Source organism: Macaca mulatta, chromosome 6 (assembly GCF_049350105.2).
Source record: "Macaca mulatta isolate MMU2019108-1 chromosome 6, T2T-MMU8v2.0, whole genome shotgun sequence".
Taxonomy (NCBI): domain Eukaryota; kingdom Metazoa; phylum Chordata; class Mammalia; order Primates; family Cercopithecidae; genus Macaca; species Macaca mulatta.
The window spans coordinates 84,744,692-85,898,124 of record NC_133411.1 but is presented as its reverse complement, the minus strand read 5'-3'; the positions used below and the strand labels follow the sequence as shown (position 1 = coordinate 85,898,124).

The window sequence follows — 1,153,433 nt, the reverse complement described above, 5'->3', positions numbered from 1 at the left end:
AGACAAGTGCAGTGGTTTACACTCGTAATCCCAGTATTTTGAGAGGCCGAGGCAGGCAGATCGCTTGAGCCCACAAGTTTCAGACAAGTCTGGCCAACATGGCAAAAACCTGTCTGTACAAAAAATACAAAAATTGGCCAGGCATGGTGGTGCACGCCTGTAGTCTCAGCTATTGGGGAGGCTGAGGTGGGAGGATGGCTTGAGCCTGGGAGGCAGAGGTGGCAGTGAGCCAAGATTGTGTCACTGCACTCCAGCCTGGGCAATAGAGCCAGACCTTGTCTCAAAAAAAAAAATTTATATATATATAGGGATGGGAGCTGGTTTACAATGAAGAAAGAGTATATGAATCAATAAATACATTCTAATTTGGAGAAGCCTAAAGAGCAGGGTTTCAAAGATCCCTCTGCTGGGACAAATATATTTAAAATTTGTGTAAGCAATCTGGAGGCCAGCATACCCAGGGTCATAGATGATGTGACTTCTTCTAAGTAGAGAATGCCTACAATAGCAATGGCGGAAATGACAGGAAAATAGGAAAACTCTGAAGTTCGGGTAAGTAGACAGAAAGGTAGCAGCTTCCATTCTTTTACCCTAAATGTCCAGGAGTGTTGATTCCCCTTTTAAATAAAGGGATCGCAGGGAGATGCTGTTAGTTAAGGGAGTGCCATGAGCAAAAGGAAAGCTCCATGTAACTGAAGCCTCAGTGTTCATTCTAAAGTAGGTTTTGGGCAGGGCAGAAGAACTATGAAGACAGACTTTTCCCTTAAGGGTAAATGCCTTGTGGAGGTTTAGCTAAAAATTGTAGTTAGGTACCCTAATGTACGAGCTCAGTTAACTCATGGGCAAGTTTTGAAGGCCAACTTTGATTGAGATTTCCTAAGGCCTTTGAAGGGTGACATGAGCCTTTGTGCAAGAAAAGGCATTCTTTTTTTGTTTTGTTTTGTTTTGAAATGGAGTCTCTCTCTGTCACCCAGGCTGGAGAGCAGTGGCACGAACTGGGCTCACTGCAAGCTCCACCTCCCTAGTTCACACCATTCTCTTGCCTCAGCCTACTGAGTAGCTGGGACTACAGGCTCCCGCCACCACACCCAGCTAATTTTTTTGTAATTTTAGTAGAGATGGAGTTTCACCGTGTTAGCCAGGATGGTCTCGATCTCCTGACCTCGTGATCTGCCCGTCTCGGCCTCCCAAAGTGGTGGGATTATAGGCTTGAGCCACCGCGCCCGGCCAAGAAAAGGCATTCTTAAAAGGCCAGGAGTTTATCCCAATACCAAGTCAATGATAATCTGCACTCCCGTTTATAGATGAAAAAGACCAAAATGTAGCTTAGTTCAGGATTCAGAGATCACTGAACATGAAGTAAAAAATATTTTCTGTTTGTATGCTAGGGTCTCTGTTTTGCTTTCCTTTTACACTGGATAATATCACAGAGTTGGTATGTATGCCTCTGTGTAAAAAACACACAGGTTTCAGATGCTTTAAAAGAATACATTTCAGAAATTTGAAGTTGGTTTCCCTAATTCTTTTTTTTTTAAAGGAAAATTTGTATTACTTTAATTATTTTTATATATAGAAAACTCAGCAGTGTACATTCAACCCAATTTGATGCAAGTTCTTTAGCCTTTGCCTTTTTGAGCTTGGCAATGTGAGCCACAGACTTGGGACCCAGGACATTGTCTCAGATCTCATCATATATGTTGTTGTAATTGGTCCTGATAGCTTCCACCAGCTTAGCCAAAGCTCCTTTGTCTTCCACATCAACTTGTGTGAAGGTGACAATGATCCAGTTCTTCCTGTGGACTAGACGTCCCAGTCTTGCTTCCCTCTTGATAATGTAGTAAGGGACCCCCATTTTACAATACAGGGCAGGCAGGAAGACAACCAGACGTTGTGTGCCACACGTTGTGTGCAATCACCAGCAGCTGAGCTTTCTTGTTCTCCACCCAGGTGTGACGGTCTTAACTCCTGCTCAAAGGTCAGGTAGTCTCTTAATGGGGACATCCCCTTTGCCGGCAGCTTTCTTCTCAGTCAGGCCAACAGCCTCTGCTTCTTCTCCTTGCTTTGTCTCTGTCCTGTACTTGTGGGCCGGCTTAAGCAGCTAAGTAGCTGTTTGGTGGTTCAGAGCCTGAAAGAACTGGTTAATCGCAGGAGGCACTTGCAGCTGCTTATAGAGGATGGCTCTCTGCCACGGCAACGTGATACAGCGGGACCATTTCACAAAGCAGGTGAGGTCTCTTTTGGGCTGGATGTCCTGTCCAATGCCAAAATTTTTAGGCCTTTTCTCAAACAGGGGATTCACCACTTTCTTGGACTCCTGATTCTTCATGACAGCAGGGGCTGGAGCCACCTTCTTCCCCTTGGCCTTTGTTCCTTTTGGCATCTTGGGTGGTGGAAGAGAGAGCCAGTTTCCCTAATTCTTACATAGTCTAATGTTCCCTTTTCATTTTATAGTTCCTCTTAAGTAGCTGATTGTAAGGTAATACAAGGAATAGAAAAAAATGCAACTAATTTTCACATCAGTAAGAGAAACAGAAGTCTGGGCGTGGTGGCTCACACCTGTAATCCCAGCACTTTGGGAGGCCGAGGCGGGCGTATCATGAGGTGAGAAGATCAAGACCATCCTGGCTAATGCAGTGAAACCTTGTCTCTACTAAAAATACAAAAACTTAGCCAGGCGTGGTGGTGGGTGCCTGTGGTCCCAGCTACTCGGGAGGCTGAGGGAGGAGAATGGCGTGAACCCAGGAGGCAGAGCTTGCAGTGCGCCGAGCTTGCGCCACTGCACTCCAGCCTGGGTGTCAGAGCGAGACTCTGTCTTTCATATGTAAAGAGTGCATTTACTAAGCATTTGCTTAGTAAATATTTCATTTAATTATTACAACAAATCCTTCAGGTACTATCATTATTCACATCTTAGAATCTGGGAGACTGAGGCTTAGAGATGATGTGTTTAAATAACACATCCCGTGCTACCTGGCTGGGCCAAGAGGACTCAAACTCAAAATCCATCTGATTCCAAAATTCATGTTCTTAATAGCCCTATATAAGAATTTACTGCTATTCTCAAAGTTCATGTCTGTATTTGAGTGTGATTAGTATTAACATTACAAAGGGCAGTTTCATTAAAATATTTTCTCTTTTTTAATCTCTAATCATCTTTAATCACTACTTTTATTTTTCATTTTATTCTACATGTAGCTTACCCTGTTAGTACAACAACCAACATTATAGATTCTAAAATCGTTTTTCAATAGGGACATGTTGCTGAATGTCATGACTATTCATGTACTGGTTCTGGTGCTTTCAAATAAATTTGCTTTGTGATGCCCACTCTACTGCATTTTGAGTAGGTTGTAAATCTTGTTAAAAACCAATAGAAAATATAATTTCAGAATGTTTCAAAAGTAATCTCTCATGTTACTGGAATCTCAAATATTTTATGTTTCTCTCTTTGCACAGTTCAAAAAGAACTCTGATAAAAATAATTTTATCTTTAAAAATAACATTTTTTTCTGATTCCAAAAAGTAATACATGCTCACTTGAATTTACAATATGTATAAATGTATAAAGAAAAAGTATACAAAATTTCATTAACCAGAGATAAAATATAATGAACATTTTAATGCACTTCCTTTAAATACACATAAGACTAAAATGTTAACTTTGGTTTATTTTGGAGGTGGTAGTGAAAGAATTTTAAGTAAAGTTTTATGTATATATTCATCTAAGATATTCATCTCAGTTTTCAAATGCTTTCTCTAGCTTAAACTTATCCCATTTCTCTACACGGCGACTATGAAATGTTAGGATGATAAGCAAAAATGTGGCTAATTGGCTGGGCGTGGTAGCTCACGCCTGTAATCCCTGCACTTTGGGAGACCAACACAGGTGGATCACCTGAGGTCAGGAGGTCAAGACCAGCCTGGGCAACATGATGAAACCCAGTCTCTACTAAAATTACAAAAAAATTAGCTGGGTGTGGTGGCACGTGCCTGTAATCCCAGCTACTCAGGAGGGTGAGGCAGGAGAATTGCTTGAACCCAGGAGGCGGAGGCTGCAGTGAGCCAAGATTGTGCCACCGCACTCCAGCCTGGGCAACAAGAGCAAAACTCTGTCTCAAAAAAAAAAAAAAAGAAAAGAAAAAAAAGTGGCTAATTCATCTAGTTGTGAAGTGAAAAACGTAAATGAGACATAAACAGAAAATTTGATATTTTTGTATGTTTTAATTGGGTTTACAGTGACATGTAGTCACTGTATACAAATCAAATAACACATAAAAGTCTTAAAAATAGCTACCATATATGAGTGCTTTTTGTGTACCAGGCACTGTTCCAAGGGTTTTGTTTTCATTCACTTAATCCTCACAACTGTATGAGGTAAGGACTATTATTTATTCTCCATTTTACAAATAAGAAAGCTTAGGCATCAAGAGGCTAAGTAATTTGCTTGAAGTCTTGGTTTGCCAAGAAACCAATCATGGCAAGCTAGAATTTTTTCTTTTTCTTGTTGTTCATTGGGTTATTTAAAATTTAATGGAAAAACAAAGATGATAAATTAGGGCATTATCATGGACATATTAAATCTTCATTTCAGGAAGGAAAATGACAGTTCCACATGACGTTCTTGTAGATGAAGAAGGTATTAATAAAAGAGGTGAATGCACTCCTAGGAGAGACTTGAGCTGGCTGAGCCCTTGGATTGAAAGGGCAGGTTAGTGGATCAGTATCAAGAACATGAAGTTACTAAATGACAGAGCTGAAATTCAAACCTAGGCAGGATGTCCCCAGAGTCTATACTTAACCACACCCTAAATTGTCTCTATAAAGTATAATGAAGAAAAGTAGCAAAAAGCAAGCCAAAGTCTTCGGATTCCATGACCCAGTGACAACTGCCATCACTTTGTTTTTTTTTTGTTTTTAGAGATGTGATCCTGCTTTGTTGCCCAATATGGGGCGCAGTGGCATGATCATAGCTCACCGCAGTCTTGAACTCCTGAGCTCAAGCAATCCTCCCGTCTCAGCCTCCTGAGTAGCTAGAACTATATAGGTGCTCAACACTACATCCAGCTAATTTATTTTTTATTTATTGTAGAGACAGGGTCTCTCTGTGTTGGCCAGGTTTGTCTTGAACTCCTGGACTCAAGCAGCCCTCCTGTCTTGGCCTCTCAAAGTGCCGGGATTACAGGCATGAGCCATTGTGCCCAGCCCATTACTTTGGCAAACATATTTCCAGACCTTTTTTCATGCAAGCCTTAACTGTAGCTGACATAAATTTTGGCAGAATATCTTGTGATCCTCCTGGAACATGAGACCATGGGAGGCCTGGGAGGAGTTGCTTCAAGGTCATTTCTCACTTGCCTTCCTATCTTTCAGGAGGGTGTCATGAGACAGTTTCTCATTGTCTCTTGGGTTCTGAGGGGGTATGTGGTTTTTCCTTCTGCAGTGCAATTATCATGCTAACTATTTGGAGTTAGGTAACTTTCACAGGCTAATGGCACAGTCTCCCACAAGACTGACCTCACTTCACATACCAGCCACAAGATCAGGAGTTTCCAGGTTACTTACGTTTCTGATCAACTGGCTACAAACTCAGGGGTTCCCACCATCCCCTCCCATTAAATAACTTGCTAGAATAATTCACAGAACTGAGGAAAGTGCTATACTTATGATTATAGTTTTATTATAAAGGACACAAGGCCAGGCGCAATGGCTCATGCCTGTAATCCCAGTGCTTTGGGAGGCCGAGGCAGGTGGATCATGAGGTCAGGAGATGGAGGCCATCCTGGCCAACAGGGTGAAATGCCGTCTCTACTAAAAATACAAAAATTAGCTGGGCATCGTGGCACGTGCCTGTAGACGCAGTTTCTCGGGAGGCTGAGGCAGGAGAATCACTTGAACCCGGGAGGGGAAGTTGCAGTGAGCTGAGATCGTGCCACTGTACTCCAGTCCTGTGACAGAGTTAGACTGTGTCTCAAAAAGAAAAAAAAAGGACACAAATCAGGAACAGACAACTAAAAAGATACATAGGGTAAGGTCTGGGAGGATCCCAAATGTGAAGCTTCCGTGTCCTCAGGACACTTTCCTGGCACACAAATGTATGACTACTAACTAGGGAAGTCCACCTGAGCCTCAGCGTCTGGAGTTTTATTGGTGGTTCTTTAAATAGGGATCATGGATTGATTCACTGGCCATGTAACTGAACTCAATCCCTAGCCCCTTCCTCCTTCTCAGAGGCTGGGCTAATAATGTCTTACTCAAAGCCCTCATCCTCTAATCACAGGCCTGGTATTTCTGGTATGGCCTACCCCTGTGTTGAGTAATTTCATTAGCATAAACTCAGGTATGGTCTAAGGACCCACAATGAATACAAAGGTTGACCAAATTCTGTTTTATACAACACTTCCTTTCCCTTCTAGCATACAACTGTAAAACTGCTTAGCAGCCTCATAGAATTGACTTTTCAGCAACAGGGTATCCCACTATTCATGTTGCAATAGAGACAGGGTTTCTCCATGTTGATCAGGCTGATCTCGAACTCCTGACCTCAGGTGATCCGCCCACCTTGGCCTCCCAAAGTGCTGGGATTACAGGTGTAAGCCACCGTGCCCAGCCAACTTACAGTATTTTCTAACAAAAAAGATATAAAGGAGAGGAAGATAGGACAATTAAGAGTATATTAACGTCTCATTCTGTCCTCCCGCAATTGAATTTTAAACATATTTGTGTATTTTTAATATTTTCAAAATAATATGGTTTGGTTTTGTATTATTACAATAATATATAATCATGATAAAAAATGCAAACAATACAAATGGTGTTACAGAAATCTTTTTTAAAATCCTCCTCTCCTCTTTAAATTTCAAATTTACAATCGCACTCTCTCAAGTTAACCACAATTCAGTTTATTATATCCATCCAGAATTTTTTTCTGTATTAGGCATCTTTCCGTATCAGAACTATAGATCTACCTCATTCTTTTAAATACCTGCATAGTATTTTATTATATGATTGTACTAGTCCTCTATTGATAGACATACAGGTTGTCTCTTCTCCCTTTTTTCATTTTAAAGCAATACAAAAAAATCTACGTTTATTTGAACACTTGAAAAAGAGTATCTGTAGGATAAATTCCTTAAAGTGGAACTGCTGTGTCAAAATTTATATATGTCTTCAAGGATATACCAATTTACACTCCTACTGTGTGGTAGTGCTTGTTTTCCCACATGCCAAACTTTAATATAACTGCTAATCTGATAGCTAAATGGAATTGGGCTGGGTATCTTTAGTTTGCCTCTCCAGATCCATCTTTGAGCCTTCTTTTTCCTGCTCTTTGCCCCAGGACGATATGGACTACATCACTGGGCTCCTCTGCCCAGCTTCCTGTATGTCAGCTTTAGAAGGAGGAATGCAACAGGAGATGGCGGGTGGGGTGGGAAGGAGAGTAAAGTTGAGTTATTCATTTCCTGGGCTGCCTCACTGTGGGGTCTCTGTGAGCTGGCTGTGACCTTTAAGCAAAGGATATAGCTACTTCAGACAACGCTTTCCACACAGCCGTCTCTGCCTCCAGGTTCCATGCATTGCTCCTTCTTCCCGTCCTTTCAGGCACAGAGGGGATAGTCTGTGCTGCTATGCCAGCCACTGTCCTCTCTCTTATGGTTTTCCTATACTGTGCGCCACCTTTGTAAAGAGTAGCATTTTGCTGGGCATAGCGGCTCACACCTGTAATCCTAACACTTTGGGAGGCCGAGGCAGAAGGACTGCTTGGGCCCAGGAATTTGAGCCAGTCTGGGCATATAGTGAGACCCCATCTCCACAAAAAATACAAAAATTAGTTGCCGTATTGGCATGTGCCTGTAGTCCCAGCTACTTGGGAGACTAAGGCAGGAAGATCATTTGACCCTGGGAGGCTGAGGCTGCAGTGAGCTGTGATTATGCCACTGCACTCCCCCAGCGAGATCCTGCCTCTGGGGGGGGGAAAAAAAGTAGTATTTGTTATTAAGCACAACCCAAAATACCTAATTTGAATGTTCTGTTTCCTACAAGTTCTTGTTCCAGGGACTTCAGCATGAGGATTCCCCAGCCCTCCCAATGATTCTATGAGCTATGTATACCACCCTACCAAATCCCTGTGTTCTAGTTAGAGCAGATGCTGTTGTTTGCTCTAGCTAACTTGTTAAGAACCCTGACTAGGCTGGGTGCTGTGGCTCACGCCTGTAATCCTAGAACTTTGGGAGGCCGAGGTGGGTGAATCATCTGAGGTCAGGAGTTTGAGACCAGCCTGGCCAACATGGTGAAACCCCATCTCTACTAAAAATACAAAAAGTTAGCTGGGCGTGGCGGCAGGCGCCTGTAATCCCAGCTACTCAGGAGACTGAGGCAGGAGAAGGGCTTGAACCTGAGGGGCGGAAGTTGCAGTGAGCTGAGTGCGTAAGTTGCAGTGAGCTGAGATAAGGCCACTTCATTCCAGCCTGGCTAAAGAGCAAGACTCTGTCTCAAAAAAAAAAAGAACCCTGACTTAAGTAATTTCTACCTAAGGATAACCGAAAGTCCTAGCAAATCCATTCATTCAATAATCATTTATTGAGCACCCACTCTGTGCTAGACATTGTCTTGCTATTACAGACAGGAAAGTAAACAAGGTAGGCAAAGTTCCTCTTCATGAGGCTCTATTCTACGAGTACACTAATATATAATACCATTTTAGACAGTGTTGAATATGCTATGAAGAAAATAAAGCAAATTAAGTGGAAGATTAATGGCTATGGATGTACAGATATTTTATAAAGAGGATCTTTTTCAAGAGATGTAATTTGAGCACAGAATTGAATGATGAGGAGGAGCACACTATGTGAAGGTCTTGGACATACGTGTTCCAGGCAGAAGGAACAAAAAAAGTGCAAAGGCCCTGCTTTTGGAGCAAGCTTGTCATACTTGAAGATCAGCAGGAATATGAGTGGCTTCAGGCTGCGTGGCAAATATGTGGTTTGCTTGCCCAATGGCCACTGGCCTTTCTTCCATGCTGAGAGTTTTAATTTGGTTCAGTCGCGATAGGCAGACTCAAGGGATGAACCGCCATTTGTCTAAGCCAATCATTGAAAATCCAATTCCAAACTATCAATCACTGATTTAGGGATGAGCATGTAATCTAGTTCTGGCCAACAAGACATGAGAAGGAATTTTCTTGAGGTCCCTTCAGAGTTTTTCTCCCTGGTTTAAAAAAAAAAAAAAAAAAAAAAAAAAAGCAGCCATAAAAGAGAAAATAACTCAGTCTCCTTCCCTCCCTTCCTGTTTTGGGTGTTCTTTGAATGGGATGCCTGGAAATACAATAATCTTCCAAAAAAGAAAGGGACAGCAATCCAGGTTTAAAAGAAAACACATGAAGATAGCAAAATAAAAGGATGGAAAGACTCTAATGACACCTTGGACTTTCCAAATCAACTGTTAAGACCACCTACCTCCAGACTTCTTTTTAATAAGCAAATTAAAAAATGACCTTATAGGTTAAGTCACCATTACCTGGAGTTTTTGCTCATGCAGTTGACAATGCACCATCCCACACACTAGCAATGGAGGGGGAAATGGAAACCAAGGCAAGAGAGGTGAGCAGGGGCCAGACCATGCAGTACCTCTTAGGTCGAGGCATGGAGTTTGGATTTTATTCTAAGTGTAAGAGATTTTAGAAGATGACCTAATCAAAATAGGAAAACTATATTTTTATCATGTATTGCCATCATTTATATCAGGGGTCCCTAACCCCCGGGCCACAGACTGATATGGGTCCATGGCCTGTGAGGAACAAGGCAGCACAGCAGGAGGTGAGTGGCAGATGAGTGAGCATTACTGCCTGAGCTCCACCTCCCACCTCCTGTCTGATCAGCAGCGTGAATCTTAGGAACATGACGGTTCAGAGTTCTTTCTCATAGCAGCATGAACCCCATTGTGAACTGCACATGCAAGTTCATTCATTCATTCATTCATTCATTCATTCATTCATTCAAGGGATCTAGGTTGTGCGCTTCCTATGAGTGCCTAACGCACGCCTGACGACCTGAGGTGGAATGGTTTCATCCTGAAACCATCTCCCCCATCCTACCGAGGGGAAAAATTGTCTTCCACAAAAGCGGTCTCTGGTGCCAAAAAGGTTGGGGATCGCTGATATATACAATAAAAATATATGATGTTATTAAAAATAATAGAATAGGCCGGATGCAGTGTCTCACGCCTATAATCCCCGCACTTTGGGGAGCCGAGGCGGGTGGATCACCTGAGGTCAGCAGTTCAAGACCAGCCTGGCCAAGATGGTAAAACCCTGTCTCCACTAAAAATACAAAAATTAGCTGGGCGTGGTGGTGGGTGCCTGTAATCCCAGCTACTAGGGAGGCTGAGACAGAGAACTGCTTGAACCCGGGAGGCAGAGGTTGCGGTGAGCCGAGATCGTGCCACTGTACTCCAGCCTGGGCGATAGAGCGAGACTCTATCTCAAAATAATAATAATGATAATAGAATAAATATTGACTACAGATATGATGGTTTATTTTGGGTATCTACTTGACTGGCTTAAAAGATACATAAGTAGTGGGTAAAGCATTATTTCTGGGTGTGTCTGAGGGTGGTTCTAGAAGAGAATGGCATTTGAATCTGTGGACTGAGTACAGAAAATCCACCCTCGCCAATGTAGGTGGGCACTGTCCAATCTGCTGAGTACCTGGGTAGAACAAAAAGTCAGAGGAAAGGCAAATTATCTCTCTTTTCTGGAGCTAGGGTATCTGTCTTCTCCTGTTCTTGGACATCAGAACTCCAAGTTCTCCGGCCTTCAGCCTTGAGCTGAGAGTTACAACATTGGTTTCCCTGGTTCTCAGGCCTTGTAGGCTGAGACTGAATTATGTTGCCAGCTTCCCTAGTTCTCCAGCTTCAGACATTGATTTCTTGGCCTCCATAATCACATGAGCCACGTCCCATAATAAATCTCACATCTATCTACGTATCTGTCAATCATCTACCTACCTGCCTATCATTCTCCCTATATATACCCTATTGGTTCTGTTTCTCTAGAGAACCCTAAGTAATACAGAAACATTTACCATTTCCATTTAATATTTAGAGAAATTAAAATTTAGAACAAGATTAAAAGAAAAGCCTCATAAATAATTCATGAAATATTTTGGCTGAAACTCAAGTGTTGAGAATCTTCATTTATTTCTGATTCTTATGCTTGGGAGAAATTTTAACACGGGTTCTAGGTCTTGCTTCTGCCTGCTTTAGCCATAAACATAATATTTATCCATTATGTTCTGCTTCAGAAAGTTTGCAATTGCCATCTTAAAGCCCCATCTCTCTTTGAAATACTCCAGAATTTCTGCCTCAGCCTTGTCTCTCTGAAAATAAAGCCATTTCCTTCCATAGGAATGACTGTCCTAAATATCTTGTGGGTTGTTTTTGTTTTAGCTGGCACCATAACAGTCACAAAATAAGGTAGCTCATTTAAAACATTTTCCTCATGGTTGTTCTGTTCCCCCATTCAGGAAAAAGATTATTGGTTACCATGGCAATCAGCTTCCACAGCATTCCATTCTAAGTAACTGCACAGGTACAGCACAACCTTTACTCCACATTCTTTCCTGTAGTTCTCTGCAGATCTGCATATTTTTCCAGCCTGTTTTCTCTAACTCCTGCTTGAAACAATCAACCAACCAAACCAGGTTAAGCCAGACAATTTTTTCAAAGGTACAATATCCCCATCTTTTCTGAATATTTTAAAAATTTTGTATAGACAGTTGTACTACCATTTCCTCTAATTTTGTTCTATCTGGGCCCTCAACAGCAGCCAACTGAAAACTTTCTAGCATCCTCTTTCACTATCTAGGATTACATTTGTATCCCTCTGACCATGTTTAGAAAATAAATGAATTCACAGTAAAAATCAGAGCAGGAGGTAGTTCTGAGATCATTTCCCATGGCTATCTACCATAGTTTTCCTAAGGCTAATTCTTTAGCTTCCTTTACTCTACCACTTTCAAACTTCTCTAATAAATTGTCTTCAAGCCTTGCCTTGAAGATGCCAAACACACGTTCCCACCCTTGAGACTGTTTAACTACTTTGCTTCTGTTCAGAACATTACTGATAATAAAAGATGGTTTTATTACAGGCCATATACAACTCAATGGTACCCGGTATCTGCTGTGTAAATGGAGGAAGTGGGATGATTTTGGAGAGTCACTGGATAAATTCTGTTTCCCTGCAACTCTTTCATTCTTATCATTACGTTGACTCTTTGCTGGTTAGTTTCTTCATGACTATGTACTACCTACTAGGAATTATGATATTTCTTTTATATAGAGAGATATCTTTTAACCTATTTTTCAATCTGACTTTATTTGAATTAACAGTGGTATTTTGGTAATCAAAAAGAGGGCATTTAAAAGGAAGTTGTTATTACCTAATGTAAGCCAATTAAAAATAAAATCTGGCTTTTACTCTCTTTCCTGCAAAGGTTTTCTATCTCATAGATGTCTTCCTTCATTGAAAAAGACATATCTCATGACCAATGTATGAACACCCCATTGAAGACTGCCATCTCCTATTAAGGGCATGGAAATAAACTCTGTAACTAAAACAGATGCCTTCGCCCACAGATTCTAAAATCAGAGGGTATTCATAAACCGCCCTACAAATTTTCAGAGCATAGTGGGAAACAGGAACTGTTAAAATTTGAAACTCTACTAAAGTACTTTCTTCCTCTTCCGGTAAAAGAAAATATATTACTTTCTAGGAAGTTTACTATTTTAAAAAACATACAAAAAAATCAGGGTTGGGAATTCACAACTAAAATGTGGGTTACATCAGCTCATCTTAGGAGAAAAGATACTTACTTATAGATGGAAAGCCATAGAATGCCTCTCTGATACCTCTTAAAACTGTATTGGAATTGTTTCAAGCAGGGAGAAAAGGCTATTTTTTCTGAGAAGACATGCCATATTACATAAAATGTTTCAAAGGTTTACATATTCTTTTGACTACATGGACATATGTACTTACTGATCCTGATCCCATATAAGCTGGCAAGAAATTGATACCTATAATTAATCAATCATAGGTAAAATTTTCTAGAGTAAGAGGCTGAAGTTAAACAATCACATAAACTTTGAGTCATTATATCACAGGGCACCATTCGATTTATGTAGAAAAAAGCTGTTCTCAATTTTCAGTTGACAAAAGAGCAGTTGAGAAAAGACGACGCGGTTGTGAAAAGTAGAAACTAACAAAGGGTCAGCACTCTAAAGGCAGGAAGGCAACTGAAAAGCTGTTTTGACAGTTGGGTAAAGATGAGGGGAAAAAAGACTGTGAATGAGAGGAAGTTGTGATGAAAGGGTAGAATAGTGTTTGAAAATGGTAAAGTGAGAGGTTTAATTAACATGGAAAGAGCAGGAAAGAGATATGTTATTTAGTTAGGTAGGAAATTGTAAAGAAATTTTAGTAGTGTAAGAACATAATTTGTATTTTAATTTGCAAGGGTCAAGGGATGACATTATTTGAAGAATGACAGTTTTATTGTTTTAACATTTTAGATATAAGAAGCTCCATTTGTCTGAAATACAAATTGGTACAAGTTTCTGTTAATATGATAATAATATACATTAGACAAATTGGCAAGCAGGGATTTGCCTTTCATTAACCTTTTGTTATAACCTTAAAAACAAAACAGAAAACAAAAAAAACCCTGAGGCGACCCGGCGCAGTGTCTCACGCCTGTAATCCCAGCACTTTGGGAGGCCGAGGCAGGCGGATCACTTGAGGTCAGGAGTTTGAGACCAGCCTGGCCAAAATGGTGAAACCCCGTCTCTACCAAAAATACAAAAATTAGCCGGGTGTGGTGGCAAGTGCCTGTAGTCCCAGCTACTCAGGAGGCTGAGACAGGAGAATCGCTTGAACTCAGGAGGCAGAGAGTGCAGTGAGCCAAGATCGTGCCACTGCACCCAACCTGGACAGCACAGCGAGACTCTGCCTCAAAAAACAAAACAAAACAAAACAAAAACAAAAACAACAATGAAAACTAGGGTGAGCACTGTGGGTCATGCCTATAATCCCAGCACACTGGGAGGCCGGGGTGGGCGGATGACCTGAGGCCAGGAGTTTGAGACCAGCCTGGCCGACATGGCGAAAAACCATCTCTATTAAAAATACAAAAATTAGCCAGGTATGGCAGCGGGCGCCTGAAATTCCAACTACTTGGGAAGCCGAGGCACGAGACTTGCTTGAACCTGGGAGGCAGAGGTTGCAGTGAGCCGAGATAGCACCACTGCACTCCAGCCTGGGCAACAGAGCGAGACTCCGTCTCAAAAAAAGACTTTTAATATTTCAAACTTTAAGCATGATCATAATTGTATAATGTTAAGATGACCAGAGTATTTGAAACAGTTACAAATTGGTCTTTTTTGTTGTTGGTGGTGGTGTTCTTTAACCTTGGACTCCTAACTTGAGCAAGAAAATGTAAATACAGAAAGTTGCAAAACCAATGTTCCTTAAATAGGAACCATGTGAGTAGTTTAACATTACAGTTTCTAAAAGTCACACGTGGTATACATTCTAACAAGTTTTACCTTCTTTTATTTAAACTACGTTGAAATTGACATATAACTTTCCTAATAATCACTTCATAGGCTGGTAATCCTATGTTCTGGATTTTCCAGGTCACTTCAGATTCAACTTTTTTTTCTAATGTCAAATGGTGTGTCTAGATTTTGGTTTGGAAAACAGGGTCACTAAATTTGTAGACTAACTTGAAACAGTATTGACCTTTGGCAATACGTATCAATTCTATTTCTTGGCCATGATTAAGTAAAATAAAACCAAAGTTCACTATATGAATTTACCTAACTTAAAATTTTGTTTTTACCTATTCATTTTAAAATAATTTAAGAATGCTGTAGTAATTTACAATGTAAAAAGCATTCCTAATATGGCGTTTTATAGACACAAACACATACATAGCTAGCACTCTTATAGAGAGCTACTCACCCTTGCCATACAGAAAATGCAAAACAACACACTTAAGAGATATTGTAATTATATACTATGTGGTCAAAACTAAAGAAGATAAAAATATGCTTGTGCTAATGAAAAAGGATTTGGTGGTCTTTCCAATTTTTAATTTTTAATTTAAATTCCACAGACTGAAACCCATATATTTTTTTCTCTTTCTTGTTTTATTGTCTGGAGGCAAGTGTCACGGAACTCATATTCTTGATGAAGAGAAACTGAGAGGACACACTGGCATTTGCTATGCATGTGACGATAATTATCTGAGTGAACTAAGACTGACTCATTTTCCTATGCCAAAACTGCTCTTTTGCAAATAAAATTACTATCCTTTATAACATTACTTCGTTTGCTTATTGCTCTGCTCTTTATTCTTTCGTGTTTCAGGTAACCAATAAGAGAAAAAGTTTAAAAGTCCACTACGTCCAGAATGGCACTCAATAACTGAAAATTGAGGTAATTTTTCCGAAGTTCTTGTTGGAAGTACATCTACCAGTAGTGTGATCAGGCTCTCCCTCCCACATTTCCCTGCTAGTTAGGACAGGAGAAGCCCGGGGGTGCTGCTGCAACAGCGGTGGGAGTGGGAGATAGGATATTACCCGCTTGACACTTCTGCACTTCTGCTACGAATGATTCACTCCGGTTTGGCACATTTGTTGCAAGGAAATCTCCTCCCGCCGCTTCCTTGTTCGAGCTCCTCTCGGGCTGTCTCCTGTGCTTTGGCCTTTAAGGAGAAGCGAGAGCAGGTGGGCACACAGGAGCTCGCCGAGTCCTCCTCCCCCTGCTCCTTCCCTAATTTAGCAGTACTTCCGGCCGCGTGACATCATCCCCCGCACCCCGGTGACGTGAGCAGCGGGTGACGTGTGTGCGGAGAGGAGCGCGCTGACGTTGCTACTTAAAGGTCCTCCTGCGGGGAGGATGGAGACACAGCGCGAGCACCTGGTGTGGGGCGCGGAGGAGGCTGTGGCGGCCGGGAGCGGGGCCAAGAGCCAGCGGAGGAGCAGAGCGCACGGCCCGCCAGCCGCCGGCCTCTAGGGGAGGGGGGAAAACAAGGACGGACGGACTGAGGGCCTGCCGCCGGCCCAGCTCCCCACGAGGGCCGCTCGGCCCCGCACCACCATCCTCTCCGCCGCCTCGCGGCTGCTGCTTGCTCCCGCTGCCCACTGCCCGCAGGGCCCGTCGGGCTCCCGGGACCCGTCCGCGCACCAGCCCCCAGCCGCGGCTCCGCGGCGGCCACCGCCTCCCGCCCTCTCCCGCGAGCAGGGGGAGGTACCGCCCTCGCCCCCCCGTTCTCTCCGCCCCCTTCCCGCCCCCCGCAGCCCACTGCCTCCGCGCTCGCCTCACGCCGGCGGCGCTGACTGGGAAAGCGGCACCCTCCGCTCTGCCAGCCGGCCGGTGCAGGCGGAGGCAGCGGCGGGCTTCAGGCCGCCGGGGCTGGCGCTGCTCTGCCCGGCGGGAGCCGGAGGCCGGCGGAGGCGGGCGCTGATGGAAGTGTGAAGAGGCGGCGGCGGGGCCCGGGGAATGTGAGGCGGCGCGTGGCGGCGGCGCGGAGCGTGAGAGACGAGGAGCAGGGGTGGGGGCGCTGGAGCGGCGGCTGCGCTTCGGCTTCGAGCCCAGCTCTCCTGGCCCCGACGCGGTCTTAGCCTCCCGCCTTGGCTCGGGCAGGCGCCCGTCGACCCTTCGGCCCCTTTCGCCCGCCCTGGAGCTGGGGGCAGGGCGCCAGTGGAAGCGTGGGGCTTGGCTCTGTGATTCATTCATTCTCCGCCGACGGGAGCCTCAGATCCGCTGTGCTCTGAAGAGAGGAGGGAAGAGGGGGCAGCCGCGAATGAAGGGCCGGGCGCGAGCCGGGCTCCATTGTGCTCGGCGGCGGGGGGCGGGAAGGGGCTGAGGGAGGTGGGATCGGGCCCCCTTCTCCAGCTCCCCGGCGTGCGCTGCGCCCCCAGCCTGCTGCCAGCCTGGAAATGGCTCCGTTTATTCTCCTCGGGAGAATGAATCGATCCTGCCCAGCCTTCTCTTCCTCCTCCCCACCTCTTCTCTGCTCCGAGTCTTAGGAGAAGAAACATTAAAAAAGACAGATTCCAATGTGGAGTGCCGTGCAGGTTGGGAGCTGCCGGATTTGCACTTCGAGGAGATTTTTCTATGTAGTTTTTTTCCTAATGTGAGCGCAGGGAAGCCGTGGCATTACTGCTTTTGGGATTTTTATTCACGTGCACGTCGCGTTTGGTTGCTCGCTCCACCCCCGGGGACCTGGTGTGGTGGAGAAATTTGAACCCGCAGCCTTAGCTCTGAAAAGGCCGAGTTACCTGGCTTTCCCTGAGTGTCGAGGAGGACATGAGTGAAATGACCAGCGAACTCATTTTTTTATAGGACTCGGTGAAGCCGGATTCTGCATTTTCCTACTTGTAGACTCGTTTTGTGGAATAGAATTGATCGCTGTCTCCTCCGCAAAGCGTTTTAACTCGAATAAGCAAATGCCGCCTCTGTTTGAACGTTTTGGTATTTACAAGAAAGAAATCATTTTACCTAAGAGAACTAATTGAATTGGCAGCATCCTTGAAATACCTCCGGACAAGGATCTAGGGGTGGGGGTGGAAAATCAACTGCGAAATAGCAGACGGAGAAATTCCTTTGGAAGTTATTCCGTAGCATAAGAGCTGAAACTTCAGAGCAAGTTTTCATTGGGCAAAATGGGGTAAGGATTTTTGTGCTTAACACAGCTTCGAATCTGTTTATGTATGTGTATTATTGAGCGGTGGTGGTGATTGCGTTTTGTGTTTTCAAACAAACTTGCCACCTTGCTAAGCTGGTCATACTTTAAAGAAATAGGCATGCTAACCTTTTAGGTTATTTTTGCCTTTTTGTAGAGCGGTACCAGAGGTCGTAAACACATACATCGTTTGTAACTTGAATATGGATTTGTGAGTAATATTTACAAAGACAACGCATTCTACACTTTACTGGTCAGACTGCTGCATCAGTTTGTCATCAGAATCACATTGTCTTAGCTTTTGCTGATGGTTATCTTTCAAAGAGAAGTACTACACTCTCTCAGTACTTTTAGATAATCAGTTGCACAAAGGAACGATTGTAATGAGTGGTTAGACAACAGTCCTTGAAAGTGATCCAGAGTAAATTGTTGCCCTCACGGTGCCCTCTCTTTTGCCCTTGAATATCCAAAGCTAAAATGTATAGAATTGATTTACTGGGACGTTAAAACGAAAATCTGAAATTCAGTCTTACTGATGCGGTCACCACGGTGCGGGTGCATTCCGTACGAAAAGGCTTTTTGTTTAAGGAACTTGTTCACTCCTTTTGTTTTTCGCTTTTAAGCTCAGCCCTTCAGTTTGTGTTAACAATATCAGATCTACACCTTCCTTCGGACCCAGAACCAACCTAGAGTGCATTTTCCAGTCTTTTATTAACTCTTCACACTGTGGGTTGATGAAATGCTAGTGACACTTCCTAATTTAAGCTGGAAACCCATAATATATTAATGGAGTAATCTGATTTCATTGACAGATTGTCATTGGTTTTTGGCGGAAGAACATCCAGAATTTTCTCTCTTTGTGTGTGTGTGTGTCGTTGAACAAACACATCTAAAGTGTAGTTGAGGGACAGGTTTTGAAAGAATGGACTCTGAAATTCATTGTGATGGTTTAGGGGTGTACACACGCTTGAAACTTTCTGAGGAAAGTTCCTGAATAGTACCTTCTTTTTGGAGTTAGAATTTGAAGTTTAATATGCATAACTTTGAAAATTTAGAACGTGTTGTAGGAGACTTTCCTCAGAAATGAATGACAAAGTGATAATTGTTTTAAAAACTTGAATGACAAGTGATGAGAGTATATATAACTTGCATGATTTGGGGGTACTGCTAAGAGTAATTAAAATGCCTCATTCTATTTCTAGCGCTGCTATTAGTAGCTTAGTGATCTGAGGCAAATTGCTTAACCTCTGTGGACTCTATTTCTTATCTGTAAAATGAAGGAATTAGAGATGACTTAAAGATTTCTTCAAACTGTAAAAAATGAATTATTTTCTTTTTATTCTCCTCATTTTAATGATCACTAGTTGGTTTCTGGAAGTCGATCTTTCTGATGGAGACCTTTTTCTCTCTAAGCAGTTTAAGCACTTAACGCTGAAAAATAATGGCATTTGAAAAATGTTCTGGATGAATTGCACCAATTTTACATGAGAAAAATACTGAAAAATACTACTGTTCAAAACCTTAGAAATATGGCTTCCCTTGAGCATCTGCAGCTCTGTTTAAAACATGTTGGAGGAAAAAAAAATCAAGCAGCAGTTTTTCATGTTGATGGCTGCATTTTGTCTAGACTGTGAAGTAGTAGCATCATGGAAGAAAATCAGTTTTCCACAACCTTTAAGCTGCATGAATGCCTGTCATTTTACCAAGGGAAGCTTAGGCTGAATATTTTTTTCCTGCCTCAGGTTCATTTGTACAAATAGCACAGGAGGACCCCAGCCCCATGCAGGTGGCAGCCTGGTTGGGGGTTGCACCAGTCCTGTCCTCACGTTGGCAGACAGATATCTAATCTGAAGCCTTTGTAGGGGCCTGGGCACCTTTGGGAGCCTTAGCTGGAACTGAAGCTGGAGCTGCAGCCTGGGCCTTGGTTTTATCCTTGTCCTTGGCCTTTGGCCAGGACAGCCTGAGCCCCTTGGCAGTGCGGGCATGAGCATGCTTCCCAGGCTTGGGGTGGGCAATGTAGTCAAGTTGATTGAGCTTGCGGATGACACCCTTTGGGATCTTGGGCTTAACCTCCTTGGGCTTTATGAGGGCCTTGATAACCTTGGCACATGTACTCATGGCCTTGGCACTGTTAGCCTGCATCTTTTTTAGGCCCTTCTTGTTGTGTTTCTTGGCAAATCGCATGTTCCTCAGGAACTTGGGGTCCACCCCCTTAAGAGATTCGTATCTTTGTGATTGGGATTTCTTGATACCATTTCTGTGCCATTTTCAGGACTGGTTGTGTGTGGTGTGGTTGTTGGTCTTGGTTATGTTTGCACCTTAAGCTACGGCTCCTGAAGTGCCTAGAACCGGAAGAGACAGGATGAATTTAATACTGAAGGGGCTACTGTTTAAAATGGGAAAGTAAGCCCCACACATAACATGTATTTAGACACTTAGCATAATTAATTTGTTTATAAATGAATGTATCTGTCCTTTAGTCAATAAAGTCCTATATATGGACTGAGGAGAAAAAGGAGCGAGCATTTTGTGGTGCTATTTTTTGGAAAGCCTGTGTTTGGGGCTATTACCCTTTCTCATTGATAGTGCCTTGTTTTATCTGAGTTGAGAGAGGAAGGGTAGGTGGAAGTAGAAGAGCGTACAGCAAAGCAAAGGCATTTGCTGATGTTTCTACACTTTATGCGTATTTATGCCTAATAAATGTTTGTGGAATTCGCATAGCTGCCTGGGCCTATTTCAAACAAAAGGAAACAGGGCTTTAAATGGCCTTTAAAGCTTTACCTTAGCAATCATTAATTACCTTGCTGTAATAGATATCTAACATTTAATACTCTGGGTAAAGTGTTTCATATATTACAACTTTTTTTTTTAAACTAATGTTAGGTTATGATAAGGATTTATCTTTGTCTTAATTGTAGATAATTATTGCAAGTCTAGGGGCAGTCTAAGCAAAGGAATTATTTTTAATAAAATCAGTGATTGGGCAGAAAAAAATTATGGCTCCCCTAATAGTAGTTTATGAACTTTGTGGAAATGGAAAAGAACAGCTGAAACTTGACAGTTGGCAAAGTCTGTCAAAGTATCTTGGATGTTGCATGAACTGTTAATTGCAGTGAAGGCAACTAAAGTATGGGTTTGTAAAATAGGTGTATCACATCCCCTAAAAATTAAGGCATTCACATATATAAAATGAAGTCTCTGAAAAGTTTTGAAACCTCTGTGAGAAGCCCCTGTTAGGTATGACCCCCACCCCCCACCCCCCACCTCCAAATAGTATCTCATAATGACAGCAGTGAATCAGTAGCTATTTCAGAACTATTAGAGTAGGCAACAGAAATCAAGTAACCTCAACCAGTTATTTCACGACACCCTTTGTTTTTACTTAGCTCATATTGGTAACCTTGTGCCATCAGCAATGGTAAAGAATTCTTTCCCTCCCTTCTCTTATTAAGAGCTGCTTATAAATAAAATAGGGCTCTCCCTGCTAATGAAATCTGTTAATGCTGTTTCTGATTTACCTCACCTGCCTGTGGGAACTTCTGGAGTCCTTCCTCGGCCTCTTTCCCCAGGTAACTTCTGGAAGCGTGGAAATGAGTGCTGCTACATTGCAGCCCAAACTGAGTCTCTTTGCTGAAAGACAGGAAGCTGACACCTCCTTCTGCCTCAAACTGCAGGGTTCTGCTCTCTAGGGGTTGTAGCAAAAATGTGAAAATCTTGATTCCAGCACTATGAAGGGGTTTTATTGCAAAGATAACCACCCTATCATTTCTGACAACAGACAAGTTAGATGCAAGTCCTTAATTCTTCATTTGTTCATTTTACCAACTTCGAACCTATGTTATAGTGCACGTACTTAGCTCAGTGCTGCCGATAGGAAGGCTAGTACAATGTACTCCTTCCCTTAGTGAGTTTATACTTTAGAAGTTGGGAAGACAGTCAAGCCTAAAATTAAAATGTGCAATGAAATTTTGTAGGAGCTATAATATAGGGCATTGTGGAGACACAAAGTGGGTATTGGGGCATTAGCTGCTGAGGGAAGGATAAAAAGGCTTTGTAGAGGAGGTGATAGGTGTTAAATACTGAAAGATGAGTACAAGTGAGCCTCTTAGAAAAATTAGAGGGCATTCAAGGCAGAGGGAACAGTGATTGACACCACTAAAACGAGGAACTGCAAATGAGTTTGGCATGACAAGCTTGTTTGCTTGAGCCAGCTCCCTTTGGTGTAGCAAGAGATAGGTCTAGAGCCTTATTACGCAGGGGCTGGGTTGGAGAGCCATGTAGATCAAATGAAAGATTGGATTATCCTGTAGTCTAGTGTGTTTAGAGGTTTTTTGGCTATGACCCTTTGGAAAGATAAGCATCTTTACATTGCAACCCAATATGCTTGTATATAAATGATAAAATGTCACTACATAATACCCTTGCTTTGTGTGGTGCACTCTGGTAGTTTCTATTGTGTTCCATTCTATTTTATTTTTAAGATAGACTGATGATGGTGACCCACTCAATTTATTTAATGACGCTGTGGTAGCAACTGGTAATTTGAAAAGCACTTCTCTTCTGTGTGAAGATTACTAAAGAGTTTTAAGCAGAGTAAGAACATGATCAGGGAAGCAGAATAAGAGAGCAGTTTTAAAAATCATTTAAAATTCAGTTTTGTGTCTTGCATCGTGTGGAAACACCAAGCCAGAACAATGAACTATGGCTGGGTAGAGGAAGTGGATAGTTGGGCAGGCCCTGGAAAGTTCCGAAGTAGGGAGGGGAGAGATGGTGACTGAGAGATGTGTAGTTGACTGAATGCAGCTTCTTCAGAATTAGGACATTTCATGTGCAGAGGTAATAATGTAGCAAAGAGCATGGTATGTTCTTAGCAGAGTCACTAACTGTGGGTCCTAAAATAGTGAATTTGGGAGTTAAGGGGTTGACAGAAGAAACTGTCTTTATCCATAGTTTATAGTTTTGAGTGATGAAACATCTCAGAAGAAAAGGTGGTTATATCCCAGAAGGTCTGACCTCTCTACTGCCATGTGATTTTTTTTTTTTTTTCAGTCTTTAGTGTTTAGTTGAAGTATTTGTTTTTAGTTACTGGATTGTTATTTTGGATTAATATGACTAACTGGACAGAAGAATAGGGAAAATGAGTGGTGAGTGCTTAATGTTTTCTGATATAATTTTTTTCTGATGTAGTTTTTAAATGACTATAAAACATTTTATGTAGATTTATATCTCAGGACATATCTAGTGGAATGAAATGTGTAGCTTTTTTGTGTTGCATATTTGTAATGCCTTATGACCTGTGGCTAATATTTCTGTTTGTTTTTGAAAAGTTGAGTGCTTTTGAGGCATTGCAAAGTTTCAGGTCTGTTAAATATTTTCATTTCAAAAGAATCTACATGTGATAAGGAATATTTATGTAGATTTTAGCCCATCTACAAGAATTCAGATAAAATTTTCACATCTGTCTTATTGAATGAGTATTGCAAGAGTAGGTAAAACTTTTTTGTTTTGTTTTGTTTTGTTGGAGACAGAGTCTCGTTCTGTCGCCAGGCTGGAGTGCAGTGGCGTGATTTGGGCTCACTGCAACCTCTGCCTCCTGGGTTCCAGCATTTCTCCTGCCTCAGCCTCCCAAGTAGTTGAGACTACTGGTGTGCGCCACCACGCCCGGCTAATTTTTCCTTTTTTTAGTAGAGATGGGGTTTCACCATATTGACCAGGGTAGTCTCAAACTCCTGACCTCGTGATCTGCCTGCCTCAGCCTCCCAAAGTGCTGGGATTACAGGTGTGAGCCACCGCACCCAGCCAAGAGTAGGTAAAACTTTTTAAAAACTAATAATTCAATGGTCTTCAGTATGTGAATAAAATGTAGATATATATTTAATTATTTATTTATTTGAGACAGTGCTGTGGCCCATGCTGGAGTGCAGTGGTGCCATCATGGCTCACTGCAGCCTTGACCTCTCAGGCTCAAGCAGTCCTCCTACTTTAGCCTCCCGAGTGGCTGGGTCTATAGGCTCACACCACCATGGCAGGCTAATTTTTGTACTTTTTGTAGACATGGGGTTTCATCAGGTTGCCCAGGCTGGTCTTGAACTCCTGGACTCAAGTGATACATCTGCCTTGCTGTGAGCCATCACGCCTGGCCAAAATCATGTATTTTAATCTTACTTTTTATAGCACACCTCTCCGTAGTCTATAAAATTAGGACATCCATGATGACTCTCTGTTAAAAGAGTCAACTTTATTGATGAACTTATGTTCTTAATTTTAACATTTCATACCTTTTGATACCCCTTTTCCCATCTGTCCTGAGTGTAACACATTGGTCATTTCTGTGCTTCTTCATGAAATGTCTGAGAAAGAAAAAAAAGATGAGAATCAATGCAGCTTGTTTTAAGCAGTATTTTTGAGGGAAATTATTGACACAAATAATCTTTTTTGTTTTGCCTTTTTCTTCTACTTGCATTTTTAAAAATCTTGTTTTTAAAAGTTTTTAAAAATTATTCAGTTCTCTGGTAAGTACAATTTAGAATTAATTTAATTTTTTTTTGTCTGCTAAACACTTCGGATAATATAATTAATTTTATAGGGTCATCTTTTTAACTCTTCTTTCAGTGAGGTTTTTGTCCGCCCAATAATGGATTGTGAAGCCGGTATGGATCTTGTGTAGCTAAAATAATTTTATATATAGAACTAACATTTGACTTAGTTAAGAACTGAATTTTATTTACCCTTATTTATGTTTTTTTCTGTCAAGGTAGACTACTAAAGGAAGGCAAAAAGTCATTGTTTTCTGTCTTGTATCAGAAAATAAAATTGTTTATAAAACCCCCCCAAACCAGTAATCTAATCAATGTTTTATCTTCATAGTACACTTACCTTTGCATTTTCTCTACCTTTTAAAAAAATCACCTTTATCTCTTAACACCTAGTATTAATATTAGCTTAAAAAATTAGCTCGGCTTTACGAACATCTTATTTTAATGTTCTTCCATAAACCAAGAAGAGTTTCAATATTATCTTTTGAGAAGTGTTGGAACCAAGTCCTGCAGGCACAAAAGTTGTAAGAATTGAGGGCTTTTTGTAAAATTACCAAGCAAGAGTTGCGTAGAAATTAAACACAAACAAAAAACTGTGCTTAGGGAACACAGATACTAAAGCAATTTCATTACTTTATAAGGTCATTGAAAGTCATGTTTATTGTCATGTCTGTTGGCATGTCTGGATCCATGTGGTCACATGCCTTACAGTCCAGAGGCCTGTAGAGGCGAATGTCCTTGATTTCCACCGCCCCTCCATAGAATAGTTTGTTCCTAATTTGTCATTGTCTAGTTGGGGAGTCTTTTTTGAGACAGAGTCTTGCTGTGTCACCCAAGATGATGTGAAGTGGCACAATCTCAGCTCACTGCAACCTCCATCTCCCAGGCTCAGGTACTCCTCCTGCCTCAGCCTCCCTAGTAGTTGGGACTACAGGTGTGCCACCACACCTGGCTAATTTTTGTATTTTTGGTAGAGGTGGGATTTCACCATGTTGGTCCTGACCTCAAGTGATTGACCCACCTCGGACTTTCAAGGTGCTGGGATTATGGGCATGAGCTACTGCGCCCAGCCTAATTGGGGAATCTCAATAGAAGTCTACTGAGAGATATAACTCTGATACATATCTCTTTGGGTGTTATACATTGTGCTTCCTAACCCACAAGTTCATAGTGCAGTACACATGTGCAATATTAGTTGAAAGGATTTGTGGGAATTAGCGCTCATATACAGAAAATCCTGATTTCTAGCAATTGGGCCAATAGTTGGATATACCAATTATTTTTCTGAAAGTTTTTCTAGGTAAATTTTTGAATTACCTTTATATTTACATATATCTCAATCTTAAGTCGTTACTGTCTTTCTTCTGTTTTATTTAGGTATTTATAAGGGTTGTTCTGAACAAGACTTTCTTTGTGTGAGTGGGAATTTTCTGCCCAGTTACTTTCCAGTTTCCCTCATTAGACTCTTAATAATGATCTTTAGGACATGACTATCAAAGACCTCAAAATACTCATATTAGAAATTTCTGTCAGTCAGTTTTCCTGGAAGATAAGTCTGTACATTCCTAAATGTATATGGGACAATTATTTTGAACCTATTATAATATTTAAGTTACTTAACCTATCCCTTTACCTTTCTGTGCTTTTTTTTTTTTTCTTCTACTTACTCCTTTGTAAAAACAGAGCTGTTTTCTTTCTTACTCCCTTATGAATCACTGTCTCATGGCTTTTAACATTAAAATTTGTGTGCTTTGCTTAATCACTTTGCCAGCTCCCAAGATGTTTACAGATTGAGGATTCCTCCTACTTTTGTTTACTCAGTATTGCCAGGGATCTGTATACATTAAGCTCAATGGGACTACTCCCAAGTCACTCTTAAACTCATCTTTCTTGAGATTCTGTTGATTAAAAAAAAAAAAAAAATTCTAGATCTTGCAGGCTGCTGTTTTCCTTACCCAGCTGATAATCTGTAAGATTTTAGTTGTGTATTTCATTGTTGCTTTCATTTAGTATTTTACTATTGTTAAATTGATATTTATTGCTATGCCTATGTTAGTATAGTGGAAATAGACATTAATGATGACATTGCTGTTTAATTGTATTTTGCAACATTTTAGTACAGATGCCCTTGAACAACACATGTTTGAACTATGTGGGTTCACTTATATGCAGAGTTTCTTCCACCTCTTGTTACTCCGAGACAGCAAGACCAACCCTTCCTCTTCCTCTTCCTCAGCCTACTCAATGTGAAGATGAGGAAGATAAGAATATTTATGATGATCCACTTCCACTTAATAAATAGTAAATACATTTTCTCTTATGATTTTCTTTTTTCTTTTTTTTGGAGGCAGAGTTTTGCTCTATCCTGCCTGGCTAATTTTTGTATTTTTAGTAGAGATGGGGTTTCACTGTGTTGGCCAGGCTGGTCTTGAACTCCTGACCTCGGGTGAACTGCCTGCCTCTACCTCCCAAAATGCTGGGATTACAGGCGTGAGCCACTGCACCCGACCTCTTTTTTTTTTTCTTTGCGACAGAGTCTCACTCTGTCACCCAGGCTGGAGTGCAGTGGCGCGGTCTTGGCTCACTGCAACCTCTCCCTCCTGGGTTCAAGTGATTCTCTTGCCTCAGCCTCCTGAGTAGTTGGGATTACAGGCGCATGCAGCCACGCCTGGCTAATTTTTGTATTTTTAGTAGAGACGGGATTTTGCCATGTTGGCCAGGCTGGTCTCGAACTCCTGACCTCAAGTGATCTGTCTGCCTCAGCCTCCCAAAGTGTAGGGATTACAGGCGTGAGCCACCATGCCTGGCCTGATTTTTTTAATAACATGTTTTTTTCTCTAGCTTACTTAATTGTATGCGTACAGTATATAATACATACACAAAATATGTTAATTGACTATGTTATCAATAAGGTTTCCAGTCAACAATAGGTTATGAGTAAAATTTTTGAGGAGTCAAAAGTTACATGCAGATTTTTTACTGAGCATGGGTCAGTGTCCTTAACTCACAAATTGTTCAAGGGTTAACTGTATATTCTGAGTAATCAGTGTAAAATCTAGGATGTTACATTATAGGCTCTTCATGTGGTAGAAGCTATCCCAAAGAATGTTTTCAAAGATGGTACAGTGGTCAGTTAGAAATCAGGATACGAAATTGTATGTTCTGAATGACTTCAAGTATATAAAATTCTGTGTATGCATAAAAATGTTTGAAAGAGACTCATGAAAGTGCTACCATGTTTATTTCTGGGAGATAAGATTGTAAAATTTTGTTTTTTAGTCTTTCTGAATCTTGTAGTTTCTCTATAATGAACATATTAAGTTTTAGAACTTCTCTTGGGTTTTAAGGGTAAGGGTATTAAAAAGAGAACTTCTCTTGGGTTTTAAGGGTGAGGGTTTAAAAAAAAATGTTGATTACAGTAAAATGTTATCAGGACTGGCAGGGCGCGGTGGCTCACGTCTGTAATCCCAGCACTTTGGGAGGCCAAGTCAGGCGGATCACCAGGTCAAGAGATCGAGACCATCCTGGTCAACATAGTGAAACTCTGTCTCTACTAAAAATACAAAAATTAGCTGGGCTTGGTGGTGCACACTTGTAATCCCAGCTACTTGGGAGGCTGAGGCAGGAGAATTGCTTGAACCCAGGAGGCACAGGTTGCAGTGAACCAAGATTGCGCCACTGCACTCCAGCCTGGTGACAGAGCCAGACTCTGTCTCAAAAAAAAAAAGTTATCAGGACCAGTCACTGTTCTTACATCTGGATACTTACAGATATTTTTATCAATTTTAGCTTTATCTCAAATTTTATCTCATTCTTTTCAAGATTAGCTAAAGAAGCAGTTACTCTAGTGCCAGCAAAACTTGTTTAAGTGTAAGGAGTATTTCTCTTGTCAGTTATTAGAGTATTAGCACTAAACTGTACTTTTTGTGGAGAAGGAGATGCAGCCCAAAGGGAAACTGTGACTATGGGAGGTTATGCAGCTTTGACATGGCAGATCATGTGCTGGATCCCCCAGCTCCTTGGGGCTCTTGCCATTAGAACAGGTGTTCCTCAGTGAATGCTTACATAGATACAGATTCATTTGGAGAAGGGTTTCTAAGTCCTTATAGTGGTTTACAAAGACTTAATTTTACTGCAAACTTAGTTTCTTATAGATGAGTTTATTAAATGTATGTTGTTTTCCTTCTAGATGGTACTGAAAAAAGCTGCATTTTAATTTTAGTGTAAGTAAGTCTCCCACAATACATTATACAATTGTCCTTTGAACATGGTGGGGGTTAGAGGTACTACTTGCCCCACCAACTCACATTTAACTTTTGACTCTCCCAAAGCTTAATTAGTAATAGCCTACAGTTGACTGGAAAGCCTTATCAATAACATAAACAGTTGATTAACACATATTTTGTATGTTATATGTTTTATATGCTGTATTTGTACAATAAAGTAAGCTAAAGAAAAGAAAGTGTTATTAAAATCATAAGGAGCCAGGCGCAGTGGCTCACGCCTGTAATCCCAGCACTTTGGGAGGCCCAGGCAGGCAGATGGCTTGAGCTTACAAGTTTGAAACCAGCCTGGGCAACATGGTGAAAACCAGTCTTTACAGAAATACAAACATTAGCCAGTTATGGTGGTACACACCTGTAGTCCCAGCTACTGGGGAGGCCGAGGTAGGAGGATGGCTTGAGCCTGGGAGGCGGAGATTGCAGTGAGCTGAGATCCTGCCACCGCACTCCAGCCTAGGTAATAGAGTCAGACCTTGTCTCTCTCTCTCTCTCTCTCTCACACACACACACACACACACACACACACACACACACACACACACGGCTGGGTGCAGTGGCTCACGCCTATAATCCCAGCAGTTTGGGAGACTGAGGCAGGTGGATCACTTGAGGCCAGGAGTTTGAGACCAGCCTGGCCAACATGGCAAAACCCCATCTCTACTAAAAATACAAAAATCAGCCGAGTGTAGTAGCGCATGCCTGTAGTCCCAGCTACTCAGGAGGCTGAGGCTGAATTGCTTGATCCTGGGAGACAGAGGTTGCAGTGAGCTGAGATCATGCCATTGCACTCCAGCCTAGGTGACAGAGAGAAATTCTGTCTCAAAAGAAAAGGAAGAGAAAACATATTTATTGTTTATTACATGGAAGTGAATCATCTTAAAGGTCTTCATCTTCATTGTCTTCACACTGAGTAGGCTGAGGAAGAGGAGGGATTGGTTTTGCCATCTGTGGCGGCAGAGGCATCTGCATTAAAAGCCTGTTCAGACAAATATCCTTTCTCCTCAATGATTTTCCTAATGGCATCTAGGAACTCATCTACTACCTTTTAGTGGGCAGAAGCTGCTTTTCCTGTTATCTGGACATTTTTTAAGCCAAAGCTCTTCTAATATTATCAAACCATCCTTTCCTGGCATTAAATTCTCTAGCTTTAGATCCTTTATCTTCTTTTTGCTTTAAGTTATCAAAAAACTGCTTTTTCTCGATTCATATTAAATAGCTATGGTTTTTTTTTTTTAATAGTAATCCTTCACCTACATAGAAGCTGCATTTTCAATATGAGAAAAAAGGTATTTTGCAAAAAGTGCAAGGTTTTTGTACCTGCTGGTATAGCTACAGAGATGGTTTCACAAATTTTCTTTTCTTTTTTTGCAATGGTCCTTACTCTGGGTTCATTTATCTTGAAATGGTAGGCAACCACACCGGCAGACCTCAATCTGTAGCACATATCAGGCAGTTCAGCTTTTTCTTATAATAGCATGACTTTGCTTCTTGGGAGCACTTCCAGCATCACTAGTGGCACTTCATATGGGTCTCATGGTGTTATTCAAAGTTTATAGTATTGCACTAAAAAGGATGAAAAATACGCAAGAACCGTGATTTTACTGTTGTGATACACAATTTACTGTGGCATTTTAAGCAGTCACTCAGAGCACTTGAGCTCACTGCCATAGCAACAGGAGTTAGCTACAAATTATTACAGTAGAACAGTATATACTAGTTAATGTTACGTGATGATGTAATACTGCATCTTTTTGTGTATTTGCATTTTTCTAGATGTGCCATGTATGGTCTGTAAGTTTTTGCCTACGTTTTGATAAATTTTAACTCTTTGTAATAGATTTGTGTATATTTTATGGTAGTAAATGAAAAAATAGACTAGAATCTACATATTTTATGCACTCATAATGCCTTTTTCTATTTTTTCAATATTTCTAAGCTATGCAGTTAATCTGTAAGTTTTTTCAAATTATAGCAAATCTCCAAAAATTTTTCTAATACATTTATTTAAAAAAATCAGTTGTAAAACATTATTGTAAGTATACTGCTGCAGTTCAAATCCATGTTTAAGGGTCAACTGTATTTTGAATACATTTAAGTACTTCTCGTAAATGATTTGTTATTACATGTTTTTGGTATAGAGTTTTCAAAGTTGATATTAACATGTAAATGCCATCAGTCGGCCTTGTTAACTGCCTTTGTAGTTATTGGGCACATGAGCCTCTGGAATACTTATGCATCTATTTACATAATACATAGGCAGGCTCTAGTTTTCTAAAGAATTCAGACCGGAAAAAGAAAGCTTGAGATGCTATCTTGAAACATTTTTCCTGGGGCTTAAACGTGGAGACCTTGCTGGGGACGGTGGCTCACTCTTGTAATCCCAGCACTTTGGAAGGCCGAGGTGGGCATATCACAAGGTCAGTAGATCAAGACCATCCTGGCCAACGTGGTGAAACCCCATCTTTACTAAAAATACAAAAATTAGCTGGGCGTGGTGGTATGTGCCTGTAGTCCCAGCTACTTGGGAGACTGAGGCAGGAGAATTGCTTGAACTTGGGAAGTAGAGATTGCAATGAGCTGAGATCGCGCCACTTTGCACACCAGCCTGGCGACAGAGCGAGACTCTGTCTCAAAAAAAAACCAAACAAACAAAAATAACAAAGTGGAGACCTGCAAGTAGAAGGACCAATTGTAGCATATTGTACAATTTCTGAATCATCCCAAGGTAGTTGTAAGTTGTTGATTTTCTCACTTGTAAGAGAAGATTGGACCATATTGTATCCATATTTAAAATTTTTTTTTGGAATTATTTTTCCCAGAGCTTTCAAACTCTTATGCTGTCATTGGCTGACCAGAAAAATGTATGATAGTATGAGGTAGAAGACAGTAGCGACTGGTGGGGACTGTAGGAAAGTGAAGAGAAGAGATCCTGCCTAAAAACATGGATATCCAGTGTATTCTTAAAACCCTCTGGCCAAAGAAAGATATCTGAAGCCTGATCCCTTATTCAGCAAACATTTTTTGAGTTCCTACTAGCAACTGTGATACTCTAATGTAGGTCAGATACAGGCAGTTTGGAAATGCTTTAACTCTTTTTTTTTTTTTTTTTTTTTGAGACGGAGTTTCACACTTGTTGCCCAGGCTGGAGTACAATGGCACGATCTCAGCTCACTGTAACCTCTGCCTCCTGGGTTCAAGTGATTCTCCTGCCTAAGCCTCCCGAGCAGCTGGGATTACAGGCATGCGCCACCACACCAGGCTAATTTTGTATTTTTAGTAGAGACGGGGTTTCTCCATGCTGGTCAGGCCGGTCTGAAACTCCAGGCCTCAGGTGATCCGCCCTCCTCGGCCTCTCAAAGTGCTGGGATTACAGGGGTGAGCCACTGCACCTGGCCTGGAAATGCTTTAACTCTTGACTGAAGAAGGAAGACCAGAGCATCAGCATCTAGTGTGACAGTGGCAGAAATGCTTATTAGATCAGTGGTTCTCAATTTTGAACCTGCATGGGAATCACCTCGAGGCCTTGTTAAAAAGAAACACAGATTGCTGGACTTCTTTTACCCCCAGAGTTTTTGATTCAGTGGGTCTAGGAATGGGGTCCATGCATTTGCTCTTCTAACAGATTCCCAGGGCATGCTGATGCTGCTGGTCCAGGGAACTTCTTTGAGAGTGACTGCATTTGATAAATGCAGCTTACAAATCAAATGTGAGAAACTTTTGTCCATTCAAAAGCTTCAGTGACTCCTAAAGCATGCTTGCTTGCTTGCTGCCCCTTCCTTTTGAAGTTGCAAAAACTAAGTTTGAACTAAGGGGGAAGAACTTGAGTAAGCTGTCTTTTTTTTTTTTTTTTTTTGGAGACAGAGCCTTACTCTCTCCTGGGCTGCAGTGCACGATCTTGGCTCACTGCACCCTCCGTCTCCCGGGTTCAAATGATTCTCCTGTCTCAGCCTCCTGAGTAGCTGGGATTACAGATGCATACCCCCATACCTGGCTAATTTTTGTTTTTTTTTTTAAGTAGAGACTGGGTTTTGCTGTGTTGGCCAGGCTAGTCTCGAAATCCTGACCTCAGGTGATCCACCCACCTCAGCCTCCCAAAGTGCGGGGATTACAGGTGTGAGCCAGTGCACCCAGCCCTGTCTATTTTTTAATAAGCAAAAATATCCAAGACAACTTGAAACTGGTCTCTAATCTTTTTAAACCTGATTACTTGTAACAGTTATGCCCATTTCTTGGTCAGAGTTCCGCTTTTTGATATTTCTGAATGTATTGTTTTTTAAACTACCAGGTACTGCTTTGACTTCTGAAGTTTTCTGCTTTTGGAAGAAATCTTCTAAGTTATCTATTTTGTCTAGATATCCTTAAGTTTGTCCAGTGGTGTTGAAGCCTACGTGTTTCTTTCTTTCTCTTTTCTTTTCCTTTCCTTCCCTTTCCCTTTCCCTTCCTTTCTTTTCTTTTCTGAGACAAAGTCTCACTCTGTTACCCAGGTTAGAGTGCAGTGGTGTGATCTTGGTTCACTGCAGCCTCCTGGATTCAAGCAATTCTCCTGCCTCAGCCTCGCAAGTAGTTGGGACTACAGGTGCATGCCACCACAACTGGCTAATTGTTGTATTTTTTAGTAGAGATGGGGTTTCACCATTTTGGCCAGACTGGTCTCGAACTTCTGGCCTCAAGTGATCCACCCACCTCCGCCTCCCAAAGAGCTGGAATTACAGGCATGAGCCACTGTGCCTGGCCTGAAATTTTTCTATTCCCTAAATTGTCTTTCTTTTGTGTTCCTTTTTGTTGGTTTAGTTTCTTATTTCATTTTGGAAACTATTCTGGAATATCTGGTGAGCCTCAGCTGTGTATGATACTAAAAAGGTGATTAAAAGCTTTTTGTGAATCAGTGAGGCCTGTCACTGGTTGGACTTCAACTTAGATATTTAGGTGGTGAACTGGCCTAAATTTTTTGGTTGGTTCCCAAGTTTGGGGAGGTCTGTTGTCTAAGATTTTAAGTTTTTCTATGACACTTTTCATTTTCTTTAGAGGAGAATCTTCCAGTGTAGAGTTCTAATCTTAACATTCTGAGAGCAAGGTAAGTATATTCTTCTGTTATATACCTCCGAGGCTTATCATCTGCTGTAATCTGAAAGTCAGAATGGGAAGATTTTTGCGGGGACAAGGTTCTGTTTGCAGCCTTTCTCCTGGTGCTCCTATTTTAGGCCCCACTCCTGTCTTCTGCTATTGGAAAAGGTAGTTGATTGACTGTGGGAAGGGGTGGGAGTCTCATTTCTCTGTTATTTAAACCTTCAGTCAATTCCTCCATTTCAGTCACATACTTCACACCTCCTCTGCAGTCCCTTTGCTTCTAAATTCTAGCCAGCAGGTTGTTCACTTAGTTCCCTCTTTGCAGGCACTTTTATTATAGTTTCCTTGGTTTTGTCAAACCAGGCACCATTCCTTCTATTTTCCATCTTTAATACATTTTGAAAACTGTATTAAAGTTACTTAAGAACTGCTGCTGCTTTTTACAGTCTTTGGTGTTATAGGTTTATACCTTGTTTTTCCCCCCTTCACTTTCATTTTAGTGGAATTTTGGAAAAGGAAGATAAATGAATATAATTAATTTGCCATGTTTGACCAGAATCACTGAGCCCTTAGGTTTTGAATTTCTATAAGGCATCTTTCAGAACAGTGTCGGAATGTGTTGACACTGTTGACAGTTAATTGATTGGAATTTGGTGGATGATAAAGTGTTGGCTTTCTAAAAATCTCTCCCTGTAACCAACACCTGAAAATCCAATGCATGATGTAAGCATATCTTAAAATTAAAAACTTAAAATTGATTAACCCAAACCTAAGGAAAAGAGAGCACTGACTCAGCTGTGTCAGGTAACTAAGGTATTGCTACAGTTTGTCTCCTAACACTGTGCCTCATGAGCACTTGTAAAAAACAGTAAGCACTTAATTTATGTCGTGAGTCATGCCAGGCACTGGCAGTACAAAGATGAGTAGATAGCCATGTAAACAAGAAATTACAGTACTGTGATTTAAGTGCTGTAATAAAGATGTATGTTGTGTTTGGTAGCACAGAGAAAGAAGTGCCCACCTCTACCTTGGAAGGTCAGAAAGCTTCACATAGCCAGTCATGAACAAATAAGAGTTGGGGAAGGGGAAGATGTATGAGTGGTTGTTAGGGTATTTTAGGCGGAGAGGTGGCATGGGTAAAGCTTCAGAGGTGAATTACGCTAATTGGAAAGTTAAGGTAGTTAAGGGAGATGTGACTAGAAGGATAGAGGCCAGATCATGACTATGTCATGTTAAGAGGATTGTACTCTTCCTCTAGATTAATGTAATGGTCTTCAAAAATTTTATTATTTATTTATTTATTTATTTTTGTGAGACAGAGTCCACTCTGTCACCCAGGCTGGAGTGCAGTGGTGCAATCTCGGCTCACTGCAAGCTCCGCCTCCCGGGTTGACGCCATTCTTCTGCCTGTAGCTGGGACTACAGGCGCCCGACACCACGCCCGGCTAATTTTTTGTATTTTTAGTAGAGACAGGGTTTCACCATGTCAGCCAGGATGGTCTCGATCTGCTGACCTCGTGATCCACCTGCTTCGGCCTCCCAAAGTGCTGGGTTTACAGGCATGAGCCACCGCGCCCGGCTATCTTCAAATATTTTTGATGCAGTACCCATATCAAAGATTTTGAACATCTTCCTTCATATGTGTATATTTATAAAATTACATGTACTCTCTGTATTAATATATAAATATACATATTTAATGTGTATATAATAAAACATATAAAAATAGAAATGATGGAGAATAGTAACTTCTTCCTGCAAACAGCTTTAGAAGCTGTTAAGTAATGGTGAGCAATAGAACAATTTTAAGTTGGTAGTTATTACCATGCTTGCATTTTAGATCAACTACTCAGGCTGCAATATGGAGGAATTTTTGGACTTGGAGAAGGCAGGGGTGTGTGTGTGTGTGTGTGTGTGTGTGTGTGTGTGTGTGTGAGAGAGAGAGAGAGAGAGAGAGAGAGAGACAGAGAGAGAGAAAGAAAGAAATGCTTGGGTGTCTCAGCGACACTTTTTTTTTTTGAGACTGAGTTTCACTCTTGTTGCCCAGGTTGGAGTGCAACGGCGCAATCTCGGCTCACTGCAACTTCTGCCTCCTGGGTTCAAGCGATTCTTCCGCCTCAGCCTCCGGAGTAGCTGGGATTACGGGCACCCGCCACCATGCCTGGCTAATTTTTGTATTTTTCAGTAGGGACAGAGTTTCACCATGTTAGTCAGGCTGGTCTGGAACTCCTGACCTCAAGTGTTCCACCCGCCTTGGCCTCCCAAAGTGTTGGGATTACAGGTGTGAGCCACCGCACCCAGCTGAGACACTCAATTGCAAGATAGGTTAATTGCAGCAATTTAGTCAAAAATAATGGCTTGAATTAAAACCGAGTAGAACAGGGCTTGAATTCAAGAGATTTAAGTAGTAATGTCTATAGGAGTTGACAGTGATCTAGATAGATATTTTGAGGTAAAAGAGATTGCCTTGGTCAGCCACTAGTTGATAAAGGGAACCAAGAGTAGAGAAACAAGTTTGTAGCAAGGTGAGATGACAAATTGAAGGAACCTTGAGATATTTGTGGTCAACCACGTGGGAATGCTTTATAATTGGATATTGTTGGTCTAGTATTCAGGAAAAGAGAACTGGGCTGGGGATAGAGTTTTGGGAGTCAGAATATATAATTTTTGGTTGGAGCTGTGAATGTGGATGAGCTCATGCAGGGTGTTTATATAGTAGATCAGGCATCTCTGGGAATAGTCATTTAAGGGGCAGCTGAGAAAGCCATCAGGTGAAAATAGTGTCAAAAGAGCCAAGAAAGGGAGTGAGTTTCAAGAAATGAGTAGTAGCCAGGATCAAATGTAGCAGAAACATCAAATGAGGCAAGAAATAATTAGATTGGGTACGTTATGGTCCTTTAACAATCTTACCTTGAATTTGAGAAGTCTAGGGTGGAAATCAAATTACCATGAATTGAAGGTGTTGAAGGATGAGGAGCAGACACTAGAAATGTGTCTGCTTCTCCTTTAAGACCAAGCATCTTTGAAATAGTAGCTTCAGCAAGCTCTAGGGTTCAGGAAATTCTTTTGGTTTTGCTTACAGAATGGGATTAAGCATTATTTTTAGGATCTGGCAAAGGAGTCCATGGCAAGGTGTATTTAAAATATTAGAGTAGAAAGGGATAATTATTGAGAAAGAGATGGGCGAGAATGCAATATGGAGCACAGGTGGAGGAGTTAACCTTCAGTAGGAGGAATATTGTCCTCCTAGACTGAAGGAAACGATATGACTAGTTTGTAGGTTAAAACAGGAGACTGAGGGAATTCCTTAGCTGATGGCCTCTGTTTGTTCTGTTCATTCATTCATTTAACAAACATTGATTACCTGTTATGTGTCAGGCAGTGTTCTAAGTTTACGAGAGCTGTGAACAAAGAGCCTTGCCTTCATGGAGCTTCATTCCAGTGAATGATAAAAGGCAGGGCCATCTGCGAAGTGTGGGGATGTAAAGGTTGTCAGAGCCTTGGGAATAGAGGGAAGAGTGGGAGACAGTGCTGGGTAACTTAAAGGTCCCAGCTGAGATTAGAAGCCACACATTCTGGTGTTCTTAAAGCCGTCTAAATCCAGTTATTATTGTACCTGAAGAGCACAGTAGAGTTAGAAGGGTTAGCAGAGTGTGTTAAAAGAGTTTTCATTTTCAAGCCAGGTGCGGTGGCTCACGCCTGTAATCCCAGCACTTTGGGAGGCTGAGACAGGCGATCACCTGAGGTCAAGGGGTTCGAGACCAGCCTGGCCAACATGGCGAAACTCCATCTCTGCTAATAATACAAAATTAGCCTGGTGTGCTGGCGCGTGCCTGTAATTCCAGCTACTTGGGAGACTGAGGCACCAGAATTGCTTCAGCCTGGGAGACGGAGGTTGCAGTGAGCCAAGATCGTGCCACTGCACTCCAGCCTGGGCAACAGAGTGAGACTCTGTCTTTAAAAAAAAAAAAAAAATTCATTTTCTTCATTTTGCTGAAAATAAAGCAAGAAGTGGGTATATCCCATTTTTGTAGTGTTCTATTCTGTTATTTTAATATATGTATCACTTTTTTCCCCTTAGCGGCCCTTTTCCTTCTATAGAGAACATCTCTTATCTTAGAAAACCAACCTAATAATTATTAAGTTTTCCAAAATGTCACCAATTTTTTAAACATTCGATGTCTTTTCTGTGGAAAACATCCTGAAGCCAAGTCGTATGGAAAGTCTTAGAAGTCTTTTGAGGGCTGGGACTGCATTTAATATTTATATTCTCATTTTCTACTACTGCTCAGTACACATACCACATACAAAGCACTTGCGCTCGTGTGAACCAAAGTGCATAGGGATTCTTTAATAAGGTGGGGTTTTTTTTCCTTCTTTCATACCTAGGAAAGTCACAGAAGTTGATTGGTGTAAGCACTTAAACATTGTTCTGATTCTTACTGAGAATTCAGTATATTATTATTTTGGAAACAGTTTCAGAAGTTATCTTATCTTCCTTATTCTTGATAAATATTTTTAGTCTTTCTAGACAGGGTATACTTTTCAGTCAAAGTAGTTTCACCCAAAGTAACTGTACCCCTGTACTAATTCTATTACAGCCTCAATAGTGGATTTTTTTTTTTATATGGGGACTTTCATGATAGAATGCGTTTAACTAAATCAAGCAATATTTGTTAAATGGCAGAAGTGGTTAAAAGACAGACGCCTCAACATGAAATGAAGTTTACTTTATGCATTGTTATATAACTTCATTATCAAGCTCTAAATTGATTGGACTGGATCCTTTAGAAGACTTTTTAAACTTTGGGATAGGGATTTAGGCCACAAAAGCTGTGACTATGGTAAAGTGTAGCATGATACAGCACAGGCAGAACTTAGCAATCAAGTGAGGTCTCTAGAGCCAGGTAGTGGCTACATTTAAATTAGTGATCCTCTTATTAGCTCCATAATCTTGGGCAAGGTACTTAAGTTTTGTGTGTCTCAGTTTCCTCATCTGTAAAATGGGGATACAATTATGAAGATGAAGTGATTAAAATAAACAAGTTTGCTTAATAAGTTTGTTAAAAGTGTTTGTTGCACATAGTAACTTCTCAATAACTCATAGCTATTGTTAACTATGGGTTTCTGGTTTTTTGCTACATTTTACTTTATTTCGTATATAAGGAAAACAACCAGTTGACTAAGCAGTTCCAGAACTGCTGTGATAGTAGTCATTAGTTAACAAGAAAATGAGATGGAAGGAAAACTTTTCATTTATTCCCCAAACATATATTGCCAGTATCACAGTAACTCATGACAGCACATGCGACACAGGCTGATTTTCAACATAAAGAGAGCCCAAGCAAGAAGGGTGAGTATTCAGTTACATTTCTAGTACTCAACTGAATTTTAATTTTTAACTCCTTTTTTTTTTTTTAAGACAAAGTCTCGCTCTGTCATCCAGGCTGGAGTGTAGTGGCACAGTCTCGGCTTACTGCACCTTCAACCTCCGGGACTTTAGTGATCCTCTGCCTCCTACTTCCCCTCTTGCCTCGCCACCAAGTAGCTGGGACTACAGGCACACCCTACTGTGCCCGGCTATTTTTTGTAGAGATGGTACATTTTGTCATGTTGCTCAGGCTGGTCTTGAACTCCTGAACTCAAGTGATCCACCCACCTCAGCTTCCCAGAGTGCTGGAATTACAGACGTGAGCCACTGGCACCTGACCTGTAATTCTTTAACTTCTAAATAAAGAACATGAAAAGCTTGCTTTTTTTTTTTTTTTTTTTTTTTTTAAAGCTTTGGTACTACTGAAGGCCAAAAATAATTTTATGGAATATATCTGTTCCCTTCCAATCAAAATCCACTTAAAAGTTTTTGTTTTCCCTTTCTTCTCCTGTATTGTATTTCCAAGTATCTATTTATCTATTTATTTACTTATCTAATTTAGAGACAGGGTGTTGCTCTGTCACTCAGCCTGCAGCCTCAACTTCTGGGCTCAAGGGATTCTTCTGCCTCAGCCTTCCAAGTAGCTGGTTCTACAGGCTTGTGCCAGCATGCCTGGCTAATTTTTTTTTTAATTGTTTTTGTGGGTTTTTTTGGTAGAGATGAGGTCTTGCAATATTGGCCAGGCTGGAATCGAACTCCTGGCCTCAAGCGATCCCTCCACCTTGGCTTTCCAAAGTACTGGGATTACAGACATGAGCCACTGTGCTCAACCAGTTCATCTATTTAACGTTCTGACTTCATGGATTCTTTTGAAATATTATGCTGATTTTAGGGGCTGCGATAGAGCCATCAAAATATTAATTCTCAGTAAGCAATTTGAGTTTTAAATGTTATTTATGATGAGTAATCACTAATTCTACTGTTATAAATTTTATAAGATATGCTTAAGTAATATTGTTTTTATGAAAACTCCTTTGTATAGGTAAGTCATCTTACTGGTTAGAGTACAGAAAAGTATTTAAATATCTGATTTGGTCTTATTTATTAAACCTGTTTACCACTTATGGGAAACTTCAAGGTCAGATATTGTCAGTTTCTTCAGACTGGGGTTTAATATATGAAAAGTTAATTAAAAAAATAAATAAAACAAGCTCATAATACCTAAAAATATGTTTCTAAATTCTTATGGTAGCATTAGTTTAGACTATAAGTGTCATGAGGGCAGGGATTGCCTTGTCTATAAATTCATTTAACAAATGTCTACTGAGTAATTACTGTGTGCCTAAATGTTGGAAGTATGACAGCAGTGGACATAATAGGAAATCCCTGCCCTTGTAAGATAGCATTTTCATGTAAGTTATATTTGCAGTGATTGACATCACCATGACCTTTAGCTGCCTCAGGCTGAGTACAGGCATGCAACCTAGACCTCTTACCTAGCCAGTTTCTGCTAGAGGTTACAAGTCAAGTTGTGCCAGGGGACTTCATATGTCTCCTCTGTGAGTCAGTCTTTATAGATCTTGGGAATCTCTGGAGGATTCTAAGCATCAGAGTGAAATTTCAGTTCACCTAAAAAATGTAGCATCTATGCAATAAATGTACTAATTTGACACCAGAGGGACTGTTTTTCTCTTTTAGTAATTTTTAATGTTGTAGTCTAAGTTGAACAGAAGAGAGAATTGTAATAGTATATTAACATTTTAAAGTAGATTTTTCATGTAGATGAAGGAAATAACCTTAGAGATAATAAATTCTGCCCTTTAAAACTTTTTTAATGTTTTATTTTTGTTTTCAAGTACAGAATGGCCTCTTGTAAATTGGTGCCTGTGTTATTTATTTTTATTTTTATTTATTTATTTTTGACATGGAGTCTTGCTCTGTCGCTCAGGCTGGAGTACAGTGGTGCAATCTCCGCTCACTGCAACCTCCACCTCCCAGGTTCAAGCAATTCTCCTGCCTCAGCCTCCCAAGTAACTGGGATTACAGGTGCGATGCCTGTGTTATTTTTAAAAGAGGCAACTGAGGACTTTGCCCAAAGTCCCATTGCTAGCTGGTGGTAGAGCCTAGCTTCTGTTGCTTGGCCGTGTATTCTTTCCTTTATAAAAAGAAATGTCCACCACTTAGTACAGTAATCCATTGGTACAGTGTCAAACTAAAAATTGGCTGTTTTATGAGTTTCTTTTTTTCTTTTTTTTTAAATTTATTTATTTATTTTTTTTATACTTTAAGTTCTAGGGTACATGTGCACAACGTGCAGGTTTGTTACATATGTATACATGTGCCATGTTGGTGTGCTGCACCCATTAACTCGTCATTTACATTAGGTATATCTCCTAATGCTATCCCTCCCTTCCCTCCTCCCCACAATAGGATCCGGTGTGTGATGTTCCCCTTCCTGTGTCCAAGTGATCTCATTGTTCAGTTCCCACCTATGAGTTAGAACATGTGGTATTTGGTTTTCTGTTCTTGCGATAGTTTGCTGAGAATGATGGTTTCCAGCTGCATCCATGTCCCTACAAAGGACACAAACTCATCTTTTTTTATGGCTGCATAGTATTCCATGGTGTATATGTGCCACATTTTCTTAATCCAGTCTGTCACTGATGGACATTTGTGTTGATTCCAAGTCTTTGCAAAAATATGCTTCACGAATTTGCGTGTCATCCTTGCACAGGGGCCATGCTAATCTTCTTTGTATCGTTCCAGTTTTAGTATATGTGCTGCCGAAGTGAGCACATGAGTTTGTTTCTTCAACGTATTTTGAAATCTCTGTCTCTCCTGAATCCTCATAGTGCTTTATATTACCTCCCCATGGCATTTATTACTTTCCACTCATATTGTAATCATCTTCTATTAACAAGATTTTTTTTAGATGAACTGTCTTTGAGAATGGAGTCTGTGTACGTTTCTTCTTTGTGTATTCCTCACAGCTCTTAACAGAATGCCTGGCATTCACTAGGTACTCACATTATTAAACATGTACTCATAGAGATTATATTTTGGGTTTGGTAACAATGTGAAACCACAGGAATCTATTTAGTCTACAACATTTTAAGAGGCTGTTTGGCTTACCATCAGATCTAAGTTTGAATTCTGGCTCCATCCTCTTCTTGGCTGTGTGATCTTGAATAGGTCACTTAACATCATTTTCCTCATCTGTAAAATGAGAATATGTGCCCCATCTAGCTTTAAGATTTAGGTAAAATGTATACAAAGGGTCTAGCCTGATGTACTAATAGCTACTCAGTGAATGGTAACTATTATTGTTACATTTGAAATTTATTTTCTATTTATTATAAATGCATTTTAAAATAATATTAAATAGCTCTATTACCTATGTGAAGGATGTGCAGTAAGAAAAAGGTCCATGGTGAAAAACTGACAACATTTTGGTATGGTCAGTAGATTGCCCACTGGGCTTTTTAGCTTACCAGTTGCTTATTTACGATATTTGATTTGGGACTCTTAGGAACTGGTTTACCATACTAAAACTCCAAGAGGCTGATGTATAAACTAGAATGGCAGTTTATTAATAAGTCATTAAAAATGTATTCTCACATAGGAAAACAAATGCCACAGTGAATCCAGATTGTAATCAGAAGCTTGCTTGAGGAATAAGGATAGTGGGTTGGGTATCTAGTACTACATTAATCTCCTGCATCAGTCGTGACCTGCCACTTGGCTATGTCAGGGCCCCTTCTCTTCTAGAGAGTGCTAAAGGCACTGCCTAATCACCTCTCATAAATCCCATCCTGACTTACATAGTTGTCTGCTTTCAGATTGCATGTTCTTAAAGCAGACAGCAAAACACTGGAGGAGGTTTTATACTTACTCATTAGCCTATCTTTCCTGCTGGAGTTTTACAGCCTCACCTTAGTTGGATTTTGGGATCTTAAACAGACTTCTAAAAATGTTTTAAATTTAAACTTTGTATTAAGTGTACAGAAAGTTTTAAGTATACAAAAACCTAAGGAGGATTATATAATTAACCCCTATGCATTCATCACCTGGCTTCAACAGTTATTAACATGTGGCTCATATTTTATCTGTACTGCCTGCACCTCTCTAGATTATTTTAAAGTAAATTCTAGGCATCATATAATTTTACCTGTAAATATATGACTGTGTATTACTAAGAAATAAGGACTAAAAAAACACATCTTCAGTACCATTATCATACCAGAAAAATCACTTAATAATTCCTTGATATCTAATAAGTGATCGCAGTTCCCCAGTTGCCTCATCAATGTCTTTTTTACTATTGGATTATTCAAATCAGCTTTCAAACATGGTCCACACATTATATTTGGTTGGTGTGTTTGTGGATTTCTTTTAGTCTATAACAGCCTCCTTCCCCTCCTTTTCTTGCTGTTTATTTACCCAATTTGTCCTGTGGAATTTTTCACAATCTTTATTTGGCAGACTCGTGGTATCCTTTAAAATGTTCCTCTGTTCTGTTTCTGGTAAACTTGTTGCTAGATCTGGGCATGCTGAGATTCAGGTTTTAATTTTTTTCCTCCCAAGCATATGTTATGGGTGGTGTGGTATGCTTCTTGTCTGTTATGTTACACAGGGAGGCACACAACAATGTCTGTCTTGCCATTTCTCTTTTTGTATGTTCAGATTGATCATGAAGTTCAGTGTTACTAGCTTCATCCAGCCATTATGAAATTCTTTCCTCCCCTCCCCTCCCTTTCCCTCCCTTCCCTTCCCTGTATGCAGCCAGAATGATCTTTTAAATATAAAATGGATTACATACTACCTACCTTGCTTACAACTCAATAGTGTTCCACTGCTTGTAAACTGACACCTAAACTTCCTACCATAGTCTATAGGAATCTGCATAACCTGGGGTTTATCTGGCTTTCTAAACCTGATTTTATGCCATTCTGTCCTTTGAGAGGCAATGTGGCATTACTGTTAATAGCTTGGGCTCTTGTACTAGACTGGGGTTGGGGTGTGATCTTGGGTAAGTCACTAAACTGCTCGGTCCCTCTATTTTTTCATATCAAAAATTGATGTTCTAATAGTATCTACCAGTAGGATTGTGATGATTAAATAACGCATATCAGTATCAACACTGTGATGATTAAATAATGAATATCAATCACCTACAACAATGCCTGTATAACATAACAAATACCAAATGTTAGCTGTTGTGGTTGCTGCTGGTGTTGATGCTGTTGTTTTTTATGTCTGTGTTCAGCCACACTGGTACTTTTCAATTTCTGGACCTGCTAAGCTCTTGCCAGCCTCAAGATCTTTGCACATCGTTCTCATTGTCTCTTGCAACATGACAAACCATCCCAACATTTAGTGGCTTAAAACAACAATCATTTAGCTTACAAATTTGCAAGTTTGGCAGAACTTGTGAGAGGTAGCTCATCTCTGTTCCATATGGCATTGGCTGGGGGTGGCTTAACTGAGGGCTATGGGGTTTACTTTTCAACGGATTACTCATATGGTTGGCAAGATAGTCTTCACTCTTGGCCAGGAAGTCAACTAGGGTGGAGATCTTGATTCCTCTTGATTCCTTTCTGCAAGCTGCTTGTCCTTACAGCATGGTAGCTGAGTTTTCAGAGTGAGTATCCTAAGAGGAGGCAGAAGCTGAATGGCCTAATACAATGTAGACTCAAGAAGTACACAGTGTTACTTTTGCCTCATTATTTTGGTTCAGGCAGTCACAAAGGCCCACTCAGGCTTAAGGGGAGAGAGCACATAGACTCTACCTCTTGATAGGGAAATAACAAGGTTTTCTAAAAGAGGGACAGGAGATACTGTTGCAGCCATCTTTGGGGAATGTACTTTGCCATACACATGCTGTTACCTGAACCTGAAACACTATTATCTGTCAGATTCCCACTCTTTAGCAAACTAACCAACTTCAATTAGGTCCCTCTTTTTTCCATTGCCTTTGTTTGCTCTCTTTCTCATCATAGCTCTTCATTTTCCTTGGTAACACTTACCACAGTATGTAATTTTTTAAAGTCCATGGGTGTTAAGACCTGTTATGTACTAAGTACCTAGCATTGGACCTGTTGAAATGTTAAAATGTGTTGCTACTTACAAATCTAAACATCATGAATCACATTTGCACTAAGGAAAGCGTGTTCCAAACTTTGTGGAAAAAAATGGAACAAATACACAGAAACACCAGGAGTCAGTTCTTTAACTCGTTAAATTTCATGCCTTACTCCTTAGCTTAGGGTGAGGATGCGATGAAGAAAAACATAAAAATGTTGGGGTGGGAGGAGAACTCAGTTGGAATAGCTGAATTTTTACTTACCCTCCCCATACTTTAAAAACCCAAACCTGCATATCTGTTTTCTATTCCTCTATCACCCTGTTCATGGCAAGAAGCTTCTAGCTGGTCCTTAAAATATTTTTGTTGAGAAGAAAGCATGATAACTAAGAAATATTTAGTACTCTCAGGGAATAGCCAAATATATTTATTTTACTCAGGGAAAGCAAAACACACCTTCACTCAGTAATAGTGTTTTTTGTTTGTTTTTGTTTTTTTTTTTTTACTTTTGGCACACTTCTAACAAGATTGGTTATCAGGTTTCTCAGCCCCCAGGAGACTGGGCAGGGAAAAGAGAATAGACTTTCGGAAGTGAGGTATAGATAATAGCAAGGAGAACAGCTGTTGATGGCCTCAGACAGGAAATAGTTTTTCATAACCTTGAGCAATGATGACATTGTAGCCTGGGAATCATAGTAATGTGGGGTAGAAGGTCCCATACATTTTAAAAGAATTTCATTCACTTAACAGATATGGTATGCAGTCTTGCTGGTTGTTGGAGACAAAAGGTGAACAAAATGCACATGCCCCTGCCTTCGTGGAGATTTCATTCTGGGGATGGGGCAGACCTTATGATTAATGTTTGCGAGGTATATCTTTTTCCATCCTCTTTTAACTTATAGGTGTCTTTATATTTAAAATGGTTTTTAAGGTGATCTTCAAAATGGTTTTCTTATAAGCGTCATATAGTTGGTTGTTGTTTTATATACAATCTGACAATTTCTGCCTTTTATTTTTTATTTTTTAAATTTAATTTTATTTTCTAAGAGACAGGGTCTTGCAGTGTTGCCTAGGCTGGACTTCAAATTCCTGAGCTCACCTCAACCTCCCAGGTAGCTGGGACTATAGGCAAATGCCATGGTACCTAGCTAATCTCTGCCTTTTAATTGTGGGTGTTTAGATCATGTACATTTAATATGATTATTGATATGATTGGGTTTAAGTTTACCATCTTATATATGTTCTGTTTGTTCCGTCTGTTCTTTATTCCTCTCCTTCTTTTCTCTTGCGTTACTTTAGATTGAGTATTTTTTATGATTTATTTCATCTCTTTTGTTAGCTTACTAACTATACCTCTTCTTTTTAAATGATTCTTTAGGGTTTATAGTATACATCTTTAACTTATCACAGTCTACCTTTAAGTGATTCATTTTACTACTTCATATATAATAAGAACCTTACAATAATATAGTTTTTTCCCCCTGCCTTTGTTATTGTTATATATTTAATTCTAATGTTATAAATCCCACTTTTTTTTTTTTTTTTTTTTTTTTTGAGACTGTTGCCCAGGCTGGAGTGCAGTGGCATGATCTTGGCTCATTGCAACCTCTGCGTCCCAGGTTCAAGCGACTCTCCTGCCTCAGCCTCCTGAGTAACTGGGATTACATGCACCCACCACCACACCCGGCTAATTTTGTATTTTTAGTAGAGATGAGGTTTTACCATGTTGGCCAGTTGGGTCTTGAACTCCTGACCTCAGGTGATCCACCCATCTCGGCCTCCCAGAGTGTGCTGGGATTACAGGCGTGAGCCACTGTGCCCAGCCGCTTTTTTTTTTTTTTTTTTTTTTTTTTTTTTTTTTACCACTTTTGGTGCTCTTCATTCCTTTGAGTAGATCCAGATATCTATATGGAATCATTTTCTTCTTCCTAAAACTTTTCTTTAACATTTTCTCATAGTCAGGTCCACTAATAATGAATTATTTCAGCTTTTGTATGTCTGAGAAAATCTTGCCACTCTCCTGTTTTTACGAGCTTTTTTTTTTTTTTTTTTTAAGGTAAAATTCACATAACATAAACCATTAACCATTTAAAAGTGCAATTCAGTGGCATTTAGTGCATTCACAGTGTTATGTAACCATCACCTCTATGTAGTTCTAAGACATTTTCATTACCCTAAATTGACTTGGGTAAATTCTGAAAGATGAAAGATGTTTTTTGCTGGGTAGAATTGTTAGGTTGACAAGTTTTTTTTCTTTCTATACTTTATACATATTCTGTCTTCTGGTTTACATTGTTTCCAATGAGAAGTCAACTGCCATTCTTATCTTCATTTGTATGTAATGTGCTCCATACCCCAAGACTGCTTAAGGTTTCATCATTGGCTTTTAAGTGTTTAATTATGATGTCCCTTTGCCCTTGGCATAGTTTTCTTAATTTTTTTTGTGCTTGTGGTTTGTTGAGCTTCTCGGGTCCATGGCTTTATAGTAGTATCAGATTTGGACATTTTTTCAAGCAAAATTCTTAAAATAATTTATTTTGGAAACAGGTCTTGACCTGTTGTCCAGGCTGGAGTGCAGTGGCATGATCACGGCTCACTGCAGCCTCAACCTCCTGGGCTCAAGCATTTCTTCCACCTCAGCCTCTTGAGTAGCCAGGACTACAGGTGTGAGCTACCATTCCCAGCTACTTTTTGTTTTTGTAATATTTTTTAGAGACAGGGTCTTGCCATGTTGCCCAGATGGTCTTGAACTCCTGGCCTCAAGATTCTCCCACCTCAGCCTCCAAAAGTTCTGGGATTACGGGTATGAGCTACCGCACCTGGCCCAATTATTTATAATCCTTCCCACTTTTGAGGACTTCAGTTGCATGCATGTTAGGCTGCTTGAAGTTATCCCACAGTAATCAATCACATTGGTACTATATATTTTTTTCAGTGTTTTTTTTTTTTGTGCTTCATTTTGGATAGTTTTGATTTCTGTCTCATCAAATTAGTTTCCTTTTGTTTTTTTTTTCTGTAATGCCTTATCTGCTTTTTATTTCATCCAGACATATTTTCATCTCTAGAAAATTGATTTGGGGCTTTTTAATACATTCAAGTGTAACTGCTTATGTCTTTGTCTATCTTATTGAACATGTAGACTGTAGTTTTAATAACTATCTTAATGTTCTTGTCTACCTGTTCTATCATCTGTGTCATTTCTAGGTGTGTTTCTGTTGTTGAATTTCCTACTCATTATGGGTTGTGTTTTACTTATCCACTGAATGTTAGATATTTAGGATTATATCTTATTTGGTGCTATTTTTGTATTCGATTCTTTTTTATTTTTTTGAGACAGGGTCTCACTCTTGTTGCCCAGGCTGGAGTGCAGTGGTGCAGCCATGGCTCACTGCAGCCTCAACTTTCTGGACTTACGTGGTCCTCCTACCTCAGCCTCCCAAGTAGCTGGGACTACATGTACACACCACCATGCCCAGCTAATTTTTTGTATTTTTAGTAGAAGTGGGGTTTCACCATTTTGCCCAGGCTTGTCTTGAATTCCTGGGCTCAAGTGATCTGCCCGCGTTGGCCTCCCAAAATGCTGGGATTACAGGTATGAGCCACCATGCCCAGACTTGTATTCTTTTAAATATTCTTGAGCTTTGTTCTGAGACTCAGTGAAGTTGATTGGAAACAGTATGATCTTTTCAAAGCTTACTTTTAAGCTGTGTTGTGTGGGACCAGAGCAGCCTTTTACTGTACAGCTAATTTTAGCTCACTACTGAGGAGATGCCTTTATGGAAACTTTACCCAGTGTCCCATGTCCTCTCCCTTCTGGCTGAATGAACATGAACTGTTCCTTGTTTTATGTGATTCCTGGGGATTGTTCTACTTGCTCTTCCTAGTGGCTCTTCTCTGGACTTAGACTGTCTTGTGAAAGGTATGTACTGATCACTACTTAGCTGAAAACATGAGAGGAATCCTCTATAGATTTCGAGTGCTTTTTCTGTGCAGCTCACCTCTGTTCAGCTCCCTCCTCTTTAATACTCTGTCCTGCAAATTCTAGCTGCCTTACCTCTCCAAATTTTCAACTTTGTCTTAAACTCAGGGCTCTGTTATGGTTCCCTTCCCTATGCTGTGGCCTGGAGGTCTCTCCAGTGAGTAAGCGAGAATATTTGTAGAGCAAGGTTGTTTCCTGCCTCTCAGAGATCACGGTGCCATGCTATTTATTGTGCAGTGTCTGAAAACTTGTTTTGTATATTTTGTCTAGTGTTTTAGTTATTTAAGGTGGAAGGATAGATCTGGTACTCCCATAAATGTCTGGGGGTAGACTCTTAAAATATCACAGATAAAAATAAAGTTGTAATTGTGACACGTGTCATGAGGAGAGATAACTGGTGCTATGAGAGTGTTTATTTGGAGACTCTGAAAGTGCTGCCCAGTAATCATCCCATACCTAAATGATGAAAGAAAAAGCAATTAAGATGGAAAGTATGAATTGTAAATGTGTTTTAGATAGATCTGTATCATAAATGATTAGTAATCACTTATATAGACTATTGCTTTATGTGGGGCAAATAAAGCATTGTGATGGTTGAAAAGTATTTTTGTACTCCTGTTTCTTTGCATCATTCTTTCATGACACATCACACATTGCAAGTTGATTATTTAGTAGTCTGCCTCCTCTCCCCACTAGACCATTGATTTGACAAGGCTAGGAACTATCTGGTTTACTTGCCATTGTGTCTAACACAAGGCACAAGAGTAGACAGTCAATAAATAAATGTTGAAGGAATGAATAAGGTAATGAGACCATGTTTCATACTTGAGGGTTTTCAGTTATGAAAAGTTTGTTTGCATGAGCAAAGTTAAAATTCTCAGTTTTTAGAAGGGCCTGGCCTAATCAAAGAAATAAAATATTTTCTAACATTTACGTAGAGGTATAATAACTTACATGGGCATATGGCTGTCTTGGAGTGAGAAAATAGAATGTATTTTGCCAGCATGACAGTAACAGATTTATAATTTGTGAGATTTTGAGTTGGTCATTGAGTTATTCAGAAGTAAAGAAGAAATTTAAGTTTAGTTCCTATTACCAGATACCATACTTTTCTTTGGCAGTAGTGAAAAGTTATGGGCTTTGGAATTAGTCTTGGATTTTAATCCCAGAAATAGCAATGCTAGCTGTGACCGTTGACTAGTTATTTAAACTGCCCCCTCCTCCAAGTCTTGTTATTACTTTTTAAATCTACTTTTATATCTTAGAGTTGTTTGAAATGTAAATGAGACTATATATATAAGGTGTTTACGTGTAATAGGAATTCAACAAAATGTTTTTCTCCACCTTTTCCCCTACTTTTGAGGTGTTTTATTTTTGTAACAGTACTGCTGCTGCTTCTGTTGTTGTTTTATTCTTCTTTAATTTTTCTTTGTTTCTGATTCTCTCATTGAATTTCATTATTTTTTCATTCTTTTTACTTCTGAAACAGTGCTATTTCTAAATGACATGTTGGTTTGCTATTTAGTGAAATGAGAATAATAGACTTACTACTCAACTACGCTTGTTACTTTTGAGCAATTGCTATAACTTGTCCCATGACAGTAATTTGTTATTCTTGAGCTTTAATTTTCATCAGATTACACTGTAGTCGAAGATACCCAGTTGGCAAACATACTGCCTAAAATTGCTTTAATAAATATAAAGTTCCTCTTATTAAGATTTTATGCCGGTTTTCAGTCATTCTGTGACTATTAAACATTCTTAATAAAAAACACATACAATAGAATTTAGAATAATTCTAGGTGGCAGAGAGCTGATAGATTTTAACTGGATGATGGTTTGTATCATTATTATTGTATTAGTTTTCTATATCTACTATAAGAAATTACACAAACTTGGTGGCTTAAAACAACACACATTCATTCTCGTATGGTTCTAGAGGTCAGAAGTATGAAAGCAGTTTAACTGGGCTGAAATCAAAGTGTCAGAAGCCCACACTCCTTCAGGAGGCTGTAGGGGACAATGGTTCCCTTGACTTTGTTAGCTTCTAGAACTGCATTCCTGGTTCATGGCGTCTCCCTTCATCTTCAAAGCCAGCACAGGGAATCTTCAAATCTGTATCTTCCTTCATCATATCACCTTCTGTAGCTAAGTGTCCCTCTGCATCCCTCTTGTGAAGATAGTTATGATTACATTTAGGGCCCACGTGGCTAATTCAGGGTAATCACCCATCTCAAGATCCTTAACTTAATCACATCTGCAAAATCCCTTTTGCCAAATAAGGCAACATTCACAGCTTCTAGGTCTAGGTTTCTTTGGGGGCCATTATTCAGCCTTCTACACTCATTTGAAGGGGCTATCCATAAATTCAATTTTTCAAATGTTAGAGTGTTTTTTATGCAGTCCTACATTTAAAAGTCTGTCAGTTTATTTAAGTCTTCTGTTGATCTTCCCTCTTCTGTTTCCAGTTTCACCCAGTGAAGTATGTTTTTCCTCCTGTGCCTGTGTCACAAATATTTAATTGTGATGATTCAGAAGAAAAAACCTACCTTATTGCATCATTTTCTAAGAAATAATAAGTACTTTCTAGAATAGGCCATATTAAAATTTATTTTTACAGAATCCAGCTTTTTTTTTTTTTTTTGTCAGAGTCTCGCTCTGTCACCCAGGCTGGAGTGCAGTGGCATAATCTCAGCTCACTGCAACCTCTGCCTCCTGGGTTCAAGTGATTCTCTGGCCTCAGCCTCCTAAGTAAGTAGGATTACAGGCACCCACCATCATACCCAGCTAGTTTTTGTATTTTTAGTAGATACAGAATTTCACCATGTTGGTCAGGCTGGTCTTGAACTCCTGACCTCAGGTGATCTGCCTGCCTTAGCCTCCCAAAGTGCTAGGATTACAGGCATGAGCCATTGTGCCTGGCCTATGGTTGATTTTTGACAGATTGGAATTATTTTTAATGACATCTGAAGGCAACTTAAGATCATTGCACAGAGTGTGAGTTAAAAATGATCCAGGTTGTTTGACAAACACTTTAGTATTTTATTTATTTATTTATTTATTTATTTTGTATTTAAGTAGAGACGAGGTTTCACCATGTTGCCCAGGCTGGTCTCGAACTCCTGAGCTCAGGCAATCTGCCTGCCTCGACCTCCCAAAGTGCTAGGATTACAGGCATGAACCACTGTGCCCAGCCTAGTATTTTATATCTCTAACTAAATTCTAAAGCTTTCTTTTGAACCATCCAGCAAAATTTTCATTGGCCAATTTAAGTTTTGGCATGTTACAGACCCCTTTATCCTTCTATAATCTGAACACCATGCGTAAAGGTATTATTTCTTATAAAGAGTTTCTGAAATGAGAGTAGAATAAGTGTTTCAATGCATGTAAGATTTGTTGGAGTTCTACAGCAAAGGCATATGGAAATCAGTACAGAACGGTAATAGAAAGAACTCTGATTTTGGAAACGGAAGATGTAGTTTCTAATCCTGACTCTTTAAATGCCTCATTGTAAGTATAAAAATGGTCTTGTTAAAATGCCATTTCTGCTTCCCAAGATTAATTATGAATACAATTAATAGTCCATGCAAAACTGAAAATAATAACTTATTGTACCAATGCAGTCATTTTTAGAATTTTGTTATTCAGTCTGTGGCATATCTTTAGGTATGCCTTCATCATCTTCTATCTACTGACATTTCTTACCAAGGAAGGAGAAAATAAAACCAGGATAAAGACTGATTAAAAAAAAAAAACAAAAAAACTTGTGAAGCATGCTTACAATTCCTGGCTAAACTTAGATTTAGAATTTATCATGGACCTGTTTTCTATCTCCTCTTAGTTTTTATTGCAATTTAAAGGTGGTTGTACTGAAGCATTCATGTCATTGTCTTCTCTCAGATTTCAGGTATTGGCTCTCAAAAACTGTTAGACATTTCAGAAATTTCCCTAGACTCTTGTCCAAACATGAACATTTAAAAATGACAATTGATTAGTGTATTGATTACTCTTTAAATGTTGGATAATCTGAGAACCTCCCTGTTCAATTTGAACAGATTGCTTTTTAGCAGAATGCTGCTGCCTTTGAAGTTTGTGATCTAAAAAAATCCATATCCAGTGGCCTCATATCCAGCCAACAGAAGGGATAGTGGCGGAGATAGAACTTGTGAATGAGAAAAGCTCAGCCCATGCGGGCCAAATTACCATGGAAAGAAAAAAATCTCTTCCTCTTATAGGAAGTAAATGGTAAATCTGAACAATGAGCTTAAAGACACTTAAATTTAAAAGGTATGATTACTTTTACCCAGTAAAAGTAAGTTGTCCAATAAATAGTTTCTGGATTATAACTAATTCTTAACGTCAGCTTGGAAGAAGTCCTAGAAATATGAAAAATTACAGGTGAGGCTAGACTGCTGTGATGCTATGATATATATTGTTTTTTGTCCACAGTTCCTGGCTCATAACTTTCATAGCCTTTGTTACAGACTCTATAATGTTATAATGTTGAGGTGCTTTAGCCTCAGAAGCAGGTCTCAGGAAACAGAATTTCTCTCCGACCTGTTTTTTGTCCTACTTTTACTTACCCAAGGCAGGACTCTGATCTGATTGTGAATCAGGAAGATCCTCATTTCAGAGAGGGTCCTGCCCCATACTCTAGAGAAGGAGTGTGCACAGAAAGGCCAGAAAAATCTGAAGAGATAGGCCTCACTGGGTTTTTTCAGTTTATTAGTATTAAATTATACCCTTTTTGTCCAATCACATTTTGGCGTGGTTGTCGATGCTTCATTCATGGCTATCCAGTGAAGTCTCCGTAAAAGGGCTAAGAGAACAGGGTTTGGGGAGCTTCTGGATAGCTAAATGTGTGTGAAGGTTCCTGGAGGGTGGCATGCCTGGAGAGAGCCTGGAAGCTTCACACCCTTTCCCCCATACTTTGCCTTACACATTTCTTCATTTGTATTCTTTTATATCCTTTATAATAAACTGGTAAACTGAAGTGTTTTCCTGAGTTCTATGAGCTATTCCAGCAAATTATTTGAACTCAAAGAGAGGGTTGTAGAACCCCAACTCAAAGCCAGTTGGTCAGAATTTCTGGAGACCCAGACTGGCAATGGGTGTCTAAAGAGAAGGCAGTTTTGGGGGACTGAGCTCTCAGCCTGTGCGGTCTGACACTATACTACCTCCAGGTAGATAGTATCGAAATTAAATTAGAGGACACCCAGATGGTGTCCACTGCAAAAGTGATTGCTTCAGGTTGTTGGTGGGGAGAAATCCCCCACATTTAGTCACAGAAGTCTTCTGTTTGTGTTAATTGTTGTGGTGTGAGGGAAAAAATAAACATGGCTTGAGTTCATGTTTTTTCCACTCAGAACTGTTTTCTTAGAACCCTTTTGTTTTCATAATTTCAATTGGAAGAGATGTGGAAGAGGTGAGCAATGCCATCAATGCAGATGGTAGATTCCTGAGCAATGTTGATGACTGGATTCCTATTTATATAGTATTTGGGGGCTTTGTGCTATTACTATTGTCAGGTATAATATTTCAGTAACAACGGTGAGAGAACTGTGAAGATCCTGGTACTAGCATCCAGAGTAAGTGACAAGTTATTGATATATCTTCATACTTGTCTCTTTACTGAATTTTATTGACAGAGTGGGATAGTACAAGCAACATAATTATGATTACTGTTAAGCACTTTTTAGGGTACCTGAGTGTTTTCATGAGGTATATATATGTGCACTGATAACACTTACCTTTTATCTGTATTTTGAAGACAGTTTGTGCTGTAGTACTTGATTGGAATGATAGTGTGGTTTGGAAGGCTCTGAAAACTTATTTTCAGTCATTACAATTATCCTAGTTCTTAAGTCTTCTTTCTGCATGGGAAAATAATCTGTATTTTGATAGAATGATCCCACTTCTATAACAGATTACAAAAAATAATAATAGTGTTAGCCTGTTGAGGCTTTGAGACTAGAAGTTGGTTATTCATTCCAAAGCATCTCATATTTGCTTTGGACATTGGCTAGATTTTATCACATGTGGTATTCTGAGAAAGATGACAGAATATTTTGATAAAGTATGAGGTTCAAGAATACCTTCTGCTTTTCCCCTGCTGCTGTTCTCACCTGAATTTGCTTCTTTCAGGCAAAAAAAAAAAAAAAAAATCTAAGAATTTAATTTTTTCAGCATTTATTGAACACCTCGCATGGGTCAGGCATGAGTTTGGTGACAGCGATGAACTGTCAGGTTTACATGATAAAATAATTATTCTCCATTCAGTGACTCAGTATAAGATAAAGATACGGGCTCTAGAGCCAGACAGTATGCCAGCTCTATAATGTGTCATCTTGAGCAGTTACATACTGTCTGTATGCTTCAGGTTCCTCATCTTCAAAAGAGGGATAGTAATAACAACTTCATAAAGGCTGAGAGTTCAGTAACACAGGCACAGTGCTTAGAACAGTGTCTGACCACGTGTTAAGCTCTTTAAAATGTTAATTATAGCCAAAGAATGTACCACATACCCATTTTATAGGTTTAGGCCTTTGTCTTCAGGTTTAGGAGTAGCATATTTAAATTTCTGAGTTTGAATTATGCAGCCTGTGGCTTCCCTCCTTTGGGACAAATGATGGAAGTTGTTGTTGAGTAATTTTAATTTGTGTGCTCAATTTATAAAAGGAAAATTGCTGAGACATCACATAATTCCAACTGCGGACGGTTAGAAATTGTCATCAGCTTTTTTTCCTGTCACTATTACTTTTTTGACTCCATCAATAATGTTTAAGCTATTCAGTTTTCATTATGTTAGATCTGTAACCATTCAGTTTCTGCAGAGAATTTTTAATATTTTGTAAAATCAGGAACCAGGTAAAACAGGATAGTTGAAAACACATTGTTGAAAAGAAAAAGATGAATAGATGTAGTGGGAACCTGAGATGATATCATCATCAGAGTAGAAAACAATACAGGGAGAAAGAATTTAGTCTTAGAAAGTTTAGAAAGACCAGGAGCAGTGGCTCATGCCTATAATCTCAGCTGAAGCCAATTAATCTCAGCTCTTTGGGAGGCCAAGGCAGGATGATCCCTTGAAGCCAGGAGTTCTAGATCAGCCTGGGCAACAAAGTGAGATCCCGTCTCTATTAAAAAAAAAAAAATTGGTTGGGCATGATGGTACACATCTTTAGTCCCAGCTACTTGGGAGGCTGACTGGAGAAGATCACTTAGCCTAGGAGTTTGGGGCTGCAGTGAGCTGTAAGCTATGAGCATGCTACTGCACTTCAGCCTGGGAGACAGACTGACAGCCTATTTTTTTCTTTTTTAAAAAAGAAAATTTAGAATAGTTAACAGGCTCCAAAAACAAATACTTTTGCTATTTCTGCCAAAGTACCTACAAAACAGAAAAGAGTAAATACATTTAGGATATACTGGTGATAGGATGGTGTCAAATTTTTTTAATGTTACGGTGTAACTTAGAAATTTACATAAACTTTTCATTTTTCACTGTAGTCTAGCCATACCTAGTATTGGAATAAAGTTTTTAAAATTGTTGTCATGATGTTAAATTTTGCAGGGTGATATGTTGTGCTCATGCTGCTGTTTGTAGTACCTTTGTAATTATTATTACCACTTCTGTCTCTTTTCTTAAGAAATAAGACTACTTCTTTTCAAATGTCTCAAAAGAGCACTCGATTGAGATTCTAGAACTCTTTCATATAATGAGAGGCTGTTTTTGATTAAGAAATATTTAAGAGTTAGGTATTACCACTTTGTCCAGACTCCAGGGCATGAATTTTAAAAGAACTGAAAATAACTGGTTCTTAAATGGTTGGATGAGGCAACTGAAATTGGAGTTCTAATATTAATATAATCCATTTGAATATTGTGGAATGTCTGCCAAATGCAAATCTTTAGTATAAGGGTGTCCAGTCTTTTGACTTCACTGGGCCATATTGGAAGAGGAAGAATTGTCTTGGGCCACACATAAAATACACTAACACTAACGATAACTGAGGAGCTTAAAAAAAAAAATCACAAAAAAGTCTGATAATGTTTAAGAAAGTTTACAAATTTGTGTTGGGCCACATTCAAAGCTGTTTGAGCTTCATGTGGTCCACAGGCCTGAGTTGGGCAAGCTTGCTTTAGTAGAATTGATACTTTTTCTATTTATCATTTGGTTCAGCTATTATTTATCTGTACTTGTTTAGTTAAACCATCATCTTTTATGCTGTGGTAGCTGGAGAACCAGTTAGGAATTTTTATCCAGCTTTAGATGATTGGCTTCTTTAAAGTTCATATTTATGGGATTCCTCAGGGCAAGCTTGCTGGTTCACAATTAAAGCTATATTGGTAGTTAAAGCTTACTTGTGTAGGATAACTTGTATGGGATAACTGCACTACAGAGAGAATTCTGAACAGACATAGTTGATGGCAAAACTTGGTCAGTTGGAAATTTGTGGCTGATTTCTTTTGTAAGAAACATTCTCCGGACAAGAGTATCCCCAAATCTGTTTGCTAGGTGAATCCAGTATCACTGGGGCTATAATTTTTTTTTTTATTAAAAACACTTTTTTAGAGGCAGGATCTCACTCTGTTGCCCAGGCTGGAGTATAGTTGCACAAACATTGCTCACTATAACCTCAAACTTTTGGGCTCAAGCGATCCTCCCGCCTCAGTCTCCTGAGTAGCTGGGACATAGGCATGCACCATCATGTCTGGCCAACTTTTTTTTTTTTTTTTTTTTAGTAGAGTCTCACTTAGTGGTCAAAGTTGGTCTTAACTCCTGGGCTCAAGTGATTAAACTTCTGGGCTCAAGTGATTCTCCTACCTCAGCCTCCCATTCCTGGGAATACAAGCATGAGCCACCACACCCGGACTAGGGCTGTAATATTTTCAACTGGCATTTACTTTGTTAAAAAATTTAAAGCATGTCATATTCAGTAAAGTGCACAAATCTGCAGCTCTATGGATGTATTTATTTAAGACAATATTCCACTAGCTGTGTATTTAAAAGCAAGCAAATACATTGGATTAAAAAATTATTTGCTTAAAAAAACCATTTTTCTTAAAAATATATGTTCACATAGAAAATTGAGATAAGAAAAAATAAGTCACTTGTAGTTCCACCATCAACAACTCTAAACATTTTAGTATATAAGCATTCATTCATTTATTATTATTTTCTGAATATCTAATATGTGCCAGAAATTTGAGATGCTGAGGATACAGCAATGATTAGAACAGTCAAAATCCTTGCCTTTGAGGAGATTATACTTTACTTGGGGGAAAGGGACAATATATAAGATAGTATATTATGTGTCAGATGGTGATAAGTACCATGGGGGAAAATAAAAGAAATAAAGGGAAGAGGGAGTCCTGGAAGGGACTGTAATTTTTACATAGAATGACCAAGAACGGCTCTACTGAGAAGGTAACATTAGAGCCAAGACCTGGAGGAGAGGAAGAAACATACTGGGCAGACCTGAGGGAAAAGAGCACTTCAGGCAAAGGCCTTGACAGGGGCAGTGCCGGGCATGTTTGAGGAACATCAGGAAGGCCACTGTGACTGGAACAAAAGAGGGCAAAGGACAAATGACGGTAGACAGGGAGGAGGGGGTTGTGGCCTCTAGTTGCTCTCCCTCCTGGCTACACATGCGAATCACCTTAGAGGCTCTTAAAAACAACTGATGCTGAGCTCCCCACCCAGGCCACTGATTCAGGGTGTGGAAGCTGATTTCTAATGTGCAGCCAGGGTTGAGAAACACTGGCACAAGGCCTTTAGGCCATTTTTTTTTTTTTTTTTTTGAGATGGAGTTTTGCTCTTGTTCCCCAGTCTGGCGTGCAAATGGTGTGATCTCACTGCAAACTCTGCCTCCCAGGTTCAAGCAATTCTCCTGCCTCAGCTTCCTGAGTAGCTGGAATTACAGGCATGTGCCACCATACCCGGCTAATTTTTTGCATTTTTAGTAGAGATGGGGTTTCACCATGTTGGTCAGGCTGGTCTTGAACTCCTGACCTCAGGTGATCCGCCTGCCTCAGCCTCCCAGAGTGCTGGGATAGCATACGCATGAGCCACTGCTCCCGGCCTCCTTTAGGCCATTTTAAGGACTTTGTATTTTACTGTGAGTGAGATGGGAAGCCATTGGAGAGTTGTGAGGAATGATCTACCTGACTTATGTTTTATTATTTTAAAATTATATATTATTGGATGTTCCAGACATACAGAAAAGGACTCATCATCCGACCCACTTTAATAGCCAGCTGCATTTTCTCATGCTTACTTTATTCTGCCTCCTCACCCCACCTTTTTTTTCCTAGAGTATTTCAATGCTAGGTTGAGTTTTTAGAAGGATCACTCTGGTGTCTGTGTTGAGAGGAGGAGAGGCAGAGCAAGGGCTAAAGTAAGTGTATCCTCCGTGTATTTTTTTCTTAGGCTTTATAGACATGTTTTTGTACAGTATCCACTTATTTGTAAACTATTTATTATATTGCACATTTTATGTCACTGGATATGCTACAACTTTGTTTTCTCATGGCTATATAGTGGCTTTTGATGTGCATTGCCAAGGTGTTTTTCAGAAAGACTTTACTAATTTATACTCCCACCAGCTGCTTTGGAAAGTGTCAGGTTTCCTTAAGCTCTCACTAACATTGAATTTAGTCATTAAAAATGTTTTCTATTTTGACAGGTAAAAAAAAGATAACTCATGGTTTTAATTTTAGTTATTTGATGTCCAGTGGTTTAATTCCATTTTCATCTGTGTTAAAAACTAGGCTTTTATCATTTGCTAGCTGTGCGATTTTAAGTCACTCAGGAGCACTGTTTTCATACTATAAGATGGGTGTTGTGTATCTGCTTCACAGAATTTTCATGAATGTTAAATAGAAGCATTTTGTATGCCCAGGTCTTCAAACCTTTTGATCATGTTCTGCAGGGGAAAAAAAAATGCATCTTACATTGTGACAAGCATATATAAATATGTGGCTGAAAGTTTCTTGGAACCAGATATATGTCCTCAACAAGTATGATGCACTTCTGATATTTTGCATTTTCATTCACTTTTAAAAATACCCCTTTTGACCATTAAATTGATCATGACTCCCTGGATTGTAACCTGGGGTTTGAAAAACACTGTAGTAAGCTTGTCTTGTTAAGGTGCCCGTTTATCTATAGGATTCCCTTTCTCAGGTAGCTCAGAAGTCAATCTCCCTCTACCTCTAATATAATTCACTTTCAGGAAAGCTAAATAGGGAAAAGGCCTCCCACTTAGATTATTGTATTCCTGTATCATATTTTTGGTCAGTGAAAAATGTTAATTGCTTTTCACAGAAAATGTATTTGGGTTTCTATGATGCCATGATGACTGGGTTGTATTAACACTACTTTTATGAAATAGAGCTAATGCATCCAAGCACAAATACCACATCACTACAGGGATTATATTAGCAAAACCCAAAATTGAGACATTAGCTGACAAAAAATGCAAGTAATGTGGGGCGAGGTAGCTTGTGTCCAGTGTCCCAGCGGGAGGCTGGGGTGAGAGGATCCCTTGAGCCCAGGAGTTCAAGTTAGGCCTGGGCAACATAACCCCATCTCTTAAAAATAATAATTAAAAAAACAAAGTATAAGTCACATTTAATTATATTTAATATAGCCCATTTTCAACAGAAAAAAATAAAATAATATGAAACCTGGATAATCTTGGGAAATTGAGACTGTATGACTACCATACATAAAATAACAGATGCTATTCATTGGTAGACTTATAGCTAGATGACTTGAGGACCATGCAGAAAAGACTTAGCTGTAATTAGTACCTGTGACTAGACAAAACTTAATCAGATGAAAGAGTCACTTCCAAGTCTGAGGGATGTTGGAAAGAAAATTACATAGAGAAAGAAAGTGGGAATTTACTGTTTGAAAAACACTCAGGAGTTTAACTTATTTGGCAATAGAACTGTTATTTTTGACCTCTGGTTTAACATTAAATATGTTTTGTGTAAATTGTTTTTTGATGCTGAGCCAGGAAAACATTTTAAGCAGCTCTAAGTTAAAAGTTTGACTAACATGCATTTACTTACGCCTCCATTACCTCCACAGCTCACCCTTTCACAATGGAATAATTTAGAGGAGTATCAGAAACACTTTGGTATGGAAAAATAAAAACTAAATTTTATACCAAATAAAAACTAAATTTTATACCAAAGGACCATAATTTACCTTTATGTGGTTCGAATTGGATATATGAGATGTGGTTTGAGTGCTGAATTTTAGACTCTGGCTTTTTCACTATTGGAGCTAAAATAAGGTTTTAAACAAGCTCAGAAATGAGTATAGCAATTTGTTGGGCTCAGATGGCCCAGAAATACATGAATAGCTGCTTAAGCTCACTAGTGGTCAGGGATATGCAAATTGAAACTACAGTGAAATACAATTTCATGTCCAAAATTGGCACAAATTAAAGATGTTATGTGGACATTACCAAATGTTAGGAGAGTGTGGTGTAAAACTAATGAGTGTAAATTGGTACAGGTGCTGTGACTTGTGCTGATACCCTATGACTAGGAATTCTGCTTCTAGTGTATCTCTTGTGTGTGTGCACAAGAAAACATACAGGAACATTGTTTGTAATGCTAGTTTGTAACAGTGCAAAAATGAGAACTACCTATATGTCTGTTGGTAAGGAACTGGCTACAGAAAATATTGTCTAGTCCAACATTCTCCACAAGAAATACGATGTGAACAACATGTTATTTGAAATTTAGTTTTAAGGTTCTAAAAAGGAAGTCAAAATCAATTTTTATATATTTTGACACAGTTTATCCAAAATGCTATCTTTTTAAAAGTGATTAACATAAAAATCATGGAGCTATATTACATTTTTAAAAAAATACTGTCTTTGAAATCCATTATGTATTTTGCATTTAGAGCACATCTCAATTTGAATGTTAAATGTTTATTGGAAATACTTGATCTGAATTTAAATTTCTATTGGAAAAAGTAGATTCACATACCCAGGTTGTTCCATGTACTAATTACAGCTAAGTCTTTTCTGCATGGTCCTCAAGTCATTCAGTGTCTGAAAATTCTTAAAAGCTTTTCAGACACTGAATTGAGTATCAGATAAAGTTTAAATGAACTCACTTTCTCAGTTACACCAGCTGAATTTCAAATGCTTAGTGGTCAGCTGGCTAGTGGCTACCATATTGGATAGTGTAATTCTAATCATAGCATGTATTGTTTTGTGGCAATTAAATGACCTAGGCTGGGCATGGTGGCTTACACCTTTAATCCCAGCACTTTAGGAGGCCGAAAAGTGGGAGGATCGCATGAGCCCAGGAGTTTGAGACCAGCATGGGTAACATAGTGAAACCCCATCTCTACAAACTAAAAAAAGCTGGATGTGGTGGTGCACGTGCATCTGCAGTCCCAGCTACTCCAGAGGCTAAGGCAGGAGGATCGCTTGAGCCTGAGAGGTCACAGGTAAAGTGAACTGTGATTGCACCACTGCACTCCAGCCTGGGCATTGGGGCAAAATCCTGTCTCAAAAAAAAAAAAAAAACACCGGCCTGTATTATATAAAATAAAATGTGGGCCGGGCGCGGTGGCTCACGCCTGTAATCCCAGCACTTTGGGAGGCCGAGGCGGGCGGATCACAAGGTCAGGAGATCAAGACCACGGTGAAACCCCGTCTCTACTAAAAATACAAAAAATTAGCCGGGCGCGGTGGCGGGCGCCTGTAGTCCCAGCTACTCAGGAGGCTGAGGCAGGAGAATGGCATAAACCCAGGAGGCGGAGCTTGCAGTGAGCCAAGATCGCGCCACTGCACTCCAGCCTGGGCGACAGAGCGAGACTCCGTCTCAAAAAACAAAACAAAACAACAAAAAAAATTAAAATAAAATAAAATGTGGCTGATTATTCAAATTTTGCTTTGTCAATAAGAATTCCTAGAGAAGTGCTGTGACGTGTTATTGTTTGTTTTGAGCAACTTTAAATATTCACAATAGTACAGGGAATACTATACACATATCCACTTTTCAGATTTCACAAATGTTAACATTTTGGTTAAGTATCTCCGGATCTTTCTCTCCAATCTTGAGTTTACTTATTAGAATATTTATTTGTTTAGATATTATATGGACTGAGTATCCACTCATTTAGTTTGCAGTAAGTATAAAAGAAAAGTGTACCTAAGAGTATTATGATTGTTTGTTGAAGGTGATATTAGCACTTAAATGGCCTTTATAACAACATTTTATTAGTTTTTTTTGTTTGTTTGTTTGTTTTTTGTTTTTTTTTTTTTAGATGGAGTGTCACTCTTGTTGCCCAGGCTGGAATGCAATGGTGCAATCTCGGTTCACTGCAACTTCAGCCTCCCAGGTTCAAGCCATTCTCCTGCCTCAGTCTCCCGAGTAGCTGGGATTACAGGCCCCTGCCATGACACCCAACTGATTTTTTTATTTTTAGTAGAGACATGGTTTCACCATGTTGGCCAGGCTGGTCTTGACCTCAAGTGATCCGCCTGCCTCGGCCTCCCAAAGTGCGTACAGGTCTGAGCCTCTGTGCCCAGCCTAATTCATTTGTTTTTAAAGTTTTTAAGGCTGGGCGCAGTGGCTCACATCTGTAATCCCAGCACGTTGGGAGGCCGAGGCAGGCAGATCACGAGATCAAGAGATCGAGACCGTCCTGGCCAACATGGTGAAACCCCATCTCTACTAAAAATACAAAAATTAGCTGAGCATGGTAGTGCGCACCTGTCATCCTACCTACTTGGGAGGCTGAGGCAGGAGAATCACTTGAACCCGGGGGATGGAGGTTGCAATGAGCCGAGATCGTGCCAATGCACTCCAGCCTGGTGACAGAGCTAGACTCTGTCTCAAAAATAAATAAAGTTTTTAAGAACTGGATGTCTATTGGGAAATCGCTTAGATTTTTAATAAAACACCAGGAGTTTAATCTATTTGGCAATAGGTTAAATAGTACTACCTATATTAACAAGAATTAAACTCTAGTTATTAACAAGAGGTTACTTTCTTTAGATTTCCCAGGCATATACTGTCAGTTCTCAGAATTTAGCTTGAGTTAGTGGAAATCATATGGGAAGAGGAGAATATTTAAAGTCAAATAAAATGGAATGTGCCATATCAATTCTAAATGTAATTTATTTATTATTATTATTATTATTATTTTTGAGACAGGATCTCCTCTTTTGGCCAGTGGCCATGATCTCAGCTCACTGCAGCCTTGACTTTCCTGGCTCAGGTGATTTCTCCTGCCTCAGCCTCTCAAGTAGCTGGGACCACAGGTGTGCGCCACCATGCCTGGCTAATTTTTTGTAGAGATGGAGTTTCCCCATATTGCCCAGGCTGGTCTTGAACTCCTAGGCTCAGGCAATCTGCCTGTCTCAGCCTCCCAAAGTGCTGGGATTACAGGTGTGAGCCACCACACCCAGCCTAATAATGTAATTTTAAATGTGGTATATCAAGCATACTTTTTGATGTATTTTTAAACACTGGCATTTTACCTGAAATGGATAGGTTTTTTGTTTTTTTTTTTGAGACGGAGTCTCGCTCTGCCGCCCAGGCTGGAGTGCAGTGGCCGGATCTCAGCTCACTCCAAGCTCCGCCTCCCGGGTTTACGCCATTCTCCTGCCTCAGCCTCCTGAGTAGCTGGGACTACAGGCGCCCGCCACCTCGCCCGGCTCATTTTTTGTATTTTTAGTAGAGACGGGGTTTCACCGTATTAGCCAGGATGGTCTCGATCACCTGACCTCATGATCCGCCCGTCTCGGCCTCCCAAAGTGCTGGGATTACAGGCTTGAGCCACCGCGCCCGGCCCCCATGGATAGGGTTCTTAATGGGTGGCAAGGACAAAGTCACTTGGCAGTTATTTAATACATAGCAAGCAAGTTTCTTTGAACATTGAAGATGTTGCTTAAATGTACATTGAATGAGGTTGCTTGATTTTTACTCTGAATTTCAGCATATTCCTTAATTTTTTATGGCTACTTATGAAAGTGCCCAAGAGTAAGTACTAAAATCTCTTAATAACTAATATCATGGTCTATAGATTATAAAAACTACTCTTAAAGTGAGAGGTGACATATAAGAAATGTAAACAGTAGCTCACACCTGTAATCCCAGCACTTTGGGAGGCCAAGGCAAGCGGATCACGAGATCAGGAGATTGAGACCATCCTGGCTAACACAGTGAAACCCCGTCTCAACTGAAAAATACAAAAAATTAGCCGGGTGTGGTGGGGGGCGCCTGTAGTCCCAGCTACTCAGGAGGCTGAGGCAGGAGAATGGCGTGAACCCAGGAGGCAGAGCTTGTAGTGAGCCGAGTTGGTGTCACTGCACTCCAGCCTGGGCGACAGAGCGAGACTGGGTCTCAAAAAAAAAAAAAAAAAAAAAAAAAAGTAAACAGTATTGTTACTCTTTAAGTGTATTTTTATAATTTAAGAATCTTAATTTCCAAATGGAAATTTTAGATTTGATATTTTCTTCAAATATGCCAGTTAAATAATGTCATGAAAGTATCTCTGATACTCAACTGTAATGCAAACAATTACTTTTTAAAACCTTTAATTTCAGTGTTCGCTTAACAGATTAAAAGATCAAGGAATCCAGGCCATACTTCTTTTTTTTTTCTTTTTAAAAGAGACAGGGTCTTCCTCTGTCACCCATCCTGGAATGCAGTGGTACAATCATAGCTCACTGCACCCTCCAACTCCTGGGCTCAAACGATCCTCCTGCCTCAGCCTCTTGAGTAGCTGAGACTATAGGCATGTGTCACCACACCCAGCTAATTTTTAAATTTTTTGTAGAGGCAAGATCTTGCGTGAGCTCAAGCAGTCCTCCCTCTTTGGCCTCCCAGAGCACTAGGGCTACAGAGGTGAGCCACTGTGCCTGGCCAGATCATACCAAAAACAAACCCAAAAATAACTCCTTCCAGAAGTCTTGATACCTCTATTACAGCAGGGTTACTTTTGTATTTGCTACAGAGTAACTTCCAGGTTTTAAAAAACATGCACCTGCTATGTTTTTGGTTCATCACTAGATGGAGTTATTGCAGTATAACTATGTGTTGGGTAGCCATTAGTAGAAAAACCTTTGCATTCTTCAAAGTTTGTATATGGTTTTTAAAAAAGAACATTGTATGTATAAGCAATCAGCTTATTACACATATCATGGTATAGGAACATACAGTCGGTAGTATGTTAGATTATGCAGTCATAATCTCTGAGCAGCATCAAAACAGGTATCTTTTTTTTTTTTTTTTGAGACGGAGTCTCGCTCTGTCGCCGAGGCTGAAGTGCAGTGGCCGGATCTCAGCTCACTGCAAGCTCCGCCTCCCGGGTTTACGCCATTCTCCTGCCTCAGCCTCCTGAGTAGCTGGGATTACTGGCGCCCGCCAACTCACCCGGCTAGTTTTTTTTTTTGTATTTTTAGTAGAGGCGGGGTTTCACCGTATTAGCCAGGATGGTCTCGATCTCCTGACCTCGTGATCCACCCGTCTCGGCCTCCCAAAGTGCTGGGATTACAGGCTTGAGCCACCGCGCCCGGCCAAAACAGGTATCTTAATGAGATTTTTCTTAGGGTAGGTTGTATGTGTGAGAAAGAGAGGGTGTGGTGAGATTTAAACCAGTTCCCTGATAATCGTGTAGAGTTTCAATTTATATTATTAGGTTGTACAGGATAATTCTTTCTAGGAAATTCCAGTACTTGAGCTGCTGCATCCGAAGTCATGCTATGCCACTTCATAGTGGCACTGAAACTAAATTCTGCAGCCATTACCTATCAAGTTAAATGGTAATTAGTGTCCGTCTATTCCTGGACTTATCCTTGCCATTCTTATTTTGACCTGAACAAGTATTGTTCAGCTTCTCTTGCCACTAGTCACCCAAAGGCAAGCTGAGGGTAGAATATTTTTTGTCTTACTTTCCTGTTCACTTCAAATCAAGGAGGATGTTTTTGTCGGGGATTAGATGTACCTTGAGCACCTGCAGACCTACAGTTAGGCATGTTTAGATTTCTGCTCCTCTCCTACTTTCCCTTATTTCTCTCCGTTGAGTTCCAACCTATTAAAATTGTCATTCTGTGATTCTTTGGCAGTGTTCAAAAATGGCCCCTAAAGCATTATTTTCCATCGTTAATTGTTATCTAAGTGTAATTTCTTCACAGTGCCATTTTAGAAAGATATTTTAATACTTATACAAGGTTAAGAAAAATTAAACAATACTTAAAGGATAAGAAAGAGAAGTAATTGCCCGTCTTATCCCTTCCTTCATTGAGCCCCATCCCCAGAGGCAACTACTTTTAAAAATTGTAATTTTTATTTCTTTTAGTGGTTGCTTCCTTAGCTCTAATAAGCTCTTATATTGCTTTTTTTTTTTTTAATTAAAAGCTTTGGATTTTAAATCCTTATTGCAGAAAGTAAACTAGTGGTGAACTTTTGCCATTTCCACATTTCCCTTTCCATTTCTTCCTCTTCCCACCCATCTCAATGCAGTTATTCTTATAAATTGCTCTGTTGGTTCTACAATTTTAAATGGGGACCCCAAAATCAAATTGTGTATACTGTGGGGTGGTGTTATGAAGTGAATGAATGACCAGTGTGTAGCTTGTATAGTTCTGAACTACCACCAATCAGTTATTGGGGGGCATGTTATTGCAAAGTTTGTTGTAAGTAAACCTCTTTCCTCAGTTTTCATTTGCATAGTTTTTTAAATGACAACTGTTTGAAACAATTAGCAAACTTATTATCATATAGAAGCCTGGAGATAAGCTGATTTGTTGGTTCAGTAACATCATCAAGGAACCAGAGTCTTTGTTTTTCCATATGCTATTATTAACAGAGAATATTGGCTTCGTTCTCGGGTCTGCGCCCCTCATAGCACTAAGGGGCACTTAGTCCTGAGCACTTTAGGTCCTGATGTCACATGCAAACATATCGTTTCAGAGAATATTCCTTCTTACATGTGTACCTAGAAGTTTCTGGCAAACTTTTCTTGGTTATTTCTTGGAATTGTTTCAGAGGTCCATTCCTAACCCAACTTCTGGCAAGAATGGGATTTTCATGATTATCCTTAGTGAAGCTCACGGTCATATGAAGAGGGTAGAGTATCTGAGGTTTATTGGGGAGCAGCAAGGAAGAACAGTTGGTAGATAGTCAGCCAACAGGGTTTGCAGCAGAGTCAAATCCTCAGTGGAAAATATTACCAGCCTTATTTCTAATACTTATTAGAATACTTAGAATACTTTCAGGCTACTTTCTTTTGGAAAATTAAAAAGAAAGATAATTATTTGAAACAATAACCTTCCTTATAATCTCCTTTGCTACAGTAGCCATTTGTACTTACATACCTGAAAAGGACACTTCTAAGCTAGGCATTAAAGGTAGACTAGGAAATATACAATTTCTCTTCCTTTCCTTGAGTTTGATTGTATTTATTGGACCTATGCCTTTGCACTCTCTTGGGATGAAGATTTACTGATTAATCATACAATATTTGTGGAAGTATAGACTTCATTGGTAACTTTAAAACAGCATCATCATTGATTTTTAAAAATCAGAGCTATCCAAGTGATGAATATTAACTGTCTGCTTTTTATCTAGACCTAGAACTTATGTATCTTTTGGAAAATGGTTTTCTATTTTGCTCTAGTTTTTTATGATCCTCATTTCTTTCTTATTGCGCAGATGCCTGAGAGCTAAGTGTAGTAATTCTTTATGTCAGCTCTAGGGAGTTTGAGTAAGTCTTGTTTTTAAAATAAAATTCTGATTTTACTACTTTTTTCCTCAGGGTTATCTTAACATTATTCCAGTTTTCCACATCCATAGTAAGTTTTAGCATCCATCACTGTATGTAGTACTTTTACAGAGTTGTAGCTCAAGATGAAGAACTTGAGAATTATTGTTACACCAATTCCTAGGATTATTTTATGAATCAACAGAAAAATACTCCAGTAAGCTATTCTTACATCAGTAAAGTAGTTTGAATTGCTTATTGTTCTGGTTATTGATGTAAGAAGTTACCGAATAGATGGTGCTCTATGATTAAAGTGTGTGTGTGTGTGTGTGTGTGTGTGTGTGTGGTTTTGCTGCTCTAAGCTAGTTTAAAGCATTTCAGAACAGTTGTGGTTTTCTGGTTTCTTTTGGTTTTTGTTTTTGAGGTGGAGTCTCGCTCTGTCGCCCAGGCTAGAGTGCAGGGATGTGATCTTGGCTCTCTGCAACCTTCGCCTCCTGGGTTCAAGTGATTCTCCTGCCTCAGCCTCCCGAGTAGCTGGGATTACAGGCACGCTACACCGTGCCTGGCTAATTTTTGTATTTTTAGTAGAGATGGGGTTTCACCATGTTGGCCAGTCTGGTCTTGAACTCCTGACCTCAAGTGATGAACCCGCCTCGGCCTCCCAAACTGCTGGGATTACAGGCGTGAGCCACCGCACCCGTAATGGATCTATTTGTCTTTAAAATTGATTTTTAGAGTAATTTTTTAGGAATAATTTTTAGTTTCTTAGAAGAGATACTTTGAGTGTTCTTAACAAGTACCCATTTAAGAAATAATACTGTAGTCATTACTGAATAAGGCTTTAATTTTATATTATAAATATAGTTAGTAATATCAGTAAAGATGGTAAACTATCCATCTCAGTTGGTCTCACAGACCAACTTTCAGTGAGATATTTACCTCAGAATTGTCTTTTGATTTTGATTCTCATATTATAGCCATAAATATAAATCGTAGGAGATGTAAGTAATTACATGAAAGAGTTCTGAGGTCAAATAATTTGCCAGATGCTGGATTATTTGGTGTTAGATTGGCTTCTTTACTGCAGAACTTCTCAGAAACTTTAACATACTAATGTACATTATAAATGTTTTAGAATGTAACGTAGTGTTTGCGAAACTTATTTAAACATGGAACATTCATTTCTCAGACTGTTGTTCAATATAAATACACTTTGGGAAATGCTGGTATTTGATCCAGTTAGTATTTGTGTGAATTGTTGTAAAGAAAGTAGTGTCTAACCTTTATGAGTGCTATACAGTTTATGAAAGGATATTAGCTTTAATACCTGGACACTTGGAACAATCAATTTCAAATGCATTACAGGTCTTTTTAAGAGATTAAGAGCTAGATTTTTAAGATAGCTTTTTAAGATTTCAGGTATATGTAAATCTCTTAAAGATTTTAGATATAGCTTCTCTACTGCTTCTTCTACAGCTTTTTTCTAAATGAAATTTATGGACATGCTTAGTGTTGGAACATACCCATCATAAAATCTGGTGATTCCCCAAACTCTGCATGCCAGCCTGGTTTTCTCTGAGCTCCAAACTAGTGTTTTTAAGTTCCTGACCCAAGAGTTCTATATCTAAACCCTGTAGGCATCTGAACTCCTTCAAAACTGACCTCATCTTCCCCTTCCACTTCCCCAGTCTTAGACTTTGCTTTCTGTATCCCGTCCTTGCTAGTGTCACTGTCTTCTTTTCAGTTACCCAAACTAGAAACTCAGGAGACTCAAATTCCTTCTTTGTCTTATACATCAGGATTTCTCAACCTTGGCACAATTGAAAATTATTTGTTGCGGAAAGTTGTCTTGTGCATTGTAGATGTTTAGCAGCATCCCTGGATGCTACCCACTAGATGCCGACAGCAGTTTCCCTCATTGTTACAGCCAAAAATGTGTCCAGACATTGTGAAATGTCCCGAGGAACAAATCACCCCAGTTTGAGAACCACTGCCCTATATCCAATCTATTACTTACCTACTGATACTACTTCCTAAATTTACCTTTAATCCCTTATCACATCTTCATCCTATTCCCTAAACTCCCATCTTCTTTATTTGTTAATATTTGCAGTCCTTTAGTAAGGTTCTGACTAGTCTCCCTGTGTCCAGTGTTTCTCTCCAATCCACCTTCTTTTTATTGCGGCCAAGTTTTGTGCATGTATATGACAAGATCTGACTCTGTCACACAAATTGGAGTGCAGTGTCATGATCTTGGCTCTCTGCAACCTCCGCCTCCCACCCCAGCCTCCCAAGTAGCTGGGACTACAGGTGTGCACCACCACGCCAGACTAATTTTGGTTTTGTCATGTTGCTTAAGCTGGTCTTGAACTTCTGAGCTCAAGTGATCTGCCCAGCTTGGCCTCCCAAAGTGCTGGGATTACAGGCATGAGCCACCACACGTGGCCCAGATTTATCTTTCTAAAATGCAAAGCTGAAGCTGAGCTAAGTGGCTTACTCCTGTAATCCTAGCAACTTGGGAGGCTGAGGTGGGAGGATTGCTTGTGGCCAAGAGTTCAAGACCAGCCTGGGCAATATAGTGAGAACCCATCTGTTCAAAAAAAATAAATAAATAACTGTTCACTGCTTATAATCTCTCAATAGCTTTCAGTAGACACCCTCATGAACTGTCTCCTCTCTTTTTTCATTCTCTGTTTTTTCATTCTAGCCTCATTCTTCAAAGGCACTCATACTTACCTGTACTAAGGTTCTTGCTACACAGTGTACTTAGCCCTCCTCTCACTGTGCAACAGTTTGTTTCAAACTCTGTTTAGGCATCCATTTTCTATCATAGCTGTCAGTTACTTATTTTTAGAGAATCTATCATAGTGGAGAGCATTTTGCTTTTAACATACCCATCTTTTCTCACCAAATTGAATTTTTCAAGGGCAGGGACCATCTGGATCCTACATCTTGGCATATAATAGATATTCAATAAAAGTTTGAATCGTTTATTAGTATGCCCTGTCAGATGCAGTAACATCCTCATTACTTCTAGGAATTCTGTTCCCTGTATCTGTAGTGAAAATTATTTCCCTAGTCTTCATCATATAGACTTTGAAGCGCAGGCTTTTGACCACAGAAATCTTAAACTATAATTTTCTTTAAAAAACCAGCTATTCAGAAGAGAATTGAAGAAAACTATGTACTTAGTTGATATTCAAATGTCATTTGCTTATAAGATAGCTAGTTTAAAGATTTTTATTCTGAAAGGAAATTGTGTGGATTAATTAAATGTATGACTCAATATGATGTAGAAAGTCTTTACCATACTAAAAACATTGCATTTCCATTGAGTAAGGATTTGTTGATTGGTTGTAGAAAGCTTGCAAAAGCAATATTATTGTCTTAATAACTAATTTACTGTTTTAGAAAATACATTTATTAGAACACATTCCTATAATCACCAACTTGTGTTATTTAGTGAATTTAGCAAATTTAACCCCTATCAAATGAAAACAACAAAAAAATCAAGTAATCGAGTTAGTAAAGAATAGTGTCCTACCTCCCTTCCTTATGTGCCTTAATAGAGTTGTGTATGATTAGATGTCCCTGTGACTTGTAAGTAACCACTCTCAGCCTGACCAACAGTACTTTTACCTCAGACTTTAACTAGAAGGTGAAAAAAGAAAAATAGGGGTTGCAGGGCTTTTGGAAGATAACCCAAGCTTATAGCACCAGCCTCACTGAAAGTCAGTGGTTGAGGATGGGGAAAGAGGGAATGAATAAGGCCTATTCCCAATTCAGAGTTCATTATCCTGGTACAGTGCTTTGCCAGATTGTTAATAATTATTAAATGAATCCATATATAATGGCAGTTAAACAAGAAGTAATGGCACCACTTCATATTTTAGGGAGTGGCACAAAATATATCACTTTCTTTTAAGTGAGATTCTTTAATAAGAAAAGTTATATAGGAGGTTTCCAGAAATAAAACTGGGAAAGAGCCAGATTACCTACAGGGAAGGTACCTCCCTTTCACACAACTCTCTAAAGGTTGAAATGGATATAGGGAGTCATCCAACCTCTTATTAACCTTAAGAGCCATTTTGCCGTGGACTCATCTGTTTTTCTAATTTTTCTCCTCTCCATATTTACCCTTCCTTTCTTCAAATTTATAATTTTAAAATTAATTTACTTAATATTAAATATTACCAATTAAAATTTTCTTTATGACCTTGAACTGCTTTAGAAAAGAAATATGTGTAGTGAAATGAAAGAGATGAGTTTTATTTGGGCTGTTAAAAAAAAAAGCTTGATAAATGCTGTTTCCAAGATAATTTTTACTCAGAACTTGGAAATTTTTGAATTATGATGCTTCCATATATATAGATCATTTCATGCTTGTTCATACTATAAAGAATTCTGTAATGATATTTTAAGTAAGTATTTTTTATTAGTTTTTGTTCTTTGTAATTTTAAAAATCTCTGTATCTTTAGTGCCTTACTTGATCTAAGTAAGAGATATTTGTGGTTTCAGCAACTTTATTTTCCATAGACTTTTAAGTATAGTAGAGATTATAGTGAATGTATGTTTTCCCAGTAAGTTCTTTACCTATTCCCAGATTATTCTGGGCTTTAGATGGGTAAAATATGTTTACATGGGTTTTTAATGTGGTTTTAAGTGGGTAAAAATATTAACTTCGTAAGGGTCAAATATAAGATACTTGTATTTTAGCAGAGCATAGTTTATTCTCATTATTCACATCTTCCATGAAGGTGCTAGCAACACTAAGTTAGCAAATACTGTACTGAACCATTGCTCTTAGGGAAAATACTGTGTCATGTTCCCACAACCCTCTGCTCACGACATTTTCATCAACTAATCAGTACATAACCATGTTTTAGATGTGTTTCTATTTAAAGACATCTTGCTTAATATATATTGTTAATGCATTAACATTGAACTGATGACCAACAGCACTGTAACTCATGACTTGGTGAAACTTATCTAACACACATATTTTCTCCACATCACAGCCTTCTTGCACCTAGGAACAGCTAGCATCTGGGAACACTTCAGCATGATGCTTATGGGACATTTTAAACAGTAAAAGCACCAACAAAGTGTGAAATGTGAAAAACATGGTGCTAAATAGACCACAAAAGGGACACTTGTGTATGTAGTATGAGAGCTGAAACAAGAAGGCAGTGTCACTTTGTTTAGCTTCAGATGGAAATGTGCCATGTCAGGTGACGCATGGTTTTGCACTGCCCTGTGTGTATCTATGAAAGACTAAGAATGTGCCACAGTATTGATTTGGGGGTTACAGATAAATTTTAGTGAGTAGGTGAATGCACATGTACAGAATCTTCAAATAATGAGGATTGACTATAATTGTTTTTAGAAACCTTATGACTGAATACTTAGAATATGCAAATTTGAAAGTTTCTCTTTCAGGTATGTGGAAATTGTTGATTAAGCAGAATCATCCTTGCAGTTTTCATGTTCTCTTGTCTAGTAAAATAAAAATGGCTGCTTTCATTTCATCATTTTCTTTTCTGCCCTGCAGGGAACAACCTATCTTCAGCACTCGAGCTCATGTCTTCCAGATTGACCCAAACACAAAGAAGAACTGGGTACCCACCAGCAAGCATGCAGTTACTGTGTCTTATTTCTATGACAGCACAAGAAATGTGTATAGGATAATCAGTTTAGATGGCTCAAAGGTAAGCTACATTTACTTTGAATGATTTGGCTGTTTTTGCTTTTTTCAGTATGGCATTTTAGTTTTATTCAGAGGATTTTATCTTCATTAATATAAAATGTTTCCTTTCGAGTTCTTAAAACTTTTAAGAAACAAAACTGATTATTAAGGTAGCAACATGCTTTGTCCACTAAATTACTTTGATTAACCACTTTATTATATTACATGCCAAAATATTCTACAAATTTGAGGTCATTCTGTTTATTTAATATTCATTGCATATCTGTTATGTGTCAGGCATTATGCCAGGTACTAGCAGTATAGTGGTGGACAGAATAGACATGGTCTAGAATTCTAGGAGCTCTAATTCTTTTCAAATATACTGCTCTAGACTAGTAGCAGATCAAAGTCCCTATGTCTTATGAAGTTTGTCAGTGTCAATACTAAAGCTGACATTTCTTCTCTGAAGAGAAAGTATAAGGACAAATCCTATTTTATTTTTAGGAGAGGCAGATAATGTAACAGGAGCAAGGACTGCCTGGGTTCAGATCTCAACTCCACCATCTACTGAGTGTTTTGTCTTTGGGCAGATTACTTCTCTGAGCCTCACTGTTCTCAACTCAGTATTGGTAGTTGTAAGGATTAAATGAGTTAATATCTGCAAAGCACTTAAATCAGTGCTTAGTGGATAGTGTGCTCTTCAGAAGGGTTGGCGGGGGGTTCCCTTTTTCTTTTTGAGACAGAGTGTTGCTCTGTCGCCCAGCGTGGAGTATAGTGGTGTGATCTTGGCTCACTGCGACCTCTGCCTCCCAGGTTCAAGCGATTTTCCTGCCTCAGCCTCCCCAGTAGCTGGGATTACAGGTATGCACCACCATGCCAAGATAATTTTTGTATTTTTAGTAGAGACAGGGTTTCACCATGTTGGCCAGGCTGGTCTTGAACTCCTGACATCGTGATCTGCCTGCCTCAGCCTCCCAAAGTGCTGGGATTACAGGTGTGAGCCACTGCGCCTGGACGGGGGATCCTTTTATCATCAATGAACTTCATAGAACTCACTTAGAGAAAGAAATTCCAAAGAAAAATCAGATTCTAAGATTCTAGACTTAAAGTGTGTAGAAAGATGAGGTCTTCAGTTTCTTAAAGCCATGAGGCCTTTCCACTTCCAGGAATTTTCGCAATTAAATGAAAGGGTTAAGTGCACACACTGTAGAGCCAGACTGTCTGGTTTGAATTTTTGTTTCTACCATCTGATTTCCCTCTGTATTAGTCCATTCTCACACTTCTATGAAGAAATACCTGAGACTGGGTAATTTATAAAGGAAAGAGGTTTAATTGACTCACAGTTCCACATGGCTGGGGAGGCCTCAGGAAACTTGCAATTGTGGCAGAAGGTACGTCTTCACAGGGCAGCAGGAGAGAGAATGAGAGCAAACAGGGGAAATGCCAGATGCTTATAAAACCATCAGATCTGGTGAGACTCACTATCACAAGAACAGCATGGGGGAAACTTCCCCCCATGATTCAATTACCGCCACCTGGTTCCACCCTTGACACATGGGGATTACAATTCAAGGTGAGATTTGGGTGGGGACACAGAGCCAAACCATATCACCATCTGATCTTGAGCAAACTATTTAGCTTCTGCATGCAGGGCTGGGCACTGAGGTTTGTGCTGGTAATTCTACCACTTTGGGAGGCTGAGGCAAGAGGATAACTTGAGACCAGGAGTTTGAGACCAGCCTGAGTAACACAGTGAGATCCCATCTCTACAAAAAAAAATAGAAAAAAAATTAGCCAGCCGTATTGGTGCTTGCCTGTAGTCCTAGCTACTCAGGGTATTGTGACTGGAGGACCCCTTGAGCTAAAGAAGTCAAAGCTGTAGTGAGCTATGATTACATCCAGAGTGAGACCTGTCTCTTAAGGGCGGGGAGGGGGGGAGCACAAAAAAACACAACTTCTGTATGCCTCAGTTTTCTCGTCTGTAAAAAGGAGTGAATAAAAATACGTACGTCATTACACCATAGCGTTGTTGTGAAGAGTAAATAAATTTAGGCAAAAACATAGTATGTATAGTAATCACAATACAAACACTCACTGCTATTGTTATTAATGCTAGTATCAGGCGATTATTGGCTAGTATTATGTAAGGAATAAAAGATAATTTAATTTAATGCTAAACTTTTTGTCTGATTTTTCTGTGTACTCATTCCTTATCTCCTTAACTAGGTTAACTAGATTATAAGACCCCAAGGGCTATTTGCACTTTGTGTCTTGTATATAAGTAACATGTATTTACTTGAATAATTGATTTTTTTCATTTTTGCTTGGAGGATTTAAAAGACTTGAAAAATAGAAATAGTTCGTTTCTGTAAAGCTTTATTTAGTGAAGAATAATTTTGTCATATTTTGTAACTGTCTGGTTTAGTGAAGTTTGACAGATACTAAATATTATAACCTGAGACTCTAGAGTGTTTCTTTTCCCTTATTTGAACCTTGAGTTCTCTGTAATCTGTTTTGTTTCTGGGTCCAAATGACAGATAACATGCCTCCCTTATTAGAAAGGAGGGTTAACAGAGATAACAGAAAAAGATAACAATCCTCCTTTATTAGAAAGGAGGATTAAATATTGTATAGAAATAAAGATCAACTGAGTTGTGCAATGTCCAAGAAAAGAAACCATATGGAAGTGATTAAATAGATTTCATTTGCTAACTTAACCTTCACCAGATTAAAATACTTTGAGTTATTTTAAAGGAAGGAATTTTAGTGATTAACACATAATCCTCATGTGTTCTTCCCACTGAAGCAATATGAAATGTTGCTCTTGCATTTTTCCATTTCTGAATATACATTACTGATTGTAATTATTAGAATCATAAATGTCTTTTGAAAAGCTTTTTGTATTCTTTTAACAAAATCTATCTTCTGTAGCAGAGTTATATTTTCTGTCACATTTTCTAATTACTTTTCTAAACTGATGCTATTAACTGCTGCAGTTCCTACAGGAGTGGTTGTTTTTTAAGTCAGCAGTAGTGGTTTATTTGACTCAGCTAAACAAGTGTTTTCTCCATCTCACCCCCCACTTCTGCTCTTCCTGATTGAGTTGGAAACCCCTTAAGTGCCCTGCCTAGAAAACATGCACTTGTTCTCACTTAAACCCTCTGCTGTGCATATGAAGTTTGCTTTAAGGTTTTCTGATTATGCTACAGAGACCTCAGCATGGTCAAGGGCCAGGATCAGGGCACTCTGTGTGATCCGTACATAAGGTAGTAATGACACTGCATTTCTACCTCTTTTCCTTAAAAGGACTAGAACTCCAGGGTTGAGAGACATATTTATTTTAAAGAACTAAAATTTTTCTTTTAAATGCATTCTACTCAAAGAAGCTAAGAAATAAAGCTTTTTAAAAGTGTGGGATCATCTATCATTTTAAGGTTTTCTTCATTAAAGAACAAGTAATACAGAGACAAGGAAAGGGTCAGAATGGAGATTAAAAGAAAACTCGTCAAAGCAGAAAGAAGTTAATTTGAAATAGTTAAAATGAGGGGGCTTAGTGACCAACTAACAGCACATTGGTCAGTTTTCTTAGATACCTATAAAACCTGTTGTTGACTCACTTTTGAGTTATTAGGGTCACGTATTAAAATGCCCTTGTCTTTTAGAAAACACAGAGATCCCAGTTCAGACGTGCCCTCCTCAGGACCAGCAAATCTAAGGCAGTGCCTACCAGTCTTGACTTCTTGCCTTTCACTCTTTCACATCTTGGTCTTCACAGTACTTACTACTGTCTGAAATTATATTGGTCAGTTATTTATTTACTTGTGTGTTTACTGACTCCTCTTATTCCAGACTGTAATCTGTAATTACATTGCCCCTCTTGTTGTGTCTCGAATTTTTAGGGCCGTGTTTGGCATTTAAAAGGTACTCAATTAAAGTTTAATAAACGAATGATTCTTTACCATTTGTTAATAAATGATTTCCTATTTAGTCTTTCATTTGATGACTTCATTTGATGCCGCTCAAGTTAGAGCAGTTATTAGCCACATTTTACAGATCCCAAATGACATGCTAAGAAAAGCAGTTTTTGAACTGAAGGGTAAGGAAACTGTATAAGTATGAATATGTAAATTTTGTCTGAGGTAAATAGACTTAATTGAGGATAAGGGCTCTCATATAATTACAGTGGACATATCTTCTGTCTGAGAGAAAGGAAGGGGCCACTCTATTTTACTGTTTTTTTAATAGTAGGACAGGTGTCATGCATTCATTTTTATGACTTCTCCAATACCTGCATATCTCTTAAATATTTCCTTTTATACTGTTGTTCACATGGTAAGCAAATTTAGTTTTGTTTAGAAAATGCTCACATGGTAAGCAAATTTAGTTCAGAAAATGCTTGATGTTTCATTCCACATATAAGAGTTCAGTAGATGACTGCTTATGGATTTGTTAACATCTAGCTATTACTATTGGAATCACTTTCTAATCTTAAATTTGGAGTGCATTAGACTAAAAAAATGATTCCCCCTCACTTTTATGATATTAGCAGAGAGAATGAGTTAATATTTTATGATAGTTGAAATTTATTATGGTGATCACCAAAGTTAATATTTAGTAACATGCTAAAATACTAGTTTTCTAAGAAATTATGTGTGAAACAAAAATGATAGCAATTCTCAACATCACGAATCTACACCACTTTATGAGAAAAGCAATGAGTATGCAATTGACTCTTGACACTGTTTTGAATTATGCAGGTTCACTTATATGTGGATCGAAAAATAGAGTATTTGTAGGATGTGAAAACCAAGTATTAGAGGGCTGACCTCGTATATGCAGGTTCTGCAGTGCTGACTATGGGACTTCAGTATGCATGGGTTTTGGTATACACAGGGGTCCTGGAACCAGTCTCCCGAGTATAGCAAGGAATACCTCTATATTTAGAAGTTTGTTTTTTCCTTGAATAAAGGGAAAAAGTACTAAATGATTGCGAGTCTTTTCTGTATCATAATGTATTTCAGGTAAATCACCTTGAAGAAAACTCAGTTATGGATTTTAGAAAATCAGTGTCGGCCAAGCACGGTGGCTCGTGCCTGTAATCCCAGCACTTTGGGAGGCCGAGGTGGGTGGATCACGAGGTCAGGAGATCGAGACCATCCTGGCTAACATGGTGAAACCCTGTCTCTACCAAAAAAATACAAAAAAATTAGCCGGGCATGGTGGCGGACATCTGTAGTCCCAGCTACTCAGGAGGCTGAGGCAGGAGAATGGCGTGAACCTGGGAGTTGGAGCTTGCAGTGAGCCGAGATTGTGCCACTGCACTCCAGCCTGGGCAACAGAGCAAGACTCCATCTCAAAAAGAAGAAGAAGAAGAAGAAAATCAGTGTCATATTTTCTATGTATATTTTCATTTTTGAAAGATTCTTTAGAGGGTGGTACCCTACTTTTAAATAAACCACTATTAAGGCCTACTTTCTTCTAGTGATTATCATCCAAAATTAATAAATATTAATTCTAAACATTGAAAAGGAAAACACTGACCACATTAAAAACTCTGACATTTTTTGGATCATAGGTAAACTTATTTGAGTGTAAAATGTTGAAATTTTTGATAGAGTGTCATCATATTTATATTTTAGTTAACATATTTCCACACTATCACTTATAATGCCAGAAACTATTTCTGTAACTATCTTTATGTATTTAACATTGTGGCTTATTGATCATCCTAAGCTTTTATGTAACTGAATGGTCTTGTATTTAAATGCCTGTTTGCTGATTTTTTGCTGGTTACTCATACTTGCTTTATTTTTTAGGCAATAATAAATAGTACCATCACCCCAAACATGACATTTACTAAAACATCTCAGAAGTTTGGCCAGTGGGCTGATAGCCGGGCAAACACCGTTTATGGATTGGGATTCTCCTCTGAGCATCATCTTTCGAAAGTGAGTTAAATCATAAAATTTGAATGAAAATCTTCATCTTCAAGTCATATATCTTAAATATATAATACCAAATGGAGAGTATGAAATATAGGAGAAATTTATTTAATATTCTCAGAACAACAGTAGTGACTTCAGAGCAAGAAGCAAGAGATCATTAGATGCTACTGTCACTTGGAAAATGTATTGTACACATTAAAAACAGTCACCATTGGTTGAGAAGGATTTATGTGGTTAATTGTCTGTATGATAGGAATTAAAAGGTGGGGATTATCACTTCAGAATGGATTTTTGTTAGAGATTAGTACCCTCAATTGGAGATGGTCTGCAATGTAGGCAGTTACCAAGGTCTTTTGAATTGTGAAAACTCAAGTTGACAGTGATACAGATTTCAGCATTTTGATGTGACAGCAGGTACATACAGATTACTGTGTTTAGGGGAAATTGTGCTTTATCTGGATGTGGAATACTCCGAGCTCTGATGCAGTGCAGACTGAGATACTATAGACATCATGAGGACTTTTTAGATAATACTCACCAAGTGACCAGAAAGGCCAATAAAATGCAAAGCATCACCAGGCTGAATATTGGAAATAAGACAGTTCTGTCAATAAGCAAAAGGCAGGTAATGTTTATACCAGCAGCACCTTGGGTTCTTGTGGATGTTACACAGATATATAAGAAAAAACAATCTCAGTATACTAAGTGATCAAGGAGAAAAGTAAAACTCACTTTTCTCTTCAGATCTTGTGCCTGCCAGACCTAAAGATTTATTCTTAAAACCTCTGTTTGAAGCATTCAGTTAAAAGAATAACCATATATTTTAAATACTTTACATGTGATTTGGTATATGTAGGATATGATATAAAACTCAAGCTAGAGAGTTGAAATTTTTCAAGTGCAGAGAAATCAGGCTCTTATAGATATACACCATTTATATTTACATTAAACTTTAAGCTGTTTTGCTTTACAGACATTATTCTGTATTCAAATTCTTAAACTGGGTTCTTTTTAGAAATCTTACACTTGGTGGTATGAATATATATTGAATCTATTTTTTTTTCTTCTAATTATAAACATTTCTTAACACAGTTTTCAAGTGTTTTTATTATCTTTTGGATATGAATTATGGCTTAAATCTGAATTTTAAGACTATTTTAACTTTTGCCTTGGTGATTATAAATCATTTTCTATAGGATGATTAACACGAATATTAAAGCTGGGCACAGTGGCTCATGCCTTTAATCCCACCACTTTGAGAGGCCAAAGTGGGCAGATCACTTGAGGCCAGGAGTTCGAGACCAGCCTGGTCAACATGGCAAAACCCGGTTTCTACTAAAAATATAAAAAAATTAGCTGGGTATGGTGGCACATACCTGTGTAATCCCAGCTACTTGGGAGGCTGAGACACAAGAATCATTTGAACCCAGGGCAGTGAGCTGAGATTGCGCCACTTGCACTCCAGCTTGGGTGACAGAGCAAGACTGTCTCAAAAAACAACAACGAACAAATATTATCTTTTTGGTTTCTCTTGTACACATCTTATTCTTTAAATATATTTCTTGAACTGTGGTAAAGATAAGAGTTTTACATTCAAAGTATCTCAACATAACTAGGATACAGGTATCCAGTGAACATTGCTCTTCCATAAACAGTTTTGTTGAGAAATTTTATGTTTATTCTAATACTTTTGCCGTCATTCAGAACCTTTTTAGAACTTGGTGTTTTTTTTGTTTTGTTTTGTTTTTTTGTTTGTTTTTTTTTTGTTTTGTTTTTTTTATTGCCTATTAAAGACTATAGCAAAAAAAAAATCTCTAAATATATCTACTTGCCGAATTTCTTAACTTGACAATACAAGAACTAAATCGTGGATTATTTTCTTAAATAAGCTTGGCTTAAATGCCTTAAATGCTTTTTGGGCTAAGTAATTTTTGTCTATAAATTAAGTTCTTCATGACATCTTTCAAGTTACTGAGCAGCTAGCTAATGTAGTAAAGGAATAGTTTATTAACTTCTGTCAATTCTACTCTTTTCCCTTGTTTGAACTTTTCTCTGAGAATGGATTTTATTTTATTTTTTTTAGATTTTTTCTTCTTTAAAGTTAGCATATACTTTTGACCAGCCTTACTGGTGGTAAATCTCCTAGTATTTGAGAGTGGGTTGAATATTGAGAAATAGCTCTTAAGCTCTTGGAGCAATTTCGAGCTTATATACTCACAGAACTTGGCTCCAAGAGCTTAAGATCAGTCTTTTCAGAATGTTTTGATCCAAAGAAGAAAAAAAATCATAATTTATTTTTCAGGCTACCTTGTAGACTAATTTTGGTGTTTTGCAGACTGTAGGAGGCTCAAAGGAGTTTATGATATTTTATATAAACGAAGCAAGTACATAAATATTCTAGCTTGTTTTATCAGTTAAAAGCCATGAGTAAGTCAAAACATTATAACGGTTTGGAGAAGGCAATTCTAGACAAAGACATCTCAAAATAAGGGAAAGTAGCATCGTTGAAAAAAAAATGTATGGTCTCTTAAGATTGACTGGTATGAACAAAATTCCAGCTATGCTTGGATTGTTAGAGTGCTTACTAAGTTGTATTTTGTTATCATGGAAACCTAAGCTGTCACTTTTTTCTTTTGCTGAAAACTAAGGATGTAAAACTTAGAAATGGTGTAGATTTTTATGAAGTTGCGAAGGGTTTTAAACATTAACTGTTGTGGAATGTTAAATTAGTGTAAGAAAAACCTTGTATACTATTTCAGATTACTTAAAGAGAAGTTTTGATTTGATTTCATTTCCACTAATGTGAGCGAGAGATCCTTGTAGCTTTGTATTCAGGTATTTTACTGTTTAGAGATACTCCGTTCAATTAGATGAGTATAGTAGCACAAATTCACTTTACTGAGCTACAGATTATAGGTAGAAATGACAAGGTTTAAGGTAAGAAGAAAAAGTTGTGATAATGACGACTTTAATTTTGACCCTCCTCCATCTCTCCAAGATTAGAGTATCACAAGCCTTTCTTTCCAAAATTTTTCTTCCCAGGATGGAAATGAAATCAGAGTTGATTTATGGGGATTTGAGAAAGGAACTATAATTTCATGTTTTAATTACCAACTCTAACAGATACTTTAAGTTGCATAGAGATTTGGGGTTTTTAAATGTAGTTATTATGTAGTCTTAACTTATTCTCACTGATAATAGTGATAGACTAGCTTCCACTTCCAAAACATAAATAGATATTCTTTGTGGCCAGGATGTTTTATAGTTTCCTATGAGTTCCTAAGAATTAGTGTTTCATGTACAATAATTTTTGTTTTGAAATTGTTATCCATCTTAAAGACCGTTGAGTATTATTCCTTTCTGCTGCTGTACATGAGCTGTTTAGGAATCGTCGGAAATTAATTTTTAGTTATGTCAGTTAGTGAAAATAGTAAATATTGCTATTTGTATTAGTTAAAATGTGTTGTGTATTATGAGAGTTTATATTTTAGTAGAATTTAAAAGCGTTTTCTAAATACTGTGATGTTTACAAGTGGATATTTGTGAAATTCAGTTTTCTCAATGATTAACATAGCACAGTATGCTTATGTTTACTGATTCTTTCCCCTACCTTAGTCTTAGTAAATTATTTCTGACCAACCAGGAGTCCTTTTGGTAAGCTAGCTGACTCTGAAGTCTAACTTAGATATATCATGATGTTTTGAATAAGATTTGTCAGAATACTTCATAGTGCACAAATGTTTGGAATTAGGTTTCATTTTCTGTCATTTTCATATTAGAAGCTATAATTGGTTTGGAGACTATATTGCTTGTGTAGAGTCAGTTATTCAGAAAATGAATAACTTTACTGAGGTAAAAGTGGGCGCTGTGACCTATTTTTATTTGGTTAATGTATGTAGTCTTTATACATTCAGTTTGCAGAGAAGTTTCAGGAATTTAAAGAAGCTGCTCGACTAGCAAAGGAAAAATCACAAGAGAAGATGGAACTTACCAGTACACCTTCACAGGTGGGTTTATCATTCCTATTCTTAATTATGAACATTGTTCATTTCAGATAGTATCCTTTATGCCAGAATCAAATATCCAAAGTACACATAGAAATGCACCCGTTAGTGTGGTGGCTCACACCTGTAATCTCAAGACTTTGAGAGGCTTAGGTGGGAGGATTACTTGAGCCCAGGAGTTCAAGACCAACCTGAGCAACATAGGGAGACCTCATTAAAATTAAATTAATTTTAAAAAATAAAAATAAAATTAGCCAAGTGTGATGGGGCAAGCCTATGGTCTCAGCTGCTTGGGAAGCTGAGGTAGGAGGATCACTTGACTGGGAGGTCGAGGCTGCAGTGAGCTATGATTGTGCCACTGTGCTCCAGCCTGGGCAACAGCAAGACCCTGTCTCAAAAAGAAAAAAAAAAGAGAGAGAGAGAGAGAGAGAAATGCATCCTTTACTTAATTTGTACTGGTGGAAAAAGGTTTTTCTATATGCCAATGCCTACAAGAATATTTTTATTTTTTATTTTTATTTTTATTTTTTTGAGACAGAGTCTTGCTCTGTCGCCCAGGCTGGGGTGCAGTGGCTGGATCTCAGCTCACTGCAAGCTCCGCCTCCCGGGTTTAGACCATTCTCCTGCCTCAGCCTCCCGAGTAGCTGGGACTACAGGCGCCCGCCACCTCGCCCGGCTAGTTTTTTGTATTTTTTAGTAGAGACGGGGTTTCACCATGTTAGCCAGCATGGTCTCGATCTCCTGACCTCGTGATCCGCCCGTCTCGGCCTCCCAAAGTGCTGGGATTACAGGCTTGAGCCACCGCGCCCGGCCAAGAATATTTTTAATCAAAATTTCAGTTTAGTAATTCAATTCAAAGTATTTAATGTGCTTGTAACTTAGCAAAAGTACTTAAAGATCATGTGATAGTCAAATGTAACCACCAGGGGAGTCACAGGAAAAGTTCAGGAAAACAAGTATATTATACTTGCAGGTCCTAGAAACAGGGAAAGTCTTAAGGTGGTCAAGAGACAGAAAGCAGGAGTGAGGGGAAAGCCGAGGTAGAGCCTTTATTGGAATTTCTATGGGAAAGGCAAAGCAGAGAGGGGGAAATAGTTTAGGATTGGCTGGGTTGAATAATTTCAGGGGGCTCTAAACTATAGGGGTGGTCCCTCATTGTCTGGTAACTGGCCCTGGGATGGAGTAAGTTAGAGGAATATTGTCTACTGGGATGTATGGATCAGATAGAGGAGGTATGGCTCTGGATTGGCTAGTTTGCATATCAGAGACATGCTCTGGACCGGGCTCTTGCTGTCCTTAAGAATTAGCTAGCCCTAGAGGGGAGAAGCAGTCTCTTCTCAGTCAGAAACTTTTTTTAAAAGATGTCAGAATGTCATCATATACATAAAGTTAAAGTATGTGCACACTCATGCACACACGCACAAACAATAGGGTTTGTTTTACATACTTTTATTATTTATTTATTTATTTTGAGCTAGAGTCATGCTCTGTCACTCAGGCCGGAGTGCAGTGGCACAATCTCCAGTTGCTGCAACCTCTGCCTCCCAGGTTCAAGCGATTCTCATGCCTCAGCCTCCCAAGTAGCTGGGATTATAGGTGTGCGCCACCACACCCGGCTAATTTTTGCATTTTTAGTAGAGGTGGTGTTTTATCATGTTGGCCAGGCTGGTCTCCCTGGCCTCAAGTGATCCGCCTGCCTCGGCCTCCCAAAGTGCTGAGATTACAGGCGTGAGCCACTGCCCCAGCCTGTTTTACATACTTTTAAAGTATACTTAAATCTGAAGTTGGAACATCTTTATGCTTAGCACTGAGACAATGGTTATAGGTTTTACAAAAGTATTACTTTTTCTTTGAACAAAGGACCTTTTACTTGTCCATCATAATCTTCCTTCAGTTGGAAGTTATATCTCCAAGTAAAGTTGATTAAATAGTTACATTTTGGTACTTTTTTTGTTGTTGTTGTTTTTGTTTTGAGACGGAGTCTCGCTCTGTCGCCCAGGCTGGAGTGCAGTGGCGCAATCTCGGCTCACTGCAAGCTCCGCCTCCCGGGTTCACGCCATTCTCCTGCCTCAGCCTCCCGAGTAGCTGGGACTACAGGCGCCCGCCCCTGCGCCCGGCTAATTTTTTCTATTTTTAGTAGAGACGGGGTTTCACCATGGTCTCGATCTCCTGACCTTGTGATCCGCCCACCTCGGCCTCCCAAAGTGCTGGGATTACAGGCGTGAGCCACCACGCCCGGCCACATTTTGGTACTTTTATAATACAAGGGTTTTACTGTCTGATTAATATAGAATGCCACTATTTTCAGCTTTTTAATAGTAGGCTTTTCTAAAATTAATTTTAATTTTAATTGTTTCCTACAAGTAGGATTCAGCTCTTGGCTGTTCTCTGTAGTAATTGTTTCTGAACTGTACTCAGTAGCTTTTATGGAAAGGAAGAATCAGATGTTACAAATGTTTCTCTGGAATGTCAGTAGTAGCAGATTTACATGGAACTTTCTTGAAGTAAGTAGGAATTGCCTTGGAATTTAATAACTAACCAATGATTAGAACAGTTTAGAAAATTATTTTTTATTTATCTCCCTTTCCACTTCTATCACCCAGCTCTACTTGGAAAACTCTACCGTTATAGAGAGTTGAATTTTTTTTTTAAATAAGAATAAAGGAGAGCACTGTTAAATATGCTTAAAGTACATATTCCCTCATAGACTAAAGGTGTACCCTGGATTGAAGCCAAAGCTCCATTATGCGTCTGTACATGCAGTGACCTGGAATAACTTTGATGATCATTTGAAACTTCTCTTGTATCTGTCTTCTCTAAGTGCTGTGAAAGTGTAGTGATACTTTTAAACATAAAGCCCCATTTAAAATTAAATGCCAGTACATGTTGGGAGCTCTAGTTCCTCTAGTGAATGGTTCCAGTGTTATGAGAAGATGCATCAAACAACACATTCAGTAAAAGAGTACTCAAAGGATTTTAATAAAATTGCAATGGATTAAGCTTTGCCATTGTAATTAGTTTCTGTTTCTCTAATCGTAACTTCCATTTTAGTTGAACTGGTCATGAACCATTATAAGTTGCTGCTAATACCTGTTCCTCTTTGGTGGAAGGAATGACTTTAAGCCTCTGCTTTGATTAAAGGAATATATAAAAGATGCTTATATTTGAAAAATACTATGAAATATAAAGAATAAGGAAATATCTTAAATTCATCACTATTTGAGAGCCAAAATATATGGACCTTAATTTATCTTATCAAAACATTTGAAGCCTAATTGTCAATTTAATATACAGAAGCCAGAGAGAATCATTTTTTAAAAAACATTTATCAGTTCAGCCAGGCGTGGTATGCACCTATAGTCCCAGCTACTCAGGAGCTAAGGTGGGAGGATTGCTTGAGCCCAGTGGTTTGAGGCTGCGGTGAGTTATTACAATCACGTCACTGCACTGCAGCCTGGGTGATAATATCTAATGTGTCTGTTCTAGTTTGAATTGTATGACCATTGGCCATGCCTACCCTACTTGATTCTCAGTGGTTTAACCCAGTCTCTTAAATTAATGCTGCCTGAAGAATGTAACATTACTGTGGAATTTAACAAAAGAACGGTTAAGTGGGATAATTAATAATAGGTTAGGCCGGGCGCGGTGGCTCACGCCTGTAATCCCAGCACTTTGGGAGGCCGAGGCGGGCGGATCACAAGGTCAGGAGATCGAGACCACGGTGAAACCCCGTCTCTACTAAAAATACAAAAAAAATGAGCCGGGCGCAGTGGCGGGCGCCTGTAGTCCCAGCTACTCGGGAGGCTGGGGCAGGAGAATGGCGTGAACCCAGGAGGCGGAGCTTGCAGTGAGCCAGGATCGCGCCACTGCACTCCAGCTTGGGCGACAGAGCAAGACTCCGTCTCAAAAAAAAAAAAAAAATAATAGGTTAAAGAGGAAAATCGATAGTAGTAGAAACTTGGTTGGTCATAGCTTTCGTTTTTATTTGAGGGAGGTGTAAGAGACTGGTTAAAAGTTTGAGTCAGACAGACCTAGATATAAATTACTTTTCTGTTGCCATGTAATACACTTGGTTGTTTAATTCTAGTGTGTTTATATGTTTGTAACGTGAGTATTACATTACTTATAGAATCATTGATCATCATCAATAAATATGGTAACGACACAGTGTCAGGTCATGGTTAGTAATGGGAGTTCTAGAATCTGCATTTGAAATTGGGCTCCAACCCTTAATAGTTTTCTGAGCTTAGGCAAGTCACTGTTTTTCTTCCTCTATAAAATGAGAATGAGAACAATATGTTCTTATTAGGAATATTGTGAGAATTAAATGAGGATTACAAAGTACTTAGCATATAGTAGATAATAGATAAATATTAACAACTGATGTGGTTGTAATGGGGAGGATGATGATGTAAGGCCTTAACATCGTGTCTGGCACTAACAGTTGTCTTTAAAAATTCAGATGTCTTAAGTGTATATTTATACAATATGTATTTGAAAAATACTTTGCATCAGAATTCTGCATCAGAATTCCCTGAAAGACTTGCTAAAACTCAGATTGGTGAGCTCCACTCCCAGACTTTCTGATTTAGTAGGTCTAAGATGGTACCCAAGTATTTACATTTCTAACAAGTTTCTAGGAGATGCCGAAGCTATTCCTATGTTAGATATTATATTGTAGAATATTATATATGCCTAATTCAGTTGTGAGTTTTATTTTAATTTTTTAGCCATTTACATTTTAGTCATTTCAAAGTATTTAGCCTGGTTTTCATTAAAATAACCACTCTAGTTTTGCATTCAAAATCAGTAGTTTACATAGTACCTAATTCAGTTTTACAATTATATAAATATAATTGGCATAAACAGGTTTGGGACACATACAGCTGACTCTTGGTAAGCATTTTATGCAGCTAGTGGTTGCAAAATATTCAAGCAGAGTGACAGTTAATCCACTAACCCTAAGCATCAATCAACCAGTATACTTTACATAGCGAAGGAAGAGCATAAATTAATCCAGAAAGTCAGATTGTAAGAACTTCTGTGGTTGTCACAAAATGGATTTCAGAAATGGTAGCTCTGGATGGTGACCAACTAGAGGAAAAATGTATGACTGAGGATATGAGGATCTTGTTTGAGAGCTCAGCCTCATCTTCCTTTATGTATCCTTCTGCTGTCTTCTTTCTTTCCATTCTCACTGCCATGGGATCTCAACACTATTAGCTCCTCCCCCAGTTTTTCTGTCAGACCCTCTGCTCAGAAAACAGTGGTGGTTCTCATCTTTGTTTAAGTATAAAACCCTAGAATGGACTGAGTCTTCCGTGAATTTTTGTTAAATGGTAAAGAAAGGGCCCTGTTTTCCTTAGGCCAACAAGGTTGAAACTGTAATGGGAATTTAATTTCAGGTTTTATTGGCATGAAATGGAAGGTGGTAGTGATATTTGGTATAGTGGGTCATGGCAGTGCTGCTGCATACCTCCCCAGCCCACCCTTCCAATATGCAGTAGGTCGTTGATAACACTCTAAAGGCTTGTCCTAGAGTGAGGGTCAAGGTCAATTTTTTTTCTATGTGTCCCAGAATATTTCTCATTTTTTGGCTTTTGAGCCAAAATTTCATTTGTGGGTTTTATTTTAATTTTAAGTTACCCACTTCACAAATGGGTAGGAAGAGAGAATTCTTAAGAAGCATTTCCTGAATCTCACATCTGTGCTCAGGTGCCTTTTTTATAATAGGTTGCATCTGTTAGTTTTGGTTTCCTTGATATTCTCTCAGATTTGTACTTCTATGTTTTTTCTTTAGTGCTACTGTCCTTTTTCTTACTGTAGATTATTTGTTTCGGTGAGAGTTATAGGGAGAGTTTCTCAAACAAAATGAGATGTAAGTGGTTTTATTTTCTCAAAGCAAGGATATAAAGTCAATAGAAAGGATCATTTGATCTGTTTTTCTTTCATTTTATTTTTTGCTTTTTTTCATTTTTCTTATCAGCTTTGGGTATACACACACACAAGCACACACACACACACACACACACACACACACACACACACATACCAAAAAAGAATAACTGAAGTAGGGTGTTTAGGAAATTACACAAAATTTAGATTAAAAAAGAAATAGATGCTTAGAATATGTTAAATACAAAATATGTTTCAAGTACTATTTTAAGCATATGCAAAATTTCTGGAAGGTTTTACAGAATACTTTTGGCTACCTCTGGGGTAGTTGGAGGGAAAGAGGATTTCATTTTCCTTTTGTGCCCTCATGTACTGTTGGAATTTTTTCTTGTTTCTCATCAGTAAATACTGATTTTATATTTTTAAAACTGACTTTTAAAAAACCCAAGTTCTCAATTGGTTCAGAATAAAAAATTAAATTAAAAAAATAAAATACCATGCTTTGGGTGGGCTTATTGTTTTTCATTTTAGGTATAATGACCTAGGATAACTATGCCTTTACTTAAATATAACTAATATTCAAGTTTTCTGAAGAAAAACTTGCTGCTTTGAGATGTTGGAATTGCTACAACCTCTATCCCTTTCTTTCTCCCCTTCTTAACTGGCCCCTGGGAATAGTCTTTCTACTTTAGTAGCATTAACATTTGTAGCCTCCCCAAGTTCCATGCGCCAAACCCTGCTCCCTCTTATTTCACCCTCAAAGTGACAGGAGCATTTATCCCAGAAGATGGTAACAACCAGGAGTCAAACTGCTACTGCTCTTCCTCTCTCTCTTTTGATCCTAATGTATTTTTGCACACTCTTGTCAACCAGTTCCAGCAAATCCCTGAGTTAATCCTTAATTGCTAACCCTGGTTATGCCCTTTAAGTTTAATAGGTAATTTGCTTATTTTTATTTTTATTTTTTATTTTGAGATGGAGTCTTGCTCTATTGCCCAGGCTGGAGTGCAGTGGCATGATCTCGGCTCACTGCAACCTCCACCTCCTGGGTTCAAGCAATTCTCCCACCTCAGCCTCCCGAATAGCTGGGACTACAGGCACCTGCCATCATGCCCAGCTAATTTTGTTTGTATTTTTGTAGAGATTGGGTTTCATCATGTCAGCCAGGCTGGTCTTGAACTCCTGACCTCAGGTGATCTGCCTGCCTTGGCCTCCTAAAGTGCTGGGATTACAGGTGTGAGCCACTGTGCCCAGCCGGTAATTTGTTTCTGTTATCATTTCTACTGAACTGAATCTTCAGCAATTTAACTGTTTAGTAGGTTGCACATTCAACCTTTTATTATTTTAGTTTGGCTTGGCCTGTTTTGGAGAGTAATAAGCCTGATTTGTTAATACCAGAGATTATTATTTTATGGTTTCTTACTGGCTGGTTAAATTTTTTCTGACTAATTAATATGGTCCATAACTGACCTAGAAGTAGTCACTTTGTGATTGCTATTCCCATTATTCACTTAATAGGATTTGACTTTGTTGTAAAACATTTTTATATTGTCACATTATACTGTAGATTTTATTCGTGCATTGACTGTCAGCTAATGGAAACAAAGCAGATTTAGGAGAAAGATTTAATAAAAATGAAATTAAAGGTCAAAATAGAGGTTCTACTGAAAATTGAAAAATGGTTAAGTGATAATGTGGAATTAAGAAAGTATCCTTTTGATCTTTAACAGCTTGTATAGTTTATAGCATTATGGAACTATTAATTAAAATACTTAAATGTGAAATAAAATACATACAGCAGTATAAAACCAGAAGTCCCAAAAACGTAAGTCTCACCACATTAATATTTACATATTTTTTTCTAGCACTTCATGTGTAACATTCTAAATGTGAAGGATATAAATATCATAACCCAGTTACTGTTTTACATTCTGATTTTTAAAAATTATATGCATTTTGCTACATTGCTCATATTTGTCTTGTTTTTATTAGAGGAAATCTTGTATTTTTTTAAGTTGACAAATTATGATCATTCCTAACCACTGTCCTGTTGGACACTTATTTTTTCCCCCCAAATATAGACAGATATTTCAATTGTGACATTTTATTGCCCAGGGATCATAAGAGGTCCACCAAGCTGCTCTTTAACAGTCTGGTTTTAGCACCTCCCCTAGTTAATAGGTCTATCAAATGACTCCTCATTCTGATTTCCAATATCAAATTTGGTTAATCCGATGGTGGCAGACATAAGTGTCAGCTTGAGCTTCAATTTTAAATTCAATTTATTTAAAATGAAATAAATTTTAATGCTATTTAAATAAATTTACTTTGAAAGGCAAATCTTAATGAAAAGTAGAAATAAGACAGGAAATTTTGTGAAGAAAAGTAATTCCATTATGAGTACCAGACAAGGTAAGCTGAAATGCACTAACATCATTATAGATAATAGGTTATAGAGGCATTTCTTCTTGCTTTTCTAAGTAGCTCTCTAGGGATTGAAAAGTAGGGCAGATAAAACATGCTGCAAATTTCATTCACCCCTTTCCTCATCCTCCCCCTCTCCTCATCCACTTCTTCTCCTGTACCCCTTCCATTATCTACTTCTTCCACCAGCATCACATCTTCTTGTGTTTTTGTGCATCTTTTCTTCTGAAGTATAGTAATTCTTTGAATATCTTTTATTCTGACCAATTAGTTATATAAACCAAACATTTTTCGGTTATTTGAAACTGTTTCTAAATTGCGTTATATTTCCATTTCTAAATTGTATGTTTCAGAGTTTTCTTGTGAGTAGCCCAGCTTCAAAAACTTTTTCTCATAGCTTGCCATGAATAAAAAATAAAAATTTCTATGTTTTATTTTTTAAGTCTTTGACTCAAATTTCAGTTGAAATTTGGTTCATCAGTTAGCATACATCAAAGGCAGTTTTAACCTCAAGATGATATTGTGTACTTTAACAAAAGTGTAACTATTCTTTATCCTCCACCCCTTTTTTTTAAAGGAATCCGCAGGTGGGGATCTTCAGTCTCCTTTAACACCAGAAAGTATCAACGGGACAGACGATGAAAGAACACCTGATGTGACACAGAACTCAGAGCCAAGGGCTGAACCAACTCAGAATGCATTGCCATTTTCACATAGGTACAGATTCAATTCAGCAATCATGATTAAGTAAATGTGTAAATATGGAAATGTTTGGTTTCAGGAACCTTTATAGTTACAAGCTTTGAGTGAAAATTCTAGGTTGACTTTGACTTTTTTTTTTTTTTTTTTTTTGGCTGCTTCTGTTAACCTCAGAAGTGAAATACACAAACTTTTTATTAACTTATAGTTTATAGTTGCATAGATGGACTGCAGTGAACATTTCCTTTATGTAGAAAAAGGAGCACTAGGCTAATTACAGTACAAATTGTTTTTCAGTGAAATAAAATCTTGTAAGTTGCTTCTACCTGTCTTTTAACATAGCCTCTAAAAGGCCTCCTTTATTAACCTGGTTTCTATTTTTGTGTATGTTCTTGAAGGTTGTAAGTTGGAATTTTTTTTTTTTAAGTAGGCTTTCCACTCTGAAATTAAGCTTTATCATAGTCTGAGGTGATCTTACCACATGATTTCACGGAAGGAAACAGTGGGATAACTTTTAGCATGGGTTAATGTTAATGGCAGATTTATCTTTGCACACCAACTAACAGGAGATAAGTCTTCACTTGCTTTTGAATTTTAAAAGAATCTGATAACTCTGAAAACATATAATTTATCCTAAATGTGTTCCAAACCAGTTACATTAATTATTGGCTATACTTGGTATATTTGGGATGTAAGGAGGTCTGTGCAATTGCAATCTTGCAAATGTAAAACAAATACCTATCAGTCGTCTGTTTTAAAGTTAATTTTTTATCCTTCTTTGGAAACTTTTCACTAGGTTAGTTTTAGTTAAAATTAGGAAAACAATTTTCCTTCATAGTACATTTCTTTTGGGGACCAATTAAAAAAAAATCCTTTGGCATATTAAGCAAAATTGAAGTGAAGTGAGATACTCTTCAACTCTCTTTCTCATGAGAATTTTTATTTTGATTGAAATTTGTTGAATATTAAGGGCATAGGATTAAATATAGTAGAGGCTAACATTGAGAGACCTCATTGTCAGGCTGAGGAAGAAGAAAAAATTAGTTAAGGTTTTTTAAGGAATGGCCAGGTGCAGTGGCACATGCCTGTAATCCCAGCACTTTGGGAAGCTGAGGTAGGAGGATCACTTGAGGCCAGGAGTTTGAGACCAGCCTGGGCAACATGGTGAGACCCCTGTGTCTACAAAAATGTAAAAACTTAGGCCAAGCATGGTGGTGCACACACCTTTTAGCTACTTGGGAGGCTGAGGCAGGAGGATCACTTGAGCCTGGGAATCCAAGGCTGCAGTGAGCTATGATTGTGCCACTGTACTGCAGCCTGGGTGACAAAGTAAGACCTTGTCTATAAAAAACAAAAAAAGTTTGTTTAGGAATGAACAGAGGAAAACTGACTATGAGGCTATTCTGATTTGTTGCTAACAGTGCTAATAATTTTACATAAAACAGATATATTGTGGAGTTATAGATTTATTGTTTTATTGTGGTATAACCATATTTTCTGTTTATAGTTATAAAGATGACTGAACACATGAAAAATTTTAGTGCTTTCGATCTGAATAATATGTTTACATTATATAGTCTTTTAAAATATGCAGTTACAAGTAAATAATCGTATTAGTATGCAATTTAAAAAAATATTTTACTGTGTTGAGGATAGGAAAAATTTTCTTGCTATTAAATTAGATTTAACATATCCATTTAATAAACAGACTTACAACTTCACCAAATATAATTATATTGATTTCTTTGGCTAACACTTAAATTGAGCCATCTGTGTTGAATACTGTAGCTTTTAGAAATAAGAAATTTTGTATTTAACATTTGTAAAAGCTATTTTTAGTTTACTTTATGCACCTAAAATTTTCCAATGTCTACAATTTTGTTAATCCTTGGTATTTGGAGTTACTACCTGGAATTGGTCTTCTCCATGATTTTTCTCTGTTCTCAAGAGTCTTTAATAAGAGTTGCTTTGACTTGAAGTACACAGCTGCTTTGACTACTGGAATTTATAGATGAGTCATGGAGATACTTGACGGAGTTCTGAATATAAAACTTAACAGGTCAATTTAAGTTTTTAATTATGTGAGAGGTATTACATAATCTTGTAGTTCTTGTTGAAAAACACTTCACAGGATTTTTTAAGACATTCTCTGAACTTGTTTTGGTTTTACATTAGTCAGTATTAATCAGTATTCAGCTAGTTAGTTGACTGAAAACAAAATTTCCACCTGAGGTATAGAACATTGAGTATTTTAAGTTAATGCTAGAATCCCAGAATATCAGAGCTAGAAGAGACCTCAGAGATGATATAATCCATGATTTTCTGAACTGTGGTAGTTTGATATCAGTTTAATAGGCCATTTGTGGCTTTCTGAAAAATGAAATATAATGAAACCAAAGAGAAAACATTAGAGTAAAACTCATATTGAGAGTAGAAACTGTTTCAGTAGTCTACGTATATGTGTGTGTGCTGATTATAGTGTAAAATGTCAAAGTTTGAAAGTGTGTGCCTTTGGCATGTGCAAGACTAAATCCCAGAGGTTGGATGAGTTACCTAAGTCACACAGTTCATTAGTAACAAATGTGAGTCTACAGCTCAGCTCTGATCCTGGTATGCACTGTCAATTACAGTTCATTAGGCAAATACCCAACACAAGCACATTGTTTTGTCAGGAAGTTAGTAACTGTTCCTGTCCTAGGAGACCTATATAGAAATAAGATCCATGTTTCATGATTAGAAACAGAATATTAAAATAAATTTTATTGAAATCTAAAACTCACAAGTTTTTAAACTGGGCACACTATTATTTTTTCCCATTGCAAAGGAACACAATTAACATTTTATTTATTTATTTATTTATTTATTTATTTAGAGACAGAGTCTCACTCTGTCGCCCAGGCTGGAGTGCAGTGGCTCAATCTCGGCTCACTGCAAGCTCCACCTTCCGGTTCACGCCGTTCTCCTGCCTCAGCCTCCCGAGTAAGTGGGACTACAGGCACCCGCCACCACGCCCGGCTAATTTTTTGTATTTTTAGTAGAGATGAGGTTTCACCCTGTTAGCCAGTATGGTCTCGATCTCCTGACCTCATGATCCACCCGCCTCAGCCTCCCAAAGTGCTATAAAATCTTAAGTTTTTAATGCTTAGACTATATTGTCTTCCTTCTCCAATATGTGTTTTAGCAGAAAATAATTAATAGCAAAAAATTTTTTTGCCAGTATTTCTCTGTTTTAGTTGATTCCATTTAACTGCTAAATAAGGCGCAAAATCACTAGAATGTCTACGTTCTAAAAAAAGATGGGGGATGTAGGAAACAGTGATCTAGTCAGTCAGATTAACTAAGAGTTGACTGTAGTAATAGCTACTTAGCAAGCCATTTGTTCTTTTCTTAAAATTCAAATTTTATGAGTAAACCTCATGAATTTGTTAATTAACATATCAAAAGCAGGTCCTGCTTTTCATTTAGCACTGAAAGTTTTACTAATGTGGTTAGTTTGTTCTTTAAGTCTTTCTTAAAAAGTTACTTAGCTTTAGAGAAATAAGCAAGATTTAAAACATTTTTAATATTTATAACTTTTTATTATAAAAATTTTCAAGCATACATCAGAGAGAAAATACTGTAATGAACTCCTATAAACATGTCACCTGCCTTCAACAGTTATGAAAAAATGGCCAGTCTTGTTTCATCTCTGCCCTCATCTACTCCTCCTCCACTGTGTTATTCTTAAAACAAATTCACAAATACTTTTCTAAAATTACTTTTAAACTTTTGAAAAACGTATTTACTAAGCTATTACAACTTTTTGTATTATACCTGATTCAGTGGCATTATAGATTACCTTGAATAATTTACTACTTTCTTTGATTTTTAGCTATGCAGCTGAACTAAATTTTAAATGTATGAGCTGCTCAATACTCCTTAGTCAAGTGCTATACTACTGTATTATATCCTTGTCATAAACTATGCAAAAACATTCTTATTGAATAAGCTTCAGTGAATTGATACTGTTTTAGTGTACTTATTTTTAAAGTTTAGAGATGTGTAAAAAAGGGAGATCATGAGGATGAAATGTTTACTGATTTTTTTGGGGGGAAATGTTATTAAATTTTATCTAAATTGCTGTTTATCTTTTTTTTAACCTAAATGATAATGTCTTTTGAGATTGAGCAGGTATACACTTGAAAATCCTTTGAAACCAATCTTAGATTAGTTGTATATCAAGAAAAGTAGCTATATACTAATAGACTGGCATATACGTAAGAGGGAAGGTTTTGTTCTCTTCCAGGGAGTTCTTGTTTGCTTCATAGCATCAACTGTCTGGAATTCTAGAATTTACTTGTTTTTTTGTTTGTTTTTTAAATAAATAATAATAGATTTTCTAAAAAAGATTTAAAGCCACTGAAAATTATCTTGGAAATAGTTGATTTTATAGTATTCCAGTGCTGTCACAATGTAATACTGAAAACTTAAAGTTTTCATTTTGTTCATTACAATTTTTTGATCCTCAAATATGGTACAATATTGATAAATAATTGTCATATTTTCAAGAGTTCAGAAAAGACATATACATTAGCAGTTTGTGAAGCTATTTTTGTACTGATAAATTTTAATAACAATTTGATTACCTTAATAGAAAATGGACTCTCTTAAACACTGATTATATTTAGATTCTTCTAATGTTTAGATAATGTGTTCTCATGGTGCTTCTAGAATTTATGTATTTTTGGGGATATTGCATGTACCTTCTATTCTGTTAAAGAGATTGTTTTCTGCCACATTATGTGTTTCCAACAGATAATCATTAAAGGATGTATGCAGAAATACTTCTTTCTAGCATATTAGTCTTGCTTTAAATCAGTAAAACTACAGTTTTATCACAATGTATGGCATCTGTATGGGTTTACTGCATGTGTATTTATCATCAGAGTTTTAGAAACACTTTACTTTAAAACTATGACTAGGAATTTTTGTGCAATTTCAAAAACTAAATTTCCCTGGAAATTTTACATAGCATTTTAACTAAATGCTAGTTAAATACAAAAACATCAAAATAAGTACAACATTTTTTATATTTAACAGAATAAATGCAAACTAAAATACAAAAGGAAGTGCTTAATCTTTTTTTTTTTTCTCTTGAGATGGAGTCTCACTCTGTTGCCCAGGCTGGAGTGCAGTGGTGTGATCTCGGCTCACTGCGACCTCCACCTCCCGGTTTCAAGCCATTCTCCTGTCTCAGCCTCCCAAGTAGCTGGAATTACAGCCTTACACCACCACGACCGGCTAATTTTTGTATTTTTAGTAGAGACAGGGTTTCACCATGTAAGCCAGGCTGGTCTCAAACTCCTGGCCTCAAATGATCCCCCTGCCTCGGCCTCCCAAAGGGGATTACAGACATGAGCCACCACACCCGGCCCTGATCTTAAATATAGTTTGGATTTACTGTACTTTTAAGATGATAAAAACAGGAAAAAAGTGATTGGCTGTTAAGAACTCTCAGGTACTATATTCTCCACACTGTGATATGTTTCCCTTTTTCATGGATAGTAAGCAAATCTTAGATTATAGTAATAAACTAAAATAGAAGTAATTTCTGTGGATAACTTTTGTTTGGATAAGACTGTGTACTGTATATAAAGCTGGGACTTGATTTCAGAAGAAGTGACTTTATCATTTATATAATTGTAGGTGAAAATTTTAAGTTGTAGGATTCTCCTTAATAATTGACTTAAATATCATTATTCCTCCACCATCAAACCTCAAAAACTAGATTAGGTTTTTCTAGATTAACTTGAAGGCAAGGAACATTTGTGAGAGATCATAACTCAACAATTTAGAGATGTCAGAAATTTTTTACTATAATTGTGAACAATAGTATTTTATAAGAAGTATGGTAGTAATTTGGTCATTTACACTGTTCTGCGTTCTCTGGAAACTGAGAAACAATTTATATATTTTAAAATAAGATGAAATAAGAAATATAATTTAGTGACTGTTTATTAGCTTTCTGAATAGATACATTTACATTTTCATGTCTTGAATTTTTTTAAAGAACTAACGTTTATTCTCTAAAGATTTTGAGGAAAAAGTTAAAATTTGCTACACCATTTCGTCAAGCACTATCACTTGATATAGATTATTCACAAGAAAAAAACCATTCTTCGTGTGAGATAAAGACATTATTAACCCACCTCCAATGGCGATTAGACCCTTCCTCTTCTTCACCTCTGCCTTACTGTTATAATTAATGGGAAAGAATGTTCATCAATCCATTCCTAGTGATTGTCAGTTTCTCTTTTCAAGAAGAGTAGCTGGAAATACAGGTGTGGTCATTTGCCGTGGAATAGATTGATCCTAGATTAATTATGATCTCTTTCTTGTGGAGGGCTTAAAAAAATTCCTTTTTCCCCTCCACTTCTGTTCCTAGCCTGCTACAGTGGGGATTTCATTGGAAGGGAGGTAGGTGATGTGGACAGTTTTGCTCTAGGATGTAGGAAAGAATGTTTTTTTCCTTTGGATTTGGCCATCTTTCCTCTTACCAAAATAGTTAGGGCCAAGATAAAGGTGCAAACCTAGGCAGAGGCCAGGCAAGCCACAAAATGCGTGACATTTGTGTTATATGTGACAGTAAATAGTGGTGAGGCCTTTGGTAAAATGGAATGGGCAGGGTTCATCTAAACATATTACAGCTTTATAAAATGAAGCCAAATGAGGTTGGAGACTAGGTAACCCATATAGTTTCTAGTCTACATCTTTAAAAGGAATCTCTGCAAAGACTGGATCCATTCTTACGTCATGGGGATAATACATAAGATTCACACTTCATGTGGAAATAAGGACACAATCACTGATATTGAAAGTGGTCATTCTCCAGGGACTGCCTTCCTTGTAGAATGTGTCAAATATAGATAAGACTGAAGAGTTTAAATAAATGTACATTGTACTTTTGTTTTCTGTCTGCCATTTTCCATTTAGAGTTTAGCTTGGCCGTGTATTCACTGTTGACAAAATTGTTAGGTTTTGGGACCCTGTTTTATTATATCTCAGCTTTATCGAGATATAATTCACATACTAAATAACTTAACTACCTAAGGTATACAATTCAGTGGTTTTTAGTATATTCACAGAGTTGTGTAACCATCTCCACAGTGAATTTTAGAACATTTTCATTAGTCCCCACCCCCAAAAAACTCTGTACTCATTAGTAGTCATTCTCCCTGTAAACCCCCACTCTCCCTCCACCTACCCTAGGCAACCACTAAATCAACTTTCTGTCTCTATAGATTTGCCTATTATGACCATTGTATATAAATAGAATCATAATACATGGTCTTTTGTGACTGGCTCCTTTCACTTAGCATGTGTTGTTTGTTTGCTTGTTTGTTTGTTTGTTTGTTTTGAGTCTTGCTCTGTCACCCAGGCTGGAGTGCAGTGGTGCCATCTCGGCTCACTGCAATCTCCATTTCCTAGGTTCAAGCAATTCTCCTTCCTCAGCCTCCCAAGTAGCTGGGATTACAGGAGTGTGCCACTATGCCGGCTAATTTTTATATTTTTTGTAGAGATGGAGTTTCACCATGTTGGCTAGGCTGGTCTCAAACTCCTGACCTCAAGTGATATACCTGCCTCGGCCTCCCAAAGTGTTGGGATTACAGGTGCGAGCCACTACACCCAGCCAGCATGTGTTTTTAAGGTTGATCCATGTTATAGTATATATCAGTACTTCATTTTCTCTTCTTGTCTAATGTTCTTGTTCTATGGATATACCATATTTTATTTATCCATCCATCAGTTGATAGACACTTTGGTTGTTTCCACTTTTTGAAAGTTCCATTATTATGAATAATGCTGTTATAAACATTTGTGTATGAGTTTTTGTGCAGACATATGTTTTCAATTCTCTTGAGTATATACCTAAGAGTAGAATCACTGGGTTGTATGGTAATTCTATGTTTAGCCTTTGGAGGAACTGCAAAGCAGCTGTGCCATTTTGCATTCCCACCAGCACATATATAAAGATTCTGATTTCTCTGTGTTATCAGCACTTGTTATTGTCTTTTTTTATTATAGCCATCCTGGTTTAAGTGTGAAGTGGTATCTCATTGTGGTTTTGATTTGTATTTCCTTGATGGCTAATGATATTGAGCATATTCCCATGTGCCTTATTGGTGACTTGTGCATATTCTTTGGAAAAATGGCTGTTCAGATCTTTTGCTCATTTTTAATTAGATTATTTGTCTCTTTGTTGTTGAGTTGTAGTTCTTTATAATTTCTAGTTATTAACCTGCTACCAGATAATTGATTTTTAAATATTTTCTTCAGTTCTGTTGTCTTTTCACTAATTTTTTTTTCTTTTTTTGGTGCTTTGCAGCACAAATGTTTTAAATTTTTAAGTAAGTCTAATTCATTTTTTTCATGCTTACACTTTTGGTGTCATATCTAAGAAATCACTGCCTAATCTAAGGCTACAGTGATAAACACATATGTTTTCTTCCGAGACTTTTATAGTTTTGGCTCTTAGATTTAGGTCTTTGGTCCATTGATTTTTATATATGATGTGAGATAGAGGCCCACATCTATCCAGTTGTTCCAGCATCATTTGTTGAAAAGACTGCTTTTTATACACTGAACTGTTTTGGCACCCTTGTCGAAAATCAGCTGATGGTAAATATGAGGGTTTATTTCTGGAATCTTAATTATGTCCCATTGGTCTCAATGTTTATGCCAGGACTACACTTTCTTTTTCTCAGGCAGAGTCTTGCTTTGTCACCCAAACTGGAGTGCAGTGGGGCCATCTCGGCTCACTGCAACCTCCACCTCCTGGGTTCAAGCGATTTTCATGCCTCAAAGTGATTCTCATGCCTCAGCCTCCCGAGTAGCTGGGACTATAGGCAGGCGCCACCACCCCCAGCTAATTTTGTATTTTTAGTAGAGACAGGATTTTGCCATGTTGGCCAGGCCGGTCTTGAACTCTTGACCTCAAGTGATCCTCCTGCCTTGGCCTCCCAAAGTGCTGGGATTACAAGTGTGAGCCACTGTGCCTGGCCTACACTGTCTTAATTAATTTATCTTTGTAGTTAAGTTTGAAATTGGGAAGTATGATCACTTCTGTATTATTTTCAAGATTGTTTTGACTCTTCTCAGTACCTAGAATTTCCCTATGAATTTTAGTGCCTAGAAATTGTATATGAATTTCCTTCTGTGTTTCTTCAATGAAACCAATTGGGATTCTGATAAGGATTGTATTGAATATGTAGATCAGTTTGGAGCTCATGGCCAAAATGTTCCTCTTAATGTTAACTTTTGTGATCCACGAACATGAGCTGTTTTCCCATTTATTTGGAGCTGCTTTAATTAATTTCAACGATGTTGTTTGGTTTTCAGAGTATAGATTTTCTCCTTTTGTTAAATTTATTCAGATTTTATTTTTTTTGGTACTATTTAAGTGAAATTGTTTTGTTAATTTCACTTTTGAATTGTTCATTGTTAGTATATAGAAAGACAATTGATTGTTGTATAATGATCTTGTATCCTACAAACTTACTGAACTCATTTATTAGTCTTAATCATTTTTAGGGGGTTCCTTAGGATTTTCTATACATAAAATTATATCCTCTGTAAATAAAGATAGTTTACTTTCTCCTTTCCTATCAGGATATCTTTTCTTTCTCTTTTTTTTTTTTTTAAACTCATTGCTATAGCTAGAACCTGTAGTACAGTGTTGAATAGAAGTGACAAGAGTGGACATCTTAATCTTGTTCCTGATAGAAGGAAAGCATTGAGTCTTTTACCATTAAGTATGATGTTAACTGTATGTTTTTCATGGATGCTCTTTATCAGGGTGAGGAAGTTCCCCTATATTCCTAGGTTTTTAGTGTTTGCTTTTTTCTATTAATGTTTATTCCTATTAATTAATGATTTCCTCTTATACCCTCACAACTTGATGGCTTTAGGAATTTATTCATTGATAAATAGAGCAATATGCTTTTTTTATGTTTATTTCTTAAAAGCTAATTGATGGTTTGTTTTAAAGGAAAAATGAGCTGTACTAAAGAGGAAGAATTCTTACTAAAATATCACTATTTTTAAGAGCTCTTCACTGAGTATCAGTTTTCCTACGTAAAAATATGAAACCTTCCTGTCTTCTAGCATTTTCTCTCTCCAAAATAGGTGAGGTAGCTCTTATAGAGAGTGGGAATGGGGGTACATTTGCTGTCTGACTTTTAAAGAGGTTTAGTTGATTTTTTTCCTTTAATTTTTTTTTAATTAAAAGAAAAAATACAAAAAAACCTTTTTTTAAGAAAGAAAGAAGATTGTAAACATTACACGGTGAAACCCCGTCTCTACCAAAAATATAAAAATTATCTGAGCATGGTAGTGCACACCTGTAATCCCAGCTACTCAAGTGGCTGAGGCATGAGAATCGCTTGAACTTGGGAGGCGAAGGTTGTGGTGAGCTAAGATCGTGCCACTGTACTCCAGCCTGGGTGACAGAGCGAGACTCTGCCTCAAAAAAAAAAAAAAAAAAAAAAAACCCAAAAAACAAACAAATACAAAAAAACCTGATAAATTGTAAGATTATTCCAATGAATATAAAGCATGTTCTTATTAAATATGAATAAAAATACACATTCTAAAAATTATTCATTTCAGATAACTCTTATTTCTAGTGTAATTACTCTAGAAAAAGACTTAACTTGTGTTTTTCCTTATTGCATTATATAAATGTCAGCTGATGATTATTTTAAAGGACCAATTATATGGTCAATACTTGTTTTACATGGACAGTGTTCTACGTAGTTTTTATTATAGAAGGTTTGTTTTTCTGGATACATGTTTTGAGTATTCAGTATACTTGTATATTAACCTTCAAGCAGTATATCAATGCCATAATTATGTCAAAGGACATTTTAAAGGCTGCTGTATGTACAAAGTACAGAATTAAGTCACTAAACCCAATTTTTTTTAATTTTTATTTTTATGGATGCATTACAGTTGTACATATTTATTAGGGTACATGTGATATTTTGATACAAACATGTAATGTATAACAATCAAATCTGGGTAGCTGAATATCTATTACCTCAAACATTTATCATTTCTTTGTGCTAGGAACATTCCCCATATACTCTAGTCATTTTGAGATACATAATAAATTATTGTTAACTATAGTTGCCTTACTGTGCTACCAAACTCTAGATCTTACTTCTTCTGTCTAACTATTTTTATTCCCATTAACCAACCCCTTTTTATATCCCCCTCCCCACTACCCTTCCCAGCTTCTGGTAATCATTCTATTCTCTACCTACCTGACATCAGTTTTTTTTAGCTTCCACATATGAGTGAGAATATACAACATTTGTCTTTCTGTGCCTGGCTTATTTCATTTAACATAATGTTCTCTAGTTCCATTCATGTTGTTGCAAATGACAGGATCTCATTCTTTTTTATGGCAGAATAGTACTTCATTGTGTATATGTAACACATATAGTACCACATATACACAATGTGATACTATTGGTAGATATCCATTCATTGGTGGACACTTAGGTTGATTCCATATCTTGACTATTATGAATAGTGCTGCAGTAAACATGGGAGTGCAGCTATCTTTTTGATATACTGATTTTTTTTCTTTTAGATATGTACCCAGCAGTGGGATTGCTGGATCATATGAGTTCTGTTTTTAGTCTTTTAAGGAACATCCACAGTTTTTCATAGTGGCTCTACTAATATACCTTTCCCACGAACAGGGTGTGAACTTTCCTCTTTCTATCCTCACCAGCATTTGCTATTTTCTGTCCCTTTGATAATAAATCCAAATCTTTCAAGTCTCATTTACCTGACACACCAAAGGGATTTTTTTTTTTTTTTAATTTTCAACAATAAAGGTTCTCCATGACATTTAATGTGACATAGTTAGTGGAGAAAGATTCCCTTCATAGCTGCATTGGTGTCTCTAACATGAGGCTATTGGAACTTTATATTAGCAAAAGTGTTTTCAGAAAGCTTATTTGATCTTATGGCTTCATTGCCTTTTGTAATTGGATCATTTTAGGATATGCTTTACTCACAATCTAAGTTACTATTAAAGAGACCACCTAAGGTCTCTTTGGCTCTACAAAGTAATAGATTTTTTTTTTTTCTCTAGAGTTACAGAGAATGGATACTAGTAATTGGTTAAGTTATGTGAAGAACCATGTCATGGGGTGTTACTTGAGTCCAAGAACACCACTACTATTAGTAGTTATATCTTTTCAGCTTTTTAAAACAGATAAACTGTTCTGTCATTATTACATATGGTCAGAAAGTCTTAGGTTCCATAGCAAGGAAGGAAGCTGATCTTTAACTGTACTTTATCTTTGAAGTCTCACAACCCATGTGATCTACTAGATGTTCAGCCTTGAACTAATACTAGACATGTTACCACATCTGGGTTTTTTGCACAGAGAATTATCTTGAGCAGTAAGTAATAAAGAAAAAGCATAACATACCTAAATAGTTTCTCCTCCTTTTCCCGTTACCACTTTTTAAAAATTTTCTGCTTGAACATTTTGTCTTTTTATGGAAAAGCTGGACTCTTTACTCTCTTACATCCTGATATCTACTGGATATATTTTTGAAGACAGAGAAGATCAGTTCTCCAAGTTAGATTTTTTTTTTCATACTCCGGAGACAGCCAGTTTCCCTTGGTGGATGATTTCTCTGATCACCTTTAGTTTTGGAACCTAGTGGAGTCACCATTTCTCATGGAAGAAGAGGATCTACAATTTTTCCTAACTGACAAGATGCAAATAGTCCCTGACTGAGAGAAACTAACATGGAAGAAACATGAAAATTTAAAAAGACCCAGTAATCACAGCTTTAACTTGGAAGAGTCAGAAGAAGTAGTATCTTTAAAGAAGACACTTAACTGCTTGGATTCCTGTGTATGCCTAGATAGCATTTAAGCTATCTCCATGTAGAGGAAGAAGAGAATGACTTGGCGTGACATCCCATGTTTTGTTTCTCTGGCAAAATGCCATTATACTTGCTCTGCTAATTTTTAGAAGATTTAAAAGCCTTTGATGGAGAAAGATTTCTGTTGGTTGAAAATCAAAATAGCTGTTATTTCTGATAAATATAGTGAAAAATAAGCAACCTAATCTTCCTGGACTTCTTTGTAGAACTGACTCATAGATGCCATTTCTTTTAAGATTTAAAAATATAGCCAGTTTCTACATGTAACCAGATACTAATATTTTGATCAATTTGGTTTGTTGTCATATGAGAACCCTTACCTCCCTACCTCACAGGGATGTTGTGAGGCAAATTTTAAATGTTCCTAAGAAAAGTTTAGAAATAATAACTCTTGTGGGTAGTTATAATCATAAGATTTTGTTTATTTTAGAATTTACAAATGCTTTCCCATAGTTATGAATAGATATTAGGTAACATTTTTAAATGGAAGATAATGAAGTTTGTACTTGATTTATCAATGCATATCCTTGTATAAAGAATAATTTGCATGAAATGTTGCATTTTTTTTTAAACCAAGAGCTTTTATACAATTAAAGAAAAGCTAAAGTAAAAATGTCTGGTTTCCCCCTTTATTTAGTTGAGATTTAATTATTCATACCTCTTCTGGAATCTAACACCAATAAATTTTTTTTGATTAAAATATTTAGAGAAAGGGTACTTCCTCCCCAAAATATGATACTAATACAATATATGTGCTCTTCTATTATAGAAAGCAAATATTAAAGTTGCTGAAGACGTACTTTAGAAGTAAGGAAGAAACATAACAGAATTAGTCATTACCTTAACAGTATTGCTTTTCTGGTATTTAAAACTTAGAAGGGCTTGTTGTATCAGTTCCCATTTTATGATGAGAACAGTTTATAGAATGTGTTCTGAACCTGATAAAATTCAAGAGAAAATAATTTCCTGGGAAAAAATGTGAATAATACAATGGTCTGTCATTATTTTGTTGGTCTCTAAAAATATGGCATTCCTACCATCATCTCTTTCTCAAAAATGAAGGGATTGTACTTGGGTTCTTCTAGCTGTGCCACCAGTCATGTTCACAGTCTTAGACAAAAGACTTTATCTCTTTGAGCTACAGTTTTCTCATATATTAAGTAAAAGGGGTGGTCAGGTGGGTAATGATTTCTAATCTCCTTATCTTGATTATCTTAAAGTGATCCTGCCTTTAGTGTAGGAAATGAATAAGATGTCCTCTTATGACCTTCCATAGCAGAGCATGAGATTTAGTACTGCCCTTATAATCATTAAAACACTGATAATGTTATTGTGCTATATAAAAGAACCCATTACATAAGGCAGATTAGCCATTTCTGTCTTTAAATAGAACATTAGAAAAAAAGTGGTGTCCTATGCTTTTGCATTATGCACACACATAATTAAAATTACTGAAATTCCTTCCAGATGGCATCATGGATTAAAAATGTGTGATCCATCAGTTACTACTTTTCAACAATAATGTAAAATTAGCACAAGAGACCACATTACTTCATAGTATCCTGGAATGGATTATTGTAATGGGATAAATTTCTGAACTACAATGCTGTCTAATAGCTAGGCTTATAGATTCAAACTTATAGATTGAATTAAATCTTCTATACTTGGGGATGGATTTTAGCAGTATTAAATTATAATCAGCAAAAAGAAACCAAAATGCAACTTGTGCTGTCTAATGGCTCTCTTTGAAACATGGTATCAATCAATGGAAAATAGTGAAGTCAATTATGCCATTTTTGGGAAAGCAAGATGTAAGCGTTTAATAACTTACATACTGCTATACTTGGAAATATTGTAGACATTTAGTGCTTCAAGTAGTGTTGTTTGATATCTCACCTGTGAGTCATACCTTACAGTCCTTAATATAAGTTCTAGACTAACTTAAGCGTTATACCCAGAAGGGCCAGGGAAGACTACCACTTGTTTTTAATTCAGTGAAGTTAGTGATAACAAATGAGAGAAAGATGATCCCTGTTGTTCTTCATGTTTCTTCCTTAAGAGATCATCTTGCTCCACTCCCACTGCTTGACTAGTCAAAATAATAATAATAATAATAATAATAATAATAATTTAAGAGTCCATTTATTCAGCAATCTCAGTATAAAACTTTGAATGCTAGGTAGTGAGCACTGTCCTTAGTACTTCCAAAAATTAGATGGTACAGTGTGTAGAAGTCTATTCATTAAAGGGCTTACTTGGGTTTATATTTAATCCTGTGTTTTCATAATTTTTATTTTTTATAGTTTTGTCTCTACGCTTTTTTCTTTTTTTGGACAGTTGTCTCGAGAAGTAGAATGGATACAATTTCTACTTTTTCAGGAAGAAAAATCCAAAGCATATGGTTAAGGAATTTTTCTAAAATCTATAGATAGGTACCAGAATTAGAACTTTACTCTAGAATCCCTTGCTTCTCTACTTCGGTCTTTCCTTAACCTGTCTTGAAGAAATTTTAAGTCACCATATGGAGTCTAAATATCAAAAAGATGATAATTAACAATATTGATTCACTATTTGATGCAAAAATAAATTATGAATCTTTAAAATGTGTAGTTGAAATTCAATGAGTAGTGAGTCTATAGGCATTTCATTTATTTAAGAAAACATTGTGTATTTCGGTTAAGTGAGCATGGTCATGTTGATTTTATTTTATTTTTTTATTTTTTTGAGATGGAGCCTCCCTCTGTCACCCAGGCTTGAGTGCAGTGGCACGATCTTGGCTCACGGCAACCTCCGTCTCCCGTGTTCAAGTGATTCTCCCACCTCAGCCTCCTGAGTAGCTGGGATTATAGACGTGCACCACCACGCCTAGCTGATTTTTGTATGTTTCTTAGAGATAGGGTTTCACCATGTTGGACAGGCTGGTCTCGAACTCCTGACCTCAAATGATCCACCCTCCTCAGCCTCCCAAAGTGCTGGGATTAGAGGTGTGAGCCACCGGGTCTGGCCTATGTTGATTTTTTAACTATTTACGTTGAAAAATATTGGCCAGGCCCGATGGCTCATGCCTATAATCCCAGCACTATGGGAACCTGAGTCAGGTGGATCACCTGAGGTCAGGAGTTTGAGACCAGTGTGGCCAACATGGAGAAACCCCGTCTCTACTAAAAAATAGAAAAAAATTAGCCAGGCATGGTGGCGGGTGCCTGTAATCCCAGCTACTCGGAAGGCTGAGGCGGGAGAATCACTTGAACCCGGAGGCGGAGGTTGCAGTGAGCCAAGATTGCACCATTGCACTCCAGCCTGGGTGACAAGAGCAAGGCCTTTTTCTCAACAAAAAAGAAAAATATCTTAACAGGGTTTAGTGTGTGTGCTTGTGTGTGTGTGTGTGCTCATAGTATTCTTGATTATGTAACTGGTAGTTTACATTTACAAAGCAAAAGTGTTAGAGGATCTTAGATTGAGATAATTTACATGATTATAGGCCATGGTAAACTTTCCTTATATGTTATATTCTTTCTTTGCTCTTTTGTTTATTAATTTGGTAATATAGTTAAGAATCCAGTCTGCATGTTTACCAAGTAGCTGGCTAAAGGTTTCAGTTCCGCTGAGAATTAAGCTTTATGTTTCTGAAACCAGCGTAACATAACCAAACATTTGGAACACTTGTCCTACAAGTTTTCAGATTTGCATGTAATGGTATAGCAACCTTACAGCATCTGGGGGAACTTGGTAACAAAAGTCATTTCTTAGAAGTAGAAAGTTGAAACTTATAACATAGCTTCAAAGGTATTCTGCAAAATATTGCCCTAATAGTTTCTAGATTTTATTTGAAATAAAGAACTCAAAAGTAATTCTGTTGTAAACCAGTGACTGAAACATATCAAGAGTCTGGGAGTACCTGGAAAGCACAGTTATCTTTGTGGAGTATTTTGTAGATGTGTTATATACATATATAATCACATGAATTAGAAATCATTTACTAGCAAGTTATGCATCTAAAATCACCATGAGCACACACATGTAAGTGGTTAGTGTCCAGACCGAGTATGAGCAACTCTTTGGCATAGGTCCATTTTAATACTACTTAGTTCAAAATCATGTATGGAGCATGTCTTTGTGCCAGGTCAAAGGCGAATAAGATTGCCCTCAAAGGGCTTCATGAGGCAGCAGAATATATAACCAGTATGGATGATGCAGAGGTAGTGATCCATGGGGTGCTCTGGAAACTCAAAGAAGAGTCCCCAAGCTCTCTCCATGATTACTTCAACATTCTCTGATGTTATACTTTCTTTACAGTTTTAACAAATATTTGAGTGCCAGGCAAACATTAGTGAACAAGTAAACGGTCTCTGTTCTTATAGTGTTTAAACTTCAGTGAGGGAATAAGAGAAATAATTGCATAACTATATAATTACTATTAGGAAAAGTGCCACAAAAGAAGACATCAAAGTGAGGGAAGAGGGCAGACAGTGGTATGGCTGGATCATGAAAGTGGTCCACACATAACTCATCCCAGTAGATCGAAGTTGGCCTGTAAAGTGGGGAAGGAGCGCTCCTGGCAGAGGGAGGGGCATCTGCTTTGGCCTTTGAAGCAGTTAGGTGTTTTAGTGCCCTCATCTGAGGTCGTGGTAGTGACAACTGGAAGGAATCTATAGAGAAAGACTGGTATGGAAGAAATGAGAGAATTGTTCACTATTTAGCTTTGAGAGAAAGGAAATAGGAAGAAATAAAGATATTTCTAGTTCACTAGCCAATAACATCTGTATCCTCCAAAATATGATACATAAAAGACAATAAATGTTGATTTATTGCATTTAATACATTGATTGCTTAAGTTGATTGCTTAAGTTCAGAAATTACACAAACTGAGCCCATTTAATTGTACATGACCATCACAGTACTAGCATCACATGTCTAAATAAATTAGAAATGCAAATCATAATGCAGATAAAAAAAGAATGCTTCTTCAATCATTTTACATCTCCTCCAAATGAAACCCATGAATCAAGATATATAAATGCCCAAATTGTATTGAAATTTGTCATATGGTTCTCAATTGGTAAAAATTTTAAGGAAAAGGTACTTTTGTGTTAAAATCCAGAATGTCATTTAGCACTGTTTGTTAAGATCCTCTGTGAATATCATGTTAAGTAGTATTAGTGAATGGAAACTAGAATAAGCATTTTTCTTCTTGAATTTATTAACTTTTACAAAAATGCATTTGAAAGAGTGACTTATTCTGAAAAGATTAACATTTTTTAGCTTGCATATGAAGTTTGTTGCCACAAGTCATTTTAATATTATTCTTGAAGAATACTCAGCATAGCAGATGTGCTTCCAGATCTATATAGAATGTCTCCAGGCTTTAGTTTGTTTTCTATAAATAAGTAATAGTCACAGAGATATAGTTTAACTGGTTGAAAGATAAGGGAAAATACCACTTATCACAAGCTCATAAACTTTTACATAAGCAGTTCACTAATATGGGTGACCATAATGTATATGATAAAAGCCCCTCTCAAGCTTGGGACTATGTAGTTGTTTGGGATGGTTTTCTGAAAGCTGTTTATAAGCTAAGTAAACCTATAGAAGCACATTTTAGTACTTAGAACCTAGTTTTAGTAGAATCTGCATTCATCCATAGAAAGCAGTCTAGCAAATGTTAATAGTAAGGCCTGAAGTAGTTCCACAGATATCCATGTTTACATACATTGTTGTAAAATTATTTGTAATTTTACAAATAATTACAAATTATTTACTTTTTAAAATTACTTTTGTAAAATTATTTACTTTTCGTATAAATATAGGCAAAGCATGCAGTCATTCATCTCTACAGTGTAAAGTCTTTCAAGTATTAATGATAGATGTCTATTATTTCCATATCCTCAAAAAAAAATGTGGACATCCTTTCTACTTTATTTGTCCATCCATATTTGTAACTATTCTGCATTTTGAAATATGTTTTGCAAATTTTGCTATGATATTTAAGGCCCTTGGAACAATAACTTAAATCTGTTTAATTCATACTTTACCAGACTATTAAATAATTTGATCCCAACTTTTCCTTTTGATTAGCATAATCTGATTATCACTAGTTTTTATTATTCCATATTCTAAACTAGTTTAAAAGTAGTCACCTATTTTTCAGTGATCTCTGTGTGGCATTCTCAACACCCTTATATATAACTGCATATAGCCAATTGTAAATTACCCCTAATGTAACGGAGCAAAGGAATAGCACATGTGAAAAAAGACATTGTAGTTCAGTTTGAAAAACCTTACGGTGGGTGTCTTAATATTGCTGTAGTATGGAGGACAAAGTACCCATCCATTACAGCATTTGAATTTAATAGCCTGTGTTAGTTAATTCATACTTAGGTTAAAGGAAGCCCAAGTCTCTGGTCCAGATATCATACATGACAATTTCATACAAAGAAAAATTCTTTCAAAGTCACAGATTACAAAAGAGGGTGTTAGATCAAGGGAAGCTGAGTTTTTGTGAGGAATATGCTCAAGACTGTCACTGTACTGGAAAAACAACAAAGCAAATATCCTGCTGAAAGGAATTTCTGTTGTGTTGTCTTTCTGTAGCTAAAGTGGTGACTCTTGCTGAACTAATCTGGAGTTGGAATACAGCCAGGCTTCATCACATTGGCCAGTAAAGTTGGTTCTTGTAGATAGGAGACTTTTGCTTCCATCGAGGCTGATCAGGAAGGCTTTAGAAGGAAAACCCAAAAAAGCCTCTTTTTTTTTTTTTTTTCTTTTTTGAGATGGAGTCTCGCTCTGTCGCCCAGGCTGGAGCGCAGTGGCCGGATCTCAGCTCACTGCAAGCTCCGCCTCCCGGGTTTACGCCATTCTCCTGCCTCAGCCTCCGGAGTAGCTGGGACTACAGGCGCCCGCCACCATGCCCGGCTAGTTTTTTTGTATTTTTAGTAGAGAGGGGGTTTCATCGTGTTAGCCAGGATGGTCTGGATCTCTTGACCTCGTGATCTGCCCGTCTGGGCCTCCCAAAGTGCTGGGATTACAGGCTTGAGCCACCGCGCCCTGCCAAAAAAAGCCTCTTACGATAATAGCTGAGCAATCAGTAGTGGACTAAGCTATTATTTATTCTGGGCTGTATTCATTTATTATCATCTCCCTTTGCTTAGAATTCATTTGCATAATATTTTTCATCAGGGCCCTTACCTTTGCATATTATTTACATTGCTTATATGTGCATTAAATGAAGTTGGTAGGAATTATTCTGCCACAAGTAACATGCTATTAACAAACATTTAAATAATTTGATGTTATATCCTTTGATTCTGGCCTCCTCTTCAAAAACAAATTTAAACTGAATGCAAAAGTTTATTATTGGTTACTACTGTTTTCTAAAAGATGAAAATTTATGACAAATTTGGAAACACATTTTACTGTAAAATTATCCATATCTTTTCACGCAATTTTAGCTTTGGTAAAATCTGTTAATAAGCATCTTTTCAATTCTGCCAGTACCTAGAGAGATTTTTATTTTAATTATTATGGTGTTTTCCAACAACACTACATATTGTGCTAAACAATTTTTAGGGTGAATTTTCCTTAAGTGACCTACTCTGCAAGGAAATGGTGGCATTTTTGCCTCCAAAGTTAAATTATAGAAGGCCAGATAAAAACATTCATTTCTATCTTGAATATTATATAAGAGAATGGGCTTGAAATAAATTGATCTCACTCTTGGCAAGAGATAGATGTATATTCATAAGAGTTGAAAGAAACATAATTTTTTATTTAGTATGTAAGACTGGTTTTCTGAAGACATCCCACTGTGGAATGGTCTAACATCATTTCCTGAATAAATTTCCAAAGAAACTTTTAATCAATGGTCAGTTTTTTTAAAAAGGGAAATCAACAAAAATACTTTTATGAATCTAGTAGATACATAATTCACAGTATCACCTTGGGTCAATTTGTTTTTCTTCTCCCTTAGGAACTAGCAGTAGGTCCACTGAATAGTTTTTTATTCCCTTCCCTTAGATCTGTCTCTCAGCCCTCCAAATTCACTGATGTAGGGAAACTACGATTTACATTAAGGTATTTAAAACACCTGTAAGGCACTTTGAACTTTTCACAAATATCCCTGAGCAAGAAGTTAGCATCCACATCTCCTTCCTAAAAGAGGATAAGCTGCTTAAAATTTTCAAAGGGAATTTCTTAAGAGGCTTTAGCATATCATGGGTAGGGATCAGCAGCGAGGATACAAACTGGAAGTGAAGCTGGGACTTCCTGTGGCTCTTCACCCTTGTATTTCCGTTCCTCAGCCACAGCTACGTTAGGGCATGTGGCAAAGACTACAGAAGGCACTGCGCCAGGCAAGCAGTGCACAGATGCTAGCAGATGTTACAGTATGGAGCCATCTCCAATGGGAGCTGCTCATCAGCACATAGAAATGTTGCTCTTACTGCTAGAAGCACAGTTATAGGAACCAGGACATTTCTCAGGGCCCCTTATGGGACTCTTCATTGTAGCGAATAAAAATGGAAGTAGAGCTGGACTTTTGCTGTGCTCTCTCAAATCAAATGGGAAACTGCACTAAAGTACAGAATGTTTTTATGGAGTACACATAACGTAGATTCCCTTCTCCCCTCTCACAATCAGAAATTAACCATACCACTTCTTAGAATCATTTATGTTTACTTACTTTCTCATTGCTTCATTAACTTGCTAAATTTATTCTGAGGTTACATGAAAGGTTTAAACTTGTTACAAATAATACATCTGTAGTAACTAAGAATGACAATATAAATCATTGAGTGCATACAATATAAATCATTGGGTTTGATTTAAATTATTTCTATTTCTGTTCTTTACAACACTAATCAAAAGGAGCCACTTTAAAATATTTAATGTTAAATCTTTTCAGCTTTTTAGCAGTTTGCAGAAGATTCTTTGAGGATTCTTTATTGACTGCATATGTGGAAGGTACCACCATTTGAGTGTCTTATTTTTTGTCTTCAAGAGTACGTTTACATAGGCTATTTACTTCTCAAAATCACCCTATAAAGATAGTTGTTATTAACCCTAATTTTATACATGAGAAAACTGAGACCTGATGAGGTTAGGTAACTTGCCCAAGGCCCATGACTATTAAATGACTACAGCCATAGTTTGAAGCAAGTCATCAGATTCGAGCCTGCACTTTTAACCAGCTGTTACAGCAATTGATTCTTAATATAGATGTTTAACAAAATTCTTTGAAACTCGGAAATATTTATAGAGTGATAAAAGCATACACTGTACATTTTGAAGTAATTTGTTTCAGATTAATTTTCCTCAGAAAAGTCAATAGTGTTTTACTTTCTTTACCAGAGCTGAGTAAAATTCCATATTTTATCTGATCTAAGATGCACCAACAAAAAATATTGTCAATTAAACTATGACTGTGACAACTCTTTTAGGTTTACGTGGACATAGATTTTAATACTAGCCTCTTTTGTGCACACATAATATATGTAAAATAAATGGCTTAAGGTGTTCTTATAACTTCATCATATGCAGGGTCCAGCTCTTCTGATTCACTTTCTGACTACAATTTATGTCCATGTTTTTCACTCCAGTATCATTTTTTTTGTGTGCTATCAGTAACATTGGTGATACATTGTTTCTTTGAAAACTATTCTCGGCCAGGCACAGTAATGCCAGCACTTTGGGAGGCTGAGGCAGGTGGATTGCCTGGGCCTAGGAGTTTGAGATCACCCTGGGCAACATAGAGAAATCCCTTCTCTACAAAAAAATTAAAAAATAGCCAGGCGTGGTGGCACTTGTCTGTATTCCCAGCTGCCTGGGAGACAGAGGTGGGAGGATCACTTGAGCCCAGGAGGTTGAGCCTGCAGTGAGCCATGATTGCACTACTGCACTCCAGCTTGAGTGACAGAGTGAGACCTTGTCTCAAAAAACCAAAAAACTATTCTACTTTTATTTCTGGGATTTTCTTCCAATGTTTATTAAAGGTGTTAGTACTTAAATTCTATTTCGCTTCTAAACACTGTGTTTCCTAGAATATGACCAAGTGATTTCTAGTTCACTATAGGAACTTCCTGTAAAACTTCATCAGTCAACATATATCTCAATCTGTTTACCTGTAGCCAACTGTATTGTATGTTGATCCAGACATTCCAGACTGTGTGGCAAAGGTGGTGGATTGTTAGGCAGACAAGGAATCTGAGATGGAAAATAAAACCTGGGGGATTATCAAGGCACATAAAAAAAAAAAAAAAAAAACAAGGGCCAGAGGAGGCGACATTTAGAAGCAGGTGCCAGCAGGAGTATAAAGAATAGAACAGGGCCAGGCACAGTGGCTCATATGTGTAATCTCAGCACTTTGAGAGGCGGAAGCAGGAGGATCATTTGAGTCCAGGAGTTCAAGACCAGCCTGGGCAACATAACAAGATTCCCTCTGTACAAAAAATTTAAAAATTAGTCAAGTGTGGTGGTATGTACCTGTTGTCCCAACTACTCAGGAGGCTGAGGCAGGAGGATTGCTTGAGCCCAGGAGTTCAAGGTTGCAGTGAGCTATGATTGCACCACTGCACTCCAGCCTGGACAACAGAGGGAGATCCTGTCTCTAAAAATATCAGGCCAGGAGAATAACAGGCCAGGCCCACTGTTGGGAGACTGAGGAGGGTGGATTGCTTGAGTCCAGGAGTTTGAGACCAGCCTGGACAACCTTGCAAAACTGCATCTGTACAAAAAAAAAACAAAAATAAAAACAAAAATTAGCCAGGTATGGTTGCATGCCTGTAGTCTCAGCTACTCAGGAGGCTGAGGTGGAAGGATTGCTTGAGCCTGGGGGAGGCAGAGGTTGCAGTGATCACGTCACTGCACTCCAGCCTGGGTGACAAAACCAGACCCTACCTCAAAATAACAATATAATAAACTTTTTTTTTTTTTTAAAGATCAGAATAATGCAAACATCTGATAAGAGGATCCCAAGAAGCACTGTGATTAGTAAGTTAATGACTTGCCAGCAAATGGAGGCTTTCAGTTATATCTAATAGAAAACTTCCTTCATATACTAGGCTATTTGCCTAGCAGGACCTGAAATCGCTACTCATTTAGGTCCTTTTGACAATAAATATTATTTATAAATAATGCAAGATTATTCTATTTTCATTTCTTTCCTTTAAAAGGATAACTTCTATAAAGAAAAATTCAGACCCTAAACTGTTGAAGATGTCATTAGTTTCTAAGATGACCTATTATAGCTTGGGGCCAACAGGCTGATATGAAAGCACCTAGCCCAGAAGGCAGCACACAAGTAGTTTTAAGTCAATATTGGTTGCTTCTGCGTTCACAGTTCTGGAGTAGGAAGTGAGTAGACAAGCCAGCAGGCAGATCCTGAGACAAGCAGTGCTGTGGAGTGCTTTCATAGTTAGGGATTGATCCCACTACTGACACAGAGAATAATGTTAAGAAAAAAACCTGTTGCAACCTATTTATTTTATTTTCATTTCATTTCATTTCATTTTTGAGATGGAATCATGCTCTGTCGCCCAGGCTGGAGTGCAGTGGCGTGATCTCCACTCATCGCAACCTCCAACTCCCAGGTTCAAGCAATTCTCCTGCCTCAGCCTCTCCATTAGCTGGGATTGCAGATGTGCGCCACCACGCCCGGCTAATTTTTGTATTTTTAGTAAGGATGGGGTTTCACCATGTTGGCAGGGCTGGTCTTGAATTCCTGACCTCAAGTGATCCACCTACCTTGGCCTCCCAAAGTGCTGGGATTACAGGCATGAGCCACCACACCCAGCTGCACCGTTTTTAAATTGTTTTTTGAAAGAGTGTTGGAATATTTTTCTCAGTTCTACATAATTAGCATGCCTAAAAAGTACACGCAAGGCATTACCATTATAGAGACTCTAATTATGGGTCCTAGGCCCTGGCGGAATGGGAGAGAGGCAGCTTTCTTAGACTCTGCAAGTGACCATTCCCATGTACCGTTACTCTGCAGGTTAGATAAGTATATTCCTCTTATTTTGAAAATAGAGCCTTTTGAAGTACTTTTTCTTCTTGATTTTACATAAACTAATTGAATGAAGTTTAATACTTTCTCATAGAACAACTTTGACTTTATTTTTATTTTATTTTTGAGACGGGGTCTCCCTTTGTCACCCAGGCTGGAGTGTAGTGACGCCATCTTGGCTCACTGCAGCCGTGACCTCTCGGGTTCAAGCAATCCTCCTGCCTTATTCCCACAAGTAACTGTGACTATAGGCACGTGCCACCATGCCCGGCTAATTTTTCTATTTTTGGTAGAAGCTAGGTTTCGCCATGTTGCCCCGGCTGGCCTCGAACTCCTGAGCTCAAGTGATCTGCCCGCCTCGGCCTCCCAAAGTGCTAGGAGTATAGGCATGAGCCACTGTGCTTGGCCAGAACTTTGACTTTAGATAAGGGAAAAACTGTAAAATTCCAGTTTAAGGAACCTTTCAAATGGTGTTTTTGAAGTGTTTTGAACTTCCTCTAGATTTCAAGCCAACAGGATACCAGCTGGTCCATTTCGAAGGGAAACTTTACTTAACAGCCACCAGAATAAAGAATTGGGTTGCCCTTATTCCAGTGTTCAGATGTGAGATCATAATGGTGTTTCACTATATCTTCTGAATCACTGGTCTCTCCAGCTAAGCAATTTAGTGATTTCTTTGTGAACAGCTTTCTTAAGGTAAAACTACCAAAACTGTACCTATAAAAAAGAAACCAAATTAGCAGCCAGAGAACCCCAACAGTTCTAAACAAGTATTCCTGAAATGTGAGATGCTAACTTAAAATTTTGGTATCAGAATTAATCCTAAGGTATTAATTATTGCTAATAAGTCTAATGGGGGAGAAATGTGATATCTTCGATTTGTACATTAAAGAAAGGAACTTTTCTTTTTCCAAAATTAATGTGAAAAGTATTGAGGGGTGTGGGTATAAGGGTTGAACCCATCTGAGATAGCTCACATGTAGAACTTCCTTCAGGGTATCTTTTGGAATTTATTATAAGTTGAAGTTGTATAGGGTATTCTAATAGGAGCATTTATTATACTTGATGAAAGGAATATATGAAGAAGCTACAAAGAGAACAGGGAGGATTGACCAAAATCAAAAACATTTTGCTTCCTAAATTGTATTTATTTATTTATTTATTTTTGAGACAGAGTTTCACTGTTATTATCCAGGTTGGAATGCAATGGTGTGATCTCAGCTCACTGCAACCTCCGCCTCCTGGGTTCAAGCGATTCTCATGCCTCAGCCTCCCTAGTGGCTGGGATTACAGGCATGCACCACCATGCCTAACTAATTTTGTGTTTTTAGTAGAGATGTGGTTTCTCCATGTTGGTCAGGCTGGTCTCGAACTCCCGGCCTCAGGTGATCCGCCTGCCTTGGCCTCCCAAAGTGCTGGGATTACAGGCATGAGCCACTGTGCCTGGCCCTAAGCTGTATTCATACTGCTCTAGAAAGACAGATTATTAAAGGAGCACCTCATAAAATAGAGGAAGCAAGACTCTTCTCAGATTCAAATTTATAATACCTATGTTTATAGGTATTATAAAAATTTACTTTCGATATCTAAGAAAAAAGAAAATGGTAAAAAGAAAATTATTTGAGACCCTGCCTCACTGCCTTTGGGCATATAACTAGAAGTAGAATTGCTAGATTATATAATTCTAAATTTTTGAGGAACAGCCATACTGTTTTCCACAGCAGCTACACCATTTTACATTCCTACCAACAGCGTACCAGGGTTCCACTTTCTCCACATCCTCATCAACCCAACCCTGATTTTGTTTTTTGATAGTGCCATCCTAGTGGATGTGAGGTGGTGTCTCATTGTGGTTTTAGTTTGTATTTCCTTGATGATAATGATGTTAAACATCTTTTCAAGTGCTTAGCACCTGTTTGTTTCTCTTCTTTGGGAAAATGTCAATTCAAGTTCTTTGCTCATTTTTAATTTTATTAATTAAAATTAATTAATTAATTAATGAGCCACCATGCCTGGTCATTACATTGATTTTGTATGTTGAACCATCTTTGCATTCCAGGATGTCTTCAATTTTTTTTTTTTTTTTTAAGACAATCTTGCTTCATCAACCAGGCTGGAGTGCAGTGGCACGATCTTGGCTCACTGCAACCTCTGCCTCCTGGGTTCAAGCAATTCTCATGCCTCAGCCCCCTGAGTAGCTGGGATTACAGGCACCCACCACCACACCTTGCTAATTTTTGTATTTTTAGTAGAGACAGGGTTTTGCCGTGTCGGCCAGTCTGTTCTCAAACTCCTGGCCTCAAGTGATCTGCCCACATTGGCCTCCCAAAGTGCTGGGATTACAGGCATGAGCCACTGCCTTGGCCTCTTCAGTTTTTAAATAGTGTTGTTCAAAGAGAAGTTTTTCAGTTTATGAAGTTCCTGTGATCAATGTTTTTAATGGACCATGTTTTTGGTATTGTATAATATCTAAGAAATTTTTGCCTAACCCAAGGTCACAAAGAATTTTTTCAAGTTTTATAGTTTTACATTTTATAGAAGTTTCATATTTTTAGTTAATTTGTGTATGGACTCTGAGATATGGGTTGAGATTTATTTATTTTTGTATGTGATTATCCAGTTGTTTTAGCATCATTTGTTTAAAAGACTATTATTTCTTCTTTGAATTATCATACCTTTGGACCTTTTATAATTATCTTCATTTTAATAATTTTCAGATACTTTCATCTCTTTGTGTAGATCTACATTTCTGTCTGAGATCATACTCTCACTTATAGAACTATAATATTTCTTGTAGCACACATCTTCTAGTAATAAATTGAGCTCTTGTTTACCTGAAAAACTCTTTATTTCACCTTCATTTTGAAAGGTATTTTTCCTATGTGTAGAATTCTAGGATGAGAATTGTTTTCTTTCAACACTGTCACTCCACTGTCTTCTGGATTGCATCATCTGTGATGGAGTATTAATATACAGTAGTCCCTCCTTAACCACAGGGGACATATTGAAATACTCCCAGTGGATACCTGAAACCATGGATATTCCTGAACCCTATATGTATTATGTTTTTTTTCTGTAGATACATACCTGTGATAAAGTTTAATTTATATAGTGGACACAGTAAGAGATTAACAACCTGAACTAACAATAAAATAGGACAATTATAGGAATATACTGTAATAAAAGTTATATGCATGTGTTCTCTCCCTCTCTCAAAATATTTTATCATACTGTAATATTTTGAGACTAGAGTTGACCATGTGTAACTGGAACCACAGAAAGAGAAACAATGGATAAGGAGCTACTGTAATTGTTATTTTTGTTCCTCCATGTATAATATGTTTTTGTGCTTTTTGCCTTTGTAGTTTCATGTCTTTTATTTTTTGAAAGTACTCATCCTTTATGTCTTCAGATATTTCCTCTGCCCTTCTCTCTTCTTCTTCTATGATTCTAGTTAAACATTTGTTAGACAGTTTATATGGCCCTTCATATGTTAGAAACTCTTTTTCTTTTTTCTCTTTGTGTTTCAGTTTGGCTGATTTCTGTTGATCTGTTTTCACGTTCACCGACTTTATGCAGCTGTGTCAAGTTCACTGAGCCTGTCAAAGGCATTCTTCACCTCTGTTATCATGTTCTTTATTTCTAACATTTCTATTGGATTCTTTCCCATAGTTTTCATTACTCTGCTAAAATTCACAATCTGAGTGAAAGTGATGTCCTTCTTTCCACTAACACCTTTAACATGGCTGTCTTACTTCCTTTGATATATTCAAGATCAGATTAATCTCTGAGTATGATTCTGTTGATTGCTTTCTCTCTTGACAGTGAGTAGTGTTTTTTTTTGTGTGTGTGTGTGTGTTTTTCTTGCTTTTTGGTACATCTTGTAATTTCTTTTTTTTCATTGAATGCCAAACATTGCATGGAGGACAGTAATGATTAACACTATTTTCTCCGAGAAATGGGTATGACTCTTCTGCTAGGCTGTTAATATGAAAGTTAGTCCATTCAGGGGTTGAAATGGATTTTGATTTTGTTGTTGGTGTGGTTACTATGAGTATGCTATAGCCTTTAAACATCTCTAGCATTACCTTGTGCTTAGGGTTGCTAGAGGGTTCTACTCACTGCTCGATACTCAACTTTTGGTCATTTTTGTGTGTGTGCACACCTCAAAGAAGGTCTGTCTCTGCGGTCTTGACCTTCCTGCAATGGAAGGCTGCTATCATAGAGGATAGAATGGGGTTCTCTGTTGTTTTTGTCCAGCCTCAGTCTTGGATAGACCCTTTGTCCCAGGATCTCAGAAATGAGGCTTTCTCAGTGATCCTGCTCCTCTCCCAGTAGCAGGTAAATTCAGCCTTGCGATATTTGAGAGTCTTGTTTAGGACTTTCCTGCCTCTGTCCCACAGGTTAGAGACCTCTGAATCCAGGACTATTTTCTGTTCCTCTCAACAGAGTTACAGAGTTTTATTCTCTTTGCCTCCAGCCATAAGAGGTCTTTGCCTGAATCCAGATTAAATGGGAGAATGACAGGATTTAGGGGTATTCTTCTCCCATTGGTTTAAAATTTTGGTCCTGTGGAGAAGGGTCTTGGCTAGACTTTGTGAATTTCCCAAATGGAAGTCTCTCCCCTCATCCAGGATTCTTTCTCTAGTCTCTCTCTGCCTCTCCAGTCTTTCTCCTGAGAACCTGATAGAAGTCTGTGGTAAAGAGCCTGCAAGAGGGTACAAATTCCCTTTTGTATCTCTGGCTCCCAAGAGCCTTAGAAATGCTTTTAGTAGCCATCTTGCTCATAAGTACCATTCTAAACATGAAATTGTGAAGTTATCTTCTTGATACATGTAGAAAATAAAATCATTACACGTACCTGGATTTTATCATTAACGTATAGTATATTTTAAGATTTTACCAGAGTTGTATCTTAAACTTGAGCTTCCTTGGGTCTAAATACCAACCAAATATGAAAATACTGGAAGATGCTAGGATGAATTTGAAGAATCTGCTAACCTACTTTAAACATACACTTCAACAATCAAGTGTTTTAAAATAATTGATGTAGTGGTGTAACTACCTAGACTACTCATATAAAAAGTACCTCTGCCAGTCGGTATTAAGTTGTAAATTACACCAAAACAAGGCAACTTGTTCAGGAATACCAACCTTTTCTTAAACAGGTTTATTGTAACTTTGGGAGGCCGAGACGGACAGATCATGAGGTCAGGAGATTGAGACCATCCTGGCTAACATGGTGAAACCCCGTCTCTACTAAAAAAAATACAAAAAACTAGCCGGGCGAGGTGGCGGGCACCTGTAGTCCCAGCTTCTCGGGAGGCTGAGGCAGGAGAATGGCGTAAACCCGGGAGGCGGAGCTTGCAGTGAGCTGAGATCCAGCCACTGCACTTCAGCCTGGGCGATAGAGCGAGACTCCGTCTCAAAAAAAAAAAAAAAACAGGTTTGTTGTAGATTCTCCATGTTCCAGATCTACAGTGTTTTATAGATGAAATCCCTGTTATCGTATGTGCATGCATGATAGGTTTAAAATGGGAGTCAAGAAACTCCATATGATTCTACTACCCAAAACTAGTGTGAAATTCACTCCCTGATGTGAGAGCTAAAATATTTATATTTGAGGTTTTTATTAGTGTTGAAAACTTTATTAAAATTAAAGTGTTATAAAATGTACTACTCATTAATTAATTTGATCTGAGGTTGGCCTTGCACTTATTTCATAGTGAATAACTTTACTTTTCATTTAGTCAGCACATTGGTTAAGCATGCACAGATTGGCAAGCACCAGGCTTTGCTGGTAAGTGAAAGGATGGGTGTAATAACTGGAAAATACTTGTTGGAGAAAACTTGAATCAATGAAAGGAAAAAATGCAATCTGATAAACGGAGTCTGAATATAGAAAAAAGTGGACAAATTCATAGAAAACAAATGAGAATCTGATTGAGAACAGCTTATCACAGAAAAGCCAGCTTGATTAGAACAGGAAATATAATCCTTGTACTTCAGTTCAGGAAGATGGGGCAAATTGATAGGCTACATAGTGTGCGTTTTAAAAATTATGTTTATTAGTTTGCCTGAGTTGTCCTAAAAAATGCTGTAGACTGGGTGGCTTAAACTATAGAAATCTATTTTCTCATAGTTCTGGAAGCTAGAAGTCTGAGATGAAGGCATCTGCAGGGTCGTTTCTTCCAAGGCCTCTCTCCTTGACTTGTAGATGGCTGTGGTCTCTTTTTATGTTCATGTGTCTGTGTCCTAATCTCCTCCTCTTGTAAGGACATCATTTATACTGGATTATGGCCCACACTAGTGACCACATTAAACCTTAATTACCTCTTTAAAGACTCTATCTGCAAATACAGTCATACTGTGAGATCCTGGAAGTTAGGACTTCAATATATGAATTTTGGAGGGACACAGTTCAGGCTCGTGCACAGAATTAAAGACGCAATCAGAGCTGGGCATGGTGGCTCACACCTGTAAGCCCAGCACTTTGGGAGGCCAAGGCAGGTGGATCACCTGAGGTCAGGAGTTAGCGACCAGCCTGGCCAGCATGGTGAAACCCTATCTCTACTAAAAATACAAAAAAAATTTGCTGGGTACAGTGACAGGTGCCTATAATCCCAGCTACTTGGGAGGCTGAGGCAGGAGAATCACTTGAACCTGGGGGGCGGAGGTTGCGTGAGCTGAGATCGTGCCATTGCACTCCAGCTTGGGCAACAAGAGCGAAACTCTGTCTTAAGAAAGAAAGGAAGAAAGGAGAAGAGAAGAGAAAAGAAAAGAAAATTGAAAGAAAAGGCAGAATGTAGGGATCCTCTTGAACAGTACTACTCAGTAGAACTTTTTGTCATGATGAAATGTTCTGTATCTTTGCCGTCCAGGGTGGTAGCCACTAGTCGTGTGTGGCTGTTGAGTGCATGAAATGTGTCTCAAATTCAAAGCTGAATTTTTTACTTTAATTTTGAACTATTACATTTCAATAGCCACATGCTAATATTTGGATAATATAGATCTTGACTGATCTCTTTATTTGACATATAAAGAACTGAGAACCAAAGTGCTTGAGTGTTGGCTCCAAAGTTACATAGATAATTACTGAATACTTGTGATGTGAGCAGTTATAAAATGCTTGATGGATTTTACTGTCTAGTGACTATAAAATAAAACCCAGATAAATATGATAGAAAAACACCCTCATTTTAAAATTATTTCTCCTGCTATAAATATGTGGTAATCCATTTTACTTTATAATTGTGTAATTTTGACAAATAGATTTTAGGAGTAAATACTCGTTTTTTCTTCTAGTTAATTTTTAAAGAAGGGTTTGCTATTGACATATAACAACTGTTTAAATTAGTTCACTAAGATTTCAATTGTCAGAGTGAAGTTTCCATTTAAATAAAATGCATCTCTGTAGGGGGAAAAACTGGTAGGTGGTTTAAAGAAAAATCTGTAATTCAGTTAGAGCAGGTGAATCCAAGCATGCTTTGCTCAGAAGACCTGAATCTGAAAAATCATTTCACAAAGGAAGAATAAGAAAAGAGCTTTCTTTTTCAGGATGGAAATGAATTGTTAAATTAATAGCTTAGCTTGTTGCTTGATTCTATCCTTTCATGTTTTGATGATATTTTCTCAGTAAACTTTAGGAATATTTTTCACTTTTCATTTTAAACTAATTTTAGATTTACAGAAAAATCACAAAAACTGTGCAGAGTACCCATATACCCTTCACCCAGCTTCCGTTAATGTTAACATCTTGTGTAAACATAACACAATGATCAAATCCAGGACAGTAGCGTTGATACAATACTAGTAACTAACCCTCAGTTTTCACCAGTGTTCCCTTTCTGTTCTAGGAACCTACCTAAGATCCCACCTTGCATTTAACTGTTATTTCTTGTTTCCTTCATTTTCTTCACATGTTTGAAGAGTTTCAGTTATTTTACAGATTGTCCCTCAGTTTGGGTTTATATGATATTTTCTCATTATTTGACTGAAGTTACACATTTATTGCAAGAATACTACAGACACAATCTTGTGTCGTTCTCTGTGCATCATATCAAGGGGTTCATGATGCTGGTCTGTCATATTTCTGGTGATAAGCTTTAGAAATCTTGGTGATGAAAACTATGCTTTTTAAATAAAATATATACTAAAATTACTATAAAATATCCATCAAATTTACCCTAGAATACAAATGACTTATCAAACCCCCAAAAAATGGTGATTGAAGAAACCTATAACCCTCCCTACTTAGTTAATGGGATGAGGTTAGTAGAATTTTACTAACAGAAATAAACTTCAATAATGAGAAAGAGAAACAACCTTTTTCTAATGAGGCAATTCTTTCTTGTTGGAAAGTTAAGAAAGGAATTTTCAAGAGGAGTCTTTCCAACTAAAAGAATTGTCTTGTAGTAAAAAATTGTTTTAGTTGAGATACATAACTGTGGTAGCTTAACAAGTAGAACATTAAATGAGGAAAAAAGGTGATTGCTTTAGTCTTCTTGTTTTTATGACACTGGAATTATATCAGAAGTCAAGTCATTAGAACCAGTTTCTAGGCATAGCCTTTCCTATGAAATCAGTTTATTGTAGCAAATGTTTGTATTTTTGACATTTTAAGGTCCTGAATAAGATGAAATAAATCAACAACAATTTCAAAAGAAATACTACATTACATATCCCAAACCTTATGACATTTAAGCATCCTCATATGTTTTCATTAAGGAATGACATTATACTTTAGGGTTTGACACAAGTAAAAATATAATACATTGTTAGTTTTTTTAATAAATGTTTTTCAGGCTATAATGTTTATTCCTTAAAAGAGAATGGGTGGAAACTCTTCTGTAGATACCTGTATCTGTCATAATGAAGGTGGGAAACATTCCACGTTAAGCCTGGTACTTGGGTACTTTTTGTATTTCTTCACTTGCCAGGTTTAGGAATATTTTGGTGAAGTATTTGTGTTTTTTAGTATTTTGGGGTTGTCTTTGAAAACATTCTTAGTGCTGGTCATGGTGGCTTACATCTGTAATCCCAGTACTTTGGGAGGCTGAGGCAGGTGGATCACCTGAGGTCAGGAGTTCAAGACCAGCCTGGCCAACATGGCGAAACCCCGTCTGTACTAAAAAAATACAAAAAATTAGCTGGACATGGTGGCGTGCAGCTGTAGTCCCAGCTACTTGGGAGGCTGAGGCTGGAGAATCACTTGAACCCAGGAGGCAGAGGTTGCAGTGAGCCAAGATTGCACCTCCAGCCTTGGCAACAGAGCGACACTCCATCTCAAAAAAAAAAAAAAAAAAAAAAAAAAAAAGGAAAGAAAACATTCTTAGACTATAAACCCTACAATAGAACTGAGTACTGCTGTCCCTTCAAGGTAACAGTAGTTGGTGTAATGGATACAATTTTCTTTTTGTTTTATTTCAGTTCAGCAATCAGCAAACATTGGGAGGCTGAACTGGCTACCCTCAAAGGAAATAATGCCAAACTCACTGCAGCCCTGCTGGAGTCCACTGCCAATGTGAAACAATGGAAACAGCAACTCGCTGCCTATCAAGAGGAAGCAGAACGTCTGCACAAGCGGGTAATTTCAGGGCTGATGTTTACAGGGATTTAGGGCTAACAGGTTTTCTTGATCAGAAGAAATTTGCATGTAGATTCAGCACAGGAATATCTTCCAGTTCTAGGATGTCAGGACATATATATGGGTTGTATTATATGCATTTGTTTGATTAAGAAAAATATTTTCCATAGTTTAATGAGAATGAAGAATATATGCCTTTTGAAGTCACTAAACCATGTTGATTCCCTGTATTGTCCATGGGGACTAGCAGTAATGCACAAAGTACATAAAAGCACTAATGTATTAGTGCTAGTTGATTAGTACTGACATGGTAGTTAAAGTGTGTGCTGAGAAAAAATTCAGGGAGTAGTTTAATTAGAATTTCAGCTTTGGGTGTTGACGGTGAAGCGGGAATGCTTTTTCCTGAGTTGTGCGGGGAGGGGATTCTCCATTTCTGGTTTACAAGATGAGAGTGTTCCAGAGTGTGAATTCCAGTTCTGCTGGTTATTATCTATATGATCTTCAATAAGTTATTTCCTTCTTCCAGCTCAGTATTCTCATCTGTAAAATAGGAATAACAAGTACTCTGTACAATTCCTGTGAAGATTAATTGAATACTTAATTGGCATGTAGTTGCACCAAGTCAAAAATATGTATCTGTACAATTCCTATGAAAATTTGTTGAGACACTTAAGTGCCATGTAATTGCACTGTCTCAATGAGTTGCAGTGAGTCAATAAGCTGCTTTTATTATTTTCTTTTTAAAGAAGGAATAATTTGAAAAATACAAGTAGAAAATTATTAACTTTGGTAATATTAGAGATTTGTTACAGAAAAAGAAAATCAGAAATTTCAATACCATTAATATCAGAAGCCCAAATAATTACTTGTAAAGTGTTTTAATGCTTCAGGCCAAGAGTTTGAGATTAGCCCGGGCAACATAGCAAGACCCCATCTCCATTAAATTAGCCAAGCATGGTGACACACACTGTAGTCCTATCTACTTGGAATGCTGAATGGGAAGGATTGGTTGAACCCAGAAATTGGAGGCTGCAGTGAATTATCATGGCCCCACTGCACTCTAGCTTGGGTGACAGAGCAAGACCTGTCTCTAAAAAACAAAAAAAAAACAAAAAAAGAAGTTTGTTTTTTTTTTTTAATTCAAGGCATAGAAGTGCTTCACCCAACAGATGCCTTTAATTTCTCTTTTTAAAAAGGATTCCAAGCTGGGCACATTGGCTCACATCTATAATCCCAGCACTTTGGGAGGCTAAGGAGGGCAGATTGCTTGAGCCCAGGAGTTCTAGACCAGCCTGGGCAATATGGCGAAACCCCGTCTCCACTAAAATACAAAAATTAGCTGGGTGTGGTGGCATGTTCCTGTAGTTCCAGCTACTCAGGAGGCTGAGGTGGGAACATCACTTGAGCCCAGGAGGCAGAGGCTGAAGTGAGCTGAGATCACACCACTGCATACTCCAGCTTGGGTGACAGAGCAAGGGAAAAAAAAGGAAATGGAGTTGAGACAGGGAGGAAAAGTTAGAAACCTGAGTAAATGTTATTCTATTCTGTGTATAAAAATTAACTTAGATGGGGGAAAGGAGAGTTGTTTAATGGTTATAGACTTTCAGTTTTGCAAGTTAAAAAAGTTCTGGAGATCTGTTTCACAGCAGTGTGAATATACATACTTAACACTATTGAACTACACAGTTAAAATGACTAAGATGATAAATTTTATGTTATATGTTTTTTACCACAATTAAAAAAAAACAATTTATGACAATTATCATAGCCAGAAAATATTAAGGAGCTATCATGTAGTCATTTTTAATTGTGTATTGGACATCGTAAATGAGATGTTGCAGAGACCACAGATTTTGTTATTTTTGAACAATATTCAGTTTTTGTTTCAGCAGGCAGTTAAATTATTTGGGGATTATCTTGAATTTGTGGAGTTGTGTACTTATGCTTTGTTAGAATTCATTTATTTCAATTTTGCTGTAACCCTAGGGTAAATCACATTGTCCTAGGAAATCTTTATCTCTAAGACATAACCCTTCCAAGGTTTCACTGAAAAGCTTGAGGTATTTACCAAGGCCCTCTAATTTAGCAGGGACTAGCAGAACTTCAAACTGTCATCTCTGTGTTGAGTACCATCACAGTTTAGTTCTTTCAGCCTTCCACCTCTTTTCCTACTCGTAGTTGTTCCAGGTGTTCTGCAGAGTCCTAAAATTCTCAGGCTCCTCAGAGAAATAAGACTATGGATCTCTGTTTGAGTTCAGTCAAGCAATGCAGCCAGACTGCAGAGTGCCTTCAGGCAAAAAGATGTGGAAATGTGTATATCACCCAAAGTAACTGCTTTCTTACAGATGTGGAAATGTGTATGTCACCCAAAGTGACTGCTTTCTTGCAGTCTTTTGCCCAATTTGGTTACTCACCAGGTCCTTCAAATAGTTGACTTTTACATTTTGCCCACAATTTGCAATTGTTTTCTATGGGAAAGTTACTCTAATAAAAACTATTTCATCATTATCAGAATTGGAACTCCCCTTAAGGAATTTATTATATAATGAGACAAAGAAAGCAAATACATATTAAACAATAACTGAAATAATTCCCAAGATTTTTGAACAGATGCTTGGTTTTATGAACCAGAGGAGAGCCTTGAAGGCTTGGGCAGATAGGAATGGCTTTCTGGAGAAAGTACGTGCTGAGCTAAGAGTTAAGGGTTTGGTTAGGTCCGAATGGTTTTCAGAGGCAAGAGAGGACATTCTAGTTAAATCAACAAGTTGGGAATGAATATCACTTGTTCTTAGGACAAGGAGATTTGCCTGCTTTTAGTTGGAAGTATGCACTGAATATCTTGGGCAGTGTGGATGGTTGAGAAGGTTGGGGCCAATATACAGAGGATCTGAGGGTTTAGATCTGATATCGTAAAAAGATGAGCTGCTGGAAGTCTTTGAATGGCGGAATCACAGGAATGAAAGATGAATCTGTTAGCAATTTGCAGAGAAGAATAGGAAAAGGTTATAATTAAGTCCATTGGGAGGCTGTTGGTTTTGTTCAGGCCTGGGTGATAAGGGTTTATAACGAGGCTATTAGTATATAAGAAGAAAAGAAGAAAATTATTTAAGAGATAGAATCACAGAATGTAGAGGGTAATTCGATATTTGGAAAATGCCAGGGAGAGGGATTTATTCTGTTTCCTTAGTAGTCTAGAATTTACTATTTTCTAGTAAACCAAAATTTTGTGAGTACATGATATGTGTAAAGAGCTGCAATAGGGTGTGTGCGTGTGCGTGTGTATGTTTATGTTGACTTCTATTGTTGATTCTAGTTTGGGATGGTATAAATTTAAGGACAGTGCCCCTCTCTGTTCTCTCAAAAAATACCAAGTGCTCATTAAAAGTTATATTAGTCTTTGGGCCCTCGGTAAATTCTTATTGACTAACAAAATTTTATCTTACCCATAAGAGACACTATTGATGTAAAGTCATTCTAGTATCTAATGATTTAAGTTGTATTTTAAGCCTATTTTCTCTTCCAGATTCTCTTACATGTTGGAAATGTATTTGAAAAAATTCTCTTCTGCAAAGCCAGTTTTCAGAACCCATATTGAATTTGAAGGCTACAGATGAAGGACAGATGGCCATATCTGATCTTGAATATGTTTTTGGAAGAAATTTTTAAAGAAGACTTTCATTATAGGGATTCTCTACTGTCATTAATCACTTAATTTAAGTTATCGTAACCTTTCCATGACCAAACCATGTAAATAATTATTTCCTTTGGTCTTTTTCCCTTTTCCTAGTTTTATATTCACTCTACCTTGAGTGTCTTAATATTTCTCAAATTAATTTTTATGTATTTATTCAGAATATACTCTTCACTTATTTGGGGCTATGTCTTTAGCAAGAAACTCTTTAAAGTTGAACTTTAAGTTAATCTGTGTTCTCATTTAATTTTAGGTGACTGAACTTGAATGTGTTAGTAGCCAAGCAAACGCAGTACATACTCATAAGACAGAATTAAATCAGACAATACAAGAACTGGAAGAGACACTGAAAGTGAAGGAAGAGGTATTTGCTGCTTTTTACTCATCTGTAATCTAGCTAACATATGTGTAGATTCCATGTCAAATTTAAAGGTATTTTATGGAATAAAGTCAGGTTGTGACCTTTTTTTTAGGATGAAATTTTTTTTGAGTGTTATTACACTTGCTCACATTTTCCTTTTCCTTATTTCTGTTATTGTGAACTGTGGTGAGGCAGTCAGACTGAGATACCACCTATTGCCTTCCAGATGAGAGTTGCATTTATACAGTCAACAGAAAATCATTAGGGGTTAAATGGATTTTAAAAGCTGTTGCTTTCTCTGGGTTCCAGTCAAAACTTTAATATCTTAGGAAATAATTATATCCACAAAGCTTGAAGCAACATTAAAATGTTCAGATTGTTATTTCAAAGCAGTACTGTACCAGAACCACCAAGTTAGACTTGTTACTGTTGCTTAAGATTATTCCGTTCTAGACAACGTACTTATAAAGATAAATTCATCCCTCTAAAAGTCAATATGAAGGAATGTTTTTAAAATCATCTTTTTCTAAAATAAATAATTTCAGGGAAAAACAAGACCTTCCTTTTCCTTGATATAGTTTAAATACTAAGACATTTCTCTGCCTTTTCTAGGAAATAGAAAGATTAAAACAAGAAATTGATAATGCCAGAGAACTACAAGAACAGAGGGACTCTTTGACTCAGAAACTACAGGTGAGCTGTAGTAAAAATTGTTATTCATTTCTGCATGGAAAGGCATCATTTTTTCACATACCAGCGACTTTTTTTCTGAAACTCCATTTTGTAGGTTTTGGTCATTTTTCTTTTCCAGGACTTCTGATTCATGACTAATCTTTGATTTTTAAAAAGTTATTGGTAACTTCATCTATGTAGCTTATAATTATCATAGATGGTCATTTATAAATTGTAAATTATTTAGTAAATTCTTTTGGAAATTTCTACTTTTAATTAAAAAACAAAAATACCCTGGGGTTGGGCGTAGTGGCTCATGCTTATAATTTCAGCACTTTGGGAGACTGAGGAAGATCACTTGAGCCGAGAAGGTTGAGGCTGCAGTGAGTTATGATCACACCACTGTACTCCAGCCTGGGCAACAGAATGGGATCCTGTCTTAATAAAAAGAAAAAGAGAGAGAGAGAAAGAAAGAACAAGAAAGAAAGAAACCCTGAATTTAAAGAAAAATTTGCAAATTGATTTTATTCAATTTCGGAACATTACTCTTTTTTTTTTTTTCCCCCACAATGTACTAATGTATGAATTATACCAATAGCTGTGCCCTAATGGAACAAAAGTTAGTACTCTTCGTTCTTCAGTGTAATTAATTTTATTCACTTTTTTCTGCATAAATAGTATGCTTCCTGATTCCAGTGTACAAAAAACATCATGTGTCAGTGGTAGTCAGATATGGTAAGGGAAGATTTCTCAGAATTCATTACCGAAGTCTTCTCTTGCCAGCTCAGGCACTTTTCTTACACCCTCAGGGTTAGGTGCCTCAGTAAAGAAGGGTTAGGATGACTTTGGGGAGTAGAAATAAGTATATGTATAGAGTGAGGATTTTGGGATAAGGCATAATAAGAAGGACCTGAAAGCCCAGGATTGGAAAGAGGATCTAGATTATAAGAAGAACAGCAACATTTATTGAGTACATATCAGACACTGGGCTTAGCACTTTACCTGTATTATGCATTTAATCCATATAACAGTCATAATAACCCAGACAAAGAAACTGAAGCTTGGAGAGGTTAACTTGTCCAACCTATATGTAAATGGAGACAGTCAAATTTTAAAACCCATGTCTTTGACCACTAAAATAATAAAATACATTATTTTAGTGGTCAAAGACATGGGCTTTAAACCCCTTCATAATAACCCTTCATGAAATAAACAGATGCCTTATATAAAATGGAATATTTCCCTCTCCCCTTCCCATCACTAGCTTTCAGTAGTCTGGGAAAAATGAGATCACTTGTTTTGGTTGGCCCTATTAAATGCTGTTTGTATATTTTAATTGTCCATATAGATTAGTGGTCATCAACTTGGGGCACTTTTGAAGCCCAGGGGACATTTAGCAATGTGTGCAAACATTTTTTATTTTCACAGTTGGGGGGCACCACTGATACCTAGTAGACAAAGCCAGAACTGCTGCTATGCCTCAGATTATCCAACCCCAAATGTCAATAATGCCAAGGTTGCGAAATCCTGATGTAGAACTTAAATATGAAGCATGGAATCGGGGCTGGAAGAAAGGGGGAAATTCAGTCAGTTTTGTCTTTCATTTGTTTTGGTTTTTGAGTACTTGCGATGATTCAGGCATATGTTAAGCACTTAACTTACATTAGCTCTAGTTCTCACATTAACAGTTGGGGTATCCCCATTTTCAAAGAGAAGACAGCAGTTCAAAGGTGTTAACAAGTTTAATTAAGGCACTTAGCTAGAAAGTAATGAGGCTTAGATTTATTTCATTCCAAAGTCTGTTCTTTCTGTATTACCACACTTCTTCAGGCAACAGTCAAGTCATCCTTAATGATTCTTTTAAAAAATATTTTCAGTTATATACACATTTACATTGTCTCACTTATGAAGAGAAACCAAGAGATGATATATTTATATCAAATTTCCATGTTGATAATTCTAAATGTATTTGAAGCCAGGCATAGTTGCTCATGTCTATAATCCCAGTGCTTTGGGAGATTGAGGGAGGAAGATCTCTTGAGGCCAGGGGTTCGAGGCCAATCCGGGCAACATAGCGAAATGCTGTGTCTACAAAAAATGAAACAGTAGAATTAGCTGGGAGTGGTGGTGTGCACCTGTAGTCCCAGTTGCTTGGATCACTTGAGCCTCACTTGAATTGGGAGTTGCATTGAGCTATGATCATACCACTGCACTCCAGCCTGGGTGGCAGAATGAGACCCTTTCTCAGTAAATGTGTGAATGAATGGATTTCATTATAGAGCAGTAATTGAATTTTATAGCTGGCACTTGAAATTGTGAATATAATTCTTACCCATCATTTCACTGAATATCAAAAATATCATCAAAACAACCTACCTGGAACAGGACAGGGAAGCTTTTAGAAAACTCAAGGATGAATTCCAAAAGCACAAGCTACAGAAAATAACATATTTTTTCCAATTCAAAATAATTTCCTCCTCTGCAGCCTTCTCCCTCCCACAGAAACATCTTCTGTTTATCAAAAGTCCCAGCACCCTTGAACCTCCATTCATAAGTTCAGTACAGAAAATTGGGATCATTAAATTCCTTGGATGGAAAAGAATCCTGAAATTGCAGTATGTAGAGTTGGGTTAGAGGTATGAATGTGGATAGAAAATGTATAGTTATGGGTAAATTAAGGATACCATGATACAGTTTTTCTAATTTATGAGTTTTTGATATTTGGCAGTATTTGGATATTTGTTATAAATATCTATGAAAAACATGCCCATTGTAAAAAAATTAGAAAAATTTCAAAACATATACTTAGCAAGGTAAGTATAAAATCATAATTATATAATATTTAAAAAAATCATAATCCTATTATCTTAAGGCAAAGTAATTGGCATTTCCTTGTCCCAGTGTTTGTTTAGATAATATTTGCTTTACAAGAAATGGATATAGATGCAATTTTTTTTATATACGTTGTTATCTAACTTTATGTCATAAGCTCAATGGCTGCATAGAATTCTCCCATATAGAGGTATCATAGTTTTCTTCCAGCATTCCTATAGTAATGGCAATTTGTTGTTTCCAATGTTATGCTATAAATAAATAATATTACAACCTTTTTCATAAACCTTTGCCTTTCTGATTATTTCTTTAAGATAAACTTTCAAACAAGAATTGCTTGGTGTCAATGTTTTAAAATTTCTTATGCTGGGAAATTGACATCTGGAAAAGCAGGGTACCCACTGGATATTGGTACCCCCCGGACCCCTTCTTTGCCATCTTTTAAGAAATGAAGTGACTCAACTATTTAATTAATTTTTAAATTATGAACAACATTGAACAATTTTTCACATGCATTTGGTCTTTATCTGTATCTTGAAGTCACAAGTGCATTTTCACTTTAGAGCATGTGGAATATCTTTACCTGGAACTCTTTACCCAGATCTTCAGATGGCTGGCTTCTATTTTTAGTTTAGGTCTTAGTTCAGATGTTAATTTCTCTGACTTCCCAATTTACTCACTATGCTACAGTCCCCATACCCCATCCCAGGTATTTTTTTGTAGTATTACTATTTTTTATTTTCCTTTTAGTACTTATCACTATCTGAAATGATCTTGTTTTTTATCTATTTTGTTTTTAAACAATTTATTTATTTTTATTTCAATAGATTTTTGGGAACAGGTGGTGTTTGGTTACATAAATAAGTTCTTTAGTTAAACTTTTTATTTTGAAATAATTTCAGTCTTACAGAAAAGTTGCAAGAATAATACAGAAAATTTTTATATACCCTTTACTTACATTCCCCAAATGTCAATTTTGGCTATATTTGCTTTGTTTTATTCCGGATGGCTCTCTTCTCTCTCTCTTCCTCTCCCTTCTTTTCCCTCCCTCCCTCCCTCCTTCCACCCCCTCGTAAGACAGTGGTAAGTATTCATGTATTTGTATCTAAGCACATCTAAGCACAGAAAACGTAGAGTAAAAATACAGTAGAAACGATAGAAAAGATACAGTAAAAATACAGTAGAAAAGATAAAAAATTGTATACTTGAATAGGACACTTACCATGAATGGAACCTGTAGGATTGGAAGTTGCTCTGGGTGGGTCAGTGAGTGAGTGGTGAGTGAATGTGAAGACCTAAGATATTACCATACACTGCTGTAGACTTTATCAACACTGCACTTAGACTATACTACATTTATTTTTTAAAAATGTTCTTTCTTCAGTAATAAATTAGCCTTAGCTTACTGTAACATTTTAACTTCATAAACATTTAAAATTTTTTTAACTTTTTACTTTTTTGTAATAGCTGCAAACATGAACACATATTCAGCTGCACAAAACTATTTTCTTTATATCCTTAATCTAAAAATGTTTTTAAAACTTTTTAAACTTCTTTCAAAAAATGAAGACACAAACACATATATTAGCCGATGCCTACGCAGGGTCGGGATCATCAGTATTACTGTCTTCTACCTCTACATCTTGTCCCACCGGAAGGTCTTCAAGGGCAGTAACGCATGGAGCTGTCATCTCCTGTGATAACAATGCCTTCTTCTGAAATACCCCCTGAAGGACCTGCCTGGAACTGTCAGATAATTAATGTTTTTTTAAATAAGTAGAAGGAGTACACTTTAAAATAACTTTAAAAGTTTATTATAGTATAGTATAATAAATACATAAACCAGTGACATAGCCATTTATTTTTATCAAATATTATGTACTATACATCATTGTATGTGCTATGCATTTATACAACTGATAGCACGGTAGATTTATTTATATCGGCATCACTACAAACACATGAGTACTGCATTGTGCTGTGACGATATGGCAGCTGCTGGGTGATAGGAGTTTTTCAGCCCCCTTATAATCTTATGGGACCACTGTTGCATATGCTGGTCACAGTTGATCAAAACATTGTCATGCTGTGCATGACTGTATTCAATGGGAACTCTTACACTTCTTATTTGGTGTACTTGTTCTTTCTCACTTTCTTTTGTGATTACCTAAAGTTAGTAGTGATGTGTCTACTTTGTGAATTTTCTTTTTCTTTTCTTTCTTTTTTTTTTTTTTTGAAACAGGGTGTCGCTCTGTTGCCCAGGCTGGAGTGCAGTGGCGCGATCTCGGCTCACTGCAACCTCCGCCTCCCAGATTCAAGCTATTCTCCTGCCTCAGCCTCCTGAGTAGCTGGGACTACAGGCGCCCGCCACCACGCCCGGCTAATTTTTTGCATTTTTTTTGTAGAGACAGGGTTTCACTGTGTTAGCCAGGATGGTCTCGATCTCCTGACCTCGTGATCTACCCACCTCGGCCTCCCAAAGTGCTGGGATTATAGGCATGAGCCACTGCGCCTGGCCTTTTTTTTTTTTTTTAATACATAAAAAAAAGATTTTGGCCAGGTGCGGTGGTTCACACCTGTAATTCTAGCACTTTAGGAGACCATGGCGGGAAGATTGCTTGGGTCCAGCAGTTTGAGACCAGACTGGACAACATGGCCAGACCTTGTCTCTACAAAAAATTAGGCAGATGTGGTAGCACCTACTTGTGGTCCAGTAGCATCTACCTGTGGTCCAGTAGCACCTACCTGTGGTCCCAGCTACATGGGAGGCTGAGGTAGGAGGAACATTTGAGCCCAGGAGGTTGAGGTTGCAGTGAGCCATGATTGTGCCACGGCACTTCGGCACTGGAGACAGAACAAGACCTGTCTCACCGAAAAAAAAAAAAAAAAAAAAAAAACCACAAAATTTTGATTAACTAGTAAATGCCACTTATGAATTTACCTTATGAATTTCTATTTTTATCTTATTTATTCCTGCCTTGTGCTTTGTTTGGTTTTTTAGGTTTCAGCATTTTGAAAGGGGATTTAATTCCTTTTTTTCATTCTTTCACTTTTGTTTATATATGTGTTTCAGGCTATTGATCTTCCTCTGATCATTGCTTTAAGTGTATCCCATAGATTCTGATATTTAATGTTTTCATTATTATTTCTGGAAATTCTGTAATTTTGACTTTATTTCCTTTTCATACAACAGCTGTATGAAAAGTATAAAAGGTCCCTTAATTTCCTGGTGGAAGGGTCTTTTTAATCTTTTGATTTAGTTACTAATTTCTAGTTCTGTTGCATTGGGATCACAGGGTTTTATTTGTATAATTTCTATGTTGCATAATTTACTGCTGCTTTTTTGGTGACCTAATATTTTATCAGTTTTTTTGAACGCTCCTTGTGTGTCTTGTGTACATATACTTGGATAGTGCTTTGTGACCCAACTGAAAATATTTTTTAGTAGAGAACTCATTCGTGTTTATTGATGTGATTTTTATGTTTGGTCTCAACTCATCATTATGTTATCATTTCTGTGTGTGCATTATATTAATAATTTTTCTATATGATGTGTTCTTTGCTCTTTTTAACTATCTTTTGCTTTTTAAATGTCTCTTAATATTTAAAATGGTCTTAATTTTGTTGTAATAGTTACCTTTGAACTTCCACCCCTTTAGAATGCTCCTAGTCACCTGTGTTCATATTTAAATATATACTATCTGGTTTGTTTTTTTGGGTTTTTTTGTTTGTTTGTTTGTTTGTTTGTTTGGTTTTTGTTTTTGAGACAGTCTCACTCTGTCACCCAGGCTGGAGGCCAGTGGCACAATCACAGATACCTACAGTCTCGACTTCCTGGGCTCAAGCATTTCTCCCTACTCAGCCTCCCGAGGAGCTGGGACTACAAGTGTATGCCACCAAGCCTGGCTAATTTTTAAATTTTTTGTAGAAATGGGGTTTCACTCTATTGCCTAGGCTGGTCTTGAACTCCTGGGCCCAAACAATCCTCCCACCTTAGCCTCCCAAATTTCTGGGATTATAGGCATGAGCCACTGCGCCTGGCCTGGTGTGTTAGTTTTTAATGATATCCTTTGACTCTGAACTATTAACATACTTAACAATAATGTGCTTATTCTGCTTTCATTTTCCCCTTTCTCTTCCTGTTTTTCGGTTGCATTATTTCTACCTTGTCAGAATACTTAACAGATTATTTTTTAACCATCGTCTACATTTGTTTTAGTCTTTATACATTAAATATATTAAATGTTTACTGTCTTAGTCCTTTTGTGCTGCTATAACAGAAAACTACAATCTGGGTAATTTATAAAGAACAGAAATTTCTCACACTTCTGGCAACTGGAAAACCGAGGTCAAGGTACGGGCAGGTTTGGTTGTGGGACTGCTTTCCCCTTCCAAGATGTTGCCCTCCAGAGGGAATGCTGCCTCCTCATGTGGGGGAAGATGGAAGAGCAAGCCAGCAACACTGCAGAGGAAACCTCTTTTATAAGGACCTTACTCCCATTCATGAGGAGAGGAGCCCTCATGACCTAATCGTCTCTTAAAGGCCCTACTTCTTAATAGCATCTCATTGGCCATTACATTTCAATACTTGAATTTTGGAGGGGACACATTCAAATCATAGCACTCACCATCAGTCCTTTTTCTGAAGTTTCCACATGATCTCTTGGTTGGATAAAGCTTATCTTCTTGTAGATGGTTGCAAAAGAGCTCATGGATACATATTTTCTGAGATCTTGCTTGTTTAAACTTTTTTTTTTCTCTCATATATTCAGTATTGGGGTGACAACTTGGCAAGATATTTAATATAAAATCCCTGGTTCATAATTTTCTTTCATTGAATTACTTGAAAATGACACTCCATTATACAAGGGTTTTGTATATCTCTTTTGAGAAATCTGATTCCAGTCTGATTCTCTTTCCTTGTAAGTTTTGGATTAATTTTACTTGTGTGCCCTGAGGATTTTTCTTTTATTTTTAAAATAAAGTTTAAATGATATACTAGAATATTTCACAAAATCCATTGTTGAGGATGTTTTCCCAGGTACACAGTGGGCCTTTTTAATTTGTATATCCAGGTTTTTCTTTATTTCTAGGAAGTTTTCTTGCATAAAAGTTTTAAATACTAGTTCTGTTCTAATGTGTTGTTTTTCTTCTTCAGGAGCTCCAATTTTATGTAATTTGATTTCTTGTCTTTTGCAACCTCTTTTTATTTTCTCTACTTTATCTCACTTTCATTCTCTAGGATTATTTAAAATAATAAGTAATAATTGAATGAAAAATAGTTTTATTCAAATCTATTTTTCCTTGGGTCCTTATAACTCAGTTTTCATTTCTGATAGATTTTGCCTTTTTCTTCTGTTTCTTTCATGAGTTCAATCAACCTTTCTGTTCTTTGGAGTTCTGTTTGTTTTACCCATTTCTATTCTAAGTTTTTCAATATATAATTCAAACTTGTTTTTAAATGCTTATTTGAGAATATTTAGTTCAGAGTGGAATATTGTGTTAGAGTTTTCTTCTGCTTCATAGTTGGTTTTGGGCAGATTCATCTACTCAAGTGTTTTTAGCATTTTCTGTTTTCTATTTCCTTTTATAATAGTTGGTGTAGATAAAGATTTCTTACACTTTTGCATTTTGTGGATAGAATAGCAGTGTGGGGTGGTTTATAAATTATTAGTTCAAAAACACCCTCTTTTGCAGAGACAGTTGGAAGAAAGATTGTATGTCCTTTAATAGTTTAATTGTCTTTGGTCTTAAATTTTCCTTTCTTGCTTCTTTTTCCCTTTACTCTGAAAGATTCTTTTCCTTTTATCTTCTGCTCTTTGGAATTGTCTTCAGCCTTTCTAAGACTACTTCCTCAAGTTTCGTTTATACTGTTAAGTTCCTTTCTTATAATCTGCTCTGGTTTTCTAGTTTTTTTTTCGGTATTCTGGCATTCACACTGGTAATGGTCTTTCTCTTTCTTGGGGTTACCGTAGTTTAGTCTGAGGACTTTTGTTCTCTTCTGGGCATTGCCCCCACAACTCTGCCTTCCCTTTTGCAAAGGGTTAGAGTGAGAGCTTGAGAAATACCTCTGCTGGAAATTGGTGCTTATATTTTCTAATTAAAGGCAATTTGATGTTTGTATTGTTCTGTGTCTTCTAGTTATGTCAAAGTCATGGAATTTGCACACCTTTGTATAGTTTATACAGTTTGGGGAGGATAGTTGGTAGATTGCGGTATACATAGTCACTGTTACCATGGCTGCCCAGAAATCTATTCTGTTTACCTCTTTATTGCCAGTGTCTTCCTTTTAGAATGTATGTTCTATTAAAACAGGAATCATCTTTGTTTTATTTACTGCTTTATCCCCAATGCCTAGTACACAGAAGATGTAATTGTTGAATAAGTTCTTCAAAATGTGTGTGTATGTGTTTTACCCATTTTTCTTTTAAATTATTCATACTTGTCTTGATTATTTATATTTCCTATTATATAGAAGGTTAACAATCTTATAGGGCAATAATACATCTTATTCATAAGAGTTTAAGATGTATATCAGATGTCAGTTTTTCTACAGCTTTTATTTAGATTAAATGATGCAAGATTTAAGTTTATAGAAAATTAAAGCTGGGTTTGGTACTGTAATCTCAGTACTTTGGGATGCTGAGGAAGAAGGATTGCTTGAGACTAGGACTTTGTGACCAGCCTAGGCAACATAGGAGGACCCTGTCTCCACAAAAATATTTTTTAAATTGGCTGGGCATGGTGGTGTGCACCTATAGTCCCAGCTACTCAAGACTCTGAGTCAGGAAAATCAAGGGAGGGAGGAGGGGGAGGAAGAAAGAGGGAGGGAGGGAAGGAAGAGAAGGAAGAAAGGAAAGGAAGGAGGGAAGGGAGGGAAGGAAAGAGGAAGGAAGGAAATTAAGCTAATCTGCCCCATTAGTGGTATTTATAATTGTTATTTAATTTTATTGTAATCATTGTAGTATTTTAGGCTCTTTAACAAATACAGAGCATAACCTCCTGCCCAGTAGGATTTTATACTTTGTTTTCGCCTTTGTTTCCTTTTATTGATAGATAATATTTTACATATTTATGGGATACATGTGATAATTTTTACATGTGTAGTCTGTGTAATGATCACATCAGGGTGTTCAAGGTATTCAGCTCCTTGAATACTTATCTGTGTGTTGGTAATATTTCAGTCCCCCTCTTATAACTACTTTGAAATATACAATATATTGTTGCTAACTATAGGAACTCTAGTCTGCTATCAAACATTAGAACTTATTTCTTCTATCTAACTGTAAATGTATACCCATTCACTGATCTTTTTTCATTTTCTCCTCCCACCATCACACCTTTCCCAGCTTATGGTAACCATCATTCTGTACTCTTATGTCCATGAGATCAAGTTCTTCAGGTCCCACTTATCAGTAAGAAGATTCAGTATTTGTCTTTCTGTACCTGGCTTATTTCACTTAACATGATGACCTCCAGTTCTATCCATGTTGCAGCGAATGAAATGATTTTACTCCTTTTTAAGGCTGAATAACATTCCATTGTATATATACCACATTATCTTTATCCATTTGTCTGCTAATGGACACTTAGGTTGATTCCATGTCTTTGGTATTGTGAATAGTGCTGTGATAAACATGCAAATGTGGGTATCCCTTTGATGTACTGATTTATTTTCCCTTGGACATATATCCAGTATTGGGATTACATGATTGTATGATAGTTTTTTTATTTTTAATTTTTTAAAAAAATCTCCAATAGTTTTTAGTAGTTGTACTGATTTACATTTCCACCATCATTGTGTAAGAGTGCCTTTTTCTCCGTATCCTCACCAGCATCTCTTCTTTTTTGTCTTTTTAATGATAGTTATTCTATCAATTCAATTCTGATGTTATCTAAAAGTGATAATAATGGCCAGTGTAATCACAGTAAGATGATAGCTTTTCTTTTTTCTTTTTCTTTTTTGTCTTTTTTTTTTTTTTTTTTGAGACAGCGTGTCACTCTGTCACCCAGGCTGGAGCACAATGGCACGATCTCAGCTCACTGCAACCTCCACCTCTGAGATTCAAGCTATTATCCTGCCTCAGCTTCCTGAGTAGCTGGGATTACAGATGCCCGCTGCCATGCCTAGCTAATTTTTGTGTTTTTAGTAGAGATGGGGTTTACACCATGTTGGTCAGGCTGGTCTGGAACTTTTGGCCTTAGGTGATCCACCTGCCTCAGCCTCTGAAAGTGTTAGGATTATAGGCATGAGCCATCACCTGGCCATAAGAAGATATCTTATTTGGTTTTGATTTGTATTTCCTTGATGATCAGTGATATTGAGCATTTTTTAATATACCTGTTAGCCATAATATGTCTTCTTTTGAGAACTGTCTATGTCCTTTGCCTACTTTTTAGTGGAGTTATTTGTGGTTTTTTGTTGAGTTGTTTGAGTTTCTTGTGTATTCTGGATATTAGTCCCTTGTCAGATGAATAGTTTGCAAATAGTTTCTCCCATTCAACAGGTTGTCTCTTTGTTGATTGTTTCCCTTGCTGTGCAGATGCTTTTTAGTTTAATATAATCCCATTTGTCTATTTTTGTTTTAGTTGTCTGTGTTTTTGAAGTCATAGACATAAAGTCTTTGCCTACACCAATGTCCAGAAGTGTTTTTTAAAATGTTTTCTTCTAGTAATTTTATAGATTTAGGTCTTACATTTAAGTCTTTAATCCATCTTGAATTGATTTTTATATATGGTGAGAGATAGAGGTCTCACCCTATCTCTGAGGGAAAAGCTTTTCCTCCTTCATTATGATGTTAATTGTGGGTTTGTCACTTAGGCTTTTATTATTTTGAGACATGTTCCCTCTATACCTAGTTTTTTGAGCATTTTTATCATGAAGGGATGTTGGATTTTATCAAATGTTTTTTCTGCATCTATTGATAATCATATTTTTTTCCTTCATTCTGTTGATGTGATGTATCATTTATTAATTTCTCTGTTAAACTATCCTTGTTTCCTTGGTATAAATCCCATTTGATTATGGTATATCATCTTTTTGATACACTGTTGAATTCAGTTGGCTGGCATTTTGTTGAGGATTTTTACGTCTGTGTTTATCAGCGATATTGGCCTATAGTTTTCTTTTTTTGTTGTGTCTTTGTCTGCTTTTTGGCATCAGAGTAACGCTGGCCTCATAGAATAAGTTAGGAAAAATTCCCTCCTCTTCAATTTTTATGGAATAGTTTGAAGGGGATTGGTATTAGTTCTTTATTGTTTCGTAGAATTCGGCAGTGAAGCCCTCTGGTTTGTACTTTTCTTTGTTTGGAGACTTCTTACTACTAATTCAGTCTTGCTACTCGTTATTGGTCTGTTCAGGTTTTCTGTTTCTGATTCAAATCTTGGTAAGTTATAAGTTTCCAGGAATTCATCCATTTCCTCCAGATTTTCCAGTTTGTTCGTGTGTACCTCATACTAGTCTCTCGTAATCTTTTGTATTTCTGTAGTGTGAGTCGTAATGCTTCCCTTTCCATTTCTGATTTTGTTTATTTGGGTTTTTTTTTCTTCTTGGTCTAGCTAGCGATTTATCAATTTTGTTGATCTTTTCAAAGAACCAAATTTTTGTTTCATTGATCCTTTATTTTTTTGTTTTGTTTTTTGGTCTTTATTATTTCCTTTTGCTATTTTGGGGTTTGGTTTATTTTTGCTTTTCTAGTTTTTGGGGCACATTGTTAGATTGTTATTTGAAATCTACGTTTTTGATGTAGGCATTTATTGCTATAAACTTGCCTCTTAGTACTGCTTTTGCTTTTGCTGTGCCACATGGAGTTTGGTATGTTATATTTCTGTTTTCATTTGTTTCAAGATATTTTTTAATTTTCATCTTAATTTCCTCATTGACCCAATGGTTGCTCAGGAGCATGTTGTTTAATTTTCATATATTTGTATGGTTTCCAAAGTTTTTCTTGGTATTGATTTCTGGTTTTATTTCATTGTGGTCTGAGAAGATAATTAATACGATTTCAATTTTTAGAAATTTGTTGAGACTTGTTTTGTGGCTTAACATATGATCTGTCTTTGAGAATGTTCCATGTGGTAATGAGAAGAATTGTTGTGTAAGATGTTCTGTAGGCCAGGTGCAGTGGTTTACGCCTTTAATTCTAGCACTTTGGGAGGCCAAGGTGGACGGATCACAAGGTCAGGAGTTTGAGACCAACCTGGCCAACATGGTGAAACTCCGTCTCTACTAAAAATACAAAAATTAGCTGGGCATGGTGGTGGGTTCCTGTAGTCCCAGCTACTCGAGAGACTGAGGCAGGAGAATCGCTTGAACCCGGGAGGCAGAGGTTGCAGTGAGCCGAGATCACACCACTGCACTCTAGCCTGGGCAACAGAGCTAGACTCCGTCTCAAAAAAAAAAAGTCTGTTAAGTCTGTTTGTTAACTACAATCTGTCCAAGGCCCAGTTTAAATACAATGATTCTTTGTTGATTTTCTGTCTTGATCTGTCTAATGCTGAGACTGGGGTGTTGAAGTACTACACAAATTACTGTATTGGAATCTATCTGTCTTTCAATCTAGTAATATTTACTTCATGAATTTAGGTGTGCCAGAAACATATATATCCTCTTGCTGGATTGATCTCTCTATCACTATATAGTGACTTCTTGTTTTCTACTGTTTTTGGCTTAGGGTATATTTTATCTGATATAGGTGTAACTACTCCAGTGCACTTTTGGTTTCCATTTGCATGGAATATCTTTTTCCATACGTTTACTTTTGATCTGTAAGTCATTTTACAAGTAAAGTATGTTTCTTGTAAGCAGCATATAGTCGGTCATAATTGTAATCCATTCAGCCAGTCTGTATCTTTTAAGTGGAGAATGTAATCCATTTTCATTCTAGGTTACTGTTGATATTTGAGGTTTTGTTCCTGTCACATCGCTAATTGCTTTCTGGTTGTTTTGTTGTTTGTTCCTTGTTTTTTCTCCTGTTGTTCCTTGTGATGATTTGGTGTAGTGATACCATTTGAATCCTTTCTCTTCCTTATTTGTGTGTTTGCTTTAACAATGTTTTATACTTTCATGTGTTTTCAGGATGGAAAATGTCATCCTTTCATTTCCAGACTTAGAACTCCCTTGAGCATTTCTTGTAGGGCTGATATACTGATGATGAATTCTTTCAGCCCTTGGTTTTCTGGGAAAGACTTTATTTCTCCTTCATTTACAAAGGATAATTTTGCTGGATGTAGTATGCTTGGCTAGCAGTTTTGTTTTTTGTTTTTTTCTTTCAACACTATGAATATATCACCCCATTCTTTCCTGGCCTGTGAGGTTTCTGCTGAGAAATGCCCTGTTGTTCTGAAGGGGGTCCTTTTTAGGTGACAAGATGCTTATCTCTTGCTATTTTTAGAATTTTGACTTTAGACATTTTGACTGTAATGTGCCGTGGACAAGACCTTCTTTCATTTTATCTGTTTGGGGATGTCAGAGCTTCCTGTATCTGGATGTCTAAATATCTTGGTAGATTTGGGGCATTTTCATCTGGTATTTCATTAACTAGATTTTTCTACTCTTTTGCTCTCTGTTTGCCTCCTAGAACCCTGATAATTTGCATATTTTATGGCCACTTTATGGTGTCCCGTATGTCACAAAGGCTTTGCTTATTCTTTTTTATTACTTTTTCTTTATTTTTGTCTATATTATTTCAAAAGACTTGTCTTTGAGTTCTTAAATTATTTTTTCTGTTTGATCTGGCCTATTGTTGAATCTTTTGAATGTATTTTTTATTTTATTCAATGAATTCTTCATTTCCAGAATTTCTGTTATAGTGTGTATCTCTTTAGTGAATGTCTCATTCATAGTCTGAATTATTTTTCAGATTTCTTTGTACTTTTTTTTTTTTGGAGGTGGAGTTTTGCTTTGTGGCCCAGTCTGGAGCGCAGTGGCACGATCTCGGCTTATTGCAACCTCCGCCTCCCAGGTTCATGTGATTCTCCTGCCTCAGTCTTCAGAGTAGCTGGGATTGCAGGCGCATACCATCATGGCCAGCTAAATTTTTGTATTTTTAGGAGAGACAGGGTTTCACCATGTTGACCACGCTGGTCTCAAACTTCTAACCTCAAGCAATCTGCCTGCCTGAGCCTCCCAAAGTTCTGGGATTACAGACGTGAGCCACTGCACCCAGCCTCTTTGTATGTTTTTTAGAATTTTCTTGTATCTCACTAAGCTTCTTTAGAATCAATAATTTGAATTATTTTGGGGGGACTTAATGAATTTTGTTTTGATTGGGATGTGTTGCTGGAAAATTATTCTTTTCCTTGGAAGGTGTTTCTCATGTTTGATATATTCTTACATTCATATCTACATATCTGGTGTAACAGTCACTTCTGCCAGCTTTTAAAATTTGCTTTCATAGGAGAATATTCTTTCCTATAGATGTATCTATGGTATTGGATGCACAGGGCACTTTGGCTTTTATTCTGAGTGTGTTCAGTAGCATGGTCTCTGTATGATTTATTTGGCTGTAAATAGCATCAATAGTACCTGTGATTTTCTTAGTGGCTTAGGGTGCAGTTATTAGTGGAGGCTGTGGTGAAATTTTGCTGGGGACTAGGACACCAAGTGGGCCAGTCTTTGGACCCTGATGGTGGCAGCAGTGGGCCAAGTGTGCCTGTCCTTAGGCTCCAGGGTGGTATATGCTTGCACCAGTGTTAGCAGTTCCAGGCAAGCTGATTTTGGGGTCTCCTGGTGTCTTGGAAGCCAGTAGTGGTAGCAGTGCAAGGGTGGGTGGGTTCTCTGACCCCTGGGCAACTGGTGTAGAATGGGCGATGGCAGTTGTGGGACAATCCTCTGTGTCTCGTGCAGTGCATGCTGGTGTTGGCAGTGGCTGCAAAGGGCTGGACAGGCCAGTCTCCAGGCCTGCAGGTGGCATGTGCAGGTAGGTGCCAGCTGTGGTGGTAGCAGCCGGAAAGGTAAGCCCAACCTCATTCCCCTGGGAGGAGTGTTCAGGTGCCAACATTGGTGGACTGGGCTGGGCAATCCCTTCACTTCCCCTACCCCCCGATTGTATGCTGTTACATGGAGGGGATCAAGGTCAGGCCAATTAGGCTAGTTTTCAGGCCTCCTGATGGTATGTGCAGGTGCCAGCCATGGTAGGTAGGGGCAGGGCAATCCCCAGGAATGCTCACATTGTTGCCCTGCTGCTCAGGAGGACAGTGCCACCTTCATTGTTAGCAGCCTTGGCTGATGCGTGGGAAGTGTGCACGCCACTTGTCCCTCAGTCCTGACGGTGGTAGCCTGTGCTTTGATGGCACTTAGCCTCGGTGCAGTAGCCCGCAGTCACTTGCACCTAAGCACTGGGTGTAACAGCCCATGTTTCTGTTGAGCCTTAGCCACAGCACTGCTGGGCTCTAGGACACCACAGTTTATTGGAGGTGGGCTCTAAAATGGTGCCTTGCTGCAGCTTAGGTCTCAGGGGTTGTGTGGCACCCAGCGCTAGCGCTCTCCCGAGAACAGTGCTGTCACACAATCTCCCAGCAGTGTTAGTTTCCAGTGCCTGGAGAGCCAAGAGACTTTCCCATGGTTAGGATTGCAGGATTCATGGTGGAAATACGGACCACCGAGGTTCTCTTACCCTTTATGCATATTGGGGAATCTCAGCTCCCCACCAATCCTGGCCAAGCCGACTTCCTTCTCCTTCCTTGCTTTAGGTATTTCTTGTCAGTTTTTCTGTTGAATTCCAGTGCCCTCTCTTGGATAATCCATTTGTAGTATGATTAGTCACTATTTCGGTTCTTCTTAGTAGAGAAGGCAAGTACAAATTGCTTCTAGTCAGCCATCTTGAATCCTCTCCCACCTTTTAAGAAACTCAGAAGGGAGTTGATGATTCTGGTCTAATGTGCTTTATCAGGGCTGAACTATGCCTCTCTCTAGTTGCTCCTGGTGTGTGCCTTACATCAGTAAAGGAAAAGAGAGAAATAACAGAGCCAAAATGATAGTGAGCAGAAGAATGAGTTTGGATGGAGAATAAAAGGCAAGGCTGGGCATAGTGGTTCACGTCTGTAGTCCCAGCACTTTGGGAGGCCGAGGCAGGAGGATCACTTGAGCCCAGGAGTTTGAGACCAGCCTAGGCAACATAGTGAGACCCCGTCTCTACAAAAAAATAACAAATAGAAGGGCAAGAAGGGAAAGGTTGGTTGGAAAATATGAGCAAAAGTGCTGAAGTTATTGCTGTTAGAATATATGTATATAAAATTCTCTCTCTCTGTGATAGATAGATAGATAGATAGATAGATAGATAGATAGATAGATAAAAGGTAGACACCTGAGAAGTGCCACTCACTATGGCTTCTGTTACATCTTGGCCCCTGTGCTCTAAGTTGTCTATTCTTGCTCTAGGAACATATTCTCTTTGCCTAAAAATAGACTAGCACCATCAAGCAGTGTATTAGGTCCCTTTTGTTATCTAACTTGTAAAATTCCTGCAAACAAAGAGATGCTTAGAGTAGGAGATTCATTCTAGAGAGAATAACACAATTTTATTAGCTGAGGGAATTTTGTGTTTTGCTTGCTTCCATTGAAAATGTTTGGCTGTGTCATTGATTGGCAAGGAAACAAGGGAGCCTTTCATTTTTAGGAGGGCTTTAGAGGGCAAGCTGGGTGGTGCCTGGTGAAGTGGGTGTCTGCTAGTGAGTGACATTTGGTCTATTTTTATAGTTGGAAACATTCTACCCTTAAGCTTATTGTTTAAGCAGGCAAGAGAGCATGCTGTGCAGTCATGAGTGGAATTTTTATATTTGATCTCAGGATCTGTTTCCTTCCTCATAGTTAAAACCTCCATGTGTTTGGCTTCTGAATTTATAAATATTTTATTAGTTTCAGATTCTCTTCTCAATTTACTTATCTTGACCTTGCAGATTATCCAAAGTCAAGAGATTAGAAACATACCTGGCTAACATCTAACAGTCAATAGTTTGAGATTCAATTCCTTAAATTCTTCCTTTAAAAATCATTATAGCTGCTTGATTCCTTTCTTGTATTTTCCCAGGCTCTTGCAACTCATCTGTAGCATCCTTGCTTGAGCCTTGTCAAACCACTGACAAAGATAACTCAGAGTTATTACTTTTTAAATGTATTTGAGCCAATTTCCAATTTTTTTTTTTGGAGACAGAGTCTTACTTTGTTACCCCAGGCTGAAGTGCAATGATGTAATTTCGGCTCACCACAACCTCCGCCTCCAGGTTCGAGCCATTCTCCTGCCTCAGCCTCCTGAGTAGCTGAGATTACAGGCATATGCCACCACGCCTGGCTAATTTTTATATTTTTAGTAGAGACCAAGGGATTCGCCATGTTGGCCAAACTGGTCTCGACCTCCTGACCTCAGGTGATTCAGCCTCCCAGAGTTCTGGGATTACAGGCGTGAGCCCTGCCCTGATTATTTTTCTCAAAAGTTTAATTTTTACATTGTGAGAAAATTTTAATTTTTAATTTTTTTTTCATTCTTTATCCAACTTGGGAGAAAAATTTTTGGGAAAAAGTGTCCATAAGTTCAACACCAGAGCTATTTTTTATTTCCTATTTCTACATTAATTCCTAGTGTTTGTCCTCATGCCTACAAATTTTTACCACTTTCAGTGAGCTACTCTATATTCTGTTCTTTTCATTTAACATTTACCAGATTGTCTTTCAGTGATCTATTTTTTTTAATTTCCACTGTCCTTTAGACTTGATTGAATTCCTTTAGAAATTAACATTTAAATGATGTATTAACATTTTGAAACATCTTATTTTCTGAGACTATCATGTTGTGTAACTAACATCAAGATATTTTCACTGTCCCATGTACTTTATATGTCTTAATGTAATTTGTATCAGTCACTTAGTTTCTCTCAAACGTAAAAGTGAGCTTTCCAGAAAGGATATATAACTTTCAATTCATTGCTTATCTGAATTGCTTATTTAAAGTGTAATAGTTGGCTTTCTCCCATTTTTCTCAATCTGATTTTTTAACCAAAATGAAATCATTAGCTTGATTTATGTCATTTTTTTTTAGACTCACTTTATTATATTTGTCACATTTAGAGACATTTTAAAGGCAATAATAGGCCGGGCGTGGTGGCTCACGCCTGTAATCCTAGAACTTTTGGAGGCTGAGGCAGGTGAATCACTGGAGGTCAAGAGTTCAAGACTGGCCTGGCTAACATGGTAAAACCCCGTCTCTACTAAAAACACAAAAATTAGCCAGGCGTGGTGGCACATGCCTGTAATCCCAGCTACTCTGGAGGCTGAGGCAGGAGAATGGCTTGAACCCAGGAGGTGGAGGTTGCAGTGAGCCAAGATTGCACCGTTGCACTCCATCCTGGGGGACAGAGTGAGACTGCATCTCAAAAATCAACAACAACAAAAACAAAAGCAGTAATAACTTCTAAATAATTTTTAAGTGTACCAGAGTTTATTCTGTCAAAAAAAAATTGTTTAGTGTTTTTTTTTTGTTGTCATGAACATTTGATTTCCTTTTATCATTTTTTTTTCCTTGGCTTGTAATATATTGGAACTGTTAACTTATAATTCTCTATTATGTATGGTTATTATGTATCTTCACTACAGTTTCTAGCAGCTGAGTGATACTCTCTACATATACATTTATTTGATATTGAGGCAAAGTAAAGAATAATTTACATATTCAGAGGATCCTAAAATCACATTTTAGAGAGTTAATTTCTTGTCTAAATCTTTCTCTAGAGTTGCCAGTAAACAGAAAAAGTTAATTTCTCTCTCTCTCTCTGCCTGCTTTCACCTGTGTTTGCTAATAATTATGCGTTAGGAGAAATAGGTGGACAGCAATAAAAATAATATCTAAGTGATCCATAAATAGGTCTTCAAGTCCGTTTTGGTATTTGAAGTACTTAGAGTGTTGCCTGGGACAAAGTAATGAGTCAGTAGATTTTTGTTGAGTAGTTAGATTGATTGATAACCAAGCCGGTCATTAAAACTGTATTGCTCTCTGGGATGGCCAAGTCTAAAATCTCCTTAAATTGTTCTAAATTAAGATTCTGAAGCTCATCCTGACTGTCAAACTGCATTGATTACCACAATATTGGTAATAACAGAGAGTTGTATTGTTTTCTGAGTGATGGATTGACATATATACATGTTACACTTTTGTTTCTGAAGGAAGTAGAAATTCGGAACAAAGACCTGGAGGGACAACTGTCTGACTTAGAGCAACGTCTGGAGAAAAGTCAGAATGAACAAGAAGCTTTTCGCAATAACCTGAAGACACTCTTAGAAATTCTGGATGGAAAAATATTTGAACTAACAGAATTACGAGATAACTTGGCCAAGCTACTAGAATGCAGCTAAGGAAAGTGAAATTTCAGTGCCAATTAATTAAAAGATACACTGTCTCTCTTCATAGGACTGTTTAGGCTCTGCATCAAGATTGCACACACACACACACACACACACACACACAAAAAAAAAAATTTGAATATCACTCCTCCAGGAGGAGGATCTTTTGAAAATTGGAATTGTATATTTCACTGTAAATTTTAGAATCCAGCTTGTAGCTAGTTGGGGAAAAAAGAGATGAAAAACTTGAACTACAAATTACCTCCATGTATATTATTGGCCATAGTTAACTAGAAAGTTATAAATAGACACTTAATGCAATCTTTTTTCCTGATATTAGCCAATGGGAGAATTAACAATGTCTGGGTCACATCCCCTTTTTGTGTTCAACACAGTGAAGATTATCTGCTTTTTAAATTAATTTATTTACGATATCTAGAGCTGTGTTTTGTGCAAAAACTTAGTGATGAAAGCCTGTCTTTTGTTGTAATCTGAATAATTTCTCAGGATATTTTTGCACTGCTGAGAAGCAGTGCCATTACCAATTAATTCTTGCCAGGAGTGAGAGAGAGCTGTATCTTTAATTGAAATATACTATAACTGGGTGTATAGAGTTCTTCCCTTTTTTGTGCTGGAAGATATTTCACTCTGGTGACTACTCTGGTACACTCTGATGTTCTCTAATCTTGTCTGTTGTATAGTTTACTTTTCCATATTGATTCCATGTATTTATGAGAAGATACTGTCTCCCATTTTATTACACATTTTAAAGCCAACTAACGAAGGCAGCTGAGTCCCTCAGAAATTTTTCTTTTTAAATTTCTAATAAATTTGACACACAGTACTGAAATACAGCAGCCCGTCATTGACGGTCTGGTCTAGCAATGTTAAGTATATTTACAGAATATGCAGTTACATTTATTTATATATTTTGCAAGAAATCTTTTCTGAATGATCAATGCATTTCAATTTACGAATAATAATGGTTATTGGGGAACTGTTTATTATAGATAATTTTAAGGTGTATAGCTATTTTAAAGGGGATCCATTTACATCAAACAGCTGATCAGAGGACTCTATCTAAATTGTGATCGTGGCAGATAGAGATGGAGTTGTGTACTCTATCTGGCTCTACACATCAATCACATCTTGATTCAAACCTCACAAGGCAATATTCTGAACTGTTAACTAGGTATTTCAAAACAGGAATTAAATTCAATAGGCTCTTCTCAGTGAACAGGTTTTAATGTTGTTTTGATGTAATTTTAAAAGACTTTTAGCAAACATGCATTTCTTTATATATTTCTTTTATGAAGCTATTTTAAAAGTAAGCCAAGTGCTGTTTAGTCTGCTTATAAAGTAGGAATTGCATCAGAGTACATATATTCTTGCTGTACAATGCCTGTGATGTTGAGGAGGGTTCTTTTTTAAAGTGTATGCTTGAGTATCTGACTCTATGGAGTCTATAAATGCACTGACTTCTTGTTTGTACCCCAAAATGATCGAATTGTTAAGTACAAAATTAAGCTAATTAACCAATTTGTAACCATTTTTTCACTCATAAACGGCTACTCAATACTAGACAATTTTGTTTTTTATGTATGTGTATGTACGTAAATACATACATATTAATTTACATTAGAGTGAAAAATAAATGGTTTGTTTCTGAAGTTAGTTTCTAAAGTGAGTTTTCAGGTGTCTGGAAAATTTATAACAAACAATCATCATGTATTATATGTGCTGTAACATCATGTACGTTATCTCCATCTCTTTTAGGATATTTTCCTCTCCTATTTATTATAGGGAGAATAATTTAGATACACATGCTCAGAGCTGAGATAGTTCTCTGATAAATCAGGTAACAAAATGTATTTGATTGATGGAATTTTGAAGTAAATGTGATTTTATCCATCAGTTTCTGAGTAACAAAGAGCACCAAGTTTTAATTTAAATAGGGGATTTAACACCGGGGATCAGGGAGTTTAGTTATGAAGAGTTAAAAAAATTAAAAACCAGTGTAAGCTGTTGAAATGGCAAGTGAATTATTTTAATGATGTAGTAAAATATTTTTAAATTTTGACATAGTGATCATTTAATGAAAAAACTCACCAAAATGTCTCCATTTGAATTGTATTGATAATGTGGGACATATGTGTAATTCAATATATACATATACCCATATGTATATACAGAAAATTATTTTTAATACTTTCCTACTGATATGAAATTTAAAATTGGAAATTTTGTGAGTGTTTTTCTTGTCCAATAGAGCCTAATTGTTTCCTTTTTTAATGATTTAACAATCTCTTGAGGGCTGCACCTTTAAATTCCCAGATTGTCAATAGACATGTACAGTATATGGGATAAGGTGGACACAAGTGCACATATATATAAAATCTTCTTAAGACTTTTAACTATTCATTTACAGTAGGAGAGTATGTAGAAATCATCATCCACAAGTCATAATTAGGTTGTGTGCCTACTGTAGCTTTTTCCATTTCTGTATTATATAAACATTTGCATATTAAAATTTGATTTTTCCCAGAGACAAGTATTATATACTGTATCTGTATTGAAATCAAACTGTGGTAATATATTTCTCAGAAAATAATGTTGGGGACTGTAGCCTGAACATGTGGACTTGAAGCGACCTGGAGGAGGAGGTTGATCCCGTTGTGTATAAGTTGATATGTGATAACTCTCGAATCTTGTACAAAAACAAAAATTGAAAAAAAAGAAAAGCAAAAATACAGTTTTTATTTTGAAATACATTTGTTCTCTGGAGAATGTACTTTATCTTTTTTTCCTCCAGTCTTTTACAGATATTTAAAAGCATTTAAATGATGACAGCATTTACTTAAATCTTTCAGGTGCTACTGGATTTTGCATTAGTGTGTTATGTTGTGAAATCCTAACTTTGACATAAAAGGTTTTATAAGTATTCCCCTGCCTGGAAAATTAGTTTTTGTTCTCCTCTCTCTGTCTTTCTCTTTTCCACTTTCTTTCTGCAGACTAAAACATGCTCATGAAGTTGCATCTCTCCTTGTCTCTGTAGAAGATCTCCAGTACCATCATAGATTTGATGTTCTGCTGTCATTGAACTGTTGGGAAGCAGTTAGAGGAAAAACTCACTTTTTTTTTCAGGTGGAAATAAAAGGAACACTCAAAATTAAGCCACCACCACCACTACCTTTAAAAACTAGTTTCTTTGCCCTGTTAAAATTAAATGTATTCTTTAACATGTGGGCTACAGTCTCCCATGTTTTTATTTAACTCTGAAGTATATACACTTCAGTCACTTATCTCCTTGTGGTCCTGATTTTGTCAGTAGTGGAATGGGAGGCAGGTTGGCGAAAAGTTTGTTTGATGGTAGTGGATTATTATTGTTGTTTTAATCATTGCATTGATTTGATATCAAATGATTTTGACATCCTGAAATTCTGTGCTCGAAGTCATGAAATGGTTTTCATTGAATTTTTGCCTCCTAAATGTATAGCATGAAGTAAATTAATTTATACAAAATCTTGAAGAAACCTTTTGGGTAAGAAGTAGTTGAGATTGACACTTTTAGAAAATTTCTCAATTTCTAAATTTAGAAATTACTGGAAAAGGAAAGGATGTGTAATTCACCTTACTCCAAATTGTGAAAGTGTATTTTTCCTAATATTCATGTTAAACTTTACGTTAAAATTTTTATGATAGTTTTTCTTCATGAGAAACTGATATATAGATGTCATGCAAATACAAGCAAAGTTACTGAATTAAAGTAGTGGGTACTTAGCATTTTTTGTTTATATATTACCTAGTACAACAGCTAAAAATCATGTCCCAGAAAACTCAAAAACTCAATCAGCAGTACACAGCCTAGTGGTTTCCGCTTAGTACACTAAATAGAAAAAAAAAAAAAATTAAGTTATTTTTACTAAAAACATGAACTAAGGAGAAATTGCGTCTGGACTAGAATAGACAGAAGGCCACAAACTCCTAGTCGACTTCTTGTCAAGTCTCTGATCTCTGTAAGGACCTCTCCTTTAGGTTAAAGGACACACCGCTCGTCGGCCTTTTGGCTAAGATCAAGTGTAAGTTAAAGGACACATTCTAGAAAACACCAAGATTATATCTGGGTGGGAAGAGGATGTATTTTGTGAAAGCAGATGCAGAAAAAAGAACAGGAACGTGCTGCCTTCAGTTTTTATCTAAGACATATTAGGATAGCCAGAGACAAAGACCAACTATCTCCTACCTTGCTGCTGCTTTTAACCAAACAGACTGAGATGGCACTAATGAGTTTCAGAGACTTTCAGAAAACCCTGTCACGTGTCTTGTCAGGATTTGTAACCCCATATAAGACACGTGACATTCAGAACTCACCATTTTGTGGGGTTCTGACCTACCTTTTTTTTTTTTTTTTTTTTTTTTTTTGAGATGGAGTCTCACTCACTCTGTTGCCCAGGTTGGAGTGCAGTGGTGCGATCTCAGCTCACTGCAACCTCTGTCTCCCAGGTTCAAGCAATTCTGCCTCAGCCTCCCGAGTAGCTGGGACTACAGGCGCCTGCCACCACGCCTGGCCAATTTTTGCATTTTAATTAGAGTCGGGGTTTCACCATGTTGCCTAGGCCACTCTCAAACTCCTGACCTCAAGTAATCCACCCGCCTTGGCCTCCCAAAGTGCTGGGATTACAGGCCATGCCCGGCCCTGACCTACTTTTGTCAGTTGTTTTCATATCAAATATACCCAGGGATAGAAATATTGCTCTGTTTTCTTCTAACAACATGAAGTGAAGATAATGGGTGCCTAATAAATGCAAATATAAGGCCATTTCTGTAGCACAGAAAAATGTCTTTTGTGTTTTTTTATCAACATTCATGGTTTTTCTCGTTATCTGTGTATTATAACTACATTACTATATACACAGATATATTGTCAGTCACTCTATATGTCTTGTGGATATGACTTGATTATTCTACCTTAATGTATAAAGAATGACTATCTCAGGAAGCATGACTAGAAAGTAAATGTGGTTGAAGTGAATGTTTTCCCTATGACTTCAGTTTGAAATGGAACATCAAGAAGTATGTATTAAACATCTGCTATGTGATAGGCACTGTACTAATGACATTTTATTTCTATGGACAGTGGCATTTCCAGGGGTATTCCTGTGGGAGGGGAGGGAGATAAGGAAGGGGAGAGGCTCAGATGATTCTACCTGCTGTTCCCATGGTTACTGGTCTAAGAGTTGTAGAACAACATGGTAGCTCACTAGCAAATCAGTGTTGGGGTTATCCAGCACACTGGTGAAAAGGTGGAGGTATTGCTTATATTTGTGGTAGTTTTTTTGGCTTTTCTGCCTTGCCTTTCTAGAGTATCTCTGTTAGGGCACTTGTTAACTAAATATTTCATATCTGCTCTTCTGAACATCTTCAGCCTTCCTTGGTGTTTACAGTACTTCTTATGAAGTTATAAATTATACTTTCTTTGCAGGTGTCATTTATGCAATATGTTTTGGACTCAATTTTTTTTTAAACTTACAAACTTCCAATAATCCAATGAAAGTAAGTAATTCTTTATGTGCATAATTTTAATCTATAAAATTTAAGTAGCAAACTATTCGGCCTTGGGAAAGCAGCTAATCTCTTAAGTTTTTAATGAAATGAGTTGTAAACCTGTAAAACTCATCCCCCAACACTATATAGTAGTTCAACAGGAATGGGTTTTGCTGTTAGTACTGGGTGACTTTGTGGTCAATTCTGGTTCTGCCAGAACTTAATGTCTTTCTTTCTTTCTTTTTGAGGCGGAGTCTTGCTCTATCCTCCAGGCTGGAGTGCAGTGGCGCCATCTTGGCTCACTGCAAGTTCCGCCTCCTGGGTTCACACTATTCTCCTGCCTCAGCCTCCCGAGTAGCTGGGAATACAAGTGCCTGCCACCACGCCTGGCTAATTTTTTGTATTTTTAGTAGAGACAGGGTTTCACCCTGTTAGCCAGGATGGTCTCGATCTCCTGACCTCGTGATCCGCCTGCCTCGGCATCCCAAAGTGCTGAGGTGTGAGCCACCGTGCCAGGCCCAGAACTTAATGTCTTTCTAGTTTGATCAAACTATTAGATCAGTTGCAGAAGTAACTCATGGCTCTAGGATCTTCAGACAGATGGTAACAAAGATCAGGGTGAAAACACTTCGTGGTTTTTGTTGTTGTTGTTGTTGTTGTTGTTGTTGTTGAGACTTAAGAGTTTTGCCCTTGTCTCCCAGGCTGGAGTGCAGTGGCACGATGTCAGCTCGCTGCAACCTCTGCCACCCAAGTTCAAGCGATTCTCGTGCCTCAGCCTCCTGAGTAGCTGGGATTACAGGTGCACGCCACCACACCTGGCTAATTTTTGTATTTTTAGTAGAGATGGGGTTTTACCATGTTAGCCAGGCTGGTCTTGAACTCTTGACCTCAGGTGATCCACCCACCTCAGCCTCCCAAAGTGCTAGGATTACAGGGGTGAGTGAGCCACTGTGCCCAGCCTCAAGTGTTGAATTGTTAACCTTTCTTATTGTAATAAAATGTGCATAACAAAATTTGCCATTCTCACAATTTTTTAAGTGTATGATTCAGTGACATTAAGCACATTCACAACATTGTGTAACCATCACCATGTATCCCTTTCCAGAACTTTTCATCATCCCAAACAGAAACTCTGTACCCACTTAATAATAGCTCCCTATTTCATCTACCCTCTCCACCCTCCCCACCTGCCCCTGCAGCCTGTGGCAACCTCTGTTCTACTTTATCCCTCTATAAGTTGGCTTATTCTAGGTACCTCATGTAAGTGGAATCGTATAATATTTGTTTTCTTTGTGTCTGGCTTGTTTCACTTAGCATAATACTTTCAAGATCCATCCATGTTGTGGCATGTATCAGAATTTCATTACTTTTCAAGGCTGAATAATTTTCCGTTGTGTGGATATATGATTCTTAATTCATCCGTTGATGGATACTTGGGTCAATTCCACTGTATGGTTCTTGTGATTGTTGCTGTTATGAACATTTGTGTACAATTTATCTGAGTTCTTGCTTTCTAGCATTCTTGTGGCTATATATGTAGGGGAGGAATTGCTGGATTATATGAGAATTCCATGTTTAACTTTTTGAGGAACTGCAAAGGGATTGGGTTTGAATTAGGTAAACCTAAAAGAGTTGTAGAACAAGGTGATAGCTCACTAGGAAATCAGTCTTGGGGTTAGTGTCTGGTTAATAGAATGGTTAATAGACCTGCGTGTAATTAATTGGCCCCTGAGTCATGCCTTTTATCATTTCTTTCCTAAAACATTTATTAAGCACCTACTTTGCCGCAGGCCCCATTTTGGAATACAAGCTACAGAGAGAAGCTCGCAGTTCATTGCAGAACACAGTTACTTTGCAGTGCACAAGTTATATGACAAAGGAGAACACTAGCACAGGGCAGTCCAGAGGGAAGAGAGCTTGGGAAGTCTTTCCCAGAGGAGGTGACATCGGCTTGAGGCTTGGTGGAGGAGCAGGAGCTGGCTAGTTGAAGAAGAGGTAAAAGAGAATTGCAGAGTGTGCTGTGCAAAGGCTCAGAAGAGTGACGAAAATATTGGGACATATGGAAAGTTAGAATGGATCAGTACAGCTGAAGCATAGGATGTTAGGGAAGGTCATGGCAAAAGATGGAGATGCTCTAGCCAAAGGCGAGAGCAGGAAGAACTTTGTAAGTCATTTTAAAGATTTCCATTTCATGCTGAAGGTAATGGAGAAATAGTGAGGATTTTTTTTTTTTTTGCAAAGAAATGATATAATCAGAAATATATTTTATATAGCTATTATGTATCTACAAAAATTAAAAATTATAAAAAATAGGCCGGGCACAGTGGCTCACGCCCATAATTGCAGCACTTTGGGAGGCCGAGGTGGGCGATCACTTGAGGTCAGGAGTTCGAGACCAGCCTGGCCAACATGGTGAAACCCCATCTCTACTGAAAAATACAAAAATTAGCAGGGCGTGGTGGTGGGCCCCTGTAATCTCAGCTACTCTGGAGACTGAAGCAGGAGGATCACTTGAACCCGGGAGGCAGAGGTTGCAGCAAGCCAAGATCATGCCACCTCACTCCAGCCTGGGCGGCAGAGTGAGACTCCATCTTAAAAAAAAAAAAAGAAAAAAATAATAAAAATAATATGTTTTATAAGTCAGGCAGCTATGTAAATCACAGTCCCTGTTGAGAGGCTGTGTTATGGCAGTAGCGGTGGGAATGGATTCACAGAGTCTATAGGCGGTAGAACCAGTAGGACTTCTTGACTAATTTAGGTGGCAAGGAAAAGAGGAATGTAGGATGCTTCTAGATCTCGTGGACAACCAGATGAATAATCTCATTTCCCCAGAGAGTGAATTCAGGAGGGCAGAAACTCAGTTTTGTGAGTTCTGTTTTGCATTTTACATGCCTATCGAATATCCAAGTGGAACTGTGGGTCTAGATGGAGCTTGAGAGATAACTATGAGCTGGAGATAAATATTTGGGAGTTGTCACTTTATGTCGTGGTAATTGAGGGCATAAGAAATGGAGAGAATGCAGGGTGAAAATGTCACCTTGGGCCAGATGCAGGACAAGAGCTTGTGAAAGGAATGGCCAAGAGGGATGGGTGGACAACCAGAAGAGTGGGAGCTCACGGGAGCTTGAGTGGAGTTTCAGAAAGCCAGATTTCACACAGAAACATCAGCAAATCAACTTTGTGTCTCGAGGTGATGGTATTTAAACTGTGTTCTGTTGAGATCCTTCATTAATACTTGGTTTTGAAATATATTTTAACATGAGTTAAAAACTAACAAACTCAAATATGGTGTTTCTAACATTTTAAAACTTTGAAATCCAGCAAATATCAGTGCCAGGTTAACTGTTTTTTTGTGCAGATGCCAGAATAAGGCCATCTCTGGTAAATTGAAGAGCTTCCTGGTATTTCAAGGTGAGCTGTTAAAAGAACTGGTACCATTTCTCAGTGTAAATCAGGGCTTTCTCAATGCTCTGTCACTGAAACAAAATACAGAAATAGGGTCTACATAAGATAACTTCTGTCTTCTGTAAACCTAGTCTCAAATGTTTGTTTATGAAAATAATTTATATTGAATGACTTACTGCTTAAGTGTGACATCCCATTCCTTCTGTTAATATATGGGGCTTTGATGTTGTCATTTTTAAGGGATGGGGTGGTGTATGTAGCCAAGAAGTTAACCAACACCACTTTCTTTCTGTGGCTTATTTGCCTCTCTCCAAGTTTTAGAGGCTTGTGTGTATTGTGTTTCTTTTTACATGTATTGTTTTGATACTGAATACATGACAAGGACCATGTAACTTTGTGTTCGCATTGCTATAGAAAGTTTAGAGAGTTAATATTTCTGTTATCTTAAATGGTCCCGACTCTTTTTTTCATATTGACTCATAAACATAACTGCATACAAATTATCTCTGATAGAAGTGCTCTCAAATTATACTCTGTATTTGGTTTTAGACGACTGTATGGTATTTGATTTTTATTTCGACTTTAAATTACAATTAAAATGAGTTTGAATTTCTTGAGTAGACGTGACTTATACTACTTGGTCAACAAACTGAGCATGTTCGACGGTCCAGGAAGAAAAAAAGGAATGATCAGTACTCAACATTGGCTCCAAATAACCCACAAAATTTGCAGATCACTTGCAAATTTTCTAATAAAGTCTAACTTTTAAACAACTTTTGTTTATATTTTTCTACTTAGTGATTAATAGTGGTCTCCTGTAGCAGAGCCTTTATTTTATAATTACAATCTATGCATTAAAATCTCAGCGTTATACATAATAGTATAAAGCATAGAACTACATAGTCTATGGTGCATGGCCAACTACTCCGTCTCACAACAGTTTTCATACAATTTCATAACCTCAGTGTTAAATTGTTATCCCCATTTTATAGATGGGGAGTCTGAGGTTCAGCAAGATAAAGTGATCGGCCAAACAAGAGGCAGAACCAGGAATAAAACAGGTCCTCTGCCTCCTCTGCACCTTTCTCCATCATGCCTGAACTGACCTGTGGGTATTTTTTAAGAAGGCAGGTACGAAAGTTTATCAGTGTTCAATATTTATCAATCTATCACTTAACGAGAAGGATCGAATGTCACTTAACGAGAAGGATCGAATGGTTTTCCATTTCACAATAGTATTATGTCTTCGAATTTCACCCTACCTTTTTTTTTTTAGGAGAAACAAGTTTAATTTTAATTATGTAAGTGGTTCGTGTATACTTTCTTTTTGTAATTGTTTTTAATAATACAGGTAAAGCAAAAGTCATCCTTGACCTCTCAGTTCTATCCCTAAAAACTGTTACTATAAGCTCTTTAATGTCTATCCTTTCAGCATTTTATATGCATTTGTATACAATATGTATGTACTTATAGAAACATGTAGTTTTGGAGGGCAAAGAGTCATAAATTTTATATGGTATGTTTTATTCTACAATTTGCCTTTTTTAACTTAATCTTATTAGACGATCTGTCCAAGTTGATACATACAGATCAACCTTATTCCTTCTAACTCCTTCAGAGTATTATTTCATTTTACGGCTATATATGATTTATTTAAACATTTCAGTATTTTTTCTTTTCATTTTCATCCTACCCACTTCTTCTCCACCTTGAGGCTACTTGTTAAATGTTAGAAATATTCAGGAATAATTAGTACCTAGTCACCAAATGTCTTGCAGTGCTTCTAATGTCTTCTCTCACTGGGGAGAATGAACTGCAGATGAACAAATGTTCCTGAAAACTAAAACTCAAAAATAAGTTTTACTAGCTTTGATGAAAATCTTTCCAAATTATACTCAAACAATATCTAGCAACATACTTTGGACATCATAATTGCACAATAAATGTGTTAAATGACTGTACATGTTTACTGCCTTAGGAAAGAGAAGACGCCACATGTAATTTTTTTTTTCTGTTTTTTTTTGTTTTTTGTTTTTTGTTTTTTTTGAGATAGAGTCTGGCTCTGTTGCCCGAGCTGGAGTGCAGTGGCGAAATCTCAGCTCACTGCAACCTCTGCCTCCCAGGTTCAAAGGATTCTCTTGCCTCAGCCTCCCGAGTAGCTGGGATTACAGGTGCGCACCGCCATACCCAGCTTATTTTTGTATATTTAGTAGAGATGGGGTTTCGCCATGTTGGCCAGGCTGGTCTTGAACTCCTGACCTCAAGTGATCCACCCGCCTTGGCCTCCCAAAGTGCTGGGATTACAGGCGTGAGCCACCACACCCGGCCACCACATGTAAATTTTAACCTTTGCTCAGTGACTTGATCTTTCAACTATTGTATGGTGTCACCATCTGGAGATGCTTGGGGATCACCAAGTTTAAAACCCAAAGTCCTGTGCTTTGTAGCCTTCAAAGTGGGAAAGTAAAAGGTAGGATTAAAAAGGAAAGAAGGAATAGGGAAATGTTTGAACCCCAGTATATCCAGACATTTCTCTCTCTTATGTCAAGAGCCTTTTGTCTCTCGATTGGTGGCTTTGCTTCTGAAAGCATCCTCTGCCAGTTGGCTATTCAGTCAAACATCTTGTGAATACCTACAATGTCACTAGGTACAATGCCAGGCACTGGAATGCAAAGATGGGAAGACACAGTCCTGGCCTCAAGAAGCTTATAATCTAATGAGGGAAGCATACATGTTAACCAAGAAACAATCAGACATCAATGCTGTTATGAAAGGAATATACACAGGAGAGAATTAGCCAGTATCACTGAGAAGGTAACATTGGAACTAAGTGTGAAAGATGAATAGATGTTCACTTTGAAGATTGGAGTGATGGAGGAAAGCAAGCCACACATTTGAATTCACAGTCCTGACATACAGTCTAGCTGAGCTTGGGGAATCAGAGAAAACACGTCATACAGAGTCCAGACTATGGACTTTGTTTCATGTCCTCAGCACTTCTGACTTTTTCCAAAGGCAGTGGAAAGCCACTGAAGCCTTTGAGGAGGAGACATAGCATGACTGGATGCACATTTTAGAGACAGTAAAACATTCTGGCTACAGTATCAAGAATGCTTATGGGGCCAGGCGTGGTGGCTCACGCATATAATCCCAGCACTTTGGGAGGCCGAGGTGGACGAATCACTTGAGGTCAGGAGTTTGAGACCAGCCTGGCCAACATGATGGAACCCTGTCTACTAAAAGTACAAAAATTTGCCAGGCATGGTGGCACTTGCCTATAATTCCAGCTACTCAGGAGACTGAGACATGAGAATCACTTTAACCCAGGAGGCAGAGATCGCAGTGAGCCGAAGTCACACCACCGCTCTCTAGCCTGGGTGACAGAGTGAGACTCCGTCTTAAAAAAAAAAAAGAAAAAAAAAAGGTTTATGGAAGACCAGGTGCAGTGGCTCATGCCTGTAATCCGAGCACTTTGGGAGGCCAAGGTGGAAAGATTGCTTGAACCCAGGGGTTCAAGACCAGCCTGGGCAACATTGTGAGACCTTGTCTTTATAAAAATTAATAATAGTTTCTTCAGAAAGCTTATAGAAAACCATAATCAGGAAGTTTTTTTTTTTTTTTTTATTGTAGCAATCCAGGTAAGAGACACAGAAAACTGTAAATGATGCAAAAACAGCTGAACTGAATATGAGAGATGTTCAAGAGGTATGTGATGGGATGATATTTTGAAATTTGGATTTCTGCTGCTTTCCTGGCATTTATTGTTCCTTTCAACAAATGTATTCTACTCACTTGGCCCTCAGGTTTGGGTTATTACTGTAGTAATGAAAGGGTCAGTTCTCTACTTTTGAATTTCCCACCTCAAATGAGATTTTTTTTTTAAATGACACCCCCCCATGTAGCAAGGAGGGAGAGTGGAAGGAAATGAGAGGGTGGCACATATCACTATGGAGGGGCCCTGAGCACAACCTCCTCTCCCTGGTTGCCCAGTACATCAGCCTTAGATGGTAGCAGGGAGGGTAAAAAAGTGAACCTTCAGACAGGATAGGAGATTGAAGAGCAGAGGACGCCCATGCTTCAAGTTTCAGGTGTGACCTACAGAAGAGTATCCTTGGGCCAGGGTGATGCAGCAGCCACTGAGTGGAAATGACAACATGGTGTTTTTAAGCTAAGAGGGGCCCCACACATTTCTTGGGGTTCCAGTGTGGCATAGGAAGACATCTGAAATGTTTCCATTGCTCTAGCAGGTATGACAAAAGAGCTACTGTGTTAGATATGAGGACACACGTTCACCTGGGTGGATATGGGACCAAAGGCAAGATGGACATCTCAGTGGATGCTGGTAGAGAAAGGAGCCAGTGACCAGGGCCAGAGGGAGCCCACTGAGCAAATGCCAGCACAAATCAGGTGAATCAAGAAACAGAACCCCTGGCTGGGCACGGTGGCTCACGCCTGTAATCCCAGCACTTTGGGAGGCTGAGGTGAATGGATCACCTGAGGTCAAGAGTTCAAGACCAGCCTAGCCAACATGGTGAAACCCCGTCTCTACTAAAAATACAAAAATTAGCTGGGCATGGTGGCGTGCACCTGTAATCCCAGCTACTGGGGAGGCTGAGGCTGGAGAATCACTTGAACCTGGGAGGGGGAGGTTGCAGTGAGCCGAGATCATGCCATTGCACTCCAGCCTGGGTGACAAGAGTGAAACTGTGTCTCAAAAAAAAAAAAAAAAAAAAAAAAGAAACAGAACCTGCCACACCCCAACCCCGAATTGCTTGAACACTGCCATCACTTAGATGTAACCCGAGGGAGCAGGTGGCAGAGGAGAAACCTTAAATTCTCTGAGTTTATATTGACTTGACAAAAACAATGTTTCTACTGCTAGGTAGAAAAATGAATTTTGGAACAAAATTTAGAAGAACAAAATTATATTCTTTGCATTCCCTAGTTATGACCTGAGAAGATGTTCCCACTACCAATAGACATTGCAGGATGTGATACCACTCTGGAGGACTTTGAAGCTTCTGGATTTGGTTGAAGAAAGATGCTTTGGACATTTTGAATTTGAGTTGCTTCTCCAGAAGTCTTATGTATCTGAAGCATGGGAGAGAGTATAAGCTGGGGAAATAAGTTTGGGGATTACCAGAAAAGCAGTGGGTAAGGCCATGAGCAAATGAAATCAAATAGAGGATGAAGAGAACAGGAGCCCTAGCAAACCCTGACAGTTAAAGAGTATGCAGGGAAAAGGACTTGGAAAGGACCCTGTAAAGAAAGATCCAACATGACCTGAAGAAGAACTGGTAAGCGATGCCAGATAATCAAACAATCAAAGCATCCAGCCCAAGGATAGTTCAGGGTTGCACAGAAACTCTTTATCATGGTTTTTTGTTTGTTTGTTTGTTTGTTTTTTCTGAGACAGAGTCTTGCTCTGTCTCCCAGGCTAGAGTACAATGGCACGCTCTCGCCTCACTGCAACCTCTGCCTCTAGGATTCAAGCAATTATCCCTGCCTCAGCCTCCCAAGTAGCTGGGATTACAGGCACTCACCACCACACCTGGCTAATTTTTGTATTTTTTAGTGGAGATGGGTTTTCGCCATGTTGGCTAGGCTGGTCATGAACTCCTGACTTCAGGTTATCTGCCCTCCTCGGCCTCCCAAAGTGCTGGGATTACAGGTGTGAGCCACCATGCCCGGCCTTAGGCTTTTCTTATTGATCAGGAAATTATCGGCCTCACATTGGAACTTAAGACAATGTTCTCATTGCCCAGGGATGCCAGGAGGCTGACTGCAGGGGCTTATTTGTGCTAATGCAGTGCAGCCTTACTTGTCATAATGTTACTGCAAGGTAAATTATAGTTCACATACACACAGAACACTTCTGTGTGCTTTGTCAACATGCTGTTAGGATTTTTTCACTGTATTACCCAATTCCCCTTTTAAGAAAAGATCTCTCTTTCAAATCATTGTCAGACATTAGGACTAGATGAATTTGTCCTTTTTGGCCTATGGGTCTTCTAGGCAGAGGACTACATGAATCCATCATTCCCTCTTCACTCTGGCTCCTGGGAAGCTCAAGACCAGATTTTGGGCTTAATTGCTATAGTGTTCCTCAGATAGTTTCTGTAATTCTAGTGTTTTCTTCCTCTTAGCCCTTATTTATTTGTTCCTGCTCCTATTTCTTGATCAGTTTTTTGGTCCTGTTATACTGGTCTGATGGTACCTGTGTTTTCATCAAAAGTTACTTCAAATCTTTGGTGCATTTGGCAAGATACAGAATAGCTAATTGAAAAAAAAAAGTCTAAGTCAGCTGGCTGTGGTGGCTCACACCTGTAATCCCAGCACTTTGGGAGGCCAAGGCAGGAGGATCACTTGAAGCCGGGAGTTCAAGACAAACCTAGGCAACATAGTGAAGCCTCATTTCTACAAAAAAGAAACCTAAAAATTAGCCAGGCATGCACCTGTGGTCCCAGCTACTCAAGTGGCCGAGGCCAGAGGATCACTTGAACCTGGGAGGTCAAGGCTGCAGTGAGCTATAATGCACCATTACACCCCAGCCTGGGTGACAGAACAAGACCCTGTCTCAAAAAAACAAAAACAAAACAAAACAAAAAAGAAAAATATCATAATTGTACAGTTTTTAAAAAAACTATCTTTAAGGTTGACCATTGACATATAGCTGATGTCTTCATATATTAGTTATATAGTTCATTCTGATAAATAATTCAGGGAAGCTTTTTCCCAGTAGTCAATTTATATATCAACAATAGCAAAAGTAACACTTGATTGCTTGATGCTGTAGGACATTTAAAGAGCCAGAGTGATGAGGGAATGATGGATTCATGTAGTTCTCTCTGCCTGGAAGGAAGAGATTAGGACTAGATACAAAAAGGACAAATGTATCTAGTCCTAAATCTCTCACAATAAGTTGAGACAGAGATCTTTTCTTAAAAGGAGAATTGGGTAATACAGTGAAAAAATCTTCATAGCACATAACATACAGAAGTGTTATTTGTGTATGTGAATTACAATCTACCTTGCAGTAACATTATGGAGGTGAGTAAGGCTGCATTAAAGGTAACCCAATCCAGTGATAGGAAGCTTTCCTCTCTAGCCTATTATCTATGCTTATTTCTAATGACCGTTCTGGTTAGAAATGTGGCTACTAATATTGTAAGTCATGAGTATCAATTTTTCCTTCTTCAAATCCAGTGTCAAAGCTCATAACAAGCTGCTTGCTTTGACTGTTGAACTGTCATGAGCAAGCACTTTTGAAGGTTATCAGAATCAAAATGGAGTCAGTTGTATTAAAAATTAGAAAAAGGGCAGGGCACAGTGGCTTACGCCTGTAACCTCAGCACTTTGGGAGGCTGAGGTGGAAGGATTTCTTGAGGCCAAGGGTTTGAGACCAGCCTTGGCAACATAAAAAGACCCCATATCTACAAAAAAAGTTTAAAAATTAGCCAGGCATGGTAGTACACACCTGTAGTCCCACTTGGGGGACTTGGGGGTCCTACTTGGGAGGTTGAGGTGGGAGAATCACTTGAGCCCAGGAGGTCGAGGCTGCAGTGAGCTGTGATCACACCATCACACTCCAGCATTGGTGATGGAGGAAAATTGTGACTCTGTCTCAAAAAAAATAAAAAATTGGCTGGGCACAGTGGCTCGTGCCGGTAATCCCAGCACTTAGGGAGGCCGAGGTGGGTGGATCATTTGACGTTAGGAGTTCGAGATTAGCCTGGCCAACATGGTGAAACCTGCCTCTACTAAAAATACAAAATTAGCCGGGTGTGGTGGTAGGTGCCTCTAGTCCTGGCTACTGAGGAGGCTGAGGCAGGAGAATCGCTTGAACCCGGGAGGCGGAGGTTGCAGTGAGCCGAGATCACACCACTGCACTCCGGCCTGGGCGACAGAGCGAGACTCTATCTCAAAAGAATAAAAAATGAAAAGAGGAAAATAAAACCCTAACAAATAGATCCAGGGAGGGCTATGAAGAGAGGGTTCTCACTTGCATGCCTGATAACAAAAGCTATCACAAAAGACTGCAAAACCCACAACCTTGCACCAAAGGCCATCACAACCTTACACAAAAAATATTTCTATGAGGACATTTGCTCAGCAACTACCTGTCCAACCTCAGTCACCACTGTTGTTGATCTTCGTAGTTTAGAATAATTATTTCAAAACAATTATGTAATCCGTAATCCTCCTCATTTTTCCTTTAAAACCTTTGTCTTCTTTTGCCTCCCTGAATACATACATAGTTTGCTATGGCACTCATATTCCTATTGCAATGCCCTATTCCTGAATTTTTTTTTTTTTTTTTTAGAGAGCCTCTCTGTTATTTAGGGTGACACAAATAGTAATAGTATCTGGAAGCAGGACCTGAAGTAGGATCAGTTTTGGACAGAGCTGGCAATTCTCGATACCAGTGTGCAGCACTTACAGGAGCCCTTTGAGCTCTCCACTTTCGCAACTCACCTCTTCTGCCCTGGTGAGTCTTCTCTCAGGCTGAGCCTCCCTCTTTTTGGTAGAGGCTTTAAAAATTTTGGGGGGATCACTTTGGTTATAAGCCTACCTTAGTAAAAGACCTTAAAGGTTGGGCATGGTGGCTCATGCCTGTATTCCCAGCACTTTAGAAGGCAGGTGGATCCTTGAACTCAGGAGTTCGAAACCATCCTGAGCAACATAGCAAAATCTTCTCTCTACAAAAAAGACAAAACTCAGCCAGGCATGGTGGCATGTGCCTGTAATCCCAGCTTCTTGGGAGGCTGAGGTGGGAGGATTGCTTGAGCCCGGGAGGCAGAGGTTGTAGTGAGCCAAGATGGCACCACAGCACTCCAACCTGAGTGACAGAGTGAGACACTGTCTCAAAAAAAAAAAAAAAAGGACCTAGCCAAGCACAGTGGCTCACGCCTGTAATCCCAACACTTTGGGAGGCCAAGGCAGGCAGATCACCTGAGGTCAGGAGTTCCAGACCAGCCTGGTCAACACGGTGGCACACCGTCTCTACTGAAAATACAAAAATTAGCTGGGCATGGTGGTGGGCCCCTGTAATTCCAGCTACTCAGAAGACTGAGGCAGGAGAATCACTGGAACCTGGGAGGTGGAGGTTGCAGTGAGCCGAGATCACTGCTACTGCACTCCAGCCTGGGTAACAGAGTGAGACTCCGTCTCAAAAAAGAGAAAAAAAAAGGACCTCAGATCCCTCCTGGGATGATAAAACACTTTTTGTTTTTTTCTGGCAAGTTCTTTTTGATACAAAGACAAGTGTCTTTCTGGGTTGAGCACTCCGAATTCTATGGAATTTACACTCTTTGAGGCATGTTTTTTCTGGTGAACTTACTTTTTAATTTGATATTTTGTTTGATCTGCAAACCTGGCTTAAAATTTTTGTGAACACTCTTACCCTGGTTTCATTTGGTTACAGGCATCTGTGATTTGACTCTTTTCCCTTGCTTGTTTCTGAATATCTTCTGAGAGCAAAAATAAAAATTCTAAATAGTGGGCACAAAATGGCTAATTAAAAGCCACTAGGGCAGCCACCACCATCTAGACATTGGTCCAAAGTCCTGACATTCTCTGATGGGATTTATAGAATTGTCTTTGCTCTCAAGATGTTAATAAGAAGAGAATGAGATTCTCAAACATTATGGCATGCCACGTTTTCTGGGACTGAAGCCAGTTACATATGACCAGTTCTTGTGCATATTTTTTAACAAAGTACATCATGGAAAATTCAGAGCCAAAATGGTCATTATTTTAAACTCTCTTTAAAAACCTTGCAACTATAGAGTTAGCATATAGAGCCTTCTGAGTTCTTTGTCTGCCTCTCTCTATTTTCTTTTTTCTTCTGCCTACTTTGAATCTGCTGACTTTTCTATTGGTATTAAGATAAAACTCACTGTTTATGGCATTCCAGAAAAGGTATTGGGCTGGGCATGGTGGCCCATGCCTGTAATCCCGGCGCATTGGAAGGCCGAGACGAGAGAATTGCTTGAAGCCAGGAGTTCAAGACCAGCCTGGGCAAAACAGCAAGACCCCATTTCTATCAAAAAAAAGAAAAAAGAAGTATTTTACACTAGCTGGACATGGTGGTGCATGCCTATAGTCCTACTTACTTGAGAGGCTGAGGCAGGAGGATCACTTGAGCCTAGGAGTTTGAAGCTCCAATGAGCTCTGTTCATGCCACTGTACTCCAGCCTGGGTGACAGACTGAGACCCTGTCTCAAAAAAAAAAAAAGAAAAAAAGATTTTAAAGCTCTTTCAAATTATTGGCTTTACACATCACAATAGCTCCATGGCAAGTAACAATCTAGAACTCTTTGGGAATGTAAATTTAGGTTTGCCTGACTAATAATTGCATATTGTGATGAAATGGATAACTGAAGGATTGATAATATAAAAGAAAAAGAACCAGATAAGGCCAGGTGCAGTGGCTCACACCTGTAATCCCAATACTTTGGGAGGCTGAGGTGGTCAAATCATGAGGTCAGGAGTTTGAGACCAGCCTGACCAATATGGTGAAACTCCTAAAATACAAAATGCAAAAATTATCCTGGTGTGGTGGCGCACACCTGTAATCCCAGATACCCAGGAGACTGAGGCTGGATAATCGCTTGAAACCAGGAGGCGGAGGTTGCAGTGAGCAGAGATCGTGCCACTGCGCTCCAGCCTGAGTGACAGAGTGAGACTCTGTCTCATAAAAATATTAATAATAAATTTAAAAAAAAAACAGATAAATGTTTATAAAGTTATACACTCAGATCAAATATATCAAAATCTTGAGCTTAGAGCAATAATATGATATCTTTGTCCAGCATAAAAAATTTGCTTGGACCAAAAGGAGAAAGTCAAAACAAAAACAAAGCAAAGCCTTCTAAAATGTTTCCCTGCCCACATTGACTAATCAAACACCCCAGGTTGGCAAAAGATAGATTGTTACTAAAAATACAAGGCCAACCAGGTGTGGTGGCTCACGCCTATAATCCCAGCACTTTGGAAGGCCAAGGTGGGCGGATCACTTGAGGTCAGGAGTTCAAGACCAGCCTGGCCAACATGGTGAAACCCCGTCTCTACTAAAAATACAAAAAAATAAAAATTAGCTGGGTGTGGTGGAGGATGCCTGTAATCCCAGCTGCTTGGGAGGCTGAGGGAGAGTTGCTTGAACCCAGGAAGCAGAGGCTGCAGTGAACTGAGATCACACCACTGCCCTCCAGCCTGGGCAACTGAGCAAGATTCTGTCTCCAAAAAAAAAAAAATACAAAGCTACTTAGATATTTTGTTTTTCTTATACAGTTTGGCCAGTCCTGTCTAAAATATAAACATTGAAAATTTAACGCTGAACTTATTTGAAACTAAGGAAAAAAGAAAAAAAAGGTGAAGGAGTTTTTTAAAAATCAAACTGCTATCTGCCCGTGGACGCCGCGGAAGAAGCATCCTTAAAGTCTCTCTTCTCCCTGCCATCATGTCTAAGTCAGAGTCTCCTAAAGAGCCCGAACAGCTGAGGAAGCTCTTCATTGGAGGGTTGAGGTTTGAAACAACCAATGAGAGCCTGAGGAGCCATTTTGAGCAATGGGGAACGCTTGCGGACCGTGTGGTAATGAGAGATCCAAACACCAAGTGTTCCAGGGGCTGTGGGTTTGTCACATATGCCACTGTGGAGGAGGTGGATGCAGCCATGAATGCAAGGCCACACAAGATGGAAGAGTTGTGGAACCAAAGAGAGCTGTCTCAAGAGAAGAGTCTCAAAGACCAGGTGCCCACTTAACTGTGAAAAAGATATTTGTTGGTGGCATTAAAGAAGACACTGAAGAACATCACCTAAGAGATTATTTTGAACAGTCTGGGAAAATTGAAGTGACTGAAATCATGACTGACCGAGGCAGTGGCAAGAAAAGGGGCTTTGCCTTTGTAACCTTTGATGACCATGACTCTGTGGATAAGATTGTCATTCAGAAATACCATACTGTGAATGACCACAACTGTGAAGTTAGGAAAGCCCTGTCAAAGCAAGAGATGGCTAGTGCTTCATCCAGCCAAAGAGGTCTCGAAGTGGTTCTGGAAACTTTGGTGGTGGTCGTGGAGGTGGTTTCGGTGGGAATGACAACTTCGGTTGTGGAGGAAACTTCAGTGGTGGTGGTGGCTTTGGTGGCAGCTGTGGTGGTGGTGGATATGGTGGCAGTGGGGATGGCTATAATGGATTTGGTAATGATGGAAGCAATTTTGGAGGTGGTGGAAGCTACAATGATTTTGGCAATTACAACAATCAGTCTTCAATTGTTGGACCCATGAAGGGAGGAAATTTTGGAGGCAGAAGCTCTGGCCCCTATGGTGGTGGAGGCCAATACTTCACAAAACCACAAAACCAAGGTGGCTATGGCGGTTCCAGCAGCAGCAGTAGCTATGGCAGTGGCAGAAGATTTTAATTAGCAAACAAATCTTAGCAGGAGAGGAGAGCCAGAGAAGTGACAGGGAAGCTACAGGTTACAGCAGATTTGTGAACTCAGCCAAGTACAGTGGTGGCAGGGCCTAGCTGCTACAAAGAAGACATGTTTTAGACAAACAGTCATGTGTATGGGCAAAAAACTCAAGGACTGTATTTGTGACTAATTGTATAACAGGTTATTTTAGTTTCTGTTCTGTGGAAAGTGTAAAGCATTCCAACAAAGGGTTTTAATGTAGATTTTTTTTTTTTGCACCCATGCTGTTGATGGCTAAATGTGATTAGTCTGATCGTGATGCTGAATAAAAGTCTTTTTTTTTAATGTGCTGTGTAAAGTTAGTCTACTCTGAAGCCTTCTTGGTAAATTTCCCCAACAGTGTGAAGTTAGAATTCCTTCAGGGTGATGCCAGGTTCTATTTGGAATTTATATACAACCTGCTTGGGTGGAGAAGCCATTGTCTTCGGAAACCTTGGTGTAGTTGAACTGATAGTTACTGTTGTGACCTGAAGTTCACCATTAAAAGGAATTACGCAAGCAAAATCATGGAATTATTGGTTATAAAAGTGATTGTTGGCACATCCTATGCAATATATCTAAATTGAATAATGGTACCAGATAAAATTATAGATGGGAATGAAGCTTGTGTATCATCCATTATCATGTGTAATCAATAAACGATTTAATTCTCTTGAAAAAAAAAATCAAACTGCTATGGAAATTGCTTTACCCAACATTTTGGTCCACAGCCTTCATTAGATTACCTATTTGGGGAAAATACTGTTTGGTTGTATAAATAGGTCCCAGTTTTGTCTGAAATTTTGTCATAACTTGAATCCAAGTATGTTTTATTCATTTTTTTTTTTTTTTTGAGGCAGAGTTTCGCTCTTGTTGCCCAGGCTGGAGTGCAATACCACAATATCAGCTCACCACAACCTCCGCCTCCCGGGTTCAAGCAATTCTGCTGCCTCAGCCTCCTGAGTAGCTGGGATTACAGGCATGAGCCACCACGCCCGGCTAATTTTGTATTTTTAGTAGAGACAGGGTTTCTCTATGTTGGTCAGGCTGGTCTCGAACTCTCCACTTCAGGTGATCCTCCTGCCTCAGTTTACCAAACTGCTGGGATTACAGGCGTGAGCCACCGTGCCCGGCAATCCAAGTATGTTTTATAGACTGGTGAGTTTGTATTACTATCTCATGAATAAAATTGTAAAATGAAAGCTGTAACATCTTCGTGTGTGTGTGTGTGCGTGTGTGTGTGTTTAGGTATGTTTGTGCATATGTACATGTATTATGTTGTGTCTGCATGATCAAATCTGCTGTGGTTGGCCAGAAATCATTAAGAAATTCTTTTCAGGTTGGGCTGGATACAGTGGCTCATGCCTGTAATCCCAGCACTTTGGGAGGCTGAGGTGGGCAGATCACCTGAGGTCAGGAGTTCAAGACCAGCCTAGCCAACATGGTGAAACCCCGTCTCGACTAAAAATTTAAAAATTAGCTGGGCATGGTGGCACATGCCTGTAATCCCAGCTAACTCAGGAGGCTGAGACCAGAGAATTGCTTGAACCAGGAGGTGGAGGTTGCAGTGAGCCAAGATCATGCCACTGCACTCTAGCCTGGGTGAAAGAGTGAGACTCCATCTCAAACAAAAAAAAAAAGAAAAAAAAAAAGAAATTCTTTTCAGATTGGCTTATATAAATGAGTGCTCATATAAAATATGTGGTAATTCAAGTGCCTTTTAGTTCACAGGACTTAAGTAAATTGTTTATAAGATGCTTTTAAAACTATAGGTAAAATAAAAATACAGATGTCTTAAGAAGTAGCAACATACATTTTTCCTAGGGTTTACTTGTCAGACAGTTTTATATTTGTCTCTACTAGATGTTTTAAGATGTCCAGGTTTGACACAAAGGTTATATAACTATAAACCCAGCATAAACCAGAATGATCTTTGTGTGTAACTCTTTGATATGTAAAACTAATTAAACATTACTCATAATGAAAACAGCTTTATTTTATGAGTCATAGACAAAATACCTATATGTTTATATTTAAAGTTGTGACTTAGGTGAACACCTGATATTCACAGACTATAAAAATGGTTAATAGCAAAATAATTTGAAAGGGTTCTAGGCTTTGTCTAATATGTCAGTTTTCATAAGTAATCTAGATAAATTATTAAATTGTGTAAATGTAAATGGTGTAAATATTTATAAAGAAATTTTTCATTTAATTTGAAATCTTAAAATTATGTTAAATTAAGTAATACTCATTAAATGTCTGGGTCATTTCCAAATAAGATTTTTAAAAAATTGAAACAGGTTGGGTGTGATTGCTCACGCCTGCAATCCCAGCACTTTGGGAGGCCAAGGCGGGTGGATCACGAGGTCAGGAGTTCAAGACCAGCCTGGCCAAAATGGCGAAACCCCATCTCTAGTAAAAATACAAAAAATTAGCCCGGCGCAGTGACAGGCGTCTGTAATCCCAGCAACTTGGGAGGCTGAGGCAGGAGAATCAGTTGAACCCAGGAGGTGGAGGTTGCAGTGAGCCAAGATGACGCCACTGCACTCCAGCCCAGGCAACAAAGTGAGACTCTGTCTCAAAAAAAAAAACAAAAAAAAACAAAAAAAAAACAAAACCTGGAACAAATTGCTGAATATAAGTTTATTTGTTGTTTCTTAAATTTTATACAAAGACTAAATATACTTGGGTCTATTAACACACACAAAATAATGTGTGTTTTTTTGTAAGAAAAAATTATAAGAAAGACAAAAATGTGCTCTTTATTGAATAAGAAGAGTACATTTGTCTGATTTCGAGGTTATTTTAAAATTATTTCAAAATATAAATTTAGGAAGGAAATAGAAACAAGACAGAAAGGAACCAGTAAGTAGGAAAGAGAGAAAGTAAGTTATGTGCCACATGCAGTGACTTACACTTGTAATCCCAGCACTTTGGGAGGCTGAGGTGGCAGGATCACTTGAGGTCAGCAGTTTGAGACCAGCCTGCACAATGTAGCAAGACCTCGTCTCAAAAAAAAACTGAAAAAATTTAGCTGGGTATGGTGGCATGTATCTGTAGTCCCAGCTACTCTGGAGGCTGATGTGGGAGAATCATGTGAGCCTAGGAGTTTTAGGCTGCAGTGAGCTGTGAATGTGCCACTGTACTCCAGCCTAGGCAGCAGAGCAAAACCATGTCTCAAGAAAAGAAAGATGGCTGGGCACAGTGGCTTATGCCTGTAATCCCAGCACTTTGGGAGGCTGAGGCAGGCAGATCATTTGAGGTCAGGAGTTCAAAACCAGCTTGGCCAACATGGTGAAACCCCCATCTCTACTAAAAATACAAAAATGTAGCCAGGCTTGGTGGTGGTCACCTGTAATCCCAGCTACTCAGGAGGCTGAGACAGGAGAATTGCTTGAGCCCAGGAGGTGGAGGTTGCAATGAACAGAGATCGTGCCACTGCATTCCAGCCTGGGAGACAGAGCGAGACCCTGTCTCAAAAAAAAAATAAAAAAGAAAACAACAGAAGAAAAAGAAAGAAAGCAAGGTGTATTTTTGGTAAGAAAGCATAAAAAGAAAAGAGAATAAATTTGTATGAGAAAGAATCTTATGTGGTAAATTTATTTTGTTTTGTTTTTGAAAGGCAGGGTCTTGCCATGTTGATCTTGCACTCCTGGCCTCGAGTAGTCCACCAACCTCAGCCTCCCAAAGTGTTAGGATTACAGGGGTGACCCACTGTGCCTGGCCTTTATGTGGTAAATTTTTGCCTTACTAGTTGTTTAAGAGAAAGTATAGGACAAAGCAGAAAGTCTGAGCATGTTGTCAATGGTATGAGTAAGTCATGAAAAAGGTTTGTGGAGAAGAAATTTATGAAAGGAGTTGTGTGTGTGATTCAGTTGGCTATAATTAGAGGGGAATTATTTGTAAGTGTTTCTACATTATAAGTGAGATTTGATATTAAAAATACACTAATGCAGCTGGGCACAGTGGCTCATGCCTGTAATCCCAGCATTTTGGGAGACTGAGGAGGGTGGATCCAGAGGTCAAGACATCAAGATCATCCTATCCAACATGGTGAAACCTCATCTCTACTTAAAATACAAAAATTAGCTGGGCATGGTGGTGTTTGCCTGTAGTCCCAGCTGCTCAGGAGGGTGAGGCAGGAGAATTGCTTGAACCTGGGAGGTGGAGGTTGCAGTGAGCCGAGGTCGTGCTACTATACTCCAGCCTGGTGACAGAGCGAGACTCCATCTAAAAAAACAAAACAAAACAAAAAACACACACACACACACACACAAATGCAAAATTGAAGTGTGGTTTCTTATGCTAGAACAACAAAGTTTTCTTTTTTAACTTTTTAGTTTTCGAGAAAGGCTCTCACTCAGTCATCCAGGCTGGATGATCACAGCTGACTGCAGCCTCAGCCTCCCAGACTCAAGTGATCCTCCCACCTCAGCCTCCCTAGTAGCTGGAACCATAGACATTCACCACCACACTGAGATAACTGTTAAGTTTTTTGTAGTGATGGGGTCTCACCTTGTTGCCCAGGCTAGTCGATTTTCTTGAAATATTGATTTGCTCTTAGTAAAATTGCAAGAGGTTTTGATTTTTAAATCTGAAATCTCCTTTGTAACAGCCATCTTCTAAATTGCAGTTTATATTACTGCCATATTTTGTCCTGAGATTCATTTAATTTCCATAGTTTTAGGTTAAACATGTGTCTTTTTTATTCAGAGTGGTAATTTCATTTCTTGAGGTAGAGTTTTCCTCTAGAAGTTTCTCAGATTCATATCTCAGAAGTTCAACTTTGGCTGTGTCTCACTGCACACGATTTGAGAGCATGTATCATTGTCTTCAACTCTCTTTTCCCCTCTTGAAAAGGCATATATTTTGGCTCAGCTGAGATATTAACTTTTTCAGCTTTTTAGTAAGCTTTTGTGACTTTTTTTCCAGTTCTAACTCTGCTATTATGACCTGCTGCTAAAATGACTATCTTTAAGACCTAGAAAAGCAATGTTTTCCTCTAGGGTAACTTGATGTTGTACCCTTAGCTTTTCTTTTTTTTTTTTTCCTTTGAGACAGGGTCTTGCTCTGTTGCCCAGGTTGGAGTGCAGTGGCACAATCGTTCACCAAAGCCTCAACCTCTCAGGCTCAAGTGATTCTCCAGCCTCAGCCTCCCAAGTAGCTGGGACTACAGGCAATGCCACATGCCCAGCTTACTTTTTTTATATTTTGTAGAGATGAGATCTCTCTATATTGCCCAGACTAGTCTCAAACTCCTGGCCTCAAATGATCCTCCCACCTTGGCCTCCCAAAGTACTGGGGTTACAGGCATGAGCCACTGCATCCAACCAGCTTTTCTTGATGTGTCTGAATTGTTTCATATAACCAGGAAACTTTACATGCTTTTACTTTTTCTAAGAGCCACGTGTTCCCCTGCTAAATGGTGGTGTACGCCTGTAATCTCAGCTACTTGGGAGGCTGAGGCAGGAGAATTGTTTGAACCTGGGAGGCGAAGGTTGCAGTGAGCCGAGATCACGCCACTGCACCCCAGTCTGGGCAACAGAGCAAGAATCCATCCCAGGAAATTTTTGTGGGCATAGAAACTCAGAATAATGCTGACCCAACACTTTGAGATGACAGCAAAAAACTACACAACAGACAAAATTGAACTTCATAATGGAGTGCAGGCAGACTTAGCCTGAGAACCGGTCCCTTCCAACCTCCCTTTTGTGCAAAGGTGTTTAAAAGAGTTTTGACAATGACTCCTACTTGCCATTCACTTTTTCCATTGTGGGATGGGCCAGCAACCTGGGACATGTCTATCCCAGCACCAAGGGACACCAAAACCCATCTACAGGGTGATTGACTAGTGACACTTTTGGAGAAAAATCTTGATCAAAAGAGGGAATGTTTTGCTTGTGGGAACTAACAATAAAGTATAATAAAGATACAAAACAAACAAACAAACAAAAGAGGGAATGTGAAAATTAGCAGAATCAAAATGGAGTCACTTGTGTTAAAAAGGAAAAAAATAAAGCCTAAAAATAGAGTGAGGGTAGGCTGTGAAGAGAGGGTTCTCACTTATACGTCTGATAACAAAAGCTATCACAAAAGACCACAAAAAACACAGCCTTGCACAAAGGCCATTTTAGCCTTACACGAAAAATACTTCTGTGCAGATATCCACCCAGCAACTGCCTGTCCAACCTCCGAATGGCCTCATCCTTGTTACTGATCTTTGTAGCCAAGGATAATAATTTCAAAATCATTATGTAATCCTCTTCATTTCTCCTTTAAAAGCTTTTGTCTTCATTTTTACCTTGCTGGGTACACACACACAGTTTACTGTGGCATGCATATTCCCATTGCAATGCCCTATTCCCAAATAAATACATGTTTTTTTCTTTTTGAGAGCCTCCCTCTGTTCTTTAGAATGACAAACTCAACAAAAATAAATAATAAAACATGTTCCTCTGTGCTGTGTTATGTTCATAACTTTGGACTTTCATTCATCCTATGTCTTAGACTGTCGTCTTTTTTTTAGGTGCTGGGATCTATTTTTGTCATCATCAGCCAGGAAGATACAAGGCCTCTTCCAAGATGAAGACGAAACTATTGACAGATATTTTGTCAAGACCAAATTTTCCCTAAGAGCCCTGTCATAGATTGCTCCCTGGGCAGGATGCAGCCTCCTTCAGAGAGTGAAGAACACACCAAAAGATCCTCTACTAAATTAATCATGAAGCTGCATGAGCCAGGCTGGAATACAGTTACCAATCTGCTTTAATTCTCCCACTTAGATGGCCCGAAGCCACCTGAACTGAAAGTTGGATGAAGCTCTGCTTTGAGTTCCATCATGGAGCATCGTGTGGCCTAGGTCCTTAGCCAATGCCTGCTAAATATTAGCTTGAGTCGCAATAAAGAGAAAAGGTCCAAACTCTCCCCTTGGCTAATGATTTATTCATCAAACCAACATGCCTCAAACCTGTAATTCTAGTTTTGTTTTCTGAAAAGATGTCATTCTATTTGAAAGAGAAATAGCTGTAGGGAAGGAGAATAAGAACTTTCATGGAACACCCAGTATGTGTTGCGCACTTGGCATGTAAACTCACTTAGCCCTCACTCCAGCCCTGGGGAGGTGAGCAGTGGCTCTGCTTCATAGACAAGCACCCTGACACTCCAGGAAATCGGTCATCACCCAACACCCTTTAACTAGTGAAGGACGGAATCTGATTTGAACTCAGGTGTGCTTTTTTTCTCCAGGAAGCATACTTTCCTTTGCCAGCCTCAGCGATGAGAGTAACAGAGACAGAAAGGTAAGAGAAAAGGAGTTGACTGCTCACTTACGAGGCTGTTGCTGGACTTTTTAGGTCAGTCACTGGAAGATTCTAGTGTGTCTTCTGAATTGCTGGCCATAATTCATTCTCTTCCCTCTTTTGCCTGGTTTGTTATTTGATCCCAAGACTGTGCTATAAGTTTTGGGTTGATAAAAGAGAGCTAAGAGTCCATGAAGCGCTCATACCTCCCATCGAATACCTGATTCCTACGACACCTGCTTCAAACATAATGGAGAAAATATTTGCAAGGAAGTTTCATGCAATGATTAAACTGCATTCCAAATATAATTTTCCTCTTGTGCCAGAGGAGATTAATTCACATGGACTCAAAAGAGCCTTGGGGACAGGTTTTTGGAAAACCAGACCCCGGCATTCCGGATGCTAAAATGCTGTCAGTAATACTGAGAGTGCTTAGGTCTCCTGTCTCCTCAGCCCTCTGGAAAGAGCTCCAGGGTTATTCGAGTTGGGATCAAATAAAGAGGGGGTCATTATGATAAAAAGTGGGTGACACACCCCCATTCCTCACCTAGAGAACTTTCTTAGCCTTCCCATAAACCTTCAGTAAAAAGCTCCCTTCAACTTAGATTTCAATGTGAAGATTTTGGTTCCACCTTGACTGAATACTGGAATAGTTTTTATTGCAGACTGGGAGTTGACAGTTTACCTTCAGAGTGAGAATATGTATGGGTTCCTTAAAAACATGCAGTAAAGCCAGGCAGCATGGCTCATGCCTGTAATCCCAGGGCTTTGAGAGGCCAAGGTGGGCGGATCACTTGAGGTCAGGAGCTTGAGACCAGCATGGCCAACATGGTGAAACCTGGTTTCTACTAAAAATACAGAAATTAGCTTGCCACGGTGGCAGGTGCCAGTAATCCCAGCTACTCACTTGAACCTGGGAGGCAGAGGTTGCAGTGAGCTAAGATGGCGCCACTCCACTCCAGTCTGGGTGACAGAGCAAGACTCTGTCTCAAAAAAAAAAAAAAAAAGCAACATGGGGTAGCATGAAAAACACAAAAATGCCTTTGGGATTCAGCATAATCTTCAGGCTATAAAAGCAACAGCAATGATGATGGGGGCTTTTTTCCCCACAGAGCCTAGGATGCCTTTGAGAAAACCGACAAATCTGAAAACGTGATAAAGATAACATCTCTCAGTAAGTTGTTATTTCTTCCTCTTTATTATTTGGGTCAAATAATTTTGGCATTTCATTTCAATTCCTTTCACTTTGTGAAGAAAAACAGTCATTCCAAGAAACCGTTCTAACCGATATATTCTTTTCATATCATGAATTCTCTTCTCAATGTTGTGTTTCCTAAAGGAATGAAGTAAGTTTATTTGCTGTTGAGGTTATGGTCAAATACTTCCAAGTGATATGTTTCTTCCTCAAAATATGCATTGTTTAATCTACCTGATTGTAACACTTAAAATATCATGCATCAATCAGCGTCCCATCTAAAATAAGATTTGCTATTTTTTTTTTTAATTTATTTATTATTATTATACTTTAAGTTGTAGGGTACATGTGCATAACGTGCAGGTTTGTTACATATGTATACTTGTGCCATGTTGGTGTGCTGCACCCATCAACTCATCATTTACATCAGGTATAACTCCCAATGCAATCCCTCCCCCCTCCCCCCTCCCCATGATAGGCCCCTGTGTGTGATGTTCCCCTTCCTGAGTCCAAGTGATCTCATTGTTCAGTTCCCACCTATGAGTGAGAACATGCGGTGTTTGGTTTTCTGTTCTTGTGATAGTTTGCTAAGAATGATGGTTTCCAGCTGCATCCATGTCCCTACAAAGGACGCAAACTCATCCTTTTTGATGGCTGCATAGTATTCCATGGTGTATATGTGCCACATTTTCTTAATCCAATCTGTCACTGATGGACATTTGGGTTGATTCCAAGTCTTTGCTATTGTGAATAGTGCTGCAATAAACATACGTGTGCATGTGTCTTTATAGCAGCATAATTTATGATCCTTTGGGTATATACCCAGTAATGGGATGGCTGGGTCATATGGTACATCTAGTTCTAGATCCTTGAGGAATCGCCATACTGTTTTCCATAATGGTTGAACTAGTTTACAATCCCACCAACAGTGTAAAAGTGTTCCTATTTCTCCACATCCTCTCCAGCACCTGTTGTTTCCTGACTTTTTAATGATCGCCATTCTAACTGGTGTGAGATGGTATCTCATTGTGGTTTTGATTTGCATTTCTCTGATGGCCAGTGATGATGAGCATTTTTTCATGTGTCTGTTGGCTGTATGAATGTCTTCTTTTGAGAAATGTCTGTTCATATCCTTTGCCCACTTTTTGATGGGGTTGTTTGTTTTTTTCTTGTAAATTTGTTTGAGTTCTTTGTAGGTTCTGGATATTAGCCCTTTGTCAGATGAGTAGATTGCAAAAATTTTCTCCCATTCTGTAGGTTGCCTGTTCACTCTGATGGTAGTTTCTTTTGCTGTGCAGAAGCTCTTTAGTTTAATGAGATCCCATTTGTCAATTTTGGCTTTTGCTGCCGTTGCTTTTGGTGTTTTAGACATGAAGTCTTTGCCCATGCCTATGTCCTGAATGGTACTACCTAGGTTTTCCTCTAGGATTTTTATGGTATTAGGTCTAACATTTAAGTCTCTAATCCATCTTGAATTAATTTTCGTATAGGGAGTAAGGAAAGGATCCAGTTTCAGCTTTCTACTTATGGCTAGCCAATTTTCCCAGCACCATTTATTAAATAGGGAATCCTTTCCCCATTTCTTGTTTCTCTCAGGTTTGTCAAAGATCAGATGGCTGTAGATGTGTGGTATTATTTCTGAGGACTCTGTTCTGTTCCATTGGTCTATATCTCTGTTTTGGTACCAGTACCATGCTGTTTTGGTTACTGTAGCCTTGTAGTATAGTTTGAAGTCAGGTAGCGTGATGCCTCCAACTTTGTTCTTTTGACTTAGGATTGTCTTGGAGATGCGGGCTCTTTTTTGGTTCCATATGAACTTTAAAGCAGTTTTTTCCAATTCTGTGAAGAAAGTCATTGGTAGCTTGATGGGGATGGCATTGAATCTATAAATTCCCTTGGGCAGTATGGCCATTTTCACGATATTGATTCTTCCTATCCATGAGCATGGTATGTTCTTCCATTTGTTTGTGTCCTCTTTTATTTCACTGAGCAGTGGTTTGTAGTTCTCCTTGAAGAGGTCCTTTACATCCCTTGTAAGTTGGATTCCTAGGTATTTTATTCTCTTTGAAGCAATTGTGAGTGGAAGTTCATTCCTGATTTGGCTCTCTGTTTGTCTGTTACTGGTGTATAAGAATGCTTGTGATTTTTGCACATTAATTTTGTATCCTGAGACTTTGCTGAAGTTGCTTATCAGCTTAAGGAGATTCTGGGCTGAGACAATGGGGTTTTCTAAATATACAATCATGTCATCTGCAAACAGGGACAGTTTGACTTCTTCTTTTCCTAACTGAATACCCTTGATTTCTTTCTCTTGCCTAATTGCCCTAGCCAGAACTTCCAGCACTATGTTGAATAGGAGTGGTGAGAGAGGGCATCCCTGTCTTGTGCCAGTTTTCAAAGGGAACTTTTCCAGTTTTTGCCCATTCAGTATGATATTGGCTGTGGGTTTGTCATAAATAGCTCTTATTATTTTGAGGTACGTTCCATCAATACCGAATTTATTGAGCGTTTTTAGCATGAAGGGCTGTTGAATTTTGTCAAAAGCCTTTTCTGCATCTATTGAGATAATCATGTGGTTCTTGTCTTTGGTTCTGTTTATATGCTGGATTATGTTTATTGATTTGCGAATGTTGAACCAGCCTTGCATCCCAGGGATGAAGCCCACTTGATCATGGTGGATAAGCTTTTTGATGTGTTGCTGAATCCGGTTTGCCAGTATTTTATTGAGGATTTTTGCATCGATGTTCATCAGGGATATTGGTCTAAAATTCTCTTTTTTTGTTGTGTCTCTGCCAGGCTTTGGTATCAGGATGATGTTGGCCTCATAAAATGAGTTAGGGAGGATTCCCTCTTTTTCTATTGATTGGAATAGTTTCAGAAGGAATGGTACCAACTCCTCCTTGTACCTCTAGTAGAATTCAGCTGTGAATCCATCTGGTCCTGGACTTTTTTTGGTTGGTAGGCTATTAATTATTGCCTCAATTTCAGAGCCTACTATTGGTCTATTCAGGGATTCAACTTCTTCCTGGTTTAGTCTTGGAAGAGTGTAAGTGTCCAGGAAATTATCCATTTCTTCTAGATTCTCCAGTTTATTTGCGTAGAGGTGTTTATAGTATTCTCTGATGGTAGTTTGTATTTCTGTGGGGTCGGTGGTGATATCCCCTTTATCATTTTTAATTGTGTCGATTTGATTCTTCTCTCTTTTCTTCTTTATTAGTCTTGCTAGTGGTCTGTCAATTTTGTTGATCTTTTCAAAAAACAAACTCCTGGATTCATTGATTTTTTGGAGAGTTTTTTGTGTCTCTATCTCCTTCAGTTCTGCTCTGATCTTAGTTATTTCTTGCCTTCTGCTAGCTTTCGAATGTGTTTGCTCTTGCTTCTCTAGTTCTTTTAATTGCGATGTTAGAGTGTCAATTTTAGATCTTTCCTGCTTTCTCTTGTGGGCATTTAGTGCTATAAATTTCCCTCTACACACTGCTTTAAATGTGTCCCAGAGATTCTGGTATGTTGTATCTTTGTTCTCATTGGTTTCAAAGAACATCTTTATTTCTGCCTTCATTTCGTCATGTACCCAGTAGTCATTCAGGAGCAGGTTGTTCAGTTTCCATGTAGTTGAGCGGTTTTGATTGAGTTTCTTAGTCCTGAGTTCTAGTTTGATTGCACTGTGGTCTGAGAGACAGTTTGTTATAATTTCTGTTCTTGTACATTTGCTGAGGAGTGCTTTACTTCCAATTACGTGGTCGATTTTGGAGTAAGTACGATGTGGTGCTGAGAAGAATGTATATTCTGTTGATTTGGGGTGGAGAGTTCTATAGATGTCTATTAGGTCTGCTTGCTGCAGAGATGAGTTCAATTCCTGGATATCCTTGTTAACTTTCTGTCTCGTTGATCTGTCTAATGTTGACAGTGGAGTGTTGAAGTCTCCCATTATTATTGTATGGGAGTCTAAGTCTCTTTGTAAGTCTCTAAGGACTTGCTTTATGAATCTGGGTGCTCCTGTATTGGGTGCATATATATTTAGGATAGTTAGCTCTTCCTGTTGAATTGATCCCTTTACCATTATGTAATGGCCTTCTTTGTCTCTTTTGATCTTTGATGGTTTAAAGTCTGTTTTATCAGAGACTAGTATTGCAACCCCCGCTTTTTTTTGTTCTCCATTTGCTTGGTAAATCTTCCTCCATCCCTTTATTTTGAGCCTATGTGTGTCTCTGCGTGTGAGATGGGTCTCCTGAATACAGCAGACTGATGGGTCTTGACTCTTTATCCAGTTTGCCAGTCTGTGTCTTTTAATTGGAGCATTTAGTCCATTTACATTTAAGGTTAAGATTGTTATGTGTGAACTTGATCCTGCCATTATGATATTAACTGATTATTTTGCTCGTTAGTTGATGCAGTTTCTTCCTAGCCTCGATGGTCTTTACATTTTGGCATGTTTTTGCAATGGCTGGTACCGGTTGTTCCTTTCCATGTTTAGTGCTTCCTTCAGGGTCTCTTGTAAGGCAGGCCTAGTGGTGACAAAATCTCTAAGCATTTGCTTATCTGTAAAGGATTTTATTTCTCCTTCACTTATGAAACTTAGTTTGGCTGGATATGAAATTCTGGGTTTAAAAATCTTTTCTTTAAGAATGTTGAATATTGGCCCCCACTCTCTTCTGGCTTGGAGAGTTTCTGCCGAGAGATCTGCTGTTAGTCTGATGGGCTTCCCTTTGTGGGTAACCCGACCTTTCTCTCTGGCTGCCCTTAAGATGTTTTCCTTCATTTCAACTTTGGTGAATCTGGCAATTATGTGTCTTGGAGTTGCTCTTCTCGAGGAGTATCTTTGTGGCGTTCTCTGTATTTCCTGGATTTGAATGTTGGCCTGCCCTACTAGGTTGGGGAAGTTCTCCTGGATGATATCCTGAAGAGTGTTTTCCAACTTGGTTCCATTCTCCCCCTCACTTTCAGGCACCCCAATCAGACGTAGATTTGGTCTTTTTACATAATCCCATACTTCTTGCAGGCTTTGTTCATTTCTTTTTCTTCTTTTTTCTTTTGGTTTCTCTTCTCGCTTCATTTCATTCATTTGATCCTCAATCGCAGATACTCTTTCTTCCAGTTGATCGAGTCGGTTACTGAAGCTTGTGCATTTGTCACGTATTTCTCGTGTCATGGTTTTCATCTCTTTCATTTCGTTTATGACCTTCTCTGCATTAATTACTCTAGCCATCAATTCTTCCACTTTTTTTTCAAGATTTTTAGTTTCTTTGCACTGGGTACGTAATTCCTCCTTTAGCTCTGAGAAATTTGATGGACTGAAGCCTTCTTCTCTCATCTCGTCAAAGTCATTCTCTGTCCAGCTTTGATCCGTTGCTGGCGATGAGCTGCGCTCCTTTGCCGGGGGAGATGCGCTCTTATTTTTTGAATTTCCAGCTTTTCTGCCCTGCTTTTTCCCCATCTTTGTGGTTTTATCTGCCTCTGGTCTTGATGATGGTGATGTACTGATGGGGTTTTGGTGTAGGTGTCCTTCCTGTTTGATAGTTTTCCTTCTAACAGTCAGGACCCTCAGCTGTAGGTCTGTTGGAGATTGCTTGAGGTCCACTCCAGACCCTGTTTGCCTGGGTATCAGCAGCAGAGGCTCAGTTGAAAATGCAGAAATCACCGGTCTTCTGTGTCGCTCGCGCTGGGAGTTGGAGACTGGAGCTGTTCCTATTCGGCCATCTTGCTCCGCCCCCCAAGATTTGCTATTTTATTGTTAAAAGTGATCTTATCAATATCCCTCCAGGAATCACGCATGCTATTAACAACAGACAGCAAACATGATTTTTTTTTTTTTTTTTTTTTTTTTTTGAGACGGAGTTTCACTCTTGTTGCTCAGGCTGGAGTGCAATGGTGCTATCTTAGCTCACCGCAACCTCCATCTCTCAGGTTCAAGCGATTCTCCTGCCTCAGCCTCCTGAGTAGCTGGGATTACAGGCACACGACACCACACCCAGCTAATTTTGTATTTTTAGTAAAGACGGGGTTTATCCACGTTGGTCAGGCTGGTCTCAAACTCCCGACTCCAGGTGATCCACCTGCCTTGGTCTTCCAGAGTGTTGGGATTACAGGCGTGAGCCACCGCGCCTAGCCAAATTGATTTTTATAATTAGAATTTTATGAGGCTTATGTTTCAGATTAGGAAAGAGATGTCAATTAAAGATTTCATTCCATTTTTATTGCAAACGAAGATGAAAAAGGAACAACTATTTCCACTGGATTCTACTTGAAGGAATTCAAAGTTCACTACTGGCAGTTTCACATTTGGCAAAGGTGTGAGGTGTTTCCGCAGAGGTGCTGACCTCCTCGAACTGCAAAGGCCTAGCTGTCTGAGTGAGCAGTGCTGGCCTGGGGCAGAGTGATGATGGTCTGTCCACTTGTCTGTGAAGTCTCAGGGCTGGGATTCTGTCAGAAACTCATGCTGAAAACTACTTTTCCTCATCAGATTCGAAGTTGAGAAGATGCGTCATCCAATATAAATGATGACTAAGGCCACTCCCAGCTGTGACAGTGCGCAACTCTAATAGTGTGAGCCAGCTCCCAGAGCCATGGGGCTCTCTTGACATTTCCTTCCATCAAGAACTCCGCACACATGTATTTGCCACGCGGTGTTCTTCACACATGTGACCTGCCACAATCTTCCATACAGCCTGTAACTCTTTGTTGTTATTGTTTTTCGGGTTAGTTTTATTTTTTAATCAAGCATGATTATTGTTTTTGTTTTTGAGACAGGGTTTCACTCTGTTGCCCAGGCTGCAGTGAAGTGGCATGATCTTGGCTCCCAAGGAACAGGTGATCCTCCTGCTGCAGCCTCCTGAGTAGCTGGGATTATAGGTGTGCACCACCACACCCAGCTAATTTTTGTATTTTTGGTAAAGACGGGGTTTCACCATGTTGACCAGGCTAGTCTTGAACTCCTGACCTCAAATGATCCACCCACCTTGGCCTCCCAAAGTGCTGGGATTACAGGTGTGAGCCACCGCACCCGCCTTTTTGGTTTTTTTTAGACAGGGTCTCATTCTCATAACTCAGGCTGGAGTGTGGTGATGTGACCACGGCTCACTGCAGCCCCGACTGCCTGGAATCAGGTGATCCTCCCATCTCAGCCTTCCAAGTAGCTGGGACTAAAGGCGTGTGCCACCATGCCCAGCTCATTTTTGTATTTTTTGTAGAGACACGGTTTCACCATGTTGGCCAGGCTGATCTCGAACTTCTGGGCTCAAGCGACCTCAGCCTCCCAAAGTACTGGGATTACAGGCATGAACCACTGTGCCAGGCTTGTATGTAACTTCATTTTTGGCAGGTACCTTCATCTTACCAGGCCCTAATTTCCTCCTCTGCAAATGAGAGAAATGATGTATAACTTGTTAAAAGCTCTTCTTCCATCCCTGTTATATTGAAAACATTCAGAGAAAGAGAATGTTAAAAATCAATGCCTCCAAAGAAACTCTAACCTTTTCTTCATTGAGGGCAAAGGTGTGCCTGGCAATCATTTATTGTTTGCCTCAGGATTTTGTGAACTTTCTTTAAACATACACCCACCATATGATCCAGCCATTCTACTCCTATTTACTCAAGAAAAATAAAAATACACATCCACACGAAGACTTGCACATGAATCTTTATTCGTAATAGGCCCTGGAAACAACCCAAATGCCCTCCAAGGGGTAAACGGATAAATAAAACATAGTACATCCATACAATGGGGTACTATTTAGCAATGAAAAGAAACACATGTTGGTACAAGCAACATGAACAGATCTCATTATGCTGAGTGGAAGAAGCCAGACACAAAAGGACATACTGTTTGATTCTATTTATGTAAAATTCTAGAGACTCAAACTGATCTATGTAGTGACAAAAAGCAGGTTGGTGGTTGCCTGTAGGAGGGGATAGAAGACAGGACTGCAGAAAAGCACAGGAATCTTTTGGTGGCAATGGCAGTGTTGTAATCTTGGTGACAATGGTAGTTTCATGGTGTATACAATGGTCCAGACTCATCCAGTTGTGTACTTTAAGTCAATACAACTTGTATGTAACTTATGTCTCAATAAAGTTACTATAGGGGGATCTTTTTTGTAAGCTGCTGACTGTTGAATCTGGGGCTAGGAGAAAGGTGTCATGGACAGCTGAGAAGTTGTGTGGAACCACGTCATCCAAAAAGCATTGATGAACCCCCGCTTGATGAGTCAGTGGTTTTTGTTGTTGTTGTTGTTGTTGTTGTTTTGTTTTGTTTGAGACGGAGTCTCGCTCTGTCCCCCAGGCTGGAGTGCAGTGGCATGATCTGGGCTCACTGCAAGCTCTGCCTCGTGGGTTCAGGCCATTCTCCTGCCTCAGCCTCCTGAGTAGCTGGGACTATAGGAGCCTGCCACCAAGCCCGGCTAATTTTTTTTTTTTTTTTTTTTTTTTTAGTAGAGATGGGGTTTCACCGCGTTAGCCAGGATGGTCGAGATCTCCTGACCTTGTGATCCACCCACCTTGGCCTCCCACAGTGCTGGAATTACAGGCGTGAGCCACCGCGCCTGGCCCGAGCCAGTGTTTAAGAGTGATGTGAAACATTGTGGAAAGCCCTTTGGTTTCTGGGAAGCCTATGTGGATTTGTAGGAAAGGAGTTTATCTTATGATTTGGGGTAAAGCCCCTGAGCAAAGAACTAGCTGGGGACTGAACAGGGTCTTGGGCTTGTGGAGCACTTCTCTTTCACCAGTCCCCTGTGCAGCCCTGAGTGCCAGCTGCCGGCGGCAGGCAGCCTCTGGGTTTAGCTTGTCAGGCCCCTAGAGACCTATTTCTTCCTGCACCCTGCCCTGCAGTGGTGTGACTTCCGAGGGGTAGATTCCATTCTACTTCTTCAACGTCATATTCAGAAACTAGAAGGCTGGAGAGCATGTTCTTGTTTTATTGCCCATTGGAGTAACCTAGTTCAGTCGGAGTGGCTCAAAGAATCATAGGTTGTGGTTTTTGGAAGAAAACTCAGGGTCTACTATGCGACCTCCTCACATCCTGAAGGGGGAAACTGAGGCCCCGAGAAGTGAAGTGACTGGCCTCAGCTCACACAGGACGAAAAGCCCTCCAGGAGTTGCCCCTTCACCATGCTGTCTCCACGACAGGCTGAAAAAGTGCAAGTCAAAATCTTTCACTGTCTAAACCCAGATCCTAAGCTGCATAGCTTGCTGCATTTGTGCAAAACAGAAGCTGGAAAATGGCAGGCTTCTAGCTGAGAGAAAGACACCAAAGTCTCAGATGTGCTGCGAGGACGCGTGAGGGTCAAGCTTAGCATGTGAGTGAATGAGAGGCATTTATGATTATTGCGGAACTTGGCAGCAATTATAAAAGCCTGCTCCACAGTGGAAGTGACCATGTTAAATTTCCATTCTTATTTGCATTTGCAAAAATAGAATAAAATTATTTCTTGGGTGGAAACATTTTCTGTGACTGAGCAGTGCTTCTAACTCATTGCTGCTCCTTTTACTTTTCATAGATTTTTTTTTTCCCATGATGGCTGTTGAAATAGGAGATACTTTATACAGAGAGAACATTCATCACAGCACGTTCTGGATCGACACTGAATCAGATTCTTCCAGCGCCAGGGAGTAACCTAGGCCTTTCTGGAAACTGCACTAACACTCAGTCCAACAAGGCTTGAATTTTCAAAGTGCAGTTTAGCAGGCTGAGGTCTTAGTGGTGTTCCTAACCCTCTCCACTCACCTGGCTCTATAATACCTGGGCAGGAGTGCTGAGTTCCCAGGGCAGAGACACTCCCCTGGCAGGTCACAATGTTCTCTCCTGGTGAAAGCCACACAGTGAGCCGGTGCTGGTCCAGGGGAGGCAGAAATGACAGTTGTGTAAGTGAGCAGTGGGCTCCGCCCTGGGGTTGACCTACTGTGCTGGTAACATGTTTTGCTCTTCACACAGATTTCCCGGAAATCAGTTGCAGAGTTTGGCAGAAGACTTCAGGTTGTAAGAGAGTCAACCCCCACACAAAAGCGGCACCAGCCTTTCCTAATCCTCTGAGGGGACTCCTAGGTTCCTGAGGGACAGCACTTCCCCAGGTGCTGCAGGGCTGAGGCCACAGCCTCTTCCCAGTGGATCCCTCTTTGCTTTCTGTGCCACATTGTCCTCTCCTGATGGCCCTGCCGTGTTGTGGCTGCAGCAGATACCTCTTGCGTTTCAGCCATGGGGAGTGCCTTGCATGGTTCTCACGCAGGTGTCCAGCACTTCCCACCTTACTGAGCATGGTGAGGGCAGAGGCCTGGCCTTTGCAGCTTGTCTCTATCACCTAGCATTGTAGATGCGTGTACCCTGCCATATTGTGGGGGCTGAATGAATCCTGTTGAATGATTAAATTACTTGTTGAGCAAATGGATAATAAAATTACTGATCTGGCTGGGTGCAGTGGCTCACGCCTGTAATCCCAGCACTTTGGGAGGCCGAGGCAGGCAGATCACGAGGTCAGGAGTTCGAGACCAGCCTGTCCCATATGGTGAAACCCCGTCTTTACTAAAAATACAAAAATTAGCCAGGGGTGGTGGCATATGCGCCTGTAATCCCAGCTACTCAGGAGGCTGAGGCAGGAGAATCACTTGACCCCAGGAGGCTGAGGTTGTAATGAGGTGAGATTGCATCACTGCACTCCAACCTGGGCAACAGAGCAAGACTCTTATCTCAAAAAATAAAATAAATAAAAATAAAATTGCTGACCTTGAATGTGAACTATTCAGGACACTGCACTAGTGATGCAAGAAACTACTGAATATACAGTGGGAAAAGAACTGAAACTTTTTCTAGAAAATCAGTGACCAGAATAGATCTATAGTTATTTTCATATGTACTGTGTAATTATGGAGAACTGAGGCAGATATTTGGGGGAAAAAAAGTCATATCCTTCCTCATCTCTTATAATCCCTTGAATTTAAATCTTCCCCATCGTTGAGGTCAAAGGTGTTTAGGCACCAGAATTCCTGAATTCGAAATTTTCTTTTCCATTTTCTTTTTATTCTTTCTTCTTTTAGAGACAGGGTCTTGCTTGGTCACCAAGGCAGGAGTGCAGTGGCATGATCATAGTTCACTGTAGCCTAGAATTCCTGGGTTCAAGTGATCCTCCCATCTCAGCCTCCTGAGTAGCTGGGATGATGGGTGCATACCATTTTTTGCGGAGGCGGGGCCTTGCTATGTTGCCCTGGCTGGTCTCCAAATCTTGGCCTCAAACGATCCTCCTGCATTGGCCTCCCATAATGCTGAGATTACAGGCATGGACCACCACTCTCAGCCCTCCATTTTCTTTATTATAAATGTGAGACAGGCATGGTGGCTCACCCCTATAATTCCAGCACTTTGGGAGACTGAGATGGGCAGATCCCTTGAGGTCAGGAGTTTGAGACCAGCCTAGCCCAGCATGGCAAAACCTTGCCTCCACTAAAAAATACACAAATTAAGCTGGGCACAGCGGCTCATGCCTGTAATCCCAGCAGTTTGGGAGGCTGAGGTGGGTGGATCACCTGAGGTCAGGAGTTCCAGACCAACCTGGCTGATATGGTGAAACCCTATCTCTACTAAAAATACAAAAATTAGCTGGACACGGTGGCACATGCCTGTAATCCCAGCTACTCGGGAGGCTGAGGCAGAAGAATCACTCGAACCAGGGAGGCAGAGGTTGCAGTTAGCTGAGATCACACCATTGCACTCCAGCCTGGATGACAAGAGTGAAATTCCATCTAAAAAATATATACAAAATACAAAAATTAGCCAGGTGTGGTGGCATGCACCTGTAATCCCAGCTACTTGGAAGGCTGAGGCACAAGAATCGCTTGAACTTGGGAGGTGGAGGTTGCAGTGAGCTGAGATCGAAGCACTGCACTCCAGCCTGGGAGACAGTGAGACTCTGTCTCAAAACAAACAAACAAACATATATATACACACATATATATAAATATATACACACACATATATATATATGGTCTTTACCTCAGAAACAGGAATACAATTGCTATTTCAAGCTACTTTTACTATTTATTTTTTAAATCATCATAGAAGCATGTCCTAATGACTCTTACCTTTAAAAAAAAAACCCTCCTCGATATCAGGCAGCAATATTTGCTGTTCTGCAATATTTGCTGTTCTGCAGCCTCTGCTGGTGATACCCAAGCAAACAGGGTCTGGAGTGGACCTCCAGCAAACTCCAACAGGCCTGCAGCCGAGGGAACTGACTCTTAGAAGGAAAACTAACAAACAGAAAGGAATAGCATCAACATCAACTAAAAGGACATCCACACCAAAACCCCATCTGTAGGTCACCCGCATCAAAGACCAAAGGTAGATAAAACCCCAAAGATGGGGAGAAACTGAGCAAAAAAGCTGAAAGTTCTAAAAACCAGAGCGCCTATTCTCCTCCAAAGGATTGCAGCTCCGTGCCAGCAACCAAACAAAGCTAGATGGAGAATGACTTCGACGAGTTGACAGAAGTAGGCTTCAGAAGGTCGGTAATAACAAACTTCTCCAAGCTAAAGGAGGATGTTCGAACCCATCGCAAGGAAGCTAAAAACCTTGAAAAGAGATGAGATGAATGGCTAACTAGAATAAATAGTGTAGAGACAACCTTAAATGACCTGTTGGAGCTGAAAACCATGGCACAAGAACTGCGTGACACATGCACAAGCTACAATAGCCGATTCAATCAAGTGGAAGAAAGGGTATCCGTGATTGAAGATCAAATTAATGAAATAAAGCAAGAGGAGAAGTTTAGAGAAAAAAGAGTAAAAAGAAACGAACAAAGCCTCCAAAAAATATGGGACTATGTGAAAAGACCAAATCTACGTCTGATTGGTGTACTTGAAAGTGACAGGGAGAATGGAACCAAGTTGGAAAACACTCTTCAGGATATTATCCAGGAGAACTTCCCCAACTTAACAAGGCAGGCCAACATTCAAATTCAGGAAATACAGAGAACACCACAAAGATACTCCTTGAGAAGAGCAACCCCAAGACACATAATTGTCAGATTCACCAAGGTTGAAATGAAGGAAAAAATGTGAAGGGCAGCCAGAGAGAAAGGTCAAGTTACCCACAAAGGGAAGCCCATCAGACTAACAGCGAATCTCTCAGCAGAAACTCTACAAGCCAGAAGAGAGTGGGGGCCAATATTCAACATTCTTTTTTTTTTTTATATGCCAGCAGTACATATTTATTATTATTCATGAATGGTGAAAAGACTTACAAGGCCCATTTTTATGAGTATAACCACACATACGAAATATCACTTAGCGGCAACATGGGATGAAAAGGACAGTTATATATTTATATTAAAAAAATACACATTTGCATTCAATGTTTACCTAGGAAAAAAATACACGTACACATGCTATTTCAAGTGCTCCCCATAAACTGCTATAAAAGCAGGAAGCATCAAGCTGTAGAAGTTCCAATATACATAACATGTTGAAATATCTTAAGCATAAAAACTGTACATAACTTGCAAAAATAAAGTTCCTTTCTTCAAACATTTTGATCTGAGCTCAAGCAAAGCAAATAATGAACACCAATGATTTCTATACCATTTCACACAATTTAAAATAATGAACATGAAAAGGTCAACAGCTTCAAAAATCCTGAAAATATGGAGGTTATGAGAATGAACAATGCATTTCATCTGAAAAGTCTACAGCAGATCTGCTTCATCCTGGCTCTCAAATATTTAAGGATCTAATTTACTATACTCAAACTCCAAGTTTAGCCAGGACAAACAAAATGATAAAAAGAAAAATTACTGCAAACAGGGCAACATTGCCCTTTAGTTTCTTTAGACAATTTCACTAGTGCAAGAGCATCATTGACCTGAAAGATCCTAAGAGTCACAATTAAAGTACTCATACAAAACTATTTCCTTTGTTCTTTAAAAAGTGCCACATGCTATACTTTTCATTAAAAAAAAAAAAAAACTCAACACAAATAAACTAATGAAAGACCATTTGTCTCCATCTCTTGTCAATGAGGAAAGGCCAAAGTGATTCTTTAATTCCAATTCGAAGTGGTGTTCGTTGGCCAGTGCCCAAGGTCTCCAATTTGGAGCAGTCAAGCTGAGCATTTCTTGGACGCTGTGCTCCTAGGACAGGGCTGTCAGTAATAGGTCTTAAGTGACTGCTGGGGAGGTTGAAGGCATCTGCAATTGCACACACCATTTCATACTTAGTCATCTGTTCATTGCCAGACCAGTGAAAGGTTCCCTTAATTGATGGATCCAGCATTCTCTTCTCTGCTAGCTGCCAGCACACAGTGGCCACCTCTTTGACATGTGTGAGGAACCTCTGCTGCTGGTGATCCATGTTTGCTGACTTGTTGCTGAACTGCACTTTATCAAACATAACAGTCACATTCTTCGAGCTTTTCAACTTCCCCATACAGAATAGGAATCCTCAAAACAGCAGCTCCTAAAGTGTTCTCCAGGACAGCCTTTTCTCCATCTAATTTTGTTTTGCCATACAAATTTAGGGGAGCTGGTATGTCTTCCTCTCTGTAAGGTGGATTTGTTCCATCAAATACATAATCTGAGCTAATGTAGATGAGAAATGCCCCAACAGCAGCTGCTTCCTTTGCTAAATTCCCAGAAGCATCCACATTAAGTTGAGAGGCAGCATCTGGCTGATTTTCTACAACATCTGGTCTTCTCTCTGCTGCACAATGCACTATAACATGGGGCTGAAAATCATGAATGATGTGATGAACTGCATTAGAATCCACAGATTAACCTGGTCAAATTTTGGTCTTGCTCTTCTAAAACCACAGCCAACAGCATGCCAATTATTCTGCTGAAATTGTTTGTGTACAGCTCTGCCAAGAAGCCCAGTGGCACCAGTAACCAGAACCCTCCTATTAGGGATGTTAACTTCCTCCTCCACCAGCCGGCAGCTCCTGGGAACAAAGTGTATAGAGAGCTCTTTCTCCCGCCCCACCATGCCTGCTGTCTTCACGCCACAGCCTCACCGGCCACCACCTCCTCCAACCCAGGATTGATGCGGGCCTCCTCAACATTCTTAAAGGAAAGAATTTTCAACCCAGAATTTCATATCCAGCCAAACTAAGCTTCATAAGTGAAGGAGAAATAAAATCCTTTATAGACAAGGAAATGTTGAGAGATTTTGTCACCACCAGGCCTGCCTTTCAAGAGCTCCTGAAGGAAGCACTAAACCTGGGAAGGAACAACCAGTACCAGCCACTGCAAAAACATGCCAAATTGTAAAGACCATCGATTCTAGGAAGAAACTGCATCAGCTAATGAGCAAAATAACCAGCTAAGATCATAATGACAGGATCAAATTCACACATAACAACATTAACCTTAAATGTAAATGGGCTAAATGCATCAAGTAAAAGCCACAGACTGGCAAGTTGGATAAAGAGTCAAGACCCATCAGTGTGCTGTATTCAGGAGACCCATCTCATATGCAGATACATACAGGCTCAAAATAAAGGGATGGAGGAAGATCTACCAAGCAAATGGAAAACAAAAAAAAAGCAGGGGTTGCAATCCTAGTCTCTGATAAAACGGACTTTAAACCAACAAAGATCAGAAGAGACAAAGAAGGCCATTACTTAATGGTAAAGGGATCAATTCAACAAGAAGAGCTAACTATCCTAAATATATATACACCCAATATAGGAGCACCCAGATTCATAAGGCAAGTCCTTAGAGACCTACAAAGAGACTCAGACTCCCACATAATAATAATGGGAGACTTTAACACTCCACTATCAAAATTAGATAATGAGACAGAAGGTTAACAAGGATATCCAGGACTTGAACTCAGCTCTGCACCAAGCACACCTAATAGGCATCTATTAGGAACTCGCCACCCCAAATCAACAGAATATACATTCTTCTGAGCACCACATCACACTTATTCCAAAATTGACCACACAGTTCGAAGTAAAGCACTCCTCAGCAAATGTAAAAGACCAGAAATCAGAACAAACTGCCTCTCAGACCACAGTGCAATCAAATTAGAACTCAGGATTAAGAAACTCACTCAAAACCACACAACTACATGGAAATTGTACAGCCTGCTCCTGAATGACTACTGGATAAATAATGAAATGAAGGCAGAAATAAAGATGTTCTTTGAAACCAATGAGAACAAAGACACAATGTACCAGAATCTCTGGTACACATTTAAAGCAGTATGTAGCGGGAAATATATAGCACTAAATGCCCACAAGAGGAAGCAGGAAAGATCCAAAATCGACACCCTAACATCACAATTAAAAGAACAGGAGAAGCAAGAGCAAACAAATTCAAAAGCTAGCAGAAGGCAAGAAATAACTAAGATCAGAGGAGAACTGAAGGAGATAGAGACACAAAAAACCCTTCAAAAAATCAATGAATCCAGGAGCTGGTTTTTTGAAAAGATCAACAAAATTGATAGACCACTAGCAAGATTAATAAAGAAGAAAAGAGAGAAGAATGAAATAGATGCAATAAAAACTGATCAAAAGGATATCACCACCGATCCCACAGAAATACAAACTACCATCAGAGAATACTATAAACACCTCTACACAAATAAACTAGAAAATCTAGAAGAAATAGATAAATTCCTGGACACGTACACCCTTGCAAGACTAAGCCACAAAGAAGTTGAACCTCTGAATACACCAATAACAGGCTCTGAAATTGAGGCAATAATTAATAGCCTAGCAACCAAAAAAAGTCCAGGACCAGATGGATTCACAGCCAAATTCTACCAGAGGTACAAAGAGGAGCTGGTACTATTCCTTCTGAAACTATTCCAATCCATAGGAAAAGAGGGACTCCTCCCTGCCTCATTTTATGAGGCCAGCATCATCCGGATATCAAAGTCTGGCAGAGACAAAAAAAAAAGAGAATTTTAGACCAATATCCCTGATGAACATCGATGCAAAAATCCTCAATAAAATACTGGGAAACTGAATCCAGCATCACATCAAAAAGCTTATCCACCACAATCAAGTCAACTTCCTCCCTGGGATGCAAGTCTGGTTCAATATATGCAAATCAATAAACGTAATCCATCACATTAACAGAACCAACGAAAAAACATATGATTATCTCAACAGATGCAGAAAAGACCTTCAATAAAATTCAACATCCCTTCATGCTAAAAACTCAATAAACTAGGTATTGATGGAATGCATCTCAAAATAATAACTATTTATGACAAACCCACAGCCAATATCATACTGAATGGGCAAAAACTGGAAGCATTCCCTTTGAAAGCTGGCACAAGACAGGGATGCCCTCTCTCACCACTCCTATTCAACAAAGTGTTGGAAGTTCTGGCCAGGACAATCAGGCAAGAGAAGGAAATAAAGGGTATTCAGGAAAAGGGGAAGTCAAATTGTCCCTGTTTGCAGATGACATGACTGTATATTTAGAAAACCCCATCGTCTCAGCCCCAAATTTCCTTAAGCTGATAAGCAACTTCAGCAAAGTCTCATAAGCAACTTCAGCAAAGTCTCAGGATACAAAATCAATGTGCAAAAATCACAAGCATTCCTGTATACCAGTAACAGACAGAGAGCCAAATCATGAGTGAACTTCCATTCACAACTGCTACAAGGAGAATAAAATACCTAGGAATCCAACTTACACGGGATGTGACGGACCTCTTCAAGGAGAACTACAAACCACTGCTCAACAAAATAAAAGAGGACACAAACAAATGAAAGAACATTCCATGCTCATGGATAGGAAGAATCAATATCGTGAAAATGGCCATACTGCCCAAGGTAATTTATAGATTCAGTGCCATCCCCATCAAGCTACCAATGACTTTCTTCACAGAATTGGAAAACACTACTTCAAAGTTCATATGGAACCAAAAAAGAGCCCTCATTGCCAAGACAATCGTAAGCCAAAAGAACAAAGCTGGAGACATCACGCTACCTGACTATACTACAAGGCTACAGTAACCAAAACAGCATGGTACTGGTACCAAACAGATATATAGACCAATGGAGCAGAACAGAGGCCTCAGAAATAACACCACACATCTACAACCATCTGATCTTTGAAAAACCTGACAGAAAGAAGAAATGGGGAAAGGATTCCCTATTTCATAAATGGTGCTGGGAAAACTGGCTAGGCATATGTGGAAAGCTGAAACTGGATCCTTTCCTTACACTTTATACAAAATTTAATTCAAGATAGATTAAATACTTAAATGTTAGACCTAAAACCATAAAAACTCTAGAAGAAAACACAGGCAATACCATTCAGGACATAGGCATGGGCAAGGACTTCATGACTAAAACACCAAAAGCAATGGCAACAAAAGCCAAAATAGACAAATGGGATCTAATTAAACCAAAGAGTTTCTGCACAGAAAAAAAAAAAAAACTACCATCAGAGTGAACAGGCAATCTACAGAATGGGAGAAAATTTTTGCAGTCTACCCATCTGACAAAGGGCTAATATCCAGAATCTACAAAGAACTTAAACAAATTTACAAAAAAAAATCAACCCCATCAAAAAGTGGGCAAAGGATATGAACAGACACTTCTCAAAAGAAGACATTTATGCAGCCAACAAACGCATTAAAAAATACTCATCATCACTAGTCATCAGAGAAATGCAAATCAAAAGCACAGTGAGATACCATCTCACACCAGTTAGAATGGCGATCATTAAAAAGTTAGGAAACAACAGATGCTGGAGAGGATGTGGAGAAATAGGAATGCTTTCACACTGTTGGTGGGAGTGTAAATTAGTTCAACCATTGTGGAAGACAGTGTGGCAATTCCTCAAGGATCTAGAACTAGAAATACCATTTGACCCAGCCATCCCGTTACTGGGTATATACCCAAAGGATTATAAATCATGCTACTATAAAGACACATGCACATATGTTTATTGTGTCACTATTTACAATAGCAAAAACTTGGAACTAACCCAAATGTCCGTCAATGATAGACTGGATTAAGAAAATGTGATACATATACACCATGGAATACTATGCAGCCATAAAAAAGGATGAGTTCATGTCCTTTGCAGGGACACGGATGAAACTGGAAACTATCATTCTGAGCAAACTATCACAAGGACAGAAAACCAAACACCACATGTTCTCACTCATAGGTGGGAATTGAACAATGAGAACACTTGGACACAGGGCGGGGAACATCACACACAGGGGCCTGTCATGGGTTGGGGGCAGGGGGAGGGATAGCATTAGGAGAAATACGTAATGTAAATGATGAATTAATGGGTGCAGCAAACCAACATGGCACATGTATACATACGTAACAAACCTGCATGTTGTGTACATGTACCCTAGAACTTAAAGTATAATAAAAAAAAAAAGAAAAAAATCCTCCTTGAATCACTTGAACCCGGGAGGCAGAGGTTGCGGTGAGCCAAGATTACACCATTGAACTCCAGCCTGGGCAACAAGAGCAAAACTCCGTCTCAAGAATAAATTAAAAAAAAAAAAAAAAATCCTATGGCCAGGTGCAGTGACTCACAGCTGTAATCCCAGCACTTTGGGAGGCAGAGGCAGGTGGATCATGAGGTCAGGAGATTGAGACCATCCTGGCTAACACAGTGAAACTCCATCTCTACTAAAAATACAAAAAATTAGCTGGGTGTGGTGGTGGGCACCTGTAGTCCCAGCTACTCGGGAGGCTGAGGCAGGAGAATGGTGTGAACCCGGGAGGCGGACCTTGCAGTGAGCCAAGATCGCACCACTGTACTCCAGCCTGGGCGACAGAGCAAGACTCCATCAAAAAAAAAAAAAAAAATCCTTCTCGTAGCTGTCAGTTGATTTTCTTTCTCGCTGTAAAACTTGTGTGTGCTCACACATTGTCTCTGCTTCCTTTCCATTCGCTCACTAGACTTCCCCCTGGATTCAGCCCCACTACTCTGCCAAAATTGCTCTCACCAAGTTACCCAGTGACCTCCAAGTTGCCCACTCCAGGAGCACTCCTGAGTCCTCATCTTCCTGGAATGCTCCTCATGACCATCAGGGAATCTTCTGCTGCCTGTGAAAGGAAGCCCAACTCCAACTGCTGCAAGCAGAACTGTGAGTTTCTCAAATCATTTCTTTAATAATTTTCTCCCCTCTATTTTCCTCTCCCTGGGGCAGTAATCGGATGTGGGTTTGGGAACTCATCCTCTGGTGGTCTTTTCTATTGTTCAGTTCTTTGGTTGCTTATTCCACTTTAGGAGTTTCTTGCTCTACTTTTAAACTTTGTGTTGAATTTGTAATTTTAGCTCTCATAGTTTTAGTTTCTAAGTGTGGTTCCTTGTTCTCAGAATATTCCTTTTTATTGCAACACATTCTTGTTTCATAGATACAGTATCTCACCTTATTTTTTTCTGATTAAAAAGTAATTTTAATTAAACTTTTTTTTCCCTAGTTTCTGAATGTCTTTGTTTTCTCAGAATTGCTTTCTTCAGTCTGTTTGTGTCCATGGTATGGACACTTTCTGAAAATGCTGCTGTGACTCTAAGTGGTCTGTGTCTGTTCTACAGTGAGATACTGGAGCTCTGGGGTGAGGACACTGGCTGACTGGTGGCTTTGGGGATTAACATCTTCAGGGAGATTGGGTGGGATGCCAGCTGTGTCATATGGCAAACCTTTCCCTCACCCCCAACACAAACAACATACGGAGGTCTCTTCTGGGGCCATTTAGTTTTTCCAGGGAGGGGCTTCCAGACCCACTGGGTGGTGTGTGCTTGGCTGACTGCCCTCCGAGAACCAGGCAGGAGAAGGCAGCCAGGAGTCTCACGGCTCTGGCAGCCGACTTTATTAATAACGGAGTCCTCCAGTGTTCCATGTTACTTTCAACCTCCTCTTGTTCCTGCTGATTGAGTCCAGATCTTCTCTGGCTCATTTGGTCCAGAAAATGAACTCTAGTATCTTGCAGTGGGAAGGGAGGGCATGGAAGAGGGGAAGGGGCTAACTGCTCTTGCTTCAAACTTTCACCAGTCCCTTTTTTCAACTTTTTCCCTCGACTCCACCTTCCAAAGAACACAGTGCCTCTGAGTGCTGGGCTGCAGGGCTGCACTGCAGACCCTCAGGTCAGCCGCCTCCAGTCGGCTCAGTCATTTCCCCTTCGTGCATCTTTCAAGCATTTGTTGGCATTTCTCATCCGTCACTTTCTCGCCTTTGTTCTTTGTCTCTCTGCTGCCATGTTAGGGCCTTAGGAGAATCAAGAAAATCATGTTTCAATTCACCGTATTTAACTCCGAGTTCTTTTGTGTTCATTATATTTTTAGAATAGTTTGATTCCTTTTTTTTTTTTTTTTTTTAATAGAGATGGGGTCTCGCCATGTTGCCCAGGCTGGTCTTGAACTCCTGGACTCAGGTGATCTACCTCGGCCTCTGGAAGTGCTGGGATCACAGGTGAGAACCATTGGTGATTGTTTAGGATCCAGTTCCACAGAAAGTCAGTCAGAAAATAGAAATTCCACATTCTTCAATTGCACCCAGTTCTACAAAGAGCAGACATGAAGGTAGGGATATTTCTCTGTTTTTATTGTTGACTTAAAGTGCTCCCTATTGAATAACATTCATTTTGTGACATGTGAATGAAGCAATTCCCATTTCTCTGATATAAGGACATGTAGATGATTACTGATGCTTTTTCAGATCTGTCCAGGAGCATCTATTTTAGCCTCAGAGGTTTTTGCTTCTAAATTACTCAGATCTTTGTAGTCCTTTGTGAATAATTTTGGCATCATATCTTCAGGAGAACAATAATAGCCGACACTTATATAATGTGCCAGGCACTCTTCTATGCACTTTAAATATACTCACTTAACCCGTACAGCAACCATGAGGCAGATCTCATTACTGCCTTCAATTTACAGATGAATGAGAAGCAGAGAAGTGACTTGCCCAGCCTCACACAGCTGGTAGGCAGCACCAGAACCCTTGCTCTTAACCACTGTGCTATTTTGAAGCAGCTTTTTTCAAATTAACTTTAAAAAATGCACACCCACTTCTTAAAGGAGAACATTTAAAATGTTAATACCTAGAGCAGGAGAGTTTACAAAACACACACACACACAAAGCCAGTTAAAGGGAGCAGAGAACTGTGTAACCCAGAAGTCTGAGAGGAGTTGGCTTTTTCATTGGAGCACTAAATTTAGCTCGTAATTCTTGCCAGCTAATAAAAAAAAAGTGAAGCATGTTAGATTATATGGTTCTCATTGTTTTGTAGAGTAAGAACACTAATTATTTTGTGGAGAAAAAACTTTTTGGCAACTGAATTCTAGAAGTAATTTCTAGAATTTTAATAAAAAGCCCGGTGTTAGAGGTTTTAAAAAACTTTTTATATTGTGAAATGTCATACTTTAGAAAAATGTGTAAACATCAATGTACAGGTTACTGGATTATTGTAAATTAAACCTTACAACCGGCCGGGCACAGTGGTTCACGCCTGTAATCCTAGCTCTTTGGAGGCCGAGGTGGGTGGATCACGAGGTCAGGTGTTCGAGACCAGCCTGGCCAACATAGAGAAACCCCGACTCTACTAAAAATACAAAAAATTAGCTGGGCATGGTGGCAGGTGCCTGTAATCCCAGCTACTTGGGAGGCTGAAGCAGGAGAACTGCTTGAACCTGGGAGGTGGAGGTTGCGGTGAGCCAAGATCACGCCACCGCACTCCAGCCCGGGCGACAGTGCGAGACTCCGTCTCAAAACAAAACAAAACACCTCACCACCACCCTGGCCCAGACGTAGAAACGTGACAGCCCCACAGCAGTCCTTGGTGCGTCTCAGTCATAAAGCTCTCTTCTCCTGCAAAGGAGACCACTATTCTGATTTTTTTATGGTCATCACCCCCTTGCTTTTCTTTATAGTTTTATTGCCTGAATAATACCCCTAAAACACTACAATTTAGTTTTGCCTATTTTGAAACTTTACATGACTAGAATCATATTTTATATATTCTCTTCAGCTCCTTTTGCTCAACTTTTTATCAGTGAGATTCATCCAAATTGTTGCATGTAGCTGTATTCGTCTTGCTCTATCTTACTCCATTGCATGACTAGATTACATTTTAGGAATATACCTCAATTTGCCCATTCACCTGTTGATGGACATTTGGGTTATTTTCAGGTGTTGGCTATTAAGAATCATGCTGTTATAAACATTCTTGCCTATGTCTCCCAGTTCAGACATCCATGTATTTCAGCTGCATAAGGATGTGTTGGGCTACAGAGTGAGCGTATATTGAACTTTTGTAGATAATGCCTACCAGCTTTCCAAATAGTTGTTCCACTGTACATGACCATCAGTAGTATATGAACATTGTTTTCCAAATACTTGCCCATACTTAAAATTGTCAATTTAAAAAATTTTAACCAGTCTTAGGGTTAAATTTGGTTTTAATTATTTTTTGTTACTTTTTTTTATGTACATTTGGTCATTTGTATTTCTTCTTTTATGAATTGCCTACTCAAGTCTCATGCCCGTGTTTCCACTGCATTGTCTGTCTTCTTTCCATTGATTTGTTAACTTTTCAAAACAATGATACTAATATATAGAAATTCAGTTCATATATAGATGTGTATATATTATTTATTTATTTATTTATTTATTGACACAGAGTCTTGCTCTGTTGCCCAGGCTGAAGGGCAGTGGCATGATCTCAGCTCACTGCAACCTCCACCTCCTGGGTTCAAGCAGCTCTCCTGCCTCAGCCTCCCAAGTAGCTGGGATTACAGTCAACTGCCACCACACCTGGCTAATTTTTGTATTTTTAGTAGAGACAGGGTTTCACCATGTTGGCCAGGCTGGTCTCAAACTCTTGATCTCAAGTGATCTGTCTGCCTTGACTTTCCAAAGTGCTGGGATTACAGGTGTGAGCCACTGTGCCCAGCCTCAGTTGATGTTTACTTTTATTATAGTTAAAAATAAAAAAAAAATTGTTAAGCAACCTTACTAAACCTCTTAGTCCTAGTAATTTATCTATTGATACTCTTGGATTTTCTACATACGTAACCATTATATGTGCCCCCAAAATGTCCATTTCTCTGTCTTTCCCTCCAATTCTTATGCCTTTTATATATTTCTTGCCTAACTGCAATGTTAGTACCTCTAATACGATGGTGAAACAAAATAGTGACAGAGGGCACCCTTTGCTGCAATCTCAGAGGAGGCTATACTACCTGGTAGTGCATGAGCCCTCTTCATTTGCCACAAAAGAAGAGAAAGATTGGTGCAATCATGGACTTCCCTATTTCAGACTGAAAGTGATGCGCATTATCTGCTTTTTCATCTCACTGGGTAGAATTAGTTACAAGTCTCTTCTATCAGCAACGGTGCTAGCAGATGTAGGGGGCAGTTGATGGGATATCTGGTGAGCAGGCTCTGCCACACAAGGGGCCGACATAGAGGATAACGGGGGATATACTTGAGGAAGAGCAGGAAGTCCTCTGTGAGGAGCTGGTATCTCAGAGGAAGGCTCAATGATGATGCATTAGCTTCCAGGGCTGCTGTAACACAGGGCACAGACTGGCTGGCTAACCAACAGGAATCCCTGTCTCACTGTTCTGGAAGTCAGAAGTCCAAAATCAAGTTGTCAGCAGGATTGGTTCCTTCCAAGGGCTGTGAGGGAGGGATCTGTTCCAGGCTTCTCTCCTTGGCTTATGGATCACTTCTTCTTGTGTCTCTTCCTTCTTCTGTAAATGTTTGTGTCCAAATTTCCGTTTTCATAAAGACATCAGTCATATTAGATTAGCGTCTACCCTAATAAGGCATCCTGTTTCTGAAAAGAGGTGGGTCACAAAGTGGCCTGTAGGGAAGACTGAATAATTCCTCTAAAAGGATATTTGAGCCACCAGAATAACTTGAATATCTACTCAAATAAGATCCCAGAAGTTAGGGTCTTTAAGCATGAAAAAGATCATTTTGGTCTAAAACATGGAATGTTGTTGCTACCTGGACTACTTCATCTCAGAGAACCACTGTATGGCATCTGTATAATGTAATTTTGAATACATATATAGATAACGTCACATGTCCTAGGCATATCACAAAATAATATGCCTAGGGTGGCTGGATTATAAGTTCCCCTCCCTCCCCTTACTCCTCTCCCATGACTTCAGAGGTGATCTACTTAACGGCATTTATTCATCTGGCTTAAATATATGCTTACACACTGTACAATATCTGCAAAACAGTTCACAGTAGGGTTTCTTATTTTTTATTTTTTTTATTTTTTGAGACGGAGTCTCGCTCAGTTGCCCAGGCTGGAGTGCAGTGGTGTGATCTTGGCTCACTGCAACCTCCGCCTCCCGGGTTCAAGCGATTCTCCAGCCTCAGCCTCCTGAGTAGCTGGGATTACAGGCATGTGCCACCACACCCAGCTAATTCTTACATTTTTTAGTAGAGACAGGGTTTCGCCATGTTGGCCAGGCTGGTCTCGAACTCCTGACCTCAGGTGATCGGCTCGCCTCAGCCTCCCAGAGTGCTGGGATTACAGGTGTAAGCCACTGCACCTGGCCTATAAAAAGTTTTAAGAATAACCATATGATTAATTCCTGCTATACTTTCCTTCCATTGAAAAACGTTTACAAACAATATAAGGTTTCTTGTGGAGTTTTCCAATCTCTCGCCAGTCTTATTACACAAAACATCTGTTGATGCACTTGGGGATGAATAACTTTTCAGTTGTTCTTGGTATTAAACAGTTCTTTCTGACAGAAGTTAGCCAGTATGTGTAATTGCTTAAGGCTTTTCCTTAAAACCATATTTTCCTCATAAACTTGCAATGACTTGGTAAATGCATTATTTCCCATTTCAATATAAAGGGCTTCAGATCACCAGAGGAATATGGCAAGACATTTACTGAGGATGGAAAGAGATCAAACTGGCTGCGGTCACTGGAATGTTCTAGCTCTAGAAGCATGTAAATAGAAATTCCTAAGACTAAGGGAAAATTTCAGATACTACAGTTTTCAGAGGTATCACTGGAAGTGAGACAAATAACTGCTGAGGCATTGATGGGGATATATCCCTTCCCTTCCGTTCCCTTCTCTTCTCCCTTCCCTTCTCCCTCCCCTCCTTTCCCCTCCCCTCCATCCCTCCCCACCTCTGCCCTTTTCTTTTCTTCTTTTTTTGAGATAGAGTCTTGCTCTGTCGCCCAGGCTGGAGTACAGTGGTGCAATCTTGGCTCACTGCAACCTCCACCTCCCAGGTCCCAGCAATTCTCCTGCCTCAGCCTCCCAAATAACTGGGATTACAGGCCTGTGCCACCACACCTGGCTAATTTTTGTATTGTTGGTAGAGATGGGGTTTCACCATGTTGGCCGGGCTGGTCTCAAAACTCCTGACCTCGTGATCTGCCCGCCTTGACCTCCCAAAGTGCTGGGATTACAGGCGTGAGCCACACCTGGCTGGGATATATGTTTCTGACTCTCCCTGCAGAAATTACATTGTGGGGACAGGATCTCAAATCTGGATGGGGGCCAATGGTTGAGCCCAAAACACTTCTAGTTGCCTCTGAAAAGATTTGGACTTAATTGCCTTTTTTCTGTGACTGAATTTAAATTTTACTCGAAGTCACATCTTGATGTCTTTTATCCTTTTGTTTTCTCCTTCCTTAACATTTTTATTGACCAAGCGTTTCTATAATCCATCTCAAAAAACTCAAGTCCGGTTTTAGCCTAGAATCAAGAGCTCTTCTCAAAACAATCTGAACTTGGAAAGCTGAGCACTAGTTGGACCTTACAGGTTAAGAGTGAAGTTGACAATGCCATGGGAAGTCATGGAGAGGCTTTGAGGCATAGCTCTCTGCCATTTCATAGTTATTTCCTTGGACAATTTCATCACCAACTGCTTTTCTCCTCCCTCAAATGAGGATTAGTAATGTTTATAGAATTTTTGTGAAGATTAAACAAGATGTTGTAATACTTCCTTTCCCATCTTAGCTCTTATTCTTATAATGTTCTGATTAAGAACACAGACAGGGAGGGTCAGACACACACTGCCCATGTGCTTTCCACATTAATACTCAATGGGTAGAAGTGAGACATTGTTGAGATAGGGAAGAGAGGCATTTCAGGCAGACATGTGCAGGTGGAAAGAATGGGATGAGCAAGTGAAATGCAGATACTGGGGGGAAAGGTTGGAAAGGAGACCAATGTATACCCACAAAAAGCCCTGTAGCATCGGCACATTTCTCTTAGCCAGAGTGGAGGCAGGAAGTCTAGGACGCTACTGGATGCAGGGCAAGGACTAGCCATGGAAGTAGTGACAGGGAAGAGCTTGAAATCAGAAAAGGTGCTCAGTGGGCTGAGTATATGGAATCATTCACAGCGATAGTCAATAGCAGATTGAGGTGGCAGGAAAAAGGTAAGAGGAAGATGTGGTTAGATGATAGATACATATGGCCAACATAGATGAATTAATGGGCCAGGTTAAGCAGTTGACGATTAGCCAAGTTCAGAGAATCATGACAGCACACAACTCGTGAGCAAAAGGATCTTGTGAATGGGCAAGTTTATTGGTAGAGATTTAAAAATGTTAACAGTGAAGAACAAAGTTCCTGGTGAGCAAGTGTTGAGGTCTCTGTGGAAGGGTAGTCTCTTATGTATCCATGTAGTAACTTGGCAGAGGGATAGAGGGCTATGAAATGTGGTTAAACTTTGTTATCAATCCGTTTAACAGTGGGAATGTAATTGCATATTGGTATGTTTGGCACCAAAGGATTTTAAACATCTCCAAATAGCTTCCTGTGCCAAAGAATTCACAAGGTTTTTACCCAGCTTATAGAACTCAGCAAGCTCAGGATAATGGACAGAGTCACAAAGAACTAAGAAATTTCAGCGAGGCCTGTATTTCCAAAATAGGTTTTCACCTGTCTTAGTAAAGGTGAATAACCTGAGACATTTTGCAGAAAGTCCTTTCCTAAGCCAACTGTATCGTGGTTCCACAAAGATTATTCTGCAGTCCTGTACCTAAGTTTAATTCAAGAGGTAGATGTTATTCTATCAGTTTGGCTAAAGTTCCTCTATTGTGCCCATTCTTCAGGCCGTCTAGTCATCAGAAACCTCTTAATTTCAAATTTATATTTGTAGAGGGAATACACATCAGAAGGCCCTTCCTTGGAAGAAAGTTCTCATATCTTATTACCTAATCCAGGAGCTGCAAGAAAGTCTCAAAGCCCATCCTGTTAAACCCATCGTGTTTTTTCTTTTTTTGAGACAGTCTCGCTCTGCCACCCAGGCTGGAGTGCAATGGCGCAATCTTGGCTCACTCCAACCTGACTCCAGGGCTCAAGTAATCCTCCCACCTCAGCCTCCTTGAATAGCTGGGACCACAGGCATGCACCACCAGGGCCTGGCTAATTTTTGTGTTATTAGTAGTGTTGGGGTTTCACCATGTTGGCCAGGCTGATCTCAAACTCCTGAGCTCAGGTGATCAGCCCGCCTCAGCTCCCGAAGTGTTGGGATTACAGGCATGAGCCATAATGCCCGGCCAACCCATCATTTTGTAAATGACTACATCCAGGCACATACCTTCTTGGTTCATGGTACAGGCTGTTCAAGGGGCTTAGCTAATGTCAAAACAAAACAAATTAGTCATGTAGGGACTAGACAGTCATGGTAATTTTTAAATTGGCAACACAAGTTTCATTAAGGGGAAAAAACTGGCTAGGACTGTCCAGGGTAGAGACGGGAACTGGAGCCCTTCCAGATTCCCTTCCTTTGGGAACTAAGTCCCTTAAAGCAGTGGCCCCCAACCTTTTTGGCACCAGGGACTGGTTTTGTGGAAGACAGTTTGTCAACAGGACAGGGCTGGGGTGGGGAGTGGTTTTGGGATGAAACTGTTCTACCTCAGATAATCAGGTGTTAGTCTCCTAAGGAGGACGCAACCTGGATGCCTCACGGGCACAGTTCACAACAGGGTTCATGCTCCTCTGAGATTCTAATGCCCCTGCTGATGTGACGGGAGGTGGAGTTCAGGTGGTAATGCTCGCTAGCCGCTGCTCACCTCCTGCTGTGTGGCCCGGGTCCTAACAGGCCATGGACTGGTACAGGTCCGCGGCCCAGGGATTGAGGACCCTGACTTAAATGACTTGAATGTGTGCTTCTTGTGTGTTATGGGGGGTGTATCAAGTCAACATCAGGTAAGGCTATCTGCTGGGCTCTAGTTAATCTACTTCCATGTTTCAGTGTAAAGCCTAATCCCTGCCTCTCCCCACCCCCATTTAAAAATTTTCCAATTTGGAAGTTAGCACTTCCAAACTTTTTGAATATTTACAAACAATGAGAAAGTTCATCAATAGCACAAAGAAGGTTGCCATCAAATAACGTCATAACAAACAGCACTCAGGAAGCGGCAGAAATACAGGCATGGATAGTCTCTGGATCCTGTTCTCCATGTTATAACTTGTCATAACAGATATACAACTTGCTATGGTCCTTCTATTTCAAATGAAGTGAAAATATGTACCACTGAAATTTTAAACAAACAAAATCAGGTTTAATTCAAATAAATATCCTTTATTAAAGAAAAAGAGGAATATTGTTAAAAGCACCAAAACTGTAGGTTGTTACATTGCATGTACAAGAGAAAGGTGATTGCAATACTTGGTGTACAAGTACTTAACTCTGAAGTCATGAGTGTAAAAAACATGAAATACAAAGCAATACAATTACAATGCAGAAAAGTTGCGCTAAAGAGCAAAAGGCAATGGTCAAAACAATTACTGGAGATTTCATGGTATTGCTAAAAATGCTTGGTTTTTTCCTTTGTACTTTTAATACTTTAGAATGTTAATTGAACATACTTAAGTATTGTAAATTTGCAAGAGTTGGCATTTACAATACACTGTGCACACTGTCCATTTAATGTAATGGTATTAAAGCCATCCTTACAAGCCAAGCACAATGTGCTAGTGTTTTGCTTCTACCTTTTATTATATTGCACAAAGCTAGTAAATGTTGAATCAGTTTTCCATTAAAATTTTCATTTATCCAGAACCGATAAAAATCATGGCAGTCTCCTTAGCCCTAATGGACAATTAATTATTCATGCAAAATAATGTGCAGCCTTCCATTTTTCATTAACTACATAGTATGGTTTCATACTTGGAAAGACATACAATACAATGAGAAATTCAATGAGACAATGGAGATTCTGTCAAAGCTAAAAAAGTCAGAAGTCATTGTATGGGTTGCATCATTTACCCATCTTGGTTCACAAATGAAGGAAAAATGCCACCTAGTGATTATGCAGACTTCTTAAAACCAATATAATTGGGAAAGGCTGGAATAACTTGTTACACCCTTTGATAGCTACCCATAGAACATGCAAGTAAAAAAAAAAATCCCCAAATTTCCCTTGTTAAAACTGAACTCTATAACCAACATCCATACCGTGTGTTTTCATCTAAACATCACTTTTCAAGGTCTTTCCTACCCACCAACTCCCTCAAATTTAGCCACTCTTAGTGTACCTAATTAAAAACAACAAAAAACACTAGCAAAAAACAAAACTTTCCCCTAACCCGCAAAACAAATGACTGCTTTGAGATTCAGTGTGAAATAACATTCATCAATTATTTAACAAGTCAACCTCAGAGGTATTTTCTGTACATGCCCCTTACAGTGGCATAATGTCTCTGCAGAAGGGGAGAGACAGTATAAATTTGGAATTCAATCAATTAAATCCTACAATTGCCAAGTTGTACATTTACTGTGGGCAAAACATAGAAAACTTTACAATAAACACATCTTGAGAATAACCCAATGAGGAAACTTTTCATACATTCACACACACAAACACACACTCACCGAATCCAGACTCCCTCCCGCCTTTACAAACCCTTTGCTTACATAACACGGTTTAGGCAGCAATATAAACTCACTTTGTAGGAAAACTTTTAAATTACACTATATCGGATAAAAAATACCATTGCTTCATTTTACAAAGTAATTAAGCAGTGACCCTTCTTAATGTGCTTTAACTAAAGAGCACTTTGCAGCAAAGTTCAGAAATTACTCAATTGTTCAGTAGGACTAATAGATGCAACATGCTCTAACAGTAAGGTGCTTCCACTTTCTCACCCCTCTTCCATCTGAAATAAATCTTGCTGGTCACTCCTCTAAGCATAGCTCTTTTTCTATGCTAAACAGTTAAGTGGGAAATAGAATCTGTTTAAAATGCACACTTAATTTTTTGTTATCATTTACATTTAGTGCAATAATTAGGTAAAACTTCAGGTTTCTGCTTTCATTATCAAATGGCTGCATTTTAACAATGTGTCTGCAATAGTTTTGAAATGTCTTATAGCTGTTCATTTTTTACAAGTAACCTGGTAAAGTGTATGAAATTTCAACTCCCTGATAGAGGCCTTAAGGACCCAATAAACTTTTTACACATTGGTATCTGATGTTAAGTTTGTAATACTTCAATAATAAAGCTGAAAAAAGAAAACCCAAAAAACCTTGTATTTAGTGAACAAAAAGCTTTGCCTAGGCTAAAAGCATTGACTTAAATTTATACAAACACACTCATGTGACTGTCACTTAAAAATGGTGTCTCAGGGAATGTGTAAAATTAAACTGTATTAATTGTATACTGATCGCATCCCAAACAGAGAATGCTGCCCATTAGTTTTTGTTTCACTGATTTAAGAATTTTAATTCTTAGTGTCTACAATGGCCCAAGTATGCTTTGCAACTTGACACACATTCTGTGACAAAGTAGCCATGCCATGTGTTACCAAATATTACTACATAGTTCAACTTTGTAGAAACAATTGTTTTTCCTCATTACATAAAGTAAAAGTGCCGAAAATTATGTTCTGGTTTCGTGTTATGAGAAAAGCTCTATATTTCTATTCCCACTATTACAGCTGTGTCTAGGAGTCTCCTTTTAAAAAATGCATTACAGAAATATTTCAGTTCCACAATGAAGAATTAAGGAATGATTGTTTTTATGCTGCTCACAAACTCAATAAGCCTATACAATACAAGCAAAACCATTATTCATCTTTTAAAAGATCCTTTTTAGCCAGGCATTCCTCACACTGCTGTAATCTACACAAGGATTTGCAATCATTAAGAATACCTTTCCTACACATGCGACATTGGTTATAATTTTGGGTGCATTAGGAGCCATTTGAAATTGACAGTCAAGTGGGCAGTAACAATCTCAAAACATCCCAAACTCATTTACTTGTTTTCCCTATTTTAAATGCATTGCAGTTGAGACCAGATTGGCAAATTAACTTCTAAATTGATTCAGCATAAGCAAACAGCTGTTTGTGGATACAGAAATCATATATTAACAGAAATGTGTCAAATATTTTGAAGCACATAAAAAGTATGGACGAGTTTGGAACTGGAAATGTGAGCATCTAAAGTACCATCATAACTAAATATACACATATGTAGTATTAAGGCCGAAGATCCTCATTTTATTAGAGGCAAGGAAAAAGGGCATTTAACCAGGTTTACATAATTTTTGTTAGGTTCTGAAGCTACTTTAACAGGTGGGTTCCACTGGTAACGTCATCTTGATGGACAAGTAGACCCTAGTTATTTGAAATTTTATTATCATTTGTGAGTAACTCCAAAGGTTTCTGACCTACAATAATTTGGAATTGTGTAGAAGCAGGAATCTGCACCTTAAGGCAAGGAAATGGGTGTGTTGGAAAGTTATTTACAATAGAATGGGCATACCTGGCTGCCAACAATACTCTGCTTTAACCTCCTTCTCTTCCAAGTGTGAGGTGACTCTCATGGAGCACTGTAACAGGATGGGTTGAGAGAGTTGTAGATGTTATCCATGAGGCTGAGTGGAGTTCTGTACACCCTCCACCCTCCAGTCTTTGCCAGAGACTTACTATTACAGCACACCCTGGAAGACAGACCACAGGACACATGTATAAATGAGCCTATTTTATAATAGAATCCCAAAACTAAAAGGGTAGCAAATTCCCTCTCAAGATATGAATGTTCCAAGGTTTTTGGTTAAATTAACACTACATGTGTCTGTATTTTTCTGAATTTGAATAAATGGAAAAAAGTAATGAACAAGCACCCAGAGAACTGGATATATGAAATGTTGACACATGGGTACGTAAAAATTGGATAGCATAAAATTGATACATGATTTTGTAAAGGTTTGCAAATTTGCTTTAACTTTTTCAAATATATTAATATAACCAATCACTCTTTGGGTTAAGAAATATGCTTTAATATTTTACCAAGGGCAAATAGGACACTATCACCACTCCCATGCTGTTGAAGTTTCCATATTACATCTGTATTTCTAATCTTTCCAGACAAGATGTGGGAATAGTGTGGGAACTAAAACCAATGTATTACGAAGATGCTGCAGAGAAGCTCCTAGTCTCATCAATAAATGTATTACTAACATTTAAACAAAAGATTTTGTCAGGCTGGGCACAGAGGCTCACGCCTGTAATCCTAACACTTTAGGAGGCCGAGGCCGGCAGCTTGCTTGATTTCAGGAGTTCAAGACCAGCGTGGGAAACATGGCAAAACCCTGTCTCTACAAAAAATACAAAAATTAGCTGGGTCATGGTGGCATGTGCCTGTTTTGTTTTGAAATAATAAAAAATTTTGTCTTACATAACCTGTTGCCAGAAAATTTTCTCCCTAATTATTTTCAAGAAAACACTTTAAAATAACAAAGGTGTGAGCATTTTTTTCTCCAGGAATACCAATTCATATACAATCTGGGCTTTTGCTCCAGTACTGCCTTCTGGGTTTAGGCCAGAGAATTGTCTTAAAAGAAATAAAGTTCTTTTTGGTATTTTATTTCTTAACTCCCTCCACAGAAAGGCCAAGATCTGCTTATACACAATTGTATGTACAGGGTACTGCACACTGAGTCCAACGATCTACATGTATTCAAGCCCACGACCATCCTGCTGACACTCCGGAACATATCAATGTGTCCTTCAGGACTCCATCGCAGCCAAAATCAGCACCTAAAGCTGTGTATAAATGTAAAATTTTAGTGACAATAACAAAGGCATTCTCCCAAAATTCCATTCGGCGCATGTGAAGATGGTGAAATGCCAGCCATGGAGACTTGTCTGCTTGTCTACTTTCTATCTTTGTAGAGCACATGCTTTTCACTGTGCAGCATAAAAATAAAAACTTAAAATGGTGGTTTGTAGAAAGAGTTAAGATCTGTATCCCTATTACTGAACCTTGATTTTTGATTCTCAATAGGAAAGTCATGTCAGTCATAGCAATCAAGCAATAGTTCACACAAAATAAAAATAATTTGAAATATTATCAAAGTATTGCCTCGCATAAGCAAGGATGCACATAAAATTCAAACTATTATAAATTCAGAAATATGAAGAGTGATTTAAAAGCATGGAAACTTCAAAACCTTACAAAGTATAAGACTCCTAAAAATATGCCATATTAAATGTATCATGTTGTGAACATATTAATAGATGTATCTCCATGCAGCTTTTCAGATGTTGCTGAACATCTTTATGAAAAATCCTTTGGAAATGAGTAATGTGGATATTTCAGGTGTATTTCCATCTGATTTTAATTCCTGACTTACAGCTATCATGATAAACTTTTTCAGAGTGTCACAGTATTTAACATAAGCTGATATGGAAGAAGCTATTTTTTCAGATGACTTTTCAGTGCACTGAAAGATGGTTCTCAAAGCAGTCCCAATACAGCTCACGGTAGATCTCGGTCAACCCAGTGTGTTCTTCCAGCAAGCCCTAGCTTAACTGGCCATTACATGGATGTAAAATAGGTGGATGGAAGGAGAATGTGCTTAAAAAACAGAAATCTCCAGACGGCCTTTTCTTCATTGCAGTCAGGAACATTGCACATGTAAAATTCATGTTAACCATCATCTATTGGAATGACTGGAAAGTGATAACCTGCCAATTGTGCTTCCTTTCTTCACACCACTGAACCAATGCACTTTGGATCTAATGTTATCCAACTGAGGAACCAAGTGCTTAAACTGTTATTTTCCAAAAGAATCAGAACCAATCTTGAATGATATTTTTCTTCTGTTATGTCACCTGTTTACAAACAAAATAATACAGACCATTAAAAAAAGATGACCCTTTAAAGATACAGTGTATTTACGTTCCCTCAAAAAGTGTACAAAAGACATTTTTTACAAAAGGCCATGACTGTATTCTTAAAGCAGCAAAAATGAAAACAAAATAATCTAAATACAGATTTTGATCACGTTTAAAAGACTCTTAGATTTTCATTTTTATTCTTTTTACTCTAACACTGTATCAAAACTATATACTAAAAAGGTAAATTCAGTCTAAACTATTTGCCTCATAAACTGCTAGTAGAGTAAGAATAATTAAATGGTGTCTTCAAAATGCAGTAGAAACTGTTTTTGTTAGACTGACATTAGAGGACAGGATTAATATCAGTCTTTAAATGGATACTTCATCTGGGCATTTTATTGAAAAGTGTTGTGCTTAAGATCTATGGGGCTTACTCACAATACAGGAGCATTTATATAAAAGACATACTCATCAGATAAAAGCTGACAGGAACATGAATAAAGTACCAACTTAATACAGCTCTGCTTTTCTAATACTGTAGCTACATATGGCTAATGAGCACTTGATATGTGTCTAGTGTGACTGATTTAGTTTGATTTAAATCCAGTTTGATTTAAAAATCTAAAACAGTAAATACTATTTTTCCATTAAATACAATTTTACTGTTTTGGTAGGACATTTCTCGTTAAGAATCAAATACTTAGCATTCAAATTGAGATGTGCTACTAGTATATACAAAAAATACACTGAATTTTGAAGACTTAATATGGAAAAAAAAGAAATAGAAAGCCATGTCCTAGGTTTTTAATGTTGATTGTGTGTTGAAGGATATTACTTTGGCTACATTGTGTCAAATAAAATATTACAAACATCAGTTTCACATGTTCCTTTTCATTTTTGATGTGACTAGTGGACATTTTAAAATTACATGTCTCGGCTGGGCGCGGTGGCTCAAGCCTGTAATCCAGCACTTTGGGAGGCTGAGACGGGCGGATCATGAGGTCAGGAGATCGAGACCATCCTGGCTAACACGGTGAAACCCCATCTCTACTAAAAAAATTCAAAAAACTAGCCAGGCGTGGTGGCGGGCACCTATAGTCCCAGCTACTCGGGAGGCTGAGGCAGGAGAATGGCGTAAACCCGGGAAGTGGAGCTTGCAGTGAGCTGAGATCCGGCCACTACACTCCAGCCTGGGCGACAGAGCGAGACTCCGTCTCAAAAAAAAAAAAAAAAAAAAAAATTAAATTACATGTCTCAAACTATATTTCTTTTGAACTGCACTGCTATAGTTACTTTAGAAGACTCCTACAGGGGGGCCCAGCACAGTGGCTCACGCCTGTAATCCCAGCACTTTGGGAAGTTGAGGAGGGTGGATCAGTTGAGGTCAGGAGTTCGAAACCAGTCTGGCAACATGGTGAAACCCGTCTCTACTAAAACTTCAAAAAAATTAGCTGGGCATGGTGGTGCGCCTGTAATCCCAGCTTGAACCTGGGAGATGGAGATTGCAGTGAGCCGATATGGCGCCACTGCACTCCAACCTGGCTGACACAGTGAGACTCCATCTCGGAAAAAAAAAAAAGAAGACCCTCACAGGAAACAAACTAGAAGCTTACTTATTTATTGAGTCAGGTTTCCTCCTGCCTCATCCTCCCAAGTAGCTGGGACTACAGGTGTGAGCCACCATGCCCAGCTACTTTTTGTATTTTTGGTGGGAGATGTGTTTTGTCATGTTGCCAGGCTAGTCTTGAACTCCTGGGCTCAAGTCATCCACCCACCCCCAGCCTCCCAAAGTGCTGCAGAATTACAGGCCTGCAACTTAAAAGTTCACACCCAGCCTGAAACTTATTTTAAATCTCTATGTAATTACACACATTTTAAGAAATTTCCTTGAACACGACTATGGCTATCTCTGGAAAGAGAAGAGTTTCAGAGGGGAATGAACAGGGCAAAACAAGGGACCTTCATCACCTACTTTATGAATATTCAAGAAATTACCTCTTAAAACAAAAGTATATAAGTACATTAATGACAAAATTACAATCAAGAAATCTGACCAGGCACAGAAGCCTGTTAATCCCAGCACTTAGGGAGGCAGAAGCAGGCAGATCACCTGAGATCAGGAGTTTGAGACCAGCCTGGCCAACATGGTGAAACCCCGTCTCTACAAAAATATAAAAATTATCTGGGAGTGGTAACACGCGCCTATAATCCCAGCTACTCAGGAGGCTGAGGCAGGAGAATTGCTTGAATCGTGAGGTGGAGATTGCAGTGAGTCGAGATCACACCATTGCACTCCAGCTTGGGCAACAAGAGTAAAATTCCGTCTCGAAGAAAGAAAAAAAGAAAAAAAAAAAAAGAAATCTAACAAATTAATGGGAAATACAAATTGCGGAAAAGCCTTTTTAGCCATTTATAGATAAAAAGTTCACAGCCTTTCAGTCTCCACGATCACAAAGTAGTGATACGTAGCTACTTCATCACTGCCTAATCAGTTCATACTAGTCTATGGTTTGCTTCTGGGGAAGCACACATTTAGTAAAGGGTGACTTTGCAGATTTCCAAGCTCATATATTTTCCAAGTGTTTCACTGTTTCTCTCTCAACATTGTACCACATATTCCAACCATCAACAGTCTCCCACATACCCGAAAAAAGTTTTAAGCAATTTTCAAAGTGGTATACACCATGCACCATGTTCTTAACATCTGATACTAAGGCTAAATTAGTAGCCAGAAGCTATGAGTAACATCCCAGTCACTTGAGTATACAAAATGCTGATGCAATGTCTAGGGTTAGGCAGGATATGGTGGGATGGGAGGAGACAGACAAGGATAGGCTGACTTGAGCAGCTGCTGGTGTGCTGTGAATGGGCCACTGTGGACCATCTGTAATGAAACAGCTAAACACACATTTATGTGAAGGTCCAGCTGTGGAATTAGTGCAAAGATGGCAGTTTTAGGCACAAGCTTAAGCAGCTTCCTGAGAAGCTACAGCAGAAGAAGACAACACATGGTAGCAAGAACTGTAAAGTGGGAGACAACCTACAAATATCCACTATGGAAAAGATCCCCAGTTAGACACACCTGAGAGTCTAGACATTCACACACTATGTGTGTGTGTGTGTGTCTGTCTGTCTGTCTGTCTATCCATCCATCCATCCATCCATCCATCCATCCATCCATCCATCCCTTTATAAAGCATAGTGGACATACGTACAAGCAAAAATAACTTGAAGTTACTTTGGGATCCAAAAACAGTAAGTCATACAAAGTGAGTGTTACATGTAACTATATACATAATAGGAAAAAAGGCAGGATAATGCTCCTACTGAATGTTGGCTGAATCATGGTAAATGTAACATTACCCTTTTTAAGTGATTGATTGATGCAGATGCTGATGGGGAGGGGTACAGTGGAGAGGTACCAGAGGCATGAACCCAAACCCAAAGGAACAGGTGAAACTGCTTTCAGTAATATTTTACCTAATATAACTAATAGAATCTTTCAATATGTAATCAATTGTTTAAAAACTGACATACATTACATTTTTGTATTATGTCTTCAAAATCTAGATGTGTACTTGCATATACATTAGATCTACTCAGAATTCTTTTTTTTGGGGCCAGGCATGGTGGCTCACACCTGTAATCCCAACACTTTGGGAGGCTGAGGTGGGCAGATCATTTGAGGTCAGGAGTTTGAGACCAGCCTGGCTAAGATGGTGAAACCCTATCTCTACTAAAAATACAAAAAAAGAGCCCAGCATCATGGCAGGCGCCTGTAATCCCAGCTGCTCGGGAGGCTGAGGCACAAGATTCACTTGAACCCAGGAGGCGGAGCTTGCAGTGAGCCGAGATTGTGTCACTGCACTCTAGCCTGGGTGAGAGGGTGAGACCCTGTCAAAAAAAGATTTTTTTTTTCTTTGTTGTTCTACTCAGGATTCTTAAGGACAGAATGTCCATTTTTAATAAGTTCCCCAAGTTAATTCTTATGATCAAACATGTTTTAAGAATTATTATGCTAATTGGGGCAACCATAGGGAGACCCTGTCTCTACAAAAAAATAAAAAAATTAGCCCAGCACAGTGGCATGTGTCTGGAGTCCCAGCTACTTGGGATGCTGGAGCCCAGAAGGTTGAGGCTGCAGTGAGCCATGAACGTGCCACTGCACTCCAACCTGAGCAACAGAGAGAGACTGTGTCTCTAAAACAAAAAAAGAAATTCAACAAAAAGAATTCACAGGGCTAACACATAAATTAATTATTCCTTTACTTATTCCCTTCTAGGACTCAAGTCTTCCCACTTTGGTGAATGTTTGAAGCCCAGAGAAACATATTCCATCAAGAAAGAATAATACTTAATAGAACATGTTTGTATACTCTATAAATTTTTTTTTTTTTTTTTGAGACGGAGTCTCGCTCTGTCACCCAGGCTGGAGTACAGTGGCCGGATCTCAGCTCACTGCAAGCTCTGCCTCCCGGGTTCACGCCATTCTCCTGCCTCAGCCTCCGGAATAGCTGGGACTACAGGCGCCCCACCACCTCGCCCGGCTAGTTTTTTGTATTTTTTAGTAGAGACGGGGTTTCACCGTGTTAGCCAGTATGGTCTCGATCTCCTGACCTCGTGATCCACCCGTCTCGGCCTCCCAAAGTGCTGGGATTACAGGCTTGAGCCACCGCGCCCGGCCATACTCTATAAATTTTATACAAATTACAACATTTCAGTTACCATCGTTATAAATTCGATATACTATTTAATTTATACCATGTTATCTTTACTGATTCTATATATTTGGTATAATCTGTGCCATATTACCCTATAATTAGCTTATTAAAATGTAGTATACTATAGCTCTCTATTAGGAGAATGCTACATGTGTAACCAAAGAGAATCTTAATAGGTACAGGAGTATTCATTAGATATGTAGATAATTTTTATATAATGATACCTGCAAATTTATCTAGATAATACAGTAACTGTGACAGGTGTAAGTAGTTTTTTTAAGGGTTTAGAAAGTTAAATAATCAGACAATGCAACAATTTTTCCAGATTGATCTTAGAAAACTCATTTGAGGTCAGCTAACATGACATCAAAATTGAGTATGCATAACAGTTTGTTACTGAAATACTTTGTCAGAAAAGCCTTTTCTTTAAAAAAAAAAAAAAAAAAAAAAAAAAGATTGACTTCTTTTTACAGACGGGTTATCGCTATATTGCCCAGGCTGGATTTGAATGCCTGGGCTCAAGAGATCCTCATGCCTCAACCTCTGAGTAAATGGGACTACAGAAGCGAACCATTGAACCTGGAAAGCCTGTTTTTTTTTTTTCCAGACTAGTCTCACTTCTGTTGCCCAGGGCAGTGGCATGATCTCAGCTCACTGCAACCAACCTCCACCTCCCGGGTTCAAGGGATTCTCTTGCCTCAGACTCCCAAGTAGCTGGGATTACAGATTCCTGACACCACACCTGGCTAATTTTTGTATTTTTAGTAGAGAAGAGGTTTCACCATGTTGGCCAGGCTAGTCTTGAACTCCTGACCTCAAGTGATCTGCCTGCTTCGGCCTCCCAAAGTGCTAGGATTATAGGCGTGAGCCATCGTGCCAGGCCCTTTTCTGGTTTTTTTTCTAGGGCAAGAATGAGACTGTCACTTTACTTGTAATTACAGCTGTATGGCAGAAATTTTTAATGAGGAGGACATTTTAAAAAATAGTATTTGCATAGCAATAATCATAACGTTTCTAGAAACTACAGAATTAAGTAAAACCTGAAGTTCACAAATTTGTGATCCATGCTAAAATTGGGCTATAAAACAAACGATATGCCTCAGGCTCAATAAAAAATACCCCAAACCTCATCATCCGATTTAAAACCTGTATTACTGAATGCTACTAAAGACAATAGGGTCATTTACTTGTTAGTTCTCCCAGTCTGTGCAAGGCAAAGCCTCCTCTTCGTCCTCTGACTCTGGTGATGCTTCTTTAATTCTTCTAAGAGCTTCATGGATGCTCCGTGTTAGAGGGTCTGTATCGGGTAGAAGTGTGAAGGATTCTCTCAAAACATCCTTCTGTACCTTCTTCAATTTTACCCCTTTCCTTATTTGTGCCAAGATATTATTACTATCATCTTCATCAGGAAAAGGAGGCAGAGTTCGCTGTTCAACCTTTTTCAGATGAAAACTACCACGCTTCAAGGAGGCTAGCACCTCATCCATTGGTGAGCTCACTTTGGAAAATGAAACAGAAGAGTATTACAGTTAGGACTGCACTTAATTAGAATGAAACTGTATAACCTCTACTATTTGCAACTGTGAAAGCACAGGACGCTGAAACACCATCTAAAAAAGGGATTGTGAAATGTGTGCAGAAGGTGACCAGAACACAAGGGATCCTAATTATCCTTCTTTTTAGAAAATCCCAAGACCCAATCCATGGTGGGTACTATTGGTATTCCTATCATTTCCTACATGAGAGAAGTGACCACACTGGGAACTGGGAGGTGGTCTTAGTAGTATTATGGGTGCGATTCCCAAAGGATTTCCATATTGCAGTTGCTCCACCCAAATTCAGAGTGATTGGGTTACATGTTTTACTTTTAAAAATTACATTTTTGTTCATTACGGAGACTGTGCTTTTTTCATTTAGTTGTTTTACATGTGAAATCCTACTCAGATTATATCAAGAAATGTTTTATAGAATGGTCCTTCAGATTAAAATGTAATAGACAAGTAATATGTAACATTTATATAATGTTCTCCCTGTGCAAAATGCAAATTCCTTAAAGGCAAAAGGCAAGGGTTATTCTCTGCTCTTTTTAGAAATAATTTTATTTGTGCTGGAATATCTCATAACAAAAAAAAAAAGAAGAAAAAAATAGTAACCTTATTGAGGTACATCTGTCACGTTGTAAGTTGAACAGATTACTCCCTATTCTTCTTTGCTTCTTTATACAAATACACACAAGTCCTCAACATATGTTACATGATCCTGCCAATGTCTTCCCTGTGGTGACAGTCCTGACCAGAGAGCTTACCCTTTCTGATGAGTAATTTTTTAAAAATCTCAGGTTTAAAATCAAATTTTTTCCCCCTAACACAAAAGGAGCCATCCATTATACATTACCAAACATGTATGTATCACTTTAGAAGATGTTTTTAAAACATGCCTAACAGCTCAAGAAGGCATACATTTCTGTGTACTTTATGCATTTGTAGATGTGAGTTACTAAGAATTGTCCTCTAGTGTGACTTTGAAAACCTGTTTACTATCAAATAATGTTAAAAAATAAAATGTTTTAAGTTTTGCAACGTCAAAAAATAGTTTTTTACTATGCCTGATGTCATACAACAGATGGACCATGAAAATATCTTGCCGTACCTCTCCTCCTCTGCAAACCTTCAGCAGTCTTTCTGAGCTTCTTCCGTGCACTGACCAGCTGGCTGCTGTCAAAGAGGTGTGCTGAGGGGGCACTGGCTGACTTTGGAATCCTCTTCTCATTCCCCTCCTTTCTACGCAGATCTTTCTCCAGTGTCTCTGGGCTAGTGTCTTTAGCAACAGGCAGAGGTGGTGGTGGGGGAGGGGGAGGGGGAGGAGGTGGGGGAGGTGGTGGTGTTGGAGGAAGAGGGGGTGGGAGTGGATTTATGGTAACAGAACATGGTTCGAGGTTGTTATTCAAAAGTGGAAGAGATACAGGGGGAGGCAGTTCAGAGGTAACACCACTGAGAGGTAATGAAGTGGCTTCAAGTTGTGTTAATGAAGTATCTTCAAGTTGTACAAGGCTCTGGGGTTCTGTTGTCTGTGATGGCCCACGCTTGACTCTTCCTTCTCCCACCTCTTCAGTTTTCTCTTCTACCTGTAACACACTTGGTAGAGAGTCACACTGATCCTCTCGGAGAACAGGACTTGCTGCACCTTTTCTTCTTGCATGAGCTAGTCGTAATCTGGTTGATTTAAGTATGACTTGCCCAGGATACCTCTAAAATATCAGAAGTTATTGGAACTGGTTAAATGTTATTGAAACAATTTATGAGCACATGCCTATTTATCTTATCCTTCAAATAAAAGATGTTACGTGGCCAGACATGGTGGCTCACGCCTGTAATCCCAGCACTTTGGGAGGCCAAGGCGGGTGGATCCGACCAGCCTGGCCAACATGGCGAAACCCCGTCTCTACTATAAATACAAAAATTAGCTGGGTGTGGTGGCAGGCACCTGTAGTCCCAGCTATTTGGGAGGCCGAGACAGGAGAATTCCTTGAACCTGGGAGGCGGAAGTTTCAGTGAGCTGAGATTGTGCCACTGCACTCCAGTCTGAGTGACAGAGCAAGATTCCATCTCAAAAACGTTATGTTGCCTTATTGGTTATTTCACTCTTAAAGTTATACAGAAAATCCGAAAGTACCTAATAACTTACAAAAAATTATGAATTTATTATTTGCCTATCAAATCCATGATTAATTCAAATATTCAAAATTATCATGATTAAAAAAAGATTTTTAGTGAATAAAACTACTAAATGTATAAAACAAATAGCACGTAAAATGCAAAACATAAATTATGTCAAATGCATAAATGCTACTGGTATGCAAAAAGAAACTAGTTTCCTATGTTTTCAAATGCACACACATGAGAAAATTAAAATATTATTTAACAGGTTACTTGGCATTTTTAAAAAGCTCCAACAACTATATATCCATTTTATGACAGAATGAAGAGAGAATTACATTTTTTGAAGTACTTACTGGTAGAACTCTTATACATCTTTTACCATGGTAAAACCTTTTTTCTTTTTTTTTTTTTTTTGGAGACAGGGTCTCACTCTATTGCCCAGACTGGAGTGCAGTGGTGCGATCACAGCTCACTGCAGCCATGACCTCCCTGGCTCAGGTAATCCTCCCACTTCAGCCACCCAAATGGCCAGAACCACAGGCATGTTCCACCATGCCAGGCTAATTTGTATAGAGACAGGGTTTCGCCATGTTGCCCAGGCTGGTCTTGAACTCCCCGGCTCAAGCAATCTACCTGCCTCAGCCTCCTAAAGTGCTGGGATTACAGGCGTGGGCCACATTTACTTAATAACAAGGCTTATCCCCTGCCTCACCTCCTTTTTTTCCACTGTAACACTTGTTCAAAAGCCTACTTCACTTATAAAGTGATCCTTCAGCATGCACAACTGAAGTAAGGCTCCAGAGTACTTTAAAAATGAGGCTTCAGCAGAGTTCTGAGGAGATGTGTGGATACTGTGGTATCAGTGTGCGGTCATGGGTTACCCTGGCTAGAGAACTGCTGAAGCATTTCTCAAATATGCTACTCCCCCCACCTCTAATTCTGCCAATGGCACAGGTTGATGTATGTGTAATAAATAACAAGTTGATGCTTGAGCTGGATAGTCAGTTGTGATTTAACTAATTTTTTAAACTCAAGAGGCATCTAGGTTTCCCAGAGGCCTTGATCATTCCTCTTATACTACTAAAGCTGTGGGTCAAAGATCACAAGAATACTAATTCGGAAAACCACCAGAAGAAATGGAGCCATGCCATCAAAACAACTTTAAAAAGGACTTCCATGGTTATAATAGTTTATAAATAAGGGAAAACCAAGTTTTTCCCACAAAGAAATCCTACAGGTGTATATGTAGCTCTGTTTTAAAAACAATGAAAAACAATAAATGGACCATTACTTTTAATACCTGTTTAAATGTTCGAAGTCTATCCAGTGTTCTCTGTCTCTCTTGGCTAACCCAGGCACTTTTTCTTTCTTCTTCATCATGTAATTTTTCTCTCTTCTGGTAAAAAATTAATAATAATTCCATTACGCTGTGTCTCAATTTTTATCATTAATAGGAAAAAAGATGAGAAGTTATCCTAATATGGGCCCAAGGGGATGATTCATTGAACAAAATTTTTATAACATGAAACATGAAATATTTTTAATATACAATTTTAGTGTAAAATACTTCTAGCTACTATATTATGCTAACTTCAATGTAGATGACTTTAAAAATAAAATCAGCAACCGGCCAGACACGGTGGCTCACACCTATAATCATAGCACTTTGGGAGGCCAAGGCAGGTGGATCACCTCAGGTCAGGGGTTCGAGACCAGCCAGGTCAACATGGTAAAACCCCGTCTCTACCCAAAATACAAAAATTAGCTGGTCGTGGCAATGCACGCCTGTAATCCCAGCTACTTGGGAGGCTGAGGCAGGAGAATTGCTTGAACCTGGGAGGCGGAGGTTGCAGTTAGCTGAGATCATGCCACTGTACTCCAGCCTAGGCAACAGAGTGAGACTTCGTCTCAAAAAGACAAACAAATGAACAAAAGCAATCAAATCAACAACCCCTTGGGTCAGTAATTTGGATAGTGTACATTATTCTAAACAATATAACCAGTAGTTAGAAAAATATACTTCAAGCATTATCCATGAATCCTCTGGTTTACTATCACACCTTATTTCTGGCAGTTATCTAAACAAACTTAATCTTCCCTATAGAGTTGAATCATCTAAAAGCTATGTAATAAAATCTCATTTGGTAAAATTAATGTTAGTTAAATAAATGAAAAGGCTTTCTATATAGGTAAATGGGTTATTTTCTTGCTTTGTTTTAAAAAACGAGATACCTCCCAGAAGACCAGACCAGATAATTTCACATGGAAATTAACTACCCTCTCTTCCATTGTTCTGTCCTTTTCAAATCCAACCCCCATTCTATTCTTCTATCATTCCTCTCCTCTTTTCCATCAGCTTTCCCTAAACAATAAAATTTCAAATGAGAATTACAGTTGCATTTGCATTGGATGACTGTATCATAAACTCCAAGAAGAAAGTATGAGTGGGGAGATAAGAGTGACAGGGAGACAAAAGGAAACTGGAAAATAAAGCCAAGTGTGGAGGCTCATGCCTGTAATCCCAGCACTTTGGGAGGCTGAGGCAGGAGGACTGCTTGAGGCCAGGAGTTGAAGACCAACCTGAGCAACAGAGTGAGACCCTATCTATCAAAAAAAAAAAAAAAAAAAAGGTGGTAGGCTAATTATTCTGAATAAAATGCAATCTAGTAATATACTACTAATTTACACAAAAGGACACAAAGGTACACCACACATGAACACAATTCAAAGGGGGCTCTTAGAGCCTGAAATAAGTGAGCATGTGCCCAAAAAGAGGCATAAGCCTCCCTGTATGTTGCGCATGCTTATAGCTGAGACAAGCATATGCCACCATGCCCAGCTATTTCAAAAATTTTTTATAGAGATAGGGTCAGCCTGGTCTTGAACTCCTGGGTTCAAGCAATCCTCCTGCCTTGGCCTCCCAAAAGCTAGGATTACTGGCATGAGCCACCATGTATGTTTTCTTGAAATGAAAGCCTGGAGTTTTGAGTGTGCTTATAAAAAACAAGAGTTCATTCTTTAATGGGGAAAACAGAATTCTCTTACCCAATTTGTCTCTGGGCTAATAACAATTTAAAATAGTAGTAATAATAAGTAAATCCTCACATTTTATTTCAGAGACCTTACTATCAAATATTAAAATAAACTTCCTTAGTCTTGCATATTTAATTCACAAGGATGTCCAGGGGAAACTGTTGCAATAATAAGGTCAACATCTAAGAATCTATATTTTAAACAATCCACCACGTAAGACGTTCTGACACTGGTGGTTTAAAACTAGCATTGAAAAACAATGATCTATTTTGATCTAAGCTAACTTTCCTTGTGCTTTATCTGTATGTGTTAAAGATGACTAGTAATATTTAATGGATTCATTCTCTGACAATTATATATTTCAACCAAGGTATTAGGCAAAATTCTAAGGCAGATGACATTTATCTTTGGGATTCCCTTAAGAATCAATTTCTTGGCCAGGCATAGTGGCTCACACCTATAATCCCAGCACTTTTTGAGGGCAAGGTGGGCAGATAACTCAAGGGCAGGAGTTTGAGACCAGCCTGGCTAATACGGTGAAACCCCGTCTACCAAAAATACAAAAATTAGCCAGGTGTAGTGGCACGCGCCTGTAATCCCAGCTACACAGAAGGCTGAGGTGAGGCAGGAGAATGGCTCGAACCCGCGAGGCAGAGGTTGCAGTGAGCAGAGATGGAGCCACTGCACTTCAGCCTGGGCAGAGTGAGACTCCATCTCAAAAAAAATAAAAAAAAATAAAAATTTAAAAAAAAAAAAAAAAAGGAAAAGAAAAATAATCGATTTACTAATTTTTACTCCTGTTGCCCCAAAATAATAGATCTGGGAAAAAGATCTGATACTCATTCATTCTAAAAAGTTAATTAGTTATTCCCCTCCACCAAAATCTTATGTTTTATAAAAAGAAACATATTGGAAGTGTGGAACCTTCATAACTAAACTGATAATGCAAGTACAAATGGTTATAGCAGGGAGCAACTTACTCACCTCAGTGTCATGCTGGTCCCCTGACTAATCTTACAAAGCAGTTTCTGACCCACAGAAATAGTAATGAAAAATAAAAGTACAATAATTAATTTGCTATTTCTAGATTCTAGGAGAAAGGTAATCTTACAGTTTATGGGTAGTTTGGCAAATTTTATGTGGCTAAAATGAAGAGTAAGGGGCAGCATTAGCTAAGAATGTGCCTTAAGCAGTAATGGAGACAAATTTAAGCCTTTTGGCCTTTAGTATGATGCTAAAGAAAGAAAATTTTTAAAATATCCAAATATAGTGATATGGTCATGTTGGCATTTCCGATGTTTAAGTACAAATCACTGGTGTTAAATAATTTAAGACACATCTGAAAAGATGACCATCAGGATAATATATTGTGTGGGATGAGGCGCAGCAATATGGGAGTAGGAGAAGGTTTCTAATGTAATTTTATATACAGTGAACTAATATTCTCAGCAAACTAGGAATAGAGGGAGAACTTCCTCTGCTTGATAAAGAGCATCCATCCCAAAACCTACAAGTAACATCACACTTACCGGTGAGAAACTACAGCTTTCTTGCTAAGATCAGGAACAAGACAAAGATATCTCCCTTACCACTCCTTTTCAACATTATACTGAAGTACTAGCTAATGCAATAAGACAGAGAAATAAAAGCTATACAGATTGGGAAGGAAGAAATAAAACTGTCTTTGCGGACAGATGTAGAAAATCTGAAAGAAAACTGACAAATCTGGATTATAAGAAAAAGCTTGATTAACAAAAGTCAATTGTTTTGTAATATACCAGCAATGAACAATTGGAATTTTCAATTAAAAACATAATACTATTTATATTACCACCTCCCCGACAAAGAAGAGGAAGAAAGACTTAGGTCTATCTTAGGTATAAATCTTACAAAAGGTGTACGAGATCTTTATGAGGAAAATTATAAAACTCTGATGAAAGAATCAAAGAATTAAATAGATGAAAAATATTGTTTGTTTGTGGATAGGAATATTCAATACTAAGATGTTAGGTATAGGAGAAGGAGGTAGAGGTTAAAATAAAAATAATAATTAAAAAGCAAAAAAACCAAAAGAGGAAAAGTATTTTAAAATGAAAAAAATGAAAAACATATTAGGTCATCCCTACTTGACTTATAAATTCAACACTGTCCCAATCAAAATCCCAGCTATTTTTTTGTGGCTACTGACAAGCTGATCCTAAAGCTCATATGGAGAGGCAAAAGATCTAGATGAACGAAACAAAATAGGACACCCAAAAATAGACTGAAGAGACAGAATCATTTGATCTTTGATAAAGGAACAAAGACAATTCAATGGAAAAAGGATAGTCTTTTAAACAGATGGTGCTGGAACAACAGGAAGTCCACATGCCAAAAAAAAATCTAGACACAAACCTTATACCCTTCACAAAAATTACCTCAAAATGGATCACAGACTTAAATATAAAACACAAAACTATAAAACTTCTAGAAGATAACATAGGAGCAAATCTAGCTGATTTGGGGACTGGCAATAACTTTTTAGATGCTACACCGAAGGTATGAACCATGATAGAAAGTGCTGGTAAATTGGATTTTGTTAAAAGTAAAACACTTCTGTTCTGCAACAGACACTGTCGAAAGAATGAGAAAATAAGCCACAGATCATAAGAAAATATTTGCAAAACAAAGGGACACATCTGATAAAGGAGTATAAGCCAAAATAATGAAGAACTCCTAAAATTCAACAATAAGAAAATAAAAATCCAATTTAAAAAATGAGCAAAAAGGCTGGGCACGGTGGCTCATGCCTGTAATCCCAGCACTTCTGGAGGCCAAGGACGGCAGATCACTTGAGGTCAGGAGTTCAAGACCAGCCTGGCCAACATGGTGAAACCCCGTCTCTACTAAAAACAAAAATTAGCTGGGCGTGGTGATGCCCATCTGTAGTCCTAGCTACACAGGAGGCTGAGACAGGAGAATTGCTTGAACACGGGAGACGGAAGTTGCAGTAAGCCGAGATCGTGCCACTGCACTCCAGCCTCGGCAGCAGAATGAGACTCCAAAAAAAAAAAAAAAAAAGAGCAAAAGATCTGAACAGACACCTTACTAGAGATATATACAGGGGCAAGTAAGCATTTGAACAGATGCACTCTTTCTCTCTATATATATGTATCTATATGTCTATATATCTGCATTAGAGATTTGCAAATTAAAACAACAGTAAAAGCCAGGCACAGCAGTCCATGCCAGTAGTCCCAGGAGGTTAAAGCAGGAGGACTGCTTGAGCCCAGGAGTTTGAGGCTAACCTGGGCAACCTATCAAGACTCCATCTGTTAAACACACACACACCCACACACACCAAAATATACCACTATACACCTGTCAGAATGGCTAAAATTCAAAAATGTGACAACAGTAAAATGCTAGAGAGGATGTGGAAAAACCTGAACTCTCATTCATTGCTGGTGGGAGTTCAAAATGGAAAGCCACTATGGATGACAGTTTTGCAGTTTCTCACAAAACTAAATACACTCTTACCATACTCTCCAGCATTCATGCTCCTTGTTATTTACCCAAATTGGCTGAAATTTACGTGCACAAAAAGTCCTCCATGGATGTTTATAGCAGCTTTATTAATTGCTGCCAAAGCTTAGAAGCAACCAAGATGTCCTTCAACAGGCTCAAGGATAAACAAAATGTGGGACATCCACACAGTGGAACATTATTTGGTGCTAAAATGATCTATCAAGCCATGACATGGAGCAACCTTAAATGCACATTACTACGTTAAAGAGGCCAACTGAATAGGTTACATGCTGTATCATTCCAACTATACATTGGTAAAGGTAAAATATGAAGACTATAAAAAGATCAGTGTTTGCCAGGGGCTTGGGGAGAGAGAGGGATGAGTAGTGGAACAAAGGGATTTTTGGAGCAGTGAAATTATTCCATACAATACTATAATAGCAGATCCATGTCACTATACATTGTCAAAACCAACAGAACACAGAACACCAAGAAAGAACCCTAATGTAAGCAACAGACTTTGGGGAATGGTGATGTCCAATGTTTCACTGATTTTAACAAATATGCCACTCTGGGGGATGTCGACAGTAGAAAGGCTATCAAGTGTGGGGACAGGAGTATATGAGATGCTACAGTAGGGGAGGCTACGTGTGTGGGTTGAGGGTACAGGAACTCTGTACCTTCCCATCAGTTTTGCCTAAAAACTTATCATTATATAAACTGAACTAATGTTAATGTCCAGTTATAAGCTTTTTATCATTCTCTACAGATTTTATCCACTCTAAAACATGTAAAAAATAAAGTTTTGTTCAAAATCTTCGAGTCCAAACTTACTAGCTGTACTGTGTGATGGGTTCTATATTCATCTTCAATCCGAGTGCGCTGTTGGATTTTTTCATTGTGTTTTGCAATACATATTTCCTGTAAATACATAAAATATGTTTTAATACAAGTGAAACTTGAAAGACTCTGAACACCACACCAAGGTTAAGTTTTGATCTTAATATATACCACCTACAGAACAAAGTATCACAATGACCACCTCTTGTTTCTTATCTGGACTACTGAAGCTGTAAAAGCCAAGTAATCAGGATCTTACAAAAAGACTCCTCTATTAAACTGTTAACTTCTATAGACCACCTGGTTTCTCTTTTTTGAAGGAGAAGAGATGGGGCAACGTGTACTGAAGGGGGTTGTCCCGAAAGGTCTTTTTTAGAAGATTCCACGTCTCATTATACTTTTTCTGAGAGACGGGGTCTCACTATGTTGCCCAGACTGGTCTTGAACTCTGAGCCTCAAGTAATCCCCCTTGCCTCAGCCTCCTGAATTACTGGGATTACAGGTATGAGTCATGGCACCTGGCTTCATTATACTCTTTAAACATGTCTGGGCAAAAAAGAATAGGAAAGTATTTACTTATATAAAATATGTATTGTTAAGCTCTCTCTGACAAGTTAAAGACCATGAATTTTTTGTCCAGACTGGCTTAAACAGTATGGGATCTGAATCTTTTGGTCACAGACATAAGACCTGTAAGAGACTTGGAAGACTAGAAAGTCAAAGTTATCAAAATTATTTGGAAACTATTTTTAAAAAGCATATATTTTCCAATCACAATATAAAACAAGATTTTTATAATAACTATGAGATATGCACTACTTTATAAATTAATGCACTATATTCTGGCAACTTTTTACCAGCACCAAGCTAAATCTTCATTACCCTGTGTCCTTTCCTAAGTAAACGATTTGGAGAAGTTTTCCATATAAAAGGGTTAGTCTCCAACATTCCAAAGCTATACTAAAATGATCACTTTTTTGTTTGTTTTTGAGATGGAGTCTCACTCTGTTGCCCAGGCTGGAGTGCAGTGGCATAATCTCTGGCTTACTGCAACCTCCGCCTCCCAGGTTCAAGAGATTCTCCCACTTCAGCCTCCCAAGTAGCTGGGACTACAGGCGCGTGCCATCATGCCTGGCTAATTTTTGTATTTTTAGTAGAGATGGGGTTTCACCATGTTGGCCAGGTGGTTCTTGAACTCCTGACCTCAAGTGATTCACCCACCTTGCCCTCCCAAAGTGCTGGGATTACAGGCGTGAGCCACCATGCTCAGCCTAAAATGATCACTCTTTGAATCAGAGAAAGTCAAATAATAACCTTTGAAGTCAGTAAACTATTTTAAAGCAAAATGTCATTTTTTACATCATGTTCTTTACCCACTCTGGTTCATTCTGTTGCCTAGCAAGAATCCATCCAGCGCAATGGTGAAAACAAAGGGCGCATTAGATAGCATCATGACAAGGTGATACAGTAACTCAGGTCTCTGAGTGTCACGGACCTAGGACAGAATCCTACCCCTGCTCCATATTAGCTGCTTTTCCTTAGGTGATTTATGTCACTACTAGTAGCGTTGGTTCCCTTGCTTATAAATGAGGATACAGGTTCACAATCCCTTATCTAGAACAGAGGTCAGACATGTTTTGAAATTCAAAGTTTTTTGATAATTTACAGAATGGTGGTAAGTTGTATATACCATATATATCCAAGATCTGAAACCATATCCCATAATAAGTAATAATAGTGAAATGAATTGTCAAAGTGAAAATAAGACAATAAATAACTTCATGATAGCACAGGTCTGGTTTTGCCACCAAGTGAAGTATGAAAATGATTCTAATTTTCTGAGCTCTCTAGATTTCATTTGACTACTGGGAGAATTAAAGAAGATAAAAAACAAAGAAAATCGTTATTTTTGTTACTCTTCTTGAAATGTTTAATCACAAAGCATTGACTTCACGAGCACAGCCGGAGACCACCTATCTCCACTCTTTCAAGGGGTGAGGCAGGACATGAACTGTGTATACAATCTTAGGATGAGTGCCAGAGAAACCAAGAAGCCAGTGCCCTTGGGCATGTCAATACGTAAACGAGGCAATATAGGATTATATTACATGGGGAGGCATTTGTTTTTCCTTGTATATTTGATCTTCTCAGTAGCTTTTCTTTTAGGACTTAGTGTTTCTCATTCCCTATCTTTTCACCACCCTTCCTTATTTCCCTCCTCCTTCCCTCTGCAGTTCTGCCACCTCAGTTGCTGGGCTTGGGGTACAAGCATACAAGTGTAAATGGAGAGATTCTCCAGTGCTGGGTTTTCCTACTTCAGATTTAGATTAACATAGAAATGAAGACTGAAGAATACTGATTAAATTGATATGAGCTAACACTTACCAACAAGGGAAGAGCTGGTATTAAGCTGGTATTAAGTTCAGCCTGAGGCTCTTAATGCTGCTAGAAGAGTACAACAGCTTTGTGGGACATGGTCACCAAGGTTGCTCCTCTTCACCCCTCACCTGTACAGTTTCCTTTGCTATTCCATCAGTCACTGCTCTAGACCTCTGCTGCACTCCCTTCTCAGACCACCGAGATCTACTTCTTGCCCCCAACTTTTCTCAAAACTCTCAACACAGGGCCCTAATAGTCTACCAATATTGGATGTCATGGAGTCATTTCTTTCTCCCTTTACCTTTCTGGAGCACCTGACCCTGCTGACCACCCTGTTGTGTGGAATCATCATCTTCACTTCTGTGACTTCAAGCTCTCCTGCTTCTTCCAACTGCGATTACTTTCTCTTTGATCCCTTTCTTCTGCACACACTCTCAAATGTTCCCCAGCGTTCTTTCCTTAGAGCCTTTCACCTCGCACTACATCATAGCAACTCAAGTCTTTCATAACCTGTGCCCTTTACAATGTTTTCTCACCCCTAGCCAAGAACGTTTTGCTTCCTGAATTACAAATATTAAATATAATGAAGGTTTTTCTTCCTCAAACTATGTATCTACCCTGCTCCACCACCTTCCCTTGCTCTTTCCTATCAGCCTCCCACCTCCACCCCATCATTCCTAAGAACATCCTTCTCAGGCTGGGCAGAGTGGCTCACACCTGCAATCCCAGCACTTTGGGAGGCTGAGGATTGCTTGAGCTCAGGAGTTTGAAACCAGCCTGGGCAACATAGTGAGCTCCTGTCTCTATAAAAACAAAGTAAAATATTTTAAAAAATCACCTGCTCACTGTGTTCTTCTGAGACCATCTCATACACTCTTATAAGACCCAGGTGCCCAATTGTCTCAACTGTTTCACAGCCATCTCTACCTGGATGCCCAAGACCTCTTATATGCAAGTCTAAAACTCAGCTCATCACCTCCCACCCATATGTGCTCTTCCTCTGGGTTTTCCATCTTGGTTGGTGACACCACCATCCACCTCAATGTCCAATCCAGAAACCAGAGAGCTGATAGAGAATGGCTCTTCCTCCCTCCTTCACCACATCACTAAATCCTACTAACTTTTTCTGCAAAGTGTGAGATCTAGACAGTTCAAGATCTGTCCATCTCTTAGCCTGCACAGGTACTCACTTACTTCATAGTCTTAACCTCTCAACGTTATTGAGGTGGAGGATAATGACACCTTCCAATCAGAACCTTTCCATGTCTTCTCCCTCTAACCTATTTTTCATGCTGCCTTATCTTGCTAAAATGTGAATCTGTTCATATTACCCCTTTGCTTAACTTACACTACAGACAAAGCTCAGGCTTGTTAATGTGGTATGTAAAATTTCCTGTAACCTAGTCCCTGCCCTGCAGCATGTCTTACAATGTAGAATGCTCTGACAAACCATCCTGTTTTCCGCTTCAGTGTCTTTGCTAAGCACTATTCTGTCCTGCTTGTAATTACCCCAACACCATCAATCTGGCCAATTTTTATTCAGATGTTAAAAGCCAATACAAGTGTCATCTCTTCAGAGAAGCCTTTCCTCACTCCCTGCTCTTGCTCTGTTTTTGGCCAGCAGAACATTCATCTGTTCACCTGGTTTGCCTTCTCTGCAAGACTGGGAGGAGGAGGGACTATGCTATGCTCATCTTTGTATCCTAAGTCTAACAATGTGCCTAGCATACTGGTGAATTAAAATGAAATCAGACTTTCAATTAAGTCTGAATTGCATAGCATTTTCAAAAACTTGCAGGTTTGCAAATTCCGAGTCTCAAAAGTACTGCATTATACACCTAAAAGTAATATATAAAATACTACTAATATTCCTAAAAAGTGTGCTCTTCTAAAATCTTACTTTTCATTCTCCCCTAAAACTGTTCTACAGGACCTGCTGAAATCACTGCAATTTTTTTTTTTTAGATGGAGTTTCACTCTTGTTGCCCAGGCTGGAGTGCAATGGTGCCATCTCAGCTCACTGCAACCTCCATCTCCTGGGTTCAAATTATTCTCCTGCCTCAGCCTCCCAAGTAGCTGGGATTATAGGCACATGCCACCATGCCTGGCTAATTTTTTGTATTTTTAGTAGAGATGGGGTTTCACCATGTTGGCTGGTCTCGTACTCCTGACCTCAGGAGATCCACCCGCCCCAGCCTCCCAAAGTGCTGAGATTACAGGCATGAGCCACCCCGCTCGGCCTGCAATGTTTACCTGGTTGGTGCAGACTGGAACATGAAACGAGGCACACAACTAGGGCTGATACAGCAGTGGGTTTCAATTACCACTGTCACGGGGAAATTATGTGCAAAGGCACATAATTATGTGAAAGTCATGGCTCTGGATGGCAAGGTAACTGTTCTGTTGATGGACAATGTGATAGAAGGTCCTGGGTTCCTGACTTACTGTGGAGACATGCCTGCCTGAGTTTCTTTAATGTGCAAGAGCTATCTATTTCAAAAAGCAAAGGTATCGATTTTCTGTGGAATAAGGAAGTGGTAGCCTTGGAATGCGGTGAAGAGCAGGAAGGTGGGTTCTCAGAGAACATGACATATTTTATAATATTTGAGCTTAAAGCAAATAATCAGTTTGGTCTAGGTTGGAGAGCTAGTTCCAGATTCCAACTCTGCACTTACAGTGACTAGAAACAGCTCCATGATAGTTAACATCTGAACTAGAGTGCAAAACATTTTTTAAGACACAGGAAGAATCACATTTACACAAAATGAGTTATTCCAAATATCAAGAATCAAACATTTTGAAATGTAGTCAAAGTTAAATAAAGAAATAACAATCTATAAAATTCCTTTAAGATGAAGGTCAGAATCATAGCTTGTAAAAAACATCGCTGGGCCTCCTTAAAAAAGAAGGGAGCCAGGAATCGCATTATTAGGGATCCTGTAGTCGTGCCCTTTAGCAGAGTCAGCGTTAGTGTTTCCTGAGGTAAAGAGAACACTATTGGCTGTTCCAATGTGTTTAAGAGGGCAATTCGCAGAGCACTATAAACGCATTGAGCACTGATAAGAGATTGCACTTAGTTTTAAAACATATGCAAGTTTTAAGGACAAAACAGATGAGAATAGTAGATATGGATAAAAGAATAAGTAATGAACAAAAGCAATATTTAAATACCTTTTTATTTCTGAGGTAGGATTTCTTGGCGGAAACCCGTCCACGTCTTGCTTCCAGCTGGCGTGCTTTCTGCTGAAGTTTCTGCAGCTCTTCCCTCTGTAAGTATGCAGATGCTGCCATCTCTTCCTTCTCCAGCATGGCCTCCATGCTTTCGTAAGTGTCATAGTACACCACTTCATCTCTTTTTTCTGTTATAGAACAGCAAAAAAGAGTAGTGGTAAAGAATATGGGCTAGGGTTTGGACAGAACAGGGTTCTAATCTCATTACTGGCTCTGTAACCTCAGGCAAAGCCATTACCTCTTAAGCTTCTTTGTAAATGGTGATTATTTAATATACCTCATAGAGTGAATGTATGCAAAGTGTTCAGCAGTATCTGGTAAACAGTAAGTGCTCAATAAATGCTTGAAATCACCCCTCCAACACTATCCCTATAGAAAACAATGTTTTAAATGTCTTAACAGAAGAAACATACCTGGTATACATATGTATTTTCTCACATATTCAATCTTTTGTGAACTTATGTGGTTAAATGCACACCATACCTGATATAAGTCTTTTGATGCTTTCTAGTTGCGCTGTCAATAGTAACTCTTCACACTTCAAGATTTCAAACTGTACTTCATACAACTGAAGTTGCAGGTCATAATAGTCAGCTTCTAACTGATCCAATCGGGCTATGGCTTCTGTACCACCCCGCAAACTCTGCATCTGCATTGAAAATACAAAATAAAATATTTCTAGCTGGTGGGGACAAGAAAAAAAAATCAAGTTAGTATTAAAAATTAATACTAATCAGATAGCATAAACCTACTAAGTAACTGCTCTCAGAAAGAAACTTGTAGGCATGGAATCTAGACTTTAAAATATATATATATAAAAAACATTAATAATCAAGTCATTATATGGCAGAAGTAGGCAAATATGGTAAAAATAAGGTTTTAATATTTATGTTATACTTATGGATATTTATGGTGATAATACATGTATCATCTGGATATAAATGCTTTCCCTCTCAAAAGTGGATGCTAAGTTATGTAGTTGCTCTTTTCATAGAGATATATGAAAATGATGGGGCCATTCTCAGATATTTACAAGAATGGTAAAAGCTGGTTAATGCCACATTCCTGGGGTTTTGCTTTGCTCCATGGTCACAGACTGGCTGGGTTCTGGGATCTGTTGACTGTAGAGTGAGGTGAGAATATGTGAGTGGAACAGCAGAAGACAATTGCTTTAGACAGAATCCTTGCAATCCGTAAGGTATCACTTTAGGTAAATGTAATCAACATCCTAAGCTGAACTTAAAGTGAGATCCAGAAATTTCTGGGCATGGCACATAAAGTGGTGGATGGCCTTCTGTGAGGTTTGCTTGGTTGGTCAGTTCTTGGTCCTGGAGTGGGAAAATTTTTGCCAGGAATCTGAATGAAACCACCAAGGGGAAAGTGTACTTTAGGTAACAGGTTCCTAACCCTACTATTTCTATGGCTTTCTATTTGGCTCTATGGAGAAAGGCAGATAAAAGAAGCCAAAGGAATGGCTTTTCAGGAGTCAGTGAGATGTGAAGGACAAGCCTAGTTCTCTAGAGACAGTAAGCATTCTCCCAAGAACATAGCACCACTGCTTTGGTAGTTTAAAGGTTCATGCTTAGAAGCTCCAGGAAAGCCCCGACATGGGCATCAGTGTGCCCTCAGAGCCAACGGAGCAACGGTGAGGAGCCCTGGATTCAAGTGGTTTCCCAAGGAGTGACCTTCAAAGGAGGAGACAGGAGGAACAAAAGGGAAAATTATTAAGATTATTGTTTACGAGCTCATGTGAAACATCACTGGGGTCCCAGAATACCAAAGAAATACTTGACTGACTGTCAGGGACAACCCACAGGGAAAAAGACAGTGAATTCTTGTTTTCCTAAATGATCCCTTTTGTCTGGTGAGGTTGGTAAAATCTGTCAGCATATAAAAAGAATATGTTTTAAAGAAAATTCCAGCTTTTGCTTTACAGTCTAGGTATCTACACAGTCTTACCCAATAACTAGAATATTTTTTTCTTAAAATATAATTTCAAATCCCTTTCACAAGAATTTTGAACTGAAAAGCAATGGTTAGGCTCCAGTCTAAATGTGCAGTGGTAAAAATTTAAAAATAACCAGGTGAATTAAATACAGTGGTACTTTGTTTTATGAATATTTTATAAACGGATACTTAATAGATTATCTAAGTGTAAGACTGTGAGTGATCCTGCTGCGTTACGGAATATTTTATGGGTGACAATGAATACAACACCACCAAAGTGGGTTTAATTATAAGCGGCTAGAGAGGGGAATGTGAACAATATGAACTGTTGTTTTTGTCCTAAGTCATAAAATAACCAAGGAATAGTGTCTGCCCTGAGACTCGTGGACTCGCCACTTTAGATGATAAACATCCCTTTTCATACTCTGTTGGGGCTCTTGCCCAGTTCTGGAAACACAGCTGTAGGATATACATTGTTCCAATATCTGCGCCCACACTCTCTATTACCACAGCATACAAACAGGTAAGATATCTAATGTTAGGTTTTATTCTCAAGTGGGGAATCGTTAGGTTAAAACCTTAGTGTAAACCAGTCTAAAAACCTTAATCTAAGATTACTTTCCAGTGATACTGTTCAGATCCCGGCTGTTAGTTCATTTTCATTACTCTGATTTTACCCAACTAAGTGACCATTTTCTGCTACGTTCATGATGCTCTGCTAAGTTCTTCCCCTAGCACTCTGTAAATTTCTCTCTCCTGTCCAATCTCTTCGCTAAGGAAAAAGGCTGAAAGTCCCCCAGTGATATGCTTTTACACTATCAACTGTGTCAACCACAAAGAGAACAGTACTTTGACTGCAGCCCAGGGCCAGGGTACTTTAAAAGCACTTGAGAAGCACAATGCTACCAGGACACACTCAATATCAAAAATCAAACTGAGAAAGGAAGTGGGTATTCTCTTACAAGAAGTGACCTCACCCTCAATTTTTTGGTTCAGTGAGTTCTTTCTAGACCAAGAGTCCAGAGGTGGATTTGCCAAGGGCTGTGGTCTGAAGACAATCAAAACCTCATCAGAGGCAGACAAGCAGTGAAGGAGTGTGTTAAATCCCAACCTCTGAAAGGACAAACAATAGGTCAGTGGTGGCCTTTGGGAAAAGCTAAAGGGTTGTAGAACCAGAACATACAGGGCTTTTATGAGATCAGCAAAGGAGAAAGGGATGCTATGACTCAGAGCAATCTGTGAGGGCAAAATAATACTCTGAGGTCTATGTAATCTTCAACGTGGAAGCAAAATCCTTAGTATAAGAAATGAAGAGGTATGGAATAGGCGCCCTGCTCTAAATTTCCTGTTTTAACATCTGAAATTTCCAGACTGAGTTTTCCTGTCCTCAGCTGACAGCCACAGAACTGAGGGAAACAGAAACCAGAGTGAAAAGAGAACTAATTCCAGATAATGGAGCAGTGCAGGGAAGGTGGGTGCCACAATGCGGTGTCTTTTTTATACCCGAGAGCAGTGCTTCCCTGGGCAAGAAGAAAGAAGCCCTGAAAGTAGTTTAAACATTCAAAGGAAAAACTGGCTACCTTAAAATAGCTCAACTTTTACTCTCCTAAACATACTTCACGTATCAGGATATCAGTACCCCAAACCAAATTGTAACCTCCCAATGTGATCCAGGTAATGACTAGCAAAGTTTGGGCTAGACTCAATTCTCCTGATTCCTACAAGAGTGCTCTTTCCACTAGAAAAAATTAGGGATTATCAGCCAAAAAATAAGGAAAAATATCAAAGTGTTATTGTTATTGTTTTACAGTAAATCTAGTAAGGGGATGAAGTATCAATTCATGTCCATATATCCAGGTAAGTACAACATACCCTGCTGACTCCACAATCATTCTCACCATGTGTAATAATGATAAAGTAGTTTTCATGTATACCTATTTTGACTGGTGGCACTTTTTGCAAACTATGCAAATGAATTATGCCCTTGTTCTGCCTTTCACCCTACTGTGCTAGAAAGTTCCAAAGACATTTGAGGACTATTAAAAAAGCTACCTGTGGACTGAATCATTCATTCAAAAAATACTAAGCATCCACCACTGTTTGAGTTACAGAAAATATGCAGTCAAGAAATGAAATGAGGGTTTGAAAATAAGTCACAGCTGGGCATAGTGGCATGTGCCTGTAATCCTAGTGACTTAGGAGGCTGAGACAGTAGGGGCTCTGAGCCCCAAGAGTTTGAGCTTGCGGTGAGCTATGATCGTGCCACTGCACTCCAGCTTCGGTGACAGGGCAAGGCTATATGTTTTTTTCAAAGGGTCATAAAATCCTTGGACAGCATAAGGGGAATGACATTAAGGGCAAGTTTTCAATTAAAACTAGCCCTATTATATAGAAAGAATGAACATAAGAATTAGTAACAGACAAGCCCAAGTATAAATACAGGTTTCACCAGTAACAACTGCACAAATAAGGGTAACACAAGTTGACAGAATTATTTGAATTCCACATGTCAGAAATCCTGGAAAACTGAAAATTCCCATAATTTAACGCCAAACCAAATCTCACAATCCATTTGTGGAAAAACATGATCTTAATTTTTCATAAACTATTTTTAATCCTTATTCCATTTAATGTGACCATGTGTTTCATTAGTGGATTAATAACACTTGTCTGAAGTTATATGCTCTACCTTACCTTTCTAAAATCTAAAAAAACCCCTAGGATTCTGAAATATATCTGTCTTCAGGGAATTCAGATAATGGTTTTGGGCTTACAGCATAAAAGGTTATGTTTGAGAATTTAACAAGATAATATACATAAAGCACTAAGGACAGGGACTAAAACATTTTAAACTTTTCTCTAACTGCTGCCAAAACAGAATTTATATGGTGAAAACAGAATTTAATATAAACTAAGGCCTTTACAGTGGAATCTACCTTTTGTATTTAGACTCTTTGAAATATATAGTGTGCACCTATGGAATAATCTACTTATTGACAAAGAAAATGAAAACTAAAAACCAATCTCCTTGCCTAGACAAAGATCTCAAAAACCCTACCTCAGCTCAGATTCATGCTGTGTCTACCACATCACAGCTTCCTACTATTGGAACTTTCTGGCAAGGCCCATACAAAATGCCACATCACCTAGTCAACTGCACGCTTTGTGAACCCTGAAATGTTGGTTGAGACAAGTAAACATCTTAAGCATGGAAATTATGTATCTTTTTCTTCTCTGTATTACTGAACCCTGAAATGTTGGTTGAGGCAAGTAAACATCTTAAGCATGGAAATTATGTATCTTTTTCTTCTCTGTATTCCCTTCTGTGATACTGGCACAAAACATAACATAGAATTAAAGTAATAATCACTAATATTTATCCAGGTCTTACTCTATGTCAAGTGCTACAGCAAATGCTTTATATGCATTAACTCATGAAATCATAACACCCCCAGAAGGTATATAATATTCACATTTCATAGGTTAAGGAACTCACTGAAGCTTTCATAAGGAGTTAAGTTTGCAGAACCCAGATCTACAGAGGTGCTCTGTTCAGTAAGGTAGCCACAAGCCACATGTGGTTAAATTTAATTTAAAATGCTGTTCCTCTGTTGCATAAGCCTCATTAGCCACATATTGCTGAAAACTACCCTACTGGAGAGAGTAAACATAGAACATTTCCACGATTACAGGGCGTTCTGCTGGACAGTACTGTCCAAATCCTAAGCTCAAATCCACCATGGTATATAATCAATGCTCAATAAATACTTGATGAATTAAAACTGAAAGAGGGGAATATAACCTTGTTAAATCATAATTTAGCTATATGCTTGTAAGAGAAAGACAAAAATAAGTAGCTAATCTTTAAGACTATTATGTATTCAGCTCAATATTCTAGCAGATCATGTATGTTCACAGAAATTATCAAGGAGTTATAAATAGATAAGGAATTGTTAAAATCCTCTGCCAGGGAAAGAAAGCACACTGATATATATATATATATATATATATAAAAATGACCTTGTCTCTACAAAAAATAAGTAAACAAAAATTTGCAAGGTGTGGGGGGGTGCATGCCTGCTACTTGGGAGCCTGAGGTAGGAGGACTGCTTGAGCCCCAAGAGATCAGGGCTGCAGTGAGTTGTGATCGCACTCCAGCCTCGGTGACAGAACAAGACATTGTTTCAACAACAACAACAACAACAACAAAGATGAAGATAAAGGTGGTACTCTTTTTCAAGCAAAAAGAGGGACTTAAGTTTAAAAGTTCTAGAATTTAAGACAACTCCAGAGAGCTAGTAACATGAGAGGAACAAGCTAATTAGAAAAGGATATTACAGTAGAAATGCCTCAGGGGAACATGAGATGGGGATGAAATCCATGCACAGAGATTCTGAATATAAAGTGTGAACAATTTCCCGGATAAGCCAAGTTCCAATTTTATCTTCAAATAGCCAGCAAATAAAAGTAAGGGGAAAATGAAATAATGATAAAAATCCATCAGCAAAAAGATTTCTAGATTGCAGGTATGACACCTTATAGGTTACTTCATATACTTTTAAACACGTGTATATGAGCATAAGCACTTCAAAAATGTCAATGAGAACCATCTTGCTGTACAACCTAAGCCAAAAAAAATACATATTTTACATAAAGCTGTATTCTTATACCTAAAGCAGAGATGATGATTTGTTTTTCTCTAGAGACTAAAATGTGCTACTTTAATAAATATGTACTCAGTGTTTTCAAGCCAATAGGGACAACCCGCAAAGTAAGTATGAATATTTATACCCAAGTCAATAGTAAAAAAGGATAGACAATGACTGTAGGGGGTAGACAGGAGGTGGGAGATCGGGGAGACCGGTGTGTTCCAGTAGGAATAAAATGGGAAGTTCCAAAATGTAATGGTATGAAAGCATTATATAATAAATCCTAACAAAATGCCACTGCCTTAGAAATTTTACTAAATTTCTCTGGTCAGTGAAACTTTCTTAATAATTGCTGGAAAACTTTATGTTTTTACAGTACAAAAAATTTTACAGAAACTAAGAAATTCTGATGCTGGCCCCTCTGATCAACAGTGCAGTGCTGCCAACCATCACACTGGGATGTTGTGAAATATGATATGTCTAACTCTTCTAATGACAACTTAAGTCACAGGACCTATTCTAAGTGTTTTCATCTCATGGAGATGGCATAAAATTACTGCCTATGGAATAAAAAAAAAGTCTTGTACAAAGATTAAAATGACAAATTGTAACTTTTTCTGATTTTATTTTTCTGATGATTTTTGTTACCTCTTCCTTTAGTGCATGTTTCCGCTGTTCCAAGCATATCTCTTTAGCTCTCATCATCTGCAAAGTTTCCTTAGAAACTGCATACTGGAGTTTTTCCATCCGTTCAGCAGCCGCTGCCCATGATGCTTTACCAAATTTCTTCTGATCAGCTCGCATTCGATCGTACACAGCTATTAATAATTTTTAAAAGAGAAATTAAGACAAATAATGACTTAATACTGAAGCATTTGAAAAAGATTTCACTGACCAAAGAAAAACAAATCCTGCTGTCATGATAAACTGCTTATAACGTTTTTTTTTTCTTTATTGAGATGGAGTACTCTTTTGCCCAGGCTGGAGTGCAGTGGCGTGATCTCGGCTCACTGAAATCTCTGCCTCCCGGGTTCAAGCAATTCTCTGTCTCAGCCTCCCAAGTAGCTGGGATTATAGGCATCCGCCACCATGCCCGGCTAATTTTTGCATTTTTATTTTTATTTTTTTTATTTTTTATTTTATTTTATAAGCAAAAACAATTTTAATATGGGGAATTAGTAACTACACAATTATTAGAGGTACTACAGAAGAAGACTCTATGTTGGATGTCCAGGAGTAACTTTCAGAATAAGATTGTTGAAATACCATGTCAAGAGAACTGCTTCCTCTCCTGTAGTCATAGATCTGTGGAATCAAGAGGCAATCACAGGAACCCGAGTTCAGAAACCCACAGCCATAGGTGTGGTCCAGTGATCAGGATATTGCTGCTGCCACAAATGTGTCTCAAACTCATAAAAGGCCAGACATAAGAATGCTTCTGTAGACACAGCATCTTTATAACTAACTGGTCCTTTGTCGCTCCTTGCTTCATAGGAGTAGCAGCCAAAATAGCAGCAAAGCTGTCCTTTTTAACATTTACCTTCCAAATCTTTTGCAAGTGTATATCATTAATAGAACTTAATTACACATTCAATACTCTAGCTGCAAGGGAGTCTTGAAAAAGTCATTTTTAGCTTCCCAGCCTCTAAAGTAGAGGGAAGTATGATGAAAGGATGTTGGAATGAATGCTGAGTGTGAATTAATAATATAAAACAGAATCATACTCTTTCTTTACTCAGTGTACATAAATATTACCAAATGATAAAAAAGAAACAACCCGGTCCCACATTAATGCAATGTATCCATTGTACAAGTGAATAAGTACTTAACTTCTCACCTGCAGAGAGACCTATGTGCCATTAATTGTGAGTCCCTCTCAGCAATGTTTATTTCTTTTTTTTTTTTTTAATTTATTTATTATTATTATACTTTAAGTTGTAGGGTACATGTGCCTAATGTGCAGGTTTGTTACATATGTATACTTGTGCCATATTGGTGTGCCGCACCCATCAACTCGTCATTTACATCAGATATAATTTTTGCATTTTTAGTAGAGATGGGGTTTCACCATCTTGGCCAGGCTGATCTTGAACTCTTGGATTACAGGCATGAGCCACTGTGCCCAGCCAACATTTCTAAAATATAATTTGAAAGTATCTTAGATTCTAATGTCTTCAATTTGTCCTCAGAAATAACGTTCTGCAGTTAAAACACTTGTAAAATTAGCTTTCAGAAACTTTAAAAATACTCTCACATTTCCAGTGTTATTAACTTTCAAAGTTTCGAGGAAAACATTAATTCTGTGAGGTTTTATGCTTTTTTCCTCAGTATCTTAGTAGAAACATAATCATTTACTATTCATATTTAAATGATATATATTTAAATATATATATCTATGAAAAGACTGATAAGACGTGCCTTAATTTGCTAATAGTGGTTTTCTGTAACTGCTGGGATTATGAGTGATCTTTACATACTTTCCTTTTTTTTTTTTTTTTTTTTCTTTAGACGGAGTTTCACTCTTGTTTGCCCAGGCTGGAGTGCAATGGCACAATCACGGTTCACCACAACCTCTGCCTCAAGCAATTCTCCTGCCTCAGCCTCCCTAGTAGCTGGGATTATACGCATGTGCCAACACGCCCGGCCAATTTTGTATTTTTAGTAGAGATGGGGTTTCTCCATGTTGGTCAGGCTGGTCTCGAACTCCCAACCTCAGGTGATCCGCCTGCCTCCACCTCCCAAAGTGCTGGGATTACAGGCGTGAGCCACCGCGCCTGGCTACATACTTTTCTATGTAATTTTTCTGAACATAAAATACTTAACCACTCATTTTCAAAAATACCTGAAGGATAAATTTACTGAGAAACCTACCTTTTTGAGCTTTAGCTGTTATTTCAAAATACTTGACAGTAAGATCTTGAATAGACAGTACAGCCATGTGAGCTTTCCGCTGCCAGTCAGCATCTTCTTTTTGTAGACTCTCAATTCTTCGAGGTCCCAGATAATCGTTCTCCATGGAAATCTTCAGAGAGAAAAATAAAAAATTAAGAAGTTCGCGTCTTCTACTCATTCCTCAAACATTTAAAGTTTATATACCACAAAGAATACATGTTCTTCCCTGCTCCAGAGAAGAAGCTATTAGTTTACAAAACAAGTGAATTAACAATAATACTGAAGATATTTGACACAGAAACTATTCCCCATTCTGCCCTTTCTTCCATCCCCCTCTCACTCCACACATAGGCAAAGGATATATACCAATATGTTAAGACTGATTGTTTTTAGGTGTCTCGATGAGGAATTTATTTCCTCCTCTATGATAAACTATCTTTTTTGGTTAAGACTTATTTATGCCCCCCCAAAATTATTTAAATTGTTTATTTCCTTAACAGCCACTATATAAAACAATTGAAAACACTGACAATATAAAAACCAGCCTATATGCATACTGAAAAGGCTTTAGATAACAATAACAGAGGAAGGCCAGGCACGATGCCTCAGATAGCCAAAAATCAAAGGATAGACAGGAATGAACCAGTTGAATGCTAAAACAAAATTTAAAGAAGTGATAATATTAAAAGTATATTTCAAAACACTTCATATGTATGTTTTAACATGGAAGAAAGGTACAATCAAGAACTGCAATGGATCACTTATACATACAATCTTGCTTTACCACATATAGAGAAATGGCTATCAGCAAGTTATATATGAAGCTAATGACAACTTTATTAGGATTAAAAAAAAAAAAAAAAACAGGCAAATTGTTAATCCACCCATGACACACTTAAAAAAAACACTGACCAAGTATCCTTAAGTCACAAAAAAGCTAGTAATGAATTTTGAAGGTAGAAATAATACAACCCATATTCTGTTTTTTGTTTGTTTTTTTGAGACAGAGTCTCGCTTTGTTGTCCAGGTTGGAGTACAGCAGTACTATCTTGGCTTGCTGCAACCTCCGCTTCCCAGGTTCAAGTGATTCTCCTGCCTCAGCTTCCTGAGTAGCTGGGATTACAGGTGCCCACCACCACACTCAGCTAATTTTTGTATTTTTAGTATAGACTGGGTTTTGTCATGTTGGCCAGGCTGGTCTCGAACTCCTGACCTCAAATGATCTGCCCACTACAGCCTCCCAAAGTGCTGGAATTACAGGCGTGAGCCACCACACCCGGCCTACAACCCATAGTCTCTAAACAATGCTGTGAAAGGAAAATAAAATCTCAGGACCCCAAACTCACTATATCAAAGGGCAAGATAAGCTTGCGAGCCGAGACATGCAAAAACTGCTTTCCTTTTGCTCCCAGACAGACAGGGAGGATTGCTTGCAACCAGGAATTGGAGACCAGCATGGGTACTGTAGCAAGACCCCATCTCAACTAAAATTAAAAATTTAAAAAAAAAAAAAAAAGAATTAGAATATGAAAAAAAGTCATGAGTGAGCATGCCTAAGACATCAAGGGGAGCATCAGGTGTAGATCTGGGTGCAAAGTCTTGGCAGACGTTTTAAAGGGAATAATGAGTAATATCTGGGAATAATGAGAATTTTATATTAACAGAATTTTAGCTAGATGGTTAAGTGTGTCTCTGGGTAAAACACCTTTGAGAAAAATAAATGGTACTGTGGGGAAAGAATATCAGTTGTGTAGATGAGGACAAACTTCGTTGAGGTTCATTAATTACAGATGGCTTTGAAGAAGGGGTGGCATTTTGACAGGCACATAAGGAGAGAAAAACCACTGAAACAGCGTGCTAGAGGCGAGGAGCAATCTGAGCAAAAGCCTAAACATTTCTGTGCCTGCTAAGGGATGGAAAGCAGTCCAGCCTGCTTGCTTTCAGGAGAGAAAAATGAAAGTAATGAGAGATACTAGGAAAGTAGGTTGTTATCATATGAGGTTGTCTTAAAAGACATTTAAAATGTCAGGCTAAGGATTGTGTATTTAATTTGACAGGAAACCACTGTGGGATTCTACCCACTAAGTGACATATTTAGACTTCATCTTAGATTTAAGGATTCTAGTGGAGTTGTTTGCTATAACAAAATCAGCATGTGTGCTTTCTTTTATTGCAATTACCTCTGAATTTAAAACATACAGGTTTAAAAGCATAGAATTAGGATTTACAAGTATGGGATAGAAATTTAATAATGCTACAAGTCAAAACTTAAATCCCTTACTCAGGATATTATAATAGAAGTTCTTTTCAACGACATGATTATACTTATTTAACAATACAAATGGAAATTAGAGAAGTTATACCTTCTTTGAAAAGTCTAAATCCTTTGACAATTATGTGAAGATAACATAGTTTGCCACCTTAATATATTCAAATATACAGAATGTGAAATACTCGAATGCCCAGTATGCTTTTCTTTTAAGCTGCTGTTTAACTGACTTTAAGTTTTTCTTGTCTTTAGAGATGGGGGTCTCACTATGTTGCCCCGGCTGGAGTGCAGGGGCTAGTCACAGGCACAATCATTAGCGCACTGCAGCCTCAAACTCTCAGCCTTAAGTGTCCTCCTGCCTCAGTCTCCCAGCAAGCTGAGAGTACAAGTGCACACCACCATACCCAGCCTTTAACTGACTTTTAAAACTCAGCAGCTATAACATCTGTCCAAAGGTTAAAGATCTGTAATTAGTCGATTGTACCTAAAACCTTAAGCTAGTTCTCCCTAACTTTGAAAGTCTGAAGATGTGTGTATATTCCTGTCTATTCATCTCCAAGTTCATCCTGTCTTGTGATGCTAGGTTTGAGAGTGCAAATCACATTTAGCCTTTGCCAATAGGAGAGTTTGGAAGAGGGAGGAGATATGCTTCTATCTGCATCCCTTGACTTCAACAGGTTGCTGTTCCTGTCAGCATCACCCCAGCCTCAGCAGTTCCTTTCTGAAGCAATAACAGAATCTAATTTGCAGTTTTTTCAACCCTAGGCTCATAGTACAACCCCAAGACAAACCAACCCCTCAGTACTGAATCGTCTGAGAACTAGGTCTCTCCATTGAGCACCAGGCAAGCAATGCCCTATTTTTCAGTTCAGCTCCACGGGGTTCCTCCTCTATGCTTCAGTTTTAATAATTCCAACCCCTTGTCGTTGTTTCTCCAACCCAAGGAGTGGTAGCTGTTTTTACAGCTGCTTCCTCTGAGGTACCTTAGAGTTACTTTCTTGCCTTCTCAATTATCTGGTTAACAACTTTATACCTAGTTAGCAGATTCTTTATATTAGATTCTCTCTGTTGAAATAACTAGTTTTTCTGATTAGCTTTCAACAGACACAACTATGGAACAGAAATTTAATAGTGTTCAGAATTCAAAAATCTTAATACAAAAATCATTCTTACTTGCATGGTTAAGTCCATGTACCATTTATCGATAGAGAAGAAAGAAAAAAAAAGTGTAAAAACTTGCATTATGGCTTATTTTTTTTTTAGATGGAGTCTTGCTCTGTCACCCACGCTGGAGTACAGCGGCGCAATCTCGGCTCACTGCAACCTCCACATCCCGGTCTCAAGCAATTCTCCTGCCTCAGCTTCCCAAGTAGTTGGGATTACAGGAGCACGCCACCACACCTGGCTAATTCATTATTTTTATTTTTAGTAGAGATGGGGTTTCACGATGTTGGCCAGACTGGTCTTGAAATCCTGACCCCAGGCCCACCTCGGCTTCTCAAAGTGCTGGGATTAGAGTCTTGAGCCACTGCGCCCAGCCTATTATGGCTTTTTAAAGAGGAAAAAAAATTTTCTTAAAAACCTGTGACAAGTTATTTGAAAGTGACTTGTACTTTGTTGTTGGATTAATGTCTTTACCTTTATGAGTACAGCTACAAATACAAAGAACATAAACATGCTTTCTATGCTTTTAAATGCTGTCTTTTAACTGACTTTTCATAGCTTTAATGTTGCAGCCAATTGGTAAGGAACTTGTTTAATAGTTTATTGTACCTAAGACATTAAACAAGGGTACTAAGTACTTTTCCTAACTTGGCAAATTTGAAGATGTGCAGCACTGGGTAGCTGGATCATGTGCTAAAAACAATGACACCTCTGTTTTCAATTTCAGTGCTAGAAAGAAAACAGTGCCTGTTTTTAACATGGAAAAAGAGCGTGTGTCAGCTAGGATAGTGAAACTAGTTTATAAATACAAATTTCCTGGCATGGAATTATTATGAAGCATAGCACTTGGATACTGGCTTTTATGTAAGAAACATAGTAGGGGGGAAATCCACCTTAGATTCTTTGGTAAAACAACTGCCAAGATGAATGTACCATCACAAAGATGAGGGGGAGAAAACTGAATATACTAATGTAACAGCATCCAAAACGCAAATTTTCCGGACCCTGCAGTTGCCTGAAGATAACTCTTGAATGATCTAACAACATGATTAGCTTAGTATCTATTCATGGGTTTTTATATTCAGAGCAAATATTAAGAGATTCTTATAGCCAAGACAAGTGTGAGAAACTATGCTTTAAAAAAAAAAATTAGAGAAATCGAAACTCAGTGAACTAAAGCAAAATATAACTCAGGTGAGATATGAGTATCTTAATGTATAATGATGGCACTACCTAGTTCACAGTGTGCATGCAGTGGATGTATACAGTGGTAAAAACTGCACCCTGCACAATAAATAGCACCTGACCAAGGGGGCAGAGTAGATACTGAAATGCAGCCCATGCTTTGCAGGCCATGTGCATTTCTACACTTGATGAAAAAGGGCTCTTTCCTAATTTGTCTGATGGGCGAGTGGCAGTGGGCGGGTGGGGGTGGGGGAAGGGAGGGGGTGCAGTTTTCTATTTCACAGAAAGGCACCTACAGACTTGCCCTGGGGGCTGGGATAAGAATGAAATGCACATTCAAGAATTTACTAGGAGACAATTGGCAAAATGAGGTGACTCACTACAAGAGAAAGAACTGCAAGTGCCTTCCAGTTTCTAGCTTATTTACTTTCAGGAAGTATTTAAAAATAAGTTGGACAATCTGAAGTGCTTATGGTTGATCAAGATGATGGGTACAGGCCAACTGGCTCTGACGCACTAAAGACACTGGATTTAAAAATCTAAAGGTTCAACTTCATTTTACTTTCATTTGAAAGTAACTTGTACCTTGTTGTTGGATTAGTATCTTTACCTTCACAATGTGTTTATAGCTACAAATACAAAGAACACAAACATGCTTTCTGTGCTTTTTAATGCTATTTTTTAACTGACTTTTGAAGTTTCACAGATTTAATACTGCAGTCAACTGGTAAGACCCAGAAAAACTCACACCCAGAAAAATTGTAACCTTCAGTTCAGTATGCTAAATCCCCAAGTTGTTTCAAGTCCTATTTTATTAGGCTAGTGGTTCTCAAACTTAAGTGTGTATCATAATCACCCGGAAAGCTTATCAAAACAAAGACTGCTGAGGTCCATTCCTAGAGTTTCAGTAGAGAAGATCTGAGGTGAAGCCCAAGAATCTGTATTTCTAACAGGGTTCCAGGTTATACTGACACTGCTAGTCAGGGGATCACATTTTTGAGACCCAATATGGTAGACTTAGAATCTGTGAGCTCCCTAAAGGGGTGTCTATCTCAGAAAGACTTCCAGGCCTAAAATAATGCTGGGTAGGCAGGAGCTGCTTAATGCTTAACAGGTGAGATATTATGTTAATATCATAAATATTAAATGTAAAAACAAATATAAATACATTATACACTTGGGATGTCAAGTTCTCTTCCTTCCTATCATAGTTTAATACCTAGGTTAATGAAGCCATTGGAAATCAAGCTCTTCATAAAGAGAAAAGGTCAATTATTTGGTTAACAACTTTATACCTAGTTAACAAATTCTTTATATTAAATTCTCTGTTGACGGCTGGGTGCAGTGGCTCATACCTGTAATCCCAACACTTTGGGATGCAGAGGCGGGTGGATCACCTGAGGTCAGGAGTTCGAGACCAGCCTGACCAACATGGAGAAACCCACTCTCTACTAAAAAATACAAAATTAACCAGGCATAGTGGCGCATGCCTGTAATCCCAGCAACTCCGGGAGGCTGAGGCAGGAGAATTGCTTGAACCCAGGAAGCAGAGGTTGCGGTGAGATTGCACCATTGCACTCCAGTCTGGGCAATAAGAGTGAAACTCCATCTCAAAATAATAATAGTCATTATTATGATTCTCTGTTGAAATAACCAGTTTGATATTTTGATTAGAACCCAACAGACACAACTGTCCATAGATATAACATTTCAACCATCTTTCCTCTTATCGCCTATAAATCCTTAGACTAAAAGCTTACCAAACAATTCACACCCTGTGGGTAACAGCAGGTTTTGCTTCCAAACACGTGTGTTCAATCCCAACCATGCTACTTTCTGGCAACCATCAACGGTGCTGGATTGGTGTGACGATCAATTAAGTTAGTGCCAATACCACACTGCCTGGTTAAAACACAAGCACTAAGTATAAGCACTAAACCATTCCTCTTTGTACATCTCTTCATCAGGAATATTCTCCATTCCAATCTCTGACAGAGATTGTAACATACCCACTTCCTACTGAAAATTCTTGTTCATTCTTCAATAGTGAAGCGCTAGATAGTCCCTCTTCTTACATATCTTTAATCACCCCATTTTGTGTGCTTCTTATATAAGTGTGTACAGTCTTCATATTTAACTTTTTTTTAAAAAAACCACCTTTATTGAGATACAAGTTGCAAACAAAAGGCAACATTGTGAGTATAAATTGTGACTGATTTTGACAAATTTATACATTCATTTTTCCCACTAAAATCTAGATTTAAAGAGTCACCCCAAAGAAGTCTGTGGTGCCTGCTCCCTGTTAATTTCCCCTAAACCACCCCAGGCAACAATTATTTAGCTTTCTCTCAGTACAGATCAAAATGATCATTTCTAGAATTTCTTATTTAATTTTTATTTTTTGAGACAGTGTCTCACTCTGTCTCCCAAGTTGGAGTGCATTGGCTTGATCTCGGCTCACTGCAAGCTCCGCCTCCCAGGTTCAGGCCATTCTCCCGCTTCAGTCCCTGGGGTAGATGGGACTATAGGAGCCCGCCACCATGCCTGGCTAATTTTTTTGTAGTTTTAGTAGAGATGGGGTTTCACCGTGTTAGCCAGGATGGTCTCCATCTCCTGACCTTGTGATCTGCCCGCCTCGGGCTCCCAAAGTGCTGGGATTACAGGCGTGAGCCACCATGCGCGGCCTAGAATTTCAAATAAAGGTATCACAAAGTTTATGCTCTTTGTGTTATGCGTCTTTTCCTCAGCATATTTTCTGTAAGCAATTTTACTATAGCTTAATTTATATACAACCAAGTGAATCCATTTGGAGTGGTCAACTCAATCAGTTTTGACAGCTGTATACACCTCTGAAACAACATTAATCAAATACTGACCATTTCCATCAACTCCAAAAGATTCTTCGTGCCCCTTCTAAGTCCATCCCCCTTTATACATAATATATTCTTTTGTATTTGGCTTCTTTGACTTAGCATGATTTTAATATTTACCCATGCTGTATCTATCAGTTCACTCCTTTGCATTGCTGAAAATTATTCTATTGTAGTCACGTGCTGCGTAATGATGTTTCAGTCAACAATGAAACACATATACAATGGGGGTTCGATAAAATTATATTGGAGCTGAAAAATCTGTTTGATTGGTCTAGTGACATCTCGATGATCCTGATCCTGGGTAGGCCCTAGGTTAATGTGTGATTGCGTTTCAGTTTTTAACAAAAAGGTTTTAAAGGTAAAAAAATAAAAATTATTTTTTTTTCTATTACTAATAGATCTTAGTAATACTTAAAACAATTACTTTGCTAAATCAATTATAATTGCTTTTTTTTTTTAGCTCCTCCAGATCTAAAAAATCTGAGTAGATTTTTTTAACTTAAAAGTAACAAGTAACCAGTAATGCAGTTAAAAAAAAAAACAAACCTTTACAATCAGAAATGCCTGATTTGAGTACTGTATCAGTTCTACCACTCACAAATTAGCTGTGAACAAGTACATAATTATCCCAATATTAGTTTTCTTATCCATGAAGTAGGAAAATACAAATAATAAGAGTACCCGACCCCTTTCCTCAGCTGTTGCAAAGGTGCTCGGTCCTTCCGAGTAAGCTAAGGCCGCACTGGAGTGAGGGCCTCACTTCATCCGGCGACTAGCATCGCGTCTGGCAGCGCCAGCTCCACACTTGCCTGCGCTATGGCCTCCGTCTCCGAGCTCGCCTGCATCTACTCGGCCCTCATTCTGCATGACGATGACGTGACCGTCATGGAGGATAAGATCAATGCCCTCATTAAAGCAGCTGATGTGAATGTTGAACCTTTTTGGCCTGGCTTGTTTGCAAAGGCCCTGGCCAATGTCAACACTGGGAGCCTCATCTGCAGTGTCGGGGCTGGTGGACCTGCTCCAGCAGCTGGTGCTGCACCAGCAGGAGGTCCTGCTCCCTCCACTGCTGCTGCTCCAGCTGAGGAGAAGAAAGTGGAAGCAAAGAAAGAAGAATCCGAGGAGTCTGATGATGACATGGGCTTTGGTCTTTTTGACTAAATCTCTTTTATAACGTGTTCAATAAAAAGCTGAACTTTAAAAAAAAAAAAGAGTACCCAACTTGCAAGGTTGTGTGATAATTAAATTAGCGGATCTTTTTAAAAGCAATACAACACACTCATTCTAATGCAATGTATGAGCTGCTAACTAAATCTAGCTGTTGACTAACAAAAACTTAAATTTGCAATTCACAAGTAGGATCAAGAATAAAATAATAGTCATGATTGATGGGGCATTTTCTCAATGTCTCAGAAAAAGAAATGCAGTGAAATACCATTTTTACCATCAGAAAAGACACAAATGTTCAAAATATGCTTTCTGTTCCTCTTTACCTACACTCTACTTCCCAGGAAAAATGTAGCAGTTAAGTGATGCTAGTGGACAATACAGGCTGACAAGTAGGGTCAACCAATTTGCTAATATTAATACCCAATGCAAATCATGATATAATTATATAAAAGAATGTGTACAGGTTCTGAATAGTCAGTGCTGTGCTATAGAGATTATGTCTGTTAAACAATGCAGCAGTCTAAAGTAGGTGGGTGTCCATATCGTCCAGTTTATTCCTGGCCTTCTAGTCAACTTCTTAGCAGACAACCATCTATAATTCATTTAAAGAAATAGGAATTTCTAGGCTGGGCAGTACCTCATGCCTATAATGCCAGCACTTCGGGCAGCCAAGGAGGGCAGACTGCTTGAGCTCAAGAGTTCGAGACCAGCCTGGGCAACAGAGGGAGACCTCCATCTCTGCAAAAACTACGACAAAAAACAGCTGGGCGTGATGGCATGCACCCATAGTCCCAGCTACTTGTGGGGCTGAGGTGGGAAGACTGCTTGAGCCCAGGATGTCGAGACTGCAGTGAGCTGACATCATGCCACTGTACTCCAGCCCGGGTGACAAAGACGCTGTCTCAAAAAAAAAAAAAGAAAGAAACAGGAATTTCTGGTGTCTAAAAATTATTTGTTCCATGTTGCCGTTTTAACCCAAATGCCGAATTTATGATAAAACTGACCAAAACAAACCACCCCCCCACCCCGCAAAAAGCTGACAGCACAGTATTTTTCAAAGGTACTGATAAAGGAGTATGTCTGAGTCGTGTGACTGTCCTACTCTCCACCCTGATACATTAGTAAAGAGAAAATAAGACACACAGACAACCTTATTTTCTCATACATTCTCAAATATACTCATCCCTGTCCCCATGCATAAGGTTCTCAAAGTAACTGCTAATTTTCTCAAATACTCAATCTTACATAATGATATTCCAATTTAACCTATTATGTAAAAAGACAATTTTAAAGTTCTAGTTCAGCCACATTTATATGTGAATTACACATAACATTTAAGGTCAGCTATAAAATCAAACCCTTAAATGCTTGCCTCAAAAAATGCTTTTTCACCCATGTTGTGGGGGAAAAAATTATTTTTATTTTTGAGACAGAGTCTTGCTCTGTCATCCAGGCTGGAGTGCAGTGGTGCAATCTCGGCTCCCTGCAACCTCCACTTCCCAGGTTAAAGTGATTCTCCTGCCTCAGCCTCCCAAGTAGCTGGGACTACAGGCATGCACTACCACACCCAAATAATTTTTGTATTTTTAGTACAGACGGGGGTTTCACCATGTTGACTAGGCTGGTCTTGAACTCCTGACCTCAGGTGATCTGCCTGCCTCGGCCTCCCAAAGTGCTGGGATTATAGGCATGATCTGCACCCGCCGAAAAATTTTTTGTAATATACTTCTTCACATACTACTAAAAAAATCATGTATTTAAAGTTCTGTCATTAAAAACTTAAAACTCTCCTAACAAGTTCTTCTAAAAGAAATGTTCCCAAAACTAGATGGGTGTGGTGGCTCACACGCCTGTAGTCCCAGAACTTTGGAAGACTGAGATGGGCAGATCGCTTGAGCCCAGGAGTTAGAGACCAGCCTGGGCAATATGGCGAGATCCCATTTCAAAAAAAAAAATAAATGTTCCCAAAACTTTTTTTGTTCCCCCTTGGAGACAAGGTATTGCCCAATCATGGCTCACTGCAGCCTCCACCTCCTGGGTTCAAGCAATCTTCCGCCCACCTCAGCCTCCTGAGTAGCTGGGACTATAGGCATGCACCACCACATTCAGCTAGTTTGATTTTTTTTTTTTTTTTTGTAGAGACGGGTTCTCCCTCTGTTGCCCAGGCTGGTCTCAAGCTCCGGAGCTCAAGTGATCCTCTTGCCCCAGCATCCCAAAATATTCAGACTATAGCTGTGAGGCACCACGCTCAGCCTGCCCAAAATTTCTGGTAATGAAGTCTAAGACTACACAGTCTCCAAAACATTAAAGAGGAGACGTGACTAGAGAAGGAAGGAAAGTGCAGGAAAGGGAGAAAATAGGGATCCTCCCAATGTATTTACAACTTTGTGCTAACTTGAACACATTACTTTCTGGGCTATCCTCAACCCTGGCTACTCAGCAGAACTGCCTTTTGAGGTGCTTTAGAATGGATGCTCAGGCTACAACCCTAATCTACCAAACAAGAAACTTCACAGAAATAGGACCAAGGACCTTTTTTTTTTTTTTTAAGTTCCTCTAGTGGATAACGCATGGCCTTTCAGGCTGAGAACTATGAAACAGGCAGGCTACTAGTTAGGATTAATAATAATAAAAAAAAATACCTTGATCTGCTGTCTTCGTAGCATGGCAAGTTCTCTCATGTCTCGGAATGGCTGTAGTAAATACTGATAGAGTTCAGTTGTAGCTTCTGCAAGGCTGCTGTAGGCTTCATCCTCCATCTGATACAAGTCCAGAAGCTCCACCATGCTCTCTGTATTCTTGTGCTTATCCAAGAGCTGCGGAACAAGACAGTTTCACAACAACTAAGAATATCAATTCTAATAACCTATAAATACTTGCTCTGAATTCTCCCTATTATGTCAGGGCCTTGGAACCCTAAAACACAGAAGCAAGAGGGAATGAAAAGCACTGACTGCTTTTCATCACTATCTCCATACTTCAGGTGTCTCACTACTCAAGACCACTGCCTGAATATTTCTTTTGAGGCTCAAAGTATTGAGCTCAGCCTTAACTCTTCCATTTTTTTATTTTCCTTTTTTTGTTTTCTGAGACAGGATTTTACTCCTGTCAACCAGGCTGGAGTACAATGGTGTGATCTCAGCTCACTGCAACCTCCACCTCCTAGGCTCAAGTGATTCTCCTGCATTAGCCTCCCAAGTAACTGGGACTACAGGCGCACACCACCACACCTGGCTAGTTTTTGTATTTTTTTTTTTTCTTTTGTAGAGCCTGGGCACCATGTTGCCCAGGCTGGTCTCAAACTCCTTGGCTTAAGAGATCCACCCGCCTCGGCCTCCCAAAGTGCTGGGATTAAAGGTGTGAGCCACTGTACCCAGCCCCAAAATGTTTCTACTATCTAGTAGAATGAAAATCATCCGAATATGGAACATTTCCAATAAATTTATTTAATTTCTACCTGTCACCTCCTTCAAAATCATGTCAGGCGCTGGCCTAGGAGCCGGACATACAAAAACATGGTCCTGGTCCTCAGAGCTTATAGTGTAGTGAATAAACAGAAAATAATTTTTAAATAATTTAAATTTTATAAAAAGTTATTCTTTTCCCAATGGTTCTTTTAGAGACAAAGAATTCCAAACTGTGATAAACATTATTAAAACTATAAATAAAAGTTTTATAAAAGAATGAGGCCAGGTGCAGTGGCTCATGCCTGTAATCCCAACACTTTGGGAGGCCAAGGTAAGAGGATTGCTTGAGGCCAAGAGTTTGAGACAGGCCTGGGCAATGTAGTGAGACCTTGTATGTATGTATAATTGGCTGGGCATGGTGGCTCATGCCTGTAATCCCACAGCCAAGGAGGGTAGATCACAAGGTCAAGTAATCTAAATGATCCTGGCCAACGTGGTGAAACCCCGTCTCTACTAAAAATACAAAAACTAGCTGGGCATAGTGGCATGCGCCTGTAGTACCAGCTACTCGGGAGGCTGAGGCAGGAGAATCAATTGAGGTGGAGGTTGCAGTGAGCCGAGACTGCGCCACTGCACTCCAGCCTGGCAACAGAGCGAGACTCCATCTCAAAAAAAACAATAATTTAATCTTAGGCATGATTTCGTGGGAGAAAAAATGTAAAAATTAGCTCATAGTCCCAGCTATGGGAGGCTGAGGCATGAGAATTGAGCCCAGAAGGACAGATCTGCAGTGAGCCGTGACTGTGCCACAGAACTGCAGCCTAGGTGACAAAATGAGACCTTGTCTCAAAAACAAAACAAAACAAACAAACAAACAAAAAAAACAAGCAGCAGCTAGGCACAGTGGCTCACACCTGTACTCCCAGCACTTTGGGAGGCCGAGGCAGGCAGATCACTTGAGGTCAGGAGTTTGAGAGCAGCCTGGTCAACATGGTGAAACCCCATCTCTACTAAAATTACAAAAATCAGCTGGGCATGGTAGCACGCACCCATAATCCCAGCTCCTCGGGCGGCTGAGGCAGGAGAATCACTTGAACCGGTGAGGTGGAGGTTGCAGTGAGCCAAGATTGCGCCACTGCACTCCAGCCTGGGTGACAGAGTGAGACTCCATCTCAAAAGGCAAGTAAATAAATGAAAATAACAAATGAAAAGAACTAATACAGAAAGACATTAATTTACATATGCATACACGGACGCCATTTACCTGCTGGCAGTATCATCTCCCCAAAGGCACAAAATTCTTCTATTCCCTTTCATACCTATAGTTTGCACTACTATCTTTCTCCCCACTTATTTGCGTTTTAGCTTTGTATCAGTTCACACGTGTAACCATGCTGAAGAGACTTCAGACTCATTTCCTGTTCAGATTTTTGGCACAACATGTAGCAGCACTGTATCATTAACAATTATGATAAATCAGACAATCTACATTAAAGTGTTTTTATAACAAAAAAAAGTGTCAAACAAATATTAGCTATCATTCTGTTTTTTTAAGGCTGCTGTTAAAGCTAATATGGAGAATTTCGACTTCTCTAGTACTAGCTGAGCAGTTCTATCAGACCAACTTTTGCCACTGATAAAAATAACAAACTGTGGTGCAAAATATTACAAAACAACTGCCTGTAGGCACTACAGAGTGACCAAAACAGCTATAAAATGGAAGGGACATCAACAATACCTTGGAAGCAGGGAGGGCTCTAGGTGGTTTTTTTTGTTTGTTTGTTGTTTGTTTTTTTGAGATGGAATCTTGCTCTGTCACCCAGGCTGCAGTGCAGTGGCGTGATCTCGGCTCACTGCAAGCTCCGCCTCCCAGGTTCACGCCATTCTCCTGCCTCAGCCTCCCAAGTAGCTGGGACTACAGGCGCCTGCCACCATGCCCGGCTAATTTTTTGTATTTTTAGTAGAGACGGGGTTTCACCGTGTTAGCCAGGATGGTCTCGATCTCCTGACCTCGTGATCTGCCCGCCTCGGCCTCCCAAAGTGCTGGGATTACAGGCGTGAGCCACCGTGCCTGGCTTAGGTGGTGTTTTCATTCATGCCTTTCAGCCTGAGGGTGTGCCCCAGTAGATGCCAAAAGAAGGGGAAAGGTACAGCTAAAAACTCAGAAACCCACAATCTTGCTGGCTTGAAGAATCTGAGGACAGAGCTCAGGACAACCACAGCAGCTAGAAAGCCAGAGGACAATGCTGAAAGGGACACAGCCTAAGAAGAAGGAACTCCAAATTCATATATAAACTCTACTCAAATTTCTGGCTGATCACTGGAACTATAAAAGCACAGGACAGGTACTAAGCAATCCAGATAAAACAATAAATATTTCATCTGCTGCCTTCTGTAAAGGAGGTAGAGTTTGACTTCTGAATCCAATCAACTTGACTGCTGAAAACAAGACTAAAAATCAACACTCTGAGGGAACATAACAGAATCCAGAGGCTCTACAATGTATCATTCACAATATCTATTATATAATCCAAGATTAACAGACCTACAAAGAAATAGGAAAACAAAACTCAGTCATCAAAAAGCAATCAATGGGGCAGGTGCGGTGGATCAAGCCTATAATCCCAGCACTTTGGGAGGCGAAGGAGGCAGATCACTTGAGGTCAGGAGTTCGAGACCAGCCTTGGCAACATGGTGAAACACCGTTTCTACTAAAAATACAAAAATTAGCCAGGTATGGCAGAGCATGCCTGTAGTCCCAGCTATTTGGGAGGCCGAGGCAGGAGGCAGAGGTTGCAATGAGCTGAGATTCAGATTGTGCACTACAGCCTGGGGTGATAGAGGAACTCTGTCTCAAAAAAAAAAAAAAAAAAAAAATTAAAAAACTTTTTTTAAAAAAAGCAATCAATGAAGACCAATCACAAGATGAAACAGATATGGATTTAACAGACAAATATTTCAAAGAAGATATTATAATGCTAACTGGACATAAAAGAAATACACTCATCAAGAATAAACAGGAAATCTCAAAAAACAGAAACTAATTCTAGAACAGAAAATTCGCTATATGGGTAGAGAGTATGGTTGTAATTACAGTCAATGAACTTGAAGATAAATAAAGATAAATTATCTAATCTTATAGGAAAAAAAAGAAAGCCTCAGGGACTCATGAGGCAATATTAAAAGGTCTTCTCCCACAACCTGAGATGAGGTCTCATTATATTGCCCAGGCTGGTCTCAAACTCTTGGATTCAAGCAATCCTAGTGCCTCAGCCTCCCCAAGTGTTAGGATTACAGGCGTAAGCCATTGTACCTGGCCAAAAGGTCTTAACATACATTGAATTGAAGTTCCAGAGAAGAGAAAATGACTCAGAACAAAATATTACAAGAAAAATCCCAAATTTGGTTAAAGAAGAATCTACATATGTATGAAGCTCTAATAGCCTCAAGGGGATAAATGCAGTTACCCACAAGTAGGTTTACCATATTATAGTCAAACTACTAAAAATCAAAAATAAAAGAGAAATTCCTGAAAACAGCCAGAGAAAAATAACACAGGAGGAACAAGTACACCTGTGAATGCTGACTTCAAACTAGAAACAACAGAGAACAGAAGAGGAAAAAAACAAAACACGACAAAACATCTGTCAACTCAGGATTCCATTTCCAAGAAAATATCCTTCCTGAACAAAGAAAAAATAAACAGTTAAATTAAAAGAACTCATTACTAGCAGATGGACACCATAAGAAATGTTCTTTAAAATGTGTTCAGATTGAAGGAAAATGATACAGATTTTCATAAAGGTATAAAGATTACTGGAAAGATTACAGGTGTATCTGACTATAATAAGTATGAAACCTACAGCATAAAGAACAGGGATAGAGATGAATCTATACAGACACATATAAGTTCTTAAGTATAAGATGGGCTGGGCGCAGTGGCTTGTGCCTGTAATCCCAGCACTTTGGTAAGCCAAGGCAGGTGGAGGTGGATCACTTGAGGTTGGGAGTTTGAGACCAGCCTGGCCAACATGGCAAAACCCTGTCTCTACTAGAAATACAAAAATTAGCCAAGTGTGGCGGCACGTGCCTGCAATCCCAGCTACTCGGGAAGCTGAGGCACAAGAATCACTTGAACTCAGGGAGTTTGAGGCTGTAGTGAGCTATGACTGAGTCACTGCACTCTAACCTGGGAGAAAGAACAAAGCCCTGTCTCTTAAAAAGAGATGGAGTGGTATAATATTAACTTCAAGTATGGTTTAATCTCTATGGCAACCACTAAAAGAATAATAATTTAAGAAGGTATGCTATAAGCCCCAATATGTTCAAGTTATTAAATTAACCCAAAGGAAATCAGGAAAGGAAGAGGAGAAAAAAGAAGTAAAAACCACAGTCTATTTTCATATACATACTTCTATGTCAAAAAAAAGGAAAGAAAAAAAATAAATAAATAAAAGGAAACCAAAACACAAGATATAAACAGAAAACAAATAGACCTAAATCCAACCTTGTCAAGAATTATATGAAATATAAATGGACTAAACTCTTTAATTTAAAGGTAGAGTTGTTGGAATGGATAAAAAAGGAAGCCACAATTATATGTTGCCTAGAAGAGATGAATATTGAAAACAAAGACACAAATAAGTTGAAAGCAAACAGTAAAGCATAAGAAGGGTAGAGGGACTATATTAATATCAAAGAGTAGACCGTAAGATATAGAGTATTACTGGAAATAATGCAGAACTTTTTTTTTTTCTTTTTTTAAGACAGAGTCTCACTCTATGACTCAGGCTGGAGTGCAGTGGTGTGATCTCAGCTCACTGTAACCTCCACCCCCCGGGTTCAAGCAATTCTCCTGCCTTAGCCTCCCAAGTAGCAGCGATTACAGGTGTAATCTCACCGAGTCTCACTAATTTTTTTGTATTTTAGTAGAGACAGGGTTTCACCATGTTGCCCCCAGGGTGGTCTTGGACTCCTGAGCTCAGACAATCCACCTGCCTCGGCCTCCCAAAGCACTTAGGATTACAGGCGTGAGCCACTGCGCCCAGCCCAGAACATTTTATAAAGACGAAAGAGTCAACTCATTAGGAAGACACAACAATATGTGTACAACATACCTAACAGAACTTCAAAGTACATTAAGTTATAATGGAAAGAATTTTTTAAAAGAAGGAAGCAAGTTCACAGAGTTGGTGATTTTAACACTCCTCAGTCACAACATCCTCATTAGTATAATGGTGAGTAAAAGAAAATGAAACACAAATGTACAAAAAAATTCAGTAGAAACAACAGGTAATCTAAACTGACCTATATCCATGCAAGCGATTGAATCAATAATTAATACCCTTCCAAAACAGAACGCATCAGGCTTAGATAGGTTCATAGGTAAATTCTACCAGATATTTAAGGAAGAAATTATGCCAGTTCTCTCAAATCTCTTCCAGAAAACAGAAGTAGACGGAATACTTCCTAAATCATTTTATGAGGCCAACTTTAGCCTAATAGCAAAAACAGACAAACATTACAAGAAAGAAAAAACTACAGGCTGAGCACGGTGGCTCGCACCTATAACCCCAGCACTTTGGAAAGCCTAGGTGGGAGAATCACTTGAACTCAGGAATTCAAGGCCAGCCTGAGCAACATAGCGAGACTCTCTTAAATAGCCAGGTGTGGTGGGAGACTTGCTTGACCCTCTGAAGTCAAGGCTGTAGTGAGTCCTGATCGTGCCACTGTCCGCCAGCCTAGGCAACAGAGCGAGGCCTTGTCTTAAAAAAACTACAGACTGACATCTCCCATTAGCACCGACACAAAAATCCTCCACAAAATATTTAGCAAGTCCAACAATATGTAAAAAGAATTATATACCACAACTGAATGTGATTTATTCCAAGTATACAAAAGGCTAGTTCAACATTCAATAATCAATTAATGTCATCTATTACAAAAACAGGCTAAACAAGAAAAATCACATGATCATATCAACAGATGCCCAAAATGCATTTCACAAAATCCAACAATTCATAAAACTCTCAGCAAACTAGGAATGGAAAACCTCCTTTACGTTGATTAAAAAACCTTGAGCTAACATGATACCTAATGGTAAGAAAGTATTTATATATATGTATAAAATACATATGATATATATATTATATATAAATATATATAAAATATGATATATATTATATATAAATATATAAAAAATACATATGATATATAATATAAATATATATAAAATACATATTTTTATATCTAAATAGAAATATTTTTATAAATGTATTTATATAAATATATATAAATTTATATATATTTAATGGTGTTCTCACTATGATGAGGCAAAAGGCAAGGATGTCCCCTTTACTACTCCTATTTAACATAGTACTGAAAGTCCTACCTAATACAATAACAAAAGAAAAGGAAATTCAAAATGTGTAGACTGGGAAGAAGGAAGTAAAACTGTCAGTGCTTGCAAATGACATATTTGTCCATGTAGAAAATGAACTTGCATACACACACCCACTCACCCCTCCAGGCCAGGTGCAGTGGCTCATGTCCGGCAATCTCAGCACTCTGGGAGGCAGAGGCAGGAGAATCACTTCAGCCCAGTAGTTCAAGACCAACCTGGGCAACACAGTAGGACATCATGTGTACAAAAAAATTTTTTTTAATTAGCTGGACATGGTAGCATGTGCCTGCAGTCCTCATGGGAGCACATGCCTGCAGTCCTATCTACGGCAGAGGCTGAGGCAGGAATACTCGAACCTAGGAGTTCAAGGTTGCAGTGAGCTATGATTGGGCCACTGCACTCCAGCCTGGGTGACAGGGCAATACTCTGTCTCTTGAAAAATAAATAAATAAATAAATAAAAAATAAAACACATTAATTTCAAAAAAAATTCCAAATGTTATTTCTATTAGCACACCAAAAATTAGGTATAAATCTAACAATATATGTACAAGATCTATACCAAGAAAGTTATAAAACTCTGATGAAGTTAATCAATACACATACAAATATTCCATGTGTATGCATAGGAAGACTCGATACTGACAAGGTATTAGTTTTTCCTAACTTGATCTATAAATTCAATGCAATCCTAATCAAAATCTCTGCAAGTTATTTTGTGGGTATCAAAAAATAAATTCTAAAGTTTATACAGAGGTGAAAAGACTCAGAATAGCTAACACAATATTGAAGAATGTTGAAGGTCTGACACTACTCAACCTCTTTTAGATACTATAAAGCTACAGTAGTCAAGACAGTAGGATATCTATGAAAGAACAGACAAGTAGACCAATGGAACAGAGTCCAAAAATAAATCCGCACAAATACAGTTAACTGATCTTTTGACAGAGAGCAATGACAATTCAATAGAAGAGTCTTAAAAAAGAATCTAGACACAGACCTTGCACTCTTCACAAAAATTAACTCAAAATTGATCATGGAATTAAATGTGAAACTCAAAACTATAAAACCTCTAGAAGATAACATGGAAGAAGTTCCAGCGGTCTTGACCTTGCCTTTGGCACTGACTTTAGATATGACACCAAAAACACAATCCATTAAAAAATTGGTAAGTGGGACTTCATTAAACTTCTGCTCTGCAAAAGACACTATTAAGAATGAAAAGACAGGCTAAAGGTGGAGAGAAAACATTTGCAAAAGACATATCTGATAAAAGACTGTTACCAAAAATATACAAAGAGCTCCTGAAGCTCAACAGTAAAAAAAAAAAGACCCAGTTTACAAATGGGAAAATATCTCATTGAAAATATACAGATGACAAATAAGCATATGAAAAGATGCTCAACATCATATAGCATTAGGTAATTATAAATTAAAATGAGATACCAATACATACCTATTAAAATAGTGAAAATCCAAAACCCCGACATCAGAAAATGCTAGAGAGGATGTGGAACAACCAGAACTCATTCACTGTTGATGGAAATGAAAAATTGTACAGCTACATTGGGAGACACTATAACAGTCTTATTTTTTATTTACTTTGATAAATGACTGAGAGATAGACAGTCAGGATCTCACTCTGTTGCCCAGGCTGGAGTGCAGTGGCACATTCATAACTCCCTGCAGCCTGGAACTTCTGGCTCTAGTGATTTTCCCGCCATAGCCTCCTGAGGAGCTGAAACTACAGGTGTGCACCACCACACCCATTAATTTTTTAAAGTTTTTGTAGCGATGGGGTCTCACTACATGCCTCAGGCTCATCTTGAACTCCTGGCTTCAATCAATCTTCCCACCTCAGTATCTCCCAAAGTGTTTGTATTACAGGCATGAGCCACTATGTACAGTCCACTCTGACAGTTTCTTAGAAAACTACACATACCTTACCACCTAATCCAGCAATCACAGATCATTAATATTTATCCAAATGAGTTGGAAACTGTTTTTTTTTTTTTTTTTTTTTTTTGAGACAAAGTCTAAATCTGTCACCCAGGCTGGAGTGCAGTGGCCAGATCTCACCTCACTGCAAGCTCCGCCTCCCGGGTTCCCGCCATTCTCCTGCCTCAGCCTCCCGAGTAGCTGGGACTACAGGCGCCCGCCACCTCGCCCGGCTAGTTTTCTTTTTTGTATTTTTTAGTAGAGACAGTGTTTCACCATGTTAGGCAGGATGGTCTCGATCTCCTGATCTCGTGATCTGCCTGTCTCGGCCTCCCAAAGTGCTGGGATGACAGGCTTGAGCCACCGCGCCCAGCCAGAAATCTTTATCCATACAAAAACCTGCACACTAAAGTTTATAGCAGCTTAAACTGCCAAAACATGAATGCAACCAAGATGTCTTTCAACAGGTAAACGGATAAGCAAATTGTAGTACATCCATACAATGATATGTTCAGCAAGAAAAAGAAATGAGCCAGGTGGGCACTGTGGCCCAGGCCTGTAATTCCAGCACTTTGCGAGGGCAAGGCATGAGGATTGCTTGACCCTGGGAGTTTGAGACCAGCCTAGGCAACACAAGGAGAGCCCATCTCTATAAATATTATTTTTAAAAGGGAAAAGAAATGAACTATCAAGTCATAAAAAGATATGGAACACCTTATATGTATATTGCTAACTGAAGCAACTAATCTGAAAAGGCTATATATTATATGATTCCAACTACATAACATCCTGGAAATGCCAAACTACACAGAGTAAAAAAATCACTGGTTGCCAGAGGCTGAGGAGAGATGGAGCACTCCAATGAACAGATGGAGCACGCCAATGAACAGATGGGGATTTTCAGAGCAGTTAAACTATTTTGTATGATATTATAATGGTGCATACAGGACAGCAGGACATTATGCATTTGTCCAAACGCAGAAACTCTAGGGTTCTACATTTTATAAAAAAGGAAAACAAACCCAGAACTGTACAAAAAATTAATTTTAATATAAACTATGGATTATTCAATAATGTATTGATACTGGTTCATAAATTATAATAAATATACCACACCAATGCAAAATGTTAATAATAGGGAAGACTGAGGGCAGGAGAGAGGGATTAAGTATGGAATCTCTGTACTATCTGCTCAATTTTTCTGTAAACGTAAAACTGATGTAAAAACTCAAGTCTATTAATTTTTAAAAACAGATAACACAAGCCTAAAGACATAATGTTATATTTCATAATATGTGTTAAACTATTATAAAAGTAAAACAAAGAAATCATTCAAAATAAAGCCGTAATAACCAATGAACACTGATTTTCATACCTGCTGACACCTATTTTTTATAACCTGATCAAAGCTATGTCTGTCTTTCCACTTTGTTAGCAAGTGGTTTTTTGGTTGGTTCTATTATTTGTTTTTAATAGAGTCACCTAGAGCAAAAAGAAGCAATTCAAACATCAGTCTGGAGTTTGGTGAAAAGAAGTTGATTAATGGATACAAAAATACAGTTAGAAGGAATATATTCTGGTATTCAACAGTATAGTAGGAAAAATTATAGTTAACAGTAATTTATTGTTTATTTCAAAACAGTTGGAAGCACTGTAACGTACCCAACACAGATGATAAATGGTTGAGGTGATGGATATCGCAATTACCCTGACTTGATCATTACACATTGTGTATGAATATCAAAATATCACATTACCACCTAAATATGTACAACTACATCAATTAAGAATACAAAACGCCCCTGAACATTGGTCATTTAACAAGTATTAATACATGATTTACATACTTAGCTAGTCAAGAAAGAACTATATTTGTGGACTGCCCACTCTACACCCAGCATTGATTTATCTGACAAAAACTTCTGTGATTCTACTACTAGGTAGACATTCTACCAGACACTAGGGACACAATGCAGCACATTCTAATAAGCAGTGAGCCCATCTACAGAGTGTGAAAATAAAATATTGCATGTGGTCAATCTGTCCTGTTTAGTCTACAGAGTTCAATTCATCTAACTAAATGACCATATCAAAGCAATGGTACCTTGCTACTCAAAGTATGGTCTGGGACCAGCAACACTGGTATCACCTAGGAACTTGTTACAAATGAAACCAGAACCTCACTTTTAGATCTACAGAATGGGAATCTGAATTGTAGTAAGACTGCCAAGTGGTAAGTGTACATATTAAACTTTGAGAAGCACTGCTATCATAAATATCTTAATATCCCCATATTAACCATCAGTTAGTGAGGCAAGTATCTCTGTGAACTTACATAAATTATGTAGTCAATTTACTTATCTATAAAATTAAAACAGGTAACATTTTTCTTGAATCGAAAACAGCTTTTTGGCCAAGCACAGTGGCTCACGCCTGTAATCCCAGCACTTTCAGAGGCCAAGGCAGGAGGATCACAAGGTTAGGAGATCGAGACCATACTGGTTAACACGGTGAAACAAGTCTCTACTAAAAATACAAAAAATTAGCCAAGCATGGTGGCAGGTGCCTGTAGTCCCAGCTGCTCAGGAGGCTGAGGCAGGAGAATGGTGTGAATCCGGGAGGTGGAGCTTGCAGTGAGCCGAGATTGCGCCACTCACTCCAGCCTGGGTGACAGTGACAGTGCAAGGCTGTCTCAAAAAAATAAATAAATAAAATAAAACAATTTTTCCACTCTTTCTCTCACTGCATTTACTGTCATTCTGTGTTAGATCAATGACTACTATTTAAACTAAAATTGAGCCAAAACTCATTTCTTATGGTTCAGTTCCTCTACTGAAGCATTTTTAGTTATTCTAAGAAAAAACACTGTTATTACTGAATCACAGAACGATCTTCAGCATTAGAAGGCAGGCACAGAGTGACAAAATCAGCCTAGTCTTTCCTCCAGCACTGGCCAGGGTCTTATCTCCAGTGAATTGGTCATTCAACAAAGTTGGCCTTAATGCAATGGCCATTAAAATTATATTAACTCTTTTCATTCTGAAGAGATACTATTTGCTTTTAAAAATCATGATTTATGCCAGGTGCAGTGGCTCACACCTGTAATTCTAGCACTTTGGCAGGCTGAGGTGGGAGGATCACTTGAGCTCAGGAGTTCAAGACCAGCGTAGGCAATATAGTGAGACCTCATCTCTACAAAAAAAAAAAAATTAAAAATTATGGCCAGGTGAAGTGGCTCACACCTGTAATCCCAGCACTCTGGGAGGCTGAGGCCAGTGGATTGGTTAAGCCCAGGAGTTCAAAACCAGCCTGGGTAACACAGCAAAACCCCGTCTCTACTAAAAATACAAAAAATTAGCCAGGCATGGTGGCACACGGCTGTAGTCCCAGCTACTCAGGAGGCTGAGGTGAAAGAACGATCTGAGCCCGGGAGGGCCAGGCTGCAGTGAGCCAAGATCATGCCACTGGACTCCACCCTGGGCAACCAGAGTGAGACGCTGTCTTTAAAAAAAACCAAAGAGGCCAGGCATGGTGGCTCACGCCTGTAATCCCAGCACTTCGGGAGGCTGAGGCAGGCAGATTACCTGAGGTCGGCAGATTACCTGAGGTCAGGAGTTTGAGACCAGCCTGGCCAACATGGTGAAACCCCGTCTCTACTAATTAGCCGGGTGTAGTGGCAGGCACCTGTAATCCCAACTACTCAGGAGGCTGAGGAAGAAGAACTGCTTGAACCCAGGAGGTGGAGGTTGCAGTGAGCTGAGATCGTACCACTGCACTCCAGCCTGGGCGACGAGAGTGAAACTGTTTAAAAAAAAAAAGAAAAGACGCCCATGGTGGCACACACTGGGACGCCAAAGTAGGAGATTGAGGCTGCAGTAAGCCATGATTACACCGGTGTGATCCAGTCTAGGCAAAAAGACCTCATCTCTATAAAAAAAAATTTAGTGGTCACAGGCGGTGGTTCACACCTGTAATCTCAGCACTTTGGATCACCTTGGGGTCAGGAGTTCAAGACCAGCCTGGGAAACATGGTGAAACCCCGTCTCCACAAAAAAACTGAAAAATCAGCCAGGCATAGTGGCGCACACCTGTTGACCCAGCTACTCAGGAAGTTGAGGCTGGAGGATCACTTGAGCCCAGGAGATGGAGGCTGCAGTGAGCTGAGATCACGCTACTGCATTCTAGTCTGGGTGACAGAGCACATCCTGCCTGAAAAGGAAAAAAAAAAAAAAAATCAAAAAACCTGTTTGTAACAAAGACCGTGCATATTCAAGGATACTTGGGTCTGAGTCTTCTCGACAGCTGTCCTTACTTTGGCCCAAGTAAACGCTTCAAATTATATTTTGTGCCTCAGCCTCTTCCTTTTAGGTCAACAAAGGCAATAATTCCCTCCTTCCAAGAATATGTACATACAAAGAAGCCCTTTATCTTATACTTCACTTGAAAACGAACACTTTCTTCGAGATAATGGTTTTCTACCAGGTTTCAGGAATAGCAAAATTGTTAAAAGAATGAGGTGGAAAAATGGTGCCAACATCTTTCAATAGTAAAATCCCCCTGAGTCATTTACAAGTGATCAAATGCCACAATTCAACAGTAAGAGAACCCTCAAACACTAGGCTTCTTTGGGCTCTTCTTACAGGGTCAATAAAGTAAATGTAATACAAAGTTTAGATACTATTTTCTGCCAACACAAAAATCATTGTATGATTATTAATTAGTCACAATACCACTCTACACAAATATGTGCAATAACTGAGGACAGAAAATCAGTTATTCTATCCAAACATTAACATTTTTATCAATTATTTCCAACATGCTTTTTGTCCTCAGACAGAATAATACTTTACAAAGCTATTATGCCACAACTAAACTTAATACTCTTGCAGAGAGGCCCAGGGCATCTCACCTAACACTGCTAATTTATTAATCTGCCTTCTTTCCTATAAAGTTTCATGTCTTTCCAATACTAGATTACCTTAAAAACAATTATAATTTCAATTGGTCAATCTACTTTAATCTAAGTATTGGCAAATAATCTTAAAATACAGGGAATGCACTTTATAAGTTCATTTCAAAAGATGCAATTTACTAAGCATTAGACTTTAGTGTAAACCATTTTCTATAATTCATGATAAAAGAATTCAACAGGTGAAAAAATAATCACTAACCTGATATAATTATAAAACTTCATTTTTGATTTTGCTAACTAAAAACTGACAAAGTCCAGGGAATAAATAAACTGAGCTATGGGCATTTGCAGGTTATAAACTGCAAAATGTGCAAGGTGCTATAAATAATGCATATAAAAGACTAAAAGGATTGTAAAGAAACTCGAATTATTTAGGATTAAGGATATTTGGGATGAAGGGGGAAGACCTTAATTTAAAATGCAGAAGATGCACCTAAAATGTGAAAGATGCAGGTTTGCTAAATTTGAGAAGATTCACTGAGAGCCACACTGAATAAGAATGCAGATGGAGAATACAACTGCAAAGGGTTTCCAAAGGGCTGAAGCTCAACCAACACAACATAAAAACGGCCACAGCAGGTTTCAGCAGAAAGGAAGGACAAAGAGCAGGGGCCTGGAAAGTAAAGCTTTGATAATTTCTGCTTCAAAATCTGATGTATCTCTTGTACGATTTTAGAAAATGATTTTGCTCTATTGATTCATTTAAGAGACATGAAGCAGAGGTCGGGTGTGGTGGCTCATGCCTGTAATCCCAGCACTTTGGGAGGTCTAGGTGGGCGGATCACTTGAGGCCAGGAGTTCAAGAGCAGCTTGGCTAACATGGTGAAACCCTGTCTCTACTAAAAATACAAAAATTAGCCAGGCATGGTAGTGCACACCTGTAATCCCAGCAGGTTTACTTGCCAAAGTTAAGGAAATGTGCCCGGAGGACAGGTCTACGCCTTTCTCTGAAGATAATTTTGAGAGCTCCAAATGTAAAGGGGAAAGGGCAGGTTACTGAGAAGTACACAATTTTCATGTAAGGGGGGTTAGGAAAAATAGTCATTCATGCCTTTGTCTGGCCCAGTGAATCTGCACTTTTTTTACTTTTTAAGGGAACATTTTATTTATTTATTTTTTTAAGAGACAGCCTCTCACTTTGTCACCCATGCTGGAGTACAGTGGCTCCATCATGGCTCATTATAACCTCAATCTCCTGGGTTTAAGTGATCTTCCTGCCTCAGCCTCCTGAGTAGCTGGGACTACAGGCATGTGCCACCACACCTGGCTAATTTTTTGATTGTTATTATTATTTTTTTGTACAGACGGCACTTTTACATAAGGTAACACAGACGAAATGGGGCAGGAGAACAATCAGATATGCATTTGTGTCTGGTAGGCAGGGGGGTGACTGCACCTGTAAGGATATGCTATCAATTTACATTGCCATAGTGAAATTTTAGCAGGAAAACCTCAGGGTAAAGATCTTGGAGCTCACTATGAAATTTGCCTGTGGGCAAAATACGGGGATGCATGTAGCTTTTCATCTTGTAGCCATCTTATTTAGGAACCAAAAGGGACAGGTTTGTGGGACCCAGTTCCCAACTTAACTTTTCCCTTTGGCTTAATGAGTTTGGGGTCCCTAGATTTATTTTCCTGTCATAAAATCGCTAAGTAATATCTTCACCATTAATTATTAAAACATGCAAATAATTACTGTGAAAGGGAGTGACTTAGGATACTTGGATGGAGGGAGCCTACCCCAGCAATGATACTCCATCTGTGGCCCTGGGAACTGCCTTTAGGTCCATTTGGTCTGTTTCCCCTACTGACAAATAAGGACAAGTGCCATACATTTCCACATTTACACTGCCCATCTCTGTTCTTGCTTTGTAAAACTACTGAATCATTTTAAAATTATTCCTGCTAATTATTACTTGTTAATACTAAAATCTGAGAAAAAATTATGACTCAAGGGACATAAAATCAAAAAAGAAAAAAAATCTGGGGCCAGGTGTGGTCACTCATGCCTGTAATACCAGCATTTTGGGAGGCCAATGTGGGTGGATCACTTGAGCTCAAGAGTTTGAGACCAGCCTGGGCAAAATGGCGAAACCCCGTCTCTACAAAAAAAAACCCACAAAAATCAGTTGGGTATGGTGGTTCATGTCCATAGTCCCAGTTACTCAGGAAGCTGAGGTGGGAGGATCGCTTGCTCCCAGGAGGTTGAGGCTGCAGTGAGGCAAGATCAAGCCACTCATGGCAGTGGCGGGCCATCTAGAGTGATTGCTGCCATCACATCAGCTGCAGTGGAGAGGCATGAGCGGTAGTGGCAAAAGCGGCTGTGGGAGCAGCAGTGGTGGCAGTGGGTTCCCTGTGCCCCATGTCCCAGGGGCACCCAACTGAGCCACCCCCACCCTCACAGGGCGAGACAGGAACCACTCCCAGGCCCGGAGGCTCCGCCACAGCCACAACCTTGCTCCCTGCCCCATCTTAAGGGTCTGCAAGCACCTGGCTGAAGGGTACAGCTGGGACTTGTGAGGCCAACCCCAGGTGCGTCAGGTTCATTTGTGTGATGCTGGTCAGGGCCACCATGCCACCTGTACCTCACCCATTGTCCTGGGAGCCACTGCAATAGGGGCCATGCTGAGTTGCCTGCCAGCGGGGTAGCAGTAAAGTCAGGCACTGAAGGGCAGGCAGAGAGGCGCCCTGAGGCAGAGGTGGACCCACGGTGTGCATATGCCATGCTCCATGGAGCCAGTGGGAGCCAGGGGTATGCAGGAGTCTCACCCTCCCAGGGCCTACAGCTGCTCAAGTTACAGCTGCAGATCCAGGCATCTCTGCACTCTTGGGGACCTGGGAAGGCCCCACCTTGCCCCTGCAGGCTCGGAGGTGTCTGCTCCCACTGCCTGGCCTCTCCTCACTGTCAGCGCCTGTTCCACTCACAGGGCAAAGTTGAGGCCAACCCCAGGTCTGTCACAACCCGGCTGGGTGTGCGCATGCTCGGGGCAGTGCTGACATACCAGCCCCCTGCCACTTTGGCCTGCTGCGGACTTTGGGTGCCAACGAGCACAGAAGGGAGGCCAAGGGGGTGCTGGGGGCAGCTCAGCGCTGGCCCACAGACACTCCTTGGCACAAACAGCCTGGGCACCATAAACGGCAGCAGGAGGCAGACAAGCTCCTGGGCAGGAGTGGGTGAGTCCTTGGTGAAGCACCACCTTCAAGTCGGGGAGGGCCTGAAGCCTGGGCGTCAGACTTCTGATTCTGCCAACTGGGGTGGGAACTTGTGGTGCCTTTTCCAGGCACCTGCCCATGTTTGCCCATGGACCATTCCACATGCACTTCCTCCCCTGAGGCCCATAAGAGCCCCAGATTCAGCCAGATGATGGGAGACCAGTTGCAGAGAGGAGCTGCCCACCCCAGGTCTCCTCTCTGCTGAGGGCTGAAGAGATGACCAGACAACCAGCTGCAGAGATGAACTACTCTCTGCTGAGAGCTGGACACTCATCGGGATGACCTGCCTAGCAGAGAAAAGCTACCCTCCCTACTGAGAGCTGAAGAAATGATGGGACAACCAGCTGCAGAGATGAGCTACCCTCTTTGCTGAAAGCTGAACACTCATCGGGACACGCTGGCTACAGAGAGGAGCTGCCCACTACAGGTCTCCTCTGAGTTCTTCTATTGCTCAATAAAGCTCCTTTTTGTCTTGCTCACTCTCCACTTGTCTCTTATTTGCGTACTTCATTCTTACTGGATGCAGAACAAGAACTCAAGACCCAGTGAATGGCATGGCTAAAAGAGCTGTAACACAAACAGGGCTGAAACACCCCTTGCCCACAATGTTACAGGCAACAAGAGAAGAGGATAGAAGAGCTGTGGCCCTTTGGGGACCCCAGACCTAGGAAATCCCCAAGCCAGAGCTGTGACACCCTTTTTAAGGCTCTGCAGTTCCTGGAGTCTCCAAGCTTCCAGGCACCACACTGCGTTCCCTGGTGTCAGCCGTGGAAGCTGCTTATTATATCCCTGGTTCAGTCGCAGCCTCATAGGAGCTGGTGCCAGTACTGGTACCTGGAGCTGCCCACCCCACCACAGTCAGAGTGCCTGGTTGTACGCAGTGGCCAGACCCCACATTCCCTAACACACCCCTCACCGCTCCATGACTGGCTCTCCCTTGGCAAGTGTGGGACTCAGACTGGTAGCAGGAGCCGAGCACAGCCTGCCAGGCTGAGCGGGTAGAATGAGCCTAGCAGGCCAGAGCAAAACTCAGGCAAAGGCACCACTGGTCACAGAAGTTTCTGGCTGGTGAGGTGACACTCCAAGGATCCCATAACACCACTGTACTCCAGCCAGAGGGAGACCCTGTCTAAAAAAAAAAAACAAAAAAGCCCTAATATCTGAATTTAGAAAGTAATGCTCCAAACTGATATTTTTCTTTTTGTTCAAAGACAAATATTGTACAAACTGATATTTAAAATGATTTTCAGATTCTTTACTTTGTAGATAAGTAGTAAATTTGATTGACTGCATTCTACTCCTGGGAAAATACATACCTCTCATTAAAATGTACATACACACTCTGTACATACATGTTATATATAAAAACCAAACCAAAGGCAGGGCACAGCAGCTCATGCCTGTAATCCCAGCACTTTGGGAGGCTGAGGCGGGCAGATCACTTGAGCTTAGGAGTTCAAGACCAGCCTGGCCAATGTGGTAAAACCCTGTCTCTACTAAAAATACAAAATTAGCCAGGTGTTGGGGTGCATGCCTATAATCCCAGCTACTCAGACGGCTGAGGCAGGAGAATTGCTTGAACCCAGGAGGCGGAAATTGCAGTGAGTCGATATTGCACCACTGCACTCCAGCCTGGGCAGCAAAAGTGAGACTCCGTCTCAAAAAAAAAAAAAAAGAAAGAAAATCTGTCTTCATCTCTTAGGGACTTACAATGCACTTTAAGGGGCACAAGTGGTCCATAAAGAGAAAAACCAGGGTGGCAGTTATGGATGATATCAGCTGCCAACATAAAGCCTCTTTGATTTCTGAATTCCTAACACAATTTCTGATTTTTCCTTGTTTCTTTGAGACAGGGTCACACTGCTGCCCATGCTACCATGCAGTGGTGCAATCATGGCCTACTGCAGTGTCAGCTTTCTCAGCTTCAGGTGATCCTCCCACCCCAGCCTCACCACACCCGGAAAATTTTTGTAGTTTTTGTAGAGACAGGGTTTCACCATGTTCACCACGCTGCTCTCGAACTCTTAGACTCAAGCAATCTGCTCACCTCAGCCTCCCAAAGTACCAGGATTACAGACATGAGCCACCATATCCAGCCACTGATTTCTTACAGTGGTCAGAAATGACTTTCTATAGGAGGGGGACCTGATCGGGCCCCACCTAGAAAGAAATATGGAACTTAGCCAGGCATGGTAGCTCACACCTGTAATCATGGCTACTTAGGAGGCTGAGGTAGGAGAATTGCTTAAACCCGGGAGGTAAAGGTTGCAGTGAGCCGAGATCGCACCACTGCACTCCAGCCTGGGTGACCGAGTGAGTGAGACTCCATCTCAAATAATAATAATAATAAAAAAATAAATGTGGAACTTAAGACAACCAAAAAAAAAAAAAAAAAAAAGGCACTGCAGTGGTGATGGTGTGTATAATGGAGCAAAAATATGACTGTGTATAGTGACTTCAGCAAATAATGGGATTTAAAAGGCTTGGCTATGGCTGGGCCTGGTGGCTCATGCCTGTAATCTCAGCTAGCTACTAGGGAGGCTGAGGTGGGAGAATGGCTTGAGCTCAAGAGTTTGAGACTACAGTGAACTATGATCGCAACCCTAGGTGATGGAGAACCTGTCAAGCAAGAAACAAATGAAAGGAAGGGTGGGGGAGGGAGGAAGGCAGGAAGGTCAGCACAATGGGAACAGGCACAGAAAGAAAGAAAAAAGGACAGGTGCAGTGGCTCAGGCCTGTAATCCCAGCACTTTTGGAGGTCAAAAAGGAACAATCACTTGAGGCTGACAGTTCGAGACCAGCCTGGACAACATAGTTAGACCACATCCCTAAAAAAATTTTTTTAAGTTAGCTAAGGGGAATAGGACAGAGCAAGATGATGCGAATTACCTTTTACGAGACTCAGCACATTCTCATCTGTGGTAGCTATGGGGCGGGGCAAGACTACTTCTGCTTGATTCCTGGTACCAGGTTAGCTACCAGGTCAGTCACGGGGGGGGCATAGAACACCAAGAGGGCTCGTGGGGTCCCTGATTCCAGGACTTGACTCTTGGATGGCATTTCTGAACCTGCCCTGGGCTACAGGAGAAGCTACTGCCCTGAAGGGTGGTTGAAAGGCAAGTCCCAGGCCAGGCAACATTCACCACAAACAGACTTAAGAGCCCTTGGGCCCGAAGGGAACATCAGCAGCAGTCTGCCAGTACTCCCCCTGGGCTTGTTGCTCTGCAATTAGGTTCCTCTGCCATTGGGAAGGGGAGGGAAGAGTGGGAGGGACTCCACCTTGTGGTGTGAGTGCCAGCTCAGCTGCCATACAGCAGAACACCAGGTAGACGTCTAAGGTTTCTGATTCTAGTCCCTGGCTTCCAGAAAGGATCCACCAGGGACCTGGGGGAACTCATCCCTCTGAAGGGAAGGGCACAGGTCTGGCTGGCTGGCTTTGCCACTTGCTCACTGTAGAGCCCTAGGGCCTTGAATGAACATAGGCGGTAGCCAGGGAGTGGTTATAGCAGGCCATGGGTGAGACCCAGTGCTGTGCTGGCCTCAGGTCTGACTCAGCCCAGTCCCAGTGGTGGTGGCCACAGGAGTGCTTGTGTCCCTCCACCACCAGGTCTAGATGGCTCAGAACAGAGAGAGAGACTCTGTTGTTAAGGAGAAAGTAAGGGAAGAGAACAAGAGTCTTTGCCTGGTAATCCAGTGAATTCTTTCACATCTTGACCAAGACCATCAAGGTGGTACCTCTACGAGTCTGCAACAACCACAGCAATACTGAGCTTGGGGTGTTCCCTAAAACAGATACAGCCTACATCACAACACCCAAGTCCTTTTGAATATGTGGAAAGCCTTCCCAAGAAGGACAGGTACAAACAAGCCCAGACAGTGCAGACCACAGTAAATACCTAACTCTTCAGTGCTCATACACAGATGAACATCTACAAGTACCAACATGTTCTAGAAAAACATGACATCATTAAATAAACTATTAATAAATAAGCCACCAGGAACCAATCCTATAGAAACAGAGATATGTGGCCAGGTGCAGTGGCACACTCTTGTAATACCAGAACTTTGGGAGGCCGAGGGAGGCTGATCACTTGAGGTCAGGAGTTCCAGACCAGCCTGGCCAACATGGCAAAACCCATCTCTACTAAAAATACAAAAATTAGCCAGGCGTGGTGGGGCGCGCCTGTAATCCCAGCTACTCAGGAGGCAGAGGCAGGAGAATCCCTTGAACCTAGAAGGTGAAAGTTGCAGTGAGCCGAGATGGCACCACTGCAAGACTGTCTCAAAAAAAAAAAAAAGGAGAGCGAGAGATGTGACCTTTCAGACAAAGAATTCAAAGTACCTTTTGGGGGGGAAACTCAAAATTCCAAGATAACACAGAGGAGGAATTCAGATTTCTATCAGACAAACTTTTTAAAAGAGATTGAAATAAGAATCAAGCAGAAATTCCGGAGCTAAAAAACACAACTGGCATATTAAAGAATGCATCAGAGGCTTTTAATGGCAGAACTGATCAAGCAGAAGAAAGAAACAGTGAGCTTGAAGACAGGCTGTTTGAAAATACAGTCAAGAGGAAAAAAAAAGAGAAAACAATGAAGCATGCCTGCAGGATTTAGAAAATAGCCTCAAAAGGGCAAATCTAAGAGCTATTGGCCTTAATGAGGAGGCAGTGAGAGAGAGATGGGGTAGAAAGTTTATTCAAAGGGATAATAACAGAGAACTTCCCAAACCTAGAGAAAGATATCAATATCCAAGTAAAAGAAGGTTATTATAGAACACCAAGAAGACTTGACTAAAGACTACAAGGCAATAAGCAAACTTCCAACAGCCAAAGATAAAGATCCTAAAAGAAGCGAGAGAAAAGAAACAAATAACATACAATGGGGCTCCAATACATCTGGAACCAGACTTTTCAGTAGAAGCCTTATAGGCCAGGAGACAGTGGCATGTCACAAAGTGCTGAAAGAAAAATCTTTTACCCTAGAATACCAGCAAAAATATCCTTTCAAACTTGAAGGAGAAATAAAGACTTTCCCAGACAAAAGCTGAGGAATTTCATTAACACCAGACCTGCTCTACAAGAAATGCTAAAGGGAGTACTTCAATCAGAAAGAAAAGGACATTAATGAGCAATAAAAAAGTCATCTACCAGGCCGGGCACAATGGTTCACGCCGTAATCCCTTTGGGGATTACTTTGGGAGGTTGAAGTCGGTGGATCACGAGGTCAGGAGTTCTAGACAAGCCTTCCCAACATTGCGAAACCCTGTCTCAACTAAAAATACAAAAAAAAAAAAAAAAATAGCTGGGTGTGGTGGTGGGCACCTGTAATCCCAGCTACTCAGGAAGCTGAGGCAGGAGAATCATTTGAACCCGGGAGGAGGTTGCAGTGAGCCGAGATCAAGCCCCTGTACTCCAGCCTGTGTGACAGGGCAAGACTCTGTCTAAAAAACAAAGTCACCTACCAGCACTTTGAGGGGACAGGACGGGTGGATCACTTGAGCCCAGTAGTTCAAGACCAGCCTGGGCAATTGGCAAAACCCCATCTCTACAAAAAAATAAAAATAAAGAGTGGTGGGACACGCTTGTGGTCCCAGCTACTAGGGAGGTTGAGATGGGGGGAATGCTTGAGCCTGCACTCCACTGCATGCCACAGCACTCCAGCCTAGACAGAGAGAGACCCTGAATAAAAAATTTAAAAAAAAATCATCTGAAGGTACAAAACTCACTGGTAATAGTAAGTAAACAGAAAAACAGATTATAACACTGTAACTGTGGTATGTAAGTTACTCTTATCTTAGAAAGATTAAATGATGAACCAGGCTGGGTGGTGGCTCATGCCTATAATCCCAGCACTCTGGGAGGCTGAGGTGCGCAGATCATGAGGTCAAGAGATCAAGACCATCCTGACTAACACGGTGAAACCTCATCTCTACTAAAAACACAAAAAATTGGCCAGGCTTGGTGACGGGTGCCTGTGATCCCAGCTACTCAGGAGGCTGAGGCAGGAGAACTGCTTGACCCTAGGAGGTAGAGGTTGCAGTGTGCCACTGCACTCCAACCTGGGCGACAGAGCAAGATGCCATCTAAAAAAAAAAAAAAGAAAGAAAGAAAGATTAAATAATGATGAACCAATCAAAAATAACTGTTAGACAACTTACAATAAGATATATAGAAACAACAACAAAAGAAACAACAAAAAATTAAAAAGTGGGGAGACAAGATTAGTCTTTATTAGTTTTCTTTTTGCTTGTGAGCTTACGCAAACAGTGGTAAGTTGTTGTCAGCTTAAAATAATGGGTCCTGAGATAGTATTTGCAAGCTTCATGGTAACCTCAAACCAAAAAACATACTATGGATTCGCAAAAAGAAAAAAGTATCAACAAAGAAAATCACCTTCAATAAAAGACATGAAAAAAGAAGACAGAGAAGACCACAAAACAAACAGAAAACAACAAAATGGCAGAAATAAGGTACTTACCAATAACATTGACTGTAAATGGGCTAAACTCTCCAATTAACAGACACAGATGGACCGAATGGATTAAAAAACAAGACCTAACGATCTGTTACCTACAAGAAACACATTCACCTATAAAGACATACACAAAAAGATATTCCATGTTAATGGAAACAAAGCAGGAGTAGCTATACTTAGACAAAATAGATTTCAAGACAAAAACTAGAGACAAAGAAGGTCATTATATAATGATAAAGGGGTCAATTTAGCAAGAGGGTATAGCAATTTTAAATATATATGTACCCAACACTGGAGCACCCAGATATATAAAGCAAATATTAGAGCTAAAGAGACAGAGACCCCAATACAATAATAGCTGGAGACTTCAACACCCCACTTTCAGCACGGGACAGATCTTCCAGACAGAAAATCAATAAGAAACACTGGACTTGCCGGGCGCGGTGGCTCACGCCTGTAATCCCAGCACTTTGGGAGGCCGAGGCGGGCGGATCACAAGGTCAGGAGATCGAGACCACGGTGAAACCCTGTCTCTACTAAAAATACAAAAAATTAGCCGGGCGCGGTGGCGGGCGCCTGTAGTCCCAGCTACTCAGGAGGCTGAGGCAGGAGAATGGCGTAAACCCAGGAGGCGGAGCTTGCAGTGAGCCGAGATCGCGCCACTGCACTCCAGCCTGGGTGACAGAGCGAGACTCCGTCTCAAAAAAAAAAAAAAAAAAAAAAAAAAGAAACACTGGACTTAATTGGCACCACAGGTCAAATGGACCTAACAAAAATTTACAGAACGTTTCATCCAATGGCTACAGGATACATGTTCTTTGCCTCAGCATATGTATCACTCTCAAGGATAGGCCATGTTATGTCACAAAGCAAGCCTTAACACATAAAAAAACAAAAAACAAAAAAACCCCTGAATATCAAGCATTTTCTCTGACCAAAATGGGATACTCTAGAAATCACTGACAAGAGGAATTATGGAAACTATACAAATACATGGAAATTAAACAATATGCTCTCTAATGACCAGTGGGTCAATGAAGAAATTACGAAGGAAACTGAAAAATTTCTTAAAACAAATCATAATGGAAACACAACATACCAAAACCTACGGGATATAGCAAAAGCAGTACTAAGAGGGAAACTTATAGCTAAAAGTGCCTATATCAAAAAGAAGAAAAGGCTGGGCATGGCGGCTCATGCCTGTAATCCCAGCACTTTGGGAGGCTGAGGCAGGTGGATCATTTGAGGTCAGGAGTTTGAGACCACCCTGGCCAATATGGTGAAACCCCATCTCTACCAAAAATACAAAAAATCAGCTGGGTGTGGTGGCGCGTGCCTGTGATTCTAGGTACTAAGGAGGCTGAGGCAGGACAATCGCTTGAACCCAGGAGGTGGAGGCTGCAGTGAGCCAAGATTGTGCCACTGCACTCCAGCATCGGCAACAGAGTGAGACTCTGCCTCAGAAGAAAAAAAGAAGAAGAAGAACTCCAAATAAACAACCTAATGATGCATCTTAAGGAACTGGAAGCCAGGCGTGGTGGCTTACGCCTGTAATCCCAGCACTTTGGGAGGCCAACGCTGGTGGATCACCTGAAGTTGGGAGTTCAAGACTTGCCTGACCAACATGGAGAAATCCCGTCCCTACTAAAAATACAAAATCAGCCGGGTGTGGGGGCGCATGCCTATAATCCCAGCTACTTGAGAGGCTGAGGTAGGAGAATCACTTGAACCCGGGAGGAGGAGGTTGAGGTGAGCCAAGATTGTGCCACTGCACTCCAGCCTAGGCAACAAGAGCGAAACTCTGTCTCAAAAAAAAAAAAAAAAAAGGAACCAGAAAAGCAAGAGCAAACAAAACCCCAAATTCAAATTATTAGAAGAAAATATTAAAGATCAGAGCAAAAATAAATGAAAATAAAAGAAAATAAAAAGATCAAGGAAACAAAATGTTGGTTTTTTGAAAAGTTAAAATTGATGAACCTTTAGCCAGACTAAAAATAGAGAATATCCAAATAAAATTAGAGATGAAAAAGGAGAGAATACAACTGATCCTGCAGAAATTCAAAGGATCATTAGTGGCTTATATGAGCAACTATGCACCAATAAATTGGTCTAGAAGAAATGGACAAATTCCTACACACAACATACTACCTACCAAGATTGAACAATGAAGAAATCCAAATGTAAGCTCACCAATAACAAGTAATGAGATTGAAGCCGTAATAAAAAGCCTGCCAGTAAAGAAAAGCCCGGGTCCTGACGGCGTTCACTGCTGAATTCCACCAAACATTTAAAGAAGAACAAACACCAATCCTACTCAAACTATTCTGAATAGAGGAGAAGGAATACTTCCAAATTTACTCTACAAAGTCAGTATTACACTGGTACCAAAATCAAAGACACATCAAAGAAAGAAAGCTATAGGGCCAATATCTCTGATAAATATGGATGCAGGCTGGGCGCAACGGCTCACGCCTGTAATCCCAGCACTTTGGGAGGCCAAGGCGGGTGGATCACGAGGTCAGGAGATCAAGACCATCCTGGCTAATACGGTGAAACCCCGTCTCTACTAAAAATACCAAAAAAATTAGCCGGGTGTGGTGGCGCGTGCCTGTAGTCCCAGCTACTCAGGAGGCTGAGGCAGGAGAATGGCGTGAACCCGGGAGGCAGAGCTTGCAGTGAGCCGAGATTGCGCCACTGCACTCCAGCCTGGGCAGCAAAGCAAGACTCCGTCTCAAAAAAAAAAAAAAAATGGATGCAAAAATACTCAACAAAAAACTAGCAGGCGAAATTCAACAATACATTAAAGGTGGGGTGCAGTGGCTCACACCTGTAATACAATACTCTAGGAGGCCGAGGTGGGAGGATTTTGAGCTCAGGAGTTCAAAACCAACCCGGTCAACATAATGAAACCTCATCTCTACTAAAAATAAAAAATTAGCTGAGTGTGGTGGTACATGCCTGTAATCCCAGCTGCTTGGGAGGGAAGGCAGAAGGACTGCTTGAGCCTAGGAGGTTGAGGTTGCAGTGAGCCAAGATCATACCACCGCACTCCAGCCTGGGTGGCAGAGTGAGACTCTGTCTGAAAAAATAAAAAACAAAAAATAGGAGCCCAAACGACTCTTTAGGAAAAAAACTTAATAATTTGATTGAAAAATGGGCAAAGATTTGAATAAGTATTTCTCAAAAGACACACAAATGTCAAACAGTCATTTGAAAAGGTACTTAACATCATTAATCAGAGAAATGCAAGTCAAAAGTACAATGGGACATCATCTTACCCCCAATTAAAATGGCTTATATCCAGGCTGGGCGCAGTGGCTCAAGCCTGTAATTTTAGCACTTTGGGAGGCCGAGGTGGGTGGATCACCCAAGATCAGGAGTTCAAGACCAACCTGGCCAACATGGTGAAACTTCATCTCTACTAAAAATACAAAAATTAGCTGGGTGCAGTGGTACATGCCTGCAGTCCCAGCTACCCAGAAGGCTGAGGCACAAGAATCGCAACCCAGGAGGTGGATGGAGGTTGCAGAGAGCCAAGATTGCACCACTGCACTCCAGCCTGGGCAAGAGTGAGACTCTGTCTCAAAAAATAAAAAAAAAAAAGACTGGCACTGTGGCTCACACCTGTATTCCCAGCACTTTGGGAGGCCAAGGCAGGTGGATCACCTGAGGTCGGGAGTTCAAGACCAGCCTGACCAACATGGAGAAACCCTGTCTCTACTAAAAACACAAAAAGTAGCTGGGCGAGGTGGCGCATGCCTGTAATCCCAGCTACTCGGGAGGCTGAGGCAGGAGAATCGCTTGAATCCGGGAGCCAGAGGTTACAGTGAGCTGAGATCTTGCCACTGCACTCCAGCTTGGGCAACAAGAGTGAAACCCTGTTTCAAAAAAATAAATAAATAAAAATAAAAATACAAAAATAAAAATCACAACAATTGAACTCACGGAAAGAGAGAGTAGAATGATGGTTACCAGAGTGTGGGAAGGGTAGGAAGGAAGTTGAGGGGAGGTAAGGGCGGTTAAGGGGTTAAAAAAAAAATAGAATGAATGAGACCTAGTATTTGATAGCACAACAGGGTGACAACAGTCAATAATAATTTAATGGTGTAATTGGATTGTTGTAAAACAAAGGACAAATGCTTGAGGGGATGGATTCCCTATGTTTCATGATTTGATTACTATACATTACATGTCTGTATCAAAACATCTTATGTACTCCATAAATATATATACCTACTATGCCCCCCCCAAAATTAAGTTAAAAATTAGCTGGGCATGGTGGTACATGGCTGTAGTCCCAGTGACTCAGGAGGCTGAGATGGGAGGATCACTAGAGCCTAGGAGGTTGAGGTTGCAATGAGCCATAATTGTGCCACTGCACTCCAGCCTGGGTGATGGAGGGATATTCTGTCTCAAAGTATAATAAAATATATTTACAATAAAGAAATAACTATAAATATGCTCAGCTATCTTAAATCACATTCATTTTTCCTTCCTTTCCAACCAAACAGGAATGTGCATTTTCAAATAAACTGACTTTTCCAATCTTCCTCCTCACCCTCCACAGTCAAATAAATTGACTTGTTAAAAAAAAAAATCAGCATATAGAAATACCTACACACTCTTCTTAAGAAATACAAATCTGGATCCTTTGGAAATCACACTAATGAAATAAAAGTGAAGAATTATATATAGGCAGTTCTCAATTATGAAATATATTGTACCCTAAAGGCACATTTAACTTTATTTTTTCCCATAGACAATATTTTAAGTTATGGTTAGACTTTGCAAAGCTACCCCAAACCATGGTAAACATGTAAAAGTGCAATGAAAGATATTAAAATACAACATCTTGCTAGAGTAAGTATGAAACTACTAATCAGAAATGCCAATATTAAAAAAAAAGTAGGTATAATTGGAAATAATTAACAGTTGGGTAAAATTTGTAGTGAAGTGTAATGGGCTGTTAAAAGCACCTGGACAGCCCTTACTTCAAAGGCCAAAGAAAAAAAAAAAAAGAAAAATAATTAAAAATTTAAAAATACCTAACACAAGATCTATTTATTTATGTATTTATTTTTTTGAGATGGAGTCTTGCTGTCACCCAGGCTGGAGTGCAGTGGCACAATCTCGGCTCACTGAAAACTCCGCCTCCCAGGTTCATGCCATTCTCCCGCCTCAGCCTCCAAAGTAGCTGGGACTACAGGCGCCCGCCACCATGCCCAGCTAATTTTTTATATTTTTAGTAGAGACGGGGTTTCACAGCGTTAACCAGGATGGTCTCGATCTCCTGACCTCATGATCCGTCCACCTCGGCCTCCCAAAGTGCTGGGATTACAGGCGTGAGCCACCACGCCCAGCCAAGATCTATTTATTAAATAAACAATTGAAGGAGATTTAAAGGTATTTTTAATGTTTCCAGAGGTTAATGCTTACCATTTCTTTAATGGTTATTTCAACTGGAATATCTGCAAATCAATTGTGGTCAGGGTTGTCTGGAACGCTTACAAACAAAGTGACGGGGAATACAGAAAAAAATGGGGAAGAGCTATCAATAAAACTGACAAGAAAAAATACTAGAATCACCGTTTTAACTGACTGTATCAAAAGGACCACCTGTCCTGTGATGTCAACGAAAATAATAATGTGTACACGAAGCAGCAACAAGGGACTTGGGAAAGCATGTACTAGGAATTCCTATGGAGGGTACAGGAGGTTGAAGATCAACCTGTCACATTTTTCTTGTTGTTTTGACGTTTTGGCTTGGAAATATTTTACCTGTACAGCACCAGCTTCCATTACAAACATGGTTTTTAGTACAAACAAGTTTGGGTTTAGGAGGAACCCAGCATCAGTATGAGTTGCTTCAGGAAAAAGTAGATGAAAAAGTATCACAATAGCAGCTGACATTTATGACGGTTTCTATATCAGATACCATTCTAGGCACTTCACATATATTTTCGTTCTTCCTAACAATCTTATGATGTAGGTATATAGTTATTATGCCATTTTAGAGATGAGGAACCACGGGCAGAAAGCTCAGTTACTACCAAGAGTTAAGCTAGTGGAAAGTAGAAGTGAGGCACAATCATGGCTCACTGCAGCCTCCTGCCTAGGCCTCCCAAAGTGCTGGGATTACAGGCGTGAGATACTGTGCTGGGCCAACATACCTATTTTTAAATCCCTCTATGAGGTAGCAGTATTAATCTCTCTACAGATGAAGAAGCTAAGGCACTGCATCAGGTAACTTGCCCAAAATCACAGCTATTAACATGGAGAAGTCAGGTCTCAACCTCACTTGCATCCTACCTCTTACTGTCTATCTATGTGTCACCTGAGATAATGTACACAAAGATCTCCGTAAAGTGCTTGGCCCACAGTAAGCATTCAATAAAGGTTAACTAACTATTGCTGCTATTTAAAACTTCTTATATACATCCTTATACACACTCCAGTTATGGACCTATAGGTGTGGATAGAAACTCATCTAGATAGGACGGCAAGGAGAAAGATAGGCTTAAAGAAATAATTTTAATAAGTAAGCATTCATTTTGCAAGTATAAGTTTCAGTTATCAAAAAGTGATCGGAAAAGCAGTTTTAATACTAAAAACCACAGGGAGAAGTGAAAAAAGAACAGAAAATTTGAAGCATAGGTAATGGATGTAAGGATAAACACACACAAGAAGAAACACTATTGCCATATTCAAATGCCCTCTGTACTTCAAAGTGAATTTAGGCTTTCTCAAAGCCTAAAAACACAAGCAATATTAAAAGTGCTGTGATTTCAACAGTCATCTTACTGCAGGGAGATCTCAACCTGGATACAGGGTGGGCGCAGTGGCTCACACCTGTAATCCCAGAACTTTGAGAGGCCGAGGCAGGCAGATACCTGAGTTTAGGAGTTTGAGACCAGCCTGGTCAACATAGTGAAAACTCGTCTCTACTAAAAATACAAAAATTAGGCCGGGCGCGGTGGCTCACACCTGTAATCTCAGCACTTTGGGAGGTCGAGGAGGGCAGATCACGAGGTCAGGAGATCGAGACCATCCTGGCTAACACGGTAAAACGCCGTCTCTACTAAAAATACAAAAAATTAGCCAGGCGTGGTGGCGGGCGCCTATAGCCTCAGCAACTTGCAAGGCTGAGGCAGGAGAATCGCATGAACCCGGGAGGTGGAGCTTGCAGCGAGCCGAGACTGCGCCACTGCACTCCAGTCTGGGCCACAGAGCGAGACTCCGTCTCAAAAAAAAAAAAAAAAAAAATTAGCTGGGTATGGTGGCAGACGCCTGTAATCCCAGCTACTCAGGAGACTGAGGTGGAAGAATCATTTGAACCTGGGAGGCAGAGGTTGCAGTGAGCCAAAATCACGCCACTGCACTCCAGCCTGAGCGACAGAGTGGGGCCTCGTCTCAAAAAAATAAAAAAACCAAGTTTCTCAGGTCCCAACCCTTGCCACACTGTGCCTGTCAACTACTGTGGGTCCTTTAAAAAGAGGCTATCCTTACCTCACTTTACAAACAAAAAACTAAGGCCCAAAAAGGCCAGTTAACAGCCTAAGGTCAAGCAACTTGTATCACAATCAGGATAATAAAAATACAGATTTTTCCTGAGCCATATCCATTTAATTTTTTTTTTTCCATGAAGCACCTAAAGACAGTGTAGTGGGATGCTTCTGAAAAAGCACCCTGCCTCAACTAATTCCAAGCACCAGAATGACTTCGTGACCAATTTTATTTAAAATTTCTTCCCAAAGAAAGTGTTCATCACTACATTTTCCCAGTGCCTATATTACTATTTGTTGAGTAAACTAAGACCCTAGCCACTACCCTCAAATCTGAAAGTTACAAATAAAACCCCAAATTATTAAAGTAACTTCATATATTTATCCTTAAAAATTCTCCTCTGTGAAATGTCTAACCCATCAGCCCTATTTTTATTTCACAGACCATTTTACAGAACCTTCGCTACGGTCTGAAAAACAGTCTACTATATAGAATTGTAAGTATATTTAATTTAAAATTCAAGGACAATCCCCCGCATTTAGGAAAACAACTGAAAATTTTCTGGCCTTTTGCTGAATAAGTTCTTCTCTGCCCCTATGCAGTTTAATAACTTAGATATGCTATGTTAAGGCTATTTGGTATTATCAAGTCCCCTACAAGAAGCCTGAAAAACCAAGTGAACTTCACCATCTCTACCAAAAACAAACAAACAAACAAACAGTTACAAGAACTATTATTTAGCCTTCAGTGCCTATGTCTCTTACCCTTAGAACTTAATATTCTCCTACCAACAACTGAGTGAATCAGGCAGATTCAGAGGAAGCAGGTCCTGGCCTTTTAGAGAGTGAAAAGAGCCACAAGAAACTTCCCGTTACCAAAAAAAAAAAAAAAAGTAGGCGCAAATACATTTAACCATCAATGGAGCAACAGAGGGCTCATCTTGTGCTTTCAAGACCTACTGTCAAAAATATTTTACAGTTAACGAAAGGTCAAATAAAGCAGCAATGGAGAAGGTTAACAGATCGATTAAAATTACATGTGAGAATCTGCAAAGATAAGATGGCTAATTCAAATACAGCAGCTGCTATGTTTGATAAAACAATTTTCCCACCCATCTTCTCCCTTCTCTTCCCATCTCTCTCAGACACACATACACACTCCCTTATAATAACATTACTGAAGTGTTGTCTAAGTTAACCTCATTTTAGCAAGGAGGAAACATCCCCAGACTTCATGTCTATGAAATATCTGGGCCAGGCATGGTGGCTCAGGCTTGTAATCCCAGCACCGTGGGAGGCCAAGGCAGGTGGATCACCTGAGGTCAGGAGTTCGAGACCAGCCTGGCCAACATGGTGGCCCATCTCTACTAAAAATATAAAAGTTAGCCAGGTGTGGTGGCACATGCCTGTAGTACCAGTTACTTGGGAGGCTGAGGCAGGAGAATCGCTGGAAGCCGGGCAGTGGAGGCTGCAGTGAGCCGAGATCATACCACTGCACTCCAGCCTGGGTGACAGAGCAAGACTGTCTCAAAAAAAAAAAAAAAAAAAAAAAAAAGAAAGAAAGAGAAAAAAGAAAGAAATATCTGGTGGACTGGGCATCTTGTGACGTTAACTGGCAAGCAGAGAAACCATCACACAAATTAATTACCAAGAAGGCTGACATCCTACTACCAGGCTCCATGTTTTTGTTTCATAGAAGCCCTAACCTAGGATATATTCATTTTTCTATACTTATTTCTTTTTCAGTGATGCAAAAAACTGTCTAAAAGTACATTTGGGTACAGGATTGAAGAAAATGATTAGCATCAAAATATTGTAAATGCTTCCAACTTTCAAGTCTTTCATCAATGCTTTAAGAATCCCACAAATTCACTTAGTTTCATTATTCTTTAACTGTATTTTACAGTAAAAGAACAGTCTGCAATATTTTCATGGGAGTATAACATGGTTAGACAAGGCATCAAGCTACAATGTTGACATATCCTCTGTCCTAAAAGTCTACAGCTCCCATATGTCCTCAACATGTAATATCCTATTTTTCAATACTTCCAGTCAATGCAGTCAAGAACTGCCAGACAGAACAGCTCTCTCCATTGCAATCATATTATATCCTTCCCTACAAACAGCAGCCTGCTCCCACCATTTATTTATATGTAATCATGGGCCATAGCTTGCTGGCCCAGTGAAAGACAGGTGGCGTCCCAAGACTCCTAAAGTACTGTCATTTCTCTAACGTATATAGTTGGGGTTTCAGCAGGGCTTGAGTTTTATAACTAATCTTAGGTTTTCAGGAAAATTACAAAAGTTATTTTCTAAGGACCCAAAGGTATCCTTGGGAGGACACCTGTTAAACAAAACCTCCTCCTAGAGCTCCTTGCCCCTTCAGTTAAATAACCTCAGAAGTCAGGAGCTGTTTTTCAGCTTAGCCATTAAGATATAAAAACAAAACAAACAAAAAACCTGCACATGATTGAGCACTCTTCTCTAACATAAACCTATCCTTGCACCACCAGGCAACCCCTTTCTCTAAAACACAACATTCAGACTGCCCTACCTCATGCTTGTCATAATTAACTTGAAATGAGTTATCCTAATTCAAAAGTAATTATTGAGTGGTGGCATGCACGTGTAATCCCAGCTACTTGGGAGGCTGAAGCAAAAGAATTGCTTGAACTTGGGAGGCGGAGGTTGCAGTGAGCTGAGATTGTGCCATTGTACTCCAGCCTGGGCAACAGAGCGAGACACTGTCTTTAAAAAAAAAATTATTGAACTGACTGCATTTTAAGATAATACCACTCCCCAATTCTCAAGAGTAGAGACTGACGTCCTTTCTCTTTAAGGAAGGAATACAGTCCTTTGGATCAAGAACCCCAACAGGTCATAGGCATGGCAGAAAAGGCACATATTTGGATTAAAACAAATCTAGGCTTTCATCGGAGGTTGGTTACTCAGCTTAGTTTAGCCTTGGTGAAGTCCACAGGATCTCTTTAAGTCTCAATTTCTGCTTCAGTAAAACAGGTATAAAACACCCACTGATCTCAACAGACAGTGAAGAGAATGGAAACAGATAGCTAATGTAAAGAGCCCAATACCTAAACAGTGCCAATAAATATTAGTTACAATCCCCACAAAAAGGGCTGAATGGAAAACTGGATAATCCTTGTTACATGAAAAAAGGGAAAATAACACTTCCTGGAAGCCTGTTTTGTAAGTGCCAGGCACTTTGTTAGGCCCTTTCTCATACTGTCTTACTCAAATCTTAAGACATCCTTATTTCCCCCATTTTCCTTTTTAAAAGAGGTTAAATAACTAAGCAGGTCATCAGAAGTGGTGAGTCCTATTTTCAACCTAGGTCTTTCTGACTCCAAACACTCAATAGGCTATTTATTACGTGGCTTACATGGATAATTTTGAAAACACATGCTACTTCCAAACCGTGGTTTCAACTGAAGAGAAGTTAGAATTGAGCACATCCTTATAAACATAATAAATTCCAAAATGAACACTGATGATTAGATCTTAATCAACCCTACCATCATAATTAAGGTTTACTATCTAAAGCACCACAGTTAATTATCTCGAGAATAGCTGTCCTTATACAGAAACCATTATTTATAAAATCCAGGTCAAACCTAAGCTGCGGTATGGACCACCAACGCACACACACTAATACAATCCTCAGCTCTGACCAACAACCAAGGCTACTGCTGAAAACTGTTCATAGAGGTCTTGGTGGCACCTGCATTCATTTAAGGACTGATTCAGTGCCTACTGTATAAATAGTGCTTCCAAGAGTAAACTCTTGTAAAAGTCCGAAGTCAAACACACCAGTAACAAATTTCACCTTTCATTTGCATTTAGCCCCTAAGTATACTGTACATTACAACATAAACATAACTTCTAAATGCAGTGTGAAACCAAAACATTCCTGTGACTGACATTATTGCCTTTCTCTCTAAAATGCACACATGCCCACACATATAAAACTGGGCCAGACACCCCATTAAAACCCATCCATAGCCCCTCTTACAGGGAATTCACCATTCCCAGGTAAAAACCTCTTATTGAGGAATTTATTTACGTTTTAAGAGATTTTCCTTTCAAGAACTATTGGGTACATTAAAAAAAAATTTCTCCTTGTTTTGAAAACACTGTCCTTTGAGAAATTTACACTTATCAATTTATAAAAATCTTACAACTTCACATTAAAAGGACACATCTTCTAAGTCCTTTAAATTCTTGCAATAGTAAAAATAAATTAATTAATTATAAAATCTTCTCTAGTTTCCTTTATCCACTAATTAAGAGTGCTCACAAGATGTGTGGTCCTGAACTAGGGGTGGCAAAGAAGAGAGTTCCAAGGTATTGTCAAAACCAAGGACCTTGAAAAGTTTACAATCTAGTTGTACAGTGTGTTCTATTAAAAACAAACAAACCAACCTTTCAACAATTTACTAACCATTTTGAACAAAAACAGGTGGTTTTAAGTCGAAACCTTTAAATGGACAAGGAAAGGAATACTGTAGGAAAAAAGACCAAAAAATAGATTCATAGAAATTAAAGAAGGAAAAGGACTAAGTATTCCAAGTGACCAAAGGACTAAGTATTCTAAGTAACATATCCTCAAGAATGTATTTATCAGATAAATCTAGCTTGAAAAGCTATAGCGAATTCCACAAACTAAGTCAACAGAATAAAACAAACATGACACAACTTCTACAAAAATATTACCTTAAAAAATGTTACTGCAAACTCTTAAGAAAGCAGTTAAATTTAATTAGCTAAAAACAAATACATGGCTAGCATCCTACACACTTTCATTATCATGTCCATGGCAGACATCACCAACCAATCACACCACACTTCCCTCCCTTCCCCCCAACATAATCTAAGAACACAATCTTCCAGTAGAAGTCAGGGTAGGCATTATTACCAAACCTATTTGTTGTCCTTGATAGCTATTTTTCAAATATTGAAGTTGCCGGGTACAGTGGTTCACGCCTGTAATCCTAGCACTTTGGGAGGCCGAGGCAGGCAAGATCACCTGAGGTCAGGAGTTCAAAACCAGCCTGGCCAACATTGGGAAATCCTGTCTCTACAAAAATACAAAAATTAGCCAGGCGTGGTGGCCGGCGCCTGTAATCACAGCTACTTGGGAGGCTGAGCAAGGAGAAATGCTTGAACACCAGAGGTGGACGTTGCAATGAGCTGAGATTACACCAGTACAGTCCAGCCTGGACAACAGTGTGAAACTGTTTCGAAAGGCAGTGGGGGAGAAAGGTCGGGTGCAGTGGCTCACACCTGTAATTCCAGCACTTTGGGAGGCCAAGGCAGGCAGATCACGGGGTCAGGAGTTCGAGACCAGCCTGGCCAACATGGTAAAAACCCGTCTCTACTAAAAATACAAAATTAGCCGGGCAAGGTGGCACGCGCCTATAATTCCAGCTACTCAGGAGGCTGAGGCAGGAGAATCAGTGGAACCTGGGAGACAAAGGTTGCAGTGAGCCAAGATCACACCACTGCACTCCAGCCTGGGCGACAGAGCAAGATCCCGTCTCAGAAAAAAAAAAAGTATAATTTTCTGTTAAAGAAAACAAATCATTATGGTCAAGAGAACCTTAATTAGGAACAGATTTTTTTTTTTTAATGTAATCCCCTTTTTAAAGAGTTCTAGAAAACTATATATTTTGAGAGCTTATTTTTGACCCATTTGAATTAAAAAACCGGAGACAGTCGCTTTTTCTTCTTTTCTTTTTTTTTGAGACAGAGTCTCGCTCTGTTGCCCAGGCTCGAGTGCACTGGCAGGATCTCCTCTCACTGCAAGCTCCGCCTCCTGGTTCCCGCAATTCTCCTGCCTCAGCATCCCCAGTAGCTGGGACTACAGGCGCCCGCCACCACACCGGCTAATTTTTTTTTTTGTATTTTTAGTACAGACGGGATTTCACCGTGTTAGCCAGGATGGTCTCCATCTCCTGAACTCGTGATCTGCCTGCCTCGGCCTCCCAAAGTTCTAGGATTACAAGCGTGAGCCACCGCTTCCGGCCTGACAGTCGCTTTTTCTGAGTATCCAAAAAGTTAAAACCAGACAGGCCCACTCATCATGGAATTTTTAAAGAATATATAGTTTAAAAAAAATCTGTAAATCTAATAAAAGAAAGAAGCACTAACTTGGTTCTTGCAGTTTAAGAGAAATACAGGTCAATATTAACCAAACACTTCTGAGAATATATGTGGTCACTTAAGATTTGTCACTTCCTTCAAAAGAATTTAAGGTAGAACAGACTCCCGAAGTGAGGTGATAAAAAAGGAAAATAAAAACAGATACCAGGAACTCTAGGATCATGTTATAGAGTAAACCAACAGGAAGGACTGAAAAACTGGATTCAGGAAGTTGTAAGAGAGTACTATTGTATAAGCGAGAAACAAACATTTCTTAAATACTCAAGTCTAATAAAGAAAAAGTTCTCATATTCTACGAAAAAAACAGGACGCTCTAGCTCCCTAGTCTAACAGGGTTCAAGTATTATATATACATAGGCAGATAACAACACAATCTCAGGAATATAAACACCATAAAAAGGGGCATTTCAGGCCAGGCACAGTGGCTCACACCTGTAATCCCAGCACTTTGGGAGACCAAGGCAGGCGGATCACGAGCAGAAGATAAAGACCATTCTGGCCAAGATGGTGAAACCCCATCTCTACTGAAAAAAAAAGGAGCCGGGCTAACGTGTGGCGCGCACCTGTAGTCCCAGCTACTGAGGAGTCTGAGGCAGGAGAATCGCTTGAACCTGGGAGGCGGAGGCTGCAGTGAGCCGAGATCGTGCCACTGCACTCCAGCCTGGGAGACAGAGCGAAACAGTCTCCAAAAAAAAAAAAAAAGGTGGGCGGTGGTGCATTTCTCCACCAATCTCAATTGCATTAATAGTAAAAATAGTAACTTGCTTTGAGAAACTACGTGCAGTACCCATTAGGGAAAACTAAGTATATTTTAAAAGACTTTTTTTAGTGAAGTTCCTCCAGCAGAAGCCAGTGAGCAGGCATGAATTACACATTTCTTACACATTCTAGAGCCCCATATGTATATCCATTCAGACCCTTTTTTCCATTATTTTTTGTTACTTTAAGGATTAGTTTGAAAAAGCTTTTGTACTTCTACAGTAAGTACAAAAATACAACGAACATTCCTGCCCAGAGCCTTTATTTCTCCCTAAAACAGGAGTGAAACCTGAGCCATCTGTAAAGATCTGAGGTAGTCCAAAAAAGAAGAAACAAAACACTTATAAAAAATCTTTTAAAAATAAATTTGCATCCAATAGTCAGTAGGTGCTTTTTCACTTGGACAGGTCACCCGTTTAAAAATGAATTTAAAATTTGCGTCGGTTGCCACACTGCATAAAGAAGAATCAAAACAGAAGATCAACTTTGCTAGGTAAGACAAACTATTTTAAATAAAGGTGACACGGACAAAGAAGAGTTGATATCTGGGCAGTTATTGCTGGGAGAGCTTTAGGGGTAGAAAAATGCTCATGTAGCCTATGCTTACAGAACACTTTTCTGAGTGGCTTTAATTGCGCATTACCAGTACTGAGTAGTACACAGAGCGCATTTGATAAATGGGGAAGGAAATAAAGACTAAGGTCCTTCAGAGAGTCAATTAAGCAGCCACCCAGAGGGATGAAGGGGAAGGTAGATCAGGAACCCCTCTTGGTTTCCACTTGACCAGAAAAGCAACCGTCCTACCTGCGCACACCCGAGACCAAGCCTTCAGCCTTTGGTTTGGCCAGTAAACCAAAAGCGACCAGTAGAGCCCAGACTAGAGGCTCACTCAACTCACCTCCTGGATGCGCTTCCTGGCCCGCTGAAGCACTTCTTCGTAGCCCTTCTGCCGCAGTTCGCTGAGGCTTTCATAATACTCCTCGGGATCGTCGGTCTCGGTGAAGAGCACCTGGGAGAGGATCTTCCAGCCGCAGGTGTCCAGGCCGTGGCCCAGGTAGACCTGGAGCTGGTAACACAGACTGTCGATTTCCTGCTCCGTCATCTCGGGGGCGCCCCCAAACAGCACAGTCCACATGCCCGAAGGTTCCTCCGGGAACACCGGCAGGCACGACTCCAACTGCGAGTTCACCGAGCACAGCTGCTGGTGCACGGCGCGCAGGTCCTGGAAAGAGAAGAGTCCGGCCCAGCTGCACTCTTCGGCCGGAGACTCCAGCTCGGCGGCTGGCAGCGGCTGCTCCGCGTCCGAGAGCGCCAGAGGCGCCTCGTCCTCCTTCACCATTTCCAGCACCTCGATCTCCTCGGAGACCGTCCCAGAGGCGCTCACTATACGTACAGAGGACACCGGGGCCTCTTTCGGCGCCGGTCTGGCTGCTGCAGCAGCAGCGGCCCCCGCCGCATCGTTGGCTTCAGATACTCTCTGAACCGGGATGGGTTTGGCCCGCACTGGGCTCCTAAGACGACTCTCCGCCCCTTTGCTGCCAGGACTTCGCAGCCGCGGGTCCCCCAGAAGGCTGCCAGTGCTCCGAGGAGAACCGCCCTCCGCCCAGGCCGAGCTCCGCCGGGGCCCGGGGCTCCTAACCAGAGTTGCAGAGGCAGTGGCCTCGGGTCGGCCCCTGCCCGCCGGGCTGCCAGGCCCGCGGCTCCCGTCGGACGCAGCTCCGCCGGCCTCGGCGCCCCCTCGCGCCCCCGCCTGCTCCCGGGAGCCGCTCCTCTGCCTCTGGGCCGTCCGGTTGTGGCAGGTTATGGCAAACTTGCCCTCAATCTCGTTCCAGGCTACAATAAAGACGAATTTGTGCTTCTCGCGCTCGTCGAACACATGGGGCCGCACAGCCACCCAGTCTGACTCGAGCGTCTCCTCCAGCGAGAACGACATGGTGGCTCCGACCTAACGCGGGGAAGGGCCGCCGGCCCGGCCCGCTCGAGGACTCCCCGCTGGCTGCGCCGCGCCCCCCGCTCACCCTCGCCGGGCGCCTTCAGCCATCTTAGTGCGCCGGCCGGCTCTCCTCGCTCGTTCGCCCGTCGCTCCGCGCCACGACCACCGAGATCCTTTGTGGCGCGGCTCGCGGGAAGGACAATACGCGTCCCGGGAGCAGGTAGTTCACATGGTCACGTGCGGCCGGATCTGTTTACAAGCCCCGCGCTGCCGCAGCGTCTCGCGGCCGCCCGCCGCCCCCGGCGCGAGGCCGTGGAGCTGCGTCTGCGGCGCTCCGGGGGTGAGGCGCAGGTCCCGCGGGGTCAGGCCGGCGCTGTGTGCGCCCGGGTCGCTCGCCCAGGTCAAGCTCCCCGCCCCTGCTCCTGCTGCTGCCGCAGAAAGCCGGCAGCGGGTCAGACTGATGAACCCTTCTTCTAAACTCTGTGCCTCAGCATCGCCACAATGTTGCCATTCGACTGCTGACGTCGGCGGCTCCACGAGGGACGTAAACACGGGCACGTGCCGCACGCTGGTGACGCGGCGGCGGCGGCGCGCGCACCCCGCCAGTGCGCGCCGGCACCTCCCCTTGGCGTCCCCTGAGCCAGCCCGCGAGCGGCCGCGCTCCCGACTCTCCTTCCTTCCGCGCAGCCTCCTGTTCCCCCGGGCTGGAGCTCGCTGTCGGCGGGTTGCCGGCTCCGAGGGCGTTGTGAGTGGCAGGTGTGCCCTGCTGCATAAGTGGCTTCCGAACCCGGGAAAAGAGACTGAGGCGAAGGAACTGAGACGTTTCGCACTCCAGGTATTGAGCCCCTCGAATGTACGTTTGTCTCCATTCTCCTGGAGGAAGCCCGACGGGCAGTCGCTCCTGTGTTCAGAAGTAGCGTGTCGCCGCGGGGAACGGTGTGCTGAACTCTTGTGGGGCTCGCCCCCAGCCTGTTAAGTTCTGCCCTTGAGACCAAAACAAAAAAACAAAAAAAAAATTCCAAAAGATTTTCTGGAAAGACAAAGTTTAAGATATGAAAGGAAGGTGTCTGAGGACAGCCCAGTAACAGTCCAAAACAAAATGAAAAATGAAAATGCCATGTCCTAAGAGCAAGAATGTTTACATTTCAGTTCATTGGTGTTTTATTGCTTCAGGTTTCATCATTATGTACTTTTCTGTGAACCTCGTTTTGAGGTCACTGGGCTTTAGCCCTTTTGAAGTTGTATTCAATTATGGGAGTTCCCAGAATGCATATACAAAAAAAGTCATATCAATCTCTGCTATTCTTACTAAACTATGATGAAACACATTCTTGAAATTAGTAGACTTTATAATCCAGTTTATATTATTGGCTTTCTTTTTACGATTAGTATACAAGTCACAGATATTGTGCACTGTAGTAAAGAACAACGGGAATTAGTTATTCTTTTACATTTATTCACATTTCTAAACACAAAACCGTTCGAATTAGTCTTGTATTGTTAGGTTCAGTAATAAACAGCTGTTTATTCAGATGACAGAACAGTACTGAACTAAGCTTCAAACTTAGCTCAGTATTATCTATCTTAAAACTCTAAGCTTCAACACTTGATTCAGTATTGTCCTGATATTTGAATAAACAACCCCCCCAAAAAATTTTTGAGACAGAGTCTCACTCTGTGGCTCAGGCTGGAGCACAGTGGCACGATGTCAGCTCACTGCACCTCCGCCTCCCAGGTTCAACTGATTCTCCGGCCTCAGCCTCCCAAGTAGCTGGGATTACAGGCACACACCACCAAGCCCGACTAATTTTTGTATTTTTATTAGAGATGGTGTTTCTTCATGTTGGCCAAGCTGGTCTCAAACTCCTGACCTCAGGTGATCCTCCTGCCTTGGCCTCCCAAATTGCTGGGATTACAGGCGTGAGCCACTGAGCCCGTTAGGTTTTTAACATTTTGTACAGTTTGTTATGTGAAACCACAGATTTTCAAAGTTTACAACTGTGAATTTGTGTCAAATCTCAAATGCAAGTCAGAGACACGTTTTGAAAGGCAAAAAGGAGAGAAAAGCCATTTCAAATCTGAATTAGGGGGCTGGGAATGGTGACTGACGTCTGTAATCCCAGCACTTTGGGAGGCTGAGTTGGGTGGATCACTTGACGTCAGGAGTTCAAGACCAGCCTGTACAACATGGTGAAACCCCCAACTCTACTAAAAATACAAAAATTAGCTGGGTGTGTGGCACACGCCTGTAATCCCAGCTACTTGGGAGGCTGAGGCAGGAGAATTGTTTGAACCCAGGAGGCAAAGGTTGCTGTGATCTGAGGTCATGCCCTGCACTCCAGCCTGGGCGACAGAGTGAGACTCCACCTCAAAAAAGAAAAGAGAAAAGAAAAAAGGTTTGAATTACCAGCTAAACAAACAGTAGCACATTATAGAAAACTTTCTCTTCTTTTTTGCTAAAAAGCAACCGCAAAAAGTTAGTTTTTCTGATAAAACATTACGGACACAAACCCTTTATGTATAATTGTGAATACAGAGAATGAATGTTAAAAGAATTTGTTTATAAGTTCTGTTCAGAGGATGAGAAAAAGAAATAAAAATTATTAAAAAAATAGTCCGGGCGCGGTGGTTCACGCCTGTAATCCCAACACTTTGGGAGGCTGAGGTGGGCGGATCACAAGGTCAGAAGTTCGAGACAAGCCTGGCTAACATGGTGAAACCCCATCTCTACTAAACATACAAAAATTAGCTAGGCGTTATGGCAGGCACCTGTAATCCCAGCTACTTGGGAGGCTGAGGCAGGAGGATCATTTGAACCCGGGAGGCAAAGGTTGCGGTAAGCTGATATCGTGCCGTTGCACTACAGTGCCTGGGCAACAACAGCGAAACTCCGTCTGAAAAAAATTTATAATAATAATAATAATAATATGTTGGCTGGATGGCTGGACACAGTGACTCACGCCTGTAATCCAAATGCTTTGGGTGAATTGCTTGAGCCCAAGAGTTTAAGACCAGCCTGGGCAACATGGAGAGACACTGTCTCTACAAAAAAATAAAATAGGCCACGCACGGTGGCTCACGCCTGTAATCCCAGCACTTTGGGAGGCTGAGGCAGGCGAATCACCTGAGGTAGGGAGTTCAAGACCAGCCTGATCAACATGGAGAAACTCCGTCCCTACTAAAAGTACAGAATTAGCCAGGTGTGGTGGTCCATGCCTGTAATCCCAGCTACTTGGGATACTGAGGCAGGAAAATCTCTTGAACCCAGGAGGCAGAGGTTGCGGTGAGCAGAGATTGCACAATTGCACTCCAGCTTGGGCGACAGAGCGAAACTGCGTCTCAAAAAAATAAAAATAAAAAATAAAATAAAATAAAATAAATAGCTGTCCATGGCGGTATGCACCTGTGGTCCCAGCTACTTGGGAGGCTGAGGTGGGAGAATTGCTTGAGCCCAGGAGCTCAAGGCTGCAGTGAGCCATGATCGCACTACTGCAGTCCAGCCTGGGCAACAGAGTGAGACTCTGTTTCAAATTAAATAAATAGGCCAGGCGCGGTGGCTCACGTCTGTAATCCCAGCACTTTGGGAGGCCGAGGTGGGTGGATAGCTAAAGGTCAGCCATTCGAGACCAGCCTGGCCAACATGGTGAAACCCCATATCTGCTAAAAATACAAAAAATTAACCAGGCGTGGTGGCAGGCACAGGTAATCCCAGCTACTCGGGAGGCTGAGGCAGGAGAATCACTTGAACCCGGGAGTCAGTGGTGGCAGTGAACCGAGATTGCACCACTTCACTCTAGCCTGGGCGACAGAGCGAGACTTCATCTCAAAAATAAATATATAAATAAATGTAAATAAACAATGTTATAAGAAATATTTTATATACATGTATATTAAAATTATAATATTTTGTTAAGTGGTATTAAGAGTAAAAACATGAAATTATATTTATTCATGGATATAAAATTTTATCTTATCAGAATAGTGCTACAGAAAATTGGTTCACGGTTACACGGGTGATAAGTATTTCCTCTCAATACACTGGCCACTGTGTTTTGTTGAATGAGATGTTTCAGTGTTTCTTGTTTGTGCTTTCTTAGTAATTGTTATCCTAGAAATGAAAAGAAACAAACCAAAATTCCCATGATAGGTGACTATAGTACTCTACAATTCTTTATTTAGGTCTGTATCTGATTGCCAAGCAAGATCTCTCAGTGTGTAAGTTAATCCCTGGGAATAAGCAAAGCTACAGAAAAACCCCACATACACCATAGCAGCCTTCAAACGGCTTAAAACTATTTTCTGTTTGAAGTTTTTAGAACTATTGTGCATCGTTAGGTAATTCAGGAAACGCTTTAACTCTTTAGTACTTTTCATAAAAACTATAATAGTTTATTTACATAGTGATTTTCAAATTATATAGCATTTTCTTACCTCATAATAGCCATGAAATGTAACTATGAAAGGAATAAGCATCTTTAATTTATATAGGAGAAAACAGCAGTCCAGATTAGTTAGGTCACATATCCCAGGGTTGGGAGCAGGGAGCAACTTCAGTTCCAGGGTCCGTTTGCGAATCCACTGGTGTCTCAGTTAGATTCTCCCAGAAGCAGACACTGAGAAGTTAGAAATGCAAAAAATGTATGGGGTGCTGGGCGCGGTGGCTCATGCCTGCAATCCCAGCAGTTTGGGAGGCTAAGGTGGGCGGTCACATGAGATCAGAAGTTTGAGACCAGCCTGGCCAATATGGTGAAACCCTGTCTCTACTAAAAATACAAAAATTAACCAGGCATAGTGGTGCACACCCGTAATCCCAACTACTTGGGAGGCTGAGGCACAAGAATCGCTTGAACCCTGGAGGTGGAAGTTGCAGTGAGCCGAGATCGTGCCACTGCACTCCAGCCTGGGCATCAGAGCGAGACTCTGTCTCAAAAAGAGAAAAAAAAAAAAGTATGGAGGCGACACCTGTGAAAGAGAAGGGGCAGAGGCAGAATCGGGCAGACTAATCCAACAGGGATTAATTAAGTTCCTCATGGCTGGGCACAGTGGCTCATACCTGTAATCCCAGCACTTTGGGAGGCCAAGGCGAGTGGATCACCTGAGGTCAGGAGTTCGAGACCAGCCTGACCAACATGGATAAAACCCATCTCTACTAAAAATACAAATTTAGCCAGGCGTAATCCCAGCTACTTGAGAGGCTGAGGCAGGAGAATCACTTGAACCCAGGAGGAGGAGGTTGCAGTGAGCCAAGATCACACCATTGCACACCAGCCTGGGCAATAAGAACAAAACTCTGTCTCAAAAAAAAAGAAGTTCCTCATTGGGTGGATATAGCCAGGCCTTGCTCAGTCATTGACTGGAGACCACCCTGAGAAAAGTACAGGATAAAAACCTGAAGCTGACGCTGAAGACACTAACAGGTGGGGACTGTCCACTTACCACACTCCTTGCAGCTGGGGGGTGGCTCCTTTCTAGAAGGGGGATCCAATTGACATGTCTCCACAACTGCCACAGTTTACCTTGTGTGCCACACGGATCCACTTCATAAAAACACGTGGGAAGCATCTCCTCTAGGTCTTTGGTAGGCCTCTCTTCCTGAGGGAAAACAAAAGAGGGAGGTTATCAGGGCAAACTACAGCCTCCATAGCCATAGTTAATCTCACAGCCACAACTGGTACTCTTTTTCCTCTTTTCTTCTTAATTTTTGTTTGTTTGTTTGTTTAAGACAGAATCTTGCTCTGTCACCCAGGCTGGAGTGCAGTGGTGCAATCTCGGCTTACTGCAGCATCTACCTCCTGGGCTCAAGCAATCCTCCCACCTCAACATCCTGAGTAGCTTGGGACCATGGGTATGCACCACAATGCTCAACTCATTTATTTTTTTGTAGCGATGGCTGTCTCCTTATGTTGCCCAGGCTGGTTCCGAACCCCTGAGTTCAAGCCGTCCTCCTGCCTTGGCTTACCAAGGTGCTAGGGCATTTACAAGATACACAAGCAATAAGGGTACACCTAGCCCAGCAATGGCCCTCGGAAACCAAAAGTGTTCTCCCCACTGGAGGCCACATACGAGATTCCATCTGTATCTTTTTCCTTCTAGTAAAATTCTCCTATAGTTAGGCTGGACTGTTTTTTGTTTGTTTGTTTATTTTTTGAGATGGAGTTCCGCTCTTGTTGCCCAGGCTGGAGCGCAATGGCACAATCTCGGCTCACTGCAACCTCCGCCTCCCAGGTTCAAACGATTCTCCTGCCTCAGCCTCCCGAGTAGCTGGGATTACAGGCATGCGCCACCACGCCCAGCCAATTTTTTGTATTTTTAGTAGAGACTGGGTTTCTCCATATTGGTCAGGCTGATCTCGAACTCCCGACCTCAGGTGATCCGGCTGCCTCAGCCTCCCAAAGTGCTGGGATTACAGGCATGAGCCACCGTGTCCCGCCAGGCTGGACTGTTTTATCCACAAACAGAAGATGCCTTTTCAGAAGGAAGATGGATCCTTTTCCTGATGATCCACATGAACTGAGCCACAGATGGAACTGAATGGCTGTCAGATGGAACCAAGTTCTTCTGTTTGTCAGTGTCAACACACTGAGAGCCTGAGACCTTTTTCTTCCACAATCACCGGAACCCGGTCAGGTTGTTTCACTCTGATCTTCAGGAACCTCATGCATCTGTTTTCTAGCAAGTGGTTCTTCTTGAACATCCACGTCAGGGTGGTGGCAGGGAGGGGACATAGCCGGCTCTAGAAACCACAGAGCTCAGCGCAACCACCATGACAACAATGGCAGTGGCAACAACACAGAGGCCTGTTCTTTACTCTTAAGGGAATGTCCTGACCACAGGATGTGCAGAAACTTTACGGAGGTAGCAAGTAGCTAATTTTTTTTACGGTTTATCTCGCTCTAGAGTGCATGTGCCTTACCAGCATTTCCAGCATGTTAGTAGTCTCTTACTTACCCTGGCCTCATCAGCGTGATGTCATCATTGTAATGAATGAATCAACATGATATTCTGCAGTTTGTCCAGATGGTCCCAATGTCTTCAGGCTATATTATGACAGATGGTCAAAAGTTAACATGGCCCTGGAGCACATTGTTGCTGATCTTCTTTCCTAACTGATAGAAAAGAACACATTTGCCAAATCAGTGGCTGCATACTGTGTACCAGCAATTGTATTATCTGTTTTAGCAAAGATACCACATCTAGCCTAGCAGCTGTGATCAGGTCTATTTCTTGGTTGAACATTAGTCTCCAGGATCTGTCTGGTTTTTGCAAGGACCAGACCAGCAAATTAAACAGAGGTAGGACAGGGACCAGCATGCCTGCATCTTTAAGAGTGGCCCTAATTTCTGCCATCCCTCTCCAGGATTATACTGGTTTGGATTCACTATCTTGGTGGGAGGGAGGCAGTTTGGGAGGCTTCTACCAGAACTTCCCCACTGTAATAGTCCCCACCAACAGGTACAGCCTGTGGGTTACTCTGCCACAGTGTCAATCCCAATGAGATATTTGGGGACCAGGGAAATATTCACCAGGTGATTTCATAGACCACTGGACTCACTCTTGGGCCAGGGCTTCACTTACTGGCCCCTGTAGGCCCCCACTCTAACACAGCCCATGATGATGTTTCCAGTCATTGGGTATCTGTGTCAACTTGGACCCTGTCTCCAGAAGTCCTTGGAATGTTGGAGTAAATCCCTCACTCCAGTGAGCAATCACTCACGTCTTCCACAGAAGAACTGGAGAAATCACTATGTATTGCAGGGTTCTTGGTACTGGGATCTGGCCATGTCTTAAAGCAATGGCCACTAGATCTGAAAACTGATTTAGGTGCAGAAACTGGGCAAGAGAGATCCTTTTGGGTAACTGCCCTCAGCCTCCTGCTCATCTACTCTTGCTCTGTTTTGATCAGTACATTAAGCCGTGCCTGTTGGCTGCCCAGCTCTTCTGCTCCTAGGGATGTTGTTTTCCATTAACCATAACTGTGGACATTGTGACCCTCTGGATTTTGATGGTGAAATGGTAACACCTGGCCTCTATTGCAGGTCTTTTCATCGTCGTTGCTATTTGTAAGCCAAATTATATGACTGCTTCACTGACCATTAACCCTGGCCTGTGGAGGAGAGCCACACTGAACTCATCACCATGCTGGGGCCCCTCCCACCGTCACATTACTAGTGCTCTTGGTAAATATGTGTCCTTTGAGCTTTCCTGGAGAACATTACTCCTTATTTTGCCCCGTGTAATTTATCCATTCCAGCATTCCCACTTCCTGAGCCTTTTACTCCCTTTCTCTTCCCTATTCCATGGGAAGCATTTTAATAGTCTCTGTGAGGGCCATTGCTTTTTTCAGGCTTCTAGGAGTACCCTGGTAGCAAGTTTCATTATCCCCTGGATGCAGCCTCACTCCTTGCAGTTCGGTAGCAAATACTTTCTTGAAGGGGGATTTGAGCAGTTCATGTCCTGATCTGCTATGAGTATGCTTTTTGGTATTTTACATTATGTCATTTATGGTCAGTTATCCTTATTTTCAACTCCCGAGTGGCTAGAGAGGAAAAGGAAAGAAATGATTTGAGGAAAGTTGGGAAGCTCTGCACAGTGATGCCTGAGAGACCTGGCACCACTTTGGGAGACATGGTAGTTCACTCTGCACATGTTCTTCCTCAGCAAGGGGGGTTTTCCCAGAAGGGACACAAGAGGAAATCGTACTCAGTGGAGTAAATGGAAAGAGGAGGGAGTGTGTCTGCCTGACTCCTTCCTCTCTGCTTTCCTCAGAGTCAAGTTTCACCCCACAGGGAGTTCACACTTCCATGTTGCCTCATCCAGCCTTTCAGGAAGCCAGAGTCTGTGGTCCAGTGTGGCATTTCAGCCAACCTAGAAATGGAGGGTGACTTAGCACAGAGAGGTTCGACAAAGTGGGGCATGCAGGCCACTGACCTCTGCAAGGGCAGCAGTGCTGGGGTGCTCTGGAATACAGGCAGTGCCTTCGGAAAGTAGGGCAATTGAAGACAGTTGAGAAAGTGAACAAAGTTTACATCTAACAAATTTTAAAGTTTTATTATTTTTATTTTTGTATTCTTGGGTCTCACTATTTTGCCCAGGCTGGAGTGCAGCAGCTATTTGCAGGTTGGATCCCACTACTGATCAGCACTGGAGTTTTATTTTATTTAATTAACTTACTTATTTTGAGACAGAGTCTTGCTCTGTTGCTCAGGCTGGAGTGCAGTGGTGCAGTCTCGGCTCACTGCAGTCACGCCCTCCCAGGCTCAATCGATTCTGCCATCTTAGCCTCTGGAGTAGCTGGGACTACCTGTAGGTGCGTGCCACCATACCCAGCTAATTTTTTATTTTTTGTAGATACGAGTTATCCTATGTTGCCCAGTCTGGTCTCCAACTCCTGGGCTCAAGCGATCCTCCCACCTCAGCCTCCCTAAGTGCTGGGATTATTGGTGTGAGTCACTGTGCCCAGCCAACCTGGACTATTCTAAAGTTTAACAGTGCCTAAGAGCATTATGCTTAATTAAAGACTAGCTGGATGTGGCGGTTTACGCCTGTAATCCCAGCACTATGGGAGGCCGAGGTGGGCGGATCCGTTGAGTCCAGGAGTTCAAGTCCAACCTAGGCAGCACAAAGAAACCTCCATCTCTACCAAAAATACAAAAATTAGCCAGGCATTATGGTGTATACCTGTATTCCCAGCTGCTTGGGAGGATGAGGCAGGAGGATTGCTGGAGCCCGGGAGGTGAAGGTTGCAAAAAAATAATGACTTTTAGTGTTATAACAGATGCAATGCATGTTCACTGTAGACCAATTTAAAACTATAGATAAACCAAAGCAACAAACTTTTTCTTTTTCTTTTTTTCTTTTTTAAGAGACGGAGTCTCGCTCTGTCGCCCAGGCTGGAGTGCAGTGGTGCAATCACGGCTCGCTGCAACCTCTGCCTTCCAGGTTCTAGCAGTTCCTGCCTCAGCCTCCTGAGTAGCTGGGACTACAAGTGCACACTGCCGTGCCCGTCTAATTTTTCGTATTTTAGTAGAGATGGGGTTTCACTGTGTTACCCAGTCTGGTCTCAAACTCCTAAGCTCAGGCAATCCACCCGCCTCACCTCCCAAAGCGCTAGGATTATAGGTGTGAGCCATGCACCTGGCCAAGAAACTTTAAATACTACCTAGAGACAACCACTTTTAAAACTTTAGTGTATGTCTTTTTATACCATTTTCTGGGCTTCTAGGCTCATTTGCAAAAATGAGATACCACTGTAAATCCTTAGTCTGTAAATTATCTTTTTCAGGAGTCTCTCTGAACCTGCTCTTCTGGCTCAGGAAGCTGTCTTATAACATAAATAAGTAAATAAACTATTTTTTTACAATGGTTGTTGAAGATACTAACAAATATTCAGAGCTGGGCACAGTGGTTTATAGCTGTAATCCCAGCACTTCAGGAGGTCATGGTGGAGGATTGCTTTCGCCCAGGAGTTTGAAAGAGACCAGCTTGGGGAACATAATGAGACCATCTCTAGAAAAAGAAAATTAAATTCACCTTTAGTATTATCTTATTAAAATTCCATTGAGCCAGGCTCACGCCTGTAATCCCAGCACTTTGGGAGGCTGAGGAGGGTGGGTCACGAAGTCAGGAGATCGAGACCATCCTGGCTAACATGGTGAAACCCCATCTCTACTAAAAAAATACAAAAAACGGCCGGGCGCGGTGGCTCAAGCCTGTAATCCCAGCACTTTGGGAGGCCGAGACGGGTGGATCACGAGGTCAGGAGATCGAGACCATCCTGGTGAACACAGTGAAACCCCGTCTCTACTAAAACTACAAAAAACTAGCCGGGCGAGGTGGCGGGCGCCTGTAGTCCCAGCTACTCGGGAGGCTGAGGCAGGAGAATGGCGTGAACCCGGGAGGCGGAGCTTGCAGTGAGCTGAGATCAGGCCACTGCACTCCAGCCTGGGCGACAGAGCGAGACTCCCTCTCAAAAAAAAAAAAAAAAAAAAAACAAACAAACAAAAAACTAGCCGGGTGAGGTGGCGGGCGCCTGTACTCCCAGCTACTCGGGAGGCTGAGGCAGGAGAATGGCATAAACCCGGGAGGCGGAGCTTGCAGTGAGCCATGATTGCGCCACTGCACTCCAGCCTGGGTGACAGAGCGAGGCTCCTTCTTTTTTTTTTTTGAGACGGAGTCTCGCTCTGTCGCCTAGGCTGAAGTGCAGTGGCGGGATCTCGGCTCAGTGCAAGCTCCGCCTCCCGGGTTTATGCCATTCTCCTGCCTCAGCCTCCCGAGTAGCTGGGAGTACAGGCGCCCGCCACCTCACCCGGCTAGTTTTTTGTATTTTTTTAGTAGAGACGGGGTTTCACAGCGTTAGCTAGGATGGTCTCGATCTCCTGACCTTGTGATCCGCCCGTCTCGGCCTCCCAAAGTGCTGGGATTACAGGCTTGAGCCACCGCCCCCGGCCTAGCTCCTTCTTAAAAAAAAAAAAATAATAATAATAAAAATAAAATAAAATAAAATTCCATTGTGTATTTACACAATAATTTACCTTATCAGTCCCTTCAGAAGAACATTTAAGTTGTTATCACTTACATCCTTGCAGCTAAATCTTTGAGCATATCCTAATATCTGCCTGTTTTTAATGACCTATCTAAGGAATCCTTTGAAATCTATACACTTAACCACTGTGTTAGCTAAGAGCCTCCAAAAAGGCTGGGTGTGGTGGCTCGTACCTGTAATCCCAGCACTTTGGGAGTCCGAGGCGAGTGAATCACTTGAGGTCAGGAGTTCAAGACCAGTCGGGCCAACATGGTGAAACCATGTCTCTACAAAAAATACAAAAATTACTGGGCGTGGTGGCTCACTCCTGTAGTCCTGGCTCACTCCTGTACTCAGGAGGGTGAGGTGTAAGGATGGCTTAAGCCCAGGAGGTGGAGACTGCAATGAGCCAAGATTGTGCCACTGCACTACAACCTGGGCAACAAAGTCAGACCCTGTCTCAAAAAAAAAAAAAAAAAAAAATTGGCCAGGCGCAGTGGCTCACGCGTGTAATCCCAGCACTTTGGGAGGCCGAGGCGGGCAGATCACCTGAGGTCAGGAGTTTGAGACCAGCCTCAACATGGAGAAACCCCATCTCTACTAAAAATACAAAATTAGCCAGGCGTGGTGCTGCATGCCTGTAATTCCAGCTACTTGGGAGGCTGAGGCAGGAGAATTGCTTGAACCTGGGAGTCGGAGGTTGCGGTGAGCCAAGATTGTGCCATTGCACTCCAGCCTGGGCAACAAGAGTGAAACTCTATCTCAAAAAAAAAAAAAAAAAAAAAAAAATCCTCCAAGAAGCAATTACAAAAATGGGATCAGATGTGCAAGAAATTTTGGGGGCAAATGCCTATGGAGGAAAATGAGAAGGAAGCTGGAGCAAGAACAGAGCAAGGATGATCCAGGTCAGACCCATATGAAGGAGAGGGAGAGGAAAGAAAATTTCAGTAAAAAGCATCTTAAGAGTAGAATCCGTCTAAGAAAGTTTTCACTAGGCCAATGGGGAATCCTCAAGGCAAAGTTACCTGACTTTTGAGTCTCTCAGAAGCTGGCCTGCCTGTCTCCCTGCCACACTCAGTCATTGGCTGAGAGCAGCCTAGGGGAGTGTGGTGGATTCTGAATGCATCAGTCAGGGCCCTGAGTCTATCATGCTGGGAGATCTGAAAGGAACGTTCTCATGGCTGCCACAAACACCATCTGTGCTTTAAAAAGATTTGGTACTACTCATTCACTGATTCATGACACATTGAGAACACAAATATGAATAGGAATGTGGTGTTTACATTCTAGTAATTCACTTCAGTTTGAGTGGATTACCACAAATCATTTTTTTAGAAATAGACTTTCAGAATCTCCTAAGCAGATTTTTCAGAGTGTGGCTTTATTACGTTGTTTGAAATAATTTTTCAAATTCTAAGCTAAATAATAAATGGAGTTTGAGTTCTTCCTCACTTTGTAGTACTCCTTTCTCTATTCATCTTACCTAATGTCAAAAATCTGAATATAACTTAATAAGGTTTAGAACTGAAAGCACCTTTGCAAAATTATGACAGTAAGAGGAATCTGACATAGTTGACTTCGTCTTGCTTCTGACCTCCAAGCTGTCCTTGGTCATTCTAGTGCATTGGCCAAGCTAACTTTGGGAGAAATTTGTAGTTTAACTTGAAAGCAAGGATGATAGTCTCTCCCTCCCTCCTTGCTCAGGGACTGACAACTGCCTTTGTAAGACTAATGAAAGGCCACAAGAATAGGATTGTGGGAGGGGTGTGAACTCTGATAAAATGTAGGTGTAGTTTCTATTAATTTCTTACTGCTCAGAATTCATGTGGCCAGAGGTCACATGATAGGTATAGTCTTTACAGTCTGTTACAGCTCAGGAGTCATGTGGTCAGAGGTCACAAGATTTGTGACTTCCCCAGTTGCTCCTGTAGATAACATCACTATTGTAATACCTAAGATGGGTTTTTTGAGAGATTTTTCAGACTCAGTCCTACCTGGCTGGGTGACTCAACTGGTTCTGTGGCCCCATCCAGAGGCGACTCAGCACAAGGACCATTTTTCAAACCCCTGGGATTTCTATCTCCAACCAATCAGCAGCACCGATTCCCTAGCCCCCCGTCACCAAATCGTCCATAAAAACTCTAACCTGCAAGCCTTTGGGGAGACTGATTTGAGTGATAACCCCAGTTCTCCCATGTGGTTGGTCTCATGTCAATTAAACTCTTGCTCTACTGCAGTGAATTCATTTTATCTGTGCAGTGGGCAAGAAGAACCTGTCTGGCAATTACAGAACCTAGAACAATAACTGCATTTCTAAAAAGTATTTTTGAGAAAAAGAATAATATACACATCCCCATATGCACATTTTGTCTTACTTTTAAATCATTATATCCCTTATATATATCATATTACAATATATTTATGGTACTTTTTATTTTTAAGATGGAGTCTCGCTCTGCTGCCCGGGCTGATGTGTGGTGGTGCGATCCCAGCTCACTGCAAGCTCTGCCTCCCGGGTTCAAATGGTTCTCCTGCCTCAGTTTCCCAAGTAGCTGGGATTACAGGTGCCCACCACCATGCCCAGCTAGTTTTTGTATTTTTAGTAGATACAGGGTTTCACCATGTTGGTCAGGCTGGTTTTGAACTCCTGACCTCAAGTAATCCGCCCGCCTCGCCCTCCGAAAGTGCTGGGATTACAGGCATGAGTCACGGCACCTGACCAATATATACATACATGGTTTTGAGTTAGAGTTTTATAGCTGCTTTAACAAATTACCACAAACTTAAAGACTTAAAACTCAAACTTTTTAAAGTTCAAGAGGTCAGAAGCCTGAAATGAGCCTTGCTGGGCTAAAACCAAGGTGTCTGAAGGGCTGCATTCCTTCTGGAGGCTCTAGAGCAGAATCCATTTCCATGCTCTCTCTAGCTTTGAGATGCTCCCCACATTTCCAGGCTGTGGCCTCCTTCCTCCCTCCTTCAAGCCAGCAACAGTGGGTGAAGTTCTTTTCTCAGTACATCAGTCTTTCTCAGGGACAGATCCTACTTCTATTACCACATCTCTTTCTCTGACTCTTGACTTCTGCCTCCCTATTCCATTTTTAAGGACTCTGTGATTACATTAGTCCCACCTGGATAGTCCAGGATGCTCTGTTTTTGTTTGCCTTTATTTTTAATTTTTATTATTTTTTTTAAACAGAGTCTCACTCCATCACCCAGGCTGGAATGCAACGGTGCAGTCTTGGCTCACTGCAACCTCTGCCTCCTAGGTTCAAGCGATTCTCCTGCCTTACTTAGCCTCCTGAGAAGCTGGGATTACAGGCATGCACTACCACACCTGGATAATTTTTGTATTTTTAGTAGAGATGGGGTTTAGCCATGTTGGCCAGGTCTGTCTCAAACTCCTGACCTCAAGTGACCCACATAACAGCAGAGGTACTGCTCCTTGCAGAGAAGGGCTACCCCATAGGCAATGTGCCCAGAGTAGCCATGGATAATCTATTTTAAGGTCAGATGATTAGCAATCTGAATGCCATCTGTAACCTTCATTCTCCTTTCTCCCTTTGCTAATTAACTTACATATTCACAGGTATCAGCGATAAGCACATGTATAACTTGTGATGCAGGAGGTATCATTCTGCCCCCAGGTGTTATAGCAAAAGCCTCTAATACAGTGTTGATTAGGAACACTTCTGGTTTTTATTAGTAATCTTCTGGACAGTCATGAAAATAGTTCTACAAATTTATCATTCTTAAGGTACTTGTCATAGATAGCTTTTCGTAGCTATATGTTATTATATAAGTTTTCTACTTTTTTTTTTTTTTTTGTAGAGGCAGGTTTTCCCCATGTTGCCCAGGCTGGTGTGGAACTCTTGGCCTCAAGTGATCCACCCACCTCGGCCTCCCAAAGTGTGGGATTACAGGCATGAGCCACCACACCTGGCCAGAAAGTTTTCTTCTATCCTTTTTTTGTTGTTGAGACAGTGTCTCACTCTGTCTTCCAGGCTGGAGTGTAATGGCGCGAGCATAGCCCACTGAAGCCTCAACCTCCCGGGTCAATCAATCCTCCCACCTCAGCCTTCCTAGTAGCTAGGACTACAGGTGTGCACCACCATGCCTGGCTAATCTTTGTAATTTTTGTAGAGATGGGGTTTTGCCATAGGCCGTTTTCTTCTATTCTGTGGTTCTCATACTACTACTTTGTAACAAGCCATTCTAAGATTTAAAGTGATGCAAAAACAATAATTTATTATTACCTCTCTTGTCTCTATAGGGCTTACTTGGTGGTTCTGGGCTTGCTTGGGTGGTTCTCACTTGGGGCTTGACCAGGCTGGATGTCCAATATGGCTTCTCCACTCACGTGTCTGGGGCTTACGTGCTCCTCCATATGGCCTCTCTCTCCCACAGAGTAGCTTGTAGCATATATTGAGATAATCATATTTTTCTTCATTAGTCTGTTAATGTTGATAGAATTTAATGCGCAGGTTGTTTACTAGGGTGTGCCCTTTGTGGAAAACAATGGGAGGGAGCAGAGAGGGAAGATGAAGACATCATGCCGTGATGGGGACCCAATAGTCCTGACTCCATGGGGAGCTATGGAGCTAAGTTGCTCCTACAGTGGATCAGGTGTTTATGCATTCGCCCAGTCGTGGGATGTGGGTTGTCCTTGGAAGGGTCAACCTTGGGTGAAACTGAAATGATTCTGTAAAGGGACTGAAAGCTGAATGAACGTTGTACACTGACAGCACTCTCAGCAGTTGAGGCAGCAAACCTTTCCTTGAAAGAGGATCTGGGCTGTGCCTCTCCGTGTCTGCCGTAAGGTTCATAATATTATTATTATTAAGTCAATAAATTTTTATTCAAGAAATTTCATGTTGAGATTCCTTCCACTGTCCATCAAGTTCCCTTTAGTTGCTCTAAAGAGTTGGAGTCAAAAGTTATCTTCAATAGATTTATCTTCAAATTAACCCTTTTTAATAGAACTGATGCTTAATCCAGTTATCCTGTCAGCCCATAATTATTTTATTTTGGCTTCTTTCATCTCCTTTTAATATGGATATATTCACGAAGACTTCAAAATTCACCTATGGAAAAATCAATAATCTTTGGGATCTAATTTCTATAATCAATTTACTTTAGATTCATTTTTAGAGTAGGTGGATCTACCTGGTTCTCAATTTGATACCCTCTCTAAACATGAATGCGTTCAATCATACTCATTTCTAAGCTATCACACTCAAGAATAATAGTACGGATCTGTGGAATATGCCAGTATCTACAGTAAAAGATAAATTATTAGATCTTTCATAATTTTAGCAACTGTCTTGTAGTTCCTTCCCGCAGATCTAACAAATAGTCCTGCGAGTAAAGCAAAACCACAGAGTTAGTCTACGAGGAGTTTCCAGCGACATGCAGCTACAGGAAAAGCCCCGTTGGAATAGACTTCGACCAATAGTAATATTATCTATGATAGTAAAAATCTGGAAACAACCTCAATCTCCATCATATAGTAATCTATAAATGTATGTAGGATAGTCCCTACAATAAAAAAATACAGAAATGAAAATGAATGAACTAATATGACATCTGTGAAAAACTAAATTTACCATCTTTCAACATGGCTAATTCTCAGAAACATGATGTTAAGTGACAAAAATAAAAAATAAAAAAACACAAACAGAAAAAAGCATGTAGGCCGGGCATGGTGGCTCATGCCTGTAATCTCAACACTTTTGGGGGGCTGAGGAGGGAGGATCCCTTGAACTCAGGAGTTTGAGACAAGCCTGGGAAACACAGGGAGACCCCATCTCAAAAAAATAATAAGTATATATATTATTTCTATAAAATTTTAAAACATTTGAAGCATAACTATATATTGTTTATAGATCAAAAATATGTAGGAAAAGTATAAAAATATTCATAGAAATTTTAAATACTGAGACTGGGTGTAGTGGCTCAAACCTGTAATCCCAGCACTTTGGGAGGCAGAGGTGGGCAGATCATGAGGTCAGGAGTTTGAGACCAACCTGGCCAACATGGTGAAACCCCATCTCTACTAAAAATACAAAAAAATTAGCCGGGCTTGTTGGTGTGTGCCTGTAATCCCAGCTACTTGGGAGGCCGAGGCAGGAGGATCACTTGAACCCGGGAGGTGAAGGTTGCAGTGAGCTGAGATCACGCCACTGTACTCCAACCTGGGCGCCCGCCTCAGCCTCCCAAAGTGCTGGGATTACAGGCCTGAGCCACCATCCCCGACCAAAAACAAATTTTAAACACTGAATTCCTCATAGTGTCTACAAAGGAGGGGTGAGGACTAGGCTCAGGGTAAGGGATTCAGGAGGCCACAACTGTATAAGTGTTGTTTCTTTAAAAACAAAATCTGTATTTGGGGAAAGAGAAAAAAAACAATAAAATCTGAATTAATATGGCACTACATAGCACAATGATAATAGATAATGAAATTGGGTGTTGAGTACCTCAGTATTCATTATAATAGTTTATTTATTGCATTTTAAAAGTACTCCATAATAAAATTAATAATTAAAAAACAGGCCGGAGTGGTGGCTCATGCCTGTAATCCCAGCACTTTGGTAGGCCGAGGAGGGCAGATCACCTGAGGTCAGGAGTTTGAGACCAGTCTAACTAACCAATATGGCGACACCCTGTCTCTGCTAAATAAATATTAGGCGTGTGTGGTGACAGACGCCTGTAATCCCAGCTACTCGGGAGGCTGATGCAGGGAGAATTGCTTGAACCCAGGAGGAGGTGCTTGCAGTGAGCTAAGATCACGCCACTGTGCTCCAGCCAGGGTGACAGAGCAAGACTCCGTCACAAAAAAACAAACAAAAAACCAACCAACCGACCAAACAACAACAGCAAAAAAACAAGGCTGGGGTGTGGTGGGTCACACTCATAATCCTAGCACTTTGGGAGTCCAAGGCAAGCAAATTGCTTGAGCCCAGGTGTTTGAGACTAGCCTGGGCAACATGACGAAACCCAGTCTCTATTTAAAAAAAATAACAAAAAAACCAAGAGGCCATTAAAACACGATTAATTACAACTACATTTGTTAACATGGATGTGGCCGGTCATGGTGGCTCATGCCTGTAATCCCAGCACTTTGGGAGGCCGAGGCAGGCAGATCACTGGAGGTCGGGAGTTCGAGACCAGCCTGACCAAAATGGAGAAACCCCTCTACTAAAAATACAAAATTAACCAGGTGTGGTGGTGCATGCCTGTAATCCCAGCTACTTGGGAGGCTGAGGCAGGAGAATCGCTTGAACTCGGGAGGCAAAAGTTGCGGTGAACTGAGATGGTACCATTGCACTCCAGCCTGAGCAACAAGAGTGAAACTCTGTCTCAAAACAAAAAACAAAACAAAACAAAAAACACCTGGACGTATTTCAAAAGTAATGTTACATGAAAAAAAGTTGCAGTATGGTATATACATTATGATGCTATTTCTTTCAGTTTTAAAAATAAAATGATATTCGATATTATTTATGGATCTATACTTATATGGAGACTTACGTGGTAAAAATATTTTTCTTTCTTTTTTTTATTTTTGGGACAGGTCCTCTGTCACCCAGGCTAGAGTGAGTGGACATGATCATAGCTCACTGCAGCCTCAACCACCTGGCCTCAAACAGTCCTCCCATCTCAGTCTCCTGGAGCAATTAGGACTGCAGGCACACACCAGCATGCCTGGCTAATTTTTTTTTCTTTTCTTTTTCCTTTTTTTTTTTGAGACGGTGTCTCACTCTGTCGTCCAGGCTGAGTGCAATGGCTCGATCTTGGCTCACTGCAACCTCTTCCTCCCAGGTTCAAGTGATTCTCCTGCCTCAGCCTCCCAAGTAGCTGAGACAATAGGCACCCACCACCACGCCTGACTAATTTGTGTATTTTTAGTAGAGACGGGGTTTCACCATGTTGGTCAGGTGCTATTTTTTTTTTTTAATTTTTATTTTTATATAGACAGGGCTGTCATCATTTTGTCTAGGCTGATCTCACTCTTGGGCTCAAGGGATTCTTCCACGTTGGCCTCCCAAAGTGCTGGGATTACAGGTATGAGCCACTGTGCCCAGCCCCCCCCCTTTTTTTTTGTGATTGCAAAAAAGTTAAGGGTTGCATGAATAAACTTTCTTTCCGGCAAAAATATTTCCAAACTAAAGGGCATGATACACACCAAGATCCAAATCGTTTTTCCTCTGAGAAGCAAGGGAAACGAATAGGATTGAGGAGGGATGCGAAAGAGGGATTCCAAATATTTACATTAGTTAAATCTGGATATTAAGTATATGGGTGTTTATTATATTACCCTTTGTGCTTCTTGGTATGTTTGAGATTGTTCTTGTTTTTAAATAAATTAACCCTTCCATTCTGCATGGTATTTCCCTTTGGTGGTAATGCGAGTAACCACATAAGTATATCTCGCCACTTGGTTGGCATAAAAAGGGAAGGCTGGGCGTGGTGGATCACGCCTGTAATCCCAGCACTTTGGGAGGCCGAGGCAGGAGGATCTCAAGGTCAGGAGTTCAAGACCAGCCTGACCAACATAGTGAAATCCCATCTCTACTAAAAATACAAAAATTAGCCAGGCATGGTGGTGCCCGCCTGTAATCCAGCTACTCAGGAGACTGAGGTAGGAGAATCGCTTGAACCCGGGAGGCAGAGGTTGCAGTGCACTGAGATCGTGCCATTGCACTCCATCCTGGGTGACAGAGTGAGACTCCATCTCAAAAAAAAAAAAAAAAAAAAAACGAAAAAGATGTCCTCCATCAGTCTGTCATTTCCTTTTGTTCTGGTATACCCATTGCTGCACACATTTTTTTCAATGACTGATTTGATATCATTAGTTAAAAACTATTCCCTGAATGCTTATGCTTCCACTTATTTCTGTGGGTATGAAACCGCATTACTGTCTTGGGAGAACAGTGGAGTATTCAGGCACAGGCAATTAAGAGAATAAGCTTGATAGCTGATTCCACTATACCCGGGCCCTAGATGTTCCCTACAAAGGCCGAGGTGATGACAAGGTTTAGCGCTGGAGTGCAGTGGTACAATCACAGCTCACTGCAGCCTTGACCTCCTGGGCCTAAGTGATCCTCCTTGGGCCCAGGCATGCGCTACCACGCCAGGCTAATTTTTTTTTTTTTTTTTTTTAAAGACAGAGTCTCAAACTCCTGGGCTCAAGTGATCATCCTGCCTTGACCTCCCAAAGTGCTGGAGTTACAGGTGTGAGCCACCTCGCCTGGCCAGTATTCCATATGTTATTCTCTGATCTTTCTTAATTCACATATCTGTTTTGCATAGCTGCCATATATATGTGAAGGGCCAATGGAAAACTTCCTTTGCTCTTGAAGATTTGCTGAAATCAGCTGACAATAGTCAGATTAATAGGATAAAAAACATACACAATTTTATTTTAATGTGCATAACATGGAATTGCAGATTGAGTACCCAGTAACCCAAACCCAAGTACAGAAGCTTACATACTCTTTTCAAGAAACATTGGAATAGAGATAGAGTCTCGCTGTGTTGCCCATGCTGGTCTCGAACTCCTAGGCTCAGGATGCTTCCTCCTGTTCCTCCCAGAGTGCTCGAATTACAGGTGTGTGCCACCAGGCAGGCCTACATACTCTTTTTCAAAAGGGAGAGGGGAGATAGGGAATGTAGACAATTCATTTGAGAGACAGAAAATGATTTTTTTTATTATTTGTTGAGACAGAGTCTTGCTGTATTGCCCAGGCTGGAGTGCAGTGGCACCATCTTGGCTCACTGCAACCTCTACCTCCCCAGTTCAAGCGATTCTCATGTCTCAGCCTCCCAAGTAGCTAGGATTATAGGCACATGCCATCACGCCTGGCTAATTTTTTTGTATTTTTAGTAGAGACAGGGTTTCATCATGTTGGCCAGGCTGGTCTCAAACTCTTGACCTCAGGTGATCCGTCCACTTGGCCTCCCAAAGTGCTGGGATTATAGGCATGAACCCCCGTGCCTGGTCATGCCACTGAGGGTTTTTCTCTATTTTAATTTAATTTAATTTTTTGAGATGGGTGTCTCACTATGTTGCCCAGGCTAGTCTCGAACTCCTGAGATCAAGCGATCCACCCACCTTGGCCTCCCAGTGTGCTGGGATTACAGACGTGAGCCACGGTGCCTGACCAAATGATTATTAGGGAGAATAAATATACAGGAATTAACTTCTAATGATCCTGTTTGTGAAAATGTCCCTCCAGGTATGGTTGAATTTCTGTCTTTTCTGAGATAGACAATGAGATTTCAGCAAGGGGAGGAAGGCAATTGTGTTTTTTGTTTGTTTGTTTGTTTGTTTGTTTGTTTTGAGACAGAGTTTCACTCGTCGCCCAGACTGGAGTGCAGTGGTGCGATGGCTCAGTGCAACCTCCGCCTCCTGGGTTCAAGCGATTTTCCTGCCTCAGCCTCCTGGGTAGCTGGGATTACAGGCGCCCAGCATCACACCTGGCTAATTTACTTCTTTTTTTTCTTTTTTTTTTCTTTTTTTTTTGTATTTTTAGAAGAGATGGGATTTCACCACGTTGGCCAAGCTGGTCTGGAACACCTGACCTCAGGTGAACCACCCACCTCGGCCTCCCAAAGTGATGGGATTACAGGTGTGAGCCACTGCACCCAGCCTTTTTTTAATTTTAATTTTTATTTTTTGAGATGGAGTCTTGCTCTGTCGCCCAGGCTGGAGTGCAGTGGCATGATCTCAGCTCACTGCAACCTCCGCCTCCTGCGTTCAAGTGATTCTCCTACCTCAGACTCCTGAGTAGCTGGGATTACAGGTGCATGCCATCACGCCCTGCTAATTTTTGTATTTTTAGTAGCGACAGGGTTTCAGCATGTTGGCCACGCTAGTCTCAAACTCCTAACCTCAAGTGATCCACCTGCCTTGGCTTCCCAAAGTGCTGGTATTACAGGTGTGAGCCAACGCACCTGGCCCCCAATTGTGTTTCTTTTGGAAAGAAGCTCTCTTGATCAGATAGGGAAATTCCAGAGAGAGTCCCTCCCTGCACTTGGAGTGCAGGGGACAAGACAAGGTTTCAGGGACCTTGATTCTGAGGCAGCTTCTAAACCTTCTCAGCATGTCAAAGCACAGTCTTTAGGGTTTCTCTTTCTGAGGATCACCACCTACGTAAGGATTTCGTTGTCTTTTTATTAAACTTCAGCTACCTCTTTCATGGGTCCACCTAGTTCATGCACTAGTCAGTGTTTCATAGTTTTCTGTCTTGACAATATACCAGTTTGCTCAGCCTTACTTCTATTGTTGAACTTTTGAGATTTTTCCAATTTTCCAGTTTTATAAATAGCATTTCTATGACCATCTTTGTACACACTACTTCTTTTCTTTCTCGTCATTTCCTTGAGCTTAATCCTACAAGTGGAATTAGTGGGCTAAAGGGTATGAATAGTTTTAGGACTCTAAATCTATATTCCAATATTATATGAATTTACCTTTGACCTAACAATATTGAGTTTACTCATTGTCATATATTTCAAAAAAATGTAATAGACATATAATAGTTATTAAAAGTTTCTTAATTCAAAATTTTCCCAGGCTGGAGTGCAATGGCGCCATCTTGGCTCACTGCAACTTCCGCCTCCTGGGTTCAAGCAATTCTTCTTCCTCAGCCTCCCGAGTAGCTGGGACTATACACCTGGCTAATTTTTGTATTTTTAGTAGAGTCAGGGTTTCACCATGTTGGCCAGGCTGGTCTCAAACTCCTGATCTCAGGTGATCTGCCTGCCTCGGCCTCCCGAAGTGCTGTGATTGCAGGCGTAAGCCACTGCACCCAGCCCTTTTTTTTCTGATTATTGAAAATAATACTCATTGTGAAAAAAAAAAAGTAAGTGAAAGTGCCCCGGAAACCTCCACCCCGCCAAAAGGTGACATGTTGCCATTTGGCTTACAGTCTTTAACTTATTTAATATACATGGGTAGTTTCATTCTTTTGTTGTCGTTTTTGTTTTGTTTTTTTGAGACGGAGTCTGGCTCTGTCACCCAGGTTGGAGTACAGTAACGTAATCTTGGCTCACTGCAACCTCTGTTTCCCAGGTTCAAGCAATTCTCCTGCCTCAGCCTCCCCAGTAACTGGGATTACAGGTGCATGCCACCACGCCCAGCTGATTTTTTGTATTTTTAGTAGAGGTGGGGTTTCACTATGTTGGCCAGGCTGGTCTTGAACTCCTGGCCTCAGGTGATCCACCTGCCTTGGCCTCCCAAAGTGCTGGAATTAACAGGCATGAGCCACTGCACCCGGCCAGAATACTTTCATTCTTGAAACATTTGGAAGTTCTTTAGAAACCCACCCAATCGGCCGGGCGTGGTGGCTCATGCCTGTAATCCCAACACTTTGGGAGGCCAATGTGGGTGGATCACTTGAGGTCAGGAGTTTGAGACCAGCCTGACCAACATGGTGAAACCCCGTCTCTGCTAAAAATGCAAAAATTAGCCAGCATCGTGGTGCACATCTGTAGTCCCAGCTACTCAGGAGGCTGAGGCAGGAGAATCACTGAACCCAGGAGGCAGAGATTGCAGTGAGTTGAGATCATGCCATTGCACTCCAACCTGGGCAACAGAGCGAGACTCTGTCTCAAAAAAAAAAAAAAAAAAAGGGGCCGGGTGCTGTGGCTCATGCCTGTAATCCCAGCACTTTGGGAGACCAAGGTGGGTGGATCACGAGGTCAGGAGATTGAGACCATCCTGGCTAACACAGTGAAACCCATCTCTACTAAAAATACAAAAAATTAGCCAGGCATGGTGGCGGGCGCCTGTAGTCCCAGCTACTCGTGAGCCGAGATGGCGCCACTGCACTCCAGCCTGGGCGACAGAGCGAAATTGTCAAAAAAAAAAAAGAAAAAAAAAAAAGAATGGGGCCCAGGAATCTACACTTTAAAAAGTGCTCTGAGTGATTCTAGTTGTAGGTAGGGTTGAAAAACCACAAGTTATTCTAATTTCTAGAATGACTGGTCTACACCTGCTTGTTTGTACTTTTTTACAAATCACTTTCTTCTTAATTCCCTACAAATTGGACTGTGATTCTTCCGATTTTTTTGAAACCCATAACTTCCCTTAGATCTGATTCAACAGTATTCAGTCCTAAGAGTGGGTGGTACATCTAGAAATTGGCCTTTCTGCCTCTGATATACTTTCGGTGTTAATTTACAAGTTTCATATTTGGTTATTTCAGAGTTTTATGTTTGCTAGTGTATGATTTTTCTTTTATTTATTTATTTTTTTGAGACAGAGTCTCACTCTGTCACCCAGGCTGGAGTGCAGTGGCACCGTATTGACTCACTGCAACCTCCGTCTCCTGAGCTCAAGCAATTCTCGCCTCAGCCTCCCAAGTAGCTGTGATTACAGGCACCCGCCACCATGCCTGGCTAATTTTTGTAGAGACAGGGTTTCACCATGTTGGCCAGGCTGGTCTCGAATTCCTGACCTCAGATGATCTGCCCGCCTCAGCCTCCCAAAGTGCTTGGATTACAGGCGTGAGCCACCACGCCTAGCATCTTTTTTTTCTTCTTTTCTTTTCTTTTTTTGAGATGGAGTCTTGCTCTGTTACCCAAGCTGGAGTGCAGTGGCATAATCTCGGCTCACTGCAACCTCTGCCTCCCAGGTTCAAGTGATTCTTTTGCCTCAGCCTCCTGAGTAGCTGGGACTACAGGTGCACACCACCATGCCTGGCTAATTTTTGTATTTTTAGTAGGGACAGGGTTTCACTATGTCGGCCAGGCTGGTCTCGAACTCCTGACCTCGTGATCCACCTGCCTCAGCCTCCTATAGTGCTGGGATTACAGGCGTGAGCTAACGTGCCCAGCCTTTTTTTTTTTTTAAACAGAGTCTTGTTCCGTCGCCCAGGCTGGAGGGCAGTGGTGCAAACTCTACTCACCGTGACCTCTGCCTCCCTAGCTTAAACCATCCTCCCACCTCAGCCTCCTAAGTAGCTAGGACTACAGGCGCATGCCACCATGCCCAGCTAATTTTTGTATTTTTAGTACAGACAAGGTCTTGCCACATGCCCAGGCTGGTCTCGAATTCCTGAGCTCAAGAGATCTGCCTGCCTCAACCTCCAAAAGAGCTAGGATTACAGGCGTGAGCTACCACACCCAGCCTAGTGTATGATAATTATTTCTGTATTGCAAACCGCCCCCAAGATTTATCAGCTTAAAACAATAAAAACCACTTATTTGTTCTGATGCTGCCATTCAAGCAGGCCTGGGTGGGGCCTGCTAGTCCCTGCTGCATATGATGTTGCCTGGACATGCTTTACTCACACGTCTGCTGCCTCACTTGCCTTCAGTGCTCTAACAGAGTAGTTGGACTGTTTTATACAGTGGCTCAAGGGCCCTTGAGACGGGGTAGAGACGGGGTTTCACTCTGTTGAGAGAAAAAGTGAAAGCCACCAGGTTTCTTAATACCCAGGCCTGCAATGGGAATGGTGCCATTTTTGTCACATTCTGTGGATGAGAGCAAGCTCCAGGCCAGCCCAGATTAAAAGAGAGAAGAAATAGATTCCGCTCTGGATAGAGAAGAACAGCATATATGAAGATGGATGGTAGGTTTCAAACAGGGAAAGTATACCAGCCACATGGAAGATAATATTTTGAATCATGGATTGAATAAATAGATTAATGGATAAAATAGGACAAAAATATTTTAAAATATACAAATAGTCCTTAGACAAATACAGATTTAAATCTTTTATATAAGGGAATATATTATTTATTTATTTATTTATTTATTTATTTATTTAATACACAGTCTTGCTCTGTTGCCCAGGTTAGCATGCACTGGCATGATCTTGGCTCACTGCAACCTCTGCCTCCCAGGCTCAAGTGATCCTCCTACCTCAGCATCTCCAGTAGCTGGGACCACAGGTGTGCGCTGCCACGCCTGGCTAATGTGTGTGTGTTTTTTAAACATTTTTGTACAGACAGGATTTCACCATGTTGCCCAGGCTGGACTCGAACTCCTGGGCTGAAGTGATCTGCCTTCCTCAACCTCCCAAAGTGCTGGGATTATAGGGGTAAGCCACTGCACCCCGCGAAGGGAATGTATTTAATAATAGAGACTGTATTTCGTTTTGCACCAAAAGAGAGGCTGAGGGAAGTGATGGATATGTTACATCAAGACACACTGTGTGAGGCCAGCCCAGATTGTGGAAGCTAGGGATACTTCAACTGGAACAGAAGGATGTATCCTTAGCAGGCTCCTAAGTGAGGTAGAACAGAGGTCAGGTCCAGTAAGGTCAGATCTGAGAGTGCAGAGCAGGGACAGAAGTCATCAAGGACTGGATGTGCTGCAGGTCCAGATAGCAAGTCTTCATCAGTGAGGTCAGACCCTTGCACAAGAAACCTGGAACAACTGAAGGATAATGATCTGGGGGCCCAGGACAACAGGAGACAAGCACTAAGCATGGAGATTGACCCTGGGCACACTGCCCTCTGAGCTCCTTCTCCACCCCTAGCCTGGGGCAGCACTGGCCTTAGATGGTGTAGGGCCTCAGTCCATAAAAGGAGACAGTGTGGCTGGAGTACAGGAATGAAGAGGCCAGAGGCAGGCAGTTCCTGACAGGTTGGGCCTAATGAAAGCCATTATCTTCCCTTTGATCAATAACTCCAAAAAGGATGCCACAGTATTTAGACCATCCATTTCAGTGTTTTATCATGCTGCTACAAAGGGCCTTTTGTACAGCCGTATAGTCTTTGTCTTACAAAGCCCCAAAATATAGGAAATATGCTGAGTTTTCGTAACTGCCTAACGAATAACCATTTGTAATCAACTGTCCATACTGAAAACCCTTAAAGGTATTATGGAACACATTTTGTTTCCTGCCAAATGTAACAATTCCATTTTGGAACTGAATCTGGCCAAAAGTATAAAGTGGGAAGAGTTTCCTGTGGTGCTCTTGGCATATCCTTTCTTAACCCTTCTCTCTCTCTCAGTTCAGAATCTCTATTTTTTTTCTTGTTTTGTTTTGTTTTTTCTTTTAGAGACTGGGTCTTGCTCTGTCGCCCAGGCTGCAGTGCAGTGCATGATCACCACTTATTACTGCCTCGACTTCTGGGCTGAAGTGATCCTCCCATCTTAGTCACCGGAGTAACTGGGACTTCAGGTGCATGCTGCCATGCCTGGCTAAATTTTTTTGATTTTTTTGTAAAGACAGGGTTTTACTATGTTGCCCAGGCTGGTCTCAAACTCCTGGGTTCAAGTGATCCTCCTGCCTCAGCCTCACAAAGTGCTGGGATTACAAACAAGAGTCACTGTGCCTGGACTCAGGACTTCTGTTTCCTTGCTGGTTCATCTGTTCTCTCTACCCTCTTTTCCAGAAGCAGCAGCTCTTGGTATATGCTGGTGATAATTGTTTTTGCCAGAATAGCTCAAAACGTGATGCAGTAGCCAGACTACCAGATGGCCCCCTGTGATCCCCACTTCCTGATAGTCACAGCTTTGTCAAATTCCTTCCTACACTGTATGAGGGTTGGTCTGTGTGACCAATAGAATATGGCAAAACTATGTCCCTTCCAAGGTTATTAAAGACTAGGGCTTCCTTCCAAGGTTATTAAAGACTGGGGTTCTATCTTGGGTCTCTTTCATTCTATTTTTTTTTTTTTTTTTTTTTTTTTTTAGAGATGGTGTCTTGCTATGTTACCCCGGCTGGATTTGAACTTCTAGGCTCAAGGGATCCTTCTTCCTCAGCCTCCTGAGTAGTTGGAACTATAGGCACAAGCCACTATGCCCAGGCTTGCAATCTATATTCTTAAGATGCTTATGGGGCAATCGTTGCAAACTCTTAAATTTGAGATGCACTGTCGTCGTCGTCATCTTCTCCTTCTCCTCCTCCTTCTCTTCCCTCCTCCTCCTCCTCCTTCTCTTCTCCTTCCTCTCCTTCTTCTCCTCCTTCTCCTTCTTCCTCTTTTTTTTTTTTTTTTTTTTTGAGATGGAGTCTCACTCTGTCGCCCAGGTTGGAGTGCAGTGGCACAATCTCGGCTCACTGCAACCTCCGTCCCCCAGGGTTCAAGTGATTCTCCTGCCTCAGCCTCCCAAGTAGCTGGGACTACAGGCACGTGCCACCACGCCCGGCTAATTTTTTCGTGTCAGAACTCTAATATAACAACCATCTCTAATGCTGAGCTTGGGCTATGGTTCTAAACAGTTTGAATCTTTTACCAGTGGAACATTGCATAGAGCCTGACATAAGACAGAGCATATAACAGAATGCATAACGGTGAGACCTAACTCATGTCCAGCACGAAGCTTGGCATAATCTTGGCATATTTTTAGTAGAGATGGGATTTCACTGTGTTAACCAGGACGGTCTCAATCTCCTGACCTCGTGATGTGCCCACCTCAGCCTACCAAAGTGCTGGGATTACAGGTGTGAGTCACTGCACCTGGCTTTTTTTTTTTTTTTTTTGAGACAGAATCTTGCTCTGTTGCCCAGGCTGGAGTACAGTGGTGTGATCTCGGCTCACTGCAACCTCTGCCTCCTGGGCTCAAGTGATTCTCCTGCCTCAGCCTCCCAAGTATCTGGTATTATAGGTGGGTACCACCACACCTGGCTAGGTTTTTGTATTTTTAATAAAGACAGGGTTTCACCATGTTGGCCAGGCTGATCTTGAACTCTTGACCTCAGGTGATCCACTTGTCTCAGCCTCCGAAAGTTCTGGGATTATGGGCCACTGCACTTGGCCCTACTGACTTATTTTAATTCATTAGTATTACTTCTTCCAAATGTGTTAGTATTTTAATTCTAATTTATAAGACGTAAAGCAGCAAGTATTATCCGGGGCTTAATCACTAAATCTAGAGATTCTTGATGCTTTTGAATTCTATACATTATTTATTTTCTTTTGAGACAAGGTCACATTCTATCGCCCAGGCTGGAGTGTGGAGTGCAGTGGCACAATCTCTGGTGTACTGCAAACGCAGCCTCCCGGGAGAATCAAGTGATTCTTGTGCTTCAGCCTCCAAAAGTAGCTGGGACTACAGTCATGCGCCACCACACCCAGCTAATTTTTGTATTTTTAGTAGAGACAGGGTTTCACCGTGTTGGCCAGGCTGGTCTTGAACTCCTGACCTCAAGCAATCTACCCGCCTTGGCCTCCCAAAGTGCTGGGATTACAAAACATTATTTCTTTTTTTTTTTTTTTTTTTGAGACGGAGTCTCGCTCTGTCGCCCAGGCTGGAGTGCAGTGGCCGGATCTCAGCTCACTGCAAGCTCTGCCTCCCGGGTTCACGCCATTCTCCTGCCTCAGCCTCCCGAGTAGCTGGGACTACAGGCGCCTGCCACCTCGCCCGACTAGTTTTTTTGTATTTTTTAGTAGAGATGGGGTTTCACCGTGTTAGCCAGGATGGTCTCGATCTCCTGACCTCGTGATCCGCCCGTCTCGGCCTCCCAAAGTGCTGGGATTACAGGCTTGAGTCACTGCACCCGGCCAAAACATTATTTCAAATACTGTTGGTGATATGCTTGAAGCAGTTAAAAACTAAATGAATACTAGGCAAGTCAGAAATGACTACGATTCAATTCAGTCACTCCTTTTTTTTAATTTTGAGACATAGTCTTTCTCTGTCACCCAGGCTGGAGTGAAGTGGTGCAATCTTGGCTCATTGCAGCCTCTGCCTCCTGGGCTCAAGTGATCCTCTCGCCTCAGCCTCCCGAACAGCTGTGACTACAGGCACACATTACCACGCCCAGATAATTACTGTATTTTTAGTAGAGACAGGGTTTTACCATGTTGCCCAGGCTGATCTCAAACTCTTAGACTCAAGCAATTCACCTGCATCTGCCTCTGAAAGTGCTGGGATTACAGATGTGAGCCACTGTGCTGGCCCCAGTCACTCATTTAGTGTAACCTTGTCCACAGAAGTGGATATCCACACAACACACTTCTCTCTTGGTTACACTTTAGCCTGGTGCTGCTGTTTGAACAGCACAATTTATTACTCTGTATGTGTTCACTCATAAACTAAAGGGGCCAAATTTATTCATACTTCAGCAAGATTATGCCAAGCTTCGTGCTGGACATGAGTTAGGTCTCACCGTTATGCATTCTGTTATATGCTCTGTCTTATGTCAGGCTCTATGCAATGTTCCACTGGTAAAAGATTCAAACTGTTTAGAACCATAGCCCAAGCTCAGCATTAGAGATGGTTGTTATATTAGAGTTCTGACACGAAAAAGACTTCACATTCAAACTGTGGTATTTTGGGAATAGTTTAATGAAAGGACTAGAAACAAAGGTATGAGATAAGTGTAGGGAAACTGCAAGGCATAGTGCAGCACCCAGAGGCTAGTAACTGCACAGCTCTGTTACCACCCCTCATGGCAAAGGAAAGGATCACTTCCTGGAACTGGAGACAGAGACAGGGGCTGTGTGTAGAGTCACCTTAAAGGAGCTGAGATCTTTGGTAGACAAAGGTATCCAGCATCCCAACCACACCCTCCCTTCCTCTCATCTCCTGCCACTGCTTTTCACTGGCCAAGCCCCAACAGGAAACCAGAGGGCAAGAGAGTCCCTTGAAGCACTTCATAGAGGTCAGCTTGCTGGAGAAGGGGGGAGAGTGGATCTAGGGGTGGGATGAAGGAAATAGAAGATAACTGGCACAGCCATCTATCCGTCCATGCATAAAGTTACCAGCATTTTTTAGTTCCAAAATCAACGACCCAAACTCACTAAGATACAGCTTACTTCATAATGGAGAATTTGATGAATGCTTGTTTGCTTTTCCAAACCTCATGATCACAAATATTACAGATATATCATCTTTCAGGCTCTGTATTTTTCAGCAGAGTGTTAATATTTTTATTCTGTTTTAATATGTGACTCTATCTCCTTATCTATTTTAATTAAAAATATTAGAGGAAATGGGCTATTAAAAGCTGTATCTATATAAGTAGAGGGCAAACTTACAGGAAGATGAAGGTGTCCTAGACATACGGTGTTGAAGAAGGTTTAGAAGTAGAAGTGGGATATCTGGAATAAATGGTCCTTGAGCACACAGGCCTAAGGTGAGTGGAAGGAAAGAATGAACCAAGAGACAAGGAGATGGTAAATAGCTCAAGGTACATTTCTAAATGTTTTTGAACACAAGAAACAAATAGTTTTATTGACTTACCAAATCTTCATAGTCACTAAACATGATTAGTAGATGTTTTTCTCTTCGCCAACTTTGGAGGTCGTCAGGGGCTTTATGAGTAAAATTTTAGTATCCAGTATTTCTTTACTTTTATGGACTTTAAACCTCTGAAATGTGGTATGGGTGGAGAGAAGGTACCTCTTTGAAATGAGAATAATAAAATCTGGGATTTGAAAGAGATCTTCCACTAGTGTAAGAATCTAATTTACAACATTCTTACTATATAACTTTCCAGTCATTTAAAGGAGGCCATTGCTAGGGAGCTCAGTGTTTCCTTAGGCATTGTTTCAACTTTGCCTGCTCAGTCGTTATAAAGCATTTTCTCCTAGAAGCAGAGATACATTTTTACAGCTTCTGCCTATGGGTTCTGGAGAAGAGAAAAAGTAGTATTTTCCCTCACCCATTGCCAGGTACATGGCTGAGGTACATATAACAAGAGACAAATTAACAATAGAGAAACATACTAATTTGTTTAATAAAAATTTTATGTGACATGGGAGCCTTCAGAAATGACCCAAACAAAAGGAAAAATCCATATTTTTATACTCAGGTTTGATGAAGAGCAGACAGTCATGCAGAAATATAATTGGATAAAGAAAGTATGACCTAATATTAATAAACTAAGGGAAATTTAGCAAGAGCTGTTGGTTGAAATTCTTCTTAACATCTGTGAGTCTTCTAAAATAAGGATGTTTCTTTCCTCTGAGTGTAGGGAAGCTACCTTTGTAATGAATATTTTATGACCAGCTTCAGGCAGAGGAGAAGGACCATCAGAGACCTTCCTGCTTGTACTATTTTCTCAAATACCAGAGTGCCATATTTTGGGGTTAATGTTCTCCCCCATCAGCTCTCCTGCCATTTGGATGGGTTTATCATAGTCTGTTCCCTCTTCTATACGAAAAGCTCTCATGATACTGCTCTTCCTCTTTCTTCTAGCTTTCTTTTACCCTGGTGAAATAATTAACAATAATAAGAGAGATGCATAACGTTTTATTTGCACACGATGAACTAGACAATGGGCTAGATGTTTTATACATTCCATTGCCAATCTTTACAGAAACATTACAAGATTGGTATTTGTTTTTTCTTTTTTTTTTGAGATGGAGTCTTGCTCTGCCTCCTAGGCTGGAGTGCAGTGGCGTGATCTTGGCTCTCTGCAACCTCCGCCTCCCACGTTCAAGCTATTCTCCTGTCTCAGCCTCCCAAGTAGCTGGGACTACAGGTGCCCACCACCACATCCAGCTAATTTTTGTATTTTTAGTAGAGACAGGGTTTCACCGTATTGGCCAGGCTGGTCTTGAACTCCTGACCTTGTCATTTGCCCACCTCCGCCTCCCAAAGTGCTGGGATTACAGGCGTGAGCCACCATGCCTGGCCAAGATCGGTATTTTCATACCCATTTTACAGGTGAGAAAGGTCATGAAACTTTTAAGTGGCTGAGCTGGGATTAGAAAACAGATCTGAGGCCCAGCACGGTGGCTCACGCCTGTAATCCCAGCACTTTGGGAGGCCGAGGTGGGCGGATCACCTAAGTCAGGAGTTCGAGACCACCCTGGCCAACATGGTGATACCCTGTCTCTACTAAAAATTGAAAAAAAAAAAAAATAGCCAGGGGTGGTGGCGTGCATCCATAGTCCTGGCTACTCGGGAGGCTGAGGCAGGAGAATTGCTTGAATGATTCTCGGGAGGAAGAGGAGGTTGCTGTGAACCGAGATCGGAGGTTGCAGTGAGCTGAGGTTGCAGCCAGCCGAGATTGTGCCACTGCACTCCAGCATGGGCGACAAGAGTGGAAACTCTATCTCAAAAAAGAAAAAAAAAAAAGAAAAGAAAACAGATCTGAGTTCAAGTGCACATTCTTTTCCCCAATCTCAGTTCCTTCATTTCCCAGACATCCTCAGCATTCTGGTCACTCTCTGGGTTAGTGTTTCTCAAACTGATGATTTTAAAAATCTGAATGGGGTACAGTGGCTCACGCCTGTTATCCCAGCGTTCTAGGGGACTGAGGCGAAAGGATCACTTGATCCCAGGAGTTCGAGACCAGGCTGGTAATATGGCCAAATCCTGTTTCTATGAAAAATACAAGAATTAGCTGAGTATGGTGATATGTGCCTGTGGTCCCAGCTACTTAGGAGGCTGATAGGGGAGAATGGCTGTCCCTGGGAGGTGGAGGCTGCAGTGAGCTGTGATTGCACCCCTGCACCCCCGCCTGGGTGTCAAAACAAAATTCTGGTTGAGTAGGATCATCATTATGTTATTACAGAACTAAAAGAAAAAAAGGTATTTGGAAAGTAGTGTGCTAAGCAAACTGAAAGAAGTTTCACTTCTATTAGCACTTCCCAGAGCCTCGGATATGCTAAGTGCATTGTGAAGCTCTAGGAGGAATATAGAGGACTCAGGGTATTCTAATCCTATTTGACCCCAAGACTCTTTTTTTATTTTTTGGTAGAATTATGGTCACCACTATTCTTTTTGGTGAGCACTGCTCTGAATTTATTTTTCTTTATCAATATTGTTTTGAAAATGTGGGCTGGGCGCTGTGGCTCACGCCTGTAATCCCAGCACTTTGGGAGGCCGAGACGGGCGGATCACGAGGTCAGGAGATCGAGACCATCCTGGCTAACACGGTGAAACCCCGTCTCTACTAAAAAATACAAAAAAACTAGCCGGGCGAGGTGGCAGGCGCCTGTAGTCCCAGCTACTCGGGAGGCTGAGGCAGGAGAATGGCATGAACCCAGGAGGCGGAGCTTGGAGTGAGCCGAGATGGCGCCACTGCACTCCAGCCTGGGCTACAGAACGAGACTCCGTCTCAAAAAAAAAGAAAAGAAAAGAAAAGAAAATGTGGTATCTGCTGGTCGTGGTGGCTCATGCCTATAATCCCAGCACTTTGGGAGGCCAAGGTGGGTGGATCACGAGGTCAGGAGTTCAAGACCAGCCTGGCCAAGATGGTGAAACCCTGTCTCTACAAAAATTACAAAAATTAGCCAGGCACAGTGGCGGGTGCCTGTAATCCCAGCTACTCAGGAGGGTGAGGCAGAGAATTGCTTGAACCCGGAAGGCGGAGGCTTCAGTGAGCCAAGGGAGATTGCACCACTGCACTCCAGCCTGGGCGACAGAGCTCAACTTTCTGAAGACTATAGCTGTTTTCTTACTTGTATTATTTTAAAAATTTTATTCCTTGTTGTATGTTTAAATCTTCTGTTTTCAAAGATGGTGTCTTGCTATGTTGCCCAGGCTGATCTTGAACCCCTGGCTTCAAGTAATCCTCCCACCTTGGCCCCTCAATGTGCTGGAATTACAGGTGTGTGCCACCATGTCTGGCCTGAATCTTCAAGGATTGAACAGAAAACCCTAGTCTGAGACATTTTAGAAATTAATGACCCAAAATTGAATCTTAGAAGATGGGAATTATTTAGTATTAAGCTGTTTTGAAGGAAGAACAATGGACTATGATTCAACAGATTTTACAGCAACAACACCAACAAGAGTCATCAGGAAACTATTTCTGAGACCCTGCATCACTCAACCCAAGAGATTTATGATCCTGAGTTGTTCAGTGACCAAAAATACCATTTATCTTGAACAAAATGGGGCACTGACTGTTGAATTTGACCTGAGCCTTGTAATCCTGGAAAAAGGTTAAAGTTAATAAATTCCCCTACCTGGCTGGGCGGGGTGGCTCACATCTGTAATCCCAGCACTTTGGGAGGCCGAGGCTGGTGGATCACCTGATGTCAGGAGTTGGAGACCAGCCTGGCCAACATGGTGAAACCCTGCCTCTACTAAAAATACAAAAATTAGCCGGGTGTGGTGGCACATGCCTGTGGCCTCAGCTACCCAGGAGGCTGAAGCACGAGGATTGGTTGAACTGGGGAGGCGGAGATTGTAGTGAGCCAAGATTGCGCCACTGCATTCCAGCCTGGGCGACAGAGCGAGACTCTGTCTCAAAAAAAAAAGAAAAAAGGAAATTTCCCTACCCTTTGTGTTCTGGAAATGGGCTTATTGCAAAGAATCACCCTTCCCCCTAGGATTTAGATAAGATTCACAGATGCCTCTCTTGTTCACCTATGCCAAGGCCAGACCCTCCAGGTTCCCATTCTCTGCCTCATAAAGGCTAGTTGAACCGCTTATGTCCATGGAATCAAAACTGGAACAGAGTGCTAGTTAATCCAACTTTGGTTAAGTTTCTCCCCTTCCCCCAGGCTCCTAAATTTTGGCTGCCCCTCAGTCTAAAAGTCCTTCCCTAAAAGGCTCTCCCAAAAATAGGGTCACCTCAGGGTAAAACATTCTCTGATCTACTAACCAGTCATGCTACCTGCACCCTTTAATCCCACTTCTCCACGCCTGGTTCTTTCTAGCCTTGTTTACTCCTCTCTAAAAAAGAAAATCCCTTTTTGCCTAACCTTTCAGACACTTGCAGATGTTATTGTCAGAGAGTTCTCCCAGTTACCATTATCTTTCTCATAGCCACCACTTGCATTAATCCTTTCAAATAAAGTGTCTCCTTGTCTTAATCGGATTTGTTTTCTAGTTGACTCAAACAACTGTTTTATTCCCTTGAAAGCAATGAGTTAGGTGGACACAGATAACGTTTTAATGGAAACTTTTGAGGATACAAGAAGAAATAGTTTCAAAGATTTGTTTATGGTGGTAACGTTAATACCACAAACAAAAATAAGTAGTATAATAAAAATTCATTATAATAGGAATTTTCTGACAGAGTTGGAACTTAAAAGACTAGTCATAGTATAAATTAAATACGGACATTTTCAATTCCAGGACTTAACTCTTAAAAAACTTATTCTGAAAATATTTTAATTTAAAAAAAATTGAGGTCTAAGCTATTTTGAACGATAGTAAATGATGAATACATGTCACTATACATTTTTCAAAACTCATAGAACATTCAACATCAAGAGTGAATCCCTAATGTAAACTATGGGCTTTGGTTGATAATGTTGTGTTAGTGTTGGGCCACGGATTGTGACAAATGTACAGAATGGCAATGGTGGGGGAGGCTGTGGGTGTCCAGTAGAGGGTGCCTGTGGGAACTCTCTGTACTTTCCCCTTCATTTTGCTATAAACCTAAAGCTGGTCTGAAAAATAGTCTATTCGTTTAAAAAAAAAAACAAACAAAAAAGTTACAAAACTAAAGCTAAGAAAAACAAAGTTCAATTGATTTTCAAATTAATAACAAGCTCAAGCTCATTTTATACTGCCATATCAAAAGGATATAATGAAATGGAGAACTTCTGAACTGAGTTTTAAATCATTGTTTCGTAGGTATATAGCTCTCTCTCTCTCTCTCTCTTCATATATATATATAAATATATAAAATATATATAAAGAAAATCCTGTTTAAAGTTTGAATCTGGAGACAACAATGCACTAGAAAAGTGGTTATACTATCAACCCAGGCCCTATTCAAGCTGGGAAAATTGCAGTGCAGCTGGATATGGTGTCTCATGCCTGTAATCCCAGCACTTTGGGAGGCTGAGGTGGGAGAATTGCTGGAGCCCACGAGTTGAAAACCAACCTGGGCAACACAGTGAGACCACATCTGTACAAAAAATAAAAAATTAGTTGGGTGTAGTGGCATCTGCCTGTGGTTCCAGCTGCTGGGAGGCTGAGGTAGGAGGACTGATTGAGCCCAAGTGGTTGAGGCTGCAGTGAGCCATGTTTCTACCACTGCACTCCAGCCTGGGTGACAGAATGAGACCTTGTCTCTCTCTCTTTTTTTTTTTTTTTTTTTGAGACAGTCTCACTCTGTCCCAGGCTGGAGTGCAGTAGCGCAATCTCTGTTCACTGCAACCTCCGCCTCCCAGGTTCAAGCGATTCTCCTGCCTCAGCCTTGGAAGTAGCTGGGATTACAGGCATGCACCACCACGCCCAGCTAATTTTTGTATTTTTAGTAGAGGCGTAATTTATATCATTTTAAAACAATCTATCAAAAACTATGGAAGACTATATCTACATTAATAGGCAATTTCAGAAAACTGGAAAATGCAATTTTGTTTAAGAGTTCAAACTTCTCATTTATTTTTTTCTTTTTAAAAATAATGAGTTTACTTATTATCATTTAATATGTATATTTAGGCCAATATATATAAAAATTTAAATATATATATATATATATATATTGTGGCTCACACCTGTAATCCCAGCACTTTGGGAGGCCGAGGCGGGCAGGTCACTTGAGGTCAGGAGTTCGAGACCAGCCTGGCCAACATAGAGAAACCCCATTTCTACTAAAAATACAAAAGTTAGCTGGGTATTGTGGCACATGCCTGTAGTCCCAGCTACTCGGGAGGCTGAGGCAGGAGAATCGCTTGAACCCAGGAGGCGGAGATTGCAGTGAGCCAATGTTGCACCACTGCACTCCAGCCTCAGTGACAGTGCGAGACTCTTTTTCACACACACAAAAAATAAATAACATAAAATAAATTAGCTGGGTGTGGGGGCGCACGCCTATAATCTCAGCTACTCTGGAGGCTGAAGCACGAGAATCTCTTGAACCCAGGAGGCGGAAGTTGCAGTGAGCTGAGATTGTGCTGTTGCACTCCAACCTGGGGGACAGAGTAAGACTCTGTCTCAACAAAACACAAAAATATATTTGTTGATTAGAAAATTGTTGGTCCAGGTGTGGTGGCTCATGCCTGTAATCCCAGCTATTGGGAGGCTGAGGCAGGCAGATCACTTGAGTCCAGGATTTTGAAACCAGCTTGGGCAACTAAAAATACAAAACAATTAGCCGGATATGGTGGTGCACACCTGTGGTCCCAGCTATTCCAGAGGCTGAGGTGGGGGGATCACTTGAGCCCGGGAGGCAGAGGTTGCAGTGAGCTGAAACCCATGCCACCACTCAGCACTCCAGCCTAGGTGACAGAGTGAGAACCTATCTCAAAAAAAAAAAAAATTTACATTATGTATAACATAAAAGTATAAATACGTGTATGTACATACTTTTTTCTCATAAATTAGCCAAAGGGTAAAAATAGTACCTTTTACAATATTTTTCTGATAAACAATTTCAAAATAATTTAAAGAATGGTACAATGATGATTATCTATATTCAGCAATCAATGTTTCCCCATATTTTCATTATCAATCTCTATGTGCTTTGTGTGTGTCTTAGCCATTTGAAATTAAGTTGTAGACATTTTGAAACTTCGTCTTCAAATATTTCAGCATGTATCAACCAAGAATAAGGGGATTCATCTATTTAATCATGTGCCAGTGGAGAGGGAAGCAGTGGAAGTAGTCTGCTGTGGGTGCGGGGAATAATTGGATACATTGTCTATAAAGAATTAAACATATATATAATAAAAACCAACCATACACCAGCAATTCTCAAAATGTCAGTAATAAAATACTGCTTGCTAAGACTTTTTGGGGGGGGGGGTGTTTACGCTGTCAACAATTGTTGCATTCTGTTGAATAATATATAAACTTCAAGTGAGCCTTTTTTTTTTTTTTTGAGACGGAATCTCATTCTTTTACCCAAGCTGGAGTGCAGTGGTGCCACAGCTCACTGAAGCCTCCACCTCCCAGGCTCAAGCAATTCTCGTGCCTCAGCCTCCTGAGTAGCTGGGACTACAGGTGCACACCACCACACGCAGCTAGTTGTTATATTTTTTGGTAGAGACAGGGTTTCACCATGTTGGCCAGGCTGGTCTTGAAATCCTGACCTCAAGTGATCCACCCACCTGGGCCTCCCAAAGTGCTGGGATTATAGGCATGAGCCACCGCTCCTGGCCAAGTGAGCACTTTTTATTTTAAAGTAAACGTTGTGTTCCAATGGCAACTAAATAGTTTTATTTTATTTTATTTATTTTTGAGATGGAGTCTCGCTCTGTCGCCCAGGCTGGACTGCAGTGGCACCATCTTGGCTCACTGCAACCTCCACCTCCTGGGTTCAAGAGATTCTCCTGCCTTAGCCTCCTGAGTAGCTAGGATTACAGGCGCATGCCACCATGCCTGGCTAATTTTGTATTTTTAGTAGAGACGGGGTTTCACCATGTTGGTCAGGCTGGTCTGGAACTCCTGACCTCATGATCCGCTCGCCTTGGCCTTCCAAAGTGCTGGGATTACTGGCATGAGCCACCGCGTCCAGCCAACTAAAGAGTTTTAAATACACACTTGGCCCCTTAGTGTCCTGGAATTAAAATACAAGCATTAGACTGGGCGCCGTGGCTCAAGCCTGTAATCCCAGCACTTTGGGAGGCCAAGACGGGCGGAGCACGAGGTCAGGAGATCGAGACCATCCTGGCTAACATGGTGAAACCTCGTCTCTACTAAAATATACAAAAAACCAGTCGGGTGAGGTGGCGGGCGCCTGTAGTCCCAGCTACTTGGGAGGCTGAGGCAGGAGAATGGCGTAAACCAGGAGGCAGAGCTTGCAGTGAGCAAGGGCGACAGAGCAAGACTACGTCTCAAAAAAAAAAAAAAATACAAGCATTAGTTTTGAAAATAAATTCTAAATGGAAATGACTTGGAATTGTGGAATTAGAGTGAGTGGGTATGTGGAGAGGGAAACACAGTTTGTGTTTCTGACCTCTGTAGTACGAATATTCCTGCATCTAGATGGTAGATTTGAAAGGAACAATGATGGCATGGTCATTGTAACGATAAGAAAAGGAATGTGAATTACAACAATTCTGTCATTCAGCATGACCACTTGGATTCTTTGAGTGTAAAATTAACTAAAGTGAAACAGAGGTGCAGTATTTTTGTTTGGTAATTTTACAACATTTTCTAAAGTCTAAACATCTTTTTGTGGACAGAATTTCAACCATGGTTCAGGCCTAGTTTCATAAAGGCTGGGTCTCATGAAGTTTTTGGGGACAAATACCAGAACACATGACTTTAGAGAGGCTGGAACTCCTGCACAGAAGGCTAACTATTTTAGTTGATAAATAAACTATCTTGGTTAACATAAATAGTATCTTTATGTTAGCTGGAATTCTTCTTATTTGATTGCAATGAAATCCTAACATCATTCATTACTGTAAACGACCAATATGTAGGTATAATTTCCCCCTTAATAATTAATGCAATTACAGTAAATAGTATTAAGTCTTTATTATATTGTGTATGTGTGTAGTTTTTTAAAAAGTTATGTTGCTTTTTTTTTTTTTTTTTTTGAGATGGAGTCTCACTCTGTTGCCCAGACTAGATCGCAGTGGTGCAATCTCGGCTCACCACAACCTCCGCCTCCTGGGTTCAAGCGATTCTCCTGCCTCGGCCTCCCGAGTAACTGGGACTACAGGCGTGTGCCACTATGCCCGGCTCATTTTTGTATTTTTAGTAGAGACGGGATTTCACTATGTTGACCATGCTGGTCTCAAACTCCTGACCTCGTGATCCCAAAGTGCTAGGATTACAGGTGTGAGCCACGGTGCCCAGCCTCACCATGGTTTTGTTTTTCAATTTTTCGTAGAGATGAGGTCTTACTATGCTGCCCAGGCTGGTCTCAAACTCCTGACCTCAAGCAGTCCTCCCTCTTTGGCCTCTCAAAGTGGGATTATAGGCATAAGCCACCACTGCTGGCCTACTGGCATGTTTTATACATATGAAATTTTATATATATATGAAGTTCAATAAAATAAAATTTCAGGCCTGGAGGCTGAGGCAGGGGGATCTCTTGAGCCTAGGAGTTCAAGGTTGCAGTGAACTATGATCTCACAATTGCATTCCAGCCTGGGTAATGGAGTGTGACCCTGTTTCTAGAAAATGTTTTTAAAGTAAAAAAGAAATTAAATTTTACTGTATTTTTCTGGTTATTATTATTAATTTGTTTTCATGATTGTTACTGAAAGTAATTTTGTCCTATGAAAAAAGTAGGGATTTAAAAGTGATTAGTTCTAGATATCAGATAAACTAGATGTTCCATTGATCATGCCCTGAAGAATTAGCAATAATTCCCCATTGTCATTAACATTCACCCAACTGGCGCTTTTTAGACTTTAGATTTTGCAAAACTTGGTCAGACTGAGGAGGAAGGAAGAGAATATCAGATATTTCTAGTATCTTGCTTTTCCTAGAAAACAAAGTAGAGGCCGGGCATGGTGGCTTATGCCTGTAATCCCAGCACTTTGGGAGGCCGAGGTGGGCAAATCACGAGGTCAGGAGTTCGAGACCAGCCTGGCCAATATGGTGAAACCCCCGTCTATACTAAAAATACAAAAAGTAGCTGGGCATGGTGGCATGTGCCTGTAATCCCAGCTACTCAGGAGGCTGAGGCAGGAGAATCGCTTGAATCAGGGAGTCGGAGGTTGCTGTGAGCTGAGATCGTGCCACGTCTCAGAAAAAAGTAGAGCAAGAATGAAGAAACAGAATTGCTAAACATTAGTAATATGATAATGACAACAAAACCGCCCATAGTAATAATGTATTTAGAGAACACTTGCTAACTGGTCTAGCAGAAAATAAATTACAACAGTTTTGCAGAATTTATAGCCTCTTCCACCTAGAAATAAAGAACCATGTGTAACAGAATCAGGAGCCTTCGGAGGGCTGGATCCATTAGGATGGAAGTGGAGCCCCTTGGCTGCTGTCTGTGTGCCAGCACAGGTGACCACAAACTCTGCTCACAGCAAGACAATAATTTTAGGAGGTAAGAATGTTTTCCTTCTGCTATTGCATCAACAATCCCTAAGGTTTGAGAAAAATGAAAAAGCAATTCAGTTCCTTTTTTACCCCCCTTAAATTGTAGACAGTAACTCTGGAGAACCTATGACTAGTTTGTCGAATATTTCTTCCAGTTTATACTCCTCCCCACCTCCACTGGGAAGTATAGTAGTAGAGTGGACAAAAGCCTGCAATTTGGGTGGATTCTAGTTTTTATTTACTTGGGTAAATTATTTACCTTCCTAGTACCTCTGGGCCTTCATTTGAAAATTGAGGATAATAAAATTCCCTCCCTAGGACCATTTATTAAATACTTAGGACACCCAGAGCTGTTTGGGGCATTTCATGTGTATTAACTTGTTGAATCCTCACAACCGATCCTATGAGATCAGAACTATTAGTAATCTCCCTTTACCGAGGAAACTGAAGTTAAGTAATTTGTCCAGGTTTGTCTTATTAACACTTCCTTAATCACTCTACTTATTCAAGTAACCTTTGAAGCTTTGTCACAAAATCAATGTTTCACAGATTTCTATAAAATCATGACATTGGAGAAGCACCTAATCCAGCAGTCCCCAGGCTTTTTGGCACCAGGGACTGGTTTCATGGAAGACAGTTTTTCCATGAACTGGGAGGGCAGTGGGCAGGGGTTGGTTTCAGGATGAAACTGTTCCACTTCAGATCATCAGGCATTAGATTCTCATAAGGAGTACGCAACCTAGATCCCTCACATGTGCAGTTTGCAATAGGGTTTATTCTCCTATGAGAATCTAACGCTGCTGCTGTTCTGATAGGCAGCGGAGCTAGGGTAGTAATGCTCACTAGGCTTCGACTCACCTCCTCCTGTGCAGCCCGGTTCCTAACAGGCCATGGACCAGTACTGGTCCGCAGCCTGAGGGTTGGGGACCCCTGACCTAATCCAGTGATTCTCAAACCTTAATGTACATGAGGATCACCTGCATGGCTTGTTAAAACTTAGGTTGCTGGTCCCCACCTTCAGAGTTTCTGTTGCCCTAAGTCTGGTGTGGGGTTCAATAATTGCATTACTAACACATTCCCAGGTGATGCTGACGCTGCTGGTCCACACTATCTTTGAGAAAGCTACAGCTCTAAACCAACTTCGTCAACTGACCAGTCTGCTTGTTATGACCCTTTGGTCACGTCTGCTCTGAATGTTGTTGGCAAATGTGCAGAATGGCCTCAGGAGTGTGAGGCTGATTCATCTGGTTACTGTGACCTGTATTAGCTGCAGCTGGTGGCTGATTTCAAAATGGAGCAATTAAAGATTAAGACATCAAATTACAGGAAATTAAGATGAAGCACCACCAAGTATGAAACCCATAAAATTGCTAACATTCCCCAGTTTTTCTCACACACGTGCATCCTGTTTTGCTCTGTTACTCTGACATAAGACCACACCCAGAACAAACAAAAGACTGTCTCTGCCATCAGGGACTGATAAGGCTCACAGGTGGGCAAGAGAGTGGATATATATTCAATGAAATACGATTCTGGTGCTGATAATTTTAATAATGACATTATAAAAATGACTTTATATTACCCCAATTTTATAAATATCCATACCTAACAGTGGCAGAGTATGAATCTGAATTTCTGTTGCCTCCAAAGAGTGGCTTCTTTATGCCAAAATAATTTCTCTTAGTGTTTTCTGAGTTAGAACTTCATGTAACTATTTCATATGGATTCATTATTGACTTACATGATATGGCTTCTTGGAATAAAAAACTGAAGCATATTTTAAGACAAATATATGAATTTGAAGTATAGGCTGAGATGGAAACAAGATGAAATTTCATAATGTTAATTAATAATTCATTTATATGTACTTCATTTCTTAGAAGTATATCTTCTGGGCCAGGCACAGTAGTTTATGCCTGTAATCCCAGCACTTTGGGAAGCCAAGGCAGGAGGATCACCTCAGGTCGGGAGTTTGAGACCAGCCTGACCAATTTGGAGAAAGCCCGTCTCTACTAAAAATACAAAATTAGCTGGGTGTGGTGGTGCATGCCTGTAATCTCAGCTACCTGGGAGGTTGAAGCAGGAGAATCACTTGTACCCAGGAGGCAGAGGTTGCGATGAGCTAAAATTGTGCCGTTGCACTCCAACCTGGACCACAAGAGTGAAACTCCATCTCGGGAAAAAAAAAAAAAAAAGTAATGTATCTTTTGCATTTTTTCTTCTTTTTTCTTTTTCTTTTTTTTTTTTTTTTTTGCAGATCACAGAACTTTATTAAGATGGAATCACAGCTGGAAGCAGTGGCTCACACCTGTAATCCTAGCACTTTGGGAGGTCAAGCAGGCAGATCACCTGAAGTCATGAGTTCAAGACCAGCCTGGCCAATTTGGTGAAACCCCGTCTCTACTAAAAATACAAACAAACAAAAAATTAGCCGAGCGTGGTGGCGGGTGCCTGTAGTCCTAGCTACTCAGGAGTCTGAGGCAGGAGAATTGCTTGAACCCGGGAGGTGGAGGTTGCAGTGAGCCGAGATCACACTACTGCACTCCAGCCTGGATGACACAGCTAGACTCTGTCTCAAAAAAAAAAAAAAAAAAAGGTGGAATTACTTTTAATTACATAGAAGCTATTTGCCTAACTCAAAACCCATGAGGTTCACATAAACTCATAGTTACAAAACTAGAAACAAATGTCATATTCAGAACCATAAGGAAATATTAGTCTGCCCATTTATTTCGAGCTGTTATTATCACCTGTCTTATCTGCTGGTGCCCATTTATTTTAAGCTGCTATGGGCCATGCAGTAGTCGCTTGCATACAAGAAGTCTCATCACAGAGCTATAGCTGCTCTCAGGCCTTTGCTCTTTTCTCCCCCTGCTGGCATTGCTCTCTTGCTATTGTTAGGAGATTCACTCATTCCTCTCCCTTGTCCTCTCCTGGGGATCCCTAGGCCAAGTCAGCATCTTTTGCTTGTCCTCCACTCCCATGTCCGGCTAAAGTTCTCAATTCAGCAGCACCTAATCTACTTCAGGATCAACAGCCTGCATTTCTTTTTCTTTCTTTTCTTTTTTTTTTTTTTTTTGAGTCTGAGTCTCGCTCTGTTGCTCTGTTGTCCAGGTTGGAGTGCAGTGGCGTGATCTCACTCACTGCAAGCTCTGCCTCCCAGGTTCACATGATTCTTCTGCCTCAGCCTCCCAAGTAGCTGGGACTACAGGCGCCCACCACCACGCCTGGCTAATTTTTTGTGTTTTTAGTAGAGATGGGGTTTCACCGTGTTAGCCAGGATGGTCTCAATCTCCTGACCTCATGATCTGCCTGCCTCGGCCTCCCAAAGTGCTGGGATTACAGGCGTGAGCCGCTGCGCCCGGCTGCATTTCTTCTTACATACACTTATTTAAAAAATTTAACTTGATTAGCACCAAGTAAAATGAATTCATATAAAGTTGATGAAACCTAGTTGGGTTGATTTGACAAAAATTAGTTTGAAGGCTTTCTTCATGTTATGTCCTTTCTGTGAGGTCACAGAGTTGAATTTCATATCACAGACTTCCCCAAATAGTTACTTCTTCCCTAATGTTTTTCCTAGAATAGAACACGATGAGTTTTTATTTTTGTTTTTCTGGTTTTTTTTTTTTTTAAATGTGCTTTTTTTTTAAAATCTTTTTTGAGACAGAGTCTCCCTCTGTTGCCCAGCCTGGAGTGCAGTGGTATGATCTTGGCTGGCTCACTGCAACCTCTGCCTCCGGGTTCAAGCAATTCTCCTTCTTCAGCCTCCCAAGTAGCTGAGATTTACCACGCCCAGCTAATTATTTTTATTTCTTTTTCTTTTTTTTTTTTTTTTTTTTTTTGAGAAGGAGCCATCACGCTCAGTCCCTAGATGAATTTTTAAATTTTTATTTTACTTTTTAAAGAATTCCAAGGGGAATCAAGACAGTTTTATAAAAAATTCATTCTACTAATCTCTGAGTAGTACTTTTCTGAATCTGTTCAGTCTACTATTTCAAATGACTGCAGTGATGCACATAATTTAGGATGGAATTGATTTAAATAAGAGTCATCTAAAATTCATCTACATTTAGATTTAGATTACTACCCAGGAAGGTGAAATGTAATGTTTGCAGCTTCCTATCTTGTATTTGATTTAACCATAATATGATTCTCAACTCATAAATGTAGCTTCATTTTTGGAAGGCCTGTACAATACATTTCAAGTGGTGATTAGTTTTGATAATTTCTCCAATAATTTTTCCTCTCTAATCAGGAAAATGAAGCATTTGAAACAAATAGTTGGGAATTCATTGAGAGGTTTCATCACATCTGAGTCAGTAGGCTTATCATGATTTTGTTTGGCATGTTTTACAATTATGTTAATATATCAACCAACACCTGAAAAACCATATACATGTAAATGTTTTGTTTGATTATAGCAAAAAATGCCGAAATTTTTCTGAAGACACACAAAAATGTTGTCTTTCATACAACTTGGAGAACAAATCTTTTACCTCCACCCCCTGACTCCTTGGGCGCTGAGTGTAGCACGGGAAGTTAGTAAATCCTCATGTTTGCAATCATTCCTTTGCAGAAATTAACATAGGAAATGATGTCTTGCTGCTGAAACTAATGCTGCTTAAAGAAAAAAGACGGCAGTTTCAGCATTTTGGCTTGGTATGTATACAAGATAATAAGCTGTGTGAGTTTAGAAGCTTGGAACTAGTTCAACAAACAGATGCCAGTATGGCTCAACAGTAACGTGACGTGCCGTCTCCACTGTGATCTACATCTCTGTGCTGATCATCTTGTATTAAAAGGGCTATTTTTACTCTTGATATACCTTATTAGAAGTACACTACCTTTGGAAATTATTGTTTATCCTTAGAAGAAGGTTTTTTGTGTGTGTGTGTGTGTGTGTGTGTATGTGTGTGTTTCATTTAATACACAGCACCAGGATGCTCTAGCATGAGGGGACATATCTTCAGCTTACACTGACAGAAAGACTGCAGAGCCCTGGTTCCTGGAATACTGAAGCTCATGCTGGGCTGTCCTGGACTGTCTCAGACATTTAATTGCTACCCTGTGATTGGACTTGAGAGATTTTTCAAGTTTCCTCAGCAAAACATTTGTAAATCATCTCTCAGGGTGAGTTAATTTTGCAGAACTAATGCTACCTATAACAAAAGCTAACATTAAATGCTTAGTATGGGCCGAGAACAGCCAAGCACAGCAGCTAACACCTATAATCCCAGCACTTTGGGAGGCTGAGGTGGGAGGATTACTTGAACCCAGAAATTTGAGACCAGTCCTGGCAACATATCGAGACCCTGTCTCTACAAGAACAACAGCAACAAAAAAGGTATGGTTTTTGCTTGTTTGTTTGTTTGAGTTTCACTGTGTCACCCAGGCTGGAGTACAGTGGTATCATCATAGCTCACTGCAGCCTTGTACCTTGCAGGCTCAAAAGATCCCTGACATTAGCCTCCTGAGTAGCTGGGGCTATAGGCATGTGCCACCATGCTGGGCCAATTTTGAATTTATTTTTTTAAGAGACAGGGTCTTGCTGTGTTGCCTAGGCTGGTCATGGACTCCTGGCCTCAAGCCACATCTCTACAAAAAATTTTAAAAATTAGCTGGGCATGGTGGTGCATGCCTGTAGTCCTAGCTACTAGAGAGGCTGAGGAGAAAGGATCACTTGAGCCAAAAAGTTTAAGGCTGCAGTGAGTCACGAGTGAGTCATTGCACTAGTAGGCTGCCCACTCCAGCCTGGGCAACAGAGTGAGACCCTGACTCTTAAAAAAAAGAAAAAGTTCCTATTGCACATGACTGTTGGGAAAACAAAATTAGTTAGCATCTATAAGCTCTTTAAAACAGTGCGTAACACTTAGTAAGCACTCAGTAAATGTTAGCTTTTAATACTATGGGTATCTGTTGTAGTTTTGGGATCAAACTTTACATAACTGCGAATATTTAAAAATGTCAACACTTTGGATCCTTTTTCTTGGTTTTTCTTGGTTAGGAGCCTTAAGAAATCAAAATTCTCATTTCATTCTGTCTCCACTCCTGCCCAAGCAGGAACTCCCACCTTTAAGATATTGCGTAGGCAGGGATTCAAACAGGTAAAGGCAAGAGTTTGAGCAAGAGGAGGAGGAGGAAGGACAATAAGCTCAGAAGGGCTGAGTGCGTTAGTACAAGATGGGCATATCAAGGAACCAGTTACATACCAATATGTTTGAAGCTTGTTTCCTATACACAAAGTCAACGCTGATAATGAGCTTGGCCAGCTGGAGGTGTCACTCTGTCAGTGGGTCCCACCCATTCCTCTGCTACCACCTGTCTTACTCCTACCTCCTGTCATTCTGATACTCTCCATTTCCCCGAAACACTGGCCGTTGCCACCACCTTCATGTTACGATGTCAAGGAGGTGTCCTGACGCCACTGCAGAAAGTACCTATCTCTGTTCAGCCTCAAGAGAGGAACTTCATAAATCCAAGACATCGCCGGAGCTAGGCTCATCCTCCTGAAAAGGGTGACCGAAATGAATATATATATATTTTTTAATAAGATGGGGGCTGGGCGCAGTGGCTCACTCCTGTAATCCCAGCACTTTGGGAGGCCAAGGTGGGCTGATCACTTGAGGTCAAGAGTTCAAGACCAGCCTGGCCAACATGGTGAAACCTTGTCTCTACTAAAAATACAAAAATTAGCCAGGTGTGGTGGCAGGCACTTGTAATCCCAGCTGCTTGGGAGGCTGAGGCAGGAGAATTGCTTCAACCCAGGAGGTGGAGGTTTCAGTGAGCCGAGATCGTGCCACTGCACTCCAGCCTGGGTGACAGAGCAATATTCAGTCTAAAAAAAATAAAAATTAAAATAAAGATGGAGTTTTGCTACATTGCCCCATGGTCTTGAACTCCTGGCCTCAAGCAATCCTTCTGCCTCAGCCTCCCAAAGTGTTGGGATTATTGACCTACCCCACCACACCCAGCCAGATAATTTTTTAAGTTGATTCATTTTATTAAAAGCCAATATTTAATTTAATTTTTGTTTATCTTTTAAAGCCAGTATTTTAAAGCCCTCTATCAAACAAAAACTGTTGGGGTTTTCCTTTAAGGTATACTCATGTTCAAATACATCATTATAGACTAAGACATAATTTAAATTATGACATGTCCCATAATTTCAAATATATATTCCTTAATTTAGAATATATACTTTTTTTTTTTTTTTTTTGAGATGAAGTCACGCTCTGTTGCCCAGGCTGGAGAGCAGTGGCACTATCTCAGTTCGCTGCAACTTCTGCCTCCTGGGTTCAAACCATTCTTGTGCCTCAGCCTCCTGAGTAGCTGGGATTACAGGCGCGTGCCACCACACCCGACTAATTTTTGTATTTTTAGTAGAGACGAGGTTTTACCGTGTTGGTCAGGCTGGTCTTGAACTCCTGAACTCAGGTGATCTGCCTGTCTCGGCCTCCCAAAGTGCTGGGATTACGGTCGTGAGCCCCAGCGCACCCAACGTAGAATATGTACTTCTTACACCTTTGAATTTTAGGAATAAAAGGTACTTTTGAGAGCATTCCATTTCATGTTAGCATTTTTTAGATGAGGAAACAGAGGTGGTGAGGTAAAGACGTTTGTCCTTGTTCACAGGGCTAGTTAGTAGAGCTGAGACAAGAACAGAATTATCAGTCAAGAGCAATTTTTATGACATCATAGAGGACCTATCCTCCAAAGTAATTACTGTCATTTCGAAGGGTACCAGAATGTGAGGATATGTGGAAAAGTAACATCAACAGCTCATGCAGAATGGGAGTTAGGGGTACTAGTGTGTGGTCTTGGGAAAGTTATTCCCACCTCTTTGCAAGTCACAGTTTACTTGATTGTAAATGTTTCAGTGTGTTTGTAGAGTGTCTGCTCTATATTAGGGACAGAATCAGTATTACATCCCTGTAAATAAAAAACCATGTATGTATTTTGGCACCCAATAATTGTTAACTGTCATTTCTGAAAGGCATGTTGTGGAAATCTAATAAAGTAACACCTTCCAGCTTTGCAAAATTGAGAATACCTAGGAACATCTACATCCTGGATCCTTTTCTAGGTCTTTCCCAACTGTGAGAAATAAGAATTCTCTTCCTAACTCCAGCCTGTCTCCACCTCAGCCAAAGCAGGCACCATCCAACCAGTGTTCAGCCCAGTGCCTAAAAAAGAAATGTTTGTAAAAAGGAAATGCAATGGTATCTCTGGAATTTTTTTTTCTTTTTCTTTCTTTCTCTTTTTTTTTTTTTTTTTTTTTTGAGACAGAGTTTTGTTCTTGTTGCCCAGGCTGGAGTGCAATAGTGCAATCTTGGCTCACTGCAACCTCCATCTCCCAGGTTCATGTGATTTTCCTGCCTCAGCCTCCCGAGTAACTGGTGTTACAGGCACTCACCATCACGCCCAGCTAATTTTTTGTTATTTTTAGTAGAGACGGGGGTTTCACCATGTTGGCCAGGCTGTTCTCTAAATCCTGACCTCAGGTGATCCACTCACCTCAGCCTCCCAAAATGTTGGGATTACAAGCATGAGTCACTGTGCCCGACCTAGAATTTTTTTTCTTGGCTCACTGCCACTTTCGCCTCCTGGGTTCAAATGATTCTCCTGCCTCAGCCTTCTGAGTAGCTAGGATTACAGGTGTGTGCCACCACACCCAGCTAATTTTTGTATTTTTAGTAGAGACAGGATTTCACCATGTTGGCCAGGTTGGTCTTGAACTCCTGACTTCAGGTGATCTGCCCATCTCGGCGACATGAGCCACTGCGCTCTGCCTACAGTATATATACTTTTTTCAAAAAATATTTTCTTTGAGACAGGGTCTCTGTCACCAGGCTGGAGTGCAACGGTATGATCTCGGCCATGAACACTGCAGCCTCCACCTCCAGGGTTCAAGTTATTCCGGTGCCTCAGCTTCCCAAGTAGCTGGGATTACAGGTGTGCACCACCATGCCAGGCTAATTTTGTATTTTTAGTAGAGATGGGGTTTTGCTTTGTTGGCCAGGGTGGTCTCGAACTCCATACCTCAGGTGATCTTTTCACTGACTGTAATGCACCCAAATGGTGGCTCAACCTTAATCCAATGAGATGGTTAGGTTAGCAATTTTTGAACTGGTAGTGCTGGCTTTAAATTCTTGTTTTACTACCTATTCTTCAAAGTGGTGTGAGATTAATGAGATAATTTCTCTGAACCATTTTACATCTTGATGTGAAAGAAAATCGTATATATGAGCTATTATTGTTCTGTTTATAATCCAGAATGATCTGATGAGGTAGCATGTTTAGACACCTAAATGATAATGGAGAGTTTACATTGCTTTTAATTCATTTGATTGATTTGTTGGGTTTTTAATTTGAGTTTTTAATTTGTATTATTATTTATTATTTTTTAATTTTTTTAACCCAATGGTTCTTTCAGAGATATAATTTGAGTTTTTAATTGAACAGTGAGTTTTTAATTCACATGGAACCAAGAATTACTCATTTTCTCTTCATTGGCAAGCTCTATCTTATCCATTTAATGCTGATATCTTTTTTGTTTTTTGGTGGTTTTTTTTGGATTTATTTTTATCTCTATCTGGAAACTTGTCTGACTGGTCTTTGCTTCTAAAGACATTAGGTTATTAAAAAGTCTCGGCGTTCCTTCCTTGATGACTGCCCAAATGACTAAGTTTGAGGCAAATTCTTTTTCTTTATTTTTTTTACTTTTTTAGTTCACTGCACAGATGTATGAGGCAAAGTCTTGTTACCTAACTTTGTCATATAATTCCAGAGAATCAACAGATATCGGTCATTAAAGTGGGTTTTTTTCCATTACAAAAGACCACCGTATTTATTAAAATTTATTAAATAGAATAAAGCAAGACTTTATTCTAGACTTTTTGTTTGTCTTCTTTGGTCTTCATGGTTAGACTTTCTTTAGAAGATTGAAAGCAATTTTTCCTCTGTTGCTGAGGCCTTTTCCATCTGGCAAATGCTGCCTTTTCAATGGAGCTGAAAAATGGCCTGATTTATTTTTGTTGTTTCTGAGTTTATTTATCAACGTAATTAATATTATCAAAACTGTTCTTGGAACACAGCTTAATCCCTCAGCTTTTGTTTCTGATGCTAGGATGATTAGCTCTGGAAGAAAAAAATTGTACACCAGGCGTAATAGCAGCGGTAGCATTTCTTAACCTTCCTCCTTCTGCCCACGTTTGTTTACTCACACATCCATCTGTAGTGTCTCAGAATTAATCACTGTTCCTTTAGTTTGAAGATAATTGAGAGGCCTCTTTTCTGAGACTTTACAATTGAATCTCTTCTGATAAATGGACCATAGGAACCATTCACTGACACAAATTCCCTTTTCTGAGAAAAGGAAGTCACTTTTTTTGTTGTTTGTTTGTTTGTCTTTGAGACAGAGTTTCACTCTGTTGCCCCAAGCTGGAGTGCAATGACACAGTCTCAGTTCCTTGCAACCTCCAACTCCTTGGTTCAAGCAATTCTCCTGCCTCAGCCTCCTGAAGAGCTGGGACTACAGGTGTGTGCCACCACACCTGGCTAATTTTTGTATTTTTAGTAGAGACAGGGTTTCACCATGTTGGCCAGGCTGGTCTCAAACTCCTGACCTCAGGTAATCCATCCGCCCCAGCCTCCCAAAGTTCTGGGTTTACAGGCGTGAGCCACCGTTCCCGACCAGAAGTCACTGTTTTTTAACACAGCACTTCTTAGCCCCTTTCAGCCTGAATATTTTATTGCCATATCCCCATTTAAAAATGTTGGGTTATTTAATAAAAATCAATTTCAGCAATGCTGTTTTCATTCCATATGTCTTCCCTTCCTCTTTATTTTTTAGAAACAGGGTCTCACTGTGTTGCCCAGGCTGGGTTTGAACTCCTGAGCTCAAGGGACCCTTCTGAGTAGCTGGAATTACAGATGTGAGCCACTGTACCTGGCTGTCTTCCCTTTTCTTTTTAATTCCATGCTTAATCCTTTGTGACCCTAGCAAAATTATTTCCATAGTCCAACAGGCTGGGATTCTGGACTGACAGGACCTAAAGGGCCAAAGGTCCTGTGTTAACTCATAAGTTCCACTGATAAATTGTGCAGTAAACAGTGCAATAGTGAGTTACTGATTTTTCTGCCAAAAGGAGGCATTTCTTTTCTCTATAAGAGCACCTGATTTTGAGTTGTTAAGGAACCACAATTCAGTCCAAAATGGCTATTCTCTTTATTTGACTCTTTCCCAATTATTCCTGCATTTCCTTTAGTTCATTGTTCTTTTCTGCCACTAAAGTAACTTTTTCATCTCTGCCTAAGATCCTCTTTTTCATCCTCTCCACTTTGGTTTCTAAAGAAAACTTAGAAAAGGAAAGTGCAAAGATAGAAGTCCATGGTCAAGACGGTGAGAGAAAGAAACAGAGAGGAAAGAGAGGCTGAGGAGGGCCAGTAGCTGGTGAGTGGGTGGAGTAGATTGTCATCAACACTTCGGGGCTCCTTCTTCCTCAGCTAGCTAATCTAAAGCCAGGATTTAGCCACTGCAACTCCCTAGGGCTTCTGCTCACAACTTCAAGACCATTTGCAAGGCAGCCTGCCTTAGAAGGCAATCGGTTGGTTATCTCCCTTGTTGGCCCACAGTGTGATTTTGCCACAGTACCCGCTGGCCTGGCATGATGGAAATCTGACAGGCGCTGCCTCGTGGAGACCTAACAGATCAGCTTCTCTCTCTTCTTTCCTTTATTACAGTCAGAGAGAGGCCCAGAGGAGGAGGAAGCTGCAGGCATAAATGTCTCCCTCTACGAGGGAACACTTGTGAAATTCACCGTGCGGAGAAAACAATGCTGTGGGGGTGTCATTTTCAGTTGTGCTATTGCTGGCATGGCAATTTAAACAGTACTATTTCCCTGATCTGTTTGGGCTTGGTTTCCACTCTTGCATAATGTACATGCCAGGTTCTTTATACTGTGGATAGCAGAGTGCCCACAGATATCTGGGCTTGGAGAGCTGTAGGGTTCTCTAATTTTATGAGTCAGGCAGAGACTCCTATATATATATATAAAAAATCTCATATTCTTATTTCTCAAACAATACATCAACATCAAAGGCCAGTTTTAATTGTTCTTACATATTTTATTGATTTATTTACATTTAGACTGGCTTATTTTCATCCATAATCTGTCAGCATATCAATAGTTGTTTCAGATATTTATTTTGATAATGCATTAGTTACATTTCTCTTGAATGACAAAAACAAAACATAGCATACGGTGCTATTTTAATCACAGTAATGGCTCAAAGATTCTAAATGGAAAAAAAAAAGGAAGCTCAACACAAGGAAACAGTGTGCTGTACTCTTGCTTGTAGGAATTTATTGGAAAAAATGGAATCAGAGATATTTGCCCTTTTTATTAAAATCAGCTTAATAGTTCTTAGCACCACTTGCAACCACATTGTGTAATTAATCTTGGGGTACTAGATTTTCTCCAGATGTGTAGCTTTTTGTTTTCCTGGGGATTGTGACTTTTTTAAGTGCATTTTTTTTTTTTAATTTAAGGTTTAGGGGTACATGTGCAGGTTTGTTATATAGGTAAACTTGTGTCATGAGGGTTTGTTGTACAGATTATTTCATCACCCAGGTATTAAACTTACTAATCAACAGTTATTTTTTCTGCCCCCCTCCTGGCTCCCACCCTCCACCCTCAAGGAAGCCTCAGTGTCTGTTGCTGACTTATTTTCATGATTTGTCATCATTTAGCTCCCACTTATAAATCAGAACATGTGGTAGTCGGTTTTCTTTCTTTTTTTTTTTTTTGAGACGGAGTCTTCCTAGGTCGCCCAGGCTGGAGTGCAGTGGCACGGTCTCGGCTCACTGCAAGCTCTGCCTCCCAGGTTCACGCCATTCTCCTGGCTCAGCCTCCCGAGTAGCTGGGACTATAGATGCCCACCACCACGCCCAGCTAATTTATTTATTTATTTTTGAGACGGAGTCTCGCACTGTCTTCCAGGCTGGAGTGCAGTGGCACAATCTCGGCTCACTGCAAGCTCCGCCTCCCAGGTTAACGGCATTCTCCTGCCTTAGCCTCCCGAGTAGCTGTGACTACAGGCGCCCGCCACCGCGCCCGGCAATTTTTTGTGTTTTTAGTAGAGACGGAGTTTCACCGTTTTAGCCAGGATGGTCTTGGTCTCCAGACCTCGTGATCTGCCCGCCTCGGCCTCCCAAAGTGCTGGAATTACAGGTGTAATCCACCGCGCCCGGCCCCTTTTTTTGTTTTGAGACAGTTTCCCTCTTGTTGCCCAGGCCGGAGTGCAATGGCACAATCTCGGCTCACTGCAACCTCCGCCTCCCAGGTTCAAGCGATTCTCCTGCCTCAGCCTCCCGAGTAGCTGGGGTTACAGACTCCCACTAACATACCCAGCTAATTTTTTTTTGGTATTTTTAGTTTTTAGTAGAGTCAGGGTTTCTCCAGGTTAACCAGGCTGGTCTCTAACTCCTGATCTCAGGTGTTCTGCCCCACTCGGCCTCCCAAAGGGCTGTGCTGGGATTACAGCTGTGAGCCACCATGCCCAGCCCTAGGTTCTTTTTACATCTTTATTTATTTATTTTTTTGAGACAGTGTCTCACTCTGTTGCCCAGACAGGAGTGCAGTGGTGTGATCACGGTTCATTGCAGTTTCAACCTGCTATTTTTTTTATATATATATAAAATATATGAATATAAATATACACATTATATATAAAATAATATATACATATATACAATGTACGTACATATATATAAAACTTGTCCAAGTGAGCCACTGCACCCAGCCTATATATATGTTTTATGTATATATATTTTATATCTATATGTGTGGGGAGTCTCGCTCTGTCACCCAGGCTGGAGTGCAGTGTCATGATCTTGGCTCACTGCAACCTCTGCCTACCAGGTTTCAAGCGATTCTCCTGCCTCAGCCTAAGTAGCTGGGATTACGGGTGCACGCCAACACACCCAGCTAATTTTTTTTGTATTTTTAGTAGAGATGAGGTTTCACCATGTTGGCCAGGCTGGTCTCAAACTCCTGACCTTGTGATCCACCCAACTCAGCCTCCCAAAGTGCTGGGATTACAGGCTTGAGCCACTGTGCCTGGCCTTATATATATATATTTTTTAATTTTAACTTTAATTTTATTATTATTATTTTTTAGAGACAGTGTCTGACTCTGTTGCCCAGGCTGGAGTACAGTAGTGCCACCATAGGTCACTGCTGCCTCAAACTTTTGGGCTCAAGTGATCCTCCTGCCTTGTTCTCACAAGTATCTAGGACTACAGGTGTGGGGTACCACACTCAGCTTATTTTTGTGCTTTTTTTGGTAGAGATAGGGTCTCACTGTGCTGCCCAGGTCTTGAACTTCTGGCCTCAAGCAATCCTCCTGCCTTGGCCTTCCAAAATGCTGAGATTACGTATGTGAGCCACCGTGCCTGGCCTTTTATTTAATATTATATCATGCATTTCTTTCCATGATTTTATTGATTAACTATATAATTTCTTTTTATGTTTATTATAATTTACCTAGCTATACCTCTAATATTTATCTCTAATATAATTTGGGGAAATGGAGCTGGTAATGCTATAAGAAAAATCTGGGGGTATGTAGCTTATTCATTTTGTTAAATTATTTCTGGAGGATAGCTTTTCATAAGAAAGATTATTGAATCTAAGACTTTGAGAGTGGGATGTGAAGGTGTGTGTGCCTGCAGTCCCAGTTACTTGGGTGACTGAGGCAGGATGATTGCTTGAGCCCAGGAGCTCGAGGCTGTAGTATGCAATGATAGTGCCTGTGAGTAGCTGTTGCACTTCAGTCAAGCCGAGGCAACACAGCAAGACTCAGTCTCAAAATAAAAATGCTTTGAAGTATTTTATGATTCTTGATATATTTTGTAATATTGTTTTCCAAACACACCTTTACCATCTGTGGATTAATGCTAGATTGTTTTGTTTCACGGGAGAACAAACACTGGAAAGAGTTCCTGGAATTGAATCTGTTTAAAAATAGACTAAAGCCAGGCCTGATTGCCTGCGCCTGTAATCTCAGCTACTGGGAGGCTTTGAAGCTGGAGGATCACTTGAGCTCAGGAGTTTAAGACGAGCCTGGGCAATATAGTGGGAGCCTGTCTGGAAAAAAAAAAAAGAGAGAGCGAGACTAATGTGCAAAGCTAAATAAAATAGCAAATGCACAATAAATAGCAAACACTTTGGGTAATAAAGTGGTTTCAGATGTGATCTAACAAGGATAATTGAAAATCCCATCCTCAAGTTGCCTAACCTTTTTACTAAACCTCAATCGCTTTATCTGTAAAATGGGAGTAATAATAGGCCAGGCATGGTGGCTCATGCCTGTAATCCCAGCACTTTGGGAGACCAAGGCAGGCGGATCACCTGAGGTCAGGAGTTCAAGACCAGCCTGGTCAACATGGTGAAATCCCATCTCCACTAAAAATACAAAAATTAGCCAGGCGTGGTGGCGCATGCCTGTAATCCCAGCTACCCTGGAGGCTGAGGCAGGAGAAACGCTTGAACTCTGGAAGCAGGGGTTGCAGTGAGCTGAGATCACGCCACTGCACTCCAGTCTGGGTGACAGAGCAAGCCTCCGTCTCAAATAATAATAACAATGAGTAACACAACAACATTTTTATAGTTTTTATCATATGCTAGGCACTGTTCTAAACACTTTACATACACTGGCATTTAATTTTCATAATCCTACTAGGTAGACATTATTATTATGTTTATCCCTATTTTATATTGTTGAGGAACTGAGGCATAGAGAGGTTAAATGACTTGTCCGATGATTACAGCTAATAAATGACAGAGTTGGAATTCTAACTCAGACAATCTGGCTCCAGAGTTTATGCTCATAATCGCTAAATAAATAAGATAGTTTGTATAAAAACACCTAGTCCAATTCCTAGCATGTAGTAAGTATTCAATAAATGTTTGCTATTATTATTATAATGTATTTTTTAAAAACCCAACTAAACTAGTAAAGGGAGTGGCAGAATTGATTCAAAAGCTCTGCAAAACAGAGTCAATGAGTGCAAGTTTCGGCAAAGTAAATTTTGGCTCAGTGGCTGTAGTTTTGCTCTGGGACGCTGGATATAAACAAGGAGAGACTGAATAACCACTTGTCAAGAATATTGTAGAATAAATTTCTTCATCAAGTGGGTAGCTGAACTGGATGACCTCTAAGGCACTTTCCAACTTTGTATAGAGTTCTATGATTCTAGGCCAGAATCTTTTCTTTTTCCATACAGTAAAGCTTCTTCTTTTTTTTTTTTTTTAACACAAGGTTTGGTTTACCAACTTTGTTGATGTTATTGCCATTTTAATTGTCTGAATCATTTGCCAAAGAGATTGTGACTTTGTAGCATGCGTAAGTCTTTGGCAGTCTCTCCTGTTGTAATTGATGTGTTACAACACCTGAACATTATAATGATAGGTGCTGGGGAAACTGACTTGTAAACATGTAAGTAACTATGCAGTGGTGGTCAGCCCTCCCAGGCAGGGATCTTCAGGATTACTGTCACTTGGCTAAATATCATTTGGAGTCTGTCGTCTTTATCCAGATAACTTGTAGGCCCATGAAATAATCACGGGGGCTTAAAATTGACATTAATAAATTATGGGATTATGATTGTGGATGAGAGTTCATGTCACATTTATAACAACATTGTTTGCAAGTGACTCAGGGAAGTTTCGGTGAGTTTCCTGCTGGGAAAGGGAATTGCTCCCTTGACGGAAGTAATAGTTTTGCTCAAGTCATGGGAAGCTCCACTTGATCCCATAATTTGTCTTCCCTTTGGATTTTAGTCTAGGTAATTATTTGTCTTTGCCATTACATCTTGAGCAGTCCTTCAGGATAATGTACAATTTTACCATCAACTTTACGTCATTTCTCCAAGAGGGGTGATTTAAAGGGCACAGCTAATTCTATTACAAAAATGTTGATGATGGAATCTAGATCAAATGTACCAGACTGACTCAGAGTTGGTGCTTAGAAAACAATTTCTTTTTGGCTATGATTTGTCTTTGGTCTAATGTTTTACAGTGTTCTTAATGTAACTAAACCAGTGTAACTAAACACTGGTTTTGTTACTATGGAGATGGATGAAAATAGACATGGAGCTTTAGGTATCAAACTGTCAATAAATTTACTAAGTAAAAATAGAATGTAGAGTCAGAAGGAAGGCCAGACGAAGGTTTTCAAAACAATGTTAGGAGATTTAATCTATAATATAGTAGGAAATGAGAAGGCCAGGGAGCAGAGAGACCTTTAGACATTGGATCCTCAAAAATGTTAAGCAGTTTGAAATGATCATTTTTGAATCACTATCACTGAGACACATAATCCGCCTTATAAGGAAAATAATCTCTTTTTATTTGGTGAGATTTGATTATTTTCAACATTAGTAATAATTATCCTAAAACAACAGTTGTTACATGCTGACTTTCATTAATAATGGTACTTTTCAGTTTATGTATCCATGCATATACACTGTGGTTTGTTTTTGGTTGTTGTTTTTTTTTTTGAGACAGAGTCTCGCTCTATCACCCAGGATGGAGTGCATTGTTGTGATCTCGGTTCACTGCAACCTCCTGGTCTCCTAGATTGAAGCGATTCACCTGCCTTAGCCTCCCGTGTAGCCGAGATTACAGGTGCCCACCACCACACCTGGCTAATTTTTGTGTTTTTAGTAGAGACGGTGTTTCGCCATGTTGGCCAAGCTGGTCTTGAATTCCTGACCTCGAGTGATCTGCCCACCTTGGCCTCCCAAAGTGCTAGGATTACAGGCATGAGCCACTGAGCCCAGCCTCCTGGGTTTAACTTAGAAACGTTGTCACTCAAATTTTTAAAATGAACAAATGCCATTTAATTTTGAGGAAGCTAAAATTGGCTTTGTAAGCTGACCAACTAATAAACAATTGTGAGCATACATTTGGAGCATTTTGCTTTTGGGAACTTCAAAGAAGGTGGCAAATTGTCAGTAATTACAAGCATCATTATCCTTGTGTTATTCATAATGAATCAAATAGAATGAGGGCGGTGCCTCTAGTCACGCAGGAAACTTGAGCTGGAACCCTCAAGACGTGAATGACAACAGTAGGGTAATTAGAATCAAGGCTTTTTTAGAATGTAAGTAGCACTACTTATAGGAACATGTATTATTTACATACACAAAGTAAATATTGAAAGATTGGCTTAGGCTAAAAATACTCCAGGTGAGGTTGTAGGACTGGATACTGAAAGAATGAGCTCATATTGTGGGCTTTTTCTTTTTTTGAGACAGAGTCTTACACTGTCACCCAGGCTGGAGTGCAGTGGCGTGATCTCCACTCACTGCAACCTCCGCCTCCTGGGTTCAAGCGATTCTCCTGCTTCAGCCTCCCAAGTAGCTGGGATTATAGGCGCCCGCCACCATGCCTGACCAATTTTTTGTATTTTTAGTAGAGACGGGGTTTCACTATATTGGCTAGACTGGTCTTGAACTCCTGATCTCGTGATCCACCCCCCTCGGCCTCCCAAAGTGCTGGGATTACAGACATGAGCCACCGTGCCTGGCCTTGTGGGCTTTCAAAATAGAAAAATACTTTTTTCTCATGTTTATTTAAGATTAAAACCATTTTTTAATTCAAGGCACATAGGCAAATGTAATTTAGAAGAGAGTTGACAAAAAGTTTGTCCAAGAAATGACAAATGTAGATTATAGCCAAGTACATGTCTCAATTTATAACATTACAATCTTAGGCAAATTATACTTTGCTACATTTTAGACATCTTATCTTATAGGTATTATATTATTTTGACATGCTCTGTTTTGTGTAACATTTTTTTAAAAAGTATCCTGGGCAAGGCAATTTATGTATCATCTATAAAAGAACGGTGAAGTAATTCAACAGAGTATTTTTCTGGTAGGTTAGTTGAACAGATAAAACTTTCCTATAGATCGAGAAGTTGCCATTGGTCTTTCTGCCCATAGTAAAGCCTTGAATAGGGACAAGGTGCTTCATTTGGAAAGGAAAGAAGGAAGTGTCTCTCCTCTCTGCCAGGGAAGGAAGCACACAGTGATTGAGGCAGCTTGAATCCATGCTTTCTATTTTAAAAAGTTCTTCCTCTAAAGGCATTTCTCTTTGCCTTTGACACTTTCTGTTGTGGGATAATCCTGCCAGAGTGTTACTTGAAAGAAGATAGATAGATAGATAGATAGATAGATAGATAGATAGATAGATAGATAGATAATATAGATATATCTGTGGGTTTTTTGTTTTGTTTTTTATAAAAAGCCTCCAGTGGGCTATATCTATATCTGTGTGTGTGTGTGTTTTAATGTAGGGAAAGCTGCTCTATAAACATGACAAACGTATGGCATCATTCATTCCATTAAAATAAAAAAGACAAGTGTGCTGTGGAAGTCTTGATATTCTTTGGTTGAGTCTTGAGGATTAAGGCTGAGGAAGGTGACACTGGTGAACTCAGCAGCGTGCAGCAATAGTGAAGAGAAATCTGGCCAGTGCCATCTGGGGGTAAAACTTCCCTATCAACCTCATGATGGGCTGACTCTGCAGACTCCTGTCTCCCAGCCCACCCCTCTAGTCAGCTCCCATTTCAGGGCTGCTTATGCACCTATGAGGAAATAACAGGTTTCCCCTCTGCTCATTTTATTAAGGTGGCATAAATTACTCCTATGAACAGACTCTTCCAAAGATTAGGGAAACTCTTCATTAAATGCTCATGCAACTTGACAAACTGTGTAGGTGACTTGATACTCTAATCCACTGGCTGGAATTCAGGCCTGAATCAAAGGACTGGGAGCTGGAGGGAACTTTAAGGACTTAAAAAAATCCAATCTCAATTTATACATGAAGAACTGAGACCCTGTTACAGCCACAGAGTCAATTAGTGGCAGAGAAATGGGACAGGAATGGAGTGTCTTGACCAGGATTCTCGTAAATAAAAGAGCAACTGAGTGTCTCAGAAGAGCTGAGAGTGCTGCCTCCAGGCCTATGCACTTTCCTATGTGTAGTAACTAAGCAATCTTGGTAGGAAACATAATTTTAGATGGGTTGATTTCGGGATTCATATTTAAAGAAATGAATTATGAGCCTGTCGTATGCAAACAGTGCCAAACAATTCTCTTCTCACTGTTTTATAAAACAATCATACGCCCCACAGCTTTTCCTTATTGGGATGTGTCCTTAAGCGAACTCACGCAGATTAAACACTTCATCTTCTATCCCTTTGAGTGTCTCACTCACACATCCAGGAAGCTAAACTTGAAATCCTGAATTCTCTGGACTGTATTTAAAGATAATTCCCTTTCTAGAAGATATTCTTATTTTTTTCTTTCTTTCTTTTTCTTTTCTTTCTTTCTTTTTTTTTTTTTTTAAGAGACTGAGTCTCTCTGTGTTGCCCAGGCTGGTCTCAAACTCCTGAGCTAAAGCAATCCTCCTGCCTTGGCCTCCCAAAGTCCTAGGATCACAAGTATGAGCCATCATGCCCAGCTCCTAGAAGATATTACTTATCTTTGCCTTAAGACTAGACAGCTGGTTACATATAGTGGGAAGCCCCACACTTTGTTTTCCAAGGCATCCTGCCCTGCTAACCAGTTGGAAATTCTTGCAACTCTGTCTTTCATTTTGTCTGATATGTTTTGTGTGGTCATGGTAAATTTACACAAAGCAAAGTATGTTCAGGAAGCAGAAACAGACAAAAAGAAACACTTTAGTACTGGCATCCTAGCAGCAAATTACATTGCTTTGGTCCTGCTCTCCATAAATACATAGAAAGGCAGGTTGCAGATATTGACTCTATGAAAATCATAAAGCAGATGAATTTTTACAAAATTGTGAACCTATTATGTGCCAGGCATTTTTCATATGTTCTTTCATTCTAGAAAATGTTTTATTTTTCTACTGGTTGAGATCTGTCATAAAATCTTATTCTTGAAAAGGATTTTATGTTGGTTATTTATATTTTAACTTATGCATTTATTTACCCAGTAAACATTTCTTGACCACTTCTGTGTACCAGACACCATGCTAGGTGTTTGGATGTAGTGGGGAGAAAAAAAACTGGACATGATCCATGACTTTATGGCTTAGACTAGTGAGGGAGACAATATAATAACACACATACATATATATATGTGTGTCAGATTACAACTTGATGAGCACTATGAAGGACTCTACAAAGTACTAGGAGATAGGAATTTGACCTGGTCATAAAAACCAATAAAAGCTTCTCTGGGAAACTGATGCTTGAGCAGAAAAGTGGAGGAGTTGGAGTTATTAAGAAGAGAAGAGTGTTTTAAGTCAAGAAAACAATATATAGCAAAGTTTCTGTGATCGTGGAGGTCAAGGGGTATAATATGTATTAAAAATTTTGCAGGCCGGGCGCGGTGGCTCATGCCTGTAATCCCAGCACTCTGGGAGGCCAAGGCAGACGGATCACCTGAGGTCAGGAGTTTGAGACCAGCCTGGCCAACATGGTGAAACCCTGTCTCTACTAAAAATACAAAACTTAGCCAGGCGTGGTGGTGGGCGCTCATAGTCCCAGCTACTTGGGAGGCTGAGGCAGGAGGATTGCTTGAACCCAGGAAGTGGAAGTTGCAGTGAGCCAAGGCTGCACCATTGCACTCCAGCATGGGCAACAAGAGTGAAATTCTATCTCAAAACAACAACAACAAAAAATTTTGCAGCTGGTCTGAGTGCAGTGGTGTTTACAACTAATTGATCACAACCAGTTACAGATTTCTTTGTTCCTTCTCCACTTCCACTGCTTCACTTGACCTTTTAAAAATATGTGCTTTTGCTGTAATATGGTATATAGGTTTGGCTGGGGTCAGAAGGGCTCTAGATAGACTGGTTAGGAGGTTATTAAATTAGACAAAGTTTGCCTGAATAATGTGGGGAAGATGGAGGACACTGGAGAGTTTTGACAGAATTGAGGGATGGTGTGGGCATGGAGGCGAGAGAGAGAGAGCTGTCATGGATGACTTCTGCCTTTCAGGCTTGTTCAACCAGATGACTAGCTCAATGGGATAGGGGACCATAGAAACCAAGTTAGGAGTATCGGTGAGTGTGGGGAGTGGGGAAAGCATGAATTCATGTTAAGTTTGGATGCCTTTGAGAATCCCAGGAGGACAAGGCAAGTTGTCAGTTGTATAATCGAGTTTGAAACCTGAGGACACAGAGCCTTGCACTGGAGATATAAATTTGTGAACCATCTCTGTATGGATGGTGATGAAGACATTGAATAGAGAGAGCACCTGGGAAGATAATATTTTAGAATGAATTTAAATAAATATTTTTGCTTTCCTTTGGAGATGTGTCTTTTTAAGCTTTGTCTCCAAGTACAGCATATATCACTTTGATTCCTGATCAAGGTCTTTCAGGTTTTAGAGCAGGTGGATAGACTCATGAACCTGGGCAGAAATGTCCCAAAATTATGCCGCATAATTCAGTCCTGCTGGGCTTGTTTAAAAGTTAACTGAAAAGACATGGAAGTTTTTGGGGTGTGTGTGTGTGTGTGTGTGTGTGTGTGTGTTTGTGTTTGGCTGGTGGCGGGCGGTGAGGGGAAACAGGGTTTCACTTTGTCACCCAGGCTGGAGTGCAGTGACGAGAACATGGCTCACTGCGACCTTGACCTCCTCGGCTCAAGAAATCCTCTGCCTCAGCCTCCTGTGTAGCTGGGACCACAGGTGCACATCACCACACCCAGCTAATTCTTTTTTTATTTTTTCGTAGAGACGGGGTCTTGCTGTGTTGCCTAGGCTGGTCTCGAACTCCTGGCCTCAAGCAGTTCACTCACTCTGGCCTCCCAAAGTGCTGGGATTACAGGCATGAGCCACTATGTCCAGCCTGAAAGATTTTTTTTTTGAATCTTTAGGAAAAATCAAATTTAGCTGTCTGCTTGGGAGGCAGATAGTATGCATGGAGAGAAGGACAGGTAAAATGCAGAGGCCTATATAGAAAATTAAATCCTATGTTGGCAAACAAACTGGTTAAGATGATGGAAAATGTCCTTTCAATCTAAAGCAGTTTGAAGATGTTTCCTGCATGAAGACTGAATTAATCTGATTAAGCAATCTAATTAATCACCCCTATTGTCTTTTAGTAAAAGTATTCTACGTCTAGGTGTTCACATTCCTTTGAAATGTAATCTTTCAAATTTACTTCATTTTTTTTTTTTTTTTTTTTTAGATGGAGTTTTACTCTTGTTGCCCAGGCTGGAGTGCAATGGTACGATCACGGCTCATCGCAACCTCCGCCTCCCAGGTTCAAGCGATTCTCCTGCCTCAGCCTCCCTAGTAGCTGGGATTATAGGCATGTGCCACCACACCCGGCCAATTTTGTATTTTTAGTACAGACGGGGTTTCTCCATGTTGGTCAGGCTGGTCTCGAACTCCCGACCTCAGGTAATCCACCCGCCGCGGCCTCCCAAAGTGCTGGGATTACGGGCATGAGCCACCGCGCCCAGCCAAATTTACTTCATTTTTTATCTTATTTTATTTTTTGAGATGGAGTCTTGCTCGGTCATCCCGGCTAGAGTACAGTGGTGCTGTGTTGGCTCACTGCAACCTCCACCTCCCAGGTTCAAGCTATTCTCCTGCCTCAGCCTCTTGAGTATGAGAGACTACAGGTGCATGCCACCATACCTCATTTTTATATTCTTAGTAGAGATGGGGTTTCACCATATTGGTCTGGCTGGTCTCAAACTCCTGACCTCAGGTGATCTGCCTGCCTTGGCCTCCCAAAGTGCTGTGATTACAGGCGTGAGCCACCACAGCCTGCCTCAAATTTACTTTAATTAATTAATTTTTTTGAGACAAGATCTCACTCTGTTGCCCAGGTTGGAGTGCAGTGGTGCAATCATAGCTCATTGCAGCCTCGAACTCCTAGGCTCAAGTGATCTTCCCGTCTCAGTCTCCTGAGTAGCTGGGACTACAGGTTCACACCACCACATCTGGCTAATTTTAATGTTTTTTGTAGAGATGAGGGTCTCACTATGCTGGCCAGGCTGGTCTCAAACTCCAGAGCTCAAGCAGTCCTCCCACTTCAGCCTCCCAAAGTGCAGAAATTACAGACGTGAGCCACCACTTCTGCCTAGCCCAAAGTGTAATCTTTACCAGCCAGCACAGCTAGGAGAGGTGTGGCTCTTCCTTACTCCATATCTGGTTCCCGGTATCCTGGGGCTTTTGCTCTTACCTTCTCTGCCAGTGAGTGGTTATTTCTTTTATGATTTGTTAATTTTGAGTAGATAAATTATCCATTCAGGTACAATAAGCATGTATTGATTACCTACAATGTGGCAAACATTATTTTCACCTTTATTATCTCTTTTTTGTTTGTTTTTTAAATGCTCCTTGTGTTATACTCATTTATTAGCTCTTTTAAGAACAAACAAATATTTGTTAGGTGTCTGCTACATGTTCACTGCAGTACTAGGCATTGTGAAGAATATGAGTAAGTATAATCAAGAGTTTTACCCTCAGGATGCCTATGATCTGATTGGAATGAAGAGACAAGAAACCAGAAAACAATGAGGATACACCTAAGTGTAAGATAGGCTGGAATAATCCCAATAGGCTGCCTGGAGGAGATGGGAGTTGGGTTGGGCTTTGAAGGAAGGAGGGGGTTTGGAGGGGCAGAATGGGGGACATCCCAAGTGGACACATACTATGAGCAGATGCCGGGCCTGGTTAAGCCCGGGAATGAGATGGCCTCAGCTGCCTGCTGAAGCTACCCCAGTAGAGCATCTTCCTTAATGATGTTGATGCTAAAGCTCATATTTAGTGCCTGGAACCCTTTTACTCAACTGAATGGATTTTTTAGTCTGTTCTTGCATTGCTATAAAGAAATAGCTGAGACTAGGTAATTTATTTATTTATTTTTTATTTTTTATTTTTTTGAGATGGAGTTTCGCTCTTGTTGCCCAGGCTGGAGTACAATGGCGCAATCTTGGCTCACCGCAACTTCCACCTCCCAGGTTCAAGCGATTCTCCTGCCTCAGCCTCCCGAGTAGCTGGGATTACAGGCATGCACCACCATGCCTGGCTAATTTTGTATTTTTAGTAGAGATGGGGTTTCTTCATGTTGGTCTTGAACTCCTGACCTAAGGTGATCCTCCTGCCTCGACCTCCCAATGTGCTGGGGTTACAGGCATGAGCCACCACGTCCGGCTAGACTGGTAATTTGTAAAGAAAAAAGGTTTAATTGACTCACGGTTCTGCAAACTGCATAGGAAGCATAATGGCATCTGTTTCTGGGGAAGCCTCAAGGAGATTTTACTCATGGTGGAAGGCGAATCAGGAGCAGGCACACCACATGGTGAAAACCGAGCAAGAGAGAGGGCAAGGTGCCATACTTATAAACAGCCAGATCGCCGCCAGAGAACTCATTCATTATTGAGAGGACAGCACCAAGAAATGGTGCAAAACCATTCATTAGAAATCCAACCCCACGAGCCAATCAACTCCCACCAGGCCCTACCTCCAACACTGAGGATTACATTTCAGCATGAGATTTGGCTGGGGACACAGATCCAAACTATATCAATGGAGAAACTTACTAATAATTTTCTTTAATGTAAAAGTAATATAGTAGTTTTACAGAATACTTGAATAAGTACAGCTGAGAATAGTGAAGAAAATCACCTATAATCCCACTACTTAGACATCATCACTATTACTATTTTGGTGTATATCCTTCTGAAAACTCTTGTATGCATCCAGATGGACAGACCGACACACAAAATTAGTCAACAACCCACTGCAGATATTGTTTCCTTCCTTCCTCCCTTCCTCCCTCCCTCCCTCCCTCCCTCCCTCCCTTCCTTCCTTCCTTCCTTCCTTCCTTCCTTCCTTCCTTCCTTCCTTCCTTCCTTCCTTCCTTCCTTCCTTCTTTCCTTCCTTCTTTTCTTTCTTTCTTTCTTTTTTTGAGATGGAGTCTTGCTCTGTCACCCGGCTAGAGTGCAGTGGCACGATCTCGGCTCACTGCAACCTCCGCCTCCTGGGTTCAAGCGATCTTAGCTCACTGCAACCTCCACCTCCCAGGTTCAAGTGATTCTCCTGCCTCAGCCTCTGGAGTAGCTGGAACTACAGGTGCATGCCACCACACTCAACTAATTTTTGTATTTTTTAGTAGAGACAGGGTTTCACCATGTTGGCCAGGAGGGTCTCAATCTCTTGACCTCGTGATCCGCCTGCCTCGGCTTCCCAAAGTGCTGGGATTATAGGCGTGAGCCACCCCGCCTGGCTGCAAATATTGTTTTCTAAGGTACTATATTGTTACATCCATTCAATTAGAATTCTACAAATAATAAAATTTATTTATGAAGTCCAAAGTACTTCACATCATGAAATATCATGAAACTTTTTTTTTAAAGATGAAAGGCAGAGGTAGATTATTTGTATGTATACTTTCATGTAAGGATTCCATCATATATTAGGTAAAAAAAAAAAAAAAAAAAAAAAAAAAGTCCGGGCAAGGTGGCTCACGCCTGTAATCCCAACACTTTGGGAGACTGAGGCGGGTGGATCGCTTGAGGTCAGGAGTTCAAGACCAGCCTGGCCAACATGGCGAAACCTCGTCTCTACTAAAATTGCAAAAATTAGCCGGGTGTGGTGGCACATGCCTGTAATCCCAGCTACTTAGGAGGCTGAGGCAGGAGAATCTCCTGAACCCAGGAGGCGGAGCTTGCAGTGAGCCGAGATCGCTCCACTGCACTCCATCCTGGGCGACAGAACGAGACTTTGTCTCAAAATTTAAATAAATAAATAAAAATAATGCCAACAAATGAATTATACCTCAATAGTGTTTGTAACTTTTTTTTTTTTTTTTTTGAGATAGAGTCTCGCTCTGTCACCCAGACTGGAGTATAGTGGCACAATCTTGGCTTACTGCACTTTCCACCTCTTGGGTTCAAGCGATTCTCCTGCCTAAGCCTCTGGAATAGCTGGGATTATAGGCGCCTCCCACCACGCCTGGCTAATTTTTGGAATTTTTAGTAGAGACGGGGGTTTCGCCATGTTGGCCAGCCTGGTCTCTAACTCCTGATGTCAGGTGATCCACCTGCCTCAGCCTCCCAAGTAGGTGAGATTACAGGCGCCCGCCACCACGTCTGGCTAATTTTTTTTTTTTTTTTTTTTTTTTGAGACGGAATCTAGCTCTGTGGCCAGGCTGGAGTGCAGGGGCACAATCTCTACTCACTGCAACCTCCGCCTCCCAGGTTCAAGCGATTCTCCTGCCTCAGCCTCTGGAGTAGCTGGAACTGACAGGCAGGTGCCACCAAGCCCAGTTAATTTTTGTATTTTTAGTCGATATGGGGTCACCTTGTTGGCCAGGATAGTCTCAATCTCTTGACTTCGTAAACCACCTGCCTCGGTCTCCCAAAGTTCTGGGATTACAGACGTGATCCACCGCGTCCAGCTACCTGGCTGATTTTTTGTGTTTTTAGTAGAGACGGGGTTCTGCCATGTTGGCCAGGCTGGTCTCGAACTCCTAACTTCAGGTGATCCGCCCGTCTTGGCCTCCCAAAGTGTTGGGATTACAGGCGTGAGCTACTCTGCCTGGCCATTATTTTAATTTTTAAGGAGCATATCAGGCTGGGCTCGGTGGCTTATGCCTGTAATTTTAGCACTTTGTGAGGCTGCCAGGCTGATCACCTGAGGTCAGGAGTTTGAGACCAGCCTGGCCAACATGGCAAAACCCCATCTCTACTAAAAATACAAAAATTAGCCAGGCCTGGTGGTACATGCCTGTAGTCCCAGCCACTCTGGAGGCTGAGGCACAAGAATCACTTAAACCTGGGAGAGGAAGTTGCAGTGAGCTGAGATGTTGCTACTGCACTCCAGCCTGGGGCAACAGAGCCAGACTCTTGTCTCAAAAAAAGAAAAAAAAATTAGAAAAAATCAATAAGGATATTCACATTTAAAAATCATGAGTTGGACACATTACTAAATATTCCTCAAGATTTTATTGTTACATAATATCATATGCAACAATTTAACCATTCATTTGTTGTTCTAATTTTTCATTATTTTTCATTACAATTACACACAAACTTTTAAAGTATAGATTCCTAGAATAGAACTATTGAATTAGGCAGGCACCATGGTACATGCCTGTAATCCCAGCTACTCAGGAGGCTGTGACAGGAGGATCACTTGAGACCAGGAGTTTGAGACCAGCCTAAGCAACATGGTGAGACCGTGTCTCAAACAAACAAACAGATAAAAACTACTGGGGTCAAATGAAATAAACACGTTTGAGGTTCTTGCCAAATTGCTTGCCAGAAATGCTGTCATAATTTTTCATTTCCACTAACAGTGCATAATGGTATAGATCTCTTTGTATTTAAAATACTTTAAAATACCTTTTCAAAGTTAATGGAAGAAAAAGAACAACAACAACAAAAAATTGAAACACAAAAAAAGGGAAATAAATGTTAGTGGGCCAGGTGTGGTGGCCCATGCCTGTAATCCCAGCAGTTTGGGAGGCTGAGGCAAGCGGATCACTTGAAGTCAGGAGTTTGAGACTGGCTTGGCCAACATGGTGAAACCCCATCTCTACTAAAAATACAAAAAAGCTGGGCATCGTGGCACCTGCCTGTAGTCCCAGCTACTCTGGAGGCTGAGGTGGGAGAACTGCTTGAACCCGGGAGGCAGAGGTTGCAGTGAGCTGAGATTGCGCCATTCCACTCCAACCTGGGTGACAGATCGAGACTCTGTCTCAAAAAAAAAAAAAAAAAAAAAATAGTGGAAGAAATAGCTGGGCACAGTGGCTTGAGCCTGTTATTCCAGCACTTTGAGAGGCTGAGATGGGAGGATCACTTGAGCCCAGGAGTTAGAGACCAGCCTGGACAACATAGTGAGACCCTGTCTCTAAAAAAAATTAAAAAAAAAAATAATCCCGGTGTGGTGGTGCACCCCTGTAGTCTTAGCTAGTTGTGAGGCTGAGAAGGGAGGATTGCTTGAGGCCAGGAGTTTGAGACTGCAGTGAGCTATGATCATGCCACTGCACTCCGGGCTGGGCCACAGCATGAGAACCCCTCCCCCTTCCAAAAGAATAGAATTCTTTTCTGAGCTGGGCCTGGTGACATGTGCCTGTTGTCCTAGGAGGTTGAGGCAGGAGGATCACTTGAACCCAGGAGTTTGAGTCCAGCCTTATTTTCTAAGTTTTAATAAATTTGCTGCACCTGACAACATCAAATAGAACACAATTCACATTTTTCTGTGTTTGTTACACAATAGTAAGATCTCTTACCAGTCAATTTTGCATGCAAGAATAATTCACTTGGGTGTGTAAAAAACTACAAAGACTTAGAGTGTGTTCTGCAGAGTTATTTTTAAGTTCATGCAAAATATTTTGTTAATGTAATTTTCAGATTACCTATCTAAACATTCAAAAGAGACAATGAGGCCTTTAACATTGTCAGGGCAGGGCTCACCTGTGCCGCCTTTGACCCAGGAGTTAGAGGGACTCTTTTTTTTTTTTCTTTTTTGAGATGGAGTTTTGCTCTTGTTGCCCAGGCTGGAGTGCAATGGCGCCATCTCGGCTCACTGCAACCTCCACCTTCCGGGTTCAAGCAATTCTCCTGCCTTCGCCTCCTGAGTAGCTGGAATTACAGGTATGCACTACCACACCTAGCTAATTTTGTATTTTTAGTAGAGATGGAGTTTCACCACGTTGGTCAGGCTGGTCTCGAACTCCTGCCCTCAGGTGATCCACCTGCCTCGGCCTCCCAAAGTGCTGGGATAACAAACATGAGCCACCGCACCCAGCCATAGAGGGACTCTTCAGATGCTTTTTAGTTCAACCATCAGCTTGACCCAATTTAAGCCATGTCCAGCAGGTACCTTCTAGAATTGCCCATACCTTCTAGAATTCCAGATATTCTAGGCTTACTGAAGCAGAAAGGTTCCCAATTTTTTCTTTTTGAATATATTCTTTTTTAGGCCAAAACAAACTTCTTTATGTGAGTTAGAAAATTACCTTTGTGTTCTGTTTTAAAAACACCCATGAGCATTTCTCTAAAAATAATTCTTTACATTCATGAAAACAGGTTCCCCTTTTCCCCTCACTTTAAAAATATTTAAATTTTTATTGATACATAAGGTACATATTTTCAGGGTACATATGATAATTTAATACTTTCATGTAATTTGTAAAGATTGAATCAGTGTAATTGGGACATCTATCATCTAGAACATTCGTCTTTTCTTTAGGCTAGAAACAATACAATTAATCTCTTCTAAGCTATTTTGAAATATACAACAGAGGCTGGGAGCGGTGGCTCATGCCTGTAATCCTAGCACTTTGGTAGGCCGAGGCGGGTGGCTCACCTGAGGTCAGGAGCCTGGCCAACATGGCCAAACCCCGTCACTACTAAAACCACAACAATTAGCCAGGTATGGTGGCAGGAGCCTATAATCCCAGCTACTCTGGAGGCTGAGGCAGGAGAATCACTTGAACCCAGGGGTGGAGGTTGCAGTGAGCTGAGATCGTGCCACTTTACTCCAGTCTGGGTGACAGAGTGAAACTCTGTCTCAAAAAAAAAAAGAAAAGAAATATACAATAGATAATTATAAACTGTAGCTATCCTACTGATCTATCAAGTGCTAGGTCTTATTTCTTCAATCAAACTGTTTATTTGTACCCATTAATCAACTTCTCTTCATCCCCTCCTTCCACCTACTCTTCTTAGCCTCTGGTAAGCATCAGTCTACTCTCCATCCTCATGAGATCCACCTTTTTTTTTTTTTTTTTTTTTTTTTTTTTAAGCTCCTACATATAAGTAAGAACGTGTGATACATACCTTTCTACCTTTCTGCGCTTGGCATATTTCACTTAACATAATAACCTCCAGTTCTTTTTTGTGTGTGTGTTTTGAGACAGGGTCTCACTCTGTTGCCCAGGCTGGAATGTAGTGGTTTGATCAAGGCTTCTAGGTTCAAGTGATCCTCCCACCTCAGCTTCCCAAGTAGCTGGGACTACAGTGGTAACCCACCACACCTGGCTAATTTTCGTTTTGTTTTTTTTTTAGAAATGGGGTTTCACCATGTTGCCCAGGCTGGTCTTGAACTCCTGGGCTCAAGCCATCCACCAGCCTCTGCCTCCCAAAGTGCTGGGATTACAGGCATGAGCCACAGTACCCAGCCCTATTCTTTTTTATGGCAGAAAACTATTCCATTATGTATTTCTACCACATTTTCTTTATGCAATCATCATTGACGGGTACTTAGATTCATTTCATATTTTGGCTACTGTGAATAATGCTGCAATAAAATATGGGAGTGCAGATATCTCTTCAATATGCATATATCCAGTAGTGGTATTGCTGGATCATACCATGGTTCTATTTTTGGTTTTTGAGGAACCTACATACAGTTTTCCATAATGGTTGTACTAATTTACATTCCCACCAACAGCATACAAGGGTTGCCTTTCTCCATATCCTTGCCAGCATTAATTATTTCCTGTCTTTTTGATAAAAGCCATTTTAACTGGGGTGAGATGATATCTTCTTGTGGTTTTGATTTGCATTTCTCTGATGCTTAGTGATGTTGAGCAGTTTTCCATATTCCTGTTGGCCATTTGTATGTCTTCTTATGAGAAATATCTATTCAGATCTTTTGTCCATTTTTAAAGTGAAATTTTTCTTTTTTTGCTATTGAGTTGTTTGAGTTTCTCATATATTCTAGTTATTAATCCTTTGTTGGATGGGTAGTTTGCAAATATTCTCTCTCATTCTGCAGAATGTCTCTTCACTTTGTTGATTGTTTCCATTTCTATGCACACTTTTTAGCTTGATGTAACCATTTGTCTATTTTTGCTTGGGTTGCCTGTGCTTTTGAAATCTTTTTTTTTTTTTTTTTTTTAATTTGAGATGGAGTTTCGCTCTTGCCTAGGCTGAAGTGCAATGGCATGATCTCTGCTCACCGCAACCTCCGCCTCCTGGGTTCAAGCGATTTTCCTGCCTTAGCCTCGCCTCCTGAGTAACTGGGATTACAGGCATGCGTCACCATGCCTGGCTAATTTTGTATTTTTAGTAGAGATGGGGTTTCTCCATGTTGGGTCAGGCTGGTCTTGAACTCCCGACCTCAAGTGATTCGCCTGCCTCGGCCTCCCAAAGTGCTGGGATTACAGGCATGAGCCACCGCGCCTGGACGCTTTTGAAATCTTACACAAAAAAGTCTTTGCCCAGACCAATGTCCTATTTTGCCTATGTCTTCTAGCAGTTTTATAGTTTGTTTCTTACATTTAAGTCTTTAATCCATTTTGAGTTGATTTTTGTATATGGTGAGAGATAGGGGTCCAAGTTTCATTCTTCTGCACATGGATATCCAGTTTCCCCAGTATATTTATTTATTTTTGAAAAATCCATACAAACACTTATTCTGTCGCTGCCTGGGGGTCGGGGGACAAGGGGATACAAAGAACCTCCCAGAAGAGAATGAGCCTTTGGTGGAAAGACTTGTCCAGAGGCTGGTGGACCCAGTACCATTTATTGAAGAGGGTGTCTTTTCCAAAGTGTATATTCTTAGTGCCTTCGTTTGCTTGGCTATAAATATGTGAATTTGTTTCTGGGTTCTCTATTTTATTCTATGGGTCTGTGTGTCTATTTTTATACAAATACCATGCTGTTTTGGTTAATATAGCCTTGTTGTATGTATACATATAACACATAATATATATGTATGTATGTTTTATATATATATATATATAGAGAGAGAGAGAGAGAGAGAGAGAGAGAGAGACAGGGTCTCACTCTGTTGCCCAGGCTGGAGTGCAGTGGCGCAGTCTCAGCTCACTGCAACCTCCACCTCCTGGGTTCAAGTGATTCTCGTGCCTCAGCCTCCTGAGTAGCTAGGATTACAGGTGTGCGCCACCACCACACTGGGCTAATTTTGTATTTTTAGTAGAGCTGTCTTGCCGTCTTGGCCAAGCTGGTCTTGAACTCCTGGGCTCAAGCAATCCTTCTGCCTTGGCCTCCCAAAGTGCTGGGATTATAGGCCTGAGCCACCATGTCCAGTCTATAGCCTTGTCATATATTTTGAAGTCAGGTGGTGTGATGCCTCCAGCTTTGTTCTTTTTACTCAGGATTGCTTCAGGGTGTTTGACGGTTTCATATTAATTTTAGGAATTTTTTTCTATTTCTTCGAATAATGTCATTGGTAGTTTGATAGGGATCGCATCGAATCTTTAAATTGCTTTGGGTACTATTACCATTTTAACAATGTTAATTTTTCCAGTCCATGAGAATGGAATACCCTTTCATTTGTGTGTGTGTTCCTTTCACTAGTTTTCCTTGTATAGATTTTTTTTTTTTTTTTTTTTTTTGAGATGGAGTCTTACTCTGTCACCCAGGTTGGAGTGCAGTGGCGCAATCTCGCCTCACTGCAACCTCCACCTCCCAGGTTCAGACAGTTCTCCTGCCTCAGACTCCCAAGTAGCTGGGATTATAGGCGTGCATCACTATGCCCGGCCCCTTGTATAGATCTTTCACTTCTTTGGTTAAAATGATTCCTAGGTATTTTATATTCTTTGTAGCTGTTGTAAATGGAATTGCTTTCTTGTTTTCTTTTCCACATTGTTTGCTGTCTGTGTTTACAATCAGTTGCTATTGACTTTTTGTATCCTGTAACTTTACTGAATTTGTTTATTAGTTCTAAAAGGTTTTTTTGGTGGAGTCTTTAGGCTTTTCTTTAAAAACATTTTTTTTTTTCATTTCCACTTCAGGAGGCTTTTCTAAGTGTGCGATCATGTTATTTGTGAACAAGTCTAATTTGTTTGTTTTTTTGTTTTGTTTTGTTTTTTTCCAAGACGGAATCTCCCTCTGTCGCCCAGGCTGGAGTGCAGTGGTGCGATCTCGGCTCACCACAACCTCCGCCTCCCGGGTTCATGCCATTCTCCTGCCTCAGTCTCCTGAGCAGCTGGGACCACAGGCATCCACCACTATGCCCGGTTAATTTTTTGTATTTTTAGTAGAGACGGGGTTTCACCATGTTAGCCAGGATGGTCTCGATCTCCTGACGTCGTGATCCGCCCGCCTCGGCCTCCCAAAGTGCTGGGATTACAGGCGTGAGCCACTGTGCGCGGCCAACAAGTTTAATTTAACTTCTTGCTTTCTAATCTGGATGTCCTTTATTTTTTTCTCTGGACTAATTGCTCTGGCCTCCCCTTGCCAGTATCTTTAAATGTTCCTTTGTGTTTCTGGCCTTTTCTCTTATTCTTGAACGTATATGCTTGCATCTTTCTAGATAATTCAATCAACATTTACAAAACACCTATCTGCCAGATGTTGGGCTAAGATCTGGGAATCCCTTCAATGAACCATCAAAGAGAGGAGTTGGCAAACTTACTGAACCAAGTATTTTAAGCTTTGGGAGCTATGCCATTTCTGTCCCAACTATTCCACTCTGCTGTTGTCTGTGAAAGCAGCCATGGACAATATGAAAACAAATGGGTGTGGCTGTGTTCCAATAACATTTTATTAACAAAAGCAGGCCTTGGGTCCCTGAACAAACTAGAATGTAACATAAAGAGTGGTCTATGTGGGTGTGGTGGTGCATGCCTGGGGTCCCAGCTACTCAGAAGGCTGATGTGGGAGAAGCATCTGAGCTTAAGAAGTCAAGGCAGCAGTGGAGCCGATTATGCCACTGCACTCCAGCCTGGGTGATAGAGCAAGACTCTGTCTCAAAACAAAAACAAAAACAAAAAAACGAAAAAAAGGAGTGCTCTGCACTAGCAGTACAGATGTGATGTGATAAGTAAACTATATTAGCAGTATGAATTACTTGCTATGAGTGAATGCTGCATAAGGAATAATTCATTTTGCCTGGGGGAGCTGAATCAATTTTCCTTTAGTAGGTAACCAGTTTTAGGATTTAAACAATTTCAGGAGGAGGAAATTTCAAAAAGAGAATTTCAAATCGTGTAATCAAAGGATGTGGGCATGAAATAACATGCCATGTTTGGGAAGTCTTGAGTTCTCCTTTTGTGGCTAAAACACAGCATGTTTATAGAAAGATTTTGGGGAAAGTGATGCTGGAGCCAGACTACAAAAGGCCCAGAGGAACTGGATTTTTGCTGTAGGTAGAGACTGGGACATAGCTCTGTTTAAAAACTAATTCTGGAGGTCCACACTGCATGGAGGGCATTTTGGAGTGGGAGAGAGTAGAGATGGGGAAACAAGTTATAAATCTGTTTCCATTGTCTGTGTGAGAGAGGATAAGGGCTTGAATGGAGTTAGTAGCTGTGGGCTAGAGACGAGACACAGTGGGAGGATGAATCGACAGGTTATAGTGACTGAATGATGGTTTCCAAAATTCTGAAAGGTCAACTGGCTGGCTAGCGTGCCAATTATTTAGCTCTCAGATTTGTTGCAGGCCCATTCCCTGCCCTTTCCCTGCTCTGCATCTTGGGGAGCAGAGCCTTGCAAACTATATTTCCTAGATCACTTGTCAACTGGCTTCTGGTTGGGAACAGCCAAAAAGGAGGTAGAAGAAGGAGAAGCCAAGGTGTCTCTTCCTGTCTCCCTGCTCCAGTGTTATTACCAGCAGTTGGTTGAGTCTCCTTTGTATGTTTAGCTGCCGTTGTGGTCTGAAGTTCCAACTCCTTTGACTCAAGCAGTCTCACCACCTTGGCCTCCTAAAGTGCTGAGTTTATAGGCGTGAGCCACCACATCCAGCCTCTACTATCTTTTTTGATGGAAATCTTGCTGTAATTTCAGACATATTTTTAGTTAAAACACTTAAAAAGATCTTAGCTCTATTAAAGCAACTGTGAATATTTTTGCTAATGTACAGAGACAAGTTTTGAAAGAAACCTTAAAAGTAGGCCTTAAAAAAATTAAAAAGCATTAATCATCTGCTTCCCCCAACTCCCTGTCTTTTAAAAATTAGGTATTCTAAGAAAATGTATGTGTTTGGCACATTAGTTGCTCTTCTCTGTGCTCCCATATTTCTGTGTTCCTTCTTGTTCTTCCTCTTGTTTGTATGTATGTATGTATGTATGTATGTATGTATGTATGTATTCATTTATTTTGAGATGGAGTCTTGCTCTGTCGCCCAGGCTGGAGTGCAGTGGCGTGATCTCGGCTCACTGCAGCCTCCATCTCCGGGGTTCAAGCGATTCTCCTGCCTCAGCCTCTGGGGATGCTGGGATTACAGGCCCCTGCCACCACACCCAGCTAATTTTTGTATTTTTAGTAGAGATGGGGTTTCACTATGTTGACCAGGCTGGTTTCGAACTCCTGACTGCAAGTGATTTGCCCGCCTCAGCCTCCCAAAGTGCTAGGATTACAGGCGTGAGCCACCACACCTGGCCCATCTTATTTTTTTAAAAATAGCGTATTGCATTTAATTGTACCTCCATCTCCTGCATTAGACGTGAGCTCCTCTGGGGCAGACTGGGTCTTAACTATCTGGATTTGTCAGTGCCTGTGACAGTGCCTAGTGCAGAGTTGTTTCTCAAAATTTGTTGAACGAATGAAATGTCATTTTCAGCTCCCAGCTGTTGCTTGGCTTTCAGCCTAATTATTTTTAATTCCTAACAAGCACTAATTCTTAATCAGATCAAATCTGCTCAGGCTCACTTTTACTAAAAGAAGTGCAAATTAAAACTCTACTGAGATACCAATTTTTTTAATCTGTCGCATCCTTGCTGGTGGTTATGTAAATTAATACCACTTATAGGGAGGGCATTTTCACAATATCTATCAGGTTTCCAAATGAGCATACCATTTGACCTAGCAATCCCATTTCCTGTAATTTGATAGATATTCTCCCACATGTGCCAACGATATGTGTAAGAACATTCACTATGGTATTTTTTGTAGTACCAAAAGCCTGGAAATGACCTAAAGTCTATTAAATACTAGTTAAATAAATAATAGTATTTCCATACAATAGACAATCTAGTCCAGAGGAAGAGGAACGAGGCAGATCTGTATGCACGAATGTGGGATGATTGCTAGAATATATTAAGTTAAAAAAACAAGATTCAAGATAGTGTATACAATATGCTGCCATGTATTATTACAAGATGAAAAGATAACATACTTGCATGTGTATACATAGCTATCTCTGAACAGATTTATAAAACCCTAGTGATATTAGCTGCCTCTGCAACTAGGCAGATAGGTAACAGGGAGCTATGGTTTTGGTCACTCACAAAACAAAAAGTCCTATTTGACCCACTTTTTAAACTATTTACCATTTTCCCATTGCTCTTAGGACGAAGTGCAAAATCCTTATGGTCTTGCAAGGTGCTTTGTGAGAGAACCCTTGCCTACCTCTCCTGCCTTATTTTCAGTCCCTCTCTCTTTTGCCTTAATCTTTTTTAGTTCCTCAAAGGCCATTCTTTTTCCCATCTCATGGCCTTTGCAGATGCTGTTCCTCTACCTGGAATTAGTGGTCCTTGAGACAGCAACTTTGAGGCCACTTCCTGAAAGTGACTTTTCCTAATTGCCCAGAGTAGGCTAGTTCCCTGATAGATGCTCCTAAGGTATCCCAAACTCCTTTTCCAGTAGCAAACACCACCGTTGCAGTCAATAAATTATTTGCTTGATGTCTGTTTCCCTAGCTAGGCTGCAAGCTGATATGTGTCTTGGTTGCCTGTGTGCCTGTACCTAGCGCAAAGCAGGCACTCAATAAACATTTGTGGGAGTGAGAGAGGAAGAGAAGAAAGGAAGGGTAGAAAGAATGATGGTGGAAGGAAGGAAGTAGGGAAGGTATCTAGCTGGTAAGGGAGAAGGGAGGGAAGGAAATAACTACCAGGACCTTAGAGCCCATTGTACAGAGATAGCTCTGTGTGTGTTGTTCTTCATTAGTAATTAGTTTGTGGATTAGTGTTCTCAGATTTACTTGAAAATTACATTGTTGGCCAGGTGAGGTGGCTCATGCCTGCAATCTCAGCACTTTGGAAGGCAGAGGTGGGCAGATTGTTTAGAGTCCAGGAGCTTGAGACCAGCTTAGGCAACATGACAAAACTCCGTCTCTACTAGTAATACAAAAATTAGCTGAGCATGGTGGCATGCATCTGCGGTCCCAACTACTTGGGAGGCTGAAGTGGGAGAATTGCTTGAACCCAGGAAGGTCAAGGCTGCAGTGAACTGTGATTGTGCCACTACACTCCAGTCTGGGTGACAGAATGAGACTCTGTCTCAAAAAAATACAATTACTTTGTTAAGTCTGTGACCTTAGAATTTATACTTTACAGAAACTGAGTATTTTGGGCTTGTTGTTTAGTAAAAAAATTCGTTAAGCCCAATGAATTTTTGTTTTATTTTAGTTGAGAAATCATGTTATTCTATTTTTTTAAGCCACTGAGAGACAGTAACTTTTCACAAAGAAAACAATGATATTTATTTCTTAGGAGTGGGAAGATATACATGTATGTACCTGTTAGGACTTTGGGCTGTTTTTAATATTCTGCAATTTTTACATCAATGCTGCTATGTTTAAATATGAATCAGAAGGTCACAGGTTGTGTTTGATGTGAGATTCAAGCTTCTCGCCCAGTTCCAAGGCCCTGAGTGAGCTGGCTGCTGTCCCTCTCCACTCCAGCCATGTTGGCTTCTCCAGCCAGGGGCGACAGCTTCTTGTCCCTCCAGACCCTGTCCCTTGTTATCTCTTCCTGGAATGTTCTGTTCATTTGGGTCAGCAACTCAGGAAGGGCTTTCCAGATCCTTCCTTCTAAAGTAGCTCTACCCAGGGACCAGACAGGTTTTGTAGAAGCTGAAGCTTATATAAAATTATGAATATATAATATGAATACAAATATAATTTGAATATACAATATGAATGCAAAATTATGAATATAAAAATTTATACAAAAGTGAGCACTTATTTAAAATAATAAATCTCAACAAAGAACAAAATAAAAAAGCTGACAAATACCCCAAGTACCTGAAAGACTGTTAAAACAACATATATTTTTATTAATTAACTGCCTGACAGAATACTTTTTTACCTACAGTTTTGGCTTCATTCTCTTTGATTACCTCTTCATTTGAAAATGATTGTGTGATATTTTCTATACAGCAAGTAAAGAGATAATTCGGTCTTCAGCATATTATCATTGATTGGAAAGTGTTTGTTTTTGAGAGACAGAATTTCACTATGTCAACCAGGCTGGAGCACAGTGGCTATGCACAGGCACAGTCATAGCTCACTAAAGCCTTGAACTCCTGGGCTCAAGCAATCTTCCTGCCTTAGCCTCCCCAGTAGCTGGGACTACGGGCTGTGCTACTGTGTCTGGCTGAAGGGTGTGGTTTTTGTTTTTGTTTTGTTTTTTACGTTTTATTTTACTTTATTTTTTAGTGATGGGGTCTCATAGTTGCCCAGTCTGGTCTTGAACTCCTGGCTTCAAGCAATCCTCCTGTCTTGGCCTCCCAAAGTGTTGGTATTACAGGTGTGAGACACTGCACCTGGACTAAAAAGTGTTTTTGTGATTGATAGTTTAGAAAAGTTTCTTTGGTTTCATTACTCATTGTTGGTAATGTCATGTAAATTTTTAGGATTGTTGTAAAAATCTGAGAGATTATGCTTTTTTCATATATGAGCTGTAAGACTTTAGAGTGTTTCAAGTGTGTTGGCTTTGGTTGTGTGGTGTGTGTGGTGTGTGTAGGTGTGTCTCTATGGTGGGTGTGTCTGTGTGGTGTGTGTGTGGCGTATGTGGTGTGTGATTGGGTGTGTGTGTGTGCATGTGGTATGTGTGGAGGCATGTACACGTGTGCCTTCATCCTGGGGTGCAAATGTCCCTCCGGGGACTCAGAAGGGGCCTGTGCAGATGAAGAGCTCTGAAACTGCAACTTCATTAGCTTCACAGGAGATCCCACTCGGTCTGTACTCCACAATTACTTGTCAGCACTCTGCCTGGTTTTCATTTTCTTCCGCACTTAACATAATCTGACGTTGTTTTAGTGATGTGCTTGTCTGTTTACAGACTGCCTTCCCTGAACTGCTGGCAAGGAGCAAGGCCCTGGTCTCTGTGGTTCAGGCTGCATTCCTGGGGCCTCCCACTGTGCTCCGCCTAGGAGAGGGGCTCAAAAATTTGTTGAGTGAGTGAGTGAATGAATTTTAGAGGGATTTAATGTCAAACTCTAGAATTTGTTCTTGAAATTTATGAATGTTGATTTTTTGTAAGTGCCATTTTAATTAAACTTGATTGCATCTCAAGTGCTATGAGCATTAATTGGACTAATGGGATAATTTTCTGAAATGGTAGTTTTTACCTGATACCACAGTGTGTTCATTTCTTTGACTAGAAGTCTTGAAATAGTAAAGCCACAGATTCTTTAAAGTTTGTATGAACCTCAGATCTTTGATAACAGCAACTTTTAAATGTTTTTGCTCCCTTTGTCCTCCACATAATTTTAAAACAAAAAAAAACTGAAACCCTCACATATTTTCAAGTTACTCATTTTTTTAAAGTCATAAGTTTAAATATTTGCAGACAGAATTTTATTTATTTATTTATTTATTAGATGGAGTCTCACTCTGTCGCCAGGCTAGAGTGGAGTGGCGCGATCTCGGCTCACTGCAACCTCCGCCTCCAGGATTCAAGTGATTCTTCTGCCTCAGCCTCCCGAGTAGCTGGAACTACAGGCACGTGCCACCATGCCCAGCTAATTTTTGTGTTTTTAGTAGAGATGGGGTTTCACCATGTTGGCCAGGATGGTCTCAAGCTCTTGACCTCATGATCTGCGTGCGTCGGCCTCCCAAAGTGCTGGGATTGCAGGCGTGAGCCACCACACCCAACTGCAAAGACAGAATTTCTAACAGTATAAATCGATACCTAAAAAAATTGTATTAAATATCAAATCAATTTGATTTCTGCTTTCATTCCTTTAAAAAATATACTAATGAGCTTATCTTTAACAATGGAAAATATTATAGTGTCCATTTTTTCTGCCTTAATCATGTTTTGTGTTGTTGTTGTGTTTTGAGATGGGGCATCACTGTGTAACCCAGGCTGTGTGAGTAACTGGGACTACAGGCATGAGTAACTGCTTCTGGCTAAACCTGTGTTTTCATTCCACTTCTCCTCCCCCTCCCAATGTCATATATTTTTATGTCCAAGTGTTTTCTATGGGTAGACCTATCAAACTTTTCTACAACTAAAATATGTGTATACATTTAAATTTAAATGTTTGAAGTTTTTGATGCTGGGTGTGGTGGCTCACACCGGTAATCCCAGCACTTTGGGAGACTGAGGCGGGAGGATCACTTGAGGTCAGGAGTTTGAGACCAGCTTGGCCAACAGGGTGAAACCCCATCTCTACTAAAAATACAAAAATTAGCCAGAGTGATGGCAGGCACCTGTAGTCCCAGCTACTTGAGAGGCTGAGGCAAGAGAATCGTTTGAACCCAGCTGGCGGAGGTTGCAGTGAGCTGAGATCGTGCCACTGCACTCCAGCCTGGGCAACAGAGCAAGATGCCATCTTAAATAAATAAACAAATGAAAATTTTTTGGTGATCGCAAGTCCCTAAGTGTTGAAAATTTCCTCTGGATTGAGTTATTATAATTATTAGTATATGGATGATCAAAAATACAAATACATGAAACATGTTTGTATGTAATTATAAAATGAACAGTAAAATTTTATTAGAAATACCTTTTTTTCTTGAGAGAGAGTTTCACTCTTGTTGCCAGGCTGGAGTGCAATGGCATGATCTTGGCTCACTGCAACTTCTGCCTCCCAGGTTCAAGTGATTCTGCTGCCCCAGCCTCTCGAGTAGCTGGGATTACAAGCATGCGCTACTACACCCTGCTAATTTTGTATTTTTAGTAGAGACCACACCCTGCTAATTTTGTATTTTTAGTAGAGATGGGATTTCTCCATGTTGGTCAGGGTGGTCTCGAACTCCCGACCTCAGGTAATTCGCCTGCCTCGGCCTCCCAAAGTGCTGGGCTTACAGGCATGAGCCACCATATCCGGTCAGAAATACATTTCTTAATTAGATGGGTGGAACTATTTTTTCAATTAACTTATGTATCCATGTTTGAATATTATTTGTTGTTAGAAGGAAACAGTTTAGCATTGATTCTGTGCTTGCTTAGTATAGATGTAAGTTCTGAGAAACCTTGTTCGCATAAATAAGCAGATGGGAAAAAAGAGTATTTTGTTATCATGACATCGCTCAATTCTCTGAACTCATGCCAAAGTTTACATCAGAAATAATTCAATGATATATCACCAAGAATTATAACTAATGCTCCATCAGCTAACATGTCCTGCTTCAATTATATTGAGAGCAAATAACTGGGAAAAACCTGACTTGCAAAAAAATTATTTAACCAGCCTGGGCATCCTAGTGAGATCCTGTCTCTACAAAGAAAATTTAAAAATTAGTGTGGCATGGTTATGCATACCTGTAGTCCTAGCAGCTGGGGAGGCTGGGTGAGAGGATCGCTTGAGCCCTGGAGTTCGAGGTTATAGTGAGCTATGATTGTGCCACTGCAACAGAACGAGACCACATTTAAAAAAAAAAACAGATTTCATCAATCCTTAAAGTCATTCACTTTCTCAGTATCAGTATTTAGGATTCTGCCCGTGTGTGTTACCTCAGGGTTTTTACCTCTCAAGGCAACCCCAGGTTTTACATTGAGGTGCCATAGAAAGATCTGGGGTGAGTGGAAGGTGTGTTATTTGTGTGTGTGTGTGTGTGTGTGTGTGTTTTAAGTGGTGGGCAGTGGTTCTCAAAGAAAAGGTGGGCAGGAGAACCCACACAACACCTGGGCCGTAAGTGTGTTTTCAGGCAGATTAATTGTAGGAAACAGTCCTTCCAAATGGAAATAGATTCCCTTTCAGTAACCTCTGTCTGTGTACCCCAGAGGAGAGTCTTAGAGTCACACAGGCAGCTGGAAGACTGTTCATTCTGAACCTATTTCAGAATCAGGTGCAGACGGGCACACACCACTAGCCCATCACAGACCTGGAAAGGGACGTAAGTGTCCCTAGGCCACAAACCTTTCCTAGCCTTTCACTCTGATAGAAATTAGTGTTTTTCTTTAAAATATATAAATAAATGAAATGCTTAATTTCAATCAGCTTGTATAGCTCCAGTAACTTCAGCCAAACTAAAATATGAATAGTGTGTGAGGGAGAGGAGTGCTAAGCTCTGGAATTATACTACACACACTTCTAAATTCTGCAACTTACTCTTTAGAACTATTTAATCAGGAACTTCAGGCCTGGCTTCTGTAGCAAGACTTTTACATGTGACCAACACAATATTTGCAAGCAGTTGGCAAGATTATAATTATTTACAATCACATCCACCAGAGTAAGTAGGTAACACATGGTTTTACACAAGCCAAAATTAAAATACAAATTTGGTGACTCAGTTTCCATTCATTTAGCAAATATTTATTGAATCTGCTATGTGCTGAGAATATATTGGCTCCTAGAGATTTTGAAATAAATTCTACACTAATTAGCTTCTTGCAGGAAGGTGTGCATGTGGTGCTTAAGAGCAGCAGATCAGGTGCGGTGGCTCATGCCTGTAATCACAGCACTTTAGGAGGCCAAGGCGGGCAGATCACTTGAAATCAGGAGTTTGTGACCAACCTGGCCAACATGATGAAACCCTGTCTCTACTAAAAACACAAAAATTAGCCAGGTGTGGTGGCGGGTGCCTGTAATCCCAGCAACTTGGGAGGCCGAGGCAGGATAATTGCTTGAACCTAGGAGGTGGAGATTGCAGTGAGCCGGGACCTCACCATTGCACTCCAGCCTGGGCGACAAGAGTGAAACTCCATCTCAAAAAAACAAAAAGGAACAGCAGATGCTGGGCCCACCTCTGGCTTCACTTTTGCTCCATCCTTCTGGTTTAGGTGGGTTCAGGCAGGTCTCAGTTTCCTCTTCTGGAAAATGTAAATAATAATATGTAGCTCTTTCTCTTGTTGTGAGGTTTGAGGAGATAGTCATGTAATAAGCATTCCGGAAATGGTAGTTATTATTACCATTATTTTTATTCCTTCTTCCACCCCAGCGCCTGGCATAGTGTCTGCACATTGGAGTAGACATTCAATTAATGCTACTGAGTCAACGAATGGACAAATGACAACAACAACAAATATTTGAATGTGCCGCTCCATTTGTAGACAAATTGTGTTGATAAATTGGGTACCATGACACATGCCTGTAATCTCAGTTACTTGGAAGGCTGAGGCAGGAGGATTGTTTGAACTTGGGAGTTTGAGACCAATCTGGGCAACATCTCAGCAATATCCTTTCTCAAAAAAAAAAAAAGAAATTACATTTTTGCCAAAACAAGTTATTCTCAAAAGTACAGTTTTATTTACAACATTTAGGGCACTCTAATGCTAAATATCTTTAAAAATATTTCTTCCTTCCTTTTACTATTCAATGGAGTCATAGTTCTTACTTCCAGAAAGCTTTCTGTGTATTCAAACATTTTCCCATCTCTTTCATTAGTAGAATCTGTCATGTAAAATTTATTGTAGTTTTAAAAAAAATTATACAAAATAGTTCCAGGAAATCCAAAAGTTTCCTAGAAACATAATGATCTAGCAAGAAAAATATTTTAATATGTACTTTACATTGACTTGGATTCTATTTTTTGTTCTTAATCATTAAGTAGGGTACTGGGTTATTAAAATTTGGAAACATAAATAAAGCCGAGGAGCTGGAGAGCACGCTTGTTAATCACTCTACCCGGTTTTATGAATCCAGTCCTGAGTGTGCTTAAGGAAACAGTTTAAATTTATTTGAGCTTCGCTCAAAATAAATGTCATTAGGGCTGGGGACGGTGGCTCACGCCTGTAATCCCAACACTTTGGGAGGTCAAGGCAGGTGGATCACTTGAGGTAAGGAGTTCGAGACCAGCCTGACCAACATGGTGAAACCCCATCTCTACTAAAAATACAAAAATTAACTGGGTGTGGTGGCGCATGTCTGTAATCCCCAGCTACTTGGGAGGCTGAGGCAGGAGAATTGCATGAACTCAAGGGGCGAAATTTGCAGTGAGCTGAGATCGTGCTACTGGCCTCCAACCTGGGCGACAGAGCAAAACTCTGTGTCTCGGGGGAAAAAAAAAAGTCATTATTCCTGATTATACTTCCTTTCACATGCAAAAATATTTAAGCCATTCTTTAGGTTATGTTAGTACTTTAGGTGATGTTGTTACTTTCCATCTCTTATCCTGTTTGGAAACTTAAGCCCAGCTACTGAATTGCACAAGCGGTTGAAGAAAAGAATTAGGAATTTGTTTTGTTCTCTTTCCTAGTTCTGTTTTTCATTCTTTGCACGCCTACTCCTGCCCACAAATCCAAGGCTACAGCCTTTCTCTCTAAGACATATTTCTGCCTGCAGTTTACCCACTGGTTAATTTACACAGCTCTGATTCAGCTTGACAGTCATATGTTTCCGACAGGTGAATACCTCTGGGCAGTCACCTGGAGACACTTTTCTGTAATCATACATGTTTCATGTTGTGCTGTGTACCACCCTTATTTTGCAGGCATAGATGTGACAGAATTCCCAATTCTTGTCCTATACCCTTAAGATATTTGTGCTTTTTTCCCCTGTTTCTTATGTGTGCCTTGGCAATCATTTTTAGTTTTTCCAACCTTTGCAATGTTCTTCCAGATAATTTATTGACCCTGTGTTGTTTTTTCTTTTAGCTTGTAATACAGTCATATGTTGCTCTAGTAATATGTTAGTCAAAGATGATTTCTGTGGGGCTATATAAAGTATATAATAAACAGAGAAACTTGCAGATAAAAATGTGGAAGTTACAGGAGGAAATCTGTTAACCAAGAAGGAATAAGCTTGAGCTGGCTAAATTTAGATAAGTGAAGAGTATCTTTCAGCTTCCCTTTCTTTGTCTTGCTTCTTTATTCCTTTCTACCTGCAGCGATACTTAGCTTATCAGAAGCTCAGCATTCCCAATTTGTCCCAATTTCTGATCAGGAAGAAAAGAAACTCCTGGAGAACCACCTCTAAGGTGGTTGCCATACTCACCATCTCTCTGCCTGTCTTGTAAGCCTGACTCCCTCCTTCATGGGGTGGCTACCTGGTAGCCATTTTGACACTAGATAACCCAGCCCTGGCCATGGTGGATTGTACTAGGAGTGAACATCTGACCCAAAGTGATTCTCAGATTCTTTCTCCACAAATCCTGATTCCATTTTAAACTTCAAGTTCATGTTTGATTCAAAGTTCTCCCCTTTCCCTCAGTACATACCAGGCTTGTAGCCTCGGTGACTGTGTGTGATTTTGTGTGTGTGTGTGTGTGAGTGAGAGAGGGGTAGGGTGTGTGCTGTTATTTCACAAGAGCCCACCCTATTCCATCAGGTACACTTCTAGCATGGGGAGAGGGAGGAGGGAAAAGGAAAAGATACCTCCTGAGGTGAAGTTGCAGTCAGCATTGCTGTGAGGCTCATTGTCTCTGAGAGACAAGGATGGAAGCCCTAAAGGGAATGAAGCCCAGAGAGTACCGGAGGTAGACCTTTGAGAGACTACCTTTAGGGCTTCCACCTGGTGGAACCACCTTCTTCTAAGGCCAGAGCCTCTTTGCCTCATGCTGTGATGGCTTTGACAAGGCCATGGCCTCCAATCTCACATACTTTCCAGGACTCCAACAATGGGGCTTCCGGGGAGGAAGCAGCCTCATGTTCTCTACTTTCAAGAAACTGGGAATTTGAGGGGATGTTATCTGGCCCCTCTTTTTCTGATCATACCAGTCCACTTTTGGCCTCAATGTTCCTTCTCCTGCTGGTAGCTCGAGGTAGATCGGCAAGAACAGTGTTCACAGGTCGTGCAAGCAGGGACCAGGGGAAAGGCTTCCCTCTTCCCTGAAACCTGTAACCTTGGATTGGTTCCGTCGAGTTCCTCTCCCTTAGTTTTGAAGAGGAGGCCAATCCAGGGACTGGGGTCTCTTATCAAACCTTATCTTTGCCCCCAAAGGGGAAAGTTCTCCTTTTAGACATTTTCATAATGTTACCTGGCAAACCAGTCTAGTCTCTCCTGGAAGTACAGGAGTCTCTAGTTAGTGACTGGACCCTCTTTATTTTAGCTCTGAGAATTTCATAATTTTTTCTCAATGCAGAACTAACTGCACTATTCTGGTAACAATAGGGTAGGACTAGCTCTCAATCAGGAGCTAGATGTCAATGTGTCCCAAAGGAATGATCTTGAATTGGTGGTATTCTTCAAATGCCACTGTGTTAGCACCTTATGTAAGACTCATTCTCATGAGAAAGCTAATGGTTTGGTGATTTTTCTCCATCAGAATTCAGCAGCTTCCTTATAGGAATGGAGAAAGTACGCAGCAGGATTGCTCCAAGGCTGAGGGGCTTTTGGGAAGTATGTGGCAGAGAAGAAAAGAATGAGGAAGTGAAGGTGCATTGGAAATTGGTTAAAGTGATGAACCATGGAATCCAGGTTGCAGGGCACTGAGTGGTTCTCCACCGTGGCTGCATGTTGGAATCAACTGGGGGGAGCCTTAAAAGCCCTGCTGATTGAGCCCTTCCCCCAGAGTGTCTGATGTAATTGATTAAGCCGGCTTAGTCATCCTGACTCATGAAAGCTCCCCAGGTGATTCTAATATTTAGCTAAGGTTGCAAACCAACGCGGTACATCAGGAAAAGAAGAGAAGTTAGATTGGGGCTAATAGATTGAAAAAAGAATGAAAGGTCAAGGGATTGGGGTCCCAGATGTAGTAGGACTCATTGAGGCCCGGATTCAGGAGGGAGGCTGCCTCTGAGAGTGGGATGTCAGGGTGGAAAGTCATTATGAATTTCAGGTGTGGCTTAGCAGGGAGTGGGGGCAGTTGAGGTGAGCTGGGAGGGAGACAAACTGGCTGCTAAGATAGCTTCAGGCTGGGTCACCTTCATGGGTGTTTGGAGTTCTCTGGGATGATGGCTGGGGCTGATGGAGTTCGTAAGGAGGTGTTCAAGCTCTTGCTGACTGTGGTGGAGAGACATGGAGGCAGAAGGTTGAAAGAAAAAGGATGGGAAGAAGGTGGGCTATTGGAAGAGATGATCCTCAGAGGAGAAGAGGCTTTTGATGGGGTGGTGCAGGGGGTGGAAGAGGAATGGTTGGAAGTTGCAGTGGGAGCGTGGAGGAGTTGCAACCAACTCCTTTGCCTGTGGGGAATTTTGCAGAAGGTAAGAAAATGAGCAGTTTGCCATAAAACAGAACCATAACAGAAGTGAGGTTCTGGAGATTAGAGGTACTCTTTACTATTATTATTATTTGCTTTTATTGTTATTATTATTATATTTTGAGACAAGGTCTTGCTCAGTCACCCAGGCTGGAGTGCAGTGGCGCAATCTTGGCTCACTGTGACTTCTGCCTCCCAGGCTTAAGCAGTCCTCCCACCTCAGCCTCCTGAGTAGCTGGGACTACAGGCACATACCACCACACCCAGCTAATTTCAAATTTTTATTTTTATTTTTTGGTAAAGACTGTGTTTCACCATGTTTCCCTGGCTGGTCTTGAACTGCTGGACTCAAGTGATCCACCCATCTTGGCCTCCCAGAATGCTGGGATTACAGGCATGAGCTATTGCCCCTGGCTATTATTTTAAATTGAGTCATAATTGTACATATTTATGGGGTACAGTGTGGTATTTTGATACATATATGCAATGCATAAAGATCAAATCAGATGATTAATATACCCATTACCTCAAACATTTATTATTTCTTTGCGTTGGGAACATTCAAAATCTGCCCTTTTAGCTATGTGAAAATATGTAATAAATTGTTTCTTCAATATTACTGAGGTTTGGTCTCCAGACGGTTGAGGATTTCTGTGTAAACATTTTTCAGAATAGAGTGAATAGATTATTTGGGATCCATGTCTTAGCCTATGGGGTTCAGGGGTCACAAACTGGCTGAATTCAGGCTCTGGTGTGTTTAGCTCACACCAGAGTTTGGGGGAAAAATAAAGTTAAGTATTTTTTATGCAGAGCCTGCAGTTTCTGGTTTATGCGGCTCCACCTTTGGGCTGATAACTGAGCTATTTCATACATTGTTACTTACCCCCAAGACTTTTGTTTCCTTAATTTTTTATTATGAAAAATTTCAAGATACAAAAGTTGAGAGAATGGTATAATGAATCCCCGTATCCCATTACCCAGACCTGAAGACTTCTGATGTTGGGACTCCTGGGGAGATAAAAAACAGTAGTGCATTCTGGAATCTTCACAGAAAGGGCAAGGTATTTTAAAAAGGAAAGAAAGAAAAAAGAGCAGTGCAGGCCGGGCACGATGGTTCACACCTGTAATCCCAGCACTTTGGGAGGCTGAGGTGGGTGGATCATCTGAGGTCAGGAGTTCGAGACCAGCCTGGTCAACATAGTGAAACCCCGTCTCTACTAAAAACACAAAAAAATTAGCTGGGCGTGGTGGTAGGTGTCTGTAACCCCAACTATGCGGGAGGCTGAGGCAGGAGAATCACTTGAACCCAGGAGGCAGAGATTGCAGTGAGCCGAGATCACGCCACTGCACTCTAGCCTGGGCAAAAAGAGCGAAACTCTGTCCAAAAAAAAAAAAAAAAAAAAAAAAGGCAGTGCAAACCATTTCTTTGCAAAAGCTTTTCCCCTAATGTGGAATGTGGAATGCTTTGCTCTCACACCCACCCTGACTTCCTAGTCACTTTTCCTCTTTTTGAGACGGAGTTTTGCTCTTGTTGCCTAGGCTAGAGTGCAATGGCATGATTTCGGCTCACTGCATCCTCTGCCTCCCAGGTTCAAGCGATTCTCTTGTCTCAGCCTCCCAAGCAGCTGGGATTACAGGCACCCACCACCACACCCAACTAATTTTTGTATTTTTAGTAGACATGGGATTTCACCATGTTTGCCAGGCTGGTCTCGAACTCCTGACCTCCAGTGATCCACCTGCCTCAGCCTCCCAAAGTTCTGGGATTACAGGCATGAGTCACCAAGCCTGGCTGCTAATCTTTCTCTATGTCTCTATAGGAGCATTATCTTTTTATTCATTTTTCCACATAATCATTCAATAAATATTGTTAAGTCCCTTGTGTGTGTCAAGCCCTCTCTTGTAGGCATTGGAGTTGGGACAATAAGTAAGAAAAACAAGGTCCCTGTCCTCTTAGGACTTATAGCACAGGGAGGAAGAGACAGACAGTATACAATAATTAAATAACCAAATAGATGTTGTGAAGTGCTATGAAGAACAAAGGTACCTGGGTGCAGTGGCTCATGCCTGTAATCCAGGCACTTTGGGAGGCCAGGGTGGGCAGATCACATAAGGCCAGTAGTTTGAGCCAGCCTGGCTAACATGGCAAAACCCTGTCTCTACTAAAAATACAAAAAATATTTTAGCTGAGCATGGTGGTGCGTGCCTGTAATCCCACCTACTTGGGTGACTGAGGCACGATAATCATTTGAACCCAGGAGCCAGAGGTTGCAGTGAGCCAAGATTGTGCCACTGCACTCCAGCCTGAGTGACAGAGTGAGACCCTGTCTCAAAATGGAACAACAACAACAACACTAAAGCAAGGCTACTTGACAGAGTAACCAATCAAGGTTTAGGGGTTGAGGGGACTGGGGTGGATGGAGCACTTTAGGTATTCAAGAGGGCCTCCCTGAAAGGGTGACACTTGATCTGAGACATGAATAACAGGAAGGTACCACCACATGAAGATCAGGAGGCAGAGGGAACAACCAGTGCCAAGGCTTTGAGGTAGGAATGAGCTTAGGGGGTTTGAAGAACAGAAAGAGGTGAGCAGAATGGAGGTGTTTCTCTGGGCTTCCTCAGGCACCCCAGCCCTCCCTATACTGGTGTAAGCTTTTCTTATACTTTTCCTATACTTTTCTCTGTGCCTTCACAGCATCATTTGTGGAATTTATGGTCTTAGTCTGTTTAGGTTGCTATAATGGAATACCTGAGACTGGGTAATTTATAAATAAAAGAGGTTTATTTGGCTTATGATTCTGGTGGCTGGAAGTCCAAGATCAGGTAGCTCATCAGGTGAGAGTCTCCTGCTGCTTCAACTACTGGCAGAAAGCAGAAGAAGGAAGTGCAGAAGAAGCAAAGAGACACATAGGAGAAGTTAGGCTCACTTATAACAACTTGCTTTCTTGAGAACTAATCCATTCCCATGAAACCAAGAACTCACTCCCTCCCACCAGAAGGCGTTAATCTATTTATGACAGATCTGCCTCCATGACCAAATACCATCACCAGACCCTACCCCTCACGACTGCAGCACTGGCAATTAAACTTCAGCATGGGTTTTGGTGGGAGCAAACCACATCCAAATCATAGTGTCTATTAGAGCACTTAACTCCTTTAGTGAGGGCTTGTCTTCCTCACTGATCCAGGGACTGACAGAAGGCATCTTTGTACCTCTCAGCCCTTATGTCCAGTGTCAGGCTTCATCGAAGGTGCTCAGATATATGGAGCATAAATATGTGCATGTAGGAATGAAGAGGATGGGAGTCTGGGTTCAAATTTGGAAGTAAGTCAATCACAAACATTTTCAGCTCCTAATACTCTGATGTCTGAGAAAAGGTAATGAAATGTTTCTGTAACTTTCAAGTTTTCTTCTTTCTAGCAAGGGTCTCCCAACTATGCATTCATGTTTTTTCATTCATCAAATATTTATTGAGCTCTTACTATACCCAAGGCATTATTCTAGGCACTCGTGTATGGAAGTGAGCAAAGTCAAGTTCCTGCCTTTGAGGAGCTTATATTCTAATGTTTGGGGAAACAATGAATGAATGAGTGAATGAATAAAATATGACCAAAAATGCACAGCAGGTGGTAACAATCACTATGGAGAAGAATAAGCACACCAATGAAGATAGAGAATATAGAAGAGGGGTGTGTTGATGTTTCACATAGGGCAGTCAGGGAAAATGAGCCATTTTTGGTCCTCTGGGAATCACATGCTGAGAAGGACATAGAAATGCAAGATTTTGCTGGAGGGGCAGTGGAAATAGTAGTGAAAATTAAAGGGAGAAGGCACAGGAGTAGGCAGAGACACCCTTCAGGCTGCAGTGCAGTCTGATACCTGTGAAAAGAGAGGAAGAGGAGATAGGACTGCACAGAAGTAGAAGCTGGACTGCAATGCAGGTCCAAAAATGCCTTGGCCAACCTGGTGGTGAGTTCTGGAGAGAATATCTCCTGTCACAGTTGCCACTAGTCAGGCCAGAATGCCAGGGTTTTATGCCCTTGCTTTGCTCAGGCATCAGATGCAGGCTGGCCTGGGAAGGACGTGACTTTGAACAAAGAGTCTGCAGCTTTGACCTTGAAGGGGCTGGCAGCTGGGGGCTGGAGTCACATAATCCACAGATGGGCAGCCTGTCCTTCCTTGAAGGGACATCTGAGTGCATGAGCCAAGACCTGTGACACAAGCAACTAGAGAGTTTGGAACTGATGAGTGATATGACATGACTTAGTTCTTCAAAGAATCATTCAGGACACTCTATGGAGAGTAGATCTGAGGGAGACTAGGGAGGAATTAAGGGGACTTGTAGAGACATTTATTGTGCAATATTCTAGGTGAGAGATGATGGCAGCTTAGTCATTACTCCCTACGTAATAAGGAGGAGGAAGTGGAACGTGGTCAAATTTGGATATATTTTATAGGTAGATCTGACAGGCTTTGTTGATGTATTGAATGTGAGTATAAGAGGAAGAGAAGAGTCAAGGATGACTTCAAGATTTTGGCTTGAGCAACTAGAAGAGTGGAACTTCCATTTTTCAAATATGAAAGATCTTGTGGGAGGGGCAAGTTTAAGTGGTCAAGGGAAGATCAGGACCTTGTTTTCAGAGTCCAGCTGGGCTGCTCCTTGGGTGTGGAGAGCTCTGGGAAAATATTTTTATGGGGCACCTATCTATCTATAATTAGATTTTATAATGTATTTTTAAATGTATTTGATTTAAAAATATATCTAAACATTCATGGGCCTGTGTGAGGTATAGTGAGTGACATGTTCATGAGGATTTAGAATAATGGGTTGAGAAGAGGTAACTGCTTGTTGTCCAATTAGTGCACACAGAGATTCTTCATAGTATCCAGATACCATCTGTCCCTATTGAAGAACAGGGACAATCTCTTGTTCTTTATTGTCACGTGTGGTACTTTCATATCTCCCATTGTGAGAAAAACATAGCAATGCCATTATTACTCACAATGCCATGCTTCTTTGGAAACTGTATTGAGACAATATGGATCTTGTTTCTGCAGCTCCCCAACACCATTTGTTTAATGCTGGTTACATCATTACTCCTGATGCTACATTAAGCATCACTGGATGCTTCTGAATACTGGCATCCATTAAATGACTCTCTGTGAGGTGGTTACTGTGCTTTGTTGATGATGACCACAAGTGCAAGTCTTACCAAGAATACATGGGAACAGGCCAGGCACAGTGGCTCATGCCTGTAATCCCAGCACTTTGGGAGATAGAGGTGGGCTGATCACTTGAGCCCAGAGTTTGAGACCAGTTTGGGCAACATGGTGAATCCCCATCACTACAAAAATACAAAAATCAGCCCGGCTTGGTTGTGTGCACTTGTAGTCCCAGCTACTTAGGAAGCTGAGGTGGGAGGATCTCTTGAACTCATACTACTGCACTCCAGCCTGGGTGACAGAATGACTCTGTCTCAAACAAATACACACACAGACACACGCATATATATATATACGCACATATACATATATACACATATATATGTATATACATGCATTATATATATATGAAGTATCAATAATTCGTTTTATGTTAGATTCCTGATTTCCCTTGAGTGCTGCAGACCATAGGTATTGCTGCAGTCAGAACCCCCACAGGTGAGAGCCAGTGAAGGCCTACGTTCACTGCTCAAGGCAAGGGCCAAGGGTCCTGAACTTGTCTGTGACTGATGTGACTCATCCAAAATCAGAGTGTCAGCACCATACTGGGTAGCCCAATCTCACCAGATCTTGGGATAAAATACAGTTCCTGCCAGCAGGAGCCATCCTGTTACCAGGGCCCCCTCCTGGAACCAGGGCCAACATAAAGCCTTAGGCTTCTTAGGGCACTTGGTCACTCCAGTAGTGGGGTGGGTGTGAGGGACATGGTAAGGGGATGTGGAGGGTCACTGAACACCCAGAAGGAGACAGATGAGGACTGGGTCCCATGCTGACTGGTCCAGGCCTGGGGTTCCCTTTCCAGATAGCACAGCTGGCCCTAGCTGATCTCAGCCACTGGAGGAGGATGTAAACAATTTTGAGGAAGGTGCCTCTGACAACCAGGACCCATGTGGGACCGGCTGCAGACCTGGGGCACCTGCCTGAATGGTCATGGGAAGGAGCTCAGGGCCTGAGGTACAGGGTCCGGGCCAGGGACCGCTGGCTTGGGTCTATAGGCCAGGCTGATATCACGTGCCTGAATGCTAGGGAGTAGTCCAGGCTGGAGAGAGAAATCTGGGAGTCATCAAGCTGCTGAGAGTGGCTTGATGGAAGGAAAAAAAATCCTGAGGTGTCTAGCTCCCAAATTCCACTCTCTTATTCTCAAAATGTGAGAAGCCAGCTCTCTGCCTTCCTAGGTAGATGAAGGACTCTAAACCAAAAATTACTCACTTGATGGTTTTTAGAATATTTAGCTTATGCAAATCTACAAAGAATTCTGAACCCTGAAAATAGAAACAGTTCATAATATGAAAAACCACAGACCCAAATCTCCTTAGAAAACAGTACCTGTGGGGATGAATGACATTTTCATTTTTCAGCACCAGGCTGTGTCTAGGGTAATAACATTTTCCCTGCCCTCTGAACAGTGTTACTTGTTTTAGTCAGCTGTCTATTTAGCCAGGGGAATAATTAATTAACAGTTAAGTCCACTGGAAACATACCACCAAGTGGCACTCAGTAAATATTTATTGACAATGATGAGGCTATTATTTATTTATATCACCAAATCAGAAACAATTGTGGAGTTTTCCAGCAAGGCATTGGAAACTTGTCATGCTACAGTTGAGAAAATTGAAGGCCAGAGAAGTGGAGTGATTTACCGAATGTTTTACAGGGAGATGGGGGCAAAGCTAGGACTTGCACCCCAAAGTCTTGATTCTAAATGTCTTCCTTGATTTTTCTGCTGTGTGGCACTAGTGTTTTTGAGCCATAGGTGAATTCCGCTAAGTTACCTCAGGTGCTTAGTACGTTAACCTTTGCAAAGAACAGTAAAATCTCATTAAGTCAGAATAATTGGAAGAATGACCAGGCTGACTTGAGAAAAAGTCTGAACTATTTAAAAAGATATTCAGCTTTTTCCTTTCAAGGCCATGTAGTAAATTGGAACAAATAACCACAGAATGGGGCCAAGCAGAGGTCTTATTGAACCTACCCAAAGGAACAAACTGGAATAATTTCTGAATGGTACATTAACAGTTTGCATGCAAGTAATGACTGCTAAAGATAGTTCAGCCATTTAGAGAAATACCTTTTTATTAAAAATAAGGAAATGTTTCCCTTAATACATTTCACGTAAGTATTTACATAGGAAACTTTCATAAATTTATTTATTTTTATTTTTATTTTTATTTATTTTTTTGAGATGGAGTTTCACTCTTGTTGCCGAAGCTGGAGTGCAATGGTGCAATCTTGGCTCACTGCAACCTCCACCTCCCAAATTTAAGTGATTCTCCTGCCTCAGCCTCCCGAGTAGCTGGGATTACAGGCGCCTGCCACTACGCCCAGCTAATTTTTGTATTTTTAGTAGAGACGGGGTTTCACCATGTTGGCCAGGCTAGTCTTGAACTCCTGACCTCAAGTGATCTGCCCGCCTTGGCCTCCCAAAGTGCTGGGATTATAGGCATGAGTCACCGTGCCCAGCCTGGAAACTTTAATAAATTTAAATGTAAACATCTAACCATCTAACCACAAGTTAAAATGATCATGCGTTTGATTTCATGACATAAAAATTAACCTGTTTTTACTGTTTTGCTGTATATGACTTGTTTGATATTATTCCTGTAACTCACAGCAGCATAAATGATGACATCTGTCTCTCTCACTTTCCATCATCTTAATTTTTCATCTATCCAATCCAATGCCAGCAGAATGTCTCCAGCTACTTGAAAACTGCAAGCATTTTCTTGCACCATAATGCAAGTTATGGTGCATTATGTATGGTGCATTAAGTATGGTGAGTTTCTCTCACCATACTCCCACCAATTTTACCAAAGGATCCTACCCTTCCTGTTACCATTTTTGAGAATTATTTGCATTTGCCCGCCTTTCGTCATTTTCTGTTCAAACACTAAATATTCCTTCCTGAAGATGTTCAGAAATGCTATACCTTGTTGTCTCTAATTCTGTCTTAATATCCCACCAGGCATATTATTTCTGAAGTCGTTCCTAAGGCCTATTTTTCTCTCTTGAAATTGACTTCTTCCTCCTTTGTTATCTAAGAGCCAGGGTCCTTGACCTGGCAGATAACACGTGGGAGGTTCCAGACTGACTGAGTGGATGTTATTGACTAACAGGGAGGCTATTTGGGAGAACACTCTGTAATGCCCTCAAGCCCTTCAGTGTGCTCAAGACTGGAAAAAAAAGGTTTCTGGGGAAAATGGGGATCTAGTTGGAGATGCATAAAGCCTGCCTGCCTGCCTGCTCTCCCGCAGTCCCTCCCTGCTCTCCTTCCTCCCTCCCTCCCTCCTTTCTTTCCTTCCCTCCCTCCCTTTTTTCCTCCCTTTCTCCCTCCCTTCCTCCCTTCCTTCCTCTTTTTTTTTTTTTTTTTTTTTTTTTATTCCTGACTCAAACTTGTTAAAGGCTTTTCTTGATGGGTGCTTTGTCCTGGATGTGATTCAAAGATCCACATGTCTTAAGAAAAAACTGACCAAAAACAAAAAGAGGGCTTCAGACATTTCTGTCATTTACTCTTACAGCTTAGCCTGATGAAATAACTTAAGTTCAAACAAAATAAGGCTGCTCATGTATTTCCTGCTGACAACCTGCTGCCCCCATCTGGAGAAGTTGGGAACAGATGTTTTTGATCCATTCCTGTGCAGTTCTTGTTTCCGTTAGGGGTCTGCATTGGCTTGGCTATGTTATCAAAGGTGCTTTGCTACAGTGTGTAGAAGTGTCAGGGTATAAACTGCAAACAGTTTATTTAGTGAGTTTATGTTTACTCTGAGTAATGCCAGAGAACTTTATTTTATTCCTGGCTGGAGGATGACTCCTTAGTTTTGTGGACCATCTGTTCTGGTACTGCCCCCCAGCTCCCCCAACCCTTCCTACAAGAGGCTAAGCTAAAGCCGTCTTTCTTGACAGCCTTGGACTAGCAAGAAGTGCTTCCTGACTTTGCATCCTGCCTTGGTAATCTTATCCTTGAAAGGATAGTTTGGACTTTTGATCTCTAAGGTCCCTCTGGCTCGGAGTCCATAAAAAATATTTACCAGTGAGAAATGTCTCTATTTAACATAAGTCAACTCTTAGGTATTAAATGAACGTTCTCTCTTAATGAACAAGATTTCTGGAAATAAAATGCACGTGCTTGGAGGAGGGACTGAAATTTTAAAAACCATTTCAAAATATGTACTATACCACTAGGAGGCAGTGTTGACATATAATTTAATTCAAGAATATCTTCACCATAGCTCCTTTTCAGGGAAATATTTTAAAAAATCAATGGATATAAAAATGATTAAAGGTTATAATATTTTGGTGGCAATAAAATTCTGAAAAGAATATTAAAGGGACATGCATTTTACACAGTAATAGAACAGCAAGTCCAATAACATATCATCTGTGAGTGAAAGCTTTAAATACTGAGCTTGGTTTGAGAATATAAGAGAAATGATAGATAACAACTTTGCCAAAAGAAAAAAAAAAACAAAAATAAAAAGGGGAGTTCACTCTTGTTTCATCTCGGTCATATGCAGCCTCTGAAAGTTGTGCTGCTTTGGCTCTGTTTCTATGCATTGGGGGATTAGGGGTGGATTATTAACTCTCAGTAAGAAAATTCTGGCAATTTCTTTGCCTTTCCATTTATTTATTTATTTGACAGAGTCTCGCTCTGTCTCCCAGGTTGGAGTGCAGTGGTGCAGTCTCGGCTCACTGCAGCCTCCACCTCCCAGGTTCAAGTGATTCTCATGCCTCAGCCTCCCAAGTAGCTGGGACGACAGGTGCATGCCACCACACCCAGCTAATTTTTGTATTTTTAGTAGACACGGGGTTTCACCATGTTGGCCAAGCTGATCTTGAACTCCTAACCTCAAGTAATCTGCCCACCTCCCAAAGTGCTGGGATTACAGGCGTGAGCCACCACACCTGGCCTATTTTTGTTTTCTAGAATTCCCTGTCTGGCTCTCCAGAAAGAGCCAGTAGGGCCTCTTTTCCTTTAAAATACTGCCACCTGCTCCTTTAAAATTCCAGCATACTTGTGAAGTAGGTTTTTCTTTTAAATAGGTGAAGAAATTGAGGTATAGAGGTTTCACGTAAGACTTAGCAAATTGTAGAACCAGGATAAGAATAAAATACAAGCAATATAGTCTCATTGCTCTTCTTTTTAATAGCTGAAAAGAATTACAATTTCAAAACAGTTCAAACAATTCAAGAATGTTTAGAAAGCAGCATTACCTTTTTTCTAATACACTGAGGGTAGCCATGTTTCTTCTAATAGTCTTGTATCTTCAGGCTTGAGCTCTTGTAGGAGAGTAGATATTAATTATCAGAGAAAAATATCGTAGTTCTCAATCTAGGAAACCAGGCTAGAGTTTAGAGAATCTCTACTTTTTTCTTATTATATTTTTTAAAAGCTACCAACTAACACAAGCTCACTCTGCTTAGCCTTATGGCCCAGAGGCATCCAGTGTTGACCAGGTTGGAGAGGGCTGAAATATCCATCTCTCCTCCCTCCTCCCCATTGGTCTATGTCTTTTACTGGTAGAAAAGTGGGTCAGGAAACAGAAGAACTCTGGAACTCTGAGAGCAGGACTCTGGGTATTGGATATTTATTGATCAAGTCTCATATGACTGACCTGCTTATAAGAATAAACTTAAACAGGATGGTCTCCTTATCTGAAGTGTCCTACAGCAATGTTTTTCAAACTGTGAATCCAAACCCAGTAGTGGGTCATAAAAATCCATTTGAAAGGTCTCAACTAGTGTGTTTTGTAAATGAAATAGAATTAAAAGGAATGGAACAGAAAATGCTAGGATGGATCACACATTTAATTTTGACAGTAAGATGTGATGTGTTTTCTGGGTCATTATATAAATTGTGTTTCTTACTAAGGGTCATGTTCAAAAGAGTTTAGAAGCCCCTTTCCATAGCACTTTCTGTCCCTGGCTGGTTGCTGAGTTCTTTATGACAGTTCATGTCTCATCCTCTTTGCTAGCCTACCAAACTTCTTTAAGTGGGATTAACATCTGAATTACTTTTCCTGTGCTCCAGTGATTTCCATAATACCTTACACAGAGTGGGTGCTTAGTGAACCTGTTCAAGATTTACTTTGTACTTATTTTGCTCCTAAGAAAACTTCTAAAACATACTTTAAAATTGTCAAGTGCTATTTGTAATTCTATTTTGTTCAGGTAATAGCAATAATATGTGTAGGATGGCATTCATGAAAGCACTGCTTTTTAACCCTCTTTTCCTTATTTGTAGGAACTGTGGCTCAAACACCTAGAAATTCATCAAAAATAGCCTCCATTGAGGTTACTGTGATTTGAATTTTTGTTTTTCAAAGAGCTCTTTCAGCTGCTGCTCAGTTGTGGCTTCTTTCTGCTGCATCAGCTCGGCTGTTCCTTTGGTCACTCCCCAGCCATCTGGCTTTGACATTGAGGGGTTGTATGGCCGGCCCGAGGCTATCCGAAGATTCTCCCAGTATTCCTTCCTGGCCCTGTGTGAACAAAACACATGACATCAGACTCCTCCTAGCTTTGGTCTTTATGTCATGGAACCATTTAAAAATTATATAATATTTTAAATAATTTCATGCAGCACACAAAGTTGCCTATCAGACATTAAAAAGCAAAGGTGTCAATCTCAGCCACCTGTGTGGACAGTCTGTGGTTGTTTGGCTTCATCATGATTCCTGACTCCAAATTTATATGCTACTGATAAACAATCATTTGCTTATACTTATCCACACATTAATACTTAACAGGAAAAGTATGACATACCATTAACACAGTGAAAAAATTATGTGCTCAGGGTAACTAAGCAGCCCACTAGCATCACTAGAATACCCATGGCAGCTGCTGAACAGCAACAACCAACAGCGGCAGGCTTTCTCTACATCCGTGATGCCGTGTTTTCATTAAAAGGTTACTGTACATTGTATTTTACCTCTATAGATGAGAAGAAACATCAGAAGCAGTGGAGGGACTGGGAAGCGGTCCATTCTGCTGGATGGCTTTTTACAGTGTTTCCTCTAGAGGCATCTGCCTCATTAACAACGGTTTTTGGCCGGGCACGGTGGCTCAAACCTGTAATCCCAGCACTTTGGGAGGCCGAGACAGGCGGATCACGAGGTCAGGAGATCAAGACCATCCTGGCCAACACGGTGAAACCCCGTCTCTACTAAAAAATACAAAAAACTAGCCGGGCGAGGTGGCGGGTGCCTGTAGTCCCAGCTACTCGGGAGGCTGAGGCAGGAGAATGGCCTGAACCCAGGAGGCGGAGCTTGCAGTGAGCCAAGATCCGTCCAGGGCACTCCAGCCTGGGCGACAGAGCAAGACTCCGTCTCAAAAAAAAAAACCAAAAATGGTTTTTGTCCTAGAAGGCGCCCTTTGATGTAAAAACTGATATGATTTCTTGTTCTGTTATAAATGCATATTGAGGGAGCCGTCTTTGGATTCTAAGAGTGCATCCATTAAAACACACATTAATCCGGACTTAAAAATCCACCCCCTCCCCTCAATCTATAAGTCTAAAATTACTTTGAATTTCTTTTTTGAGACAGGGTCTCACTCTGTCACCCTGGCTGGAGTGCAGTGGTATGATCTTGGCTCACTGCAACCCCCGCCTCCCAGGTTCAAGTGATTCTCCTGCCTCAGCCTTTTGAGTAGCTGGGATTGTAGGTCTACACCACCATATCCAGCTAATTTTTGTATTTTTTATAGAGACAGAGTTTCATCATGTTGCCCAGGCTGGTCTCAAACTCCTGAGCTCAAGTGATTCGCCCACCTTGGCTTCCCAAAGTGCTGGAATTACAGGTGTGAGTCACTATGTCCACTTTGAATTTCTTCTTTTAATATATGCACAGGAAAAATTTGGGATAGGAGTACTGTCTATTCCACTTATACTACCTCTCCTTCCTCACATCCTCATGAGCCAGCTGAGTTCACCTTGGTTGTTCTTCCCCAAACCCTGGAAAACTTCTGCACCTCTCACTCTTCAGGTTCCACTTCTGCCCTTCGATTTCCTTTGCTTCCTTCTGGCTCAGGCCTCAACCTGTCTGCTGTCCCTCCTAGCAAGTCTTCTTCACATGGCAATTACAACTTGCTGACTTTCTAATCTAACCTTGCCCTGGACTACTTGAGACCCCACCCCAGGCTCCTCTTTGCCTTTGGGATGGGGTCTGACGTAACTCATGAGCACAAATAAAGAGGCTGCCTCCTCCTCCTTCTTCCAACAAATTCTGTCTCTGCTATTCTCAAATTTCTAGTTTCTCAATGTGTCATTCTCTTTCCACTTCTCAGTGCTTTCCTGAGGGTTGTTCCTCTAGCAATGTAATTCCTGTATCAGAATTCAACTCAGGCATCAGCTTTCTTATAAATCCTTCATGCACCCTCCCTCTGCCTTTTGCCCCATGGGACATTAGCTCAGGCCCTGCGCACCTGTGCACATCTTCATCCTTGGACTTACTGTATTGGACATTACCTGTTTATCATTCTGCCTGCTAGATTGTTAGCTCCTTGTTTAGCTTGCTACCTCAGCATCCACAACAGCATCTGACAGATAGTTGTGCTCTGTTAATAGCTGCTGAACAGAGTGAAACTGCTACCTTTGCTTGCAGCACCCGTCCTCTACCTGCTTCCTAGTTCTCTATATGGTAGAAGCCTATTGAGCCTTCAAAAGCCAGCCCCAAAACCCTTCTTTTAAAATATCTTTCTGGTAGGCAAAGATAGTCATTCTCTTCTTTTGTTACTTTTCTATCCATACATCTACTAAAGCAGCTACCACAGTATAATACATTGGCTTGCGTATTTGTTTACCCAGTAGACTGTGAGTCTCTAAGCCACAGCTTTTCATTTCTGTATTCCTACTGCCCTGCCCAGTGCCTGACATAAGTTTTTTTACTAGTATATTATTCATCTTCCCCATTGGAATGTAAAATCTGAGGGCAAGGACCTTGCCTGTCTTATTTGCCACTGTATTCCCAGCTCTGAAAATCACGCTTGATATAGTATTAGCTTTACTTAAGTGATCTTTAACTCTTAAAAATCAATGCAATTTAAGATTATTGTGCACCACATTAATGGTAATTTACTAGAGCACGAAATCACATTTCATTGCCACTTATATTTATTTACATTCTATATTCTTTTTTTTTTTTTTTTGAGACAGAGTCTCATTCTGTTGCCCAAACTGGAGTGCAGTGGCGTGATCTTGGCTCACTGCAACCTCTGCCTCCCAGGTTCAAGCAATTCTTATGCCTCAGCCTCCCAAGTAGCTGGGATTACAGACGTGCACCACTATGCCCAGCTATTTTTCTTTTTTTTTTTTTTTTTGTATTTTTAGTAGAGATGGAGTTTTGCCATGTTGCCCATGCTAGTCTCAAACTCCCGAGATCAAGTGATCTGCCTACCTTGGCCTCTCAAAGTGCTGGGATTACAGATGTGAGCCACTGCACCCAGCCTATATTTTTACTTTTTTTTTTTTTTTTTAGTTATTTTTCTTTTCAAAATCCAAAATCAGGCCAAATACATTCTATATTCTTAAAACAATCTCCAGAAAACACCTAATAAGGATGCTTTATAAACATCTCTGGGAGAGAATTTGGGGATGACTGATTCTTCATCATCACACAACAAATTCGCTGCGCTCTTCTAAATGGCCCCACTTGAACATATTCATAATCTAAATTAGTTTGGGATAGTAAAAGACGCTTACCTTGCTCTAACCCAGGGTTTGGTGTGCATGTCCAAACCACTTCCCCAGCTGCCATGTTTTTCTGAAGCTGGTGGCAAAAAGCCCCTTTCTGGGGCCAGCTCCTCTGCAATTGCCCTGATGTGGTAGGGCTCAAATCCACAGCACCCGCCAATGTACCGGACCCCCAGGTTGTAGGCTTCTCTGGCGTATTTTTGAATATCCCATCTGGTGGCAACTCTGGGTTCCAGTCCTGTAATAAGTGGCATTATGCCATTAGGCATGATACATTCTTTTCATAAAAATTCAAGATAAGTAGTTACAAGTATGTAATTTTCAATAAATGAATTGTTTTCAATATTCAATTCTTGCATTTAAGAAAAACTTTGCTACTTTGTGTTATATGTTCACTTTTACATGCTGTGGTATCCAGTCTTCAGGAGAGTCCCAAATGACCTCTGCCTTTTGATGTTTTTCCCTTTGTGCAGTCCCCTCTTGCATTATAACAGGGCCGGTCTGTGAGATCCATAGAATATGGCAGAACAGGCATGTGACTTCAGAGGCTAGACTATACAAAACATTATGGTTTCTGCCTTGTACTTTCTTGGAGCACTCACCCTGGGGAAAGCCAGCTGCCATGTTGCAAGCATCACATGTTGCAAGCATGTTTTCCAGCATCACAGTGAAAAGGCCCATGAGCTGAGGAACTGAGGCCCCCAGTCAACAGACAGCAAGAAACTGACACTAACTCCCAAAAGCCAATTAAGTGAGCTTGGAAGTAGATCCCCCAGCTCCCATCAAGCCTTCAGATGATAATAGCCCTGGCCAATATCCAGACTCCAACCTCTTAAGAGACCCTGAACCAAAACCACCTAGTTATGCTATCCCTGAATTCTTCACCTGGGGAAACTGTGAGATAAGAAGTGGTTTTTCAAGCTACTACATTTTGCATTAATTTAATGTGTTATACAGCAGTAAGTAACACAGATGCCTTAACTATCTTCCTTTGTGGTTCCTCCAAAGTGATTGTATTTTATAGTATCTTACTTGCCTAAGGGAGACAAATGCCTTGCCTTTCTTCCTTCATGGTTCCTCCAAAGTGATTGTATTTTAAAATATCTTACTTGCCTAAGGGTCCCTATAAAATATAGGATAGGGTGTAAAGACCTTAGAAGGAAGTAGGCTGGGCATGCCCTGTCCCTGTTAACCACTCTGGCTTAATTTTTGACATCAACCCACCCCCTCTTCCCAAACCTGCTGGGAAACCTTTTCCTTCTCCCTGGACTGCAAGTATCCCCTCACTTCATCTGCTTGGTCTCTTCATTAAAACTTGTTACACAGTCACTCGATGATGGTATCTTGCCTGCAATCCCAAAACTCTGGAGTAGCTGAGCCATATTAAAAATTGGAGAAAAGGACCTTAGAGATAACTGGTCTAACCTTATTTTCCCAATAGGGAATTTGAGAGCTAGAGGAATTCAGAGATTTTCCTAAGGTGACAGGACTTAGCAACAGAGCTAGAACTAGAGCTAAATATCTGCTGATTCCCCCATGGGAGGGCATCCTCACCAACCCCAAAGTATGACTCATTGGTTGCCTATTTAGATACTGATTCACCTCAGGTTTTATATTTAAGTTCAGAGGTCTTTTTTGCTAGCCAGGACCATCCTTTCCTTCTGCTCTTCTCTAATACCCAAGGGGCTTTTGGCTGCAGGGACAGAAACCAGGGACAAAACATGAGGAGACACCAAGCCATCTCTTCACCATGACAAAAGATCTCTGGGTATAGATTTACTTGAGTTTACATGAATATCAAATGAAGATATTGAGATGATTTATCAAATGTTGGTCTTACCAAACGGGAATTCTGGGAGATCGATGAATCCTTGCTTGTTGCAGTCGGGAGTGTGGTAAGCCAAGGGCTGGCTCATCAGGTGAGCTTTCAGTCGGGCAGCCTCCAAGGCCTCTTTCATGAGCTTCACTGTTTGTAAACTAATGGTGGGGTCAAAGTGGCAGTTCACACCAATGATGGATGCTCCTGTGAGTGGGAAGAACATGATAGCCTTAGGGATGTACCACAAACCAGCAGGACCAGCTCTCCTCTCTTCATCAGGAATCAGGAAGCTTTTTTTATATTTTTAAGGCAAAGTCTTACTCTGTCGCCCAGGCTGGAGTACAGTGGTGTGATCTCAGCTCACTGCAGCCTCCACCTCAAGCGATCAAGCAATCCTCCCACCTCAGCCTCCTAAGTTGCTGTGACTACAGGTGTATGCCACCATGTCTGGCTAATTTTTTTTTTTTTTTAAATAGATACGGGGTTTCACCATGTTGCCTAGGCTGATTTCGAGCTCCTGAGCTCAAGTGATCCAATGGCCTCCTAGACTGTTGGGATTACAGGCGTTAGCCACCATGCCCAGCAGGAAGATTTTAATTGGAACGATGAACTGGAAGCATAGCACTGGGTCCTCATTCCCCACAAACCTCTCTTACCTTTGAGTGAGAATGATTACTAGCAGGCAGGAAGCGCTTTCTGTGAAAAGTGCTTTGAAGAGTCTGGTATAATTGAAGTGTCATCTTTGTTTGTTTGTTTGTTTGAGACAGAGTCTTGCTCTGTTGCCCAGGCTGGAGTGCAGTGGCACGATCTCAGCTCACTGCAGCTTCTGCCTCCCAGGTTCAAGCAATTCTCCTGCCTCAGCCTTCTGAGTAGCTGGGACTACAGGCACATGCCACCACGCCGGGCTAATTTTAGTAGAGACAGGGTTTCACCATCTTGGTCAGGATGGTCTCCATCTCCTGACATCATGATCTGCCCACCTCAGCCTCACAAAGTGCTGGAATTACAGGTGTGAACCACCACGCCCAGCCCTGTCCATCTTTTTTCAAAACAAAAATTATTAGTTTTTTTAAACTTCAAATTTTAGTAGTCAAACTTTCAATGTTTGACATTATGTTGCAAGCACAATAATTTTTCAACACTCCCAGCTGCTAGATTACACCTGTGTTTATCATACTGCTTAACTTGAGGTGTAAATAAATGTTCCTTTTCACCAGGCCAGCTTAATAAGTTCATTAGCCTTCTTGGGCACAGCAGCAGAATGTAATTTAGAAAAAAGTTTTTTAGACATGTGTTTTCTAGAAGGAATTTTGTGTCTAGGATTAATAGTTTGGGGAAAAAGAATCTCAAAAATCCTTTGACTTCAGCTACTCAATGTGGTTACTAACCTATTAGTCATTTTGACAAGCTTTTAATTTACATTTCAGCCTCCCCAGACTCACAACTATATGGGATTGTCTTCCTATAGTATTCTTGTAAAATTTGGTGTTGTGAAGTTTGATTTAGTGAGAACAAAATATGTTTTAGATATTCCATTTTCTTCAAAAACTTTCTTTATAGTCATTATGTTCTTAACTATATTTGGACCAAAGATGATTTACCATGGCAATCACTAGACATGATTTTGGAAGTTTCCTCCTCCAGAAGATTTGAGAGGGCATCATGACATAATAATTCTTTACTCTATCCTCTCAAAGTGGGAGGAATTCCCAAATAGGACTTTTCTTTCTTTCCTTTTTTTTTTTTTTTTGAATTTTAAAAATTGTGGTAAAATATATATCATGTAAAACTAGGCATTTTAACCTTTTAAAAAATTTTTATTTTTGTAGATACAGGGCCTCATTATGTTGCCCAGGCTGGTCGTGAACTCCTGGCCTCAAACGATCCTCACACCTTTACCTTCCAAGGTGCTAGGATTATAGGCATGAGCCCCTGCATCTGGCCCATTTTAGCCATTTTTAAGTGGCATTAATTAGGTTCACAATGTTGTGCAACTATTATCACTATTTCCACATTTTTTTCGATACCCCAAAGAGAAACTGCACCCGTTAAGGACTAACTCCTTATTTTCCCCTTCTGCTAGCCCCTGGTAACCTCGAATCTACTTTCTGTCTCTGTGGATTTGCCCATTCTAGATATGTCATATAAACAGAATCATATGATATTTGTCATTTTGTGAGTGGCTTAGTTTACTTAGCATGATGTTTCCAAGGCTCATCCCTGTTGTGGCATGTTTGAGAACTTCATTTCTTCTTATTGCTGCATGATATTTCATTGTATGGATATACCACATTTTGTTTTATCCATTCACCTGTTGATGAACTCTGAAGTTGTTTCTAAAGGACTTTTTTGGGCCAGGTGTGGTGGCTCATGCCTGTAATCCTAGCACTTTTAAACTTCCTTTTCTGTTCTAGACTTTCAATACCATCTATACCCAGATCTCTCTCTCTTACCCTGACCTTCCCATTGGGCTCCAGACCTGAATATTGTGGATATATACAAGTTTCCAGAAGTAAATACACTTGTATGTGTGTGTGTGTATACATATGTATCCAGAATATGTGTGTGTGTATATACATATACTTGTATGTATAGATATACTTGTATGCTTCATATATGTATATATATTCATCAGATTGTGTATACATATACTCACAAGTATATATATCCACAAAATCCAAGTCTGGAACCCAGTAGGAAGGTCACTGATATCAACTAAGCTATAAACTGTTGAAAACCTTTGGCTACCTTTTTTTTTGGATGTTGTGCTGCCAGAGTTTCTCTTTCCTTGCTGAACTTCATTCTATTAATAAATTAATAATATGTTGGCTATTTATTGGATGTCTTTTAGGTATAAGCCTCCTTGCAAGAGATTATAGAGAAGTAGAAATAGAGGACATTGTTCCTGACATCAACGATTTTATAATTTAGCACAGGGTTTTCCAAGGTTTGGTCCATGAAAATAATGTTCCATGATCAATTAAGTTAGGAAGTAGCTGTTCACTACATCACCTTCTTGAAGACTAGGAATATATGTGAACATACCAAAGATTTTGATAAGTTCCACAGTAAAGATACCTGCTTAAGGCTGGGCACAGTGGCTCACACCTGTAATCCCAGCACTTTGGGAGTCTGAGGCAGATGGATCATAAGGTCAGGAGTTCGAGACCAGCCTGGCCAACATAGTGAAACCCTGTCTCTATTGAAAAATACAAAAAATTAGCTGGGCATGGTGGCGGGTGCCCGTAATCCCAGCTACTCGGGAGGCTGAGACAGGAGAATCGCTTGAACCTGGGAGGCGGAGGTGGCAGTGAACAGAGATCACGCCATTGCACTCCAGCCTGGGCGACAGTGTGACAAGACTCTGTCTCAAAAAACAAAACAAAACAAGATATCTGCTTAATTCGGTTCAGCGCAGCCTTTTCTAAATGTAGTTAACCCCAGAACCCTGTTAACATTCTCGCTGACTGGAAACTAGACTGAGGCTATTCTTAATGAGTGGTATAAACAGCAGATGTTACAATTGCTGAGAGGAAAAAGTGATCACTTGGGGTAGGAAAAATTATGTAAGGATACATGGAAGTATAATTTGAACTAAACATTGGAAGATGGACTAGATTTACTAGACAGATTATTTGTTAAGGACCTATTATGTGCTACATGCTACGCTAGACACAGGATACTTAGTACTGAACTAAACAGTCTCTGCATTTATGGATCTTATAATCTAGTGAGGGAGTCAGCCATTAAACAGTTAAACAAATGAGATAAGTGAGAAGTGCTATGAAGAATATAAACAGGATACAGCGATATAAAAAATTGTAGCCATCTACTCTGTACAGAATGAGGGAAGAATTAGATGCAGGCCATGCATTCATTCCAATTAACAATAGGGATAATGAAGGCCTCCTCTGATCTTTCTACAAAAAGTTAACTTGCCTCTCCCCTAGTTGTTGTATTTCCCCATGAAAAATTATGATTATACAATTTTGTCCCTAAATCTAAATATTTGTTATTATTAATGACAAGTATGAAAGTTATTTTCACGAAAAATCAGGAATTGGGTAAAAATCAGAGATTAAACAAAATGCTAGTCAAAATTTCTCTATTATACAAAGTGAGTCAGGCTTTTTCCCTGACAATTATTTTCTGGGTTTAAAATGGGGCAGTTTTGAAAACAGTCTGTGGGTTTCTTCTAAATGAAATGAAACCCAATATTTGGAATGGATTTACAATTATACAAAAGATATACTGGGTTGTCAGTGTTTTATATCAAAGGATTTTCTGATTTATTATACCAATTATAAAAAGCAAAATATACTAGTAATTTATGAGACTGAAAAACTTTGGCAAACAGGGCAACTAACTTAAAAGTTATTAATGTTTAAAGACCTTACTTGTAGATGTTAAACCTCCAGCTAGGGCTAGTTGCTCCTTTCAGAAGCCTGGTGTGTGTGTGTGCATGTGTGTATGCATGTGTGTGTATTTTTAAAACTTTTTTCCATCTGGGATTCAATAATATCAATATTCTTACAAAAGTAAATTAATGGTTTTTATGTTAATGAAAGTAGTATACACTGATTCGTAGACAGATGTGCACTCACGTGTTCTTTTAAGACTTACTAATCACAAACTGATTGAAATCTGTCATCACCTGCTTTCACCAGGCGCACTGCACACTCGCCGGGGGGCACGCCATGCAAATCTCCTTCCGGGCCAATGCACATGGTTGCTGCCACAGGTTTACCAGATGCTATCAAGGTTTCAACTGCCCACACAGCTTCTTCAACATGTTCAAAATACTGGAATCAGTTAAGGTTAGAGTACTTTTAATATCGTTTCTCCCAAAACAATTTTTTTTTTTTTTTAAGACAGAGTTTCGCTCTTTCACCCAGACTGGAGTACAGCTCACTGCAACCTCCGCCTCCCATTTTCAAGCAATTCTCCTGCCTCAACCTCCCAAGTAGCTGGGATTACAGGCGCCCACCACCATGCCCAGCTAATTTTTGTATTTTTAGTAGAGACGGGGTTTTACCATGTTGGCCAAGCTGGTCTCAAACTCCTGGCCTTGTGATCCACCTGCCTTGGCCTCCCAAAGTGCTGGGATTACAGGCGTGAGCCACCACGCCCAGCCTCTCCCAAAACAATTTGAAAACGTATTCTATTGCTTAAAAACTTCATTATTACTGTTTTCAAACTTTGAATTGTGACCCATTAGCATTTTTTAAATGAAATAGAATGATTTCTTACTATAAATTGCAGTCAAAAAGTTGGAAAAACACCATATCAGATTAACTGAATCAAATTTATCAGAAGCCCTGAATTGGGAAACGATTTCAAAAACTAAATATTACTATTACTAGTTATGATCGTCACCTAACCCCACACAGTACTCTTGAAAGCCAAAGGTAGAGAAAATGTACTAGGTGTATTTTTCTTATCTTTCACATTATTCTTTACCTCTGCAATCAAGAAGTCCACGTTCTTCTTCATAAAGACCTCTAACTGTTGCAGAAATACTTTTTTGACTTCAGTTTCACTCTTGCAGCTAAGGTATGAAGGTGTCTGACTCACTCCTCCTGCTACCAAAGCATCTCCTTCATCAGCCACTTGTCGGGCAATGTCGCAAGCAGCTTCATTGACTTTCTGCCCCTAAAATGGGTGAGTATATGAGACTTCTAAATTTTCATGTGAAATTGAAATAAAATTATTATTCAAACATTCACATCTTAGTTGTATATTTACAATAGTATCTTATTCCAGAAAATGACTGTTATGGAATAGTTCAAAGCTTTATACCAAGTTGAACAGTTTGCAATAACAATAACACTAATAATAGTGATAGTAACAATAAATATATATTATATATGACATTACATTATACCAAAGATGTGTGAGATGGTAAAAGTGTTTACATCGAAGGATGTTATCTGGTATCTTCCAGTGCCTAAGATGCACTTAGAAGAGTACCTAACAAATAGTAGTGGTGGTGATGATTTGCTTTTATAAAATTAAATTTAAATAACTATAGAATTCAGGACATTTTTGTATGTATATTCTCAATTAACAGATAAGTGCATAACTAATAAGGTCTTTTTTTTTTTTTTTTTTTTTTTTTTGAGACGGAGTCTCGCTCTGTCACCCAGGCTGGAGTGCAGTGGCCGGATCTCGGCTCACTGCAAGCTCCGCCTCCCGGGTTCCCGCCATTCTCCTGCCTCAGCCTCCCAAGTAGCTGGGACCACAGGCGCCCGCCACCTCGCCCGGCTAGTTTTTTGTATTTTTTAGTAGAGACGGGGTTTCACCGTAGGTCTTTTCTAATTATTTAGACTTTAAAAGTTGTTTGTTATGCTCAACAAACAAAAAGCTCCCCAAACCTAGCACTGTATACTCATGGAATTTTGGAAACCTCAGCCTTGATGGGGTAAAGGGGTTGGTCCAACATCACAAAGTAGATGTGGTTGAGTCAGGCACTATTCCAGGTTTACTTATTTATTATGCCTACGATCTTTCCTCTAGCCATGCTACATTTAAAAACATTAAGGATGAAAGAATTTGTAAGGATGCCCAATTTACTCAGCAACTTAGGAGACTAGGAGAATCATTAATCATTAAATACCTCTTCTTTCATCTGCTTTGCTAAATGCCTCTTTGTTAATTTTGGGGATTACAGCTAAATAAAACCTAAGGCTGTTATTCACGCCTCTCATTTTTGTATTATTAGAAATAAAACGAAACTCTGAAGAGGCTGAACCCTTTTCTCTATGGGAGCTTTGTTGATGCAATGGGTCAACAATATCCTTCTAAAAGTTCCACAGCTGGTTTTACTCACAGATATCTTCTCTAAGACATAGTTTCCCCTGTTCTCCAGCTTGTCTTCACTCGCATAGAAGGTGAAGGTCTGCATGACGTTTGAGCCAGCTCTGAGGAACTCTCGATGAAGCTGGCGAACTGGGAGAGCGAAAGAGGAAAGGTATAATTTCTGTTTATTAACCCACAGTGTTTTCAAATGGCTCTCAGATAAACAAGCAGGAAAATAACTGCTTGAATTTCTGGTTGCTTGACATTTGCACATCTTAGGGGTAGATGAGAGGTAGATCTGAAGTCTCTTGGCAACTCCTGCAAATCTGCTGTGACTAGATGAATGAGTGGCCAGGGGATGCTCATATTCCTGTATTTGCTCATCTTGTTCATTGTTTACTTTGTTTATCATTCATTGACTGTATTTGTGGATGGCACCCACGGACACAAGTATCCTGTCTTTGGACAACTTTACAGTCTGTCTAGAAATAACTAACTACAGCACTGCATGGTTGGGTTATGCAGGAAGAAGGGATCATTTCTACCCAGGACATGGGGCAAGGAGGTCCGAAGATGAGGAATTATTTGAGCTGCACTTGGAAGAATTCTGTGCTATTGCCAGGCAGAGAAGGTGGGGAAGGGAATTCCCTCCAGAGAGAACAGCCTGAGCAAAGATAATAAGGCAGGAACAGGCATAGCATTTGGGGGAATGACAAGTACTTTGAATGGCTGGAGTTCATGAATCAGGGAAATATTTAGTTTTTAAGCAACTGGATGATGTGATTAGTACAGTCTTTTCAAAAGATAATTCTGGTAGCAGGGTGAAATAAGAATTGGAGCAGGATTTCCAAACACAGATCCACGGATGCATGCCAAATGGCAAGGTTTTTTTTTTTTGTTTTTTTGTTTTTGTTTTTTTTTGAGATAGTTTTATTCTGTCACCCAGGCTGGTGTGCAGTGATGTGATCTTGGCTCACTGCAACCTCTGCCTCCTGGGTTCAAGAAATTCTCTTGCCTCAGCCTCCCGAGTAGCTGGGACTACAGGCGCCTGCCACCACGCCTGGTAATTTTTTGTATTTTCAGTAGAGGCAGGGTTTTGCCATGTTGGCCAGGCTGATCTTGAACTCCTGACCTCAAGTGATCTGCCCGCCTTAGCCTCCCAAAGTACTAGGATTATGGGTGTGAGGCCTCCAAATGGCAAAGTTTTATCAGCTGGAGGAATATGGTGGGATTTTTTTTCCCATATAGCTAAATGTATTCAGTTTAATAAATTATCATTTGTTTTAAAATGGCTGTCCTAAGCTATGGTTGCCTATTAGATCCCCTGCAAACTTTTTTTTAAATTATGAATTGGAATGTCAAATCCACAGATATTCTGATTTAATTGGTTTGGAGTGAGGCATAGGCATCTTCTTTTAAAAGTTTCCCCAACCCATCTTTGTTTTCAGCCTTGTCAAAAACTGCCATTGTAAGATAGTGGAAAAAAACTCCTTTTATAAAATGACAGTGAAACTTGGATGATGGTTGTTTTTGTTAGGAGAATTAACTGGGCAAAGTAAGAAATCAGCATGCTATTAATATATCAGCTCCTGAAAATTATTTTGAAATTTCAGAGGTTTATGAAATCCAAAGGTCCAGGAGCAACTATATGAGAGGCTAGGAAATTGCTAGGACGCTGAAGTTCTTAGCCCTTGGGACTAACACAGGAGATGAGTCTATACTCATCTCTTGCATCCCAGAGGCGTAGTACAGTAGAGTGCCTGGAACATAGAAACCTTGGTTTTTGTTTGTAAATAGATGAATACATAAGTGAAAAAAGCTTTTAAATTTTAGAAAATGGATTTGTAAGCTTGTAGTCATTTTCCATGATTTTTTTAATCATAGAAAGTTCTCAGTGGGACCTCAAAAGCATCCCTAAATTAGTGGGCTTCAAACTTGTTTTATAATAACAGAACCAATTAAAAATATAGGGAGTCCCATATATCAGTCAGATAAACCCAGAGCTGCTGTGGTTGGAGAGGACAGAAAGGCCTATATACTAGGTTTCTGGACGCTGGGAAGAAATGGTTTATAACTATGAAGTCCACTTACGTGGTCCTTGGGTGGATTTCCAGAGGTTTCATGAAAAAACCCTGGAAATGTGTGCAAATTGTTATGTATAAATACATTTTACAGTGCAGAAGGTCTATAAACTTTTATCAGATTTTTCCATAGGGCAGTGATCTCAAACAGTTGAAGACAACTCCTCACTCTTGATTATTCATCATGCTTCTAAAACTGCAGTAATTCTCTAAGTATGATCCATCTTAGAGTCACCTGGGGGCAATTATCAGAAAGGCAGATTCCTCAAACTCTTCCAGACCCCAATAACCTGAATTCATTGCTGAATTAAAACTGCTTCCACTGGGTGCAAGAACCATAACTTTGGGCATGAACTTTAGCAAGAGAATGAGGCTGGTAATTTCTGAGTATCCTTTCACCTACATTTTCCTGATCACAAGGTTCCTAGGTTCATCCTCTAACCCATAATACGATAGGACTAGTCCCTTTTACACAATGATGTCACCTATACTAATTGATTACCTTCATTTTGTGGCCTTAACTCCTCATTATATTACTTATTTTAACATCATAGAAGCTAAGTATACATTGATACATGATTACATATGTACATAGCATAGTTGGAGATTAGCCTTATAGATTTAGCTTGAGAAATGCAAGTTTTTGAAATTCCACAGTAAACTCTAAAAGGTCGAATAAAATTCTGAAGTATTTCTTCAGTTGGGTAAGTTTGCAGCAAAACCATTTGGGGGCAAAATATGACCTGAACCAACATGAAGGTATTGATAAACATGTTTCAGTTAGTAAAGGTAGTCATATATTTTGATGCAAAAATGTATTAATGTGTTTCAATGGGGGCTGCTTCAGGGTCCATTGGGAGTGTTACATAATATGCTACTGTATTAACTTTCTAATGTCCCCAGATTCCTGGATTCCAAGACACATTTGGCCCCAAAATGTGGTTTGGACAGGGGATTGTGGGCCTGTAGCATAACCACTCCTTTCTTGTTGCCTAGAACATGAAAAAGTCAGGCCCAGGCACCGGATATATAAAAATGTTGCAGGTGAGGTCCAGCTTGCAGGAAGACTCTTCGGGGTTTCCATCAATTCTAGCTACCACTTAGTCTCAATTACAAAAGCACTGCAAATACACACAATCATTTGCATAAAATAGCTCAAGCGATCCCCCTGCCTCAGCCTCCCAAGTAGCTGTGACTACAGGCGTGCACCACCATGCCCAGCTAATTTTTTAAAAAACTTCTGAGAGACTGGGTCTCCCCGTGTGCCCAGGCTGGTCTTGAATTCCTGGGCTCAAGTGGTCTTCCCACCTCAGCCTCCTGAGTTGCTGGGATTACAGGCGTGAACCACCACACCCGGCTCCTTTATGAGAACTTACAATAGAGCTCTGCACCAACCTGCTTCTGGGTGCTCCACAGCAGCTTCAGGAGTCCAGGGTCCTGCCTTTACATAGCCCCTCTTCTCCAGTGCAAAGACAAACCCTCCATCTCCAATCACAATCTCTCCAGCATTTAAACGTTCTAGGATGCCCTAAAATTACAGATGAGGGAGGAAAAGGAGTTACTTGAGTGTTTAAGAGAATTTTCTATTTTTATTATTTTTGCTAATATATTCTTGGAGAGGCGTGGTTTATTTTAGAATTTTCAGAGAAAAATTTATATTTTATGTATACATTTATGGCTATCTATAAGACAAACAACCAGAATGCTCATAAAATAAACATTTGTGTATTCCTTTGTATGTGCTGGGGTTGCGGGGGTCTTTCAGAACATGTTAAAGAGTGTTTGAAGAATACCATGGGAGGTGTGTTTCAAGAACTATGTCCTGAGGGATTAAATGAAAAGATTTTGTTGTGAAGCCTCAAATCTGCACTTAAGCACAGATTCTTAAAATGGTAAATACTAGTCTTCTTACTCTATCAACAAGCTAAAGAGAGGGTTAAAATTGTTAAACAAGTTGAAATGGCATAGAATGCTTTTTTTTCTTTCTTTCTTAGAGACAGGGTCTCACTCTGTGCCCAGAGGAACTTGAACTCCTGGGCTCAGAAGATCCCCCAGTCTCACCCTCCCCAGCAGCTGAAACTACAGGCTCGTGCCACAGTGCCCAGCAATGCTATTAAGCCATTTTATTTTAAGACTGAAAAGGTGGCCAAATCACTCAAAGACTTCTATCTTTGGTGTTAACATTGAGTTTCCGCAGCAGTAGCTGTGCTATACAGACCAGGTTATGAGTGTGCGCATTCTGTACTCTATGATGAGAACAAGGAAGAAACCACTAAAGTATTTGTTGAATGATTTTCAGCCCAATCTCCATACTTATTCCATTTACAATACTGTGCAGTAATCACCCTGTTGTTCTATAGATAAATTTGGAATTAAGTATTTTGAAAGGGTTTTGTGAATTACAAAGTAATTCTCTAGTTTAATAGTTTTTTTTTGTAATTTCAAAGAATCATAGACTTTAAAAATAAATAGTATTCAATTCAACTGAGATCTCTCTCTCATTTCACAAATGAAAAATCAAGACCCAGAGTCCCTGAGTAATTTATACATGGTCTTCCAGATGGGGAGCATAGGGCTTCCTGACTCTTTTATGCTTAAATAATATCTATATTTGATTTTAAATGGGATTGGGGGTGGCGGGACAGCCCTGAAAAAAACTATATAGTGTAAAGGAATAACTTGGGATGTATTTACCTAGTGTGTTCCATTTACTACCAATAACAGTGGATAAAACAAAAGCTGACATAATAACAAGCATTCCAGAAATCTGTGAGAGGCAGTCACAGGATTTTGTATCCCAATTCTTTGCCGCCTTTTTAGAACCTCCCTCATTTTCATTCTCTTCCCCTCCACTGCCCCTTCCCATGCCATTTAGACAGCTGGTGCTCAGAGAGAGGAAACAATTGACATTTCACCAGACAGAAGCAAAGTGGTAGGATTATGCTGTGTGTTCCCTAATATACCTTTCAGATCAAAACATTTTCAAGCCATAATGTTGAAGCCATGTTATCTTCCGGGAGCCCATAAAATAACAAAGCACTACAAAAATATAAATGGCTCACATGTCATTTTTTTTTTTTTTTTTTTTTGAGACGGAGTCTCGCTCTGCCGCCCAGGCTGGAGTGCAGTGGCGCGATCTCGGCTCACTGCAAGCTCCGCCTCCCGGGTTCACGCCATTCTCCTGCCTCAGCCTCCCGAGTAGCTGGGACTACAGGCGCCCACAACCGCGCCCAGCTAATTTTTTGTATTTTTAGTAGAGACGGGGTTTCACCGTGGTCTCGATCTCCTGACCTTGTGATCCGCCCGCCTCGGCCTCCCAAAGTGCTGGGATTACAGGCGTGAGCCACCGCGCCCGGCATCACATGTCATTTTGAAATCCAAACATTCGTCATGATTGCAATGTGTCTAAATGTCACATCTGAAAACTACAACTTTGATTATGACCTAATTAACAAGAACAACAATAATAAAATATATATATATTTTATTTATATATATATACACTAAATATATATATTATATTTATATATATACTATAAATATTATATACTATATATAGTATAAATATATATAGTATAAATATATATACTATAAATATTATAATATTATATACTATATATAGTATAAATATATAAAAATATATATTTATACTTATAAATATATATATATTTATATATATACTAAATATATATATATATATATATTTAGTACCTCAACATTTTAATGTGCAGCATAGCTAAGGATCTGATGTTGGGTGGCAGGGTGGGTAGTGGCGATTCAACTACTATGTGGTTCATGCACTTGTTGAGTGATTCTCTGGAAATACTATCTCTTACATTCTATTGCATTTTAAAATTATCTAGACTTCAGGATTTTCTGTTCCCAAGCTAAACAGACTTTTTTAAAAAACGGAATGTGCTATGAAAAAAATATACTGTTTTGTGAAAAAGTATTACAAAACAGTATGTGTAATATCAGCCCATTTTTGTTTAAAAAGTACGTATTTGCCTCAACAACAAACTAGCAGAATATACACCAGAATTTAACAGGCACTGTTCTTTGTGCTTTCCCTAGTTGTTTATAATGAACATGTGCAAGCTTTGTAACATTTATTTTAATTTTAAACTCAAATGTGTAGACATCTTATTGTCCATATATTGTTTTAACACTGACATATGCATGGAAACAAGTTACTGAGGAAACTGTTTTTTTCCATCTTACATTCATCTGTTGCTTAGATAATTCTATAAAGATAATTCTTTAAAATGTTAGATTTTCTGAGTTTGAGTTTGGGGAATAAGTTAGAATTACATGGCTATGAGAATGGGGACAAACAAAAAATATCTATGTCTATATCTATATCTATATCTATAGGAATCATCCTTCCCAGTCTCTACGGACTATTAATTTAGTACATTTAGGGACTGGCGAGATTCTCACCCTCCTTGGACTGGTGACAGTCCATAGTCCTTTGCCATCTCAGCACCCACTCATGCCATCAACATGATGATGCATTTAGAATCTGTAACCGAATTGACCTTCTTCCTTGTGTAGAGGTCTTTTGATTTGGGAGGCCATCCCTTTAGAAACTGGACACACCTCAGCTGGTTCTCCAGCAGGGCAGGCACTGGGATGACAGCTGGACCTTTCTCACTGTTCTTACAGCCCAGAGGATGCAGTTGGCCTGGCCCCCTCTGCTGCCTCCCTACCATTTTCTGGGGGCCTCTGTCGTGCCAGGCCTGGGACTGGGCATTTTGATATCAAAAGGTCAAGTTTATTCCCTCCTCCCTCCATCCTTCTCTCTCTTCCCACCCGTCCAGTCTCATTCCACGGCAGTCAGTCCATCTATCCATCCGTTCGTTCCCCAAATTAGAGGAAGGCCTACCATCTGGACTGAAAACACTTCTCCCAACAAGCCACTGGGAAAGCCAAGAGATGGATTTGTTAATCTGGAGCTGGAATTGGGTTTTACAATTTCATCGACAGCCCTTCCTCAGTATCTTACAGCCACTCTGCCCATTTTTTCTTGAACCATGTTTTCGAGGCTGACATTTCGGATGACATTTTTCTGTCATCTCGGACATCAAATTGCCTGTGAAAATCTGCAATCACCCAACCAGCGCCTAGGCCTTGGGTACAGCTAGAACCCGGCGGGGAGGCGGCGACACCCGCGGTGCGGGTCCAGGAAAATGTCGGAACCAGCGCCACCCACTCCTCCCCGTTATGTGCGCGCCGGGTGCAGAGGGCGCTCGCAGCCGCCCCCGCAGACACAGATGCGGAGCGCGCCAGGCGCGCTACGCAGCTCAGTGCTGACAGGATATCGCGCCTGTGGGGCTAAAAGCAGTGTCTCTGGGGAGTTTTTTGGTCTTGGGGTGCCAGGTTCAGAAGGTATTGGGAGGCTTGGAGTTCTGGGGACACCCAGCCGTCGGGGATGGCTCAGAGGGTGCCTTTGGGTCTGAGGGGCAAGGATCACAGAAATCTGGGGCGCACTCTGGTCCAAACGGGGCTGGGGCTGGAGGGGAGAGAGAGGCGCTCTGAGGCCGCCCTCTGAACGTGGAGCAGGCGTGGGGAGGCTCAGAGGCGCCTTGGGGTCCCGCTGGAGAAGTTCTGGAAGCTCATTCTGGTCTGAGGCTAAGGGAGGGGAGCGAGCAGGAGGATGATGGGTCGCAGGCAGGGTCCGAGGGCCCCTCTGCGCTCCCAGAGGCTGGGGTACAGAGCAGGTGGGAGGGGGAGGAGAGGGCCCGCGGGTCTCCTGGAGACTCACCTTCTTGGCCTTTTTGCCCCCAACGGGTGGCATCTTCGTGGTGTCCAGACAGGTGGTCGACACGGATGCGGACCGACTAGGCGAGCCTTCGCGCTGCGCAGCCCCGACCTGCTCCGAGTCCGCAGCCTGCCTCTTTATACCCGCAGTTGGGCGCGGGGAGGGCCTCCCAGCCACAGCGCGGGCCAGCGCGGGCCTTGGGCGGGAACACGCCCACCAGCCCTTCATCAGGCCCGCCTCCTGCTGGGAACCTAGCTTGCCAAGGAGGTGATCCAGATTGATCACCTGAATGGGTGGAACCACTGAAAAGTAAGATAAGAAAAAGCGATGTTGCCACTCGCTTAGATTTCAAACCTGCCTAGCGTCCCTTTTGCCTCTTGCACTTTTGCCCCGACCCTAACCGTCCTCTTGCTCGCCTGCACTATGGCCCACTTAGGCTGCCAGAGAGGCCTCTGAGAAGTCCATTCGATGCTCAAATATTTGTCAAAGGCCAAGGCGTCAAGATTATGGAATTTGGGGGATGGTCCTGGAAGATCTTCAGCCTGGAGTGTGATCTCCTGTGTGATATACATCCAGTATAACGGGACACAAATGCGGCTTTAATAGAAGAGTCCAATACTAACCCTGAATTGGCGGGTATGTTCAAAATGACCTTATACACCTATACCCAAACATGCCTTGCAGTTTCTAATAATACAGTAGTTTCTAATAAGAATATGTTTGTAATATTTAACAAGGACAGACTTTTAACATTTATAAATGGAAGCAGAAATGTACTTTGAAGACTTCAAAATTCAGCAGGAAAACGATATAAAAACATAGACATTAGAAAAACTGGAGGGAATAGAGATGTTAACAGTAGTTACCTATTGATGGCGGAATTAAGGCTAGTTTTATTTTATTCTTCATGTTTCACTGTATTTTCTAAAATATTTTTATAATGAGAATACATTGATTTTAAAATAATAAAAACATTACTTTAAAAAATGTACAGCACGGCCGGCACGGTGGCTCATGCCTGTAATCCTAGCACTTTGGGAGGCTGAGGAGGATGGATCACCTGAGGTCAGGAGCTCGAGACCAGTCTGGCCAACATGGTGAAACCTCGTCTCTGCTAAAAATACAAAAATTAGCCGGGCGTGGTGGTGGCCGCCTGTAATCCCAGCTACTCGGGACGCTGAGGCAGGAGAATCGCTTGAACCCTGGGGGCAGAAGTTGCAGTGAGCGGAGACTGCACCATTGCACTCCAGCCTGGGCAAAAAGAGTGAAACTCTGTCTCAAAAGAAGAAAACATGCGCAGCATGATAGTAAATAGCCTACAGAACAACGAAATATCTGAAACACAGTTCAGAAAATTTTACCCAAATAAAAGCATGTGAAAAATTCTGTATGTGGACAAAGAACCTCCATCTCAACACATGCAGAGAAGAAAGTTACTGCAACACCTGATGAATTAATACAAATTTAACTGCTAAAATGACGTGTGTTTGAAATACAACTGAGGAAGTAAAAATGCCCTTTTGCTTCTAAGTATGTCAAGTTTAAAATGGAAAAAAGAAATGAAAAGGTGAAAGGATATACTTTCATTCAAATGATCTATTATTTCATCGGCTCCTCCACCCCCAACTGTGATCTGGGGTCAGCAAGAATGAGGCATGAGGTAATGTCATTCTTCACAGTACCTAGATTTTTTTTTTAAAAAAACTATGAAGGCGCTGGAGTATCTGAATAGGTAACGGTTTAGTTAGTTAATGCGTTAACTGGTTAAGGTGTTCACCTGGTGAGCACTGGTGAGATAAACAGGTCTAGAGCGAGCCCGGCGGTAGCTGCAGGGAGCAGCCACAGTGGTGGGTACCCGGCACCAGGGGGCGGTATCAGCTCTCTAACAATATTATTGAGGCTGAAAGCCGAGTTTCCCAATTTGTTTCCTCAAAATGTGGCACAACTTGGGAGAAATTTTAACCTAGTAGCATTAAATTTACAAATGAATTATGAATTTTTAATAGGTAATGTAGACACATGGCAAAATTTTTACTTTTTTTTTTCTTTATTTCTCCAAGAAAAAAACATGGAAAAAAAATTTTAGAAGCCTTTCCCCAGCTGCTGTTGCAGATCAAGTCCCCTCCCTGGAGGTAACCACTATTGCCTGTTAACCATTCTTGCAGAGGAATTTTTTGCGTACCTAAGTGTATAGATGTATATAAAAGGATTTGTACTCGAACATAGGGAATTTTCGTTTTTTAAAAAAATTATCCACTCCCAGCTTTTCCAGAATGATTTATAGGCGCTGTCAAAATATTTTTGTTTTTCCTGGGCCTCTCAAATTTGTTGTCCTAACTATCCCATGCCCCCACCCCCAATTAGGTCCATTTAAAAAATTATTCACCTCCTATTTCCATACTAGATGATAATATCCACCATGTATGTAAAAGGCACTGAGCCTTTTACTCACACATTATTTACCCCCCACAGCTCTGTGAGGTGGGTGTCCACTCTTTGTTCTCAAGAACCACGAAGTTAGGGAGTTAGAAGGATCATTAGCACGCTCCCTGAAGTTCCTTTGCCCCATTCCCAGATAACTAAGTCTGTTTGGATACCACTTAGGAAGTGAGGTTTTTTGCTTGTTTGTTTGTTTTTTGAGACAGAGTCTCGCTCTGTCACCCAGGCTGGAGTGTAGTGGTGCGATCTTGGCTCACTGCAACCTCTGCCTCCTGGGTTCTAGTGATTCTCCTGCCTCAGCATCCTGAGCAGCTGGGATTACAGGCCGGCGCCACCGCGCCTGGCTAACTTTTGTATTTTTTGGTAGAGACGGGATTTCACCATGTTGAAGAGGCTGGTCTTGAACTCCGGACCTCAGGTGATCCGTCCACCTCAGCCTCCCAAAGTGCTGGGATTATAGGCGTGAGCCACCGCACCCGGCAGGAAGTGAGTTCTGTAATAAATTGTCCTTGGGAGGCTGCCTATGTTCTCTGATCTCTACTGGAGTCAACCAGATGAGGGAGGTCATAAGACTGAAGTCCATGGCTGTGTACAAAGATGTTGGGGGTTAAAAATAAATCTCAAAGAAGAAGAGGAGACTTAGAGTTGGAGATCCACCCCCTTCATTTTACAACCTCAAAAGAGACTCGGTTATTGTTCTGTTTCCGACCAGTGCTTTGTTCTATTTAAAATTCTATTTATTCACTCAATAAACATTTAGGTACCATTAATACAATGTTTTAAACCCTATGCTTGGTGCTGGAGGTACCAAAGGAGGAGATAGAAACCATCTCAAATAAGTGCTAAAATGTTTCTTTTACCAATATGTAAATGGAAAAATGTCAGAACTTTTCATTTCCCACTCAACTGGGATCTCCTTTAAATGAAACTGACTTTTCACAGGCCTTTTTAGACTAAATATGTTTCATTTAGCCTTAAACCGTTGAAGATATTTTAACACTGTGTTTAATGATGTTTTATATTTTAACATGATGTTTAATGATGTTTTAACACTGTGTTTAATGGTGGTTTTACATTTTAACACTGTACAGAACAGTGTTTGCAAACTGCTGATGTGGAAATGGAGCCAACTTCTGTGTTTCCTTTGGCAAGGCCAGTGTTTTTAAAAAATTGAATGTAAATTCCTTTATGTGGTGCTTCCACCCTTCCCATTGGCTGGCTGTACCGCACCCAGCTGCCCTGCACTCTTCTGGTTCACATATTTACCTTACCTTAAAGGCATTTGGGCTTTCAACTTCTGCTGTAAATAGAAGGTGTATTTGGGGTTATAAAAAACATGTTCCCCCAAGTAGCCCCCAAACCGAAGATTTCATTTGCCTTACATTTTCCTACTGCCACTAACCCCCGTTATTTTTTGTTGTCAGAATGATGATACTAAAAGGTTGATGGGGTGGATTTGCCTTCTAAAACTCTCTTCTCCAGGTGCACAGGCTTTCCTCAGTTTACTTGTCCTGTCCAGTACCTTATCTATTGCAGTGGCCACACACATGCATTTGTCCCAACACACTCATGCATGGTCAACCACACTGCACAATTACACCCCTTTAAAGGGTCTTAGTGTCTTCATATGGAAAATTAGAAGTTGAAGCTGGGTGACTTTTCAGATTTGTCTTTGCATTTGGCTTGGCATAAACTTAGAGCACAAAACAGCCTCTTCCCAGGGTGCTTTCATTGCCTTTCCCTTGCAGTCAGCAAGCCCTTCCTGAGCCCGGCTCTGATGGTGCCTGTGGCTCCTGCTGGTGTCTCCAACTTCTGCCCATGCTTGAGTTTTTGCCTTTAATTTCCTAGTTCTTAGACAAACAGCTGAGCTTTTTGTTTTTGCTTGATGGCTCAGGGCTTCCTTCCACCACAGGTGAAAATGCTTCCCTCAGGGCTTGCGGATTAGCCAGCGTGTCCAGCATCTCCAGCATCTCCTAGCTTTCCACAGAGGAGTCCTCCAGCTGACATTCCCGTTCATTCTGGACACCCCCAGTTTCCCAGAACTAGCCTCCCAGCATGGTAATTGCATCCTGAGTTCCCTTTCTAGCTCTGAAATTTCCTCTCTTCTGCTTTTTCTCGAATGCTTTCTAACAGGATGATTAGCCTGTCACATGCCCTTTTGTGGCTTTTTTTTTTTTAAAAAAAGCAGATAACTATAACTTTATGAGCACTTCCTATGTGGAGTTAGCTGTGCTAAGTGCTTTGTAAGCATTATGTAATCCTCACAATAGCCCTGTGAGGTAGGGATTTCACCAGCCCGATTTTACTGATGACAGTGCTGAGGCCCACAGAGGCCAAATGAGAACTTTCCCAAGATCATGTCAATAGTAAGCACAGAGCTGAGAGAGGACATCAGCTGGGCCGAATGAAGCCAGAGATCACACTCGTTAGAGTTACTCTATGCTTTCTTTTCAGTAGATTGTTTTTCTCAAAATCTCCCCAAACTCTTTATAATCTCATCCGACTCATGGCCATTCCCAGTCACCTGGCCCAACCCAGAGGTCCCTTCTCCTGGTCAGAATAAGTTCCGATTCACTGGACATACAGTTAGTGACTGACAGAAAACAGTCTGTCCTGTCCAGGCTGCCCCACCAAATACCCCATGACTTTTGCACTGTGTGTAACCCTTGGGTTGCCTAGTCATTCTGAAACGTTGTTGTTTTAGATAGGCATTGGAAAACAGAAGCACTAAGTTCTTGGAATAGCCATTCAAATCTTCATTTCTGTCACCTTTGTGAGCTGCTAATAGAAGTCTTAGTTCATCTTTCTCTGTTTTAATAGGAAAGGGTTGGAGTGGATGCTATAGATCCCCTTTTTCCCGGGGGTCTGGTACATGATGTTTAAGTGGTCCATCAGCTCCAGTAGGTAGCTCCTGATCTGGGGGGTCATAGCCCAGGGACAGCCCTGTGACTTGGTCTCAACCCTGCAGAAGAAAGAAATACACAGCAGCCTGGTGGGTGTGTGGTGTGCGAAGGGAGAGATGGCAACAGAAAGATCAATAGCAACTCAGGGGATAGCTGGTTATAGTGGGATGAGATGTGGATTCTAACCCAGGGGAACTTAGACACCAGCACCACTCTGAGGAGCTTAAATGTGATGGGAAATTCACTGCCAGGTTGGAATCCAACACTCCCCCTAACCCCCGCCACCGCTTTTTTTCTCACACAAAACATGCTGTTTTCTCATTTCCACTTCCTGATGGTTTGCACATAACTGTACTAGTCAGCTGCATCTGAAGAGGATTTAGTGAGGGCTTTAGCTGGTGCTGATGCTGGAAATCTTTGCCCATGTAAAGCGTTTTTTTGGGGTAAACTAGTACATGACTTTAGTCTACTTTAAGATTATTATCAGTTCATGGCCCCCTGTTGACTTAGAAAAGTAGTGACACATTTCTGACTAGCAAAATGGTCATCACTCAACAGCTTCTGAACTTTAAGAATAGAGGAACATATATTTATTTTTTCAAGTTAATACATGCATATAATAAGAATCCCCAAATATTAAAAAAGGATATACATAAAAGTAGGGTTCTCTTTAACTTGCATTTTCCCAGTTTCAACTTATTTGATATTTGTAACCTATCCAGCTTAAAGAATTTTTGAAAGAAGTTAGAATTTCCAAAACCAGCTTCCAGTGATATCCTACACACCCACCAGAATAACTAAAAATATATGAAACTTGGGGGGAGAATGGGGAGAAACTGAACTCTCATTACTGCTGATAGCAGTGTAAATTGGTACAATCGTTTAGAAAAAAACGTTTGGCAGCATCTATGAGAGTTTCACATATCTGTATCAAATGATTCCACTCCTGGGGGGATAATGTATGCAAATGTTCCCCCTGAAAGACACGCATAAGAATGTTCAAAGCGGCTCATTCATAGATAGCCAAGACTGGGACCTATGCAAATAGCCATCAGTAATAGAATAGATAACTAAGTTGTGGCATATTCACACACTGGAATGCTATATGCAATGAGAATGAATGACTTATAACTACAATATGGATGAATCTCACAAACGTAGTATTCACTAAAAGAAGCCAGACACAAAAGGGCAATACTGTAAAATTACATTTGTATGAGGTAAAAAGCAGGCAGTACAAAGCTATGCTCTCTGAAGTCTTAATATTGATTATCCCAGGGAAGTGGAGAGTGAAAAGAAGGAAATGAGGTACTGGTAATGTTCTATTTCTTGATCTTACTGCTGTGTACATGACAGTGTTCAGTTTATGAACATTCATCAAGCTGTACATTGGCGACTTGTATACTTTTTTGTATGTATGTTATACCCCAATACAAATTTAAAAGTAAAAATAAAAATGATATGAAACAGCTTCTTGGCATTTTATGAATTCCAGGAAAGGCCCAATTAAATTAAATAAAACAAAAAAACTAACACAAACCAGTCTAGATTTTGAATACAGTCATTTCACTTGTGGTAAGCAATTATTTAGATAGGCAGTGTTAATTCCAATAGTTTCTTTATTATAAAGGTAATCCATTTTGGAAAATAAATTCAGATATATATGAATAAATTCAGATATATCTATATAACCCAATGTTTAAAAGGTCATTAATTGTTAATGAGATGAACTATACAATCATGATCTAGAATAAACAATAAAAAGGAAAAATTAAAACACTATTTTATATTGCCAGTTTCATTTTATTTTTAAGTGGCTGTTAGAGGAGCATTGCATAATGTATACAAGATTCATGTTTAAAAAGTTGATCTCATTTTAATTAATTAATTTTAATTAACTAAGTAAAATCAGTAAGACAGTCATGTGGCTCAAAATTTAAAAGTTAAAAAAGGGTGTCCTGTCCCTCAAGCATCCAACTCTTCCGGTCAACCAAGTTTCAGTTCTTTCATGTTCAGTCAGAAATGTATGTACAAGAAATATGTATAAACACTCTGCCCCCATTGAACCAAGTGGTAGTACATTAAAAACACTGTCTCCATTTTTTTTTTTTTAAGAGGCAGTGTTCAGATTTCTCACTCAGGTTGCAGTGCAGTGGTGCAATCATAGCTCACTGCAGCCTCAAACTCCTGGGCTCAAACAATCCTCCTGCCTCAGCCTTCCAAGTAGCTATGATTATAGGTGTGTGCCACTGCATCTGGCTTTTTTTTTTTTTTTTTTTTTTTTTTCTGTAGAGACGGCATCTCCCTACATTGCCCAGGGTGGACTGGAATTCCTGGCCTTATATAATCCTCCTGCCTTGGCCTCTCAAAGTACTGGGATTACAAGTGTGAGCCACTGCACCTTGTCCCATATTTTTTTTTGTTTTTTGGAGTCAGAGTTTGGCTCTGTTACCCAGGCTGGAGTGCAGTGACGTGATCTCAGCTCACAGCAGCCTTGACATCCTGGGTTCAAGTAATCCTCTCACCTCAACCTCATGAGTAGCTAAGACTACAGGTGCACACCACCATGCCCAGCTAATTTTTGTATTTTCTTAGAGACGGGGTCTCCCAATGTCCTGCCCAGGCTGGTCTTGAACTCTTGGGCTCAAGCGATCTGCCTACCTTGGCCTCCCAAAGTGCTGGGATTACAGATCTATACTGATATATTGTATAGATATACCAGGATTTATTTGACCTGTTCTTACTGATGGACAGTAACTTTATTTTCATGTTTTGCTACTTCAAAAAAGCCAGAATGAATAACTTTTCACATACATTATTTCATATATTTGCATAAATGTCTGTCTAGTAAATCTGGAAGACAACATTTTATTATCAGACATTCATTTGCTTCCTCTACTTCATTATTTTTGTTTAGAACTTAGGACAATCAAAATTGAGTTTTAGGCCGGGCGCAGTGGCTCACGCCTGTAATCCCAGCACTTTGGGAGGCCAAGGCAGGTGGATCACCTGAGGTCAGGAGTTTAAGACCAGCCTGGCCAACGTATAGTGAAACCTCGTCTCTACTAAAAATATAAAAATTAGCTGGGCATGGTGGTGCAAGCCTGTAGTCCCAGCTACTTGGGAAGCTGAGGCAAGCGAATCACTTGAACCTGGGAGGTGGAGGTGGCAGTGAGCCAAGATTGTGCCACTACACTCCAGCCTAGGGGACAGAGCAAGATTCCATCTCAAAAAAAAAAAAAAAGAAAAAGAAAGAAAATGTGAGTTTTAGAGTTACAAGTTATAAGTTTTTCAGGTGGAAGAGATTGATTCATTCATTCATTTACTCCTTCAACAAATATAGAATTACAGAGAAAAGGGAACGCTTACACACTGCTGGTGAGAATGTAAATTAGTTCAGCCACTGTGGAAAGCACTTGGCGATTTCTCAACTCAAAGCACAACTACCATTTGACCCAGTAATCCCATTATTGGGTGTATATCCAAAGGAATATACATCATTCTACCATAAAGATGCATTCATATGTTCATCGCAGCACTATTCTCAATACAAAGACATAGAATCAACCTAAATGCCCGTCAATGGTAGAGTGGATAAAGAAAATGTGGTGCATATGAGATCATGTCCTTTGCAGCAACATGGAAGGAGCTGAAAGCCATTACCCTAAGTGAAATAACACAGGAACAGAAAATCAAACACCTCATGTTCTCACTTACGAAAGGGAGCTAAACCTTGAGTACAAATGGACACAAAGAAGAGAACAATAGACACCAGGGGCATACTTGAGGGTAGAGGGTAGGAGGAGGAAGAGGATCAGAAAAACTACCTATCGGGTACCATTCTTATTACCTGGGTGATGAAACAATCTGTACACCAAAACCCCGAGACACAAAATTTACCAATATTAACAAAATTGCATATGTACCCCTGAACCAAAAATTTAAAAAAAGAAAACAAATATTTATTGAGCCCTACTTTATGTAGGATACTGTTCTCTGTAGTGAACAGAAACGACAAGATTTTCTGCTATCTGGTGTTTACATTCTGGTGTGTGTGGGGAGTAAGGGAGAGGAGAGCAGAGCAGACAATACAAAATAAATAAGTCAATGACAGTCATGTGCTGCTTAAGGATGTTTTAGTAGTCCCATAAGATTATAATGGAGTTGAAAAATTCCTATTACCTAGTGATGTCTTAGAGTCTATAACACCAAAGTGCAGCATCTTACTCGAGTGTTTGTGATGATGCTGGTGTAAATAAACCTATTGCAATGTCAGTTTTACAAAAGTATAGCACAAACAATTATGTACGGTACATCATACTTTCTTTTTCTTTCTTTTTTTTTTGAGATGGAGTCTCGCTCTGTCACCCAGGCTGGAGTGCAGTGGCCGGATCTCAGCTCACTGCAAGCTCTGCCTCCCGGGCTCACGCCATTCTCCTGCCTCAGCCTCCTGAGTAGCTGGGACTATAGGCGTCCGCCACCATGCCCAGATAATTTTTTGTGTTTTTAGTAGAGACGGGGTTTCACCATGTTAGCCAGGATGGTCTCGATCTCCTGACCTCATGAGTCGCCCACCTCAGCCTCCCAAAGTGTTGGGATTACAGGTGTGAGCCACTGCGCCCGGCCATTTTTTTTTTTTTTTAATCGAGATGGAGTCTAGCTCTGTCACCTAGGCCGAAGTGCAGTGGCGTGATCTTGGCTCACTGCAACCTCTCCTGCCCGGGTTCAAGTGATTCTTGTGCCTCAGCCTCCCTAGTAGCTGGGATTATAGATGTGTACCACCAAGACTGGCTAATTTTTTTTGTATTTTTAGTAGAGACAGGGTTTTGTCATGTTGGCCAGGCTGGTTTCGAACTCCTGACCTCAGGTGATCCACCCACTTCAGTCTCCCAAACATAATACTTGACAATGATAATAAGGGACTTCATTACTGATTTGAGTATTTAAGATACTATACTTTTAATCACTATTTTATGTGTACTTCTCCTACTACATTGTTATCATGGGAGGAGACAGCTCCATGTGTGTTATTGCCCCTAAAGAACTACCCGTGGGACAAGATGTGGAGGTTGAAGATAGTAATATTGATGATTCTGACCATGTGTAGGCCTAGACTACTGTGTGTTTGATTCTTAACTTTTATAAAAAAGTTTAAAAGAAAAAAATAAATTTAAAAATAGAAAAAAGCTCATAGAATAAGGATATAAGGAAAATAATTTTGTACAGCTGCACAATGTGTGTGTTAAGCTGTGTCATTACAAATGAGAAAAAGTTTTTTAGAGCTTATAGTTAAAAAACTACAAAGAAAAAAATTTTGAAATAAATTTAGCCTAAGTGTACAGTGTTTATAAAGTCTATGGGAGTGTACAGTAATGTCCTAGGCCTTCACATTCACTCATCATTCACTCATCATTCACTCACTGAGTCACCCAGAGCAGCTTCCAGTCCTGCAAGCTCCAGTCATGGTAAGTGTCCTACACAGGTGTATCATTTTTTAATTTTTTTTTTTTTTTTTTTTAGACAGAGTTTCGCTCTTTTTGCCCAGGCTGGAGTGCAATGGCATGATCTCCACCTCCCAGGTTCAAGTGATTCTCCTGCCTCAGCCTCTGGAGTAGCTGGGATTACAGGCATGCGCCACCATGCCCGGCTAATTTTTTGTATTTTTTAGTAGAGACGGGGTTTCTCCATGTTGGGAAGGCTGGTCTCAAACTCCCGACCTCAGATGATTCGCCCACCTTGGCCTCCCAAAGTGTTGGGATTACGGGCATGAACCACTGCGCCAGGCCCATTTTTTATCTTTTTAACAATATTTTTATTGTATCTTTTCTATGTTTAGATACACAGATACTTACCATTGTGTTACAATTGCCTCCAGTATTCTGTACAGTAATACACTGTACAGGTTTGTAGCCTAGGAGCAATAGGCTAGACCACATAGCCTGGGTATGTGACAGGCTGTACTATCTAGGTTTCTGTAGGTACATGCTATGAAATTTGCACAACAACAAAATTGTCAAATGATGTTTTATCAAAACATATTCCTGTCATTAAGCATGGGTCCAGCCTCCAGAACCATGAGAAATAGATCTCTGTTCTTTATATATTACCAGTCTCAGGTATTTTGTTACAGCAGCACAAAAATGGACTAAGATATCTGGATACTTCATACAAGTGAAATCAGTATTTATTCTTTTTATGATTGACTTATTTAACTTAGCATAATGTCTTCATGGTTCATCCATGTTACAGCATATGTCAGAATTTCCTTCCTTCTTAAGACTGAATAATATTTCATTGTATGTATATACCACATTTTGTTTGTCCATCTATTGATGGACACTTGGGTTGTTTTCATTTTTTATCTATTGTGAATAATGCTGCTATGAACATGGGTGTACAGATATCTGTCTGATTCCCTGCTTTCAATTCCTTTGTGTATACACCCAGAAGTGGAATTGCAGGATCATAAGATAATGCTATTTTTAATTTTATAAGGAATCTTCTTACTATTTTTCAAAGCAGTTGCACCATTTTATATTCCCACCAATGGTGCACAAAGTTTCCAATTTTTCCATATCCTCTCCAATACTTGTTATTTTCTGATTTTTTAAAAATAGTGTATATCCTAACAGGTGTGAGTGGATAGCTCATTGTGCTTTTGATTTGCATTACCCTAATGATTAGTGATGTTGAGCATCTTTTCATATGCTTTTTGGCCATTTATCTTCTTTGGAGAAATATTTATTCAAGTCCTTTGCCCATTTTTGAATCTGGTTGTTGGTGTTTAGTTGTTGAGTTGTAGGTGCTCTTCATATATTCTGAATATTAATCCCCAATCATATATATGATTTGTAAATATTTTCCCCTGTTCTTTTGACTTTTTTGTTTGTTCTTTAGATGTTGGAGCTTAGAGCGTGACTTGTCAAGGTCATAAATATCTTTATTGGAGTCACTTGAATTTGAACAAGGGTCTCCCTACTTCTTACCTAATCTTTTTTACTATGTGACCTACCTCCTTAACATTTGGTCATATCAACCGACATAAAAAGTAGTTTGACCTATGGCAATTGCTATTGTATAGGTAAAGTATCAACTAACATTTTAGCTTGTCCTTTGGATGACCCAGGCCCTTGCTGCTATTGCCTCTTCATCTCCTTGCCCACCATCCAGTGTGGTGCTGCAAATGCAGAGATGGGACTCAACTGGGTGCTTTAGTTACCTTAATTAATTAACTAATTAATTAATTAAATTTATTTTATCCATTATATCCTCCTTAAAATGTTCCGTTCTGCTCTTTAAAATGTTTTAAGAATCAGGCTGGGCATGGTGGCTCACACCTATAATCCGAGCACTTTGGGAGTCCGAGGTGGGTGGATCACCTGAGGTCAAGAGTTTGAGACCAGCTTGGCCAACATGATGAAACCTCATCTCTACTACTTGGGAGGCTGAGGCAGGAGAATCTCTTGAACCCGGGAGGTGGAGGTTGCTGTGAGCTGAGATGACGCCATTGCACTCCAGCCTGAGCAACAAGAGCAAAACTCCATCTCGGAAAAAAATTTAAAAAATTAAAATAAAATAAAATGTTTTAAGAATCAGACCATGGTTTCCAAAGGCTATTTATTTATTTATTTTTGAGATAGGGTCTTGCTCTGCCACCCAGGCTGGAGTGCAGTGGTGCAATCATGGCTTCCTGCAACCTCAAACTCCTGGGCTCAAGCAATTCTCCCACCTCAGCCCCTGCTCTCTAAGTAGCTGGGATTATAGGTGTACACCACCATGCCCAGCTAACTTTTATATTTTTTGTAGAGCCAAAGGCTGTTTGTTTACTTTAATAACTTTTCACTGCTTTACAATGACAGCTGATAGGTTTTTCTACCACATTTTAAAGAAGAGACTCTCTTTTCCTAGATGGTTACAGGCCCTTCAGTGAGGACGTCAAGCTTCCATGCCTCAAATTAATCCTATAGCACCAATGCTCATCATTGCAGGCTGCTGCCTAGTATAGTGCTTGGCACAAAGTAGGCCCCCAATAAATATTTGTCAAATGAATGCCATGATGCCACAAGAAGGGGAGAGCATTTGCAGGGAAAGTGGGGCCCAAACATTTGATTTAGAAGAGAGGAAGGAGCAGTATTCCTACATTATGGCCCCATTGGAAATTGGTTTTATTTCTCTCATTTGTCATGTTTGTCTCATTCTTCAAGTTTGATGCTTCAGGATACAGCACACCTGGAGGCAGAAATAAATCTCTCCAGAACGCAGCAAGCCCAAGTAGCCTTTCTAGTTAGATGGTGGAGGGAGCAAAAACTTGGATCCTTGAGACCAAAGCATCCTGCTTTGGGATGGTATTGGGGGAGGCCCTGCCAAAGGATTCTTAAAAAAACAATGAAACTATTTTGCCTTTCAACATGATTTCTTTTTCAACCATGACCTTGAGTAAATCATTGAACTCTCCTGAGCCTCTGTTTCCTCACATCCACAATAGGGGGGCAATGAGGAAAGCAGGGAGCCTCCCTAAGCCAAGTCACTTGTTCAAGGCACCCAGATAGAAGCAGCAGGGCTGAGATCCGAGCTCAGGCAGTCTGGCCCACATCCTTAACACACCTCTATGGCTGTACATTCAGGTCACTGTGAGAGTTTCAATTTAGTTAACACTATTCATATTCTTCATGTTTGAAACTTCTTCCCTCTCATTGTAAAATGGAAATGGAAAGTCAACAGTTGCAATCGAAGCAGGAAAGAATAAAGGCTCCTATCCTTTTTTTTTTTTTTTGAAAAGATAAAACCAGCCAGGCGTGGTGGCTCATGCCTGTAGTCCCAGCACTCTGGAGGCCTAGGCGGGTGGATCACGAGGCCAGGAGGTCCAGACCAGCCTGGCCAACATGGTGAAGCCCCATCTGTACTAAAAATACAAAAATTAGCCGGGTGTGGTGGCATATGCCTGTAGTCCCAGCTACTCAGGAGGCTGAGGCAGAAGAATCGCTTGAACCTGGGAGGCAGAGGTTGCAGTGAGCCGAGATTGCACCACTGCACTCCAGACAGGGTGACAAGAGAGAAACTCCATCTAAAAAAAAAAAAAAAGAAAAAAGAAAGAAAAAAACTGAGCACACAAAGCAGATCATTCCTCAATTTCTCTCATCAGGAAAAGATATTCTCCTTGGGCTCTAAAATGCTATATATCTATTTTAGTATTTTATTTGAAAGAAAATTTGGAAAAATAAATTTAGCAGGTCTAATAGTTAAATGTAAATACTCTATTTTAAATCAAATCCTCACTATCATTAAAATTTCTGGAAAACTTAAATGGATTCCCCTCTCCCATTTATTTTTTTACTTCAATGATCTCTAACTTGTAGTCTTGCTTATGAACCCATATATGTACTAGATATGATATATATCTCATACATAGGATTACATTCTAATGTAATAAACTTATACAAGTATTTCTAGTCAAAATATGATGATAAGACATAAGCCCTGTCTCTGAAAGCCCACATGTATTGCAAAGCTGAGCATCTATTCTTGGGTGACTTAATAGTTGTAAGAATGCTAAACATTAATGAGCAGTCACTCTGCTCCAGGCACGTGGGTTAACTCACCGAATCCTCCCTATGGCCCCAAGAGTAGGTAGAGCTATAATTCCTACAGATGAAGACAGCAAGGAGCTTCCCCAAGCCAAGTCACTTGTTCAAGGCACCTAGCTAGAGGTAGCAGGGCTGAGATCCGAACTCAGGCAGTCTGGCCCACATTCCTAACACCCCCGCTATGGCTGTACATTCGTGTTACAGTAAGAGTTTCAATTTAGTTAACACATTTATATTCTTCATGTTTGAAACTGCTTCCCTCTTATTGTAAAATGGAAAGTCAACAGTTGTAATTGAAGCAGGAGAGAATAAAGACTCCTACCCTGATTTTTCAGAAAAGATAAAACTGAGACCACAAAACAGACCATAACTGTTTTCTCAATTTCCTTTCAAACAACTGAGTGGGACTAGGACTTTCGAAAGGATTATTTAAATGCTTAGCTTCCTTGTCTCTCTGCTCTTACCTCTTTGTGGTTTATTCTTAACACAACAGCCAAAGTAAGCCTGTTCTTTCCCTGTTGAAAACCTTCCAGTATCCTCTCATGTTGCTCAGAGTAAAAGCCAAAAACCTTTGCTAAGACTCACAAGTCCTCACATAATCTGGCTCCTGGTATTTCTCAGATCTCATCTCCCATTGCCCTCCCCTCCTCTCACTATGTCCCCAGCAACTGTGGCTTCTTGGCTGTTCCTGGAACATGACAGGGAAGCTCCTGCCTGAGGCTTGGACTTTCTGGACTGTTCTTCCCCAAGATATCCATGCAGCTATTGTCCTTATCTGCTCCAGGTCTTTTCTTGAAAGTAACCTTTCTAGTAAAGGCTTTCTGGCATCTCCCTGGCTAAAATTTCAATCCCGCCTCACTGATGTAGGCTCTAGGATGACCAACATTGGCCCAGGACAGAAGGGGTTCCCAGGACACAGGACTTTCAGTGCTAAACCTGGGTTAGTCTTGGGGCAAACTAGGACAGTTGTTTACCCTATGTAGTCCCGGCATCTAAAACCGTGACTGTCTCATAAGAGCCTTAACATATATTAGTTGAATTGAATGAATGAATGAGTGAATGAATGAATTGAATGAATGAGCAAGTAGGTAAGAAAAAATAGTACTTTTGGAGGCGAGTGTAAGATGGTATTTATTGCCTCTAAAATCAGAACATATAGGTGTATGTGTCCATTAGGGCAAGTTGTAAGGTTTCTTCATCATGGAAAGAGACCCAACTTCTATGAATGGGGGATCAACCTTTCTTTATCTTCCTATCAGAAAAGTATGCTTTATCAATTTTGCTGTTAATGAAAGTGGTTTGAAATAGTGTATCCCACAATCATGTTTTAGTTCAACAGTTAAAATGCTTGTGTTGGTTTTACTTTTTTAAGGCTTTAAAATGGTTCCCATATTTTAATTTTAATTTTTTTTTTTTTTTTTTTTGAGACAGACTCTCACTCTGTTATCTAGGCTGGAGTGCAGTGGCACGATCTTGGCTCACTGCAGCCTCCACCTCTTGGGCTCAAGCGATCTTCCCACCTAAGCCTCTCGAGTACCTGGGACCACAGGCGCATGCCACCACACTCAGCTAATTTTTCATACTTTTGGTGGAGATAAGATTTTGCCAAGCTGGTCTCGAACTCCTGAGCTCAAGTGATCCACACACTTCGGCCTCCTAAAGTGCTAGGATTACAGGCATGAGCCACCATGCCCAGTCAATGATGCATTTTTGAATGTGCACTTTTTTCCATTGCTAATGACCCTGAGTCCTAACTCTCTTCTCTCTCCTAAATGCTTCCTCATCTACTCCAGTCTGGGCCTTCTCGGGGTTGTCCCCTGAGCCATTCTGTTTGCACAGCCTGCCATTTCACTTTCTGATGCCCCCCATTTCCTCCTTCCAGTCTCTTCAACTTAAACTAGCACAATCTGATGCTGGTCTGTCCTAAACCATGTTCATGTTCTTCAAAATACTTTTGACAAGAGGATTCAGCAAGGCAACATAAGACAGTGGCTTATTCATCTTACATCCTTTGACCCTAGCATGGTTTGTACATTCATTTACTCATTCATGCGTTCCACAATTTTTTTTTTGAGTTCTATAATGTGCCGGGTGCTGAGAATACAACAATCAACAAGATGTTTTCACTGTACTGTTGAGTAGGGAACAGGCAAGTAAACAGGAATGACCAAGGGAGTATTAAAACTACATTTAACTGGCTGGGCATGGTGGCTCATGCCTGTAATCCCAACCCTTTGGGAGGCCAAGGCAGGTGGATCACTTGAGCTCATGAGTTCAAGACTAGCCTGGCCAACATGGTAAAACCCATCCTACAAAAAATACAAAAATTAACTGGATGTGGTGGCAGGCGTCTGTAGTCCCAGCTACTCAGGGGGCTGAGGCAGAAGAATCACCTGAACCCAGGAGGTGGAGGCTGCAGTGAGCTGAGATTGTGCCACTGCTCTCCAGTCTGAGCAACAAAGTGAGACTCCATCTCAAAACAAAAACAAACAAAAAACCAAAACAAACAAGCAAAAACTACATTGAACTTATTCATGATAAATATAGGGTACTATGGAACATGTAAGAGTGACTATCATAGTCAAGCACTAAATAAATATTATTTGAACAGTGAATGAATGAATGAGTGATTGAATGAGTGAATCAATGAAAGAATGGTTGAACATGATTAGTTATGAAAGCACAGAACGCTCAAGGTGAGTAGTCACCACCAGATGAAAAGATTCTCCTCCAACTTCACTATTTTGAAAGGCTGGCTCATCTGCACCTATATCATGGAAAATACGACTTTTATTTCTCTTTCTCTCCTATTCCCACCTCTGTGCTCCAAATAAATAATGAAATGTGACTGCCAGAGTGCCAGCAATCGCACCGCTAGCATGCCCCATCTACTTTTCTCAAAATCCTTTCCTAAAACAACCCTGATGTGAGGCAAAATAGCACCCTTCTGCAACTCTTTTCAATATTTTCATTACTGATTAAACAAAATATGTGCTCACCTTCAAGGCAGCTGACTGTACAGCCAAAGTGAGTTGCTTAACTTTGCTGACAATTTTGCATAAAGTATCAAATCATGGCCGTGACCATTGCAAAGCAGGAATTATTTTTCCAGCTGACCCTCGCCCCTAGTTTCAATGAATCTCTTCGATCCCTTTCAGGTGGTTTCCATGCCAGCTATTTGCTGGTCTGCATTGCTGAGTCTATGCACAGCAGGCTTTATCAGAGGGCCATCTGCTTTTCTTGATAACTCCAGTACAGCAAACATCTGCTGTAGAACTGGAAAGAGCTAGTTCAAGCCAGTTTTTCTTAATTGCACTGTTTTCTTTTTGGCAGACAATTACCTTCTCCTTAAGTTGCCCCTACCAAATCAAAACCTGTGGAAATCTTGCCTTTTAAAAAGGCCTTCTTTTTATATTCTAAAATATTTAACGTAAATTGTAAATAGTAATCAACATTTAGTATGCATTTTTTAAAAATTGTATTTTTCCAAAAATTAAGAACATTTTTCTGCATTGCCAAAATTAACCTGATTCCTTAATCAAATTTCCCCAATTGTTCCCAAAAGACCTCTTATAGCCAGTTTGTCTCAACCAGGACCATGCATTGCATTGGTTTGTCATATAAAGATGAGCAACTCCAACACGCTGACCCGTGGAAGAGACTAGGCCAGCCGGCCTGGAGAATATAGGATTCAACTGATTGTGGTGTTTACCTTGTTCCTATATCCCTTGATTTCACTGAATTGGAAGTGAAATCTAAAGGCTTGATTAGATTACCCCAGAAACTTTTGGCTGGTGTACATCATCGGTAATGTAGCATTTTCCATTCTGTATCACAACAGGGAATTCATGTTATCTGATTTTTCTCCTTGCAATAAAAAATCTTGACGTAGATTTTAAAACTAATTTATTTTGTAGAAAAAGTAATACCAAGCCGTATTAACAAACATAGACACTAAAGAAGGGTGTCAGAAAAGGAAGTCTTCCTCCTACACCACACTTTCCATCACCACCAGTCTTTCTCCCCAGGAGGGAGATATTCCTCCCTAAAAAAATTCTATGTACAAGCAATGGGAGCATACTTTCGTTTAACAATATATGGAGGAGATGCTTCCATCTTAGCACATATTGATCTAATGTATTCTTTGTAATGATGCCATGCTTTAACATCCTGTAGATGTTCTATAATTCATTTACTAATACATCATTGATGGATATTTAGGTGGTTTCCAGACATACACATTTGCATATATATGAACATAATTGCAGATTATATTCCTAGAAGTAAAATCGCTCATCCAAAGGCATGTGAATTCTAAATTTTGTAAATATGGACAAATTGCTTTCCAAATAGTTTGTACCAGATTACACTTCTACAAAAAGCGTATGTATGAGAAAGTCTTTTCCCCTGACCCTCATTGACATATTATCCACTTTTTGATCTTAGTTGATGATAGGTGAAAAAAGGTATCTCATCACTTTGCTGTGCATTTACCTAATTTTGAATGTGTTTATCTTTTTCTATATTTAATGGATTAAGGTAATTATTTCCTAATTTATAGATTAAGGAAAGTATCCCTTAGTTTATCAAATGTACGCAAATATGTGCAGCAGGATATTAGTATTCAGATTGCTTCAATCTGTAAATGTATTATTCTGTTCCCCCCCACCCTTTTTCCCAGCACTGGAAAGATATAAAGCAAATATTTCCCCACCTCTAATTAGGATGCCATTGAGAAAAGAGGACTTCATTTTCCTATTGCTTTTGGAGTGATGTCCTATTATAATAATAGACGAAGAAGAAAAGAAAGTTTTTCTGAAAACCTTACATAGTTGTGGGGATTGAAGGAGGTGGGGAGGAGGCTGTACAAAGTGCATGTGGGGGCACAGGAGCTGACAGTCAATCCCCAGAAGTTGCCCAACAAAGAAGAGGACCCACTTCTTGGAAAGGAGAGAGTCAAGTGGGACTGGCAGGTACCACGTTACGGGATAACATATGAATGCTCAGAAGCTGTCCGAACTCTGTGTCAGTGCCTGCAGATCCAACAACCTGGCCCTCACATCATCTCCACAAGGTGCACTGCGCTTCCTGGGGCACCTGAGCCACAGCCTCACATCCTACACCTGAAATAGTGACCATCAACATGGCTGATGGTGATGATGCTAGTGCTGACCCCAAGGCTTTGCTTGGTCCCAGCTGGGTACATTGCCCTCTCATAACACCTGTAAGCCCAAGAAAATGGAGTGGAGTGGGGTTCTGAATGCCAGTCACATAGGTGAACCCTCTCATAACATCTGCGTGGGTTGGGGGAGGTTTGAACAAAAGCAACTCAAGACCCCTTTACTGGAAGAGTGGTTGCTGACCTCTGTTACATGCTTTTCCTATTTGCCTTTGCCTTTGTTTAGAGTATTTTTGTGTGAGTATTCATACATTTAAAGTTTTTATATAGTCAAATTTATCCTTTTTTTTTTTTTTTTTTTGAGACAAGGTCTTGCTCTGTCACCCAGGCTGGAGTGCAGTGGTGTGATCACAGCTCACTGCAGCTTCGACCTCCTGGACTCAAGCCTCAGCCTCCTGAGTCGCTGAGACTACAGGCATGCACCACCATGCACAGCTAATTTTTGTATTTTTTGTAGAGACAGAGTTTTGCCATATTTCCCAGGCTGGTCTCAAACTCCTATACAGTTTAGCACTCCTAAAGTGTACAGTAACTAGATAAAAGCCTTCGTTTGTGCTGGTGCAGACCCAAGGAAGGGATTCGGCGTGGAAACAGCTCTCCCTCCTGATGTACCTTCTTCACTCTTGCTATTCTCATGATGTCCTGCACTGCCCTCTCCACAAAATCTATGAAACAAGCAGGAGATATTGTGTGAACAGTCCTCCCCTGGAATGTAGTGTTCAGGACTAGATACTAAAAATAAGCAGAGGCTTTGGTACCAGAGTGTTCCCAGAAGAGAGTCACCATGAGGATGAGGGGATTGGAAACCAAGTCAACATAACTATATTATACTACATAATGTGCCATGAATGCCTACTATACGACATGCACTGTTTCTAAGAAACTTATCTCATTTAATCCTCATAGCACCCCAATAAGGATGGTTCTATTTTACCCACATTTTACAGATGAGGGAATTAAGACATAAAGCTTAAGTAACTGTCTAATGTCACACAGGTAGTATTTGACAAAGCACATCTTAGCCTATGCCTTTTGGTTGAAGGAAATGAGGACAAGTAAGTACAGGAATGCCATACAGCTATCTTTACATTTCAAAGAGTTACATGGAAGAAATCATAAATTTGCTCTATAGGTGCTCCAAGTCTACAGGTAAGGGTCATTAATAAGTAGATTTCTAGTTAATATATGGATAGCTTTCCAGAGAATGAAGTGTTTCTTAAAAAGGAGTAAGTGATCTCGAGAGGTAGTGAGGTACTATTTAAGGGGTCCAAACAGAGACTGGATGGTCCTGGGGAAGATGCTGGCAAGGATATTCAGGTATTTAATTGCTGGTTTGGATTAGTCACCCATAAGGACCCCAAAGGCCTTGAGATGATGGTAAATGATTCACTTTCTAATTTCCAGCAGGGTGGGGTTGTGTATTATGGGGAACGTGGCTACATCAAATAAATTCCAGGTTGTCAACATTACAGAAACAATCATGGCAGGTTTGAAGAGTTAATTCATAATGAGGAAAGTCGATAAAAAATACTTTGAATCCAGCGACAGAAAAATTTGGATAGATTTTTGACAAACAGCAGCAGCTGTGTGCATGACAGATGCCGTGTAGTGCAGTAGCTAAGGGCATGAATTCTAGAGCCAGCCCCAAGGGTTCAAATGCAAACTTACTAATTTCACATTTACTGATTGTGTGACCTCAGGCAAATTACCTAGCCTCATTAGACTTCAGTTTCCTTACCTGTAAACTACTGTGTTAAACACTATCTAATTTTGAATCCCTGTTGGGGGGTATATGTATATGAGGTCATATTTAGAACAAAGCCTGGGACATAGTGAGTAATAAATATTTGCTAGTATTATTCCAAAGAATGTTCATGACATTTTTGACATTCAAACACTACAAAAAGTAAATCACTTTTAATTTTATTGCCACAAATTGATAAATTGTTGTGAAAAAAGAGAAACTGGCACACATGAAATAAAACAAACATAAGAAAACATTAGACCAAAACAGATTTGAACTCTATCTCCCAGGCTGGAGTGCAGTGGGGTGATCTCAGCTCACTGCAACCTCCACCTCCCAGGTTCAAGCAATTCTCATGCCTCAACCTCCAAGTAGCTGGGATTACAGGCATGCACCACCATGCCTGGATAATTTTTGTGTTTTATTTAGTAGAGGTGGAGTTTTGCCATGTTGGCCAGGCTGCTCTTGAACTCTTGACCTCAAGTGATCTGCTCACCCTGGCCTCCCAAAGTGCTGGGATTATAGGCATGAGCCCCTGCCCATGGCCTGAACTCTGACTTTTGAAAATGTTTTCTAAAACTGTTTATTTTGACTTATTTTTAAACAATCAACAGTATTTCACTGTGCACCTATTACTATGTCTAACACAATGCTAAGTAAGGAGAATTATGAGACGCTTATCATGTGATCTTGTCTTTAAATAGTTTATAACCTAGCTACCTGAGATTATGAAGACATATTTTAAAAATTCTAGGACCTAATATCTTTTCTTTTTTTTTTTGAGATGGAGTCTCACTCTCTCACCCAGGCTGAAGTGCAATGGTCCGATCTCAGCTCACTGCAACCTCCGCCTCATAGGTTCAAGCGATTCTCCTGCTTCAGCCTCCCGAGTAGCTGGGATTACAAGCACCTGCCATCATGCTAGGCTAATTTTTGTATTTTTGTAGAGACAGGGTTTCACCATATTGGTCAGACTGGTCTTGCACTCTTGACCTCAGGTGATCCACCCGCCTCGGCCTCCCAAAGTGCTGGGATTACAGACGTGAGTCACTTCACCTGGCTGGACCTAATATCGTTAAGTAAAAATCATCTTTGAAAGTAATCACTTTGGATAGTTATACATTTATTTCAATAATCCTACCATTGCTCAAAACATTCTTTACATCTTTTCTTTTGGGATTGCCTTTGGAGTTATCATATAAATCATTAAAGAAAAGCACACTCATTGCTTTAGTTTAGTGTTGCTCTATCATCCTCAAGTACCTAGCTTAGTCACTTGAATTATTCACTAGCTTTGGGTCTCAGTGACTTCTGATTATTTTAAAGTGTCAAATTCACCCTCAAAGACAAGTTTGGCTATTCCTGATGATCTTCAAAGGAATGCACTGCAGCATTATTGGCCAGTAAGTTCTTGGAGAACAAGGTGCCTCTCTCGCTTCTCTGCATCTCTGGTAGTGTCTGTTGCAGTGCTTAACCACAGCAGGAGCTCAATATGTAGGCGCTTGTGGACTGGAAGGGAAGGGGCTGCAGCGCCTCAGCTGCTCAGCAGCTGGAGATAGCAGGGCATGGTGAGGATGAAGGCGAGGAAGGGTTCCAGGTCGGGCTTGAGGGCAACTTTTTTCCGTTCTGTTATTTCAGGGTTTTCTTTCACTACTCCTTAGGCGTCTGGCTTTGACAGCGAAGGACAGAAAGGTCTGCCTGAAGCTGGCAGCAGATTCTCCCAATACTCCCTTCGAGCCCTGTGTTTTAATATATACATAATTAATTAATTAAAAGTCTTACCTATAAGTCCAATATGTCATATATGTATATGTGTATGCGTATGTACATAACCACACACACACACACACACACACACACACACACACACCCCAGAGTCAAAACTTGGTGGATAATCAGGCTAAAGCAGAACTTTTGTTATAACATACAGACAGAAAACTATGTCCATATCCATTAATGCCAGGGGCCTTTCTCACATTTCAGTAACAATCATTAGGTTTCATACCACCTTTCAGAAAAAGACAAGGTATTTCAATTTCATATACTTTTTATTTTGAGACAGGGTATTGCTCTGTTGCCCAGGTTGGAGTGCAGTGGCACAATCTTGGCTCACTGCAGCCTAGACCTCCTGGATTCAAGCAATTCTTCTGCCTCAGCCCCCCAGGTAGCAGGGACTACCGGCGTGCACCACCACACCAGGCTAACTTTTGTATTTTTAGTAGAGACAAGGTCTCCCCATGATGCCCAGGCTAGTCTCAAACTCCTGAGCTCCAGTGATCCGTCTGCCTTGGCCTCCCAAAGTGCTGGGATTCCAGGCATAAGCCAACATGCCCAGCCTTAAATTTCATATACTTTTATGAATTATATTTATTCTGAAATTTCTAACAGAGTCCTTCTAACTCTATCAATATTTTAATGTAATGAGAAGAATATGAGAACAGTTTTTAATGTAATGCGTCAAAGTATAATTCTCCAAAAAGTAACTAAGAAAATAATACAAATTACTTAACCGATATTTGTTTCTTATTGTTAGACAAAGGAAAAAGAGTACAAAGGTCCCTGGTCACAGTCATTTCTGATAAATATATTTTTATCATTTTTTCTACTTCACTTACAAAACAATGAGTAAATCAGTATTTTTGGGTGATAAGATGTCAGAAATCTAGTGTTTATTGTGTAGTCGTAAATTTCTGTGAATATCAGTAGGTTTGGGAGTCAGGGTACAAAGGGTGTCTTCTTGCTTTGGTCTATAGAATAACGTTTTAATTCTAATAGCTAATGAATTTTAAGGATTCCTAGCAGATGATAATTAAATAAACTTCTCACTTATTTAAAATATTTTCATCATCAGTAAAGTATGTTTCCTCACCTTTTAATTATATTTATATTTAGTACTTTTTAAAAAGTATGACACATATACAAACCATCTTCTCTGGTAAATATCCATATCCCCTAGAAGAAAGTTTCGGCTAAATGATTCTTGCCTACTTTTACAACCTAAGTAAATTTGCATTAGGCAAGTTTTTCCAGTCCAAAAATGAAGACTTTCAATCCCACTGAAATGAATAAATAAGCACAAAACGGGTGAAGTACGTAAGAGTACTGAACGAAGAGAAGACAGCAGAGGTTGTGACTAGTTCTAGAAGATGGAAGGGGGATGGAATTTTATCAACAGATATACATACATATGTATATATATACATACACATGTATATATATACACATATACATACACAAAAGATTATCTACATGGAGAGACAGAGGAGAGAGAAAGAGTATGAGAGTGTGTGTGTGAAATACAATGATCCATAACAGAACAGTAATTATAAGACCTCAGGGAAAGTGAAGCCCTGTTATTTTTCTTTCAACAATGAAAAAGGAAGTTAATCAGAAATCCCTTGAAAATCAAAAGCTATACGAAGAAAGTCAGACCAAGTATGAAGCCAATTGAAATATGGCATGGATTTGGACAATATATCCATGGGAATGTAAGAGAAGAAAATTCATTTGACCTTGATGCTTGGAACATTCTCCAACAGGTAGCTTAAGTTTTGTAAATAGGATTATTTCTCTTTATCCATGGTCCCATGGATAAAGGGACACAGAACACTGCAGAACACTACTTTGTTCTACAGTGAACGTTTTTCTAAATGCAACAATTTTCTATTATTCCTGCAACAGAGTATTAGATTGGAAGTTTGACTGGAAACACCAAGGTATGATGGATTTTAGGTATCAAGGGGAGTTGCAAGACAGACACTGAGCTGAAGTTTAAAGGAGGTGGCTACGAACCAGCCAGATGACTCACCTGACTCTCCCCTGGAAAATCTAGACCACAAGAGAACAATGGGCCAGCTACTTTGCTTGTGGGCAAAAGGGATGCTGTTAAATTGGGGTCAGACCACACTCTCAGGGCTTGTCTGTAGAAAGGAAGGGTGAAAGCTGTTTTGAGTTTAATGAGAGCAAGAGAGCCAGCCTGAGCTATCTAAAATCTGGCCCGAGAGAATCACCAGGAAGGACAATGGGACCCCCAAATCAGAGTATATCTGCAGTGATCTGGTTGAAAAAGCCACTGTCTGAGGTGGAAGTCACAGTCAGAAAAATGTGTGTGGCATGAGAACTACAGACAAAAGTTTCCAGTGGAAGCCTCTGAAGACCCATGAGCATGCTCACAAAGATCTGCCAGGCTCAAAGCATGCCGGCTTCCTATCAGGGTGCCAGGCAAGCAACAACAGTCTTACTCCTTCGTCCATCCTCTCTCTTCTTACTTTGAATCTGAGGAGGCCAGAAACCATGGGTAGCAGATGGGAAGGGAGGGTTGGGAGCATAAGACAGAGAAAGAGAAGCAGCACGTTGGCCTTTCCTGGTTTCCTGTCTGTGGAAGGCTGTTGCTGGACAAAGGGAGAAGCTTCAAGTTTCAAACATGCTCTGAGTTTTGATTTGCCATGAACCTGAACACTTTTGTTTATTTTTTATTTTTGGGGTTTTTTTTGTTTGTTCGTTTTGAGGTGGAGTTTCGCTCTATTTCCCGGGCTGGAGTGAAGTGGCGCAATCTTGGCTCACTGCAACCTCCACCCCACTGGATTCAAGTGATTCTCCTGCCTCAGCCTCCCAAGTAGCTGGGATTATAGGCTCCTGCCACCACGCCAGGCTAACTTTTGTATTTTTAGTAGAGATGAGGTTTTGCCGTGTTGGCCAGGCTGGTCTTGAACTGCTGAGCTCAGGTGATCCACCCAAAGTGCTAGGATTACAGGTGTGAGTCACTGCCCAGTCCTAAACACTTTTAATTACTGAACTGAGACTACCTGTGAAATAAAGTGATTATGGAACTTTCCATTGCCTAAGAGCACCCAGAGAAGTTCTAGAGCATGTCAGTATTTTCAAATAGGAACAAAGGAAGGAATTCATTGAGTAGGTTTAAAAGGATAGAGGGAGACAAAAATAAAAGTGAGTTCTAATTATGTTTCATGAGTCCTGCTTGTTTAATGTAACAATTATAATAATATTGTAAATGTTATTCACTGATTTTATATTTTTAGGATCAACCTACAGAGAATGCTTGAAAGACAATTATAACTATAGAATAGAACAAAATGGTTATAAACCTTGATGATAGTAAAGTATGGTAAAACCGAGAGACACCAAGGGGTAGATGAGAGAGAGAAGGTGGAAAGAAGCAGAAGGCAATCTATTCTTATTTTACAGAGAGTGGAGTCAAGAGATTCCTGCCTTATATTGATGAACTAAGAAACAGGTGGTTAAATATATAAATTTAACTTAAAAAGATGATATCCAACAGAAAAAATAAAAGTGTAACGAATCAAAACTGGGAAAAGGAGAATGGAGGAAAGGGGAAGACTGTGTGATTTAAATCCCTCAGCTTTCATAAAGGGTTATCAATAATAACCACTTAAAACTGATGATGAAAGAAATAGAGGTACAAGATTTCAAACTACAAATGACAAGCAGGTTTCCTCTGTGCCCTGGTCTGATCGTCCGTGTCCCCCACAATGCATATGTTGAAACCTAGTCACCAATGTGATGATATTAGGAGGTGGAGCCACTGGGAGGTGATTGGGTCATGAGGGTGGAGGCCTGATGAATGGGACTAGTAGAGGCCCCACTCTAATCCCAGCACTTTGGGAGGCGGAGGCAGGTGGATCATGAGGTCAGGAGTTTGAGACCAGCCTGGGTAACATGGTGGAACCCCATCCCTACTAAAATACAAAAATTAATCGGGTGTGGTGGTGGGCGCCTGTAATCCCAGCTACTCGGGATGCTGAGGCAGGAGAATTACTTGAAGCTGGGAGGCAGAGGTTGCAGTGAACCAAGATTGCGCCATTGCACTGCAGCCTGGGCAACAGAGTCAGATGCTGTCTCAAAAACAAAAACAAAAAAAAAAAAAAAAAGAAAGAAAATAAAAGAGCCCCCAGGGAGCTGTGGTGCCCCATCTACCATGTAAGAACACAGGAAGCAGGTATCATCTGTAAGGAATGCCTGCTTCCTTAGAGATGGCCTTTACCATCTATAAGGCCTTCACCAGACATTGAATCTGCTGACACCTTGATCTTGGACTTTGCAGCCTCCAGAACTGAGAAAGAAATTTCTGTTGTGTATAAGCCACCCAGTTTATGGTATTGTTCTAACAGCCCGAATGGACTGAAGACAATTATGGAAATGGGACTGGTGTCAGGAAGGGGATAATTTTTACTTTTCGCTTTATACGTTTCTATACTTTTTGCCATGTGCATGCATAACATTTACAACAATAAACAAAATTAGATTAAAGGAAAATAATAAGAATGTTAATTTAAAAATGCTTACCTTGCTCTAATCCAGGGTTTGGTGTGCATGTCCAAACCACTTCCCCAGCTGCCATGTTTTTCTGAAGCTGGTGGCAAAAAGCCCCTTTCTGGGGCCAGCTCCTCTGCAATTGCCCTGATGTGGTAGGGCTCAAATCCACAGCACCCGCCAATGTACCGGACCCCCAGGTTGTAGGCTTCTCTGGCGTATTTTTGAATATCCCATCTGGTGGCAACTCTGGACTCCAGTCCTGTATCACAATAGTTAACAGCATTTCTGTTACTGTTCTCATTTTCAAATGGTGGATGCTATAATGAGCAGTTTTTCTGATTAAAAAAATTGTAAACTTTAGATGATGCATTCTTCTGGTAGCTCATTTTTGGTTAACACTGAATGTTTTGTCATATGCAGTTTCTTATTGTAAAACTGAGCCACGATTTATTATAGCCATTTGGATTTTGTCACAACGAGAAATACAAAGACCTCTACTATGCACCTGAGCTTACCAAAGGGATATTCTGGGAGGTCCACAAACCCCTCTTTGCCACAGTCGGGCGTGTGGAACCCCAGGGGCTGCACCATGAGGTGCGCTTTCAGCCCTGCCCGCTCAAGACCCTCCTTCATGAGCTCCATCGTCTTCAAGCTGGTCTCGGGCCCAAAGCGGCAGTTCACGCCAACGATGGAAGCCCCTGTGCAAAGAAATAACACTTACATTTTATTACTTATTTATTTATTTGTTTATTCTTATTTTTTTAATAGTTGGAAGGTACCTTAGAGGTTAGCTATCCCCCTCCACCTCCCACGATTTACAGATGAGAAAACTGATTGGAGTTAATTCTTTTATTTCCAAACTGCTCTCACAGTATCAAGCACACTTTGTTAAATTTCACAAGCAACAACTGAGCTGTGTATCACTGTATGGGTCCAAGTTACCTGCCTTCACCAGCCTCACGGCACATTCTCCGGGGGTTGTATCATGCATGTCTCCCTCTGGGCCTATGCACATGGTAACTGCCACGGGTCTATCGGATTCTTTTAAGACTTCCACAGCCCACACAGCTTCTTCAACATGCTCAAAATACTAAGAGAAATGTCACTTTTTCTATTGGTCCAAACATAAAGCAGATTTTGAATGGTAAAGGTAAATATAGCAAAACAGTTATAAAAATTACCAAATAGAATATAAACATATATACAATAAAACTTGCTAAGGAATGTGTGTCTATAAGACTGATTAAAGAATACCTTTCCGAGTAAATATTTTCATTCCTATAACAATAACTTATAGTTTTTCATTCAGGGATCATTGATTCAGTGAGATGATGCCTATGAGTGAAAAAGAAGAAAACACATCCAGAGATTTTCAAAGTATCTGAGTATTTAAAATCATAACTTTGAAGGAGGAAAAGTTTCGTTAATAAATTTTAGATTCATCTCTTATAAAACTGGGGTAGTCTCTGAAACAATGAGTAGCTTATCATGTGTTATATACTTCAAAGAGCTTTTATATTCGCTTCTAGTTAGATATTCATAAGTACTCCATAAAGTAGGAAGGGAAATACTATTTCCCCGGATGAGAAGATTGAGGCACAGCATGGGAGAGATAACTACTCCCTTTCTTTGCTAGTGGCAGACAGGATATCTTGTCTGGTAAACCTGTGTCATTTTCTGGGGTGCTTCCCAGCAACCCCCTTCAGTGCCACAGCTGAAAAGCTGACCTTAAGGCAACTAAAGAAAAGCCAGAAATCTTCCTGTTTCTCCTCTTGAGTTAGAAACAAATTCTGCAGAAGAAGTGTGAGCAATGACAGAGAGAATCAAAAGATGGGTTCTTAAACAAACAGAGTGGTGTCATCATCCATCTGGAAAGCACAGAGGGTGGAGTTTGTGCTTGTCCCTGCAGATGTCTGTTCCCAGTGGGGTTGGCCAGGCGTGGGCAGGTGGATGAGGCAAAGTTTTCAGCAGAGTTCAGTGAGGTGACTAGAAGGAATAATGGTGGGGGCTATTCTCTCTCTCTCTCTCTCTCTCTCTCTCTGTTGACAGAGTCTCACTCTGTCACCCAGGCTGGAGTGCAATGGCACGCTATCTTGGCTCACTGCAACCTCCGCCTCCTTTGTTCAAGCCATTCTCCTGCCTCAGCTTCCCAAGTAGTTGGAACTACAGGCTCCCACCACCATGCCCAGCTAATTTTTGTATTTTTAGTAGGGATGGGCTTTCACCATGTTGGCCAGGCTAGTCTCGAATTCCTGACCTCATGCCATCCACCTGCCTTGGCATCCCAAAGTGCTGGGATTACAGGTGTGAGCCACCGCGCCTGGCCAGGGAATATTCTCTTGTTTGGTGTAAAGTCATGGGTTGAAGGCATGACTCCAGGCAGTAGCAGTTATGTCGGGAAATGGGGAATGAGGACTTTCTTTTTGGAAGTGGAGGAAAGAGAATGTTCTGGGCCTTCATGTCCAATCAATGACCAATACTTACTGATTCTTTCTTCAAAATGTAACTCACATGTCATAGCTTGAGTGAAAGCAGAGAGGCAAGAAGAGCAAGACATGGATGGGGAAGGCTATGGAAACTACTGGGTGCTGAGCATTATTGGTGGGGCCTGGACAAGCCTGGACAGCCACCACCTTCTAGGCCTTGCTCTCTCAGTCCTCAGCCCACACGTGCAGTGTCCTCCTGCCTGGCTTCTCACTCTGGAGAGGGTGCTCCTGGATGCACTGTGCCCTATGCTTCCTTCTAGGTTGTGGAGTCCCCCGAGTCAGCTTCTGCAGCCACCCAGACCTTAGAAGATCAAAGGCTATAGTCAGGCCTCCCCTGGGTCTGTCCTTTGGCTCCAAGAGAACCTAGCATACCAATGAGGGAATGTTGACCTTGACTGCCATGCATTTAAATAAACCTTTGACCACCCACATGGAAGAAACGAGGGCATAAGGCTGTCCAATACTCTCATGGAATGTGAAGACTCTGCAGTTATGCTTGCAAAATAGGCTCAATCCTTTTCCTCTAATACTAGCCTCACCTCTGCAATCAAGAAGTCCACCTTTTTCCAGGCAAAAACTTCTAGCTGTTGTCGAAAAAGTTTTTTAATTCTAGTTTCATCCTTGTGGTATTTGTATATTGATGTCTGGCAGATCCCCCCTGCAACCAAAGCATCACCTTTGCCAGCCACTTCCCTGGCGAGGTCACAGGCAGCAGCATTGACATCTTCCCACTGAGGTTAGAGAGCAAGAGTTCAGATGGTGAGCCTAGCAGTTTGAAGGTAAAATATAAAAGATAACCAAAGGAACAATAAACAAGTAAGATGAGTGTAAGCCACCCTTTTCAATGCAAGCAGAGAAGATGAGCAGAGTTGGGTACAATCTCCTCTGTTACCATGACCTTATATTTCCATTATTGTACTTACCACATTGGATTTTAGTAACTATTTGCTCGCCTCCCATACTTGACCTTGAGCCTCCAGATAGGATCTATGCCTTTGTACCATCTTTGAATCTAACATAGAGAATGGACTATAACAGATACTCAGTACATGTTGGTTGGTTGAATGAATTAATGGGCATTAATATTTGCATGTGTTAACATTTTACATTTGCAGAATATTTCACAATACGTCCACATCTTTGATCTTACTTACTCTTCTCAACAGGTCGATGAACTTAAGTACTACCGTTATCTCCATTTTGCAGAGAGAAAACCAATGCTCAATGCAGGTAGGTGTCGTACACAAAGCCACAACCAATAGGTGGCAATGCTGGATATTAAACCCATTTTTTCTCATTTCTACACCAGTGTTGTGTTTTTTTGGGCCTCCATGTCTCCAGAAGAGAAAAATGTGAAATGAGAAGGTAAAAAGAGCATCTATGAAGTGCTTTCTCTCTAAAAAATAACACAGGAAGACAGCCGTGCCCTTCCAATGGTTTATTTTACCCCTAGCCCTGACCCCTCCTATACCTAAATGGGGAGAGAAAGCTAATTCATTTAGTATATATTAACTTCTTTTTTTTTCTGAGATGGAGTCTCGCTCTGTCACCCAGGCTGGAGTGCAGTGGTGTGATCTCAGCTCACTGCAACCTCCATCTCCCAGGTTCAAGCCATTCTCATGCCTCAGCCTCCCGTGTAGCTGGGATTACTGGCACCTGCCACCATGCCCAGCTAATTTTTGCATTTTTAGTAGAGATGGGGTTTCACCATGTTGTCCAGCTGATCTGGAACTCCTGGGCTCAAGTGGTCTGTCCACCTCGGCCTCCCAAAGTGCTGGAATTACAGGTGTAAGCCACTGTGCCCAGCCTAGTTAGTATACATCTTTATGTGACAATTAATACATAGATACTTATATGGACTTTTGTAATAAAGTATAGTAACACATCATCAATGCCATAGCTTCCCATGTAGAGGTTATTTCTTAATAGATGACTCCCTCCCCACGTCCAGCCATTGCCGTTTACCTTGCTTTCCATATTGTCCTCACTGGCAGAAAAGGTGAAAGTCTGCATGACATTTGATCCTGCTCTCAAGAATTCCATGTGAAGTTGACGAACTACAAAGTAGTTGGATTTTAAACATTGAAATAAATGAACAAAGAAATAAGCTGTCATTTTCACTGACTCCTATCTCTTTCAATCATACCTCAGTTCAAACCTAGATAAAAAGTTATAGATTAAGGTCAGTAGAATTCATAGGCAGGATGTACTGTTTAGAGTAGCCTTGTATTGTTCTGGTGATGGGCCTCAATGACTTGGTGCAGTCACATGCAGAGATTAAGACCAGATTGGCCAATTATCCTTTGGTCTCTTAGTCCAGAGAGGTTTATTCTATACCTGTGTTGTGAAGGACATAGCTGGTCTACTATAGTCAGCATTGGCAGCCCTCAAAGTAAAGTGAGGAGCTTCTCGTAGAAAGCAGAATGCATGTGGGTGGCACCCATATCAGAGTCAGCAGCAAGCAGCTGGGGAACATCAGAGAGCAGTCTGGAAGTTTTCCCTGGCTATCCGAAAGTCATTCCTTCCTCTCCTTCACCACTTTCGCCCCTCCTCCCGTATCCTTACTCTTATTCCAGCACTTTCTTCCCAGTTTAGCAAAAAGGTCTTTTAACATTAAGAACAAGTTCTTCTTGGGCCAGATGAAAACATCCTGTTAAGCACCAAAGGGACAAAACTTGGTCCTGCTCTGCCACAGAACTCTGGGTGTCCGATGCACCAATCATAATGGCCATCGTACTGAAGATACGCAGGGCACTTCACACAGGTTAACTCATGAGTCCTCACACCTAGCCTGTGTTGTGCCCTCGTGAAACAGATGAAGATATGGATCCTTGGAGAGGTCAAGTGACTTGTCCAAGGTCACACAGCTGGTCGGTGGAAGAACCAAGACAGGATCCTAGGTTTATCTGATATGCTGTGCAAATATACATAAAATCAGAGCGAATCAAAAGTTCCAGTCTCAGCTAGTATTCTCTTTCACCCATTTCATTCTCTGGCTTTATTTTCCCACTTTAATTTAGGAGAACAAACACACACAAAAAAGAGTCAGAAGAGAATTAAAGTTCTAATTTCAGGTAACTATCTAATCCCATCACAGTTCTTTACCTCTAGCCAAGAGGATGATATAAAACTGTGTTGACTTCTTTGCCCTCCCAACCCCGGGACCTGGCTGTCTGTGCTCTGTTACACTGTGACTACCATTAATCACCCTCACTATACACACTGTTACATTAACCATGCACATTGTCAGCAGGGTGAATCAGAAGCAGGAACAGCTTTGCTGTTTTAAGGAAACTCTGTGTATCTACAAGGTAAATATTCATGGAACAAATATTAAGATGTCTATTTTAGCACTGCCTGTACATTAAGATGCAGATGTGTGTGTGTATGAGAGTGTGGTGGGTGTGTGTGTGTGTGTTGTGTGGGTGTGTACATGTGTTTGTGGTGTGTGTGGGTGTGTATATGGGGTGTGTGTGGATGTGCGGTTAGGGGTGTGAGTGTGTGGGTGTGTGTGTGGGAGTGTGTGGGTGTGTACGTGTGTTTGTGGTGTGTGGGTGTGTATATGGGGTGTGTGTGGATGTGGGGTTAAGGGTGTGAGTGTGTGGGGGTGTGTGTGTGTGTGTGGGCGTGTGGATGTGTGGGTGTGTGATGTGTGTAGGTGTGTATATAAGAGAGAGAGAAAGGAAGAGAGAGGTCATTTTCTTGCATATACTTCCGCCTTCATACTGCCATTGTCTCCACATCTTGGCAATTTTAGCAAGCAAAACACCCCTTTGAAACAGTTGTTATTTTTTTCTTGATCTTCTCTCAATCAGATTTAAATAAAACACCACTGAGGTAGACACTCTTGGGGATGTGGCACCAACCTGCATCTGGGTGTTCTATCACTGCCTCTGGAGTCCAGAGCCCAGCCTTCACATAGCCTCTCTTCTCCAGAGTAATAAGAAAGCTGCCATCTCCAATCACAACCTCCCCACTCTCCAGGCGTTCCAAAATCCCCTGAAGAAGAGAAAAACAGCACCTAAGCTCTGCTCTACCTTTTTTTTTTTTCTAAAAGCAATTTCTAATTTTAGGTGAAGATGTATTATGTTCTTAGAGCTGTAGTTTTGTTAAAATAATGTGCTTAATAATATTTCAGAAAGATTGAGCATACTGTGTTTCTTGGCCAATCCAGGTACCTATTTTGTACAATGAAAGGGCTGAGACTATTTATTCTTAAATAACATTTAATCTGAGTCAAATTATAGTGCTGATTCCATGATAGTTATTTTGGCTTTTCAACGCGTTTGTGGCAACACGGCAAGTTGTCTAACTAGTGTGCATTCTCTCCCCTTTTTTTGTGTGTGGGGGGACAATGCCCCCAACTTTCAAAAAATTCCCAGGCTCCCTTGCCTCTGGGAGCAGCCCTGTGACACAGTGCTGGCCAGTGAGACACATATGGAAGCTGGTGGAGGATTTCTGGAAAAGTTTTGCTTTCCTGACATAGACGCCCACTCCCTTCCTCCTTGTCTATTTTCCTCCTTCCTGGCTGGAATGCCAACATAATGCCTGGGAGTACAGCAGTCATCTGACAGCCATATGAGGCAGATTTCTTAAGACATCCTTGGGCGGCTGCCGCAGCCATGGGCTGCTACCCCTGGACCTCTTATTAGGTGAGAAAAATAAACCTTTTCTTCGTGTCAGTCACTGAACAGAACTGTAGTGGACACAATGCTTCGTAATCATGCAGTGTGTCCACACGTGTGTTATCATACGGCACTCCCAGCAACTCTGCCGGTGAGGCAGGACAGACAGTTTTTATTCTCAGGTATAGATGAGGAAACTGAGGCTCAGAATGGTTGACTTGCCCAAGATCACAGAGCCAAGGAAGTAAAAAATCAGACTAGCTTCTAAATTCCTACTCTCTTTTCCTTCTATTTTACCACCTTTCTATTTAGCCCACTCATAACTTATTTAAAAGGTTCCATTCAGAGCAGTTAGCCATGGGATGCAGTTTCCTTTTGATAAAGGAAGGCCTCAGGCCTGTGCCCACAGACCCTGGTGAGGATAGGCACTCCTGTTTTTGCGCCCAAATGTTGCATTTTCCATGACCACCCTGGCCCACCACACCTCCATCCTGTGCCTATAAAAACCTCAAGACCCTAGCAAACACAAACACAAGCAGCTGGACATTGAAAGAAACACACTGGCAGAAGAACACACAGACTTTGGCAGGCCAACAGCGGCAGAATGACACAGACGACGCAGAATTTGGCCGGGGTGGTTAGAGGAGAGCCCAGCTGCTGAGCGGCCTGACTCCAGGGGAAGACCACCTTCCCACTCCATCCCCCTTCTGGCTCCCCATCCATCTGCTGAGAGCTTCTTCCACCACACAATAAAACCTTGCACTCATTCTCCAAGCCCACGTGGGATCCAGTTTTTCCAGTACATTGGCAAGAACCCTGGGATACTGAAAGCCCTCTGTCCTTTCAATAAGGCAGAGGGTCTAATTGAACTGATTAACACAAGCTGCCAGTGGACAGTGAAGCTGAAAGAGCACACTGTAACACACGCCCACTGGGGCTTCAGGAGCTGTAAACATTCACCCCTGGACGCTGCCATGGGGTACCTGCATGCTACCCCAGGGGTTTAAGCTGCGGGGAGCTGAAGAAGTGAGCCACACCCCCATCACACACCCTGCGAAGGGCATAAGAGAACTTTTCCCATTTTGCTTGGTCTAAACCACATCTCCCCAGGTGCCTGCAGGGTCATCCCCTCACTGCCTTCAGGTCTTTGGTCAAGTGTCACCTTTTCAGAGATGCCTTCCCTGACCACTGCAAACCACCCCCCCCAACCCCCACAGCAATCCTGATCCCTCTTTTCTAGGCTGCATTAGTGAAAGATGCAACCTTTTATTGATAATAGGCCAGTTCATTTCAGGCCTGCCCATAGCCAGACACAAAGCAATGACTGGATCAGGGAGAAAAGCCTCAGATGCCTCTTCTAACTAGTCTTATCTGTTCTGTGAAATCAATATAAACTCCCTCAGTTCCTGAATCCAAGGGAGACATCAAGCAGGGTACAGAGACAGCTTACTGGGCTACATGTTCGGTGTAGGGTGAAACTAAGCCTTGTGAAAAAGAGGCCCCACAAACAGTGACTTTCCTCTTACAGAGGAAAAAGAAACTACTTTTATTTAAAGCCACTCTTTGTGGGGGGCTTCTTTTTTACGGAGTGTGCACCAAAGTGCACAGTCCTTTCATCTTATTGCTTTGCCATTCCCTGTGGCAGGAGTCAGCACATGACAGCCCACAGACCAAATCTGGCACATCATCTGTGTTTGTAAAAATGGTCTTAGGTAAAACCCTGCCCAATGATTTACATACTCTCTAACGGCCACTTTTCCACTACAGTAGCAGAGTCGAGTAGTTACCACCAAGACTTTATGGCCCCCAAGGCTAAAAATAATTACTATCTAACCCTTTACAGAAAGCGTTTGCCAACCCAGCCCTAGGGTACTGTCCTCCTCAGCATGGGGGAAACTTGATCAGAGTCACGTTCATACTCTGTCTCAAATGATGAGGAAACAAAGTGTGGCAAGGCTCATCCTAAAGTTTTTAGCTCAGACCTAGAAGTGACTCATCTCATTGACATTTACATTTCCTGCGTGACAGTTTAGTCACATGGCTCTATCTTGCTGCAAGGGAAGCCAGGAAGTATCATCAGTGAATGCCCATGTGTCCAGCTCCAACGCTAATCCTACGGAAGGAGGAGGAACAGATTTTGGAGAGAAACTGCTTCTGTTCTAGTGTCTGGCATCTGCTATTTCTCCTTTGCTTACTCCCCACACAAAGTGACCCACCCAAGGTATCAGGAGCAAGTTTCCTTGGATACCAAGGAACAAAGAGATCTCAAACGCATTTTGGCCGTATTACTTGATATATTATTGTCTTCAATCTTTTTCCAGGAGGTTGGAAGGCTATAAAGGCAATAAAGAATAAGAGGGAAGCTAATTTGATCTTGGTTACAGGAGTCTTTGTTCTTACCTAGGTCAATCCTGGATCTAATAAAAGCAACCAGAAATTAAAGCAGACATGTGAGGATCCTCCCACAGAGCCTCCCAGGACAGTCCTGTTAACAGTATGGAACCAAACATGGGAGGTCAAATATGGCTTGAATGATTTCTCAATCGCCATTGAATGGCATGACTAGGGAGGGGTCTTATTCTGGCTTTATCCCCATGTCCAGTTTAGCTGCAGAGGTACAAACCACTCCGGCTAAGCAGAAAGGAGTTTAATATTGAGAAATGGGTACATAAAAAATTTACACTGGGCTTCCAGGAATGACCCTAGAAAAACATGACTGAATTGGCTGCCTGGGGCTGCACCCTCTGTCACAACTAAGAGAAACCACTAGTAAACTGCTGGCTTCAGGACACAGCTGTCATATAGGGAGAAGGAGGCTGCTCCAGTGACCTCAGCTGCCCCTCACATGACACTGGAATGCTGCACTATGGCCATGCTTGCTATGCTTCCACCTTCCCAGACTCATGCTGGTGCATCTGATTGGGTATCCTAGTTCTTATCCAGATCCTAGCTGCAAAGGAGTCTGGCAGTGTGGTTAGTTTTCTTTCCTCTGCGGTGCAAGAAGGTCCATCAGAAGGGGTTTAACTAGAGGTAAATAACTCTAGTTAATGATAGGTCACCATACCTACAGCATCTTCTTTTTACTGTGCACTTGGAGGGCAGGTAAATGGAGCCCAGCTGTGTGAACTATGTTAAACATAAACACTGTTTTGGCAGAGAGAGCTCTCAACTCTGGTTATTTTTCCATATTTTATATCTAAAGCTGAATTTTAGCTGAATGCAGAAGAAATGTTAATATTTACTGTGATTCTCATCTCTTTCTTTCTCCTCCCTGCATAAAATGCAATTCACTCTTTTCAATTTGTACTTTTGAAATATAAAAAAGGCCTTAAATTTTGGACGTTTATGGAGACCTTCCACGTGTCAGGTATAGTTGTGGGCAAGTGGGATAAACATCAGAATAAGACAAGGTCTCTGCCCTCCACAAGCTCAAAGTCTGGCTACTTTGGAGAAAACCAATAGATCAAAACATAATCACAGGAGAATGTGACAAATAAATGCTACACGGGAATACAGAAGAGAAAGTCAGAGGTACAGTTATTGTGTACAAACTCTTTTCCTGAAAATCTCATACACTTCATTAGGTTCACCATGTTAAGAATCATATTTAGGCCAGGCACGGTGGCTCATGCCTGTAATCCCAGCACTTTGGGAAGCCGAGGCAGGTGGATCACTTGAGGTCAGGTGTTTGAGACCAGCCTGGCCAACATGGTGAAACCCTGTCTCTACTAAAAATACAAAAATTAACTGGGCATGGTGGCAGCGCCTGTAGTCCCAGCTACTTGGGAGGCTGAGGCAGGAGAATCGCTTGAACCTGGGAGGCAGAGGTTGCAGTGAGTTGAGATTGCACAACTACACTCCAGCCTGGGCAACAGAGTGAGATTCTGTCTCAAAAAACAAACAAAAAAAAGAATCAAATTTAATCAAACAATTGTCGAGGGAAAACACTGGCACAGAATTCAGATGTTGTAGGTTAGCTTCTCACCTCCCACATCTAACCTATCACAGGGTTATGCCAAGTGTATTACACATTTCTCAAATGCCCCAGCATCCTCACTGCATTTGATTATTGAAATGGTCTCCAGAGTAGAGAACTCTCCAGCCCTACTCTGAACGGTCTTCCATTGCTACCAGAGTACAGGCTCACGGACCCAGTCTCACCTGTGATTACACCCCTTTTGTGTCTTGCTTCACTTCGTTCATGCATCCCCCTGTACAGCAGTATCTGGTTACTTACCTGTCACCTCAGTTTGACTGTAAGAGGCTTGGAGGCAGGTGACATATCTTAATGGTCTATATCCCTACCACCTCATATAACAACTAAAATGAGTAGACAATTAAGAAACTATGCCAAGAATTAGCAAACAAATAGGACTGTTTTGAAAATGTCAGATGTGTTGCATATGCTAGAATTTTTGTCCTCAAGAAGAAAAAATGTTACTCTTTAGCAGAAAATCTGGTAGGTTTTAAGAAAATTGTAGTATATATTTTGACTGTATCTTGTATCTTTTGACTTTACCAAGTAAAGGGAGGAATACGTTTTCATTTGTTATCTGGATATTTGTCCACCATTTTAAATTTGCCATTTTTCTTCTCTTCTCTTTTTTTTTCTTCTTTCTTTCTTTCTCTTTCTTTCTTTCTTTCTTTCTTTCTTTCTTTCTTTCTTTCTTTCTTTCTTTCTTTCTTTCTTTCTTTCTTTCTTTCGTCTCTCTCTCTCTCTTTCTTTTTTTTTTTTGACAGAGTTTCACTCTTGTTGCCCAGGCTGGAGTGCAGTGGCACGATCTCAGCTCACTGCAACTTCCACCTCCAGGGTTCAAGCAATTCTCCTGCCTCAGCCTTGCAAGTAGCTGGGATTATAGGCACCTGCCACCATGCCCAGCTAATTTTGTATTTTTTAGTAGAGACGAGGTTTCACCATGTTGTCCAGGCTGGTCTCGAACTCCTGACCTTAGATGATCCACCTGCCTCAGCCTCCCAAAGTGCTGGGATTACAGGTGTGAGCCACTGTGCCTGGTCAATTGGCCATTTTTCTACATATCCATTAGCAAAATAACTAAGTTATCAAGATTTGAATTCAGAGCATCTTTTAGCCCTTCCTTCACTGCTATTCTAACTACCTCAATTAATTACTGTACCCGTATGATCCCTTCTTTAGATTTTTTTTTTTTAACTTTTAAGTTCAGGGGTACATGTGCAGGATGTGCAGGTTTGTGACATAGGTAAACATGCGTCATTGGAGGTTTGCTATATGGGTTATTTCCTCACCCAGGTATTAAGCCTGGTATCCATTAGTTATTTTTCCTGATCCTCTCCCTCCTGCCACCCTCCACCCTTCAATAGGCCCCAGTGTGTGTTGTTCCTCACCATTATACTAGCATTATCTAAAGTCAGCTCTATAATTATAAAGACAGGAATATGTAAAATAAGGAATACTGTAAATTAATTTTGCAGTACATTTATATTTTCATCCCATCCTCCCCATCAGTTTGGCAGTGAACCTGCCTTGCATCTGACAGCGAGTTCTAGGGTGCATTTATGCCCCCTTTTTGCAGATATCACTACCTAAGACCTCTGGGTTTAAGATCTGGCTTCAAGACATCTCTATTCATACTCAGTGGGGATCAACTTCACTGTGTAGTAGGAGGTGACCAGAAAAACCCAATGTATCTAAAATATCTCCCCCTCTTCCTAGAATTGCCAGCGGAGCTGCTCTTTTGGATTAAAGACCTAATTGGAGGTCTTGTCTGTAGCAATTAAATGAATTCTTAAAATGTACCTGCTAGCTGAGGAGAGAGGTGAGATTAGTTCCTTCCCATTAACCCCTTAACTCCCAGGTACACATTCACATGGATTAGTGTGTGATAATCTTGGTGCTGTAACGGCAGAGGCCCCAAAGAAATTGAACAAAAATAGGGCATTTTAAAAACGTTAAAAAAAATGAACTGTAAAGATGAACATAGCATTAAAGTTGAGAGAAAAAAGCGCAATGTTCTTTGATTATTTTTTATTAACTATTTCTTTCAATGCTCACATTTTACTTTTATAATCTGAAAAAATATCCTAAAACATGCTTTTTAAACCAATATTCCACGTCTTGTGTAACTATTACCATTAATGTGTCCTTCCTTACAGTGTGTATATAAATATTTGTATACGGTTGGGATCAGTTTGTGATATATTTCCTTTTGCAACTTAACATTGCCAAAGCACTTTGCTGGTTCTCACACTAAGTTATTTAATTGCCTAATACCTTAAGTAGATGACCCTTAATTTATTTAGAATCCCCTATTGCAGAGTATCTTGGTCGTTCCTAACTTTTTAGTATAAATAGCTCGGTGATACACATTTCCATGCATATACTGCTCCTCCTCCCCTCCTCCCACTCTGAATGACAGGGCTGGCGCGGGTGGGGGTCTCTTTGAATGGTCCTGGGGATGTTTTTCGTCCAAGCTCATGCCCTTCCTAATTTTGCTTAGTCACCCCTTCCTCCCACCCCCACACATACCCGACAAAGAAATGGCTGGGCATAAAACCAACATCTGGTGACCAGACCGGGAAAGGGGCCAGGAGCTGGGGACCACCGGGTGGGAGGAGGTGGAGGGGTCCTAGCGAATCCCACCCACCCTCCATCCTGCGCCGCAGCTCTGGGGACGTCCTTATCCAGGACTGGTTTCAGGCCAGCTGGCGACTCGCAAGGCCAGGCTGCTGACTTTTCCAAAACGCGAGGGACAGTCCGAAGGGTTCTGGGGTGGATTAGCCCAAAGAGCTGCGGGTGCGGGTCGGCTGAGGGAAGAAAACGTGCTCGCGACCTGAGTCCGAAAGCTAGACTTCCGATCCTCGCTCCCCGCGGGGCTGGACTCGTGACCCTGAGCTAGTCGCCTGACTCGCTGAACCTCAGTTTCCTCACCTGTGAAATGGGGATAATTGTCAAGATGAGGAGATAACTTGAGCACAGCACTCTGTGCAGCGCCGGGCACCGAGTAAGGCCTCCCTAAACGCTAATCAACCTGTGACTGGGGAAAATCGAGGCTCAGGGCCGTCCAGTCCAAGTGTTTTGCCGAGGCCCCAGGGCTTGGCTAGGGATCCACGCGGAATGTGAACGGAGTCGCTCACAGCGGCCAGGGGCTCCGCGAGGATCAAGGGGAGGAAACTCACCTTCTTGGCCCCCGGGCGTCCGGCAGGTGCCATGGTGCCGCCGCTCTGTGGGCGCCGGGTTCCCGGGCGCGCGGCCGTCCAGGAGTCCGCCCCCCGCCCGGGGGAGGGTCCGACCGCCGCCCCGCCAGCCCCGCGGCCTCAGGCTGCTCGCTGGCCTTGGAGCAGGCGCCCGCGCCTTCGGCCTCGGCCTCTGCCTAGTCATGCTCCGTCCCGGCGCGCAGCGGCTGCGGGGCCTCCTGCTGCGGAGCTGCCCGCGGCGGGGCTCTCCCGGGCGCCCGCACTCTGTCTGCGGCCGGGAAGGGTGAGTGGGGCTCCGGCCTGCTCAGACGCGAAGGGGCGGCTGCGGGGGTGGGAGCCAGAGGCTGAGGCAGGCTCTGAGGTTAGAAGCGCTCCGGCCTTCAAGAAATGGGCCTTGATATATCTTCTCGAATTATCTATTAATTATAAAGTGAAACAGTATCCAAAGGTTCCCCGCGTAAAGTCTCTCCCTGCCCCAATCCCCTTGGCCAGTCGACAATTGTTAACAGTGTGTTCTGAATCTAACCAGAGACGGTCTATGCGTAGGCAAACACAGGTCAGTATAGGTTTTTCTTTGGCTTTTTGATATCTTGCTTTTTACGGTTATCAATACATCTTGGAGATTTTCCATATCAGCACACACCGACTTGCCTTGTTCCTTTTAATGGCTGCATAGTTTTCCATCCTGTCAATATTCTACACTATCGTTAAACAGTCTGTTCGTTAACATTTAAATGGTTTTTGGTTGTTTATTACTGCAAATAACGTGCATGTGAAAATTCTTATGAAATTTTCTATCTTTGAGTACATATGGGAGTCGGTAGCACCAGTTTTTAAAGGTGAACTTGTTAGGGAAAGGGTTACATGCATCTGAAAGATCGAAAGACAGCAACACATACTCCAAATGGGTGGCAAGAGTTTGCATGCGGCACACCAGTGTGTGTCTGTTTCCCACATCTTCCCTAGTTCCCAGAATAGCCCATTTTGTTATCTTTGCTAAATCTGATAGGTAAAAATGGCATGTCCTTGTTTTGATTGGTCTGTATTTAAACATGAGCAATGCTGAGCATCTTTCGACTTCTTACTTTTGCAGATTATTCCTGGCTGCCAGGTAAGGCTTGTTTACCAGCATCACTCAACATTATGAGTTGATTCGAATTTTATTTTATGTCCTATGACCTGAAATTCTGGAATCAGAAGACCTGCTTTTGAGTTCCATCTATCCATCCAACACATATTTACTGGGTGTTATGATGTGCTAGGTTTGTCTCCAGTGCTGGAGACAATAGCCACCAACTCACAGTTCCTGCGCCATCCGTTACACAGAATGTGACCTTACACTTCTGAGGTTCAGTTTCCTCCTCTATAAAATGAGGATACTAATTTTGCTCTATGTAACTCACAGGATTGCTGTGAATATTAAATAAGAGAATGCATGTGAAAGTGCTTTGAAAATTGTAAAGCATCACAAAAATATTTATAATAATCTTGTTTTTAATCCAATGCAAAATAAAATGGAAATTTAACAAACAAGTTAATCTGTTTAAAACTGACTAGATAAATAAGATACAAATTTCAAGACTATCCAAAAAATTCATATTTTGGCTGGGTGTGGTGGCTCATGCCTATAATCTCAGCACTTTGGGAAGCTGAGGTGGGCAGACTACTTGAGGCCAGGAGTTTGAGACCAGCCTGATCAACATGGTGAAACCCTGTCTCTAATAAAAATGCAAAAATTAGCTGGGCGTCATGGTGTGCACCTGTAGTCCCAGCTGCTTGGGAGCCTGAGGCGGGAGAATCGCTTGAACCTGGGAGGCGGAGACTGCAGGGAGAGCCGAGATTGCACCACTGCACTCCAGCCTGGGTGACAGGGATTCCATCTCACAAACAAAAACAAAAACACCCAAAATTTGAGTTATTTCAATTGCATATTCTTTATATACCCAATTTCAAACTATCAAAAAAATGTTTTATTTTGGAAAGCAGTTGAACAAGCACAAATTCAGGTTGTGCTTGTCATTTCTAATATGGGAGATAACTGACCTGGTTTTTTTGCATGGCTCCTAACTTTTATTTCAGATACCTTTATGACCATCCTCGACTACATTCAGAAGGATTTTAAGATAGTTATCCACATAATCAAAAACACTATACCTAGCCTGAAACCTGTTATGGCATGCTGGGCAGAGGAAATACTATCTATTTGATAATGCTTTATCATATGTTGCCAGACAGAACCTTCACAGCTCCATTTTGTCAATGAGAAAACTTTGTGTAGATTTCTCTAAAATAGCTATTCAATTGGACTGGGGACTCAAACCCAGGTTTCCCGATCTTAAGTTCTCTTTTGTTGTTGTTGTTTCAACTGACCACCATCCTGAAAGAAATAATTCTTTCTTTTGAACACACAAAAAAGAACCTTTAAGATTATTATTTTTGTCACCACTATAATGGTTTCAACTAAAGTACAAGATATGCCCAGTCTATTTAAAAATGGATTTCTGTCCAAAGTAGTTGGGTCATATGTACATTTTTTTTTTCTTATACAACACACAAAGAGACATTAACAGTCATCTAAAAACTGGTGAAACCAAAGTACTGAAACACATTGTGGCACTAGGAAATAAGGACATGCTCTAAGAATTATGGAGCCATGTCAAAAGCATACAGGAGTCAACTTAAAGAACTTGATGGCCAAATCTAGGACAATTTGGGATTAAAATAAATGATGACTAGTAATGGATTGGAAACCACTGAAAACAATAAATATCCATAAATTCGTATTAATATAAACAACCAACCAACAAGCAAGGGTGAAAGAAAAGCACTTCCTTACAGTAGGATGCCATCTATTAAATATAATAGGAATGATGCAGTTAGGAAATAATCAATAGATGTTAAAGCCACTCAGTAAAAGTTTGATAAGGACCAGGATATTTACATGGTCTCAAAGTAAAATTTCACATTATTACTTATACAAAGGAAAAATTGGTAGCTTTACTGGATAAATCCAACAGATACCACCTTAAGCAAGTCATCAGATAGAAATAACACCAATATCAGGACAAACCAACATCATACACTTCCTAATCGTATACACTGGGAAGGAGTCCACATCAATTTCATGTTGTTTTTGTCAAAAATACATCATGAGGAAACACCAGACAAACTCACAGTAAGAACTGTTCTACAAAATAACTGGCTAGTACTCTTTGAAAATGTCAAGGTGATAAAACACAAAGGAAGTATTAGGAACTGTTCTAAATTAAAGGGGATTAAAGAGACAGAATCCTGGATTTCATCCCTGACTGGAAAAAACTAGCTATAAATACATTACTGGGATAATTGATTAAATTTAAATATGGACTATAGATTAGATAATAGTATATCAATGTTAAATTTCTTGACTTTGAGAATTGTACTGTCGTTATGTAAGAGAATGTCCTTTTTCTTACAAAACTAGCACAAGAATATTTAGAAGTAACTGGGTATGATACCTACAATTTACTCTAAAATGTGTACACACATAGAATATACATATTATAATACACATATATGTATAGTCATGTGCCTTATAATGATGTTTTGGTCAATGATGGACCACATATACAATAGTGGTCCCATGAGATTATAATGGAGCTGAAAAATTCCTATCACCTGGTGATGTCATAGCTGTCATAATGTCATATGCAACACATTGCTCACATGTTTGTAGTGATGCTGGTTAAACAAACCTACTGTGCTGCCGGTCACATAAAGGTATAACACATGCAATTACGTACAGTGCATAATGCTTGACAAGATAATAAATGACTGTGCTACTGGTTTATGTATTTACTACACTATACTTTAAATCATTATTTTAGAGCATACTCCTTCTGCTTATAAAATAAAAAGTTAACAGTAAAATCAGCTCAGACAGGTCCTTCAGGAGGTATTCCTGAAGAAGGCATTGTTATCATAAGAGATGACAGCTCTGGCCAGGCATGGTGGCTCATACCTGTAATCCCAGCACCCTGGGAATTCGAGGCTGGAGGATCACTTGAGGTCAGGAGTTCAAGACCAGCCTGGCCAACATGGTGAAACCTCACCTCTACTAAAAGCACAAAACTTAGCTGGGTGTGGTGGTGCGCACCTGTGATCCCAGCTACGTGGGAGGCTGAGGTAGGAGAATTGCTTGAACCCGATAGGTGGTTGCAGTGAGCCAAGATCGAGCCACTATACTCCAGGCTGGGCAAAACAGTGAGACTCTGTCTTGGAAAAAAAAAAAAAAGTTTGAAAAGTTAAAAAAATATAAATATATTTTAATAGAAAAAAGGTTCCAGAATAAGGATATAAATAAAATATTTCTATATAGCTGTAGAATGCATTTGCATTTAAACTGTGTTATTACAAAAGTCAAAAAAATTTAAAAGTTTATAAAATAACAAAGTTACAGTAAGCTGTTAATTTATTATTGAAAAAAGAAAAATATATTTAAAAATAAACTTAGGGTAGCCTAAATGTACAGTGTTGATAAAGTCTACAGTAGTATACAGTAATGTCCTAGGCCTTCACATTCACTCACCTCTCACTCAGACTCATCTAGAGCAACTTCCAGTCCTACAAGCTTGATTCATGGTAAAGTACCCTAGACAGGTGTACCGTTTTAAATCTTTTGTTTTTTTTTTTTTGAGACAGGGCCTCACTCCGTCTCCTACGTTTGAGTGTAGTGGCACAGTCATGGCTCACTGCAGCCTCAACCTCTTGGGCTTAAGCAGTCCTCTTACCTCGGCCTCCTAAGTAGCTGGGACTAAATGCATGTGCCACCACGCCTGGATAATTTTTGTATTTTTTATAGAGACGGGGCTTCGTTATGTTGCCCAGGGTTGTCTTGAACTCCTGGGCTCAAGCAATCTTCCCACCTTGGCCTCCCAAAGTGCTGGGATTACAGGTGTGAGTCACCGAACCTGACCTGTTCTCTAGATTCTTTGAAGAAAAAAAAAAAAAAAAAAAAAAAAAAAGCTGCTTGTTCATTTCTTTGGCTATAGTAGCTACAATGGACCAGAATCATTATATGGAATGGGGCTCAAATACCCCTCCCCCAACCAGGTTGCCTAAGTCACAGTTTAGATGCTCCAAATTATTAAATCAGTATCATGCAAATCTCAGTCAGTGGGTGTTAAGTACTAGAGAAACAGGTAAGGGAAAGTGCATCAGTCAGGCCAGAACTAGAGCTGCCATAGCCGAATAAAGTTCCCATTTAACTTTACCTCTTCCAGAGAGGAAAAACCACCCTCATCTGCAGAAACGCAATGGAAAGACAGAGCAGAAACAGTGATAATTGGAGGTGGCTGTGTTGGTGTGAGTCTGGCTTATCACCTGGCCAAAGCAGGGATGAAGGATGTGGTCCTGCTGGAGAAATCAGAGCCCACGGCTGGATCTACCTGGCATGCAGTAAGAAAAGCACCCCAAACTGTCTGAAGCGTGGAATTGTGCATGAGTATAGTCCATTTCCTTCCCATTCACAACTCCCAACTGTGAGTTCTTTAGAGTGTGTTCCCTTTCAATAGCGTTGGAAGTGCAGTTGTAGTTTAACTGGTGTACTTGCAGATGACAACCAATATTTATGATGTCTTTATCTTGATCATATGGCTTCTGGATTCAAATCCCGGCCTTGCAATTTTCTACCCTTGTGACTTTTGGCAAGTTACGTAAGTTTCCATTTTCTGGTGTCTTAATAGGAATATTAATAGTACTTACCTAAAAGGATTGTGATGAAGATTGAGTTAACGTGTAAAATTATTAAACACAAGGTATTGAATAATAAATGTTAGCTTTATATGGAAGGATACTGTCTGAGTGAGCCTGGATATGGGCCCAAGATCTTTACCTACACTTCCCTCACCTGCATTTGGTGGTCCTTTTATTTATTTATGGTTTTATTTATTTTTATTTTTATTTTTATGTTTTTTGAGATGAAGTCTCGCTCTGTTCCCAGGCTGGAGTGAAGTGGTGCGATCTCAGCTCACTGCAACGTCTGTCTCCCAGGTTCAAGCGATTCTCTTGCCTCAGCCTCCCGAGTAGCTGGGACTACAAGCGCACACCACCATGACCAGCAAATTTTTGTATTTTTAGTAGAGACGGGGTTTCACCATGTTGGTCAGGCTGGTCTCGATCTCTTGACCTCGTGATCTGCCTGCCTCGGCCTCCCAAAGTGCTGGGATTGCAGGTGTGAACCACCACACCCGGCCTTATAATTTTATGCTGTGAGATGATAGTGTGCCCCCCTGAGGACTTGACTATGAGGACTGCAAAAGTGTGGCACAGCTTTTGTGTTACATAAGATACAAGGCCAAGTCAGTCTTGTATTCTTCATGGCATGCATAATTGTTCTAGGGCTGCAGTGTAATTGACTAGGCTTACCTGGAAAGCTGCTCAAGTATATGAAGGGATTGACACTGCTGTCATATTGCCAAACCAGGGATTTCTGACATCAGCTCAGGATGGGAGAGGAAGTTTTTATGACTGCTGGTGCAGTTTATTTTGGGCAGCATTAGCCCCTGCTCATCATCCCGTTTCATCATTAGCTGTCCTCAGCTGAGAAGAGGTAACAAGAGGGAACCCTGCTTTGAGGGTTTTTTGACATCTAGCATGTGCTCAAAGTATTCGGTAGAGAGTCCAGCGTGAAAAGGGTTGCCTGCTTCCAGCGCAATCTGGGGGAGGGTGCTGCCCAGACTCAAAAGCCCAAAGACCTTGCCTTTGTGGAGCTCACATTCTGGTGGGGCAGACAGAAAACACACCCGTCAATGCTACAGAGTAATCACCATGAACAAAAAGTAAAATACAATCAAGGATGCAAAATAATGGAGGAGGAGAAGAAGGAGGTGCTAGGGAGGATGTTTCAAAGAGGTGACCTGCCAACAGAGACTGGGGATCAGTGAGCCAGGGGGCCATGAGGCTATTCAGGAAAGAGCATTTAGGCAGGGAAATGTAGGCAAGTGGAAATATCCTTTGAGGGAGGGCTTACACCCTCTCACCACTTCTGAATTGTTACTGAGGGCATACACTTTAATGTTTGAATGACTTATTTGCTCACTTATACACTGATTTAATGTGGCCTGCATTTGATTTTATTACTATTATTATTATCATTATTTTTTGAGACAGGGTCTTTCTCTGTTGCCCAGGCTGGAGTGCAGTGGTGCAATCATAGCTCACCATAAGCACAAACTCCTGGGCTCAAGCGATCCTCCCCGGTAGCTAGGATTATATAGGTGCGCACTACCATGCCCAGCTATTTCCTTAATTTTTTTAGAAATGGGAGTCTCACTATGTTGCCCAGGCTGGTCTTGAACTCCTGGCCTCAAATGATCCTCCAGCCTCAGCCTCCCAAGACTTTAGAATTACAGGCATGAGCCATCACACCTGGCCTGGCCTGCATTTTAGAAGAGGTTACAGGATTCCTTAAAATTTTGTTTCTTAGATGTCCCATAAATAAAAAGCAACATACCCTTAATCTAAAAGTTAACTACGCAAAATATTTTTTTCTTAAACACAAAGATACCAAAGTGAGTGGGGAAAGGCATTATCCTGCTTTGCATACAGGGTATTAGGCTATGGTTTACAAAATGAGGATCCACGCAGTGTGAGTTCAAGGCGGAATCAGGCATCAGAAGCCAGGTTATTTGGCCCCCATGGAATAAAAAAGACTTGTCCTAGGAAGTTGATTCTAGGGGTTTTTTTGCAAGTCAAAGATGCCTCCCTTTGAACAGCAGTATGAAGAAATCCAACGTATTAGGTGTTTGTTTGTTTTTTTTTTTTTGAGACAGAGTTTCACTCTGTCACCCAGGCTGGAGTGCACTGGTGTGATCATGACTCAATGCAGCCTCAACCTACGGGACTCAAGCAATGCTCCCACATCAGCACCTGTAGCTGGGACCACAGGTGCGCACCACCACACTTTGCTAATTTAAAAAATTTTTTGTAGCGATGAGGTCTCCCTACATTGTCCAGGCTGGTCTCAAACTCCTGGGCTCAAGCAATCCTCCCACTTTAGCCTCTGAAAGTGAAGTGCTGGAATTATAGGCTTGAGCCACTGAGCCTGGTCATATTCAGAATTTTTTTTTTTTTTTTTTTTTGAGACAGTCTCGCTCTATTGCCAGGCTGGAGTACAATGGCGTGATCTCAGCTCACGGCAACCTCTGCCTCCCAGGTTCAAGAGATTCTCCTGCCTTGGCCTCCCGAGTAGCTGGGACTACAGGTGCACACCACCATACCCAGCTAACTTTTGTATTTTTAGCAGAGACGAAGTTTTAGCATGTTGGCCAGGATGGTCTCAATCTCTTGACCTTATGATCTGCCCTCCTCGGCCTCCCAAAGTGCTGGGATTACAGGCGTGAGCCACCGCGCCCGGCTGATACTAGGAATTTTTAACACAGATATATTTGTGGAGTAGATCTGAGAATAAGGAAGGTTGCAGAGCCAGCTAACAGGGGCAGGCTATAAAAATAAAGACAGTTTTCCTGAAGCATGATATGTGCTCCATGAGAGAAGTGACTGAAGAGTGTGGGAATTAAATGCTTGGAGAGGAAAGTACAGCCTGCAAAGTGAATCTTCTAAATGGAATCACAAAACCATAAGGTTTTAACAAGACTGCTTTGTCAGCTCATGATACACCTAATAGTATAGAGCATTTCATGTGGATGCAGGGAAACGAGAGGATGGAGTAAGAAGGAGGTTTGGAGCTCGGGATCCCCAGGAGGGGCTGCCCCTCGGGATGGCACCAAAGTAGATGTTTGGAGAGCTGAGGACTCAAGATTCAGGATGAACCATTTGGGGTGTAGGAGGCAACATAAGAACTTTCCATTTGTTTTTGTCTGCAAATATAAGAAAGAAGTTAAGCTTTACTGATATTTATAAATAGCCCTCACATTTGACGTGGACGATGTGTTGCGTATGATTTCAAGGCTGACTACGTGAGAGGTTGGCACTTCCTGGTGGGAGTGTCCTCATTTTTTCTCTTGTCTTCCGTGTACCATGACATAGTGCAGATTTCATGCCCTAGGATATCACCGCTGGGATTAGCTTTATAGAAACAGGGCTTTAAATAATATAATGTGTGATGAAAGGGAGAGGGGTGAACTTTAGAGTGTTGTATTACATAGAGGTTTGCTGGTTATCCACTAGCAGTAGCTAAAAGAGTTGTGAATGCAAATGGCTGCCAGTCATTTCTACATAGCAGATTATATATTAAAAAACTAGTATAGCCTGTCCCTTCACAGAAAAAGTGATGCTTTGAGTAAGTGAGAAATAATGGCCTTTTGCAAAATAGTCCTGTTGGGAAGAGAGCATTTTGAAAAGGGATGTTTGGAAATGTTGGTATTATTATTAGGTTTTCTGCCCCAAAATGATATGTATCACATAGAAAAACTCTCATATATGTGAGAAATACATTTTTAGCCCATTTCAAATTTTTTCTAAATGAGGAGTTTCAATAGGATTTGTTCCTATTTACTTAAAATACAAAAAAATGCTATACCTTCCAACTAGTTTGTAACAACTGGCAGACACGAGAACATGAAATGTCATAGTCAGATGTGAAGAGAAACCTTCATATGGGTGTTGACTGAGGCGGAGGAAGGGGTGTCAGGATGCAGAGACCCAGCCAGTCGTGCCCTTCTCTCACTTGGGTCTGTGCATCACTGAGCGGTGTCTTCTGCAGCTATACAGCCGTTAAAAGCAGTCTCAAAATAATATAAAGCCAGAACCAGGCCTTCACATTGCTGTCTTACAAATGTTAATGTAGCACAGATATTCTAATAATGACATGTGTTAATCACATAGCTCTCGCTATAGTGTTCTTAATAAGCTTCATATGCAAAAGCTTTTCTACACAATATATAAAATAAAAAAGTGTTTTGAGTACTTCACTTATTCTAAGTTGTTTTTTGTGTTTATGATCTCTATTGATATTTAGTATCACATGTAAGGAAAGAAACACACGTATTTTAGTGGTTATGTTCAAAATTTTGTACTGGGTGTAAATGTATGAGTGAAAGATTTGGAGCCACTGGAATATAGGTTGGTTTGACATCGGTTACTGGACTTTTTGAGGTAGTTGAGGCTCCTGAGAGAGGAGGAGGGTTGTTAAAGAGATAGGGGAAGCACTAGTTAGCATCCATTATGCTATCCATTATTTAGCATCCAGTGGTGAATTTTCTAACTCCATCATTCCTTTTATACTAATTAATTGTCAGTCTAAGGAAGAGCTTTACATTCCCTTCTACTTATTTATTTATTTATCTCAACGAAGATTTATAAATTCTTAATTTATTTAAAGAGTTGTATTCTTAATGATTACATCTCTGTTTCTTCCCTTCCTTATCTTCCCCACCAACTGCAATCACTTTTTCCAAACGATAGCTAAACTCCTTTCCTATGACGTCCGTGACCTTTCTAGCATCTTCTCTTTCCTGAGTTTCACAGCTACTATGTATCTGGGACTCAATCATTTACCCGTGATTTAATTGTTTCATGTATGAAACTTTCATAACTTCAATCAGACTCTAAAATCCTGAGTGATAAGAATAATCAGGACTTCTCATTTCAGACTTCTTCTTCTTCTTTCAGACTTCTCATTTAATATGTCCTTGTTGAAGTCACAGAATAGAAAAACATTGTGCCATTTTCATATTCAAGTCTGGCACTTAAATTAAAAGATACCATGTGTGATGTTACTTTCAAATAATTTAAATAGAAGCACTAATATGGGCAGCCCCAAATTTTAAACAGATTTTAAAAGCCAATATATAAAAGAAAGGGTATAAAAATTAAATAATTTTTATGTCTGAGTGAGAAAATTGAGTCCATATCTTATTTCTGACTATCGCAGCAGCAAGGAAAAGAGGGTAGTGTGAATTGTTTAGTAGAACTGGGTATACTGTTGCAGTAAGGGAGACTAACTTTTCCTTGACAACGAATTTCTAAAAGAATTTGTTACCTACACCAAGTACATTGGGCTAAATGTCTTCAGTAAGAGTTTTTGAAAAATGAACCAATGTGACCTTTTCAAGTGAAAGAGAATTAACTTAAAATTTCTGGAGTGAGGGAGAAGAGGATTGTGTCGTGTAGATAGATAATTTTCCAGTGGTCTAGCTTAACCTAGGTATGAAGCTTAGAGGATCTTGAGGAGTGGATGGTGATCGGTACCCTAGGCTAGTGCTTGTGATGACCAGATTTCTCAACTGACAATATATATTGCCAGTTTTCTATAGGGCATATATATAGGACATATGTTGAAGACAAATTGGGGGTCACCAGCAGATACCTGAAGGCCTGGGATTCTCTATTATTGAACCAGGAAAGTTTGCATGCACAATGGATACCAACATGTTAAAGCAGCAGGGCATGTTTGGCCATGAAGTTTAAGAGCTTGGCTTACAGATGCATTGTAATGGAATCCCTTCTCTGCTTCCACACGGAGCTGTGCTACTGGATGACCTGTAAGCTGGGCCAGGATTTTTCTAAAATATATGTATATATATCAGCCATGGGTATGTCCAGATGCTTGAACAAGTACTGGATGGAAGCCCCAGGATTTTGGTTATAAAGGATGATTGACAAACTTCAATGGAGTATTTGAGTGCAGGAGGATCAGATGCTCACCACTACCATAGAAGTACCTTATCAATACTCATAAGTAGATTTTACTGTGAACAGATTGTGTTCTGATGAGCTTTCCAGAATAAATTAGCTGCCCAGTGAGGCTCCAGACACTCGAGAGAAACTGCTTCATATAATTGCTTAGAATTCTTTGTCTGGATTCCACATTACATGTGCCAGATTTGAGAAAAGGGGGTTTTAGTGTAGTTAATGTTTAGATATTTTTTTTTCTGAGAATAATCAATCAATATTTATTCAACAAAGATTTTCAGTGTACCACCTATGTGCTCATCAAACAGGTTAAGCTTTGACAAAAGTCTATTCACCTATTCATCAGGCTCTAGTGATAAGGAATTTTCTAGTTCTTAAATTTTACAATTTCAGGAAAGGGCCAGGAGGGCTGATTTAAGGGAAGGGTGGAGGCTGGGTCAAAGAAGATCCTATGCTAGTCCATGGTCCTTCTGCGTAAGGGAACACACACATGGTTTTCCGGCTTGAGTCCACATTGTATGCCATTCCCACATTACTTTTGTTGTTGTTGTTTTTTGAGACAGAGTCTCACTCTGTCACCCAGGCTGGAGTGTAATGGCGTGATCTTGGCTCACTGCAACCTCTACCTCCCAGGTTCAAGCAATTCTCCTGCCTCAGCCTCCCAAGTAGCTGGGATTGCAGGCACGCACCACCATGCCTGGCTAATTTTTTGTATTTTTAGTAGAGATGGGGTTTCTCCATGTTGGCCAGGCTGGTCTTGAGCTCCTGACCTCAGGTAATCCACCCACCTCAGCCTCCCAAAGTGCTGGGATTACAGGCGTGAGCCACCGCACCTGGCCTCCCCAATACTTTTATTGATTGATTGATTGATTGATTGAGATGGAGTTTCGCTCTTTTGCCCAGGCTGGAGTGCAGTGGCATGATCTTGGCTCACTGCAACCTCTGCCTTTTAGTTTCAAGCAATTCTGCTGCCTCAGCCTCCTGAGTAGCTGGGATTATAGTCGCCCGTCACCATGCACAACTAATTTTTGTATTTTTAATAGAGATGGGGTTTCACCATGTTGGCCAGGCTGGTCTCAAACTCCTGACCTCGTGATCTGCCCATCTTGGCCTCCCAACATACTTTTCTATATAGTCATATATAGGACTATATAGCATATAGCCCTAAACCTTCCATCTAAATCATCCCATTTCTGAATCTCTGTACAATGCTATCCATGTTAACTTTTAGGGACTTAACATGTATGTTTGTTGGCTGGCTCTCACCTTACTCATGTAGTTCACATTGCTTCTTAAAACCTGTCATGAGTCTTATGCTCTGGTGTGCTCAAACTGGTGCTGATGTGTTCTCATTCCAAAGGACTGGCTGGTGCTTCTCAGTTTCTTTCCAGCATTAAATTATTGCTTAACACATAAACTGTCAACATTTTGAGAATGTTAATTTTTTTTGGTATTTCTTTTCCTCTCTGCTTTTAAGGCAGGTTTAACAACTTACTTTCATCCTGGAATAAACTTGAAGAAAATACATTATGATAGCATCAAACTTTATGAGAAACTGGAAGAAGAAACTGGGCAGGTAAAGGCATTTAACTTGAAACTGTCTGTTATGTCGGCCTCTCAGAAACATGTAAGATTTCTGAAGGATTTTGATGCATCATTGTGTATGACTGTGTGAAGTGCCTGATGTAGTAGAGGAATATGATGAGAGCTTAAGGCAAGAACCTCTAGAGTTTGCTTTAAAATCAACTTAATTTCTCAAAGTATATTATTCATGTCATGAACCATTCTTTATTTTTTAAATGAAGAAAATAAAAAGCAGCTTTCAAATGTATCTTTAGCTAGTTACTATATCTAGAAACTAAGAAATCAGAGTCTTTCAGCAATTGCATTGCAAAGGATCTGACAATGGAATGTACCAGATTGTTGCATGCCTTTGAACAGTACTTCATTAAAAGCTCCTCACTCATGTTTATCCCTTCTCATATTTGCTCATACTCAAAATAAAATGGCAGGCAAAATAATATCCATAGGCTAAGACTGAGTTCTGCTCAAATTTTCCATGTCACTTCCCTTGCCTAAACCATCCAGTGGCTCCCCGTAGTCTACTGGACAAAGCCAAAGGATTAGCATGGCCTTAGGAACATGACCTTTGTCAACTGACCTCTGCCTGCTGTCCCAACAGTTTCTTTTGCCACTCTTCCCTCTGCTTATCTGCTTCAGCTACTCTCAATAACATATAGTTTTGGAATGCGCTGAGCTCTCTCAAATCACTGCTTTTTGTTTGTGTTGTGTTTTGTTCTGTTTTCTGCTGCTTCCTCTGAAACAACATTCCCCCTGGCCCCATCTTCAGCATTCACCTTCCCCAGGGTAACCCCCTTTGAGAAGCCTTGCTTGACTTTTCCTGCCTGTTAGGCAGGTCAAAGCTGGAGGTCCCATCTCTTGGTTCTCAGAGCAGTTGTGCACACTTCTCTTATAACTTGAATCTCTCTCTATTGTAATTATTGATTTACTTGTTGATCCTCCCAAAAGTAACTTGAGGGCAAGGGCTATATCTTTTATCTCTGTAACTGAGTGCTTGGCAAACTGAAGGACTTTAATAAATGTTAAATGAATGTTTAATTCAATTCAGATAATCTAAGCATTGTAACATTTTGATTCTATGTAATCTCTCCTTAATTTTTTTTGTCTTTCCTTTTTCATACAGTTTTTTTTTCACTCTGTACATTAATACTCGTTCCATGCTACTATGATTTTGCATTTAGCTGTCTGTCTTCAACTGTGGGGTGTAAATGCCACTTAGGCAGAGTCTTTACCTTTCTTGTTCACTCTGACATCTGTGGGGCTTAGAATGGTGTCTGGCACCAAAGAGGCACTTAGTAAATATGGTAATTGCTGAATAAGTGTCTTTTAATAAGATGCAAATATTTTAATAGTTATTTCTTTTGCTTATAATAAATCTTTTTGTACAGTTGCATTTTTATTATACTGGAGCAGAACCATGTTTGAGTACCAAATAATGACTCATTTGTATGTTTTTATTGGAATTATTGTCACAGGTGGTGGGATTCCATCAGCCAGGTAGTATCAGACTTGCTACCACCCCTGTAAGGGTAGATGAATTTAAATATCAAATGACTCGGACTGGCTGGCATGCAACAGAACAGTATATCATTGAACCTGAAAAAATTCAAGAGATGTTCCCTTTACTCAACATGAATAAGGTATTTATCTTAAAGGCATTTTTACCATTTGTTGAGTTAAGTAAAAATTAGAAAAAGTTATTAAGAAGTTAACTAAAAACAGAAAACTTTGTATACACATTTTAAATGTGGCAAAATCATGTGATTAATTTTGGAATTTGGGTAATTTACAAGGTGGGCTGTTATATACAGTAAATGATATATAAAAAGGTAATGATAAATCTTGTTTTTCACCTATGACAATTGATTAAACATTTTCAATACCTTTCCATTATTGTGTTCCCCAGATCTAAGGGTTTCCATACACAAATCTTCTGTTTGAGAACACAGGGAGAATGATAACCTGATATGATAAATGTCTAGAAAGACTGTGGTATTAAAATGTTTTAAAAATCAAATTAAGAAATGCCATGGTACATTGCTTTACAAATATCACCTAGCTTATAGCTGTACTCTCCTTACAGACTCTGTGCCAGGTATGGATCTAGATTTATACCACATTTGCCTGAGATAATCTACTTGACATGAAATTTAGTGTTTTTTCCTACTGGGTAATAATTCCTTTTGAATAATGATAACAATGACTGACACTTACTATAGCACATATTTATGTACCAGTTAGTATGCTAAGTCCTTACATGCATAATTTCATGTAATCATCACAATAATAGTATGAGGCAGGCCAGATGCCATGGCTCACTCCTTCTATCCCAGCATGTGGGAAGGCCAAGGTGGGGGGATTGCTTGAGGCCAGGAGTTCAAGGTCAGCCTAGGCAACATACAGAGACCTTGTTTCTACAAACACACACACACACAATTAGCTGACTGTGCGGTAGTAGGACTCCATCTGTAGTCCTAACTACTTGGGAGGCTGAGGCAAGAGGATCTCTTGAGCCTAGGAGTTTGAGGTTATAGTGAGCTATGATTACGTTACTGTACTCCAGCCTAGGGAATGAAGTGACAGCCTGTCTCTAAAATTTAAAAAATAAAAATAAAAAAATTATATCTATATCTGTGTTATGTGGTATATATTATTGTTAAACAAGAAATTTTAGCTTAGACAGTTTACATAGTGAACCCAAGCTCATTCACTGGAAAGAGCTGGAGTGGAGATTTGAACCCAGGCTCTCTGACTCCCTTGCATTATACATACTGCCCAAGTGTATCAGATGGGGCTGTTGGGGAAACACATGCTTATTTCCCTGCTGGTGACCACTGCAGTGGTTCCAATCTCTGAAGGTTCATATCATTGACCTGGGCACTAGGGTTGTTTGCCTTTGCGAGTCTTCACAGGCTGCTGGCACTCCCTTGTCTGTAATTGTGTGTGATACCAGTGTGATGGCAGATTGGTGTTGCACTGCATTGTCTGCATTGAAATTTTACCTCCACTACCAGTTAGGATATACTTATATTTGTTTATATGTCAATCTTGAATGCTTTGCTGGAACTCCTCACTATCATGAATTTTTCTCAAGGGCATTCATTAAGCAATGGGAATATGTGTGAAGGGTATTCTCTGCATCTGGGAGAGGGTACCAAACCAAATGGATGTGGGATCACTACAATGAGGTCATATCCATTATAAAACACCTGTGTGACATTTGGAAGTCTTTAGAAATGTGAATTCCCTTAAAATAGAAAGTCCCTTGCGCAAGACCTATAATAAATGAAAGGATTGAATTCATAATCAAAAACTTCCCACAAAGAAAACCCCAGGCCTCGATGACTTCACTAGTTAATTTTACCAGATATTTAGAGAAGACTTAATACCAATCTCTCTCAACCTCCTCCAAAATAGAAGAAAAGTGAATGCCTCTCAACTCATTCTATGAGACCAGTATTGTCCTGGTAACAAAATCAGACAAATGCATCCCCCCAAAAAGAAAGACTGGTATCCATTTTGAACATAGATACAAAAATCGTCAACAAAATACTAGCAAACTGAATTCAGCAACATATAAAACAGATTATACAGTATGACTAAATGGAATGTATTCCAGGAATGCAGGGTTGGTTTAACATCTAAAAATTAATCAATGGAACAATACCACATTAATAGAATAAAGGACAAACTACACAATTATGTCAATAGATACAGAAAAGACATTTGACAAAAGCTCCTTGCTTGTATTTGGTGCTTAGCCAATTTTTGTTGAATAGATGAGACCTATATTTAATATTTCACTGATCATTCTATGAACCTATTCCATCTGAGTTTCATTCTTCTTTGTTCTCCCCACAGTACCTTGTCTGAAGGCCTAAAACAAAGTAGATATTCAGTAATTAATTGCTGAATTATTGAATCGAACGTAAATTTCCTGACACCAGATATATTATTTAACATGTAATTTATTAACAGTATTAAACAATTAAATATAAATTATAATTGATATATCAATTGGAATTAGATTTGGCTTCAAATGTCAGAAACCAAAATAAGGTGTAAACAAGAAAGAGGTTTATTTCTCTTTCTTTTCAGCAGTCCAGGACTTGAATGGTGGCTTTTTCATGAAGTCTTCAGGGACCCAGTTACTTTCCAGATCAAGAAACAATTTTAATGTCCAGTTTTACTAAACGTTTGCTAGCAGGATATATTTTTTACTGAGTAATAAGTATATATTTGTTTGTATATTGACTCTGCTATGATTGATTTAGGTTTTAGCTGGATTGTATAATCCTGGAGATGGTCACATTGATCCTTATTCTCTAACTATGGCCCTGGCTGCTGGGGCTAGGAAATATGGTGCCCTTTTAAAATATCCTGCACCAGTAACTTCTCTGAAAGCCAGGTCAGATGGAACATGGGACGTTGAAACACCACAGGGGTCTATGAGAGCAAATAGAATTGTGAATGCTGCAGGTAAGCATATCGTTTTTTCTGAAATTTCTGTTTTTTTAAGTGCCAAAGAAAGAAGATATTTAGCCATAATGTTGCATACTATGGATGTTGTCATGAAGCACTGTGATGCTCCCAAATTAAACATTTTGTCTGTTTCTAAGTGACAAAGCCCTCCCTCCATCACTTTGCTCTTGGTGGATGCGCTAACACTCTGTCCTTGGTTATCCATAAAAAGTTGCTTATTTCCTCCATTCTGCATTTTATTTTGCTCCAGATTGTGTTTTTCCAAATTATGCTGCTTTTTCCTTCCTGTGTTCACTGTTTCTGTATATGAATAACCAAATTCTAGTGTTGAAGTTCATAAGCATCCTTTTTGTGTCCAGTTTGCTTTTTAGGGCAGATTTGCTCATTTGGGTTCTCTCTTACCCATTTCTGATGACTTTTGACTCTAGTTGAAAAAGTTTTTAAACCCTTTTCCTTCTAGAACATTATTAAACGTATTTCACAATCTTCTCTTTTGGTTGTTCTGTTACAGTTTGGACTCAGAGTAGTGAAGCCAAAAGGGATATTTGGGATAATCCAACAACACACTTATTTTCATTTGCAGAGGCAAGGTCCAAAAGGGTCATGTTACTTGGCCAAGTGGCCACTGATCGTTATGTCAGAGCCAGGACTGGGATCTGGCCTTTTGATTCTTGAGTTAATACACTTTCGAATAGGTGGATTGCATGTCAAGTCATTTTCAACTATCACACATGCAAAATAAATTACAGTGAAAATGCTTGTGCAGTCTAAACTGGGATAATAGTTTATATTTTCCTACGGTTTATAATGTTTACTTTAAAACTTAAAATAAGCATGAGGCAGTGACTGATTTTCTTTGAGAATGCAAATAATCTTTATTATTTATCTGATCAAATGATATCCCATGAGGACAAGCCAGAACCCATACCCTTATGATTCTTTTCTCTGTATTGTAACTTTTGATATACATATATGTATTATATATATATATTTTTGAGACGAAGTTTTGCTCTTGTGCCCCAGGCTGGAGTGCAACGGTGCAATCTCGGCTCACTGCAACCTCCACCTCCCGGTTTCAAGCGATTCTCCTGTCTCAGCCAATTGATACTACTTTTAACAAAGCATTTTTGGTGGTCCTAGAGACAAAGTCATGTCTTCAATATTTAAGTCTAAATTAGTTATTTCCGAATTCTCTTACCATGCCTCCTATTTGAAAAGCAATAAAATATCATGCTTTCTTAATATAATTTGAAATTTGCAATAATATTAAATAACTTGCCTAAAAAGTAAGAGCAGTGGTACGATACAACATTGCATTGTTTTTGAGCCTCACTTTCCCTCCAGTCTGACACTATACTCTCTTAATGTCGTTAGGAATCTCTGGTCTAAATTCTGTCAGAAAACTTAAGGCAATGAAATAATTCAGACTTTTTTCTAAGTAGCAAGGATTCTTTGTAATTTTGCAACTTTTTCTATAGTCTCATGAATTCAGGCCCTAAAAACATTTGACTGTTTTCATCATGATAGCAAATACTAAAGTAACATACTGAGACTTCCACATCCAGCACCTGTGGCAGACATTGCTAATCATCACTGCACTCATTTCAGATGTGTTTGGACAAAGCCCCACCATTTTTCTCAACACAGTACTTTAGGCAATCATACATTCCTGATTGACATTTTGAGAAAGAACATAGAAGACCTTAATTTAACACATCCATTGTTTTCCTAAAATGGATCAACATACAAACATAATGAGTTGTCATTGTAATACATTTTTTTTTTCTAAACCACATACTGTAACAAATAAGGAATCACTGAAGAGGAAGACCGAATGATCTCCAAAGAGATCTGACCTAAACCCTTAACACTAGTTACCAGATGAAGCTTTCTCTGCAGCTGTGAAATCTTGTGGGGTGATGGGGTACAGGAGGGCAGGGAAAGGAGGTCCTTGAGAACAGCTGTCTCATGCTGGCCTGGAAAACAAGTCCCTGGAATTAGGACAGAGTGGCCCTGCATGGAGTGGTAATGTCTCCCTTTTTCCTTTGTTCTTGTGCTTTTTGCCTAGCCACTTCCACTCCCTTTTCCTAGTAACTCCAGGCAGCTCCTTGCTGAAACTTGTGGGAAGTAACTTATCTCAATTCTTTATCTCATTCAGATCAGACCTCTGCTCCCTAATCTTTTTTTTTATTTTTTCTTTTTCTCTTCCATCTCTTTTCTTCCACTGGGTAAAAGTTACCAAGAAAATCTAACTGATTACATATTAGCAGTCCACAGGAGGTGTGGAGGGGTGTGTATGTGTGTGTGTGTGTGTGTGTGTTTAATTATCTGTAAGTCTGTTTTCAAAAAATCTTCATTTAAAGCATAGAAGATCCCCCAAAGGGTAAGCCTCAGTAATTGGGAACAAAAGTTTGCATATGCTCCCTTCTAGAACTGAAGCTAACAAAGATCAATTTTATGAATAAAAGCAACCATCTGCAGTAGGCATCATGCTATAATAAAATGAGTGGAGAGTGTGTGGCTGGTGGAATGTTTCCCACAGTTTCTCAGTGTGACCAGGGTATCTCCCAAATTTGGGCAAGGCCCTCAGACCAGCACTGAAATCTGATTAAAGGAACCAGGATATGGACTTAGAAATACAACCAAAGTGAAAAAGATGTAAAGGCTGCTGGGTCTGCAGGGTATCCATAAAAAGAAAAGTCTAAGAGTAAAAATTTGCCAGCTGATGTGTTTCTGGCATTGTCCATGGCAGTGGTGCTCTGTGGCCCAGAGACATACACATTGCCAACTGAGTGACCTGGGTAAGTTACTTATGTGTAAAATGGGGATAATATCTCCCATCTTGAAAAGTTATTATGGGTCGTAAATAAGCTAATAATGTAAAGTACCCAGCACAGGGCTCACCAGGTAGAAAGCAGTAAAAAAATTAGGTAATTATTATGATCATTGCAATTATTTCCTTCATATTCCATGCCCTAGTCTGGGAGACACTAGCATCAGGTTATGATAGCTTCTTGGTACCAGATTTAAGACTGCTCAACTGCTTTCTTTTCCAATTTACTAGCAGAGTGGGTGCAGAATCCAGCACTGATTCTGCTGGTAAGTTGACTTCCCAAAGAGCTTGGTTATCAAGCTAGTGTGCATAAGAATCACCTCGGGAAGTTTCCCAAGCTTCAAAAAGATTCTAATTCAGGTGGTCTGGGTAGGTTCTCAGAAGCTGCATTTTAAATAACTACTCCAGGTACTATACTGTCTGTACCAGATGATCTGCAAGAAAATCTTTAAAGAAACACTATTGTGTAGGTGTTTCTACAGGAGAGAGAATATAATGACTGTATTCTGAGCTAGCAGAACTGGGGAAGTTTCTGATGCTTCCGACCTCTTGATGGGCAGTAGTCTAACTTGCCTTTAGTTACTGAAGCTTTCCAAATTGGCTTCACTCTACCCTTTCCCTCAGGTGCAGCTCAGGGACGCGGGTGGGTACTAGTTATTATGATGCAGGCTTTTTCTCCACATGGTGTTGAACGTTTCTCTTGATCTCATTTCCAATTGACTTATTAAATCTGAGATAACTTTGTAAAATTTACTTAAGAGTTTTCCTAACATGGCAAATCAGAAATGTGATTGGGTTGTGCTCACATGAAGCTCAGTGTTCAGCCAAAAAGACTTGCTTAATTGTGTCTGATACTCTGCATCAAAGCATGAGGCCATCATTGTCATCATATAAACCATCTAGTAGGTGTAAACTTGTCCGTGAACCTTCAGCCTGCATTTTAACCTCATTTTTATTAATTACTGCATTTTTAAAAACTGGAAGCCATTTCCAGTAGTCATTTTTAATTGACTCTTCTCTTCAGTTGTTTTTCAGGTGATAATGGTAGATTTTAGAATGAATCTTCCACACTTGTCTCTCTTCCCTTGGACTTAGTGGGTGGGTGATCAGGCAGGAGTTGAAGTGTAACTCGAGCTAGATTTAGGTTAATTTGATTGATGTATGGAAGAAGAGAATGCTAAAGACACCAGCCCCATAGATGTCTATGGGTAAAACAGCTTGCTATGGGATTTGAAGTAATTAGTGATATGATACTTCTGCATACATTTCCAGTTTATATTAATGATGAAGTGCATTAATAAGCAAGCAATTGGACTCAGAAATTCATAAATATGTTTGAATAGGACAGAATTTATTTTTTTCAATTTATGTTTTTAATTGAAACAAATATATCGAGGATATTGTAGCAGTTTGAATTGCTAGGCTAAATATTTTGATTTTTGTATATTCAAAAATTGTTCTAGTGTACATAACTAGAATATGTGGCTTTGCTATATTTTCGTACACAGTCCAGACATTGGTAATTCACATCTTCCTACTAGCAAGAGTAAGTCTCAAAATTACTAAAAGACCAACACGCCTGTACTTGGGGAGACTGAGTTGGGCAGGTTGCTTGAGCCCAGGAGTTCAAGACCAGCCTGGGCAACATGGCAAAACCCTGTCTCCATAAAAGGTACAAAATTAGCCAGGCGTGGTGATATGTGCCTATAGTCCCATCTACTCAGGAGGCTGAGATGAGAGGATCACCTGAGCCTGGGAAGTCGAGGCTGCAGTGAGTTATGGTTGCACCACTGCCCTCCATTGCAGCCTGGACGACAGAGTGAGACCATGTCTTAAAAACAAAACAAAACAGGCCAGGTGTGGTGGCTCACACCTATGATCCCAGCACTTTGGGAGCTGGAGGCAGTGGATTACCTGAGGTCAGGAGTTCGAGATCAGCCTGGTCAAAATGGTGAAATCCCATCTCTACTAAAAATACAAAAATTAGTCAGGCGTGGTGGCGGAGGCCTGTAATCCCAGTTACTCAGGAGGCTGAGGCAGGAGAATGGCTTGAACCCAGGAGGCAGAGGTAAGCCAAGATCGTGCCACTTCACTCCAGCCTATACAACAGAGCGAGACTCTGTCTCAAAAAACAAAACAAAACAACACTGGCAAATAGCTCCGATGCCCACAGTTAGATTTCTGGCTTGCAAATGGGTACCCATTTCTGGATTTATTATACAAGTGTGACCAACTTAGCCATTGCAACAAACAAAACAATAGAATGCAAAGGAACGGTTTAGATGGTTACAAGGAAATAAATTTACACACACACGTACATAATCTAGGTTCCCAGACTGATTCATAATTGATGATTCTCTGTCTAGCTTGGAACCTCATAATGATAGAGACTTCAGGACTCCTTATTAGATTCAGAAAAACAGCAGAGACAGTAATGGTTAAAAACTTATTGTGCAACCCCTAAAGAAATAAATAGGATCGTGTAATCATTTCAATGATCACTCAAAATTATTATGAAACAAACAAGCAAATAGAACTCCCTGCCCCCAGATCATCTAATGATGGTCAGTCAACACCATATCCTTGCCAAATAATAAGCATTTTTATTATTTTAGATTATAAAATCCCTTTATACAGTGAAGGTGCCTTGGATTTTAAAAATAAAGTCTGCAGCAAGAAAAACCAATAAGATGTGATGATTACAGGATGTCCATTGTGGCCTTGGGCATGTCTTACCCTACTAGCCTTTAGCTCCTACATCTGTGTACTGAAGGGTCAGCATGGGAAATAATCCAGGGTCCTTTCAGCCACAGATTATCCAGTTCTATCTTTTGCAAATGAAAAAAGTAACGTTCACCTCCACAAATAAGGCAATCTTTGTGCTAACAGTGAAGTGGGAAACATTTGTCTAGGGAACTCCCCGCCTACTTATGAGACCAATCTCCCCTTTCTTGTGGCTTCTCTTTCTACCTAGTTTTGACTTCTGGTGCTTTTGTGCCTTTACAATAAAGGATCTTACAAACTTATTCAAACTAAACTTTTAAAACAACAGATAAAACTTAATGTGGTTTCTCTCCCAAAGTATGCACCATTTTCAAATTTTAACTTAACAGAACAATCTTGTATTTTTGGAATTTTAGGCATCAACAATTTGGGGAGAATAGGGCTTAGAGGATAGAAGAGTTGGCTTGTAGGGCTTTCTTAGGTATATCATTATGTATTAGGTTGGTCACAGCAACATGGGGGCCTCTTCCTTTTCCTGACTGTCCCTGTCCACAAATAGGGGCAGTCTGTAACAGTGCTTCTTATTGACATTTGTACATGTTGTATATTTGGGTTGTTTGTTTTTTCTTTCAAATAATTTTTTTTTAAATTTTTTTCCTGCCTACCTTTGCTTGTGGGTAACAACATTTTCAGGAATGGAGTTCCCCTAGATCACAGATATCTTCGAATCTCTGGGCAATGCAAAGTATTGTCTTCTCTTTCCCCATTCAGTTTTGCAATGACAAAAAGTTTAAAGATGGTTATGACATTTATTAGACTTTGCCATGAGTACTTAAGCCTTTTAAACATTTTATTCTAATATAAATTGTTATGTGAGTGTCAGTTGTGTATTTATATATGTGCTGACACTTTTAAATGATTTTTTTGTTTAAGGATTTTGGGCTCGTGAAGTAGGTAAAATGATTGGACTAGAACATCCTCTCATTCCGGTTCAACATCAATATGTTGTTACATCGACTATACCTGAAGTGAAAGCTTTGAAACGAGAACTCCCTGTGCTCCGTGACCTGGAAGGATCATACTATCTCCGACAGGAAAGGGATGGGCTTTTGTTTGGTCCATATGAAAGTCAGGAGAAAATGAAAGTTCAGGACTCCTGGGTCACCAATGGAGTTCCTCCAGGTGAGTTTAGCAAATAAAAGTGTGTGCTGGTCAGACACGAATGGTTCATCCTCTCCATGACTGGGGGATGGCTGTAGAATAAGACAACAGCATAATTCTAGACTAATTCAGATACCTGGGACATTGGAGGTGATGGGTTTGAGGTGGGCTCTGTTCTCATATCCCTTTGAACAATCACAGCAGGGAGTTGGGGGGAAGAAAGATGTAGCTGATGTTAGAGAAGCTGAAGAAACATTTCTAGTTGCTTTGAAAGGTTCCAGATACATTTTTACCTGCCCACACAACCTCCTGCCTCCCCATTTTTTTCCTTAATCCACTGCCAGCTTGGTCTACTTTCAAGATTTGAATATAGTTGCTATTGTGCTTTTACAGCTGGAAACACAACTGATATCAGAGGCCAGATATCCATCCTACTAAGAATGAAAACCTGAGAGTCTATAACAGAGCAGGGTTTTTGGTACTGTAAACAGAGTACTTCCCATGCTACGTAAATGGATATGGAAAAGGTTTGTGCCTCTATGCCAAAGAAGGGGATACTACAGTTTCTCTTTCAAGTTCTTTAAGGGAGATGGGTCTGTTTTTGCTTTTCATGAAATACTTCCACAGAGCCAGATTGAAGATTGGGTCATCTAAGGAGGTATCTCAGGTTTTAATCTATAAAAAGAGCTACAAAATCACTGGGGACTGAAATATTACAGGGAATATAAAGAAATGTAGGAAATGGTACTTCCTAAAATTATACTTTGATAAGCTTCTTGAGATAGGAAATGAATCCCTCCATTCTACTCCTCAAAGCGTAGGCCCAAATAATAGCAAATAATCACTAAACTGCCTTTCACAGAAGTTAGGCCAGCTGGTTTCAGGGCTTTGGTTGTGCTGAATGGGCTCTGCACATTTGGGCCTGAGCGGAATTGCTCCCGATCCCACAGGGAGGGTTGAAACACCACTAAAAGCCTCCCTCTCTGCTGTTCCCTCATGCTGGCAGCTTCCCCTTCAAATAAATCTTGAACAAATAATTAAATAATGCCGTTTGGAGGGAGAGCTGCATTGTTAGCTGTTGGTGAGCATGGGTACCCATGTGTGCTAGTTAACCCTGATGGTGTGCAGGCCTCCATGAGGCTGACCCTACCTGCAGTCCCCAGGAAGGGCAAGAAGCTGGCTGGCTGCTATGTGGAAAAATCACCAGTGTTGGTGGAGACATTCTTTTAGAAGCTCATCTGTGGCCCTGCCTGTAATCACAGTGACTTTTAGGACAAGAGGAGGATTGTGCTTCAAGACCCTGCCTCTTTTCAGAACTCTAGCCCTTGGATGTGTGTGGGGGCAGGCTGGAGGAAGGAGGCCTCCAGGCCATTCCTTCCCTGCTGAAAGGAGAGTTAAAAGAGGTCTAAAATCTATCATCTTAGATCCTGGAGCAGTGTTCCACTTTTTCCAGTATTCTACCATGACTCTGTAAACTCCCATTTGCCCTCATCTCGGGGGATAAAATAAGTTCTTATGGTTAATTGAAGCATAACGATCTCTCTTGACAAACCAAGTCATGTTTAAAAAAAAAAAACTGTGATTGGATTAAATATCAGAAACTATATTATTCATACATTTAAATTTTCTATTAATTAAAGGTTAACTTTTATGATTTTGTTTCAAGAACAATAACATTGTTTTCAGTAATATAAATGGATACTCATCTGTTGATAGTGAATATCAAGTTTAGACTTTAACAAAATATGGCAGTACTTTCCCAACAGGCCATTTTAAAATATAGGCCATGTCAGAGGCTTAAATCACTTTACAGGACTTGTCAGCTCAGCTATGGCATCCTGACCACAAAGGGCAAATCTTTTTAGGTTTTGGAAAGGAACTCTTTGAGTCTGATCTAGATCGAATCATGGAACACATTGAAGCTGCCATGGAAATGGTTCCTGTCTTGAAAAAGGCTGACATCATCAATGTCGTCAATGGTCCTATCACGTATTCTCCTGACATTCTGCCTATGGTGGGGCCCCATCAGGGAGTCAGAAACTACTGGGTGGCTATAGGCTTTGGGTAAGTATCTTCATGTAATTCAACATTTATTGTAGAATCACTTATTTTAGCTAAATCTAGTTCCATATTCTCAGGATGCGAAAGGGAAATGTGGGAGGCTGAGAGAGAGAAACAGAGAGAGACCCAGAGAGTTTTTTCCCTTTCATGACCAAGGATTCATACAATGAATAAAAACTACTGGTTCAATCACTTGTATATGTTTTAAAGAAGGGCAATTATTTCCTGGAACACAGAAGGGCAATGATTTCCTGGAGCTTTCTCTTTTTTTTTTGAGATGGAGTTTTTCTCTCATTGTCCAGGTTGGAGTACAGTGGTGTGATCTTGGCTCACTGCGACTTCTGCTTCCCAGGTTCAAGCAATTCTCCTGCCTCAGCCTCCTCAGTAGCTGGGATTACAGGCATCCAGCATCACGCCTGCTAACTTTTTGCATTTTTTTAGTAGAGACAGGGTTTCACCATGTTGCCCAGGCTGGTCTCGAACTCCTGATCTCAGGCGATCTGCCTGCCTCAGTCTCCCAAAGTGCTGGGATTACAGGCATGAGCCACCATGCCCGGCCTCCTGGAGCTTTCTCTTTGCATATTTCCTGCCATTTCCATTAATTGTATCTCATTTTATGCTGTGTATCTTCAGATAGTCAATTTGCTCCAGTTTTACAAGGATGTTTACATAACACAATGTGACAAAGATAATTCAAAATATCAAATGTATAATATATCTGCTGCATTTTTCACCATAATTCATGTTTGTCCAACATGATTTGTTTCTTTATAATTCCTCAGGTTTCTTCCCATTTATGACTCCATTGCCTCTTTGATGTTTCATTTCTGATATTTGTTCCATTAATTTGGTGAATATTGATGTCAAGCCCACTCAACTATCATATCACAGCTTCTAATATTCTATTTTTCTTCCCCATTTTATTTGGCCATTTATTCAACTAATATTTAATAACTGCTAGCTCTGTGCCAGGCCTAGGGCTAGGCATTGGAACACAGCTGACAACAAGGCAGTGAGGTCTGACCAGAGCTGGAAGGTTGCCTGAGGCACAGCTCTGCTGATCCAGTAGAGAGGCTGGGGTCTCCACTAAGGTAGCAGCAGTGAAGACTGAGAGATGGGAGATAAAATTATCTAGATTTGGTGATCATTCCATAAGATATTGAAGGGAAAGGGAAAAATGGCAAATGATGGCAACTTTTCTAACTTGACCACCGTCTATATGTTAGAGCCATGGAAAGAGAGCCAAGAAAATAATGAGTTCCATTTTTGATGGGTTGAGCTTGAAGTGTTAATTAGGTACATGGGACATCCAGAGGGAGAAAGTCAGATGGAGATTTGGGATGGGGAGTTATAATGTAATTGAGGGCTTATATAATCACTTATAGAGTCCATATGCAGGCATGTGGAAGTAGGAGTGCTTCTCCTGCACATTACTCATATATCTTCTTTGGAGAAATGTCTATTCATATCCTTTGCCATTTTCATAATTGGTTAATTTGTCTTTTTATTGTTTCGTTGTGGAAGTTCTTTATATATTCTAGATACAAGAACCTTATCAGGTACATGATTTGCAGAACTTTTCTCCCATTCTGTGGGTTGTTTTTTTACTTTCTTGATGGTGTCCAATGAAATACAAAAGTTTTTAATTTTGATGAAGTCTAGAATACGTATTTTTTCTTGGTTCACATGTACTTTTGGTGTCATATACAAGTAACCATTGTCTAATCCAAGTTCGTGAAGATTTAAACCTATGTTTTCTTCTAAGAGTTTTATAGTTTTAGCTTTTGCATTTAGGTCTGTGATCAGTTTTGAGTTAATTCTTGTATATGACATGAGGTAGGTGTCCAACTTCAGTCTTTTCATATGTATAGCCAGTTGTCCCAGAACTATTCATTGAAAAGACTATTCTGTCCTCATTGAATTATGCTGGCATCTGTAATGTCTTTTTTCTGATTCCTTTTCTCATACCAAACGTGCGGTACTTTCCAACACCAACAACCAGTTCTCCAATTCTCCAGTACTAACTGGGTGTCCAACAATTCCATTCAATTCTGACACCAACTCCTGGAATTAACATAGACCCCACAGGTTACAGGATCTGTTCCACAAGACCGCTCTCACTTCAGACACCAGTCTCAAGTCGTGGGAGACACCCATACTTCTGACCAACTGGGTGTTCCCACAACCCTCTCCTCAGATTTGATACTTTTCTGGAACCAATCACAGAACTCAGGAAAATACTTATGTTTACTCTTTTATTATAAAGGATACAGCTCAGGAGTAGCCAAACGGAAGAGATACATAGAGCAAAATGTGAGGGGTTAGAGGTGGGTGGTGCAGTGCCCCCAGGCCCTTTCCAGGCGCCTTCCTAGCCCATCACTGTGTTCACCAACCCAGAAGCTCTCTGAACCCCATGTCTAGGTCTTTATGGCGGTTTCATTATGTAGGCATGATTGATTAAACTATTATTGGTGACTGAACTCAATATCCCTTCTCCACTCCCTGGAGGTTGGAGTACGGAGTGAGACTGAAAGTTCTAAATCTCTAATCACGTGGTTTTCTCGCAACCAGCCCCCAACCTGAAGCTACCTAGGGCTGCTGTCCTCTCTCCACAAGACCTATCTCATTAACATTCAAAAAAGAGTAAATCTCAAATGTTTTATGAACCCTGTGTCAGGAACTGGGGACAAAGACCAAATATTTAATTTTTATTATACCACAGCATCTGTATAAAGAATAAATTGACCATAGATGTATGGGTTGATTTCTAGATTCTCAATTCTGCTCCTTCATCTGTGTCTATTTTTATGTGACTACTACACTGTCTTTTATTTATGTATTTATTTATTTATTTATTTTTGAGACGGAGTCTCACTCTGCTGCCCAGGTTATGGCACAATCTTGTCTCACTGCAACCTCTACCTCCCAGATTCAAGCAATTCTCCTGGTTCAGCCTCCCAAATAGCTGGGATTACAAGCACGTACTACCATACATGGCTAATTTTTGTATTTTTAGTAGAGATGGGGTTTTGCCATGCTGGCCAGGCTGGTCTCAAACTCCTGACCTCAAGTGATCCACCCACCTCGGCCCCGCAAAGTGCTGGGATTTCAGGCATCAGCCACCACACCCAGCTGACCCTCTCTTAATTACTGTTACTAGAAGTTACTAGCTTTGTAGTAATTTCTGAAATCAGGAAGTGTGAATCCTCCAACTTTGTTCTTTTTCAAGATTGTTTTGGCTGGAAGTCCCAAAAATTTTAGGACCAGTTTGTCAATTTATGCAAAGAAGCCAGCTGAGATTTTGATAGAGATTGCATTGAATCTGTAGATCAATTTGGGGACTATTGAGATCTGAACAATGTTAAGTATTCTGATCCATGAACATGAAATGTCTTTCCATTTACTTAGGTCCTTTAAAATTTCTTTAAACAATGTTTTGTAGTTTTCAGAGTAAAAGTTTTGCACGTCTTTTGTTAAATTTATTCCTAAGTATTTTATTCTCTTTGATATTCCAATTGAATTTTAGTATTAAATAATAGAAATTGAAGATCATTGACTGTAAGGCATGTTCTGAGCAGATAGAATCACTGATCTCATATGGAACACCTATTAACTAATTGCTAAGGAAAGTAGAAAATTGCTTCCTCTAGAACAAGTTACTTATAACCTAGAAATCATATCTGTTTGCATGTGACTGATGTCAGACTCCCCCCCGATTGCTCTGGCTAATTTTCTCAGGTCATGGATACTGGGAGGTGGGTGGAGAAGATAACAGGTGGGAGTGGGGGTGGGCAAAGTGCCTCCCTGTCTTTGACAGGTTTGGTCTAAACAAAAAAAGCCTTCCCCTTACCTAAAGTTGAGCTTTCTAAGATATTTCTTATGTAATATAACGGAATACCCCCATTAGCTGCCCCTCCTGGCTTATATCAGTACACTCATTCCATGGTTCTGGAGGCCAGTGGTTCCTATACCTGGGTGAGGAGCAGAATAATCTGAGGAACATGTTAAAAAGCAGAGTCTTGACCATGTGGTTAGTCACATGAATGTTTTTTATCTCCTATACCTCTCATCTGTGAAATTCCTATTATTTGTCACTAGAACCCATGTGGCTTAGTCTGCTTGGGCTGCCATAACAAAGTACCAGAGACTGGGTGATTTAAACAACAGAAATTTACTTTCTCACAGTTCCAGAGGCTGGAGGTCTGGGACCTCATGTTCCGGAGGCTGGAGGTCTGAGATCAGGGACTCTGCTATCATGGCAGAGTTCTGGTGAGGGCTCTCTTCCTGGCTTGCAGATGGCCACCTTCTGGCTATGTGCTCATGTGGCTTTTCCTTGGTGGGTGGGTGTGTGTGTGGAGAGAGAGGAAGCTCTCTGGTGTCTCTTCATAGAAGGACACTAATCCTATCATGAGGGCCCCACCCTCATGACCTCATTTAACCCTAAGTACTTCCCAAAGGCCCCATCTCTAAATACCATTACACTGGGGATTAGGGCTTCAACAGATGCATTATGGGAGGATACAAACACTCAGTCTATAGCGCCATGAAAGATGTGTTGAATCAAAACAAACAAGCAAACAAACAGATTTCCAGATACTACTCCTGTAGATTCTGATTTAGTGGTCTGGAGAGGGGACCCAGGAATCTGTATTTTATTGTAGTATTATCTGTAATTCTTGGTACAGCCAGTTCAGGGAAGTAGGTGTTTGCAAACTGCTTACATATGTGCCAGTGCCCATTTACCTTACTCACAGAATATCCTCAGCCAGAGCTATTTTACTTTGGACATTTGTTTACTCACAATTCCAACAAGTTTTTCTGCTTCTAGGTGACTAACACAGTGCCCAAAAAATGTCTTATGAATTGTATTTAATTGAATCTGATTTTCTTGGGTTAGAACAGATTATAAACAGCAAAGTTAAAGAGGGGAGAGTGCTATAAGATGCAACATCCAGTCATTTAACAGAGTTATAAAAAGCAGATACAAACACTCAAAAAGCATAGCAGCCTAGGGCCATGGAGAAGAATCTGGAATTCTGCAGATTAATGCTAGAGACAGAAGAAGAACCTAACTGTCCTCTCCTCTTTAAGTTCCCTTCTACTTTCACTTCACACCTTACTTCCTTATTAAAATCCTTTCAACTGGTCATACAAGGGCCCAATAGCCACCATGTATTCTTTGCCCACTATGTGCCTTGCAGTGTACTAAGTGCTTTTAAATGCCTTGGCAATTAATTCTCCGCCAGCACCATAAAGAAAGTGTGCACGGAAGAATGAAGCGCAGGGTGGTTACATAACTTGCCCAAGGTCACCCAGCTAACAGTGGCAGAATAAGAATCATACCCAGATCTTTTCCCCATGCTTTTATACTTTTAGCTACTGAGCCAGGGATTCTCCAGAGATGTTTTCTATCTTCCTAAGATGATACTTTAAAATCAAGAACATGATGTGGAAAATAAAGGGGTTTTGACATCAGAAAAGGGATCGGTTTTACATTGGCCATGTGTAGTTCATAGTACTCAATTGTATGGAATTTTACGTAAAGCTTGTTAATGGTTGGATAACTTGTTTGTAAAATATTTACTTTTTAGAAATAAATTAGATTTGATTCAGGATTCCCCTCCACCCTACTCCCACCCAAATAACAGCACTCTGCCCATTTGTTTGCTCATGTGCATGGTTGAAAGGGAAAGAACATGATGGTATAGCAGCCAGGCCATAGAAAATCAAAGCACCCCTGGCTCTGCCCTGGGAGTCTGCGAAAATACAGACAGTGCTGTTTCTGAGTGTGTGTCCTGGCTCAACAAAGATTGAGAACCACTGAAGACAGAAAAGTCCAATAACAAGGAGCATGTGCTCCAGGGTCAGATAAGTGAATTTGTATCCTGCATCTACTCTTTACTGCTGTGTTACTTTATTTAGCCTCTGTGTGGGGGGCTTATCTTTCTCCTTAAAACAGACTTGCTAAAGCGTAAATCAGCTTCTACGTGTTAGATGGAAACTCTGCCTGGTAAATGGGAGGCACTCAGTGTTCGTAGAACTTCATAAGCCTTCAAGTCTTGTCAACAATATAGCTCTCAAAAATGGTACCTGTTCTATATGGGCATTGAGCCTGGTTAAGTGAATGTGCTAACTTTAATAAACATTTTAAGCATATATTTATTAATTTTTCTTGCTTTCTTAAAATTTAGAGAGGTTGTTTGTGGATAATTTGGATGCCTCATGTCTATTAAACTGCCCAAAGGAATGTAAATTGCTGTTTTTTTTATTCTCTTTGAGAAAGTCTTCTATAAGATGTAGGCACTCATTTTTATGAAAGCAAAACAGGTGTCTTGTTGTGGGAAAAGTTAACATTTTCAATGTTTGCTAAAGTTCCTCCCATGCTCTTAGAAGCTGTGGTTCTGGCTAAGTTGTTGTTGTTTGGGATACTAGCATTTCTGTGTCTTGATGTCTCCTTGTGTATCCCCTTTTCTTGGTTCTCTCCCATTGACTCTCTGCTCATTCAGTTCCTTGAAAGCTCCTGACTTAAACCACAGATGAACCCACGGTAGAGGCCTTCATTAAACAAGAGTGAGTGGGTAGAACTATACATGGCCAATGTAAAACCGATCCCTTTTCTGATGTCAAAACCCCTTTATTTTCTACATCATGCTCTTGATTTTAAAGTATCATCTTAGGAAAATAGAAAACAAGCCCATCTTCCCCATCAAGTGGCCTATTAGTTGCAAAATACAAGAGACAGTGTTCCTTTCTACCTCTTTCCACAAGTCCTCAGGTGAGGGCCTCTTTGCTTGAATGTTTCTAAGACAATGGCTCAAGTTCCTTGCACAGAGATCATTGTCTAAGGAGGTCAGAACTAACTTGAGTCTGAGAAGAGATGGATGGGACACCACAGTACACGCGTTTCTCCCACCGTGTTTCCTACCAGTCAGGATAATCATACCTCAGGAGGGCTGTTAGGATACCAGACACGTGCCCGTTTGCATCCTGGCTTCAACCCTTAGTTTTCCTAAAGCAAAATTCTTATTAGTTACTAGTCAAGGATCATCGAGCCTTTTCCCCATAAAGAGCTATTTTGTTTGTTGTTGGTGGTTTTTTTGTTTTGTTTTGTTTTTTGAGAGAGGGTCTCACTTCATTACCCAGGCTGGAGTGCAGTGGTGTGAACATGGCTCACTGCAGCATCTACCTCCTAGGCTCAAGTTATCCTCCTGCCTCAGCCACCCGTGTACCTGGAACCACAGTCTTGTGCCACCATGCCCAGATAATTTTTAAATTTTTTTTGTAGAGATGAGTTCTCACTTTGTTGGCCAGGCTGGTCTCAAACTCCTAGTCTCAAACGATCCTTCCAAAGTGCTGAGATTATAGGTGTGAGCTACTGTGCCCTGCCCAATAAGGAGCTATTTTGCAGGTGTACATCTCTTGAAACTGTAAATAAACTAGCTATCAAGTCAGGCACATTTAATTTGGATGCCTAAACATGTCACTTTTAGGGAAAAAATTGTTCCGTAGAAATTATGTTACTTGGGTGTTCTGATTAGTGCAGAACAGTCCAACTTTGAAGCCCTGTAAAATATTTTGAGCATGTTTCATTTGAAAACTACATGTGTTAGTAATGGGTTTTCTATCCCTGTATTTGAAAGATATGGCATAATCCACGCTGGTGGGGTAGGGAAATATCTCAGTGACTGGATCCTGCATGGAGAACCTCCTTTTGATCTGATAGAATTGGATCCAAATCGCTATGGCAAATGGACAACCACCCAGTACACTGAGGCCAAAGCAAGAGAATCATATGGATTCAACAATATTGGTAAGGTACAAATGTACTGTTGTCTACAAAGTGTTGACAGAATTGAATTGTAGCATCTCTGACTTTAGATGGTCTTTATTCTATTCACTGGGATGGCAGTAGTTAGGGACTCCAAAATGCATTGTGCCCCTAAAACATAACAAGGAATGTATATGGATGTATATATTTAACATGTGGAATGCCTCGCTAGTTTTAAATTTTAAATATATTTTTACTTTACTCTTTGATGAGTCATATAAATGACAGCTCTGTTTTCTGCATAAATCATTCATATGTATGTATATATGTATGTATGTATGTATGTTTATGCATCTGGATTTTAAGTACTGTATTTCCATACTTGGAATCCCATCAAAGTATCTTGTTTTGGCTATATGTGATTTATAGTACCAATTTTCCTTTTTCAGTTGGTTACCCTAAAGAAGAACGGTTTGCTGGGAGACCCACTCAACGAGTCAGTGGGCTCTACCAAAGGCTGGAGTCTAAGTGTTCCATGGGGTTCCATGCTGGCTGGGAGCAGCCACACTGGTTCTACAAACTGGGCCAGGACACTCAATACAGGTGGGAGAAGGACTTTACCTGCCTGTGGTTCTGACTGAGGGATGAAATAATGGGACAGCAAAAAGTGCTGATTCCCCCTTACACTCCATTTCTCCACCCTATTCCAAGGAGCACTGAGCCTTGTCCTACAAAAATTACTCTCTGGCAGTGGTGGCATTAGTCTAGCCCACAGGACACTGGCCCACATCTAGGACTTATGTGGCCCTGCGCGTCCTATAGCCGGCCTTGGCGAAGCCTCTTGGCATTTACCAGAAGCTCAGAGGAACCTTCCAACCCCCCTCCAAATTCCCACATGGCTTCAGTTGGCTCCTAAAGGTTTGCTGTATTTTAGGATGCTTCATGGAATCACATTGTGTATAACCACAAAATGTGGTTTGGGATTTTCTGTTCATCCTGAAATTGCTCAAAGCAACTGCATTCTAGAGTGTGTGCACTGAGCCATGCAAATTATATGCACAGTTGATAAATTAGGGGAAAAGATCACTTGCATAGCATTCCAGGTTAAGCGAAAACATAAAGTATGCCACTAAAACAGTTCTCTGAGTTCTGGTAAAGTGCTACCTGCCATTGTTGTACTTTGGATTAATAGCGATTATATATTTTTTCTTCAAGAGAATCCACAGACCAAGGGAAAACAAGGTGCAAATTTGGAAGTTATGTTATCCTTATTTTTGAGCCGTCATTTTGCTTTTTACAATAGGTTTTGCTATTTTAAGACTAGATCTAATTGGTACAAAGTATAGCAGAGAACCCATTGTTGATGAATGAATTTGGGCTCTACAGGCAGCCAATCTAGATTATCTAGTGGCCAAATACTGATTTGGTTTTTCCTAAATGACTCTAATATATCACTTCTACTCTTCACTTACTGCTGATTGGATCTGGCCTAAGTTTCTTCTACCATTTAATAATTAAACTACTGATAATTCATGTTACAGACACGGCATCCTGCTCTGAAGTTAAAACACCACATTAGAAGTCCACTTCGTAAAGCAGAAAAGAACTTTAGTAATGAGTCAAGAGACCTTTGTTCCAGGTCTGGCTCTGTCATTAACTAATGCAAAGGCCTTGGAAATCATTTTGTGCCTTTTCTCTGAAAAATGAAGATTTGGGACCAGATCCTTGTGTACCCCAGGTGTGGACCAACAGCATAGGCATCTCCTGGGAGCCTGGGAGAATGCAGACTGTGGGGTCCCACACCATACCTGCTGCTTCAGAATGTGGACTTTAACAAGTGCAAGTGATTTGTATTCCCATTAATGTTTGAGAAGCACTGAACCAGATAGCTCCACCCCGCCCCCCAACCCAGACACTGATATAATTAGGCCCATTTTAAAAAGCTCTCCAGATGATTCTAATATGCATCTAGGATTGAAAACCATCAGACTGGTTGACTTCTAAACTCTCTTCCAGATCTGAGAGCCCATGAATTGTATCTTATTTTCCAGTTAATCAGCACTTTACTCACTGTGAAATGGGTCAAAGGGATAAATGAGTAACTTTAAAAGATTAGATTCCAACATACATGAATGATTTGCAGAACAGAATTTCAGGTTGCATGGTCCCGCCTCCCAGAGTCCCACTCCCCGCTGCCCATAGGATTTTCTAGATGAGTAGGGCTTATTAAAATACCCTATTCTGTAATTTGAAAAATGAACGGCAGTTGTTTTATGACACTAAATGTTGTGTTTCAGGCCAAGTTTTCGTCGCACAAACTGGTTTGAGCCTGTGGGCTCAGAGTATAAACAGGTTATGCAAAGAGTAGGGGTAACTGACCTATCACCGTTTGGCAAGTTTAATATCAAAGGCCAAGATTCCATTAGACTACTGGACCATCTCTTTGCAAATGTCATTCCAAAGGTAAATAGCCTTGTAGGGATACAAGGTCCAGGATTCTGACCTATTTAATTCTTCATCCTCTCATTTCCCCCGCCCCCCGACCAAACCCACATGTTATTTTAGTTCACCTAATGATTTCTGGAAGAACACTAGAACTCTTCAACTGACCAAAAGTATACAAGCTAATTTTCTTTCTTTTTGAGAGACAGAGTCTTGCTCTGTCACCCAGGCTGGAATGCAGTGGTGTGATCTTGGCTCTCTGTAACCTCCTCCTCCTCCCAGGTTCAAGCGATTCTCCTCCCTCAGCTTCCCAAGTAGCTGGGACTACAGGCATGCACCACCAGGCCCAGTTAATTTTTGTATTTTTTTAGTAGAGACAGGGTTTCACTACATGTTGGCCAGGCTGGTCTTGAACTCCTGACCTCAGGTGATCCACCCACCTCAGCCTCCCAAAGTGCTGGGATTACAGGCATGAGCCACCACACCTGGCCTACAAGCTAATTTTCAAATTTAAATTTTTGTTGAGTGAATTCTCATCCAAGGACCTTATGACTTTGCTTAATTGTTTTGATGGTAACTTAAAATTGAATTCTGCAGTTAAATGAAGAATAACTTTTAAATGACAAAGAATTTTAAATGATTGTTTAAATGGAGAACTTCAAGGTACTGTTGGGTTTAGGTTTACAGATAATTCATACAATTGATACGAATGGTAAGAGTCAGATAGTTTTCATTCTTAACACCCATGTTGTTATTTAAATAGGTGTTAAAAGGATGTATGCGATTTTAGTTCATCCTAAGGTAATTTAAAATTTTTTTATGTAGGTGGGTTTTACAAATATAAGTCACATGTTAACACCCAAAGGTCGAGTGTATGCTGAGTTGACTGTTTCTCACCAATCTCCTGGGGAGTTTCTTTTAATTACTGGCTCTGGATCAGAACTTCACGATCTTAGGTAAGTGCACACCTAGTAAGAAAATTTTGTACACATTATATATTGACTCAATCTTACATTGAGTTTTTCTTTTTACCAGTACTCGAAAGTACAACTTTATTTCTTCTTAAACCTAATGGTTTCAAATAAACTTTATGTTTTTTATACAAAAATATTAGAAGTGAGGGCCTCTGCCCCTCCCAAAGGTAATTCATCCATAGGTTACTGGTTCTAATAATATTATTTCCATTTATTAGGCATCATCAATGTGCCAGAACCTTTTTTAGACATTACCTTAATAAATTCTCTTAATATATTGCAAGGTTTATATGATTCCCATGGTCAGATAAGGAAACCGAGGTTTGAATTAAGGGAACTTACTCACCCGAGCTTTTTGATTCTGATGTCCACATTCGGTCCACTTCTGTAAGCTGCCTTCCTAAATTATCTTTGTCCTTTGTGATGCTTTGTGCTTTCTGGCCCACAGCTAGATCTAAGTTGCTGACCTGCCAAGTCCAACGTTTACATGAATCTTTATTCTACTATAAAGTCTTTAGTCTAATATTCCGAAAACATTTGGAATATTATTGTTTAATAAATGTCTTACTCTGACAGATTCTCGCCTTAGTTGTAAAGTGATGCAAATTATATGCTCCAATCCAAGAAGTACTCGGGCCATCTTAATAGCTTAGCTTTGTGTAAATCCAGATGAACATTTTGTGATATAGTTAGACAGCTCAAGGACTGCTCAATAAATTAGAAACCAGCCCTGTAGCTGGGTCCCAATAACTCATCAAGCCATATAAATTGAAACTAGAGTTTCTGTCTTTTCCTTGTGTTTGTCAGAGCAATTACGTGTCCTGTGGCAGGCACATGATTATCCCTTAGCAACATGAGTATACTCCTGTGTACAGGTATTAGAGAAAATTTGGGTTTAAATTAATTTTTGAAGGCCGAATCATTAGTTTAAATGCAAAAGGGCTGTGTCACTATTTAAAAGAATTGTGCAGCAGAGCTCATTAAATTGAAGGATCCTTCTGTACTGTGAAAAATTACCCCCCAAATTTATAAGTGGGTGATTTAAAGAGAATCACTTAACATCTCAGGGGCTCAGTTTCCTCAACTTTAAACATCAGTGTGATTTCATGAAATGACACTCTGGGGACTTTCTGATAACTCTAGACACAAAGCATGTCTTCAGAGAAATAATTTGTTACCGAGGTACATTATTCAAGCAATATTTAACACCATGTTCATGACTGAAACACAGATGGATTGAAGAAGAAGCAGTCAAAGGCGGATATGATGTTGAAATTAAAAACATAACCGATGAGCTTGGAGTCCTTGGAGTTGCTGGGCCACAGGCAAGAAAGGTCCTTCAGAAACTGACCTCTGAAGATCTCAGTGATGACGTTTTCAAGTTTCTTCAAACCAAGTCCTTAAAGGTTTCCAACATTCCTGTCACTGCTATTAGGATATCTTATACTGGTAAGATTGGAAAATAACCTGGAGTAAGTCTCTGAAATTTAAAAGGTCAATTTAAATTTTAAAATTAAAAGGTCATGTCACCACAAATGTGTGGGCGTGTACACATGTGCACACTCACACTCACGTTTGTCCATGCGACTTTGGAGGAAGGTTTTTGTTCTGCCCAACTCTTATGTCAAGTCTGTCTATTCACTCCTCATCTTAAAAGTGGTTCCACAGATTTCTAGTTGTTGCTCCAGTCCCATAGCTGCCTACCATCTGGAAGGACAGATAAAAAAGTGGGGGCTGGGTGCTGTGGCTCACACCTGTAATTGCAGCACTTTGGGAGGCTGAGGCGGGCGGATCACCTGCAGTCAGGAGTTCAAGACCAGCCTGACCAACATGGGGAAACCCCGCCTCTACTAAAAACACACAAAATTAGCTGCGCGTGGTGGCGCATGCCTGTAATCCCAGCTACTCTGGAGGCTGAGGCAGGAGAATTGCTTGAACTCAGGAGGTGGAGGTTGTATGAACCAAGATGGCGCCACTGCACTCCAGCCTGGGCAACAAGAGTGAAACTCCATCTCAAAAAAAAAAAAAAAAAAAAAAAGTGGGAAGAGGATTGGCTGAAATAGTCAGGCCAGCCAACTCTATCTGCAAACATTCAAGATGGTCTCCTGGAGCTAGAATCTCCCATAGAGACCATTTTGAAGGTATCAGGTACCTCTCCTAGAGCATTGCCAACAATCCGTCTTTCGTTCCAGACTGTAAGTTCACTGAGAAGTCTTCATCTAGCACCTAACCTTGCACATGGTAGGTATTTGATACAGAGATGAATGAATGCTCTTCAGTTCCCCAGTGGTGCTCTGGGCTCCCTTCTAAGTTTTTCTAGAACTCCTTGTCTCTCACAGGAGTACTGCATGCCCAAGCATTCATTCAATTATATGTTGCTCCTATTCTGTGGTATCCCATAAAAACACCTTACCATGAGCCTTCCACCTTGGGAAATGAGAACACAGATTGAAGACCATGGCTCTTCCCTGGGCTGCTGCTATACCTTTTCCCTGCCCTTCTTCCACCCAACCTTGGCAAATTCTAGAATAAAAAATGAGCAGGGCTGGATGCAGTGGCTCATACCTGTAATCCCAGCACTTTGGGAGGCCATAGTGGGAGGACTGATTGATTGTCCCAGGAGTTCAGGACCAGCCTGGGCAACATAGTGAGACCCTGTCTCAACAACAACAACAAAATAAGACAAAAATGAAACAAGAACAAGAAAAATAAGCAGGATTTTTTGGGTTAAATTTCATTTCTTTTGATTTTTGCCCACAGCTCTACTGGTGAATGAAATGACTAGGGAAGAAGTGGGAGGGGGAGAAGTCCGAGAGTATGGCTTTCTCACTATGAGGATAACTTGAATAATTCTTAATTGACTATATTTTTAAGCTTATGATTTTTGGGCAAGGGGTTGGTTTAAACCTTGAACTCGTTGCCTTGATAAACTGTGCCATGCTAACTATTCACCTAACGTCATTGTCCCGGAAAACAGTCAAGCCTCATTAGAAAGCTGGGGTCCAGGGTGGAGAATAATTCCTGCATTACAGTCTTTCTGTGTCATGACAAGAGGTGTCCTGCATACCACCACCTACATGGGGGTCATGATCAGCACGAATGCATCTGTGATATGGTGGGTTTCTTTGCAGTGGGGTCTTGTAACTTTTTGTGAGCTGGTCTTTTTAGAGACTGACAATGCCTATGTTGCTTAAGTGGAATTTCTCCTGCTTTTATGTGTTCTAGCTAATGCACATTAGATCTAGTGATCATTATTCTTGCTGTGCTGCGGCACCTGTGGGTTTATTTCAGGTGAGCTGGGTTGGGAGCTCTACCACAGAAGAGAAGATTCTGTGGCGCTGTATGACGCTATCATGAATGCAGGCCAGGAGGAGGAAATCGACAATTTTGGAACCTATGCCATGAATGCCTTACGCCTGGAGAAAGCCTTCAGAGCCTGGGGGTCAGAGGTTTGAAATGCTAGCATCTTTATTAATATTTTATGTTTATTTATCTCATTTTTATATAAGGACTGGTTTGAACTGCAATAATGTTGGTTTTGGCTGTAAGAGAAATTACGTATCATTAGATAACTTTATTTCATTAGGGAAAGAGGTTTTTCTCCTTAATTTCTCAAGTGAAACTTCAGTGGAATTCTGACATCATGTTTATTCTGCCTTAATTCATCCTAGCTGGCTGAGAGCCCTAGACAATCTGTCTTGGACTGTGGGGAGCCTGCCTGCCTCGTGGCATTAGAGTAACACTTTTCAAAGTCTCTCCTCCTCTGTCATTTTGCCCGTCTTCATTTTCTTCTTATCTTGTACCTTTTGGTGAATTAACACTCCTTTCCGAGGGGCAGGAGTGATGGTCCAGAATGTGGTGGTCCAGCCTTCCTCCACCATTAATAATGGTTATTAAGAGTTTCTATTTGTACGACTGGGCGCGGTGGCTCACACCTGTAATCCCAGCACTTTGGGAGGCCGAGGTGAGAGGATCACAAGGCCAGGAGTTCGAGACTAGCCTGGCCAATACAGTGAAACCCCATCTGTACTAAAAACACAAAAATTAGCCGGGTGTGGTGGTGCACACCTGTGGTCCCAGCTGCTCGGGAGGCTGAGGCAGGAGAATTGCTTGACTCCAGGAGGCAGAAGTTGCAGTGAGCTGAGATTGCGTCACTGCACTCCAGTCTGGGTGACAGAGTGAGACTCCGTTTCAAAAAAAAAAAAAGTTTCTATTTGTGTAGTGCTTTAACCATTTACATATTTTCATATGCATGATTTCATTTTTCTTCTCAACTCTCCATTACCTCTATTTTACACATAATAACACTGAGACTTAGAGAACCACTTGGTCCAGATTACCTAGTAAGCGGCCAACCTGTGATTTAAACTCTGTTCTCCTGCATTATTTCCAATGTGGCAGGCTATCTCTGGACCCATTCACTATTTCAGATGTACTAGCTGTTTCTTTGGAAGACACTGAGGTTTTAGGCCTGAAAGGTAAGATAAGGGATAGTGGTAAAAGATGGACTCAGAGTGGGGACTCTTGGGTTTGAATTTTTCCCCCACCACGCACCAGCTATCTGGCCTAACCCTCCAGAACTTCTGTTTGCTTTTCTAAGAAATGGATTTTTTTATGCTACAGAATTATCATAGATAGTAGAGAGAGTCTAGGAAGTGCCAAGCACATAATAAAGTGCATTTGATTGGAGGGGAGAGTGTGTTTCAAAGCCCAGGCAGGAACCCCGGGGGCATTTAGAATACGCAGAAGCAAGTGGGCAAGGTCTCTGTGAGAGGTCCCCTATTAGGGGATTCTCTAGCTACAACTGGGGACTGAGGTGAGGATAGGCGCAGGACAGAAACGGAGGACAGCGCTGTCCCCACACTCTCCGGGTAATGAAGCAGCGGGAGCAGCCCTTTGAGAGTCAGACATTTCTCCACCCTCCTGCCTTTTATTTTTTCAGATTTCCTCTCCCTGCGACCTCCTTTGGAGAGCTTTTCTTCCCTAGTCCCTCCAGTTTCCCAGCAGTGCCACAGCGCCCTCTAGTGTTGGTACTGCAATCCTGTGTGCTTCATTTTTATTTTTATTTTTCTTTGAAGAAATTCTGAAATTTTGAACAGATAAAAATAATTTTAGAATAGCTCAAATTGATTAAGAAATATGAGGCAACGTTTTATGTCATGTAAAACAAGCATTCCTTCATTTGGTTTATGTAGGTGCTGTGTTGCTTTAAAAGTTTGACTACTTTTAGGGGGTTTAGACTAGTTCTCTCACTGCAAAGAGAACAACAAAACAAAGAAAGAAACAAAACCATTAAATTCAGGTCTATTACCAAATACTGCCGTTAGCCCTGACTTGGTAGCTATCACAGTGACTTGGCCACATTTGAAGAGATAGAAATTCAAACTGCTTTTTCCTTTCTCCTCTCCTGAACTCTTATCAGCCACCTTCCTACCATCTGCTTTCCCTCCGCCTTACCCTGATTCTTGGTTAATTGTAAGATAAGTAAATTGCTTAATAACTTTTCAAAACGTAGTTATGTAAAATTATTACATAAAAACATGTGAAAATCTTGTTTCTAGAAGGAACATCGCGTGCATTCCCTCAGATGTTTATTAAAATGAGAGAGCTGTGGAAACACAGTGAATTTTAGTTTCTATATTTGTTATATTCAAATGACCAGTTTTGCTGAAAGGCTACATTGAATTTTGGGTTAAAAAATTATTTTCAAAACCAGTCTATAGTTTGCCTTTCTTTAGAATCTGTGTTGAAAAATCAAAAAGTGTTCTTCCTCCTAAAAACAAATATGAAAGTGATGTTACCGAAATGATTTGCACTCATCTAAGATTTAAAATGTGTGTTTCCTTTTTAGATGAACTGTGATACAAATCCTTTGGAAGCTGGACTGGAATATTTTGTGAAGTTAAATAAGGTATGTTTACATTCCAAAGGGTACTTGAAGTAAATCTTAACATTACGATGCTATTTTGTGACAGAGCCATGCTTTAAACTTTAACCAAGTATGGGTTATAGGAGAAACAAGGTGAACATAAATACTAGCATTGCTCAATTGTGTCATATTACTCTTTTGTCAACATTTGCTTAGTTCAAACTATTGGAGTGTGCTTGCAGATTTAAGATAGCAGAGTCCAGCATCTTTAAGGGCTAAATCTAAATTCTAAGAGAAAAATTAGTAAGGATAAGATGATTACCTGTCAGATTCTAGTAGACATTCATGTTGGAAGTGCGCCATGTTGTGTATTTTACAGTAACTCCTGGTGACTCGGGAAATTGCACATTAGCTGATCAAACATACTGCATTCATTGATCCTTCTGGATACTCACAGCGTGGAGCAGCCTCGCTTCAGCAGATCTGTCCATCTGCTTGTCAAGCATCTTTGTGTGTAACTGCAACATCTGAATATAAACAAGAAACTAATACAAGCCCAAAGAATCATAACTGATAAGACATTCCAAAGGGAACTCCTACATCAGTGGTTCTTAAAATGTAGCCTTCAGACTAACAGCATCAGCCTCACTGGGAGCTTGTTAGAAATGCTAATTCTCAGGTCCCACCCTAGAACTACTAAATCAGAATCTCTGGGAGTCAGGCCAACAAATCTGTTTTAACAGCCCCTGCAGGGAATTCTCATGCATCTAAGGTTTGAGAAGCATTACTCTAAATAATTACGGTGGAAAAGCATATCACGAGGCCAATTTATTAAAGCCAACCTCATATGTACAAGTCTTAAAAATATAAATGAGGTTACTCCATTGAGCAGTGCCTAAGAATGATAACAAAAGAACTTAATAGAGCTGTGGTGAGTGGTAGTATTGAAGAACAAGGGCAGCAGCGGCTACTGTTTAGGACAATTGTTAGAACTCCAAAAATAAAACGTCCTGCCCTAGGTGGTTATAAGCTAAAGACTGATTTCCCATCCTGTGGAAATACGTGAATACATGTATATGACTCAATCAGGCCAAGGAAACCTTTTTCATGACCCTGCGTCAGTTCCCAAATTCTCAGCTATAATATTAACATAAAACATGTACTTATAGTATGAGATTTTAGGAAAAAGAGCCTCCTAAAGGGTTTTAAAGGGAATATCTTTCTGTACATTCTCCCCATGGCTTTTATTTTTATGATGTACCATCTGCCTCCAGACCAGAGAAAGCAGGTGCTTGGAATTTGGGCAGACCCTAGCAGCAGATTGCTCCCTCTGATAGCAGAAGCCGTACTTTAGCTATTTCAAATAAGGTTAAAAATGGCCCGACTCTTGAAAGTGCTAAATTTCTGTTGTTGGTCACAAATAGGTAGATAGATAACTGATTCTTTTGCTTCAGTGTTCAGATATTATTGTTTAGGGATAAGGCATAGATAAATAATCCCCTGGTATTGAAATGGGATTTTCAAAAATCTTTTACGATTATTAGCAGGGGTGGATTGTGTATTTGTTAGTTAAGTTATATGGCCAAATAACCAAAACTCATCTCAGAATGAAGTTAGTTGTTTGACAGATACTAGTTTTGATTTCTGGCATGTTTTTATAATTTCTGAATTGTTGTTTCCCATTCAAGTGCCACAAAGTTAATTCCTAATGATTTTATAGGGTAAAAGTCCTTGTATCCCAAGGACCTGGCCCCCAACTGAGCCAGTCTTTTTCAGTTATGTCAATTCAAGTGGCTAGTTGGTATTAACCTACTCATAATGATGCTTGCTAATCTCCAAGAAAGGTGAATAGATTAGATCAACTTTGGTGGTTTTCGTAGCAGTCTATATTATGAAACAGATTCCTGGAAAACTTATTAAAATTACAAACTAAGCTTTGTAGCTTGACCATTCAAGTCCTGTGCCTAAAAACTAAAATGTTACCCAAACTGGCTTCATATAACATTTTAAATACTGTAAGCCTATATTTCTTCAGAAAATCGATGCTATAGGAGAACAGAAGCAACAGCTAATACAGAGAGATATTTATGTTTGATACCAAAACAAACACAGCAAAAACCTTGGCATTTTACAATTGTTTGAAATCAGCTACTTCTTTCCCTTCAAAGCAAACATATAGAATTTTCTGGTTTACCCTTAGGCATTTACACAATGATCGTTTAAGCCATGATGTGAAGAAAAGGTAGAAGCAGACTATGTCAGAGCTAGATCAGTCCCGGGGGATCAGCTGGTACTCCCCTCCCCCATCTGAAGTGGGGAAACTGAAGCACAGAGAGGGAAAGTGACCTGGGGGAGGCCATTGCTTTAGCTCAGGTCGAACGCCACCCTCTGACCTCATCGTGGAGCTTTCCCACCCACCACTTTCCCCCCACAAAGTCCTTTTCCACAGTGGGCTTATCAGACTTGAAAGACTGCCCAGGAATTTCTCCCTCTGGCAACATATATTATTTGTATGGGTTACCTTTTATTAATGGACACTTCCCCCACATGTTTTTGCTGTAACTAATTTTGTGTTTTATGATAGGGTCAGAATAGCTGCTTTGCCCATTTTAAGGAGGAAAATGGCTGGGTGAGCAGATGGGCCATCAGGCCTTATTAGGGTGAATTGTGTTCTTGTCAAAACCTGCAAGAAAGCAGGGAAAGAACAATGGAGTACTGAAGAACTCTTTCATCACAAAGGGAGACAGTGCATGGCCCTTGCTTCCTTCCCTCTTGGAGTTGTCCCAGCCTCCTTCCGCTGGTGTTGGTTTATGTGAAGTTGATACACGTGTCATTCATTCATCCATTCATCTAGAAGACATTTATTAAGTACTGCTGATTAGACACTTTGCTAAACCATAGGTCTAAATGTTAAAGATATACTCCTGATAGCTCTCAGATCTCATGAAGCTGGAAACAAATGGTATTTCAGGAACTAAAGCTGTAGGGATATGTTCTTAGCCGTGAAGATAACCCTTCCACAAGCAGAGGGCTCTCCAGCCACGTACAACACTGCCACCTTGTGGGAAGTGCTCCATAGAGCCCTGCCAGGAAGCCTTGACCAAAGCTGCGGTAAAAGTAATTGAATCTGTACTTTTAAAATCTTCTTAACTAAAAACCCTTCACCTGAAACAACTCATATCATTGTTCTCAATGGTATTTTTGGTATGTTTCAAAGGAAGTAACTTTTGGGGGGAAAATCAGTGGCCTTTTTTTTAGCTGGAAATGGAAGAAATGCATTAATCAAGAGCAAAAGGAAAATCAGCTGCCTTTGGATGGAGTCATAGGTATTCCTGGAATTTTCCTTGTGGAAATACTGAATTTTTGTCTATTTCTGAAGAACTTCCATGAAGATTCACAGAGACTCAAGTATTAAGCGTAAAGTGTTGAAGCAGGTCAGAAGAACTTGTTTTCTATAATATGTTTCTCCCTCTCTCTTTCTCTCCTTCTCCCTCTCTTTCCCTTTTTCTCTCTCCTTCCCCTCTCACCCTGTCTAGAGCTTCTAACCAGTAGAAACAGAATAAAATGTGATCTCTATTAACCAAAAGTTGTAAGACAATGTTGATTCTAGAAAATGCAGGGTCTCTTTCTGAGGAAAGATTTCAAGCATAACTGTTCAGTAACCAAAAACAAAACAACCCGAAACACCTGGTAAAGAGGTAAAACACTCAGCACCAAGCCTTCTACACCCCAGGTATTCAGTAAATATTAGCTATTATTAAAACATCAGTGTTAAAAAAAACAAAGAAAAAATCAAAGTGGAATGAAACCATTGTTAATAGACAACAAGTTAGAAAGAAATTGTTAATATAGTGGTCAAAGTATCCAATTCTCTTTGGGAAATTTGAGGTAAATGGTAATATATTGAGGAGGCAGAAAATTTTCAGTGATACTTAGCCCTGACTGGACATTAGAATCATCTGGGGTTTGATTCTTTTAAATAATATATTGCTGTTTAAAATCCCAAGGCCTAGGCTACACCCAAGATGAACTGAAAAGGAATCCCTTGTAGGGACTCAGGCATCAGTTGTTGTTTTTAATTCCCAGGTGATTCTCCAGAGATGGAGAATTACTGTTTTCAACCAAAGATTTTCAACTGGCTGAACATATTATCCTGAAGAACTAAAAATTACCTGAACTAAAAGAACTAAAAACTAACCAAGTATTTCTCAAGGTGTGGTCCACAGACCAGCAGCATCACTGTCACCTGGGGACCTGCTAGAAAATTCAAATTGTTGGGTACCATCCCAGACCCCCAAAATCAGAAACTGCCAGGGTGGAGCCCAACTATCTATCTATCTATCTATCTATCTATCTATCTATCTATCTATCTATCTATCTATCTATCTATCTAATCTATCTATCTATTTTTATTGAGAGGGAGTTATTACAGGCGCCTGCCACCATGCCCAGTTAAGTTTTGTATTTTTAGTAGAGACGGGGTTTCACCATGTTGGCCAGGCTGGTTTGCACTCCTGATCTCAGGTGATCCACCTGCCTCAGCCTCCCAAAGTGCTAGGATTACAGGTGTGAGTCATCGCACCTGGCCCAACAATCTATTCTAATAAGCCCTCCAAGTAGTTTCAATGCAGTTTATTTAAGAACACGGACCTACCCCAAATCAATTAGATTTACTCTAGGTGTAGGGTCCATGATTCCTTTTTAAAGCTCCACAGGTGATTTTTTTTTAATGCAGTGAATATTGAGAACCACTGTTTTAGTTCTTTTAACTTCATATCAACTACAGTCTTGACAGTACATAGGAAAGTAGAAAAACAGGTGGATTGGTCAGAGGATAGTCCTATAGAACTGTGGTGGAATGGAAGTAAATTGATAGATCTAGAGCCTATTCTGGCTAGGCTACAGGTTCTTATTCTGCCCCACATCTTTGTTTTTGCTTTTAGAACTGGGTAGTAAGTGAATTTTTTTTTTAAGTCACCAAATTCTAGCTGTGTGGCCCAGGAAAGCCATTTAACTTGATTTTAATGCCTAAGATTTTTAATCTGTAAAAGAAGGCTACTTTTGCAAGTCTAAAATCCTATGGAATGCCTCCTAGCACAGTGGTTGAAGACATTGGTGTCATGTTATCTTTATGAGCCACATAATTGTGTCATCTGAATTAAGCTATCCTTGTTCTCTTACCCATTTTGACTGCTGAGTGAGAAGGCGAAGGAGAGGAGAAAGGAGGGGAGAGGAAGAGAAGGAAAGGACAAGGAAAGAAGTAAAACCTAGTGGAAGTGTAGCTGATCATTCCTGAAACACCTGTCAGGATACATTAAACTAAAGCCATTGAATCATTATTTTCATATATATCCCATTTCTGTTATGAAACAGTACTTTGTTTCTACCCTAAAAGCTGAAATGTGACGTTTAGCTGACTGCTTTCAAATTGGGATATCCATGGAAGCCCAGGTCTAGGAATGAATTGAAGTAATTTTTAAGATTGCTTTTAGTTTTCTTATTATTTTAACAGTGTATTTGAACATGCAATAAATGACATATTTAAAGTAAGCAATTTGATAAGTTTTAATACATGATACAGCAGTGAAATCGTCACCACAGTGAAGATAGTAAACCTATCCCTCATCCCCAGGGTGTTCATGCCCCTTTGTGATCCCTACCCATCACCCTCCCCACAGCCTCACCTACCCCCCAGGCAACAATTTATGTCTGAGACTATAGATTATTTTGCAATTTTTAGAATAAATGCACAATCTATAAAACTGGAATCATAGAGTATATGCTTTTTTGTGTGTGAAGTCTTTCCCTCGGCATAACTTGAGAGTCATTCGTGTTGTTAAGTTTATTAATCAATCATTCCAAGTAGCATCTCATACCTGTAATCCCACTTTGGGAGGTGGAGGTGGTGGAAGGATCACCTCGACCCAGGTTTGAAACCAGCCTGGGCAACATAGTGAGACTTCCGTCTCCACAGAAAACTAGCTGGGCATGGTGACGCATGCCAGTAGTCCTAGCTACTTAAGAGGCTGAGGAAGGAGGACTGCTTGAGCCTGGGAGATCAAGGCTGCAGTGAGTCGTGTTTGTGCCACTGCGCTCCAGCCAGGGCAACTGAGCAAAGCTCTGCCTCAATAATAATAATAATAATAATTCATTCCCTTTTATAGGAAGTAGTATTCCATCGTATGGATATACTACAATTTGTTTATATACTCACTCGTTGATAAATATTTGGGATGTTTCCAGTTTAGGGCTATTACAAATAAAACTCCAGTAGTCTCTTGGTGTACCTGGGGGATTGGTTCTATGACTGCCCAAGGGTACCAAAATTTTCTTCAAGCTCTGCAGTTTGTCTGTGGAACCTGCCTATAGAAAAAGTTGGGTTTTGCATCCTGTAAATACTGTATTTTTGATCTGCTTGGTTGAAAAAAATGCACATATAAGTGGACCCATGCAATTCAAACCTGAGTTGATCAAAAGTCAGCTGGCACTATGAACGCTGGTGTACAAGTATTTGTTTCAACATAGGCTTTCTTTTTCCTTGGGTAAATACCTAGTAGTGAAATGACTGAATAAAATGGCAAGTGTATGGTAACTTTGTAAGAAACTGTTTTGCCAAGCTGTGTGCCATTTTATATTTTACAATCCTACCAGCAGTATGTGAGCTCCAGCTCCTCTATATTCTTGTCAAATACTTTCCATGGTCAGTCTTTTTAACTTTAGCTGTTCTAAGAGATATGTAGTGATGTCTCATGATGGTTTTAATTTATTTCCTTAATGACAAATGATGTTGGACATTTTTTGATGTGCCTATCTGCCATTTCTATATCTTTTTTTGTGAAATGTCTGGTTAAATCTCTTACCTAGGATTTTTTTAAATTGAGTTTATAAAGTGCTTTCTATATTCTTTGGCAGATACATGCTTTGCAAATTTTTTCCAGATGTCTTGACTTTTCATTTGTCTGATGGTGTCTTTCAAAGAGCCATTTTTAATTTTTGAATTTTAAAAGTTCTTATCAATTGTTTTTTTGAATCATGCTTTTGGTTCATATCTAGGAAATCTTCACCTAATCCAAAGTCATAAAGATTTTCTGCTATGTTTTCTTCTAGGAGTTTTATTATTTTACTTTTTACATTTAGGTCTATGAACCATTTTTAGTTGATCTTGTATCTGGTATGAGGTATGGACTGAAGTTTTATTTATTTGTACTTGGATGACCAATTGCTTTCAGCACCATTTGTTGAAAAGACTATATATTCTGAATTTCATTGCCTTTATATATTTGTCAGTTGTCCATAAGTTTGTAGGTCTATTTCTAGACTCTGTTGTATTCTGCATATCTATTTATCTTTCCAAATGCCAGTACTACACTATCTTGATTACTGTTGCTCAAATAAGGTTGTGATAGCCCTGCAACTTTGTTCTCTTTTTTTTTTTTAAGCTGTTTTGCTATTCTAGGTCCTTTGAATTTCATTAATTTTAGAATCAGCTTGTCAATGTGTACCAAAAAACCTGCTAGACTTTATTGGAATTGCGTTTTATCTATGGGTCAATTCAAGTATTCCAATTCATGAACAAGGTCTATCTCTACATTTATTCAAGTCATCTTTTATTTATCTCAGGAATGTTTTATAGTTTTCAGTATACAGGTCTTACACATCTTTTAACATATTTATCCTTAAGTATTTCATGTTTTGATACTATTGTAGATGGTATTTTTAATTTCAATTTTCAGTTGTTTATTGCCAAAATATAGAAATACAATTGGTCTTATACGCTGATCTTATATTTTGGAACTTTGCTCAATCTGCTTAGTGGTTCTAGTAGCATTTTTGTAGATTCCGTCGGATTTTCTACATGGATAATCATGCTGTATAAAAATAAAGCTTTTCTTTGTCTTTTCTAATTTGGATATCTTTTATTTCTTTTTCTTTCCTTATATTATTTTCTTTTTCTTTTTTTTTTTTTTTTTTTTTTTTTTTTTTTTTTTTTTTTTTTTTGAGATAGAGTCTTGCACTGTCTCCAGGCTGGAGTGCAGTGGCATGATCTCGGCTCACTGCAACCTCCGCCTCCTGGGTTCAAGTGATTCTCCTGCCTCAGCCTCCCAAGTAGCTGGGACTACAAGTGTGCACCACCATGCCCAGCTAATTTTTTTTTCGTTGTTGTATTTTTTTAGTAGAGACGGGGTTTCACCATGTTGGCCAGGATGGGCTTGCCTTATGTTCTTGCCTGGAAGTTCTTTACCAAGTTGAAGACATTTGCTTCTATTCCTAGTGTTAACTCTTAACATTTTTAAAAAAGATCGGGAATAGATATTGGATTTTAGCAAATGATTTTCTGCATCTACTGAGATAATCATTTTGTTTGTTTGTTTTACTTTGTTATATAATTTATTACATTTATTAATTTTCGAACATTATGCCAACCTTTCATTTTTAGGATAAAACCCACTTGGTAATGATATATCAACTTTTAAAACATCATTGGATTTTACTGGATAATTTTTTAAAATTTTGCAGCTATATTCTCCTTACAGCACTTAGAGCTTGCCATTATTTTGTTTATTTTTCGTGTTTTTCTTTTGAACAGAATGTAAGCTTCCTGAGTACAGGTGCTGGCAATACAACATATGTTTTGTTTATTATTTTTATCCCCAACACCTAGCTCAGGGCTGGCACATAGCAGATGCCCAGTAAATATTTTGTTGTTGAAAGTAGTGTCAAAAGATGATGCTTGAAAAGTCCTGGGCCATCATGAAGGGCCTCGCATGCCAAGCTAAGGAATTTGGAGTGTATCCTGGGGAACCTGGGGAGTGACCCAAGAATTTTGAGTAAGGAGTGATACTCTGGTGATGGGAAACAGATCAAAAGTGAGTTTGTCTGGTGACTGAGAGACCATTCTCCTAATTATCAAATAAATCCAGTAGACAGAAGGCGAAGGTTTCAACTAAAGCAGTGGTCATAGGATGGAGAAGAAAGAGCAATGAGTGCTATTTAGAAGGAAGGGTGGATACCACATGAGGGACTACATGTGAAAGGGCGGAGAGGAGGATGTTAATGAACTGTTGGTTAACTAGGAAACACAGGTGGAGGCGTGTGGGTGGAAAGTTGGGAGGACTTGGGTTGGAGGACTCTGGGGTAGCCAAGCAGAGAGTCCCAGAAGGCATCTGAGCATGTGGGTTTGGAGAGCTTGGCTCTGGAAGTATGGCTTAGGACCCTTCAGATATAGGTGGTCATTGAGGCAGGTAAGTGTTGACAATCCGTCTTCTATAGCACTCTGCACTTTCCTCTGCCCTGGTACTCACCATGCCTTATATTCCTGGCCACCTCCTCAGCTAGACTGTGGATGCTGTGAGGACAGAGGCCAAGAATCCTTAGCCTCACCCCTGTGTCTGATCACTAGTGAGGGCTCCGTAAATATTTATTGAAGGATTTGAATTGTGATTCTGCCATTTACTGATTTGGACTAGATGCGTTGCTTAATCTATGAGCATTTCAGTTTTCTCATCTGTAAAATGAAGAAAATGTTCACTCCATAAGTTTGTCATAAGTATTAGATGAGATAAAGAACATTTGGTACCTCACTAAGTGTTAGTTCCTTTCCATCTTATTGAATTGAATCTAAGTAAGTCATTTAGAGAAAAGGAACTATAAATGAAATCCTTTTTCTTTTTTTAAGATCTCAGTAAGGAAGATCTTGGGTCCCTATTGAGGCCTCATTTCTTCATGCTTTTAAAATTTCCTTTGATTATTATTTACTTTGCATTTAGGCTTAAGTGCTATACTTAAAATACCAAATGGGCAATTGTTCTTCACTCTACTCTAGAGAGATGAAATCTATTATGAAAACTCTATATTGTAGTTGTTGGCCAAAGCAGTTAAACATAAAACTGATAAAGCCACAGATTCATTTCACAGTTTTCTTTTTAATCATTACATTATAAAACTGAAAAATAAGTGTTCTCTTTAACATCTAATCTAGTAAGATTTAATATTAAAGACATGTAATGGGGGCTTTAGTTTTGAAAATCTAGTTTGATTTGAATGCTAATTAGCCTGATTACTTGCCTGGCTTAGGAACTATATTTTAGTTATTTTCCCAGGTTTCTATTTGAATAGGGTTCCTATTCTAGTAATATTAAAGACTTTTGAGAAGGAACTTTAACTGGTCAGTAATTTTGGTTAGAAAAATGCTATATGAGTGCTTTCTTTTAAGTTGCTAAGGGCAGAGAATGAAAACTACCTGTATATGGGAGTGATATGATTTGGATCTGTGTCTGCACCAAATCTCATGTCAAATTGTAATCCCCATTGTTGGAGGTGGAGCCTGGTGGGAAGTGATTGGATCATGGGGGTGGTTTCTAATGAATGATTTAGCACCATCCCCCTTGGTACTGTCCTCACAAAAGTGAGTGAGTTCTCATGAGATCTAGTTGTTTGAAAGTATGTAGCACCTCCCTCCTGTCTCTTGCTCCTGCTCCTGCCATGTAAGACATGCCAGCTCCCCCTTTGCCTTCCACCATGATTGTAAGTTCCCTGAGACCTCCCCAGAAGCCAAGCAGATGCCCACATCATGCTTCCTGTACAGTCTACAGAACTGTGAGCCAATTAAATCTATTTTCTTTATAAATTACCCAGTCTCAGGCATTTCTTTATAGCAGTGAGAGAACAAACTAATACAGAAAAATGGTACAGAGGAGTGGGATATTGCTATAAAGATATCTGAAAATGTGGAAGCAGCTTTGGAGCTGGGTAATGGGCAGAGGTTAGAAGGGTGTGGAGGGCTCAGAAGAAGATAGGAAGATTAGGGAAGTTTTGAAATTCCCTAGAGATGTGTTGAATTGTTGTGACCTAAATGCTGATAGTGATATGGACAGAGATGGCCAACCTAAGGAGGTCTCAGATAGAAATGAAGAATATTGGGAATGGGAATAAAGGTCACTTTATTATGCCTTAGCAAAGAACATGGCTGCATTGTGCTCCTGCCCTAGGGAATCTGTGGATCTTAGAAACTGAGAATGATGATTTAGAGTATCTAGTGGAAGAAATTTCTAAGCAGCAAAGCGTTCAAGATGTGGCCTGGCTACTTCTGACAGCCAGTGCTCATGTGTGTGAACAAAGAAATGATCTGAAGTTGGAACTTATATTTAAAGGGGAAGCAGAGTGTAAAAGTTTGGAAAATGTGCAACCTTTTCTACCATGTGGTAGAAAAGAAAAGCCCATTTTGTGGGGAGTGATTCAAGCAGGCTGCAGACATTTGCATAAGTAAAAAGGAGCCAAGTGCTGATAACCAAAACACTGGGGGAAAAGGTCTCAAAGGCATTTCAGAGACCTTCACAGCAACCCCTATCATCACAGGCCCAGAGGCCTAGGAGGAATGAATGTTTTGTGGGCCAGGCCAAGGGCCCCACTCCCCTGCATGGCATTGGGACACTGCTCCCTGCATCCCAGCTGCTCCAGCTCTAGCTGTGACTCAAATGGGCCCTAGTAAAGCTTGGGCTGCTGCTCCAGAGGGTGCAAGCCATAAGCCTTGGCAGCTTCCACATGATATTAAGCCTGTGGGTGCACAGAGTGCATGAATTGAGGCTTGGGAGCCTCCACCTAAATTTCAGAGGGTGTATGGAAATGCCTGGATGTCCAAGTAGAAGCCTGCTGCAAGGGTGGAGCCCTCATGGAGAACGTCTACCTAAGACAGTGTGGAGGGGAAATGTGGGGTTGGAGCCCCTACATACAGTCCCCACTGGGGCACTGCCTAGTGGAGCTGTGAGAAGAGAGCCACCATCATCTAGACCCTAGAATGGTAGATCCACCAGCAGCTTGCACCCTCAGCCTGCCAAAGCTGCAGACATTCAATACCAGCCCATGAGAGCAGCTGTGGGGGCTGAACCCTGCAAAGCCACAGAAGCATAACTGCCCAAAGCTTTTGGGCACACCAGTGTGCCCTGGGTGTACGATATAGAGTAAAAGGAGATTATTTGGGAGCCTTAAGATTTAATGACTACCTTGGTGGGTTTCCAACTTCTGTGGAGCTTATAGCTCCTTTCTTTTGGCCGATGTTTCCTTTTTGGAATGGGAATGTTTACCCAGTGCTTGTATCCCCATTGTGTATTAGAGGTAACTAACTTGTTTTTTATTTTACAGGCTTATAGGCAGAAGGGGCTAGCCTTGTCTCAGATGAGACTTTGGGCTTCGGACTTTTGAGTTAATGCTGAAATGAGCTAAGACTTTGGGGAACTCTGGGAAGGCATGATTATAGTTTGCAACATGAGAAGGATGTGAGATTTTGGGGTTAGAGGTGTAATGATATGGTTTGTATCTGTTTCCCCACCAAATCTCATGTTGAATTGTAATCCCCAATGTTGGAGGTGGGGCCTGATGAGAGGTGATTGGATCATGGGGGAAAATTTCTCATGACTGGTTTAGCACAATCCCCCTTGGTACTGTCCTCACAATAGTGAGTTCTCATGAGATCTGGTCACATAAAAGTGAGTAACATCTTTCTGCACTCTATCTCTTGCTCCTTCTCCGGCCATGTGAAGTACTGCTCCCCCCTTGCCTTCCACCATGATTCTAACTTTGCTTGCTAAGGCCTCCCCAGAAGCCAAGCAGATGCCAGCATCATGCTTCCTGTATAGCCTGCAGAACTATGAGCCAATTAAATCTCTTTTCTTTATATATTACCCAGTCTCAGGTATTTCTTTATAGCAATGCAAGAGCAGACTGATACAGGGAATATTCACTTTTCAGCCAATAATAACCAACTTTAGTTGCTAAACTAATAATTTAATGTTTTGCTATCAAGGAGATGTTGAAATTGTGGTTACTGTGAACTTATGTGGAATGTTAAGAAGTTCTGAATAGTGGAAAAGGAACCAAGAGTCGAGAAGCCTGGGTTTCAGGTTTGGTGCTAACTCACTTTGTCACTGCTGGCAAGACCCATAATTTTGTAGGGCTTTAGTTTTCTCATATGGAAAATGAGTTTGGACTAAGTTTTCTGCTTGCTTTAAGACTCCTGTGATTCTAATTCTGTAAATATGAAATGAATAATGCTGTAATTTGTCTATTATGGGGGTTGGGGATGTTAAATGAATTCATTCCCTCAAATGAATGAATCCAGTTTATGGCTTTATTATAAGTTTCCTGAGGCATATACAGTGGCACAGGTGCACAGGGTACTGCACAACTGAGTAAAGAAAGTTCAGATTGACATAGACTGTAGGTGAGTGATGGCCACAGGCTTTGGAACAGGATTCCCACCTGGATTGCTTTAAATGATGATCCAAAACCCATTCTAAATGAGAAGCTTTTCAGGAAAGTATTGAGGGATAGTGGCGCAGCCTGTCATCTGGATTTCCATCTTCACTCTGCCACTTACAGTAGCTGATGACCAGAGTCTCTGCAGCCCTTCCACGCCTATAAGACACAGGAGACTGATTCCACAACCAGTGCTGTGCCTAATTTTGAAGGAAGCTTTACTGGGACAGAGGATGTTACACTGATTCCCTTATGTCTCTAGAACTTTCTATGAAGGTGTAAAAATCATAAAAGTTTTATAAATTTAAAACAAAGAATAACATGTGGAGGCAGAAATTCAAACAAACAGAAGCTATGATAGAGGTATGGACAGTGGGAGCCCAAGGAAGAATATGACCCAATTTTCCCTGGGGTGGCAGAGTAGGGCTGGGGACAGCATTCCATCATCACCAATTGTATAGAGAAGTTGCTTGAGTTGAGTTTTGAAAGATGAGTAGATTTTGGTGGATACAAAATCAATAAAAAAATTGATGACTTCTTTGGATTTTCTGATGGGTTTTTGGCTTCATATAGATGGAAAAGAAAAGGTCCAAGACTGTATTTTCATAATCTCTCCCCAGTGTCTTATAGCCCACTACCCTGACTCTCCATATCAGACCCTGCCTACCATGCTGCTGTCAAATTTGACTTTAACTACATATCTGAGAGCTCTCCATTGCCCTAAGAATCAGGACCAAAAATATACTGATTTTCTTTCATTTACATGTGCTTTTAGGTAATATGGTTCTTATAATAGAGCTAATGAGAGATGAGTAATTATATTTCACTTAAAATCTACTTAATGTTTTTATATAGGTAGATATTATATTTAGTATGTATTACAGGTGGCTGTTTTAATGACTCATATTGCTATTTAAAATTAATAAATTTTAAAAACACAAGCCAAGACTATTTTTAGGCTATAGTCTCAGTGCTCCAGAAATTTATACATTTTTCAAAGATATTAATAGCTATTTATATAGTTAATTTGGCAATGACTTATTAAAGAAATATATTTCTGTTCTTGGGTCATCCTAAAAGCACCAATTTTAATTACAGCATTAACCTTCAGACACATTTTCATCTCATTTATAATTAATAATTATATAGTACAGTAAAATATATAATCTTGGGAGCAAAGCCAAGTAAAATGAAAATGAAATGCTGTCACTTAACTGAAAATCTTCCTAAGTCAGGAGCCTTGTTGGTTTGAGACAGGGGGATTGTGCCAATGGGCAGGTGCAGCCTCCTGCCTGTACTTATAGCACTTATTGAAAGTGTTCCAGCTGGGTGAGGTGGCTCACACCTGTAATCCCAGCACTTTGGGAGGTTGAGGTAAGCAGATTATCTGAGGTCAGGAATTCAAGACCAGCCTGGCCAACATGGCAAAACCCCATCTTTACCCAAAATACAAAAATTAGCAAGGCATGGTGGTGTGTGCCTGGTCCCAGCTACTCAGGAGGCCAAGGCAAGAGAGTTGCTTGAACCCAGGAGATGGAGGTTGCAGTGAGCCAAGATTGTAACTACTGCAAGTATCACCACTGGGTGATAGAGAGAGATTCCATCTCAAAAAAAAAAAAAAAAGAAAAGAAAAAGAAAAACAAAAAAGAAAATAAGTGTTCCTTACTTTCAGTGAGATTTTTGTTGTTTTTGTTAGACTATGTTTTATTTCATGTCTGAGGATGAAATTACTGAAAAGACCCAGTTCCTAATTTAGGGATATACAAATGCAGATATCAAATTGCATTAGTATTAACATTCAGAATGTTTTCAGATACTTTTACATAGTGCACAAATATTACTTTGTAATAAATGTCATTCAAAATAGGTTCTGGTCACCTAAAAGAAATTTAAAAGAAACATTCTTTATTTACAGTATTTATATCATCTGTGTTTTCTAATGATAGACTCCAGGTACAGGCATTTTAAAAAATATGGATAAAATCTAAAGGTGCAGGTTTATCTTGTCATGTAACTAAGCCTCAGTTTAGTCTTTCATAAACTGGGGATTAAAATATCCATCTTAAAGGGTTGTCATGAGGATTAAATGAGCTTGTGAATGTGAAGCCATCATTTTAGTATGTGACACATAGCAAGGGCATAAGAAATTGTAAATGTTACTTATTAATATTTTATTATTTTTTAAACTGAATTTACTACTCTAATTTTTTTTCTAGAGAAAGTTTTCGCCCACTCACCCCCAACCTTTCCTATTTCCCTCATGGTTGGCTAATACCTGATGTTCCTTCTCAGCCTTTGGTAAAATGTGAATTTGACAAAGGTAGAGTTAGTCTCCCCTTCCAGCACATCTCATTCCTCGCCTAGCTCTGCCCCAATAGCTCTCAGCCAGCACCCCCAGCTGGTCATGGCCAGCGGCCACCACATCCCCTCAGGTGTAGCAGATATTGATTTAAGTGGCTCCGTTAAGGCTGTTCAGAGTAGGCAAAACGAACAGGGCTAGGCCTCTTGAGATCTTGGTTCTTAACCAGTTTGTTGATTGCCTGTCTTTGACTGAGTTAACGCGCTGCTCTTAGACTCCAAACCCAGCATCTGTGGGGTGTTTCTGTGTAGATCAAATTATAATGTAAATACAGACACTTTTGGGAAAGGCTGTACAGTAGGTAGTTGTTATGAAACCTATTCATCTTTCAAAACTCAGCTCAAAGAATGCTGCCCCGATCCCCACTCTCCCATCCCAGGCGGAACTGGGTCATTTTCTTCCTTGGGCCCCCACTGTCCATACCTCTATTGAGGCTTCTATTTGTTTGCATTTCTGCCTCCACATATTAGATATTCTTTGTTTTAGATTTATAAAACTTTTGTGATTTTTACACCCTAGAACACACAGAACCAACCATGACTCATATTTCAAAATTTGTATTGCTAATTGATATGCTATTATGTGTCATGTTCTGCTATGTTTCCAATAATCTCAAATTGTTCTTTTTTTCTGTTAAAACATTGAGGAAAAACATTTTCCTCTTAAACATTGTTTCCTGTTAATACATTGAAGAGACGTAATAATTTCAGGACTGGGCCCAAGATCATGTTCTCTGAAGCTCTGAATACCCCCTGCATAACACAGTATCTAATATTCATCAGGTGCTTAAGAACAGTTGAATAAATAATTGAAAGAAAATTATTGAATAGGAGACTCAGGAAGATTAAGACCTTCAAGCTGTAAATGTATCTCTAATGGTAAAGATTCAGATTCTATGACAGTAGGTGAGGAAATAATTTCAGATCTGCTGGCATTCCATAAATCACACCGTATAACGCGTTTGGTCACTGACTCTTGTTGAAGTGCTTCTCCACACAATAAGGCATAAAACTTTTTCAGTATAGTTATTGATTCCAATGTAGACAAGAACTCTAAAAAGCACCCTTTGTCGTCATTATTCTATGATTGCAAGTCTCCTTTTTAAAAGATAGCAAAAAACAAAACAAAACAAAGAACTGTTGCTGTTATAGAATTCTTTCTTAGATATACAGTCATCCCTCTGTGTATGTGGGGGATTGGTTCCAGAACCCCCACATATATCAAAATCTGGGTTTTCTCAAGGACCACCAACCCATATATACAAAAAGTCATCCCCTCCATATGCATGAGTTTCAAAGCCCACGAATACTGTATTTTCTATTTGTGTTCAGTTGAAAAAAAATCCACATATAAGTGGACCTCTGCAGCTTAAAGTGGTATCGTTCAAGGACCAACTCTGCATGTTTTAACTATAGTGAACTTTGGTTTGTTATGACTTGTTATCATGAATTTATCCTATATATGAATTCAAATGAATCAAGCTCTTCCTGTGACTCCCCGCCCCCATTTGCCCTATATTAAATAACACGAGTTCCAATCTTCTTTAAATTTTCATGATCTGGCTTCATAATAAAGCTTTATAGTTGGTTCTCACCGTTTGTATCACCCTGGGGAAAGAGAGAGAATTGGATGTTCATTTTGCACATTATTTTAACCTCAGCTAATGGAAGCTTTCTCTAACTTCCTGTGTAGGTCAGCAATTTAAAGTTGGATTATCCACAAAAATCATATTTCATTGTGGATTCATCCTAGAGGCTCTAAACTGGGAAAGGAATAGACTGGGAGGGGGGGTCTCAGTGAGGGTGTGTGAGGACCCCTGCTGCTGCTTCTCTGGAGGTTAAGGGGATTTATTACACTCAGTCCTAAATGTTTCAAGTGCAGAAAGAACTGTGTAAGTCCTAAATGTTAGTGGTGGAGGACATCTTAGGCATGAAATATTCTTTCTTATTGCCAATGAAGAAATTGAAGTTTTTGGTTGTTTCCTTTCTTTGCTTTCAGAGAGTAGTCTGTCTGTGGCAACTGTTTTGAGAATCTTGTTTTCCACATTGTGATCTCTGATTAAATCTCATTCACTGTAGACATGATTTATATATCACAAATTTCCTTTCCCTCACATAAGAGATGCTTGTCTAGGCAGAGTATGCAGAAGTCTCACACTAACCTCCCACGGATGTCAGCCCTCCCTCCAGGGCGCTCGCTCTCAGTGCTCTCTCTTCACCTCTGACTAGTTTATCACACTTATCATGTGTCTCCTGGCATTTGGTTGAGTCGAATTCTATCTCCCTTATTAGCTAAGTGTCTCTGCTGACGAGTCATTGCTCACTTGTGCGTCCTACTCACAGGTAAGCTGTATTAAGGTGTATTACCAATAAGTGTGAAGTCTTCCAGTTTGCCTGATTCCTACTTTTTTTTTTAATACATAAGAATGAATTCAAGGTTATCCCTATAACAATGTCGCTCTCATTCCCTTATATTGATTGCACTGGGAATGACCCTGAGTGTGTCCATGGGAATGTATTAGGAATAGGAATGTCATCTGTCATGTGTTGCAAGGAAGAAGTAAAAAAAAAAAAAAGGTTGAAAAGCACAGTGTTAGAGAATAAACTCTTGGATAAAAATGTCTGTGTCTAACTCATTTTTTACCCACACAGGGCCTAGCACTATGCCTCATACATAGTAGGGACTCAATAAATATTTTGAGAATGAACTAATGAATGCAACCCAATAGGTAAATACATTCCAGAGACATTATTCTGAAGAAGAAAAAAGAAAATACCACATTTTGGGGTTGTTTTAGCATCATGTTTCAAAAAAGTGAATTTTCTTCTTGAAAAAGACTTTCTATAGGTAGAAATTGAGTTGCGTATTGCTTACTGACAGCCCGTACCACTGTCCAGACCCATTAGACACAAGGGTCACTTTCATAATCCACCATTGCAACATGCCTTATGTTTTTCCACCTAGGTGGTTCTGGTAAATTGTCATCACAAGTTATTACCCTTAAGTCTAACATATTCTGAAGGAATAGGTGGCTGATACTGTCATTTGAGGACTAAGAAATATTTGTCTAGACATTTGATCCAATCTGTATTTTTATTTAATGTGTAATTGGCGAGAAAATAGCAAAGACAAATTTAAATGCTTGCATCTCTAACCTTGTCACAGTGTCTGAGCATTCATTCATCATCATTATCTTGGATTCCTGCAGCCAGCAGACTTCATAGGAAAGCAAGCACTGAAACAGATTAAAGCCAAGGGGCTGAAACGAAGACTGGTCTGCCTCACCTTGGCAACGGATGATGTTGATCCAGAGGGAAACGAAAGCATCTGGTACAATGGCAAGGTGAGTGCTGAGGACCTCACTGCCAGGGGCTGTGGCATCTTCTGCAACAGAAACCCCCCTCGTTCCTATTTTCTCTTAAACCCTTTTGCTATTAATTATTTATTGGAGGGATGACACACTTTTGATTTCTGAGCTGACATTCAACAGACAGAACGCAATTAACTGAAAGGAAAATGAAATGTTGCTCATTTTTGAAAACATAAAATTCTATATATTCTGTTTAAAGAAAACAAACCCAAGGACTTGAAATACATTGGACAATGAGGAGGGTATGGTTTAGAGGGTAAATGATCTATTTGCTCATCACATCCATGTCTGTAAATGCAAAAGATGGATTTTATAAAAAATTTGGCATTCTGATTTAACTTTTTATGGATCTTTCAGAAGGAGGCAATTAGCATATTAACAGGGAAAAAATCCAAATGAAAACATCTATGACAATAGAGGGTAGAACCTTAGAAAGTAAAGCAAAGTGTGGAAGCCATTTGGTTCTTCAGGAAGAGTAAAATCACCTTCTCATTTTGGAATGTTACTTTTCATTCTTTCTATTTGTATTCAGTAAAACCAGGGTAAGCCAGATAACATATCAATGGGACTTTGTTGTCTCCAGTTTTTCTCCTAAGCTTTCTGCATTCAGTTACTTTCTCCATTTTTTTATTACTATTTGTAAAACCCAATTTTGTTGAAACTGAGTGTGGGTGTGTTTTTCCTGGTGTTAGCAGGCACGTGTGGGACACCCAGCTTAGACCACGGGGAGGGAATAGAGCCTTCAAAGCTCATACAAACAACTGTTCCACAATGAACAGGGTCAGCTTGGTCATTACCCAAGACTCAGAGCTTCCGTGCCTGGGTTTTTTTCTTATTCACTGCAGCCTACTTGATATTTGTTTCCATTTTCTCTGTCTCATCAGTAACACAAAGAGTGCTAGAAGTGGAGAAAGCCAGTGGTGTCAAATCACAGCCTTTGGGGCTAAAGCATAGGTCAATTTAACACAGAACTAACAACTACTGAGTTCTTACTGTATACCAGATATTTTTCGTGTGCTCTCCCATTTAACTTTACAGCACGCCTGTCAGATATGTATGATCATTTCCATTTTAAGGATGAGGCTTTGAGGGGCTCAGAAGTAACTTGCTTGAGGTTACATGGCTGGTGATTGATAGAACCAATCTCCCACTCAGGTCTAGTTTCCAGCTTTGAATTTCTGGTCCTTTCTTCTAAGACATAAAAGAGATCAATTTGATCTCTTTTCTGTCTCTGCTGATGTCCCCCTGTAGTTTCTTAAGAATTTAATTAATTAATTAATTTGTTTATTTATTTTGAGACAGAGCCTTACTCTGTTGCCCAGGCTGAAGTGCAGCGGCATGATCTCGACTCACTGCAACCTCCGCTTCCCGGGTTCAAGTGATTCTCCTGCCTCAGCCTCCCAAGTAGCTGGGATTACAGGTGCATGCCACCATGCTCGGCTAATTTTTGTATTTTTAGTAAAGATGGGGTTTCTCCACGTTGGCCAGGCTGGTCTTGATCACCAGCCAGGTCATACATCCACTTTGGTTTCCCAAAGTGCTGGGATTACAGGCATGAGCCACTGCCCCCGGCCTTAAGAATTTAATTCTATACCCACATTCTTGTGCATCTGAGTATCAGGTGAATGTTATTAGAGTCTGTGACGCCAACTGACTTTTCTCAGATCTCAAGTGCTTTCACCTGTTTGTAAGCCTGGATGGGCCGACCTCTACTTCCTTCTTAAATTGGGCTGAGTTTGCTCTTCTGTTTGAATTGTTCCTACCTTTCTCCCTGTCTCTTCGTTCTCTTTCTGTTCTGTATCTCTGGTTCAGCCCTCTTTTCTTAATATGTATTCTTCCCCATTTCATATTTGCCCACAATTCACGTGATTTCTACTTATAACCAGCTCTGCCATTAATTAACTATTTGACCTGATCTTGAGCTGATCTCTGGGCCTCAGTTTTCTCATCTGTAAAATGAAGCCATTGGATGAGATAACATCTTCTTGTCATTACATTTCCTCCCACCTCATCTTTCCTTTGTTGTTTATTTTTCACTCTATTCCCAGTCAGTTTTCTCAGTACTGTTTAATACAGTCTACACTTACCCTTCCACCAATCTTCTGTTTTACTCAGCGTGGAATGAAAGAGATATTATGCTATATTTTTCTATTTTTCTGTATTCCCACGTCATCCACAGTCAACTGATTTTTAGCCACCTTAAATATGATGATACCGAAATTAGTTTTAAAACCCTGAAAACCCAAGCTCCAATCTAAAGTTTTTTTCATTTGCCCTATGCATATACTGCATTTACATGCTATATTGTTCACCTTTCCTTGCCATCTGCTTATAAAACTGCTAATCCAATTATAGGATTCTAGCTCTTGGATTTCCTAATATGAGTTTGCCTGCTCTTTGATGCTTAGTAAGGTCATCATTTTAACATGCAGATGGTCTTCTTTTTTGATCCTTTTTCAGAGGCCCTTCTTGGATTGTCTTTACTCTGGACTGCTTTGAAATAATTTTTGCTTTTTATTTTCAGACTTGGTCTTGACTTGTGTTGCTTTTAGTATTTTATTCTTGCAAGCATTTCCAGTGCTAGAGATAGGGTACAAATGTATTTGTTTGTTGACTTTTTCTTTTTTTTTTTTTTTTAGTGTCTACTATATGCCAGCAATATTCTAGGTACTGGGGATATAGCAGTGAACAAAACACAAGGATCTCTGACCTCATGGAGTTTACATTCCAGAGGAATGGAAGGAGGGAGAGATGAACAGTGGACAAAATAAATAAAGTATATTGCATGTCAGATGGTCTTTAGTGCCTTGGGGAAAGGTCAAGTCCAACTGGGAGCAGGGCAGTGCTGGAGAAAGGGATTCTAACCTTAAATGAGGGTTAATTTTTTTAAAATCAAGGCATAAAGATGGTCATGAGAAAGGCTTTCTTTATATTGGGTGACTCAGTTTTAAAAGATGCTTATCTTGGAAGGAAGTTTTGAAAAAGAGGTTTGTGGAGAGGTTTGGAGAGCTTAGAAGGTTTTTAAAATTATTATTTATAAATTAAAACATACAGGGACAGTCAAAGAAAAACACAATAGAACATCAAACTTAAATTATGTTAACTTCCTTCAAAGGCCATTTGCCATGTTACCTTCTGGAAGTCAGATAGAGACTTCTCATAATTTGAGAGAGAAATGAGAAAAGGCTAAAAATAGATGAGAATTATTCACGTTGGTAAAAAGAAGGTCAATGTTTGTTTTAACAAAGAATGAGAATTTACCAGGCAGAGGGTGGGGACCGATTGTTCTCACAGTTCACTGAACTAAAAGATGGAATGGATCTAATTGAACTTGGAAGATTTTAGGCAAAACTGTTTGAAATTTATGCAAGGGAAAACATTTCCCTGGAGATTTAGTAATAGGGTACAAGGAAAGGCCAGACTTCTGAAATACCCTGGGCTTCTAACCCCTGGATTAGAGAGAAATTCAAGTAGAAATGAAAGTAAATTCTAGCAGAAAGCAAAGCAAACTTTAAAAATAGCACTCGTAAGTAAGGACTCTCTTTTTTCAGTTTACTAATGCAGAATGGCTGCAAGACGAATCACTGCTGGGATGTTAGGAGATGAGAAGGGCTGAGGAAACGGTGCATGTAGTCTCCTAAGAGTGATTGTGGGCTTTTGACCCAGTGAGTCAGGGGATCACAGCCTGAGACCAGCGCGGGTCTCTTCCTGTTTTCTGAAGACGCTCAAGCAAACCAGATTAACTCTCCTAGGGCTCCAAACCCAAATCTCTCTCTTACAGGTGGGGAAATGAAACCAAGGTTACCAAGAAAGTCTTTCAAAAAGCAATGATTAAGCCAGGCATGATAGCTCATGCCAGTAATCCCAGCACTTTGGGAGGCCAAGGCAGGCTGATCACTTGAGTTCAGGAGTTCGAGACCAGCCTGGCCAACATGGTGAAACCCCGTCTCTACTAAAAATATAAAAATTAGCGGGGTCTGGTGATGCACACCTGTAGTCCCAGCTACTCAGGAAGCTGAGGCAGGAGAATCACTTGAACCCGGGAGGCAGAAGTTGCAGAGAGCCAAGATTGCACCTCTGCACTCCAGCTGGGGCAACAGAGCAAGACTCCATCTCAAAAAACAAACAAAACAAAAGCAATGATTGGGTGCAGCCACAGAGCTGCTCCCAGGTTCCACATGGCTGAGGGGGACGCAGGGGTGACCAAAGGCAGGATGAAGAAAGTGAAGTAATGGCAACCATCGATGGCGAGGAATGGTGTGTCATTGATAACTGTGCCAAAATACTTTGTGTTAGAATTAGTGACGATATAGATGACCCCAAATGGACACTTTGCTTGCAAGTGATGCTGCCAAATGAGTACCCAGGTACAGCTCCGCCACTCTATCAGTTGAATGCTCATTGGCTTAAAGGGCAAGAACTTGTGCATTTATTGAATAACCTTGAGGAAATACATACGTGGCCACCCCATTTGGTTCAGAAAGAGTACCTGCTTTGTGTCCCTGGGATCCAGGCTATGTTTCTTTTCCTCCCAAAATATTTAATGAGAAAATGACAGAATATTGGTGAAAGTATTCTTTACCTGTGAGTGGAGAAAATAAGAGATGTTCCAATACAAAATCTCAGATGACAGAATCACGCCCAGATGTAAAGAAAGAAACTGCAGAGAAAGATGTTGAATGTGAAGATGGTCTCATTTTTGCGTATCAGCCAGAAAGCTCGGTAAAAGCACTGGATTTTGATATCAGTGAAAATCAAAGAGAAATAGAATTCTCTCCGATTGATCATGGCATTTCTGTTACAGACCAAATAAGTAGTTTTCAGGCAGACTTGTCTCCATTAGTTTGTCCCAAACAGGTGAAAATGGTTCTTTCCAGCTTGTATGAGAATAAGAAAATAGCTAGTACCACCCACAGCATCTATGCCTGCAGAATATATTGTGAGGACAAACAGACCTTCTTACAGGGTTGTGAGGGTGATGGGGAAACAGCAGCTGGTGGACATCTTCTACATCTCATGGAGATTTTAAATGTGAGGAATATCTTGGTGGTGGTATCACGCTGGTGTGGAGGCATTCTGTAGGACCAGATCACTTTAAACATAACTGTGCCAGAAACATACTAGTGGAGAAGAACAACACACATTCACCTGAAAATCATCTAAGGCTTTGGGAAAAAAACAAAATGAGTAATGGATTAAGTGAAAATCCAGGAGTTTCCACCTGCAGTTGTGGGCTGAGGTGACAATCCTTCCAACATATTTGTTAGCATAAATATTATGCCTCAATTTCTGTTGCAAATTGGTGATTGTGAAATTTCCAAAAGTGATTTTCTTGTCTCTGTTTCTTTGTTTAATTCTTATAATATAAAGCAATAAATATGGAGAGTCAGTAGTCTTCTTCCACACCAGGAAAAAAAAAAAAAACAGCAATGATTGAAACTCTAACCTCTCTGACCCTAATCCCTGCCTGTATCACTGAACTATGATCTAAAGGAGAACAGCAATTTTAAAGCATGTGTTATAACTTGGCAGTTAACAATCAGCCAGAGAGAAACTTTTACTAATGAATGTATTCACATTTTTTTTTTCAATCAACCAGTTTTCACAGTAAGTTTAGAAATCATATGGAGAGCTTCTGATTTGAGGTTTCAAAGAGAATTAAAAACTGGGACTACAGAGATAGGAGTCTGCAATTAAAGTCATGAATGTGTTAGCATCTAAAATACTAGAAGTGCTATAGTAAGATTGTTGACTGTAGCGTGCTCTTTGCTGAGGCAGCTGAATGATCACCAGGCTGATTCCCGTCCGTGAATGTCTTGAGCTCCAGCTATAAGCAGTCCACTGAGCCAGATGGTAAGACTTTAAGGATTAGTGCAATGTAGTGTGGCCAGGAGAAGCCATTTTGAGCAGGGCTCTGTATCATGTTTTACTTTTGTTGTCTTCCTTTTCTTTTTTGTTCCATGTAATGTTTTGACGACAGTTTTCTGTATTTTCTGCTTTTCCTTCTTTTTCATTCTTTCCTTTAGACCTGATTTCCAATAACCTTCTTATCTTTTAATCAAACTTGTTATATAGACTTTTTTTTGGAGACAGTCTCACTCTGTCATCCAGGCTGGAGTGCAGTGGCCAGATCTCGGCTCACTGCAATCTCCGCCTCCCAGGTTCAAGCAATTCTCATGCTTCAGCCTTCTGAGTGTGCCTCAGAGAGTGTAGGTGCCTGCCACCACGCCCAGCTAATTTTTGTATTTTTAGTAGAGACAAGGTTTCACCATTTTGGCCAGGCTGGTCTTGAACTCCTGACCTAAAATGATCCGCCTGCCTTGGCGTCCCCAAGTGCTGGGATTACAGGCACGAGCCACCACTCCTGGCCTAAACTAAGTATTACTGTTTTAAAAATGAGAAATTTCAGAGTAATACAGATGTGTATGTTGAGAGTTACTTTTCATAATTTGTAAGCTTTCATTCATCTTTTCAAAATGTGAAGTTTTCCTCCTGTGTCTCTGGTGTTGTGTCCCCAGACAGCGTTTCAGAAAACTTCCATTTTCTAAGTTGAATCTGTATTTCAGGGTTTTTTTTCACCCAGAGATGAGGAGCACAGAGCTGTGACCGAGACACTGAGGACTGTTGGGTCTTGTTTTCCAGGTGGTTGGCAACACGACATCTGGAAGCTATAGCTACAGCATCCAGAAGAGTCTGGCATTCGCATATGTCCCTGTGGAACTAAGTGAAGTGGGACAGCAAGTGGAAGTTGAACTATTAGGCAAAAATTACCCAGCAGTCGTCATACAACAACCTTTGGTATTGACCGAACCAACCAGAAACCGGCTTCAGAAAAAAGGTGGAAAGGACAAAACTTGAAAAAAGACCTTTAGCAGTCAACTGAATTGGAGTTGCTAATGACTGTCCTTGAAATGATCATAATTGGTTCCCAGGGGAATAGAGGAAACCAGGAATTCTTTCAAAATCATCAAAGTCTAGATTTAGAATCTTAACGAAACCTTTCTGTTAAGTGTTTTCTAAGCAAGACAGAATAATAGATAAATGATTTACATTTTTCTTTTAAATGAAGAAATTTGAAATGAATTTTTTTTTATTACCCCACATTACCCAGTCAGCAAAACATTTAGGTGTTTGCTAATATATACAATCATTACTATAAACGAATTAAAGGACATTTTATAATTTTAGTAACAAATGCATTCGGTTCTTGATAGCTGAAAACAAATTAATAAATTATCTTTTACGTGAAAACATGTATAATATTGTTGATGGATTTACTTCATAGAGAAATCTTTCCTTAGATGAATAAATGATAGTTTTAATTTTTCATGATATAGCTGTAATGAAAATAGTAAATTTTAACATTGACATATAGCCAACATTTTAATTCAATTCTCTGAAATATTTATCATTTTCTTAATGACTTCCCTGAAAGGAGCTTTATAGGACATTATTATTCTCCTTTCAAAGGTTGTTTTAGAAGAGAAGTTGCAAGAAAGAACAGAGTCTTCCAAAGGAAGCGGTACTTGTAAACTTTCAGAAATGAAGCTGAAACATAAATAGATTGTGCCAGTACAAACACAGTTTGAATACTGAACACCTCTCTTTGGGAAAGAATTAATGCAAGTTGACATCACATGGTGCTGTTCTGAATATCATTTCACAAAGCATTTGACAAAGCAGGTCAAACAAAAGCTTAAGAGCTGACAGTTAGTGCTATGTACAGCAAGAAAAAAAATCAATTTAGAAATAATTCTTTGATATACTTTTTGAAATTATTTGGGTGTAGTTGATGGAATAAATCAATTTATTTTGTAAAGGGTGGTTTATCATTTATAATTAATTTATACATGCATACATTTGTTACACATTTATAGATGTTTTCTTAAGTATTAAAAAAACTGAATATGAAGCATGGTAAGATTCTATCATTTGAATAAACTTTAAAATGATTTCTTAACTTGTAAGTTTGAAAAGGTGCCAATTTTACATTTTAAATGTTTTATAACAGTAGTTATATATTAGAACTCTTCACATGTTCATTTCTCTTTGGCATGTCCTCTTAGATGAGAAAAGAAGGAAATTCCTTTGGTAACAAACAAATTTCCTAATTATTGGGAATATTATCTAGATTCTTTAATCCAGTTCATGTTAGTGCTGGGAATTTGGGATATCAGCTTCTCATTCTCTGCCTTTCTATAACCCCATGACCTCAGGATAGTTACATACCATCTCTGGGTTCCTCCTCTGTGAAATAGGTTTAGACTCTTTTTTGCATACTGTATTATCAAGAAGCAATAATGAAAGTACAACATTAAATTCATATCATATAGTTAATATAGCACTAAAACTGATGAATAAAAGAATAGACCATTCAGATGAATGTGAAAAATTTAAAGAAATCCTACGCACAGGATAAAAGAAGTCTACCCCGATTTCCTTAAGAAGTTGCCCTCATTCTCTCTTTTGTTGTATGTTAGGTGCTATTAGGTTTCGTAGATTAACCCAGCACCCCCACTCATACTCAGCCAGTCCGTCCTGGCCTCAGCACCAGGTGTGGTATCAGCCAATTCATGGGCTGACAACGACCTTCAACACACCTTAACTATGGAAAGCTGAGAAGAGTTAACCAGATTTCTTCCATGGGAATTTGGATTGTGAACCATCAGAGGAAAAACTGGTTAGTACTAAAAGCTGAAGCTGAAAAGATGGATAGAAATAGAAGCCATAAGCCCAAGGGAGCAATGAGAGCTCCCGATAAGGAGGGAGACACTGAGAGAGAAACAGAGAGAATAAAAGACCAGTTCCCAAAGCTCTCGGCTCCTGATGGCTTGCTGGCCAGTTCTTGGGTGAGAACCTTGACTTAAAAGGGCCTAACTGAAACCACTAGCTTCTGAAAAGTGGAACATACACGGAGAGAGGTTAGTGTCAGCCGTGAACAGCAAACAGCCAGCATACTTGAAAACACTGGTGATGCGCAGAAGTCTGTGTCTACAGTTCAGAAAAACATTCTCAAGAATGTGATGATGAATGATAGGCACTTTCTTCCCCTGAGTGACAAAAACTTTTTGGAATTGCAAAAACAGTTTCTAGTCAACACATTAGCAAAACATTTATGGTATGTTGCTAATGTTAACATCCTAACTAATCTGTGTCTTTCTTCTTTTCTACTGATAAGGAAAGATGACAGAAAAAAACATCTTAAAGTATACTGTGTGGGACATTAAATAACAGACAGACGAGATTCTGGAATTTTACTGAGAGCATGTTGTGCATATTTTAATTGAACAAAAGGAAAGGTTGATATTATCAGGAAACACAGCAGTTGTGAAAGGAAAAAAGTTTTGGCTACACAAATAGCATTTTTTTTTTTAAATTTAAGTTCTAGGGTACATGTGCACAACGTGCAGGTTTGTTACATATGTATACATGTGCCATGTTGGTGTGCTGCACCCATCAACTCGTCATTTACATTCGGTATATCTCCTAATGCAATCCCTCCTCCCTCCTCCCTCCCCACAATAGGCCCGGGTGTGTGACGTTCCACTTCCTGTGTCCAAGTGATCTCATTGTTCAATTCCCACCTGTGAGTGAGAACATGCAGTGTTTGGTTTTCTGTTCTTGCGATAGTTTGCTGAGAATGATGGTTTCCAGCCGCATCCATGTGCCTATAATAAAGACAAAAACTCATCGTTTTTTATGGCTGCATAGTATTCCATGGTGTATATGTGCCACATTTTCTTAATCCAATCTGTCACTGATGGACATTTGGGTTGATTCCAAGTCTTTGCTATTGTGAATAGTGCTGCAATAAACATACGTGTGCATGTGTCTTTATAGCAGCATGATTTATAATCCTTTGGGTATATACCCAGTAATGAGATGGCTGGGTCAAATGGTATTTCTAGTTCTAGATCCTTGAGGAATCTCCACACTGTCTTCCACAATGGTTGAACTAGTTTACAGTCCCACCAACAGTGTAAAAGTGTTTCTATTTCTCCACATCCTCTCCAGCACCTGTTGTTTCCTGATTTTTTAATGATTGCCATTCTAACTGGTGTGAGATGGTATCTCATTGTGGTTTTGATTTGCATTTCTCTGATGGCGAGTGATGATGAGTATTTTTTCATGTGTCTGTTGGCTGTATGAATGTCTTCTTTTGAGAAGTGTCTGTTCATATCCTTTGCCCACTTTTTGATGGGGTTGTTTGTTTTTTTCTCATAAATTTGAGTTCTTTGTAGGTTCTGGATATTAGCCCTTTGTCAGATGAGTAGATACAAATAGTATTCTTTAGCTAAAGTCCCAGGAAAGCGGAGCCACCAAAAATCAAATTAATTATATCCTTCTTCTGATGAATCTTCACATAAAAATATAAATTATCATCCTATTTTTATCCCCTGCCATTAATGAATTAGACTACTCATAGTGTATTTAGTTTGTTTTCTGTTGCTATAATAAAATGCCTGGATCTGGGTAATTTATAAAGGAAAGAGGTTTATTTAGCTTATGGTTCTGGAAGCTGGGAAGTTCAAGACCTGGTGATTGCATCTGGTGAGGGCCTTGTGCTGCTTCATAGCATTGCAGAAAAGCAGAAGAGATGAGAGGGCGTGCTTGTGAGAGAGAAAAGGGGACTGAAATCCTGCTATAGCTAACCCATTAGCTATAGAACCCATTAGAAATCCTGAAATAGCTAACCCATTCCTGAGAGAAAGGCATTAATGAGAAAGGCCATGACCCAGATACCTCCCACTAGACCCCACCTCCCCACACTGCCACAGTGAGGAATGAAGCCTCCAACAAATGAAGTTGTAGGGAACAAATCAAACCATAACATGTATGGAAAGCTGCATTGTGAATGACAAAAGGGTAACACATTATTTAATTGTATTTTCTCCAGGAAAAGATTTTGGAAATATTAACATGCCATGAAGCACAGAGGTGGTGGGGTGACACAAAAGCTACTGGGCTAAAAAATCACAAGACCTGCTTTCCCCAGGTCTGCCACCAACCAAGCACAGTCTACATAACATCTACTAATGCCTTTCCTGTATTTTAAGTTATATGAGTAATTGCTTTCCTTAATGTTCATTAATCTACGCATGTTTGTGGAGTACTTACTATAGGACAGGCACTGAAAGAGCAGTGGTGAACAAGACAGACATGGCCTTGCCTTCATGAAGTTTATAGACTGGAGAGATCAAGCATTTAACTAAAAAACAAGGAGATGTTTAATTACAAGCCATGATGTCATGAAGGCCGAGGGGAGAGAACATTTTGAGAAGGAGGGGATGGCTAACAGTGTCAGAAGATAAAAAGATGTCAAGTAAAACTAAAGGCTGAAAAGCATCCCTCAGGTGAAGCAGAGTGGTCATGGGTGCTACTGGCATGAATAATTTCAGGATATCAGTGAAGGCAAAAACCAGACTGCATTGAAAAATGAATAAGAGGTAAGGGTTAGAGACAGGGAACATGTTATCTTACCACCCAGGAGCAGTTTCCTAATAAGACAGGTTATAATGGACATTGGTTAGAAAGCATTTAGCTACAAGTAAAAAAAAAAATCCGATTAACAGTAATTTATTTATTTATTTTTTAAATTATACTTTAAGTTCTAGGGTACATGTGCACAATGTGAAGGTTTGTTACATATGTATACATGTGCCATGTTGGTGTGCTGCACCCATTAACTCGTCATTTACATTACGTATTTCTCCTAATGCTATCCCTCCCCCACCCCTCCACCCCACGATAGGCCCCAGTGTGTGATGTTCCCAACCCTGCATCCAAGCGTTCTCATTGTTCAATTCCCACCTATGAGTGAGAACATGCAGTATTTGGTTTTCTGTCCTTGTGATAGTTTGCTCAGAATGGTGGTTTCTGGCTTCATCTATGTCCCTACAAAGGACATGAACTCATCCTTTTTTTATGGCTGCAGAGTATTCCATGATGCATATGTGACACATTTTCTTAATCCAGTCTATCATTGATGGACATTTGGGTTGGTTCCAAGTCTTTGCTATTGTGAATAGTGCCACAATAAACATATATGTGCATGTGTCTTTATAGTAGCATAATTTATAATCCTTTGGGTATATACTCAGTAATGGGATGGCTGGGTCAAATGGTATTTCTAGTTCTAGGTACTTGAGGAATCACCACACTGTCTTCCACAATGGTTGAACTAGTTTCCACTCCCACCAATAGTGTAAAAGTCTTCCTATTTCTCCACACTTTTTCCGGCACCTGTTGTTTCCTGACTTTTTAATGATTGCCATTCTAACTGGTGTAAGATGGTATCTCATTGTGGTTTTGATTTGCATTTCTCTGATAACCAGTGATGATGAGCATTTTTTCATGTGTCTGTTGGCTGCATAAATGTCTTCTTTTGAGAAGTGTCTGTTCATATCCCTTGCCTACTTTTTGATGGAGATGTCTGATTATTTCTTGTAAATTTAAGTTCTTTGTAGATTCTGGACATTGGCCCTTTGTCAGATGGGTAGATTGCAAACATTTTCTCCCATTCTGTAGGTTACCTGTTCACTATGATAGTAGTTTCTTTTGCTGTGCAGAAGCTTTTTAGTTTAGTCAGATCCCATTAGTCTATTTCGGCTTTTGTTGCCATTGCTTTTGGTGTTTTAGTCATGGAGTCTTCGCCCATGCCTATGTCCTGAATGGTATTGCCTAGGTTTTCTTCTAAGGTTTTTATGGTTTTAGGTCTAACATTTAAGTCTTTAATCCACCTTGAATTAATTTTTGTATAAGATGTAAGGAAGGGATGCAGTTTCACCTTTCTACATACAGCTAGCCAATTTTCCCAGCACCATTTATTAAATAGGGAATCCTTTCCCATTTCTTATTTTTGTCAGATTCGTCAAAGATCCGAGGGTTGTAGATGTGTAGTGTTATTTCTGAGGCCTCTGTTCTGTTCTATTGGTCTATATCTCTGTTTTGGTACCAGTACCATGCTGTTTTGGTTACTGTAGCAGTATAGTTTGAAGTCAGGTAGCCTGATGCCTCCTTTGTTCTTTTTGCTTCTTTTTGCTTAGGATTGTCTTGGCAATGAGGGTTCTTTTTTGGTTCCATATGAACTTTCAAGCAGTTTTTTCCAATTCTGTGAAGAGAGTCATTGGTAGCTTAGTGGGGATGGCATTGAATCTACAAATTACCTTGGGCAGTATGGCCATTTTCATGATATTGATTGTTCCTATCCATGAGCATGGAATGTTCTTCCATTTGTTTGTGTCCTCTTTTATTTCCTTGAGCAGTGGTTTGTAGTTCTCCTTGAAGAGGTCCTTTAAATCCCTTGTAAGTTGGATTCCTAGGTATTTTATTCTCTTAGTAGCAATTGTGAATGGGAGTTAACTCATGATTTGGCTCTCTGTTTGTCTGTTATTGGTGTAGAGGACTGCTTGTGACTTTTACACATTGATTTTGTATCCTGAGACTTTGCTGAAGTTGCTTATCAGCTTAAGGAAATTTGGGGCTGAGACAATGGGGATTTCTACATATACAATCATGTCATCTGCAAACAGGGACTATTTGATTTCCTCTTTTCCTAATTGAATACCCTTTATTTCTTTCTCTTGCCTGATTGTCCTGGCCAGAACTTCCAACACTACGTTGAATAGGAGTGGTGACAGAGGGCATCCCTGTCTTGTGCCAGTTTTCAAAGGGAATGCTTCCAGTTTTTGCCCATTCAGTACGATATTGGCTGTGGGTTTGTGATAAATAGCTCTTAGTATTTTGAGATATGTCCCATCAATACTGAATTTATTGAGAGTTTTTAGCATGAAGGCTGTTGAATTTTGTCGAAGGCCTTTTCTGCATCTACTGAGATAATCATGTGGTTTTTGTCTTTGGATCTGTTGATGTGATGGATTACATTTATTGATTTGCATATGTTGAACCAGTTTTGCATCCCAGGGATGAAGCCAACTTGATCATGGTGGATAAGCTTTTTGATGTGCTGCTGGATTCGGTTTGCCAGTATTTTATTGAGGATTTTTGCATTGATGTTCATCAGGGATATTGGTCTAAAATTCTCTTTTTTTCTTGTGTCTCTGCCGGGCTTTGATATCAGGATGATGCTGGTCTCATAAAATGAGTTAGGGAGGATTCCCTGTTTTTCTATTGATTGGAATAGTTTCAGAAGCAGTGGTACCAGCTCCTCTTTGTACCTCTGGTAGAATTCAGATGTGAATCCGTCTGGTCCTGGACTTTTTTTGGTTGGTAGGCTATTAATTATTGCCTCAATTTCAGAGCCTGTTATTGGTCTATTCAGGGATTCAACTTGTTCCTGGTTTAGTCTTGGGAGGGTGTATGTGTCCAGGAGTTTATCCATTTCTTCTAGATTTTCTAGTTTATTTGTGTAGAGGTGTTTATAGTATTCTCTGATGGTAGTTTGCATTTCTGTGGGATCGGTGGTGATATCCCCTTTGCCATTTTTTATTGCGTCTATTTGATTCTTCTCTCTTTTCTTCTTTATTAGTCTTGCTAGCAGTCTATCAATTTTGTTGATCTTTTCAAAAAACAGCTCCTGGATTCATTGATTTTTTGGAGGGTTTTTTGTGTCTCTTTTCCTCCCAATGCACACACACACACTAATTCAAGAACAAAGCCAACAATAAATTGAAGATGCTTCTTACAAATAATTTTTTTTTCTTTTTCCCTTTTTTTTTTTTTTTTTTTTTTGAGAGGGTGTCTCACTTTGCCACCCAGGCCTAAACGCGGCAGTGTGACTGCAGCCTCCACCTTTCAGGTTCAAACAATTCTCCTGCCTCAATCTCCCAAGTAGCTGGGATTACAGGTGCACGCAGCCACACCTGGCTAACTTTTATATTTTTAGTAGGGATGGGGTTTGACTATGTTGGCCAGGCTGGTCTCAAACTCTTGACCTCAGGTGATCCCCCCGCCTCGGCTTCCCAAAGTGCTGGGATTACATGTGTGAGCCACCACACCCGACCAGAGAATTACCTTTCTATATGCATAGAATCTTGATGGTTCTTAGTGCATTGACAGTAGTTAGCACTAATGAATAACTTATATTCGTTAGCTAAAAGAAGGATAAAAGGACCTCAAAAACACCTCTATAAGTTTGGTTTATGATCTTAAAGGCCTTTAAGAAGACTCTCTGCTCCTCACTTAGATATGGTAGTAATAAATCCATTTCTATCTGTTTCTAAAACTAAATAGATCATAAAAATATTTAATAGCTGGCATCTAAATTAACAAAGTTTAGTCTTCTTTCTAATGTTCAAGTCTATCTCCTTTTGGACAGTTCAGGGTAGTAATGAAGCAATAAGTAACACCAACCACAATTTGCCACATGTAGTTAGTGGACTTCAGGTTTTCTCTCTGAAGAAAGACCTCTTACCATGCTTATCTCTCCAGCAAGGAAGCTCTTGTTACTGTACCCCAACAGTTAATAATTTAGAGATAAAGTATTTAAAATTGTTTAGTCTTTTTATGTCATATTTATCATATTCAAAGACATTGCAACAAAAACAGGAGAAGCACCGAGATGCAGGAATCATGTCTTCTGAATGTAGTATATAACCAGGTGGCACAAGCCAAGAACCTTGCAAACCACAGAAACCAAGAGGCACGGCATTAGCATCTATGTGATTCTCTTAGTGCATGGCCTGCAGGCTTTACAAAGGTGTTCACTGGGGAAGACTTATTCTTGGTCCTCTGTTCTCAATTATAATGAATTTTACTTTTTGTTGAAATGTAAACTATGTTATTACCATTATTATTATTATTATTATTTGAAATAGATGATATATGCACAGAGTTTAACATTTAGAACATATAAAAGGGTATATGGTGAGAAGTTATTCTCTTTCCCATCCCTGTCCCCAGTTAACCAGTCTATCCAGAGACAACCAATGTTATAATTTCTTCTGCACATTCTTGAAATACTCTATAAACATGCATGCCCCTCTCTCTACATGTAGTACATATATATATGCACATATATACACATATATTTTTAAATAAATGAGAGCATACCAACCATAATGTCCTTTGCCTTTTAGAAATTAACAGTGTTTTGGAGATAATTTATATCATCCTTTTTAATGATTGCTTAGTATTCCATAATTAATTTAACCAGATCCTATTATTGGCCTTTTTCCATTACAAATAAGGCTAAAATGAGTATCTTGTTGTCTATTTCTCACACTGAGTATCTCTATAGGATACATTCCTAGAACTGGGATTGTTGAATTAAAGTGTATGTGCATTTTGATAGATATGCAAAGTTGTTCCCCTTAGAGGTTAAGCCAAATTTCACTTCGCTGATGAATGTGTAAGAGGGCTTGTTTCTTTACACTCTCCCCAAAGCATTGAGTTCTCACTGGTATATTATTGATGTTTCTATTTGCATTTCTCTTTTTGAGTGAGATTGAGCATCTATTCATATATTTAATGGTCACTTGTATTTCCTCTTCTGTAAACAATTGTGTTCCTATACTTTACCCATTTGAAAATTGTTTGTTGGTCTTTTTCTTACTGACTTTAGGAGTTATAAAAGATTTTCACTATGGGTTAAGTAGGTTTTGTGAGGGTTAGAATGCAAGCCAGGTGATTATGTATATCATTTCTATGTAAAAAATACGTTTAGAGTTCCAGGCACCCCACATGCCAAACAATGAGCTTTTATTTCACTTCTGAATTGGGAGCTGCTTTTATTTCTGTCCCAATTTTTGCACCTTCTAACTGACTGGAATAGTTTTTACTGATATGACTATGTACTGGGAAAACCCTAAAAGAAACTAATGATTAAACCAACTCAAATAATACAAGAGTTCAGTAATTGGTAGGATACAAATTGGTAGATACCATAGCCTTCATGTCCACAAATAATAGCCAGTTAAAAGTTATAATGGTAGAGAAAGCCCCATTTCAATAGCAAAAGAGAAGATAAAAATATTTAGAAATAAGTTTAAGCACAAAACTGATATGAGGAAAACACTTCTAAAAGGTGCAAAAATAGACCTTAAATGGAAAGGCACTCCTTATTCTTAGATATGACAACTGAATATTATAAAAATTTTGGGGCCGGGTGTGGTGGCTCATGCCTGTAATCCCAGTACTTTGGGAGGCCAGAGCAGGAAGATCACTTGTGCTCAGGACAAGACCAGTCTGGGCAACATAGTGAGACCCCATCTCTACAGAAAAGTTTGAGAAATTAGCTGAGTGTGGTGGCTCACACCTGTAGTCCCCAGCTCCTGGGGAGGCTGAGGCAAAAGGATCACTTGAACTCAGGAGGTCGAGGCTACAGTGAGCCATGATTGTACCACTGCACTCCAGCCTGGGCAACAGAGGGAGACACTGTCAAAAAAAAAAAAAAAAAAAAAAAAAAGAAAGAAAGAAAGAAAAAAGAAAGAAAAAGGAAGAACACATGCAGGAATAGCCAGGAAAACACTAAAAGTGGAAAGCTATGAAGAGTCATTAGCCCTATCATACATGTCAACATACTGTAAAGCCTCTAAATCTGAGACCATCTAGTGCTATGAGTAAACAGGCAAGTAGAATCCAACTAACTGAAAACCTAGAAATAGAGCCAAGTGTATGTGGAAATTAAGCATATGATAAATGTGGCTCTCATATCATTGGGACAAAAATGGAATTCCCTATGAATGGTGCTGAGACAACTGGCCAGTCATTTGGAAAAAGAAAAGGAGATCCATATTCCACATTGTACACAAAAATAATGCCCATGGATCAGGGATCTAAATGTAAAAATGTAGCTATGCAATTACTAGTAGAAAAAAATGGGTAAATTTTACTTTAACTTTGGTATAAGGATAGTTTAACTGTGACTCAGAATCCAGATGTAACCATAGAAAATATTGATAAATTTGTCTAACATTAAAAAATAACTTTTCCATGTTAAAAACACCAATTTGACAACTGACAAACTGGAAGAAAATATTTGTGATAAATAACCACAATTAAAGGGGTAACCTGTGTAATATACAAAAAATTCTTAAAATTGAATGGGAAAAGACCAAAAACCCAATTGAAAACAACACAGACAATTCACAAAAGTGACATTAAAAGGGTCCTTCATCACATGAAAAGATGCTCCATTTTAATCATAAGAGAAAAGCAAAACTAAAATACTATAGTGATATATCATTTCTCATATCAGATTAGAAAAAAAAGTATAGTACTTTTTAAAAAAGACTTAGTTTTTTTAGAGCAATTTTAGATCACAGCAAAATTGAGAAGAAGGTACAGTGATTTCCCATATAACCCTTGTCCCCACACATGCTTACATCCCCCATTATCAACATCCCTCACCAGAGTGGTACATCTGTACAGCTGACAAACCTACATTGACATAACATAATCATGTAAAGTTCAATTTACTTTTGGGTTTATTCTTGGTGTTGTACATTCCATGGGTTTGGATGAATGTATAATGACATATATCCACCATTGTAGTATCATAAAGAGTAGTGTCACTGGTCTAAAACAGGCGTCCCCAACCCCCAGGCCATGGATGGTACTGTCTGTGGTCCATTAGGAACTGGGCCACACAGCAGGAGGTGAGCAGTGGGCAAGTGAGCAGAGCTTCATCTGTAGTTACAGCTGCTTCCCATCACTTGCATTACAGCCTCGGCTCCGCCTCCTGCCAGGTCAGCAGCAGCATTAGATTCCCATAGGAGCGCAAACTCTATTGTGAACTGTGCATGTGAGGGATCTAGGCTGTGCACCCCTTAAGAGAATCTGATGCTTGATGATCTGTCACTGTCTCCCATCACCCTCAGATGGGACTATCTAGTTGCAGGAAAACAAACTCAGAGCTCCCACTGATTCTACATTATGGTGAGTTGTATAATTATTTCATTGTATATTATAATGTAATAATAATAGAAATAAAGTGCACAATAAATGAAATGTGCTTGAATCATCCTGAAACCATCCCCACACCCCTGCTGCCCAGTCTGTGGAAAAACTGTCTTCCACAAAACCAGTTCCTGGTGCCAAAAATGTTGGAGACTGCGGCCCTAAAAAATCCTCCATGCTACCTCTACTTATCCCCACTTCCCAAACCCAGCAACCACTGATCTTTTTTACTGTCTCCATAGTTTTGCCTTTTTTGAAATGTCATACAGCTGGAATCATATAGTATGTAGCTATTTCAGAGTGGCTTCTTTCACTTCGTAATATGCATTGAGCGTTCCACCATGTCTTTCATGGCTTGATAGCTCCTATCTTTTTACTGCTGTATACTATTTCACTTTCTGCATGTACCACTGTTTATCCTTTCACCTACTGAAGGACATCTTCATTGCTTCCAAGTTTTCGAAACTATGAATAAAGCTGCTGTAAGCATGTGTGCAGGTTCTTGTGTGGATATAAGTTTTCACCTCCTTCAGATAGATACCAAGGAGTGTGACTGCTGTATTGTAGGATAAGAATAGGTCTAGTTTTGTAAGAAATTGCCAAACTGTTTTCAATATACTACTCAGTAGCTAGTGATGAAAACTAGTACAACTCATACACATATAGAAATGAGGGGAAATAGAATTAGAGGTATTCATGATAAACTCATGGTTATATATATATATATGTTTAGATATAGTATGTGGGTGTGGTGTATGTATAAACATTTATATATGTGTGTGTGTATATATATGTATATATGGTTCCTATCTTTGTCTTGAGTGAGATCGTAGAAGTGATGACAGCCCAGTAGCAATGAGCACATCTAAAACACAGAGATTGGTTTCTAAATGTCATCCCTAAAAAGAATCAGAGTTCTGGCCAGGCACAGTGGCTCACACCTGTAATCCCAGCACTTTGGGAGGCTGAGGGGGGTGGATCACCTGAGGTCAGGAGTTCGAGGGCATCCTTGCCAACATGGTGAAACCCCATCTCTACTAAAAATACAAAAATTAGCCAGGTGTGGTGGCATGTGCCTGTAGTCCCAGCTACTCGGGAAGCTGAGGCAGGAGAATCTCTTGAACCTTGGATGCCGAGATTGTCGTGAGCCGAGATTGTGCCACTCCACTCCAGCCTGGGCAACAGGGCGAGACTCCGTCTCAAAAACAAACAAACAAACAAACAAACAAACAAACAAAAAACGGAATCACGGTTCCTTGGAGAAATATCTGATTCCGGGATTGAGGGCGGAAAAGTGCAAGTTGAGCCTAGAAAATCTCATTGTATCAAAATGTGTGGACATGCACAAAGATTCAAGAGGACATGCCAAAAGGATATGAGCCAGATTGTAGGGGTTTCCCACTGGCCAAAACAGAGAAAATTTGAGCATTGAAATAACTATAGTAAAGGATTATAGCATATTGATTAAAACAGGAATTCACTAGTTCACATATATAATTCCTCTAATAATATAGAGGAAATGAAGGAATTAGAATATTCCTCTAACAATATAGAGGAAATGAAAATCAGCATTTGGTAGCCATCCTAATTATAACTAATTGAAGCAAGAAGCAAGATACTAAAAGTGGTAAGCAAAATAATGTGTGTAAGGCATAATAGGATATTTACATATTCTCAAATTCTCTCCATAAAATATTTATTAATTACAAGAAGAAAATATTAACCTCACAGTGAAGAAATGTTTACCCTAACAAAATCATCCCATAAGAAATCATCATGTGCTTCTTAATAGGAAGCACCGAGAAACATAGCACATCACTTTTTGTGGTATTCGTGCTCAAATCCATAACCTCTAATCGTGAAGAAACATCAAACTCCAATTGAGATATTTAAAAAAATAACTAGCTTGTACTGCACACTATGTGTTCAATACATAGATGAAAAATAGAATTAACTCTTCTATTTGCACATTTCCAGAGCACTATTAACATATGCTTTTATTTAAAAACATAGGACATAAGAATCAGTGCAAGTTTAGCTAGTTTCAGGAGAAGCTGGTCAAAGGAAGGATTGTTCTTGCAAATTAGCACCCATCAGTTATTTCTTCTTGATTTTTATCAAGGAGAATAGGGAAGAAGAATTACCGGGGAAAAAGACACACAAAACCACAGCGGAAATTTTCAGTCCTTCAAGGTCTTCCACAGGGTGTTTAAAGGAAAAGTTCAAGCTTTGACATAATGAGTCAAATAGTTCTTCAAAGTTATTCTTTGAATTTAACTAATGCTAAAATTTTAACTTTTTTCTGCTAAATTTCATTGATTCCACTGGAGACTAAAGTGCATATAACGTAATCTACTTCATGCAAAGAAAAAAAAGTGTAAGTATGTTAAGAGGCAAACATATCATATGTTAAAGGATTCTTGGGGAAGAAAGGTAAAATCATGACCCTCATACAAATATAAAAGTGAATACATGATTTTATTTAACTCATTCATAAGGAAATTTGGTAAGGTGTTAAAAGCAATTCAAAGGACAATCCAAAGAACAGATCAGGAATACCAACATGTGCAAGCGGAGGTGAAACTGTTTTCCTTGGTAGTAGTGGTGGAGGGGAAGGATTGTTACTCTGCTGGATAAAGTTCATTTGTGTATATATAAATAAGAATTGTTTTCCATTGTTATTTATCTATAACTTATAAAGCTGTAAATAACTTCCACGGAATCAGACTCAACCTGGAAGGGTATGTTCTCTAGGCAATGCAAAAATTTTCCCCTACACCTATTAACAGCTATATCTCCAGGCAGAGAGTAGACAGAAAATCTGGATGGCAACGGGAATCTACTGGTCATACGGCTAACTTCCCAATTCAATAAGCACGTGACTAAAGGATTTTTTTCCTTCCACTCACAGATATTTCAGGCTAATTAGATACTGTGTGCTTCTTACGGTCACTGCTTGGTGGGGGAGCCAGCTCTGAGTGGGGTCATAGCAAATGAGCTATTCAATGACCACACAACACTCCAACTCCTCCCAGGGCACCTTGAAAGTAACTGCACCTTCCAAAGGGCACAGTGCAATCAGACTGTGTGTTTGGCCTCCTGTTTGCTAGTGGGGAGGAAGTGGCTTCATGGCTGTACACTACGCATAAATGAATGTGAAAGACTATTTAGGTCTCTGCCTTTTCACTATCCTCCCACCTGCCACAGGCTGGGCTCTTGTGCTAGAAATGACTTGCTAGTTAGACATCATGGGTCAGGATCTGAGTCAGAGGCTTAACTATTTATAAGCTTTTTTCTTATGAAAAATTGGCACTAAGTATAATGTCTAGCTGCCAGAGTTGTTGCAGGCTTTACAGGAGACACGGGCTGTGCAGATGCTTTGTAAATTTTGAAGCGTTATAAAATAACACATCTGTTTTTTTTTTTTTTTTTTTTTTTGGAAACCACGGTGCAAAGTTCATTGCCGGGGAAGGTAACGGCCCTTGGTGCCCTCCAAGCGTCAGCTTAGTTTCCAAGAAGCCGAGCAGCGGGCGCCCGCGGGTTTGTTTCTGGCTCCTCCTCCGCCACAGCGGCCGGGGGCCCGGGTCGGAGGCGGCGGGAGCCGAGCGCCCGGTCTGGCAAGCCCACGGCCCGCTAGGGGTGCCGTCCCGCGCCGGGGCGGAGCAGGCCCCGGCCGCCCAGTTCCTCATTCTATCAGCGGTACTCGGGGCTGGTGGCGCCACAGGCGCTGGGACCGCGGGCGGCCAAGGATGGGTCCGCGCCGCTCGGCGAGCCTGCCCCGAGGCCTCGGACCTCGGCGGTCGCTCCTCCCCGTCGCCCTCCCGCTACTGCTGCTGCTGCTGCTGTTGGAGCCGCTGGGCTCAGGTGCCGAGGCCAGCCGGCCGCCCCACCTGGTCTTCGTGCTGGCAGACGACCTGGGCTGGAACGACGTGGGCTTCCACGGCTCCTGCATCCGCACGCCGCACCTGGACGCGCTGGCGGCCGGCGGAGTGCTCCTGGACAACTACTACACGCAGCCGCTGTGCACGCCGTCGCGGAGCCAGCTGCTCACTGGCCGCTACCAGGTACGCTGCGCCCCAGGCGCCCTCGCCGCCCGCGCCGCCTCCGCCCCGCCTTTCGCCTACTCCCTACCGCTACTAACCGGCCCTTGAGGCCGCGGGCGCTGGCAGGCGGGGCTCGGTCCCTAGACCCGCGTATGGGCCCCGGCGGCTTGTCGCCCCGACCTCGCTCCTGCAGGCCGGCAGCCCGCCGTGGCCTCTGCGCATGCCCGGCTTCGGCGCACCGCGGACCCGCGCCCCTGCCGCCGGGTTGGGCTAGCGGCTTTGTCTTTCGTTTTCTGAAGCTCCGGGCGAAGGGGTTTATGGGAATGCCGGGTGCTGGGCGCCGCGGCCGGCAGGCTGAGCGGTCCTGAGGCGGGAGGCTGGGGAGGGCGCGGGCTGGGAGTAAAGACAAGGGGAGAGGTAAAATGAAGGGGTGCCCGCCGTAGATGCGACCCTGGTCCCCGGGAACCCAGCGGTTATGGGTTAGGAGTGTCCCACCAAAGATTATTCTTTTCTGGTTCTCAACACCCCTGGAGTGAAACCTGATGCTAGGTTGGTTTTTCTTAGGCTGCTGACACTCCTTTAAGATGTAACCTTGTATTGAACTCTTCTGAGCATCTTCATTATCTCTTTAAAAGCTTCCCTTTAGGAACGACTCCGCAGTTAACGAAGGAAATATAAATGTGGAGGGTGAATAGATGTTAGATGATTAAGAATAGCAAGAACATTTGCGTAGCACTTTGTTGTTTTTAAAGTGAATTATTGAAACAGCGCATGAGGTAGTTGTCTTTACCCCCTTTTACAGACGAGGCAGGAAGCCTGTATAGGTTCGTTGGCATGTTAAGAATCGCATAGCTAGAAAGTGGTCAAGGCCATGTCTGTTGTGCTTTTCCCGCATCCACTGATCCTCTCGGGCTTGGGAAATTGGCTTTTTTCCCCCTCAATCTGAATACGGTTGTCACATTTCTAAGACCCTGAAGTTATGACCATATTAAATACAGTAAATGGGTACAGTTGGATGCCACCTGCATACCTCCACAGAGTACATATGCTGTTTACTCAACAAAAATACTTGGAGCTTACTGTGCTACTGACAGGGGATATATATTTGAACGTTGCCCTCCCTAGTATGTGTTCGCATAACCTTTCAGATCAGCCCTAGCCTCACGTGTTCCTAAGATCAAGAGAAGGGAGGGCTTACTTGTGATAAAGATACAGTGGTCTGAAGGCTTTTATAAAGAGGAAAGATTGGGTGTTGCTAAGGGTGAGAAATAGCTGTAGCCAAGGTTAGAAATGAAAATAAAGGATGCTTCCCTTCACCATCCACCTTAGTACTTTTGGCGGTTCTGACTTTGGCTGCTACGTGTAATCAGGAATCCCCTACATTGTGCAAATCTCACCCTGGACACTTTGTGGGAGTAAAGGGATGTGCCAGTAAAGAAGAAGGGAAAGGTGAGGTTTGCCCCAAAGGGTTCTGCATTTGCTCTGAAGTAAGAGAACTGAACTCAAATTGCAAAAGAATGGAAGGGCCATTCATTTCTCCAACTTCCTCCCTTCCAACAGACTCGGACAGGAAAGCAGATACCAACTTCAAAAACCCATTCCTGGGCTGGGAGCAGTGGCTCACGCCTGTAATCCCAGCACTTTGGGAGGCTGAGGCAGGTGGATCACCTGAAGTCAGGAGTTCGAGACCAGCCTGACCAACATGGCAAAACCCTGTCTCTACTAAAAATACAAAAATTAGCCGGCTGTGGTGGCTTGTGCCTGTAGTCCCAGCTACTCGGGAGACTGAGGCAGGATAATCACTTGAACTCGGGAGGCAGAGCTTGCAGTGAGCCGAGATCGCACCACTGCACTCCAGCCTGGGCGACAGAGCAAGACTCCATCTCAAAACAAAAACAAAACAAAACCCATTCCTGTAATCAGTTGCTTTTGTCCCCTAACATCCTCCCCTACCAGTCACCAACATTCAGTCTTGGAGAAGAAACTTTAGTATTTAGAGTACCCCATGGTTATGAAGTAAAGGAAGGGTAGAGAAACTGGGCACTCTGAGAGGTTTAGAGACCTCTAAACCTCTAGCTGTATCTAAAGCAGCCTTGCTTCCCCAAACACTTTTTTTCTCCACTTTTCTCACCCACTTTATTCTGTTAGAGTTCATGGGACCCAGGTAGATATTACCCAGGGTGAGCAAGTGTCCACTTATAATGAAGTAGATATTTCTGGGAGGGCTCAGGAGTCTCCCTCAGATACTGTATGTTGGTATTGTTCTGAGCACTTACAAGTGTTAACTCGTTTGATTCTCACAATAACTCTTATCATCTCTGTTCTATAACAAGGAAACTGATGCTGTAAGAGGTTAAGAAACTTGCCCAAGGTTGCAGGGCCAGTAAAGGTTGGACCAGGATTTGACCCAGGCTGCCTGGTCCTAGAGTTGATGCTTATAACCACTATGCCATATTGCCTACTCAAAATTATTAAAAATGTCATTGCAAGGGCTGCTGCATACATACGAAATAATCCCTGTATTACTTTTGGACATTTGGGTCATTCCTAAACAGTTCAATGTAAAGAATCAACCCATAATATTTCTGAGTTAGAAATTGCCTATATTCCATGTAAAATAAAAATAGATTTTGTTTCTGAGTCATTTCTTATGCATAATTTTAGATAATAAAATGAAGGAATTTTTTGACTGTTTCAAAATGAGGTACTTGAAGGAAGTTGCTAAGAGTCGTATCTATGAACTTGGCAATCATGCTTTAAGTTAATATTTACAGACCCCTTTCCCATAATTACTTAACTTTAGAAAAGAAAAGCACAAGTTGATAAACAAGCCTAGACTGACTGGACTTTATACTCTCATGAAATCCTGAGTTTTAGTTTTTTCTGGTTTAAGAAATTATGTATTGAGCAAAGAGGACTGGTTAGGAACTGAGATGTAGGTTTCAGTCTTGGCCGTGTCAGACTCTGACCTCGGTGGCCATCATTTCCACATCTGTGAAACAGAGGAGTTGAGCTGAACTCTAGACTTTGTCTAGCTCTAAATTAATTTGACTCTAGGCTCTTGTGTCCATTAGGGCAAGTTTCTAACTTGGCAAATGCACATTATCATACCTATCATACTAACCCCATCTACTGGTAGAAAGATTAATCTTGCCCAACACAACGTATCTTAAAAATTGCGTGTACTACTTGTTATGCTGCTAGGAACTTATTTAATCGGGAACCTGAATTCAACCTTTTATATTGAGACATTTAATTTTTCAGAGCCCTCACAAATGAACTATTTTAAACGTGCATGCTATGGTGAAAAATGTGTAGGGACTGGGTACAGGTTGGAGGCAATGGAGGAGACTTAATTAGCAGATGGGGTAAGTAGTTACTGGCCAATTCAAGAACTAGAAATTCAGGTCTCTCTACACTCAGGCCAGGGGCCTTCCCACTGCCCTATGACTCATTCATTCATTATTTGTGAAATCTTTAAAAAAATCTGTATTTTATTTTTAAAATAGAAAATACGTTCACATCGCTTAAAAACTCAAAAGCTGCAAAAGGGCTTATAGTGAAAATCTACACACACACACACACACACACACACACACACACACACACACACACAGTCCTTAGACATCCAGTTCCCATCTTTGTAGACAAACAATGCTCTGAAATATATATTTATATATATTATTTCTTTTTTCTATGTGAATGGTAACATACTCTTCACACTGATCTGCAGCTCCTATTTTGTTTGTTTGTTTGTTTGTTTTTACTTATTTGAAATCATTCCATTTTGTTGACTAAAGATTATCCTCACAGCTTTTAGGGCTGCATAATATTTTGTTAAATGGATACATTGTAGTTTATTTAACCAGTTGCATACTGATGAACATGTAAGTTGTTTCCAGCCTTTTGATATATCAAAGAATGGTGACGTGAATACTTTGTACATATGCCATTTTGTACATATTGGAACATATATGAAGGATAAGTTCCTAGAAATGGAATTTTCTGGGTTTAAGGGTAGATGCATTTGTAATTTTGATAAATATTATAAAATTGCATCTTAAGAGATTGTACCAATTTACATTCCCACTGGCAATATTAAGTTATAGTTCACATCCTATATAATTTACCATTTTAAAGTGTCCAGTTCAATGGTTTTTTGTATATTCACAAGGTTGTGCAACCAATGTTTTCATCACCTCAGAAAGAAACCACTCAACCATTAGCAGTCACTCTTCATTTCCCCATTCCACCAGCGCTTGGAAACCACCAATATTCTTATTATCTATGTAGCTTTACCTATTTTGGACATTTCGTATAAATGGAATACAACAGATGGCCTTTCATCTATGTTGTAGCATGTATTGTTCCCTTTTATGGCTCAATAATATTCCATTGTATGGACATGCCACATTTTGTTAATACATTCATCCATTGATGGACATTAGGTTATTTGCACTTTTTGGCTATTATGAATAATGCTGCTGTGAACATCCATGTACAAGTTTTTGTGTGAGCATATTTTTTCAGTTCTTTTGGGTTAATACCTAGGAGTGAAACACAGTATTCTTGAAGGACTTCTTAGTTCAGCTAACGACGAGGTCCTTGTCTGTCCCATGGCCATGAAAATTCAGGCTCACAGATGGTTTGAAGGGTGAGTAAGCAGAATTCTATTGGGTGAGAAGGAAAAAAGGGGGAAACAGGGACCCACTGCAAGGAGTCCCTGCTACAGTGCTTCCCTCATCGCCCATTTGAATCCCAGATGCCATAGGCAGAGGAGAGGCCAGGCGCGAACCTCCGTGGCTCCACCCCTGTGCATAGTCCAGTTGGAGTTTGGCCAGGGACCCCTTCCCACCTGGCTGTCTTAGTATCATGTGGCAACTCTATGTTTAACTCCTTGAGGAACTGGAAATTGTTTTCCACAGCAGCTATACCATGTTATATTTCCACTAGCAATGTATGTGGGTTTTAGTGTCCTCACATCCTTGCCAATATTTGTCATTATCTTTTTTGATTATAGCCTTCAAGTCTTCCTAGTGAGTAGGAAGTGGTATTTAATTGTAGTTTTGATTTTCATTTCCCTAGTGACTAATGATGTTGAACATCTTTTCATGTCTTATCAATCATTTGTATGTCTTCTTTGGAGAAATGTCTACTCAGATCATTTGCCTATTTTAAAATTGGGTTATTTATCTTCTCATTCTCGAGTTGTAGGAGTTCTTTATGTATTCTGGATACTATTAAATAAACCCTTATCAGATAGACTCTTTGCAAGTATTTTTTCCCATTCTGTGGATTGCTTTTTACTTTCCTGATAGTGTCCTTTGATGTAAACAAAAGTTACAAATTTTTATGTACTACTTACCTATTTTTCTTTGGTTGCTTATATTGTTGGTACCATGTCTAAGAAACCATTTTCTAATCCAAGATTATGAAGATTTACCTCTATGTTTTCTTCTAAGTATTTTATAATTTCAGTTTTTACATTTAGGTCTTTGATCCATTTTGAGTTCATTTTTATGTACGATTTGAGGTATGTAGGTGTCCAGATATTTCAGTGCCATTTGTTGAAAAGAATGTTCTTTCCTCATTGCACCCTTTGCACCCTTGTCAAGACTCAACTGACCATAGATGTATGACTTATAATTCTATTCCATTGATCTATATGTCTATCCTTATGCCAGTGCCTCACTGTCTTGATTACTGTTGTTTTGTACTGCAAAGGTTTTAGAATTAGAAAATGTGAGTCTTCCAATTTTGTTATTCTTTTTCAAGATAGTTTGGCTATTCTCAGCCCCTTGCATTTCCATATAAATTTTAGGATCAACTTGTCCATTTCTATAAAAAAAAAAAAGGGAAGTGGAATTTTGATAGGGATTTCAGTGATCTGTAGAACCATTTGGAGAGTATTACTACCTCAACAATATAACTTCCAATTTAAGAATATGAGATATCTTTCTGTTTATTTAGAGTTTTTTTTTTTTTTTGAGACAGAGTCTCGCGCGGCTCTGTTGCCCAGGCTGGAGCACAGTGTTGGCTCACCGTAACCTCTGCCTTGTGGGGTTCAAGCAATTCTCCTGCCTCAGCCTCCTGAGTAGCTGGGACTATAGGCACACACCACCACGCCCACCTAATTTTTGTATTTTTAATAGAGATGGGGTTTCACCATGTTGGCCAGGCTGGTCTTGAACTGCTGACCTCAAATGATCCACCTGCCTTGGCTTCCCAAAGTGTTGGGATTATAGACGTGAGCCACCACACCCAGCCTATTTAGGTCTTCTTTAATTTCTTTCAACAGTGTTTTATAATTTTTAATGTATAAGCATTGTACTTTGGTTAAATTTATTCCTGTTTTACTATTTTCAGTGGTATTGTAAGTGGACTTCCTTTCTTAATTTTATTTTCAGTAATTCATTGCTGTTGCATAGAAATGCAACTGATATATTTACATCAATCATTTTGCAACCTTAATGAACTTATTAGTTCTAATTGTGTGTGTGTGTGTAATCTTTAGAGTTTTTTAGTGCAAGATCATGTCATCTGCAAATAGAAGTTTTACTTCTTCCTTTCTAATCTAGATACCTTTTATTTCATTTTCTTGCCTAATTACCCTGGATAGGACCTCTAGTGCAATATTGAGTAGAAGTGGCATGAGTGGACTTATTTCCAATCTTAGAGGGGAAGCTTTCAGTCGATCACCATTAAGTGTGATATATTCATTCATTCTTTCATTCAACAAATATTTACTGAGCAGCGAGTTATGCCACTGTACTTTGGGAATCTCTTGGTGCTTATAATCTGAAGGGGTTGAGGTAAGGAGAAGAAGTAACCAAGAGGGGTGTGAAATAAATACAAACAGACCAGGCGTGGCGGCTCATGCCTGTAATCCCAGAACTTTGGGAGGCGAGACAGGCGGATCACCTGAGGTCAGGAGTTTGAGACCAGCCTTGCCAACATGGTGAAACCCCGTCTCTACTAAAAATACAAAAATTAGCCAGGTGTAGTGGTACACACATGTAATCCCAGCTACTCAGGAGGCTGAGGCAGGAGAATCGCTTGAACCTGGGAGGCGGAGGTTGCGGTGAACCGAGATTGCGCCACTGCACTCCAGCCTGGGCAACAGAGCAAGACTCCATCTTGGCAATGGGGGGCGGGGGAAGAAAGAAATACAAACAATTAAGTAAGGTGAATTTAAATGGCATGACAATACATGTGGAGAAGAAAATAACATAGGTCAAGTGATCTTGACTCAGGAAGGTGTCTTAAAAGAGGTAGTATGAGCAGAGGCATGAATGAAGGGAGTCAGCCATGCACACATCCTAGCAAAGTTTAACGTGGAGGAAGGAGCAACAGAAGCAAAGCCCTTGAGGCTGGAATGAGCTTGTTGTAAGAATGAGATGGTAGCTGAGTGAATGAGGGTGCCAGAGGCAGGCCAAGAGCTAGAGGAGGGAGGCTGGGTCTCCCTGGGTTTAATGCTGCTCACCCATTATAAAGTGTTAAAACTTGAACTTTTTTTTGTGTCAGTTTTTATAGTAAGGTTACATTGAGGCTGTTATAAACTAAAGAACATTTCTAATCTAACAGTGTTCTAAATGGGTATATTTTAAGGAAAGATAGTCAAGTGCCATGTGGCATTCTTTGGATACATGTAATTCCAATTAGAATTAATTATACGTATTCTCTCTTTTTCTTTAAAAGAAATAAGCTTGGCTGGGCGCTGTGGCTTATGCCTGTAATCCCAGCAATTTGGGAGGCCGAGGTGGGCAGATCACTGGAGTCCAGGAGTTCGAGACCAGCCTGGGTGAAACTCCATCTCTCTAAAAAGTTAAAAAAATTAACCAAGTGTGGTGGCAAGCGCCTGTAGTCCCAGCTACTCAGGAGGCTGAGGTTGGGACCAGGGGGTGGGGGAGGTGGATGGCGGGAAATTGCTTGAGCCAGGGGAGGCAGAGGTTGCAGTGAGCCAGGATAGTGCCACTGCACTCCAGTCCAGGTGACACAGTGAGACTGTCTCCAAAAAAAAAAAAAAAAAAGTAACCTGTTTTTAAAATTGTCTCTAGGAAATACATTCAAAGGTTTCACATATAAAAGATGTAAAAAATATAAACATATAGATGAGGATGTTTTCATCCTTTCTCCCTGCCCTCTTTCCCATAGGTAGCTCCTGTTTATTGGTTTCTTGATATCCCTTGGAGGTATGTTATGCACATGAGAAAATAGATTTTATATTTATTTTACCCTTATTTAAAACCTCAAGATTAAAAATATTAATTTTAAAATTCTCCAGCTTTTCTAATAGAATTTGTGTACTACTTTTAGTTCAAATAGAAAACTTAATATTTCTAATTTTCCATACTCTTACACATTGACTTTATGCCATACAAAATACTCATTATGCCTCCGTTATTCCTAGTACACATTTTAATTGTGATTAGTGGTTCTGAGGTCTGACTTCTCCGTTAGATTGCCTTGTTTGTCTCTGGGCTAAAGTAGCACTCAGCGTTGGACAATTAAATGATCGAATGTGAGAAGCACTTTTACACAGTTCCTGAAAGAGCTCACCATCTTAATTAAACTGCTTCAAATTGCCATGTCATTTCTAGTCCCCTTACTTCTTTTTTAAGAAATTGGAAAGATTAAAGGGTAAGAAAGTGATAGGGCTTAAAGGAAAACACTCTTCTGGGAAAAAAGTTAAGAAAAGTAACTCTGGTCCTCAGCTGGGAATGTCCTTACCTTGAGTTCCGAGGGGGCCACTCCACCAGAACTCCATAAACCTTGGCACAGAATAGAAGCAATGAAAGATGACTCCAAGGTTTTTTTGTTTTTTTGTTTTTTTTCATTCTTAAGGGATCCAAACCACATTTTTCTTAATCACACTGATAAACGGACAAGACATTTTCACGGCTTTTCACTCACTCCTGAGGTGGAACCTTGGACAGGAAATATAGGAAGGAGGCTGTGCTGGAGCATCATGGGTAATTTTTGACTTTTGCTTCAGGTTTGCTTCAAGGTGAGCAGGAAAGATGCATGCTGCAGGCAGAAGAGGGCATGGTGGTGCAGGCCCTCTGCCTGAGCGTGCCCTCCCTATCCTGCTTCTTGTCTTCCTCACCCTCACTGGCCTGCCTGCTCCTCACCTACTGGCCTCTCAGTGGACTCCTGCCAGTGGTTGCTTCTCCCTGGACTTTGAGGTTCAGAAGTAGGGCACAGGAGAGTGCAGAGCTGGAAGAAATGTGTACAGGGTGCAGGGAAAGATGCATGTCTAAAGGTGGGTGCTCGTAGGATCCCCTGGCAAAGGCACAGGAGGAGGGAGCTGTCACAGGACCATGTAACCCTGAGACCATGGGTGCCTCCTAAGAGAAAACAGTGTCTTTATTCCTGTGCTCCTTTAGGGAGAGAAACAAAGGATGCATTAGCTCCGTAGGGACAAGCAAGATGGCCTCAGTAAAGCACAGCAGAGCCCTGGGGTGACTTCGATGGGTTTGCTAAAGCCGGACGTCCTTCCTAAGCCTAGCCAAATCCAAGAGGCATTTTCCCAGGAGGGAAGGGGAGTGCGGAGGCCTTATTCTGCAAACATTGCAGCCATTTTAAAGAAACAATTCCAGATTTTATATCTTTTACCTGCCAGGAAATTGCAAATGAGGAAATAAGGAAATAAGTTTGGAGCTGAGTGGAATATGACCAATTGAGTTAGAGGATTTTCTGGTTGCTTGATTTACGAGGTTTGCCATTTCAGGAATCACTTTGAGCATAAGCTGTTGCTCTCTGGTCATTATCTTTTGTTTGTGTTTCCTTAATCATGTCACCTTTTGAGAGATTCCTTTCCCTCAGCTTTCTTCATATTTTCCTTCCTTTTCCATTTGGGCTTTCTTTGGAATTATAATTTAAATAGAGGGAGGCGCTGAAACCCTTTCTGGCTTGTTTATTCTTTTTTATAAACGACATCCCTTTGTGAGTTTAGTCAGAGATTTGCACTCTTTACTAATCAACACCAAAATAAATAGACTCTTAAAACTGTCAGTGACATGGGCCAGTTCTGCAGCCCGAGTCCTGAAGGGCCAGGCCAGATGGCAACGCCAGGCCCCTAGCACACATAATGCGTGTCTGTAGCTCTTGGCTTCAGCAGCATGGGCAGCTGACTGCTTTTTAAATGGCTTCTGTGGGGGAGGGAGCAGATTTTTCACTATCCATTTGTTCTTTGGGCATCTCCAGGAATAAACCCTAAGGTGGCACAAGTGCTACTTGACCGTGGTTAAAACTTGCCGTGTACTGGCTGAGGCACAGGCTAGAAATTCTGAACTCCTGCTTTGCCACCAGCATGTTCTGTGATTGCATTCTGATCATGAAGCTTGCCACTAGGCTCTCTGGTGTATAAAGTGGAGGGGTAGAGTGGCCCATTTTTCTGAGTTTTTAAGTACTGCAGCAGGAGGTATTGCACACATATGTGGGCACTTGAGGATATGAGTTCATTTTGCTCAGACCAGACTGACTGGACAGAACCTCCCTTCTCTTCAACGGGATATTATGTCAACACTGTTGAGGTGCGAAGAGAAAGAACATTATTGCCTTCTGTGCAGCAGTGGTTTGCTTCGCTCTTGGGACAGTTTGAGTGTAGCTGAAATATTGTGCTCTGAACTCCCATATAGATAACTAATCAATTGACTGTCTGGACCTCTGAAAGGGGAATTGGGAGAGATTCTGATATGGGAGCTGCCATCTTCCTCTCCCCCAGCAAGAGATTGTTTTTTGTCCTTTAAGCTCATGAGACTATACTGCAGGGATCTCCTAGGTGTGCGGAAGACAGAATAACACACTGGACCAAATAAATTGTTACGTGCAACCAATATGTAAACAAGGATCTCTCAGTTATGTCGCAGAAAGAGCCTAGAACAAGCCAGGTCCTCCACAGGATTTGCAGACCTTTAGCCTTTGTGGAGAGGATTTTTGATGGTCAAGTAAAATCTTAGGAGAAGTTGTTTTTTGAGAGAAGATTTGGTTTAATGAAGAGGAGACAGCCACACATGATAGGTAGGGAGGTAACCCCTTGGACTTTTGTATATTGCATGTAGAACCTTCTCCATTCAAACACACTTCTTTGGACATTGCAGATGGGTGTTAGAATGAAATTGTTTTATATTCTGTTGTGTTTATCAGGGCACCCTTTTTTCTTTTTTCTTTTGATTCCTATTGGTGCCCGGTTGCCTTCCTGCCCCATGCAGCATGGCGTGGCTCTGTAGTTGTGTGCTAAAGTGCTGGGTTGGAACCAGCTCGGCATTAGCCTGTTTACTGCTTCTCTACACATTACAGCTTCCTTCCTTGAGACAGTGTTTGAACAGACCGAAAACATGTTTTTGGATGTCATCCAGGGTTTGGCTTCTGCTTCCCAATAATGCCATAAAAATGCTCTGTCAAATAAATTCTCAGGAACCGAAAAGAACACATTCCCTGCTCCATATGATTGTAGATAATGGAGGCAGGCTTCAGCTGACCACCTGGCTTGGTGCCCATGGCTTAGGGAAACCAAATCGCACAACATCTCTTGGCAGTGCTTTCTAGCGATCAGAGTTAATTCTCTGCATGTGATGGATGAGCTTTCCATTTAAGGAAATTTTCACAGAGCATTTATCTCCACTGGGGCTTTTGGATTCCATAAAATATTATCTTTGCTTGTCCTGCCTGGTTGCCAATTAGCATACTATATGCAATGAAGTTTTTGAGTCCTAGGGTCAATTTTCTCTTCAGTAAGCTTCCAGAGTTAACCGTGGAAGGAATATTTCTTTGATTTGGGATGTGTGTGTGTGTGTGTGTGTGCACGCGTGCACATGTGCTAAGAGGAATGCTTCCCTTTCCCAGCCTGGATATTACAACATCCTTACCCTTCAGGGTCCCAGCTGGAAAGAGATGGCACATTCAAATTAGGGAGTGTTTATTTACAAAGGGACTATTTTAAAAGGTGTGAATGTGTGGGGCAAAATGCTAGGGATGGTGTAGTAATCCAGTGGAGCTGTTACTACCCCTAGACCAGAAGAGAAGAAAGGAAGGGCCAGTTACCAGAACCTAGAAGGAGAGAGGCAGATAGAGAAAGAAGTCTGCTTCCAGAGTGACCTTCGGTAGAGAGATTCATGTAGCCAGGCTAAGCAGCCTGTCAACTGAGGCCATGCACTCTCCGTTTTCCCTCTCACTCCTGCCAGGGCTCCCCATTGGCTGAGCCCAATCAGAAACCAGAAGACAAGTGTCCTTTGACTTGATCCTCACAGGTCAGCCTCCTAGGGCAGAGAGCAGGACTGAGAAGGCAGCGTGGATTTGAAGGGCAAACGGAAGGTATCTGGCACATATCCCAATGTAGGTAGGTGTCTAATTACTTCTAGGAGAGGCATAACAATCTCAGTAGAAAACTTAAACTCACTTTTATTTTTAAACAGTTTTATTGAGATATGATTGACATACAATAAACTGTACACACTTCAAGTATACATTTCGATAAGCTTTGATAGGTATATACCTGTGAAACCATCACCACATCAAGATAGTGAACTTACCCATCATTCTCAAGATAAACCCACTTTAACTTAACACTTAAGATATTCCATGTTGTTCTTTTAGGAGGATGTGGAAAGAGATCATGCAGTAAAGCAATAGCAGGTGCAATTCCTAACTTACTGAAGTTAGTGGGTTACTGAATGAAGTTACTGCCCAGGGTTACAAAGCTCATAAGTGATAAAGCCAGAATGGGATTTAATTCTCTCAGCCTTATGCTACTCTGCTTTAAATTATAAGGCAAATAAAATACAAACACTTATAAAAAATCATTTATTAGCAACACATTTCTTGCTCTCCACCTTACAGCTGATGAAGGGACCAGCCATGGCCTGGGTTGAGAACTGGCACTCTTACCTCCCTTGTTCCCAGAGCCTGTTTATTCTATAAATCAAGAGCTCCCAGTACTGGGGAAGGCTGGTGTCTGGTGCAGAGTTGAATTTGAGACCCCAGTCCCACTTCCTACAAAGAAGAGCACCTCCCTGGCTAAGCCAGGAAAGGAGGCAGGAGGTGTCAAGTTTTAGGGAAGGGTGGGACTGGGTAGACAAGGAGTGATACCCTGTCATGCCGCAGCAGGAGCTGCAGTGGCACCCACCAGCACAAGAGCTGTGACAGGGCCACTCTGGGTTCTGGGCTGGTCTTTTGAACTTGTCTAGTAAGCTCAGGTCTCAGGGCCTTTGAAGTTTTTATTCCTTAGGTCTGGATTGCTCTTACCCTGGATTTCTCCAAGTCTCACCACCTCACTTTATTCTGGTCACTGCTCAAATATCTCATCTTCAGAAAAGGTTTCTTTCTTTCTTTCTTTTTTTGAGATAGGATCTTGCTCTTGCCCAGGCTGGAGTGCAGTGCAGTGGAGTGATCACAGCTCACTGCAGCCTTGACCTCGCAGGCTCAAGTAATCCTCCCACCTCAGTCTCCTCAGTAGCTGGGACTACAGGCACAGGCCACCATGCCCTGCTAATTATTTTTATTTTTATTTTTAGTAGAGATGAGATCATGGCATGTTGCCCAGGCTCTCCTGGAATTCCTGGAGTCAAGCTATCCTCCTGCCTTAGCCTCCCAAAGTGTTGGGATTACAGGGATAAGCCACCCCGCCTGGTCCAGAGAGGCTTTCTTTTCCACTCTATCGCAAGTGCCACCTCTGTCACTGTCTCCCTCTCCTTCTTTCCTTTTCCTCATGGCAGTGATCACTATTGGACATTAGAGTATCAGTTCTCAAACTTTTTGGTCTTAGGATCTTTGCACTTGCTTAAAAATTATTGAGGACCCCAGGGAGCATAGATTTAAGTGGGTTGTTACCATTCAAAATTTGCCATAAGTTAAAACAAATTATAAATTTTTTTATTCAATGAAAAATAGTAATAAACCCACTATATTAACATAAATAACTTATGAAAAAAGCTCTATTTTTCAAAACCAAATAGTTAAGTGAGAAGAATGGCATTGTTTTATATTTTTTAACATCTTTTCTATTAATAGAAGTTTGCTATGTGGTTGTATCTGCTTCTGCATTTAACCTGTTATATTATTTTTGGTAAAAATTGAAGAAGAAAAATCTGGCCCCACACAGATGTGTAGTTGGAAAAGGGAGGGCTATTTTAATATCCTTTTCATATAATTGTGGGTATTCAATTCAATATTACACCAAAAGTTAACAAGTGGTCATTGCTTAAAGTTTAGTTGCTGGATGGACCTTATGCCCCGGGCATATTTGTGTGAGCCACTCCCAAGCAGCAGTCAGATGGCCGCTTTTTAAAAGGAAAAGTTGAACACAGTCTTTTGAGATTTTGATTTACATAAAGTAGAATAAAAAGTGGAAATAATCATTTTATTATACTGTTAAATAACTCAGCCAGGCATGGTGGCTCACGCCTGTAATCCCAACACATTGGGAAGCCAAGGCGGGCAGATCACCTGAGGTCAGGAGTTGGAGACCAGCCTGGCCAACATGGTGAAACCCCATCTCTACTAAAAATACAATAAATTAGTTGGGCGTGGTAGTGGGCGCCTGTAATCCCAGCTACTCAGGAGGCTGAGGCAGGAGAATCACTTGAACCTGGGAGGTGGAGGTTGCAGTGAGCTGAGATCACGCCATTGCACTCCAGCCTGGGCAACAAGAGCGAAACTCCATCTCAAAACAAAAACAAAAACAAAAGCACTTGTAAAAAAATCACCAGGTTTTCAAAGATTACAGAAGTGTCTTCTAATGAAACACCAACTTCTTCTGTGCCCAAAATTGGAACTTTTTTCTTGATAGATTCACACCACATATTATTGCTACTTTTTCTGAGGCAAGAAGTAACAAGTTAATGGTTTCTAACATAGTGCCTTGATAGATGTTGAAAATATCTGTTTGTTGGAATGGTTTTATTTGTCTTTCAAATCCTGTTTATGTCCACTACTTTATTTGAATAAGAGAATTCTGCCTTTCAGAAACATCCTCAAGCCAGTACAGGAATACAGTTAAACATCCAAGTCAACAGATATGATCAGTAAGGTAAAGGCCATTTTATCTGCTTGTTCACAATATTTCAGTGTCATTAATCTATAATTTTATGTTTATCTCTGTAAGATCCGTACAGGTTTACAGCACCAAATAATCTGGCCCTGTCAGCCCAGCTGTGTTCCTTTGGATGAAAAACTCCTGCCCCAGCTCCTAAAAGAAGCAGGTTATACTACCCATATGGTCGGAAAATGGCATCTGGGAATGTACCGGAAAGAATGCCTTCCAACCCGCCGAGGATTTGATACCTACTTTGGTAATGGAAATGCACATGTTTCTTTAACAACTCAGACTGACTGCAGCCATCTCATAAAACACACCCAAGTGCAATTAAGTGAAATAACTGGAAATTTGAACACAGAGTGAATCAGTCGGCACTGCCATGGGGCTGCTTTCTGATGTTACCTCTGTAAGCGGGGCTCTGTGCTGACCTTATGGTGGGCAAGCCTATTACCTTTGTCGGAGTTCTAAATGCCACCTTAGGGCCTTGCAAGAGTTTACTATCCACGTTGGAGACCGCTGTACTCTCAGAGACCCTTATTACCAAAAAGGGACATGGATTGACTTTTTTTTTTAAATTCCAGGCAAAACCTAATGTAAGAATATTTCCAGGCCAGGTGCAGTGGCTCACGCCTGTAATCCCAGCACTTTGGGAGGCTGAGGTGGGTGGATCATGAGGTCAGGAGATCGAGACCATCCTGGCTTACACGGTGAAACTCCGACTCTACTAAAAATACAAAAAAAATTATCTGGGCAAGGTGGCGGGCACCTGTAGTCCCAGCTACTCGGGAGGCTGAGGCAGGAGAATGGTGTGAACCTGGGAGGCGGAACTTGCAGTGAGCCGAGATCACACCACCGCACTCCAACCTGGGTACCAGAGTGAGACTCCGTCTGAAATAATAATAATAATAAATTTTTTTAAAAAAGAATATTTTCTTCACAAAGACTTGGTGTGTTTTTTTCTCCCTGTGGAATGTATTCACAATTTTTTCTTGTTTTCTGAAGGGGGTGGGGGAAGACTCTTCCATTGGCGTCCTTCCATCTGTGAAATCTGTTTTTGCAATCACAAGGTTGGGGAAGATAGCTTTTAAAAAATAAAAGAAAATGAGGAGGCCAAATAACAAATGGTAATAAGAAGGTTAATAAGAAATAATCATAAATATTTTATAAACTTGATAGCCCTATGAAACTAAATGTGAAACCTAGAGTTTGTTTTAAAATATGCCCTCTTTAAACCTGTAACAACCTGTGCCTTAATTAATAACCTATGTATCTCGCCAGTAGCTATATATCTTTCTTTCAAGTTCTTTTTATAGTGAGCTATCTGTCCAGCTATTTAGCTACTTACCTGCCTCCCATCAGTTTATTTATTTATTTACAACCCGCCATAGCCAAAAAGGAACGCATATTGAACATAAAAAGTTAAAATAGGATTAAATAATCAGGATGAGTAGAGAAAGATGGAATAGGTTAATGACATCAAATTACAGAAAAGTTGCATGGCTCTAGGCTGGCTTCATATTCAACTCCGAGATTCGAAATTTCTTTTTTTTTTTTTTGGAGACGGAGTCTTGCTCTGTCTCTCAAGCTGAAGTGCAATGGCACGATCTCATCTCACTGCAACCCCCTGAGTAGCTGGGATTATAGGCATGCATCAACACGCCTGGCTAATTTTTATACTTTTAGTAGAGACGGGGTTTCACCATGTTGGTCAGGCTGGTCTCGAACTCCTGACCTTGTGATCCACCCGTCTTGGCCTCCCAAAGTGCTGGGATTACAGGCGTGAGCCACCGCGCCCAGCCCGAGATTTGAAATATATTTGTCCAAAGAGGGAGAAAGAAAGGAAAAGACTCTAAGAGTTACATTATTTACAAGATAAATGGAAACCAGATGTTCAGGAAAAGCAAAAGCATTTTCTGGCTCTTAGGCCTGAGAGAAATTTCTCTTTTGGGAAAAGGAGAAGGTAAGGTGGACAACATCCTTAAAAATGTCATTTTAATAATAAAGTGGTGGTTTTCTTGTAGATGTTTTGAGGTATTTTCTTCTGTTCAAGCTAGGGCCAGAGCACCAAAGTGCAATTCAGTAAAAGTAATTATATGGGGGCCAAAACAATGTAGCTGAAGCACATGACTCTGTAATGCCTCATTGGATTCAGGGTTAAAATCAAGATGCAAGGATGGCAGACAGGAGGGTGTGTGTGCCCCACTCTCATCCAGGTCTGCCAGCAGACCACACTACTCAATCTTAGCTTTTTTTTTTTTTAAATGAACCTGGATATATTCTCAGTACCTCAAATAGCTGTTAAAAATTAAGCTTGGATGTAAGATCACTTTATCATCTTGGAAATTCTAGAGGAACAAACAGCCTGTACATCCTTAGAAATTTTTCAGTCAGGCCTTTGCTAAAAGATGGGTCAATATCTATACTCTGGGAAGAGGATGGACTGTAGATATTTTGAATTTTTATTAAAACCAAGTTAGGTACTTAAATACTCGACTAGACAGAAGGTAGAAATGATATCCTTTTATTTATTTATTTATTTTATTATACTTTAAGTTCTAGGGTACATGTGCACAATGGGCAGGTTTGTTACATATGTATACTTGTGCCATGTTGCTGTGCTGCACCCATCAACTCATCAGCACCCATCAACTCATCATTTACATCAGGTATAACTCCCAATGCCATCCCTCCCCCCTCCCCCCTCCCCATAATAGGCCCCGGTATGTGATGTTCCCCTTCCAGAGTCCAAGTGATCTCATTGTTCAATTCCGACCTATGAGTGAGAACATGTGGTGGTTGGTTTTCTGTTCTTGCAGTAGTTTGCTGAGAATGATGATTTCCAGCTTCATCCATGTTCCTACAAAGGACATGAACTCATCGTTTTTTATGGCTGCATAGTATTCCATGGTGTATATGTGCCACATTTTCTTAATCCAGTCTATCACTGATGGACATTTGGGTTGATTCCAAGTCTTTGCTATTGTGAATAGTGCCGCAATAAACATATGTGTGCATGTGTCTTTATAGCAGCATGATTTATAATCCTTTGGGTATATACCCAGTAATGGGATGGCTGGGTCATATGGTATTTCTAGTTCTAGATCCTTGAGGAATCGCCATACTGTTTTCCACAGTGGTTGAACCAGTTTACAATCCCACCAACAGTGTAAAAGTGTTCCTGTTTCTCCATATCTTCTCCAGCACCTGTTGTTTCCTGACTTTTTAATGATTGCCATTCTAACTGGTGTGAGATGGTATCTCATTGTGGTTTTGATTTGCATTTCTCTGATGGCCAGTGATGATGAGCATTTTTTCATGTGCCTGTTGGCTGTATGAATGTCTTCTTTTGAGAACTGTCTGTTCATATCCTTTGCCCACTTTTTGATGGGGTTGTTTTTTTCTCATAAATTTGTTTGAGTTCTTTGTAGGTTCTGGATATTAACCCTTTGTCAGATGAGTAGATTGCAAAAATTTTCTCCCATTCTGTAGGTTGCCTGTTCACTCTGATAGTAGTTTCTTTTGCTGTGCAGAAGCTCTTTAGTTTAATTAGATCCCATTTGTCAATTTTGGCTTTTGTTGCCGTTGCTTTTGGTGTTTTAGACACGAAGTCCTTGCCCATGCCTATGTCCTGAATGGTGTTACCTAGGTTTTCTTCTAAGGTTTTTATGGTTTTAGGTCTAACATTTAAGTCTCTAATCCATCTTGAATTAATTTTCTTATAAGGAATAAGGAAAGGATCCAGTTTCAGCTTTCTACTTATGGCTAGCCAATTTTCCCAGCACCATTTATTAAATAGGGAATCCTTTCCTCACTTCTTGTTTTTCTCAGGTTTGTCAAGTTCAGATGGCTGTAGATGTGTGGTATTATTTCTGAGGGCTCTGTTCTGTTCCATTGGTCTATATCTCTGTTTTGGTACCAGTACCATGCTGTTTTGGTTACTGTAGCCTTGTAGTACATTTTGAAGTCAGGTAGCGTGATGCCTCCAGCTTTGTTCTTTTGACTTAGGATTGTCTTGGCAGTGCGGGCTCTTTTTTGGTTCCATATGAACTTTAAAGCAGTTTTTTCCACTTCTGTGAAGAAAGTCATTGGTAGCTTGATGGGAATGGCATTGAATCTATAAATTACCTTGGGCAGTATGGCCATTTTCACGATATTGATTCTTCCTATCCATGAGCATGGTATGTTCTTCCATTTGTTTGTGTCCTCTTTTATTTCACTGAGCAGTGGTTTGTAGTTTTCCTTGAAGAGGTCCTTGTAAGTTGGATTCCTAGGTATTTTATTCTCTTTGAAGCAATTGTGAATGGAAGTTCATTCCTGATTTGGCTCTCTGTTTGTCTGTAACTGGTGTATAAGAATGCTTGTGATTATTGCACATTGATTTTGTATCCTGAGACTTTGCTGAAGTTTCTTATCAGCTTAAGGAGATTTTGGGCTGAGACAATGGGGTTTTCTAAATATACAATCATGTCATCTGCAAACAGGGACAATTTGACTTCTTCTTTTCCTAACTGAATACCTTTTATTTCTTTCTCTTGCCTGATTGCCCTCGCCAGAACTTCTAACACTATGTTGAACAGGAGTGGTGAGAGAGGGCATCCCTGTGCCAGTTTTCAAAGGGAATGCTCCCAGTTTTTGCCCATTCAGTACGATATTGGCTGTGGGTTTGTCATAAATAGCTCTTATTATTTTGAGATATGTTCCATCAATACCGAATTTATTGAGAGTTTTTAGCATGAAGGGCTGTTGAATTTTGTCAAAGGTCTTTTCTGCATCTATTGAGATAATCGTGTGGTTTTTGTCTTTGGTTCTGTTTATATGCTGGAATAGAATTCGACTGTGAATCTGTCTGGTCCTGGACTTTTTTTGGTTGGTAGGCTATTAATTATTGCCTCAATTTCAGAGCCTGCTCTTGGTCTATTCAGGGATTCAACTTGTTCCTGGTTTAGTCTTGGGAGAGTGTAAGTGTCCAGGAAATTATCCATTTCTTCTAGGTTTTCTAATTTATTTGCGTAGAGGTGTTTATAGTGTTCTCTGATGGTAGTTTGTGGGGTCGGTGGTGATATCCCCTTTATCATTTTTTATTGCATCTGTTTGATTCTTCTCTCTTTTATTCTTTATTAGCCTTGCTAGCGGTCTATCAATTTTGTTGATCTTTTCAAAAAACCAGCTCCTGGATTCATTGATTTTTTGGAGGGTTTTTTGTGTCTCTGTCACCTTCAGTTCTGCTCTGATCTTAGTTATTTATTGCCTTCTGCTAGCTTTTGAATGTGTTTGCTCTTGCTTCTCTAGTTCTTTTAATTGTGATGTTAGGGTGTCAATTTTAGATCTTTCCTGCTTTCTCTTGTGGGCATTTAGTGCTATAAATTTCCCTCTACACACTGCTTTAAATGTGTCCCAGAGATTCTGGTGTGTTGTATCTTTGTTCTCATTGGTTTCAAAGAACATCTTTATTTCTGCCTTCATTTCGTTATGTACCCAGTAGTCATTCAGGAGCAGGTTGTTCAGTTTCCATGTAGTTGAGCAGTTTTGATTGATATCCTTCCTTTTATGAGAATTAAGAAGCCTAACCTGGATTTAGATGAACACACACCCCAAATTCATTTGAAGGGAGTCTTGCAGCCAAGAAGGTTATGATGACCACATAGCTCTTACCACTGTTACATCTTAGCTGTTTTGCTAAACATCAGATGATGGTGGGATAGTTGCACAACCCTGTGAATACACTAGAAACCAATGTCTTTTACACCTTAAATGAGTGACTTGTGTGGTATGTGAATTATATCTCAATGCAGCTGGTAAATAAAGCATCAGAGAAGATTTGGTTGTTCAAGAAGCATTGTCTATTTTTTTCCCCAAAAGAACAGGATGCCGTCATCTTTAGGCTCAGTATTGAAGTTCAAATTTATGAATCACTGTTATGATGAAAAGCTTCATGTGATTGTCACATGGTTGCTTGGTATTAGTTTTGCCAAGTATTTGAATAGTTTTATTTCTGGATTTCTCCTATCTGTATTATCTTTTAAATATTTGTAGTTCATGCCTTTGCTAATCAAGTATATCTGTCCTATGTTCTGCCAACTGATAGAAAGCAGCTCACACTTACAGTTAAAGAACCTGAAATGATTTCCTCAAGCTTTAATGCCCAGTAGTTATTAAAAATCTTAAATAGACCTCCAGTGTTTTGACATTCTAATCACCCATACAAGGGCTGAAATTAGTTTTATGGATACATTTCTTTCTCTGTTACACATTAATTAACAAGTACTTTGTATTTCCTTTTCCATTATATACATAGGAGAAAAGATTGGCTTATAAAAATTAAGACCAAAGTATTAATTGTATTCAAGATCTTGAATTTATTGGGTCATAGAAAAGGAGAGTTTAATTTAAAATGAATTGATTTATTATATAAAGTATATAAAGCTTTTAATTGTCATTATAGGGAAAGTTCAGGACTGAGGAAAGAGCTAGGTCAACTTTATCATCCTCATTTTAAGGTTAATAAGCAGTATATGTCAGGATATAGCCAAGAGTCTAGCAAATCATATTTCTTTTTAATAACTTTATTGAAGTATAATTCACATATCATACAATTCGCCCAATTAAAGTGTACAATTCAGTGATTCTTAATAAATTCAGAAGGTTGTGCCACTATCATGGCGATCCAATTGTAGAACATTTTTATCACCCCCAAAAAAGAAACTCATCCACCTTAGCAGTCACTCCCCATTTCCCCCTAGTCTTTCCAGCCCTAGGCAACCACTAATCTACTTTCTGTCTCTATAGATTTACATGTCATGGACATTTAATACAAATGGAATCATATGTAGCACAGCTTATTTTAATACTTTAAAATAGAGAAATGTAATATTTTAAAATATAGAAAATATGGAACATTTGCAGAAACAACTATTAGTTGAGAAAACCCATTTTCTTCCATGTGAAGTCGAAATTATGGGATAGGCCATTTAAATCTGGGGCAAAATTGAAATCATTATAGGTAGAAAAGTCTTATTTCAGTGCTCACTTCAGTTTGATCTGTTGACTCTGTTACATCTAGAGATCCTCTATTAGGAAAGGTTTGTATCTTTCACCAGTGGGTGTCAGCATCTGACTAAAGATGACTCTTCCTAGAACTACTTCTGTAAATAACCTTGAAGCCAGTCTTGCAACATCAGTAACAACAAAGGTTATTTGAATCCTGCACTCATTTATGTGATCACCTTAGAGTAAAAACCTGTAACAAGTCACATTAATGACACATTATTTTTACCATTATATAGCTTTGAAGGATTAAGATTTTATCACCCTTACTGAATTTCAACTCTGATTTAAGAAAAAAAAAAAAACTGTTAGTGTTACATAATAGAGCCTATATTCTAAAGGTGAATGAGGAATAGATTTGAGTTTTTATACAGTAATGTTTTAATGCCTTCTGCTACCAGATACAGACATGTTGAGAAATGGTGCTGATTAGCCTTGTCATTTGATTAGCCTCGTCACGGGTAATCAATTGCATTAGGCAATTAAATGCTGAAACATTAGTTTGTTTAACAAGTTTTATGCTATGCTGACTATTTTTGTCTTCCATTCTTGCAGGATATCTCCTGGGTAGTGAAGATTATTATTCCCATGAGCGCTGTACATTAATTGATGCTCTGAATGTCACACGATGTGCTCTTGATTTTCGAGATGGCGAAGAAGTTGCAACAGGATATAAAAATATGTATTCAACAAACATATTCACCAAAAGGGCTACAGCCCTCATAACTAACCATCCACCAGAGAAGGTAAGTTGTGCTTCTATTTACTGATAACAAAATCTTGTTACGCTAATGTCTTTTCAGACAAATGTAGGAAAAGGCCATTGTTGTTTAGGGAAAAATCTAATGAATTCTGGGGAAGTCCTTTTCAAATTATACAATACCCCAGAATCAGCCTTGGAAGCTTGTTAAAAATGAAGATTCCTGGAGCCCACCTCTAGGGTGTGATTTATTAGGCGTGGGAGAAATCTGTACATCAGCATTTTAGAGAAACTCTTAAAAGGTGATTCTTAAGAGTGGCCCCCAGATCACGCTTTGAAGAATACTATGTTGGTAGTATTTCAAGAGAAATGTAGTTTAAAAATTTTGGTATATTATGTGCATGCGCTGTGAGTAATTAATAAAATGACTTTAAAATGATTGGCTTGGGTAGAAGATGAGGCTTTATTATGACAAACTTTTGGTTAAAGGATCCATAAATTTTGGGATCAGGGCAGGTCCTCTAACCTTGTACTTCCTTCCTACAAGAATATTTTGCTATTGTAGGTCTTTTGCATTTCCATGTTAATTTTAGAATCATCTAGTCAGTTTCTGTTTACCAGCTCTCCCCTCCCCAGAGTGTCTGCTTGGATTTATATTTGAATCTATAGAACAACTTGGGGAGAATGGATGTCTTAACAATATTGGGTCTTCTAATCCATATACCTGGTACATCGATGAGCTTATTTTTCACATTTACTACACTGATGCTATTGTGTATATCATGAATAATCTTATTATTATGATTATTTTATTAACCTAGAGTTAACTTCATGAGGTAAAGTTTAAGCTAAGTTCTCTGAATTTAGCTCATACATGCTTTTGAAATGGGAACAAATATTTGTATTGTCAGACACTGGGCTCATTAAGAACACCCATAAAAATAATACTTCAGTGGGACCCTGACACGACAAATTATAGAATATGCATTGCTCCCTGGTTCTTCCAATTCCCTGTACTTTGCCTCTTTGACAATGCCTGGAGGTCCTTGGTGCAGGTCTGTCTTAGTCTGTTTGTGTTGCTATAAAGGAATAGCTGAGGCTGGGTAATTTGTAAAGAGAAGAGGTTTATTTGGCCCGTGGTGCTGCAGACTCTACAAGAAGCGTGGCACCAGCGTTTGCTTCTGGGTGAGGGCTTCAGGAAGCTTCCACTCATAATGGAAGGTGAGGTTGAGCTGGCGTGTGCAGATCACATGGCAGGAGAGGAGAGAGAGAGAGAGAAAGAGAAAGAGAGAGAGAGAGAGAGAGAGGCCAGGCTTTTTCTAACAACCAGCCCTCTCAGGTACTAATACAGTGAGGACTTACTCATAACTGCAAAGATGGCATGAAGCCATTCGTGAGGGGATCCACCTCCATGACCCAGACACCTCCTGTTAGGCTCCCACTGGGGATCAAATTTAAACATGAGGTTTGGAGGCAGGTCAGATATCTAAACTGTAAGAAGATCACCGTGTGGATTCCGGTTTACATACCTGTTTGGATTTGGTTTGTGGCTGCTGATTCCCTTTTCTGTTTCTGCCTACTTGAGCTCAGTACTGGAAATCTTCTCTGGATGAGTTAAATGCCAGATTGCTGGCATCCTTATTTGACTTCCACAACTAAGGTAAAATCTTTCAGAAGACAACTTTACCTTGAACTTCAAATTATATTTACACTATCAAATGTTATACAACTCCTGACGTTCTAAAAAATCTGCATATGCAGAAGTGAAAACACAGAAAGAGGTGTCCGTCCTCAGGTGTGTCCCACTTTTCTGGCTATCACTGTCTTATGCTGGTATCTTGAAGCAACATTGCTTTCTGTGAGACACGAAGAAATGGGAACATTCTCTCAAACATGTGGAAATACACAGATTTTAAATCTAAATCTAAACAAATATTCAGATAATTGGAAAAATAGTTGCTAGGTAATTGGCTTAAATCTTCAGTTTTCTTCTATATGTTTGACATTTTATGGATGCACCTTAACACTTAACAAGGTAAAGTCTTAAGAGAACTGTGTATTATTCTTTGAGGGAGCCACCATTTTACACATAAGCAAACTGGCTTAGAGAAGTTAAGTAACTTGTTCAAGGTCACAAAGCTATTGAGAGTCAGAATCAGAATTTAAACTCATGGTCTCTGACTCCAGACCTCATGTACTTAATCAACCTCCCTAGTTCACAGCTAATATCCAAGACCAGAGATTCTGAGTCCCAGCTCATGATTCACCTTAATGATTTCAGTCCTGACCATATATTAGAATCAGCTGGGAAACTTATAAGAACTACTGATGCCAAATATTGTGATTCATTGCTCTGAGGTTGGACCCAGTCATTGGTGTTTCATTGTTCCTCCTCCCTGGCTCCTACCAGTGATTCTAATGTGCAGTCATCACTGATGCCTGGTGCAGTGAGAGCCATTCTAGGATGGGTCATTCAGGGCATTCCTCTCAAATATGGAGAAGCAAGCAGAAGCCAGCTACCCATTACAGGTTCACAATCTGCTATACCTTAATCATGCAATAATTGTAATCTGCCCACAATACAAATTCATTCCTACTAAAGAACAATAGAATATTATCTCACAGGGTTCCATAACATTAAGCAGATAAGAGAAAGCAACTCGAGTGAAATAATAGATCTTTGTGGGTGGGCTCTCTTAACTAGGGTGGTGGGGAAAGCACGGAACTGACGACAATAGGAAGCCCTAAGAGCTTGCTAGCCATGGAAGGAGTGTTATTAGCATAGCCGCAGTTCATAGGTAACTGGAAATTGCCAGAGGAGAGGATGGTCATTTTCTTGTCGTGTCTGAAACATGCTATAGCAGTATCCAGCATTCCCAGCATCCTCAAAGGAAAATTTCAATCATAGACATAAGTGAATGAAACAATCAATAGTCAAGCTGTAACCCAAGAGTGTTTAAGACAGCTAATACATGTTTACATTTTCAATTCTGTATAAAATGATGCAACTCACCAGTTTGAGGAGCTGCACTTTTCATGATTTTATCCCGATGTTGAATCTAATTCTGGGCTGATTTCTCAGGTACTATATATAGATTGCAGCATAAAGAACTTGTTCTTAGATAAAAATCATTAAAGAAAGGCACATGCAGAATCCACAGACTAACTTAAAATTGTGCCTATTTTAAAAAGCACTTGAGGGGTAAAAGTATTTGGAGGTAGTTCATAACTGAAACACAGTTGCTGATGCTGGACTCAGGAAGGTACTGCTAATCACCATTTCACATGTATTAAGAAGGAATGTCCTTTCTCTTTTTCAGCAGGATAATTCCCCATACTAGTGACACAGACTGGAAGCAACATATTCATAAAATATCTTTCTTTTAAAAACAGTCCCCCCTCAGCCGGGCGCGCTGGCTCACGCCTGTAATCCCAGCAGTTTGGGAGGCCGAGGCGGGTGGATCATGAGATCAGGAGTTCGAGACCAGCCTGATCAACATGGTTAAACCCCGTGTCTACTAAAAATACAAAAATTAGCCGGGCGTGGTGGCATGCACGTGTAATCCCAGCTACTCAGGAGGCTGAGGCAGGAGAATCGCTTGAACCCGGGATGCAGAGTTGCGGTGAGCCAAGCTCATGCCACTGAACTCCAGCCTGGGTGACAGAGCAAGATTGTCTCAAGAAAGAAAAACGAAACAAAACACCTCCACCTCAGCACTTTGCAGAATGGAAGCAAATGTTATTTTATACTCCTGATATACTAGAAGCTTCTTAAAGAAAATGTTAATTTCTAGTGGAAGACTCTTACTTTTCCGTGACACAATTTGGAAAAGAAATGTCTTAATTTAGAAGTCGAAGAAAAACAATTTCAAAACCTATCACATGCTTTTTTTCATTTATACTTTAAATTAGGCAAATACACTAAAGAAACAAAAATAAGACTTTCATCCTCACTGAAATAAGTTTCCTTAGCGTGGTGAGGATATTTACAGTGTATATCTTAGGAACCATATGGCATAAATAAGAAAGGGAAAAGAGGCCGGGCGCGGTGGCTCAAGCCTGTAATCCCAGCACTTTGGGAGGCCGAGATGGGCGGATCACGAGGTCAGGAGATCGAGACCATCCTGGCTAACCCGGTGAAACCCCGTCTCTACTAAAAATACAAGAAAATTAGCCGGGTGAGGTGGTGGGCGCCTGTAGTCCCAGCTACTTGGGAGGCTGAGGCAGGAGAATGGCGTGAAACCGGCGGGGCGGAGCTTGCAGTGAGCCGAGATCGCGCCACTGCACTCCAGCCTGGGGCACAGCAAGACTCCGTCTCAAAAAAAAAAAAAAAAAAAAAAGAAAGGGAAAAGAACCCCCAGTATTTCAAACATGAATATGCTAATAGCTTTAGGTGATAATATCTTGCTTTTATGTAGTACTTAGATATTTAATAATGATATCATGCCTAGGATTTCATTTCACATTCCTAAGACATTGGAAAGGGTTATAGGTAGGGTTGGTGCAAAGGCAGCGACTGTGACAGTTGATCAGAACAGGGGTCTGGACCTAAGAAAAAGCAGGGGAGAGTTCAGGCTCCAGTGATGGCAGCTGCTGGCTTTAGGCTGACAGTGAGCCGAGCTCTGGCTGGCAGGAATGGGAAAATTGACCACAGCTGTTCACAGGCAGGGTCCCAGGACTAGTGGCTGCAGGTGGCGTCCTCACTGTGACTGGAGAACCTTGGAGCCCCAGTTAATTCTTTCCACTAAGCTACCATATAGTATTAAAAACACTACTCTTTCTCTTTTTTCAATTTAAAAATAGTATAGAAATAGTTCAAATTTACCACTGTCGGGGAATAAGTTATAATATTTCATGAATAAAGTTCACCTTCTGAGTGTTGAAACTTTAGTTTTTGTAGTATGGAATGGAAATATCTAAAATGTGCATCAGTCCTGACCTCTTGAAATGGGCTATACTACTGATATGGACTGGTATAGTTTCTTATTTTTAACCCCTCAAGAGTGTCAACTTAAAATAATCAAAAGGATCAGAATCTAGTTTAAAGAGAGTTTATTCAAGTACAGAGTTTAAGGATGGCCTCTTGGGAAGCACAGATTCCAAAGAATGGAAGTCTGTGTTTCAAAGTGTAGAAGTTTGGGATTTCTTACTGTATTAGTCCATTCTCATGCTGTTATAAAGAACTGCCTGAGTTCCACTGGCCCTCCAGTGAGCTGAGGGTTTTTGCAAGAAAAAAAAAAAAAAAAAAAAAAAAAAACCTGCCTAAGACTGGGTAATTTATAAAGGAAAGAGGTTTAATTGACTCACAATTCCACATGGCTGGGGAGGCCTCAGGAAACTTAACAGTGGTGGTGGAAGGGGAAGCAAACAAGTCCTTCTTCACATGGCAGCAGGAGAGAGAAATGCCAAGCAAAGGGGGGAAAGTGCCTTATAAAACCAGCAGATCTTGTGAGAACTTATTCACTATCACGAGAACAGTATGGGGGTAACCACCCCCATGATTCAATTAACTCCCACTGGGTCCCTCCCATGACACATGGGGATTATGGGAACTACAATTCAAGATGAGATTTGGGTGGGGACACAGACAAACCACATCACTTACATAGACAACGTTTAGGGGAGCTTAAAAGAATGTCAACATCTTTTTGTGTAAGGCTTACTGCATAGTTACAATGCTCTGATTAGTCAAGGTGGTATTTTTCTTTTGGGAAAGGTATGTTTAACATTCCACACTGAAGATGTATCAGTCATGGTGTTTTTTAAGTCGTCTGGTCTGAGTTAGGTACAGGACAATAAAGGAGGTGGTTAATTTATAACAAAGATCTTCAGTAAGAAGGGGAGGAGTCTGGTCTCTGGTCTTTCCTAGTCATTTACAGAACAAGAGCAACAAGGAAGAGAGTTACTCTATAATCTAAGAAACAGAAGTTGCAAACATGCTATGTGACACAGTCTCCAGGACTTAATTTTCCCCTTGACATAATTTAGAGGTTCCTGAAAATTTATATTCTTTTATAAAAGTGATGGCCATGTCTTTAGCTACTAAGGAATAATTATGGGAAAGATTTTCAGATTATTTTTTGCCATATTTAACAAAGTAAATAGAATGATTTCCATACTGAATGTTTATAAGAACCTTTAATAATGGTCCCAAAATCTTTTTTTCCCTTGTCATTATTTCAGGAACTCCCCTGTCCTCCTTCCCAGCCATTGCCTTTAGTAATCAGTTGCTGGCTGGGAATCTACTGCCCTCTTTGCCCTTTCTCTCCTTCACCGGGTAGTTGCCATGTTGCTGCCGATGACCTGGGTAAGAACATTTTCTCCTTAAGCTGTGGGCTCCCTCTCTCCCCACTGTATCCCCTACTCCCTGCCACTGTTAAGAGTCCAGATCAAAGTCACAAAATCTGGTGTTTGCACTTGAGGGGGATGGGGCCTCTGTTTCTCACACTCCAGCCTTTTGTTACCAGATGGAGTAGTCAGAAATTCTGATTTTCCCCCCAAATTTTTTTATATAAAAACAGATTGATGTGATATTTCCCGATTTTTAAAAACTTTCTGTGGGCTTCAAATTGTTGTAGCTTTCTGATTTTTAATCCTGTCCCCGTCTGGACCTTGGCTGGTGGCTGGAGTTGGCTCAGTCTAGTGCTGAAGACCCAGCTAGCAGTACCCAGAGCAGACCCATACTGCACTGTCAGGTCAGCGATGCACCTGCACGTTCTTCCTTCCGGACATTGCAGCCGGGAACTTCATCACCCCCAGGCAAGGCGTCTGTTGGGATGTCCTGCACCATGGTCTACACGAACATAGACGCTTCAGCATGACCATGCAGCTGGAGTAGAAGGTGTGTGTGTCGAGGGGAAGCAGAGGCAGAACTGAAATGGTGTCAGAGGTTATAGAATGGACTTTTGGAGTGGGAATTTGGAATGTTTCCCCATGGAAGTAATGGAAGTACGGGTTCTACATTATCATCATTTTCATTTCATCACCTGCCTCCTTAGTTTAATAGGTTTTAAAGCAATGACTTTGATATTTAGCAGCTATTTTTAACTTTTTGAGTGTAGGGAAAACGTATTTCTGAGTTCCAAAGACCTGAACAATAAGTACACTTTTGGGGAGTCTATTTGAGCTCTATGTATGGATACTCCTTTCTGCATTACAAGGATGTGTAATATAAAATTTAAAGCAACTTGTCAACAGTGAAGAATGAAATACGAGCACCCCCCCAAAGTCTGTTTCTAACCATTTTCATTCATTTATGAGATTTAAATGCCTCAGATACTTTAACAGAATCATATGTTTATTTTTGGGTTAAACTAGTTGTTGTCTCTTTGAGGATTTTCAACTCATTAAAGAATTCTGTAGGAGCACTACGAAGAGAATGCCTTCAGAAAGGCTCATTAAAACGCAGAAGCTGACCTGGAATACCACTAATGCTAAATGTTGCAAATTGATGTAAGTGGTAAAATAGAATCCGTGTGTCATACTTCTTAGTTTCAGGAATTAAACTGGTCTTATGTTTGGTCCTGCATCAAAGACTAACAAGGCATGGTGTTCACTTTTTTTCTCATAAAATATATTTTTAAAATATACTAAACCTCTTCTAAAAGATGAGGGCTTATTTTCAGCTAAAGCAAAAAGCTAAAGCATCTATTGGTACACATCCATATCGTAATAGTGGGTTTTTCCAATAGGAAATTGCTCTTTAACTAATGTGGAGTTGGACAAATCACACATATAACCTTTCTAAGCCTCAGTTAACTCATCTGTAAAATTGCTATAACATAGGGTGGTTTCATTAAATGAGAGAGAATATGTAAATTATTATCATACTGTCTAGTATGTAGACAACATTTAATATGTGGTTGCCATTACTGATATTATTATTTGTTTGGATTAGATCCATTGAGGCCATTCTGGGATGCTGGCTTTTATTTCCAATTTTTTGTCTTGTGTCTTTTGTTATGTTTTTTAATATCTTTGTTGAGACAAAATTTACATACCATAAAATACATTCATTTAAAGATACAATTCATTAGTAAATTTTCAGAGTTATGCAGCCATGACCACAATCTAAGTTTAAAACATTTTCATTATCCCCTGAAAAAAACCTTGTACCTGTTAGCAATCACTCACCATTCCTGTCCCCGACAATTTCCTACAGCCCCAGGCAACCACTCTCTGTCTCTATAGATTTGCCTATATTTCTGGACATTTCATGTAAATGAAATTGTATAATATGAGGACTTTTATGATTGATTCATTTCACTTAGTATAATGTTTTCAAGGTTTATCTATGTTGTAGTATATAAGAATACTTTATTTTATTTATTGCTGTATGTTGCTGAAAATATACCATATTTTGTTTTTCCATTCATCAATTGATAGATGTTTGTGTTGTTTCTACTCTTTGGCTATTATGAATAATGTTGCAATGAACATTCATGCAAGTTTTTGGGTGGATGTATGCTTTGATTTCTCTAGGAATGGAAATACTGGGTCATATGGTAACTCTATGTTTTGCAATTTCAGGAACTGCCAAAATGTTACTTCAAAGTGGCTACATGTGCCATTTTACATTCCTGCTAGTAATGAGTGACAGTTCCAATTTCTCCATATCCTCAACAATACTTGTTCTTTTCCATTTTTAAATTATCACCATCCTAGCAGATGTGAAGTGTTACCTCATTGTGGTTTTAATTTGCATCTTAATAATGACTGATGATGTTGACTGTCTTTACATGTGTTTATTGCCTTTGCATATCCTCTCTGGAGAAATTGCTATTCAGATTCTTTGCCCATTTTGTAGTTGAGTTGTCTTTTTTCATTGAGTTGTAAGGGTTCTTTATATATTTTGGAGATGAGTCCCTTATCATATATGTGATTCACAAATATTTTCAATCCTTTCTGTAGGTTGCCTTGATATTATTTTTATTAATGCATAAATCTGAACTGTCTTATCCTTCTATATTAAATGCTTCCATGTCCTCTTAACTGATTTGCACAAACTTTCTTTCCAGCCTCTGTTTCTCTACCTTGCTCTCCAGTCTGTGCATGAGCCCCTTCAGGTCCCTGAGGAATACCTAAAGCCATATGACTTTATCCAAGACAAGAACAGGCATCACTATGCAGGAATGGTGTCCCTTATGGATGAAGCAGTAGGAAATGTCACTGCAGCCTTAAAAAGCAGTGGGCTCTGGAACAACACGGTGTTCATCTTTTCTACAGGTAAGTCTGTTAATAGGAAATCATCTCTTGGCAAAGAGATGGTATTCGATAGGTGGAATGAAGACAAATTGGAGCAGTTAGCATTGCCTTATTTAAATAAATGCAAACTGCAATAGTGGAGACATGATAATAGTGGATGGAAAGATGGATCTAAGGAAAAGGAGTGATGGGCTTCCCCCTTTCCCTCAGATATCAAAATATTCTGGGGCTGTGGCTTGAAAACACATGTTCACTAACTGAGTACGTATGAGTGGATATCACTCATATACAGGGCTGCTGGGTAGTGAATCCCTAGAGTGGCTTGTTCCCAGCTCTCTCTACAACCCAGACATCTTCTATGGCCACAACTCCTGCCAACTAGAAGGGTCTCTGTATCATTGCAAAGAGACAGATTGTGACATTATGAAGACAGATAAATAATGGAGCCATCTAAATCTACGCAAGTGTCTCCAAGTTTAGATTTTTTTTTTTGTATTAAAATTGTTTTGGGGGCCAGACACGGTGGCTCATGCCTGTAATCCCAGCACTTTGTGAGACCGTGGTGGGTGGATCACCTGAGGTCAGGAGTTCGAGACCAGCCTGACCAATATGGTGAAACCCCATCTCTACTAAAAATACAAAAATTAGCCAGGTGTGTTGGTGAGTGCCTATAGTCCCAGCTACTTAGGAGGCTGAGACAGGAGAACTGCTTGAACCCAGGCGATAGAGGTTGCAGTGAGCCGAAACTGTGCCACTGCACTCCAGCCTGGGCAATAGAGCGAGACTCTGTCTCAAAAAAATTTTTTTTTTCTGACAATAAAAGTTATATATGTTATTGTAGATAAATTAGAAAAGAAGGGAGACATAAAACTCATAATCTCAAAGATTACTTTTGAAAATCACTTTCATTATGGCAATGCCATTCTGATTCCTAATCTGTTACATATGCAACTTCCCCCTCTTATTAGAAATGGTTTTCTAAAATTTTACTGTGTTGTGCTTTGATTGTAGATCGTCATTTATTCATCATGCTGAGTACTCAGAGAACACTTTCAATCTGAAAATGCAGATCCTTTTGTTATAGGGAATTTTCTTGTATGTTTTATTTTGGAATTGTGTGGCCCTCCATCCCACCTTCCCCTATTTTTTCTGTACAGAACTCCTATTATTTGGTTACTAGGTCAGTCCTCTAATTTTTCTTGGTCTTTTTTTCCCCGTCTCCTGTTTTCTTTATTTTTCTTCTTCTATTTGGGAAATCTTATTGTTTCATAAGCTTTCGATTGAATTTATTTCAACTGCCATGTCTATTAATTACCAGCAACTCTTTTGCCTTTTCTGATAATTCCTTTTTTGTAGAGTTCTGTTTTTAATTTATAGACGTCATAACTTGTTTCCCCAAAGCCTGTGCTCTTAACCATTACTTTTATATGTGTGTTATGTGTGTATATATGTATGTATATATTTTTTTAAAGTTTGCTGATATTGCCAACATTATCTCTCTTCCTTTTGAGTTCTTTTTTTTTTCAGTTTGTTTATATCTTTGTTCTAGTCTGTCTTTAATGAGAGTGGTTTGGTTTTCTCAAATCCCTAGAGATTCTTGGCTGGAGTCTAACAATTTGATGGAAACTTCAAGTACGAGGTCAGGCTTGTCATCTGGTGAGTTTTACTGTAGAGTAACCATGTAGGGGTGAGGTAACATGTTGAGGAATTCATCTTGGTGTTCTACTCATACTTTTGTGGTTTTGTTGTTTTACGAGTTGTTTTGTTTTGCCTTCAATCAGACATAGTTATTGAATGTGGCATTTGTGGAGCAGTTACTATGTGTGGGACGCAGTTCTAAGTGCTTCCTGCGAATTAGTTCAGTGAATCCTCATGATAATGAATTCTCTGAGAACTATTATTGTCCCATGTTGCAGATGTGAGAGCTGAAGCACAAAGAGCATAAGTAACTTGCCCCAGTTCACGCAGCCAGGCAGAGCCTGGCTCCACTACAGTATCCTGCCTCCCAGCTGATGATCTCAGTGGTCTCATAGGATCCCATGATATAGCAGAGCTTTCCATATGGTGTGCTGCAATATTGATCTACTGAGGAGCCTGGGCAGGGCTGGAATAGCATCTACCCTGAGCAGCCTTGTTCACTCGCGTGGGTGCTATCCAAATACCATAATTTTCTAAGTATGTCCTGCTGTAAAAAAGGTTAAAATGTGTTTTTCTCCCAAAACTTACCCTTCAGAAAAAAAAAAGGGAGACCTATTTCAATCCTTACACGATCTCTCGGATTCTGGGAGTCATTCTCAATTTAATTTATTTTGAATATCCTGGTATAGCATTTTGATCAGTGCTGGTTTTGAATGCCTAGAGAACTTACTAGAAAGAATCAATTTAAAAAAAGATGCTAGGACATTTAACACGGATGTAGTAAAATTATTCCTGGGAAATGACCTCATTGTTGCAAGAATTGGAAGTCATAAGTTTATAAAACAAGTCTTTGTTCTAGAGATCACAATTATACAATTTCAGAACAAATGATTTTCTGAAGTGAAAGTATATATGGATTAATGTATTGTACCTAGGCTTAAATGTGCTCAGACAGAAGTGAAGATGCTAGTTCTGGAAGACTATATTAAATATCTCCAAGTGGCTTTGGTAATAACATTCCCATCAAGAATGCATAGGAGGCTGGGTTTGGTGGCTCATCCTTGTGATCCCAGCACTTTGGGAGGCCAAGGCAGGCAGATCACTTGAGTTCAGGAGTTCAACACCAGCCTGGGAAACATGGTGAAACCTTGTCTCTACAAAAAATACAAAACTTAGCCAGGTGTGGTGGCATATGCCTGTAGTCCCAGCTACTGGAGGGGCTGAGGCGGGAGGATTGCTTGAGCCCAGGAGGTTGAGGCTGCAGTGAGCTGAGATTGTGCCACTGCACTCCAGCCTGGGTAACAGAGCAAGACCATGTTTCAAAAGAAGGAAAGAAAGACAGAAAGAAGAGTTCATGGGAAGAGGTGGAATACAATTTTTTTCATGATATTAGAGAATGAAAAAATATTTTAAGATAAATATTTCCTTCATTATATGATTGCAAATATGTATGTATAATTGTACTTTCAAACAGATAGTTGACTATTTCATAAACATCTATATTTATTCAAGCTGGTAGTAATAATATTTGGAACTTCTCACTGAGAAAATGGGGATCAGCTTAAAATAGGGTTGTCTTATATTTTGATACTGTATTAATAGATATCTTAATCTTGGATCATCTTTGCTTTGTTAGGTTAAATCCAACTTGATTGTATGTATTTTTATTATACTGATGAATTCAGTTTGCTAGGGTTTCATTTAGGATATTTGCATCAATTCAGAAGTGAAAGTGGAGTTAGTGGTTTCTTTTTTGTGTCAGGTTTTGTTGTCTTGGTTGTACTCACTTCGTAAAATAGTGTGGTTAGTTTTTCCATTTTTTTCCTGTGCTCTGGAATAGTTTACAGAATGTTGGAAAGATCTTTCTGTTTAGCTGGTCCCTGAAGCCTTTTGTGGAGGCATTTTAAAAATTATTTCCATAGTTTACATTTTTCGCTGAATTATATCTAGGTGTGTGTGTTTAAAATGTTTTGAAATTAATTTTGCCTGAAATATAGTGAGCCCTGGAACTGCATGCTGAGATGATTATTCACTCCAGGAGGTTTTCCTTGTTCATATTTTAGTTTATTGCTTTTGTTCTACTTGATTTATGTCCCAAAAATATCTTTAATTACTATATTGAATCCCTGATTCAGCTTTTCTCTCATCCTTTTCATTTTTTTTGTCATTTTTCTCAGCCTTTGGAACTCTTCTGCATTACCAGTTTAGACACGTTTGCAATTTTAATTCTACACTTTAATATCTCCAAGATAGATTATTGTTGATTGTATTTTTAGTTTTTTTGTAGTGCTGTCTCTGTTTCAATCAGTACCCTTTTCTTCCAAGCTTGTTAGTATAGTAGTGACCACTATTTAATAAGCATTAAACCTCAGCGTAACCCTGTGAGATAGTAAATGGTTTCTTGATCCCCTTTTACCAATGAAGAAATCGAAACTTCTTTTTGAAAAATAAAATAAAATAATAAAGATAGGATCTTGCTGGATTGCCCAGACTGGTCTCAAACTCCTGAGCTCAAGTGATCCTCCCACCTCAGACTCCCAAAGTGCTAGGATTATTGATGTGAGCCGCTTAAAGAAATTAAGTGATTAGCCCAAGGTCACACAGCTAACAACTGAAAAATCCAGAATTCAAACCAAAATCTACTTGAGGTCAAAACCCAATTACCCGAATCAGTTGTCTTTTTGCATCTCATTTTCTTTTACTTTTATATCATCCCACTGTACTGCATTTCTACATTTGTGTTCACAGGACCCATCCTTTTCCTAAACCTTTCTGAATAGAACTTCTCTAAAATCTTTATTTTTATAGGAAGTCATTGCCAGCTAGATGCTCTTCCTCGGAGTATAGTGGTGAAGGATCTGCACACACAGAATGTGTGGCCATCTTGTGGCCTCTAGTCGCTGTTCCCTGGTTGATTCCTTCTGAAATCTGCAGCTTGAGGTCAGGTTGATGCATACACCTCACAGAGTTCCTGGTGGCATATAGGCATTAAGTGTTCTACTCTACTGAACCTGATCCACCTAGTTACAGTTTCTTCTCTTTTGGCACCCTAACTGTTTGACAGGCTAAAAGAACCCCAGACTCTTCCTATCTCCACATTTTCAGGGCTTTATTTTTGGGGATACAGTGTGCCAGTACTCCCAGACCTTCTCTTTTCCGGCCTATTGTCTTCTGGGAGTTGTGATCTCTAAGCACATAGAGAGGTAATAATTCTCCTCTGCTTAAATTAGTGCCGTCCCTTCTCGGGCTGTCTTCCTGCCTCTCTTAAGCTAGGTGGAGGGCTTTGTGTCATGAGGCAAAGCAGGGTGGGCCAGTTCTTATTTTCTCAGCCCAGCCTCTTTGGTCTTGTAGTTTATGGACATGTCTCCAAGATTCTGGCATTATAAGCTGTCTGTCCATCTTGGTTTCTTATGTTGTGATGGGGTTTCATCTTGTTCTGTGTTTGTTGTTTTAGCAGGGTAGTAGTTCAGAGAAGCAGCACTAGTGGCTGTTACGAAGACACCATTTTTATCTGGATGCTTTTGTCACCATGGCTGATCTTTGTAGCTGCTAAATTCCAGGAACCTGCACAGGAATCTGACCTGGAGTAAAAAGAGTTAAAGTTAGAGCCAACCCTTGAGTAACTAGGTCGTAAGTTAAAACTAGGAAAACCGATTCTGCAACCCTGAAGAGAAAACAGTGATTGACCTCAACATCTTAATGCAGCCATTGTATATTTACATTAACTGTTTGTTTGTTTGTTTGTTTTTGAGACGGTGTCTTGCTCTGTCACCCAGGCTGGAGTACAGTAGCACGATCTTGGCTTGCTGCAATCACTGCCTCCCGGGTTCAAGTGATTCTCCTGCCTCGGCCTCCCAAATAGCTGGGATTACAGGCATGCACCACCATGCCCAGCTAATGTTTGTATTTTTAGTAGAGACAAGGTTTCGCCATGTTGGCCAGACTGGTCTCGAACTCCTGACCTCAGATGATCCACCCACCTCAGCCTCTCAGAGTGCTGGGATTACAGTCGTGAGCCACCATGCCCAGCCTATATTAACCCTTACCAGACTAATTAGTTTTACTTACAATTAGATGAGAGTTTGAATATAAGGAGAAACCTAATTTGCATTTCTTTCTCCAGAGACTTTCTGTGTTTATTGACAATTTCATTTCCTGAAGTTGAAATTAATAATGTGCTATAATAATGTAATTATAACCCAAGGACCCGGACTAGCGAATCACAGAGCAGTGATGCATTTTTTCCCACTTCTCTCACTTGACTTCACTTAGCCCTGCACTTCTTTATAAGGATAAGAATACTGGTTGCATTCACATCAATAAATGTTGAGTCCATTAGTACAGGAAACCATGAAAATAATCTGGCTTCTTGGTGTCAGATTATATTTGGTGAAGGCATAGGCAAAGGCATAATTTTTAGATTTTGATGTTTGATAAAGCTAACTTTTAAACATTTCTGTTATAATCTGAGAGAAATCCATGAGGCTTTTCATTCCTTGCCACCTCTACCCATCATCTTAGTGTAGTTATTCTCAGTGCACTGTCTGGGGACCACCTGCAGCAGTAGAGCATTTGTTAAAAATGCAATTTTCAAAGTGATGGCTGCACAACATTGTGAATGTTCTAAATGTCACTGAATTGGATACTTTAAAATGGCTAATTTTATGTTATGTGAATTTCACCACAATCTTAAAAATTCAGTTTGTCAGACTCTATCACAACTCAGCTGAATTAGAAACCCAGGGACCGAGACCCAAAAATCTCCATTTTTAACAGGACTTCAGGTGATTCTTTTGTACACAGAAATTTGAGAACCTCTGAGCTAAGGTAACTCTTATTCAAACTTTGGGAATCTACCTTACAAGGAATATATGTAGTTATTTAAATTTGACAATATTTATGTTTATACATATATCCTCCTCACTAGGAGGAATATATATATGGCAGCTGGAAACCAGCTGGGTTTGAAGTTCAACCTCTCTTAGGTAGTTTTCATTTCAGGTAAATGTACCTATTTCTAGAAATAGACTCTTCAAAAAGCTGATGAGGAAAGCTTAAATTTAATTATTCTGCTTTCCATGTTCTTACTGCATGTAAATCACAACCTTGATTGATTCATGCCATTTTTTCTGAGTGTGTGATTAATACCACTGTTAACAAATGTTGTCTTTCTCATTACACACATACTATTCTGGGTTTGTTTTTTTATTTCTATTTTTTATTTTTATGGGTATCTAGTAGGTATATATATATATATTTATGGGGTACATGAGATATTTTGATACAGGCATACAATGCATAATAATCATATCTGGGTAACAGGGATATCTATGCCCTCAAGCATTTATCATTTCTTTGTGTTACAGACATTCCAGTTATACTCTTTTGGTTATTTTTAAATGTACAATAAATTATTGTTAACTGTAGTCACCCTATTGTATTATTAAATACTAGATCTTATTCATTCTATCTAAGTATAGTTGTGTACCCATTAACCATACCCACTTCCCCCCTACCCTCACCCCACTACCCTTTCCAGCCTCTGGTAACCATCCTTCTATTCTCTGTCTCTATGAGTTCGATTGTTTTAATTTTTAACTCTTACAAATGAGTGAGAATATGGGGTGTTTGTCTTTCTGTGCTTGGCTTATTTCACTTAATATAGTGACCTCCAGTTCCCTCCATGCTGTTGCACATGTTTGGATCTCATTCTTTTATGTGGCTGAATAGTACTCCATTGTATATATGTAGCACATTTTCTTTATCCATTCATCTGTTGATGGACAGTTACATTGTTTTCAAATCTTGGCTATTGTGAATAGTGCTGCAATAAAACGTGGCAGTGCAGGTATATCTTTGGTATACTGATTTTCTTTCTTTTGGATAGATACCTAGGAGTGGGATTACTGGATCATATGGTCGTTTTGTTTTTAGTTTTCTGAGGAACCTTCAAACTGTTCTCCATAGTGGCTGTACTAACTTACATTCCCAACACTGTACGAAAGTACCCTTTTCTCCACATCCTCGCCAACATTCGTTATTACCTGTCTTTTGGATAAAAGCCATTTTAACTGGAGTGAGATGATATCTCACTGCAGTTTTGATTGGCATTTCTCTGATAGCCGATCATGTTGAGCACCTTTTGTATACCTGTTTGCCATTTATATGTCTTCTTTTAAGAAATGTCTATTCAGATCTTTTGCCCATTTTTAATCAGATTATTATATATTTTTTTCCCATAGAGTTGAGTTCCTTACATAGTCTGGTTATTAGTCCCTTGTCAAATGGCTAGTTTGCAGATATTTTCTTCCATTCCATGGCTTATCTCTTCACTTTGTTGTTCGTTTTCTTTACTGTGCAGAAGCTTTTAAACTCAATGGAATCCTATTTGTCCATTTTTGCTTTGGTTACCTGTGCTTGTGGGATATTACACAAGAAGTCTTTGCCCAGTCCAATGTCCTAGAGAGTTTCCCCAATGATTTTTTTTTAGTAGTTTCATAGTTTGGGTTCTTAGACTTAAGTCTTTAATCCATTTTGATTTGATTTTTCTATATGGTGAGAGATAGGGGTCTAGTTTCATTCTTCTGCATATGGATATCCAGTTTTCCCAGCACCATTTATTGAAGAGACTGTCCTTTCTCCAGTGTCTCTTCTTGGTACCTTTGTTGAAAATGAGTTCACTGTAGATGTATGGATTTATTTTTGGGTTCTCTATTCTCTTCGTTTTGTCTAGGTGTCTGTTTTTATGCCAGTGCCATGCTGTTTGGGTTACTGTAACTCTATAGTACAATTTGAAGTCAGGTAATGTGATTCCTACAGTTTTGTTCTTTTTGCTCAGCATAGCTTTGGCTATTCTGGGTCTTTTGTGGTTCCATATAAATTTTAGAATTATTTTTTCTCTTTCTATGAAGAATGTCTTTGGTATTTTGATAGGGATTGCATTGAATCTGTAGATTGCTTTGGGTAGTATTGACATTTTAACAATATTGATTGTTCCAATCATGAACATGAAATATCTTTCCATTACTTTGTGTCTGCTTCAATTTCTTTCATCAATGTTTTATAGTTTGCATTGTAGAGATCTTTCACTATTTTGGTTGAGTTTATTCTTAGGTATCTTATTTTATTGGTAGCTATTGTAAATGGGATAACTTTCTTGATTTCTTTTTCAGATTGTTCACTGTTGGCACATAGAAATGTTACTGATTTTTATATGTTACGGATTTTTGTATGTTGATTTTGTATCTTGTAACTTTACTGAATTTGCTTATCAGTCCTAATAAGTTTTTCTCTGGAGCCTCTAGGTTTTACCAAATGTAAAATCATATCATCTGCAAACAAGGATAATTTGACTTCTTTCTTTCCAATCTGGATGCCTTTATTTCTTTCTCTTGTCTGATTACTCTAGTTAGGACTTTTTAATTCCAGGTTTTTAAAATCTAAGGATGATACTTCTAATCCTTCTCTGATAGAACATGATCACAGTTTGAGTCCCAATTTTCCTGCCAATGAGCTATATAGAGTCTAGCCTCAGTTTCATTATCTGTTAAACACAAGTTGGTTGACCATTCATTTATTCACTCCATCTTTCATTGCAGATAAAAAGATAACTAGGACATAATTCTCCCTTATGAAACTCACACTCTAGTGAAGTAGACAGGTACATGAATTATTATTATGCAGTGGGAATATTAGGATGAAGCCCAGGGTACTGTTTGCACACAGTAAGAGCCACCTCCCAGAGCCCAGGGTGTGGGGAGACATTCTGAGATGGAAAGGTTGGGAATGGCTTGGCCAGATAAGCAGAGCACAGGCTGGGAGGAGACTGGGCAGCATTCTAGCCTGTGAGAAAGGTACATAAACAAAGACAGGGAGGTCGGAGAGCAGTCCCGGAGAGGGGGGTCTACATTGCTGGAGCCTGGACTGCAAGGTGGAGAGCAGTGAGATGTGAGGCTGGAGAGCATAACCCAGGGGTCCACTCAGAAGGGGCCTGTGCACGTGCAGGGAGGAATTGCGAAGGGTCTCATGGCGACAGTGAGGCACTGGAAAGTTTTAAGCAGGATCAGATTTTCACTTTAGAACTGAAATGGAGGGTGATTGGAAGCAGGCCAACCTTTTAGGAGGCTCTGACAGTAAAGAGGGGAGAGAAGATAAGGAGCACTTGAATAAAGGCAGAGGGAAGTTGGATGGAGATGAGAGGACAGATTTAAGAAATACATAGGAAAGCTTGTACCACTCGATGTTGAGAGCTCTTTTTACCAGGAAAGCTGATGGTTTTGTAATTCTGCCAGTTTTCAGAATGTTGTCAATGCTAATGAAAGCCTTTGATGGCCTCCCATTGACACTGGATACATCTGCAGAGAGCTGGAAAGAGTGAAGCCCATGGCCAGAGTACCCATGTAATCCACATAGCAGTAGTGCATCAGAGTGCATAGATTCACAGTACATATGAGACGGAGAGCAGAAGTGGTTTGGTTGTCACAGTGATTTGAGGGTGAAGTTTCCATTTAGTGAACAGGCATCTGCAGTGCTCAGGCCAGTCCTGCAGTGGAGAAGTGACCTGCCTCAGATGTCAGTAGCACCACCATTGAGGGACAGTGACTGGATCCTGTTCAATAACACATTTCTACTCAGATAAATAGAGCAATTTATTGCAGAGTCTAAACTTTTAGCACTTATTATCTGAGTTTTCACAGTATTACATGTAATTTAATATCTCAAATGGAGTTAATAATCTTAACTAATTCCTCTAAATCTTACATCCCTTTTCCCCTTACATATAAGAATTTCATTCAAAACTGATAGTTGGCAAAGAGAGAGCTCATTCAAGGTTTTAAATGTACTTATGCAATTGGCAGACTTGTAAAATATTATAGAAATTCTGTGCCAGGAACAAAGTAATATGTGCTAGGAAACCAATCTCACTGGGTTCTTCAGACACTTAAATTAATTTCTGACAAAGCTAAGGAAAAGCTGTGACGTGAATAAATCAGAGAGTTTGTCCACACTCTCTTACTCTTTGCAATTATGCATGTATTTGGCACATCTATGGTAGAGGAAAATTACAACCATGCCTCAAAATAATGAGACTTGAATGAACTTTTCCATAGCCAGTCATTAATTCATGCCACCTCTTTAGATTTCACCTGTTAATGTCCACACTGAGAGCATGTTGGATCACTTTAAAATTTTATTAGCAATAGGTACTAATTTGTTGATTATTTTATTGAGTGAAAATAATAACCAATACGTTTTACTGAACTGCCACCCTGATTTGGTGTCCCCGGCTGACTTACAAAGCAGAGGTTCCAGGGCTGGGGATGGTAGTCCTACCTCCCCTCTTTGTCTCTGGCTGTTCTCAGGGATGTGTTGCCCTTTGGGTACTCGTGATGCTTCCCATGGGTTAAAGCATGGGCAGGTCTCTGCCAGGAAACTCAGGATGGTGGGGAAGCTGGTTGTTTACCTCCATCGCACTTTTTCCAGTGTAGAAACCGTGAGTTGGGCCCCAGTGGGGTGGGGGGTGTTGCAGATATGGACGTTCGATTCTCTTACCATCTCCTCAGAGTTTTTCACTTCTCTGTGACCCTGGAAATGGACTCATCCTCATATTTGAGTTCTGGGATATTGCTGGTGATCATCTTGGCCCTTATATTTGTTTTGGTTTTCTGTGGAGAGGAGTGAAGCTAGATTGTGTCTATGCTACCATTTTGGAACTGGAAGTTCCAAAATCAATAACCAATACATTTTGAAACCACTCCCATCCCGCATCAAAGGGTCTTGCATTTGTATTCTCTGAGTTAAACCACTGAATTCACAATCCCAGAGTCTAAGGCAAAAATGCCTCTCAATCTCTGTGTTTATCAGATCTTCAATGTTTTATTATAGTACTTAATATATGCTGTGCTATAATGTCATATTGTTAATATTATGAACTTTTAGCAGGAGAAACATGAAGTAATCATGATTTTCACAATTCTGTGAGAAGAGAGTACTGTGGCCTTTCTATGAGTTTATAATTAATGGAAGATATATCTATATGTATAGCTATCTATTTGTATATATATATTGAACTGAGCATATTTATTGACTAAATTGCAAGAAGCTTTCCAATTTGTTTGGGCTTACTTTAATCTCTTCTTTTGCACTCCATTTTAAAGGTCACATTTAAGATGAATCCATTTCTTATATTTTATGCTCCTCTCAGAACTCACTGGAGCCAAAATTCTCTGTGAGGCAAGAGGTACGTTATGTTAGACAGGCTGCACTGGAGGATGAAGCAAAATGAAAAGTAGATTCTATGTAGAAATAATCACCTGGAAACTACAGTGACAGCAAGAAGAAGGGGCCAAAATAAAATCAGGTTGTCACAAGCTGTTAAAAAAAATGCATTTACTTACATTGCTTCTTATCTGGTACGTGTATCTGCTGCCTCCTACAGTAGTCTAACCAAATATTTAAAGATATAAAATCTACAAAGACATACTAATTATTAATGTGTCTGTGAACTCTGCAAACAAACGTTATTGAATGCATTACTGTTAGGACTCCTATTTGGACAAGCAGCTAGGTGAGCCCTGTGTAAGCATAGAGATCTATGCAGGGCTTTTCAAACTTCAAGATTCCACTGACTAGAGATGCAAAATAAAATCATGAGGGAATTAGTAGGCACCAGTGAGACCTGCAGGCTTTGAGAAATCTCTTGAGGTAAGTGAGAAAGAAGCTTCCTACGTGAGCAGAGGTTCATTTATTTTCATTCAAGTTAAGGGTTAAGGGCAACTTGACATTTTGTATTACACCTATCCCCTCCCCACTCCTCTTTTTTTTTTTTCTCTTAGGAGTTGTAAGGATCTTACGAGATCATCTGATCTTAGAAAGAAATGAAGACCCTGTCCAGGCACGGTGGCTCCCGCCCGTAATCCCAGCAGTTTGGGAGGCTGAGGCAGGCAGATCACCTGAGGTCAGGAGTTTGAGACCAGCCTGACCAACATGGCAAAACCATGTCTCTACTAAAAATACAAAAATAACCCAGCATGGTGCCTTGTGCCTGTAATTCCAGCTACGCGGGAGGCTGAGGCAGGAGAATCACTTGAACTCAGGAGATGGAGGTTGCAGTGAGCTGAGATAGCACCACTGCACTCCAGCCTGGGCGATAGAGTGAGAATCCACCAAAAAAAGAAAGAGAGAGACAGGAAGGGATGGAGGGAAAGAGAGAGAGGGAGGGACGGAGGGAAAGAGAGAGAGGGAGGGTTGGAGGGAAAGAGAGAGAGGGAGGGATGGAGGGAAAAGGAGAGAGGGAGGGTTGGAGGGAAAGAGAGAGAGGGAGGGAGGCAGGGGGAGAGAGAGAGAAAGAAAAAGAAAGAGAAAGAGAGAAAGAAAGAAAAGAGAAAGAGAAAGAAAGAAAGAAAAAGAAAGAGAAAGAAAGAAAAGAAAGAGAAAGAAGAGAGAGAGAGAAAGAAAGAGGAGGAAGGGAGAATAGAGGAGGGGAGGGGAGGGGAGGGAAGGGCAGGAGAGGGGAGGAGAAAGAGGAAAAAAGACCCAGAGAGGGACGTTGGGACTTTTGCAAATACTCAGGAGGCAGATGGCCTGTGTCCAACACTCAACTCTCCTACTGATGTCTATGCAATCTTGAGCAAGATATATAAACTTCCAGTGCCTTATTTTCTTTATCAGCGAAGTGTGGATAAAAATTATAACTACTTGATAGTACTGATGAGATCGCAGCACTTCCTGACACATACTACGTACTTTATTGTTATTAGGTTGTGGAATATAATAATAGCTAAGTGGCTAGAGATGAAACTATTTCTAGCCTTTGGTCTCCAGTTTGCTTTTTGTTTGTTTTTAATGGCTTCTATTTCCTCATGTTTCTCTCATCAGGCTATTTGCTACTACCTATGCTTATTATTCATTCATTCATTCATTCACTTGTTCACTCATCAGCGGCATACCTGCCATGGGCCACGCTCTCTGCTAGGCCCTTGGAAACAGTAGGGAATGAGGCTGACCATGCACAGGACCAAGTGACTTTTTTCCTATTTCAATAGTCTGTTAATGAGCATCACGAATGTCAAGAATCCTCTTTCTTCTACTGAAGATGGTTAGCAGTCTCTAGCAATTGTTATGACACATTTTTCATTTATAGTTTTAGCATCCATCTTCTGAAAATCGTGAGGAATTATTTTTTAAAGCAGTCTTTGATTTTGATTACTGAGAATACAAGATGTTTTGAGAACCTCATTATTTCCTCTGATACTTTCTTCTTTTCTTCATATTTATTATATTTTTAATGTTTAAATTGAAGGTGATTTATTATGCAAGCTATTGGCTATGATTTTGGAGTTTTTTGTACCATTAATTATTGAGGGAGCAAAGTTGAAATTCTGCTTTTAATTCATCTCCTGTTTTTGAAAAATTTATGACTTAAAAATGAAATTAAATAATCAAAAATTAAATGTGATGCTTAAAGGTTATTTTGTTTAATGTGATGAATGCTAGTTTACCATATACTACTAGAAAAATCAAAATGATATCATCTATTTTGCCATGTATTATTTTAGTACATTTATGATTTTATAAATATTTAATTTTCATAAATATTTATGATTTCATAAAGATACAAGGTTCTTCCTAAAGTTATCTATCTACCACATTTTCTCGTTTATTTATTTATTTTTGTTTTTTATTTTGGAAACAGAATCTCGCTCTGTCACCCAGGCCGTAGTGCAGTGGTGTGATCTCAGCTCACTGCAACCTCTGCCTCCCCAGTTCAAGCAATTCTCCTGCCTCAGCCTCCATCTCACAAGTAGCTAGGATTACAGGTGCCCACCACCATGCCTGCCTAATTTTTATATTTTTAGTAGAGACAGGGTTTCACCATGTTGACCAGGCTGGTCTCGAACTCCTAGCCACGGGCAATCCACCCGCTTCAGCCTTCCAAAGTAACATTTTCTCTTTCATTAACTATTCACTCATTTTCCTATTTTTTAACTCTGAAAGTTCTTAAATATATATATTATTATAATATCAGCCATCATATTTATACCAAAATATTAACCATTAACGATTGTAGTATTTTATTTTTATTATACTAAACATCTATACTTTGATTACAATTGTAACATATATAGTAAGGGACACAGGAGGTTATTTGCTCCAAATGACATCCAGAATGCATATCTATATTTGAAAGAGACTATTTAGATATTAATACTAACACCAAATAATGTGCCTTGTTTTACTGTGATGTAGCTACACTGATTATCTGTGATGGTAAACTGTACCTTACCATTATTGATGTTCCAGGATGCCAGAAATGGCATTGAAGTAGGCATTGGGCTATTTGGTCTTCTAGGGCTAATGCAGAGGCCATTTGGGCTTTTTGGCAGAACTCAACTCCCTGTGGTCCTATGACCAAGACCCTTATTGTCTGGCTGTCAGCTTAGAGCTCATTCTAGCTTCTGGTGGCTGCTGCCCCTTGTTCTTTGACTTTCTCCTTCCACCTTCAGAGCCTTTAACAGTGGGTTGAGTCCTCCTCATGTTTTGAATCTCTCCTCCTTTTTCTTCTCTCTCATCACTGTAATCTATTCTTCTTCCTTCTTTAACTTTTAGAGCTCGTAACCAATGCCCTCTCCAATAATCCAGGATAATCTCCCTATATTTAGGTCAGCTAGCTAGCAACTTTAATTCCATGGCAACTTGAACTCCCTTTTGCCAAGTAAGTTAACATATTCACAGATTCTGAGATTAGGACATCTTTGGGGACCATAATTCCATGCAGTCACTTTGGAATGATTGAAAATTTTTAGTATTCTTTCTGATCACCTCCCATCCTCTACTAGTTCTGTTCCTAGGAAATACATTCACTACACGTGCAAATGCTCATCCTAATGCTTATGTGATAGTCCCAGTGTCCCCATCCACAGGGCAGCTCAGCAGATTCCTCTGAAAAACAGACAATAGTGACTCTATCACCATGGACCTCCACAAAAAAAAGTAATTGTTGTAGGCCTGGGAATAATTAACTGTTTAAAATATTGTGACTTGTGAGTGACTGTGAAGATAAGAACAACTTTGGGCAAATAGATGCTTTTAACAGCATCGCACCTCAGAGCCTTTGAAACTTGAGCAGGAGCTGGCTCTAGTTTTCTTGGGAATCCATGGACTGATTTCTTCTACTTAGGGATTTTTTTGTAAATCCAGAAAAATACATAGGAAGCTGTAAATATTTATAAAAATTGAGGCCCATTCTTCAATCCACAGGTATATATTTGACACCTTGGGAACTTGCATTAATACTTTTTTTGTAAAATAAAAATGTCAACTCACCTGCATTTATTGAGCATCTTCTGTGTGATGAGCAGTGTTACCTCTGTGTTTATGCACATATCAAAGTTCCAGGTTCTGCTTTCAAGAGCCCACATTCTTATCTGAGCAGTAAGGCTAGCTATCTAACCCACTTGCTAATAGTGTAAGACTTTATACAACTAATTTCTAAATGGTGTGACATTGACAATGACAGTAAGTGCTGTTTCATAGCAGGGAGGGGAAATATGAGTGGAGTCATGTGGGAAGACTTCACAGAGGAGCTGGGGCTTGTGGTGTTGATGGAAGGATGCTAGAGTTTGGATAGGCAGAAGGAGAGAGAAGGGTCCATTCCAGATGCCTCCATGGAGAAAATAATGGAGAATGATTATGATAGTAACAGCTAAAAATTTATGAATACTTCCTGTAACCTAGTTGTTGTGCTAAGCACTTTACATATATCTACCCATTTAATAGGTACTACTATTATCCCCCATTTCTAGATGAAAAAATAGGTGCTTAGCAAGTAATATAACTCATTCAAAGCATAGCACTTCCTAAATGGAGGAACGGAATCAAACTTAGACCTGTCTGATTTCAGAGCTCAAGCTTATAATCACTGTGTCAGTAGGCTGTGATCCAGGTCGCTTAGAGTATGGGAGCCATGCAGAGAAAGCCTGGATAATTGAAGTTCTAGAGAGATAGAGCTGGAAAGGGTTTTAGAGGCAATCCCCATGCAATGTTTTCATTTTAAAAACAGAGACCCAGAGAGGCTAAGTGGTTAACTGATATTGGAATGGAGACTTAGCCTTGTCTCTACACTTGCCCTCCTACCAGTTGGGTGAGTCCATCTGATAATGATGCAGAAAGGTTAGTGTTGCCCTGATGACTGCCAGAAGGCAGCTGTAGGCTGCCTCAGTCACATGGGAGGTAAAGCAATGTCTTATATAATACCCTGGGAATGGATTCCACCTTGGAAGAATGTAGTTCACTGAATTCCAACTAAAACAAAGAGCTATTAGACTGCTCGTGACTTTTTGGCTGACGTATGTCTTTTTGATACATATGCAGCCATCTTTTGGAATTGGGTGAAGATCGGTGTATTAGTCCATGCTCACACTGCTATAAAGAAATACCTGAGCTGGGTAATTTATAAAGGAAAGAGGTTTAAGAGCCAGTTCCACATGGCTGGGGAGGCCTCAGGAAACTTACAATTGTGGCGGAAGGGGAAGCAAGCACATCTTACATGTTAGCAGGAGAAAGAGAGAGAAAGGTGAAAGGGGAAGAACCCCTAATAAAACCATCAGCTCTCATGAGAACTCACTCACTATCACGTGAACAGCATGGGGGAAACAGCCCCCATGATCCAGTCACCTCCCACCAAGTCCCTCCTTCAACATCTGGGGATTACAATTTGAGATGAGATTTGGACGGGGACACAGCCAAACCATACCAGTCAGCATAGGTAATTGCCTATGAATTGCCAAAGAATAATGAAATTTTATAGAGAGTCATGTTTTCATATGAAGTGATATGAAAACATGACTCTCTATAAAATTTCATTATTCTTTTCTAGCTTGCATTCTACCCAGAAACCAGTGGTAAAATGGACTGACTGTGTTTTTATCTTTCTCAAGTTCTCCTCCTATCCCAGTAGAAATATTAATGAGCAGTGAAATGGCCAGAGACAGGCAGCTAGAGGAAGATGGGGGCACTAAGTGAGGAATATGCATTCATGAATGAGCAGAAAATAGATGCTGGTGTTTTTGTTCTGGAATACTTTTATCATTGTTATTAGTAATAGATTCAAGATAGAAATTTAGGTTTCAAAGGGGTATTATCAGTTGAAAAAACAAAAGTGATGCATTGTTTATACTCATCTCTTCTAGAATGTAAAAATGAGGATTTACCCTGTAGTAATATTTCTAAGAAAAAAAAAAAGTTGGTTAGATTTTAGCTGCTAAAGAACCAAAACAGGCTAATGTTTTCCCATTTTACTCTCCTTGTGTGGGGTTCTCCTTGAGGGCAGTGGTAACTGCTGCACATATGTGTGGAATATACTTGTATCAAGGCATTCACTCCAAAAAACGAGAGAGAGAGATTTCCCGGGCTAGCCTTTGTCGGCATTCTGTCCCAGATTCCTCTCCGCTTTGGGGTTATACAAAGATTGCTGTGGTTTTCTGACTTGATTTGAAGCTCTGACTTAGTCCGCTGAGGAAAGACTACAGTCGCCTTCCTCCCCAGGAGTTTATCGGAGACTTGCTCTTCCGTGGAGGGCCTGGGAACGCAGTGCCTGAGCTCTTGGCGGGAGACCACCCCGCTGTGCTTGGCTTCAAACAGGCTGCTGTCCATTGCTTTCAGAAGCATGAGATTGCCCCATCAGGCCTAAACACAATAATAAAAATATGTTTGAAAAAAATCCCCAGTCGCTTCTCTTGCTGACTTTGGCAGTAAGGTACAAAGCATCAACACAATGTTGTATACAGAAATTCTGCCTTCCAGGCTTGTTCCTTTCTTACAGAACAATTCTTAACCTTGTAGGACTCTTTTTTCATGTTTTCTTAATGAGAAAATATTTCAGAGATTATTGGCACCACAGGTTTATTCCTTTCCAGTGGTTTACACTCGTAACTGACTGTAATCTTTATGATCTTTTTTTGTATTTTTCTTTCACAGTATGGGCCATATCTAGTCAGCCTCTCCTACTGTGACTATTCAAAGAAAAGGATTTTTTTTCTTTTTCTTTTAATCGTTTCCATCTCAGAACACTTTCTTGTCTATGTCTTTTTTTAAAAAATGAGGATTATTGCAAAAAATTTAACAAACATTAAGAATGACATCCGTTACTGTGGAAGCTACCAAAAAAAGTTACATACCTGTCCTCAAAATAGCCTGTGATCTGGTGAAATATTCAAATATATGCAAATTAGTCAAAATATAAAAGAAATAAGGGTGAGGAACAAAGGGAGTGCTGTGTTTGGGCTGACAATCTGGCTGTATGGTGCCATTTTAAACTCCCACTTTGGTGTCCCCTTTTGTTTGAAGGTCCTTCTGGAGTCCAGAGGTAATAGAGCAGGCTGAGTAGTAGGGCCTGAGGAAAACTCAGGCCTGCACAAAGCCCTGTGTGCAGGTCACAGATCACATCTGTGAGTCCCTGGAGGGAATGGCCTGACCGATTGGTGTCTGTGGTGGGTTGTGATCACGAGGCTGGTCCCAGGTGAAGTCACCTGACCACTCATTATTTTCTTTTTGGTAACAGGAATTAGTTAACAAACATAACTCTAACAAGCATGACTCTACTTGTTATTTAAGACAATGTACTGTCCTGAGGAGTTCTGAAGATCAATGAAATACAGTCTCCTCTCTTTTTTTTTTTCTGAGACAGTCTTGCTCTGTCGCCCAGGCTGGAATGCAATGGCGTGATCTCGGCTCACTGCAACCTCTGCCCCCAGGGTTCTAGTGATTCTCCTGCCTCAGCCTCTTTAGTAACTGGGATTACAGGCACCCACCACCATGCTGGCGAATTTTTTTGTATTTTTAGTAGAAACAGGGTTTCGCTACGAGGACCAGGCTGGTCTCTAACTCCTGTCCTCAGGTGATCCACCTCCCTCGGCCTCCCAAAGTGCTAGGATTACAGGAGTGAGCCACTGCACCCAGTCTCCTCTCTTAAAGCACACCTAGAATTGTGGTAGTGGTCTCTAATTCAGTGTGAGGCACAAGTCTCAGATTCCTCTGGGGGTGAAGAGGGGGCCAGGCAAGTATGTGGTATTGAGATTTCCTTTCCCATGTCTGAGTCCATGATCCATCCCATGTAAAGACTGTGTTGATTCCTTGCCCTGTAGACTGAAACTCACTTAGTATGAGAAGAAATGTTACTGAAGGGAATGTGAATTGTAAGGAGGGGACCAAAAATACATCAGGCACAAGTCTAGCACAATGCCTAGCAAAGAACTCAGGGACTGTGTGAGGTACAGGAGTATGCCTGGATTCAAGATTCAGCTACACATTCTGCAGGAGCCACAGTGCCAGGTTAAGGGCAGAACAGAAAGATTTAAGTCTAGACAGCAGAGGGGTCATTGAGGAGCTTCATAGGGGAGGTAGGACATCCATTAAACTGTGCTTGAACGATTGTTAAGATGTAGGTAGGTGAATGGACACGGGGAGCAGGACGTTTTGGGCATGGGGAGTGAGCAGGGATGTAGGAGGAGGAAGTGAAGGTGTGTTCTGAGCATGTTGACTAGGCCTGTCCAGCCTTTGGTGTTCAAAGAGGCACGCAAGACCACAGGAGAAATGGGGCACATCTTCCTGGAGCATTCATTTTGCTTGAATGTGTAGAAGGGAAAATAAACAATTTAACCAGTTAATAATTTAAAACATTGTTATATTAAAACAGGTAAATTATGGAACAGAATACAATTAACTTCATAGATTTTTTTTTTTAAAGTTCAAAATCTCAGGTTTCCATTGTTTTCTTTTGATCCTTCGATGGAAGAATTTTTGATTCTTTAAAAGAGATCAACTTTATTCCTTCATTCACAAAAATAGCCAAAGCAGCCGGGCATGGTGGCTCACGCCTGTAATATCAGCACTTTGAGAGGCCAAGGTGGGCGATCACCCGAGGTCAGGAGTTCGAGACCAGCCTGGCCAACATGGTGAAACCCCATCTGTACCAAAAATATTAAAAAATTAGCCAGGCATGGTGGTATGCACCTGTAGTCCCAGCTACTCAGAGGCTGAGGCAGAAGAATCGCTTGAACCTGTGAGGCGGAGGTTGCAGTGAGCTGAGATGGCTCCACTGCACTCCAGCCTGTGTGACACAGTGAGACTGTGTCTCAAAAAAAAAAAAAAAAAGCAAAAGCAAATGGCAATCACAGTTGTCCATGGATTCTTACTTATATCGTGAGGCATGAGCTGTGGTTTCCCTTAGCTCCCTGTGGGCAGTGGCGAAGCAGTCTAGCATGTGGCCATGGGGTTTGCTTGGCTGTTAGATAGCCCTCTTCAGGTCCCAGGCCCTTTGGACCGATCATACTCGTCCTGTGCTTCTTGACACTGGCAAATCTTGATGATGGTTAATGTGACTCCCCGAAGGATGTGCCTCCATCCCATATGACAGATATGAGGTCTGTCTGTGCACAGTCTGGGCCATGGAGTCAGCACTCTTATTAAGAATGCACAGAGGCCTGGCTGCCTTGGTCTCCTGAGATAATGAAATTAAGAGTCTTCAGAAGCATTTCTTGAGTCTTCAATTTCGTCTCCTTTTTCACCTCCTAAGAATGACATTCCTGTCTCAGCTTTTTCTGGCCCCTGCTGTCTCTGGATTCTGGTCTTGTGAGGTTTCTTTGTTTGGGTTGTGAATCATTAGGCAATTTAGATAACAGATTCTGCTTTTCATAGGCAGAGGCAAACTCCTCTGGTTCAAAGCTGCCTTTGGCCTTTTCCCAGCTTTGAGAAAGCCGCATACAGCCTCTTCAAGCTTTTGTGGCATCAGAGGCCAAGCGGAGGCAGAATTGGTGGTGGGTGAAAGAGCCTCTACGCCTTTCTTTACCATCTCTGTTTTGATTTCTCTTCTTTCTGGTATGTGTTAGATTGACCTAAGATTTTCTTTGTTAGAACACCAAACTGCCCAGTGTTAAAGATAGTATTTTTATACTATAGTTATCTACTCATAAGTTGAAGGAATTAAGAAAATGGCAGGAAGAGCTCAGTTAATCAATACTAAATAGTTCCCTGGCCTTCATTATTCAGGGGAGAAAAAGGTGTGGGTCTGTGCTATTCAACACGCAGCCACTAGTCATACATGGCAATTGAGCATTTGAAATGTGGTAAAGTTGAATTGAGATGTGCTATAAGGGTGAATTTCAAAGACGATATGAAAAAAGAATGAAAAATAATATTTCCATAATTTTTATATGAATTACATATTGAAAGGATAATATTTTTATATATTGGGTTGAATAAAATATTAAAATTAATTTCAGTCAGGCAGGCATGGTGGCTCATGCCTGCAATCGCAGAACTTGATCACTTGAGCCCAGGAATTAGAGACCAGCCTTGGAAACATGGTGAAACCCGTCTCTACAAAAAGATACAAAAATTAGCTGGGTGTGATGGCACATGCCTGTGGTCCTAGCTACTTGGGAGACTGAGGTGGGAGGATTGATTGAGCCAGGGAGGTCAAGGCTGCAGTGAGTGGTGATCACGCCACTGCACTCCAGCCTGGGCAACAGAGCAAGACCCTGTCTCAAAAAAAAAAGAATTTCAACAGTTTATTTTTATCTTTTCATGATCTGGCCACTAGAAGACTTTAAATTACATTTGTGGCTCACATTTTATTTCCATTAGACAGTGCTGCTTTAGATTGTAGCTTCATAATTGCAATAATTCATATCTCTTGAGAGTTCTCCAGGGATTATTTTGTTGAAGATTTTCTCTTTCAATGATCAGGCTGAGTGAGAATAACACATGGTAGACTGTAAGAGTCTTCAAGGCAAAAGCTGTGTCTGTTTAATGTACTTTGGAGGCAGGAGTGGTAAAGTCATTTTGCTTAGGAGACTCATAAACTGGCTTTGAAGGCAATTCCAAAACCAGTTTTGAGCATCATCTTTGAAATAAGGGTATTGCCTCCCAGTGACTCCACTGAAAGATACAAATTCATTTGGTTGCATAAGACTGGAGTTGGAATGTTAAAGAAAAAAAAAGCAGGGGAAGCAAGTTTCATTTCTTATAGTCCATACCTCCAGTGGGGCCTCAGCATGTAGAAAGGCGCTTGGACAGGAACCATAATCATACCTATTGTTATTTCATCAATGCAGAGTGCAACATAATGGAGGCAGAAAGGGGAAAGAAAGCCTTTCCAGCTGCTTCAAAGAAAACTCAGTTCTTAACCTGTTTGCTGCGATGTGCTATCCTTTCCTCCTTGGTGCCAGAAGAGAAATTATTACAACATATAAAAAATAGGATTCTGGCCAGAAGAAAAATTATTGTAACATATAGCAAATAGGATTGTGGGATCCTGGATCAATATGTTATTCAGTACCCATATTGTAAAACATATTTTCTTTGAAATTTTCATCATTAGAAACTATATAGTTCAAATATATTCCCAAGGCTAATCCATCCATATTCAGGAATCTTTCTTTTTTAAGATTATAAAATCTTTCTATGGACAAACTCACGATTAGTAAAGTATTTCCCCATAAAATTGAAATAATCTTTTTTTCCAAAAAAGAGGGTTGTTATTATTAAGGTCTTTTAAAAATACTTTTTGTTCTGGAGCATCTTTATCTTCTACTTCTCTGGGGTAGGTTAGAAATAATCATCACCTTTTTTTTAAATAGGGAAATAAACACAGGGAAGTTATTTGTTGAAAAGCACAGGGGACCAGTGCCAGAAATGGTTTGAAAATTTAGATCTTTTACTTTCCATTTCAGGTGCTGCAATCATAGTATCACACGGCTATGTGAATAGTAAAGTGTCTTTTTTACAACAGAACATACTGTTCTGAAAAGTGGAGAGGTGTATCTCATTTTTAGGGGCATTCCTTTTTCTTAAATTCTACCCTGTGCTTTGCTTAGTAATACAGTTATTTATAAAAATTTATAGAACTATAACAAACTATAACAGAGGTAAAGAAGAAGTCTCAATCTTGCTACTTCTTTCCTCCCAATAGTAATAAAAAAGATTTAGGCATCCTTGCTAGCTTCTCAGAGGCAAAGTCCCTGTGAAGCTATGAGACCTTCATTATCACATTCCCACTGCTTCGTCAGCTTATATTTGTGAGGAATTTAATCAGTTTTATTGCTGTGTATGACTGGAAGCGAATGGCATTTATTTTCTCTGCAGGAATTTATTTGCTTTTTTCCTTGGGTGGCTATTCCTTTGTTGATAATATTTTCCCAAGTCTTGAAGCACTAATTGATTTTGGGACTTAAGCAAGATCACTTTTTACATTGAATGCAGAAACTGTATTCCTGTGGATTAGGGCACGGTCTGTGTAGCCATGAACTGGAGATCCTGCTGAGAATTGTAAATGAGGAATAAATTATGGGTCATGATAATAAGGTGTTCCAAGTCTCCAGATTCAGACAGGAGCAGACATAAACAGCCTCTTCCTTGGAGATATGCAACCAGTCAGCCAAGGTGTGTTTTCTTAAGCATTCAGGCCTTGAAAAATGTATGGAACTTTGAGAATATGTTTGCAGGTGTAAAAATAATGGTTGCTGGATCTTTCTCCCTGTCATGTATATATACAATGTGTAGAGAGTAAGAGACACATTTTGGAAAAGAAAAATGATTTTAAATGTTGGTGTTTCAGAACAATGCTTTGATTTTAAAATTACATGTCATTATCTCAACCCCAATTCATTCTATTCCCTGAAGGACATTCTCCTTGCTCACTTACTATTCTTAGCTTTGGGCATATATTGCTCATCATAGGAACTTGGTAATAAACCTAGATTTAATCCTAACTCAGAGAACACATGAGGAATTTATATCACTTTTTAACTTCAAAGACTGCCTAAGTCAAATGACAGATAGGGAAATGTACCAAAAAGATGCCAGGTCCAGTCAATATAGAATTCCTTGGAAAATATTGTTAATAGTAGACTCAACTTGGCATGTTGGGAAGGGAGAAGGTGGGAAGCCAAAGCTGAACAAAGCCATAGCTAGGAGGCTGAGCTGGCTGTAGGACAGGCTCCAGAAAATTGACAAGGAGTCTGACTTATAATGGCGAAGTAGACATGGCAAGTTTAGGACCCGTGTTGGAGAGACTGTGTAGCACAATGATTAAATCGGAATAGAGGCTCTGTAATTGCACAGACCTGAGACTCGGGCCCCCATTCCACAACTTACTAATTTGGTGACTATGGATAAATTACTTTTCTGAGCATCTGTTTTGTTATCTGCAAAATAGGGACAAAGCTTACTCATAGGACTATTGTGAGGATTAAATGAGAGATTTCACATAAAGCACCTAGTACCAGGCCTGGCATAAGCAGGAATTTAAGAAATACAGCTATTGTTATTTCATCATCATCATCATCATCACTATCTGGGCTTTTGCCATTTTGCACTGGTTGGTGAGGAGACTGCAGCAGTAATCTCTGGGCAATTACAAATATTATATCCATGTTTATGTTCCATAGGTCCAGGAAGAAGCAGGATCATATTCAGCCATGCTTTATGGACAGAGCCCAGCACCCCCGGAAAAGGAGGTTCATAAGGGCTGGGCAGGCCTTGGGACCTTGCTTTCGGGAAACTGGAATGCACATTTGGAAAGCAGGCGGATGCCCACACATAATACTGTAGGGTAGCAGTGAAAGCTATAGACTCAACATGAAGCTGTCAGTCCCTAGGGCCTGAGCAGAGCTGAACCTATTCATTGAAGTCCTCAGAATTCACAACTGGGCGGAATTGGGGCAGGCAGGAGCTAATGACTCAATAGCCAATTGCTGTCTTTAAATCTTACTGAAGTTCTTAAAAACTATTGAATGGCAGCATTCTAGTTTTAAGTCTTTTCCAGAATGTGAGGTAGGTATGTTAGTCTCTATTTTTCAGATGATGACATGAGCTTAAGGGACTGTGATCCATAGTTAAAGCAAAAGCCACAATTGCATCCTTCAGCTCCACGTTTTCATTTAGGGACCACACTTATTAAGACAGTGTCTGTTGTAGACACCTCTGTGCATCACTGCAGATTCTTGAAGCACCATATTTTGTTCTAGCTGCTGCTATGGTAACTGGGTCAGAGCAGACTTTGGTGAGTTTCTCACAGGGGCAATCACAGTGCCTTGCCCTGAGCCCATGTTTTCTGACACTGAGGGACTCGCATGTGCATAGCCCAGGTGTGCTGGGAGTCAGTGCCCATGGGGCCACACTTACTCTTTGGGAACCAGTGGATACATGTTTCCCCCATTAATCCCCCAGCTGTGAGATGAACCTTATTGGAATTCTCAAAGGGTCCCAGTGAGATGGAGCATGAGCCACCTGTGGCAGTGGCCAGCCAACTTGATAACACATCCAGGTGTTGCTTTTTGCCTCCCTCCCTGTTTGGCTCTCCCAGCCTTTCTCTCCTGCTCTCTGGGATCATTTCCAACATAAACTACCTTCATGCAAACTTCTGTCTTTGGCCCAAGCAAAGACAATTTCAAAAAGCATTTCCTCATAGTCGCATGTTCATACTGACTCCCTTGTCCTCACCAACTCACTGCATGTTGGAGCTTGAAAGATTAAGAATCTGTTATTATAGGCCAGGCGTAGTGGCTCATGCCTGTAATCCCAGCACTTTGGGAGGCCAAGGTGGGAGGATCATGAGGTCAGGAGATGGAGACCATCCTGGTCAACATGGTGAAACCCCGTCACTGCCCAGGGGCAGCTCCAGAAATGATAAGAACCAAGGCCTGGAATCAGGGATATCAAGAGTCAGCTTGGTACTTTACCTCACTGTGGCTGAGCTGGTGCTTAAGCTGCCAGAAAAAGTCCCCTTTACAATTCCCTCTCCTTTTCTCAAGCAGAAGGCTTCCCTCCTCATAGGCACCACAGCTGGGAATGTGCTGGGTCACACCTGAAGCCAGCCTGGCTCTGAATCCTGTTCAAGGCCTACTGCAAGTACTGCCTGGGTATTGCTGCTGACCTGAGTCTCACAGTGTATCTTTCTACCCCTCACTTCCATCCTGTCTCCTGTTTGAAGTGTTCCTCAGATGACTGCACAGTAATCTTATTCCAGATAAATGACTTCATCCAGAGTTCACTTTTAAATAATAATTTATTTTATTTTTTATTAGAGACAGGGTCTTGCTATGTTGCTCAGACTAGTCTTGAACTCCTGGGCTCAAGCGATCCTCCATCTCGGCCTCCCAAAGTGCTGGCATTACAGGTGTGAGCCACCACATCCAGCCTATTTTATTTTTGAACCAACAGTGCATGAAGTACAAACTTTTAAAATGACAAGAGCATCTGAATGAAAAGGAAGTCTGCCTCCCTCCAGCCACCCAATTTCTTTTCCCAGAGAACACGCTCGTTACCCTTTCCAGAATTCATTTGTAGCAGGTGGCTCCTCTGTCCCAATTCCCTCCTCCTATCTCTTGGGGGTTGGGATGTGAAGCTGGGCTTTTTTTCCCTGAAAATGCGTTCTTGCTTCCTAGGACACTGGCTTGCTAAACAGGAGTCTGGGAACTTAGCAGCAACTGCAAACCAGCCAGTAGTCTGAATTCAGATGAGAGCTTTGTGGTTGCCTTATTGGAAAGCCCTTGACTCCTGGGCTTCTAGAGGTGTATATCTCCCAAAATCTCTGCAGTTCTTTTAGGGGTAAGTGAACGCTTCACTTCTTCATCTATTAGAAAATTATTCTCTCGGCCAGGTGCAGTGGCTCATGCCTGTAATCCCAGCACTTTGGGAGGCCGAGGCAGGCAGATAACAAGGTCAGGAGTTCGAGACCAGCCTGACCAACATGGTGGAAACCCCGTCTCTACTAAAAATACAAAAATTAGCTGTGTGGTGGCGCGTGCCTGTAATCCCAGTTACTCAAGAGGCTGAGGCTGGAGAATCGCTTGAATCTGGGAGGTGGAGGTTGCAGTGAGCCGAGATCATGCCACTGCATTCCAGCCTGGGTGACAGAGCGAGACTCCCTCTCAAAAAATAAATAATAAATAAATAAATAAATAAATCACTCTCTCCGTGGTTCCTCAGTGCAGGGCTCCACACTAAGCACACAAAAGTCAATCAAACTTGTCCAAACTCCCTTGGGTATTTGGACCATACGTGAACTCTGCCTGAAGTCTAGTCCCAGGCTAGCTACTGGCACTGGCAGCCTCTCCATGTTCAAGAACCACAGGGATGTTGCAAGTGCGCTGATGTGTGTGGTAAGTAGACACTGATGGAATAAGGACTATGTGGTCCCCACAGCTTTCCCTGTCACGATCACTCTCTAGTGTGGGTCACAGGTTCACCGGTATGTCAGCTAACATGCTGTATAAAGTCGCAGCAGGTGAGGCCATGAGGGAATATTGAGCTCCATTCTCTCTGCAACTCTACCTTCTTCTCTCAGATTGGAGAGTGGGGTTCCTAGCTTCCTGTATTGAAATTGTACCCAATCAATAGGAAATCTCACACTTATGGAAAATCCCAAATCGTAATTGACTCTGTTCCTTCTCCTCTACAACCAGTACTCAACTGCAGCATGTTCTGTTGGTGTTGTCATGCAGAAGAGAAAGGATTAATGAGGGTAACTTTCATCAGCACAGGGGTGAAACAAATGAAAAAAATGTTCAGGCACTTAATGCATCTGTGAAAACCTAATTAGCACCCCTTTACGGTTATAATTTCTAATTACTTTTTGAACTGAGAAAAAATGTTTTTGCTAATTAGATAATTATTAAAAATGTCTGAAGAAGAGTTACTTAGTTTAATAAATCGCTGTTATTCTAACATTTTAGAAAATCAGGCATTAAGAAGGTCTTGAAAGATTCTAATTTTCAGAAATACCATATTGGGTTGAGAGGTCTTTAGATGTGTGTATGTGCATGCGTGTGTGTGTGCGCGTGCACATGAAATTGAGATTTTTGCCACCTAAAATTTATGAGACTAATGTCAGTTGTTAGCAATAGAGGAAACTGGACTTGGGACATAAGGAAACTTTCTGCAACTTTGCTGTATATCTAAAACTATTCTAAAATAAGGAATTTATTTTTTTCAATGTAAGAAAGTCCCTTAAAATCACATTTGATACATTCTGCAATAAACTGAATTGAAACATCCCTGAAAAGTTTCTATAAAGTTTAATTCCACGTGGAAAATAACTTAATAAAAAAACCTGACAATGTGTTGCCTTCCTAAAGCTTCTGACTTCAGCTAACAGAAGTATTAAGAGTGGCGGTTCTCACAGGTATGTAATAATGCCGTCAGAAATCCCTAATGTGCAAGTATATTAACTATACAGTTACATGTCAAATATTCAGTAGCTATATTTAGAAGAAGATACAATTCCTAAGAGAAGCAATAAGCCTACTATTTACTAATAAATCTATTTTCTACACCTCAGTCAAATTTATAGTTAAAAACTAGAATGAGTTGTGTTTAGGGTTGAAAGCCTGTCTCATGATGCTGATGGGCCAGCGTAAGGAAGTGTGGTGACCGTTTGACTTGTGTCTGTCTCTTGGTCTGGTCCCTTATAAGTTTCTAAGAAATTAACTGATGGTGGCCAAATTTGATTGAAGTGTATCTGGTTTTCCTTGATTCCCCCTTGAACCTGTGGTTTAATATTCCACTTTTAAACATAACTGCAGGCTGGGTACAGTGGCTCACTCCTGTAATCCCAGTACTTTGGGAGGCCGAGGCGAGTGGATCACTTGAGGTCAGGAATTCGAGACCAGCCTGGCCAACATGGCAAAACCCCGTCTTTACTGAAAACACAAAAATTAGCTGGGCGTGGTGGCACACAACTGTAAAGGCTGAGGCATGAGAATCACTTCAACCCAGGAGGCAGAAGTTGCAATGAGCCAAGATTGTGCCACCACACTCCAGCCTGGATGATAGAGCAAGACTGTCTCAATAAGATAAAATAAAATAAAACAAACATAATTGCATTTTAAAAAGCCAATGATTTAATTGAGAAAAATGCATAGCTCAGACAAAAAAGAAAAAAAAGATTTCAGATGGGCATGTATCCTATCATATAAATAAATTTCAATAAAATTAAGTAGGTAGGTTATACAGATAATGAGAGAGAAGTAACGACAATCACAAAATTTGAGTTAACGTTCCTTTGTGCTTTATGTATTTAGCTTAAGTTTTTCTTGACAACAGAAAACTATAGGAATATAGTTAATATAGTCTGTAATTTAAAAGGAACTTTGGCACAGTATATCCTACTACGTAATATTGTATTAGAGAGGGCCTTTGAACTTGAGCTTCCTCTGCCTAGAGCTCCCTTCATCCCGACCTGACAAGGTTGACTCCTGGTCATTTTAATTCTCAGCTCAGAAGTCAACTCCTCTTTATCTTCTGTATCCGCTCCCTTTTCCCTCATGGTCTGCGCCATCACAGTGTTTGGTTTCTGTCCTGGCACTTACCACAGTGGGAATTCTCTCAATGTTTATTATTTGCTTTCCTTATTTATCACCTGTCTCTTTCACCAGAATTCAGCTTTATAGGAGCAGGGACCTTGTCTGTCTTGTTCACCACTATATCATTCCCTGTACTTGGAACACTGGCACATAGCAGGTTGATAAGTTAAAGTTTCACATTGAAATGCATGTGTGTATGTATCTATGTATTTATAATTACTGGCAGAAACAGGCCAAAAACATCCTCCAGTTACTAACTGGAGGATGAATGAATAACAACCTCCAGTTACTAAACCTTTGTCTCATTCTTTGCTCCATTCCAGATTTTCTTACACACTTGTATTGCTTTTAGGACATGATAAATGATACAACTTAATAGGAAAATGATAAATCTCAAGGAGAAAACTTGCATTAATGTAACATTTAATCTGCAGAACAAATTGATGTTTTAGCTTCCTTCTTATCTTTTCGTTTTTATCAATAAGAGAAAGATGCCTTTGGGGATGGGAAGGAAACAGAGGATCTTGAGGTAGGATTCCCAGGGGTCCTCATCTCAATGACCTCTTGTTCTACCTACATTTTCCCAGAAGACAGGCAAGTTTAGTGTTTTACCACATTAACGCAGAAATCTGATTAAGTCTGTTCTCCACTTTAGACTAAAGAAAGTTTGTGTGCCCAGGCCCAGTCTCCTTTCTTCTGGAATGGAACAGGCCAGGAAGGATTTCTAGTCCTTTGTTCTCTTTCTCTCAGTAGTCAGGGCACCTGGCCATGGCTTCGCCTCTTATCTTGCCTTTGAACTTGCATGGGAAGCTGTCATAGACCTCCTGCTGAGAGCCTTATAAGAAATGTAAGATAGAGTGTGTGATTATTATCAGCTGTTCACATGTGAGATGTAGGTATCTTGGATATTTTGGATTTTATAGAAGTCATGCCCACTTACCACATGTTATATTCATCCAGAACTTCAGTAATTTTACAATGAATCATTGATCTTAAGGAAGACTTGTAATAAATGCTAATCTCAGAGCATTAATGAAGACACAAACTAAGACTACATAAAGGCTGTACAGGTTGAGCATCCCTAACCTGAAAATCTACAATCTGAAATGCTCCAAAATCTGGAACTTCTTGAGCCAACATGATGCCACAAGTAGAAGCTTCTACACATGACTTTCTTTGACTAGTCGCATTCAAACTGCAGTCAAACTTTGTTTCATGCACAAAATTATTTAAAATATTGTATAAAATTACCTTCAGGCTATGTGTATATGAAACATAAATGAATTTCGTGTTTAGACTTGAGTCCCAGCCCCAAGATATATCATTACGTATATGAAAATATCCCCCCAAAAATTTAAATCCCAAACACTTCTGGTCTCAAGCGTTTTGGACAAGGAGTACTCAACCTGTAGTATCCACTTAGATCTGGTAGGTGTCAGCTTCCATTTTACCTTCTTATTCATACCCTCACTCTCCTTTTCTTTTTTCCCCCACATTAATGTAATATCCATATTTAGTAGAAAACCTATTTGGCCTTTTTCACTATTGCCTGTAGGACATCTTTTCTTTTAGTGTATAGAGTTAGCTTGCCTCCGACTGACTTTAACAACGTGCTTTCCTAATCGTGATCCTCAAGGAAGATAGTCTTTTCCTGGAATCACTGGTTTTCCTTTTAGTTACATTATCAATGCAGCTCAGAAAAGTCCTGATGTAGTGACTGATGAAACTTAAAAAATAGTAATAGTAAAAAGCCAAGGGCCTAGAAATTGTGTCAATTTTAATTGATAAGAGATGGCAGCAGTAGTTAGTTGGTCAAGTAATTATCAAATAACCAGTTATCCAGGAAATGACTGGGAAACAGCAATCAAGCTGATTGTGCATTGATAGTGAAAACCAGATTGGTTTGACAACAGGGAAACTTTCTGCCAGAATTAAATTATGTCTCTTCTAGACAAAAATACACACATACGGAACAAGGAGCAAGCTCAAAAACTAAAGAAAGTAGCCCATTGCCTGGCAAATTACTAAAAAATTAATGGGAACATTTAATGTCCATAAGACTTTCATGAAGCCAGGTGCGGTGGCTCACGCCTATAAATCCCAGCACTTTGGGAGGCTGAGGCAGGCAGATCACTTGCGTCCGGAGTTCTAGAATAGCCTGGCCAACATGGTGAAACCCTATCTCTACTAAAAATACAAAAATTAGCTGGGCCTGGTGGCAGGTGCCTGTAGTCCCAGCTACTTGGGAGGCTGAAGCAGGAGAATCGCTTGAACCTGGGAGGCAGAGGTTGTAGTGAGCTGAGATCATGCACTCCAGCCTGAGTAACAGAATGAGACTCTGTCTCAAAAACAAAGACTTTCATGAAATAAAATGAATAATGAGGTATCCTTAGCATCATCTGATGACTCTGAGTATTTGTTGGACTGTTCCATTCTGATACGTGGGCCATTCTGTCCAACAAGGTGTGGCATTGAGAAGGATTGGTGGTCACATTAAGGGCTGGTTTTGTTTTATATTGTTAAATAATAGACTCTGAAATGTTACTTTTCTCTCTAAAACAAGGTAGTACTTCCTAGTTCATTTCTTTCTTCTTTGTAAATTAACATTTAAAATAATGCTTTCTAACTTTTGGATGACCAGATTAGACTTTATTATACAATAAACCACACTGATTTTAGATTTAAAGTCAGTTTTTGAAAGAAATCCTTATTATTTGTTCATTAATTTTAATTAAAAATTTAATAATGTTTCTGATAAAAAATATTAATATATGGATGCTAGGCACAGTGGTTCATGCTTGTCATCCCAGCACTTTGGGAGGCTGAGGCAGGAGGATTACTTGAGGCCAGGAATTTGAGACCAGCCTGAGCAACACAGTGAGACCCCGTCTTGAAAAAATTTTTTAAAATATTAGCTGGGTATGGTGGCACATATCTGTAATCCCAGGTACTCAGGAGGCTGAGGTGAGAAGATGGCTTGAGCCCAGGAGTTTGAGGTTCCAGTGAACTATGATTGCACCACTGCACTCCTGCCTGGGTGATAAAGTGGTACCGTGTCTCCAAAAAAAAAAAAAAAAAACAGTATTGAAAGGCATAAAGAGGAAAACGTGAATTATTATTATTCTACTCCTAAGGTTAAATATTTAACCTTTTATAGTGAAAATTTTTCTGACACTAAAAAATTTTTTAAAAACATGAGTTTTAGCAATAGCAGTCATCTTAAGAAATAATTATTTAGGTGACTACAGCTAGCAAAGAATTTTTTTTCTCCCCAGCTGAAATCTTAGGTACCTTAATGTGATACTTTGGTACAAACATGTACACATAGTGGCAGAAAATAATTGTGATGCATTAAGCTGGCAGGTCTGTGGATTTCAGCTCCAATCACAAATATGTAACACTGAGCCTGTATTGAAATATGGATCAAGAGGCTTTAACTCACTTTTGTAAAATAAAATGATAGGAGCCACATTTGTGTTTAATTATAGCATGAGAAACCTGAGAATCAAAAGAAATAAATAAGTTCCGTCACACAACAGGATAGTAAAAATACAAAGTCTACCTCACACTGCTGCATTTGGCTGTAACTTGGCCTACTTTATGAAACTCAAAGTGAATTAAAAACTACATTTTAAAAGCCTGGTTCTCATCACAGTTTTTGGCTGGTAGGGATAGGACTGGTGAAGGCAACTCCAGCTGACCAGGAAATCGTCTTCCAGAATCTCTCTTATTTACTGAGCCCTATCACCTAGCTTTGCGTGGGTTTTGAGTAACCATGAAAAAAAGCTCTTAAGTGATCAAAATGATACATTGATTCTTTCTTTCTAATGCCTTTTCAGCAAAGCTGCTTTAAAAATAATTTGTGATTGTCTATTTGGTTTTTATCAAGACATGGAAATGGATAGAGGTATTATGAATTGATCCCAAGAGGGAGAAATTCCTGTAAAATGTAGATGCATTGGTCACGTGGGGGAGAAGCTCCTGTATGACCTCTATTCCATATTATGAGTTCAAAACATACCTTCTCATGGGCTGTGTGACATCATGTTTGGTTGGGCAAAATGTCAGTGTTGCAGTGATTGGGATCAGTGCTGTGCTTCCTGACCCACCTGCTGCATTGGTAAACCTGAAACCACCGCAGCAAATATGTTTATTTGCTTTTCCCTAAAATGTGCTGTTCCTTTTTACCTCCTACAGATAAAACTGACAGGCCCTTTTCCTGCTAGCCAAAAACAGTGATGAGAACCAGGTGGAAGACACAGCTTTTAAAATGTAGTTTTAATTCACTTTGAGTCCCATAAAGTAGGTTGAGTCACAGACAAGCTGTGGGCTTCACCAAACCACTCCATGACCTCACTTTCCTTCTGGCAAACCTCTCCCAGTGCAATATGTTGATATCGTTGGTAGAGTATGAGAAACAGCTTGCTGGAGAAGAGCTTGCCTGTAATCTTGTAAGATTGCCAGACAACATCACTGTAGTCCATCTTTTTTTCCTTATGCTTCAATTTCCCATGGTCTTTGTGTACTACAATTATGTTAGTAACCAACCTCACTGGAACCACTTAGCTTGTAGATAGTGAAAGGTCTGTTTATATTAGAGGTAGTTTCAGAATTGATGAAAGCCTGTATTGACTTCTCAGTTTCTTAAAGTGGATATTTTGAATGAAACCACTGGAATCTCCAATGTGATAATTGACCTTACTGTTGTGTACTGAGATCTCTATTTTAGATTCTCCCCAAATACCACCTTTTTCTATTTTTAAAATTATTATTGCAAATTCAGTCAAATAGTATGATATAAAGAAATTTGGATGGGCTTCAGGAAAAGAGGTTTAATTGTAGATTTGCCCCTAACTAGCTGTACAGCCTCTTGCATGTCATTTAATCTATCTTGACCTCATTGTCTTTATATTGAGATTCTATGGTCCAGTCACGGGATTTCAAATCGCCATCCATAGAAAGCTGTGTCTCTCGTCTCTGTGATTCAACACTTCATCTTTTCTGCAGAGTAGAACAACTTGTAGGCAGGTTCATAATCTTCTCTGTACTTGGAAATCACCCAGAAAGCCCCCTTTCAAGTTTCTGATTGCCCAAGTTTTTTTTGTTTTTGTTTTTGTTTTTCAGAGGGAGTCTCACTCTGTTCCCCAGGCTGGAGTGCAGTTGCGTGATCTCAGCTCACTGCAACCTCCGCCTCACAGTTTCAAGCGATTCTAGTGCCTCAGCCTCCCGAGTAGCTGGAATTACAGGCATGCGCCACCATGCCTGGCTAATTTTTGTATTTTTGGTAGAGACGGGGTTTCACCATGTTGGCCAGGCTGGTCTCAAACTCCTGACCTCAAGTGATCCACCCACGTTGGCCTCCCAAAGTGTGCCCAAGTAATTCTATAATGTAGCCAGGATGAGAACCACTGGTATCAGATGTAGACCCAGGGACTCATTATTATAAAACCTTCCCCTTTGCCATACCTTTTCATCCTTGAGTCAGGACAATTTTACCTTTCAGAAGGTAGCTACAGTACTTTCATAATTTACTCCTTGCCAAAGGCAAGGTACATCCATTTTCTCTGTGTGTGACTTCTGAATATTCTGCACTGATTCAATACCCCTTCGTTTTTTGCTTATTTTTTCATTCTCACCATTCAACCACACTTGATACTTGAATCACTTTTGTTGATTTAAAAGAACAACAACAAAAATACAGAGTAAGATCATTTGACTTTAAGGTATTAGCCATTAAGTCTCTTTCTGGAGCAGCAGTTCTCTAAGTATGGTCCCAGGAGCAGCAATATTGCTATCACCTGGAAACTTGTTATAAAGGCAAATTCTCAGGCCCCTCCCAGGACCAGAAGCTCTGGAGACAGATCCCAGCAATCTGCTTTCACAAGACCTCTAGGTGATTTGACACACTATTGCTTGAGAGCTGTTCTAGAGAGATTTTATATTTTCAGATAGTTAGATTTTTTAAAAATCTAACTATCTGATTTTTTAAAAAAAATTTAGTGTGTTCAGATATTTTTGAAGTAATCATTGTCTGAATTTACTTGGTCTAGAGATAGAAGAGATGTTCTATTTCTAAAGGGTATAGTTTCCAGCCCTACCCATCTTTTTATCCTTTAGAAGTTTTCATCTTCTTTTCTGCTCTTAGAAGACCTATCCATATCTCTCCTATTTTTACACTGAAATGTTAGTGTTACTTTCTATTATCGTGGAAACTTTGATAATCAATGCTATTTCAATGATATATTATGATGTGATGTAACAATAGATGGGGCAGCGACTAATACAACATTAATTTCTAATTCTTCATTTGTTTATTTTTATTGGACCTTCAGATGGCATTATTCTTACTTTAGAACACAGACACAGATTATTTTTTAGAGTTATTCTTAAACATGTGGAATTTAGTTATAATAAACTCAAAAGTTGCTCTTTTTAGAGGGAAAATTTTACTAAGTCAAGCACTCTCTGGAAAAAAAAAATGTGTGAGCATAAGCTAATATCATAAATTAAATGATGAAGAAGAGGATAAGGGCACATGGTCCTAAGTGAGGAAACTTTGACCCAGAAACCTTTTGCAGTGACAGAAGTAGACCAAGAGTCCCAGTCTCCACGCTTCCAATTCAGTATTCCTTGCATGAAATGTCACTGCCTTTAGAGACTATACCGTTTACCTGATTGGTTGGATCTTTGTCAAGAGCTTGATCCAAGTGGAGTTTCTTTGTTTAATATATAAAGCATTTGCAAGTCCTTTCAAGGGCAGCACATAGTTTTATTTAACTCCCTCAAGCCCTCTCACCTCTGTCAAGTTGCACCAGGAAATTCAAGGTCTAGCCAGAGGCCCCCAACGAGTTAAAAACCCAACCATCCTGCAGAGTAGAAGAAATTAATGTCAAAACCAGATGTTCCTCTGTGGGCCTTGCTGGATTCATAAGTCAGGATAAAGCCAGCGTGGATGCATGCATGTCAAAAAAAAAAAAATCTTGGCCAGTGTTGTAGAGAAATGAAGTGTTGTTTCATCTGCAGTTCCTCTCCAGTCCTTGCTGGTTGGGAGCACTGGCTCCCGGGAGACTGGTGGCCGTGACACTCGAGCCATTAACTGAGAATGCTGTCTAATCCCTTGTTTTCATTGTTGGTGTTCCGGCCAGGCTGCCCGCACAGAGCCTGCCCGTTTTCATTGGCTGCGGGAATTGTTATTGGAGTGGCTGACAGCTGTCTGCCAGGCTGCCTGAAACTGCCTTCCTGTGCTCTCCGCGGCTGCTCCACTTCACAGCGCTATTGTTCCTGTTGAGCCTTTTTCTTAAAATCTTTCCCAGCTGTATCCTGATATGGTAAACCACTTAAATTAGCTCCAGATTGTTCTGTTTATTTTGTGTTAGATAAGCGACAAAATACAGTCCCAGCGGCAGGCCAAGAGGAGGGTGGAAGTCGGGGGAGGGAGGTCAGAGGACACAAGGTCTTTTACAACACAAGGTAGAGTTCCCAGACAAAACTGTGAAAGGCACAAGTATGATACAGTCACTGGCCTGGCCATTTATCTGTGACTCTGATGGGCCAGGTGAGCAATAACGTTGCATCTGTGCACACCTCATTCCAGAAGAGAAAATCAAGACCCCAGCATACAGCTATGCTGGAAGGGATAAATTTCTATTATGGGAAATAGACACAGTATCGCTGTCAGGTTGGTTGCCGTGCCAGCTGTCCAGGTACCATGCTTGATGCCCTGATTACCACAAGAATTCCCTCTTCCCCCCGCTTTCAATTATCCTTCTGTAGTGCAGTGTATGGTAACTGATGGGCTCAAAACTGGCCCACGTTTGCCAGTCTCCCTATATGCTCAGCACTTGAAAATGAGTCTTCTCTGCTGTAATCTAAAGCTAGAAATCCAAAGACATTGAGTCATCAGCATAGGTATTTTCCACACAGCTGCAAGTGAAACTCCACAATGGACTTGGCCGCTATTTGCTTATGCTTGCCATCTGTGCAACCGCTCTACCCATGGCCTCCCCCGCTTTGTGGTTGTCTTCTAACAGGAGCAGTCGATGCAAAGCCTTCCTGAATACTTAACAAAATTTTAAAAAATATAATAGATACGGTCCTAGTATGAAGGCGCTGCCTTTGTGATTTTTAGGAATTAACCCAAATAAAATATGAAAAATAAACTTCCGAGTGCTTTAACGCAGTTAAAGCATGCAAGCAAAACCAGCAACCAGCTGAGTTCCGACAGTTACTGAGAGTTTTGTCTGTGGTAATTCAAGACTCCCCAGGAAAGATCTCATGACTCACTCCAGTGTGGCTGGGCCTCCAGTCCTCACTCTGAACCAAAGTCCTGGAAACACTTTTCCACCACGTTGAGAGAAAGGGAGGGAAGAACAGGGTCAGGAGTGATCAAATGCCCTTAGAAACGGTCTCTTTATTTCCTTTTGGGAAAACAAACTCACTGTGTAATAAAAAAGTACAAAGCCAACTTTAGAATAATAATCACCCCGCCCCGTCCGCTTGCCCTCTGATGGAATGTGCCTTGTCTTCTCCATCAAGGTCTAGCTGGGGGCTTGAACAGCCTCCCTGTCGCCTCTAATTCCCCAGGTTTTACCTTGCTCTCCTTTCTCTGTATCTTTTTTGCCCTTAGTTGTGTACAGTCTTGTATTTTTTCACATAGGCTGTGCTTTCTGTAGATGTTGCCTCCCTTGAAAGCAGGGACCATGTGTTGAACCCCTGTTGCCTTTCCCCAGAGTAGTGGGCACCTAGCAGGTGCTTAATTAAGATGTGTCAAATAATTGTTTCCTTTTTTATTCTTACCTGACAGGAAGTATGCTCCTGTATTAATTCAGATAAAGGTTTTAAAAAATCAAGACGGATATCACAAGTTCCCTTAGTCCATTCTCATTAAAATCATGGGCACCACCTTCCCATGCTCGCCAGGATGGAGGAAGTCAGCAAATACCTTTCTCATTGATTACAACTGAAAACTCTGGATAATACTGAAAGCAACTATCTGAGGCTTCTTAAAAGTACTTAGGTTGGTGCAAAAGTAACTGAGGTTTTTGAAAACTGCAATTACTTTTGCACCAACCTAATATAACAGCAAGGATGATAAGAATAGGGACAGAGAAGAAAACAAAATCAGGTGAATGGAGAATGGGGAATAAAGTCAAAGCTTCATGAATCCCTTGTGTGGTGAGTTTTGGAGGTATATTTTCTCTCCTCTATCTCTTGACTTTGACCCAAGAGCCAATGGAATTATGGAACTATGCAGCAGGCATTGGCAGCAACATCTCCAAGATAAACCTCCTACTTCTAACCAGAAGTCTAGGAAAGTGTTCTCTTGCTCAAGAATATGGGGAATTCCTATTTTATTTGTTTTTTCTTTTCTTTTAATTTTTTGAGATTGGGTCTCACTCTGTGACCCAGGCTGGAGTGCAGTGGTGTAACCTTAGCTCACTGCAGCCTCTACCTCCTGGGCTCAAGTGATCCTCCTGCCTTAGCTTCCCAAATAGCTGAGACTGCAGGTATGCACCACTACACTCGGCTAATTTTTTTTAAACTTTTTTTTGTTTTGTAGAGATGAGCATCACACTATGTTGGCTGGTCTTGAACTCCTGGCCTCAAGTGATCCACCTGCCTCAGCCTCCCAAAGTGCTGGGTTACAGGTGGGAGCCACAGTGTCCAGACTGTCTTTTCTTTTCCTTTCCTTTTTCTTTCTTAACTCTACCCCAAGACAGGCCCCAGTTGGAGATCTGCATTGGTGTTGTGGTGGGGTACCTAAAATCAACCAACACCCTAGGTGTTGGGTACCTAAAATCCCAAAAGAAGACCCACATTTCTGACCAGAGTGTGAGATAATTTCTGTTATTTTGCTCCTTTTTTTTTTGCTACTTTGCTCCCAAAGGCAACCTCAGTTGTACAGAAGTGCATGACAGAATGGGGAACTACAACATGAGAGAAACCTGTTTTTCTGATCAGAGAAACCATATAAAGGGGCCCCTGGAGCAGAGGATGGGGGTGGATCTAAAGGATCAAAAGGGAGGGAAGAACTAAAGAGGATCCCCTGGTTCTGTGTGTGAGCTAAGCCCCAGGCTCACCTCCAAGCTGCATATATGCCACACAGACCCAAAGGGGCAAAGCAGAGGCTTCGGAAACTCAACTGCCATGTGAACCACTGCCCAGGTCCTAGACTGAGTGGCATATGTGTTGGGCAAATCCAAACATCATAGCCAAGGCTTTAAAAACTAAACCGACATTAGAACCACTGTCCACAGAAGGTGTGACAAAACTTGTGGTCTGAGTCTCACTAGGTTAATTCTCTGCTTAACGAAACAAACATCAATACCCTTGAGACGATTTTAACCAGACCTAGAGGCTCAGAACATAATATTCAAAATGTCTAGTATAAGTCCAAAATTACTCATTATACAAAAAAACAGGAAAATATGAGCAGTACTCAAGGGAAAAGACTAAAAATAGATTCTTTATTTCAGCTGCGATGACCTCATTTGAGATGATCATCCAAATATTGGTGTTGTCAGACAAAAACTTTAATGCAGCTACTATAACCATTCTCCATGAGACAAAGTTGAACACTCTTGAAATGAATGGAAAAAGAGCAGTGAAATAGAAACTAAAGCCAAACAAATGAACAAACAAAACAAATGAAAATTATAGAACTGAAAAATATAATATCTGAAATTTAAAATTTACTCTAGGGGTCCAATAGCAGAATGGAGCTGATAAAGAAGAGTCGGTGAACTTCAAGATAGATCAATAGAAATTACACATTCTGGGCTGGGCATGGTGGCTCATGCCTGTAATCCCAGCACTTTGGGAGGCTCAGATGGGCAGATCGCTTGAGGCTAGGAGTTCAAGACCAGCCTGGCCAACATGATGAAACCCCATCTCAACCAAAAAATACAAAAATTAGCCAGGTGTGGTGGCACATGTCTGTAGTCCCAGCTACTCGGGAGATTGAGGCAGGAGAATTGCTTGAACCCAGGAGGCAGAGGTTGCAGTGAGCTGAGATAGCGCCTCTGCATTCCAGCCTGGGCAACAGAGTGAGACCTTCTCTCAAAAAAATAAAATAAAATAAAATAAAGAAAATTATACAGCCTGAAACAGAAAAAGGAAGAAAAACAGTGTTGCAGGGACCTATAGAATAATATCAAAAGGTCTAGCATTTATGTCATTAGAGTCCAGAAAGAGCAGAAATATTAGTGTAGAAAAAATATATAAGGGAATAATGTCTGAAAACTTCACAAATTTGGTGCAGGATACATGTACAAGTTCAAGAAGCTCAGTGAAATCCAAATAGGATAAACTCAAAGAAAACTACACCAACATCATAATGAAACTGCTGAAAACTAAAGATGAAAAAAAAAAAAAAAAAAAAAAAAAAGCCTTGAAAGCAGCCATCTTATTCATGGGAATTTACCCACAAGAAATGAAAGCATGTTCACACAAAAAACTATACCCATATATTTATAGCATCTTTACTGATAATTACTAAAAAACTGAAAAACCTAAATGTCCTTCAACTAGCAAATAAACAGATGTGGTACTTCTGTGCGGTGTACTACTACTACTCAGTAGTGTAATGAACTGTTGATACACACATTAGCATGAATGAATCACAAATGCATTATGCTGAATGCAGGAAGCCAGACTGAAAAGATTACACACTCTATGATTTTTTTTATATGACATTCCAGAAAAAGCAAAACCTTAACGATGGAGAAACATCAGTGGTTGCCAGGGGTTAAGGCTGGGTGTACAGTTTGTCTACAAAGAGGTGATACAAAGGAGTTATCACAGTGATAGAATGTTCTATCCTGATCGTGGTGGTATTTATATGACTCTATTTGTCAAAATCCATAATGATGCACACCAAAATAAGTGAATTGTACTGTATGTAAATTTAAAAAACACCAGCACATGATTTCATATCTGATAGGGTTAATATATTTTCATGACTGTCTGAAGCATAGAAAAGATTCATGTAATCTCTTATCTATTTTGAAGTCATTTTCCATTTGATTCCATAAACTTTCAGGAAGCCAAAAATGGAATAAACAATGATATAGTCTCTGATACATACAGAAAGCTTTCCAAAAAAGAATTTTGTGTTTCATATGCCAGGCAGATGTTTTGTAGGGTCAGCTTACCACAAAAGGCCTCGCTGAAAAAAATGCAGTATAAAAGTAGGGATCCATAACAGAAAGAGAGGCACATTGACTCCAGAAGAGGTCTACTGTTTTATAAAAGAAGCCAAGCAAATTTGATGGACTGGTGAAAACAAGAACAAAGAATCTGACATGTCTTGAAAGCTCTGGGTTTTGATAATTAGGGAAGTATTTAGAATGCTGTCTTGAGGAATCACATCTTTTGTGCTGAGATATATCCCTGCTTGTGTTCTGAAATATATATGGAGTGAGCAGGCTTGGACTGTTTAAATGAAGCAGATTTTTTACATTGTTGTGACACTAGGAAGACTTTTCCTGAATGTAGGACTTTTTCTTTAACCCATCTCTCATCCAAATAGCAAAACATGCAGGATGGGGGCTTACTTGCAATGAGATCCCCCCAGCTGACCAGAGCTGTATTCTCTCCCACTGCTTATTCCCCCTCTGAAGTTACATCATCATTTTGCTTCCTCTTACATCATTATGGGTCTTATCTATTTTTATACATAAATATATTAAACAAAACTGTTGGTTTTAAGAAACTTTTGACCTATTCTAAGACCTATTCTCTGTTTTTCTATAAAAGTTTTATGGTTTTAGCTGTTACATTTGGGTCTTTGATCTATCTTCTTTTTCCTCATACAGTGTTGTTTTTATTGAGATATAATTCATATACCATGAAATTCATCCTTTTAAAGTGTACAGTTCACTGGTTTTTAGTATATTCACAAAGTTGTGCAATCATCACCATTGTCTAATTCTAGAACATTTAAAAAATTAAACTTACAAGAAATTCTGTGCCCCTTAGCAGTTGCTCCCAACTGCCTGTCCTCCGTCAATCACATAATCTATGTTTTGTCCTTATGGATTTTACTAAGCTAGACATTTCATATATGTGGAATCATACAATATATGGCTTTTTGTGTCTGGCTTCTTTTATTTGGCATAATGTTTTCGATGTTCATCCATTTTGTAGCATAAATCAGTATTTCATTTCTTTTTGCTGATGAATAATATCCCTTTTATTGCTATACATTGCTGAAAATATACATTTAAAAAAATCCATTCATCGGTTAATGGATACTTGGGTTGTTCCTACTTTTTTGGGCTGTTATGAATAATGCTGCTATGACCACTCAGGTACCAATTTTTGTGTGGACACATATTTTTACTCATCTTGAGTATATACCTAGGTGTGGAATTGGTGGATCATGTGGTAAATCTATGCTTAACTTTATGAGGAACTGCTAAACTGTTTGCCATAGTTTGAATGTATCTCCTAAAAGATCATGTGTTAGAAACTGAATCCTTCTGTCCTCATGAATGGATTAATGGGGCTTTTGCCATCATGAATAGATTAATGTCACTATCACAGGAATGGGTTCATTACCTTGAGAGTGGCTTTGTTTTAAAAGTGAGTTCTCTCTGGCTCTCTTGCTCTTGCCCTCTTATCATATGATGCCTTCTGTCATATTATGACACCACGTGAAGGCCCTCACCTGGTGCCAGCACTATGTTCTTAGACTTCCCAGCCTCCAGAACCATGAGCTAAATAAACTTATTTTCTATATAAATTAGCCAGCCTATGGTATTCTGTTACAGCAACAGAAAACAGACTAAGACACTGTTTTTCAAAGCAGCTGCATCATGTTACAGTCCCATCAGCAATTCATGAGTGTTCCAGTTTCTCCACGTCCTTACCACCACTTGTCAATTGTCTGTCTTTTTTGTTATATAGTAATCCTATTGGTTACAAAGTGGTATCTTCTTATGGTTTTAGTTTGTGCCTCTTGGAAGACTAATGTGGAACATCTTTTTGTGTATCTATTGACCATCTATTTTTGTGTATCTTCTTTAGAGAAATGTCTATTTAAATCCTTTGTCAATGTTTTAATTTGGTTCTTTATCTTTTATTATTGAGTTGTAATATGATTCATCTTTAATTTTTATGTGTGTTATAAAGTAGGGTTGGTCAAGGTTTTGTTTATTTTTTTAACATAGATATCAGAATACTCTAGCATTATTATTATTATTTTTTAACTATTTCCCCATAGGTTGGTTTGGCACCCTTGCTAAAAAGCAAATGACCATTTAAATGTGGTTATTTTACTAAGGCACTCCATTCCAGTTCTGTGAAATCTTGATCACTATAGCTTTATAGTAGTTCTTGAAATTGGATAGTATAATTCTTCCAACTCTGTTCTTCTACTTGAAAATTGATTGCAGTCTTGGGATAAATATCACTTTATCATCATGTTCGTGGTAGGCAGAGTAATCCTCATCTCCCTCCTACCTCCAAACATGCCCTAAAGCCTGGAACCTGTGAATATGTTACGTTATATGACAAGGGGAATTAAGATTGCAGACCAAATTAAGGTTTCTGATAAACTGACGAGAAGATGAGGAGATTGTCCTGGATTATCTGGTTGGGCCAATGCAGTCAGTGACCTTAAAAGTGGAAGAGGGAGGCAGAAGAGGAGGTTGGGTAATATGATATGAAAAGGATTCAAACATCATTGCTGACTTTTGTTTTTTTTTTTTGTTTGTTTGTTTTTTTGGTTTGTTTGTTTGTTTTTGAGACAGATCTCGCTCTGTCACCCAGGCTGTAGTGCAGTGACGCGATCTCTGCTCACTGCAACCTCCACCTCCTGAGTTAACACCATTCTCCTGCCTCAGCCTCTCGAGTAGCTGGGACTACAGGTACCCGCCACCATGCCCGGCTAATTTTTTTGTATTTTTAGTAGAGACCGGGTTTCAGTGTGTTAGCCAGGGTGGTCTCCATCTCCTGACCTCGTGATCCGCCCGCCTCGGCCTCCCAAAGTGCTGGGATTACAGGCATAAGCCACCGTGCCCGGCCCATTGCTGACGTTGAAGGTGAAGGAAGAGGGCATGAATCAAGGAATGCAGGGTTTCAAAATGGCAGTGTAGATGCAAGCTGGCTTCAATCCCTCAATAGAAGACCAAAAACAAACATACAGCATCGAGAGTTTCACCAGCAACAACCCAGAGCTCAAGTATGAGGATGAGACAATTCCCAGGGCCACAGAGAAGTGGAAAAACCTTGAGCATATGATTGGAGAATCAGACTTCCACATCTGCGAATCCCCTCCCCTACATTCTTTCAGCACCAAGCATGTGGAAAATCTCCTTCAAGTCAGTTTTTACACTGGAAAAAGTGAAATTGAGGTGGTCAACCAGCTTCCTCACCTTCTTGGGTTCCACAGCAGGAGTCCTGTCCCTGCCTTAACTCGTGGGAAGCATTGTGAGTGGCTGTAGGAAGAAATATCTCTGAGAACAGGCAGCAACAAAGGTCAGAAGGTGAGACTACCATCCCCAACCCTGGAAACTCTGCTCTGTAACTCAGCCAAATGAGACACCAAATCAGAGTGGCTGTTCAGCAGCAACACACTGTAGGAGGTACATTCCACAGGTCCCCTGGGCAGGAACCCCTAGCCAGCCTTCCCACACTGCTGACTAGAGGTTCCTGCCCAGGAGCCTGTGGAACATACCTGGGATAATCCTTTTGGGACCTCCCCCATTTGGGACAGGCAGTGCTGCAACCGTTTACTAGAGCCAAACTGAACCTGGGCTTATGGCGCCACCTAGAGCCTAAAAGGAGGCAGCAACCTAGTTGCAAAGATTAAGCAAATATATTCAATGAAAGACAAAACAAGCTAGACAGAGAAAACTAGAATCAATGACTAATCCTTCAATGCAAAGACATAGACATATACCCACAAGTAACAACAGCAAACAGGGAACCACAGTCTTCCCAAAGGACAAAGCAAAAATCCAGTGACTGACCCTAACGAGATGGCGACTTGTAAGCTTCTGACCAATAATTTAAAATAGCAGTTTTAAGGAAACTCAGCTATCTCCAAGATAATACAGAAAAGCTGTTCAGAAATTTATCAGAGAAATCTAACAAAGAGATTGAAATAATTTTAAAAAATCAAACAGAAATCTTAGAAGTTGAGAAATACATTTGCCAAACTGAAGAACTCTTAAGAGGCTCTGAGCAGCAGAATGAGCCAAGCAGAGGAAAGAATCAAGGAGCTCAAAAACCAACTGTTTTAAAATACACAATCAGAGACGAAAAAAGAAAGAAGAACAAAATGTAACAAAGACCACCTGCAATATGTAAAAAATTACCTCAAAAGACCAAATCTAAGAATTACTGGTGTTGGTGTCAAGAGAGTGGAGCAAGAACAAGGGGTAGAAAGTTGATTTAAAAAGATAAGAACTGAAAGCTTTCCAAAACTTGAGAAAGATAGAAATATCCAGCTACAGGAAGGTCATAGGACACCAAACAGATTTGACCCAAATAAGACTACCGCAAAGCATAGAAAAATCAAACTCTCAAAGGTCAAGGACAAAGAGAGGATCCTAAAAGCAGCAGAGAAAAGAAGCAAATAACACATAAAGTAGCTCTAATTCATCTGGCAACAGATTTCTCAAAGGAAACTAAACAGGCCAGGAGGGAGTGGAATGGCATTTTCAGATTGCTCAAAGAGAGAGAAAAAAAGCCTGCCATCCAAGAATATTGTATCCAGCAAAGTTATCATTCAAATATAAAGGACAGATAAAATCTTTCCCAGACAAACAAAAGCTGAGAGAATTCACCACCACTAGACCCGTCTTGCAAGAAATACTTAAAGGCAGTTCTTCAATCTGAAAGAAAAAACACTAATGTGCAAAAGAAAACTTTTCAAAGTATAAAACCTACTGGTAAAATTAAGTACCTGGACAAACTCAGAATACTCTATTACTGTATTTGTGGTATGCAATTCACTCATAACTCTAGTATGAAGCTCAAAAGACATGAGCCAAGGAGTGCAAACAGCCTCTAGAAGCTAGAAAGGCAAGGAAATGGATTTGCTAGAAAGGCAAGGAAATTGAACTTCCAGAAGGGAATGCAGCCCTCTCAACACCTTGATATTAGCCCAGTGAGACCTGTGTCAGACTTGTACAGGCCTCAGCAGCTGAATGTATTGTACAGCCTGTAGAACTGTACAATAATAAGTGTGTATTGTTTAAACTGCTAAGTATGTGGTAATAGAAAACTAGAACAATAGAAAACTAATTATCTTTTTATGTAAAGCTAGATTTGATTTCCTAAATATTGTTAAGGATTTTTACACCTATGTTCATTGTAGTTTTCTTTTTCTGTAATGTCTTTGTTTCATTTTGGTGTCGGAGTAATGCTGGCCTCATAGAATAAGTTGGGAAATACAGGATTCCTATCTACTTTTTGAAAGAGTTTGTATAGAACTAGTATTATTTCTTTCTTAAAAGTTTGGTAGATTTTGCCAATGAAGGCATTTGGGCCTGAAATTTTCTTGGTGGGAAGGTTTTGTTTTGTTTTGTTTCTTTGAAACAGAGTCTCACTTTGTCACCCAGGCTGGAGTGCAGTGGCACAATCTCGGCTCACTGCAACCCTTGTCTCCCAGGTTCAAATGATTCTCCTGCCTCAACCTCCCAAGTAGCTGGGATTATAGGCGCCTGCCACCACACCTGGCTGATTTTTGTATTTTTAGTAGAGATGGGGTTTATCCATGTTGGCCAGGCTGGTCTCGAACTCCTGGCCTCACGTGATCCACTCACCTCAGCCTCCCAAAGTGCTGGGATTACAGGCATCAGCCACCGCACCTGGCCTGTGGGAAGAATTTTAATTACTAATTTCAATGTCTTTAATAAATATAGGGCATGTAGGTTATCTATTATTTCCTGAATGAACTTTAGATTCATCATTTTTGAAGTCTTAGTTGCTAGTAAAAAGTTTGAAAATTGGTGAATTTTCTCATTAAAGCAGCTTTTATTCAGTGCATTTTTTGAATATAGTAAATATAAGTATTTTATTATATTTATAGAATATATTTTAGATCTGAAAAATTGTTATGAGATTTTACATATGACAAAAATACAAATATTATATCTGAGTCCTTATTCGCCAGGAGATCTGATTATAACTTGATTTCCCATACATTTATGCCACTCACATGGGCCATAAACATGCCAGTCACTGTGATAAATTTACTTTGTAAATCAATTAATTGACTTTGTGATTATATATGTATATATATATATATATATAGTTTACAATGATTCTGCTTCTAAGAAGTGGAACCTCTTTCCATATGCTGATAGAATTATTTATAAGCTTACAGAGGTTTAGGCCAGACCCCAAACTGTGTTAAATTCACAAAGTAATGAGTGCTAACCTGTGAAGCCTCTTGAAAGAGAGGTCACTACCTATCCCTGGCCATATGTCCCAATTCTGCCATTGTATAGGGCAGTGGTTTTTACTGAGAGTATTTTAGAAATTCACTTGAGTGTTACTGATACTTAGTGAGTAGGGGCCCAGGATGCAATGCCCCTGATGACCCCACACAGTGAGGAATTGTCCCAAGTCCTGTACAACTTACAAAATACCCTGCTGGTTGCTCATGAAGGTTAAAAGCCTGTTTATAATTTTCTGAGACCAGAACCTAAGTCTGTTTTACACATAAACACAAAGTAATTTTGTATGGTTTTAATATATAATTAATATCCTAATCTTTATCCTAGCATTTATCCCTGCTCTCTCTCTCTCTTTTTTTTTTTTTTTTTTTTGTATTTCTAGTGTAGAATGGCCTTAAGTCCAAATTTATTTCATCTATAACCGTATGCAATCATCTAACCACTTTGCTATGTCTTTTAGGATTGAGCCTGCACATTTTCCTATGAAGTACATGCTATTATTAATTGGCTTTTTCTACTCTGTATTACACTGATAGTTATTTTTTTAATTAGACATATAGTTATGGTATTGTGTATAAATTCCATTTCAGGACAAAGGAGCATTACAAAATATTTATTATGAAAAGGGTGGGGGAGTTAGATTTGAAAAGCTTGGGAGGCATGTTATAGAAACAAACTTTCTTCTGATTTCAGTACTTTTCCTATCATTATAGTTGCTATTACATAAAAATGTAAAGTCTTGGAATGAGTCCATATTACTGCTTAAAAATAACCAAAACAATAAAAATGGATTTAACTTCTATTTCACCTACAAAATAACCTAACACAATTATTATATCCATCAAATCCAGGGCATCCAGCCATAGTGCTCACACATATGCATAGTAATCACAAATTTCAGTGCACAAACTTAGATATGCAAATAATATAACTTACTTCTTTTTTACCCTGTCACTGAACTCAGTACTGCTGGGGTCCCTATTCTGCTGGGTGGAGGAAACCTGGTTTCAGTCAATTCAAATCATCTCAGTTAATTCTTGATCTCATCCTGGCTTCCCTCCAGGGAGCCAGTGCATTGGAGCTGAAGGAAGTGTGTGGTCCGTAGTCATCCTTGCACAAGCCTCTGCAGAAACATTCCTCTTCCTGTCTGGCCTTTTGATATCATCCATCTACATCATGCTGCAACCTCCTTGCCTGCGGAGACTCTTTGGACCATCTCTGTGCCACATTTGTGCTCTTCTCAACAGCAAATCAAAAACATTCATCAGTGGAGCTGCAACCCCTTCCTCACTGTGGTGTGAGAAGCCTCCTAGCCTGCCTTCCATCACCTTATGCAACCATTGTCATCTGCTGCTGCCACACTATACTGGACACAGGAACTGCAGGGAGTCTTGCTGTCCTCTCATCTGCCCCCAGGCTCCTCCAGGGGATGAGGCATGGTTCTTTCCATTCTTGTATCCCTACATCCATTATTTCTTCTACACTAGATCCAGGCCTGGGGGCAGAGCCCAAGATGTGTGCTTAAGGTCACAGCCATGTCCTTCAGCTTTGTTTCCAGTCCTCTCTCTTCCCCTGGCTCCGAGTGATTGCTTAAGCTAAACCTATTAGCTCATCCACCTGCTGACTATCCATTTCCAGAGCCCAGACATGGACCTCCCTGCCTGCTTCCTGGGTTGAGGGTCACAGGGTGACAGAATTACTAGGAATGAGAAAAGCTGTTACTCTTTGGAAACATCATTCCAGTGGAGATGCAAGGCACATGAGGCATACTGCTTAGCCTGTAACCATTTTCTCTGTTTTCAGTCTGTTTGCCTAACTTTATGCCAGGATAGTGAAAGTTTTCGTGTGCTTATCACTGTGACCTTTGCAAGGTATCAGGTGAAGGCAGGCACGTTGTATTGCTGTAGATAGATAGGATTAGTGACAGGAATATGGGATATAAACCTTTTTGCTAGGTCTAAACCATCCTTAATTATGCCATGAGTCTCTCACTGTCTTAATGATGTAGGGTCATCATTTTAATTTTTTTATTGTATTATGCATCTTTCAGTGGTGTCTTCAAGATACATCAGTGTGGGTCATTCAGTGTTGGAGAAATAGGTAAAGACACTTTGGTTTGTGGTCTACTTTTACAATTTATATTTTTCTTCTCCTTTCCTCCTTCTACGAAGATTGTGTCCAGCAGTATGCATCTTCCTGACTTGCAGATTCTAGCCTGCTGTAAAATTAGGACACCAGACGCCACACATATTGCTAGAATTGTGTCTGAGACTGAATAGGCCCTGAGTTAGTCTCTAATTTCATGGACTTTGTGGTGCCTATTGTGGTAACTCAGGAGCATTTGTTTTGATTTGTTTGTTTGGTTGGTTGATTGATTGGTTTGGTTTTTCATCCTGGCCCTTTACTGTTCATCCCTTTGTCTCCTGCTGCAAGGCCTCCTGTTAAGCATTTGCCTCTCATTAGGCATGGAGCCCCAAGCTGCTTTCCATGTTCTTGCCTCCTGAGTGGCCTCCTTACCTGCTTGGGATGTCCAGTGTTGATCACCCAGATTCTGCCCTCACTCCCACTGTGCATGGCCTGGTCAGAGGTGGGCTGCTGCCCAGGACTCTGGGGGCTCACAGAGTTTATTTTACTTTGTCTTTGGAGCAAGTGTCATCTGCAGATCCGTAGGGGATCTTGTTATTATCGATTTATTAAGTATGCATTCAATATTCAAAATTCTTTAAACAAACTGCTTCATGTTTGGATGTATTGAGTTATTTTTGTTTCTGCCATTAGATGTTTTACTCTCCAGTTATTCTTCAGGGAGGATTGTGCTCGTCAGTGTTCTCGTGACTTTTGTTTGCCTCTCTCTGCATTAAACACCCAAACACCAGTGAGATCCTTTAGAATCTGGCAAAACTTCAGAGAACTCTCGGGAAATGAAACTCTCTGTCCACTCAGTTTGGTTTATTGATTTTTCTGAGTAACCTTAAAGGCATATCTTACTACTTAAGAAGTAGAGATTCAGTAAAATGTTATTTCTGCTCCAAGGATAAAAATTGAGAACACTTAACTTGTATTATATACTTGGAATCATAAAGACAAATTGAAATAGTTGATGTCCACCCAAATAGAATGTGCTAGCTTTCTCTGGCTTAACACTCTCTGAAAACACATTGACTTCAATTTCCATCTTTCTCACCGTGCAAGTTGTTAGTACACCTGTTCTTTTGAAACCACAATTCTGTTTGTTCCTGTGTCTTGATGGTATTTTCACTTTTCTCCTGCTGCCCTTGAACTTGCCAGACTCTCCAGCACTTGTGTGGTACTTTTCTCATTCATTACTTCTCTAGTGGCATTACTGAAGGATAAACAGCTGTCTAGTCAAAATTATCTGGCCGCGTTCAGTGGGTTTTAGGTCTGAAAGGGGAGCCGAATAATGTGTGAGTAAACTGTAATGCTCTGCAAGGATGCCAAAAAATTAGTTTGCCCAGAAATCCATTAGTAAAAAATATCAAACATTCCTAAAAATTAAACAATAGGAGAAACAAACAGGGTTTTAGTTGTTTGAAAGGACAGAACAAACATTTGGTACTTTTACTCGCTTAATACGTCAAACATGGGTCTTCTGTGCTACTTGTCAGGGGGATTCTGAATATGAAGATTAAACCTAGCATTACCCATACCTCCTAAGTGAGAGCACCTCAACATTTTGTACTTACCTTACAACTTTCATCTAAAGATCTCCAAGATCTGTGACTATTTATGTTTTAAATTACAGGAAAAAGTTAAGTTGTTTACTTGCCAATAAGTAATAAATTAGGACACTGTTTTCCAGTTTCCAGTTCCATAACTTGTAGAGAACAAACGTTTTCAATCTTTCAACAGACTTTGGAATCTTTTCATCCTTAATAAATGTTAAAGGAGAGATAAAACCCCATTGGTATCTTAGCTTTATAAGAAATGGCATTAGCCTCATTAAAGTGAGGAAATATTTTACTACAACCTTTTATAACATTTTTCTTTTTAATTCTCATTCATCCCTGATTTTGCCCTTTCCCTGCATCCATCTTCTTTTATCTCCGAATCTTTTGGTGGCTACATCAGTGTATTAGTCCATTTTCACACTGCTAATAAAGACACACCCAAGACTGGGTAATTTATAAAGAAAAAGGTTTAATGGACTCACAGTTACATGTGGCTTGGGAGACCTCACAATTACAGTGGAAGGTGAGGGAAGAGCAAAGGCACATCTTACATGGCAGCAGGCAAAAGCAAAATGAGAGCCAGGTGAAAGGGGAAACCCCTTATATAATCATCAAATCTCGTGAGGCTTATTCACCACCACGAGAACAGTGTGGGGGAATCTGCCCCTGTGATTCAGTTATCTCCCACTGGGTCCCTACTACACCACATGGGAATTATGGGAGCTACAATTCAAGATGAGATTTGGGTAGGGACACAGCCAAACCATATCAATCGGTTATTTGGTGCCTGGCTGCCAGTTGCACTCCACCGGAATCCTCCTCTTACTAGCCCAGCTGGACATTCTCCTTGCTGGTGCTCTTAGTCAAGATGTAAAGCCTGGTTAGTGTCTGAGCTGGCGGTCAGAGCACTTATCTACCCTGAATGCTGCAAACCATTTTAAACCCCTACAAATAATCAAATGTGTATTTGAACAAATCTTCAGTTTCTGGTGTTTAATTTGAATCTCAGGCTATTGTTACAGTGTTTTTTTTTTTTCTTTGATAATTGATGTCCTTTATTTAAACTCATGGGAACAGAAAGGCATTATCCTGGCTCTTCCCTGATAGTAACAACACCCCTCACAATTCATTGTGTTGTTGCACTTCTCAAGAAATTACCTATAAAACAGAGAATGCAGGCTGGGCGTGGTGGCTCATGCCTGTAATCCCAGCACTATGGGAGGCAGAGGTGGATGGATCACCTGAGATCTGGAGTTCCAGACCAACCTGGCCAACATGGCAAAACCCTGTCTTTACTAAAAATACAGAAATTAGCCGGGCATGGTGGCGGGCACCTGTAGTCCCAGCTACTCATGAGGCTGAGGCATGAGAATCGCTTGAACCCTGGAGGCAGAGGTTGCAGTGAGCCAATATTGCACCACTGCACTCCAGCCTGGGTGACAGAGCAAGACACCATCTCAAAAAAAAAAAAAAAAAAAAAGAATAGAGAATGCAATCTAGGAGGACACTATTCTTAGAATACTTTCGTCTTATGAAAACATGATGTTTTGGAGTGTGTTTATAATACTTAAATCTAATATATGTTTAATTGTTTAATAAATATCCAGATAGGAGCCTATTCTGTTCTGTGTACTTTGCTGGTGCTGATGACTGTCATACATAAAAATAGCTAATATTATTTAGCACTGCTTCTATGCCAGGCACAATATTAAGGTGGGTATTTTGTTATCCTCATTTCTCAAATGAGGAAACTTAGGCTCAGAGATTGAGTACTTGCCCAAACTCACAGTGCTTAGCTCCTCTCAGTTCCCTGCATTTCAGTGAAATTAGACATGCGGCAGTAGGGGTGATAGGGGAAAGTGATAATGGTCGTAAAACACCTAGACCTATACCTTTTTGTTTATGTCTAGTCATCATTTAGCTCAAGTTTTCCTTAACTTCTGGCAGCAGAGTATACCTAATAGTATAATTAGTCTTTAATTAAGAAGCAGCCTTGACACAGACACCCTAGTCTCCAATGTGTGATTGCATAAGGCCTCCTGTTCCCTGTGCCTGGGCTCTCATCTCTCTGATGGTCACTTGGCTGGCTCTGTCCTGTCCTTATGGTTTCAGCTCCTCCACGAAGCCCAGTCATTGCCTACCATGAATGGAGAGATCTTATCTCTTTTTCTCACTTACTCCATGAGGGACAGGACCTTGTCCATTGTGTTTGCTGCCCTTTTCCCAGATCTGGAGTGGTCTGTGGAACATGGCAGCACTCAAGAAAGACGTGTTAAAGGAATGAGTGTGTTCTTTCTTCCAGGCCAGGACTGATGCTTCATGAAATGCTCCTAATCAACCCTCTTAGACTCCAACGTAGCTGATCAGGAACCAGATTAGATAAACAATTCTGATATTTGTGGGTTTGATTTACTTAAATCCTCACTGGAGTCCAAGAGCACCTCTTGCCAGTTCCTATAGATTATGCAGCAGTATGTAGAATGGCCAGTGAAAAGTCAAGGTCACAGAGTAGCTGGACAAAGGCTTAGAAAAAACAATGCAGTGACGAGAGTTAGTGTTTAGTGCCTTTAACCTCTATTTTTGGTGAGTGGCCTTTTCCCCATTTATTCATTCCTCCAAGTCATCGAGCCCTTCTCTGTGGCAGGTCCTGTGCTAGGTCTTGGAAATACAAACAATAAGAAACTTTTGCTCTTGAGGAGCAGAGTTCGTGGGGAAGACAAAGCCATGAACAACTGTTTAACAATAGACAGAGCTAAGTATAGTAGAAAATGTGCATATAAAATATAGCGGAAATACAGAGCAGAGATGAAGACCATCTAGGGCACTAAGTGGCAGGTTCACAGAAGATGTGATCTTTAACCCGTGGCATTGTAAGCAAGAAAGCCAGCATGTGCAAAGGCAAAATTAGCATGAAAGGGCATGACATATTCTAACAACAGGGAGAAGTTCAACGTGACTGAAGCTCAGGGCACTTTTTATGGGGGAGGACAGGAGTTGATGCCCAAAAAGGAGGTTGGGGCCAGATGTGAGGGATTCTATATGTGGGCTGGAAGTTGGAACTTTTTCTTGATTGGAAGGCTTTAAACATGCATGTGGCCTGATTGATTTTGGGTTTTACAAACACCTCTGGTGGCAACTTGAAGCGGTATATAAATTAGCCCAGGATCCCAGATAGAGGAGTGCTTGACCCAAGGCAATGGGCTGGAGAAGGGGGGATGATTGGAAAACTATTATAAAGGCAAACTTGGCAGAACTAAATGCACATTCTGTCAGAAATGATTCAATGTAGTGCAACAGGGAAAGAGTAGCCAAGCGTGGTGGCACACACTTGTAGTCCTAGCTACTTGAGAGGCTGAGGTGGGAGGATTGATTGAGCCCAGGAGATCGAGGCTGCAGTGAGCTGTGGTTGTGCCACTGCACTCCATCCTGGTTGGCAGAGTGAGACCCTGTCTCAAAAAAAAAAAAAAAAAAAAAAAAGAGAGAAGATTTGAGAATATCAGAATGTAATTTGAATATCTTCTCCAAAATCTTTTAGCAGGAGAAGATTGAATTTACTGAATCCTTTAGATGACTACCAAGACATATATTAGCACTCCAGTTTGCATCTCAGTAATTAAAAAACATCCAAAGAATCAACCATCAACAAGTAGATACTTTTATGGGACAAAGAGACTTCTCCATTTTTGAAATGATGTTGCCTAGTCATCTGTCAGTCACCCTTGCATCAGGGTCGTGTTCAGAGAGATGTCCAGGCCTGGTATGAGGCTGTTAGAGCCTTCCTTGCTTTTCCTTTTGTGATCTTTGAGTCAGGGTGGGAAGGATGACTAGGGTAAGCCCCGGCTGAAGCATCCACAGGGATGGTGGGGTGGAGATGATGTTTCGGGGCAGCCGTCCACGGCCAAGCCACACATTAAATTGTTTGGGGAGTAGTCCTAAAAATTAATGCTGTTGTCATGGTTTCATCTTGATTTTTATCAGCTGGATATGGATGAGGCTTCATTGTCATATACTTAATGTTTTTGCTCAGATCTTTGGCAAACCAATGTTTTTCCATGACTTTTTGACAGTTATTTTTGTTCAATAATGAATAATAAAGTGAGATTTACGGTCTGTATATGATAATGTTTGTCTTATTTTGACATTTCTTTTTTATACAGCAAAGGCCTTATAATTAGATTTTCCCTGTGCCAAAACATTGCTGCAAAACCATCTCCCTGAAAAAACGTTTCTTTGCTTCCTTTAGGAGCCGGCGTCATCTTATTTTGATTTGGAAGTTTTTTCATATGTCAGTCAGGAAATGAAACAAAAATTTCTCTTGAAAATGAATTCTTAACAAGAAAGAAATTAACTTTTGCCGAAAAATAAAACTAGAAGGGAAAACAAGAAGAAACATCTTTGAAATGCTGATGGTTCCATTGTCTTTTTAAATTCTAATTTCTGTCAAACTTCAGTGAGCAATATGGGAAACTCCCTTTTCCACCTTGTTGTAAAAGAGCTTATTTTATTCTTGTTGCTACTCCGACCAGTTTTATGTTGAACTCTTTGAAATACCCAGGAGACTGAACTAGAACTTATGGACCGCACCCGATTTCTCATATAGCTAACCAACTAATGGCCTAACTCAGTGGATTCTGCCCCATTGCTGATAAGTGGCCACCATCGGCCAGGTGCCATCTGTGGGGGTACAAGGACAGGCGAGGTTGAACTGCCCTTCTCCTGAGGCCACATCTGCAGTTGGCACTATGCCAGGAGAGTGTTGGAGAAGTTGTACATGTGTCCATTGACAGTGCTTTCTCTTTGGAGTGCTCTTGAAAAAAATAGCTGTTGATAGAATCGCTTATTGCTAATGGCAAAACATCACAGAGAGCTAATTGCAAAAACAGTCACAGTCACTACATCCGTGGCCTCCCCTAATGATATGTGGAAACACCTTCCCTTTCCTACAGTAGCAACAGTGGCCAGATTCTCTGTACACCCCAGAGAATTTTTCTATCTGAGTCATAATTGAAGAGCCGCTCCTAGAATCAGATTCCAGATGCAGCCACCCTTGTCTCCATCATCTCCACTCTTATTTCCACCACCATCTTCATCCAGTACTTTCTGTTGAGCACTAACAAACATGTGCAACTGAAGGACACTACATAATATCTCAGAGAAGTGTATCTATTTAAAACAGACAACAGGCTTTTTCTAAAGTATTGAGCCAGCATCACTTATAGCAATCCAGACAACAGAGTGAAATAATCGTTCTGTCTCAGCCTTTCTTGATATCATGAGAAGAGTGTAGGCATTTCTTTCCAGTGTATTTTTGTATCACACAAACAGCACCTTCTTCTAAGTTTCGACACATTGGTTATGGGTGACTGTTACTCTGTGCAGTATCATGAACATGGAGGAATTTCTTCTGTCTGCTGATGGTGACCTTTTGTTGTTTTGAATATATGGGTCTGCTCAGCTTCAATATGAAATGTAATGTGTATTTCAAAAACTGGCCTGAGTGAATGTTTGGGCCTTGAGTTTTTGTCAAGAAGTGCTGTGGGGAGGTTTGAGGAAAGGTTCTTGTAAGTCTGTGATGTCAAATGATGAGACTGTCAGTGACCCATGTGTTGAAGAATTGTTTCCTCACCTGATCTAACTCAAGACTCTTCTCTACTCCCTTTCAAGAAGCACAGAAAAGAACTGAGAACAGGCCGGGCGTGGTGGCTCACGCCTGTAATCCCAGCACTTTGGGAGGCCGAGGCGGGCGGATCACAAGGTCAGGAGATCGAGACCACGGTGACACCCTGTTTCTACTAAAAATACAAAAAATTAGCCGGGCGCGGTTGTGGGCGCCTGTAGTCCCAGCTACTCGGGAGGCTGAGGCAGGAGAATGGCGTGAACCCGGGAGGCGGAGCTTGCAGTGAGCCGAGATCGTGCCACTGCACTCCAGCCTGGGCTGGGCGACAGAGCGAGACTCCGTCTCAAAAAAAAACAAAACAAAACTGAGAACTGGTGTGTTAAGGGCTCCACCAAAAGTCTCCTTGGCAGTAGAGCCTTGAATTTCTTCCCTACCAGCAGCTAAGGTTTCTCTAAAAGGAATTACCATCACTTTGGAATAACTTCCTATGTACACCCACAGGAAGAGTGTACACTTTGCTGAGGTTGACCGTACTTGTGGTTTTCATCAGGAAGTGAAAGTTTCTGTGGCCTACCTGTGTGAGTCCACTCTACACTAGGGATAGCAGGAGCATGGTGCTCCAGGGGCAGGGGCCGGGGTGTCACACAGACCTTGTTGGAATCCTAGCATTGCCATCTATTCGCTGTTTGGCTTTTTCAAACCTCCTTTAAAAACAGTGACAAAATGGTTATCATACTAAACTATTTGGGTTGCTGTCAATTTTAAGAACAACAGCAGTTGCTACCATTTATTGAGCACTTAGGTTGTGTCAGGTACCCTGCCAAGAAAAGATCATAAGCATTGTCACTTCACTTGCATCGTAATAGATGAAGTAGTGCTATGGTTTGGATGTGGTTTGTTCCCATCAAAGCTCATGTGGAAGCCTAATTGCCAGTGTGTCTTGGGAGGTGGGCCCAGTAGGAAGTGTTTGGGTCATGGGGGCGGGTTCCTCATGAATAGATCAATACTGTCTCCCAGGAGTGAATTCTCACTCTCAAGGGAATGGATTAGTCCCCAGGGGAGTGGGTTGTTATAAAGTGAGGTTCTTCCTCCTCTTTGGTCCCTCTTTACCTGCACCTGCTTCTCCTTCCACTTCTCTGCCATGTTGTGATGCAGCACAAAAGCCCTCACCAGCAACTAATGCCAGTGCCCAGTGCTTGGACTTATCAGTCATCAGAATTGTGAGCCAAATAAACCTCTTTTCTTTATAAATTGCCTAGCCTCAGTATTCTGTTATAGCAACACAAAATGGACTAAATCAATTAGGGATCATCATTTCCACATGAAAATGAGGAAACTGAGGTGGTATATCACCCCTGGCCACACAGCTAGTGAGTGTCTGGCCTCAGGCTTCTATTCCAGGTCTGCCAACTCCAGATGCAGTGAGAGATAATGCAAAATCAGAGTCATTCCTAGTGCGGTCAGTGCTTAACAAACGTTCATTCTCTTTCCTCCCAGGTGCATCCTGTAGCTTTGATAGATCTCTAATTTCTTAATAAATTTTTATATGTAACATCCTATACAGCAGGAGGTCTGTCATACTGCCCTCATGTGGCTTATTTGGGTAATAGTTTTTTTTGTTTGTTTTTTAAGTTTAATGCCAAGTATGTGTTATTTAAAATGTGTCTCTAAAGTCACCTAAATATGTGGAAACTTTGGGAGTTTGTATGATTCTATAACCTCATTATGTAAGAAATGGTACTTTTTCTTTTCTACTGTCCACTTTAATGTGTAACTCTGAGCCCTCACCTGGCTGGGAAGATACTTAACTTTAGTTACTCTAGTAACTTCTACCCTGTCTTTGCCAAGATCCCCTATTCCCTCTGTTGTCTTAGAGGAGAAAGCTTCTCTTCCTTGGTATTGTACATAATGAAGCTTGATTTCACTATCATGTCAAGAAGGGAAGAATTTTTTTCACAATTATTTTTTCCATCCAATGCTCTGTTTGCAGAGACATTTATCAGCCACTAGAGAAATACTCAGCTTTCACACTTAAGAAAGAGATGTCATTGCCAGGGAGTGGAATGTTAATTCATTTTCCAGTTTAAATTGTAGAATTTTTTTTTCCAAGAGGAAAAGAAAAAGGTCAGATTTTGTCCCCACTTATAAGGAGCGTTAAGTCACGAAGTAAAATTCACTTAGTTTTCTCTTCACGTATGGGGAAGGTCCCAGCTTCCATGGACTCATTTTCCCATGCTATACAAAGTTACAGAGGTGTATTTAAAGTTTAGTGGATTATTTAGCATAGGGATCTCTCCAAAGTGCATATCATCTAGGGTCTGCTTTGTTTTCCAGTGGCCCTCTCGATGGAGGATTTAAAGGTAGATATGTGTCACACTGGGCCTTAGTTATGTCTGAGTAGTGAAAGGCAGTGTCAATGGGAAAAGGGAATTTAGGGTGGGAAAAGGCCAGGAATTTTCTTTTTTTTATTATTATTTAAGCACCATTTAATAACAATGTACATACAGTCTCTGTTCTTAAATGTATTTAAGAGTTAACATCATCCTCATGCCAAGACCTAACTGTGTTTCAGATAACGGAGGGCAGACTTTGGCAGGGGGTAATAACTGGCCCCTTCGAGGAAGAAAATGGAGCCTGTGGGAAGGAGGCGTCCGAGGGGTGGGCTTTGTGGCAAGCCCCTTGCTAAAGCAGAAGGGCGTGAAGAACCGGGAGCTCATCCACATCTCTGACTGGCTGCCAACACTCGTGAAGCTGGCCGGGGGACACACCAATGGCACCAAGCCTCTGGATGGCTTCGACGTGTGGAAAACCATCAGGTACCTACATCCTGCCCTTTTTCCTCCCAGGACAGAAACTCCAAGAGCAACCTGACTCCAGTGAGCAAGAATGATAGCTTTTGTGTTAAAGTGATAGTTCAGCTTACAAATACATGATTTTTAAGAAAAATAAATGCCTTTAGAGATATTGTAAGGATATATATTTGTAAATTATAAATTTGAGATTATGGGCCCGTGTTTTACGTGAAGAACAAGATTGTCCTCAGCCCATCCCCCTCCATGGAAGGTCTTTGAAGCTGTGAAGTTTTGCTTAGAAGTAGGCTAGCGTATTGTTAGCTTCCTGCAGGGGGTCAGGGGACTTGTCCTGTTGCCTGCTGGAAGAATGGAGGGCAAAACAGTGGGGGAAAAGCTGGGATAGGAACTAGGGATATGTTTAGTCCCATGTATTAACAAGCATCTAACAAGTACCTACTATGTGCCATACCTTGTTCTAGATACTGAGAAATTAGGAATGAACAAGTCAGTCAAGATCCTGCCTCTCAGAAAGCTGTATTCTAGTCAGGGAAAAAGGTGTTGGACAAATGAACACACAGATGGGCAAGATGACTGCCAGTGGTGATAAGTGCCAGGAAGGCAAAAAGAAGTAGTATGTTGTGATAGACAGAGCGGGCTGATGTGAAGGAGATCCATCAGGGAGCAGAACCCAGACTCAGATTTGGAAATCATGGTGGTCTTTTTCCTGTTTAACCCCCACAGTGTAGAGCAATGGCCCCCAAGGTTGGGAGGCACATGCCTTAGAGAATGCAAGATGTTCCCTTGGCGTATAGGAAGAAAATGTCAATATTTTATTTTATTAATATCTAATTTCATCTCATCCTTTTTTAAGTATATGTTTTATAAGATACATAATATGTTAGTAGACTTGTACATAAATCTAATTTATAAATAAATATGCATATATTGGAGGTATTATTTTTATGGGTGAAATGACACCTGTCTAGTGCAATGGTTTTCAACCTCTGTTTGGTGTTACAGCTCTGTTTGGGGGTAGCACCTGACTGACTGTCCCTTAGTGGCCAGGGGGAGAGGACTTCCTCATGCCATCTCTTCATCCCACTCGAGGTGTCCCAGCTCAAGAACAGTAGGTTTCAGGTTTCTAGTTAAAGGAAATACACAATGGAGTATTTAGGAGTAAAAAGCCATGATGTATTTAACATATCCTCAAATGGTTCAGAAAAAAATTGTGTGTGTGTGTGTGTGTGTGTATGTACATGTGTACAGAGAGAATTCAAATGGACTGCAAAATTAAATAAAAGAATGTAGGTAAGGTGCATAGGTATTCTTTTGTTATGTCTTATTTTTGCAACTTTTAGTAAATTTGAAATTATTTCGGAATAAAAGTATTTTAAAAATAGGAAGGTCTGACAGTACTGCACCCACATTTCCAGAAAGCCAACAACTGACTACAATCAAATAGCTGCTGCTTTCTGTAGATGAAGTATCCACCCTTCAAATCTTCAATCTCTATTGCTCCTGAGTTCCAATACAGGTCCACTACACTCATTTATGTTACCTATGGTAACATAAATGAGTTTATGGTCCGTGCTGAACATAATCATAGTATTCACCATTCTGGAAATACCATGCTTTAACCAATCTGCAGTTGCAAAATATATAGATTATTTCTTATCTTTTTATATTATCAATTTTTCTGGAATTAATAATTAATGTTAAAAAATAGTAGGGTTGGCCAGGCGCGGTGGCTCAAGCCTGTAATCCCAGCACTTTGGGAGGCCGAGATGGGCAGATCATGAGGTAAGGAGATCGAGACCATCCTAGTGAACACGGTGAAACCCCGTCTCTACTAAAAATACAAAAAACTAGCCGGGCGTGGTGGTGGGCGCCTGTAGTCCCAGCTACTCGGGAGGCTGAGGCAGGAGAATGGCGTGAACCCGGGAGGCGGAGCTTGCAGTGAGCTGAGATCCGGCCACTGCACTCCAGCCTGGGCGACAGAGCAAGACTCCGTCTCAAAAAAAAAAAAAAAAAAATAGTAGGGTTGAGCAGCCTAACATTAGTTTTTACAAAGGAAGTTTGATAGCTATTCAAGTTTAAACTTTGAAGTCCTGTGAGTTCAGGAATGGATAGAAGAAATGTTCAGCCAGGCCGCTCAACCTCACACAACATGGAGTCTATTGGTTCTTCTCTAATGGGCCTCACCCAGAAGGGTGAGACTAGGAAAGGTCCTCATCTCTTACAAACCCAAGGGAAAATCTGATTTCATTAGTTCTATTACCTTCTTTCAATTATTTTGCAACTCAAAGTTCCATGTTTTCCTTGGAGAATTTACTAATTTTTAAAGATCACTTTTCAAGCAGCAACGTTTATAGTATTGGGTAGCCATTTCTTCACCATTTCTAAACATTATTTTGGTTCTTATGCGTCATATTATTTTCATATTATTTTAAAATCCTCACTAGCCTCAAATTGTTTCCTCATATTCTTGCCCGAAAAGTTGATTTGTCAGTTTGGAGACAATGATGGGTTTATGACGTGTCCTTTCGAGAACTCTCTACAGCTTCCAAGTCACAGAAACATTAATGCCACTGAACAGCTCAGCTGAGAAACAAAGCAATAAAGCCTTTTCTCTCACCAGAAATTTTGAAACTTTGTGCTCATTATTTGCTCATTCATATGAGATGACTTTTTTCTTTTTCTTTAAAACACTTCTGCGTCTATCCATGATCTAAACTTTATATGTTAAATTTAAATTTATTTTCCCCGAGTGTGAGTACTATATGTAATTGTAGATAATTTGCAAACTACAAAAAATAAAAATAATTGTCTGGGCACGGTGGCTCACACCTGTAATCCCAGCACTTTGGGAGGCTGAGGTGGGTGGACCACCTGAGGTCTGGAGTTGAAGACTAGCCTGGCCAACATGGTGAAACCCCGTCTCTACTGAAAATATAAAAACTAGCCAAGTGTGGTGGTGAGCACCTGTAATCCCAGCTACTCAGGAGGCTGAGGCAGGAGAACCCAGGAGACGGAGTTTGCAGTGAGCCGACACAGTGCCACTGCACTCCAGCCTCGGCAACAGAGTGAGACTAATAATCACTCAAATCTTACCTAGAAACAACTACTATAAACATTTTGTCATATTTCCTTATAATTTTTCTTTTCAGCATTTTTTTACTACATCTTTTTTCCTTATTTAACAGACCATTGGTTTTTGATTGTGTCATCCAAGAAACTCACTGCAAACACTATTTGTCACTGCACATTCGAGCGCATGGATATACCTTGATATACTTAACCTTCCCTTGACTTTCTTTTTTAGTTTTTAAAAACAATAGCTCTGAAATGAACTCTTTCTATATGAACTCTTTGTCTACATTTTGGATTTTTTCCCTTAGATACAAATGATTTGAAATTAAATCACTGAGCTAAAGAAAGTGACCAGTGTTGGGGCTTGAAAAACAATACCCCAAACTGGAGGCCCCAGAAGCAGCCTCTACAACAAAAGTTTTTCTCTGACTTCCTCCTGCTCTCTTGTCTCTCAGTCTCATTTTTTCCTGAGGCAAGCCATAGAAACTAGAATCCTTCTTCCCCAAGGCAGGTCGTAGAAACCAGGACCCCTTCTCCCCAGGGCTAATCATAAAACCTAGAAATATTATTCTAACTTTCCCTCTGCCCTATTTGTGTGAAAAGTGGCCATGAAAAAGTTATCTGGCCTACCTTGTTTAACTGTAGGTCGTAACACTCCCATTCCAGAGCGGGTCCTACCCCACACCCAGAAGGAAGGAATGCATGCCCAGAGAGGCCAAGAAGAATCTAGACAGACAGGCCTTGCTGGGTTTCGCCACTCAGGCTATTAGCATTAGAGCATACCCTTTTGTCCAATTATATTTCTACACGGCTGTCCATACTTTGTTAAACCTATACATAAAAATGAACGATTTCCTCTATATCTTTGGGTCTTCTTTCTAAAGACTCCCATGTATATACATTAAATAAATTTGCATGCCTTTTCTCCTGTTAATCCACCTTTTGCGAGTTGATTTTTCAGTGAACTTTCAGAGGGCCAAGGATGGCCCCTACATTATTTTAAAAGCATTTGATAAACATTACAAAACTGCTTTCTAAAAAGGTTGTGCCAATGTTCTCTTGTACAAGTGTAGAAAGTGCTCATCTTCCTCATAGCTTTTCCTTATCAAGCTTTTTAAAAAATCTTTGCTAATATTATAGACAAAATGGTCTTGTATTAACTTGATTTATTATTATTATGGAGATTAATGTTTAACTTTTTAGATTCCATTTGTATTTTCTCTTTTGAAAGTATTCATTCCATGTGCTTTTACACTTATTTTACTGAAAAGTGGGTGTTTTCTTATGGATTTGTTTGCTCCTTTATGTCAGGCTTTTTGACTGTTGTATTTCTTGCAAATATTTTTCCTTTTTTTGTGTGTGTTTTTATTTTGTTGATGTCTTCTACATGGATGTCTTTCCCACGTTTATTTGTCAATGAAATGCTTTTCTCTTGCTTTTTTGTTCAGAAGTCTTTTTCTCAGCTTCAAATGTGCTAAATGTCTACATTTTCTTCTAGGTGTTGTGGTTTGAGTTTCTTCCATGTATTTCTTTTTTCTTTTTTTTTTTTTTAAGACAGAGTCTTGCTCTGTCACCCAGACTGGAGTGTAGTGATATGATCTGGCTCACTGAAATCTCTGCCTCCTGGGTTCAAGCAATTCTCATGTCTCAGCTTCCCAAGTAGTTGGTATTACAGGTATGCATCAACACACCCAGCTAATTTTTGTATTTTTAGTAGAGTCTGGGTTTCGCCATGTTGGTCCAGCTGGTCTTGAACTCCTGGCCTCAGGTGATCCACCTACCTTGGCCTCCCAAAGCGCTGGAATTACAGGTGTGAGCCATTGCGCTCAGCCATAATTCTTAAATTGTTGCAAGATGGTGTGCGTGTTATGTGAGGTCAGTATCCAAATCAGAGGAGTAATTTTTTTTGCAGTTTTTTAAATTATAGGTCTCTTTGAGACCAATGAAAACTGTGAACTTACAGGAAAAAAGTACCTAAACATAGGCACAAAAATCTAGATATTACCTATTTTATGATATTAGAAATTGATTATACATTCTTTTCTAAAACATTCTTTACAAGCCTATGCCCCTTTTGCTCGTTTTAATGCAAAACTTAATGCCCACTTCATGGTAAAAAGGAAATAAAACAAAAATGTCCAAGCAAAGCAAATCCTGAACTTTAATTCAGGTTATCATCAACTTTCAATGTAAAGGCTGTAGAGGTTTGGCTTGGAGTAGGAGAAAGCTTTGAGTGATTTTGAGGTGGCAACATTTGTGGCATGCTTGATATCCAGTCAGTTTTGATTTTTGTTTTGTTTTGTTTTGGTGGCAAAAATGTTGTAAACCCTGGCTTGCATAAGGACGTAATAGCACATGGAATCAAAGCTTTATAGCACACTTTGCCAGGTGAGGGTAGGATTGAATCGAAAAATAATCGAATTCATTTTGAGTCCCAAATTTACTGAGGTTATTATCTTTGGCAGAGTTTACATCATTGATGTTTGTCCATATAGCTAAATTTTGGATTATAAATCCACATTTCAACCTTAAGATTATGTTGATCAGAAGTAACCTTTAAGAGTTTGGCTCATGTTTGCTTCTGACTGCAGAGAAATTGGGAAAAGTCTAATCACTCTTAGCTCCAAATTGCAGATCTTTCTTTGGTGTTAGCTGGTTCTCCTAGCGACCAATCTGTTATGCAACTGGGGCACATTGTTCTTCAGCAGCATACATAGTGGTGACTGCAGGGCTTTAACCAAAAGATAGGACGAAAAGTATTGCCCAAGTAGGCTATAATGGGCTTTCTTTTTTAATTATTATTATTTAAAAAGTACAGTTTCTGCCCAAAGTTTGATCATGCATTTCAAGACCTGGTTTGTGGAAATTCAGCAAATTTCTATTTAGAAAGAAAAAAACTGCTCTCATTCTGTTCCCATTGCTTGAGAAAAATTCCTGAAATAAGAATTCAGCCTCCAGCCTAATGAAGTTGGTGCTCCTCGCAGCATTAGGCAAGCCTTCTTTCAGAATCGGTGGCAGGACCTTTGGCACCCCTGCCTGCTGATACAGAAATCGCCCAGTCACATTGACGTCTGGTGTGTCTTTTCCAAAGCAGCAAAAACAAATGGACAGCCAAATGTCAGAGACACCCGATCTGTGCCCAGAGATCTGAAACTTTTTTTCCAGAAATGGAAATACCACTTTCAAGATGATGGTAGTTTTTGAAAATTTGAAGAGGCTCATGAAATAGGAATGCCAGTAACGGATGAAAAACAGTTGTCTGTGCTGAGAGCATCAGAAGTTTTATTAGCTGTATAGTTACAAATTTCTCTTAGGACTGCTTCAAAATATTAAAATGTTAGAAGAAATAGCAGTTCTGGAGTGGGTGACATTATTTACAATAGGAGCTCCTTCAACTCCTTCCGTTTTTCTTCTTTCCAAGCCACAGACCATGTTTGCCATTTCTAGGGGACACGACTTCTCTAAGCTCTTTCCGATTCTGTGTAGTTTTTCTGCTTTTCAACTCCATAAGTAGCCTATACATTGTTTGAAGACATTTCATAAGGTTGGTTGACAAGAAGGAAAACCAAAGGGTTAAAACTTTGCAAGTTTCTTTTTAATTATTTTATCTTTAATTAAACAATGTAAAACATAAGCAGACCAGGCGTGGTGGCTCATGCCTATAATCCCAGCACTATGGGAGGCTGAGGAGAGAGGATTGCTTGAGCCCAGGAGCTTGAGACCAGCCTGGGCAACAAAGCAAAACCCTGTCTCTACAAAAAATACAAAAATTAGCTGGGTGTGTCGGCACACACCTGTAGTCCCAGCTACTCAGGAGGCTGAGGCAGGAGGATCGCTTGAGCCTGCAGTGAGTTGTGATCATGCCCCTGCACTCCAGCCTGGGCAACAGAGCAAGATCCTGTTTCAGGAAAAAAACCAAAAAGCAAATCTCCTGATCATAATGGTAGGATTTTTTTTTTAATCATCAATGGGAAACACTTTTAGATGTCATGACAGTGGTGACAACTCAATATTAAAATATCTTAAAAATGTAATATGTCATTATAAAGACTTTTCCCCCACTATCAATATCATTTCAAGAAGAAAGTTAAAGGAAAAACAAATATTTTCACCTCAATGTTACAGATGTCATGAAGCCAAATAAAGCATGATGGTCCATGAGCTAAATGTTAACCTCCGATCTAAAATGGATACTTCAAGAAAAAAAATAAAATAAAATGATACTTCATTCCACATACTAACAAGAGAACTCACACTGATTATTGAATAATATTTCTCTTTTTGCTGACTTATGGCACTATTTTAGGTTTTAAGTTCTAATGAGTACTGTGATCTGTCTTGGGGCCCCCTGTTTTAGCCCACTGACTTATGTGTTCTCATGCTGGCATCTGACTATTGTAATCATTGTCTTTTTCGAGTATATTTAAATATCTGGTAGAAATGGTTATCAGCCTCTCCTTCATTATATTGTCTTTATAAAATTTTCTTGACAAGTCTCACTTTTTAATTTTTCTTGGTGAACTCTAGAATTATTTTGTTAAAAGAAAAGCTTCTCATAAATTATACTGAGTGAGATTAAGCCTGTAAATTAATCTGGCAACAATGTACATATTCATGTTTTTCACTTGGACACTTGAAGTTGTCCCCCAGCTTACTGATGCTCTTTTTATTTTCTCGTTATTTCATTTTACCTGATTCACTTTGCTATAATAGTACTCACCAGTAGACAATAAGCTAATGTCTACAGCATCTTGAACAGAAAGAATTTAACAAGAATTCTGTATATTATTAATATTATTTATGTTTGAATATAATATGTTGAATGTATTTATGTTTGAATGTTAGAATATTAATATTATTTATGTTTGAATGTAATTATTTATGTTTGAATTCTTTCATATGAAAGGATGTATTCTATGGGGAATGGTGCAAATGGTGATTTTTTTCTTTGACCCATGTATTTAGCAGTGCATTGTTTAGTTTCCAAATTTTGGGTTTTTCCCTAGTTATATTACTGATTTCTAGTTTATTTCAGTTGTGATTTTGAGGACCACAAATAATTGAAATGCTTTTTATTATTTCAATTATTATTACTTTTTTTTTTAACAGAGACAAGGTCTCAATTTGTCACCCAGGCTAGAGTACAGTGGTGCAATCATAGCTCACTGCAACTTCTGCCTCCTGGGCTGAAGCAATCCTTCCACCCCAGCCTCCCAAGTAGCTGGCACTACAGGCGTGTACTGCTACACCCAGCTAATTTTTAAATTTTTATTTTGTAGAGGCAAGGTCTCACTATGTTGCCTCAGCTGGTCTCAAACTCCTGGGCTCAAGCAATCCTCCTGCCTCAGCCTCCCAAAACGCTGGGATTACAGGTGTGAGGCATCGCTCCTGGACTAATTCTTTTAAATTTGAGACTTGGCCTAGCAGATGGTCTTTGTTGTCCATGTCAGGTGTAATTGAAAAGAATGTGTATTCTGTAGTTGTTAAGTATAGTGTTAGGTTTTTCTTTATGATCCAGTCTGTAATGTTTTATTTTAGTAGATGAGTTTATACATATTTTTAAGTATTTTTATTTCTATTCTTAGTTTTGTCATTGTTTTGTTACATTTACTTTTTGTCTTTGACCTTTTATTTAGTAGTTCTTTAATATTTAGAAAAATTTATATTTTATCCTACTGTTCATCATTATGCAAATATCTTTATATAATTCCTTAGTCCCTTTTTTCTTACTTAGGTTCCACTATTTGGTTTGTCACCTTTAAATGACATCTTCAGCTTCCACTTATTACCCGTAAGGAAGTCAAGCAACTTATGCAACTTTATTCATTCTCTTCCAGTTTTGCCATTTAAGTAGTATTATTCCTACTTTATCAGAGCATGTAATATGTAATACTGTTCTCTCTTTATCCACAATTTTGTTTTAGTTTTAGATCTACAATAATATATTCAATACTGACCACCCATCCACTTCTAAAGTATTCGCAATTATCTCTTACTTGGAGGAATTCATCCTTGAATAGATTTCCCAGGATTCTTTGAATTCTTGCATGTTTATTAAAACATTTTGTACAACCTTGATAATTGAACACCAGCTCAACCGGTTAAAATAAAACCTTTGTCCCACACTTTCTTGCTTTGAGTTTCTTGAAAATGTTACCCTAATCTTTACTTGTTTTCTATGTTACTGTTGATAAGTCTAATATCAGCCCGATTTTATTCGTTTGCAAGTGACTTTGTGTTTTTTGTCTGAGCAACCAGATTTTTTGTTATCACTATTATTATAGTTATTATTTTAAATCTAAGAATTTTTCCAGATGTGTCGCAAAGGTGACCCTTCTGTGTCAGTTTTCTCAGATACAAAGTGAGTTATTTCACCTTGTATATTCAGATCTTCTTTTATTTCAGAGTTTTAAAAAATTGCAGTTTTAAATATTGTATTCCACTGTTTTGTTTTTCTTCTTCAAGAACTCCCAATTATAGGTATTATTGAATCTTCTTTACATAAATTTTGTTTCTGTCAATTTCTCTCATATCCTCTTTGCCTCTTTATTTTTTCTTTATTTTGAATTAATTATCTTTTCTCTTTTAATTTCTATTCTCTACATGCTTTCACATAGAGAATGTCATGTATAATGTCATTTCTAAGATTTTGTCTTTTTTTTCTCAGTTCCTTTCCTTTAAAAAGTGTAATGTCTGAGTTTTACAATTTCCGAATCATGGTTGTTTTTTCTTTAATATTGGCAGTTGCTGATTTCATTATATTTAATTCATGTTGAAATATCCTGTAACAGTTTTCCTCTGCCTTATGACTGTTTTTCCATAGTAGGCGAATGTTTTCATTTGCCAAATTTTTGAATTCTCATTTTCTACTTTTTTTTTTTTTTTTTCTTTTTTGAGACGGAGTCTGGCTCTGTCGCCCAGGCTCTGAGATCGCCCAGTGCAGTGGCCGGATCTCAGCTCACTGCAAGCTACGCCTCCCGGGTTTGCGCCATTCTCCTGCCTCAGCCTCCCGAGTAGCTGGGACTACAGGCGCCCGCCACCTCGCCCGGCTATTTTTTTTGTATTTTTTAGTAGAGACGGGGTTTCACCGTGTTAGCCAGGATGGTCTCGATCTCCTGACCTCGTGATCCGCCTGTCTCGGCCTCCCAAAGTGCTGGGATTACAGGCTTGAGCCACCGCGCCCGGCCCTACTTTTTTTTTTAACTCATATGGTAACTTTGCATACATGCTAAGTTCTTTTTGGTTTTGTTCTTGTTTACATATGTTGGCTTTTCCTGGATCTACGATAGCAGGCAATCCATAGGGGTGGGATTTGGACAATTTCATTTACTTCAGGTGCTTCAAGAGCACTGTCTATTGCTACAGTGAAGTGCAGCTTCTTTGCTAAATGTAGCCCTTTTCTTTTTGGTCTGCCTTCTCACGATTCTCTGATACTGTGTTGTTGTAATAGAACCCTGATCTTTGGCCATGTCCTTCTTTCCCTTTACCATCCGTCTTCCAAAGAACACTTGTTCTTCAGCTGCTCGTCTCTCAGCATTGGTATCTGCCCAAGGCAGCCACTCTTGTCCTGCACACTTCCTTATCCAAGCCACTTCCTTGGACTCCCTTTCGACTCCCCCCTAGCCAGTGCTTTGATCTGTCAGGTATGAGACCTCTATCAACATTTTGTCCCTTGGGTGCAGCCTTCTCTTTCTGGAGTTTACCTTATCAGACATGATTTGAGTCCTTTCCCCTTGATATGGTTTGGCTGTGTCCCCACCCAAATCTCATCTTGAATCCCCATGTGTTATGGGAGGGACCCAGTGGGAGGTAATTGAATCATGGGGCAGGCCTTTCCCATGCTGTTCTCATGATAGTGAATAGGTCTCACAAGATCTGATGGTAATATAAGGGGGAATTTCCCTGCACAAGCTCTCATTTTGCCTGCCGCCATCTATGCAAAACGTGACTTGCTCCTCTTGCTTTCCACCGTGACTGTGAGGCCTCCCCAGCTATGTGAATCTGTAAGTCCAAATAAACCTCTTTCTTTGGTAAATTGCCCAGTCTTGGGTATGTCTTTATCAGCAGCATGAAAACAGACTAATACAGTAAATTGGTCCAGTAGAGTGGGGCACTGATGAAAAGTTACCTGAAAATGTGGAAGCGGCTTTGGAACTGGGTAATAGGTAGAGGGTGGAACAGTTTGGAGGGCTCAGAATAAGACAGGAAAATGTGTGAAAATTTGGAACCTCCTAGAGATTTGTTGAATGGCTTTGCCCAAAATGCTGATAGCAATATGGACAATAAAGTCCAGACTGAGGTGGTCTCAGATGGAGATGAGGAACTTGTTGGGAACTGGAGCAAAGGTGACTCTTGCTATGTTTTAACAAAGAGACTGGCGACATTTTGCCCCTGCCCTGGAAATCTGTGGAACTTTGAATTTGAGAGAGATGATTTAGGGTATCTGGCAGAAGAAATTTCTAAGCAGCAAAGCATTCAAGAGGTTATGTGGGTTCTGTTAAAGGCATTCAGTTTTATAAGGGAAGCAGAGCATGAAAGTTTGGATAATTTGCAGCCTGATAATGTGATGGAAAAGAAAATTCCATTTTCTGAGGAGAAATTCAAGCAGACTGCAGAAATTTGCGTAAGTAGTCAGGAGCCAAATGTTGATTCCCAAGACAATGGGAAAAATGTCTCCAAGGCATGTCAGGGTCTTCATGGCAGCCTCTCCTATAACAGCACTGGAGGCCTAGGAGCAAAAAGTTGTTTCAGGGGCCAGGCCTAGGGTACCTGTGCTGTGTACAGCCTAGGGACTTGGTGCCCTGTGTCCCAGCCACTCCAGCCATGGCTGAAAGGGGCCAATGTAGAGCTTGGGCCATGGTTTCAGAGGGTGCAAGCCGCAAACCTTGGCAGCTTCCACGTGGTGTTCAGCCTGCTAGTGCACAGAAGTCAAGAATTGGGGTTTGGGAACCTCTGCCTATATTTCAGAAGATGTGTGGAAATGCCTGGATGCCCAGGCAGAAGTTTGCTGCAGGGGTGGGGTCCTCATGGAGAACCTCTTCTAGGGCAGGGCGGAAGGGAAATGTGGGGCCAGAACCCCTACACAGAGTCCCTACTGGGACACCCCCTAGTGGAGCTGTGAGAAGAGGACCACCATCCTCCAGACCCAGAATGATAGACCCATGACAGCTTGCACGATGCACCTGGAAAAGCCACAGACACTCAATGCCAGTCCGTGAAAGCAGCCGGGAGGGAGGTTGTACCCTGCAAAGTCACAGGGGCAGAGCTACCCTAGACCATGGGAACCCACCTCTTGCATCAGCGTGACCTGGATGTGAGACATGGAGTCAAAGGAGATCATTTTGGAGCTTTAAGATTTGACTGCCCCACTGGATTTCGGACTTGCGTGGGCCCTGTAGCCCCTTTGTTTTGGCCAATTTCTCCCATTTGGAATGGTTGTATTTACCCAATGTCTGTTTCCCCCTTGTATTTAGGAAATAACTAGCTTGCTTTTGATTTTACAGGCTTATAGGCATAAGGGACTTGCCTTGCCTCAGATGATACTTTGGAATGTGGACTTTTGAGTTAATGCTGAAATGAGTTAAGAGTTTGGGGGAGTGTTGGGAAGGCATGATTGGTTTTGAAATAGGAGGACATGAGATTTGGGAGGGGCCAGGGGTGGAATGATATGGTTTGGCTCTGTGTCCCCACCAGATATCATCTTGAACTGTACTCCCATAATTCTCATGTGTTGCGGGAGGGACCCGGTGGCAGGTAATTGAATCATGGGGGCAGTTTCCTCCATACTGTTCTCATGGTACTGAAAGTCTCATGAGATCTGATGGTTTTATCAGGGGTTTCTCCTTTTGCATCTTCCTCATTCTCTCTTTGCCCGCTGTCATCCATGTAAGATGGGACTTGCTCCTCCTTGCCTTCCACCATGATTGTGAGGCTTCCCCAGCCATGTGTAACTGTAGTCGAATTAATCCTGTTTATTTTGTAAATTGTCCAGTCTCGGGGATGTCTTTATCAACAGCATGAAAATGGACTAATACACCCCTCTTGTACCCCCTCCGCCTCTTTTGCATAGTTCTAGCCTGACTCTGCCCTTGGGTGGGTACCGGCCCTGACTCTGCCCTTGGGTGGGTATCGGCCTTGACTCTTCAGGTCTCAGAGGGTGGTTTCCTCACTTCCCCCAGGATGTAAATAGGCCCTGTCTCCTGCTTGTGTCAGGCTTATGCTTTGATTGATTTTACTTTCTTTCTTTATCAATATGGTTTTTAAAGAGAATGTATGAAGGGATTTAAAATTTAGATGGCCACCATTATTCTATGAAAATCTAGAAATTCACATGTTCTTAGGATCTTGTTCCACTTTAAGAAAAACAGCACTAGAAACTATAGATAAAACATTATACATATGGCTTATGAAGTAAAGATGATAGGAACAACAACCAGTAGCCCTGCATGCAAAGGCTACGAAGTGACTATCTATCTATGTTTTTATTATTATTATTAGTAGTAGTAGTAGTAGTATACTTTAAGTTCTAGGGTACATGTGCACGATGTGCAGGTTTGTTACATATGTATACATGTGCTGTGTTGGTGTCCTGCACCCATTAACTCGTCATTTACAATAGGTATTTCTCTTAATGCTATCCCTTCCCTGTCCCCCCACCCCATGACAGGCCCCAGTGTGTGATGTTCCCCGCCCTGTGTCCAAATGTTCTCATTGTTCAATTCCCACCTATGAGAGAGAACATGTGGTGTTTGGTTTTCTGTCCTTGCAATAGTTTGCTCAGAATGATGGTTTCCAGCTTCATCCATATACCTACAAAGGACATGAACTCATCCTTTTTTATGGCTGCATAGTATTCCATGGTATATATGTGCCACATTTTCTTAATCCAGTCTCTCATTGATGGACATTTGGGTTGATTCCATGTCTTTGCTATTGTGAATAGTGCCACAATAAATATATGTGTGCATGTGTCTTTATAGTAGCATGATTTATAGTCCTTTAGGTATATACCCAGTAATGGGATCGCTGGGTCAAATGGTATTTCTAGTTCTAGATGCTGGAGGAATCGCCACACTGTCTTCCACGAGGGTTCAACTAGTTTACACTCCCACCAACAAAGTAAAAGTGTTCCTGTTTCTCCACATCCTCTCCAGCACCTGTTGTTTCCTGACTTTTTAATGATCACCATTCTAACTGGTGTGAGATGGTATCTCATTTTGATTTTGATTTGCATTTCTCTGATGACCAGTGATGATGAGCATTTTTTCGTGTGTCTGTTGGCTGCATAAATGTCTTCTTTTGAGAAGTGCCTGTTCATATCCCTTGCCTACTTTTTGATGGGGTTATCTGATTTTTTCTTGTAAATTTATTTAAGTTCTTTGTAGATTCTGGATATTAGCTCTTTGTCAGATGGGTAGGTTGCAAAAATTTTCTCCCATTCTGTAAGTTGCCTATTCACTCTGATGATAGTTTCTTTTTGCTGTGCAGAAGGTCTTTAGTTTAATTAGATCCCATTTGTCTATTTTGGCTTTTGTTGCCATTGCTTTTGGTGTTTTAGTCATGAAGTCCTTGCCCATGCCTATGTCCTGAATGGTATTGCCTAGGTTTTCTTCTAGGGTTTTTATGGTTTTAGGTCTAACATTTAAGTCTTTAATCCATCTGAAATTAATTTTTGTATAAGGTGTAAGGAAGGGATGCAGTTTCAGCTTTCGACATATGGCTAGCCAGTTTTCCCAGCACCATTTATTAAATAGGGAATACTTTCCTCATTTCTTGTTTTTGTCAGGTTCGTCAAAAATCAGAAGGTTGGATTTCTGAGGCCTCTGTTCTGTTCCATTGGTCTATATCTCTATTTTGGTACCAGTACCATGCTGTTTTGGTTATTGTAGCCTTGTAGTATAGTTTGAAGTCAGGTAGTGTGATGCCTCCAGCTTTGTTCTTTTTGCTTAGGATTGTCTTGGCAATGTGGGCTCTTTTTTGGTTCCATATGAATTTTAAAGTAGTTTTTTCCAATTCTGTGAAGAAAGTCATTGGTAGCTTGATGGGGATGGCATTGGATCTATAAATTACCTTGGGCAGTATGGCCATTTTCACGATATTGATTCTTCCTATCCATGAGCATAGAATGTTCTTCCATTTGTTTGTGTCCTCGTTTATTTTGTTGACCAGTGGTTTGTAGTTCTTGAAGAGGTCCTTCACATCCCTCATAAGTTGAATTCCTAGGTATTTTATTCTCTTTGAAGCAATTGTGAATGGGAGTTCACTCAAGACTTGGTTCTGTTTGTCTGTTATTGGTGCATAGGAATGCTTGTGATTTTTACACATTGATTTTGTATCCTGAGACTTTGCTGAAGTTGCTTATCAGCTTAAGGAGATTTTGGGCTGAGACGAGGTTTTCTACATATACAATCATGTCATCTGCAAACAGGGACTTCCTCTTTTCCTAATTGAATACCCTTTATTTCTTTCTCCTGCCTGATTGCCCTGGCCAGATCTTCCAACACTATGTTGAATAGGAGTGGTGAGAGAGGGCATCCCTGTTTTGTGCCAGTTTTCAAAGGGAATGCTTCCAGTTTTTGCCCATTCAGTATGATATTGGCTGTGGGTTTGTCATAAATAGCTCTTATTATTTTGAGATACGTCCCATCAATACCTAGTTTATTGAGAATTTTTAGCATGAAGGGCTGTTGAATTTTGTTGAAGGCCTTTTCTGCATCTGTTGAGATAATCATGTGGTTTTTGTCTTTGATTCTATTTATATGCTGAATTACATTTATTGATTTGCATATTTTGAACCAGCCTTGCATCCCAGCGATTAAACCAACTTGATCTTGGTGGATAAGCTTTTTGATGTGCTGCTGGATTTAGTTTGCCAGTATTTTATTGAGGATTTTTGCATCGATGTTCATCAGGGATATTGGTCTAAAATTCTCTTTTTTTGTTGTGTTTCTGCTAGGCTTTGGTATCAGGATGATGCTGGCCTCATAAAATGAGTTAGGGAGGATTCCCTCTTTTTCTATTGATTGGAATAGTTTCAGAAGCAATGGTACCAGCTCCTCCTTATACCTCTGGTAGAATTCGGCTGTGAATCCATCTGGTCCTCCACTGTTTTTGGTTGGTAGGCTATTAATTATTGCCTCAATTTCAGAGCCTGTTATTGGTCTATTCAGGGATTCAACTTCTTCCTGGTGTAGTCTTGGGAGAGTGTATGTGTCCAGGAATTTATCCATTTCTTCTAGTTTTTCTAGTTTATTTGTGTAGAGGTGTTTATAGTATTCTCTGATGGTAATTTGTATTTCTTTGGGGTCGGTGGTGATATCCCCTTTATCATTTTTTATTGCATCTATTTGATTCTCCTCTCTTTTCTTCTTTATTAGTCTTGCTAGTGGTCTATCAATTTTGTTGATCTTTTCAAAAAACCAGCCTCTAGGCCGGGCGTGGTGACTCATGCCTGTAATCCCAGCACTTTGGGAGGCCGAGGCAGGCAGATCACGAGGTCAGGAGATTGAGACCATCCTGGCTAACATGGTGAAACCCCATCTCTACTAAAAAAAAATAAAATAAAAAATAAATTAAAAAAATAGCCGGGCGTGGTGGCAGGCACCTGTAGTCCCAGTTGCGGCGGGAACCCGGGAGGCGGAGCTTGTAATGAGCCAAGATCACGCCACTGCCCTCCAGCTTGGGCCGCAGAGTGAGACTCTGTCTCAAAAAAAAAAAAACCAAAAAAACAAAAAATACAGCTCCTGGAGTCATTGATTTTTTGAAGGATTTTTTGTGTGTGTGTCTCTATGTCCTTCAGTTCTGCTCTGATCTTAGTTATTTCTTGCCTTCTGCTATGTGTTTGCTCTTGCTTCTCTAGTTCTTTTAATTGTGATGTTAGGGTGTCGATTTTAGACCTTTCCTGCTTTCTCTTGTGGGCATTTAGTGCTATAGTTTTCCCTCTACACACTGCTTTAAATGTGTCCCAGAGATCCTGGTATGTTGTGTCTTTGTTCTCATTGGTTTCAAATAACATCTTTATTTCTGCCTTCATTTCGTTATGTACCCAGTAGTCATTCAGGAGCAGGTTGTTCAGTTTCCATGTAGTTGTGTGGTTTTGAGAGAGTTTCTTAATCCTGAGTTCTAGTTTGATTGTACTGTGGTCTGAGAGACAGTTTGTTATAATTTCTGTTCTTTTACATTTGCTGAGGAGTACTTTACTTCAATTCAACAAGAAGAGCTAGCTTTCCTAAATGTATATGCACGCAATACAGGAGCACCCAGATTCATAAAGCAAGTCTTTAGAGACCTACAAAGAGACTTAGACTCCCACACAATAATAATGGGAGACTTTAACACCCCACTGTCAACATTAGAGAGATCAATGAGACAGAAGGTTAACAAGAATATCCAGGACTTGAACTCAGCTCTGCTCCAAGTGGACCTAATAGACATCTACAGAACTCTCCACCCAAAATCAACAGAATATACATTCTTCTCAGCACCATGTCACACTTATTCCAAAATTGACCACATAGTTGGAACTATCTGTGTTTTTAAGTTCAAACTAAATGTTTAAGGAATGCTATATTATTTAATTCCGTAATTTCCCAACCTTTTGGATAAAAGGGCTTCTATCCTACAGTCACAGTGTGGAGTGCTCTGAGGTTGTTTCAGATTGTTTTGTTAGGTGGTTTCACGTTCCAGGAAGCTACATCTCATGCCTGATCTCTTCTGTGTTAGTCTGCTGCTTGCCGCAGGGGTGGACGTAGAGAGGAAAGCAGCCAGTGTTCGGGGTGAGAGGAGGCACGATGATACCTCTCTAAGGACAGTTCATGGAAGATCATCACTCATTTTTTTTTTGTTTAGCGTAGGCCCTGAGTCCCATCATTTGATGGAGGCAAAGCAAATCCATCTTCTGCTTTCTTTGGGATCATGTTTTGATTCTTGTGGCAGAATCCAAGAATATGTTGTTCATCTCTTCAGCATTGGCATTAGTGAAAACCCCCTTGGGACTTTGGCATCTGGTCTTCTCTTTAGTTTCCAACGCTGTTGCCAGTTTTCATCTTTTTGTAATTCTTTGTGGATATTAAAATGGAAATTGGAAGAAAGGCATATTAGTCCCTGAAGTTTATCCTGACATTAACCCAGAAGTCCTACCAATTATTTTTCAGTAATGAATAGGAAAATATTATATTAAGGGTATTATTCAGTGATTTTTGATATTACTTTTTTCTTGAGTAGACTACTTAAAAAACTTAATAAGCCTTCTTAATAAAAATCTACATGAAAAGTATCTTTCCATATATAACTCTAGACCCAGTGAATTCAACTTACCGATTTCCTCACTGAATTTCATCAACATTTTCTAATTTCCACCCCTATACTCTTAATTTATGGTAATATTTGCATGTTGAAATGGCTTTTCAAGAAGCATGGGATTTACACAAACTAAATGTCACCTGCCCCCCATACACACACACCCTTAACAAAGGAAATAAGTCCTGTAAGGAGTTTCACTGGGATAGTGGCTAAAAATGGGTACTCTTTGATTAGATCTGGTTTAAATCCTGTCTCCTCCGTTAATTACTTGTGCAATCTTTAAGCGTTGATTTCCTTGTGTAAAATGTAGTAATAGTTACATTTATCTGTAACAAATGTAACAAATAACAGCCTATCCTGTAGACACCTATGTGAGGATCTAGTGAGTGTGTTTGAAACATTTAGCACCATGCCTGGAACATTGTAAGAACTCAGTAACTGGGAGTGAAGATGATAACAATGATGATGGTGCTTACAAAGGGTTAACAGGTTGGACATTACCCTGTGGATGTCTTGGTCAGTGTTTTCGTTAGTAACTGGAGTGTTTTTTTTTTTTTTTCTTCAAAATTTCTTCTCAGAAAGTATTGTCATTGCTATTTCTAAAAATTTGATACTGCCTTTCAGGGTGTGTCTTTTATGACAGATGGTCAGCAGTTAGTGGTAAAAGAAGTATGGAATGTAATAGCATTTCATTTATTTATGGGAAATGTTTTGTTGCCCCACCCTTCAACTAGTAGGAAAATGAAAATCGAAAACTGGAAACTATTTATAAATGGACAGTGCTGTGATCTCAGTGTCTGAAACTGTAGACTTTTAGAAAATATTTATAGCATATTGGAAACTGGTCACTGGTCAGTGGCTGTCTCCTTGCCCTGTTTTTGTAAGTAAAAATACTCTAGAAAATGTGAAATGTGGGATAAATTTAAACAGAATACCGAAAATATCATCAGAGACAATGATATACGACTTTATAAGTTTTCAAGAGAAGAGGGTGAAGAAAAATGATGAACTTTTATTAATAGAAGCATTTGCAGTTAGTAGAGATATTTGTTTATGGAGCCTTAAAAATAAACCAAATGAATGGTAACACTATACATTCAAGGAGACACAGAGGCCATGTGTACATTTCACTGCGCAGAGGATTTAGCATAGTGGTTACAGAAGGGATTTGAAGGTCAGTCTGCCTGAGTGTCAAACCCAGCCCTATTACCTGCTCAACCACGTGATTGTGTAAGTGACTTAACCGTGCCATGCCGAGCTTGTCTCTACCTCACAGTGCTGAGGGTTGAATGAAATGATACATGTAAAGCATTTCAGATGGTGTGTTGCACATAAAAAAATGTTCTGTCAATACAAGCTACTGTTATCCAAACTAGCCTGGCCAAAACAAACGAAACCCCAAAATAACTAGTTTGGTTGTTATAGACATGGGTAAAATATGCCAGCTTCACCGGTTTAGAGGTAGGTCTTCATCACTAAGTGGCAAATGGTAAACAAGATAGTTCTGTTATTTTCTTCACATAGGTCTTTGTCTACTTACTGCCATAGACATTAATATGTGCTGGGATGGGGGTAAACATTGTACAGTGGCAATCTTTGAACCGTCCCATGGGTGCCTACCTGAAAGAAGCTAATTAGAGAGCTCTGCTTTGTTCCTATCAGCCTGGAGCCCAAGTATTTGCTGTCATAAAAACACCCATTACCTTGGTTCACCTAAAACCAGGACATTTCATAAACTTGTGTGATTATTGTAAAACCATTTGTCATTAACACCATCAGTCATTATTTAGAGATTTTTAAGTCACAAATAAAATCAACAGTCTAATAAAGACAGTGTTGCTCATGCAGCTAAACGATACCATCTGCCAAAACCAAAAAATAAGGAAAATACCTAGATAACAGATTGCAATATATATATTTTTAATATACAGTCTATAATGAGTAGACTGTGTGATTTGACTATATCGACACTGATATTTTTCTAAAAATAGACTCTCGTATTAGAGAGAACATCATAAAGTGTCTTAGAAATTAAAGTTATATCTACCCCAGTGTGTTTCATAAAGGGAGCCCTTGCCAGCGAGAAGAATAGGTAGGAATATTAATGTTTCGTTTTATGTTCATATTATTCTTGTGTCTGTGTCCCAGGTCATAGTCTTTGTGGTTATATTATTTCCATGTCTGCAGAATCCGGATCTATGCTTTACAGTAAAAGGGGTTTTGTTGCCTCATGCAATTCTCATAACAACTCTATAAGATAGGTACTTCTATCTAGATTCTGCTAATGAGAAAAACAACACCCAAGTTTATATAGCCAGTAATTGCTGGTGTTGGGATGCACACCCTGAAAGGCTTTGCTCCCAAAGACAATGCTGTACTTCTTACGAGAGAGTGATGTCTTCAGAAATTAGTCAGGAGAAAAGTTCGTTTTCTGATGATTGTATAGAAATGAAACTTTGGAACTGTATGATGTACAGAAGAATCTTGGAATACTATAGTATTTGTAGCGTTACCTAAAAATGAATATGTGTGTGTGTGTGTGTGTATGTGTGTGTGTGTGTATGTGTGTGTGGAGAGACAGACATATAGAAGATAGAAGCTAACACATGATGATAGTATAGCAATAATCAACCTCACAACCATTTTATGGCCACTATTTATTCTGCAAGATCACAAGCAATCCCAAGAGTTGATATTGCTGAAACTGTGTTATGAACATACAACATATACTTTTTCTCCAAACCACTTTGGTATACACACCTTTGTGGAAGAAATTGTGTCATTGTGATAAAGCTTTGTGTTCAAGGTACTAATATTCCTATATGGCATATATTAAGATATTGATTATAGGAAGTTATCAATAGATTTCTTAAGATACTTTCTGGGAAACCAGGACTTTTTTTCAAGGGGAAGCCATTATCATTATATATGGACTTCTTACGTAAATGTCCTAAAAGCTAGACACCCATCTTTTGCTCTATAGAAAAAAATCAATAATTTGGAACATGTAATCACATATGGTGACCTCTATAACAAGGCCAGAGAGCAGTGATTCTTAATCTTAGACGTGTGTTAAAATCAGATTGCATTTTTGACGAGGGTGCCAAGATAGTTTCATTGGGAAAAAATAGTCCTTTCAAAAACGGTGCTGGGATAACTGGCTATCCACATGCAGAAGAATGAAGTTGAAGAAGCATGACATCAGCAAGATGGTGGACTAGAAGACCCTAGTGCTCTTCTTCTCCCTCAAAAAGACAGACAGAACAATGAATAAACAACTTCATTTTAACGAAAATAACTGAGGAGGAGCACAGCAGTGCAGAAGAGAAGTAACAGATACCCTGGTGAGCACAGAAACTTGGGATGGCCACATGGAGAATGGGAAGAAATGCCAGGCCTCCATTACCCTAACACCAACTGGAAGCAACTGGGAATGAACTAGGAAGAACATCTCCCTACTGCAAGGAGGTAAACAAAAGGATCCCAGCAGCCCCATCAACACCGTGGATACCTACAGACCTGAGCACAGAGGTCCGCTGCAGTCCTCACACGCACTAAGCCTAGCTGAGGGAGCTGCCTGAAGTCCACATGTCTGTGCTCCCCCCAGAGAAGGAGCCGACACTATGACCCACACCCTGTGGCCCACATAGCTACCGTGCTATGCCATCTTGTACTTGGAACTATGGCTGGGTGTGCCTTGCTCTGGGGGCAAGTATGCATGGCTGTCTTTCATCCCTGAGGCTAAGCCACTGATGAAATGCCCCAGCCCAATGGCCTGACATCCCCAAGTCAAGCAACTGTTTTGTGCTTCCCTGTGGGGCCAAGCAGAGGTGGAGCTGCTGCACCTTCCACCACCCTTTCCTCCTCAGGCCAGAGCTGAAGCAGTGTCCTGATTCCTGGGAAAACAGTACTTTGACTGCTCAGAGAAAACATGCCCCTCCAGTGCCTAAGTCAAAGCGGCACGCTGCATCCTAGGGAAATGGTGCCTAGTCCACTCAGAACAGTCATACCTCCTGGACTCAAGCTGAAATGACACATTATTCTCTGGGGAATTTGTGCCCTGGCTGAGCTGAATAGCTGTAAATTCCAGGGCTACGCTGACATGGTGTCCTTTGTCCCAGGGAAACAGAGCAGTGGCTGAGCTGAGACACCCCATCCTGCAGGCCAAACAACTCTAGTGTCCTTCCTTCCTGGGGCTGTACTAGCCTCCTGAAGTCTGAGCTGCTGAGACACCCATCTCTCTGGGGAGTGGAGTCATTGCTGTGCTGCTCCTTGTCTTCCAGGGCCCAAATAACAACTGTGTTCTGTCATTCTAGGGTACAGCATATTTCTCTGCAGAAACCCGACAAGCCGGGAGGGAAGTGGATGACGTATTCAAAGTACCAAAGGAAAAAAAATGGTCAGCTAAGAATGCGATGCCCAGAAAATCTGCCCTTCAGAAATGAGGGAGAAAGAAAGTCTCCCAGACAAACAAAAACTGAAGGAATTCATCACCACTAGACTAGCTTTACAAAAAACACTCAAGTGAGTCCTATATCTGGAAGAGAAAAGATGATAATCATTCTCATGAAAACACACACAAGTGTAAAACTCACTGGTAGAGCAGATGCATAAAAGAGAAAGAGAAAAGACTAAAACCTTGTTACTACAGAAAGCCACCAAACTGCAGTGATCTCAAATATCTTTCCTGACCACAATGAAACCAATAACAAGAGGAACTTTTGAAACTGTACAAACACATGGAAATGGAAATTAAGCATGTTCCTGAATGGTCAATGGGTCAATAAAGAAATTAAGAAGGGAGTCTCCAACTCCCAGCGCGAGCGACACAGAAGACCAGTGATTTCTGCATTTTCAACTGAGGTACTGGGTTCATCTCACTGGGGAGTGCTGGACGATCGGTGCTGGTTAGCTGCTGCAGCACGACCAGCGAGAGCTGAAGCAGGGCGAGGCATTGCCTCACCTGGGAAGCGCAAGGGGGAAGGGAATCCCTTTTCCTAGCCAGGGGAACTGAGACACACAACACCTGGAAAATCCGGTAACTCCCACCCCAATACTGCGCTTTAAGCAAACAGGCACACCAGGAGATCATATCCCACACCTGGCCGGGAGGGTCCCACACCCACAGAGCCTCCCTCATTGGTAGCACAGCAGTCTGTGATCTACCGGCAAGGCAGCAGCGAGGCTGGGGGAGGGGCGCCCGCCATTGCTGAGGCTTAAGTAGGTAAACAAAGCCGCTGGGAAGCTCGAACTGGGTGGAGCTCACAGCAGCTCAAGGAAACCTGCCTGTCTCTGTAGACTCCACCTCTAAGAACAGGGCACAGTAAACAATAACAAACGCAGCAGAAAACTCTGCAGACGCAAACGACTCTGTCTGACAGCTTTGAAGAGAGCAGTGGATCTCCCAACACGGAGGCTGAGATCTGAGAAGGGACAGACTCCCTGCTCAAGTGGGTCCCTGACCCCTGAGCAGCCTAACTGGGAGACATCCCCCACTAGGGGCAGTCTGACACCCCACACCTCACAGGGTGGAATACACCCCTGAGAGGAAGCTTCCAAAGCAAGAATCAGACAGGTACACTCGCTGTTCAGAAATATTCTATCTTCTGCAGCCTCTGCTGCTGATACCCAGGCAAACAGGGTCTGGAGTGGACCTCAAGCAATCTCCAACAGACCTACAGCTGAGGGTCCTGACTGTTAGAAGGAAAACTATCAAACAGGAAGGACACCTACACCAAAACCCCATCAGTACATCACCATCATCAAAGACCAGAGGCAGATAAAACCACAAAGATGGGGGAAAAGCAGGGCAGAAAAGCTGGAAATTCAAAAAATAAGAGCGGCAAAGGAGCGCAGCTCATCGCCAGCAACGGATCAAAGCTGGACGGAGAATGACTTTGACGAGATGAGAGAAGAAGGCTTCAGTCCATCAAATTTCTCAGAGCTAAAGGAGGAATTATGTACCCAGCGCAAAGAAACTAAAAATCTTGAAAAAAAAGTGGAAGAATTGATGGCTAGAGTAATTAATGCAGAGAAGGTCATAAATGAAATGAAAGAGATGAAAACCATGACACAAGAAATATGTGACAAATGCACAAGCTTCAGTAACCGACTCGATCAACTGGAAGAAAGAGTATCAGCGATTGAGGATCAAATGAATGAAATGAAGCGAGAAGAGAAACCAAAAGAAAAAAGAAGAAAAAGAAATGAACAAAGCCTGCAAGAAGTATGGGATTATGTAAAAAGACCAAATCTACGTCTGATTGGGGTGCCTGAAAGTGAGAGGGAAAATGGAACCAAGTTGGAAAACACTCTTCAGGATATCATCCAGGAGAACTTCCCGAACCTAGTAGGGCAGGCCAACATTCAAATCCAGGAAATACAGAGAACGCCACAAAGATACTCCTCGAGAAGAGCAACTCCAAGACACATAATTGCCAGATTCACCAAAGTTGAAATGAAGGAAAAAATCTTAAGGGCAGCCAGAGAGAAAGGTCGGGTTACCCACAAAGGGAAGCCCATCAGACTAACAGCAGATCTCTCGGCAGAAACTCCAAGCCAGAAGAGAGTGGGGGCCAATATTCAACATTCTTAAAGAAAAGAATTTTAAACCCAGAATTTCATATCCAGCCAAACTAAGTTTCATAAGTGAAGGAGAAATAAAATCCTTTACAGATAAGCAAATGCTTAGAGATTTTGTCACCACTAGGCCTGCCTTACAAGAGACCCTGAAGGAAGCACTAAAAATGGAAAGGAACAACCGGTACCAGCCATTGCAAAAACATGCCAAAATGTAAAGACCATCGAGACAAGGAAGAAACTGCATCAACTAACGAGCAAAATAACTAGTTAATATCATAATGGCAGGATCAAGTTCACACATAACAATCTTAACCTTAAATGTCAATGGACTAAATGCTCCAATTAAAAGACACAGACTGGCAAACTGGATAAAGAGTCAAGACCCATCAGTCTGCTGTATTCAGGAGACCCATCTCACACGCAGAGACATACATAGGCTCAAAATAAAGGGATGGAGGAAGATTTACCAAGCAAATGGAGAACAAAAAAAAGCGGGGGTTGCAATACTAGTCTCTGATAAAACAGACTTTAAACCATCAAAGATCAAAAGAGACAAAGAAGGCCATTACATAATGGTAAAGGGATCAATTCAACAGGAAGAGCTAACTATCCTAAATATATATGCACCCAATACAGGAGCACCCAGATTCATCAAGCAAGTCCTTAGAGACTTACAAAGAGACTTAGACTCCCATACAATAATAATGGGAGACTTCAACACTCCACTGCCAACATTAGACAGATCAACGAGACAGAAAGTTAACAAGGATATCCAGGAATTGAACTCATCTCTGCAGCAAGCAGACCTAATAGACATCTATAGAACTCTCCACCCCAAATCAACAGAATATACATTCTTCTCAGCACCACATCGTACTTACTCCAAAATTGACCACGTAATTGGAAGTAAAGCACTCCTCAGCAAATGTACAAGAACAGAAATTATAACAAACTGTCTCTCAGACCACAGTGCAATCAAACTAGAACTCAGGACTAAGAAACTCAATCAAAACCGCTCAACTACATGGAAACTGAACAACCTGCTCCTGAATGACTACTGGGTACATAACGAAATGAAGGCAGAAATAAAGATGTTCTTTGAAACCAATGAGAACAAAGATACAACATACCAGAATCTCTGGGACACATTTAAAGCAGTGTGTAGAGGGAAATTTATAGCACTAAATGCCCACAAGAGAAAGCAGGAAAGATCTAAAATTGACACTCTAACATCGCAATTAAAAGAACTAGAGAAGCAAGAGCAAACACATTCGAAAGCTACCAGAAGGCAAGAAATAACTAAGATCAGAGCAGAACTGAAGGAGATAGAAACACAAAAAACCCTCCAAAAAATCAATGAATCCAGGAGTTGGTTTTTTGAAAAGATCAACAAAATTGACAGACCACTAGCAAGACTAATAAAGAAGAAAAGAAAGAAGAATCAAATCGACGCAATTAAAAATGATAAAGGGGATATCACCACCGACCCCAAAGAAATACAAACTACCATCAGAGAATACTATAAACACCTCTACGCAAATAAACTGGAAAATCTAGAAGAAATGGATAATTTCCTAGACACTTACACTCTTCCAAGACTAAACCAGGAAGAAGTTGAATCCCTGAATAGACCAATAGCAGGCTCTGAAATTGAGGCAATAATTAATAGCTTACCAACCAAAAAAAGTCCAGGACCAGATGGATTCACAGCCGAATTCTACCAGAGGTACAAGGAGGAGTTGGTACCATTCCTTCTGAAACTATTCCAATCAATAGAAAAAGAGGGAATCCTCCCTAACTCATTTTATGAGGCCAACATCATCCTGATACCAAAGCCTGGCAGAGACACAACAAAAAAAGAGAATTTTAGACCAATATCCCTGATGAACATCGATGCAAAAATCCTCAATAAAGTACTGGCAAACCGGATTCAGCAACACATCAAAAAGCTTATCCACCATGATCAAGTGGGCTTCATCCCTGGGATGCAAGGCTGGTTCAACATTCGCAAATCAATAAACATAATCCAGCATATAAACAGAACCAAAGACAAGAACCACATGATTATCTCAATTGATGCAGAAAAGGCTTTTGACAAAATTCAACAGCCCTTCATGCTAAAAACGCTCAATAAATTCGGTATTGATGGAACGTACCTCAAAATAATAAGAGCTATCTATGACAAACCCACAGCCAATATCATACTGAATGGGCAAAAACTGGAAAAATTCCCTTTGAAAACTGGCACAAAACAGGGATGCCCTCTCTCACCACTCCTATTCAACATAGTGTTGGAAGTTCTGGCTAGGGCAATGAGGCAAGAGAAAGAAATCAAGGGTATTCAGTTAGGAAAAGAAGAAGTCAAATTGTCCCTGTTTGCAGATGACATGATTGTATATTTAGAAAACCCCATTGTCTCAGCCCAAAATCTCCTTAAGCTGATAAGCAACTTCAGCAAAGTCTCAGGATACAAAATTAATGTGCAAAAATCACAAGCATTCTTATACACCAGTAACAGACAAACAGAGAGCCAAATCATGAATGAACTTCCATTCACAATTGCTTCAAAGAGAATAAAATACCTAGGAATCCAACTTACAAGGGATGTAAAGGACCTCTTCAAGGAGAACTACAAACCACTGCTCAGTGAAATCAAAGAGGACACAAACAAATGGAAGAACATACCATGCTCATGGATAGGAAGAATCAATATCGTGAAAATGGCCATACTGCCCAAGGTAATTTATAGATTCAATGCCATCCCCATCAAGCTACCGAGTTTCTTCACAGAATTGGAAAAAACTGCTTTAAAGTTCATATGGAACCAAAAAAGAGCCCGCATCTCCAAGACAATCCTAAGTCAAAAGAACAAAGCTGGAGGCATCACGCTACCTGACTTCAAACTATACTACAAGGCTACAATAACCAAAACAGCATGGTACTGGTACCAAAACAGAGATATAGACCAATGGAACAGAACAGAGTCCTCAGAAATAATACCACACATCTACAGCCATCTGATCTTTGACAAACCTGAGAGAAACAAGAAATGGGGAAAGGATTCCCTATTTAATAAATGGTGCTGGGAAAATTGGCTAGCCATAAGTAGAAAGCTGAAACTGGATCCTTTCCTACTCCTTATACGAAAATTAATTCAAGATGGATTAGAGACTTAAATGTTAGACCTAATACCATAAAAATCCTAGAGGAAAACCTAGGTAGTACCATTCAGGACATAGGCATGGGCAAGGACTTCATGTCTAAAACACCAAAAGCAACGGCAACAAAAGCCAAAATTGACAAATGGGATCTCATTAAACTAAAGAGCTTCTGCACAGCAAAAGAAACTACCATCAGAGTGAACAGGCAACCTACAGAATGGGAGAAAATTTTTGCAATCTACTTATCTGACAAAGGGCTAATATCCAGAACCTACAAAGAACTCAAACAAATTTACAAGAAAAAAACAAACAACCCCATCAAAAAGTGGGCAAAGGATATGAACAGACATTTCTCAAAAGAAGACATTCATACAGCCAACAGACACATGAAAAAATGCTCATCATCACTGGCCATCAGAGAAATGCAAATCAAAACCACAATGAGATACCATCTCACACCAGTTAGAATGGCGATCATTAAAAAGTCAGGAAACAACAGGTGCTGGAGAGGATGTGGAGAAATAGGAACACTTTTACACTGTTGGTGGGATTGTAAACTAGTTCAACCATTATGGAAAACAGTATGGCAATTCCTCAAGGATCTAGAACTAGATGTACCATATGACCCAGCCATCCCATTACTGGGTATATACCCAAAGGATTATAAATTATGCTGCTATAAAGACACATGCACACGTATGTTTATTGTGGCACTATTCACAATAGCAAAGACTTGGAATCAACCCAAATGTCCATCAGTGACAGATTGGATTAAGAAAATGTGGCACATATACACCATGGAATACTATGCAGCCATAAAAAAGGATGAGTTTGTGTCCTTTGTAGGGACATGGATGCAGCTGGAAACCATCATTCTTAGCAAACTATCACAAGAACAGAAAACCAAACACCGCATGTTCTCACTCATAGGTGGGAACTGAACAATGAGATCACTTGGACTCAGGAAGGGGAACATCACACACCGGGGCCTATCATGGGGAGGGAGGAGGGGGGAGGGGGGAGGGATTGCATTGGGAGTTATACCTGATGTAAATGACGAGTTGATGGGTGCAGCACACCAACAAGGCACAAGTATACATATGTAACAAACCTGCACGTTATGCACATGTACCCTACAACTTAAAGTATAATAATAATAAATAAATAAATAAAAAAGAAGGAAAATTTTAAAAGTCTTAAAACAAATGAAAATAGAAATACAACATATCAAAACCCTATGGGATACAGCAAAAGCAGTGTTAAAAGGAAAATGTATAGCAATAGATGCCTACGTCCAAAAACTAGAAAGATTTCCAATAAGCAGCCTAGCAATACATCTCAAGGAACTAGAAAAGCAAGAACAAGCCAAATCCAGAATTAGTAGAAGGAAAGAAATAATGATGAAAGCAGAAATAAACAAAATTCACACTAAAAAATACAAAAGATCAATGAAATGAAAAGTTGTTTTTTGGAACAAGTAACAAAACTGACAAATAATTAGCTAGATGAATCAAGAATGTAGACGATCCAAATAAAATCACAAACAAAAAAGGAGACATTGCAACTGATACCGTAGAAATACAAGTGATCATGAGAGACTATTATGAACAACTATATGTCAACAAATTAGAAAATCTAGTGGAAATGGATCAATTCATGTATACATACAACCTGCCAAGATTGAACCAAGAAGAAACAGAAAACTTCAATAGACCAATGATAAGTAATGAGATTGAATCTTGTAATAAAACGTCTCCCATCAAAGAAAATCCCAGGACCTGATTACTTCATTGCAGAATTCTACAAAACATTTAAAGAACTAATAACAATTCTTCTCAAACTCTTCCAGAAAATTGAAGAGGAGGTAATTCTTCTAAACTTATTCCACAAGACCAGCATTATGCTGATACCAAAACCAGACAGGGATACAACAAGAAAAGAACACTTTAGGCCAGTATCCCCAATGAACATAGATGCACAAAGCCTCAACAAAATGCTAGCAAACTGAATCCAGCAACACATTAAAAAGATTGTTCACAGTCGAATGTGGTGGCTCATGCCTCTAATCCTAGCACTTTGGGAGGCCAAGGCAGGAGGATCACTTGAACCCAGGAGTTCAAGAGCAGCCTGGGCAACACAGGGAGATCCCATCTCTGCAAAAAATTTAAAAATTAGCCAGGCATGGTTGCGTGCTTCTATAGCCCAGGTACTAGGGAGGCTGAGATGGGAGGATCGCTTGAGTCTGGGAGATTGAGGCTGCAATGAGCCATGATCAAGCCACTGTACTCCAGTCTGGGCAACAAAATGAGACCCCATCTCAAAAAATAAAAATAAATAAAAATAAATTTAAAAGACCATTCACCATGATCAAGTGGAATTTATCCCAAAGTTGCAAGAATGGTTCAACATATACAAATCCATAAACATGATACATCACATCAACAGAGTGAAGTACAAAAACCGTATGATCATCTCAATAGATACATAAAAGGGATTTGATACAATTCAACATCCCTTCATAATCAAAACACTCAACTAATTAGATACAGAAGGACCATACCTCAACACAATAAAGGCCATATATCATAAGCCCATAGCAAACATCACACTGAATGGGAAAAAGTTGCCAGCCTTTCCCCTAACATCTGAAACAAGACAACGATGCTCACTTTCACTACTTTTGTTCAACATTGTAATGGAAGTCCTAGCCAGAGCAATAAGGCAATAGAAAGAAATAAAGGGCTTCCAAATTGGAAAGGAGGATGTCAAATTGTCCGTTTGCAAATGATATCATCGTATATATAGAAAACCCTAAAAGCTCTACCAAAAAACTCTTACAACTGATAAACAAATTCAGTAAAGTTGCAGGATACAGAATCAACATATGGAAATCAGTAGCATTTCTATATGCCAGCAACAAACTAGCAGAAGAGAACACACAAAAAATGAAAAGGTATCTTGTATTCATAGATTTGAAGAATACATATTGTGAAAATGATCTTACTACCAAAAGCAATCTACAGAGTCAATGCAATCCCTATCTAAATACCAATAACATTCTCAACAGAAATTTTAAAATCCTCGAATTTGTATGGACCCACAAAAGACCCTATAGCCAAAGCAATCCTGAGTGAAAAGAAAAAAGTTGGAGGCATCACACTGCCAGGTTTCAAAACATACTACAAAGCTATAGTAACCAATACAGCATGTTACTTGTGTAAAAACAGATTCATATACCAATGGAACAAAATAGAGAACCTACAAATAAGTTCGTGTATTTATAGCCTACTGATTCTTGACAAAGGCACCAAGAACATTTATTGAGGAAGAGAGAGTCTTTTCAATAAATGGTGCTGGGAAAATTGGATATCCATATGCATAAAAATGAAACCAAACCCCTGTCTCTCACCATATATAAAAGTCAACTCAAAATGGGTTAATGACTTAAATATAAGACCTGAAGCTATGAAACTCCTGAAAGAAAACATCGGAGAAATGCTTCAGAACATTGGTCTGGGAAAAGATTTTATGGAGAAGACCTCAAAGGCACAGGCAACAAAAGCAAAAAGAGACAAATGGGATTATATCAAACTAAAATCTTCTGCACAGCACAAAGGAAACAATCAACAGAGTGAAAAGGCAGCCTGCATAATGGGAGAAAATATTTGCTAACTCTTCACTCAACAAAGGATTAATATCCAGAATATATAAAGAACTGAAACAATTCAAAAGAAAAACCCCCCAAATAATCCAGTTTAAAAATGGGTAAATGAGCTGGGTAGACACCTCTCAAAATAAGAAATACAAATGGCTAGTAGATTTATTTTTAAAAATGCTCAACATCACTAATCATGAGAGAATGCAAATTTAAAATCACAATGAGATATCATCTCAACCCGGTTAGAATGACCATTATCAAAAAGTTAAAAAATAACAGATCCTGGCAAGGTTGTAGAGAAAGGGGAACTCTTATCCACCATTAGTGAGACTGCAAATTAATCTAGCCATTGTGGAAGACAATATGAAGGCTCCTCAAAAAACTAAAAATAGAACTACCATATGATCCAGCAATCCCACTACTGGGTATATATGCAAAGGAAGTGAAATCAGTATATCAAGGAGATATGTGCACTCCCATATTTATTGCAGTACTATTCACAATACCCAAGATATAGAATCAACTTAAAGGTCCATCAGTGGGTGAATGAAGAAAATATGGTATATATACACAATGGAATACTCTTTAGCCATAAAACAAAATGAAATCCTATCATTCACAGTAACATGGATGAAACTGAAGGTCATTATGTTAAGTGAAGTAAGCCAGGCACAGAAAGATAAATACCACATGTTCTCATACATGAAAGCTAAAAAACATTGATCTCATAGAAGTAGAGAGTAGAGTAGTGTTTTTCCTGGGGGATGGGAAGGGTAGGGGAGAGGAGAATAGCCAAAGGTTAGTTAATGGATATAAAAGTACAGTTAAATAGGAGGAATAAGTTCTAGTGCTCTGTAGCACTATAGGGTGACTACAATTAACAACAATTTATTATATATTTTTGAATAGCTTCAAGAGTGAATTTTGAATGTTCTCAACACAGAGAAATGATAAATATTTGAGGTGATGGTTATGCTAATTACAGACTTATCATTACACATTGTACACGTATTTTGAAATATACTGTAGACCATAAATATGTATATTTATGTGTCAATTAAACATAATAAAAGCAAAAAAAAGAAAATGAAGTTGGATCTCTACCTCACAGCATACACAGAAGTTTACTTAAAATGGATCATAGACCTACATGTAAAAACTAAAACTATAAAACTCTTAGAATAAAACTCAGGAATAAAGCTTTGTGAGCTTGGGTCAGACAGTAGTTTCTTAGATAAAAGCAAGACAAGAGAAAATACATAAGTTGAACTACATCATAATGCAAACTTTTATTCTCAAAATGATATTCTCAAGGAAGGGAAAAGTCAACCCACAGAATAGTAGAAAATATTAGCAAATCACGTATCTGATAAGGGACTTGCAAATAGAATATATAAAGAATTCATGCCACTCAACCATAGAAAGACAAATAAAATATGAGCAAATGATCTGAATAGACATTTCTCCAAAGAAGGTATATAAATGGCAAATACATACATGAAAATATGCTCAACATCATTAATTATTAGGAAAATGCAAATCAAATCACAATGAGATATCACTTTACACCAACTAGAATGGCCACATTCAAAAAGACACATTAATAACTGTTGTCAAAGATGTGGAGAAATTGAAACACTTATTATTCCTGGTGAGAGTGTGAAATGGTGCAGCTGCTTTGGAAAATTGGCAAGTCCTCAAAATGTTACAGAGTTACCATATGACCCAGCAATTCCACTCCTAGTTATAGACCCAAGAGATAGGAAAACAAATGCCCACAAAAAAACTTATACATGAATGTTCATAGTAGGATTGTTCGTAATAGCCAAATATTGAAAACAGTCCAAATATTAACCAACTAAATAGGTAAAGAAAATGTGGTATCTTCAAACAATGGGATATTATTCAACCATATAAAGGAATGAAGTATTTATATGGTTGATGATGCATGCTACCACATCGATGACTTTGAAAACATTACGCTAAGTGAGAGAAACCAGTCACAAAAGGCCATGTATTGTATGGTTCCAGTTATATGAAATGTCCAGAATAGGCAAATCTGCAGAGACAGATTAACGATTGGCTAGGGCTCGGGAGGGGAGTGGAGTAGAAAATGAAGAATGACTGCTAATGGGTACGGTATTTCTTTTGGGAGGATAAAAATATTCTAAAATTAGACTGTTGATGATTGTGCAACCATGTAAATATACCAAAAACATTTAACTGTGCATTTTAAATGGGTGATTGTATGGTTTTAAAATTATACTTCAATAAAGCTAAGTTTGGGTACTTTTATAAATCTTTATGCCGAGGCTGAAACTCAGACCAATGAACTCAGTCTCCTGGGATTGAACCTATGCATCAATATTTTTTAAGAGTTCTCCAGGTGATTGCATTGTGCAGCCAAGGTTGAGAATCATTATGTTTGAATCAGCCCTAATCCAAATAAGTTTTTAATTTAAGAGAATCCAAAAGAGTTGAGATCCCATGTGGAAGGACTCCGGGAGGCTTCCTCAAACCATGATACTACAAGTGTGGTCCTGAGACCAGCAGCATCAATATCACCTGGGAAACTGTTAGAAATGCAGATGATTGGGCCTCATTCAGTTCAAGTACATCAGGATTCACAGTTTAACAAGCTCCCCAGATGATTCATGTGTACATTAAAGTTTGGGAAGCATTGCTTAGGAGCAGCGGTTCCCACGCTTGGCTGCACATTGGAATCACCTGAAGAGTCCAAAAGTACTGACGCCTGGGTTCCACCGCCAGCGATCTTACGGGTATGAGATGCAGCCTGTGCATCTGGGGTGTAAAAGCTTGCCAGGTGATTCTAATGTGCAGCAAAGTTTAAGAATGAGTACTGTAAAAAACAGGATACTTAATGGCAAATAAGATGGTTAATAAAATTTTCTTATTTTGTTTTTAACAGAAGGATAGAGGAATATGCATAAGAAAGGGAAGATTATTGATGTTAAAAATGTCCAGAGGAGTGAGGAAGGGATGGGAGTGAGACAACAATGGAAAACCTTTGCCCCCCCCCCCACACAAAAAACAGGAAAACAAAAAACAAAAATCCCACCACACACCAGGCATTTTCCTTCTAAATGCAAGAGGAGGATCTTTCATATGATTATTGGAGACTACTCAAATTTAAGTGGCCAAGAATCTCTGGGTTCTTAAGAGGGTTTTTAAATTACGCTGAAAACGTGGGTATTTACTGAACTTTCCTGTCTGAATTTATAAAAAGAAAGTTTATTAATGTGGTGGTGAACATTTCTTCCCAAGCTGTGTACCCATGTCCAGCTTCTTCGGTCTGGGGAAATTTTAACTCCTCAGTAGACAGTGGGCCCTGCGCAGTGTCTGGGGCATGCTCTTCCTGTATATAGCATTTAGCCCTGAGGATTCTCCTCCCCAACGATCGGCCACATCTCGCTAATGACCATTGTCTCTGCCATTTACTGGTCTTTTCAAAATTATGACTCTAAAATATCTTGTAGGCAAAATTATGAGGCTTGCAGAGTTAGCTTTGAGATTTCTCAATTCCTCACCCACCCCTTCCCCTCCTTCCCACAAGCTCCATTTCTGTCCCATGCCCCCAGATTGTCTTCTCCAGGTGACTTGAACCCACCTTCTTGGTTGCAGTATCAGTACATTGTACCCTTGTCTGCACTGAAATTAACCATGCAGTCGAAACTAGTACCTTCTTGAGTTGATGGGTGTGTGGGTGGTGGGGTGAGGGGGGGGTATAATTACTTAATTGAATCTGTGTTAATAACGTGTTAACTATTAATGGAAACCCACAGTCCCTCTCTACCTCCCCCTCAGGAAGTCTCTAATGGTGTTTGGTCATTGTTTCAGTCACTTGTCACATATTGTGTTTTCTTGGCCCATATCTCTAACCACATCCTTATCAAAATATTTTGATGCGCGCATTTGAAAAGTAGAAACACAACATACTTAAGATAGTTGGAGGGCTTGGCTCCTATTTGCATCACAATGATTCTGCCTATGAAGATTTTCCCTAACAGTCAACTAGGATTATATACAACCTGTGGTTTCAAAAACTCATCTCATCTTATTAAATTTTCTTATTTTAAAATACCTGTGACTCTTCTGAATAATGAAAAAATGACATGAATGAAGAATATGTATATAAACTGTCTCTAAAGTTATTAGGAAAATATTTTTATTTAACTGTGCCTAATGTTTGGGGGTATTACAGTGAACTCTACTTTTAAAGATGAGTAGTTATATATTAATATATTGGCCCTGAAATTTTTGAGTTTTCACCCTATAGTCCAGAAAAAGCCTTTATTTTTAATAGTTGCCCTAAAATTTTAACACAAAAGTTTTACTTAGCTAAATCTAAATTTAATCAGTAGCTTTACCCCACTTCCAAACAATATAAAGACTTTAAAATGCTTTCATTCTGATTTCCTTTCCTTGCTTGCTATTATTTTCCAGGATTTTAACTCTGTTTGCTTGGTTTTATTTGTTTGTTTGTTTTACGACAGAGTCTCACTTTGTCATCCAGGCTGCAGTGTAGTGGTGTGATCATAGCTCACTACAGCCTTGAACTCCTGGGCTCAAGGGATCCTCTTGCCTAGCCTCCTGAGTTGCTGAGACTACAGGCATGCACCACCATGCTCAAATTATTATTAGTAGTAGTAGTGGTAGTACAGACCGGGTCTCAGTATGTTGCCCAAGCTTGTCTCAAACTCCTGGCTGGCCTTAAAGGATCTTCCCATCTCAGCCTCCCAAAGTGCTGGGATTATAGGCATAAGCCATTGTACCCGGCTTACTTGCTTGGTTTTAAGTCCACAAATTAGACATCATCATCATTCTATTTAGATTTTCTCATATTTACCATTTTCTTTACATATCATTGCTACTTCCATTCAGAGCTTCTGGTATCAAACCCTAGTTCCTGGCATTTTGGACTGGTTGATAGTCTCCAGGATATTCAGGCAGTGAAGTGCCTCCAAAAGAAAATGAGAAAAGAAAGGTCCTGGGAAATATGCCTCACCCCTACCCCTGCAGTGCTGCCGCTGCTGTCCCAGGACCATGGGCACCCCTGAGTATCTCCCTTCCACTCTCTCTGATCACTGTGTTTTATGGAGTAGAGGGGGACAATGACATCTTATAGAATACTAAAGTTAAATATGCTCAGTTTAAGGAGCTGTCATTTAGTCTGAGATCGTGTCTTTCCTACCTTTTTTGCTGTTAACTTTATTTTATAACATAATGGTGATTGTAGTTGAAGTTTGTTATTTTTGTTTTGTTTTAAATTAATTAATTAAGATTTGTTTTTATATTTCCTTACTTGGCAAATACAAAGTTGTGAATCACAACCCAGATTTTCTGAAATTGTGTTGGGTATTGAAATCCCAAACCACTGCTATAAACAGCTAGCTGTGAGTTTGGGGTGTGGACATTGGGACACCTGAAACCATGTCTTGGTTACGTCAAGAGCCTTATTGATTATTTAGATTATGTATGAATCCTGTGGTGTTAACAGTACTTTGCAACCTTTAGTACTTAGCTGAACTGTATTGGATCGGGAGTCCCCAATACGCCCTCAATGATTTACATTGTTTTTAGCTACTTCCGTAAGGCTGAGTCTACACTAGCAAAATGACCTGGGTGCTTAATGTGCTCCCTACATACATCTGGTGATGTTTGTGCTCTCAATTTTTTAAGAACACTGCTTTGAGAGTCACAAAACCCAATATTCTACCAATAACTTACTATGTACCTTCATCATTTGTAAGAAGAGGGGGTTGAACTAAGCGATCTCCAAGTCACTGTTCTGCACAAATGTAGGTGGTGATTGTATTTGTGTGTACACATTTTTTTAAAGCCTTAAAGAGATCTAGGTATTTCTCATGTGTTTATATTAAATCTAAGATCCATGTTGCAAATTTGGACGTGGAGGACATTAATTTTTCTGATGTAGGTTACTCTTTAAGAGGCACGTTGCACCTGTAATATTGGTGCCACCACTTTGGCAGATGCAGTTTCTTCATTTACTTGTAAGTGTTCAGTCTGAAGTCTACATAAGGTAACTTGAGTTCTCATTTCTCTGGTATAAAAAATGGTCATGTTTAAATAAGGCCACAATATTTATTTCAAAGGGTCCCAGAATCATTTTTTTAAAATATCATCGTATGCTTGACACATAGACAAATGATGACTACTTGAAGATGCACCAGCCGTGATTGTGGAGACCTCCAAATTTATGACAGAGTTGTTAACTGGCAGGTTTGTTATTTCCTATAAGTACAAGGAAGGGAAGTGTTAAAATAACTCGTGCCCATTAGAGAGAGGAAATTAACATTCCCTTAAAAATTGTTTTCCAGTGAAGGAAGCCCATCCCCCAGAGTGGAGCTGCTGCATAATATCGACCCGAACTTCGTGGACTCTTCGCCGTGTGAGTACCAGTGCATTGCTACTAGGTTAAATCTCATTGGCCCACCAAGGTGGCTTGATTACCTAGTGTGTCTCTAGCCTAGCTTTCTCTTTTTTCCTGGGTTGCTAGAAAGCTAAACAGTTCTTCAGGACACACCTTCCACTCATCTCAGAGGGCAGTGTGCTGTGAAAGGAACGCCAGCTTATGAAACAAGAAAGGTGAATTCTATTCTTGCTCTGCCACTTACTAGCCTTTAAGCCATTGAACTCTTCCTGCCCCAGCCTTCCCCATTTACAAAAGAACTCATGGCATCTCTGAGGCTCCTTCTCACTGTAGATGTCACGTTGCTGCCCTGTTCTTACCTGAGAGCTCCAGAGCTGCCTGCCAGAAAACTCACAGTCCAATAAACCACAGTTGGGTTCCAGCGTAGTGTGAGCAACCACATTATCTGATTGGGACGGTCAGGTACTGCCCAACACCTGCTGGGTGTCACAGGTGTGACTTTCCTCGCAGTCCTGGAAGTGATTCCGCTTGATCCTGCCTCCTGCCTAAATTAACCTGTAAAGAGCCCTACCATTTCCTTCAGGGCAGGCAGGCATGCATGTAGTGCTTCCGGATCACAATGGACTGTAATAGGCCTGTATAAATACCGTGTGAGTGGCCCTAATGCCCTCAGCATAGTGAATTTGGACATAGAAAGCCTTAGCAATTAGACCCTTTGCCCAGCTTTCATCATAATGCTCATCTTGCAAACAGTGCCCTTCTATTCCCTTATTCATATGGGGGGCTCCCATCGCTCCTTTCTGGACATACTGCTGCCCCCTTAGTTCAGGCTCTCCTTACTTCTTTGTTTTTTCCAAACTGTATTATAGCTTGCCACAAAATATTCTTACTCAGAGATTCCTGCTCAGAGAATTACCCCACAGTCGTTCTAAATGTGTCACCGGGCACTCAGGTCCCACTTGCCCGGCCAGCCTCACTCCAGGCACTCCTTGTCATGTTCTCATCTCCTAGACACTTGTCATCTCCAGGCATGCAGGTCATCATACTGTCATGAATATGCTTTTCCCTATGCCTGAACCACGTTTTCCCTACCTCTCTACAGTCTCTCTCATCCCTTAAAAACCCGGCCCCATGCCCCCTCTGTGAATGCTTTCCAGAGCCCCAGAAGAAGCAGTCACTCCTTCCTGTGTGCGTGCGTCCCCATATACCATCCCTCACGTGTTCGTGTTTGTGCCTGCATTTCCAAGCTGAGAGCTCCTGGAAGTCAGCGTCTCTTGTATTTTTTTATCCTCATCAGTTAACACAAATACTGGGCGCTTGCTAGGCACTCAGTAATGATTGCTTGATGACTCAGTAGACAATTGGAGAGTTGAGATGCAATAAAGACCAAGCGGACACATTAAGACCTGGACAGGAAAGGGCCCTGAGACAGGCGAGAATGGCTACGTCATGGAGAAATTTCTATTTCTTTTGGAGTAAATCCATGTCATTGAGAGAGGCAAGGGGAAGGTTTGAGCCCTAAGGAATGTAAGAACAGTCTAGATTTGTGCTGTCCAGTATGGTAGCCACAGGCCACATGTGGCTGTTGGGTACTTAAAATGTGGCTAACTGTGGATTGAGATGTGCTGTGAGTAGAATGTGCACATCAGATTTTGAAGACTTAGTACACCTATGTATTATATGCATACAATATTATAGATTTATTATTTGGCGAAAGGATAATACTTTGGATATATTGATTTAAATATATTGTTAATGTTTTACTTGTCTCCTCTTCCTTTCTTAATGTGGCTAATAGAAAATTTAATTTTAATTAACTTACATATGTGACTTGCATTATATTTCTATTGGCCTAAAAACCTCTTCTAGAAGGTGCTAGAAAGTAAGTTGATCAGCTGAGCTGATCACAAAGCTGTGACTAGTTACTGTGAGGCTACATCAATGACTCCTAAACTTTTCTCTATCCCAGTACATCTAAGAGATACGTTTCAGTCATATCAAAATCTCTAAGGGTGGCTGGAAGAGAATACTAGGGAGGCAGGAATGGCTTTAAAACTTTCTGAGTAATTTAATGCACTGCAAAGCCCAGTATAACCTAGGTCTAGGGGATATGTGGAATATGCCACCCACATTATAATGGTTGTAAATGTCTTCACCTGTTAAATTCCACCTACAAATGAAAAACCTTAAGACCCCTCACTCACTAAGCTGTATTTTCATTTGGCATTTGAAGTAGGAGCTTGGGAACTATACTCCTATGTGATATGGTTGGGATTTGTGTCCCACCCAAATCTCATTTCGAATTGTATCCCCAATGCTGGAGGAGGGGCCCAGCGGGAGGTGACTGGATCATGGGCGTGGATTTCCCCCTTGCTGTTTGGGTGATATTGAGTGAGTTCTCATGAGATCTGGTTGTTTGAAAGTGTGTAGCACTTCCCGCTTCACACTCTTCCTCCTGCTCCAGCCATGTAGGACGTGCCTGCCTCCCCTTCTCCTTCTGCCATGATTATAAGTTCCTGAGGCCTCCCCAGCCATGATTCCTGTAGAGTCTATGGAACCCTGAACCAATTAAACCTCTTTTCTTTATACCCAGTCTCAGGCAGTTCTTCATAACAATGCAAGGACAGATGAATACACTATCACCACAGCACTGCGTGCTCCAGGGTTCTTGGTGCAACTTGCTGTGCTTTCTCCTGTCTTACCTAAAGGGCCCTAGCAAAATAACAGCACAGGCAAAAGGTTTCTCCAGCGTAAAAGTTGGTAAGAGTGTGGAAATTAGAATAGAAAATTTTCTTAATCTTGCCACCCATAGATTGTAAGGACATTTACTTCTCTTGGACTCAGTTTCCTATATATTATGTGGAGAACTTATAAGACCCAGTACTGTGGCCCCAAATTTAGGGATCCTCTTTGGCCTTCTGCTGCTCTTTCTCCCCTCTCTGGAGCCCACCCAGGCCTTCATGTTGGCTTCCTCGCCAGCTTGGGACTCCTGCTCTGACTCCTGCAGGTAACGAAGGACATTATCGGCTCTTGCAAGGACGTAGAACCACTTCACTGTTGCTTCATACACACAGGGCGTTCTCTGCTATCTGCGCCTGCAGGTAGCAAGGTGCCACCCACCTCCTCACACATGGCAATCCCATGGGCCTTTTCTGCCCAGTTTTTATATTCACTTCACTCTACTGAGAGGCAGAAGCAGCAAAAAGAAGAGCTATCTTTGGGTGCCTGGTCCTTTTTAGGATGATGATACAAGCCCATTTCCTTTTCTATGCAATTCATTGATGAGGAAAAATTAAATCCAGCTATAAAAAACATGTACTTAGAGGACAGCTAAGTCTGGATATCATATTCATAGAGCACAGAGGCTTTTGTGGAGTAAAATCAGAAAGCAGCCAATCTCAGGTGTAAACTAAGGATTAAGAATGGAGTCAGTGTTATCACAGAAGCATTTCTGTGGTTTCTCACTCCAGCTCTTCTCAGATCATTGGTGCTTACTGCTGGAGAAGAAGGTAACGTTCCACCTCCACCTTCCCTAAAGCCACTTCGTCAGTTTCCTCACCTGTAAAGAAGGAATTAAATGATCTGCAAGGTCCCTCTGGCTTCAGTGTTCTGTGGGTCTCTACATGAATGGGACCTCAAAGGAGCAAATCTGCTTACTCTGCTTCTCTCCTTTTTCTGCCTGCCAGAAGTAGTGTGTCCATTGATAAGCAGTGATGTTGCCAAAGGCATGGTCATAAATAGATGAACACAAGTGAAAATGCTAGACACATTATATGCACTAGAGGAATTTGAATTATTTTATGAGTTTCTTATTACTACATCCTGGCCACCTTTCTGATCTCTGTTCTAAAACATCAGCGTATCAATCTGCTTTTCTTTCTTTTTTTTTTTTTTTTTTTTTGAGACAGTCTCGCTCTGCCGCCCAGGCTGGAGTGCAGTGGCCGGATCTCAGCTCACTGCACGCTCCGCCTCCCGGGTTTACGCCATTCTCCTGCCTCAGCCTCCCGAGTAGGTGGGACTACGGGCGCCCGCCGCGTCGCCCGGCTAGTTTTTTGTATTTTTTAGTAGAGACGGGGTTTCACCCTGTTAGCCAGGATGATCTCGATCTCCTGACCTCGTGATCCGCCCGTCTCGGCCTCCCAAAGTGCTGGGATTACAGGCTTGAGCCACCGCGCCCGGCCTCAATCTGCTTTTCTATCTCCTCTTTCCCTTAGTGGGTCATCCTGGGGTTTGTTGACCAATGTCTCCTTTGATTCTGAATCATACAAATAGGCGTTAGGCACTTCCCAGGAGATTTCTGCCTTCTGCCTAGCAGCACATGCCCCCAGAAGCTGGCTTCTTGGATTTCAGCAGCTACACCTCCCCTGTCCCCTGCCAACACACATACCATGGGTATGTGACCATGAAAAAAGTCCTGACTCCACCAGCAGGATGGGCCTCTGGGCACCCCATAATTTGACTACTACCTTTTGGCTATTCTGAGTAATGCTGAGTAATGCTGCTACAAACGTGAGTGTACAAATACCTGTTTAAGCCCCTGCTTTTAATTCTTTCAGGTATATACCCAGAAGTGGGATTGCTGGATCCTATGATAATTCTATTTTTAATATTTTGAGTAATCACACAATGTTATTGTCCATAGAGGCTACGCTATTTTGCTTTCCCATTGACAGTGAACAAGGGTTCCAATTTCTCTACATCCTCAATACTTCTTATTTTCCCCTCCCTCCCTCCCTTCCTTCCTTCCTTTTTCCACTATCTCTCCTTTTCTTTCTTTCTTTTATGTTTTAAACTGTAGTCATCCTCATCCTAATGGTGTAATTTATGTATGCATCCTTGAGACTTTATGCTTTACTGCAGAATGGTGAATCTCCTGCTCTACGAGAGATTTGGTGATCCCTGGTGTGTGTGCATGTTTCTCTGTGAATGTGTACGTGTATCAATATTTTGTGCCAATCTTTGAGTATTTTTACTGTTAGTATCCAAGCCACAACCTACCATGGGTATGTGACCATGAAAAAAGTCCTGACTCCACCAGCAGGACATTATGCTAAGCAAGTCACAAAAGGAAAAACTGTATGACTCCACTTACATAAGGTACCCAAAGTAGTCAGATTCATAAGGACAGAAAATAGAATGGCGGTTGTCCGGGGTTGTGGGGAGGGGAAAATGGGGCATGATTTTTGAGTGGGTGTAGAAATGGATGATAATGATGACAGCGCAACAACGTGAATGTATTTAATGCCACTGGACCATACAATTAAAAATGGTTAAGATGGTAAATTTTATGTTGTTTGTATTTTACCACAATTAAAACATATAAAAAATAAATAAAATGTAACTTTCCCTCCCTCCAAAAGTGAAGAGAAACTGTACAAGAATAGGGTCTCTATCTTTTTCATTTACTGCCATATGCACAGTAAGCGCTCCGTAGCACAGAACCTAACATTATAGTAAGTTGTTGGGTTAATATCAGTAAATATCTGCTAATGAATGATAAACAGATCAACCTGTCAAAGTCCTTGTTTTATTGTCTTATAGCCTTTCCTGAGCCTAAAAGTACCTCCAGATGGCCGCTTACACTCCTTTTAAACCCCAAACCTACCTTTTGTGCCTAAGTAAAAATAACTTAGAAGCTACAAGTCACTTATTAAGTTGTAATTGACATTATATACAGATGTTTGAAACTATTCATTCAGCTTCTAAGTGCCCACCCCCATCGCTCCCTGCATTAAAAAGACCGACCAGAAAAGATGATGTGGGATTTCCCTGCCCATCTTCATCCCTTTCTCCAGACCTCCTCAGTAGACAAACAGAGATTTATAAAGCCTTTGCCTCTGGCCTGGCTCGGCCTGACTTCCCTCTGAGTCTGGGGCTCTGCCTCTTCTTGCTGTTCTGAGTTCGGTTCTGCTCCTGTTTTCTGGGATGTTCCCTCCGAATGTTTCATCAGTCACTGGTTATCTCAGTGCCCCAACCCTGGCTCCACTTTTGTCCCCTTCCTCCCTCCCCTGCCTTCCAGCTTCATGACCAGTGTCAGACGTGTGGGATGTAATTGCTTTCCTGTGTGCTTTGAGGAGACTTTTTATTCATTTTTGAAGGTCTTGTTCTGAAGTAACCTTGGAAGTGCTTTGGTCTCTGTTCAGCTAGTACCCTTCTCTTTTCCTTTGTTCCCTTCTGAGAAAATGCCTGAGAATTATTTATTCCCCCATGTCGGTAAAATATTTCCTTGTAGTAGGCTGATCCATCTTTGTGCAGCAGCACAAAGTGGTCCGTGTAAGAAACCCGTGAGAGCGCCTGGGGAATAGCACCACTGAAGCTGATTCATGAGAAAGCCTGGAACCTCTGAAGTGGTGGGGAACAGCCATAATCCCAGGGTAGGCGTGAGGTCCTACAGGTCTGAATTCAGCTCTCCATGGTTCCAAGGGGAGCTCCAGCCCCAAATTCCACACTCCCCCAAGGTCCCAGCAAGCATGACTCAGACCACAAGGACAACCGCTTCCAGTGCATTATTTTGCCTGAGGAAAAACATATACACCTATGCTGCAGGTGCCGGGCTTGATCTTGGCTGTTCTGCAGTAATGGTCCTGCCCCATCTGAGACCACGACTCACTCTGGAAGTCAGACGTGGCATTCTGTGATGGCCAGAACACTGACACAGCCCATCATGTAACACAGGTGTATGTATTTAACACGTACGCACACACAGGAGACACAGAGATTCTGCTGGGAGAAGCTTGATTATAGATGAAGGGCAGTGACAGATGTTAGCATTTTCCACACCACCAAAGGCCAGCTCTTCAAAGTGATTCCGTACAGCTTTGTTACTATTTCATTTAAAGGCCCTCTTCTCTTTAAAGTTTCTAATGAGATGTTATTTCTGCTCATGATTATAGGGTGAAAGAACAGCCTTCTTCCCACCCTCTCCTCTCTTACACACACATTTTCTGTGGTGCAATTGCCAAATCCATGCTTGAGATCCAAGAGTCATCCAGGTTGGAATGCCTGGAGCTGCTCCCTGTTTCCTCCTCAGAGCGACATTCAAAGCCGTTTTCCAGTATTATGTTACCATTTCCAAGATTATTTATTCTGTAAATAAATAAATGATGATGGCCTAGGATGCATGAGGTACTGCTATAAATACTCGAGATCAGTTAGGCTAAAGCCAAACCTAAAGGTCTGGCTAAAACCCAGTCTAGAAGAGTCTGGAAGAGGGCATGGACACAGCCTCTCCCCACCCTGCTGGAAGGCTGTCAGTGGCTCCCAGCTGTCCACCAGCAAGCCGTCCTACAACGTCCACCATTCAGCACCATTGCAATGCCCTCCTTCAGTCCTGTTTATCTCCCTTGTTGCCCTGCCCCTTCTGTAGAGTTCAGTGCACATTCCTACTCCTGCATGAAGCCTTCTCTGATTCTTTTGAACTTGAATCCCTTGAGTTTCTCTGGAGCTTCCCAGGACAGTGAGCTCTTGCTGCCTTATAGTGCAGTATTTATATTCACGTGTTTTCCCCATCCGGAGCTATGAGGAGAGCAAGACTTCATGTGTATAGTTCTCTCCGTATCTTATGTATAAAAGATAAATACATATTGAAAGAATACGTGCTAATAAATGAATAATTTATCATTAGCTGATTTGATTAGAATCAATCTAGTGAGAACAACAATAATTTCATATATCATTTTCAAGGCATTTTGATTTCTTTTTGGGCATATTAGAGAAGTAGTGGCACAGAGGCATCTTTCTTTCAGCCTGAAATTAGATATGAAGCAGAATTAAAAGAGTTAGGGGGAATGCATGGGGCTCATCCTGCTACAGATTGCTCAACATTACATAGAATGCCAGAGGCTAAGAGCCCGTTGGCAGTTTGTGCACTCTTTATAATCCAGGTGAAGAAACTGAGGCACCAGGTCATGCATGCTGTTAAATATCAGAGCTGGAACTCAGGGCTGTTCAGACCCAGCATGTACGTCATGTCCTCCTGATTTCGCAGGTCTCGTCGCTTTGTGTCCTACACTTGTCTTGTGGGAGAAGGGCACCCAGATCTGAGTTACAATCATCTCACCTATATAATAGCATGTTGATGGGACATGATTCATTTAAAGGAGCCTGGAAAAATGGGTCGAGTAGTGACATTAGCCTTGCTGGATTCACATGTAATCCGACTCTGCGGATGGTGGTAGCTTCTGCTTGTAGAGCTAGTCATGGAAGCCCTGCCAGTGACTTGTAGTCACTCCACTGGAGGGTGCTGTGGGGATGAGGGAGCCGAGTGTGGGGTGGGCAGTGTCACCTAGTAAAACAGGTAGAGTTTGGGGGTGCCAGAAAGCCCTGGGTTTTATTCAATACCAGCTCTGACTTATTTCCTGTGAGCCTGTGGGTGAGTTCTTCCAGCCATCTGTTTCATCACCTATAAGTTGGGAACGATTATAACAATATCTCCTGTAAATATGTCCAAACCACAGTGAACAACAATTACATTCTGGCTGCTAGGATTGGGGCAGGGTGGGAAAGTTGCACTTTTCCCTTTATGTATTTCTCCAATTTTAGTTTTGAATTATGAGCACATATGACTTCCTTAATCAGGAATAAAGCCATAAAGCTTTATTTGTGAAAACCAGCTCCAAGGAGGGTTCCGGCGAGCCTGGAATATCTGAAATCTGCGGGGTTCTTACAGAGTAGGAGTTGCTGCTTCCGTGCCTGCCTATACTAGGTCAGAGCAGTTAGAATTTTGTGTCGTCTCTAGCTGCCAATATTTGTCTTTAGCAGCTCGTCAAATTTTCCTTGGTGTGGGTTGCTACATGCCCTCAATCACAGAGCCAAAACACAGATAGCTTTCTCCTTTTAAATTTTCAAAGGCTTCTAGTCTGCCCCCTCCGCTTTGGGGAGCACTAAAGTCTGTTTGGAAATGTGGCCTTTTTGATGCCAAAGGCGATCCCACAAGCCTCGTATCCCCTCCACCCCACTTCACACGGCACATCTCAAGGAGCACGCATGAAACCTTCACTGTTAACACTTGGTGCTGGCATCCTGGCTTTCATCCCGAGAAAATACATAAACCAAACCAAATCCACAGCACTTTAAAAACACTAATTAACTCTCACCACTGGCCTAGGCTACGCAGAAATGGCAAATCCCACTGCCCCAATCTTATGTTTGGAGAAATCAGGGTGAGCAACGTTTTCTAGGGCTTCTCTGAGCCAGATCACAGAAGCTGACCTGAAGGGCTTGACCTGGCCCCGCATCTGGAGTTAGGCCATTTGACCAAGGGCCAGCTGCCTCACCAGAGCCCTTCTCTACAGCACCACGTGGTTAACGTGGTTAGTGGCCCATAACTCCATTTGCACATCAGCTTTTATATTTTTTCCCCAGGGTCACTTTTATGCCAAACTGTCTCATTTCCAACTGACCATTTATTTACTTACTTTTCTTTAATTCTGGTACAGCCTAGAAATTTTAGCCATAGCTTCCAAGTGTAGCCTGTTAATTATAGTTGATTAAAGGTTCTATGCTGATTTTGAATTTCAACACAAAAGCAGTCTAACTTCCAAACAGTCCCTCTCAGGTCCAGTGGCTCTGCCCCTTCCATCTTCCACCCTGGAGCCTCCCCAGGTCTGGCAAAGATTTGAGGGTGTCCAGACACTTTTTTGCCTCTCCCAATCTGGACCAGTCATCCTCCTACCTCAGTTCCCCAGTCTTACCATCTGTAAGGATAAATATATCCACCTTTCTTGAAAGAGTCTACCATAAAATTCTGTAAAAACATAAAACCTCACAAAATTTTATGGAATATATCCAATGGAATTAAAATTTACAAAGTAAATCTACTTTGTTAATATTTATTGATCTTGTCAGAATTTTTTTAGGGGTTTTAGGGTGCTTGTGTATAAGGCTGAAATAAAACTTTTCAAAACATTTCTGGGAAGTTGTTGAAAACAGACTAAATGGCCTGTTTAGTAACCCATAATGTAAGATGTTAGTAATCAGGCATTTATAGACTGAAGTCTGTTACCTCTGGCAGCAAATACCTAGGGAATGAGTACATGGCCCCTGCTTCTAAAGAGTCTTTTGAATCAGAAGGAAACATATGCCCCGGAAAGGATATTAACGCAGTTGTAAAATAAAGTAGAACAAATGATAAGTGATATAATGTAAGCAGTAAGGACAAATGAAGAAGTGACAGCATTTGGGAGTGATTAGGCAAGGTGTTCTCAAAAAGGATATCTTTAAATTTGTCCATTACTTCAACAACTTTGGTTTTATCTTTCTTGATTTTAATGTGAATGAAGGAAAAGAATATTTAACACTATTAGTTTTCTATCACTGATCAAACAAATTACCGTGAACTCAATGGCTTAAAACAACTGATACTTAACCATCACTCTATTTTCATATTTTTTGGATATTTTCAGTTCTATAGGTCAGAAGTCTGACACAGGTCTCACTGGACTAAATCCAGGGTACCGACTGGCAGGGCTGCAGTCCCTTCCAAAGGCTGCAGGGGAGAACCCATTTCCTTGCCTTTTTCTGCTTCTAGAGGCTGCCTACATTCCTTGGCCCATGGCCTCCTTCCTCCGCCTTCAAAGCCAGCAATGGAAGGTTGAGTCCTTTTCTGGCACATTCTTTGAACCTGGCTTCCATCATCTCATCTTCTCTGACCTGTTTTGCCTCCCTCTTCAACTTTTCTGGACTCTTGTGATAACATTGGGCCCACCTGGATAAATAATCTAGCATCACCTCCCTATTTGAAAGTCAGCTGATTAGCCATCTTAATTCCACCTGCAACCTGATTGCCCCTTTGCCGTGTAACCTAACATATTCACAGGTCCTGAGGATTGGGACAGGGACATCTTTAGAGGGCCATTATTCTGCTACCACAAATACCTGCTCTGTTGCCCTAGACTTTATGAAAAATACAACAAGTCGCTTATAACCTAGTTGGAGAGAACTAGAACGTACAAAAAGTTAAAAGAAAATCAAATAACATTTGAAAGCTATGGTGGTAGAGACATTACAAGCTGTACTTAATTGTCAGATCATTTCCACAGAGTCTGATAGTTGCTATGAGAGTGAAGGAGAGCTAAACCACTCAGGCCCTCTTTCACCTGCGCTGAACCTCAAAGAGTTCCTGGGTGGAAAAGACCATCACAGGAAATAGAAAAGGCTGTGAGCAAAAGGTGTGTGAGCCTATCTGGGGGACAAAGGGGAGGCATGAAAGAAGAGGTGGGAAAGCTAAACAAGGACAGTATGGCCCACTAAGGAGATGGGATTTCATCCTGGATACAACAGGGAAGCTCCCTGTTTGCTTTTATACAAATAATAGATGGGGGAGTGGTGCAAGAAATTTTTAAAAATACAGAAAAGCTCAAAATTTCTTTTTTTTTTTTTTTTTTTTTTTTTTTTGAGACGGAGTCTCGCTCTGTCGCCCAGGCTGGAGTGCAGGAAAAAAATCACCCTAAACCTATTATTCTGTAACCCAGAAATAAGCATTGTTAGTATTTTGGTGGGCTTTTTCTATTTCTATTTAGGGAGAGCTTTCAACATTTCACCGTTCAGTGTGATATTGGTCGCAGATTTTTTAATACTCTTTATCAGTATAAGAAAACTCACTCCTATTTTTAGTTTGTAGAATTTTAAAAACAGCTATTGCTGTTGTCCACAGGAAAGTCCCTTTGTGTCTGCACTATTTTAATCCCAGAATAAAGAAAAATCTGCTAATTCCACAGGTGGTTATATAGATGCTGAGGTTTCAGCACTTCCTGTTTCACAGGAAACTCTCAGTGAAGTTAAAAAAAAAAATCAGAAATTGTGGGAGTTTATTTGTAGAGACTCTTGTTTTGCACTTAGGACTGTGGGTCCCAGAATTCTTTGGAATGACAGCCCTAGTCAAAGTCTAGCAGTTTCTCTCCCAATTACCCAAACAAAGGCTGGTTTAGGCACTGCCTGAAAGGATATGATAGATGTAATCCAAGTCCCAAATCCTTAAGTGCCTCAGTCAAGAGGAAGTCCTGGGTGGGCCTGATTCAATCATATGGGTAAGGTATACATTTTCCTTTGTAGGCTGGTTTTTACTAAAAATTATGTAGCTGGATTATCCTTGGAGTCCATCTCAGCAAAGTGTTAGAATAATCTCAAGTATAAAGGCAGGAGGGGCTGGGCACAGTGGCTCCTGCTTGTAATCCCAGCACTTTGGGAGGCTGAGGTAGGTGGATTGCATGAGGCCAGGAGCTCAAGACCAGCCTGGCCAACATGGCAAAACCCCATCTTTACTAAAAAATACAAAAAAGTAGCCAGGCATGGTGGCACACACCTGTAGTCCCAGCTACTAGGGAGGCTAAGGTGGGAGGATCGCTTGAACCGGGGAGGCAGAGGTTGCAGTGAGCTGAGAGTGCACCACTGCACTCCAGCCTGGGGGACAGAGCAAGACTCTGTCTCCAAAAAAAGGCAGGAGGAGTAGTTTATGTGAGATATTTATAACTAGTTTAGTGGTCTATGGATGAGAAGTGACTGGTATAGTGGGCTATCCTAGAAAGAGAGAATCATGTCTAGGTGGGCTCTATTTGATGGAGCCATTGATCTGGGGCCAGGTTTACAGTCTCTTGTCACTATCTGGACTCTGTTCTAGGTATGCAGCTGGCTGTGCCCCTATTAGGATGAACCCCCTGTAGGTGCCCTTTCCCTCTGGTATGCCGGGGATGCTCTGGGGCTTCCTGTCATAGGTGATTCCTAATGCTCCTGACCCATGGCAGCCAAAGAGGTTCCCTCTTGGAGGCTTCCATTCTGCCCTGTAACCTGCCCTTATTTTCAAGTTTGGAATGTTTGTAGAAGTCTGTTAGTATCTCTCTCACTTATTTTGGGGGCATCATACTGTTTTCCCAGCAAAGGAGCTTGCAGTCAGCTTTAGCGTCTTCCTTTAAAATGTGAGGGGTAACACCTGTGCTATTTGTCGTCTTTCCTAAATGCCTTCACAGAAGCAGTTTTGAACCAGAGAATATACACGATTAAGTATATATGAATACTTATTATTATAAGTATTATAATAATACTTAAAAGGAGTTGAGAGAAATCACATGGAGAGCAATAAAGAAAAGAAACTAACCATTGTTGACAGTGCAGTGTGTTCTAGGCACTGTGTAGCTACCCCCTGCCCCCAATACCTGCCTTTTCTTTATCATCATCTGGCACAATTATTTTTTAAGTATTTATTTACCATCCTCCTCTCTCCATTAAAATACAAGTTCCACGAGGGCAGACAATTTAGTCTTTTGCGTTCTTTTCTATACCCAAACATCTAGAACAGTAGCACAATAAGTAGTTGTTGAATAAATGTCTTTTCTTAAAGAAAAAATGAAAAAAGGGGCCAGGCATGGTGGCTCCCGCCTGTAATCCCAGCACTTTGGGAGGCCGAGGCAAGCAGATCACAAGGTCATGAGTTCGAAACCAGCCTGAGCAAAATGGTGAAACCCCATCTCTACTGAAAATACAAAAAGTAGCCAGGCATGGTGGCGCACACCTGTAGTCCCAGCTACTTGGGAGACTAAGGCAGGAGAATCACTGGCACCCAGGAGTCAGAGGTTGAGGTAAGCCAAGATCGTGCCATTGCATTCCAGCCTGGGCAACAGAGCGAGACTTCGTCTAAAAAAAAAGAAAAAAAGAAAAGAAAAAGGAAAAATATGGGGTTAACTTTGTTAACCTTTAAAAAAGATCCATGGAAAAGACTGGATAGATGTCAGAGGTACTTGATTGTAATAGCTAATGCTTGTTTGTAAAGTGAGATGTAAGAAAGCTTAGATTTGGCTTAATCGATGGCAAGTTTAAGAGACTCAAGTTTACTTGAGACTGACATTACTATAAATTTAAAATGATTTAAACAGGAAGTCATGGGTATTTGAACTATTTATATTCATTTCAGATCCTTTCTTTTACATCATTTTGTAAAAACTCCTTCCAAAAAAATAGTTCAGTGCTTATAGCTGACTTTTAGCTTCTTTCTCAGAAAAGAAAAAAATAATAAAAGAGGAATGAGAAAGTGAGCTTAAGTACTACCTTCCCTTGTCTTTTGACTGAGATACAAGAATGATTTGTGACATAAATACACTTTACTTAAAGAAAGTTGAAGATTGGATCTGGGTTATTTTTTGGACAAGTTAGAATATAGTACTTGATTTCTAATTGTTAACAACTAATGTTTTAAAAAACAAATGTTAGAGACTGAAAAGGAATCTAAACCTTTCCCTTTTTCTAATTGTAAGCATATTTTCAAATGTATATGGGATTTTTTTCTTAGTCTTTCCACAAATTATAAAGAGCAGCATTTACCCTGCAGTGAGTTGAAATGAATAAACATTTTTTAAATGAAAATAATGACAGTGAAAACCAGTCTAGAAAAGAAAGGAAAAAGATGCACATAAATCACGGACACTTGGAAGTACATATAAGCAAAGCTAAGAACTACATTTGTCGTATTTTACATTTTCCCTTTTAAATCGCTTTCCAGATTGTTGATGGTTTGGCAGCTCCAAGGATGACATCAGCCCTTCCATTGTGCAGTATCTGCTTGCTTTAACTTGGTGGCACTTTATCAGGTTTTGGTGATTACGCTGAATTAAAAACCAACTGGATTTGAGTTTAAATTCTCCTAACTGCTAAACTAAACACATTCCTGACCCCAGGCCTACTTTTGAATACTTTCGAAAACTTATATTGCCCATAGGCTGTTTTACTTCTAGAAACCAAAGTAAGCAAGTGAGAGAAAAATGCACTCCTTAGAGTTACTAACCACATCTGTCAAAATGCAGTATATTACCAGTGCAGCTGCTAAAATGATTTTAAACCAGCCATCTTATTTTCTGCCTATCTTAACCTGACTGAAAACCAAGAAGACAATCATCTATTTCAGAAAATCACAGATAGTTATGAGCTACTGTCTCTCTCAGCAGTTGGGGGCAGATTCTGCTGATTAGTAAAGTCACAATGAAAAGATAATACCAGAAATTAGGCTATTAATGGGGAAGGAAAGAGCAGGCTGTGAACAGGTCTGATAGCTTTCCTGCATAGCCTAGGAACCCACCTGGGAATGCTAGGTGAAAACATTGGCATTCCACACGTCTGGTCTACCACCCTACACTTAACGCAGTGCCTTTCATGCCTGAATGTGCACACGAATCACCTGATTCAGTCGGGCTGGGGCGGGGCCCACATTTAGCATTTCTAGCACACTCCTGAGTGGTGCCAGTGCTGCTGGGTCTCTGACTACAATTTGAATATTGAGCCCCTAGTCTAGAGGACTTTCACCTCATTTGAAGCTCAATCTTTATAATTTAAAATATTTGCATGAGTATGTAAGACTAAATATTTTTTCTAAGATATCCAATTAAAGACAGAGATGTAAGACCTTGAATTTCAGAACTGTTGTATAAATTGTATTAGTCTGTTTTGCGTTGCTATAAAGGAATACCCGAGACTGGGTAATTTAAAAGAGGTTTATTTCACTCGTGATTCTGCAGACTGTACAAGCGTGGCACCCGCATCTGCTCAGCTTATGATGAGGCCTCAGACAGAAGGCAAAGGGAGAGCAGGTGTGCACATGGCAAGAGTGGCAGCAAGAGAGATGCCAGGCTCTTTTAAAGAACAGCTCTTTAAAACATGAACAGAACAAGACTCAAGGAGGGCATCAAGCCATTTATGAGAGATCTGCCCCCATGGCCCAAACACGTCCCACTGTGCCCCCCCTCCAACATTGGGGATCACATTTCAACATGAGATTTGGAGGAAACAGATACCCAAATTATAAGTGTTTATAATCTCTTCCCCCAAATTTCTATTTAAGCTAGTTGTGTAGCAATTTACATTATCTTTCAGATTATCCAAATGCCAAAATGTTTTCTGATCCTAGAGTAACATGATGCACTTGCTGAAAAAAAGTTTAAGATATATTCAAGCCAGCAAGACATGAAGATTTAGAGCTCATCTCAGAACCTAGTTCTCCTTTCCTTTTGTTCCTGGTTTTCTCATTATGTGAACATTCAGAAAGAAAACCCAAGCTTCTAAAACATGGCAAGGAGCTGAGTATCCACCACCCTAGAAGAAGGTCCCTGGAAATCAAGAATCAGGTAGCAGACTTCTCCTATGAACATTCTTAGGGAAACCCACTTAGGCTATGGGTTCTGACTTCTTTCAAGTACTTCCTCTGATCTTGCGGAAGTACTGTGGATGGGTGTAGGCAAACCCCAAAAAGTCCCCAGAAAGAGTTTTAGTAGAGAAACTAGGTGATTAACAGTGCCACTACTGTGTGCAAAAGAGGAAACTTCCCCATGCTCATGCCTCTTAAATGGCTGAGAGATTTCTGTGGCCTGGTATTACACACCATGCATTTGTTTGGGTAGTCAAAGTAGTCACTGGGACAGCCATTGGTCAGTTACTCTGCCTCCAAGGGACACAGAGCATCTTGCCCAGTGTCATCATTATGTGAGCTTGGCCTGCCTCCTGGACTCACTGAACCTGTTTTCTCACCTCTCAAAAATAAAAGCATAAACACACCTACAATTTCAGAGCGTGTGAAAAATGGATCTAATCATCACATTCATAGGGACAATGGTAGAATTGATTAATGTTCCTACAGTTTTCCTTTAAAGTATTTTGAGATTAGAAACAAAACATTATATGCAATATTTGAAAGGAAAAACCACAAAATAATAAAATTTTGTCACTATCTCAGTTGTGTAAAAATAATACAGACATTAGAACAGGATTAGAGGCCGAGCACGGTGGTTTATGCCTGTAATCCCAGCACTTTGGGAGGCCAAAGCTGGTGGATCACGAGGTCAAGAGATAGGTACCATCCTGGCCAACGTGGTGAAACCCCATCTCTACTAAAAATACAAAAATTAGCTGGGCGTGGTGGCGTGCACCTGTAGTCCCAGCTACTCGAGAGGCCGAGGCAGGAGAATGGTGTGAACTCAAGAGGAGGCGGAGTTTTCAGTGGGCCGAGATCACGCCACTGCACTCCAGCCTGGGCAACAGAGTGAGACTCCATCTCAAAAACAAAACAAAACAATCAAGACAAAAAAAACAGGATTAGAAAAAATATACCAAAATGTTATAATGGTCAGTTAGCTTTAGAGGGTGAGATTATGGATAATTTTTAGTATCCTTTTCATTCAATTCGGTATACCTGTTACTTTTGCAACTAAATTTTTGAAAAAGAACAAAGAAAAAAATGCCACAAAGCAACACTGATCAGGCTGAAAGTCTCCTGGGCCTAAACCTCCCACCACCAAGAGTGTCAAAGTCTCTGTTGAGGGACTTGAGTCTGTAGTTAATTGTTGGACGTTTTTGTGTGGTATAAATCTGTGTACCACCTTGATGACAGTAATAAACTAGAGTGTCTTGCTAAAGACCAAACTCATCAATTTTCCAAAATCTGTATTTGATTAATTCTCCAAAAGTCCAGGTCAGTGTTATTCCTCAAACTGTATTATTTTAACATAGAAGCCCAAAGTTTCCAAGTCTGTCAGAAAATTCATTATCACTGTAAAACAGCAAAAGGTCACAAAATGTCTCTTTCTACAATAAAATAGCATATAAGAAAAATCTCTTTTTCTCAACAGTTCATTACCCCAGCAGACACCAAGAAAAAACCTTTGACATTTCAGGTCTTTTTGCTTCAGGGGAAACAAATGTTCCATAGATCATGGAAAAAAATGACAAACAAATTAATGAAAAACAAATACACTCTTGCAGTATCCCCGGCCGTGCCAGACCCAACAAGTCAGCGTCAGCCTTTATACTTGGGTCTTTCCAACTCTGAAGAGTGACAGTTTCCACAATGGCATCAGCACTTTAGTTAGAGAAAGCTGTACACACACCAAAGAAACACAAATTAAAGAAACGTGGTAGAAAAACAGAAAGAGGAATTCTGTCATTTCATGCATATTTAACTCTAGTGGGAAAGTCATTGCTGGCAAAGCATTATTGAAATCTTGAGCTAATAAGTAGAAGCATTCTAGAAGACGTGCACCCCCTCCTCATGGTGCTTTATACCAAATTGTAACTTGACTGAATTTAGCAATGCTCCATTTTCCCACATTCTAAAAATTCCTTCCTTGAATTCTGCCTCACTCTCACCACTAAACCTTGTCAGAAGTAGTTTGCATGTGCTTTCTCCGTATCTTCAATTTCCATTCATTTTCTAATTTTAATACCAAATACATTTCCATTTTCATTATTTGTTTAAACACAGCCATACAAATAAAACCAAAACTGGCCCAGCGCAGTAGCTCATGCCTGTAATCCCAGGACTTTGGGAGGCTGAGGTGGGTGGGTCATCTGAGGTCAGGAGTTCGAGACCAGCCTGGCCGACATGGTGAAACTCCGTCTCTACTAAAAATACAAAAAAATTGGGTGTGATGGTGGGTGCCTGTAATCCCAGCTACTCGGGAGGCTGAGGCAGGAGAATCAGAACCCAGGAGGCAGAGGTTGCAGTGAGCTGAGATTGCTCCATTGCACTGTATCCTGTATGATAAGGGCAAAACTCCATCTCAAATAAATAAATAAATAAATAAATAAATAAATAAATAAAACCAAAATTCACTCTGACCCCTATTCCCTGTCCTCCTCCACAGAGGTGACCACTGCTAACAGTTTTGACTTTACAGACCACTTTAGATGCGCTTATGTATACAGTATGGATTTATGGAGCTGTGGTGTGTACAATACTTTTTTTTTTACATAGATGGTATCATATAAAATGTTGTCGGGGGACGGGGTTTTGCCACATACTTTTTTCTCTCAATGATCTGTCTTGGAGATCTTTCCAGATCAGTGAGTATAAATCAGTGGTTTTCAACCAGGGGCTAGTGAGCCCTCCAGGGGAGATTTGGCAATTTTTGCAGACATTTTTGGTGGTCACGACCTGAGTGGGGAGTGCTATTGGCATCTAGTAGGTAGAGGTCAGGGATGTACTAAACATCCCACAATGCACAAAACAGCCCTATGACAAAGAGTTTTCCACCTGAAATGTCAATAATGCCAAGGCTGAGAAACCCTGATAAAGGTCTACTTTATTCTTTTAACTGCTGCGTGGTATTCTATGGTTTATTTAGCCAGTCATGTAACAGTGTATATTTAGATGATTTTTTTTTTCTTTTTTGAGATGGAGTCTTGCTCTGTTGCCCAGGCTGGAGTGCAGTGGTGCAATTTCGACTCACTGCAACCTCCACCTCCCAGGTTCAAGCAATTCTCCTGCCTCAGCCTCCCGAGTACCTGGGACTATAGGCGTCCACCACCACACCCAGCTAATTTTTGTATTTTTAGTAGAGACCGGGTCTCACCCTGTTGGCCACATTTAGATGCATTTTTAAAACATGTTTATTTGTAGGTATCGGTGAACGTTCCTTCCATTTACTTTTGACCCAACTGCAATCAGCCTTCTTTCCTAAATACCCCTAACTCCATTGCTACTGCTATGACAAAATGCCACAGACTAGGTAATTTATAAATAATGGAAGTTTATTTCTCACAGTTCTGGAGGCTGGGAAGTCTAAGACTGAGGCGCCGGCAGATTTGGTGTCTGGTGAGGGCTCCTTTCTGCTTCCAGGATGGCACCCTGTGGCTGCATCTTCCAGAGGAGAGAGACAGTGAGTCCTCACGTGGCAGAAGGGACAAAAGGGGAAAAGGGAAGAACTCTTTTCCTCAGGTTCTTTGATAAAGGCACTAATTCTGTCCATGAGGGTGGAGCCCCCAGGGCCTAATCACTTCCCAATGGCCCTGCCTCTTAATAGCATCACCTTGGGGGTTCCAACATATGAATTTTGGAGGCACAAACCATAGCAGCCCCCTACAGGTGACCACTGGGCTTTCTGAATCCCTTGGCTCCTTTTCAGGATGAGCCGACTTGGCCCTTCTGTGCCATTTGCCAGTGTTCGTCACCCTGAAGCATTTGGCCTCCCGGGCCCCTTGGCTCTGCCTTTTTCCTCTCTACTTCTGTGGCCTCTTCAGTCTCTGTGGTTCTGCTGTCTCCTGAGCTCTTGCTGTCACAGGCACTGTGCTAGGCATTAGGGATATGAAGAGGAACTGTGGAAGGTCCCAGCCCCAGAGACCCTCCAGTCTAGAAGACAAGCACATACACAAATCTCCCAAAGGGAAGCATCACCTAATCAGGGCATATTTGAAGTGTGCTGAGTGATTGAATAAATAACTAAATATAGTAGATTTTAGAGGACAGTGGGAAATGTTTTTCCTTTATGATTCAGAATTTACTGCATATTTTATCTTCATGACAACTTTTCTCACAACATACATTTTTTAAAAAATAAGTCACGAAAAAGGCTTTCCTCACATTTTCCCACCCACTCTTTTTGTCTGCCTGGAAACAGCAACTGCATTGTTTCACGTACAGGGAATGCACTTGGTCTTTGCCAAGGCAGAGAAAAGATCAAATTTGAGAAGCAGTCCTGCTTGCTGCTGGCTGAGGGATGGAAAGTGAGATTGACCCGCAGAGCTTCCTTCCCCTGCCCCTTCTTTCAACCTGCTCAGGCTGATAGGACCATCACCTCCCAGCAGCCCCTTCCTTACTCCTGTGGGGAGATTTCAGAAGCAGACTGAGCGGCAGCTGCCGCCTGGCCCTTTTCTCCCTGGATCAAGGGGTCTTAAGCACCTACCTGAAACCTAACAGCAAAGGAAATCTCCACTATAAATCTAACTCCATGCAGAAATTAAACCCCTTCAACAGGTATTCAGTGCTCACTGTGCAGGCCCCAGGGAAGTGTAAAGATCAATGGGACATGGCCCCTGCCCCTAAGGAGCCAGAGAGGGCCAGGGCAAGGGTGGGAGGGGACATCTATAAACAACTACTTACAATGCAAAACAGAATAAAGTTAGTCCTAAAAGGAGGATTGAGCAAGGTTGCTTAAGGAGAAAGGGAGGATTAGTTATCATAGGAGATTGAGCAAGGCCCTTGAAAAGCATGTCCCTTCTCTCTTAAAAATAAGAGCTTTATTCGATGGGTTCTTTCCATTTAAACCCAAGGAAAGTGGGGTTTCTGAAAGGAGAAATGAAATGCCAACAGTGCAAGATTCTAGATGGCCATTCTGCTGAGCACCGTGTAGTTTGGGTAAAGCCCTGAACCTTACAAATGGGAGTTTTTATCTCGGATATGTATCTTAGATGTAGGATTTTTATCTCAGATATCACGAAGAGTATCCAAAATTGCAGCTGTCTCAGCCCCAGATGCTCAAGCCTGTGCAGTCTTAGTTGTATATCAGAGATCTACAGAGATCTTAGTTGTATATCAGAGATCTTTCTTTGAGGGGGCGGCGCAGGGGGACAGAGTCTCGCTCTGTCGCCCAGGCTGGAGTGCAGTGGTGCGATCTTGGCTCACTGCACCCTCTGCCTCCTGGGTTCAAGTGATTCTCCTGCCTCAGCTGACTGAGTAGCTGGGACCACAGGTATGTGCTGCCATGCCCAGCTAATTTTTTTGTATTTTTAGTAGAGACGAGGATTTACCATGTTGGCCAGGCTGGTCTTGAACTCCTGACCTCAAGTGATCCACCCGCCTCAGCCTGTCAAAGTGTTGAGATTACAGGTGTAAGCCACTGTGCCCGGCCCTTAGTTGTATATCAGAGATGTTTTTTGTTTTGTTTTGTTTTTGTTTTTTGTTTTTTGTTTTTCGTTTTTTTGAGTCTTGCTCTCACTCTGTTGCCCAGGCTGGAGTACAGTGGCGCAATCTCAGCTCACTGCAACCCTTGCCTCCCGGGTTCAGGTGATTCTCCTGCCTCAGCCTCCCAAGTAGCTGGAACTACAGGCATATGGCACCACACCCAGCTAATTTTTGTGTTTTTATTAGAAATGGGGTTTCACCATATTGGTCAGACTGGTCTCGGACTCCTGACCTCAGGTTATCCACCCTCCTCGGCCTCCCAAAGTGCTGGGATTACAGGCGTGAGCCACTGCACCTGGCCTATCAGAGATCTTAATTTGACTTATTTCTGTTCAAATCAGATCTGACTCTTAAAGGCACCCATTTATTGCCCCAGACCTGACCATAGATGTTCTGCAGGATCTACACATACATTTGTTGTTATTTATGTTTCTACTTGCTTATGTTGAAGCCAAGTGGGTCCTGGGAGCATAAAGGATATAGCTCAAGGACAGAGGCTTTTACCATAAATTGCCAAAGCCCACCCAGAGAAAGAACAGAGAGGAAGCTGTAAAGGATGTGTGGGTTTGGGGAGGGAAGCACAAACCAGAGAGAGTGAAGCAGTTGGATAATTGGTCAGTGAACAAGGACAGCAGTGGTCACCATAGCTGTTGTTATTTTGTGCCTACTAATGATCATTCTTTATCTCTCCCAGTAGAGAACTGATTGAAGTCCAGAAGACAAGGAGGGTACTGCTACAGAAGGGCCCAGAGGGCTGCTGCATTTATTTCCTATCACTGTATAGCAAATTACTGCAAATTTAGCAGCTTAAAATAATACCCTTTTACTACCTCACAGTTCTGTAGGTCTGAAGGCTGGGCAGGCTCAACTGGGTTCTCTGCTTAGGGTCTCAGAGGGCTGAATTCAAGGTGTCGGTCAGGCTGGGCTCTTACCTGGAGGCTTTGCAGAAGAACCTTCTTCCGAGCTTGTTCAGGTTGTTGGCAGAATTCAATCGCTGTGGTTGTAGGACTGAAGTCCCTATTGTCTCCACAAGGACTACCCTGAGCTTCTCAAGTTCTTGTCCCATTGCCCCTTTCATGGTGAAGTCAGCCATGGAGAAGCTTTCTCTTGTTGAATCCCTCTCACATTTAGAATCTTTCAACTTCCCTTCTGTAACAAGCCAGAGAAAACTCCCTGCTTTTAAAAGGCTCATGTGATTAGGTTAGGCCCGTGCAGATCATCTCTGATTAGTAACCTTAATGGAATCTTCAGAATTCCTTTTGCCACCAAACATAACAAAATCACAGGAGTAACACCAGGGGGAGAAGATCATGGAGCCCTTGGTTCCACCTGACCTTGGAATGACACCTGGAAATCCAGGGTTCAGGGACGAGAAATCTGTGACTGAGGGTGGGACTGGGGAGTGACACACAGAAGGGAAATATTCTCCGGAAGCCAAACAGAGGACTTTTGGAGGCAGAATTTGCTGACAGAGCTAATCAAGCCCCTTTAATCAGTAAGAGTCTTTGTTGAGCACCCTCTTTGCTATGCCCTGTTAGGCACTAGAATAATGAAGGAGACAGTCCTTGCCCTTTAGAAATTCACAGTCTAGTGAGATTGTAAGAATCTCCTGGACTAAAAGTGCAGTCCTGACACAACTGTACCCTGGGAAATCTGTATATCTTCAGGAAAGGAATTTTGTGTATTTTACAGACTGGCCTGAGTACTCGCTGCTGTTGTAGCTACCACCAACTTTCTACTGAAGGTGATAACCCGGGGCATAAGAAATGACTTTAGACCCAAGGTTCTGAAAGGGCCCCTCAGGGCCTCGGGTGGCTCCTGCAGAAGTGGCAGAAGATGCGGGAACTAGGAACCTGGCATCACAGGAAAGTGCCTTCTCCAGGAAAGAAGGGGCCCCAGGAGGCTGTCTTACTTAGATCAACCATAAGCTACCACAGATGGGTCATTTCTTGTATTATTTCAAAATATCTCTGGAGATGAGAATTCCTTTGTGTCCTTATAGACCAAAGTTCTTTGTGTTACCTTTCCCCAAAAGTAAATTCCTTTCCCTTTATTCATTCTTTGTGGAAATAAAATGCAAGTCCTTTATACTTGTCTTAGGGTAATATGGCACATGCAGCTTACTTTCGAGCATCCCAATGAATAATGTTTGGAACTTTTCTTATTACCTAATAGCATATAGAGAAAAGAGTGAAGTCAGCTAAAAACAGAAATTTTGAAAAGCCATCTTCAGGAAAATGGAGGCCCAGATGCTTTCCTTCACCTTTTTTGACAGGCTGCCACATACAGTTTCACAGGTTGCTAACTGCACAGGGGCACAGCCTGTCCTTCATTTGCCAAGTCACACTTTCTGGCACAGAGAGGGGTGTCTTGTTCTAATTTGTCTTTGTGGACTGCTCTCTTCTATTCTTGAAGCTGCAAGCCACAGTGAGATGAATGAAGAGCAGTCAGTCTCATAGAAAAAAGCAGGGAAAAAGCAATAGAGACAAGAAGGAAAGCCAAGGAAAGGATTCTTGCGGAAGGTCAGTAGGGAAGGGTGAGAAGAGGAAAGGAGATGACCATTATGATCTTCTAATTAGGAGTTTAGGGGAGATCGTTTGCCTTATTCAACAACAATGCAACTAGAAAATAAGCAATCTCTTTAAAATAATGCTTTAGTACAGTCAGCTTCATGAAAAAATAATTGGGTTGTGATTAAACTTACAGGCACAAGACTAAATAATCCCAACTCCTTTAATTTTGCACATTGTTTTTTGTTTGGTTGGCTGGTTGGTTTTGTTGTTTTAGTTTGGGGTTTTTACTTTGTGTGCCCTTACATATTCAACAAATACTTCTTGGTATCCATTGTATTCATAGCACTCTCTTAGTCCTTGTATACAGGGGTCCTCAATCCTTGGTGTGCATTAAAGTCACCTGGGCAGCATGCTGAAAATGCAGCTTCCTAGGCCCTCCCTTCATGCAACTTCAGGATCTCTGAGCTATATTTTGATCAAACATGCAAGCAATTTCTGATGATTCAAGGACCACACTTTGAGGAAGCTTGCTGTAGACATGGAAAGCATATAATCCGTAGTTCCTTGTCCTGGAAGAGCATGTAACTGAGTTAGGGAACAGGAGGTAGAGATACATGAAGATAACAAACAACACCCAACAGTTTGTGCTACAGAAGCAAGTGAGTAACAGAGAAAATGATAAGCCGGTGAGATATTAGGTGGGAAGAGGAAGAATGTTCCTTCATGGAATTCCCAGAAGACTTCAAAAAAAGAGAGTGGGTGTTTGAAAGAGAGGAGAGACCATTTGAGTTGGGAAAAATATGTAAATAAAGGCACAGTAGCTTTATGTGGTGAGAGACTTAGGGAAAGACTGACTCGACATCTCACGGCTTCGTGATGATCCTTTTTGACCCACAGGTTTGTTCTCCTTTCTTATTAGGTTGCTGTTAAGAATATTTCATAAGGGATCACAGATGTGCATGTAAAAAGAGATTAACCACTTTTGAAATGTACGTGCTGACTGATTTGTGTTACACTATTGAAAAACTATATAGACTCCAAATGGCATCTGATTATTAAATTCAGATGCCAGAGTCTTTGATTAACAGCATGTCTTTTTGCTCTGTATATTTTCCTTCAGAAGTAGCAGGGCTTGCAGACATCTCAAGCTATGCCACAGAAGAGTCAAATAGAGGAAGTGATCATGAAATTAAATGTGAAGACAGTCTATTAACTTTTGCAGTACAGAACGTTTGTTTACTCATAAAATCCATATTTGGAGCTCATTCTTTCCAAATGGAATATTATCTAAGTGTTTTTGTTGGAGACAGTTTGGTACGTGTGTTTTATAGTTCTTTTTCTTTCACCCAAACAATTTTGTATATTAGAAAACAATTTCAGCAAATATTTTATATTTTAAAAATCAGAAGAAAATGAAGATGACCCTCTCTTTTGCCAATACTCGTAATAAATACAAAATGAGAAGAGATTTTTATAGTACTGCATTACTCCATTATCTGGAGTACAAATCACTGCTTTTTTTGTTTGTTTTTTGAGACAGGGTCCCCCTCTGTCCTCCAGGATGAGCACAAAGGCGTTGTCTCAGCTCACTGCATCCTTGAACTCCCTGGTTCAAGCGATCTTCCCACCTCAGCCTCCCGAATAGCTGGGACCACAGGCATGTGCTACCATGCCCAACTAATTTTTTATTTTTTTGTAGAGATGGGGCTCTTGCTTTGCTGCACAGGCTGGTCTTGAACTCCCGGACTCAAGTAATCCTCCCACCTCTGCCTCACAAAGTGTTGGGATTACAGGTGTGAGTCACTGTGCCTGGCCTAGCTTTTTTTAAAAGTGATAAATAAATGCTGTAGATATTATATCTAATGTTTAATTTTTATCACAGCATAAGTAGAAAAACTGTTCATAAAAATATATTGGCTGGGCACGGTGGATCACACCTGTAATCTCAGTACTTTGGGAGGCTAAAGCGGGGGGATCACCTGAGGTCAGGAGTTCGAGACTAGCCTGGCCAACATGGAGAAACCCCATCTCTATAAAAAATAGAAAAATTAGCCAGGGTGGTGGCACATGCCTGTAATCCCAGCTACTCGGGAGGCTGAGGCAGGAGAATCACTTGAACCCAGGAGGCAGAGGTTGCAGTGAGCCGAGATCGCTCCACTGCACTCTAGTCTGGGTGACAGAGCAAGAGGAAAAAAAAAAAAAAGGAAAGAAAAAAAAAAGGAAGGAAGGAAGGAAGGAATTTACTTATTCCATCTCTGTACGCATAATTTGTAAACTTTTTTATCATCAATTATTATTATAAATTTTTTTGAGACAAGATCTCACTCTGTTGCCCAGGCTGGAGCATAGTGGTGTAAGCACGGCTCACTGCAGCCTCGATCACCTGGGCTCCAGTAATCCTCCCATATCAGCCTCCCAAGTAACTGAGACTATAGGCAGATGCCACCATGCCCGACTAATTTTTATATTTTTTGTAGAGACAGGGTTTCGCTATGTTGCCCAGGCTGGTCTTGAACTCCTGAGCTCAAGCAATCCACCTGCCTCAACCTCCCAAAGTGCTGGGATTACAGGCATGAGCCACCACACTAGCCCATCAATTATTATTAAACTCATGTGTACCAGTACAATTTTAAGACCTCTAAGCTGCATTTAATGCTAAATTGTGATAGCGTGTGTATGTGTGTGTGTGTTTGAACAGAACGTTCATATGACTTCATTTCTGTAGTAATGTGATAATACAAATATTTGGGGTCATTTTAATCATATTAGCATTTCTCTCTACCAAATTGATCTTGATCGCTGTGTAGCCACTTCTCATCTTTTACATATACACATGTTACATATCATTCAAACTTGACATTTCCTTGAATGACTTCCCCAGCCTGGTTTCGGATGATTGCTTGTTGAGACTTCGTCCATGCTCTGTCCTCCCCTGCCCACTGTAAATACTCTTCTTTTGGGCTAGGGGGCTGTGCCCTCTGGGGTATTGTTTTCCTTCCTGTTCAGTGCCCGTGCTCTTGCCTGTGTTTCTTCTGTGCCTTTCCCAGGACCTAGCAGACAGCCGAGCACCTGCCCACTGCTCTGTAAATACTGACCTGCACCTCAAGTGGGGTAGCCTCTGTGTACTTTCCCATTTCCAAGTTGATTTGCCTGTGAATCCCATATGTGAATACATATGCAGATGTCCCTGATGTGTTCTTTCCTGCTTGGAGGCACATGCAAGGATGTGGCACTTTTTCTAATTGCTTGAACAGTCAAGTGGATCTCTCTTAGGCAGCACTTGGCCAAAAATTCTGAATATTTAATCAGTGGTACAGGATTAGCTCAGTTGGCCAAAAAACAAAAAAATGTATGGATGAAATGTGAATACACTGTTAACTTTTTCATCTGCCTTTATAATTAGTATTTTTCTAATATTAAGTTTCTGCTTTTTATACTGAGTTTTTAGGGACAAAATATGGGAAGGATTCCATATTCATTGCTTCACGCAATCTATAGTTCCTGAGATAACTATATAATTCTGAATGTTGATACACCCATAAGAGACTTTGCTTTTTCTTCTCACACATCTGTTTTGCTTTAGGCAAGAGAACTTTCTCATGCCAGAATGGCTACAGTGGATGTAGGCAATCTGCTTTATGTTGAGCCTCTGCAATTCACAGATGCAAATGTTTAAAAGGTTAACGTGGTTATTTCTTCATCTGAAACAAACGTCCCTAGTCACTACTTTTGTCCTTTAAAAAAAAAATTGTATTCTGTTAGAAATCCATTGTGTGTAATCCTTATACCCTTGTCTCATAATCCTCATATCAGAGCTGAATTAACTCTTTTGTGGCCTCCTGTGATGAATTTCAGTTGTCCTACTAGTTTCTCTTGCTAGTTTGATTGTGTCCTCTTGATGGAATTTAGGTTCTTAGGGAGAGAATGAGGGAAGCAGCTTCTCTACCCGGAACAGAATCCCATTAACCGAAAGAATGCCGCCCCACAAGAAAGTTTCTAGTGTGCCCATGTGTGACCTCAATTATTTAATCAACACATTTTCCAGAGCATCCATTGTTTCACTGCACCCGGAAATGGGGGCAAGACCGGGATAGTACATGGAGGCTAACCTCAGCAACTGCAGTCCAGTTGGAAAGATGAAACCTAACGTGAAGATAGGACGGCAGCGAGTTGTGAGTGTCAAACTCGTGCTTCTGCACTGCGCTCCTGCTGCCTCCAAAAGCAGGGGGAGCCTTCAGCTGATCACACCTACAGCTCTGGACATTTTTTCATGTTGTTAAATTTAACATTTTAGGATCTGAATTTTCTATAGAAACTTTACCTAACTTTTCTTGTATTGCGAATTTGTTGTATTGGGTAAGCCTTATGTGTAGAAAACAGTTTAACTATGTTAACAACACTAGGTCAAAGATTCAAAGCCTTTGAGAGCTTAGGAGAAATCCAACCCCAGTCATTTTCTGACACAGCTGAACACAGGACTCTGTGGTTGAAAGTTTCTGAAACTCCCAAAGCACAGGAAGGCTGACTACAGATTCTAGTTAAAGATGTTAAACTCAATAGTCCCTGGTGGCGCTTACTGTTTGCAGCTGGAAGGCCTTGTATTTTCTTAAAATGCATCCTAAATAAAAACTCAAAAGCCATTCAATGCTAATTCAAGTTTCGTGGTTAATGGCGCAGCTTTGTTGGTATCTAGAATTAGAACCGTGTGGTGTGTCCCCCAGAAAACGAGCTCTCATGGCAAAAACAAGCAAACTCTACCCCCTGCCAAACTAACTGTCAGCAGAAATCTGGTCTGCTTTCTGAAATGGGATGTAGATTTCCAAATTCTCTAGACAATATCTTTCCAAAGCAAATGAGAAACAAATAACTCACAGGCACCAACTGCATTTTCTGTTCAAAGCAAGAGGGGTTTTCACTGTGCTGTTTTTACCTGTCATTTCACAACTCAGTTCTCTCTGGAGCATTTGTACCAGGGGTACAAGAAATTCATGGGATCAGAGAGCTGGTTTTGGACATGAACTTAATCACTCCCATCCTTATTTCCCCCGCTTCCCTGATGCCCTGAATAGCAGGCTCTGTCCCCGAAAGAGAAATAAGAGTTGAAGAAAAGTCCACTTAACCTTTTCCTTTGGTAAGGAGGTACTAGGAGGCCAGTGAAGCTTGTGGGGGACAGGAAGTTTGAGAAGTGAATGGAGATTAGGAGAACAGAGTTTGCTCCAGATGAGCTTTGGAGCTGTGCCTTTTCTTCTGGAACTCACTACTGGATCAAGGGATCTAGTGGGATGCCCACCATACTGGCCACCAGACCAAGCTTGATGGGAAGGGCCCAGAGATGGGTCCTGCTTGTGCAGTCTACAGCTGCAGCGTCAGCCACCTATTCCTCTCTGTGGCCCATGGTCAGCCAGAATCAGAGGGCCAAGCAATGGGCCTGTAGCTTGAGAAGCATGTCAGCAGGCTGGGGTTCAAGGCCAGGCCTACAGGCCTGCAGTGGAGAGAGCAAGGCTGGCTCCAGGTCCGACGGGCAGATTGCCAGGACGTGATTTTCAGGGCAGGAAAGCGGAGTGAAGAGTGACTGGTAGTGAGTGTGAGCAAACAGCAACCGAGTCACCTCTGCCTAGTGTCAGGCCTGGCTGCGGGCTCTGGCGGCCCTCAGCCTGACCATAGGATGGGTCTCCCAGCTTCAGCTGAAGGCAAGAAGTGCTGCTGACTTGGGGAGCTGAGCCACACCTGGCTCCTGCCCTCCTCCCTGAACATGTCTCCTTGTTGTTCCTCACTTTTTAGCTCTCCACGGGGCTGGCCCTTGTTGTAGACATAGAAGAGAGACACTGTGTTATGTGCCGAGAGCTCTGTCACAAGACACCTACACCACCCGCCATGGGTGGGCCTGAAATCCTCTCTAGGAGAATTACTCACCTGCTTAGAACCCCTCAGTGAGCCTCCAGTGCTTGCTCCAGAAGAAAGCCGGACTCAGTCCACGCCACAGAGGCCATGCACAGGCATGGCACCACCCAGTAGTCTGGCCTCATTCCCCAACCCTCTCCTCCGCTAGCTCCCTGCTCAGCCATGCCAGATCCTCCCCCTGTTCTCCCAATGTGCTGCCGTGCTTTTCCTCATGCTGTTCCCATTGCCCAACTGACCTTTCCTGCCTTTCTCTGCCTGGTAAAATCTGGCTTGTTCTTTGAGATCCAGTTCAAATGTAACCTTCCTTGGCAAGGCCTTCCCAGCCACTCTGACCACCACCTTTCCTGGCAGGATTGCACACTGATTTCACCTCTCTCGGTGCCCGCTCAGCGTGTTCTATGCATCTCTAGCCCATTATGATAGAGTTATTTATTCACAGTCTTTGTTAGATGCTAAATCCGTCCAAGACAGGGACCTGGACATCTGTCCATTCATCACTGGACCCCTCCCAGCACAGTGCCTGAAACACAGTTTGTCATTTATACATGTCTGTTTTGCACATCCGTTATCTAAGATGAAAGCCTGTAGATTTCATTAACATCTTAGCTCTGACTAGTTGGGAAGTCAAAAGTAAGGCACATGGCACAGCTAACACATATTGACGTCTTGCTGTGTGCTGCCCTACCCACCCCACATCCAGCAAAAAGTCAGCCAGCCCATCGTTGACCCAAGCAGAGGGAGCCCAAGGGGCCATCCTGTGTCCCTCCAGCATTACTGCAAACAGGGTGGGGGCACCAGTGGGGGCAGGAGCGCTGACCTGTCTTGAAGGCTGGGAGTAAGATGGGTCCCTTGTGGCCTTCAAAAGTATTTGGACTTCTGAAGCTGCCTGTGGCTCTGGAAACCAGGGAAATGCTTTAGTGGGAGTGCTTCTGTGTGCGGGGAGGTGTAAGTGCAACATGAACTGTCTCACTCCCACCAGTACAGGATGTGCCCAGAGAGCACGCTGAGCTACCCTGTGCCAGCTGCGTGCTCTAGAACAGCATCCTCCCAGCCACCCAGGAGGCCATGCAGGCCTTGTCAGAAAAGTGGCTTGAAAACCATGTGGAGTCAGACCATTTGAACACTAACTAGAAATGGGAGGCTATTAGGGAATTACCGTGAATGTTTTAGAAAACATTGCTCATCTTTGCACATTAAATTCCTACTAATATAGTAGTATCATGATTATGAGCGGTTTATTTTTTTAAGGATCCTTGTCTTTTAGGAGTATATGCCAAAATATTTACAGATGAAATATGATGGTTGGGATTTGCTTGGAAATAATATGGGGAGGAGGGGGTGGGAGGTAAAGATAAAGAAGATTGGCCACAAGTTGGTGATTGTTGGGTACATGGTGTTTATTATGCTGCTCAGTCTCCTTCTGTGCATGTTTGACATGTTTCCTGACAAGGTGTTTTTTAAGTATTTGAGAGATTAAGGGAAACAGTATTTTGTTCTCATTCCCTCGTTTCTTGGATTTGCTTTATTGTCCCTTTTCCTCACCCCAGGTTACCTCTGAGGATCTCCTAGTTAGAGAAGAGCGTCCAAATTTTTGGTCTATCTACCCTTTTGGTACTTTCTTAAAAGGCCTTCCCTTAAGGTTCCTCAAATATGTTTAAAAGGCTTTGGAAATTAGATGCATTTCCTCCCATTGGCTCAGGAAGGGGTGGGGAGCAGCATGTGGTACTGGAAACCAGGCTCCCTTGAAGTGCTGCTTGCCTGGGCTTCGGCTCCATTGAGATGGATCACTTGCTTCCGTCCCATGAAGAGTATGCCTTCCTGAGGCTGCAGAAGAGAAATGTGCCATTGTCACTGTGCCTGTATCCAAGCGAGCCAGCATGGGAGCATTTTAAAAGAAAGACACTTTCATATGGCTAAATCAGCTTGGAAGCCAACTGATGAAGATGTGCTATCTGATAGAGCTTGGGGACCACCAACCAACTGGGAACATACAATGTGGAGGGCAGGCTTGGCTCTGGATTATTGACTCTCTCAAGTGTTCCTATTATATCTCACTCTTAAGGAGGGAGACTAGAAGCTGTTAAGTCCAGTAGCTTAACATTTTTCAGAGTGGATTTTTTCTTGGCCTTATTTCTACCACCCTCATGTTCCCAGAACACCCCTTGCAATACCACACCCTGACACGGAATGCTCTGTGCTCACTGTATTGTCCTCAGCCATTTCCCACCTTCACGGCCCAGCTTTCTGCCAGTGCAGACCACAGGTATGGCGAGAGCATGCCAGTTGGTGGAGTCTTAAATGGAACTGTAGAGTTTTAGGGGATGTCTGCCCATTTAAGGTAACCGTCTTGTCTAGCGTCCTATCCATGTGCCACTTTCCAGTGGTGTGACTTGAAGGAAGCTACCAAAACCATATTTATCACATTTAAGAGACCAGAGGGCCTATGAATAAATCATGAGTATGGAGAAGATGAAGTTGGAATCCAGGAGAAGCTGACGGTGGAGAATAATGAGGCAAATCTAATAGGCCAGAATGTCATCGGGTCAGTGTAGAGTGCCGTGTGTGGGCCACCTGCAAAGCGCAGGGTGAGGAGGAGTGGCTGACTAGGAACTTAATAGGAGGCAACAGTGTGGTGTGGCTGCACAGACCTACAAATGTTTTAAGATCCAGTTGCATGGATACAGGAGGCTGAAAGCATCAATCCTGTAATCGATCCAGAGGAGAAGGAATCATATGTTGTTTCCTGTAAGCTTCTGAAGGGGGCCATCTCAGTAAATAATGGTTGTTCATATGAAAGTTATTATTATTTCTCTGATGATATGTGATACTGCATGTTGCATGCAGAAGATCTCTAAAGATCTTTACATATTAACAACCTATGACATCCTTCAGGTATACAATTGTTATGCATGCCAGGGGACACTGTGACTTTGTTATTGTTTTGTATTTTCTCTGCATATGGGTTAATTTTGTTTGATTATTGTCATCCCTTTAGTTCCTAACTTACACACTAGGGTGTTAGAGAGGAAGGTAATCCAGAACAGATTTTATAATAATAACAATAAAGGCCACCCTAGTTTCTCTCTATTTTATTGCTCAGCACTTGATGTGCATTAGTGCATTTAACGCTCACAGAAACCCAATGAAGGTAGGTGGTAGTGTTAGTCTCATTTTACAGAAAAGCAAAGTATTAGAAAGTTAAACGATTGGCCCCCAAGGCCGCACAGCTAGAAAGTGACAAAGCGGGGACTCCGGGAGCCCAAGCTCGCAGTGCCTCTCCCTGGTGTTGCTCTTTCCACAGCAGTGAATAACTGCTCCTCTGAAGTGCTCCTTGCCTGGGGTTCAGCGCCGCAACCAGTTCCACAGGCATCAGGTCTACGTGTGACTGTGCCTCAGAGCCCACAGAGCCACCCGGCTGCTCAGTCGATGATAATCAAAAATTTTACATTTGCTTCCACTGGACATTCCTGCTCATCCAGCCACTTTCCTTATCAGAGGACAAAGGCATGCTGACCATATGTTTATTATCATTCCTCCTCTTTCCTGCTGGTTTTTCTAGTCAAGGTCAGAGAGGACCAGAAATACCCAGTGCTGAGAAGAGTGAGCCTGGCTTTCTGAGAAATGGTTCCTGCCTCTGTGGAAAGCAGTGAAAGAGCCTCCAGTAGCCTCTTCCTTGAGTGGTGGAGAGTGGATAGAAGGGAAAACAGTTAGAAGTAACAATAACGAATAGAAACAGAAAGACATCTTTCTTCCTAACAACCTCATTTTGTTTTCCGTCTAATCGTATTAAATTTCACATACTTGGTATAAAATTACTACAGTGTAGGTTCTGATAATGTCTTATAGCTGCCTGTGTGCCTCTTTGGCTGAATTATGCTCTGATATGTCCCTAATATGGCAGATTCTCCAAACAGATAAGTGGAAAGTAACTCCGCATACAGGTAAACGTGATGGGACTGTAGGATTAAGCCTTTTCCTTGTTATGCAACTCAGCAATTATTAGGAAAAGGCTGGGTGTTTTCAGCAGCCCCTGGGAAATGTGATTCATGACATGACAACATTGGTCGGGGTCTCTGTTTCACTCCCCAGCGTGTGCTCATTTGAGTAAGTCTGTGAGGAACTTCCCACTTGTAAGAAACAGTATCTTGTGTGTTGATGTCACTAAACCCTGGAAGCTGGATGCTGTGTCCCCGCTAATGGTCTCTGGTTGGCAAATATACACGTGAGTCTTTCTGAGCAAAGTACTATGTGTAATATAAAAGGAGCTTGAAGGGCGTAGTCCCTGCCCTCAAGTCCCTGGCCTTGATTTTATAGAAGATTTGCCATGGATCTGGAAGACGCATGGAGCACGGGGCAGCATTTCCCCATTCTCTCAGTGTGCACAGGTATAATGGCCACTGTCTGGGAGCTAGGAGGTTGGAGGCCAATGACTGCACCCAACCATGCTGGGGACAGAAAGGCCAGTCCCTACCAGGCTATCCACACTGGTTAAAGTAGGAACCACCCATTGTTGTCTCCTCTCCAGGATCCACTCTTTGAAAGCATTTGGGTAATTACAGCTTGCCTTTCTGCCTTTGGTTGTTAGTTTCAGTGTCTTAATTATCTGCCGTGTCAAAAGATTTCTCCTGATCCCTCTGAGCTCTCTCCCTTTTGCTCCTAGTGGTGTTTTCACCCTGCTTGGTAAGTTAGAATTGTACAGTGCATTTCTTCTGTCATATAAACAGCAGGCAGTTTCCAACCTTCCCATCCTCTCTAACTTACTCTCTACTTTTTTTCCTTAAGAGAGGCTTATGTGATGACATTGACCAAGTAAGTCCTCTAACCTCAATGATAGGATGGTTTGGATGGGGTGGCAAGAAAAGGAAAAAGGAATTCAATCAGTTTGGATTTTTAGAAAATCATGCTGAGCTGAAGTGACACACTTTTTTTTTTCCCCACAGAAACTGAGTCTGAGGGGATCTTTTTTTTTTTTCGTTGCACATTTTGGTTACATCTGCAGTGAGCAGCTGCAAATCCTGAGAGACTTCTCTTCCCTGGTATTTCTTACCTTTTGCAGGAGTCTCACTGTGCCTGTGTCTTATGTGAGCTCCTTGAAACAAAAGAACGTTAATGGCTAAAGACTGTTAGAGCCATTTGGGTGCCTGCTTATACCTTTGACTCAGCAGCACTGCCAGGGCCCTGTCTGGCTCTGCCAGGTACCCTCGGGTGGGAGAGTAAGGGCACTGAAACCACAAATCGGCCCTTGACCGGACCTCCAGCTCCTTCCCTGCAGGGAATAGCACTGGAGTACAACTTCTAGTACAAAGTAGGTGTTCAATAAATAATCGTCAAATGGTATAAAACCAGTTCCTGGCCCAGCACAGGTGCAGGGTAGATGCTCAATAAGTATTTGTTGAAGTAACGAATACATTACTGCATTCCACGGGGGAAGAATTCTGGTCTTATTAGCACTTGCATCATTTGAAGCTCTGCAAGGGCTCTGGGCTGGATCTACTAGGAAAGCAGCCTGAGCAGGGAAGCAGATGGCTGATCAAGCCCTCCAGCCGAGGAGACCAGGACTGTTTCTGTGGGAACTTGGATGCCACTGACCTCACTCATGGAAGCTTGCAAGAGTGGTGCAGGCCCCAGTGGAGCAAGGCCAAGGCTCTGTCTCCTCCCTTTGGCAGTTGGAAAGCAGCACACACTTGGCTTTGCCAGGCCCCAGCTTCAGCGGCCTTCATAGCCCAGTAATTACCTCCTGATCAATGGAGGGAGGGATGTGTGTAGAAATCACTTTTTAGTAGCACATATTTCTCTTGGAAAAGCCCCAGTAAGCTGCCGACTTTCTCTCACGTGTTCAGAGGATACCAAGGGACTGACGGGCTAATTTAATCGTATTCATACAAGAGGCAGCCGTCCCTAGTGCAGAGCGGGGTGCGTTAGGGAGAATTGTCTGTCAGGAGGCTGGAGCTCCAGCTTCAACATGGAATGAAAACACTCTCCGTGAAAGCAGATGAGTCCCACCGGGGAGGAAACTGACTCTCTCCGTGGCCCTCAGGGCCTGCTCTTCATCTGTCTGCAGAAGGCTCTTCATCGCATTCAGATAAGTGTTTCACTTGAAGGACAGCAAACACAACCAAATAATGACCTAGATGTCCCTTCCTCATGTTTTCAAACAGTCCCCCTTCTCTTTAATCCCTACAGGAGAAAATTTCCTGGAGTTGAGATCTTAAGAGACATTGGTTCATTTAAGTCCGTTATGAGACCTTCACAGGGCACCCCTTAAATCTGGCAGTAGGACCACAGGTTTATCCTGGCCACAAAGTAAAGACTTTGTTCCTGTTCCCTCTCAGGTATCAATGCAAACAGAACAGTTCTAACATTTTTAGTATGGCCTCCCCACCGTGGACACCAATTGGCTGAGCCAGGGAACTGTACTTCTATTTCCTCATCTATGCAAAGGGGAACTCAGCTTAGATGATGTCTGAGGCCCCTTGAGAACCTGAGTGCTCTTCATTCTGTAATAATTAGCTCTCTAATTAGTTTCTCTTCTCTAAACTTTATTCTGCTCCACGGCCTCTGTTTAGGGGTGGAAGGTGGATGCTGTACCCCAGTGTGTGTTTCCTGGAGCTGTTTCTCAGCCTGCTGCTCTGTTCTGTCCACTCTCTATCTGTCCCTATTGCGATCATTCTCTAATCTAACCATGACTGCAGCACTCTAGTTCATTCATTTATTCATCATATTTCTCAAACACCCACACGGTGCTAGGTGCTGAATGAACAGTACAGTGGTGAACAAGAGTCATGATCCCTGCTTTTTTTGGATCATATACTTTTCTAGAGAGACATGTATTAAAAACATTTAATTTAATTTAACAAATATAATTTAATATTAAATATATTAAATAAATACATAATGATAAATTGTAAGACGTGTTATGGAAGATGAACAGGGGTTGCCCTGATTTAATTTGGGAGGTCAAAAAATAGCTGCTCTGAGGAAGTGTTATTTGATCTGAGACCTGAAAAAGGAGTTATCAGGCAAGGAGTTGTAGAAAGTGCTCCGGGTAGAGGAAAGAGCTAACACAAAGACCCTTGCAGCAGGGAAGGGCAAGACTGGATGAACAGAGCTTAGTGTGCCCAAAGAACTGAAGGAAACCAGTGTGGTTGGAACATACACAGTGAGAGCAGCGGGGTGAGATGAGACTGGGAGAATGACAGATTAGTTGAGATAACTCTGGCTGCTGGAACAAACTAAAACCGACATTCAAACAGTATAGACTTTTATTTGTCTTTCGCAGAAAGTGCAAACTAGATATTCCTGAGCAGTTAGACATCCCTGTTCAAAGCAGTGTCTTAGAGACCACAGCTCCTTTCATTTTGCAGCTCTGCCATTTTTAATGAGCTGCTAAAGCCAGCATGCTTGTCTGCATGGAAGGCTGTGCACGAGAGGGTTTTCTGGGCCCAGGCCTGCCTGGAAGTGGTGCTCCCAACCCCACTCACATTCCACCGGCACACGCCCGACTGCAAGAGAGGCTGAGAAATGTGGTCAGAGTGTGATCCCAAGGAGACGGGGCAGATGATGCAGACCCCGTGGGCCATGTTGCAGTTTCAGCTTTATTCCTAGTACGCTGAGGAGTGTGAGTGAGAGTGCACCTGTGGCAAATCCATCAGCATCTCTAAACCTACACGTTCAATTGCTCATGTCATGCAGTTCATCTCCCTCCAAGAGCAACATCTCTCACGTTTTCTTCCAGTGATGCCATTCGAGACCTCGCAGTCCTTTTTCCTGCTCTATTCGTCATCTAGACTTACTTGACCAATCCAACCCTGAACTGGTTCAGTACTTGTCCAACTAGACTCTTCAATTGGTTTCTTTCTGCTCTGATACAGAATGCTAATTTACATATTTACAATGTAGACCATCCCCTTCCAGTGATAGAATTATTCCTGGCTGTTGTGTAGAGCAACTGTTTTGCATTGTCAGGTCATCCTGGAAACTTAATTAGTAATCACAGTATAATGAACGTGGAGATGTATCTTTCTAAAACACAACTTTCATCGCTGCTCAAAAAATTTTACTTGCTTCCAATTACCTACTGAATAAAGTTCTAACTTCTATATGTTGGAGGTACTAACACAACCCATCTTTTCCTGACAATTCTTACTTTGTCCTCCTCAAGCCAGCCAGGGTGCTCAACTATCCAGAGTCCAAACAAACTTGGTGAATTCCCACCTTGTACTGTTCCACACTCTGCCAACACTCTGTTCCTGGTCATCCTCCTCTCTGAATCCTACTGTTGTTTTAGTGCAAGGCTTCATCCCCTAAGTCTCACCCTCTCTGGAAAGTCTCCCCTCCAACCAACCAGAAATAGACTTTCCGTCTCTGGAGTTCTGTAGTACTTACTCTTCAGAGTAATTAATGCTTAAATTAAATTGGGTCTTACCACTCCTTTGGCATTTATCATGTATTGCCTTTTATTGACATTTATTCTCCCAATTCATTCTAAGCTGCTTAAGTAGAGATACTTTTTCTGGTATCTAAAACAGTATCTTGCACACCCTCCAAAAAAAAGAATTAACTAATTAATGTTTTTCTGTAATTCCTGTGACACCTTACACAGTTTCTTAAACATGGCAGATGCTCAAAAAATTCTGTTGATTTGTTATTGTTGTTGTTTTAGTATATGACCCCCTCTAAAATGCAAAGCCTTGGTCAGTTAAAGGGGAGTGCTTTTTCTGGGAATTCCAGCCCCAATCGGAGGTCTGGGTAAAATGCACGCTGGGGAGGGGAGCCTGTGAGTGCTCCTCCAGCCTCTGTGCACAGCCTCCTGCTTTGCTGCTGCTTTTTTTTTTTTTTTTTTTTTTAATTGAGACAGTGTCTTGCTCTGTCACCGGGGCTGGAGAGTGCAGTGGTGTGATCTTGGTTTACTGCAACCTCTGCCTCCTGGGTTCAAGTAATCCTCTTGTCTCAGCCTCCTGAGTACAGGTGCACACCACCACACCTGGCTCATTTTTGTATTTTTAGTAGAAATGGGGTTTTACCATGTTGACCAGGCTGGTCTTGAACTCCTGACCTCAAGTGATTTGCCTGCCTCGGCCTCCCAAAGTGCTGGGATTACAGACGTGAGCCACCGCACCTGGCCCCTACTTTGCTTCTTTTGCTCATTCAGGAAGCCAACTCTGGGTTTGTCACAGAGTGTTTGCTTACAAATATTCCCACTTTTTCACTCACAATCCTTCTTTCACCAAGAAAGAGGTTGGTCGCAAGGTGTAGGGGTGTTGCCCTGGGACTCTGTCTTTTGAATTTTCCCTGCTATCAAGATTTTTCATCTGCCAAACCCTATGAGAGACAGAAGAGGGCATCAGATCAACCAGCCAAAGCTTCAAAATCTGCCTTGACTCTGTGGGGTTCTGCTCACCTACACCTTTGTAGGGTACCATCCTCTAGTAAAATGAGCCTCTACTATGATAGCGGGCCCCTCAATTCCATTTCTAAATCTGCCTGATTCTAAACATTCTTGTTTGAGTCAGATGGAAAATTCAGTTCTGTTTCATTTTTCTCCCCATCTTAATTGGTTTTCCGTATGCAGGTTCAGAAGTAGGATTTTGCTGTACACATCATCCTTCATGTGAGTAGGCGAGCACCAGCATCAGGGGAAGGAAAAGAGGCAAACTGACTGTCAGGGAGGGAATCTCTCTCCAGACTCGGCTAGCTAGCGAGCACAGATCCAGATTCTGCCTCTCAAATGAGTCATTTCATGAATGTGGCTGAAGTGTCTAACGGTTGGCATTTCTCAGGAAGCACGCTGGGATTATGGATGTGAAAGTTAACGTGGGTTGTTTGAGAGAGGACTGAGGTTTCAGAAATCTCAGGATGTCTGTCTGTGAGCTCCATAATCAAGCTGCCAAATTCAAATCTGCATCTACGAATTCTTGAGCACTTGAGGTGGGTGCCCTCTGAAGCTGAACCTTTTCAAAGCTGCTCTGAAGAGTTGGGTGGCACCTCCTTCATATTTCATTCTAAGTCAGTTGTAGAGCTAAGAAACCATCTTTGCTTACTGTCTCAGATGTGTTTCCAGTTTTCGTTGGAAAGAGAAATTGTGTTCTGAATCCCAGTTCCTGTGAGACCCTGATAACTTCTCAAAATATAAAACATCCTTAGTTTCAGCAGGGCTGCTGCCAAGAACTAGAGGAGGCTAGAAAGAGTTGTCTCAAATGTTTGCTTTTTTACCTTTGGCAAGCATCACCTAGTGGCCCTCATGTCAGTGATTACAGGGTTTGTGTAACATGCCAGGGTTTGGGCCGTGGATAGCAATGTTGTGGAGGGCTGCTCTTGGAAGAACGCCAACCAGCTTCAGTTTTCTGCACTGTAATTATTGCCAGTGATAGCCCAGTGTGGGCTCCCAGGGTCGAGAGGGATAGCATCGCCAAGCTCCCCAGAGGGGGCGGGCCCACCTGACAGCCATTAAAAGGCTGATTCCGTGGGCAGGGCCCTTTTTCCAAATTAAGTATTAAGTGAACATTATTTCATCCTTATCCAAAAATGTGCTCAGAGCCTAGACACGTTTTTCCTGCACACCGGCATATGAACTGTGCAACACAGGGTGAGCTCAGTCTTCAGCAAGGCGTTTTGGATGGTGAGGCTTTGTGGTTGGGATTGCACCAAATGCCATGATGGGGGCGGGGGGGCCTTTCTCCTTTCATCCCTCGCCAGAGACTCAGCCTGGGCCGTGCTCATCATCATAATCACAGGCTGAAGAGGAATATTTTGGGTTTAGTTTCCCTTTCTTTTTTTTTTTTTTTTTTTTTTTACACACAATGCCTATTTATAACCATTTGTTGACAGACTCTACCAATTACTGTAAAAAAACGTGTATTTAGAGAGAGACAGACCAAAAATGTGAATTCAATGGTGGCCTTAGTTCTGTATTTGATTAGCATCTGCTAGTGCCAGAACTGGAGATGGCTGTCTGTTGTCACTTTAATTGGAGGATGATTAGAAAAAAATACTTGCTTTTCTTCCAATCTTATCTTTGTTGTTACCAGCTCATCAGATCCACAAGTTCATGTTTATTATGGCCATTATATGTTAAAAGCTCCGTGCATTTTCTGTCTCCACATCATCTGTAACATCCTGTTGCCAAATCCAGTTATCTCCTTTCCTGCTTTCTCATACTTTCCCTCTCTTTGACATTAACCATTTTTTCCATGGAGTGTTTTCCCTGACTTCTGAGGCCTTTTTCTAGTCTAACTCCTCCTTCTCTGTCTTTTAGAGGCTCCTTCCCCTCTGCTTTGCCTTTCAAATGGTGGTTCTTTCCAGAATTCCATCCTCCTCCCTGTTCTCTTCTCAGTCCATGTATTATTTCCACCTCAAATACAGCCAGAAGAAGTGAAGACAAGGCACACAGTTTGGGAGCCCAGGACTTGGCAGTGGACATCGGATATTAGAGAGGGGTTGCCCATAAAGCTATCTTAGGGGCAGCTGAATATACAGGATCTCTGTGACTCCTACCCCTACCCCAAAAAGCAGGATGGCTCATGGGGGCAGCAGAAAGGTGATGGAGCCAGAGAGAGTAGGTCAGCTATTGTCCATGGTGGATATCGGGAGAGACAAGCTGAAGAGGTTGAACCTGTTTTGATGGCCAAGGCCAGGAGATGGATGTCAATATCCCTCTGTGAAGTGTAGGAGTGGAGCACCATCGAAGGAGTGATGTGAGAAGGAAGTGAGAAGGCTGGGCTTTGTTTTGTGTGCAGGTTCGCCCGGGCTAGAGGCACCGTGTTTGGATACACAGAAGAACAGTCTGGGTTAGAGATAAGATTCTGGAGTCTAGAATGCCCAGCGAAATGTTGGGCATGGAAACTAAAGGAATGAAAGCATTGAAGAGATGAACAGAGAAAAAAGAATAAGCAAATGAGGCTGAAAAGAATGGCAGGTAGAGGCCGGGCACAGTGGCTCACGCCTGTAATCCCAGCACTTTGGGAGCCCGAGGCGGGCGGATCACGAGGTCAAGAGATCGAGACCATCCTGGCCAACATGGTGAAACCCTGTCTCTACTAAAATTACAAAAATTAGCTGGGCGTGGTGGCGGGCGCCTGTAGTCCCAGCTACTCGGCAGGCTGAGGGAGGAGAATCACTTGAACCCAGGAGGCAGAGGTTGCAGTGAGCCGGGATCACACCACTGCACTCCAGCCTGGTGACAGAGCGAGACTCCGTCAAAAAAAAAAAAAAAAAAAAGAAAAGAATGGCAGGTAGAAATGACGGCTAACCCAGATGGAGCATTTTCTCTGTGCCAGGCGCTACAGTAAGTGCTTTGCATGCATTTTCTCACTTAGAGGCTGAAAAGGGGAAGGATACCTTAGAAAGAAGAAAATTTCAAAAAGAGAGACCCTCCTTCTGCCTTGATCATATTTGTCACTCTTTCTTTACCTGTTGCATTGGCCGTCCATAGGCCCTTCCTGGATCCTCCTGGGGAATTGGTATGTCTTTTGTAATCTCCTAGCGCTTCGTGCATTTTATTTATTCAGACAACAAATGTTTATTCCACTATTTTAGAATTTATGGTGGTTAAATAAAATTATTTTATTATTACCTGTTGGACTCCAGCTTATTCATTCAAAAGATTTAGTGTCTAACACATATAGTGGTCAACAAAATCGGTTATTTGTTTAGTAAGTAAATGAATAATATGAAATAAGCTATTTTTTCAAGACTCAATTTAAACCAAAGCATGAGAAGAGCTCTTATCAACCTATTTCAGGTATAGATGGCTTAATTTACTACAACAGTCATGAGTTGAGGATTCATTGAATGGTTGTTTTCTGTTGTTTTTGGTTTACACTGCTCAATCGACACTCCGGCTGATGTCAGACATTAACCAATTGTTGAAGTTCCCTGTAACACCAGCACATTCTCTGAATACTTACTATGCACAATGCAATAATGATTAACATTTGAACTCTGTCTAGGCTGAGTATGCCACATCAAAGCTCTTTTTTCACTAGGACTTTTAAAATATCAAATATGAACTGAGTGAGTAGGTGTCAGAGAAATTGACTTTGTAAACTGAAAATCATAAACTTAAGATTCATTTGAAATACGTCATGTGGAGTGCATATATAAAAATTATGAGTATTTTGATTTGTCCCCTGTAGGTAATAAATAACATCTGTAATATTCCTCCTCACCTTTTTCTGATTAGCTTCATGTCTGGCATATTTTTCCCAACACTCCTATTTCGTGTTATAAGAATTTCACCAAGGACAGACAGGATTCTAAGTAAGTAGTGAGGGTGTAATAGAAAACTTGCGGCAATCAGGTTCAAGTTCAGAAATGAAGGAAATATTTAGTGGTGGTCAGGCCTCCCTATTTTACTCTTCTTTGGTACACGCTGGCAGAGCTGCACAGGCCCTGAGGGTGGCAGTGCCTGTGAAAGGCACAGGGTCTGGGGCCCACTATAGTCTAGACCCACAAGCCAGCCCCCACTTCCCCACAGCTGGCGTGGCTCCCAGCCCCCTCACTCCCCACATGTTCCTGCACCCACATGGGGGCATCCAGCAGAGTGCCCTGGGCCACCAGCATCCCCCTGGGGTCCATGGAGCTGGAGGGACCTCTGGAGACTCCCAAAGGTGAACCAAGGTGGACATTGGCCAGCTCTGCTTTCAGCTGTTTTGTATGATGGGCAGCTGTACAGAGTTTGTTCGGAAGGAAGATTTTGCCCTTAAAAGTTTGAAAACCACTGCCTTAACTGCGTAATTTCAATAACTACTATATGATGATGATGATAATAATAGTAGCTAACATTTATTGAGAGCTTACTATGTGCCAGGGACAAACTATGGGCTTTCAATGTACTATCTCATTTAATTCTCCCAAAAAAACTCTCAGGTAGTTACTGATTTTATCAGTGAGAAAACAGAGGCGAAGTAAAATGCCCATGGTTACAGAGTTATGAAATAGCAGAACTGGCCCAGTTAGTCTGGCTCCAAAGCCAGGGATCTCAATCTTGCTGCTAATACTGCTATTAATTAGCTCTGGTAAAAGTGAAGAGGCAGCCTGGACAACTGGAAAACAGCAGAGCACATGTTTAGTAAGTGCCTATGAAAGTCAGGCATTAAATGATGCTTGAGCCCCAGTTACTCTGAGCTTCACTCTATCCCTCTTACCCCACTGGCCTCACCTAGTTTTGGAAAAGTTTGACAAGCACTGAGACAGATAAATAAGTGTAAAAAGAAAAAATTGGCTTGTAAATACTCCCCAAATATCCTGCCTGATAAAGCATTCTTCCTCCTCTCCCTCCTTCTCCTTCCTATCACCTCTCCCTTTGCCTTTCTCCCCCACTCCACCTCTCTTCTTTGTTTTCTGTTTTCTTTTTGCCTCCCTTATCAGTCCTGTCTTCTTTGCCTTGTGTTAGATTCTTTAGGCTCCTATTTCAGGACAGGTCACATCTACTCTTGCTTCTACACTAGGACACACCCTCCCCTCTTACTACTCAGTGTTAGTTCACTGGCCTCAATAAACACTGGATGTTTTTATTTTATTTCATGTTTGTGCAATTGAAGACAATTGAATTCATTCTGTGTTTTTGCTTTTTTCCAAAATGATATATGAATTAGAATCGCCCTTTGAGCCAAGAACCCTGGTGGGTTTTGTTTTTTTTTTTTTAACAGGGCCACAAGCCCAGGAATGAAAAATCAGTTCATAAAATTAATAGCAAGCAAATTTAGAATCCACTACAGCACCTATAGCCAGCTTGAAGTAAGCCTGAGAAGCAAACTCCTACAGGATGAGATTGATTCCAGCAGTGTGGTTAGATATTTGGAAATGCCTAAAGAAATGTTTATGCTCAAGTTAAGGTTGCAGCCGAAACCATATAACTTGAGAATTTCTGGGGCCTAAATGTATGGGCTTTACAGAAGGTACTACATTGCTTTGTGCCTGTGCCCAGATCACTCTTCTCCTTTTCTACTTTCCTCCCATGCTGCCCCCAGCACACACATACTTGCCTCATCTCCTCCTAAAAAAATAATAAAAATTGAAATATTTCTAATGCCTATTCAGCCTTCCAGTTTCATCTAAGACCTCACTTCTTCAGGGATATCTTCTCCTTTCCCTAGACTAATCGAGGTCCCCACCTTGCCTTCCTAGAGCCCCCATCCCTGACCACAACACCCATCATAATTGATCATCACTGCTTGTCTCCTGGCCTTCCTCCACTTGGCTGTGTGCCCAGCAGCTAGGACTAGTTCAAGAAGTATTTGTGGACAAAGTAAATGAATCTACTCTGGGGAGACCATGGCCACAGGGTCCAGACAATTCTCAGCTCTCTGCTGTCTCCTTACTCCTCCTTTCCAGACTCTGATTCCCAAGCAGTTGAGAGGACATCTTTTTGTTTCTTCCATTCTGAAATTCACTGACCAACTGAGTACATCTATGCTCATAAACATTTGATTTAGCTATAAAATCTATTTTACATAAGAATGCCAATTAGAGTAGAAACTTCCTGCTCCTCCCTGTCCCCACTATGTGTAAGATAAGTGTGGAGGTGGGAAAAAGAGCGTCGTCTTCTAAGGGGTGGGAGTTGAATGTCTCCTAGGTGCCCACTGCAGGCAGCATGGAAATAATAGGGTGGGTAGTATAGGAGGCACATTTGAGATCTTTCAAATTGCTCTAGCTGACCATCTGTGGCATGGCTACCTGGTGAGGCAGAAAGTCCTCTGTGGGACTGTCCCAGGGCAATAGCTGTGCAAAGACCATCATGAGTGCAACAGATGCTGCTGAAGATGGTAATTTCAGGCAGCCCATGTTGGGCCAAACAGGAGGCCAGGGCTCAACTGGGCTAGACTAAGGGAACCAAAGATAGGTATGAAAGGGACTGTAGGCTCCAGTGACCCCAAGGCAGAACCAGAATTGGGAATCTCTTATCTCTCTCTGTTTTTACAATTCTGGCCAGACCTGTAGTGTGACATATAGAATTTAGGTGGTGTTACCACATTTTCCCCACATAATTTTCTAACAATACCTTGTTCCCTTGGCAGCTGGTTCAGATTTCACAGTCATAAGAGGGTTGGCCAGTTGATCACACCTTGACTTTGACAGCTGTCAGTCAGAGGCCATAGGTTCAACATATATTAAAATGATTTCTTTCAGTTGGTCAGTCAGTTTTACCTATTTACCTGGGCTTATGGCAACCGCTGTGGAAGTTCAGGAGACCTGTGCCACGATCTGTGCACTTGCGGCGCACAGAATGCTCACCACGTGTACAATCTTCTTTCCTCTTCACGCTTGTTCTGTCAGGCAGGCAGTATTTTGGTTCTCATTTTGCATATAAGGAAACAGGAACTCAGAGTGGTTAAATGACTTGGTAAGATAAGAAAAAGAGCTTGTTCTAAAGGCTATTGAAATGCCAGTGATTGATTTCTCTGAGTTACTTTTCAGAACCAGAGAGTGATGGCATAGGGCAAGCTTATTCAAACCCATGGCCCACGGGCTGCATGTGGCCCAGGATGGCTTTGAATGCGTAACTTTTCTTTTCTTTTTTTTTTGCAACAGAGTCTCACTCTGTTGCCCAGGCTGGAGTGCAGTGGTGCGATCTTGGCTCACGGCAACCTCCACCTCCTAGGTTCAAGTGCTTCTCATGCCTCAGCCTCCTGAGTAGCTGGGATTATAGGCATGCACCATCACACCTGGCTAATTTTTGTATTTTTAGTAGAGACTGGGTTTTACCACAGTGGCCAGGCTGGTCTTGAACTCCTGTCCTCAAATGGTCTGCCCACCTCGGCCTCCCAAAGTGCTGGGATTACAGGCGTGAGCCACTATGCCTGTAAACTGTCTTAAAACATTATGAGCTTTTTCTGTGATTTCTTTTTTTTTTTTTTTTTAGTTCATCAGCCGTCATTAGTGTTAGTGTATTTTGTGTGTGGCCCAAGACAATTCTTCTTCTTGCAGTGTGGCTCAAGGAAGCCAAAAGATTGGATACGCCTGGCGAACGGCATGCCACCACGCCCTCCAAAACGGCTCTGCATAGCCCCGCTTGCCAGCTGTTAGGGGCTTTTTTCATCTTCAAAAATTAAGCAAAGAGGTTCACTAAAGCATCAGTTCAGAGTGTGGGGCTTCTAGTCAGTGTATTTTAGGGAACTGATTTTAGGGAAAAACTATTTTTAGGTCCACGATGATTTTTAAAAACAAAAATCTAGACAACAGTGCATACGTGCACGTCTGGATATGAAAGCCCTTACCACACAGCAAGATGAGAGGGTGGCCTTGGCCGAAGCCTGCAGTTGTTGGGACATGCAAAACCATGAGCAGACTGGAGATTTAAGCCACATGTGCACCAGCACAGTCGCTCAGACGCAGCCTGGGTACACTGATCTGGAAGGGGGACTCATGGGCTCTGGGTCTCTGACTTGCTGGCACATGAAGGACCTTAATGACTTGAACCTCACTTTGAGTTTGAGATCCTTTGAACTTTTGTTAGAGTGAGACATGAAGAAATGGTCAGCCAATCAGATGTTTAATATAAACTAAACTCTAGCGTAAATAAACTTTAAGAGACACATTTGATTTACATAATAAATAAACAAGCTACTTTTAGGAACTTTTAAGTACAAAAGTTGAAGATAGTTGCTAATTAAACCTAAATCTTGCCTGTACATTAAAAACATACCCAACAAAACTTCCAGATTAGAAAACTCCTCAAGAACCGAATTTCTGGGACAACTGGGGTGTTTTTCTCACTTAGCCCAAGTGAGTAAGTTTTACTCTAAGTAAGTATGCATACATCATTAAGTGTGAAGGTGGCATCACACTGGCAGGGAAAGTCAGATGGGTTATTAGCAGAGAATGAAATTTTACTGATCTTCATAAATTGTAAAATGACCAAAAACAAATAGAACTCAGTAGAAATGAATGCAGGCCAAACAAACCAGACAGAAAAGGGGCTACGAACTAAAAGTGGTAAACTATAGCTTCTACACATAAATCCTTTTTACCCCATCCCTCTTCAAATTCTGGAACATAAATGGGGGAGCAAATATAGACCCTCTCTAAATCCACACACACCAGAGAAGTGCATTTGGTTGTTTTTTTGTTTGGTTTTATTTTGTTTTTTCTGATATAATAGTGATTTTTGCCTCCTTTTCTCCTCTTTGTAATGTCTTGGGTAGAAGAGGTTGTAAAAGAAAATAAAACTATATTATACTGATGATAATAGCTACCATTCAGTGATAGCTATTGACAGATGTTATTATCTGTTTCATAGAGCAAGGATTAAATGAGTTGTACATAGAACAATTAAAGCAGTGTTTTATGTTTATAAGCATGTAGTGTTTAAGTATTAGATGTTATTATCTTCAATGTTGACAATAGTCTTAACAATATACCAGCTATTCTACTAAGCACTCTATATGCCTTATCTCACTTGCTACTGTTATATTAATTTCATAGATAGTAATCTGAGGCAATGCTTGGAGAATGGGGCTTAGGAAGACCCACTGTTGTGACCCTGAAGGAAAGCCATGCTCGGGATGCTAATGGGGATGGAGGAAAGGGCTGTATGATTGATTCCCATCTGAGGCTTGAGAAGTTTAGAAAGTTGCCTAAGATTGCACAGGTGGTAATAACATTTACTGTGCACTTTCTATGTGCTATACTTTGTACTAGACATTTTTACTGTATCGTTGCATTTAGACCTCACAACAATACTGAAACTGAGGCCTAGGGAGGCCAGCTAACACCAAGATCACACAGCCAGTGAGTGATGGAGCTGAGATTCAGACCCAAGCAGTCTGGCTCCAAAAGTGCCTGTTCTATACTACTGTGCACTATGGAGGAGGGCTATACTCCTGGAGAAGGGCTGGTAGGATGCCACTTCAATCATATAGCCCTTTCCTCCATCTCGTTACTATCCCTAGCACTGCTTTCCTTCAGGGTCACAACACTAGGTCTTCCTAAGACCCCATTCACAAATCATGCACAGCTCATTGTACTTGAGCAGCATTTCCGAGAGGAAGTGCCCCTAGACCCTCCCGTTCACCCTCCAGCGCTGCTTGTGCCACCCTCACCTCGCCACCCTGCCAAGCCCTTGCTTGCACACCTCTAGTGCGAGAAAATCACCCTCACCAAGGAAACTCATTCTTTCTGTCTTGGGGAAACTGTCTGGTGGAAACACATTCCTCATATTGACCCAAATGGTGCTATGTGCCTTTAACCTCTCTGTGCCTCAGTTTCTTCATCCGTGGAGCTTTCACGAAGATTAAATTAGACACAAAGTGCTTAAAACAATGCCTAATCTGTATTATGTTTGCTAAATATTAGCTGCTATTACTATTTTATTATTATTTCTCTCTGTGGCTTCCACCCCAAATGCTTTATAGTACAAATTCAGTCCTTCTTGAATTCACTCTTTTTCACCATTTTGTCAGCTGCAGCCTGCCCTCCAGGATACTATGGTGGCCTTTGTGATGACTTTGTAGACTCCCTGCCATTTTACTCCAGTCTGCTGTACATGCATCGTTAAGAACTGCCTTTCTGGGATATTGCTTTTGTACATCATTTCCCTCTTCAGAAGCCAAACTGGTTCTTGTTTGCTTTCATACTTTGGATGGATTATTAGGTTCTCTACTAATTTCTTGCTGATCCGCCCATGCTCTTCTCTCTGGGCATGAAAACTTCCTGTCTTCCATGGACTTTCGTCTTCTTATTTGCAGGTCAGCTCACATATTTATTTTGTTTAAGCATTATGTAGTTAAAAGTCTCAAAGTCTATATACCAAAATGTTAACAGCAACGAATAAATTAACAGGTCATTTTTATTTTCCTTTTCATGTTTTTCTGTATTTTCCAACATATATACAACACACATATAAATTGCGTTGTTATGAAAAATACTGCGTTTCATAAAAGTACAATCATAGACTGTGTGATACAATACTTTCCAAGGTCAAGAGGATGCCCTGTGCAGTCAAGAGAGTAGGATTGCCTTTCATGAAGATCAGAAGTATCTTCAAGCCTCCCTCAGTCCCTTCCCTGTTTGGTGAACCCATTGCCAATCACTAATTAGTATATTTGAAACTATATATATTAGCCATAGACCCTTTCTTCAAACAAAAATGTAGGCCAGGTGTGGTGGCTCACACTTGTAATATCTCAGCACTTTGGGAAGCCAAGGTGGGAGGATGACTTGAGGCCAGGAGTTTCAGACCAGCCTGGTAACCTAGGGAGACAATTACAAAAATCACAGTGGCCTCTTTAAAAAAAAAAAAAAAAAAATTTAATTAGCTAGGTATAGTAGCACACGCCTGTGGTCCTAACCACTCAGGAGGCTGAGGTAGGAGGATCGCTTGAGCCTAGAAGTTCAAGGCTGCGGTAAGCTGTGCTCTCACCACTGTATTTTAGCCTGGGCGATAGAGTAAGACCTTATCTCAAAAAATAAAAAAATAAAAAAAATTTTAAAAATGTAGAGAAGTACAACATATTTAGCAGATACTATAGATTCTTCCTTAAGGAGTTGAACTACTCTGTTGAAATGGAGATGGCGAACCTGGACCCCTAGCCACTAACTCACCATCCTATTTCAAGACAACTTCCAAGTTACTTCCAGAACCTACTTTCAGTCTGGAAAACGCAGTTCTGCACTAAAACCACCAGTCCACCTCATTCTGGTAACAACTCCCAGTTTCTAGGGGTTGCTCAGATGAGGAGTGCTGTAAGTTTACTACATATTATGTAACATATTTCATCCATCCTAAAATTTTCTGCTGATCTCCTTTTTCCCATCCAAAATCAATACACACGGCTAATCCATCTTATATCTGAATACTTCTGTCTGGCCAGAAAGCTTTATTATCTCAGAGGTGGCTTTCGGCTCAGAAGGAAACGAGAAAAATTTGTTTGTTTATACTTCTCTCTTAACTCCCTAGTTTCTGCCCATTCATCAAGCTAATAGATAGAATATTTGGCTCTTCTGATTCGCCATCTGAAAGCCTCTGCCCTCTTGGCTTCTGCGACGTCCTGTTTAACTGGTTCACTTCCTCATATTATTTTCTTCTCTGCTCCATTTGCTGTTTTCCTTTGGCCCTCAGTGCTCTGTTTCTGGGCGTCTGCTTTCTTGCCTCCCTCCCTAGACAGCGAATCCACTTCCAGGGTTAAGTGATCACTGCATTGCGGGTGGTGCTTAGTGTGTGCCTCAGTCTTTCAGACAGAGGCCAGTCCTATAGCTCCAATATGTCGTGGAGACGTCTACCTTGAGCTCAAGTTAATTCCTAAAGTCGGTGTGTCTCATTCCAGAATCCTATACGCCTCACTATTTCCCATCTCAACATCTCTATTCTGCCAATATCAACACTATTCTCTCAATCACCAAATTCAAAACCTTGGGTTTTATTTATCTTTTATATTCTTTTGCCACCAAATATCTTGGATTTCACCTTGGGAACTTCTCTTAGATGTCTCTGCTCATCACTTCATGTCGTAGAATTCCAGAACACAATGCTTTATTACCACATACAGTTGTTAATCAACAAATATTTCTTAAACCAGAATCTAGTCCAACTCTGTCAAATAAATTTTAAAAGTTTGTTAACATTCTAAGAAACCTCTACCTCCTGTCTCTGGCCCTGACAGTTTATCCAATACACTGTCAAGTTAATAATGAAAACACCCAGTGTAGCCAAAGCAATCTTGGGAAAAAATGAAATGGGAGGACTCAGGCTTGCTAATTTCTAAGGTTACTAGTAAGCTTGACAAGCCCAGGTAGTGTGGTACTGGCATAAGAATAGACACAGATCAGCTGGGTATGGTGGCTCACACCTGTAATCCCAGCACTTTGGGAGGCTGGATTGCTTGAGGCCAGGAGTTTGAGACCAGCCTGGCCAACATAGTGAGGCCCTGTATCTAGATAGATAGATAGATAGATAGATAGATAGATAGATAGATAGATAGATAGATAGATTTTTTAAAAACTATAGATCAATGGAATGGAATTGAGAGTCCAGAAATAAACCCTCATGCTTATGGTCAATTGGGTTTTGACAAGGATACCAAGACAATTAAAGAGAAAAAGAATACTCTCTCAAACAAATGGTTCTGAAACAACTGAGGTATCTACATACAAAAGGATGAAATTGGGTGGGTATGGTGGCTCATGCCTGTAATCCCAGCACTTTGGAAGGCTGGAGTGAGAGTATTGCTTGAGGCCAGAAGAAAAGCCTGGGGAACGTTGCAAGACCTTCATCTCTATAAAAAATTAGCTGGGCGTAATGGCATGTGCCTGTAGCCCCAGCTATTCTGGAGGCTGAGGTGAGAGGATCGCTTGAACCTAGGAGTTTAAGGCTGCAGTGAGCTAAAGCTAAGATTACACAGCCTGAGTGACAGAGTGAGATCCTGTCTCTAAAAAAAATAAAATTGAGAATGTGATACAGAACACATTTCAGCCATTTTTTAATGCTCCGCAGTTACTCAAAAGGTTAAACATAGACTTGCCATATAACTCAGCAATTCTACTTCTAGTTATATACCCAAAAGAAGTGAAGGCATACATCCACACTGAAATTGTACATGAATGTTCATGGCAGCATTACTCATAGTAGCCAAAAAGTATAAACTAAGAAGTGTCCATTAATTGATGAATAAAGAAAATGTGGTATATTTTTGGCAATATACAGGAATGAAAGGAATATTATTATTTAAAAAGAATGAAGTACTGATACGTGCTACAAAATGGATGAACCTTGAGAACATTATGCCAAGTGATAGAAGCCAGATACAAAAGGCCACACATTGTCTGATCCTATTTATATAAAATGTCCAGAATAGGTAAATCCAAAACACAAAATGGGTTAAGGGTTGGCTAGGGCTTCAGGGTGTGGGAGTAAATGGGGATTAACTGCTAATGGTGCAGGGTTTCTTTCTGGGGTGATAAAAATGTTCTAAAATATGTTACAGTGATGGTTATGCAACTTTGTGAATATATCATACTAAAAACCATGGAATTTTACACTAAAAATGGATGAATTTGATCATGCGTGAACTATATGATACACTCTTTAAAAAATATATTTAAATTCCTCTTATGTCTCCATATTGATTAGAAGGAAAAGTTGCCAGCTCTCTGACCCTTGTTCTGTGGCCACATCTCCCTCTGACCATAATCAAGAAGTACTCCCTGCATTTATGAATTCATGTCATCAGATCGGGCCCACCCAGATAAATCTGAGATAATCCCCACATCTTACAGGTCTTACCTATAATCATATCTGCAGAGTCCCTTTTGGCATGGAAGGTAACGTATTCATAGGTTCTGGGAGATTAGGATGTTAACATTGTGGGGAACCGTTATCCTGCGTATCACACCCTGTTTTATACTTCTTTCTATTGCATAAGAGTCTCACACATGTTGACAGATGGATGGAAAAAATATATTATGCAAGTACTAACAGCAGCCACAATGGCAGCTAAAACTGGGTTATCTATACATCAGACAAAGTAGATTTAAAGGAGGAAAGCATTATTAGAATTAAAGAGGGAGTTTTCAAAATAATTATCAGTCATAGGAGAGATTTTTAACATACCTCTCTCAGTAAATGATAAAACAAGCAGATAAACAAAAATGACCATAAAGATCTAAAAGATTTGAAAACCATAGTTAACAAACTTGACCTGAGTGATATACAGAGCATTGAGACCAACAATTTCAGACTACATATTTTTTACATTGGTGCTTGGATAATTCATAGTATTAAATGTATGTATTGGAAATGAAAATCTTGAGTATCTGTTCTTCAAAAGGTTATAAAAAGAATAACAAATTAAGCCCAAAGAAACTAAAGGGAGGGAAATAATAAAGATAAAAGAAGTTAATGAAATAGAAAACAAACATACTACAGGTAGGATCTACAAGGCCAAAAGTTTGTTGTTTGAAAGGACTAATAAAATCGGGCTGGGTGCGGTGACTCAATGCCTGTAATCCCAGCACTTTGGGAGGCCAAGGCGGGCAGATATGAGGTCAGGAGTTCCAGACCAGCCTGGCCAACATGGTGAAACCCTATCTCTACTAAAAATACAAAAAATTAGCTGGGCATGGTGGCACACGCCTGTAATCCCAGCTACTCGGGAGGCTGAGGCAGGAGAATTGCTTGAACTCGGGAGGCAGAGATTGCAGTGAGCCAAGATCGCGCCACTGCACTCCAGCCTGGGCAACAGAGCAAGACTCCATATAAAAAAACAAAAAACAAAACACTAATAACTAATAAAATCAATTAAACACTAGGAAAATATATCTTGGAAAAAAATGAGAAGCATGAGTTGCCAATATCAGGAATAAATAGGCAATATTACTACAGATGCTCCAAAACTTCGCGTGTATTACGCAAATTCCTAATAAAATTCAAGTTATCAAAACTGACACAGGGAGAAACAGAAGATCTGAATGGTCCTATACCTGCTCAGGAAATTAAATCAATGATTTCAAACCTTCCCACAAAGAAAACTCTAGGCCTAGATGGCTTTACCAACAAACACTTTTTTATGGATGAATAGTATTCCATTGTGTCTATATACCACATTTTCTTTATCCATTCATCTATTGATGGACACTTAGGTTGATTCCATATCTTGACTATTGTAAATAGTGCTGCAATAAACATGGGGTGCAGGTATCCCTTTGGTATACTGATTTCCTTTCCTTTGGATAAATACCTAGTGATGGGATTACTGCACTGTATGTTAGTTCTATTTTTAATTTGTTGAGGAACCTCCATACTGTCTTCTATAATACCTTTACTTATTTACACTCCCACCAACAGCACACACATACATTTTTAAAGCATAAAATAGTACTATTTATTATCCCTTGGCACATATGTATTCTGCATTTTAAAATGGCTGGAGGATGGACTGAAGTCACAATAGTAGCAGCTTCTAGAGGAGTAAATGAAAGGACAGGGTTTGAGGATAGGAACAAAGGAGACTTCCACTTCATTTTTATTGTCCAGTTTCTTTTATTTTTTTTTTAAAAAAAGCAAACATGGCAAAATGTTAACGTCTGTTCATTTTGGGTGATGGCTCATAGGGTGTTAGTCATGTTATTCTTTGTAATTTTCCCTTTGTTTAATTTCTCAAAATGAAAACAATAAAGTCAAGATAATAGTATCTTTCATAGTTTAGTCTTAGGCTTATTTATTGTTTAGGTATTTTATGTTCCTGTTTGTTTTAAGAAAAAAATGTGTATAAATATACGTATAGATGAGATAGTTAAATTTCCTTTTTTTGTTTATGTTCACAAAACATGCTTGTTTTATTTAACATTCTTTGGTATCAAAATGTGGCCTTCATACAAACTTGTGAGGAGTAAACCATGAGGGTTCACGGTTTTACCGCAGTCTGTATGTTAGCAACCACTTCCTGTGATAGTCATCATCATGCACCTCAAGTACTAGAAGCATCTGTTTGTATTGGAGCCAAAATATCCACAAGCAGAGAAATAAGAAGTCAAAAATATTTTCCTCTTTGGTGCTAAAGATTTGCTGCTGTGTGATTGTTGAGACTGAAGCTCTGAAAGCACCAGTGTTTGCTGGATCTGTCTCCAGCTTGTCTCTACAAGGTCATTTCCAAACGACTGTCAAAAGAATGGCATGTCCCACCTTTTCCACCACCGACACACCCGCATGAAAACCCCAGGAGCACAGAAGCCCTGCTTGGGTGAGGATGAGGGCTCTCTCAAAGTCTATTATCAAAGGAAGGCAGACAGATGGGTTAACCACTCCAGTGGAGTCTATACATTTACAGACATTTCACATATTATGACAATTAATTATTAGGCTGGTGGTTCAGCAACCTTTCGACGTGATCCCAAGATGATTGCCATGACCATATTTGCAAAGCTAACAGATAAATGTGGGCTTAAAACAGACTATATGTTATTCACTCCTACCATATGCATAGGTAGAAGTGAGGTGAGGGCCCTCGTGGACCCACCAGGGTCTTCCGCAAGAGTAGAACTCTCTCCTTGTTCCCTCCTTTCATAATCAGGCAAAGGAGGAAGTTATTCAAAAGGAGGAACTGAGCATGCTCAACCCAGACCCTTTTTGCTGGGTCCAATTTCCAGCCAGCCTGTCACCTGGATATATGTAAGCGCTCTGGTCTGCTCTCAGTTGTGTGCTCTAAGGGAAGCCAATGGGTGTTCAGCAAGATCAACGATGAGGGTTAAGTCTTTCTAAGTCAAGGATCAATTACAAACAAGATCACTCTGCCACAGATCTGAAGCCATATTCTCTCCAATCGATTTTGTCAGTAACAAAAGCAATGTTTTTTGTTCCATCTGTTTATCCTCTACCTCTTAATTCGTTTCAAACTTAAGAGGGGGTAGAGATTAGTAATTGCTCCCCACAAAAGCAAAAAACCAACCTGATGATAAATTAATATAAGATCTCAAACATGATAAATTAATATAATCCATGATACCAGCCAAAAATTTGTATACCACATTTATTCTTACCCCCATAGTTATCCTATCTGAATAGTTAACTGAGCACTGCTCACTTTTAGATTTCATAAGAGTTGTTAAAAAATAAATCTTTGTACTCTATCATGGCATGCATGAACTCTCATAGCTTGAAATGACTGCATTAAAATGCACATTTTATAATTTCTTATACTATTTACGTAAGTATAAGCACACACAGAAAATGTATTTAAATTTTTAACAGCCAAAAACAAAAACCAAAAAAAAAGTCACCCTGCTGTAACAGAACACTGTTCTGCATATGGCTAGCTGTACATTGGCAGAACATAGCGATTTTAAGGATGAATTAGTGTTGTAATCTCTTTGGGATTTTCTTTATATTTGCGGTGGTTTATGACTGACATTTCATGTAACTATAGCTTTCTGTTTGGGTTTAATAAAAGATTCATTTCTGTGGCAAGATACACATTTGCACTCCAGTGTTGAATAAAAGCTACTGTTCTGCAAGAGTATAAAATGCTGATTTATAACGACACGTTCCAATAACAGCGATCTAAGTCTTTCAAACTATTTCTTCCCAGGTCCCGGGAACAGCATGGCTCCAGCAAAGGATGACTCTTCTCTTCCAGAATATTCAGCCTTTAACACATCTGTCCATGCTGCAATTAGACATGGAAATTGGAAACTCCTCACGGGCTACCCAGGTAGAGTGCTTAGCTTAGCAAACTTCGCTTCCCGGGGTAGACAAAGCAGGGCTGTGTCCTAGGGCAGTATCTCCAGTCTGTCTGCACTCCTGGGATTTTATTCCCACTGCCATTTCTCTGGAAAGAGAGGACATTATCACTCTTGTTCTAACCATTTCCCACCTCTTCCTCTGTGGCTCCTCCTCAAGGCTCCTAAGCCCTACCACTCACCTCACTTTGCTCAGATACCTGAAATCTTAACTTGTCTTTCTAATCTTTCATGATCCCTCCTGATATATGTCCTAGAAAGACAACTATTTATTCAGGGTTTTCTTTTCCCACTTTTAAGACTGCCTGTTCCCAGTTACAGTTTCCATTGTTGTCATGGTGCAAGTAAGCTTTCCCAATGGATCATCAAGGAGAAGCTTACCAAAGTAACAACTGCCTTTTGCAAAACGTATCTCTGGGGCTGCTGAATGAGGAAATTATAAGAAGGAATGGTTTAACCTACTCATCCTAACAAACAAAAAAAAAAAAGAGAGAGAGAGAGAATTAACTGTAGCAGGGGTGAAAGGAATAAATGTCACTCTTATGCTTCATGGAAAATACAGATTTGAAATATGTGTGGCTATCAAGCACAACACATTTAGCTAGCAAAGACAGTCTCTGAGAGCTACACCCTCAACCAGTGGTATAGCTGGGGAAGGAGGTTGCTCCCTTGATTATATTCTCTAAGAGTAACATCTTTTCAATACTTTTAAAATATGTGGGATGATGGTTAAGCCTGTGATGTAATTAATCAATGTTTCCAATGAGAACATTCTTGGCATTTGCAATAAGACAAGTCTTTTTTGACTGGGGTTGTCCCATGTATTGCAAGACATTAACATCACTAGCTCATGCCCACTAAATGCCAGCAGCACCCCATGCCCCAGTCCTTGTGACAAGGACATACACACATGCACACACATTTCTGGGTGTCCTTGCTTGTGAAGCAGTGAGACATGTCTAGTTAAAGCACCAGAAGTCAAGTCTGAGAAGCATCTAGAGACAGCATGTAGGGCCACATCTTTTTGTGTGTCCACACCCACGACCCAGTGCAGCCTTGGCCTCAGACTCCTTCCCTGAGATTAGAACCTGCCTCTGTGTTTCTCCCTCAGTAAACTGTTTTGTTTTCTTTGCTAGGCTGTGGTTACTGGTTCCCTCCACCGTCTCAATACAATGTTTCTGAGATACCCTCATCAGACCCACCAACCAAGACCCTCTGGCTCTTTGATATTGATCGGGACCCTGAAGAAAGACATGACCTGTCCAGAGAATATCCTCACATCGTCACAAAGCTCCTGTCCCGCCTACAGTTCTACCATAAACACTCAGTGCCCGTGTACTTCCCTGCACAGGACCCCCACTGTGACCCCAAGGCCACTGGGGTGTGGGGCCCTTGGATGTAGGATTTCAGGGAGGCTCGAAAACCTTTCAATTGGAAGTTGGACCTCAGACCTTTCCTCATGACTCTTGTCTCATTTGTTATCCCAACCTGAGTTCACTTGGCCCTTCTCTTGCTCTTAAACCACACCGAGGTGTCTAATTTCAACCCCTAATGCATTTAAGAAGCTGATAAAATCTGCAGCACTCCTGCTGTTGGCTGGAGCATGTGTCTAGAGGTGGGGGTGGCTGGGTTTATCCCGCTTTCCTAAGCTGTGGGACAGCTGGGAACTTAACTTGAAATAGGAAGTTCTCACTGAGTCCTGGAGGCTGGAACAGCTGGCTCTTTTAGCCTCACAAGTCAGACGTTCGATTCCCGTCTGCCAATAGCCGGTTTTATTGGAGTGAATCACATTTCTTACACAAAGGCAGCAGACAGTTATTAATGGTTCTGTTGGCCAAGGCTTCTCCCTGTCGGTGAAGGATCATGTTCAGGCACTCCATGTGAACCACCCCTCTTGGTTCGCCCCTTACTCAGCTTCTCTCATCACAGAGCATAAAGCCCATCTTGTTGTTCAGGTCAACAGCAAAATGCCTCCACCTTGATTGTGGCTTTTACAATAAAGAAATGTGTTTTTATCCTAATTTATTTTTCCCTAACCATTGCTCACTCTGTCTAGACTTCCTGCCACTTCCAGTTCTTCTGTGGCTTTTCCTGCCTTTCCTTTTGACCTCACTGTCCTATCCCTGGGAAGGCCACTTTGCTTCGCTACCTAAGCACCCCTGATTTCTGGAACGCTCCTGAGCCCTGTCTTACTTTTGCCGCTAGGGCTGAAGCTAGAGGCCTCCCTGTAATAGGCGGTGGAGTTGCTCTGTGAGGATGTTCATGGTAGACACTAAGAGGGCTGGGTGGTAGATGCTTGGCTCATGGCATCTGTTCAGTGAGGCTTTTCCTATGTTGCATGGAGTTAGTCATCGTGATTGTGGCTTTATCTCATAATGTATTAAGACTTGCACTGCTATTTACTAGCAGTGAGAAGAAACCTCAGGAAACAATATGAAAAAGCAAGCGGCCAGTGTCTGGGATACTGGGCCTTGGTAAAGCAGAGGAGGGCACACCCACAGTCCTCTTTTTCTCTGTTTTACTGCTTGTATTGAGGTTCTGGGGTCTGGGAAAGAGGATGCACAGTTTGACCTGCAGCTCTTTCTCAGTCCCACTAATGTCTTACTAATGTGGAACAGCCCATAGTAGCTCAAGAGTGTCAAACCCAGGTAAATATGTGCAAAAATGATATTCTTTTCTGCATTCGCCCCACCATTTTGTTCACCAATGCTTGGAACACTGCCTGAAGGCACTCAATACATTTTTTAAGTTTTATTTTATTTTTAATTTTTTGTATCTTTTTGAGACAGGATCTCACTCTGTCACCCAGGTTGGAGTACAGTGGTATAGTCACAACTCCCTGTAGCCTCGAACTCCTGGGCTCAAGTGATTCTCCCACCTCAGGCACCCAAATAGCTGGGACTACAGGCATGTACCACCATACCCAGCTAATTTTATTTTTCGAAAAGACAAGGTTCCCTATGTTGCCCAGCTGGTCTTAAACTCCTGGGCTCCAGCAATTCTCCCATCTTGGCCTCCCAAAGTGCTGGGATTACAGGCATGAGCCACCATGCCTGGCCTCATTTTTTAAAACGAATGAATAAACGGACAAATGAGTAAATGAGAAAGTCTCACACCATGAAAGATGCTAGTCCAATGAGCTGAATATGGAGGTGATATAAATGTCTTCCAACTGTTGATTTTCGGTTCTCAAACTGCCCCTCCTGGGGTAGGAGCATAATCTACATCACTGGGCAGTCACAGGACACTCTACAGCAAGGTTGTAGCGTCCTCTCCAGTGCAGGGAGAAAAGGAACTGTGCCTACCAGAGGTACTCTCTTGTCAGCAATTTCCATTTCTATTCTTTATGGGACACTAGCAACTAAAAGCAACAAATAATCTGATATAGGTCCCTGTATAGTCATCCTTCAATTCAGTAGCAATATTTTCTGGTCACTACTAACCTGTATTGTATTAAAATGAGACTATTGGAAGGAAATGGTGCTAGAACTAATAACATCTCTTACCAACCTTTACCCAACTCCTGGGTTGGCAAACAGCTGGCCAAATTGCCATCACCTCCCACTTGGAAGCGTATGGCTGATAGCATGAAATAACTGAGCCCAGATGTTCCTTTTGCATCCTCCGAATCCCAAGGCTGGGTGTAGGTAGCTGTTGGAGGCCATTGCTACAGGGCACCTATCTGTTATTGCTGCCATCCTCCCAGCAGCTATCTCCAGTTCTAGTTCCTTGGTTGCCGGACACAATGGGGGATGTTCTGCACCCAGTGGACTTCAAAAGAGTTTTGAAGACTAATTTTTTGTAAAACAAGTACTTGAGATTTTGGTTTATCCATAGTAGAATGTATCTCATTAGATTCTCTGATCCTATGTAAGAATGTGAAAAGATTGATATATTGTTGTTAGAAATACTGTTATTTCTTTCCAATTTTTTTTTTGTTTGTTTTTGTTTTTGTTTTTGAGATGGGGTCTTGCTGTGTCATCCAGGCTGGAGTGCAGTGATGCAATCTCCACTCACTGTAGCCTCTAACTCCCAGGTTCAAGTTATTCTCCTTCCTCAGCCTCCCCAGTAGCTGGATTACAGGCATACACCACCACGCCTGGCTATATTTTGTGTTTTTAGTAGAGATGAGGTTTCACCGTGTTGGCCAGGCTGGTCTCAAACTCCTGACCTCAAGTGATCCACCCACTTCGGCTTCCTAAAGCACTGGGATTACAGGTGTGAGCCACCGTGCCCGGCACATTTTTTTACCTCTACGGAAGGTTTTGCTTATTTAATTGTGAGCTCATTTTTCTTTGTTACTACATGATTGTTCCAGATTTGGGAGACAAAATAAAATTAATCTTTTCAAATGTGTCAGCCATTGTATGGGGCTTCCATTTGGGGTGATGAGAAAGTTCTGGAACTAGATAGTGGTCATGGTTATACAACAGCATAAATGCAATTACTGCCACTGAATTGTATATTTTAAAGTGGTTAAAATGGTAAGTTTTATGTTTTATTACAGTTTTTAAAATGTGTCAACCAACTTTATGGTACATAAATTATATCTCAGTAAAGCTGTTAAATAAATAAATATAGTAAAAATTTTAGAACTAAAAAAAGTGTCAGTCATTGCCCTACGAATATAAACTATAAAATAAGGTATTAGAGGGAGGTCAAGGAAGGGTAGGAGTGAAAACAAAGTGACACTGAGAGAGAGTATTAGCTCTCTATTGCTGCGTAACAAATTACCGCAAAACTTAGCAGCTTAAAACAATAAACGTTTATTACTTCACACATTCTATGAGGTAAGGACACTGGGAGTGGTTTAGCCCAGTGGTTCTGGCTCAGAGTCTTTCACGAGATTGTAGTCAAGCAGGCCTGTGGTCATCCCAAGACTTGAGTGGGGCTGCAGGCTCCACTTTTAAGCTGACTCATTCACAAGGCTCTTGGCTGGAGGCCTGAGCTCCTTGCCACATGGGCATCTCCACAGGCTGCTTGGATGTCCTCACATATGGCAGTTAGCTTCCTCCAGGGCAAGTAAGCAGGGAGCCACAGGGCCTTTCATGACCTAGTCTCTAGAGGTGTACACTGTCACTTCTACCATTTTTCTGTTTGTTAGAAATGAGTCACTAAGGCCAGCCCATATTCTAGGGGAGGAAAATCTTACTTTTCAAAGCGAGTGTCAGATTGGTGGACTTATTTCACACCACATCAGAGGAAAATGGTCTCGTTTAGCCTCCTGGGGAATAGATTGTCAAGTCTACATGCATTTATCAAATGCTGCTATTTGAAAAGAGATAGTAGAAAAAGCATTCAACTTTGCTATTTAGCGGTATACTAACCATGAACAAATCACTTCATCCTCTCTGTGCCTTGGTTTTTTTCCTGGTAAAGTGATGGGTTGAATTGGATAATTGCTAAAGTCTCATATCCTTAGTGTCCAGAACAATGCCTGGCACATAGATTCTCTGTAAATGTTGGTTGATTGGCTCTCAAATGACTGAAATCCAGTGTGAGGATGTGAAATAATACTGTGCTAAAAAATAGCCTGAGATTTTCCAAACTCATTTTCTAAAAGTATTCTAATAAAAGCTGCTAATTTTTTTGAGTGCTTACTATATGCCAGGCATTGTACTAGCTGCTTTAAACAGACTATCTTGTTTAATATAATTTTTTTCTTTTCCCTTTTTTTTTTTTTGAGACGGGTCTTGCTCTGTCGCCCAGGCTGGTCTCAAACTCCTGCACTCAAGAAATCCTCCCACCTCGACCTCCCAAAGTGCTGGGATTGTAGGTGTGAGCCACTATACTCAGCCTTTAATGTAATTTTTAAACAACCAGGAATAATGCTTACATTCATTCAGTCTTAATTGTAAAAGGCTTACTTGGTTTTCATCTTTTCCATTTTTTCAATAGCCAATCTTTGTTCAAGTGTAAAATGATTTATGTCAAGAAAATAACCAAAATGGGCTTGTAAACATAAACATTTGTGAATAAATGTTTATTCATTTATTCATTTTAAATGATGCAGAGAAATTCACTATTTGAAGAAACCTTTTTGTAAATCTTTTTTGTGAATGCAAATTTTGGCTTTTGTATTTACAAAACCTAAATATATTGACTTAGGTTTCCTAAATGGAGGTTTTGCTGCCCAGGTTTTCCTGCAGAAGGATTCATACCCATGTATCAGGTGCTGGGGAGGAGGTATAGTGACCAGAGAAATGATACAAACAAAACTAAAGGCATGGCGCCTGCCCCTAATAGGTTTACAACCTAATTCTATTATATAAAGTTATTTTCAGCTTAAGTGTTTTTAAGAAAATTGGCCAGGTGCAGTGGCTCACACCTGTAATCCCAACATTTGGGGAGGCTGAGGAGGGAGGATTGCTTAAGCCAAGGAGTTCAAAACCAGCCTGGGCAACATAGTGAACCTCCACCATCTCTACAAAAAATTTAAGAATTAGCGGGGCATGGCAGTGCATGCCTGTAGTACCAGCTACTTGGGAGGCTGAGGTGGGATGATTGCCTGGGAGGTCGAGGTTGCAGTGAGCCATGATCACACCACTGCACTCCAGCCTGGGTAACAGAGTGAGACCCTGTCTCAAAAAAAATAAAAATAAAATGCCAGCTCTATTAGTCCAGGTTCTCTAGAGGGACAAGACTAATAGGATAGATGGATATATGAAAGGGAGTTTATTAGGAGAATTGAGTCACGTGATCACAAGATTACGTCCCACAATATGCTGTCTGTAAGCTGAGGAGCAAGGAAGCCAGTCCGAGTCCCAAAACCTCAAAAGTAGGGAAGCCAAGAGCCTCTGGCAAACCACAGGTATAGGTCCGAGAGTCCAAAAGCTGAAGAACTTGGAGTCTGATGTTTGAGGGCAGGAAGCATCCAGCATGGGAGAAAGATGGAGGCCAGAAGACATAGCCAGTCTAGTCCTTCCACATTCCTTTGCCTGCTTTTATCCTAGCTGCTGGCAGCTGATTAGATGGCACCCGCCAGATTGAGCGTGGGCCTGCCTCTCCCAGCCCACTGACTCAAATGTTAACCTCCTTTGGAACCAACCTCACAGACACATGCAGGAACCATACTTTGCATGCTTCAATCCAGTCAAGTTGATACTCAATATTAACCATCATACTGGCCGATACCAGATATATTGAAATAATTATTATCCTTTGCAGTGACCACTTAAACTTTAAAACCTATTTTTCGTTCAAGTAGAGAATAGTCATATTGTGTATAGATTGGTTTCCGCTGAAAAACCAGCCTGTTCACCCTGACCATCCCTGCTACCCAGGTGGATTCAGATGGTATAGAAGTAACCACCACATCTCTTGTTCCTTTGCCCTGGTGCCACGGGAGCCACCGCCAGGATGGCAGAAGAGGAGAGCGGCAACTCCCTGGGCCTGACGTCAGGGATTTGTGGCCATCAGGAAGCTGGAGGGATGTTTTCATTCTCAAACCAATTCACCAACGTCACCAGTCATTGATTGCACTTCAGATATTGCATTTAATCACCTTTATTACTTTTGTGACAACAGAGATAATACATATTACTATTACAATTTTTAAAAATATAGGAAACATAACAAAATTAAACAATCCATAAACCACCACCGGAGACAGCCGTCGTGAACCTTCTTTTACACCCCTGTAACAAGACAGTAATCAAGTGGTCCCTTCGCAGGTTGGTTTTCAATCCCACTGTGCCCAGCTGAGCCCTCTTAGAGATTCAAGATGGTAGATAAATAAAATGTCAGTCTTTAGGAAATCTTCATTTTAATCTCGTTAATGAGGTCCAGATGTTCCCAGGATATTGACTCCAAAGGGCGGTGGTTTCACACTCACCCCACCCTGTGCTCACTCTCCCCCACGGGCCTCAGGAGGGGGCCTGGACACCAAGAGGCCAGTGTCTGATCAGTCAGGCCAGCAAGGAAGGGACTCTGCCTCTAGTGCAGACCAGAGCCTTGCAGAGCCAGACAGAGGAGATAAACACACACTCTCCTTCCTCGGGAAAACAGGTAAACAAGATTTACTGGGCTTTTATTTGCATTAAATGAATCGAAGTTTAGATTTGGCCTTTATGTCAACATTTTATAGGTGAAATCATTCAAGCCCACGCTGTAACATGCACTGGGTGAAGATAAGGGCACCCAAGCCCGGCCAGACCCCAACAGGGGTTGAGGGGGCATTTGAGGAGCCCCTGCTCCCAGGATGCTCACTTGCAGTGGAGTACAAACATGAGGCTTGAACGGGGGCGAGAGGGAGGACCCAGGACGGTGGGAAAGCAGAGGGGCTCACCAGTCAGAGGAACGCTGCGTGATGCCCAGCAAGGAAACCCACATTGTCTTAATTTTTGTTTTTTGTTTGCTTGTTTTTCTTTTGTTTTGTTTTTGAGACGGAGTCTCGCTCTGTCGCCCAGGCTGGGTACAGTGGCGCGATCTTGGCTCACTGCCAGCTCCATCTCCCGGGTTCACGCCATTCTCCTGCCTCGGCCTCCCGAGTAGCTGGGACTACAGGCGCCCGCCACCTCGCCCGGCTAGTTTTTTGTATTTTTAGTAGAGACGGGGTTTCGCCGTGTTAGCCAGGATGGTCTCTATCTCCTGACCTCGTGATCCGCCCACCTCGGCCTCCCAAAGTGCTGGGATTACAGGCGTGAGCCATCGCGCCCAGCCTGTTTTTGCTTTTCACCCACATGAGAGCTGTGAATTCTTTCTGTATAAAGTATTTCTAAAGGCAAAACCTTTGATTAGCATGTACTCTGGATCTGTTGGGGAAGCAGCTGGTTTTGTTTGAAAAGGTTATTTGGACCGGGCGCGGTGGCTCACACCAGTAGTTCCAGCACTTTGGGAGGACGAGGCGGGAAGATCATTTGCCACCAGGAGTTTGAGACCAGCCTGGGCAACATGGCGAAACCCTATCTCTACAAAAAATATATGTTTAAAAATTAGCCAGGGCCGGGCGCGGTGGCTCAAGCCTGTAATCCCAGCACTTTGGGAGGCCAAGACGGGCGGATCACGAGGTCAGGAGATCGAGACCATCCTGGCTAACACGGTGAAACCCCGTCTCTACTAAAAAATACGAAAACTAGCGGGGCGAGGTGGCGAGGTCCTCTAGTCCCAGCTACTCGGGAGGCTGAGGCAGGAGAATGGCGTAAACCCAGGAGGCGGAGCTTGCAGTGAGCTGAGATCCGGCCGCTGTACTCCAGCCTGGGCGACAGAGCGAGACTCCATCTCAAAAAAAAAAAAAAAAATTAGCCGGGCGTGGTGGTACATGCCTGTGGTCCCAGCTATTTGGGAGGCTGAGGTGGGAGGATCACCTGAGTCTGGGAGGTCGAGACTGCAGTGAGGCGGGATTACATCACTGCACTCCAACAGCCTGGACGACAGAGCAAGACTCCATCTCAAAAAAATAAGAAAAAATAAAAGGTTACTTGTTGGGGCTTCATCATAGGGCATCTGGTTTTCCTTGGTTCTTAGGCCACAGCATGAATGAAAGTGTTTGCTTTAACTCATACAGGTGATGGAAATATGGGGCCCCCACATCCAGGACTGCAGGACAAGGAGAAGGGTTCGTCTCAGTGGGACCTGCAGTTGTATCACTGAGGTCCACAGATGCTCCTTCCCCACCCAAAAAAAGCAGCTGCAGCGCCACAGGCAGCCAGGGCCAGGGGGATGCCCGGCGATCTCAGTGGTTCTGCAGCCCCCCAGCAACCGCTCCCAGCCCTACCTCAGACCGCTGGGGCTCACACAGGCCCTTTCAGCGGTGGGGGTCTTACCATGGTGCCTTTCCTTAAAGCGATACTCTTTACTTATTCTAGTACTTTAAAGGAATGCTTTTTTATTACCATGATAAAGGAAATACCTCTATCATCGATAATCACAAAAATACACACAGTGAATATGTATTGTTCTTAAACTTGAGCTAGGAACTGTTTCCAGCATGGGAGGAGAGAAAGAGAATAAAGAGTGAATCACTTTTCACTGTAATTCAGTGTCAGTAATGTCAGGTGTATGACTTGGCAACGCTGCCCTAGAGACAAGGAAATGTTTCCCGGGCAGGCATGCTGGCTCTGATGTGCCCAGGCCTGATGCCTGGTGCTGGGTGGTGCTCCATGGTGACTGGTGACTTCACTTCCCAATGCCCTACTCTCCCCGCCGCCTGCCATTTCCTCCGAGAAGAAACACAGCTGCACTTTTTTTTTCTAACAGTTTGTTTTGCTCGTGTGCCTGGAGACCCCAAAGCAAGGGAAGAATTCTAAATGAGTTAAATGTATAAACACGATAAGAAATCAACATACACATCCTCTGAGAGACAGTAGAAAATCATAGGATTCAACCAAAGGAAGAAGCCAGGAAAGTCAATAAACAAGTTAGTAGAGATGCAATATACAGAGATGAAATGTTTAGAAGAAATAATAGAGGAGGAAGAAAGAAAACACGGAAGTTTCTTGGGTTAAGAAGTTCCCTGATTACATCAGTATACTGTGGGAAGTAAAAAAAAAAAAAGAACAAAAGAAGTTCCCTGAGTCAGATTCTGATCCCCTTTCTCTACCTTAATTTCCAAGATTGTGTGAAAGGAAAAGAAAAACTGGAACCCCAATTCACTACACCAGAAGAAAAAAAAACTAAGCTGAAAGCTGACTCATGCAGAAATTGCCTTTCCTTCTGTTCCTAAGCAGATAAAGCTCAGCTACAGATAAAAGGTTAAGTATCTCCACAGGTTCACCTTATCAGTAAATGCCCATTTACTGAGCTTGAGACGAATGCATAATTGACTATTGCCATACCTGATCCTTTTCTCTTGCAACATGTGAATTTCCATACCCTCCCTCTTTCTTCTCCAGCCTGCTTTCCCCTTTAGTTTTTGTTTTTTTGTGTGTGTTTTTTTAGACAGGATCTTGCTCTGTCACCCAGGCTGGAGTGCAGTGACACGATTTCAGCTCACTACAACCTCTGCTTCCCAGGTTCAAGCGATTCTCCTGCCTCAGCCTCCTGAGTAGCTGGGATTACAGGTGTGCACCACCACACCCAGCTAATTTTTGTATTTTTAGTAGAGGTTGGGGGGGGTTTCACCATGTTAGCCAGGCTGGTCTCAAACCCCTGACCTTGGGTGAGCAACCTGCCTCAGCCTCCCAAAGTGCTGGGATTACAGGTGTGAGCCACTGCACCCGGCTTCCCCTTTAAATGTTGAAGCCCTCTCTCAAAATTATCTTTGGAGAAAGGCACAAACCACAGATCATTTCTTTGATTCCGTGCCTTTTGCTTCTGGGCATGTCCTTAACCTTGGCAAAATAAACTTCTAAATTGATTGAGGCCTGTCTCAGATACTTTTTGGTTTACAATTATAATCTATGGTCCCCTGGATCATAAGGGCCCTCCGTATACCCCAGGAAACTCAGTGTTACTAATGCCTAGAAACTGCTTCTTTTCTGCCTCATCAACAAGCCCATAGCCCCTGGGTGCCCACGTGGCCTCCCCTGACTCCAGTTCACCACAACCTCTTTGGATTCTGTGGTTTAGCTCATCAGATGTGCCATATCTTGCTAATTACAGGAGCAAGGTAAGGAACTAACCTTTACTGAGGACACATTATCGGCCAGACCCTATTGACTCTTACAGTGGCCACTAAACTCTTCACAATAATATCTACTCTTTAGATAAATGTTTTTGCCGTTTTAGAAATTATGTTGTGTGAAGTCGCTCGGCCAGTAGCGTTGGAATTGGAGCCCAGGCTCAAAGCTCTTAACTCAAAACCCCGCTCTGTTCTCCCGCGAATGGATGGACCCCTAGCCCTTGGCTCCCGTCCCTTCCCTTTGACCTGCCCCTCAAAGGACTGAGGATAATTTGTAGGAAATCCTGTTCAAGCAGTCAATGATCCAGGGAATCTGTGGTGAGTGATGGTCAAAGCTAGAGTTGAAGAAAAACACCAGCATGACAGAGGCATGTGAGGAGTGGGGGCAGGGAAACCAGGGAGGGGACTGGTACAGCTGTTCAGCCAAGAAGCACCAACAACTAAAGAGGTAGTAGGATGAAATGCTAATTAGTGGCTTCTGGGATTTTACAAATTTCTTTAAATTTAGTGATGTTTTTCATATACTTCACATGAAAATTGCCTCCCCATACACAGGTCACAGAAGTTGGTGGCCATCTGTGCCATCTTCCCAGTGAATTTGCAGACAAAACCAACAGCACAACGCTGATGTGAAGAACAGATGCAATTTACAGGTGGGTTCTTAAAGTATCACTACAGCTTCTGATGAGAGTGCTGGCTTGAAAATGGAATGAATGTTGTATCTAGTTCTATGACCAGTTGACATCAACTGTTATTTAATCTTCAGTTATAGCCAGGTACCATCTTGCTGAATCCTGGACGAAGAGGTGATTTCTACTAGCAACATAGACTGTTCTCTTGGGTACAAAGTCAATAGGTCCTTCACATTCTATGGTTAGGGCTCTGAGGTGTAGAGTGACAAATACTTCAGATACAAAGAATATTTCTGAAAGTTCTGTTTGTAATGATTTATTTTTGGGGATTGGGATGAACAAAAGTGTCAGCCTGGATATGTGGACTTTCTTATAAAGAATATTGCTTTGTGAGGATCTCTGTTTTGGGGTGTTTTTTTGTTTGTTTTTTGTTTTTTATTATTATTATAATTTTTTGAGATAGAGTCTTACTCTGTCACCCTGGCTGGAGTGCAGTGGCACGATCTCAGCTCACTGCAACCGCCACCTCCTGAATTCAAGCAATTCTTCTGCCTCAGCCTCCCAAGTAGCTGGGACTACAGGCACACACCACCATGCCTGACTAATTTTTGTATTTTTGGTAAAGACGGGTTTCACCATGTTGGCCAGGCTGGTCTGGTACTCCTGACCTCAGGTGATCCACCTGCCTCGGCCTCCCAAAGTGCTTGGATTACAGGTGTGAGCCACCACACCTGGCCAAGGATCTATCTTTGAAAAGAGGAACAAAAACTGACAATGTTTAGGTTCAGATAGCATGTTTTGGTTTAATATATAAATTAGAGGATTCTCTATTGGTCAGCACAACCTGGTCAGAAAAATACATTGATGCCTAAACTGGCAGCATTGTTGCCCCATGTAGCCAGGACCAGGCATGGTGGCTCATGCTTGTAATCCCAGTACTTTGGGAGCCCGAGGCTGGCAGATCACTTGAGGTCAGGAGTTCAAAACCAGCCTGGCGAACATAGCAAAACCACATCTCTACTAAAAATACAAAAATTAGTTAGGTGTGGTGGTGCATGCCTGTAATGCCAGTGACTCAGGAAGCTGAGGAAGGAAAATCATTTGAACCCGGGAGATGGAGGTTGTAGTGAGCTGAGATCATGCCACTGCACTCTAGCCTGGGCGACAGAGAGACTTTGTCTCAAAAAAAAAAAAAAAAAAAAAGTTAAGTAGCTAAGCCAGAGTCATTATGTCCACCATTCCTCTTACTGGTTGGGATGAGGCAAGTCCCTGCTTCTCAGGCAACAGTCTTGGGGAGTCATCTCCTGAAGACTGAATCTGACTGGGACTGCTGTGGGCCTCTACTGATGGTGCTTTTAGAATATGTCATCCCAGCCAGGCGCGGTGGCTCATGCCTGTAATTCTAGCACTTTGGAAGGCCAAGGTGGGTGGATCATGAGGTCAGGAGATCGAGACCATCCTGCCCAACATGGTGAAACCCCATGTCTACTAAAAATACAAAAATTAGCTAGGCGTGGTGGCAGGTGCCTGTAGTCCCAGCTACTTAGGAGACTGAGGCAGGAGAATCACTTGAACCTGGAGGCAGAGGTTGCAGTGAGCCGAGATCGTGCCACTGCACTCCAGTCTGGATGACAGAGTGAGACTCTGTCTCAAAAAAAAAAAAAAAAAGAATATGTCATCCCAGTGATCACCCCAGTCCAAACCATCTAGTTACTAAGCAGAGCCAAGTCAGGTCCGGCTAACCCATCCCCAGATAGGGGGAGACAGCCTCTCTTGGGACAGGGATGGCACTGTGCAGTGAGCAGTGGGTGCCATTAGTCCTTCCCCTTGTTACTAAGGTTTTATCCATAACATCGTCAGTGAGTGGAGATTGACCTTACTTTTACCAGTGCTTATTATTATACAATTTTAAGATTCTTGCTGGATTGACAGACTTTAAAATGGTGTGTTAATTTGTGTCTCTTTTACTGCCAGATGTTTACACTTTTCCATGTGTTTATTGGCCCCCATGGCTCTTTCCTGTGTGGCCTGACCAGCCCTCTCACCCAATCTCCTGGGCCCCAGTAGAGGGAGCAGGAGATGGTGGGAAGGAGCCCCAGGTGGGAGGAGAGACAAAGGAAAAAACAGCCTTTGTTTGAACCTGAACCCTCGTCCCAGGCTGGCTACCAGTCCTCCTGTTCCAGGTGGGTACTCTGAGTGCACAGCTGTCTCTGATTTCTATTTTTTGTCTGGAACTGCGGCAGGAGGTGAGGAAAAATGAAGAGGTAGCCAGAGAATAGGCAAGGTCCTTTTCCTTTCTGTGGACAGAACCAAAGTGAGACTTGTGAGCACATTGGAAAGGCTCCCCATTTGGCGCTCCTTCAAAGTGATGTTCTTTTTTTTTTTTGAGACGGAATTTCGCCCTGTCACCTAGGCTGGAGCGCAGTGGTGCAATCTTGGCTCACTGCAACATCTGCCTCCTGGGTTCAAGCAATTCTCCTGTCTCAGCCTTTCTAGTAGCTGGGATTACAGACACACAGCACCACACCCAGCTAACTTTTGTATTTTTAGTAGAGAAGGGGTTTCACCATGTTGGCCAGGCTGGTCTCCAACTCCTGACCTCAGGTGATCCACCCACCTCAGTCTCCCAAAGTACTGGGATTACAGGCATGAGCCACTGCACCTGGCCAATGTTCTTTTTAATGTTGGGACATTAATATTGGAATAAGGGCCCTGCTGGGAGGAGCTGGAGAGGGAAGGCCGCTGGGCTCTGCCCAGTCCTTGCCCTGTAATCCAAGCACACAGGTCTGGTCCCAATTGGAACACCCTTTGGCAAAAGGAAAGCTCTACAGATAGCTGACTGCCTTTTTTAGAAAGCAATTTAACAACCACTTATTTCTGAGCCCTTGGGACCATCTCACCCTCAGTGCCAAGGGTCTTATTCTACCCGGCCCCACACAGGCTTTCCCTGAGAGGGGTTCTGGGGATCTCTGGGGATGCTGCTTTGAGGCCTTCTGGCCGTTCTACTTGGGTTGGCCCATCCCTGAGTCTGGATCAGTTCTGGGAACCCCTGAGCCCCATTTTTTTTTTTTGAGCAAGGCTCGATGTAGGAGGTCATGCCTTCTGTTTAAACACCTTATTATAATGAAAACTTGCATTCAATCTTTAGCATTTCCTTTTCCAGTATGAATAATCCCAATTTCTTTCATCTGAATTCCTGAACCTCCTTCAGCTCTTCCAGTCCGCCAGCACCCTCGTGATTCTGGGCCTTAACATAGGCGAGTTCCTTGGTGCAGTTCATTCTTCTCTTTTCTCTTTGCTTGACTAACTCATCCTTCAGGTTTAAGCTGAAAGGCCCCTTTCCCCAGGAAGGTTTTCCTAACCCCACTGAACTGGAATGGGAGTTCCTGACTCGCACATCTCCCACAGGAGTGGTCGTCACACTGTATTGTTAATCAGTAGGAATGGCCCGTGTCTGCTTTGTTTCGTGGAAACAAAGCAGAGCAGGGCTTGGCTTAGGTAATATTAGTAGGATGAGTGTTCAATGTGTTAAATTCCAAGGACCTAACCACCTTCTCATTTAGGATGACATTTTAGTCCTTGATTTCCCTCTGGTTCTTGTTCCAAACCTTGATGTTCTGCCTGCAGACCCTGCATTCTCAGCCTCCAGGCGACTCCACCCTGCTGCCTGCTCTAGGGAAGTCTGTCTCTGGAGCTTCAAAGGGCTTGTTCTCTGTTAGCTGGGAGGGCTTCAGCGCCTTCGCCAAATCAGGGCCAACTATTACACTATCCAGACTCCTCAGGCAAGTTTTGTTTACCCTGGGATCTCCTCCAAGATATAAGCTTATGGCTTCAAACACTTTTTACGGTCTCCAGATTTGAACAGACTCAGATTTTTCCCCTTCATCTTCCAATCCTTCCCTAAGATTTTCCCCCTTCATTTGTTCATGCTTTTTTACAAATGCTTTTCCATGTGTGACTTCCCTGCAGAAAACTGGCTCCATCGCTTATACTTGGTGCTGAGACTAGTCTTGCAAATGCCGAGGACTAGTTACAAAGGGCAGGTGACGTGCTTCCTGATGCTGTTTAGTTATCAATCCATATTTACAGAGGCGTTCCTTCTTCCACAGGGTGGGCGTGGGTGTTCTTTTGATTTAGACACAATGAAGATAAACTAGTGGTTTCCTTAAGGAAAGTGAAGTTGGAAAAAAAATGTAAGGCAGGAGTTGAGGTTAAAGGAGATACAAGCTTGGTCTCTTATGTGTAGACTAAGATAGCTTGAGTCTTGGTGGTCACAGAGGACAAACTCTTCTTGGCACCTCCCTTACCTTTCTTTTCAGAACCTTCCGATTGCTTCTGGGTTCTGTGGCTCAACAAATCCCCCCCGTTATCCTTGTCTCCTGCATACTCTGCTGGCTCCAGTTAGTCCTTGCCTCCATCTTAGCTGAGAGGCATTTAAAGTGTGCCGCCTCCCTGGATGCTGGCAGAGGTTCCTCGTTATCCCAATATTCAGTATCTAAGCCCCAAAGTCATAAGGTGGCATGGGGAAGCAGAAGTTGTTACAACACAGTGTTGACTGATGAACTTACCTGCCATTTATAAAAGGTATCCAAATGCAAACACCCCGTCCTCGCTAAACTTGCCTCCTCCCTCTAGCCAGCCGCCCCATGCTCCTTGTCAGCCATCCTCCCCCTGATTTCCCAGCGCTGTAACAATACAGAAATACGATGCAAAGCAAATGCACTTTCATGCAGTGGGCAGTGAAGTTAGAGAACTACTCAATCATGGGTAAGCCCATGGACAAAGAAGGATCTGGCAGAATTAGAACAGCTAACAGAGAGAGAAAATTGACAAGGATGTGACACAAAAACTTCTTCAAAAGAAGGTGATTTGAATATCAAAGGTGGAAGAGAGGCCCTCAGGAAATTATGAAACTCTTGAAAATTTTTGCAAAAATATTCCTCTTCATCTTCCTGCCTTTGAATGTAAAATAAAGGAAAACATAATGTGTTATCATATCATTTTATCAAACAGCTAAAGCCCCATATAATTGACTTATTCTTTTTTCAGTCTCAGAATTGTGCACAATCACATATACCATATCTGTTTTATAAAATAGATAAAATAAATGTATTTTTATGATTTTGAGTTTTGTTCAGAGATAAGGTTCCAATGTAACCCCTTTTGTCCTATTTACTGTGACATTTTAGATGAGGTTGCAGGTAGGGAGGGATGTGAGACTGAAGGCAGGTCTAAGGAAGAAGGAAGAGAATTTTAAGCAGAAGAAACAGCTAACAGGATATAGAATGGAACTTATCCTATTGTCTCAGGTGTTGGCCAAAGCTTCAAAGTTGGAATCAGTGGGTGATAAGCACTCCTACATTCTAAAGAGAGGTGCTAAAAGAATCCCACTGGACTTGCTAACGAGAGACTAAAGGTTCATGGAGAGTTCCTTGAAGGGAATTTGTAAGAGGAGCAAGCTTTGCTTTTTCCTTCCTTTCCCATGGGGAAGGGGATCCCCTCCCCCAAAGCAAGCAAAGAGGGGGTCCAAGAGAACCTCGGGTTTAGGGAGATTCTTGCAAGGAGAGACAAACTTTCATTTCATAGATAGAAGCTTGTTGAGTGGTGAAAACATTTCAGCCCACATAGTGCTGCTACCAGAGTTGCAAATGCCAAAGGTCTTGGGAGAGCCTGCCATGTGTCCCCTGGAGTCTGGGGGCATGATGACTGGCACCTGGCTCTCGAGAGCTCTGAAAGCAGGAGCCAGTTGGAGCCAGGTGGCAGGGTAAGAAGAGAGAGGGCAGCTGGGTAGCAAGATGCCATTCGAAAGTGTCAAAAGGCAAATTACAACACATTTAGTTTAAAGATCTACTTGGCTTTTATTAGTGAGTCTAGAAGTGGGCAACATCTCATTCAATAAAATACAATGAGTGTTCTGTTGAGCTGAGCAGAAGAGGTTAACTTTATAGACAGAAAAGGGCTGAAGAGAGCAGAAATGGGGAACAAAAAGCGGATTGGTTAGCATCAGGCTACTGTCAGTTACTTTCCTTGGAAGGATTAAAGCAGAGGGGACTTCCTTGTCACATCAGCTAAAACTGGCCTGTTTGGGGATTTGGCTATAATCTCTCCTGGTTTCTCAGAAAGTCAGATAAACAGCAACATTTGGTGATGTGGGACTTTAGCAGGAGTGTTTCCATTTTGGTCTGATCTGTTGGAGTCTAGCATAGGAGCTCAGTCCAAATCAGTGGCCTCCTATAAGTTTTACTTAACAAAAGGTTAAGGGTGAGTGGGTTTCCATGGCCCAGCGACAGCCAGAGGTATTAAAGAGAGCTACCTGTTGGGGCATAAGATCCCAGCAGAGAGGAACTCAGAGATAGAGGGCATAGGGCCCAGTGCAAGAAGTCCCTGTGCTGGGAGAAGGTATCTCATATTGAAGTCCCATCAATATGTCCTAAAAAGAGTTGGGCTTAGAGTGCACAGGACACCAAACACTCAGGCAAAGCCACAAACTGCTCATGGTGCTCTCTGCCCCTTCCCTCTCATTCCTCCTCATCATCTCAGTCCTGGGGAATCCTGAAGGGTGAGAGGGGAAGGGGAAGAAGCAGGGGAGAGGGCTGTGAGAAGATTAAATGACAGAAGGAGGCCGGGCATGGTGGCTCACGCCTGTAATCCCAGCACTTTGGGAGGCCAAGGCGGGCATATCACCTGAGGCCGGGAGTTCGAGACCAGCCTGGCCAACATGGAGAAACCCCGTCTCTACTAAAAATACAAAATTTACCAGGTATGGTGGTGCATGCCTGTAATCCCAGCTACTTGGGTGGCTGAGGCAGGAGAATCACTTGAATCCAGAAGGCAGAGGTTGCAGTGAGCCGAGATCGCGCCATTGCACTCCGGCCTGGACAACAAGAGCAAAACTCCGTCTCAAAAAAAAAAAAAAAATGACAGAACACGTCATGCTGCCTTCTCCAGTGAACAGCAGACTGAGCTGGATAAAGGGAAGAAAGTTTAAATTGGATATGAGATTTAAGTTGTGTTTAGACTGGACCTTTTATTTATTATTTTATTTATTTATTTATTTTTTAATTTAATTTTTTTTTTTTTTTGAGACAGAGTCTTGCTCTGTCACTGAGTGCAGCGGCGTGATCTCGGCTCACTGCAACCTCTACCTCCTGGGTTCAATCGATTCTCCTGCCTCAGCTTCCTGAGTAGCTGGGACTATAGGTGTGCGCTACCACGCCCAGCTAATTTTTGTATTTTTAGTAGAGACAGGGTTTCATCATATTGGCCAGGCTGGTCTCAAACACCTGACCTCAGGTGATCCACCTGCCTCAGCCTCCCAAAGTGCTGGGATTACAGGCATAAGACACATTCCCAGCCTAGACTGGACCTTTTCATATCCCAAGTGAGACTGTTCGGATATCTGAAAGTGATCAAAGTCTTGGCATTTGCCTGGAGAAGTCACCAAAGAGCAAGAAAGGAGAACTAGACAGAGCCCATTTGAAGACAATGGTGAGAGAGAAAAATAAATGGAATCTTACCGACTTCAGTTTGCTCAATAAACTGGTGATGTGTTTGAAGAAGCGCAATATTCCCATTTGCAACCAGAGGCTTTTTCCATTTCACATGCCCAGTTTCTTTTGGATGTTTATACCCAAGACAGGGCTCCTGCCCTCAAGCAATGCCCAGTCTAGGGAGAAAACTGGAAAGGGGACAAGTGACATTGTTATATCGGGAAAGTACAGCCTACTATACAACAGAGGGGAGGACTACCAATCCAATCTTGGGACCAGGGAGACTTCCAAGGAGGTAACATCTTGACTACCTTTTTAAGGACAAACAAGTGCAACCAGCAAAAGGGCAGCAGTGGAATGGGGGAGTAAAGATAGTTGCAGAAGGAATGGAAAGAGAGAAGGGAGGAGTTTGGGGAGTTTTGATGAATTGACTTTTAGATGTGTTGATCATGCAAGAAGATGTGGCCTGGAGGTCAGAAGCCCTGTTCTTATGCTTGAGATTGTACTGTCACCCACATGCAGTGTTTGGAGCCCTAGGGTTTGATCAGATATCTTAGAACAAGTATGTGTAGAAAAAAAGGCCAGGCACAGTGGCTCACTCCTGTAATCCCAGCACTTTGGGAAGCCAAGGCAGGTGGATCGCTTGAGGTCAGGAGTTTAAGACCAGCCTGGCCAACATGGTGAAACCCCGTCTCTACTAAAAACAACAACAACAACAAAAAATTAGCCACGCATGGTGGCAGGCACCTATAATCCCAGTTATTCAGAGGCTGAGGCAGGAGAATTGCTTGAACCCCGTAGGCAAAGGTTGTAGTGAGCCGAGATTGTGCCACTGCACTCCAGACTGGGTGACATAGTAAGACTCCATCTCAAAAAAAAAAAAAAGAACAAGTATAGAAGAGGCTGTGGATGCCAGTTGGTCAGATAGGTTGCCTTGGAGAATACCTGCTCCAAGAACTTCAACACCTAAAGAGTTCTAGGATCCTGGGGAAGATAACTTTGTAAAGAATGCAACCAGGCAAAGGAAGCCCCCAAGGAATGGATGTTTTAGGGCTTTAGCCCCTGACCTCAGTGCAGAGCCTTATCCCTGGGTCACTGGGTTTAACTAAAGGAACGACTCTGGCCCATAATAGGCAGATCTGAGACAGATCCAGCAGACTGAGTGGCCACCTATTCCATGTTCTCATAGGCCCAGATGCAAATCTCAGCTCTGTTTTATCCCTTAAAGAGGCAAGGTGAGCTCTAGAAACTGCATGGCCAAAAAAAAGATAAGAATAAGGAAATAAATTGGGGTTTGTTCTGGTGACTGGAGCATTGCTGGTGGAAACTGCACCTTTAGGACACGTGCTTTCCCAGTAGGGGCAGCCCCAGGCTGATTCACTAGACCACTCACCTGGGGAGAGCTGAACCCCCAAAGTCAGGTCCAAGAGGAAGAAAGCGCCAACTCCAAGTCCTTTGGCTCAAGAAACGCCGTTGACTGCGAACCAACTGTGTGCCAAGCAGCTTTCTCCTAAGAGCTGAAGAAACAGCAGTTCTCCTAGAGGCCAAGAGGAATCCCCAATGTTTGAGAAGTGGATGGCAGAGGATCAATGAGACACAACAGTTGGAGAAGTGGGAGAAACAATAGGAGAGAAAGTTCCCATAGAAGCTGAGGAAGAGGTTTAGAAAACATTGATTAATAGAAGAATGAAAAAGTGCCCATTGGTTTTGGTGAGGGGTGCCCACTAGTCACTTTGACAAAACCAGTTCCAGTGCAGTGATGGATTCAGGAGCTAGGCTGAAGTGAGCTCAAGTAGGAAGGGACTAAGCAACTGCAGGTAATGAGTAGAGACCACCCTTCCAGAAGGCTGACTGTGAAGAGGAGATTGAATGCAGAAAAGGAAATACCTGTAGGGACATAGTGCCATGAAGGAGGAAGTTGCTCTTTTTTTAAGTTGGGAGATAGTAGAGCATGTTTGAATGATAATGAGGAAGAAGAAAGGAGAGGCTGAGAATGTGAACAAATGAGGCATAACTGATGGAATAAGAACTGACAAAGTAGGAAGGGATGGTTCCAGAAGAGCACAGGTGTTGCACAGGTGGAAGAATTAGCCTGGGGTGAGGATAGGAGCAGGCTTTCACTAAGCTATGGAAAAAGCAAGGTGCTCAGGAGCTAGGTGAGGATATAGACAGGTGCTTAATGGAGGGCCAGAAAAGTTAAGGCTTGTTGGCTTCCTCGTGGGTGAGGAAAAATGGTGAATGATGCATCAACAAAAAAGAATTTTGTGGCTTCAAATTATGTGTTTAAAGATCTCATTTAATCCTCACAACAATCCAAGTGGGTCTTCCGGTTCCAAATCTAGGTTATCCCCCAAGTTCTCCATTGTTCTCAGCTACGCTGACCTGGCACTTTTTTCTCCTGTAACTCTACATACTGGAACTCCCTCAAACTAACCCTTCCCCAGATATTGGCCCAAGACAACTCATAAGTCTCTCTTACAGGATGCTACGCATTCAGTGTGTTTTTCTTCCCCTAAAATTCATGTTGAAGCTTAATCCCCAATGCAACAGTATTAAGAGGGGGACATTTAGGACATGATGAGCCATGAGGAGGGCTCTGCCCTCATAAGTGAGACTAGCGATTATTCAAATGCTGGAGGGAACTAGCTAGGCCCTTTTCGCACTTTCATTTATTTGCCATGTGAGGACACAGCGTGAGTTTCCTTCAAAGGACGAAGCAACAAGTCAATGTCTTGGAAGCAGAGACTGGGCCTCACCAGACACTGAACCTGCTGGCATCTTGATCTTGAACATTCAACCTCCAAAACTGTGAGAAATAAATTTCTGTTCTTTATAAATTACCCAGTCTTGGGTATGTTGTTCTAGCAGCACAAACAGACTAAGACACAGCTGCTGCCCTTGAGGGAATTCAAGCAACAGTTGGTTCTTTCCCTTCTTATTTCTGTGCCTCAAATGTCCCTGCCATCCAGCAACAATCAGTTCCAGCATAGCCTGCCAGTTCTGGTTATCAGTCCTTCTCTGATCTGTTGCATGAAAAGATGTTAACCAAATGCAGACCTACCTTAGGCGTGTGGTACCAACTCTTGGCTGTAGCCAAGGGCTATTCCCTGCCTTAATGGGGGTTCAAATGGTGGTGATTTGTATTGAGAACGCTTGATCAGTTATCCTCTTACATTTCTTTCTTTATTTTATTTTATTTTATTTATTTATTTATTTTTGAGGCAGAGTCTCGCTCTGTCGCCCAGGCTGGAGTGCGGTGGTGCGATCTTGGCTCACTGCAACCTCCGCCCCCTGGGTTCAAGTGATTCTCCTGCCTCAGCCTCCCAACTAGCTAGGACTACAGGTGCGTGCCACCACACCCAGCTTAATTTTTCTGGTATTTTTGGTAGAGACAGGGTTTCACCATGTTGGCCAGGATGGTCTCTATCTCTTGACCTCGTGATCCATCTGCCTCGGCCTCCCAAAGTGCTGGGGTTACAGGTGTGAGCCACCGCGCCCAGCCTCCTCTTATGTTTCTTATACGCACTTAATACCCAAAGGAATATTGGGTGTTACGCCCCATGCACCATGGGGCTCTCTGATTCCCAGCTGTCATTGGCCCCATAGCCTTTCTCCTGGACTTTTCCATTCCCAGGTAGCATCATTACAATGTATTTAAAGTGGGATGGGGGTCCCATGGTTATTAGTTCACGAGGTGAAAGAGGGGAGAAAGGCAAGCTTAAAGTTGCAAAAAGAGTGTGAAAGGCAGAAAATTGAATGGGTTCAAGGAAGCAAACTTGTGACTATCAAGTCAGGTAACATTTTTCTGCTTTTGTTCAAGTTGTCTTCAAGGCCACTCTGCAAGAGGAACTTTGAGAATACTTTGAGTGATAATAGCATCATGTGAATAAAACTCACATTTACTTGGGTGATACACTCTAATGTGTTTGTTGAAAAAGGTTTGTTATTGTTGGTCCTAATGTATGCAGTCTTTCAAACAGTGCTCTGTTAAAATAAGGTTCTTCTAGCTGAACTAGAAAGGTATTTTTTTTTAAATGTGGACCCAGGATTCAACTTTGTGCTAAGTATGTTTAAACTTTCCAGTCCAGAAGAAGAGTGAAGCTTTTTGACATTGTGAATCAACAATGTGGTTAAAGGTCATAGGTTTTAAAAATCTGACACAGTTTAGGTTTGACTCATACATTCAAGAGGCAAATCTTTTTGACTCCAAGGTGAAGGTGAAACTGCCTTTGCTGCTAGGGCAGCTCCAGAAAGCAAAATCACTTTTGTTTCGAAGGCAGCTGTTTTCTAGGTGCTATCCTTTCATTTAAACCAAATGGATTCATTATGCACTGAGCAACCAACAAAATAAAAGCACGGGTACTATTTCCCATCGGGGAAACTGTCCAGGACAATTGTCCTGGAGACTCCTGATCACCTGCTATCCCTTCTTTCACTTTCCATCTATCTCAGGGGCCAACCCAGGTTATTTCGCCTTATCCCAGGCTCCATGTGAAGCATACTGAACACAGAATTGGACTTCTTCAGGCTTGACCCTTGGTGCTAGTTCACCCCAGGCATGATGGACACACAACCCCAGCCTTCTGGCTGTTTCAGAGAGCACCTCTCAGCATCTCCACAAGACTAGACTGAGCCTCTCTAGAGAACAACCAGTAACTCTCATCGTCTGTAACTCCCGGGCTGGCCACAAGGCCTTGCACCAACAGGTGAGCTGTAGCAGGGAATCTTCTCCAAAAACGTCGATGTTATAATTTGCTCTTTTTCTTTCTGAAGATGTCTCCCTAAAGAAGCCCTTCTGAATGCCATGTTGTGTTGGACATATGTCTTTGTATCATGACTTTCACAGCAAAATCTAGTACAGGCTTATTTTATATTTCCTAAGCCCCCAGTGGATATGAGTCATCCCAAGTGTATCAGAGTCTCCTAATCCCGCTCATCCAGAGCCCTACCCAGCTTCAGGATGGAAACCAGCGCCTCCCAGTCCCCATCTGGATGGTGTCAACAACTCCTTCCTTTCATGAAAACCACATGTGAACATAGGTTTGGGGGTTTTTTCTATTGGTTTTGGAAGAAAAGAAACACATGCAGGGTAAGGGCACAGTCATGTTGTCAGAGTGATGACTCGGCTTCTGGCAAACACTTGGTCTCATGGGAGGCAGAGAAGAGAAGCTTTGGTAAAAATTAGCTCAGAGATTTTCCTTTCTGTAAACACAACCTGAAAAGATGCAAACCAGCCGAGTGGGCAGAGTCCTTGCCTGTCGCAAGTGCAGGCGTTTATGGTATCAAAGGAAGTTCACTTAGAGCCATTTGAACTTGGGTTTCCTGTGAATGAATGGGCAAGCACGTGAGTAGAGAAGACTTGGATGGAACTGGGCTTTCTCCATGTCTTCAGCCCAGTAGAAACCACTGCCCTCTACAGAAAACCGTGAGACACTGTTTGGAAGATAGGGCTGGGGGCTGGAAGAACTCTCTCACAGCAAAGCTCCGGGTGTACCTTGGATTGAAATATGATTTCAAAAGCAGTTCATCCCTGGGACAAGTGTTAAGACTTGCCTTACATTTCAGAGGTTCTTGGACAGCAAGATTTTCTTCTCCAAAATTATGATGCAAATAATTCAAAGTATACAGCATCGTGGCTCAGGCGGCCCTGCCTTGATAACATAGAGCTAGTAGATCACTGTTTTTATTTATAACTTTAACAAGCAAGGCTCTTCATTAGGTGTTATATTCTATGGCTGTTTTCTCTACAGAATATAGACTAAGAGATGCACATACGTCCCTACACATAATACATGGTCCACACTATGTTCAAAAGGGCAAAACTTGTTGTTAGGACTTAAAGATCTATTACATTTATATCTAACCCATGTAATATTCTTTTTCCACCTAAATCAATCGGCACATTCGTTGAGCACCTTCAAGGTGGGCAGTGCCTTCAGGCTGGCATACATAGAGAAGCCTTAGCTGTGGCCTTCACTGTGGGGAAACCTCATTAAGGAGACATCCAGCTGGTGAAATATTAATTAACAGTTCAAGGCAGGATGTGATACGTGCCAAATAAGAAAGGATGGAAAGACCTGGAGAAATTCAATTTAGAGAAAATGGAAGGGCACATGAGAGAACAGGCTTCGTTTTTCCACATGAATATTGAACCTGTCTCCAGAAGGAAGAACTTCGCAGTTTCAGGAAGGATCTCAGCTCATCATTAGAAATAACTTCTAAATTGGGAAAGTCAACACAGTGAGGTTGCCCAAGGCAGGCAAACAGACTGAATCACCGTCTGTTAGGGAAGCAGAAACGGGACTTTCTACATTGAGAAAACTAAATAACCTTTAAAATTGGCTTGAACCTGTGAAATAGTGACAGGAGCATAACTCAATCTGCACCTCCCTCGGGAGCTGGGAGCTCTGCTGGGCCTCAAAAAGTAAGCAGCCTCTAGAGCGGTGGACCCTCTCCTCCCACGTGCTCCCAGACCACTCACCACTATCACCTACCACCTGTTCCCTGGCAGAGCCCAACACACAGCAAAGCCATCTTTACGGCAACAGAAGCCGGACACTTACTAAGAAGCCAAGATGGATGCATTTGTGGTGTACTTAAGGTCTGTGCAGTTCACCGAATGTAATTTTTCTCTTTAAGAAATCTATAGAATATGCAGTCTAAAAAGTACTGATGTCTGTAGCTTACTTTAAATTGTAGCAAACAATAAGATGGATTATGGATAAGAGATAAGTAATCTAGGTGGTAGGTATATGGGTATTCACTGTACAATCTTTGGCTTTTTCATATATTTGAAATTTTTAATAATATGTTGGGGAGAAAATCCATGTAGCTCCATCTGTTGAAGAGCACAAATGGCTTTTGGCTCCTGCATATTTGGAACACCACAGAACATAATGATGTAGGTTTCTTGAGTTCTCACTGTTCCCTAAGCACCTTATGTAACCTGTCTCATTTATCCTCACAACCACCTGTGAAGTAAATACCATCCTCTTCACTTCGTAGATGGAAAGCCAAGGCACAGAGAACACAAAACATTTGTCCAGAGTCATGCAGGTGGTAAATGTCAAGGTCAGGATTTGAACTCAGGTTCTAACTGACTCCAGAACCCAAAGCTGGGACTCCCGCACCACTCTTTGGACCCACATGTGGATGTCATGGCTTTGCCTTGGGCAGAAGGCACTTGTTGGGGGAAGGTGGGGGGATGACTGCATGGTAGCGCTTACATCGCTTCTAAAGGGTTTCAGATGGGTTGGGTTCTTCAATTGTTCTGTAATTGTTAATGGACATCTAGACGACCACCTGCGAGTTCTGTCCTGGTTTCATCTCCCCGCCCCTTTTGTTTTTCATTTTAAACAAGTGTATTTAAACAAGATGACTTGGAGGGACAGCTATCTAGGACTTATTTATTTTAGAGTAATCTATCCCTACTTAAAGACAGACTGCCCTACATATAATGGCTGCATACAAAAATGTTGCAAGATCGTCCTTGCTTTTACAATGATAAATGAAAAACATAATTCTCCGATTGAACAAGGTATGCTAGAATTTTTTACATTGTTTTTGTTGTTGTTAAACAGTGAGAGCGAAATAACTTCCTGGAATATAAAGAGCTGAATCAGCATGCCACAATGGAGAAAAGTGACATTTTCACAGAACCGCTAATTTTTCCCAGCCATCGCCGTCTGATGTTGATCGAAACATATCATTGGCCATTTAGCTTTTAAAAAATGTGATAGCTTGTGCACACATACCAGTTACTTTAGGTACAGTCATGCATCACTTAACAGAGATACATTTTCAGAAATGTTCGATGATTTTGTTGTTGTGTGAACATTGTAGAGTGTACTTACATTAACCTAGATGGTATAGCCTACTACACACCTAGGCTGTATGGTATAGCCTATCATTCCTAGGCTACAAATCTGTATGGTACAGAATACTGTAGTCAACTGTAACACAATGGTAAATATTTATGTATCTAAGCATAGAAAATATGCAGTAAACATATGTATAATAGGCGGGACATGGTGGCTCATGCCTGTAATCCTAGCATTTTGGGATGCCGAGGTGGAGGGGGAGGGGATCATCTGAGGTGGAATTCAAGACCAGCCTGACCAACATAGCAAAACCCCATCTCTACTAAAAATACAAAAAATAGCCGGGTGTGGCAGCATGCCTGTAATCCCAGCTACTTGGGAGGCTGAGGCACAAGAATTGCTTGAACCTGGGAGACGGAGGTTGCAGTGAACCAAGACTGTGCCACTGCGCTCCAGCCTGGGCATCAGAGCAAGACTCTGTCTCAAAAAAGAAAAAAAGAATGTATAATATGTATTCTAGTTAGGGGACCACTGTTGTATATGCATGCATAGACATTGTTGACTGAAACACGGCACACCCAACACATGACTATACAATAAAGCGATAGGGAAGGGGAAAATGGAAGACTGGAGAAACTGTTGTTGTCATCAGGATGTGGTGGAAGCAAGTCGTTTTCTCATTGAGAACATATTCTTGGTCTCTAGGAACAGAAATCTGGAATAACGTAGCAGGCTCCCTTTTCAGTAGGTACTTTCTGTCTGATGCTGGACCCCATCAATTGTATCTTCATCCTCCATGTGCAACTGTGCTGGTGTGTCTGTTTGATTGATTGGCTGCCTGTCAAATCAGAATCTGCTCTGCTCGCTGGCAAACCCTGTCATTCACAATAGGCTTTCATTAGCTTACTAAGTGGTGTATGGCTCTTAACCTTAAACTGTACCACAAAACCATCCTGCCTGCCACCTTCAAATTCATATGATTGTTGTTTTCAGTCTTGACTCCTGCCGTAGGCTTTTTGTCGTCCTTGATGAGTGCAGGAGTGTCCTTAGCTGCTGCAGCTTCTCAGAAGAGGTCCTAGGTCCCTGTTGAATGAGTTTGATCTCCTATTGCCCCATGGAGTTGCTTCCAGTCATTTGTTGAATGTCTGAAATATGAACAACACTCTGAATCAGGTCCCTGAGGTCGTTTGTATCTCCCCCATAGTTTGCAAAAAGAAAAAAAAAATCATGGATGATATAATACTCTAACCCCTCCTGTTAAATTTTGAAGCCCCTAAATACTTCTTGACTGTGGTGTGGAGGCTTCCACAATGCCCTGGGGAGCTGGTCAGTGAGCCCTGGGCATTATTTCTCAGAAGGGCCTGGGTTCCAGCTCAGATCCTGCCCTGCCAGGAGGCACCTTCCCCTGCAGGATGCCAATCATCAGTCTCACAAGACTGAACAAATCCCTCCCTCTCCCCACAGGCTGCCTGGATTGCACAACACACCGTTTTGGCCTTAGGAAGGCCATCTCTTTGGTCCTTAGATTCAGCTTTTTGGGGTTTCTATTGTTTATTTCCTCTTCCCTCCACCTTTCAAAAGCAGGTAGTGTCGGCTGGATGCAGTGGTTCACATCTGTAATCCCAGCACTTTAGGAGGCCAACGCAAGTGGATCACTTAAGGTCAGGAGTTCAAGACCAGCCTGGCCAACATGGTGAAACCCCGTCTCTACTAAAAATACAAAAATTAGCCGGGTATGGTGGTGTATGCCTGTAGTCCCAGCTACTTGGGAGGCTGAGGCACAAGAATCTCTGGAACCCGGGAGGTAAAGGTTGCAGTGAGCCGAGATTGTGCCACTGCACTCCAGTCTGGATGACAGAGTGAGACTCCATCTCAAAAAAAAAAAAAAAAAAAAAAAAAAAAAAAAAAGGAGGTAGTGTGGAGGGCAGGCTGCTTCCCAAAACTAGAGAAAAGGAACTATGGCCCTGGAGTCCACCACTTCCCTGGAATAGAGAGCAGGGAAAAAAAGAATTTAAAAGTCCAGAGCCAGGGAGTAGGAAGGAGACTGCACCTCTGGGTCTGCCCCACAGATAACCTGGAGGTCAGGCTGTCTGAGGAAGCTCTTGCTTTGTTTAAGTGCCCTGCAGGGACTCTGATCCCAGGGGTCCAACCAGGACCACTGCTCTAATTTTGCTGTGGAAATGTTTAGACCTTACTAGACCACATGATTCCAGGACAATGGGGTAGGGAGGCTGTGCCTCCGGGCTAAATGCATAGCCTCCCTCATGCTGGACTGGGAGTCCCGGACAGCATCTCCTGCTGAGCTGGGCCTGGCCTTTGGGGCCTTCAAAGCCAAAGTCATGTGGGATCAGAAGGTAACTGCTTTAGAAATATTGGAAGGAATCTTAGCATTGGAAAGATATTCAGCCCAACCCTCTTTCTCTTTTTAAAATTGTAATTGTATATAAAATAAAATGGATCATTTTAACTATTTCTAACTGTAAAATTCAGTGGCATTAAGAACATTCACAACATCATGCAACCATCTCTACTACTCATTTCCAGAACTTTTTCATTATCCCACACTGAAATTATACCCATTTAACAGTACCCCCTCTCTTGTTAGCAATGAAGAAATCAAAAAGGAAAGGGACTAGCCCAATGCCATGCAGTTGGGACAGGGGTCTACAGTCTTAGGATCCCGTGCTCTGTTCCTTATGCAATCTATCTGATTTCTTAAAATAAGTATTTTCAAATACACACACACATACACACACGCACACACCCCAAGTATTCAATTTCCTGCCCCGGTAGCCACACTTTCAGAAGGACATTGGCGAAGAAGGGCGTATCCAGAAGCAGCCGACAGGATGGTGAGGGACCTGGAAAACTGACCCTTTATAAATGGAAAGAACTGGTGATGGGGATTCAGGACAGTTATGGGGATCTTCAGGGGTTTTCAAGTATAGTGTGTAGTGTGGAAGAGAGATTCAACTCACCTAACCTCAAAGGGCAGGACCAGGATGGAGGGTGCAAGTGGCAGCAAGGTCATTTCTATTGGAAACTGGAAGGATGTTTTCATTACTGAGCTAGAGCAGCAGTGATGAGCTCCTGGCTGCTGGAGGTGTGAAGCAGAGCCTAGCTGACCACTTGTGCTGGTATGATGTGGAAGGGATTGATGCAGCTGAGGAAACGCCCCTTCCCACTCTGAGGCTCCTCATGAAGGAGGGAGGAGATGATATCTGAGGCCATAGACTCGCCTACCCCACCTGTACAGTTTACACACTCCCGAGCAGAACGGCGTAGGCCAGAGTCCTGAGACAAAGAGCTTTGGAAGCATTTGATGGGAAGGTGTTCACAGTTTCAGCTGATAGCACAGCTGGGACACTGCATAGAATGGTTGGACTATGTGCGTTCCAAGCTGCAGGCCATGAAATCAATCACTCAGCAATTTTTAAAAAATAAAATTCAGGCTGGGCGCAGTGGCTCACGCCTGTAATCCCACCACTTTGGGAGGCCGAGGCAGGTGGATCACCTGAGGTCAGGAGTTCGAGACCAACCTGACCAATATGGTGAACCCCTGTCTCTACTAAAATAAAAAAATATATATATATCTCCAGGCATGGTGGCACATGCCTGTAGTCCCAGCTACTTGGGAGGCTGAAGCAGGAGAATCACTTGAACCTGGGAGGCAGAGCTTGCAGTGAGCCGAGATGACACCCCTGCACTCCAGCCTGGGCAACAGAGTGAGACTCCATCTCAAAAAAATAAAAATAAATAAATATAAAATAAAATTCAACAAACTATATCAGAGTACAACAAATAGGGTAAGGGTAAACAGGAACGGGTATTTTTCAAGAAATGCTTTTGATTATATTGTATATATGCGTGTGTACAAAGTCAATGTAAAATGTATGTTTTACTATAGGTTTCATTTTTTTTAACTTAAAGGTTTAAAAAGTTTCTACTGTTTAATGTAAAGCATGGAACAGAAATGCCTGAAGCCTTAGAAATGGGTTACAAGTTGCTAGAGAGCGCACATGCCAGAAGGGAGGGGTGACAGTTTCCTGCCAGGCTGAACAACTCTGTCCACCTGCTTTCTTGGTCCAGTCGACTGTGAAGCTCGTGTCTGTGGCACAGCAGTTGGGCCCATGGGGTAACTAAGTGCACTGCCTTGGCTGGGAGCACTGCCCAAAACCCCTGCATGCCTGAGGGTCGGACAGAATGGTGCATCTGACATCTTATTAGTCTTCCTTTCTTGCTGAGAGATTGTTGTGAAAATGAATTTTGATCCTCAGAGGGTAACTGGAGAGAAAAGCTGGAGACTGAAAACTAAGTATGAATATAAGCTCTACACACACACACACACACACACACACACACACAGAGCACCCACATACCCACACATATGTGCAATTATTTTACTCCCTCAATACCTTAAATCAGGGACTTTGCTCTCCCTGGGACAGGACTGTGCACATGTACTGAACAGACTCCCCTGGCGCTATACTTAAAAAGCAGCTACTAACAAGTTCTAGAGAGGGTTTGGAATAAACAGGCAAGTCGTGAAATGCAACTTTTTGGACCACACTGCACAATAGGATGTCTATAGCAAGACTGAAAAATAATTTTACGTGTGTGTGTGCAGATGATAGATAGATTAGAAAGATTAGATAGATAGATAGATAGATAGATAGATAGATGGATAGATAGATAGATAGGGTTTTCCAAACTAAGGGACGCTGCTGCCAGTTCTACAGTGAGTTCTTTCCAGAATGCAGGCTATGGAGAGTGGGTCTGTTTTTGTGTGCCCAACATCCCTTCCTGATTCTGACATCAGCATCCTCCTCCCTCCATTTCCTATGGACAATTGTTCCTGTTGGGCTACCCATTCTAGTAGTGGTTCCAGTGGGACTGTTAATTACAATGTCTTCCTCCATCCCCGTGGCTTCAAAGAATAGTCCATGGGGAAGACAAGAGACCCAAACTGGTCCAGCGAAGGGGTGTGTGTGTGTGTGTGTGTGTGTGTGTGTGTGTGTATGAATGAATGAAATGGGCAAGAACTCAGTCTTTCCTAATGAATTGCTAAGCTTGGAAGCCAAAAGTTGGAGCTGTCTTTGGCCCCATTTTCTTCTAGCCAGGTGGAGAAAGACTACTGGTGCAAAAAGAGAACAAGAAATCTGGTCCCCAGTGATGTGACCAAAATAGGAGGGTGTGTGTGTGTGTGTGTGTGTGTGTGTGTGTGTGTGGTTTTTGTTTGTCTTTTGTTTAAGCTAGAATAAGTTGATTTTTGGAATTTATACCTGGGAGAGTTTCTTCAGCCCTTGTATAATAGAATGGGTAAAAAATCCGTGTTCAAATCTTAGAGCCACTTCTTATTAACCGTGTTAAAGATATCTCAGTTGTCCACACCTCAATCTCATCTGTACGAGGAGAATAATGATACCTATTCCTCAGAGTACTTGTGAGGCTTCAATGAGTTATTTGTATGCAAGTGCCTTGTTTAATGATAAAACGTTGTCTAAATGTTAAACATAATTACTAATTCAAGCACCTTGCTCTTAAAAAAACAAAAAAACTTCCCTGGTGCACCCTGCCAGTCTATCCACTCTCCCCCACGGAACGACCACTCTGCCTTCTATCATCATAGATTGTTTCAGAAACCTAGATTTGAACCCCAGTGCTGCTCATCGTAAGTGATGAATTTAAACCAAGTACCTAATTTCTCTGAGTTGCGGTTTTGTAAATGAAGTAAAATGGGTTGTTTTTTGTTTGTTTGTTTTGTTTAAAGCCCAGGCTTAATGGCTCACGCTTGCAATCCCAGTACTTCAGGAGGCTGAGGCGGGAGGATGGCTTAAGCCCAGGAGTTTGAGGCTACAGTGAGCTATGATGGTGCAACTACACTTCAGCCTGGATGACAGAGCAAGACTCTGTCTCTAAAAAATACTAAAATAAATAAACTTACATTGGAGAGTTGTTGCAAAGTACGCTAGAGTAGTAACAAGCTTTCTAATAAAGAGCTTTCTAATAAAGCTCTAACTTTCTAATAAAGAGCCCTAACATGTAGCAAGCTAAGGAGCAAGCAGTTCATTTCTGTCACAAAACCACCCAGGATGGATGCTCTGGAATGTTGGGTGGCTTGGACACCAACTCTGATAACAACTTGTGTTGTTTCTTTGTTTCTTTGTTTGTTTTGAGACAGAGTCTAACTCTGTTGCCTAGTCTGGAATACAGTGGCACAATCTCTGCTCACTGCAACCTCCACCTCCCGAGTTCAAGCAATTCTTCTGCCTCAGCCTCCCGAGTAGCTGGGATTATAGGCGCCTGCCACCACGCCCAGCTAATTTTTGTATTTTTAATAGAGACGGGGTTTCAGTGTTGGCTAGACTGGTCTTGAACTCTTGACCTCGTTTTCTGCCTGCCTTGACCTCCCAACATGTTGGGATTACAAGCATGAGCTTCCACGCCTGCCCAACTTGTGTTTTAAAACCACTCCATGTTCCACCAGCTCAGCTAACAGGAGGAAGGAACATCAAAGAGGCAGCCCGCTCCCTAAAAGCTCTGGCTGGAGATTGGCAGGCCCTTGCTCAGCTTCCATTGGTGAAAGTGTGGTCACATGACTTCACCTGGCTTCCAGGGTGACTGAGAAATGCAGTCCCAGGCCGGACAGCCATGTTCCAGCCACAACTCTTGGAAGAGGAGAGCAGATTGTGGTGTAGAGCTACTGCATAAGGAGTAAATGAGAGAATGCGGGTAAAGAGCTTAGAATAGTCCCTGAAATGAGGTAGTAATCAAGTATCAGCTGTGTTGATATTATGAATGCTCTCATGCAGTAGGAATTAGAAAAGAAAGCTTTTTCTCAAACTAGGCCACACAATGACTCTTTCGAGGAAAAATGTACTGATCTCATGATCATATTCTGCCAGCTTCCTTGGCAGCTCTGAGCACATTTCTTGACTCCTTTTATCTAAGGGCCTCCATTCCTCTGCCCCAAAGAGCTTCTAAAATAATCCCTAGAGTGACAATCTTGAAAGACAGGCCATGGAGCAAGTTCAGCCTCATCTGCTGAAATGCCCCCTTATGAGATGAGCAAGAAGAGAAGACAAAAGATGATAAATGGACATCGGATTTGCTCCATTTCCCAGCCTAGTTTTGGCCTCACTATGAATTCATGCAGACCAGTGTGGAGACCCTGGATGTTTTTTTCTTCTTAACTGTGGCACTGACTACCTCCCATCCCGCTGGTAGACTTGTGGGGAGGGAGTGTGTGGTGGGCACCTGGCATAAGAGGAGATCTGAGACTGATTGATGGGAAGCCTTCCAATGCCATAAATAATGCAACCGTGGGTCCCATTAGCCATGGAAATTCACAACAAGTAACTAATGAAGTCTTTAATTACGAAATCTAGCTATTTAGTCTTCCAAGAAGGCACGGTTCCTAATAAATACTCTGGCAGAGGCCATAAGCAGGGGGTGGGCTGTGTTGTGTGGCTGGTCGAGTGTATGAGAGACCACCCACAAGGCCGAGATGGCAGAGCAGCTGGAGCATGGCTTGTTTGTGACCTCAGCAGATGGGCTGCCAAGGAAAAAAGTTCCCGACTGCCCTTTTCCCTGCCCCTTACCCCACCCTCTGGACCGCCCAGATGCGTGTGAGGAATTGGGCCATGGCTATGGCCAGCCCACCTGCATGCAGCTCATCTGCAAACATTACCTGGCTCCTTAACGACTTGTTGTGAGCATTTCCACGAGTTAATTAATTTGCAGGTTCACCTGTTAGCTGTGAATAGGATGTGATTTCTTCCATCCTGCTTGTTATGGCTTCCACCTGTGACCATGTGCAAACATTGCTTGGGGAAGAAAAAGTAGGAATGATTCTCTCCTCTACATGGAGTATGGGGGAAAAAATGGGGAAACCAGGAAGCACTTCTTATAAAAGCACATGCAAGGTAGAGATGTCCGGTTTTCGGGGGGTGAAAGGGATTCCCTAAGACCTGTGTCCACACACACAACATAAAGTGGAGGCAATTCTGCAGATCATTTGGACTGAAATCATTTTGCTGAAAGATCCAGAAAGTGGAAGCTGGGTTGCTTTTACATTTATTTTTTGTTTCTAGTCTGACTGATCCAGAAAATTACCTCAATTTTCCACCTCACTTCACTTGTCCAGTCAACTTACAGGGAACTCAGTTAACTGCTTTGTTCCTGACAAGGTTCAAATCTCAAGTCCAAGAAATCTGGCTTCTAGAGGCAGCCCTGGGGCGTGGGCCATCACAGCATTGCCTTCCCAATGACTGGAGGGCATCAGCACTACATTGGGGTGGGTGATGGAGAGAATGCCATGTCATCTAAAAACTAAGAGCCAGATAGACCCCACCATAGACTTCCAAGGGACATATCAAAAGAGAGTAAGCCTATATTAGAAACTTTCAAAGTGCCTTCGGGTGGTATCCATGGGAACTAGAGGAAACAAAGGGAGCAGGCCAGCCTTACTTCAGGCTGTGGAGGCGGCCCAGAGTGAGTCTGAGCTAATAAAGAATGCTCACTAAAGTTCCTGCACAATCTGTTGAGACACTTGCAAGTCTCAGAGCATTTTTTACTTTGGCCTGGAGCCTCTGAATCTACTTAACTGATGATTAATTGCAGGAAAGGTCCTGGGAAACAGATCAGGAATAGAAAGTGGTTTATATCAGTGTGATCATTAAAATTTGATCAAAAGCTAGACTTGGCTAGTTACATTTTGAAGGCATTTTCAGAGCAAGTTCTAAAAAGCAGTTCCCAGCCTTCCCCACCATGAACTCTCATTGAATTTCCAAGCAACGTTTTCAGGCAGTGCTACAAAATGGGTCAGAAAGAAGTGGAGCAAAGCAGCTGAGTGGGTTGGGATCTTTTTAGGTGGTGATGTGGAGAGCAGAGCAATAGAAAGAGTTTCAGGGATAAGGCAACTGGTAAAAACCTTCAGAAGCCTTGGCAACAATGGGTATGACTGACTTCAATCTCTCTGTTTAGGAAAAAGTAGCATACAATCAATTTTGAATTTACATGTCACTTAGGTCTTATAAATTAATAAGTCTGAAGATTGGAATTAATAATATTTTCCCGTAGCTGCCGTGCTACAAATCCTTAGTTTTAGGTGTCACCTTAGATGACAGTTCTTCCAGAAGCCTCCCATCCATCCATCCAGGCTGCACCAAAGGCTACCTCTCCTGGTGCCCCTAGCACCACGTCTGCCCAGGGTAACCTTATTGTACAGTTGTCAGTGTCTTTTCATATCTGCATCCCCTACTAGACTGTAAGTTCATTTTGAGAGAATTTTTCAGCTTTAGCTCAGTGCTTAGTATTCATAAGTGTTTCATAAATATCTGTTGAATGAATGGAAAAATGAATAGTTGTTAAGTTTCCAGTTCTTCCAAAGAAATCTGTTTCAACAGGAGAAAAATAAAACCCTAACTCTGATTTTTTATAGATGATATCTGTTGTTCTCTGCTACCATCCTGATGCAAGAGTATACCCTACATGACAATTCCTAATAGTTACAGGGGTTCACACTGCTTCTGTCAGAAAAGGAATTTTGGCTTCCAATCAGGAACTCAGGACAGCAAAACCATATTCATTCTGCTTCGGTGCCTTTAATAAAGACAGTTGCTTTCTGCCTCCCCACCTGCTGAGGCTGGGAAAGAGGGTTCTTTTCCTTTCTTTTCTGCATACGCTCTTTCTACTTAGCATATAAAGAGGAGCATCTCCTAGGGGTTGCAGCAGAAAGGACTCCATACTCAAATTCATAAACACAGTTCTTGTATCCCAGGGAACACCCGTTAAGCAATGGATCCTGGGAGCTGGCTGTCTGTCTCCCTCCCTCTCCCCTGCATATTAAAAAGGAGGAAAATAAACAGACCATTTTGAACTTTTATATTTCTCTTGTAATAAAATCATTAAGAATGCTCATCTCAGTCCGTTCTTGCTCTGCAGTCTCACAGCCAAAAAGAAGCAGCTATCCCCAACCACTTTGAAAGCATCTACTTCTTTTTATTGTTTTAAACACTGTTTCTTTGTGCGTTCCTTAGCTTTGCTCTTGCCATCTTGCAATATACGAACATATCCCTTTCCGTCTTGAGTTGCCATTTGATCAGGGAAGCTTTTGCCCTTAACTGTCTGGATTGTGGAGATTTTTAGCTACTTTATTGTTAGCTGATGTCCTTGGCAGCTGCAGTGAGGAGGTTTGAGGATAGCAAAACTATAATAAGAAAGTAAATTGGGTAGGTAAGAGGTAAAGACTGATCTGCCTTGAAGGCAACATCTATCCCATTCACATTTTGTGGAAAATATTTACATAGTCAAATAATACAACTAGCGACTATTAATTTAACCAAAATGTGCTGTAACTATCTGGGAGAATGAAGAATGGAAAGGGACATACTGGGAGAAGGGGAAATGTGGGAAGGTTTTAAGGAGTTAAATTTAGCTCTTCCGTAGGAGAAAGTCAATACATAATGGCCAATGCTTTCAGAGCAAGAGATTACTGCATATTTTAATATATAGCATTTTCATTCACTTCATGATTTCATTCACTTCATTCCAAAATATTTTCTAATTTCCATTTTGATTTCTTCTTTGATCCAGGGGACATTTAAAAGCATATTCTTAATTTCCATAGATATGAAGGTTTTCTTTTTTTTTTTTTTCTTGGAGACTGAGTCTTGTTGTGTTGCCCAGGCTGGAGTGCAGTGGTGCGATCATGGCTCACTGCAAGCTCCGCCTCCCGGGTTCATGCCATTCTCCTGCCACAGCCTCCCGAGTAGTGGGGACTACAGGCGCCCGCCACCACGCCCGGCTAATTTTTTGTATTTTTAGTAGAGACGGGGTTTCATCGTGTTAGCCAGGATGGTCTTGATCTCCTGACCTCGTGATCCGCCCACCTCAGCCTCCCAAACTGCTGGGATTACAGGCGTGAGCCACCACGCCCAGCTGATATAAAGGTTTTCTAGGGTTTTTTGATACTGATTCCTTTTCATCTGCAATGTGCAATTCTTTTCATATGCTGTATAACTTCAATCCTTGGAAATTTGTTGAAACTTGCTTGATGACACAGTATGTGATCAATTTTTCTATATATATGCTTCATAAATATATGCACTGTAGCTGTGGAATGCTCCATCTTATCTCTCAAGTTATTTGGCACTCATGTTGCTAAAGTCTTCTGTGTGCTTACCAATTTTTATCTGCTTGTTCTCAGTTACAAAATGTGTTTTTAAAAAAACTCCCACTTGGCTGGGCATGGTGCTGTGTCACTTGAGCTTAGGAGTTCAAGACAAGCCTGGGCAACATGGAGAAACCCCATCTCTACAAAAAATTAGCCAGGTATGGTGGCATGTGCCTGTTGTCCCAGCTACTTGGGAGGCTGAGGTGGGAGGATGGCTGGAGACTGGGAAGTGGAGGTTGCAGTGAGCTGAGATGGCACCACTGTACTCCAGCCTGGGCAACAGAGTAAGACCCTGTCTCAAAGAAAAGAAAAGAAAAAACCTCCCACTAAATTACTATTTTTGTCTATTTTTCCCATTTAGTGCTGTTAGTTTTTGCCTTGTATTATTTTGAAGATTAGATTTTCAGGTGGATACAAATTTAGAATTGTGGTATCTTCCTAAAAAATGTATATTTTATTATTAAGTGTACCTTTTTGAAGATCTGGTTTACTAGTAACTGATAGAAATAAAGCTATGCCCACTCTCTTTTCATTGATATTTAAAATGTATTTTCAGTCCATCTCTTTACTTAAAAAATTATTATTATTATTTTACAAATAATACCTTGCTGGTCTTGAACTGGTGGCCTCAAGGGATCCCTCTGCTTCAGCCTTCCAAAGTGCTGGGATTACATGACCCACCATGCCCAGCCCATCTTTTCACTTTTAACATGTCTATATTCACAGACAGAATTGTAATGAACATCAAATTGGTTTTTGGTATGAGTTTGAAGATCTTTGGCTTTTCATTGCCTTGTTGTATTACATGCAATTACTGCTATATTTGGGTTTGTAATCTTATTTTATAAAGTACCTTATCATTTCTCTGATTTGGTCTACATTCTTTTTTTCTCTCCTTTGTTTTTGTTTTTGATTTTAAAATTATTATTATTATTTAGAGACAGGATCTTGATCTGTTGCCCAGGCTGAAGTGCAATGGCATGATCATAGCTTACTGTTACCTCAAACTCCTGAGTTCAAGCAGTTCTCCCACCTCAGCCTCCCAAGTAGCTGGAACTAAAGGTATGCACCATCATGCGTGATCATGCCTGGCTAATTTTTACTTTTTTTTTTTTTTTTGTAGAGACAGGATCTTGCTATCTTGCCCACTCTTGTATCGAACTCCTGGGCTCAAGCAATCCTCCCACCTCACCTCCCAAAGTACTGAGATTACAAGTGTGAGTCACCATGCCCAGCCCTTTGTTGTCTTTTTAGCTCTCAGATGCCTTCAAGCAGTTATTTTCATATTTTATCCCATTATTTTAGCTGCCCTCAGTGAGTGGATTGGTTTAAATGGTCTAGTCTATCATTACTGGAATCTCAGTTTTTTTTTTTTTTTAGTAAGAGTATGGAGTCTACTTAATTACAGGTCTTCATTACATCACTGTAGTTCAAATGTGTATCTCAGTTGTGGGAAAATTGTTCAGCTTTTATACCAATATTAGAGTATTAAAACTCATTTTCCTGGCAGCTGTGATGGCTCATGCCTGTAATTTCAGCACTTTGGGAAGCTGAGGCAGGAGGATTGCCCGAGCCCAGGAGTTCCAGAACAGCCTAGGCAACATAGTGAGACCCTGTCTCTACTTAAAAACAATTTTAAAAATCGGCCAGGTGTGATAGTGCACACCTGTAGTCCCAGCTACTTGGAACCAGGGGTGGCTGAGGTGGGAGGATTGCTTGAGCCCGGGAGGTTGACAATACAGAGAACCATGATCATGCCACTGCACTCCAGCCTGAGTGACAGAGAGTGACCCTGTCTCAAACAAACAAAAGAAAACTTGTTTTCCTGTCTTCGAGTCTAGGAAGAAAACTGCCAAAATTATAGTTACACTTTGTAATTTTTTATTTAATTTGGATATAGTCTTATAGAGCAAAAATATAAATGTTGGCCAGGCGCGGTGGCTCAAGCCTGTAATCCCAGCACTTTGGGAGGCCGAGACAGGCGGATCACAAGGTCAGGAGATCGAGACCATCTTTGCTAACATGGTGAAAAACCGTCTATACTAAAAAATACAAAAAACTAGCCGGGTGAGGTGGCGGGTGCCTGTAGTCCCGGCTACTCGGGAGGCTGAGGCAAGAGAATGGTGTGAACCCGAGAGGCAGAGCTTGCAGTGAGCTGAGATCCGGCCACTGCACTTCAGCCTGGGCAATAGAGCAAGACTCCATTTCAAAAAATATATATATATATATATGTAGAACCACATACATTTAGAATTGGCCTTTATTGTTTTAGGGGAAGTCTGAAAATGACTTCGCCCTTCAAAACCTCTTCAAATTCTTTTCTTTTCTATGTTTCTAAGATTTTTTTCCTTTGCCTTCCCATAGACTTTTTAGGTCCCTTCCTTCTGATCACTAGCTTACGCCAGAACCCCAGGGAATTTCCACTTAAAGAATCCAACATCCTGGTCCTAAAACAGCAATAAAAGTAGATTTTAAAATAAAAGTAAAACAGGCTATAGTATCTACAGTCTAAGATGAACAGAGTCCAATAAAATTGTTCTTGGATTAACATATGCTGGAACCTCTGGAACCTCTTGGGGGTGAGTAATTGCTGAGTTCAGCATCTTGCCAAAGCAGATTCAAGAGTGTTTTGTGCTTGATATCTTTTCCAATTAAACAATTCTACATGCTATGCTTCCTCATAATAGTACCATTAAAATTTGATGAAAGTATATGAGATTTGCCCTTTAAAAAATCAAGCACTTTATTTATATAGATAGGAGGATTTGGACCTAATAAGTTGACTCAATATGATCTTGATACTCCCTTTCCTGAGACATGCTGATTCTTTCAAACAGGTGATGGTTTCTTCCTATCACACTGGTACCTCTACTTAGGTAAGCAAATGATTGACTGACTGTAACTTCCAGAATAAACTCTCCTTGGAATTATAGCATAACTATCCTTGATAGAAATGCTAGCTGGCCACAGACACAAAGCAAATATTTCCAGTTGCAGTTGCTTATTCATTTTATTCATAAAACATATTTATTGAGTTCTAGTCACTGGGAATAGAGCAATGAAAAGTGAGACTTGGTCCTTGCCTCATGGGACTCATGTTCTAGTGAGAGGACATGATAAAAGTATATAATAAGTAAATAAGACAATTACAGGTTGTGCTGTGTTTATCAAGGAAATAAGCAGGATGATGTAATAGACAGTAACCAGGGAGGTCACTTTATATAAGAGGGGGAAGGGAGGGTCTAAGGAATTTAATCTTATCCTGAGGGGTGACAATAAGCCAGCCATATAAAGATCTAGGGGAAAGTAAATCCAGGTAGAGAAAATGACCAGTGGAAAATGATTTGGCATAGGCCAGGACCACAAAAGAGGCCACACTAGAGGATACAGAGGACAGGAAAAAACAAAGAGGCTGGAAAGGTGGGCAAATCATTCGGTTTTTAGGAACTTAGAGACTTCAGTAAAGGTTATACGTGAATCTAGTTGTAAAAGAATATTTTCTCGACACGCGTGACTGGAAGGATCCAATAATCCTCTCTATAAGGCCAAGGGCAATTTGTCAGGATTGATCTTTCATAAACTGCATAGAGGTTTTGGCCTATAGAAAAAACACCAAGTCACCAAACCTGAAGTCAGCACACCTGGAGCACAGGCCGCAGCTGTGTTCATTGCAAAGCGGTCAGTGACACCTCCAGCCCATTTCATGGGGCTCTTTCCACATCTGGATGAAAGAATGCGAGTGAAAGCTTTTGTCAACATGAAGAACTACATGAATACAAAAGGTTATTCTTTTTTATTTCTGGCACAATCTGTCTCCTGTAATGATCTTTTCAAAGACACTTGAAGAGGCAGCCGGCCCTGGGCATTGCATGGTGGGTAAAGCAGGAAAGGTTGTGCTCACCCACGTGGTTATGGAAGGACTAAGTGAGTTGCGTGTGTGAAGGTGCCCCTCCTCCCAGTAAGCGTGGTCCAGTACCTCTTGTTCAGAATCTTCTCCTATGTCATCTCTGGTTCCCACTCCAAAACTTACCTGTCCCTGTGACCCACGTTTTCATGACACTTCTCTATAAGGTAAAGAAGGATGGATTTGTGACGTGTCCACCAAATTATCTCACCCAGGTAAAATGCAGTAATTTCCAGGAGGCCTAAGCAATAGCTTTAATTGAGGGACTCTATCAGGCATTGCAGAAGTCACCAGAAATATAGATGTATAATTTCTGGATTTTTCTGTACTCCTCATATCACATCAAGTAGATTGCTGCTGATTTTGCCCATAGTGATACTGGCTCTCCCCAGAGTGTCAGACAAAAACAACACAGCAGACATTGTCTATGCATCTCTCTCCTCAACTGAGTCTCATCGCTCATTTTTAGACAGATCTTACTGGTTTATCTGCTGCTCTGATATTCCCCACTCCTAATCCAACATTTTGAGCAGCTTTGCCCTTCCTTCCTCACTAAGTGCCCTATAGCTAGGGTGACCCTACAGCCCAGGATGGTCCTGGATTCTACTTGTTTTTCTGGCATAATTATGAATAGCACAACACCCCCTCTGTATCTTTCAAATGCGTGCTAATATAGAGGATACATTATTGGGTCACCCCACCTGCAGCTGAATGAGTTTGAGCAAAGCTGGAAAGCAGGTGTAGGTGTGAAAAAAAGGAAAAGCTTAAAAGTGGAGCTGCTAAGACAAAGCTAAGGAGGTGCCAGGTGTCGACGTTTCTCCAGTCTCATTATTCTGCCTGCTGGGCTCGGGCCAGCCATAAGGCTGCTTCTCCAGAGAGGTGCCCGATGAGCACGTGAAGGCAGGAGAGTCAAGGAAATCAGAAGCGAAAAAGATGGGAAAGAAAATGAAGGGTGGTCTTAGGACGGCATCAAAAGGTTGTGCAACCCCACGAGGATGTGGGGAAGACAGCATTTTGTTGCTTGTGTTTTACCTCCATTCCTGAGGGGGCGGCAGAGTGCCAAACACTCCTATCTGGGCTCCTATTCCCTTTGCTCTTTGTCATTCACTTGTGTCTGCCAAGGACCATAGAGGACTTACCCTTACCAGGAAGATTGCCAGTGTTGGACCTGCCTGACTGGGCAGGAGGCAGGAGACTGGGGTCTGGTCCCTTTTGTTACTTGGTGACCTTAAGAAAGTGACTTACACAAGTTTTTCACTCACAAAGAGAGGTGAACCAGATGGTCTCTAAGGCAGTATTTCAAATTATTTGTGTATTGCTTAAAAGAATTTGAAAAACTGCTTCTTCCCTTTGCAGTTTACATTATTTAAAATGTTTCTTCAGGCTGGGCACAGTGATTCAATGCCTGTAATCCCAGTACTTTAGGAGGCCAAGGAGGGCGCATCACTTGAACCCAGGTGTTGGAGACCAGCCTGGCCAACATGGCGAAACCCCGTCTCTACTAAAAATACAAAAAATTAGCTGGGTGTGGTGGCGCGGGCCTGTAGTCACAGCTACTAAGGAGGCTAAGACATGAGAAACGCTTGAAGGTTGCAGTGAGCCAGGATGGCGCCACTGCACTCCAGCCTGGGCAATAGAGTGAGACTCTGTCATAAATAAATAAATAATGTTTCCTTAACAAAAGATACAACTTCCAATACATAATAAATATGAACATTTTAAAAACCTTCTTACATCATTCTTTAAAATGTATCCAAATAATATAGCCATTTTATAGCCACCACCATAATTTTAAAAATATATCAATAAATTATTCTTTAACACCTGGAAATTTTACATGGTTCCTTTTTCAGTTTTAACTCATTTTATTCTTTTTCACCAAAAGAATATTACCCCAATATAACATTATGAATACTTGAAAGTCTTTTTAAAAAGTCACTCTATACTTCTTTGATGCAGCAAAAGTATATAAACAAATTGAAATTTAAAATATTTCCTGTGACTGGAAAGTTCTAAGTAAGGGTAATAAAAAGTTTAGGTGGAGTATAATTGTTTTTGATCAACTGTAATCATTAGATATTAAAATTTTATTAGAAATATATCTCAGTAAAATCAATATGGTTGCTTGGGTCTTTAAACAAGTTCAGTTATGTATGAATGAGTATAACTTATTACATCAGTTTTACTCCACTTTTCTGTCTTTAAAAAATGAGGCTGTGGTGGGTTTTCTTCTTGTTTGTTTGTTTTTGAGACACGGTCACCTCTGGAGTGCAGTGGCGTGATCTCAGCTCCCTGCAACCTCTACTTCCCAGGCTCAAGTGATCCTTCCACCTAAGCCTCCCGAGTGGCTTCAACTACAGGCATGCACAACCATGCCCAGCTAATTTTTTTGCATTTTTTTGTAGAGATGGGGTTTCACCATATTGCCCTGGCTGGTCTCGAAGTCCTCGGCTTAGGCGATCTGCCTACCTTGGCCTCCCAAAGTGCTGGGATTACAGGCCTGAGCCACCGTGCCTGGCTGTTTTTAAAAATGTTAATGCAGAGGAACATTGTTCATATAAATAAGCAGAGGTCTGTGAAAGGAGTTTTCTCACAGTAATATCACTCGTTTCTCTGAAGTCCTCAGTTATATGTAAAAAATGATCTGTGTGATCTATCATCAAAAATAATTTTTGTGCCAGGCACGGTGGGTCACACCTGTAATCCCAGCACTTCGGGAGGCCGAGGCGCGAGGAACACCTGAGCTCAGGAGTTTAAGACCACACTGGGCAACATGGTGAAATCCCGTCTCTACTAAAATACAAAAAATTAGCTGGGCATGGTGCGCACCTGTAGTCCCAGCTACTTGGGAGGCTGAGGCACAAGAATCACTTGAGCCCGGGAGGTGGAGGTTGCAGTGAGCCAAAATCTTGCCACTGCACTCCAGCTTGAGCTACAGAGTCAGACTTCATCTCAAAAAAACCCAACAACAACAACAATAATAATAATTTATGGACAAGCACAGTGGCTCATGCTTGTAATCCCAGCACTTCGGGAGGCTGAGGCAGGAGGATCACTCGAACTCAGGAGTTTGAGACCAGCCTGGGCAACAAGGTCAAGCCCCATCTCTACTAAAAAATACAAAAATTAGCTGGGCATGGCGGCTGAGGTGGGAGAATCACTTGAGCCTGGGAGGTTGAGGCTGCAGTGAGCTGATTGTGTCGCTGTACTCCAGCCTGGGAGTCTCAAAATAATAATAATAATAATTTGTAGTGTTCTACCAGCTGAAAATTCAATAGGTCCTCTTCTAATTTCATTGAAAACAAAAGCTTACAAACTACTTTTGCAAGAATCTGATCTGCAAAAAGATGTATTTCCCAATCTTTAACGTTGTTCACTTTCTCAAGATCAATGCCAACCTTCTGAAATGTGCCATCCAAAATAGAATGAGGCTATTCTTTGTATGATGAGATGAAAATAAATCTCCAAAATAATCTTAAAGCAAAATAACAAACAAATGTTGAATTGCTTGAATTGTTTCTTTCTTTGGCTTCCCAAAGTTCTTCCTGGCCTGTGGCAGTGCATCAGAATAAAATGCAGGACAGGTGAGAGGTACTCTTGTCTTCTGTCAAGTGAGAGAAGGAAGGCTGAGAGGGAAAAGGAGAAAGAACCAGCAAGGTGCTTTCCCAGAAAAATGAGTTTTATAGACATTCTGTATCTAGAAGCCAATTCCTTTAACCTCCTAGCCCATGTGTATACACCCGGGGGAAAAATCTCCCTGAATCCTCAGGACTGTATGTGAGACAGAGAGTTCCCTGGCCCTCCTTGCAGGATGTGTGACAGGGGTGTGGCTTTGTGTTTGGCATCCATGAGCTCAAACCCCTTGCAGGAGAGGGAGCATGCAGACAGGCAGGTGCAGGAACCAGGGTGAGCACTTTTGGGCTCCCGCCCCACAGCAGCATCTAGGGTTGGGTGTCTGACTCCCGAAGCACAGGTGGGCGTGTGTTATAATGTGCTCATTTAGCCTTGCTGTCCACAGATGGCTTTAGTGTTAGACAGCTCAGTGGACCCTCTTGGCACCCAGGTTCTTGTCTGTCATCCAGGAAGAATCAGGTTGCACATGGACTTGAAGAGTGAATGCGGGGATTTTACTGAGTGGTAGAGGTAGCTCTCAGTGGGATGGATGGGGACCTAAAAGGGGGATGGAGTGGGAAGATGATCTTCCCCTGGAGTTTGGCTGTTCAGTGGCCGATCTGTTCTCTGATCATCCCTAGCCAAACTCCTCTCAGCATTCAGGTGCTCCTTCTCTTCTCTCCTTCTCTGCCATGCATTCTCCTGTTAGTCTGCTCGTCTCCCCCAGAGCCTGGGGTTCAGGGTTTATATGGGTACAAGATGGAGGCATGGCAGGCCAAAAGGCAACTTTTTGGGCTGAAAACGGGAATGCCTATTCTCATTTAGGGCTGAGGATTTCCAGGCTTGAGGGTGGGGCCTTTGCCAGGGAACTGCCCTCTTCCTAGTATTTCCCTATCTCCTGTCGGTATGACACGTACCTCAGATAAAAAATCCAGCCCTAGTATCTAAAAGTCCAGTGTTAAGTAAAAGCAGAAACAATTGATAGAAATTTATTTTTTAAGTAAATCTGATTTATTTATTTCTGATTAGGTAATATATTCACCTGGCATAAAATTTTACTCTACTAAAAGCACACAGTGAAACTCTGCCCTACCACTTTGATCTCTTAGTCTTCTGTTCTCTTCCCCAGGCAATGGATATAGAAAATTCATTGTTTTAGTGCTGAGATAATCTATGCATATTCATGCAATTATGGACAAATATTTTTTTCTTCCTTCTCTTTTGCAGTTGTGACTGTGCTATCCACACTGCCTTGCACCTTACTTTTTTGTTGTTTTGCATTAAAATTGGAGATTTATTTTATATCAACATACAAAGAATAGCTTCATTCTCTTTTAAATGGCACAATAATCTGTTGAATGAATAATTTGCTAAAACAGGCCCAGATTTAGGTTGTTTCCAACAATCTCTATTGAAATAGTGTCGTGATAAATAATACTGTACATATGTCACTTTGCATTTGTGTGAGTATATTTGTTGAGAAAATTCTTTCTTTCTTTTTTTAAAAAAATTTTTATAGGGGTGGGGTTTCCCCATGTTGACCAGGCTGGTCTCGAACTCCTGACCTCAAGCGATCCCCCCACCTTGGCCTCCCAAAGTGCTGGGATTACAGGCATGAATCACCATGCCCAGTCCAAGAAAATTCTAAAAGTGGAATGTCTGGGGGAAAGGGCTTATGTATGTGTTATTGTGATTAGATGTTAATAAATCACTAATCTTCAAGGAGGATGTAGCACTTTACTCTACCAGCAGCAAGTTATATGGGTATGTGCTTTAGTTACCTATTGCTGCCTAACAAATCACCCCAAAACTTAGTGACTTCAAACAACAATCATTATTTTTCATCTCACACAGTTTCCAGATGCAGGGGCAGCTTGGCTGGGCTGTTCTGGTTTGGGGTCTCACAAGAGATTGCTTTTCAGATGGATAATTTTGAAGATTTCCTCACATGTCTTTTACAGGACTTATACCTCTGGTGCACAAGCCAAAACCCTAGGTGATGGAATCACTGGGACCACTCAGGTATCTCTTTCTATTTCTATTTTTTTGTGGTCTCTCCACATGGTTTCTTCATCTTGGTGACTTCAGGGTAGCCAAACATCTTACATGGGGACCCAGGGCTCCACAGAGTACCTGGGAGACAGAAAGAGTGCCAGCTGGAAGCTAGATCCTTTCTATGGTCTAGACTTAGAAGCATGTCCAGGGCTAGGGGAAGGCAAGAAAGATGCCTGGGGCAAGCGATTGAAGGAGGCATCCTTATAAAAAGCCCTGCTTGGATGTCACATAGTACCCTTCCAAGCTCCATCCAGTGGGGAAGAGTTCACAAGCCCACCCAGGTGTAAGGAGAGGGGACACAAAGGGAGAGAACTCCATCTTGGTGGGAATAGTGTCAGTCACCTCATTATAAAGAGCAAATTCGATATATGCTCAAGGTCTTTTCGCCTTTCCAATCTGATGAGTTAAACAGGGCATTTTGTTTGTTTTTAAAAATAAACTTCTTTTTGAAATATAATTGAATTGTACTTTCAAATCATATTATACATATCAAAATCTATGAACGAGGTGAACGTCTTTTCAGTGTTTAGCTAACTGTCTCCATAGCCGTTGTCCATTTTTCTATTGGTTTTTAGATCTTTCTCTGTGAGAAGAAAGTGTGGGTGTGTGTGTGTATGTGTGTGTAGAGAGAGAGGAAGAGAGAAAGGAAATTAGTCTTTTGTTTGTGATGTGAGCTATAAACATTTTTTCCCATTTATTATCTACCTTTTGACTTTGCTTATGATGGTTTTCCATGCCAAAAAAATTTTTTTGTGTAGTTAAATTTCTCTTTTATTTTAGTCTTCTGGATTTTTGGTCATACTTGAAAAGGTCTCTCTCACTCTGAAATTATAAAATTTTGCCCACGTTTTCTTCTACTCTGTATGTGTGTACATATGAACACATGCATGTATATGTATGTGTTTGTTTTTTTACGTCTTTGCCTTTGCTGTATTCAGTATTAATTTTACTCTAAGGTATGAGGTTGGGGTGCAAATATCCTTTTTCTTGATGGCTATCTAGTTGATTTGAAATGTTGCCTTTATTATATAAATTTCTGAAGTCAACGTTTATAATTCCATTTCATTCATGTATGTGGGTCTTTACGTGATAGTGCTACAATATTGTAAGAATTGTAGCTGTGAGATGTGTTGTCTGGTAGGGTGACTTCCCTTTATTCATTTTTATAATTTTGTTAACTATTCTTTCTATTTTTTTTTTTTTAATGAAAACCATTTATTAAGTGAATTGCATGGTGGTGTTACTGGTCATGAAATGTGATTAGGATGAGTGAGCTCACTGGGGTGTTTCAGATTTTTCTGAACATAAAAAAAGGGAAATGAAACAGCCAGGCACTCACGCTTGTAATCCCAGCACTTTGGGAGGCAGAGGCGGGTGGATCACTTGAGCTTGGGAGTTCGAGACCAGCCTGGCCAACATAGTGAAACCCTGTCTCTACTAAAGATACCAAAAAAAAAAAAAAAATTAGCTGGGCGTGGTGGTGCACGCCTGTAATCCCAGCTACTCAGGAGGCTGAGGCAGGAGAATCGCTTGATCCTGGGAGGTGGAGGTTGCAGTGAGCCGAGATCACACCATTGCACTCTAGCCTGGGTGACAGGATGAGACTCCATCTCAAAAAAAAAAAAAAAAGGAAATGAAAGGTTCTCTGATATCCTAAATAGAAAGAAACCTGTCATTAGAAGGAAGAAGTTTCCATCTCAAATCTGCAGAATACTCTGGAGCCTTGATCTGAGCCGTGATGATACTTGAAGAGAAATAAATTGGTGGAGATTAACAAGGAAAAAACCCCCTAACTTTTAATGTGGTTATTTTCCTATATTAATAATTTAGATTTAATGCCAAATCTCCCAAGATAACAGAATCTTTCTTTAATGATTAGGAATCACATATAACTTCCATTTGTTCATCTGCAGTACTATTTCTATATAATTTGCCGTGTTTTCCTAAAAGCGTGGGAAAGGAGTATGAATGGGGTTCACTCATTAGAAGTTTTATTCACCAATATTGTGTTAATTTTTTCCTAGTTTTCAACAAACAAGTTATTTTGATGAGTATCTCTTAGAGCCACATTCTTGTTACTTTTCCACTGATGTCTCAAGATTGTAAACACTCACATTTCTATGTTCTAACTAATGTACAACAATATTAAAGCACAGGCCTTGGCTGCTGTTGAAACTTTCCTACTGAAGAGATCAAAGGCATGTTGCTATTGTTCGCTCCCATTCTCCTGGGATGCTAGGAGATCCTGCAGAGTCTCTCGAAGGACATGCTTTTAAACTGCCACGACTTTGCAGAGGTTTTGCTATTATTCTTTAATAATGGGTCTCAGGATTTCAGTATTTCTATCAAGAGGAAATCCAAAGCTCAGAAGTTCAAGTGAAGCTTCAATAAAAGGCAAATGGAAACTGAAAATCTAAAGACCTCGTAGTGGGTTGACTTAGGTTCTCAAGAAGATATGCCCAATGCCTGTGAATGTGACCTTATTTGGAAATAGGGTCTTTGCAGATATTATTAAGATAAGGTTCTCGAGATGAGATCATTCTGCATTTAGAGTGGGCTCTAAATCCAATGACTGGTGTCCTCGTAAAAGAAAGGAGTCGGAGATTTGACACTCAGAGACACACATGGAGGCAGAGATTGAGGAGGCGGGGGTCTGCAAGCCAAGGAACAGTAAAGGTGGCCAGGCAGGCAGCCTCCGCAAGCCAGGGAAGAGGCTTGGAAGGTGCTGTCCTTTGGAGCCTCCAGAAGAGACCCACCTTGCTGACACTGTGTGCACTTTAGACTTGTTGCTGTAGGAATACATTTCTATTGCTTTAAGTCACCCAGTTTGCAGTAATTTGTTATGGAAGCCCCAGGAAGCTAATACAGGCCCTTTTACCCATTAAGGTTTTTGTCTTCAGAGTCCAGCAAAATTGTTAGGTAGAAGAAACACTTCTCCAGCATCTCCCCCTGCAGTCCCCTCTATTCTCTCTCCCCTGTCTTACTGCCCCCTCTGTTGCCCCTCAGCCAGATTTCTCCTTCCTGAATTTCCTCTCCTCCAAGTGCCAAAATATCCTTCTCCTTCCTTCAAATTTCCCACTGTATCAGGATCTACCAATCAGCTTACAACAGCTTACGGATATGTTCACAGCAGGGTGGAGACCAATCCTGTGGCGGGGGCTGGACTTCTCAGGAATATTCTTATTTCAGAACAGTTGGAAAGGAATTCTTTCTACTGGGGGAATCTCTGGAATTAGCTTGTGGTCCGATGGATAACTGCAGGGACGCCTCTCTTGAGCCTCTCTGTCTCCTTCCCCTCACCTCCTCCTCAGGGACCCTGGTTTCTGTGGCTTTGTTAGAGAAAAAGCCCCCACCATCTGTACAGGCCCAGCACGCTATAGTGAGTGGGGCCCAGCTGGCCAAGGCAGATGGGCCTAGAGGTTAAGGCTGGTGGGGAGCTGTGGAGAAACTGCTTTGAAGGAAGAGAGATTTTTTAGGATAGCTATATGTAGACAGGACTGGCTACAGAATTGCAGGGCCAAGTGCACTGAAAATATAGGGCCAATTGTTCAAAATTCTTAAGAATTTCAAGATGGCAAGAGCAGCAGGTATATACCCCAAAGAAAGGAAATCAGTGTATCAAAGAGATATCTGCACTCCTATGTTTACTGTAGTACTGTTCACAATAGCCAAGGTTTGGAATCAACCTAAGTGTCCATCAACAGATGAATGGATAAAGAAAATGTGGCATATATACACAACGGAGTACTATTCAGCCATAAAAAACAATGAGATCCTTTCATTTGCAACAATGTGGATGGAACTGGAAGTCATTATGTCAAGCGAAATAAGCCAGGCACACAAAAACAAACTTTGCATGCTCTCACTCATTTGTGGGAGCTAAAAACCAAAATAATTGAACTCATGGAGATAGAGAATAGAATGATGGTTACCAGAGGCTGGGGAGGGTAGTGAGTAGGGGAGGGAAGGGGGGAAGGTTAATGGTGCATAAATATAGTTAAATAGAATGAATAAGATCTAGTATTTCATAGCACAAGAGGGTGACTATAGTCAACAATAATTTATAGTACATTTAAAAATAACTGAAAGAGTGTAATTAGAATGTTCATAACACAAAGAAATGATAAATGCTTGAGATGATGGATACCCCATTTACCCTGTTGTAATTATTATGCATTGTATGCCTGTGTCAAAATATCTCATATATCCCATAAATATGTACAACTACTGTGTACCCATAAAAATTGAAAATTGAAAAAAGATGACAACAGCAGAGGATTAAACCATGGGCAGGACCATTCTAACCTTGGGGCCTGTGCTGCCACGAAGGCTGCATACCTAGAGGCCAGCCCTGAGTGGGGTCCCCAAAAGCTTTGAATCTGAACTGAGGGGCGTATTACCTGGGGGGTCAGTGGGGGTCCATTGTGGACTCGAGCTCATTTCAGAAATCAGTGTGGCATAGCGAGAAGCTGCCACCATCAAAGTTGTGGGCTCAGCTTGGCAATGGGGACCTCCAGGGAGGCCATGTACGATTTGTCTGGATGAGTCTGTGTAGGTAACCAAAACAAAAAAAAATTTAAAACCCAGGAAAATGATCAGGTATTTAAAATTTTGCCACCAGGGGGGCTCCTGGTAGCTGGGAGAGCTCTTGTTTATGAACCATAAAGTCTTCTTGTCTCTGCAGGCCCAGGAACTAACTTACTTTGCATGAGAGAAGGGGTGAGGTAGTCGGGATGGGGAGTTTGGGATGAAGGGAAAGGTTAGAATGTTGATGCAAAGGGAGCTTTCAGAAGACGGGGGCGGGGGAGATGGAGGGTGGGGGGTGGGGAGAGATATGTCTAGGGGGCTTTTCTTTCTTTCTTTCTTTCTTTCTTTTGAGACGGAGTCTTGCTCTGTTGCCAGGCTGGAGTGCAGTGGCGCGATCTCTGCTCACTGCAACCTCCGCCTCCCATATTCAAGCGATACTCCTGCCTCAGCTTCCCAAGTAGCTGGGACTACAGGCACACGCCACCATGCCCAGCTAATTTTTGTATTTTTAATAGAGACAGGATTTTACCATGTTGGCCAGGATAGTCTTGATCTCTTGACCTTACTATTCACCTGCCTCAGCCTCCCAAAGTGCTGGGATTACAGGTGTGAGCCATTGCGCCTGGCCTCTAGAGGGATTTTCTAAGGGAGGTTCTGTATGATGTGAACAGGGAGGCCTGTGGACCTCCCTCCCCCACCCTCCCAGCCTGCCCTACCACCTCCTCCACCTCTGCCCTGGCACATTTTCCATTAAAATTTTTTTTTTCAGCAATCTTTACAGAGTAAGCTTCCTTTGGGGGAACAAAGAGAAATATTTAGTCCATGGTGAGAGAAGAGAATTGTGGGGTGATGGGGTGAAGGTTAGTATATCATAACCTTGTTAAAATGGCGGTTTAACCCCTGCAGAGCTCACCGGAATGAGGCAGGTAGTTTACGTAGCCTCAGAAAAATCACAAGACTTGCTTTATATTTTCATTTATTCCCTTCACTTGGAAAAATCATGAAGGGAAAAAGGAAGGCTGGTAGGCACAGCCTGGTTGGAGGTGACTGCAGTCACTGTGGAGAGAGGAGGGTATGTGAGACTGATGGCAGTTTAGTTCTGGGGGTGAGGTGGGAAGTTGGGGAGGTAGAATTAAAGCCACGGGCTCCTACCTGGCTGACAACAGATAAGGCCCTGAGGGTACCCAGACTAAAGCCATGCCACTTACGCTCCTCTTGCCTGTCTAGCTTTGGGCTTTTATCACAACCAGATTCAGAATTACTGCCCTGTTCCATTCCCTCTGGATCCTGGATACTTTGATGATAGGCATAACTTTATTGCTAGACAATAAACACTCATATTAATGACATTTTACATTTAGAAAGTGCTATCTCTATGTCACTGTAGTTGGTTGTGAGGGTGTATGGTTGTGGTCAAATTCACCTGTGGTTGGGTGGGCTGAGGCCAAACTGTGTCATGGCAGCTGCCAATATGGGGAAAGGGAACTGGGCATCTTTTGTTTACCTAGCACGCAGGAGCTTTTCTTTGTTCTAAGTACAGGTTCTACAGATGAAATGCCTCAAGATACAATGTGTTCCCCCTAAAAGTCCAGAGAAAGTATCCGTTGATACTGTCCAGTTTCTATAAACCACACTGGTACAAAAGAAAAGGGAGCACTGTGGCTGATGTTTGGCATTCTTGTGCAGGATGGGGAGAGGCATTTTCCCTTACCTGGTTCACCAATGAGACAGACATATCGCCACCCCTTCGCTCTCTTTCAGAACGCAACCTTTGCTGGCCTCAGCTCTGGGGAGATTCCCAGGCAAAGTCCACTGGCACAGGACAAAACAAAAAGCGTTCACTTCTAGCTGGTGGTTTCAACTTCAGTCCTCAGGTATACAATCAATTCCAGCATATTATCTTCTAAAGCAATGGCTTCAAATCTACTCTATGTGAGACAGTCTCTGCTTATGGAACGGCTACTCATACTCATTAAAGCAGCCAAAAGTATTAATATTATAAAGTCCTAAAATGCCATTTTGTAGAGGGTTTTATTTTTGTTTTTTTGAGAGGAGTCTCACTGTCGCCCAGGCTGGAGTGCAGGGGCGCAATCTCGGCTCACTGCAACATCCACCTACCAGGTTCAAGCAATTCTCCTGCCTCAACCTCCCGAGTAGCTGGGATTACAGGAGCCCCCCACCATACTCGGCTAATTTTTTATATTTTTGGTAGAGATGGGGTTTTGCCATGTTGGCTAGGCTGCTCTAGAACTTCTGACCTCAAGTGATCCGCCTGCCTCAACCTCCCAGAGTGCTGGGATTGCACGCGTGAGCCAAAGTGCTGGGATTGCACGCGTGAGCCACTGCGCCTGGCCAAGTTTGTTTTTGTTTTTGTTTTGTTTTGTTTTTCTTTCTCTTCTTTTCTTTTCTTTTTTTCTTTCTTTTTTTTTTTTTTTTTTGAGATGGAGTCTCGCTCTGTTACCCAGGCTGGAGTACAGTGGTGTGATCTCGGCTCACTGCAACCTCCACCTCGCGGGTTCAAATGATTCTCCTGCCTCAGCCTCCCGAATAGCTGGAACTACAGGTGTGCATCACCACACTCGGCTAATTTTTGTATTTTTAGTAGAGACGGGGTTTCGCCATGTTAGCCAGGCTGGTCTTGAACTCCTAACCTCAGGGGATCTACCCACCTCAGCCTCTCAAAGTGCTGGGATTACAGGCGTGAGCCACCATGCCCAAGGGGAGTTTTGTTTTGGTTTTTGTTTTTTTCTAAATCGTCGTTTCCTTCTGCCACAAAAATATAGCAAGACTTGATTTTAGATGTCTATATTGTAAGTTAGGGTTATATGATCCCTGAAAAGGGTATTTTCCATTTTAAGTAATCCTGTGTCTTTTCCATCCTTTAACACTTATCTCCCCATTCCAGAACACCGCTCCTCCCTCACCCCCCACCAAGAGAAAGCCTGCAGGAGGCCAGTGGTCTCATTCCATTGTTTAAAGGGCTAAGTGAAATCATCCACTAGGGATTCCATCCATCAAATCAAATGTTATGAATTTGGTTTGTTTGGTAGATGAAAAAGCCTAAATTGGCTGTCTCCCAGTTCATTCTACATACCATTGTGTGAAAGCTAAGACCAAGGGCCCTCCCAAGAAACAACAGAAAATGGATAATTCTGTGAAATAAGAAGCCAGCAGTTCTCAGCACTTCCCACCAGGCCCTGGTCAAAGTCCAGCATGTCTTATGGTCCATAGTCTCTAGAAGTGGAGAGCAAAGGAACAGCCACTGCAGCCAGGTTCGTTCATTCATTCATTGCAACATTTACTGAGCGCCTGCAATGTGCCAGTCCCCATTCTGGGCCCCATGGCTACAGGCATGATCAAGACTGTTGATGTGGAGGCAGAATGTTCAGGACACCATTGGCCAGGCACGGTGGCTCACATCTGTAATCCCAGCACTTTGGGAGGCCAAGGTGGGTGGCTCACCTGAGGTCAGGAGTTTAAGACCAGCCTGGCCAACACGATGAAACCCTGTCTCTACTAAAAATAGAAAAATTAGCTGGGCAAGGTGGCATATACCTGTAGTCCTAGCTACTTGGGAGGCTGAAGCAGGAGTATCACCGGAACCTGGGAGGCAGAGGTTGTAGTGAGCTGAAATTATACCATTGCACTGTAGCCTGGGTGACAGAGCAAGACTCCATCTCAAAAAAAAAAGAAAAAGAAAATGTTCAGGACACCCATAAATCATGCTGTGTAGATATAGAGTCAACCCTGGAAATACATATGGTCACAGAACCTTCTGACAAGGACACTGTCACTGGCTCTCCCTGCTTTCCACACTCCATCCCACAACCACCCCCACAAGTGAATATCGCCAAGGGCAGAGAACTCCCTGTTTCTGAAGTAAGCTATCCTACTTTCCACCAGTCCTAATTTTGTCCCCTAGAGCTACAGTGAACCTCTGTGTCCCTTCTGCTCCATGATCACCCTTCCAATTAGAAGGCAGCTGCCATGTTTCTGTTATCCTTCTTCACAAAAAATATTGGGGACCAGGGCATGGGAGGATGGTCCAGATTGAGTCCAAGCTAAAGTTCATAGCTAGGTGCGGTGACTCATGCCTGTAATCCCAGCACTTTGGGAGGCCAAGGCAGACAGATCAACTGAGGTCAGGAGTTTGAGACCAGCCTGGCCAACAGAGCCTGTCTCTACAAAAAATATAAAAAATTACCCAGGTGTGATGGCACATGCCTATAATCCCAGCTACTTGGGAGGCTGAGGCACGAGAATTGCTTGAACCTGGGAGGTGGAGGCTGCAGTGAGCCAAGATCATGCCACTGCACTCCAGCCTGGGTGACAGAGCAAGACTCTGTCTTAAAATAAAAAAACAAATAAATACAAAGTAAAGTTCAGAAATGCCTGGACTTTTCTGGAAACTGCTGGGGCATGCCCACCAGAAGTTCGAATGAGAGCCTGATTATCCTGTAAAGAATGAACTTATCCAGAGAGAAGATGACAACTGGGGTGACCACCTTGACCCACATAACAAACCTTGATCATCAGAGAAAGGGACAAACCTGAGCAGAACTCAGGGGCACAAAACAGATTTTAAAAATGCATGTATATATAGGACAAAAGTGAAACAAAATGTTAATTCTTTTTCTGGGAGGTGAGGTTATGAGTGATTTTATTATTTTATTGTATTTTTAACATTTTCTACAATGAATATATAAAACATAAATTGACTAAAACTTTATTTTTTGAGACAGTGTCTCAGTCTGTCACCCCAGGGTGGAGTGCTGTGGTGTGACCATAGCTCACTGCAGCCTTGAGTTCTTGGGCTCAAGATCATGGGCAATCCTCCCACCTCGACCTCCCAAAGTGTTGGAATTATAGGCATGAGCCACTACATCTGGCCTAAAACTATTTTTCTTTTTATTATTATTTTTTTGAGATGGAATTTTGCTCTTTTTGCCCAGGCTGGAGTGCAATGGCGCAATCTCAGCTCACTGCAACCTCTGCCTCCTGGGTTCAAGCGATTTTCCTGCCTCAGCCTCCTGAGTAGCTGGAATTACAAGCATGCGCCACCATGCCCGGCTAATTTTGTATTTTTAGTAGAGATGGGGTTTCACCATGTCGGCCCGGCTGGTCTCAAACTCCTGACCTCAGGTGATCCACTCATCTTGGCCTCCCAAAGTGCTGGGATTTACAGGTATGAGCCACAGTGCCTGACCTAAAACTTTGTTTTTAAGAAACCATTTAGAAATTGATTTTCTACAGTGATTTACTTATCTGCTCTATTTTACTGAAGAACAAAGTTTCTTTAGTTTACATAATAAACAATATTCAGAAAAATGCTGTTTGCAAATATGTGTTATGACACTGCTCACCATGTTGTTTCCTTGGAATTAGTCATTCCTCCTCCTCTCAGTGTATGAAAAAAACAAATAAACAACAAAAAACACCTGGTGCCTGGCTTATAAAGATACTTTAAAATGGCTTAATCATGTTCTTTAAATAAGCAAGCAGCAAATCCTTATTAGCATGTGTACGGTTTGAAGAAAATGAAAGTAACCACCAATAGAAATTCATTTCCACTAAAGGATTACAAAGGGTCTTGCAGAGAGGGCCTGAGACTAAGAGCATTAGGACACAGTTTCTGGAGAAGTTAAACACTGCTTCTTAACACACAATCACATTCTGTTAAAACTGCTTTGCAGATGTTTGAGAGATTTGCAGAACTGATAAAGACATCCACACATGTCAAAACTACCATCTAGAGAAATTAGGTTATAGTTATAGGACTTAGGGAAATAATAACTCTGAATTTTATTTTGTGACCAGTGATTATTTAATGCATAAAATAAGATTTCTTATTCTTAAATATGTTTTTTTTTCTTCTTTCTTTTTTTGGGGCAGAGTCTTGCTCTGTCATCAAGGCTGGAGTGCAGTGGTGCAATCTCAGCTTACTGCAACCTCTGCCTCCCGGGTTCAAGTGATTCTCCTGCCTCAGCCTCCTGAGTAGCTGGGATTACAGGCATCCGCCACCACATCTGGCTAATTTTTGTATTTTTAGTAGAGACAGGGTTTCAGCATGTTGGCCAGGCTTGTCTCGAACTCCTGACCTCAGGTGATCCACCTGCCTCGGCCTCCCAAAGTGCTGGGATTACAGGCGTAAGCCACCATGCCTGGCCTAGATTTCTGATTCTTAAAATAAGCATCTTAATGTTTTCAAAACTACAATTTCTGCTTTTCTTAACTCTGTTGGCTGGGTGGTCATCAAAGTTTGTTTCTAATGTGATGGAGAACTTAGAAACATACTGTTTTCTATCTCATTGCAAGGTTTAAAGTTATGGGGTGAAAATGTTCACACTAAACCAATTTTAAATTTGGCTCACTTGAGACGTGTTTCCAGATGGGCCCTGGGATGGGATGGGGTCTCCTTGGAGAGGGAAGGCACTGAAGAGTCCCGCAAAACAGGGTTAGGAATATACCTGACTCACTGGCAGTGACAGCCTTTGGTCTGGAGAGTGCTCTTTGATACAAATGAAAGAAATATTTCAAAACCAAAGTAAGACGGGGAGGATTGGAAAGATTTAACTTATTGCCCAAGATTTGTGATTTTATAATTTAGGATTTTTTTTTCCTCCCCAAACTCGAATTTAGTCTTTTATTTATTTTTATTTTTATTTTTTGAGACGGAGTTTCACTCTTGTTGCCCAGGCTGGAGTGCAATGGCATGATCTTGGCTCACTGCAACCTCCAACTCCCAAGTTCAAGTGAGTCTCCTGCCTCAGCCTCCCGAGTAGCTGGGATTACAAGCATGAGTCACCACGCCCGGCTAATTTTGTATTTTTAGTATAGACGGGGTTTCTCCACATTGGTAAGGCTGGTCTTGAACTCCTGACCTCAGGCGATCCACTGACCTCAGCCTCCCAAAGTACTGGGATTACAGGCATGAGCCCCGCACCTGGCCAATTTAGTCTTTTATAATGACTCCTTTACAGTTCTTGCAGAAACAACTGATTTCAAAGTGACACATTAACCAGGTGTGGTGGCTCATGCCTATAATCTCAGCACTTTGGGAAGTTGAGGTAGGAGGACTGATTGAGCCTAGGAGTTTGAGACAAGTCTGGCAATGTAGGGAGACCCTGTTTCTACAAAAAACAAAGCCAAAAACTAGACAGGCATGGAGGCACATGCCTGTGGTCCCAGCTATACAGGAAGCTGGGGCAGGAGGATCCTTTGAGCCCAGTAGATCAAAGCTGCAGTGAGCTATGTTCACGCCACTGCACTCCAGCTAGGGTGACAGAGCAAAACCCTGTCTCCAAAAAAAAAAAAAAAAAAAAAAAAGTGACTCTCTTGTTCCTAGAAGGAAGAAGTATACACTGGGGATCCCTCTCACCTCTAGAAGGAAGATAACTTCAGGGAAAACACAACTTGGAAAGATTGACTCTTTTGGCTTTATGATAAAATATTTGAGACCCTATGAAAGTAACTTTAAGTGGGACCCCATGTTATCAGCCTAGCTTGTGACCTAATACTTAACACAAATATTCATTTAAAGTCAACACTCTACTTTTAGACATAATTTCATCTGTGTGGTTTGGGGTATCCTTACCAGCAGCATAGTTTACTGTTGAAAAGCTTGGACCGTGGCACCAGAACAGCTGGGTTCAAATCTGAGCCTCAGCACTTACTAGTTGTGTATCTTGAGCAAGTTGCTCAACCTTTCTGTGCTGTGTTTTTCCGCATCTGTAAAGAGAAAATGATAATCATAGCTACCTTATGCAATTAGTGTTGGGAATAAAAGAGTTAATATACATAAACCATTGAGAATAGTCTTGAGTCAGGGTTAGGGGGGTGGGAAAGAAAAGAGAATATTGTTTATGGTAAATGCCTTATAAGAATTCTTCCCGGGAGGCCGAGACAGGTGGATCACGAGGTCAGGAGATCGAGACCATCTTGGCTAACACGGTGAAACCCCGTCTCTACTAAAAAATACAAAAAACTAGCCAGGTGAGGTGGCGGGCGCCTGTAGTCCCAGCTACTCGGGAGGCTGAGGCAGGAGAATGGCGTGAACCTGGGAGGCGGAGCTTGCAGTGAGCTGAGATCCAGCCACTGCACTCCAGCCTGGGCGACAGAGCGAGACTCTGTCTCAAAAAAAAAAAAAAAAGAATTCTTCCCTGTCTTCCCTGTGTTAGTTTTTTGGAACTGATTCTCTCACCAAAACGTATTCACAAATAAGAGTAACCACTGTTGTTATTATAGCTATTTTTATTGTGGTCTAAAAAAGTGAATATTCTTCCCAAGGTCTCTAATTTACTATCAGATAGAAAATCCAGCCTTAGAAAGAATGGAACTCCCTATTTCAAAATCAGAAAGGTATTTCTTCTATATGGGCATTATTTTTTCTTTTTTTGTGGTTGATTTTCAAATGTGACAGATATGACATTTTAAAGGGGCATTGTATGATCTTTTTCATGGGAAGAGGCTGAAAATTTGCCAGCTTTTTTCAAGAAAATAAGACAGTGAACCTAAATGAGATTTTAATGTAAATATTACATAGGAATAACAGCACTTCCTATGAAATTGTATCATCCTTCCCCCCATCATCCTGTTTACCTTTGCCCTGCAGCTGTTTGCTGGGTGCCGGCCCTGGGAAATCACCTACTAACAATAACCCGGTTGGCTTCTGATCTGCAGGAAGGTCATTCTTCCCTGTGACAGATGAACACATTTTTCTTTTGCTATTTGTTTTTGTTTTCTTTCACCCACTTTTTCTTTCAAAACTTAGTTTCTTTCAACTCCTTCTAGAGTTTTCCTGTGATTCTTTCTTTCCACTTTTGTTCCCTTCTTCATAATTACTTGGCACGTCCTGCTAGTGGGCTACACTTCCTGAATTTCCACACTCTGCAGCTCTTTGAAAGGCCTGCTTTTACTCTTCCCGTCCAGGTCATCTGTGCAAATCATTAAAGTCATGGGGTTGGCACTAATGACTGGTCGACTCCATTAACGCAGCCTCCCCTCTGTGGAAGTTTGCTTTTCTGGGTCAGTGTCTTTTACTGTGGAGCTTGTTAAGAGCCTTTATTGCTTGAAGAAGGTGCACATTGGAACTTGAAGATTTCCTGTTTATACACAGGGCAGGGCCTGGCTGAACACTGATAGTGTGGGCAAGCTCTCGAGCTTTGCCAAAGGGCTCTCAGTAGCACCCAAGAGGAGCTGCAACGAGGATTTTAAGACAAGTGTCTGCTTAGCTGCCACGGCTATGTTAGAAACTGCAAAAGAGCACCCCGCAGAGCTGAAGAAGGATCTGGTGCCGCCAGTGGAGAGGTCTGCACCCAGGTCAGGTCTCAGGGGGCTGCTGTGAGCCCGAAGACATCTTTATGCTAGAGGGGAGAAGGGCACCCTTTTCTAGGTCCCCCATCTGAGTGGATAAAAACCTAGGACGGAGTCCCTGTAACTGTGACTGCCAGAGGACTGCTGTCCATACAAATGGTATTTACAGGAAATGTGGCCTTTTCCAAATCCTTTCAGGGTCCACCAGGATGTGGGGAGGGGGTCTCGATCTGCTTCTGCTATAGTGTGACCCCAGTCACAGGTCTGCGCGGTTCTGCTGGTGCTCAGAGTTTTCTGCCCCAGCTGGGTTTCTAAGCCCCACCCCTTGTCAAATACTGCCTCTCCAAACCCTTCCTAGGAATCATTGCATCACTTAGGGCGTCAGCAAACTGTGCCTCCAAGGAGGGGATCTCCTCTCCAGTTGGGGAGTGGGGTGCTGAGGCTGAATTAATTACTGGAAGCTGTTTGATGAGTGTGGAACCTCAGCAGAGCGTCCTGGAGAGGGGCCGGGCACCCTGCCACAAGACACCCAAAAGGTGTGGAGTTTCTGGGTCAGGAAGAACCAGATGAAGCTGTTCATGTGGCCAAAAGTAGCAAATTCAAGGGATGAGTGTGCATTTTCCAACATGGAAAGGGAAGGAAGCAAGGGGATTTCATCAACTCAGGACCAACCTGAGGGGTCTCATCCAGGCTTAGAGGAGCCTGTGGCCCCCAGAAAGCCCACCCTCAAATGAGGTTCTCCCTCCCTAGCATGGCCCTGGATAAAGCTGGCCTTGTCTTGCTTCCTGGTCCCTGTTATCCGGGTTCTACACCACCCATCCCCTTCCTATCAGTACAGTCGTCCCTCAGGTCATAGATGAGACTACAGGTTTTTTCCAGCCTAGTATCTCCAAGATTAGAGCCCTGGATACCAAATATGTTTTGGTTTTTTGTTTGTTTCTTTTCTTTTCTTTCTTTCTTTTTTTTTTTTTTTTTAAGACAGGATCTTGCTCTGTTGCCCAGGCTAGAGGTCAGTGGCACAATCTCAGCTCACTGCAACCTCAACCTCCCAGGTAGCTAGGACTACAAGTGTGCACCACTATGCCTGGCTAATTTTTTAATTTCTTGTAGAGACAGAGTCTCACGATGTTGCCCAGGCTGGTATGAACTCCAGGCCTCAAGCAGTCCTCCCCCCTCAGCCTCCCAAAATGCTGTGATTACAGGTGTGAGCCACTATACTTCAGCCTCCCAAAATGCTGGGATTACAGGTATGAGCCACTACAGCTGGCCCAAATCTAGTTTCGAAGTGGATTGATGCTTTGGTTTTGAAGTAGATTGATGCTCTGATCACATGGGGATTTTGATCCATGGGTAACTGTTTTTGAGCTCTGAGAAGCAACCCAAATCCCAGGAAGCCTCAGGCTCCTGCAGTTACACCCCAGGTGGGAACAGCCTGAGGCAAAAGGCCATATTTGTGTCCCTCTGACATTCTACATTGAGCTAAGTCTGTGGTTGGAGTTGGCAGGTGGCAGGGAATGGGCTGTGCTACTTGTGGAAGCTTCCAACAAGAGCTGCAAAGGAAACATCGCTCAGGCTGGGTCAGACACCAAGTCCGTGAAAGTCTAATTCCAGCAGGAGCAGCCAGGCCCCACCAGGCCTGGGTGTCCCTCTTCCCTGTGGAGCAAGGCTTATTTTAGGCTCCCTCCAACTCTGTGGTTCCACATCCTGAGTGAGCATCCCCTTGAAGAGCCAGGAGTTAATGTCCTCTGGCCATCTTAGTGCCTGGTCTTGGTGGCACCCACCCCTGTCCCTTGGGAGTCCTTTCCGACTCCTACGGTGTCTTTCCGTTCTCGTGAATCCTCTCCCACATGTGTGAGCTTGGGATTATTGTCTTTGTTTTAGAAAGGAGAAAACTGAGGTGTGAGCAGGAGATAGAATTTCTCTGTGGGCCCAAGGCTTGTGGGTGGCTGAGCTGGGACATGAATCTGGATCACCAGACTCCAAGTTCAGTGCTCTCCCTACGCTCGTGTAAATGTCTCTTCAGCAAGAACTGGTGCCAGGGGGCAGGAAGTGTACTAGGGCTCCTCTTGAAACAGGTTTCCTCCCCCCTCAGCAGGAGAGCAGGCAGCATGGGGCTTCAGTAAATATTTGTTGAATTGAGACTGCATAGGAAGGATGATGGGGAACAGCGAGCTGGTGAGGCCAGGAGGCCAGGAAGGCAGCCACACACAGCAGCAAACCCCTCCCTGCCCAGCCGGGGCACTTCATGCTCATGTGTTGGGAGCGGAATTTTGTTAGATGAGACCATTACCTTTACTGGTTATAGGTGTTGTTGTTGTTCTTATTGTTCAACTCCACCACTAGTATTCTTCCTTCTCTCCAGGTTCCAACTGTGCAACTGCAGAAAAGAGAAGGTCAACAGACTCCTGAAGGTAATCATGTCTTCTTCCTGTTCAAAGTAATTTTCATGCTTACATATCTGCCTCATGGTATCTATCAGATAGCTCTTTCCATAATAATCCTACATAATAAATAACCACAAAGCCTCAGTGACATGTAATGGTAAACATTTATTTTGCTCTTGTGTCTGGGGTGGCCAGCAGAGCAGCTTTGTGGGAGTGCCTGTCACTGCTAAGAGTCAGCTGGCTGTCAGCTGGGTGACTGGGATGACTCAGCTCAGCTCCTTCAGCAGGCTGGCCCAGGCGTGTTCTCATGGCATGCTAGAGGAACATAAGAGGCAGTGGGATCATGCAAGTACTTTGTGATCCTCTGTTTGGGAGCTGTTGTTAACATCCCATATACCAAAGCCCAGATTCGAAAGGTAGGGAAATTGGCCATCACTTTAGTGAGAGCATCTATAGAGTGACATGGCAAAGGATGTTGGATACAAGGAATGTTGCAAATAGCATGCTCATCCTGGTCCTGACTGGCATTAGGCTCACTCCATAGAGAAGTAAACTCCTGGCAGGGCACGGTGGCTCACACCTGTAATCCCAGCACTTTGGGAGGCCAAGGTGGGCGGATTGCAAGGTCAAGAGATGGAGACCATCATGGCCAACATGGTAAAACCCCATCTCTACTAAAAATACAAAAATTAGCTGGGCATAGTGGCATGTGCCTGTAGTCCCAGCTACTCGGGAGGCTGAGGCAGGAGAATCGCTTGAACCTGGAAGGCAGAGGTTGCAGTGAGCCGAGATCGCACCACTGCACTCCAGCCTGGGCAGCAGAGCAAGACTCCGTCTTAAAAAAAAAAAAAAAAGAAGAAGATAAACTCCTGTGTTAGCAACCCCAACGTAGTGATGATTTACAACCACCAAAGGCAAATCTTCATCCCCATAAAATATCTACAGAAAGATCTCTGTTGAGTGTTCAAAACAAAAACAGGTTTATCACAAAGGTGTTTTTTATTTGCTTTGTTCTGGTTTTTCAGGCAAGTGTTCAAAGATAATTCTCTAGGAGTCTCTCCTGTTTTCTTCATGTCTTGTGAGCAGGGACTCAACTGTCACTCGTTCCCAGTTAGTTTTTCAAGCATGTTTGTATGATTCCCATAGGGAGCCTATTTCCATGACAGCATCTCCTGCTGTCAACCCTGGTCCCTATCAAGGATGGCCATCATCAGACTTCTCAAAGATGTCAGTGCCTCCCTCACCTGTACCCTTGTTACTCTACTGACAGGAATACTCTCTCTGCCTTCCCGAGGAATACAACACAGTGGTGGCTCCTATGGTTTTGCATCAATCCACTCTAACATTCCCACATATCTGAACTTTCTGAACCCTTCATGAATACTATGCTGAGGCAATATCAGCATTTTCACCTCATTTCTTTTGGGCCATTGTTAGCAGAAACTTTAAGGAGCTATTCTAGCCGTCTATTAGGACAGGTTCTAGGTGTCTTTTCCCCGATGTTAAACTTCAAGTCGTGAGAGAGGGCTCCTATATCAATACATTGCCCTCCATCCCATCTTATTTATATTCTAGTCTTGCCAGAAATACACACTTGCCACCCCCCATCCACACACACAGTCTTATTCCTTTAAGATCTACATCCCTATGTGATCCTTGGTTGCTACTGGGACACATTAACCAAGTCCGGCAATGTCTTTGGTATGTTAGATATTTACTCTTGGAGCAGGGAGCTGTGTTTCTCTATTCAGACTGTGCTGAGACATAATCTTCGTAACTGGTCTGAAGGCAATAAAAAGAGGCAGGGTCATCTTGAATAGTACAGATCAGGTGAAGCTTTAGCAGGGTTCCCAGGCAAGGGGCATCTGCTCTGGTCTGCAAGGGGAGAGAATTCAGAGATGCATGAGAGCTTACGTCTCAGATTCATGCATCCAAATATCCCTAAATCAAGTCTCAGAGTCTCCCTTTTTCTATCAGGGCCCTGACCTTTACCATAAAAGACTTATTGGCATTTCCACCCTTTGGGCTGTCTGAGCAGCACCATGGTGGTTGGCAAGAACAAGTGCCTTACGAAGGCAGCAAAAAGAGAGCCAAGAAGAAAGTGGTTCCATTTTCTAAGAAAGATTGGTATTACGTGCAAGCACCTGCTATGTTCCATATAAGAAATATTGGAAAGACCCTAGTCACCAGGACCCAAGGAACTAAAACTGCATCCGATGGCCTCAAGCGTCATGTGTTTGAAGTGAGTCTTGCTGATTTGCAGAATAATGAAGTTGCATTCGGAAAATGTAAGCTGATTACTGAAGATATTTGGGCAAAAACTGCCGAACTTCCATGCCATGGATCTTACCCATGACAAAATGTGCTCCATGGTCAAAAAATAGCAGACAATGATTGAAGCTCATGTCAATGTCAAGACTACCACTGGGCAGTGGCTCACGCCTATAATCCCAGCCCTTTGGGAGGCCAAGGCAGATGGATCACCTGATGTCAGGAGTTCAAGACCAGCCTGGCCAACATGGTGAAACCCCATCTCTACTAAAAATACAAACATTAGCCAGGTGTGGTGGTGGACACCTGTCATCTCAGCTACTCAAGAGGCTGAGGCAGGAGAATCACTTGAACCTGGGAGGTGGAGGTTGCAATGAGCCAAAATCACACCACTGCATTCCACCTGGTTGACAGAGTGAGACTCCATCTCAAAAAAAAAAAAAAAGAAAAAAAAGAAAAAAGGCTACCAATGGTTACTTGCTTTGCCTGTTCTGTGTTGATTTTACTTAAAAAAACACACACACACACACAACAATCAGATATAGAAGACCTGTTATGTTCAGCATCAATAGGTCTGCCAAATCCTGAAGAAGATGATGGAAATCATGACCTGGGAGGTGCAGACAAATGACTTGAAAGCATTGGTGAATAAATTGATTCCAGACAGTGCTGAAAAGACACAGAAAAGGCTTGCCTATCTATCCTTTCCACGATGTCTTCGTTAGAAGACTAAAAATGCTGAAGAAGCCCAAGTTTGAATTGGGAAAAGTCATGGAGCTTCATGGTGAAGGTAGTAGTTCTGGAAAAGCCACTGGGAATGAGACAGGTGTTCAAGTTGAATGAGCTGATGGATATGAATCACCAGTCCAAGAATCTATTTAAAGTTCAGACTTATAACAGTGGGACATAAAAAGTCCTATTTGTTTTAAAAAAAAAAAAAAAAAGACTTGTTGAAGCCATGAGTTAGCTGTCCTTTGCAGTTCTGTCACCCTTATAATCAGCTCCTGGGACCGATTTTAACCACATTCTACCCTACAATGGCTAGAGGCCTCTGGCTTTCACATCATACCTCAGTTGATACTTAGCTAACCTGAATCATTTGTTTGTCAAGACTTCCACAGAGTTAACAAAATCTGACCAGTTCCCAAATCTTTGTAATTTCATTGCCCCAACTCCATTCAAGTGTCAAAGTTGTCACATAACCCAATGTGTCACCTTCTACCTGTACCTGTGCAGGTGACAGTCTTGGTGACTGTGATGTTACTGCCTGCCCAGGCTATCACCACTGCACTCCAAAATCCCATCCTGAGAGGCTGATTTTTAATACCACTGTTACCAACTCTCATAGCTTGGTTCTCTTACAGGCAGAATCTGAGACAAAGGTCATGTCAGGTAGTTTACTTGGTAGTGATACACAGGAGCAGGAGTGAGGAACCAGGGGAATAAGACCAGAGAAGATGGAAACCAGTAGAAGGGAACAATATATAAGAATACAGGCCTCATCCCACTCCCAGTGAGACTGAGTATTACACATGATCTGTTTTTGATGTTTTAATAAGTATGTATTTCCTAGGTAATTTTGAATTTTAATTTTTAATGATTTATAATATTTTTCTCATGTTTTAAAATTTTTATTCCATTTGTGGGTTTTTTTTTCCTGTCCTTTGCTCATATGTTAAGATCCAGGGTTGGTTTTTCAAAAAATATATATTGGACCAGCATTGTAGCTCATGCCTGTAATCCCAGCACTCTGGGAGGACAAGGCAGGAGGATCACTTGAGCCCAGGAGTTCAAGACCAGCCTGGCCAACATGGCAAACCCTGTCTTTATGAAAAATAAAAAAAATTAGCTGGGCGTAGTGGCAGATGTCTGTGGTCCCACCTACTCAAGAGGCTAAAGTGAGAAGATTCCTTGAACCTGGGAAGTCAAGGCTGCAGTGAGCAGTGACCAGTGACCACATCACCTCACTCTGGCCTGGGTGACAGGATGAGATCCTGTCTCAAAAAAAAAGAAAAGAAACGAATTTATCTTTAAAAAGCCATTTTCATAGTCACTCTCATATCTTATTGGTAGGCCAAACACTGATAAAACATTTCTGGAAAGCCTTTTGCAATTTGTATCAATAACTTAATTTTTTCACCTACTGTAATTTCTCAAAGACAAGCTAAACTTGAGTCACAGGAATAGGGTAGGTTTCTGGGTGCCTGACATCGGAGTCAAGGTAATGCAGGGTTGATTTTTCATGGATATTTCTCCCCAGTTTGTTGCTTATATTTGTTGTTGTCAGTGATGTTTTGGGGCATTAGAAATTTTAAAGTTTCATCTGGTTGAATCTGTTAACTTTAGAAAGTCATTCCCCTGTCAGAAATCAGAAAATTTTCACTCATGTTTTCTTCTGGAGATTTGATATTTTTAAAACATTTAACTCCTAATGCAATGATAGAACCAGCTAACATAAAAAATGTAATAAAATAATACCAAGTGCTGGAGAGGATGTGGAGAAATGATCTCTCATACATAGTTGGGGAGTGTGTAAAATGATATAATCATTCTGGAAAATAGTCTGGTAGTTTCTTCCCAAAGTGAGCTTTACCATATTACCCAGCAATTGCATTCTTGTACTTTTTATCCTAGAGAAATAAAAACATTCACACAAAAGGCTGTGTGTAAATTTTCATAGTAGATTTATTCATAATAGCAAAATAGTGGAAACAGCCCAAATGTCATTCAATTGGTGAATGGCTGAACAAACTCAGGTATAAGCATAAAATAGAATATTCATCAGCAATAAAAAGGAATCACCTATTGATGCGTATAACAATTTAGATGGACTTCAAGGGCATTATTTTTAGTGAAAGAAGACAATTTCAAAAGGTTACATATTGTGTGATCCCAATTACATGACATTTTTGAAATGACAAAGCTTTAATATGGAGAATAGTTAGTGGCTGTCAGGGACAGGAATGTATGTGTGTTGGAGGTTGGGAATAGCAAGGAGTGGGAAAGAAGGGGTAGAAGTGAATGCAAATACAAAGAGGTAGCATGATGGAGTTTTTTTGTGGTGATGAAACAGTTCTTAACCTTGTTTGTGGTAGTGGTTACACCAATCTGTTAATGGGATAAAATTGCATGCAAAAAAACTTATGTCCATACAAAAACCTGCACATAGATGTTTACAGCAGCTTTTTAAATAAAACTTGGGAGTGCCAAGATGTCCTCCAGCAAGTGAATGGATAAATAAACTGTGGTACAACCAGACAATGGACTATCATTCAGTACTAAAAATAAATGAGCTATCAAGCTATGAAAAGACATGGAGGAAACAAACACCTATCACTAAGTGAAGGAAGCTAATTTGAAAAGGCTGCAAATTGTATGATTCCAACTATATGACATTCTATTGTAGAAAAGGCAAAACTAGAGAGACTGTAAAAAGATCAGTGGTTGCCAGGGATTAGGGATCAGGAGAGACAATGAATACGTAGAACACAGAAAATTTTTAGGACAGTGAAACTACTCTGCCCGAAGGCATAATGGTGAATCCGTATCACTGTAAGTTTGTCCAGACCCACAGAAGGTACACCAAGAGTGTAAACTACAGATTCTGGGTGATAATGACATGTCAAGGTTGGTTAACCAGCTGTGACAGATGTACTACTCTAGTAAGGAACGTTGCCTGTGTCAGGGCAGGAGGTATATGGGAAATCTCTGTATCTTTTACTCAATTTTGCTCTGAACCTAAAACTGCTCTGTAAAAAAAAACAAAGTTCCTTTAAACAAATGAACAGATAAATAAGTAATAAGTGAAATTTACTTTTAAAATTGCATAGGACTACACATATACACATACACAAATCATGATTTTTAAAACAGTGAAAAAAAAAGCAAATTGTGTTTTTTTGTTTGTTTGTTTTTGAGACGGAGTCTTGCTCTGTCGCCCAGGCTGGAATGCAGTGGCACAACCTTGACTTGCTACAACCTCCACCTCCCGGGTTCAAGCGATTCTTGTGCCTCAGCCTCCTGAGTAGCTGGGATTACAGGCTCCCACCACCACGCGTAGCTAATTTTTGTATTTTTAGTAGAGACTGGGTTTCACCATGTTGCCCAGACTGGTCTTGAACTCCTGACCTCAAGTGATCTGCCCACCTCGACCTCCCAAAGTGCTGGGATTACAGGCATGAGCCACCACACTGGCCACAGTGTGTACTCGAATTAATGATAATGATCCATTTCCTGGTTTTGATATTTGATATGGCAGCTACAGAAGATGTTATCTTTGGGGGAAGATGGGCAAAGAGTACACAGAACTCTGTGCTATCTTTTCAACTTCCTTTGAGTTTATATTACTTAAAAATAAAAAAAAATTTAAACATTTAACTCTTAATCTGAAATTTATGTTGTATATGGTATAAGGTGAGAATACTAAAGTGATTTATATTCACATGGTTAACTGAAGATCCTAGTGTTATATCTTAATTAATACATACCTGCCCCACCAATCTGTGGAACCTGCTATGAGATTCATTAAACACTTTAAAATTCTGGGATCTGTTTCTAATTCACCTAACTTTATTGTTCTGTGTTTTCTTGAATGTGTGCAAGGATTAAACTGATTTGATTATATATAACATATATGTCACATATATATTATATATGTGATAAATATATATAATATATATTATATATCTTTATTTGAGACAGAGTCTTGCTTTGTTGCCCAGGCTGGACTGCAGTGGTGCTCTCAGCTCACTGTAACCTCTGCCTCCTGGGTTCAAATGATTCTCTTGCCTCAGCCTCCCGAGTAGCTGGGACTACAGGCATGTAACACCATGCCTTTGGTGGAGACAGGTTTCACCACGTTGGCCAGGTTGGTCTAAAACTCCTGGCCTTGAGTAATCCGCTTGCCTTAGCCTCCCAAAGTGCTGGTATTACAGGTGTGAGCCAGCACGCTCGGCCGCCAGTCAAGTTTTGATTATATTTACTTTATGATTTAATTATATTTACTTTCAATAGCTAGCAACACTAGTGATTCCTTACTAAAGAGGTGGAAAAGAAAGAAAACCAATATTTTCTGAACAAGACTAAGATCTTCACATGGATTATATCACTTAATCCTCCCAATACTCATATGTAGTAGGTTCTATTATTATTCCCATTTTACAGATGAGCAATAAGAGGCTCAGAGAAATTAAGTAATCATTCAGGATATCAAGTTAGTAAGTGGCAGAGCTGGAATCAAATCCAGGCCTAGGATTCTAAACATTCTTCGCTCTGTTGCCCAGGCTGGCCTGAAGCCATTATTCTGTCTCAGCCTCCCAAAGTGCTGGGCTTACAGGTGTGGGCCACCAAGCCTGTAATAACATTTTTTTAACCACCCCTCCATTCACAGACAGTTAGGTGTTCAATCTTTCCTATTAACAAATAGTGGGATAAAGAACACCCTTATACATAGTTTATTTCACATGTGTACAAGAATATCTGTACATTACATTCCTAACAGTGAAATTTCTGGACCTAAGTGATGGTGCAAGTATAATTTGGATAGTTGTTTTCCAAACTGCCTTCCAGAAAGTTGGATATATTCACACTTCTACCAACAATAACACAGTACCTGTCTCTGGAGCCCCTATCTGAATTTTCATCTGTGCCAGCAAGTGAAGGTAGTATTTAATTATATTTTATTATATTATTATGATAGTTTTAATTTGTATTTCTTATATTTTGTATAAGGGTGATCATGGGTTATTGGTCTTTTTCTTAATGTAGGAGCTCTTTATACATAAGGATTTTCCCCTTTACTTCTAATTTGAACTGCACATTTTTTCCCAGTGTGTCACTTTTCTTCTGATTCTGCTTACACAGAGGGGTTGCCATGCAGAAATTTTTTTCTTTTCATATAATCAAGTTTGTCAGTCTTGTCTTTTATAGTTTCTGAGCCTTACATCTGTATACTACTAGATTACAAAAAATAAAAGTGTCCTTTATCTCTTCTAGTAATTGTGTGGTTCTTTTACATTTTCAACTATCTAGAATTTATTTTGTTTGGATGGTTACCCAGTTGTCTCAATATAATTTTTTAAATGAGAATTTTTCCCTACTGATTTGAAATGCCAGCTGACTCTATACTGAATTTTCTGTTTTGTATTTAGCACTTTGGGATACTGAGGCAGGAGGACCACATCAAGCCAGCCTGGGCAATAGAGTAAAGAATATTTAGGCTGTTTCATTGTACTCGATGACTGTTTGTATTAATATATCAATACTACACAGTTTTTCTTACTATATTTTGATAATATGTTTTGTTATCTGGTAAGGCTTATGCCCTGATCACGTTTCTTTTTCAAAATGGCAAGTTTGTTTATTTTTAATTTCACTGTGGTGCTGGGTGCATGCCTACAGGGGAGACCTGGCTCTCCATTCACTGTGGTGCTGGGCCCATGCCTACAAGGGACACCTGGCTCTCCAACCTTGCTTATATGTTCTTCCCCAGCCCCAGTCCGTAGGGTCAGGTTCTCTAAGGACTGCACATTCAGAAAATGGTTCAGTAGAAATGTGAGCCCCTGGACCAGCACAGTGGCTTACTCCTGCAATCCCAGCACTTTGGAAGGCTGAGGCAGGAGGATCTCTTGAGTCCAGGAGTTGAAGACCAGCCTGGGCAACATAGTGAGACCTCTTCTCTACAAAAAATGAACACAATTAGCTATGCATGGTGGTGTGCACCTGTAGTCCCAACTACTGGGGAGGCTGAGGCAGGAGGATCGTTTGAACCCAGGCCATCAAGGCTGCAGTGAGCTGAGATCACACCACTGCACTCAGTGCAAGACCCTGTCTGAAAAAAAAAAGAAAAAAAAAGAAAAGGAAAAAAAAGGAAATTTGAGCCCCCTTTATCCATTTCCCTTCATTGGAGGCTTCCTTAAAGGCCTTTACCAATAGTGTTTCTAAGTCCTAGGGGGATCTACCCTCCCCTGGACCAGGCACAGGGCTTCTTAAAGTACGTCTCTTGTTCAAGTTCTCAGAATAAGTTCTGAGGTTTGATGTTTTTCTCCAACTAATGTCAAATAGCGGGCCTGTAATTTTCCCAAATTTAAGACTATTTTCCCCTGGCTTCCTGGCTGGCTCAGACTTGTGAAAATATTCTCAATTTCAACTTCACTTCCTTTAACATCGTGCAAGACAGTATGTGGCAAAGCCTTAGAATATAAAACGTTTCTGACATTTTCACTCTGCATCTTGCCAATTTCTCATTTGATTCTTTTTTCTTTTTATAAAGACAAATTAGAAAGCAATCACTCCATAACCTTTGGCTTTGTTATTTCTTTATTCTTTGTGCTACCCAGTCCTATTTCCCTATCTATCATTCTTCTCTATTGATTTTGGATGGTTTGGTGTTTGCCTTTGTGCTTTGCAAAGAGAGCCATTGATTTTGAATAGATCTAGAAATGTTGGGAGCTCTTGGCAACATACCCAATCTTAGTGTTGCTACTAAAGGCATTAGACATAGCCTTGCAAGTGAGTTTACTGTCTCAGTCTACGATTATCAAAATAAAGACTGCTAACAGCTGTTGGCAAAGACCTTCAGAGTTATCATCTGCCTATTCATGACAATAAGAACTAGGAGAGTGACCTGCTAAATGCCCTGCTGAACCACTGATGACAAGTATGTCTTTAATTTCAACTCCAAAAAGTAGGATATGGTGTAACAGAAAGAGAATACAATTTTTTTGGATAAAAATTCAGGATACCTGGCCGGATACGGTGGCTTACGCCTGTTATTCCAGTACTTTGGGAGGCCGAGGTGGGCAGATCACTTGAGGTCAGAAGTTTGAGACCAGCCTGGCCAATATGGGGAAACCCCATCTCCACTACAAATATGAAAATTAGCTGGGTGTGGTGGTGAGTGCCTGTAATCCCAGCTACTTGGGAGGCTGAGGCAGGAGAATTGCTTGAACCAGGGATGCAGAGGTTGCAGTGAGCCAAGATTACACCGCTGCACTCCAGCGTGGGCGACAGAGCGATACTCCATCTCAAAAAAATAGAATTATTATTTAAAAAAATAAAAAGAAAGTCAGGAGACCTTAATATAGTCTTGATGTGCTCCAGCTAGGTGGAATTCCTCACCAGGCTCTGGAGAGAAAAGCTGCTGAAGAACTCATGAATAGAAAGTTGTAGGATATAGACCATTCAAAATTGTCTCTAGGCTGGGCGCAGTGGCTCATGCCTGTAATCCCAGCACTTTGGGAGGTTGAGGCAGGTGGATCAGCTAAGGTCAGGAGTTTGAGACTAGCCTGGCCAACATGGTGAAACCCTCACTCTATTAAAAATACAAAAATTAGCTGGGCATGGTGGCGTGTGCCTGTAATCCCAGCTACTTGGAAGGCTGAAGCAGGAAAATCACTTGAACCCGGGAGGCAGAGGCTGCAGTGAGCCGAGATGGTGCCACTGCACTCCAGCCTGGGTGACAGAGCAAGACCATCTCAAAAAAATAAAGATTGTCTGTAAATGATAAGGACCAGAGATGTGGGTAGCTAGGGCTATCTTATCCTTTTATCTTTCTTGATCGCATATTATTCATTGGATTTTCACCCAGTCTCTGGAGTCAATCATATGACAAATTAGGTGGCCAAAGGGCAAACAGTAGAAAAAAATGAAGGAAAAAAATGTAAGTCATCCCCGGGCTAGAGGACCATATGTTAAACAGTTGAGAGGTGCCTGTAAATATGTGGGAAGGCTGATGGGGAGGGGTCAGGTTGGCCAGCTTCCCAGCCCCAGAGACGGTGCCATGGGATGGGCATAAGGAAGCCTTTGCCCAGGACATGTCTAAGGTACCCACTGTGGCCCACTTGAAGCCTGCCGGGCTTAGCTGCCCGACTGTGTCTTCCCTTACTTAAGGCCACTCTTGTCGGTGGCCCTGCCTCTGGTGGAGTGAGGAGGTGCTCTGCCATGTAAAGCACTTTTGATTTCATGGGCTGACTATGATGGTGCTCCAAGGGAGTATACCAAAATCAGAGATGTTCCTGCTCTTTGACTCAGCAATTCCCAGGTAAAACTTGAGAGAGTGTTGATTTGAAAAATTGGATTTTCATTTGCTTGGGCTATGGAGCAAAATGAGATATACCTTCCATGTCCCCCTAAAACCATCCATAAATTCTGCGATTCTCACGGGAAGGGATAATTTTAGTGAAACTGGGGAAGGAGCTCGCCTATGTGGAAAGGGGTAAATCAATAGGAGGCTGAATAGTAAGAGCTGTGATGACGCTCAGGTTGGTGAGTTGATTCACTTACCAGTGAAGCAAGATTGCCCCGGGCAAACTTTCCAAAACAGAAGGAGAAAAATGTGTCATGAACTCACCCATGTGACCTGAGGCTGAGTCATCCATGGTTGATTCCAATTCATTATGCCTTTTATCTTTCTGGATATTCAGGGAAAGCAAGGGTCCTTTGTCCAGCTAGAAGCCAGACATCTTTTTGAAACCGTCTTACTCTTGAGTTGCATCTAATGGGCCATTCTCACATTGGTGAGTCACTGTGTCTCAGACCAGCCTTCCACCCTCATCCAGCTCTTCCTCAGCCGGAATGGCCCCAACTCTTTCCTCACTGATTGCGTGCCTTCTGGGCGCTGTTTGTGGGGCCGGTGTGGGTGTGGCCGGGAGCAGGCAGTCTCTCTCCTGTGGTTGAGCACATTTCCAGGCTGATGAGGAGAGACCCTGCCCACATCACACCCTAATGTACCTTACCCCACTCTCCTTATCTGTGAGATGACTCACATGTACTCTTGATGGAGTATTTGGGATCCTGGAATCTTATAACATTCAATGCAACTTGTTACCTTCCACAATTCTTACCTCACCCAATCTTTGATTGAAAGAATAAAACAAATATAAAATCCTGGGTATCATCTCAGTTCAGGGAAAAAACCAGTCTTCTTTAATCTGATAAAGGAGACTACCTAAATCCTACTGAGAATGGATAATACATGATGAAATATATATATGTGTGTGTGTATATATATGTGTGTATATATATGTGTGTATATATACGTGCATATATATATGTGTGTATATATATTTCTTTTTTTTTTTTTGAGACGGAGTCTCACTCTGTCACCCAGGCTGGAGTGCAGTGGCAAAATCTCAGCTCACTGCAAGCTCCACCTCCCAGGTTCAAGCCATTCTCCTGCCTCAGCCTCCTGAGTAGCTGGGACTACAAGCACCCGCCACCACGCCTGGCTAATGTTTTATATTTTTACTAGAGATGGGGTTTTACTGTGGTAGCCAGAATGGTCTCGATCTCCTGACCTCATGATCCACCCACCTCAGCCTCCCAAAGTGCTGGGATTACAGGCATGAGCCACTGCACCTGGCCATGATGGAATATATTAATCAACAGTGAAAATAAAGGAATTACAGCTACATGAAGTAAAATGGATAAATCTTAGAAACAATGCTGAGTGAAAAAAACTCAAGTCCTGGAATCTCTCTATATAAGAATACAGCAATTGTATAAAGATAAAATCGAGCTACGTGAATATTATAGATATTTTGGTAATTTGTAGAAAACACCGTGTATGTGTGTATTAGTTTCCTGTCACTGCTGTAACAAATTACCACAAACTTGGTGGTTTAGAGCAACAGATTATTATATTACGCTCTCACAGTTCTGTAGGCCAGAAGTCTGAAATCCATTTCACCGGGCTAAAAATCAAGGCGTTGGCAGCGCTGTGCTTCCTCCAGAGGCCCTGGGGAAGAATGTGTTCCTTGCCTCTTCCAGTTTCTTGTGGCTGCCAGCATTCCTTGGCCATATCCCTCTAGTGTCTGCTTTGTGGTCACATGGCCTTCTCTTCTATAGTCAATCCTCCCTCTGCCTCAATTCATTAAGACACTTGTGATTGTTTTTAGGGTCCAACTGGATAATCCAGGATCATCTCCCCAGTTCAAGAGCCTTAACCGAATCATATCTGCCAAGTCTTGGCCATTCACTGTAACATTCCCAGGTTCCAGGGATTAGAATGTAGACATCTCAGGGGTTCATTGTTCAGCCTATCACTGTGTGTGTGTGTGTGTGTGTGTGTGTGTGTGTTTGTGTGCATGCACATTTTTTTCTTGGAATGATAAATACCAAGTTTAGCAACAGTGGTGCTGGAACAGATTTGTACAGGCTTGCCACGATCGACTCCATACATCTCTTCCAGCTCTGCACTCAGCTACTTTAGGTTGGTAACTTGACATCAGTCACGTGGGATTACTTACACCGTGGAAATTGACAAGAACTACAAATCAGTGTTTTTTCCCAGAGAACTGGTTTACACTGTCAGTAGCGTGGTTACCTTCTTAGTGGAAAAGGCAGAGCAGTGGAATTAGGTTTGGTAATGCTTCAGTTTTTAAATTGGATGGTGTGTTAACAGGTGTTTGTTTTACTATTATGCTTTAAATGTACATAGGTTTTTTTGTGTGTTTTTTGTTTTGGTTTTGGTTTTTTTTTTTTTTTTTTTAGATGGAGTCCTGCTTTGTCACCCAGGCTGGAGTGCAGTGGTGCAATCTCTGCTCACTGCAACCTCCGCCTCCTGGGTTCAAGCAATTCTCCTGCCTCAGCCTCCCGAGTAGCTGGGATTACAGGCCTGTACCACCACGCCTGGCTAATTTTTTTTTTCTTTTTTAGTAGAGATGGGGTTTCACCACGTTGACCAGGCTGGTCTTGAACTGCTGACCTCAAGTAATCCACCCACCTCAGCCTCCCAAAGAGCTGGGATTACAGGAGTGAGCCACCGTGCCCAACCTGTACATAGGTTTTATATACAGACATAATACTGATTTTTTTAGGAGAAAAAATGGAAAGCAGCAGGAAGTTTCTGATCTTTCAAAAAAGAAATAAAACTATACCAAAGACTGGCAAGAATGTGGAGACAGTCCACCTTTCATATGTTGCTGGCAGGAATGTAAAATGACACAGATACTCTGAAAAATAGAAAGGCAGTTTTCTTTTCTTTCTTTTTCTTTCTTTCTTTCTTTCTTTTTTTTTTTTTTTTTTTGGAGATGGAGTCTTGCTCCGTCGCCCAGGCTGGAGGGCAGTGGTGACATAATCTTGGCTCACTGCAGCCTCTGCCTCCTGGGTTCAAGCCCTTCTCCTGCCTCAGCTCCCAGGTAGCTGGGATTACAGGTGCACGCCACCACACCTGGCTAATTTTTGTATTTTTAATAGAGATGGGGTTTCCCCATGTTGGCCAGGCTGGTCTTGAACTCCTGACCTGAAGTGATCTGCCTGCCTCGGCCTCCCAAAGTGCTGAGCCCCAAAGCGTGAGCCACCATGCCCAGCCAGTATGGCAGTTTTCTACATAGCTAAACATATTCTTACCATCCCAGCAATTGCATTAGTGGAAATTTATCCCAGATAAATTAAAACATATCCATACAAAACCTTGACATAATGTTCATAGCAGATTTACTTGTAGTAGCCCCAAACTGGAAACAACCAAAATGTCTTTTAATAGGAGAATGGTTAAACAAACTATTGTGCTGAATTATTGATACATGCAAAAACTTGGATGGACCTCAAAGACATTATGCTGAGTGAAAAAAAGCCAATCATAAAGGTCACATATTATATGAATTTATTTATATTACATTCTCAAAATGACAAAATTATGGGTCACCATGCCTTATCTGAAGCAAGCTTCCCCATTATAATCTGATCATCAGTCTGGGGAGCAAATACGGTATTTCTTCCTTACCCTGACCTTTTGGACTTTCCTCTTCTGTACCTGCTTTTAAATCTCTGTCCAAAGCTGCCTTGGGGCAGAGGTGTTATACCTCTTTTCTCATAAAGCAGTGTTTGAACACTGATCCTGTAAAGCAGAAAATGCCCTTTATCATGGACACTGAGCACTGAGCAACAGTTTAATAAGATTTCCTGACAAAAGCAGCCCACTAAATTGGATGTTTTCTCTTTCTTTTATTATCATATTTGAATTTCCCCCAGCCAGATGACTGATAACAATTCTGTTTCTCTTCTTTTCCAATAAGTAAATTTCGACTCAAGAATATCCCCTCAACAGGCCAGGAGATTCCATCTTTGATAAACGAGTGGGTAGAGTTAATGGAGGAAGAACTTGCTGATCAGGGATTCTCAGTGTGTTAGTCTGTTTTCATGCTGCTAATAAAGACATACCTGAGACTGGGTAATTTATATGGGAAAAAGGTTTAATGGACTCACAGTTCCACATGAGTGGGGAGGCCTCACAACCGTGGCGGAAAGCAAGGAGGAGCAAGTCATATCTTACATGGACGGCAGCTGGCAAAGAGAGAGCTTGTGCAGGGAAACTCCTGTTTTTAAAACCATCACATCTCATCAGACTTATTCACTATCATGAGAACAGCACGGGAAAGACCTGCCCCCATGATTAAATTATCTCCCACTGGGTCCTTCCCACAACACGTGGGAATTATGGGAGCTATAAGATGAGATTTGGGTGGGGACACAGAGCCAAACCATGTCACTCAGTTTATAACATACAGAATCACAGCCTCTTAGCAGAGGAGATCTTGCAGTACCATGCACTACACTGGGGCTGGTGCCTGGGACTAGAGCAATTTCAGGCTATGGCCCCTCCCCCCACCATTCTTCCCTCTGTATTTCTGCAGATTCCTGCTGGGAACCAATGCCTATTAATGAGGTTTCTACTTCTAGCCTATGAGTTAACATTCTTTTTGTAAATTAATTTTTAAATATTTTATCTAAACAAAGATCAAGCCAAATTGTATTTAAAGGCTCATGAAGGAGGACTGTATTCCTCTGCTTTAGAATTTAGTCTCATGCCTCAGAGGCAAAACTTTGAACTTCAGCTGTTTCTTCTGATATTTGCCATATTTACACTGCCATTACAGACACCTCAATTTTAGATATTATCTCTTGACTTTCTAACGAATGGCAGAATGGGGATTTAGCTCCCTTTCTCTATCATCCCCACTTGCCTTGTCTCAATATAGTGTCACAACTTTTTAATTCAATTGATATTTGGCTGGGTGCAGTGGCTCATGCCTGTAATCCCAGCACTTTGGAAGGCCAAGGCTTAGCTTAGGGCCAGGAGTTCGAGACTAGCCTGGCCAACATGGTGAAACCCCATCCCTACTAAACTTACAAAAATTAGCCGGGCATGGTGGCACAAACCTGTGGTCCCAGCTACTCAGGAGGCTGAGGCACAAGAATCACTTGAACCCAGGAGGTGGAGTTAGCCGAGATCATGCCACTGCACTGCAGCCTGGGTGACAGAGTGAGACTCTGTCTCAAAAATTTTAAAAATAAAAATAAATACATATTTAGCTTTTACATTTTATGTTCCCAGGCAAGTTAAGTGGTATAATTATATTTCCTCCATTTTACAATATTTTGCTTATCTGCAGTTATTATTTGCATTTGTTTTTTTCTTACTTTTACTCTTGTACATATGTGTCCCTTAGTCTTTCTAGACCCTCTCACAAAATTATAAAATTTCTCTTAAAACAATTTTCTACATGGTAGACTCTATCAGATTATCTAATCAGTTTTTTTAACCTAGACGTTACCTTTTCAGAGCCCAGAGCTCTTCTAGCCTAAGCAGGTCGTTAAGACAGTTAAGAGTGCAAAAGATTTATGAAGGAGCAATTGCTCTGAAAGGAAAAGGAAATTAAGAATTGGACTGGGGAGCTGCCGCCCTGAATTGCAAACCTGACAAAGATTCCACCAGCCCAATGGGGAGTGCCAGTGCAAACACTGTCCTTTGGAGACACTCACATTATTTCTTCAACATCTTGTTTAGTCATTGACTAAGGCTACCCCAAGAAAAATGTGACCTTGGCTCAAAAGTTGAGGCAGATCCCAAAGGAACTACTAGCTATAGATTGTCAGCTAATCACACCGTTTTCAGTTGGGCAGCAAGAGCAACAAGTCATTTTCTGAAGGGGAGCTGAGCAGTGCCTTTTTTTTTTTTTTTTTTTAAGATAGAGTTTTGCTCTTATCCCCAAGGCTGGAGTGCAATGGCACGATCTTGGCTCACTGTAAACTCTGCCTCCTGGATTCAAGCTATTCTCCTGCCTTAGCCTCCCAAGTAATTGGGATTACAGGCATGCACCATCACACCCAGCTAGTTTTCGTATTTTCAGTAGAGACGGGGTTTTGCCATGTTGGTTAGGCTGGTCTTGAACTCCTGGCCTCAGGTGATCCACTCACCTCAGTTTTCCAAAGTGCTGGGATTACAGGCATGAGCCACCATGCCCAGCCTTGAGCAGTGCCTTTCTAGGTCTGTACAGATCCCATTTTCGGAATCCCACGTGTTCCTCTTTCTTGTTTTACACCCTCATTTTGGTGGAGCACATTTTTAGTAGTTGCTGAAATGTAAAGTTTTTGAGACTTAGGATGTCTTAAAATGTCATTTTACCCTCATACTTGACAGTTTGTTTGGGTATAGAATTCTATATCTCTTTGACTTATAATTTTGATAGCTCTATTGTCTTTTAAGTTCTGATGCTGCTGTTGATAAATCTGATACTATTCTGTTTCCTACTCTTTAAATTTTCACTTTTTTCCCCCACTATTTTTCTTTCTCTGGAAACTTTTAGGATCTACTCTTTATTCTCAGTGTAATTTCCATCGTAATTTAAAATAACATGACTTGGTGAACCTTGTTAATTCATTAGGTTGGGCATACAATTCTCATGTTCAATCTGGAGAATAATTTCATTAAATACTGAGAAATATCTTTTATTATATATTTAATAATTTTCTTTATTTTTTTCTGATCTCTCTTTCTTGACTCCTATTAGTCAGATATAGAATTTTCTAGATTGACTCTAACTTTTTTGATATTTTCTCTCCTATTGCCTATCTTTTGTCTTTTTCATCATCTCGCTGGGAGATATTTTATCTTCCAATCTTTCTGTTAAATTTTAATTTCAGCTATCAAGGGCATTTTTTCAATACTCAAATTGTTTTTTCATAACATCCTGTTCTTGTTTCATGTTTTCTCCCATTTCTTTGAGGATATTAGAATTCTTTTAATATTCTGCTCTCTGTAATATCTCTATTTCCTTTAGATCCTTTTTTTCTTTTCTTGTGTGTTTTGTTTTGTCTTTTTATGTTGGAGGAATCTGTTGACCTTAATTGTCTGATCAAATTTAATAGTGACATATTATGGAGCTCATTGATAGTTGTTTAATGGTAGTCCCTGCTCTAGAGAGACCAAGTGGTAAACTATTCTTTAATTGCAAGTCCTAAAATGTCAGGGTTTGTAGACCTTTTCTTTGGAATCTTTACATTTCTTTTAAAGAAAAAGACTCCAGTCTTCCACCTGTGTGCTACTTTACTGGCTGCCATTGTTTTCCAGTGGAGAAAGAGACTGAGGGACTCTTAGTTTACTACTCAGACTTTTACTCAATCTTCCTATTTTCAATGGAACATCTCCCTTCCACCCTTCCCTAAGATCTAAGATGTGCTGATGTCCCAGAATGGGGAGCCTCTAATGTCCACTTTTTCCAGAGAATAAGTGTGTAATTTCCAGACTACGGGAGTGGGAGTGTTGGTGGGGGTGGAAGGAGTAGTTTCCTGCTGGGTGGGGGAGGGGAAAACATGGCATTATAAATTCTCTTTCCATGACTTTCAACCAGTCCTCTGTTTTTATTTCCATAATTAACCTACATTTTCCAAAATACCTGACACTCTTAATTAATTCCAAAGACTTCCTAGGTTTCTGTAGTGTGAACTGGCTTGCTTCTCACTGATGCTTCCCTTTGAAAGTTCTTAGATTTCAACTTTTTCAGTTCTGTTCTACCAGTCACTACTCCTATATCCACTTTTTTCAAATATTTTATTTTACTTTATTTTTTGTAGAGACAGGGGTCTCATTATGTTGCCCAGACTGGTCTTGAATTCCTGACTTCAAGTAATCTTCCCGCTTTACCCTCCCAAAATGCTGAAATTACAGGCATGAGCCACTGTGCCAGCTTCAGAACTTTTATACTTCTAAGTGGTTGTTGCCTCCTCTTCTTTGGACTATAATAACATACATATATATTTTTTTTCATATGTCTTGACTGGTGGTCTTTTGGACAGAAGAGATATAAATGCATGTACTTAATGTACTATTTTTATTTTTTATTTTTATTTTTTTGAGACAAAATCTTGCTTTGTCACCCAGGCTAGAGTGCAGTGATGAGATCTTGGCTCACAGCAACCTCTGCCTCCTGGGTTCAAGCCATTCTCATGTCTCAGCCTCCTGAGTAGCAGGGATTACAGGTGTGTGCCACCATGCCCAGCTAATTTTTGTATTTTTAGTAGAGATGGGGTTTCACCATGTTCACCAGCCAGGCTGGTCTCAAACTCCTGACCTCAGGTGATTCACCTGCCTCAGCCTCCCAAAGTGCTGGGATTACAGGTATGAGCCACTACACCTGGCCTAATGTACTATTTTTAATTTAAAATATCTGACACAAATTTTCAGTAGGCTTACAGGAAGTCCATACTGTTTTCCCTTTACCTTTATTTCAATTCTTGCAAACATTGGGTCATCTGTATGATGTATTTAGGAAAACTTACAGTTCCAGCATCCCATGACTCACAGATAATGCTATTTCCTTAACTGTTCTAGAGGTAACAGCATTCTTTATGCAGTGGGCATGTCCATCAAAACTTCTGTGTGGTTATTTTCCTTGCTATTCTGGTATGTATTTTGCCATAACTTTGTTTTGGGACTCACATTTCAAGCTTTGTTATTAAAGATAGACTAGGAGTGAACATTGTGTAATGTCTTAACTTCCCAGTAGAAATCATAAGGGCTAAGATTTTTAAACTCAAAGGTTAAAGGCTGGCTGCATAGAGAGTGTTTTCAGTAAAAGCAAAAGAACAATTTTTTTATAAGCACAAAAATATGTTCCCTACCTTCTCTAAGAGTCATAAAATTGCTCAGGGTAAAAAGGACTTCAAATGTTTTCCTATCCAACTATGCAAGTGATGCTTAGACCCTTCCCCACTCCTCACTCATCCCTTCCTAACGGTGAGTGGAGACTGTGCTTGCACACCTGTGGTGACAGGAAACTGATTTCCACTTTAGGCAACCCCTTCACCTTTCTCAGCCTTGACTGTTCTTATTTGTATAATCTACTCCATATTGAGCTCTGATTATGTGCCCAGCACTCTGTTAAGAGCTTTACAGATATCTCATTTAATCCTTGCCACAGCCCTGCAAATGTTATTTCCATGTTGCAATTGAGAAAATGCAGAGAGCTTAACTGCTTGCCCAAGTTCCCACAGTGAGTGAGTGAGGGCAGGGCCAGCAGGTAAGCAGCAGTTGGTCTGGCTGTAACTCCTTGTTCTTTCTATTTGTTCTTCCTTTTGTCAAGCCCAAAATACCCCCTCTCCATAGCTTCTACCCACTCAGGAGCATGGGGCAAAAGCCAAACCTCTGTCCCTCAGGAGAGCAGGGGGAAAGGCCAGTTCTGTCTTCCACATGAGCACGCTTCGGGTATTTCAAGATATTTATCTGATGCTCATTCTACTCCAGGCTAAAGTTTTCCTGAAAAAAGATCAATATCTGTTTTGAGAATATTAAGTGTACTTCTCCCTTCAGTTCCTCAGCTTTTTTCCTACTTGAGGTACTGGTTCAGCCTCATAAAGGGGCATAGGCTGGGTGGGTGTCTTCAGTGTGTGCTTGGAAGCGCTGCTCAGAAAACAGCTGTGCTTCTGCCTTACACCCACCTTGTGAAGGGCCACAATGGATCTGTACAAGCCAGGAGCTTATTTAGTCTTGTCCTGGCACACCCAGCACATCAGCCACTTTGAACGGAGTTCCTTCAGGAGGAGACTCAGCTGAGTCCCAGAGCAATAGTAATTGCTTCATAACAATAATTGCTTCATAACAGTCTCTTAAAGAGACTTTGTTGTGTGTCATTAAAGCAGCTTCAAATTACAGATTCAGATTGGGCAAATACCCATATAAATCCCACCAGATAGCCTGGTTCCTTGGTTATAAGCAGGTTTGTTTTTCTGTACTGTTACCCAAATTCCCCTGATTATAATCCCTCATGAGCCTATTTAAACTGCAGAATTCTGGACCCCACAGAGGAGTCCTGGACCTCCTAAGTCCGAATCTTCAGGAGAGGGACCTACAGTTTGAAGAAGCCTCTCCCAAGGGTTCTCATCATCCCTTAGCGTATTAGTCTGGTTTCACACTGCTATAGAGATACTGCCTGAGACTGGGTAATTTATAAACAAAGGAAGTTTAATTGACTCACAATTCCACATGGCTGGGGAGGCCTCAGGAAACTTACAATCACAGCAGAAGGGGAAACAGACCCTTTTTTTACAAGACGGCAGGAGAGAGGGAGAAACTGCAGGGGAAACTGCCATTCATAAAACCATCACATCTTGTGAAAACTCACTCAACTATCACAAGAACAGCATGGGGGAAACTGCCCCCATGATCCATCACCTCCCACCAGGTTCCTCCCTCAACACCTGGGGATTACAATTAAGATGAGATCTGGGTGGGGACACAGAGCCAAACCGTATCATCTAGGCTTGGAAAGCATTGTTTTGAGTTCTTTGCCTGAAATTCCATTCCTTGTCCTTTTTTATTTTTTGAGACAGAATCTCACTCTGTTGCCCAGGCTTTAGTGCAGTGGTGAGATTTTGGTTCACTGCAACCTCCACCTCCCGGGCTCAGATAAGTTTCCTGCCTCAGCCTCCTGAGTAGCTGGGATTACAGACATGCACCACCACACCCAGCTAATTTTTGTATTTTTATCTATTCATCAGTTAGTAGACATTTGGGTTGATCCAGTTTGGAGCTATCATGCATAAAGCTACTATGAATATTCCAACTCAGCTCTTGCTGCAGACATGTGTTTTCATTTCTCTTGAGTAAATATACAGGAGTGGGATTGCTGTATCATATGCTATGTGTATGCTTACCTTTATCAAGGTGTATGCTTACTCTTTGTCAATCAAGAGATTGATGGGCTGTTTTTCAAAGTGGCAGTATCATTTTGCAATTGCACCAGCAATGTACTACTGATTTCTTTTTTTGAAAAGACAATTATTTGTAGAGAGATCTACAAATACCTTTATTTTGTATCATCAGCACAGATGTAGAATTAGTTTTGTTTAAAGCACTTCCTTCCTTTCTTTTTTTTTTTGTGAGACAATGTTTCGCTCTTGTTGTCCAGGCTGGAGTGCAATGGCACAATCTCCACTCACCACAACCTCCGCCTCCTGGGTTCAAGAGATTCTCTTGCCTCAGCCTCCTGAGTAGCTGGGATTACAGGCATGCGCCATCATGCCCAGCTAATTTTGTAGTTTTAGTAGAGACAGGGTTTCTCCATGTTGGTCAGGCTGGTCTCAAACTCCTGACCTCAGGTGATCCACTCGTCTCGACCTCCCAAAGTGCTGGGATTACAGGCACGAGCCACCGTGCCTGGCCGTAAAGCACTTCTTAAGAGTTCTGGGCTTGGAGTCAGATTAAGCTGGGTCCATTACTAAATTCAACAATACTGTATCCATGATTTTGAACAAGTGGCTAGATCTCTCCAAATGTATTTCCCTTATTTGTAAGATAGAGATAACAATTCCTCTCTGCTTAGAGATGTCGAAAGGATTAAATGAGATGAAACACATAGATATGAAACACATAAACACATGAAACAATACATTACCTGATATATAATAATCATGATTAACATAAGTTACTGTTACTATTTTCATTACCTTCTTTAGAATAGTATTTGTTGCAGTGGGGTTTAACCATGTGAGAACATGTACCATGAACTTTACTTCTTTAGGGTTTCTTTTGGGTAATCACTTAGAACTCAAGAAAACTGCAGGAAGCTGAAAAAGTGTGTTTTGTCATTGAAAAGAGATATTTGTAGTTATTTAGAATGAACAACCAGTGAGTCATTTTACATTCTTTCTAGAGTGTCTAACTTCAGTGTCCTAATTTGTAAAATTAGGAAATTTTACTAATTTATAGGGGTTAGGGGGTGGCGGTGGAGGTAGCCATTCTTGCTTTGCCTCTCTCACAGCATTGATGTAAAGATCAAAGGAAAAGCTGAACATTGTAAATTGTCAAGTGTTATATGCATATTTACCACCAGTGAAAGTTTTAGAGGATAATCTTTTTTTTTTTTTTTTTTGAGATGGAGTCTCACTCTGTCGCCTAAGTTGGAGTGTAGTGGCACGATCTCGGCTCACTGCAATCTCTGCCGCCCCGGTCCCAGTGATTCTCCTGCCTCAGCCTCCCGAGTAGCTGGGATTACAGGCACCTGCCACTGCACCTGGCTAATTTTTGTAGTTTTAGCAGAGACGGGGTTTCACCATCTTGGCCAGGCTGGTCTTGAACTCCTGATCTCGTGATCCACCCACCTTGGCCTCCCAAAGTGCTGGGATTACAGGCATGAGCCACTGCACCCAGCCGAGGATAAATTTTGTAAGATACGATTTAATTAGAAAATAGAAATTATAAGATAGTAATGTCCTTTAATAATTTCCCTTTTCTAGTGTTACACAGGAAAAAATAAGCTGATAGGAAAAATTGCAAAAAAAGAGATTAAAATAAAGGATGTAAGAAATATTTTTTAAGTGTGATTAAAATAAAAGATGTATGAAAATTGGTACCAAGAAGACCAAGCTACCACATAGATCCCAAACTAGCACTAATCTACCTCCAGCATAAAAAAGAACACGCACGCATGGCACTTTTCACATACCACTGTAGGTCAGCAAGCCAAATTCACAGTAATTTAGTAGCCACAAGAAAATGGTTAGTCTGTGTTTGCATCCAAACATCTGCTTTCTGTTGATTACTTAGATGACACATGAGTTCACACATGCCTATTGAAATTCTTTTTGGGATTCTATCAGTTGCATTTAAAAAGCTGTTTACACAGTGGAATTTGTGACAGCACCAGGAAAGTTGTAGTAGAAATATAAATTATTTCATTCTCCACCAGAACCATGTGGGAGAACAGAATATAAAGTACAAAGTTGCATTTGAGAACAGAGAAGTTACGTGTATTCAGAATGGGAAAGAATTAATTACACCTCCCATAATTTATGAGGAATGCCAGAGTCAGCCAAAGCTTCTAGGTCATGTTCTTTTTCTCAGAACCTGGAAATTCACATATTGGTCCTGCCTGTCTTGTGGAGGAAGTCTAATTCTTCCTCAACTGTTTCAACACAAGGAGGTGAGAGAAGGGGACCTCTGACACAGCTGCCCTTCAGACTTACCTAGTTAACGTGGATTCTCAAGTGTAGACACTTAGCGTTTTCTATTTAGTAAGTCACTTATCTGCTAAACAAAGTCAGAGCATTTCTCATACCTTGTTTTTAAAACTCAGAAATAAATGAAGTTGTGTTTTTAATTTGCCAGTTGATAAGTGTATTCATGTATCATTTTTTTCTATGTATTTTTAGTGTAGACATTTTGCTGTAGGGTCTAAACTTATGATTTGTGACCAGATGTACAGAATATGTTTCACCTAGAACTCAGCCTAAAATGTCATGATTCAGAAGCATTCACAGAGTACCCACCCACCTCATGACAGTCACTTTCACAAACATGATCATATATTTCATTCTCATGATTATTCTATAAAATAGTATTTTATACATATATAACACACACATATATAAATGTGATTACAATAAAGATGTAAGAAATTGATACCAAGAAGACCAAGATACCACACTGATCCCACACCAGCACTAATCTACCTCCGATGTGAAACACAGTATGTTTCACATGTTACAGTAGGTCAACAAGCTAAATTTACCACAGTAATTTAGTGGCTACAGGAGGATTTTGTCATTCTTCTTGTAATAGTATGTGTATTTATATGTACACACCACTTAATTAAATGGTATATATATGTACCACATAATTTAAAATATAGTGTGTATATACATATATTTTAAATTATATATATATGTGTATATATATAGAGAGAGACGGAGTCTTGCTCTGTCGCCCAGGCTGGAGTGCAGTGGCGCAATCTCAGCTCACTGAAACCTCCATCTCCTGGGCTCAAGTGATTCTCCTGCCTCAGCCTCCCAGGTAGCTGGGATAACAGTGCCCACCACCACACCTGGTTAATGTTTGCATTTTTTGTAGAGATGGGGTTTCACCCTGTTGGCTAGGCTGGTCTTGAACTCCTGACATTAAGTGATGTGCCTGCTTCGGCCTCCTGAAGTGCTGAAGATTATGGGCTCAAGCCACTGCCCTCACCTATACATTTATATATAATATAAATTAATAAATCATATATAATTTAAATATGTATTTATACACATACATATTTAATAAGTAAATAAATACATGAATAATATTTACATATTTACCATGTATATACACTTTATTTCAAATTATATATATTTAAATTATATACATAATATATAAATTATGTATATAATTTAAAATACATATATAGTGTGTATATATGGTAAATATGTAATAGCAATACATACATATAGATATTTAATTTTACAAATGAGGAAACTGAGGCCCAAAAAGGTAAAGTAAATTACCCAACATTTCACAGCTAATAAGCAGGAGAAATAGAATTGAAATTCCTGTCCTGCTATACAGCTGCTGCAATGCAACAGATGCATACCCCAAACAACTAAGGACATGAAAACCCCAGAAATACCATATTTTGATGTGACCCCAAGAAAAATTGCTGGAATATATCGATTATTCTCCAAAGAAATTAGCCTTAAATTGAGGCATGCATCTCAAATATCACCAGTTACCTTAATAACCTGATATAGGTCTATAATCCCTAAATTTTAAAATATTTCTTGAATGTATTTGTAGTTCCAATCTGGAATATCTATTGAGATAATAATACCTTAAGCTTATGACCAGTTGTGTTATTCAGTCATTGCATTTCTATACACCTAAAACATCTTGCAAATTTCAATGAGCATTACCCCATTTCTAGTATTCCGAATATGGGGGTGCACATTCTTTATCCATCTTCTCAGGATTTCATAAACTTTGCTCTTTCTTCTTTCTCGAGAATACTTGATTTCTGAGCCTGTCTGAGTCTGTTCTCTTTTGCAAGCCTCTTGATTGCAGAAGATGACTGTAAACATGTTGCAGATGAAAGAAAAGATAAAACTTGCCCTACCTGGCCTCTTGCACAAGACTCTGAGGTGTCTCCTTTCCCCTCTGGCCTGCAAGTCTGCCTTAGGACACTTGCTGCTCTCTCTCTTCTACTCAAGAAAGTGATGATCAGTTAGACTTCAGGTTCTTTCTTGCCCTTCAGGTTTTTTTGTTTTGTTTTGTTTTGTTTTGTTTTTTGAGATGGAGTCTTGCTCTGTCGCCCAGGCTGGAGTGCAGTGGCACAATCTCGGCTCACTGCAACCTCTGCTATCTGGGTTCAAGTGATTCTCCTGCCTCAGCCTCCCAAGTAGCTGAGGCTACAGGCACATGCCACAGCGCCTGGCTAAATGTTTTTGTATTTTTTTAGTAGAGACGGAGTTTTACCATATTGGCCAGGCTAATCTCGAACTCCTGAGTTTGGGTGATCCGCCCACCTCGGCCTGCCAAAGTGCTGGGATTACAGGCATGAGGCACCATGCCCAGCTGCCCTTTAGTATTTTACACTGTTAATATGCCTGAATTTTCTGTACCTTTCTGTTGAGTGGTAATATTTTGGACTTAGTTGTTATATTAAGAAAAAATTCTGAGCAGAATCAAGCAAACGATGTGGCAGAATGAGGAAATGACCACTTTCTTTGGTATTGGTAGGGCTATGGATTGCAAGTGTAGTGGGCATCAGAAACACCTGCACATTCCTGGGCCCATTATCCCTCCCTGAGGCTCCCTGGAGTGGAGTCCAGATATATGTGGTTTAACTGGTTTCCCTGGGGTGATTCTGATGTAAGTGGTCAGAAACACCACAAGGCTGTGATGCGTCAAACCAGTCTCTTCTGGAAAGAGGCACTACAGCTTCTCTAAAGTGGGTATTATTCATGACCTCCCGCTTACAGTAGAAAGTCCTAGTTAAAGCTGTGAGTAATCCTAGAGGCTCTAATTCTTCCAAATTGCCTAAAACAAGAAACAAAACCAAACCAACCAACTACTCATCTAGTCAAATAAATGCTGCCTGAAAGAAGAGCAACAGCTGTTCTTTCTTCTTATCCAGTGATTTGGAGAAAACATTGTAAGTTCTTCTCCATAAAGCAGTAGAAAAAGATGACATGATAAGAGATCCGTGGGCTTTTCCTCCAGAGAGCAAATAGAAAATGCTTGGTTTTTGTCCTGACTGAGAAACACTTAAATGTCTACATGTACAATCAGATAATCCCTAAAATGCCTTTCCCCTGGTCTAACTCAATTCAGATAACTGTGTTTGTCTGTGAGAAACCCTCAGAGAAAAATATTCAAGCCAAATGATCTCATGCCTGGATTTTGCAAAACAATATGTGCACAAGACCAGAATTTATATCATCATCGAATATGTGCCTTTCCCAAATCCAGCCCCGGGATGTTCTTCAACAACATGGCTTCTTTGCCACATCTGAGTCACTTCCTGGGCCTGGATCCAGGACAGCCTGCAGACCCCTGGCCACCAACAAGCCACATAAGGAAGCAGTTCTGTACTATTTCTAGGAAGGGCATCTTTTAAAATTATTTTACACTTATCTCACCCATTTTGGTATCCCAGATGGCTTTAAAAGGGAGTTAGCATGGCTGAAAGTCATATATTTTTTCCCCAAAATAATTAAATTTTCCGTTGTGCCCAATTGAGAGAAAAATCAAAGGCATGCAGTGGTGAAAATGTCTGACAATCCCTGGAGACGCTGAACTAGTCTCTTCGGGGAAAATTCTGGAGATCTGTTTGCTGCTCTAGGGGATTAGCTGCCTTTGCACCTCTGCAGGGGAGATTCAGGTTCTATGTATTCTTTAGGGAGGTCGAAGAAACAGGAAAAGTTGTTCTGGATTGAACTCTCACCTCTGACCACAAACAATTGCTAGGTTGAATCTCCCCTATCCAAAAAGTTTGGAACCAGAGTGTTTTGGATTTTTGATTTTTTTTAGACTTTGGAATTTTTGCATATACATTACTGAGATATCTTGGAAATGGAACCCAAGTCTAACCATGAAATTCACTTATGTTTCATATATGCCTTATACATACAAACTGAATGTAAGTTTATATAATATTTTGTGCATGAAACAAAGTTTGTACACTCTGAACCATCAGAAAGCAAAGCATCTTGTCAGCACTTTAAAAAGTTTAGATTTTGGAGCTTTCCAGATTTCAGATTGCTGGATTAGGGATACTCAACCTATAACACTTCTTGGTACTTGTGTGTATTAGACTACGCCTTTGCGGTTGAAGAGCTTCGACTCCATTTCCCTGGTTGTCACTTCCAGAAGGGCTGCCCTCTATGTGGTATAATGGGATCTCTCATTGAGGGGAGGAATGAGGAGTTACTGTATGCTCTGCCTCAGAAGAGGAGGCCACAGTTGTCAGGCCTACTCAGCAAAGTGTCCCAGAGGCTGGTCTGCAGTCCCTGTAAGGAGGCACATCCAACCTGGGGACTGCAGGAGAACATGTCTGGGCCCACACTACCCCACACACTGCCTGCTCCAAGGACCTCTTTTGGTTTTAAGATTAAAATGCCACCATTGGAGATACATTTGAATTGGTAGATCTCCTCTTTGAGAGGTCAAATAAGAATGAATGGGATGGCCTAGAATGCTTTTCCTGCAGCTCTTGTTATCTTACTAACCATGGTCCTATAAAAAATCAGGCAATGACTCCTGCAGAAAGCTGTTCCATTCTGGGATCATTGGTCCTTCTACGAGGCCTCATAGCCTAGTGCTGTGCTGTCACTTCCTGCTTGAGGTTAGTATTCTCTGCTGGCCTCCCTGCAGGGAGGACCTGGGTATTGTTCATTTATCGTTGTGTTTCCACTGGCCCTGACACATGGTTTACTCTATAAATATTTGTTGGATGAGCCCCAGTATCTTTGATTATAAAATGATAAAGTAATTCAGCTGCAAAATGACGATGGTAATGATACCTTCCTCAGGGTATTTGTGAGCAGGAGATGAGATAATCTACGTCAAGTTGTTGGCAAACTATAAAGCTCTGTGCAAATGGAAGTCTTCAGGATAACTTGCCAGGAAACATGAGAGGGGCTCCAGAAAAAGACACAGAAACCTCACCCACTTTCAGGATTTTCCTGGGGCCCATTCTAAGCAACTATACTTAGACCTGCACACAGAACCACACCCAAAAGGACTTTGCTCTATCAAGATCCTTTGCCCCGAAAGAACCTAACGCCAAATGTACTCCCAGGGCTTGTCGTTTTATAGAATGAATAACCAGAGGTTAGAATATTAGACACTAATTCTCACAGAATCTGTTTAACAAGTAGTGTGGTGGATAATTGCATTAATTATTAAGATTAAAAGTCTAAGACAATAAGGAGCAGAAATTTGCTCATTACCCAGATAGACCAGAACAGAGGGGGAGATTGTAGGGAACTATAGCAGAGATACCAGTTACTCCCCACCCACATCCTCTCCTCAGAGAACCCACCTCTCCTCCCCGCCTTGGCCATCCACAGCTGTCTGGACTGGGATGGAAGGCTATGGTTCAGGACTTCTCACCTCAAAGAAGAAAAGCCACGGCAGGGCCATGCTGTTTAGGTTGTTAGAGTTTGGACAGAGACACTGAGAAAGTCTGCCTTGGAAACATGAACCAGGGGGAATACATTGAGCTAGGCCTGAAGAACCAGTGCACATCAAAGCAAAGAAAGCCAGGCCATCGAAAGACCCCTTGGTCCCCACCCACCATTTCACCAGGCCCTGTCTGTGAGCCAAGCTCAATCCTCAGAAAGGATATTTCATGTAGGCTGGGTACATGAAATGTAATCCTGTAATCCCAACACTTTGGGAGGCCAAGGCAGGTGGATCGCTTGAGATCAGGAATTTGAGACCAGCCTGGCCAATATGATGAAACCGCATCTATACTAACAATACAAAAAATTAGCTGGGTGTAGTGGTGTGTGCCTGCAGTCCCAGCTACTCAGGAGGCTGAGGCAGGAGAATTGCTTGAACCTGGGAGGTGGAGGTTGCAATGAGCCGAGATCGTGCCACTGCACTCCAGCGTGGGTGAGACAGAGACACTTCATCTCAAAAAAATAAAAAATAAAATAAAAAAAACAAGGCAGAAACAAACAGAAAAAGTAACGGTGTTGCTTATGGTGAATGCTGGGGTATACAGCAATGGACCAATAAAGGGCTTCCAAATCAGTAAAGAGGAAGTCAAACTGTCACTGTTAGCTGATGATATGATCATTTACTTTGAAAACCCTAAGGACTCCTCCAGAAAGCTCCTAGAACTGATAAAAGAATTCATCAGTTTCCAGATACAAGATTAATGTACACAAATCAGTAGCTCTTCTATACACCAACAACGACTAAGCAGAGAATCAAATCAAGAACTCAACCCCTTTTACAATAGCTGCAAAAAACAAAACAACAAAAATAAAACTTAGGAATATACCTAACCAAGGAGTCAAAAACCTCCACAAGGAAAACTACAAAACCCTGCTGAAAGAAATCGTAGACGACATCAACAAATGGAAACATCCCATGCTCATATGGGTAGAATCAATATTGTGAAAATGACCATACTGCCAAAAGCAATCTACAAATTCAATGCAATCCCCATCGAAATACCACTATTGTTCTTCACAGAATTAGAAAAAAACAATTCTAAAATTCATATGAAACCAAAAAAGAGCCCACATAGCCTAAGCAAGACTAAGCAAAAAGAACAAATCTGGAGGCATCACACTACCTGACTTCAAACTATACTGTAAGGCCATAGTCACCAAAACAGCATTGTAGTGGTACAAAAATAGGCACATAGACCAATGGAACAGAAGAGAGAAACCAAAAATGAACCCCAATACAGCCAACTGATCTTCAACAAAGCAAACAAAAACATAAAGTGGGGAAAGGACACCCTTTTCAGCAAATAGTGCTGGGACAATTGGCAAGCCATATGTAGGAGAATAAGAGAATCTCTCACCTTATATAAAAATCAACTCAAGATGGATGAAGGACTTAAACCTAAGACCTGAAACAATAAAAATTCTAGACAATAACATTGGAAAAACCCTTCTAGACATTGGCTTTGGCAACGATTTCATGACCAAGAACCCAAAAGCAAATACCATAAAAACAAAGATAAATAGCTGGGACCTAATTAAACTAAAGAGCTTTTGCAGAGCAAAAGGAACAGTCAACAGAATAAACAGACAACCTACACAGTGGGAGAAAAGTCATCAAAATCTGTACATCTGACAAAGGACTAATATCAAGAATCTACAGTGAACTCAACCAAATCAGTAACAAAAAACCAAACAATACCATCACAAAGTAGGTTAAGGACATGAATAGACAATTCTCAAAAGAAGATATACAAATGGCCAACAAACATGAAAAAATGCTCAATATCATTAATGGTGAGGGAAATGCAAATCAAAATCACAATGCAATGCCACCTCAGTCCTGCCAGAATGGCCATAATCAAAAAAGAGTAGATGTCGGCATGGACGCGGTAAACAGGGAACACTTTTACACTGCTGGTGGAAATGTAAACTAGTACAGCTGCTATGGAAAACAGCGTGGCGATTCCTTAAATAACTACGAGTAGAACTACCATTTGATCCAGCAGTCCCGCTTCCCAGAGAAAAAGAAGTCATTATTCAAAAAAGACACTTGCACACACATGTTTATAGCAGCACAATTCACAATTGCAAAAATCATGGAACCATGATTATATATTATATATACATACCATGATTATATATTTTATATATATATATGATCAAGCTGCCCTTTCTATTTTTCTGTGAGCCCACTTATGTCTTGAAGGTCTCATTCTTCAGGAGATCTTGCAGAGCCAGTAGACATTGCTGAGCATCTAACTTGTCCCAAGGGACTTTCTTGATTCTAGCGAGAATAGAACACTATGATACATTCTGAATAACAGTGGGAAGGACATGAAAAAGGGGTTTTTAATTTTCACGGAAGAAAGATTATGTTGTAGAAATATAATATGTATTTTCTTTTGGATAATGCATTTGTGCATACACACACACACACACACACACACACACACACACACACACACACACACGCACGCACCATGGAATACTATGCAGCCTTAAAAAGGAATGAATTGAACAGCATTTGCAGTGATCTGGATGAGATTAGAGACTAATATTCTAAGTAAAGTAGCTCAGAAATGGAAAACCAAACATCATATGTTCTCACTGATATGTGAGAGCTAAGCGATGAGGACACAAAGGCATAAGAATGATGCAATGGACTTTGGGGATTTAGGGGGAAGGCTGAAAGGGGGGCGATGGATAAAAGACTACAAATATGGTATAGCATATACTGCTCGGGTGATGGGTGCACCAAAATCTCACAAATCACCACTAAAGAACTTATGCATGTAACCGAATACCACCTGTACCCCAATAACTTATGGAAAATAAAAATAAATTTTTAAAAAACAAAGCAGAAACAAATAGAAAAACTAATGGCATTACTTATGGTGAATGCTGGAGTATACAGCAATGAACCAATAGATTTTTGTGGTATTTCTGGAGGGACTTTCTAGGCTGGCTCGAGTTCTTTGGAGACTGATAATGCTGGTGTCTTATTATATTTGGTAAGTTCATACAAAAAATAAATTGTCAGAGGTAAAATTCAGTGTCCTGTGAATGGTGGGAAATGGAGATTAAAAAGGATTCATGTGCAGATGAAAGCTGAGAAGGTGAGAGCCTGTTTGGCTGCTATTTGGAGTTGATGGAGAAAAAGCTTTTGGTGAGGGAGGGGTAACCGGGTTGACTATGACCAACAGTTCACCAATGCACAGCTTTCTGAGTGATAATCATAATTGGGTTGCGCCTGTTTGTAGATAATGCCTCTCCTCAAGATAGGGAAGAATTCCTGGGAAAGCTGTATCCCTGACAAAATGTAAACATAAAACACCATGCTGCCCTCATAAGACTTAGATATATCTTTATGTTTCAAGACTTCCCAAAGACCTCTGCTCTGTGGTTACATTTTTATTGTTGGTTTTTTTTTTTTTTTTCAAATAGGACTTCAAAGGCCCTCCTCTTTACTTAAGAAGCTCCTGGGACCCTTATTCTTACCTGTGCCATCTTTTCCTTTGCTTTCCTTAATATGCATATTTTTCCAAATATCCTGTTTCTAATTTTTGCTTTAAAAATTTTCCTTTTAGATTTTTTCCATTTTAAAAGACAGCCTGTCTTCATAAACTTGCAACCAGGGAGAAAGAAGGTGAACCCCTCCTTCCTCATGCATCTGCCTCAATTGCTTTTTTGGCACAATCAGCTGGCCATTGTGGTATTTCAGGCCCACCACATCTTATAGCAATAATGTGAAAAGTTTAAGAGAATTGTAACCCCGAGGCTATTTGCAAAGTGTTCATTCTGTAAGTACAAAGTTTAAGTGAGTCTGAATGTCAGCTTATCTCAGATTCCCATTTGTAGTTCATTTAAATGACGCATACACTCCATTTATTGCTCTAATCTTCTGCAGGCAGAACTCTGGATTTGCCCAGATATTTCTGGCCCATTTCCAAGCCTCCACATTCCCAGTGATCACCTCCTCATATCTCTTCAGTGGGATCCAAGGTTCTTCTCTCTTTGCCAAACTGCATATTATGTGGGGAGATTGGTGGTGCTAGGGGTTTTCTTTTTGGTTACTTCCTTACTTTCATTAAAAAAAAAAAAAAAGCTGCCCAGCATGGTGGCTCACGCCTGTAATCCTAGCACTTTGGGAGGCTGGGGCGGGAGGATTGCCTGAGCTCAGGAGTTCAAGACCAGCCTGGGCAACACAGTGAAACTCCGTCTCTACTAAAATACAAAAAATTAGCTGGGCGTGGCAGCGTGTACCTGTAGTCCCAGCTACTCAGGAGGCTGAGGTAGGATAATTGCTTGAACCCGGGAGGCGGAGGTTGCAGTGAGCTGAGATTGCGCCACTGTACTCCAGCCCGGGTGAGAGAGTGAGACTCTAACTCAAAAAATAAATAAATAAATAAATAAATAAATAATAAAGCTATGCAGTACTCTCAGGCAGTAGGTAATGAAATACATCTATTTTTTAAAAAATCAAATGCTCAGGGAGTGCCTACTGTGAACCAGGCACTGTGCTTGATCCTGGGGACGCAGTGACAACATAGAAATGATGACAATAGCAGCTGCTCTAGAGGTGCTCACAGTCTAGCAAAGGTGTCATAAAAGAGTGAATTATAGAGCTAAGGTGTAGCCTTTGGAGGTTCAGTTTAACACAATCTCAAGGAAGAGGTTTACATTATTCAGAGATTTACACAGACAACATTTTATTACATCCTTCTGAGGGTCATTTTAACCTCACTGTTAAACTTAAGGCTATTTCCTGTTGTTCTTAGCAATGATGAAGGCCGTTTGCTCAGCATCCTCCTGATGAGAACTCTGCATATATTCCAGTAAACAACCATCAGCCTGCCCTTTCTATTTTTCCTATGAGCCCACTTATGTCTTGAAGGTTTCATTCTTCAGGAGATCTTGCAGAGCCAGTAGACATTGCTGAGCATCTAACTTGTTCCAAGGGGCTTTCTTGGTTCTAGAGAGAATAGAACACTATGATACATTCTGAATAACAGTGGGAAGGGCTTGAAAAAGGGATTTTTAATTTTCAGGGAGGAAAGATTATATTGTGTAAATATAATATGTATTTTATTTTGGATAATGCATTTACTCATTTGGATTATTAGGTTGAAGGAGGAAAGAGGACCTAAGTAATATGTTTTTCACCAGTAACTTTTTTTTTTCAACTGAGTCTGGGTTTTGCTCTGTTGCCCAGGGTGGAGTGCAGTGGTGTAATCATAGCTCACTATAACCTTGAACTCCAGGGCTCAAGCAATTCTCCTGCCTCAGCCTCCTAAGTACATAGGGCTACAGGTGGCATCACCATTCCAAGCTAATTTTAAAAATTTTGTCAAGACAGGGGTCTTGCTCCATTGCCCAGGCTTGTCTCAAACTCCTGGCCTCAAGCAATCCTGTAATCCTGCTTTGGCATTCCAAAGTGCTGGGACAGGTATGAGCCACCATTTCTGGTCCATCAGCAACCTCTAGAGCCCCAATTGTGCTGTTTTGTGCTGTGTCCAAAAAAGGTTAATATCTGACTTTATACAAATAAAAGGTGCTGTTGCTACTAATGGCTGTTGCTTAGAGCGATGGCTGACTTCATGTTAAGCATCTATTAGGACCTGGAATCCTACAATGTCCTATCTTATCTCCCATGATCTAGTTGAATGGTCTCATACTGTTACTACTTCTTTTTCTTTTCCTTTCTTTTTTCTTTTCCTTTCCCTTCCCTTCCCTTCCCTTTCCTTTTCTTTTCTTTCCCTTCCTTCCTTCCTTCCTTCCTTCCTTCCTTCCTTTCTTCCTTCCTTCTTTCCTTCCTTCTTTCTTTCTCTCTTTTTTTTTTTTTTCAAGGTCTCACTCTGTTGCCCAGGCTGGGGTGTGGTGGCGCCATCATGGCTTGCTGCAGCCTTGACCTCCTGGGCTTGGGCAATCCTCCCACTTCAGCCTCCCAAGTAGCTGGAACTACAGGCACATGCTAATATGCCCAACTAATTTTTGTGTTTTTTGTAGAGAGGGGGTTTTACCATGTTGTCCAGGCTGGTCTTAAACTCCTAGGAGCTTAAGCAATCCACCCACCTTGGCCTCCCAAAATGCTGGGATTACAGGCGTGAGCCCCTGTGCCACTCCTTCTTGAAGAAGCTTACTGTTACACACAATAAGCCTAGTTCTTCTACCTTTTGACAACTTTCATATCTTTGAAGGCAGCTGCTTTGCCATTAAAAATTCCCTATTTCCTCAAGAGCTCCTTATATATGATCCTTGCTGCCTTCTTCCCAATCCAATGGGACAATAAGTCCTACATTTCTTTCTTTGCGTATCTCATACATTGGTCCCTTCTTTCTTTCTGTTCCAACAATTTTACCTGCAATTCTATGAAAATGAACTACTTCACCATAGACATGATAAAATGGTTGAAACCTTGGGAAATGTAACAACATCAGACTGATGTTCGTGATTGTCTTTCGGAGGACATGGGAACAAAACAGTGAGTATAATCATTGCCACTCATTCTGGGGCAGGGTTCAATGGGGACATCTAGTTTTAATTTTAGCTACAATTTACAAAAGAGACTGGAGCTTTTGGACACAGGAAAACAGTGTACCTCCTCCAAGTGTAAGGAGAGAGCTAATTCTAGGTGGAGCAAGTGCCTGTTATAGAAACACTTTCGTATTCCTTAGATCTTCTCCCCTCTTCAAAAACCATCAATGAGGCCAGGCACAGCGGCATACACACGTAATCTCAGCACTTTGGGAGGCCAAGGCAGGTGAATAGCTTGAGCTCAGGAGTTTGAGACCAGCCTGGGAAACATGATGAAACCCCGTCTCTATAAAAATACAAAAAAATTTAGCCAGTCATGGTGGTGCACATCTGCAGTCCCAGGTACTCTGGAGGCTGAGGTAGGAGAATCACCTGAGCATGGAGAAATTGAGGCTGCAGTAAGCTGAGATCACACCACTGCACTCCAGCCTGAGCGATGGAGTGAGACCCTGTCTCAAAAAGGAAAACAAAACAAAACCATTAATGGCTCAACTTTGCATAAAATATAGAATCCAAACTTCTGAGCTGCCTTTCAAGCACTAATACATCAGCCAAGCCAATTTTTTTCCTTGCCCACCCTCCCTGAAATAAATAAGCTTTGTACTTTCTTGCCTTTCTTCTTTGGGTAAACCTGTTTTCAACATCAAAACCATCTTCCTTCTCTCTGCCTGGCCAAAAGCAATAGTTCTCAATATTGATTGCCTAACTCAGTTATCTGTTCAACTTAAAAATGAAGAAGGAGGAGAATAAAGGGGAAAAAAAAGGAGGGGGAGAATGAGGATACAGATGAGGAGGAGGGAGGGAGGGGGAGAGGGAGGAGCTGCTAGGTATCATATTTCTAGGGTTATGACCCCAGTACGTATATTTCTTTAAAATGCGTTGAGAACCTAAAATAGATTGAAATAAAATAAAATAGGTTGAGAACCACTGTCCTGCCTATAATGCTCAATTCAAACCCCCACCTCGTCTGGGAAGCCTTCCCTGAGCATGCCAGTGAAGAATAGTCCTTCCTGGTTGCCATTATGAATGAACTCAGTGACACCTAACTTACAGCCTAGATGGCCCTGAGTCAGCTCGGAAGCTGTTTGATGATAAACCCAAGTGATGTTTTTTCTTTTTTTGAGGCAGACTCTCACTCTGTCACCCAGGATGGAGTGCAGTGGTGCCATCTTGGCTCACTGCAGCCTCCGCCTCCCGGGTTCAAGCAATTCTCCTGCCTCAGGCTCCCAAGTAACTAGAACTACAGGCGTGTGCCACCACGCCTGGCTAAGTTTTTTTATTTTTAGTAGAGTTGGGGTTTCTCCATGTTTGGCCAGGCTGGCCTCAAACTCCTGACCTCAGGTGATCCTCCCTCGTCAGCCTCCCAAAGTGCTGGAATTACAGGTGTGAGCCACCGTGCATGGCTGAAGCCAAGTCTTATAACCTGCCATTCTTGGGCCACTAGTACAGCATCTTGTCCATAGAAATCTTCACAGATATTGGCCAGATGCAGTGGCTCATGCCTGTAATCACAGCACTTTGGGAGCCTGAAGAAGGAGGATTGCTTGAGTCCAGGAGTTTGAGACCAGCCTGGGCAATACAGCAAGACCCCATCTCTACAGAAAATTTTAAAATTATCCAGGCATGGTTATTTGCGTCTATAGTTCCAGCTCCTTGGGAGGCGGAGGCTAGAGAATTACTTGAGCCTGGGAGGTCAAGGCAGCAGGGGGCCATAATTGCAGCAGTGGGCCATAATTGCACCACTGCACTCTAGCTTGGGCAACGAAGCAAGACCTTGTCTCGAAAAGAAAAAGAAGAAGAAGAAGAAGCAAAATGAAAAGAAATCTTCATAATGATTTACCAGTTATTGGCTCAAGGCGGCAGGGGCAGGTATAACCAAAAATGGATGTGGAGCATGTAATGGAGGAAAACCAGTGCTGGGGTTTATTACAAGGCAGGATATAAGGGCAGCAGCGAATTCTCTAACACCTTAGCATCCACAAGCAAAGGCAGGCTGCATGAGAGCGAGACGGAACTGCAGAGGAGCCCCCTGAGTCCAGGTAAGCTGAGAGCCGAGTCCTTAGAAGTGGGGAGAGGTGGAGTCATAATCTGTGACAATGCAGAGGGGCCATGAGTTGCATTTTCAGGGAGTTGAGGACATAGCTTTTGTCTGAGGAGAGAGGCTGCCTTCTGGCCAAAGCAGATAACTTGGGTCCAAGAATATTAAAGGAGACCTCCCAGACTTGGACAGAGTGCCGGAAGTGAGGTGAAATACAGGAAGGGAGCTGCCCCAAGATGGAGGTGAATGAGGCATGAAGAGGTTGGAGGGGAAGCAGGCCGGCCTGCCTCACAGAGACAGATGAGCTTCTTGAGTCATGTTTTAATGGTTCCTGAGTTATCTGAGTACCAGACTTACACATCAATTGACTTTCTTCGTTCCGTCTCCTAATTCCCAAGGCACTCAGGCACTTTACAACAGCTGAGCTTGCTGAGCGACTTACTGCGCCGCAGGGAAAGGGCAGGAGTGGGGCCGACTGCCAGGGACGCTGGGCCAGCCAGGCAGGAGTCTCCCAGGAAGACTCTGCAAAAGAGCCTTCTGTTGGGAACTGCCCGGAGTTCCTGTTTCATACAAACCCTTCCATTTCTGTGATTTCACAAGTGATAAATATTTTTTTAAACAGAGGAACCAGATCTTTCTGGTAAAACATTCATGGAAACATTCCTACCCTACCACAGCAGGAAAAGTCCTCCAGCCAGAATATGTGATTAGAAACAAATTAGGAAAACTCAGTCTGCTGGCTCAGGTGGTCCGTCTCGCCTTGATGGGCCTTGGGGTAGTAGGGATCCCTGGGGCTTCTCCACTCAGCAGACCGTGGACCTCAGCGGGGAAACATCCAAATGCCAGCACCTGTGCCTCCCTTCCTGCCCGGAAAATCCTCCATCCCCAGACCGCTCCCTTTAATTCCCCAAACACCTGCTCTGTGATGTTGAGTGTGGTGGGCTTGTAAAGAAGCCTAAGACATAACTATTTCCTGTGTGCCCACTATGAGCAAGTTTTGTAGCTGCTTTGCACAGAGCTCATTCAAATGCCAATCCTTCTAGCAACCCTGTGAGACAGGTCTTACAATACCAATTTGGGGAGAAAATGGAAGTACTGAGGGTTGTTAAACAAGGGACCAAGTGACATTCAGGGGCAAGTGGAAAGAGGAGCTTCCAACCCAGGGCTGTCTGATTTTCATTAATAATAACAGCATTTGTTATATGCCAAGCACTGTTAACAAGCACTCTACACGCATCCACTCAGCCCAACAAGGTAGGAACAATCATCACTTTCCTCCTTTCACTGATGAGGAAACTGAGGCACAAAGAGATCAGGTACCTTGTCTGCGGTCCAAGTAGTACACAGTATGGATGGATTTGAACCCATAGAAGTGGTCTAGATGTTTCTCCACAGTGAGTCCGGTTCGTCCCTACTCTACTTGGCTGGCCTGGCCTGCCTTCCCAGGCTGGTGGCAAAAGACACCATTAAACAACAATGCAGGACACATGGTGTGATAGAAGATTGAAGTTTTAAAATTTTATTATTTTTATTATTTTTTTGAGACAGAGTCTCGCTCTGTCACCCAGGCTGGAGTGCAGTGGCACGATCTCAGCTCACTGCAACTTCTGCCTCCCAGAGTCCAAGCGATTCTCATGCCTCAGCCTCACAAGTAGCTGTGATTACAGGTGTGCACCACCATGCCCGGCTAACTTTTGTATTTTTAGTAGAGACAGCATTTTACATGTTGGCCAGTCTGGTCTCAAAATCTTGACCTCAGGTGATCCACCCATCTCGGCCTCCCAAAGTGCTGGGATTACAGGCATGCGCCACCGTGCCTGGCCCCATTGAGGTGTTTTTTAAATGATTTTTGAAATTTAGGGGTCCTAACAGACATGTATGAGAACCGTGAGGATTTTCTAGTGGCACCTGCACTCTGGGTTGTACTAGCGGGTACAGAAACAGGCCTTGATGGGGGTGGGGGAGGGATTTAAAATTTGAGCAGACAGAATTTTTATTAACATGAGGGAATTCTTAGATTATGAGATTACATGACAAAAGAAAGCTACAAGGCTATAGTATAATCTCAATGATATAAAAAGGCTAAAATGATGGAATAAGATAAATTACAGGTTTTTTAAAGGATCTTTCAATGTTTTGAGTCAAGCAACAATAAAGAAAAATATTTCTACTGGTATATGCTTTTCCTAATTTAGTAAAGTTCAAATATTTTTTGAGCATGTCTTGTGTTGGCAAGTCAGTGTGACACAGGCATCCCTGCATTACCTGCAGAAGTCTGCATTCTGGTAGTGCAGGCCAGCGGGGCTGTAAAGTCTCTATTACGAGTCCAGTCCTAGAAAAGCAGTCTTTACCCAGCCTGACTTGGCAAACTTTTGTAGCAGGCAAAGGTTTATGTCGTGCACTCTCCTACCATTTTCCTTTCACACCCTATCCTATCATCCAGCCAAATTCCTGTCATATAGAAGACAGCTTATTATAATTGTCCATCAGTATCCATGGGGGATTGGTTCTAGGATTCCCTGAGGATACTAAAATTTATGGATGCTCAAGTCCTTTATATAAAATGGTGTGGTATTTTCATATAACCTACACACATCCTCCTATAGACTTTATTTATTGATAAATAAATAATCTCACTCTGCTGCCCAGGCTGGGGTATAGTCACATGATCATGGTTCACTGCAGCCTTGACCTCCTGGGCTCAAGCGATGCTATTGCCTCAGCCTTCTGGATAGCTAGGACTACAGGTGCATGCCACTACACCTGGCTAATTTTTCAATTTTTTTGTAGAGACAGGGTCTTACACTGTTAACCACACTGGTCTTGAACTCCTGGCCTCAAGTGATCCTCCTGCCTCAGCCTCCCAAAGGACTAAGATTACAGGTATGAGCCACTGCACCCAGCATCCTCCTGTATACTTTGCATCATCTCTAGATTACTCATATACCTAATACAATGTAACTGCTATATAAATGGTTATTATATTGAATTGTGCAGGGAATAATGATAAGGAAAAAAGTCTGTACATGTTTAGTACAGATGCAACCATCCATTTTGCAGGGTTGGGGGGAATATTTTGATCCACAGTTGATTGGATACATGAATGCAAAACCTATGGATATATAAAGTGTCAACTGTATTTATGGCACTCAACCTAAGTGATTCCTCAAAGCTGAATAACCCCATTGCTAATCATTAAGTAATACCTTAGACATAATATTTGTCCTTTTCCATTTTTTTCTTTTTTTTTTTTTTTTTTTGAGACGGAGTCTCACTCTGTCGCCCAGGCTGGAGTGCAGTGGCTGGATCTCAGCTCACTGCAAGCTCCGCCTCCCGGGTTCACGCCATTCTCCTGCCTCAGCCTCCCGAGTAGCTGGGACTACAGGCGCCCGCCACCTCGCCCGGCTAGTTTTTTGTACTTTTTAGTAGAGACGGGGTTTCGCCGTGTTAGCCAGGATGGTCTCGATCTCCCGACCTCGTGATCCGCCCGTCTCGGCCTCCCAAAGTGCTGGGATTACAGGCTTGAGCCACCGCGCCCGGCCTCATTTTTTTCTTTAGAGTAATTCAGTGTTCTGTACCTACAAAGAAAAAAGTTTCACCACCTTTCAGTCACACCCTTCCACTTTTGTAGTTTTGCAAGATAAACCAATTGATTTTAATATCATAGAACATGGAAAGTTAATTGATTTGGCTTCAGACTCCACATTGTAACTAACATCTAAAAAACTGTCACTTGTTGAATTTTGGTGTATCAAAGGTGAACATCCACAATGATCTGGAAAGTCTATTAAAATACCCTTTTTTTCCAACTACATGTCTATGGGAAGCTGGATTTTCTTCATATACTTCAACCAAAATACATCGCCACAGCTTCAGTGCAGAAGCAAATATGAACATCCAACTTTTTCCCACTAAGTCATATGTAAAAGAGATTTTCAAAAATATAAAACCATGCCACTTTTCTCACTAATTATTTTTGGTTTTGGAAAATATGGCTTTTAAATTGAGAGAAAAAAATCACATATGAAACTCACAATTTAATGATAATTTTTTATTATTATTAAAAAACGTTTCCAACTTTAATTTTTGATTCAGGGGGCACATGTGCAGGTTTGTTACCTGAGTATATTGCACAATGCTGACGTTTGGAGTATGTAGGATCCTGTCACCCAGGTGCTGAGCCTAGTACTCAACAGTTTTTCAACCCTTGCCCTCTGCCTTCCTCCCCATCTAGTAGTCCCCAATGTCTATCGTTGCCAACTTTATGACCGTAAGTACTTGATGTTTAGCTCCCATTTATAAATGAGAATTAACCATATTTTAAAGTTTACAATCCATGGCTTCCAGTACAGTCACAAGGTTATACAACCACCACTGTTACCTAATTTCAGAATGTTTTCATCACCCCAAAAAGCCTGCAGTCATTAAACAGTTATTCCTCATTTCCCCATCCCCCCAACCCCTAGTAACCACTAATCTGCTTTCTGTCTCTACAAATTTGCCTTTTCTGGACAACTCATATAAATGGACTTGTGACCTTTTTGTCTCTGGCTTCTTTTCATCTAACATGATATTTTCAATTTCCGTTTGTATCTATGCATGTATCTGTACTTCATTCGCCCCCTCCCCCCCAACTTTTTTTTTTTTTTTTTGAGATGGAGTCTCACTCTGTCACCCAGACTGGAGTGCAGTGGCGCCATCTCGGCTCACTGCAACCTCTGCCACCCGGGTTCAAGTGATTTTCCTGCCTCAGCGTCCCAAGTAGCTGGGATTACAGGTGTTCACCACCATGCCCAGCTAATTTTTCTTTTTTTTTTTCAGTAAAGATGGGGTTTCACCATGTTGGTCAGGCTGGTCTTGAACTCCTGACCACTCACTTCAGTGATCTGCCCACCTCAGCCTCCCAAAGTGCTGGGATTACAGGTATGAGCCACTACGCCTGCCTTTATCCCTTTTTATGGCTTAATAATACTCCATTGTAAGCTTAGACTTGGTTTGTTTCCACTTTTTAACCACTGAATAAAGCTGCCATGAACATTTTCCATTTGAACACCTGCTTTCAGTTCTCTTGGATATATGCCTATAAGTAGAATTGTTGGGTCATATTTTAACTCTGTCTTTCACTTGTGATAAACTGCCAAACTGTTTCCCCAGCAACTGCATCATTTTACAACCCCACCAGCCAAGTATGAGGGTTCCAATTCCTCATATCCTCATCAAAACTTATTTTCAACTTACTTATTTTTTATTATAGCCATTCTAGTGGTATGAAGTAGTATCTCATTGTGGTTTTGATTTGCATTTTCCTAATGAGCACTGATGGTGAGCATCTTTTCATGTGCTTATTTTCATTTGCATATCTTCTTTAAAGAAATGTCTACTCAGGTTCTTTGCCTGTTTTTAAAAATTGACTTTTTTAAGAATAAAAACTATTTTTATATTCTAGATACCATACTCTTATCAGATAGGTGATTTGCAATTATTCTCTCCCCTTCAGTGTCTCCCTCCCTCCGTTCCTTTTCTTTCTTTCTCTCTTTCTTAAGACAGGGTCTCACTCTGTCACCCAGGCTGGAGTGTGGTGGTGTTATCATTGCTCATTGTAGCCTCAAATTCTTGGGCTCTAGCCATCCTCCCTCCTCAGGGCGCTGGGACTACAGGTGAGCACCACCGCATCTGGCTAATTAATTTTTTTTGTAAAGATGGGGGTCTCGCTACATAGCTCAGGCTGATCTCCAACTCCTGATCTCAAGCAATCCTCCCACCTTGGCCTCCTAAAGTGCTGCAATTAGAGGTGTAAGACACTGTGCTTGACTTCTTTTTACTTTCTTTTCTATTTTAAACATTTTATTTTATTTTAAGTTCTGGGGTACATGTGCAGGATGCACAGATTTGTCACATAGGTAAACGTGTGCCATGGTGGCTTGCTGCACCTATTAATCCGTCACCTAAGTATTAAGCCCAGCATGCATTAGCTATTTATTCTGATGCTTTTCCTTTGTACCCCCTCTTTTTACTTTCTTAATAATGTTGCTGATGCAACAATTAAAATTAAAAATCAAAATTTTTAATTTTGATGAAGTCCAATTTACCTATCTGTATTACTTCTTGTGATTTTGATGTCATCTCTGAGATTCCATGGCCAAATCCAAGGTAAAGAAGATTTACTCTCGTGTTTTATTCTAAGAGTGCTGTAGCTTCTGCCTTGAGGTCTTTGTTCCATTGTGAGTTCCTTGTTTTATTTGGTAAAGGTCCAACTTACCCTTCCACTTGAGAGTTTCAATGAGTTGATTATGAGATGTTGGCTGAAGAGCAACACTTGGGTAAGTAGACATTTGGTCTCTGCTGAAACTTCCCACTCAGCAAATGTATTTCACCATAAAGTTATCTCAAGATATAAATACAATTAAACCTGGAAATGAGGCTTTTAAAAGCATTTCCTTGCCATGCAATTGCCATAACAAATGTTTGGTTAGGTTTCATTATTTAAAAAATGGTCTGTAATTAAAACATGGTCTTCCTAGCCCTTGGACAACAAACTGTGAGAAAAGAAACTGCTTGGTCTTCCCACTCTGTCACTACCTGAGACGGCCCGAGATAACAATTAAACCAGCATGGTTGCAAGCCTGTACTTTGCTAAATGCTGTAAACTATTGCCATTAATTTCCATGAAGATGTGAAGATGTGAGATTTGAATTTTAAACAATATAATAAAACTGAATTTGTTAAAGTTCTACTTAGGCGTATAAACAAGCATTATTAAATGGCATTATTTTACACTACTGAAGATGAGGGAAGTGCATACATTTTCTCAAAGTCATTTTATGAGCTTGTTTTTTGAGGAATACAGTAAATGCACAGCCTCTCACATTGAAGTGTTAGCAGGTTGCACTGGCATTGCTGTCTTTAGGTGCTGACACATTTCCTGTATTTACAATATTGTTGTGAACTTGGAAGATTTGGGGAAGGGTTCTGGTCTAAGAGAAAGAGAAGCTGGGCTTCTGGGCCACAGCCAGTTTCAGACAAAGATAAGAATGACTTAACAATTTGTTTTCTACGTTTGCAATGTTTCTCCTAAATTCCTTTTGTGTTATCAGTAGACATGGTAGTTGCTTTTTCTTTTGAGGTCTCTGAGGTTAAAATGCACTTAACAACAATTGTTTATTTTTGGACATGCATATCATACTGTCTTTCATCCGATGCTGAAGTGGCTACTTTCTATCAGGTCAAAGAAAGTTCAGGTTTCTAAGAGAATTTTGCACTGACAGAATCCCACATTAGGAAACAGAGATGGTTTCAGATGTAACTTTATTTTTAGGATGTGTTTATCAATTATTTTTTCATGTTAATTTGATCCCATTAGCAATCAATAAATGCATTAAGAGTTGCCCTGAAACTCTATTTGACTTGAGAATCAATAATTCCATTAGGATTGGAGGGCCTGTTCTGGTTTACAAACCTATGATGGTTTCTAAAGTAGTAGTCTGTATAATTGCAAAAGATTAACTCAAAAAAAGTGAATTTCTTTTTCTGTTGTTATTTTAGTTATTGAATTAACCAATGTAGTGGTGTCCATCAGGAATACTGATTTAGACCACTGGTGCACTTTACGTGCCTTTGAAATACACAACGATATCTCACTCACTCCAACCTGGAGAAACTTATAAAGAGCTAGTGTCCCGGGCTCCACCAGAACCTGGATCATGAAGTCCCGTGGGAGAGTGTTTCTGCTAGTCTGTTAGCTGATATTTTTCATTAAGCTAAGCTGAAAAGCATTCAGTAAGATTTATCAGCACAATTTAATGTTGGTGTAGTCGGAGTTTTTGAGACAGAAGTTGACCAAGGAAAGTATAGCTGAACCCAATTACACAATCTGGTGGCAAAGGAAAGGATTTGACACTGTCTTTAGAGTTCTGGGAGGGAAGCTCCAATTTTGCCTATCCCATTGCCTGTGGTCTTTTCCACTCATATGAAGAATATGTCCCATTCACCGTGGCCCCCACCAGAATCCAGCCCCTTATCCATGTTTGCTGCTTCCATGGCCTGGACAACTTGCCATGCATCACTCAACCTCAAAACCTGGACATCATCCTTAACGTCTTTTCCCCTCAATGACTGCCAATGAGTGCTGCAAGCTCACTGCCACCACTGATCCTGATCCTATCCCCACTCTCCTGGAAGACCAGTCTTTCCATTCTTGGTCTTGCTCCCATTTAATGCATCTCTTCACAGAGCAGACAGAGAGATCTTTCTAAAACAAGATCAGATCATTCCTGGGATTTAAAACCCTCAATGGCTCCCTAGGGCCCTCAGTTCAAACTTTGTAATGTGACTCCTAGGACCCTTGGTGGCCCCACTAACATCAACCTTACCCCTGAGTTAATATCTTCTCATTTTCCCTCTCTTTGTGTCTTCTGCCATTCTCTCTGATGCTTCAGGGCTTTTGTGCCCTACCTTCTACCTCTCACCTTGTTAACTCTTACTCCCTAGAGAACCTTCTCTGATTCCATTCCCCACCCAGCATCTGTTTCCAGTGTGGATGCCCCCTGCCTCACCCCAGCACCTGCTGTTTAGCGTAGAGCTTTTGCCTAGTTCCTTCTCTCTCACCTAAAAGCCTGAGTGTCTCTAGTGGACCAGGATATACAAACTCTACCCCTCGACGTAGCACAGTCCTTAAAGGCATTGAGTGTTAAGTGAATACTATGTATTACTTTATTTAATTCTGGTCACACTGGCAATTAAAATATACATTGACCTTCACTGAACCACATAAATTCACTGGATTTTAAACTCCTTGAGGATGGAGGCCTTGCTTACTTGCCTTTGCATCCTTCTCACACACACAGTAAGTGTTCAGCAAATGTTCACTGAAGTTGCTCCTAGTTGTTGAGAACACAACTGTTTCTATCATTTTTACCTTTATTTCATTTTTTAAAAATTGAGATCTATTTTACATACCACAAAATTCACCCACTTAAAGTCTACAGTTCAGTGGATTTTAGTATACTCACAGAGTTGTGCAACCATCACTACAATCTGATTTCAGAAATTTTTATCACCCTAGAAAGAACTCGGTACCCATTAGCAATCATTCCACACTGCCCTCCACCTCCCACCCCCACCCTAGCCCTGGGCAAACACTAATCTGTTTTCTGTCTCTTTAGATTTGCTTTTTCGGGACATTTCATATAAACAAAATTGTACAATATGTGGTCTTTTGTGACTGGCTTCTTTCACTTGGCATAATGTTTTCAAAGTCCATCCATGTAGTAACATGTTTCAATACTTCGTTTCTTTTTATGGCTGAATAATATTCCATTGTATGTATTTACCATGTTTTGTTTGTTCACTCATCAGTTGATGAACACTTGGGTTGTTTCTACTTTTTGGCTATCATGAATAATGCTGCTGTGAATATCTGTGTATAAGTTTTTGTATGGACATGTTTTTCTTTCTCTTGGATATTTACCTAAGAGAGGAATTTCTGAGTCATGTAGTATAATAATCCTAAGTTTCATCTTTTGAGGCATTGTCAAAATGTTTCTCAAACTGGTTACACCATTCACAGTCCCACCAGCAAACAAAGTATAACAATTTCAATTTCTCTACATCCTCACCAACACTTGTTATCTGTCTTTTCTGTTTTAGCCATCCTAGTGTGTATCGTGTGGTACCTCATTGTGGTTTTGGTTTGCATTGCCCTGATGATGAATTATGCTGAGTATCTTTTCATGTGCATATTGGCCATTTGAATATCTTTTTGGAGAAATATTTATTTATGTGCTTTGCCATTTTAAAAATTGGTTTGTCTTTTTATTGTTGCTCTGTAAGAGTTCTTTATATATTGTGGAAACAAGTCCCTTGTCAGATACACATTTTGCAAATATTTTCGCCCATTTTGTGGGTTGCCTTTTCACTTTCTTGATGATGTCCCCTTGTCACACACAAGATTTTAGTTTTAATGAAGCCCAATTTATATATATTTTTTCTTTTGGCATTTATTCTTCTGGTGTCATAGCCAAGAAATTATAGACTAACCCAACATCATGAAGATTTACTCCTATGTGTTCTTTATATTTTTATCGTTTTAGCTTTTCTGTTTAGGTCTATGATAATTTTGAGCTAATTTTTTAAATTGTACGAAGTAGGAGTTTATATTCTTTTGCATATGTTATCCTGTTGTGTCAGCACCACTTATTGAAAAGACTCTTCTTTTCCCATAGAAATGTGTTGGCATCCTTGTTGAAAATCATTGACCATAAATGTAAGGGTTTATTTTTGGGCTCTCTATTCCGTTGATCTGTATATCTATCCTATGCCAGTACCACGTTGTTTAGACTCTTGTATCATTTTTAAAAAGCAGTATAAGAAACCTATGTAACTGGCAAGTTGGGAAGGATAGTCTCCTTGACTAGAAGAAAATCCTTTTTGCAAGAGTATGGGTGTCAGTGGGAGGTAACAAACATCTATTGAGCACCTACTTTTATGTTAGGCATTGTGGTAGATACTTTTACATACATTGTAATAATAATAATAATAATAATAATAGTCAGAACAACTCCATATAGTAGGTAACATTATCCCAAATTAAAGGTGAAGAAACTAAGATTTGTAGAGGTTAAGTAACTTGCCTAAAATCATGTAGTAACTGGTGGAGGAAATGTAATTTGTACACACTCCTAGCCTTCCAGGGCCCATAATCTTTTCCTATCAAGAAGATTTTGTCACTACACATCTAGAAAACATAAACATCTATGAAGCATATCTGAATGTAGTGTAGAGAACTGAATTAATATCAAATATTTTTCTCATGACACTGGAAAAAACAGGCATTTATAACTATTTTGAGACAGTTGTCTTAGAACAAAATTTCATGGGATATTTAAAGAAATCACTTCTGAACTATAAAACTAGTTTTATGGTTCATTTTAATTTCACAGCTTATGTTATTCTCATTTATATGACCTCAAAAGTGATTGAACGTTATTTTGTATAATTAGCATAGCACATGCTATTCTGTTGGAAGAGAACTAGAACTAATCTCAGCTGTGTGGATTGGCCTTGTCCCTAATTCTTGTTTTCATTGAAAACCCTCCCAAGGTTGTTCTGAAATGAACACAGGTCATAGTTGTCAAATGGGTTCTATGTGAAATAGTAGAAGATTTAAAATTGAGAAAGATGGATGAAGTTAATGAAGAAGTGGAATTATCTTTGCATAACTCTCTTAACACAAGGCATGTTTATTTTTCTTATTTGTTTATTTTACTATTTATTTATTTTTTGAGACAGAGTCTCACTCTGTCACCAAGGCTGGAGTGCAGTGGCATGATCTCAGCTCACTGCAACCTCTACCTCCCGGGTTCAAGTGATTTTCGTGCCTCAGCCTCCAAGTAGCTGGGATTATAAGCGTGCATCACCACACCTGGCTAATTTTTGTATTTTAGTAGAGACAGGGTTTCACCATGTTGGCCAGCCTCGTCTCAAACTCCTGCCCTCAGGTGATCTGCCCACCTTGGCCTCCCAAAGTGTTGGGATTACAGGCATGAGCCATGGCTCCCAGCTCTATGTTTCTTTTTTAAATTGAGGGCACAAAGGGTACACTCTGCGTCCTAGAGTTTGGGTAGAAATTAAGTTTACATAATGCAATTTCAACCATGGCAGAAGCATAGTCTAGAGCACTCTCTCTTCTCGTGTTAATTTCCACATTCACTGTTTCTCTGAGGCAAAGTCTATTGCTTCCTCTGAGTAAAGTTTCTGCACCTACATGTTTAGATTGTCCAGTGTCTCTTATGTGAGGCCCATGATTCAATTCCTTTTGGAAGTTTGTGCCAGGAAAATGTTTGCCTGACTTGAAGAACAACTATGATTTCTTTACCAGACCATGAGAACTATATCATTAATTGTATGTCATTCTTGCCTTGGCTCTGGGAAGCCCAGAGCTAAATTTAATGCTTGACTGTGGTAAACCAGGACCCCGGCAGGAGAGTCTCTTACCACCTTCTGTTATTTCTAGTAAGAAGTTCCTCAGATCCAATTGGAAGTATGCAGAATACATACTATAATCAATGATACCCAATATTTTTATTATCAATAGAAAATAATATATCTTCTAACTCTAGCATTAAGTGAAAACAGAATGCCCAAACCAGCAATTGCTAGTATTACAGATATACATTTTTGTGCTTCTTGTTTCCAGGAAAGGGACTGGAAGAATTTTAAAAAAAGAAAAAGAGAAAAAAATTCCTTGCAGGCAGGTTTTTAGATTGGAAATTAGTTTTTCAGTCTGGGCCAGATTAAGGACAAGCATCCTCTTCATGATGCAAAAAAAAAAAGCAATGGTTTCTTCAAGTTCTCCTTTTAAGCATTGTTACTGAATCATGCTGGGTGAGCATTTTCCAAATTTCATTGTAGGTACTAGTGGGGAAGGTAACAGTGAAACCTTACCTCTTAGAGGTTTTGAGAGCTGCACATAATTCATAATAGAAAAGATAAAGCTCTTGAAAGCCCAAGTCACAGACCAGATGCACAGCATTATTGTTAAAAAGGGCCAAAGCATGCTTTCCTTGGGTGGTTTTATGCCCGTCATGAACACTGTAAGACAGCTAATCCCCCTAGATTCCTTGTACTTTATACCTCTTCTGAGAAAAGTTTGTCATCCAGGAAAATGCCTGCAGGTGAAGATTCTGAATGAATAACATTCATTTAATTGAATTTGTCAGTTACATGTTATTGAGCATTTAAGAATGTTGCAGAATTTGCATGCAACTTATAAAGTAATATTGCAGTAAAAAATTCTTACCATATGGAAATTTCCACCTCACTTCAAGGATAAGCTCAAATGGACTAGGGCCAAATGGATTTGTTTATGGTAGTGGTGACATAATAGGAGGAAATGAACAGAGTACCTTCTTAGGTTGAAATTTGCCAAAGTCACATGGAGTCTAGTTTTGGAACTAGAGGCAGGAAAACGGCTATTTTTTAAGGAAAAGTCAGTGGGCAAGTTAAGCTACTGCTTCATGTATAGAAGAAAGGAAGGCCAGGAGGTAGAGACTGTAAGTGGAAGATAAAAGTTGCCAAGAGTCTTCAGTTTTTCCAGGAAGAGCACAAGTGCCCAAAGTTCTATGTGTTTATTTCTTTTGTGACTTAGCCACAGTGAGTATTTTGAGGTTCATGTTTTTCTTTGGCCAGACTGGAACATGGATCGTTGAGATCCTTTAACAGATCTGTGAGGGAAAAAAGAGTCTTTTCTACAGATCACGGAGATTTTCCTTATTGGGATCCTATGTCCCTCGTGTCTGATTTAGTGCTACTGCTCTCTCTGTTATGTGGTACTAGAATATCCTACATCCCTATTTGCACCTGTAATCCTTGTTCTTAGTTGGAGATATTTTGTTACCTTTATTCGAGAGACAGTCGAGCATCTTGATGCAATGAGATTTCAATAAAAATAGAGAAATTTCGTTTATATTTACAGGCTTCATTTTTGTCACCAACTTAAAAACTGCCAGCTGGAAGCAGAAATAAATATATGACATTTCTTAGTCCATTGGAGACTTTGGCCAGGCCATTTCTGTGGCGAAAAAGGTGGCTTCTGTCTCATACAGGTCAGACTACTGCTTTTAATCAGTAAAGCCTTGCAAGGGTTTGTGCTCAAAATTACCTTTTCTCAACCCTTATTTGTAGGGAAAAATGGATTCTTAGAATTTCAGATGGTTTCTTTGTATAATTATATCCATGGAACAAAAAAAGCTGAATAATCATGTTCAAGTTAGTGACTTTTCACAAGACCCTGTGGGTGGGAACTACAATCTGCTAGTTTCCTTGAAGAGACTCTCGGCTTAAATTGTCTAGTATTTTATGTGATCTTCAAAAGGCACTGAATTCTAAGTTTGCACCTAGCACTGAAATTCTATGATCATTTGCAGTTTTAGGAAATACAGGGCTGGGCGTTGTGGCTCACGCCTGTAATCTCAGCACTTTGGGAGGCTGAGATGGACGGATTACTTGAGGTCAGGAGTTCGAGACCAGCCTGGCCAACATGCTGAAACCTCATCTCTACTAAAAATACAAACATTAGCAGGGCATGGTGGCATGTGCCTATAATCCCAGGTACTGGGGAGGCTGAGGCAGGAGAATCACTTGAACCTGGGAGGCAGAGATTGAGCCACTGTACTCCAGCCTGGGCAACAGAGCAAGACTCTGTCTCAAAAAAAAAAAAAAAAAGAAAAGAAAAGAAAGGAAATATCAATCAATCTCTTAAAGTGGGTGGTGGTGGATTTGGGAAGTAGGGTTTAATGAAGATGAATAGGCAAACTTAATCAACAGTCAGTATGCTGACAATCATGAAAATATATCAGTGCTTTCCCGTCTGTTATAAATGCATATTTTATTTAACTCCAAGCAGATTCTTACTCAGAAAAAAATAGGATGCAAAGTGTTCACACAAGAAAAATTGCTATCCGTGTTGAAACAAGGTACTCTAGGTGGAGTACAACATTCAGACATTCAAAGAATAGATTTGCACAGGCAAGTAAGTTCAATACCATACATTTTAGCCAGGCATCACTGTAATTTCACTGTATGACCTATCCAACTGGCTCAATAATCTTCTTCCAAGGCCTCCTTGTCATTTGACCAAAATGTGCAGACACCCTTTAATTTCTCCTAATTTCCTCCTCACTTATGCCTCGTAGTGAGTGCTTCTTGAAACTTTGGCTGAAGCACATGGTAAAAGCAGGATTCACGATATCCCAAAGTTCCTGCTGTTCTCTTTCTTTCCACAGAACTTAGAAGGTACTTTCTTCATGAACTATACTTTTTAGCATTTATCTTCTTCTCTATTCTTCCCTACTTTGCCACTCCTAACTTCCTGCTTTATATTAAATGTAATTTATCTGCTCTTTAGACCCAAGTTATCCCATCTGGGGATACATGTTTTGATTTTTGCCCAAAAAGCTGCAAACACAGTTCTGAGAAAAAATTAGTTTTATATTTTACAGTTAGTTCTCCTGTGAATTCAATAACACAAGAGTATTAAATGGCTATAATTGCCCTAATTTACATGTCCCAATAGTAATTTACCATGTCAGACACTGGGGAAGCTACAAAGACATAAGTAAGGCTCAACTCTAGTCTTCAAAGAGATTAAAATATCCCATGCTCAATTCAAGCTACACACATATGAAACATATATCCTGAATAATACAAACCATCTGGTGATGTGTGTTCAAGTCTCCACAATACATGAGGGCAGATATTTTTGTATTTCTTTTTATTCACTGATGTATCCCCAGTGCCTGGAACAGCCAGTCCCTGGCATATAGTAAGTGCTCAGTAAATGTGTAAAATGAAGTATAGTCTACTTTTTTTTTTTTTTTAATTTTTTTTAAAGCCAGACTCTCTCTTTGTTGCCCAAGCTGGGGTGCAGTGGTATGATCTCAGCTCACTGTACCCTCCACCTCCCGGGTTCAAGCAATTCTCCTGCCTTAGTCTCTCTAGTAGCTGGGATTACAGGTGCCCACCACCATGCCCAGCTAATTTTTGTATTATTATATATTTTTTTGGATGGTGTCTTGCTCTGTCACCAGGCTGGAGTACAGTGGCACGATCTCAGTTCACTGCAACCTTTGCCTCCTGAGTTCAAGCGATTCTCCTGCCTCAGCCTCCCGAATAGCTGGAACTACAGGCATGTGCCACTACACCCAGCTAATTTTTCTATTTTTGGTAGAGATGGGATTTCACCATCTTAGCCAGGATGGTCTTGATCTCTTAACCTCATGACCCACCTGTCTCAGCCACCCGAAGTGCTGGGATTACAGGTGTGAGCCACCGCGCCTGGCCTAGTTTTTGTATTTTTATTAGAGACACGGTTTTACCATGTTGGCCAGGTTGGTCTCGAACTCCTGACCTCAGGTGATCTGCCTGCCTCGGCCTCCCAAAGTGCTGGGATTACAGGCGTGAGCCACCACGTCTGGCCTATAGTCTACTTTTTAAACACAGAATTAAGTACAGTGTACTCTGTTACCAAGGGTGTTTCTGTAATGAGATCATGGATAACACAAACTAACTCAGTTATTAGATATTAATAAAATGGGTAGAGTTGTGTTGGTTCATATTCAAGGGTTCCCAGCACTTTAATATTTCTGCACCACCAAGTAACTGCAGCTGCAAAACACAGCAGGGTGCATCTAGTTACAGAGAACACAGGGTGCTATAGGCCCATCCACCCTACATTCTTTCTCTTGGATTCATTTGGCCTTGACCTCTCTACCTTGGAAGGGTTTGTGGGATGTGGGTTGGGGGACAGGACAGAGAGTTCTTCTTTTATTTGTACATTTTGTGTTTATCTCAAGTCAGCAGCCTCAAACAACTCCCCTTCAACAGTTATCTTCATCTTTTTATAAAAGTAAAGTCCTACATTTATATGTACTGTAGTATTTATTAGGAATTTAGCACAGTTCATTGGCTCTGCTGGTATGTTTTTTGGAATGGTTAGTTTTTGTTAGTGCTCTGGTTACAATGTTACATAGATTCGGAGTCATTTTCTAACCCTACTTTCCCCACAAGCCCTGTTATTTCTAGTGTGTGATTTCCAAAATGGAAAGAGCACATATATCCTTTTAGAGCAAAAATGTGGTACTGCAAACTTCATTTTAAATGAAGATAAGTGGAATTTGGCTGCAGCAGAAGATGAAAGAGAGCATTCCAGCTCTGGGAAGAGCATCAGCAACTCCCGTGTGGATACAGGCATGGATCTTTCTCAGGGGGAGGGGAGGATCCCCATCTGAAGAAGAGTGCCAGGCTCTGAGGAGTGCGTATGGAGGTGCAGTTGTTGCATGGTTTTGAACTGATGAGTTTTTAAGGAATTCAGAATGTTCTCTGGCAAAGTGTCTCAGAAAGCTTCTAGAACCGGAAGTGGCATGCCTGAGGGGTGTTCTAGAGCCATTCACCTGTAGGCCTGCACATGTGGATGCAAATGTAGAGAAGACCCCAGCAGAGAACCGGTAGGAGGCCGCTGACGCCATCCAGTCCCAGATAGCGAGAACCAGAAAGGTGGCAGTGGGCTTGAAAGGCAATGGCAACTGCAAAGACAGTAAAAATGAACTAATGGGAGTGGCTACCGGGAGTGGAGAAGCGAGGCCCAAAATTGCTAATCTGTATCTGGGCGACTGGTGGACAGAGATGAACCAGACAAGGGGCTGAGAAACTGGGAACGGGAGCATTTGACTGGGCTGGGGTTGCAGGGGGGGGGGGGGTGGTGCGGGGGTGGAATACAAGATGGGTTTGCCTAGCGCGGTGCCACGTCCTAACGCTTCGATCACAAACCATACTGGCACCTGCATTCATGATCATTTAACTCTGTTCTTTGCTCCCAGCCCTGGGGGTGGACATGGGGAGTTACAGCATCCCCTCTCTGGACAAGAATGCCTTTTCAGACTGCTCCTAAAGCGCCTCCGAAACTGATCCGGAAACCATAATTTTGAGGGCAGGGAAGCTGAGAACACCAAGCATTCTATTAGGAATAATCTTTGTGACTGTTGAAATTGAGTTTCCACACCTACATATTCAGAGGGCACGGAAACTTATGTCCGGAGCCGCCTCTGCGGGAAAGGGCGGCGAGGATGGGGGTCCAGGCGCCCCTTGACCCCTTTCCCGTTTCGGACTCTCCGGGGCCACCAGACGGCCGTTCTTTCCGCTCGGGCCCGTGTCTGGGGAACTGCTCCGAGCGCCCCGGGGCCGGCTCTCCGCCGGAGCAGCCCGGCCTCTCTGCCCCGGCTCCCGTCAGCGCCGCTCCCCGCCTCCGGCGCTGGCGCCCCCGGCAGGGCTACTCGAAGCTGCTCCGGGAGCTTCCCCGGTGCTGCCCGCAGTAACCTCTCAGGACCCCGGAAGACGCCGCCGCCGCCGCCGCCCGGCTGGAGCAGGGACAGGCTCCCAGGTCCCCGCGCCCCCTCTCGGGGATCCCCTGTCGCCGACTCCCTCCCGGACCCGCAGGACACTCCCCTCCGGAGGCCGGGCCTGGTCCGCCCGCCCGCCGCCCCCGTCCCGCCCCGCGCGCAGCGCCGGGAGCCCCGAGCCCGACCCCTCCCCCCGGACGCCCGGCCCGCTCGCGGGACGGAGGCGGCGATGGTGACTGGGCAGCGGCGCGGGGCCGGGGCCTGGGCAGGGCGGCTCTGCTGCCTCTTTCTCTCGCTGCCCCCGCCCCTCCTCCTCCTCCTCTGTCTCCGCGAGTACTAGTCCGGGCGGCCGCCGAGCTTGGCGCTCTCTCGCCTTGCCGCCTCCTCCCCCGCGCCGCGGACCCTCTCCCCTCCCCTGCGTCGGCTCCCCCTCCTGCCGCCCCCTCCCGCTCTCCTCCCGCCTCCTCCTTCTAGGCACGGCCAGCGGGGGCAAGAGCGAGGTGGCTGTGAGGAGGCGTCACTGAAAGCCCTGGCTTGGGGAAGGCTGCGGGCTCAGAGCCGGAGACGCCGAGCTGGGGCAGGGTGAGTGGCAGGCGTCGGGCCCGCGCGCGCTGCGGGAGGGGACAGCCGGTGGGCCCGGCCAGGTGGGCGCCCAGCGCGGGTGCATGGAGAGCCGTTGCGGCTGGCCGAGCCCAGGTTGCTTGCGCCGCGGCTGGCGCGGGAACTTCGCTTCGGCGCCCTGGGAGACCCCGCGGAGCGGTCGGAGGTGCTGCGGGATGGGCGTTGGGTGCTGGGAATGGGAAGGGAACAGCTGCTTCCCAGCGCCGCCGGCGGCCGCAGAAGTGGAAAAAGTTGTGCCGGGAACAACGTCTCCTCTGGAAGCCGGCGCGAGCCCTGCTCTCCGGCCGTCGCTGGCGGGCTTCGGACGGCGGCGCGTGGGTCCCGGGCGCAGCTCGGCGCCGGGCTCCAGCGCGCCTGGCACCGCGCCCTGGGGGCCGCCCAGTGGTCGCCCCTGCTGTCCCTGGTCCGTGGCGTGTGGGTCGCTCTGGCCACAGACGTCAGCTGCTTCTCAAATCTGGACTGCATTTTTGTGGGCAGCTCAGTGATTTGGGGTGCGGGCTGGAGGAGGTGGGCGTGGAGTAGGGAAGACCGCATCTGGGATGGGCGAAGAACTGGGGAGACTCTGCATGTGTTTCTGGATGTTTTTAGGCACACAGTTTTTTTCCCCCCTTCCATTCAGCGGCCCAGTGTTCTTCGAACGTAGAAAAGCAAAGGGTTTTTTTCAATCCCGTTCAACTTTTCTGTTATTTCAGGATGGTCATGAGTTCCATGAAAGTCCATGTGCTGTTTCAATGGGAGTGAGACCAGAGTACAGACAAAGTCCTATCTCCACCCCCTGTCCTCGCCTCCACCCGGGCCATTTCCTGTATGTCCCATTTGCTCTGCTGTAATTGTGTGAGTGTGTTTGTGCATGTAGGTTATCATCGGTGGGTGACCTACGGGGAAAAGACAACTTTTTGAAATCGCAACGCGGCCGCTATGGAAAGTGTGTGGTGGAGCCGAGGGAGTAAAGATTCGGGCGAGCCAGAGCTGTTAGAGGCTCACCCCAGAGAGGTAAACCTGAGTAACTGAGCTTGAAGGAACATTTATAACCTGCATATTGCTTTTGCCACTGGCCAGAGAGCTCCACTCCTGCCAGGTTTAAGAGAGGATCAGATACTGACTTCTTTGGTGTTGACTTTTGCTGGTATTCCTGATTCTTTCGTACTGGTTCTCTTTTAGAAACTACTCCTTTTTAAATTTAAGAGATAGAGAACACATGTTCGCGGGAAGAGGCAATGTTTTTAAAATAGGAAAGAGAAAATCAGATTCTCATTTCTTTTTGCTGTCATGCTATGATAAGCTTATTGATCCATTAGAAATCTGATTCTGATTTTGAAGTAATATCAGATGAAACACTATCTTCTTAGTAGTATTTTTCTCTAAGTGGTCACATGGAGAGCAGACTGTGTGGCTTCTTGTGTTTTTTTCTAGGGTGCAGCAAACATTTTATATCAGGAAAAAGACATTGTGTGTTGTAGGAGAGGAGGATGGGGTGGGGCAGTCATTTGTCTTCAGAGCAGCCTAATTAGGAAGAATAATTACACTGCAAATGAACATTGTTGAATATAAATTGAGTCATGATATGTGAACCAGTCATTTGTCTATAGGAAGGAAGAAGGATCTTTGTAGATGAGAACAAAGCAGTGCCTTCTGGAAGAAGTAATGTATGCTGTTCACCATATGCATGGGCTCGGTGTTGATGGCACCACCCAGTGTTTGGGCAGGGAGGAAAAGTCCATAGTAGGAGGTGATAGAAAAACAATATATAAAAAACTACATATTTCTTTTTAATGAACACTGTATACACCTTCTCAACTTCTTTACTGCAAAGAATTGATGAAATGGTAAACCCAAATATAGGAGACCCAAACTTGGGCTGTTGGGCTCCAGATGTACCTAAACCTTGGGCATGTTATTTAATTTCTCTGTTTTTGTGTCTATAAAATGGTGAAGATAAGAATTCAACTCAGATAATCACCTTGAAGATGAACTGATTTATAGGACTTAGGATGGTTCCTCACACTAAGTGCTCAGAAAATGTTACTGATGATGATCAGGTTTTCCAAATCCCTAGGAAAACGTGGTGCCTGTTAAACAGCTAACGCAGAGATACCTGATTTTAGAGTGAGTAGCTCTGAGTTGAGGCTGGACCTGTGCCCTGCCAGCCTACACTCAAAAACACTGATCTTTCTGGAACTTGCAAGCTGCATCCTTTGGCTCATTCTGGTTACCCTTTTCTGGGCTTCCATTTCCAGGGAGTTTGTAATGCAGGCACTATTTGAGTCTAGAGGTGGAACCCAAATGTGGCTTGCAGTTCCAGGCTACATGTCCCATTGCAATGGCAGCTTTAACTATTAGGTCCCACCAAAGTGAATATCCAAATTTTATTTGAGGTAGAAAGAAAACTGTAGTAATGAACATGATAAGTGCCTCTTTTGGAACTCTCAAAAGCAACATTTTACCCAATGCTTACTGTTCTTAGATACAAACAAGAAGCAAATAGCTAATCTCTAGAATTTACTCCAAAAAGCTTTAATATATGTCTTGGGTGCTGGGCCCGCAGTAGCTCACACCTGTAATCCCAGCACTTTGGGAGGCTGAGGTGGGTAGATCACAAGGTCAGGAGTTCGAGACCAGCCTGGCCAACATAGTGAAATCCTGTCTCTACTAAAAATACAAAAATTAGCCGGGCGTGGTGGCATGCATCTGTAGTCCCAGCTACTCAGGAGGCTGAGGCAGGAGAATCACTTGAACCCGGGAGGTGGAGGTTGCAGTGAGCTGAGACGGCACCATTGCACTCCAGCCCGGGTGACAGAGCAAGACTCAAAAAAAAAAAAAAAAAAATATATATATATATATATATATGTGTGTGTGTGTGTGTGTGTGTGTGTGTCTGTCTGTCTGTCTGTCTGTCTTGGGGTTAATGATGCACTTCCCAGTTTTTGCTAAGATTGTGCCCCAAAGTGAACCAAAGGCATTGTTAGCACAATAGTGCTTACTGAGAAGAGGAACTCTGCTATGCATTACTCCTTCTAATTTAGGGAGAAAGCCTGTTTGTTCCTTCATTCATGCAGTCATTCATCCTGTCATTCAGCAAATACCTAGGGAGCCGCTCCCTTGGGCCAGGCTCTGTTCTGGACTCTGGTAACACAGCAAGAACCAAGAGCAGGCCTCTCCTCTTACATAGTACACATTAGAAGAAGAAGAAGAAAAAAAAAACAACAACAACCATACACCTCTGTTTTCAAAGGACTTCCATAGACCCTGGAAGCTCCCTTTTTGACTCAGAAGAGCTATACTAGAACGTGGCGTGTTGGGTGTCCTTGCCTTCCACTCTCCAGCCTGGTCAGAGGGAAGTGATCTGGCTGGGGCTGGGGATGGTGGCAGGGTACAGCTAGTCCTGTGGGTCTTCCAAAGGGAGAAGGGGTGGCCTCTTTCTGTTCTTTATGATAAAGTATTCAGTTTTAGTGGCTGAGCACAACTACTGGCCAGTGAAACAAATTGTTTCGCAGCAATGAAAACAAACAGTTCGCAGTGTACTGAGCACCATAAAGACAGCGCTGGGGCAAGTGAGAGCCAGACAGGCACTGGGCGACTCTGGCTCACTGAGGAAAACAAAAAAAGACTAAACATGGGCAAAGGAGATCCAAGGAAGCTGAGAGGTAAAATGTGATATGCATTCTTTGTGCACGGTTGTTGGGAGGAGCACAAGAAGCAGCACCCAGATTCTCAGTCAACTCCTCAGAGTTTTTTTTTTTTTTGAGATGGAGTCTCGCTCTGTCGCCCAGGCTGGAGTGCAGTGGCGCGATCTCGGCTCGCTGCAAGCTCCGCCTCCGGGGTTCACGCCATTCTCCTGCCTCAGCCTCCCAAGTAGCTGGGACTAAAAGGGAGTTGTCAAGGCTGAAAAAAGCGAGAAAAAGAGGGAATAAGAGGAAGGTGAAGATGATGATGATGAATAAGTTGGTTCTAGCAGGTTTTTTTCCTTATCTATAAAGCATTTAAACTCCCTATATACAATTCACTTCTTTTAAAGAAAGAAATTGAAATGAAAGACTGTGTAACATTTGTTTTTAAACCGTACGTTGTCTTTTTTTGTATAGTTAACACATTACCAAATGTTATCTTTAGATAGTCTTGTCCTGGTGGTATTTTCTTTTCTTTTTGAGATGAAATCTCCCTCTGTCACCCAGGCTGGAGTGCAATGGCATGATCTCAGCTCACTGCAGCCTCCTCCTCCCAGGTTCAAGTGATTCTCCCATCTCAGCCTCCTGAGTAGCTGGGACTACAGGTGCACGCCACCACGCCTGGCTAATTTTTTGTATTTTTAGTAGAGATGGGGTTTCACCATGTTGGCCAGGCTGGTCTCGAACTCCTGACCTCAAGGGATCCGCCTGCCTTGGACTCCCAAAGTGCTGAGATTACAGGCGTGAGCCACCATGCCCGACCCTGGTGATATTTTCAGTGGCCACTAACCTTTCCTGATACAGTGTAGGGCTTGTAAACTGGCATGTAAATTTAAAGCAGGCTCTTGTTGGTGCACAGCACAAATTAGTTAATATATGGGGTTGGTAGTATTTTCATCTTCAGTTGTCTCTGATGCAGCTTTTATGAATGTTCTGCTAACTGAATACCATTCTGTAATTGCAGAAAAAAACAAAAAAGTTGTGGCTGTTTTGTTGACATAATGCTTCTAAGTAAATACAATCTTTTTTATTAAAAAAACCAGCAATTTTTCCGGCACGTGAGACATATCAGCCTTAGAAAGGCAAAGAAGGAGTCAAAGGTAGGATCTGATCATCGACTTATAAAAGCCAGATTGTGTCCAGAGAAGAGTCTCAGCTGGCATTCGAAATACTTGATTCTCTCTTGGTGTAGAAGATGTGGCTGAAAGAGGAAAGAAAAGAGTGAATACTTGTTTCATCATGCACCTTTCAAGGTTTTGTTTCTTTTTTTTCATTACTTTAAAAACTGCAGTAATACATGATAAGATAATACGTAAGTTTGGAGTCTAGGAGGCTTGGAAAGGTATAGTGCAGCCAGGGCACTGACAGTAGTTGTTGGACTAGAGTCAAGGTTGTGCTGGGAAGTACCTGAGGGTTTGGGGTCTTGGGCACTAAGCTAAGGGAGTCTGCATTTCATCTTGAAAGCTGTGCGAAGGCTGGTGCATTTGTAGCAGGTGAATGCTGTGATCATATCGCACTTTAGAAAGAGCTCCATGGCCATAAGGTGGGCTAGGTAACAAAGAGGGCAGGGAACAAGGTGAGCTGGGAGGCTAGGACCAGAGTGCAGAAATCCTGGCCGGACTGGGTGGCGGAGAGAGGAGAGGCCTGCAGATATTGACCCCACTTCCTGTTCATCTCCCGGGGTGGTCCCCTAGGAGAGGGAGTGTGCACTTTGACTGTTACGGGTCATGGCACCTTTCACTGAGGTAAGCAGTTGTGGGAACCTCAGTTTGGAGAGAGATGGCAAGGAGTAATGAGTTCAGTTGAATCCAAAACTGAACCATAAGCCTTCCAAGGAGAGATGTCCACCAAAAAGTTGGATTTAGAGGCAGGAGGCGAGGTCTGGAGCTAGAGATGATAGAGGGAGTTCTTTTTACGGTAGTGGCAAGTGTTTGTAGGGAGGCCTCCCTCTCTTGCTTGGCATGTCGAGGTTTACTAACTGATGCTAGGTGCAAGAGTAATTTGTGTCCTTGTAAGTGAAATTTTCTCTTTGATCCCTTTACCAGGCCTGACTGGCTTGATTGTCCATCAAGCCCTTGACTTTGGCCTCAAATGACCAGGCGCGTACTGATGTGATTTTGCAGACTTGGTGAGGTCTGCTTGTTGTTATTTTAAACTGAGATAGTTAAGAGGAATGTACATGGAGTGGTTGTGAATGTGTTTGATAGCTAGGATGTATAACTGATAAAATTGATACCACACACGTGTGTGTTAAGGACAATATTTGTGTCCTCCCCGATTCATGTATGTGGTGAAGCCCTAACCCTCTATGTGATAGTATGTGGAGGTAGGACCTTTGGGAGGTAATTAGGCTTAGATGAGATAATGAGGGTGGGACCTCCATAATAAGACCAGTGTCATTATGAGAAAAGGAAGAGAGACCAGAGCTCACTCTCCAGTGTGTGAGGATGCAACAAAAAGGCAGCTGTCTGTCTGCAAGTCAGGAAGAGGGCCCTCATCAGGAACCAAATCTCCTGGCACCTTGATCTTGGATGTCCCAGCCTTCAGAACTGTGAGAAGTAAACGTTTGTCGTTTAAGCTGCCCCATCTATGATATTATAGCAGCTTGAACATCTATATGTGTGTGTGTGTGTGTGTATACTGTACATTTTCTTAAATGCAATAAATATATTTAAGAAAATGTAAGATGAACTTCACTTGCTGAGAATGTAAACTAGTTTTGTGTATATCTACAAGATATTGAATACGGTTAAAGAGGTGTGTTATCTGCATGTTTTCCTAAACTTTAATCAGCTAGGTCAAGAGAAACACCCAACTTTGATTTTGAGACTTGGCAGGACTGGAAAGGAGAACCTCAGTGTATTTGGATTTTTCTTCTGGGTTTGTTCTGACTTTGATTTAATAACACGTTATAATGATTAAGTGGTTTTATGGAGACTATTTTACAGATATTTTTGTCAAACTTAAACAAGACTTCCAAGGTATTTACTTGGGGGTGAACTTTTGAAGTTCAGTCAAACTAACTTTTACAACTCTTCACATTAAAAAAAATAAGCGAGGAAACCTGTACCCAGTTATAGTATTTGAAAGAAGAATATTTGAGCTGGTTAATAATGAACAATGTTTAACACTGAGGTGACATCAGCAGTAGAAACAATTCTTTCCTTGTGCCTTAAGCACAGAGAATGGTTCAACTAGAGGTAACCAGGTTGTCTGGCCTTTGACTGCACGAGGGTAATAAGTGGATGATTAGTAGCCCAGGTTGATACACGGAAACTAGGGTGTTCTGACGGTTTTAAAGCTCTCCCTGTTTGTGAGACTAAGAACATTTCCCTTGTGGGTTGAATCTCTCTGGTCCTAAAAGCACACAGATTCCCAGGAACCCATGCATTGCTAATGGGCAGCTGCACACGTGTGCAGTTCCCAGGTCTTCATCTCCAACTGCTCTGCACACCCTTCCTCTGAAACATTTCCTTCCCTTGCCTTAGAGAGGGTGGCCAGGCTCTCCTACTCTCCGTGCTAGGAGAACTAACTCTTGTTTTCATGTCCACCAGGGATGAGGTTTACCTACCTTCTTTTTTGAGGTTACCAAATGACCCTCAAGGGCTACTGGTGTTAATTTGCATTTCATTCATTTGTGGCATAAATGAGAGTGTGCCAAGCAGGCCCCCGTGAATGCTTGTTGAATTGCAGGCACAACCGTTACTCCTCTTACTGCTGTGGATTTAGGGTAAGTCCAGTGGGGATGATTAATTATTGTTAGTCTGTGCAACCAGCAATAACACCTCACCTCATCCTTGCCTGCTTAACAGGGTTGGAAGGACAGAGACTAAAATTTTACCTGGTTATCTTAGTGGGGTTATGAGTGACTATTTTTTTTCTTTATTTTTCTGTTTCTCAGATTTTCTATAAGTAGCATGTTGCTTTTTGAAATCAGAACTAAAGAACTGGGGAAATATTTTGGTTTCTGTACAAAACTGTAGCAGTGGTTTTGGTCACAACATCGTACATCGCTTTACATCCATAGTGCATCTTTTGTAAGGCAGTTCCTGTCTTTAAACAGAACTGACATTCCTCCTCATTGTTGATACAGTTATAAATACTGGAAGGCTGCAGGAATGTACCTAGGACTGGGGGCTGTGACCCAGATCCAGAATGGGGCAGCTTCCTCTGAATGATAGGGAAGACCCCACCCCTTATAGTGGGTATGTTTGGTATGTTTTCATAAACATTTTAAGTGTGATTTGTGAGGTGTTTCTGTTGTATTGATAAGAAGTACCGAAATAAACCTGGTTGATACTGAATTAAATAAATGCTGTACTGGCATGTTAGATTTTTTTTTTTTTAATTTCACCGTTCAGTGGAACCTTAACCAGCAGTGAGATCTGAAATACTTCTTTAGCAACAAGCTCCCCACATGCCCGGAAAATTAAGAGGGACTCTTTTTCCTCTCCTGATTCTATTGTTCAGCATTTTCTTTCTTTCCACACTGTGCTGTGTTCTCGGGGCACCTGGAGTTCAAACTTCCTTTCTCCTGGGGCAGACTGCAATTGGGCTGAATTTCACATGTTTTCTAGTTTTAAGGCATTTAGCCAGTTGTTTAAGGAAGGCTGTAATTGCATTCACAGGAACCTCATTCAATCTTCAGATAAGTGGTACATGGCACACACTTATTAAGGGCAAAATAACTTCTTAAAAAATTAACTTTCTCTTGCTCATAGAGAACACATTTTCTGAATTAAAAATAACAGACTGGATAGTCTGGGAATTACAAACTTACCAGTAAGCAGTGTTTCTGTATTTGTAAATGACTAACACTTGTATATTAAATAGACACATAAGAAAAACATGGCTCACAACTTTAAAAACAATGTAAAATCACATTTGTTTTCTTTTTTAAAATGGCCAGCTGTCCGTTCTGAGAAGATGATTCTACATTCTGGAGAGGTATGTCTAAACAGATACTCTTTCATTTGCTCATGCTTATAGTGGGCCTCTCAGGGTTCTTCTGCAGTGGAAACTCATAATTACCGACTTAATTACTGACTCTGCGTGGATCCATGCTGTAATTCGTAGCATAGTGTGCCGGCTTAAACTGGTGACTGGAAGTCATTTTTGATCTGAATCCTTTTGGTAAGTGAGTGTGCTTAGGTTGTCTCGACTATTTATGTGGGTTTTTTTTTTTTTCTCCAGCTTGTGCTTAAGTGTATTGTAAAGAAAGGGCAGCATGAGAGGGAACTAAGCTGATGTGTGAAATGTTTACACTATGTTGCAAAGCCAAAAAGAGCTGTAGCCAGTATGGGGTGAAGAGGCCACACTGAATAATAAGAACCCAAATGGTGGTGGTGGTGGGAAGGTGTGAGAGTTTGTGTATACACCTGTGTGGACAGGTGGCCAGGGGGCCTTTTAGGATAGTCTGACCAGCCGTGTTAGGGAAGGACCACTGCTCCTTTTGGTCTGGAAACTAGACTTCTGGTCCTTAAGCGGCTTCTAGCTTTCTTAATATCCATATTGGTCAACAAAACTTGAATGTTTTAAAAAATTTAAAAAACGTAAGAACTGCCATCCAATTAGATTTCCTCTAGTTTGGGATGTATATATTTGATTTTTGAAACCTTGATCATGGGACTTTCATTTCTTCTTGTGAAATTTCAGCTTTCTCAGTTCTGACATGTTCGGCCTGTCCAGATAGTTTTGAATTCTGACCCGGTCATCTGTCTTGTCAGCCTTCCCTCTGGGCCACAAGTCGTTCTTTGATACATGCAGCCTGTCAGTCACTCAGGTTCTTTGAGTCATTAACTGGTGCTGCTCTGTTAGCCTCCCCTTGTCATTCTCCTCCAGTTCTCTTAGTAACCAAGGGTGCGTCAGCCTTTGCAGGCGGCCGGAGGGCAGAGGGTTGGAGTCTGTGCCAAGATACAGAGGAAGCTAATCATACCCGTGACCTCGACCTCATTAACATTGTGCTGGAACCAAAGAGCCAGCATTCCATGGTATTGTTTGACTTTGGATTGTCTCTGCTGATTTATGATCACGAGGTCTGTAGTCCTGCCCTCGAAGGGAGGCAGATGTTATAGCCAGATGAGAATGCGAGACACATTCAGAACTTACTGCCTCCTTTTAACTTCCTAAAAACTGGGCTTTGGGTTGTCAGCTATTCATGGAGTCCTGCTGATGGTGATCTGGCTCCAAGCAAACCTGAGTAAAGAGTGTGAGGGAGGAAGGAAGGCTTCTGAGAGGCTGGAGCCCGAGTGGGGAGGCTGATGTTCCCAGTTGTGGGAAGTCCATACCCCTTCAGCAGGGCTTCTCAAGCTTGACGGTGCCCAAGAACTGGCAGGAATCCTGTTAAAATACAGACTGTGATACAGCAGGGCTGGGTGGGGCCTAGGATTCTGCATCTCTAACAAGCTCTCCCCATGGTGCTGCCCCTGCTACTCCTGTGGAGCTCACTTTGAATAGCAAGGCCTCACGTTCAACTGGACCATGAAAGAGACTATGGAATAGGCAGCTGGCGGCCGAGACCTGTCAGGGCTGGACTGTGCCTGCCAGGAGGGCCCATGAGGTCTGACTTGAAGTTGGTTGCCTGCTACTTAGGGCTGGCCTCTATTGGGATGAGACTGTGAGCCCTCAGCCCTGGCACTTCCATTTGGGCCTTTAATAGCTGTTGGGAGCCACTGTGCGGGGATGCCGTCAGTCCTTTAGGGCAGGGAGGTTATGAGCTCTTCCAGTTGAGATATGGTAAAGCTACAGGGGAAGGCTTCCCCCACCCCCCAAGTTAGTTAAAATGATTTCCTCATTTCAGGTTGGTTATATTCCATAAGTTTAACTAGGTTAAGAAGGCGCTAACATCCTTCCATTAAACCTGCATTTTCCCACATACCCTGTAACTTCAAGGTTATGTGATTACAAAGCTTTTAAAAAGTTGCCTATTGTTTCATTTGGAGCATTATTTCTGAAACTTGCCTGACACTCCACTAAGGTGCTGGCTAGACATATGTGTTACCAGACCCTACCAGGGGTTTTGGCTTCATAGGTCTGGAGTGGGTCTTGGGAATCTGTATCTTTTAAACAAAGCTTCTAGGTGGTTCTTATGATCAGGAAGGCTCTAGAAAAACCGATTTAGAGAAGCATCCGTTTAGAAACCTGTCTGTCTGAGCCTGTGATACTGGCCATGTCTGAGGGACACCCTTGCCTTTTTATTTCTTGGCCTCTTAGATACTTGCTTGTGAAGGGCTGTCTTCTGTCCCATTGAATCCACTTCACTTTTTATCTTAACACATGCTTTTGCTCTTACAGAGAGGCTCTTATCTTAGATGGAGCCAAATCAGAGAGGCCTTTGTTAACAGTGTAAGAAGTCAGTTCTGTGAAGCCTTTATTTTTAGGAAGGTTTTACAGATACTGACTATTAAGTGCTCAAAGATACTGGACTATACAAGCTTTGGGCCTCTGTAGAGAAGTCTTTAAGAATGTCTTGATAGTGATTTTTCCCACTGTTTCCTACTTTGGTTCAGACACTGGAGATAATGAGCATTGTTAAGTAATGGATGACCAGAAATGGATGAACAAGGGGCCCTATCCTCCACAGACCAACTTGGTTCTGATCCAGGTGACTTGTGAGATTAAGGAGTTTGCCCTTCCACAATTGTATGGAAATTAACCTCTATTCCTAAAGATGCAGGATCCATCTCAGCCTTACCTTAGGGGCAAAGTCAGCTTATGAGACCAATGAAGTAGGAAATGGTCAGTGTGGAGGAATCAGCTGGATATAGCTCCTTACCCAAAAGGTGGAATTCACTTAGTGTTGTGCTTACAATTCTACCATTAGAGAAATTGGGTGAAGTGTTTCCCTTTAAGCCTCTTATTAGATGTGTAAGCATCCATAGGACAGGTGATGCATTTGTGATTCATATGTTAACAGGAATAACTTAATAGAATGCTTCTTAGGATCAGAGTATACAGGGAGTGGACATTGATAGAGTGGAGTATGGGCCACTCTTCAAGGAGGGCAGAGCAGGATGCGGGGCCACAGATGGCAGCCTCAGGCACCAGGTGTCCAGGCAGCTCAAGAAAAGCACAGCGTGCCTGGGAGGGCACTAGGCAGAACTTGTTCTCATTCATTTAATTGGTGTGTGCGTGTGATGGGAACTTTAATATCATTTAAGATGCATTTGGCACATTTCTAATGTGGCCATTTCACATACGAGTTATAATGAAAAGCCAAGTGATCTATATATGAAAACTAAGACTAAACACCATAATTGTACGTAGGATTGTTTTGGATGGTTTTTTTTTTTTTTTTTTTTAATATTTATTTATTTATTTATTTGGGACAGAGTCTCACTCTGTTGGCCAGGCTGAAGTCCTGTGGTGCGATCTTGGCTCACTGCAAGCTCCGCCTCCTGTGTTCACACCATTCTCCTGCCTCAGCCTCCCAAGTAGCTGGGACTACAGGTGCCCGCCACCACGCCTGGCTAATTTTTTGTATTTTTTAGTAGAGACGGGTTTTCACTGTGTTAGCCAGAATGGTCTCGATCTCCTGACCTCGTGATCTGCCTGCCTCGGCCTCCTGAAGTGCTGGGATTACAGGTGTGAGCCACCGCGCCCGTCTGGTTTTGTTTTTTAAAGTCAGTTTAGTTTTGAGAGAGAAGCTAAATCCAAGACTTGGAAAATGATCCATTTTCTGTACCTGCTTAGCAGGTGAGCTTGGCCAGCAACAGAAACCTTCCCTTCTCTCAGGGAAAGGGGGGATGGTGGGAGTGTTGGGGGCATCTTTCCCAGGGGACTTGAAGAGAAGGGCTTGACTCTCCTGAGATTGCATGCCACCTAGATAATGTGCATTAGCTCATGCTTTCTCTTTTGTATCTGTAAAGAATCATTACATTTGCAGAGTTCTCAGCCTCTGGCTGGCAAAAAGAAACTGAACTTGGGCATTCTGCTGCCAAAGCCAAAGCTTGTGTAAGTGGTGGAATATGTTTTCAGAACAGAGTGGGGATGGGTTGGGAGATTCTCTTGTCTCTGCTGCCGGAGTAAACCAGAACTGACAGAGGACTTACACAGAAGCACTCCCCAGGGACCAGAACTCTGGGAACGTCTATGAAGAACTGACCCACTCCACGGCTCACAGCCATTTCCCAACTCTTCTTCCCTTGGCCTCCCTGCTCTGTCCCTAGATTGGGCTTAGTGCCCCACATTCTAAGGTTCATAAGATGTTCCTCCATGTTCTTGAAATGAAACATACAAAAAATGAATCCATTCTTATCACACATAAAATATCTTTGTCCTCAAGGGGGCATGGTACTCAGGAAAGATGGAAACACAGCCTGTGAAAGGCAGAAATTGATAAGAACTGTCTGTTCTGCCTCCCTGACCTTCCTGTGCCGTCAGCTTGCTCTGCGGCCTTGGGCAAATCATTTTGCCTCTTTGGACTGGAAAGGGTGAGGGGATGGAATCCAGGCCTGAAACTCTTATTCCAGGTGAATCCATATGGCTGTGTATTCAGTCATTTATTCAACACATGCTTATTACACCCCTCAGAAAGCTCGCAGTCTAGTGGGGAGAGACGGGTGGAAGAACCGTGATCGTTGAGGGCTAGCAGGTGTGGCAGTGTGTTTGGCCATGGAAAGCCTTTGGAGGTGTGGGACCACAGGCACAGGGGCCGGTGGGGAGGTCAGAGGGCTGCAGCATACAAACACAGGGTGCTGCCTGAACATGGGGAGGCAGTTGGGGTTTCTGCAGCACTACTTGAGGTGCGCTGAGAATAGTGTCCTCACTGCCCCCATACCACGCATGACTTCCTGTGAGTTCCTGCAGCACAGCCACCCTCATGGTGGCATTGGTGTTGGGGGTAGGCCCTGGGAGCTGAGTGGAGCATCATCTCCCTTCATGACCTGAGTGCTATTTTGATGCTTTGGCCTCCACCCCTGCCCCTCATCCCCTTTTGTAAAGAAAGTAAGAGCTATAAAAACATAAACAAGAATGTGAGAACTTGCCTGCTGTTTACAGAAATATGCTTTTTTGTGGGGGAGGGGTAATCTTTTTCTTTTTTTGTAAGGAGAAGATAGATATTCAAAGAAAGAGGAAGATAAACTGGGCTCTTCTGAATCCTGAATTACTTTATGGCTCCTGGGCCTTAGTGTCTTTGTAACCACAGAGTTTGGTTCACTCTCCAGGAAGAAACTTGACCCTCTGATAAAACCACATGGAGCCTTCCAGGGCAACCTCAGTGTTTCATTTATGGAGCGGTCAGATTCTGTATCTAAGTGGGAGGAGAAATGTCTAAAAGGAGAAGCATGCGTTCTCTTTCCTTAAAGCTCGAGTTCGCTTTGCCTGTCCTAAAACAGATGAGGGCCCAGGAGAAGAGGAAGGGCCTTGCCTGCACTACCACCTCCACCTCCCCACCTTAAAGGTGGCTCAGTCCCCTATCCCGTTGGTCCCCAGGACTGGGAATGGTGCCATGCATAAAAACCAGCTTTGTGTATTTTTTACAACAGAAATGGGCTTCAAAGCACTGTGGAGTGTGAGGCCTTGAGCACAGAGTCGCTGTTGGGTTAGTAGGCTGGGCCAGCTCTGTACTCTGTCCCCCAGGACTTGCCCTTAGCAAGCATCACTGTCACCCAGAGGACTTGTGAAAACACTGAATGTGGGTCCCACCCCAGAGATTCTGAGTCACTAGTACTGGGATGGTGGAGAATTTGTGTTTCTGACACATTCCCAGGTGATGCTGCTGCACCACACGGTGCCACTCAGGCACTTGGTAGGGGTGTATTGAGGCAGGCAGACTCTGCCCCTGAGGCAGTGGTGCTGAGCTATTGTCTGCCTGGCAGGAACCACCTCATGCTGGAGGAACCTGGGCTTCACGACTGGTGGTTTGCCGGAGATGCTCGGGGGAGCTCAGCTTCACTTCTGACCATACGGATTGTCTTTCTGTCCTCTCATGACACACCAAGATGTGGCATTTGGGGCAGCTAAGATGGGGTGTTGTTGCCTCCTTCCAGTTTGTTCTCCTCTCTGGTGTTGCTGAAAGCCATCTGAACCATCCCAGTGTCCTCTTCTATGTCAGAGCTTGCATTAGCCTTAAGGTAAAGTCCAAACTCTCCTAAAGCAGCTGCAAGAAGGCTTCTTGTGATCTGAAATGCTTCAGTGGGCACCAACTTCTTTCTTTTATGAACTGTGTTCTCGCTTCCAGGACTCTCCATTTTACTGTTTCTTTTGCCTGGCATGCTCTTTAGTTTGGCCACCTCCTCATTTTAGCCCTCCCTTGTTCTGGGGAGCTTCCTTTGATGCCTTGGAAATCAGCTGGTGCCTCTGCAAAGGCTCCCATGTCCCCTTGTATTTTCCTCCCTTCAGCTCCTATCAGCTGCTCAAAGTCGTGAATGCAACCTATTTATTTCTCTTTGTGGACTGTAAGCTCCCTGAGGGTAGGAAACCCATTTATGCAGGCATTTCCAGGCATATAGAAGGTGCCTGGCATATAGAAGACCTTCCTAATCATTCTGAGATAGGTACTGCAGGGGAGGAAACTGAAGCACAGGTAGGTTAACTACCTGGCTGCAGTTACCCTGCCACTGAGTTGTGAAACCAGTATTGTCACCTAGGTCTGTTTGATCCAGCCCCTTGGCCAGGTAACACTAGCCTTGTTTTCTGCTCTGAGACCAAAGAGCTTAGCCATAGGCTGCGGATTTCTGCTGGAACCATCAAAAGACTGGCTACTCCCGTTAATAATAAAAATGACTTTTTCCAATTGTTTTTCAGGTGAGTTGGGAAGCAGACTCTTGAGTTGACAGCTGGCCTATGGTTTCTGCATTTTGTTAGGAAGCACCTCATGCAAGTGAGGGACCTGGGTCTGCTCACAGCCAGGTGGGTGTCCCTATACTATAGATATGACAATGCACTCTGATAACCACCCAATGTTCTCATTCAACAGAAAGAAAATCCTTAAATGTGGGGCAGCGGCTTCTCTAAGAAAGGTGTAAATTGGTCCCTGTGGGTGTTGTGAGTGGCCTGGTAAAGATGTTTACCTGGCTGGCTTGCTCGTGGGCATGGCTGGTTTTCTCATTACTCAGCCCTCTTTCCTTTGTTTCAACACCCTTTTCTTTTCTGTTTAGGTCCGTGCTTTAGAATTCCTTTTCCTCCTTTAAGATTCAGCCCAAATTTCTTTTTTTCTTTTTCTTTTCTGTTTTTCTTTCTTTCTTTCTTTCTTTCTTTCTTTTTTTTTTTTTTTTTTTGAGATGGAGTCTTGTTCTGTAGGCCAGGCTGGAGTGCAGTGGCATGATCTTGGCTCATTGCAAACTCCCCCTCCTGGAATCAAGCCATTCTCCTGCCTCAGCCTCCCAAGTAGCTGGGACTACAGGCACATGCCACCACACACGGCTAATTTTTGTATTTTTAGTAGAGACAAGGTTTCGCCATATTGGCCAAGCTGGTCTTGAACTCCTGACCTCAAGTGATCTGCCTGCCTTGGCCTCCCAAAGTGCTGGGATTACAGGCATAACCCACCACACCTGGCCCCAAATTTCACCTGTTTATCAACTCTCTGAATGAGAGGCTTTTCAGAGTGTAACCTTTTTCTGCTTCCCAGCAAAATGAATGGCCACTTCTCTGTGCTCACACAACACGTTGAACTTGTCGTGGTGAGCTTTACTTACTTGTTTGTGCTCATCTTTTTCCTCTTGTCTGTGAGTTTCTTTTGGTACCATCTCCCACCTAGCATGGTTTCTGGCATGGAACATATTTTCAATAAATGGAAGAATGTTCGTCCCAAGTAGCATAGGTTATGCTAGGTCATGGAGCCATAATGCTCTAAATGGCCACCTGTGGCCATGAGCAGCCAGACTCCTTGGCTGACCTTGGAGAGACAGAGTTGTCAACTAGACCCTGGAAGCCCCCAGGCAGCCCTACCGTTGGCATACAGACCACCATAGGATTGAACATTATCTAAATGTAAATGCAGTAGGGAACAAACAGTAGACTTTCCCAAGGGGCAGCCTGAAGGAGATAAAAATATGTCTCAGTGACTTGAACATTTGTTTTAAAGCACAGTTTAGGTTTAAATAATTTTGATATGACACTTTTAAATCAGTGCACTTGAGTCTTCCCTACTCTTCTTAGAAAGTTGGGTGCTTTGAGAGGTTTGCAGATTGGCTTGAGTTGATCTTGCATTATCCTGTGGGTTGGGAGTAGAAATCCTCAGGGCAGTGGATCACCTGAATGTTGGAGCCAGAATGAGAGTTGAGTACTTTCAGGAGCTGCTGGGTGGCTGAATTCTCTGATGCCTGGGGTGGCACTTAAATCTAGCCAAAGACTACTGCCACTAGGAGAATGTGGTCTTGAGGTTTTGCCCCAGCCTTATTCTGCTTCTGCGTTAACACTACACGTTGTTCAGCCTTCCAGTTGCCATCCTGGGTGTTTGCAGCACTAAAGCAAAAGAAATTGTCTTCTGCTTTCTGCATGTGCTTTCCACAACCTAGTAGAGGTTCCTGGACAGTAAGTGCCATGTGAAAATAGTCAATTCCCCATGGTTTCTTCTATGTGGTGCTGAGACCCAGCTGTACAGCTTCCTGAAGGAGAACTGAATGACAGACAAGGCAGTAAAGGAACCTTGACTCCCAGCTGACCCTCTTCATGGTCTTCAAGTTTCCCAGGGCTTGGATAGAAGGAGGATTTCAGCTTTGCCCGAGAATGTCTAGTCTCCATGGAATCAGTTTGTCTATCATACTTGAAAAATAAGCTAAGAAAATACATGAAATGAAAAAGCCCAGATGTTAAAATATGCATGGGTTTTAGCAGTCTTTGGAACTTGAGATGTTACTGAATGTTTGTGTCACACCATCCCTGAAGAGGCTGCTGCAGGGCATTTGCTAGGAGTCTGGTCTCCACACTGCCCCACGCAGGGAGAGTGCCCCTGCTGGCCACTTCATAATGAGCTGCAGTTTACCAAGCTTCCAGGAGATATCTGATCCTCAGAGCCCCTCTTGTTTTACAATGCAGTTCTAATCATGTTAGGAAAAGCAGCAACCATGATGGAGTAGGTCAAACCCTCAAGTTATTGAGCTGCCCGGCTCCACGTAGGGGCTCACCAAGTGTGTGTTCAGGCTCACTTCACAGAGGTCGTTAGTTGAATCTTGACTACCCCAAGTAGTCCAAGAAGTGGTTTAGTTCCTGAATCTCCTTAAAGCTTCTGAACTTGTCATATGTGTTTTGGACTTGTTAATAAGGTCCTGTGTTTTCAATCGGTGAAATGTTTACTATTTCTGAAGATGGGACTGCTAGTGCCTTATCAGTTGAATTTGTATGTCAGGGTGTGTGTGTATTTTTAATACAGCTGCTTTTGTACATTGGACTTGATCCAAAGACACTGTCCAACATGGGCCCCTTGTGTCAAGGGTTGACATTTGGGAGAAATCAGAGCAAAGGCAACTAGCAGACACAGCAGCTTGTCTCCTGATCTGGGACTCCAGTGCAATTAGCATACTCGGCTCTGCCTCACAATTTCCTTTATTGCTGAAATGTCTGGGAACCAGGTATTAGTACAAAGATTAATACATGGTACATCCTCTCTCAGCCTTTGTTAATTTTTTTTTTTTTTTTCAGGCAAAATCTTTATCTTCAGCTGTAGTTCCTTAAAGAGGAAGCAAAGTCTCTAAAACAGCCTTTCAAGTTTCATTGCAAAGCTACACGCATATATTGACACCTCTGGGAAGAATTTGCTCCATTCCATTTCCAGAGCACAATCAATGCATAATTTAGGAACCACCTTTTACTTGAACCAGGTAGCTTGTCAGCTGTGATTGATTGACTAGTTTGTCTTATCTACTGTAGGGGTTTTGTTGTTGATTTCAAGAAAACGTACAGGTACTTGTTTCCAGGAAAAGTTGATTTTAAATGGAATATCTTAGACTTTTTCCCTCACAGAAAGATTGGAGGTATTGTTTTATCACTATCATGTCTGCTTTCAGTTAAGAAATGTCTGTTTCCTGTTCCTTAGTGTCTTTTTGACACTATGGACCTGTTTTAGAAGGAAGTCCTTTGGATGAGTAGTTAATAGGAGTAACATTTTCAAATAGGCAAAAGACTGAAAAAAAGTCTTCTTCCATCTTTTTTAATGTTAAAGAGTAAACATCCTGCATTCTATATGATTCCTTTTCCCTATGGATCATTCTTATATCGAGCAATGTCTAAGACTTCTAAAATCCTGTTTTCTCAGGTTTCTTCTTCAAATCTGGGGAAGACTTGGTTGGCTCCCTTCAGACCTCTTCCATTGATGCTTATCTTTCCTGACTTTATTTCCTAATGGCCAAGCTTCAGGGCTCACCTCGCCTGCATTTCATCTGCTTGCTTGACATGACTGCAGAGAAGTCCTTCTTCCCTTTTTGGCCACAATCTGAAAAAGAAAACAAACAGCTGAAGCTCTCCTTGCAGCCCAGCAGGCTGGGGAAAATAGTTCTCATTCTCCTTGTTCCTGGGTTCAAAGTGCACTTAACATTTTACGGGGGTGACCAGCCCTCCCAAGGTGCTGGTTTGAGTGGGCCTGTGTTTTAGCCGGGTGGACAATTAACCATGCTGACCTCCTCCTTTTTGCCATTGCCTTTCTGGCTGAGTTGATGCCAATACTCTGAGTGAGAAGGGGCTGCTGCTCCTTTGAGCGGAGCACCAGGGAGGGGTGGGGAAACATCTGATCTTGTTCAAAGGGGATGTCTCTGAAGCATGAAGATTGAACTGATTGTGACCCCACCCTGGGGGAAGGAGACATTCTCTCTGGAGAACAGGCCAGGAGGAAGAAGCCGGCAATTACTAATCCCATTGGCCTGTGGGCCTTCAGGGTCTCATATCCGTTTAAAAGAGAGAGAATTGGGGTTGAAGGTAATAAAGTAGGCCTTAAATTAGAGGAGCAGGGGGTCATTTTATCTAATTTTGTGGTTGTTACTGAGGAATAAAAGGCAGAGGAGATAATTTCATTAGCCCTTTTGAGATCTTTATCACAGCAAGATGGCATTTTGGGATCAGCAGAGCCACACAGGGCCTGTCCATGTCTCTCCTGGTAAAACGAGAGCTCGATTTCCAGTGTGCCAAGGGAGGGGCTGGGAGGCACAGTAACCCTTCAGGGCACTGTGGTCAGGAACAGATGGTATCTCCTGCCACAGTGAGAGGTTAGTGGCTACAAGTTCTGATGTAGGACTTGGCCAGCTACTCAGGAACATGGCATTCCATCTGAAAATGAAGAAATCCACCAGAGAAATGAGCTCCTGCAGAGTTGGGACTTTGTCTTTTACTTCTGAGGAAGGCTTGTGGGTCCTCTGCTGTTGACTTGATTTATTTGGAGCATAGTGGTCATCAGACAAATTCCTTTGAGCTGAGCATTATTCGAGTGTCAAACCACGTGGTAGAGAGTTAGCAGAGAGTCACAGCTGTGCCTTCTGTCAGATGAATGCAGTTCTGTTCAGAGTGGTAGTACCTATTTGGGGCTTCATAAATGCCCTGCTGAGTAGGCAGGTATTTCTGTTCATGTTTGCAGAGAGGGAGTGAGGCAAAGAGAGGTCCTGTGACTTGCCCGAGGTCTCCTTGTAGGGAAGTGGGTAATCTGGATTCTATCCCTGGACTTCTAACTTTGAAATTAAGCTTTCTGTGATCAAAATTAGTAGAAACAGGGAAAAGGATGAGGAGGAGAGCAATAAAGGTTTCTTCAAGAGAAAGGAGAGAGAAGTAGTGGTGAGAAACAGTTCTTTGTGCTAGCCACCAGCTGGCACCATTCCCCAAAAGCAGCTTGGTTTCTTTCTGTGGGGAGGAAAGCAGAGTGACCAGGGGAGACAAGGAAAGTGAGGGAGGCTGGAGATGGGAGGGTGGGAAGGGCTTTTGGAGTGTCTGACACAGCCTTAGGCAGATGCTGGTTAACTTCAGGGCCTGTGCATATCATCCGAAAGCACAAGGCATCCACTGCCTCCTCAGGAGTCTTGCTGGTTTATTTCTGGGGCCCAGCTTTTCCCATGTCCGTCTTCATTCACACCCTTACTGTCTCATGTCTGATGGCTTTCTTGTCCTCAGCGTCTTCCTCTCTACTCCATACATTTCTGCTTACTATATTTGTTTTTTGTTGTTGTTTTGTTTTTTTGAGACGGAGTTTTGCTCTTGCTGCCCAGGCTGGAGTGCAGTGTTGCGGTCTCGGCTCACTGCAACTTCTGCCTCCTGGGTTCAAGCAGTTCTCCTGCCTTGGCCACCTGAGTCGCTGGGATTGCAGGCGTGCACCACCATACCTGGCCAATTTTTGTATTTTTAGTAGAGATGGGGTTTCACCATGTTGGCCAGGCTGGTCTCGAACTCCTGACCTCGGGTGATCTTTCCGCCTTGGCCTCCCAAAGTGCTGGGATTACAGGTGTGAACCACCGCGCCAGGCCTACTTACTATATTTCAACTTAGCTCTGAAGAAAAAGGAAAACTTCTCTTGAGATGTGCTTGTGAAGACTCTTATCCACTGTTAAGTACATTTAATCATAGCTTACTTTTGTATCGTGCTTATACAATACAGGTATTTTCCCCTGCCAGTTGATGAAGGAGACTGCGGACACCTCCCTTTCTGGTGGATGCAGTGCCCTCAGGAACTCCCAGAAGGCAAGACTCCAGCCAGGGGTTCTCCTGAAATGTCTGACGGGAATTGCTGGGGGTGGGGTGTGGAGAGGGAGGAATGTGCACTTGATCCCCTAAGGCTTCTCCGTATCCTGTACACGAATCTTCGACGCTCTCTATGCGGATGCAAGAGTCCTCTTGCTTTGGCCACGTGCTGCTCCTTTCCTTCAGGACTGTGGCTAATCAGAAGTTGGCCGCACTTCAGTGCCTCTTAAAGGCTTTTTTCCCTGGCTGTGTTCAGGATGTTGAAGTGCAGTGTCAGAAATGATGTGAGTTGATGAAGAAGAAATAAACAAACCCAGGCAGTATGTGAGGAAGGCTTGGCAGCCCTGCTCCTGTTTTTCTTTAGTTTGGATCTGAGGGAACCAGATTTCCTCGTTGGAAGGAATGGGGCTATGAGAGTCCCTGTGCCATGGAGCCTGAGATGTGCATGCCAGTGGGCCTTCTGGACTAGGGCACCGGTTAGTTTAATAACTGTGGGATGAAAATGTGTAGTTTATGGTTGGCAGAATGGAGAGAAGTCACATGGCCGCAACCTGAGCTATATGTATGTGGAGTTAAAATAGCATCTGTTCAGGGAGGCAGAACATTCCAGAATGCTTCAGTCCCCTCTTGGAGCCAATGCAGAGAGTGGAGAATAGGAAAGCTGGGAGGGACTTCACAGATCTTCTTGTCTAAGCCCCTTAATTTCAGTTTAGGACACTGAATAACTTGGCTAAAGCCCTGTGAGGTCAGGGGCCCTTGTCTGTCTGGTTTGTTCACCTTCATACCTTTGGTGCCTGCGTTGTATTAGGTGCTTAACATGCATTTGTTTGGTGAATGAATGACATAAATGAAGATATGACTTCCGACTCCTAATCCAGTACTGTCTCTGAGATATTTGTAGGCAGAAAAGTCTGTGTAGACGTGGTGCCAGATAACTTGTATGTAGTTGAGGCTATCTTGAGATTATATATAGGTTAGAAAGTGGAGATGTAGCAGAATCAAACTGGCTTCTTAAAGTTGGTGGTGAAGACAGGCTTGCTCAGGTTTGGGGGTGGGTAGGAGGCAGGACTGCCACTTTGCTCAGCAGATCGGGCTCCTTTCACATTGGATTCTGTGTGAGTGGTACCCTCTGAAGCTGGACAATGGCCCCAATAGCTCAGCTTCCCCGGAAGAATCAAGATGACTGTGGAAAAAATAGGCTTGAAGTTGCCCCTTTCCTTACCGGCAGCTAGGAGCCTCCCCACCTTTTGCAGCCCAGTCCCCTCCTTTTCAGAGGGATGTGTGACTTGGAGCTCATCAGACTTACCCTCTGTTTGTAGAGTGGTGTGTATGTGTAGAATGCTGCAGGTGTGACTGGAAGGTCATGTTTGATCACTGTAGCAACAGGAGTAGGATGAAGTCCTGCACATAGGGTCTCTGCCACTGTCCAACTCCATTTGAAGAATTGCAACTCTGTTGCCATGGGCCCCAACCAAGGAAACCAGGTCTTACAGGGGGCTGCACTTAGAAAACCAGGGTGGTCCTGGCCAGCATGGTGAAACCGCGTCTCTACTAAAAATACAAGAATTAGCTGGGTGTGGTGGTGGGCGCCTGTAGTCCCAGCTACCTGGGAGGCTGAGGCAGGAGAATTGCTTGAACCTGGGAGATGGAGGTTGCAGTGAGCCGAGATCGTGCCACTGTACTCCAGCCTGGGTGACAAGAGTGAGACTCCATCTCAAAAAGAAAAAAAAAAAAAGGAAAACCAGGGTGGTAAACCACACAGCTACTTCTAGGCTGTTAACTCAAAGCATTGCTGTTTGTTTATCTCTTTTTTTAACTTCTTGGTTAATTCACAAACAAGAAGAGGTTTACAATTACAAGGGAGTTTTAAAATTTAGAATAGTTATAGGAGATTAATTCAAGATTAAAAGTTGTCAAAGGGAATTTGTAAAATCAAGAAATGTTATTTAAATTCGCAAACTCTGATCTGCTGAGACTTTATTGGCTTGCTGCTTTGTAGGTTTCATCTGCCCACTCTGGGCCCTCCTCCCAGCCTGGCTGGGGATGTGTCTCTTGAAATTGACCTTCAGGCTTTACCACTTGACCTGATATCTAGGGGAGAGAGTGCTTCCTCTGGAATCCTTGACAGCTGACCATTTTTGGGTGGAATTCGTGTGCCTCCTCTGCGACAGAGAACACAGTTCCTCCTGGAAAGTCCCTTTCTTTCTTTTTTTTTTTTTTTTTTTTTGAGACGGGGTCTCGCTCTGTTTCACCATGTTAGCCAGGATGGTCTCAATCTCCTGACCTCGTGATCCGCCCGCCTCGGCCTCCCAAAGTGCTGGGATTACAGGCGTGAGCCACTGCGCCCGGCTGGAAAATCCCTTTCACTGGTTCCCCTGACTTCTGCTGGTGCCTGCTTTGTACAACCCGTCTCACTTCTCTCCAGGGGATGTGTAGCAGACAGCCGATCTCCCGGTGGGTCAGAAGACAAGCTGGAGTCAAACCCTGATTGATGACTACAGAATCAGTTGGGTTGTGGCTTCTGTTCTGTATTGAAGATCACAGGACATATTGATCTAAAGCTGGCAGGCTCTCTAAAAGCCAGAGGTGGGTTGAGCCGGTCGCCAAAGCAGCAAGAAGAATGACTGTTGTCTAGGCTATTAGAGCTTGAATGAAAAGAGTGTATTTCATGTTGCACAGTGGCATTAATCGTTACTTTGTTATTCTGGGGAAAACCAGGCCTTTAGGAAGTGATTTTGTGGTAGTGTCCTTATAGTCTGGTGTTTGAACTTCTCATGGGGGCTGTTCTTTGGCACTGATGTCGTTATCTATGAGCTTGTCCTATTGTGTGGTGCTAGTGTAGTGCTTTGGAGCAAATGGTAAATGTTTACTTGAACCCAAAATATACTGTGTGCAAAGTCATGCAAATTAGAAACAAATTAAGAATACATATGTGTTATAAAAAAGTGGCTTACTTGGAAAATCTAGTTTCATTCATTCATTTACATGTGGGGAAAACTTGATTATTCTCTTCAGGATTCTTGAAAGTATAAACAAAAGTGAGGTGGGAGTGCCCACCTTCCCCAGCTATGACCCTTAAGCTTTTATGGAGGGTATTTTAGAATGCACACTCTTTAGTGCAAAAGAGTTTCAGCATTGCCTGTGGATGAAGGCACACCTTTTGCTTACTTCTATACTTACTGCATGTGACATAGTTTCAATGCAATAGTTCTCTCTCTCTCTCTTTCTTTCTCTTTCTCTTTTTAAAGCAATCTGTGGGGGTCTATAACCACAGTGGCAGAAAGAAAGGTAATGGAGATTTATACAATAGTGTTCATGTTTACAAAATGAAATGCTGAAACATGATGGAATTCTATATTCATGGGGTTTCAACTTGCTCTAAAAATGAATGTTAACGTGATGGAGTTCTGTGTTCTTAAGATTCCAGTCCGCTGTAAAAATTAATGTTAATAAGCAACAAGATTGGTTCGTATTCGTGGTTTTCTCCCTGCAAAGTCAAATAGTATACATGCATTTATTAATGACTCCCTGAATGAGATCTAAATCACTTAAGTACAGTTTTATATGGAGTGGAAGTATGAGAATCAAAGTTTGTGGTTATTTTGTAAGAATTTGCTTCCATTTTTACAATGCAAGTCAGAGAAGTCTTGATGTGTCCCATCTTTTCTTCCATTTGTATCTTCTCTATTTTCCTCTAGATGATTTCCTCGCCTATTATACACGCTCTTTTATCACAGCCTGGATATGATCCCTGATCATCACCCAAGTTTCATCCCCTTCTTTACAAAGCCTGACTCCCCCGTAAGGGTCTCCAATTTCTTCCTCCAGCTAGGCAGGCCTCAATGGTGTCTTAGTCCATGTCTTCTGGTCTAATGTCCATGTCTTCTGGTCTTCTTAGTCCATGTCTTCTGGTCGTTTCTGGAGGTACCAGTTGTACCTCACAAGCAGCCCAGCTCACCCTGAATCTAAAGAGCATGCATTTTCTGTAGCCTAAAATTGTTAATGATTAAATACACAGGGTTAGATTTTGTTTGGTGATAATGCAGTCCCTTTAAATGTTTTACCAGTTTAGAAACATTAGAGAGACTTGTCAGGTTCCTTGGAGGAAGAGAATGCTTGGGAGATAGCCCCTCCCAGCTGCATTTTGCCACAGTGAGGAAGGACTGAACTCTGGGCAGAATGTGTGGTGTGTGGTGGGAAGACCCAGCCTTAAGAGTCAGGCAGGCTCAGGGTCCAGGCCCTGCTCCCCATTCCCAGGCTCTATGACCTCAGGCAAATTACTCTTCTCTCCAGGGCTTAGTCTTCTCATCTGTAAGATGGGGATAATCATGCCTACTTCATAAAATTGTTAGGAGGATTAAATGAGGGAACCTATGTAAGGCATACCTGGAATTTAGTAAGTACTCATTGTTGCTGCTATTGTAATAAGGAAGTCTGCTTTGAGTAATCCAGTGCCTTCTGAAAGTTTCTCCCTAATTGTTGCCCCTCAGCTGAGGTACTCAGAGCATTTAGGTAGCTGATGTTGTTTTAGGCATGTAGTGCATGTACGTGCTGGAGTGATGCCACCCAGTCGCTTTCGAAGCCTGCTCCTGAGTGTCTGAGCTCCTGTGTCATGTTTACTCTTCCCCATAGCAGACAGGTGCTGGAAACTGGCATTTACCAGGGCTTCCTATGCTTTCAGAATCAAGGAATTTCTAGAGTGTGTATTTTGAGATGAGTTAAAATTAATAGTTATTTAAAAAATTAAATGAGCCCTGTGGTCGGATTTCTTAGAGAGTATGTGTTTCTTGGGAGACACGCTAAACAGTGAGGGCCATTCTTGGTGGCCAGCTGCTTTGTGAGGCAGTTAGATTCTACTTCCTAGACCAACATCTTAGTGGAAAAGGGGAAGGCAAAGCCAAAAAATTGTGTAAAACGTATTTATGTTTGTCCTGAGAGAATAGCAGCGTATCACACAACATTAACAGGCCTGGCCTGCTAATAGTTCTGCACTGCAGTTTGCACCAACCCAGCAATGTAGTAATTTATTTCACTGAGGGAATTGTGGTTTTATGTGCCATGTATTGGTGTCATTGAAACCACGTTTTAAGAGGAAAATAGCAATTAATGTTTAGAAATGGGAAATAGCTTTACAAATTTGTGGTGGAAGAGACCCAATAAAAATGACTATCAGGAGTTTTCCAAAGGTGAACATAACAGTTTCTAAATGGTGTTTTCTGTCTGGTAGCTTGACAGCTTTTGATTTGTAAGTGTTAACCAAAGTATGACTGCCACAAACAGAGCAGGGTGTGTGTGAGAGAGTATTACTGCAAGGAAGAAAGCAACTTTACTAAGATGCAGGCAGGCATCTGTGCTGATTTAGGAATAGGTAGAGAGGTCTAGGGTGTGTTTGGTCAGATTACACCCTGTCTGTGTCATTGCTGCTCCTGTTCTCCCGCTGCCAGACGACAGCACTGAAAGAGTGGCTGTTAATCTCTAACTTGGGGTTTGCCTGCATCCATGCATAAACATTTCAGCTCATTTTCTTAAGAAACAGAAGACCGCCGGGCGTGGTGGCTCACGCCTGTAATCCCAGCACTTTGGGAGGCCAAGGCGGGCGGATCACAAGGTCAGGAGATTGAGACCATCCTGGTTAACACAGTGAAACCCCATCTCTACTAAAAATACAAAAAATTGCCCGGGTGTGGTGGCGGGCGCCTGTAGTCCCAGCCACTCCCGAGGCTGAGGCAGGAGAATGTCGTGAACCCGGGAGGTGGAGCTTGCAGTGAGCCGAGATTGCGCCGCTGCACTCCAGTCTGGCCGACAGAGCGAGACTCCGTCTCAAAAAAAAAAAAGGAAACAGAAGACCAGAGCATATGGGAGCCACTGAATACTGAATCCTTCAAGATTTGTTTTCTGTTTGTTTGTTTTTAGTATGATTGATGAGATTGGGGCATCTAAATTAAAAGTGACTCCTAAGGATTCAGTTAAAGGACGGTGTCATGATGAGAATGGTGGTTTTACCTGGGAGGCGGAGGTTGCAGTGAGCCGAGATTGAGCCACTGTACTCCAGCCTGGGCAACAGAGTGAGACTCCATCTCTTTAAAAAAAAAAAAAAAAAAAAAAAAAAAGGAGTTCGAGAATGATGGTTTTCTGATTTTTAGTAGGAGAACTCTTTTAAAAAATGAGATATTTCAGTGGAGCCATGGCATATGTGCATTTAACTCATAAAAATTAAACTGTACACACATGGTCCAAAAAGAGAAATCACGTTGAGAATAATGTGGAGCTGCTTGGCAGTCGGCTCCGTTAGAGCAAGTGCCCCAGGGCAGGGTTTCTCAGCCTGGGAGCTCCTAGTGTTCTGCGCTGGTCATTTGGTGTTGTGGGTGCTCTGCTGTCCTGTGCATCCTACAGTGGATGCTTAGCGGCATCCCTGGCCTCTGCTGAGTAGATGCCAATAGAACCTTGCTTCCCCATTCATGGCCATGAAAAGTGTCTCTAGACCTTACCAAATAAATGTGCTCTGGAGGCGTGGAAGAGGGCAGAATTGTCTGGGTTGAGAACCACTGCCTTGGCGTGAGACTGATGGGAGATGCTTTTCAGTCGGTTGCTCCCTTAGATGACCTCTGTTTGAGGTCCTCGTTGATCATTGTTTTAGATCATCATTCGTAGATCATCGTTGCCTTTCTGTGATTGAATACATTTAAAAAAATAAAAACTCTGAGGCATAGCGAGTGTCAACTGTAAACTCTAAAGGGTGAGTTGGAGACGATGAAAGCATTAGATTTGCTCCTGAAGGGAGAGCAGCCTCATTGAAATATATTCTAGAAATTTCTAAAGGCCAAAGCCCTATAAAGAAAAGTGATTGGGGCCAGCACTGTGGCTCACTCCTGTAATCCCAGCACTTTGGGAGGCCAAGGTGAATGAATTCCTTGAGACCTGGAGTTTTAGACCAGCCTGGGCAACATGGAGAAACCCCATTAATACCAAAAAAATACAAAAACTAGCCAGGTGTGGTGGCACACACTTCTAGTCCCAGCTACTTGGGAGACTGAGGTGGGAGGGTCGTTTGAGCCCAGGAGGCAGAGGTTGTGGTAAGCTGAGATTGCGCCACTGCACTCCAGCCTGGGTGACAGAGCCAGACCTTGCGTCGTAAAAAAAAATAAAATAAAATAAAAAAGAAAGAAAAGTGATTGGTCTATTGACACAAATCTTGGCCTTGTCAGTTCAGATATTTTTTGGTGATAGTGGGGCTCATGGCCAATTTCTAAACTCCAGGTCTGTATAATACCATTGTGCGGTGTCCCATCCAGTTTTGACCAATTTTCTGAAAGGCAGGCATTCTGGTTCGTTCTTCTCAGGCTCTGAGTCCCGAAGCGGGCCTTTTTCAACGTGTGTGTTCAAGTCTAAGTGCATGTTACCTTTAGAGTGTTTGAATTACTTTATATACAGTATGGTTGGGAAAGTTTTGGATTTTAGAACAGGGTCCCGCTCCTTGAATCTGGGTGGACTTATCAATGCCCTGACCAATAGAGGTGACAAAAGTACGTGCTACTGGACTGACTTCTAGGGCCAGTCACAGAAAGCAATGCAGTGCCTGTCTTGTTGGAAGGAACACTGCTCTTCAAGCCCTGAGCTCCGCTGCCTAAGTCCAGTTCCCCTAAGGCCATCATGGCAGGAGAGGCCGTATCCGGGAGCTCCAGTGGATGGTCTCATCTGGACCCAGCCTTCCAGCTATCCCCACTGACATGCAAACCAAGCCTCTAGACCAGCCCGTCCACAGGCTGAATACTGCCTGTGACTGACCTCTGCTATTGCCACATGCAACAGCAGCACCACCCAGCTGCTCCTTGTCCAAATCCTTGACCCACAAAATGTGAGACACCATTAAAAGTTGTTTCAGATGGCTCCTAAAAAATAAAATCAACGTCTTCATCTGGTGCTCTTCTAAAAACTTACTACAGAAGCTTCTTTTTGTTTTTTTTGTTGAGACAGAGTCTTGCTCTGTCGCCCAGGCTGGAGTGCAGTGGCACGATCTTGGCTCACTGCAAGCTCTGCCTCCCACGTTCACGCCATTCTCCTGCCTCAGCCTCCCAAAGTAGTTTGGACCACAGGCGCCCGCCACCACGCCTGGCTAATATTTTGTATTTTTTAGTAGAGATGGGGTTTCACCATGTTAGCCAGAATGGTCTCGATCTCCTGACCTCATGATCTGCCCGCCTCGGCCTCCCAAAGTGCTGGGATTACAGGTGTGAGCCACCACGCCCAGCCTACAGAAGCTTCTTGAGAGATAGTTTGTTGATCTTCCTGAAGAGTTTTTTTTTTCTTTTCAGACAGTGTCTTGCTCTGTCATCCAGGCTGGAGTGCAGTGATGTGATCTTGGCTCACTGCAACCTCCGCCTCTCAGGTTCAAGTGATTCTCCTTCAGCCTCCCAAGTAGCTGGAATTACAGGCGCCTGCCACCACACCTGGCTAATTTTTGTATTTTTTAGTAGAGATGGGGTCTCACCATGTTTGCCAGGCTGGTCTTGAACTTCTGACCTCAAATGATCCACCCGTCTTGGCCTCCCAAAGTGCTGGGCTTACAGACGTGAGCCACTGCACCTGGCCCCTGAATTTTTTAAGGGTCATCATGCCTGGGAATAAGTTTTGCCCCACTCTGCAAACTTTAATGCCTCTTTGGCATAGTCTGTCAAACTATTAACAAATATTTTAATTTTAATAAATATTGCTTATGACAACTATTTTTTAAAAAGTGAAGTTGCTCTGTTTAATCTGGACAGTAGGGTCAGAGTCCTGCTTTCGTCTGGTGCCCTCTCCTGAATTATTGCTCTCGTATTCTAAGGCAGCTCTGTGAATCCTCCCTGAGGTTCATAGCTTGAAAGAGGTTTGCAGTTATTCTTTCAAGATGAGGTCGGCTTGTCCTAAATCCAGCCCTGGGGTTGGAAGCACCTTTTAGGGAAGCACCCTAAAAGGTGTGTCTCCTGGAGGTGAGCAGTGTTAAAGTGTAGGTTGCAAAAATTGCACCCGTGGGTGCACAGATGGATGTCCATCTGCCTACAAGCAGGTAGAACATACTATCCGTTAGGCTGAGCTGGTGAGAGTGGAAAAATAAATAATTATTCCAACTTACCTCTTTCTTAGAGAAAATGAATAGCTTTCACGTAAGTGTGGAGTTTCTGTTCCTTTTAAGGAACTCGAGGCTGGGCATAGTGGCTCACACCTGTAATCCCTGCACTTTGGGAGGCCGAGGCGGGTGGATCACCTAAGGTCAGGAGTTTGAGACCAACCTGGCCAACATAAGGAAATCCCATCTCTACTAAAAATACAAAAAATTAGCTGGATGTGGTGACACGCACCTGTAATCCCAGCCACTCAGGAGGCTGAGACAGGAGAATCGCCTGAACCAGGGAGGCAGAGGTTGCAGTGAGCCGAGATCGAGCCACTGCACTCCTGCCTGGGCAACAAGAACAAAACTCCATCTCAAAAAAAAAAAAAAAAAGAAAGAAAAAAGAAACTCTAGAAGTGGCATAATTACTGTCATTAAAAGGGACTTGTGACACTTCAGATTTTGAGGCCTACCTAATGAGTTCTCCCAGAAGCTAGGGTTTGCTTCGAGAAAGTCAGAATTAACAATCGATGTGCAGGGATCTTTCTCAATTAGGGCAGGTGGATCGGGTAAGCTGCCTTTTTGCAGATCTCTGCTGAAATGCAAACCAGTCCAGGTTGTCAGGACTGTGGACATCAGGCATGTCACTGTTAATGCTGGGGTCAGTGAGAAGAGTCAGACTCGTATCAGGAACTGTTGACTGAGGTGTTGCAAGGAGAGCAATAGTTCTCTCCTAGCAAAGGCTCTGAAGGACTGCCAGTGACAATCACATGTCCTTCGACTTCCTAAATCCCTTCTAGCATCCTTTTCCTTCTCCTCTGGGACACATCAGCACACACAGCAAGGATTAGGGGAGATGAGTGTTTATTGGCATAGTGTTCTGAAATCTGGATATGACGGCCTTGGAATTCTTGTAACCCCTTTCTGTGATTTTTATGTAAAATGACTTCAGAAGCAATCCATAGTCAGGGTTGTCAAAAAGAAAACCTGGGAAGAGGCCGGAAGCGGTGGCTCACGCCTGTAATCCCAGCACTTTGGGAGACCAAGACAAGTGGATCACGAGGTCAGGAGATTGAGACCATCCTGGCTAACATGGTGAAACCCCGTCTCTACTAAAAATACAAAAAATTAGTGGAGCGAGGTGACGGGCGCCTGTAGTCCCAGCTACTTGGGAGGCTGAGGCAGGAGAATGACGTGAATCCGGGAGGCGTAGCTTGCAGTGAGCCGAGATCACTCGGCTCCAGCCTGGGGGACACTGCACTCCAGCCTGGGGGACAGAGCAAGACTCCGTCTCAAAAAAAAAAAAAAAAAAAAAAAAAAAAAAAAAACCCAAAACAACAACAACAAAAACCTGGGAAAAGAGGTTGGATTGCCAAGGGAATGGGAGGATGGGGAGGAGAGGAACAGAAGGCAGAAGGAAGGAGGACAAGAGGGAAGAGTGTGGGTGAGCAAGTTGCAGAAGATAGTGCAACTGTTAGGTAAGCATTCCTGGTCTTAAGAACCTACCTTAGCACCAGTTTGCAAAGGTAACCTCTCTGCTGTGGAGTCATCTGGGTGAGTCACCTGTGACTGCTTTCCAGAACATCGCCCTATCAGATGGTTGGGAAGAGAGGACAGGCTGAGGAAGGAGTGTGGGTGTTGTATTTTTTGTGTGTCCATCAGCTTGACCTTTTAGTCATTTATACTTACGGAGCCAAATGAGTGGCTCCCTTATGATAGCATAGGTTCTTATTAGTCCTGGCATGAGGTTTTGAATCAAATTTTGTCTTTTATTTTGGGACAATCTGAGTGCTTTTAGATTAGACTGAATAAGGGGAAGGGCTTCTCACGATGCTTCTGTCAAGAGGCTAGGTTTGTAGATGTCTGGCAGGTCGTAAGTTAATCTGACATCTTGTGCTTAGAGTTTATGAAAGAGCAGATAAAGAATGTCTACCATATATGGATTTGTTTTTAGAAAACAGTTTTCTGTTAGCTGTTGAGCCCTGATGACTTTTTAAAAATTTGGATTGTTTTTAGTCTAATTACCAGTTTAAGATTATGTGGTTTGATGTAGGAAGAGGGAAAAATCTGTTATGCTGTTATGTATCTTCCCTTTGTCTCTCCTTCCTTTTTATCATCTTCCTTTGCTTGCTAACAGGTATTTCTTGCTTAAATTTTCTTGCTGCCTTTTGATTTCGTCTTGATGTTTACCATGATGGTTCTCAACTGGGACAGGGCTCTCCCCATCTCCTCTCTCGATTCCCCCTACTCCACATACCAGAGGCTTTTGGCTATGGGAGAGGGATTGGTCTCCCCAAAGGCTGTCAGGGAATAGAGACCAGGGATCCTAAATGTGACTAGGTAAGATAAAACAAGCTAGTAGAGTAGTAAAAAGCCCAGGCTTTGGAGCCAGGCTGCCTGGGTTTGGAATCAGCCCTGACTGTTACCAGCTAGGTGATCTTTGGGAAGTTACTTGAAGTTTCTTTGCTTCAGTTCCTCATCTGTAAATTGGAGCCAGTAATACCTCATAGGTTTTTGTGAAGATCAAATGGGTTATAACAGAACCTGCCATATTTGAAATGTTCAGTAGTTACTTCTTTTTGATAAAATATAATTTGAAAGGGTCCAAAGTCACTTCCTATTTCTAAATTTTTTAGTCCTTTTTTCTTTTTCTAAACATGAGCTGTATTGATGCTCGTATTTTTATATTGCAGAGTCAACATGGGTTCCACCATAAGTTTCAGTTCAAATGTAACAAAATGATTTTAGAATGTTTCCTAAAGACTTACAATAAAATGGGTAGAGTCTGGCATGTGGTGATAGAAACAGTAGGTTTATGTGCCAGATAACCAGAGAGAAGCACTTGTATCAGTTTGATTTAACACTGCTTTTCTAATTCCATAGGTGGAGCTTAGAAGTGGATTATTTTTTCTTAAAATGAGTGAGCTTTACCCAGAGCTTTACCCAAAGCTTGTTTACAGAACAAGCTTTCTTGCCATCTCCCACCCTCTGGGGACCTAGTGGAGATAAGAGAAGACTCCCAAGCCAGAGAAGGTAGATAGAGTTGTTCTAGTAGCATTTGTCTGTTGGACCTTGCTTGCTAAAGGGCCAGCTATAAATGCCCAGGCAATAGGCCAGGCTGCCCCTGGACACTGAGGGTGACCAGATCAGATTCAGGGCCAGGACAGTCTGGACATATTTCACCCATGAAGCTTTTAAAAACTTGGAGCTAAACCCCCTTCATTAACTCATGTTTCTCATAGCATTGGTGCCAAATTTAACATCAATGAGCAGGCCTTATTTCTAGGGGCCTGTTCATCAGCTGCTGTAGAGTACTCTGGTGATCAAGACAAGACAGTATTGTGATGAAGTGGCATTTGCTTAGGGTGTCTTAAGCCCCAGGGAGAATGTTGGCCAGGGCTCTCTTATAGAGACAGCTATTTATTCCTCCCCATTATCCTTCATATAATGAGTCCTTTGTTGGAGATATGAACCCCCTTCCCCCTTTTTGTACCTGATGAATCTGCGTCAGAAGTCCAACAACTTTACTAAGATCATACAACCAAATAAGTGGTAGAGTTGGATTTTGGACTGTAGCTCTGCTTGGTTTTGAAAGCCTGTTTTAAATCATCATCCTGGCTGGCTTTTCTTTTAGTATGAAATAGACATGGATAGTTCATTTTGAATGGATTTAAAAATTTGAACCTGAGAGTAATAAACAGTGAAAGTCACAGATAATAGGAGGAGGTCGACCTCTGCAAACAGGAGAGAGTGATAATTAGCATCTCTTTTATTCCAGACACTGCCCATTCATTAATACATTTAATCTTCACAACCACCTTATGGGGTATTAGACCTGTTTTACAGATGAGGCAACAGAAGCTTGGTATAAGTGACTTGTGTAAATAATGCAAAGTGACTTGTGTTAATAATGCACTCTACTAGTCGGTGGCAAAGCAGGGATGTGAATCCTTTTCTCACCATACGATGCTGTGAAAAGGCTGGGATGGTCTCCTTGCCTGGTCACTTCCAGTTGCCTCTGAGGTACATGGGATAAGGCTGGATTTATGAACCAAGAAAAATGAGTGCATGTTCCAGGTTTGCTGTGGTCTTACAGAACCAGCTGCATTTGTTTCTCATCTGAGAAACTTACCTATGTCTTAAGAGAGAAGCAAGCCCACAACAGAGGCAGAAAGCTGATAAGGAAAGCTGACTTCCAAGCAGTATATTCTGTGACCTTGGCCTGATTCCTTGGCCTTGCCCCTGCTCCTCAGAAGGCACCTGGAAAAGGGCTCATTGGCATTCTTTGCACTAGCTTCTGTGTACAGCTGCCTGCTCCGTGGAACCACCCATCTTCTTGGTGCTTTGTCTACCAGGAGAACTTCAGGATCACCGGCTGTGCACGTGGAAGAGCGGGGTGGGGAGGTGAGACTGGATGAATCTCTGCCTTCAGACTATTAGGGGACCATCATTAATGCATTATGAAGCTTGGCTCAGCCTTAATTCATTAGGAAATCACTATCTCCCAACTCATTTGGTGCCTGCCTTAAGGGCACTTTAAATGCAGGATTAAGTGCTGCTGTAAAAGGGAGTCCAGCTCTTTGAAGACTGCCCCTGGCACCAGGCTTCTGGGTGGTCGCTGGGAGCCAGTTTCATAGAAGTGATTCTGGGGACTGGGGCAAGGAAAGGCAGCCTTTATGTAGAGGAAGTGTGCCATGGTTAGGTAGTTGACTGCTTATTAGTTTACTCTTTCAGCCAAATTATTTTTGCTGCTGTTAAAAATTAGTTTTAATAATTGCTTTTGGATCAAGCTGTTGAATAACTGAGCCAAGTTTTCATGGCCAATGAACTTTTATAGCAAACTCTCCTCTCTTTATGGGGTTATTATGAGGATGATATTTGTAAAGCACTTTAAGTGCCTAGGGAAGGCTGTGGATAAATAGTAGTCATATTTTCAGAGTTCTGGAGCAATGACTACACAATGGCGTTCCAGTTCTGAAAGATGCAAATCCTACTCTGATACTACTGGTTTAATGGCTATTTTCCTGTTTTTAATTTTTAAAGGAAAATTTATGAAAAGATCAGGATGATTTTTATATTTTCATTAAAATTTTCTACTAGATTAAAAAACCTCTTTAATTGGATGGGAGAAGTGTTTTCACAGTCAGAGTTTGAATAGTAAGTAGGAGATAGTAGGAAAAATGCTCCATTGTCAGCCAACAGCTAACCAAACTGATTTGTAATGGAATGTCATAGTCCTTTTCTATAAAATAATATTTTGTTTCTGTCTTCCTGTTCTCTTTTGTCTTTTGGGAGAAGAAACACAAATAAATAAAAATAGTTGTTTTGTTGTTTTGGAGAGAAATACACTCTCTAGAAAGGACTGTCTTAAAATGCACTGTGGGTTTTTAACTCATGAAGCTCCTACCATGTGTGCATGCATTCTAAGAACTTGTCTGTATCACATGTGGGAAAATGGAATTAGAAAGGCTTCTCCCTTTGTGGCCTCAGTATGTTCTGAGTTTCAACGATAGATTTTCAGTAAAAAAGTTTGTGCTCCTACGTGATCTGGGATACACACAGCAGCTTTCAGAATTGTTAAAAATGTAAATTAGGTGGCAATTTAGACCACTTTCACTCCCTTGCTTAAAATCTTCAGTCTTCTCCTGTCACAGGTAGGATAAAATCCACATTCCTCCCAGACTCCCTAGGCTGGTGTCATCTAGGCCTTCCCTTTTTCACCATCCCCCTTAGTAATTGTCCCTGGGCTCCTTCTGCCCCAGGCCTGAAGCCTGATCCTCAGCCCTCAGGCTTCTCCAGGGCGGGACTTCCCAGTCTTTTACCCCAGGATTCTGATGGTACTTCCTGGGGCCAGGGTCTGAGCTCAGCATCCTCTCCTTAAGCTCTGGAATGTCAATTACTGAGCAGGGAGTCCAGAAACCTCATAGGCCAGGGTCAGAAGGTGATACTGAGCCCGGCTGGAGTGCAGAAGCTGACAATGGACAGAGTTCAAAGCCCAGGCGGAGTTCTCCTTTGAGAGCATTTCTACTGCCCCTCAGCCCACACTGGTCTCGCCCTGCCCCGGACTGGCCCTGCAGTTGGGCCACAGTTCACAGCAGCCTGTGCTCTGCCTGGGGATGTGTGCCGCACTGAGCTCAGCCTGCTGTCAGCTCTCCTACAGCAGGGCAAGGACTCAGCCCTTGCTTAGTGGACACTGGTATCATTTTTTGTTTGATTTTTAAAGACTATTGTCTTAGAAGAAGAATTTATACCTCCTTCATCTGTCTGCTTATAGCAATTCATGAACTTTTTTTTCCCTTCTCAGTAACAAAGCAGTGAAAGCCTAACTGAATCAGAGCTGCACCACTCCGTGCCTGTGGCTCCTTGAGGAGGGCACTTAAGTATTCTGTTAACGCCCGTGCAGTGCTCCTTTCTTTTTGCTTGTGGTCTAATGACATCTCCTCTTTGCCACATGATGTGTGTCAGAATGTTGGTTCAGTCCATGCATGTGGCCATTTTTCAAGTGGATTAACAATGATTCAGTAATGCACAGGAGAGGAAGGTGGAGCGTGTGGGAGGGAGGGAGCAAGTGCGGGAGGGAGAGGGGACAGCAGCAGCGAGTGCAACTCTTCTTAGCTGCTTTCATTGTTAGAGCCTGGATTTTGAGGAGAGTCTGTACCAGCGGGACTACTGATGGCACACTTTTCCCTGGAGTTTGTTTGGATTCATAGGCTTTTTGTTTGGATTCATAGGCTTTTTGTTTGGATTCATAGGCTTTTTGCTTCATGTGGTATGTGCTGGTGTCCTGGGTTTCTGAAGCCCGTAAAGAGGGCCTTCTGGCCTCTCCTGCTCGCCATGCCATCCTCCCATGCACACCACCGTTCTGGGTCCCCAGCAGGCCCTTGGCTACTGAGTGGATTCTTGCCAGTATTTGGCTTACTCATCTCCGTGGACTGAGTCTCTCGGGGCCCAGTGGCTCCATCTATGGAAAAGTGGAACAAGCCCAAGGCATCTGAATCTTTTATGTTCTCCCAGACCCTTTTCTTGAAGAAGTTTCCATTTAGTAGCCATTTCCTTCTCAGACAGGAACATGTGCTGAATGCAGAAGGTCCAGCTGGCAGCTCCTGAACGAGGACGCTGCATTCCTGCCTTCCCTTGGTGGGGCTCAGAGTCCACCCAAGGGCTCTTTTCCTACAGTGTGGCATGGGTGCCGGCATTGCTGACTGGGAGGCTAGGCTGGTGGTCTGCCTGGGGTGGGGTGACTTGAGTGGAGTCTGACTAGAGCTTGCTATGCTCAGCTCATCTCCTGGCAGGTTAGGTAAGTGACTCTGGTCCCCTGGCAGGCTAGGTAGGTGACTCTGATCCCCTGGCAGGTTTAGGTAGGTGATTCCCATTAATGCTGGGAGCTGCTGCCCAGGGCAGGAGTTTCAGCAGCCCGAAGTTCTGGCTGTTTCCATTTGGAGCTTCTGATGTATGACAGAGAATTTTCATCCTATAAATAAAGGATGGCTATTATTCTCTCCACAAAAAGATTTTTTTTTTTTTTAAGGTACACCAATGACTTTTTTTCCTTCAAAATAAAAGGAGCTTAATTTTCTGGTTTCTTTTCTGTCCAAAAGAGAAAGTGCTTATTGTAGAAAATTCAAACAATAGGTGAAAGTACAAGTAAATTGCAAACCATGTCAAATACCCATTTTCTAGAAATTGTTGTTGCCCATTTTTTGATGATCATCATGCACATATACACCCTCAGAACCTCAGATATGAGGTATCAGAAAACACTGGTTCTTTTTCTTCACAATGGACTGTGATAATCTTTATGTGTCATGAATTTAGAGACACCTGGTTTTTAGTATCTGGAGAATGTTCCATTGTATAGATGTGCTGTAATTTATGTAAGCAAGCTTCTCTCTGTCTCTCTCTCTCTCTCTCTTTTTCTTGAGACTGAGTCTCGCTTTGTTTCCCAGGCTAAAGTGTGGTGGCTCGATCTCGGCTTACCACAACCTCCGCCTCCCGGGTTCCAGTGATTCTCCTGCCTCAGCCTACCGAATAGCTGGGATTATAGACCTGTGCCACCACACCCAACTAATTTTTGTATTTTTAGTAGAGACAGGGTTTCACCATGTTGGGCAGGCTGGTCTAGAACTCCTGACCTCAGGTGATCCACCCACCTTGGCCTCCCAAAGTGCTGGGATTATAGGCATGACCCACTGTACCTGGCCACAATCTCTTATAGATGGATTTTTTTCCAGTTGTGAATAATGCTCCATTAAACATCTTTGTACTACACTTATCTAATTATATGATGGTAAGTGGATTAAAACTCCTGAGTCAGAGTATAACCATTTTGGATATTCATGCAGGTTGACAAACTGCTTGCAGAAGGGTCATGCCATTTTTTATTATCCCAAAAAGAAGGAAAGCCTCTTGCTGACTTTAACATTATTCTCTAATGTATTTTAAGTCACTAAATATCTGAGAGTTTTTAGGCACTTTTTTTTTTTTGGCAAATATAATTTAGATCACTAATTAGGGAGAAGTTTAATGATGAATTTTGTAGCTTCAGTAGTTAAAAACCAAAAGTGTATAGCCCAATTGTATTTTCCCATATATTATTCTAGAATGCAGTTATGTCTTTGCTTGACTTGTATTTTAAATAATTGTCACATGGAGGTTGTGTAATTAAAACAGTCCCTTTATTAGTCTCCATTTTGGGCAATCTATTATGTTCCATATTTTCATATTACTCCTAAAACTTTGCTAAAGAGAGCTTTTGTCAGTAAAAGTAGCAAATACTGTTTTGTAATTTGATAAGCATTAAAACATAATTCTTATTTGAAGGTATAATCTTCAGGTGAGTATTCTGGCATTCCTGCTAAGGAGGCACTGCTTTCAGGAGCATCTCTGGTTCCTTTTAGAATGTTTTCTCTGCTCCTTTCAGTCTGAGAGTTTTCCCAGATCCATGTGATTAATGCCTGTGGTTCCACCTCTTTGAACTTTATCTCCTTGATCTCATTTGTCCATCCCCTGGTGTCACCTGAAACTTTTTACCAGTTCATTGTTTAATTGCTTATCTTTCTTTTATACTTTCTTGAGTTCATCTAATGATAAGGATATCACATATCTTCTTAAAAAGCTTTTTAGTGTGTGTTCTTTTACTGCCTAGAGTGATTTCATATTTAACATTCACTTTGTGCTCCCTTTGGACATTACATAGATCTACCAAATATAGACTTTGCCTGTTCAGACTATTGCAACAACAAGCAAGATGCATAGGTAACTTCGGCTTAGAAGAAAAAAAAAGAGCCTACTACTTTTCTTTGTAAACTTATTTGGAAATTGAAGGCATATTTGGAAGATTTTTCAGTGTCTTGTCTTATCAGGTAAAGCCTTCTAGAGGAGATGGACTTTTCATGTTCAGTTTTGATTGGGAAGACTGGGGTCAGTAACTACAGGGAAGAACCAGCTAGTGAAGAGGCTAGTCTAGGATAAAACAGGAATGAGAGGTGGGAACCAACTGGATGGAGGTAACTAAGATGCACAAAAAAGACATTTAGGAGGAGGTTCTCAGAGGAAATATGGCAAATTTTATTTGTGATTAGATAATAACTTATTTTTAAATGTCTTTTATTCATGTCAGAATGGCGAAATACAAACCTATGGTAGAAGACACACTACATCGGCTGTGGGCGGTGGCTCATGCCTGTAATCCCAACACTTTGGGAGGCTGAGGCGGGCAGATCACCTGAGGTCAGGAGTTCAAGACCAGCCTGGCCAACGTGGCGAAACCCCGTCTCTACTAAAAATACAAAAATTAGCCTTATGTAGTGGTGGGTGCCTGTAATCCCAGCTACTTGGGAGGCTGAGGCAGGAGAATTGCTTGAACCTGGGAGGCAGAGAGGTTGCAGTGAGCCGAGATCGCACCATTGCACTCCAGCCTGGGCAACAGGAGGGAAACTCCATCTGAAAAAAAATAAAATAAAATAAAGAGGAAGATACACTACATCTTGGGGTGTGATCAGTAAAAGAGACAGACTGTGATGGACCATGTTGGGGGTGTTGTCTTGTTACACCCAGCGCCTAGGTTCCTAGGCAAGTCAGAATGCCAGGGACTTGCAAGGGGGGATGGTGAATAAAATGCTTGCTCAGGCTGAGCGCGTGGCTCGTGCCTGTAATCCTACCACGTTGGGAGGTCAAGACGGGTGGATGACCTGAGGTCAGGAGTTTAAGACCAGCCTGGCCAACGTGGCGAAAACCCATCTCTACTAAAAATACAAAAAAGTAACTGAGCATGGTGGTTGGCACATGTAATCCCAGCTATGTGGGAGGCTGAGGCAGGAGCATTGCTTGAACCCGGGAGGTGGAGGTTGCAGTGAACCAAGATCTCGCCATTGTACTCCAGCCTGGGCGACAGAGCAAGACTCTGTCAAAAAAATAAAAAAAATAAAAAATTCTTGCTCAGCTGTCCAGCCAAATGCCAGGGTTTCTGGCTGGAGTTGGCTACTATGTGATAATTCACATTTTTTCCCCCCAGCAAACAGCTGGATTTCCCCAGAGACTGTTTGATCATGGAGAGTTGTATGGAAATGACCCTTTGAGGACACTAAGGTACTGTTTAATGAACTGTTCTGTTAGTGCCTTTTAATAACTCTCAGTCTTAAGTGGTATTTAATTACTGACTTTTTGAGCCACTAGGGAACTTAGTAATTACTGCTTCATTGCCATTTAATAAATTTCTGTCTTGTACATTAAATAGCACTGAGCACAGTAACTCACTGCCTAGTCCCTGGTGGCATAAAAAAAGTTAAGGCTGCTTGTAGAAATGCTCATCTGAAACCAGATGGTCGCTTAGGCATTGGGAAAGTAAAGGTGCATTAAAATTGTCAAATAAGGAGGCCCTAGACTTTTGGATTTCATAGACCAGTTTTTAAAAAAGAAATGTTTAGGGACTGGCATAAGGTTATTTTGTTAAGTTTTGTTTGCTTCAAGAAACCTGATGCAGGAGCACTTTGCCTGAGGCAGAGTGGGCACTTGGTGAGTATCAGCTGAATCAAATTGAGCTCTGCATAGGAGAACAGAATTTTTGCAGGTGACACCTGTTTAATTTTGTTATTGTTTCATCAGTCCTCATATTAGAGAAGTTAATTTTGTAAAATGTGATATTGAGTGTAGCTGACTAAAGCAATTTCACTTTATATGGGGATTGTGAGGGTTAAATAGCATGTGTGTGAAAGCTTTGGAAGAACCTCACAACAGATTGTGTATGTAAGGTGATTAATATTGTCTGCTGACAGTACTAGGAAGAGAGAATTCGTCTTTGGCTTATATTAAATTCTGGGGAATTTTAAGATGGAGAGATGATTAATCCAAAAATGATCGATCTGCAGGTTGTTGTGTCTTCATGCTTAAATGAAATTTTGTGATAGACCAAAGGAGAAAGTGGCTTAGTAAGAATTATTTAATTAAAATTGACCCTTTAAGGTAGAAGCATAAAGGTACTGCCTTTTCTTCGATTTCACTTATCTTAGAAGCCTGTGTTGTTAGGTGACCTGTGTACATTCTATCCATTTCAAGGCGGTAACATGGTCATGGGGGCGGTAATAATGACATAAAAGACCCTAAAAATCCTGATGTGTATTTTGAAAGAGGCTGGAAGGGCACAGAGAGTCGCCAGTGAAACAGATCCCCTGATGCCCCTGTCAGGGCCGTGTATTTCCCAGACATAAGTCACCCTGCTCAGAGTCCAGGCAGTGCATCAGTGCTGGTCTTGATCCTGATGCCCCCCAGCTTTTGAAGTTGCATTGATTGCCTGGGTGTCCTATAGAATGTCTGATTTTAGCCACTCAAAGAGGGTAACAATTAATTGTAACACTTTTCATTAAAATGGCCTCCTTAATAATGTTTGAAATATAATGAAAATCCAAGCCAAGCCATGGCTTCTGCACTTGGCTTTCGAAGCCCAGTAACACACACTCAGTCTGCAGTGGGGCTGGACAGCCTTTTCTTATGGGAAGCAATGGAAATCTGTCATATTTTCTGATAAAACACATTTTGAAAGATGAGTTTTTCAGGCACATTATGTCGTACAGGTTCATTCAGCAAATCACTAAAGTGCGAAACTGTGCAAACACATTGCCCAGACATAAAGTTAAGTACATTCTATTAGAAAATTCACCACGTCTTTAATCCTAGTGCTTTAGTGCTGTGGTTTAAGTAGAAGGGATTTAGAGAGTTCATAAATGCAGGGAATAGAATAAACAAAAGGATTAAAGGAATGTTTTCTGAGCAGCACTGATGTAGATAGAACTTTGTACCTTGTTACTTTCCCCAGAGATACTGTCAACTTTATTTTAAAGGCAGCCTTCAAGAAGCTACAGTGCAGACAGGTACAGTAATAACAAAACTTAAGAAATTAACTTCAGTTATCATCAGGGTGTGCACGTAGTGTCGTCATGAATACAAGTTTCTTGGATCACATAGCAATCTATTCTCTGTTTGAAGTTTTCATACAGTTTTTGCTTCTTTATTAGTTTTACAACCAGAAAAAAGAGAGTATAGCAGATTGAATTCTCATTTACATTTCATTTCTCTCTGATTTTGGTTCTCCTTCCTTCCTTCCTTCCTTCCCTCCTTTCTTTTTTTTTTTGAGACGGAGTCTGCTCTGTCGCCCCGGCTGGAGTGCAGGAGTGCAGTGGCATGATCTCAGCTCACTGCAACCTCTGTCTCCCGGGTTCAAGCCACCTCTCCTGCCTTAGCCTCCCGAGTAGCTGGGACTATAGGCGCCTGCCACCACACCCAGCCAATTTTTGTATTTTTGGTAGAGACGAAGTTTCGCCATGTTGGCCAGGCTGGTGTTGAACTCCTGACCTCAGGTGATCCGCCCGCCTCGGCCTCCCAGAGTGCTAGGATTACAGGTGTGAGCCACCGTGCCTGGCCTGACTTTGATTCTGATATTGTATCTATGTGGGACCATTTTATTATTTTAACTGGTAGGTATATACTATTGCTTTAAAATATTTAGTATTATTATAATTTTACATTCCATGTATCTGCACTAACTGCATTCTACTCATTTTAAATTAATTAATTTTTTAGAGATAGGGTCTTGCTATGTCACCCAGGCAGGTAGGGTCTTGTCATGTTGCCCAGGCTGGCCTCAAACTCCTGGCTTCAAGCAGTCCTCCTGCCTCAGTCTGCCAAAGTGTTGGGATTACAGATGTGAGCCACTGCACCTGGCCCACATTCTGCTTCATTTTGAATAGCTCATTTAGTATTTCATCATTTTTTGTGTCATAGTATACTTAGCTAACCCCAAATCAGGGTATTCGAGGTCTTTCCAGTTTGAAGTGGGCATAAATAATGCTACAAACATCTGTGGTTTTTTTTAAAAAAAATTTTTTTTAACTGAAAAAAATTTTTTAGTAGAGTATGGTCTTGCTTTGTTTCCCAAGCTGGTCTTGAACTCTTGGGCTCAAGCCATCCTCTCATCTCAGCGTCCCACATGCTGGGAATATAGGCATGAGCCACCACGCCCGCAAACATCTTTAAGCAGATTGCTTTTCCCCCTCTCTTGGGGTCCATTCCTGCGGATATATTTCTCCAAAGAAAATTTTCTGGTAAAGGGTATGGACTCATTTGTAGCTCTTATTCCATATTGCTACTTCCCATTTGTTTTAAGAGCCCTCTGAGGGCATATTATGAGAAAGAAGAAAACAACTGGAAGGAAAAAAGAATTGACTTGGAGGTTTAAACCCTTTTTACTGATACAGGGATAATAGTTTTCAGATATCTGAATTGAGACTTTGCTTGCTGTAGGCCAATCAGTAAATGAGAAAATTCAGTATAGTGGTTAAGAGCACAGGTTGTAACATCCAAATCAGTTACTTAGCCCCGCCGAGTCTCAGTTTCCATCTTGCTAAAATGTGTATAATACCTACCTCGGCTGGGTACGGTGGCTCACGCCTGTAATCCCAGCACTTTGGGAGGCCGAGGCGGGCGGATCACGAGGTCAACAGATCAAGACCATCCTGGCCAACATGGTGAAACCCCGTCTCAGCTAAAAATACAAAAATTAGCTGGGTGTGGTGGTGTGTGCCTGTAGTCCCAGCTACTCGGGAGGTTGAAGCAGGAGAATGGCTTGAACCCAGGAGGGGGAGGTTGCAGTGAGCTGAGATTGCGCCCCTGCGCTCTAGCCTGGTGACAGAGTAAGACTCTGTCTCAAACAAAACAAAACAAAACAAACAAAACCCTACCTCATTGTGGGTGGTAGTAAGGTTTAAATGAGATAATTGCCGTGAAGGGATTAATTGCATGGGCCTGGCTCCTAAGGCTCAGTAAATGAGAGCTGCCATGATTGGTTCTGACCAGGGCAAGTGGTGTAGACCTCTGGGTTGGGTTGCATGCAGCATTGGCAGGGTGTTCCCCCAAGGCCTTGGGCGCCAGGTGTCCTGTTGGGTGTGTTCACTGAATTCCAGATCAGAGTTCCTCTGCCTAGGAGAAGTTCTCAGGCTTGTATATGAATTGGTGTTGATGGTGAAGGGTCCCTGTGAGTCAGACACACTCCCCTACAGGGAGGCATTCTTAAATAACAAACAAATGAGGACTAAATCTAAATCACATCTATGTGACAAACTTATACCATTCTCTTCTGGTGCCATACTTTTTTGTTTGGGTGAAAGAATGGAGAATTTGAGAAGGATATGTTCTTTCAATCCGTATTCCTTAGCTTAATAAAATGCCTTTAGTGAAGCTGGTGGATAAGAATTTTAAGTTGTTTGGGTTTTGCAAATATTGCATCTTTCACGTTTCTGTGACATTAACAGAAATCTTTCTACTTTACAACCAGCTAATTTCAGAAAGTCAAAGAAGTTGTCAATATCATTGGGTCTTACTATCTTTTTCTTTTTTCCCTTCTCCATTGCCATCATCGTCTCCTTTAACCCTGTGTACACTTTCAGATCAATGATTTGTTATTCTTTCTCCAGAGTATACATCAGATAAGTATACTCTGCCTTTTCTGGAAATTTCAGTGGAACTTCTTTTCAAAGTAATACCGTATTTCATGAGTTTTTTTGAAGGGGGTAGTGGGGAGTCTCAAGTTGTATCTGTGTATTTTTTCCACATAAATACAGTTTATAAGAAGTCTTTTAAAAATTTTTTTTATTTTAAGGGAAACTTCCCCACACCCATTGACTCCTTCGTACTGACAGCAGCAATATTTGTGATTGTGGAGCAGTGTTTAACTAGGGGTGTGGTGACACAGCTGTGTTTCCAGTGCAGGATGAACACAGGCTCTGAGGGAAATGACTTTCCCGTGAAGAGACTGAAAGTTGGAGCAGGAGCATTCCCCCAGCCTCTCCACCCTCCAAGTCCTCTGGCTTCTCTTCTTTCTCCAGCACGTTTGCAGATGGCCTCATGAGAATGCAGCCAACGGAGAGGATTTCATCCTGTGTTCAGCCCACCCTAGAGACTGTGCGTGAGGAGCTGGAATGATTTCTTTCCCTTCTAGTGCTGTGGAATTCACTGGTGGTGTAAATTTGCTACACAGACATGGTTTAGAGTCTTTTTTTTTTTTTTTTTTTGAGACTGAGTCTCACTCTGTCGCCCAGGCTGGAGTGCAGTGGCAGGATCTTGGCTCACTGCAAGCTCTGCCTCCCGGGTTCACACCATTCTCCTGCCTCGGCCTCCCCAGTAACTGGGACTACAGGCGCCTGCCACCTCGCCTGGCTAATTTCTTTGTATTTTTAGTAGAGACGGGGTTTCACCGTGTTAACCAGGATGGTCTCGATCTCCTGACCTCGTGATCCACCCACCTCGGCCTCCCAAAGTGCTGGGATTACAGGCGTGAGCCACTGTGCCTGGTCGGTTTATAGTCTTATTAGATTTACTCGTTATTAGTTTGTTCTTAAAGAATAAACAGCTCCTTTTCGGGGAGGCTGCCTAAGCTACGGGGCCCTTCACCATCAATATTAATTATGTACAAGCCTGAGAATAATTCACATTGCTAGTGGGAACTTCCCCTGGACAGAGGAATTCAGTGAGAGGGCCGTGTCTGTACATTCTTGGTACTGTCTGCTCTGGGACCTGCCTTCTCAACTGTGAACATGGCTGAATCATCTCAGCTTAGTAAATCTCAAGGCAAACCAAATCATCCCTTCAAGAAAAGGTGTTTGTTCTGTTGCTTTATCCTCACAGAGAAGTCAAGGGTCCAAATATTTATCATCCTCAATGACACCTCATTTCTCCTTTCATCACTAGGCCAAATGGTAGGAATTGTTCTACTCGATTGTGTTTTCACAGTTTTTCCTCTGAGGCTTCTCTGCTTGTTGTTACTTGATCTTTTGGACTTGAGTACCCCCAGGGCCTGCAGGGTCACTCTGATGTGGGGTTGGAGCAAATGGCACACATGCGGGTCAAGTGTTGGTCAGATTTAAATCTGATTTTCTTTTACTTTCTAGTGTTTTTGGAGTTTCAGTTAATTTTTTTTTTAAATGGCTAATTTGAGTTCAGACACAGGCCAAAATAAAACATTGTCCTGGTCATCTGCTATTTATGTTCCATTGTGGAAAGTGTTTTCTGAGCCAGAACCTTTGACTTTAGTTACCAACGTTCTTCATACTATTTTGTTAGTAATATCTCTCTGAGGACGTAAGTATATTGTCTGCTTGTCATTTATTTCTCTGAAAGCTTTATGTATTTATTTTGAGACAGAATTTCGCTCTTGTTGCCCAGGCTGGAGTGCAATGGCATGATCTCGGCTCACCGCAGCCTCCGCCTCCTGGGTTCAAGCAATTCTCCTGCCTCAGCCTCCCAAAGTGCTGGGATTACAGGCATGAGTCACTGCACCTGGCCTCTCGCTGAAAGTTTTATAATTTGATATTTGAAACTCAGAAAGTGGAGGAATTGTCTTTTGACCCAGGCTGTAATTTTAATTTCTTCTTTTTTTTTTTTAATCACCTGCAACCCCAAACTGAAGAGCTTACTGATAAACTCTTACTTTGAAACTTTGGTGTGGCCATCTGTGGGGAGAAAAACATGAAATAACAGAGCTTTTGTTAGAATTGGTATCTAGTTCGCTCACTTGACAAGAATATATTTGTAAATTTTTTACTTGGAAGGCTCATCTTGAAGAACCTCATGCTGAAATTTTTAGAACTATTCAGGAACTTAGTAGGTGGAATGCTATCAACTTTAGTCTTTCAAAATAATTTTCACCGTGAATAAGCTGTTGTTTGATCTCCCCGGCTTTCCTGGGAAGTAGCTCATGTTCATTATTAATCTGAGTGAGAGGTTAGTTGCCATAAAGTTACAAGATTTTCTTGATCACTTAACATTTTCTTGTAGTCAGAGATTTGACTCTGAACAGTCATTTCAAAAATGTGTCTTTTCAGGCACTATGTAGAGAGAACTTCAGAAACTACCAATAATTTGGGGGATAGTTTGAAAAATCTCAGATTTTAAGGGATGGGAAGCATTCGGAATTGTTGAAGCAGTTGTACTTGCTGAAGGCTGTCTCTCATTGTCTGCCATTATTTGTACTACGTCACAACTAGACAAGATCTTATGGGCTAGGCAGCAAGACTTTACATTTGTTATTCACTTAATTGTTGAACTGGCAAGCAGGATCTGTGTGTAGGCATGATGGTCTGTCATTAATAAAGCTCTACCTGGTAGAAATAGGGGCTGGGAGTGATGGCTTATGCCTGTAATTCCAGCACTTTGGGAGGCCAAGGTGGGTGGATCACCTGAGGTCAGGAGTTCGAGGCCAGCCTGGTCAACATGGTGAAACCCTGTCTCTACTAGAAAAAAAAAAAAAATACAAAAAATTAGCTCGGCGTGATGGCAGACACCTGTAATCTCAGCTACTCGAGAGGCTGAGGCAGGAGAATTGCTTGAACCCAGGAGGCAGAGGTTGCAGTGAGCCGAGATGAAGCTACTGCACTCTAGCCTGAGCAACAAGAGCAAAACTCTGTCTGCCAACGCCACCCCCCGCAAAAAAAAATAAATAAAAAGAAGTAGGGTTTGCCCTTTGCTTTCAATCTTGGGAAGTTTTTATCTCTAATAATCATGGTTGTCTCTAACAAAGTACAATTTACATTAATTGAGAAGATAGAACTTTATCCATAACACGTGGAAGGATAGGGGAATGACGCTGTGTGATAAAACAGTATGGCTGAGCCAAGCAAGGGCTGGAGGATGAGTAGGACTGGCTGGGGACTTAGGCAGACCAGCAGGTGCAGTGAGCGCAGCACTTCTGTGACTGGTGCTTGAAAGCTAGGGATAACTGGACTTGGATTGTCTAAGAAGGCTGTTACTGAAATTACCGTATGTTCAAATTTTGTGAAATAAATTTGAAGGCGTTGTACAAGTGTAATAATACTATGAAAGCAAGATAATACATCTATACATTTTTACTTTGGAATGGTATTTGAAATATAACATGGAAGAAAATGATTCATGCAGTTATTGACCAATCAGTGGACAGACATATTCGTGATTATCATTGTTCTCATTTGAGACTACTTTGAAAAGCAGTATTCTGGAATGCCACTAGAATGCTTTATCCGAAGGAAACATAAGATCTTTTTTGTTGGAGTGAATTATGTTTTTATGCTATAAAATCCCATTGTAAAGTTGTCTTGACCCAGAAGTTCCCAAACTTTCTCTGTTCTTGGTCCTCTAAGTGTCTAGTTAATTTTTCCAAAGTAGGGACTTAACAGTTTTGTTTAGGAGTTACATACAAACAACCTAATAGGTACTTCTGTTCTAACAACTTAAGGGCCATTTGAAAAAGTAGTATGTATAAATTGAAAGAAAATATGCTTTTCTTTTTATAAAATTACTTTGTTCTTGAATAACCACCTTCATTTACCAGTGAGCTGTGTTTCTTTGTTGGATACCTCCTGGCTTTGCAAGCCTCCAAGTTGGATTTGACATTCCCACCTTGGTTTCCTGTTCCACATTGATGTTCAAATGTGCTTGGTTTATTATCATAGTAATTGCAAAAACCAGTTTCACAAAGAGATGATGTCATCAAAAGGAATGTAATGCATTTTGTGAATTAACTTGAACTAGTAGTTTGTATAATTCCCACACTTCACCATGCTTTTCTTAAAAATGGTAATATCCCTTCATGCTCCTGTGAGTTTGCCGTGGCTCTCCAGATTATCGTGACACGTGGAGTGGGAACCCGGGCTTTAACCTATATTTGCTATCTATAACTAAGTCAGGGTTGCCTTAAGGAGTCTTTGTATTAACTGCATTATTCAAGAGTTGGATTCCATTGTTATTTAGTTTGTGGTTGTCAAGTTTTGGTGAACAACAAAAACATTTCTGGCTCTGCATCCTGGAAATGGATTTATAATGTTTGGGAAGAGGGGTGTGGAACCCAGGTGTCTGTATTTTCTAGCAAGCTTGCCCAGTGATACCAATGCGTATGAAGATGCTAGTTCAGTGTGTATGATGCACTGAATTCCATCACAGATAGCTTGAGTTCAGAGGCCATGTTGCTGTTCACTTAAATTCTTTCTCATTCCTATAACATACCATCATGCACATTTGATAAGTGTTCATTGAATACTACTGACTTATTTGTTACTTCTTTTCTCTTTCCTCCCAACTTTTCTTCTGTTCTATACCTTAAAAAGAAAAACAAAGAAGGAAGAATTGAAGAATTGGGTCTTAGAGTTTTCTGACTTTCCGAGCTTCTTGTTCACGGTCTTCCATAATCTGCCATGTCAGTTCACCACTCTCCCACACAAACTCTTACGTCATGTTGAATCACTCTGCTCTGAGACACACTTTGGTATATTTGTCTTTATTTTTTCTTCTGTTCCACACAAAGAGACCTTTAAGTTTCCTAAGTGGAAAAAACAGGGTTTGGGAAAAAATTAGAAAAACTTGTATTAGTTTCCTAAGTGGAAAAAACTATGGGGTTGGGAGAAAATTGAAAGAAAACTGGAAGAGATTTAGATTATCTTTTCATACAATGCCCCCATTTTAGAGCTCCCTGTGAGGAAACACAAGGAAGAGATGTGGTGTCCCAGAGGCCACCCAGGAAGTGCAAAGTCTAGCTGGGATTAGACTGCTGCTCTCTTGGCGCCTCGCTCCTGGGCTGTTTCCACTGCACCCCAGCCCCACCAGACCTTCCTCTCCGAGGATGGTGCTTGCTGATCATCAGTGACTTTCCCGAGTCACACAGGTGACTGTGATATGGAAACAATGGCTGAGAACCAGGTTTGGCAGTTTGCTCTGCTTACAAAATTATTGTTTGGTGTGTTAAATATTACTTTGCGGTTTAGTCAATAGTAATTGAATTTCTTTTTATGAGTTTAAATTTTAGTTTCATATGACTATAGACTGTGCAGTGTGGGCAACCTAGAGTCATTTAATTTTTGTGGTTTAATGGGAAGAAGGCAAAAATTTAGAAGCAGAAGAAACTGTCAATATTATTATCAAAGGAAGAATTTGTATTTTCTGGATTTTTGCTTATACTTGACAACCTACCAGCATCAGAATGTGGCTCACTGGGCTTTGGGCAGCATTTCCTTGGTAGATGCCTTTTCTGGGTTCCTAGCTGGGTTCTGGGACCGTGGCGGGGAGGTGTCCTGACTTTTAGATAATTCAGACATGGCTGTAGGAGACAATTTCAGACAGGCACATGACACTTTTATCCCTAAGCAGAGTTGGAATGAATAGGTAGGAGTCACAAAGATTGCCAAGGAAGGTCAATCATTTTTACTAGGTTTCTCTTTATCACATCAGGTATGTCTTAGAAAAGCTAAGACAGACTTATGTTAAAGGAAAACTGGGCACTGTGAGACTCGTGAAAAATATTCTTGGAACTTTGTGATCCCAGGGCTGTTTCATTCAAATGTTCGTTGATTCGTTCATGCCTGCATGCTTTACTCTTTTATCAGAGAGGTCATCCTCTAGGCAGCTGCTTACCTTCTGTAGGATGATGTGAGCTTGTGTTTCCTGCAAGTCCAGTCTTTTGGGATGAGGACCCTTTCTCCTTGCATCTTTCTTGAGAAGTAATCTTGTAACTATATATCTTTTCAATTCAATTTCCAATATTTGTCTGGCTTTAATTGTAGACATTATAATGATATTGTGAAGGAGGAAAATCAATGTATAATTTAGATGTCATGAGGGTTGCTTCTAATTTATTATAAGCTTTGTCATCTTCAGTTCAGTCTAGAACAGCTGCAGAGAGGGCTGCTTTTTTTTTTTAACCGATGAAAGAATGTTTTGACTTTCATATTTTGTAGAATAAAGAACAAACTTAAATCCACAAACAATATTTGTAATGTTACTTAATATCATTATTATTCATTTAAACCTCCTTTCTCTTGGACTCCCCTTTACCAGAATGCTTATAGGAAAAAATGCTGTAAGTTTTTGAGTTTCTTTTTTGTTTTTTCCTCATCGGGAATCACCTCCAAAGAGAGGCATATTAAAGAAGGAACAGCTGGGTGCTACAGTGGCTCACTCCTGTAATATCAGCACTTTGGGAGGCGAAGGCAGGAGGATTGCTTGAGGCCAGGAGTTCAAGACCAGCCAGGTCAACATAGTGAGACCTTGTCTTTACAAAAAAGTTAAAAAAAAAAAAAAAAATTAACCAGGTGTGATGGCTTAAGCCTGTAGTCCCAGCTGTTCGGGAGGCTGAGGCAGGAGAATTGCTTGACCCCAGGAGTTCAAGGCTGCAGTAAGCAGTGGTCATGCTGCTGCACTTACCTTGGGTGACAGAGTGGGACCCTGTGTAAAAAAAAAGGAAGAAAGAAGATTCTCCTAGTATGGTCCTGAACACTAGAAACGCTTGTCTTGCCTTCCACACTGAGACATTGTTCAGCTAGGTGGAAAGGGCTTATAGATTTCTGGTGGCAGAAATCTGTCCACTCACCACGTGAGGGTTGCCTTTAAGCACTGACGTGGCTTAAACTGCATTTGACCTGGTGCTTCGGATTCAAGCCAGTAGGTGACTCATTATTTCAGATGTTTGGTTTGTGCTGTTATAGTTGAAGCAATCTGTAAGGAAAATAGAAAAGCCTGTTGTAAAAATATAGTCTGTCTCCAGGAAGGAGAATCCCTGCGTCCTGACTGGAGGCGGGATGTCTGCATATGGCTTGTCTAACTTGTTATTTTACCTTAGTTTCTGGTTTGAAGCAGTTCTGAAAACTGTTCATCAGTGCATGTTTAGATGGCATTGCTGATTATTTTTACATTCTTGAGTGTGAGTTCGAAACATGCTGGGTACAAAGTTTGCTATCTGGTCCCTGAGAGACAGCTAGGCCAGCCAGGCTGGTCCCCAGACTCTCCTCTAAGGGCAAGGAAAGAACACAATGCTAGCACCCACTCAGAAAGCTAGCCACATCAGATGGTTTCTCTCTGAAGTTGAGATGTGACATGCAATTTATATTCTTTCTTTGGTCGTGGGCGGCTATGTCCGTTCTATATGTGATTTAGTAATTAGGGACTGTTTGGCTTTCTAGAATCAAACAAAGACTATTATAAAATGTCAAGTTTTTTTGTCTTCAACTTTTGCACTGTGTTTTTAAGTAAAACATTCTACTAACTTGTAAGATTGTCCCTTCTCTCTTTCTTGTGTCTTGGTTCTTATCCCAGGGGAACACTTAGGAAAAATTATAGAATCCCTACCCAAACAGTGTGGTGAAGGAACTGTTCATGATTTGTAGGGCTCTGGCTATGAACTGACTGCTGCGTGCCAGTTTAAGCTTATAGCCACTATTACTTTATTACAGGATTTTGATTAATTTGTTAGATGGTGGCTGTGTGTCAGCTGCTTGTTTTTGGAGCTTTCACCTGGGTGAATAATAGCTTCTATCTATTATGTGTGTGCTAGGAACTTGATTTAACCCTTACAGATACATTAGACAGCATATATTACAGATGCAGTGAATAGCTCATAGTTAATTAATGTGTCCAAGGCCACACAGTTAGCTGACATCCTGCCCAAGTTGAGTCGGAGGATGTCTATACAAAGCCATGCTGCCTCTCCCGCTAAAAATAGGGGAGCAGAGTTAACATGCTACATAGGGCCGAATGTCTTTAAGCCTCTCTTCTTGTCTAGTGTTACAAAAATAGCCATTGTTTCAGAGAAGCAGAATTGCATAAAGTCTAAGAGCCAGGATAACTGTCTGGTCCCCATACTTAACTAGCTCTGAAACCTTGGGCAAGCTCCTTAACCTTTTTCTATCTTGCTTTCTCTGTCAGTGGATAAAACAGTACCTGGGCTTGTGAGGCTTAAATGAGTTCCTGTCTACGAGTTACTGGAAGAGTGGTTCATAATAAGCACCACACAAGAGTTTGCTATTTTTGTGTGTGTGTTACCTTGAAGACGAATAGGAATGAGATATCCTCTCCATCCCCGCTCCTTCTTGCCTCATCAAGCAGGGTGCCCTGGGTCAGCTTGTGGATAGGTTTCAGAGTAGGGAAGGACTGGGGACAACCATGCCCTCTGGTTTGTGAGTGAGGCCTTCATAGACAATTGGTCCAGCCTTGCTCCTCTAGGCTGTGTATGGAGCTCTCAGGTTCTTCCACACACACTTGGTCCTTCCAGTCTCTGGTCTGGTTACTTCTCAGGTTGCCTCTTCTCCCAGAGAGTGTGTGTCCTTGACCACTACCAGATGTATTATAAGTACGTCATTGCTTATTCAAATATTGATTTAGTACGCTCACCTGTTACCCATATGTTTCAACTAGTGTGGTCACAATGGTATATCAGAAACCGTGACCTTCTGGAGACAGGGACCAGGTCTGTGAGGATCTTATGGAGGATTTTTAAAAAGAGCTTTCTGTCATGAAAATGATATTGTTTTTGGAGTGTGAAGGGAGAGGTGCCTGGGAGAGACAGCTGGGGCCTTTAAGGCCCCAGGCTTGTCTTCCTCAGTCGGAAAACAAGAGGTGGAAAGATGTTACCAGGGATCTCAGGACCTTGCATTCTTGACTTTAGCTCTTCTTTTCCTTAACTCCAGGAACCTAGATGTTGTACTTTAGGGCTGTGAAATCTTTCTCCTGATTCCCACGAGGATGAGAAGTGAATTAGGCGTCCCTGATGCAGATACTGTGCCTACTCCCTGGGAAAAGCACTCACTGTGGGCAGCAGCTGGCATTTCCTTTCGTGCCCTGTGAACGAATGTCAGCACCCGGTAGTGTCCCAGAACTGCCGTGTAGTGACTGCTTCCAAGCAGACGCTAGGGACGGAGATTCTGCGAGAGTTGCCACAACCAGGCATGGGAACACCTGTTGGCTTTTGTTTTTAATTGTGATAAAATACGCTTAACATAAAATGTACATTTTAAACATACAATTCAGTAGTAGTGAATGTTTTCACACTGTTGTGCAACCATCACCACCATCTCCGGAACTCTTCTATCTTGCAAAACTGAAACTCTGTACCCAAGAAACAATAACTCCCCATTCTGAATCATTTTTAAAATTCAGAAAGACCAACCTGGATGGCCAGGAGTAATTCAGCTGACTCTGTGTGTGTGTGTGTGTGTGTGTATGTGTGTCTGTATCTGATTTTTTTCACTAAGTTGAAGAGTAATCAGGCAGAACTTAATGTAGATGAAAGTGGAAGTGAAGAAAGCAAAAGATGCTCAATCAAGAAGGGCCGGTCTCGTATAGAATCGTGAAACTTTGGTGGAGAGAAAAGGAAACAGCACCCTGCTCCCCGCACCAGGTAGAGAATTTATGCAGTTTACACTGAGAACTAGAAACTACACAGGAGACAAACCCAAATTAGCTCTGACTTTTTGTTACTCTTAGAGAGTCTTCTTGAGCAAAGAATTCCCTCAGTAGAATTTGCTGTGGATCTGCAGAGGCTTCCTCTGAAATCTGAGGCATCCATCCTGCACTCCTTCGAGGGAGGTGCTCTCTGTCCTTCCTGAGCGTTTGGGAGAGAATGCCTTGCCATGTCTTGAGTACTTCTGGAGTCTTCCAGAATTTCCTGGCTGGAATTCTGTTGCCACGCATCTGACTTCTCTTTGACCCCTCACTGTAGGTCCGTGTTGCTTGTTAAAAGACTATTGTACTGCCTGTTAATGGAAGACTGTGTGCTCTTGAGCACTGTGAAAAGACCATCAAATGAAAATGAGTTGAAGGGAACCATGGCGATCAGACACTCTCCAGATGGAGCAGATATAGTGCCCCCTTCCCAGCCCTTCTGCCAGCTCTCAGTCTCTAGGACTCAGTTCTCAGACCTGCCAACCACATGTTCATGTCAGTTGTGTGTGCCCAGAAAGAACTATAAGAAAACCTGGTGATTATATGTGTTGCCCTTTATTTTTTTTTCTTATCCATGTTCTAAATGTGCCTTGTGTTTGCTCTTGCTGCCTCAACTAGTAAGCTTCCTTTCTGTTTCTGCGGCCCCCACGGCACAGGGTCTCCTGGCTTCTCCTCTCCTCTTTACCCTTGTGCAAGAGTTGGTTTTAACAAAGCCAAGTATTCCACAAGAATGTCTTATTTAATAATTGTCAGAAAGAAAGTGTTCCATAAAGGCAGGAGGGTAGAGGACAATGTCAAGGATTACAGGACACAAAGGATCACAAACATTTTCTTGGAGTTGGTCTCGGGATTTGCTTTGAATTTTATGTTGTTATCCTCTCTTCCTACCCCCACTTTCTGCCTTGCTTTTCCCAGATGATTTCATTGAAAAGTAATGGCAAATTATGACTTGTCTTTTCTGCTAGAGTCTTACCAGATAGTTTATTCTCAGAGGTAAACATTTTAGTGAGCCTTTTGTTTAGTGACTCATTAATTTGATGAGGAAAATGTCCTAATAAAGATAAAGAAACTAAACAGTTTCAAAAGCTGCAAAGGGAAAAATGTTGCAGGGCACTTGAGGTCAACTTCTTCCCCCGTTCTTTGAATTTCATTTATTCTTTGGTCATGGGAACAAACATTGGTCATTAGGGGGTTAGCCCTTGTCTTCATTTTTTTCTGTAAACTTTACATGTACACACCAAGTCATGAGCGTTTGACTTTCTGGGAGTTTCTTTCTGTATAGATAGGGACTAAGCCTGAGGAGATTTTACAAAAATAGGAAGTCAGATTTCCCTCTTCCACTACAAATTAGTGCATTCAGTGTGTCACTAGGTTAAATATTTGGCTAATTTTTTTATGGCAAAAAAAAAAAAAAGAAATATTTGGCTGAGAAATATTTGGCTAATTTTTAGTGGGAAACAGTCTGATTTTCTCAGAAATGTCACAAACCCCCAGGTATAAAGGGTCAAAGATCCCTAAATAGAATAGGAGGCCTTTGAGAGACTAGAAAACATTCTTAGCTATAAGCCAGTGGTAACAAAAGGCATGATCTGCATTATCCATTTAGAGGACATCTTCTAGAGAGGTATTATGACTTTATTTTGGTAATATTAAATGTTCCAGCATGGGTGATATAACTATTTCTAGGTTTTGTATGACTATTTAGTGAAATATAAATGTATTCTGGGTAAAAGGCCCTTTGTAACAAGAGTACATTGACTTGTATTAAATCCAAGAGTAAGCATCATAGATGTTTCAAAAAATAAATTGTCCAACAATTTTACACTTAAATTTTAAGAGAGAATTGTATGCCTCTGTGATTCTTCTCAGGAGGAAGACCCAGTTCTAAACTGGAAAAAAAAAAAAATTGAATAACATCCCACCACACTATCTTTGATAGAAACTTTATAGTATTTATTAGTTGTTAAAAAAAGATGTGAAAGCAGAAGGAAAAATGACTTCAGTATAGTTAGAAAAAATCAAGAGGTAAGATAAAGTGACTTTAAAGTTCTAGGTATAGTATAAAGACCTTGATTTCCTTTTGCTTATGTTTGTATCTGCTCTCTTGCCAGATACTTGTCAAGGCGGAAAGATAATGACCTAAAGGTAGCTTTTCATTACAGCATACCTCTAACACTGTTGCCCATTTTTGTTGTTGTTGTTGTTGTTCCTGGCTAGGTCTTCCTGGACCAAAAGGGATAGAAAAGAGCTATCATAACGAACTAGCTCTAGTAGAGCCCTGTGTGTGAAAGTGCGGGTGTTTGTATAATGATGCAAGAGCATTTCGTAGCAGGCAAGTTTCATAATGATATAAATATATTTTAGTTATATGTATGTCTAATTACATAGACTAATGAAATGCCATTTACAAGAGGTGGTCTTACATGTGACACAGGTCATATTCTGAGATGACAACCTGCAGGGGTTAGGTTTAATTTTGGGCCCCTTTTAACTTACAATAATTGTCAAATGAACCAGTCCTTGGTACATCAGGGAGTATCTGGATAGCCACCATCCATGTATTTATTCAGTTAACTGTGTTGTGTCCTGTTCTGGGCTGGGCATTAGGGGAGGCCTTGGGCATATGAGGTGAACCAGACATAGTGACCATCCTCAAGGAACTAACCCATGGTCTGCTGGAGGAGGCAGACATGAACCAGCACGTATGCTGCTGGGTGGCGAGTGCTGTAGAGAAGTGCATAAGGCTGGCCCTGCAGCAGAAGTCTCTGCTCACCTATTCATGTGGGTGCAGGTTGAGGAGGGACAGGGAAAGGAGGGCAAGAGTAGGCACCATTTGAACAGTCTTCACAGCTTAAGTCCAAATCTAATGCTGTTTTTTGCACTTCCCATATAAATTAGATAACTTCTAATTTTTATTTTTATTTTTTATTTATTTATCTTTTTTTTTTTGAGATGGAGTTAGCTCTGTCGCTAGGCTGGAGTGCAGTGGTGTGATCTCGGCTCATTGCAACCTCTGCCTCCTGGTTTCAAACAATTCTTCTGCCTCAGCCTCCCGAGTAGCTGGGATTACAGACGCGTGCCACCATGTCCAGCTGATTTGTTTTTGAGTAGAGATGGGGTTTCACCATGTTAGCCAGGATGGTCTTGATCTCCTGACCTTATGATCCACCCGCCTCAGCCTCCCAAAGTGTTGGGATTATAGGCATGAGCCACCGCGCCTGGCCGACTTCTAATTGTTTTAAGAAATGCCTTTGTTATTCTCCCACTTTGTATCTAAATGGCAACTGGATGCAATAGAAAGCACAGTCTGGGTCATCCAGGCCTGTCTTTGAATCCTGGCTGCCACCTGACAGCCACTTGACCTTTCTGAACTTCATGTAAAAAGGGGATAATAAAATCTGCCACACATGATGGTTGGCAGGATTAAATGAGATATGTAACAATACGTATTAGTAACCCCCCTTTTCTTAGCACACTAAAACAGAATGACTTGTAAACAGTAAGTTATTCTGAAAGGCGGCTGATAAAACAACACAGGATTCACTATGAATAAGGAGAGTAACTAACATTAGGTGCCATTTGTTGAGTCAGGCACCATTTTAAGTGCTCTCTCTGCAGTTACTTATTTATTCCTCACACTAACAGTGTCAGGGACCATTATTTTATCTCCACTTTACAGATGAGAAAATTGAGGCTAGAGAGGTTAAATAACTTTTATCAACCCTGCCTGGCTGGCCCCAGAGCTCTTAAACATCAGCATGGAGCTTTTGAAGAGGATAACAGCAGTAATGATATCTTAGCTTTTTACAGAGCTTCATCCTTTGAAGAACACTTCTGTGTACATTGTTACCTTTGTTTCTCATTAGAAAATATAGGAGATGGCTAGACATTAGATTAGAAAACTAAGGTACCCAGATGGGAGTGTTATTTGCCCAAGGTTACTAAATCAGTATGTGGCCTTGTTGGTACAAGAACTTTTTCCATTTGACTCTTGCGAGTGTTTACAGAATGAAAGAACAGTTCAGGAATTTTTTTAAAGAAATGGTTGCTGTTAAATTTTTAAAAATACAAGCTGGGTGCAGTGGCGGGCACCTGTATTCCTGACCACTCGGGAGGCTGAGGCAGGAAGATCACTTGAGCCCAGGAGTTCCAGGCAGCAGTGAGCTATGATTGCACCATTGCACTCCAGCCTAGGCCACAGAGCAAGATGCTATCTCTTAAACAAATTAAAAAACAATATGGAACAGACACAGGAAGTTAGTTTTGTTGCTTAAGGTCTCACGTCAGACTATTGGTCAGCTAGAATTAGAAAAGATAGATCCAGCTTCTGAGTGACCCAAGTGAAAGAATTTGAAAAGTACCAGTGCATCTATTTTCTTGGCCACTTGGAACCAGGGTGCATCCTCATGTCTCCTGCGATTCTGGAACCACCGGAGGGAGGGGCAGAGAACATGAACTGGCCCTGGGACCTCACTTGCCCTTAGTTGAGATTGCGTCCTCCAGAGCCATAAGGCTTCTTTCTGAAGGTGGGCCAGGGAGGCCACAGCCAGAAGGGAGATGATAAGGATTTGTGCTGGCTGTGTGGTGGGGACGATACAGGGGGCTTGGGCCACCTTCAGACCAATGCTAATCGGCGCTCTCTGTAAATTGAAGTGCAATTTAGTGCAATTTTAAAGACAGCAAAAGACACAAGAAACCAAGTAAGCTTTGACTGAAAGCCTCTTAGGATTATGTGGTGTTTTGTCCTGTAGCTGGGGATCCAGTTACAGATGCCTGTGATTATGGCCTTTGCAAACAATTGTCAGAGAAATGCATAAGATTTCCAAAGGCTGCAGAAGAGCAGATGTGGAATTAAATTTCAAGCACAGTTACCCATAATGGCTTACATGTGGGCATAGAGTATTTAGGATTCAAGCCTAAGTCTCCCACTTTGTCCAGGAGGTGTGGGATGCAGAGTCAAAAGCAGGGATCAGAAATGTCAGCATTTTCTGGTGGTCTTTTTCTGCTGCATCATTTCTTCTTGGCCTGCAGACCCTTTAAAGTGGTGAAATTCTTCCATAATAGTTAGCTTGCAGTGTCTACCATTGTCATCATTTGACCTATTTAGTAAGAAGACTCTATTCGGCATGTTTGCCAACAAGCATCAACCATGCCAGCAGACTGTGGAAAATGTGAGTCTTTGGGACCAACTTTAATTGGCTTTGCAGCAGACATTTTAACTTAATATTGCTAGCAACGTTCAAGGTATTTAGACTTGCCTTGTTTGGTATCTGTTTTTTTACAATTCATATGGTAAGGACTTTAGATGACTGACTGTAAGAAATACCTTCATTTTATTACTCATAATGAAGGGAAAAAGTGGAAAGAGTAGAAGTAGTTGTAATAATTTAACAGTTGCATGTTACTGAAGCAGCAGCTCCTGAATTTCTCCACACCTCAAATAAAGAAGTACCTTACTGAGTTTAAAAATCCAATAAGTATTCATTAGGCAGCAAAAAGAATTACAAAGACTATTCCAAGTGTTGGTATATATAAAAAGAATATTCTAGTTTTTGTTGTGTGGAAATGCTCCTTTCTAGAACTTTTCCAATAATTGCTAGAAAATATAACTTATACTATATTAATAAACAAGGGAGCCAAGGTTGAATAGTGGGGCAGAATTCAGGGATTGACTTTATTTTTCCCCCTTTAAAAACCTGGGAGTTTTTGCTGTTGTTTTATTTGAATGTGGAAGCTCCTACCTGAGTGGGTGGAGCAGGAGTGTGTGCCAGCCTTGCGTAGAATCACTGTCAGGACAGTGAAACCATGCCAAGTGGTGGTCTTCGTTACAGACTCTGTTGCCTGAGAGTGTTGAGGTTTTGTGTGCCTGAGACAAAGGGCAGAGGAAGCCGAGGATAGGGAGCCTGTGGTATACCAGCTGTGTGATGACTCAGTGTGCCTGGGCTTCACTTACTGCAGTTATGAAATGAGGACATGACTGTTCCTATCTTCTACCCAGTCTTCTGGAAAGCCAGATGGAATAGCATTCCTCCGCAAATGAGACAACATGAAAATCAAATGGGATAGCATGAAAGAATGGCAGTAGTCAGTACGTGTGTCCTGTTTGACCACTCTGAAATCATCTCACATAATCCTCACGGCTGCTTGGTGAGGTGCATGTTGTTGACTCCTGTGTTTGAGATGAGGAAAAAAGTTCTTTGAGGTTTGAGTAACCTGCCCGAGGGAAGAGAGAGGAGAGTGGACAGTTACCACCCATGGGAACTGGGCTCTGCTAAGCAGTGTCTCATGATTAGTTTGTTAATTTCCAAATGGCGCAGGATGAAGCTGCTACTTAAACCCAAGAATTTGAACTCCAGGGTTGGTGCTGTTCCTCATCCTCAAGCCCTTTAGAGAGGTGAACCTTGTGTTTAAAAAATGACCTTATTACTTCTTCCACATTACGCTCTGATGTTCCATGACCTTTTAGGCCACAGGGAGGTAATACAAGAAAGGCTTGTGTTGCTTGTTATGGCAGGACCTTGGGCAGGCTCCTTTATGCATCCCATCCCCAACCCCAACCCCAACCCCAACCCAGTCTCCCCATCTGTAAAATGGGGTTAATAGCCTATCTCATAAAATTGTTGTGAATTTTCCATGAAGACAAATGCTATTAAGTGCCTAGCACACCTAATAGCCTAGCATATAGCCAGGGCTTGGTTAATACATGTTGATGATGATGAGGAGGAGGACTAAAACCTTGAGAGCACTGAGAATCTTCACAGTAACAGAAAATCTTCCTCCTCCTCCCTCTCCTGCTCCCCCTCCCTCTCCACTCCCAGTATAGAGAAATGGCCAGACTTTAACAATAGCAAACTCTCTAAACTTGGGTCACCTTATTATAGGTCATGTGAGGGTTTTTTGCTTTAAGGACAATTTTTATCTATTTCTTTTGCAGAGTCAGATTCTAAAAGGTGGGGGAAATAAACTACCCCTTCGTACTGGGTTCAAGTTAATAATCCCTGTTAGACCGAATGTACCTCCCCAGAAGGGCCTGCCTCAGCCACAGCTCTTGGTGAATGGATGCTCTCTCTGCCACTGGATTGTAACTTCTAGGTGCAGGGAGCAAGACTCGGCTGGCGTCTCTTGAGCCCTCACATTGCTCTCCTATGTTGTTGATAGATCATGCGGCTATTGTACTTTGTTACAGGACAGGTAGCTGGGAACAAGCATTCTACTGAGAACCTAGAGTTAGAGATGGAGTAGAGTGTAGTGGTGTCAAAATCCTTGTACATAGATGATTCCTGGAAGACATTTCCCAGAGAAAACTGACAGCAAAGTAAAGTCATTTGTTTCACCCATTGATTTCTTGGTAAAGTACATGTTTCTAGGCAGAGGCTATCTTGAGATAAGAAGCCCTTGAAATGCATATGACCTGGCTCTGTGTGTGTGTGTGCGCGCGTGTGTGTGCGCGTGTGTGTGTGCGCATGCATGCCCGCGCACGCGTGCCCATATGCAAGAGAGAAACAGCCTAAGCCCTTCCTAAACAGGGGTAAATGTGGCTATTTGAAATGAAATTGCCAAAACCTCTGTACCAGAACCTTCCCTCTTGCAAGAGAAGGAAATTATCAACTAAACCCTGATTGTAGTTTCCCAATTCCAAAACTCCCTAAAACCCCCCTGCGAGAGAGAGAGCCTGGACCCAGCCTCATTTAGATCCTTTAATTGGCAAAAAATGGTTCTTACTCCTCCTTTTCCCTGCCCCTGAGGTTATAGTTCTTTCAGCTCCCTCATGGCTTTTGAAAATCCCGTAATACTCCTTTTATTCTTCCTGTGATGAGCATCTTGTTTTTGTCAAAAAGATAATGTGCTGAATTTCCTATCTTTACATTGATCCTCTAAGCAAGTGAAGTACAGAGGGCTATGCCAGAAGAGGGAGCATAATTAATACCTTTGTGATTCTGTCCAACTTCCTAAGAAATGATTAAAACTCAGTTATCCTGGTGTTTGCCAGTTGAGGTCAAGCCAACATCTGTACTTGTCTCTCTTTCCCAGAGGGCATGACAAGGAAAGAGAAAGAGAAGAGTTCAAAGAATTAAAAACATAGTTTTCATTAGGATAACATTTGGGGTCAGGTAAACATCTCTTTGGAGTTTCATTGAAAAATTCCAGGAGGCCAAGGGCAGAAATATCTGGAAGACTTGTTTCAAGGAGTGTAGCTCAGTGGAAAGTTCACTTTTAAAAAAATTTAAGAAAACTGAATATGATATTGCTTAGGGGAGTCCAAAAAAAAAAGGACATCAGAAAAACAAAATTGTCTTGTTCTCATTTAGAACGTGTGGAAGGCCTGGGAAAGATTTTCCCCAGTGACTAAGAAGTATTTCTTCATTGTCTGTAAGCTACTGTCCTTTTAGGAGCTGTGGAGTCATTTCTGAAGGCTGTGAGCTTGAGTCTTGGTGGGAGTCAGCTTGGGGAGAGTGCAGTATGACTGTCCGTAGTGAGCCAGGCGAATGGACCCGTGTACGGCAGATAGTTCTTGGTTGTTCACTTCTGTGGTGTTCCAGTTGCCAGTTTCAGCGTTTAAATGACACCTTTTATATGAGTTGAGCTCTTATTTAACTTAAAAAAAAAGTTGAGAGAAACAGCCCCCTTTGACTCTGAAGGAAATTAAACCACAAGTCAAGATACCAATGGGAGATTGTGGAATTTCTGTCCTGGAGATCCTCAGAAGTAGAACATAAAAATTAGGTCACTTAAGTAAGTCTGCTTGGAGGCTGACCAGGATGGCCTCTTGCAGTGTTTCAAGTTTATGAAACAACTCATGTTAATATTCATATACTGTTAGAGCATCAAGACAATCAGTCCTTTGTTACCTTATCCTGTGACTTCTTAAAATGTTTTGACTTCCCTATGCCTGGAAGGCCTGTGTCTCTCATTTGCATTGTATGATACTGTTGCCTGTGGAAATTGAGGAATGAGTGGGATAGAGGAAGTAAGAGGGGTTGTCCTTTTAGAAAACATTTGATCTTTTCAGAGGATGGCGCTGAGAGGACACTTGGCATAGACAGAACATATTAACAATATGTTGAACATATTAATATGACTGAACATATTAACAAAATCTCTAAAGAACTGCACTTAGCTTGTGGGTACTTCCTGTAAAGGACTATTGCATTGCCAATGATCAAGTTTGCTGGCTTTAAATGATCTATAAAATGCTAAAAGGTTGCTTGGTTCAATGTCACTGGAAGCTATTTCACTTTAAAAAGTTAAGAAGACGGTATCCATACAACAAACCTGCCTATGTACCCCTGAACCTAAAATAAAAGTGAAGAAACAAACAAACAAAAAAAGATTGTCAGAAGTAAGATTTTAAACTCATCTGGCTCATGACAAAGAATTGAAAAGTCAAAGAAAAGGTTATTTGTGGAATGTCAAACCACAGTGAGCATAGTTCTTGGTGACTTGTTGAATTTCCAGTGTCCCCGGGGCCCTCTCTTCTCCTGCAAATTGCATCCTGTTCAGATGCCTACCACAGAGTGGCAAACCAGTTTCCCTCCCTCCACTGCCCTTAAAGAGACACAGCTTGTGGCTTGTCAGCACCTGTGCGGAGGACTTGTGCTTTTAGGAATGGGAAGAATTGAAGGCTGTTCAAGGTTAAAGGTGTTAAAGGTGCTCGGCAGACAGAAGAGCAAAAAGCAAAATTGGGAGACTTACCTTTACGTATTTATTTACTTTTTCATGGGTAATTTATGAAGACTAATTTCTTTCATTCTTTTTCGAGTAAAGATTTATCTTACATATTTTGGCTGGGCACAGTGGCTCACGCCTGTAAGATTGCACCAGGCCACTGCGCTCCAGCGTGGGCGACAGCGCAAGACCCTGTCTCCAAAGAGAAAGTTTTACAAATTTAAATTAGAAGATTAAATGTCATCTGCAACTCTCCTTCTTGAAATTGTTCAGTCTGTGCAGGATAAAGACTTTTCCAGAGACGTAGAAACTAAATTACACTATCTTCCCTTTGTTTTTCTTCTGTTTGTCTTTTGTAGTGTGTGTGTTATTTTCCTGGTCAGGGGAAAATGAAGGAGAGAACTCTAAGCTATAACATTTTGTTTTAGTGCTGTTTTCTTTGCTTGTTCCTTTTTAAAAAGACGCACTCATTAAAATAAAACCTCCGTTTTTAGTTATTTCTCTCCTTTAACATTTTGTGGAGTTAGTTTTGCCATGTGGTGGTTTTCTTTTTTTGAGATGGAGTCTTGCTCTGTCACCCAGGCTGTAGTGCAGTGGCAGTCTTGGCTCACTGCAACCTCTGCCTTCCAGGTTCAAGCGATTCTCCTGCCTCAGCCTCCCGAGTAGCTGGGACTACAGGCGTGTGCCACCACGCCGGCTAACTTTTTTGTATTCTTAGTAGAGATGCGGTTTCACCATGTTAGCCAGGATGGTCTCGATCTCCTGACCTCATGATCCGCCCGCCTCGGCCTCCCTGTGATGGGATTACAGGCTTGAGCCACCGCGCCTGGCCCTCTGTGTGTTGGTTTTCAAGATGTTTGTTTATTTACAGCAGAGCCCTTTCTTTCAAATGAAATCTTGTGTTTAACCCTAATATAGGAAACAGGTTAAGAGCTGCTGCCCTGGAATGGGGGTTGCCCGCAGCCTCCTCCTTGCCACGTGGTCCCTGAGGCACAGCTGAGCAGTCTGTTCTATAATCCACTGGGAAGAACACAGGATTAGGAGGCAGTGTCTGTTTTGCAGTCCCTAGCTCTGCCACCAAGACCTTTTGTCACTTTATGTCTCTGGATTCCTTTATGAAATGATGACTTTGGGCCAGAGTCTCTCTGAGGTCCTTCCTGCCCTGACAGCCAGCAGTTCTGAGTCACACAGAGAGACTGAGGTGGTGAGGTGTTTGGTGACGCACAGCAAGAACAGGTCTGGAGAGAGGACGCATCACCCTGCGTTAGCATGAGTAGCCTTCACTTCACGCAAGCGAAAGCTCAGGAATGAAAGCATGCATTAGCAGAATTGCCCCTGAGGACAGCGTTTTCTGAAGGTTTCAGCAAGGCATCTGCAACCCTTTAGCACAGAAGAATCTGTGGCGAAAAGGACTTCAATTGTAGGTGGTTGTTTACCACTGATTGTTGTTGAATTTGCTGGTCAGCAGTGGTTTAGTTAAAACCGTTTTCCCTTACTAGACAAAATTATGTCCCATCACTTTGTTGTTGTTGTTAGTTGGGAAATGCATCTGAGACATAGTTCAAGAATCTGCAGCCAATTAACACATTTGGTTCGAGAATGGAGATGGTGAGGCCAGGGTCAGGGTTCAGTTGCTATGTGGGCCAGTTAGCTGGGCCGGGCCCTCTGGCCAGACTGTACTTTTAACCCTGACCAACTGGCTCTCACATGTGTGCCATGGGTCACAGGGAAGGGTTAGAGGGCACGGAAGGAGATCCCAACTCAGCCTTTCCTCCTGGGGCCAAGCTGAGCCTTTACCCTGCTGCCGGAGGGCTGGGCCTGGTGTACAGAGGGCACCCTCCCCACGTCCTTAACAGCTAAAGGGAAATGTGAAATACTCCCCACGGACTACTGTCTTCACGCCCACTGTTAGTGGACCTCTTCAGTCTGAAGACAAAACTTCCCTCCTGTAAGTTAGAACAGACATTATGGAAATAATGCTTCATAGTTCTCATTGTGAGCATACTCTCCTCCTCTTTGGCAACTGGGAGAAAAGCTGGCATTAAAAGAGAAATTTGCTTCTATTTTGGATATTTGCTTCTATTGGATTTAGTTATAATTTGTTTCCTATAAAATATAGGAAAGACACGTAGTTTGAAGTAAATGATCTCAGGCCCTTTTGATGAGTAAAGTGTTCGTTTCTATTACACAAAATTCAAACATTACAGAATTCTAAAACTTCTTAATCTCTGCACAAACTTACTCCCATGGTAGCCATCATCAAGATAATCTTGAATCAATTTTTAAATGGACATAAAAGTTAGAATTTTAAAACTTGTGATTTATTTTTCCCCCAGAATTAATTGGGTCCAGGGCAGTGGCTTCCAAAGTGTTTATTTCAACGATGAGTGCTTTCTTCAAAATGTTAAGTCAGATTCTTACACAGGGGGAAAAAAGATAAAAGCAGCCACGGCTGGTTGTAGCTGTGGAGGAGCTCTGCTCACTCCCCCTCCGCCCTAACCGGTGAAACTTACAGGTCCCTCTGCTGAGAGACCCCCTCTGCAGAGATACCTCCAACATGCCCTTCCCTGCTGTTTCAGTGGTTGAGTGTGTTGGCCTCAACTTCCCTGACCAACTCTTCTAAGTGGGGCAGCTGTAGTCACGCTTGTTTCTCTGCCATTCACTTGGGGTGGTTATTTTTAGTTAAGCTATAGTTAGTTGCAAACTTAAAAGCTAACCACCTAAGCCAACCAGTATTTTTTTCTATCTTAAAATTGGACCTTTACATTTAAGTCATCCTTTCGGTTTAGCTGAAATGCCACATATGTCACTACTCTTTAGTCTGTGCCAACAAGTTTTTCTCCTCGTGGACTGGGCTTAAGGCTGTCACTATAGTGCTTGCACCCACCATGGTAGACAATTCTGTTCACGGATCTTGTAGAATGAGTTTTTTCCTTGTATGTCCCGTTCCAGGAAATTGAGTTCCTGCCTGTTTTCTCTTCCCCACTAGATAAGAGGAAGCAATGTGGTGTTATTTCACACTGTAGGTCTTGGGTCCCCAAGCCTTTTTGGGACCCAGGCTGCGCAGCAGGACCGGGTGAGCGAGCACTATGGCCTGAGCCCCGCCTCCTGTCAGCTCAGCAGCAGCATTAGATCCTCATAGGAGCACACACCCTATTGTGAACTGTGCGTGCGAGGAACCTAACTTGCATGCTCCTTATGAGAATCTAATGCCTGATGATCTAAGGTGGAACAGTTTCATCCTGAAACCATCTTTCCCCACCCACACTGCCTATAGAAAAACTGTCTTCCAGGAAACAGGTCCCTGGTGGCAAAAAGGTTGGGAACTGCTGCTGTAGATAATGCAAGAGTATCTGTTAAACTCCGTATCTGTTAAATAGAGTATCTGTTAAACTCTGAACAACTCTTGAGTAACTCCTAGCCCTACAAAAGAAAAACACAGCCTCGTGTAAATGTTCAATTTTTAGGTCCACGCTGTGCCCAAATGCTTGTCATTTGGCACTGAAAGTGGTCTTTTGCAGTCTTACAATGTCCTCATATATTTAGTTAGTGTGTGTGTGTATATATGTATATACATATATACACCTATGTATATACGTATATGTATATACGTATGCACACACATATATGTATATATATACACCTACATATATAGCATACTTTGTAGAATTATTTGGTGGAGTCTTGAAGAGATAGCTCAGGTATTTCATATGCACTAACTCCTCTAATACATACATCCCTCTGAGGTAGATGATATTTTTTCTTTTTACTATATAGCCAGCTCTTTCCTTCCTTACTTCACATGCTTTTCTGGGGGTAATCTCACTCTTACCTATGACTTCAGTCACCTCCTATATGTTGGCAGTTTTCCAAACTATATTGCCTGCGCTACTGGAATCCCCTCTACCAGGTTGCCCAGCTAGGTACTTCAAACCTTCAAAGCTTCAGCAGAGCAAAATGTCCTTGCTGTCTCGTCTGATCTCCTTTTCCCCCAGTGTTTGGTCAAGACATTATCATCTGCCCACGCGTGTATTCATCAACTGATATTTACTGAGAGAATGCATTCTTTCTCAGGCACCATTACTGGTGTTAGGGATCTGTATATCATAGACCAAAACTGATTAAAAGCCTTGTCTTCTGGGAGCTTACATCCTATTGGATAGACAACTAACTTAAAAATTCAGATCTATTTCTGTACTTACCTAGCTAGACATTTCTGTCTCTGTGTATCCACCTTATCCATCCATATGGATGGACGTCAGGCAGTGGTGAGAGCTGTGGACAGGCAGTGCTGGAGGCACAGAGGGGTGTGTTGCACTTTTAGCGAGGGTGGTCAGGGAAGGAGATAATGTTTGAATGGAGATTTGAATGAAGCAAGGGACAAGTATGAATATCTGTGATTTTGGGGGGTCTGCCTCACCCTCTGTTAGTCCTTCTCAGTCAAGGACAAACAGGTCATTTTTGGATGTCACCCCAAGCCACAGTTTGTAAATGTGAGCCGTGAAATGAGTGGATGGACTTGAAACAGGGAGATAGACAAGCGAATAATTATTAGTGTGGTGGATGTGACCCCTACCACTCTCTGAGCCGCGTGAGCTCAGAGAAGGCATGGAGAGGGCAGAGGCGAGGGTGGGTTCAGAGAAGGCTGCATGGAAGACGACACTGAAGTTGGGTCTTGAGCAAAGTTTCATGCATGGAGTTGGGAAGGATATAGAGGCAAGATAGTTACAGAGGCAGATGCCCTGGGCCTCAAATCTGAGGTTTTCAGAATGCAGCATCGAATTCAGGGTCCACACAGGCCAAAAAAGGAGAGGAGCACAACACCATGACCTGTGATGGGGAGTGTGCAGCAAACTCCAGGACAGATGAGCTGGGAATGGGTGTGTTTTAAGAGGACAGTTTCCACGTCTCTGATTTTGAGTGCTGCCTTTGGAAAAGGAAAGATGCAAGAAAGAACCAGAGGCTTTTCCACCTTCTTCTCTTTCCAGATGCCTCCAAGAGAGTGTTCCTTCCCTACATCTCCCTTAGTCTGTGTCTTGTCTTCTAGTTTTAATCTTGGCATCTGCTTTTCAGAAATGTTGGTCTGTTATTACTTAAAGCTTATGCTTAGATTTGGAATGCAGACCACGAAGAACTGTCAGGCACAGAAAGCGCTTGTCAGCACTTACAGCCCGAGTTATTCACTGCGGCCACCTGTTTGTCTGGCCTATTCCCCAAGAGTGTTGCACTCACCTGTCTGCCTGTAATGCCCTGTGTCTGTGGATCTTAAATAACCTATTCTCGAACAAGTAGGATATTTGATGAGGTTTGCACATTGCTCGTGCTCAACACTATTCACAGTAGTTTCTGTCTTGCAAAATGATGATATGTATATTCAAGGTTTAAAAAAAAAGCAAGACGATTGAGTAGTTGTCATCTGGAGGAGGGTTTTCAGAATTGCCTATACACACTTGCTCCCCTGTCACTCTCCTTCATCACTCATAGTCTAGGGCTACTCTACAATAGAAGGAGTTCACAGAGGTGGGTCCAGACACTGGTGTTTTGGAAACATACCCACTGGAGGATCCCCCCTGCCTTGGACAGCGTCACTGCTACTCAGTGCTTCATTGCTGCCTGCGATTCCTCCTTGCCTCCTGCGCTTTCTTCTCATGCTGGAATTCCTGCTCTCATGTTTACCTGATGATTTTCTCCACTCTCGTTAACCCAGTATTTCTTTCTTCTACGTAGCCTGACTTTTCTAACTACTATTTGTAGGGAATGTTCATGGTGTAATGATCCTTTTGTTTATTCAGTAAACATTTATGAATTGTCTACTCTATGTCATGCCCTGTGTTGAGTGCAAGAGATTTGGAGAGGAGTAAGCTAGAATTAGTTTTGTTCTCAAGGACCTTGTTGTCCCATGGATTTATAACTAAATATTGGGGAAGAGGTAAGAATTATGTGAATGAATATGGTCCCAGCTGTGTGGGACTAACAATAGCAGTGTTTTGATGTGCAAACCTGGCATGTTAAAAAGCAGTATAATTGAATATGACTCGTGGCTGGCACATTATAGCTATTCTGTTGTACCTAGATATTTAAAAACATACTCTCTAACAGCTTCACTTTGATGGGATAATGTTTGAATCAAGGAGTTTCTCCTTCCTTAAGAGAAGAAGGACGTTTTCCTGATTAGCAACATTTGGCTTAGAGTCCGTGAGGTCTTCGGAAACTTGAACCTCAGTCTTTCACCACCGTGGTTGAGTGGCAGGGCTGGCATTGTTGGGGTTCAGGTTCCCAGCGTCTCACATGCATTTAACACAGTTCAGCCTTTGGCAGGCTGCCACTCTCTGTGCTTGGTAGACGGTTCATGAAACTTGACACTCTCATGTCTTTCCTTGAAAATCTTGCAAGGTTCAGCAATCCTTCAGTGGCTGACCCAGTTCTGTTAAACTCCTGTTGTCAGACACAATTGTGAGGTTGTCCTGGACCTGTTGTCAGAGAACGCATTTCAGACTTTAAAAAAAAGTTACCACCAGCCTAGTTCTGGAGCAACGATTAGTGCTTTGGCTGCAGAAACGAGGAGTGCTCTTTGTGCTTAGTATGCTGTCACGGACTCCCCTTAAAATGTGGACAGATTTCCCCGAGCACTTGTTGTATCAGTAGAGCACAGTAAAGTAGAATTTGGACAATTACTCCTTTAGATGACTCATGTAAATAGAGCCTTAGAGAGTGCATCTACAGAAAATACAATGAGCTCTTCCTAGTCAGGTAGAAGGGATGGTTTTGTGAGAGTAGCAGAGCTCTTACTGTATTTTTCTTTTAGCTAATTTTGCTTTGGTATTTGCCTCGGTGCTTCAGGTCTTTGGGGCCCATCCTTGCCCCTGATCTTAATATGGGGAGATGATACTTAATAAAAATAATGGTTGCAGGCATCTTATGTTGGTTGTTGCAGTATTGCCTAGCTGGAAATACACTGGCCTGCCTGGGGGGTCAGAAGCCCTAGATTGGAGCCCATATTCTAGCATTACTAAGGGTGTGATTTAGCTTAAGTGGTTCAGATTCCTGGTTTATAAAATGGGGATAATAAAGATGTGTCTCCCCACCCACACTCCGGCCCCCTTTTGGTAAGAGTGCCTATAAAATGAGAAAATGAATCGCAGAGCGTCCTGTGACATACACTGCTCTGCCATGAAGCTCCCGTTCTTGCTGTGGATGGGCATAGACCTCAGGTCTCAGGGAAGGATTGTGAGAGGACAGTTGCTGAGACTTTCCCCCTCTGTAGCCTCTGTGATTATGACCTGCTGTTTCTTAACCCACCCTAGAGGCAACGTGGACCACCTTGGGGCAACTCTGTTTATTACAAAGTTCTTTCTTCATTCAGCCGAAATTTACCCCTGTCATTTCCAAGGTAATTTTTACTCCTTGGTTCTAGTTTTACAGAGTAACATGAAACAGTTCGAATCAGTGCACTGCAAGTCTTAGCAATCTGTAACTGAGAAAGGGGTCTTACAACTCTGCTTCCTGTTTTTGGCAATTCAATTCAATAAGTAAGTGCTGGTGCCCGTCACGTGGGGGCCGTGATCGCTGTGCGGCACTAAAGGCAGCTATTGTTTCTCCTGACATCCGGAAGTGTAACAGAAGGGCATGCAGCCCAAATGGAGATGAATGGGAAGTGAAGATTTTTTAACTCCTTAATGTGCAAAAACACAGTAGTTTTAATTTTATTTTAGATTGTTTTTGGAATAAACAGTGCCTACTTTTATTGGACTATAAATGGCCATGCAGACTAATAATATACATATATACAGATAAAGACCAATATTTACATGAACCCATGTGTTTAACTACCAGTAAGTGAAAAAAAACCCATATTTGCATTTAGGAAAATGGAGAAAAGGTGACCTGGCAGCGTGAGAATACTTTTGTATGTGCTCTAATTGATGTTCTTGTCGTCAGCACATCCCATGAGAGGATCCTGAAGTGTCTTCTCAGTGATTAGAGGGACCACACTCTTTACACTGAGTTTTACACGTTGATTTATAGAATCCAAGACAAAAATGAACAAATGAAAAAGCAGTATAGCCTTAGCAGTAGGTGCCCCTAGCAGTTCTTGACCCCTGTTACTGACTAGCTGCATGCCTTTGAGGAAGCCAGCCCTTATTCCTCAGGAATTCGTTTCCCTCATAGTTAAAATGAGGCCAAAATTTTCTCTCCTGCTTGCATTATATAGTTGTTAGAATAAAATGTGATCATGTATGCAGATTTGAATATTAATACCACTTCTTGCAAGCCATGTAACTTTTGGTAAGATTAAGTTTCTTTTTGCCTGCTTCCTCATCTTTAAAATGGGATAATACTGGTAGCTACTTCGGGGGTTTTGTGAAAGCAAATGAGTTAATTCACAAAAATTGTTTTTCAGAAACATTGGTCTCTTATTACTTCATAAACTTTAAGTAATAACAGACCAATGTTTCTAAAAAACAGATGCCAAGATTAAAACTAGAAATAAAGACGCCGTTCTAATACGTAGAACAGTGCCTGACAGTCCTAATATATTAACTTTTTGGGTGAATGTTTGAAGTGTCTGTGACTTAGTATATTTTTAGTATACTGTATTTTCGAAATAGCGTATTTAAAAAAAAATGAAAATCACACCCTGTAAACAAACCAAACCCAGAACAGAATTGGCATGTTTTTATCTTCCTGATTACTTTGGTGGTTTCACAAGATATTACTACTTTGTCAAAAAAGCTTAATCATGATACTAAGAACCTATTCCTAAATGCCTTTTATCTTCAAAGCTTTGGGTCAAATTAATTTATTCTAGAAAATGCTTTTTACTGCCAGTGTGAATTTGGAAAGCTTTAGGTGGGAACTGGGATACAATTCTGCCTTCTCTGTTACTGTTAGGGTCTTGACTGTCTTAACTGTCCAGAGCTTTGCTTGCTTTATATGCAAAAAAAGGAGATTTTAAAAAATGTTATCTTTGAATTTTGAACAGTACCAAGGTTGAAGTGACTCATTTTGTTGTGACTCATTTAGCTTTTAGAAATAAGGAAATGTTGATCAAGAACTCCATTTATAACAGACCCATTCATAATAATCCTAGTGGCATATTTCACAGAAGCCATTTCCAGATAAAAATATTGATCATTACTTCCCCTACAGGGTAAAATAAAATTGTGGGAAATGCTTAGAATTTAGCAAGTAATTAAGTTAACAAAGAACCATTTGTAAAAAGTCATAGTTTTGCCAGGCGCAGTGGCTCACGCCTGTAATCCCAGCACTTTGGGAGGCCGAGGTGGGCGGATCACTTGAGGTCAGAAGTTCAAGACCAGCCTGGCTAACATGGTGAAACCTCGTCTCTACTAAAAACACAAAAATTAGTTGGGGGTGGTGGCACATGCCTGTAATCCCAGCTACTCGGGAAGCTGAGGCAGGAGAATTGCTTGAACCCAGGAGGTGGAGGTTCCAGTGAGCTGAGATCACGCCATTGTACTCCAGCCTGGGTGACAGGGAGACTCTGTCTCCAAAAAAAAAAAAAAAAAAAAAAAGTCATAGTTTCCTTAACTATTGTAACAAAGGACTTTATGAATTCAGAATTCTTTTGTATATTTTTGTTAAAGTGAAACCGAATGACTGTTGTCCTGTATCTTCAAGTTTATTACTAAGCTAAAATGATGTGATAGAGGAGGCTTTGTGCCACCACTGGCTTTTCAACCTCAGGTACACTTTTGATTAACACTGGTGCTGCTGATATGAAGCTGCTCATCTGCATATTAGTGTGGACAGTCATAGCTTGTTATTACAGATTTTGATTATTATCTCATGGCTGTATTTGAAAATCTGATTATAGAAAATAAGCATGGGGACTTCTTGTTTTCCTGCTTATCAGTGGAATTGAGGCTGTTGAACATTTTCTGTTTAATTTACCTTATGTGGAATTATACATATTTATACACCCCAGTTGCATTTTTAATATCTCATGAACTCAAAATGCTTTTTTTCTAAATATTTACTCATATCCAGTGTTACCTTGTAGTCCTAAATAACGTAAGCCTAATCATTTTTAAATGAAGAAATTACTTTTAAATGTCCTAAAAGAAAAAGCTAATTGGCTGGTCATCTGCTAGCCAATTTCTGTTAGAGTTTGCATTAAGGAATATGTGGTTTCTATCTGGGGAGGTGACCAATAGGCTTTGTAGAATGGAAGAGATTCTTTTAAGAGCAAGATTATCTGATAGGAGGAAAAAGGCATGTTTGGAAACCCTGGATCCTGTGGTATTGAGGAAGGTTCTCTACTTCTTTTAACATCAGTTTCCCCATCTGTTAATGGGTATCTTTGTCTAGAAAGGTTGTAATATGTTCCTATAACAGTCCCAGGTGCATAATAGATTTTCAACAAATGGTAATTGTGACATTTTATGTTAGAAATTTATTCCATTTATGTTTAATATTTCAAAGCAATGCTGAAGAGATATTTGAGGATTCTCTGTTTTGTGAATGTATTAGTAGGCTTATAAGTTTCTAAAGGTTCCCTAAAGACTTTGAGACCACCAGAAGGAATCCTTGATTTCTAAATAAACTAATCATTAAATAAGTTCTTACTTTTCAACTTTTATTTTTACTATGTTAGGGTTTTTCTAAAAATGGCCCTTTTTCCACTTTCCCAGTCTTGACATCTTTGTGAATTTAACTTTAGAACTTAACCTGCATAACTGAAAAGGATATAAAGTGCTGCTAGGATAGTTTCTTCAGTCACAATTTCATATTTTATTTCTTAATTTGTTTCTGGATTTTTGAGCCTTTTTATGGTCATTCATTAAAGTATCCTCCAGGACACAAATTATATTTTTAAGTTGGTCCCCTTGTGAGGGGAAAGGAAAGGATGTAATTAGGTACATGTTCACAGGCTGGACATTCTCCCCTGGCCTTTTACTTTTTCTAGTTCATCAGTGGTTTGGACCCTGTGTTCGTGTGTTGGTGTTCCTGGGCGGGAGCGGCCGTGTTCTAATGCAAGTTGAGCTGTGTGCTGCCTAGGGACCAATATTTGAAATGTCACATATTTTAATGAGATATAAAATTGCATGCTAAGTCTTTGTGTGTGTATGTGTGTTTAAAATCTAACTCTTTGTTCAATTTGTTTTTCCAGGTGGCATTTTCCTGAAGTTGTTCGTTAAGACTTCCCAGCATTCCTACAGATATAAATAGGTAAGTAAATGAAATCAGATGACCTTATTGTTGGTGATTGTTTGGAAACAATTTTCCAGTGAATGGCAACTTCTTGAAAAAGATGCAGTGTTTCAAACTTTTGAACCCTGTGTGGTAAGCACTAATTTTTTTAGGGCTAGAAACATCACTTAGATGAGCATACATAAATATTATAAACAACCCTGTGAAGTTTCATAAATGGTATTCAATGCTATAGTTGCCACACTTCAAATCTAATATGCTTTGTTTGTCACCCTTCATACCCAAGTTTCAGAGCTCTTTATAGTAGGCATAGCTGAATTTAAGTTGTCTTTCCTTTTGAGCTTCTCTGTGGACCATTTCATCATTTTTATCATTTTTCTCAGACAGAGAAAGTAGAGATAGCTGATTAAAATTACCCAATTTTATTACTCAATGATAGCTCATATCTTTGGAAGGATTGTGGGAATAAAAGTTGGAGGCAGTTGACTAATAGGTGATTTATGATTAATTCTACAGGTTCTAGTTTATAAAGGTCACTTTTTGAAAATATTAGTGAAGATAATAGAGGTTGAGTAATCTTGTACAATACACATTTAAGAAAATCAAGGGAGTACATAGTCAAATAATTGTCCCAAAAGACTTTGATCCAGCTCTGTTTCTCCCAAGGGAGAGGCCTATTCAGCCAGGTCCTCTCGGGTCTTGTTACAAACTGGAAGTTCGGCTCAGTCCAAAGAAGCCAGCTCAAGGTATGGATTTGGGACTTACTGACACCCTTTTCAGGAGGGTCTGCCATGTGGAGGGGATTTGCACACAGCATTTTCACAGACACCATCTCATTTGTAGGAAACTCTTTTAGCTTGCAGATTCTAGGGAAGGAAAAATTGCTCTTATGTTATGAAATGAACTGGTGACTCCTCAAATGTTAAGTTGTTCTAACAACTTCTATTGCTTAGGTTAGGAAGCTTGAGGGTTTTTTTGTTGTTGTTAAATGGGAATTGTAAATACTTGTGTGTTATGAAACTATTTGAGCAGAATTCCTTCTCATTGGAATGCCAGGGCTGACCTGAGACAGGTGGTGTCCTGAGCAGGCTAATCATTGGCACTTTATCAAACTGATAATCTTTTTTTTTTTTTTTTTTTTTTTTTGAGGTGGAGTCTGGCTCTGTCACCCAGGCTGAAGTGCAGTGGTATGATCTCAGTTCACTGCAACCTCCACCTCCTGGGTTCACGTGATTCTCCTGCCTCAGCCTCCTGAGTAGAGTAGCTGGGACTACAGGCGTGCACCACTATACCTGGCTAATTTTGGTATTTTTATTAGAGACGGGGTTTCACCATGTTGGCCAGGCTGGTCTTGAACTCCTGACCTCAAGTGATCTGCCCACCTCAGCTTCCCAAAGTGCTAGGATTACAGGTGTGAGCCACCATGGTCAGCCCAAACTGATAATCTTTATCTACTCCATCTTTATGTAGTGGAGGTGGGCGAAACTGATTTTCTATTAATAAAAATGTATACCTTTGCCTGTATGGTGAAATTAAGGAACTTATTACATGTGATTTTCTGAACCAGTTGCTCATAAACCTGTTTAAAGTTTGGCTAATAATACTGCCATGTGCTGCTCAGATGCAAAATTTCAGATGCTCGTCAGCTAGGTGACATTGGGTTTGGTAGTGAGGTCTGGTTTTTGCTCATATAGTTCTACAACTGCAGATACTCTCATCGGAGGCAGGTCTGTGCTGGGGAGGGGCATTTGTTTCTACTCCCGCGCACTGTCTGCCTGAGTGGTAACAGGAGCGATTTTCATTTTACCTGTTATTTCAGGAGTGTGAAAACCCGAGTGAAGAGGCTCTATACTTCTCACGTGTTTCCCAGTAATGGCTTAGTCCCCTCTTTGTGAGTGGTCACCGTGGTCACTGCCAGACTGGCCTATTTATTCCTGCTCTGGGGAAAAGCCAATTTCATTCTGCTGTGTTCCCTTAAATGTGGTTAAATTAAATGTGGTAAATTAAAAGTGGTGTGTTCCCTTAAAATGCCCCCTCTCTGAATACTTAACCTAATAGAACCAGCCTTCTCTGTGTCTTTTTTTTTTTTAGGTTGTGAATTCATCCCATGGAAATACAATAACACTTTATCAAGTCAGATAAACACAAGAACAGACATTCTGAATTAATGGTGTCTGAATTGTAGAGCAATCTGATCCTGCTTTTTTTTTTTTTTTTTTGAGGTGGAATCTCACTCTGTCGCTCAGGCTGGAGTGCAGTGACGTGAGCTTGGCTCACTGCAGCCTCTGCCTCCCCGGTTCGAGCAATTCTTCTGCCCCAGCCTCCCAAGTAGCTGGGATTACAGGCATCTGCCACCACGCCCGGCTGATTTCTGTATTTTTAGCAGATACTGGGTTTCGCCATGTTGGTGATCCTGCTTTCTGTTATGTAGTTAGTCACGTTATATGACTTAGTGGAAGGTTTCTTTTGAGCGAAGAGCACAGTTGCAGTCTGGGGCGAGCCTGATGTTAGGCGATCCTTGGCAGAGGTTCCGTCTCTGTGGACACGGACCTGGATTGGGACCCCAGCTGTGGCACCAGCAGGCTCTGTGACCTAGGGCACTTTTCATTGCCATGTGGAATTCTCATCTCTACTCATGGATAATCCCTTCTTCCCAAAGTGGTGGGAAGATTGACCAACATAAAGATAGGAATGTGTGTGGTACGTAGTAAACAGCAGGTATTCCTCTGCTGGTTCCCTGGCACTGGGTATCGTGGAAAGAGCACAGGATGTGGAATCTGAGGGCTTGCTCTGCCAGGCTCTTGCTGTGCCTCTTTGGGCGAATCTCTTACCACCTGTGCCTCACTGACAAAGTGGCAAGGGTAATACCTGCTCAGTTTTGCCTGCCTATTCCATGAGAATTGTGAGAAGGCTTTGAAAAGTGTGAATTTAGGGTGGGTGATCAGCATAAGCGGCCCCTACTAGGCATGCTTTTAATCCAGACTCTCTGGGCTTAAATCCCTGCTCTAACCACTTATAATTAGGTGAATGTCCTTGAGCAAGTGACTGTCACCATAATTAGGTGAATGTCCTTGAGCAAGTGACTGTCACCCTGTCTAGTTCTCACCTATCTCACCTGATTGCTCTGAGAGTAAATGATGTACTGTTTGAATACTGGGGCATACAGAACTAGCACCTAATGAATATCGGTATACATGCTCGTAAATTCACTAGGACATAAGAAGGGAGGCAGAGAATTAGACGTGAAAAAATATCCACAGTCTTAAAACCCCTCGTGTTTGAACTGTGTCTTGTTGAGCTGCCTTTTATCATGTTATGCAAGTTTGGACCAGGGAAGATGATCTGAATAAACTGAGGATGACCCCCACAAGGTGGGACTCCCTCGTGGGCGAATGCAGCACTGGGAGTTGGTCTTCCTGGGTTCTCTTCACAGGTGAACTGGGGACAGGTCTCTTCCCATCTAGGGGAATTCTAGCCGAAGGGGCAAAGTGAAAGCGCTATACCTGCACCATCCGATTCGGTCGTATCTCCCCGTTAGTGTCTCCCTGTGTGGCTGCTGAGCACTTGACATATGGCTAGTGCGACTGAGGCACCAAAGTTTTCATCCTACTTACTTGAAAATTTAGAACTGAGAGTCGATTCAGTTTTTGGCAAAAGTTTAAGTATGTTTGGAACAACTTTCATATGTGATTCTACTTTTTCAACTGTAAATTTTATAAATTTTAAACCAGATCAATTTTTCCTGATGGAAATTTTGTGCCTTAATTGAAATGTGCAATAAGTGCAAAATGCACAAGATTTTGAAGTGTTAAGTATTAGAAGAATGTAAAAATTCCATTAATAATTTTTATGCTGATCACATGTCAAAATCATAATGTTCTACATATTTTGAGTTATATGAAATTTATTAAAATTGGTTTCTTTATGCTTTTTAATGTTGCTATAAAAATTTTAATACACATGACTTACAGTAATATTTTTATTGCACAGTGCTGTTCTAGAGCATCATAGAATTGGATAGCTTCTAATTTATCAAGTAAAATACTATTTTCCCTATTCGTTTTTGACGATTATGAAAGTTGGGTTTTTTCTTTTTTTAAGGTTTTGTTCATAGTATGCCAATTAACAAGTTTGAGAAATGTTTTAAATATTCAAAATTGGGGGGGAAAAAAAGAAAAAATGCATAGCAAACAAGTTACCTAAGCCTTGTATAATATCGCTCAAGGTCAATGTTTGCTTTCCTTGCAGTCCTTTGGCCTCCACTGCTTTGTGAAGCTGTCAAGGGAAGCCCTCAGAGCCTTCCCCTCACAACCACTCCCTAGGATATGAAACCAGTATTTTCAGCTAAATGATCCTCCTTCTTGATGATTGTTGACTTGGACGTTTGTTGCAGGCACCATGTTCCTGGTATCACATACTGCTGTGCCCCAGGAGATCAGTTTAGGAACAGTCATCTAGGACAAAATGACTTTTAATTTACCCATAGTGGTTCTGCACTCTCTTCTTACCATGTACCAGAAATATGGAGATATATTGCCAAGGGCATGATTGCTGGCTAGCTGCTTAGTTTTCAGCAGCAGGTGTAGGAAACATGAGAAGATAATACAACGTAAGGTTATCAGTATGTGTGTTTCACATTGATGCCCTAGTGGCACTTATGTGCATTCTGAGAGGCAGTGGGTCGAGTGTTTGATTCAGAATCATTCTGGTCTGGGTTTGAGGATAGGCCACATCCCTTATGAGGCAATGGTGGTGAGGATAGCTAACCTCTGTCATTCTGTTCCTCTGTAGTTGGTGCCAATAGACACTGGCTGCTTTCCTTGTTAAAATTCTTTGATTGTGTGTACTCGATCTGTGATGCCTGTATTTTTTTGTGTAATAACCACAGCAAATACATTGCCATTGTTGTATTTTTCCAGACTGAGCAGATGGGTGGTACAGTTAAAAGCTCTATCTAGGAATTAAGCAGGATTGATATTTCTGTATTAAATAGAAACCATTATCAAATTTTTTGAAGAATCTTTACCTAAAGAAAGGTGTCTTTTCTTTGCATAGTTTAATTGTTATGATAATTGATCTTCTTAAATTCCAATATTAGAATATAGAATACATTTATACCATCAATTTGGAAGCAGTCAATAGGAATAGGAAGCATTTATTAAGAGAAAGTGTAACAACCTTCTCCCTTTACTTGATGGTAAGTTGGACCAAATATAGGGTCCCTGGAGGGGAAAAATGATAAAGTAGAAATGACAGTGATATTCAAGATTTAACAAAACAAATCAGAGTAATTAAATGCATTGAAGACAAAATGGATGTAGTTCTTTTGTCATTTTCTAATTTTGTTACTTGCATGTTGACAATGTATCTTTTTTCTGATGAGACTTCTAGCTAGGCCTATCCCACAGGAGACTTCTGGGGCTTCTCTCCAGAGGGGTATTCTCTTTCTATGAAAAGTTGCTTCCCTTGATGGACTATAAACTTCCCAAGGGCAGGTGTGAGTTTTGTAGTATATCCTCGATGCCCAGTGCAATGTCTGACATTATAGGCTATCTAGCACAGTGCCTGATACTTACATTTGCTCAGTAAATGTTGGTCAAATTGAAGAGTGAGTGGGGGCTTAACTATAATATCCGCTTTGTAAGAATTTGGGAGTATGGCCCACTTATAATTTGGGAAGCCACAAATTTTTTTTTAAGCCAAAAAGTAAAGTTGAACATTAAGAAGGCACCACTGGAGCAGCTGACGAGAGGCCAGGAAAGCAGATAGGAAGGCATCACTGGCAAGAAATGAGGACTAAAAGGGAGGTTTGGGAGAGTAGGGTGGGCAGGGCTGCAGCCAGCTGACGAAACATAGACTCATGGAGGCAGGTGGCCATGGAGTTAGCTTTGGACAGGAACAGGGCAGCTCTCTGTGGCACAGCAGGTGTGCTGCCATAGGTAAGCTGAAAGTACAGGGAATAGGCCTTAAGATAATTCTTATGTTGTGGCTCAGTTCTTTTGAGCAGTGGGAAAAAAAGTCGTCTGCTTTGGGGAGAGGAGGTGAAGCCTGGAGGCTTAAGAAGAATGCGTGTTTTCCCTAGGTGGAAAATAACTCTTCTCAGTGCTCATGTGACCAGAGTGCCCATCTTCCGGTGGATTCTGGCCTTCTGTCTGATGGATTATTGCACAAAGAATTCTTGTCCTCCATCCAATCGGATTAGTCCACAGGGATGTTTTGGATCTCACATTAATAAATATATAAGCCTGGTGCAGACATGTGCCTGTAATCCCAGTGTTCAGGAGCCCGAGGTGGGAGTAAGCCCAGGAGTTTGAGGCCAGCCTGGGCCACATAGCAAGACCCTGTCTCTGAAAAGAAAAATGTGTAGTTTTGTTGTGATCAATGAAAGTCCATGAAAAAGGCTATATGCAAATCTCCCAGCAGGTAGATTTGGTTCCAGTTGGTGCTCCTGTTGTCATTCCATCTGCATGAAGAATCCCCCTAATCCTTCCTGAGAAAGCTTTTTTATTTTAACAATCCACTTTAAAAAATTGCTTCTAGAAAGGAAGGTGGTCTAATTGAACTCAGATGAATGAGTGTACACTGGGATGGTGTAGGGGTGTTCCCTTATCATCCCTGTATAACGAATGTATGCTTTTTATGAAGCTTGTTAATATAGGTAATAGCTGTACACATTTTTATTTAGTATTCTTATTTAAAATAATTGCCCATGCCAAACCACAGCAAACCCTGCTTGCCACTAAAGAAAGCAATAGCATATCCCTGAAGTTCTGAGATGCTGCCCCCGTAAATACCGTATCTGCTCTTTGAAACGTCATAATGACTCCCTAACTAAAACTGACCTCTACTGAATTAAATATCGATTTAATCTATATTCTCTTGGATTCATTCAATTCAGCTTGCAATAAAGTTTTTGTAGTCTTTGCTTTCTTTCATGCTCTGATGCTGGTTGGAACCGTTAGTCATACAACCGTCCTGTCCTTCCAGACACTGCTCGCACCAGCAACCCCAGAGCCACAGGCCAGCCACTTGGCACATGTTACAGAGCCAAGGTAGCAGGCAGCCTCTAAAAATGGGGTTGGCCCCATCTCTGCACCTTATGTTACCATCCCAGAACAATCTGTGAAAAACTCTTAAGGCTACTTGGCAAGTCCAGATGAACTTGGAAACGTACCTGATTTTGATCCAAATTGTTCTATAACTGTGGCCAAGTGGTGTTAGGAGGTGGGCACTTCCTGTCGTTAATTTACATCTTTCACGTAATGAAGGCAACTATGACTGAGGGTCATGTTAGGAATCTAATGTGACTGGTCTGAAAGAGCTGATCCCCTCTGTCTGCCTTGCCACCACATTCTCCCTCCTTGCTTCATTCTCAGACTACATCTGTGATTCAGTTGAAGTCCAATCTATTTTTCTCCTAACACTCATGGAGTGACTGTGGATTGGAAAGACACAGTGTAGGATGGTGGTCAAGTGCTTTCATGGACTTCTCCTCATTCAAGGTCAGGGTCATCAGTTTTGGACCATTATGTCCCACATCAGATACATTTAAGTTTATTCATCTGGAAACTGGCAGGCATTTTGGTAAAAGGATGGTTACAGAGAAAGTCATTGGGGCAAACCCCTAGAAGCTATGCCTTTCTTTCAGTGCTCTGGTATTCTGTGTTGTATGCTTGCATATTTACATCATCTGCACATCTTAAATCTAAGATGGTTTTTCACCTGCCCAGAGGTCACATTCAGTCTTCTCTGGTGGCCTTGAACACTGGTATACTCTTTTTTTTTTTTTTTTTGAGACGGAGTCTTGCTCTGCCGCCCAGGCTGGAGTGCAGTGGCGCGATCTCGGCTCACTGCAAGCTCCGCCTCCTGGGTTCATGCCATTCTCCCCCCTCAGCCTCCTGAGCAGCTGGGATTACAGGCGCCCACCACACGCCCGGCTAATTTTTTGTATTTTTAGTAGAGACGGGGTATCACTGTGTTAGCCAGGATGGTCTCGATCTCTTGACCTTGTGGTCTGCCCGCCTCGGCCTTGGCCTCCCAAAGTGCTGGGATTACAGGCGTGAGCCACCATGCCCGGCCGAACACTGGTATACTCTTGAAGCCAAGCAACAGCCCTTACATATATACTATTATGGCTGGATTAGAATTGCCAGAAGCTGTTTATGTGTGACCTGTCCCCCCAGTTATCAAAATCACCCAAGTTCATACAGAAATGTATAAGCGTGCAGGGAAAAAAATCAGTTCCCTTAGGGGTCACTACTGTTAATCTGTTCAAGTTCCTAAGAGTATCCCTTTTTGTACATTCTTTTCTTTACATAACTGAGTTCTTACTCTGTATATAACTTTATGTTGCTATTTTTTGGTTAATATTATAAATATTTCCTCATGTCATTATAAGTTCCTTTTCTACAGAAATCTTCAGTATTCTGTCTTATGATGTATATCTTAAATCATTTTAACCTGCTTCCTAATTTTGACATTTGAGTTGTTTTCTGATTTTTTTAAACCATTAAATATCAACCTTGAATATCCTTTTACAGATATTATTGTTTAGTTATAAAACATATTTGCAGGGAAGTTGGGCCCTCATTGGCAGTGTAAGAGAGCACCCATTGTATATCCCCCTCATCAGGAATGAGTTATCAGTTCTTAAGTCTTTGCTAGTTTGTGAGGTGAGAATGGCATCTCGTTTTGTTACTGTTTTTATTATTGACCACATCTAATGTTTTCCTAAATAGAATAGCTGTTGAAGTTTGTCTTTTCTGAATTGTTCGTTCATGTTTTTCCTTTAGGTGAAACTCTCATTTATGATAATAGTGACATTTATGATCTTGGCCCATTTTCCTAGAAAAGTTTATTGGAATGCATAATTTTACAAGTATCGTATGCTCTGTAATTGTTAACTCACACAAAAGTGTCCTACGTTTGAGGGGAACTCAGGTGTGGAAGTATCAAAGGGAACACAACTCAAAGTTCTCATGCGGCTTCTTGGTTGTGACTGCCCCCATCTGGAAAGTTAGCTCTGCCCGGTGGGTGCCCCCTCCCAACTCACCCACACCTCGTGAGCCCCTCATTGTCACCCTCATCCTGCCCTGGTACTTCTGATTCCACTCTGCCTCTTCAGGGCAGACGAGGTATAACTTCTATTGTCAGAAGAAGAAGAAAGAGAACGTGTTGGCTCATGGACCCCATGAAGTGCTTCTCACCTGCTTCTCCTCTCCTGATGTTTCTTCTCAGTCTACCTGGCTGACTTCTTTTGCCTGCCCCTTCATCAAGGTCTCTGGGTCGTCTTTGGCCCCCTTTTCTCCCTTATCTTTTTGCATCCTCTGGCTTTTCCGGCCCACTCTGTGGCTTCAGCTGCCACTCAGAGGCCAGACCCTCTCCTCCAGGTGGAGAACCATCCAGCCAGCTGCCTGTTGGGGTCTTCCTCTGGTGTCCCACTGACATTTTTAATTTAGCATGCCCCCACATGAAGCTCTCCCTCTCTCTTGACTGGCCCTGTGGCCTGGGTCTCCACTCCCAGGAGAAAGACTGTTTACCCCATCTACCAGAAATCCCTCTTTCCCGCTCTGCCCACATCCCATTGGTTTTATGAATTCCTGTCTGTTCTCCTTCCGTGTTCCTCCTCTTTTAGTCCAGGCTTCACTTTCAGAATGAGTGAATGTCTGTTTTCCCAATTAGATACAGTCTTACACAATGGATAAACTAGATTTCTCTAAAACAAATGAAAATTGATATTTTGCAGAGTATGCTACTTTAATGGAATCTATTTTAAATTCTCTGTATGGAGTGAATTCTCACATATTAATTTACCATTTATAGAAATGAAGTTTTTGCCTCCTTGCTTGGTTTAAAGCAAAACACACCTTGAATACTGTCTAATGTATATTTGTCATGTGAGTCCCTGGACAATACTTTCTAGTTAAAGAGCTTTTGATTTGAAGACTTGATGTTTTCTTGGGACCTTAATTATTTCCATATTTCAATATGTGTTGTTTTTTGTTACACTGGCTTTATCCTTTATTAGCTAGTTTTTCAGCTTACCTCCTAGGGAACTCAGGCAAGAAATACAAATATTTTCATAAGATTCTTTAAGGGAGTAAAATTAATATTTTTGAGATGAAAATATGATGATTTGTCTCCTAAGGATTGGAAGACTTTATTAAGATAGCAAAATATCCTTCCTCAGGGGTAAGTTTTTTTAGGGCTTATTGGAAATATGGTGCTGGGAAGAATAAAAGGAAATTTAATACCATCGAAGTTGGAAATAGCCCCTGAAATCCAATCCGTTTTTAGAACACATATAACACACAATTCCCCAAGATCTGAGACAGCTCAGTTCACTTCCTGAGGCTGTCAGGCTCCTTATGGCTGTGACATGGAAAGTTTCCTCAGCACGAATAAGCCACGGCAGTGTTTTACTTGCTGAAAATCTTTCCTATACCTGATGTTGGGGCTGCCATTGAGTCTGCCTTCCCTTATCTGTATCGAGTGGCTTTAGTCTGGTACTTTCCTTAGGTTGGGTTCCCCAAAAGCAGATTCTGCAGCAGGGATTCAAGTGCAGGTAGGTGACTTGGGAGGTAAACCTGGAAAACGTTGTTAAGGGAATAGGGGTGTGAAATAGGAGAAGAGAGCCAATAAAGAGATGGCATTGCTGCTGTGGGCACCTGAGGCTCCATCTCTAGTGAATTCTATGAGACATCCGTCAGAATTATCCCAGCTGGGCCAGCAAGTTCTGGGATATGTCCTCTCCAACTCATCTCTGTCATTAACCACTTCTTCTGAGACCAGCACTTAAGGGCCAACTCCTGTTGGGGCCAAAAGAGAGCCCTCGGGTGGAAGTCCTGGGTGCCTGCTGTAAGCATATGCGGGAACAGGGGCTTGAGGTGCAGCAGGCATGCACAGTGTCTGCCCCTTGCACTGTTGTAAGTTTTCAACATCGATAGACAAGTCTGTCTACGGGAGACACTTCAGTGGTCAGGAAGGAAGCACATGCAGCGATTTCCAGTGGAATGTACTTAAAATAGATCAGCGCTTGATCAATGCTGGAGTAGATGTGAAAGAGGTAAGAATTTGATACTACTGATCCTGAAATGGGGAATGCAGGGAGAATCTTGGAGAGGTGTCTAAATGTTGCTCCCAAAATGACATATTGTGCCTCAACAGCAAACACTGACAAACCATTATAATCACAATGGGACAACTGAATTGTCAGGGCTCCTTGTAGGGTTGAAATTTCCTCAGAGCTAATCAGCCTACAGAATTATAACGACGCCCACAAGGAAATTACGGTGTTTTTTCCATGCAGTCAGATCTGGAAGAAAACAAAAATCTGACGGAAGTCTGTGGCCAGCCAAGTCTGAACAGAGCTACCTTCGTTACTTGGGGAAATTCCTAGGGAAGGAAAGAAGGTGGAATCAGTGCTATCAGTGGACCTTAAGAATCCTTCTGTATCCCGGCCCGCGGGATAGTCGAAGCAGGCCCTGGAGGAGGGGGTGGGAATTTGGGGAACAAGAGATACGAGAAATGGAGACAAGACAGTGCTCTGATCAAGTCTCTCTTAATGGCGGTAATGCAGTGCCTTATATACACTTGGAGGGAAAGGGGTTGGGCCAAGGCGAAGATGATCTCATCGCAGAGGGCGTGACCAAGTAGGTATTGGTTTCTCTGGTCGAACGTCATGTTGCACCTGCGCTGTCAGGTAGTAATTTTCGCGGGCGCGGGAAAAATAGGTGAAGAAGAAGCAGGAAGAGCGCCATCTTTTATGAGGTATTAATACAGGGAAAAAGGTAAATCTAGGGAGGAGGTAGAAGGTAGAAATGAATAGAGCTCAGGCGTTTTTAATCGTCAGTTATTATTCGCTATGGCCGGGGCGTGCAGCTCCGGACAGGTCCCCCTTTTAATTATTTTATGATGAGAAAACGACCCCTCGGGAACTGCGCCTGTCTTAGGTTGGGTCAACTCATCCCCACCTTCTAGGCCCGTCATGGGATAAGGCAGCAGCAAGGGCGGCCCTCCTGTCTTAGGCTCCGATGGAGATAGTGTCCTCTTACCCGTCATTGACTGTCCAGTTCAGCACACAGGGGAGGTGGTCTTATTAAGGCAAATAAGACTCACCATTTTCAGTCATCTCAAGGCGATGATAATGGACCTGTATAGGTTTGGCCTGGAAGGCCTCGATTTGTTGTCTGACGAATGCCATAAGCTTATTAAAGATTATAGGCCCGAGAGTGAGAAAGAGTAGAAGAGTAAGTAAAGGACCAAGAAATGGCAGGAGATAGGGGAGAAGTCCATTGAGTCCAGTCCACAAGGGATTAGCGACCAGACCTTTTCTGCGCTCTTCTAGTTCTTCCTGTAAAGTCTTTATCTTATCTCTGACGATTCCAGATTTGTTGGCGTAAAAACAACACTTTTCATTTCCATGACTGATCTGGCATTAGGTAAGCTGTCTTGCCCGAGCAAGTCACCTGGGTGATTCTGTCTGACGGAGGTTCAGATACCTGTCCCCCTCTGCAATCACAAGGCTGGCCGTATTGTTTTCATAATAATTCTCTTGCCTTACGAGGGTCACCAAAACCTGCATAGACTGTCACTATGTTATATAGAGCGATTATTCTCCAAAGGAATCTCATGTTAGGCTTCATTTTCTGAAAAACAAGAAGGAAAGAACTTCTCAGGGAGATTTATCTTCCCTGGACTGACAATGGTTATGATTTATTTGTCTTACCAATCTTTCAGGCAGCCATCTGGCTGCATCATTTTTTTGTGAGAAGATGCATACTGAGCCTCTTCCCCAAATTAAAACTGGATCGGGGCCATGCCATGAACTATCAAATGGATCTTTCCATTTTACCATTGCAAACTGTTTTTGAGATTCAGGATGCCAGAAACGATCGGCAGCCGATTTTCCATGACTGTCCAAATTTAAAAAATTAAGGATAAACAGGGCATGATTGAGTATGTTTCTAGGGGTACCCTTCACGGGGTACCAGCTCCCCCCTTTTAATTTTGTGATAACAGTTTTTAAAGACAGGTGAGCTCTTTCTACTATACCTTGTCCTTGGGGATTGTAGGGAATGCCTGTGGTATGTTTAATTTGTAGGGTATTACAGAATTGTAAAAAGGTTTTGGCTATATAACCAGGGCCATTGTCTGTTTTGATTTGTTTGGGTATTCCTAAAATAGAAAAGCAATGCAATAAATGAGCTATGACATGTTTGGTGGCCTCTCCTGTTTGGAGAGTTGCACTGACGAATCCACTATAGGTGTCTATGCATACATGGATATATTTTAGCTGACCGAATTCTAAGTGGTGAGTAACGTCCATTTGCCAAATTTCGTTGGGGATGAGTCCTCGGGGGTTAACTCCTAGATAGGGAACAGGCAAATACGTTATGCAGTTGGCGCATTGTTTAACTATTTGTCGAGCTTGTTCTCTGGTAAGTTTAAACGTGAGTCTTAAGGTTTGGGCATTTAAATGATGCAAGGCATGTGCTTTTTGTGCTTGTTGCAAATTGTCTGTAGTGACTGTGGCTATGATTTTTGTTGCCGCGTCAGCTGTTGCGTTACCTTGTGTTAAAGGTCCCGGTAATCCTGAATGTGCTCTAATATGCCCAAGAAAAAAGGGAGTAGTCCTTTTTCGAATAAGTTGTTGACATTGTAAAAATAGGTCAGCTGTGTCTGAAATATGTTTAATTTGAGGCACAGTCTCTAAGAGGGGTATTGAATGAGCCAGATAGGTGCTGTCTGTATAAATGTTAAGTGGCTGACAAGGAAAAGCTGATAGTGCTGCAATTATAGCTTGCAATTCGACCAGCTGAGCTGATGTATAAGTGGTCTGGAATTTAACGACTACATTATTGTAAGTGTAAGCGGCAAGTCCTGTGGAAGATCCATCAGTGAAAATTAATAATGCGTCATTGAGAGGTTCTTTGCTGGTAATATGGGGAAACACAAACACATGAAGTTTGCAAAATTGAATGAGTTTGTTAGGTGGGTAATGGTTGTCAATTGAGCCAGTGTAAGAAGCGCAAGCAATTGGCCAGGCTTCCGTATTTTGTAATAGCCAATGAATGTGTGATTGAGTGTAGGGCTGTATAATGGTAGAGGGTTCTATTCCAAAGTATTTTCTACTGTTTTCTCTTCCCAAGATAATTAGATCAGCTATGGCATCATAATAAGGCAACAAAACCTTTTTAGGGGAGGAGGGCAGGTGTACCCACATAATGGGATTGTTCTGCCAAAATAGGCCAGTAGGGGTTATTGTTGTGTTAAAAATAAGGAATATTAATGGCTGAGAATAGTCAATACCGGTAACAAATTGTGTTGCAATGGCATGTTCTACCTGTTGGAGTGCCATTAATGCTTCTTTAGTAATGGACCTAGGAGATTTTGGATTAGAGTCTCCTTTTAATATATCGAAAAGAGGTTTTAACTCTCCTGTAGTGAGTTTTAAGTACGGTCGAAGCCAATTTATGTCTCCCAGTAATTTTTGGAAATCATTTAAAGTTTTTAAATGATCACGACGTATAACGGCCTTTTGATTAATGATTTTGGGTCCATTAATTTGAAAACCAAGATAGGTGTATGGATCTTGTAATTGTACCTTTTCTGGGGCTATTTGTAGTCCAGCTGCTGCTAACTCTTGTTTGAGTTGAGCAAAGCACTGTAAGACTTGTTCGCCAATTTCTCCTATTAAAATATCATCCATATAATGTATAATATACATTTGTGCCCACGTTTTTCTGACTGGCTCTATAGCAGCAGCTACATATTTTTGACACAAGGTAGGACTATTAGCCATACCCTGAGGTAAGACTTTCCATTGATAGCATTTCATTGGTTGTTTAAAATTTGTAGATGGAAGACTAAAGGCAAATCTTTTTTGGTCAGCAGGATAAAGGGGAATTGTAAAAAAGCAATCTTTAAGGTCAATAATGATTTTAAAATATTTTTGAGGAATCGCAACCGGTGAAGGTAATCCTGGTTGTAAGGCACCCATAAGGATCATAGTGATATTTACTGCTCTTAAATCTTGTAAACGCAAAGCATGCCTACAAGACCAAAAACCTCATCACCTGGGTACATGGTAGATAAGTAAATAATGGTCTGCACCCCAGACGCAGCAAATCAGAAACTTGGAGGGCAGAGCTCTGCAAGCTGTGATTGAACAAGCCTCCCAGGTGAGTTTCATGCACACTGAAGGCTGAAACTCAATGAGAACCATTGTTTTAACCAATTAAAATACAATCTTCAGGTGGTTCATATACACTGCCAAAATTGAGAAAGCTTGAGAATCACTGAATAGTAATAATTATTTTCAGATGGTACTCGACAAATTTACAAAAACTGCAAACATGCAAGACCCGCCCAGCCATCCGCACATCCACTGGGATCCACTCCCACGATTACCCTCGAGGGAAATGAGACCCTCCTCCGTATCTTGCGGAGGCTTTGCAAGGTTAGAACAAGAGCTCACCTTTAAAATATGCTCTGTCTGAGCGACCGCAGCCACGACCCGCGGATCGACCTCCTTCCTATTAAATCTCTAATGAGGTTCCAATAAGAGAAAACGGTCACAGGAATTTTTTCTGGCCCAAAAGTATTATAATAGTCCTGAAGACAATCCCCTACTCTACGCCATATTTTGATATCAATAGTTCCTTCCTGTGGGAACCAAGGGCAAATATCTTTTACAAAATCAAAAAATTTAAACAAGTTATTACCTTTAACCTTTACTCCTCGTATCTTTAAAGCCTCTTTTAATTGTCCTACATATATTTGATGTTGGCTTAATTCTTGTCCCATTTCGGACGCCTCACTTACCTTCGATCCTGACGCGGCAGGTTCCCGCGGTGATCAGTTTAATTCCTTTTGTCTTTGTTAGCGGTCGACCATCCTTTGGCGTCCTCTTCCTCACAGAGTCCCTCGTTTCCAGGTCGCTGTTCGGGCGCCACGTATCCCGGCCCGCGGGATAGTCGAAGCAGGCCCTGGAGGAGGGGGTGGGAATTTGGGGAACAAGAGATACGAGAAATGGAGACAAGACAGTGCTCTGATCAAGTCTCTCTTAATGGCGGTAATGCAGTGCCTTATATACACTTGGAGGGAAAGGGGTTGGGCCAAGGCGAAGATGATCTCATCGCAGAGGGCGTGACCAAGTAGGTATTGGTTTCTCTGGTCGAACGTCACGTTGCACCTGCGCTGTCAGGTAGTAATTTTCGCGGGCGCGGGAAAAATAGGTGAAGAAGAAGCAGGAAGAGCGCCATCTTTTATGAGGTATTAATACAGGGAAAAAGGTAAATCTAGGGAGGAGGTAGAAGGTAGAAATGAATAGAGCTCAGGCGTTTTTAATCGTCAGTTATTATTCGCTATGGCCGGGGCGTGCAGCTCCGGACACTTCTGTGCTGTGTGTTTTCTATTCCTATTTTATTAATGCAGAATCCTTGCTGATACAACATGGGAAATATATCCTAATACCCTATCAGCTCTTCCATTCTTGTCATGTACGGGGTGAGGGGATATGATCTGGACACTACAGATATCAAATCACTTAGAGCTATTGTGTGATGCTAGACCAACAGTACCAAAGTGTCCTCGTTCTTAAAGGCTCCCAACCCAGCCATGAAAGGACAAGCAGAGAAGTCACTGCTGCTGTGGTCAACTCATTATATTGGGGACAGAGGAGGGAACAATTTTGCCAGTTGGAGAAGGCATGCTGGAGCCATGACTTCTCAACTGGGCCTTGAAAATGACTAGCTTTTGCCACGGGATGAAAGAGGGGAATGGCAGTCCTGGCAGAGACAAGTGTGGGCAAAGGCAAAGAGATGCGAAGTGCAGAATGTGGTTAGGAAGTAGTGAGTGGTGTGGGGTGACAGATACATGAGATGGCGAAGTTGTGAAGGTAGGCAGGAGAGGTCACCTTGCGAAAGTCCTGAAAGCTGTGTCCCTGCTTTTACCATTTCTCCCACACGAATGTCCAAAGGCATGCACCATTTGTGGCCAACCCACTTCTGTTGACTCATGTCCAAATTCCCACCAAACATCCTGCCATGGTAGGAACAACTTAGGTGCAGGATGATTAATGGAGCCTGCAGAACTTCTGTGGGGTTCCAAGTCCCAAAGGTGTGGTGTTTGGATAGTGAAACGAACAATTTGTGCTATATGGCTGGTTAGCGATTCTGTATAGCCCGTGACGCTTTGTTGAAGGATAAATTGACATGCTTTATGCACTGGACAATATTATACCTGAAATATTTATTGTTTATTTGCCATATATTTTCTATCATTCCAACAAGTCCCAAATGTGCTACATTTCTGGAAGTATCTAGCTAGATTTAATAGTACACAGAATTGATCATACTTATTTTTTCCTAATTCTTTCCCCCCCTGCAGTAGTTCTCTCATAGCATTAGTGTGCTGGTGCCTTTGGCCGAGCCAGAGGAGCATACCTGCTCTTAGAATCCTTCAGTATGTGGACTGAGAAAGGAAACAAAGGAATAAGTTGGCATCAGGTTTCCCCCTTATTACGTTAAGCAGCTAAATCCCTTTAGTTGTCTTTGTCTTGTAGAGGCCAGGGCCCTTGGCCTCCAAAGGTTAGCTAAAAAAATCACTGACGTGAGGCAGATTGATTAATAGGAGGAAAGGTGTACAAATTTATTAAACATGTATACACGAGTGCCTTCAGAATGAAGACCCAAAGATACAGGGGAAATTGTCCATTTTTGTGCATAGGTTCAACAGAGTATGAACAGTCATGTAGATATATGACTGGACAGGAGGGTATGATCTAATGCTAATAGCTTGAGTGGGGAAACCTAGCCTGTCTAGTTTCCTCTTGACCTCTCTGGGCATGCATTCCTTTCTTCTGGGTGTGGGGCAGGACCCTCTCTGTGATGAGGGTCTTAGGACCTACAGTCAAAAAAGGTAGATCAGATAATTTCTTTAAGGCCAGTTTTTACATAGAATATTTTTAGGTTTCATGGCTGGCTTTTGGGAAAGAGGGTTCTGGCTTCTATAACCCGCCTTGGGTAAATGGGATTCTAGTTTTTGTGACCTGACTTGGGAGAATGGGACTGAGACATAGGAGGACAGGAGAAAGAGAATAACTTCATGTTTCTAAGGCTGCTGCTAGGCCTTCGTTTTGGGGTGTTGTTTTCTGAGCCCCAACAGTCTCTTATTTCTGATTGAATAGCTGCCTTGTTAGAGGGAAAGAGAGCTCAAGGTGGTGTCCAGGGCCTGGAGCCATTTCTCAGGGTGAATTAGGAGCAGGAGCTGAAGTGACCTCCAGATGCAAACCTAGGAACCCCCAGGACAGTAGGTCCAATTACCATCTTACCAAGTCTTGGACTGACTGATCTCTTGGCTCCTTAAATTCAAAATTGCCCTTAAGATTTGATGTTCAGCCATTCTCAAAAAGGCTCCCCAAATGACTTTGCTATGGAATTCTTCCAAGAAGTTACCTTGTTTATTTCTTGGACCAGTGTACTCACAATTCCTTAGAAATTTCTACTTCCTCTTTTATCATTTATGAGGTGTGTTTTCCCACGGAATTCCCCGTTCCTCTAGATTCACTTTTATTCCATCCTTTGAAATTGCAGTTAGGCTTCCAGGAGATGTTTCCCTGATGATTTTACAATGTAAGATAAAGGTTTAAAAATATTTGACACCCTAGAAGGAATAGTAGGATATTTTGAGTCCAAGTTAGTAAATTGGCCACTGACTGCTGTGTGTCTTTTGGTGAATCACCATTGTTTAGTGAATGAAGTAAGAATCACTAATTCTAAGAAACTGTTTCAGCAGCAAGATAAAAATAAATTCTCTCTATTCCCTTTGTCAGTCAGTCTTTCCCGTATGAGAATAAATACAGAAGTATGGCTGGGCATGATGGCTGACGCCTGTAATCCCAGCACTTTGGGAGGCCGAGATGGGCAGATCACTTGAGATCAGGAGTTCTAGACCGGGCTGGCCAACATGGCAAAACCTCATGTCTACCAAAAATACAAAAATTAGCCAAGCCTGGTGGCAGGCGCCTGTAATCCCAGCCATTCAGGGGGCTGAGGCAAGAGAATTTCTTGAACCCGGGAGGCGGAGATTGCAGTGAGCCAAGATCACACCACTGCACTCCAGCTTGGGCAACAGAGTAGAATCCATCTCAAAAATAAAAATAAAAATAAAACAGAATTAAAGAGGATCCTTTTTCAGTCTCATGTTCAGCATCTAGTATCTCCCTGTGCCTTCACTGCATTCCGGCGCTCTCTCTCTCTCCACACATAGGGACTGTTGTGGAGTTTGGGCCCTGAATTGAGACTGCTCTTGACTGTCCTTGGTCTTCTGAGAGCTCTCTTCGTAACGGCCTGAATCCTTGGTTTGAGTTTGCCCTCGTCTCATGAATCTTCACCCACTATTGGGATCATCATGTTCTCATGACCAGAGTATTAGTTCAATGTGTTCCGTGCCATGGCTTTTGAAAGTGGAGAACCTGGTTGTGAGGATGGATGAGGCTTTTCTTTTCACAGGAGCAAAAAATTGTATGGGAGGCTCCAGATTGGTGGCCGACAGGCAGGTAAGAAGTAGCGTGGTTTGCTAGTGGTCCAGTAGCCTGTGTGCAAGGTTGGCCTCCTGATCCACTATGGGTTATGTTATTGTTATTGAATTTCAAATGTGGAATTTATTCATAGTGAATTGTAACATTTATTCTGTAGGAATCAAGACTTCTGTCAATGCTCAGAAATACTGTACCTGAAGAAAACGACCCCCAGTTTTTTGCATATAACTTCTAGGAAAGTTTTTCAAGGATCAAGATGATTTTGAGTGGAAGTTGCTTAATGTCTAGTTACTGGAGCGATGCACTGTGGTGACCTTTAGAGTCATAACCCCAACTCAGGAGTTGCCGTATTGTGTGCTGCTTCCACATATTGGAAGGTATTTTAGACATGGATGCAATGTTTATGGGACATGTATTAAGGCAGCAAGACAAAATATGTTCAACTGGAAGTGTTCTAAAAATCCAGAGCTCATGACCAGACTTTCCAAAATGGTGTTACAGGAAAGTGGTCTTCCTCTGCTTCTATAAACGTACTCATGATGAAAGAAAATTGAGCAGAATGTATTGCTATTGGAGGACTACTCAGAGTCTTCAGCACGCCAACGTGTGTTGTGGCTCTTCAAGGGGATACAGGATTCAGTGTCTGTCCTGGGATTGCTTTGATCTCAGAGCACCTATGGCCCTGCCCCAGAACTCCTATAACTCTGACCCAGTTGGGGAGATGCTGACATGTGGTAGATTAAAAATATTGCACCTTCTTTTTCACTCCTCCCATTAATAACTGGAGTCTTATTTCCCTACCCCTTGGGTCTGGGCTGGCCTTTTGACTTGCCTTCACGGCTCAAATGTGGCAGAAGTGTTGTGTAAGTTCTAGAGTCTCAGCCTCAGAGGGTCTGACTACTTCTGCTTTCACCTTCTTGGAACTCTGCTCTGAGACTTCTGTGTAAGGATGCCAGTCTCACCCCAGAAGGATGAGGGGCCTACAGAGGAGAGCCAAGGTTCCCCTGTTGGCAGGCAGCATTCAGGGCCAGACATGTGAAGGAAGCCTTTGTGGGCCTTCCTGCACAGCTGACCTAGCTGAAAGCCATCGTGAGCCAGCCCAGGAGAAACCAGCAGAGGAACAGCCAGGTATTTTAAGCTATGAAATGTTAAGGCACTTTGTTACTCAACAGTAGTTAACAGATACAACCAACATAATCAGTATCACCTAATAATAATGCTGACACAAGACAGAAAAATACAATTTTTTATCTAATCTGATACTTTCTAGGAGGCTTTTCTGATTTAAAACTAACTTTCTGGATAGGACTTTTCCAGAAACCTGAATCAGGTGAATAGTTAACAAGCACATAATATGTTTGGCCTGTGAGGAACTGCACAGAAAATGGCATTTAATCCCAGGGTGCGTGATCCAGCATAAGTCTGCCAGTGCTGCCTAGGAAAGGTGAGGGGAGCTGAGGGAGAAGTTCTAGCTTTCACAGCTGCCCCCAACAACAGCTTCCCAAGGGCTGACAGCTACCTGTGAGGGTGACCAGTGTCACTTAGGGCTCATTCTGACAGCTGAATAATTAGATTTACACAGACATGGCTGTGGATACGGCCCATCTGCTCTGTTTGCTGACCAGCTGTGGGATGGGAGACCTTTCCAGTGTTCCTTTCATCGACCAAGTTTAATTATTACTGGCTCCAGGGGCAAATCTGATTAGCAGACGTCACAGGGGGCCTGTTTTCAGCAGGCCCTTGGTGAGATGCAGAAATGTGAGGGCCCCTGGTGAGCCCTCCCCACTGAGGCTGGACAGGCGAGTGCCTGGGACTGGGCCTGGGCCAGCACCAGCTCCTTGGATACATAATCCACTCCCTTCTCCATGCCCCAAGGCCAGGTGGAGCTCTTTACGTGGAAGTGCGGACTGTAGCTTATGTACTGTAGCTGGGAGGCCTCTGCCAGAGTCACTGCATCGCCACATCCAGGCCTTAAAACACTCAGAGCCAAGGATCGTGACAGTCATACTACAGCCATGCTGGCCACAGTGAGTTGGGAAGAACCAGAAGGACCTTGCAGTCATGGGAGTTGGAGCTGGAAAAGACCCACTTGGTCATGATGGCTCTTCCTCCGACGCGGCCTGATCGTTCCCTTGGGATCCTCTGGAGTGCTTTGTAAAATCTGTTTCCGAATGACTCAGGCTGGGAGTCTTCCAGCCATTCCCTGGGAAGATGTAGCGGCCTTTCCTGAGGAGGAAATATTTTCTTCACGATGGGTTGGGATATTTTGTTGGTTGGCTCCAGCCCCAACCCTCCTGGCCAGTCTCCCTCAGACCACCCTGAACAGGCCCCCTGTACCTCTTGGGTTCCCGCAGTGAGACCTACGTCATGCTTCCGCGGAGCTGCAGTTAAACCGAGGAGGTGGGGCCTGCTTCCTAGTCCTGGTGCTTTCTGAAGCGATGACTTTCTCCAGCTGCTTTGTTATTCTCATCCCTTCCTCTGAATTTCTCAGTTTTTTTTTTGTCCCTGTTAATATTTCGTATGTGTGGAAACGGTACTGGTACTTCACAGACATTGTAAGGACTGTGTATTCCACCATGAGAAAGGCATTTTCATTGGAAATTATTTTAAAATTTTGGTGAGGTTTTGATAGATTGGATTGACCTTGGTTTCCATGCCACTGCTCGGTGAGAATAAAGAACTGTAAATGCACTATGGCTCCTCCAGAAACCCAGAGTAATGATATCAGATGTCATGTGTGCTGGCTGGCACAGCCATGTAAACATTGTGGTCCTAGGGCATTGCTTTTGGGGAGTTGCTGTAACTCAACGTGTAGTCAGTAAAACAAAGAAAGGAAGGGTTTGTGTGTCTGCCCAGCCCACAGCCATGTTGGGAACATTTAGGAAGCACGAGATTGTGGTTTGTGGGCTCTGCCTCTGCTGTTACTGATGCAGCCGTGAGATGAAAAGCAGCAGTGCCCCGGTGAGCCTCTTAGGGTTCAGGCTGAGTGGCATTTGTAGGCCATAAGATGGAAACTGGAAGAGTGAGTGGTTTAGATCAGCGCCCTTCTGAGCATGCTCCACAGAGCGTTCCACTTTCTAGGGACATTTTAGGAGCTACCGGGAGGTGATGGGGGGCCAAGGGGACCCTCCTCAGCCCCCTACTTTGTTTTTGTTTGTTTTTTGTTTTTTGTTTTTTTTGTTTTTTTTAACCAGTACAGCTCTGCTTTCGTCTGTTTCATATGCAGAACTGGGGTTGTTTGTCAGATTCTGTTTTATAAACAGTGTTTCATGCTCAAAAAGAAAGTTTGCAAACCACAGGTTCAGAGGACTGATTTCTAATAAAAACAAACAGAGAGAAACCTCTTTAGTCAGACAACTAATGATTACATTTCTGGGATCTGCATCGATCAGTCCACAGACATTTGGAAGCAGCCAAAAGCAAAGCACTAAACAAATAGATGTTTCTGTGTGACTAGTATGTCATCAAGAAACCCAGAGTCAATATAAACAGAACATGCAGACTGTGACCTCTAAGTAGCAAGGAGGCAGGAGGCCAGTTCTAGTCGTATGTGCAGGTGATTCTGCCAGATTGTGGTGTTCTAAGTAAGCATCAGCAAGTCCTGGAGTCGAGGTTACTGAGAATCATGTGATAAAAACTGTCGTTTATGGAGAGCTTTCCATTTGTTGATCACTGTCCGTTGGATGCACTGCTCATCCTACAAAATGTAGGTTCTATTATTATTCCTATTTCACGCGTGGGGAAGCTGAGGCTTGAGGTTGAGTGGTTTGCGCAAGGATAAAGTAGTGGAGGTGGGATAGGTCCTCTTGGCTAGAGCTGATGCTCTTGCATACAATGCTGCCGTGTCCCCGTCGTGGTTTTGGTGAGTGGAGTGCCTAAGCATGGCTACTTTGAAAAGTGTCTTTCTTGCCAGAGATACAGCTTTATGATCAATCCACTCAAAATTTGCCCCATATAAGTTGAAATTTAATGTTGCATGTAAATGATCCTTATTGTAGAAAAGAGAATATAGAGAAAATAAGCCAGCAGTATAATCTTAACAATGTGTGCGAAAACTATTCAGACACGTTCAGCTCTGAAAGTGTGCGTTTGTGCTTGGGTTTAATGGCTCACAGACGGTCACTCCAGAGTTTTTAGTGGTAGCGTAGACATTAGAACTCTCGAGGCCACAGCAGCAAGTAACATGACCAAGGTGTAGGAGAGTAACCTTTTCACAGGTTTTAAGTTTTAAAATTTGGGGTATTTTTCTCAGATTGTATCTTAGTTTCTCCATTTCAGCCTCTGTATCATGGCCTTAGCTAAAGGCTGAGAAGTAAGGATGAGTCTCTTTTTGAGGGTCTGCCCTTGACTGACTTCATGCCCTTCCAAATGTATGTGAACCAGTGTCTTATTCTTTATTCTGGCCAATAAGATTGTTCAGGCGAGTGTCTTAGATTCTGCAGAAAGTTCTCTGCGGTCAGTTGACTCTGTTGGAACAAAGTAGGTCTCCTAAAGAGTGAATTTAACAGGCATTTAGGTTTGTTTTGATAGGTGCATTTGGAAAAGCTGGGACTGCTTGAGAAACTATTTCACAGCACATCCAGGTGGCTTGAATGATCTGCCTCCATGCATCACACCAAGTCTTTTTAAACAAGATGAAAGCTGTAGTGAGTTTGTCTCATGGAGCAAGTGAGGCCCTCAGGGAGAAACATGAACTTATGTGGGTGCTTGGGAAGTATTGAATAATAACTCTTTCAAGCCATGAGGTCCCCATTTGCCAAGCAGAAATTTATAACAGCGTCCTCGTGGCTTAAAAATGTTCATTTTCTTTCCCAAGTGTCTAGCTCTCTTCCTGAAAATAGTGTTTTCATTGAAGGCTTGGACCATACTAGATCTTCACAGAGAAATGCTACCCTTGATTCTATAGCAGACAATAGCGACTTTGCTGAGATAGAACCTTCGGTGTTGCCTCCTGATGGAGAACAGTGTTGGGTAAGGGGGACATGAATAAGTGGCTAAGTAACAGCCATCTGATATCCTGCAGATCGTATTGGAGATGGATGTGAAGAAGCGCTCTCTGCATGGTTTTGGACCAAATGGCTGTGAGAGTGTGTGATCCGCCTCACAGTGACAAGCAGCTTGTCAGTGGTTTCCAAAACATCTGTCTCAAAGAGGCGGTTGCAATTCCTACAAGGGAGTGTTTCCATTCATTGTTCATGAGAAATGAGAGAGAGTGGGAGCGAGTGATGCACGATCCAGAGGAAATGCGTGCACTCTCCACTTGGGATTACAATGCAGATGAATTCCATATTTTGGTTAGCGAATGTTTTCTTTTAAAAAAAGAAAAGACAAGAAAGAAAAGCTTAGTCGCTGTCCCGGTTACTGAAAATCAGACTAAAACACAGTTAAATGCAGGCTGGAACGTTCACTTCAGGTGGATTTTTTTTTTTCTTTCTGTTTTGGGTGTGTGTGTGTGTGTGTGTGTATGTGTGTGTGAAGATGGCCTGGGAATTCCTGGCACACTTTTCTGCCTTTGGCCCCACTTTCCCACCAAGGTGGCCTGACCTTGCTGATGAGTCACTTTAAAACTGCTGCGGTCAGCAAGCTGTGGCTTGTTCACTGCATCTGCACAGATAGGCTACTTGAAGATTCAAACAACGACTACATATACATCCTATTGACAAAAGTCACAGCAGAGGTTTTCCCAGCTAAAGTTTTACTGTAAAAATAGTAGCCCTATAAGAAAGCCATTGTTAGTTTTCATTTAGAGATTTTTTTTTTTTTATGTCTGCCCCTGTCCCCTACTATGTCAATCCAGGAGTGCTGAAGACGATTTGCTTTTGTATATTGTGTTCAAAACGTGCTACCTGTAATGATGCAAAGCCAAAGACCTGAGCTGTGTTTTACCCTCTGAGGTGTCATGCAAGAGATACTTATTGCAAATCTGCTCTGTGTGCCAGAGGCCTGTGCAGGGATGCGGTGTTGCCTGTGGGGGAGACACGTGATCCCCTCTTGGAGTTTACTGTCTGCAGCAGCCAGGGTGTTGAAGTTCTCACAGGTTGAGGGCTTGAAGTAAGAGGACAAACTATATCTGGAGGAGAGCCACGTGGGAAGCTGCCATAACAAGGGACTCTGAATGGGCAGGTCAAGCCATTGCTGCCCTGGCACTGATGGGTGGTCAGTGATTGTCCTCAGCACCCCCTCAGCACCGTTCACTAGAGCCAGGGAAGAGTGCTTGCCAGCCTGCCCCTCCCACCTCGGCATATCTGCCCACTGGAGGTAGATCGACCTCCACCATTCCCAGTCTCTCCTGTCTCTACCTGGAATTGCAAGAGACAAAGGCAAAGTCAGACTCTCCCTCCACCTCCCATCCCAAGTCACCTTCTCTGCCTTCAGTTCATGTGTAGCGATGGCGTGATGTGTCTGCTTCTAATCTTCCTATTTCGTCCTTGTCACTGTACACACATCTCACCTGTCTCCCTCAGTCCTCCAGCTGTGTGTTCCTGAAGGTGACTTGACTTGCTGAGGAAAGGGTCATTCTTCACCCTCACCTTGGCCCCCTGTGCCCTGGGATTTCTGGGACCAGCAGCCCTGCTGGGGCTGCCCTGGGCATTGCTGGCTCCTCACCTCATCACTGCAGCCAGGAGGCCAGGCCTGGGGTCTGAGGATTCTGTCAGGGACAAGGCTGAGGGCATGGCTCTCCTCCTGTGCCGCACTCTCTCAGAGGGACAGTGAGGGAGAATGGCCAGGTGAAGACCCACCTGGAGCCCAGGGAGCTCTGTGGATGCATGCTGTGCCCCTGCTTGCAGGGACAGACCCCCAGGGAGATTCCCATTGAAATGGCCTCATTGTCTGGGGTGATACCTGAAGTTCATTGTCTCACTGAGGAAATCAAGGTCGTGGACACACAAGGAGTGAGGTTAAGAGCAGAAATTTAAAAGGCAAAAAGAAAGAGAATGGCTCTCTCTGCTGCAGAGAGAGGGGTCCCAAACAGGTTGCCGATCTGCGTTGAAATGCAGAGGGTTTCATAGATGCCTGGTTAGGAGGTGGTGTCTGGTTTACATAGGGCACAAAAGATTGATTGGACCAGGCGTGCCATTTGCATACGGGGCAAACTTCTGGTAGCCCCCACCCTGATTGCAGGTAGGTTCTCTGCCTGGCCTGCACCATGCTGCCTATTCCTTTACTGTACACGTTGTAAGAAAAAAAGGGAAGATGGGGCCTCCATGTTGCTTATGTCTGGCCTTCAGGTAGCCCTTTTCCATTAGCACAGCTGCTGGCATTCCCCCATGCAAGCTTCCAGCTTACCTATCTTTGTTTGCAGATCGATTTTTCAGGCTGCTCTTTGTTAGGAAAAAATAATTTCTTGGGCTGCGTTTTGTTAAAAGAGGACTCTTTTACCCTCACTATCTGCCTAAATAATTTCTTTCTACCTTCTGTATCACCATTGGCACTTAAGGAGCATTTACTGAGTATGAGGCCCCGTAGGGGATGTGAAGGTGAATCGTGAGGATTTGGACCTCAGGGTGCGTGTGCACTGTCTAGTAAGGGAGTAAAGGCGTCCTCTGAAGTCCACCGTGCGGTAGAGAGTACCTATACCATCAAAGTGGCCCAGATAGAGACCAGACCCCTTTCAGCGGGAGAAGCAGTCTGAAAGGCAAGGCTGCCCTGGCAGAGGTGGCCTTGAGCTGTATCTTAAAGGGCAGGCAGGAGGTGTGCATGTGGTGATGAGGGTGGAAGAGACAACGGCATGAGCACGGTGCAGAGGTGGGCTCCAGTAGGAAATCCATTTGGCTGGAGCCGCCCAGATCAGGGGGAAGGCTCAGCTCTGTCAGAGCCCCCCAGCCCCCAGGATGCCGCAGAGCAGCAGAGCTGGAAAAGCCCACCAGGGTGATTCCTGGAAGCCCTTCCCAGGAAGCCGCTCACAAGCAGCCTTTGCTTGTGGATTCGACAAAGGGAGCAAAGGGACAAAGGCGCTTGGATGTGGCAGCTCTGTAAGAGTGGGCTCCTTTGATTGGCCTACGAATGTGGCCACAGCAGCATTTCCCATTCAGAAACTGGAGCCTCTCAAGGGACCCTACTGGGGAAAGCCAGCCCTGGGGTGATGTGAGGCCTGCTGGAGATCAGAGCCAGCACATAGTGCTGGAGAATTTATTTCTGAAGGACGTGGAAGGAATTGGACAAAAGCTTAATGACAATGGTCTTTTAAAACAAATCCAAAGGGTCATAGAGCTATTAAATTTCTGTATTTTAAGGATTCTACAATTGCAAATGGCTTCCCTTTTGAAATGGACCCTTGTCATAATTCAAACTGTAGGTATTCTAATGTTATTTCCACCATAGAAAGATATTTTTTTAAGTGAGATGCTTTTTATAAAAAAAATGTAACTTAACCACTGTGGTTCTGGCTTCCACCATCTTCAGGCCAGGTGGGCACCAGCTAGCGGCTGCCCTCCTCCTAAGTAGGTCGCAGGCACTCCAAGGCTGCTTTAATTATGACCATTTTCCTGCCATGCAAGTCTGAACTGAAAGTTCTCTTTTGTGTGGCTTTTGCAGCACAGTATTTTATGGATTTATGTTTTATGTTCTTCCCCCTCTTGAGTGTTATTGGATCCCCAGTCACCGGAAGGCTGAGATCTATTTTAGTAACTGATTTATCAGGTGCCAGGCTGGTCACACACCTCACTGCAAGAGTTTATGAAAGGGACCCCCACCTCCTTCCCAAAAAACTTTGTGATCGGCTCAGTCACGAGCTCCTGACAGAGTGAAATGGGCCAGGGACTTACTTTGCGTTTTCCACACCACAGTAAATGTGAAACGGCTTTAGCAAGTGGGCTGTGCCGTTTGAAATATGAACTGGGTAACCTCTTCAGTGGCTCCCACATCCCAGGGCTGCACTTTGGGTAATTCAGGAGTGGGCAGGAAACTTCAGAGGAAACACTCCTAAGACCATGGGGCATTGGTCAGTGGGTTCCTATTTTGCTATCAGTGAGTACTTAGAAGACGCTCTCCCCACCTTCGCCCCCTCCCTCTAGTTGCCCAAATGTCTTACCTCCCCCAGCTTCACTCGGGCTAGTGTAGGTCTTCTTAGACTTCTTTCAAGGCGGAGGATTTAGAGTCTGGGGTGAAGTGGCGGTGATGGATGGCTGGGGACATGGGGCTGCTGACTCAATGGTGATACATCAACCAGTTAATTAAGGGACAAGCTTCTTCTAAGTGGGAGGTAAAGGATTTTTTGTTCCTTTGTTCTTAATGCTCATATTAATGCCATTTTCCCTCATGGAGACCTCAGGCTGTGCTTAAAACGCTTCCATAATTCCCTTTGGCACTGCTAGAGGTCAGCATTGTCCCTCACGAAGGACACAGGTAAGTCACAGACACTGGGGCTTTCTGGTTGTTAAAGGCCAAGAATGTGGGATGAAAACCCCTTGTCCCCGTAGCAAGTTAGGGGTTGCTCAGCAGGGCTGTGTTCATTCAGACAAGCAGCTTATTCCAAACCAGCCCCAGAGAGCCGCTTCAACAAGCCATTGTCTGCCCCACGGAGGAGATGTTGTCCAGGGCTGTGGTTAATGCAGTGACATTGGTAGTTGTTCCAACAAGTCAAAGCTGGTTACAGAGAGGCAGCAGTGACAGGATGCTTGAATAAATGCCTTGGACCACAGGTGCCAGGAATTCTCCCCCGCACCTCTCTGGCCTCCCGTCTCAGACACCTACCATCGCCAGTGTGGGGCCCCTCTCTGCCAGTTCCTGCTGGTGGCCCTATGTGTTCTGAAGGCTGTGAATGGGAGGCTATGGTGGTTCCTAAAAAGGATGGCTGAAGCCAGGATCTGAGACTGTTGCAATCAGTGACTGATATTTTGGAACTGAAAGGAGGAACTTGCATGAAACCATTGTTTTTTTGGAAAGACACATGGTGTTTTTTCTGTCAGTTTTGCAGCACTGGCAGATAAAATGCTGCAGCCCAGACAGACATCATCACCAGTCCCTTTTTAAGGAAACAAACAAACAAGACAGTGACCCAATTCAGTCCTTTTTCATTTATTATACCGTGCATGGTTCAAGCATTACCAAAGAAAACTGGCAGAGTTCCATTTCTTAGTTCAGTTAACATAAAACATGTCTCTTAGCGTACAGGCAGTGGGTATTGATGGGCATAGTATGTATTTTGTTGATTACATTGCTTAGCACTTTGCTGGTGCAAAAAAAGTCTGTTTTGCCTGAAAGAAAAATTGTGTACGTGTGTGCACTTCTAAAAACTTCCATTGGTAACACGCTCTGCCAGTCATCTCTGGAGGCCATTTAGAATTCTGCTAGAGACTCATACAGCCTATATGAAATATTGAGGGAACATTAAATGCTTGACTGTGTGGTCCTACCCAAGCACAGTGGGAGATCAGAGAAGGGAGAGATTTGTGTGGCCAGGATGGAATTTAAAAATGTATCTTAATAACTTTGAAGGGAAGCAAATGAAAATGCTAACTTTAAAAAAAAAAAAAAAGCAAAAGACTTGCCTGGTTCCTGTAGAAGTTGTTAGTGGGGCAAGAAAAACGCCCAGTGTGGCTTAGCAGGCTTTGTAGTTTTAGGGCTCCATCCCACCAACTCAGATGCTGATGTGGGCAGCCTGTCCGGAGACCCCACAGACTGCAGAGCCTCATTCCCGTCCCTGGGTGATGCTGTGGGGGGTTTGGAAGTCCTCAGTTTCAGCGCAAGATGGGGTAGTCAAAGATGATGGAAAATCGGTTAACGAACACCTGTTGAGCGGCATGTGTAATAATAGCAGTGATCACCTTAACTGAGTGCATATGATACACTATATGCTAAGCACTTGACTATCTTTTATTTCTCAGAGTAACTCAGTGAAATAGTAAGCTAAGTGCCACCTCCGACTTCACAGATAAGGAAACAGGCTTGAGGGTTTGTCTTAGTTCACTTGTCCTGCTGTAACAAAATACTTCAGTCTGGGTAATTTTAAAGAACAGACATTCATTTCTCACAGTCCTGGAGTCTGGGAGGTCCAAGACCAAGGTGCCAGCAGTGGTGTTGGGTGAGGGCTGCTATCCACTTCCAAGACGATGCCTTGCTGTTGTGTCTTCACATGGCCAAGGGCAGAAGCATACGCAGGCACTCACTCCCTTCAACCCCAAGCCCTTTTGGAAGGATGCTCATCCCATCCATAACGGTGGGACTCTCATGACTTAATTACCTCCCAAAGGCCACACCTCTGAATACCACTTCATGGGGGATTTCAGCATGAATTTTGGTGGGAATTATTCAAACCATCGCAGGGGTCAAGTGCTTGCCTAGGGTCACTATGTCGCCATTGGGTAGCAGAGCTAGGAATTTGAAGTAGGTTGCAGACTATGGCTCATGCTCTTAAGGATTATGCTTTCTGGCGTGTGGTTGGTGCTAGGTCACTGGACAATACAAAGGATATGTGGTGTGTGGCTGCAGACCTGAGGCAACCTGTGCTTCTCAAAGACAACGGGACTATATGAAGGGGCAGCTTATACTGTGGGTGCCCCCTGTCCCCACACAGGGATCATATGGAGAAAGTGAAACTGTGCCCGTGCAGGTGTGGCTGCTCACCCTCAGAGTCAGTGGAAAGAATAAGCAGATGCAGGTGATGGTGTCACAGGCGGGTGTTCTTGTTGTTGATTTTGGACGCAACTATAGTCTCTCCTATGGCATAGTCACACATTCAGGTAGATAGCAGGAATGAGTAAGACAGGATGGTGTGAGGCAATATGAAGTATTAGAGACTGGGACAAACTAGACGTACTATGTCGTGTCTAACAGAGCAGCCACTTCCTACCTCTAATCACCTGTTGTCATGTTGACATGTGGGCCCAGTATTGATAGGTGCACTGAGATTTTTTCCCCCAAGAAAAGCAAAGAGCCTGGCAATTTTGCATTTATTCTCTAATCTTTGAATGTTTGCTATTAATTTTAAAAATGTTTAATGAGCCACTTGTTGTATATAAGGCTTCAGTTTGAAATCTTTGGAGCAGTAGGAGTAGAAATTGAGGCACGAACATCGGAACCCCCAGAATAACAGACCAGGAGCAGCACGTCTGTCTCACTTGGTCAGTCTACATAAGGTGACTGCAGCCCACACCAGCCTTTCGTAAACTTCAGCGTGCCTGTGAGTCACCTGGGGATCTTGTTAACATGTAGATCCTGATTCAGGAGTTGCAGGTGGCTCTGAGATGCCACAGGACTAGGGGCTCTATTGAGAAGATTCTAAGGCAGCCTCTAGGCTGAGTGGGGGAAGTACCGTGATGAAGTAGTGCCATCTACTGTGAGCAAAGAAGAGGGAAATGGCCTCACGTATTCCCCATCCCTGTAGTGCCCCAAGACAGGTAAATCATGCGTTTATGGCCATGTCCAGGTCTCCCCTAAAAGTCAGAATTTGAGTAGATGAGAAGCTGTTGCATTTTATATCCTTTTAATGCACACTCCTCCACTTAAGATAAACTTGGATGTATCCCTCTGTCATCTGGGAAGTTGGGATTAGAATATCAAGCTTTCAACTTGGGTGGGATAAAGGGAGAGTTAACTGATTGGCTCTCCCTTCTTTCTGCTAAATTTTGAGGGTGAAAAATATGTCTTGCATATGTTAGTGTTCTGTTACTTCCACGTGGCCTTGGCGCCTCTTCAACATGGGGTCCGTGTGGGAGGAAAGGGTGGGTGCTGAGGAAATTGCTTTGAGCAGAAATCATCTTGTTTCCATTCACTAAGAGCTGTTCTTGGATCTCTTCTCTGGGTCCCCTGCCTGTGTCCAATGCCCTTGGAATTGTGTGCCAGGAAACAATATAATCTTTCTAATTGGGCAAGTGGGAGGAGAGGAACTGGGTGAGCCAGGATGTGCTGGCAATTGACACCTAAAAATAGGTCTTTTTTTTTTTCCATGAATAACCATTTTTGGGGGGCAAGAAGCCTGGCACATTTCTAACCATCTGGGACAAACATCACCTTGGCAGGTCAAGGGAGGCAGCTGATGGGGCCAGGGTACAGCCAGGTGAGTGGAATGCCAGCCAGAGTGATGTTGCCATGACAGCTGGGCCCCTCGGAGAAAGCTTCAGTGGCCTCCAGGGAGCAGAGGCAGATCTCAGATCTGGGGCCAGAGCATATGTGTAGGGAATGAGTGGCAAGAGGACAGTCGTAGAGCAGCGCTTCTTAAACTTTAACGTGCCTATGAATGTGAAGTGCAGATTCCGATTCATTGGGTCTGGGTTGGGGTCTGAGCTTCTGCAGTTCTCACAAGCTCGTAGGTGCCACCAACGCTGCTGGTCCAGGGAGCACACACTTAGAGGAGCAGGGGGCTGGAGCGCTTCTGCGATCTTCAGGGCTTTGAGGAAGAATGAAGGCAAACACACAAGGGAGTTACCCTGCTCAATTTTTATTGAATTTGACTGAAGCTGGAAAAAAGCCAGTATTTGACAGCTGTTTCTTGTCATATTGTCATACTATGACGTTTTTGCTGCATGGTGATGGTGGCACTTATATAAGGACAAGATTACAAGTGTTGTATTTTATGATTTTACTGGTAAAAATACACATGGCTGGGTAGAATCTGAACATTGTGTAATAGATATAATGAGTTAATTCAGAAAAACACAGCCCTGAGCTAGTTGATGAATAACCGAGACTCTCCTAAAATAATGGAACAGACTTTACTAGAATTATAAGGGCAGAAGAATGGCCCAGATACGGAAGCTGTGAGGTGAAAATCATTTTAGTCATTTAAAATTTTCATGAGGATGTAGGTAGGTTTTCCCTTTGGGGAAGAATAAAACCATTCTCTGAGAGGCCAAAGTTCTTATTGGGCTCTGTGGTCTCTTGGAGAACAAATTAGACAAGGCCACGTTTGGGAGAGAAAAAGGTCAGAACTTGAGTTAGTTCTTTGAGCTGTTGAGATTTATCCCACAGGCAAAGAGTAAGTGACACTCGCCTCTTTTCTTGGAGGGCTTTCCTCTGGATGGGTGTTTTTGCTGGGCGCCCAGCCGACTGCTTGCATCTGGACAGTAGAGGCAACAGCCATTTACAGTGCTGCGACCAATCCCCACTTGGACATGGCATCCTCCCCTCCCCAGTCCAGAAATGAGTTCTGCATCCCGTGAGCTATTTCTGATCCCCCCACTCTCCATGGGATCACGTTCGACCACTGGGGCCTTTTCCAGACTTTATTGCATTAGTCTGTTCTTGGTATGGACTCCTGGTAAGCATTAGTTAGGTTTGGTGTGGAAGCTGTGACTGGCGGTCTTCATAGAAGGAGGGCCAGGAATACCTCTGCACGGGTGTCCCACATGCCGTGTGACTCCCACGTCCCCATAGAGAATGCCTTGGTCCCTGTGAACTGTGAACAGTTATTCTGATGTTCAGAACTGTGAGACTGGGGGGTTCCTACTTGTGATTTTGATTCTAATCTATAGATTGTCGTGAGTTCATGTCAGAGTCCGGCACCTGTTGTCGTATGAAAATGTTGAGGTCAGGTCCGGGAGGAACCACAGCCTGCCTGCCCCCAAGGTGTTCCCCCTGCTGTAAGGGAGCTGTGGCCATGTGACAGTGTCGGGGCTAGATAGGAGCTCCAGAGGCGCCCCCAGCCACAGGCTTGGTGGGGAGCGGGTCTCAGCCTCACCCACCTACTGAAGCATCTGCAGCGGGGTGGGAGCTGAGCTAGCAGGTAGAGCAGGCCTGGGAGGAGACAGCGCTGGGGGCTGATGGTAAGGGAGGGGTCTTCTCTCTCCTGGCCCCTTTACTGTCCCCTGGCTGCTCTGGCTTTGTGTGGCTCTGGTGGGAGAGGGGGTCCTAGGTCGTCTTTGCTCTCCTTTATTCCTCCCCTCACGCTGGCCACCGTGGACAGTCCCCTCTTCCCTTTGGGAAGCACTGAGAGATGAGGCAGGCAGCAGGGGGTGAGCTGGGAAGGGAGGCAGCTCCAGATTTGGGGAATGAAAGGTGGGTCTGTCTGTGTCTGTGTCTGCCCTCCCTGATTTGCTCAGGGAGGAGGCGGGTGGAAGGCCAGGCCCCCACCTACTTGGGTGCCCGGTGTAGTGCCAGTTTAGGACTGTCCGTGCAGCCCCTCAGCAAATGGCCTGCTCTGGCGACACCACTCCTTCATGTCTGACCCTGTGGTGTGGCTTGGGGTTCAGATGAAGCCTCATTTCCTCTTGTGGGATTCAAAGAACGAAAATGTAGTGGGAGCAGTTATGGGACACTAGAAAATGGGCTTTCTCTTTCCTCCTAAGAAGTCATTGGGTTTTTTCCCTACATTCCAACAAACTTGTTCAGCTTATGACAAAACGCCATTAAAGCTTTTAAGTTTTTGCCGTGGACTTACAGTAGAGGGCAAAGAATAATATTCTAAGATCTGCAAAGCTGAAGTTGAGGCGGCCGTGTGACTTTGGCAGTATTTCTCCCCAGGCCTTGCCCCTGCCTTTACCCACTCCCACACAGGACCAGGGAGCTTTGCCAGGACGGCAGTGGTGGCTGGGAGTGGAGGCACTTGCTGTGATTTCACGGCACCATTTGCTGTTGGTGGGGCCTCCTGACAAAACACCGCCTGTTTGAGCTGAGGAAGCCCTGGACCTTCGGTGACGGCCTGGAAGCCAAAGCTGAGGCCATTGCTTCCCTTGAGGCCCTGGAGCCACTTCAGTGACATGGAAAGGAGGGAAGATGGGCCCCACGTCTGGAGTTCCACCTTTCTGTTCCTATTTTGCACTGAGTCAGGAAAAGAAAACCCAGCAGTCATAAGGCACCAGAGTGAGTCAGCGCCGGGGAGGGCAGTGGAGGCCGTGGAACTGGGAAGTCACAGACACTGGAGCTGTGAGGGTCCTATAGCCGCTCGCTTGCTCACAGCCCTGTCCTTTGTGGGGGAGCCCGCTGAGGCCCTGGAAGAGCAGTGCAGCCTGCCCAAGGACACGCGGCTGGAGACGGAGCAGCTCCCTGAACTCCCAGGCCATTCCTCCCTCTCGGCGTCGTAGTGATTCCCAGGAGGCCTTTGCTTCTTGTCCTCTCTGTGGAGCACACTGCAGGGCCCAGGCCCGGGGGCCGCCTCTCCTGTTCTCTTGACCTATGGCACCTGAGAACCCCCTCTGCTGTCCCTCCAGGAGGGACTCCAGGGGACTCTACAGCCAGGTCTCTGGACCCCCGAGAGCCCCCGACGTGTACCCTCCTGTCATTGTCCTCACATCCCTTCTCTCCCTGCCCCAGCATCGGTGATTGGATGTGTCTCCTTGCTGGGCCTTCCTGTGGAGCCCTGCTCTCCTGAGTGGTCCGGGAAGGTCACACAAAGCTCCTTGCTGGAGCATTTGGCATCTCTGCTGGGCTGCAGGAGGGCTCAGGCCTCCACCCCTCTGTTGTACTAATAGCCTCTCTGGCATCTTTTTTCTTTCTTAGGGCAATGGTTTAAAACCTGAGGCAGGGCCTGTAGATTTGGAGGGGAGCGGTGGACCTCAGGTTTAAAAAATTCAATAAAACAGCTTCAGTTCTGGGAATGAAAAGCAACAATTTTAGGTGATGATAAATGCTTGGCAGAGCTCTTTTTCTCTTTTCAGAACTGATCCTGCAGATGAGGGTTTTGGCACATGGCTTATGACTTAGCCCATATAAGCAGGGAGAAATGTAAATGATACTTGCTTTTCTTCTGCTGAAAAGGGAGCTCTGACCTTAGATTATAAGCCTTTAGTTCAAGCACTGACATCGTTCTAGCCATAGGGGGCGTTTTTCCCTCTGTCTTTTGTTCCAGGAGATAGAAGAGCTGTGCTTGTACTTACCTTTTCCATAGCGTCCTACACCGCCCATCCCCTACTCTCACAGCATGAACAGGACTTTTTACAAACTAGTACTTGTTCATTACCATTTCTTCTCATGTGCATTTATCATAAATCTTCTAAGGAATTTCACTAGGCAGCACTTTGTTCATATGGTTGGCATTACTCTCATACCTAATAGATAGAACAAAGCTTCATTTGTTTAGAAACATCGTGCAGTGAAGGCTCAGTGTTCAGTGCTCCTCAGCCTCTGTCTTCATATAGTAGTGTTCCTCTTTTGTTGGGTATCAAGAATGGGGGAGACATCTTCTGGAATCTTGGCTTGTGAAAAGCTGACGGCACTGACCTGGACCTAAGGAGTTCGTTTTCACCCCCGTAGAGCAGTAAATCCCTAGTGTCCTGAGGAGGCGGAGGGTTTGGTCTACTCCACCACACCAGTAAGGCTGTGAGTGGACTCAGAGAGGGAGAGGAGAGAGGACAAGAGATGGTCCCTGAAGTCAGTGGCCACCGCCCAGTCTGCAGCAGGACAGGGTGGTTGGCACCACGGGCCTCACTCGGTGCGTCCACGTGCAGCAGGCCCGCGTGCTGTCAGCCTGGCTCACCATCGGGGGAAACGTTTCTAATCCTCGCCCCTCCCTGATTTTTGCCTCTGACATTACTTGAAAGGCCAGTGAAACGAACATCGCAATAGTGAACTGACCCTAGAATTGTCAGGGTGAAAAGGCTGGTGTTTTGGTTAATAAGGTGGAAGAGTGGCCTCTCGGTGGCATTTCTCTAGAACAGCCCCATTTAAATGACGGCCATGGTTTTATTATTTTTTAAAAAAGGATTTATAGTATCTCAGTGAAGAACTGCATGTATCAGTTATTAACTGAAACCTAATGATGGTACTTTAAACAAATTAAAAGTTTTATATAACAAGAGATCCCGAAGTAGGTGGACCACAGTGTTAGCTTCATGATGTCATCAGGGCTCCTTCTGTCTTTCTGCTCCATCATCAAAGCGCAGGACTTTCGTTCCCTAAGTCCCCCATGGCTGTAAGATGACTGCTGGAGCCTTTATGGTCACATCTCTTAGCAGGAGAAAAGCCAAGGTCAAAGCTGAGTCAGGGCTGGGTGCAATGGCTCACATCTGTAGTCCCAGGACTTTAGGAGGCCAAGGCAGGTGGATTGCTTGAGCCCAGGAGTTCGAGATGAGCTTGGGCAACATGGCAAAACCCCATCTCTACTAAAAATACAAAAATTAGGCTGGGTACAGTGGCTTACACCTGTAATCCCAGCACTTTGGGAGGCCAAGGCAGGTGGATCATTTGAGGTCAGGAGTTCGAGACCAGCCTGGCCAACATGGTGAAACCCCATTTCTACTAAAAATACAAAATTAGCCGGGCATGGTGACACACGCCTGTAATCCCAGTTACTCGGGAGGCTGAGGCAGGAGAACCACTTGAACCTGGGAGGTGGAGGTTGCAGTGAGCCAAGACTGTGCCACTGTACTCTAGCCTGGGCGACAGAGTGAGACTCTGTCAAAAAAAAAAAAAGCTGGGCACGGTGGTGCTACTTGTACTCCCAGCTACACAGGAGGCTGAGGTGGGAGGATCGCTTGAGCCCAGGAGGCAGAGGTTGCAATGAGCCGAGATCGTACCACTGCACTCCAGCCTGAGTGACAGATCCAGGCCCTGTCTCAGGAAAGAAGCTGAGTCAGATCCCTTTTAAGCTTTCACAGAAGCCTGCCCCCGTCTCCTTCACTTGAATCTCACTGACCACTGTGTCTGCAGAGGAGGTTGAGAAATGCCTATAGGCTTTTGAGCCGGGCCCATTACTACCCCATCAAGTAGGGTTTTATTCAGGGCCAGGACTGAGGTGGGGTGAGTAAGACATTCACCTTTGGTGCATAACTTAAGAGGGCATCAGGAAACTCAATCATCGAGGTAAAGAATGTTTTACTTCAGTATAGCAGTGTCATTCTGGAACCTGAGACAAAAAGAAAAATTAGGAATGCTGACGCTATCTTTATTTTTTAAATTGATATTTTGTTCATTGTGAATTTTTTATTTTTTTTGAGGTGGAGTTTTGCTCTTGTTGCCCAGCCTGGAGTGAGTGCAGTGGCACGATCTCGGCTCACCGCAACCTCTGCCTCCTAGGTTCAAGCGATTCTCCTGCCTCAGCCTTCCCAGTAGCTGGGATTACAGGCATGTGCCACCATGCCTGGCTAATTTTGTATGTTAAGTAGAGACGGGGTTTCTCCATGTTGATCAGGCTGGTCTCGAACTCCCGACCTAGTGCTGGGATTACAGGCGTGAGCCACCATGCCTGGCCCATTGTGAATTTTTAAATTTTTGATTTTAAGAATATTGTATAATGAAGTATTATTTATCATGATTAAACCATTTTTGCACCCCCTTAAATTTTGTGCCTCTGCTGAGTCCTACTATATGCCAGGCCCGGCCATCGGTTCTGTTAAGGAAGAAGGGGAGAATGGGTATTGGGCAGGAACCTAGCAGTCTCTGCCAAGGAAATGTTGCCCTCTGCTTACCCAAATCCTTGCATTGCTGGTGATGAAATGAGCAAACTTGTAGTTGAAGGGAGACCGTTGTCAAGGCAGGGCCTGTAGGGTATTCTTTCTGCCACCCAAGAACTGGTGAGAAACAATCCTAATCCTTCCAGAATAAACGTGCAGTCGTATCTTCATATTTGCATATGGAATTCTCTGGCAGGTACAGGTGCTGTTGGTGACCAAGGATGAGTTTATGTGGTCAGAGGCTTATGGTCAGTTTGGGTCCATGTTGTAAAAGTGATTAATAAGGCCTGACCCAATAGGTACAGAGTCAGCAGCCATGGAGCGTGGAACTTCTGGGAAGAGCCACTGACTCTCAAGGTCTTATCAGTTGCTATAGAACTCAGGGCAAATGACCTCACTCCATGATGGGCCCTTTGGGGAAGGGAATAAATGAATAAATACATCATATCTAGGGAGAACTCACTCCCCAGCACCCTGTTCCATGTGTAGACAAATCTCTTGGGATGGCTGTTTATGGTTCAACCTGATTTCATGTGAACCTTCTTAGTGGTTATGCTTCTACAAGAAGTATTAGAGAAACAGTAGACTAAAGCCACATGTATATGTCAAACCAAAAATGGTTAATTTTCTGTTTTTAAATCCTAATGGTATAATTTGATTATTGGAGACATGGGTTAGAATTTTTTCATAACTTTTAACAGTCACTTTGTATTTCAGAGAAACTCATTTTTTTTTTAATTTAAAAATTAAAAAAAAAAAGTTTTACTGATGATGTTTAGCTATGAATTGGAGTGTCCTTGAGTAATTTACTAAAAATATGCCTAATGGATCTTATGGCTTAACTTGGCATGGACAAAATGGCATTTGCCCAATCTTCTGTTCTGGGAACTAGTTTATTTTCTCCCCCTTTCTTCTTCTCGTTTCCACAAATTTGGTCTTGCAGGTAAATTATATTGTAATTTCTTATAAGTTGTAAATCAGTTAATACCTGAAATAAAAAGACAAATGCTGTTGGAAGAGTTGGTACATTCATGAGCCTGATTTTTGCAAAGATATTAAAAAACATTTTGTGGGGATGATTCACACCCTAATGCTTTCATAAATTCTTGCATTGCACAAATTCATGATTCAGTCTGTCAGATGATTTCCTTCCTTGAGACTCTCTAATATTGCAAAAATTCAATGATTTGTTTCACAAATTCTTTCATCTGTCTCGTCATATAATGCTTTCTGTTTTAAAAAGTGTGAGTATGGCCGGGCGCGGTGGCTCAAGCCTGTAATCCCAGCACTTTGGGAGGCCGAGACGGGCGGATCACGAGGTCAGGAGATCAAGACCATCCTGGCTGACACGGTGAAACCCCGTCTCTACTAAGAAATACAAAAACTTAGCCAGGCGAGGTGGCAGGCGCCTGTAGTCCCAGCTACTCGGGAGGCTGAGGCAGGAGAATGGCGTAAACCCGGGAGGCGGAGCTTGCAGTGAGCTGAGATCCGGCCACTACACTCCAGCCTGGGCGACAGAGCGAGACTCCGTCTCAAAAAAAAAAAAAAAAAAAAAAAAAGTGTGAGTATTTTCTTATGCAGCTACATGCCAGCCTCGCTGCATGGCCCGGCTCCATCCTGCACCAACCTGCTGTTACTGCTAGACTGCAAAATGCTTTCCAGAGGCAATCTGTGGCTTCATGCTTCAGGGAAATGTGTTATACTTTATCTCTGCTTTTCAACCTTCCACAGGAATACTGTGACAGTAAAGCGAGGTCACCAGTAAGAGTCCTTTTCAGTTCATATGAAGACATTTGCTACAGGATTCCAGGTGTTGGTCTGGGCAAACTTTTAATTTAATTCTTATTCTGTATTTAGAAATAAGTTCTCACTCTGTTGCTCAGGCTGGAGTGTAGTGGCACAGTCATTGCTCACTGCAGCCTTGAACCCCCTGGCTCAAGCCATCCTCCCACCTCAGCCTCCTGTGTAGCTGGGACCACAGGTGCATGCCACCAGGTCTGGCTAATTAATTTTTTGTTTGTTTTGTTTTTTGTTTTTTTGCAGAGACGTGGTCTTGTTATGTTTCCCAGGCTGTTGAACGCCTGGCCTCAAGCAATCCTTGTCTCAGCCTCTCAAAGTGCTGGGGTTACAGGCATAAGCTACCATACCTGGCAAAACTTTTAAAGTGTGAAAATACTTGCCTTTGACAGGGCTCTGCCAGTTAACATTTGGCTTTCAAAAAACAAGCTGTTTTTGTCTGTTAGCATTAGGCTGGTTAAAATAGACGTATCTTGGTTGTCAGTATTTATTAACATCTTTTGAATGGGGATGCTTGTGACTGTGTCGGGTGTTGAAGGGAATGCTCTGTATTTATAGATATGCTTAAATGGCCAGTGCCTCAGTTTCCTATTTGTGAAACATAATAGCACCTACCTGCCAGCTGTGAGGGAGTTAAGGGCAGTGCATTTAGCGGGTACACATATTTCACTGGGCCTGCTGCTTTGGCAGGGCCTCTAAATGGCATCATCATTGTTAGTTATTGCTGCAGAAACACATTCTATAACCAGTGTACAAACACGGCAATGAGTTAACATGAATACAGTAAAGCAGCGGTCCCCAGCCTTTTTGGCACCAGGGACCTGTTTCATGGAAGACAATTTTTCTATGTATGGTGGGGTGGGATGGTTTCAGGATGAAACTGTCTCAGATCATCAGCATTAGATTCTCATAAGCAGCCTGCAACCTAGATCCCTTGTACACACAGTTCACAACAGGGTTTGTGCTCCTATGAGAATCTAATGCCACTGCTGATCTGACAGGAGGCGGAGCCCAGGTGGTCATTCTGGCTCGCCATCACTCACCTCCTGCTGTGCGGCCCACTTCCTAACAGGCCACAGACGACCAGGACTGGTTCGTAGCCTGGGGGTTGGGGACCCCCACGATAAAGGACAGTCTTAGAGCGTAAAATGGAGAGTGTGCCAGCAGAGTTGAGTTAGAACAATAGGACTTGGAAGCCCATAGCAGGTACAGTTCTGTGACTAAATGCCCACATGAAATGTGTTGGTTTCAGCATTTCAGTATTGTTTTATGTTGCTGGGAGCACAGTTAAGCCAAAGAGAGATCCAATGTTAGACAGAGAGTGGTGGTTCAGAGATGGGAAATAGCTGGCAGCTCCAGGTTCAGAAAATCGAGGAAGGTTATCAGAACTGAGAAACGAGAAATAAACAGTAGAGATAGATGGCTATTGGATGTTACTCTTAATCGCTTACACTCCTCAGGATGCAGAAGGAGAGGTGTTGCTGACTTCATGTTCTTATCCAGGCAGTTCGGTAAATGTCATGTATCTGAATAAATAAAGCTTGGGGTAGGGTGGGGACCAAGATGGGTAGCTAATTTTCCCAGCTGAATGATGATGTTTAGTCTGTCTTTTGCTGGGACTAGAAACTGTTGTAATATTAAAAGTTGAAAATTTCACAATCTTTTTTTTTCTTTGTGAAGTAAAATCTGAAATCCTTCATCCCTTGACTTCATTATAAGTACAGTGAAACTGGCCTTCTAGCTCTGTTTCCAGTCAGAGGACTTTATATACAAAGTTTGTGAACACGAAAGGGTCTGGTGAAATAACGAGATGGGAGGCTGGTCCAAATTTCTGATCCTTTTGAGTTAAAAGTTATTCTGAGCAGCGGCTGTCGACTTTACCACCCAGGGGGCAATCTGCAAGTCAGGTTGCCATTTATTAGCCTTCTTTACTTCTAGGCTCTCAGTGACTTCTCATTTGAACTTCTGAAAAACAAAAACAAAAACTCTTCATCAGCATTAAGAGCTTTCCCGAAGCTTGATCTTCAGAGTCTTGCTTCCTGATTTCCAGACAGAACTGAGTTAAAAACATAGTAACTGGGTTCGTTTGTTTTCCTGTCTCCAAGGCGTTTGGCCCCATGTTAATCCTCCCCTCCGAGGCGGGAGAGGAACACTTAGTCACTCACACTGCTCACTGACATGAGCCAGCGATGGAAATGGTGACTTGACAAAGTGCTGGCCTGGGAAATGGAGTTCTCCCTCAAGCAGGACCAAATATTTCCCAAATTAATTCTGACAAAGCGAATTTAACATTCAACCTTCTGGAGTTTCTCAGAATAGTTTAGGGTATTTTAAGTCAACTGTATTTGTTGCCTGTTATTCACATTTCTAACCTCAACTACCTGTTGGGTCCTGCTACATTGACATCAAATAGTTTTCTTTTCCACGTTGGACTATGGATGTTTTTATTTTGTGAAAATTCCCTGGGAGAGTGAGGCCACAGTGATGTCTTTGATTGGATGTTGGGGTCACATAGAGGGTGCTGTGTCACCTTCAGGAAAGAGTGGAGAGCTGTCTTGTCTTCCTCATTTGGTTTTTGAGGTGCATGCAATTGACAGTAACATAATAATAGCATATCATGGTAAAAAAATCGCTCACCTCTACTGGGTTTTTGTGTGGACCCAACTTGGGCTCAGAAGATTACAGATGGTTGGGGTGCATTGTTGAATGTTAAAGTGTGTGGCCTTAAGCGTTAGGCACAAGCCCACTGCTATTCTGGGTGATTTAATTTACTTTGATGAGGAAGGAACGATTTGGTGCATTTGAATGACAGAATAGATAACTGCATATCACTGGGATGTAAGTATAACATGGGTCCAGAAGAAGACTGCAAAGACAGTATTTCAGTAAATGCTGCCAGGCCTTGTCTCACAAAGACTGGGTTGTATTTTTGAGTGGCTAATTAGGAGGTATTTTTTTTTATTATTATACTTTAAGTTCTAGGGTACATGTGCATAACGTGCAGGTTTGTTGTATACTTGTGCCATGTTGGTGTGCTGCACCCATCAACTCGTCAGCACCCATCAACTCATCATTTATATCAGGTAAAACTCAGAATGCCATCCCTCCCGGTATTTTCAATTTAATGTTGCATTCGCTGTGACTCAGATAGAAAGTCAAGATGATTGTTTTTAATAGCTTATTTTAGACCTTAGCTACCAGAAAAAGTCATTGACTATTTCTAAACCCAAGGAGGTTTGAGTGCTGATTGACTCACAGTATTTGTGTTCCGATGAGTCTGCCCACACCCAGCCGGTATGTGACACACAGACTCGGAGTGTGGGGTGGAGTGGCGAGGCAAGAAAACGGAGTGCTCTGGAGAGTGGTGGGGTGGGCCGGGGCTGCAGAGACCAGCAGAAGAGGCAGAGAGGGGGGCTTTGTTCGTTTCCCACTGAGGGGCCAAAGAACAGCTAGTGGGAGAGACCCAGGTTTGAAGCCCCTGGCACGGGACTTGGGGAGGCCGGGGTGGCTCTGCTGCCTTCTTCAGCAGGCTCAGGTTTTGACAGGAAGAAGCTGGAAGGCAGTGCTTGGCCAGAGAGGAGGCTCTACCGTGCTCACACTTTCCTGCTGCTTTGGTGTTGAGCCATATTACTGTTCTTCTTAGCTCCTTCACAACTGCCCTCGGCACCTTGCAGTGGCCATTTCCAGCTATTTAGATACTCCCCAGCTCTCACTGTGGTATCCTATTCCCAAACGCAGCGTGTTTATTTTAACTTGTGTCTTCAAGCAGTTTTTAGAAGGTGCACACTTTTTACCTTTTCCTCTTTGTGTCAGGATAGTTCTCCTTAGTCTGTAGCCGTTTTCCCATTTCATCTCTTTTCTCTTTATTCCTACTCCCCCCTTTATCCTCCAAGGGATGAAAACAACTTGATTTTTATCAAGGTGAGTGTTAATAAGTGGCCGTGTGTTTCTAACACACTAGCCATGTGTGCCCCGTACAGACTGCTTAGATGTGAGCTGTGTGGGCGTTCGTTCTTATTAATGACCCCACGAATGACCTGCTCAATTCATTTTTCCAAGGTTATGGATCTGCGACTCTCTTCTTTAACCATTACTGTTGCTACCATTTACTGAATGCTTACTCTGTGCATGACGTTGCTTTGTGCAAAGCACTTTACGTGTCTTCTCTCATTTAGTCTTCATCTCTACCCTGTAAGATATCCTCCTTTTATAGCTGGGGAAATGGAGGTCTAGGGAGGTTAGTGGTTATCCTGCTTTATTCTGCCAGTGTGTCCTGTAGTCAGCACTTGACCCCCATCTAAGGCCCTAGGTCTCAACCCTACCTTCTGGAGCAGGATTGTCCCCTGGGGACATTCAGCAATGTCTAAAAACATTGTTTTTGGCCTCGACTGAGAGATCGCTCCTGGCATACAGTGGGGAGAAGCTAGGAATGCTGCTAACCATCCTTCAGTTTATAGGACCAGCCCCTACAGCGAAGAATTATCCAGCCCCAAGTGTTAGAAGTACCGAAGCTGAGAAACGCTGTTATATCTAGAAACCTTTAGCTTTAATACCCAGGGGGTACCAAGTATTATAATACCAAGGGGTACCAGAACACAATGTTCTAAAGTTTTAATTATTTCAAGAAATATTTATTGATTGCGTAGTTTCAAGCATTTAAAAAATACTCAATAGGGAGAGAAATATGTAACTGTTTCCAAAGAGAAAACATTTCATGAGATTCCTAACTTTTGAGATTCTGAGAATTTCTAACTTTTTTTTTTTTTTTTTTGAGACAGGGTCACATTCTGTGCCCCAGGCTGGAGTGCAGTGGTGCAATCTTGGCTCACTGCAAACTCCACCTTCTGAGTTCAAGCGATTCTCGTGCCTCAGCCTCCGGAGCAGCTGGGGCTACAGGTGCCCACCGCCACGCCCAGCTAATTTTTGTATTTTTAGTAGAGATGGGGTTTCACCATGTTGTCCAGCCAGATCTTGAACTCCTGAGCTCAAGTGATCCGCCTGCCCTGGCCTCCCAAAGTGCTGGGGTTACAGGCGTGAGCCACTGCGCCTGGCGGGATTTCTAACAATTCTTATACCTCCATTGTGATATTATTGTTGGAACAGAGCGTGACGTTTGAATAATTACGCCAGACGTTTTTTCTTTGATTCCCATTTAGAAGCTGCATACAGATAAATTCTCGCTAGATGTCAGCAGGAAATTTTAAAATTGTGAAACTTGGTGTCTTGGGCTTATTTGGGTCCCATGAGTGAGTGTGCCCCAAGACCTCACTGAGCAGCTCAAGGGAAAAGGCCGTGAGGCTGAGGAGCATAACCCGGGTGCAAAGTGAGCAAGGCTTGGGTTTTCCTGAGAACGAGGCTGGGTGTGGGTTCTGTGTGGAGCGAGCCTTGTCGCCTTAATGACAACCTTCTGTTTCTGTTTCTAGTCATGTGCTCAGCCCCTCTGCTCATCAGGTAAAACCGAGTGTTCCCAGTTGGAGAAGTTTAAGGTCTTCCTGTTTGTCTGAACTCCTGGCAGCGAAAACAGACATCTGTGCATTGTCCGGCTCGTTTCCTTCCCCCCAGCCCCCTGCCCGGCCCCTCCACAGCATCTACACCATTGTGTTGTTCACATTCTTCCTTATCTTGACCTTGTGCTAACTGCCTGTTTATTGTAATGACTCCTCAGATAAAGTACTGCTTGGGACTTTTTTAATTAAATGTTCGGGGTTGAGAAATTGAGAATTCAGCTAAAATGCAGCGCACAACATTTTGAAGTGTATCTCAGGCCACGGCAAGACTGACTTCAGTTCCTGCTAGACTCGTTACTTCTTTTTAGGGGGAAATGCTTGTTTCTCAGGGTGTGACTGTCAATGACAGCCATTGGCCCCTGTGGGCCATCGCCACCCTCCTTCTGTCCTCGCCATTGCCTTCTAGGACCATCCCCCCTCATTCTTCATCCTTGGTAGGTTGTCTGTCTGGCAGGTTGTCTCTTGTCCTCTGTCTCTTTGGCAGATTTACCCCCTTTTGCCTGTCTCGGGCAGATAGCATCCCCAGGGTACATCCTGGTCCTCCCGCCTTCTGCTACACCCTCACCGTGGGGGAGCTCCATCCTACCCTGGGCTTTCTGTACACTGAGAGTTCCCAAGTCTCCTGAGTGCCTAACATACTTAAAGTAGTTCAGGGTCATTCTCGTTCCTCGTAAACCATTATAAAGAGTGCACAAATAATCCTGTGAGTTAAAAAGTGAATTTGAATGGGTATGAGGGGCTGTGAGAATATAAGGTGAGTTTTCATTCTTCTGTTTGAAATTCATCATACTATATAGCTAGCAGATATGCCTGGGTTAAAAAATCACTCGCCCCTTCATTTTCCATTTTTACTTGCAGAAATACACACACACACCACAGACACACACGTGCACACACCAGAAATGGGTTATCAGCCATTTCTGTCTTGCTGAGAACATAAGCCATGTCAGCATGGTCCAACCCTTTTGACTTCTATTAAGTGTTTTTATGCAACCATCTGGGGTTATACAACAGACGCAGAAAAACTTCAACCCTTTTTCCCCCCAACTACAACTCTCCCATTTGAATTAACCATCTGTTTACTTCCCAGATATTATATCCCTGATGAGACCTTATCTTGGTGTTCTCAAGATTCTCACCCCTCGGTCCTGCCCGACCCACCTCAAGGCACTGCGTTCTCAGTGACCTAGTTATGGTGTTCAGCGGCTCAGGTCTTCATTATGTCTGTGTATTTCCTGATTCCAGCGTTAATAACAGTTTCCGGAGGGCAGTAAGAGTATCTTCAGGTCTCCTTGCCTGCCTTCCCTCTCCCCCGCCACTGTCGAGTGCTTCAACCTTGGACAATCAGTTGTGAACAAGGTATTAGTTCTAGAGGTGTCTGGATTGCCTTGCCACTTTAGAACTTCAGAGCTTGGCTCGATGAAAGTTGGCTGTAGTAATCACAGTGATAAACAGGTGTCAGCAAATGTATATTAATGTGAATTCTCTGGTTTGGGAGGTCAGCAATATGAGAGACTCCTTTTAAAAAAATTTTTTTTTTTTTTTTTTTTTTTTTTTTGAGACAGAGTCTCACTCTTGTCACCCAGGCTGAAGTGCGATGCGCAATCTCGGCTCACTGCAACCTCAGCCTCCTGGGTTCAAGCGATTCTCATGCCTCGGCCTCCTGAGTAGCTGAGACTACAGGTGTCCGCCACCATGCCCAGCTAAATTTTTGTTTTTTCAGTAGAGACAGGGTTTTGCCATGTTGGTTAGGCTGGTCTTGAACTCCTGAGCTCAGGTTATCCACCCGCTTCAGCCTCCCTAAGTGCTAGGATTACAGCTGTGAGCCAACACGCCTGGCCAATGTGACTGCTTTTAAGTGCTTTAGTTTTAGCTGATGTTTAATGAGTATTATTTTCAAGTAGCATGAGGTTTAGTGAGAAGAGAGGAAAAAGCAAATATTCTGGGTTCTGGGAAAAATTATTTTTGCAGAATTGATGCAGCTTCACCTGTTATTACCTCAGAAATCCATCAGGCCTATTAAGAGCCCGGGCCCTTGGTTTCCTGGGGTGGGAGGAGGGGTCGCATCTGCACACAGCAAAGAGTTATTGCTCTCCTCCGCATGGCCAGCCTTAGAAGGTCCGCATTTTCATTCCTGCCCCTATCACAAAGGCCTGAGATGGTTCAGCACTTCCTTTTATGAATAGCCATCTCTGCTAAAGGGCAGATTGGAACAAAAGTTAGGAAATTAGGAGGATTGAAAGTGGACGTGTTTGGGTCATTCTTATTGTTGACATAGCTTTATTCTCACAACCCAAACTTTCAGCCGACTTGTCAATTTAAGATATGCGTGGCTGACTGCCAAGTAATTTATCTTATCAGAACCTCTCACCCCTGACCTTTGCTATTGGTGATTATCATCGTAATCAGATCAATTTTACTGAACCTTATAAAATACTGCCTTTGACAGCATGGGAGCCAAAATTTTCTTAAAATTTAAATCTATCCATGGTGTTATTGATAATGCCAAATAAAATTACAAATCACTTTAAATTAATGTCAGCTCAGTAGCTTCATCACCAGACTATTGGGTTGGAGTATTAGATTTTAAAACATCATTTGAATCATTTAGTTGATAACAAAACAAGACATTTTATTAGATCATTAATAAAAATACTCATCAGAAATTGCCCCTGGATAGATGTAAATCAGCCTTCTGGTGCCATTTGTAACTGATGAGAGAATTGTACTGCTTGATTTTAATAATTCACTGAGGAATGGAGGATAAATAGCAAATGTTAATTTTGTAGGACAGTTTCATACAGTTTATGTTTTGAAATGAAAGGGATATGACTTCTGACTCTTGCCTGAAGCTAAGTCACTTAAAAAGGAATCTCCCATAGTGCTGGCTTTTTTCAGCTCTAGAATTCCAATTGATATGTACGTGTTAATCAGTTGGCACCTTTCTTGACATATGTAAGAAAGCAAAATAGAAATCCTTTTAAAAACGGTTAAAACTTTGTATTCTGCCATGTCCTTTGGCATACAGCTATCAAATTGTTAATGATTCCAAGCATTTTACTTGTCTGAAACAGGAAGCAAAAGTATATCAGAAAGGAACAGTTGGTGATTTTTCAAAACTGAGTAGGGGTCCTTTAAAGGCAGGGTCCATCTCTGTGGCCTAGGGCAGGGGGGACCTCATTTTTAGCAGTTAGCCCAAAGACCGGAGTGGGGGATGCTCTACCATATTCCCAAGAATAGAAGTCAGAGTTAGGTTCTCCCACCCCAGGAAAAAAAAAAACATATGAGCAGAAGAGGGAGCCAGGCCAGCCCACACCCTTGGCCAGGGCCCTGGGCCAGCCCCTTGTGTAGTGCCCACGGGTGTGCCCCGGCCATGCTCAGCTCTCCATCAGCCATGGCTGTCCCTTGCCATTCCTGGTAACCTGTGGGGTCTCCCCCTCTTCCTTCCACCCAGAGACCTCCGTCTCCAGAGGAGCAGGTCTTATGGAGCCATCTGCTCTGAGAGGAGCCTCTAGTCTGGGAGAAGGTAGAAGAGGTGGTCATATGCTTGAAATGACTGACTTTTGGAGCTGAAAGTGACAGTGGTGATCTGCAAGTCCAGCGCCTTCACTTTGGGCCTGAGACATTGAAGCCAGAGTAGGCAGTGGAGCCGTGCGAGGTCACACACCCATTAGCCAAGAGCCGAGCCTGGGTTGGGACCCATGTTTGCCTGCCTGCCTGCCTAGTGGTCGTTTTCCCTTGCCTATTACTTTGCCATTGGACAAATTTCCTTCTACAGAGAGTTAGAATGATAATAGAAGGTGTTTTTGTGGCCTTGGGGAGATAAACAGCAGAAAAATGAATGTTGACCAATATGATGGTAATAGTAATGATTCCTACTATGTCTTGGCACCTGCAGTTATGCCTGACCCTCCGTGCATAGTTTTTGTGTTCCACCCGAAAAGTGTGGCAGCGACTTTCCTTACCCCTACTTTAGAGATGAGGACACTCTCCTTAGAGAGGTGACGTTTATTGCCCAAAGACACAGAGCTAGTTAATGCTAGAGCGTGATTTATAGCACTGAAGCCGTTCCAGCTCTGTGTTACATCCTTTCCGCCACACAACGCCTTTTCCAGGGGGAAATTAGTATTTGAAGGAAAGGCTAATTACCTACCTGCCAGATGGGCTCCAGAACCTGAAGATCTAAGTGGCAAAAGGAGTGCCTGAGACACGACCCCAGAAGTGGTCGTGTTTATGCCGGGTCAAGGGATGGGGAGGCTGGATCCTGTTGCAGGGGGATAGTCCACACGGATGGAGTGCTTGCCATGTGCTAAGTGCTGTTCTAAGCTTGATTCTTATTTTAACTTAGTTGATCCTCACAACATCCCTATGTGGTAGGCTATTACTCCATTTTACAGACACAGGAACTAAGGAACATGGGCCCAATTTCACCTAAGGTCACTACTGAGGACCTGGTAGAACCAGGGTTCAGATGAAGAGTCTGCCTCCAGACTGAGTCATTCTTACATGCTGCCTTTCTGGATGAGCTCCTTGCCCTGGAGGGGTGGAGGCGAGGGGTTTTGTCCTGTGTACCCTTCGTGAAGCCTGACAGATCCTCCCCAGAGGCAGATTCTGGCTGTTGCCATGTTATACTGGAACCCAGAATTATCAGCCACCCACTTGTGGGGTACAGAGAAAAGGAACTTCTTGCGAGGCCTCAGGTGATCAGGGCTGTGAGAAATGGTTTGCTGTGATGAGGTCTGTCCTAACCACCTCAAAGAAGTATCTGTCAGCATCCCAGGGACATGCTCCTTTTTATCACCTAACCAAAATCCAGTCTAGTTTCTCTTCTGTGGATTCCCCCAGGCTCTCTTGCCTCGCGTCTCTCTCTTAGGGAGGGCTGTGTGGGTTCTCAGTGGTCATCTTCTCCAGCCTGGCTCATGCTGGGGAGCAAGGTAGCTGGAGCCCCTGGGAGTCCATAGCACTGGGCGCGGAATGGGACAGGCTTCCTCTGCCCACCTGGCTTAGCAGCCCATTCAGGTGAGCACCTGGGGAACAGGGAGTTGGGAAGCCTCTCTTATAGAAATGACCTAAAGCCATTTCTGCCCCAGGCTTTTGCTTTGTTTTTAAGAGGCCTGGTTTCCTGACACATACTCACTGCTTCTGGGACATCCAGCTGAACTTTATCTCTGTTTACTATGCCTCACTATTGTTAGAAGCTACAATAATAAGTCCCTCTTCCCAGAAAGAGGACACTGGGATCATATGAACAAGTACAAGAGTTCAGACTTTTAAAAAGGGGTTTTTCTGTGACCATCTTGAACTTTGAGCGTGCAGTGACTTCATCTGGGCCGCAGTGAGGAACACTCATTGGGCCACCTCCTCCCAGCTGGCACATTCCTGAGTCATTACACCGGCTCAGTCCTGCAGGCCAGGCTGCTGCCCAGAGTTGAAGGATCATTCTGTATTCCAAAGTACCTAGGGCTACTGGCAGCTGCGCATCAAGCTCACATTCCCCTGAGGAGTGTGCATCTCGTTGGAAGCTACACTGAAACCCATCTGTTTTCAAAGCGTAGTATGAATCCTAAATATTTGGGGAATTCCTATAGTTAATGAATGGAGAAAGTATAAACCTTTCTACAGTTTCGAATGTGGCATTCTCATTAGGGAAAGTTGGAAAACCCTGGGTACCTTGATCCCTGGCCACAGGTGATCCGCCCGCCTTGGCCTCCCAAAGTGTTGGGATTATAGGTGTGAGCCACTGTACCCGGCCTGTTACTTTTCTTAATTAAAACTCTCTTATCCTGAGAAGACACAAGAGGTTCACTTTAAGACTTATATTTTGCCTAATATCACAGAACTCATTATAAGCTTGAAAAACACCTTTCATTTAAAATTCCCATAAAGCAGTGGCATTAAAAGGCAACTCCTGAAATTCAAGTTTTAATTTCATGTAAACAAATTGAAAATGCTTTCGACCCCATGGTCTGTACAGGCATAGGCATATGACCCCGGCTTATGGGATCTGGGCTACATCAGATTTTAGTGTCTCCCTTAGAGATTGGTTTGTTCAGCTCCTCCTGCCTGTTGGACAGACACATAAAGAAAGACTTGCCTAAAGAGCTTTTAGATGAAGACATTTGTAGAAATAGAGGGAAAACAAACATAAAATATGCAAGTGGGCTTTAGAAGAGAAGGAATCATTTAGAAAACAGGACCAGACAAGTGGACCTTCCATCTCTGGCTGTAGACGCTGATATGGTTGGGCTGTGTCCCCACCCAAATCTCATTTGAAATGTAGCTCCCATACTCCCCACGTGTCATGGGAGGGACCCAATGGGAGGTAATTGAATCATAGGGGCGGATTTTTCCCATGCTGTTCTCATGATAGTCAATAGTCTCACGAGATCTGCTGGCTTTATAAAGGGCAGTTCCTCTGCACATGCTTTCCTGCCTGCTGCCATGTGAGATGTACCTTTGCTCCTCATTCGCCTTCTGCCATGATTGTGAGGTCTCCCCAGCCATGTGGAACTGTGAGTCCATTAAACCTCTTTCCTTTATAGATTACCCAGTTTCGGGTATGTCTTTATTAGCAGCATGAGAACAGACTAATACAGATACCTCAGGATGGGAGGGGAAATGGCCTCTCTAGAAATGGGTGCCCAGAGGTAGGTTAATTGGATACAGGAGGAGTTGGAGTTGGCATCAAGAAAGAAACCTATGACTGGCCAGGATGAGTGCATTAAACAACAAACTTGACAGTGAGCATGGGGTCAGAGAGCTCACTGGGGGTTCCATGCCCAGAAAAAAAGAGACTTGTTCAGGTGTGTTTGGAGGGAGGGGCTGCCAGGCAGCTGAGAATGTCAATAGTTTCAAGGGGAAGAGAAGCATCTTTTAAGAGGGGTCAGGTAAGAATCAGCAAGCCTGAAAATCTTATAGGTCTACCTCGTAGGGTCCTTGAGGTTCCCTGAGATGTGGGGTGGCCACGGCCACCTGAGTACCTCCTGAGTGACCAGCCCGACTCTGGAGGAGAGAAGTCTGAAAGAAGCAGAAGCCGTGTGGCCAACCGTTTAGTTTTCTGAACCCGTGTCCGGGCCCCTCAGGTGTAGGTGAAGAAAGGTAACAGTAATGAGTGGGGAGCCCCATTTTGCCATTCGCAGAATAGAGATTTCTGAAAACAGAAGTTAACTTTAGCGTGTGATGCAGAGACCACCCAGGACCCCAGGAAAGACAGGCTCAAGGCACGAGGTTCTGAGTCAGTCTGCCCTGGCTTCCGGGGCCCCAGGCCCTGTCATCCTATCATCTTGGACATCCAAACTAGCATGGCGTTTTTTAAAAATGGAGAAAAACAACTAAAAATATATTTAAGTTAGTAAATATTGTGAATGTCCACATTATAGACATACTCATCAGAATAGACCTTTTAAAAATAGATCTTAAAAATCATCTTAAGTTGCTCCTGTACATTCAAAATTGCCCTTTGTGAGAAGCCCCCAGAGCAGGGTTTCTCGACATTGATGATACGGACATTTGGGGCCAGGTAATTTTTGTTCAGCAGCACCCTTGTCCACCAGATACCAGTAGCACACACCCCCACCCCCATAGCTGTGACAGCCCCAAATGCCTTCGGACATTGCCAAATGTCCCCTGCGGAGTTGGGATGGGGACAGAATTGCCCCTAATTGGGAACCATAGATTCAGAGTTTTCCCAGAAGTCAGAGGTGGGATGGAAAAGAGGAGTCGATCGGAAGTTGAGCCAAGGAAATTGGCAAAAGCAGGAGGTGTTGAGCATGTAAGACTGTACCCTAAAGAATAATAGAATTGTTAGTGCATTTGGGTCCTCTTAAATATAATCAAGATGTCTGGATTTCTGTAGTCAGTGTGTTTTACGGGGTGGCCAGAGTGAGAGTTTCAGAACCTCCTTTGGTACATTTTTTTTTAAGTCATGCAAGGTCCTGTGCTTTTTGTGCCAGCACTATCCTTCCAGTTCTGAAAGCTGCTTTTGTCCTCTGAAGAAAAGGACCTGAATGTTTGGGCAGATCGTTTCATGCTGTACAAGGATTATCAGACAACAGATGAGCTGGGAGAACAGCTGGTTTCCCTATAGTCACTGGGCCCTGTGACCTGGGAGGCATCATGAGCTGTGCAGGGGACAAGTGATCTGGCCCCTGGGTCTGTCCTGACTGAGCCAGGCCACAGTCCTCCTGCCTCTGCTCTTTACCTCCCTTCGCCAATACCACGGAACCGACCTTTTCCATGCTGCCTCACAGTGGACTTTCTGTGAAAGGCTCTCCTGGGAGCTTGTGAGAAATGCAGATTCTGGCACCACCCAAAAAGTTTGAATCAATGGTTGGTTGGGGACCAGGAACGTCCTTTTTGAAACAGGTAGCTGTCATTCTCTGGGAGATGGTCCAGGAAACCACACTTTAAGAAGCAGCACTCTGGAGGGTCTTTCCAACTCTTGGAAGGCAAAAACACATACATTTTACTTCTCTCAATCCTCTCATCCTTGCAGAAGAAATGGGGATGGAGGCCATATTGCTGACCCTTGCAGGATTCATGTGTCTGAGGGAGACTGCAAGAATGAAAATAGAGATCAGCCAAGAATCTACCAGTCTAGCCTTTAGATGTAACTTCCAGTTTCTCTGAAATAGAGGATAGAGAACAAGTTGAAATGAAATCATGAGGAAATCGACAAATCCAGGTTGTTGAGTATTTTGTAGGACAACTAGCCCAGTGTCTTCAAATAGTCAATGTCAGGGGGAAAATAATGGGGATGGGGTGGAATAGGTTGTGGTGGGAAGACTATCCTTGACTAAAAGAACCTAATCAAATGCAATGTATGAGCCGTGATTGAGTCATGGTTTTAAGAAAACCGCTATTAAAAACAGTGCAGGGGTAGGGAAATTTTAGTAGGAACTAGACTTTGGGTATAAGGGGATTATTGTCCATTCTCTTGAGTGTCCTAATCTTGTTGTGGTTATATAGGAAAATGTCCTTATTTTTAGGAGGTGTATGCTAAAGTATTTAGGGGTGAAGTGTCAAAACATCTGCAACTCATTTTCAGATATTTGAGAAAATGTGTGAGTGTGTATGCTACAGATTGATGGAACAGATATGGGAAAATGTTAACAAATGTTGAATCTGGGTGTTGGGTATGTGGGTGTTCATTGTCTGTTCTTGCCAACTCATATCTATGTTTGAAAACGTTCATAATAAAGTTGAAAAACAGAACCAGGGTGAGTAAGCAAGGTAGTGTTCTTCGAAACATTGTTTGTCCTGGCCTCATTCTTTGGGTGTGCTGTTCCCATCAGGATGGGGACTGAGAGCTTTTTGATGCCGCCTTGATCGACGTCCTTCCGGTTTCCCTTATTCTTTCCAGGTAGATAAGAACTTTGCTCCTGCGTTTCTGTCCGGGTGATCCAGCCGATGGGCACTGGGTGGTTCTGGCTTCACATGTACTTTCTTCCCTGCTGACAGCAGGAAGCTGCCAAAGACAGACCCGGGATTTAAGTGACAAACCCTGGCTCGGCTCTGCTGAGGACCTTCACTCTACCTTTTCAAAGTAGGGCTCTGGGAAGAATCCGTACACAGGACTGACTCCCACAGACCAGCCATTTAGAAACTCCTCTTTGCTCCCTATCCTATGGTATTAATGTAGGTTTCTGCAGGATTCTCACTTGTCTTTTTTTTTTTAAGTGAAGAGGCTTTACTTTGCACACCTTTGTGCCAGTCATCGTTTTCTGAACATCAAGAGGGCTGTCTAGATTATCCACAATCACCAGGGATGCGATAGTAAGGTCAGGTGTTCTCAAAGGGAAACGTATTTAGTGGCCCATGGAGAGAAGTCGTTTACGTAGAATGGCAGTGAAGGCCTGGTTTATGAAGTGGGCTTTGTGGAAGCAGGCATTACGGTTAATAGCAACGGATGCCAGGCCGAGGAGGGCTGTGCATCATATCCCTGTGGTTAACAGAGTTCTGTCATGAGGATCTCTTTCCCGTTTGATACAGATGTCTCAGTAGGTACCTGCCTTTGAGTACACTTCGCCAAACTGGTACACTTCACAGAGCACAGACCACTGCAGAAGGCCCCTGCTGCACTTCGAGATGGTCCCTTGTCCTGCCACCCTAAGAACTTTGCTTGCAGCCTCTATTAGTCCGTTTTTACACTGCTGGTAAAGACATACCCTAGACTGGGTAATTGATAAAGAAACAGAGGTTTAATGGACTCCTCACAGTTCTGCGTGACTGGGAATGCCTCACAAACATGGTGGAAGGCGAAAGACATGTCTTACATGGTGGCAGACGAGAGAATGAGAACCAAGCAAAAGAGGTTGCCCTTATAAAACCATCAGATCTCGTGAGATGCATTCACTACCATGAGAACAGTAAGGGGGATCCACCCCCATGATTCCATTATTTTCCACCAGACCCCTCCCACAATATGTGGGAATTATGGGAGTAGAATTCAAATGAGATTTGGGTGGGGACACAGCCAAACCATATCACAGCCCCCAGGAAGCCTCAGTTTTAGTCAGCCTTGCGTATCACAACTGTTCCTCTGAGAGTAGCAGTTAGCAAACTTACTAGGGAGAACAGAGCATCTTTTCCCCCCGCTGAAAACAGAATAATGAAGCCCTCATCCCAGCCAATCTTGTGTGGGTGTGAGAATTTGGTGCAGTGAATGAGGAAATGTTTTAGCACAAAGGAGAGGGAACTATATTATTTTAACTTAAGCATGTGGGTCCTTAAGCAATCCTGCCTTCAGATAGTTCTCAGGCATTTTGCTAAGCCCAGACGTCCCATCTTCTCCTCTCCTGAACTTTTACAGCCTTTTTCTTCAGATGCTGCAAACTAATTGCATTCCTCACTCTGAGCAGACCTTGCTGGCCAGGCAGTGGACACTGGAGTAGTCATTAAGATACAAGTCACCTGAGAGGTTGTAGGAGCTCTGCAGTTCTGCAGGAGGACAAATATGAATGTTCTCATTGAAAAATTACATTCAGGCTGGGGCAATGGCACACGCCTGTAATCCCAGCACTTTGGGAGGCCAAGGTGGGTGGATCACCTGAGGTCAGGAGTTTGAGACCAGCCTGGCCGACATGGCGAAACCCCATCTCTACTAAAAATAATTTAGCCAGGCATGGTCATGTGTGCTTGTAATCCCAGCTGCTCTGGAGGCTGAGGCAGGAGAATTGCTTGAACCGGGGAGGCAGAGAGATTGCAGTGAGCCAAGATCATGCCACTGCACTCCAGCCTGGGTGACTGAGTGAGACCACATCTCAAAAAAAAAAAAAAAAAAAGAAAAATTACATTTAACAGAAAAGGGATGGGACAGAGATTGGCTGGGCATAACTAAAATGGTTTTCTAATCAAATGGGAAGGCTTTATATAAAGCACTCAACAGTCTGGGATTGCCACCTGTGGACTCAAAGTGTTTGTGAGCCCGGTGGGCACGTGCAGCCTCTCAGGGCCTCCTGGGAGTCTTTTTGGTTCATTTTCTTGTTCTCTTTTAGAATGATTATTTTCATTATAAACAGTCTCCTCTAAAGCCCTCAGTAACTTTTTTCTCAAAAGGCTTTCTATTCAGTACTATCTGGAGGAGGAGCTGAGAATGAGTGAGTTGGCGTAGGCTATACCTTCTGGCTGAATGCTAATTTATCTCCACCAGGTGGATTGGCAGCTGAGTTAGGTAGTGGGGAAACAGGAAGACCAGGACTCTGCCCTTGAAGGCAGCCAGGAAAGTTTAGACATGAGTGACCTCGTCCATCTCTAAGTAGCCTGTGCTTAATGTTTTCTGTGTTCAGTGGCCAGGTTTCTGTAATCTACTGGGCACCTCCACTAGAACCATAGTTGTCTGAACGGTGTCATCTATGTTACAGGAAAAGCTTCTGAGGGCAAGGAGTTGATACTTGTTAAGCACTTACTCTGCCAGGCACTGTGTGGGTGCTTCAGTAGGTTCTTGTTCATTCCTTGCAATAATCTGGTGAGGTAGGCTACCCTCACCAGCTCAGACGAGGAAGCTCTGAGAAGTTAGACATGCACATGGTCAGTACTGGAGCTGGCTTTGGAACCCATACCTGATGGACTCCCTTCCCTTACCCAGTGCTCGGCATAGCGTTGTGACACACGCACACACACCCTGACAATTAAGTGCATATGTTCCTAGTAGTGCACTAGCTGTGTCCCCAAAATAGCATCTTGTATAGCAACCACCATGATATGAGGATTTTAAAATACATCATGTTTCAAGGGATGGGTAGATCACATGCTAACTAGGAAGTCGGCCAGCAGGCAGACAGCTGGTGCAGGGTGTAGAAACGGGCATTTTAAGCTTTGACACTGGGCTTCCTTATTTCCCCGCTTCTCTTCCTCTTTGATAACTCCCTGCCTCACCCCACTCCCAACATGCCAGGGGGCTCTTTGCAGTTCTCATGGAGTTGACTTGACCTCGGTTAATGAGATCTAATCATTCAGAGCAGGGCCATGTGCCCAGATGTAAGCTGAGGGATTGTTCTTGGCCTTGAAATGGGGCAGAAAACGGGGCTGCAGACCAGCACTGCTGGCCCCCATTTCAGGGTCTAGACTCCTCTGAAGAAGGCTTGAGCCATTGGAGCAATGTCTTCTGGTAATGAAGTCATTCCTCCTTGGGGACAGAATGAGGCCTCTGTGAAATGAGAAACAATGGGCACGTTGAGTTCCAGACCTGGGGTGAATCGAAGCTTAGGCAGAGGCACATGGGATGAATTGGGACAATTCAAGGGATGCATTCTTCATAGACAAGGTTCTGTTGTCAACAAGTCCACTCAGTTGTAATGATGCTTAGTTAACGGTCATTAATGTCTTTTAAAAATAATTTCCCCAAGTAAGGCATGAACTCTTAAGGTTTGTTTCCCTCTGAGTTTTAATTAGTGTAAATTATTTTGTCTAAAAATCACCCTGTGAAAAATGGATGAAATGTAGGTGTGGGAGCAATGTTTTGTTTATTCTTTTTCATGGGATTGTTTCTTATTTACCTATGAAGCAAACACACATGTCTCTGCTAGCAATTTAATTTCCAGGAAATAAAAGTGGGGTGTTGCTACTCTCTACTGTTAAGCAAAAGCGCTTGGTGCAAGTTTCGCAAAACTTAACTCACCTAGTACCAAAACAGCAGGCCAAAAAGTCTTGCAAGCTTTAAAAAAAAAAAAAAAAATCCACTAATAGAGTTGATTGCCATTCTTGCCTCCTCCACTCTGGATCCCTGTGCTGTTTGACTTTTTCCAGTAAAAGATGAGGGAGCGGGAGCCCTGTCCTAAGAGTGCAGCAGCAACCGGGACAGTGCTCCCTGGGTTGGGAGCAGGACCTGGCACTAGCCGCCTCCTTCCATAGCGCTCCCAAGAGAGAAGGTTAACTGCCACATAGAGTTCTGAGTGCAGTGATGTCAGGGAGAACTTGAAACAAACGCAGCGAGTGCAACAACCGCCTGGCATGCTGGCCGGCCCGGGGCTTGCTGGCAGGGTTCTGCGGGCGCGGGCCGGGCTTGGACTGTGTCGCTGCGCGGCGGGAAGGCGGGGCGGGGCCTGGCGGCGCTGCTAACCGCCCTCCCTCTCCCCTAGGTGAGGCCGCAGGCGGTGCTCTGGGTCCGGGAGCGCTGTCCCCAGCATGAACGCGGCCGGCGGCGGGAGTGAATGACTGCAGCTGCGACTTCCTTCCCGGGCCGCCCGAGCCTCCTTCCCCACCGACTTTCTTTTTTTGATTAACTCCGTGGACTCCTGACTCTTTCTTCGCCTGGAACATCAATATGTGTCATGTCATTGTCACCTGTCGCTCGATGCTCTGGACCTTGCTGAGTATTGTAGTGGCTTTTGCCGAGCTCATTGCCTTCATGAGCGCAGACTGGCTGGTCGGGAAAGCGAGGAGCCGCGGCGGCGCGGAGCCGGCGGGCCCAGGCGGGGGCTCCCCCGAGCCCTACCACCCCACCCTGGGCATCTACGCCCGCTGCATCCGGAACCCAGGGATGCAGCACTTCCAGCGGGACACGCTGTGCGGGCCCTACGCCGAGAGCTTCGGCGAGATCGCCAGCGGCTTCTGGCAGGCCACAGCTATTTTCCTGGCTGTGGGAATCTTTATTCTCTGCATGGTGGCCTTGGTGTCCGTCTTCACCATGTGTGTACAGAGCATCATGAAGAAAAGCATCTTCAACGTCTGTGGGCTGTTGCAAGGAATTGCAGGTAAGAAGGCAGGACCCCGGGCACGGTGGGATGCAGGGATGGAGAGCTGCCGGTGCAGCGCACTCTGGCACCGGACATTTGCTTCCTGCCAGTTTTGGAGAAGACCATTTTCTCTCTAATCAGGTTTCCTTTGCCCCTTCCGTTCTAGGCGACGTTTGTGTGCTGCTCGCATGGGCCTCTTTCCCCTGTCTTACCCCACAAGAAAACGGGCTTGTTCTTCTCTGGTGTTACATGGTCCTCCTCATTGCTTATTTCCTCGGGGTCTAAGGTGTTGGTTTTGGTTTGAGTAACTACTCCTACTTTTTGTGTTTCCCATTAAATTAAAAGCATGCTCTCCACTTCAGTGCAACTCCCTGAGGAGTTATGGAAAGCGTGAGTCCCACCTTCAGCAAGCACTCGATGCTAAGAGGAATGTAAGTGGGGTCGCTCATTAAGAAGCAGCAAGCCTGCTTCCCCATCCACTCTCCGCTCCAGCCCCCAGATGATTTCAGCTTGGGCGGGGAAGACAGGGGCTGGGAAGGAATTAGTATCAGCTGCTGTGTGTTTAGTGAGGTTCTGGTTTAAATTGTCTGTCTCCTAGAGCCTGACAGAATGTTCTGTGCACTCAGATCAGAAAATGCAAGCTAACTCTTCCATTTTCTGGGAATTTCTCACTCACGAGCTTATTAGAAATGGGCGGAAAGAAAAGGATGAGCTCTTTACAGTGGTCCCAGGGAGAAGGTTGTGAGCTGCAGGGAAAGCATCCACCGCTACCAGCACTTTTGTCGGCTTCCCTGCGTGGGTTTGAAAGGTGGGTCCTGAACCAATGGGATAATAGTCTGTCTAGGTTTGATTCAAGGTTCTTGTTCTGGGTGACAGAAATTCACACACAAACACACAGCTGAGTTTGAAGACATCCCCAAAGAAGTAGAGGAGTAGACTCTTGCTTTGATATTCAGAAAACGTGCTTACTTTTTAACCAAGACATTAATCTAGACTCTAACAGGACAAAGTTACCCACCTACAACCCTAAATGAAGGGCACAGGTGATTCATCCCTCAGCAAATTCTAGAGCTGTGTGCACAGGATTCTTCAAAATAAAGTTATACACTGAGCCATGTGTCCAGGGCAGTAAAGCAGCAGCCCCCAAACGAATTCACTCTAGCCGGCCTCATAGCAAACTCTTGAGCTCAACAGGGCTGGCTTCCAAATAAACAGATCAAATGACAGTTTTTTCCCAAACAGCCGATAAGATAAAGTTTACTGTTCCTCAAATCTTAGGAGGCCCCTGTGTAGGGTGGAGGTGGGGGATGGGGAGTAATGGGCCAAGAGAAATGACAGAGGGCCTGCTCCTTAGTTCTGATTTGCTTTCATGGGGGAATACACCATCCAGACACCAGGCCCCTTAAACTTTCTGGCCCAAAGGGACAAGTCTCAGGTCCCTCATCTCTCCATCTGCCAGGATCAGCCATACCACAAGTGACCCAGGCACTCATGGAATTTGGGAGACCAGGATTCTGTATTTCAGCATTGCTCCTCAATAGCAGTTTCACATGAGATAAATGTACCACCCCGGGTCTCAGCGTTCTCCTTCTGAAAAATAGGAAGATTGGAAAATATGACCTTCTTTTAGAATTTTTAGGCTTAGAGTTTGATTCTGTGAAGCTCCTTGTCCCCTTTTGACTCACTTCTGAAGATGTCTGTCCCCTTCAGCTTGGCATCTCACCACCCAGAAATGTTAAAGGTGGGTTTCAAGACTGAGTCATCATTTTCTTTTTTTCTTTTTTGAGACGGAGTCTCGCTCTGTCGCCCAGGCTGGAGTGCAGTGGCCAGATCTCAGCTCACTGCAAGCTCCGCCTCCCCAGTTTTACGCCATTCTCCTGCCTCAGCCTCCCGAGTAGCTGGGACTACAGGCGCCCGCCAACTCACCTGGCTAGTTTTTTTGTACTTTTTAGTAGAGACGGGGTTTCACCGTGTTCGCCAGGATGGTCTTGATCTCCTGACCTCGTGATCCGCCCCTCTCGGCCTCCCAAAGTGCTGGGATTACAGGCTTGAGCCACCACGCCCGGCCCATCATTTTCTTATCAGAGAAATGTCCCTGCTTTATTCTCCTTGGACACAAGGTGCCTCAGGGGTGTGTGTGTGTGTGTGTGTGTGTGTGTGTATGCATGCATGTGTATATCTTAAAACTTTTGCAGATAAATGTTACTGAAGGCTTTTGAAGAGTCAAACATGTAGCTCAAGGGAAGTCAGCACACACAATTTATTAATCCTGTTGAAGAGCCCTCGTTGACCAGAGAGAAGGATTTCTGTTTACTGTTCCCTCGCTCTGTTGTATTTGTACATCCTTGATGATTTCATGCCTTTATTATGGGCTTTATTGATTTGCTGGTATGTAGATGAGACTCCTGGTTTGTCATGTAGGGGTGCTTCTTATCCTGAGAAACTTGATGATCCCACTATCTTCCAGTAAACCAGTGGCCATTTACTGGAAGGGGTGGGACATCTTGGGCCATAACACTAAACCTATCTTTGGCAGTCATTGAGAAGCAAAGCATAGTATCCTTCAAGACTATTTACATGCAGTGTATAATAAGGTGTTAGTTGAGTGAATTCCATCTCTGAATGTGGATTAGTCCAACACATTCTGGTACTCTCTTGTGCCTCACATTAATGGCACGGTGTTATTATTGCACAAAGATTAGTATGGCTCTCCGGTATTCAAACGCTCCAGGGAGTTTTTTTTCTTTTTTCTTTTCTTTTTTTTTAAGACGGATTCTCACGCTGTTGCCCAGGTGGGAATGCGATGGCATGATTTGGCTCACTGAAACCTCCCCTTCCCAGTTTCAAGCGATTCTCCTGCCTCAGCCTCCCAAGTTCCTGGGATGACAGGCGCCCGCCACAATGCCCGGCTAATTTTTGTATTTTTAGTATTGACAGGGTTTCCTCATGTTGGCCAGTCTGGTCTCAAACTCCTGACCTCAAGTGATCCACCCACCTCCGCCCCCAAAGTGCTGGGATTACAGGTGTGAGCCACTGTGCCTGGCCTCCAATGAGTTTTTCTTACTTTTCTGTCTGCACAAGGCCTCTGGGAGGAGGGTTGAGGAGAAAGAAGTAGGAGCACTCCTGAGGGCTGGTGCTGATCTTCTGCCTCTTTCCAGTCTAGAAGCGTTAACTTCCTCCTTACGCCTGTTACTTATGCAGCATCTCAAAAATGCTTAAATTACTCAGAATTTTAAATTGGCAGGAGGCAGAGATTCCTGCATAGTTTGACTGCTGTCTAGGAGCCACTGATCTAAGTGCTGAAATGCAGGAAATAACTGGTTTCTTTTCTCTGTCCAGCCTAGCATCACCCTTCAGAGAAGAAATCATGAAAAAGAGGGACTGAGCTATACTTCTTATGTTTGGGGGTCACACCTGCAAGGGATACTCAGTGGGCGCTTTCTCCCCTATCGGAGGTCTCATCATGCACTTCAAGCCAGTGTAAGGGGCGCTGTGGTTCTTGCATCCGTGGCTGAGGACGTTGCCACACTGGCATCCGAAAGGGCTGGCTGGCTTTCTCCCGTTGGCCAATCTGTGATAGCCTCTGGTCAGCCCCAGCCTCAGCAAGGACTTGCTGCAGCTGTGAGCATCGGCTTCTTCTCTCCCTATGCCCCGTCTCCCTCAGCCCTGGATCTCTTCAACACTGAAACAAATGGTGAGAAAGGAGCCCGTTGCCAGAGCAACAAAAAAGATTCTTTAGAAATATACTCAGGCTGTGTTTGTTCTTACACCTTACATTTTGGCAAAAATGTGACTGGATGAAAAATGATCGTAAGCATATTCTTTTGCTATACCTAATTTTAAGATATAAATAGGCCACCGGCTTGTGTAGCCTTCACTGTCTATAAAAAACACAGTACAATTAATCAAAATCTTGTCCGAGTTTAGAAATCGGGTGTGAAAGAATCTGCTACTTCAGTGGAAATCCCAAACTCTGGGCTAACTTAAACAGTAATGAAATATAACTATTGCCTGTTACGTGAGTCCAGATAGCAGGATCTGCCTTCAGGGTCTGGCCTAATGGTGGACATCCGGCTGATACTTTCTAAATACTGTGCACGTGTCCTTGATGTTCAGCACTCACGCAGTAATGAGGGGTCAAGCCTCACCTGAATGTGCCTTTGAAACACAGACCAATTTGCCTCACTTTTCTGAGCCATAGTTTTCTCACTTGTAAAATGGGTATAATACTTTATACCTCAGGACTGTTTTGAGGATTAAGTTAGATGCTACATAAAAAGGCTTAAGCATAGTGCTTAACACACAGTAAATAATAAATGGTAGCTATAGAATCATTATCAAAGTATTTCTGCTTTCTTGGCAAGTTTTAGTATATTATATGTTTCCCGGATTTGTTGCATTCTTAGGAACAGGGATATCTTGTAGCTTTTAGAATTGACCTTATTCTGTTCAAATCAAACACAAATACAGTGTGTAGGGTCCTTCCCTGTCCTTAAGAGCCTGCCTGTGTTGGAGCTCAGGGCGCACAGCAGTCCTGTGGCTTTGATGTAACCAGGGGTGTCCTCAGATCATTTTTTTAAAAAGCAGGAGAGAGTAGTCAAATTGACAGGAAAACAAAGAGCTCCTTCCTCCCACTCCCCTTCCTCTGACATGCACATTTTCCATTCCTTCGCCTTCTGGAGGCAGCTTCTAGCCATTGAATGTTGATTGCAGGTGGCTTCCTAGAGCCTCCTGGCGGAGTAAACCACAGGCTGATTGGTCTTCTGAGGTGAGAACTTGTCCAAGGACTTGGCAGAGCCAGCAGCACACATCGGTTCGCATCCCTTTGGGATTCGTTACAAAAGCCGGTGATCAGCCAGCAGGGTTGGCTTTTTGCCGGCTGTCTTCCTTAGGTCGTGACCTGGATATAATCCATCGTGAAACCATAGAATGCAAAGATCCAGGTTTTCCATGACAACATCAAGCAGTTTGTTTTTGGAAATGCGTGTAGGGTTCTCTTAGAAGTCCATGGAATCCCCAGTGACTCAGGTTTGGGACTGAAGCCATTAAACTGAGCTCAGGATTTGGCTCACTTGTGCTGGCTGGGCCTATTCCACAGGGACCGCCATGAGCATGAGCCACCGGCCAGCTGCCTGCTATCTTCCAGTCTTCCCTTTATGCTGGGCTGGCTCTCACACTCTCTACTCCCTCCAGCCCTCTGTCTGCATGGGTCTCAGTCCAGCAGGACAGCCTGAGCAAGCTGCCCCACCAGTCTGACCAGATAGATTGCCCTGGGGCTGAACCCTGCCTCTGCAGGGCTGCGGTGAAGGGTGTGGTCGTGGGAATGGTGCTGGCGGTGAAGGGCCTGGTGTGTGCAGGCTCAGCCTTCTTGGAAGTGAGCGATGATTGAGGGTGAAAGAGGACAACATGAAAAAAGGCAATAAAAGGAAAAGCCAGGACAGACAAGTGGGGATTTTGCTTTTGCCGCTTATGGAATTGCTTTCGTCATAAATCTGGTGGGTGGAAGGGCCGGCATATGAAATGCAGCTGATCACTCTCCAGGACTTGGTATTCTCACTGCTTTTTACACAGGGTAAAAAGTTACCTTAAGCAGCAAGGTTAGGACCATAGCCCAACCCCATGACTGTTCTCATGCCCTACTTACTCACTCCCAGGCCCAAAAGACAAGGTCAGCCACTGAGAGGAGAGAAATCAGAACAGGGGATCGGGAAGCACAGGGAGAGGGACGGAGATGCCTGGCGCACACGGAGCCCTGCCTCAGAATTTTACTCCAGAAAAAGTCACTGGGCTTTCTCTGGGGTGGTGTGACCTTGGTTGCCCACCTTCAGAACACCCTCAAAGAGGCATGGGGAGAATAGAAGGAACAGCCCTTCCTTTTCTTCCTGGTGAGCATAAGGCCCTGAAGACCTCTGGCTGCCAAAGGGAGGCTCTTGGTTTCTGGCTCTCCAGACAGACGATGCTCCACCAGAAGTCAGGTCCAACAGTTCCGTGTCTGAACAGTTTAACCTTACCACTGATAGGACACATTTCCTAATTCACCAGCCTTTAGTAGTCCCTTGGTAAAAAGGTAAAACAAATGCAGACATGTTGTGAGAAGGCAGGTCAGAATTCAATTTCAGTCCTAGGCACTTTTATTGGGTGCCTGCTATGTGCAGAGACCTGTAGACGCAGGTCTACAACTTCCTGAGTTCTGCTCCCAGGCTGTATTAGAGAGTCATCATTTCATAAACTGTACCACAGAGAAGCAAAAGAAATATAAAATAAATAATATATAAAGGGAATGAATAGTTCAACCATATCATTAAATTAAAAAATGACTGCTGAAAAGCAAGTGGGCCAAGCAGGTATTAATTTAGTAAATCTAGAGACAGGAACTGGTTTTCTTTTTGTTTCTGTTTTTTGTTTTTTTTTTTGTTGTTGTTGTTGTTTTGGTTTTTTTTGAGACGGAGTTTCACTCTTATTGCCCAGGCTGGAGTGCAATGGCTTGATTTTGGCTCACTGCAACCTCTGCCTCCCGGGTTCAAGCGATTCTCCTGTCTCAGCCTCCTCAGTAGCTGGGCTTATAGGCACCTGCCACAATACCTGGCTAAGTTTTGGTATTTTTAGTAGAGATGGGATTTCACCATGTTGGCCAGGCTGGTCTCGAACTCCTGACCTCAGGTGATCCACCTGCCTCAGCCTCCCAAAGTGCTGGGATTACAGGCATGAGTCACTGCACCTGCCCAAGATGGGGACCTGTTTTTAAAGAATGAGTTGGAAAGTCTGGAAGTAAATTGCAAACTCTCTTAAAATTTGGATACAGCAGTTGATATGCAAATAAAATGTGAAAGTGGTTTGCCATGGCAACTACTTAATTGTAGACATAAATTATCACAGAGCCATGGATGATCTAGGTTCAAATGACATTAACAGATAATCATTTAAGCATGGCTCTGAATATTTACATGAGCAGTTCCGGCACTCTGTTTTAGGGGCTTAATGCAAAGGTGGTATTCTTTTAAGCTATAAAGCCACTTCAAAAGTAATTTGCATCTGCTATGAAGAACTGTCCTACAGCACAGTCAGCCACATTTATGAGCTCATTTATTGTAGATGGTCTTCCCAGTAGCTTTATTAAATGGCCAGCAACTTTTTTCTTTTAAAGACAGCCAGCAGTACAGATTAAAACTACACATACAGAGAAAGTGAAGCCAATATTAAAATGCTTTAAGAATCAGTACAAATACATGTACACAACTCTTAAGTAATTTCAACTCAAAATGCAGAGTGGCTGTGTGTTCAGAGTGACAGAGGCCAAGTTCAGGGATCTGGTGTTGAAAAGACAGCGCCTGGTTTGTTGTAGTAGGAATTATTTAACATTATCTGCACCCAAAGACCTCAACGGGCAAGAAATTTACTTGTCCTAGAAATTCCATACCTTAGTGACTATGTTTTTTCAAAGTGCCTTTTACTCTGTTACACATTACATTTTGCAGCTTTTTTATTTTAGTAACTTGTTTCGAATTATCAGTGTATTTTGGTTATAGTCAAGCAGGAGCTCTGTCTTTCATAATCCTGCCTGTCTGGTGAATAACTTGTGGAGAATGTATTTCATAAAGTTCTTCCAGTTGCATATAAGCCAGTTAACAAACAGCTTCTCACCCGGAATGTGAAGTAAGGCTTCATCACTAACTGACGGGAAGGAATCATCTGGCTAGATGAGTTTGTTGAGATGTATTTCAACAGTTCTAGAGTTAAGGCTTTAAAAACTGCTAGCGGAAGTAATTTGCTTTTAAACAGGAATCATTGCTGAGAAAGAGGGAGGCTTCAACAATGGAGAAACTGCATCTTTCTTCTAGATTGTTTCTCCATGTATCCTAAGGGCATCAGACAATTTTTAATTGATGGCCATTAATTTCAAGTAATTATAACAGAAACTTCCTTTGGGGACCTTGGTTGTAAGATCTTTTTATGACAACTGTGCTGTGATTGTCTTCTCAAGAATTCTATTTATGTTCATCTGTCTGTCATCTTCTCTCCACCCGGAGAGTGTTTTTCTTGCCAACTATAATATCATGGGAGTATTTTTAGTAGAAAATGGATATCCTACTAGATTTCTCTGGGGAAACAGCAAAAGCATTAATGCAAGCTTCTTTGTTTTTAATTGACAACTTGAAAATAACCAGTTCCTTCCCTTTTTCTCTTGCTTGTCTCTGAAAATCTTACTGGTTAAAGCTTCTAATATTATTGATCATGTACTAAAATAACATGTAGATATCTGCTCTCAAAGATGCTGTAGTCATTCACAAAAACCCTTTTATTGCCAGGAAACCCTTTGATTTCCTGTTCCTGATCTGGCCTCTGGAACTAAATGAGTTACTAAATGTCGACATTAAGCTGGTTTAGCTTGTCCACAAACTCTTGAAACTTTAAAATGAGATGGAGTAAGCCACGTAGGCTCATGCCTGTGGTCCTAGCTACTCGGGCAGGAGGATCACTTGAGTTTGGGACTGTAGTGCAATATGATCACGCCTGTGAATAGCCACTGCATATTAGCCTGGACAACATAGTGAGACCTCGTCTCTTAAAACTTAAAACACAAAATGAGATGCAACAAAAACAAGTTTGGACCTAGACTCCAAAGAGACTCAGAGCCTCCTTATCCTGTATCTTGATACTTGCACAGTAAATAAATAGGCTTCTTAGAAAGGTGTCCACATCTTAACACAGGTACCCTCTGCACTCCCCCATCTCTTACCCCGCAGAAGGGCCCTCAGCCAGAAGTTGCTTCCTTTGAACCAGTGCTGGTCCACTCTGTGCTAAGGCTTCTACCATTTCACAGCAAAATCAAGGAAGTTTGGTAAGTGTAGTAACATTTCATCAAGCCGAATGTATTCGCTTCAAAGAACTGCCCTTTATTTTCCGATTACATCCTTCACCCTTCTTATATTAAAATATTCTTTTATGAAATGATGAGAGGAGACAATAAAGGCTATCTTCAGTGTCCTTATTAGCAAAATAAAAAATGTTGACCTCCCAACAGTTTTTCTGGACTGTCAAATCCAGGAAGTGTAAAAGCCACTGTTTCAGAATATAAGGAAGCCCCACAAGGGTGCAACGTGTCTTTTCAGTTCTACCTCTGGTGTTCAGAGTGGAACCCACTTCGTGCATAGTAGATGCTCAGTAAATGGATGTTCGCTGACAGAGGCACGTATCTGTGGAACCACTCATTAGTCTCTTCTAGCCCCAGCTGTAAATTTACAGGCGTTTGGATTTAACGACTGCCATTAAGTCTCAATTGTGACATAGACCCAGAGCCCTCCTAGACAGTTATGGCATAAATAACTGATGAGCCATCATTTGAAGAATCACTTCAGAACTGGTCATCACTGAAATCAAATTCTACTTGGGCTTTGAACAAGTTTTCATTGAAAAACCTGAATGGGCAAAGGTATAGATTAACCAAAAGTGGTCACGATTGGGCAGAAATTCGTGATTCATGTTATAACTCCTACTTTGTTATATTACTTTTATTTAGAAATACTGTTTAAGTGCCCCAGACTCTGAGTGGCTAATTGAAGTTTTGGTACTGAAGATAGCAGCCCATCTGGTATCTGAGGAAGACAAGCAGGCTTGAATACCTTTGCTAATTTCATTTGGGCTTGTAGGGTACAGAACCAGAACTCTTCCTGGGTGGAAGGAAGAGATCTTGCTTCCCCCCAACCCTCTGGTGTTTACAGTTGTTCTAAGCAAGCTTTCACGAGAGCCAGATGCCTGAGATTACGAGCAGCTTCCCCTGCACGCAGACATAGGAATAAGCAGATCCCTCAATGCTATGTGTGTAACTAACACCCCCTGGATCACAGATAGTGGTGCAAGGATTCAGGGGTGAGGAGGCAGTCAGGCAAGACAAAGATCATCAGCTCTGTGAACTGAGAAAGGCTGCTTGGAGGAGGCGAGATGGCTGAACAGTGGCCTGAGCTACTGGAGGAGGGATTTGGGACTGAGATGCTCATTGCTCGATTTTGTCTAATTGGCTACAGATGGCTTTCTTGGATGTGTTTTTTTATGGATCATTTTGTGGATGGCATTATTTTTCTGAGTGGATCTGTAATTTCAGATGGTTCCCAAGCATACAAGATCTGAGCAAAAACTAAAGTTATCAGTTGATTTTACTGCTTAGTCTTTTTTTTCCTCTTCTGGTCCAGTGGGTTTGTTGCTGTTTGCAGTTTTCTGCTCACACAGGTGTTCCACATTCTGTACAAGGTTCACATCATAGTGAACCTTAAATTGTTCTGACCTGTTCACTAGGCTTCTTTCTAGAAGTTGGTTGGACCAAGGGCAGCCATTCCAAAGTGGCATCTAATGCTTCGGTAAGGTTGGTGACACTCAGATCAAATGGAAGAGATAGTGGGGATGGAATTTCTTTATCTTGCTGTTGTTTTGCAATAGGATTAGCAAGTCAACCTGCTTGACATTAGGCAACCTTTGTTTTGGTGCAGTCTTTCCCCCTCCATAACTCCTCACGGCACTCCTGTGGTTTCTCACTTGATAATGGTTCCTTATCACCTGCTCTCTCATCCTCGTAGATATAACTAAGTCAGCTTTTGAGTGCATATCAGTCTCCCCTCTTCAGTTGGACAAATGTTTTTGTCTTGGAAGTTAGTCTCTGGTCTGCAGTAAAACAGCAGTCTAGGATAAGGCTCAGGAAGTGGACTCTGGAGCCACATTCTCTAATTTTGAGTTCCCTGTCCTGCCGTTAACTGTGTAACCCTACTTAGCCCTTCTGTGCCTCAGTTTCCTCATCTGTCAAATGACATTAATAATATCAACCTCATAGGATTGCTATCAGGACTGCATGAGTTATAGTTAAAGTGCTTAACCAATGTCTAGCACAGAGTGCTCAACAAGGATGAAATGCTGCCATTGTTAGTGTAAATTATCTTCATGATTATTAAAGGGTTCTAATCACCTTTACGAACTTCCAACACGAGTTTAAGTATCCATTGTGAATGTATATTATAAATTTGGGGGAAGGTGTTTATAGTTTCACCTCCATTTTATCTTTACTTGGAATCTATCATTTTTACTATAGAAGACCTTTCCAGAAGGTTCTTCCAAAGAAGTGACGCTTAGAAAGGAAATGGGCATCAGAAATGGCACGTAAAGCTGGTCGACACTGCCATATGTGTAGGGGACTGCGTAAGAGGCACTGAGTGTAGCTGGGGATAGGGCTGGAGTCATAGAAACTGAGGAATAGGAACACTCCTTACCACGGTCAGCGCGTTTCCAGTGGAATCGCAGTTCAGGCCTCCAGCCTGTCTTGGGACCAGTGCTTTTTATAATGGGACAAGTGCATCTGTGTCACAGTGAGACTTCTTTTTTTTTTTTACTGGATAGTTTTCCAGATAGTTATCCACTTTTTATTATTTTTACCCATGAAATTCATTCTGAATTGTATCATGTATGTCTCTTTCTTCTGAAGTAGGGTGTCTTGTCTTGGTGAGCGAGGATCAGTACTGCAGTGTCTCCAGAGTCCCTGCACATGGGAAATCTGCAGGCTCACACTGTGGTCTTTGGAAGAGTATATCTTAATGGCAAATTCAGTGGCAAGGGAACTGGATGTGGTCTGATACATGAGCCCTCCTCAAAGCACAGCCTTCAGACTGACAGTTTGCCTTGGGATATTGTAAAAGAGAAAATGTCTCCACTTAACAACAGTTGCTGACCTACAAATAGCTGTTAGGGGCTGCCAGAATGACTTCCCACTATCAGCATGGAAGATGACTTGGGGAAAGATTAAACACGTAGACAGAAAAGAGAGGGAAGCACACAGATGAGCGTTAACCACACACAGCGATGTTGCTTATCACTCAGTCCCAGTTGTTGTACACTTGATCGAGACAGATGGCCTGACTTCTAAACATCTACTGGGAACAGGAAAACTCATCCCCCACCCTCAGAGGTTGATCTGCGATGCAGCCAAGAGGAGTGGGCGTTTTCCTGGGCTGCAGAACAGTTCTGCATCCTCTGCCCACAGTGCTGGTACCTTCACAGTGGTGGTTTCCGTTCTCCAGGCTCACACTGCTGCTAAGTACCACCCTGCCTCTTTCACAAGTGGCCGTGGATCACCTCATTCCCCCGCATATCTTTTGTCTTCTCTCACCTGTCCTTTCCCGTCCTTCTCCCGCGTGCTGCTCCTCTCCCGGCCAGTGCCTGGCCAGCTCTCACAGGTCAGCCACGGCCTGTCTTGGCAGCTGTCCATGCTGCAGCCAGGCCAGGCTGGAAACAATTTCAGAGATCTGAGCCTAGACTCAGGCTGGTCTCTAGATACCTGAAAGTGTATTACATTTAATCAAGTGACTACTTTTTTCTATGTGATTTCCTAACAACCAGCTATTTTCTGTAGCCAGGAAGGTTTTCAGTGCAGGCAGTTATGCAAAAGACCAGTCCTGTGGTTTGGTCTGCACATGTGTTTCAGTAGTAACTGTGTGGCTGGCGTTCTGTTGGCCAGAAGTGCAAAATGAAGCTTTTCCTCCAGCCATTTCAAAAATTTGTCAAGAACTTTCTACAATGGCTTTGTTTAAAAATGTAATATAATCACATCACCTTATCTTTTCATTCATCCATTCAATCAGTGAATATTTACTAAGCACTTGTTACATGTCAGACCTTGTTCTAGGCAGTTGGGACACAAAGAACAAACTGCACAAAGTTCCCTGTCCTCATGCAGTTTACATTCAAGCTAGTGGGGGCAGACAATAAACAAAGTAAGTAAACTATATAGTATGTTAAAAGGTGGTGTGCAATAGGGTAGAGGAGCCAGGAGAAGGTGTAGCCCGGGTAAGAGGCTGGGGTGTGCTGGAATAGTGAGAGGGAATGTTGAAGAGAGTTAGGATAGGATTTATTGAGGAGATTTAACCACAGCCTTGAAGGAGACAGAGGAGTTAGCCATATGGGTATAGGAGAAAGCATTCCAGGCAAAGGGAACAGCTAGAATGAAGGCCCACAGGCTTGCCGATAGAGTAACGTGGGATTTCTGAGAAAGGAGTCAAAGGTGATAGCAAGGTTTCCCACCTGCACATGTCTAAGAATTGAACTCTTATTTGCTGAGATGAGGTGGACAAGGTGAAGAACACGTTTTGAGTGTGGAATGAAAATCAAGAGTCCTGGTTTGCACATAATTTTCAAGTGCCTTGCTAGACATCCCAGTGGAGGCCAAGCAGGCAGCTGGATATGCACATCTGGAGTTCAAAACTGGAAATGAAAACTCAGCTTGGGGTAGTACTTAAAGCCATGGGGCCAACTGCGATCAGGAGGGGAATGCAGATAGGGAGGAGGAGGAAGGAGTGAACCCTGGGCACCCCCGTGTTTAGACTGGAAAGGTAAAGAGGGAACAGGAAAGAACACCAAGAAGGAAAAGCCAGTGAGGCTTCCCATCGGGAGGCAGAGCACTGGCTGATTATCTTAAATTCATATGAGAATAACTATCCTGTCAGTTTGCCTTTCTTCTAGTACCATCAGTACTTTATGAAGCTGTGCCCCTGAAGAGCCTGGAATGCTGTCTAAGCTGTGTCAGATGGAATACAGGAAGCAACTTAGTGGCCGGCCAGCCCTTGGGCATCATGCTGTAGTGAGCTGTGCTGGGTCAGCGAAGGCTGCGGCTCAGACTTAGCTAGATTCCCCAGCTCTCTGAGTCACAGGGCAGACCAACACTAAACACTAGAGGGATTTGTTTTTTATTTTTTTCAGGAAAATGTTATAAGAGAAATTGATGTTTAATAGTTAGATGGTCTTCTGCTGTGTTCCTAAATGGGCCAGTGGCTGGCTATTTGAAAGACAGAATATGAACTCTTGACCTAGCTGTGTGATACACCTAGCAGGTTTATCATTGAATGTTAAGGCAAAGTTGTGATGTCTCATTAGAATTAGTATCAATTCTAATTAACCTCTAACCTATAACCAAGTTCCTAAAAAGTGTCACAAAGTGCGCTGGGCATGGGAGATACCAAAGCTTTTCTGCTTCAAGAGTCTGAGTCCCACTACGATACTGTTGTATCATCAGGGTTGAGAGTAATGCCCTCAGTAAACAGCTATTGAATAAATTTTTAAAAGTGAGAAAGAGCTCAAGAGGGACATCCGTAGGAGGTGGGAACACAACGAGAACAACCATGTGGCAGGAAGTGGTGACAAACATTTCCCGTGGAGGCAACATTTGCATTGGAATGAGGGAGAGTATGCCCAGATGCGTGAGCATCCAAGGGGTCACTGTGAATAACAGGCCCCTGTCCGAGGAAGGGTGATGTGTGTAGTGTGACCAGATTGTTGACTATCACCAGCCTCTGAAACCCTACAGCATTCCACTCCTATAACCCAGCCATGGCCACCCATAAATGCTCTGTGAAGGCAAGCAAATGGCATGCAGTCCGTGGACACGCTCAGGAACTTCCTAAGTGGGGCCCACGTTGATCAGAGGTACTTTACATCTGCTGTCAATTGTCTGCTGTGAACTGTCTCCGGAGACGTTCAGATATTTCATAGCTGTGGAATATCTGTTTGATTTCGACTTAGTAAAGGTGCTGAGTGTTGGCTCTCTCAGTGGTGGCTTCTCCACAGATGGCTGGTAGTGGTAACAGGTGACCTTCTTTTGTTTCTGTTCTTAGAATTTCCTTTGCAAGCTGAGGTCTAGTCTTTAATATTTAGTCTGCAAGCCTGTGTGACGGGGAAGTGCGAGTGTGGTGTCTAAAGACTCGCTTCTTCAGACAGTTACTCTATGGAACAAAAGCCAGCCTGTAGTGCTCACTTTTCAGGCAGGAAAAATGGCCTTTTTCTGTACAGATGGTTGGTGACCCAAAAAGACAAGAAACCTTGAGTCCCATCCATTGGCCAGCAGGTAGTGAAGGAGGGTAGCAATCATGACTGATGTGGAGGGTAGCCAGGGGAAGGCTGTGAAACCACCATGGAGCCTTGTCCCACTTCTTCACCAACTGAAAAGCTGTGGTTCAGACTTGGCTCCTCCATTCCTAGCATCCCTCACTGTGAAAGACTGATGTGGTCGCCTTCAGACCCAGTGAAATACTGTGTTCGGCAATATCCAGCCTTCCCCAGACTGGGGGACTGGCAGGACTATGGAAATGCTTTTCTTCCCACCTACGGGATTTCATTAAAAGTATTTGATATCCCATTATTTGATTCCAGGGCAGTATTTTAAAATTTTACCTAAGACATAAATTTGTGACTGGTCTGATCACAGTCAGTGCAAAATGTTGCTAGGAAATCAGGACTGTGACTTGGCTTTTCCTGGTATGTTTCCTGCGTTTGCATTGGGAACAGAGTGATAAAATGTAGCCTCTGCCCTCACAGATCCCCAGTCCGATTATTTGTGTTAAATGCAAACCACATGTTTAGATTCCCCAAAGAAACTCTGAAGATTCCTGCACAGGTAGATAAAACTTCTGTGAGGAAAATATGAAAATGGCAGAGGGGTGTGGCAGGTGCTGCGTTGGGATGGCTGGTGCCCAGCGGATTGGGAGGGCCAGCACCAGCTATCCCAATGCAATACTATGACCACTGGTGAGGTTGTCAAGGCTCTGTCTCCAGCTGGAGGTGGCACCTGTTGGGCTGTCCAAGTGACCGACCATCAGCTTTTCATTTTTTTCCTCTACAGGTAAGGTTGAATCATGTGACCCGCCCATTGCCCACAGATGCTAATGTCTTCTAAACCCTTGGTACAATGAGGCTGTTAGAACACGGGGCTGAGGATGTCTTTTAAGGTTATGAAAATTGTTACCTTCTAGGGCACCATTCTGTCAAGTTGAGCCATGGCAGAGGTGACCACCCTTCCAGGTGACTTATGGCTTCTTTCCATGGTGGCTGTGTTGTCTTTGGTGGCTGGCCAGTGTCATTCTCCCCACATTTCTTCTTCCTCCTAGCTGTGCTTGCTGCGACCCAGTCTTGAATCAGGTAGAGATGCCAGGCAGAAGAAAACAAATGCCCACAGCCCTAGTCCCTTCCTTTTTCCATTGCCCTTCACAACACACAAACACACCCCCAAAACAACAGTGCAGTGGGGCAAGGTGATGGCAGGGCCGCAGAGACTACCAGAGAGGGTGGCCTCACTTCAGGAACTGCTTTTTTAATAGCTGCAAAGGGAGAGCAGACGGACCATTTTCTCGCTCAGCTGTCATGTGAAACCCAGTCCAAATCATCCTTTACCTTCCATTTGGCCTCTGAACGTAACCTATGACCAAGTTGATAGTCCCTGAGTGTACTCCAAATTGAGTACCAGAAAAACCATTCCAAGTCTCCAGCAAACTTCGTATCTGTTACTGTATTCTCTTGCCTTAGTCTGATATGCCCACTGAAGAAATTATTGATTTTAATTGTTTTATTAGTATCATTAAGCCCATTTGGAATTCAGGGCACAAGACTGCTTTTAAACCCCGGGGCTCACAGGCCTAGAACAGGATACACCAACCACCCAAGGTCTCTATTTTCTTTCTTGCTGACACATTTCATTCTTATTGACTGGTATCTCAGTTATTTTACTGATTTCCTCCATGGGCACTGTGGTTTAGAAATATTTTATTACAAAGCAAATTACACTGTCAATTTTTATTAAGGGCTTACTGTGTGCCCAGCATTATTCTAAACACGGACATTAGAGCAGTAAACTAAATACACAAAAATCCCTGCCCTCATGGAGCATAAAGTCTAGGATGGAGATGGATAATCATCAAATAGTAGGTTGAGTTGTATGTAATGACAATTCTTGTAGGTAAACACTATCAACTACTGACAGTTTCTTGTGACTGCTAGGATGAAGTCTGTGCCTGAGGGATGCTTCTCAGGGCCCAGGAACTCCTGCTGAGGCTCAGCTCAGAAGCTGCTTTCGGCCTGAGAGCAGTGGAGAACCAGGGCCAGGCTGGTTTGCTTCCCACTGTGGACCTCGTTTGGGGAAGACTACATGTGGCATTCACCACAGAGGGACACCTGAGTCACTGATCTTGCTGGGACTCCTTTGGTAGAAGAGGCTTTATCTACATACCCAAAGAAATGATGTGATTTAAAAAAAATTATTTTTGCTTACCTGAAGGTCCAATTTTCTCTTAGACACTAGTCCATTTTACAGGTGAGGAATCATAGAGGGCAGAGCCTGGATTCAAACCCTATTCCATGGTCTTAGTTATGTCAATAACAGCTGTGATGGGCGCTGGGAGCAGAGGCCCGCCAGTCAGGGCAGAGTGGATAGTGGCAACTTCCTCCACTGCTCCATGGAGCCCTGGGCTAAGGCTAAGGTGCTCTTGCACCTGTCAGGACTGGCTGCCCAGGTCGCAGTGTGTGGTTGGCACTTCACACCCACGGGGCAGATATACCTCACCCGCTTTGTATTCCTCTCTCACATGGACTTTCCTGTGGGCTTATAGTCAAGCTGAGGCTTTCCATAGGCTCACAAGCGTGGCACCCTCATGTGATTTAAACAATAGCAATAGTCTCCCTGCTGTCTTTATTCACATACTGAGCCAGGAGCAGCCACAAGATTTGAAGATGGCCTGAAGCCCCTCAGCAGTCACACCTGAGGAATTAGAAAAGGGAGCACCTCAAGGCGATGAATACTCCTGGTTGGGCTCAGCACGCCGTGGAAAGAAGGCTGATGCTATCAAAAATAAGGATTGTATTAAGTGATGTAAAACTTGCCTGCTCTCCCAGAGAACCCAAGACAGCCAAATTAAGGTATTTCTTACACCCTACAACTAGCCAGAGCCTGGCACAAGGTGAGCCGGTATGTGACAGCAAACTCCATGCTTTGTCTTCTGTCCTAATATATTAAAATGCGGGGGCACACCCAAGATGGCCAAATAGAAACAGCTCCAGCCTCCAGCTCCCAGCATGAGCGACATAGAAGACGGGCGATTTCTGCATTTTCAACTGAGGTACCAGGTTCATCTCACTGGGGCGTGTCAGACAGTTGGCACTGGTCCGTGGGTACAGCCCGACCAGCGAGACCTGAAGCAGGGCGAGGCATTGCCTCACCTGGGAAGCGCAAGGGGGAAGGGAATTCCTTTTCCTAGCCAAAGGAAATTGAGACACACAACACCTGGAAAATCGGGTAACTCCCACCCTAATACTGCACTTTACCAAGGGTCTTAGCAAACAGCACACTAGGAGATTATATCCCACATCTGGCCCAGAGGGTCGCATGCCCACAGAGCCTCCCTCATTGCTAGCACAGCAGTCTGAGATCTAACTGCAAGGTGGCAGCGAGGCTGGGGGAGGGGCGTCCACCATTGCTGTGGCTTAAGTAGGTAAACAAAGCCGCCAGGAAGCTCGAATTGGGTAGAGCCACAGCTCAAGGAGGCCGGCCTGCCTCTGTAGACTCCTCCTCTGGGGACAGGGCATAGCTAAACAAAAAGCAGCAGAAACCTCGGCAGAGGTAAATGCCACTGTCGGACAGCTTTGAAGAGAGCAGTGGATCTCCCAGCTCAGAGGTTGAGATCTGAGAACGGACAGACTGCCTGCTCAAGTGGGTCCCTGACCCCTGAGTAGCCTAACTGGAAGACATCTCCTACTAGGTGCAGACCGATACCTCACACCTCACATGGCGGGGTACACCCCTGAGACGAAGCTTCCAGAGCAAGAATCAGACAGCAACACTAGCTGTTCAGCAATATTCTATCTTCTGCAGCCTCTGCTGCTGATACCCAGGCAAACAGGGTCTGGAGTGGACCTCAAGCAAACTCCAACAGACCTACAGCTGAGGGTCCTGACTGTTAGAAGGAAAACTAACAAACAGAAAGGACACACACACCAAAACCCCATCAGTATGTCACCATCATCAAAGACCAAAGGCAGATAAAACCACAAAGATGGGGGAAAAGCTGGAAATTCAAAAAATCAGAGTGCATCTCCCCCCTCCAAAGGAATGCAGTTCATCACCAGCAACAGAACAAAGCTGGATGGAGAATGACTTTGACGAGTTGAGAGAAGAAGGCTTCAGTCAAACTTCTCAGAGCTAAAGGAGGGATTACGTACCCAGCGCAAAGAAACAAAAAACCTTGAAAAAAAGAATGGATGGATAACTAGAATAATCAATGCAGAGAAGATCTTAAAGGAACTGATAGAGATGAAAACCGTAACACAAGAACTACGTGACAAATGCACAAGCTTCAGTAACCAACTCGATCAACCAGAAGAAAGAGTATCAGCGATTGAAGATCAAATGAATGAAATGAAGCGAGAAGAGAAGTGTAGAGAAAAAAGAGTAAAAAGAAATGAACAAAGCCTCCAAGAAATGCGGGACTATGTGAAAAGACCAAATCTGCATCTGATTGGTGTGCCTGAAAGTGACAGGGAAAATGGAACCAAGCTGGAAAACACTCTGCAGGATATCATCCAGGAGAACTTCCCCATCCTAGTAAGGCAGGCCAACATTCAAATTCAGGAAATACAGAGAAAGCCACAAAGGTACTCCTCAAGAAGAGCAACTTCAAGACACATAATTGTCAGATTCACCAAAGTTGAAATGAAGGAAAAAATCTTAAGGGCAGCCAGAGAGAAAGGTCAGGTTACACACAAAGGGAAGCCCATCAGACCAACAGCAGATCTCTCACAGAAACTCTACAAGCCAGAAGAGAGTGGGGGTCAATATTCAACATTGTTAAAGAAAAGAATTTTCAACCCAGAATTTCATATCCAGCCAAACTAAGTTTCATAAGTGAAGGAGAAATAAAATCCTTTACAGACAAGCAAATGCTTAGAGATTTTGTCACCACCAGGCCTGCCCTACAGGAGATCCTGAAGGAAGCACTAAACATGGAAAGGAACAACAGGTACCAGCCATTGCAAAAACATGTTAAAATGTAAAGTCAATCGATGCTAGGAAGAAACTGCATCAACTAGTGAGCAAAATAACCAGTTAATATCATCATGACAGGATCAAGTTCACACATAACAATGTTAACCTTAAATGTCAATGGACTAAATGGTCCGATTAAAAGACAAAGACTGGCAAATTGGATAAAGAGTCAAGACTCATCAGTTTCCTGTATTCAGGAGACCCACCTCACATGCAGAGACACACATAGGCTCAAAATAAAGGGATGGAGGAAGATCTACCAAGCAAATGGAAAACAAAGGCAGGGGTTGCAATCCTGGTCTCTGATAAAACAGACTTTAAACCATCAAAGATCAAGAGAGACAAAGAAGGCCATTACATAATGGTAAAGGGATCAATTCATCAGGAAGAGCTAACTATCCTAAATATATATATAGACCCAATACAGAAGCACCCAGATCCATAAAGCAAGTACTTAGAGACTTACAAAGAGACGTAGACTCCCATACAATAATAATGGGAGACTTTAACACCCCACTGTCAACATTAGACAGATCAACAAGACAAAGTTAACAAGGATATCCAGGAATTGAACTCAGCTCTGCACCAAGAGGACCTAATAGACATCTACAGAACTCTCCACCCCAAATCAACAGAATATACATTCTTCTCAGCACCACTTCGCACTGATTCCAAAATTGACCACATAGTTGGAAGTAAAGCACTCCTCAGCAAATGTAAAAGAACAGAAATTATAACAAACTATCTCTCAGACCACAGTGCAATCAAACTAGGACTCAGGACTAAGAAACTCAATCAAAACCGCTCAACTACATGGAAACTGCACAACCTGCTCCTGAATGACTACTGGGTACGTAACGAAATGAAGGCAGAAATAAAGATGTTCTTTGAAACCAATGAGAACAAAGACACAACATGCCAGAATCTCTGGGACACATTTAAAGCAGTGTGTAGAGGGAAATTTATAGCACTAAATGCCCACTAGAGAAAGCAAGAAAGATCTAAAATTGACACCCTAAAATCACAATTAAAAGAACTAGAGAAGCAAGAGCAAACACATTCAAAAGCTAGCAGAAGGCAAGAAATAACTAAGATCAGAGCAGAACTGAAGGAGATAGAGACACAAAAAACCCTCCAAAAAAAAATCAATGAATCCAGGAGCTGTTTTTTGAAAAGATCAACAAAATTGATAGACCACTAGCAAGACTAATAAGAGAGAAGAATCAAATAGACGCAATAAAAAAATGATAAAGGGGATATCACCACCGACCCCACAGAAATACAAACTACCATCAGAGAATACTATAAACACCTCTACGCAAATAAACTAGAAAACCTAGAAGAAATGGATAATTTCCTGGACACTTACACTCTCCCAAGACTAAACGAGGAAGAAGTTGAATCCCTGAATAGACCAATAGCAGGCTCTGAAATTGAGGCAATAGTTAATAGCCTACCAACCAAAAACAGTCCAGGACCAGATGGATTCACAGCCGAATTCTACTAGAGGTACAAGGAGGAGCTGGTACCATTCCTTCTGAAACTATTCCAATCAATAGAAAAAGAGGGAATCCTCCCTAACTCATTTTACAAGGCCAATATCATCCTGATACCAAAGCCTGGCAGAGACACAACAAAAAAAGAGAATTTTTTTTTCTCTTTTTTTGTTGGGATTCACCAATATCCCTGATGAACATCGATGCAAAAATCCTCAATAAAATACTGGCAAACCGGATCCAGCAGCACATCAAAAAGCTTATCCACCATGATCAAGTTGGATTCATCCCTGGGATGCAAGGCTGGTTCAACATACGCAAATCAATAAACATAATGCAGCATATAAACAGAACCAAAGACAAAAACCACATGATTATCTCCTTATAGATGCAGAAAAGGCCTTTGACAAAATTCAAGAGCCCTTCATGCTAAAAACTCTCAATAAATTCGGTATTGATGGAACATATCTCAAAATAATAAGAGCTATTTATGACAGACCCACAGCCAGTATCACACTGAATGGGCAAAAACTGGAAGCATTCCTTTTGAAAACTGGCACAAGACAGGGATGCCCTCTGTCACCACTCCTGTTCAACATAGTGTTGGAAGTTCTGGCCAGGACAATCGGGCAAGAGAAAGAAAGAAAGGGTATTCAGGAAAAGAGGAAGTCAAATTGTTGCTGTTTGCAGATGACATGATTGTATATTTAGAAAACCCCATTGTCTCAGCCCAAAATCTCCTTAAGCTGATAAAGCAACTTCTGCAAAGTCTCAGGATACAAAATCAATGTGCAAACATCACAAGCATTCTTATACACCAGTAACAGACAAACAGAGAGCCAAATCATGAATGAACTCCCATTCACATTGCTTCAAAGAGAATAAAACACCTAGGAATCCAACTTACAAGGGATGTAAAGGACCTCTTCAAGGAGAACTACAAACCACTGCTCAGTGAAATAAAAGAGGACACAAACAAATGGAAGAACATACCATGCTCATGGATAGGAAGAATCAATATCGTGAAAATGGCCATACTGCCCAAGGTAATTTATAGATTCAATGCCATCCCCATTAAGCTACCAATTAGTTGCTTCACATAATTGGAAAAAACCGCTTTAAAGTTCATATGGAACCAAAAAGACCCCACGTTGCCAAGACAATCCTAAGCCAAAAGAACAAAGCTGGAGGCATCACTCCACCTGACTTCAAACTATATTACAAGGCTACAGTGACCAAAACAGCACGGTACTGGTACCAAAACAGAGATATAGACCAATGGAACAGAACAGAGCCCTCAGAAATAATACCACACATCTACAGCCATCTTCTCTTTGACAAACCTGACAAAAACAAGAAATGGGTAAAGGATTCCCTATTTAATAAATGGTGCTGTGAAAATTGACTAGCCATAAGTAGAAAGCTAAAACTGGATCCTTTCCTTACTCCCTATATGAAAATTAATTCAAGATGAATTAGAGACTTAAATGTTAGACCTAAAACCATAAAAACCCTAGAAGAAAACCTAGGTAATACCATTCAGGACATAGGCATGGGCAAGGACTTCATGTCTAAAACATCAAAAGCAATGGCAACAAAAGCCAAAATTGATAAATGGGATCTAATTAAAGAGGTTGTGCACAGCAAAAGAAACTACCATCAGAGTGAACAGGCAACCTACAGAATGGGAGAAAAGTTTTGCAATCTACTCATCTGACAAAGGGCTAATATCCAGAACCTATAAAGAACTCAAACAAATTTACAAGAAAAAAACAACCCCATCAAAAAGTGGGCAAAGGATATGAACAGACACTGCTCAAAAGAAGAGAGCAGACACATGAAAAAATGCTCATCATCACTGGCCATCAGAGAAATGCAAATGAAAACCACAATGAGATACCATCTCACACCAGTTAGAATGGCAATCATTAAAAAATCAGGAAACAACAGGTGCTGGAGAGGATGTGGAGAAATAGGAACACTTTTACACTGTTGGTGGGACTGTAAACTAGTTCAACTATTGTGGAAAACAGTGTGGCGATTCCTCAAGGATCTAGAACTAGAAATACCATTTGACCCAGCCATCCCACTACTGGGGATATACCCAAAGGATTATAAGTCATGCTGCTGTAAAGACACATGCACACGTATGTTTATTGCGGCACTATTCACAATAGCAAAGACTTGGAATCAACCCAAATGTCCATCAGTGACAGACTGGATTAAGAAAATGTGGCACATACACACCATGGAATACTATGCAGCCATTAAAAAAGGATGAGTTCGTGTCTTTTGTAGGGACATGGATGCAGCTGGAAGCCATCATTCTCACCAAACTATCTCAAGAACAGAAAACTAAACACCGCATGTTCTCACTCATAGGTGGGAATTGAACAATGAGATCACTTGGACATAGGAAGGGAATCATCACACACCGGGTCCTATTGTGGGGGGCGGGGGAGAGGGATAGCATTAGGAGATATACGTAATGTAAATGATGAGTTAATGGGTGCAGCACACCAATATGGCACATGTATACATATGTAACATACCTGCACGTTGTGCACATGTACCCTAGAACTTAAAGTATAATAAAAAATAATAAAATGCATTCATTTTACATTTAAGCCACATATAATACAAATGAAACATGCAGTTAATGTTGAATTGGAACAAAACATATGAACACTTGATCTTTTAAAGGAAAGAGCAGCTAATGCTGCTCCACCTCAGGCCTACACTCCGAGCTTTAGGGCAGAGGCTGCAGCACACCCAAAAACACCTTTGCATGCTGGGCTGTGGGACATTGTACAGAAGGCCCAGGGACGGTACACCAGAGTGGCACCTTAGGACCTGGAGGAAGAAAACTATTAACGTCCCCATCATACCTAGTGGGGTACTTCATAGGGAACAAAGTGGGATGCAGACAAGAGTAATTGGGGTTTATTATAGGCCTTAGAAATATTTAAGAATTGGTTAAATCATTTTAGATCTCAGCTGAATAAACTTCTGTTCAGATGGAGAATATTTTTTCAAGAGTACTAAAGTGTAGCCTGGGGGTCTCTTCTCTCCCCAAATTATACTTCTCAAAATATGCCCTTAACAAAAGCTGGTCTGCTTCTGTGTGGGAGGGGCCTGCCAAGGGCGTGACCTGTGTTCAGGCTGCTCGTCTGTTTCCAGTTTTGTTACAATGGTAGAACAGACTTCATGATTCACAGCCACCTATAAGTGATGGATTAGTCCATTCTACAGGTGAAGAATCATACGTCAGTCACTCAGCCCAAAGAGGGCAGAGCCTGGATTCAAACTCTAAAGTCAGAGCTCGTCACTATTAACAGAATCACCTCTTAATTTGGTGAGTCTCTGCTGTGGTCCACCATATTTCTGGTTTGTGTTCTAGCCTCCTGCCCTTGCACTAGACTATGGGGTCTTTTCTGCTGCTTGATTTCTACCCTTTCATTGCTGGTTCAGGACCTTCCATATTCTGGAGGACCAAGAGTCTGCACTGGCTGCTGGTCATTTCTTACAGCCTCTCTCCAGCTTCACTTCATCTTCCCAGCACCAATCACATTTCCTTGCTACAACTCATTGCCTCTTGGGTTCCCACCACTCAGATCTGTAGAGGGGGCCATGGGGTTAGAAAGACTTCCTTGTGAATCACCCCTCTTCAGACAGCATCTGAATGGATTCCCTCTACTCCACCCCTGCTACAAAGTCCCTTGAGGCCATCTGAGAAGAACAATGTGATGGGGTGGGGACACTGAGATCCCAAATGCCCTGGTAGTAACATGCCAAGCTGGACACCATCATAGGATGAAGACCACTATCAAAGTTGTGATGTGTGGGTTGACACACTGTGCCCAGTCTTCCTTCAAGCCTCATACTGCCATAAAGTCAGTCATGTTTTCTTTGTGGGGAAGTTGCTGTAAATGACTTAGAAGCTTTGGTGGGATAAACCCAGAGAATTTCAGTCAAGGTAGGTAAAGAAACAGAACTCAGAGTCAAGATTAATAAGTGTAGAATTGATATTCCCAGGTATCTATAAAGTGGGAACTTTGTAATCAAGCATTCTTGATTACATAGGTTGAATTTTCCAGAGAAAACATTTTTCCCCTCCACATAGGATAAAGCCCTCTTCCTCCTCTTGCAGTATCTTGCAGGTGAAATAAAGGCCTTTAAAATGTATCTATATATATAGATACATACATATATAAATATATATTTTTTTCTTTTTTTTTTTTGAGACGGAGTCTCACTCTTTTGCCAGGCTGGACGATCTCAGCTTACTGCAACCTCCACCTCCCAGGTTCAAGCGCTTCTCTTGCCTCAGCCTTCCGAGTAGCTGGGACTACAGGCATGCCACCACACCCAGCTAATTTTTGTATTTTTAGTGGAGACGGGGTTTCACCATGTTGACCAGGATGGTCTCACTCTCTTGACCTCGTGATCCACCCACCTCAGCCTCCCATAGTGCTGGGATTACAGCCGTGAGCCACTGCACCTGGCCTAAAGATTTGTTACCAAGAAAGTTTTAAAGTTTTGCTGAGTAAAATCTGGAGGGCCTAGGCTGCTTTTGTCATTTCAGGCCTCTGGCTTTTTTGGGAGGAGCTGTTGTCTTGTGACTGGCAGCCAGGGTGAGGCACCCACTGTAGGCACAGGGCTGATACCTGAGGGTCAGCAAGCGACTCCTTTTGTGCCTCACCCTAGTCCTAGCTCTGGTGGGACTAGGCATGAAAAATAACTCAAGTGATGCATTCTGGTTATCTAGTGAGCAGTAATGCTGTGAAGAACAGGAAAATAGGTGTTTAAAATTACAAGGTAGTAGGGTCAGCAGAATGGAAGTAAAGCTTATTAGTGTCTACTCTCTTAAAAGTACAGACAGAAAGTCCTTACAAAGTTTGCAATTTGTAACAAATCAGGTAAAGACCTGGTCTCCCTCTTGGCCCTTGCTCTTGCATTTAATCAGGCTGACATCAGGTGGTTGTGTGTGAATTTTGCTTATACCAGGAGTTGGCGAACGCTTTCTGCAGAAAGACAGTAAATATTTTAGGTTTTGCAGACCATAGCAAAGCAGTCGTAGGCATCCAAAAATGACTGCAGCTGTGTTCCAATAAAACTTTACTTGTAAACCTACATTTGGCTTCAGGGCCTTAGTTTGCCAACATCTGCCTTAGACCAAAAGAGAAATGCTCAGTGCACCAAAAGCCCTGTGGGAATACATAGTAACAAGTTGGCCACGAATGGTGGAGGCCGAGGTGGGAGGATCACTTGAGCTTAGGAGTTTGAGACCAGCCTAGGCAACATAGCAAGACCTCATCTCTACTTAAACGAAAACTTAGCCAGGTGTGGTAGTGGGTGCCTGTAATCCCAGCTACTTGGGAGGCTGAGGCAGGAGGATAGCTTGAACCCAGGAGTTCAAGTGCAGTGAGCTACAGTTGCACCACTGCACTCCTGCCTGGGCAACAGATTGAGACTCTGTCTTAAGAAGAAGAAAAGTAACAATTTGCTTTTCTAGAAGAGAAATTGTTAGTGGATTCACATTCCAACATGTAAAAAAGTGGCTGAAAATATTTCTAATAATGTGTTATTTCTTGGTCAGGTCACATTAGTTGCATGAAACAGTCCCAACACTTTCTGTTGCAAAATAGATGCCCTTGCCCAAAGCAAGCAAATCAAGTAACAATTACATCAGATCTGGACAGTGTAGCACCATGGGGATTTTCTAACCTGTTTTCTCTTTTGTTCTGCAGGTCTATTCCTTATCCTTGGTTTGATACTCTACCCTGCTGGCTGGGGTTGCCAGAAGGCCATAGACTACTGTGGACATTATGCATCTGCCTACAAACCTGGAGACTGCTCCTTGGGCTGGGCCTTTTATACCGCCATCGGGGGCACAGTCCTCACTTTCATCTGTGCTGTCTTCTCCGCACAAGCAGAAATTGCAACCTCCAGTGACAAAGTACAGGAAGAAATTGAAGAGGGGAAAAACCTGATCTGCCTCCTTTAGTTTGGAAAAGACATTAATGCCATTTTCTCCCTTGAGTAATCTTGTGAAACAGTTCACAGTTTCATCATTTGAGTCAAGTGGAGAACCAACCTTTACCTACCAAAGCCACGTTCCACAGCCCGAGGCTTAAACAGGACCAGTGAGAGGCCACATCCAGCTACGCAAAGTTACTGGACGTGCGGTCTGCAGTGGACATAAGGAATGGAACATGAAAATAGTATATAATCCCTGACCTGGAGTTACCAAGTTCTGTCAGGCTCCATCTCCCCCAGGTTCAATGAAGGATAATAATGTAAATCATTAGGGCAGCAGTTTCTCTGGTAAAGGAAGAGACCATCCGCCAGATTTGCAGGCTGCTTCTGCTCCAACGCTGCTTGTTTGTGAGCATCTCTGCCTCAGAATGGGGTTTTGGGTTGGAGTTTTTGTTTTCCTCTGTTCTTTCAAGGCCATCTCAGTTGGAGACGAACAAAAAACTATAAATTTTACTGGGGACAGGATGTGTTTGCTAAAGGGCACAGCAAGATACTGTCTTTTGCTTAGCTGACCAAAGGGGTCAGCAGGGGTGGTGTGGAGTCATGCTGTGGAACTTATTCTAGCCTGAATCCTAGGGTAAGGTGGATCAACTGAACTGTCACTCCAGAGATTTTAGAAATTTGAGTAAAGAAACAATAAGGACCTATACAATCATATGAGAACAAAAATAAATACGAAATCTTGCTAGTGAAGACATATTTTTTCCTCTTCCCAGCAGCCAGGCTAGCACCAGTTCTGGCCCAGTGTCCTCTTCTGGAGATCACATGTTTTTCTCCTAAGGTTAGGATTGTGCTTTGACTGCCAAAAGGAAACCTCACTCTGTTTCCTCCTTCCAGGGGCTGAGGTCTCCAAGCCAGCTGCGGCTCATTCAGATGTTCACTGGGAGGACTTGCCAGAATCTCGGCACTTGCGGGGAGCCCTTTCCTCCCTGTTTGGTGACCGTGCTGTAGTCAGCTCTATTTCCAATCCCGACAGTAGGAGAATGGCATTCTACAACAAAAAGAAGCTAGTTGTGGGAGTTAAGTTTTTGTAGTTACTGGTGTTGATCCTGAACGCAGACTGAGATAACATTAAATTGCTGCAACTGAAGAACTGCAGCTGAGACTTTAATTAATTCCAGGAAAGTACAGAGGACAAAGTTAATTCAAAAAGAGGAGCTAGATCAAGGTCACAGCACTGCCTACACCTGTTTACAAAAAGAATCAAATACCACTATGAATAAGGATTCAGGGGCTTTTAAACTACTTTCCTAATTACCAATATCACTGATTCAGGAAGATAGTATCTCAGAATGACCAGGGCATCGCAGAAACAAGCTACTCTGACATTATGGGAGCTTCAAAATTGTATCATGATACAGAAACACTCCTTAGCACTTTAAGAGATTTCTGGAAGGGGAAAAAGTGTAGGTCTTTGGGTTCATTAATCTGCTCGCTTGAGGACTTTGTTTTGAAAAAGTACCTTCTGTGGACAAGGTATTGTGTGTTAAGTGCTACCAGCTATACAACCCTGGTTCAGATTTTGCAGCCTTGCCCCAAGTGAATCATGTTAAAGCTGTCTGAGTCTAAAGCACCATATGGTGGTGCAGAACAGATAATTACACAGAGATGGAATGGGACAACTAAAGTTTTACTGCATTCTGGTTTTGGGCCTATATGAGAAACCATCTTATCTCACAGATAAGGGCTAAGGGCAAAAGGGGTGGGAGGTGTTTGTTAGGCCTTAATGAGTTTCCCATTCCTGAACCAAAATTCAAAGTGAGCGAGATATAAATCCTGTGATTTTGGTAAAGAAAAAAAACGGGTATCTTCATAGCAGCCTAGGAAACATTAACCATATCTCTACCACCACCCAGAAAGAGGCTGGAGGAGCCACTGGACAAAGCTCCTGTCTCTGTGTGTACATTTATAATGTTCTAACCAAGTCTCAAACCTTGGCAATAATTTTCATTAAAAGCAATCCCATTCATCAGACAAATCTTGATGGAAAACACAAAATTTTTCCATAAACTTATCAGAAGACTCACTTTTTTTTTTTTTCTTTCTGGGATAGAGAAACCATTTTCTGACAGTAGGTTTACAATCTCAGTGTCCTAAGCTCAGAGGATCCTCCGAGCATGTCCATCACCTGCTTTTTGGCTAAGGCGGCAGTGTACCTCTAGATCAACCTGGAAACAGTCACAAGGGAGTGTGACTTCTTGGCCATAATAAAGTCACTTGACAGTGTTTATGTTATTAATTTGAACACACAGAAGACAAAAGCACAGGTATGCACACACACAAAACCCCAAACCACTAAAAACTACCTAAACACTGAGTAAATAGTAAAAAGGTAATGTTGGGACTTTTAAACCTTGAATTCATTAGCCAGGCTTGGGGTGAAAGGACCATCTAATATCATGCAAGTCTAAACCATACTCTTCCACACAGCTGTTTAAAAACCACTGGGTATGAGGAATATGCTAGAAAGAAATGTTAAAAATAGATTGTTGGCCCACACTTATTTTTCTAATAAATAGGACCATTATTACTACCAGGATAGTCTTATTTATTTTGCCTGAATTTGTGCTTAAAGAAAGTCTCATGACAGGATGGGATGGGCTGCGCTTCTCAGTGAACTCTGAGGCAGAAATATTTGCCTTGGATTCTGTGGATTTTTTAAACCTGTGTGCTGATAATTCAAACAATGTTGCATTAATTGTGTAAGGGTTTTTTATAGTTTTCAAACATCTGTGGTGTAACGATCTTTGTTAAACATATATTCTGTAAAGTGCCGTAGTCTTTTATGTGTAGCATATTTAAAAATATATATGTATATTATACATACACAAGTTCGTGTGAAAGATGTGCAATAACAAAGGTGTATGTATGTTTTGTTGTTTTGGAAACTGGACAGGAGTCAAAACAGGGATGTTTCTGTTTTGGCAAAGGAGAGTTCCACATTTTTGCCTTCATGGCTTATTCAGTAACCTATAATTTTAATGCTACACAAATCTTATGTGAAGAAAAGACTGGTATGAAATCATTTTCTCCTGGGTCTAAAATAATCACTAGCATATGTCAAGGTTAAGCCAGCAAGCCAGGCCCAGTTAATGCTAGTCTTTCATGTGAAATGTGAAGCTGCCATGTTGCCTTTTCTCTTAGTAAGATAACTAGTAGCTGGTACATAATCACTGAGGAGCTATTTCTTAACATGCTTTTATAGACCATGCTAATGCTAGACCACTATTTAAGGGCTAATCTCACACCTCCTTAGCTGTAAGAGTCTGGCTTAGAACAGACCTCTCTGTGCAATAACTTGTGGCCACTGGAAATCCCTGGCCGGCATTTGTATTGGGGTTGCAATGACTCCCAAGGGCCAAAAGAGTTAAAGGCACGACTGGGATTTCTTCCGAGACTGTGGTGAAACTCCTTCCAAGGCTGAGGGGGTCATTAGGTGCTTTGGAGGAACTCAGCACCATTTGATATTCAACAGCCACTTGAGCCAAATATAAAATTGTATTTACAGCTGATGGACTCAATTTGAGCCTTCAAACTTGTAGTTATCCTATTATATTGTAAACTAATACATTGTTTGTCTAGCATTGATTCGGTTCCTGTGCATATGTATTTTCACAATGTGCTCCCCTCCCCAGATCTTAATTAAACCAGATTTTGCAAATTCATTCTTATTCTTTCAAGTCTGAGTATACTGGCTTCAATATGATGTGTATAATCTGATCAAGAAAATACCTATAAATCAGTCAACATTTATTTTAACTAGCTTACATGTAATATTGATGAATGGAAAAAAGATATTCAGGTATTTTAAACTATTCCATTCACTAGTAACATATGTCCCTATCTGTGTTATCTTTAATGTCAAGTACGTATTTCTTCCTTGAAGAAGCATCAACACAATTATAAATAGGAAAAAACATCTCAAGTATTATAAAGTAAAGCTATGAAATATGAAAATGCTCCATTAAAAAGGAATTTTCAAACATAAATATGTAACAATGACAACGGGGAAAAGTTAACTGAAAGACACATCCTCCTCTTCCAACAACAACCCTAAAAATAAAAGCCAATGATATGGTGCCATTCCACATCCATGTTTCCTGAAGGTAATCCTGGCCATAAAAAGCCTCATCCAGAATAGGTGGAATTCTAATTTATAAACTCAAGAATGACACTAAATACCCTTCTCAACTCTTTCAACTCCCTGTATCCCATGAAGCATTTATTATTTCATACCAAAAAAAAAAAAAAAAAAGGCAATTTCTTCCGCTGATCTAGGGCCTATGACAGTTGAAATTACATTTATGTTCTGGTTTCTAATAAAAATAAAAGCTGACAAAGTTACCCACATCAGTTTTAAAAAACCACACACGGTTTTCCAAATAATCATGATTTGAATAACCCAAGAAAAATTAGAACATTTCCATTGCTTTTTCAGCTGTTACTATACTCTCCAAAATTTAATCCACAGAGAATGGCAGAAGCTGGGGAACCCTCCCATGTGCTTCCCCCACTTCCCATCCTTAGTTGTTATCTAGCAATTCTGCTACTAGGTCCACTTTCCACACTGATCTTCCTGGAACATTCTGCATTCAAATTACACCTACACCCCCTTAAAGTTTTTGCTTAACCAAACAACCACTTAGAACAGTCCTTACTAACATGGACATTTTATGTGGATATTATTTCAGTAGTTTCAAACAATCTTTTTCAACCCTCACACAATGAAGGGTAAGGCATCAAAGCAAACTTTACTCTTCAAAGCAGTAAGAACCAATAACTTTATTTCAGAGGCCCTCACTAGCAGCTGAGTCATTTGGCAGAGCCATCCCCCTGCTGCTCCTACTACTATCTTCTTCCTTGTTCAACTTCCTCTCCTTACCCTGAACAGCTGTGCAAGATAAGTCTTGCAGACATAAACTGCCAATTTTACTAAGGTACACAGGACACAGATAAAAGCATACAAAAAGAGGAAGTAGTGAAACCAAAACCACATAGGAAAGAAAAGTCAATCAAGTAACACATTGCTATTAGCAGCTTTTTAGCTTTTTATAGCCAAACATCCTGAAAAATTAAACACCTACAGGTAGGCAGTCCAGAAAGTGCCTATGTTTAAGAGAAACCACTATGATTTTATTCACAAGAGACAAAAGCCTGAATTAAGGCAGTGATGGTAAAAGACAGTCAATGGGATGAATTCTATGTTAGGGGAAAAGAATGGACAGGTGGACTGATCAGAAGTGGAGGGGAAGGAAAGAGTCTAGGATGACAGCCAGGTATTTAGTGTAGAAACTGGGTGGAAGGTGATGTGATCAACAAGAGGAAGACTCCAGAAAAAGCAGGGACAGTGAAGGTGAGGAGGTTCAGCTTAGGCTGCCAATGTAGAAGTCCTGTGTGCAGCTAGGACTATACTAGGGAGAGAGATTGATTTGGGAGTCATCAATACACCTGAGAGATGGTAAGTGTCCTTAGTTATTGTGCAATTTCTATGGGCAGATACTACGCTAAGCACTTCATAAAATTCATTTATTCATCAAAACCCTATGAGATAGAAACTACTATCATTTTACAGATAACTGTCACTTAAATAACTGAGGTGAAATAATGTGTCCCAGGTTAGAAAGCTAGTAAGTGGCAAAGTCAAAGCTCAGATATATGTTTGACAACAAAGGCAACCCCCTCAAACTGTTATGTTGTTTCCTTCTACCTGGAATGCACAAGGTGGGAAGGCAGCCAATGCAAATTCCTGGGCAACACCAGTATCTCTGCATTGCAGACACTTAGAATAACTTCCAAATAAAACTCCAAAAGGGCCTCACCATCACAACTGATGAAAACACTGCTTCTTCCTCCCTTTCAGAGAAAACACCTAGTGATTTTTCATAATTCTGAAGATGACATATGTCTCAATTTATCAATCAGGATTTAGCTCAATCCTGAAAACAGACACAAGAAATTCAGTATATGACAGTAGGAAAGTAAATGATAGGCTGTGACAGTTTTTATGTTTTCTTAGTATCAAAAATCTCTCATTCAGAGTAAGCAACTATTATAATCACACAAGAAGCATATTTAACCTAATAATAAGGATTTGTCCTCAACTGAAGTTTCTCCAAACTCACAAATGCCAAAGACCCTTTAGAAAATTTACACTGCTGAAGGATGGGCAATAGGACTCACCTTTAGGTGGCAGGTGTTAGCATTTGGTCTGGAGAATCCAAAAATCATGTAAAAATTTTGTTGATTTTTTTTTTCCAGTATCCATTGTCCCTAAAGGATGGACATGAATGACTGGAAATGTGGAAGGATGAAAGGGAAGACAACTGGAACGAGGCAGCACGGTGGGGCAGCCACGCTTGGCAGGAGTCAGGGGACCTGCCTGTTCTCATCATCCCTCTCCAGCCCCTCACCACCACCACTCACTGAGTGACTTCGGGGTAATTTCCTAGAACTCTACAAAAACAAGGCCAACAACAGAAATTATATCACAAATTTGGTATGAAGATTAAGTGATGTATATAAAGCATTTAGTACAGAACACTGGTATACAATTAAGCCCACAATAAGTTACTATTAGAAAAAAACTAAGAAAATACTGTCCACCCAGACTATTATCATTTTAAAATTACAATCTATGAAAGGTAACATAACTTGTTGTCAAAACCCATGTAATTTTACCTGGAGAGACTTGGTGGATTGGCTACCTGAGGCCACCATTTCTTTTTCCATCCTGTTATAACAGAGCATTCAGCTAATTATCTTTACCTTAGAGCTTTCAGGAAGTGGAAGATTTCTTGGTGGGTGCAGGGTACTCAGTTACTCCTATTTAGCAAAAACAAAAACAAACAAACCTGTAGCACTGGGTGAGCCCATAAGCCATGTGAAACCAGAATGCTCAGAAAAGGAACCTCCTGATTTGTCAAAATCTATTGGGATAAAAGACTTTTTAGAAAAGGAACATCCAATGCTGGCCAAGGGTGTGAAGAAAGAGGCCTTTCTGTACATTGCTGATGGAGTTACATATGGATAAAATTTTTCTGGAGAGCAACTTGGCAATGCACATGAAAGGCGATTCAAAAACTATACATACCCTTTAACTCAGCAATCTGTACTAAAGAGAAAACAAAAGCTCGAGTCCCTACATTTAGCAACAATATATTCCTTGATAAATTATTTATACCTTTAAAACCCTGAAAATCAAAACCTAAAGGAATAAGACTTTATGATACATACATAGGATGGTAGCCATATAGCTATACTAAATGTTACAGAAATATATTCAGAGATATTAAAATTGTCAATACATATTTATATCATAACTGAAATAAGATAAACTGTTGTGTTAGTTAAGATCCTCCAGTTAAAAGTAATAAGAAACCAATTCAAGATAGCTGAGGGAGAAAAAGCGGTAAGATTATGAGGATAATGGGATAAGGGTGAGCAGTAGGGCTCTGTAAAGGAAAAGGAAAGCCACTAGATCTTTTCTATGTCATTCATTTTACATCTCCTGTTATGTCGATTTCATTCTTCACTTTCATTGCAGACCAGCTTTCTTGGTGATTCCTTCCTCATGGCAGAAAATGGCTACCTCTTATGTTCCATATCCAACAGATATGTCTGCAACAGTAGCGTTCTAGACATATCTACATTCAGAATAAAAAACTGATGAGCCAGGAATGAGTCCACTATGGCCAGATGACATCCAGTACCAGTGTGGACTTTAAGGACCCAAAGAAATGTGGCTTTTGAGAACTAGGTAAATATCCCTAAAGGATGTACAAGGATGTACAGGGTCATCTCATTTTTAATATTAGGAAGTTTTCTTCCTAGAAAAATTAATAGAAAGATATAAACCAGATTTTAATAGAAGTTATTCATGGATGTAAAATTATGAGAATTTTAGTTATTTCTTTTGCTTATAAATATTTTCTATAATTTATACTGAAATGTATATTGATTTTATAAATTAGGTTAATTTAAAAAACTAAACTATCAGGCCATTATGACATAAAGCTAAGTGAGGGGAAAATAAGGTTTTTAAAAATCCATATTGCTTATATATCTTAACTCTACAAAATATATATGCATAGAAAAAGATTAGAAGACAATAAAATATTAGCAGAGGTACCCCAAGATGACAGAATTAAGGATTTATTTTTATTTTCGCATTTATCACTTTCTGAATTTTTAATTGTTCTACAACACATATGTATTGCTTTTATACTAGAAAAAAAATGTGAGGGATGCATAGGCCCAGTGGGTTCAGTTTTTGTGCAGGAGACTAGAATACTGTAGACACCAAAGTGATCACCAGATAAAAGACACTGATTTTTGGTGTTTTCCCCCATCCCCAAATACCTGAATATTACGACAAACTGCCAACAGTAACAACTACTACAACCATGATTTATCTTGAGAATCACTGGCATACAAAATATTAAAAGTTGTGGAGGAATTCTAGAATTACATTTAAGTAAGCACTGAAAATAACTAGAAATTAAAAATAAAACTTGTATGGTATAGAACTGTTTTAATGTATAGAAGATAATATTCAGAGTAATTTTATATTACTAGGTGATGATTAACTATTTTCTGCTCCTATTAGAGAAAAGATTAAATGGCTTTTAGTGTTAGGAGCGTTTCAGCTACACCATCAGCCATGTCAAGCCCAGAAAGATATGAACTGGAAAATAAATCAGGATTTGGACAAACACAAAGTTTAACACTCACTACATTGCCACATGACAGTTCCCATGTTCCCTGGCCAGTACTAATCAAAATTATATACATTAAATGTCTTACCCAAACCCCAAAGTTAAATTGCAAATATAAAACCCACGGCGGGGGGGGGGGGGGGGTTGGGGTGAGAAAACTGGAGAGCAGTCTTTTCCCTATTTTCCTACAACCTTCAAGTAAGAGAGATCTGCTTATATAAGATAGATTAGTGGCAATACCTGGCTTAGAAAGTTTCTAGATTTATTTCTAGCTCTCTACATACTGTGACAAAGTCCTAAAGTTGAAAAATACCCACCAATATTACAGGCATGCTGCTTTATAAAATGTGCCCTAAAATTCTAGCCAAAATACTTCACTTTCTATAATACTTAATATGTGAGATAAAACTTTTTAGCTTAATAAAAAAGTATTTAAAACAACTCATGTTTTAAACACATTATTCTACTCTAAATAAATGTATACTATTGTACTTTAAAATGTATCAAAGTAAGGTGTTTTCTATTTTTTAACCATCCTCAATTTTTTAAAATTAACCAATCTTTTTTCACCTCTAAAGGGCTTAATCACATGAAATGAACAAATTCCTCTGGACATTTTCCTTAAGGAAAAACTGAAAGGAGATATAGTGAAATGGTATATGACAGCCATGGTAATTCTAAGGTATACATAAGCAGGGGAAAAAAATGCTCAAAATATAACAAAATTCTGTATATAAACAGTCATGCTAAACACAGATTTGTACCAATAAGGGTACCGAATCAGATGTTAACAACAGTGTTTTCAGAAAAAGATACAGTAATGAGTAAAAAGCACTATTACAAATGATTTACAGAAACGACTAATTAACCTAACATAAATCCCCTTAAAATGCAAACCATACATTATCTTAACATGAATTACAGAATATTTTCCAAGTAAATTAGGTGTAAAAATCCAAACTCGCTTTTTAAAATACAACAACCAGAAAATAATACCGTTCCTTTTTTAACATGTATTTCTCAAAAGAAGATTCACCATGAACATTATTTTAGATATTTTTACATCTTCTTTAGCTAACCAAGTGAAAAATCCAATATACACAAATAAGTACTTTCATCAGTACATAAAACAGCAATAGGTAGCAAAGTTAGAAATCAGAATACAATTGAATAAATACAATACTAGTACAGAGACACCCATTTTTAATCCACAATGAAATATCTGAGCCACGAATAGGTTTTCCATTTTGAATCTAACTTCTAGATGATCTGTATTTTGACCTTAAAGGGGCCAAACTATTTAATATGGATGAAACTCCTGTTCCACTACCTGTAAAGGTCTAATGCAACAGAAAAATGGTCATTTTATGTTGCTCAGAGTTTTTAACTAGGTCTTTCATATTACTTTGTTTAGCACATGACAGACTTATACACATATTTTTAAAAAATCAAACATGGAATTTCTATATACATCAAACCTTTAACAATGTCTGTCTCTGAATTGCTATTATAATGTTCAAAATTATACAAACAAACATCCAGTAAACAGCATTTTATTTTATGACACTCTGTGTTAATACAATAAATATACAAAACTTCTAACCCACTGAAACATGCAACATTAGAGGGACACATGGAGGGCATTTCTGTAGAACCATGACAGTCACCATGATGGCAGCGCAATATTAGTTACTGACAAAATATACAAACATCTCTAGATAAATAATCCAAGTCCCAAATTACAAATCACTGAGTAATGATTTTCCAGTGTTCAAACTTTAGTTTGAAATAAAATTGCCATAATTTAATATTACAAACTGAAAAATAACACGGATGACTACTATGTGAAGACCATTTATGACTATGATTTCATGACTGTGATTTTAGTATTAAATATAAAACACTAACAAATGCCAATCTTTTGCTGAGTGAAAATTTAACAATTTACTGATAGAGAAAAGTAAATATAAGAATTTAAAGCTCCTTTCATACTTGATCATACTATAAGCATTGCCATCATTTCAATGCATATGTATATTTTTAAAAAACAATTTTCTCTCTCAAACTGGTATTAAATAACTGAATTTTAAAACATTTTCTCCATCCACACAAAAAAAGATGTGGGTTCTAATTATTCTTTGCTATTTAATAATGCTACCTTTGAGGATTTCTATGTAATATAAACATTCCAATTCTGAAGCAAAGTATTTCAGCATTTTTCAAAAGTTTCTAATATATCTTTTGTTTGTAGTGTGTAGAAAAAAATGGACTTGGGATGTAAGTTAATAGTGAATATAGGGGCTCTTGCTGTATTCTGTGGTTAATGTTTTGAATGTGTGCAAAATCTACACTCAATAAAGCATACTGATAAAAAAGATTTCCAATAACACTACAAGCTCTAAAAAACAAACTGGCTAAGTTGGTTGAGAATGTAGGTAGAAATTATCGCTGATTCGAAATATTTACAAAAACAGCTTTAAATTCATATGCTGAAGAGTAAAAGAAATGTCTTCCAAGTATACCTGATGTCAATAAGATCCCAAATAAATCAAATGTAAACACCATCTGGATGGATCTGCGTTACCTAGTAACACACAGCGCTGCTTCATGGATAGTGAGAACTTGGCATCCCACCTCTAGCATGAAACTTTTTCTGTAACTCCAGGTTTGGGGAGAATGAAAGCAATTTAACTATTTATGCCTATCTGATTTTTTAAAAAATAAGGATTTCCAGCCTCTAATATCACAATCCTTACTTAAAATCTAATTGAAAAATCACCATCTATCATTCTGCAATCTTAAATTAGCTAGACTTTCAAAACACAGTAGCATGACTTACAAATGTCTTTGAGTCACTTAATCAGTGTTAAAATTGATTCCAAGTTTGAACCCAAGAATACTATAAGAACGAAGTTCTGTGCTGCATAGTAACAATTTTAATGTGATTATCTTAATGCATTTAACTGTATTTATATTTTCTTGCTTGGTGCAAGTTAAATGCTTTTTTTTTTTTCTATTGCTGGAAATTTTAGGTATATTCAGTCTGTCTCAAAAAGTGAAAGACAGGTGCATTTAGGGATTCAAGTATATGAAAAAATGCCAGGGTCTTTTTAGGTTTAATGCCACTGGAGATTAAAAGCTAAAAGGAAAATCCCTTAAATACTGTACATTCTTTTTAGACAACAGTTAGACTAGCCTTTAATACCTCTGTTAAAAATCACACACACACATCCCCCAAAAAGAGCTGCCAGACACAATCTTAGTTGTAACCACAGAATATACCAAAGTTTTCATATAGCAAAATGTTACTATATGACTACCGAAATTTTTTTTTTAAAGGAATTATTACCACTACTTTCTACTGCATTAACTACCTTCTCTTTTGGATAATGTACTGCATATTATATTAAATTCTTATATTGCACCCCCAAACTTTTTATTTAAAAGAAACTCTTGCAGAAAACCATTTCTGTGATTCCATTAACCCCTGAATCCTACAACCACAAGCAGTACAGAAGCCAAAATACTAATTCTCTTAATATAAGAAATGTAGTGCCCATGCAAATCAGAGATTGTTATCAAAATACCAGCTACTCTAAAAAAAAAAAAGAAAAGAAAAAGATGATAAATACTACATTATCTACTACAAAATGCAAATAGGCTCTTCACTGGTGACTGAAACAGCTAAAAAGCAAGCCAATTTAAAATCCCTAAGTCTCTGCTGGCCTATTTCTTTCAATATAAATAGGGAAAAAGGAATGAAACATAGTTTACTTTTCCAATGCGCAATCCTTATCTCTAAAGATTCTTGAAAGAACTACTGCAGTTAGTATTAAATGTGTTTTTAATCATAAGTACCATTATTAATTTTCAGTGGGTCACCACTGAAATAATTCACTGAACATCATCCCCCAAAAAATATGGAGAATATTTATTTAGCATGTAATATTTTTTCTGCAAGGGGCACTGAAATATTAAGAAACTATTAGGTAAAGTAATAAGACAAGGAAGTTTTCCTGGTTTTAGCCCATGCACAAGTGAACAGGAAATATCCATGCTGTCTGTACTCTGTGTTTCGAACATAAAAATATTTGTAGAATACAGTAACTGGAGAAAAAAGTACAGTCAAAAGGTAACAGTGTATTGTTTGAAGATTCTTAAATTTGGTTACCCTTGAAAGCATTCTGAGCTGCACTAGATGCTGCAGTTGAAGCTGCATTTGCAGCTGCGGTCTGGACAGTTTTGTTGGACATCACACCTGTTGCAAACTCTTGTTGGGCCTTCTCAAAACTCGCACCTGTTGTGCGATATAGTCCATGTACCTACAGAGGCACAAAAAAGTGGGAGAAGGTAAGTAGCAACCTACACATTCATTTCCAGCAGCTCTTAATCTCAACATTAATCAAACAAAAAAGACTAGATTGTGGTCATGTTTCCTAAGATCAAGAATATTAGCCACCAAACTGACACACAATAATTGTATTTAAACATTTTTCTTAAAACAGGTTTTCCTTTTCTTCTCCAAGCTGAAGAGATAATTATGCTAATTCAAACCAAAAATAAAGAACTTCTTAGCTAACTGCAAAAAGTTGTATTTTCCTCTGCACCCAATTAGTCAAGTGAAATTATTACAGCATTACAATGAAATGGTATAAACATAGTAACAAGAAACAATACATTAATTTATTACCCCAAACTATTCAGAGAGAACATTACCTTATCTATATCCATTTTAGCTATATATACACCACAGGCTCTGTTATAATCAAATGAGATCATTTTATCATTTAATGTACCAAGTACTATTTACGTCCTTCAACATATTGCTGCTATGCACTCTGTATACAATTTAACATTTTGTGTATGGTCAAGTCCTAAAGAATGCACAAAGAAACACTTCTGGGAATTGTTTCGCCATACTGATTCATCACTCAAATCTTGGAATTTATTTTCAGGAGTAGGGTTCAAAATTTTTCTATCAATATATGCTTTAAAAGCTGCATAATTAAACTATGAGTCCATCAATACGTAACATCAGCCACTTATTTTAACACAAATTTGAAGAAGGAAATAACAAACCAACATTTATTAATTATATGCCCACAAACTTCACACAGTGGGGAGAGAAAGATACTGGTAATTACACTGCACTGTGACTGGATCTAAATTAGAAGCTTGACTGAAATGCAATCAAAGCAGGCTTAGGGAAGGGGCCAATGCATCCAAGTCAGTCTTTTTTCCAAACCTGGATAGGAATTGGTAACTGTGGAGTAAGAAAAAGGATAATGAGTCAAAGACTCTCAAAGCAAGCTTGTATTTGGGGAAGTAGTTTCAAGAAGAGAGAAAAGAGAGGATAGCTGGTTTGGGGAGAAGAGAGAATGGAGAAGATAAGTTCTAAACATTTTTTCATTCGTTCCAGATGGTAAGTTCTAAACATTTGTTCATTCATTCCAAGGTTATTGACAACCTACTCTAGGCCTGCCACAACAGGCAGGTAAAGGTTTGGTTCAAAGCTTGGGAGAGGAATGGGCTAAAGACATGGACTTGGAAACCAGTGGCATATGTTATGGACTGAATGTTTATGTTCCCTCCACAAATTCTTATGTTAAAATCCCAACCATCAATATGATGGTATTAGCAGGCAAGCCTTTTGGGGGGTGATTTTGCCATGAAGGTGAAGTTTTCATTAATGGAATAAATGCCCTTATAAAAGAGACCCCAAGGCCCAGTGTGGTGGCACACACCTATGGTCCCAGACTTCCACTCTAATCTGGGCAATATACGTCTCTAAAAAAAAAATTTTTTTTTTTTTTTAAGAGATGCCAGAGAGCTCTCTGACAACCTTCCATCACATAAGGACACAGAAACTGTCTAAGAACCAGGAAGTTGCCCCCCGCCTCCGAGACACTGAATTTATCAGTGCCTTATCTTGGACTTCCCAGCCTCGAGAACTGTGAGAAATCATTATCTGTTGTTTAAGCTACCTAATCTATGGTATTTTTGTTATAGCAGCCCTAAGGGACTAAAACAACATATAAATGATAGCTGAAACCTTGGCATTTATGAAACTGTCTATGGAGAACCCAGAGTAGAAAGAGAATAAAATCAAGTACACAACCTAATTAATGCAGAAACAGAAAACCAAATATCACATGTTCTCACTTATAAGTGGGAGCTAAACACTGGGTACACATGGCCATAAAGATGGCAACGATAGACACCGGGGATATAAACATAGGGGAGGGTGGGAGGGGGAGAAGAGCTGAAAAACTACCAATTGGGTACTATGCTCACTACCTGGATGACAGGCTCAACTGTTCCCCAAACCTCAGCATCACATAATATACCCTTATAACAAACCTGCACATGTATCCCCTGAATCTGAAATAAAAATTGAAATTGTTTTAAAAAGACACTATTTAAGAGGCATCCACAAGAAGAAGGAATGACTGGGAGAGGAATGGGAAGAACCAGATACAGATACTTCTCACTGATGCCAAGAGAAGAGAGCATGTTAACACATGAAAAGCTATCAGAAAAGCTATCAAGAAAGCATGTTAATGCATTAAAATCTATCAGGATACAAGATAAAAATAACCCAGACAGCCCTGAGTGCTTCTGATATAGTGGTAAAAGCAAACGCCACATTACTACTGATCAAAGTGTCAAATGGTCAAGAATAAAAAGAGAGCACTGACAAATACATATACTGGTAAATCCGAAGATTCCTTTTTCCTAGTACCTTAGCACTACCATAAGTATAAAAGTAATTATTTTTATTCCCTTTTAAAACCAAGTTTTCTATGGAAAATTAAAGATACAGATAAATCACTACTCCTATGTTCTAGACACTTATCTCACAGTGAGTACAAATGATTGGATCCTAGAAAATGAAGTGTATTATAGAAATCTTATCAACCTTTACTTACTAGGCCCAATCAGAGCAATGCAATTACAGATTCACTTGTCTCTCTCTTCCCCTCTTCCCCCAACTTTGTGAGCATGTAATAAATAAATGTTAATTATTATTTGCTTTATTATTTCCTTTTTCAAACTTGCACTAAATTGAGTGGCTGATACTATGTGTTCACGGGCTTCACAGTTTACTAAAATGTAATTAACAGTCCCACAGAACACAGAAGCAAAATAAAGGTAGGAATAGCCACATTTCTCAATAGTTTGTATCTATACAGACCCAGAGAGCCACCTAGAGGGAAAAGACCACATACATATATACAGTGCACAATGCTCAAATACTGTATCAAATCCATTATATCCATGTGAAAAGGGTGGATTCTTGATTTCAGGGCCCCGTGAAAGACAGGCTAATCATCAGGATCTTTAAAAGCTTATTACTTCCCTCCAGGGTTTCAGATGGTATCTACTGATAATTCACACTGCTGATATCAGGGAGAAGATTTTGACACCAAGTACTATAATTTTTTTAAAAAATTACACAACTTGGGAGTGGGGGGCAAGGGGAGGGATCGCATTAGGAGAAATACCTAATGTAGATGATGGGTTGATGGGTGCAGCAAACCACCATGGCACAGGTATACCCATGTAACAAACCTGCATGTTCTGCACATGTATCCCAGAACTTAAAGTATCAAAAAAAAAAAAAAAAAGATTTCCATTTTGATAAAATACAATTTATCTTAAAAAAAAAAAAATGTACCAGTTGATGGTTTGCTTAAATGGAGCACAATTATCACCAAGTTGCACAGCCTTTTTATCTGTACTGTCACTTTAGGAAATCTCACTGTGTATGTGACCTGAATGCATATTACCTAGTGGAAAATTCCATAAATGCAGAATAGTCTAGAGAATTAAAAAAAAATTAAGCAACTTAAATACTATCTTTTCTACTTATGGGAACTGCATTACTCCTAAAATAATACTTAGTTCTAGGAAAATCACAGAAAAGGCACTAAATTTGGTTTCTACTAATTCCAGCTGGCTGGCTACCACTCAAAACTTCAAGTCTGCTTCCCATAAAACAAGAATATTTGTTACCCTATGTGCTCCTCAGAGTCTTCCTAAAGATCAAATCGGAATGTATATAAATGAGTTACACTAACATAAATTAATTTTTAAGTATCTGCAGAATGTAGATGTGATTTCATCAAGGAGTCCTGCCTCCTTAATGCAGCTTCAGAGACAGTACATGCTGTGGTGGTGTATGACACAGAAAAACTATATCATATGGGAAGTAAAGAATAATGGCCCTTTATTTAAATAATCCAAACATATGTCTTCATTAAAACATACAGAATACCATTTCAAGAAACTGCTTTTATTAAGATCCCTGTCAGGCCAAAATTATTTCAACTTTTATAAAAGCTGGGAAAATAAAAACAAATGAATTTTTTAAATATATATTTTTTAAATTCTTGTTTTGAGTTTTTAAAAAAGTATGGACCTCTAAGCCTAACATTTTCAGTTTGAAATTTCTGGAAACCCTCTACTAACCCTCCTGCCCACAGATGGGTCAGATATCCCTTCTGTAAGCCCTTGAATTGACGCTCTAGTTTCACCATGTTGAAATCATGCACCCTTTAAGCACTCTCTCAAATAATGCTCTGTCCGCTCTTTTGTGCCTGAACTAGCCATGGCTTTCCCTATTGAGAGTACCTCCAATCCTTTGTACATCTGGGGAGGCACATATGTACTTCTTCTTTTATAGGGTTTATGTCCATGTCGTATTATATCCCACCTGCTTTTACTTGCCTAAGGGCAACAACTAATTCTACTCATTGTTACACCCCCTAAAAGACACAGCTTAGTAATCTGCAGTAGAAGCCACTGAATAATTATTTGTCTACCTGCTGGGGATTAAGTGTTCCAAAATTGTCCTCATTAATAATAATTTTTACCAAATAAGTACAATACAGCTTAAGGAGACTATACCTGTGTTACAAAGTAAAATGCTTAGTTTGCAGTCACCTCAGAGGTTAAATGTTTTAAAAGCAGACATACTACTTCACACCTGCTAGGATGGCTGGAATGAGAAAAATGGGAAATCACAAGTGTTGGCAAGGATGTAGAGAAAGTGCTGGTGGGAATGTAAAATGATACAGTCCTTGCAGAAAAGAGTTTGGAGGTGCCTCAAAAAGCTAAACATAGAATTACTATAAGACTACATAGGAATTCCACACCTGGGTATATATGTACACAAGACAGGTGAAAACAAAGACTCAAACAGATACCTGTACACCAATGTTCACGGCAGCACTATTCACAATAGCCAAAAGGTGGGAAAATCTCAAGTGCCCATCAACAGATAAACACAATGTGGTATACAGATACAATGGAATATTATTCAGTCTTAAAAAGGAATGCATTTCTGATACATGCTGCAACATGGATGAACCTTGAAAACATTATGGTAATGAAATAAGCCAGGTACAGAAGGAAAATATTGTATAACTCCATTTATATGAAATATCTAAAACAGGCAATTCATAGCAAATCAGAGGCTGCCAGAGGCTGAGAATAGGGAGGAATAAAATTATTGCTTAATGACTAGAGTTTCTGTTTGGGGTGATACAAAGTTCTGGAAATAGACGTTAGTGATGGTTGCGCAACACTGTGACTGTAATTGATGCCACTGAATTGTACACCTAAATATAATTAAAATGACAAAGTTTATGTTATACATATTTTTCCACAATTAAAACAAATACAATACACCAAAAGCCATTAAATTGTATACTTTAGGGTTTTTTTTTTTTTCAATTATTTTGTATTTTTTAGAGACAAGGTCTCACTCAGTTGCCCAGGCTGGAGTGTAGTGGTATGCAATCACAGCTCACTGCAGCCTCAAACTCCTGGGTTCAAGTGATCCTCCCACCTCAGTCTCTCCAACAGCTAGGACAATGAACTCACACCACCATGTCTGGATAAGTTTTTTTTTTTAAATGTCTTGTAAGGGGTTGGAGGGTGGTCTCATTATGTTGCCCAGGCTGATCTCAAACTCCTCGGCCTCCCAAAGCTTCCCGAAGTGCTAGAATTATAGGTGTGAACCACCATGCATGGTCTAAACTGTATATTTTAAATGGGTGAATTGTATGCTAATTATATTTCAATAAAGCTGATAAAAAAATGCAAAGATTACTTAGATGAAAGTGCCATATTTACAGCATTATAAATACTCACCAATCTACCAAATCTACCAAATTTGAAGATGCCTAAGATAATAATAATTTAGTTACAGTAACCTAGATTTGGGATCTACTAAGTAGCTAGCTTAGTACTTACTGAAAAAGATAACAAAATAAAAATTGGGGGTAAATTTTTTTTTTAGGTGAATAAACTAAGAGTATCAACCGAGGACAGGATATAAACAATCTGCTCAAGAGTGCCATTTTTTTCTAGGAATTCAAAAGTACTACTCTATCTGTGTCCCTTAGAAGAAGGTGACAAGTAAATGGATGAGCATTTTAATAGACGATGTGAACCATCCAGAATTGATTCCTAGTCAGCAAAGACGACAGTGCTGAATGGTTCTGACAGAGAAGTAGCATGCCTATCTGTGACTACAGAAAAACAGCACAGTGGAATTATCAGCTGTCTATCCTAGGTCATAAATAAAGTCACAAAGTAGGAGAGACAAGGGGGAGAGGTGAACGATAGCAATGCTTTCAAAGAAAGTACAGATGATGATCCTTGAACGGGGCAGGTCCACTTATAATATGTGATTTTTTTCCCAATCAAACTCAGAAAGAAAATACAGTATTCATGGGATTTAAAACCCGAGTACACGGAAGCCTTTTTATATTCATGGGTTCCACAGGGTTGACTCCAAGACTTGAGTATGCATAGATTTGGTATATGGATGGGTGGGTTCTGAAACCAATCCCCTGCATGTAGAGGGATAACTCTAAGAGTCACTTTTCACCTAAGAAAAATATCGCTTTATATATAATAGGATATCTTCACAAAGCATTTACCATAAAACACCAATTAGTGAGACTTAATCACAGCGTTCTGTATCACAGACCCAATTCAATGCTCCCACAAAAATGAGTATCTGCAGAATAGATATTGTAGTAAATAAACAAAATTTGAAACACTTCAGAAAACTTGTCTTTTAAAGAGGTAAAATAACTTTTTTCTAAAATTCTTTCAAAATCCAAAAAAATTCACTATTAAAAACTATTTAATGTGAACATGACAGTCTATCAACAAATTTCATGGAAGTGATAATCATGCAAAACCAGGTCCCAAAAGGAATACAAATGATATATTATCTATTAATTACTTCCATATTAAGTTATTCTAGCTCTTATACCAATTGACAGAAGGAAAAAATTTTGGATTCCCCTGATCCATAGTCTCCTGTGATGCATTCATTTACTGTTATTTGACACATTTATAACATCTCCCCGCTTAGCCCAAAACCATTACTCAATTCTTTCTAATAGTTCTAATAGAAAGAGGACCTTTTGAAAAAACACCATTTGGAAATAATCTGAGAGAAAACAAGAAATCTATTTGTGAAACGTCAGGACTAAACTAGACTCTTCTCCATGTAGATGTACAGAAGACATATATTCTTTCAATATTTGAAATGTGGAGTATAAAACGACACTGTAGGGGAAACCAACAGCACAATCTCATATTGGGCACTGCAGCACCAATGATGACCTACTTCAGTTATGCGAGACAACAGAAAGCCAATGAAATTACCAAAATCCTATTCACTTCAATGAGGATAAATATATAGAACAGAGCACATTTACCTTAAGAGAAGAACAGCTTAATAAAACCCAACAATTCTAGAGTCAAAACTGTGCATAGAGTACAGTTACAGGGCATTAACTGTTCTTGAAAAGCCTGACCCCTAGTGGTTATAAATACTGCTACATACCTACAAAGGATTTTTTGTCATTAAACTGCCAGTTTTGATCAAGTGTGAAACAGAAAATTAAAAAAGAAAAATTAGGTTTTTAAAATTGGATCTTAATTTCTATTATAGAAAGAGAAATGCCTGCTATTAAAATATGAAAGCTGGTGCAAATTATATTTTAGCTTACAGTATCCCTATTGTACTTCATAAAATCATACAGAAAATCATCTCATCTAAACTTCTTATTTCACAGATAAAGAATCTGAGACTCAGAGAAGTTTAGGAACTTGTGAACACATAGAAAGAGAGGTTCTGGTAACTTTTTTATGAGGTAAAAAACAACAACAACAACAAAATATCAGAGTATGCTGCATGATATCCATATCAATGCTTTTATTTTATTTGAGAAAGTCATATTTCTTTTCAATGCCTGGCATATGAGCACCGTTCTATAACTTTTCCTTTGTGTGGTGGATCCTGAAAAACTGTATACCTGGAAAATGGAAAGGAAAAAAACTGCTGGTCAAAGAATTCAGAGCGTGCACAGGGTAGTCCATCATGGAACAGCTACAGAATAAACACTTCCTCCACACCCTGGCTCTAGTGACCATCTGTGCCACACATTCCCCAACCACGGCCAGTGCTGGTTAAAGTTCGCTTCATACTCCACCCACAGCAGAGTCTTCATTGTTGTGAGTATTCTCCTCAAGGCCCTCTTCTGACTCCACACACTTTCTAGGCTTCACTCACTTCAATAAGTCAATACTTTCCAGTCTAGAAATCCAGCCTAAAGCTCTTCCCTTGCTCCTGACTTGTATATACAAAAGCCTACTCAATATTTATATTTTAATGCACCACCAGTTAATTTAAACTCCCCAAATTCAACATCAATGTGGAAAACATCTTGATCCCCAAACCATTTTTCTTGTACTCTCTTCCTGAATGGTCCATCATCTAAAAACCTGGGCGTCATCCTTGAGTCTCACCTTGTCCCCTACTTCCAGGCCCAAGTTGGATTAATCGTTACCTGCTCATTTTCTCTTTACTACATTTTCTTCACATTTCCTTAGTTCAGGCCACCATCATTACTAATCAGCTTCCTAGCCTGTCTCCTAAGTGTTTCCAAGTACCACTGCTCGGCCCCACAAATCCCAAATGTATTTCGGAATAACGCTTCTAAAATTTAAATCTAATCAATTCAATTACTCTTCTCCTTAAAACTCTTCTATGGCTCACTACCACTTTTTGGAGAAGATATAAACTTCTTAACAAGACACTGTAGGATATAAGTATGCTTATGTGTTCAATTTCATCTTCCAATACCAACACCATACAATTCTCCTAGCCCCAGCTCACACAACATGTTTTATCTCCCATCCATTCTGAGCTACATTTAATTCCCTGAATTTGCCATGTTATTTCCTACAACTAGATGTGAACGTGGTATTCCCACTCTCTGGTACCTACTTATCCCTCTTATCCTCTTCCCTGTCCCTTATTCTTTTGCTTAGATAACTATAATGATGAGCAGCCATCATTATATCTCAGCTGAAGCAATACTTTAAAAGACCTCCAAAACTTGATTAGGTGTCCCTCTGCTCCCTATACTTACCTCTATCATGGCCATTAAATCACTGAATTGGGAGGCCCACCAATTTATTTCTCTTCCTCACCAACAGGTGATCTCTCTGAGCTCATGCACAGGTCAGTGCCTGGCACATAATATATGCTCAATAACAGCTCTTTAACAAATGAGTGAAAACTGCCACACACCACAAAACCCTCTACTATACTCTAAATGTATTACATTTCTAGTTCTATAGAACACCCTCAGTGATACATGTGAAATAATAAAGGAATTCTCCAACACTGACTGTAATGGTCAGTGTTATGTGTTAATTTGGCTAGGCCATAGTCTCCACTTATTCAATCAAACACTAACCTAGGTGTTGTTGTGAAGGTATTTTGTAGATGTAATAGGCATCTACCATCAGTTGACTTTAAGAAGTGTTCTAAATTATCTGGGTATGCCCCATCCAATCTGTTGAAAGGCCTTAAGAACAGAACTGGAGTTCCTCTGAGGAAGAAGAAATCTCACTTGTGGACTAGAGTTTCAGCTTCTGCCTGAGAGTTCCGGCCTGCCCTCTTGATATTAGACTGACCTCACCAGCCAATTCCCTGCAATTAACCTCTTCATTCTTTCTGTTTCTGATAGCATGCTGACTTGATAAAGGCATTTACTAAACAAAAGTAGACACTAAACCAGACCCTGAATATAAAATGATAAAGAGGTCAAGATTAGAAAGGAAAACTATTAACTGAGAAGGCCCTGTTCTATGCAGTTTACATTCACTGTTTCATTTAACCCTCACACCAACCCTATAAAAATGGTTACTCTTCCCATTCCTCCTTTTATTCAACAAATATCTGAGTGCATATCACATGCTAATCACTGCATGTCACTGTTCCAGATGTGAGGAATACAACCTGAAAGCATACAGAACAGGCCTCCACTCTCACGCAGCTTGGAGTACAGTTCAGGACACTAAACCTGAGTGGTTACAGAAGCCTGTCTCAGGTCACACAGCTGTAAGTGAAGTTGCCAAAATTTCAACCTGAGTTGTATGGTTCCAAAGCAAAACTCTTGCTCTTCTCATCTAATTCCAATGCTAAAAGACTTGTTCACACTGGGGGTGCTTAACAGGTGGGTACCCAGAATACATGCACCATAAGGCATATAAACTGGCTTATGCCTAGGTCCCACAGTGAGCAATATAGACAGTTAAATTTCCCCAAGAAAATAGAGAATGACATGGTCCCTAAGATACAAGGCAACAAAAAACATTCTGGGAGACACAGCAAGATCAGAGCTGGGTCTTGAAAGAACACTAATAGGTCTTCAACTAGCAGAGAAGACGAATTAATGCATGGATTTAAAAACATCATATAAACAAAATCTGGAACAAAGGAATGTACATGATGTATCTGAAGAAACTGAGCAGTACAGTTTGACTAGGAAAAAAAGTGTTAATCACGGAGCTGTGAGATGTCACCACTAGCCCTTCTTCCCACCACCACTATAATGCCAACCTGGGATTCCTTGAGAGGACAAAATGGCATAATACTGGTAAAGTGTTCTGTGTAGGGCCCAGAGTATCGCTGAGCACAATAAAAGTGATTTCATCATTAGGTTATTAAGGCCCATTTGCTGACTAAATTTATGGCATGTAGTGTGTTTTTACAACCTTAGCGATGCTGGTGTTTCTGAATGTAGCCCTTCTTCGCACTGCCACCAAAATCCCATTCCCAATCCCAGATCCACATCAAAAACCTGCAGAGCGATTTTTGGGGGTTTTTTTAAGGTTAATATGGTAATTATATATTAAATATATAAGGTAATTATATATTAACCTTTTTTAAGGTTAATATGGTAATTATATATTAAATGAACTGCGAGAAGGATGAGGGAATATAAGTAACCTGTAAAAACAAATTTCGGGATTAGCTGAGGTTGGAAATGGAAAAGAAGAGAAAGATGGAAAAGATACTAAAAAGGGATCTAAGAAAGTGAATTAAAAAGTAATGGAAGCAGCTGGGCATGGTGGCTCATGCCTATAATCCCAGTAGGTGGATCACGAGGTCAGGAGATCAAGACCATCCTGGCCAACATGGTAAAACCCTGTCTCAACTAAAAATACAAAAATTAGCTGGGCATGGTGGCGCACGCCTGTAATTCCAGCTACTCAGGAGGCTGAGGCAGGAGAATTGCTTGAACCAGGGAGCTGGAGGTTGCAGTGAGCAGAGATCGTGCCACTGCACTTCAGCCTGGTGACAGAGCAAGACTCCATTTCAAAAAAAAAAAAAAGCTAAGTGTGGTGGTGCATGCCTGTAATCCCAGCTACTTGGGAGGCTGAGTCAGGAGAATTGCTTGAACCTGGGAGGCAGGGGCTGCAGTGAGCCGAGATCACGCCATTGCACTTCAGCCTGGCGACAGAGCAAGATTCTGCCTCAAAAAACAAAAAAAAAAAGGTAATGGAAGCACTGACAGAAGCAATCACAGCACTGACAAAAATGTTCAATGGAATTACATAAAGTGCTTATTGCCATCTCATTCACAGTAGGTATTCAATAAGTGTTTCTTAAAAAAAAAAAAAGCTTCAGTAAGATAAAATCTGTATACTATGCAATTTACCCTTTAAAGTGTATAATTCAATGATTTTTAGTATAGTCATAGAGTTGTGACTATAACATCTACACAACCTAATTTTAGAATACTTTCATTACCCCCACTCCCCACCCCACCCATAAGCCACAGTCAAGCTGTAATATATTTTCTGTCTCTATATATTTGCCCATTTTAGATATTTCATAATAACTGAATCTATACAATATATGGTCTTAATAAACGCTTCTTGAATATTAATCAGAACATTCAAAAGGAACATCTAGCACTAAGAAACTGAAGAGTTTATGATGCATTACTGTGAAAAGATGACATCAATCATCAACTGGAGATGAAAATGACAAACTGAAGATGCAACTAAAGGTTTATGCAAAGCATTATCTTTTCCAATTCCAAGATTCTAGGTCACCTAGGTAGAGAAGAAACTGAAAAAAATAAGGGAAGATGAAATTCCCAAAGAAAATGACTGCACAGCACAAAGAGCCGATTACATTTAAGACCTTATTATGAACTGGATAAAGACATGGATGAGAAAGAATAGCCACAGAGGCAGGAGAATTAGAACATCATTGCAAAGTCTTAGCAGAGGAGCCACCTGTGGTATAGAAAGCTACAGAGGTTAAGGAGGAGGAAAACTGGAAAAGGAAACTGGAAAAGGAAAACTGGAAAAGTAACATTAGAAAGCTGAGTGTCAATGGTATGTGTGTTTGGTGCAGAAGAGAAGTTAAAAATTTCAAATGGAGAAAATATGGAAGAACAGACACGGTTTAACCTTCATAGGGTTTTGAGAAGGATAAAAGGCAAATATCTGAGTAAAGTACTGAAAGAGTACAAAGTGGTTTTAAATATAAGGTAAAATTATTTCTATGCATTTCTCATACATATCCTCAAGAAATAAAATAGTTAAAAAATTATAAGTACTTATTTTCTTTAAAGTGAGAACTATCAAAAAGTCTTTATCATTTAAAACATAGGTGTTATTCCCAAGGTCTCAATATCATGTTTGAATACGTATAAAATATATCAAAATTATATATATGCAAGACAAAACAAAACTTTAAATAAACAAATAAAAACACTAATGATTTTTTAATTTAAGGATGTGAAAATAGACTTGGGAATTCTCCAGGAAGAAGTGTAGCTAAAACAACTGGGCAGTTACAAATCCTAACGATTCCTCCAAATGACTCCTAAACCTGATAAATAACTTGAGTAAAGTTTCAAGATATAGGCCGGGTGCGGTGGCTCACGCCTGTACTCCCAAACTTTGGGAAGCCAAGGCAAGTGGATCACTTCAGGTCAGGAGTTAGAGACTAGACTGGCCAACATGGCAAAATCATCTCTATAACAAATACAAAAAAATTAGCCGGGTGCCACACCTGTAATCCCAGCTACTCAGGAGGCTAAAACGTGAGAACTGCTTGAACCCAGGAGGCAGAGGCTGCAGTGAGCCAACATCACACCACTACACTCCAGCCTGGGCAACAGAAAGAAAGACAGGAAGACAGAGACGGAGGAAAGACAGAAAGAAAGAAAGAAAGAAAGAGCGAGAATAAACAGAGTAAACAGACAATCTAAAGAATGGGAGAAAATATGTGCAAACTATGCATCTGACAAAGGACTAACAATCAGAATTTATAAAGGACTTAAATCAACAAGAAAAAAAACAACCCCATTAAAAAGTAGGCAAAGGACATCAACAGACGATTCTTGAATAAAGACATACAAACAGCCAACAAACATAAGAAATCTCAACATCACCAATCAGAGAAATGCAAATCAAAACCACAATAATTACCATTTCACACCAGTCAAAATGGCTATTATTAAAAAGTCAAAAAATAGCAGATGTTGGCAAGGATGCAGAGAAAATGGAATGCTTATATACCATTGATGGGAATGTACATTTCTTCAACTTCTATGGAAAACAGTATGGAGATTTCTCAAAGAAGTAAAAATAGAACTTCCACTCAACCCAGCAATCCCCCTACTGGGTATCTAACCAAAGGAAAAGAAATCCTTTTATCAAAAAGACACCTGCACTCATATGCTTATTGCAGCACTATTCACAATAGCAAAGTCATAGAATCAACCAAAGTGTCCATAAATAGTAGACTGAATAAAGAAAATGTGATACATATACACCATGAAATACTATACCACATAAAAAAATGAAATTACGTCCTTCATAGCAACATAGATGCAGCTGGAGGCCATTATCCTAAGTGAATTAACACATAAACAGAAAATCAAATACTGCATGTTCTCACTCAGAAGCGGGAGCTAAACAAAGGGTTCACACAGACATAAAGATGGATACAACAGACACTGGGGACTCCAAAAGGGAGGGAGAAGAGCAAAGCTTGAAAAACTATCAGGTACTATGTTCACTATTTGGGTGATGGGTTCAATAGAAGCCCAAACCCCAGCATTATGCAACATAACCATGTAACAAACTTGCACGTTTCCTCTGAATTTATAATAAAAAATTTTAAAAAACCAAAAAAACAAAACCTAAGAGGTATATATGAATAAACAGTACACACCATATAACAGTTTTGCTTCTATTCATTAATCAGGCTAATATGCTTCATATTAAAAAAAAGAAATTTAGCATATATTTAAAAATCCAAATTTTAAAAATGAGGCTGACTCTTTAACTCATGAAAGCTTTCAGTTAAAATGATTTTAAAATACTCCCTTTTTACTGAAGTTTAAAAAGTGATGCAATTTTCTAAAATGTACCTATGTATAACTTTTAATTGTAAAAAGTAATCCTCAGAAAGCAAGCTTGTACAATAACGATAAAATGGCTTCAGGTTACACCAAATTACAGCAAAATGGGAAAATGAAAACTTTACATCAGGTTCACTATAAAAATTTAGACATAACATTTCACTTACTTTTTTGAACATAACTAGTGAGATGACTGCTGACGCTGTGAAAAGTGCTGCTATGATTATCATCATGATTCCAACAGGAATATTTTGGTTGAGACCAGTAAGGGATGAAATCCAACCACTACAAAGTAATAAAAAGTGTAATTAGGCAAAAGTTAATGTAAACTTTTTAAAAATAGCATAATATCTAACACATATTCAACACTTACCAGTCAAGCAATGTTCAAGTTCTTTATGTGTATTAGCGCATTTAACTCTCACAACCCACCCAATAGGACAGATGCGTTTTAAATCCCTAATTTTACAAATGAGGAACTGAGATATTCAGTAACTTGCCTGAGGTCACACAGCTTATAAATGGCATAGTCTGAATTCGAAAGCAAACCAAACTCCAGAGGCTCAAGTGTTTAATTCCAGACTGTACATTTTTTAAGCTGTACATTTTTTAAGCTTACGAGTTTTGAGTTTATTACTTTTTTTGAGACAAAGTCTCGCTCCGTCGCCTAAGCTAGAGTGTAGTGGCATGATCTCGGCTCACTGTAACCTCCACCTCCTGGGTTCAAGCGATTCTACTGCCTTAGCCTCCTGATTTGCTGGGATTACAGGTGTGCGCCACCACGCCTGGCTACTTTTTGTATTTTTAGTAGAGATGGGGTTTCGCCATGTTGGTCAGACTGGTCTCAAACTCCTGACCTCATGATCCACCTGACTTGGCCTCCCAAAGCACTGGGATTACAGGTGTGAGCCACCGTGCCTGGCCTACTACTACATTTTTTAAAATGTTTATTTTCAATTCTGCTGAATTATGGAAGAGGGTATTTACAAACCATATATCCAACAACAGATTCACATCTAGAATATACATAACTTTCAAAGCTCAACAGAACAAAAAAATTATTAAGAAAATGGATAAAAGACATGAAGAGACATTTTAGCAAGAGGACATAAAGACAACAAATAAGCACATGAAAAGATGTTCAAAACCACAATGAGATATCACCTATTAGGATGGCTAAAAGAAAAAGTTATAACCACCAAATGCTGGTGAGGAAGTGGAGACTAAATTGCTCATACTTGTTGGTAGGAGTGTAAAACAGTACAGCCACTCTAGAAAACAGTTTGTTTCTTTAAAAAACTAAACATACAACGTCCATATAACCCAATAATTACACTCTTGGCATTTATCCCAGAGAAATGAAAATTATGTTCACACAAAAATCTATTCACAAATTTCGTGGCAGCTTTATTTGTAATAGTCCAAAACTGGACACAATACTGATGTCCTTCAACTGGTGAACCGTTAAATAACCTGTGATACATCCGTATCATAGAACACTACTCAAAAATAAAAAGGAGCCCAGACATGGTAGGTCATGCTTGTAATCCCAGCATTTTGGATGGCTGAGACGGGCAGATCACATGAGGCCAGGAGTTCAAGACCTAACTGGCAACATGGTGAAACCCTGTCTCTACTAAAAACAGAAAACTTAGCTGGGCTGGGTGGGAGGTGCCTGTAATCCCAGCTAGTAACTGGGAGGCTGAGGCATGAGAATCACTTGAACCGAGGAGGTGGAGGCAGTGAGCTGAGATCACCCCACTGCACTACAGCCTGGGTGACAGGGTGAGACTCTGTCTCAACCAACCAACCAATTGGAATAAACTACAGATACACATAACAACCTGGATAAATCTCCAGAAAATAACACTGAGTGAAAAAAGCCAAAGGCTATAGACTATGATTCCACATCTATAACCTTCTTGAAATGACAAAACAACAGAAATGAAGAACACATTAGGGATTGCCAGGGGTTAAGGAGTGAGGGGGAAAAGGGAGGTTTTGAGTGTGGCTATGAAAAAGCAACATGAGGAATCCGCTGGTGATGAAAATGTGCTGTATCTTTACTATCAACGTCAAGATCTTGGTTTTTATATTTTACTATAGTTCTGCAAGATTAGTACCATTGGGAGAAACTAGATAAAGGGTACCTGAGATCTCTGCATTATTTCTTACGATTGTATGTGAATCTACAATTACCTAAAAGTAAAAAGTTTAACCTAAAAAATCTGAATTACATGTGGGTCTATCTTAAAACAGGTCAATTCTATATGCACCCTCATTAGCAGACTCTTTGTACGCTATTTAGTCACATACATGCTGTTATGCTCAATTTTAGCATTTTCCCTATGTCTGTGCTAAAAAGCAAAAGAAATTACCTCAATTTCGCAAGAATAAAAAAAAACCTTGTACTGTTAAAGTAAGCAGTATATTTTTAATTAAACATTTAAAACACTTCCTTTCCCTAAAATACCAAAAACTAGATACTATTTAAAATAATAATAAAAACTACTTTTTGTGAGAACTGATTTAAAATATCTATATAAATTCTCTGCATATATTTATGACCATTAGGAGCTCTGCAGAACTGCCAAGAGTTGTCTGACTGCCAATCACTACTCCACTTCAGTAGCAGCATACTAAATTTAAGTCCTCAACACACTCTAATTAAACGCTAATTTCAATTTTGGTTTATGTACACAGTGGAACAAAGTTGCATCACATATGCTTCTGGCATGTAAGAATACAGCTGAATGCAAGTCAGTATAAAAGAAAGAAGAGAGGAACAGATACTTTTAGAGATGTGTACTCTTCCACTCACCATTTCACTCAAGGAATGTTTGCATCAGAGTGTAAAGAGAGACCTAAATCTGCTATTACCTCCTAGCCTGGGTCCAGATAGTCTCCATTTCTGAGGGTCCCCCACTGAATGAGCCATGAGAATGATTCGATTGTTTAAAGATGTATGTATATACGTATGTGCAGTGATTCTACCTTTCAAAGACAAGTGTCCATGTATACTCATATATAAAAAGATATCTGTTTGTACACCTAAAATAGGGCTTTACACATAATAGGTATCCTTTTCCTTAAAATCCCTGAAATTCTTTCCTGCCCCTTCCACATTCCTTGGTCCCTCTATCTCTCTGACCACCTCAGTCTCTTCTGCAGTCTTCCTCTTAGTGCCCCTTACATACATATATTTATTTAAACTAGATAAAATGTGCTGTTTTTAAAGATGGGAACATAATCTTCAAAGAGACAGGTTTGTCCAAAGTTTATGCCTTATGACATTTTTAAATTGCATTTTTAAAACAATTTTTGCTTTTATTTTTTCTAATCTGGTTTTTCTGTGTTAACTAGGTTAGGAAGCCAAAAATTATAATACAATATTAAAGCTGAAAACTAGTAAAAAATAAAAAAAAAGAAAAAAGAAAAAGAAAAACAAAAAAACAACTTACCAATTGCCCCAATTATGAAATCCTGCAGCTTGGAGTACATGTACAGCAAACTGACAAATATAGACGAAGAAGAATACAAAGAATCTAAATGAACTGTCACTCCTTTAAAAAAAAAAAAAAGAAAGAAAGAAAAAAGGGGGTTAGAAAGAAAAAAGGGGGAAAATGTCATTTTTCTCATTATCTTTACACTCACCTGCAGAATGACATTCAAACCTTAAAAGCATAAACAAAAAAAAAGTGGCAACCACCTGAGGCCTCAAGTTAACAATATGGTAATAACTTGTGTGAACTCGTCATACTAACATTAGATATCGTTATTCTAACCTCACTTTGTCCTTTCAATTTCCAACTGCACCACAATCCCTCTTGACAAAAAAACTTATTCATTTTCTTCTTTTATTAAACAGCATTTAGAATGTCCATCAACTTTATTGTTCTTTTTCAAAGTTGTCTTGACTATTTTAAGTTTTTTACATTTCTATAACCAGTGTACAAACATGGCAATGAGTTAACATGAATACAGTAAAGAATTATAATCAACATACAATGAATTGTAAATGTTTAAAATATTGCTTTAATAAGTTTTGACATGTTTATATACCTGATTCCCCAATCACTACGGTGAGCATATCCCCAAAGTTCCTTGAAACCCTAGGTAGCCCTACCCTACCCACTCCTTTTCTGTTACCATAGTTTATTTTAGAGTTTTATATAAATGGGATCATATATTATATAGTCTTTTTTTCTTGTCTGGCTCATTTTACTCAGTACCACTATTCTGAGATTCACCCAGTTTTGTGGCATGTATCAAAAGTTGATTCCTTTTCATTGTTGAGTAGTATTCCATTGTGTAAATATACCACATTTTATTCATTCACTGTTGGACATTTAGGTTGTTTCTAGTTTTTTATTATTACAAATAAAGTTATTATTGTTATTATTGATAATAAAGCTATTATTAATAGTCATGTACAAGTCTTCCCATGAACATATATTTCCTTCTTCTCTTAGGTAAATACCTACAAGTGGGAAAGGCTGGAACATATCATAGGTATAGGTATAACTTTTTAAGAAACAGCCAAACTGTTTTACAAACAGGTTGTTCTATTTTTCTTCTTTTTTTCTTTCTTTTTTTTTTGAGATGGAGTTTCGCTCTTGTTGCCCAGGCTGGAGTGCAATGGCGTGATCTCGGCTCACCGCAACCGCCTCCCAGGTTCAAGCGATTCTCCTGTCTCAGCCTCCCGAGTAGCTGGGATTACAGGCATGGGCCACCATGCCCAGCTAATTTTGTATTTTTAGTACAGACAGGGTTTCTCCATGCTGGTCAGGCTGGTCTCGAACTCCTAACCTCAAGTGATCTGCCCACCTCAGCCTCCCAAAGTGCTGGGATTACCGGTGTGAGCCACCGCGCCTGGCCTAGTTGTTCTATTTTTCATCCCCACTGGCAGTACATGAGTATTTCAGCTTCTCCACATCTCACTAACACTTGTTATGGTCTTCTTAATTCTAGCTATTCTAATAGATGTATAGTGATATCTTATGTGGTTTTAATTTGCATCTTCCTAATAAGTAATATTGTTGAGCATCTTTTTATGTGCTTTTTGTCATATACAGATCTTCTTTCATGAACTAGTGAAAATCTTTTTCTGATGTTGTAATTAGATTGCTTTTTCCCTTATCATTGAGTTGTGACAGTTTTTAATACTATATTCTAGAAGTACAAGTCCTCTTTCAGATATACGCTTGACAAAGGAGTCTGTTGCTTGTCTTTTCATTCTTTTAAGAGTGTCTTTTGGGAGCTGGCGTAATGGCTCACACCTGTAATCTCAGCTATTCAGGCCCTGAGGCAAGAGGATTGCTTGAGGCCAGGAGTTTGACACCAGCCTGGGCAACATAGCAGACACCCATCTTCATTTAAAAAAGGGGGGGGGGGGAGAGGAAGAGGAGAAAGAGGAGGAAGAGGAAGAAGAAGTAGTAGTAGTAGTATTGGAGGAGGAGGGAGAGGAGGGAGGAAGGAGAAGAGGGAGGAGGGGGAGGAGGTAGGGGGAGAGGGGAGGAGGGAGGAAGGGGAGGAGGGAGGAAGGGGAGGAGGGAGGAGGGGGAGGAGGTAGGGGGAGAGGGAAGGAGGGGGACAGGGAGAGGGGGGAAGGGAAGAGAGGGGGAGGGGAAGAGAGGGAGAGGGGAGGAGGAGAGGAGTGGAAGGAGGGAGGAAGAGGAGGAGGGAGGAAGAGGAGGAGGGGGAGGAGGGAGGAAGAGGAGGAGGGAGGAAGAGGAGAAGGGAGGAAGAGGAGGAGGGAGGAAGAGGAGGAGGACAAGGGGGGAAGAGGGAGGAATGGGAGGAGGGGAAGGAGGGGGGAAGAGGGAGGAGGGGAAGGAGGGGGGAAGAGGGAGGAATGGGAGGAGTGGAAGAGGGAGGAATAGGAGGAGGGGAAGAGGGAGGAATGGGAGGAGGGGAAGAGGGAGAAATGGGAGGAGGGGAAGAGGGAGAAATGGGAGGAGGGGGGAAGCGAGAGAAACAGGAGGAGGGGAAGGGGGGGGAGGAGGAAGAAGAAAGTTTCTTTGAAGAGGAGTTTTGCCTTTTTATGAACTACAGTATATTCACACTTGTTCTTTTATATATCTTGATTTTACTGTTATTTCTGAGAAAGCTGCCAAGCCAAGGATGTAAAGATTTTTTTTCCTGTTTTTTTTCTAGTTTTCTATTTTCAGTTTTACATTCAAGTCTATGTTCTTTTTTGAGCTAATTTTTTAAAATATCACATCAAGTATGAAGTTCTTTTTTGGTTATCCAATTGTTCTAACATCATTTCTTAAAAAGACTGTCCTTTCTGCATTGCATTCCCTTTGTACCTTTCTCAAAATTAGTAGTTTGTCTATGGGTGGGTTTATTTCTGGGCTCGCCATTCTCTCCCACTCTTCTATTTGTCTACCTTTTCGTCAATATTATACTATTTTGATTTTGAAGTTTTCTAGTAAGACTTCTAATTAGATAGTGTTAGTCCATCAACTTTATTGTTCTTTTTCAAAGTTGTCTTGACTATTTTAAGTTTTTTACATTTCTATAACCAGTGTACAAACATGGCAATGAGTTAACATGAATACAGTAAAGCAGCGGTCCCCAGCCTTTTTGGCACCAGGGACCTGTTTCGTGGAAAACAATTTTTCTATGTATGGTGGGGTGGGATGGTTTCAGGATGAAACTGTCTCAGATCATCAGCATTAGATTCTCATAAGGAGCCTGCAACCTAGATCCCTTGTACACACAGTTCACAATAGGGTTTGTGCTCCTATGAGAATCTAATGCCACTGCTGATCTGACAGGAGGCGGAGACCAGGTGGTAAGGCTAGCTAGCTGCTCACTTCCTGCTATGTGGCCTGGTTCCTAACAGGCCACGGACCAGTACAAGCCTGCAGCCCAGGGGTTGGAGACCCCTGCTCTAGAATCAGCCATTTCCCCCAAGGTACAAAAGAGCAAATTTTAATGGTTCATTAATAATGTTTTCTATGTCAGTCAGATTTAAATTAAATGGTTCCACATCTTATAGTAATTGTATCAGTACTATATTACACCAAAGTTGGTATTAATGACCATACGGCTGAGAAAAATTATTAATGAAAAATAACCAACATCAAAATCTACAATTTAAAATGCTATTTTTATAATATTGAATAGAAATCCTATGTATGACTCATCTCTCTAGGGTCACTATACAAAACATCACTTCTAATAATCATTTTTCTTTTACTATTTTGAAACAGACACTTCTAAAGTATATTTCTATTTCCCTGTCCCTCTGGCAAAGAATGAAGAATATAACTTAATATTCTGTTTGTTTCACTTAGAGTTTTTACTTCTATTTTGTGTGCCAAGAAACCAGACTATTAAAATGTTTTACATTATAAATATATAAAATATGTGCTCTAAAAAGGGGTTGAATAATGTCTACAGGCTTCACAACAGCTATGTCCACTCCCTTGGTTCCAAATTCATAGACACATTCTAGAAGCTAAAAATGCCTAATTATAATTTCTAGTTAGGAAATCTATTAGAAGATACTGAATACGTTTTAAAAATTAAGAAGTCCTACTCAAAAACTATTTCTAAAACATTGCTTTCAAATACAAATGGAACTATGTTAAAACTAGTCCACCTTCCTCTATCTGTATCTATAGTTAGTACAAACAAATGCACAGTGTACAAAACTGATCAAATGAAAACCTCAAAGTCTACTTTTGTCTAGTTTTACTTTAAATGAAGCTAAATGCAGGTTAAATATCATTCTCAATAGATTTTATTTACTTCATTTTACCAACTTTTCTATTTCTGAATAAGGAGACAATAAAACTCATTTTATTGTACACTGACCATGAATATGAATGATTATTTTAAAACACTTCAAAGCTCTCTAAGACATAAACTCCATATCCCAGCACTTACTTAACTACCTAGATTCTCATCTCCAAGAGAGCACAAATCTTCCCTTACCTAAGCTGTCCAAACTACTGCAAATGCAAAATCAGTCAAATTCAAAACAATCTGAAGCAATACAATCATCATGTGAATATCAAGTTCCTTTCAGATGCTTGAGGGAAGGGCAAGGAAAAGCTGAGGAGCTCTGGAAGAGACAGAAGACCCCCAGGAGGGCTGTACCTTAGCCAGAGTCAGAAAAGGTCCGGGGGGGAAAAAAAATCATCAGGGGAAGAAGAACTTCTATTGGCATTCAGAACCTAAGGTGGTCTTGTGGGCAGGAACAGATTAGAAAGCAGACTGTTTAAACCAGCTTGAACATAGCTATTTTAAACCAAACAAAGAACAGAAATATAGATTTTTTTTAAAAAACACTATACATTGATTTAAGCTATGTGGCTTAAATTGTAAACAGCCTCAGTTTATGATAAAGTATTTATGTTATCATGGATATTTATTCATAATAAATCCACCTAAGTAATGTATTTCCTCATCAGAATACATAAATAAAAGCTCTCTACTACTTGCCATCCTGGCTCTTTCAGATCAAAGCCTACTGGAAAACTGAACTTCAAATAAGCAAGTAGTTTTTGGTTTAATGACTTCTACAGCCAAGTTGCAGCACAATTTTAATAGAAAAGTTCTTCCCTAAAGTATGATAATAAATTTCAGAAAATAAGCTTATTTGATCTTATAAAGTTTATTTCACACGCCAAATCAATACCAGAGATATTAATTACAACTACCATTTGGCGTGACAGGAAAAGACAAAGTATTTCATTATTTCAAAGGGCTAAGATGTGGAGACACAAGTTAACTAAAGCACAGCACTAAATGTCTTTAACTCTGGCAACTCCACATAGCAGATATGAGAACACAAATTTACACACTTGGGTTTGAATCCAGACTCTCCCACTTAAAGTTGTGTGACTTTGGGCAAAGTATTAAGCCTGAGATTTTCCATTTGCTAAATAGGGTAATAGTGAAACATGCTTTTATACAAATAAAATAATGCAGGTAAAGTGCTTAGCTGGGAATGCATAGGCACATAGAAAGCAACTGATAAATATTACTTGTTGATACCTCTATTACACTCTAGTAGTACTGTATCAAAATAAACTGTTTTGCTCACAGAAGTAATATCCTACTCTCAGAAGTGGCATTAGGCAGTGATAAGACACTGAAAATTTCTGGAACATGGTTGCTAACAATCACGACTACTAGAATCAAGTAATACAAGAAATTATTGATGGTATACAGGCATTAGAATAAAAAGAAACTGATATGGTTTGGCTGTGTCCCCACTCAAATCTCATCTTGAATTGTAGCTCCCATAATCCTCACATGTCATGGGAGGGACCTAGTGGCAGGTAAATGAATCAAGGGGGCAGGTTTTCCTGCGCTATTCTTATGAAAGTGAGTAAGTCTCACAAGATTGGATGGTTTTATAAAGGGCAGTTTCCCTGCACACACTCTCTTGCCTGCCGCCATGTAAGACATACCTTTGCTCCTCCTTCACCTTCTGCCATGATTGTGAGGCCTCCCCAGCCATGTGGAACTGTGAGTCCATTAAACATCTTTTTATTTATAAGTTACCCAGTCTTGAGCATTTCTTCATAACGGTATGAAAATGGACTAATACAGAAACCTAACAACTACAGGTGCTTTTCTTGTCTTATTTGGGGGCTCCAAGACTGTCTAAACCAGCCCCATACTCCCTCTTTAGTAACTTTATGCTGAAATGAATTCTTTCTCCAGAACAGGGAGTCTATAAGTAGGCTTGAAAGGCAGCACCATGAACTGTCCCTCACCACAATAGTGCAAAAAAATTTGCATATGTGTTTCTATGGGAGAAGATTCAAAGATTTTAAACTTACAATAGAGTCTATCTCTTAAAATCTATTAAGAGCTGGGCACAGTGGTTGATGCCTGTAATCCTAGAACTTTGGGAGTCAAGGTGGGAAGATCGCTTGAGCTCAGGAGTTCAAGAACAGCCTGGGCAATACAGTAAGACCTCATCTCTATTAAAAATAAAAAAAGTTAGGTGCAGTGGCACATGCCTGTCGTCCTACCTATCTGGGAGGCTGAGGCAGGAGGATCATTTCAGCCCAGAAAATAAAGCAGCAATGAACAATGGTCATGCTATTGCATTCCAGCCTGGGTGACAAAGTGAGATCCTATCTCTGGGAAAAAAAAAAAAAAAAGCAAAACCCACTTGCTAGTCTGGCTAAAAAAGCACAGAACTGGAATGAAAGAGACTCTGAACCCTCTTCTTCCCACCTATGTTTTGTCAAAAGCAGAGGGGACAATGAAAAAGCTCATATTAAATGAAGTTTCAAACCTGAATAATATCAAACCTAGACCACAACCTTGGTGTAAACTCTGAATCCTTTATACTTAACTGACTTAATAATAGCTAACATTTGTTGAACATTATTCGCCAAGGACTATATCAAACACATGTATTGCCCATTCAATCCTTACAACACCCCCATGAGGCACAATAATATTGACTCTATTTTACTGATGTGCAAACAGATTTAAAGAGGTCAAATAATCCAAATACACAGCTGGTAACACAAAAGATGCAACCTATCTGTGCATCTATTAAGCTAAAATTCTTTTTTTATTTTTTATTTTTTGAGACGGAGTCTAGATCTGTCACCCAGGCTGGAGTGCAGTGGTGTGATCTCGGCTCACTGCAAGCTCTGCCTCTGGGGTTCATACCATTCTCCTGCCTCAGCCTCCCGAGTAGCTGGGACCACAGGCACCCACCACCACACCTGGCTAATTGTTTTGTTTTTGTATTTTTAGCAGAGATGGGGTTTCACCGTGTTAGCCAGGATGGTCTCGAACTCTTGACCTCATGATCCACCCACCTCAGCCTCCCAAAGTGCTGGGATTACAGGCGTGAGTCACAGCGCCCGGCCTTAAGCTAAAATTCTTAACCAAGTGATAAAACTACCTCTAAGATATTATTTCAATTCCATGATCTCCAAGAAATTTAATTATCAAGGAATAGAACACCACTAGCTAAAGTAAATTAACCCTAAATGCTCAATGCAGTGTTTCTTATATACAGGAGAATATAAAGACTAAAATCTCACATATGCATTGATACTCAATGTAGAAAGCTTAAACAGCTTAAAAGCTTTAAAGCTTAAAAAGACAAAATCAGCCAGTAGCTAACCATTTTCAAATTACCTCTGAACAATAAAACTAATTTAAAGGAAAACAGAAGTCAACATTGATTAGATCCTAGGTCACAAATGGACTGTTTTCAAGCTATTACACAGGCTATGCTCTTATAAAACAGAAAACTCGGCCAGGCACGCGGCTCACACCTGTAATCCCAGCCCTTTGGGAGGCAAAGCTGGGCAGATCACCTGAGGTCAGGAGTTCGAGGCCAGCCTGACCAACATGGTGAAACTCTGCCTCTACTAAAAATATAAAAATTAACCAGGCATGGTGGTGGGCACCCGTAATCTCAGCTACTCGGGAGGCTGAGACAGGAGAATCGCTTGAACCCAGGAGGCGGAGGTTGCAGTGAGCAGAGATCCTAGCTTGGGCAACAAAGTGAGACTCTGTCTCAAAAAAAAAACAAAAACAAAAAACACAAAAACTCAAACATTTTTCTGCAAATAAGCTCCATGACACCTATATGAACAGAGAATACTAAAGAGTAAAAGTTTGAGTTTTGAAACATCTAGAATACCACATCATGAAACTATTTATCATACCTTTTTTTTTCCTTTTTGCTTTTGCCGAGAGGATCTTACTGTGTCACTCAGTCTAGAGTGCAGCAGCATGATCACAGCTCACTGCAGCCTCAACCTCTTGGGCTCAATCAATCCTTCCACCTCAGCCTCCCAAGTAGCTGGGACTAAAGGCACATGCCATGACAACCGACTAATTTTTGTATTTTTTGTAGAGATGAGGTTTCACCATGTTGCCCAGACTGGTCTCGAGCCCTGAGCTCAAGCAATCCTCTCCTCTCGGCCTCCCAAAATGCTGGGATTATACACATGAGCCACCACACCCAGTCACCGTTTTTCTTTGAGACGGAGCCTCACTCTGTCACCCAGGCTGGAGTGCAGTGGCTCAAACTTGGCTCACTGATCTCGGCTCACTCCGCCTCCCAGGTTCAGGCAATTCTCTTGCCTCAGTCTCCCGAGTAGCTGGGATTACAGGCACATGCCACCATGCCTGGCTAATTTTTGTTTTTTTGTTTTTTGGTTTTTTGTACTTTTAGTAGAGACGGGGTTTTGCCACATTGGTCAGACTGGTCTCAAACTCCTGACATCAGGTAATCTGCCTGCCTTGGCCTCCCGAAGTGCTGGGATTATGGGCATGAGCCACCATGCCCTGCCCCAGCCACCTTTTTACTTATGCCACTTGAAAAGTTTAATATTAATTCTCTTGATGGTCCTATCACTCTTACACTTGAAATTTCCTAACTATTTTAATCATATGCTTTGAAACATCATTTTCCCCACTAAACTCTTCACTGAAGTATTAACAAACTTCAAACCCTAAATCAACTATCAAAACTTTATATTGATCCATTCCAAGATGGCCAAATAGGAACGGCTCCGGTCTGCAACTCCCAATGTGATCGACACAGAAGATGGGTGATTTCTGCATTTCCAACTGAGGTACCTGGTTTTTCTCACTGGGACTGGTTGGACAGTGGGTGCAGCCCATGAAGGGTAAGCTGAAGCAGGGTGGGGTGTCACCTCACCTGGGAAGTGCAAGGGGTTGGGGGATTTCCTTTTCCTAGCCAAGGGAAGCCGGGACAGACTTTACCTGGAAAAACGGGACACTCCTGCCTAAATACTGTGCTTTTCCCAAGGTCTTAGCAACAGCAGACAAGGAGATTCTCTCCTGTGCCTGGCTCCAGGGGGTCCCACGCCCACAGAGCCTTGCTAGCGCAGCAGTCTGAGATCAAACTGCAAGGTGGCAACCTGGCTCGGGGAGCAGTGTCCACCATTGCTTAAGCTTGAGGAGGTAAACAAAGTGGCCTGGAAGCTCGAACTGGGCGGAGCCCACCACAGCTCAGCACAGTCTACTGCCTGTATAGACTCTACCTCTGTGGGCAGGGCATAGCTGAACAAAAGAGAGCAACTGCTGCAAACTTAAACATTCCTGTCTGACGGCTTTGAAGAGAGCAGTGGTTAACCCAGCATGGCGGTTGAGCTCTGAAAACGGACAGACTGCCTCCTCAAGTGGGTACCTGACCCCCATGTGTCCTAACAGGGAGACACCTCCTAGCAGGGGCCCACAGACGCCTCATATAGGCAGGCAGCTGCCCGTCTGGGATGAAGCTTCCAGAGGAAGGATAAGGCAGTAATATTTGCTCTTCTGCAATACTTGCTTTCCTACAGCCTCCGCTGGTGATACCCAGGCAAACAGGGTCTAGAGTGGAACTCCAGCAAACTTCAACAGACTTGCAGTTGAGGGACCTGTTAGAAGGAAAACTAACAAACAGGAAGGAACAGCACCCACATCAACAAAAAAAAACATCTACACCAAAACCCCACCTATAGGTCACCAACATCAAAGACCAAAGGTAGATAAAACCACAAAGATGGGGAGAAACCAGAGCAGAAAAGCTGAAAATTCCAAAAACTACAGTGCCTCTTCTCCTCCGAAGGATTGCAGCTCCTCGCCAGCAATGGAACAAAGTTGGATGGAGAATGACTTCCATGAGTTGACAGAGTAGGCTTCAGAAGCTCAGTAATAACGAACTTCTCTGAGCTAAAGGACTATGTTTGAACCCATTGCAAGGAAGCTAAAAACCTTGAAAAAAGGTTAGACGAATGGCTAACTAGAATAAACAATGCAGAGAAGACCTTAAATGACCTGATGGAGCTGAGAAACATGGCACGAGGGAGGTTCCAAGATGGCCCAATAAGAACAGCTCCAGTCTACAGCTCGCAGTGTGAGCGACGCAGAAGACAAGCGATTTCTGCATTTCCAACTGAGGTACCAGGTTACCCTCACTGGGGCTTGTTGGACAGTGCGTGCAGTCTGTGGAGCATGAGCCAAAGCAGGGCGGGGCATCGCCTAACCCAGGAAGTGCAAGGGGTAGGGGAATTCCCTTTCCTAGCCAAGGGAAGCCGTGACAGAAGGTACCTGGACAATCAGGACACTCCCACCCTAATACTGAGCTTTTCCCAACAGTCTTACCAAATGGCACACCAGGAGATTATATCCTGCACCTGGCTCGGAAGGTACCACGCCCATGGAGCCTCACTCACCACTAGCACAGCAGTCTGAGATCGAACTGCAAGGCGGCAGCGAGGCTGGGAGAGGGGCGTCAGCCATTGCTGAGGCTTGAGTAGGTAAACAAAGCGGTCGGGAAGGTCGAACAGGGTGGAGCCCACCACAGCTCAAGGATGCCTGCCTGCCTCAGTAGACTACACCCCTGGGGGCAGGACATAGCTGAACAAAGGGCAGCAGAAACTTCTGCAGACTTAAACGTCCCTGTCTGACAGCTTTGAAGAGAGTAGTGGTTCTCCTAGCATGGAGTTTGAGATCTGAGAATAGACACACTGCCTCCTCAAGTGGGTCCCTGACCACTGAGTAGCCTAACTGGGAGGCACCTCCCAGTAAGGGCCGAATGACACCTCATATGGTCAGGTGCCCCTCTGAGACGAAGCTTCCAGAGGAAGGATCAGGCAGCAACATTAGCCATTCTGCAATATTTGCTGTTCTGCAGCCTCTGCTGCTGATATCCAGGCAAACAGGGTCTGGAATGGACCTCCAGCAAACTCCAACAGACCTGCAACTGTGGGTCCTGACTGTTAGAAGAAAAACTAACAAACAGAAAGGACACCCACACCACAATACCATCTGTATGTCACCATCACCAAAGACTAAAGGTAGATAAAACCACAAAGATGGGGAGAAACCAGAGAAGGAAAGCTGAAAATTCTAAAAATCAGAGCGCTTCTTCTCCGCCAAAGGAACGCAGCTCCTTGACAGCAACAGAACAAACCTAGACAGAGAATGACTTTGACGAATTGAGAGAAGAAGACGTCAGACGATAGGTAATAACAAACTTCTCTGAGCTAAAGGAGGATGTTGAAACCTATCGCAAAGAAGCTAAAAACCTTGAAAACTGATTAGACAAATGGCTCACCAGAATAAACAGCATAGAGAAGACCTTCAATGACCTGGTGGAACTGAACCATCAACTGACCATGGCACAAGAACTATATGATGCACGCACAAGTTTCAGTAGCCGATTCGATCAGGTGGAAGAAAGGGTATCAGTGATTGAAGATTAAATTAATGAAAAGAAGCAAGAAGAGAAGTTTAGAGAAAAAAAGAGTAAAAATAAATGAACAAGGCCTCCAAGAAATATGGGACTATGTGAAGAGACCAAATCTACATCTGACTGGTGTACCTGAAAGTGATGGGGAGAATGGAACCAAACTGGAAAACACTATGCAGGATATTCCAGGAGAACTTCCCCAACCTACCAAGGCAGGCCAACATTCAAATTCAGAAAATACCACAAAGATACTCCTCGACAAGAGCAACCCCAAGACACATAATTGTCAGATTGACCAAGGTTGAAATGAAGAAAAAATATGTTAAAGGCAGCCAGAGAGAAAGGTCGGTTTACACACAAAGGGAAGCCCATCAAACTAACAGCAGATCTCTCGGCAGAAACTCTACAAGCCAGAAGAGAGTGGGGGCCAATACTCAACATTCTTAAAGGAAACAATTTTCAACCCAGAATTTCATATCCAGCCAAACTAAGCTTCATAAGTGAAACAGAAATAAAATCCCTTACAGACAAGAAAATGCTGACGGATTTTGTCACCACTAGGCCTGTCTTAGAAGAGTTCCTGAAAGAAGCACTAAACATGGAAAGAAACAACCAGTACCAGCCACTGCAAAAACATACCAAATTGTAAAGACCATTGAAGCTATGAAGAAACTGCATCAATTAATGGGCAAAATAACCAGCTAACATCATAATGACAGGATCAAATTCACACATAACAATATTAATATTAAATGTAAATGGACTAAATGTCCCAATTAAAAGACACAGACTGGCAAATAGGATAAAGAATCAAGACCCATCAATGTGCTGTATTCAGGAGATCCATCTCACCTGCAGAGACACACACAGGCTCAAAATAAAGGGATGGAGGAAGATCTACCAAATAAATTGAAAGCAAAAAAAAAGAAAAAAGCAGGGGTTGCAATCCTAGTTTCTGATAAAAAAAAGACTTCAAATCAACAAAGATCAGGAGAGAAAGAAGGCCATTACCTAATGGTAAAGGAATCAATTCAACAAGAAGAGCTAACTATCCTAAATATATATGCACCTAATCTAGGAGTACCGAGATTCATAAAGCAAGTCCTTAGAGACCTACAAAGAGACTCAGACTCCCACACAATAGTAATGAGAGACTTTAATACCCCACTGTCATTATCAGACAGATCGAGACAGAAGGTTAACAAGGATATCCAGGACTTGAACTCAGCTCTGCACCAAGCAGACCAGATAGACATCTACAGAACTCTCCACCCCAAATCAACAGAATATACATTCTTCTCAGGACCACATCGCACTTATTCTAAAATTGACCACATAATTAGAACTAAAGCAGTCCTCAGCAAATGTAAAAGAACAGATATCACAACAAACGGTCTCTCAGACCACCATGCAATCAAATTAGAACTCAGGATTAAGAAACTCATTCAAAACCACACAACTTCATGGAAACGGAACAACCTGCTCCTGAATGACTGCTGGGTACATAATGAAGTGAAGGCTGAAATAAAGACGTTCTTTGAAACCAGTGAGAACAACGACACAACATACCAGAATCTCTGGGACACACTGTTTAAAGCAGAGTGTAGAGGGAAATTTACAGCACTAAATGCCCACAAGAGAAAGCAGGAAAGATCGAAAATTGACACCCTAACATCACAATTAAAAGAACTAGAGAAGCAAGAGCAAACACATTCAAAAGCTAGCAGAAGGCAAGAAATAACAAAGATCAGAGCAGAACTGAAGGAGATAGAGACACAAAAAACCCTTCAAAAAAATCAATGAATCCAGGAGCTGATATTTTGAAAAGATCAACAAAATTGATAGACCGCTAGCAAGACTGATAAAGAAAAGAGAGAAGAATCAAATAGACACAATAAGAAAATTATAAAGGGGATATTACCACCGATCCCATAGAAATACAAACTACCATCAGAGAATACTATAAATACCTCTAGGCAAATAAACTATAAAATCTAGAAGAAGTGGATAAATTGCTAGACACATACACACTCCCAAGACTAAACCAGGAAGAAGCCGAATGTCTGAATAGACCAATAACAGGCTATGAAATTGAGGCAATAATTAACAGCCTATCAACCAAATAAAGTCCAGGACCTGACGAATTCACAGCAGAATTCTACCAGAGGTACAAAGAGGAGCTAGTACCATTCCCTCTGAAACTATTCCTATTAGTAGAAAGAGAGGGAATCACCCCTAACTCATTTTATGAGGCCAGAATCATCCTGATACCAAAGCCTGGCAGAGACACAACAAAAAAAAAGATAATTTTAGACCAATATCCTTGATGAACATCAATGCAAAAATCCTCAATAAAATACTGGCAAACCGAATCCAGAAGAACATCAAAAAGCTTATCCACCATGATCAAGATGGCTTCATCCCTGGGATGCAACACCGGTTCAACATGTGCAAATCAATAAATGTAATCCATCACATAAATAGAATCAAAGACAAAAACCACATGATTATCATGATTATCTCAATAGATGCAGAAAAGACCTTTGACAAAATTCAACAGCCTTCATGGTAAAAACTCTCAATAAACTAGGTATTCATGGAACATATTTCAAAATAATAAGAGCTATTTATCACAAACCCACAGCCAATATCATAATGAATGGACAAAAACGAGAAGTATTTCCTCTGAAAACTGGCACAAAACAAGGATGCCCTCTCTCACCACTCCTATTCAACGTAGTGTTGGAAGTTCTGACCAGGGCAATCAGGCAAGAGAAAGAAAGAAACGGTATTCAATTAGGAAAAGAGGAAGTCAAATTGTCCCTGTTTGCAGATGACATGATTGTATATTTAGAAAACCCCATGGTCTCAGCCCAAAATCTCCTGAAGCTGATAAGCAAATTCAGCAAAGTCTCAGGATACAAAATCAAGGTGCAAAAATCACAGGCATTCCTCTACACCAATAACAGACAGAGAGCCAAATAATGAGTGAACTCCCATTCACAACTGCTACAAAGAGAATAAAATACTTAGGAATCCAACTTACAAGGGATGTGAAGGACCTCTTCAAGGAGAACTACAAACCACTGCTCAACGAAATAAAAGAGGGCACAAACAAATGGAAGAACATTCCATGCTCATGGATAGGAAGAAAAGGTAATGTATAGATTCAATGCCATCCCCATCAAGCTACCAATGACTCTTCACAGAATTGGAAAAAGTTACTGTAAAGTTCATATGCAACCAAAAAAGAGCCCGCGTTGCCAAGACAATCCTAAGTCAAAAGAACAAAGCTGGAGGCATCATGCTACCTGACTTCAAACTATACTACAAGGCTACAGTAACCAAAACAGCATGGTACTGATACCAAAACAGAGATACAGACCAATGGAACAGAACAGAGGTCTCAGAAATAACACCACACATCTACAACCACCTGATCTTTGACAAACCTGACAAAAACAAGAAATGGGGAAAGGATTCCCTATTTAAAAAATGGTGCTGGGAAAACTGGCTAGCCATATGTAGAAAGTTGAAACTGGATCCCTTCCTTACAACTTCTACAAAAATTAATTCGAGAGGGATTAAAGACTTAAATGTTAGACCTAAAATTATAAAAACCCTAGAAGAAAATCTAGGTAATTCAGGACATAGGCATGGGCAAGGACTTCATGACTAAAACACCAACAGCAGTAGCAATGAAAGCCAAAATAGACAAATGGGATCTCATTAAACTAAAGAGCTTCTGCACAGCAAAAGAAACTACCATCAGAGTGAACAGGCAACCTACAGAATGGGAGAAAAGTTTTGCAATTTACCAATCTAACAAAGGGCTAATATCCAGAATCTACAAAAATCTCAAACAAATTCACAAGAAAAAAACAACCCCATCAAAAAGTGGGCAAAGGATATGAACAGACACTTCTCAAAAGAAGACATTTATGCAGCCAACAGACACATGAAAAAAATGCTCATCAATGGTCATCAGAGAAATGCAAATCAAAACCATAATGAGATACCATCTGACACCAGTTAGAATGGCAATCATTCAAAAGTCAGGAAACAACAGATGCTGGAGAGGATGTGGAGAAATAAGAACACTTTTATACTGTTGATGGGACTGTAAATTAGTTCAACCATTGTGGAAGACAGTGTGGCAATTCCTCAAGGATCTAGATCCAGAAATACCATTTGACCCAGTGATCCCTTACTGAGTGTATACCCAGAGGATTATAAATCATGCTACTATAAAGACACATGCACTCGTATGTTTATAGCAGCACTATTCACAATAGTAAAGACTTGGAACACACCCAAATGTCCATCAATGATAGACTGGATTAAGAAAATGTGGCACATTCAGCAAACTATCGCAAGAACAGAAAACCAAACACCACATGTTCTCACTCATAGGTGGGAACTGAACAATGAGATCACTTGGACTGGGGAAGGGGAACATCACACACCGGGGCCTATTATGGGGAGTGGGGAAGGGGGAGGGATTGCATTCTGAGTTTTACCTGATGTAAATGACGAGTTGATGGGTGCTGATGAGTTGATGGGTACAGCACACCAACATAGCACAAGTATACATATGTAACAAACCTGCACGTTATGCACATGTACCCTAGAACTTAAAGTATAATAATAACAATAAATAAATAAAAAGAAAATGTGGCACATATACACCATGGAATACTATGCAGCCATAAAAAAAGGATGAGTTCATGTCCTTTGCAGGGACATGGATGCAGCTGGAAACCATTATTCTCAGAAAACTATCACAAAGACAGAAAACCAAACACCATATGTTCTCTCTCACAGGTGGGAACTGAACAATGAGAACCCCTGGACACATGGCAGGGAACATCACACACCAATGCCTGTCAAGGGGTGGGGGGCTGGAGGAGGGATAGCATTAGGAGAAATACCTAATGTAAATGATGAGTTGATGGGTGCAGCAAACCAACAGGGCACATGTATACCTATGTATCAAACCTGCACATTGTACACATGTACCCTAGAACTTAAAGTATAATAAAAAATAAAAAACAACGTTATACTGTAGGTCATGTTAATAAGCCTGCAGGCTGTAGTCCTTTGTAAGAAATAAAGCTCTCCTTTTCTATATTTATAGGTCTCAGGATTTAAGTCAACACTATGTGTATTACTTATATTTACATATGTATAAAATAAGTAAACATGTTTCATTCTGCTCTGTTCTACCTGTAAACTACTCTTAGATACACCATACATAAATGTTTCTTACATACCTACTTTTGCTGTTCTAGAATAATGCTACTGTTTATCCATATTTCCTTTTAAAATCAGATGTGTACAAAATAGCCAGCTAACAGAATACATACAGAATCCAGAACTGATTCATCAAAAGGTATTTTTTAAAAAGGTAATCTTATTACTCCTATGTTATTTTTGTATTTATTACAAACCTCAAATATTTTAACAGTAACAGGGATTTTCAAACTGGAAGCTAACACCTCCTTCCACATCTCAGTTTTTAAGGAGATATTTGACAGTAGTGATTTACTCTCAAGTACAAATGATGCCATATAGCACAAGAGGATTATCTTTACAAACAGGTTTACTTTTAAAAAGAAAAGCTCATAGATGTAAAAACAAAATGTTAAAAAAATTTTTAAAAACTTTGTAGATTGTGAAAACAAAAACTAAAGTGCTTTTCAAACTTCTGAAGGCGGAGGAGAAGGAAGGAAGAAAGAAGAAGGAAGGGAGGAGGAGGAGGAGGAGGAAGAAGAGGAGGACCAAGTAAATGCATCTGTGTCTAAGAACCAACTTTCCTGTATCTCTCAGATGTAGTAGGGGAAGGCTTCAGCTTAGGATGTAGAAAAGTGGAAAAGACCACTGTTCCTCTCACAACAACAAACATTCATCGGCAAAATCACAGCTGTACTTAACACCCATCAAAGGGCAAACAACCCCAAAAATAACTCAAAGAGAGATAAAAGACTAGCACTTGTTTACCTGGAACAGACAAGCAAGAAAGAATTCAGCTGACGCTTGTGATGAATTGCTGTAAGACTAAAGGTTGGTTGGAAAGAGAATATAGAACCCCCAGAAGCCAAAGCTACATGGGTATCATCACCCACTCACAGGCTCTTCTCCACAGATCTCACCAGGCACTCAGAAAAAAGACAGGAGGCCAGCCTCATTCAGGGTACAGGTCTGGGGGCGGCAAACAGCAGCCACCAAAACTCACCTTTATCTCTTCCAAACAAAAGCCTTAAGTGGGAGGTAAAATGGGATAGCAAAGCCCATCTTCCTCAGGACACAGCTAAAGACCCACTGCAGCTGGAGAAAGGGCACAGGAAAAAAAATCCTCTAACCCTGAAGGTGGGACAGGAATATATCTATTATAGAGACCTTAGGCAGTGGTGGGGCAGGATCACTGAGAAAGGCAGATCTCTCCACTCCAGAGACACAGCCTGCCTCAGGCTGAAGCTGAACCAGAACACGAATATCTCCCCAATATGCCCCCCATGCTCCAAGTATAAAGTAATAAGTAACAGTACTCTACTCCTGGGTGAAGAGTGTGTGAAGAGAAGCCCTCTCTGAGGGGCAGGCACAAAGGAGAAACCTGAAGCTAATGGAACAAACACTAAGAAAAAGCGTCTGGAAAAGCATGCCTCACCCTAAACATAAGATAACAACAAAGGAATTTGAAGTCTCTGAGGTACTGAGGGCAGTCATGGCGAGCAAAAACCCAAACCCAGATCAATTTCTGACTGAATTACCTGACACCTGCCCCCCAACACCAGCACACCACCCATACACTAAAAGCCTAGTGCAACAGAAAAGCCATGTCCAGTGAGTCTTCAGCTGTGCCCTGAGGAGGATGGGCTTTGCTATCCTATCTTACCTCCTACTTAAGGCACAACACCTATTTATCTCAGTCTCTACTGTCTTCAAAAGATGTCTAGTTTTTAACAAGAAATTATGAGGCATAAAAAGAAACAAGAAAAAAAAAGACATTGTCAAGTATGTTGAGACAAAGCAATCAAGAAAACCATATTCACATATAACTAAGGTGTTGGCATTATCAGACAAGAAACTTAAAATAACTGACTAATATGTTGTTAGACTCTAGTCAAAAAGAAGGCCAACATGCATGAAGAGATGGGGCATCTTAGCATATACATATACATATGATATAGGAAATTACCAAATGGATATGCTAGAAATGAAAAATATCATAACAGAGACGACGAGTACCTTTGAGAAGCTCACCAATATACTCAGCAAAACTGAGGGTGGGAAAGAATCAGTGAAATTGAAAAGAGAAATTATATATACTGAAATGTAAAAGTAAAAAAAATGGAAATAAAGAATAGAACATCTAAGAGACGTGGGGCGGTATCAAAAAGTCTGACACATATGTAATAAAAATTACAGAAAGAGATGATAAAGAAGTTACAAAAGAAATATAGAAAGAGACAATGAATAACTAAGAATTTTCCAAAATTAATGAAGACTCTAAACCACAGATCCAAGAACATTAGACAACACTAAGGATAAACAGAAACACACACATATACATAACACACATCACACACATGTACTTAACACATCATATTGAAACAGCCCAAAACAAGAAATACAGAAAAAATATTGAAGACAGCCAGAGAAAACAAGACACACTAAATACAGAAGAACAAGGATAAGAATTATAGCAGACTTCTAGCCAGAAACTTTGCAAGCCAGAACGGATGAAAATGATGTGTTTAAACTGCGAAAGAAAGTAAAAACAATAAAAACACCTGTGAACCCATATTATACTTATTGATAATATCTCTCAAAGATGAATAAAAAATAAACTCTTTTTCAGACAAAAATCAGAGAACTGATTATCAGCAGACCTGTCCTATCAAAAATACTAAAGAAAAATTTTCTGGCAAAAAGATTATATGATACAAAAACATGGATTTCCACATACACACCCACACACACAAATGAAAAGTGCTGAAATGGTATTAATAAAGGCCAATGTAAAATTCATTTTTCCTTATTTTAATTCTTTTAAAATTAAAAGCAAATTAAAATTAAAATCTAAAGCAAAAGTAGTGACACATGGAGACAGAAGAAGGATGGTGACCAGAGGGCGGGAAGGGTAGTGGGCAGAAGCCAGGACACCGGAGAGGTAGAGATGGTTAATTAATACAAAAATTATTAGAAAGAATGAATAACTTTGTATTTGACAGCACAACAGGGTGACTATAGTCAAAATAATTGTAGATTTTAAAATAACTAAAAAAGTATAACTAAATTGTAACACAAAGGATAAATGCTTGAGGGGATGACCACCCATTTTCCATAGTGTAATTATTACACAATGCATGCCTGTATCAAAATATCTCATATATCCTATAAATATACACACCTACTATGTACCCATTACAATTTAAAAAAATTTTTTAAGGTAATGTTCTGTGTGTTTCTAGCATATATAAAAATAAAATACATTTAAAAATTGTAGGGGGGCGGAGCAGGATGGCTGAATAGGAACAGCTCCAGTCTCCAGATCCCAGCACAGTGACACAAAAGACAGGTGATTTCTGCATTTTCAACTGAGGTACTGGGTTCATCTCACTAGGAAGTGCGGGACAATCGGTGCTGGTCAGCTGCTGCAGCCTGACCAGCGAGAGCTGAAGCAGGGCGAGGCATAGCCTCACCTGGGATGCGCAAGGGGGAAGGGAATCCCTTTTCCTAGCCAGGGGAACTGAGACACACAACACCTGGAAAATCGGGTAACTCCCACCCCAATACTGCACTTTACCAAGGATCTTAGCAAACAGGCACACCAGGAGATTATTCCCACACCTGGCTGGGAGGGTCCCACGCCCACGGAGCCTCCCTCATTGCTAGCAGAGCAGTTTGCGATCTAACCGCGAGGCAGCAGCGAGGCTGGGGGAGGGGCGCCCGCCATTGCTGAGGCTTAAGTAGGTAAACAAAGCCGCAGGGAAGCTCGAACTGGGTGGAGCTCACAGCAGCTCAAGAAGGCCTGCCTGTCTCTGTAGACTCCACCTCTGGGGACAGGGCACAGCTAAACAACAACAACAACAACAACAAAAAGCAGCAGAAACCTCTCCAGACGCAAACGACTCTGTCTGACAGCTTTGAAGAGAGCAGTGGATCTCCCAACACGGAGGTTGAGATCTGAGAACTGACAGACTGCCTGCTCAAGTGGGTCCCTGACCCCTGAGTAGCCTAACTGGGAGACATCCCCCACAAGGGGCAGACCTACACCCCACACCTCACACAGTGGAGTATACCCCTGAGAGGGAGCTTCCAAAGCAAGAATCAGACAGGTACACTCGCTGTTCAGCAATATTCTATCTTCTGCAGCCTCTGCTGCTGATACCCAGGCAAACAGGGTCTGGAGTGGACCTCAAGCAATCTCCAACAGACCTACAGCTGAGGGTCCTGACTGTTAGAAGGACAACTAACAAACAGGAAGGACACCCACACCAAAACCCCATCAGTACGTCACCATCATCAAAGACCAGAGGCAGATAAAACCACAAAGATGGGGAAAAAGCAGAGCAGAAAAGCTGGAAATTCAAAAAATAAGAGCGCATCTCCCCCTGCCAAGGAACGCAGCTCATCACCAGCAACGGATCAAAGCTGGACGGAGAATGACTTTGATGAGATGAGAGAAGAAGGCTTCAGTCCATCAAATTTCTCAGAGCTAAAGAAGGAATTATGTACCCAGCGCAAAGAAACTAAAAATCTTGAAAAAAGAGTGGAGAATTGATAACTAGAATAATTAACGCAGAGAAGGCCATAAACGAACTGACAGAGATGAAAACCATGACACAAGAAATACGTGACAAATGCACAAGCCTCAGTAACCGACTCGATCAACTGGAAGAAAGAGTATCAGCGATTGAGGATCAAATGAATGAAATGAAGCGAGAAGAGAAATCTAAAAAGAAACGAACAAAGCCTGCAAGAAGTATGGGATTATGTAAAAAGACCAAATCTACATCTGATTGGGGTGCCTGAAAGTGAGGGGGAAAATGGAACCAAGTTGGAAAACACTCTTCAGGATATCATCCAGGAGAATTTCCCCAACCTAGTAGGGCAGGCCAACATTCAAATTCAGGAAATAAAGAGAACGCCACAAGGATCCTCCTCGAGAAGAGCAACTCCAAGACACATAACTGCCAGATTCACCAAAGTTGAAATGAAGGAAAAAATCTTAAGGGCAGCCGGAGAGAAAGGTTGGGTTACACACAAAGGGAAGCCCATCAGACTAACAGCAGATCTCACGGCAGAAACTCTACAAGCCAGAAGAGAGTGGGGGCCAATATTCAACATTCTTAAGGAAAAGAATTTTAAACCCAGAATTTCATATCCAGCCAAACTAAGTTTCATAAGTGAAGGAGAAATAAAATCTTTTACAGATAAGCAAATGCTTAGAGATTTTGTCACCACCAGGCATGCCTTACAAGAGACCCTGAAGGAAGCACTAAACATGGAAAGGAACAACCAGTACCAGCCATTGCAAAAACATGCCAAAATGTAAAGTCCATCGAGGCTAGGAAGAAACTGCATAAACTAACGAGCAAAATAACCAGCTAATATCCTAATGGCAGGATCAAGTTCACACATAACAATATTAACCTTAAATGTCAATGGACTAAATGCTCCAATTAAAAGACATAGACTGGCAAACTGGATAAAGAGTCAAGATCCTTCAGTTTGCTGTATTCAGAAGACCCATCTCACATGCAGAGACATACATAGGCTCAAAATAAAGGGATGGAGGAAGATCTACCAAGCAAATGGAGAACAAAAAAATCCAGGGGTTGCAATACTAGTCTCTGATAAAACAGACTTTAATCCATCAAAGATCAAAAGAGACAAAGAAGGCCATTACATAATGGTAAAGGGATCAATTCAACAGGAAGAGCTAACTATCCTAAATATATATGCACCCAATACAGGAGCACCCAGATTCATAAAGCAAGTCCTTAGAGACTTACAAAGAGACTTAGACTCCCATACAATAATAATGGGAGACTTCAACACTCCACTGTCAACATTAGACAGATCAACGAGACAGAAAGTTAACAAGGATATCCAGGAATTGAACTCATCTCTGCAGCAAGCAGACCTAATAGACATCTACAGAACTCTCCACCCCAAATCAACAGAATATACATTCTTCTCAGCACCACATCACACTTATTCCAAAATTGACCACATAATTGGAAGTAAAGCACTCCTCAGCAAATGTACAAGAACAGAAATTATAACAAACTATCTCTCAGACCACAGTGCAATCAAACTAGAACTCAGGACTAAGAAACTCAATCAAAACCGCTCAACTACATGGAAACTGAATAACCTGCTCCTGAATGACTACTGGGTACATAATGAAATGAAGGCAGAAATAAAGATGTTCTTTGAAACCAATGAGAACAAAGATACAACATACCAGAATCTCTGGGACACATTTAAAGCAGTGTGTAGAGGGAAATTTACAGCACTAAATGCCCACTAGAGAAAGCTGGAAAGATCTAAAATTGACACTCTAAAATCACAATTAAAAGAACTAGAGAAGCAAGAGCAAACACATTCAAAAGCTAGCAGACGGCAAGAAATAACTAAGATCAGAGCAGAACTGAAGGAGATAGAGACACAAAAAACCCTCCAAAAAAATCAATGAATCCAGGAGCTGGTTTTTTGAAAAGATCAACAAAATTGATAGACCACTAGCAAGACTAATAAAGAAGAAAAGAGAAGAATCAAATAGACGCAATAAAAAATGATAAAGGGGATATCAGCACCGACCTCACAGAAATACAAACTACCATCAGAGAATACTATAAACACCTCTACGCAAATAAACTAGAAAATCTAGAAGAAATGGATAATTTCCTGGACACTTACGCTCTCCCAAGACTAAACCAGGAAGAAGCTGAATCCCTGAATAGACCAATAGCAGGCTCTGAAATTAAGGCAATAATTAATAGCCTACCAACCAAAAACAGTCCAGGACCAGATGGATTCACAGCTGAATTCTACCAGAGGTACAAGGAGGAGTTGGTACCATTCCTTCTGAAACTATTCCAATCAATAGAAAAAGAGGGAATCCTCCCTAACTCATTTTATGAGGCCAACATCATCCTGATACCAAAGCCTGGCAGAGACACAACAAAAAAAGAGAATTTTAGACCAATATCCCTGATGAACATCGATGCAAAAATCCTCAATAAAATACTGGCAAACCAGATCCAGCAGCACATCAAAAAGCTTATTCACCATGATCAAGTTGGATTCATCCCTGGGATGCAAGGCTGGTTCAACATACACAAATCAATAAACGTAATCCAGCATATAAACAGAATCAAAGACAAAAACCACATGATTATCTCAATAGATGCAGAAAAGGCCTTTGACAAAATTCAACAGCACTTCATGCTAAAAACGCTCAATAAATTTGGTATTGATGGAACATATCTCAAAATAATAAGAGCTATTTATGACAAACCCACAGCCAATATCATACTAAATGGGCAAAAACTGGAAAAATTCCCTTTGAAAACTGGCACAAGACAGGGATGCCCTCTCTCACCACTCCTGTTCAACATAGTGTTGGAAGTTCTGGCCAGGACAATCAGGCAAGAGAAAGAAATAAAGAGTATTCAGTTAGGAAAAGAAGAAGTCAAATTGTCCCTGTTTGCAGATGACATGATTGTATATTTAGAAAACCCCATTGTCTCAGCCCAAAATCTCCTTAAACTGATAAGAAACTTCAGCAAAGTCTCAGGATACAAAATTAATGTGTAAAAATCACAAGCATTCTTATACACCAGTAACAGACAAACAGAGAGCCAAATCATGAAAGAACTTCCATTCACAATTGCTTCAAAGAGAATAAAATTCCTAGGAATCCAACTTAACAAGGGATGTAAAAGACCTCTTCAAGGAGAACTACAAACCACTGCTCAGTGAAATAAAAGAGGACACAAACAAATGGAAGAACATACCATGCTCATGGATAGGAAGAATCAATATCGTGAAAATGGCCATACTGCCCAAGGTAATTTATAGATTCAATGCCATCCCCATCAAGCTACCAATGACTCTCTTCACAGAATTGGAAAAAACTGCTTTAAAGTTCATATGGAACCAAAAAAGAGCCCGCACTGCCAAGACAATCCTAAGTCAAAAGAACAAAGCTGGAGGCATCACGCTACCTGACTTCAAACTGTACTACAAGGCTACAGTAACCAAAACAGTATGGTACTGGTACCAAAACAGAGATATAGACCAATGGAACAGAACAGAGTCCTCAGAAATAATACCACACATCTACAGCCATCTGATCTTTGACAAACCTGACAAAAACAAGAAGTGGGGAAAGGATTCTCTATTTAATAAATGGTGCTGGGAAAATTGGGTAGCCATAAGTAGAAAGCTGAAACTGGATCCTTTCCTTACTCCTTATACGAAAATTAATTCAAGATGGATTAGAGACTGAAATATTAGACCTAAAACCATAAAAACCCTAGAAGAAAACCTAGGTAATACCATTCAGGACATAGGCATGGGCAAGGACTTCATGTCTAAAACACCAAAAGCAACGGCAACAAAAGCCAAAATTGACAAATGGGATCTAATTAAACTAAAGAACTTCTGCACAGCAAAAGAAACTACCATCAGAGTGAACAGGCAACCTACAGAATGGGAGAACATTTTTGCAATCTACTCATCTGACAAAGGGCTAATATCCAGAACCTACAAAGAACTCAAACAAATTTACAAGAAAAAACCAAACAACCCCATCAAAAAGTGGGCAAAGGATATGAACAGACATTTCTCAAAAGAAGACATTCATACAGCCAACAGACACATGAAAAAATGCTCATCATCACTGGCCATCAGAGTAATGCAAATCAAAACCACAATGAGATACCATCTCACACCAGTTAGAATGGCGATCATTAAAAAGTCAGGAAACAACAGATGCTGGAGAGGATGTGGAGAAATAGGAACACTTTTACACTGTTGGTGGGATTGTAAACTAGTTCAACCATTATGGAAAACAGTATGGCGATTCCTCAAGGATCTAGAACTAGAAGTACCATATGACCTAGCCATCCCATTACTGGATATATACCCAAAGGATTATAAATTATGCTGCTATAAAGACATATGCACATGTATGTTCATTGTGGCACTATTCACAATAGCAAAGACTTGGAATCAACCCAAATGTCCATCAGTGACAGACTGGATTAAGAAAATGTGGCACATATACACCATGGAATACTATGCAGCCATAAAAAAGGATGAGTTTGTGTCCTTTGTAGGGACATGGATGCAGCTGGAAATCATCATTCTCAGCAAACTATTGCAAGAACAGAAAACCAAACACCACATGTTCTCACTCATAGGTGGGAACTGAACAATGAGATCACTTGGACTCGGGAAGGGGAACATCACACACCGGGGCCTATCATGGGGAGGGGGGAGGGGGGAGGGATTGCATTGGGAGTTATACCTGATGTAAATGACGAGTTGATGGGTGCAGCACACCAACATGGCACAAGTATACATATATAACAAACCTGCACATTATGCACATGTACCCTAGAACTTAATGTATAATAATAATAATATAAAAAAGAAGACGTATAAATGGCAAAGAGGTATAAGAAAAAAAAAGAAAAAGAAAGAAAATCAGTGTATCAAAGAGATTCCCATGTTTGTTGCAGCCCTGTGGACAATAGCCCAGATTTGGAAGCAACCCTAGTGTGCATCAACAGAAGAATGGATAAAGAAAAAAAAAATGTGGTACACATACACAATGGAGTACTATTCAGGCATGAAAAAGAATAAGATTCAGTCATTTGCAATAACATGGATGGCACTAGAGGTCATTATGTTAAGTGAAGTAAGTCTGGCACCAAAAGGCAAACTTTGCATGTTCTCACTTATTTGTGACAGCTAAAAATCAAAACAATTAAACTCCTAGAGATAGAGAATAGAAGGATGGTTGCTAGACGCTGGAAGGGTAGCAGCGGGGTTGGAGAGAAGTGGGGATGGTTAACAGGTTAAAAAATAGAAAAAAATTAGAATCTGATAGCACAACAGGGCAACTATAGTCAATAACAATTTAGTTATGTGTTTTAAAATAACTAAAACAGTATAATTGGATTTTTTGTAACACAAAGGATGCATGCTTGAGGGGATGAATATCCCATTTTCCATGATGTGATTATTACACCTTGCATGCCTGTGTCAAAGTATCTCATGTACCCAATAAATATATATACTTGCTATGTACTCACAAAAATTAAAAATAAAAAAATTTAAAAAGAAAAAAAAAATTGTATTAAGGTTGGGAGGGGGGAACTGAGAGTACTCTGCTGGGAGGTCTTTACAGAACACATGAAGCAGAGTAATATTATTTGAATACAGACTATGATTAATTAGAGACATATATTGTAAAAACTAGGGCATCACTAAAAAACATTTTTAAGAGATATAAATAACGATGAAATAGGGGAGAAGACAGAGTCATTAACAGATACTCAACTGATCCAAAAAAAAAGGCGAAAAGAAAGGAAAAGAAACAAAGAATAGTTGTAATAAACAGAAAACAGATGGTAAAATGACAGATTTTAATCCAAGGAGATCAGTAATTATATTAAATATAAATGGCATAAGCACATTAATTAAAAGAGACTGTCAACTTAATATATAGACGTCAACTTCATATATAAAATAGATTTTTTGGTTGGCAACCTATAGTTCGGTCTGCAAAAGCATTTTGAACATTTTACAAAATGGTAAAAAAAAAAAAAAAAAAAGTACAAAAACATTTTGAACATTTTGAAGCATTTTAGAACATTTTACCCAATAATGGCAGGTTATATATTCTTTCAAGTGCATGCAGGAGTGTTAATTTCAGAGTTTTAAAATTTCTAGCAACGTTATATCTATATGGTTTCTTAAATCTGTATCTGCACTCAATCTGTTATACAATACGTTGTTCTGGTTGAAAATGAAGAAATCTGCTTCACACGGTATGCTGTTAGAAAAGGGAGGAACTTAAGCTCTCTGAAAGGAAGGCCCCAAGAGTCCTTAGAAAAAGTATTAGGAAATAAGCTGCATACAAAGTTAACAAGCTATTTATCTTCTCCACATTCTCAACACTCAGTGGGCAGAGAACTTTATAACAAATACTAACTACATTGGTTACAGAGCTAGTCAAGAAACAAACACTGTTAGTAAATATTCCAGAGTAAGTTAACTTATTGTGTGGAAATCACTGATGTACCTGGATTCACTGCAAACTAAATGATAATGTAAATATAATAAAGTAGAAAAGAACATAACATCCTAAGCTTCTAGTCTGAAGATCTGGGTTAAAACCTCAGTTCCTAATAATTTGCCCAAAAGACCGTAAAGATTAAATAATACAAAGTACTGAACATGATTTGTAGACTCTAAAGCAGTATATATTATATGTACATGTAAGAGAATCTGATAAGCACTAGCTTCTTCTGGTAGTTATAGAAAGAATATTACCTTTCCTCATGAAGAGTTTGAGATTTTGCTTTGGGGAAAAAAAAATCTCTTTTTCTGGTTATATAAACAGAAAGGATGAACCAAAGTTTTTCAATTTTGCCAGAAAATATGGAAAGAATCAGAAGGGAAGGAAGGAGTGTGTATGTGTGTAAAATGAAGCAACAGAGTAAATAAGGCAATTATCTACTGTAGCAATACAACTGTACAAAAAAAAATAATCACAATATACTAGAAAGTGTAGCTGTAAATACTATTTACACAGTAATAAATAAAGAACTCCAAATACTAGTCTAACCTAAAATCACTGTTACATGTAACAGAAGGACTGTGGGGAGAAAGGAAGTATGTGTGTTGGGGAAAAGGGACAACACAAGCTTTAGAAAAGCTGAAGCTTTATTCTCCATAGCAGCAAATGAGTAGAAGACAACTAAAACTTAAAAATCAAGAAATGGAAATTCACTTCCAGCATGACAGAATGAGGAAGTCAACAAATCCGCTTCTCAAAATACCATAAATATGGATCAAACTCAAACAACCATTTCAGTATTCTGACCAAAGGCACACAACATAACAAACTGAGAAACATCTATTCATGGAAACTACTGAACTCTGGTAAGAACAGCATGAGTCTGTGGCATTCTTGATTAGAACTGCTCTCATTCCCCACAACTCTCTCGGCAACGTATTTCAACCAAGGTAGGGCAAATCATAAAAATTGGCACCCTCACTGCAACTCCCAGAAGGAACTCAAAATGACCAAGTGGAAAGTATGCCAGAAATGCAGGGTTGGTTTACAAAAGTCAATCAATGTAACTCACCATATTAACAGAGTAAGAGGACAAAGATCACATGATTATCTCCAGAGATCATGGCAACAGAAAAGCATCTGGAAAAATCCAACACTATTCATGATTTAAAAAAAAAAAAAAAAAACCTCTCAACAAACTGGAAACAGAAGAGAAGTTCCTCAGATCAACAAAGGGTATCTACAAAAAAAACCCTACAGTCAATATCATCCTTAATGGTGAATGCTTTCTCTTAAAATTGGGAATAAGGCATGGATGTTACTCTTTGTACTTCTATTCTCACTATCCTAGAAGCTGTAGCCAGTTTAATAAAGCAAAAGGAGGAAAAATGAAGGTGGATTGTTTAAAGATAACTACTTTGGAAGGAACAAGCAAACATTTTTATTTGCAGAAGACATTGTCATAATGTATATGGAATCCCAAGGAACCTGAGCATGCATGTGCACCAGCACGTGTACACACACAAGCTACTAGAATTAGTGAAGGAGGTTACCAAGGTAGAATGATACAAGATCAATATATGAAAGACAACTTTATTTCTAACTACGAGCAACAAACAATCCAAAGAGGAAATTAAAATAATTCCACCTAAAATAACATAAAAAGGATAAAATACTGAGTAACAAATTTAATAACAGAAGTGTAAGATTTGTGCAATTAAAACTGAAGAACATGGCTGAGAGAAATTATAAAAATCTAAATAAATGGAGAAAAATCCATATTCACAAAATCAATGCTGTTATTCTCCCCAAACAGGCTTACAATGTTAACGCAATCCTTATCAAAATCACAGCAGGGTTTTATTTTAATTTTTTATTTTTTGTAGAAACAGGCTGAGTCCAAAATCTAAATAAAATGCAAAGGACTCTGAATAGCCAAAACAATTCTGAAAAAGAAGACAGTCAAAAGACTGATTCATTATAAAGCAACATTAGTCAAGAAAGGCATATTGGTATAAAGACAGGTATATAGTTCAACATATCAGAATTGAGTCCAAAAATAAATTCTACATCACTGGTCAATAGCTTTGCAAGAAAAGTGTCCAAAGAATTCAATGGGAAAAGTATAAAAATAGACCTATCCATATATGGCCAAGTGATTTTTCAACAAAAGTACAAAAAGATAATTTACAAAATATAGTCTTTTTAACAAATAGTGGAGGAATATTTGGATACCCATAGCAAAAAGATGCATTTAGACCTTCACACAAAATAAAGATCAATAATCATATACAATAAACAAACATTAATTCAAAATGTATTACACACCTAAACACAAGAGATAAACCACAAACATCTAGAAGAAAATATAAGAGAAAATCTTTATGGCCATGGGTTATGCAAAAGGATCTTAGACATGATAGTAACAGGACAAGACCAAAAAAATTAATATATCAGACCCTTAAAATTGAATGTTTTTGTGCTTAAGGCACCACTAAGAAGCCACACACTGGGATAATATATCTGCAAATTGTTAAGCAAGAAAACAAAACAACTTCTATCTCCAATACAGAACTCTTACAACAAAATATATTTTAAAAATAAACTTAGTAGTAAGAAGTCAACAACCAAATTTTTAAAATAGATAACTTGAACAAACATTTCACCAAAAAAGACACATGTGTCTAATAAGCAAATAAAAAGGTGCTCAAACTTCATCAGTAACTAGGGAAATGCAAATTAAAGCCACAATAAGATACTACTACTACATACCCACTAAAATGGCAATAATCAAAAGACAAAAGATGAGTGTTAGTGAGGATACAGAGAAACTAGAACCTTCAGACATTGTTGATGGGAATGTGAAATGGCACAGCCACTTTAGAAATGCTGATGGGAATGTGAAATGGCACAGCCACTTTAGAAAACAGCTTGGCAGTTTCTTAAAAATTTAGACATGTTTAAAAAAAAAAAAGTTTCATCCCAGTAAGGCTACTTCTAGGAATATTGTTATGGTAACTCTTAAAAATATAATCAAGAGAAATGAATATCTGACCATAGACAGACTTGTACATGCTGTTACAGCTTGGATATTTGACCCCCCAAACCTCACACTGAAATCTGATCCCCAATGTTGGAAGTGGGGCCTAGCAGGAGGTGTTTGTGTTATGAGGGTAGATCCCTCATGAACGGCCTGGTGCAGTCCTCACGATAAGGATTAAGTTCTCTACTAGTTTCCAAAAGAGCTGGCTATTAAAAAGAGGCTGGCACCTCTCCCCCAACTGGGTTCTTCTTTCTCGCCATGTGATCTCTGCTCACATCTGCTCCCGTTTGCTTTCTACCACAAGGAGAAACAATCTGAGGGCCTCACTAGAAGCAAATGCTGGGGCCATGGTTCTTGTACACTCTGCAGAACCATAAGCCAAGCAAATCTCTAAATTACCCAGCCTCAGGTGTTCCTTTGGAGCAACATAAATGAACTAAGACACATGCATATTCATGGTATTATCCAAAAACCCAAAAGTTGAAAAAACCCAAATGTCCATTAACTGGTGAATGCATAAATAAAATGTAATGTAGCAATACAATGGAAAACTAACAATTAAAAATAAATGAATTACTAACACATTTTGCAGCCCAAATAAACCTCAAAAACATTAAGTAAAAGAAAACAGCAAGACTGTTCTATGATTCCATTTACATGAAATGCTCAGAAAAGAGAAATTTTTAGACACAGGCAACAGATCAGTGGTTTCCTGGAGCTAGGGGGAAGGAATGAGAATTGTGTGCAAATGAATCCAGGAAAATTTTGGGAAAGATGGAAAAGTTCTAAAACTGATTGTAGTAATGACTGTGCAACTCGATTAATGTACTTAAAAATCACTGAATTGGGTGAAGGATATGAATAGACACTTCTCAAAATAAATTTATGCAGCCAACATGAAAAAAAGCCATCATCACTGGTCATTAGAGAAATGCAAATTAAAACCACAATGAGATACTATCTATCTCATGCCAGTTAAAATGGTAATTATTAAAAAGTCAGGAAACAACAGATGCTGGCAAGGCTATGGAGAAATAGGAACGCTTTAACACTGTTGGTGGGAGTGTAAATTAATTCAACCATTGTGGAAGACAGTGTGGTGATTCCTGAAGGATCTAGAACGAGAAATACCATTTGACCAGCAATTCTATTACTGGGTATATAACCAAAGGAATATAAATCATTCTGCCATAAAGACAAATACAAACATATGTTTACTGCAGCACTATTCACAACAGCAAAAACTTGGAACCAACCCAAATGCCCATCAATGATAGACTGGATAAAGAAAATGTAGCACATATATACCATGGAATACTACGCAGCCGTAAAAAAGAAATGAGTTCATGTCCTTCGCAGGGACATGGATGAAGCTGGAAGTCATCATTCTCAGCAGACTAACACAGGAACAAAAAACCAAACACCTCATGTTCTCACTCGTAAATGGGAGTTGAACAATGAGAAGACATGGACACAGGGAGGTGAACATCACAAACTAGGGCCTGTCAGGGGGTGGGGGGCAAGGGGAGGGAGAGCATTAGGACAAATACCTAATGTGCATGGGGCTTAAAACCTAAATGATGGGTTGACAGGTGCAGCAAACCACCATGGCACATGTACACCTACGTAACAGACCTGCACGTTCTGCACATGTATCCCAGAACTTAAAGTTAAAAAAAAAAAAAAAAAGAAAAAAGAAATCATTTAATTTTTCCATAAGAGTGGATGAATTTTATAGTATGTACAATATATCCTAATAAGGCTACTTAAACAAAACCAAGGAATGGCAGTATATGATCATTATTTACAATATAAAGGTAAATGCCCACATAAGTCAGGGGCAAGAACTGTTGGTAGAAAATGATTAAAATGGGGTCATTATTTTACCAAAAAAATCTTTGTACAGTTACTTAAAACTGTATATAAAATAACCTGTATACAAAGATGTATCACTTTTATAAATATTAAAATACTTTTAAAAATATTCTCTACAAGCTAAAAAAAGGTTTGGGGGTCCAAACACATATGATAAAACTAAAATTATAGCTAGAGAATGACAAAGATTATCAAAATTCAACCTAATGACTACCTATGGAGCAGGGAAATGGAAACATACCAGTGCTTCAGCAGTATTGATAATGTTTCATTTCTTTAAATTGACCAGTGGGCTCACAGTTCGTAGATGACTCATTATTATGCCTTTTAACTTGTGTTTCAAGTATTCTTTGGTATGCGTTAAATATATCATAATTAAAAAGTGGGAGAAAGTACTATTTTGAAAATTGTCTTCAAAGCTACAAATAATGGCTCTATAAAATATAATCTATAACAAATCACAGTTCACTTATAGATCATAAAATGTAAATGATAAAATCTAAGAGGGTCCAAAAAAAGTTAAAAATTAATTACAACTACCATTTATTCACCATCTATAATGCAAAACTTGCATACATTATCTCTAATCCTCCTTTCAACTCTACAAACATCCCTCATTTAAACCTAACAAACTGAGGCTCTGAGTTTTACTGCATGTGCTCAGAACCACACAGCTTTTTAAGTGGGGAAGCCAGGATCACCAAGCACTATGCAAATATTCATTCTCAGTCTGTTTCTAATAGTTACTCAACAACATTCAACAATAATGCTGCCTTGTTAATAATTACCTAGTATTTTGATGTATTTGCACAAAGACTAGTGATTTGTGGAAGTACAAAATTCAGGACCAAGTTGGGGTTTTTTTTTTTTGTTTTCTTTTTTTTTTTTTTTTTTTTGAGACAGTATCTCATTCTGTCGCCCAGGCTGGAGTGCAGTGGCATGATCTTGGCTCACTGCAACCTCTGCCTCCCTGGGATTCTCCTGCCTCAAGCTGGGATTACAGGCACATGCCATCACACTCAGCTAATTTTTTGTATTTTTAGTAGAGATGGGGTTTCGCCATGTTGGCCAGGCTGGTCTCGAACGCCTGACCTCATGTGATCCGCCAGCCTCTGCCTCCCAAAGTGCTGGGATTACAGACATGAGCCACCACACCCAGCCCCAAGTTACAATTTTGTAAACTACATAAATAACAAAATGACAACTTCATGTCCTGATACCTAATAAACTTAACTTTAAAAAACACATACATTTGAAATTTCACTATATAATTTTCCTTCAGATTTTTACAATGAGATTACTTTATGGAGAACAAAGTCCTGTAAATATATCGATATAAGGAAATGCCAGAGATACATAACAGGAAGGTATATTAATGATTATAAATACTTTAATTCATCTTTCCCCACAAAAAGTATTCCGCTCGGGGTTGGGCACAGTGGCTCATGTCGGTAATCCCAGCACTTTGCAGGGGCTGATGTGGGTGGAGGCCGAGGTGGGCGGATCACCTGAGGTCAGGAGTTCAAGACCAGCCTGACCAAAAAGGTTAAACCCCGACTCTACTAAAATTACAAAATTAGCCAGGCATGGTGGTGCACGCCTGTAATCCCAGCTACCTGGGAGGCTGAGGCAGGAGAACTGCTTGAACCCAGGAGGCAAAGGTTGCAGTGAGCCGAGGTCAAGCCACTGCACTCCAGCCTGGGCAACAAGAGCGAAACTCCGTCTCAAAAAAAAAAAAAAAAAAAGTATTCCTCTCAGTTCTACTCTGCACAGTGAAAACCAGATTATTAATATATATTTATATACTCTAAAAGACTGAGATGCAACAAGAACTCAGCCTAGGGATCAATAATGCCAGAAGTAAAAATGTTCAATCGAGTATTTTTATTTCAACGGCCAAAATGGGGGAAAACAAAAAATACCAAGTGACTTCAGGAAATAAAAGGCAGAAAGTTGGCTTTTAGTCATTTATTTTGGCTACATAAATCACAGAAGGTTTAAAATCCAAATTCCCTAGTCTCAGGTCACTTTTTAAAAAAAGTTTCATAAAGATATCCTCACTCCTACCAGCCAGCATCATCACAGATCGGTAACATATTGGTAATGTGATGGAGGTCATTAGGCAGAGGTTAGACGTCAAAAATAAATAGAAAAAGCCTTGTGAGCCACGCTTAGATAATGAAGAAAATAACAGCAATAACTCAGATCATGCAAGGAGTAAATACGTCCCTTTCATTCCTCTGCAACCCATGTCTACAGGAGAAGCTCTTTCTGTTCCTTGGCAACCAATCTCCCATATTTTAATGTATCCAAAGGTTCTTTTCTCCTTTCCCTTCTCCCATTTCTTCCCTTCACTCCTCCTCTCATCATTTCTTCTCTTTATGCCATATCTAAGTAATAATTTACTTCTTCATTGTCTGACACCTTTTCTCTCCAAATTCCCTAATGTTCTCCCATCTCCTGTTCTCTTCTGGTTTTCCCCCATCTGTTTACAGATCTGGGTTTCTAACTGCGTGTGTGTGTGTGTGTGTGTGTGTGTGTGTGTGTGTGTGTGTGTGTGTGTGTGTGTGTGTGTTACACATTCTAGTTAACTAAAGAGATTTTAGGTTGCAATGGAAAAATATATTGAACACTTAAATGTGGCCCTCTAATTTCCCTAATGTATCTTTAAACAACACAAGCATATATCCTAGTAATGTTACTCCTTATTCATGAGAGTTGAAAGGGTTTGTTATTCACAAATGAGTTTACTCAAATAAAAATGAGTTAAAAAACTATTAAATATATGAACCCTTATAGGACTATCATTTCCATTAGTATTTCCCAATACTTCTTAAAGCAAGAGTTCAACAAATAATGGTTGCATGGTCAAGTCACAAAGCACAAATCATACTAGGTACTTAAAGAGTGTAAGAAATCCTGAAATGAAGACACTTGCTTAACCATATTATCCAGCTGTTTCCAAATTTACTAAGCTTAATTATGAGCTCTTTTTTTTCCCAGCACCTATTAATATCCCATAGAACATGCACTTAGGAAATGTTAACCCTAACCACTGATTAAAATATACTATGTAAAGCATCATACTTAACCTAGTAGCATAAATGGTCTTCGAAATGTTGCTGCCTTTGAAAAAACCTAAAATGAATCTATAAAGAAAATAATCCAATTTGTTAGGTACAAATGGCTCGTTTTAAATATTGCATGTATATTTACCTTTCCTAGGTTAATTTAAAAATTAAAACTGTAAGCACCAATTGGGATTTTGAAGGTGGGGGTGGGGTGGGCAAAGAGCAAAATTTTCCTTAAAGTATAACATATGGAAGAGAATATTTTACAAATACTGACTTCTAAGACCGTTCTTATTTTTCCATCAATTTTCATGTTTGGTCTTTTTGTCAAATGGCAGAAAAAAATGGAATTTTATGACTTACAAAATCCAATAAATACACAGGCATGCTATATTGAACTTTCCTGAATGTATGTTATACAACAATACAAGAATTTTTTAATGAAAATGCGTCAATTTTCCCTTTAACGTGTACTACGAATTATTTACTTCACAGGTTTTAAAGAGTGTATTTTAAAGTACACACATTTTACCTGAAAGCTCCATAAAGTGGTCTGTACCAACAGACGAATGAACAAGGAGTAAAAAGCAAGAACCACAGGATACTCAATCCAAAATCAACCGCTCTTGCAGAATCAACACAAAACCAAGCCAAGCATCCGAAGATATTTAGAAACAGTGTTACTGCATGGACTGTGGAATCAGAAAACAAAATAGAAAAAGAAATGTTTACATTCAATTTATGAACTCATCCAACAAAAAACTGTAAATAAAAAAATACTTCCTAAGAGCAAATGTCTTCTACCCCATGTTTCCATTTATATTTTTCAAAACACTGCTATATCTTATGTATTTGATTTGAAAACAGAGTATACACAGGAAAGCAAGTCTTAATACATGTAATGTTTGGCAAAAATTCTGTTGGCCCTCGCCTCCTCACAATGACGTAGCTAAACCAGAGGCACACTACCTTAAGGGCTTCTTCCCAAAAAGGAAACATACGATGTCTCTTGATCTGAAGCCCAAGAAAAAACGCAGTGCCTGCCAGGAAAAGACGCAGGACTTAGGAGGAAAAACTGTATCTTTACAGAATGGCGCTGCAGACTAAAAACTGGACTAAAAATACTAATACAGTAGCAATTTCTAGTGACTGTATAGTCAATGCATAACGATTATTCATTCATCTTCATAGAGCTGTCCATTTGTAAAATCCTGAAAAGAAACTTGCGTTTTGGTAGAGGATTAAATTTACTAAGTCCCCTCTTCATTCCCCCACACTACATGATGCATTTTAGTTACTGTGGCAGGCTTTTCTTTTGGTTAACACAAATAGATGTTGACAAATTCATCATATGCTGTTAATAATTACTTTCCCTGACAGACCAAAAACAAAAAAATCTGAGTAACACCTAATTATACCATGATCCTAAAGAACTACTTTGACCCACTGTAATTAATAACTGTTTCAAAGGATTTTTAAAAAATTTATTCACAGGCTGAACTTATTATAGTAAGTACATTCTTACATAAGTTAAAAGAATGTTAGATGTTAATTATCAAATCAACAAAAATACGCCAACTCTTGAATTACAATTAACAATTGGGAAAACGTATTGGATCTAGTTTTTTTAAATCTCAAACTTTAAGATTTCTTTACAAATCAAATAAATTAATAAAACAGATATACACACATTCTGGGATGCCTAAATTTGCTCTTACCTAACCCACCAGATAGGTAAACAAGCTCTAGAGCTTAAAAAAAAAAAAAAAGCTCTTAGATTAAGCCAATCGTTTAACCTCTGTAAGCTTCAATTTTTCAGCTTTTCTAACTTTAAAATTCCATTCAATTCTATCACAAAAGAGACACTCTCACTCATTACTCTAGTCCCATTAGAATTTTTAACTCTCAGGAATGTTTGCTCATAATAAATTTACTCAAAACCCTTGGCCTCAAAATAAGGGTGGTTAAGATCTTAAAAACAGAATTGAAAAGATTATAAAATAGAAAATTATTACTAGGCAGCATTAAATAGCATCCAGCTGCCTTAAAAAGTTTTAGACCTGAAGAACATTCTAACTAAATGTTAATTTTCAAATTAGGTTATTTCCTAATCCACTGAAAGAAAGATAAAATATATGTATAATTATGCTTTAAAGTTCATGAAAATTCTTCCAAGTATAGATGAAAATATCAATCTAATTTTGTGTAATAAAAATGTTTTTCTAAATGTTTTCTATGAAACATGATAAATAAATCATTTACTTATATCCCAACAAAGACTAAAATGTCCAAGGCTAATTACTGAACAATCTGTCCACTTTTGCAGAGTTCAAAAAACATATAGAAAGGTAAGGTAAATGTAAAATATATGTTTCTATACTGCTAATTTCAATCCAATTTGAGTGAGTGATGAATCAATGCTGGTAGACTCCAAGAGTAGGCAGAACACTAAAGAAATCTTTGGGCCATTTTGTTTATGTGATTTACAAGTTGAACAACTCTCCTTCACATAAAATTTCAGTTTGCTTCATTAAGCACTCAAATCTGGTATTAGTTGATCTAAATTTGCAACATTATAATATTCTTCTTGGTAAGTTCTGAATTACAATATAGATGCCTAACGTAAATAGCTTTATAACAGTATATTATCTTCACCAAATGGTCTTTAATGTAGATGGCTTGTTTTTATTTTTCCTTTTTAATTCAAGAGTACACTCAAAGAGGTGGAAATTCATTTCACAATATTTCTATTTGCTTCAGTTCATTTATAGTTTAAATTATTTGCTTCAAATAAAGTAACTTTGAAAGCATATCTTCTTCACATTCAGCTTAAAATGTAAATTACCTCTTCATTTTGGTTCTTTGTTCTTTGTAAGTGGCAGAAGCTGGAAATCTAGACTCTGAGCTCTACAGTCAAGCTATACACCTCCTTCCTTATTTATGTAATGTTGAACAAGTTACTCAAATTCTCTAAGCTTTAGTTTTCCTATCTATAAAACCAAATAATATAGTACTTCCTTCGAGGTGTGGTTAGGATTTAATATAGTAAGATAATATATATAAAGTGATTAGCACTGTGCCTGACACAAAGTAAATCCTCAATAAATATTAGCTCTCATTGTAATTATTATTACAGTGTGAAAGCATTAGTCAACCCCCAAATCAAGAGGTTAATATGTTCTAAAAATAATTTATTAAAACAGGCAATATTCTATAAAATGTAGGCACATTACTAAGCTGGTAATAGATCTTACTTTGTTCCAGGGAATCTGCTTCTTCAAAACAGAACCCTAACTAGAATCGTAAGCCCTTTGAATACAGTTGACAGACATGCCAACTGAACAAGGCTGGAGAAAAATACAGTCAACTACGTTATTTCTGTGACACTCAGAAGGTGATATATTTCTAAGACAAAACAGATCTATTCTGAAACAATCGGCATTGATAATTAATCATTTAGTTAAAATTAACCATCTCTCCCATTTAATCTCTATTTACTAAATTCCTTGTATAATTTTCTTCCAACACCCATTTCCTCCACCAAAAAATATTTTCCTAGTTCTAGCTACTCAGGAGACTGGAGTAGGAGTATCCCTTGAGCCAGGAGTTCAAGTCCAGCCTGGGCAACACAGCAAGACCCCATCTCAAAAAATATATTTTTATATTTTTTTCACTAGGTCAAAGAACATACATGTAAAATACTAGGCTGGCTGGATATGGTGGCTCATGCCCGTAATCCCAGCATTTTGGGAAGCCAAGGTGGGCGCGCTGCTTGAGGCCAGGAGTTTGAGACCAGCCTGGGCAACATGGTGACACCCATCTCTACTAAAAACACAAAAATTGGCCAGGCATGGTGGCATGTGCCTGTAGTCCCAGCTCCGCACGAGAATCACCTGAACCCAGGAGGCAGAGGTTGCAGTGAGCCAAGATGGTGCAATTGCACTCCAGCCTAGGTGACAGAGCAAGACTGTCTCAAAATAAATAAATAAATAAATAAAATGCTAGGACAATTTCTGCCCATTTTAAAAAATAAACATATATAAAATATAAATGCCTATATTATACTGATTAAATAAGAGTTGGTCAGCATGTACATAATACACGGAATCATTTAATATTAAAAATATATACTACTGACACTGAGGATTCAGCAAAAGATATTAGATCAAGAATATCTCAAAAAATACTAAAAACGAAGAGTTAAAAATAGACTATCCATTAGGAATCACTTCTCATATTCCAAAACAACTTGACATACATGAAGAATGCTCCTAAAAGATTTGGAGGAAAATTATCTCATCCATTAAGGTAGGGGCGGTAGTCTCATTAATCATAAAGTAAAAACAAATTCTCCATCAAGAATGTACACTACAAATTATCCATTAACCCAGATGTTGTGCATGTGAGAACCCTCAATAGCTACCTCCCCTTCTGACATGATATCAAAATGAGGCTGAGACTACTGTTTGGAATAAAAATGAAACTGAGAGTAAGTGGGAGGTCTGTGCACACACAGTAAAACTGTTAACCGCTTGACATTTTGTTTTAGTATTCCATGAGTTATTATACTCAAAGTGATGTGTGCATCAGAGCCCCAAATGTATATTCTAATTTTGTTCAACAAAATGTCCCATATTAATTAAGCTTTTTCAATAATAAAAGTATCGCAAATGAAAACAAAAAGTAAACTGTACTCAAAGCTATAAAAAGAACAATTAGTTTATGTAATTTATGCCTTTTTAAAAATAGCTGTAACACCTATATTTAACAGAACTCTTTTAAATGACTTTCCTCTGCATAAAATTAGTATAAATTATTTTTTCCAAGCAAATCATGCCTAGATAACATCTTTCAAGGAAAAAGAACTTACAAAATTTTACCCACATGACAGAGAAGTTGTATTTTCCTCAAAAGAATGCCAGTTCTCAATATACAGGTTTTTCTCAGCCAAGGACTTACATTGTCACATATAGTACAATTCTGAAGTACCTAAATATGATATGTTTCACTCTGAAATCGTGATTATTAAGCTTTATCTACAGAAAAAGAAGACTGGTTTGCTATATTATCCTTGAAATAAAAAGTGGATTTCGACAATAAAAATATAAATTCTAAGCAAAGATATAAATTGTTGTATACTCACACATCCACAAGTAGTACATAAGCTTTACTGTCTTTTGGAATTCTACAGGAATGTCTACAGAAAAATCCTGATAGAAACAAGGTCCAACAGGAAAATTGCTAGGAAGAGGTGGCCAATTATTTTTTCTACCTGTGAATTTTTTTTAAAAAAGAAAAGGTTATTTATATTATAACAAATGTGATATTCTTATTTTTTGTTTCACAATAAAGAAAAACTCCATTATTTTAATAAAAGTTTAGAAAAACTGTAGTACCATATCTCTGTATTCCTAGAAAGATAAGCTTTAGATTTTTAAAAAATTTTCTCAGAATATCATCACCTTAGAGCACATTAGATAGTAAAATAATTTTCCAGTGTCATGTCATATCACATTCAGCAGGAACCATTTATGTATAGAAAAAACAAGAAATAAAAAGAAAGCACATATCCAGTGCTTCTGCCCTAAAACAGATTTATTTCACAGTCCCGAGTCTGGCTGGCATGAAAAGGCCATCCAGTTTTTAAACTTCAATTTTCTCCTCAGCATCTTAAATCTTCAAATATAATTCTGTTATAATTCCTATCCCATGTGGACAGAGACCAGCTTCTAATTTTTTCAAGTTTTCTGTTAAGTCCAAGATTAAACCAATACCAAAGAAACAAATTAAGAATATTCAAAATCTGGGAAAAAATAATATCCAAACGACAAATGTACGAAAACCCTACAACAAAGAAAACATGAAACAGTCATGATAAGGAAGCTAAGGAATTATAGAACCTTTAAAAACGCAGAGAAAAACAAATTCAAACTGTAAAGGGAAAAAAAATGTCTCTATATAAAGAAACCAGATAAAAAATAAGACGAGAAATGGTGGGGGAAATAAAAAATTAAAGAAGTCAAAACATGAAAATAGAGGTTGTAAAAACAGCACCTAAGGCCATTTCCCAATTTTAGATGTTATATCCCACAAATTTTTTAAAATTCAATTTTACATACTTTTTCCAGACCAGGGTAATTTTTATAGTAGAAAGAACAATAACCTATTTCTGATTCTCCCCAATGAGTTTCCTGTGTTCCATTTATCATACTACTCAAATTTCCTATAGTTCATTTATCATACCAATCTCATACTATTTGAGAAGCGGCACTGAATACTTGTAAAGAAGAGAAGCTCTGGAACCATAAGTAGCTAGCCACTTACTGGCAAGGTCACCTTGGGCAACTTACTCTCCCCTCCAAGCCTTAGTTTCCATATCTGTAAAATGAGAATAAAAACTGTACCACCCCTCATGGGATTGTACTGATGATTTAAGTATGAGTTAAGAGGGGAAAAGTACTCAAATGTGCTAACATACTGCAGTCTAACTGTTAATTTCCTACTCTTTGTTACTGTCTTTACTAACATATCTCTCATAGAAATAGTTTGTATTTGCCAGTACTGAAGAAATAAGATAGATTTTAGTTACAGGTACTTCAGAAACATTGGTCTCAGTTCAACTTTTAGTTTCTCCTTCTATAGATGCTACCTCTGATGCTGCAAGCAAGAAAATGACTCAGGATAAATGTGTTCTCACAAAGCCCTAGACTTACACATTCTAAGATAAAAAGAAATAGTTTTGTATATTGTTATTGTTCTAGCTTTGCATTGCATCAAAGCTAGACATCCTAACAATGACTTATCTAGCTCATCCCAGACATCCTAACAGTGACTTATCTAGATCTTTTATCTCTTCTTACTCAGAGACTGCTAGCTTTCCCTAAGAGACTCCTTTGAGGTGCTTTGGCAGGCACAAACTGAATAGAATTCACTGCAAACAATTCACCACTTATTTCTTTGGCATCATATGAATACCTTAGGCTTCCAATTTTTCTAACGTGATTTGACAAAATACTTTTGAGGACTGGGGCAGATAATCTGAAACTGACCTGAATAAATCAGGTAGGAGTCAAATGCAGGGTAAATGCAAATGTACTCACAAAGATTCAATAGAATCAAGGAGGGCCTAACTGCAGAATCAAAGGCTCCTGGCCTCAGAGTAAGCAAAAATTATCATATTCACATTCATTTTGTGTGTGATGAGGCTAACACTGTTCTAATCTATCAACAAAAGACCACGCAAATCAGCCAAGATTAGAAGGCTACAGAGTATCAAGGAGGCAATCTGCTGTGTCTGATCTCCTTGTTAGAACAGGAATACAGGGTAGGGTTTTATGCACAGGCTAAATAACCTAGGAGTTAGTATAGACATAATGTAAAGTGTTTAAAAGTTATTTTTATTTCAAACTTCTTTGGATACTACCATGTTGACTGAGGTTTTGCATTTCTCGTTCCCGACGATCTAATTCTGCGGCTTTTCTTTCTAGTTCTTCCTGGCGCTTAAGAAGCTCAGCTTGGGCCAATGCATGTTCCTAAATAAAAAATATCAATATGTGAACAGACTGTCAGAAGTATAAAATACTTTAACATTTATATGCTAACTCCTACTTCTCTATTATGAGAGAAACCTAATTCAAACACACTTCCAAAGTACAGGAATTTTACTGAAGATCATAGTTACAGAAAATATTACAGGGATATTTGGTTCATTTGGGTTCTGAAAACCCTCAGTGGGAATGTTGGGTCCATTAGGACAGGAAAATTTCTCTTAGTAAAAGTAGCCAGAATCCTTAGGTAATCTGGAAAATGAAATTAAGATGACCTCTATGCCTAAATGAATGAAGAACAGAGGCAATGGGAACAGTTGAGGAAAATGAACAATAGAAAAAAGGGCAACAATAGAAAAAAGGGCAACAAAAAGAATTGGCTCCTATAAATCAGATTAAATGATATATAAGGCCACCAATGCAAGAATATGTTCTAATATCTTAAATGTTATAGGAGAATGAGGTCAAAAGAAATTCTTTATAACTCAATTTGCCCTTACATGTTATCAGGCATCTTATTAATCTTTCTTCTCAGATTTTTGCCATCTTCTACCTCCTAACACTATTACTTTAGCATTATAACACTCTCCCAATAATATCTATTATTCCATCATTTTTACCTTAATGGTAGTATGCATTAAAAAGTGAGACCAAAGGCAATAAAAATGTATACACCAAGATGATACACAAATTCAATAATTCCTAATAATAGAATAAAACAAATGGTATAAGCTGACAAAGAGGAACGAATATTTGCAGGGTGACAAGACAGCAAATTCAGACTTGAAAGTGAGTTAAAAATTAAGCAACAGAAATGTAACCATATAAAGAATTATTTTGCTCTGAAAGTAAATGTTATTGATATTATAACTGCCAATACGAATTCATACAACTAACATGAACTAACCTTTGCAATCTGTGTATAAGCTGGATGTTCCTCTGTTGGTTTCATTATTGCTGGTTGTGTATTGGGTACATTAGGCATCTTCACACTGCCTGGTGGAGGCTAGGAGGATTAAGAGACGGACAAATTATGTAACACAGATACCCAACTTTAACTTCTTTCAAAACGTGTAACACCAATAAAATGAAAAATCCCCAAATCTGCATCTCTTCATTCCCTGCCCTCTCATAGTCAAGTGTGTTGCAAAGAGCTGCTTAAATTCTCCATGTCCATTTTCTCCAACTCATTCATTTTTCAACTCTACAATCAGGCTGCTACTTTTAACACTACATAACAAACACTCTCCTCCAGGATACCATATGGTAATAGAGGCTGGGCATGGCGGCCCACGCCTGTAATCCCAGCACTTTGGGAGGCCAAGGCAGGTGCATCACCTCAAGTCAGGAGTTCAAGACCAGCCTGGCCAATACGGTGAAACCCCATCTCTACTAAAAATACAAAAATTAGCCAGGCGGGGTGGCCGGCACCTGTAATCCCAGCTACTCAGGAGGCTGAGACAGGAGAATGGCTTGAACCCAGGAGGCGGAGGTTCCAGTGAGCCAAGATTGCACCACTGCACTCCAGCCTGGGCAACAGAGCAAGACTCCATCTCAAAAAAAAAAAAAAAAAAAAAAAAAAAAAAAAAAAAAAAACTTTGAGTTTTTGTGGGTTTTTTAACAGTAAAATACAGATAGAACCAGACAAAAGAACTACACCAAGGTTTACTGCCAACTCTTCCCTCTTGAGAAAGCTACATGCCAGTGCTCTGAAGAGCATATAGGAAAGTTCTTGATAGAACCCCACGAAATTGAAAAGAGTGAAAGGGAAGGCCTAAGGAGAGAGAAAATAAATTACCCAATTTCCACTATGCCAGTGAGGATCAGCAGTGTCTGAAAGCTGCAAGATCAGGAAGTAGACATCTACAAGTCCATCAATGGGGGACCGGTTAAATTACTGTATATACATACAATGCAGCCATGAGAAGAAATTAGCTATAGAAGAATGTCTTTTAAAATACTAAATAAAATAAAGCAAGCTGGCCAGGCGCAGTGATCCCAATACTTTGGGAGGCCGAGGCGGGTGGATCGCATGGTCAGGAGTTTGAGACCAGCCTGGCCAATATGGTAAAATCCCCTCTCTACTAAAAATACAAAAATTAGCCAGGCGTGGTGGCAGCAGGCGCCTGCAGTCCCAGCTACTCAGGAGGCTGAGGCAGGAGAATCACTTGAACCCAGGAGGCAGAGGTTGCAGTGAGCCAAGATCGCACCACTGCACTCCAGCCTGGGTGACAGAGCAAGACTCCATCTCAAAAAATAATAATAATAATAAAATAAAAATTAAATTAAAAAAATAAGGCAAGCTACAGAACAGTCTGCATATGACCTTTTCTTCAATAGACACAGATTTATACATGCCCCCATAAAATATCTGGGAAGTCTCAGCCAACTGATATCAGAGGCACTTGCACCTGTTGTTTTATACGCTTCTTTATTATTTGCTTCCCTCGACGCATGCACAATATACTACTTTAATAAAAATATATTTTTAAAGTACTCTTTAGAATGACCATAAGAAAAAAGAAGAAACAAGGATGGGAACATGAAAAGAACAATAGAAACAAAAACAGTAACAGAAAAGAAGAAAGGAAAGAAAGAAAGAGAAGAGGGAGGGAAAGAGGAGGTCATGAATAAGAAAAATGTAAGAAAGAAAGAAACCGCACTAGGAGGTTCAAGCATCCTAAGAACTGTTAATACCAGAAGACACAACCAATATACAGCAGGATTTCACTCTGACACAGCTAACAGCAGCCCTGAAAAGGAAGCCATGCATAACCAAAGATGTAACTGTAGTTCAGCTGATTTTAAAATGCATATACAACAGGCAAGAACTGACCGGGCACAGAGGCTCACATCTGTAATCCCAGCCCTTTGGGAGGCCGGGGTGGGTAGATCACCTGAGCTCAGGAGTTCGAGACCACCCTGGGCAACATGGTGAAACCTCGTCTCTACTAAAATACAAGAAATTAGACAGGCATGGTGGTGTGCACCTGTAGTCCCAGCTACTGGGGAGGCTGAGGCAAGAGAATCGCTTGAGCCTAGGAGGCAGAGGTTGCAGTGAGCCCAGATTACACCACTGCACCCCAGCTTGGGCTACAGAGTGAGATCCATCTCAAAACAAAAACAAAACAAAAAAAAAACGGCAAGAACTAAAAACAGGTCAAACAATTTTGAAAAAAAATAAATGATGAAGACCTATGATATCAAGGCTTATTATAGAACCATAGTAATTAAGAGTGTAATACAGATGCAAGGACAGAGAAATGTACCAATAAACAAAATAGACACAGAAACAAACCCACACTAATGCAGAAACTTGATACCTAACAGAGGTGTCACTACAAAACAGTGAAGAAACAATATGTTAATCAATAAACGGTACTTGGATAACTGGTTACTCGTACTTCACATCCTACAAAAAATGAATTCTAGGTAGATTAATGATCTAAAACTGAAAAAGCAAAACTTAAACACTCAGGAAAAATACATGTGAATATTTTTATGAATATTTCTTGAGCTTCTAGAATGTGAACTCTAGAAATATTGTGTATTTTGTTTACGACCTATCCCAAGTACCCAAAATAGTCCCTGAAACATAGTAGATGCTCAGTAAGTATCTGTCAAATTAAGACTGGAAAACACACAAACCATATAAAATTGACAAATTTAATTACATTGAAATTTATAAAAAGTAAAAAGTCAAATCACAGACTAGGAAAAAATAGTTGTAATGCATATAATAGAAAACTGCTACCCAGAATATATAAAGAATTGTTACAAATTCATGAAAATACAAACTAACTGAAAAACTAGCAAAAGATCTGAACAAGCAATAGAAAGAGGTCAATAAACATGTGAAAAGATGTGTTACAGCCTTAGTAATCAAGAAGTGCAAAAACAATCATATATCATTTCAAAACCATGAGACAGAAAAACAAACTCTGACAATACCAAAATTGGGATTTACACAATATATACAATGGTGGTGCATATCAAAATTAAAGCATTGATCAAGATAGCATTTCAAGTGAGTTGAAATAGAAAGAACTGTCAGTAAATGCTGTTGGGAGAATTATTTAAATTGGGGCAGGAAAAACAAAATCCCTGTATCTCCACAGAATTCCAAATGGATTAAAACTTGAATATTAAAAAAAAGACAAGACAAAAAACAACTATAAAGACACTAAAATACACTCTATAGACTATAGGGCATTATCTGATCTTGGCATGAAGAAAAGTCACTCGAAACATTCAGAAAAGTTGAGGGGAGAGAAATCATAATGAAAAGGTAATATATTTGACGACATAAAAATTTAGAAATTTGATTATATAAAGCATTCATAATCAAGATTAGATGGCAAAATCTAATAAGCAACATATACAACAATTAGTTAATATATTTCACCAGGTACAAATCAATACAAAATTATCAGATAAACATGTTACTGAAAAGAAACTGCATTTTTAAAATCTCTGAACAGGCAGCTTATAACATACAAAAGAAAAATAAACATACAAAAAATCTCAACCTCATTAGTAATCAAAGAAATGCATATTTTACCTAATTATTTTTAAAATGATTATCATAGGATTACCACATTTTGAAAAAGATGTGGTAAAATAGATATTCTCACACACTGAAAAGTGGGGATTATAAACTAGTACATATAGCAATCCTGCAGCACAGTTTGGCATTATGTTCCAAGAGCCACAGAAGTATTTATACCCCATGTACTATGAATATCTGGTTTTTTAAAATATCCTATGGAAATAATCCAAGATATCTGCAAATGTATATATGCCAAGAATGCTCACTACAGCTTTATTTACAAAAGCAAAGGGTTACAAATAACCCCAAATGTCCAACACAACAGAGGAAATGGTTAAACTGATACAGCTGTAGGAGAGTATACACTACAGCTATTTAAAAGTTCTAAAAGAATATGTAATGAGGAAGCTAAGACAAGTGATAAAAACAAGTTATGAAACAAAACTGTATATACAATATAACACGAACTTCCTATTTTAAAATAAGATGAAAATATATCAAAATGTTAATAGGGATTATTTCTGCACAGAGGGATTAAGAGCATTTTCTTGTATTTTTAAAATCTCCATTATAATCTTTTGTCACTAAAATAATCACAAATTCTCTTTTCCAAATGCTTGTTCCCCCATGCCCAATATCTCATATTAATGGGCAGAAAAACTAAAGTCAATCAATCCTAACTTCTCCAATTAGAAAAGTATGGTCCTTTAAATGTAAAACCCAAAACTATAAAAACTGTAGAAGAAAACCTAGGCAATACCATTCAGGGTATAGGCACGGGCAAAGATTTCATGACAAAAACTACAAAAGCAATTGCAACAAAAACAAAAATTGACAAATGAGATCTAATTAAACTAAAGAGCTTCTGCACAGCAAAAGAAACTATCCGCAGAGTGAACAGACAACCTACAAAATGGGAGAAAATTTTTGCAATCTCTCCATCTGACAAAAGTCTACAAGGAACTTAAACTAATTTACAAGAAAAAACAATGTCATTAAAAAGTAGGCAAAGGACATGAACAGACATTTCTCAAAAGAAGACATTCATGGGGCCAACATATGAAAAAAAGCTCAACATCACTGGTCATTAGAAAAATGCAAATCAAAACCACAATGAGACACCGTCTCACACCAGTCAGAACGGTGACTATTAAAAAGAAAACAACAGATGCTGGCGAGGTTATGGAGAAAAAGGAACGCTTTAATACTGCTGGTGGGAGTTAAATTAGTTCAACCACTGTGGAAGACAGTGTGGTGATTCCTCAAAGATCTAGAGGCAGAAATACAATTTGACACAGCAATCCCATTACTGTGTATATATCTAAAGGAATATAAATCATTCTACTACAAAGACACATGCACACATATGTTTACTGCGGCACTATTCACAATAGCAAAGACATGGAATTAACCTAAATGCCCATCAATCGTAGACTGGATAAAGAAAATGTGGTACATATACACCATGGAATACCATGCAGCCATAAAAAGGAATGTGATCATATCCTTAGCAGGGACATGGATGGAGCTGGAAGCCAGCATCCTCAGCAAACTAATGCAGGAACAGAAAACCAAACACCGCATGTTCTCACTCATAAGTGGGAGCTGAACATTGAGAACACATGGATACATGGTGGGGAACAACACACACTGGGGCCTGTCCGGAGATGGGGATGGGGATGGGGGGGTGCAAAGGGAGAGTATCAGGATAAACAGTTAGTGGATGCTGGGTTTAATACTTAGGTGATGGGTTGATCTGTGTAACAAATCACTATGGCACACGTTTGCCTATGTAACAAACCTGCACATCCTGCACATGTACCCCAGAACTTAAAAAGTTGAAAAAAAAAAAGGAAAAGAAAAAGAGCTCCTGGCACCTTAAGTGAGATAATAATTCTTACATATATTGTCCCAAATTCACATGGCATTTAGAATTCCTATCTTGATCAATAATAAAGATCTTCCCCTAGCAAAAAAAAGAAAAGCATGGCCCTAAAGTCCTGTCTTCTTGGTGTAATAAGCAGCAACAATAAAACAATGACCGAATATTAATAAAATGCCTGGCAAAGTTAGCCTGGCAGCAGCATATTTCCGGAAAAACACAGAATAAATTACCCAAGAATGCACCCAGCTGAAATCTTGCTATAAATGCTGTATTACTTTAAATAACAAAGGAAGTATTAAGTATAATAAACTAGTAGATAAGGATGAAGGTAGGGTTAGAGCTAGTAATGTGATATACTTAAGGCCATAGTTGCTTGTGGTAAAGCAATGATGAGAAATGTTGGAGAGCCACAAATCTCTAATAGCACTGATATAAATCTAATAGCTATTATCCTGATAATTTCTTCACATCTGTAGATGTTAAAGACCCAGTATTTTCTTTACCCACAACATACTGGAGTAGCCAACTCAAGCCAAGTAGAATTCTGGAGGACGACCTCTTTTCATCACTACTAAATACCTATTGTGATGACGGTTCTTAGTTCATTTCCAACTTTTCACTTTGGCACAGATGAGCATCTATGCATGCGTGTGTGTGTGTGTGTGTGTGTGTGTGTGTGTGTGTGTCTATATGTGTCTCTGTCTCTATCTATCTATCTATATAAAACAAGCCACTCACGACTATCATTTCTTAAAATACAGCAGATCATCCATATGTAGAGATCCCCTTCTAGTATATAATACCTAAAATATTGGACCAAATTTTATTTAAATAATATTGTAAATACACAGCTAATGCAACAAGAAATCCTGGGAGGCAAGAAAGCAGGAACTACTAAATCCAAAGAAAGAAGAGCCTTGATACCAAACCATTCACCAAATTACTAGTGATCCATCTGTACTAGTAAACTAGCGGCAAAGCTTTGGAGCTGGTACAAGGATGGTAAGTGATGGACAGGATCCCTGCATAAAGCCAGGAGTCTCTAAAAAATGACAGTTTCAGTGGATGAATAAGAAAAGGGCAGTTTCACAGAAAAAAAAAAAAATGATGGGAATACCTCCATGTCTTGTCCTTAGTTCTGGATGTAGAAGAGGGAAAAAAGGGAAATCTTCCCTGAGAATTCCTAGTCATAAACCTACCAATGGCCAGGCATGGTGGTTCACACCTGTAATCTCAGCACTTTGGGAGGCTGAGGTGGGAGGGTCACTCGAGGCCAGGAGATTGAGACCAGCCTGGGCAATATAGTGAGACCTCAGCTCTACACAAAAATTTAAAAATTTACCAAGTGTGGTGGCACATGCCTGGAGTCCCAGCTACTTAGGAGGCTGAGGCAGGAGGACAGCTTGAGCCCAGAAGGCAGAGGTTGCAATGAGCCAAGATCACGCCACTACACTCCAGCCTGGGCAACAGAGCAAGATCCTGTCTCAAAAAAAAAAACAAAACAAAAAACAAAAACCTACCAACTTGCAGATCTCAGGTCAGAATTCTACTATGCACATAGACAAGATAATCCAACCTCCAATTTTCATTGAAAAGGATCTCAGGCTGGTAATGGACTCAGGCATTTGGCAAAAGTAGAGGAACAAACATTAAAACTACGTGATACGGGTTTGGCTGTGTCTGCACCCAAATCTCATCTTCAATTGTAGCTCCCATAATTCCCACGTGTCATGGGAGGGGCCTGGTGGGAGGTAACTGAATCATGGGAGTGGGTCTTTCCTATGCTGTTCTCATGACAGTGAAAAAATCTCATGATATCTGATGGTTTTATAAAGGGGAGTTCTCCTACATATGCTCTCTTGCCTGCCTGCCACGTAACACGTGCCTTTGCTTGTCCTTCACCTCCCACCATGATTGTGAGGCCTCCTCAGCCATGTGGAACTGCAAGTCCATTAAACTTCTTTTTCTTTATAAATTACTTTATTAAATAAAGTATGTCTTTATTAGCAGCGTGAGAACTGACTAATACACCAGGCTTCAAGAAATTAACACAGATAAAGTTCCAAGTAACTTTGGCTTATGATTTAAATGTGTGAGGAAACAAGCCACAAGGGTCCACAGAAATAGCAAATTACAAAATAAGAACTGAATATATTTGAAGTATCAGACATAAAACAGGTGTGTTTAATAAAGAAATAAGAGGATAATAAAAGTTTGACTAACAACAGACTATCAGAATTGGCCAAACAGCTTCTTAAATGATACATATGCAACTTCTAAAATTGAAAACTTTAATAATGATTTTTAAATTATAAATTTAATAGACAAGTTGAACAGCAAACTACACAAAGATGAAAAAATGAAGGAATGGAAGTGAATCTAAAGAAAACTACAGTTTTCTGTGTGACACAGCACAGAGACCTAAAAAATGGAAAATATGAGAAATTACAAGACATGATGATTGAGAAGGTCTAATATACAATTAAGAGGTCCAGAGGAGGAAAAAAAATAGGATGAGTGACAGTCAATGTTTAAACAGAATATGAAGACACTAATTCTCAGATTCAAAACTCTAAAACACAAACCGAATTTAAAAAATAATAACACTCAGATATATCACAAAGAAAGAGCACCTTAAAAACTGCAAGAAAAAAAAAAAGGATAATTCCCACACAAAGGAAAGTCACCTATAAACCACGGTGTATCCTTTCACCTAAGATCCTAAGACTGAGCTAGCTTCTCAATACCAATAATGCAAGCTCAAGTATAAGGTGCTAAATGGCTGAAAGAAAATAACTGATAACATAGAACTCTAAATCCAGTCAGATTAGCTGTTTGAGAACCAAGATGAAATAATAACAATAAACACAAAAAAATTCTACCAATAGACCCTCACTAAAAGAACTACTTTAGGAATAACAACAACAAAAAAAAATGATAGAAGAAAAATCTGAGATCCAAAAAGGAAGACCTCTGTATCTCACTGGACACTCCATAGTATATCATCTTCATTTTACATTGACCAAAACTCCAAATACAGAAGGAAAGTCAACCTATTGGCAGGGAAAAAGAAAACATTCTACTGCAACCAAATGTACTACGGTAAGCTCCTCTCCTGACAAACCTAGAACTGTGTCTGCTACTACTTTGGCTGTACCTGGGAAAAACCTGAAGTACTGAGAAAAGCAGAGGGTGCAGAGTTGGAGACAAAGAACAAAACTGGAACAGACCAGGGAGAGAATGAGAGAACTGACTCTGGAGGCAGAATCAAAAACAAAGTCTGGCCGAGCAAGGCTGTATATCCTCATCCCATGGATGGAGGAAATTTCACAAACTGGGAATATGTTTAAATATCTCTCAGAAAAATAAGGGGGTTATAATTATTTTATATTTTAACACGAATCACCTTACTACATTTGCCTCTTCGGTTTGGCTTTAGAGAATTCAGCTAGGACCAACAGATAAAAATTATAGAAAAATACATTGGCTCAAGAGAATTAAGAACATAATAATAATCATGATTATACAATAGTGGATGGACTGCTCTATAATATAGTGAGGTCTCTGCACTGGAAATTCCAAGGGTGATTAATTTTAAATAAATGACTACCCAAGGTCTCTTCAAGGCACAGGAAGTTCATGAGTTGTCTTTGTTATGCATAAGCAAATATATTTTCTCCTTCCAGGTTTTCTTCCATATTCTAAACACCAATTCCAGAAAATTTCTTCTTGCTTTCTCCAGCTCTTTCTCTTCCATCTCTGAACCAAAAGAATATCCTAAGTGTATGTAGGGTCTAAAAGAATGTTAATTTATATTCATGGACGTCCAGCATCAGACACCCCAGGTACTTACTGAAAATGCAAACTCTGGGCCCTTCTATGAACCTATTGATTCAGAACCTCAAGGATTAGGAGAAAGAATTTGTACTTTTAACAAGCTACCATTTTTAACAAACTCCCCATGGTGATTCTCAGACACCTTAAAATTTAAGAACTCCCCTCTAAGGCAACAAAGTTTACAGCTTCTATAAAACACTGTTTTATTTCTTTCACTTAAACTGCCAAAAGAATCCTGAAACTTTTTGCAGCTTTCACTCACTTTAACAGCCTCTTATTCAGCAGAGAAGAAATGACTGTGGCTATGCTTAATATAGATTCCCTTGTTATTATGAGTGCTGAAAGTTATACATACCAATCTCAGAACCAGGACAAACAGACATAATAGACTAATCACTTAGTATTTTTTTCAAAAATAAGGTTTTTGAAGATTAGGATAATTGTCTGTGGAAGGAGGTGTGTAATAGGAAAGAAGAAATATACCAGTATGGGAGTTTCCAAATAGATAAAGGAACATAAAAGAACAAATGTGACCATACACATTCATTCATACATTCATCAAACATTCATTGGTCAACTACAATGGACCACAAACATATACAGGAATTGGGATACATTAATGAACAAAATAAGCAAACACCCCTACTCCCATAAAGCTACATTCTAGCAACAGAAGATAAACAATACACATATTAAACAAACACATTCTAGAGCATCTGAAAAGGCAATCAATTCTACAGGACGACAATAAAAAGACCAGAGTGAAGAGGTCCCGAATACTGGCTGACGGGATAAGTTTACATAGGTGATTAGGGAGGTCAATATTTGAACAAAGACTTCAAGGAGGTGAGAAAGTAAGCCTTGCAGATTATCTGTCTAGGGGAAGACCATTTTAAACAGAGGTGACAACCAATGCAAAGTCAGGAGAATGCATGGAATATGTGAGGAATCAGTGTGCTAGACAGGAATATACAGGGAGAGGGTGTGACAAGATGAAGAACAAAAAATATTAGGGATCGGATTAAAGCCTATTTTAAAGACCCATGGTTTTTACTCTGAAAAAAATTAAAGCAAGTAGAGGGGACTTTCAGTTTCCAGTTTCATGTATAAGGAGTTTAGAATTTACCACTCCATCCTAACAACAAGTGAAAAGATGAACAAACTGAAAAATCAGTAATTCATTCTAGATCATTAAGAGATGTTGAGGACACAGGGCAAACTGCTGCCCCATGACTGGAGAAATAGGTCAATTCAAGGAGTAACAACTTGCCAGAGCAAAAGCTCTCTAGCAGAAACCACTGCAAGAACCATTACCGGGGCAGAAAAATCTTCATTGTAATTAAGAAATTGCTGGAAGCTCAGCATAGACAACACCGAGAGTTAAAACCTACAGGTGGTGAGTCCCCTTGCACTTTCGTTTTATCTCCAGGAACTCAACCATAGTACACGGGGAAAAAATTCCCTCCTTCTTCTAGTAAGTGGAGTGGGGAAATGAACCGTTTTTGAAAAACACCAGAGCACTCTGTTCTTAACAAGGCCTCCCTTCAGGAGAAACTATTTAACCAGCACCTAACCTGTTAGGGCTTATCAGAGCCTAACTCACCTGGGGGAGGGGAAATACCCAACTGCAGCCCACTCTAGCCATTCTGTCCCACCTAAGAAGGAAGAAAACAACTTCGTAACATTTGTGAAGTCCATAGTATCAATAAAAGACTGAGACATAATCATAGGACTATAGAGTGCTTCTCAACACCTTACCACCACACAACTAAAGACCTAATTACGGCAATTTCTTTTACCCACTACATCATGTCAGACTAGCAAAAAAAAAAAAAAAAAAAAAAAAAACTGTAAGGCTGGGCACAGTGGCTCACACCTGTAATCCCAGCACTTTGGGAGGCTGAGGGAAGAGGATTGTTTGAGCCCAGGCATTTGAGACCAGCCTGGGCAATACAGTGAGACTCTGTCTCGAGAAAAATAAAAAAATTAGCATTGGTAGCACACGCCTGTAGTCCCATCATCCTGGGAGGTCAAGGCTGCAGTGAAATATTAAATATTTTTAAATATATACTTTTTAAGTTCTGATTAAGTTCTGAGAGGATAAGAATAATATAGGTCAGAAACTTGGATCCACATAAAGAAAGCATGAGCAAGCAAGAAATAGATGAAGTTTAAAACCTTTTTTTTTTTTGAGACAGGGTCTCTGTCACTCAGGTTGGAGCACAGTAGCATGATCATAGCAAATTGTAGCCTCAAACTCCTGAGCTCAAGCAATCCTTCTGCCTCTGCCTCCTGAATGAGTAGCTAATACAACAGGTGTGCCCATTATGCCTGGCTAATTTTTTTTTTTTTTTGAGACAGAGTCTCACTGTCACCTAGGCATGATCTTGGCTCATTGCAGCCTCCACCTCCTAGGTTCAAACAATTCTCCTGCCTCAGCCTCCCAAGTAGCTGGGACTACAGGCACACGACACCACACCCAGCTAATTTTGTATTTTTGGTAGAGACAGGGTTTCACTATGTTGGCCAGGCTGGTCTCAAACTCCTGACTTCAAGTGATTCGCCTGCCTCAGCCTCCCGAAATGCTGGGATTAAAGGCGTAAGCCACCACGCCAGGCCAATGCCTGGCTAATTTTTGTGGGTTTTTTTTGTTTTTTGTTTTGTAGAGACAGGATCTCAATGGGATATCACTACATTGCCTAGGCTGGTTTTGAATCCCTGGCCTCAAGTAATCCTCCTACCTTGGCCTCCCAAAGCTGATTATATGCATGAGACACCACATCTTGTTTTTCTTATTCTCAAATGGTCTAACAGAAAACAGTTGGTTCAAAATAATAACAGCAACAATGTATTCAATTATGGGTTCTTCTGCAAATATCTTGTGTGTGCATATATATACATATATGTGTTTGTATATGTTTATATATCAGCAAAATGAATGACAGCAATGATACAAAGATGAGAGGGAGGAATCAGATTGTTATTAAAAGGCACTCACACTACCTGTGAAACAGTATAGTTATTTGTATGTAGGTTTCGATTTGTTATAAATGTATATTGCAAACTCTAGGGCAACCACTAACTGATATAATAAGAAAGGAGATAAATTATAATCATATAAAATGTTCTACTAAACTCACCAAGAGGGCTGGGCACAATGGCTCATGCCTGTAATCCCAGCACTTTGGGAGGCCAAGGCAGGCAGATCACTTGAGGCCAGGACTTTGAGACCAGCATGCCAACATGGTGAAACCCTGCCTCTACGAAAAATACAAAAATTAGCCAGGTGTGATGGCAGGTGCCTGTAATCCCAGCTACTCAGAAGGCTGAAACAGGAGAATTGCTTGAACCTGGAAGGGGGAGGTTGCAGTGAGTTGAGATCTGGAGACTGAGCCACTGCACTCCAGCCTGGGTGACAGAGTGAAACACTGTCTCAAAACAAAACAAACCACCAAGAGTAGAAGACAAAGAGAACAAGGGCAACAAACAGAAAATAGCAGTCAATGTGGTAGATACTAATCCAACTAAACAAACAATCACTTTGAACGTCAATGGTCTCAAGGCACTAATTAAAAGACAGATTATGAGATGATCAAAAAACAAGACCCAACTATATATTGTCTATAAGAAACCCATTTTAAATATAAACATATAGATTAGAAGTAAACAGAAAAATATACCATGCTAACACTAATAAAAAATTTCAGAAAAAGCAGACTCAAAGCAAAGAAAGTCATTAGAGATAAAGAAGGGCATTACATAATGATACATGGGTCAATTCTCCAAAACATAGCATTCCTTAATATATATGCACCTAATGACAGCATCAAACTACAAGAGGCAAAAACTAATGGAACTGCAAGGAGAAAGATGAAACTACTATTATAGTTGTAGACTCCAACACCCCTCAAATCAGAAATGGACCAATCTAACAGGCAAAAAATCATTAAGAACACAGCTGAATTCAACAATACCATCCATTGACTGGATATAATTAACACCTATCAACCCCACTTTATCCAACAGCAGAAACACATTCTTCTCAAGTTCACCTGGAACATTCACCAAGACAGAAGACATTCTGTAACATAAAACACATCTTAACAATTTTTAAAAAATAGAAATATAGTATTTACTCTCAAACAACAAGGGAATTAAATGAAAAATCAGTAACACGAAGAAAACTGAAACATCCCAAAATATATGGAAATTTAAAAAGACACTTCTAAATAAAACAAGTCAAAGAAGAAATCTCAAGGGAAATTTTAAAGTATTTTGAGCTAAGGGGAAAAAAATGTATATCTTATCGAAATTTGTGGGATGCAGTGAAAGCAGGGTTTAGAGGACAACATATAGCATTGACTGCATATATTAGATAAGAAAGATCTAAAATCCATACTCCAATTTTCCATCTTAGGAAACCAGAAAAAGAAGAGCAAATCAAATCCAAAATAAGCAGAAGAAAAGAAATAAGAGCAGAAATCAATGAAATTAAAAACAGGAAATCAATAGAAAAAAATCAACAAAATGAAAACCTGGCTTTTGCAAAAGACCAATAAATTCAATAAGCCTCTAGTCAGGCTCCCTAAGGAGGAACAAAAGGGAGGACACAAATTACTAATATCAGAAATGAAGGAAGAGACATCCACTGAGGTCCCATAGACATTAAAAGGATAACCAAGACATACTATGAATAACTCTATGCCCACAAATCTGATAACCTACAAGAAATGCACCAGTGCCTTGGAAAATGCAATCTGTGAAAACTTACAGAAGAAAAAACAGGCTATCTAAATAGGCCTATATTTATTAAAGATATTGACTCAATAAGCAATAACCTTCCAAAATAGAAAGTAACAGGCCCAGATGGATCCACTGGTGAATGCTACCAATCATTTAAGGTAGAAATTTTATTAACTCCATACAGTCTCAATTGGAGGAAAGAAGCAAAAGGAAGACTTCCTAATTCATCCTATGAGGCTAGAAATACCCTCATATCAAACCAGACAAAGACACTACAAAAAAACTATAGATCAATATTCTCTGATGAACACGGATGCAAAAATCTTCAACAAAATATTAGCAGATTGAATCCAACCATATATGAAACAAATCATATATAAAACCAAGTGGGATTTTTTCCAGGTATCCTAGGCTGGTTCAACATTCAAAATTCAATTAATGTAATCCATTATGTCAACAGGCTAAAAAAGAAAAATCATATGACCGTATCAGTAGATACAGAAAAAGCATTTCACAAAATCCAACACCCATTCATAATAGAACCATTCAGCAAACTAGGAATAGAGGGGAACTTCCTCAATTTGATAAAGAACACCTACAAAAAGCCCAATGCTAACATCAACTTAATGGTAAGAAACTAGAAGCTTTCCAGCTAAGATCAGGAACAAGGCAAGGATATCCCCTCTCACCACTCCTTTTCAACACTGTACTAGAAGTCATAACTAATATAATAAGACCCAAAAAAAGGTATGAAGATTATTAAGAAGAAAGAAATAAGACTGTCTTTGTTCACAGATATCAAGATCATCTATATGGAAAATTCAATGGTACTGACAAAAGCCTCCTAGAACTAATAAATGAATTATACTAAGGTTGTTCAATACAAAGTTAATATATAAAAGTCAATCACCGTCATACGTAACAGCAATGAACAAGTAGAATTTCAAATTAAACCCATACCATTTATATCAACATCCCCCAAAGTAAAACAGACATAAATCTAATGAAATATGTACACATTCTATATGTGAAAAACTATAAAACTGATGAAAGAAATCAAAGAATAAAAGATATTCCATGATCATGGATAGGAAGACTCAATACTATTAAGATGTCAGGTTTTCCCAACTTGATCTACAGATTCAATGCAATCCCAATCAAAATCCCAGCAAGTTATTTTGTGGATATTGACAAACTAATGTTAAAGTTTATATGGAAAGGAAAAAAAAACCCAAAACAGTCAACACAATATTGAAAAAGAAGAATAAAGTTGGAAGACTGACACTACTAGAGTTCACTTACTATAAAGAAACAGTCATCCAGACAGTATGGTATTGACAAAAGATTAGAAAAACAGACCAACAGGACAGAATGGAGAGCCCAAAAATAGACCCACATAACTACAGTCAACTGATCTCGGACAATGGAGCAAAGGCAGTACAATGGAACGGTCTTTTCAACAAATGGTGCTAGAGCAAAATTAATTCAGAATGGATCACAGAAGCCAAGCATATGCCTATAGTCCCAGCTACTAGGGAGGCCAAGGCAGAAGAATTCCTTGAGCTTAAGAGTTCAAGACCAGCCCGAGCAACATGGCAAAACCCTGTCACTAAAATAAATAAATAAATATTTTAAAATGGATCATAGGCCTAAATATAAAATGCAAAACAATAAAACTTTTTGAAGATAACACAGGAGAAAACTTAATTGACCCAAGGTGATGACTTTTTAGAGAGAGCAACAATGGCATGATCCCTGAAAGAAATAATTGAAAAGCTGGACTTCCTTAATATTAATGCTCTGCAAAAGACAATGTCAAGAGAATGAGAACACAAACCACAGACTGGGAGAAAATATTTTCATCTGATAAAGAACTATTATCCAAAAGATACAAGAACCCTTAAAATTCAACAATAACAAACCAATTAAGAAATGGACAGAAGACCTTAACAGACACTTCATCAAAAGGAGATATAAAGATGACAAGTGAGCATATAAAAAGGTGCTCCACATCATATATCATCAGGGAAATGCAAACTAAAACAATGACATACCACTACATACCAATTAAAATGGCCAAAATCCAAAACACTGATAACACCAAATGTTGGGAGAGGATGTAGAGCAACAGAAACTCTCATTCATTGCTGGATGGAGTGCAAAATGGTACAGACTTTGAAAGATCGTTTGGCAGTTTCTTACAAAACTAAACATACTGTTACCATATGGTCCAGTAATTCTATTCCTTGGTATTTATCCAAAGGAACTGAAAACTTACATCCATACAAAAAACCCACATACAGTTATTTATAGCAGCTTTATTCATTACTGCCAAAATTTGGTGGTAATCAAGATGTCCTTGAGTTTGTGGATGGCTAAATAAGCTGTGGTACATCCAGACAATAGTATGTTATTCAGCACTAAAAGGAAATGAGCTAAGAAGCCATGAAAAGACATGGAGGAACCTTATTATGCATACTACTAAGAGAAAGAAGCCAATCTGAAAGGCTACATCATATATGATTCCAACTATATGACACTGTGGAAAAGGCAAAACTATGGAGATAGTAAAAAGATCAGTAGTTGCCAGGGTCTGTGAAGGGGCAGGAAGATGAATAAGTATAGCACAGAGGATTTTTAAGGCAATGAAAGTACTCTGTGTGACGTTATAATGATGGATATATGTCATTATACATTTGTCCAAACCCACAGAATGTACGACATCAAGAATGAACCCTGGGGCCAGGGGTAGTGGCTCACGCCTGTAATCCCAACACTTTCGGAGGCTGAGGCGGGTGGATCACTTGAAGCTAGGAGTTTGAGACCAGCCTGGCCAACATGGTGAAACCCCATCTCTACTAAAAATACAAAAAAGTAGATGGGTGCGGGTGGCGCAAACCTGTAATCCCAGCTACTCAGGAGGCTGAGGCAGGAGAATCACTTGAACCCAGAAGGTGGATGTTGCAGTGAGCCAAGATCGTACTCCAGCCTGGGTGACAGAGCAAGACTCTGTCTCAAAAAAAAGAAAAAAAAAAGCGAACCTGGGCCAGGAACAGTGGCTTACGCCTGTAATCCTAGGATTTTGGGAGGCCAAGGTGGGAAGACTGTTTGAGCCCAGGAGTTTGAGGTTACAGTAAGCTACAATCATGCCACTTCACTGAAGCCTGAGCAACAGAGTGAGACCCTGCCTCAAAAAAAAAAAAAAAAAAAAAAAAAGAAGGGAACCCTAACATAATCTATAGACTCTGGGTGATTATGATGTGTCAATATAGATTCACCAATTGTAACAAATGTCTACTCTGGTGGAGGATGCTGATAATGGTGAAGGCATAATGTTTTCAAAGTTCAATTATGTTGTAGTAACTACTTCATTTATTTTTATGCTAGGTTTTACTTATCCATTCATCGGTTGATAGGAACATAGGTTATTTCCAATTTTTGGCTGAATTTGTGTGCTGGTTTTTATGTGGACGTATGTTTTCACTTCTCTTGGGCATATACCTAAGAGTGGAATTACAGGGTCATATGGTAACTCTATGTTTGGTCATATGGTAACTCTATGTTTAACAAATGCCTAGAGCTAGCAAACTGTTTTCCAAAGCAGCTGCACCATTTTACATTCCCATCATCAGTATGTGAAGGTTCCAATTCTCCACATCCGTGCCAATACTCGCTATTGCCTCTTTGATTATAGACATCCTAGTAGATGTGAAGTGGTAACCTCCTTGTGGTTTTCATTTGCATCTTGACAGCTAACAATGTTGAACATTTTTTCATGTGCTGATCGGCCATTTATCTTCTTAGGAGAAACGTCTATTCAAAATTTCTATCCCATTATAAACTGGGTTGTCTTTTTTTTGTGGGGGGTGGGGGACAGGGCGGGACAAAGTCTTAAGTCTTCCTCTGTCTCCCAGGATGGAATGCAGTGGCACCATCTTGGAACACTGCCACCTCCCTCTCCCAGGTTCAAGTGATTCTCCTGCTTCACCCTCCTGAGTAGCTGGGACTCAGGCATGTATTCCAGGCATGTGGACTCACCACACCTGGTTAATTTGTGTATTTTTGGTAGAGATGGGGTTTTGCCATGTTGGTCAGGCTGTTCTCAAACGCCTGACCTCAAATGATCCACCCACCTCAGCTTCCCAAGGTGCTGGGATTACAAACATGAGCCACCACACCTAGCCTGGTTGTCTTTTTAATATTGAACTGTAAGAATTTAATATATATTCTGGATACAAGTCCCTTATCAAATATGTGATCTGCAAACATTTTCCCATTCTGTGAGATGTCTTTTCACTTTCTTGATAGTGTTCTTGGACAAAAAGTTTTAAATTTTGATGTCCAAACTGCCTGTTTTCTCTTTTGTTGTTTGTATTTTCAATGTCACATCTAAGAAACCATGGCCTAACTAAAGGTAATGAAGATTTACTCCTATGTATAGTTTCAGTGCTTACCTTTAGGTCTATGATCGGGTTAATTTTTATGTATGGGATGAAGTAGGAGTCCAACTTCATTCTACTGTATGTGGACATCCAGTTATTCCAGCACCATTTACTGAAAAGATTATTCTTTCCCACTGGATTATCTTGACAATCTTGTCAAAAATCAGTTGATCATAAATGTAAGTGTTTATTTCTGGGCTGTCAGTTCCACTGATTTGCATGTTTATGCCAGTACCATACTGTCTTCATTACTGTAACTCTGTAACAAAACTTTATCTTAACCTCCTTTCCCTTTCCAGCCCCCATTTCTCTCATCCTCTCCCCTAAAAACAACTCTCTGCTCTCCACTGCTGCAAAAATCCTGCAGCAACAGAAAATGGATATATCCAGTGTGAAGTATTCATCTGGATCCACTGAAAACCTACAGAAGTCAAGCTTTATGATCACCCACAGTCTCTTTTGACTCTATACAATGGGGAGATGGTCTCAATAGGGTCAGGGGCTCATGAGTTAATTAGACTTTGGCTGGAGCAAATGGCACATTAGAAGATAAGAGTAAAAAGATAGTCTGGAGAAAACAAACTGGTACTCTGTACTTTCTGCTCAATTGTTCTGAAAGCCTAAAAAAATAGTCCATGAAAACAAAATTAAAATAAAAACAAAAAGTCTGAAGTCAAACCACGTATGGTCTCACATGCCAAACTACTTAGTAGGCAATGCATAATCATTTCTAAGGAGGGCAGATGACCTACTCTGACCTCTGCTTTAGGAAAATCAGTCCAGTCACAGTATAAAAAGGGATTTGAAGAGGCTGGAAGTAGATAACTAGATAGGTCATTCTATCATTTCACATGAGTGCCTGAATTAGGCCAGGTAAGAAAGAATGAAAAGAACAGACAGGTCATATCTCCAGCAGGGATAAGTGACAGGATGCAGCAACTGATTAGATTTAGGAAAAGAAGCTGTTAGTGCCAAAGACAACTCGGGTGTTTCTAGCCAATGATACTAGGATATAACTCAACAGTATCATTAAATGAGACTGGAAACAAAGTGGTTCCAGAAGGGACAGATAATGAGCTCCAAGAATGACAAAACAGTGAGAAGCAGAAGGGAAGGAAAAAGAGAAAAAAGAAGTGCACAGCGAGAAAAAATAAAGACAGGTGTTAACTATACAGAATGCTTTCACAGTATTAAAGATGAGTAAACTACCATGTACAATTATATCCAGTCAGTCCCTGTAGCTAAATGCTTTAGTCTTAATTTTCAAGAGACACTAATACTAAATTATTTAACTCAGCTAGGCATGGTGGTTCATGCCTGTAATCCCAACACTTTGGGAGGACAAGGCAGAAGGATCGTTTGAGTCCAGGAGTTTGAGACCAGCCTGGGCAACAAAGCAAGAACCTGTGTCTATAAAAAAATAAAATTATTTAACTCAACATTTTCCTCCCTGCCTTCACTGTAAAAAAAAATATATATATATATATATAGATTTCCAAAGAGGTTATATGGTTTGCCTAAAGTTACCAACTGCATAGTGGTAGGGCCTAGGTTAAAATGCAGGTCCTCTTTGTACTCAGAAAGTAAGTACAAAAGAAAACAATTTTAATAAAAAAGAAGAAGAGGGCAGGAACTTTCTAAATCTTAGCAAGATTATACACTCAGGCATCCTACTAGAAGATCTTCCTTCTTGACCTCACGTAGCTCACTATACCCTGATACAGCAATCAAAAAGCTTCAGTTCCACAAACACTGTCCCATGATAAAAATATGAATACTACCAATTAACTAAAACAGGACCAAGGTCTAATGCTAATGTACCACTTAAATCAATTATCTAAGTACACCTAATGTCTTTGGAAAATAATCACAGCCACAAAAATGGACAAATTTGTGAAATCACATCATATAATAAAGGAATATTTAATATTTAAACTGTGTTTTCCATCATGTTAACAGTGCAGAGGAAAATACACCCAATTCTCATAACAATTTTCCTGGTTCTGACACCATATCACTGTTCATCAAATCTAAGGGAAGCATTTCATTGTAAAGTGGCTTCTTATTATTGCCTAGCTCCCTGCTCAAGATTATTCACTTTCAGAAAATCTTTCTGTAACCATAAAGTCTCAACATTCAGAATCATTATTTATATTTTGTTTGATTTATTCTGGATATATCTTCTTTGTGTCTGTGTAATTTTTAATTACACCAATTAGGTGAGAAATCTTTCAAAGACCAGGACTATTTTTTCTACTTCTTAAGTAACTATCTCCAAAGACAGCACTAGCAAAATGAAAAAGGCAAAAACTTTACAGATAACACATGAGTTAACAAGCCAGTTCTGCCACTTTACTTGCTAGCTGACCTGTGTCTCAGATTCTTTATTAGTAAACTGGAAATTTAAAATATCAATTTTGAATGTTATCAGAATTTAATAAGATAATACAGGCAAAGCACATGGCACAAAGTAGACAGCTTGATGAAGAATACTACAACAGATAAGAGTAATCTAAAGCTGCTAACTATATAAAAATGCTAAACATATTTCTTGCTAGTAAAGTTTTCCAAACATTTATATAAAAATTTTTCATTCTTTATCGACAAACTTTAAAAATGGTCTTGTTCCCATCTCCACCTCCTAGAAATCAAGTTAAAAGAACTACATATAGAGGAATATAATTTGCCAGCTCTTCTTTTTTTCCCTTCAACAACTACTACCCAAATTGCACTCTCACATACTCACAGCACTAACTCATTAAAAGGTTGAATCATATGACACCACCATTTTTATATACCAAAACTGGTCAGCTTATTGGCTATTTCACATGTTTTAACCTGTAATTTACATGCTCAAAAAGCACTTCAGTGATCCCAACCTGGGATTAATTTGCTATATATAAGCAAAGGCTGTTAAATGAGGGCTTTGAAATAAAGAGAAATTTAAAAGTTCATTCTTATTTTAATGCTTTTACTTTTGGACTGTTTTTACCAACAATACTATTGACATCGAATATGTGGGGTTTTCCCCCCCACACCAACCAATTCTCCAACTCTTTGGACACCGTCTAGATGTCCTACAATTCAGTTCAATTCTGATACTACCTACCTGGATTATCACAGATCCCACAGGTTAAGAGCTCATTTCACCAGTCACAAGTCACACATTGCCACCCATACTGACTAACTTGCTATAAGCTGGGGGTTTCCATGACCCTCTCCTCGGGTTTGATAATTTTCTAGAAGGGCTCTCAGAACTCAAGGAAACAGTTTACTTACTGTTAGCAGCTTATTAAAGGACACAACTCAGGAACAGCCAAATAGAAGAGATGCACAGGGCAAGGTAACAAAGTATTGGAGGGGGACCCAAATACAGGAGATGAAATTATTTGCCACAGAAATTCTGGGGATAATTTTCAACAGAATATACCTCAACAGTTTCCAAATCCAGGTTGCAATAAAATCATCAAAAGAACTTAAAAAAAAAAGTCCTAACTCTAAGAGATTAGGGCCATAAGGAGTAGTGTAATAAAGTCCCCCAGATGCTTCTAATATACATCTAGAGTAGCAAACCATTGTTTTATGAGGATTTTTTAATACTTGTACATTTTATAAATCAAGACTAAATTTTGAGGCCAGGTGCCATGGCTCACGTCTGTAGTTGCAGCACTTTGGGAGGCTGAGGTGGGAGGATGGCTTGAGACCAGGAGTTCAAGACCAGCCTGGGAAACATAGAAGACCCTGCCTCTACAATAAATAAATTTTTAAAAGAAAAAGAAAAAAATAACTAAATTTTGAGGGCAAAAATATGCTTTCCTAGCCTGGGTAAAGTTCCAAAGAGTCTACTCTGCCAGAACAGAAGGCTAGTACTATTCAGAATAATCTAATTCAAATGACAATCATACAAACATTCATGTTACAGTTCTACACAGTTTCCACGTAAAAAAAAAAGTCACCCCACATTATCAGGCAGACAACATGTACACCAAGAAATATTTCTCTAATTCCTAGTATTTCAAGTAGTGTAGAAAAGTTTACATTTTAGAAAGATTATTGTGATTTAATTTGTAAAACATAAAAGAAAATTTGAAGTATTTCACTAGGATCATCATGGTAATCTTCAATTACTACTAATATTTCTACATATTAAAAAAAAAAGCCAAGCTTGCTGAATACTAAATAAAATATTAACAATTTGTTTTAAGTTTAACCAACCCAACAAAAAAGAAACCATAGTTGAAATATAATTCCTATTGAATTTCATTTTAAACATTTAAAAGCAAGAATAATCTTACTGTTCTAGAATCCGAGAATGGATTATATTCGTCAAGTCCTGGTGGAACATTTCTTGTCACTTGTGTAACTGATGGATCCTAGAATAAAATTCAAAGGAGAAAAAAAAAGATGACTTACCTTTAAAAAAAAATTTTGATATTTACATACCATTTGCTTTTCTATACTTGTGGTCACCCAGCAAAGCTATCAGAGGAAAATAAAAGAAGATTCTCAGATTTACTGTCTCATTTCAACAATGGTGAAATTTAAACCCATACAACCTTCACATTCTCAAAGGAAAACAAAAACTGAGCGAGATTCAAATCAGCTGCAAGCTATTACATCAAGATAAAAAGTAAACCACCTCTTAATAGCTGTGTGGAACTGACTACACAAGAGCATCTTAACAAATCTCAGGCAGACCCACTATCATTTCCTTTGGCCTCAACAAAGAATTCATGTTCCCCCTTTTTATAACAGTTTCAATTTCTCCCACTGAAGATTTCATACTACATTACAAATCAATGTCATATACAGCCAACATCTAGAGCATTCAATATTAAATACCTCTTACTTGTTTTATTCTACTCCAATATCTCTACTTTACTGTAGTTTATTTCACCACATGATCGTAGACTGTCTTCCCTTTTCCAAGTATAACACATGATCACACCATTCCAACTTTTCAAATCTTTTAATATTAGACTTTCATAAAAATAACCAAATCACATGGTGAGAGGGAAAAATGGCAGATAGGAGGCAATACTAACTTACAGCTCCCACTCAATGGACAGAGCATCACATGGAGACCTACATCGCGCATTCTCGCTCCAAAAACTATGCAGGAACATACCAGGAAAGCCAAGAGAATCCAGACCCTTTGAAGAAGATGGATTGCTGCTGCAGGATCCTGAGACAGCCAAGGAACTCCGAAGACAAAGGACACAATCTCTTGGGAGCTCTATGGTCCCGCCCATCGCCTGGTCTTCCTCTACTACTGCAGCTAATGTGCTCTTTAAAGTGCCACCTCCTGGCTGGAGGCCAATGAACATAAAACCAGCATTCTTAAAAATACAACCAAGGACCCTCAGAGTCCACTTCACTCTGCTGCTACCTCCATGGAAGCAGGTGCTGGTATCCACGGCTGACAGACCTGAAGACGGATCACATCACAGGACTCTTTGCAGACAGTCCCCAGTACCATCCCAGAGCCCAGTAGCTCCACTGGGCTAGATCCAGAAGAGAAATAACAATTACTGTAGTTCAGCTCTCGGGACGCCCCATCCCTATAGGAAAGCGGGGAGCACCACATCAAGAGAGCACCCCGTGTGACAAAAGATACCGAACAGCAGCCCTTGAGTTCCAGATCTTCCCTCCAATATAGTCTACCAAAATGAGAAGGAACCAAAAAAAACAATTCCAGTAACATGACAAAACAAGGTTCTTCAACACCCCAAAAAGATCACACTAACTTACCAGCAATGAATCCAAACCAACACAAAACCTCTAACATGCCAGAAAAAAAATACAGGTCAACTTTTAAACCGATCAAGGCAGCACCAGAGAAAGGTAAAGTCGAACTTAAAGAATTTTTTTAAAAAAATGAATACAGGATACGAATGGAAAAATTTTCAGTGAAATAGCATAAATAAAAAACAATCTCAACTTCTGGAAACCAAGGACACACTTAGAGAAATGAAAAATGTACTGGAAAGTCTCAGCAATAAAATCGAACTAGTAGAAGAAAGAACTTCAGAGCTCAAAGACAAGGCTTTCGAATTAACCCAATCCAACAAAGACAAAGAAAAAAGAATTTTGAAAAATGAAAAAAGCCTCCAAGAAGTTTGGGATTATGTTTAACAACCAAACCTAAGAATAATTGTTCTTGAGGAAGAAGAGAAATCTAAAAGTTTGGAAAACATATTTGAGAGAATAATTGAGGAAAACTTCTCCGGCCTTGCTAGAGATCTAGACATCTAAATACAAGAAGCTCAAAGAACACCTGGGAAATTCATCATAAAAAGATCATCACCTAGGCACAGTCATCAGGTTGTCTAAAGTCAAGACAAAGGAAAGAATCTAAAGAGCTATAAAGAAAAATCTATCAGATTAACAGCAGGTTTCTCAGCAGAAATCCTACAAGCTAGAAGAGCTGAAGTCCTACGTTTAATCTCCTTAAATAAAACAATTATCAGCCAAGAATTCTGTATCCTGCAAAACTAAGCTTTATAAATGAACAATACGGACTTTTTCAGACAAACAAACGCTGAGAGAATATGAAAACGAGCTCTAAATCTTGAAACAAATCCTCAAAATACACCAAAATAAAATCTCCTTAAAGCATAAATCTCACAGCCCCTATAAAACACTACCACAACAGAAAAAAAAAAAAAAAAAGAAGAAGAAAAAGGTATTCAGGCAACAAATAGGACAATGAATAGAACAGTACCTCACATCTCAATAACATTGTTTGTAAATGGCTTAAATGCTCCACTTAAAGGATACAGAATGGCAGAATGGATAAGAATTTACCAACTATCTGCTGTCTTCAAGAGACTCACCTGACACGTAAGCACTCACATAAACTTAAGGTAAAGGACTAGAAAAAGATATTTCATGCAAATGGACACCAAAAGCAAAAGTAGTTTTTATATCAGACAAAACAAACTTTAAAGCAACAGTACTTAAAAAAGACAAAGAGGGACATTATACAATGATAAAAGGAATAGTGCAACAGGAAAATATCAAAATCCTAAATACATATGCACCTAACACTGGAGCTCCCAAATTTATAAAACAATTACTACTAGACCTACGAAATGAGATAGACAGCAACACAATAATAGTGGGAGACTTCAGTACTCTACTGACAGCACTAGACAGGTCATCAAGACAAAAAGTCAACAAAGAAACAATGGACTTAAACTATACCCTAGGACAACTGGACTTAACATTTACAGAATATTCTACCCAACAACTGCAGAATATACATTGTCTTCATCAGCACATGGAACATCCCCCAAGACAGGCCACATCATAGGGCACAAAACAAGTCTCAACAAATATAAGGAAATCAAAATTATATCAAGTATTCTTTCAGATCACAGTGGAATAAAATTGGAAATCAACTCCAAAAGGAACCCTTAAAACCATAAAAATACATGGAAATTAAATAACCTGCTCCTGAATGATGATTGGATCAACATTAAAATCAAGATGGGAATTTAAAAAGTATTTGAACTGAACAATAATAGTGACACAACCTATCAAAACCTCTGGGAAACAGCAAAAGTGGTGCTAAAAGGAAAGTTTATAGTATTAAATGCTTACATCAAAAAGTCTGAAAGAGCACAGACAGACAATCTAAGGTCACACCTCAAGGAAACAGAGAAACAAGAACAAATCAAACCCAAACCCAAAAGAAGAAGTAACCAAGATCAGAACAGAACTAAATGAAATAGAAACACACAAAAGATAAAAGAAACAAAAAGTTGGTTTTTTGAAATGAGAAACAGACCATTAGCAAGATTAACCAAGAAAAAAAGAGAGAAGATCCAAATAAGCATAATTAGAAATGACGCAGGAGATATTACAACCAATACCACAGAAATACAAAGATTATTCAAGGCTACTACGAACACCATTACACAAATAAACTAGAAAACCTAGAGGAGATGGATAAATTCCTGGAAATATACAACCCTTGTAGATTAAACTAGGAAGAAATACAAACTCTAAACAGACTAGTAACAAGCAGTGAGACTGAAGTGGTGATTAAAAAGTTACCAACAAAAAAAAGTCCATGGTCAGATCGATTCACAGCTGAATTCCATCAGACATTCAAAGAAGAATTGGTATCAATCCTAATGACACTATCACAAAAGAGAAAGAGGGAATCCCCCCAAATCATTCTATGAAGCCAACATCACCCTAATACCAAAACCAGGAAAGGACATAACAAAAAAAAACTACAGGCCAACATCCCTGATGAACAGAGATGCAAAAATCCTCAACCAAATACTAGTTAATCAAATCTAACAGCATATCAAAATGATAATCCACCATAATCAAGTGATTTCATAAGAGGGATGCAGGCATGGCTTAACATCCACAAATCAATAAATGTGATACACCACATAAACAGAATTAAAAACAAGAATCACCTGATCATCTCAATAGATGTAGAAAAAGCATTTGACAAAATCCAGTATCCCTTTATGAAAAAGCCTCAGCAAAATCGGCATAAAAGGGACATATCTTAAGGTAATAAAAGTCATCTATGACAAACCCACAGCCAACATTATACTGAATGGGGAAAAGTTGAAAGCATTCCCCTTACGAACTGGAACAAGACAAGGATGCCAACTTTCACCACTTCTATTCTACACAGTACTGGAAGTCCTAGCCAGAGCAATCAGACAAGAAAAAGAAATAAAGGCATCCAAATTGGTAAAGAGGAAGTCGAACTATTGCTATTTGCTGATGATATGATTGTATATGTAGAAAACCCTAAAAATTCATCCAAAAAGCTCCTAAAACTGGTAAATGAATTCAGCAAAGTTTCAGGAAACTGAAACATTTGTGTACAACATTAATGTACATACATCAGCAGCCATGCTATATACCAAAAGCAACCAATCTGAGAATCAAATCAAGAACTCCACACCTTTACAATAGCTGCAAAAAAAAAAAAAAAAAAAAAAAAAAAAAAAAAAAACTACTTAGGAATATACCTAACCAAGGAGATGAAAGACCTCTACAAGGAAAAGTACAGAACACTGCTGAAAGAAATCACAGATGACAACAAAGAAATGAAAACACATCCCATGCTCATGGATGGGTAGAATCAATATTGTGAAAATGACCACACTGCCAAAAGCAATCTACAAATTCAATGCAATTAACATCAAAATGCCATCATCATTCTTCACAGAACTAGAAAAACAATCCTGAAATTCATACGGAACCAAAAAAGAGCCCACATAGCCAAAGCAAGTCTAAGTAAAAAGGACAAATCTGGAGGCATTACATTACCGGACTTCAAACTATACCATAAGGCCATAGTCACCAAAAGAGCATGGTACTGGTATAAAAATAGGCACACAGACCAATGGAACGGAATAGAGAACCCAGAAATAAACCCAAATACTTACTGTCAGCTGATCTTCAACAATGCAAACAAAAACATAAGGTGGAGAAAGGACAGCCTATTCAACAAATGGTGCTGGGATCATTGGCAAGTCACATGTAGAGAAGAATGAAACTGGACCCTCATCTCTCACCTTATACAAAAATCAACTCAAGATGGATCAAAGACTTAAATCTAAGAGCTGAAATCATAAAAATTCTAGAACATAACATTGAAAAAATCTTTCTTGACATTGGCTTAGGCAGAGACTTTATGACCAAGAACCCAAAAGCAAACACAACAACAAAAAAGGATAACAGATGGGACTTAATTAAACTAAAAAGCTTGTGCATAGCAAAAGAAATAATCAGGAAACAGACAACCCACAGAGTAGGAGAAAATCTTCGCAATCTATGCATTTGACAAAGGACTAATACCCAGAGTCTACAAGGAACTCAAACAAATCAGCAAGAAAAAAACAAACAATCCCATCAAAAAGTAGGCTAAGGACATGAATAGACAATTCTTAAAAGAAGATGTACCCAAAAAAAAAAGGCCCACAAACATGAAAAAATGCTCAACAATCACTAATTATCAGAGAAATGCAAAGCAAAACCACAATGTGATACCAACTTAGTCCTGAAAAAATGGCCATAATCAAAAAATAACAGAAGTTGGTGTGGATGTGGTAAAAAGGGAACACTTTTACACTGTTAGTGAAAATGTAAACTAGTACAAACACTAAGGAAAACAGTGTGGAAATTCCTTCAAGAACTAAAAGCAGATCTACCCTTTGATCCAGCAATCCCACTCCTGGGTATCAATCCAAAGGAAAAGAAGTCATTATACGAAAAAGATATTTACACATGCATGTTTATAGCAGCACAATTTGCAACTGCAGAACCAGCCTAAATTCCTATCAATCAATGAGTGGATAAAGAAAATGTGGCATATATATATATATTTATACCATGGAATACTACTCAGTCGTGAAAAGGAATGAAATAGTGGCATTTACAGCAATCTGGATGGAATTGGAGATATTACTCTAAGTGAAGTAACTGAGGACTGGAAAACCAAACACTGTATGTTCTCACAAGTAGGAGCTAAGTTATGAGGACACAAAGGCATAAGAATGATACAATGAACTTCGGGGACCCATGGAAAATGGTGGGAGTGGGGTGAAGGATAAAAGACTTCACACTGGGTGCAGTGTACACTGCTCGGGTGACAGGTGCACCAAAATCTCAGAAATCACCAGTGAGAAATTTATTCACATAACTAAACACCACCTGTTCCCCAAAAACCTACCGAAATTTTTAAAAAACCTGAATCACAAAATTGTAGTATATGTATGTGTGTATTAAGTGTGTGTGTATATATATATATAAAAAATGAACATCTCAACACAACTATGTAACTCATGCGAAAAGCATTTATAATGAACATCTCAGCATAATGAACATCAACAAAAGTCAACTACATAATTCACATGAAAAGCATTTCCCAAACTGTCGTGTAGGCTAACTTCGAATTTCTAGTCTCAAACTTTAGTGTGCATCAAAATCAAATAAGACACAGAGCGTTGCACCCAACCCCCAGAATTTCTCATTCAGTAGGTCTGGGATGGGGTCTGAAAACCTGTATTTCTAACAGGTTCTCAGGTGATACTGCTTCTGCTGGTCTGGAGACCTCTCCTCTCTAGTCTATACTGTACCTTCTCCAATTCACCTTCCTCAAGACAGTCATTCTTTACCTCTCAAAAATGCAAAGCTAATTTTGCCATTCCCTTCCTCCAACCTCTTTCCTCTGTCCTTTATCCATTTCAAATGTTTAAAGGCTCTACACAAACTATAAAACAAAACACAAATTCCTCAAAATGAGATACAAGACTTCTAACCATCTAGCCTGCCTATCTTTCCAGCCTTATAAATTCATATGAGAAAGATCTTTCTCCCTTAACCAAATGAAACAAGCTACTGAATAAGGAGGCTCAAATTTGGCATAAAGGAAGTAGTAAGGATAAATTAAAAGTATGACACAGACAAAATATAAAGGCTTTAGGCTTGCTCAACAGTAAAATGGGAAGGAGGGAATGAAATCACTTGACTTACTTCCCCAGGGTTCCCCTCCAAAGTTCACCCAAAAGTGTAAGGACCAAGAAGATTATCAAGAGACAAAGCATGTGTCAATCAGAAAATTGAGAAAACAGAAACATGACATTTTAATCAAAATTTTCAACTTGGCATTGCTAAAGTTAATCTAATTTAGAAATGTGTTTAGGGTCAACAAGCACCTTCATCAAATCTCGATGGTCCAGCTGTAGTCTCAATGCCTAACTTCACCACCATCTACAAAACCAGTAACCAGTGAGTCCTCAAACATCAGTCATACTCTTCCTTTGCATTGCTTCCCCTAGTTGGAATAGTTTCCCCAGCAGGGTCAGCCTAGCAATCTCTTCCTCTTCCTTATAAGCTCATTCTAAATACTACCTCATATGCTAAGCAATGATCTTCTGATACCTTCCCTGTACCCAAGTCTCTCCACTCCAGGCTCAATGCTCCCACAGCACTTATGAGAGCTCCATCAACATCTATTTCTCTGAACGATGATAATCTTCATGCAAGTCTTTTCTCCCCCAATTGGACTGTGAACTCTTTGAAACAAGAAAAAGACTTTTTTTTTTTTTTTGAGATGGAGTCTCGCTGTTGCCCAGGCTGGTGAAGTGCTGTGGCATGATCTCAGCTCACCACAACCTCCATCTCCAGGGTTCAAGCGATTCTCCTGCCTCAGTTTCCCAAGTAGCTGGGATTACAAGCATGCGCCACCACGCCTGGCTAATTTTTGTATTTTTAGTAGAGACAGGGTTTCACCATGTTGGCCAGGCAGGCCTCGAACTCCTGGCCTCAAGTGATCCACCTGCCTCAACCTCCCAAAGTGCTGAGATTACAAGCAAGAGCCACTACACCCAGCCTTCAAATGTTTTCATTTTATCTGTTGTGGTGATCTGTGATCAGTGATCTTTTTTTTTTTTTTTTCTTAAATCATACACGCCTGGTGATACTCTGTTTCTTCAACGAGTATTACTACCATCCCTGTGGGGAAATACCCAAAGAGTAATTCTTCAAGATAACAGCAGCAGTAGTAACCAATAAATACTTCTTGAAAAAAACTGAGCATAAAGATAGTTCCAAAAGTGTAAATAAAAAGATGTTTAATCTCATTGATAAGAGAAACACTAATTAAAACTACACTGATGTAATCATTTCTCACCTATCAAATTAGCAAAAAAATCTAAAAGTCTGACATACTCTACTGACAAAGCTGTAAGGAAGCAGGGATTCTCATGCATTGCTAATGGGAATAAAGAGTGTTACAACCTTTATGTAGGGCAAGTAGGCAATGCCTAGCAAAATAACATCTGTATTTATCCTTTGACCCACAGTCTCACTTCTAGGAATCTACTCCAAAGAAATATCGGCAAAATTCTATTTATAACCATATGGAAGCACCACACTACTTAATCGACTGGAAGCAACCTAAATATCTATAAATAGAAGATGACTAAACAAACTATGACAATCTACATGATAAAGTACTATGCAGCTGAGTATCATTATGCAGTTGTAAAATGGTATAACGAGATATACAAGTGCTATGGGCTGAGTGAGAAAAGCAAGGTGCAGAGGAGTGTAAACAAACGTTAACCTTTGGTGCAAAAGGAAAGATAAAAATGAATGTGTGTTTATGTTTTTTAAAAGGAAGAATCCAAAAACGAATAAAAATGATTCTCTATAGGGGAAGGAAAGGAACAATAAAGACAGAGGATAGACTTCAAAGCTAGACTTAATTGTATACTGTTTTATAGCCTTTACTTCAGAAACATGAAAATGTTTTCATAATTACAAAACAAAATTAATTCGAAAAGAAAAAAGGAGGGAGACACAATGTAGGATCAGAAAGATGAATCCTGCTTAGCCAACATTCACGCTATCAACGTCATTCTCTCAGTGCCACAGAAGTACGAGTCCAACTCTCACTTTACAAATAAACACATCCAATTATCTTGAGTGTGTTAAAATTCACCTTAAATACTTTGAAAAGCCAATAAATAAGGTATAACTTAGTTCCAAAGAGACCCAGAATAAAATTATTCTTCCAATTTTCTACTTTCAACTACAGTGACTAAAGTGCACTTGTTTCCTTCTAGATTCTAGAAATTTAATCCAGGCTAGAAGTTAACAGGCAATTTGATAAAATCATTTTCTCAAGTGAACTGAGTTCACTCTCCTAATGCAGTATTAGATGACAAAGCATTAGAGTATGTACACAATATACCAAGAATAACACTAGATTTAGGAAGGTAAAGAACTGATATCTCTGAATTATCACATAATTAATGTTTCAAATTAGCTTTAGCAACTGTAAATAGTGTTGAGGAAGCCATACCCTCTAAACTGGGAGAAGACAACAAAATTGAAAAAGAATTAAGTAACGATAAATGATATTGTAATGCCTATTAAGTATTTAGCACTTACATTTATTTCCAATCCTTGCTATAATCTTTCCTGGTAGACTGTATCGTTCCATTTTTCAGAGAAAGAAGCTGTGGCCTTAAACAAGGTCAGGAAACTTCCTTAAGGTCAATTAGTGCATGTCTGAGACAAAAATTAAACTAAGACTTCCCAATTCCTAATTAATAATTCCAAAACTGTGGCAGGAAAATGTTATTCTTCTCCAACATAATCAAAATGAAATTCTTTCAACTGATAATTTGGTTTCTTCTTTGGCTGTGGTTCTCAAACTTCAGCACACATTGGGGTCACCTGGAGGGCTTGTTAAATCCAGATTGCTGAGTGTCACTCTGAACGTACCTTGTTTCTGATTCAATAGGTCTAGGATGATGCCTGAGAATTTATATTTCTAATAAGGAAAAGATTCTCAGATAGTCTTATTTTGTTGACTTAGAGGATCATACTAGGCTTCTGTATTTCATTAACTTTTAAGCAGCAAGTAAAGATATTCTTCAGTTTAATTTAAATATCAGTGGATCTGACTATGCATAGACATTAGAGTTATATCTTTACGTCATTAGTTAAGCCAAGGCTATTCTGTCAGTCCTTTAGTAATGCCACTTAACTTCACCGTGTTACTTCACAGTGTTTACTTCATATTTCACTAAACTATCAAGATGGATATGAAAACAAATTTTTCCAAACGAAGAAAAGTTTACATCTAGCACAATTAGTTTGTATATTTAATACTAGGTTTCTCTACCAAATTCTCCAGAGGAGTGAACCTTCTGAACCTTCACTGTATTCCAAATGCTCTCCTATACCATGCATTGAACTGGATATTTCTTAATCACTGCCACATATAACCTGAAAGATTCAACCTGGGAGACAGTGCTTTCACCTGCTGGAAATAATGAGATTGACTCAATCAACTTAGGTGACTAATGAAACTCAGTCTCCTGTTTACTTTTCTCTGTACATATGTCATTTTTAAGCTAAATAGTAGTCTAATAACATAAAAATCTACATGGATGATTATTATACGGCTATATATTATGTATCCACTTACTATGATAGCTGCTAACACAGGTTTGGGTTTCATGATTAGTATGCAAAACCTTCTATGTCTTGGGTACTTATTCTGTAGTAGAAAAAAGCACTAGTCTAGGAATCAGAAACTGAGCACCTGGCAATGACCAATTCTGTGACATCAGACAAGTCACCTAAACTCTCTCTCGATTTTCTCATCTTTAAAATTAAGGGGAAATTTGATAATCACCCTGGTCAACCATAGTTCAGAAATGTTATGCTACAGATTGCTGGCTGCCTCATTCAAATTACAGTTCCATTACTAAGAAGCAATAAACTTTGAACAAGTCACTTCATATTTCACTGTACCTCAGTTTTTTCATCAGTAAAATGTATCATATAAGTCATGAGTTACTACATGTAAAGTGCTTAATATAGTTCCCATACATAGGAAATACTCAAATAAGTGACAGGTGAGGCTGCTATCATCATTACCACCAACAGTAAGTTAAGGATCAAGCAAAAAAGCTCTCCACCTATGGCTGAGAATTGTAAAAAATATAGCACATCCTAGGTAATGAATAGGACAAAAAACACCCGCCGTGTTTCCTTAAAACACCTTCTAAGGAAAGCAACCAGAAGCAGTTCTTTGCCCAATCTTTGCGTCATGTGACCCCATTAACTTGGTTACATTTCTAAGAATAAGAAACTGGCCTCTGTGCCAAAGGTAACTATCTTTAGAACTGGACATGAGCAAACCTGGCAGTCCCCAACAGAAGCAACTCGATTCTGGCTAATTGCTAACCAATCCAATTCTATTCCCATTTTTGAGGAGCCTGAATATGAGACATAAAATTGGGAACTATAATAGCAGCAGAAGTTGACAACAGCCACGGTAGAAAGAGTGACAAGTTATAAGAAGGTGGCCAGAAAAGGGAGCACAGAGCAGCAGGTAAAGCATCTGAGGGGAACAGCAATTACTAGAGTTGCCAATGAGTCACCAAAGCAAAAACAGTTACTGTTATTTTAACTGGTGAGGAATGACTTTGTGTTACAGAAGTTTTCACAATGTCCTGCAGATCATCAGAAAGGCCTCAGCCTTTTTTTTCCTTACCTCCCACATCGTCTAGAGGTTAGGGGGGAAAAAGGAGGGAAAAAAGGAAAAGGGAAGCAAAAAAGAGGAGGGAAGGAAAAGCAAGAAGGAAGCCTTTCCCCCAAGGTGGGGGGAAATTCTCTTCATATCTAAGCTTCATCTCTCCCTACCTTTTCTTAGGATCACCCTGTCAATTATTCTTTTCTCTCATATGTTCAACTGCTTCTTCCCAGCAAGATACCTCACATTTCAAGTATTGATCATCTTTAAAATGCACACAAGCAAAACAAAAAACAAACAAACAAACAAATCCCTCCTCAGCCCGAGATCAATCTGCCAGTTATTTCTCATGGGTCAACGACAATGACCTCCTTACTGGTCTCCCTCCCTATCCTCTGACCCCATCCCAATCTATTCTTCATAATAAGCCAGAATCAGCTTTTCAAAATACAAACCTTTTCATGTCCTTCTTACAGATATAATTAATGTGAAGTACATATATTTGAGGTCTTTGAAAATTTTAAATACTTGGGAATGGACAATGAAAACTGGTGAAATCATTTGTTGAACAGATTTGCAACGATAGGTAAATTCTCACCGTTAAATGACTGCTAAGAACTGGAGACAAACTTTAGACTGGCAATAATAAATGATGTTCTTTTATCACACATATCCTACAGTGTGCAAAAGCCATCTACTGTTGTAGTAATGCATTTTATAGATGTGCTATACACCTGTGCTACCGTAGCCACCAGCCACATGTAGCTCTTAAAATGTAATTAGTTCAACTGAGATATGCTACAAGTATAAAATACATTAGATTTTCAATTTCAAAGATTTAGCAAAACAATATAAACTATCTCTAATTTTTATATGATTATGTGTTGATATAAGATTGTTTATATGGAGTGAAATAAAATGTCTTACAATTAAGTTCACTTGGTTTTTCTTTTTTTCTAACATGGCTACTAGAAAATTTTAAATTGCGTATGTGGCAGAAATTATATTTCTATTGGACAGTACTGATCCAGGCACTACAACTTATTCAAAACTGGCTCACAGAATAACTTCACTTTCATCCATTTGGACAAATTCAATTATGTTAGCAAAAAGAAATACGACAAACTAGACTTAAATTTCCTCTAAGTTTTTCAAAATTACAAAGGATGACAAGAGACATGATTAGAATCTTTCTAGTCCAGTATTTTTATATTACATAGTAGCAGATTTTCACCATTACTTCCTTCACACTTTTTCATGAGGTATAAGAAGGTAATATTTTGAATGTATTAAACGTTTATAAGAAAATGCACATTTACAGTTCTATCAAGGAAGCCAATGGGAAATTGAAGGCTACAGATTCAAAGAGAGAAAGAAAATTCATCTAGGTTAGCATGATACCAGACTCTGAATTATTTCATGTAATCCTCAGAAGAGCTTTATGACTTAGGTTCTATATCCTTTCTTTCACTGCTGAGAATACTGATTCGGAGATGTTTTAGTAATTTGCCCAAAGTCATATAGCTAATAAGTGACATGGTCAGGATTCAAATCCAAATCTAAATCCAAAGACCAAGTTGTTGGAAGAAAATTCAATAAAGAAATTAAGTTTATGTTCAAAACTATATTTCCTCAGAAGAAAAAGAGTATTGGGCTGCTCTATAAAACTTAATTAAAATATTCTTCAATAGCTCTGCTTGGTTCAATCAAGATTATACACTACACTAGACAACTTGATTAAACAAGAAAGGCCTCAAGCTGAGAGGCCCTCCCCTCAGTGAGTTCAATTTTTCCCCTACTTTATAATTCTCAGAGTTACTACAATCATATGAACTTAATAAATACTAAGAAAGTCACTCACCTGGAACAGTACTACATATTTCTAAATGCCCAATCATTTTTTTAAAAAAGGAACTAGGAAAAGCCATTAAAAACTCTGAACGAGACTCTAAGACAACAATGTATTTAGCAAAACTTTTACAACCATGATATGTGCTTAATAATCACTAGGAATTATTCAATACATCGTGATTTTGAAAAATTCATATCATGGCAAGGGTCATAACAGTCTTACTCAAATCTAAAAGAGACTCACTTATTTTTTATAGACCCAAATCAGTCCTTAGTAAATTAGAAACTTAACTAAAGCAATCATGCCCAAGTCAACTTACCTCCTAATTAGGCATCTGAAAGACAGTGCAACTTGGAAGTAAAACAAATCACCTTAAGTTGCACTATCTGTCCACATTAACATTATATGCACCTCCCCCTCAAAAAATAATTTCATTATCGAGTACACTCTATAGATTCTAGAGAAATATTTGGAAACAAAACATAATTTGTGAATATAATTTGGCAAAAATTCCCTGCTGATTAACGATATGTGTAATGAACCTAAATAATATAGAAAGCAAGAAATTCTAGTTTCTTAGCCTACAGCCAAAATGACATTGAGAGGGTCTGGTCCTTTCCTTGTTTCATTTTATATTGCCAGGAGTCCTGGGTTTTATTTTGGTTTTTTGTTTTTGTTTTTTTTTTTGAGACACAGTCTGGCTCTGTCGCCCAGGATGGAGTGCAGTGGGGCGATCTCAGCTCACTTCTAGCTCCGCCTCCCGAGTTCACGCCATCCTCCTGCCTCAGCCTCCCAAGTAGCCGGGACTACAGGCACCCACCACCATGCCCGACTAATTTTTTGTATTTTTAGTAGAGACGGGGTTTCACTGTGTTAGCCAGGATGGTCTTGATCTCCTGACCTCGTGATCCGCCCGCCTTGGCCTCCCAAAGCATTGGTATTACAGGTGTGAGCCACCGCGCCCAGCCACCAGCAGCTCTTTTAAGCAATTGCTATGAGAAATTATTTCTCACAACATTATCCTCACCCTTATTAAAGCAATTCCATGAAACAATTTTAGTCCAAGTCCTGTCATTCCTGAGTAAACTTAGAAAAATTAACCTCTGTGTCTGAATTTCCCTACCTATAAAATGAGAGAAGTGAAGTATAACAACACATATGCCTTCTGCCTCATATTCTGCATTTACGGGAACTGAGGTAAAATAGTTCAGGCCTCATCTTCTCAGGAAGTTCTGTTTCTGCAATATGAAGAACATGCTATTCTTGTTTCTTTAGCATCAAAGCATTTATCACATGTTGTATCTCCCAACCAAAGTGTACATTATTTGACATCTGAAACTTCTCTTTATCTTGTATCCCAAGTAACTATCACGGTGTCTGATTTTTGGGAGTTCCATATACATTACTAAATAACCTACTCTCATTCCATCTTCAACAGTAACAATCTCTTGGACACAATTGAGTTTTATCCTCTTTAATCTCCAATGTAGTCACAGTAATTATATAAAATTTTAAATAACCATAAAGACCTATTAAACTGGCAAGATCTCCATTTTAAATATAATGGCTGATAAAGACTGAGAATATGTTTTGTTTGTTTTTCAAATTATACCACTAGGTCCACTCAAAGCCGTATTAATCATCTAACCAAAATAATAGAAATTAGATGGTCCACTGGCAAAAGAATTACATACCAAATGCTATCAGATACCACGGAGGTAAAGACAGTCCTGCTAGTCCAAATTTCACATTCTATTTTGTAGCACCATATCTGAGCAATAGGAAGTACATGAAAACATGTTTTGACTGAACTATAGTCAAAAAAAGATAATATGCCTAAAGATAGAGCAGTGGCAAGAAACCAAATTACTTCTTAAAGCAATCAGTAGGGCAAAGCACTGAACATTTAGAGAATATAAACGTGTCTTACATGGATAGTAAATCCTTAAGAAAGACTTAAAAAATAAAGGTGCAATTTTATCCCCACATGGCAACTTTCCTAGAGCTAGGGATGCTTGTTTGAGTTAGTCAGTCTTGTGGTTTTTTATCGGGTGAAGCAAGCCTAAGGTAAGTAGCATACTGCAAAAATGCAAATTAATGTATCCCCAAAGCTTGAAAGTAGTAATATATGCTTTTTCTATTTAATATAAACATTTTTAATGGAAGTTTATAGCTGAATCTCAGGGGAACTTAACCACCACTTAGAGTTGAGTTCATAAGAAAAAGTTCTATAAACTATACGTATTGCAGGCAAACATTTCTGTGTTCTTAGCCTGGTGTTAGGGAGATTAGAGGAAGGAGTACGTGAAATTTGCAGAGGTCTGTATTCCACTAGTAGAGGGGAGTAGGTAAGAAAGTGGGCTCTAGAACCACATAGCTTAAGGTTTGCTTCTCTACCTCCTAGCTAGGTGACCATAGGCAAATTAATTTTTCTAACTTCAGTATTTAATTGTTGTTGTTGTTGTTGTTGTTGTTATGTTTCTTATATAAATAGTTCCAGGAGTTTTCCTTTTGAATCAGAATAAAGACAGGAGTATTTTTAAATAACATATAAAGAAAATAAATAATAATGCAAGATTATCTTTTGTTGCAACATGTAATTATTATTTATTTTACCCCTAAGTTGCCTGTATTTTCTAAAGCAGGCTCTAATTTTTTATTAACTTTCACACTTTTTGGTATTAACAGAAATAGAAACAAAAACAAGACATGCAAATTACTAGTTGCCTTACCAAGCTCAGGGACTTTAGAAGCTATTATATATCATGACTTGAAGTGAGGATAACAGTAAAAAGAACTCCTTTTTATTGTTATGACAAATCACCTTGTGATGTAGGTTTCATATAAATGTTGGAGAGTTGTGCACTTGCTTGGAGATTTTTGAAAAAGACATCTAATGTTCTTTTTTGTATATCTGAGCTATTAGTTTTTAAGGTTATGATTACTTTTCAACATCATGGGAGGCTAGCAGGGGATGAATCCCTGATCTCACAAATGAACCTTCCCCCTCTTTGGGTATATTACTGTGGAGAATGCCTGGGTTTGGTGCTACATACTACGATTCTAAGCACTGGCCTGGGAAGCTTAACCACCATTTAGAATTTGTTTTTAAGAAAAAGTGCCAAATCGTGGTAAAATTACACCTAGTTTACCAACTCCTGGCCATAACTGGCCGATACTCCTGATGCTCTTTTCCCATTACCTACCACTTTAACAGTGCTCTCCATATATCCCAAATTATCATATGAGAATTCTAACCACCACTGGAGGATTTCCACGGATTAAATGGCTGCCATTAGCATGTATATAACTCGGCCATTGCTTATTTCTCTTGAAGAAAGTGGGAACTTACAGTATTTGCCATGTACAGAATGCTTCCAGAATATGCATTGTTTTCACTGTTTGAGAAGCAAAATTCTTTAATAGCTACATATACTAAATTATTTGCATTCAAATGTTTCGTTTTCTTCTATTATCAATCAAATTATAATTATTAATGTATAACTATCACAAATCTCTCCTTCCTAATTTGATTTCAGCAATACTCAAAATGCATAACGCTTTACACTATACCTTATCCTTTGCTTTAAGAGTTTAAGGTGTTTCAATATTTCTGCTTATATGCAAAAATGTATTATGTAATTCAACTGTATTCTGTAAAATAAATGGAAGTATTTCTTTTAAGGAAGCATTTATTTTTTAAAAAAAGGAAAAGTATCAAGTTGCTAATACAATGTGTTCATAATTACATTCTAAAACCAAGTGTAAAACCTGCTATTAAATTTGTTTTTAAGCATTAAAGTATGCAAAGACTTAGAAGCAGTTGCAAAAGTAGCTCTAGCAATTTTAGAAGCTGGGCAAGTTAATATATACTCTGAAAACCTGGTGACTACCAGGTATTTGCAAGCCATTTTTGCATGAAATATGAGGGCTTTTTCAGATAAAATACTTCATCTCCTTTGCACGAACACAAATTAAGAATACTGAGATTTTTGACAAGTGTGCCAAGATCATTTAATGGGGAATGAACAATCTTTTCAACAAATGGTGCTGGAACAACCATTATAACCACATGCAAAACAACAAAGTTGACCTTACCTCATACCAAACACAAAAATTAACTCAAAAGGAATCATAGACCTAAATGCAAGAGCTAAAACTATAAAACTCTGAAGAAAACACAGGGATAAACCTTCTTTACCTCAGATTTGGCGAAGGATTCTTAGACGTGACATTAAAATACAAACAACAAAAAAATACGTAATTTGAACTTAACAAAAGTAAAAGCTTTTGTGCTTCAAAAGATGTTATCAAGAAAGCAGACAACCCAGAAAATGGGGGGGGAAAAGTCACAAATCACATACCTGACAAAGGTATGTATCCAGGATACATAAAAACTCTTAAAACTCAATAATAAAAAAGACAAATAACCCCATCTAAAAATAGCCAAAGGATCTGAACAGACATCAAAGAAAATACGCAAATGCCAATAAGTAAATGAAAAGATCCTCAACATCGTTAGTTATTAGCAGACTGCAAATCAAAACTACAAGACACCACTTCGCCCCTACTAGGATGACTAGAATAAAAAACAGGTAATAGCAAGTGTTAACAAAGATGCAGAGAAATCTACACACTTATACACTGCAAGCAGGAATACAAAATAGTGCAGCCACTTTGGAAAAGGGTCTGGAAGTTCCTCCATGATTAAACAGAGTTACCATACGACTAAGAAATTCCACTTGTAGGTATATATCCCCAAAAGAATTTAAAACAGGTGATCAAACAAAACACTTGTACAGGAATGTTTATAGACACATTACCTGTAATAGCCAAAAAACAGAAACAACTTGTGTCCAGCAACTGATAAAGTAACATTACTAATTCTGAAAAGCACCCAAAGCCAAATGCCAAGGAGAAGGGGATTACTGTATTGCTCTCTGGGTGTAGATCTGCAAGGCTTCTGCACAGAAAGGAGAACAGGGGCTTCAACACTAGTCTACTATATGAAGTCAAAAGCTGCAGGACATTACAGACTGCCTCAGTAGGAACAAGTGAACTGAAATGAAAGTTGTAAGGAGACTTGTTACAAGGTTAAACCTAACCAAACTCCATGTCACCTTTTTATATCCTACACCTGGTGAAAGTAGGGAAATTCTCCGTTGTGATTTAAAAACATCTTACAATATTTGCAAATGTATTACTCCGTTATACCACCAAAAACTGTAGGTCTAAATACAGGCTTAACTCTATCATAGTTTTGGCAAGAAAATGTTACTTTACACTTACTGTTTAGCAATTCTGGTTGAAACAGACAGACTCACTCAGGTCACCCCAAATGCTGGGAGCAGGAAAATATTTTAAAGATACATACAGAAAGAAGAATGCCAGGTTTCACAGAGATTGAAATTCTTCATGACATGGCACATCCCTTCTAGTTAAAAAGCAGCTCTGATGAGGGACAGGAATTCTTGAAAATGGCCTTCAAAAGCCTAGTGAGATGACTGCTATTCCACTGCTTTCGACAAGTACCTTTGTTAAGATCAGCCAGCTGAGACCAGGGTGGCAAGGGTCACATCCTAGAGGACATGATCACAAATGTGTAAGCTACCATGAGGGCTGCTCCCTCAGCAGAAGCTGAGGCTCAGAGTATAGCTGGTCTCTGAACACAAAGCATCCTCTCTAGCTGAAATGATCACACTGAAGTCCAATATCCAATACAGTCGATATATTAGAACACAGAAAATGCAGGAATACCTAGTTTCATTGTACTTCATAGATACTGCCTTTTTTAAAAAAATTAATTGAAGGTTTGTGGCAACCCTGCATCAAGCAAGTCTTGCAGCACTGCCTTCCCAACAACAGATGTGCTCACTTCACGTCTCTAGTGTCACACTATGGTAATACAATATTTCAAACTTTTTCATTATCATTATGTCTGCTATGGTGATCTGTGATCAGTGATACTTGTTGTTACTATTTGTAATTGTCTTGGGGTGCCACAAACCATGCCTATAATACTGCAAACTTGATAAATGTTATGTGTCCTGGCCGGGCACGATGGCTCACGCTTGTAATCCCAGGACTTTGGGAGGCCATGGTGGCTGGATCACCTGAGGTCAGGAGTTCAAGACCAGCCTGGCCAACATGATGAAACCCCATCTCTACTAAAAATACAAAAATTAACCGGGTGTGGTGGTGCATACCTATAGTCCCAGCTACTCAGGAGGCTAAGGCAGGAAAATCGCTTGAATCTGCGAGGCAGAGGTTGCAATGAGCCGAGATCATGCCATTGCACTCCAGCCTTGGAGACAAAGAGAGACTCTGTCTCAAAAAAAAAAAAAAATTGTGTGTCCTGACTATTTCACCAACCAGCTGTTCCCCTCTGTCCCTCTTCTTGGGTCTTCCCATTCCCTGAGACATAACAATGTTGAAATTAGGCCAATTAACAACCCTACAATGGCCTCTAAGTGTCCGAGTGAAAGGAATAGTCAAGCATCTCTCATTTTAAAATCAAAATGTAGAAATGATTAAGTTCTGTAAGGAAGACAAGCTGCAAGCCAAGATAGGCCAAAGCTAGGCTTCTTTGGGCCAAAGAGTTGTGAATGCAAAAGAAAAGTTCTCGAAGAAAATTAAAAGTGCTACTCCAGTAAACACACAAATGATAAGAAAACGAAACAGCCTTCTTGTAGTATGAAGCAAGGTTGAGCAGTCTGGATAGAAGATTAACCACAACATTCCCCTAAACCAAAGCCTAATCCAGACCAAGACCCTAACTCTCTTCAACTCTATGAAAGCTCGGAGAGGTAACCAAGCTGCAGAAGAAGAGGTGGAAGCCAGCAGAGGTTGGTTACGAGGTTTAAGGAAAGAAGCTGTCTCCATAACATAAAAGTGCAAGGTGCAGTGGCACGATCTCAGCTCACTGCAACCTCCACCTCGCTGGTTCAAGCAATTCTCCTGCAGAGTCTCCCGAGTAGCTGGGACTACAGGCACCTGCCATCACACCCAGCTAATTTTTGTATTTTTAGTAGAGACAGGGTTTCACCATGTTGGCCAGGCTGGTCTCAAACTCCTGACCTCAGGTGAACTACCTGCTTCGACCTCTCAAAGTGCTGGGATTACAGGCGTGAGCCACCACGCCCAGCCTAAACAACTGATTTTCAAAAGGAGGTGAAACAGTCTTAAATGGGAAGAAGATGCCATCTAAGACTTTCTGAACTAGAGGCAGGACACATCAATGCCTGGCTTCAAAGCTTCAAAGGACAGGTTTACTCCCTTATCAGGGGAAAATGCAGCTGGTGACTCTAAGTTGAAGCCAATGTTCATGTACCACTCCAAAAATCCTAAGGCCCTTAAGAATTATGTTAAATCTACTTTGCCTGTGCTTTAGAAATGGAACTACAAAGCTTGGATGAGAGCACATTCGTTTGCAGCATGGTATACTGAATATTTTAAGCCCACTGTTGAGACCTACTGCTCAGCAAAAGATTCCTTTCAAAATATTACTGCTCAATGACAGTGCACCTCGCCACCCAAGAGTACTGATGGAGATGTACAAAGAGATTAATATCGTTTTCAGGCATTCTAACATAACATCCCTTCCGCAACCCACAGATCAAGGAGTCATTTCAACTTAGTATTTAAGAAATAAATTTCATAAGGCTATGGCTACCATAGATAGTGATTCCTCTGATGGATCTGGAAAAAGTCAATCGAAAATCTTCTAGAAAGGATTCACTATTCTAGATGTCATTAAGAACATTCATGATTCATGGGAGGAGGTCAAAATGTCAACATTAACAGGAGTTTGAAAGAAGTTGATGCAAACCCTTTAGGGATGACTCAGAAGGGTTCAAGACTTCAGGGGTGGAAGTAACTGCAGATATGGTAGAAACACTGAAAGAACTAGAATTAGAAGTGGAATCTAAAGATGTGACTAAATTGCTGCAATCTCATGATTAAAATTAAACAGATAAGGAGTTGCTTCTTATGGATGAGCAAAGAAAGTGTTTTATTGAGATGTAATCTACTCCTGGTGTTAAATCTATAAATTACACCTTGGGCGGTATGGCCATTTTCAAGATATTGATTCTTACTATCCACGAGCATGGAATGTTCTTCCATTTGTTTGTGTCCTCTTTTATTTCATTGAGCAGTGGTTTGTAGTTCTCCTTGAAGAGGTCCTTCACATCCCTTGTAAGTTGAATTCCAAGGTATTTTATTCTCTTTGTAGCAATTGTGAATGGGAGTTCACTCATGATTTGGCTCTGTTTGTGTTATTGGTGTATAGGAATGTTTGTGATTTTTGCACACTGATTTTGTATCCTGAGACTTTGCTGAAGTTGCTTATCAGCTTAAGGAGATGTTGCAAGGATCTAGAACTAGAAATACCATTTGACCCAGCCATTCCATTACTGGGTATATACCCAAAGGATTATAAATCATGCTACTATAAAGACGCATGCACACGTATGTTTATTGCGGCACTATTCACAATAGCAAAGACTTGGAACAAAACCAAATGTCCATCAGTGATAGAAATAAGAAAATGTGGCACATATACACCAAGGAATACTATGCAGCCATAAAAAAGGATGAGTTCATGTCCTTTGCAGGGACATGGATGAAGCTAGAAACCATCATTCTGTGCAAACTATCGCAAGGACAGAAAAACAAACACTGCATGTTCTCACTCACAGGTGGGAACTGAACAATGAGAACACTTGGACACAGGGTGAGGAACATCACACGCCAGGGCCTGTCGTGGGGTGGGGGAGGGGAGGGATAGCATTAGGAGGAATACCTCATGTAAATGATGAGTTAATGGGTGCAGGACACCAACATGGCACATGTATACATAAGCAACAAACCTGAACATTGTGCACATGTACCCTAGAACTTAAAGTATAATAATAATTTTTTTTAAAAAAAGAAAGAAATCTACTCCTGGTGAAGATGCTTGTGAATATTGTTGAAATGACAGCAAACAATTGAGAACAGCACATAAAATTAGTTGATAAAGCAGTGGCAGGGTTTGAGAGGACTGACTTCAACTTTGAAAGAAGTTCTACTGTGGGTAAAATGCTACCAAACAGCACAGCATGCTACAGGTACATCTTCCATGAAAGGAAGAGTACACTAAGGTGGCAAACTCCATCACTGTCTTATTTTAAGAAACTGCCACAGCTACCCCAAAATTCAGCAACCACCACCCTGATCAGTCAGCAACCATCAACAATAAGGAAAGATGCTCTAACAACAAAAAGATTATGAGTCGCTGACGGTTCTGATGATCGTTAGCATTTTTTCGCATTATTGTTAAATTAAGGTATATACACTTTTTAGACATGTTACTGCACACTTAATACACTACAGTATACTATAAACATAACTTTTACGTGCACTGGGAAACAGCAAATTCACGTAACTTGCTTTATTGCGGTATTCACTTTATTAAGGTGATCTGGAACCCAACCTGCAGTATCTCTGAGGTATGTCTGTATGCATCTCTATAGGTTATTCAACTTCTGCTTGAATTTCCTGCAAGTGCTGAAGAATGCCCTACCAAAAGACCATTGTCAGGCCATGCTAGCAGATTTTTAAATTATCTATTTGGACAAAATTTACCTTCAAGTAAACTTTGCCAGTTAACCTTAGATTCTTTTTCTAAAGCAACAAATAACAAGTTTATTCACATAACTAAGAACCCTTTAGGTATCTGATGGGAGCTCTCCTATTTCCCTTTAGCCCTCTGTAGACTAAATCTGCTGAGTAATTGAAACTTAAATTGTTCTTCCTATAACTTGATTCCAGTCCCATGACCATTTTGACTGTCCTCTTTGGGCATATCCTAGTATTTTCACAGCACTCTTTAAATATGCACTTGCAATTAAGAACAATACCCAGTTATTAGACCAGAATACTGTAGGATTATTAATTTTAAGGAACTGATCACTAATTTCATTAAGCCAATATATATTTTTCAGCAACTGTATCACACTGGTGGTTCATATTAAGGAAACAACCAATAAATTATTTGGATCTGCATTTATCACTATTAAATATTAATTGTATCCCCAAAAAACTTTTGGTAATATCAGCATAAGAACAGTTTAGTTTCAAAAATTTCATAATCGCCATCATCTCATATGACTGTAGTTAAAGCTACAGGGCCAAAATAAAACTGTGTTCAAAGCCTAGTTTTGTCACGTGGCACAGCAGCCTCCTACAGCAGCAGTCTTCCACTGGCCATATGAGATGCTCAACCCAGACAAAAAGTTTTCTAAATATCTTAAGAATATTGACCATGGCAACTGACACTTCACCCTAAATAAAGATTGTCTCAAAAAGAATGATGAATGTGGTTTTTAAGGCATGGTTTGAACTCTGGTAAGATTAAAAAGAAACTGTTGAGAGTTGTGCCAGCCTGGACTAAAAAAACAGTTCAAAATAAATAGAAACTTCGGGGCTCCAAATTTTTAATGGGCAAGAAGCAGGCCAAAAATGCTACTCAGATGCAACAAGGCTCATTATTAAAGAAAAGAAATAAATAAAGGACCTCTCAGAGGGTGGAGCCAAAAGCAGAAGAAAATAACAGGTGAAGGAACCAATACCAGGTAGCAGAACTGGGCCCTAATTAAGAAACACTCATTGTCCCCAATGTAGGGGACCCTAACAACATGTGCCTGGCTAGATTTCAGAATCGCTACAGATCAGCAGCTGCTACACGCCTCCCACTCTTTCCCTATTTGAATGGGAGTGTCTACTGAAGTTATCCTATGACTGCCTTGCCATTTTATGCTGGGTGTATCTTCAGTTCATAGATCTGTCTCCAGTCAAGAAGTGGGGCCTATTGCTTGTCACTCCTTTTAAAATCTAGGCTGAACTTGTGCCTTGTTTTGACCAACAGAATACAGCAGAAGTGGCATATAACTCAAGAAGCCTTGTAACTTCAGCTCTTGCCTTCTGGGAGCACTGCTGCTACTATGCACAAAGCCCAATTATTACTAGTAGAGAGGCTACATGAAAGACAGCCAATTGCTATGCCCACTGACATCTCCAGGTAACCAGCAGGCACTTGGGTAAGGACATCTGAAACCATAAACCAGGTGACTGAAGCCACTTAAGTAACTCCAGAAAAGAATATTAAAAAATAGAAAAAACCTGCCCAGCTAAGTCTAGCTCAAATAACAGAATCTTGAGCAAATAATTGTTATTGTAAGCCATTATATTTTGGGATTGTTACATAGCAACAGATAAGTGAGGCAGTGGTAAATAAGATAATGATGTATCTTACAAAGGATGGCATCTTAAGTTTATGAAATAAAACAGCAGCTCGATATGTGCTTTTTAAAAATATTAACATGAGGAAAAATGAGCAGGAATTCATGCAGTTGATATGAACGTAAAATAACACATGCCCACACACTACAACCACTATGTTCTGGATTAACGTTAAAAGATAGTTTTCAAAGTGTGACAATCACAAAGGAAATCCTCAGAATACTTTCCTAGTGCTAGCCAATCTCCCAACTCAAAATTGTTTATCTTTTTTGTTTGTTTGTTTTTGGGGTTTGTTTTTCTTTTTGAGACAAGGTCTCACTCTGTTGCCCTCCAGCCTCAGTCTCCCAAGTATCTTAAACTACAGGTGTGCACCACCACACCCGGCTAACTTTTAAATTTTAGTAGAGATGGGAGTCTCACTATATTGCCCAGGCTGGTCTCAAATTCTTGGGTTCAAGCAATCCTCCTGCCTTGGCTTCCCAAAGCACTGGGATTACAAGCATGAGCCATCATGTCCAGCCTCAAAATTTTAAACAGATAAGGGAGGAGTGAAATCAACTTGTAAGTATCATTGTCAATGTAAATGAAATCGATGGATGACATTCTTGATGTTACAAAATGAAAATTAAGGTCTGAATGTTTGTGTTTCCTTAAAAATCACATGCTGAAACCTATTACCAACGTGATGGTATAAGAAGATGAAGCCTTTGGGAGGTGATCAGGTCAGCAGTGCTCTGCTCTCAAGAATGGGATTAATATCCCTATTTTTTAAAAAAGGCCCCAGAGGCCAAGTGTGGTGGCACACATCTGTAATCCCAGCACTTTGGGAGGCTGAGGTAGGTGGATCACTTGAGGCCAAGAGTTCAAGGCCAGCCTGGCCAATATAGTGAAACCCCGTCTCTACTAAAAATACAAAAATTAGCTGAGCATGGTGGCACACACCTGTAATCCCAGCTACTCAGGAGGCTGATGCACGGGAATTGCTGGAGGTGGAGGTTGCGGTGAGCCAAGATCGCACCACTGCACTCCAGCCTAGGCAACACAGTGAGAGACTCCATCTCAAAAAAAAAAAAAAAAAAGGCAAGGCATGGTGGCTCATGCCTGTAATCCCAGCACTTTGGAAGTCCAAGGCGGGTGGATCACAAGGGCAAGAGATCAAGACCATCCTGGTCAACATGGCAAAATCCCGTCTCTACTAAAACACAAAAAGTTAGCCGGGCATGGTGGTGCACGCCTGTAGTCCCAGCTACTCAGGAGGCTGAGGCAGGGGAATTGCTTGAACCCAGGAGACGGAGATTGCAGTGGGCCGAGATTACACCACTGCACTCCAGCCTAGCCAACAGAGCAAGACTCCATCTCCAAAAGAAAAGAAAAGAGGGGAGGGGAAGGGAGGGGAGGGGAGGGGAGGGGAGGGGAGAAGAAAAGGGCCCCAGAGAGCTGCCATCCCCTTCTGCCATGTGAGAACACAAAGAAGATGCAATCAATGAGGAAGAGGCCTTCACCATACACTGAATCTGCTGGGACCTTGATTCTGGACTTCATGGCCTCCAGAGTTCTGGGCAATAAATTTCTGTTGTTTATAAATTACCCACTGTGAGGTACTATATTTTGTTATACCAGCCCAAACAGACTAAGACAAAAGAATAACACACTTGAATTATAGGTCTTTTTCAATTTTCAACTTCGACTCTTAGAATGTCACTAGATTACTGTAACTTAAAAGATAACCTAAGTGAGAATGCTGAATTTTTAGGCCATTTCTAAAAAAAAAAAAAATTTCAATAGACTAAAATTAATTTTTTTGAGGCCAAAACAAAATGGACACTATGCTCAATTTTAATATGGAGACATTTTATTAGGGAGGAACTATGTGTCACGAAAAAGCACCAGAATTCAGACAACCTTGGTCTAGTCCAGCAGGCTGACATAGGCAAAGCACTTAATTACTTTTAGCTTTGATTCCTTGACTATGATCAGTCAAACAGTTACTACCAGCACTCCAGAAGAGCCAAAAGGAACACAAATTTCACCGAAATCATAGCTAAGCATACAGAGATTATTAAACATAATTTTTTTTTTTTTTTTTTTTTTTTTTGAGACGGAGTCTCGCTCTGTCGCCCAAGCTGGAGTGCAGTGGCCGGATCTCAGCTCACTGCAAGCTCCGCCACCCGAGTTTACGCCATTCTCCTGCCTCAGCCTCCCCAGTAGCTGGGACTACAGGCGCCCGCCACCTCGCCCGGCTAGTTTTTTGTATTTTTTAGTAGAGACGGGGTTTCACCGTGTTAGCCAGGATGGTCTTGATCTCCTGACCTCGTGATCCGCCCGTCTCGGCCTCCCAAAGTGCTGGGATTACAGGCTTGAGCCACCGCGCCCAGCCAATTTTTTTTTTTTTTGAGACGAGTCTGACACTGTCACCCAGGCTGGAGTGCAGTGGCGTGATCTTGGCTCACTGCAGCCTCCATCTCCCGGGTTCAAGCAATTCTCCTGCCTCAGCCTCCCAAGTAGCTGGGATTACAGGTGCCCGCCACCACGCCCAGCTAATTTTTTGTATTGTTGGTAGAGATGGGGTCTCTTATGTTGGCCAGGCTGATCTCAAACTCCTAACCTCGTGATTCGCCCGCCTCGGCCTCCCAAAGTGCTGGGATTACAGGTGTGAGCCACCGCGCCCAGCCATTAAACAGCTACTTAAATTACTACGTAAATTTTAAATTACTACTAATACTAAATATTAGTACCTAATTAAAACCACCATACATAAAGCTCTTATTATATGCTAAATGTATGTTCATCTAATCCTATTTACAATCCTATAATGTACTATTACCCTATTTTACAAAATAGTAAACTGAGTCTTAAAGAGGTTAAGTAACTTTCCAAGGTCTCACAACCAGTTAGCGACAAAGCCAGGATCAAGCCCAGATCTTTTCAAATTCTTGAGCCAAAACTTTTTAATCCTATCCTCTGCTGCCTCCCGACAAGAGCCTCAACTCTAACCTCCAAATACAAAACAAGAATTTTGGTATCAAAAATACAACCAGGGAGCACAGCGTCACCAGCAATGGACTAGAAATCAGGAGACCTAAATTCTAATGCCAGTTCTATACTACCTACACATGGGCATAAGACAATGAGCAAGTGTGCCTCTGTGGGCTTCGTTTTTTAATCTTTGAGATCTGACTGAATATATTTCAAGAATTTGCCTTCCTAGCTGTGAAATTCTAATTCTCCTCATAATTTAAAAATTACATTAATTTAAATGTTATTTCCATAATGAACTATCCTATTCAATCAATTATCATATGTTAATATGCAAAAGCATATTAGAAAGCATGAAGATTTTCTGACCACTTACTAATTTCTCCCTCCTATGAACAAACTGCACTTGTTCTGGCACTTAACCATACACTCTTATGCTGACTTGTAAGAGCCTATATTGCTGACCTCTCCTGGTTATTAAACTCTCCCCTTTTATTCATTTTCCAAGCATATTTGTCTCACTGTTAGACTAATAGCCATAAGGACAGAGATATTTCTTCAGTATTTGTTGAATGAATAAATAAACTCAACAGAAAACAAAGGACATACAGCAATTCTTCCATAATTACATGTTGACTATATAGAAAATATTTTTCCCTCTCTAGCTTTAAAACCCCATTTTAACAGCTCAAGAGTGGATCTTCAGAAACTTCTACATACTTAATCATCTGTTTTATTTTGGACCACTAAGATTTCCAGTTATTCCAAGTTTCTTGATGTGTAATGAAAACCATTCAAATTTCATAAAACCATTCACTGAGCCTAGCACAACCACTAGAATATAAAGCAGGGGCTCAACCAAAAAAAAAAAAAAAAAAAGAATTGAGTCCAGCAAATAACCTTACAACAACCAATAAATCAAGTAAACCACTATGGTTATATTATATAAGGAAAACAGACTCAAACTACTTTCATGATATGGCTCAAACAAAGATGCTTGCAAAAGTATTCCTAACATAAAAGTGAAGGAAAAGAAATGTTAAAAAATGAAAAAGGCAATGGAAACCAAATAGGATTTAATGAAAAAGAAATCAGCATAGTTCCCAAATGAGAAATATCATATACTTGAAAATAAGAGCTTTATCTTCAAATACTGAAAATAATTTTGAAAAATGATCGGCCAGGCACGGTGGCTCACGCCTGTAATCCCAATACTTTGGGAGGCCGAGGTGGGCAGATCACAAGGTCAGGAGTTCAAGATCAGCCTGGCCAACACAGTGAAACCCCAACTCTTATAAAAATACAAAAAGTTAGCCAGGCGTGGTGGCAGGCACCTGTAATCCCAGCTACTAGGGAGGCTGATCATAAAGTAACACAAATGAGTCTGGGAACATTTCAGATTTAAGTAGAGTATCGGAAATGTTATTTCAAAAATCACTTTTACATAAATATAAGAAAAAGTAAAAAGACAAAATATAGATATTAAACTATACTTTTGAGAGGAGGAGGGGCAGGTGAATATAAATGGAAATGGAAAAATAAAGGGTCAGACACACTGACAGTGCTGTAACAGTCACCAAAATCAGAGAAAGATCATAAGCAGAAATGTGTGTACAACCAAGTCTCCCTTAGACCTAAATGATGTCCCTGAAGCATTTTTCAAACTTGAATAATCATTGTCCTGAGTCCATCCACTTATAAAGATTTATAATGTTATGCCACAATGAATATTTAAAACAACTCCTAGGTTTAGAATTACTACAGCAACTTTATGAATGTCACAAGAGGAAAAGTGTCATGGCAATAATAGATGTCACAAAAGGACAGTCTGGGCTAAGATGAAGACAATGTCTTGCCCTAACAAGAAAGCCAGTTAATATGAAATGAACCATGAAATGGAATGACCAAGTAGAAAATACACTGCCAAATCGTCAGATGCTGAATAAACAGTGTCAATGAATTATCTGAATTAAGAAAGGCTAAAAGGTTCTTGATGTTTTATCTTCAAAATATTTTAAAATAACACCCATTTAACAATTTATGAACGGTCTCTTTAAAAAGTCTACCATTTAAGAATAACCCGATTTTCCACAACATGGAAGCAAGTCCAATACTAATTGAAACAAAACTGCCAGGGGAAAAAAAAAGTCTTAAAATGCAACCATGTCACTGAAAGGTACAGGACAGTTGTACTGAATTTTCTTAAGTGGCATTAGGGACAATGAAACAGTGACTGAGTCTAATTCTACACTGCTACAAAGTGAGTGGAGTTGTCAATAATAATCAGGATCATTTCATTAAAATAATCCTCCTTGGAATTATCAGGCATTTAACAATCAGAGCAGAAATATTTTTCCTCTTCCAGGATTCTTAATGAAAGATAAAATCAGGAGTAAAAAGATGTAAACTCAACAAGCCAGAAGTGACACCTGTGTGACCACAAATTGAGAGTTAGTTTTATTCTGTGTGATTGCAAATTAAAGTTACTATTGCACACGGCCGGGGGGGGATTGAGAAACAACTTCAACCAACAGTTGGAAACAAATTACACGTGCTAACAGTTACACTCATTAGGAAATCCAGGATACTTTCAAAGAGAGTTATTTAGATGTTGCATTCATTTAAACGCAGGCGACGAACATCTCAGCCGCCTTCCTTTGCAGGATTCTGTGCCAAGCCCTTCCGAAGCTGGGGTTGATAAGGTCGACTCCAAGAAGAAAAGCAGCTCAAGTGGGAAATGGTATCCTCATATGGCCCAGAGAACCGGTGACGCACTAGGTGCTTGGAAAATAACCCATCGTTTACCTTGCTAGAAGCAGCTGGGTAGGGAAGAGGTCGTCCACGTGCACTATTGTTTTCCAGATATGTTTATTTATTTTTAACTTCTGCTTTGGTATCAATATCCTCAACCTCAGCCTAACGAGGAGAGGGGGGATGGCAGCGCCACTGGTGGTATTTGGGTGCAACACAAGTTTAAAAAATGAAAACACAACCTTTTTTTTTTTTTTTAATTGCAGTATACTCGGTGCCCTCACCTTTCTCCTCCTCCACACCTCTGCCATCACCCCACGCAGCTCTCCGCCGCCGCCACCTCGGGTCCCCATGACAACCCCACCCCAGGGCGGGCCCCCCTCCGCCGCCTCCCGGCCCTGCCAGCGACACTTGCCTGGCAAGGGGCGACTCCACCTGCCCTTGGCTCTCACTCTCCCCGCTCCTGAGAGGCGGACCAGGACCCCTCCAGGCGCGCGGGCCCAGTCCCGGCTGCAGGCACGACCCTCACCAGTCGGGGACGTGTGGAAGGGCGGCCGGGCACGAGCTGAGGAGGTTCCACCTCCAAAGCCCAAAACCCAAACGAGTGACGCGGGGCCGCGGGCCAAATGGGGTACTGCGGCCCCGCGCCCCTCTCTGGGCTGCCAAGGGGAGCCGAGGGGCAGGCGCAGTGGGCGAGACGGAACTCGTCCGTTTTCACAAACAACGACGCGTCGCGGCGGCAGGAGATGCTGGGGCCGAAGCTCACCTTGAAGGGATTGTTGAGATCCGGGTCGGCAAACGGGTTACTATCGAAATCCGACATCTCTCTGGCTCTCGGCGTCACCCACCCGACCCAGGCGCTGAGAGAGAGACGAGGCGAGGCCGCCGCCCCCCTGCGCGCTCACGTCGCCGCCGCCGAGCAGATCCGGGTGCAGCTCGCGGGCCACCCAGCCGGCCGCGCCACTGAGCATGCCCGGTGCGGCAGGCTCCCGGCCGCGGCGCCGCTCGCGTTCGCCGTCCGGTTCCTCCAGGTCCGGATCGCACGCTCCGGGCTTTGGCTGCGACCGAGTAGGGAGTTGGGACGTAGGAACCGGGAACTGAGAGCGGATGAAAAGCGTCCCACACGCCACTAGCCCGCGGGATTCTCGGAGAGTATGGGACGCTTCCCCTCCGCTCTCAGCCGGAGGCCGGCTGCGTCCGGCCCTGCTCGGTCTTCTGAAGACCAATTTCAAATCAGCTCCCCGGGGCCCAGCGTGACTTAGGGAAGTGGTGGCATTTTGTGGGAAGGACGCACACTTGCCAGGTTGGGGGAGGCAGCCCGAGTCGCGGGTCGCGCACCCCGGGAGCAGTGCCGTTAGACCATCGGACGCGGACACTGGAGAGGCCACTGCACCGCCAGCCGCAGATCACCTCCCCGGGGCGGGGACGCGGCCGCTGCTACGGGTTTTTGAGCACTCGTGACCCCACCTGAGAATCCCGGCCTCCCATCTTCCGGTCTCTCTGACTCTAAGTTGCTGCTAAATCACGGAGAGCAGCCTTGGCGCTGCCGGTCCCAGCTTGATCCAAGGAGCCTGGAGAATGAGATGAGATTCAGTCCGAAGGGCCGGCCCTGGCTGCCATCCTCCGGAATCTGCAAAATGGCTACTTCTTCAGAAATAATGGGAGAGGGATGGTAAGAGGCCA

The 1,153,433-nt window shown here is 40.9% G+C and overlaps 9 protein-coding genes, 1 long non-coding RNA gene, 2 other non-coding genes and 8 pseudogenes across 36 annotated transcripts; 11 read left to right on the top strand and 9 right to left on the bottom strand.

The window, feature by feature from the left end:
* Positions 1-1,389: 1,389 nt before the first annotated feature.
* LOC106998799 (large ribosomal subunit protein eL8 pseudogene) lies at positions 1,390-2,510 on the bottom strand (annotated as a pseudogene).
* Positions 2,511-15,956: 13,446 nt separating this feature from the next.
* Positions 15,957-181,204, top strand: HOMER1 (homer scaffold protein 1). Of its 2 annotated transcripts, none has more exons than XM_078004179.1 (9): positions 15,957-17,726; positions 74,359-74,515; positions 80,310-80,441; positions 84,353-84,445; positions 93,339-93,478; positions 127,842-127,998; positions 131,943-132,053; positions 132,663-132,743; positions 180,820-181,204. In XM_078004179.1, exons 1-9 carry the CDS (start codon positions 17,722-17,724, stop codon positions 180,877-180,879), a joined length of 936 nt encoding a protein of 311 aa, XP_077860305.1. In that variant the 5' UTR covers positions 15,957-17,721; the 3' UTR covers positions 180,880-181,204.
* LOC106998794 (large ribosomal subunit protein eL29 pseudogene) lies at positions 19,493-24,068 on the bottom strand (annotated as a pseudogene).
* Positions 41,693-41,794, bottom strand: LOC114679060 (U6 spliceosomal RNA). Its single transcript, XR_003730749.2, has one exon. It is a non-coding gene; the product is annotated as a U6 spliceosomal RNA (small nuclear RNA).
* LOC709867 (heterogeneous nuclear ribonucleoprotein A1-like) lies at positions 173,238-174,409 on the top strand (annotated as a pseudogene).
* A 15,513-nt stretch (positions 181,205-196,717) lies between the features above and the next one.
* On the bottom strand, positions 196,718-197,798 carry LOC709671 (methionine adenosyltransferase 2 subunit beta pseudogene; annotated as a pseudogene).
* A 14,462-nt stretch (positions 197,799-212,260) lies between these two features.
* On the bottom strand, positions 212,261-300,662 carry JMY (junction mediating and regulatory protein, p53 cofactor). Of its 2 annotated transcripts, none has more exons than XM_015140327.3 (11): positions 299,094-300,662; positions 259,989-260,162; positions 248,665-248,815; positions 246,442-246,611; positions 239,681-239,846; positions 239,138-239,325; positions 233,582-233,668; positions 227,508-227,603; positions 225,198-225,795; positions 223,736-224,046; positions 212,261-217,821 (listed from the first exon to the last, which is right to left on the bottom strand). In XM_015140327.3, the coding sequence occupies exons 1-10, from the start codon at positions 300,126-300,128 to the stop codon at positions 223,739-223,741; spliced, it is 2,973 nt and encodes a 990-aa protein (XP_014995813.1). In that variant the 5' UTR covers positions 300,129-300,662; the 3' UTR covers positions 212,261-217,821; positions 223,736-223,738. The 2 variants fall into 2 exon arrangements, with proteins under 2 accessions (XP_014995813.1, XP_014995814.1); XM_015140328.3 differs by having other exon boundaries at positions 212,261-215,645.
* On the top strand, positions 256,864-257,387 carry LOC709583 (large ribosomal subunit protein P1 pseudogene; annotated as a pseudogene). Its single transcript, XR_001445362.3, has one exon. The product of XR_001445362.3 is annotated as a large ribosomal subunit protein P1 pseudogene (transcript).
* On the top strand, positions 300,358-412,983 carry LOC144341459 (uncharacterized). 7 transcript variants are annotated; one of them, XM_078004931.1, is made up of 3 exons: positions 300,358-300,963; positions 365,656-365,730; positions 366,445-366,575. In XM_078004931.1, exons 1-3 carry the CDS (start codon positions 300,358-300,360, stop codon positions 366,448-366,450), a joined length of 687 nt encoding a protein of 228 aa, XP_077861057.1. In that variant the 3' UTR covers positions 366,451-366,575. The 7 variants fall into 7 exon arrangements, with proteins under 7 accessions (XP_077861057.1, XP_077861060.1, XP_077861055.1 ...); XM_078004934.1 differs by lacking the exons at positions 365,656-365,730; positions 366,445-366,575 and adding an exon at positions 412,867-412,983; XM_078004929.1 differs by lacking the exons at positions 365,656-365,730; positions 366,445-366,575 and adding an exon at positions 382,946-383,263.
* Positions 316,964-317,095, bottom strand: LOC114679159 (small nucleolar RNA SNORA18). The gene has a single exon (XR_003730837.2). It is a non-coding gene; the product is annotated as a small nucleolar RNA SNORA18 (small nucleolar RNA).
* Positions 400,935-422,071, bottom strand: BHMT (betaine--homocysteine S-methyltransferase). The gene is made up of 8 exons (XM_015140323.3): positions 421,962-422,071; positions 417,593-417,725; positions 414,148-414,266; positions 412,779-412,970; positions 411,973-412,120; positions 407,340-407,522; positions 405,509-405,737; positions 400,935-402,290 (listed from the first exon to the last, which is right to left on the bottom strand). The coding sequence occupies exons 1-8, from the start codon at positions 421,992-421,994 to the stop codon at positions 402,107-402,109; spliced, it is 1,221 nt and encodes a 406-aa protein (XP_014995809.1). The 5' UTR covers positions 421,995-422,071; the 3' UTR covers positions 400,935-402,106.
* DMGDH (dimethylglycine dehydrogenase) lies at positions 414,187-534,806 on the top strand. 4 transcript variants are annotated; one of them, XM_078004926.1, is made up of 17 exons: positions 414,187-414,288; positions 453,754-453,817; positions 469,647-469,821; positions 477,497-477,595; positions 479,076-479,240; positions 481,875-482,079; positions 488,573-488,821; positions 490,666-490,864; positions 498,502-498,671; positions 499,079-499,232; positions 500,927-501,092; positions 501,897-502,027; positions 503,277-503,494; positions 505,337-505,494; positions 507,897-507,956; positions 526,733-526,867; positions 533,537-534,806. In XM_078004926.1, exons 3-17 carry the CDS (start codon positions 469,762-469,764, stop codon positions 533,750-533,752), a joined length of 2,385 nt encoding a protein of 794 aa, XP_077861052.1. In that variant the 5' UTR covers positions 414,187-414,288; positions 453,754-453,817; positions 469,647-469,761; the 3' UTR covers positions 533,753-534,806. The 4 variants fall into 4 exon arrangements, with proteins under 4 accessions (XP_077861052.1, XP_014995808.3, XP_077861051.1 ...); XM_015140322.3 differs by lacking the exons at positions 414,187-414,288; positions 453,754-453,817 and adding an exon at positions 463,708-464,192; XM_078004925.1 differs by lacking the exons at positions 414,187-414,288; positions 453,754-453,817 and adding an exon at positions 464,160-464,941.
* Positions 443,971-464,657, bottom strand: BHMT2 (betaine--homocysteine S-methyltransferase 2). Of its 3 annotated transcripts, none has more exons than XM_015140325.3 (8): positions 464,368-464,657; positions 456,454-456,586; positions 454,553-454,644; positions 453,127-453,318; positions 451,044-451,191; positions 450,617-450,799; positions 450,132-450,360; positions 443,971-445,546 (listed from the first exon to the last, which is right to left on the bottom strand). In XM_015140325.3, the coding sequence occupies exons 1-8, from the start codon at positions 464,398-464,400 to the stop codon at positions 445,465-445,467; spliced, it is 1,092 nt and encodes a 363-aa protein (XP_014995811.1). In that variant the 5' UTR covers positions 464,401-464,657; the 3' UTR covers positions 443,971-445,464. The 3 variants fall into 3 exon arrangements, with proteins under 3 accessions (XP_014995811.1, XP_077861054.1, XP_014995810.1); XM_078004928.1 differs by having other exon boundaries at positions 454,553-455,596; positions 464,368-464,651; XM_015140324.3 differs by lacking the exon at positions 443,971-445,546 and adding an exon at positions 447,577-447,727.
* On the top strand, positions 531,375-532,137 carry LOC106998819 (protein IMPACT pseudogene; annotated as a pseudogene).
* Positions 534,807-549,439: 14,633 nt separating the features above from the next.
* Positions 549,440-742,328, top strand: ARSB (arylsulfatase B). 2 transcript variants are annotated; one of them, XM_001108389.5, is made up of 8 exons: positions 549,440-549,816; positions 564,899-565,085; positions 572,432-572,622; positions 581,594-581,801; positions 642,071-642,314; positions 680,441-680,511; positions 737,574-737,696; positions 738,861-742,328. In XM_001108389.5, exons 1-8 carry the CDS (start codon positions 549,502-549,504, stop codon positions 739,124-739,126), a joined length of 1,605 nt encoding a protein of 534 aa, XP_001108389.4. In that variant the 5' UTR covers positions 549,440-549,501; the 3' UTR covers positions 739,127-742,328. The 2 variants fall into 2 exon arrangements, with proteins under 2 accessions (XP_001108389.4, XP_014995806.3); XM_015140320.3 differs by lacking the exons at positions 737,574-737,696; positions 738,861-742,328 and adding an exon at positions 708,701-709,306.
* Positions 742,329-799,171: 56,843 nt separating this feature from the next.
* On the top strand, positions 799,172-848,818 carry LOC144341458 (uncharacterized). The gene is made up of 5 exons (XR_013418389.1): positions 799,172-799,971; positions 800,923-801,059; positions 802,175-802,223; positions 843,544-843,636; positions 847,002-848,818. It is a non-coding gene; the product is annotated as an uncharacterized LOC144341458 (long non-coding RNA).
* Positions 802,814-805,204, top strand: LOC144341457 (small ribosomal subunit protein eS1 pseudogene; annotated as a pseudogene).
* LOC100424268 (small ribosomal subunit protein eS1 pseudogene) lies at positions 804,587-805,349 on the top strand (annotated as a pseudogene).
* A 9,976-nt stretch (positions 848,819-858,794) lies between the features above and the next one.
* Positions 858,795-1,026,503, top strand: LHFPL2 (LHFPL tetraspan subfamily member 2). 8 transcript variants are annotated; one of them, XM_078004166.1, is made up of 6 exons: positions 858,844-859,226; positions 874,679-874,783; positions 900,130-900,203; positions 935,143-935,201; positions 994,873-995,487; positions 1,022,550-1,026,503. In XM_078004166.1, exons 5-6 carry the CDS (start codon positions 995,058-995,060, stop codon positions 1,022,804-1,022,806), a joined length of 687 nt encoding a protein of 228 aa, XP_077860292.1. In that variant the 5' UTR covers positions 858,844-859,226; positions 874,679-874,783; positions 900,130-900,203; positions 935,143-935,201; positions 994,873-995,057; the 3' UTR covers positions 1,022,807-1,026,503. The 8 variants fall into 8 exon arrangements, with proteins under 8 accessions (XP_014995688.1, XP_014995687.1, XP_077860292.1 ...); XM_015140201.3 differs by lacking the exon at positions 900,130-900,203 and having other exon boundaries at positions 858,841-859,226; XM_078004165.1 differs by lacking the exons at positions 858,844-859,226; positions 900,130-900,203 and adding an exon at positions 860,084-860,258.
* A 6,586-nt stretch (positions 1,026,504-1,033,089) lies between these two features.
* On the bottom strand, positions 1,033,090-1,152,628 carry SCAMP1 (secretory carrier membrane protein 1). 3 transcript variants are annotated; one of them, XM_078004923.1, is made up of 9 exons: positions 1,152,517-1,152,628; positions 1,121,145-1,121,328; positions 1,098,301-1,098,399; positions 1,097,270-1,097,378; positions 1,094,990-1,095,118; positions 1,090,379-1,090,538; positions 1,053,784-1,053,885; positions 1,050,490-1,050,607; positions 1,033,090-1,035,874 (listed from the first exon to the last, which is right to left on the bottom strand). In XM_078004923.1, the coding sequence occupies exons 3-9, from the start codon at positions 1,098,376-1,098,378 to the stop codon at positions 1,035,710-1,035,712; spliced, it is 861 nt and encodes a 286-aa protein (XP_077861049.1). In that variant the 5' UTR covers positions 1,098,379-1,098,399; positions 1,121,145-1,121,328; positions 1,152,517-1,152,628; the 3' UTR covers positions 1,033,090-1,035,709. The 3 variants fall into 3 exon arrangements, with proteins under 3 accessions (XP_077861049.1, XP_002804485.2, XP_014995805.1); XM_002804439.4 differs by having other exon boundaries at positions 1,121,145-1,121,222; XM_015140319.3 differs by lacking the exon at positions 1,121,145-1,121,328.
* Between the last annotated feature and the right edge of the window lie 805 nt (positions 1,152,629-1,153,433).

Coding starts and splice junctions, on each gene's coding strand:
- LHFPL2 (XM_015140202.3), top strand. CDS start 995,058: ATGTGTCATGTCATTGTCACCTGTCGCTCGATGCTCTGGACCTTGCTG. Junction 995,488..1,022,549: donor GCTGTTGCAAGGAATTGCAG/GTAAGAAGGCAG, acceptor TTTGTTCTGCAG/GTCTATTCCTTATCCTTGGT.
- BHMT2 (XM_015140324.3), bottom strand. CDS start 464,400: ATGGCACCTGCCGGACGCCCGGGGGCCAAGAAG. Junction 454,645..456,453: donor GATAGAACACCCAGATGCAG/GTTGGTGCCACA, acceptor ACTACTTTGTAG/TTCGTCAACTTCACATGGAA. Junction 451,192..453,126: donor TGGACTTCTTGATTGCAGAG/GTGAGGCTAGTA, acceptor CATTTCTCTTAG/TATTTTGAGCATGTTGAAGA.
- DMGDH (XM_015140321.3), top strand. CDS start 464,568: ATGCTCCGTCCCGGCGCGCAGCGGCTGCGGGGCCTCCTGCTGCGGAGC. Junction 505,495..507,896: donor TCAGAGCCTGGGGGTCAGAG/GTTTGAAATGCT, acceptor TTTCCTTTTTAG/ATGAACTGTGATACAAATCC. Junction 526,868..533,536: donor GCATCTGGTACAATGGCAAG/GTGAGTGCTGAG, acceptor CTTGTTTTCCAG/GTGGTTGGCAACACGACATC.
- HOMER1 (XM_078004179.1), top strand. Junction 74,516..80,309: donor TCAGTTTAGATGGCTCAAAG/GTAAGCTACATT, acceptor TTTATTTTTTAG/GCAATAATAAATAGTACCAT. Junction 84,446..93,338: donor TTACCAGTACACCTTCACAG/GTGGGTTTATCA, acceptor TTTTTTTTAAAG/GAATCCGCAGGTGGGGATCT.
- LOC144341459 (XM_078004929.1), top strand. CDS start 300,358: ATGGTCACGTGCGGCCGGATCTGTTTACAAGCCCCGCGCTGCCGCAGC. Junction 300,964..382,945: donor TGAGACGTTTCGCACTCCAG/GTATTGAGCCCC, acceptor TTTATTTATTAG/ATGGAGTCTCACTCTGTCGC.
- SCAMP1 (XM_002804439.4), bottom strand. CDS start 1,152,573: ATGTCGGATTTCGATAGTAACCCGTTTGCCGACCCGGATCTCAACAAT. Junction 1,097,379..1,098,300: donor CTTATACACAGATTGCAAAG/GTTAGTTCATGT, acceptor TTTTTTATTTAG/GAACATGCATTGGCCCAAGC. Junction 1,090,539..1,094,989: donor TATGTACTACTTGTGGATGT/GTGAGTATACAA, acceptor CTGATTCCACAG/TCCATGCAGTAACACTGTTT.
- BHMT (XM_015140323.3), bottom strand. CDS start 421,994: ATGCCACCCGTTGGGGGCAAAAAGGCCAAGAAG. Junction 414,267..417,592: donor TGTGGAGCACCCAGAAGCAG/GTTGGTGCAGAG, acceptor TCGCTCTCCCAG/TTCGCCAGCTTCATCGAGAG. Junction 412,121..412,778: donor TGGACTTCTTGATTGCAGAG/GTAAAGAATAAT, acceptor AACTGATTCCAG/TATTTTGAACATGTTGAAGA.
- JMY (XM_015140327.3), bottom strand. CDS start 300,128: ATGTCGTTCTCGCTGGAGGAGACGCTCGAGTCAGACTGGGTGGCTGTG. Junction 260,163..299,093: donor CCAGGAAGCGCATCCAGGAG/GTGAGTTGAGTG, acceptor CTTGTTCCGCAG/CTCTTGGATAAGCACAAGAA. Junction 233,669..239,137: donor CCTACCTCAGAAATAAAAAG/GTATTTAAATAT, acceptor ATGTATTTACAG/GAAATATGTATTGCAAAACA.
- ARSB (XM_001108389.5), top strand. CDS start 549,502: ATGGGTCCGCGCCGCTCGGCGAGCCTGCCCCGAGGCCTCGGACCTCGG. Junction 572,623..581,593: donor CTAACCATCCACCAGAGAAG/GTAAGTTGTGCT, acceptor CTTTCTTTCCAG/CCTCTGTTTCTCTACCTTGC. Junction 642,315..680,440: donor GACGTGTGGAAAACCATCAG/GTACCTACATCC, acceptor ATTGTTTTCCAG/TGAAGGAAGCCCATCCCCCA.